This window comes from Equus asinus, chromosome 4, assembly GCF_041296235.1.
Source record: "Equus asinus isolate D_3611 breed Donkey chromosome 4, EquAss-T2T_v2, whole genome shotgun sequence".
NCBI lineage: Eukaryota > Metazoa > Chordata > Mammalia > Perissodactyla > Equidae > Equus > Equus asinus.
Genome location: NC_091793.1, coordinates 90,367,686 through 91,510,889, shown reverse-complemented (window position 1 = coordinate 91,510,889; position 1,143,204 = coordinate 90,367,686). Strand labels below are relative to the sequence as shown.

At 37.9% G+C, this 1,143,204-nt stretch overlaps 5 protein-coding genes and 1 pseudogene across 25 annotated transcripts; 1 reads left to right on the top strand and 5 right to left on the bottom strand.

The window, feature by feature from the left end:
• Window positions 1-8,227: 8,227 nt before the first annotated feature.
• KIF5C (kinesin family member 5C) lies at window positions 8,228-155,146 on the bottom strand. 2 transcript variants are annotated; one of them, XM_014831682.3, is made up of 26 exons: window positions 154,597-155,146; window positions 108,781-108,871; window positions 101,558-101,631; window positions 94,390-94,494; window positions 90,337-90,385; window positions 90,010-90,065; window positions 89,238-89,325; window positions 84,377-84,501; window positions 81,605-81,709; window positions 81,087-81,235; window positions 69,566-69,714; window positions 58,742-58,917; window positions 53,827-53,895; window positions 52,031-52,237; window positions 49,702-49,848; window positions 43,391-43,579; window positions 39,892-40,009; window positions 36,420-36,496; window positions 35,237-35,346; window positions 33,109-33,210; window positions 32,815-32,875; window positions 27,915-27,986; window positions 25,998-26,102; window positions 23,705-23,921; window positions 22,429-22,542; window positions 8,228-12,033 (listed from the first exon to the last, which is right to left on the bottom strand). In XM_014831682.3, the coding sequence occupies exons 1-25, from the start codon at window positions 154,720-154,722 to the stop codon at window positions 22,436-22,438; spliced, it is 2,874 nt and encodes a 957-aa protein (XP_014687168.1). In that variant the 5' UTR covers window positions 154,723-155,146; the 3' UTR covers window positions 8,228-12,033; window positions 22,429-22,435. The 2 variants fall into 2 exon arrangements, with proteins under 2 accessions (XP_014687168.1, XP_014687167.1); XM_014831681.3 differs by having other exon boundaries at window positions 22,436-22,542.
• Window positions 155,147-218,160: 63,014 nt separating this feature from the next.
• On the bottom strand, window positions 218,161-347,827 carry EPC2 (enhancer of polycomb homolog 2). The gene is made up of 14 exons (XM_044768958.2): window positions 347,365-347,827; window positions 298,592-298,751; window positions 256,720-256,865; window positions 250,150-250,356; window positions 241,779-241,927; window positions 240,850-240,982; window positions 238,537-238,728; window positions 234,526-234,615; window positions 233,136-233,281; window positions 232,683-233,026; window positions 223,512-223,648; window positions 221,863-222,022; window positions 220,418-220,751; window positions 218,161-219,426 (listed from the first exon to the last, which is right to left on the bottom strand). The coding sequence occupies exons 1-14, from the start codon at window positions 347,515-347,517 to the stop codon at window positions 219,354-219,356; spliced, it is 2,424 nt and encodes an 807-aa protein (XP_044624893.1). The 5' UTR covers window positions 347,518-347,827; the 3' UTR covers window positions 218,161-219,353.
• A 142,558-nt stretch (window positions 347,828-490,385) lies between these two features.
• On the bottom strand, window positions 490,386-900,324 carry MBD5 (methyl-CpG binding domain protein 5). Of its 11 annotated transcripts, none has more exons than XM_070507661.1 (18): window positions 899,665-900,213; window positions 799,927-799,992; window positions 734,906-734,999; window positions 731,546-731,613; window positions 692,084-692,230; window positions 618,559-618,680; window positions 561,192-561,365; window positions 550,995-551,105; window positions 550,432-550,710; window positions 546,872-546,974; window positions 545,592-545,772; window positions 532,912-535,047; window positions 519,712-520,737; window positions 517,945-518,153; window positions 513,340-514,548; window positions 502,250-502,323; window positions 494,254-494,329; window positions 490,386-491,071 (listed from the first exon to the last, which is right to left on the bottom strand). In XM_070507661.1, the coding sequence occupies exons 9-18, from the start codon at window positions 550,542-550,544 to the stop codon at window positions 491,000-491,002; spliced, it is 5,199 nt and encodes a 1,732-aa protein (XP_070363762.1). In that variant the 5' UTR covers window positions 550,545-550,710; window positions 550,995-551,105; window positions 561,192-561,365; window positions 618,559-618,680; window positions 692,084-692,230; window positions 731,546-731,613; window positions 734,906-734,999; window positions 799,927-799,992; window positions 899,665-900,213; the 3' UTR covers window positions 490,386-490,999. The 11 variants fall into 11 exon arrangements, 10 of the variants coding, with proteins under 10 accessions (XP_070363762.1, XP_070363761.1, XP_070363759.1 ...); XR_011502803.1 differs by lacking the exon at window positions 799,927-799,992 and adding an exon at window positions 513,146-513,238 and having other exon boundaries at window positions 490,466-491,071; window positions 899,665-900,270; XM_070507660.1 differs by lacking the exons at window positions 799,927-799,992; window positions 899,665-900,213 and adding an exon at window positions 900,277-900,324.
• Window positions 899,608-977,216, top strand: ORC4 (origin recognition complex subunit 4). Of its 10 annotated transcripts, none has more exons than XM_070507670.1 (14): window positions 899,608-899,722; window positions 945,538-945,611; window positions 948,432-948,508; window positions 949,096-949,186; window positions 955,337-955,412; window positions 955,879-955,964; window positions 958,397-958,445; window positions 960,267-960,418; window positions 962,963-963,136; window positions 969,341-969,427; window positions 973,426-973,534; window positions 974,280-974,375; window positions 974,459-974,526; window positions 976,756-977,216. In XM_070507670.1, the coding sequence occupies exons 2-14, from the start codon at window positions 945,555-945,557 to the stop codon at window positions 976,942-976,944; spliced, it is 1,311 nt and encodes a 436-aa protein (XP_070363771.1). In that variant the 5' UTR covers window positions 899,608-899,722; window positions 945,538-945,554; the 3' UTR covers window positions 976,945-977,216. The 10 variants fall into 10 exon arrangements, with proteins under 10 accessions (XP_070363771.1, XP_070363774.1, XP_014687176.1 ...); XM_070507673.1 differs by having other exon boundaries at window positions 899,616-899,722; window positions 963,050-963,136; XM_014831690.3 differs by lacking the exon at window positions 899,608-899,722 and adding an exon at window positions 900,536-900,694.
• A 2,963-nt stretch (window positions 977,217-980,179) lies between these two features.
• Window positions 980,180-1,065,211, bottom strand: ACVR2A (activin A receptor type 2A). Its single transcript, XM_014831696.3, has 11 exons — window positions 1,064,356-1,065,211; window positions 1,016,320-1,016,527; window positions 1,012,506-1,012,615; window positions 1,012,158-1,012,312; window positions 996,999-997,142; window positions 994,489-994,632; window positions 993,291-993,436; window positions 991,417-991,531; window positions 988,666-988,804; window positions 984,890-985,020; window positions 980,180-983,942 (listed from the first exon to the last, which is right to left on the bottom strand). The coding sequence occupies exons 1-11, from the start codon at window positions 1,064,408-1,064,410 to the stop codon at window positions 983,748-983,750; spliced, it is 1,542 nt and encodes a 513-aa protein (XP_014687182.1). The 5' UTR covers window positions 1,064,411-1,065,211; the 3' UTR covers window positions 980,180-983,747.
• Window positions 1,065,212-1,088,720: 23,509 nt separating this feature from the next.
• Window positions 1,088,721-1,089,147, bottom strand: LOC123285029 (large ribosomal subunit protein uL24 pseudogene; annotated as a pseudogene).
• Window positions 1,089,148-1,143,204: the final 54,057 nt, after the last annotated feature.

The following is a 1,143,204-nucleotide window of genomic DNA, read 5'->3' as shown; positions in this document are numbered from 1 at the left end:
CCATGGGGCTGGCCCCAGAAAATTATGTTTGAATGAGGAAATCTTCAGTGTCTTCTCTATCTCTAGTTCTCTGACAGCAAAATGAAAGAGAAATTATCCAAAGAGGAAATAATCCAAAAAATTTCTGAGCTTTGGGATATATTTACCTTCCTAATTTTTCCTACCTTTACTTAGGACTCAATGTGTGCATTATTAGTACTGTTTATCATTTTCTTAGCACATTTTTCAAGGAGACAATGCATATAAACTATCTAGGGTAGTTCCAGGCACATAATAGCTACTCAATTAATTATAACAGTTATGGGAGGAGTGTAGGGAAGTGCCAGAAATATTAGGGTCAGAAAGAGCTATGAATTCAAGTAGGCAAGTCTGATAACCACTTGATTAGGTTATCCCAAAGTTTAAGTGGACTGGCTTTGGAATCAGACGGTTTGGGTTCAAATCCAGTCACCACCTACAAGGTATGTTAATCTCTCTATGCCCCAGTTTTCTCATCTATAAAATGAAGATAATATAGTATATCGTAGGAAAGCCGGGAGACATAAACAGAATAACTAACCTTCAGTGAGCTGCTACTTTGTGCCAGGTACGAGTCTAAATGCTTAGATTCTCTCTGGAGAGCTGACTGTAAAGCAGGAACTCTTCATCAAGGTCCACAGACTCCAAAACCAGATTCAGTGTTCTCTGTCTATGTGCATTTTTCCTAAAGAGAGTGTCCACAGCTGTCCTTGGATTTGCAGAGGTTTGGGTCTCAAGAATAGTGAGGAATCACTGCCTGCCAGACTTAGCCAAGGGTTTTGGAGTTGAGAGGCTCATTAGAGATCAAGCAGGCCACCGTTCCCAGACATCCTTGAGGAGGACGATGGCCTGGGATGCTGCCGCGAGATGCGGGTCTCTGCTCCTGAGAATTGTTCAGGGGAGCAGAGTGGCTTTTGAATAAGCTCTCCAGGTGCTACTCACCTAGAGGCTAGCCTGGGAAGCTGATCTCATCTAACTTTCTCATTTCTCAGGTGTGAAAACAGGCCCAGGGATTGGCTCAATTTGAAACAGCTCCCGCCCCTCATCTGCCAAGGAGCCTCCCTTCCCTCTAAGTCAAGCCCTTACCCCACCTGAACAAAGGAAGACGAAGGTTACTTCCTCCACAACCCAGCTTCCCAGGAGGAGCTCTCTAAAAACAAAATCAGGCCTCTTTTAAGAGGAAAATAAAATGGGGAGCCACCTCTGTGTTAGCCTTTTAAATCTTTTTTTTTTATTGAGGTCACATTGGTTTATAACTTTATATTGATTTCAAGTGTACATCATTATATTGCAACTTCTGTACACACTACATCGTGTTCCCCACCGAAAGTCTAGTTGCCATCCATCACCGTACACATGGGCCCCTTTACCCCTTTCACCTTCCCCCCACCCCCCCTTTCCCTCTGGTAACCACCAGTCTGTTCTCTGTATCTATGTGTTTGTTTTTATCTTCCACATATAAGTGAAATCATATGGTATTTGTCCTTCTCTGCTTGACTTATTTCACTTAGCATAATTCCCTCAAGGTCTATCCATGTTGTTGCAAATGGCAAGATTTCATTTTTTTTATGGCTGGGTAGTAGCCCATTGTGTGTGATACCACATCTCCTTATCCATTCATCTGTCGATGGGCACTCAGGTTGTTTCCATGTCTTGGCTATTGTGAATGATGCTGCAATGAACATGTGGGTACATAGATCTTTTTAAATTAGCATTTCATATTCTTTAGATAAATACCTGGATGTGGAATAGCTGGATCGTATGGTAGTTCTGTGCTTTAAATCTTAAAGAAGCCTAGATCTTTCTTGCCAGAACTGCTGATACCTCACTCTAGCACCCCTCCCTTACCCAGCTTCCCCCCCCACACACACATCCCATCGCATCTAGCTTTACTATTTGAACAGCTGAGGCTATTCAGCTAAGACTTTCAAGTGACATCCTACAAAAATGTAGACCTTTTGTTCCACTTCCTAAAGCCACAGGCTAATTAGACATCGAACAGGGGACTCCAGTCTGGCACTATTTAGTCGTGTGAGGCCCACAGTGGGAAACACTTCTTTCCTGGCAGATCTTGGCAAGAAGTGAATTGGAAGCAAGAACAGGACAGGCAGCAGCTGCAGCAGCATCGGTTATCAAAGCTATGTTTTAGGGGTGCCCGAAAATGTCAGCTCAAGAATTCTCACGTAAAATCCAGGCTCTTCTCTTTTCGGCTGGTGAAATTCTCTCCATGCTTCCCAAGGGCAGCCAGGGAGGCATGTGTTTCTTTTGCGTTTTTGATGTTCACCAATCACAGAGTCCTGATGTAGCAAAAAGCTGAAATAACTTTCCCAAAGTGTGTTGGGCATACCTCTCACGTACTAAGCCAGCAAGCAAAATTTCCAAGGTGGCACACTGCAGCAGTTCCATTTTCCTGAGAAGAAGACAATAAAAAGATGCAGGTGGCCCCCTCCGGCCTGTGCTTGACTCTGAGGCTGGGCAGCGAATCAGCTTTCCCATATTTATCGCTCCGTGGTATCCTCTGTACTCCCAGGGACTGACTGTAGGTCAGTGTGAATTTGCTCGGCTGTCTAACACACATCAGCTGGGGATGTGCTGCCACTCTTTTACTTGGGTTTCAGAGCAAGCGCTGAAGCATGAACCACAAATGTATGAGTCTCCTTACAAAGTTGCTGGCTACAAAAATATCCAAATGCTTTTGTTGTGTTTCTAAACCCAGAAAAGAAGTTCTTGAGTATTCCAGATTTACTTCTTATTTTTGAAGGCAACACAAACATATTTATCATCCTTTTAATTGCTAGGTCAATGAGGAACTGAAATAGCAATGTGCAGAAAATTCTTTGCATAAAATCAGAGTTCTTTTACCATTAACACACCAAACAATCTCTTCCTCAGGACCTTTGCATTTGCTCTTCCTTCTGCTTGAAACCGTCTCCAGATCTTTGCAAGTCTGGCTCCTTCATACACAGAGGCCTTCCGTGACCACCCGGTTGAAAGGAGATCCGAGTCACTTGCTATCACAGCTCCTTGTTTTGTTTTCTTCTTAGCACCTGAATGTACTGAATCATTTTAGAAAGTGTTGTTCACTGGATTATAATTTTTTCTAAGAAAATGAAGACATTGTATTCTCTTATTCACCACCTCTCCCAGCTCTGAATACAATGCTGAGTCTAAAGTAGGTGCCCACATATTTGCGGGAAATATGAATGAATGCTAACATTTTTGCAGAAAGCTTTGAGTCCATCACATGGGGATTTCAGCAGCTCCTGTATGAGCCAACTTAGGTCTGGGAATGAGCTCTGGTCTGCGATGAAGCAGGATTGCAGCTCAGTTTCTCCACGCTCCTCGGCAGCCATATTACCTGGGAAAGTTTAGCCTCCTGATTAAGAATGTGTACTCTGGAGCCAGCTCAGAGTTCTACGATGTTGGGCAACTCTCTTGACCTCTCCGTACCTCAGTCTCTTCATCTGTTTATGGGGAGAATAACAGTACCACCCTCATCCATTCCTTGTTCAGAGATTCCAGAAGGTACATGAAGGACTAGCTATGATGGTGAGCCAGGCATGGTACCAAGTGCTTTACAGAGAGGTTAGATAACTATTTTGAGGCCCTCGGTTCATACAGCGATGAGCAGGAACACCTGGAACTCTGGTCTATAAACGGCCAAAGTTCACTCTTGGTCACCAGGATCCTAGCACATAGGACACACGCAACAGATGACTGTGGCAAAATGTTTCCACATGACTCATAGCAAGTATTGCTTGACCTAACAATGTCAGAGAGGCGTCCATTGCCATCATAGTTACTGTGACTTCGATCTCTGCTCTCTAGGGGCTGGTGCAGCAGAATGAACCCTGACAGAGCGAGGTGCTCTGGGCTCGGGCTCTCCGTGTGTGATGTGAGGTAGAACCTCACTGGGTAGAACCAGATGATTCCCAGTGTCCCTCGGGGCCTTCTCTTCCACTCCAAGTACTGGTGACATACACTTTATTTCTTCCAAGAACTCTCCAATTTATTGGCTCAATATAGTAAAGCGAAAACCACTTTAAAAGGCACTGTTATTCATTGACGACAACTCATAGGGGTAATAGGGAATGGCAAAAATTAAGATGGGCAAGCAGAGACATGCAATAGCAGGAATCAGAGTTTTAGAGCAAAAACTAACCATGGGACCTGGGACAAGTTACTTCACCTCTTTGGATTTCGGTATTCTCCTAGGTTTAATTAAGGTCTGAAAGGAGACAAGTATAAGGCAGAGGCCATGACCGTAGTGCTCTCCTGCTTAACGAGCGGCAAGCCCACATATGGAGGGCAAACTCAGCCTGCACCGTACACTGAGGACCTGCCGCCAGTGTGCGGCTCCAGGAGGGGAACTTCAGACACGGGCTCTTTTTAGCAGAGGGAGAAGACAGCTTGTTTCCAGATGCTGGCAGAGGCTGAGTGTGCTTTTGCGTGCCGGCTTAGCTAAGGGACTCCTTGTGTGGCTCTAAACTCACTTTAGGGAACCTGTTAAGCTCCAACGAAGATGCTGCTGGGACGCGGGCCGTCAGCACTAGCTGTGATGACTGGGAAGCCGAATGAACCTGATTCATGATCCAGTGTCAGGACGGTGAATGCAAAGCATATGCATGAGCCCTCAGGATGAAGAGCCACCAGGCACAGAGAATGATCGCTTGCCCAAAACCCTACTCAATGCAGTTCTTGGGAGGGTAGGACATGTTCTCTCCCCATGAAATAGCCTGAGCTATTTTCCCCAAAAGGAAAGAGGGTGGAGAAATGAGAAAAGGAAGAACCCTAAAGAGAGCTTACAATGAGATTTGATGTCGCTGGGCAGAATCAGAGAATGCCTGGCGTCTGCCCATGCTCGTCTCTCCTCCTCTAAGTGTCAGTGCTGATAGGTGAAGGTATAGCTGGGATCCAAGGAGAAAATACCTTCTAGGGGGTTTTTGATAATTACACTCCCTTATACTTGAGTAGCACTTTTATAAAATGCTCACAGACCATTGCTCATCTGATCCTTCACAAACTGTGAAGAGTGGAGGGCAGTGGCCTAAAAACCTCCATAATTCAGGTATGGACAGGTCCTGGAGATGCTGTGCAGTCAAACAACTTGACCACGATCCCGCAGCTGCTCAATGGGAATTAGAGTGTTGGATCCAGGTCCCAATTCCATCAGTGTTTCCATTTTGGAATTACTCAATAGTGTCATTGCCTGATGGCCAGTGTTCCAGGGGTCGTGTCCCAGAAGGGTGCTTTGCAGGGCAACAAGGACGCCTGGGCCGGGGCCGGGGGCTGTTGGCACTGGCTGAAGGAGTTAGCACCCTGTGGCCTAGAAAAATCTGCCATCAGCCTGTCCTTTCCAAGCCTGCAGGAGCCCCTAAAGAGCATCCTCAGACAGGAGAGGCACAGGTAGGAGTCTGTGGTAAAGCAGGGGGCTCACTTCCTTGTGGTGTGTTCATATAGTTGGACTTGCATATGCTTGTGTGGTATGATTGGCATGTTTACTTTTTATAAAACCTAAAGTACTAAAATGAGATCCTATTAATCATCGTGACAGGGTGGGAGGTGAAGCAGGGGCCAGCTATTATCAGCAGGGCTCCCTGAGCAGCCCCCTCCAAGGCCTCACACAGACCTGGGGATGAGGGAAACCCACCTGGAGCCCCCTCAGACCTTCCGTTAGAGCCGGAGGAGATGGGGCAAGAGGACCCTGCTTTATTTTTAGTTTAAGGAGCCGAGAAATATAGGTTACATATTTAAAAATACAACCAGAGATCATTAATGTCCTAAAGAGAAAAAAAGTCAAGATGGATAATGATAAGTTAAATTCTTACTACACACAGCTTGAAAACTGTGACAGAAGTGATTGCCGCACTTCTAAGTGTCTGTTATGGTTGAAAAAGTTCCTGACAACTGCCCGCCACACGCAGCCTTCCTTAAGAAGCCCCCTAGTTCTGTATTATCGGGACCCCTGCTATGAGGTATCCTCTTTCACTATTACTTTCATGATTCTTTCCTAGATGCATTTGATTGCTTCAAGTAATTCAAATGACAATGCGGGTCTCAGATTCCCATGAAAGGAGAAAACACAGAGAAATTGCAAAGGTATAGAAGTTCATGTAAATTCTTTACAGAAGGATTTTTGAGGCTGGTTGCTGCCTATTACTACACACACACACACAGCATCGTTCTGAGAGGCAGTGTTGCTGGCTGTTGAGAGTACTAACATTAGGATCAGACTGCCAGGGTTTCAATCCTGGCTCCTCCTCTTCCCAGCTGTGAGACTTTGGGCAAGTTACTTAACCTCTCTGTGCCTGTTTCCTCCCTGGTAAAGTGGAGATAATGATGCCTACCTCATAGGGTCATTAGGAGGATTAGACGGATTAATACATGTAAAGCACCTAAAACAGTGTCTGGCACACAGCCAGAACAGTCTCTTGCATTAATTGACTGCTTGTTGCAGCTTTCTGAGCGTTATAAGGTTCCAGTGTTAATACATGTCATCCAGAGCAAGTTTGCCGATTTCTCTAAGTTCACGTATACTATGTTCTGAAGGAGTGAAATATCGCAGGTAAATCTTTTGAAAAGCTATACTCTGAGAATCACTTGTAGCCTGGTCATGGGGAAGAGTGCAGATTTGGAGGGTGCTACGCAGGGAGGGGCTCCCGAACAGAAACTCCTTCTGCACTGGGGAAGCAAAGCAGATGGACCCTTTGCCACCCACGGTGTGGCCAGCGGAAAGATCCACAGGGGTCACCTGGGAGTCTTATTGTTTGGAACCCAACTGACCATACAGGGATTGGTGTTTTCTTCGCAGACTGGATGAAGAACCACCAATGCCAAGAGGGTTAAAATCCCATGGCTCAGGATGCCTTCTGTCAAGTGAGCCCACATTTTCAACTGATGTGTCACCTAAGAGATGCTTCCTGCTTCTGTTCAGTGTATTATGTACATAACACAGATCACAAGATGTAACCTGTCACAAATGCTAGAATTAAACCTGCCAATACCCACGTCACTGATGATTGCCTTTGCAGATAACGGCTTCAGTTCCACGTTCTCCCACAGATGCTCCAGCTCTGTACTTCAAGGCACAGCCCAAGCACCATCCAGAGCTCGACAGAACACGAAGCCTCGAGAAAGACTTGCAGGAACCCAGGGGACACTGGGTGTCAACGCAGTCCTACTGCATTGCAGAGCCGCTGTGGGACCTGGAGGGTCATTTCCCATTGATATTGAAATTTGCTTTGTAATCAGGTTCTTTCAGAGGACTGCTTTCCCATCTCAAATAAACAGGCTTCAGCCTAAATATTCATCCACCACGTTTGAAGTTTTACTACGTAAGTCACCTTTAACAATTGGGTATCTGGAAATTGCCTCTTCCAAGTTCCTTGGAGAACAACAACTTCAAGAAAGACAGATAAGACATCATAAAAGTACATCATTTGCAGTGCCCTCAATTCCACTTATAAAACATTTATTTGGCATCCCTCCTTCCCGTTTTAATTGACTAAAGCAGTTTACTGTCTGGCTCTCATCCAGCATTAACCAAACCAAGACCGAGAAGGAGGGTGTTTCACAAACACAGTGCCATGAATGGCCACTGGATTCCAGGGACCCCAGGTAGGGAAGTCTCCTGCTGAGAGAGCAGATAATAATCCCATATGATGCCATTTGTTATTCTCCAAAGGCTTCACACTCAGGCATCCTCTCACAAGATCTCAGACCTGTACATTAATACTAATAATCAGTAGGTTAAACACGAATACAAATACCCCAACCCTTCTCAAAAGATGCCAATAATCTTTCAACATATATTCAACTCCAATACATTAGCTGAAGAATGCCAATGCTCTAAAATGTATGAGTAGAATAAGTAACTCTCTTGGGGCAAGAAGAAATTCAGCTAAAATTCTGGAGCTTTAACTCAATCCTACTTTTAAAAAAGTTGACACAATTATACCAGTCACTATCTTTTCAGTGCCAAAGGAACAAATGTCAGGTTTTCTTGGTTCTTCAATGAAAAAAAAATTAAAAACAGATATTCTAGCAAAGTAAGACAAAAAGGTTGACTTTACTCATGCTTCCAACTCAGACAGTTGCTCACTGAAATGAACTCCTTTGAGGCCAGACAATGGCTCATCCTAACACTGGCACTGAGGTCTTAAGTGAGAGTGGCCTTTAGGATGACTCAAATAAGAAAAAACAGACCAGCCAAAGTTTAATTCAATTTTATTTTCCACTTTTAGTATTTTTCAAATTATACAACATGCAGTCTGCCGGAGTATCCATACATCTTCATTTTAGAATCTAGAAGATAGCCAAAATTTCCCACGAGCCAGGGGAGGGTCACTTCCAGATCTTTTGTTACATGGACTATATTACAGCATCATTAATTGATATAAACTGGCATTCTCCCCCTCAAACCACCAAGACAAGTTTGTCCACAATTTGTTTAATGAAAGCTACTGTACAGATACATAAATCCCAGAGAATACACATCTGCAGTACACACTACATACTTTACAAACTAGACATGTATAATTCTAAGAATGCCCTATTCCCCTTATAGCTGCACACAAGGAAAGTATTTAAAATGGAGACACGGTTTGTAAGTGTGTAAGCAAACTTCACGGAGCCGTGCTTCCTTCGGCAGTAACTGGCCCTTACTCAATATTTTTAAAACGTCTACATTGTTAGTGTTCAACGAAGCCATTTTAGACTATGATGGTTTCTTTAGCTTGCTTAAGATATTGACGGTGAGACAATGGAGTGAAATCCTCCCCTTCCTCGACCTCCTGCCAATGGAAAGCTTCCCCAACATGTCATATAGCCAGAGTCTAAAAATCTTCTGCCTTGCTAAAAAAAATACACTGCAAAGAGGGACTGTTAAGAGCCGTCATTTGCTTTCAGTTATTCCTCTAGGAAAGGACAGCTGATAATTCCCCCATGAGTCTTGGTGATGGTGTGGTCTGGCCTTGCGCAGGAGTATCGCTTCCTCACGTGAACGTAGGGCTCCAAAGTCCCTGGATGCTACATTCTAGACAAACATTTTTATTTCTTCATTTATCTCAGTATTTCTATGAATTCTAATTTTCTTAATCATATGATACTACTTCCTTTAAAAGCCTTAATCCACACTTACTGTTCTCTCACTACCTGCCATTCAACAAACCAAACTGTATAGCATTTGAAGAAAATGATGCATTTGTACAGAATTCTCTAGTAATTGACCAAAAACACATTTGGCATTACTCTATTTTAGTCTCCAACCATAAATCTTGATATCCCAAAGAGCACTCCTCTAAGTTAACAACCCACCCTCCTGCAGGTAGAGATTATTTTTATCAATGATCTGGCTGTTCCCTTACAGCATCGAAGAGTAAACGTTCAAGAAGTAGCATGAAATATAAAATTATTCACAGAGGAGAAACACACACTCATGCACACACATACTAGCAAAAAGCAGCAGCATACAAGCAAAAATATAATCAGAGGCTCAGCCTCTCAGAAGTGTGGTTTTTACGTTGAGAGTACAAATGCAAAGGAGCAACGGTCTAAGAAAATGAAAACTGCATAAGTCTGACTTTTTAAAAAAGCGGCCTACAGAGTGTATGGTCTCAAATTTAGCTTTTATGCAAAGTCATATTTAGGGATCCAGCTGAATATACTGTATAATTCATTCCAATAATCTGCCTACCTTTTAGTCACAGGGTAGGAAAATTAGTTTAGAGGTCCTATAAAGATTGACGCTAGGTGAACTGACTGGCTGATCAGCAACTAGCAGAATTATCTTTAAGAGACATCAAAGCCAACTTTCTCTGTGAATAAAAGCAGAGTGAATTTTCTGAGTCCCGTGTAGAGATCAAGAAATATGGAACTACAAGTGAATGTTCCCTTTTGAGACATGAAAGGGGCAAGCAATTCTTTAGAAGTAGAAAAGGAGTGCCAAGGGAAAAATTACCTTGGAAAGAATCTAAAATAATCTAATAACGAGAGCCCCTCAAAAAAGCATTACTGACCTTTGTTCTACTTCTGAACATCAACTTACACAGCTGCATGACAGACAGTAGCGGTGTGACAATTAGGAATTGGCAATCCACTCGACCAATGTTTTAGCTTCTAACATCAGAGGCAAACATATTAACAGCAAGGTAATAATCTATGCCCTATGATAGTACCTGATGAGGTTTGCAAGACCAGCCCTAAAAGGACCCTTCTATCAGACTGCAAATAGCGATCGGGCAGTTTTACTGGGTGAGGACTGGCAACAAGGTAAGAGAATCAAAAGAATTTTTTAAATGTAAATGAATGCAAAATTGTCATCTTTAGAAATAAATACTTCAGTAGAATTGGTCCTCTTTTCTCCTTACTCTCCTCCAAAAACAAAACACGGATAAACAAAGTGCAACATTTAACAAATAAATTAAGTCCAAGCAGCTTTGCTTTGTTAGGGAAATTTTATACAAGAAGAGTTTGCAAGTCAATTCACAGTCCCTAGTTCTTCATCTCTCTCACACTCACACACACACACACACACACACACACATGCTGTCTTGAACCATCTTGGACCCATACAATGATGAGAAAGCTCAGTGTCTCCCCCGGCATCCATTTCATTCCAGTGGTGACAGCAGCAGGGACAGTGCCCACTCATTCATCTTGGGCAGGCACAGTGACAGGACAGGTGCTTTCAGGGAGACTGGTTTGGTTATCACTGACTTACCCTCAAATTTGTCAAAACAAGTAGCAGCACACAAGACCAACTCAATTGAATCCTTGTCAATTCCCCTGAAAACATCACTATTGGAAATCAATCATTTCAATATGCACAACTGAAAGTAAGAGTTGATTCTGCTTTAGATGCATGGATTTGAATACAGCAGTTAACTAAATGGAAAAAAATCCATCCATACCAAATTCTTCTAATTCTGCCTAGGAAGATGAAACTTACCTATTTGATGCCAAAGAGAGAACTCAAATAGCGATGATGGGTTAAAATACCAACCTACTCATGGCAACTTATTTATAGGCACAAAAATTTGTCAATCACTTCCTCCCAGGTCTTCCTTTTTCGACGGTTGGAATGATCCTGGATTTTGTCAGCAATCCCCCCTAAGGCTTAAGACAGTTCCCTAGAGAAAGAGGCCATCCCCAATGCAAGCTCCAGTAGGATCAAGGAGGAGGAAGCGAGGCGGGGGCACGCCCCTTTCTATTCATCCAACTCTGCAGCATTTTCAACACTTGAAGGAATGACGTTCAAACGGGGCTGGCTGAGACTAGTTGCTGCAGGTTCAACAGCAAGCAGCTCAGAGGCAAATTTTATGACTTTTTGCGTTTACACAGATATGTCTGAATGAACAAATTCTACATTGCTACTGTCAGATTGTTTTTCTGCCTGGAAGAAATTTGCTTTGCATTTTAACAGGTGCCATACTAAAAGGTGTATTTTACAGATCCAAAGATGTGAACAGGGTATTCAAAATGCTTCTTTGGGGTAATTTGTTTCGGAAAAGTGTTCAGAATGAAAATTTTGAACCCTACAGCAGCACTTTTTATGTTCCCTAAAAATAGAAAGTAATGTATTTATTTTACAGGAAACCAGACAGGTGTGGTGGAGCGTGATCCCCCACCTCCACGGCACTTGGTTGTTCCCCCCAGGGAATGGCACCTTAGGGTGTCTGCTGGGACAGTGCACTGCCAAGAAAGGAGGCTCCAGGGACCGCCCAGAGACCACCCAACGCCCAGAGACCACCCAACGCCCCGAGGCCGAGGCCGCGGCATCGGTTCCCAGGAGTAAGTGGATCTTCTGTAATCGTCCACTTCAGCTTCCTCAGGAAGAGAAAAGTCCAAGCACACATCTGTACACAGAAATTCTACACATCTCACACGTCTGAAAGCGGTGTACTGCAGATGCCTGGGGAGGCAAGTGTACAAGAAAATGGAAATCGTGTAGAAGGGAAAAAAATAAAGGAGTTGGTGATTAATGTAGTCCTTGACATGCTGCGTGGAGAGTCACATCTGTTGAAAGAGAACCAAAGAGAGAACACAGGGGTTAGAGAACACAGTGGAAATTCACTCCTCAGAAAAAAATGGTTTTAATTTGACATATGTAGACCAGAGTTGACCAATAGAAATAATATGTGAGCCACATATTTAATTTCAAATTTTCCAGTGGCCACATTGAAAAGTGAAAAGAAACAGGTAAAATTAATTTTAATAATATATTTTATTTATATTCAACATATTATCATTTCAACATGTAACCAGCATTACATGTGGAGATATTTTATATTATGATATCATTATTGAGATATTTTACAGGCTTTTTTCCAGTGTTTGCAATCTGGTGTATATTTCACCCTTTCAGCACATCTCGATTTGGGCTTGGCCACATTTCAAGTGCTCAGCAGTCATATGTGGCTAGTGGCTCACATATCGGATGGCACTGCCTCCCACTTATTACTTTTATTGCTAAGTATTTAGCCCTGACAACAGTCTCTTCCAAAAGTCAGTGGTATCTATTGAAACTACTGAAATTCAGAGAAACAATGCATTTCCTCATTCCTAAGGGGAACTCAAACACCATTTCTCGTTTGTCAGCACTTGGGATGTCCAGGCAGGTCAGACACGGCCAGGACCTAACACAGGCTCTCTCAAGAAAGAGGTCCCCAGTCCTGGCAGGGATGTTTCACCACCACGGGGTGATGAAACTAGTAGACTACCCTGTTGGTTTCACCCCATTTGCCACCAGATGCTCATCGGATCATGGTCAGGTCTCCAGGATGAAAGTCTGGACTAGTCCTGACTCAGAGGTCAGCCCTGAGTGGCCTTCGTCAGCCTTTGGACCAACTCCAATAAACTCAACTGTCAGGAAGGAACTGAAAGCTCAGCTTCCTCACCCAAGCTGGAAGCCCTGGGTCTGGCTGTGGTCTTGCCTATAGGTTTTGTGCAGAGCTCACGGTGCTCATGGGGTAGGGAGGGGGAGACAGGAGAGGTAGGTAGCACTCCATCCTTGAGAAACATGGGAATTGCCTGGCACAGGAAATAGGACAGATACTAAGAAAAACTCAACTGCTCTTCCGATTTTAAAAAGAACTCCATAACCTGACACGCTGTGCTTTCTGTGCATCTAGAAGGCTTCTATCCAAATTTAGTGCTCAGCTGCAGTAAAGATCTCAGATTTCTGCTACAAAGCTCTCTCTAACTCTCTTCTCTTCGCTCTCCTGATTTATGTGTTATAATAATATTGTATAATATTGTTTATAATATATTTATAATATTATTGTGTATAATAATATTGTTATAATATTGTAAGCAACATCAAATATTTTGTATTTTGTATAAATAAGCAGGATGCAAATTATAAATAAAGAGAAAAATTCAGAGTGTGGAAATGGACTATGAAAGTGGGTAAGAGCAAAGTGGGTGGGGGAAAAAAAGAGGAAGATAGAAATTGAGTAGGAAAGAGAGAGAGCACGTTCTTTTTTAGAACACACCTCCTCCCTGAAACGGAAAATAAATCTTCAGGGAGCTCATTTGGTAACAACTGCCTCTTGCACCAACACTGTAATTGCTCACAATCACAAAGATGCTCAATTAAAAGTGGTTTAAACAACCTTATATGGTAATATTCATATCGTTTTTAGAAGTCATAGAAAGAGAGATTTGTCTTTGGGAAGAGCATCTCTAATGTTTAGGCTTTCTGGTGAGATTTTGTGCTTATTATCAGGACCAGAAATGAGAAACCTAAAAGCATGGTCATAGTTGTCATTTAAATCCATTTTGAGCTGCAAACCAATGGGCCCAGGAACGCTTTCTGAATAGCACCATTGAAATCCCCCTTACACTTTCCTTACAGGTTTGTTTTTCCAAGCACACTCTCTCAGAATCACTTATGGGTCACCCTGGTCAGACGAGATGGTCTTCGTGTGTGCCTGGAGGCAGGGAGGTACCAAGCACATACCTTAAATTGTAGGATTATGGCTTAACGCGATGATTGCAGCCAAGCCATGTTGACAAAGCCAAACATTAGATGCACAGACTCACCGGGGTAGCCTCAATAACTCCAGCAGACCATGAAGTGACACGATTTCCACTAGAAGGCCTTTCATTCAAATCTCCGTCTCCTCCCATCAGCAAGATTCAGCATGTCTGACTAACAGTTTGGAAGAAAGAGGGGGCCACAAAGGAGGCTCAATCTACCTAGTTTGGTCACCTCAAAGAGGGCAAGAGAGAGCTGAGATTGTGACAGCTGCCAGAAGGAAAAACACAGGAACCCCATCAATAAAGGCTCCTTTATTCTGAAGAGGCTGTTCTTCCTCATCCTGAGTTAAAGATCTTTATGGGCCTGTCTGCTGAAGAGTCTTCCAGCAGGCCCAAGAAAAATGGATTCAACTAGGATATCCTATCCAACCCCTAACTATCTGGATGTTCATCTCCTCTGATAAATTCGGGAGAGAAAAGGGATATAACTTTCAAAGGTAAATGGGTTAGTCCCAAAAGAAACCATTTCTGACTGTTCTGATCACATAGATTGGCCCCCAGGAGAGGTTGGCGAGTCCTGAGAACATTTAAAACCCAGTTCTGTTGACCCTCTTAGATAGTTCAGAGTAGTCACTCACTCCTCTAAAAGCACGGTACCGGACCAAGTGACCTGCTACTGGACCATCCCTGGGCCTCTGCCACGCTGGGGATGGTAATTCAAAGTGGCAAAGTGTGACCAGATTTAGAAGGAAATAAAATCGCCTTTCTTTTAGAAGGGGTGGGAAAGGCTAAAGAAGGAAGCTAATTATATAACAGTTTTGCAAGAAGTATTTAGAGATTTTTCCCCCCCAACTTTGGCTTTTGCAATTGCTTGCAGTGGATTTACGCTTAATCCAAACAGTACATACTCTTATCTTTTCTTTTGCCTTTCTACAATTCAACCCCCATGCTATAAGAACCACCAGTTGTACTCCACGTGTCACTGCTGAGAAGAGGTGCATCTGTGTCACAAGAACATTAGTGCAGTCTGCTGTGGAGGGACAATCTCAGTTGTTCCGAACTTGTAACTGTGAGAGACACGACGTTGAGAAGGACTAAAGTGTAGCAGCCCACTGCACTGCAGACGAAATAAAGAGTTCTTTCTTCCAGGTCCTCCAGGATTCCTCCCTCTGGATTCACAGTGCTACTTTCAAAGTCCTAGGTCACAACAGTGCCCACCTGCAGATATTTCTGTTCTCGCTCCCTGAAGTCCTGCTTTGTCTAGACTGGTCTAGATCATGACAACATGGGCTAACACTGCATGCTTGTCTTGTGCTAGACGTTCATCTAAGCTCTCTGTAGATATTAATACATTTAATCCTCCAGCCACCCTGTAAGAGGTACCGTCACTGGCCACCTTTTACAGAGGAAGACACTGAGGCACAGAGAGATGAGGTAGCTTACCCAGCACATGGACAAGCTGGGATTCAAACCCAGGCAGTCCAGCTCCAGATCTTGAGCCCACAATCACCCAGCTACCCTGCCTGTAACAAAGAGTTCCCCTGCACGCACATTCTTGTGACTCAGTCATCTAATTGCTAGGATTTTCCAACAGCAGTAGCAAGTAGAACGGCCTAGTGGTTTGGCGGCAGACCACATGCATGGCTTAAGGATCCCACATGACTTGCTGTAAATGAGGCTTCTTGACTTCACTACTTTGCAGGGCTAAACCCTAAAGCAATTCTTCCATGTGAGGAGTGAACTCATTTCTGCTGTGGGCATAAGTCAACTTGTGAATTTCACGCATGTAAAATATTTTTTATTTGTGATAAGGTATCAAAACCAGGAGAAAACTCAAGGCAAATCCCAACAATGGTGAAGACAGGTTGGATCCAGTTATTTAGACAGAGAGAAGAGTAACAAGAAGGAAAGACAGAGCGAGTCAGAAAAGCAAATAGAGCATAAATGAGTAAGAGCCAGCTTGGGAAGCTCAGCCTGAACCTAAGGACCTTCACAGTTCAAAGAAAGAAGAGCCAGTGGACCTAAAGTTTAGGGGTTTAGCTGATGGTAATGAACACCGGGAAATGGCCAGGGCAGAGTCAAGGAAATCTGAGGTTGAAGTGCTAGGCTAGCACATATTGGATTTCCTGTCTTTAATGTCTACTTGGATTTTCCCTGTTTGGGTGTAGCCTACTGTGACAAGACATCTTGGAGTAGAAAGTCATTTGTGCACTACAAATGGTAAGGCCAAGTGTAACAGGCTGAAGATCCTGAATGTGATGGGCACACAGACAACTCAGGGTCCAGTCGTGTCACGACACATGGAAGTACAGGCATGCCAAACCCTACAGGAAGCAATGCATACCAGAGTCAGGTCGCACCTAGCTCTTTATTTTCAGCAAAAGACCATCTTTCATTAAATTATGTTAAGCTTGGTCATGTGGATTTTTGATTTGTGGTTTCACTTTAATCTAACTTCTAAATTTGTTTGATTTGACGGTTGTGTAAGATCTGTAAATATAGGGAGTGTATACTGTTTTAAACTTGCAAATACTTAAATATTATAATAAAATAACTTAAATAAACTTTGGAAATCTGTAAGAATTTTGTTTCTTTAAAAGTACTCTATTTACTATTCAAATTTGAGAAATAATGGTCTAAATCTAGGAAAACCAAAAGACCATACTGCCTCAAAGCCTTTCAGAATACAGCTGTTTCAGCAATGCCCCACTGGCGCCACCTGGTGGACACATTTGAACAAGCGCCCAAAGGCTTGCCAAAGCATCGCCAGGAAAGGAAGTCCAACTCCAGTACCCTCAGAATCAGGGAGCTGGACAAGCATTTAACTGGCGTCTACATTAAATGTGGGGCCTCCAATAAGCACAAAGCACTGCCCGAGAGACCTATTTCACATCCTTTCTCTTCTCCAGGCTTCAACCCAGTGCCCCACCCCCAACCCCAGCTGATAACCTGCCTTCTTACTTGCAGAAGAAAACAAGCACTAAGAAGAGACCCGTTTCACCTCCCTGCACACCTCATCTACCACCTACCAGTATCTGTACTTCCTACTCTGCCTTCCCGTCACCTCGGGTTCAGTGTCGCCTCTGCTTTTGCTCTCGATCGCAGCCCCCCTCTTGTAGCCAATACTCTATACCTGTAATTCTCGGTCTCCTACACTAGCAATTTCCCCTCTCAGCTGGATCATTACCATCAGCATACAAACAAGCTGTAATAGTTCCCATCTTAAAAGAGAAATGCAAACCGCATTGACCCCACATCCCTCTGTTCCTCTGCCCCTTCAAAGGCAACCCCAAGCTGCTGGCTGTTGCTGTCTCTACTTCCCCAGCCCCACTCTCGCTAGTCTTGCTAATTGGGCTGCTTCCCCCTCACCTGAAGGTGCTCCAGCTGAGGTCACCGCCCTCTGGCCTTCGCCAACCATCCAGTCTCCGTCGTCATCTTCCTGGAGCTCTGAGCAGCCTTTGACACAGCTGACACCTTCTAGGAACCAGGTCTCCCCTCTGGTTCCCCAAACCTCACGATCTCCTTCTCAGTGCCCTTTGCCAGTACCACCCCCTTTTTCTGACCTTTCCATTTGCCAGTCCCCAGGGCCTGGTCTAACTCTCCCCATTGCTTTCTGCTCTGTTCACCCTTTCTCCAGGTTGCTCTTCCCGACCAACGACCTTAAACACAATCTACAGGTCATAACTCTACCGTCTCAGCCCTGACCTTTCTCCTGAGCTGCAGACTCATCGATCCAACAGCCTACTCAACTGACACATTGGATGGTGGGCTAGGTTGAATATCTAGGAGGCATCTCATAATCAGCATGACAAAAACCAAACTCTCAGTTTTTCCATAAAAACTGCTCATCACCCAATCTTCCCAGTCATGGCTAAAAGGCACCAATATTTACCTGGTTGCTGAGGTTCAAGCCTAGGAACTCCCTTTGACTCCCACCCATCCCTCCTCCTCTGCCCTCCATACTCAGCTCTCACATACGGGCTGGCTGACCACTTGTTGCCACCTCTGCTGCCACCACCTTGGCTCAGTGCTATTCCCTCCCAAGTGGACACTTGCACTAGCCCCCTAGGGGGGCCCCCTGCTCTTACTCTCACCTCACCCGCATCCTTCTCCAGCATCCAGCCCAGGGTGGCCTTTTTTAATCATGAACCAGGTCCCACCACTCCCGGGTCCAAAGCGCTGCAGTGGCCTCGCACACTTAGACCACACTCGCTCACCCCCGCCTCAAAGGCCTCATTTCTCTGGACCCCACCTCCTCCCTAACCACCTGAATCATGATGGTCTCCCCCTGTTCTCTGTGCTACAGCTCGATCGGCCTTCTCCTAGCTTCTCATCTTGCCACAGTCATTCCCACCTTCCAGCGAGTGTCCGTGCTACTCTGCCCCAGGGCACTGTGTGGCTGGCATTTTTCATCATTCAGTTCTCAGCTTCTTCTAAAGAAGAATCTCCCATCTCTATTCTATTAACTTGGTTTTTCTTTGTTTTTTTTTAACAAAGTACTTTTTGCCTTTTCTTTTTGTTTAAAGATTGGCTCCTGAGCTAATAACTGTTGTCAATCTTTTTTTTTTTCTTCCTGCTTCTCTCCCCAATCCCCCCAGTAAATAGCTGTATATTTTAGTTCTGAGTCTTTCTGATTGTGGCATGTGGGACACCGCCTCAGCATGGTCTGACGAGCGGTGCCATGTCCATGCCCAGGATCCAAACTGGTGAAACTCTGAGCCACCGAAGTGGAGTGTGCGAACTTAACCACTCAGCCATGGAGCCAGCCCGCTACTAACTTGTTTTTATTTTCTTCAGAACACTTATAACTCTTTGAAGTTGCCTTGTTTATTTGCTGTCTGTCTCCCTGCAGCAGGCATATCACGGCACAAGAACAGAGTCTTCTTTGCCTCATTCACTGGTGAACCAAGTACAGAACAGGCTCTCAGTGCCTGATACCAGATGAGGAAAGGGAGGCTGAAAGAAATCAAGCAGCTTGCCCAACATCGCAGAGGAGTAAAGCCAAGGCCAAGGGCTGGAACTCATGTCTGGTCAATGCCATATCCCATGTCCTTAGCTTGCTGCACTATACTGCCCCACGTCCAGCTTTGCAGTTTAAAAAAGATGGCTGCCCTCCGCCTGGAGCAGCCGCCCTTTATGTGAACTGGATGAGATAGAAGCCAGCAGTATCCTGGGCTCTTTTCATTTCTACATGATGGCATCTTTAGTTGCTCTGAGACTCTGAGCACAAAGCAAAATACTTATTCTGACTATACTCCTTGAACCCTGAAATGAAGCAGAAATAAACCTCAGAGATATCCAGATGCCAGCCAGCTAGGAATACGCCACTCTGGCTGCAACAGGAGGGCTGGGAAGAGTCAGCAGCTGACACCATTTCTACCCAGGACAGAATGAGAAACCCAAAGAGCAGGCAAGATTCTCTCAAAAGAGCTTTGATCTCATCTTAGCAACAAATTCCATATTTCCAATTATTTTTTAAAGAATGACTTAGCATTTCCTCCCTTCCAATTATAATTCCCCACTCCATTGATTACTGTACTTCTTTTAACCTCCAGTGACAAATGCTCATGTTCTTAAAAATAGTCAATATTCCTGTTCATAACTTTTAGATAAATAAATGATAGAATCTTTAAAACCCCTTATATCTGTTCATAGCACCGAATAGGATACTCAGACACAGGCCTTCCCCGCGCAGGGGTTATAATCTTCTGCTACAGAAAGACTAAAAACCATTTCGTAACAACTAAATGAACCAAAGGAGAATACGCACCAACATTCATCAACCGTGTGCTATGTGCCAAGCTCTGCACTGCCCGTCTACACCACAGCTGACATCTTTATTTAGCACTGTTATGTGCCAACAGCTTAGAAGTATGACCTCACTGAGTTCTCATATTAAGGCCAATGACCCAGGGAAAGGATTCTCCCCATTTCACAGACGAGGAAACCAACTCTGAGGTTAAGTTGAAGAAAGTGGAAGACCTGATACCTGATCCAGGTCTGCTGCCCAAAGCCAGGCCCCTCAACCACACGGCCATCCTGACAACTGGAAAGGGGCCTGTTTGTTCTGAGACACTGTGAGAAAAGCACCCAGCTACAGGAGTCATATGCACAGATAAGGTAGGTCCAGGAGGTTCCAGTTTCAGATAAAATCATCAAAACCACTCCTAACACTTTGAGTCAAGAAAGAAACAAATCGCCATGATCGGTGAGGATGGTTCTGTTACTTTGAAGGTCTCAAAAGTCCCACCAGACCCATTGATTTTCAATCTTCAGGGTGACAAGAGGATATACAAGTGATGAATGGCCAACATTTGGTTATACATACCTTACAGAAAACATGGGTCTGGCAGACCTTGATGGGATTGCATGAGGAAGTGACTGTCCACTGCACAGTCTCTGGACCCCAGAATCCCTGGGCCAGAATATTTATTAAGAGCTTGCTGGGAACCAAGCACAGAAACCTCTCTGCATGCTTACATCAGATGGGGTAATGTAGATATTACATCTACAGCAGCTGCATATTAGGTGTTCGATAAATGCAGAGTGCTGGTTGCTCACCCCAACATCCATCTCCACGTTCTCAACAAAAGAACACTAGTCTTACTTGGGGCAGCGATGCGCCCAGCTAAAAGACTACCTTTCCAAGCATCCCTTGCAGCTAGATGCAGTCACATGCCTCAGTTCCTGCCACAGGGATGGGGGCATCAGTATTGTATGGGACTTCTGGAAAGGCTGCTTAAAGGAAGTTGATTCAGCTGGGAGAGCTGAACGTAGGCATGATAGCTATGGAACATGGTAGGAACTTGGAATGTAGGCATGACAGTTAGAATTGCGGAAGTCATTTTGGTAACCTTGAGGTGAACTTGAGGATGGAAAGTACTTATTGAGGACAGTGGGTCTAAATTTAAGAGGCTAGCTTTCTGTTGTCACTGTAGCGTTCTTTTACCAGCCATTGACAGACCACCTCAAATTTCCTTTACATGACAGAGAAGTAAACTTTCAACCTGTATAAGCCACAGTTACTTTAGGATCATAGTTCCCAAACTTTGGTGGCTAACAGAACCACCTAGGGTACTTGGTAAAAATACAAAGGCCCAGGCCCTGTGCTGCTTCAACGAGCCTGGGCCCCTGGGAGCTAGATGAGGCTGACACCCATGAAAGTTCAAGAACCACTGCTTTAGGCTTTTCTGTTCTAAGCAGCCCAATTTGATCTTACAGCTCCCTTCAAGCATGTTTTGATAACTTGCAGTCAAAAGCAATTTGATTTTATTTCTGATTGAAAGCAGAGATCGGATCTGAATGGGGTGGCCCACTGCAAGATCATTCTCCACCCACCCTTTTAGGATATGGCAGGTGGTGGTGGGCACGTTGTCCACTCACGGGCTGCCTCAGCCTTTCCCCCTCTTCCCATTAATCTGGGGCAGCTCAGGTGAAAGTTGTCTGAGAGCAGCCTCCAAGCTTCCTCCTTGGAAGCTGTAGTCTGAGTCTTAGCAGTGCTCTCACCTCCCGAGTGCGGGCTCCAGCCCCCTTACATGTACCTTCCTCACCCTGATGCAAAAAGGGCTGGGTAAGGAACCGCTGCTCTCCTGAGCTGCCTCGACCATTATGGCTTCGCCATGCAAGCTCGTCCATCTTGCAAGCTAGCTTCCTGAATGAGGGCTTATAGTGCAAGGACAACACTCAGAGCCACATCCTCCCACCCACAGGTGACCAGTTCAGAGTTAGATTTTTTTCTAAACAGAGTTTTCTGGCTACCTAGTCGTCTGTCTGCCCAGCCCAACCAGGAACCTCTTTTCTCCATCTTAGGTACAAGACGATGGGCTTGTGCTCACCGCTTCTTCTCTCTTGCAAAGCATATCACTGTTTTTTTCTTTTTGCTGGTAGAGCAATGTCGGCATGCGGATTGTAGGAAGAGAAGTTTACAGACCATCATCTCAAAGACAAAAGGGGTCTGGACCCACCTAGGTATAAATAGCACAATTTTTGAATACCCCATTTGTCGAGTTCAGATAATAATTATAAAACTATGACTTTCCATTATCTGGCTCCTTCTTTATATTCAGTGCCTGAGACTTAAAGCAACCTCCACGTCCGTCTGTTCTGGGTGAAAGCAGTTGACAAACAGGTAATGCCCTTTCGGATGCCAGCTACAGAGGGGAGTCCCACAGACAAAAGAAAGCTCCGGTGAATCATTCACCACACCTCACCATTCCTGGAGGGTCCCCTGGTGCCAGGTGGCCCTGCTGGAAGACCTGAGGCTCCAGACCGAGCTGAGGGGTGGCCCAGCTCCCTGACAAGCTGAACCCTGAGGCCTGTCCTGGAGCAGAGCCGAACTCCTCTCTACTGCAGGTCCACACGCATGTGGCTGAGAGCCAGGCAGGGCCCAGGGCCGCCCTGAGAGAAACCACCCCGACACCAGGGTCTCACTTCATACTTATTTCTGGTAGTGAGTGGAGTTTGAAGAGCCACCTCCTCCCCCTCGGATGGCGTGGACGGCCGTGGGAGACGACGCCGGGTAGTGTCCAGGGCGGATGGGCTTCGCTGTATCCAACCAACAGAAAGGAGAGAACAGACATTCAGAAAGGGTTTCAAAAGCCCCACCCAGACACCTACAGGTCCCACGCAAAAACCAGGAGGCACCATCCTTATCAACATGGCCATGCTCAACCCCCAGACCTTTCTGAACACAGAAGGCTTGCCCTCCTGCTCGTACAGTTAGCTAATCCAGGGCACCTGATGTGTAGCGAACAGAGAGAACTTACAGATTATTTTAATTCAAACTGAGGAAAATTAGAAACAAAGGGCTTTCAGTTTTATCTGAGGAACCCCATGGGTTCCCAGGGCATCTCTGCAGCCCTGAAATTGGATGCAGAACTCTGCCTGTGATGCATTTTTCTGGGGAGAGGGTCCAGAGCTTTCAGCAGATTTTCAAAGGGTATAAAATGTAAGTAAATGCAGCGAACTAAAGTATGATCTTAAAACTAGAACTGTGGAGTTGCTGGTTTACAAAACATCTGCACAGCAACACCTGATGGTAAATAATATTACTTGTTATTGGAGACATGTCAATCTTTTTAAAAAAGGCTCTCTAGAGAACATCCGGAAACCCTTCTTCCCATGGCTCTATCCTAGGAACCAGGACTTAGCAGCTAACCCTCATTCTCTGAATGGAATCCAGGTCTTGAAGGGGCCAGACTTCCCGCCCCCTCCCTAGCTTGGACCTACACCTGGCTCACAGATCCCAGGCCTGCCTCTTTCTGGAGTATTTCCAAACCTGCCCTTGCAGGCCGCTTTCCCTGAGGCTTCTGGCTACATACAGCTCTTTTGTGGTTCTGCCTGGTGCAGAAGAGAAGCGGCCTTCAGGCCTTGCTGAGAAAGATAATGTACCTCTGTTTACAGCCAAGCATCTTTGCCTACAGCCTAGGCTGACTGGCTTCTCTGCTCAGCTCAGCAACTCTGAAGACCACAATGTACACTGTAACATCTCGGTCTAAGGAAGTGGGCTCCTGACATTCCCATTTTCCCAGGATGAACACAGGGTGCTGGGAGGTGCCGGCTGGCCCAGGTCCCGCAGGCCTGACCGCAGCGTTTCAGATGTTCTGGAGCAGCCGCCCAGAGCCTCAGAGCAGCCTCAGAGCACCAGCGCTTCTGGCCAGCAGAGTCCTCGCCTTTTATGATGGGCCCAGGTGGGAGGCGCACTTACCAATCTGGGCCGAGTGGGCCCTCCTGGCCATGTTCTTGGCTCGCACGGCCTCCTTGATGCGATCCACTTCCTGCTGGTAGCGCTTGCGGTCCCGCATGGCGTTCTCCTTGGCCTCCTTCAGTGCGCTCTCCAGGGCCTTGACGCGCTCCGCCGTGGCGCGCAGCCGCTTCTCCAGCTTGGGCAGCTCACAGCGCAGGTCTGCGTTGTCGCGCACCAGCTGGGGCGGGAGGGGAAGGAAACGTGAGAGTGACCAAGGAGGCCGTGGGCTGGCAGGTGAAGCAGACCCAGTGTGTGGGGCTGAGAAACTGACAGGAGAGCAGCTAGAAGCGGACTGTGCATCAGACCAACTGACCCCTGCCAGGTCATCTTGGAAAGCCCCTATGACCATACACTCTGGGAGCAGCAAAGGAAAATGAAATTCCCATCCCCTGGGACCCCAGTTTGCTAAACAGATGATTCACGGGGGCGAGGAAGGGGGGAGGGCTGTAGGATAAAATTAAAAGCCATTTCCAGCCAGGTAAAATTTGGGGCTTGGGCAGGATTTACTTCCTCTTTTGTTTGAGTGGGTGGGGAAATAGCGTGAGAAAATTGACTACTGGGACGTCAGCCTATGAAAGCTAAGAAATGCAAAGCAAGTTCAAAAGCACTCAGTGAAAGACACACATGTTCTAGAGCTCTCTGAAGGCTTCCTTCCACAGAGGACCCTTTGTCTACACCAGCATGTGGTTTGGACTCCACTTTGCAACATACCCAGAGGTTCACAGGTGATTCGGAGGGAGGAAGGGGGGACTGCTCACTCTTTCATTACCTAAGACCCTGAATTAGGAAGCAACAGGCTCGCCTTTGCTTAAGAGTGTGCACAAGAGCCAGCTCTATTATTTCCTGGCCATCTGACTTAGTGTAAGTCATTCAACCACCATAAGTCTTGAGTTTCTCATCTATAATAAAGGATATTACATAATAGGGCTATTGTGGGAATCCAAGTGGATCAAGAAAAGTTTTGAAAATCAGAAAGTGCTACACAAAGGTGAACTCTCTTCAGGTCCACACCTGTACTCAGTAGCCCTGTATCCCCAGCACCAGCTCCAGTGCCTGGCAGAGAATAGGGTTTTGTTTTGTTTTTTCTTTTTGGTGAGGAAGATTGGCTGTGAGCTAACATCCATTGCAAATCTTCCTCTTTTTGCTTGAGGAAGACTGGCCCTGAGCTAACGTTTGTGCCAATCTTCCTCTATTTTGTATGTGGGACACCATCACAGCATTGCTTGATGAGTGGTGTAGGTCCACACCCCAGATCTGAACCCACAAACCTGGGCCACCAAAGCAGAGAATGCCAAACTTAACCACTATGCCACTGGGTCAGCCCAAGAGAGTAGGTTTTTAAGAAATATTCATTGAATTCATGAATAAAATAATTAATGAATTTCAGAGCCCTATTTCAAGTTCCCTGGCAGTTTCTGCTTTTATATTTCTCATCAAAAATTTGCTTGAATGACTTCAACCATTTGAATCTGTCATCCTCCCTCTGGAGAAAAATGCCATCATCAGTAATATTGAATAGAACTTAACAAGTCAAAGAGAAACGACATCCCATGTGGTCCAGAAAGCTGGACCATTTGTATCATATCCCAGGTCTTTAGGATTTAGGGAAAACAGTCATGAACATTCCTGCATTTAAACAGAAAGGAGGCAACCTGCTGAAATCACCAGTTGGTTTGGACATGGTTATTGCTCTCTGTCACTCTAGACAAACTCCAGGGCATCACAAAGACCTGAGAGGACGCCCAAGATCGCCAGAAATAGGGCGACAGAACAGAGAGGGTGCCAGTTCTGGTCTCAGTTCTCCCACTCGTGGGATGAAGCAAATCCCTTCTTCTCCCCATCTGCTTCCTCAGCTGTAAAATAAGAGGCCTGAACCAGCTCAGTGGTACCTTCTTTGCATTCTGTGTGCCTTGGGGTCCAGAGACGTCATGGGGGACACCAAGGCCAGTTGGGGGCCAACATTGGGACTGGAGGCAGGATGAAAAAACGGGACTGAACCCCCACTCTCCAAACCCCAGAGAGCTCAAACTCAATTCCTTATATTTGGCTTTGATTTAAAAAAAGTATTTTATATATAAAGGAAGTCACTGAGAACTAAAAGATTTCAAGGACCCTGCTGGCACTAATGTTCTCTGGCGACATATAGTGCTTTTACGTTCAATACCAGAGCCCTCTCTTGGCATTGTAGCCACATCTGGCAGAGTTTCTTTCCAGGAGAGAAAGCAGCAGAAGGAAGCTGAAACAACTCTCCTACCTGTTTGTGAACCTTAGTGAGCTGTTCCAGGTTATTCTCCAGGAAGGAAATTTTCTGCTTCTGGGCAGCACTGCCCCCTCCGTCATCGCTGTCCAGCTCTACACTCTGTAGCAACACCAAGGGGTCAGCGGGACATGCCTTCACACCGCCTACCCTCAGCCCCAACATAACGTGGAGATCCATTCTAAACCTTCTTTAAAAAAAAAAATCCTCAATCCCTAAAAGGTTCTTCTGAAAGCAAAACTAAACATAGGTTCTCTCTAGTCTCTTTAGTTTCCCTCTTCATCACCTCTGCGACGGCTTCTCTCTCCTCCCTGGTCCAGGTCCTATGCTCCTTTCTATTTTGCTGACTGTGGCCCCTACCCACCTGACTGACCGATGTCATTCTGGCCTTGAAATCTCCCATCATTCTCTGCCCTCTTTCTTTATTTTCATTTCCAGGCCTCCAAACTTGGAGAACCATGCCATCAGTCAGAGGCCGCAGTAAATCGATGCTCAGACCCTCAGCTAGACATTCACACCACAGCTCAGCAGGCCTTTTGCTCATCCCTAGCAAACTGCCTGAATCTTCTCTAGTCTCTGTGGGCTCCCATTCTCTTCTTTCCCTCTCCACTGAGGACAGATCCTCCACATTAACTGAGAAGATCAAAGTCATCTGATGCATCTCTTTCCACTGTTAAGTATTTCCCTGCAAATGTCTCCATCTTGATTTCTCCACTTCTCTTCTCTTGGAAAATGTGTCCCTTCCCCTTACCAAGCCTAATACATCCAACTATGCTATTAATTCTGTCCCTCTCAGATCTGATTCTATCCATCACCTCCTAATTTTTACATATTTCACCTCATTCCCTTGGCTCCTTCACAAAGACACCCATGCACACACATGTGCACGCACAGACAGATGCATACACTTAAGTATGCCTTTCTTCCATCCTATTATTCCTCTGGATATGACCCATTGCTCCACATCGATCACTTTTAAACATTTTTAAGGATTAGTCCCCTTGCTGCTTCCACCTCTCCCACCCTCCTGAAACCTCTCTGAGCTGTTTTGGGGATTCCCCGAGATCACTGTGTATGGTGCAAGGACCAAACAAGCTCAGATTCAGAAGTCACACGATCTGGATTCCAATCCTATGTCTGGCTCTTGCCAGCTGTGTGATCTTGGGCAAGTTATTTAACCTCTGAGCCTATCTCTACACTTGCAAAACTGAACACTAAGAACCACTGACATGGCTGCTGGGAAGAGCAAATAAGACACCAGATGTCAAAGTGCTTCATACACTCCGACCCAGCCCCTAACAGCCTCCTAACAGGCAAATATGAGGCTCCTGCCTCTTAACTTCTCTAGGTTTCTGGCATTGCTCACCAGGCTTTGGGGCAATGCTGTCTGACAAGACCCCTCTGGATTTCCCTGCATTACGCACAGTGGCCTTCACACTGCGGCCGGCTAAATGCAGTCATGCATTATTTAACAATGGAGATACATTCTGAGAAATGCATCATTAGGTACTTTTGTTGTGCGAACATCATGGAGTGCACTTACACAAACCTAGATGGTATAGTCTGTTACACACCTACGCCATACGGTACTAATCTCATGGGACCACCATCATATGTGGTCCATCACTGAACGAAACATTGTTATGTAGCGCATGACTGTATGTGTTCATTTGAAAGGAGGCCAGGAAAAGGATTATAACTTCCTTTTATTAGAAGGAAAAATCAGATAGAAAAATGCTCCCAAGTATTTTTTTGCCTCTAGCACATTCTTTTAATAACATTCTCTGGCATGAAGTAATTAATTTTTAAGCATAACCAGCCCCAATTTAAGCAAGTGATATTTCAACTGAAAATGATTCTCTCTGGCCATCTTTTCTTTTCTTCTCAGTCCCAGTCACACAAAATAGAACTCACTTTTTTAACCCGGGCAGTCAGATCCTGGACAAAGAGTTTACGGAGATTATGCAGAGTCTGCAGTTCTCGAGACTGGAAGAGAAGATTGTTAAATTGCCACTTACATGCGGGAACACATTGAATTTATGGTCCATCTAGCACCAGCCCAGCAACCCCAGATGTCTCCACACACACCGTGTGAGCCCACAGTTGAGGCTGTGGTGGCCCCCCACTTCCTCTGACCTGCCCTCCACACGTGTCCATCCCCTCCACTCAGGGTCATCTCGGGAGCACCCCAGCATGCAGAGACTGAGAATTCCCACTATGAATTGTAAAGTAGAACAAAGCCTGCTCATTCGCTGTGTTCTAAATGGAACACATTTTCCCCCCTCAACCACAAAAATTCAAAAATGTCCTCATAAAAATTCCCAGTAGGCTGTGTTGTACCAGAATGGATCCTTTTCTTCCTCTCATTTATTACATACACATTATATATAATGTCAACAAGTTTAAATGAAAAGTTAGCCACAGCATCTCCCACCCCAACTGACTGGACTTCATGTTTCTACCCACTCCTGGCCTCCTGGCCCTGGTCCATATGTTCATTTACTTTACGTCACTGAGCTTATGGACGAGGCCACCGGTGGACTTTCCACCGGGTGACCCTAGGCAACTGATCTAACCTTTCTGTGCCTCAGTTTTCGTATCTGTAACATGAGGATAAAAATAGTAGCTGCCTCATAGCTGTTGTCAAGATCAAATGAGATGATCCTTCTAGAACTCTTACAACAGTTTCTGGAACATAGTCAGAGGTCAATAAATATTAGCTGGTATCAGTTTATTGATGCATCATATTTGACAGCCATTTCTTCATTTGGCTTTTATTGTTTCCTTTTGTTGTCGTTGTTATAACTTTCAGAGTAATTAACTTCTTGGGGGCATTTTTTAGTCTTCATTTTGGATTATTTTTGTGCAAATGAATCCTTAAGAATCAGACTGCTGAGACAAGGGTCTGAGTCAAACCTGGTGACCTTTGTTAACAAGATCAGAAAACCAAAATAGTTCCTTTCATTTAAGTCTCCATGGATTTACTCCACGAGATAGGATTAGTTCCTTGCAAAATATTTTCCCATGAGGGAGGAGAGAGAGAATCTCACATTTATACTTTCCACTTAGTCCAAGTTGGTCTACTCTAACACAAAATGTCAAGGGATGCAGCTCACACATGCTCACGGAAAAACGGAAGGACAGGCTATAAAGCCATGGGAACACTAAGTTTCTTAGAATAGAGGTTCAATGTTAATTTATGGTCTTATTACTGGATCCAGTTCTGCAATTCTGTGTTGAAATAAGAAGCACCTGAAGTCAATTGCTTCCTCGAATGAAGGAAATTACTTTCTGCAGGAAAGCAAACAGGTCTGTTATTACCAATACTCTGCTCATCGTACCTGTGCAAGGCTTAGCCACCTTCCAGGGCGGGTGCAGGGGTGCAGCTCAGAGCTCACATTTATGCAGACATGCTGTTCCACACCCCTGCCCAGGGGAGCTCAGCTCCCAAACCCCACTCTGCATGCTCTCCTTCCCACTTCAGAGGTTTTATTACTGATTGAATTATAATCACAGTAAATATTTTCCATGAAAAATGCCACTACACCAAAGGGAAACGGGAAGAGGAGACAGAGGTGCCTTGTCAAAGGGCCAGGCACTTCCTTGGGGCCTCAGTCCCAAATAATATACAGCCCTGAGATTGGCGACTTTCTCTCATTTTTGTTTGCTTTTAGGTGAATTCAAGAGTTTAGGAAGGGCAGTTGAAGGTCTTGGAAATAGTTTATAAGTAGCACATTTATGCTTAGGCAACTAACATTTGGCTTCCTACAGCAATGAATTTTCCTCCAACACATTCATTATCATTTCCTCCCGCCACCCCAATTCCCTTCTCTCAAATCCTTCCCCATCACGGCCGCTGCCCTCTGTGTAACAGCACAGAGCTCAGCTTCCAGTCACGGTGGACAGGGATGGTGGGACAGAGAGACAAAAACACAAGGCCCGTCAACAAAGCAGGAGGAGAGGTCCAGCCCCAGAGCCCAGACCAAGTGTCCTCTTAAAGCGTGATGTCTGCCTGGGGCCCAGAGATGCCCTTGACAGCCAGTTGGCCTTTTCCGACATCATCCCCTGAAGGGGGCTTCACAGACTCCAAGCCCTGGATGGTGGGTTCCATCCCCTGCCCCACCCAGACACGCAAGGAGGTAGAACAGGCCTTGGGCTATGGAGGGCTCAAGAACGGTCAGTCAAGGACAACGTGCCTGTTTCTGCAGAACATATACAGCTTGGGGAGGATTCTGATGGAAAGTTAAGTGAAAATATCCAAGTCTAAAATGACACATACTGTTGGGTTCCAATTTTGGGTTTAAATAGCATATATGTGTGATGTGTGTGGGTGGTGAGAGAGAGAAAGTGAGAGCCACTGTGTCAGTGGGTCTGCCCACGTATGAGTGACTGGGTGTGTGTGGGGGGGTGTGCGAGTGAGAGGCAGTAGGCATGTGAGTGTGCGTGGGGAGGGTGTAAACGTGAGTGTGGGAATGGAAGTGAGCAAGTGGGAGGGAGGGAGAATGAGTGGATAGAAATGAGGAGGATAGTGAGGAAAATCTGTGGTTAAAAACATATTCAAAACATCAAAAAGGCAAAAGGATATGCCCATGAGTGAGTGTGAAAGAAAGCATGTGAGTCTGAGAGAGTGAGCATGTGGGGATAAGTGTGGGAGTGCGTGAGTGAGAGTGGGAATGAATGAATAAATGAGAGTGGCTGTGTAAGTGAGCAGGAATGTGAGAGCACATGAGTATGAGAATGAGACTACATGGGAATGTGGTGGGGAATGTCCTGAGTGAGGGGGTAAATGAGTGTGGGTGTGAGTAACGGTGTGAGGTGAGGGTGAGTAAGAATGTGAGAGTGAATGAGTTCATGAGAATGACTCGCAAGTGAGCAAAAGTGAAGGTGTCAGGGAGAAGGTGTGACTGCTCATTAGCGAGCGTGAATGTAGACGTGAATACGTCATGGGGTGTGTTGAATGAGTGTGTGCAAGTTGTAGGTACCTGTGCGTGGATGAGAGTGGAGGCGCGTGAGTGTGCAGATGAGCACAGGCACGAGAACACGAAACTGAGGGCCTGTGGGTGTGACAGTGAGTGAGTATCAGCACTTGTGTGGTGTTGTATGAGTGAGTGTGTGTGATGATGTGTGTGCATGCGTTTGTATGAGGGAACAAGTAATTGTGCGTGAGTGTGGATGAGTAAGTTGTGAGTGTGAATGAGACTGAGAGAGTGGGAGGGAAAAGAGTGAACACTGGTGGAGGGTGTGGAAGGGTGGGGATGGCAGGGTTAGAGAGTGTGGAGAGCTGACGGGCGTAAAGGAAGAAAAGATACTGAAATAGCGTTTATCTCTGGCTGGTGGGAATACAGGAACATTTTAATGCTCAATATTTTTCTGAATTTTTATAATTATCTCTAATTACAGGTATCACTTCTAGGGTAAAACAGACATAGACGAAGCAATTTCATGGCTTCATTTCAGTGTCCTACAGCCGCCCTGTCCACCGTCTTCTCTACCATGCTTGAAAGGCCCAACTTCCTTTGAACACAGTCATCTTACTTCTGTCCTGAACGGTTTGTGCCCTCCGTTCCTCCATCTGGCTTTGAGCAGCAACTCACAGCAGCCCAGGACCCAGAGCGCAGCCTCAGGTCCAGCCCTGAGCAACCACTGCCTACAGCCTGGGGTCACCAGGTTCTTGGAGACAGGCTCAGACCTACATATATTCACAGGACACACGAATGGAATCAAAATACGTAACTATCTAAACAACAGTTTCTGCCGTATTGTTGTATCTTTGAAATGACTGGACGCGTTTACACCAAATTGAGAGGCTATTTTGGGATGGTCTGTCTCCAGACACTGGCTGTGTAGAACTTTGAAAGGCTCTCGAGGGCCCTGGGAGCCAGGCAGCCATCCTCCAGAGCAGCTGAAACGGAAGTTGACCAGAGAAGACAAATACAATGAATTCAGACGCAGGACGGAGAAAACCAGCCAGGATTTCAAATGATGAGCCTTTCCAAAGGTAAGTCGATCTGTCACTCCTCTGCCCCAAACCCAGCAGGTCTCAAGGCCCTGCCTGGACTGCACTCCCTCTCACCTTGACCTCTCTGTGACCACCTCCTACCCCGTCTCCTTCTCTTGGCCACAGCCACACTGACCTCCCTGCTGTCCCTCAACATGCCAGGCATGAGCTCACCTCAGGGCCTTGGCACTGGCTATTTCCTTTGCTTCGAAGGCTCTTCCCCTAAACATCCCTATGGCTCCCTCTTTCACCTGCTTCAAGTCCTTGCTCAAATGTCACCTCCTCCTGGGACCTCCTCGTGTCCCAACCACCACCCTCTGCACTTTCTAGGACCATCTCATGGAGGTCATGATGTACTTCCTTGTTGTTCATTGTCTGTCTCCCCGAGTTGAAGGTAAGCTTCACACAGGCCAGGATCTTATTCTGTTGTTTGTTGATGTAACTCACGCACCTAGAAGAACGCCAGCCCTGAGCAGCTGCCCTAGAAATATCCACTGAATGTTGAATGGAAGTAAGTCACAACTTGCAGAGGCTGTAAAATCGCAGGCACTGATTTGCAGTTCAGTTTAATTCTCACTCAGGGGCTCCAGGGTTACAGCACTAAGGATGCACGAATGATTGACTGATTGGTTGACTGATGGTGAATCATTCTGTCAAGAGCTGGGGAATAAATTCTACAACTCTCACTTATGATACATCTAAAATGATATGCGAGAAAGGTGCGCACAGATAAAATTTTAGAATAGACAAATTCAACAAATCATCAACTAATCTGGTCTTCGAGACTAAAATGAGTTGGGAAACATGTTGACATACCACTGTCTCCTCCAGCCCTTTCAGGTCCTCTCTGGCTTGTTCCCTTTTATCATTGAGCAATCTAAAAAACAAAAAGGAACCATGAACCACCAACGGGTCACCAGAGATTTCCACAGATACCGTTTGCATCTGCAGATAAATCAACAAAACAAACCAACTCGCGTAAATATCCACTGTCTGTTTTAAATTGGCCCGACCTAACCAGAATATCTGGGTATCTGAATCACAAAAGTAGACTTCCTAAGACTTCACAGGGATGAGAGAAAGCAGAAGAGGGATGCAAAGGGCACTCACAAGAGCTTTTCCAGCTTCATCTCTCTCTCCTGGTCCTCTATTTTCAGCTTGTTATAATCAGAGCTGAGCTTCTCTTGTTCCAGTTGCAGTTTCTGATTCAAACTGAAATTGAGAAGAAAAAGGAAAACATTCCACATCAGTCTGAAGCTCCGAGTCATCCGGCTACACACGTGGTTCTGTTCCAGCCCTATCAGTTCTGTGCAATAAAGGCGGCAATTCGGGAGGTTTGTGAGGGGTCAGAGAAGAGCCTCACAGCTTCCTCCTGCCCAAGAGAAAGCTAATTTCTGAGGAGCATCAAAGAGGCATGAAACATAAGCCTTTGAGGATGTATTTATAGTTGGCTTGTGCAAGAGCTTTGGGAGAGAAATAACGAGATGGGAAAAGGGCTGATAGTTTAAAACAGAAAGAATAAAAGAGAGCCCAGAGAAAGAGTCAGAAGAATTTGCTTTATCTGCCCGACAGATGGCACGCGCCCACTCAGGGAACCTGATTTGGCCATTTTGACCTTCCCTTTTTCTCTGGTCCAATATTCTGAAAACATCTCGCAAATCCAAATTTCTGGCTGACACAGGGACGGGTCCAATCTATGCAGTCCTCAAGGAAGGGGGCCAGAGAGAGGAAACCAAAGCAGCCCAGGGTCTGCTGCAAAAAAGAAACTTGCCACCGGGTTGGGGGCATTAGGTCAACATTTACATCAGCCTAGTACTCATAAAACCTTTCGTAAGGCCATGCCTCTGACTGTAAAGGAACAGACTAGGCACTACCTGAAGGAGAAATCCAGAGTCCCTTTGAAAAGCACAGGACAAGGAAATCCCCACCTGCTAACTGGCTCACCGACCCTCCCTCTTTCTCATCTTCCTTCCCTCTCTCCTCTCCCCTTCCAGCTGAACATTTTGAGGGTGATTAATCAGGGTACGGCACTGGAGACAGGCTTGCAGGGGAAAGCACAGCAGGAACGACAGCATGGGGCAGCACAGAAGAACGGGGGCAGGACGATGTGAGGTGCTTTCCTTAGGTGGGCTGTGCTGAGTCCCCATCACACCACTGACACTTTTGCTCTGGGTGCCAGTTTCTTCTTTTAAAATGTAAATGGGCTGTGCGAGCAGCTCACAACATCGGAAAGAGATCTGGATCAGTAGTCTGGAGAAGTAAACTCTAACTCCAGTTTGATTTCTGTTTAGTAGTGTGACCCTAAGTAAATCATTTAACCTTGCTTCCCACGTTGACAGCTCTTTCTTCATCTACAGAAAACGGGAGGGGAAGGAGCCTCTTCTTTAGTCTAGACCTGGGGGGCGGGCAGGGGGGTGTCAGTGGATGGAATTATATTTTTACATAATTGTTTTCCCATGTCTTTTATTTGGGACATTTAAAAACATTATTATACAAAGAGGTTCAAAGATTGCCAAGGGATTCACTGTGCAAAAATACTAAGAACCCTCAGGAGAGGGTCCTGAAGACACCTCCCAGCTGGGAGGCAATGAGGCGATGACGTGAGAAAGTAAGAGAGAAAGAGGGAGAGGTTGCCATGGAGCCGGAGACTCTTCAGTGGCTGTGACAGGACAGGAGAATGGCCTTGAGGGGGGCATCACCAGAGACAAGCTGCAATGATGCTGTCCTGGCAGACGCCACAGGTCCACCAGCATAGACACATGACAATGTGGGTCCCTAAGCAGTGTGCACATGCGACCAAGTGGCTCAGAGTTGTGCAGTGTGCATGCACATGTTGGGCTGAGGAGGCAACGGGAGCTATCTACCTGGAGCATTTATCAACCTATCAGAATACCTGAGTCAGGACCAATTTAGGGTCTTTTTTGTACTTTCATATAGACAGCGCATCCCCATCACATATGTCTGCCCGGCTGAGTCACCAACGTGACCCTACTCCTCGAGGACTAGGAAGGGGAGCTGGGCCCGCCTGCCACCTGCCGCACCAGAGCCCCCAGAGGCTCAGCTCCAGATGGGAGAACAGACTGCGGAAGCAGCACGTCCAGCCCGCTGGGGCACAAGGGCGGAGCCCAGAGCCCACAGGGTGAGAAGAGCACAGACCTTGGCTAAAAGTCACATCCTTCCAGGCTGGCCCAAGAGTCACGCCCACCCCCATGTCCCAGGAGCCCCCGTGCCAACTCACTCCCGAATCTCATCAATGATTTTCTGCTTCTCCTCAATTTCATCTCGAAGTCTGGACAGCTGCTTCTGGTGGGCTTCCCGGTGACTCTCCATCTGCTGCTCCAGCGCCTTCTGCAAGCCAGGCCGAGAGAGATGTGTCAGCCACTTGTTGGCTCTCAGCCCAGTCTGTGACAAGTCCTGGACCACTTCTGCCTCCAACCCCACACCCCTTGGCTGTAAGATCCCAAAACTGGGGGCCCCAGAACCCACTGTACTTTACTGGGACAACAAAACCCAAGGATCTGTAATGAAACGGAGAGGGTCCTAGGAGCAAATTAGCCCATTGCTCAAGTGAAAAGTTTTCCCTTGACCTTCTACAGCTCCCTCGAGCTACATGGCTTCCCCAGCCAGGTCAATCAGAGGGCACGGACCTCTTGCTACACGGTGACCTCCAGTAAGGCGTGTCACCTGTGTGAGGTGCATTTCCTCACCTGTAAAATTTACATAATTGCCCCACCCTGCCCACTGCACAGACTCATGGTGATGTTCAAAGGAGCCCTTTGCACCAAAGCGCAGTGAAACCAGGCAAGGGTGCCTGTGCTGCTGGCTGGAGCAGGGTCATGCTGTGGGCACCGCTTTAACTATGAGCTTACACCCAACAGGGCTCGCAGTTTGCCTAAAACTAATAGAATTCCACATTTCTCATCTGTCATTTTATTCACCTGAAAATCTTATTTCCCAATCATTTTTCCTACATTTTCCTTTACTGTTTAAAATGTGACCAAAGTTAAAGATCTTTATGTTTAAGATGGAAATTCAAATTTGGGGTGTTTCTTTAAAAAGGTAGGGGGGAGAGGTGATTTCTTCCATTTAAAGGAGGGGCCAGCATTTCTTCAGATGTGAACCCTGTCAGTATGGCCCACACAGTGACTGGGAGGTGCTGCCCTTTCCCTCTTTGTCAGGAACGGGGGGAAAAATGTACTAATGCAACATAACTATTAGCTACAGACATCTAGAATTTCTAGACACCTCCAAGATTTGTAAGCCAGGCCACACTCTGAGAACAGCTCTGAATGCCCAGCATCGGCCTCTCCCCTCCCGCCCACCACACTGCCACACACATCTTTGAAGGAGACATTTTCTTCAAACAAGAAAATCCAGTCCAAATGCATGCTAGGCCCGGTGGAAGGGGCGGCCATACACACCTTCATTTCCTCAGCATCCTGCAGGCGCGTCAGATGTTCCTTTTCCTTATCCTGGAAGCTGACCTCGTGCATTTTTTCTGTTTTGAATTTTAAATGATGATTTAAGACTTAACTGGCAGGACTCGCCCCCAAAAGTAAAAATTAAAAAACAAAAAAAGAAGAATGGCAATAGAGTGAAACATCAGTTTATATCACCAATTACAACCACGGTATAACCATACGAATGTGCCTCTGAAGAGGACTTCTGGCTAAAGCAAGGCTGACCCCTTCTGGGATACTACCTAAGTCCTCCGGGCGGAGTGATGATTGCAGGGGACAAGTGTCACCTTGGGGCAGGCCACTCTAGAACTGACCTCACGCCTCGCAGGACTGGTTCCCCACATGGCCTCTGGGAGCCGCTCCGAGGCAATGTACATAAATGTGCTTTGTGATTATAAAGCATGCTGCCACTGTTAATGGCGTTCAGATTCGTGACACTATTAGAGTTCCAGAAAGAGCTAATTTACCTCCCATAGGTAAGCTGTTTTTCTCTAAGAATCTGGAGCAAGAAAACATAATCTAAGGATAAGAACAAAGAAAACAGAAATATAAAATAACACTCTCCAGATTAAACAGGAAGGCCTCATTTTTGGGGCAGGGCTGCGGTGTGGCACACCTCCAGGGGGCCAGTCCCAGCCCATTCCCAGGCAGTGGCACTCCCTGACACACCGTCAACAGGCAGCCTAAACCAGGAGGTGGGGCTGGAGGGAGCAAAATGGTTTAAGACAGTGACATTCAACTCACTAAGTTTTCTCTCTAGTCCGTTCCTCTTTATTTCAGGTCCTCTCACTTCTATTTTATTTCTACTCATTGGCACTCCTACTCAGTGCAGGAGCCATTTACAAGACAGAAAAGTCCTTTGCGATGTCAAGTTTTGGGTGGAGCACTCTATTCCTCACATTCATCCATCATCACAGAGAGAAAACATTACAAGGTCATGGCAACTGTGTATATGTTCTCTTTCTTTTTTAATTTGCTTTGGCATTTGAAACAAAATGTATTTACTGAACAAATAACTATTTAACAATAAAGGAAATAAAAAAAGGATAACAGCATCACCAATCCTATTACCCTATCAAAACCATTTTCATTTCAAATATTAATCTGTAGGCCTTGGAACACACACTTCCACTGATTTTTAAATGTTATAACCACAGTAAGGATAAAATTACATATTATGATTTTTAATCTAAGGTTGTACTGTAAGCATAGTGGCACTGCCTCCATGTACTTCATCTCCAATATGAAAAAATCTTCTATTAAACAATACACCATAGTTCATTTAACTGTTGGGCATTTAGGCGGCTTTTTATTTTTCACTAATATAAGTAATTCTGCAATGAATATTTGAGATATGAGAATCAAAAGGTATGAAAAGTGTTAGGATTATTAATGTGTATTTTCAAAATGCTTTCAAAAGGGACTCTAGCAATTTTCATTGCAACCCATAACATTACGCATGTTCCCATTTCACCACAATGCTTACATTCTTATTCCTGTTCTGGTTTCTGCATTTCTAGTCACCTCTCTTGAATTTCTGCTTCTACTTATTGATATTGACTGAGTGCTTCCTAAGTGTCAGACACTTCCCTAAGCAAAAGGGGTTGGGAGGCTGCCTGACAAAGGGAAGAGCTTATCCAAAGGATGGAGGGTACAGGGAAGCCATTGGTAGAAGTTCAGGCTTTATGTTAAGAGTAACGGACGGCATGGAAGAGTCAGAGGCACAGCGTTGGGCATAAGATAGAATTTGATTTTAGAATATAGTCAGTCACATATCACTTAACAACAGGGATACATTCTGAGGAATGCACTGTTAGGTGATTTCATGGTTGTGTGAATATCATAGAGTAGTGAAGGGGAACAAAATTTGCCACCCCAAAATGTGTCTCTTTAACATGAGGATTACTTTAGGCTAATTTTTTTGTTGTTTTTTTGCTGAGAAAGATTTGCCCTCAGCTAACATCTGTGTCAATCCTCTTTTACTCTGTATGAGTCACTGCCATAGCATGGCTGCTGACAAGTGGTATAGGTCCTCGCCTGGGAACTGAACCTGGGCTGCTGAAGCAGAACATGCCAATTTAACCACTAGGCCACGGGGCCAGCCCCCTAGGCTGATTTTTTTTTTTTTGAGGAAGATTAGCCCTGAGCTCTGAGCCATCTGCCACCAATCCTCCTCCTTTTGCTGAGGAAGACTGGCCTTGAGCTAACATCCGTGCCCATCTTCCTCCACCTTATATGTGGAATGCCTACCACAGCATGGCTTGCCAAGTGGTGCCATGTCTGCATCCAGGATCCTAACTGGCGAACCCCAGGCTGCTGAAGCAGAACGTGAGCACTTAACCGCTGCACCACCAGGCCAGCCCCTAGGCTGATTATTTTTAAGAAACAAAAGACTCAGAAGGCTTTCCTTGCTTACCAACCCCTTAACTGCCTATAAGAATTCAGATTAAAAAAACGTTTCTCAGAACGTGAGCTATCACCTTAGCATAACATGAACTAGGTTGTAGACAGGGAGGAACCTAGAAAAGCCTGTTTGTTGGGCTCCCCTCTTTGTTCTTCTGTTTCTGTGTGATCAAACAAACACTTGTTTTTGAAATGTTTGCTCCTTTTCACCTACCTGTGAATTGCTTTCCTTCCCTTTGAAGTCACTGACTCTCTCCACCCCCAACATCATATTTCGTTTTTAGCTGAGGATGGTATTTAAGGTGAGGTCTTCAGCCATTTTGGTAAGTTACTTGATTTTCCTGGGTTCCTCTCATGCATACATGCTATTAAACACTTGTTTGTTTTTCTTCTGTTATTCTGACTCATGTCAATTTAATCTTTAGACCAGTCAGAAGGTACTAAAATGGTAGATAAAAAGTTTTTCCTCCCCTACAGTAGTTACATAAATCTAGATGGTATAGCCTACTACACACCTAGGTTGTAGGGTACTAATCTTATGGGACCCCTATCATATATGTGGTCCCCCCATTGACCAAAATGTCGTTATGTGGCGCATGACTTTAGTCCCTTGGGATGCAGCACAGTGGCCAGCCTAGAGCAGACTAGGAGTGGGACCATTGGTGATAGATGTAGCCACAATTCTTAATTAGGATTAAGGACAGTGACAATGAAGACAGAGATGAGCAGAACCAGAGGAACATCTGGCAGCTCGAATTGACAGGCCCTGCAGATAGACTGGAGGCAAGAGATGGAGAAAGGAGAGGAGTCTGACTCAGGCAGCAGGGCAGATGTCGAGAAAATGTAAAGAGGATCAGATATAGGGGGGCAGTCTTCTAGATGTTTCTCCGTTTTTTTCCAATATGCCATTGTTTTCAGTAGACCTGGAAATGCTTTAATTGAGCAAAACAAAACATCATGAGTCCAGCCAACTAGAGAGTGTCTGATTTAGGCCAAGACTTTGACACCTGCAAAGTAGTCAATTATTTACCTTGGGCTCGGAGCTTAGCCAGCTCTTCACTGAGCGAGTCTTGGGACTCCTCCAGCTGCCTCCTCTTCTGTTCCATGTTCTGCATGTAGTCTGTCAGGGATTTGATCTTGGCTTCATGCTTTAAACAAGTAATAGATCAAAAAGAGGAGTGAATGACTAGCAAGTGCTCCTCCTCGCTGGCCTGGGACTGTCCGATGGGAAAATGCAAGGGAGGAGGAGTTCTTGAGTCCTTTTTTGAGTACAAGACCCAAATGGTGCATATTCTGCCCTTTCTTTGGGATCTGGGATCATGGACCAAGACAGTCCTCTGATTCTTCCAAGTGCTCGTCTGCTTCAGTCCCCACAGACAATGCCCACGGCCATGCCCCGCCTGACCATCCACTTAAGTGAGATACCAAAACCCAAGCTGGTTTTCCTCCTTATAGAAAACAGAGGGTACTGGAGAAAAAGGGGCTTGGAAAATGTCTAGGCTGAGGCCTCCTTCTCTGAACCTGCACCACCTCTGGATTCTGTCTTGGAACTCATCAGGTCTTTTCTTTTTCTGTCTCTCAGACACACCAATTCCTGTCTCAGGGACTTTGCATTTTATATTTTCCTCTTCCTAGGAAGGTCTCCCCCCACCCTCCCAGACATGGTCCTGGCTAGATCCTTATCACTTGGGCCCCAACATTTTCTTATTGCACCTAACTTCTACATGATTTTTATATATATACATATATATATATAAAATATATATATATATATATATATATTTTTTTTTTTACTCATTAGCTCCATGAGAGTATAGAGTATATGCTTCATAAATATTAGTGGAATGAATGAATGAATGAATGGGCCCTCATTGACTGAACAGAGGCAGTAGTCACTTCTAGGCAGAAGGAAATAAACAGACACTCCCCCTTCCAGATCTACAGGCTTCACATCTAGGCAGGAAGACCCTGGAGACTGAACTCTAATCTAATGAAATAACCTCTGGGAAATGGGACTCAGTTGGAGCAGTCATTTTATAAGCACAGCTTTTGGTGAAGAAGACGAGTGTAAACAAAGAAGATAATAGCATTTTAGTTGGAAATATTTTGTCAGATTCCTTAGATCATCTCAGAAAATAAAGAGCCATGGTTTCTCTTACTTTTGAACCCCAGGAAATAGTGACTGACTCTTTGGCTTTGTGCAAATTGCAGCAGAGTACAAAATAGCCCCTAATGGAAACTGTATTTGTTGCTAACATAGAATGCCCTGTCTAACTAACACAGGTATTCTTTAACCCCAAAACATCCTGATATTCTTCACTCTGATCTCATATGCCCAAAGTCAGTGACACTCTAAGACTTGAGCAACTGGGGCTCCAGTCTTGGCCCCACACTTTAAAGCATCCTGCTTGGGCTGTCCTCTGGCTGTACCCCACTCCACTGAGAAAGGAGCTCATGTGCCAAGAGAGTGTGCCCACCTGGAACCCACATCCCCTTCAAGACTTCACTCTGAATACTGGGAACCTAGAAACTCCCTACTCCAATGGCCCGAGGGCCACTCCCAGGGCTGGCCCTTCTGCCTCCATCATCCATCTACATAGATTACAGTTGACATAGTTACATACTTCCATCAATTCAGAGAAAGCGCAGAAGGGACTTAGATATGGAGGCTGGTCAGTCCTGATGGAAAGAGGTCATAGTGGCCTGCAGGCTGTGGGGCTTCTATTTGTACTCTTGCCTTGGCCCCTACATGTTAGGGGTAGGACTATCCAAAAGCACATGCCGTCAGCATAACGGGTGATCTGGAAATCAGGCTTGAGGTATACGGTGCCCTAATGTTTATCAGCTTTCTTCACAATTTTTATAAATTATAAAAATGTCAAATAGTAAAGCAAATCCAGAAAAAGTAGTGAAAATTTCACCCATAAACCACACTATTTATCAACTATTTCTCCCTTATGTTCCTAGTCTTATCTATATGAATGCATATTTTACAAAGTTGCAAAGCATAGAATAGAGAGAACTCAGTATTTGCATTTTCACTTAACTTTATATAATTATGCTTTCCAAATGGCTAGGTGTTATTAATTTTTTTGTAAGAGACACATAATATTCTTCCATGTAACTTCTGTTATTAATCTATCAATCGATATTTGGGTATTTTATTACAATGTAAATTATACTGCACTCAACATCTTCCATATAAGTTTTTAATATTTTAAATCAGGAAATGACAATACCATATAAAATAAAAATTTTTATTTTCATTACTGATGAAAAATACCATAAGTGAAATTATTGGACCAATGTACTTACATTTTTAGGCATTTTGATTCCCAGGGTACTTTCCAAAAGGACTGACCAAACTATGCTTTTCTCAACAATGTATATAAATCTCATATCACACACTAGCACTGAATCATCTTTTCAATACACTTTTGCTTATTACGTTAGTTATAAAATGGAACCTTGATGTTTTAATTTGCGTCTCTTAGATTATTATGGTTGGAGTCAAGGAGGCTGGAGATGGTTCTATGAATCCTTATTACTACGTTTACAGGCATCCAGAATGCAGCATGATTCTGTCTCTCTCAGAATACTGAATGCAACACTCCACGGTGGTATCTGTTTCCCCCAAATGACTTCAGCCATTTGAATGCCTGGTACAAGGCAGTGAGCTGCACTCACAGAAACCTCAAACTCGAAACACCAAGCTCAGATATCAGTGGCAGACCAGAAACTAGGCTGCTATTTTCTGAAACTGCCTTACTAAAATGGAAATGACATTCCAGTGGGAAGAGGAGCAGTCTTACTCACTGAGCGAGTGAAATGTGCCCTAGGGCTGGAACATCCCTTCAAGGCTTTTGGTTCACACACACATTGGTTTGAGTCCCAGCTCTGCCTTTCACTGGCTGTATGAGTTTGGACAGTATATTTAATATGTCTAAGTCTCAGTTTCCTTATCTAAAAAATAGGAACAATAATAAAACCTGTCCACCAGGATTTTTTTTAAGATCAAGTGAGATAATGCATGTAAACTGCTTGGCATAGTGGATGGTTATATGGTGCATAGTAAACACTCAATAAAATGTTACCTGCTACTACTATTAATAGTAGCAGCAGTAACAGTAGTTTCTGCTTTCCCACATTAAATTGGACCTGTGGTAGAGATTAACAGATGAAGGAATGTTATCTTCGCTGATGAGTTTTTGATTCCACCAGATCGTGTCCATTCATTATATGTCTCTATCTACCTACCTACCTACCTACCTACCTATCCATAGACAGCTGGATAGAGATATACATACACATCCCTTAAAAAAGGACTGAAGGTAATTCATGTAATTCATACAAAATCTAGCCTTAGGAATAAGCCTGGGCCCTCCTTGGCCAGGGAGGCCATGGACAAGTGTCATATAAAGCAAAGTCCATCAACTATCCTATTATACACCATCAGCCCCAGTAAGAGCATGCAGGAAGCAGATTTCAAGAGAACAAGGGTGTGAAATGAGGAGGAAAGGGCAACCGACCTGGGAGATGAGCAGCTGGCACGCTGCCAGCTCCCGCTCGCTGGCATTCATCTTCCTGTTGGAGTCCATCTGGGCGCTCTCGAGCTGTTTGCTGCGGTTCACCAGCGACTTGACCTCCGACTTCATCTTGCTGATGTACAGACGGGCCATGGTGAATTCCTCTTCAATGACTCCATTCACATCTGCCAACTGAGCACAGGAAGGAACACACTCAACTACTGCCTACAACTTCCAGAGGTTTGTGGGGCCTCTGAAACCTGTCCATGGATCCTCAAGATGTCCGTGGATTTCTGGTCAAGAATCCCTACTAAAAGGACCACAAGCTGAAAATGATCTCTGAAAAGTACTATATGTTCAATCCCAAGTTCTCTGGAACCTCAGGTAAAAATTTCTGATAAATACAATCCTCACTTAACCAGGTTTCTCATTACAATTGATTTTTAGGATATAAGGGATGATATGAGAGGACATTAATGATTAAAAAAAGAGAGAACTTTGAAGAGGTCTTCCATTCAATGTCTTATACCTTGTATTTCTAGAACAGCAGCGAGACCCAGTGTTCCTAAAAGTGACTCTGAGTCCCTATAATACATCAAATCAAAACCTCAATTATGTTCTCTAGAGTTTGCTATTCAGAGAGAGTAGTCTAGTGGCTTGAATATGGGTTCTACAAGCAAGGGCTGAAATAAAAAGGATCTTCTATATAGTCCTCAACTAAACAACAACAAAACTAGTGAATAAGAACATGCCATTACCAAAAGCCCCTCTGGATGAAGGTTTTCCTCCATGACTTCTCATTACTACCAGTCTGTGTTTCCCTGCCTCTATGTGTTTGACCCTTCTAAGCAGAAAGGAATCCAGCCTATTATTTAAGATCATCTGAGAATAACAGTCTGAATCCACCTTTAGAAGAGAAGATTCTGACATCCAGCATTCCCTCATGATCTCATATTTGGTGTCTAAGTTTCAGAGCTCTATTGGAAACAAAAACTGAAGCAAGATACTTGGGATAGAAACCCATTTGCTGAGATGCAAACTGTCCTGAACGGCAATTGACCAAAGGAGCAAAATAACCGTGTATATTTTATTTAACCACCAGAGGGCATCCTAGCACCTCAGGAGAAAAGAAGCCGTCCAGTACTCAGCCCATGAATAGAGGCTTCAACTGGTTCTAAGGCAATGATTCAACTAAGGTTTTCGATGTTCCACAGTACACTCTAACTGCCCATTTTGTCATTAGTGCTGTTATTAACTCATCATATGACTATTTTTTCAGCAAACATTTAAGAGCTAGGAATATGGAATCTGAAGCCTACTTTTGTCCTTCAGGATCTAAAAGGAGATTTTGAGTCCATGCCAGATGGAAAAAAAAAAAAATACTCCAAACATATAGTTTTTAACTGTGAGGTTTCTTACTTGAAAGCTCACATATTTAGTCACGTAAGCTCAGAGTTTTCTGTAATTCCAGTATACTATTATTTCAAAAAGAAGAATCAGAGTTTGTTGCTAAAATGGTATTCATAACCCTCCCCTGGGTCTGACAATGACTCCAGTAGCATATACTAGACTGTGTGATCCAGTAGGAATGATTAATCCAGAAGAAAAGGCTGCCTTAACGTGGGAAGGCAGATGCTGCCTACTACTTCTACCCTGTCCATAGAGGAGGAGTCACCGCCACGCCCACCCCATGTCTCCAGAGAATGGAGTGGCCATGCGAGGTGCCATTTCTAGGTCAAGCAAAAGGTAAGTAAAGTGACTGTTCACATTCTAAGACCTAAAAGGCAGAATGGGACTAAAGGAAGTCAGTGTGGGTCAAAATAAAATTAGCAGCTAATCCAATCCATTTAATTTTCTCTACCTCAACTTCCTATTCTGTTTGTGGCTATATTCCTAGAAATCTTCGTTTTAAGGAAAGCCCAGCGATATAGGAACATGAAAAGAAGAGGAAGCTCACTAATAAACCTGGATAAAGTCAACGCTAGGCTCATCTTGTCATTTCTGGTCTCATTTTGTTTTGTTCACTAAACGAAATATTGCCTGGACTCTGCAAATGTTTCAAGACACAACTGAGTTGGAGAAATATGGGTTCTTCTGTTTCCTTGTTCAGACTTGTCATATTCTGGCACTGAGGACTTGGGGAGACTAACAGCCGTCTTTTCCCCTCACCCCACAGTACTACAAGGGGGGACCCCATGGGAACAGAATAGAATTTTAGAAACAAAAATACAAGATCATTGAAAAAAGATTTCCTGATCTGCTCATTTTCTTAGATCTAAAGAATTCTTTCAATCGAGCAGTCATAAACAGTAAGAAAAGTATCCACAATAAGTGAGACTACATCAAACCAAAAAGCTTCTGCAAAGCAAAAGAAACAATAAAATGGAAAGGCAATCTATGGAATGGGAGATAATATTTGCAAATCATATATCTGATTAGGGGTTAATATCCAAAATATATAAAGAACTCATAAAACTCAGCAAAAAGAATAACCTGATTAAAACATGGGTTGAGGAACTAACTGAATAGACATTTTTTTCAAGGAAGACACACAAATGGCCAACAGGTACATGAAAAGGGGCTTGGTATCACTAATCATCAGGAAACGCAAATCAAAACCATAAAAAGATATCACTTCACACCTGTTAGAATGGATGATAGCCATTCTAACATCTAAGTGTGGAGAAAGGGAACCCTAGTGCACTGCTGGTAGGATTGCAAATTGATACAGCCAATATGAAAAACAGTACGGTGGTCTCTCAAAAAGTGAAAAATAGAGCCAGCCCTGATGGCCTAGCAGTTAAAGTTTGGTGCCCTCCGCTTCAGCAGCCTGGGTTCAGTTCCCAGGCGCAGAACCACACCACTCATCTGTCAGTTGCCATGTTGTGGTGGCAGCTCACATAGAAGAACTACAAGGACTTATGACTAGAATATACAACTATGTACAGGAGCTTTAGGAAGGAAAAAAAAAAAAAAGTGAGGCAGATTGGCAACAGATATTAGCTCAGGGCAAATCTTTCCCAGCAAAAAAGGAAAACAAAACTACCATATGATCCAGCAATCCCACCTCTGGGTATATATCCAAGGGAACTGAAATCAGGATCTTGTAGAGATGCCTGCACTCCTGTGTTCACTGCAGCATTACTCACAACAGCCAAGAAATGGAAACAATCTAAGTGTCGGTCAACAGATGAGGTTAAAGAAGATGTAGTGTGTGTGTGTATATGTATATACATGTATATATGTGTATGTACACACACACACACACACACAATGGAATATTATTTAGCCATGAGAAAGGACATCCTGCCATCTGTAACATGGATGAACCTTGAGGGCTCATCCCTCAAGTGAAGTAAGTGACATAAGTCAGACAGAGAAAGACAGATGCTGTATGATCTCACTTATATGTAGAATCTAAAAAAGTCAAACTCAGAGAAACGGAGAGTAGAGTGGTAGTTACCAGGGGTTGGAGGGTGAGGGAAACACAGAGATATTGGACAAAGGGTACAAACTTCCAGTTTTGACAAGATTGACAAGTTTGGGGATCTAATGAACAGCACGGTGATAATAGCTAATAATATTGTATCATATACTTGAATGTTGCTAAGAGAGTAGATGTTAAATGTTCTCACCACAAAAAGAAATGGTAACTATGTGATGGGATGCAGGTGGTAGCTAATGCTACAGTGATAATCATTTTACAACATATAAATGTATCATATCAACACATTAAACTTATACACCTCAAACTTATACAAATTGTATGTCGATTATATCTCAATAAAGCTGGGAGAAAAAAGGAAAAAGTATCTGTACCCATAATGACAGATCTGAGAAGCATCTGTATATATCTTGTAATTTCTGAGCTGACAATCTTTGTGATAATCTGGACTAATCTTGTCATTTTACAAAGTAGGAAAATAAAGCCCAGAGAAGTGAGTGACTCACCCAAAGTCACATAACTCCTCCTGTTAGCTCTCATTGCTCTAATAATTAAATCATAACTATTAAAAAAATCCAAAAACTAAATGATTAAGAACATGATGCTCTATAAGTGAAACTTATCAATGAAATCAACTAGTTATCAATGAAATTAACTAGGGCATCCAATGTCTGGAATCCAAAAATATCTTTAAAACATTCAGTTGAGAATTTAAAAATAATTTCAATCATATTTCAGATTCCCAAAGGTAAGGACTCTTTTTTTTTAATGCTGAAGCACCCAGACACTCCTTGATTTCATTAGCATTTTTCATCAGCTCTATTTTAGAACTCAGCATAAAAATATCTTCCTTTATCATTATCAGCAGCAGGCCCCAACTTCCCATAAATCAACTCCACCTTCATGTTTCAAGGGCCATTTAATCACCCCAACGTCTGAAGTTTATTCCTCAACACCAACGTATGCTTCTAAAAGTTAAATCTTCAAACATACAATCACCAAACTGGAGCCAAATAAGGTTAATTTTATAGTATCTGAGAATTCAATGCTAAAATTAGATTCATTCGTGAAGATTCATGAAACATTCAGTTACAATAGAGGTTCCATGAAAGAATGATTAGGTTTACAAGAGGTCATATATTCTAAGCCTAGCTATGTTATACCATCCAAGAAGGACTTTCTGTGTTTCCCAGAAATGCCTGTAAATGGAAGTAACTTGGGGAGACTTTTCTAGAATTTAATAATCCCAACTCCAAACCTGAGTGTTCCCACAAGGCAGGCTGATGTCGAATTTAGCCTTTTAAAGGTCAAATGACTAAACTCAAAGAATTTGGTTTTAGGGACTTGTGAAGTGGAAGTTGAGCAATGTAACACCTTTCCTTTGGCTTGATAAAATCAACCCACACTTATCAATGGCTACTCTGTACAAGGTGCTGTGTTAATATAAAGCTATGGTAATCAAAACAGTATGGTAATGGCATAAAGATTAGACCAATGAAACACAATAAAGAGACCAGAACAGCCTCAAACTCTTTTCGGGGTGATGGATATGTTCCTAATCTTACTGTGGTGATGGTTTCATGAGTGTATACGTATGTCAAAACTTCCAAAACTGTACACTTTAAATAAGTGTAGCTTACTTTATGTCAATTATACTTCAAGATAGCCATCTTTTTAAATATCTATTTTATTTTTCAACAGCCTCTTTACATTGTGGCAAATGGTTACTTGTTTCTGGCTGATAACATTGTTTATTCTCTCTTTTCGCTCTATTCCTAGCTCAGGGACAACTTTACACCACCTGCATTCTTCTACCTCACTTACTTGCTATCAGTGGCACCAGTGTGCACAACTTCAGGGGATTATAACCATGGTTGGTTTAAGCCAATTACAGTCATTCCATTTCTCTTTGCTTTCCCAGCTTCCCTATCAATTTGGGGTGACTATGTGACTCAATTCTGGCCAATAAGGCATAACAGATGTCTATTAAGGACTTGTGGGATATAGTTCCGTCCTAGATGAAATTTGGCTCTCTCTTCAGCCCATCTACCTTGGATGTGTTTGTGTGAGGATGTGATGATTGGTGCTATAGCAGCTCTTTTGCTACCATGAGACAAAACCCTACAGATATGAAAAGGTAACAGGTTGAAAAAGCAGAAAGGAAATAAAGAAAGATCTTGGATCCTTGATACTGTTGAAACACTGCACCAAAGCAAAATTTGCTTCTAAAACTTTAAAAAACACAAGAATGACCTGGGGAATCTTGTTAAAATGCAGATTCTGATTCAGTAGGTCTGAGGTGAGCCTGAGAGTCTATAATTCCAACAAGCTCCCAGGTGATGCAGATCACAACCTGAATAGCAAGATTCCAGACTTCTCATAATACTGTGAATGATTAAATGTGGCTTTACTTTTTTAAGCCACTGCTAGAATCTTATTACTATCAACTGAAAGCTTTCCTAATTCATACTGATTGGCTGGAGAATTTTCACTCTGTTGGGTTCTCATAGAAAAGGAAAAACACAATTATGAGACCAGAACTGTTGCTTAACCTATCTAACTCCAAACTTCTGTGACACTGGCCCATAAGTTTGAGGAATAAACCAGTTTACATAAGGCCAACCAAGATCGGAAGAGACTTCCTAGATTTGAAAGGTAAACTTTTTTCTCCTCCTTCTCATCCAAACAATCATTTACTTAGTCATTCAATCAGCCTTTGTTCATTCATTCGAATATTATGAAGCACATGGCAGATGCAAAGCACTATGATAAGCACTGGTTACTTAAGAGAATAAAACCCAGACCCCGCTGGTCTAGAACCGCTCTGTCGTAAGAGCAGGCAGAGAGGACAAAGGAAGGGCCGGCTTACAGTCTTCACATCGTTGGTGCCAATAATCCCACCGATCTCCCCTAGATCCTTCAGCAGCAAATTCAGGATCTCGGTGGCTCTCTTTTTCTGGTGGTTGCTTAGCTCTTGTAGCTGGCTCAGCTCTCTCTGTGTGGTTGTCAACGTAGTCTGAAAAACAAATTGTAATAACAAATTAAAAGAGTTGTCCGTTGATGTAACACATGCAGCGTTGCAAAGAACAACAACATAATCTAGGATGGAACTCTTGTACCATTTCATGTTACTGCAACATAGGAGTTCTCTTAAGGCAAACTATAGCATAGCACTGCATTCTCTGATAAGAAGAGGACTTGTCTTGACCTGATATGTTATATATCTATATATCAGATGACGATTTCCAGACCTGTGAAATAAGTTTCCTTATTAAAAATAAAGCCCAAAAGGAGCCCTTAGGTTTATAACATGTAATCACACCTTCCTGCTTACCAGATGTTCTGTTTCACTCCACATTCTCAAACATCTAAACATACCTGCAAGCGTACACACCTCCACTCCCAAACCAAGTGGCTCCCTGGACCACTTCCAAATTCCCACCTGACTTCATAATAATAGATGGGTCTGGAAGGCCCCGAGGGACAGAAATGAGTTTAGAAAACAACTTAGCAAAAGTCTTCTAATCTTCACAGTGAAGCTGAATTGAACACTCGTCATCTCTTTCCAAAATTATGCAAGTTCAACAAGAGATGGCTTCTAATATATAGCAAAAATTCCATTTTATTGGAATATTTATTCAAAATATTTATTCCAAATATTATCAAAACTATTTTTTTCCCATCCCTCATGTATGTTACCAAAAGGCATACATATTTTCGACTAACTTAATGAACCCTCAACATCAAGAGAATAGCCATCTTTTGGTGTGTTGGTATTAACTCAGCCAACAAAGAAAATAATTCCCCTAAATTATGGAGCTGTGGAGGTTAATGTAAAGACTTTATGCAATTCTTCCACATGCAGCTATTTTACTACAGCACTTTTTAATGATCTGACCAAAAATAGTACTCTAAACAAGTCTAGTAATACTTTGGTTTGACAGAAAGGAAGAATTGTATTATGGAAAATGTTTCCTTGTTTTGAGAAGAAAATAATACAAGGACTAGCTAAAGAATCCTATAGAAACAGTACACAGAGAACATCTAAGTCTCCTCCTTTCCTAAGTGATTTCTGGTTTGTTTTTTCACTTGTTTTTTTTTTGGCATTGCCACTGCTTATTTCATTTTCTTTTTAAAATCCACGGAAGCAGCAGTTCCATCTGGGGAAGCCATTAAAAAGGTCTTCCTCCATGCAGTTGAATGTATGGAGTGAGGAGCATTTTCCATCAGCTCCACGGTGAGCAGATTAGCCTTCCTGCACCATCTGCTCCTTCTCCCTGCCCAGGAGGACTGGATGTTTTCCACAATGGAGGCTGGGCACAGTCCCATGATACCAGGCCATCAGGCCGAGGTGCCAAGGGCAGCTGGTAACGGCCACTCAGCTTCCCATCACCCATTTTCCAAGTAAAAAAAGACAAAATGGACACATCCCACCACCAGCCACCTCACCAAATGCTCACTGATCCTGCGGTTGCTAGCTCACTGTGCAGAACCTGCGGCATCTTTGACTAGGAGAATCTGACAACTAGGAAATGTGTAGACTGAAGCACTCGCTTAAAACAGGATAAGAAACAAACCAGGAGAGCTCAGTCCTGGGCCAGGACAAGGAGCCACGGGGAGGGAATGGATTTCATTCAGGAAGGTGTAATCCAGAGGAGAGAAATCAGTACGTTCCATGGGTCACCCACTCCCACCTGTTAACAAGACACTTAAGATTTATTTATTGATATTGTAGCATATACACAGGTCCGTGCTAAGTACTTTATGTAAACTGTCACTAATTCTCATGCTCTGAAAGGGAGATGTTATTATCACCATTTTTTACAAATAAGGGAATGAATACTCAAGAAATGTAAATGTCTGGACTAAGGCTTAACAGTTGTAAAGTCAAAATGTTAACCAGGATTTTTCTGACTCCAAAGTCTGCACTCTCCTGACTATTCCACAAGGCATCTCTGCTAATGTTATAAATCCCCTGGATATAAAACAGTTGTGATATGCAGTGCCGGGATGAGAGGACAAAAGTTATTTACACAAAGTTTTTCAATTATTGGAGGATTTCAGAGAATGCATCTACGTCAAACACTGAAAAACCATTAGCCAACTGCCTTTCTATATACTGTCTGTCAACAAACATCAATGTAAGTACAGGAATGGCAGCTGAGGAAGTCCCGCCCCCTAGAAACAAATGCTTCAACCGTTTTCTGGGCCAGTTCATCTGTCAGCTGCTCATTGGCTCTGGTCTTGTCCTCCACTTCCTGTGACTTCTGGTCGTAATTGACAGCCAGCTCCTCCAGGGCCTGGAGAACTTCCTTCACTTCATCTTTGGCTGCCTCGTTTTCAATCTGGAGACGTGTCAGCTCCTCCTGGATCTTCTCATAGTCTCTTCTTGTGGAAGCTAAAAGCTGGGGAAATGAGATGGTGTGGAATTGGTGAATCTAAATGTTCAAATGTTTCTGTTCTGTGCTCTGTCCAAAATAAAGTAGTTAAAAAAAAACAGATACAAGAAAACAAGTTGGAAAAGCTCAGGATAACTAGAAATCCTATTATGTATTCAGATACTAGACTGAAAAATAGCATGTTAGCTACATAGGCTTAACTCATGGGGGACTCATTTCTGAGGACTATCATAACACTTACATCGTTGTTTACCATTATTACCATTTCACATTGTAAACAGGTCAATTTCAGACACAATCAAAACAATATAAAAGGGCAGTCGTCAATTTTTCTTAATATTCATCAAAGATATATAGAGGGATATACCCCACACATTAACACTAGTTAAAAGTGAATGACTGGGTTTGCGGATGCTTTCATTATCTTTGTGCCTACTGTATCTTCTGATCTTCCTATAATGAACAGATATTGCCATGAGAGTATATAAAAAGAAAAATATTAAGAGTTGTAATTGTAACAGAAAGGAAAGTTTAGCACAGGCAGTTGTACCAAGTTGGAGATGCAAAGGAATAGAATGGGAGGAAGAGGGCAGGAAATACTAAGCAAATGGAAGACTCAACTAGAGTTAAGAGGGAAATCAATTAAATACGGTTGATCTGATTGCAAAGGCACAGATGATCTCCCTGCCAAGGGAAGTGTTTGGGCAGGGGGCTTAATCATTGCCCTGCAGAGACGAAGGGGAACAAAGAGGCAGAGGAAGGAAATGGTTACAGAGAGAGTCACGTCTATGGGAGGGCTGGGACTCGGGACATGAACCCAAGCCACCTGCTATAATTGCATCATGTGATCCAATCCGCAGCATTTTAGCAACAAAGCAGAAAGCACCCTAAAGCACAAAAGAGAAAAAAATACTTAGATGGCCTTCAGCAAGAGAATTACTCCATTATCCACGTTTGATAGATTGGCTGTCTGTCCTCTGCTTAGGTTCCTGTTTGTAAAATACTTGGCAAACACGATGCAATACAGAAATTTCCCGGAGAACTGAATGCCACTGGGGAAAGACTGAAAACACTTTGCCTCCTTTTCACTGTATCACATACACACTGTCACAGCACCTGGACCCGTCCTCTTTCCTCTCCCCTCCTCTACTTGCTACTTTCGTTCTTCGTGGGTTTTTCCCCCTACAAGATAGCATGAGAACATGGTGTACATCAAAGACCTGGGCTGGCTGATTTGCAAAGCTGAAAAAGACTAAACCAGCAAGAAGCAGGAATGCTGGGCTGTGGGTATGAGGAAGTAAAAATCATTCCTGCTCAACTACCAAGCTCTTCCTTCGTCTCTGTTCTTCAAAGACTAAGTGTAGCAATCAGCTCCTCACTCTCAAAGCCCCAGGGCTCTATGAAGTCAGACATTTATTTTCTAAATTCAGCTAAAATCAGCTTTTAGCAGGCATTGAAAGGAAATCTACCAACAAATTTCCACAGGATTCAGTGATTTTAAAAAAAATTCTTTGCAAATTAAATTTCTGAAACAAACATCAACAACAAAGAGTAATAAAAGAACCTTGTAAAAAAATTTTTATTGTATTCTTTACCTCATCCTGATCCAACATCTGTTGCTTTAGCTTTTCCGCCAGCTGGCTCTGCTGGTTAATTTCATCATCCTGAAACGAAACATCATGTTTAATTTTTTGGGTTAGTTATGTCATTTTTGATATCCTGGTTTTGCAACGACAGTCAATGCAACGATAGCCAGCTGTCAGCTCGCTAATAAGATGAACAGACTGGTGTGGTGTATCCCACAGCACAGAGATTGGTTCTGGGATCCTGATTTGGTTAAAACACTACTTTGCCCACCTTTCTCAGCAGATGAAATATCTGAATATTCTGGGAAATATAACATCCTGCACATTCAACTCAATTCCTGCTCATCCAGAAATCAGAGATCTAGGATTTGGGAACTGAAAGGGCCTTGAGAGCTATCCCTCCCAAATCAAAGAGGTTAACAGTGAATTCCTAGTTCAAAAAATAAGGGAGTGAATTTCTAACAATCTGCACGGTAATAGATTCATGTCCCAAATCTGGTCAAACACATCAGTGACCAGGAATGCTGCCACGTGTACAGTAGGAGAGACAAGGATTTCCACTTCAAACCTCTTACTTAGACTGGAAAAATATTTGCTAGAGAATTAATCTTTGGCAAGAACAGACCGCCCTCTTGATTAGAAGTTAATTTTCTTACCAGTTTGAAAAAACAAAGAAACTCAAGGAAGTTGGGGGTGAGAAGCATTAAGGTTTACTTTCTGGCCGGTCACTGGAGTGGGAAAGCATCCTCCCACAGGCAAACGCGCTCTCCTCACTCTCATTTTCTGCCACTAGGTGCTGCTGCCACAAAAGCCAGAGCTGCCCGCCTCTCACCTCCCCGTGCAACCGTCTCTGCTTCTCCCAAAACCCAGTCCACTCAGGGCAGGCAAAGCAGCATGCGGACGACGCCCAACCTCAGGAGACTCAGTCTTTGCTACAAAGATTCTCATGAGCTCAAATGCAGTTTTGAGGCACAGCCTGTGAAGGACGACAACTTGACTTCACATGTGCCTCTCCCTTAGAAACAGGAGAAAATCCTATTGAATGACACTTCAAGGGTCTCAACCCTAAGCAGAGTCATGTTCAGTTCAGTATTCTCGGGTCCCTCTTTGTGCCAGGTGCTGCCCAGGTGTTTTCATCAGCAGCCCATAAAAAACCCTGCACTGTGCTTTTCACCTTTTCCAGAGGTGAGGTGAGGGGTGAACTCAAGGACCTGGGTGGCAGAATTGCAGTTTTCCACGGGTAGTCTGCAGCCTGTTTGGTCGTGTCTATGCATACATTTAAATCAGATTAACTCAGTGTCGCAACCTAATGCAACCTAATGCTTTTCGCAGAGCAGGAAAACTCTAAAATCAGCATGACAGGAGCCATATCTCCTTTTCCTTTATGTTGAACATCTTTTGATCTTATTTCTCTACTCAAGGACATCCTGTTTCTACTGAACTTTTTACACCAATGTTCCTTTAATGGTTCTACAAAAATACTCTTGACTTTCCTCTCCAAATCAGATTGCTGGCAGGAGAATTAGGGAAATTACACCAGAGTGAAACTGCTGAAAAATGGTACTTCCACAGCTAGGAGACTATTTTGTAGAGCATTATTTTCTCTTCTACATTATAAACTTAGAATGTCAGTTACCAGGAACAATTTCGTGTTTATGGTCCTCAGCACATAAATATTAAACAACTTAAAATAAAAGACTCAAGGAGTTTAACATCAGGGAGCTGCCATCTCTTCCCCTGGGACATATAAGCCATGGCTACAAGTGCTATAAATCACAAGAGAAGCAAAACGGTGGAGCAAGCACTTGTTCTTATACTGTGTTCATCTCAAGGCCTGAAGATGCAGGCTTCCTCCCATACAGGTGGCAAGCCGGGGCGCAGTGATTTTTTGAGGTACAGTGAGAAACCAAGGGCCCTGAGCCCCTCTAGGAAGGACGAAGAACAGGGATTACGTTATAAGGACATGAATCACTCATACCAGAGACATTTCCAAAACTACACTTAAGGGAACTTCTCCTAGGAATTAGCATAGTCTACTGTGATGTTTAAAAAATTTTTCAAAACTTTCAGAATAAGATACACTGGGCAATCTGTATCTATACATTCAATTGCATCTCTTAGAACATGCTCAGTCTGATGCTGACTATGAAGATCGAGTCTGTGGATAACAGATTTCAAAGCACTTTTCAGAAAATATTCTTGTACTTGAATTGTCTTATACATGAAATAGGTGAGTGTCAACAGGTCACTGGTCACCTTTAATTATAAAGATGTTTTCATTGCAATGGTAATCAGTGAAATATGGTCCAACTTATATTTCTACTTACACTTAATTCCTCTCATCCTTTTCCAGTAGTACAGTAGTACTGGAGAGATGATGAGGAAGAAGAGAGACAGTGCCAACACCAATTTGCTCATCTTATAATTCAGCCCACCTCTGCACCACCACCCCTCTAATACCACATATGACATGGCTTCTCCCTTAAGCAAATCCAGAAGGGAGAAGGTAGAAAAGAAAGAAAAACACTAATATTTATTGAGTGCTATATACTAGAAACTTTTAATCCCCATTGTAACCTTTAAAGTAACATAACTGAGCCCCAGGTTGCAGATGAAAAAAAATATTTTCAGCACAGTAGGGCATCAGCCAGGTCTCAGCATTATCAAGTCACATCGCAGGTCTGACTCTAACGTGCATGCTTTTCCATCACACAGCACTGATTCGAGAGAAGATCTGTCCTTACTCCTCTGGAGGGGCAGCACAGAAGGACAGAGGCAGCAGCTGGGAGGAGACCGAGATGTCCTTCTCTCACTACATTCTAAATAGATTGATTAGGGTTGACAAGTTCCTCATATAAAGGGTTAAAGCCAAAATGGGAATGAGCACTGGACTGGGGAGTCAGAAGATGTGGAACCTCATTGCAGCTCTGCCACCTACGAGTGACGTAAACTTGGGCAAGTCATGTAACCATCCTGGGCTAGTTGCTCATCCAGACCTAGATACTTTCAGCTCTACTGTTCAATAATCTATGAAGATGCTATATCCCAACTCACGTATTCTCAAAAGTAGCAAACTACCTACATCATCAGAAGCATGAAATACCTTCTAGAACCTTTAAGTGGAGGACAAATAAGAATGACAGCTGATCAGACATAATCAGGCAGTCCATAGGTAGAGTTACTAAGGTCAAACCACTAGCTCTGGTGCCTTCGAAGGCTGAGCTTTTGGGTGCAGCTCTCTCCCAGATCTCTCAGCATCAACCTGTGATGGACCACAAATGCTAACCTTGAAATGAGTGCTTTACAGGCTTTTCAAGGCATATGTCAAAGGAAAATGATATGACAGAAGATTTCCTAGGCTGGTCATCAGGAGGCAGAGACTCGGGGTCAGCTCTGCCGGCTACCAACTGAATACCCACAAGGCATGACATTTTCATCACTCTGAGCTCAGTCCTCATCACTACCTTTTGGAAGCTGGATTCAAGACTCTAAAATCTTTCTCAGATCAATGAAAGCTCCTCATGCCACCAAAGTAAATGATCCCAATTCCAACCATGGTAGGAGTCTATTCATAGAGAACAGAGTATAGAATCAGGTTATCACCTCTCTTCCGGCATTCTTTGGGGATTACTAAAAATGAACCCACCAATTCTAAAATGAGGGAAAAGATTGCAGTATGTTTAAACAATAGCATTTGTTTGGAGAAATCAAGAAATTGCATATACCGTTAACTTACTATTGATTTCCTTTTTCTCTCACTTGGTTTTGAGGTTTTACATAAAATACCTGGGTAGAAACGGAAGGGTAACAGTATGTCAAGTGCCTAAAGGGCAATTAACCCTGCTATCATGCATGTGAACATCTTATTAAACATGTTAGCAGAAGGGTAGGGTGACCCCAGTTTAGTGCTGTGGTTATAATACCAACTCCCAGAGTCACAAACACAAAGCAGAACTAGCTCTCACAAGGTGACCAGCCACATTTCTCTTGTAAAGGTGACACCAGACTGTGCTGTACTCAGAAGAGAGAGGCCTGTGAGATTAATGGCAACGTTAACATAACAAAGCTGTTTCATCCAAGCCAGAGGTGTCCCCATGCACTCTGAGGTGAACCACAGCAAAAAAGATTAAATCAGACTAAAAATATCAGCAACCTTGATGAAATGAACTGAGAGGATTTAGAATATTCCAAGGGCAAGATGCCAAGATCACGTGAAACACCAATTTAATTTCCTACACTTCTGGGATTTCTAACCTGACCTTCATTGGGGATGAATGATACACAGTGTTCTCCAAGGTCTCTTTTCCTCTATTCCAACCTGTGCATTGACATGACTATTTGAGTCCCAAAAGTTTGCCATAAAATTGGACATCCCTAATCAGCACGTCCAAACTTTTCATTCAAGAGTATGCTCCCGGAAACAGCTTTACCGATAAGGTAGCAGCTATCAGACCACACACCACTTCTACTGGTTCCTCATCCCAGGGCCTTAGAGTTACATGATTAAAGTACACACTTGAGTTTTAGGAGCCACCACCCTTGCCTCCACAGCTGGGACTACTGTTGGAGTTTCCAAGAGGTAAGGGAGAGGCCCAGAGAAGAAAAGAAGAGAGAATTAAACAAAGATCACACACACATACATACAAACCCAACCCTCATGCAGTGATCAGCCCCAGTCCAATGTCTAGAAGTGAAGACTGTCTATCCAGGCCAACACTCCCTTCTTCCAAGCAAATTTTCCAGTCAAGTTCCCTGAGTCTGCCGAATCAAGAGCTAGGGTAGAAATTAGGAAGACAGATATAAACATCAGTCTGCATCCTACTTCAGCTCCATGGGGCTTGAAGCTGCTTCTGGCCAATAGGTCTGGGACCTGCCACCTTTAGTCTCTGTACTAGAGTCAGGACTATAATCTCTGGCTACAGACCTTATCATCCAGTTGTCTGTAGAGACTGGAGATCTCCTCGTCGTACTTCTCCTTCTCCTCTGCAGAGATGCCGGCAACAACAGGAGCAATGTTGTCTAAGATGGGGGTGTTATCACAGGGCTCCAGGGTCTTCTGGTCCTTAGCACTGATCTGTTCTTCCTCAGGCACAGCTTCTCCTGCAAAGCACAGCCGAGAGGAGTTGGAGATTGAAAAAATTCAGTATGCGACCCTCCAGCAAGAGTTCCGAAACAAGTCACCCCCATGAAAAAGACACAGAGGACACAACCAAGAGCCGTTGTAGAGTTATAGCTTGCGTTCTTTCTGTTTGACAAGAAAGGTCATAGTTAATTGACCAATACTATTTTAAGGAAGAAGAGGACTATATAATACTTCCTCCCTCACAATGCATTACTTAAGTAAATTGTTTCCTTCAACCACACAAGCTCTGAACTAATCCAACTTGTAGTGATACCCAGAATTTTTTGCATACACTTCCTTTTTCTTGAGAAATATGCTAGGGCTTTTCTAGAAGCATACTGTCTCTAGTGACTGATTCACAGGGAAACAGATCTCTGAGGCATCCTATTTACCAGTTAATTAGGCTACTGTTTCCTTAACAGAAACAGCCGAATCAAGGAACAAATTCGCCATTGTTGAACAGAGCACTGTCAATCCTCTGAATCTGAGCGTCTCTGAATCTGAAGCAGGAAGCCAGGCAGCCCCAGACCCAGGAACTCTAACTGACATTGCACAAACACATTCCACTACCACTCTCTCCCCTAGGAAGTCAGAATTAATTGGCTCAGCTGGAGAGTTCAAATAGAATAATTTCCTGTGATGTCAGGTAGTCCCGGGAAAGAAAAAGCAGCCAATCTAGAATATCATGCAGAGACCCTGCACACACTTCTCAATTTGCAGAGCAGCATCTGTTGAGGTCTCTGAAAGAAGCATTACCAAATTGGACCATGCAAATTGAGGAAAAAGGCAAAGTTCTCAAGCAAGCCAGTGGCTATGCCCAACAAGAAAATCCCCTTGCAAAGACAAACTTTGTCAAAAGGAGTCTATGAAAACCATGTGGCTCAACCGATTCTCTCAAATATCTTCTTGGAAACCAAACCAAAACCAAACATACTTTTCCATCACAATGTTTACCATCAACTTCACACTCAGTTTGCTACATCAAGTGAGTGTCTGCCGTGTTCAAGCCTCACTCCAGTTCTCAGCCCATATATGCATTCTGTGGAAATTCCCCAGGAAAACTGCCCTGAGCCAGAGGGAATACCTCAAAAAAAACCAAAAAATGACAGAACAACTGCAATCCTAATTTGTGGCTTCTTTAACAGTATACATCATTCCTCAAGGAACTCACTTGAACTCTGTATATATTTATCTCAACATAAACAAAAGCATTTTGTGATGGGTTAGCTTTGCTGCTGAAGATTCCATTATCTCAACTGATAACCACAAAATGGTAGGAAGGCCTCCATGTTTAATAAAATGAACACCCAATGATTTCACTTTTGTATCACAGTTCCGTTTAAAGCAGCAACTTAAAGCAAAACCTAGAATAAACTATTACTTTGCTGAATACAAAACTGAGCCAACCCTTTTTTCTTCTAAAGCTCAACTAGACTGTACTGTACCTAAGCCTTTTTCTAAAATTATTGACCTGAAACAAAACCAGAATGTCAGAGTAGCCTTTGAACTGAACCTGAACCAAATCAATATTTCATTCAGTTCCAATTCCTGGTTTAAAACATCCATCAACAACCTTAGTGTGCAGACTGGATTTCATCCAATTACAGGATCTATATTCTCTACAGCTTGCTAAATCCCCAGGCCATAAAAGCAGTACTGTGTTCTAGTTCCTAAGAATTTTTTTTGCTTTAAAAATATATATATATATATATATATTCTAACTATAGAGTATACACTAAAACTAGAAAGTCCTCCTTCACCCCACCTCCCAATTCTGTTCCTTCTCTAGAGAAATTCACCACTAACACTTTGGTAAATTCCTTTGCCTACTTGGATCATGCCTAAATCTCCAATTTTTCAGGTCTACCTTCTGAAATTTGTGAACAGGGCAATCCAGTGCAGGACAAATTTGATCTTCCAGCTTACACATGATGAAGGTGAAATTCCTAATTGCACCAGACCAGAAATTAGCCAGAATTTGGTCATATTATCCATAGGTCAACTCACCCCAAGTCCAGAGGTAAGATATAAAAACATCTGGAAGAGACATATTCTCTGTGTTCTTTTGTTCCAAATGGCCAAAGAGGAAGTGATATCATGAGGCTTGGGTGAGGTCAGGAGCTACTCGGTGCATGCTTTGATTCATCTGGGCAGGCAGGAGCCAGCAATGGACCCCCATAACCCAATGGTGAGTGACCTGCTCTGAGCAGAAGTCACAGGCTTGACTGCTCCTAAAGCATCACCAAGTACTAGGGTTGTCGCAGATTAGAGAAGTTCAACAAGCCAGCCAACACTGCCACGAGGCACCTTGAAAGCGACCAACAGACACTGTGTAAACATCTCCAGTACTATGGTGGGACACTATGCTACACTGCACCTTTTAACAGATATAATTAATCACAATCCCTCCTCCTGCTTAACCTCTTGGTTTCCCTTTTGTAAGAGAGGAAATAACCATACCCCTTTAATATAGCTTTGCTCTAAAGATTAATTAAAATAGTACAGTAGTCCCCTCATTTCCGAGGGGTATATGTTCCAAGACCCCCACAGGGGTGTCTGAAACCATGGATAGCACCAAACCCTATATATACTATGTTTTTTCCCCATACATACACATCTATGATAAAGTTTAATTTATAAATTAGGCACAGTAAGAGATTAACAATAATACCTAATAACAAAATAGAACAATTATAACAATATGCTGTAATAAAAATTACCATAGATTTTAGCAACATCGGCATGTGACGTTTTTTCTTAAGTCAAGACCTTTCACATTTTCACTTAAAGGAAGCACTTCTTGGCTTCTCTTTGGCATATTTGAATTGCCAGAATCACTGCTCTGGCGCTTTAGGGCCATTATTAAGTAAAATTAGGGTCACTTGAACACAAGCACTGTGATACTGCGACAGTCGATCTGATAACCAAGAGGGCTACTAACCAACTAACAGGCGGGTAGTGCACACAGCATGGATACGCTGGACAAAGAGATGATTCATCTTCTGAGCAAGATGGAACGAGCTGGAGAGGATGGAGTGAGATTTCATCATGCTACTCAGAATGGCATGCAATTTAAAACTTATGAATTGTTTATTTCTGAAATTTTCCATTTAACATTTTCAGGCTGCAGTTAACTGAGGGTAACTAAAACCACGGAAAGCAAAACTGTGGATAAGTGGTGACTGCTGTATATGTAAAAGCACAAAAGGTGTTACTGTTCAAAGTCCATCTCTTATCCCCTCCTCTCCCTGACAAACTGCCAACTTTTTAGTCTCTGCAAATAAATTATTCTGAGATTAGTGTTTCTGGGGCCTTCACAACACCTTTGTGGCTGGAGCTCAGTTCTAAAAATAAAACACAATGTAGCTACGCAAGTCCCTTTCAGGTTTATTTTTATTATTATTAAAACAATATTTGAAACTTAGAGCAGACTTTCTGGTTTCGCTTGAACAATTCTCTCAATCAAAGCATCAACACATCCCCCACAAAGCTATATCTAAACAACGAGCTCTTCCCAGTTATATTCTAAAGGTCAGACAGTCAGGATTATTTTTTGCAGCAGCCGTTCAGGCCGAGAAGAACAAAGCGGCAACACGCAGGAACAAAAGCAGCAGGCGTCTGCAGGAGAGCACAGCTCCTGCCCAGAGAGGAATCAGGAGCCAGTTTTCCCAAACACCTCTGCCTTTCAAAGGACCGAGAAAATGACTTCCAGAAGCGTCCCTGGTAACTACACTGTCCAGCTCACAAACACGTCTGGGGATTGTAAATTCCCAACACCATGCAAGACCTGACACTAGGCAATCTGTCTCCATGGCAATCTCACCACGTTAATCGAGAATATTCCCTGCACTGCAGTGGACCGAGCCTCTGGAGGAGCCCCCACCAGATGATTACGAAATAACTGATTGTAACAAGGCAGACAGCTGCAAACAAGCCCTAGATAAATAATGTCCTAAAATCCGGTGGTGGGAGAAAAAGGACCACCAAACAAAGATTAGCATCTATTTTTGTTTTTATTCTCCTTCTTTGCATTAAAAGCAAATTTCTCTTAGTTTATCCCGTGAGGCTTATATCTACTGTCTATAGTGAAAGAGCTTGCAAAATTGTAAAGCATCTGATTTTCTATAATGAAAGCTTCTCCTCTCACCCACTAGAAACCTTTCCCTTCTTTAAATAAGCATCCTGGCATTTCCTATTGTCAGATGTAATTACCTTTAAGGACTGAAAAGACTTGTGTGTACACAGGAGCATTCACTTGAAGCATACCTATAAGATTTACAGAGCATTTTAATTATAAAATGAAAACTCCCAGAGGGCATAAATAATGTTTCCATGAAAAGCAGAAATCTATCAATTGCAATAAACAAGAATGACAGACTAATCAAAAATTCTCATTAGGGCTATTAGTTAAAAATTCTATAACCGGCTTTTTTGGTTTTTTGGTTTTTTTCAAAAAGAAAATAGAAAACCATTAGACTGCCAGTAATTCATTAAAATTTCACACATGAAATAGCAACAAGCTAGTTATCCTTTTCATAAGTCGAGTCCCCAAAGCTTCTGGAGAACATAGAGAGGTAATTGCATTCTCTCTGCAACTCCAGGGCAGAGACTGGCTGGTCACTGACGGCTTCCGCCAGAAACCACAGCAGATCTGGCAAAGGAGGTGCTTTCTTTTAAATACCAATTAAACAGGTCCAGTGGCAGACCTAATGGTAGGTAATCTCTATCAAAGAAACTAAAAGGAAATCTTTAAGTTGCCAGATGGGTAAGAGCAGCTGGCTACAAGATGTGATTATATAAATGTGAAGTTTAGAAAAAAATCATTCCTTTATGGGATTATTTTGCACGCAAATAGCATCTTTCACCCTAGTTCCTAAAAATATGGTAAGCAGCTTAAGACATTCTCTAATCCCTTCTAGAGTCATTTTCTGATAAACTGGTCGCCCAGGACTCTGCATCCCCTTTACAGCTCTGACCTCTTGGACAGGCCACACCATTCTCCCAGCTGTCAGTCTTTCTGTTAGTGTTTGGTTGTGCTCTCAAAAGAAGGAAGAGGGCCTAAAAAATTAGACTGCTCAAATGAAATGCTAACTTCTGAGCTTCCACTGTAATGAATCCAAGAGGGGGGGCCAGCATCTTCCACATATTTAACACTAAAAGAGCAAACTGTGTTCCAACTACGGAGGCCACACAGTTCCACAAAGCCCCTGATCGGATCGGGAGGCTACAGATTTAGCTAGTTAGGGAACCAAGCCTGCTGGCCTGGCAGGTTTTAATTTGGAGAACAAATCTGCTCTAGAGGATTGCCGATTTTCCCATGCCTTCTCAGCCTGTGATGAAATAATTTCTTTGCATGATTTCAGCAGATGGAGTAAATGTACGTCCACTCTGTTATTTAATATTATATTTAATTAATCAAGAGATGCTACAGATATGCCATATTGTCGGGTCCTTTCCCTGTAGTCCTGACATCTGGATTTTCAGGGCCTCCTCTTTCTGACTTAGACCCCTGTAAAAGGTTATCATTTTTTAAAAGGCAAAATTCAACAAAGTATCAGAGAAGAGGGCATGTGTAAAGACTGACCTGGCAGCAACAGGGAACTATGGACCCGACCCCGCTCTGAGCATCATGTCCCAGAGTCTTCAGCCCTCTCTCCTCATCCTCCTGTTCAGAGTCTTCTTGATGGACTGGAGGGGAGGGGAGCAGGGCTGAACTGGGAGCTGTAACTCACTCTGAATCCAACTATCTAAATCCATCCCCATTTACAGGATTGTTTGAGTCCTTTCCATACATATGATCAACAAGCAACAGAGCTAGAAAGAAAAAACCCTATTTCTGACAACTGCCTACTCCAGCTCTCTGTCCTTAAGCAAGCAGGCTGAACACATTTCCATGAGGCTAAAGCTGCCAACAGAGCCTCCGGATGGAAGACAGACTGGCGATCGATGTCAGCCCACAAGATGTCACTGTAGATTGTAGTGGACATGTGTTGTCTTTCAGCCACTCAACATCCATTCTCATAATAGCACCTCAACTTCCTTGCGAGGAATTACCCCTCTCCAGTGCATGCAGTCTTGGTTAGACAACACATCAGAGTGCCCTGTCCTTCCCCAGCGAAGGCACATCTTCTCTCCTGGGCATCTGGATCTTAAACATATAATGCAAGGATGGGAAAAACAGTTGGAGGGAATTCACCCTAGGAGTGGCCCCTTATGAGCCCTGTCGATTTGTTTCTGTTGCCTGCATCTCTACAGCAGCCCCAGCTTCGCTGGTTGAGCCTGGTTCCTCGGCTGTTGTTTTGGTCTGTGAGTCACTCATAGCCTTCTAGTGCTTTCTCTTTTTGTTTAAGCCGGGCAGGTCGCCTGCAACCCAAGGACCCCTAACTGGCACAGTGGGGAATGCAACCAGGCAGATGGGTGGCTCTCCTCATTCTTTCTTTATAAAAACAAGGTGTGGCCTCCCCATAAGCCACCAGGCACATGCCCTGAGCCATCCTGCCTTAACGGCAATTCAGAAATTAATTAAGGCTTAAGGCTTGGCGTAGTATGTACATTACAAGTCACAGGCCAAATTCTGAGAATCAGTGTTCTATACCCAGAAGAGAAAACCACCAGGCTTGCATTCTAAAGTAGCCCACTAAGCTACAAGGGGTTGAAAATTGGTACAGGCGGAGGGGGTGGGGACCAGCCTTAGGCATGTAATAGACAGGATAGTATTTTACAACTTTGGAATGACTTTGGGCAGGGCACGCTCTCTCCTGTGGCTCAGTCCCGTCACTGCCAACTGTATCAGACATACCTCCCTTCACTATTTCCATTATCTGCCTGGACCTGATTGGCCGTTGAGACATCATATTATCTTATCTCTCCTACTCCTTTGTATTCCTACCTCATTCTGTATCACAGCAGTAGGAAAAAGCACAAGCATGCGCACAACACACACACACACACACACACACTTCTTCTCTGCTACGCTCCTCCTTCGCTCTCTCTCAGCTGGAGTACATCAGCCAAAGTTTTAAATTAGAAACAAACCATGCAAGAAAAAAAATCTCTTTCCCAGTGGAGAGTGCATACGATTCACAACACTCCTATAACTCATTCAGACCACAATGTGGAAATATCAGTACCCAGGAATTGTTAGGGTGAACTAAGTGGCTGCCTCCTACAAGCTTACAACCAATCTGTGTGTCAAATTTCAAAAGAAAGTTGTAAATATCCTGCCACTCAGATTTTAGTGGAAGGCACTGCCTTTTCTCCACTCCATCCTTCAAAATCCCAGCTCTCTAGTTGACACAAGCCAGCCACATCTTCACGACTACGAGGAATTAGGACTGATGCACAGGGACATCACTGAAGGGATTCCAGTCCCTCCTTTTTTGGGTGTGGTACTTTTCACATTCATCAAACTGACCTGAACACAAATCACTAGGGCTATGCGCAGGCTGCACAAAGGATGAAAAGAGAATGAACTTAGGAGTCAATCCCGCTACATTCAGATCCCAACTCTACCAGAGTCCAAATCACCTTGGGTGAGTCTTCTAACCTAGCGAAACTTCAAGGGCTGCTTGACAATTAACTGCTCAGCCTAGGAACATAACAAAAAGCCTGGGGTTTCTTGTTGCATGGGTTATGTACACTTAATCCTTGAGACAGACCTTCACTCACAGCTGGTCAAAGGACTCCACCATGTCTCCACTGCCTGACGTCCTGCCTGAAAGTTCTATCACTAGAGTTGCTTCCCTACACTTAAGAACCTTTGCTTCCAGGAAAATCACCTTTCAAATGCAAATGTTAGCTTTAGAGGAAAAGAGAGCTCTGCCCATCGCCCTTCTCCCATCACAGTCACTCAGTGATTACATGGTAATCGAAGGTGCGGGTCTCTCAAGACTGTCTCCCTCTTCTCTTCTTCCCTACCCTCTCTCCATAGTCCATAGGGGACCTCACCCCTACCTATGCCTTCAATTACTTCCTAAAGATTGACGACTCTCAAATTTCTCTCTCTAGCTCAGGCAGTTCCTTTGAGCTCCAGACCCTCAGACCTAACTTATTTAACATTTTCACCTGGATGTTTCATGAGCACCTCAAACTCCCCTCCTCATCTCTCTTGTCTCCAATCTGGTTCTTCTCCAGTGTTTCCTGTCTCAGTGAATGGTTCTGCCCTCCATCCAACTCAGCAAGCCAGAAAACTTGATACTGTCTCTCCCCACAGCCAACTTCTGAGTCAACCCTGCTGATTTCACCTCCTAAATAACTCTCTGGTCTATCCATATCTCTCCCTTTCCACTGACTTGTCTCAATTCAACTACCGTAATCTCATCCCTGGAAGACCACCCTAGTTCCTGGCCCACCTCTCCAGTCCATTCTCCAACACAACAAATGGATCTTCAAAAATGCAAATCCTATCATATGATCTGCAGCTTAATATCCTTGAATGGCTTCTCACTGCTTCCCAGATAATGACTAAAATCTTGTACAAGGGTTGCATAGCCCTGCGCAGGATAGAGCTGCCTACCCCTCCCGCCCATCTCAGATCAGCGCCCCCGGCCTCAGCTCTCCACGTTAGCCTTCCTGTTCCCACCCCTCAGGGCCATTGTAAATGTGGTTCCCTCAAGGCCCCCACTTCCACCTTGTACCTACTTCTCCTGGCTAACTGTTCTGTGTCTCTCAGATCTTATTCCCTATGTCACATGTGGGAGGAAAGCTTCACTGACTTCTCAGTTAAGGTCAGGCCCTCTGTTGTAATAACTCTTTGCACCTTATATATCCCATTTTGGTATGCAGCATAGACTATCACATGTTTATTGACTGTGGCTGGAGTCTACCTCCCCCATCAGACCATAAGCTTGGTAAGAGCAGAGACCATGTCTGCTCACTCTTTATTCTCCAGCATTGCATTAAACACGTGTTTACTTAACATACATTTATAAAAGTCTATCATGTGCCAGAAACCATCCATTAGTTTGCCCAAATTATGTAACTAAAGGACTTATGTAGGATCTTACCCTTTAGGGCATGGAAAACAGTAAATTTCTGAGTAGATTTGCAAGGTGGATGAAGTGGGACAAACAGTTAAAACGATGCCAAGTGAAAAGGCCAAGATAAGGGAGAAGAGAGTGCCCAACATAGATTCTAGGCATGAGGGTAAGTTAGGCAAACAGGGCAGTGGGCAGACCCCAGAGGACACAGTTGACTGATGGAAAGAGAATCAGAGTGTTACTGCTTGGCAAGGGATAGGAAAGGATAGGGAAAAAAAGATCGGTTGCCCACTCCACAGTGTTTCTAAGACCAGTCCCCTATCTCTTCATCAAAAGGCTTTACTGAATATTCCAGTTGCCCAGCAGAGAACTGACCCAAGAGAATCCCAGAAATAGAACAAAATTTCACATGGCCGCTTCCCGCCTTGCCAAGCACCCCTCCAACTCTCCCACTTCTGCCAAATTGTAAGGAATCATCCTCCAGCCCCAGGTGCTGAATTATTCAATTATTCTAGCAGCTTTCAAAACACATGTGCAGCTAGAAAATCTCCCAAAAAGAAATGAATTGTGTTATTTAGGCTACTAGGTCATTTCTTGACCCTCTCTTGAATCTTGGTTTCCCACGTCACTGTTTTTCAATTGAACAGTAGCTCACGGACACCCCACCCTTCCCAGCAAAAAGCAGTGGGAAACATATAATCACACGACAATGTGCTGCTCACTCTGCAGTTACAAACAGGCAGGTTTCACCCTGATCCTGCACCGCAGCCCCCAGGCTCCTACGCTTCGACAAGACTGAAGCCCCCGCGGCACCTGAAATACATCGTGAACACGGCAGCAAAGAATCTGAAGAACAACCTCCAACAGTCCACGATGACCCTACACTCACACCAACCTGCCTTATTTCAGAGAAGAAAAAAGGCTTCTACCTTCTAACCTCCATCACAATGCAAAAATCACTGAAATAATCTGTCTGCACTTGGACCTGGAAAGCCCTCCTTCAGCGCCTCACCCACCACCCACCCACCCACTGCATGTCAGCTCTCTGAGATATTTTTTTTCAAGTAGAACAAACGAAAGAGAAATTTTGAGGAAAAAGAAAAACTAGTCACGAAACGAGCCTCTAAGACTCCATTTTAGCAGAGAGCTTCTTCAGGAGCCTTCTATTTCTGGCTCTGAAGAAACAGAGCATGGAGATGAGTTGGGCAAAAAATTACAAACATTCGCCAGAGGTGATCTTTAACCCCAAATCAATTGTAAAACTCACATAAGAGTGAATGACATTTTTCATTTAATCAAAAGCAGTCTGAGCCACAAAGTCTCAGGCACTGCCCCTCTAAACCTCAAATAAGACTACCAGAGAGAGAATTACAATAATGGGAAGAGGAGCAATCTCACTGGAAATAGATTAAGGCAAACTTGCAAATAGTTACTTGCCCACACTAAGAATGTATGTCAGCCAAGTGACTGGGTAGGGGTGGGGATCCGTGTTAGAGAATGAGAAAATATCTTGTTCACACACGTTGTTGCAAGGCAGGACCAAGCTCTGCCATCAGCCCCTCTTTCCCAAGTGTCCCAGGATGCTGACAGTCATAGGAAAAAGAAAGTACACACTCATGCCTCATGCTTCTTCTCCGTTCTTCCTTACCATTTCTCCATCTATTTAGCTCCATCTCCAGATGCTGGATAACATTCTTCAAAGTCTTGTTTTTCTCTTTCTCTTTTTCATATTTCTTCTTCCATTCTTCCGCTGTCAGTTCCAGGTTCACAGAGACTGTATTCTTGATGGTCTTAGCCCTGGGGTTAAAAATATAAGGGAAAAATTCTGAGCACAGCTATTAGCATTAGCTAAATCATGAATATAATTAAGCCTCAAATTCTTTCACGTCAAAAGATTGGGAGCAGGAAGGATCCTAGGACCTTTACCTCCCACTCTCCTAGCTGTAATGATGGTACCACTACTCCTAAGGCTCCAAACTCGCTTTTCCTTTTCTCCTTTACCTCCTCCAGTCTCTAAATCCAACAGATTTTCATGTGAATTGTCTCTCAGGGTCACTTCTTTCTCTATTCCCTGTCACCACCTTAGTCTGTGTTCTCAGGTCTGAATTATTACCCTTTTTCAAACATTCAGCATCCTCCCTTAAGTATCTTGCATACCACTGCCAGATTCATCTTCCTAAGTAGAGTTTCCTTCCAATTCAATTAACATTTATGAAACACTAGGGATATACAAAGATAAATGAGACAAGGTCTCTCGCCTCTTAGAGCCTGCAGTTTCTTATATCAACGATATACAAACTAAAACAATATAATCAATTGTTTCTCTTACTCACATTTGGTACCTAGAATTATTCCTGATGTGTTGAACACATATCAACACAGGCCCCTCGAGATAGGTAGGTCACTTAACCAAGTAAGACAGGTCAGGTGAAACCAATGCTCCCTCCTGAGCACATGCCCCCATCACAGCCAACTGTCACCACGGAGGAGTGGAGGGCCACTGTTCTCAGGTGATCCCATTTACCAAGAAAAGTTAGAAATTGAGGAATTGAATCAGAAATTTTTATTTGTATCTCCCAATTTAAAACAATTTTTCAAAATAATTTGCAGGACAAACATGTCTAATGGCCACTGTTTTGCCACTTCTAGTATAAGAGATAAGGTGACCTCCTAGGACATATGGCCTGGGGGGTGTGATGCCACAGTGGACAGTGATTGGTTACTGATGAGACAGAGACTCAAAGGAGCAACCAGTGAGAGCAAAGGCAGAGACAGCTCTAGCTGATCCTAAAATCAAAAGACATGATTCATCTGGTTACGCATAGAAACAAACGCATAAGCAGACATGCCCAATTAAAAAGTAAACTGACCATGGCAGAATTCCACTTATTACTTACTTCTTAAGAAGATAAAAATTTCATTTAAAAGTATGTGATATTCTGTGTTATTTGCTATTGACGTTTTCCCTTTAAACTCCCACCAGTTCTTGTACTGTCATATTTGCCAGCACTATCTGGTGTGTGATTCAGGTTAATTACCGTTGTCATCAAATGACAGTTTGGACATGATTTCTATTTCAGTGAAAGAAATTCAGGAGTCCTCACCAGTGATAAAGATGTCATTCCAAAAATTAATTCCTAAAGCAGACAAGTAAGTAACCCAACTGTCAAAAGAGAGTTAAATGATTTCAATGTAAGACTCTACTTAAGAATTAGTTTTAATCTCCCTCATTCAGTGTAGCTTGAGGCTGCTGTCCCCAGAAGTGCTTCGACTCTAATTTTTCAAATAGCAGCAATTTTATTACTACTTGAAAGTCTATGCCGGTTTGACACTCTCACCTCACCTTCTAACACCCTCAGGCGGTGTCGTGGATGTTCCTCAGATACGAGCAGACACTGCAGCATCCATTATCAACTTAGTAAGGCAGAAAGCAAAAAATAACATATGGCTAAAATGCTTGTGGACATTTAAAGGTACACTTTGAGGCTACCAATCTTACTTCTTAAGTCATAAAGAGTCTCTTGATGATTTCCAATGATAGTAGAAAGAGAAAGATAGAGCCCCCGTGCTATACTCAGGCAGGTTTAGCCAGAAGTACAATTTTGTGAGCAGACCCAGCAAGGTTATCACTGGTGGGACCGTCCTCAATCTCTAAGTTCTTTTAAGCTGTCCAGAAAATTCTTTTTGTTCTACTTCTGAAGTAATCAGGGTCCTGGCAGGAAACATATGGCCCACTCAAATTGCATAATTTGGGGAGACTTTTACAAAGGTATAGGAAGGGTGTTGGGAAATAACACGGGATAATGTACACCCCACATCAGTGATGAGGGGAGCCATTACCACCCTTAGGCTGAAGGGGGCCCAGGAGGAGAGAGCTATAGGAAGAAGGCTGCCCAATGGGAGCTATAATGGCCTTTAATCTAGGCACACAGTCAACCCAAAGTGACCCTTCAGGGAAGGAGCCAAAAAATTAATATTTTGACCTCATCCTTTTCTCTTCTTCTGATTGCCTGCCTGTATTCCAGTTGGTTGAACCTAATTGGCAACCAGAGGCAAGGGAGCCCAATGCAGTTGTTCAAACTGGTCACTGTCCCAGGGCACAGAGCAGACAGAGATGGTACAGAAATGATCCAGAGGAGCAGATGGAAGAGATGCAACCTAACTCCCATTTGGAACTCAGAACAATGGTGGAAAACCACGGCTCATGTCATTGCCCTAGACTTCATTCATTCCCAAATGAGACAGAGCATCATGCCTTTCCATCCACCACATGTACAATATGAAGAAATTAGCCAACACTGATAGGGAAAGATGTTAATTCTCCCAAACTTATTCCATAGATTTAAAATAATCTCAAATAAAATCCCAAGAGGTTTGCATATTCGTATAGAAATTGACAAGCTGATTCTAAAATTTATAAGAGAAATGAAAAAGGCCAAGAATAGCAAAGACAATTTTGAAGAACAAAGTTAGAGGATGAAATATCAACATTAATTATAAAGCCACAGGAATTCAAACTGTATTAAATAGTCCAGAAACTGAGGAATAGAAGCAGAATAAATTATGCAGAATCAGACACTCCCACAGTGATTTATGACAAAGATGTGCCTACAGGACAGTGGGAAAGGATGGTCCTTTCAATACATGGTACTTGGGGTGGGGGGGATCTTAATCTATTTCCCCAATACCACAGAAAAAATCTATTCCAGATGGATCATACACATAAATGTGAAAGGTAAAACAATAAAGCCTCTAGAAGAAAACAGAGGAGAATATCTTCAAGACCTTGGGGTAGGCAATGATTTCTTAAATAGGACACAAAGAAAAGATAAATTTGACTTCGTTAAAATTCAAAACCTCTCTTCATCAAAAGTCACCATCAAAAGAGTTAAAATGTAAGCCACAAAGTGGGAGAAGATATACGCAATATGTATACCTGACAAAGGACTTACCTAGAATAATTTCTAAAAATCAGTAAGAAAAAGCATATAACCAGTGAAAAAACTGGGCAAAGATTTAAATAGGCACTTCACAAAAGGAGTGCCAATAAATACTCCCCAAAAGGGTTCCTAACATCATTAGCCATCAGGGAAACGCAAAATAAAATAACAACAAGATATATTTACACACCCAATTGAACAGCTAAAGAATTTTTAACTGATAATACCAACTGTTGGTGAGGATGTGCAGAGACTATAACACTCAATTGCTACTACAGGGAGTACAAATTATTCCAATCATTTTGGAAAACTCTTTGGTACTATCTATTAAGGCTGACCACCTCATATCCTATGAGCTAACAATTCCACTCCTAGGTATATAACCTACAGAAAGGAGGATATATGTTCACCTAAAGATGTGACAATCAGTGTCATAGTAACTTCATTTATAATAGTCCCAAAATGAAAACAATCCTATAGTAGAATGGATACATACAGCTATATTCACACAATAAATACTATATAACTATGAAAGATAAACTACTACTATACCTAACAATGTAGTGAATTTCAAAGATACAATGTTGCATAAAAGAAGCCAGATACAAAACATTACTGTCTGTTTTTATTTAAATAAAGTTCAAAGACAGGCAATAGTAATCTATGTTGATAGAAATCAGGATAACACTCTTATGAGTTGGGTACTCACTGGAGGGTACAACAGAGAGGTTTCTAAGATGCTGAGCGGTGGTTACATGTATATATACATTTGTAAGAACTTACTGAGTTGCACACAAGGTTATGCATTTTACTTTATGTTTGTTATATTCAACAAAAATAAGTTAGAAAAATAAACTGATATAGAAATAAATCAAGTCGGACACAAGAATTTCTAGATCATGGAATAAACTAGAGTTACTAAGAAAGATACTGAATTCCTGTCCCTGGAGTTATTTTTTTTTTAATAGAACAAATATTCTTCCTATCCAGGATGTTGAAATCAACCTTGCAAAGTAGAATAAAGAGTGTCTCAGTCCTTCACTCCCATAAGAGATCTATAGTAAAAGGATGTTGAACATGTACAATCTACCTTGCTTTTTACCATGAACTTTAGGAAAATTTACAGAATAAAGGAGCCTAATGGTTAGATTCTATCTAATTTTGCCACTCACAATTCCCCTTCCTCCTGTGTGAACAGTTAGGTAGTTGCCATCAGTGTGGGTTAGGTAGTGCTCTGCTGCTTTTCTGCCTGGTCCACTTTAGAGGACGTCCAAGTCTCTTCTGGCTTTCATATTCTTTGCTCTTTTATTTTGGCATTTTCCACACGCTTGATAGCTGTAATTATACTAAACAGTATTATATCTGGACTCTCTGTTCAAACACAGGGAACCAACACGGATCCTGGGCACTCAGGACTGCACACAGACACATCTCAGGGACTTGTAAGCACAGACATGCATGCACATGTGCATTTACTACTCGGCCTCATTTCCAAAAGAATTTCCGGTAGCTTAAAAGGAAACATTAAAATCGGCAGGATAGCAGAAATTGAGAAATGCTCTTAAGGCAGGCTTTACAATTTTGTCTAGCTGGAGCTATATAGCAATAGTGAGACCACCCAGCCCTACATTTCAGGGACATCATTCCTTGATATAGGAAAACAAGCCAACAATCCAGAGAAGCCTTACTCTGGACATGAACTTACTGTTCACTCGTCATCTTTACGGGTCAGTCTCACTGTGATAACATTTGGTTAATCCCAATGTGACCTGATCACTCAGAAAGGAGCACAAAAGTGTCTTGGGTCTTCATTTCCAAAGACCCTCAGGTTTTTCAACCAGAGGCCCCAAGTTATACACAAAAATAAATGCCCGACGCTTCGAAGACTGTTCCCAGAGTTATAACCATAGCAGACACTGAGCAAAATCCTAAGCAAATGCTATTTAGGGAAAGAACCTTAATTAACCTTTGGTTTATACCCTAACAGCAAGACCCACTTAGTACAATTGAGCCAAATCTTGAGGGTGCAATTATCAAGATATCTGCCTTGCAGTTTTTCTTTGTTTTGGCTTGCTTCAGAAAGTCAACCACGACTTAAATAATACACAATCTAGGCTTGCCCCAGATATAATATCTCTTCTCCCCAGAGGGAGAGAACTAGGACCCAGTTTTTAAAAGATCTCAAAGCTAATGAATGTTAGCCAGCTTTGGAGAAGGCAGATGACGCACAGCAAAGAGCAGGAGCCATAGGACATCTTCCACCTAGATCCTCACAGAGAGACAGGTAAGTCAGAAAAGACTTCTATTAGACACACTCCACTGAAGAATGGAAGGAGGAAGACTCTGCCTCCCTGTCCTTGAGTGTTCTGTTATTTCCTCTCAGCACTTCTCTATCCTTCTGTCACTGAATTTGCAGTTTACATGCTCAGAAGCCTAGGTCCACGCTTCTAAGACTGCTGATCGTGTCCCCTTCCATCATCTAGCTTAAGCACCCATATATGACAACAAGGCATTGTCATAATTTGGAACTTGAATCAAGCCCTTGCTAAGATGGGAAGTTCTAGAAACACTGGTTCACATCACTCTGCATCCTCATAGATCCCTTCCCCACCTATTTCCTCAGTCACTGCCTACACTCATGCTGTCTGGCCAGAGTCAGTTCTGAATGATATATAGACTACATATTGTTGGAGTTTCTTCAAATTACCTTGGCCTCCCTGGAAGAACCAGGAAGACGTCCATTCTTAGTATCTTCCTACCCTCTTGTTTTCAGCATTTTCCTTCCCTCTCCAAGTGTTTAGGATAGTACTGACATTTGAACAAGGAGTTCTAGACAGCCCCACGCCTTCAATGCATAGAATAAGTCTGTAATGTGTCATTCTGTACTGCAAATGGTGTGTGTGTGAGAGAGAGACAGAGAGACTGAGATCATCCCACGGTGGGATAGGAAAGGATAGTTGAGCATCCTTCTCTCTCAGTCAGGGTTCTCCAGAGAAACAGAACCAGTAGGATAGATATAGACAGATAGATGATAGATAGAGAGACAGATATCCTATTTGATGTATATAAGATATACCTTACAGTTATTTATTTATTTATTTATCTGAAGATATTGGCTCATGTGACTGTGGGGACTACTAACTCTGAAAGCCATAGGACAGGCCAGCAGGCTGGAAGCTCAGGCAGGTTGATAGGCAGTCTTGAGGCAGAATTTCTCCAGGAAACCTCAGTTTTTGCTCTTAAGACTTTCAACTGATTGGATGAGGCCTACCCATTATAGAGGGCCACGTGCTTTACTTAAAGTTAAGTGATGGTGGATGTTAATCACATCTACAAAATACCTTCAGAGCAACACTATATTAGTGTTTGATTAAATGGCTGGGTACTACAGCCTAACCAAATTGACACTTAAAACCATCACGCCTTCTGATGTGACCTGAGTCCCAGTTCCTATAGAAAACACCTAACCTTCTTCTGGAAACATGACTGCTGGAAAGCACTTGCCCGTCACCTACTGAGGCCATTTCCCTGCTCATCAGTAGCGGATGTACGGAAGGAGAAATTAAAAGCTTTAAATTTTGTGTCTTTTGAAAAGTTCCAGTTTCCGGAGAAACATTAAGAAATGACCAACTTGGATGAGGATTTGCCAAATGGTTAATCTTCTGTCATCCTCAGTATCTCTCCCTCCAAGAGCAAAAATTAACCCCACTGGTGTTTCAGTAACATGCCCTCCAATGGGGGGGGGGGGGGGATGATTTGACACTTTCTCCATTTTACGTCAAAAGTGTAGCCAAGCATCAACGGCGGCCACTGTGCTCCCTCTAGCCCCACAGGTAACCTGTGATCATGCTCCGGTGACATGAATTTTTTTTCTTTAAGATTTTATCTTTTTCCTTTTTCTCCCCAAAGCCCCCCGGTACATAGTTGTATATTCTTCGTTGTGGGTCCTTCTAGTTTTGGCATGTGGGATGCTGCCTCAGCATGGCTTGATGAGCAGTGCCACGTCCGCGCCCAGGATTCAAACCGATGAAACACTGGGCCGCCTGCAGCACAGCACATGAACTTAACCACTCGGCCACGGGGCCAGCCCCCCCCCCCCACCCCCCGGTGACATGAATTTTGCATGAACACCATTCAGCCCTTGGGCTCTGCCTAATCCAGCTGCCACTAAACTGAGCACTAGATGGCACGATTTAAAAAAAAAAGTGCACATCAGAAAAAAAGAAAGAATATTACTTTCCCTAAATTATCAATTCTCCTTCCAGATTCACATACGAACAAAGCTTTTGAATTATTCATGCTGGATCAATCAAAACTCTTGGTGCCAAAGATGTGCTGATTCAGGCCTTCTTGAGGCTGATTGGCCTGCCCCCTCAGGGCTCCCTTTCCCCTCATTACCACCCTAAATCAAGGTACGTTATATACGCTTCCAAGATAATTGGGTGATTTGAGTTCTTACTTCTAAAACTTATAAATATCCTTTTAGAATAGTGCTATAAAAGTACTCTGGAAGAGTAATTAAAGACTAAGAAATAAAATGCTGGAAGCCAGAAGAAAAAAAAATCAATGAAAGTGCTCTAATTTGAGCACCCTATCCCTTAAAGCAGGAAGTGTTCAGCTTTCCCACAGAGTCCAGCTTGTTGACTCTCTGCTGCCTGGAAATTCAAGTGTGGCCTCCCCTCCTTGGCTCAATTAAAAGTTCTTTGAGAACATAGAAAATGGCTTCTACTTCTTTCCTAGCACAATGCTGGGCATTCAGGGGACTAAAGGGGACAGGCCTGACCAAACAGAAGAGCCAGAATTCAGCGCTGAAACCAAGAAATACACACAGTGAATTTTTCCCTTTAAATTCCAGGACGTAACCGAGAATCCTAAAGAGTGCTGACTTGGTGGGCTGCTCTCAGTCATCTATAGACTCTAGCACGTTTCCACTGCTTCAAAGGACACACTGTTGCTTTCTTTCTTTCAAGGCATCAATACAGTACAGCCTAGCAACACGCACGGACTTTCTTCACGTCCTTGAAAGAACCGTGTAGGACTAACTGAGGAACCTCAGGCAGCCCCAAGGTTTGGCCACCCTTGCAACAAGAATATAATGAACACTCGTTACACTGAATTTGGGATGTGCCCAGCACTCTTTTCTGAGTTCAAAGTGCTTAATCTCATTAGCTATCAGATACCATGTCTAATCCAGTGTTCTGACTCGGGTCTGCTGTGTAATTGGCTTCAACGCATATGTTTCACAATAAAGCAGGTATTGGCCCCCAAGAGAAGTTAGATGTCCTAGAGGAATCTATGAACTAACTCAGGGATGGAGAGAAGGGAACAAAACTTCACACATTTCTAATTATAGGCTGGAAAACAAACCAGATCTAAACCCAACCAAACGTGTGGACATAACGGTGTCACAGTTTAGCAACTACTTGAATGTTCTAAGGAATTCTACATAACAAGCATTAGATTTGTCTGTTCATTCATTTGATGAGCATTTATTTACTGACCACGTACTATGTAATACTTGTGTTGGGTGCTTGTTGAGACAACTGATGCCAATGATAAACCTAGTCCCTGCCCTCATGGAGCCCAGTATTCAGATGATTCTGACAGAAGGTTGTAGACCAATCTATTTCATTCGAAAATATAATTGACATACTTTTGATTTCCTGGAGTCCCAAATCATCAGCAGTATTTCTTTAATCATTCACTCCAGAAACTTAATTCTAATTTTACTTCATTCAGTCCTGTTCCTTACATTACAGTTCTATTCCGTATATTACCTTACATTACCTTCAGTTCAGTCCCATCCATTACTGTGACTTTCCCGAGCCTCAATACATCAGATTGTTGAAGACTACTGAAGATGGAGGAAAAAGGGAATTTGCAATCACTGAAATATCTATGACATGCCAGCCCTTGTGCTAAGTAAAAAATGAAGCAACTCATTTAATCCTCCCAACAATTCCCAGAAGTAGGCGTTATTATATGCCTTTCTACAAGTGGGGAGACTGAAGCTCAGAAAGAAGCAAACGAGAGACAGCACGGGTCAGTAGAAGAACTTAGCTTCAAAACTTGGAGTTACTGAGCCCAGAGGCCTGTGCTCACCAAGGTTTCTGGTCAAGCAGCCTGCATGTTAGAAGCTGTGGGTCAAATAATAGTCTCCATCCTATGCATCCTACACGTTCAGTCACTTACTGGCTGGCTGGTCTCAGGTATGGTACCTAATGGCTTTGAGCCTAAGCCTCAATTTCATCCTCTGTACAAAGGTGGGATAATGCCTACCTGATAGAATTGCTCTGAGGATTCTGACGCACCCGGCTAGGCCCTGAAAAAAAGTGCTGGTGACAATGATGATGCTGATGATTGCCTCACTGAGACCAGAAGAAAGAAAATAATCCAAATAACTTGGACTCATACCTAAAACTCTACCTATAGAGAGAGGCAAATGCCCATTAACAGCAGCAACCTTGAGACAGACAGCCCATGCCCCAGGATGACTCTGGCTTGCAAAGATTCAGATCATTTTTGCTTTGCAGGTGAGAATTGTTTTTAAAGAGATGTTTCCTTTATAAATGCATTTGATGCTGGTTTGCTCAAACACGTCTTTAGAGGAAACTGTTAAACCTTAAGTTTAAGAAACCAGGAGAGCCAGGGCAGGCAGGATGATCACCACGGTATTCCATGTTCCCCATAAGAAGTTTCTGGTTTATAGGTATCCCGTGGCCCTTGAGAAAAGTAGGTATTATCTCGCTGCAGTCCACTGACCTCAGCATTCAGCTAATCAAGGAAGTGATCTGAGACGAAGTGAAGACCCAAATCCAGTTTAAAAGATATACTAGGGGGCCAGCCCAGTGGCATAGTGGTTAAGTTTGTACACTTCACTTTGACAGCCCAGGGTTCACAGGTTCGGATCCATGGTACAGACCTACATACAACTCATCAAACCATGCTGTGGCGGCATCCCACATAAAACAGAGGAAGACTGGCATGGATGTTAACTCAAAGCCAACCTTCCTTACACACAAAAAAATATATACTAGTTCTACAATATTTCAATGTAATTATTATTTATTTAGACATCCCACAGGTGTTGTTGAGGGCTCAGGAAATGACTGGAGTTTAATGCAGTTTAATAAGCCGTAACAATTTCCCATACAGAATGCCCACCCCCATCTGTCCTTTCTCTAGGCATCTTAAACTATTTCTCAGGCATAAACACACAACATATTCCTACGAGGAAGGCAGAGGGAGCGTTCTGTTCATCTATTACAAATGAGGGAGCTAAGGCCCACAGAGAACTGGTAACTTGTCTAAAGATCACAGAATTTTTCAGAATTGAAGGAAATGACAGCACTAGAATCCACATCTCCCCACCTCAGGTCCGGGCTCAGTCCATTGAGCACTGAAGATGCTCAGATCACCCAAATCCACAGCACCCTAAGTACTCTAGGAACTGGTACCTGAGGCAGCCATGCTGAGAGGATGAAGCTAAACATCTGAAACTGAGGGACCATGACTGAAGGAGGTGAGGCCTTGGGCAATGGGGAGGGATGGGCAAGACAGGAAAGGAAGGTATGAACTAACCCACACACATGAAATGTGGTTTTCAGGATTACTGAGTTGTCCCTGCTTCCCACCTCTTAACACTTCCCAGACATCCAGGAAATTTAATTTGGACATTTTTCAAAGTGAGAAGATGGCTGACATTTTCTTCTTTCCTCAACATACATTCAATACCTCCTACCCCCAGGGTTAATATTAGGATTTTTCCCCTCTTCGATATTTATGCCACTACTATACATTACTAAATTTCTGGTTGTTCTAGGAGCCACTCTGCAATGGATCCCAAATATTGGAGTTAAAGATAGTTAGCAGTCTTAAGTTGTATATACTTGAAACCTATGAACCTGAGAGTTAGACTTAATTCCACGAAGAACAAAGGTAACACTCGACTGAATTACCAACAATCACATCTATAATAAGTTTGAGTATTTTTTTTAACATCAGACCTTTGATTGGTATATTCTTGCCCATTATTTTAAAACATAATTATTCCTTTGGCCTCAATAAACGATGCCTCAAGTTTACAGATCACCTGCTAGATGTTACTTTAGTAACTGGCTGCTTGCCTCCTCACCCTATTTCCTCTCTGACACTAGCCACTCACCACTCACTCACTCCTTAACACCTAAGACCTAGCTCAGGTCATGGGTAACGAGAGATCACATGCACCTTTGTCCAAACATCAGCGTTGACTTGGTCTCAGCTTCATTGAAGACAGAGGGAGAACAGCAAATAACGATGGTGGTTCTACAGTTCCCACCCAGAGAGTCCTGAAGAATCCGAGTCATCTTGCTGTCCCGGTACGGCACGTGTGTTTTCTATTTAGGAAAAGAAAAAGTATTGGCTGTTATAGCCCATTCAAAGAAAAAGCACAGAAGAAAGCAAGTTAGTGATGGGAACACTGGGCTTAGAAACACGTGTGAAATAAGAATTTGTTGCCCAGTCTTTGGATTTTGCCAAAGTTTAGAGTGCCCCTCCAGGGACCTTGGTCATAGAAAATTAGCATCAACATTCACACATTTAATGCACTAAATCTCCCAGCAAGCAGGATCTCCACAGCCAGGATTCCTTCTGTCCCATTGCGAACAAAAACAAATGAATCTCTGGGGTGTGTGACAGAGAATACAGGGGACCCAAAAGGCAACTTCTCATAATATCATTTAATAGATGGGAACAGGATCACTTACTGTTCCTTCTGCCAAGGCAGAGATCACGTTTCCAAGAGCAGACAAAGATTTATTGATATTTTTAGCTTCATCGAGAACAGCTCCCTCGGCACCAGTTTTACTGACCTACCAGAGAGAAGAGAAAGCAATGAGCTGCACAGGACAGCAAAAGCAGAGCAGAAAATTCCAACTCACAGGAGAGCAAAGGAGGAGGCACTGGTGATGGGAATCCTCCTGGAATGCAAGGAAAAATAAAAGTAAGTAAGAATCATATTGATAAAACCTTCCCTCGCGCCTGAGGCTGGGGATTTGTTCGCTCTTGTTGTCATTTTCCTCTCAATTAGGTTTTAGGGGACTGGCTGAAAAAATGCCTCAAGTGGTGGAGCTGCAGATGCTTCCCCGGGGGACAGCCATTGGGAAACCAAGCTCCAAAGCACTGTCAACATGGAAAGGCTGGGCTCTCTGAGGCTGAACCACAGTCTCCATACCGGAGGGAGCCCAGGGGGAAGCTTTAAGAGAAAACGCTGTCCCGGCCACAACGAATGGACATATTGGCAAGTGTAAATTATGAGGTCCACCTTCAGGCAAAGGACAAAAGGTGGTGGGGATGGTTGTCCAGACTCTCTGTTCCTTTTCTACTTACTCCCATAGGAAGGAAAAAAAGGAACAATTATCCAAAGGGAAAAATACTGGGAGAGGCATGAAAAGTCAAGAAAATGTATATAACATTGTAAATTTGTCTTTTTCCTCTGCAGCCAGAGGGACCACGCACAGTTCCTCCTCTGCTGTGTTATTACTGGTAATTTTGTGTTTACAGCATTTGCTCTAGGTAGAGAGCAGTTTGCTAGGAAAAAAAAGGGAAATCAACATGATTCATAGCTCTGCTGACTGGACAAACGACACAGAGGAGCAGCTGCTCTCTGAAGAAAGAAAGGCGGGGAAACGATTTGAAACCGGGCAAAGACGAATTTCAATTATGTATAAAGGAGAAACTCCTAATGATAGAGACGAATGCATGTCCAGGGCGAGGTTCTTTCAAATAGGATAGATTCTCATCTCTCTGGCAATTGTGTGTGTGGGTACCCCTGCTTACAGACAGAGAAATAATATAGCCGATGGGTCACAAATAATAATAGTCTAGTCCCATGGTATTGTTTAAGGTGCTTTCAAATTTGAGCATCTTAGCTCCATGAAGTATGCAAGACAGGTACAATCACCTTCCTTTTACAGACAAGGAAAATTTGAGCTCCAGAGACGTCAAATTGCCAGCCCAAGGGAAGAACACCATTTAGGGGAGTCAGGGACTAAAGCCCAGAGTTCTGTTCTACTAGATCACACTGACACATTCACGTGGACACATCTAGGGCAAAGGAAAACAGACGTGAGCAAAAGAAATGATGTGTGGGACCACAAATTTAAAATGCCTCATAAATATCATAAGCAATAACCACCAACACTGCACAGAGGACAGGCCTCCCCTCTGAACTGCCAGCATTAAGCATTTTTCAGCTGCTTTTAGGCCCTAAATACTTATCTCTGTGCTCTAAAAGGAAAGAGGGCAGCTCGGGAAGAGCAATGTGGCCCCTGGGCTTTTTGTCAGGATCCACACAGTTGGTGTGGCCACAAAGCAGATCCTGGCTGCTAATGGTCAGTCTAGAACAAAGCAATGCTTCTCATATTACTGTTCTGGTGGGTGTCTGTTTAATCAAAGTTATAAGCCTTTATCAGTAAAATTTCAGATTCCCAACCAGGAATATCCAAATGATTTTCTGCTCACAGCTTTACAAGCACATAAAGGAGGACAATCCAGGTAGCCATTACTTACACAGATGTCAGTGGCCATAACTTGATGTACGGCGATTCAGTGGTGGGGTGCATGCAGTAAGTGGGGATCAATGACACAGTTCGGGAGACTGACCGAACTTCTAAGCTAGCCCTGATGGGGACAGTCAGCACAATGTCAGTGATGATGGCAGACCCATGGTGTTATGCACATGGACTTGCTCTGTGATGTCACCCCAGGCGAGCAGTGCCCTCAGCCAGCGTGTGGCAGCAGGAGCCTCTAGTCGTGCCACAGAAGTGAGGCTGGCAGGGGGCAGGTGAGAGGTTCTGGGAAGTCTATTTGATCTGGAGTATGGCCTCAGCCAGCTCCTGGGAGGGCATGGCACAGAGTACACATGCTAAAAGAGAGCCCTGAAAAAACCAGGGACAGATCAGGGCTTTTGGCTAAAAACCTGGCTACAGGCCTCATAGCCTGAAGGACATGAGGCCACCCACGTGAGACCCTGTCAGTTCATGCCTATTGCAGAGGGAAGCAGGGAATGCAGAGAGAGCCCTAGGTTCCAGATCTTCTATCAGCAAAACAAACCTGCAGAGGCAGAACAGCCACATTCCAACGGCAAAGCCCTCTCCTGGCCTATTTGAGTCTGGGGATCTTTCAACAACACGGGGATCTTTCCTTTCCTCAGAAGTTCATGCCCTCCTGCATTTGTGCAGCTGCCTTTGCCAGGCTAAGTTCACACCAACACTTGCCTAATGTCATCATAAGAGCCTATCAGGCATTAATCAGAGTTAGCATTCAAAGCACCTCCTGTGACGCGAATAGGGGACTTCAGGACCGGAAAAGAAAGAGCCAGGAAGAGAAGGTTAAATTTAATAACATCTTGGCACAACATCAGAAATTTTAAAAGCTCTTTAAAACCAGGGAATAGGAAGGCATAAAAATTATACCATTGCACACTGAAGCAAATAACAGGGGAAAATTATAGATAATACAAATAAAGAACCAATTACCTTTTCACTCCCAGCCAAATCAACTAGATAAAGCTTCCCACTGAGTTTTTTTTCAGTCTCTACATTCTCTTGTTTAATATTAATCAGGAAGATACTGTGACTTCTAGAGCTGTGTTCATTCATGTCTGAAAAGGAAAATAGTTTACTGCTCTGCAAAGACACATAAATTTAGGTAGCAAGTCTCTCACCCGAAAAGCACAACAAATCACACCTAATAGCTCCATTTCTTTTTTTAAGTCCAGCCAATTTAAAAAATTATCTGAGACCACTGTTTCTTCTTAAAAACAATGCTCATTCTAGAAATGAAAGATTTAAGGGGCTGGCCCCATGGCCGAGTGGTTAAGTTCGCACACTCTGCTGCAGGCGGCCCAGTGTTTCGTTGGTTCGAATCCTGGGCGCGGACATGGCACTGCTCATCAAACCATGCTGAGGCAGCGTCCCACATGCCACAACTAGAAGGACCCACAAAGAAGAATATACAACTATGTACCGGGGGGCTTTGGGGAGAAAAAGGAAAAAAATAAAATCTTTAAAAAAGAGAAAAAAGAAATGAAAGATTTAAAATGTCTTCAAGTGGAGAAGAAATTAATCTACAAATCTTAGTCAACAGTATAAGATAACAGATTCTTAGCTCTGCCTGAAGCCCCCATCCTCCAACATCCTACTTCAGCCCCACTCTCTCCTTGAAGAGCTCACAGCTTCCTCCCCTGCCTCACTTTAAGTCCCTCAGCCTTTATTATTGTGATTAGGATGTATTCCATCTTCTTCATGTGGGTAAGCCTTGCCTTATCAGTAATATCATAAGCTTTCTTAAGGAAGGATTACGACTTTCTTAAGGAAGGATTAAAACACACACTTCTTCTAGAACCCATGCTAGGTGCATAGAAGGTCTCAAAGATTAAATATGTTCATTAGGCCCGAGTACTGGAAATAAAAATCTTTCTGGACGCTGGTCTTTGTTCCCTAGGCAGACAGAGACTCCAGTGACTGTCTTATTCAACCCCCACTGGCAATCATTTCTTAAAACCATTTTACCAGATTATATGGAAAAGACCCTAAAGATTCCATAAAAAATATATGAGAACTAATAAACTCAGTAAAGTTGCAGGATACAAAAGCAATACACATACGTCAGTTGCATTTCTATATACTAATAATGAATAATCGAAAAGGAAATTAAGAAAACAATTCCATTTAAAGTAGTAACAAAAAGAATAAGATACTTAGGAATAAACTTAACCGAGGAAGCAAAAGACTTGAACATTGAAAACTACAAAATGTTGCTAAAAGCAATTAAAAGAGACACAGATAAACAGAAAGACATTCTTTGCTCATGGATTGGAAGACAATGTTGTTAAGATGGTAATACTACCAAAAGCAATCTACAGACTCAATGCAATCTTTTTTAAAATCCTAATGACATTTTTTGCAGAAATAGAAAAGCTCATCCTAAAATTCAAATGGAATCTCAAGAGACCTCAAACAGCCAAAACAATCTTGAAAAAGAACAAAGTTGGAGGTGTCACACTTACTGATTTCAAAACTTACTACAAATCGATGGTAATCAAAACAATGTGGTATTGGCATAAAGGCAGACACACAGACGAATGGAATACAACAGAGAGCCCAGAATTAAACCTTCACATAATATCGTCAAATAATTTCAACAAGAATGTCAAGAATGTTCAATGGAGAAAGGACAGTATCTTCACCAAATAGAAAACTGGATATTCACATGCAAAAAAATGTAGTTGGACTCTTACTTTAAGCCATATACAAAAACGAACTCAAAAAGGATCACAATCTAAATGTAAAGGCTAAAACTATAAAACCTTAGAAGAAAACACAGACGAAAAACTTTATGACACTGCACTTGGCAATGATTTCTTGAATATGGTATCAAAAACACAAGCAACAAAAGAAAAAATAGATAACCTGGACTTCATCAAAATTAAAAACTCTTGTGCATGAAACAACACTATCAACAGAGTGAAAAGGCAGTCCACAGAACAAGAGAAAATATCTGCAAAGCAATCCCCTGATAAGGGATTGAGATCCAGAACATATAAAGAACTCCAACAAATCAACAACAACAGAAAAATAAACAACTCAATTGAAAAATGGGCTAAGGGGGCCGGACCCGTGGCCTAGTGGTTAAGTTCACTGTGCTCCACTTTGGCGGCCTGGGTTTGGTTCCTGGGTGCAGACCTACACCACTTGTCAGCAGCCATGCTGAGGCAACAACTCATACAAAATACAGGAAGATTGGCACAGATGTTAGCTCAGGGCGAATCTTCCTCAAGCAAAAAGGGTAAGATTGGCAACAGATGTTAGCTCAGGACGAATCTTCCTCAGCAAAAAAATAAAGGGCAAAGGACTTGAAGACATTTCTCCAAAGAAGATGGATAAATGGCCAACAAGCACATGAAAAGAGCCACAACATCACTAATCCTAGGGAAATGCAAATCAAAACCACAGTGAGATGCCACTTCATACCCAGTATGATGGCTATTTAAAAAAAAAAAAAAAAAAACGGAAGTAAGAAGTGTTGGCAAGGATGTGGGGAAATTGAAACCCTTGGACACTGTTGGTGAGAATGTAAAATGGTGCAGCTGCTATGGAGAATAGTATGGTAGTTCCCTAAAAAATTAAAAGTAGAATTACCATATGATCCAACAATTCCACTTCTGGGTATATACCCAAAAGAACTGACAGCAAGAACTTGAACAGATATTTATACCTTCATGTTCATAGAAGCATTATTCACGATAGCCAGAAGGCGGAAGCAGCATAAGTACCTATATGTCTATGTATGGATGAATGGATAAACAAAATATGGTATATACATACAATGGAATATTATTTAGTCATAAAAAAGGAGGAAATTCCAACACATGCTGCAACATAGATGAACATTGAAGATATTATGCTAAGTGACATAAGTCAGTCACAAAAAGACTTGTATTGTTCCACTTATATGAGGTACGCAGAGTTGTCAAATTCATTGAGACAGAAAGTAGGATGGTGGTTGCCAGTGGCTGGGAGGAGGGAGTCTGGGGAGTTATTGTTCAACGGGCAGGGAGTTTCACTTTGGGATGATTAAAAAATTCTGGAAAGAGATAGTGGTGATGGTTGCACAACACTGTGAATGTACTTAATGCCACTGAATTGCAGCTTTAAAAGTGGTTAAAATGGTAAATTTTGTTATGCATATTTTACCACAATAATTTTAAAAACCTCTTTACCAGAATGATAAGAAAAACAGTAATGTTCTGGACCAACAGTTCTGAAGCAAAGGGCCAAGATGGATTGTCAGGTATGCCATGAATAATTCATGACTAACAAGAGCTTAAGAAACTCAGTAAAGAACTTCTTTATAAATGAGAGATAATAGTATCTATTACTCTAAGCATATCAGTCTTACATTCTTTCAAGTAAGTGCGTAAGCAGAAGAGAAAGAAGTGGAGTTTAACCTACATCGTACACAAGTCTAGGCTCACCTATGAAATTTGCCACAGATACAAATATCATCTGATATATTTGTTGGGGTAAAGAGTTGAGAATTACAGTTCTGGATCACAGACTCATAGAACCTTGGGTGGAAGAGACTTCAAGAGACTAGACTCGTCAACCAACCAATGCTTAACTCTTCTACATCATACAGGGACCTCACTACCTCTCTGGGTAGCAGGCTTCAGTTGGGGCAGCTGTCAGGAATAAAGAGTTCTCGTATGAGGTCAAAATCTGCCTCCCTGAGGCGTCAACAATCCTGAATGGTCTACCCATCCAGATCAAACAAAGCAAGAAGACTTTCTTTTGTAATGTCAGCACCTTGAACATGTTAAGAAATATTGTATTGACCTCATGTCCTCCCCAGATTTTTTCCTCTCTTCCAAGCTAGGAATCCCTAGTTCTTTCAGCTGCTCTTCATATGAACTCACTCTCATTTGTCCATATCCTTCTGAATAAGACAGCAGCCCCCATCTTTTCATGGAACCTCTGCGGCTCTAATACCATACGACCTGCTTCCCGGTGACAGGTGCACATGCCGAGGAAGGAACTGCAAGGTAAGCAAGCTGATCTGGATGCATTTGTTATTAATACAGCATCAGAAAGTTTTCAATAACTCTCTCAGCTCTACTTTCTGAGTTCCTCCCTGCTTTTCTTTCCCTTTTTCACAGAAGGCAGAAATCCACCGCGGATTCTTTCCATGTGTATGACTGGCATACAGAATTTGGTTGGTTAGGATTTCTTTTTTTTTGAGGGAGACTAGCCCTGAGCTAACATCTGCTGCCAATCCTCCTCTTTTTGCTGAGGAAGACTGGCCCTGAGCTAACATCCGTGCCCATCTTCCTCTACTTTATATATGGGATGCCTGCCACAGCATGGCTTGCCAAGTGGTGCCATGTCCGCACCCAGCACCCGAACCAGCGAATCCCAGGCCACCAAAGCAGAACATGCACACTTAACTGCTGTGCCACCAGGCCGGCCCTGGATTTCTTTTTTTTAAACCTGAACAATAACATGGTTAAAATAAACAAACTTAGAAGCTTACTTTTTTCCCCTTTAGTTGGTTGGTTGGTTGTACTCCTAGTGTTCAGGCTTAGGCTGTTACTGTTGAGTCTCCAGTGAGTCTCACCCAATATTTCCAAGAGTTTCCTAGACAGCAGTAGGCGCTGTTTCCCACGACCTGCCTAGACATACTCGTACTGCACACACTCTTGTGTTTGTGTCCGAACCACTGCTTTCCAACTGCCTTCCCAAGCATTATTTCATTTGGAGCTCATACCCACCCCTCCTGGTGGGTAGGCAGACACTCGCATCCTAAGTTAGAGGGGAGGAAACACCACACCACGCTTACTTGTTACAGCCACATGTCGGTTTGCTTTGCCTTCATCTATCACATCCATGACTTCCTCTGGGCTTGACACAAACCGCTCGGTGCACCCCTGGAAGAGAGTCAGTTCAGGTTCACCACTAAAAAATCGAAAGGCAGCAATATTTCAAAACAGCTAAACTTTTTCCCGTTTCTCTTCTAGAGGTGCCGATCAAGAGAAAGGCTGCAATGTTGATCCAATAACTTTTCCTCCTTGCCTAGGGCTTGAATTATACATTAAAAAGAAGTTGGAGCAAACCCTAGGAAACCCACAAGTAAACCATAAGAGAAATGCTGGATTTTCCTAGATTTTGAAGTACATATTCATGCTCAACAGCAGCGGAGACAGAAAACCAATGACAGAAAAATGGAGGAAATTTTGCTTTGCCTTCCATTCTACCCACCAACTGAAATCAGACATTTTGAGTTTCTAGACATAATGCCATGATAGGCTTCCCCTAACTACAAAGTATAAATGATTGTACTCAACACCAAAGCCTCTTTAAATGTGAATAATAAATATTTGTTCATAACTCCAATTCTACCTCATGTGACTAGACATCTGTGATACATTTACATAGAGAGATGTGATTGAAGAAATTAAATGTCTATTTTTTAACCAGCTGAATATTAAATATAAGGAACATGATTAAATATATGCACTTTAAAGGTAATATTTTGGGTATCTTATGTAATACTTATGATGACAGTGACTGGAGAGAAATCAGTTGCATCATCGGTCAAGTTTTCCTCATACCTTTACGTATGGGACTCTGTTTTTATCTTCATGAACAGCCAAGTTTGTCTTGGATACTATAGAGATAATAATGACAACATGCAAAGAAGAAAAGTTAAAGATCTTGTATTGGAAGAAAAATAGAAATTGTTACAGAAGATAGGCAAATCTAATCTCCTTGCAATGTGCAAGTTTAAACCTTGGCTGAGAATAAGCAGATACCATGAAGACAAAAGAACACCTCTATAAATTTTCATTAATTCCTTAAGCAGAAGTGCTGTAAATCACTTCAACCTCCCTGGGCTTTAGTTACAGAACACATAAAGGACAAGCATTCGGGTTACTTACCATCGAGTAAGTCCCTGATTTTGTCCAAGTAGATCTCAAAATAGGAAACCTGGTTAGAAACAAATTGAGTTTGAAACAGAAATGCCACACTGTATTTCAAAAATGTCATCATTAGAACTTATAAAAGCTTTTGTCATGCACGGCTGAGAGGAGTAAGAAGACGGGCTGCAAAGGGAAGATTCGGAGTCTGAAAGTGCAGAGCTCAGCCAACTCTCCTGTATTCTCCTGCTTCGTCAGCTTGCTCTATGAGTCCCTGTTCAGTGTGGGCCATTCTCCGTCCCCACACATCGCAGGTCCCCATGGTCTTGATTCAGGTGTTACTTCTATTGTGTGCTAGACAGCCACTTACAAGAAGACTCTAGCATTTATCTTAGATGAGCACCAAGCAAACTTTTAGGAATGACAACAGCTGGAATAGAAAATGTTCCTTGCAAGTAAGTGTCAAAAATCAGTAGGCCTCACCTTCTGCATGATGTTGACAGCCTCATCAGAGCAGGCCCGGACATTCGCAGGAAGGAAGTAGGGAGGGGGATAAGGGCAGTCTGCACGGAACTACAAGAGCTCAAGGGTAACAGGGAGAGAACTGCTAATGGTGGCCAGCTTTGGGGAGCCCATGAAAGATTTGAACAAAATGTGACTTAATGAAAGACAGATTAGACTGTGAGAGGGAAAGGAATGCTTCCAATTAATTATTCAAACCTCAGCACCCGCACCACCTGCATCAGCACCACCGACAGTGTTCGTGTAAATTGCAGAGCCACGAACCCTACTGCTGTCCTGAATCAGAATCTCCGAGAACAGGACCTAGCAACCTGCTTCTAAACTCCCTGAGCGATTCTTACACCAGCTGATATCTGAGAACAAACAAACCAGATACGTGATCTTGGGGACTTAACTGGCATGTAACCGAGACCCTAGGCCTCCATTTTCCCATCTGTCAAAAGAAGCCACTGAACTTCAGGATGTCAAAAATTCCCCTTAGAATTTTGCACTCTATCTATACCTGCCTTCTGCCTCCCAGATAACTTTTCTTTCCCTCAAGTTCATGGGTTTTTCTGAAATCTAAACAAAGGAATGGACAAAAAATTTGTAAAAATAAAATTTAAAAAAGTTATAAAGTTGGGATGTGACTCCACAGATGAAACCTCGCCCCCACATCCCAGCTCTGCACCAGTCCTGCCTCCAGTTGGGGGAAGTGAAGACTCCCTAATGTGGCACTAGTCCTAACCCAACGCAGCCCTGGCTTATCATCTTTTGTCTGTGTCTCAGCCTGGAACCTCGTGACTTCCCAGTTTCTTTGAGATCTGGGGTCCTGGCTTCAAACCCTGGAATCTATAGCTGAGCATCCTCTCCAAGTTGCCTGTCTTCCTAACAATCTGGGCCTGCTTGAATGTCTGTCAAACTCCCCCTGTCACTGAGCCTCGTCTGTTGTAGTCACACCTACCTGACCTTTGAAAGACCCACTGCTCCTGAAACCTCTGTGGCTGGAATCCTAGACATCTCCAACCCTAGACATCTCTAACCCAGCCCTCCCTGCAGCCAACTCAACCCTGGTTCCAACCCACTCTACGCATTTCAAAATTGTCTGGTTTTCATGAAGACTTTTCTGTTATCTTTGAGATCATAAACATGTGTCCTATTTCCATTTGTTACAAATAAAATTAATTACATCTAAAAAGCAGTCATGAATTACATATTAGCAAACCTGGCAATCAGAATTCTGTTCCAATTTAAGATGAATAGAAAGAGAATTCTGATTTATTAATTTCCTTTTACTATGGCAGATACTGACTGCTTTTTGAGGGGGTTTGGTTTCGTTATTTCTGTCACTTCAAATATTTTGTAAGACCAGGTATAAGAAAAATAAATACGCATTATTTGGAATTAAGAAATAGCGTATTCAGAAATAGTGTTTAAAACCTCTGTGGGACTCACTTTAAGGAACAGATTTTCAGTACTGCCTTAATCAGGCCTTTTTTTCATCTTTAAGCCCGTCACTATTCAATCCAAAATATGAAGTAGTCAACAGCTAACTAGCTCACTTACGATTACTATTTATGAAATAAGTGAGCATAACTACAAATGCAGAACAGGAACCTAGACTGCCAAATTCAGCCCTAGAGACTCCAGTGTTCTTCCTCCCCATCTCTCCCTTCATGCTGGGGCTGTTTTTATTTTAAGAAGATTCTAATACAAGACCCTATTTTGAGGGCAGTAATTGGTTTAACATTTTACTCCAGGATTATCCCATAAGAACTCTACAGTAGTTTAAGGTATTTAAATGCAAACAGCCTTAAAGTTGCACTAAGCTCCTAAATCTTGATCCCATCAAAGCAATAAGCTTCTGTATCCTTGATAGAAAGAACCCTGCAAGGTAGAGGAGCTGGCTTTAGCCAACAAAGGGAGTTGTAAGGGCAAAGATTTGCCAGATCTAATTTATAACTGAGCAAACAATTATTGCCTTGTTTTTATATAATTTAGGAAAGGTACAGAGCAGAAGTAAGTAAGAGTGGAAGTTTAATGTAATGGAAAATGTACTGCAGGGGGGGTTGGTCAGATCAAGAGTCTAATCTCAACTCTGTCAATAACCTGAGACATAACTTCATCGACATCTAGTTCTATGCCTTTAACCTCAGTTTCTTCATCTCTAAAATGATGATCCCAGTGCACTAAGATCCCGGCCTTCAAGGATGATCAGCCTCCTCTTGGCTGGTCTGCTCAGCTGCAAGTCTTCTTAGATCTGCCCCTTTTTCCTCCTCACACCGTCAAGCCCACTGTGATGGGGACCCAGCCAGCCACGTGCATCCTGGACACAGCTAATCAGAGCTGGGGGATCACCTACTGCAGGTCGGGCCAATGAGCCCCTTCCCTTGGGAATTAGGAACTGAAAATAAGGGAATGTGGAGCAGGAGCTGCCATGTTGCCCTCTTCCCCATTAAAAAATAACAAAGATAGTCTGGAACAAGAGAAAGAAATACAGCAAGAGAGCAGAAATGCAGGGTCTATAATGAGAATGGAGTTCTTTTAGTGGTGAGGAAAATGTTCCGGAATTAGATAGTGATCATGGTTGTACAATTTTGGAAATATACTAAAAAACATCAGATTGTACACTTTAAAAGGGTGAATTTTATGGTATGTGAATTATATCTCAAATGTTTTTTAAGTTAAAAAAAAAAAGGAAAAGCAGGGCATGGATTTCTTGCTTCTCCAAACCCCCACCCCCACCTCATGCCCGCTATCAGATTCTGTATCTTAAAACAACTTCCTGTATTTGTTTAAACAAGCAGCTTTCAGTCACTTGTAAACAAAGGAGTTCCAGTGAACATACCCCTAATACCAAATGTTATAAATTAACAGCTATAATTAGGAGAGCAGAAAGCTCTCTTTCAATTCAAATTTAAGCCAGAATATAGGTTCTAGTTTAAAAAGGAAACAAGGAGGAGGAAGAGAATTGTTTCCCCAACAATTCTTAGAGTGTGCTGCTCAAATCACTAGTCTGTCCTACTCCAAGGAGGGAAAAATATGTCCACAGTCAAATAAGCCAGGAAATGTAATATACTACATGTCCCCTTTGCAGAACTGCATTACACAATAGCAATTTTAAGCTTGTGATAAATTTAACATTATTCAACAAAATGTTTTCCCAGCTTATTTGGCCACAGAAGCCATTTCCCTGGTGGCCCACCTATTAATAATATTAAAGGACTGTGTTCCATGGAACACACTTTGGGAAATGCTGTCCTAACCCAATTATGAACACAGTCCAGTCATATCCACAGAAATCCAAGGGTAATGGGTAGAATTCAGGCAACTCTCAAGATGATTCCATCCTAAAGAGGGCTTTTACTTTATCTCAATATTTCAAGCATTTGCTTGACAGCTAAGATAGCTAAGTATTGGCCACAGTAATTAAATAATAAATATGGCTCTGCTTACCACAGAAATGTCATCAAAAATAGACAAAATCATCTTTTACATGTACATAACAGGAAAGCTCAGAAACATGATTTTGGGCTGAGTTTCTTCTCTTGGGACTCAATCAATAGGACTTACCTTGATGTGAAACTCCAGGTTTTCATCCATGGAATAGATATGGTCAAAGATATCGTGTGCGATCCTCGGGATGATCCCCATGAGCTGAGGGTCATGGAGCTTCCCCTGGGGAGTGAAGTAACAAACAAAGTGGTCAAAGAGTATCAGGAAACATGTCAGAGAGAGAAGGGACCATACCTGTTTTTCTTAAACAGAACTCCGTGGAGCAGGGAGCACCCATGCATGCACTGTCTGCTCCCTTGGAGATCTATCTGGCATGCCAACAGACCAAAAGTTGGCAAAATAATCAATGTGTTGGGCTATTTACCCAGCATGGGAGAGCTTGTTCTGTCAGGCTCTGAAGCCCCAAAATATTCTCTCTTCCTGCCACTCAGGGCAGCAAATCAGTGTGTATGTGGATGAGTGTGTACGTAGGAAGGACGGAGAGAAGGAGAGCAGAAGACCTGAAAATATATGAGTGACTACGACACTAAATGTGGGTTTTGTTTTTGAATTTCTACCAACTGACCAGAATCTACAAGTCCAAGTTAATCTGCTTTAATGAAATCACCTTGAGAGCTGATAGACATGGTAACATTAATGTCATCATTGCTCAAAAATTTCTAAAAACCATATTCTGAAAATACCTTCAGTATCACTTTACAAACCAATAAAGAAAATCCGTTTTATCAATTTCTTTTTTAAGATCTGTAACGCTCAGCCTGAACTGTTCCAAATAATTTTTGGCTGTTTCTAACACTTAAATCCACTTGTAAGATAGTCTCTTATTCCTTTTTTCTCCTTTTTTCCACTTCTATTCATTTTACCTAAGGGGTGGAGAGATAGATGAATTCATCTATTATTTGGACTATTGCTAAATTCATTTTTAAGATCCAGAAGTTTCCACCTCTGTAGACTTTCAGAAAGGTATGCCATAGGATCTGAAACCAATTCCTAAAGAATAGTTCTAGAAATATTTAAGGCAACAGCCTTAGCATGGACCTAGATGCGCAACCCCCAGAGAGCTTTCCTTACACCCACACTCAAATGAACAGTTAAATGCTGGTATATGTTAAACAATCCATCAGCGCACAGAGTTTGCAGATCTAAAGTGATCATTGGCTACTGTCTTCCCAGGGAATTTTTCAGACTTTTAGGAAGTTATAAAACTCCAGGAACAAATGGAACTGGAAGAAAAGCATAAAAAAACCCAGTTTGCTCTTTAATCTTCCAGGGATGTCCAACAACCTTTACAATTTTGACCTCATATCCTTGTTCTAAATCTGCCCAACACCCAGAAGATCTGTTTTGTTTTCCTCAATCAAATCCTCATTTTCCTTCAGGGGTTCGCCACAGAGTGCCTTTCTGACAGGTTGACTTTCAAGCCAGCATTTGAATTACCAAAAGCAAGAAGTCATGTTGTGAACCCAGGCACTAACTACAGGCCACAAGGCACTTTTATGTTATGAATCCTCCTTCACACACCTGATTCCTGACCTTCCACGCTATTAAAAGCAAGAAAACAGCTGAGTTCAGATACATCTGGCCTCTGGCAAAGCTCTCTTAACTGGGAAATTGGGTACCCCCCTGGAATGCCCTCGTCTGTTAAGAATCCTAAATCATTTGATGCATTTATATTGTTTTTTAGTTTGACTGTACTCTCCCTAAAAGCAGGTATGGCCAGTGCATTTATATTTCCCCCCACTGCTTATGATACTTAGAACAGTATCTACTGCAAGGAATTATTATAGAATTTAAATTAAACAGTATACATGTGCTTAGTGACAATAAAGGTTAGCCTTATATTATTCAGTTCATAGCAGGTTCTCACTAAGTTTATTTGACCCCAAGAGTCTGAAAACACATTTGTATCCCAGAACCTTAATATATATCTTATGAAACAGCAAATGACTGAGACTGAGAGTCTCAAATGTTGGTAATTTTACTTCTCACAGGCCATCATTAACATGGAACAAATCAAATACGGGACTCCAGGTGCTCCGGACTGTGGCAACTGCTGGCAGAAATGACACCTACAGTGAAAACACAGATCTCCGTCCTGTCAAATGTCATGACACCACTGGGCCAACTGGACTCAGAGTCTGAATGAAGAGGGTCCCCCACCCCCTTCTTCCAGCGCTCTTTAGTAATTCATCATAGTCCTTTAGCTTCTCCTCAGTAGTCCACAGCCAAAGAAGAGTGATTGGTAATCCAAAAATCATTTATAATTGACTCAAATCCGTTTCCCTAGATGCTTTCCCTTTCAACGGATTTATCTTCCAATTGATTCCTGGCTTATACAAGTATTGACATCCTTTGTTTGCCTTCGTCAGAGTAAGAACTAAGGCAGAACCAGAGGTGAGTCCGGGACACTCCCTATTTTGTTTCCCTGAAGCACCCCCCCCCAAAATCACATGAAAAGGAAACATATATTCATTTAGAGAAGGCGTAATAATACCCCCCATCCCACCGTGACAGAAGTGATACCCAAATCTACCACAGGTTCAGGGGCAGGGATCTTGCTCTAGCTCATAAGCCCCGGAGCGGTGGGCCGGCCCGGTGGCGCAGCAGTTAAGTGTGCACGTTTCGCTTCTCAGCAGCCCAGGGTTCGCCGGTTTGGATCCCAGGTGAGGACATGGCACCACCTGGCCAACGTATAACTTGGCAAACGTATAAAGTAGAGGAAGATGGGCATGGATGTTAGCTCATGGCCAGTCTGCCTCAGCAAAAAGAGGAGGATTGGCAGTAGTTAGCTCAGTGCTAATCTTCCTCCAAAAAGAAAAAGAGTGGTGAGGGCCTTTATACTCAGTAAACTGGGCACACAATCTGCCTGTGTGAATGTGTGTGTCTGTGTGTGGTGTGGATATGTGTGGTGCTGACTTGTGTGGTGGTCATGTGTGTGGTGTGTGTGTGTGGTATGGATGTGTGTTGTGTGTGTATGCAGTGTGTGGGGGTTTGTGTATATAGTGTGTATGTGTGGTACACGCATGTATGTGGTGTATATTATAGCGTGTGGGTATGAGTGATGTGTGTATGTGGCGGCGGGGGGGTGTTGATGTGTGTGGCGTTGGGGGTATGATGAGGCTGTATGTGGTGTGTGTATATGAGACAGAGAGGTGTTCCATAAAGGTCTTTACTGCTTCTATGTTGATTGGCTTGCAAATGAAATACACATGTACACACACACAATAAATAGTGACCCCAGGCAATAAAAGGTAACAAAGAAGCAGAGAGCTACAAATATTCAGAGAGCAGAAAAGTCGCTTCCAGCTGGGCTGATACAGGATGGCTTCCTTGAGAGACAACAAATCTTCAGGGATGAGTGAGACTAATAATGGGCAAAGAGGACGTAGGCAGAGATGAGATGGGAGTAACATCACAAAGGTACAGGAACTGGGGAAGAATAATGCCCATCTAGGGCACAGCGACATTTCGTTGGCTGGAGGATCAGGGACGGACTTTGAGTAGCAAAGGAATGTACTGCTTCATCATCTTGTTTCTCCCAGAAAGCAAAAAGAAGAAACAGTTTTATACTTCCATCCTGTATAACCTCTTCAAAAATGTTTCCCACTCTGAATGTGGCCTTCTCAGTATGTATGAGAGAAGAAACCAGACCCAGGCCACTGGCCACGGAACAAGTCTCTCTTTGTTCCAGCCCTAGTGGCCTTCTCAACCTCCCAAGCAGGACAGTTTCCTGAAACACTTAAGATAGGAAAGCAGGCAGCCCATCAGCTCACACAAGCCCCAGTGCACTCAGACAGGCTCATTAAAAATCACTTGGCAGGCTCAGCGGTGCAGTGGGGCAGCCTGCACCATCCGACGGCCTCCAGGTGTCCCTTTGGGCAGAGGGAAAAAAACAAGGTGTCTCCATCCATCTAAATCAGTGTGCTGAGGAGGGCCACGAAGCAAGACACGGGGCCGAGAGAAGCCCTTCCCTGTAGCACACACTGAGCAAAGGGCCAGCCCTCTCCTCCCCACACAGCCAGAATCCCCAGCAGCCCTCCTCCAGCCCAGCCCTTTGAGTACCGGCCACACAAGCCTGTGGCCTAGTGCACGACGGCGTCCTGCAAGCCTAGCATACACACTGTCAAGTGTTTCATATTTTTATTGAAAAATCCACCTTAAATGCTCCATCTTGAGAAGCTAATCTTTCCAGTTTTATGTAGGTTTATCTGTTTGTTCCCCTCAACAGAAGGTAATGGAATCACCACTGGATGTCAGACCAAAAATGGGGAGATTAAAATGAAAAACAGCTTTAAAATGTGACAGCTCTGTCCATTCAGGGAGCTAACAACCCCTTCCAAAAGCCTTTGAAAGATCACAATGCATAATTCCAGACATGTAAGAGCCTCCTTTCAGATGGCGCAAGCCCTGCAGGATTTGCTAATTTAATTGCATCCATGGATTTCTTGGTCTCCAACAGTCTCTACGACTTTAGCTTGGGGATCCTCCTTTCCTCTGTTTTCTTCTAAAATATCCCCTACCTTTTCTCCAATCTATAAATACTCTACAGAAAGAACCAGATTAAGGGGGGTGGGGGGCTAGGAAAGGACTCACATCCACCCTGACTCCCTCCTGCTGCAGGCATACGTACATGATCTTCAAAACACAATACAGAAAAGCAACTCACGGGAATCAACCTTTAAAAACTGACAAGGATGAAGATGCGACAGAATTTAGGCAAGTGTGGAGTGACCTGCACAGAATCCAGTTCCCTTCAGGTCCCCACGAGTGCTCTCTGGGACCGCCGCACTGCGATGGGCATTGCAGGGTTCACCCATGAGACAAGGAGGACTGCAGATGCTCTCATTTAATGAAATGTCTCCAATTTTGGTTTTAAAGAGCTGGTGTACCTCTTTGCCATCATCTTACACCTACCTACCCCCCGACCCCAACACAAACACTAACGGAGATTGTACTCTGGAAACAGGTCTCTCCTTTACCAATTTACAATTTAAATTTCTGACATTTAGCAAATACCTTATATTTCCCAAAGATGAATTAATCCCAAAGCTAAAAAGGTCACGCTTGGAAGCATTTCCTAAGATTTTGGAGGATTTTAAATACTGCATTTTTTTTTTGTATTGTATATTGTTGGTAATTTTCTAAAAAAGTAGAGAACGATTCCCTCATGAGAAGCCGTCTCTCTGTCTCTCTGTCTCTCTCCTATGCCTTATGACCTAGGAAGAAGTTTTTGTCCACAGCTACTGGAGTGGAGGGGATTAGGAAATGTATAACCATAGTTTTTCCAGCTCCTAGAAATTTAAGGGTCTGGGACCCAGTAGGAGAGGCAGGCGAGGAGCTGGAACAGGAGCGTGGTGACACCCATGCCTGCATTTCCAAGGTGTTGTGCCGCAGGACGTGAAATGCGGAGAAGACAGTCTGATGAGGCTCAGGCATCAGGGAACAGTACCGCTCGGTCTGGAAGAGGTGGCAAATAACCCCCTCACTTTCTTTAATCTGTGCAGTCTCTGAACCACTTTGTCTCCAGCAAAATGGGTGAGGGCGAGTCAACACAAGAGAAACGAGAGCCCCCCCACCTGAGTCATACCCCACACCTGAAATCAGGCGAGCAGAACATCAGAGCTCTGAGGATTTTAGCCTTGTGCCTTTGAAATCTCCTCTTCAATAGGAATGATTCATAAGCTAAACCGATCCTGCAGCAGCCGTCTCCGTGACATTCCCAGGAGGATACCGTAAATGAAAAACCCAAGCTTGAAGGATTAAGGGTTCATCTTACTGCTGCTTGTAAGCTGAATTCCCCAAACTTCCTCTGTGCAGTTTCTTGTAATAACCCCTCCTCCACCTCTCCTTACCTGTCAGGCGGGCCCAGCCTTTAGAAGAATTATCTGGCCCCAAAGGCCTTATAGGAGTCCATGGTAAAAAGGAGGAAAAGAAGAGGTCAAGGGGCCAATTTTGTCTGCAGACGTGGCTTGTCTGGAAGACAGCCTGGAGCCACAGAGCTCCACAGCCAAGACTCTGAGCCGGGGTCACACCCTGAAGTGCCCGCAGGGGCCAGGTATGTAAGTGAATGAGGAAGGATGCAGAATATAAATTCATATTGGCTCCCGGTGAGCACAGAGTGGACCAAGGTAGACTGGAGAGCCAACCCCCTACACGTGGGGCAGCCAGGGCCACCACACCAGTATCATTTTAACAAATATTTTATTGAGCCCCTCCTAGACGACAGCTGCTCTTCCACACACCAGAAATGTGAACAAGACAATGAAGATCCCTGCTCTAGCAAAGCGCACACCTTATATCATGGCGAAATTTCACCCAGTGTTTCTAGATCTTCAGAATTTTCAACCAAAGTTGGAAACTTAGAATTGTGTGAAATCATTCCCTTTTTAAACACTGCCTGCAATTTTTTACAAAACCACTGTGCAGGCCAAATAGAAAGATGCCTGTGGGCTGAATTTGGTCCACAAGCCAACTTCTTTCAATCTCTGACCTATAGTTATTTATTTATTCTGAAGAGACTCGCTCCCCTGAGGCCCTCCTTAGGATAAATGATTTTCTCAACAGACTTTCTCAGTTAGACTGGGGCTGCAGTCCACAAAAACATTCACACCGTCTCCTTTTCTTGTTTTTTTTAACGCAAAACAGATTTATTTGTATGCACAACAATGATTAAGATAATAGATGATCCTAGTGTTTAGCTTATTAATGATTATTTTTTAATAAAATTTATTATTACTATTTTTTTTTTTTGAGGAAGATTAGCCCTGAGCTAGCATCTGCTGCCAATCCTCCTCTTTTTGCTGAGGAAGACTGGCCCTGAGCTAACATCCGTGCCCATCTTCCTCTACTTTATATGTGGGACGCCTACCACTGCATGGCTTGCCAAGCGGTGCCATGTCCACACCCAGGATCCGAACCAGTGAACCCCGGGCGCTGAAGTGGAACATGTGCGCCTAACTGCTGTACCACCGGGCCGGTCCCATATTATTACTATTTTGACAGAGCCATCAACAAAGGGTTTTTTAAAATACTGAACTCCTGAGATTTTATTACTCACTGCTATTTTAAAACTCCTCAAAGACACAATAAATTGGCCAAACATAACCATCCCCTTAACCATCTCTATTGCCTAGGAAAAAAGCCACGTGTCCCTTGAGTCTAGCTGGAAGCACCAGTTCTGTTCAGCCATTACAGAGACTGACATCCTAGCACACCGCAATCTTACCTCCATGGTGTGTGTTTTTCCTGATGAAGTCTGTCCATACGCAAAAATCGTCCCATTATAACCTTCAAGGACATCTGCAAGCCAGAAAAACAAAATTAAATTAACTCATTACTTTGATCATATGCTAGTGTTGGTTGCATATTTTAAAATTACATTTTCCAAATGGCCCATCTCATTTTTCACACAAATGAGATATTTCGACTCCATTTGCATTTTAAGTAGAATTGTGAGATAAAAGCAGAAATGAGGGCCTCCACTGCTCCACAAATAGAAAGAAATGGATTCACATTCCCACAGAATATTAATGAAGAAACAAGGCACACACACTTTTTCCCAGTAACATCAAAATTAAGACAGACATTGAGGAGTACACTTTCTTTTTAGTAGAAAGCACTTGAGTTTTCTTCTCTAAGTTGATCTCTTGAGATCAGTTGTGGGGGGAATAAACAGTATCATGCCCTGGGTCTCAGGAGTAAGGTGTAGAATAGAATTTCTTTCCTGAAGATCTGATTTGGGTCGGTTTAAACCCTGGCCCAGGTGAGCTCCTTGGGGAAGTTTCTCACGAAGGCTACAGCAGAGCCCCTTCAGAACAGAGGCAGCCCAGAGCCAGGGGCGGACAGGGCCCCACTGTGTAAACTGAGCCACACAGTGACAAGCCAATTAGCCCGGAAACCTCCAGAGCCTGGACTTAAAGTTAATGCCTCTGTTTTTTCAGTGACTGTGCTAGCAAGCCGGCCTGGGCCCATCAGCATCAGGAATTTCTTTTAATTACACAATGGGCACACTGTGCAAACCCCCACACACTGCAGGCCGGCTTCCATTTCACACAGCAACAAGGGGAGGCTCGTGAACGGAGGCTGCTCTGCACAGAAGATTAGCTGTGGGAATTCTTTCAAAGCAGCAGAGGTGATTAAAACATATTTAGTGCTCATTTCCCTCAATCCTCCTTCATCCACATAAACATCACTGAAAGGAGAATGATGCATAATTAATATCCTTGACCCACCATTTCTGCAAAAGGGGAGGGAGTCTTCATTTCTGAAAGGACCATGGGGGCAAGGAGAGGAGGCCCATACTGAGGTGTCCTCTTCAGGGCTATGTACGAAAAAACCAAGCCAGGCAGTTAGCTCCACCTATTTCAGGCCCTGATTAGGTTTATTTGTCTGATTTTTTTGGTCTCTAAATTTTCCGATGCTGGTTAGTTTCAGTTATTTTTGTTAGGTTTTCTAAAAAATACTTAATATACATTTTACTGATCTGAGGTTATTGGACTGTGAACTGGGATCAGAAAAGAAATCAGGATTTTCCTTTAGGAAGCTAAAAGAAGAAAAATTAAGTGGCAGGATTTTTTTTTTAATCCTAGCAGCCCTCAGGCATTTGCGTCAAGCTATATTGAGAGAATGTTCACACGTATCAGACTTCTGGTAATGGTTTCCCTGGTAACACGGGAAGCAAATTTGAAGACCACGATGTAAGGGCTGGAGGTTCAAGCTTCAATTTTCACGAAAATGCCAACTTGCTCCGAGAAAAGATTCCTCGGGCCTGAAAACGGTGGCCAGAGTAGAGAGCCTCTACATGCCCACGAATGTGACGTGCTTTAGAGGGACTCAAGAAAAAGGTTCCCACCCTTCAATTGTACTTTTAAATTTCTATATTCACGGCACAAACAACTCCAGACGAGTGGAATGCCGGCCACACTCACAGCATTAAAGCTTCTATGTATTAGAAATTAAACATCTCCCCCCAAACTGAAAGGGCTTCTGGATCTTACGGCCCTGCATGGAAAGCACAATGGGACCCATCAGCCCAGGCATTAGAACAGGGGTAAGGAGGCCAAGGCCAAGGGTCCAGCCCCCTCTGCCCCTTGTAATGGGCCGCTGGCCACCCTACAAGTGCACACGCAAGGATGGTGGCTCTGAGCAACCTGCCACACCCTAATAGACACTCAGCTCAGAGCCAGAGCCCTGCTGACAGGAGAAAAACCCATGCGAGCTTCTTCCCCTGCCAGGAAGCAACGGGGCTGGGGCATCTGAATTAGCCCCCACCTAGATGCCCCAGACCCTTGACTCCCTTGAGTCCACCCCTCTGAATCCACCCTTACTTTTCCTAAGAAAAAGAGAACATATAACACTCCATTAGAAGAAGCTCTACTTGGCCTTTCAAGTATTTAAAATGATGCCACAATTGGGGCTGGCCCGGTGGCCGGGTGGTTAAGTTCACGCGCTCCACTGCAGGCGGCCCAGTGTTTCATTGGCTCGCGTCCTGGGCACGGACATGGCTCTGCTCTTCAAACCACGCTGAGGCGGCGTCCCACATGCCACAACTAGAAGGACCCACAACTAAGAAGATACAACTATGTACCGGGGGCCTTTGGGGAGAGAAAGGAAAAAATAAAATGTTTAAAAAAATAAATAAATAATAAATAAAGAAATAAAATGATGCCACAATTAAATCATTGTTGGAGAACCTATCTCTAGTGTTCAAGGTTGAAAAGAGCTGATGTCGCCCTGTTATCAACTCAATTCTCAATTAGAAGGTAATTTAAAAAAAAAAGAAAAAGCTCTTTGAACCCTGCATTCTCTATTTTCTTCCAAACTCTGGGTTTTGGGGGTTTTGTTTGTTTCTTTGTTTAGGTTACATTTGATTATCAGTGGAGAGGAGAGGCAGGGAGGGGAAGTGCAGCACAAACAGTGCATTTTGGGGTTGGACGGCTGAGATGACAGGAGATGGAGGAGGCCTGAGAACCCGCCAAGGAAGGACAGACGAGAGAACAGGCCTGTGCTCAGCACCACGCTGAGCCAGACAACCACCCCCACCCCGACTCTAACAGAAACAGCTCACAAAAAGGCACTTTCATCACACTGAATGACAGTTCCTGGGCCTGGAGAAAGCATTTGTTTCAGACTCTCTGCTGTAACACAATGATTATTTCTGTACACCAGCCACAGAGCCAGGAACCAGCTTAGCCAGACAGAACCTTTCTTTGTGACGGGGTCTGGCGTGATGTGATCTCAGCTCACACCACACGGCCAGCAGCACCCTACTGACACAGCACACGTCCATCCAGCCGCCACGTAAACCCCAAAGAGAGATTCCAGCGCAGGTGGGAGGAGCCTTCTCAACTCCCAGGAGGAGAGGAGTGGGAGACTTGAAAATACTTTCCGCCTCTTGTTGCAGACTTTAGAAGCCAAGCTTTCCGTTCTAGCTTTTCCTAGTCTAGGTCTTGCTGGAGCAGAAGAGTTAGTTCCATTGCCAGGTAAGAATTTGGAGAGGATGTAATCATACCTACACATCAATGTTCCTGAGGAGGCTTGTTGTGGCCTCCTACCAACTCTCCAGGTGAAATGCTGGCCTGGCAGTGGCACTAGAGTTTCCAGCTACAGAGGCTGACAAGTCATCCTTCCCTGGGAATCCTAAGGCTCTCACCAGTCAACCAAACTACTCCAGTAGGCCATGCCCAGAGAAAATAGAGGTGGTCCTGCTGAACACCTGTGGCCAACCAGAAACCTATGGCCAACCAGAAACCTATGGCCAACCAGCCAGCTTGAAGGGCAGCTGCTCTACCCAAGGGAGGGCTGCCGCATCTTCAGAGTGGAATCACATCTCATTATTGGCAACAGCCAGGGCCACTTGAGGCCCTGGAACCTCAATCTCTATTCTCCCCGCTCTCCTCTTCTCCCACCCCCACTCCTATCCCAGTCTTTTTGCAATGCTTGGTTAATAGTCCATACGGCCTGGTAGAAAAGGAACAACCCATAAAATAATTGTTATTAAATGCTCATTATGGGGCCACCAGAAAATTGGGGGCAGGATGGTGTAGAAGAATTCAAGTAAGTCAGAAAACTCAGGCTCAAGTCCCAGCCTCACTAGCCCCTAACTGACCTGGCCGAGTTACTTCACCTCAAATTCCTCTTTAGTAAAATAGGAATAATAATCTATACACCTCATAGAGTTGTTAAGATTTAAAATACAGTGACACATGTAAAGTGCATAGTAGATGCCTGACAGATAACAGTAGCCAAATAACTATATTTCTTCTTAAGAGTCATATATAGTATAATGATAAAATAGATCTGAGGACATCCTAAGCTTAAAACTCTTCAATGGGGCCACATTGCCTGTAGAATAAAGTCCATCAATTTCCATCAAACTCTGATCCAGCCTAAATTTTCAAGACTCATCCAGCAGGCATCCCGTACCACTTTCAGTTGCCCAAACATGCCTTACAACCTGTGTCTTTATGCTTTCGCTATTCCTTCTGCTTGAACAGCCCTGCTATATATATTTTACAGTCCTCAGGACCTAAGCTTTTCAAGAAGCCTTCCTTAATTCTCCACTCCCTCTCTCCATCCACCAAAATCAGTACCAAGCGACTGTCTTCTGTCTTCCCTTAGCATTCTGCACACACCCATCTTAAAGCACATAATGCCCACGTGTATGATAATTATGGATGTGTCTATCTTTTTCCCTATATTCCAAGCCTCTTGCAGACAGTCTTACGTATCTTAGTGACTCTGGTCCCTAGCAGTGCTTACCACATGGTAAACACTTAACATACTTGCAAAAACGAATAAATGAAAGAAACAACCAAATGAATGAAGTTTAAAGAAATTAAATCTGGAAAATAAGAAACCACTTTCTCTAGCACCGGATAGTCTACATCTAGTTAGTTTGGAAGGCAAAAGCCCAGAGTGACTTCTGTAGGCTGGGACACAGTTAGTTGTACTTCAACAATAGCACCTGGTAACCATGGTTTTTAATTCCTAGGCATCCACAGGAACTTTCCTATTTACCGTGCTGGCAGTTACAAACCTTATAATCTCTTCCAGAAGAAATGGAGGAGATTCTACATACTCTTTCAGTCAACATTTTGAAAACACACACCAGACAAAGATGAGAGTGTGGGAGATATCAGGACTCTACAATCAAATGTTTGAAATATTTTTTTTAAAAACCCAATGAAACTGAAAGGAATGAAAAAACTGAGAGAGAATAAAGCCATGCAGTTAAAAGGAGTCTTTCTGATCTCAAAAACATTAAGGGTTTAGATAGACTTGAAAGGAAAGCTCCCCAGTCCACCACATTACCATGAATCACGAGAAGTGGAAGACCTTCAGAGTCATCTGATTCAATTCTTGGCCTCTAGAAAAAAAGGCCCCCGCAGCACGACCTCCCATTCTTGATTTAAATACGGCCTGTCATGGCAAGAGAGACCTCAGCTGTACCCGGAAATCTATTCCAAGGAGTTCTTTCTTACACATCTACATTTTCCCTTGCTGATGCAGAAATACCCAGCCACATCCCCTCATGCTGGCTTCAGTGCATATTAAAAAAAGTTAAGTCTTCATCATCCTCCTAACAATTTCCTTTCAAGGGAGAATAAGATACTCTTTATTGCTATAAAATGGGTACATTTATATTTATGGTCCCCCCAAAAATGTCTGTTTATCATATCACATCAGAGCCTAATTTTATCCTAAGTGGTTTTCTTTGTGGTTCATTGTATATTGGGTCTCAAGTTATCCACAGTTAGGTCACATCTTCACAAGAACTCCCTAAGGACTGCTTATTTCTGATGTATCACACTGCAGAACAATCCAAACACTGAAAGGAGCCCAAACTTCTCTAGTAAAGAAAGATTCAAAGATTATCATTATTGTTTGTTAATCATAGGATTTTTTTAAATGGAATGCACCCATCTCTAATTACAACACAGAATTAGAGAGGGTAGGGATGTATTTAAATGGCCCTCATGCTTAGCACAGCATGTGGTAAATACTATTTGGTTCTGATAATGAAGGGGGAGAGAGAAAGAAGGAAATTCTGGCTTATATGTGATTAGTCTTGCTTTAATAAAAATATGAAAGAGTCTAATAATAGAGGGGAAGGAGACCTGACCAGGAGGAAACTAGAACTATATATTCCAGAAAGAGGGAGAAACAGTGTTTAACTAGAAAGAGAAGCATAGTAGAAAAAGAGAGAAAACAAAAATTACCACCAGATACAGGCCCATACTATTAATTCAAAAAGAGCTCAAATTCAGGCTTATTTTTTCTCTTCAGTTTTCTACAATCATCTTACTGTGAAGACCTTCAAAATTAATTGATGTCTGCAACAATAATGTGAATAACCATACACCTCAGCAGGAACATTGCATACTAATGGGAGTCTCCCACGCAGGTGTCCAGGGTCAGAATTAATCTAACAGATGCACCCAGGGCTGATTTTCATGAATTTCAAGTAGTTAGGTTAGTCAGCTCAGCTTCTAAAAACAAGCAGCGCTAACATGACAAGGTGTCTTTTGGGCTTTGTTTTTACTTTTTGTCCTTTAAATCCAGAGCTACCTATAAAAGTACCAGCATCAAGACATTTGAAAGCACAATTGCCATAGCATTCAAATTTGAAGGCAAGGATCTGAGGATGAAAAGCAAATAGCAGGAGCTGCCCCTCAGCTCTGTCCAGATGGCGAGCTCCCCCAAGGCAAGCTCCAACCTGCCCTGATTTGAAAGGGCAAGGGACAGCAATGTGTAAACTGCTCCATCTCCCTGCTGTTATTTTGACACAAATCCTTCAGGGCCACGGCCAGTCCCAGAGAAAAGGACTGATTTTTAAGACACAAATTTAGGCTTCAGGCTAGCTATCTGGAGGAACAAATGTTGGGATCTGGGTGGGATGGCTGAAAGTGGGTTAGATGAGGGTATAATTATGGAATGCTGAGCAGCAAGAACAGCTCAATAACCAACAAGGTAATAGGATTTTATGATGCTATAGAAAATTCCTTGATGCCCAAGAATTTTCCACATTTAAAGCTTCCTTCTGAAGAGAGAGACGCACAAAACAAATAAACCGAAAATGTACAACTGGAGCATCAGGAACATCTATTTTTCTCCTTCAAAGGAAAAAGGGGATCCTATACCTAGAGCAGTATTTTAAAATCATTACAGAAATAGTGTGACCACAGCCTACCTTGCTTTTAAGCTTCTACGTGACAGAATAACTGTCCCAAAAAGGTGGCGAAAGAAATAAAGAAATCTCCTTGGAAAGGAGGTATAGAGAGGTTAAATAACTTGCAAATCAGGGCCAGAGCTCGGGCTATAATTCAGTGTTTCCAATTAGCAGGCCTCTGCTTACAGCCAAGGCACATTGATTCCTAGGCTGCAAATAGCACTTAATGTTTTCAATTACTCTGAAAGCCCAGGAGGAAATAAAGAAATAGCACTCACCTTTGACAATTTGCTTTGCACACGCATTGTAAACCTGCTCTTGGGTCGTGCTGGGAGGCAGCACTCTGTCGAAGACATATGGCTTCCCTTGCTAAAAAAAAAAAAAGACAAAAGAAAGAAAAGGGCGGAGAAAACACATTAGAAGTTTAAGAATAAAAAATACTAATATTAGTAGACCACTGGCACCGATCCTATTCTTTAAGGCAGTTCTTTACCAAGACCAGGAAATTTTTACAGCGTGAACCATACATACAATGTGTGTATGTGTATTATATGCTGAGAATCTGTGAGGAGAAAGACAAAAGGATGTTTTTACTTGAAACACTTTTTCTACTTCATTCATCCATTTGAACAAATATTTACTTATTGAGAGCTTACACTGAGCCTAGTCTAGATACTGACCAAATCAGAACACAGTCCTGTCCCTGTAAAGCGTTCAGTCTAGTGTGGCAGACAGATAGTAAGTAAGAAAGCAAACACATAGGAAAATGCAAAATGCTTAGGTATAAAATAACAGGAAAGGGGAATGATAGAGAGCACAGAGAAGACCTCCCTGAAGAAGTACCAGTTAAGTGGATCTTTTCTGATGGTGAAGAGCCACAGAAGAACATTCCAGGCAGACGGTGGAGAAGACAGGAGATGTTTCAAGGAACTGGAGGGTGGTACAAGAGGAGGTGGGAGGAAATCAGGCAGCAGTTCATGGAGGGCACTGTTAGCCAAGGTAATGTCCTTGGATTTTATTCAATGGGAAGATGACATGATCAGATTTGAAAAAGTGCTCTTATTAGCAAGACATTATTTGCTTTGTGTCCCCCAAAATTCTAGCGATTTCTTTACACACATAAGTCGTACCTTAACTGGGTCAAGCCTTCAGAGACAAAGGAGACTCTTCTGTACAGTAAATCAAGTGATTGCCTCACATGTGGGGTCTTGGGATTTGGTTTGACCCTGAGGCGTATGTAATGCAAAGAGCAGAGGGAAAGGGAAGAAACTCTGCCTCAGGGCTATATGAGCCCTGAGCCCAACCACCCAACCACTGAATGTTCTACAAGGAGTAATTGGACAGTTAGATGTCAGGCACAGGGCTGAGCACTGGGGAAGGCAGTCGGTAAGACAGACACAGCCTCTTCCCACAACGGCGCCTTTTCCTCACCAACACTGCCCAGACAAAGGGCGGCCCTCCTGCTGCCCTTCCCACAGCCCCATCCACCCAGGCAGCCCTTCATCTTCATTTTCCCTGAGTGGCAGAGGGGAGGCAGGAGAAAGAGGAGAACCCAGAGCCTCCTTCACTCCCACCCCGCACCTCCTATACATGGCTCTGGCCACCAGAAACCACCTAAGGACAGCCTGACACCTCGAAAAGATAACTGCTCCTGAGGGATCCAAGGACAAAGCTTGTTACATCCCTATAACCTTCACACAAAAGTAAGCACACAGCTGTCAGACTGGCTTAACGTTCACTCGTTTATGACTAGGGGTACAGCATAGGTAAGGGCCTCAGCTTCAGGCATTCATGTGTGAGCTTTAGTCTTTGAAGGTGGATTCAGCCAACCAGCTAAATAAGCTACTTGCAGTATGATGTTAGAAAAAATGGAGAATTCTGAGGTACTATAAAATTTTGTTTTTATACAAAGCAGCAGAACCAATCATTCTGTTACAATTATGGAAAGGGATCATTTTCTGATGTTCTGTTCCCGGAAAATGTCGTTCAATTAGTGAACCACATATTTGGTTGAATAACCAAGAGAATATTCCTCATCACAATCTATTGCCAACTATCAGCCCTCTACATTCTTATTAACTTCATCTATTTGTAAAATTCAACTAAATGTCAGTAGGGTAACAGGTTAGAATAAACATTTACAGAGTTTGCCTACGTATCCATTGAACCTTCTGGAAAGAAAATGCAGCTTTGCTTAATTTAAAATAAATCCACTATTTCTCCAAACTTGGTGAGAATCACCAAAATAAACCATCTTGTTTACAGCATGATCCAGCTTTGGATTTTAGAGAAAATGTACTTAATACAGTAGGAAAAATGACCTATCAAATTATAGTATATGGTACCAAAAAAAAGACTCCTCAATTTTGCTCTTCAATTTAGAATGTTTGTTGGAATGCATTATACTTTCACTTTAAGAGAGGTAGAAAGTAAAAAATCTCAACTTCTCATTTAAATGTCATTTATGAAGTGACTAACAAATAATTGAACAATTTTCCATAACCTGAAGTTAACTTCCAAACAGAAGCCACCTTCGAGAAAGGATAAAATTCAGGAAATGATTATTATGAGACCTATCTTGTCAGGTTTAGCACATTAAGAAGTTAAAAACATAAGCATTTTTATGTGTCCTTTCATGCACTGAGTTGGCTATAGACTTTTATTTTAGGTAAACCTTAAAGCCTTGGAATTAGAATACAGAATTAGAATTTAGTTACTGATGATTTTCAGAGAACTGACTTGTGGCACAGCCATACCAGCTGTATATACATCTGCCATTAAAAAACAACAACGAAAAACTAATTACTCTTTGTTGCTTTGGTAATGGTATGAAAATCTCACAAATTCTGATGGAGACTTCAGCAAAAGCCCATCTCCCACGGCCCCCAAGGAGACAAGAGCCCCCCTTGTTTCTGACTCCATTGTGGCTGAGGGTTTCTACGGGCAGGCACTGAGCCCAGTGTGCTCCAGTCATCACTAAGTCTGCAGCTATGGAATAAACCTTTGGAATTACATTTTGATATGGTGCTGGGTGCTAACACTTGAAACTGAATGATGAGGTCATCATTTACTCCTTCTGGAAACACTTTCCTTTCCAGGCATCTAATGAGCTCATGGTTCTCTGACCTCTCTGGCTACTCTCAATCAGTGTCCTTTGCTGGTGTCTCTTCCAGACTTCTAAACGATGTGTCTCCTGGACCCAGACCTCAACCTCCTCTCTGTGTATACTCTTAACCTTCACGTAATTTAAATGAACTTTTCAGCCTTCCTCTCTCACCAAGCTCCAGATTCATATACTCAATCATCTGCTGGACATTTCTACTTTGGTGTCCATTAGCCATCTCAACCTTAACTGGCCAAAGAAGAATCATCAAGCCCTCTCTATCTGAGTAAGAATTGTATCACAAATCACCCAGTTTCTCAGACCAAAAGCATTCAGTATGTCCCACAGATTCCATACTCAAAATATATCCCAAATTCTATCACTTCTCATCATCTATACCACACAACCTTAGTCCAAGCCACCATCATGTCTCATCTGGACAACAGCTATGGCCTCCTGACTGGTTTCCCTCGTCCATTCTTGCTCCTAACAATCCAATCTTCACTTAGCAGCCAGAGTGAGCATTCTAGAATTATAAATCAGACGATATCATCTCCTCCCTTAAAAACCTCCACTGGTTCCTATTATACTCAGGCTAGACCCTCTTCACCCTCAGCTCCCTGCATTCTCCCTCTCACTACAGTGAAGCCCACTGGACTTCCTCCTGTACTGTGCCTATTCCTTGGCTCAGAGGCTTGGCTCTTAACTCTTCCTTTCCCCTAGAATTTTCTTACTGCAGATTTTCATTTGGTTGTCTTTATCACCCTTCAGAAGTCAACTCCTATTTTTCTTCTTGAGGGCTTCCATGATCCTAACTAAAGCAGCCCGACCCTCACCCTGGCATCACTCTCTATTACATTACCCTATTTGGTTTGTTCCATAGAAATTAGTATGTGACCTATTCTCAACCAATCAAATGGACCACTACAATTGAAGCATTTGACCAGCTAAGCCAGAAGCCATATAAATCCCAAGACCTAATTACATGTAGGTAAACCCGCTGCAATTTATGAAGGGAACCTAGATGGGACATACATATCCCATACACATTACAACTGAAAATGAAGTATACCCAGCTCTGCCATGGACGCCTCCACATAGAACAGTGCTAGTGGCATAGGAGCAGTGTAACTAGATAACTTACCAGGATCACATACAAAAAATAACAACAGATGGTTCTTAAATTTTTATAGTTAAAATTAAAAAGAAAAAAATCAAACCACCAGAATTCCTATCAAGTTGTTGAGAGCAAAGTGTCTGTGAACCATATGGCCTGACTATTAATACATTTGACCTGGTACCCAACAACTGTTTCCCAGCCTGGAAGGAATATTACTCTGGGAGACAGAGAAAAGCAAAAGACTCACTTAAAGGTTTAGAAGATGGGCACCAGGAGAGATTTAAGGAAACTGAAATTAATTATCCCCAAGAAGAGATAATCAAGAAGAGATAATCAAGAAGTAATCTAATAAGAATCTCTAAGACCAATTAAGAGTTGTGACCAAAGGTTGCCAAAGATCTGAATGATTTTTCTTCTATCTTTACTAAGAAAGAAAGAAATAGAAAAAAAAAAAAGACTTAAATTTCCACAGCAAGATTTCTCACTCTGTGGAATGATCTTCAGACACTGAGGAGTATTAGGAAGAGGAACTGACGATGGAGAAGAATCATTAACTCCCTGTCTCAGGTGTTTATGTGACTTCATTCCTGACAGTACAGGAGATGACGAGTTCTTTCAGCCCATGCTGACCACCTTCTCTCTACTGTCCACCAACACCATCACCAACCGCTATGATCAACCCTTTTATAGTTTATCTCATTTAATTCTCACAGTAACTCTGAGGTAGGTTTTACTATCCCCATCTCACAAACTAGAAAACTAGGGCCCAGCCACATTATCAACTCTATTACTTTGGGGAAAGAACTTTAAGATGCTGATTTCAAGTGTACTTCCTTTACACCATGCTGTTTTCCCAAGTGGCTTACGATTTATTAGAAAAGCAGGAGACATACAAAACAGCAGATTCTGAGACTAATACAAAAGATTGAAGCAAAGTGATTAACGAGGTAACAAAAGACAGAGAGCCCTACTATAGCCTACAGCAGTCAAGAAGTGTTAACCATCATGGTGGGACTGACATGAAACCAGTGAGGAATTAAGGACTTAAGATCAGGGATGAAGGGCAAGAGTGACAAGAAAAATGGTGGGCATGCACATGGCAAGCCTTCCTCACAACAGAAGGAATTAAAAACAGGCAAAGGCTGACCAAAGGCTAGGAAAAGAGAGATGTAAGACTTGCTATGAAAAGTTAAAATTATTAAGAAAAATTCAAGAATATTTCAGAGCCAAAAGATCCTTCAAGGTCATTCCAAAGCAACATTGTGTTTTACAAATAAACAAACTTGAGATCATCAGAGCGTAGATGACTTGCAGAAAGTCACCCAGCTAATTAGGTGGATAGCAGATCTGTGCCTAGGATCCAGACCTCCTGGCTCCCTATCTAGCGTTCTACAAGTTCTGGCTTTAGAATCAATTACTCTCTACGAACATCAAGGAAACAACAAGCATGAGCCTCTGGTGCTTTCTTTTCCTACTTTCCTCCCAATCAATTCTAAATTATTTACAAACATACAACTGATGAGTTCAACGAAGAAAGAGTCATTGCTACGACAGCTGAAGGAGTACAGCAGGAGCATGAGAATCACGACCTTTCGAAACCGAAGTTCACTGACATATGAACTTCAGTCAGCCAGTCCAACCTCCTCTCAATGCACAATTCCCATCTTCATGGGCTGTAACAAGTGACAGTGAACTCAACTAGCTCTAACTGTTAGAAAGTTGTGTCCTTATATTGATTTAAAATTTGCCTCCAAGAAGAATTAAACCTGATGCAGTCCTCCAGAACAAGACAGACCAAGTCAGAGAACCCTGCCTACATCTACCTCACAGCTTTGTCTCACTTTGAGAGCTAAGTGTTCAATGTCCAAATCTCTTTTCTCCTCTCTGAGAGAGAAAGAGAAAGACAGATATGCTTCCTTCCTAAAAGTTGTATGGACTTGTCTTGACTTGAAGTACTCCAAAGGTGTCCAAGGTTAAGACATCAGTAAAGGATTATATTGGTTTGCACAAGAAGAAAAGATAAACTGATAGACTGTTAAGGGCTTTAGTAACAACCTGAAAGAATGTTTCCAAAACATTACGTAAAGAGCAAGAAGTCCTTGAGTTAATGTTGACACTCATTGTTTATCAACACAAATATCCTGCCAAAATAAGTTTTGTTTTGTGTTGTATTGTTTATTGAAATATAAGTCACATACCATAAAATCCACCCCTTAATAAAAGAATAGGATTCAGTGGTTGTCTGAGTATTCACAAGGTTGGGCAACCACTGTCAAATGCCAGAACATTTTCATCACCCCAAAAAGAATCTGTACCCATTAGCAGTCACTCCAACCCCCCAGCCCTAGACAACCCCTAATCTACTTGCTGTCTTTATAGCTTTGCCTAATCTAGACACTTCACATAAATTGAATCATACAATATATAGCTTTTTGTGACTAATGGCTTCTTTTACTTATAATGTTTCAAGGTTCAGCCATGTTGTAACATGAATCAGTACTTCACTCACTTTTGTGACTGAATAATATTCCACTGTATGGACTTACCACATTTTATTTATCCATTCATCAGCTTATGGACATTTGGGTTGTTTCTACTTTCTGGCTATTATGAATGCTGCTATGAACATTCATGTTCAAGTTTTTATGTGGACATGTATTTTCATTTCTCTTGGGTATATATCCAGGAGGGGAATTTCTGAGTCATATAGTAACTCTATGTTCAAGACTCATATGTCAGTTGAGGAACTGACAAATTATTTTCCAAAGTAGCTGTACCATTTTACGTTCCTACCAGCAGTATATGAGGGTTCCAATTTCTCCACACCCTTGCCAACACTTGTTACTGTCTATCTTCTTTATTATAGCCATCCTAGTGATTATGCGGTGGTATTTCTTCATGACGTAGATTTCTATCTCAGTAGAAGTTTTTTCAGTTGACACTTAACATAAAATTTATTTCAATAAATGTTATGGATACAGAGATGTCTCCAGTGGTGCAACACACTGTTGTTCTGTTTTCTTAACATTTATAAAGTAGCCCAGAGTGAGAAAATCATCTTATGGAAACTATAAATCATACACATCCATATGCTTTAAGAAAGAGAACGGCTGACCAGAGAAGGGAACTTACAAAGGGATTTATGATAGGGTTTCTGTGCTCCTCACTCTAGTAGCCAACAGGCTGCATGTTGCCCAAAGAAGGCAGCCTACCAATATATGGTGGAAATGAATTCAAATAAACTTAGATATAACTCCCATCTCACTGAGGCTCAGTTTCCTCATCTGTAAAACAGAGCCAATAATATCCACAATTCAGGCTCCTTGTGAGGATTACATATGCTCATGTGAATAAAGGATCTACTGCAGTGCCTAGTGTTAGAGAAGACGCTCAAGACGTGGCCATCTCCACACACACAATGGCTCTGTGCCCGGAGGAAGGCAGCCGGTGCCAGTTCTGGCCAACGCCAAGGCTGCTCCCAGGAGAGGCTGCAATGAAACTCATATCCATGAAGCAGCCATTGGCTTCTACTGGAGTTGCCAAGGCAATGCCAACCACTTCATGTCTCGAGAACGAACAAAGGCAACACACAGAATGAGTCTTGTAAGCTTTCTTCCTGCAGGAAACCAGGCTGGAATTCTTTCCTTTCTGCCAAAAGTCCTGCTGTGTGGACACACAAGCACTGTCAAGATCTCAGACAGCTATGAAAAAACACTGGGAAGGCAAATCACCCAAGTGATAATGAAGAAATTCAGAATTATTGCCTAATGGGCAAAATGAAGACAGAAGTGTTACCTGTGTTAAAGAAATTAATGGAATCTGTGTTGCAAAACTAAGGTTCTCATTTGTAGGTGATTTTCATTTCATATCAAAATACAACCACTTCCCCCCAGTTCTTTGCTCTTTAACTGCTCTGTATCCTAATCTGCCAAGAGGCAGGGATGAGCAGAGAGTTAGGAGAACTGGTTCTGGTCCAGGACCTCACTCCTCACATACTTTGTGACCTTAAACAATTTACTTATATCTTCCAGACCTCCTTCCCTCTGTAAAGTGAAAGACTGGATCTTTCTGGCTCTAACATGCTTTAATAATAATGAGCAGAACTGGGATTCCGGGGTTTTTCCCCTAAGAGAGGCTTCTGTCTTGACCACATGAAGCCTGAGAGAAGTAAACTGTAAACTGGAGAAAGCTCCATGTTCTATATACTTAGAGAAACGAATAAAAATTGCTGCTATGGTTATTTCAACCATAGTTGAAATAGATCTAGTTTTCTCCGAGTCAAGTCTGAAAAAAAAAAAATCAAACCTTCCTCACTGGACAGGAGGTGAAAAGCTGTTTCCCTGAAGGCAGAATGTAGGGTTTATTTTGCCAAGTGGAAGATAGCAAAGACAACGCTGAGCTTTCTTTCTGGGGCATGTCGCCCTGGCAGCAGCTGCCTGGCGCAGCCCTGTGCAATCCAGTCAAATTGTCACCCTGCAAACCTCTCCCAGTTACGCTGAGACTCACAGTGGCACCTCCAACACGGAAGCGACATGGTGACACATGTAAAGTTCTCTTCCCTTTACAAATGAAATATATGAAATGAAAAATGAAATTCACAAAAAAGATAAAACATAAAATCTTTTGCCCAGACCTTCACTTGGCGAGGTATGATGCATACAGAGGGTTCTGATAACAGGCACCGCAAATAGAATTAATATTCTACTAATTTTTTTCACCCTTCAGAAACAGCTTCTATATTTTATTTTTTCCATGTATTGGGCAGCAATTTTGCTTTTATGCTATGTTCGAGTCTCTCATCTCCATTTGTTCCTCATGATTTTAGAGGCTGAGCAGGAACACTTGCTTCCCTTTCTGGGAATGGAGAATAACTTCCCACAACCACGTGGAAGGCAACAATTTGAGCTGAGACTAGCATCCAGAATTTCTGGTTCCCAGCCAAGCCTTCTACCCAAAACACCATATTGCATCTTGTCATTGATCCTCCAAGAACATATTTAACCCCTAACTATAGATTTTCTAAGAATTCCACGCATTTGGGTTTAGAACATGACGCAATGTAACCTAGAGTGCAATGGCTTGCTTTTACACATTACAGATAAAATAACTCCTATAAAATACAGGAAAAAAAATTTCCCATAAAATAGAATAATCACTTTAATGAAAACCAGCAACTGTCATTAGTTAAGTTCAGGGTACCTATGTCATAGTTAGTGTCTAAGGTTGCCAAAAAGGGAGCTACTCATACAAATGCTAAATAGCAATTCCACAGCCAGCTAAGTCCAGGATAGATGGGCTGGAACTCAGGCAACATAAGGCTCGTGCATCCCAGTCCAATGAGACTCTGTCCTCACCCAGGAGAAGGGACGTTTGACCTGTAGGGGGAGAGATGGATAACCCAACTGGCAGATGAAGTACTTGGGGTGCACCGAAAAAAATTATTTTTAAGTTTTGGTATTACTGAATTCAGCCACAATTTTGTAATCAGAAAATATAGGGGCTGGCCCAGTGGCATAGTGGTTAAGTTTGCATGCTCTGCTTTGGTGACCCAGGTTTGCAGGTTTGGATCTCAGGTGCAAACCCACATCACTCATCAAGCCAAGCTGTGGAGACTTTCCACATACAAAATAGAGGAAGATGGGCACAGATGTTAGTTCAGGGCCACTCTTCCTCAAGGGAAAAGAAGAAGATTAGCAACAGGTGTTAGCTCAGGGCCAAACTTCCTCATCAAAAAAAAAAAGAAAAGAAAAAAGAAAATCTAAAAGAAGCTGTTTTAAGTATAGCTGACACAGAAGCTTTGTATCTTTTAAAAGATTTTTAGTTTTACTTGGAGGATAAGGCACCATATTTTTAGTGCTTAAGGTACTGGAAGGGCTGGGTGGCCACAAACAAGCTAGGATTTGAAGAGTAAAATCTCCCAACGCTTCTTGTGTCAGCCCCGCCCCTCATTCCTGAGTTGAAGTTCCACCATGTGAACCATTAATGCATTAGACAACAAGACAGACCACAGTTCCAGAAGGTAACTGTTAGCAGAAATAGCTCTCTAGTCTTCTGCCAGGGGCAGCAATTAGCTTACCAGATTCATTAGTTAATAGAACTGAGATAAAGTAGTTGTTCATTTCTCAGTAGACAATGAACTGTGCATGTGTTGGGGAGAGACAGGGAAGGGAGAGGAGTTCCCCAGATCAAGGAGCGAAAATCAGGGTGACAGGGAGAGCACCAAAGGCAAATGCCATCTCCTTCCCAACCAGCCTAGGATGGGCCAGCAGACACTTGTTTAAACCTATTATTCTAAGCAGCTTTTGCTCAGCTATCTAGGGTTAATAATTGTTTAACATACACCCACACTCAGTTATCTGAAGGGCTGCTTGCTGGTGCCTTCTCCCTTGAGAAAGGAACACTGTGTTCGTCAATTCTCATCCCATGTTTCGTCTCAATATCTCCCTCTTCACAGGCTCCTTCCTTTTGACCTAAAACATGCTTAGGCTTTCTTGCTTTCTTCCTCTATTAATTTTCTTCTTTGTTCTCCCTCAAACTACTGCCCCATCTCTGCCTTCATTCTCTTCTCTTGCCTCTGCTTCCTCAATCCTCCATCTCCAACCTGCCTCCTCATTTTTACCCTCATTTGGCTGCTTTCTTAAAGGGTCCCATGGCCTGCTACTCACCAAATCTAAGACCATCTGACAGCCTGCTTAGGTCCTCAAAGTTAACAAACCATTAAGAACTGTGCCACCAGCCCTACCTTGTTGAAACTCTGATCTGCTGTCTCCCGAGACACTGCACCCTCCCGCTCAGTATTCTTTCCTCTTTTGACTCCTCCTTCTCTTCTGTCACTAGTTCTCCTTCCTGCCAACTCCAAACAAAGAATGTCCCTAGCTGTCTTGTTGGACCTCTTCTCTTTTGCACCCTCCTCTTCTGTACTTTGTCCCATGAAAGAGCTCAAATACTCCCGTAGTTTCCGTCATAACTCTGTGCAGAAGACTCACAAAACTCCATTATAACCCTAAGCCCCAAACCCATGTTACCAACTGTCTGATTAAAACCTCCAACTGAATGTTCCCAAACACCCTAAACAACTTATGTTGAAAAGGAAGATCATTGTCTTCTTCCTCCTCCCCCTCCACCTCTCTCTACCACTGTCTCTAGTCATCTAGGCCGAAAAGCTCAGCACCATCTTGCCCACAGCTCTCCCTCACCACTGTCACCCAGTCAGTTGCCACAGTGGTGGTTGATTTCTTTGGTCTATCTCTTGCTTTGCATCTCAACTATATTACTTTTTTCCTAGACTTGTGCAAGAGCATTCTAGGTGGTTGGCTTGTCTCTCTTCCCCTCAAATACATTCCACATCCTTTCCCAAATCCATCCACCTTTGGCTCAGCTCCTAAAAGATGGCCCCCAACCACTTGATGGGTTGCTCTATCGTACATAAGCCCCCTAGGTACACACCTTCTATAATAGGGGACCTACCAACCCTCACAGGTGGGTCCTTCTCTCCCTGACACTCCAGTGATACACTCACAATGACTTTCCTGCAGCCACTTCACTGCTCTAACTATTCTCTCTAATCGGAATGTCACCTTGACACCTTTACCTTGTTATCTGTCAAAATACTACCTGTTCTTTGAGACTCATACCAAATGCTATCTCTTCCAAGACAAATCGTTTTCTTGAGCCTCTCAAACAGATGCCATCTCTCTCTCTTTCCTTCTTTGAACTTCCATGGCACTTTGATACTCTTCCAGGGAGACTCTGATCACAAACTACTTCATATTGCAGTCATCTGGAAGCAGATCATGGAAAGAAAACAGGCTCTAGGGCCAGAGATTGGGGCAAAAGAAGGATAACGTATCTGAGTGACTCTTGCCTGCCAGGCTCTATGCTTTGCCTGAGCCATCACACAGATTTCTCAAAAATACTCTCTAACATAACTATCACTCTTTACACTTTTCAAATGACAAGGTCAGGTTCAGAAAGACCCCTGACTTGCACAGGGTCACAAAGCCCTTATTATATTTTCTTCACATGGTAATAGTGAGAAGCAAGTAGTGAAAGGCATACAAAAATCACTTTACAAATTGCAAAGCATTGTACACATATCTGTCATTAGCTTTATAACTTATCTTACTTACCCTTTTATAGATTTTTAGTTAAAGACATGTTGTATATCTTACCAATCTTTGGATTCTCTGCAGCACTCATGACAATTATTAAAAGTGCTTAAATAGTTGTTTAATTAAATTGGATTTCTGATGACAAGTCTCAAATTAATAGGATTTTGAAAATTTTCACTAAAAAAAAAGTTGTCATTTATTTAGCAGGTGCAAGATCCAGGCATAGACTATCTCTAATTTCCACAGCATCACTGGAAGGCTTGTATCATTGTCCTCAGTTTATGGGTGGGGAAATCAGAGGTCAGAGGCAATCATAACAGTCACACAGCTAGCAAGGAGCAGAGGCAGAGGGCCTGATTTTGAAGCTCATGATGTCCCACCATTGCAGACTCCTGACCACAAAGAGCCTATTCACCTAGATGCCATCACAATCCAAAAATGTTTCTGCAGCAGAGGTGATTTCTGTTGCTTATGAGCACAGAAACGTTACTTTCTTTCTGATACCCAGGAGCACTGAGAGCTCCCTCTCAGATGCCACTCAATATATCACACCGTGGTGAACACTGGCATAATTGGCACTCTCCTCCACACAGCTGAACAGATATCATGTATTCGTGTAGATTTAGAGTTTCTCTTCTCACTGCCTTTTTCAACAAATATTGACTGAGAATCCTTACGTGCCAGGATTCATTGAAGACACTGGGAATGCAGCAATAATGAGACAGGGGTTTCCTGTCTTTACGGAGCTTTCATTCTAACAGAGTGGGAGGAGACAGGCAATAAGCAAGCAAATCATAACAAAGATAATTTCTGTTAGTGTTTTCACATGAAGGGAACAAAGAGGGTCGGGAGGATGGCTCTGAGCACGTCAATACCAGAGTGGAGGCCTGGAGGCTTGCCAGCCACGGGAAGAGCAGGGGGCAGAGTGCTCCAGATAGAGGTGACCGAAAAACAGCAGCGTTGAGTTAGGAAGCATTCGGCGTGTTGGAAAGTAGCTGGTGTATTTACAGAGAGTAAGGAGCAGGATGAGGTAGAGGCCCAGTGCTGGAAAGCCCAGGAGTATATTCTTGTAATATACTTTTAAGCAAAGACATGGCCTGATCTGGTTTCTGTTTTTAAAATATCACTCTGGCTACTCTGTGGGGACTTGGTGTTTGGGGAGAGGATGTGAAGTAAGACAAACATAAAGACCACTTAGGAGGCCATATAGAAGTCCAGAGACACGGGATAACTTGGATTAAGGAGTGAACAATGGAGATGGAAAGAAGAAGGCGGATTTGAGATAGGTTGGGAGGACGGCCCCGGCTGTAAACATGGATGACAAAGAACCACACAATGAACTCTTGCAAAGGTCCATGAGTTGCTTTACTGACCTCCATGCCAGAGTCACAGGCTGCAGATCACTTAAATTCAGCCCAACGTGCAGGGTGATCAGGCCAGGAAGGCCTCAAAACAGTCTTTAGAGATTGCCTCTCCTGCTTTGACCTCCAAGTTCAAGCATGTCAACTGTAGTCATCCGAAAAGTCCAGAAATCAAGGTAAAGAGAGAGCGTGAGGTACCAAGTACCTCATGTCAACATCCTCCATGCCCACAACAATCCATGGAATTGATACTATCACCCCCCCATATGAGAGGGACAACAGATTCCCCAACATCACTCAACTGGTACATGGCAGGTCCACAATCAAGCGAAGGTCTGTCTGACCCCAATGCCCACACTCCTTCAACCTCACCACGTGTGAAATCCAAAGAGACTTTACTGCAGGGAGAGTAAGCGTCACAGCAGCTGGTGACCATGAGTTAATCCCACCCACTCCTGAAACTACTGCGAAATCTACTCTTTAACTTCAGTCTCCCCAACTTTCTTTCAGAATTTTCTAGGTAAAAATGCTTTCCTTTATTGAACATATAATTACTGATGCTCCCTTGTGTCAGGCCAACCTGCTAGACCCCAGGAAGCCAATAGTGAGAAGGACACAGTCCTCAAGCACCAAGAGTCTAGGGTCTGACGGGGGAGGCAAAAGAAGCAGGAAAGAAAGGTGGTTTTTCTCTCCTTGGTCCTTTCAAGCCCTAAATGCTACGGTTAAAGTGATCCCGGAAATTTGGCTGATATTTTCAGAGTCTTCACTGCTTTTGTGCCTCACTGGCCTCATTATGTAGATAACTTCACAGATTCATTCCATCTTATTATCTGGTAAGAAGACTATCTAATGAAAAAAAGGTGTCGGTTTAAAAAATGCAAAGTCTCAGGCAGAATAACTCATCTATTTTAAGCAGCCTTCAGATGTTAGCATTGCTAATCAGCACCTCCCTGGACAGTTATGACCGACTCTAAGCGCAACATGGGGAATATAGCAATATAGTGATAGAGAACAGCTATAGGATGCTGGAACCAGGCAAAACAGGGAGTGTGCTGCCTCAATCATCTCACTGAATCCTCAGACGACCCCATGGAGGAGATGATCCTGAGAATGCCTGTTTTACAGTTAGAGAAACCAAGGCTTAGGTTGGTTAAATGACTTGCACAAGGTTACCCAGTGAACAAGTGTGGGATGGAACATGGGCCCATGTTCTTAACCCATCTTCTGTTCTGCTAAGGCCAGGGTGGGCCTTTAAAATGATGGAGAGTTACACATAAGAAGTTGGATTGATGGACCTAGCTTTATTGTGTCTGGAGGAGAGGAATCTTGGAGGGTGATGCATTAAACCATATTCAGGATATTTTCTAAATAAATTGAGACAGCTGCTCTCCAGCTTCCACGATGGTAGAAGAAAAGGTTTTCACCCTCAGCCTGGCAGGTAAAGATAAAGAATAAGAAAAAGAATGTCCAGACAGGGGGGTCTTTCTGGACCCTGGGGAGTTCTGGTGACCCCTATAATTGTTTGCCAAACCACAAATGCCTCCTCATAACCCTACTCTTTCTTCAAGGATCAATTCAAATCCTACCTGCTGAAAAGCCTTTCTTTTCTGGTTATTTTCCCTTTTTTGAGAATATATGTCTTCTCCCCAGTTGAATGGCAACTGTCTGGAGGGAAGGTGCCAGGACTTAACCTTCCCCTTTTGTCTCCAATGCATTTCTTTGGAAAATACATGTGGCTAGTGATTCCAGAAGTAATCATCTGAGTTGCCTGGAAAAGTCTACTTTCCACCCTGGTAAACACTAGAATGCCTTTCGCAGATCAACTCCATATCTGTGACTGTGGGCAATGCTGAAATAAAAGGAAAGCCAGGCCAGCCAAAACTTTCAATGTAAATGGTGGCTACAGCAACTGAGTAGGTTGGAAAGATTTGAGACAGGGGCAGGCCAAAATATTCCCACAGGGACTGCTGGCCTGCAGACTATGGGATAGGTCTGCATGAACCAATGACAGGAAATTGCTTTTACTCTAGGAAAGCCTGCTGAGAGGTCCCGGTCAGACGCATGCCCCGGGTATCTACTCACTTAGGCTGCCTCTGAGCCATGAGTAAGACAGGAGGGCTGGGGCATCTCAGTGCTCTCTTCTCCCCACCTCCTCACCTTCCTCCTTCAGGGCAACCTAAGCCACAAAGCCAGCTCTTCATTAGTCAACTCCCCACCTTCCTCTCCCGCTCTTCCACTGGTGCCCTCATGCTTGGATCTGAGGTGAGGAGCTCTGGGTTTGGAGCCCTACACAGACAATGACCTTCCTCTTCTCCCTAGATTAGATTTGTTCCAGACAACTTTCAGCCCGGTAGACACTCTATTCCCACATGCTCCATGATTCAACTTACCCAGGAAGAAGATGCAAAGGATGCAAACACGTGAGTACAGCAATCTCAACAAGAAGAGACCTCAGCCTCCCAGGTTAATGGGCAAAGCTTGGGACTCAGTTGTACAGTGAGCTGGGCCCTTTCCATGCCCACAATTCCACACCTGGGTGCGTGAGTGCCACTGTGTCTGAAGCCCAAGACCTTCACAACACACAGCTGACTCCTTGGGTGAAGCAATAGCAAGCTGTCCTGCACAGGCCCTATCTTTGAGGAGAAGGTGGTCTCTGCGACACAGGAGGAGGGGACTTCCCTCTCCCCTCAGATGGCAATAAGTCCCTGTTAAGGGAGTGGCTCTCTCTACCGTGCTTCCTCAGTGAAAGAAGCCTCAACCAACAGCACCAGAGGGCTCAAAACACATGACTTCAGCTAATCCCCTTTCGATGGGTCTAAGAAGCAGCTGCTACCATCACTGTCATTCACTGTCACTCTCAGTTTTCTAGCTATATTGCACCCTGAGCTCCAAGCCCTTCCTGTGGTACAGCATGTCAGTTCCAAGCACCTCCCTCCTGGGGACTTCCAAAAGATCAATGAGTCAGTTTTTGTCTAGATCCCCTCTGTCTCCGCTTTCACAGCCATTTGCTTTCTCTAGGCCCTCATACTTGTTCTCCTCTCTCTTTTTCTGAATTACTTAAACATCAAGAATTGGCTAAAATTTACTTGCAGAATCTACCGATAAGAGAAGAGGCGACTTCCCCTCCTCCTCTGTCTCCCCTCTGTCCTCTGGCCCCGGGGGAAGTCTTACTCTTTCTCCTCTCTGTCCTGGGTGAACCCATCCTCCCGCATGCCTGACCCTGGCTCCATCTATCCCTTCTCAATACACATCATCACCATTTCCTCTTCCATTAGCTAAAAACATGCCCACGTATTTGGAATTCTAAAAAACAAAAAACCTCCCATCCACCTTGTTTCTCCCTCAACTTACTGTGCCACCATCACACGAAGCTTCTTGGAAAAAAGTAGAACATACTCCCCGCTTCCTTCCTCTAACGCACTCCTCAGTCTATGCCAGTCCTTTGGCTAAACTGGCGCCAGCAAAGGCCCCGTGGTTGTCCCCTCAGCAATCCCACCGTCTCTCCTCTGTCATTGCTTTACTGTCCTCTCTGCAGCATCAGCCCGTGTGCCTGCCTCCCCCTCCTGCAAGGATGTCTCCTGCAGCTCTGCATTCTCCCAGTGCTCCTTGACTTCTCTCATTTCTCTTCTTTCTGAACACTGGCCTTCTCTAGGGTAAAGTTTTGTCCCCCTTCCCTCTCTAAACCATTGTTTCCCAACTCAGATTTGCATGCCACCATCACAGTTTTTGCCATAGCCACATACCATCCGCAAACTTTTAACAATTTTCTTTAAATCAATTCATTTTTCCTTAAATATACTTTCAATGGAACTTTTATATTACTATTGTAAGTGAAGAATTAGTATTACATGCTACAAATAGAAGACAGTAAAAATAAATACAATGAAAACAAAGCAATATTAATGAATTCTAGCTAGATACCATTGCCCACCAAGGGCTCCAAGCCTGAAACCTGCTCTTTCTTAGTTAAAAGGGAAATTCCAAAGTGCTAGAGATTAAAGTTTGCACCAGACTGAGGCTTTCTCTTTGATAGAACCAGAGGGCCTGAAAGAGGAATGAAAAGAAAATAACGTCTCACTACATGATTCAATGTTGTCTAAGGCCATGTCTATGTGCTGCCTAAAATGATCAACTACCAAAAAATTTTCTTACTAAATACTAGGATTAGTTCCTATTCCCCCATGGTTCTCTTCAGGGGACTTACAATTGTAACTTCTCCGATGGCTGCCCATATTTCTTAGCTCCATTCCACCTGTCCTTAGGAAATGAGATTATAGACAGAAAATTGAATCAAGACAGACAACAAACACCCAAAATACCAGAAACAGTACAGAACAGCAGCAATTCATCTAACAGCAGCAATTCATCCAGACTAGAGCCCAGATCCACCCCAGATGGGCCATCCCTCAGGGCTAGAGCCTGGAATGTGTCCAGAGACTGCCCATCATCAAGATCTAATCAATCAGTAATAACAATATGACAGCCAACATCTGAAAGGTCTATTGTCAAATGCCGCACCACGCACCTCATATTATATGTTCTCCAATCTTCACAACACCCTCCTGAGCTTGATGCCATTATCACATTCCCAGCAGGAGGAAACCAGCATCTAGAGAAATCAAGGAACTGACCCAGGATTTCCAGTAAGTGGCAGATCCAGGATTTGCACCAAGTTTGTCTGACTCCAGAGCCCGTGTTCTTAACTCTTCTGCTCCCCGGATGATGAGACACAAAGCAATTTTAAACCTCACAAACCTCAAAATAATAGCCTGCTGCTCTTAAGCACAATTAAGACAATGGTTGACACAACAGGAAAATGGCTCAATATGTAATTAAACATAATTACTGGCATCCTCTAATTGTTTGGGAAAATAAGTTTCTCTCACTTGACAAGCTATAATTCTGGTGTGTGCTGAGAGAACGTTCCAGTCTTCACTTCAATCCGTGTACCTCCAGCATATGCATAGATTATTGGTCAGATTTCATGGTGAGTACTAGGGTGGCTCAAAGAGCTCTTCAATATGTAACTGAGAATCAAATAAGCGAGGGCTTGGGGGGATCTTAGCCATCCTGCCCAACCCTTCATTCTATACATGGGGAAATCAAGGCCCAGAGAAGTAACTTCTCAGGAACATGCAGGTCTGTCTCCTGCTCAAGTGCTCAGCGCACCTCACTGACTAGACAGATTAACGCCTAAAGCTGACCTAAATGCCTAAAGGTCACCAGTTAGAAGCGGTGACCTTGGGCAAGTTACTTAACCTCTCTGAGCTCAAGTTGGGAAGATAAGAATAGTAACTATTTCATAGGGTTTTGTGAGGATTAAATGAAACACCTGGAACACTACCTGGGCACATGGCATCTGATCTACACATTTACTGCTTTAAATATTAAGCTACACGTGGATGACAGGCCTTGGAAATACTTTAAGGTTCTCATCAGAGCTGCTAAGCACAGTGATAAGGATGTATTCTTATGTGCTGAGGGGCTGTTAGAGGAGATCTCCAACATCTCCTGCACAGAGCTCAAACTATAAACAAAAGAGTTTAGCCAAGGTTCTTTTAAAGAGAGAGAAGGGCATGGGAATCAGACCTTAGGGCCTTGTATTGTGCTACTTAAACTCTGCAGGAACGAGCTTCAGTGTCAGTAGCCATGCTCTTGTGGGTAGACTTGCTTATTCAGATTATTGTGTCCCTGGGAGTACAAACTCAAAAAAAAGCAACATGAGCAAATACTGATTGAGCATATATATACTTAGTAAAAAGCACCATGCACTGTATGAGATACAAAGAAATTTAGGGCTATCTAAGGCAAGTTTGGCAAATACCTAGAACCATGTCCCACTTCTTTCTCACACCCTGTGGCAGACATCACTAATCAATCACAGCACACTTACCCACAGAGTCCAAGTACAGCTCAAGTACGGCCTTACAATTCTTCTCAACCCAGCGCTCCAAGAAGCCACTGCCAGTCCACAAGCATTGAGTTTTAGAAAATGATGTATAAATAGACAACCCAAGAAAGAGGCATGGGACTAAAAATTCAGTGGGGGCCAAGAATTATTTTTACTTAGGCTCTTTCGATAAGACGTTCACATTTAAAACAGCTAAGAATATAACACAAAATACATCTTGCATGCATTGCAGGGAAAAGGTTCAAAGCATCCAAGTGATAACACACGTAAGCAACGTGAGATGCTCTTTTTATAAGGCTCTTGGCCAGAATACTCAAGCACTCCAAAAACATTCTTCTGAAAGGGAAGAAATGAGAAGGAACAGAGACTGCAAGGTGCTTATTAAAGATGCCCTGGCAGTTTGGGGCCAGCTCAGCCTTGCCCCTTCTAGGACCAGTCAGAGGAGAACCCAGGACTCACAGAAATGAAACAAATCAAAGGAGAGGGAATTGAGGAATGTGAGTGGTGCTTCTGAGGGCCTACCAATCAGAGAAGGTGTTGCCCAGTTTCTGCATCTAGAAAGGAGGCAGAAAAGGAGGGGAAAGAAGGCCCGGATTTCTGTTATGTCAGTGCCCAATCCTGACTGCTAGAAAGAGCCAGTGAGCTCAATGGAGAGATCCTCTCCATGCAGACAGAGCCCATCCACGGGAGAGGCAAGAAGGAACAGACTATCTATTACATGTCAAAAACCTTGTTTAAAAAGTATACCTTGCTTACATTTGTTCCAAGTATTCTAGAGGATGCCAACCCTTTAAGAAAAGCCTGTAACTGAGGCCATGTCTCACGGAGGCCATTATCCAGATGGCAAATAATGTTTCCTCTAAAGTGCCAAAGAGATTGATGGGGAGAGGTTCCCAGGAGCTCGGAGTCGGGAAGGCTCCGAAGGCAGGACTGCTCTGTTGATAGGAGCCTGCGTGGGCGCGCCCCCCGTGGAGGTGGCACATATGCCCCAGCTAGTTGTCAGAGCACTGCGGAGTGGAAGCTGCTTAAAAACATTTAATTGGTAAATATCCTGCTATAAAGAATAATGAAACCATTTATATCTCTGTTTAAAATCTCAGTTCTGTTACAATGTGTTTTATTTAATTTTTTGAATAAGACTATGTTTACATGTTTCAAACACCAAAATGCATAAAAGGGTATGCAGTGAGAAATCTCCCTCACACCCCTGTACTCCACTCCCCCAGCCTCCAGCGGCTCCTCACACCGCCCCCCCAGGCCAGTCACCGCTGCTGGTCCCTCACCTATCCTCCCAGAGTTCTCTGCACAGACAGAAGCAGACAAACATACGTGCTTAGCTTTCTCCTTTATGCCATAAAGGTGGCATACAATATACACCTGTCTCCACCTTGCTTTTTTCACTTGATGTATCTTGAAGATCTTTCTATATATTAATACATGATGAGCTTTCTCACAATAAATTTTATTTTTAATTGACATATAATAAATGCATAGATCTGAAGCATTCTACTAGATGATTCTGACCATCATATACCCTTATGTAACCATCACCTAAAACAAGATATAGGACACCTGCATTGTATCCCCTTTCAGTCAATCCTACTTCATCAACCAACACTTTTGATTTCTGTCACCATTACACAATGGTTTTTATACATGCTATAACAATAAGACATCGTGTTCCTGTTAAAGACCAGTCATGAATTTCACAAGATATTTCACCCTCTGTGAAGCCTCCTCCGACACAGCTCCATGCCCTGCCCCACTTGCCCCATTCCAGACCAGGTGCCCTCCTGGTGGCCCCACACCTGCACTTTCCCTCCAACATAATAGCCTCTGAAGTGATCTCTTTCACTCCCTGGTCTGTAAGCCCAAGCTCCATTCTTGTCACCAATACCTCTCTAGTATCTATTGAGAAAGTATCAACTAAATATTTATTAAGCCCTTTCCCAAAGGCAGTTTGTAATTAGAAAATAAAAATATCTATTTCCCAACCAATGCTGCTATGGAAGTGACTAATGGCAAACTCCATTTCACAATTAAAGTAACTGTCAGAAAGAAGCCAGGAAGCTCATAAAGAAGCAAAGGCAGGGGGCCAGCCCCATGGCCTAGTGGTTAAAGTTCTGCATGCTCTGCTTTGCAGCCCAGGTTCATGGGTTCAGATCCCATGCAGAGACCTACTCCACTCATCAGCCATGCTGTGGAGGCATCCTACATACAAAAAATAAAGGAAGATCAGCACAGACATTAGCTCAGGCCTAATCTTCCTCAAGCAAAAAAAGAGGAAGATTGGCAACGGATATTAGTTCAAGGTGAATCTTCCTCACCAAAAGAAAAAAAAAGAAGCAAAGGCAGGTCAGCCCTGTGATGGAGAACAGCCACTCACAGGATTCCATTGGCAGACAGGGAGGGGCCTGTGTGTCAGTTGCCTGCCTTTGCTGATGAAGGAAGGAATGGGGGACATCTTAAGAGTTGATTTCCAAGGTTTTGAAAACAAATCAGAGGCCTTGCTTGGGCTTAGCATGCAACATTCACAGATAAGGCCTTCCTTTTACTACCAGATCACTGGCTTGTCAGCTTTAAATAGAAAATGGTAAGGTGAGGTGAGTTATCAGACAAAGTGTGTCCACAGTGATGTGCGTTTAAGAATGAGGGGGGATACGACGTAGTCTATACAGAAGTTGAAATATAATGACGTAAACCTGAAATTTATATAATGTTATAACCCAGTGTTACTTCAATTAAAAAAATGGAAAATAAAGGTACATCTGTGTTTTGAAAGGAAAAAAAGAGGTTTAAGGAATACACAGACACACACACAAAAAAGAATGAGAGGAGATAAATTATCAGGAAAACAATCTGTTTTGAGCTCTGAGAAGTAGAAGGTATTGTCAAAATAGAGACATCTTCGGGGAATACTGAAAATTGAGCTGCAGAGAAAGCAAAGAGGAAAAAAATCACAAAATCAGCAGAACAGCTTTCCAAGGAACGATCAAGCAAGGTACCTGAAGAGCAGAGAAATGGTTCAATAAAGCTGACCGAGCAGCCAGATTCTAGGGCAGCTACCAACCTTAATTGTATCTGTATTGGTTTGCACCAGGCTTGAAGTAGGGCGGGACGAAGGGGCTGTCATCCCACTTGTTTCCATGGGATCTGAAATCATCCTGTTGGGTCAATGCCCCAGGGCCATCCTACAACTACCATGAAGGCAGGAGCTGTACAGAAGGGTATGAGGAGCAGGGGAGACCCAACCTCACGGAATTCAAGAGGAAGAAATTCTCTTTACTTGACTAAGGAAATCCGTTGAATTCATTTTTAAGCAGCCTATAGTGAGGAGTATTAATTATCCAACTTTTTTATGCAAAGCACAAGCATGTCTAAGATATTCTCATTCAAAAGAATAAAATAAATCCCTTTAATTTGCTTTACTTCACCTGGTTCTCATTTTTGACTATGCAAAAGCTGAAACTGCCACGTGTTTTTAACAACAAAAGCAGCAACTGGTCTTGAAACATAAATAAAAGGAAACAGTAGGATATAGCTGTAAATGCTTTGTCACTCAATCTTTTTTAAAAAGATTAAAGTCTTCTCTGCCAACAGAACTGTATAGGTCAAGCAATTCTGAATTCCAAAAAATAAACTATTTAATTAATCTTCTATATAGCAAGGAATTAATACAACTCTTATTTGAGAAGCAAGGACTGTCTACACAATGTCTCCATTTCATATAAAATTTCCTTCTGAACATTGGACATTTGGTTGTTAATGTGAAAATGGGCCCTTCAAACATTACTGTTTTTCTCATCTCATATTCATTTTTGGCAAATACATGTGTTTTCTTTGTAAAAACTTAAATAATAGTGGGATGGTGTATTAGTTTCCTATTGCTGCAGTAACAAATTACCACACAGTCAGTGGCTTGAAACAGCACGACCTTAGTGTCTTAGAGTTCTGTGCGTCAGAAGTCGACAGTGGGGCTCCCTGGGCTCACACGGCAGTGTTGGCAGTGCTCAGGTCTTTCCTGGAAGCTCTACGGGAGAACCCGTTTCCTTGCCTTTGCCAGCTTTTAGAGGCCGCCCGCACTCCTTGGCTCACATCCTCCTTCCATCGTCAAAGCAGCAAGGAACAGCTGAGTCCAGTCGAGTTTTTCTCAAGATGTCATCTGTCTGGTTCTGACGCTTCTGCTTCCTTCTACCCCATTTAAAGACCCTTGTGATTACACTGGGCCCATGGGGATAATCCAGAATGATCTCCTTAAGGTCAACTGATTAGCAACTTCAATTCCATCTGCAACCTTAATTCCCCCTTGTCATATCACATGACATATTCAGGTTCCAGGGACCAGGAAGTGGACACGTTAGGGGGCCATTATTCTGCCTACCACAGATGGGATGGCAATTGTCTCATGAAATACTCATTTCAGGGTTCTGTGACCTTGTGTATCTAATAGTTTGGTGGTGATCTTAACAACACTAACAAGTCACCACAGAAACAGGGACTTTCAAGGTGAGCCTGCCTATTCGACTGCAGGGGATTCGACAAACTGACTTTTTCAGACTGGAAAGAGCTGCTCAGTCTAGGACTTCCCATTCCCTGGGTGCGAGGTCTCCATTCCTACTTGGACTGGATGGAACATCTGGCAGGAAGAGAGGCCTAGGAGAGAAGCAGGACTTCACACAACGGTCTACAAGCAGAAGGTGCTGGGGGATGGGTACCTTCACATACAGGATCTCATTCCATCATCACTCCACTCTACCAGGCAGTTCTCAGAATCTCCATTTCACTGCAAATGTCAAATTGGTCGATTTGCCCAAGATCATGTCCTCAGGGAGAGGTATAGTCAGGGCCCAACTCATCTTTACTGACCCAAACCCCAGGCTATCCCCACTAGCCCGCGCCTCTCCCTGGAGCACACAGGACAGAGGGTCCAGGACCAGATGACTTATGAGGTGCCAAAGTTAGACATTCATACCATCAGAGTCAGCCGGTGGGGCTGGCGTGCAACTTACAAACTCTTTTGAACTAAGTAAAGGCCAATTTTAAATTGCGTTCTATACACTCTTAACCAACACGCCACCAGTCTGGAAAATTTATTTTGCTAGCACCCCATATAGTGTCTGGCCCAGAGCTGGGGCTCAAAAGATGTCTGTTGCACAAATAAATATCACATACTTTTATAATATTTGTCAGGTGGAGTGTTGAGCTGATCAGGACACGAAAATGGTGAAGAGTGAGATTTTGATGTCCTCCAGCACTTCAAATGTCACAGGGAATTCGGTTTTTGAAAGGGGGTTCTAAACTCCCAAAAAAACTCCCTGGTAGAGAAATATTAGTGTACTAAGTGCTGGTAAACAAATTATATTTATTAGATCATAACTAGCACCTAAAAAAATGAAATGTGATAGAACAGAAAATACCAGCGTATATTACATCTATGAATAGTATTGTTTCATAAAACTATTATTTCAGATGTGTGTGTCTGTGTCTGTGTCTGTGTGCGAAGTTGTGATGTCAAATGTATTTCTTGGTAAAATGGATCATAGTCTATTGATCAAAAAAAATTGAAAACTGCTGCTCTAGCGAAAATGTTCTCATCACAAAATTCTAGAATAGGCCAGCCTTTCATAGGATGGCAATTAACAATAACTCAGTCCCAAATGGCTGTTAATTTTCAGCTTCTTAGGTTCCTATTGTCTTTTCTCATGGCCATGTGCAAGCCCGTGGAGTCCCAGACAGTTCCAGCGAGACAAGACAACCAACGATGAGAAGAGAATCACCTCCCAACTCCCTCTTCCAGGACAGTCTCAATCCCTTACCAAAACATTTGTCTGGAATTCTCTCTCCTCACTGAATAAAACAGGAGAGATGATGCTCTAAAAGGGAGGAAGTTTATAAAAAATGGTCCAGCTGCTGTAGAACTCTTCTTTGCATGCAGTTCGTCCACCCCATTGTGACAGGAGCATCTGGTTTTCATGGAGGCAACTTCCAACACTCAGAATTCAAAGGCCAATGATGTCCACCCCACTGGGGAGAGCTGGCACGCCCCTTACTCAGCCTCCCTACTTTCTTGTTTGAGGCTCAGCTCAGCATGGTTTTCACGCTCACAGAAGTCACTCTCTGGGAGGGCTCCCCAAGAGCTCTCTTCAGGGGAATCAGCCTGGTTACTAAGAAAAAGCCAAGAAACCAGCCATGGCCTATAACCTCCAGAGGAAAGATCTGAGTTTTGTCATCTCTGAACCACCTGGAATGTGTAACAGGGCCTTAGTGCAGACCACCTGTTATGGACTAAAGTGTGTCCCCACAAAATTCATATGTTGAAGCCCTAACCTCCAGTGTGACTGTATTTGGAGATAAAGCCTTTAAGGAGATAGTTAAGGTTACATAAAGTCAAGAGGGTGGGGCCCTAACCCAATAGGACTGGCGTCCTCATCAGAGGAGGAGAGACACCAGAGATCTCTCTTTCCATGCATGTACGGAGAAGAGGCCACGTGAGGACATAGTGAGAAGGTGTCATCTACAAGCCAGGAAGAGAGGTCTCACCAGAAACAAAGTCTGCTGGCAATTTGATCTTGGACTGCCAGCCTTCACGTCTGTGAGAAAATAAATTTCTGTTGTTTAAGCCACCCAGTCTGTAGCATTTGTTATGGCAGCCTGAGCAGACTGATACACCACCTACACTGAAATTAGATTTCAACAGGGTATGGTTTTTACCATCAGAATTCACAGTGATTTTAAGTAGCTATTTTGAAACATAAATGTTAAAAGAAAAGAGCAAGTCATAGAAGAATATACACAGTATTTTAATAAATATTTTACAGATTTAAAGCCAAGCAAAATTAAGCAATATTATCATTTAGGGCTAAAAAGAATGGTTGGAATAAAGCCATAAAGAATATTAGGGGTATGATTAAAGCAAATTTCAGGAGAGTGGTCCCTCCTGGGAGAGAGGACAACAGCTGGGACCAAAGGAGAGTCACAGGGGGGTTAATTTTATTAGAATGTCTCATAACTTATTTTTGTTATATATATATTATTTTATATGTATTAAGTATTTTATAATTGAATTCATAAAAGTAAGATATTGGAATAACGTAACACCCATCCGTCATCAGTAGTTATTTTTGAGGGAGAGGATATGGAGCATTTCTACTTTCCAAATTTCACCTCTCTGAATCTTTTCAATTGTCCTAAAATGTATATAAATATTTATATTTGGAATAAAAAGTCAAGAAAATTAAAGGAAGTAAAAAGAAGCTACTGAACACTTGTGATTACATTCGTGATTTCTTTTTTGAAGAAGAAGACGATTCATCATGAGCTAACATCTGTGCCAATCTTCCTCTATTTTTTAGTATGTGGGCCACGAGCATGGCACAGCCACTAACAAAGCAGTGTAGGTCTGGCCCCAGGAACCGACCCGGGCCACCAAAGTGAAGGGCACTAAACTTAACCACTAGGACACCAGGGCTGGCCCACTTTCACAGTTTCTTTAATCTTCTCTCCTCCCTCCAATTTCCTGAGTAATAAGCTCAGATGAACAACTGACCATCTTTAAGAAAAATGCATCGGTTGGTTTAAAATAATTTTGATCCTCAGGCCCTATGGCCCAGTATAGAATTATTATATATATTACATATAAAGTTATTTGAAATATAAGCTTCTGCTGGAATTAACCACACTCTTTTGAAATGAAAATAACAGCTATAGGGTTATAATAACAATTCAATCACTCAATAGCCTGGTTATTAGGAAAACGCCAGGAAACAGGCATCCAAAGAAGGAAGTCTCTTATTTCTTTTCCTTTCAAGGCAATTTAGCTAAATCACAGACATTCCCCTTTCAGAGCTGAGGACTATCAATAGGATTTTAAGTGTAGTTCATTTATATTAATGTCTTCAATTTAGACTTTCTTGGACCCCTCTTTCTGTATGATGCCAGTTTTCAGTTCAAATTAAAATAATTTTCTAAGACTAGTAAGTTACAGATCAAGAGAAGAGTGTTTTGTGTCTGGCTTCTACATTTTAGCAGATGAGGAAATCATTTGAAAGCAATCATTTTCTGTACTTAATGAAACTCTAATTTCTTTCCTTTTTGGCTCTGTCAATTGAATAACTGAATAAAATGTAACTGAGTTTGGATATTCAATACAAAACAACTTTTAGTCTTTGAAAAAAATGGAACCACTTTGCAAAATTTGCCAACTTTAAAGGTGTTTCATGCTCAGTAAACCTTGAGTACTAGTCACTTAAATCAGTTGTATTATCATTATTTGTGTCTGTCTGTCTGTCTATGTCTCTTAACAGACAGTGAGTTGGTTGATGGTGGGATAAATGGATTGTGCTCCCTAAGGAATGCCTGTATGCAATTTTGTCCAATTATGGTGAGTTTCACAAAAGAAACATGCAGGCAGCTCCTTTATGCAGGCAGCTCTTTAGTCCTCAGGTGGGATTGATGGAGGGAAGAAGAGAGGGACAATGAGACCAAGAACAATCATAAAAATGAACAATAAATACACAAGAGACACTCTTTCAGTTATTTACTCATTCATTTTATCATATATTGTGCACCTATTATGAATAATATGCCAAGAATATGAAAATAAATCAAACGTATATCAATTACACCTCAATAAAACTGTTTAGAAAAAAAAGAAAATTAATCAAATAAATCTCAATCCGGAGAGGAGTTTACACTCTAACTGGGGTAATTCCAAGAAGGGAAGGACTAAAGACAAAAGAAAACTCCGCCCAGAGTTTCTAGGATAAGAAAGAATTTCAGAGGCACAGATAGATGGGAATGACACTCCAGGAGATGTGAACCTCATCAACAAAGGCCTGAAAGAGTGAAACCATAGATTGAGTTTGAGATATAGCGCGTCATTAGGTTTGAGAAAGGCAGAGTCTTGAAATGAAGTAGAACGATCATGGCGAGAGGCAGAAGGGAACATATCATGGAGGGTTTTGCTGAATCACAGGAACCAAGTTGATGAGTTCAGATTTATTTTGTAAGCAAAGGGGAGTCCTTAAATGTTTTTGAGCAGAGAACTGACACATTCTGGGTGGAACTTCAGAAAGATTTTAGCTGCAGTGTTCAAGAGACTAGGGAGAGTATAGAGCAGGAAGGAAACTGTTTTCCAAAACTACTACAATCCAAACAAGAAGCAATCAAGGTCTTCAAGGCCTGTTCATGATTAAAAACAAAACAAAACAAAGAACAGATGGCACCTCCTTACCTTGATAATGAACATCTAGTACAAACCTATTTCAAACAATGCTTTAAGATCAAGAACAAGAGAAGGATTCCTGCTATCATTGTTTTATTTTAGATTGTCCTGGAGGTCCTACCCAACACAGTAAGACAAGAAAAAAGAAATAAAAAGTATATGTTTTCAAAAGAAGGAAACAAAACTGTCATTACTTGAAAATGATAAAAATTATCTTCAAGATGTATCTTTTTAAATTTACTGACAGCCTTTTAGAAGACAGTTTAATAATATGGTTGAATGTACAGGTGGACTTAGCCAAAGAGCAGTTATAAATCTCTCCATTTTTAAGACACGGAAGATCAGGGTGAACACATGTTTTTCCAAGAAAAGCATCATAATCCTTTTTTTTGTGGGCAGATCCAGGTAGATTAATAGTATATTGAAACATTCAGAAGTCTAGCCTACAAGATTTCCTAGCAAATGCACCACACCCTGAGAGGACTGGCACAGTGTTGTAAGGAATACCCTAAACAGCCTTTCAGATGGAAATCACTAACAGAGAAGCTGATTCTGTCCTTCATACATAATTTGATATCAACGCAAGGGCAAGCAACAGAAAGAAAAAAAATCCTCCACTTTCAATTGTAGTCCACGTCACAGCTACCCTCTCCTACAGCAATTCCCAAATTTATGTCTCAGCACAGTGGGGTGCTAACAGGAAATATCAAGTTAAACAAAGCTAAGTGTGCTTATTTATGCAGGATTGCTGATGGGAGGGATGGCCGTTTCTCCAAGAGGCAGAGAACATGAGCAACACTTCCTATATTTAACAGACATCAAACCCTTTTATTACGGAATTACTCAAAGAACAAGCACCCCAGAAAAACTCTAACTTAGAAAATACTGTGCACCTGAACATTCTCAACTTCTGGTATGAACCAAAATGCAGATGCAACATAGCAAATGGTTAACAGTAAGGACTGGAGCCACAGCGCCTAGCTTTGAATCCCAGATACACAACTTAACCCTTGTGTGACCTTGGGCAAATTACTTAACCTCTCTGTGCCCATTGTGGAATGGGTAGATGGATTATGACAATGAGTAGACACTACTTATAGGGTAATATCAAGGATTAAAATAAATGAAAATATGTAAAGCACTTACGTAAGTGTTTAAGTCAAGCCCACTTCATTTTACGCTGTCACTACTCTGTCAGACTTACAAGATTTTGCAAGCAAACGGGGAAGAATATAACTCCACTGGTCTAAGAAGAAAACTACTCTTCATCAAATAGGTCCATAAAGGTCTGGAGAAGAGCAGTAACACATACGTGGTCCGTAGTTCTGCTAATCGAGACATTCTATTAACTGATATTTATACTGAACACATTGACGCCGAGAGTGGTGTATGGGGTGGGGTGGGGCAAATAGAAAATAAAAAAGAGGCTATCTTTAATTTTAAAAGGCTGAGGAATTTTCTCTAAATACAGTCTTCCTATGCATCCAAGTTGAAAAGTACCTTTTCTCCAACCTCCCATACTCACTTTCCAAAGTAAGTTACATCTTCTGGAAGGAAATTTAGTGCTAAAGAAATTCTGCCAGAATTAAGCCACTTTAGAGGGCTATTTTCTATCATCTCTTCCCTTAAAATAAGCAAGACCAACAGATATGAAACTCTTATTATACACGGAGGAGCCTCTGACATGTGAATTTCCCAAATTGGACACATATTACGTACAATGTAAAATTGTTCCAGGAAACGTCTACAGCATCAGAAAAACATTATGTTAAATATGGCTTAGTTATGTATACTTTCCTGTGTGTCAATTCCTTGAAATCTGGTGATCCATGTATGATAACCAGTAGCAAGAAGAACTTTATCCCCTGAATACAAGATAGATTAATCCTTTGGGATGATAAATCAAGGGCCCATATCGGTTGAAACTTAGTTGAGATAGATGAGAACTGAATGTTTTGCATTGTACTACCAGGCATAAATTGTGAAAAGCAAACTTCAATATTACCTGCTTTCATGGAAGCCTGAAAAGGGTTATTTGAGGTCAAGGGGCACAAACATTTAAGGAGAAATGTTTCATGGGAGTATTTCTGAACCAGCTACAGGCTAGAGTAGAGTAACAAGTTAACCAATTCATATCTCAATTCCTCTAGCCCACTTTCAAGACCCTCCACACCCTTCCTGTCCATTCTAATCTGATCACCTCACTGCTCCTCTATACTCAGGCCTCCTAAACAAGGCTTGCACACTTCCCTCCCTTGAACACAAGTGATCACCTTGAATATTTTTTCTCCCATGTGAAAATTCTTATCCCATCCTCCTTTTCTCTTTATCTCCTTCTGTATTCTCTGAGTTTCATACCATGAGTATGTCCTAATTTATCATTTTTTAAAAGCTTGTGATTTAATGAGAGTTACAGGTAACTTTTTCACAAACCAATTAGTTTCTTAAATAAATGGTATTCAACATGATAATTAAGGCACCACAAAGAGTGACTAAACCTATGCAACAGAGGGTAGTACTTTGTATTCAAAGCAGATTTTGTAAGAAAGGAAATGTGTCATGTCTTCTGTAGAACAAAGACACCCAGGAAGGGGCCCACAGTGCTCCTTTCCTCTTTCCACCTGGCCCAGAGATCTTCCTATTGCCTTTCTGTTTGTTTACCTTACTCTAGTTCCCATCTCACAGCCCTGGGTTCGCTAGTGATGCCTGCAGGATGATGAGCCTGGCGGGGGGTGGGGATGGGGGGGCAACCTCAGAACTAAAGAGCCTGCTGATCCCTGGAGGACACATAACCATCAAAACAGGAAGTCACCTCTTTCAAGTGGTGCTACCACATCTCCCAGGTGGATGGATTCCTACCAGATGTCCCAGCTCATCTTGCAAAATGCATCCTATGTTTGATGCTGTTAGGACAGAGACGGTCTGAAGCTCATCGAATGCAAGAGCAGAAAAAATTATATCTGAGCATATGAGGAGAGCCCTGAATTAAACCCAAGTGTAAATCACCACCGCCAATCAATTTCTCTGATGGATGCTGGGGGTGGAGTGCAGCAACCCTTCCGAGGCCTTCCTTCCTCTATATAGCCCAGGACACTCCCCACCCCCCAGCCAAACCCTGGAAGCACCCACTGACAGCAATATTCCAAAATAAAGCAGACCACTAAATAGTTATACTTTTAGTTTAAAATTCATATAAATCAGAGGCAACACCTGGAACAAAACCCAAGACACATGAATCCCAGACCACAGCTCTATAAATCACCTTCTCAAATGATTAATCTCCTTTACTTCAAAATGAATTCACTGCCAAATGGGACACTCACATATCCCCAGAGGCCATGGGAATTGGTAGACTCCTATAGAAAGCAACAATATTTAATAGGATCCATTAAAATGTTCACAGCATTGAGTCTAGGAAATCCACTTCTGGAGAACATTCTCTAGAAATAACCCAACAAAAGAAAACAGGTCTGTGCACGCAGATGGTCACTAAACCATCACCCAGAATAAGGGGAACCTGGAGATCTGAACACCAACACCAGTGAGATGGGTTAGCAAATTGTGACCTATCAGCCCAACGGACACAGAAGTCACCGTTGAAAATTATATCCATGAAGATAACACACAACATGGAAAACCATTTATGGAGTAAGCTTAGGTAAAAAGAGGTAAAAAAAAGGCAGAACTGTACATCTATGGTTGAAAATACATTTCTTGAAATGTTAAGTGTCAACCAAGAGAGGAAAAAGGAGGATATAAAAATTAAAATGGATGATGTAGGATGGTGAGATTACGGCTGGTTTTGTTGCTGCCGTGCTTTCCTCTTACCATCACAGCATTTTCGCCGTTTACAAAGGAGGGAAAATCAATTCTGCACCAATCCAGACCACCAGGGACATGAGTGGGGGTGGGAAAGAGAGGTTTTCCAGCGCAGAACCAACTCCTTCTCCAAAGAGCTGTGTGGCCTTCACCTGCAAGGTGACCTCCCCCACACAGATACCAGGACAAAGAAAAGGCACCTGTGAGCGACAAAGGCAGCGTTTCCTTGGTTTCCTACAGCAGTGCTGTCTCGCACTGGCGGTCCTCCTCAAAGGTGCTTTTGTTCCACAGGGTGTGCTAAAGAGAATGCATTTCCAGGACAAGAGGTTTCCTGATTCCTAGCAATCACCGCGGCATCCCCGGAAATTAAAACCGGGGCTGGGGGAGGCCGACTGAGCAGCACGGCCCCACAGCTGGCAGGGGTGAAGCCTGCAGGCCTGTCCTGTCCCCAGGCCAGCTGCTGTGGGAGCCAGGGAGCAGGGTGGCATCATGACATTTTTCAAAGACATCGCGCCGTGTCACCTCTTGGTGTTCTCAATGTTACCCACTACAAATGCATCACAAACCTGCTGCCACCAATGGCTGGTACTTAATTATAGCAGGACGTGTGGGCCGTTCCTCCCGGGAGCTCCTGGCTGCAATCCTCAATGTCACAATACTTGTGAGAGAGTGGGAAGTGATGGGAGAGAGATGGACCAGGCTACAGTACACATCCCTTCTCAAATCTTTTCTCAACAATATTCAACAGGAAACCTGTAAAGCAGCTAGGTAGAATTGCAAAGTAACTGAAGATAAAGCAGCAAATTTTACATTTGAAAAGCAGATTCCTACCCCAGCTTCAAGGTAAGTATCAGATGGTCCCTCTGCCTGGGGTTTCCCTGAACACAACCGGATGTGCTTTCTCTCTGTTTAACTCCAACAGGGCTCTGTTTCCTCTTCTCTTTGGACACTCGTATCACCGTAATTTTTTTCTTTTACTTCCTTTCTCCTCTCAAATTAGATTTATGGTTTTTGATGGCAAGGATCTTGTCTTGTCTTATCATAGTAAGTCCACAATGCTTAGCACTGAGCTTGGCACACAGCAGACCCTCAATATACCAAAGTGGAACTGAAATTAATAAGTGAATGCAAAAACAATCAGAATGTCGGCATCTAAATGTTAGAGCAGGGCCGTCCCACAGAAATATATGCCAGCCAAAAATGCAAGCCACACGTGTAACTTTAAATTTTCTAGTAGTCACATTAGAAAGAGTAAAAAGAGAAAGGAGAAATTCATTTTACTAATGTTATTTAACCCAATTATCCAAAATATTATTTCAACATGTAACGAATACAAAAAATTTAGACAGTTTACATTCCCTTTTTTGTACTAAGTCTTCAAACACCAGTGTGTGTTTCACATCTGCTGCACATCCTGATTTGGCCAGGCCACATCGAAAGTGTGTAACAGTCACATGAGGCTAGTGGCTATCACACCGGACAGCTCAGTGCCGCAGTGAAGCCCCCAAAACTCCACAGAGCATAAAACACCTCTTATAAAACGAAACATTTTTCATAGTAATAAAGAACTCATTTGATTTCAAGTTTTCCATTAATCAGTATGTTTCCTCTTTAAATTTGTTTTTAATAGAACCAAGGAGGTAATACTTGCATATTTTACCCCTTTGGGCTCTTCTGGATAAATGTCTGGACCAGAAAATATTGTTTAAAATAGATCCTCAAGCCAATATTTATCAAGAGCCATATTAATTAAGGAACATTTAACAAACGCATGAGCAAGCAAGTGTTGTTACTCCAGGATATAGTACTTTGGGTGTTTTTTTCCCACTTGTTTAAGCAGATAATTAGTAGGCTGTCTTGTTTAGTAATTATTACTGAAGAGCTAAACACTTCCCTTCTAAAGTCTACTTTTCACAAATATTATATAAACAAACTATTATAGTTAGGGGGAGGTTTTGATGCTATCATGATGACACTAGTACCAGCGACCCAAGAATCCCAGAAGCTTCTCCTAACAGACAGCACCCTCCTCCTCGCTGGATGGGCGAGTTTGCTCTACACAGGAATAGTGACATAGCAGGTATGCAAGCACCAGCTGGGTAGGGCGCCAGCACCCATCATCCTAAGACCGAACCCGGCCAAAGGCTCAAGTGAGGACACTTCTGTGGTCTTTCCACTCTCCTCCCCTCACCACACCACCATCCCGCAGCCCACTCTCCTCTGAACCTGACACCAGCCCACATGGGCCTGAATCTGTGGACACAGAATGACTTACCCATTGAGCAGCAAGCAGAGAGGAGATGGAAAAACAGCCCCTGGAAGCTGCCCAGGAAGCCAGACCCTGCTGAGGCCAGACGCAGGAAGGAACTGACAGTCTCACGTGGGATCCTGCCCACCCATAACCAGGACCAACAGAGGTTTGGACACTGACCAATCAGATTGGCATTTGTTCCTCTCTGTGGGGCAGAAGGCGGCCATGAAAGAGAAACAGAAGTCCCTTCCCCCAAGACTATCCACAGTTTCTGATGTCAGATGGAGTTGTTATTTACCCAGGTTCCCAGATGACAATCAATAATCTCTGAGGACTGAAGTGCCAGACAGTTCGTTCAAAAAAACCTATGATATAACCTCCTCAGAGAATGGAAGCAGACTGCTTCTCATTTCCTCATGAGGCAAAATGAGACCTGGAAATGGGAGAGATCGCTCTATGAGAGAGCCTGGGAAAGGAAGAGTCCCTGGAATTTGTCAATCCCGAATTGTGTAACCAAGGTCTGTAAATCAAATGCTTCTAAAATAATATTATTGATCTGCAGCTCTTCCAACCATAACCTGCAATCAAGGAAATTAAAGCATAAGTTACTGAGATTTGTTTTTTGTTTGCACTTTTTCTCCAATCACATCTCCCTTCAAAAGTTTTTGTTTTGTTTTGTTTTTAATGAGAAAAGGAGTAAGAAACATAAAAAGAGAACCACAAACCTTCCTCCTTAAAGTACTGTGTTGCACTGAATTCTGTTCTCACCTATGTTTTCCCTTTGGCTCTGTGGATTTATTTTCCAGTGTTCAATTCACATCAAGAATGGGTATTCATTGACTGGAAAGGAAATAAATACTAATAGCCCTAGACACACCTAAAAGAAATGCTATAAATGTAGTGGCACCGATCTAATAAGGGTGGTATGAGCTTGGAATGCAAACAAGTGATACCCCTGCCTGCTTTCCTGATATTTACACAAGACCTAAAACAAGGGGAAGCGGCAGCGGAAAAAAGCTATAAAGCATGAAGCTCTTTAAATAGCTTTTCTGGGTGACACTACAATGCCGGCATTGGTTTATTATAAAGGAGAACTAGGATGTGACCAGTGTTAAGGGAGATGGGCTGGAAATCTTGATCAGCCCTGATTGCTCTGTGTGTTTCTATTGCCACACATGACTCTAGAGAGAAAGCCTCCCTCTTGTTTCAAGGTCAGTATGTATGAGCGTTTCTTTTTCTCCTCACTTGTAATCAACAGTACCTAGTGTTCTGATTTGAGCAAGCCAAATGGAAGAGAAATTTATGAAGCAATGCAGGGAACTGGGCTATTGGACATTAAGGAATTGTTCATATTTTAGTTGTGAGAATGTTACTGTCATTTTAAGAGTCCTGATCTTTTAGAGATACATGTTGAAGTTTAGGGATAAAATGATATGAGATATGAGATTTCATTTTAAAACAATCGAGTGATTTTGGGGGGAAAGGTTAGGGGAGTATAGAAAAGATAAGACAGGCCCATTCATTGATGATGGTTAAAACTGGTTGATGGGTTCATGCAGGTACATTTTGTTATTCTTTCTACTTTGGTGTATGTTTGAAATTTTATATAATAAGTTTCTAAAAAGAGTAGCTAGTAATCAAGGGGGAAGGGGGAAAACAGCTCTTTCTAGGGCTTCTTTGAGAGGGCTATTTTATCCCTTCTCAACTCACCATTGCCCAGGAGATATCACCAGCCATTCAATGTTAGCACCAAGAAAAAAGGCGCATCCATCCCATTTTTCTTTAAGACTATAATCGTGGCCTCTATCTCTCTCTGCCTCAAGAGAGAGATTTAGCTTTTGATCACCTCCAAGAAACAACATCCTTAAGGATATTAAAACTGACAAGAGACAGCCTACAAAATCCTATGGTTTACATTAAAAGTCTGAAGGCATTGCTGTGTCCTGGATCTGTGGGTTAACAGTGCATGAAGAAGCACACACTCTTGGTGAGAATTAAATTTAGCTCAGGTATACAGGGGTGCCTTATGAGAGAGACAAACTGGCAGTGATTCCGTGAGGTGGGCAGAGAAGTGAGCATACAAAACAGAAGATAATGCGCCGTCTTCTAAATTGCTCCCCCTCAAAAACTAGGGATACCTTAGAATCATCTGTATCCTTTCACCCAGCAATCCTGATGCTAGGAATGTATTCTAACAAAATAATTGGGCAAGGGCACAAAGACGTGTGCACCAATATTTATCACACCTTTGTTTATAACAGGAAAAAAAAACCAACAGAAAAACCCAAACGTCTATCAATAGCAAATGGTTAAAATATTGATTAGACATACGATGGAATTATATGCAAACTTTAAAAATGCTGATGTCTGAGGTATGCCATTAAGTAAAATAGTGGGTTTCAAAATAGATTGTATAAAATCATATCTTTGTTTTAAAACAAGGTATGTTTTTTTATAGGTTAGAAAAGAGCTGGAATATACAATAAAGTTATCAATGGTGTTTTCTGGTTCATAAAATTAAAAGTGATTTTTACCTTCTTCTTCATGCGTTTCTGCATGGTCTGAATTTTTTTTCAATGGACCTGGACTATATTAGGACCCCTGAAAAAGCTATTTCTTTTAAGAAAACAACAACAATAAAACCCTGAAGATGTCCAAAATAGGAGAGATGAGTGATCAGAGCTGGACAGAGGTCAAGATAATAATCCAAGCAAATAACCCCAGGCTCCAACATCTGACAGCCCAGGTGGGTCAGCCTTCTTCCATTTCTTTCAAAAGACATCTTGTACTGAGCAAGTGTCCCGATCTGGGCACTGTTCCAGGACTTGAAGATGGAAATAAATAGCACACATTTCCTGACCTCAAAGGGTTATCAGTCTAATTGGAGGAAAGGACATATATACCCAAATAAATGAAATGCAGTACTAGGGGAGGCCAGGCGGGAGTTGTGACTGGCACATGGTGTGCACAGGAGGAAGTGTCCAACCTGGCCAAGGGGGAGGGGGAGAGGGGCTGGCCAGAAAAAGTTTCAGAGAAGGCACCATGGGATGAGATCCTCAAGTCAAGTGGATGTTTACCATGCAGGTACGCTTGGAGGACAGTCACCCAGGCATGTGGAATGAGAGCAGCTGGGGGGAGACGGACGAGCACTGAGCAGCCTAACCTTTTGGGAGAATGGGTGCGCCGTAGGAACACAGGGTAAGGGGGTAAGGTTAGGAAGGTAGGCAGGCCCACCTTTATGTATGCATGTCCTTAAGCATGGAGGGCCTCAAACGCCCCATTGAAGCATCTGGGTTCCAACTGACAAAGACCCTCTCTCTGACCACACTTTAGTCAGGCTCCTCTGAAGCCCTCTTCTTGACTGGGCCTCAACCTTGGACTTCCATGTCTGTCCCTGCAGAGTCCAGTGTTAGCAAGAATCCTGCTAAGGCAGTTTAGAGAGAATCCCTCCCACCCTCAAAATCTCATCACCCTCGATACCTCAACACTGCTATCTTCTTACCTTGATATCTGGTTAGGCCAGTTTATCAAGAATTCCCCCTACCCTTGATGTCACCCCCTAGTGATTGTCTACCCACCGACCCCCCCAATCTGCTCCACTTGTATTTAGAGTTGAACCTGATTTCTCTCCCCCATTGCAATTGTTTTGATACCTACCACAAGTCTTCCCAACTCTTCACAAGTGTCAGAGTAATTTTTTCTTTAACACAACCTGAGGGCACCAGGGAACCTCTGAAGGTTCTGGGCTTTCCCCAGATTAGTCAGTCTGACAACAGCGCAGAGAAATAACCACCAGTGGGTCTTACAATAGCATACATTTTCAGAATACCTGCTAAATGCTAGGCACTGTGCTCAGCACTCTCCATGCATTAGCTGGTATAAACATCAGAGCGACCCTACAGGTGAAGAGTGTTATTATCCCTATTTCACAGGCCAGGATACTGAAACTTAGTGGGTTTAGCAACTGGTCCAATTTCATACAGCCAAGGAGTAGCAGAGCTGGGAATGCATCCTGGGCTGACTCACATCCAGGTTTGGTGCTGGGGAGATACTATGATGAATCCAAACTCCATTTTCTCCCAAGCTCTCTGGAATATTTGCAAATAACCACAAACTCAACAATTCAATTCCTACTATAAGGAACTTGGTTGATGTGCAGCAAATAGGTTAAAGGAGGAGCTTTCTCAGTCACAAAAATAGAGACTTTAGTGAAAATGAAAGAGAAGAGCTGAGAATGGAGAATATTGTCATTAAATAGAGGAGCTCGGCCAAAGAAGCCCAGGTGGAGGCAGAGGGAAATCCCCAGCAACACCCAAGTTATTTAAGGAAACGCAGAAATTGGCATTTATGGAGTCTTGATTCCAGGCATGGAACAGGGGAGAAAGAAACCTTCCAATCAAGATACTTACTAAGCAACTGCACAACTACAGTAAAGGAGACAATTTAAAAAACAGCTCTTGCCCCTTAAGAAGCTTATAATTTGCACAAACACACACACACACACACACACATGCAATCTTATACACGATCACTGCAGATTAAAAGGAACAACTGATATAGTCTATAAGTAAATGGAACATGAGCTCTGCCTTCATGGATGGATAGGAATTCCACAAATAAGCCAGAAAGAGTGGCTATTCCAAGTAGGAAAATGGGGTGAACAAATGCCTAAGAAATGGGGATGCAACAAAGGTTTTCAGGAAACAGACAGAGCTAAGGGCAGTAATTTTGGGGAGCAAAGCAAATTCTGAAAATGGGGAAAATTACAAGGGGAATAAGAAATATGGGAGCTAATTAACATTTATTATTTTCTCTGTGCCAGATGCAGTTTCAACCATTCCATTTTTATTTCATCCTAACGACCCTGTGAGATAAGCAATTATCTCCACTTTAAATATGAGCAAACTGAGGCCCAAAAAAGCTAAGCAACTTGAAAAAAGCCCCACAGCTAGCTAGTGAATCTACACTCAGTTCTGTCTGACTCTCCCTGCTGCCTCTAACAACCCCATTCATTTATGTACTACCAGTTGTGTCCTCACCATGAACAAGGAGTGGCCTCCAGTGGCACATGCTGTTTTCTTGTGTTCACTCCTTCCAGGGTTTCAGAGGGTATGTTTACAGGAAACTACTAATTAATTTCCAGGTAATACAAACATCTCTGAACTTAGGACACAGAGGAATAAAGGACCCATATATCTTGACACTACTAGACACTACTATTAGTATTCACTTAGACAAAGGGACTGAATAAGCTCTTTAAAACTCTGGCTTAAAATGTTCCTGCTTTTAGGTGGGAATGCAAAATTGTACAACCACTTTGGAAAACTGTTTGGCAGTTTCTTAGAGTTAAACATTTGGTTATTATGTGACCTAGCAATCCCACTCCTGGGTATTTATCCAAGAGAAATAAAAATCTATACTCACACAAAAGTTTATAGCAGGCTTATTCATAATCACCCCAAACTGGAAACGACCCAAATGTCCTTCAACAGGTGAGTGGGTAAACAAACTGTGGGATACCTATATAATAGAATATCACTAAGCAATAAAAAGGAATGAACTATTGATACATGTGACAACAACATAAATCTCAAGAGTTATTAAGTGAAAGACTCAAAAAGATACTTAATGTATTACTCCACTTTTGTGACAATCTGGAAAAGGCAAAATTATAGAGAGGAAGAACAAATAAGTGGTTGCCAGGGATTAAGAGAGGGAAAAGGTTTGACCACAGAGAGGTGAGAGGTGTTATGACAGCTTTTTTTTTTTTTTGAGCAATGAACTGTTTTGCATCTTGATTATGGTGGTATGTGTGGGAGGCAGAATAATGGCCCCAAAATATGTTCACACTCTAATCCCTGGTATCTGTGACTATGCTAATGTTACAGAGTAAAAGAGACTTTGCAGATAGAATTAAAGTTGCTAATTAGCTGACTTTAAAATAGGGCGATTATCCCAGATTATCTAGGCACCCTCAATGTAATCACATATGCCCTTAAAAGTGGGAGAGGGAGGGGCTGGCCCAGTGGTGTAGTAGTTAAGTTCACATGTTCCAATTCAGCGAGTTCGTGCAATTGGATCCCAGGTGCAGACCTACACACTGCTCATCAAGCCATGCTGTGGCAGCATCCCACACACAAAATAGAGGAAGACTGGCACAGATGTTAGCTCAGGGCCAATCTTCCTCACTTAAAAAAAACAAACAAAAAAGGAAGAGGGAGGCAGAAGAGTGAGTAAGTGAGATATGCCATGTTAGAAGGGGCAGGAGAGATTTGAAGCATGAGAGGACTCAACCTGTTGCTGGCTTTAAAGATGGAGGAAGGGGTCCATATGCCTAGAACCTAGAGTAGCCTCTGGAAGCTAACAACAGCCTGGGCTCGCAGCCAGCGGGGAAATGGGGACCTCAGTCCTACAACCACAAAGCACTGAATTCTGCCGCCAACCTGAAGAAGCAAAGAAATGGATATTCCTCTAGACCCTCCAGAAAAGAGCATGGCCCTGTGAACACCTTGGTTTTGGCTTTATGAGACTCTGAACAGAGAAATCAGTCGAGCTGATGGACTTCTGACCTATGGAAACTGTACATAATAAACTTGTAGAGTTTGAAGCCTCTAAATTTGTGGCAATTTGTTACAGCAGCAATAGAAAACTAATACAGCATAGTTACACAACTCTATGTATTTGCCAAACTTCCTATGATGGAATTCTGTATCAAAAAAAGTGATTTTACTGTATACAAATTTCAAAAGAAAAATTTTAAATGTTCTTGCTTTTAAAGACCATTACTGTGGACAAAAAGAAAAGTTCTAGCCATATTCTTTCACTTCCTTAGCACTTAACCTCCACAATGATGACCCAGGCTTGGAATTTGGTCTCTGTCCCAGCCCCCACCTTCCTGGTCCATCCACTGCCCAGAACTAATCTAAGTGCCTGCAGACTGAGGCCGCTTTCCATGCCACTGCCCAGCTCAGGGTTTGCGGCTAATGTCTTGCCTTAGCTCCCAAATAGGTTGGAACTTACGTTACCTCAGGAAGAAGCACCCATCTTTAGCAAGACCCGCTTTCCCAGGACTACGAACAAGAGGAAAGCCCAAAATGAGTGTGAAAGTCCATTTCAAAGAACCTTACTGGGAACTCTCCAAGACAGAGAGTTTCCATCGATACAGATGCATCACCACCAATAGGCAGAGCCCAAAGTAATGGATGACTCACCAGGATTTTTAGCAGCTATGGAGGAGTACTCCAAGAAATGCTATAAATCCATTATTTTTCTCTGAAGAATTAATGTAGAGTCCCTTTTCTAGTCAGTAAGCCATCCCCACCCTCCACTTTTAAGTCACCAACAATGTCATTAGCTCTCCTAATTTTTAACTAAGCTGAATGCAGTTCTTTCCCAATCTTCTTATAGCATTTAAATACAGTATATACTATCTTACCAGGTCTGCTCAAAGGAATAGCATTTCTCTTTAAAATTGTTTTTTAACTACTCCCCACAGCCAACAGCCAATTAAAAGTTCATAAAATAAGTTAAATATACCAAAGTAAAGATTTCTAGACTCAACAAAGAGATCAATAAATATTAAGTGCCTTCTATGGCCAAGGTCCCAGGAAGGACGAAGAAGCAAAACATGGATGGTCTTTGTCTCTACACATGGCTTACAATGTCACAGACATATGGTCAAAGCTAACAATAATTGAAAGCCAAATAATTATGAGATCATACATAAAACAAATGCTACAGGAGTCCCTAGTGGGAGAGACCGTGGCGAGGGTGATCAGGGAAAGAAAGCTTGGCACAGGAGATGAAAAATTACAAGAATGATAGAGAGGATTTCTCCAAGACAGGACATTTTCTTAAAAAGAGAAATCTACAAACTCTACCTACAAAATCCCCTTCTTAGCATAGATCTCCATAAGAACTGAACAGGACTTTAAAGAAAAAAAAAATCAGCCCAGTTTCAAAACCAAAAAGAATTTCTGGGATTCTGAATTTGGGCTAACTCCACCGAAATTAATTTCTTACTTGTCTCTGTTGCGAGTGAAGGTGACTGACATTTCTGGATGGTTCTAGGTTTCTTTGATCATCCCTAGAATTCTGCGCCCCAGCAAGGAGAGAAGGGAGAGCCCACCTTAGATAGTCTCCACCTGCCTCTACAGTTCTGCCACTGAGCCATGTGGGCTGGTTCCAACTGAACTGACTTGGGAGCCATTCTACTCAGCTTATAAAGCATGATACAGGCTGCCAGAACTGTCATTTCCTTTAGTTACACATTATTAATTAGGAATGGGAAGGGTCCTTGCACATGCCAACCCAAGTCCGAACACTCTTCAGCATCTGGCAGTCTTCCATCCTGTACGCACACTCACCAAAAGACATGTAAAAGAATGTTCATAACAGCTCCGTCCGTATTAGCCTAGAAATGGTAATGACCCAAATATCTACCAACAGTTGAGGGATAAATAAATTGTGGTATATTCACACAATGGGATACTACAGAACAATGATGGTAAACTGCGGCTACACACCACAACGTGGATGTACTTGACAAGCATAATGTGGAGTACAAGAAGCCACACACAAAGGCAAACATACCGTATGGTTTTACGCATATAAAGTTTTTTTAAAAATCAAGCAAAACTAATCTATGACATTAGAAGTCAGAATAGTGGTTACCCTGAAGCAGGCGGAACAAGAGACTGGGAGGCACACCAGGGGGACTTCTCGGGTCCTGAAATGTCTGTTTCTTGGTCTGAGAGGTGATTACAAGGAAGTGTTTACTTTATAAAAACTGACCAAGCTGTACACTTATGATAATACTTTTCTATATGAATGCTTTATTTCAATAAAAATTTATCAAAGAAAACTGAAAATTGTTGTATTAAAGGATTATAGTAAGATGAGCAAAGATTTCACTTTACAGCTGAAGAGCGACATGTGTATTCACATCCACAATTTTTTGTTTAAATTATTTTTTATGATGACTTTGTTTCCACTTATTTAGTCAACAACATATGCACATTTAGATGGGAAATAAATTACTCAGTAACGTAATAATATTAAAGAAGGATAACCCTAAGTTAAGGATCTCTGCCTTGCACACAGATCAAAAAGGACGACTTACTACTCCACATCATTAGTCCTGGTACATCACTGTTAGAAGACGGAGAAAGAGGAGGAGGAAGAGGAATAGGGAGAAGAAGAGGAAGAGGAGAAAGAAGAAGAAGAGGAAGAAGAAGAAGAAACTTCTCTAGCCTTTTCTTTAAAACCCCTAGAAAAAAAAAAAGGATCACAGAACAAATTCTAGTCCTGCACAATTATTTGTTTAAAAATTGTTACAAGGCAAGGGGCAGGGACTAGATGTCCCCAGTAACTCCCACTGTATCTAAACCACAGGCTGGTTTAGGAAATAGCAAATCAGACTGTCTGCTGATCCCAGCTGAGAGGTGTAGCCCAAACAAGCTATTATCTGCCCCATGTACTGGCCATAGATATGTCACTATCTCCTATCTGCCATTAAGCATAGAATTTTCCTCCTCATCAATAATTGTAGCATACATCTCTTCAATTTCACACTAAGCAGAGAAACCCCTCTTTCCTGCCCTCATAGGTCAGCTCTCAAAATGAACGCCCATGTACACAGCATTCAGAGGTGATGGTTTCCTGATGGCTGTGAAAATGGGGAGGGGAAATGGGGTCATCAAAGGGGAGCTGCCTTCCTAAGGGAGGTACAAGATAAAGCCCTCGAGGCCAGAGCCTTGCCTGGGTTCCCCGTGCACGGGGAGCGACAGCCTTCCAGTACAGCTAGCACCTGCTAGTCCCCAGAGCCCTTCGCAGGGACTGCGGCACAACCTTAGCTAGGGACTGCTGGGGCCAGGAAACCTCAGCCCTTGGGGCTTGAGAAAGGCTGCTGGACTCCGGCAGAGACCCTTGGTAAATTGTCACCTGTCAATCACTTGACCTAAATACACCAGCCACTGGGGGAATGGGAGGGAGGGGGACAGTCGGAGCATGCTCAGTGATCGGGATGACATCACTTAATCAATGCTGAGGACGGGAAGGCTGCATCAGCAGCCTCGAGCGGGCTGCCAGGAACGTGTCAGCGGGGATCTGGAGGCTCCCATTAACTCGGTCCCTCCCCACGCGGCTCGCATACAAAGAGGGCACCGTCAGCTACACACGCTGGGGACAGTGGAGGGGGGAGGGGCGGGGGAAGGCTGGTTTATTTCTTTTGACATCTTCCTTTAAGAACTAAAAACCAATGGTATTCCCTTCCCCCACCAGCAACCCGGGCTGAGGCCAGGGAGCCAAGTCGGGGGTGGGGAAAGGTGGGAAGGGAGATCAAGAGGGAGGGGGGCCCTAGCCACACAAACTAACTTCTGCTCTTGGCACTGAACGGCTATTTGGCTGCGCTCTGGGCCCCCTAGCCCCACTGTGGATGTGAGCACATCGGCTCCTCTCCACCAAGCGCGAAGCACATCCGAGGATCTAGGGACACCCGGTGGGGGATCGCCCCATGGGGGAGGGGTCAGACCCAGGCTCCACTTCCAGAGCAGCCTGGGTTGAGAGGAAGCAGGAGACACAGCAGGCCTCCCAGGGACACCAAGGCCACCAGTGTTCCCCCCACCCCCACTCCTTCCAAGGTGAAACGCCGCGGGGAGCCCTGTCTACACGGCCCAGGGAGCTCCAAGCCGAGACCAGAATTTTTCCTGTACCTTTCTTTTTCTTCTTTTGCCAAGATCTTGGGAAGAAGAGGCAAAGTGCTAGATATATCGAACTGATGCCTGGAATCATTTGTGAGCCGCAGAGCTCATACTTTAAGGGGAGCTTGGGCACCCCGGCTTGAGGGTACCCGGAACACACCACCCACGCGGCGTGGCCAGGGCTGGGAACAATAGACCCACTCGGGCCCCCACCCCGCGAACAATGGCGGCGCCGAACCCTTCCTCGCCCCCCACCCCCACCCCCACCCTCACCACTTGGGGCCCACCTCGCGGTCCCCAGTTGCCCCTCCACCCGTCCGGGAGGGAACTATAGGGCAGGGGGGAGGGGGGGGTCTCTCGTCAAGTCCACTAGAGCAAGTAGCCCGGCAGGGACGTCCGAAGGGGCGGCCCGAGCATCTCTGCTCGGTCTGGGGCGTCGGGGCGCAGGGCTGGGGCGCGAAGCTGGAGGGGAGGCCAGACGCCCCGGTCACTTACCCCGATCACCACAGTCTCATCGCCTTTAAATTTGGGGATGAATTTGTCCCCGCGGAGGATCTCCGCTTCGTTGAGGGGCCGGAACCGGCACATCACTTTGATGCTGCATTCGGCTGGATCCGCCATCTCGGCCGGAGGCAGGGAGAGGGCGCGGGGATGGGTGGGGGGCCGGGGCTCGGCACGACGAGGGAGGAGGCCGCGAACCGCACCGCCCTCGGCGAGGCCGCCTCCTGCAGCCTCCAACGAAGCTTCTCAGCAGGTCATCGCGAACTCGGCAGGCTGGGCAGCTCCGGCCGCTCCGAGACCGGGTAGGTGGGCAGTCTGTCAGCCTCCGGCCCCGCCGGCTGCAGACCTGCCTCCCCTGCCCTGCCCTGGCCCCGCGCTGCGCCCCGGGCCCACCTGCCCGCGACCACGCGGCGGGCGAATGAGGCGATGCGCACGGAGCGAGCCTCGCCCGGCTCAGACCTCCCGGGCTCCTGCGCGCTCAGCCATCCTGCATCAGCACCAGCGCGCCCAGCCGCCTCCCCGGCCCGCCCCTCCCCTCCGCCTCGCCCTCCCCCGGCCCGCCCCGGGACGGTGACGTCACTGCGGCGATCCGCCCCGCCTCGCCCTGGCTCCGAGCGCGGCGCCTCCCGGGACTTGTAGTCACTCCACCTACAGGTGGACGGACAAGGATGCTTGGAACTGGTTTTCGGGGACAGTGGTGGTACCTCGGCTGCCACCTCCGAAAGCCTGCAGGTCTGGTCTGGCTGCCCAAACCAAGAACAAGGGTGGAGGTCATATCCAGTATTCCCGGTTAAAATCCGTGTAAATAAGCAGGTCTATATCATCTCTTTATATTTTTTCATGAACCTAAAAAGAGAATCCGTATTTAAGACAGTTCCAAACGAACAGTTATGGAGCATTTTCTCTTTGCTGAACAGTTTTGTTAGAGTTGTGAGGAAACTAGGGGGGAAATGAGATTTGCGTGCATATTTGAAGTCAGTTATTCCCGAAAGTGCCTGAACATAGTTCATAACATATTTTGGGTCAGGGACTCCTTTCGTATCTGATGAAAGTTAGGGATCGTTTTCATAGCAAAACAACAAAGACACAGACTTTGCACATCCACAGACTTTTCATGCTGTTTCAGAGTGTTTGGGGACAACTGAAGCTACCTGTGACTCTCAAGTTAAGAACCTCTTAATTACTAGTACTTATAGTACAGTTCGCAGAACCTCTGCCTAATGCCTGCTTAGAATCCTGACGAAGGAACAAGATAGATACAGGATCAAGTCCAAAGTCCTGTATGAAAGACACCCAGGCCATGTGATCAGGTTTCTGCCAACCTATTAGCCTCATCATTTGCCACTTCTTGTCTTGAATACACTGACAAATGCCAAACTACTGTGGGCTCCGCCCTTCTCCTCTTGCTCTGATTCTGATACATTTCCTGGTTTGCTCTCTGGAGTCACCCATCCTTGCCTATTACTGAGTAAGCATATTAGGGCTCTTATGGTGGAAAGTGATAGAAACCTCAATGGAGCCACTGAGGCAAAAGGAGAATATGTCAGAGGAATACAGATTTGTCTTGCTTATTCAAGAAATGATTAAACCACCAAGCCAGAGAAAGAGCAAGCTACCAAGACTCTCTCCCTACCTCTGGTCCCTGTTCTCTCTTTGTCTCAGCCTCACACAAGATCATCCCTCCAAATGATCAGCCCCTGGGTTTCCTTCTTCAATTTCTACCATTAGATAAAGATAGACGTTTGTTCTGAGTTTTGGTTTGAAAAATCCTAGGGAAACTCTATGATTGGCCTGGCCTTAGGTTGGTGTCAACCCCTAGACCACTCAACCAGAGTGAGGAACTTTGTAAGATCATAGAGGAATCCCACGGTGGGAAGGTTCTCGAAAGAAGAGGGATATCATTCCTAGTAGGGCATGGTGCTGGGCTGGCAGAACAATGAGATGTCTACTCTTCCTTTCCAGCACTACCTTTTCCTCTAAGACTAGCTCAACCTCCTTAGGAAGCCTTCCCTGACTCGCTAAACACCCAGAGAGGCAGGTAGTCCTCCCTGTTGTCCTCCTAATCTCCTGTGCACACCTCTATCACTACACTTCCATGGGCAATGATAGCCGCCTCGTCTTTATGTCTCTAGCATCTAGCGCATAGTAGGCAGCGTACTAAATAGGGAATCCAACTAAGAGGATGCTCTTCTTGAGTGAGAATCCCAGCTCTTCCACTACTACATGTGGGACCCATGGCAAGGTATTTCATTTCCTTAAGACTCAGTTTCCCTATCTCTATCATTGGAATAAAAACATATAGAGTTTTGGAGCGAATTAGAAGAAATACTGCTTTTAAAACACCTAGCATGGTGCCCAACACATACATGGTATATGATATTATTATTAGGTGCTGAATAAATGAGTAATTGAGTTAATTTTAGGAATACATCTGTTACTTAAATTCAGGTGTACCTGGGAACACAGGTTGTCTGCCTCGCTGAGAAGATAGATCTACTAAAATCAGTTTTATAAACCATTGTGAGCAGGACTAATTTGATTTCCTGTTCTCAGATGCAGTGAAAGTAGGTTAAAGAAGGCCCAAGTGCCACATTCTCCTCCGTTTTCACGTTAGTAGTTCTCAGGCTCTGGCTCAGACAGCCACCGTCTTCAGGAGTCAACTTCACAAGCTGCTGAAGAGGGCAGTCCAATCCCCTTGTTCCCTGAGCCCACCAGAGGATGCCCAGTACCCTGCACACAGTGGTTTGTCTGAGAATATCAGAATGTGAATAACCTGGGGTGAAGAGAGACCTGACTGTATGTCCCTGGATTCACTCTTCATTTATTCATTCATCTATCCACCCATCAACTATTAACTGAACAAATAACATTTGCTGCCACTAAATATATTTAGGTTTATTAAGTCAACACTTTTCAAGGGAGCTAATATACCCCCCAAACACTTAAGAGGAAGTTGCACAATACGTCATTACCTTCAGAAACTTAGAAATAAGTTGGAATACAGAGGTTAGAGTCCTCAATGATGGCTGAGAATGCTTAATCAAAGAGATGGGCTAGGTAGGATTTAAAAAAGGAAAAAGAGACATAGATAAAAAGATAAAAAGATAAAAAAAAGAGAAAATAGATAAATTGAAAAACATCAAAATGATAACCTTTTATGCACAAAAGGAAACTATCAACAGAGTGAAAAGGCAACTCACAGAATGGGAGAAAAATATTTGTAAATCATATATCTGATGAAGGATTGATATCCAGAATGTATGAAGAACTCCTACAAATCAACAATGAAAAAACAATCTGATTTTAAAATGGGCAAAGGACTTGAAAAGACTTTTCTCCAAAGAAGATATACAAATGGCCAATAAGCGCATGAAAACATGCTCAACATTACTAATTATTAGGGAAATGCAAATCAAAACCACAATGGGATACCACTTCACACCCATTAGGAAGGCTGTTATAGAAAAAAAACGCAAAAAACAAAAATAACAACAGAAAATAATAAGCGTTGAATAGGATGTGGAGAAATTGAAACTGTTGTGCGCTGCTGGTAAGAATATAAAATAGTGCAGAGCTATGGAAAATAGTATAGCCATTCCTCAAAAAATTGACAATACATTACAATATGATCCAGCAATTCCACTTCTGGTTATGCACTCCAAAGAATTGAAATCAGGGACTCAAACATATTTGTACACCCATGTTTACGACAGCATTATCCTCAATAACTAAAACATGGAAACAATCCAAGTGTCCATCTATGGATAAATGGATAAGCAAAATGTGGTATATACCTACAGTGGAATATTACTCGGCCTTAAAAAGAAAGGAAATTCTGACCCATGCTACAACATGTATGAACCTTGAGGACATTATGCTAAGTGAAATAAGCCAGTCACAAGAGGAAAAATATTCTATCATCTGACTTACATGAGCTACTTAGAGTAGTCAAATTCACAGAGACAGAAAGTAGAACAGTGGTTGCCAGGGGCTTGGGAGAGGGGAGAATGGGGAGTTGTTATTTAATGGGTATGGAGTTTTAGTTGGAGGAAATGAAAAATGTCCTGGAGATAAATGCTAGTGATGATTGCATAACAATGTGAATGTACTTCATACCACTGAACTGTACACTTAAAAATGGTAAAAATGGCAAATTTTATGCTATAAGGTATAATGTAAATTTTATGTTATTGTGGTGTATTTTACCATAACTTAAAAAAAAACAGGAACCCTTGTGCACTGTTGGTGGGAACATAACTTGGTGCAGCCACTATGAATAAAGGGAGGTTCCTCAAAAAGTTAAAAATAGGACTACCATATGATCCAGCAATCCTACTTTTGGGTATTTACCCAAAGGAAATAAAATCACTATCTCGAAAAGATATCTACACTCCCATGTTCATTGCAGCATTATTTACAGTAGCCAAGACATGGAAACAACCTAAGAGTCCAGTGTCGGATGACTGGATAAAGAAGGTGTGATATACAATGAGATATTATTCAGCCACAAAAAAGAAGGAAACTTTGTCATTTACAGCAACATGGATGGACCTTGAGGGCATTGTGCTAAGCAAGATAAGTCAGACAGAGAAAGACAAATACCATATGATCTCACTTATACGTTGAATCTTTAAAAAAGCCCAAACTCATAGATACAGTCATCAGATTTGTGGTTACCAGAGGCAAGAGGTGGGGGGTGGGCAAAATGGGTGAAGGTAGTCAAAAGGTACAAACTTCCAGTTATGAGATAAGTCCTGGGGATGACATGTACTGCATGGTGACTATAGTTAATAATACTGTATTGTATATTCACAATTGCTAAGAGAGTAAATCTTAAAAGTTCTTATCACAAGAAAAAAACTTGTAACTACGTGTGGTGATACATGTTAACTAAACTTATCCTGATAATCATTTCACAATATACATATATCAAATCATTAGGTTGTACGCCTAAAACAAATACAATATTATACATCAGTTATAGCTCAATCAAAAAAAGATAAAGAAAAAAGGAGACTAGAATGGTAATTACCAGGAGCTAGGGGGTGGGTGGGGGAAATGGGGAGATTTTGTCAAAGAGTACAAACTTCCAGTTCTAAGATGAATAAGGTCTGGGGATCTAATGCACAGCATGGTGACTAGAGTTAATAATACTGTATTACGTACTTGAAAGTTGCTAAGAGAGTAGATCTTAAACGTTCTCACCACAAAGAAGAAATGGTAATTATGGGACACAGTGCAGGTGTTAGCTAAGGCTGTAGTAGTGATCATTTTGCAATACGTAAGTGTATCAAATCAATATACTGTATACCTTAAACTTACACAGCGTTATACGCCAAATATATTGCAATAAAGCTGGAAAAATAAATAAATAAATAATAGAGTTCCTTAGTAGGAGGGAAGAGGAAAGTAGAAAGGAGAAGAGAGGTGTTTGGGAAGTTGGTCTTGATTCCCTGACATCCATTCCACCCCTCCCTGTAGTGTAGCAATCACATGGTTTGGAGAAGTGTCCCCAGCTCCAGGGATGGGCCTTGGTTAGTCTCAGCCAAACATGATCATCGCATCCTCAGAGATGGGCAGGATGAAGCCAAGGAAATAAAGGGAAAAGTTTGCCAAATTTTTGGAAAGAGATTCTATTACCCCACTTTTCCCTCTCCAGCTAGAGGATGACATTCAACAGCAATTGCTTCTGAAACATTCTGTGACTGCAGACAAACAAGGCTTAGGATGAAGCCAAGCTGTGGACAATAGAGCCAAGAGACCAAAAATCCTGAGTCTTTGATTACATAATTGAGCCAATGAGATCCACCAACCCAGAGCCCACCTTACTCTAGACTTCTTGTTCTTGAGCCAGTAAACTTGTCTGATCTTTAAGTCAACTTTCTGGAACATGCAGCTGAAAGGGTATTGATACCGGAGTATATCTAGGGAGGAGGGGAGCAAGAGCCACAGTCTGGAGATCATATTAAGCTTACGTGCCCAAGAGCAGTGAGCAAACCTCTGTGAACCTAATGGAATTAATGAGAAATTATGGCAAAAGGCAATTTGGGATCCAATCATGAAAAAATTTTGATGGTCAAACTGAAGACTTCTCTCACTGGGTTAACCTGGAACCATCTTTGTGCACATGGCAAACCAAAAACTTGTAGCAATTACTGCATTTGGTTCTGCTGGCCTTAGGCTCTCCAGATCTGTGCCATCCAATGAGGCAGCCACTAGCCACAGGCTACTGAGCACTTGAAATGAGACTAGTGTGACTGAGGATCTGAATTTTAATTTTACTTAATTTTAATAAATTTAAATTTAGAAACTGATACTTGATTTGGTTATTAAAAATTTTAAGTCTGTTTGGAACAACTTGGTCTGTGAATCTTTCTCAACTGTAAATTTTATGAAATCTAAATACAGATCAAGTATTTTTGATGAAAATTAAGCATCTAAAACCAGATGTTCTTTGAATGTAGAATACAAATATGTTTTTGAAGACTTAGTATGAGAAAGAATGTAAAATATCTTATTAATAATTCTTTTTTTATTGGTTGCATGTTGAAATAAAAAATACTTTGGATATATTAGGATAAATAAAATATATTAGATAATTGAATAAAACATTATCTTTTTTAATACTATTTTTAATCAGTTACTAGAAAATTTAAAGTTATATATATGGCTCACATTATATTTTTATTGTAGAGAACTTGTCTAAATGCTACTGCCAATTCAACTTGGTCAGTCAGTGAGACTCAGAAATTGTACAGGTGAGGATTGATGTGTCCTATGGATGATCCTGGTCCCTTAGACTCTGGGAAAAGTCAAAATTGGAATCTAGCTTTGAGAGTTTCCCCCCATGGTGAAACTTCCTCCACTAATCTCCATTGGTGAAGTCTCTGCACCCTGCAGTCTTCTGTCAATGATGCTTGGAGGAATTACAGCCCAGGGTGGGGACAAAAAGGGCTGCCCACCACCGGCTCCTGGCTGAGGCCCGCATGGATAGAGCAGCAGCAGCACGTAGCAGGGGTCCAGACTCCTGGAGATGCAGGTGGCGACCCAAGCAGAGAGTGGAGACTCCACGGCAGAGCTGAGAGGGGTTTAGGAACACCCACAGAGGAAAGGGGATCTTAGAGGAAGGTGATCCTGAAAGGGAAAGGGGAGGATAAATCCTTCTGTTATACAGGGAAGATCCACATGGGTCACCCAACCTTACTGCTCACAAACCTTCACTCCTCACCATTCTTTAAATAGCAGACCCATCTTGTCAGCTCCAACTCTTTACACATGCCCAGTGGATTCCTCTCACCTGTCTGCCTCTCTAAATCCTAGCTATGCCTCAAGAGTCTATAAGACTTTCTATAAAACCTCTGTGGTACCGGGCTTCCTTTTGAGGTGATGAGAAAGTTCTGGAACTAGGCAGTGATGATGGTTGCACAACATTGAGAATATACTTAAGGCTACTGAAATGTACACTTCGAGATGGTTAAAATGGTAAATTTTATGTTATGTGTATTTTACCACAGTATAAAAACCAGAATTATCTGCATCCCCATGTTCATTGCAGCATCATCTACAATAGCCAAGACAGAAAAACAACCTAAGTGCCCATCATCAGACAAATGGATAAAGATGTGGTATATTTATATACAATGAAATGTTATTCAGCCATAAAAAAGAAGGAAATTCTGCCATTTGGGACATCATGGATGAATTATACTAAGTGAGATAAATTAGACAGAGAAAGACAAATATGTATTATCTCACTTATATGTGGAAATCTAGAAAAAACAAACCAAATCCATAGATTCTGCAGAGAACAGATTGGTGGTTGCTAGAGGCAGGGGATGGGGGACAAAATGGGTGAAAGGGGTCAAAAGGTACAAACTTCCAGTTAGGAGATAAGTAAGTCCTGGGGATGTAATGTACAGCGTGGTGACTATAGTTAACAATACTGTATTGTATGTTTGAAAGCTGCTAAGAGAGTAAATCTTAAAAGTTCCCATCACAAGCAAAAGAAATTGTAACTATGTATGATGATGAGTGTTAACTAAACTTATTGTGATGATCATTTCACAATATATACAAATATCAAATCATTATGTTGTACATCTGAAATTAATACAATGTTATACGTCACTTATATCTCAATTTAAAAATATATGTAGGGGCTGGCCCAGTGGCGTAGTGGTTAAGTTCATGCACTCTGCTTCGGCGGTCTGGGGTTCACAGGTTGGGGTCCCAGGCATGGACCTATGCATTGCTCACCAAGCCATGCTGTGGCAGGCATCTCATATACAAAATAAAGTGAGATGGACACCAATGTAGCTCAGGGCTAATCTTCCTCACCAAAAGAAAAAAAAAAAAAATATATATATATATGTATATATAATTTTGAAAGAAGAAGACATTGAATTTAAAAAACACCTTCCTGAACAGCTCTAGCCTTCAGGGCTGTCTGCCTTCTCAGGCCATCAGTCCCTCTGATTTGGCACCTGAGCACTGGGGTTGCCTTGCGATGACATTCCTATTGTCTGGTACTGTTCCCTGGTTCTTTCTACTTCACAGTATTTTTCTTCATGTTAAATGTCTTATGTGTATGTCTTGCTCCTTTTCTATGTTGTGGGGATCATGTATTACTAACATGCTTGATAAATATTTTCTGAGCGATCAGTCCACATCCATTGTGATCATGACAATGAAAGGACAAATGAATGAATCCACGAACCTGAAAATGATGACGTTGCATGGTAGATGGAGCCGTGGGCTCAGGATCCTGCATCTTTCATCTTAGGTCTGCTGCCAACAAGTTTGGTGACTTTGGAAAATGTATTCAACTTCTCTAATTATTTTTTTTTTACCCCATCCATTGAAATGGTGCTAAAAAATATTATCTCATCTGGATAAGTGAGAATTGAAAGAGAAATATGTGAGAAAAGGCTTTGGTGATGAAGTCTGGGAGAGGTTGCGAAGGGATTAGGGGAATCACCTCTCCCAAAAAAACATGAGGAAAAAAAAAAGGAAAGGCGTAAATTAATATAAAGTTAATTTATTCCAAGGCCTGACATTATTCCAGGCACAAAGTGGCAACTCAATAAATGTCTTTCATGCATTCATTCACCATTCATTCATTCAACAAATGTGAATTTCCCATTGCAGCGATGAATCCCCAAGGGTCCTAGTAAAGTGAATCCTTTGCTTCAGGGAATGATCAGGTCCTGCCACCCTGAGTTTTGCTCATGGTTAAATTATCAGGTGCAGTATGCTTTGCCAGGACAGCGCCTAGTCCACGCCTCTTCTTCCTGTCCCAGCAAAACCTGCTTGTAGCAAGGACTTACAGGCCCTTTGAGGACAGTTAATGAACTGAGGAATTCACTAGCTAGCCCAGGATAGGGGCCTCCAACAGACTCAAAGTTCCCCAGCCGCAATTTCTTCCGACGCCTCCACCAGCAACACTTGCATGGCCCTAAATGTTCATTGTTGACATGAAACAGAAAATGGAGAATTATCTGGATCATTCAGGCAACAATGAACAGCCTCACTTTGACTTGCTCAAGCCTGATAGAAATCCAGTCCAAAGCACATGAATTCCCCTCACCCCACCCCCCTTTCCTCTCCTGAGTTATCAGAATGATTTTCTGAGCACTCTGCTTCTCTCTATTCGGCCTGCTCCTAGGGAGCAGTTTCTGTCCCAGTCTCTACTGCCAGTAAGAAGTGTAAATTGAAGCAATTATCTGGATTGTTCAAGGAAAAAAAGCCTCAGAAATTCTTCTGCCTGAATGATCTAGGTAATTGCTTCCATTTTCACATCAGCTCCCCGTCTTCGGCAGTCACCGGGATAGCCATTTAACTCAGACCCTGGAGTCTGCAGGCTCCCATGCAGGTTTAATCATTTCTGATTGCCCGGGCCCAGCTCCATTTCAATACGTACAAAAAATACCCGGCCTTAGCAAAGATTAAAAACCAAATGAATAGATGAAATGTTTTTAAAGATGTTGAAAAATCCCTTTTGAACTTGCAAAAATAATCTATTGCCATGGAATAGAAAATCTGGATGTCTTTTAAATTTCACACCTCAGTTCAAGATGTCCAGATAACCCAGCTCCGTGGAGAAGCAGCAAAGACTGTCCCCTGCCGTTATCATGACATTAGCTGATCTGAAGGAGAAGCCCGTTCTCTTCTAGGAGAGCTGACACATTGACTGAGATTCGTTTCAGTAGATTAGACCTTTAACGTTTTTTTTTTAAAGGCTATGCCTCTAATTTTTTTTTTTTAAAGGTATGCTTTTTGGTGAGGAAGACTGGCCCTGAGCTAACATCTGTTGCCATCTTCCTCTTTGTTTTTTTTTTTCCCCTTTTTTCTCCCCAAAGCCCCAGTACATAGTAGTGTATCTTAGTTGTAAGTCATTCTAGTTCCTCTGTGTGGGATGCCACCACAGCATGGCTTGATGAGTGGTGTGCAGGTCCGCACCCAGGATCTGACCAGTGAACCCGGGCCAGTGAAGCAGAGCACACAAACATGACCACTCAGCTGTGGGTGGGCCCCCTAGACATTTACTATTAATTCTTGCAGAAAAAATAGTCAGGGCTCTGGACAAATAAAATGGAAAACCTCTGAGTCTACAGAGGGAGAGGAGAGGAGAGAGCAAAGCCAAAGTCTCATGTCCTGGGAAAGCAGGTGAGGGCACCTGTGAATGAGACCAGCAATCACAAGGCAGAATGCAGGCACTGGGCACCAGGCCTAGGTTGGAGCCGAGCTCTAGGAGGTGAGGGGCATGAAAGCCGCCTGTCCTTCTCAGGGCAGACTCACCACAATCCCAGTGTGACCTGGATGTCAGCAATTCCCTCATCTTCTGGAAACTGTGGCTAAGTTCATTCAGGCCCCATTTGGAGACAGAATTCAACATGGTAGTTTGTCTAAAAATCTCCTCTCAGGAAAGGATTAAAAAGTAATGTAAACGTTACTAAAAATGTACCAAGAATCAGAGATGAGGGATTCCTATTGCACACCCCACAGTGAACTGCTTACAAATCATTCAATAGACTTCATGTCTCCAAAGCCCCATCTCCATCATGCACCACAGAGGGTCCCTTTCCCTTTCGACACCCAACATGACTCTTCTCTCCAGGTCCTGACGTCCTTGGCACTGTTCTTCCCTGGTGCAGACAGAACCAATCCATAGTGCCACAGCTCTGTCTCAGACTTTCAGCCCCAAACACACTGCTGTGCTCAGCAAAACACAGGGGGCTTCTCTAGTCAGCAGCTCCATCCTCCTCAGACACTACGGGAAAGAAGAATAATGTAAACATGTTTTCTAATGCCCATAATAGAGAAATACAGCAGGATTCTCAGCAAATCAATTCCTTGTAAATACATTAAGTAAAGATGCTGAGACTTCCAAGGTTGATTTGATTCCCTACCAAATGGTCCCCATCAAGTGGTTCTCCTTTACTTTTCGAAGCAGTAAATGAGATGAGGTTTTCTTCAACAGAGGTCAAAGAAAAGTATCCAAAGACTAGAAACCTTTTTTTCAACAATTTATTAGTTATCTATTGCCACATAAGAAATTATCCCAACTCCTCATGGCTTAAAACATCATTTGTTATTTCACAGTGGGTCAGGAGTCTGGGCATCACTCAGCTGAGGCCTGTGGCCCAGGTTCTCTCTCTCATGCAACCAGGGCTGCAAGCATCTCAAGGCTCAGCTGGGGAAGGATCAACTTCTAAGCTCACTCTTGCGGTTATTGGCAGGACCCCATCCCTCTCTGGTTGTTGGCCAGAGGCTACCCTCAGTTCTTTGCCACGTGAGCCTCCCGAGAGCAGTAGCAGCATCAGAGCAAGGGAGAGAGAGGAAACAAGACAGAAATCAGTCTTTTATAGCTTAACCTCATCCAATCATTTTTGCCATACTCCATTGATAGGAAGCAAAGCACTAGGTCCAGCACACATTCAAAAGGAGGAGATTACACCTAGGTATGAGTATCATGAGGCCTGGATCATTGGGGGCCATCTTAGATGGCTGCCTGTCACAACAACCAATAAATGATTTAATTGTTACTTACTGATCCCTTACACTGAAAACAGGGCAGAGGGTAGAGTCGAGGAGTACAACTTTGGAAACAGACCCTTCTCTCAAAGGGCTTCAGTCTAGTTGGGAGACAAGATATACAGCCAAAAAGAGAAATAACAGCCATTCTAAGCCAAAAAAATTAAGACCGCTACCATGAAAGGAAAACAGCAATATGTTAAATTTCATAAAAATATAAGTTCCCATACATCAAAAATCATACACAATAATAAAATAAAACAATCAGCCAAGGAAGGTTTTTGCAACATATGTGACAAAGAGTCGATATCTTTAATAAGGAATTCTTACAAATCAATACGACAGTTGTAAATGCAAAATAGAAAAACTAGCCAAGAGCATAAAAACTCAGTATAGTCATGTGCAGCATAACAACATTTCAGTCAAGGACGGATGGCATATACAATCGTGGTCCCATAAGATTAGTACCATATAGCCTAGGTGTGCAGTAGGCGACACCGTCCAGGTTTGTGTTAGTACACTCTATGGTGTTGGCATAATGACAAAATCGCCTAACGACGATCTCTCAGGAAGTGTCCCTGTCATTACACAACGTGTGGTTGTACACAAAAGAATTACAAATTATCCTTAAATGCATGAAAAACTATTCAGGCTCATTAGTAACTAAAGGAATGCCTATTAAACTGACGAAGATTACAAAGAATAATAACGCCCAATGTTGTAATGTATATAAGGAAGGCAAGATTCTCTTATCCTTTCTGGTAGGAGGGTAGATGTGTATAATTCTTCAGAGAGGGCAACATAAATCAAAGCCCGAAAAGTGTCCAGGTATAGACTTCCTGCTGAAAGTGACGGGGGTACCAGGCATGCGACATTGTACCTTCAGGGAACAAGAAGTGCAAAGTTGGCTACCAAGGGAAAGGTGGGGTGGGGGGTGGGCACAAAGGGTGAAGGGGTGTACCTACAACACGACTGACAGACAATAAGGTACAACTGAAATTTCACAAGATTGTAGCCTATCACTAACTCAATTAAAAAAAAAAGAAGTGCAAAGTTGAATGGAGACCTCTGGGGACTAAAACTGGAAAAGTAGCTTTATGTCAAATGATTAGGAGCCTTAGACAACAGGTCGTGATGTCTGGGTGGCGTCAACTGGCAGTAGGAAGTCACTGGAAGTTTTTAAGTAGGGGAGTAATCAGATGAAAGAAGAGTTCTAAGCCCAGTTAGAAATACCAATGAGATACAAATCCAGGGATAGAATTGGAAAGACTCATCACTCTCTCCATAGGATCTCTGATCCTCCCCCTTTGGCTTCACTGTCCAGCAGAGCCAGACAGCTCTTCTTACTAAGTGGAGACTTGGATGAATAGCTCCAGCATCTTGGGCTCCTTTGATCTTTGGCATTTCAGGTCTATCAGCATGAGAGTCAGATATCATCTCCACCAGGCATGGAACCAGACACACCATGAATTGCAGCAATGGAGGTGCATAATCCAGGGTGTGATACTTAGGATTCTTTGGGTTGCAAGCAACAGAAGTTTACTTGAGCTAGTTCTAGAAAGCAGAGGGGGAGTTAATTGCAATCCTTGAAGAAATAAGGCTGGACTGCAACAGGGCTCAGAAGTAAACTAGAATCTGGGACTTGAACATTGTCTTGTTCTCTGTCTTGTCTTTGCTCCAGTCTGGGCACATGCTTGCTTCTTTTTCTCTCTGCAAATTGGGTTCCTTGTCTTCTCCAGGCTTTATCACAGGATATTCAGCTCCGCCAGCTCAAAAGTTTGTATATCCAATAAGTTGAAGGATTATGAAAGTTCTGTCTCTCTCAGCCCTGATTTCAGTTTCTGGAGAAAGACTCTGACGGGCTCGGCTCAAGCAAGGTGACTCTGTTGGACAAATAACTCTGCCCAAGGGCAACATCAAAAATCGCAGTTGTCAGAAGTGATCCCTTAACTTAGTGGACTAAGGTGGGGCTGGTGGGGGAGGAGGCAGGTCCCAGGGAGCGGGTAGCACTGGAAGAACATCATGTCATTGATAGCAATGAAGCCTGGGGAGTAAGAGAGGTCATGAGAGAGACTCATCATTTTCCCTGAATTCTTCCCCAAATGGATACTGATGCAGCAATATTCAATACTGTGTGCCTTCCAGAATATCACTCATTTCAGATTAAATCCTATGAGTCAAATGCCCCCGCTTTCTGCTCTTCCCTGCCAACTTCACACACACACACACACACACACTCATAAATTACCGAACGACAGTCAGTAAAATCCAGATCTAATAGAGCCCTGATATGGCCATTGGTCAGCCTGCTGCCAATAGCTTCTGCTTTGGGAAGCCAACTGACTCTTGGTCCACTTGCCATGTGGATGACTTAGGGCTCTAAAGGTGGCTTTATTTTTTTCTTAAATGACCCATTTCCATTTGAGGTGAGAGAGAGTGATTGAATAATTAGAATTCAAGGAATTAACTAGATAAAACACTCTAAACTGACTCACAAAAGATATGAATTTGGTATAGTACTTTAAAAACCCAGCCCAGACAACACTTAGTGAAGCTTCTAGGCTCTGCTAGTATAAGCTTGCAGTTGTGAGCAAGGCAACAGCTTGAACCCATTTGGCAAACGATTCCCCAGTCCTGTTTGAAGGACTTCTTACTCCTACAATCCACATATTGGCAACGTTCAGCCTTTTAATTCTGATTCATGAAGACTGACAGTTTATATTGTTTCTTTGTCCACTTTTACTGGCATTCATCTGGCCACCTCAGTAAAATATTAGCATCAGCCTCAAAACTTAAAATCCTAGGGTCTATTGTACTCTATTTAATCCATACTATAAACACTCAGTTTTATACATACACACACACATACTGTACATATATATATGTATATATATGATAGAGATCATATCATATATGATAGAGATTATATATATATATATACATATATTTGTATAGGAGATCTTTGTTCTAGTGTTTTGAAAAAGCTATTCATTTACTTATTCATTCATTCCATAGATATCTGCAGATATTCATTAATTCCACAGATATCTATAAAATATTTACTAAATGCCAAACATTGTTCTAGGTGCTGGGGATGCAACAGTGACAAGATAGACATGGTCCAAGCCCTCACTGGCTTACATTCTACTGGAGAAGGTAGACAATAAATAAATAGGTACACGACATGATATGTCACACAGTAATAAGTGCAGAATGAAGAAAAGTAAAGGCCTGAGAGGGGTGGTGGGTACGATTCCAGTTCAGATTATCAGGAATTAAAAGAAATTTGGAGATGTGCTTCAATCCTTAAACTCTGACAGAAGAAATGTGGGGGGAAAACTCACAAAGATACACATAAAATAATTAAAGAGAAAAGAAGAAGGGAAGGAGGAAGGAAGGGAGGGAGGCTATTAGTTAGCTATTGCTGGGTAACAAAGCACTCCAAAACACAGCAGGCTAAAACAACAATCATGTACTGTTTCTCACCAGTCTATGGGTCACCAGACTGCTCTGCTGGACTAGGCCAGGCTCTCCTGGCCTTGGCTGGGTTCTCTCACATTTCAGGGGATCAGCCAGTTGTCAGTTGGTTCTAAAAGGGTCTTGGCTCTTCTCCGTGTGTCTCTGGCATCACTCCAGGAGGGGAACCCAGGCATGTTGTCATGGCAAGGTAGAGGTGTGAGAGTGAGCAAGCTCAATTGTGTACGAGATGAAATGCAAATGTGCGTGTACTTTTCAAGCCTCTGCTTGCCTCACTTTTGCTAACATTGGTCAAATCAGGCCACATGGCTGAGACCAGAGACAGAGTGAGAGGGGACTGCAGTTATAGGGCAAAGGGTATAAATAAGGACTGAATTGTGTCCCCCTCAAATGCATATGCTGAAGTCCTCACCTCCAATGTGACGGTATCTGGAGATGAGTCTCTGGCAGGTAATTTAGGTTAAATGAGGTCATAGGAGTGGGTTCTGAATCTGATTGGACTGTGGCCTTATAAGAAGAGGAAGAGAGAGTGATTCTTCTCTCTCTCCACCACGTGAGGACACAGTGAGGAGGTGCCCATCTGCAGCCAGGAGGAGAGCTCTCACCAGAACCCGACCCTGCCAGCACCTTGATCTTGGACTTCCCAGTCTCCAGACCTGTGAGAAAATTAATTTCTGCTATTTAAGCTACCCAGTCTGTGATATTTTGTTATGGCAGCCTGAGCTGACTGAAACAGGTGTGGATACATGGAGACCACTTACTAGCACAAGAAGTGAAGGAATGAGGCAGGGAGGCAGGGAGGCAGGGAGGAAGGAAGGGAGTGAGGGAGGGAAGATTACTTATTTTTAAAAACGTGTAGGAGCCAGCCTGGTGGCATAGCAGTTAAGTCCACATGTTCTGCTTTGGCGGCCCTGGGTTCACGGTTCGGATCCCGGGTGTGGACCTATGCACTGCTTAGCATTACCATGCTGTGGCAGGCATCCCACATATAAAGCAGAGGAAGATGGGCATGGACGTTAGCTCAGGGCCAGTCTTCCTCAGCAAAAAGAGGAGGATTGTCAGCAGATGTTAGCTCAGGGCTAATTTTCCTCAAAAAATAAAATAAAATAAAATAAAAACATGTACAGTTAAGGGGTTGCCCCCATGGCCTAGTGGTTAAGGTTACACATATTCTGCTTTGGTGGCCCGGGTTCATGAGTTTGAATCCCGGGTGCAGACCTACACCAATTGCCAGCCGTGCTGTGGCAGACGACTCACTTACAAAATAGAGGAAGATGGGCACAGATGTTAGCTCAGGGTAAATCTTCTTCAGCAAAAAAGGTATATAAGTATAGTTGAAAAAAATTAATAAATTTCACTCCCCTTCATCTGAAAGTGGGTCGTGTGCTCTGTGACTATCTGCAGTCTCCTTCTGTGAGCAGAAGGCGTCAGAAGGTGAAGAGGATTGGGACCAGGAGAGAGAAAGGGACTGGGAATGGCTCTCTTTATTCCAAAACCAAACGGAAATGGTTTGGGGATTTTCCATGCTTGAGACAAAACAAGTTTTTGTGTGAAAGGCTCTTGTTCTGCCTGGAGGGGTCTCACCATAGCCTACTCTCTTCCTATCTTCAAAATGTCAGGGAAGCCTTAGGATAGATTTACACACAAAAGATGTCTATGGAGTTTATAGGCCTCCCTGCCCTAAAATATAAACAAACTTGACTCTAACTAGCAAACCCACCTTAATATGCTTTGGGTTGAGTTATTGCCAGATCTTCTTTGAAAGAAAATATTCATTTACTCATTTAATGAAATTGATCACAAGATTCTGTCCTAAGAAATTGTATTATATATCTCTGAGGACTCTTCCAACTCAAAAACAAAATTCATATTCTTTCTGCCACAGGAGCTACTAAGATAATCAAGACATGTGTCTGCCTTCCTGGGGTTTACAGTCTAGTGAAGAAACAAAGATGGGGAAAATAATTGTGTGAATTTGGGGCTTGCTTTCCTACCTTTGGAGGAGAGGACCTGTGGCATTTGCAGAGTATAGCCATGTCCTTGTGGGAGACAGGTAGGCTCTCCCTGGGGAAGAGGAGTGGGCAGACATGCCCACTGTCAGCACCCTGGAAGAGGGAGGCAAGCCTCAGGCAGGTGGGAGGAGGTTCCAGGTCCTTGCTGGCCCTCTCTGTTGGAAGCCTGGACATCAAGGGGTCCAGTGATGATGGGACTTGAGATAGTGGGGCTGCATGATTGCAAGCTCCTATGTATAACGCAAGGACACCCCTTCCTCTGTTTTCAGCGGAAGTGGGAGAAGGGAGGCTAAGGAGTGAGTATTGCTTCTCTTCCACCAGGAAGGCCAGTTCACCAAGGAATGAAGGCGTGTGCCTCAGTAACTCAAGGAAGGTCCTTTCTTGGCTTCCTTATCCCTGGACCTTGGCAGAGTGGCTTCGATAAATGCTGATTCTGTAGAGATTCCACCACACCTGCTAGCCTGCTGGGAACACCTGGCCCCTGGGTGCCTCCTCTTTGAGGACCAAGCTGCCTGCACTCACCGGTCTTACCACCTCCAGGCATGGGAAGGTTTTCTGTCATGGAAAAGCTTTGCAGGTGAAGAGAGGTGTGTAAGGTGGACAAGGCAGTTGTGTCTTATGCTGAGGTCCCTAGAAGCAGAGCCTGAGACAGGGCTTCCCCTGGAAGTGGTTTCTTGAAGAGTGAGGGAAGCAGGGAATGAAGCATAAGGTGGGGGCTCTGCAGGAGACTGGCTTCAGCCTGGTCCCACAGGAAACTCCAGCATTTGAATTTCACTACCTCAAGGCAAGGGAGTAGCCTTTGGCACCCCTGTGTGAGTCAGTCACTGGCTGTGTGCTGTCCTTTCCCAGGTTAGGAGGACAGCAATTCTCTAAAGAAGAGAGCAGCTTGGAGCTGTTAACAGCCAACACTCCCAGTGCCCAGGGGAGGGGAGCACGAGCTGGTAGAGAGGGTCTTGGGAGGGGCCCAACGGCATCCACAGTGGGGGGACGTGCTCAGCAGAGAGAAGGACCCACATGTGTAAAGAGTATGTCATGTTCAGAGCCCGGTTCTGCTGGAGTTATGAGGGTATATGTGAGCACCGAGTGAGGTGATGCAGGTGAAAATACAGTACACCCGCACGGTGCCAGCTAGATGTCCTGTATCTGTATCTCTGACAGAGTTGATGTGAAGACCAGATGGGGCACAACAGACAAAATGTTACTCTGTAAACTAGGAAAGCTCTATTCAAGTGCTACTTAAGTAAGATATGCTTTTGATAGTCATGAATACATTCAACAAGCATTATGGGCTATGTATTATATGCCAGGCACTGTGTAGGCATGAGGGATCAGTAGGAACAAGCACAGCCTTGGTTCATGCTCTCATGGAGCTTGTGGTCTAGTGAGGGAAACAGACATCACAGTCATACAAATACCTATTGAATCACAACTACAGCAAGTACTTTGGAAAGAAAAGTGCAGCATGTATGGTAGTATTGGCTGGAGGGCTGGGACGATCAGGGAAGGGCTTGCTGAGCAAGCATCATTTAAACTAAGACGGGTGGAAAAATAGGGAGTAGAATACAGGAAAAACATGATGGGGAAGAATATGGTGGTTTTGAGGGAAAAAGAGAAGCTTCTGAGTCTGGAGAGGGCAGACATGCAATGGGGCTGGATAGTTCAAGGATTGAAGACTGAGCCGTGGGGATTTGATTTTTAAAAATTAGATAGCTCCATACATGAATCTATTCATAGATAGATAGATCCATGGATGTATAAGTAGATAGATTATAGATAGATAAAGATAGAATTGATAGAATATATCTATATCTATCTATGCATACCTGCTAATGCTGTCATAAACTGAACTTGTTAATAATTTTCTTCCTGTTACCTCCTTTTAGATGACCAGACATATGTTTTTAATAGATACTAATATCTGTTCTGAATTTTCACCATCAGATAGAGCACAAGATTTCAGGTAGAATATATTTATTTTATTGCTCACCGACGTCACTAAGTCCAGTAAATTCTTTGTCTAAAATATCTTTCCTGTATATCCCTTCCTTTTATTCCCTAACCATCATCCTAGAATCAGCCATTATGATATCACACCTAAATCATCGCCGTAGCTTCTTAACTGCTCTCTCTGCCCTTTTGTGCTCTGATCTCATATCTATCCTTCCAATAGCCACTCTAAAACAATTCCATTGTTATTGTTCCATAAACTATAGCCAATGTGGTAAGACAACAACAGAAGTGGGAGGCATCGCTGTAGAGAAAGTGGAAGCAAAATTATACATAATTGCAGGAAAGATGATTACCACCCACCAAATCATGAGTCAGCTACAAAGCTAATAGACCTAATATGAGAATTCAATAAAGTGGCCAGATGAAGAGTAAATAGATGAAATCACCTATTTTTCTGTTCATCAAGAATATTCAACTTCATAAGGGAGAGGAAATGCCATTGACAAGAGCTCAGGGTTTCATGTAAGGGTGGAAAGAAAGGGACACTTTCCTTAAGAGGACAGTAAGGAGAGGAAGCTCCCCAGCTCTGGAGCAGGACAGCATGGGTTTCAATCCCAACTTCACTTCTTCTTAGCTGAGTGACTTTGGACAAGCTACCTAACCTCTCTGTGCCTCAATTTCCTCATCTGTAAAATGGGGATGATAATCATACTACCTCAAAGGTTACTATGAGGATTAATGAGACAATACATATAAATTGTTAGCATAGTGCCTGGCATAGAATAAGCACTACAGAAGGGTTTGCTACTATTATATTTATTTTTTATTATTATTAACTCTCAGCCCCACTTTGTGACCTGCCCTAAGAATTTGCCTTAAGCCCTGAGTCTCACAAATTCTTCCATGAAAACATTTCCAATATCTCCTAACTTGCATCCCTGTGGCTAATATAGGGGTTCTGTGCAAGTCCAAGACCCAGGCTGTGTGCTAGCTCTGCCATCATTATTGTCCCCTCCCTCGTTAAGGGCATTTTCTCCAAAAGCAATCAAAGTCTGCAGAGATACAACTCGGCATCCAGGAGGACAACATTTTACTATCTTAAATTCTAAGAAAGTTTAGTTCCTTGGAACTAGTCTCAAACACCTTCATTTAGAAGAGGATCTTTGCTTTACACTTGCATTATTAAAATTTTCACTTGAATGTAATTCTAGGTGAAAAGAATTACCCCTAGAAGGCAGCTTTTAAATGACTGAGGCTGTTTGTTTTTATCCTCTTAATTATCAAACTTTCAAAAACATTAGGATCCAGGTCTCAGCTTGGGCATGCCAGATACAGATGCCCACTACCTTCATATTCCAAAGGCTTTAAGATCATGTAATGGCTGCATCTGGATAGTTTTGCCACTGGGATCTAAAGATGGCAAGAGACCAAAAGATCTGCTACCTGGAAGCAGCAAAGCTTGTAGCAGGGACCCCACACTAAAGATGAGTAAGATAGATTACCTAATGTTGTTGTGCTGACTTTGTTTATTTCCCTTTGTTGCCCTGAGCTTTCAATAACCTTTAAAAAAAATCTTCTCAGCTGTGCCAAATGGAATAGTAGAATTAAGGGAAGGATTGTATGTTGTATGTCCTCTTACTTGGGCTGAACCCTGAAAAGTAAAACAGAGGTCCCTGAGGCCAGCCTATAGGTGGAAGGAGCAATTAGTGAGAAATACCCCAGAAATAAGAGAATCTCAGAACAGGAATGAGGGCTTTGAGGTCCAGCCAGCACTCCTCACTTGGTAATTCCTCCCCCATAGCCAGCCTTGGAGAATCTGGGCTAGATTTTATTAGGCTGGTCATCTGGTTTCTTTCAGCATAAACCTAATAGCATTAATACAAGGGGGAATGTTACATTATGGATCAGTGCCAAAGGGAGTTAGACGTAAGTGTTATGAGAATTCAAAGGAAAGAGAAAACATTTCTAGCTGTGAAAGGGTCAGGCAAGCTTCATAGAGGAGGTGACGTGAGAAAAATAGTGGCTTACATACACAAGGATTTATACTCTTTTAAGAAGGCAATCCAGTGCTGATATGGCATCTCCAGAAAATGACAAAGGACACAGTAATCAAAGCAAAAAAGTTTTCTCTGCTTCTACTCTGCCATTCTTTGTCAATGTAAAAAGACCCACCGCAAGGCACATAATAGTAAAGTTGGCAAATAGGAATGATAAGGAGAGAATACACAGGGAAGTAAGGAAAAAAAAGAGAATAACCTATAAAGGAGCCCCTATCAGACTGTCAGCGGATTTTTCTACAGAAACCCTACAAGCTAGGAGAGAATGGAGTGATATATTCAAAGCTTTAAAGGATAAAAACCTTCAGCCAAGAATACTCTATCCAGCAAGAATTTCCTTCAGATATGAGGGAGAAATTAAATCTTTTCCAGACAAACAAAAGTTAAGGGAATTTGTAACTAAAAGCCCTCCATTACAAGAAATCCTCAAGAAGGCTCTCATACTTGAAAAAAGAAAAAAGGGAGAAAGGGGACACAATCCACAGACTAGGGAGACCGATGGATAGAACCAGAACAGGATAGCAAATATTCAACTATAGCATTAGGGTAAAAATAAGGAAACTACCAAAACAAGGACGATCTTAGCACTCTAACTACAAATTAATAAGACGAGTTGGAATAAAAAATGAAAATAATTATTTAGGAGGGGAAGAGCAAAGGGTCTAAATCAGTATTGGTCGAGTAAGTAAGAGACCACCAGAGAATAGACTATATTATACACAAGATTCTAAATACAAACTTCAAGGTAGACACTAAAATAAAGTACAGAACAGAGTCACAAATCATAAATAAGGAAAAATCTAAGAAACCCAGCATAAGAAATTGCAGTATTAAATGGGTAGTCTAAAGCACACAGGAAAAGAAACCAGGAAAACAAGATAATGAGCAACAGATTGACAGCATTAAGTCCACATGCATCAATAATCACTCTCAATGTGAACGGATTGAACTCTCCAATAAAAAGACACAGAGTGGCAAAATGGATTCAAGAACAAGATCCAACAATTTGTTGCCTCCAGGAAACACACCTCAGCCCCAAGGACAAACACAGACTCAAGGTGAAGGGGTGGAGTGTGTGACTTCCATCCTCAAGATTACCTCATTGTCCAAGATGACTACTAGTGTACCAGCCATCAAGACTATATTCTAATCAACAGGAAAAGCAGCGTCATAATTCTGACTGAACAGCTCCCTTTAAGTGGCTTTCTTCAAGACAAAGGCAGCACTTTCACTTACAACTCATTGACCAGAACATCTACGTGACCACACCTAGCTGCTATAGTCTTTTAGCTGGGTGCATTGCTCCCCTAAACAACACTGGGATTCTGCGATTGAGTAGGAAGGGGGAAATGGATATTAAATTTCAACCAGTAGTCCCTGGCACAGGAATTTTGAAATTTTCTAAGCAAAGTAATGACATCAATCAAAATGCGCCAAAGAAAACTACCTCGTCAGCAGGGTATAAAATGGATAGGGAGGAAATTCCACTTCCAGGATGGAACATGAGCAGCTGAGTAGACCCATTCTCCAGGAAAATAAGCAAAGGTGGTGAAAACTATTTTTAAAACAACCATTTGAAGCCTCTGGAAATTGTCCTGAGGTCATACAAGAAATGAAGAAACATTTATTCAAGAAAATATATTAAGATTGATAAGAACAACCAGTGCCTGTGGCATTTGAGCCTTGACCCTTTCTGTATCCCATCTCAGCTTGATGGGAGCTCCACTCCAAGGTCAAGAAGACAAGGCTCCTTCTCCCCTCACATCCCAATCGATGGTTACCATATCTTACTGAGAGAGGCAGGCCACCAGCATTTCTCATCCACTCCAACTCCAAGTTAAAGAGGCTAAATTGCTGGTGAGCTCTTTTCTTTCATCCAGCCTTAACCCATAGGATGGAAATTCTATCCAAGGCCTAACAAACCAAGAACACTGGGGCCTTAATCACCCTCATTCCAGCTTGCTCACTTGTAAAGTAGAGGTACGCCAAGAATACCAGAGGAAACCACACCAGCCAGTGCTCAGAGTAGTGGCTCAGAGATTTTGTCCAGGGGAAGATGCAGCCCACAGAAAAAGAGAGTGCCAAAGCTCTAATAAAAGGAACTGGTTTTATTTGAAACAGAGTGTGCAGTAGTTCAAGCCTAAGAGTGCTCTAGAAAACAACAGTTCCTTTTAATTAAGAGCAATAAGCTAAACCATAGCCTAGCTAGTTCACCAGAGAGAACTAGAGAAAGAGACTGCTAAAAACAGCCTGCCTGGGATTAGAACAAACCTCAAAGACTGGCTTAAAAAAACTAACCCTTAGAGGATTCTGGGAAGGTGGCAGTATAGGAAGCACCAGAAATCTCTCTCCTCACCTAGACATTAATTGCACTAGCAGAAACTCTCTTATGAAACCATTTTGAAGTTCTGGAGTCTACTGAAGGTCTGCAACTTCCAGAGGAAGGCTTGGATGGTAAATTGCAGTTAGTTTCAATTTCAGTACTTAGCACAATAATGGCTGTCCATCCCCCGTCCCTCAGCCCCATGGCAGGCAGCTGTACACATGTACCTGGAGCAGCTTGCACACAACTTGCAGGAACCAGGGTGGGCAAAAAGCATTCTGCCCTCCAAATATCAGGGATCTGTGCCCTGATCACTGATTGATGCTTCTGATCACAGCAGTGCAGACAAAGAGGTGGTGGCCATTGTTGATGCATCTCCCCTCATTTGTTGTAAGCCCCTCCTCCTCTGGCTAAACTGACTTCCAGGTCATTTAAAGGACTGGCACTTTTCCTCCCCCTTCATTTTCCTCTTTTTCCTGTTTTGGGAAGAAGACATTGAAGACTAGAACATTCAAAAGCAAACTCATATATAGGGGAAATTAGCATCTTAAAGATGCTCAAAAAACTAAAGGAAGATGTGGAGAAAGTCAAGAAAATGATGTATGAACAAAATGGAAATATTAATAAAGAGATATAAGACCGAAAAAGAAACCAAAAAGAGATTCTGAAGCTGAAAAGTACAATAACTGAAGTAAAAAATTCACTAGAGGGATTCGAAGGCAGATTTGAGCAGGCAGAAGAAAGAATCTGCAAACTTGAAGATAGGACAATGGAAATTATCAAGTCTGAGGAACACAAAGAAAAAGTATTGAAGAAAAGTGAACAGAGCCTAAGGGACCTGTGGGACACCATCAAGCAGACCAACACACACATTGTGAAAGTCCGAGAAGTAAGAGAGAGAGACGGGGAAGAGAGAATATTTGAAGAAATAATGGCTGAAAATTTCCCAAATTTGATGAAATACATGAATATAAACATCCAAGAAGCTCAATAAACCACAAGTAGGATGAACTCAAAGAGACCCACACTGAGACACATTATAATCAAGCTATCAAAAGACAGACAAAGAGAGAATTATGAAAGCAGCAAGAGAGAAGTGACTTGTCACATAGACTCAATAAGACTATTGACAGATTTTTCATTAGAAACTGGAGGCCAGAAGGCAGTGGGTTGATATATTCAAAGTGCTATAAGGAAAAAAACTGTCAACCAAGAATCCTATATCCAGTAAAACCGTCCTTCAAAAGGGAGGGAGAAATTAAGACATTCCAAGATAAGGAAAAGCTGAGGGAGTTTGTTGCCAGTAGCTCTTACCTGCAAGAAATTCTAAAGGCAGTCCTGCAGATTGAAATGAAACAACACTAGACAGTAATTTGAAGCCATATGAAGAAACAAAGATCATAGTAAAGGGAACTACTTTTAAGGCAATCATAAAAGTTAGTGTTATTGTAACAATGGCACAGAGCTTCAATTTTTGTTTTCTACATGATTTAAGAGACTAATACATTTTTAAAAACAATTATTAGTCTAAAAATAGTATTATTGTAACTTTGTTTTGTAACTCCACATTTTGTCTTCTACGTAATTTAAGAGACTAATGCCTTTTTTCCAATTATTTTATTGAGATCATATTAGTTTACAATACTGTGTGATTTCAGGTGTGCATTATTATATATTGGTTTCCATAGAGACTGCATCATACTCACCACCAATAGTCTAATTTTTACCCATCACCATACATATGTGCCCTTTTAGAGATGAAAGCACTTTTAAAAATTATTTGTTTCTGTTTTTGAACATACAATGCATGAAGATCTAACTTTGCAACATTGACAACTGAAAGGGGTGGGGACTGAGCTGTTAAAGGAGCAGAGATTTTTGTATGTTATTTAAATTAAGCTGGTATAAACTCAAATTAGAATGTTGTAACTTTAGGACATTAAATGTAATCCCCATGGTAACCACTGAGAAAATATCTAAAGAATATACACAAAAGGCAATGAGAAAGGAATTTAAATGTTTCACTATGAAAAATAACTAAATACAAAAGAAGACAGGAATGCAGGAAATGAAGGCCAAAAATTTATAGGCATACAGAAAAGAAATAGCAAAACAACAGAAATAAGTCCCTCTGTATCAGTAATAACTTGAAATGTTAGTGGATTAAACTCTTCAATCAAAATAGAGATTGGAAGAATGGATTTTTTAAAAACCACATGATCCAGCTATATGCTGTCTACACGAGACTCACTTTAGATCCAAAGACACAAATAGATTGAAAGTGAAATGATGGAGAAGGAAATTCCATGCAAATAGTAACCAAAAGAGAGTAGGAGTGGCTATACTAATATCAGACAAAATAGACTTCAAATCAGAAGAGTTTACAAGACACAAAGAAGTACATTATATATAGTAAAAGGTTCAATACAGCAAGAAGATATAAAAATTACAGGCATTTATGCACTTACTACCAGACAAGCAAAATATATGAAGCAAAACTAACAGAATTAAAGGGAGAAATAGACAGCCCTATAACAATAATTTGAGAAGAACCAGACAGAAGATAAGTAAGAAAATAGAGTTAAAAACACAATCACAACTAGATCTAAGGGACATATACAAAACACTCTAGCCAACAATGACAGCATATACCTCCTTCTCAAGTGCACATGAGATATTTTCCAGGATAGATGACATGTTAGGCCACAAGTTAAGTCTCAATAGATTTAAAAAGATAGATATCATACAAAGTATCTTCTCTGATCACAAAGTGATAGAAATCAATAACAAAAGGAAAACTGGGAAATCCACAAATTTGTGGAAATTAAACAATGTACTTTAAACAACCAATGAATCAGGAAAGAAATCATAAAGGAAATTAGAAAATACTTTTGCATGAATGAAATTGAAGACACAATATACCAAAACTTATAGAATGCAGCTCAAGCAGTGCTTAGTGGGAAATTTATACCTGTAAATGCCTATAATAAAAAAGAACAAAGATCTTAACAACTAACCTTCCACCTTAAGATATTGGAAAAAAGAAGAGAAATTAAAGAAAGCTAGCAGAAGGAAGGAAATAAGAAGGATGAGAGAAAGAGAATAGAAGAAATACAGAGAAGCAATGAAACCAAACGTCAATTCTTCAAAAAGATCAGTGAAATTGACAAACCTTTAGCTAGACTGATCAAGAAAAACAAAGAGAAGACTTAAATTACTAAAATCAGAAATGAAAGGGGTGACATTACTACTGAACTTACAGAAATAAAAAGAATACAAGGGAATACTATGAACAAATGTATACCAACAAATTAGATAAATTAAATGAAATGGACAAATTCCTATAAGAATACAAACTACTTAAACTTATCCAAGAAGAAGTTTTTAAAAATCTGTGGTTTTATACACAATGGATTATTGTTCAGTGATAAAAAGAAGTGAAGTAGTGATAAATGCTGCAACGTGGACAAACCTTGAATATCTTAAGCTAAGCAAAAGAAGCCACGTCACAAAGGACCACATATTGAATGACTTCATTTATATCAAATGCCCAGAAGAGGCAAATCTATAGAGATGGAAAGTAGATTAGTGGTTGCCTAGGGCTGGGGAGGGAATGGGAGATTTGGGGGGTAAAGGCTAAGGGTAAGAAACCCCATAACCATGGGGTTTCTTTTTAGGATGATGAAAATATTCTAAAATTGTCATGATGGTTGCACAACTTTGTAAATATACTAAAAGTCATTAAATTCTATATTAAATTCTATATTTTCAGCAGGTGAAATGTCTAGTATGTGAATTATATCACAATAGGGCTGTTTTTTAAAAAATGGATGGGATGGGGGAGCATCTGAAGGTGCAGAGGCTATTCCAATGGTCCAGGTAAGAGACTGAAGACCTGAACTAGAGAGAAGAATGAGGATGGAAATCTAGAGGAGGGAACAGATGCTGGTCCTGGGGTAATGGAAGATGAACCACTAAATACTAGTGAATGCAGAATAAAAAATCCAACGCTGGCAGAATTTTAAAGGTCAAAAAACTACAAGAATCCTGGAGACTGCTACAAAAAAGGTCTTGTTAGAAATGCAAGAAAATGACTATCAAGGACCCCCAGTCCCCAAAATCCATGCAAATGAAATAATTCACTACTACTTGGTTAACTAATAACATTGGAAGTGTACTGAGGTAAAGTGGAGAAGGTGGTGCATTATGAAGAAAAGGCAAAGATGGCCTTGTTGAAGAAGAGAGAAAAGTTCACCAGTTGAGGCAGTGTATTTGTTAATCCATTCACCAAATGTTGATTGAGTATCTGCCATGATCCATGTTCTGTAGCTATAGCAGTGCTGAAGAACCTGCCTTCATGGAACTTCTAGTCTGGTAGAGGCAGAGACAGTGAGCAGTGCACAAAGCTGCAATATGTAACATCATATAGTGAAGAGTGCTATGGAGAAAATAAAGCCAGCCAAGAAAATTAATCCGCGTGATGGTGTAAATGAAGCAGACTGCTCTGAGGAGGCGGCACTTGAGCAGTTGAGACTTGAATGATGCAAAGATGTGAGCCCCATATCTATGTAGGGGGAGAGCATGTCAGGCAGAGGGGTTGTTTGAGGCAGGAATAAACTTGAGAGTTTGAGGAACAGCAAGACCAGCATGGCCGGAGTGCAGTAAATTAGAGAGTGGTAGGAGATGGAGTTGAAGAGGTCAGCAGGGTCCAGGTCACTCATTAGGGTCTTTGGCCAGGGTAAAAAGTATTCAGTAGGAGTGCTGAGTTTTTTTAAATGTAATGGGAAGCCGTGGAAGGTTTTAAACAAGGGAGTGACATGATCTAATCGGCAATATAATAAGATGTGTGGGAAATGAGGTGGTGTTAGGTAAGTGGGGAAGCAGGATATTATGGGTTCAATTGTGAATTCCTCCTCCAAAAGATATGTAGAAGTCCTAACCACCAGTACCTGTGTCTGTGACCTTGTTTGGAAACAGGGTCTTTGCAGATATAATGAAGTTAAGATGAAGTCATTAGGGTGGGCCTTAATCCCATGTGATTGGTGTCCTTACAAAAAGAGGGAAATTTGTACACAGACAGACACTCGGGGAGAATGCCAAGTGAAGGCACAGGACAGGCAGAGGGAAGAAGACCATGTGAAGATGGAGGCAGAGACAGGAATTATTCTGCCCACTCCACAGTCCACACCCGGGGCCATCAGAAGCTGGACTTGGCAAGGAAGCCTCCTCCCCTAGAGCTTTCAGAAGGAGCCCAGCTGATACCTTGATTTCAGACTTCCGGCCTCCACACCGTGAGAATAAATTTCTGTTGTTTAAGGCGCCCAGTTTGTGGTACTTTGTTAGGGCAGCCCTAGGAATCTAATACACAGGGACACCAATTACGTGGTTATTGCTGAGGTTTGAACAAGGGCAGCAGGTCCTCGGTCCTCACCCAGGGAGAGGATCTGATTCCTGATGTGTTTGGGAAGCAAAGCTGACAGCAATTTGCTGATACTTTGGGTTTGCGGAGCAGATGCAAAAGAGGAATTGGTTGGCCAGGAACGCACTTGAGGAGCACTTTGCACGGAACTCCAAGACCAGTAAGTCTTTAAATTCTGGAGCTCAAAGGCAAAGATCAATCAGTGCAATCCTTGATGGTAGTACACCCAGGAATAAACAAGATAGGGGTAGCTGAGGTCACAAGTGCTTTGCCTCTGTTTCTGTGAGGCAGCTTTAAGAAACTGGTCAGGCTAGAATACATTTAAACCAAATTGAAGAATTAGCCTCAGATGCATCACTGCATGAGGTGTACCTACAAGACTTGAAGACACTCAGGAGTTAGAGTAGAAAACAGTTGATCAGAGTGTAAGTGAGGGCATGTGAGAGGCGTCCTGAGGGTGCAGGGGTTACAGGCAGCGAGGGCCACCTGCAAGAGCGCACCTGCCGCATCTTACTCACAAGAAGGCAGACCCTGACCACAATGGCAATGTTTAATCCAAAGGAGCTCCAGGCAGATCCTGCTTCTCTGCGATGCAACACCAACATCCATGCATCCAGACTCAGCAAATTTCCCCTGGGAGAGCTGAGAAATTAATTGGATTCTTTTTTAATGGTGGTGGCTATGTATGTGTACAGAGGTTTCTGCAAGGGAGGACCAGGCAGAGCCTGTCAATGATCGAGTGCTTTCCGCATGCCAACACTGTGCTACTCATTGTACAGACATTACCTAATTTATCCCATGCTACACCACATGATCTAACTTATCCCACCACATGATAGTGGGTGGGAGAGATTTGCACAAGAAATGAGGCCCCAACAAGAGGGGTGCACTACCCCCTGCAAGGAGGGTGGTATTGCCACTTTACAGATGAGGAAAATGAGGCTTTGAAAAGTTGAAGAACTTGTCCAAGACTGCATAGTAGCAGCACTGGACTTCAAATCCAGGGCTATTTAACTGAAAGCCTTGGATCTCCCCGTTATATCATGAGATGTGATCATCTTTCTTTCCGCTCAAAGTGTAGTCCTTGCCCCAGCAGCATCACATCACCTGGGAACTTGTTCAAAACGCAGACTCTCGGGCCCCACCTAGACCTACTGAACCAGAATCTGCACTTTAACAAGATCCACAGGTGAGTCAAATGCACATTAAAGTAGGAGAAGCACCACTCTCCTTTGCCTTTAAGAGGCCTTGGATAAGTGTCCCGCTCAAAAGTCTAACTGCCTCACTTTACAGATGAGGAAACTGAAGGTCAGAGAGGACTAGTAAATTGCCCAATGTTCCTGACTCAATGCTACTAACAACCTTGTGGACGATTCCTGAGGACCCTGGCCAACGTGCTGCTGTGGCCAGAAAAGGCAGTCACATGATAGTAGCTGTCAATCAAGGATGACACTGAAATTAAAGGAAAAACACTGTCCCATCTGTCATACAAGGGTGACAGCGGGGTAGCCACAGCCTCCCAGTCCCTCATCCAGCCCTGGTCTAGGCTCCCTTCTGAGAGTTATATGATGCCTCCCCATACCAACTGTGAGCCCCTTGAGGGTAGGGGTGTCCACACTTCCTTCTTCGCATCTCCAGGGCCTACATATATGCCATGCACACAGTAGGTGCTCAGTCCAGTAGGTACTCAATCCAATAGGTGCTTAATCCAGTAGATGCTGACGTCACTGATGATACTGGGTGGGAGAGATTTACACAGGGAATGAGGCCCCAACAAGAAGGGGTGAACTGAAGACAGAGCCTGCACATTTGCCTGGGGCGGCCCCGTCAGTCTTCATTCTTCCATTCACCTTCCTTTAATATTTATTACAAAATATTAAGCTGCTTCAGCAACTCTTGAGCTTTTCCAAATTCTTTAACAGGAGTGCTAGTAAGTGTGCCAGCACTTTACTTTCTTGCATTGACCCCATTTCCTCTTCAATACCATTATTACTGCTGAAACTGCCAAGCGCTTTGGCCCTGAGCTCTAATGGACATCGGGCAGCTGAGCCCTGGAGGATCAGCAAAAACTCTTTCTGGAGAGAGCTGGGCACCAGCCCTCTCCATCTGCTGACCCCCAGGCTCTGCTTCCACCTGCTGCTTGCACCTACCAGCTGCCTCCTTGTAAACTCTGCCCACTTCCAGACAACAGTGTGACCAGCAGACAGTGAGCTACCCAGGTGGAGCGTCCCCCCAGTGAGGTCTCTGTGGAGCAGAGGCCAGACCAAGATGAACAAGGAGATGAAGAAGCCAAGAAGACCAAAAGCCCTGCAGAGCCTCAGGCCCAGCCATCCTCCTCTCTGCTTGAGTCAAGAATGTTCCCCGAGTTCTACCTCTGGCTGCAGGCACATGCCGGCCAGTCTGTCCTTGCGCCTGTGGAGGAGGAAGTGTGATGAGGGGGCCTTTGCTCTGGGCCTGTGTGCCAGCCCTCTTCCTCCTTGCTGCTGTGTTGGCTGTCTCGAGAATGCTCCTGGATTCTGAGTCCAGCTGCTGGCTGGAACCTTCAGTATTTTTCTGTTGCTTCCTTCCTGATATCAGATTCTGGACTCGGCTCCTTGGACTCACAGAGCTTCCATATCATTGTCTAAGTTTCTGAGCTTTCCTACAGCAACCGCTTATCATTCAGGCTATCAGTCATCTCTCTTACCAACTAGTTGCCTGAGTCCCAGCCCAGTGGATGGTCTAATCCATCGCTGTTAAACTTCTTGGCCAGTGACTGTGACACAGGAGCTTGCCACCCATCACCCATGCATACTCATGTCTCATTGGCAGTCATACTTTGGGGTAGAGAAAGGAAAGAACAAATACATGGTCATTCAGCTCAAGGAGCTAATAAAGCAGGCACACCTTGAAAAGCTTAATAAGGCACAGCCAGGTGTACAAACATACCACAGTCCCTTGGCGCTGCACCTCTGTCCACTCACTTTTGACCGAACACAGGAAACGTGCCTCAGCTCTGGGGCAGCCAGCAAGCCTCTTTTCCCTCGACTCTTATGACAGATGCACAGAGATGGCCCACGACCTCCAGGAATTTGGGACCTAAAATAGAAAAATGAATAAAGGCCACTTGGATAAGCACCATTAGACAAAGGCCAAGTGGCAACGAGGTTTGCACCACAGACAGGTCAGCAGGTGTGTGTGTGTGGACAATGTGAACCAGGCTCTGGGACACTGACAAGTGAGGCCGTGGGAGCGCCACATGCAACCTGACTTGGGTGAAGAAAAGCTGCGGGTTCCTCTTTACCAGACTCAGGCAAACTTCACAGAAGGGTGGGAATTTTGGAAATTCTCACTTGATAGGAGACAGAACTAGCTGAGGTAGAGCGGGTGGAAAAAGAGTGCTTCGGGCACATGGTCCTGCCTTGAGGAGGCTCAGAGGAAGCGGGAAAGGGAGACAAAGAAACCAGGAGGATCTAGCCAAGTAAGAAACGATAGGTTAGGGCTCAGGGTCAGGAGAAAGTGCATCAAGATGAGGGTATTAACTGGAATTTATGAGGCTTGAGCAAGACATCACTCCATCTCCCTCTCTCATTCTCATTTTCTCTCTCTTCTGAAATTGTGGACTGCTGCTTCTTTACCAGCTGCAGCTTTAGCTTCCCTCTGGTCTGCCCTTCCTATAGGTAAGATTTATTGAGAAGCCCAATCATGGAATTGCCCTACTTCCTGATTGCACCCAATCTAGAACAAAGCCCCACGTATTTGACCCTCCCCCAAATAACCCAACCAAAACCCGCATCCTATCCCAGGTTCCTTCTCACCCTCTTCCTGAGAGGCCTCTTTGCAACTTTTTTTTTTTTTTTAAGAACTGCTGTAAAGAGCCCTTTCTTTCTTTCTTTCTTTCTTTTTTAAAGATTGGCGCCTGAGCTAACATCTGTCACTAATCTTTTTTTTTTTCTTTCTTCTCCTTCTTCCCAAAGCCCCCAAGCACATAGTTGCATATTCTAGTTGCAGGTCCTTCTGGTTGTGCTGTGTGGGATGCTGCCACAGCATGGCTTGACGAGCCGTGCCATGTCCATGCCCAGGATCCGACCTGTGAAACCCTGGGCCACCAAAGTGGAGAGCTCGAACTTAACCACTCGGCCACAGGGCCAGCCCCTGCAACTTTTCTGTAAATCTAAAACTGATATAAAATTAAAAATTTATTACAATGAAACAAATAAACCAATAAACTTTGAGTGTTGCATGTCCTAAGTACTATTTACCTAAAGGTAAATTCTGATCACTTTAGTCCTTCTTACCACACAAAAACACTGGAGTGTGTGTGCGTTGTGTGTGTGTTTAAAGGACAATGGCTGCACTTTAATTTTTTTTAAAAAGTCAGCCTAGCCATGATGGTTTCACTGATGTATACATATGTCACAATGTACCAAATTGTACACTTCAAACATGTTTAGTTTATTGCTTTTCTATTACACTTCAGTAAAGCTAAAAAAAAAATTAGTCTCGTCTAAATTTTGATGCCAGAACAAGTAAACAGAGGACCCAAACTCAATTACTTATGACCTCAGAATTTTTCTTTTTTATTTAAGCCTTTCAGTGATTTTTTTTATTTTATTGAGGTCATAATGGTTTATAACTGTGAAATTTCAGGTGTACAATATTATTGATCAGTTTCTGTATACACTGGGTCATGCTCACCACCAATAGTCTAATTTTTATCCATCACCATATATATGTGCCCTTTTCCCCATCCCCGACCCCATTCCCCTCTGGTAACCACTCATCTGCTCTCTCTCTGCATGTGTTTGTTTATCTTCCACATATGAGTGAAATCACATGGTGCTTGTCTTTCTCTGTCTGGCTTATTTCACTTAACGTAATACCCTCAAAGCCCAACCAGATTGTTGCAAATGGCACGATTTTGTCTTTTTAAAAAATTTTATTGAGGTCACAATAGTTTATAACATTGTGAAATTTCAGTTGTACATTATTATTTGTCGGTCAGCATACATATGTGTCCCTTTACCCCTTATGTCCACTCCCCAGCCCCTTTCCCCTTTGGTAACCACTAATCTGTTCTTTTTGTCCATGTGTTTGTTTATCGTCCACATATGAATGAAATCACGCAGTGTTCACCTTTCTCTGTCAGGCTTATTTCAGCTAACATAATACCCTTAAGGTCCATCCACGTTGTTGCAAATGGGACAATTTTGTCTTTTTTTGTGGTTGAGTAGTATTCCATTATATATATATATCACACCTTCTTTATCCACTCATCAGTCGATGGGCACTTGGGGTGCTTCCATGTCTTGGCTATTGTGAGTAATGCTGCAGTGAACATAGGGGTGCATAAATCTCTTGGGATTGTTGATTTCAAGTTCTTTGGATAAAAACCCAGTAGTGGGAGAACTGAATTGTATGGCGTTTCTATTTTTAATTTTTTGAGAAATCCCCATACTGTTTTTCATAGTGGCTGCACCAGTTTGCAGTCCCACCAGCAGTATATGAGGGTTCCCTTTTTTTCCATATCCTCTCCAACATTTGTCACTTTTTGTCATGGTATTTATAGCTATTCTGACCAGTGAAAGGTGATATCTCATTGTAGTTTTGTTTTGCCTTTCCCTAATAATTAGTGGTGTTGAATACCTTTTCATGTGCCTGTTGGCCATCTGTATATCTTCTTTGGAAAAGTGTCTGTTCATATCTTCTACCCATTTTTTGATGGGGTTGTTTGTTTTTTTGTTGTTGAGTTGTATGAGTTCTTTATATATTTTGGAGATTAATCCCTTGTATGATCTCAGAATTTTTCTTTAAAGGAAAAAATGAGTAAACAAACATCAGCATCTGATAGATTTTTCTCAAGAAAATGTTGAGTTGGCCATCTAAGGAGTAAGAGCTTCATACTCCAAATTACAAGTTTTGGCAAATCTCCATAATCCTAATAAATTCAACCATTGGAAGAATGATCCAGAGTCAGAAGAAATGTAATTCTCTGTGTCGCTAAGAATCAGAGATTGGTGATAAAGGACAGGATGAAGGGAATCACACCTCTGTTTTACCAAGGCATTGACTCCACCTTGACACCCTAACCAGCCTCTGACTTTGCCCGGATGCTCTGAAAGGGCCTTCTTCATGGCAAGCTTCTGAGGCTGGCAGGGGGTGGCCTCCTCCTGACCTTGCCCTAAGGCTTCCAGACCCTCACCGACTACAGGCTTTATTTAAAATCCCTCATCATTGAGCTGCTGTCATCCAGCTATGTCACCTCTTCTTGCCTCAATTGCCACCACCTATAGACCCCCTGCACATTTACTGAGGGCCTGGACATTCAGTTCAGTGTCTTAATAATACAAATAATAATGCTAGTGATAATATGAATGATACAGTTGATGGTCACTAACCATATTGCTGAGCAGTACATATATGATCTTTCATGAACCGTATGTTATCCTCACAAAAACCCATGATGTGGATACCATGGTTGTCTTTTTTTACAGAGGGTGCAATGGAAGCTTCGCACCTTCATGCTGGCACCTTTTGTGCTGTCTCAGTGATTTCTATCTCATGTCCATCTGTGCTGCTCTAACACCTCCACTTCAGCAGCCTTCTCCTCATCCACATCCTGGAACTTGTTTTCCCTTACAATTGCTCCAATTCCCACCCATTTGTTCACTTACTCACTAGCCCATTTATTTGTGTATGCCATAAATACCTGTTGAACACCTACAAAGTTCTTGGCTGGGGCAGCAGGTGGCAGGGGACACAAAGAACAGAGGGTCTAGAGATTCCTCTCTCCACCTATGGCCTGCCATCCAGCCACCTGTGCTACTCCCTCATTCCCACTAAGGCTTCTTTTAGACTTAGACCCGGTTTCTCCAAGTGTGATCCCTGATCTACCTCCGTGGAATCACCTGGGGTGGAGGTAAAATCCACATGGAGTGGTTTTATTTTCAAAAGATTGTATTTTCACAAACCTTGGAGAATGGACAGCTTCTCAGCCTGGCAAGAAGACTACCTGAGTAGAGAGCAGATCATATTCCTCTGCAGAGGGCTCACATTCTTGATTAATATTACAAGTAAATATGTTTTACACCTCCTTTTAGGCATAGACATTTCTTCAGAGTCAAGCAAAAGCAGCTGGTACTGAACTTGGCAGCCATGCATCATTCATCCATCTTCCAGTATCCATTTCTTGCACCCAACCACATACAGTCTCTGGTGTAAGATTTTATTATTTATTTTCCCCAAACTCTTTTTTATTGATGTATAATTGACATATAATTAAAGGCAGAGGTTTAATTGTACAAGTTGATGGGTTTTGACAAATGCATATCCCGTGTATCTATCATCCTCAATAAGAAATAGAACATTTCTACCCCCACAAAAGTTTCTCATGCCTCTTTCTAGTCAATCCCACCCACCCACTCAGATATAACTACTTATTTGTTTTCTCTCATTGTGGATTAGATTTGTTTGTTTTGGACTTCACATGAATGGAATCATACAGAATAAACTCTTCAGTGTCTGGCTTCTTTCTTACAACTTAACGTTTTTGAGATTTATCTATGTGGTTGTATCAGTAGTTCATTCATTCTTAATGCTGAGTAGCACATTATAATTTGTTAATCCTTTCACCAGTTGATGGACATTTGGGTTGTTTCCAGGGTTTGCCTATAGTAAACAGAGCAACTGTAAACATTCATGTACAAGTTTTTTGTAGACATATGTTTTCATTTCCTCTGGGTTGGGATTGGAGTTGTATTGTAAATATACACTTAACTTTATGAGAAACTGCAAAACAGATTTACAAAGTGGTTGTACCATTTTACACTCCTATCCATGGTGTATGAACATTCCAACTGCTCCACATCCTCAGCAACACTTGGTATTATCAATCTTTTGAATTCCAGCTGTTGCAATGAGTGTGAAGTGATCTCTCATCGTGATTTTAGTCTGCATTTCCCTAATGATTACTGACGTTGAACACATTTTTCATGTGCTCATTGGCTAATTTTGTATCTTCTTTCATGAGGAGTCTAAGTCTTTTGATCCTTTGTTATTGGGTTGTTTATCTTTTTATCTCTGATTTGTGGGGATTCTTTCTATATTCTGGGTACAAGTCCTTCAACAGATTTAGCTGTTATGAATATTTTTTCCTACTCCACAACTTGCCATTTCATTTTCTTAGATTTTGTTTTTAATTTTATTTCTCACTTCATTTCTACACTCAAAGATCTTCCCTCAATTACTAACCCAAGCTCAAAACAGAATATACCATTTACTGAACACCTACTGTTCAGGCCTCTACTGTGCTAAGCTATCCATACCCACTGACCTCCCCTGCCACTCACCACAGTTCTAGGAGGCCAATAACATCCACCACATTGAATCACTGGGGAACCGAAGCTGAACAGCCTTCCAATATCACCCAGCCAGCGAGTGGCAGACAGGTTTTAAAGCAATGGTGTTCAACACTGGCTGCACATTTGAGTTACCCGGGTGGTGGTTAAAATTACTGATGCTCAGACCCCAACCACAGAGATTCTGACTTAATTGGTTTGGGGAGGAGAAGCTCTCCAAGTGATTCTAATGCTCAGAACCTCTGATTCCAAACACACTCTGTGCTCCCTGCTTCATTGCTCAGAGTTCAGCTCCTGTAGATTGCCCTGCCTGTCAGTGTAGAAAGAGTTAAGTGACAGGCCATCCCAGGGGCCATCTCTGTGCGTCATTTATAGGCTATGTAAAGAGAAAGCACACCTGGCTGAGGCAGCTCTCACTGTGCAGACTGGAGATGATTTGGGTTTTAATTTAAGTTGCTCTTTAAAATCTGCTCTGTCCCCTTCCCCCTCCTCCCCAGGAGGCAGCATATCCAGACGTCAGCACACACAACCAGGTCCAATTTTGGAGGCTGCAGCATTCTGGGGAAGCATCCAAGATGTCCTTGCAGACAGGCAGTCACCACTCAGAAATGACGATCACATAGGGGTTTCAATGCATGCAAATCGCGTCTCTCGATGACAATTTTCAACGTGCTGTCATTTAATGAGGCTTCTGGCTTTTCAAGGAAAGCTGGTACCAAGTGGGGGAGGGGGCTGCTCTTCTTTGCAGTATTCCACTGACACTGCTGTGGCTTTCAGAAGCTGAGCTGGGGTTCCTGAAAAGCCACTATCTTTGTGAAGTGGGAAAGGAGAGAGCCAGGAAGAAAGATTTCTCTAAGATAAGATCCTTCTTGATTTTTCTCCCTGTGATGTTTACAATCCATAGCAATGAGCTCAGAAAAATCCTTATTTGTTCTGGAATCAGAACCTTGGTGTCACTCAGTTGAGGGTAGGAGAGAGGAGGAATTTAATGGAACACTCTGTGAAGCTTTGAAAATTACTATCATCACTTGGGTGTCAAAACATACAGAGTGTGCAAAATAATACTGGATATTCGTTCCTGTCCAAGAAGCTTTCACAGAGAGAATATGTGAGACTTGCTGAGAGAAAACAAAATGACCCTCATCAAGACAAAATCTCTTTCCAGAAAGCTCAGATGTCATGCTTTGCAGATCAGGGACACCCAAGTTTTGGGAGTAAAGCCTAGGGTCACAGCTTCCTCAGGTGGTGGCTGATGCTTGAAGCACTACACATCTAGAACACTGGCTTTCAAAGTGTGGTCCCAGAGCAAACAGCGTCAGTGTCACCTGGGATGTGGTAGAAATGGATTCGTGGGTCCCATCTCAGACCTACTGAGTCCGAAACTCTGGGGCCAGGCCCATTGATGCGTTTTCATGAGCCCTCCAGTGATTCTGATATACCTTAAAGTTTGAGAACCATTGATCTAGTCTAGCATCATGAGAATCATTCTTGGAAAACTTGAGCCCTTCTGAATTACAGGCAGGAGGCAAGTGAGGAAGGGCTCTGCCTCTAGCTGTTTTCGGTCATTTCCTCCCTGGTATAAAAAGGGTGGGAGTGGGGTTGGATGGGTGAAGCTGAGAACTGCCCCCAGAAGCAGAAGCAGAGCGGCTAAGGAGACAGAGAAGCACCCTTTCTGCCTTCACACTGTGGCTTCAGGCAACTCAGGCCTCTTTCCTGCAGACTTTCCCTGTGGAAGAAGGATACATTCCAGTGCAAGAACAAAGCAGCTAGACGAGCAGGATCTCGCCTTCTAGGCACAAGGTCTGCACACATACTCGGAAGGGCTCCGTGATAAGTTGGAATTAGGGAGGTAGGATGGTGGGGAAGAGCCTCTCAGGACGCTCTCAGCGGCCCATAGACAAAGGGGCCTCCTCTGCCCTCGCAAATGCAGACTAGATATCACCCCTAACTAGTTGCTGCATACAACTTGCACGACCGTACATGGTGGGCCTGCTTAGGAAACAGGAGATTAACCCAACAGGAGCTTCATGCTCAGAACAAAGAAGAGATAAGAAGGATGCCAGGGCTGAGGAGGGCGAGGAGGTAGATGAAAGAGAAGATGAACCCCAGAACAGGGCAGTTTAAGGGTCCCAGGTTTGTTTTAATCAGGTATGGTAAGACACGGAAATGACTGTCACGAAGGAAGAAGTTTATTATACTCACCTTCCCTGGAAACAGGAGACACACTACGCCATGCAGGGGGGCCACAGCTGGAAGCACTGGAGATGACCAGGAGGCAGAGGAGGAGAAAACATGGACAAGAGCCTTAATTGAGGTTTCCACAGAAGGAAGGGGTGAGGCCAGGTGAGCAGGCTTAGGGTTGGCTAGTCTGAATCATTTCAGCAGGCTTTGGGGCACAGGGCAGTCCTTAGTTGTGTGATACCTGGCCCTGGGGTGCTTAGGGCAGAGGGACAGTGGCCCGAAGTGTGATGGCCCCGTAGAGAACGTCGTTGGGGAGTGGGTTCTGGATGGGTGGGTTTGTCTACGAAAGGCATGCTTGCTTACAGCCAGTTAGTTGTTGCTGTCTCCAGGAATTAGGAGGGACAGGTCCTCCAGATCAAAGTACGAGAATACAGAAAATAAAAGACATGGTTAAGACAGGCATAACGAAGATCCTGAAAGCTTGCCTCCTTAATTGAGCCTACCACCTTGTTCTCAGTGGACTATACCTGCGCTGTCCAGCACAGTAGCCCCTAGCTACACATGGCTATTGAGCGTTTGAAATGGGGCCAGTGTGACTGAGAAACTGAATTTTACATTTTTATCAAATTTTAATGAATATAAATATTAGAAACCAAAGAAGTGTAAAATAGTCTTCCATTAAACAGACTTAGTAAGAGTGTAAAATATCTCAGTAATTATTTTTATGTTGATTACATATGCAAATTAAAATGTTTTGGATGTATTAGGCTAAATAAAGTATACTATTAAAATTAATTCCACCTGCGTCTTTTTATATTTTTAAAGGTGGCTACTGGTAAATTTTAAATTACAGATGTGGCTTGAATTATATTTTTATTGGACAGTGCCTATATATTTAACAGTGATTGGAGGTAAAATCCTAAGGTAACAATAAAACAGTGAGTTGCTCCGAGAGTCCCAGCACAGCAAACACGGTGGCTTCCTCTTGCTGGAGGATGACACTTTTCTTATTAGGGGTGGCATATGCTCTTGAGAGAGAGAGAAATCTACCTTAGTTCCTTAGTACCTTAGTTCCTGCAGCCCAGCAATGGCCATGAGGCCCAGAAGCAATTTGCAACATTTCCCGGCTGTTGCATTCCATGAGGGCTGCCAAAGCCCACCTCTTCTTCTCTGCACCAAACTGACCGCTCCCTGGATGGACAGTCTGGCAGAGACAAGGAACAGAAAAGAAGGGCAAGTGAAGGAACCAGAGTGAAGATTTCAAATGGCCTAATGCCCACCGTGCCGACTGCCACTTCCGAGCCGCCATCTACCCTTGGTGTTCTTGTGTGGCTGCCAGCCCTGGGAAATGTGTGTGACTTACAGACATCCTCAAGGTTAGACTTTTTGGGCATTGTGGTTATAAATTAGTACAAGAGGTTTTTTGGCATTGGATCTGGAGCCCTGGCCCTGTGTCAGCTGCAGGAAAGCTTCTCAGCTAATTGGGACGGTGGTGGTGGGGCTGGAGTGTAAGAGGCCAAGGCATTCCATGCCAAGGACAGAGGCAAAGCTAGCACCAGGCTCACTAATGGGAACCCTGACAGTCTAGGCAGGGCAGGGGTGGGGGCTACTTATGGAAGGGTGACCTGGCCGAGCTCCAGAGGACAAGGTACCACAGCCAGCAGCCATCTGCATTCACACACTCTTGTCAAAGGGGTGAGGAGCACCGGCCTCCATTCAAACGTCATCTGAAATTCTTGGTCACACCCTCCAGTGAGCTGGGAGTAGGACCCTTTAGTGGAGGGTTCTCTTAAGATGGGTAAGAGAACTTTCTACATAGTCCAGAAGAGGGACTATCTTGAAAAAGGGAACAACTTTCTCTTTCCCATTGGTAGAAGCCATGCAACTCATTCAGTTCAACAGGTTATTTTTTTTGCACCTTATATGGGCCAGGCACTGGTGTACAAGGCACCTGAGGTCCCTTGATGCCCTCAAGTAGCTTAGAGGCAGATGAGGTCACTGTGTAATGAATTAAAGTACAGGTGTGTGAAAAGGGAGTAAAGAGAAGGTAGCCTCACCTGAAGTCAGAGGCAGCCTTCTCGAGGACTGTAAATGTTAAAAACCCAAGAGGTAGCTGAGGGCAGAGGACAGTGCTTCTAGCTGAGGGATTTGCACACACAAAGGCCCAGAGGCAAGAGAGGACCTGACCCACCACAGATTCAACACTCTTAGCTCTAATGTGTGGATTTATTTGCCACGCTAGTGCCAAATATGTTTTGGGGATGATTCTACCATCTGAGCTTCCCAAGAGGTTACAAAGACAATAACACATACCAATAGCTCTCACTCATTTATTCACATAGCATTCACGGGGCCTCTACAGTGTATCAGGCGTAGGACGTCATTGTCAGAAGGCAGCAAATAGCCAGAGAATCCAAGGGATGTCAGGACTGCAGGTTCAGAATTGGGGAAGAGTACAGAGAGCTGTGGGAAGGACAGGGAATTGAAGGAGAGAGTGTTCACTTCCGAGGTTGTGGCCTTCGTTCCTTGAGAACATGCAGTGGAAAGCAAAAGGCTCATGGCACCAAACCTGAGAGGCTGAAGGAGGAGGAAGATCCTGGTACCTCTGTCTTCCTTGCTTCTCACATTTCGCCACTTGCCACATCCTGGAAGTTGTACTTCCGTATTGTCTCATGTCTTGACCTCGTCTCCTCTCCCACTGCCAGCTCAGAGTCCCATTAATACCTGCCTAGACAAAACCACAGCCTCCTCATTAAAAACAGCGGTGCTTATTGAAACATAATGGTCAGAAAAGGCTGAAAAGCATAACCTCAGCCCTGAGGACAGATTGGCTAATGTGATCACTGACTGCTATTGACAGGATGGGTGGTCGATGTGATGAGACAAATGATGTCTCTGGCCTTTTAGTTGTGCTGAGGTGCACTGGAGGAATAGAGGATAGGCAACCATTTGGAGGTAAGAACAGAGAGGAGCAAGGAGAGGAAGTAAAGGTCAGGGCATCCATTGGTGTTCTGGAAAAAACAAGCAATAGATTAATGAAGAAACCGTAGTTTTCCAAGTAATTTACAATAGCAACAAAAACCATGCCTAGCAGTAAGACTAACAAAAATCTTGCAAAGATATATATGGGTAAATTCTATCCAATTTATCCCAGATTCAATACAATCCCAAGCAAGGTGCCTACAGAGTTTTTCTTAGAACCTAAGAAAACAAATCTAAAATTCATCTGGAAAGAAAAGTTGCAAGAATAACCAACATCACTTAGAAAATGTTACCTTTAATCTACTGGATACTAAGAATTATTAAAAACGATAGTAATTAAAACAAATGTGGAAATAAGGGGTTGATGTTAGGTGTTCTAACAATGTTGAAATAATAAAATTAACCAAAATGGGAGAGAAAGAGGGAAGTAAAATAAGTGCAGTGATAGTCTCAAGTGAAATAGCTGGGAATCAAAGGATATCATTTATAGTAACATAAGCTTAAGAATTTTTAGCATACAAAGGTAAAAACAAAGAAAGTTATTATTGACTAAAATTGAGTGATGGAGATGAGAGGGGCAGCAGAGCAAGGAAGATATGCACTAATTAAATTGTTATTCATAGTAGGGAACCAAAAGGTATTGTTTAACAAAAGAAGGAACTCAGGGTATTATATAAAGACATACATGCAAAGGGAACAACTGAAACAAACAAACAAACAAAAAGAAGACTTCCTGAACACAAAGAGGACTATAACAACAACAAAAATGAACAAAAAGGCAGACCACAAGATGACATAAATACATGCACAAATATGCATACAAACATTTAACAGAAAATAATATGAAAGATCTGAGACAAAACATCTCTCTCATATTAAACATGTAAATGGACTTAAATGACCTATTAAAAGCAATACACAACTCTATGCTCTGTTGAGAGACACACCCAAAATAACGTGAATGATAAAGATTACAAATAAAGAGATGGGCAAAATTATATCTGCCTGATGGACATATACAGGCAGCTCCAGGACCCATCCCTCCATAGAAATATCAAAAAGTCAAGCAAAAAGTTTTACAATTGACTATGTCAATTCCGAAAACAAAGGTTAATAGGAACCAAGTGAATCCTGTATCAAGAAATAGGCAACCTAAAAATGGTAGAAAATGTTTGTAGTGTTTTTCTTTACCCTTGTCTCACCCACTTCTGTGACATGTCAACGGTGTTGAGGACGGTGGACTGTGTCCCCAGGGCAGGACTCTGTCCCTGGTTCCAGAAGGAGTAGAATAAATCTGACTTGCAAAGAATTGTGTTTGTCTATTCTAACCTGTCTAGGGGTTACCTGAAGGACAGACACAAGGTGCTTTGTTTTTATTTTGCCTAACCTGGAACTTGCTCAGGGTGGAAAAGTGGTGGACATTCCTTGAAAATATTTTAAGGCAAATCAACTACCTGCAGCTACGTGGGGCAAAAGATGATGATTGAATAACACAATAAAGTGTCAAAAGCCTGGGTGGAAAAGCTGGGAGAGAGTTCCTTTGGGAAATTACAGCATTCAAAAGGGCCCTTGCATACTGGGGAATTTAGAAAGCCACATGCATGCCCAGGGCAAAACACATGCCCAGAAAAGACCTGAGAAGACCCTAGGCTTTCAGTTCTGGCTGATTTCTAGGCTACCTGTAAGGAGGAAGTGAAGGCTAAGGCAGAGTTGTAAATAGCCTGGCTAAACTTTGAAGGAGTGCTCCAACATGGAGTGAACTGCAAAGACTGGGAGATATTTGGAGGTTTTCTTTCTCTTCTCTCTCTGTTTTTTTTTTTTTTTTCTGGGGGGTGGGTCCTGGCATTCAAGGAAATCCTTGTCAAAACACTAGCTGAACACAAGGTAAAGAAACAAAGACTTCAGAGACCACAAATGATAAAGAATACAGACTTTAAAAAAATAGTTAGAAAAGTCACTAAACACACAGACAGCTACAGCCTACAGCAAGCAAGAAAAACAAACTCCAAGGAGAGGGAAAAATCTGATTTTCAGAGTTACCACAGTACAATATTCAAAATTTCCAGTTTTTAACAAAAAATGATGAAGAATGTAAAGGAACAAGAAAGTATGACCCACTCATAGAAGAAATTAATATAAATGATCCCTGAGGAGGCACAGACATTGGACTTACTAGACAAAGACTTTATTTTTTTATTTTCAGTGAGGAAGATCAGCCCTGAGCTAACAGTTGTACCAATCTTCCTCTATTTTTTATATGTGGGATGTCACCACAGCAAGGCTTGATGAGTGGTATGTAGGTCACGTCTGGGATGTGAACCCACGAACCCCTGGCTGCCGAAGCAGAGCATGTGAACTTAACCACTACACCACTGGGCCAGCCCCTAGACAAAGATTTTAAATCAAGTGTCTTAAATATACTCAAATGTCTAAAGGAAGTCATGGACAAAGAGTTAAAGGAAACCAGGAGAACAATGTATGAACAAATAGAGAATATCAATAAAAAGATAGAAATTATAGAAAGGAACCAAACAGAAGTTCTGGAGCTGAAAAGTACAATAACTGAAAGGAAAAGCTCACCAGAAGGCTTTAATAGCAGATTTGAGCAGGCAAAAGAAAGAATAAAGCAACTTGAAGGTAAGTCAATTGAAAGTACACAGTCTGAGGAGTAGAAAGGAAAAAGAATGAGGAAAAATAAACAGAGCCCCAAAGACATAGGAGATACCATAAAGTGCACCAATATGTGCATAACTGGAATTCCAGAAGGAGAGGAGAGAGAAAGGAGCAGAAGGGATATTTGAAGAAACAATGGCTGAAAATCTCCCAAATTTGATAACAGATACAAATCTATACACTTGAGAAGCTTAATGAACTCCAGGAAGGATAAATGCAAAAAGATCCATTCTGAGAAACATTATAGTCAAATTGTTGAAAGGCAAGCACAAAGAGAGAATCTGGAGAATGGCAAGAGAAAAGTGACTTGTCATACATATACAAGGAATCCTCAATAAGATTAACAGCAGATGTATCACTAGAAGCTGTGGAACCCAGAAGGGATGGGATGATATTTTTAAAGTGCTGATATCTGACAAAACTATCCAAAAATGAAGGAAAAATTAAGACATTCCCAGATAAACCAAAGTTATGGGAGGTTGTTGCTAGTAGACCTTTCCTACAAGAAATACTAAAAGGAGACCCTCAGGCTGAAATGAAAAGACACTTGATAGTAACTCAAAGTCATACAAAGAAATAAAAGTCCTCAGGTAACTACTTGGGAAAATATAAAAGCTAGTACTATATATTTTTGTTTGTAGTCCCTCTTTTTGTTTCCTACATAATTTAAAAGACAAGGGGCCGGCCCAGTGGCACAGTGAAGCTTGCACGTTCTGCTTCAGCGGCCCGGGGTTTGTGGGTTCGGATTCTGGGTGTGGATATGGCACTGCTTGGCAAGCCATGCTGTGGTAGGCATCCCACATACAAAGTGGAGGAAGATGGGCATGGATGTTAGCTCAGGGCCAGTCTTCCTCAGCAAAAAGAAGAGGATTGGCAGCAGACGTTGACTCAGGGCTAATCTTCCTCAAAAGAAAAAAAAATGTATAAAACAATAATTATAAACCTCTTAATGGGCACACAATGTATAAAGATGTTATTATGACAAAAACAACATAAAGGGGGAAAGATGGAGAAGTACAGGAACAGAGTTTTTCTATACTATTGAACCTAAGTTGGTACCAATTCAAACTAGATTGTTATAAATTTAGGGTGTTAATTGTAAACCCCATGGTAACCACTAAGAAAATATCTAAGAATACACAAAAATAAATTAAAAGGGAGTCAAAATGGTATACTACAAGAAATCAATTGAATGCAAAAGAAGACAGCGTGAAAATAATGGAGGGGAAAAAAGTATAAGACATACAGAAAACAGACAAATGACAGAAGTTAGGCCTTCTTTGTCATAATTACTTTAAATGTAAGTGGATTAAGCTGTCCAATCAAAAGGCAGAGATTTTCAGAATGGATGAAAAACAAATAATCCAACTATATGCTATCTACAAGAGACTCACTTAAGAGCCAAAGATAACAATTGGTTGAAAGTGAAAGGAAAAAAATATTTCAGCAAATAGTAATCAAAAGAGAACTGGCTTGGCTATATGAGAAAGATCAGAAAAAATACACTTTAAGTCAAAACTGTTACAAGAAACAAAGCAGGACATCATTTACTGATAAGACGATCGACTCATTAAGAAAATATAACATTAAAAACATATACACACCAAACAAGAGAGTCCAAAATTATGTGAAGCAAACATTGACAGAATTGATGAGAGAAAGATAGTTTTGCAATAATAGTTGGAGACTTCAATAGCTCACTTTCAATAATGGATAGAACACTAGACAGAAGATCAATAAGGAAATAGTGGACTTTAACACACAATAAACCAACTAGAGTAACAGACAGCTATAGAACACTCTGCCCGACAACAGCAGAATACACATTTTTCTCAAGTGCACATGGAACTCTCATCAGGATAGACCATATGTTAAGCAACAAGCAAGTTTCAATAAATTTAAAAATATTGAAATCATACAAAGTGTCTTTTCTGACCACAGTTGAATGAAACTAGAATCAATAACAGAAGGAATGCTGAAAAACTAACAAATATGTGGAAATTGAACAATACCCTTTTGAACAATCAGTCAAAAAAGATATCACAGGAGAATTTAGAAAATATTTTGAGATTAATGAAAACAAAAATACAACACATCAAAACTTAAGGATGTAGCAAAAACAGTGCTCAGAGGGAAATTTATATCAATAAATGCCTACATTAAAAAAGAATAAAGATTTCAAATCAATAACCTGACTTTACACCTTAAGGAACAAGAAAAAGAAGAGCAAACTAAACTCAAAGCTGGCAGGAAAAGGAAATAAAGACTAGAGCGGAGATAAGTGACATACAGACTAGAAAAATGATAGAGAAAGTCAACAAAACTAAAAGTTGACTCTTTGAAAAAATTGACAAAATTGACAAACTTTTAGCTAGGCTTACAAAAAAAGAGAGAAGACACAAATAACTAAGTTAGAAATGAAAATGGGACATTACTACTGACCTTACAGAAATAAAAAGGAATATAAGAAAATATTTGAACAATTGTATGCCAACAAATTAGATAACTTAGATGAAACGGACAAATTTTTATGAAAACACAAACTACCAACATTGACCCAAGAAGAAATTAAAAATATGAACAGACCATAACAAGTAAAGTGATTGAATCAGTAATAGAAAACCCTCCCAACAAAGAAAAGTCCAGGACTATATAGTACCATTGATGAACTCTACCAAACATTTGAAAAAGAGTTAACATCAATCTTTCTCAAATTCTTCCAAAAAGTAGAAGACAGACTACTTCCTAACTCATTCTATAAAACCTGCTCAATACGATAGACCAATATCCCTTATGAATATTGATGCAAAAATTCTCAACAAAATAGTAGTAAATCAAATCTAACAGCATATTAAAGGGATTACATACCATGACCAAGTGGATTTGTTCCAGGAATGCACGGGTCGTTCAACATAAGAAAATCAATCTTATCTTTTCTTTGATAAGAAAATCAAAATAATACACAACATTAACAGAACTACAGAAAAAAAAAAAACAGCAACACATGGTCATCTCAACTGACACAGAAAAAGCATTTGACAAAATCCAACACCTTTTCATGATAAAAACACTCAGAAAACTAGGAGTAGAAGGGCACTTCCTCAATATGATAAAAGGCACTTATGAAAAACCCATAGCTAATACCACACTCAGTGGTGAAAGACTGAAAGCTTTCCCTTTAAGATCAGGAAGAAGACAAGGATGCCCATTTTCAAGACTGTTATACAACACTGTACTGAAGGAAATGGAATAAAGGACATCTCAATTAAAAGGGAAGAAGTAAAGCTATATTCACAGATGACATGATCCTATATGTAGAAAATCTCAAATAATCCACAAAAATAACGACTGGAGGTAACAAATAAATTCAGCAAAGTTACAGGATTCAAAATCAACATGCAAAATAAGCTGTATTTCTATACAGCAGCAATGAACAACCTGTAAAGGAAATCAAGAAAATTCCAATTACAACAGCATCCAAAAGAATAAAATACCTACGAATAAATTTAACCAAGAAAGTGAAAGACTCGTATAATGAAAACTACAAAACCTTGTTGAAAGAAATTAAAGAAGACCTAAATAAAAGAAAAGGCAACCCGTGTTCATGGATTGGAATACTTAATATTGTTAACACTGCAAGACTACCCAAAGAAATCCACAGGTTCAATGCAGTCCCCTGTGAAAATTCCATCAGTGTTTTTGCAGATTTGGAAAAGCCAATCTTCAAATTCACATGGAATTATAAAGGCCCAAAATAGCCAAAACAATCTTGAAAAAGAAGAACAAAATTGGAGAACTCACACTTCCTGATTTCAAAACTTACTGCAAAATGATGGCAATCAAGACAAGGGTAGACCAATGGAATAGAATGGAGAATCCAGAAATTAACCCATACATCTCCACCAGTTTATTTTCTACAAGAGTGTTAAGGACACTCAACAGCGAAAGAAGAATCTCTTCAACAAACGGGGTTGGAGCAACTGGATATCACATGCAAAGGAATGAAGTTGGTTCCCTAACTCACACCTTATACAAAAATTAATTCAAAATGGATCAATGATCTAAATACAAGAGCTCAAAACCATAAAAATCTTATCGAAAACACAGGAGTAAATCTTCATGAGCCTAGATTTGGCAACAAATTCTTAGATAATGCACCAAAGCTCAAGTAACAAAAGAAAAATTAGATAAATTAGACTTTGTCAAAATTAAAAACTTTAGTGCATCAAAGGGCATTATCATGAAAGTGAAAAGATAAGTCTACAGAATGGGAGAAAAATCTTTGCAAATCATATAACTTAGAAGGGTCTAGTATCCAGAATATGTAAAGAACTCTTACAATTCAACATAAAAAGGCAGACAACCCAGTTGAAAAATGAGTGAAGGACTTGCATAGACGTTTCTCCAGAGAAAATATACAAATGGCCAACAAGCACATGAAAAGATACTTAATTTCATTAGTCATCAGGGAAATGCAAATCAAAACAATGAGATACCATTGCACAAACACTGGGATGGCTATAATTAAAAAAAAAAAAAAGGAAAATAACAATTGTTAGCAAGGATGTGAAGAAATTGGGACTCTTGCACATTGCTGGTGGGAATGTAAAATGGTTCAGCCACTGTGGAAAAGAGTTTGGTGCTTCCTCAAAAAGTTAAACAGAATTATCATATGACCTAGCAATTCCACTCCTAATTATATACTCAAAAGCATTGAAAATAGGTACTTAGACAAATATGTGTACACACATATTCATAGCAGCATTGTTATAATAGCCTAACGGTGGGAAAAACCCAAAACAAATACAACAACGAATGAATGGATAAATAAATTGTGGTATATACATACAATGTAATATTATGCAGACATAAAAAGGAATGAAGTACCGGTATACACCACAACTAGATAAACCTTAAAAACATTATGCTAAGTGAAAGAAGCCAGACACAAAAGGTCACATATGGTTCCATTTATATAAAATACTCAGAAGAGGTAAACCCACAGAGATAGAAAACAGACCGATGGGTGCCAGGGGCTGGAGGGAGAAGGAAATGGTGAGTGACTGCTTAATGGCTACGGCATTTCCTTTTGGGGTATTGAAATATTTTGGAACTAGATAGAGCTGATAGTTGCACAACACTGTAAATTGTGTACTAAATATCGCTGAACTGTTCGCTTTAAAATGGTTAATTTTATGTTATGTGTATGTCATGTCAATTAAAAAATATATATCTGTAAAATTCAAACATAAAGAAAGGAGTCCCTGCCTTCATATCAGGTTAGGGTAGAATTTACACCAAAAATCACTAAACGAGACGTAGAAGGTTACTCTAACTAAGATGATTTAAAGTTGACCTTGAAAAATAAAATCGACAAAATAGGCAGAATGACTCTAAAAAAAGAAGAGCAGTGACAGGAGACTATCTCCATCAGATATTTAAAATACTATAAAGCCCAAGTATTAAAACAAGATATTGGCACATGAATAGATAACACCAATAGAACAGAAAAAAACCCAACAGAAACAGACTCAAATATATATAAGAATTTAGAATATGATAAAGACAGTATATCATCAACGAAGAAGAAATGGACTTATTCACAAAAGTTCGATACTACTTTGGATAAAGTTGAACTCATATTCCGGTAAATGATAAACTGCAAATAGGTCAATATTTAAATATAAAAATATGAGATGATAGTCTTGGAAGATAAGGGAGAAGATCCTTTATAACTTTTGAGTGGGAAAAGCCTTTCTAACAATGACTCAATAATCAAAGGCATTAAAATTTGATATATTTGGCTACATAAATTTTAAAAACCTTGCATGATAAAAAAAATACAAAAGTCATAAAACATAGATTTGTGATTTCTATCATAAAGTGCTAATTTTTCTGTTTCATAAAGCGTTCCTAGAAATTGAGAAAAAAACCAAAAATCCAATAGAAAAATTGCTGAAGGGACAAGAAAATGGCCCTTAAATATATGAAAAGCTACTCAATCTCTTTCATTGTAATTCTAAATGAAACCTACACAGAGATACCACTTTTTACCTTTCTGATTGACAAAAATCCTGGAGTTTAAAAACACAGTTTTGTGAGGCTGGGTGGGAATGGACGCTCAAATATTACTGGTGAGAGTGCAAAATTCCACAACCTCCATTCTATTAATACTTACCAAAATTGCAAATGTGTTTATCCTCTAACTCATTAACGCCACTCTGGGAATCTATTTCACAGCAATACCCGCACATACAAGAAGTGACATCCCATCCCGCTTGTTCGTTAAGCTCTACTGACAAACAGTGGACTGCTGGCCTGATCTGGCCTACTGTTTTTATACAGCCTGTAAGTTCAGAATGATTTTTACATTTTAAAGAGATGGAAAAAATTCCAAATAAAAATAATCATGAAAACATATTTTCATATGGGGCTGACCCCGTAGCCGAGTGGTTAAGTTCACGTGCTCCGCTGCAGCGGCCCAGGGTTTCGCTGGTTGGGATCCTGGGCACGGACATGGCACCACTCATCAGGCCACGTTGAGGTGGTTTCCCATGTGCCACAACTAGAAGGACCCACAACTAAAATATACAACTAGGTACTGGGGGGATTTGGAGAAAAAAAGAAGAAGAAGAAGAAAAAAGCAAGATTGGCAACGGTTGTTAGCTCAGGTGCCAATCTTTTAAAAAAAAAATCTTAAAAAAATCACAAACATATTTTCATAAAAATATATATCATAAAAACAATATTTGGAGCCGGCCCAGTGGCGCAGTGGTAAAGTTCGCACCTTCTGCTTCTTGGCGGCCCGGAGTTCGCCGGTTCGGATCCCAGGTGCGGGCATGGCACCACTTGGCATGCCAGGCTGTGGTAGGCGTCCCACATATAAAGTAGAGGAAGATGGGCACGGATGTTAGCTCAGGGCCAGTCTTCCTCAGCAAAAAGAGGAGGAGTGGCAGTAGGTAGCTCAGGGCTAATCTTCCTCAAAATAAATAAATAAATAAATAATAAAAACAAATGTTATGACATGAAAATTATATAAAAGTTACATTTCAGCATCCATTACATTTTGAATGTTTTTCAATAAAAAGTTTGTGGAAGTTTGTTTTCTCCTGTGTTACATAAGTATTGATATAATATCCTTAATTTTTCCTATTGACTCAAAATGCCTAAAATTTTTGCTATTTGCTCCTTTACAGAAAAAGTTTGCCATCACCCACATTATAGCACTGTTTACAGGAGCAAAAGATTGGAAACAACTCAAATGTCTGGCAATGTGGACATAATCGATGATACATTCCCACAGTAGAATTCTAGGCAGTTATAAACAAAAAGAAGAAATTCTCATTGCATTGATGAAGAAAGATTTCTTGAATATACTTTTAAATGAAAAAAGGCACAAAATTATGTAGTTTGCTCCATGTTGTGTAAGAAGGAAGGAAAAAAATAATATGCGTGCTTGTTTTTGGTTTTGCTTGTATTTGCATTGAGAAACACAGGAAGAACAAACCAGAAAACTTCTGAGATGGATGGGGACGGCAGTGGGAGACTTCTTAGGGCAATGGTTTAATTGCTGAATCTCTGCACCTAAACAGCACTGTCTGGTATACGGTAAGTCTTCATTGAATATATATTAAATGAATGAATGAATGAATGAGGACAAATTCTGTATGGCCTTAAAGAGTAGAGCTTGGACCAATGGGTGGGAATTAGATGGAGATTCTAGCTCAGCATCAGGAAGATCTTTCTAATAAAGCAGTCAGAGCAGGAACAGGCTGCACTGGGAGGTGGACGATCCCAAGGGATCACTTGGTGTTTGTACATTGGTTCTTCAATGTAGGTATTACGTAAGAATGTTTTTTTGAGGAGTGGGGGCAAGACTTAAAACTAGATTCCTAGGACTCACTGTAGAATGAATCAGAATGTCTGGAGGTATAGCCTGGAAGTCTAGGGGTCTTTTTCTTTTAAAGCTTATCAGGAAAGCCTGATGTAACATAATCAACTCATCTGTTTATTCGGGAACTATTTACTGAGCCCTACTACATTTCAGGCTGCTGTGCGAGGTGAGGAGGCTTGTCAGGAATAAGACAGGCATTTTTCCAGCTCCAATGAGACTGGCAGTCTAGGAGGAGAAACAGGCAACAAGTCAATGGACAAATACTCAAGGTAATTTCAGGTGGCAATGTACGCGATGATGAAAGTAAAATAGGGTGAAGTGATAGAAGGTTTAACTGCAGAATTTCGAGAAGGTGGCTGGGAAGGCCCCCTGAAAAGGCATTTCAGCTGGGAACTGTGTAAGAAGGCGCTATAGTCATGGGAAGGTGTGACGAAAGAGTGCTCCAGACAGAGGGGGCAGAGGGCCAAGGTTCTGTGGTAGGAACAAGCTTGACGGGCACCAGCTAGACAAGGGCGGCCACTGCGGCCACAGGAGAGGACAAAGATAAATCAGATCTAAGAGGTGGGCAGGCAGCAGGTCAAGAAGGGGCTGTGTAGGCCAGGAGAAGGAGCTGGAGTTTTATTTTAAGAGTAATGTGAAGCCCTGGAGCTTGGGAACCATGTTAGGGGGATTGAAATATCCCACCTGGCAGAAGCAGGAGTTGGAACCAAGACCCAGGTCAGTTGATGTCTGTTCTCATCCTCCTCATTGGTACGCGTGTATGTCTTTTTTCTCAGACGGCCAAGACTTTTAAATTTTTATATCCCCAACAGTGCCCAAGGGTGTCTTAAATACAATAAAGTCAAAAGAAGACATCTTGTCCAGATTTCCATACAATCTCTATAGATTTCTTGAGTGTCATTAGCAGGAGCTCACTACTCCACTAATTTACCACTTTCCAGTGAAATTGCTAGTTTGAAAGATGTATCTAATTTAAATGCATGCAAATGAGTATCTGTAATCCAATGAAATTAGGCTGGATTAGTGAATATACGCAAAATTTCTGAAAAGCTGACTAGTAATTTAAAAAAATTTTGGTAATTTAATGAACTTCTACATATGTGATCATCTTAAATATTACCCTAAATGCAAATGGACTTTTTCTTTTGCAGAAGTTTATTTGCTTGTACACAATCGTTATAAATATTACTTCTAAATCTCTTCAGTATTGTTATTATATCTCATACTCTTTCACCTGAAAGCTTTTTTTTTTTTTTTGAGGTCATACTGGCTTACAACATTGTGTAAATTTCAGGTATACACTATTATAATTCAGTTTCTGTATAGACTGCATCATGTTCACCACCAATAGTCTAGTTTTTATCTGTAACCATACATATGTGCCCCTTTATCCCTTTGGCCCTCCTCAACCCGCTCCCTTCTCCTCTGGTAACCACCACTAACCAGATTTGTTTATCTTACACACATGAGTGAAATCATGCGGTGTTTCTCTTTCTCCATCTGACTTATTTTGTTTAGCATAATACCCTCAAGGTCCATTCATGTTGTTGCAAATGGGATGATTTTGTCTTTTTTTTTTTTTTGTGGCTGAGTAGCATTCCATTGTATATATATATATATATATATATACCACATCTTCTTTATCCATTCATCAGTCGATGGGCACTTGGGTTGCTTCCACATCTTGGCTATTGTGAATAATGCTGCGATGAACATAGGGGTGCATAAGTCTCACTGATTTAGTGATTTCATGTTCTTTGGATAAATACCCAGTAGCAGGATAGCTGGGTCATATGGTATTTCTTTTTGAGAAATCTCCATACTGTTTTCCGTAGAGGCTGTACCAGTTTGCAGTCCCATCAGCAGTGTATAAGGGTTCCCTTTTCTCCACATCCTCTCCAACACTTGTTATTTCTTGTCTTGTTAATTATAGCCATTCGGACAGGTGTGAGATGATATCTCACTGCAGCTTTGATTTGTATTTCCCTAATAATTAGTGATGTTGAACATCTTTTTGTGTGCCTCTTGGCCATCTGTATATCTTCTTTGGTAAAGTGTCTGTTCATATCCTCTGCCCATTTTTTGATTGGATTTTTCACTTTTTTGTTGTTGGGTTGCAAATGGACGTTTAAAATACTAATTTCAGGGCATGCAATTTTTAAGAGTCTCCAACCTATACAATGTGTGTAATAAACTATCTAAATGTTTATTAGTAACAAGGCCATCTGACACTTCCAAACTTAGAACTTAGAACTAAGAGCTGAAAACCACTTTAACAAGCATTTGTTGGACCAAGGTCATGAGCATTCGTAAAGCACACAGGAATTGGCAGCCTTTTCGGGTCAGTCCCAGATCAGGCACCATCTAGCTGACTCTGGACAAGCTTCTTCACCTCTCTGGGTTCTAGTTTCTTCCTATGTAAAATGAAAGAGTTGGAGGTAGAGATCGTAGGGCTCCTTTTTAGTTATTTTCTATGTAATCTATTCCCCAAAACAGAATGAAAAAAGGCAAAACCTTGAGAAAAGGATGGTTCATCACTCAAACACCAAAACAAATTTCACCTGCAGTGATGGAGGCTGAGAGCAGCATTGCTAAAGCAGCCAGGACCGAACGGTGTACAGATGAACAATTAACCCCATGTCAAGCCACATGTGGAAGAGAACTGATGTCAAACATCAACAGCTGCAGACAAATATTATTTACATTTTTTTTAGCAAACACCTGATATGGCTTTCGTGTGAGCAAGCATCCTCCTCCAAAATAGCTTAACTGAAAAGCTTTGACAATTCACTACAGTCCCGAGAAGTGTGCTGAAATCTGATTTTTTGACAAAAATACACCAGGAAAGCATAAAGCATAAGGAAACATTGATTAATCACAAACCCCAGATTTGTCTCACAGCAATCATTGATAAAGAAATGTTTCTAGCTCACAAACACAATGACAAAAGCAGCAGCTACCCAATCTGCTCCCAGATTTTCTTACACTTGAGCACAACTGTTAATTCTGTATAAATATAAGCAGAAAAATAGCTTTTGGGAATCTTAAAGCCTATTTTATGCCACTATCCACCCACAACCATCTGCTAGACTGTGGACTAAAGAAGATGATAGCAACCTCCTAAGGAAGCTTCACAAGGAAAACCAGTTTCTGAAGCTCTAGGTCAACCATTTCAAGCATAACTAAACTATTTTAGATTTCAAGTGTTTGATTAATAAGTCCAAGAGAAATGAAACTATGTTTAGTGATTGCCATGTCTTGGTTTAAAATAACAATAAAAAGAATAAAAAATAAAAAGGAAATCTCTTGACTCTGCTAGCACTAATTGCTATTCATTCATTATTTATTCAACAAATATTTCAACGACTACCATGTGCCAGGCTCTGTGTTGAGCGCAGAAGATACAACAGAGAACAAGTCCTTGTGATCATGAGGCTCATGAGGCAGACGAAGGGACTAGAAAACAGACAAATAATATAATTAAGAATATGTCCTTCATATCATTCACAGAAAAGGGGCTGGGACAGAGAACAACAGAGGAGGACGGCGAGAGAGCACTTCTCTGAAGAGGGGATCCTCAGGGCCTAAAAGAGGAGAAGGAGCTAATAGGCAAAGGGAGGGATGTTGTAGGCAGAAGGAATGTCCATGTACAAAGGCACCAGGGCAGGAAATCATTTGTTAAAGTCAGGACCAGATCCCCTAGTGGGGCTGAGTGTAGTGAGGCGAGGAAGTAATACGAGATGAGTTTGGAGAGGAAGCACGGCAAGGTACGGAAGATCTTACAATCGAAGGAGGAATTTGCCTTGTAAGTGTCATGGGAAGCAATGGAAGGATTTTTAGGAGATAACTGAGACAATCTAATTTTAAAGTACCATATTTGCTACCATGTGAAATGGTTGGAATGGGCCAGAATGGAAGTGGGGAGAAGTGTCATGAGGCTGCTGCAGTGCAAGAAATGGCAGTGGTCTGGACAAGGTGGTGGCTGTCTGAACAAGAAGAAAAATAGATGGACTCCATATATGTTTTGGAGCTTATGTCAAAAGACTTGTTGACGGATTGTAACGGGGATGGGCGTGGGGGTGAGGACAGTGAGGAATCACGATGACTCAGGTGCATGGAGGTGCTATATCTGAGATGGCAGAGACTGGGGCCAGTGGTGGTGGGATGGGGAGGGGGTGGCAACAGATTTGGGAGCATGCAGGCAAAAGATTGTTTGCACATGGTAAGTTTGGGCATGTCTGTGAGACTTTTCTAGTGTTGATGTCAACAAAGCATTGGATATAGAAGAATGGAACTCAGAGCAGAGTTCTGGGCTAAAGATAAAAATTTTGAAGTCACGAGGATAAAGATAGTATTCAAATCTATGGCAGGGAAGAGTACGGAGAGGCAAAGAGGTCCTTGGAAAGAGAAGCCCCGACATGCTGTGTAAATGTTAGGCAAGCAAAATTCTCCTGAAACATCTTTCTATGGATAGTAACTTTGTCCTTGCAGTCAAACACCACATTAAGAAACATACAATTGGAAAGGGTGTACTGAGAACCGTGGTCTAGAGAGCTAGAATGCCTCTAACATTGGTGATGAATGAACATTTGAAAAGTGGTGACTAGACCATCACAGGGAGCAAATCTCTGAGCACGCTGATGTTCTGGGGTGATCTGAGAACTTAGATTGCTTGAAATGGGAAGGTGTGAGGTATATTTACAAATTGCTGCAGAGAATTTAAGTAACCACAATTTTATTCCGTGATGAACTGCAAGACGAGAATTTTTTTAAAGCATACAATCTCAAAACCTTAAAGCAGCAGGGAAAAGCATTTGTTATAAGGAATTCTTCATAATCAGCACTATTTCTTATGGCCATGGAGCTTGCTCAGGGAGAGATATCCTCTGTATTCCCTTGGAGCCAATACGACTTGGGAAATAATTTAATCCTCCTTATTTTACAGCTAAGGAAACATTCTGAGCTTTTCAGTAAAGTTACTCATCCATGGTCACAATCAGTAACCAGAAAGATTAGACTAGTCATTCCCAACCTTAGCTGCAATCAACAAACACCATCTGGTGAATGTACAAACAAAAAACCAATCAATACACAAGCAAACAAAAAGAGCTAAAATGAACAAAAATACTGGTATCCTGACCCACTTTTGGAGATCCTGATTCAACCAGCCTGGGATGAGACCCACACATCCGTACTTCTAAAAGCTCTCCTGGGTGCTTCTGATGGCTAGAAGTACTGGGTAGGACTCGAACTCAGGCTTTCTGGTCTGTGTCCTTCATTACTCCTCTCAGTGGTAAACCCTCATCACCTGTCTTTCCTTATCAACCCAAACCATCCATCTCTACCCTGCCTGCACTCTACCTCTGCATAATTTTTCCAAAGGAAATTACAACCCCCCGGATTACTGGATCCTCCTCCCCCTGATGCTACCCAGTCTCTTCCCCTCCCCCAGCCATTCCCCTGGCCACACAGATGCTGAGGTTCTGCTATTCCCACTTTTCTTCTTTCAGGCTACTCTTTCTCGAGCTGATCTCAGCCACTCCACTTCCCACAAGGCTTTTGTGCTGATGATGGCCAGGCATATCTCCAGACTGGACCTGACCTCCTGTCTAACATCCAGGACTCTGGATTTATGATTTACAAAATAGCAAAATGTTTGCACTAGAGGGTACCTTAAATTGCTGATCTATAAAAATGTGTAGTTCTGTTGAGGTTAATCCAAGGTACCGAGATGGGGGAAGACTGGGGTGAGTGGTAGTGGGATGGAGTTAATCCAATTACATAGATGTGGCAGACACACCCTAGGGTGGCCCTATATTTTGTCTCCTATATTTGTGCCTTTGTGTAACTCCCTCCCCTAGAGTGTGGGCAAGGTCTGTGACTAGCCTCTAACAGAATATGGCAAAAGTGAAAGAATTTTACAGACGTGATCAGTTGACTGACTGAATCAAAGCTGCTCAGGCTGCATGGGCCTGACCTAATCAGATGAGCCCTTCAAGAAGGCCTAGGCGTTCTCTGAAGCAAGAGACTTCACACAGCAGAAACTCTTTTATTTCTAGCTTTGAAGAAGCAAATTGCTATGAATTCCACAGCCACAAGGAAGTGAATTCTGTCTACAACCTGAGGGAGCTGAGAAGTGGGTCCTTCCCTACTGGAGCCTCCAGGTAAGAACACAGAGCAGCAGCCACCTTGACTTCAGCCTTGTGCTAGACTCCTCACCCACATTATATGTGTTTTTTGTAATAGTTTATTACTCAGTAGTAGATAACTAATATAGATGTCTTATGCTAAAAGCTGAAATCCTGCACCTTGGCTACCCCTATATCGGTCTCATTTGGCTACTGACCAAAAGCTACAAGAGCACATAAAAGACAGGCATTACCAAGACGGAGCTGTGTGTGCCCATGACGCCCAGTGGAGGGAGAACACGGTTTCTATACATTAATTGTAAAAGCTTTTCAACACTGGCAAATGGAAAATGTCACTGCTCTGGAAGGTGCTGTTGATCAAATCAATAGTTTGTACACTGAAGAGGAAATAATTTCCTTTTTGTGATTGGCGTCAGTCTCTTCTGTTCTAGCAGTTAGAGATAACTGCAGAATCCTAGGCTTTCCTGAGGATAACAGGTGTTCACTCTGAGAGAGGGTCAATGTCTAGAGAGATTTTATCATCTTCTTGACCTGCAATGTTACTCTCATCAGTCAGCCAGCAAAGTAGGGGTTTTGTTCAAACATTCCATATTATAAAGGAGATTTCATAAGATAATAAGACATCTTTAGAACTCTTAATCTTTTTTTTTTTTTGAGGAAGATTAGCCCTGAGCTAACTACTGCCAATCCTCCTCTTTTTGCTGAGGAAGATTGGCCCTGAGCTAACATCCATGCCCATCTTCCTCCACTTTTTATATGTGGGATGCCTACCACAGCATGGCTTCTGCTGAGAGGTGCCATGTCCGCACCCAGGATCTGAACCGGCGAACTCCAGGCTGCCGAGAAGCGGAACGTGCGAACTTAACCACTGAGCCACTGAGCTGGCCCCTAGAACTCTTAATCTAGATATGACATAAAAACCCCATTTTGAGACAGCCCAAACCTAAAATTCTGCACCAAATAAATCACTGCTGGAGAAACATATGGCTTAGTGTTACCTTCCTCTTCCCTATGTTAAAATTTCAAGCTTTATGGATGCCATAGCCAAATGCTTGAGCCCATATGTGTGAAATAACAAACAGTCCCCCTTCAGACAATACGAAAAAGAAAAGGCGTGGTACGAAGGTACATAAGGTCTGATTTGTTACTGATCCTTTTAAATGGCGCTCCTAAGTCAATGGATAGACAATAGCAGGGAAGGTGATTTTCCTGGAAAGCAAAGGAGCCACCTGGGGAGGAGAGGTTTGATTCCTACAGCATCAGAGCAGGCAGAGATGTTAGATGTTATCTAATTACACCCATTCGCCGTCCTGTGATACAAGTTCAGAGATACAAAGACGATAAAACCACCAATTAAATGGCAGAGCAGGGATTAAAACTCAGCTCAACAAACTCTCTGATATCCTACTGCACTGTGTTGTCTGTTTTGTTTTCCCCATTGATTCCTCCTCCAAAAAGTATGTATTCTTGTGCCCTCTCGAGATTTATAGCCACTTAAGTTGGATTAAAATTATTAGTTCCACTCTAGGCAGCCTTGATGACATTAATGACAAAAAAACAACTCTAGACTAACTGAATGCTCACTCTTAGATCCCACATCATTTACTTCCTTGATGAGAAACCAGTGACACCGGGACGACATGTACACCTCCACTAAGCTTGTCAGCGTGGTCTCCTTTCTGGAGTTTCACTACCATGCTCAACTTACAGATGGGAAAACTAAGGTCCAGAAAGGCTAAACTCAGCCAAGTCCTGGCCTTTGGGCCTGCCCAGCTCCCATGTCTTGTGCTGACGGAGAGCTTTAGCACTTACCAGCTAGGTGTGGCAGACAGAGGAGGAGGCACTGATTGATTAGGGTTTGCTTGGAGGATGGCTAGAAGCCACAGTGGATCTAATGCACTCAGTCTGGGAAGCAAAACACAAACATAAGTGCCTGGTGATGTAAGAGTGGGGGAGGCTGTTTTCTAAATGAAATTTAAAAGTCTGCTGCAGACGCTGCCAATAAGTGGCCGGAGAAGTACCATAAGTACTTTTTTGAAGAGAACTTTTCATGTTAAAGATGGGATTCTAGCCAGTGGTTAGAAGTGTGGTGCCTACCCAAGTTTAATTCCTGGCTCACTTACTTACCAGCTATATGACACAGGGCAAGTTATCTAACTTCTCTAAACTTCATTTTCCTGATCTGTAAAATGGGAAAATTAATAGTACTTAACACAATCGTTGTTAGAACTAAATGCAAAGTCACTAAGAGAACGCTACATACTCCACGATGTTAGCTGTTTTTATGTTGCAGTTAATGAAAAATGGCTCTTGTCTTACAGGATATAATATTCAGAATTACTTGAGTTACCTTTAACCTTTTGAAATGTAATAGTTTGCCAAGTTAGTTAAGGGACAACAAAGCATTTCAATCAACAGTATATTACTGACCAATAAAATCTGTACAAAATACAACACTACACTCAAATACAGCAGTAAATACCAGAGAGGAGTTTCTGAAATGTTAGTTCTCCTTACTACTCTCTCGCCCACCCTAAAAAACAACCTTGGTAATTAAAAAAACACAGCATAGTTGCAAATACTGTATTCCCCATTTTTAAAGACAGAACATGTATGTGCTTGCGTGTGGTGTATATTTTTTAATGTGCCCTCCAGATATTTTTATTTTTCCATTGGTCTTTTGCAAAAGAAAGATATGGCAATACATCCTCAAATATACTTAGGGCTACATCATCATAACTGCTCATAATGATGATCTTGAATTACTAAGAAAGGAAAGGTACTCTCTTTAGGAAAGCAGAAAAATACAGTTTATAAATATTTTTATCTACACTGAATTACAAGATATCCCAGCACATGAGAGTTACCTCTTTGTTTAAAAAAAAAACCCTACTACCCATCCCATCAAAAAACACATTTTCCAAGGACTCTAGAAGCTTACTGAACTACAAATACCAAGAGCAGTTTCCTCAGTAAACGAAGAGATGGTGGTGCTGCCCAGTGGAGGGCCCTTGCAAAAATAAACTATTCTTCAATTAATAAGGTGGAAATAAGTATCTATCACTTAAGTCTCTGAAAAGCACTGGAAAGACGTGTGTGCAAATAACTGAAATGCCATCCATGAAACAGCTACAACTGCCAAAATAAGGAAGGCATATTTTTCTATTTTACTTCAAAAGGAACAAATAAAGTGGCCATCTTTCTTTGATAAGTTCTGGATTTGCCACATCTCTAGAAAGTGTACAAATAGTTCTTTTGTTTTAGTTAAATTATTTAGATCATGTGTATTACATAAGTCAAATTCACTTCATGCTTTACTTCAGTAAAATGGAAAGAAAGCTTTCTCTGCAATTGGCACTAAAATTGTTTTAAGTTCTTAATAGCAAGGAGAAACATCCAACTCTAAGCAGAATGAACACAGTCATAATACAGATCAAATCAAAATGATTTCCTTTATATCATCAGCAATGAGTAACTCCAGAGGTAGAATGGCAGAAACGAACATGGATCCTATCAGGTCACAACCAATGAAGAAATTAAATTTATTTTTTTCTATGGTTTTGACCATAAATTGCTTTACACATTTAAGACCTGAATAAACACCACTCTTAGCAGAAATCTTGGCCCATTAATTCAACTGACATATCAATTTACAACTTTCAGGACTGCAGATATAAAAAATGTAAAGTATAAAATTAAGTTTGAAATGGTTTTAATAATATTCATTAAAAATATTTACATTTCCCAGTACTTACTTGACAAAACCCCCTTGCAATATAATTCTACTCTAAACTTTTATTTATAAAATGAAGCTCATTTAAGAGATTTCAATGAATGTTATACTGCAAATTACTTACATTCCGTAAAATATTTTAAGAACTTTTCATATCAAAGGTAGTTTATATTGGATTATCTGAAACCCAATAGTGCCCACAGATGAGCTTCTTATAATTCTTTTCATTAATGCTTGGAAAGCACTGTGAAAATGAAAAGTGCTGTTAAGTGCTATTATCTCCCTTAAATTCTCACTTATACTGTGTGCACATTGTGAAATAAACACATATGCAGCATGTCCATGTTTTGATATGTATTTTTATTTCCCTGCAGTTTTCACTTATCAAGAACAAGTAACAGGGAAAGTTGTCTGAACTAGTGCATAAACAAACATTCTGAAACACCACTACACGTATCTAATTTACAAGAACCGTATAAAAAAAGTCACTAAAACACTACACTATGAAGGTGTCCAACGCTTACAGTCAGACTTTTTCCAACCCGTTACTTGCCTTGTAGCCACAGGAAAACTCTCCAAAATTGAAAAGACAATCTTGCCACAACCCTCCCCCCTCCCAACACCTGGGATGGCTCGATATCTAGACTTCCAATAATTATTGCAATGATATAATGCAATACATACCTGGTAAAATATCCTTTATGTGGTGTGTTACAGTTTTAAAGCCAGTTAAAATATGCAGTCTTCAGATAAAATGTAATCCTTGAAAAATTTTCATATCTGCACAGCTTAAATGTGCCAGATGCATAATTTTTCCTAGTCCGTTTTTTCTGCGTAATTATTTTTTATAAACTGGTATTATAAATAGAAATATACATTCAAAATATATGGAAAAGTGAGTTACTACATTAAATTTGCATGTATCGATCCATCCCTTCCCCCTGCACAGTAATAGAAAATACTATTTTGCCTTGAACTTCATATTTGACAGTGAAATGCCACTAAAGTATTTACCAAAAAGTCCATCTAGTCAAATTGTGAAACAAAATGAACCAAGTGAAAACTTTACAGTTCCTTTAGAAAAAAATTACAAGAATTTCATTTCCTAGCTATGAATCTTTAACTTTTTAGACACAAAGTTGGATTTATTTTTACAAGATACAAAATGTAAACATGGCAAAATAAATAGTTAAAACAAGTGATGCAGGATCCCATTTCATGCTCATGATCCCATTAAAGAATTATTTTTTAAAATCCATTCAGTTGCAAATTCAAGTGCAAAAGCATGATGATGAATATCTACTATTCAAGTAACAGAAATAATATTGATGATACAAATAAACTATTTTACAAGGTAGTGATTTTCCCAATTTTACAAAATATACATCATATATCGATTTTACATCCGATATACTGTAGTCCATTTAGGTCCATTGTTACGCTCTGTGATCCACAGAGTGTCGCCTTTTGCATTCAGCTGGAATATGAATGACTGCACACCATCAGCACAGGTCAAAGCCACATGTTTTAGGTTATGTCACTTCCATAGCTACTGTTGTCTCTGCTATTCCATTTAAACCCAATCTTTCTGGTTCATGGTTCTCTCTATAATAAGGCAAAGAGTAAAATAAACATTAATACCCTCTAGAATACAATGTTATCACTTAGAATTTACAGATACGTTTTTACATGATTACACCTAAACATGCACCTCACAAGACCATGTCCCATTTTCACAATTTCTATACAGGAATGAGGAAAAGTTTTCATCACCTAAGAAGTCCTATTAACTCCTAATTACTTGATTATAACTATTTACTTAGGAAAGATAGTAATTTAACAAAGTATTTCAATAGAAGCATTGATAAATTACTTAATGAAATATATAACATACGACATCCAAGTTTTTTTTTACAACAGATGGAGCATATGATGCAAAAAAGAATAGTCATTAAGAGCACAACATAAATTACTTTCTACTGAAGTTTAATTTTACAGGTTTAAGGTCATGTAGTTATTAATCTGAGCAAATCAACTTTTCTCTGATTCACTGTTCTCATGTATTAGTCACAGAAATTTAAAAACATATCTGAAATACATTATCACAGATTTAGTTAATCTGAGAATAGTCTCAATTTTAATATATACATGGAATAATTTACCTTCCCTTTGTGTACAATATGGAAGAAACAAATTTTTGATCTGAAAATTAAAGCTCTGACAAGGAAGTTAATAATAACTCCTCTAACCTCCCAGACTGTCTAAACTACAGAAAGGTAATATAGGAATAACTGAAGCTTCTAAAATAGACTTTTTGATGTATTTTTTTGGTTTGATGGTTTCTAATTTGATATGCTTTTTTTTTTTTTTTACAATTCTGGTTGGCATTTAAACATCCTACTATATCTCAAACAAATAATCTAAGTTACATAGCTTTACACTAAGAAGATACTCAACAATCTGTTGAAAAGCAAGCCAGTCAATAGACATCTATTGCTTGAGCAGTAAAAAAAAAAAAAAAAAAAAAGTCTTTTTCCTCCCACAGGGTAGCCAGCAGAAAGGGAAAGAATGATACCTGAAACACACACACACACACCTTGCTATGCTGCTGATGGCACTGCTAGGAGTAACCTTTGGCACTCTGTCCATACTGGCAGCAACTGTGGCAAGTTTTAAGGCTGTTGGCGATGGTGCTGAAGTCCGTGTATTGATATGCACATTGACTGGAGAAACCACACTGACGTTATTGAGGTGTACTGCATTCGTCAGGCAGGAATTGTTCATGGGAAGTGTCTGAGGACTGCTTGTGCACAACGCTGGGATTAAGTGGTTTGTAGTGGTGTGGCCAACTGTCCTGACGAGTTGTACAGCTGAAATCCCTGGGCTGGATGATAAAGCCATATTGGTGGAGTATAATGTTTTAGAGGTTCCTGAGGGAGGAGAAAAAAAATCATTCAATTCATGTCATGAGACACTAAACTCTTAAAAAAAAATGGGGAGTTTAATAAAAATAAATGCAAACATTTGTATTCTAGTTAAATACCAAATTAACTTTCCACACAATGGACTCTCTGATCAGTAACAGGTTCTGTCAGATCAGTAAGTGCAACATACTCACCTGTTCCAACCCCAAAGACATCCTCGTTCTATTGGCCTGCATGAAGGGTTTTTCAAAGCATTCTACTGCTTCCATATTTGGAAACTATACAATAGGACAGACAATCCTCTCTGGTGGTTGAAGGCAGGTGGAAAGAATAGTTGGATTTCCATTAGAACTTACACACGCAAGAACATCAGTAAGGAGGGGCCATCAGGATCATGGGTATATGTAAAAGCAAGGGGAAAATCCTAGGGTCTGAGTAGTAGTTGAAGGATGACAGGAATAGCACATCTTTGAGGACTCAGGGTAGTATTTCAAGAGGAGGAGTCAGAAAAGCCCAGCCTATGCATATGTAAGAGTGAGGAGGCAGGGCCAGCCCTGATGGCCTAGTGGTTCAAGTTCGGAGCGCTCTACTTCAGCAGCATGGGTTCAGTTTCTGGGTGTGGAACCACACCACTGGTCTGTTAGTGGCCATCCTGTGCTGGCAGTTTACATTGAAAAAAAAAAAAGAGAGGAAGATCGGCAACAGATGTTAGCTCACGGTGAATCTTCCAAGAATGGGAAGGTAAACCTGATTTCAAACTTATTGACAGACCATCCTGGTTTATATTTCGCATTTTTATCAATGCATGGATGATTCAATGGTGATGGCTGGCAATTAGCTCGATGGATTTCCTAAAACGTGAGGCAACTGACAGTAGGTGGATAAAACTAGGCAGGGTGAAGAGTTATACAGGCATCCAGTGGGCACAGGAGGAAACGGAGAGCAGGCTCTATGTGAATTCTAGAAAACATCCAGTTATCCCACCACACCTACCCATAGAAATTCTGAAAAGTCCTGACTAACTTGTATGTTTTCTCTGGATTTAAAAAACAAAAATCATCCCTCAAATCAGTTACAACTTCAAGCTAGTAAGTACCACGTGAAAGCACAGGCTTACCTGAAGGCTGGACAACACCGTTTATGTTGTTGTGGCCAGTGTTCTGCTCCTTGGCTACCTCACTGCGACTTGGAACAGGTGCACTGACCACTGCAGATGCAGCAAAGTGGGCGCTGGCTGAGTCAAGTGTTTTCGACATACAGTCAGAGGTGCTTGAGCCCTATAAAATGAACAAATTAAACTCCCAGTTTTTTAGATGTGACTTCATGAACATATTAAGGAATGAGTAAACCTAAGAGGCTGTTGCCTTTTTCATCTGGAACAGTTATAAGTGTTTAGATTAAGAGATTAGTATTCCATAGACTATTTTTGGCACACGAAGCAGGGAAGTAAGTAAAAACTGGGAAGCAGCTATTTCTGAGAAAGAACTAGTGGATTAAAAAACCCAAACCTTTAATGCTCTATTAATTTTTCCAATAAGCATTAATGAGTACCTTTAAAAATACTTGACAATCTAGATACTATGGGCAAAATGAAATTACAGAGATGACTAATAGCCATTTTTGTCACAATATAAAAATGTGTCTTGGCCTAACCTTGCAGCAGGCTGAAAATACCAAGAGACTCAGAAAAAGCAAACACAGGCAAGTTTAAGGGCCGTTCCTCTTGATTCTGTATAAAACTCTTTAGCTGTTACTAACAGTCAATAGTCCTAGAATGTAGGCCAGTCTCAAATACACTTGGATGTTAGGGGAGTGTTGACAGGTCCTAGGGTCACTGAGATTTTCATGTTGCCAGACTCAGGATCTCTAAGGTCAGTGTACTGACCCTTTGAGAATGAGCTGCACTGTTATGGGCAGATGCTGGCCTGAGAGCTCACAGAATGCAACTGAGATTAAGTTAATCTCAACTATTACTTTCAGATTACTTTTAGAATTATGGAGCAACAAAATATAAGACCTAAAACACTAGATTTATTTTTTTCAGATGGCCCAAATTTGAAATATACTTCTCAATTACACTTTGTTCTTAGTGACTTAAACAACAGAAATTTATTCTCATACAGTTCTGAAGGCCAGAAGTCCAAAATGAGTCTTACAAAGCTCACAAAGTGTTGGCAAAGCTGCTTTCTTCTGGCAATTAGAGTTTTATAAGGTATTTTTATTCTTATCCCTAGTGTCTTCACTTAATGGTGCTTATGGAAAACTTCACCTAGTGGCAATCTTTTTCTTCAGATAAATGTGATTCAAAGAGGCAAGGGGCTATACTGTTTACATTTATTGCACAATTCCAGAGCACTACTTCTCAGCTCAATGGGGTACATCCACACAGCACTTAAACACACAGTTTAAGAAGGGGTTAGATAAGTTATACCCTTAAAAACATATTTTTGGGGGGAGTAGTGCAGGGGGGATGATGGTTCTAAGATTTTAATTACCTCTAGAAATTCTCAATGACCCTTCAGAAAAAGATGTAGTTACTTCCTTCCTAAATTAAAAATACCATATTTGGCTCTATTGCTCTTCTCATAAAATATAAACTAGTCACTTAAAATTATGTAAATTAACTGAAAAGACACTTAGGTTTGATCTCCAAAACCAAGAGTGGCAATATCAAGGTTATCTTCTGTGACTTGACTAAAACTGAACACAACTAGCTAATCATGAAAGAAAAGAAGAGACATAACCATGATTAAAAGACAGGCTTACCTGTGCTTTTGGATGTGTCTGTTGCGAGGAATGCTGAGATTGCTGTTTCTGCTGAAGCTGAGCAAGTTGCTGCCTTTGCATTTGAACTAACTGCTGTTGATGTGTCTGAAATTGTTCTTCTGTGATACCCCCTGTTACTGGTAAAGGATATTAATTTCAGAAATAAGTATGTTTTGAAGTACTTTTAATAACACAAGTAGAATAAAATATAAAATTATTCCATAATTTAGATGAAAAGCAATCATAAATCACAGTATATATCATCAGCAAAGAAGCCAATAAAAATGACAAATCTTTCAGGAAAAGTGGCTTAAGCTAACATCCATGACTTTTTAATATCACATGCTAAGAAAAGTTCCTATAAGTAGTTTTTACTGTATAACATAGTTCTAATATGAGGATTCTACCATTTATTCAGACTTAGTACCTTTGAGATCACTCTTAATTCTCTACGCTATGGTAACTATATAATGAGAAACTTGGATTTATTAATGAAAATAATAACAATGACTAAGTCACAGCCTTAATAAGAAAACAGGAGCATCTTACTGCTGGTTTTCATCTGTGACATGAAAAATACTTTCTTCTCTGATTACAAATCAGAGTAGAGGACAAAGATGTTCAGCTAACATAACCATAGACCATAGTTTAAGCCAACAGATTTGATTCCTAAAATAAGTCCTATCTATAAAAATATGGGCCAGAAATCAGAGAAGTGTTCAGAAAATTAAAGATATAATGTTATCTTCAGGTGTAATCAATTATGTTGTGACCAATTATGTTACAGCAAAATTTTAAATAAAAACAAGACATCTAAAACTTTTGTTTAAAATATTAGCTAAGAAGAAGTTCTAATAGGAAATATTTTTCTTAAATATTAATAAACTTTCATTCATTGATATTTAAGTAGATTACTGATAAACCAACTTAGAGAACACAAAGCTGTTTTCATGGAAGTTAGTATGTTATTAAAGTCAAGAAATATTAAATCATGTCAGAATACATATCCTGCTAGAATAATTTTAGTCTGTTTTGTTTATTGCTTGCTTTTCTTTCTCCCAATTAGTTCACTCAATCAACAAGTATTTATTATGATGCAGAGAGCTGCAGTAAGAGTTAAGAGTGAATACAGGGAAAAATAAATTAAGAAGAGGGGCCTGCTACGAAGTCCTACAGTGTAGTTGGGAAGAAAAGATACATATGTAGAAACACCAATTGATATGAGTCAACCTTTAAATGCAATTGAGCAATCTAATCACCATGATCTAAAGGAGTTTGGAAAGGAGACTTCACCCTCAGCCTAGGTTACTTAACTACCTTGCAAAGTTTTCCATCTAGTAGGATGACAAGTGAGAAATGAAGACAAATTTTTTGATGGTAAATTAGACATATATCAAGTTATGCACAGTACAGCCAGTCAATTTTCTATGACAAGGGAATTTGGCCCCAGAAGTGGAGGATGCTTTAGATATGCCTTCATTTCTTTTTCACATTATCATTAAAATTTGTATTAGACTATGAGGGGAAAACAGTCTTACATAGATAGCAATTTTATTTTTAAAAGATTAAAAAACCTGGGGCTATGATAGTGCTCACTCTAAAATTTTAATATTACCTGTATTTTTGAAGTACACATTAGTTATCTTACTGAATTACCAACAAAATCAAATGTCTTTGTTTGCACATGTTACATTCACTGCAAGTATTCTATTTTTAAATGAAAAAAAATAATTTTAACTCTAAATTTACAATCTTCAAAATCAAATGAAAATGTGAAGTATTCACGAATTTCCAGCTGTTTGAAAACCTTGGAAAAGAGATGAAAAATAGTTTATTAGATACAAAGGCAGGAAAGGAAAATCTTCAAGTAAACCCAAATAAATCTCTTTAGGTCCTGAGTGTATAAGGAGTGTACTAATGAAAAAGAAAGGAACTTGGAATCTGGAGTTGGCATGCTCCACCCTCCAATCCAGCGCTGTCCAGAGCTCAGGTTATGTTGTGGCGAAAATGTGAGAGGCACAGTCGTTAACTTTAAGTAAGGAACAAACCAAATAAAGAGAATATACTTTTAGTGGTTACTTCAAAATTGAGAGAGAAATTAGAATAATGAGAATCTTTTCATTTTCCAAAATCTAGTAGGTCAGACAATCAGAAAATCTTACTAATTCAGAAATAAAGTATGTATCTAAATTAGTAGAAAGAACAAACCGCATTTTTTTCATTAAAAATTTACTTATGGTTGGTAGTCCATGGCTAACAAAGCGTTGCTAACTAGAGGTGTTCTATTTGTTTTTATGATCAGATGATCATTTACGTATATATTAAAAAGTGATGCTGATCAAACTGCCTGTTTTGGAGGGATATCTTATTATATATTTGCATACATAAATATTGTCTACTTATTGCCCTGTCCTGTTGAGACCATTTTTTTACTCAGGAACCCCATCTTTTTCCCCGTAGAAAACTCATAAAATCCCAACCAAGACTCAATCTAAATTATTCTAATTAGGGGTCAGTGTTTCCCAACCTTTATAAACTTAGGCTGACTTTGATACCAAAAATCTCATCCCTGATCCCATTACTGGTTGAGAATCACTGATAGAAACTTATATAATCACTCATCTATGATATAAACACTGATATAAATTCTAGAATATGGAAATGCTTTAAAAACATTATATTCATTTTTTTCTCTTCCCCCTCACCTCAAGCTCAGTATGTTATATACATTCTTGATATCTAGCTCTCTCTTTACTATAAAGCATTTTGTGCTTGACACAAGCTGATGTTGCTCATTCAGAATTTTCTAGAGCATTGTTTGGTATTATTTCAATTCTTTAGACAAAAATAGCAATTAGTAATGGTGACATAAAATTGGAACACATACAAAACACCTTTTCTAACTGATCTTTCATTTTGTTAGGGTGAATGGTAAGTGAATGGTAAGAAATGACAATTTTAATGGCACAGAGACAGTATTGAATCGCCATTCACAGGGTTAACTTACTGGTAGACAGGTAATTTGATTGAAAGCACCTTCTCCACTAATTATTTTTACTTTAATAAATTATTGAAATACGTCCATAAGAGATTTATTTCTTATATTGACTTTGAATCATCAAGAGGCAAGCATTAAAATACATGAGGACTTTGAGTCATCAAGAGGTAAGCAATAAAATATACAGTTATAGCATGAAGACATCTGTTTAGGAATTAGATACAAGATAGGGTCCCAGCGTTGTGTGGGTGGTAATGGGGTGGTAGTGGCACACACGGGAAGTGGAAATGAACAAAAGAGAAAACGTGTTTCTCTTGCTTAGGGCCAAGTCAAGTTCTTTCCACTAGTTGCTCTTACGTTGCTAGCTTAAAAGTGAAATTCATGCTAGTCATAAATCTACCCTACCCCACCCTCCAAGTCCTGTCAATTTAAAAATAACCACAAATCTGATTGTTCCATGAAGGCGGCAATATTTTATTCTTCCAGAGAGATGGGAAGTACTCCTTCCCCTAAGTGAGAAGTTTGCCAATCTCCCCGGGTAACACATTCTAATAGACAGGAATATATATTATGGAATTTTCCCTTTAATACATCTAAATATGTTGTTCTGTATGTTAGCAACATACTTGCACTTCTAAATATTAAATATTTTGTGTACATAACCAACAGTCTGTTTTTCACTAAAGCCCCTAACCTTTCTGGCTATTTTTTATATATCTAGCTCATTACCTGTCTTGGATTTATCAGAATGCTTTATTCTTCAGATGAATCCATGTACCTTTTCTTAGAAGACTTATCACCATCCTTGGAACGGCGATTCTCTTTTCAAAGGTCCTAGACATTCCTCATTTCATCCTTCATCTTTCAGGAATGTGGTTCCTATACAGTGGTCTGTCTATGCTGACCCTTATCACCTTTCCCTCCCATGTTCTGAGAGTGATCCATCAAAAACACACACTCGGTATCTCCACCAGACTTTACACTAGTATAATAATTCTAAAGCCTAGATCACTCTTTCTTAAACTTGGGCCCACAGAAGTATTCTTGAGCATACGTGAAATGGTTACAAGTATTTGTTAACTTTGTATTATTGTTAAAACAAAAATCTAATAGAAACACATTCTGGATCTTCTGGATGACCATCTCACAACAGAGTATGAACATATGATTTCTGCGCTTGAGTCTGCCTTTTAAAAATAGTCTTTTAACTTTTAATGTAGTGCTTCTCAAAGTGGGCTAACATGATGTATTCTTGGGAAGACATCAATTTTTCAAACCCTGGCCTAGACCAAGTTTTCATAGTTTAATGAAAAACATCTGATGTGGTAGTAGAGATGATCTAAAAGTCAAAACAAATATATTATCCAGCATTTCTTCATCTGTTAGGTAGGTCTTTGTTACATATTTTAATACATACTTTATTGAAGAAATGCTAACTATATGCACATTTTTTATTTGTTTTAAAAAAACAGATCTAGGGCTTTATGGGGGAGAAAGGGATCCTATTTTAAACCTTCCAGGTCATAGTGCAGAGTCAGGTAAAAGTTCATGTCAACCACTGGAGCTACTCTTGAGGACAAATCTTCCAATCCTTGAAAGTTGACATTACCTGTTCATGTCTATACACATCCTAAAACGTAACTCTCATGGCTCAAGGCAAACTAACGAAAAAACTGTAAAACTATAAGTTTCTTGGGTGGAAATGGGAGGTGACAGGGTGAGGGGATGGAGAAGGAGGAACAAATAAGATGTGAGGATAGAGAAAATAGACGAAAGGTCCATTTAAACATTTGATACCCAAGCTAAATAGTTACAATTAAAATTTCAGCATATCCTTTAGCAGTTAAACTAAAATCTTTAATTCCTGAAATCTGACTCCATTTCTCACCTTTGGAAGTGACCCTAATCCCCAAAATAAATCCTTGGGAAAACCTCAGTCAGTTGTTAAGGCATAGTTTTACCTATCCTAAAACTTTTACGCTTGCAAACATTTTATGATAATTTAATAAAGAATGGGAAGAGAAACTGGAGAAATTAAAAATCAGGAATTTCTCTTGGAAAACTGTCCAGAACGGTGATGATTTTACAAACTGGTAAAAATAAGATATTTGGAGCTGGTCAAAAAGGCTGTTGGTATCTATTCAGTATACTAAGACAAATGAGAAAAGAAAAACTAAGTCAATTTGCAAGCATGCATTAGTCAAAACCAAGATTAAATGTAAATTAATCTGGCCCTTCAAGTGTGAACAAGCAAAGCTACTTTCAGATGTGAAATATATTTTCTTCAGGTCTGGATTTAAGAACACCATCCTCAAAAGAACGGTTAAAATAATAGTACAGTTTCAAATAACTAAAACCTTTGTCATCTATTCATATAAAGAATGTAATATTTTCCATGTATTGTAAACTCCTTGAAGGTAAGGATTATTGTCTTGGAAAACTCTGCAACTTTCAAACACTTAATATAGTACTTTACATATAATAGGTCCTAAATAATTATGAGATTAATTTTCCTTGGTTATTCACTTGCCATGTTCAGCCCACTCTATCTTCTTCCTCTCGCTGTCCTGCTTCTATACTTTGAGTAGAATTTTTCAATTAAGAAGATGTACTTTTTTTTTTTTTTTTTTGGTGAGGAAGATTGAACCCTGAACTAACATTTGTTGCCAATCTTCCTCTTTTTTTGCTTGAGGAAGACTGGCCCTGAGCTAATAGCTGTGCCAGTCTTCCTCCATTTTGTATGTGGGATGCCGCCACAGCACAGCTTGATGAGTGCTGTAGGTCTGTGCCCAGGATCCAAACCCACAAACACCGGGCTGCTGAAGTGGAGCACATGAATTTAACCACCCTGCCACTGGGCCAGCCCCAAGAAGATATGTCTTTATTTCACTTAATAGTTAATAAAGACAATGTCTCCCTGCATTAAAATGAAGTCTTAGTTTTATTTCTTCTAATACCTAGGACACACATTTCAGTTTAAGTCTTTTAAGTATGATATTGAAAATAATAATTAGAATATATTTAGGACACACGGATTTTGACTTCAAAAACATTAACTGGGTTATTAATAACACAAAAATACGAAAATTCTTTCCCAATAGCCCTCAAGTTCAAGTTTTTTTAAGAACTAAGGAACTTGTGATACAAATAAATATCACTGTCAAGTGTTTTAGATTCCTATTTCTAATTAAACCCTTTATTTGCTGGGCTTTCCCAGCTGTGAAACAAAAAATTCACTGCTTTAATTTGTTGAGCTCAGTGACACTTTCTGCCAGATGAAAACATGGACCTGCGTCAGTCTTGTTACTCTTCAAGACACAAATACTCATGATCAAGTCCACCAAGAATAACCAGGAGCAAAAGTGTTAAAGACCCACAGGTTAAAAGAAACCAAATATATGAGGATTCAATAGTTTTGTATATGCCCATCAAATATAAAAATGGAACTTTCCAAAAACTCCTACATCCTTCTGTTTAAGTAGAAGAAGGAATTTCTACCAATATTTACTAAATTGTAACTGAATCTACTTAAAATTATCTAAGCAGAACTGAGAAAACTATGTAGTGAATATTATTGGTACAAATATGGGTACTTAAAATTGTCAGTGTTCTGATTGTTTACAAAAATGCTGTTAAAAGGTTTGTTTCATTATGTTTTTACACACCCATGTGTAATATTTCGAAACAAAAGATATTTGTTAAAAACAAAAAACCTTGTGGCCACAAGGACTAGAGGGTCATAGTCAGCAGAGAAGAAAAATTCCAAACAAAATCCTTTACTCTAGTAGCAAATAGTTAAATATACATTTGAAAGATGATTTAAAAACACTGATTCTAATATAGCTTAGTTGTTGCTTAAGCCTTGAAATGTTTCAAAGGAAGAAAGAAATGGCACTATTTGAGAGTGCTAAAAAATATAAGGCAGGAAAAATTACACAGACCAGAAAGACTGCTTTTTTGTGATGGTCGGGGAAAAAGCAAAAACAAAACAATCTTTTTGTCTATGATGTTACCATCACACATTTGTGATTTAAGTTCCCTGAGAAGTGCATGCATCCCTAAGATAATATTCCTTGTGTGTGTGAGGAAGAGTGTCGCTGAGATAACATCTGCACCAATCTTCCTCTATTTTATGTGGGACGCTGCCACAGTGTGGCTTGATGAGTGGTACCAGATCCGTGCCTGGGATCTGAACCTGCAAACCCTGGGCCACCGAAGCAGAAGACACAACTTAACTACTATGCCACCGGCCTGGCCTCCCTAAGATAATATTTTAAATGATTATTTTATGCTGATGTACGGTAGTGCTATAAAATTCTAGAGCTGATTTTTATGGAATTATTTAAGTTACATTCTGGATCAATATATGTAGAGTATTGATGATACAATAACATCTGCAACATATATACATTTTCTGGAAGGAGCCAAGTCAAATAGATCTGGAGTTTCTTGAGAATGTTCACTAGAAAGCTGTAAATATTGGCTATGTTCAAGTTGAGAAGGAACATATTAAAACCCTTTTTTTGGTATGGTGTTCACTGATAGAGAAGAAACTCAACGTATGATCAAATCCAATTATAAATGCCTATATATGATGTTTTTAAACTCTCTTTTTGGCAAAAATTATTTTGAGTAATTTTTGGTTCAGGAATTCCAATTCAGTTAAATAATTTGAATAATATCTCAGAGTTGGCTGAAAAAAGGATCTGACCTAATATTCATCAACTTTCTACTTTTTTTTTTTTGAAGATTAGCCCTGAGCTAACGTTTGCTGCCAATCCTCCTCTTTTTGCTGAGGAAGACTGGCTCTGAGCTAACATCTGTGCCTATCTTCCTCTATTTTATATGTGGGACACCCGCCACAGCGTGGCTTGCCAAGGGGTGCCATGTTCACATCCAGGATCTGAACGGGCGAACCCCAGGCCACCGAAGCAGAATGTGGGAACTTAACCGCTGCACCACCCGGCTGGCCCCAATTTCCTACTATCTTTAGATTTCAAAGGATCCTGCCACCTCAAGTCATATTAAGTATTTATCCATTTCAGCTTCAAAAGCTCACTAAACTTCACAGACCCATGAACTTTATATAATGGGATGCCATTTTCCTTACTTAAGTTCGTTTAGGAGAAAATTAACCAAGTAATTTGGAGAAATGATATGCCAACTTCCAATCATTCAAACAAATCCAATTTTCCATTACAACCTTTAAACAGATAAATGTGTAAGTCAAGTTTGAAAATAAGCAGTTCAGTAACTAAAAAAGACTGAACACTACTGAGACCAAATTTCAAGCTAAAATGATTTAAAATCACTTTAAAGAAGTTTAGCATAATAACTTTGCGTAGTAAAAATGGACCATCCAGGCAAATAATTTAGAAATACACACGCTTTACAGAAAGAAAAGACGTGTAAGTCACATCTAGTTTTGTCTCTGAATACCATGTATTATTTGCAACGTATACATTATAAAGGTATTTATAAATTAAACATACTTGTATACATGTAAAAAAAGATAGAGAAGACAATCCGCAGAAGGAAACAAATCAAAGTTACACTTTAGATTCTCTAGATATTACACATTATTTACAACGTACACGTCATAGAAATATTAAATTAATTTGAGCACAATATCTCTTAAAATGAAAAAAACTTTCCAATCTCAATTAGAGGTAAGTTATCAGACAAAAATTAAAACTATTCATAGGGAGCCTCTTAAAAAACCATTTTTCAGAAAGAAAGCTTTCAGTGGTACTCTCGAGGAGCAATGCTTACACTTAAGCAAAGTTAGTACACAAAAATAAAAATTTTCTTTAACAAAAGCAGACAATAACGTGCTCTAATGATCTGGCAGCTTATAACCAACCACCTTGCCCATAGGGAACTCCCTACACATTCTGCCAACATAGTCACCATACCAGGCATATGCATTCAAAATATAAGTCAGTGGTTTCAGAGATATCAGTTAGGACATTTTGGTTAAAATGCGAACCACAATAATAGGGTTTAGTTTCTTAGGTTGGAAAAAAAAATGTAGCATGTTAAGATAAAATTCCTTTCCTCAGTGGGACTAGGAAAAGAAACTTTCAAAATTTACCCTGAAGGTGTATTTAGTAGATAATGAAAATTAAGGAAAAAAGAATACAGGATATACTTTTAACAAAGTGACAGCTTACCTGATATGCCATTCTTGCTGGTGTTCAATAAAGCTACAGATGCTGCAGAAACTCTTTTATTGTTCACAGTCTGCCCTGGTTTTCTTGAGGTACATTCTTCATTATCACTGTCCTGTAAATTTAGTAGCCTTGGCTGGAAACACTGTAGTCGACATGATCTGATATTGCTTAATATTTCAGAAAGTGACAGTCTATTTTCACAAGGTTTACTGGAAGCATTGGTCCGAGAGAAATTAGAAGAAAAGTCTATAGTGTGGGAAGAGCTTGAAAAACCATTCAGCATTTCAGGGTCTATTTGTTTCAGGACTGGGTCATGTTCTGTGGATATTCGGTCCATTATGACCCTGAAAAGCAATATGAAACCAAGTATTATCTGGAAGAACTTAGTAACACTTTCTCTGTGTCTTCCTTTCCAGTTTGTAAACAAAAACAAGGTCAAAACAAATAGTTTACCTTCCACCTCTGCCAATTCGCCTCCTTGCAAATCCTATACATCTTCTTGGGACTGTGAGTGTTGTAAGGCAATGCCTGTATCTCAACTTATCCAAATCCGCCAATTCTGAATTTTCAAATGAATGGTTAGCTTGGTCCAAACGAGGCTGCAAAGAAATAAAAATAATTAAAACTCATGGAGTAAATCTAGAATGAAGAAAAGTTAAATCCTGATAAAAATAAGTAATTACAGAATTAGCAGAATTAAAATTTAGATATAAAACTATAAAATTGATGTTTAAATGATATTTAACCAGTAAAATTTCATAAAATTGAAATCAAAAATTCACTCACAAAGTAACTCAAACTAAATTTAGTTTATGAATATAAACACATTTAGGGTATATTATATACTAAAAGAAACAAATCTTTAATAATATGGCTTTTAACATTTATGTAGGAAAGTAGAGATAATGAAGTTAGTAACATGTAGACTTTCTATTGAGATAAACTACAAGGGAACTTTTTTACACTAAAAAGTGTGCTTCAAGAAGGCATGATCAAGTTCATGCTTCCTCTTTACTTTTAAGAACACACAGTCCAGTTCTTTGCCTCCCCATTTCCTTTACTGTTCTATTTTTCTGTGTCTTACCACTTCTGCCCCTTTTCATAATAATTTCCCCTTTCTCTCATCAGCATAACTTGTAAACAACTCTGTATCTCTCATACATTAAATACAAACACACACTCTGAAAAAGTTGTAGGTGTTCACATTTACCATAATGCAACAAGACAAGGGGTCTCTGAAAGCCATATATGAAAACCATCCTCATTCCTCTACAGTTCTATCTCATCTGACCATTTGGGAATGAGGGTCATTCCTTGATATAATGCTACCCCAAACCTGACTGAACTGCACAAAGCAGTTTCTAAGTGTGTCAAAAAGTTATGAATATAATTATTAGACAAAATATTGCCATGAGGGAAGCTCAAAAATGATTCCTTTATGTTTGATACTTATTTGTCTGCATATACAATATGAGCTTGCCTAATAGCAAATTTCAATAAACACTCAGTAGCTATGAAAGGTTCAATTAGAGATTCTGGGTTTACTTAACTCTAGCAATGATATAGTGAGTAATTTTCGTAACTGCTGAAGCTATAGTTAAAGCCCAAAGGGAAACTAGATTTCTAAAATATGAGGAATTATCAATTTCCATGTGAAGGATTCTGATATCCTTTGAAAGGTCTCAATACCTTTGAACATCTTTTACTGGTATCTGCATAAGGGATATTAAATAAAAAATGCTGACGGACTTTCCAGTTTTAGATCAAGATTGAGTCACCTTGACATCAGTTACCTGTTAATTCCAGTTCACAAAAACACCACACACAAAAAAAAAGTTCTTACAGCATAATACTGGCATCCTGCCCGCCTCCTGAAAGCACAGGGACCATCAGGATCGTTTTCTTCTTCAGGTTCTGATGCTGGAGACGGTACCTAGAAAAAAGACGTGTGAGGCATTCCATTTAGGAGTTACCCAAAATCAAGGGATCAGTCTTTGTAATGGTTTAAAATTAGAATCTGATCAAAACAGTAAATCAATCCTACATTACACACAGTGGCAGTGAATTCCCCAAAACATTTAAAGACTAGCAAAAATTTTCTATGGTGAAAAATCATTATTTTTAATAGATAAGTTTTTGCAGGTAAGTTCACATGGTATTGCTTAATTGCTTCTGAACATGTAAGTGCTATAGACATCAAAAAAGAATTAGTACAGTTTTTATATATCCCACTTGCATTTTAGAAATAATGCAGATGGCCATAAATACTTTATAATGACAGTTATGTATCATCTATAGGTAGGTATGTATTTATATAATAACTTTCCCTCTCTGTAATAAAGCCCCAAACTAGGAAGTAATACCCCCCGCAGCCATAAATATCATACATTTCACTCAAAGGGGAGTCCCTTATTTCCACAACCATTTTTTAAAAATCACTTTTTAAACTTAGCAGATCAGAAGCAGAAAATTAGAAGAGGCAAGAAGATTTGCTAAATGTAAGCAGACTGGCTGCAGGGAGAAGTGATAAGCCCAAAATCTGACAGCAAAAGAATAAACAAGGACTTTTAAAGAGCTGTCACATATTAAAAAGCATTCTGGGGCCAGCCCAGGGGCATAGTGGTGAAGTTTGTGTGCTCTGCACTTCAGCGACCTGGGGTTCACAGGTTTGGATCCTGGGTGCAGACCTATGCACCACTAATCAAGCCATGCTGTGGTGGCATCCCACATATAAAATAGAGGAAGATGGGCACCAATGTTAGCTCAGGGCTAATCTTCCTCGGTAAAAAAGAAAGAAAAAGCATCCTGCCTGGGACCATGTGATATTAGGTCAAATATCCTGATATAATCTGAATGGATCCCTAGTGCAGCACTGATACATTATAGCATACTCTATAAATGTCATCAAAAACAGATTAAATGAAATACAAATAGACTCTGATATAGCAGGGAAATAATATAGTTTAGATAATTCTCTACCCATAATGGTTAAAATTAAAAAAAAAAAGTTTGGTACTTAAGTTTCAGTTGTCTCTCAATTTCACTTTGGTGTGCATCTCTCTTTCTGACAACACTGGCTTAACCATATTTACTTGCAAATTTTTGAACCTCACAAATCCCTCTCTTCCTAGTTTGAGAGGAAAAATGTTTTTTCTCCACATTATTTCCAAACTGTGCTAACTACCACCAAGCAGGGTCATCCAGGGGAGAAAAGCATTTGTTTGAGGTTCCAATGTACCTCCACCAACCCTATGGGGGAGACACAGAAACAGAAGGTGGGGCTGATTCTTCTCCCTGGGGAATTAAGTCCCAAACCTGAAATCTGAAAGGAAATCCCAAATGTGAATTTTATACTTTGGTTCCATTGCAAATCATCTACCTCTTCTGAAATACACACAGGAAGTGTCACAAAGTCTGAGAAATTCTTTGCATAAAGTAAACCACTCCTTCCTCCTGACCACCATTCCCCAGTAGTGCATTCCAGGATTTAGTCTGAGACACAGGAAGCAAGCTGATGTTAGGAGAATCAGAAGCATGATCAAGAGACAGGGTTTCTAGTTCTGCTCCGCTGCAAAACCAGTTGGATATGTCTGGTTAAAATGTTTATTCTCTTAAGGCTCCCTATTCCCTTGTTCCTTGTTTATTGGACAAAGTAGAAGCATATGATTATTTTATATTTTTAGCAATAAAATTCTGATTTTGTAAGAGCTACATTCTAAATAGCTGCCTGACTGAATGATGTCCAACTATAGGTAAATGTTTACTTACTCTTTATCAACGTGGGGATACCATTATAAAAATTAATGAGGGTTGTGAAAGACCTAGTACAAGGACTCTGAGGAACCTAAAAGTTTCACAATGCAATTTTCACATGGGGATGGGAGGTGGGGACTACATGAATAAACATAAGAATTTAGAACAAAAATAAAGACCCCTTAATGGATGAGAAATAATATATGACTAGTATGCTCAGTGTTCCCTACTATCAGGCAAAGTGGACTGATTCTAGCAATAAGAAAAGTTTCTACAGGACATAGCATTCCATGGCATCATTCTTTTGTTTTGTTTTCTTCTTTTTTTTGGAGGAAGATTAGCCCTGAGCTAACGTCCACCACCAATCCCCACTTTTGCTGAGAAAGACTGGCACCGAACTAACATCTGTGCCCACCCTCCTCCATTTTATATGTGACATCTGCCACAGCACGGCTTGATAAACAGCGTGTAGGTCCATGCCCAGATCTGAACTGGTGAACCCTGGGCCTCTGAAGCAGAGCGTGCAAACTTAAGCGCTACGCCACCAGGCTGGCCCCCCATGCTGTCATTTCTTTTTCTTTTCTTTTTTTTTTATTAATGTTATGATAGATTACAACCTTGTGAGATTTCAGTTGTACATTTTTGTTAGTCATGTTGTGGGTACACCACTTCCCCCTCTGTGCCCCCCCCCATGGTGTCATTTTTAAACAGCTGGGAATGTATACCAAAACTTCATAAACTCTCATTAGTACCACCAATACAAGGATATTATACATAAATTTCTCTAACCATATCATACTCTTACTTAAAATTCCGTAGTAACTTCCCAGTATGTATAATACTGGCTACTACTCTAGGCATCATTCTGTTCACCCTCTCTTCCCCTTTGTGTTTTACGGTCCAGCAATGCCAAACTGCTAGCAGTTCCCTCTAATATGCTGTTTTCTCCGCCTAGAGCCCTTCCCTACACGTGCTATCTGGAAAACTATTATTTGCTAGGATACTACTTCTCTTATTCCTTCAAAATGTCATCTAACTAACATCCTATGGCTATTCAGAGCCTTGCCTGAGTCTAACCAGATGATACTCTGACAAACGTAACGAATGATTTCATCTAAGTCCTTTTCAAGAGCACACTAAATTAAACACATCTTTGTGCATTTGTTACAATGCATGTGAATGCTAAAATAGTATCTGGGGTATAAAAACTAAATCAATGACAAAAAAGTAAAAATAATACAATCTAGCCACAGGGGATACATTTTATGGAAACTCCAGGTTTTAAACGGTTATAACAATAAAGTGTTTTATAAACGGTCTTGCTTCCAAACATATCTGTGATATTAGTTTAAAAAAAATTTTTTTAAGTAAATCAAATACGATAAAGCTTGTTTGTTACAGTATTCGCTTTAGATTAACTATACCATATAGAAAAGAAAAAACAGGCTATTGCTAGATCAGATGCTAAGCAATATTTTTAAAATTTGATCCTTTAATATACTAAAACAGATCTTATTTTAAAAATAGCACTTATGAAAGTAAGATCAGGATTATAAAACTGTAAACACTTTGCTATAAAACTGTTTAATATAAATCAAAGGATTATCTTCACAAGTTAAAGCTGGAATCAATTCTAAATCTTCTTTAGAAACAAATAGTTATTTCCAAATAAATTAGTAAAATTTACACTATAAAATACAATGCTGGTGGAATATGGTAAAAATGGAATTACTGCTGGTGAATATTTACAATTATGTATTAAATGTCTTAAAATATTGCTAATCTTTAGTTCAGTAATTCCATTTCTAATAAACTATTTTAAATACAGAGGGAAAAGACAGAGATGCTCATTTTTATAAAGGGAAATCTGAAATCCACCTAAATGCTCCACAATAGAATAAATTCTATCGAACTGATGGACAGGAAATAAAAGAAAGTAAATACCATTTTAATGGCTACTAAATAATATGGAAAATGTTTATGCTATAACATTAGGTGAAGAAAACAAGAATCAAAACTTTAAGATGTCAATTACGTTTTAAAATATAGCAATGTAAAAGACTGGAAGGAAATGTTTTGAAAATAGTTTTAAAACAAGCACCTGTGGAAATTCATCTTCATCTGAGCTGTGAAAGTCATATTGCTTAATGTCACTCTTATTGATCACAGGCAACGTCTCAGGAGTGGGTTGCTGAGATGTTATCAGAGCCTCTGCTTTAGGCTTCTTTGGGTACTTCTTCTTTTGACGAACCACATCAGAAGCGTCTTCTTTCAAAGACAAATGATGCGGATGCTGTTTTACATGACGATTTTTCCCCCAAAAGGAAAAAATGAAAATAATTTTAGATTATGAAAAACTATACTGCTTTTTGAAAAACATACATTTTTACCCAGGAGGTGATTTATTTACTGTTTTTAATACGCAAAAGTTATTACGTGATCATAAATTGAAAAATGTTTTACTTTCTGCAAGTTATGAAAAATAATTATGGTACTTAAATTTGCTTTATATATTGTTATTAATACTTAAACTAAGATGTTAGTGATTTTAAAATACTACTCTATTACTATGCAATCCAGCATTTAAAAAATATTTAAAGTCAATCTGAATTTTACTTAAAGCCACTGTATTAATTAATGATGAAAATTTAAAATCACCTTTATTTTTAAAATAACAAACTATATTATAAATCCATTTCTAACCTTATTTCCAACTTTTAAAAATGTCTATATGTAGTAGTGTTTTTGAGAAAAAAAGATAACTAGAAAAAACCTTTAATTTTTAGACTGTATAATTACTGCCTCAGTTGAACAATACTCAAACTGTTCTTAAGTACCCCAGAGTTCAGTGGTCGTACTTGAGGGGCCACCTGGCAAAAAGACTAACTGACAAGGGTAGGTTTCCAGCCCCCTGCCTCCCCTCAACAGAGTAGCTCCGTGTGTATCTGTTTTAACATACTGGTACTTCTTTTTAATAAATAGAGATCTACCACTTTAAAAAGTTTAAAAATGACTTTCTAAGCACCAAAGTACAAGTAATATGAAAGTGTAAAAATATTTAGGAAGTTATACATTTCCCCATGTAGCCCAGATTTTTGTTAAAACTACTTTAGGGTCAAAAATGGTACACACGATGAAAATGTTGCTTAAATTTTAAGCCCAATTATTTAGTGAGATATAAACAGTTTCATACAATGGGTACAGCTACGACATTGAAAAGAAAACCTCAACTTCTTAAAAACTACCTATATTTTATGGTGGCATGTGTGACAAAGTAAACATAGTTAACTACGTGTAATGGGGTAGAGCAACAATGAATGCAACCATATCTCTAAGACTGATTCCGTCAACAATTTTGGGTTGAGATTTTCAGGTTCTATGCCTACCAATCACATGCCTAGAAAAAGCACTGATTTATATAATGCGGATTTTAAAAAATACCTTACAAACAACATTTCTTGCACTGATAATGTTTTTGACTACAGAGGCAAGTGTGATTTAAAGGGAATCAGGTAGGTGGGCTAGATGCCTGTGATAAATAAGAAAGAACTTTGAATCGACATGAGTTGAACAAAAGAGGAGTCTTCCCACTCCATATTCTTCCTTGACCTTTAAGAATAAACCCATGAAAAATGAGGATTATGTACATTTTTAAAAGATGAATTTTCCACAAACACCCTAAGTGACTTTTTAAATCTTGCTACATAGTAAAGCTCCATCTAAATGCTTCAGTCATTACTGTGTCTTACTTAAATCTAAATTCCTGAAATTAAGAGTTTTAGTAATTTTTGTATATTTCAGTTGAATACTTTTATGTACCAAGTGAATACTGAATAAATATAATTCTTTAGCTTAAGAGACTAAAGTAATCACTGAGTCTGGCTCTTTATTAGGAAGAAATTATGATCTAGGTATTAGAAAACTTTTTCAAATCACTCAAGTTAGCAATTGGTAAATGCTGGTTCTGGCAATGGTGATGACAATAAGAATAACTTTCAATAGTCTCAATGAACAAAGGTTTAATTTTAGATTTTGATGCCTACCACTACAATGCAGAATTTGCTAAGGCTAGTAATAATAACTGAACTTTACCTCTATTCACTAGGGAAGCAGAAGCATAGTGGAAAGCATATGGTCTTTGGTGCTAGACCTGGATTCAAATCTTGAAGCTGCCACTTAACAGCTATAGGATCTAGAAGTCACATAGAGGTAAAAATCTATCTCAAAGCACTGTTATAAGGATTAATGAGTCTCTATGTACGTAAAAATTTCTAAAAAAGTGCTTGGCAAATAGTAAGAACTTCATACATCTTAATTACTTTCTTCTTTAACCAAACTATTATAAGACAACAGCAGAAACCAATAATTTTCTGATCAATATTACCATACATGCTTCTCCCCAGAGGATATTCACCTTAGTTTTACATTCTTGGACTTTGTGATGATTTCCATTATGAAGAGTCACTGGAGTGGCATATAACTCTTTTTCTGATCTATTGATTTTCACTTCATTAAGGATTTCACCACCATAGTCTCCCAAGTGATATCTTGAAGAGGTAACAACATATAAGAAAATGTTACATAGTTTAAAAATAAAGAAGAGAAAGAAAAGTCAACGGTACCCCAATTAATTGGAACACCAGTAATCAAATGGAGCAACAATTAATCAGATTATTCTTAAAAGAGAAAATTTACAGGAACAAAGAAGCTCATGTTTGGCATTTAGCGAAAAACAAAACAAACAAACAAAAAACAAACTCAAATCTCTAAGTTAAACAGAAGACAAATTTCTTATATATTTTATATTTTCCAACACTGGGAAATGATGTTTACAATATTTACTTCAGTAATCACACAAAATTCTGTTAGGTTTAGTATAGTCCATTTAATTATGCAGGAAAAGGACTATTACATTATAGAATGTAATTGTTTTGTAAAAATTTTCAAAATGCACTGAAACAATGTTTTCTAACTACTCAGAAAATAGAATCTATTAAACATTCATTTCCCTCAAATTTTATTCAATAGAAACCATAGAAAATTGGATAAAATGATCTCTAAATTCTTTTCTAAATAAAATTCAATGATTCTGAAAAAAAAAAAATCAGTGAATTAGAGGATCCAGACTACATACAAAAATATCCCCCAAATTTGCAATCCAAATGGGTAACAATCTGACTAAAAAGACCCTAGTAACCACAATTCTTCAAAAAATGTAGGTTCTGTTAGAGAATCAATTTCAACTGTTTTAAAGCCTAGGGTGGATATATATATCTCATCTGGTTATATTTTGTCCATCATTTGGCTAAAGCTGCTACCAGTATGCCATAGCAGTAATGTTACCTTTTTTCCACAACTTCTAAGGTTAAGTGCAATAATTCACGTTTTGTTTTCTCTCTTCTCTTAATCATTTCCAAAATTGTTATGGCTCTACTAAACTCTCGTCTCAGTTTCAACATCTTTTCATAGGAGGCTTCATCATTCTTACGATTCTATTGAAAATAATTTTAGAAGAATAAACAATTAATGCAATTATCCATATTTTAAGCTTCATTCCATAAAATCTTATCAGACCCAAATTCATTCTATAAAAGCAAAATGCTAAAAAATGTTAAATCACCTAACAGCAACTACATAAGACAACCTACTTATTTAACTCTTAAATTAAAAGTACAAACAAATAGGGGGCTGGCCACATGGCTGAGTGGTTAAGTTTGCGTGCTCTGCTTCAGTGGCCCAGGGTTTCGCAGGTTCGGAGCCTGGGCATGGACATGGTACTGCTCTTCAGGCCATGCTCAGGTGGCACCCCACATAGCACAATCAGAAGGACCTACAACTAGAATATACAACTATCTACTGGGGCCTTTGGGGAGACGAAGAAGAAGGAAAAAACCCCAAAAAGAAGATTAGCAACAGATGTTAGCTCAGAAGCCAGCCTTTGAAAAAAAAAAGTACAAGCAAATATCTCTCAATAAATATTCAGAAAAAACCATAGCCAGCTGTTAAAAAGATTGAATGACATAGAAGGGATAATTCCAATGTAAACAAATTTTTTAAAGTCTGCCTGAAATAACACCTAGTGTATCAGAAAATGTAGTCCATTCATATTGTAGCAAGGTATTTTCCAATGACAGAGAAACAGATCTGTCAAATCAAGGTTGCCTAAAAATAGCCAAAATGAGTCTCTATGCATCCATTCAGCTCTGTAACTGGGAGCTGGAACACTGTCAATATACGACAATGTAAACATTCACAATGACAAGCAAACCTTCACTTCAGAAACTCAGATATAAAACTGAAAGTAGGAATACGAAAGATCTCAAGGAATGGGATTATGATGATTCAGTGCAATAAGACCTCATTGCAGAGCATAAAAGAGATTTAGTGAAAATTCTGAATTTCAGAGACTTGTTAAGAAGCTTTTACTTTGAAGTATAAGAAGTAACTTGAACTCACTCACAGAGTGAAAGTCCTTTTAATAACTAGAGAAGGCTGGGTTGTAATCAGCAGCATCTATCTGCATATAAAAGTTACTGTTAATATAAAATATTTTGTTCAATCAAATAGTCACAGAATGCTTACTTTATATTAGGCATGGAACTATTTATTTAAAAATAGACCACTACCACCCCTCATTAAGCAATCTTTCCATCTTTGAGTTAATAATGCAATATGACATGAGAAAGAACCTGAAGACAGCCAGGTTTCATATTAAATGATTATAAAACAGAAAATAAAACTTCAGAAAAAAATGAAAGTTTTGCTCTTTTTTTTGTATATTGTTTCCTGTATTTGAAAATTAATCATCACCTAAAAAACATGACCTAAACTAAGTCTCAATAAGCTACTGCATACTGAATATTTAAAAATGCTATGTTAATAGGTCATCCTTTTATCTTACCAAAAGGAAATTAATCTTTTTTTCCCCTTCAGTAAGTACTATGTGACAAAAGACAAAAATCTAAAACATGGTTTTAAGCAAATTTCTTTTTTGGTAAACAGGCAGCAATAAAACCTCCCAACTGAAAAAAATTAACATTATCAACAGCAAATACTAAAGTGCTCACTCTGTGCAGGGTATTGTACATGTCCCCTATCCTCAAAAGGTTTGAAGTCTAATAAGAATGAGAAACATACAGATTCAAAATATAAGGCTACATGCCAGCTGAACAACACTCAAAAGTTATTCAAAAGTCCACCAGAACCTTTTAAGATTGCCCCCCTCTTCACTAAGTGTTCCTCTTGGACTATGCGCTTCTGTCCTGTCTTACTCGTTCATTTCCTGCTTGCTTTACGCCCAAATTAACTACCCTTCCTAATTTTTCCTTTCCTCAGCCCTGTCATTTCTACTCTTGAAATAATTTCAGATTTACAAAAAAGTTACAAAAATAGTATAAAGAATTCCCCCATATGTCTTCATCCCAATTCCACAAAGGTTAATATTTTACATTTACATGCACATGTATGTATACACACATTGTTATGGACTGAATGTCTGTGTGCCCTGAAAATTCATATGCTGAAATCCTAACTCCCTAAGGTGATGGTATTTGGAGGTGGGGCCTTTGGAAGGTGATTAGGTCATGAGGGTGGAGTCTTTGCGAATGGATTAGTGTCCTTATAAAAAAGACCCCACAGAACTCTCTTGTCCACTTCACCATGTAAGGACACAGCAAGATGACCAGCTATGAACCAGGAAGTGGGCCTTCACCATATATCTAATCTGCTGGTACTTGGATTTTGGACTGCCAAGCCTCCAGAACCGTGAGAAATAAATGTTTGTTGTTTAGACTACCCAGTCTATGGTATTTTTGTTACAATAGCCCAAATGGACTACGACACATATACATGTACATATATAAAGACATACACACATATATAAATTACTAGGAGTAGTATTTTAAAAAATTTTCAACAAAAATTGAAGATATAATGCCCCTTTATTGCTAAACACTTTAATGTGTATGTTCTAAAAACAATGATAAACTCTTATATAAACACAGTACAATTATCGAAATCAGGAAATGAACATTGATAGAAAACTATTATCTAATTTACAGATTTTATTCATATTTCACCAATTGTCCCACTAATGTTCTTTATAGCAACAAATATAATTGCTATATATATTTATATAATTGCTGTTATAAAGAACATTAATGCAACAATTTTTATTATTAAAATGTGTTAATAACGAGCAAGTTTTCAGAGCAATTTTTTTCCAAGCAATTCAGCAGGAAAAAGAAATAAAAGGAATCCAAATAGGCAATGAAGAAGTGAAACTTTCGCTGTTTGCAGACGACATGAACTTATATATAGAAAACCCCAAAGAATCCATTGGAACACTATTAGAAATAACCAACAACTACAGCAAAGTTGCAGGGTATAAAATCAACATACATAAATCAGTAGCATTTCTATACTCTAACAAGGAACTAACAGAAAAAGATCTCAAGAACACAATCCCATTCACAATTGCAACAAAAAGAATAAAATACGTTGGGGTAAATTTAACCAAGGAAGTGAAAGACTTATACAATGAAAACTACAAGACTTTCCTGAAAGAAATTGATGATGACGTAAAGAGATGGAAAAACATTCCATGCACATGGATTGGAAGAATAAACATAGTTAAAATGTCCATACTACCTAAAGCAATCTACAGATTCAACACAATCCCAATCAGAATCCAAATAACATTCTTTATAGAAACAGAACAAAGAATCCTAAAATTCATATGGGGCAACAAAAGACCCTGAATTGCTAAAGCAATCCTGAGAAAAAAAGAACAAAGCTGGAGGCATCACAATCCCTGACTTCAAAACATACTACAAAGCTACAGTAATCAACACAGCATGGTACTGGTACAAAAAACAGGTGCACAGATCAATGGAACAGAATTGAAAGCCCAGAAATAAAACCACACATCTGTGGGCAGCAAATCTTCAACAAAGGAGCTGAGGGCCTACCATGGAGAAAAGAAAGTCTCTTCAACAAATGGTGCTGGGAAAACTGGACAGCCAGATGTAAAAGAACGAAAATTGACCATTCTTTCTCACCATTCACAAAAATAAACTCAAACTGGATCAAAGACCTAAAGATTATACCTGAAACCATAAGCCTTCTAGAAGAGAATATAGGCAGTACACTCTTTGATATCAGTATCAAAAGGACCTTTTTGGACACCATGTCTTCTCAGACAAGGGAAACAACAGAAAGACTAAACAAATGGGACTTCATCAAACTAAAGAGCTTCTTCAAGGCAAGGGAAAACATGATTGAAACAAGAAAACAACCCACTAACTGGGAAAAAATATTTACAAGTTATATATCTGACAAAGGGTTAATCTCCATAATATATAAAGAACTCACACAACTCAACAACAAAAAAATCAAACAGCCCAATCAAAAAATGGGCAGGGGACATGAATAGACATTTCTCCAAAGAAGATATACGGATGGTCAATAGACACATAAAAAGATGCTCATCATCACTAATCATCAGGGAAATGCAAATCAAAACTACACTAAGATATCGCCTTACACCTGTTAGAACGGCAAAAATATCCAAAACAAAAAGTGACAAATGTTGGAGAGGTTGTGGAGAAAAAGGAACCCTCATACACTGTTGGTGGGAATGCAAACTCGTGCAGCCACTATGGAAAACAGTATGGAGATTTCTCAAAAAATTAAAAACAGAAATACCATATGACCCAGCCATCCCACTACTGGGTATCTATTCAAAGAACTTGAAATCAGAATTCCAAAAGTCCCATGCACCCCTATGTTCATCGCAGCATTATTTACAATAGCCAAGACATGGAAGCAACCTAAGTGCCCATCAACAGATGACTGGATAAAGAAGATATGGTATATATATACAATGGAATACTACTCAGCCATAAAAAAGGATAAAATAGTCCCATTCACAACAACATGGATGGACCTTGAAGGTATTATGTTAAGTGAAATAAGCCAGACAGAGAAAGACAAATTCTGTATGACTCCACTCATAGGTGGAAGTTAAACATGCAAAGAGAACTGACTGATGGTTACCAGGGGAAAGGGGGGTGTGGGGGTGGGCAGAAAGGGTGAAGTGGTGCACCTACAACAAGACTGACAACAATCTACAACTGAATTTTCACAAGGTTGTAAACTGTCATAATCTTAATAAAAAGTAAAAAAAAAGAAATTATTTTTCCTGGTCAAGGATCTGACTCAGGATTAAAATTGCATTTAATTGTCATGTCTCTTTAATCTTCTATAATTTGGAATAGTTCCCCTGTCTTTCTATGGTGATCATGACCTTGTCATTTTTAAAGAGTAGAGGCATTTATTTTTGTATAACGTTCCTCAATTTGAGTTTCTTTGATGTTTTTCCATGATTAAATTCAGGTTATGTATTTTTGGGAGGACTATCACAGAAGTGATATTACGTCCCTGTCTCATTATATCGGGGGTTAAATGATGGGCATTTAACTATTTGTCCCATTAGTGCTGATGCTAACTTTGATCACTTAAGATGGTATCTACCAGGTTTCTCTAGTCAAATTACTATTTTTCCTTTTTTAAAAAAATTATCTTATTGAGGTCACATTGGTTTATAACATTGTGTAAATTTCAGGTGTACATTATTATATTTCAGCTTCTGTATAGACTGCATTGTGTTCACCACTAAAAGTCTAGTTTCCATCCGGCTGTGGGACTACTTAAGTATCTTGTTCCTCATCAAATTTCTCCCCATTAGTTTAATATCCATCGATCCTAACTTTTGCCTGGAACAATTACTACTATGGTGGTTGCAAAATGATGATTTTCAAACTGCATCATTCCACTGACATTTATAAGTTGGAAATCTACTGTAAAGAAAAGTGTTCCCTTCTCTTTTATCTATCTATCAATCATCCATTTATCCATCCATCCATCCATTTATATAGGTATCGACTCATAGATTACTTTACTTCAAGGGTTATAAGCCACTACTCTCTTTATTTATTTTGACACTCAAACTTTCCTACATCTGATCAGTGGAGTCCCCCTTCAAGATAGCTCCTGAGGTTTTCTAACACGGCTCCAACATTCGTCAATCACATTCTTATTTTCTGGCAAAGCAGAATGTTCCAAGCTTATCTTTATACTTTTCCAGCCCCAGAACTGGAATCAACCATTTTTCTAAGGAGGCCTGGTTCCTTTTAACAGAAAATGGTATTTAAAATCATCTACATGCTAGCATGCCCACTGCTACTGAGTGTCATTGCTTCTAGACCCTGTCAGTGAAGAGAGCTAGAAAATATGTCTATAATATATGTGTGGACATACACATGCACAGCTCCATACCTAGAAATAGGCATACCTAGAATAGGTATTTCTAGCCACACCTATATTAAAAACCATGAGTTCATACTGACATCTTTTCTATGCTTTTAAGACGGCTCTACTCTCTGTATTCACTTCCATTCACTCCCTTTACTCTTCCTCACAACTGTGTCTGCTGCAGGCCAACTCCCCTTTTCCTATTCCAGTTACACACTATAGTTCTAACCTACTGCCAAATCTCTAGGAAAGTGGTTCTCAAACTGCTGCACTTTAGAATTAACTATAAATCTTTTTATAACCAAGGATAATTCACAGGTGATTGTTACATGCAGCCAGACTGACAACCACCACCTTGAGAGTTTCCTCTCCTGTCTATCTTGCTGCTTCTGGGACACACAGAGAGAAACGAGAAGGCACAAACGCTAACAGTTGTACCTATGCGGTAAACATATTAAACATGTACACTGATTCAAGATTTCCCAATCAGTGCAGTCAGACATGCTGGTGCCTTAAGACGATCTCACTTAAGAATGTCCTCAAGTACTTAAGCACTCCCAAATTAAACATTAGTTTAGTGACTTAAAATTAAATTGTAGACTGCTAAGGAAATATTTCAGAAGTCCTTTACCCTTTGCATCAGCTATACAAGTGTTTTTAATTTTGTGGAAATAGAAAAGGAAGCAGAGAAGCTTTGCTAGCTGTATTCATTTTTGCATATCAAAACGCTTGCCCACCTCCTGAACACCTAGGGGGTATTCATTGTTGACTGCTTTCCCAACTTTCTCATTTTGAAACTCATAAACATTTCTAAGCAGCAACAGAGTGCATGAAAGGGAATAGTCTTTGGTCCTAGAACTGGAAACAGAGGAATAAAAAGACCACTGGAAAAGAAAATGTACCACTCCGCAGAGGAAGATGAAAATGACAGATAAGAGAAAGGGTAGGAATCAGAGTATCAGGAAAAGCCTGTACTAGTTAGTTATTACACGATGGTGAAGCACCTAACACAGGAACCTGTTACTAGCAATTCTCAATATGTGCTAGTTAGAAAATAGTGATTTAATCTATTTAAGAATAAAACGTATTTAAACATTTAGAATATTGTTTATATGTCAATAAATACTGCTAATTTTAAATACTTTATATCTATTCACTAAAAAAAGTCCAATAGTATTTATTGTTCCTTCAAAAGACGTTGTCAAAAATCTGTTTTGCAATATATCTGAATCAATTACATTTCTTTAAAAAAGCAATTGGTAGTTCAGATTTTTCAATGGTTCAGATAAACCTCTCTTCCTCATGTCCCATAGTGCATTTTAATAAATTTTTACTACACTTACAAACTTATCTTATTCTATTCTTTTCTATGCAAGATGCTAAATCTTCATAAAATATCTTAGATTTCCTTAGTTAAGAACTAAAACCTCAAATTGAAAACTCTGCCTGGGTTAGAAAATGTCCTCTACACTTGGGAAATCCAAGAAATAGTTACAGAAACTCTGGTTGTTAACCAGCAGGAGAGTTTCTCCTAAAACATACTACCCCTGGCAGCTGCTACGCTTCACAGCTGTTATATTAACAGCTGACAAGGACAAGCTTTCAATGTTAGGAAAAACAGAAACCCACAGAAAATGCTTGCCTCCAATTATAATTCCTCATGGTTTTTACATTTATGTTTCTAATACCTTGCAATGTTAGAGAATTTGTTACCATGTATGATGTTTACTGTTAATTATGAGAAATGGAAGGGAGTGAATATCCCTCTGAAATAATGCTTTCCTCTATACTATGTCATTCCACAGCATGAGACCCTGTTTCTCTTAAAATTCTGGCTCACACTGCTTCTGAAAGCCAGATGGGGACAAGTTCATCAATTTCAAATCTGACACAAGTGACAATTCAGAAAACGAGAAAAAGATTCCACTGTGTTACTTCTGACTGTTGGCAGAGCAGGCTTGAAAATGAACCTTCCCTACTTCCCACGACCCCAGAATAGCTAGATGCAGTAAAGTCCATTTTCACTTGCAAGAATTAGAATATGGTTTCAAAGGAACTGTGAGCTCTTAAGCTTCCCAAAGGATATGTATAGAACATATAGATTACTGAAGAACTCAAAACTTTCGAGGTACATAAAGACACGTAATTCCTCACATCACTTCAACTGCAAGCCTAAAATGGTACTATCAGTAGATTTACAAAGGGCATCGGTATTAGATAAACACTGTAAAAACTGGCCAATAGAAGCTAATGAAGAGCAGGATTTTTAACAAAGTTCAACAGTGTCATCAATTCTCCTTTATGTTCAAATTATTTTAAATTATTCAAGTTATTAGCAGAAAAAACTAATTGTCTTAAATACAATTAAGGTACATTCAATGAAATATAATTTGCACATTACCTTTCGAGTTTGCATTTTCTCAGTTCTCCTCCGAAAGGCAACATAAGGGTCATTGTTGGTGGAGCCATCTCTTTTCTCTTGTTTTATCTGAGGAATGAGGGATGGCCCCCTGCAGTTTTTCCGTTTTCTCACCCAGTAGTCATATACAGCTTTAATAAGGTAATCATCTTCGTTTAGCAGCAGTTTTGCTTCTTGAAGTGTTACAAGCTAAATGAAAAAATACAAAATGTCATCTACTATAATGTTTGAAAAAGAGAAATCAAAGTTAAACTATACCTATAGAAAAAAATGTGATCAGTTTAACAATTATGATCAGATATCATGATGGCAGAAAATACAATTCAATTCAATCTAATAAAGGATCTACTAAGAAGGAGAATTATCAAAATTGAAATTTTGCCCTCAGAGGAAGTGAGTTTCACCACTTAAAATATTTAAGAAGCCCAGATGAATGATAATTGGGAAGACTACAACAGATTTATGCCTCAGATAAGTCTTAGACTAGCAGACATCCAGGGTCCTTCAAAATTCTTATATTCTGTGACTCTACACATTTGAGGATCCACTAGTTTTCACCAGTCTACTAGCTTCTTTCTGTTTTTGTTTTTCAACAGAAACCAGAAGATAAAGGTTTCTTTTTACCTCCCTTCAAAATAAAAGATGAATATTCTTCAACGTATTGCAACTAAATATAATATGCCTCTTTTGAAACTATAAAAGGAGAAAGTTAGCATGTTTCCAGAAGTTTCAACACTGTAATTTTGAATTTCTTGTACCAATTACATATAAAAGCAATTTCTCTATCGAAGCTGGCTAAGTATTAAAAAATCCTTTTTCTCAACACTCATTCTGCTAATGACATTGTTATGTCCGGGACAGTGACCCTAAAATGGTTCCCCTAGGAGCTCTGACATCGGTATCTCAGCCATCTACTTCTTCTTCATCAATGCAGCCAGTATAATGCTGACATACCCCAAACTAAAGTTTGTAAAAATGTGCTTGGTGACATCCGTTTTCTTGCTCCTCATGAAGATCAGACAGGCCAATCAGGTTTAGCAGGATGGATTAGGGGTTACACCTATCCACTTAACAGTGAACTTCAGAAAAAGATCATGGAGTTTCAGGACTGGAAACCCTGTTGAAGTGATGTTGTTCCAATTTTTCGTTTTTATCATTTTAGAGATGAAGATTCATTTTCAAAACAAGTTGACATATCTCCTCTAAGAAATGTTTCCCTAGAACTTGGAAATGAAGGAAAAAATTTTCTCACTGAAATTATAAGATCAACATACTAATTGATCTGTAGTTTGCATGAAGTCATCTGAAGAAAGCATGACCCACCAAATAAATTTCTGATATGATCTGACTTACATTGATATAATTTCATGAAATAAATGTAATGATCATTTGGACTTCCAGTCCTATGATAGTGATTACCACGGCTTATTAGTTGGTTTCTTATTATAATTTGGCTGCCAAGATGGTCTGATCAAAGGAAGAGAATACACTGACAACATCAACTCAAGTATTCTAGTCCATGTGACAATTACGTTTAGTACAGTAAAATTACAAATGGCCATTTTACGCTTCACTCAAGTGTCTCAATGGAGTCAGCTTAACTGCATCTAAGAGGCTGAGTAACTTGGTCTTTAAAGTGTAGGGCCAGAACCTGAAACATGAGATCAAGCCAAAAGAACCAGTATTTCCAAATATCAACTTTAAATGGACACCTTCCTACTGTTAGTGAAGTTCTCTGGAATGGTGATATATACCCCCTAAAGTCTACAGGAACAGTGGCAGAATAAGAATCGAGCTTTCCGGATCTAATAAAATTCTACCACCTGCTGACAGCATCACTGGCAGCTCTCATGTGATCTGGGGACCAAAGGAAACAATGCTGCGATACGCTACATGTGCTTCAGCTGTTTGGTCATTCTGCTTCTGATAAAATTTTGTAACCTTCACTAATCAAATTAAGAACTTAACCTAATCTTAGAGTAGGGAGGAGGAAAGGTCACTTTCCATCAGCCAGCAGAGCAGTAGTGAGTTTCTTATATAACAATACTATCAAAACAACACTGCTTCCTATCCTCCCACAGGTGGTGTCAGGGGTTTAAAACACTGCCTCAGATTTCCTTCCCTTGTAGAAATGTCCTGCTGACTGGTCACTAAGTACCTTCTTTACATCTCAGGAAATAAGAAAATACACAGTTTACAGTTAAATATCCTGCTATTTCTTCCCAACCTTAACTGTATTTTCTTAGTCAACTGCTGTTTTTATATTATACGACAAATTTTTATTTTATTGTATAACTTTGGCTTTAATCATTCTTTAAAAATTATTTTTGTAGCTATTCTAAGGCAACTAATATCACTGCCTATCTATTATCATGGTGACCGGATCAATTCAGGTGGGCAAGAACTATCTGCTGATAAAGTAATCAAATTGCCACATGATTAAAAATCCACAAAATCAGAATCCTACTACTTTTATACCCTAAGAAAAAAGTTCTGCCATTTATCACTTCCACCCATCAACTACAAAGTGTGGAAACTAGCATTTAACTGGCAAAAAGATCTGCGGTAAATTTATTATTTTCAAGACACCTCTGAGTTGTGTGACTTACTTGATTTACTTATTTGGGGCATTTGGGGACGGGGAGATAAAAATTATCCTGCCACATGGGCTTTTCTTCTAGACTGCTACTAGCTCCATGAGGATAAGGATCATTTCGTTTGTTTATATACAAAACTCATGGTCTAGCAATTTTAGTAAGTACATTTTTAATATACAAATGAGTAAATTACATGTAAAAATTAATGTTTTTTTATATATAAAACAGTCAATTAAGCAATAAGTGGTTAATAATCAACTACTATCAGCCCATAATTGTGTTATAGGTTGTGGGGGAGATAAGGAAAAAAACTCTTAAGACAAATCCACTACTTAAAGAAATTTACAATATGGCAACTATTGTAAGACAAATACAAATGAAACAATAAGAGAACAAAGGAAGAACTCCAGAACTGAGTATCAGTGCAGTAAGACAGATGAGTCTCACAAAACACGCCACCTAGGAGTGCCTGCGTTGGTAGCTTAAGACACAAAAATAAATTCTGAGGACAGATACCAAAGGAAATAGGAACAAATAAGAGGTAGAGGAGCAATGGAAGAGGAGAAGAAGAAAGAAGACGACAAGAATCAGGAAACGTAGAGGTCAACAGCATCCAATACTACAGGGATATTAAGTAGGATACAGGTTGAAAAGAGCCTCCTGGATAACAATTAGGAGGCCATTGGTGATCTTAAATAACCTAAAATGGATGGTGGTGTGAGTAAAAGGTAAACAGTACAGCTAATCTTTTGAAAATTTACCTGTGACAAAAAAAGGGAAGAGACATTGAGTGGTAGTTTATTGACCCAGATGGGTCAAATGAAAGGGTTCTCTTGGAAACAAGAACTCTTGGCACATTTTTGAGCAAAGAGAGAAAGACTGAAGAAATGAGAAAAGAGATGATTGAAGATGAAATATTCCAGAAATATCAGGGCTTCTTGAAATTCTGTCCTTGGTATACTTATCCTGTGTATTTTGGGATAATATCACCTCAGTGAGCATTTTTGTGGGTGTAACAATACACACACTTTTAGCCTTGACCTCTTTCTCAAGTTCCAGGATTTCTTGTTTCTCTTTTTGTGCTGCCTGTTGGCATCTCCACCTAGATGGTCCACAGACCTCTCAAGTTTAACCTTTACAAAACTTAACTTGCTCCCTTACCTCCAGATGATCCTGTACTGTATTTCCTGATCTTTCCAGGGACTCACAAAACTCACAGAGTTATGTGTTTTTTATCCCTTTCCTTTAGTCCCTAAGTTTCTAATTCTAACTCTTCCTTGTACGCCTGTATGTTTGCAGGAGTTAAATGAAAAGGAGTGAGCAAAAGAAAATTAGAAGGAATGGTCATGGAAAATAATACGAAAACCAGAAGGGAATGAATTGTATTCAAAAGACCAAAGGTGCTGACAGCTTCAAGAAATAAGGAGTGCTCAAATAAGATAAACAGAGGGAGGCTGAAAGTAATCACAGTATTTGGCCACAGAAGTTTTCAATAACGACTTCATTGCCATAGCCTCCACAGAATAATGGGGGCAGAAGCTTTGCCTCAGTCCATCTTTTATGTCTTTCTCTACCTACCTAATAAATACCAGTTTAACCACAAATGTGATTCGTCGCCCTGAGGTCTGGTACTATCCTAGCCCCCAAAAAGGGAAAATAAAGAGATCTATGAACTCACAGATCAAGGACTTAGAATGACGACAGCCTTTTGGTATCTTTAATCCTCAGTTCTAATAACAGGATCATTATCTTGTTCCTATGTCAAAGCCTCCACCTTTATCTCCACTGCTGAAAGCAGATGCTACCATGCTCTGAGCCTAGCCAGTTGTTTTAGGCCTGGGAGCTTGTCACCGAGCAAAGAGAACTAAAATAGGATGGTGCTGAATATATGTGGATTGTTAAGTGTATTGTTTACATGCTTTTTGTTTATCCTGTCCCTACTTAGATAATAAAGGCCACAAGGGCAGAACTTCTGCCACGTGTCTTGTTCACTTGAGCACTAAATAAAGATTACTGACTGAATGACAGAAAGCAAATTACAGAACAGAGAGCTGAAGGCTTGTGATGATATAATTTCAGCCACCATGAGTAATTTCAGAGTAACCATGGAAAATAGGAGAAATACCAAAAGACCGATCAAGCCTTGGATTGCTAGGAAAATTTGCATATAAAGAAGAAAAACTGAGAGTATATCTGATGCCAATGATCAAAATCCTAGGAAAACTGTGAGTGTTAATTATAATGAATATTAATTTGGTAATTAAAATAAATTTCCAATTAAAAAACCCAAGTAAAATAATCTCTCAAAAAATCAATTAAATTGAATTTTACAAAATTCAGCTTTCAATGTATTTCTTTGGATAGCACACTAGATAATAGTTGCCATCAAAGTGCAGGGGAAAGACCAGTAGAAAGGCTATAAATATGCAGCAAAATCATTTCACAATGGAAAAATTTGGGAAATGTTCTGAAAAGCTGGTAATGCTTCAAGGATTTAAAGAACTAGGGAGTTGAGGGGAAAAAAAATTTGTATGGATAAACTAGTGAAACCTTTTTAACAGTCTACTGTAAAAAGCTTATTTATCTATATCTGTAACTTCTTTCTATATTAATAACAATTAGTATATTATATACCACACAGTCATGCCAACAATTATTTTTAAAAAATTTTAAAATCTAATTGCAATATCAACACATGCTTATTATAGTAAATTTTGAAAACAGAAAAACAGAATAAAGAACACAAAAATCACCAATAATTCCAGCACCTAATACAACCATTGTTGGCATCCTGTTGTACTTTCTTGTTCTTCTTTTCTATGCACACATATAAATGTAAATACTTAACGTTTATTCAGTTTTTCACTTAAACAATTCTGTATCCTGTTTTTGAAATCTAACATGATATAATGAGCAATTTCCTGTGGCATTAGATATCCAGCAAAATAATGATTTTTAATGGCTGTATGATATTCCACCCTACAATTTATAAGTTATTCTGAACACCCCTGTTCAAAAATCTTTGACATTTTCACTAATTTTTTCTTTTTTAAAGATTGGCACCTAAGCTAACATCTGTTGCCAATCTTCTTTTCTTCTTCTTCTTCTCCTCCTCCCCAAAGCCCTCCAGCACACAGTCGTATACTCTAGTTGTGGGTCCTTCTGGATGTGCTATGTGGGATGCCGCCTCAGCATGGCTTGATGAGTGGTGCCATGTCTGCGCCCAGGATGGGAACCGGTGAAACCCTGGGCCACCAAAGCAAAGCGTGCGAACTTAAACACTCGACCATGGGGCTGGCCCTACTAATTATTTTTCTTAAGAATGATTCCTAGAGATAGGGTTACTAAATCAAAAAGTATAAACATTTTAAGATTACTGACATACAGTGCCTAACTGCTTTCCAGAAAGACCATACCATTTTGAATTCTCTATACTATATATAGAATGTCCCACTAAAGAGAAGTCTTTATTACTTTGAATAATTTTTCCTTCACTTAAAACTTTAAATATATAAATAAGTAAAACTAAATAATATATAAATAAGTAAAACTAAAATACATTTAAAATGGTACTAAGAGGACCTTAATATAAATCTGAGCACATAAGAAAGATTTGATATGAGATGCCTGCCTCAGAGACCCAACCAAGCAAATTTAGTTATTGAAGCACCAAAAAAGACCTATGAAATGGATCAATAAGGTATTATAATATTGTAACTAGTGTTATTTTTATATCCAAACAAGAAAAAGTCAGAACAGTACTCTTCACACTCCTATTCAAAGAAATTATGCTTAAGTATTCAGTTCATGGAATACTGTAAACAGAAATTCTAGGACGTCAGGAAAAGAAATTCAAGAGATAGTAAAATGCAATATACTTAGGTCTAAAGAAAATGCAAAATAAAGCTAACTGGATTAATTGTAAGACAAGAGATATTTTTACAAGGTACAGTACCTGATTAGAACTGGCTTTTTCAAGTCTGTCAATCATAATTTCAAATTGCAAAGGCTTAATTTCCATCTTTCTGTTAAGTCTATTTAATAAGGTCTCATCTTCTGAATCCATATCATAATCTGGTTGCTCGTTGTCTAGATTAAAGGCTAGAAAAGAAAAGAAAAATTCTTCAAACTGAGAAATTATATAGTGTTTATATTTGACCACAGAACACTCTTAAAGTATAATGCATTGACCAAAGAGAAGCTCAAGAACAGACATCTAAAAATTGGTTCCAGAGACTAAGTGCACAGTGGAAGAAAAAATAAATTTTAATTTATATATGATTTAAAGTTTAAAGAACAGTAAAAACAGTAAGACTAATTTCTTATTTTAAAAATAAAAGATCATAAATACGTGCTAAAATATAAAATGAAAAGCAGCAATTATAAAAAAGATACGTATTTATCAAGAAGGTAGTTTGGTTGCATCATGAGAAGATATGGAACAAAATTAAGAATCCAGAAATAAACTCAAGTACAAAGTATATGATGGGAATGGTATTTCAAGTCACTGAGGATAAAACAGATTGTTAAAAAAAAGAGAGCCAGGGGGCTGGCCCCGTGGCCGAGTGGTTAAGTTCGCGCGCTCCGCTGCAGGCAGCCCAGTGTTTTGTCAGTTCAAATCCTGGGCGCGGACATGGCACTGCTCATCAAACCACGCTGAGGCAGCGTCCCACATGCCACAACTAGAAGGACCCACAACTAAGAATATACAACTATGTACCAGGGGGCTTTGGGGAGAAAACGGAAAAAAATAAAATCTTTATTAAAAAAAAAAAAAAAAAAAGAGAGCCGGCCCCATGGCCAAGTGGTTAAAGTTCTATGCACGGTCACAAGTTCAGATCTCAGGTGTGGGCCTACTCCACTCATCAGCCATGCTGTGGAGATGTCCCACAAACAAAGTAGAGGAAGAGTGGCACAGATCTTAGCTCAGGGCTAATCTCCCTCAAGCCAAAAATAAGAGAAGGATTGGCAATGGATGTTAGCTCAGGGCGAATCTTCCTCACAAAAATAAAAAAAGGGGGGACTGATGGCATGATAGACTAATTATCTTCAAAAAAGTTAAGCTGGATTCTTACCTCACTCCTAATATCAATAAATGATATATTGAACAGAATTTTATAGTAAAAAATAAAACACATAGAAATACTAGAAGAAAATGCAGGGGGAAATTGCTGTATGGGAAGGTAGAAGCTCAGAAGCCATAAAACTGATTAGGTAAATGCAAATACAATTATGAGATAATATGTTCCACTCATCAGATAGACTAAGATCTAAAACTTGATAATACACTATTTTGGAATGAATGAGGGAAGGAGACCTTCTCAAACACTGAGGAGAAATTTATAAACTAGTATTTAGTTAAATTAAAAATACATATTCTTGGACTCGGCAATTTTATTTCTAGGAATTTATCCTATAGATAAACTTACACAGAAACAAAGATATACATACAAGAATATTAGTTATGATATTGTAAGAAGAAACATTAAACAAGCAATGCATGTGGGATTAGATAAATAAATAACAGTTTCTACATACATGGAATAGACTGAAGCCCTGAGAATGAATGACCATGACATATGTATACTGATACGGAGTGAAACTAATCTTCATCAACATTAAGCGAAAAAAGCTAATAAGGTACAGAATAGTGTATACAGTGCACTAAGATATGGTTTAAAATGTAAGGAGAAAAAATATATATACATGCTTATAAGTGCACAGAATATTTTTGGAAAGATACACAAGAAATTGGTAATAGTTCTCTACTTCTGGGAGGGATGTGGAGTAAGGGTTCAAGGATGGGGGAGAGAACTAAAAATTTTTCTTTATTGTTCAAGATTTTAAGCATGCACATGTACTAATTCTTAAAATATAAAGGGAGAAAAAAACTAAAGTGCCACAAAGTATATGTTGAAGTCACATGTGAAGATTTAGGGCCAGGCAATCAAAGAAATACCAATCACTAACAGGTTGGTTATTTAAAGGCTGCCTACACACCAATGAATATCCTACATTCACACTGTGTGAAATGTCCTGGCATTATCAGATTCAGCATGACATTCTTAAAGGTAGTCTGTAACACAGTAACAGGAACAGACGTGTATAATTTTAGTAAAATCAGGCTCCCACTACAGATAGTACTGATGGGCATAAAATATTTAAAGGCAAAAATAACTGATTACAAAGCATATGACTAAACTGCAAAAATTCGAATTCTGATTGATTGTTTAAAAAAATTATACCACTATGTAACAACAACAAAAACAAAAAGTTAGCTAACACTTATAACCTTATACACAAGTTCATTATTGGCCAGGAAGCGTTCAAAGTGCTTTATGCATACTAAATTAACTGTCACAACCAGTCTGATTAGCATTTTATCTCCCAATGAGTCTTACATTCTAAAATCTGTAAAAATTTTATTGCATTTAAACTTGTATCACACAGTATACAATACAATTAACAAATCAGACAAGTTATAGCTATTGATGAACTAATGACACAGAACATTTTATAAGTAAGACTCATTTAAAATATTCCTGAAAATAAAATTTATTTTTCCCTATCTTGATGTATTGTTTTTATTATACAATTATCAATAATTCAAGAGTATGCTTTTAAAAAGTCAATCCAATCTGCATGAAACTCAGTGACAGATGATGTGGACCACATAAACTATACAGATCACTAAAAATTACTCTTCTTCTACATAGCAATGTTGTATTTGTAAATGGACATCCTGAGAGTTAATGATCTGCCTTTAGTCCACAGACCAAAAACAAATAGTTAATAAAATCAGGTATCTGATAGAACTAGAGGACATTTTAAATTTTAGAAGAAGAGAGGTTTTAAAACACGTCAAGTAGAGTTAAGCTGACATACTAAATTTCTAAGTTAACACAAGTTGTCGAAGTTCAAGAGCTAGGCTATATATGCAAATGTTACATGTCCATCTTCTACACACATACCTAATCCTGCTCACCTCTCATTTCTCCACCTCCTATCTGCTCTATCTTCTTATGCTGCTCTTACAAAAGCCAGAGCCCTGGCTTGTGAGGCAGGGGAAGGAGCAAGAAGAAATAGTTCAGAAAAATTAATAGTGAGAATTGATAGGAGGTCTGACAATGTGTTAAATCAGAACCAGGGCAAAGACTTGCACTAGCACTAAGTTTTCTAACACTACCATTTTTTTCCATTCAAAAACTATACAAGAATATCATTATAGATTCAGGTATTCTGTTGCTTTCAAACACCTATAGTGTGTTTCATCCATACCTCTCTTTATCTCATATTATATGGATTATCTCCTCTACCAGACAAAAAAACAAATTGTTCAAAAGCAGTGATTACTTTAGCCATACTTGTATACTCCCTGCACAGCACTTAAAAGAAAAAAAGAGCAGGTAAAAGCTGTTGAACAAAAACAGCATTTCTTAACCATACAAGAAGAGATTCTTTTAAACTACAAAGTATTTTCTGTAAGTTTTTTGAAAGCCAGAAAGCTTTTTCCAGTTAAAAAATAAATCTTAAAAATAGTGAGTTAGTTTCACAAGCCAGTCAACCAAACAAAACAAGCAAAACAATCCTTCCCCCCCTAAAAAAGAGGGAGAGGAAGCAGGCAGGAGGTTGAAAATTTCTTTATGCAGTTGATCAACAGAATTAACATAAGAACAAGGTTAATAAGGGCATGTGTCTGTGTGTGTGTAGAAGGCTTCCTATGGTGAAGTTAACTGAGCAGTAAATAATAAAAAGAGAAAAACGAGGGAACTGGAGAGTGTGCACATTCACCAGGAAAAGGAATGAGGAAGTGGGAAGGAAAGCAGATCAGAAAGTTCCCTGCAGTAAGCATTGGCTGGATACCACTGTTCAGGGAAATGTAGTTGCTTTCTGGCAGGGGGAGCGACAGCTTCTGTGTAGGTAGGGAAGTAAGTATGTCCTGCTGTTTGAATATATAAAGAAAGCATTTACAAGTTGACTGGTTACAGCTTAGAGAATATACAGAAGAGAATTGGTCTACAATTAGCTGGTAAAGCAAATATTACTTCCAGTTAAAATTATCTTTCAAAGTCCCTTGGATTGCCTTTTGTTTGGATATACAGTCACGCGTCACATAACGATGGGGGTACATTCTGAGAAATGCATCATTAGGTGATTTCATCATTGTGTGAACATCCTAGAGTGCACTTACACAAACCTAGACAGTATAGCCTACTACACGTATAAGCTGTAGGGTATTAATCCTGTAAGACCACCGCTGTATATGCAGACCGTAAACGTCATTATGTGGTGCATGACTGTATTCATATGCAAGTATTAAAGAGGCATAGCTATCTAATGGAATGAAAATACAGAGAATCCAGGAAAAGAAAGAATACAAGAAAATTTCTCTGAGCCAAAAAACAGCAAGAAGTTTTCAGATTAAATGGGGTTTTACCAACCATGGCACAAAGTGAGCAGCATGTAATTCAATGCAGCACATGATGGGTCAATTACCAACCATTACTTCATGATATTATTATGACTATGAATTATTATTATTATTACTACATAATATGCCCATTATACGTTATATGTTAAGGGGAAACACTTGTTCCCCACATTTCTACTCAAATCTCCAGGAGGAAAAAGTACAGGAGGAATACTTTCAGTTTCTTTCCACCACTTAACTCTCTCCTCAGCCAAGGAAGAAATGACTTAAACTGATTAGTGACCTTGGGAGAAGGACCTATCAGCTCAACACCTGGGGGTACATGTTCTTTCGTGGTTCTTCCTTCTTTTGGAGAGGCTGCATTCTAGCATTACATTACTGCGTGGTAAGCACAGAGGCCAATTTTTCCCCTGTATGGGGAGACCTGCTCCATCAGTTACCAACCAATGGTGGAGTAAGTTTGTCCATTCAGGCTATATATGTCTTGCCTTCTAACACCACTTTTATTAGTAATAAAGCTGAAATTTTGTATGTCTATGTCTGTTTCTTAATTAGTTCCAAAGTAGAAAGGGAAAAGAATGTTATTTTTTGCCCTTCTAAAGCCCCACAAATCTATTTTATAAGTGGTTATGCTTTTTTCACTCCAGAACATTCTAACTTCTATACTTCAGTCTCCATCATATGGCCCCTAAGATTATACATACTCAACGACCAGAGTTTATTTCACTCACCTTCTTCCCTCTTGTTATTTACACAACTAGGATGCAAGAGCACATGTGGCATATGTACTCTCTTACACAGTGAATGAAGTCCAAACAAAAGTGCTTTAAATTCAAGGATTTGTACAAACTCTGATTAATTTCCCTACCTTAATTCTGTGAATTTAGAACTCTTCACAAAAACCCATTTCTGTATTTACAGATGTTAATTCCCTGTGTCTATGTGTCTGTGGACCCTCCTATGCCATACTTGATATCATGTGACATTCCATAACAAAGGAAATGGACCACAGATGAGTAATTTACTTTCATAGAGCCAAACCATAGGTGATCAGTGACCCATAAAGTGGTTCAGGGTTTAAAGCATATCTGGGCAAGATTTCCTCTAATAGAAACATAAACATAAAGATGTCTTCTGGTTAAATAAGGCAGAAAGTCTTGAAATATCATTAACATAAAGGCAAAGCAATTTTTTTTCTTTCAAATGGCATATATCCTCAGAGATGACAAGAATGAGCGGGTAAGAATTATCAATCCAATTTTCAGACTTATAAAAGACACATTAGCAAACAAAAGAACACTGAAATATAAAATGGCTGGGGGTAAGGGGGATGACACAAGAAAGAGGAAAACTCCCCATCCCCACCTAAAGACTTAGAGAGTTGAAATCAACAGTTACTCTCTGAAAGAGGGGGTAGGACACTTCTGAAAACAGGAAGATTGGTTATATGGATAATTAGACCTTTCCCTTACCCAATTAGGCAACTACTTTTCCTCCCAAATTGTAGAAGACTCAAAGGCTTAATCTGCAAGGGTTGATTCAGAGAGCCTGTGGACTCTGGAGCACCAGACACATTTATGCAAAGTACAAGGCTCCACACCAAAGGAGAAAGATTAAGAGAAACTCTACATGTTGAACCATGAACTCTCCTACCACTGCCATGTTACTCCCTAATCCCCATCCCCCAACTCAGCTAAAAAACAAAAACACTTGTCAGCTACCTAGGAATAAGATTAAAGAATTACTTTATGGGAAAGCTGATCTAAAAAACACCACCAGATAAATGAGCTCACTCAAATATAAATGGATAGTCAAGTAATAAAGACATTTGAGAAGAGGCAGCAAAACAAACTTAAAAAAAGGAACTCAGAGGAAACAAAGACAATGGAAGGGGAAGGAAATAAATATCTTCACAGAGATAGTACTGCATCTATGAAACAAGAAGAGAAACAGGATACTATATAAAAGGAATATTTAGAGAACAAAAAAATTAAAATTTAAAATTATAATAGCAAAAAAATAAAGAACATCAGATTTCTCAATAGCAACAATGGAAGTTAGAAGACAATGGCACAGATGCTCAAAAGTCAGAAGGATTAAAGTTTCCAACCTAAAACTCTTTACCCAGCCAAACTGTCTATCAAATATGAGGGTAGAATAAAAATACTTTCAGACACGCAATGCCTCAAAAAAAAGATACTGGAAGATGTCCTCCATTAGAATGGAGTAAATCTAAAGGGAGGAAAGCATGGAATCCAGGAAATGGGGAAATTAACCCATGAAAGAAGCAAAGAAATTCCCAAGATGATCAATGATAAGCATACAGCAACTCTGAGAGCAACCAGTCCAGAGTACAGTAGCAAAAAGAATGGTTCCAGGAAAAAATGTCCACAAAAGAAAAAAACCTGAGAGATTATTTGACTGAACACATTAAGAGAGTTATACATCTGCTAGAGAATTTGTGGTGAATTAAAAGAAATGTAATCACTGTTAAGCACTTGTCTCAGCTGTTAATATTTGCAGAATGATTATATTGCATACACTAACTACACTAATACATTTAGTAACGTAACTATAGTCAAAAAAATGGGACAGCGAAAGTGGGTTAAGTAGAGAAAAGAAGAGAAGTAAATTCTCATTTTAAATGGTCAGAAGTCAAGAGATAATATTAAAAAAATTAAAAAAGATAGTTATATAGGCCCATTATTTAGAAATATGAAGATAAATACCTAAACAAACAAGTAAAAAGGATTTGAAGGTAGTTGCCTTTCACAATGGGGAGGAGACTGTCCTTTTGGAAAGGAAAAAAAAACTAACAAAGCCTATTGATAAAAGTATTACTTTGATAAAAGAATAAAATGTAAATTTAAAAACTAAAAAAAAAACAAAACCCACAGAGACAATAAGAATGTTAATGATGGGAGCAAAGAGGTAAAAAGATGCAATTTATGCTAATATGGCCCATGGAAGACCAAAGCTGTGAAGTAACAGAAACTAGGAGGAAAAAAGTAAAAGAATTCCAATTCCAGTATACTAGTATTACGAATCTTTACACTAATTCCATCTTTATTGCTTTAGATATTTGACTGATCACCAACTTTACAATTAAAAGTGGCTCTTTAAAACACTTTATTCTTTGCAAAAAAAATGTTTCCACAATGGTGAATACAGTTTATTTCAAGGTTTTAAGTGCTAAAGCAAAGCTTTGTTTCCTTCAATTTGTTTGTAGCCCTAAACATTTCCAGTTCTTGTAGCTTAATAAAACCCTAATTCAGTTGCTGCTTGTAAGTACCGTAAATTACAATTACTCATAACAATGGTTGCCATGGATGCAATTCCTATTATCTCTAAATGTATGCTTTATTTACATTTTCTCTAATCTTCACAAACCCCTGAAAGGTATGGTATTTGTATCTACAGTTCGCATACACTGAAATTGAGATTTTAGAGGTTTTTTAATTAGTTTACACCTGGTCACAGAATTTGAACCCATGTCTGTTGGGACTCAGAAGCCCACGTTGTTTTTCCTCTACTCCAACTTGCCTGAAAGGAATGCATTTATATCTTCTCCTAGTCGGTGGTTTGTTTTCATTTATGATTCCTTTGTTGTATAAAAACTTTAAATTTTAATATAGTGTAATTTATCAATCTTCCCTTTATAGTCTCTGCTCTTTGTCTTAAGAATTATCCTTAGGTCATAAAATTTCCGTCACATATTTTTTTCTAAATCTGTTAATATTTTGCTTTTCATATCTATTCCTTTTTTTTTTTTTTTTTTTGGTGAGGAAGACTGGCTCTGAGTGAACATCTGTTGCCAAGCTTCCTCTTTTTGCTTGAGGAAGACTGTCACTGAACTAACATCTGTGTCAATCTTCCTCTATTTTTGTATGTGAGACTCCACCACAGCAAGGCTTGATGAGCAGTGAGTAGGTCTGCGCCTGGGATCCAAACCCAAGAACCCCAGGCCGCCAAAGTGGACTGCACAAACTTAACCACTACGCCACTGGGCCAGCCCAATATTCCTTATTTTTATTTTAATTTTTTCCCATATGGATAACCAAGTGTCCCAGCACTACTTACCAAATATTTCCATCCTTTTCCCCTCTGATTTATATGTCTTTAAATATTATATATATTACACATTATATGAGTTTGTATCTCTTTGGTCATATATCAGATTTCTACATATTGTGTGGGGGTGTGTTTCCAGCTTCTTTTTTCCTTCCATTGGTCTACTCATCAATCTTTGAATAAAAGATTAATATCCCAAACCATAAAATTTTAAGAAAGGGTTATTATAAGGGGAAGGAAGGACTAGAAATGGGAGGGGGGGGGCCACAGGATAGTAACTAGACTTCTTTGAATATACACTGTGGTATAAGATCACTTTTACAACCATATCAATAGTTTACATAACTATGAAACAATAAAATCTTGGGGGAATTCCCTAAGAATAAAAATTAAATGGAAAAAATAAATCCAATTGTCATTTGAGTTCTATTGCAAGTACCTTTAAAATACAGTAAAGTGACATTTCTAGCGGGAAATACTCTAAAGACTAAAAGCAAAAACCAAGCAACCACCAAAAACCTGTAAAGTGGTTTTGGTGATTTAGTGGAGGTGTTGGCATTATTTTCCTGAGGCTATTGTGGTATAAGGTGGGATAAAACATGAGAACTATGTAACCGTCCTCGAGAACTGATAAGACGTGGAAGAAAGTTGTGTGTAGGGTAAAACCCTGTAGTCTTGAATTAGAGTAAGAAATATTAGTATAAATTCATGATGTATTTTACCTTTTAAAATTTAAAAGTACGTTATTTCCCAGGGAGGTCCATTAAAAGGTCCTAAAGACAATGGCTAACTAGCAACGAACACCCTTTAGCGCCTAGACTGTAGTCACCAAATACAACTTCTCAATAAAAAGAATGAGAGATCCTTGGAGAAATAGATGCTGTCAGATCTGGGCCAGAAAATATACAAGATGAGCCTAAGACACCTTAGCTTTCTTACTTTCTGGTATGGTAGAGTCATGTCAAAAGGACTCAGAAGCTAACCTGAATAACGTTTTTTTCCCTACTGGCTATACAGCAGTAAATATTCATATCAATAGGGATAATAATGCAATAGATTGAAAACATAATAAAAATATGTGTAAATGCAAGATCCATGATTCTAAAACAAAAGAAATAAACATCCTCACATTCAGCTTTAGAGGGTAATAAGAAACCAACCTCCATCAGAAAGTATGTAATTTTTTGTTGTCTCTCCTTTTGTGATGTTGGCAACTATTAATGATCATTGCCTTTATCTATTAATTCATTAGGATTTGGAAAATAGTGATATTCTATCATTCCTTCTTGTTTTATTTTAGCTGGAATACCTGTATAAAGAGAAATTTCCCTCTCTTCAACTATTCAGAGATCCTGAGATACAGTTCATAGAAAAGCAAGATAAATGCTTGATTCCCAGTTAAGAGTCTTAAGAAACCAACTGTATCAACCAACTGTAACAACCGATGTAAGTTTTCTGGATCCCAATTCAAAAAAACTTTTTTTTTTCAAGGAGATAAAAGGGAGAAAGAGATAGATATTTATAGGACAGTCAAGAAACGTGCATACTGACTAAATATTTGATAATATTAAAAACATGCTGTTTTTCTTTTAAGGGATGGTGTGAAAACGATATTATGATTATGGTGAAAAATTCCCAGAAAATGATTTGGATTAGCTATAAAATCATGGGGTAGGGGAAAAGGTGTAGGTATAGAGGAACAATATTGGCAATGCTGACTGATGAGTACAAGGCAGTTCATTATACTATTCCTTTTACATTTGAATATACTGGAACATTTTCCATAATAAAAGTTTTTAAAACGATAATACCTAAAATATATAAAGAATCTCTAAAAAAAATCAATAAGAAAATGATGCAGAGAAAAATGGTCCCAAAGATATGAAGAGGTAACTCACATAAAAAGACGCTTAACCTCATTTGTAATTGGTGAAAAACAAATTTAAATCAACAAATGTCATTTTATATCCATCAAATTTGCAAAAATTGTAAAGTCTGACAATAACAAGTATTGGTAAAAATATGAGAAACAAGAACTCACACACATTACTGGTGAAAACAAAGTGGTATAATTAGTTTGGAGAGCAATTCTGCAAAATCTAGTCAAGTGAAACATGCACATTCTATAAGACCTGGCAATTTCACTTTTAGGTCTATCCCATGGCTCTCATAAATGTGGACAAGGAGACATATATGGACAAGGCCATCTACTGCTACGTTATTCACAAGAGCAAAACATTAGAAAAAAAAAAGTCTATCAACAGAACAGATAAACTGATACATATTTACACAAAACTACATTTATGAAATAAAAACTTATATTGACACAAAATCATGCACACGAATGTTCATACCAACTTTATTGATAATAGCCAAAAATTGGAAACAGCTCAAATGTCCTTCAACAGGTGGAGGGTTAAACAAACTGCAGTACATCCATACCATGGAATTATACTCAGCAATAAATAGAATCAAACTAATGACACATGTGCCAACTGAGTAAATCTCAAGGGAATTATACTGAGTGAAAAAAAGCCAATCCTGGGTCTGGCCTGTGGCTAAGTGGTTAGGTTTGCGGGCTTTGCTTTGGCAGCCTGGGGTTTGCCAGTTCAGATCCTGGGCACAGACCTACATGCCACTCATCAAGCCATGCTATGGCAGCATCCCACACAGAAGAATTTGAATGACCTACAACTAGGATATACAACCATGTACTGGAGCTTTGGGGAGGAAAAAAAAAAAACGGAAGATTGGCAACAGATGTTGGAGCAGGGCCAATCTTGAAAAAAAAAAAAACCCAATCCCAAAAGGTTAAATACTGTAGATCCATTTATATAACATTCTTGGGATGACGAAATTATAAACATGGAGAAGAGATTAGTGGCTGTAAAACAAGGCTAACAAAAGCACCTATCTCATAAGATTGTCAAGATTAAATGAAATAATTTGTGCATATCATAATGTCCAGTACAGAGTAAAAGTACTCCTTAAAGGTAGGCTGCTATTACTACTCAACTCTACTCCATTAGTAGATCAAGACTATCCTGTAATTTAGCAGAAGTGAAAGTAAAGTACAATACAATTTTATAGGTCTTTTTAGTATTAATGCCCTTAATAATCAGCATACACAGAAATCATGGTTTTTAGTTTAAAGAGGTCCCAACTATGAATAACTGGAAACTACAGTAGTATACTGCACAAAAAAAAGAGTACTTCTTTCTGTTGCTCTGAAGGTTAAGACCTTCCATGTTAGAGGTGCTACATTTACTTCTCTAGCTTATTTTCTTAAAACTGATTTGTAACCAATGTGCTTTTGATTTGTAAAACTTAAAGTTGCAAATGCTTCAACAGAATCTGCAAAAACTTTTCAAATTAACTCATAGTTTTAAAAAAAAAAGTAAATAGCCATTTATCCAGCCATGGTCACACTTAGGAATAACTATTTCTACTATTCTGTGAGTCCATACATACAAAATTCTAACTTAAAGCAAAAAAGAAGTAATAAACGGCAGGGGTAGGCGCTTGTTAAATAACTGACGATGATGTCATGAATAATTTCTTTTCCTATATGTCTTAACCACCTGAGGGAAAAAAAAAGCGACTCTAAGCAAGTCACCAGTGGATTTTAATTATCGTTTTAGTTAAAATAGTCTAGATCAAGGAAGGGCAAACTACGGCCTGGGGGACAAATCTGGCCTGCAGCTGGTTTTTCGTAAGGCTGTGAAAATGTAAAAAAAAGGTTTTCACATTTCTAAAGAGGAGGAGGAGGAAGAGGAGGACAATGATGACAAGAAATGAAGAGAAAGAAAAATATGCAGTAGAAACCATATGTGGCCCCCCAAAGCCCAAAACATTTACCACCTGGCCCCTAGTCTAGATTAGTTTAAAAAAAAAAAAAGGAACGGTTTCCAAAACTTTGAGAGTATGAAAGATAAGCAAAGACTGCTAGAAAAGTACAACTTTCAAAACTTCACTCTTTAGGGTACTGTCTCCTCTCTTGGCTATCTCTTAGGCTTTATTACCCATTAACAAAGAAAACAATCAATATGGCAGGTTATGAAGAGATAATGCTTGAAATACTCTTAGGATGTGAGCTAACAGCAAGAAAACTGTTGTGTAAAAATGAAATCATCCTGAAGGATTGTCTAGCTCTGAAAAGTTGAGGTCTGAATTTGGCCAGAAATTTATTTCTGGGCCTCTGAAATCACTGCATCTTTTCAAGAACTGACAAAAACCAACAAGAGCTACTCATCAATATTCAGAATAGAACACCATAATTTGATTTACATTAATACTATGAAAGAGTACAGGCATTTCCGCTATGATACGAGTTCCCTGAAAAAAGAATCCTTTATAGTATATAAAATTGTGCATTAAAAATAACAGGCTTATGGAAAATCTGTGTAACATTGTTATCAGAGTCCAAACAAACAGTAAATATTACATTAGATGGCCAGGTAAGCCACTCAGAAAGTGGCTGGCTACTACCACAAGGGACGCTAAAAATGCACAAAATAACAGAACAGAGTCGCTGGCTTGTAGGTGCAGAGACAACACAGGTTGTAATGGAACTCTGCTTTGGTGCTCCAGGAGGAAATGCAACCTGCCACCAGCTAAGAGCTCTGCAAGGCTAGGAGTGTACCTCTCTGAGAAAGGAACCCTAGGTGCAGGCATTGTTTTTAGTTTTCTTAATATAGAGTTGAAAGGGCTCTTACAGGTGCAGCAGCCAAGATAAGGCCTTTGTCCCTCCCTACTGAAGATTTTAATTCTTTTCTCACTATTCCAGCCCCCTTTGGCAAGGAAAAATCATAAAAGAATGAGGACAACTTGCATGGAGTACTGACACCATTCCCCATTTTACTGATTGTTGCTGAGCTAATGTGTATTACAAACACATGTTCATCCTGAGAGACTGTACAACAAATCTGTATCACTTAGGACAAAAGGAATAATTTTATCTAGATCACCCGTCCTGATTTTTCTTATAAGATCCTAAATCATACAGATTCTCTGTCACAGCTCTTTTTGTAAATGAATGATATTATTTCTAAATTTTACCAATCAATCAATAATAAAATGAGAGAGATGTATATAAAAGTATTTCACAGGCAACCATCTACATAATTATATAAACATTTATGTTACTATTCATGTCCAATTTGCATTCAAACAGGTTTTTTTGGCGGGGGGCAAGTCAAGAGAAATTTTCTTTTTTAATGTGGTAAAATACCCATAACATAAAATTTATCATCTTAACCATTTTTAAGTGTACAGTTTCATGGTATTAAGTACATTCACATTGCCATGCAACCAACCATCACCACCTTCCATCTCTAAAAGCATTCAAAGGGTTTCATTCCATAATTTCCTACTACCATTTCTTACCATGCTGTCAAAAATATGAAGATACTTAGTACTATCTAGAAATAATACCTATCTCCTACAGGTATGACAAACAATTTACAGAGTAAATCAAAAGATGTTTGAAAAACATACAAAATGCCTGATGGAGCAGTAATTCAATTTATTAAGTGCTTACTTAACGGATCAGGTAGAGAGCTAAGTACAGTAGATGAAGAGATGAATCCCTGTCCAGGGGGCCTTGTAGTCTCTCATTTTGAGTACGACAGCACTGACTTTTACTTGTAAACACTTCTGGATAGGAAAAGAACTTTGTGTTCATTACGGTTTTCCTCACAAACACACATACCTTGTGGTCATTGGGCTTAGAATATTGTTCATCTTCCAAGAAAGTATTAAACTGTTTCCTTTGAATTACTTGACCTTGTCCAGTTTAGGTTTTTTCTGTCCTCTGATTTAGAGAAGCAGTCTGGCTATACATCACCCTTCTTTTGGTTACTTGCAGTAACGAGGTTAACTTGAGTACGTATTTCTGAATTTCAGTTCTTTGGAAGGGACTTACACCACTCATGGATATTGTGTGCTATTGATGACAATGATTTGATTTCCGTTCCAAAGAAGCAACTTTGGAAGGGAATTTTTTTAAAACAAGTCTGCCAATATCCCTCATGTTCTTCCTTTCCCTACCAGGCCCCAGGCAATATGGTTCCAGCAAAGAAAGACAAAAGAGGGCTGATGTGCCATTGAAAATGGAGTGACCAGAGAATACAATATCAATATTCACAAACACATCCATGCAACATGCACCTCACATACCAAGAGATCTGAAGAATTCACTATGAATGAAGGAGATAGAAACACCACATGTGTATAGTGCTAACAGGCTAAACAAAGCTGTCCGGACTAAAGGAAAAGAAATGCACTCAAACATATTTGGTTATGTTTGTTCAGAAAATATCATTAATATGAAGATTTGCCAAAGAAGCTCTACATATTGGTCAACTATGTACATATCCTTATTTTCAAAAACTTGCAGAAAGACAGTAGAGCATTTTAAAAATCCAAAGACCATGGGGCTTTGCACTTCTTCTTTCCACCCAGCATAGAGTCATGGGCATCTTTCAAAACAACGGGCAAAAACTAGGGTCATCTCTGTGGTCTACAATGCATCTAGTAATAAACCGGTCTGCACCAAGACCCTAATGAGAAACTGTACTGTGCTTATCAACAGCACACAATACTGAGCAGAGGTACAAGTCCCACTATGCGCTGTCTGAGTCACAAGGGGCAAAACTGACTCCTGAGAAAGAAGAAATTTTAAATAAAAGGAATCAAAAAATTCAAAAAAGTTATGATTAAGAATAAAAATTCTGGGGCTGGCTCCGTGGCCGAGTGGTTAAATTCGTGCGCTCCGCTGCCGCGGCCCAGGGTTCAGATCCTGGGCACGGACATGGCACCACTCGTCAGGCCACGTTGAGGTGGTGTCCCACATCCCACAACTAGAAGGACCTGCAACTAAGATATACAACTGTGTACAGGGGCGGGGGGGGGGGGGGTTGGGGAGATAAAGCAGAAAAAAAAAGATTGGCAACAGTTGTTAGCCCAGGTGCCAATTCTTAAAAAAAAAAAAAAAAAAAAAAAGGAAGATCGGCAACAGTTGTTAGCCCAGGTGCCAATCTTTAAAAAAAAAAAAGAATAAAAATTCCTCCTCGAGAGCAGAGAAACCTTCTTGAAAACATCACTTCAAGATCTGGTCAAGTGGCTAAGCAAATAGCTATGTGCTGGAGAGCAAGAAGTTGGAGTTCCAGCTAAGGAAGATCAAGGTCCAAGGAGGCAGACTCTCCTCCTCCCATCTTAGTTCACACAACAAAGTAGTCTATTAAAATTTTTTTAAAAAATCAAACAAAACCCAACAGACAGTTAATACAATAAAAACTAAAGCTTTAAAATCACAATAAAGTTACAACACAAGAGAAGAAAGGGCTGTCAAATCCAGCTTGCATACTTCTAGTGAAGGGGAAGACAGATGTACCGTTCAACAGCTGTTTCTTAAAAAACTTAGGTTTAAAACAGTTTCACAAGAGAATGGCAATTCCTGGCTCTAAATGTTTTCATCATCAAAATTACTCCATTTTTATTATGGATCTTTTTTTAACCTAAACTTGCTTGTCTCCTGGGCAGGAACCAAAGAAAATCAATTAAAGAGGCTATAGACACTAAAGGCTGTGAGAATGGAGTCAATGTTTACTACTATAGGTTCAGAGTCCTTTCCTTACAAACTCATTTTTCTCTGAAGTTTAATACGTATTACTGAGGATCTATCACGTACTAGGTACTAACAAAGAAAGGAAGAACAGGGATGCCCAGATTAAACGCTTCCTGAGTCTTAAAATTTTTTTTTAAATCTATGTGAAACTTGTCAAGAGGAAAACTAGAATAAACAAAGATAAGATGAGAGATCCAGATTCCAATTAGCTTTACCTAAATTATACAGTACTCTTCTCTAGTAAACAGAGGGTAAAAATCTTAAAAATCAATAGCTCCTAAGGGTAGTCAAAGACCAGAACTCAAATGTTCAATTAATCACATAATTCCCTTTCCTCGTGTTGGTGGAAAAACACCAGGTGGGGGAGAAAATTATATAACTAAACATGGTTACTCAAGCAATATTTACTAAAGTAAAAATCTCACTGTAATAAAATAAAATTTGGGTAACTTTCATTTTTAGAAAGTTTTTCCTTATTCCTGGAATCCATTTTGAATTTTCTCCCTCTTTCAAATCTCCCTCTCTCCTCTCCCTGTCACCTTTTTCTCCTTCTAGTATACTACTACTGGGGTCATATTAAAAGAACAAAACAAAAAAGTAAGTTAAGGTGAAGATCAGACATACTAGTTTACATGTTAATATAAATAATAGAAAGTTACATAATTTAGAGCTGGAAACACCTTATCTTACAGATAAGAAAACTGTGAGAAATTAAGAACCTTGGTAAGTTGAGCACAGGTTTCAGGGTCTCGACTCATAGAGCTCAGTACTTTTCCACTCCACCACACAGACACTAAGTTAAACCCTTCTAATCATAACAGCAGTAATAAACAATTCTTTGACTGTCAAAGGGAGCAAAAATATCAATAAATCAAAAGACTGTTTTTCTTTAATTTAGGACTTAAATGTTTAAGCTTATAAATTACATTTAATAACCAAAGATAAAAAATAAATAGTTGACTAAAATATGTGTAAAACAAGTTATGTGAACTTAGTGCATCAGGCACTCAAGAATTTGTTAAAAACAAACATTAAAAATTAAAAAGAGAACAAACTTGGAGCTGGCCCAGTGATGTAGTGGTTAAGTTTGTGTCCGCTGCTTCAGCAGCCCAGCATTCGTAGCTTCACATTCCGGGTGCAGACCTACACATCACTCATCAAGCCAAGTTGTGGCAGTGTCCCACATACAAAATAGAGGAAGACTGGCATGGATATTAGCTCAGGGACAATCTTCCTCAAGCAAAAATAGGAAGATTGGCAACAGATGTTAGCTCTGGGCCAATCTTCCTCACCAAAAAAAGAAAAAAAAAAAAAAAAGGGAGAACAAATTCTAACGTAGTTTCCTCTTAAAGTTATATCACACTAAGAAAATTTCCAGTATTTACCAACGAATTATCAATAGTAATTTTTTTAATGTATAAAGAAGCAACATCCATCTTTATACAAAGCCCCCACTTTCACGCATCTTTAACTTTTCTAAATGTTTACTCTATTTGCCAATATCCAGTCCCTTTGATGTAAGCAATAAAATAAGACAGAAGCACAGATGCATTTTGTTTGCAAAGGTTCTTCTTTAAAAGTATTAATAATAGCACTTTCTAAGATTGTCATTCACTTAAGAACTTGCTGGTCTATCTCCTCTTCCAACTTCTCATTTCCTTTCTTACACAACTTTCCAAAATTATGTTTACTAACCCAATTAACCCAAGGACAATGAACACTAACTGTACTTCAAGTACAACATGTATAACAAGATCCCTTCTAAATTAGCACAGATATCAATACCATCAGGTATAGAGAAAGTGGATGCAAGGGCTTTCCAGACAGAGTGAGTAGGAGAAGGAAAGACAGGGAATACACTTAACGATAAATTACCAATTATGAGTATGGATAGGAGGCTATACGGTCCAAATCCACCTTCAAACAGTAGAACAAAAATTCAATACCATATGGCCATGGAAATTGTATTCACATGTATAAAATGTGTATTATTTTTTAAAAAAGCAGAGTTGAACAGTTTTACAAGTCTAGCATCAGCAATGGTATTATATATCTAAATCTCAGTTAAATGGAACCTAGTGCACACTAAAGTGGGCTCTGACTAGGTAGACTTATAAACTAGGAAGCAGCTCAAATAAAACATCTTCCTGAGCTCCCATACACTTCATAACCCTAAGGCAGTCCTGGAATCTGACAAAGGCTCAGAAGACTCTCCTTGCCATGAATATCATCAAAACCTTTAAAACAGTGTTTCTCAAACTTTAGCATTCACCACAATCATCTGGATAGCTTGTTAAAACACAGATTACTGAGTTTGATCACCAGTTTCTGATCCAGTAAATCTGGAGAGGGATTGTGAATTTGCATTTCTAGGAAATTCCCAAGTAATGTTGGACATTTTGAAAACCCTGATCTAAACTCAAACCTTCACTCTTAAAAATACTATAAACTTCATTTATGCCTAACGTGAAATACACTGAACTTCTAAAATTTGTAAATCTTTAAGATCCTCAGGCTTCAAATAACTTTCCAAGATAGTTAATGACAAGCTAGTGTATCCCAAAGTTCAGAGAGCAACTCAAGCACTATCTCCTCTGCTTGGAGCTCTCCAAGGTTCTGATAGCCTACAAGTGTAGCAGTTTTCCACGTTGCACCAAGAGATCAGGAATGTTGATACAGCCTGGACTCTTGACTTTGATTCTCTGAGATTTCCTACAATTATAAGACTTGGCCAGAGACCTTACTTACACTCCCTCCCCAATGTACAAATAAAGGAAGTGAAGTGCAGAAGAATCCAAAGCCACCTTCTACAAGATTACATAGTAATCCAAGTCCCTCTACTGACTAATTTATTCTAAGTGAAGTTCAAGGTTAACACAGTAATGTGCCACATAACGACATTTCAGGCAACAATGGACCACATATACAATGGTGGTCCCATAACATTAATACCATATAGCTTAGGTGTGTAGTAGGCTATAGTATTTAGGTTTGTTAAGTACACTCTGTGAAGCCCGCACAATGACAAAACCGCCTAGTGACACATTTCTCAGAACATGTCCCCATGGTTAAATGATGCATGACTTCACTATAAACAGGATTATTCTTAGTCTTTTTGCTCACTAGCTAACTAACTACATTCCTCTCTCATTTTGAAGAATTCACATTTATATAAATAAGCATTACCAGCCAAAAGTAACAGCAATGACAACAACTGTGGGAACCAAAGACCATAAGAATAAGTGGATACGAGAATGAGTGGTAAGTGGACTCTCTGAACCTTTCAGGGAGAGATTTCATCATTAGAAAGGGGATAGAGCCTAATGATATTAGACAGAACCTAAGGGATGTGATAGTGATTAAAAGAAAAAAAAAACCCAGGTGTATAAAGATAATGATCCTTTTAGTCTCCAACTTTGCTTTTTCTTTGCCACCTTCAAATTTTTCCTTTTTTTTTTAAAGATTGGCACCTGAGCTAATATCTGTTGCCAATCTTATTTTTTTTTCTTCCTCTTATTCTCTCCAAAGCCCCCCAGTACATAGTTGTATATTCTAGTTGTAGGTCCTTCTAGTTGTGCTGCCTTAGCATGGCCTGATGAGTGGTGCTATGTCCACACCCAGGATCCAAACCGGTGAAACCCTGAGCCACTGAAGCAGAGTGTGTGAACTTAACCACTCAGCCACGGGCTGGCACCCCTCCTTTTTGTTTTTTAACAACCCAATAGACAACAGTAACAGTTCAGGAGAGAAAAATGCTAATGGCTCTCAAACTTATGAAAAGACATTCAATCTCATTCACAATAAGAAACCCAAATTAAAACCACATTAAGAGAAATCAGAGTAAAGGCTAGATTTTAGTTAATAATAACGTACCAATATCAGTTTCTTAGTTTTGACACAGTTGCCACAGTAATGCATGATGATAACAGAGGGAACTGAAACTGGATGAGACGTATACAGGAACACTCTATATTACCTTTGTGACTTTTCTGTAAATCTAAAACTTTTCCAAAATAAAAGGTTTATTTAAAAAAATACTACACTCAGGTATATCATCTCACCTAACAGACTGGAAAAATTCAAAAGCAGATTTTGACCAGGCTATGGGGAAACAGGCACTCTCATAGACTGCTAGTGGAAGTACAAAATGGACAACTCCTGTAGAGGGCAATTTGGCAATTTCGGTAAGAAATAGATACAATTGCACCTTTATGAAATTCCGTATGTTCATAGTTATTCACTGTAGCACTACTTGTAATATAGAAGACTGGAAACAATCCAAGTTTCCTGCTATGGGAAACTAGATAATAAACTGGCACATCCAAACGCAATGGACTATTATCCAACAGTAAAAAAAGAATGAGGACATACTCTACATGCTGATATGGGATAATTTCCAGACTATACGCTTATCAGAAAAAAAAAAAAAAAGCAACGTGCCAAAAAGTACATATAGTATGCTAACTTTTGTGTAGGAGGTGGTATAAACTATAAATTCCTATGTGCCTGAATTTGCCTAACAAAACCCAAAAAGAATACAAGGACTAATAAAAGTGGTTACTTATAGGAAGAGGGTGACTGGAGTGGAGGGTGGACAGTGATGAGCTTGTTTTTACCTTCTTTTTATTTTGGAATCATCTGAATGCATTATCTATTTAAAAATAAAATCATGTTACTTTGTGAATCTAAAACCAATTTTACGTTTTAAAAAAATATTCCGGGTCAGCAATCCCTATGTACTATCTGAGATTCTCTACCACTTTCTGTCCAAATCTTGTATCTTACCTATTTATTCTCAACCAATCATTCAACAAATAGAGAATGAGAGTAAAAAGCTTCATTTAAATATCTGGGTGCAGGTAGTATTTTAACTTAAGCAGTACAAACTAATTCTACATTACATATTATATACACAAGAATATACATTCTAGTAATACCTAATAGTGGAAAATAATAAGTCATATCTCTATAGCCTACTACAAGGTCAGGAACTTGAGAAATTAAATAACAGTATTCTTATAAACAGATTTGTTTTAATGTTAGCAAAGTATTAAATGGACAAGGAAATAAACTCGTGTCACTTAACGACAGAGATATGTTCTGAGAAATGCATCATCAGGTGATTCTGTCATTGTGTGAATATCATAGAGTGCACTTACACAAACCTAGATGGTATAGCCTACTGCACACCTAGGCTATATGGTCCTAATCATACGGGACCACTGTCATACATGTGGTCTGTCGTTGACCAAAATATCATCATGCAACACATGACTATTTACAGAAAATCTAAGAAAGATCTGAAATAGGAATCCTAATAGATCTAAAAAAATCCAAACATATAAAACATAAATTGGAGGGTAATGAATAATTTCCTTTACTAAAGAGTCTCTTGGCTAAAGAAAACTTCACCAAATGTTCTTTTCAAAAACAAGCCCTACTGAGGACATAAAACACTTCATTTAAAAACATACATTTTAGATTTCAAAACATATTACATTTCCACAATAATCAAATCCATGTGGACAGAAGACATATAGACCAATGGAACAAAGAGCTAAGAAATACACCCTCATATTTATGACCAAATGATCAAAAAGGGTGCCAAGACTACACAATGGAGAAAGGATAGTCTGCTCAACAAATGGATTTGGGAAAATTAGAAATCCACATGCAAAAGAATAAAGATGGACCCTGATCTTACATCATGCACAAATATTAACTCAAAATAAATTAAAGACCTAAACATAAGACCCGTAACTATAAAACTCCTAGAAGAAGAAAAAGCGGAAAAGCTTCATGACATTGGGTTTGGCTATGATTTCTTGGATACGACATCAACAGCACAGGCAACAAAAACAAAAATAAATGGGACTGTGTCAAACTTAAAAACTTCTGTATAGGAAAGGAAACAAGAGAGCAAAACGGTAACCTACAGAATGGGAGAAAATATTTGCAAATCATATATCTGATAAGGGATTAAACATCCAGAGCATATGCAGAACTCCTACATCTTAAGAACAAAAAAATCCAAATAATCCGAATAAAAAATGGGCTAAGGACTTGAATAGACATTTCTCCAAAGAAGACAAACAAATAACCAAGAAGCATATGAAAAGATGCTCAACATAACTAATCATTAGGAAATTACAAATCAAAAGTACAATGAGATATCACCTCACCCTCATTAGGATGGCCATTACAAAAAAAAAAAAAACCTCAAAAAACAAAACAATTACACTTGTAGGTATGAATGTGGAGAAATTGGAACCTCTGTGCACTGTTGTCAGGATGGTAAAATAGTGCAGCCACTGTGGCAAACAGTATGGAGGTTCCTCAAAAATTAAAAATAGAACTACCATGTGATCCAGCAATCACACTTCTGGGTATATATTCTAAAGAACTGAAAAGAAGATCTCAAAGAGATAAGTGAACATTCATGTTCACTGCAATATTATTTACAACAGGCAAGATGTGGAAGCAACCTAAATGTCCATCAAAAGATGAATGGATAAACAAAATTATTATTTATAATACACTGAAATATTATTCAGCCTTAAAAAAGTAGGAAATGTTGTCATATTCTACAACATGGATAAATCCTGGAGGATATCACGCTAAGTGAAATAAGTCAATCACAAAAAGACATATATCACATGATTCCACTTATATGAGGTAGCTAAAGTAGTCACAGAAACAAAAAGTACAACAGTGGTTGCCAGGGGTTTGGGGGAGGGTGTAACAGGGAGTTGTTCAATGGGTATAGAGTTTCGGTCATGCAAAATGAAAAAGTTCTAGAGATCTGTAGTACAACAATGTGCATACTGTTAACAATACTGTTATGTACACTTAAAAATAGTTAAGAGAGAACATTTGTTATGTGGTTTTTATCACAATAAAATAACAACAACAAAACCCCATTGTAACCTGAATCAAGTCATCAGGAAACAGGCAAAACCAAATTGAGGAACAGTCTACAAAATAATTGGCCTGTACTCAAAAATGTTGGTCCACAAAGCACAAAAAGACTTAGAAATAGCCCAAGAGATGTGACAAGTGAATGCAACACATCATCTGGAGTTTTCCTTCACTATAAAGAATATTATTGGGACAATTATTAAAATATAAATGAGGTGAACAAATTGGATAATTGTATTATATCACTGGAAATTTACTGATTTTGATAACTATGCTGTGGTTACGAAAGAGAATGTATTTTTAAGAAACAAACATTAAAGTACTCAGAGATAAATGAGCATGACATCTGTAACTTACTCTAAAAAGGTTCAGAACAAAAATAATATGGAGGAGGAAAGTGAGAGAGAGGACTGAGAGAGAGTGTGGGAGTAAGGAGAAAGAGAGAGAAAGCAAGTATTATGAAATGTTAACAGCTAGGGAATCATAGAAAAGGGCATACAGTCATGCATCGCTTAACAACAGGGATACATTCTGAGAAATGAGTTGTTAGGTGATTTCGTTGTTGTGCAAACATCATGGAGTGTACTTAAATAAACCCAAATAGTATAGCCTACTACATACCTAGGCTATATGGTACTAATTTTATGGGACCACTGTCATATATGCAGTCCATCATTGACAGAAACGTTGTTATATGGCACATGACTGTATATATATGTATATGTGTATATGTGTGTGTGTGCATTTAAGTGCAACTTTCTCAGAACCCATCTCCTGTATTCTAACATAAATCCAAGCCAGTTCTAAGATATAGATGCCTAAAATAGCTGTTCCCAAAAATTAAATTCTATATTCCTTATGGATCAGAAAATTCATAAATATTTCAATTTGCTTATTTCAATGCCATATATCAGGTATGACCAGAACAGGGCCAGACAAAGAAATCAAAGAGATAGTAATCAAAGAGATGAAAAAATAACTGTCTAATAAAGTAATACAATTAATTATAATATAAAGTGATTAGATGCCTCATGAAGAGGGGGTAAATTTGCAGCTAGCAACTCACTACCTATATATAATCTTATTCCTCTGGTGCCATCCATGTTCTCTTCAAAACAACCTATCTGACATAATTCCAGATCCTTCAGCAATAAGATTTCTGAATTCCCAATATAACATCTTGGCCAACAGTTCCTGATTCAATAACCTTAACGCCTAAAAATTCACTAGAGTTGTGTCCAGAACGAGCAGCCAAGTAACTATCAGCTACTACAGAGAACGTGAAATTCTTGACTGAGGCTGAGATAAAAAAAAAATTATATCATCAAAACTAGGCCCTAAACATAGTAGGCCAACTAACACTGACGAATGAACAAATAAGCTGCAATCAAATATTTTCCAATTCTTAAAAAACTGTGTTAAAAATGTTACATTTCAGAACACAATATAAAACCTACTCAGACCATTTTGCCTTCACTGAGGTGAAGAAAAAAAGTGAGAGTTTAAGGGGCTCTGATGACTCATAATGAGTAAGCAATGATCTTAAATCCTCAAGGAGTATATCTAAAGAGAAAGCACTTAGGAAACTCTTCTCTGAAACTGCCTTCAAAACAAGATTATAAATGATATAAAACAGTCTAATATTTTGTAGCCAAAATTTTCTCTTAAACCAAAATATCTAAGTAACTGACCACACCTGGCTCTGAAGGGTTTTCCAAAATTAACTAAAGCACAGTTTATTAAAAAGCAATATTTACTACTATTGCAGACATTTAAAAACATAGACAATAAAAAATTCCAAAAGACTAGGTTTAACATTTTTTCATATACTGCTGAGAATTAAGAAGACAAAGCCACAGATACAAGCAGTGTTACCAAAAATAGCCCCTCCAAAAAAATTAACAATCTGTTTCAATCAGAAGAAATTTGTTAAGCTATTATATATCAATTTCAATAAAATGAGCAACCAATACAAAACAATGAAGACAATGACACGGTTAAAAATCTAAACACTAAGTGAAAAAAGGTTGAAAACGAAATTATATATGGACTTCCGGTTTCCAGGCAGACAGGAGGCGCTTAGCAGTGGCCACTCCATCCTAACAAGTAGAAGTCAAACAAACTGAAAAATAACAACTCTTTTACATCCATTAGAGAAGTGAGGTCACAGGGCAAATAGTTGCCCCCAAAACTGAAGAGACAGGCAGGTAAAGACGGAGAATCAGAATCTGCCAGAACAGAAACTCACTAGAAGAAACCTCCCCAGGAACCAGTGCCAAGGTAGGAAAGCTGAATTGTAAGCAACGAATTGCTAGATGCTCAGCATAGCCAAGTACGAGTGATGAAAGCTTCAGGGGGATCCAGTCACAAGGAGGCCCCACAACTTGGTGAGTTTTACCTCAAGGAACTCTACCAGGTCCTCAAAGTGAATATCAGAGAAAAATGCCCTGTTGCTTCAGGCAGGAAGAGGGAAAACAGAGCCATTTTGAAATATTCCAAAGCACTGTTTTTCTCAACAAGGCCTGCACTGAGGAGAAACTGTTCTACCAGAGCTTAAGCTTCCGGGATTTCATCAGAGTCTAAGTGACCTGGGGGAAAGGAAATACCCAACTCCAGCCCCTTCTAGCCATCCTGTCCCACATAAGGTGGGGAGAAAACTGAAAAGCATTGGTGAAGTTCATAGTCCAGGAAGACGGGCTCACCACAAGACTGAGACCTAATCGTAAGACTACAGAATGTTTCCCTTCCCCTGACACCTTACCACTACCTCACTAAAATCCTATTTCCCTCAGTTACTTTTACCCAGTACACCATGTCCGCTTTTCAACAAAAAATTACAAGGCGTAATAAGATGAAAAAACACAGTGTGAGGAGACTGAACAAAACATCAGCACCAGAAACAGATATGGCAGGAATGTTGGAATTATCAGATTATAAATTTTTTAAAAACTATGATTAACATGGTAAAGTCTTTAAAGGAAAAACTAAAAAAAACATTGTTAACAGAAATGAAAAATGCCTTTGATGGGCTCATTAGTAGACTGGACATGACTGAGGAAAGAATCTCTGGGCTTGACAATATGACAGCAGAAACTTCCAAAACTGAAAAGTAAAGAAAAAAAGAATGAAAAAAATAGAACAGAATATCCAAGAACTGTGGGACAACTACAAAAGATTTAATATACACATAATACAATTAACATAGGGAAAAGACAGAAGGGAATAGCAGCAATATCTGAAGTAATAATAACTGAGAATTTCCCCCAAATTAATGTCAGACAACAAACCACAGATTCAGGAAGCTCAGACAACACCAAGGAGTGAAAACGTCAAAGGTAAAAGGGAAAATCTTACCTAAAGAGAGGAACAAAGATAATTTTATTCAATTCTCCTGAGAAACGACAGAAGCAAGAAGAGAGTGGGGTAAAATAAGTGTTGAAAGAAAAATACCCACCAAACTAAAATTCTGTACCCTATGATGTTATCCTTCAAAGGTGAAGGAAAAATAGATTTTTTCAGACAAAAATTGAGGAAGTCTGTTGCCAGGAGACCTCCCTTACAAGAAATGTTAAAAAATTCTTCAGAGAGAAGGAAAATGATATACATTAGAAACTTTTATCTACATAAAGAAAGGAAGAGCACTGGAGAATGAATAAGTGAAGGTAAGATGAAAACGTTTATTTTTCTTAATTGATCCAACAGATAATAGTTTTACTCAAAATAATAACAGCAACAATGTATTCAATTATGTAGGCTTATGTGTAACTGAAATGAATGACAGCAATGATACAAGGAATAGGAGGGAGAAATTAGAAATATTTTGTTGTTGTAAGATACTTGCACTACCCATAAGTGATATAGTGTTATTTGGAATTGGACTTGGATTATTGGTAAATGTATTGTGCAAACTCTAGGGCAATCACTAAAAAAAGTAAAAAAAAGAGAAGTATAATTGATATACTGAGAAAGGACAGAAAATGAGCAAATAAAATAATCAAAACCACAAAAGGCAGAAAAAGTATGGAAGACAAAAAGAGGAACAAAGAACAAGGGCAACAAATAGAAAACAGTAACAAACATGGTAGATATTAATTCAACCATATCAATAATCACTTTATATGTCAATGGTCTAAATACATCAATGAAAAGACAGATTGTCAGAGTGGATCAAAAAACAAGACCCCAGGGCTGGCCAGTGGCATAGAGGTTAAGTTCAGATACTCCACTTTGGTGGCCCAGGGTCTGCGGTTTGGATCCCATGTGCGGACCTATACACCACTCATGAAGCCATGTTGTGGCAGGCATCCCCATATAAAGTAGAGGAAGATGGGCACAGATGTTAGCTCAGGGCCAGTCTTCCTCAGCAAAAAAGAGGACTGGTGGCAGATGTCAGCTCAGGGCTAATCTTTCTCAACAACAACAACAAAAAAACAAGACCCCAACTTCTTATCTACCAAAAAACCTCTACTTCAAATATAAAGACACATATAGATTAAAAGCAAAAGAATGGAGAAAGATACACCTAGCTCACACTAATCAAAAGGAAGCAGAAGTAGAGCTATATTAATTTCACACAGAGCTGACTTTTGAGCAAGGAAAGTTATCAGAGATAAAGAAGGGCACTATATAATGATAAAGGGGTCGATACTACAAGAAGACATAACAACCTTTAATGTGTATGTGCCTAAAAACTCAGCATCAAAGTATGTGAGACAAAAAAACGATAGAGATGCAAGAAGAAACAAATGAATCCTCTATCACAGCTGGAGACTTTAACACCACTCGAACAGAAATGGACAGATCCAGCAGGCAGAAAATCAGTTAAGGACATACACAGGTGAATTCAACAGCACCACCAATCAACTGGATATAACAGACATCTATAGTCTACTTTATCCAACAACAGCAGATTACACATTCTTTTCAATCTCACATGGAACACTGACCAAGATACCACATTCTGGGCCATAGAAAAACACCTTAACAAATTTAAAAGAATAAAAATCGTACAATATCTGCTCTCAGATCACCATGGAATTAAATTACAAATCAATAACAGAAAGATAGCTGGAAAATCCAAAAATACTTAGAGATTAAACAATACACATAAAAATTTAAAAATATAACTAAATGAAAATGAAATTGCAACTCATTAAAATCTGTGGGAGGCAATGAAGAGAAATTTATAGCATTGAATGCATGTGTTAGAAAAGAAGATCTAAAATCAAAAATATAAACTTTCACTTTAAGAAACTAGAAAAAGAACAGCAAATTAAATCCAAGGTAAGCAGAAGAAACAAAACAGAAGTCAATGAAACTGAAAACAGGAAATCAATAGAGAAAAATCAACAAAACCAAAAGCCAGTTGTTGAAAAGATCAATAAAATTAGTAAGTTTCTAGCCAACCTAACTAAGAAAAAAGGAGAGAAAACACAATTACTATATCAGAAAGGAAAGAAATACAGGACATCACTACTGAATCCATGGACATTAGAAGGATAGTCAAAGAGTATTATGAACAACTCTATGCCCACAAATTTGATAACCTTGATGAAATGGACTAATCCCTTGAAAGACATAATCTGCCAAAACCCACAGAAGAAAGAAATATACAATCTGAATAGGCCTATATCTATTAAAAAAATCGAATCAATAATTACTAATAATCTTCCAAACTATAAACACCAGGCCCAGATGGGTTCACTGGATCCCAGGTGTGGACCTACACACTACTTACCAAGCCATGCTGTGGTGGCATCCTACATATAAAATAGAGGAAGACTAGAACAGACGTTAGCTCAGCAATAATCTTTCTCAAGCAAAAAGGGGAAGATTGGCAACAGATGTTTGCTCAGGGCCAATCTTCCTCATTAAAAAGAAAAGAAAAGAAAAGAAAAGAAAAGAAAAGAAAAGGCATAAAGATTGGTAAGGGAGAAATTAAACCGCCTTTGTTCACAGATGACATGATCTTCTATGCAGAAAATCCAGAAGAAGTGACAAAAAACTCCTGGAACTAAGTGATTATAGCAAGGTTGCAGAACCAAGATTAATATACAGAAATCAATCACTTTCCTATATACTGAACTGAAAAAGAAGAATTTGAAATTAAAAACAATACCATTTACATTAGCACCCCCAAAAATGAAATACTTAGGTATAAATCTAACAAAATATGTAAAATATACATATGAGAAAAACTACAAAACTCTGGTGAAACATATCAAAGAACTACTGAATAAATAGATATTCGTGTTCACTGATAAGGCTCAATATTGTTAACATGTCAGTTTTTCCCAACTTGATCTATAAATTCAATACAATCTCAATCAAAACCCCAGCAAGTTATTTTGTGGATATGGACAAATGAATCCTAAAGTTTGAATGGAGAAGCAAAAGGTCCAAAATAGTCAACAGGATATTGAAGCAGAAGAAAAAAGTCAGAAGACTAACTTCAAGACTTACTATGAAGCTCTACTAATTAAGACAGAGTGCTATTGAGAAAAGAATAGACAAAAAGATCAATGGAACAGAATAGAGAGCCCAGAAATAGACCCATACAAATACAGCACTGATCTTTAACAAAGGAGCAAAGGCAGTTCAATGGAAAAAGAACAGAGTTGAAAAGCAACTTTTCAACAAATGATGCTGTAACAACTGGACATCTATGAAAAAAAAATGGGGGCCGGCCCCGTGGCCAAGTTCACCCGCTCCACTTCAGCGGCCCAGGGTTTCGCCAGTTCGGATCCTGGGCACGGACATGGCACTGCTCATTAGGCCACAGTGAGGTGGCGTCTCACATGCCACAACTAGAAGGACCCACAACTAAAACATACAACTATATACTGGGGGGATCTGGGGAGTAAAAAAGCAGGAAAAAGAAAAAAGATTGGCAACAGTTGTTAGCTCAGGTGCCAATCTTTAAAAAAAAAAAAAAATGAATCTAGGCACAGACCTTATATCGTTCACAAAAATTAACTCAAAATGGATCACAGAACTAAATGTAAAATACAATCTATAAAGCTACTAGAAGACAACACAGGAGAAAATCCAGATGATCTTATGTTTGGTGATGAGATTTTAGAAACACCAACAAAAGTGCAATTCACGAGAGAAAAAAATTAAGTTGGACATCATTAAAATTTCAAACTCTTGCTCTTTGAAAGATAGTATGACAAGCCACAGACAGAGAAAATATTTTCAAAACACATATCTAATAAAGGATTTGTATCCAAAATATACGAAGAACACTTAAAACTCAACTATAAGAAAAACAATCCAATTAAAAAATCTGGACACCTCACCAAGGAAGGTATAAAAATTGCAATTAATCATATAAAAAGGTACTCAGCATCCTAAGTTATTAGGGAACTGCAAGTTAAAATAATGAGACACCATTATACACCTATTAGAATGACTAAAATCCAAAAACTGACAACACCAAACGCTGATGAGGATACAGAGCAACAGGAACACTCATTCACTGCTGGAAGGAATGCAAACTGGTACAGCTACTTTGGAAGTCAGTTTGGCAGTTTCTTACAAAGCTAAACATTGTCTTACCATGAGATGCAGCAATTACACTCCTAGGTATTTATTCAAAGGAGGTGAAAATTCATGTCCAAACAAAAACCTGCAAATATTTAGAACAGTTTTTTTCATAATTGCCCCAAACTGGGGCAACCAAGATGTCCTTCAATAGGTGAAGGAATAAACAAACTGTGGTACATCCATACTATGGAATATTATTCAATGACAAAAAGAAATGAGCTATCAAGGCACAAAAAGACATAGAAGAATCTTAAGTGCACATTGCTAAGTCAAAGAAGCCAGCCTGAAAAACGCATGTACCATATAATTCCACCTATATGACATTTTGGGAAAGGCAAAACTATAAAGAAAGAAATTATAGCAAAAAGACCAGTGGTTGCTAGAGATTTGGGGGGGATGAATAGGTGAAACACAGGCAGTTTTGAGGGTGGTGAAACTATTTTGAGGATAATGTAATGGTGGACCCATGACATGGATATCTTAAAATCTATAAAACTGTACAACACAAACAATGAACAGTAAATTAAACTGTGGACTTCAATTAATGATAAGGTATGACCTGCATTAATTGTAACAAATGTACCACCCTAATGCAAGATATTAATAATAGCGAAAAGCGCGTGCGTGTGTGTGTGTGTGCGTGCGTGTAGGGGATAGCATATGGAAACTCTCTATACTATCTGCTCAATTTTTTGTAAATCTAAAACTGTTTAAAAAAAACCTATTAATCCAATTAAAAAATGGGCAAGGACCTGAACAGACATTTGCCTAAGGAAGATAAATGAATGGCCAACAGGTACAGGAAAAGGTGTTCAGCATCACTAATCATTAGAGAAATGCAAATCAAAACCTCAATGAGTTCTCACCTCAGGCCTGTTAGAATGGCTAGCATCAAAAAGACAAGAGATAACAAATGTTGGTGAGAATGTGGAGAAAAGGGAACTCTTGTGCAGTTGTGGGAATGTAAGTTAGTATAGTCATTATGGAAAACAGTAAAGAAACTCCTCAAAAAATTAAAAATAGAACAACATGATCCAGCAATCCCACTTCTGGGAATATATCCAAAGAAAGGAAAAACTCTATATTAAAGAGATTATCTGCACCCCATGTGCATAGCTGCAGTATTTACAACAGTCAAGACATGGAAACAACCTAAGTGTCCAACTAATGAATAGAAGTAGTTGCGGGCTGTATGTGTGTGTGTGTACACAACGGAACATTATTCAGCCATAAAAAATGAGGAAATCCGAGGGACTGGGCCCGTGGCCGAGTGGTTAAGTTCGTGCGCTCCGCTGCAGGCAGCCCAGTGTTTTGTTGGTTCGAATCCTGGGTGCGGACATGGCAATGCTCATCAAACCACGCTGAGGCAGCGTCCCACATGCCAGAACTAGAAGGACCCACAACGAAGAATATACAACTATGTACCAGGGGGCTTTGGGGAGAAAAAGGAAAAAAATAAAATCTTAAAAAAAAAAAAAGAGGAAATCCTAATTTGCGCCATTTGTGACAACACAGATGGAACTTGGGGACATTATGTTAAGTGAATTAAGTTAGATAAAGACAGACAAATACTCTATGATCTCACTTATATGTGGAATCTAAAAACAAAAAAACAAAACCAAACTCAGAGAAAAAAAGATCAGATTTGTGGTTACCAGCGGTGAGAGGTGGGGGGAGAGGAAATTAGATGAACGTGGTCAAAAGGTACAAACTTCCAGTTATAAGATAAATATGTACTACAGATGTAATGTACAACAAGATGACCATAGTTAATACTGCTATATGACATATATGAAAGTTGTTGAGAGTAAAGTCTAAGTGTTCTCATCACAGGTAAAAAAAAAAAATTTTCTAACTATACGAGGTGATGGATGTTAACTAAACTTACAGTGGCAATCATTTCACAATATACGTAAGTCAAATCATTATGCTAGACATCTTAAACTTACACAGTGTCATAAGTCAATTGTATCTCAATAAAACTGGGGGCAGGGGGAGAAGTATGGATTCTGGAACTTGATTGCCTGATTCAAATTCTGGTTCCTCTATTCACAAGGTCTTGAGAATATGCTCCTAAATGTCTCCGTATTTATAACAGACCATTACAGCCTCTGTAAAATGAGGAAAATAATTTTACCTACCTCATACGGTTTTCATGGGTATGAAACAAGGTAAAACATAGACTCCTTATAATATTTGGCTCACCACTCAATATGTATTAATTATGAGGTATTAAGGAAAAACACCTAAACATACTTCATTTCCACATTCCACAGCTGGACAACGTCATGTTCAATTCTGTTCTCTGTCTCATCTTCTCATCCAGTCAGTTACAAAATACTGCCTAAATGTGCTCAAAATGCTGCTTTCTAAATCTAGACCTCATTGGCTCTTGCCTAGAGTTTTCCAGATGTGGTTATGGATTTTTGGCACTGAGTTAGATGCTGGTAAAGGGTAGAAACTAATGTGTCAAATAAGAGTGGCTATTCTAAAATTATTTCATTTTATTTTTCAAGCAATCATATGAAGTATGTATTATTTTTTCCCATTCAATAGAAGCATCTGAAGCTCAGACGAGCCAGCTAACTTGACCCAAGTAACACAGTTAATAACTAAAATAAGTACGAGCTGTAATGTCCCATTAATATCAGACTATACACACGTCGTTTCTTAAAACACGCCAGCAGTTAAAACTCCTTAAAGGAAAAAACTCTTAAAGGGTATTTCCTCAGGAAAACTGAAGTTATAAATAAGCCCTGAAAGGACACAGGTATTGGCATCTTACAAACCATATATGATATCTCAAAAAGATTATGTAGCTGGATTAAAGAGATTGTAAATGTCTCTAAATTACATTAGACCTTATCTAAGAACAGTTCATTGCACACTAGCTCTTGAAAAAAATAACTATTAATTTTTTTAAAAGCCTACAATCCTATTTTTCCTTGAAATGCAAATTATATTTTACTAATGCAAATTACTAATTTACTAATATATAAATTCATACTTTAGTAATATAACAAAACCACAAATAATCTGAGTCTAAAACTCCTTGTTAAGTAAAGTATAAACAAATAACATCCAGTACTGGCTTGCTTGCTTACAGATTCCTGCTGACTACTGAAGGATATAAAACTAATTCCTTGTAATATTTTACAGCTTTCTAAAATTATTAAAGTTACTTAATCACACGGAAAAATGTTTATGATAATTAAGTAAAAAAAGCAAAAGCTAGAAATACACACAGATATATACACACAGTATAACGCAAATTTGGAAATAAAGAGAAGAAAATACAATTTTTATCTCGGTCAGCTATGTTTGCAAGATGGGATTATTAATGTTTTCTGCAATTAACATTTTCTTTTTCATTATAGACAATAAACCTCGTCTCAAAAAAAAACCCAAGACAGCCTATTTCCCTAGTTTCTGTCAGAGAAACAGAGGAGACTCTTAAGCCAGTGATGAGAAACAACTATTTTTGAACAAAGTCCAATTTAGGGAGGAAAAAAAGTAGCTTTCTTTAACCTGCATAGAGAAGAGGGTCTCATATTCCTATAATTTTGATGACTTTATTGAAGAATGCCAGTGAGAAAACTATCAGCCACTAAATAATATCTTATTCAAAAAGCAACATCGTCACGGAGGCTTTTTATTCTTTCACCTTTTATATCACATCTACTCTCCATTTTTGCCTCCTCTGAACCACCATGTACTGTAACTATGACTTTTTTCTAAACAGATGGAGAAAATAAAGCCCACTTGACCAAGGCCCTATTCACTCCATCCAAAGCCGACTTCACTGTTTGCCAAGCACAGTGCTTATCTGGAGGTTTAGAAATCACTAACTGCCACACACCCTTTCCCAGCTTAGGCCTCCCTCTATCACGTTGCAGAATTGACTTTAGAGTTGGACGTGGAGAAAGCCAGGACACCCAGAGGCACCAGAAGAGGTTCTCTAGCTCAGTTACTTCCTAGATCCCAAAGGTCCTGGCTGATCCTTTATTTCGTGTGTGTACACCTGCACACACATGTGGGTTGGAGGAGGATTATTTTTTAAAGGCTCAGCCCATATTGTTGTCCTAGGGGCTTTCCCCTCAATGTCATTGAATTGCTCTTCCTCAAAGGCTTTTAAAAATTGTCTTAAAAGGCCCTTTTAAAAGTTGGATCTTAGGCTGCCCAAATGCTAAAATTCACCTCCTTTCACTGGAGCTCTTCACTACTCTAAGGAAAACTGTAAAATGTGTTTTAATTACTTGTTTTTATTACTCTCACAGTTCCCTTTCCTTCAAGCTTTTCCCTCTTCCCGGTACCTCCCCTCATGCACAGTTCTCCCCCATTCATTAACCTCCTGCTAGGCCAAACCAGAAAAGTGTCATAACAGGTGCTTGCATTTGTCTTTCACGCCCAGGACTCCCTTTTCTATCAGCAACCTATCCTCTATCCTGCAAATTATCTACCAAAAAAAAAAAAGAGAAGGGAATTCTTTACTCCCATTGTTAATTCTATTATCAAGCACATTTGAATGGTAATGGATGTCTGTTTACTGTGTATCAGTATTTGCATCTTATAATCCATCGCCAAGAAGCAGTATATCACACTTAAACTTGCATGCTCTAGAGCAAGACGGCCTATAGAGCAAGACGGCCTGAGTTCGAATTCTGACTCTTGCACTTGCAAGCTGCATTACCTTTGGCTATTTATGTAATCTTTCTTTAAAACGGGGGTAAAAATATTAGCTGCCTCCTCAGGTTCCTTTGGGAGTAACTGACTTAACATATATAAAACACTAACAGGAGCCGGGCACAGCAATCAGTAAATGTTAGCTACTTTATTATACCTTTACCCATAACTGTGGAAAGAAAAGTTCAGTCTTCTATTAAAATTTTGGGGAAATAAGCATATAAGAAAATATTTTTATAGGTAGGCAGCTCATGAAATTATATTACTGGGGTAAGATGAGAAGGAAATTTAGTCTTCTATGGTAGACTGGGAGACAGGCAAGATGCTGAAAGGTGCCAAATCTCAAGGCAGTGTGGCGTCACTGAAGAATCTTCCACAGAGATGCTAGGTGCCAGGTGGCTATGTGGAAGGCCTATTTCTGGTAACGCCTATTAACAAACTCAGGTGTGCCGGGTTACATCACAGTATCTTCTCTGTAAGTCCCCACAGGAGAATTCTAAATGCTTCAGTGCCAGGAAATATGCACTGGAATACACACCTTAAAACCAATCTTACTTTTTTGCTTTGTCTATTAATTACAACATGCCTAAAATATGTACCACTATGCATCAAATTTACCTCTATCTGTCTTTATTTTCTCCATAATTTCTTTATCTATGGTCTTTAATCTATAATGCTGTATTTTAGTCAATCACCTCAAATCTCTTTTTTTTTAACAGTGGATATAAATAAATGCACATAGGCCAAAAGGGCACTCTCCTTGTACTTAAACTTCTCTTTCATCTCTCCACTCTGGACTGCAAAATGATTATTTTGCTTTTTCCCCCAAGCACCTGGCATTACTTTAATATTTTCTGAGTTTTGGGGTTCCTCCACCATCCTGAATTAGTAGCTACCCAGATACTGCTCTGCCATTTCAGCCCTAGAGCCCACACTTATGGCCTTATCCAAGGATAGGAGGCTCAGTAAAATCTTGAGAAGAAAGGAAGATCCTTAAAACCAGCTGATCTAAATGCGGGTTGCCCTCAGAGCCTGGCCTTGCTCACTCTCTGTTATCACCCCTCTAACCACCCCAACCTGGGATCTAGCTTTACCCAAAATGTGTTCTCCACAAATCTGATACAATCCACTTATGTACTCATGGCACTGTTTTTCTAGTATTTATTTATTTAAATGTTTGATGTCACTTCATAGGATTTGTGCTCAATTTGATTTCTTTTGTTGTCATTGAGGAAGATTTGCTCTGAGCTAACTTCTGTGCCAATCTTCCTCTATTTTGTATGTGGGTTGCCACCACAGCATGGCCACTGACAAGTGCTGTAGGTCTGCTCCTGGGAAATGAACCCAGGCCGCCTAAGCAGAGTGCGCCAAACTTAACCACTAGGCGATCAGGCCAGCCTCTCAATTTGATTTCTTAATATATACCCAGTGACATTTTTACAAGAAAATGATGTTCCTAGAACGCATCCTTTTCACCAGGAAGTTTTACTGTATAAACAAAACAATGCTCTTCATTTGGGATCTTTTCCAACACTTTCTAATCAAAACATGTTGGCCCCCCCGGGGCAAGAGTCAATTACCATCATTTTTGTTTAATGGGGAGAACAGTAAAGGATATTCCAAGGATAATGAGATTGAAGTTGGATGTTAGGCCAGCATCTGTCTCACTCTTGCCGAACATCTAGTGGAACATACAGATCCACTTTACACTGGTAAGTGGAATTTTTCTTCTTTTCCAAATGTAGACTTCACAATGGTCAGCTTTATGGGATTGAGAAGGAGCCAGTTTCAAGTGTACAGAGGTATACAGCAGTATAGACACAGAGGCACTTTCCCAGGGCTTAAGATCTCGGCCGCAGACACAAACAGCAGAATTCAATTTCCTTTGAGTGAGTTCCTCTCCTTGCTTGACAGATAACAAGAAGGTGCTACCCCACCTATCCTTTCTCCTGAACTCTCCTTTCTTTCAGCCAAGTAGGTGAGACGTTCTACTGATCTGTGTTTGTAGGTATAATCCACGAAGAAGGGGAAGTGAACCTTCATTTCAAAAAAAAAAAAAGAGACCTGTTTCCAAGAACCATTTAATTGAATTCAAAACTGGACACAAATTAACTTCAGAATACTTATGAAACAATATCTCAAGTTCCTTCATGCGCTAAAATCCTGAGACACTTAACGTCAACTGTAAAATATTAACATTAAATAAAAGAAGTAATGGAAAGTCAAAATAGGGTCAAAATAATGTAAACAAAGTGGTTTCCTTAAGAAGAAAGTTTGGGTCCTGAATTTAAATAAAGTTCTTAAACTCCAAAAGAAATGAAGGAATTTTAACATTTTAACAAAGTAAATGTGTTATAACAGTAAGTAAAACAGAGGGAGCATTTTCTGCATTTGTCACACAACTGACCAGTGTATAGAATTAGTCTAAAGATTTTATTTTTCTCCTTCTTCTCCCCAAAGCCCCCAGGTACATAGTTGTGTATTCTTAGTAGTGGGTCCTTCTAGTTGTGGCATGTGGGACGCCGCCTCAGCGTGGCTCCATGAGCAGTACCATGTCTGCGCCCAGGATTCGAACCGACGAAACCCTAGGCCGCCTGCAGTGGAGCGAGTGAACTTAACAACTCAGCCACAGGGCCGGTCCCTAGAATTAGTCTAAATGAGGAACAGTGTGAGTATCTTGGGGGTCATCAAGGACTATGTGCCTCCAAGATGCTTCCAATCTGATAAGAATACCCCAATGTGTGGTGATTAAATAAGTTCCCCAGAATATCAATATGGGTGACTACGGAGAACTGGTACTGAAAGGGACAGGAAGGAACAAGAAGATTTACCTCACATCCATACACTCCCAACTCCTTTTTGGCAGACACTTTTTGCCCTAAAATGACATTATTGGTGAATAATAATTAGAGCTCACTTTTAATTTCTAACTTTCATCCACAGAGCAGGTCTCAATTTCACTGTAGACCAATAATTTTATTGTTATATTTGATTCTGTGTACAACTTTGAGTCTTACAGGACTGATGTCTCAAAAATGCCATGGTGTATATGCTTTTATCTTCAATCATCCATTCATCTGCTCATTTATTCATTCAGCAAATATTTAATTGCATACCTAACCACATGCTAGGTACTATACTAGGCAGTGAAATTACAAGAAAAAAAAGGTCCTTGTTCTCAATGAGCTTTATAGCCTAGTGAGGCAACAGGGGGCAAAACGATGTGAAGATGGTCAATGCCACAAGCAGGGTGTGCACATGACACAGGAGGGCTCAAGGTAAACAATGCCAAGGACTCTTGCTTAGAGGGGTCAGGAAAAGGCTCCTAAAGGTAATCCTGGAGATGAGACTTGGTGAACAAGCTGTATTTTAACAAGTGGAGAAGTAAAGGGCTACATGAAGACATGGAGGCATGAGAAAATAAGGTATTAAGTAGCAGAGAGCTGCAAGGGGCTCGTTATTCTTCTAGCTGAAAGTGTGAAGGGTTAGAGGAGCTGGGGAAAAAGTGTATAGAGACTGTAGTCTGGGACTGTATGTTGAATAAGATGGAGCTTCTGTTCCTGAGGAGTGTACAGTCTAGGGAAGAAACAGACCTGCCAACAGTTCATTTCAATAAGGTTGGTGTCACAGTGGAAGAACATACAGGAACTGTGGCTGGACAGGCACAAAAGAAGGCCTTAAATATCATACAAATATGTTAAAATTTTATCTGATCGGCAAAAGAGAGTCTGAACAATTCTAAATGGGTAATAATCACAACAGTGGCAGTGTGATGATGGACTGGAAGGCATAAAGACTAGAACAGAGAGACCAATAAAAAGTTTCCTGCCAAGCCCAAGCAAGCAACGTGATGGGCCTGAACTAGGTCACCCTACTGTGGCAACTGTACAATGTTTATTTCTAGCCAGGTAAATGGAGATTCGTTCAAATCTATCATCAAAAAAAGAAAAGGAAAAATCCATAGCAATATTTTCTGAAATTCCTTATATTTAAGGGCTTGGAAAGAAGTTACGTCAAAAAAATTTTTTAAAGCCTTCCTTGAAAAAAATCTCAATGATAAATGAGTTTAAATTTTAGTAGAGATAACCTTAAGGCCAATAACAGGCATACAGATAAGCAAATTGTGGAATATCAATTTGATAGGAAATTATATATACACTGAAAATGACAAAAAATATATAAAAACCTGAGAAACTTAAAATGTAAGTAGAAAAGGCAGATAAAGAATTGTATGTATAGTGTGATATTGTATAGTATATAGAATATATATGCTGACAGACTAAAAGAAAAAAATGAAATAGTTAAAATACTTTTCTATTATTTTTATTCCATTTATTACAGTAATAGGATGAAATGAAATGAAAAAACCAACACAAGATTAACGTTTATTGTATCCAATGGGCCTGACTCAGATGGGTTATACCCAATTTCTGGTTCTTGGTTTCCCAGAATGGTTTTTACAAATGGTCCTGTTGTCCAGCTATAACGTTATTAAAATACAAAAAAACCCAGATACTTTAGCTTGAGAAATCCTTAAAATTCCTATTATGAATTGCTATCTCTTTCCCAATGCAAAGATAAGGCAAATTCAACAAGCTAAAAGGACTCAGTCAAAGAACATAGAGGAAACAATCACATAATTAACTTTTTTGCATGTGTTTCTCTTGAAAGCTTAAGAAAAAAGAGTCTGTGAAAAATGGTTCTGACATCTAAGGGCTTTTGAAAAGCCATTTAAAAACAATTCAGTCAGTCAACAAACATGCCTTTTATTGAGCATCTATAAGCCATGCACTTTACTCTAAAGATACAAAGAGAAAATAAAACATAGTCCCTGCCCTCAAGGAGCTCACAGTCTAAAAGGAGAGAAAGAATGGTTACAAATAATTACAATAAAGTATGGTGAGTCCTCTAATAAAAGTATGTACAAGGTATTAAGAAAAGCCAAAGAGAAGCAGAATGAGAACGGTGAGGGTAAGCTTTGTATGGGGGTTAGGTCTTAAATGAGCTTCAGGAAGGGAAAAAAGACTTGAATAGTACAGGCAAGGAAGTGTGAAATGTGAAACATGGCAAATGGGGATAATTTTAAGTTGGTCTCTATGGTATTGAGAGTGAGGGGAAGAGCAACAGGAAATGAGGTTAAAGGAGTAGGCACAGAACAGATCACAAAGGGCCTTGTATTCAAACGAGAATTTGGCTATTATCGAATTCTGTCAAATCTGAACTGCCATCAAAAACAAGATGCACCATTACTTAATGTACTTATGCTGAGGACTATTAAGAAGTTTAATAGATTACTTCTGCATAAAGCTACACTAGCAAAGGGCAACAACCTCAGTGTAAGATAAATAAACCAGCCATGCAGAAAGGAACAGCAAGAATTTTGTATTTCTCAACATGCCCCTAGGTGGAAGGAGGGGGACCAGAGGGGGAGAGACGGTTCTAAGAACTGAACTCCAAATATGTCTGCAGCCTAAACTAAAGCTACCAGTGTGGTCCAAAAACAAACAAATAAAACAAAACAAATAAGCAAAGGCTTTAAAGTGGTCTCAGGTTGACAGCGTCCCCAGATGCCTGGCAGAAACAAATGCAAATTCTCTTTAGATAAACTAGACTTCAACTCAGGACAACAGCAACTTAAGATGCAATCTCATTTCAAAGATGATAAATGAAAAATATGCATCTTAGAATCAAAGAAAAACAGATCTTACAGTCAGTCTTAAATCTGTAGATGTTTCAGTATTACCTGGGGAACTTTTTAAAAATACTTATTACCAGGATGCATACCAGAGATTCTCAGACAGGTAGGCCTGAAGCAGAACCCTGAAATCTCTATTTTAACAAGCTACTCAAGGTTTTTTTAATACAACCAGACAAGATACCAAGACACTAGCATCTGTCTACAGAATCAGCTAAAACCTCCTACTGTACACAACAAGGAACCACAGCAGGATGTTAATCCAGAACATAATTTGATCAGGCTGACACTTTACAAAGACCACTGGTGCTGGTGGACTTTGTGGAGAAGAGAGATTAAGAAGAGGGTAAGGACAGGCGATGAGGGGTAGTAAATAGAATAGTTAGGAGATTATTGAACTAGTTTTAAAGCAAGAGATGGGATCATTTAAATAGTAACAATGGGGAGAAAAATAAGAGTATCAAGGAAGCAGAATTAGAATTTTATAAAAACTAGATGAAGATAGAGGTGTAGGATCTAATTCTAAAAGAATTCGGAAGACTCACCCCTAACTAGCCTTTAAAAGTAAATCTTACTTGGATATGGTAATTTACCACCTTTTAGCTGTATAATAAAGTTATAAGCGCTATACAAAATCCTATACTATACAAAAATCAAATGTTCCAAATGCAACTAACACTCAAATTGATCTCGAAGTTCAGACGAAAGCATAGACGGATTTTTTCTTTCATGTTTTACATCTCTACAAATCAGTGTTTGAACTGAAAAATTAAAATCTCTTCGGGCAGAAAGAGGATTTTTACTGGTTGATAAATTTAAATTACAAACAGAAAACAATGAATTAACAAACTTACGCTGAATATGAATGAACTGTTTTGGCTGTTTAAACTCTCCTTTGTACAAGCGATTGTAATAGTTGACGTTGCTCTCTGCCTCAGGAACTGGAATGACCATGCTCTCTTTTTTTTCTCTAAACACTTGCTGTGCTGAAATAGCTCGCTGTAAATGATGTTCCTGGAAAATGTAAAGTAGGCAACATAAGTTGTTTTAATATTGTTAATTCAATGCACAATTCTATTTAAAATTTACTTTAATAATTGAAAGGTGCTTTAAGAATCAAGTACAAACTGTTCTTTTGCCACAGGCCTACAGAAAACATTGCCATCGTTCTCCCTCAATACTTGTGCTCATAAAAATATCACCTTAAATGATTATAATTTTAATAAGTAGAATTTTTAAGAAGGATTAAATATATACATATTCACAAACTAGAATTTAACATCTCAATTACAAGAAAATTAACCCCTTGTTTTACTAAATTAATTGAGGAAATTTGTCACCAATACCAGATTTAGAAAAATATGCAAATGACAGGAAAAAAATTTCTATCACAAATTTTAAGTATCTTCTGCATTTATTTACCCGAAACCTCAACAGTACAAAATTCTGAATAATTCAAAGACAGATAAAATTATGTTTAACAGACTAAATTACTATCAGTGCAGGAATTAGTCAATTGGTCAAATCACTCATCTTGGGAGGATAAAGACATCCAAAGAAAGTAAAATCTAAACTAAAAGTTTTAGGATCAATAGGGATTTAGCAAGGCAAAAGAAGAAAAGAGTCCAGGCAGAGAAAACAGGATATCCAAAATGGACAAAAGCCCACAGACATTTAACAAAAGGCAAGAAGTTGAGGAAAGGGACAGGGGGGTGGGTGCTGGCTTAGATTGGAAAGTTATCCACTTTCAGTGCCAGGTAGAAATATGTTTTTCTCCAGAGGGTAAGATCCCAAGTTGAAGCACTAAATACATTTCCCCATACAACTATTATTATCAATTTAGTTAGAATCTATTAGTAGCAAAAACTTCTAAGTAGGAAATCATGAGGAAATCTAATACACACACACAACAGACAGCATCGAGAAACTAGGAAACCCGGCCTTGAATGAGCAATTTCTAGCATTATTTAAGCCTATATTTTCCTATTATCTCCTGGTCAAAGAAAGTTTTGCAGTATGCAATGCCACCTTGTATTTACGTGTTTTACAGCTCTCAAAGTACATCACAATCACGCATATTAGCTCCTCATGATCTTGGGACGCAAAGGTAGATATTATCCCATATTGTACATGAGATTCAAGAAACAAGTGATTTGCTCTTAGTTACGGTGAAATATCTGAGACAGTCATATTTCAGGGCTCTGACTCCAGTATTCTTTGACTATGCCATGCTTACCTCAGAAGGATTTACGTTAAAGATGAAAAATCATGTTCCTGTAATGCTGACAATCTATAGACATGAGTGACAAGAGGGAACTGAGTTAAACTGGCAGCACATTTTTGATTTGAAGAGATTCTTTTGATATATATTGCACTTTCCCCTCAGTACAAAACATTTGTAGATATAATCCAATTCTTAAAATACATCTTTAATAGATGAAGATTTAATATTATTTTAATTTTACAAATGAGAAAATTTAAAAACAAGTCATAGATGACTCTCTTGTTAACACAGTTGGCAGATGACAGAGCAGCAGCCTGAAATAAAGGAGCTAGACCATGTCCTATTCCCCTAATTTACAGACCAAGTGTAGGTCTAAAAATATATTCTCAGCTATCACTTCCCTCCCCAGATTATTAGACAGTCCTTCAACCCCCAAAATCAGAAAACAACCAACAATGATATGGCTTCCAGAAGTCTGTGCTTCATACAATAACTATAACCAGTGGCAAACACAAAATGCTTGGAGTAGGTACCAGAGTTTTGATTTGTCTTTACTGGGGGAAGGGGTTGGCAGGAGTTAATACCAATTCCTTGTTACATGCTGCATTAGACGTTGGTGAGGTTGTATAATTTTTTTTAAAATAACTAATAACAATGAAACATTATTTGATTTCCTTTCCTTTAAAAAAGCATCCCCTTGACCCATCAACTCCACTTACGGAATTCATCAAAAGACAACAAACGGCCAAGAATGACTAAATAAAACTGCTCACCATGGCATTGTCTATAATACCAAAAAAAGTCTAAATGTCAATAAATAAGGAATTTGTTATAGAAATTATGTTATATATATAAAATGGAATTTTTAGGTAATGGTAAAACACAACACAATGTAGATTTCTACTGACTTGAAAAGATAATAGGCTATTCAGTAAAAAAGCAGGTTACAGAATAACATGTATAAATACAGATGAATGTTTATCTAAAGAAAAGAGCCTGGAAGAATACAGAATAGAATATACCACAAAATCCTAACAATTTAAGTGGCTCTGATTTTCTTCTGTGTGCCCTTTTGTATTTTATCAATTTTCTGTGGTAAAACTGTAGTACTTCAGTAAATTGTAAAAATACTATAAAAGTTTTGCATCTTAAATGAAGGAACTCTCAATGAAAACACAGCTGTGTCACCTAACAATGGGGACACATTCGTTCTGAGAGATGTGTTGTTAGGCAATTTCATTGCTGTGTGAACATCATAGAGTGGACTTACACAAACGTAGATGGTATAGCCTACTACACACCTAGGCTATATGGTACTAATGTCATGAGACCACTGTCACATATGCAGTCTGTTGTTGACTGAAAAGTCATTACACAGCGCATAACTGTACACAAAATCACCTCTTATGGTTACTTTAAAATTCTGAAATATCTTTTGAAACGTACTATATTATACCTACACATTTTTTGCATTTTCCTAGAGATCTTATACATTCATTGTACCTTATATTTTTCCTAGTAACAGGTGAATTACCTATTAAACCATTAAAAGCAAACTAAAAGCAGCTAAGTAATTCACGATTTTTAGTATATAAAGTATCAACCACAATCCTTCAAGATGCAGGATAGAAATATTTTTTTCTTTTGGACATGAGTAAACTAAGGCTCTATGGCAACATTGGTAGAAATTAGCAGGGCTGAAATCTTTTAAAAATTATTTATTTATTGTGAGGAAGACTGGCCCTGACCTAACAGCTGTTGCCAACCTTCCTCTTTTTGCTTGAGGAAGATTGTTGCCGAGCTAACATCTGTGCCAATCTTCCTCTATTTTATGTGGGATGCTGCCACAGCGTGGCTTGACAAGCAGTGCTAGATCCATACCCAGGATGCACACCTGCGAACCCTGGGCCACTGAAGCAGAGCAGTGAACTTAACCACTACACCACTGGGGTGGCCCCAGCAGGGCTGAAATTTGAATCCTTATTTGTATGTCTCTTTTTCGTCTTGCCAAGCTCATGCTTCAACTGGTTGGGTTTCAGAATCTATCAACTGAGTTAGACTGCATACAAAGTCAAAACATTATTCATTGGTATTTAAAAAATTCACACATGAAACTCCCTGTTAAGACAGCAGACTGAAAGCCCATGTTTATCTACTCTACTTCCCTATACTAGTAAACTTATTAGTAGAGGGCAAAGCAGCTTATAAAGCTGCAATTACAAAGAGAATGATAGATGAGGCACCAGCACAAAACAGAGTGTAGCAAAATTCTGAGATCAAAATCAAAAGAGGAAGTTGTGAATCCTTGCAGAGGGAAAACATAAAAATGGCCCATCTGTCCTGCAGAAACCCAGATGATGGGGAATTTGAAACACTAGTTAGAATAGCTAGAATGAGACAAGCCCTTCTTTGCCTGCTCCTCAAAAGCAGATCATTCTACACAGACAGGAGAGGGCGCCAATGAACCAGGAATATTTTGAACCACCCAAATCTACAAAAGTGAACAGAAAAAACTTAATAAGCCTACTGTTATTATTAAAAGTCAAAACACAAGATTCAACTATACCTCTAATAAATCCTCTCCACTCCAGGAGGGAGGAACAGAAGAAAACTAAGAAAAATGCTCCAAATTTAATTAAACATGCCCCAAAGGAGCATTTAGGGATATGAAAAATCACCTAGAAGCAGAAACTCAAAAACTAAGATCAGAGAAGAGGGCAAAAGACTCAGAAAAAAATGGAAAGAGTTGATAGAATGCAGGAAAGAAAGGAAAAGACAATTATTTCAAAGATGAAGACTAAAATACTAGAAGCCTAGTGCAAAAGATACGCAAACAAAAACATAAGTGTGTTGGCATAAACTAAGAGAATGAAAATGGGGTCAAGAAAGGAGTAAAATGAGTAAGAAAGAAGATGGCAGAATGTAAAAGGCAAAGAAGGAATGGCGTTCATATAATTGGAGTCCCTGAAGAAAAAAACAACGCAACAGAACTAATACAAAACAACATCCTCCAATATGTCAGGAAACAAAACCTATGAATATACATATCCAAAGAAAGCCCACCAGGAGCAACACGGCATACAATAACCTGCACTACCGCAGATAGAATCTGACCTTGCTTGGTGCAATCAGGAGAAAATGCTCTGCTCATGGTTTCTCCCTTGGGAGTGTAGGAGAAGAATGGAATGTGCATCCAACATTCTAGCTCATTGGAGATCTGCCCAAGAGACTAATTTCTGTCTTACCTAACTCAGAGGGCTGACTGAACCAGTATTCTTTGGATGTCTGGGCGCTGTGGAGAACAAAAGAAAGCTCAGGGGCTTGTTGCAGCACCAAAGAACTTGCAGTACTGCAGAATGACCCCAGAGGGAGCAAGAGATTACAAGCACCTGAAAAAAACCCAGCAAACCTCTCTAACTGGGAAATTATGCACACATAATTCATGCATGAATTATGGAGATGGAGAAAATGCATCTCCAGAAAAGGTTTAAAGGGCTTCCAGACTCCCGAGATGAGCTGATTGGTAAAGGCTTCCCCCTGTACGAAGCCAACTTGTAAAGACTGGGAGAGATGGCTGTTTTTTTCAAATGCATAAACTATAGCAAAAAATAACAAGGCACACGAAAAAACAGGGAAATATAGCTCAATCAAAGGAACAAAATAAATCTCCAGAAACTGACCCTAAAGAAATGGAAATCTGTGAATCATCTGACAATAAAGTTTAAAATAATCACCTTAATAAAGCTCAGTGAGCTACAAGAGAATACAAATAGATAACTAAATGAAATCAGGGAAACAATGCACAAACAAAATGAGAATATCAACAAAGAGATAAAAAAGAACTAAACAGGGGCTGGCCCCATGGATGAGTGATTAAGTTTGTGCACCCTGCTTTGGTGGCCAGAGGTTTCAAAGGTTCGGATTCTGGGCACGACATGGCACCGCTCAGCAAGCCATGCTGAGGTGGTGTTCCACATGGCACAGCCAGAAGGGCCTACAACTAGCATACACAACTATGTACTGGGGAGCTTCGGAGGGGCGGGGGAAAAAAAAGACTGACAACAGATGTAGCTCAGGTGCCAATCTTTAAAAAGAAACAAAATAGAACCAAACAGAAATTCTGAAGCTGAATAGTACAATAACTGAATTGAAAAATCCACCAAAGGGATTAAACAACAGACTTGATGAAGCACAAGAAAGAATTAGTGAATTCAAAGACAGGTCATGTAAAATTATTAAGTCAGAAGACCAAAAGAAAAGAAGAATGAAGAAAGTCTAAGGGACTTATATGACCCTATCAACAGACCACTATATGCATTATGGAAGCCCCAAAGGGAGGAGAGGGAAAGGAGCAGAGAGCTTGTTTGATGAAACAATGGCTGAAAACTTTCCAATCTGAGGAAATGGACATCCAAATTCAAAAAGCTTAAAGAACTCCAACTAAGCTAAACTCAAAGAGGCCCACAACTAAGACACATTACAATCAAACTGTCAAAAGTCAAAGACAAATGGACTCTTGAAAGCAGCAACAGAAAAGCAAATCATCACACACAAGGGAGTGCCCACAGATTATCAGCAATTTCTCATCAGAAACATTTACAGGTCTGAAAGGACTGGGATGATATAGTCAAAGCACTGAAAGAAAAAAAACGCCAACCAAGATACTATAATCTGAAAAAACTGTCCTTCAAAAATGAAGGAGAAATAAAGACCTACCTAGATAAGCAACAGCTGAGGGATTTCATTACTATTAGATCTACCTTATAAGAATTGCTAAAGGGAGGCCTTCAAGTTGAAACAAAAAGACACTAGATAGCAAACAAAAGCATCTGAAAACAAACTCTCTGGTAAAAGTAAACATATAGACAAATACAGAATCTTGTAATACTGTAACGGTGGTGCAAAAGTCACCTTTAGTTCTAGTATAAAACTGCAAAGATAAAAGCATATAAGTTAAATGTAAAACTATGGTAACAGATACAAAATATAAAAAGATGTACTTTGTGACAATAATACAAAGTGGAGAAGGAGATGTAAAGGATTTGAGCTTTTGCATGTAACTGAATTTAGCTTATCAGTTTAATACAGACTGTTATGACTGTACAATGTTTTATGTAACCCCCATGGTAATCGTAAAGAAAGTACCTACCATAGAAGAACAGAAGAAAATGAGATAGGAATCAAAGCATGTTCACTACAAAAGAATCAATGAAACACAAAGACAGGCAGCAAGAGAAGAAAAGAAAGACACAATAACTACAAGACATACAGTAAACACCAAAATGACAATAGTAAGTCCTTCACTACCAGTAATTACATTAAATGTAAATGGTCTAAACTCCCCAACCAAAAGACAGAGAATGACTGAATGGATTAAAAAACAAGATCCAAATATATGCTGTCTACAAGAGATTCATTTTAGATGTAAGAACATACACAACCTGAAAAGGAAGAGATGGAAAAAAATATTCCATTCATAGTAACCAAAAGAGAGCAGGGGTGGCCATACTTATACCAAATAGATTTTAAGTCAAATACTGTCACAACTGACAAAGAAAGACATTACACAATGATAAAAGGGTCAGTGTACCAGGAAGCTAAAACAATTATAAATACATACGCATCTAACAGCAGAGCACCCAAATATATGAAGCAAACACTGGCAGAACTGAGGGAGAAATACACAGTACTACAATAACAGCAGATTTCAACACCTCATCTGAAATAATGAAAAGATCAACCAGACAGAATATTGATAAGGAAAGAGAGGACTTGAACAACACTATAGACCAATTGAACCTAACAAACATATACAGAACACTTCACCCAACAACACAATACCCACTCTTCTCAAATGCACACAGAACATTCTCCAGAATAGATCACAAAATAAGCCACAAAACAAGTTTTATCAAATTTAAGACTGAAATCACACCAAGTATCTTTTCCAACCACAAAGGAATAAAACTAAAAACCAAAAGCAAAGGGAAAACTGGAAAATTCACAAATATGTGGAAATTGAACAATATACTTTTGAGCAATCAATGGGTCAAAAAATAACTCACAAGAGAATTAAAAAATGTTAAAACAAGTGAAAATGAAAGCAACATGAAACTTAAGAAACGCAGCAAAAGCAATACCGAGAAGGAAGCTTACGGGAGTAAATGCCTACCTACATTAAAAAAGAAAACAGACCTCAAATCAACAACCTAACTTTACACCTCAAGACAGAGAAAAAGAACAAAAAAACTCAAAGTTAGCAGAAGGAAAGAAATAATATTTAATAAAGAGCAGAAATGAATGAAATAAAGAATACAAAAATAGGAAAAAAACTAGAATTAAAACTTCTTTTGAAAAGAGAAAAAGAGAAAACTCAAATACCAAAAATCAGAAACAAAAGAGGAGACATTAAAATAGATGCCACAGAAATACAAAGAATCATAAAAGACTACTACAAACAATTATACATCAATGAACTGAATAAGCTAGAAGAAATAAATTTCTAGAAACATACAACCTACCAAGATTAAATCATTAAGAAATTAAAAAATCTGAAAAAAACCCCTAACTAGTAAGGAGATTTAATCAGTAATCAAATACCTCCCAACAAAGTAAAGCTCACCACTAGATGGCTTCATTAGAGAATTCTACCAACATTTAAAGAATTAACACTAATCCTCAAACTCTTTCAAAAAATTGAAGAGGAAGAAAAACTCATTTTACAAGGCCAGTATTACCCTGATACCAAAATCAGACAAAGATACTACAAGAAGGTGTGTGGGGTGGGGGAAATGGATGAAGATGGTCAAAAGGCATAAACTTCACTTATGACATTAATAAGTTCTAGGGATGTAATGTACAGCATGGTGACTATAGGTACCAAAACCGTATTGTATATTTGACAGCTGCTAAGAGTAAATCTTACAAGTTCTCCTCACAAGAAAAAAAACTTTGTAAATATGTGAGGTGACGGATGGTAACTAAACTTATTGTGGTAATCATTTAACAAAATATACATACATCAAATCATTATGTTGGATGCTTTAAACATAATGTTATGTGTCAATTATATCTGAATAAAATGGACGGGGGGGGTAAATACTACAAGGAAAGAAAAAACTACAGACCAATATCCCTGATGAATATGGATGCAAAGGTCCTCAACAAAACACTAACAATCCACATTCCACAACAAATTAAGAGTATTATATATTGTGACCAAGTGGGATTTATTCCTGGAATACAAAAATGTTCAATTTACAAAAATTGATCAATGTAATTACACTGTTATAAAAAAACTGGAGGATAAAAACCACATGATCATTTCAACTGATGCACTGAGAGAATTCAAGACTCTTTCACAATAAAAACACTCAACAAACTAGAAATAGAGGGATATCTCAATACAAAAAGAGACAGATATGAAAAGCCCACAGCTCACATCATACCCAATGGTGAAAAACTGAAAGCTTTTCCTTTAACATCAAGAACAAGGCAAGGATGCCTGCTTTTGCCACTTCTATTCAACACAGTACTGGAACTCTAGTGAGAGAAATTGCCAAGAAAAGGAAATAAAAGGCATCCAAATTGGAAAGAAAGAAGAAAAATTATCTCTGTCCACAGGTGAAATAGTCTTTTATGTCTAAAGATTTCATACCCAAAAAACCCGTTAGAACTAGTAAATGAATTCAACAAAGTTGCAGAATAGAAGATCAGTACACAAAAATCAGTTACATTCCTATACACTAACAATACACAATCTGTAAAGAAAATTAAGAAAACAATTCCATTTACAATAGCATCAAAAAGAATAAAATACTTAGGAATAAACTTAGCCAGAGGTGAAAGGCAAGTACACTGAAAACCACAAAACACTGCTGAAAGAAATTAAATAAGACATAAGCAAATGGAAAGATCCTCTGTGTTAATGGACTGGAAGAGTTAACTAATAAAAACACAACTACCATGTGATCCAGCAATCCCACTTCTGGGTATATATCCAAAAGAACTGACAACAGGATCGCAAAGAGGTATTTGCACACCCATACTCATTGAAGTGTTATTTATAACAGCCAAGAAATGGAAGCAACTATAGTGTTTACTGACAGATAAATAAACAAAATAATGGCATACAGATAAAATGGAATACTCGTCAGCCTTAAAAAGGAAGGAAATTCTGAAACATGCTATAACATGGATGAACCTCGAAGACATTATGCTAAGTGAAATAAGCCAGTCATAAAAAGACAAATACTCCAAGATTTCACTTATAAAAGGTCTAAAGCAGTCACACTTTAAGAAATAGGAAGTAGAACGGTGATTGCCAGGGACTCCAGGGAGGAGGAAAAGGGAAGTTACTGTTCGATGGGTACAGAATTTCAGTTTTCCAAGATGAAAAAAGTGCTATATATCATTGCAAAACACTGTGCATATACTGTTAACAACTACGGTACTGTACACTTAAAGATAGTTTAAAAGGTAAATTTTAGGTTATGCGTTTTTTACCACAATAGAAAAAAAGCTCACCAAGTACTTGGCAATAATAATGCAAAACAATCGACTCTGACATATATTTGAATAAAACTATTTCAAAAATAATGAAAAAATCCTCAAGGCTTCCAAACAAGAGTAATATTAAGGATTATACATTGTTATATATTATCATTATAATAACTTAAAAGGCCAAAAGAATCAAACTAACATGAGACTTCAAAAACAACATATAAAGCAAAGCATCAATGAAGCAGCATTTTCAGAAACCTCAATGAACGGGAAGTATGAAGCAAGGATTTTACGTCCAGCTAAGCTGTCCTTCAAGTATCAAGGCTATAGAAAGAACTTAGGGAATTCTGTAGGGGACTTCTGAGGAATCTACTGGAAAACAACACTACTCAACAGAAATATAATGCAAGCCACAAATGTGAGCCAAGTATTTAAATTTTCTAGTACTCACACTTAAAAAAGTAAGAAAACAGATGAAAGTAACTTTAATATGTTTTACTTAAGCCAATATATATCTCTAAAACATTATCATTCCAACATGTAATCAATATAAAAATGTTCTGATATATTTTTTCTCCTGTACCAAGGCTAGAAAATCTAGTGTGTTTTATACATGTAAATAGCATCTCAATTCAGACCATATTTCAAGTGCTTGAAAGCCACAAGTGACTAGAGCTTACATACTGGATAGTATAGTCCATCTTCAACAGTATTACATATACATACATATCTCAAAGATGAGGAAACGGGTAGAATACTAATGTACAAACATCCACACACTAAAGTGGAAGTAATGCAACTAAAACTGGGAGAAAGAAAAAAATACAAACCTTCTCAAACACCAAAAATAATCTTTTTAGATAAGACAGCAAAAATTAAAGAGAAAGAAACATAGCCAATATAACATAATATAAAAAACTATTACGTATTATGCAAGAGTTGAGACCAAACATAATCAGTCATAACAAAAAATGTGAATGCGCTTAGCTCATCCAAGAAAATGAAAAGATTTTTAATTTGCCTCATAATCCAAGACTCAACTATATGCTGACTACAAGAAACACATCAGAAAAAAGAAATGTGGTTCAAAAAGAATAAAATTAAAGGGATGGATGAAAGTTTATCAGGTAACAGAAAACAATAAGAAAGACAAGCAGATCCTACTATCAGACAAGTAGAATTCCGGCCAGAACACTAAGCACAATTCAAAACAAAGATTCTGAATATCTATATATCCTTTATGAATATCTAGATCTATACAGATCTTGAATATCTATACATCAAATAATGTAACAACTATTTTACAAAGCAAGAGATACAGGATATGCAAGGACTGATAAATAAAGACACAATAACAACAACTAACTTTTAATATACCACTCTTGGCATAAAGCAAATCAAGTAGATAAAGAACAAGCAAGGACTTAGGCAACTTAATAAGGTAGATCTTACAGGTATAGACCAAACTTAACACTCAATGCCCCTTCATCTCAAGGACCCAAAGAACTTTCATAAAACTGATCATAGGTTAGTTAAGAATTACAAAGAATAAGGTATTATGAATGGAATAGAAGGGATAAGGAGGGAGTGACAATTCACTAGCATACCCTTTGTATAGTTCTGAATTTTAGAACCACGTTAATGTTTCACATGCTCTAAAAATAATTGAAATCAACAAAGATGTAGGGAGAACCCAAAACAGAATACAAAGACAATAAATAAACCTCAATTATTAGAAATGAATATTCACGTGTCTGCACTGAAGGGGATGGGAAATGAATTTAAGTTCCTCTGGAAAATAAGGATTTGATGCTCATCTGTAAAACCTAAATAATATACACGTCAAAGGATGGTTGTGATAATTATTTAAATTAATACAGTGTTAAGAATAGCTCATAACATATTGTATGTGACAAAAGTTTCTTTCTTTATTAAAACATATCACAAAGGTGCAATATTCATAATATTGCATTTTAAGAACAAAGCAAAAAAGGAAAAATTCAGAAACCTTGACAATTAAAAAGCTTTTTTCAACATCCATTCATAACAAATTCCCTGAAAGCAAGAAACATTGTCAACATGACAAATGGCAGGCAATTAGGGGAACCTACAGATAACATCATACTTAATGGTCAATGACTGAATGGATTCCTCCCAAGACCAAAAACAAGCCAAGAAGTCTATTCTTACCACTTATAATTCACATTTTACTCAAGGTTCTAGCCAGTGTAGTGAGGGAGGAAAAATAATTAAGCACGTGCAGATTGGAAAAGAAAAAGTAAAACTATTTGCACATGATATGATCATGTAGGGAGAAAATTCCAGGCAATCTCAACAGACCTGCCACAACCAAAAAGTGAATTTAACAAAGTTGCACATTGATATTCAAAACTCAACTGTATTTCTATACACTAGCAACTAAAAAATGAAAATAAAAAGCAACACCATTTATAAAAGCATCAAAACTAAATACTTAGGGACAGGTTTAACAAAATAATGTGTAAAATTTGCACAACATAAACGGAGAGATATAACATGTTCACAAACTGGAAGCTTCAATACTGTTAATTTGAACTTTCCCTCAAATTGATCTATAGACTCAACACAATGCCAATCAAAACCTCAACAGTTTTTTTTTTTTTACAGAAATGGACAAGCTAAGTCTAAAATTCATATGAGAAAGAAAAAGAAACAGACTACCCAAAATAATCCTGAAAGAAAAGAATAAATTTGAAGAACATAATCTGATTACAAGACTTACTTATAAAGCTAAATTAATCAACCGCAGTATGTTACTGGCATAAGGATGAACATTTAAAGCAATGGAAAAGAGAGAAATCTAGAAATAGACTCACATACATAGGTAATGAATTTAGACAAAGCTGCCAAAATGCAGGTAAGGAGAGTCTTTGCAACAAATGGTCTGGACATGAGTTTGGGGGGAAAATGAGCCTGTACTCCTACCACACGCTATACACGAAAGTTAACTCAAAATAAATCACAGACCTAACATAAAGCCTAAACTCATAAAACATCTACGAGAAAAATCTTAGTGACCATGGGTTTGGCAAAGATTTCTGAGGAAATAAAAACCACAAATAATAAATGAAAGAACTGTTAAACTGGACTTCCTCAAAATTCAAAAACTGTGTTACTCAAAATATATTCTTAAGAAAACAAAAAGACAAGACAAAAACTAGGAAAAACTACTCACAATACCTATGAGAGAGGCCTTGAATGCAGAATATATAAAGAACTCGTAAGTCAATAACAAGAAAACCCAATTTTTTAAGAAAATCGGCCAATGATTTAAACAGACACTTGACCAAAAAAGATACAGGAATGGCCAATAAGTACTTGAAAAGATGGTCCACATCTTTCTATCAGGAAAATGCAAAATAAAACCATAGAAACTTTTGACTACACACCCACAAAAATGACTAAAGTTAAAAATTAACACCACCAAGTGCTGGTGGGACTGCCACCACTTTGGGAAACTGCTGAGAATTGCTTATGAAGTAAACATACACTTATCACATGATCCAGCAATCCTACTAATTATATATCTGAAAACTGAAATGCAAGTCCACAACTTGCACATGAATGTTAACTGCAATTTTATTCACCATAGTCAAAAACTGGAAACAATACAAATGTCCATCAACAGGTAAATAAACAAAGTGAATACATCCATTCAATGGAATACTACTTGTTAAAAGAAAAGGAGTGATAAACTAATGATACAGACAACAATGATGAATCTCAAAAGTATACTGAGCAACAATCAGACACAAAGAGCTACATACTGTGTGATTCCCTCTAATGAAGTTTGAGAACAGACAGAACTAATCTAGAGTAATCAAAATCAGATCAGTAGTTGCCTAAAACGGGAATGGAGAATATAACTGCAAAAGCTTGGTTAAAGGGAACTTTTGTGGGGAATGAAAATGTTCTACTCCTTGTTTGAGGTGGTGGTTACACAGGTATCTTTGTTTATTAAAACAGAGAACCATAAACAAAATAAATGCTTCATACTGTATGTAAATTATACTTCAATACACTTGATTTTAAAGTCCAGAAAAGGGGGCTGGCCAGCTGGCACAGTGGTTGGGTTCACACTCTCCACTTCAGTGGCCTTGGGTTCAAGGGTTCGGATCCTGGGCACGGACCTACACACCACTTGTGAAGCTATACTGTGGTGGCATCCCAAAGACAAAATAGAGGAGGTTTTGCACAGATGTTAGCTCAGGGACAATCTTCCTCAAGCAGGAAGACTGGCAACACATGTGAGCCAAGAGCCAATAAAAAAACATAATAATGTCTAGAACAATTAATTCAAACAAAAACTTAACATAAAAAAATGCTGACAAAGCGATATTTACAAGCTGGTGAAACTGTGATGAGTAAGACAAGCACTTTCAAGAATGAATGCTAGTGAATGTCTTAAGGTGTAAATTGGTATGTTTTGGAGAACAGTTTGATAATATGTTCCTAAGCCTTAAAGTTTCTAACAGTTAACCTATCATTTATACAATAACTATAATAGTAAAACTGGAAACAATCTAATTATCTCCCAAACTGGAGTAATTATAATTTAGTACATCCATATGATGGACTTACACACTGCCATTTAAAACTTCTTGAAAAATAGTGACATTTGAAATTGCTTATACATTAAGTAGAAAGAGTAGGAAACAAAATCACATACTGAGGATAATCTCAAATTCAGTGAGGTAAATAAAATGATAGGTGACAGCATGCATAAATACACAATTAAAAAGAAAAAAAATGACCCCACAGGAGGGAGTGATGTCAGCATCATGGCTATGTGAGCTCTTCCCCAGACTCTCCCACTGAAGACAATGAAAAGCACACTCATAAACCAACAGAGGACATTCACACAACAGACATCTGAAAGATCCACAGCCATACAACTGAAGGTAGAGGTGCTGAACCCCACAAGAGGCAATGGAAGGAGGAGAGGGGATCTCCTCTCCCTTCCCAAACAGCAGTGACCGAGGGCATGGGACCACATGAGGGACTGAGAAAAGAAGGGGAAGGGGGAAGCCCTCCATGGGAATGCCTTTGCTCTTGGAGTTGCATCACAGCCCTGGGAAAGCTCCACACTGACAAGGCTAAGCAATCGGAGGGCATCTTCACCTACCCGAGCAGCCCAGGAGGGCAAACAAGTGCAGAGCAGGAGCACCCTGGGGATAGCCCACGTGAAAGAAAGCGCCCCTCCACCAGCCTGGTGCACCAGATCAGCCAGGTGGCCAAAGCAAGCGACCCCCACCAGAGCACCTACACATGTGTGTGTAAAGCAGCAGCAGCCAGTGAGCAAACACAGACAGCCCCTGTCAGCACAGCTTCCAAAGGACAGGCACAGCTGCCAAGGACTGCGGCAGGCTCAAAGTACACAGTTCCTGCCCTCTCCCCTGCCAGTGGCAGCAGGTGAAATCTGCAACCAGATACTATCACTATGCAAAGGCACAAATCCACCCCATCAAACAGTATGAAAAGGTATATTAACACTCCAGAGCAGAGGAAAATGATAAGCACCCAGAAATGAATCCTGAAGGCACAGAATTTACAATCTAAATGACAGCGGTTTCAGAACAGCTATCATAAAAAACTCAAATGAGTTACAAGAAAACTCAGAAAGAGTTCACAGTTCAGTGAAATCAGGAATAAAATTAACACACACACAGAATTCTTCACAAAAGAGATTGAAACTATAAAGAGAAACCAATCAGAAATGTTGGACGTGAAAAACACACTGATTAAAATAAAGAAAAATCTGGAGTCCTTAAATAACACAGCTGATACTACAGAGAAGAGAATTACCAATTTAGAGGACAGAAATACATAAATGCTTTAGACGGAGGAGGAGAGAAAACTAAGACTAAAAAGAAACGAAGAAATTCTCCAAGAAATATCTGACTCAACTAGGAAATGCAACATAAGGATTATAGGTCTTCCAGAGGTAGAAAGGTAGGAAAAAGGAGCAGAGAGCTTGTTCAAAGAACTAACAGCTGAGAACTTCCCAAATCTGGGGAAGGAGCTGAATTCCAAGTGAAAGAAGCTAACAGAACTCCCAACTATGTCCATGTAAAAAGACTTCTTCCAAGGCATATATTAGTAAAACCAGCAAAAGTCAATGATAAAGATAAAATATTAAGGGTAGCAAGGCAGAAGAAAATAACATACAAAGTAACATCTATCAGGCTTTCAGTGCCTTTCTCAGCAGAAACCATACTACAGGCTAAGAGAGATTAGAATGATAGCTTCAAAATTCTGGAAAAAACAAAAACTTTCAGCCAAGAATACTCGACCCAGAGAAATTAACCTTCAGATATCATGGGGAAACAAAAACGTTCACAGATAAACAAAAGCTGAGGGAGTTCATCACCACAAGACCCCCACCGAACACACACAATAAATGATCAAGAAGACCCTCACACTTGGAAAAAAAAAAAAAGAAAGAAAGGGTTTACAAAGCCTTCAGCAAGGAGATAAGTAGGCAGGGAAAATCAAAAACTTGCAGCTATCAGGAGACATTAGCAAACATTTAAATATAACGTTAAAGGTAAAGGGAAGGAAAACACTGAAAATAACTCTCTCATCATTTTAACCACAAACTCACAACACAGCACGGAATAAACTGTGATGACAATAACTTAGATGGGGAAGAGGGAACGGACAGAACCTGCTCAGACTAAGGAAATAAGAGGCTATCAGAAAATAGACTATCGCACCTATGAGATTTTTTATACAAACCTCAGAGTAACCACTAAAAAAAAATCTTAACAAAGACACAAATGATAAATAAAGAGAAAATTGAGAAAAACATCACAGAAAACCATCAAACTCAACTGGGAGTCCAAACTACAAAGGATAAGAAAGAAGAGAAATTCAAAACTGGAAAACAAGTGATAAAATGGCAGCATTAAGCCCTCATCTATCAATAACCACTCTAAATGTAAATAGATTGAATTCTCCAATCCAAAGACACAGAGTGGAAGGATGGTTTGAAAAACAAGACCTAACAATATGCTGCCTCCAGGAAACACATCTCAGCTGTAAGGACAAACACAGGCTCAGAGTGAAGGGACAGAAAACGATACTCCAAGCTAATGGCAAACAAAAGAAAGCAGGTGTTGCAATACTTACATTAGACAAAGTAGACTTCAAGATAAAAAAGCCAATTAGAGACAAAGGAGGGTACTATATAACGATGAAAGGGACACTCCACCAAGAGGACATAACACTTTTAAATATATATGAACCTAACACAGCAGCACCAAAGTACATAAGGCAACTATTAACAGACCTAAAAGGAGATTTTAACAGCAACACAATAATAGTAGGGAACGTTAACACCCACTTACATCAATGGATAGATCATCCAGACAGACGGTCAATAAGGAAATTGTGGAATTAAATGAAAAACGAGACCAGATGGACTTAACAGATATATATGGAACACTCCATCCAAAAACAGCAGAATATACATTCTTCTCAAGTGCACATGGAACATTGCTAAAGACAGATGAAATGCTGGGAAACAAGGCAAGCCTTAATAAATTTAAGAAGACTGAAATCTGATCAAGCATCTTTTCTGACCATAATGCTATTAAACTAGAAAACAACTACAAGAAAGAAGCTGGGAAAATGAATAATATGTGGAGACTAACCAACGTGTTACTGAAAAACCAACGGATCATTGAAGAAATTAAAGGAGAATTAAAAAAATATCTGGAGACAAATGAAAAGGGAAATACACCATACCAATTCACATGGGATGCAGCAAAAGTGGCCCTAAGACAGAAATTCATAGCAATACAGGCTCACCTTAATAAACAAAAACATCAAATAAGCAATCTTAAATTACACCTAACAGACCTAGAAAAAGAACAAAAAACAAAGCCCAAAGTCAGCAGAAGGAGGGAAACAATAAAAATTAGAGGATAAACAAATGAAACCAAGAGCTGGTTCTTTGAGAAGATAAACAAAATTGATAAACCCTTAGCCATACTAAGAAAAAAAAAAAGAGAAGGCTCAAATAAAGAAAATCAGAAATGAAAGAGGAAAAATTACAACAGACACCAGAGAAATAAAAAGAATTTTAAGAGAATACTATGAAAAGCTGTATGCCAACAAATTAGACAATCTAGATGGAATGGATAAGCTCTTAGACTCATACACCCCACCAAAATTGAATCAAGATGAAATAGAGAATCTGAATAGACCAATCACAAGTAAAGAGATTGAAAAAGTAATCAAACACCTTCCAAAAAATTACAGTCCAGGACCAGATGGCTTCTTTGGAGAATTCCACCAAACATTCAAGGAAGATTTAATACCTATCCTTATCAAACTATTCCAAAAAATTAAAGATGACAGAATACTTCCTAAACAAATTCTGTGAGGCCAACATCATCCTGATCCCAAAGCCAGACAAGAACAACAAAAAGAAGGAAAATCACAGGCTAATATCACTGATGAACGTAGACGCAATAATTCTCAACAAAATATTGGCAAAGCAAATAAAGCAATAGATTAAAAAGATCATACACCATGATCAACTGGGATTTATACCAGCAACACAGGGATGGTTCAACATCTGAAAATCAATGTGATACACCACATTAACAAAATGAGGATTAAAAACCACATGATCACCTCAATAAATGCAGAGAAAGAATGTGACAAGATCCAGCACTCATTTATGATAAAACCTCTCAACAAAATGGGTATAGAAGCAAAGTACCTCAATGTAATAAAGGCCATATATGACAGACCCACAGCCAACGTCATTCTGATTCGGGAAAAACTGAAAGCCCAACCCTCTGACAAAAGGAACAAGACAAGGGTGCCTACTCTCACCACTCCTATTCAACATAGTAATGAAGGTTTTTGTCAGAGCAATTAGGCAAGAAAAAGAAATAAAAGGTATCCAAATTGGCAAGGAAGAAGTGAAACTCTCACTATTGCAGATGACATGATCACACACAGAGAAAACCCTAAAGAATCCACTGGAAAACTATTAGAAATAATCAACAACTATAGCAAAGTGGCAGGATACAAAACCAATTTACAAAAATCAGTACATTTCTAGTCTAATAATGAACTACTAACGGAAAGAGAAGTCAAGAATACAATCTCATTTACAATAGCAACAAAAAGAATAAAATATCTAGGAATAAATTCAACCAAGGAGGTAAAAGACCTATACAATGAAAATTATAAGACAGATTGAAAGAAATCGATATTTACATAAAGAAATGGAAACATATTCCATGTACACAGATTGAAATAATAAATATAGTTAAAATGTCCATAGTACTAATGCAATCTTCAGATTCAATGCAATCCCAATCAGAATCTCAATGACATTCTTCACGGAAATAGAACAAAGAATCCTAAAACTCATATGGGGTAACAAAAGACCCTGAACAGCTAAAGCAATCTTGAGAAAAAAGAACAAAGCTAGAGGCATCACAACCCCTGACTTCAAAATATACTACAAAGCTAGAGCGATCAAAACAGCATGGTACCGGTACAAAAACAGAGGCACAGATCAATGGAACAGAACTGAAGGCCCTGAAACAAAACCACACATCTAAGGACAGCTAATCTTTGACAAAGGAGTTAAGAACAACGGAGAAGGAATGTCTCTTTAACAATGTTGGGAAAACTGGACAGCCACATGCAAAAGAAAGAAAGTAGACCATTATCCTTCACCATACACAAAAATTAACTCAAAATGGATTAACGACTTGAAGGTAAGACGTGAAACCATAAAACTCCTAGAAGAAACTACAGGCAGTACACCCTTTGACATCAGTCTTAAAAGGATGTTTTTAAATACCATGTGTTCGGCCAAGGGAAACAAAAGAAAAAGTAAACAAATGGGACTCCATCAAACTAAAGAGCTTCTTCGAGGCAAAGGAAACTGAACAAAACAAAAAGACAACCCACCAGCTGAGAGAAAATATTTGTAAATCATATAGCTGACAAGGCATTAATCTCCAAAATGTATAAAGAACTCATACAACTCAACGAAAAAAACACAAACAACCTGATCAAAAAATGGGCAGAGGATATGAACAGACATTTTTCCAAAGAAAATATACTGATGGCCAACAGGCACATGAAAGATGTTCAATATCATTAATCGCCAGGGAAATGTAAATCAAAACTACACTGAGATATCACCTTACAACTGTTAGAATGGCTATAATCACCAAGACAAAATCAACAAATGTTGGGGATGTGGAGAAAAGGGAACTCTCCTACACTGCTGGTGGGAATGCAAACTGGTGCAGCCACTAGAGAAAACAGCATGGAAATTTCTCAAAAAATTAAAAATAGAAATACCATATGACCCAGCTATCCCACTACTGGGTATTTATCCAAAAAACTGGAAATCAACAATTCAAAGAGCCTTATGCACCCCTATGTTCACTGCAGCATTATCCACAATAGCCAAGACGTGGAAGCAGCCCAAGTGCCCATCACCTGATGAATGGATAAAGATGTGGTATATATATATACAACAGAATACTACTCAGCCATAAAAAGACAAAATCATCCCATTTGCATCACATGGACGGACGTTAAGGGTATTACGTTAAGCAAAATAAGCCAGACAGAAAAAAGCAAACACCATATGATTTCACTCATACGTGATATCTAAACAAACACATAGACAAAGAGAACAGATTAGTGGTTACAAGAGTGGAATGTGGAGGGTGGGGTAGGTATAAGGACTAAAAGGGCACATTTATATGGTGACTGATAAATAACAATGTACAAGTGAAATTTTACAAATAAAAAGAAAAAAACTGGAAACATTCTGCCAAAGTATTATGTGGTGAAATTATAGATGATCTCTATTTTATTCTGTATATTTTCTATAATTTACTCAAAGAACATGTACTATAAAAAGCAACCAGTGCCAATCTTTAAAACCACTTAAATTGATCTGGTATCTCTTTCAGAATCAAAGAAACAGATGAAGGAAGACCAAAAAAGACTCTAAATAAGTCCTTATCCTATTCTAAGCAAACTTGCTTCTCGACTAGTACTAACTTTCTAAATCTGATTCTCAGCCCTGGCAGCCTATTAAAATCACTTGGAGAGGTCAAATATGGACTATGTGGGAGACAAAAGTGGCAGCAGAAACTAGTTAAAAGGCTTTAGTAAGGGCCAGCCCGGTGACGCAGTGGTTAAGTTCACAGGTTCCGCTTCAGCAGCCCAGGGTTCAATGGTTTGGATCCTGGGTGCGGAACTATGCACTGCTTGTCAAGCCATGCTGTGGCAGGTGTCCCGCATATAAAGTAGAGGAAGATGGGCATGGATGTTAGCTCAGAGCCAGTCTTCCTCAGCAAAAAGAGGAGGGTTGGCAGCAGATGTTAGTTCAGGGCTAATCTTCCCCAAAAAGAAAAAAAAGGCTTTAGTAGTTGACTCCCACTCCAACAAAGACGAATTCATACAATGGAATATTGTTCAGCCATATAAAGAAGTGAAGTACTGATGTATGCTACAACATGGATGAATCTTTCAAACATTATACTACATGAAATACAGAGGAGGCCACATATCGTATGATTCCATTTATAGTAAACACCCAGAAATAGGCAAATCCATAGAGAAAAAAAGTGTATTAGTGGTTGCTGAGGACTGGGGTGATGGAGCTGAGGAGTAGCATGGAGAGTGACTAATGGGTATGGGGTTTCTTTTTAGGGTAACGGAAGCGTTCTATAACAAGAAAGTTATGACAACTGCACAACATTGTGAATACACTAAAACTCACTAAACTGTATACTTTAATATGGTGAATTATATGTTATATAAATTTTACCACAATAAAAAATGACAACAACAACAACAAAAAGATGAAGTGTCAGGGACTGAAATCACCTTTCTAACAGACGCCAAAACAAACAAACAAAATCTGACAAGAGTTTAAACAATGGTTTTCCAGACATTGGACATTAGGCAATGAAAGACAATAATCCTTGAGAGAAGGCAAACAAATCAAGGTGAGCCCTATGACGGCCTCAGTTTACTGCCTTTAAAAAGTTTTCACATGGTGCAGCAGGAGAGTGAACTGAGGTAGAGTCCAGACGACTGCAAAAGTTGAGGAAAGAGAAATAAGAGTCCAGGAAGACTAAGGCACCTAGAGTTCATAGAACAAAGTATCAGAGAGGAAAGAACTGCACAGAGATAGAATCCAGGAGATCTGCAGAGTTCCCTGAAGTATTCAGCAGAGTACTTGATCAGTACATGTCTGTGAAGAAAGTAACTAACACTCAAGAATGCCCCAAAGGATTAGAGGGAACAGTGCCTGCCACTTGGGCCAGGAAGAGCACTTGTTCTCACCAACCAGACTGGAAAAAATGACATGCTACATACAGAGGAACAAAGGTAAGGATGACATCGGATTTCTCATCAGAAACAACACAAGTGAGAAGACAGGAGCCCCACTTTTAAAGTACTAGAAGAAAAAAATGTCAACCTAGAATTCTATATCCAGCAAAAATATTTATCAAAAACAAAGGTGAAATTAGAGATCTGTTGTACAAAAATGCACACATATTGTAACGTATGTTTATAAATTAAGAGCGTAAATTTATGTTACATGCTTTACCACACAGAAAGGCAAAAGAAAGACATTTTTAGACCTACAAAAGCTGAATGTATTCATCACCAGCAGACTTGCACTACAAGAAATGTTAACAGAAATCCTTCGGGAAGAAGGGAAACAATACCAGATGAAGTCTGGATCTAAGACAAATTGATGAAAAGCATGAGTAATGATAACTACAAAGGTAAATATACACACCTTTTTCTTATTATCTAAAAGTGTTTGGAAAATAACTGGCTGTTTAAATAAAAATAATAACAATGTATTCCAGGGTTTATTACATGTGTAAAATGTATGAAAACAACAGCATAAGGGCTGGGCAGGGAGAAATGGAAGTACACTATTGTAAAGTTCTTACACCATACATAAGTGGTATATCATTGAAGGTAGACTGTGAGAAATTAAAGAAGTATATTATAAACCCTAAATTAGAGTTTCTCAACTTTGGCACTACTGACATTCTGGTTAAGATATTCTTTGCTGTGGGAGGCTGCCTTGTGCATTGTAGAAAGTTGAGCAGCATCTCCCACCTCTACCCACTAGATGTCGGCAGCATCCCCCTAGTTGTGAAAATCAAAACTTTTCCAGACATTACCAAGTGTCCTCTGGGAAATACATGAGATCCCAATCAGAACCACATCACTAAAGGTTTAAATCGCTAAAGTAACAAAATAAAGAATTACAGCTAAGAAGCCAACAACAGAGATAAAATGGAATCATAAAAAATAATCCAAAAGAAGTCAGGATAAAAGGGAAAGGCAACAAAGAACAAAAAACACAAAGTGAAAACAGTAAGATGACAGTATGAAACCTATCCATATCAAAAATCATATTCAATCTCAGTAAACAAGGAATAGAAGGGAAATTCCTCAACTTGATAAAGACTATCTACAAAAAACCTAGAGCCAACATCCTACTTAATGGTGACAAATTTGAAGCATTCCAACTAAGATCAGTTGCAAGACAAGGATGTGGCCTCTCACCACTTTGTTTCAATATCGTACTGGAAGTTTTAGCTAATGCAAAAAGACAAGAAAATAAACGAAAGGTATACACATTGGGAAAGAAGACACCATGTTCACAGATGACATGATCGTCTACGTAGAAAATCTGAAAGAAGTGACAAAACACTCCTGGAACTAATAAGCAGTATTATAACAAGGGTGCAAGATTCAAGGTTAACATACAAAAGTAAATCACTTTCTTATATACCAGCAATGAACAAGTGGAATTTAAAATTTAAAACACAACACCATTTATACTAGCATCCAAAAAGATGAAATACTTAGGTGTAAATCTAACAAACTATGTACAATATCTATGAGGAAAACCCACAAACTTCTGATCAACGAAATCAAAGAAGAACTAGATATTCCATGTTAATGGAAAGGAAGACTCAAAACTGTCAAGATGTCAGTTCTTCCCAACTTGATCTATAGATTCATTGCAATCTCAATCAAAATCCTAGCAAGTTATTTTGTCAATACTGACAAACTGGGGGCTGGCCCAGTGACGCAGTGGTTAAGTTCACACATTCCGCTTCTCCACGGCCCAGGGTTTGCCGGTTCAGATCCCGGGTGCAGACATGGCAATGCTTGGCAAAAGCCATGCTGTGGTAGGCGTCCCACATACAAAGTAGAGGAAGATGGGCACAGATGTTTGCTCAGGGCCAGCCTTCCTCAGCAAAAGGAGTAAGATTGGCAGCAGTTAGCTCAGGGCTAATCTTCCACAAAAAAAAAAAAAAAAAAACTGACAAACTGATTCTAATAAAGTTTACATGGAGAGGTAAAAGGCCTAGATTAGTCAACACAATATTGAAGGAGAGAAACAAATTTGGAGGACTGACACTATCTAACTTCAAGACTTACTATAAAGCTACAGTAATCAATACAGTGCGGTATTAAAGAAAGAATAAACAATAGATCAAGGGAACAGAATAAAGGGCCCAGAAATACATCCATATAAATACACTCTACTGTTCTTTGACAAAGGAGCAAAGGCAATATAATGGAGAAAGACAGTCTTTTCAACAAATGGTGCTTGAAAAACTGGACATCCACATGCAAAAAAAAAAAAATGGAATTTAGACATAGACCTTACACCTTTCACAAAAATTAATGCCAAATGGATCACAGATCTAAATGTAAAATGCAAAACTACAAAACTCCTGTAAGATAATAGAGAAGAAAACCTAGATGACTTTTTAGATATAACATCAAGGCCATACAGGAAAGAAGTAATTGATAAACTGGACTTCATCAAAATTAAAAACAACTTCTTTGTGAAAAGACAACATCAAGAAATTGAGAAGACAAGTAACAGACTGAGAGAGAATATCTAATAAAGGGCTATTACTTAAAATATACAAAGGACTCTTAAAACTCAACAAGAAAACAAGCAACCCAACTGAAAAATGGGCTAAAGATTTTAACAGACATTTCACCAAAGAAGATATACAAAACGCAAATAAGCATATGAAAACATGCTCCACATCGTACAGCATCACAGAAAAGCAAATTAAAACCATGAGGAGATACACTACACATCTATTATAATAGCCAAAATCCAGAACATGGACAACATCAAATGCTGTCGAGAATGTGGAGCAACAAGAACTCTCACTGATTACTGGTGGTAATGCAAATGGCACAGCCACTTAGAAGACAGTTTGGCAGTTTCTTACCAAACTAAACATGCTCTTACCATATGATCCAACAACTGTGCCCCTTGGTATTTACCCAAAGGGGTGTAAAACTTATGTCCACACAAAAACCTTCACATGGATGTTTACAGCAGCTTTATTCATAACTGTCAAAACTTGGAAGCAACCAAGTAGGTCCTTCAGTACGTGAATGGATAAATAAACTGGTACATCCAGACAATGGAATATTATTCAATGATAAAAAGAAATGAGCTATCAAGTCATGAAAAGAAATGGAGGAATCTTAAATGCATACTACTAAGTAAAAGAAGCCAATCTGAAAAGGCTACATACTGTATGATTCCAACTATACGACATTCTGGAAAATGCACAACAATGGAGACAGTAAAAGAATCAGCCATTGGGGGGGCAATAAATAAGTGGAGCACAGAGGATTTTTAGGGCAGTAAAAATACTGTTTGACACCAAAATGTTGGTTACATGTCATTATACATTTATTCAAACCCACAGAATGTGTAACACCAAAAGTGAACCATAAATGTAAACTATGGACTTTGGGTGATTATGATTTTTCAATGTAAGTTCATTAATCATAACAAATGTACCACTCTAAAGGGGGATGTTGATAATGGAGGAGGCTATGCATGTGTGGGGGCAGGGTGTATATGGGAAATCTCTGTACCTTCCTCTCAATTTTGCTGTGAACCTGAAACCTCTAAAAACTAAAGTCTTAATAAGAAAAAATTGTATTAAACATAAATAGTCTCAACACCACAATTAAGAGACAGAGATTGCCAGACTGGATAAAAAAAAGAAAGACAATTACAAATTGCCTGTAAGAAATGCACTTTAAATATAAAGACACATATAGGTTAAAGCGAAAAAAACAGAAAAAGACATAACATGCTAACACTAATCTAAGAGACTTACTGTGACCAGATTAACATCCAACATATATTTCAGACCAAAGAATATCACCAGGGATTAAGAAATTTATTTCATGATGCTTAAAGGGGTCAATTAGTCAAGAGGAGACAACAACCCTACCTATTTATGCACCTAATAACAGAGCTTCAAAATACATTAAAAAACTAATATAACTTCAAGGAAAAATCCACAATTACAGAGATTTTAATACCACACTCTCAGCAGTAGATAAAACAAATAGACCAAAAAAATCAGCAAAAATATAGTAGACTTTAACAACACTACAAGTTACTTAACCTGACTTTTACAGAATGCTTCACCTATCAAAGGCAGTATATGCCTTCTTTTCACAAGCACAAGTAACAAAGAAGAAACCAAAAGGGAAATTAGAAAGTATTTTAAACAGAATGAAAACTAAAAACAAAAACACGTTGTGAGATGCTTCTAAAGCAGCACTGAGGAAGAAATTTATAGCACTAAACACCTTGAGATATATATATATATTTTTTTTAATTGAGGTAACACTGGTTTATAACATTATATAAATTTCAGGTGTACATCATCATATTTCGATTTCTGTGTAGATTACACCATGTTTACCAACCAAAGACTAATTACTATCCATCATCATACTACATGTGCCTAATCACCCCTTTCGGCTTCCTCCCTCCTCCCTTCCCCTCTGGTAACCACCAATCCAATCTCTGTCTCTACATGTTTGTTTGTTGTTATTTTTATATTCTATTTAAGAGTGAGATCATACTGTATTTTACTTTCTCCCTAACTTATTTTGCTTAGCATAATACCCTCAAGGTCCATCCACATTGTTGCAAATGGCAAGATTCTATCTTTTTTGTGGCTGAGTAGTATTCCATTGTGTATATATACCACATCTTCCTTATCCATTAGTCCCTTGATGGGCACCCTAGGTTGCTTCCAAGTCTTGGCTATTGTGAATAATGCTGCAATGAACAGAGGGGTGCATATATCTTTATGCATTTGTGTTTTCATGTTCTTTAGATAAATAACACAGCAGTGAATAGCTGGATTATAGGGTAGTTCCATTCTTAATTTTTTGAGGATTCTCCATACTGTTTTCAATAGTTACTGCACCAGTTTGCAATCCCACCATGAACACCTATATTAAAATAGAAGAAAGCTCTCAAATCAATGACCTTAGCTTCCACCTTAAGAAACTAGATAAAGAGCAAATTAAACCCAAAGTAAGCAGAAGAAAGGAAATAATCAAGGTCAAAGTAGAAATCAATGAAACAGAAAACAGAAAATCAATAGAGAAAAATCAACCAAATAAAACTAAAGCTAATTCTTCAACAAAATCAATGAAGCTGACAAACTTCTAGCCAGATCAATGAGGAAAAAAGTGAGAAGACACAAATTACCAATGTCAAGAACAAGAGAGGAGACATCACCCTAGACAATATTATAAAAGACTTCACGCAAATAAACTCATCAATTAGATGAAGAGGACAAATCCTTGAAAGAAACAAACTACCAAAGCTCACTCAGGAAGAAACAGATAACCTAAATAATCTTTTCTCTATTAAATTAGTTGAACTGTAGTTAAAAACCTTCATAAAAAGAAAACTCCAGGGACAGACGGCTTCACTGGTGAGTTCTACCAAATACTGCAGGAGGAAATAATACCAACTCCAAACAAATTTTTCCAAAATACTGAAGTGGAAGAAAGACTTCTCAATTCATTCTATGAGGCCAGTATTACTCTTATATGAAAACCAGAAAGAGACATTACAAGAAGAGAAAACCACAAATATCCCTCGTGAACAGAGGTAATCATTCCAAACAAAAATTCAGCAAGCAGAATCCAACAATATATTAAAAGGATAATACATGACCAAATGAGGCTTACCCCAGGAATACAGCATTGGTTTATACTCAAAATCAAAGTAACTCACCATATTAATAAATCAAAAAACTAAAAACTGTATGATCATCTCTACAGACAGAAAAGGCATTTACAGTAACATCCATTCCAAAAATCCTCAGAAAATTAAAAATAGAAGGAAATTTCTTCTACCTGATAAGGGCATCTACGACACACACACACACACACACACACACACACACACAAATAACACCATACTTAAGTGAAATGATAAATACTTCTCCCCTAAAATTAGGAACAGGACAGGGATGTCTGTTCTCAACATTTCTATTCAATACTGTACTGGAGGCTCTAGTCAGTGTAATCACCAGACAGGAGGGAGGGAAGGAGGCAGGGAGGCAGGCAGGCAGAAAGAGTGAGCATCCAGACTGGGAAAGGAAGAATTAACTGCCTTTATTCACAGACCACCTGATCCTCTGTAGGAAATCTGATAGAACCTACAAAAAAACTCCTAGAACTAATAAGTGAGTTTAGAAATATTGCAGGATACAAGATCAATATACAAAGTCAACTGTATTTCTATGTACTAGTTACAAACAACAGGACACTGAAGTTCAAATACCGATTAATTAAGACAAAGATCCCATTTCAATCTCAAGTTATTTGAAATATAACAGTGTGCTAGTTCCTTTGAATGTGTACTGAAACAATCTGCCACACGTGCAACTCAGACCTGCTGTCATCCAACCTGAAGTCTTACCACCATGAAGAGTTTTGACCAGCAAAGTCTTTATCTAGGGGAGACCAAAGTCAATCTTCTCAACTCTACCAAAAGAACTTTAATTTTGTGATCTTTACTTGTGGTATCTAAAACACAGAATCTTCTTTTTTCATTTAGCCCATATATTTTTGAACATCTCAATCTTTCATTACCCATGTTATTTCCTACCTAAGAATACACGATAGATTTAACTTTTTAACCAAACATTTCTTTCACTTACATAGTTGGCACTCAGAGTGTTTAGACTCTATCTGATTTCTACTAAAAAGCCCAGATAATCACAGTGGCTCTTACAGTTTAGTGTGCTTCAGAATCACCTGTAGGTCTTGTTTCAACACAGATGCTGAGCTAAACCACTAGAATTTCTGATTCAGTAGGTCTGGGATGGAACCAGACAATTCCTGTAACTAAAGTTCCCATGCGATAATAATGCCGTGGATTTGGGGACTACACTTTGAGAACCACCAGTCTAAGGCAGTGCTACTCAGACTATGGTCCTCTAGAAGTACAGAAATTTAGAGTTAAGCATTTATAAAGTTTTAAAGCAATCTAACAGACTAATTTTATGCCTGTTGAAACTAACGATAAAAAATTGTGTCTTGTATTTTCTGTCTTTTACTTAATTTTTCTAATAATTCATTTTATTGTATTTGACAAAAGTATTAGCAAGCAATGAATTAAAATTTTAAAAAACCAAACAGGTCTTTCACCACAGAAAACTTGAGAAACACTGGTCTAAAGAACATACTATCCATCCGTTCTAGTATTCTAAATACCGCCTTTGTAAGTAAAGTTACACCTATTTCATTAACTTGGCCTCCCAAAGAAATAAAGTGACCTCAGCTAAAAATTAATAAAACAGTCACATTTTTAAGGTTTCTGGTTTTCTCTGTTAAACTGTATTCAAGGACATTCATCAACTAAATAACAGATAAGCACCCACTTGCAATAAATTCCTTTTAGAATTTAATAACAGGGTAAAGATTTTTCTCTCCTGAAAAACAGCTGTGTCAAATTTTAAATGAATAAGAATTGAATCATCCATAGCTTCTCTTTCTATCTTAACTCCTGTGGGGATGTGAAGAAGAGATGGGAGTGAAGGGGCTTTAATGGCCTAGGTAACTGAGATCTTAAACAGAAATGTAAAAGTGAAAGCAATTTTATTGTGTAGAAATATTTTATTGTGAGCATTAGAATTCCAGAATATCTGACTTACAAATCAACTTTTGGGAAACAACTCAATTATAAATTATATAACACTAACTTGTTCCACTTCATAAAGTAACCAATGTCTACTCTTTTGTTATCTAATTGTTGGGTTTTTGAAACCATGTTTTAAATTGAGAATTTCCTAATGTTGTTTAAGACCTTGATTTTCAACATCAACACTAACGTAGGAAGGTGACACTAACATCAATGTAGCTTGCCCTTAACTATTCACACAACAATGGAAATGACTAGTAGAGAAAATTCAAAACAGTAGGCAAAACAAATTATTGATCTTTACCTTTAAAAAGCAAAATCTGATATTCAGTTAATTTATCTGATTAAAAAAGTCACTCCTGAAATTATTTTGCATTCCTTTAATACTAAGAGCAGATAGATAACCCATATGGCAAATTTCAAGGTACCCATATAAGAAAATAACCAAGAAATTGGTTTCACTGGTTATGAAACAGAGAAATAAGATCAAAAAAAAAAGGCTAGCAAACTAACTCATTCACCAGAGAAATTACACAAAAAGAAAAAGAATATGAGTATTTCTCACCCACAAGAAATTTTGCCATGCTGGAGAGCTCTCCATTCGAAAAATGCTTGGGAAACAATTCCTCCTGAAACTTCCAAGTCTGAAACGGTCAATAGCCCAAAACTTTATTGCCATAAGTAAAGCAGAATAAAGCAGTCGTCTGAAGGGGAGCAGAACACTTGCATTTATCAATATTACCTGTCAGACTTTTAAAAACCATTCTGTATCTTCCAATCCCTTTTGAGAACCATGTCAAAGCCCTCAGGTGTGTTAGAGAAAAACAGAAGAAGAACTGCTCTCTAAACCAGAGCTTCTCAAATTCTAGTGCGTGTTTGAACGACCTAGGGATCTTTTAAAAATGCACGTTTTGATTCAACAGGTCTAGGATGGGACCTGAAATTCACCAAGTTTAACAAGCTCCCAGTAATGCCGAATCCACAGACTAAACTTTGAACAGCTAGGTTCTAAGCTATGTAAACATCTCATAAAAAGTTATCTTTATGGTATAACCACCATGGGAAAGTTAGACAGCCTTTTTTAAAGTTAAATCTTTTTAACACACCTGCCATACAATCAAGCCATTTCACCCCCAAGTACTTACCCAAAACAAATGAAAGCAGATGTACATACAAAAATGTTCATAGCAGCTTTATTTGTAACAACCAAAAATCAATCAACAGGTGAACAGATAAACTGTGGTATACCCATAAAATGGAATACTATTCAGCAATAAAAAGGAATGAACTATTGATACATGCTATAACGTGTACAAATCTCAAAACAATTACGCTGAGTGAAAGAGGCCAGACCAAAAAACAATATATACCATATGATTTCATTTCTGTAAAATTCTAGAAAATGCAGGGCCGGCCCTGTGGCTGAGTGGTTAAGTTCATGCACTCTGCTTTGGCGGCCCAGGGTTTCACCAGTTCAGATCCTGGGCACAGGCATGGCACTGCTCATCAAGCCATACCGAGGCAGCATCCCACATAGCACAACCAGAGGGACCTATCAACTAGAATGTACAACTATGTACTTGGGGCTTTGGGGAGAAGAAGAAAAAGAAGAGAGAAAAAAAAGACTGGCAACAGATGTTAGCTCAAGTGCCTATCTTTAAGAAAAAAAAAAAAATCTAGAAAATGCAAACCACCAATCTACAGTGATAGAAAGCAGATCAGCATTTGCCTGAAGAAGGGAGGGGTGCTTCTAAAGGGACATGAGGAAACAACTTTTAGAGGTGATGGATATGTTCATTATCTTGACTGTGGTAATGGCTTCACAGGTGTATACAGATGTCAACACTCACCAAATTGTACACTTTAAGTATGTATAGTGTATGTGTCAATTATTCCTCAATAAATCTATTTTAGAAAGATATCTTTCAAATATAAAATTCTGGATAAAATAATCTCATTATTTGAAAATTCCACATAATACTACGATATTGTGAAATTTATAATAAGAAACATATATTTGGTCTTCATCCTCATTCCTGGTAAAGAGTTCCTAAAACCCTTGGAATTTCCTAAGTGATAAAGGTATCTTGATAATCATAACAAATTCCTTTCAATCACACCTGAGTTTATGTTAATGAGGTGACTTTTGGAAAGCACCTATAAATGGGGGCTGGCTGCCAGGAAGACAAATGATGTGATTAGAGAGTTGGAACTTTCAGTTCCACCTCCTATCCTCCACCACACCCATTCCCCTGCCCCCCAACCGACCTCTGGGGAGGGGAAAGAGGCTGCAGATTGTGGATCAATCATGCCTGTGTAATGAAGCCTCCATAAAAAGACCAAAAGGACTGGGTTCAGAGAACTTTCATGTTGGTGAACACATGGAAGTGCTGGAAGAGTGGCGTACTCAGAGAGGTCATGGACGCTCCACACCCTTTCCCCGCACCCTGCTCCACGCATCTTTTCTATCTGGCTGTTCCTGAATTATACCCTTTTATGATAAACCAGTAATCTGTAAAGTGTTTCTCGGAGTTCTGTGAGGTGCTTTAGCAAATTAATTGAATCCAAGGAGGGGGTCCTTGTAACCTCCAATATATAACCAGTCGGTCAAAACCACAGGTGAAAACCTGAACTTCCAATTGGTATCTGAGGGGAGGGAGGTGAGGCAAGTCTTGTAGGACTGAGCCCTCAACCTGTGGGATCTGATGCTATCTCAGGCAGATAGTGTCAGAATTGAGGTGAATTGTAGGACACACAGCTGGTGTCGGAGAACTGCTTGGTATGGGGGGAAAATCCACACATCAGAATACATGTCAGAATTGGATATACACAATAGTTTGCCCATAATAAGAATAAGAGCCTCCTTTTTGGCAGGGGCTCATGGTGGAAGGTGAGATCAGAGGGCCCTTTAGGATTTTTCTCATTTCCAAGTAACCACTAAAAGCACGTACTATAGGGTGGATAAGAAAGGCAGTAGTAATCCAGTGATAGATTACAACTTAAAAAAAAATCTTGGGGCGAGCCCGGTGGCACAGCAGTTAAGTTTGCATGCTCTCCTTTGGTGGCCCAGGGTTCACCAGTTGGGACCCTGGGCATGGACTTACACACCACTTAGCAAACCATGCTATGGCAGGCATGTACTGTCACATATACAAAGCAGAGGAAGATGGGCACAGACGTTAGCTCAGAGCTAATCTTCCTCAAAAAAGAAAAGATCTTAGTTTGTGCTGTAAAACTGGAACTTTGCTAACTAGAGCTCTAAAGTTGGTATTGCCAAATACAAATTTACGGTAGATACTTTTTGAGGTGTCTGTCTCACTCCCACCAATGTCCACTCTCTCAACTACCATTCCCTCCCCCAGGAGTGTGCTGCCATCCGCCAAGTTGGTAAATCACCTCATCTTACCCCCAATCACAGTCAACTGGTTCAGGCTAGATACCTGACCTAAACTAAGCCAATCATATTACATTTCCTGGAAAGTTAGAAATGAAAGTAACTCACTACTCTCAGCCAGAGCTGGTTGCTTAAATAGAAATATAAAATTAGAAGCTAGTGTGGCTACCGTTGGCCAAGAAGAGGCCAAATCTCCGTAAGCCCTTTTACAGAGAAGAAAACAATAAAACTAAAAACATTTTGAAAAGAATAAAACCTCATTACCAACTGGGGCTCCTTCCAGGAATGCTAGGATGGTTCAATATTACAATACATCAATAATGAATAGATCTAAAAGGGAAAATTATATGCAATCCCCATAAATGCCAAAAAGGCATTTGAAAATATTCAATACTCATTCATGATAGACATACTGGAGGTTTTATGTACATTTTTATGCATTACATATATAATGCAATTTATGATAATATTCTAAGTATGTTTTTTACTGTTTTCTACATCTATAAATCAGTCCAAAATAATCTACAACCTATTTAATGAAGAAACACTAAAGGTATCCACACTAAAGTCAGAAACAAAACAAAGATGTACATTATCTCCACTAGTTTTTAACATTGAATTGGAGGTAATTTCCAACAGAATTAAATAAGGGAAGGCAATTAGAGGCGTACTATTTGGAAAACAAAGTTAAACTATCTCTATAAGCAAGTGATATGGTATCTATATCTCAATAACTCAAGAGAATGAACGTAAAAACAAGTACAATTAGATAACTTACTAAAGTCATAGGATATAAAATTAATACATAGAAATCAACAGCTTTCTTAAATACAAGCAATGGCAAGTTATAAGGTATAATGGGAGAGGAGATGACATTTACAATAGCAACCAAATAGGTAAAATTCTTAGGAATAAGCTTAACAAAGAATGCACAAAATCAATATAGGAAAAATGCTCCTACAAGATAAACAGACATCAAAAAATGAAAAGACCATGTTTTCGGAAAGGAAGTCAACATCACGAAGACGTCCATTCTCTATACGCTAATTTATAAATGCATGGTGAATCCTAACAAGAAAACCAACTTTTTTTCTGGAGCTAGAGAAAATAATTATAAAGTCCATATGGAAAAATAAACAAGCAACAACAGCAAAGACGCTCTGAAAAAGGAGAGCAATAAGAATGGGAGAAGTGACTGGCCCTGTAAGATATCTTTTTAAATGATAAAAATATGAAGATAAAATAACGAAATGACTAATGATTAAAACAGTAAATGTTCTGGGCAAAGAAACAGAATAGAAAGTTAAGAAATAGGCCGAAACATCTAAGAAAATTCAGATATGATGAAAGTGGCATCTCAAATCAGAGAATACCATGTCTACTCAGGCAAGGGAAACGAGAAAAAATAAACAAATGGGACTACATCAGACTAAAAAGTTTCTGCAAGGCAAAGGAAACCAGTAACAAAATAAAAAGGACAACCCACCAACCAGGAGAAAATCATATATCCGAAAGGGGTTAATTTCCAAAATATATAAAGAACTCATACAACTCAACAGCAAAAAAATGAACCATTCAAAACATGGGCAGAGGATACGAACAGACATTTTTCCAAAGAAGACATACAGATGGCCAACAGGCACATGAAAACATGTTCAACATCACTAATTATTAGGGAAATGCAAATCAAATCTGCAGTGAGATATCACCTCACCCCATCAGAATGGCTATAATTAACAAGAAATAACAAGTGTTGGAGAGGATGTGGAGAAAAGGGAACCCTCAAACACTGTTGGTGGGAATGCAAACTGGTGCAGCCACTATGGAAAACAGTATGGAGATTTCTGAAAAAGTTAAGAATAGAAATACCATATGATCCACCTACCCCACTACTGGGTATTTATCCAAAGAACATGAAATCAACAATTCAAAGAGATTTATACACCCCTATGTTCATCACAGCACTATTCACAATAGCCAAGATGTGGAAGCAACCCAAGTGCCCATCAACAGATGAAAGGGTAAAGAACATGTGGTATACACACACACACATACACACACACACACACACACACACACACACACACACAATGGAATACTACTCAGCCATAAAAAAAGACAAAATTGTGCTGTTTGCAACAACATAGATGGACTTTGAGGGTAGTATGCTAAGCAAAATAAGCCAGACAGAGAAAGACAAAAATACCGTATGATTTCACTCATATGTGGAAGACAAACACATGGATAAGAGAACAGATTAGTGGTTACCAGAGGGGAAAGGAGTAGGGTAGGGGGGTGGACAAAAGGGGTAAAGGACACATATGTATGATGATGGATAAAAACTAGACTATTGGTGGTGAATATGATACAGTCTATACAGAAACTGATATATAATAATGTACACCTGAAATTTACAAAATGTTATAAGCCAATGAGACCTCAATAATTTTTAAAAAAGAAATGCTGATTTAAAATTAAGATAGCTGAAACCCCTTAATCCCACAAGGCATCCAAATTTTTTTATTCTGTCATAAACTTGCTGAAATACATAGCTAGAAATCACATTCCAGTGCACTGGCCTTGTAACTAGCTTTGTCTCCAGTCTTCTGCCACCACCACCACGCAACTGCTTTCCACAAGCCATCTGACAACAATGATCTTTTACAAATACAAACCTGATAATGTACCTTACAAAACCCTAGTTTCCCACAAGATTAAACCTTATATTCTCTCAATGAAGGAAAACAATATATATAGTTTAATATCACTTACCAATTATCAATGCATAAGTAGTAAATAATATATAATTCACAATGCTGAATTAGAGCAGCATTTTTCAGACTGGGTTGAACCACTAGTGAATAATGAAATAAACATGGATGCTCATTTAACAAACTAGAAACAAAAAGGGAAAAAACATATATGTATAGTCCATCCTCATTACTCACAAGTTCTGTATCTACCAATTCACCTATTTGCTAAAATTTATTTGTGACCCCAAAATCAATACTTGGAGTACCTTTGCAGTCATTCACAGAATGTACAGAGCATTAAAGACTTTGAGTCATCCCACTCATACGTTGTTCCTAGCTGAGGTCAAACAAGGCAATGCTCTGACTTCTTGTTTCAGCTCTCACACTGTAAACAAGTGTCCTTTAATGTTCTATTTAATGCCATGTTTTTTCATTTTTGTGCTTTTTGTTGATGATTTCATAGTTTATCGGCCCCCCTCAGGTGTAGTGCTGAAATACTGTCTAGTATTCCTAAGCAGAGGAAGGCTGTGATGTGCCTTACAGAGAAAATACGTGTTAGACAAGCTTCATTCACGCATGAGTTACAGTGCTGATGGCTGTGAGTTCAAGGCCAATGAACCAACAAGATATATTAAAGTATTTTTAAACAGAAACATACATAAAACAAAGTTACCTATTGATTAGTTGATGAAAATGTGACCAGAAGCTCATAGGAACCTAACCCTGTTTTTCCTCTAGGAGCAATGGTTCAGTATTCGCTAATTCAATATTCAAGGCAATTTTATAGAATGTAACCACGGCAAAAAATGAAAACTGTTCATTAATGAGTGTGTGTGTATGTGTGTCAAGGTGCACTTTATTTCAGTTACACAGACACACACAATATGTCACAGTCAAGTGTGAAACCTAACCAATGAGAGCGCTAAAAAAGAAATCCTGAAAGGAGTGGTAAAATGGCAAGGCAGATAGGCAGGGATCATGGGCACACATGCTCACGTCATTTTTTATATGTAGAATCACAATCACTCAAATTATGACTTGATTGGTAAATCTAGGGTAAAGCCTATACATGTACTTTATAAAAGCATCCCAGATACTCTGATGTGTAGTCAAGATGAGAACTACTACTCTTTCTCCTAAACTGGTGGTTCTCAAAGTGGGGTCACTGGACAAGCAGCATCAGGATCACCTGGGAACTTCTTACAAATGTAAATTCCCAGGTCCCTTCTCAGACTTACTGAATCTTACACTCTGGGAATGGAGTCTAGTGATCAGTGTTTTAACAAGCCTTCCAGTTGATTCTGATGCTTGCCAAAGTTTGAGAATCACTGACCTAAATCTTGTATTTCTTTTGGAGGCATTTTGAAAGCTCTGATAAATTCTGCTAAAATGGCTGAGCTATTTCAAATAAAGCTGATGGGTAACTACTACTGACCTAAGCACCTATAATGTACACATAATCTTCTTCCAAGTGCTTTTTTTATGGAAAGTTGTTCCTTGCGCTTTAAAACAAAATAAGTAAAATCTGCATATTACTTGTATAATAATCAAATAGCACTGTTTCTTTAGGCCATTCTCCATAATACAAAGTTTCTTTTCCTCAGACCTCTTTAAACAGGCATTGTTCCTAACACAAGTTTGTTTGTCCTAAAAGGTGAATCTACACTAGAGCACAAAAATTCTTTCAACCTTCTAACAATTCTCCTGGTCATCACTTCCCAATACGAAAGTAACCATATACATCTAAAAACCTCATGGCATTCTGGAATATGGAAATAATTTCAAAACTAATTTGTAAAAATGAATTCAATAGTGTATTATATTCAATTAGCTATTACATGAAGTCATGTATACTCTTGTTCGAATCATGTCCCCCTCATGACACAAATTCCCACAATATTATCTTCCACATGACGCATTAAACATCATACAGAGTTATCTGTCTACAACTCTTTTCAATGGGACTAAAAGCTGCTTGAAGACAGGTACCACATCTTCTCCCTTTTCTGTGTCTAAAGTACACAGCAGTTATTGTTCATTCAGTTAGCAGATATTTAGTGAGCAGCCATGTTATTCACTGTACCAGATGATGGAGGACACAAAGGTAACAGAGAGACAGTCTGTGTGTTCATGGAGCTATTTACTATACATCACAACAGTAAAAGTTTGAGAGAGCATACTCTGTATAAAAGATCCAGTTTACCAACATACCTGAAATAAGACAGCTTTCTTCAGAAGTGTACCCTATTATTGCTCGTCCGACCCAAGTTGCTATTCAAGGCCATAAATAATTGTTAGAGAAAATACACTGATAAGCCACTTAATCAACAGTTAATCTGACTTTAATATATTTTATATATAGGAGTAGAAACAAAAATCCTAGGCACAATGCAAGGTTTGATGACAACGAAATTCCCACATGGGAATAACAGGTTAAGATTTGAAAGCCAAACTCCAAACAATCCAACAGAAAGCTAGCATTTGCCAATTCTTCAGAGATTTTAAAGGAAGAAATTTAAAATCAAAATTACCTAACTTTATGACTCTAGATTCAGAGACTACTTCTAGGGTCACATATTACTCACTTATAAAAAGAATACAAGAGAAGTATTTGCCCACTTTACCAAGTAAAAAGCATTTCTTTAGAAATTTTCTAGGATACATACACACACACACTCGCACACACACATGACTAACAATAGCTGCCTCTGTAGAGTGTCTGGAGATGTGAGGAAGGAAGGACACGTTCTTATGTGTATCATTTTATGCTACTAAATTTTTATCTTTAATTCATGTGGGTCTACTATTTTTCAACTAAAAAAAACAGAAAATGTCTTAAACGTGGAAATAATACAATTCTGTTTATAATACCATCTCCTTTATGATGGGAATAAAATCTGCAGCCTGACATATATTTGGGACACAGGAATGGGATTGCCATTTGGGCCATGGAAATTCTTCTGAGGGGTTTTGAACCTCAGTTTATGGATCCCCAAAACATTCACAGAAAGAACTGAGGTTCCATGAACCTGGGTGAGAAAATAATCATTCCTTTAATTTCACTAACTTCTAACAAACTTGACATTTCCTTCAATTACTAACATAGGCAAAAGGCCACAGTAGTACTTTTTATTTTATGCATTTAAAACATCATTCTGAGAAGTTTCACCAAACTGCCAAAGGAATCCAAGTCACAAAAAAGGTTAAGAAGTCTTGAATAATGGTTGTCAAATCAGGTGCAACAGCCCCCATTTGGAAATTGAGGGAGAAAACATTTTGGGGTTATCCCAATTGGAATGCTACAAGAAATTAGTGGACAGGAGATGGATGTAATAAACTTCTTGGTATGCCTGTGACAGTCCCACACAACCAACTATGAACTGAATACCAAAAACATCCCACTTGAGGGGCCGGCCCAGTGGTGCAGTGGTTAAGTGCGCAGGTTCTGCTTCAGCGGCGCCGGTCCGGATCCGGGGTACGGACATGGCACCACTTGACAAGACATGCTGTGGCAGGCGTCCCACATATAAAGCAGAGGAAGATGGGCACAGACGTTAGCTCAGGGCCAGCCTTCCTTGGCAAAAAGAGGAGGATTGGCGGCAGTTAGCTCAGGGTTAATTGGCCCCAAAAAACAAACAACAAAAAAACAAAAACACCCCACTTGAGAAACATTTCAAGGATCAAATAAGTGGCAAGAATACCCTCTCTAGCATGCTTTCCCATGGTTCCAAACTTAAGTGTTCATCCCAGAGTTCCCTGGTATATTAGAATGTCTCTTTTCATTCCTCTCTCTAGTGTACACCACCCACTGAACAGATTTTCATCACTATATTTTCCCCTGTGACCAATTAATGTGTCCAGTCTTAAAAAAAAATCATTTCCAAAAAATAAATACAATATTTAACTATCAATTATTGAGGACTCAATTATTATTCTGAGCATTAGCTGAAGATTTAGTTCTCTTGGCTGCTAATTTTCAAACTCTTTAATTTTTTTAATAAATTTTATTGTCAACTGTTCTGCCAGGAAACAGAGATGGAAAGAGGAAACTACACATACCAATTTGCTAATGTTTGACAGCTGTAAAAATATATTTAATTGGTAGGAGAAACAATGTGAAACTATAACAGAGAACAATGTATGGAGATACCCTGTATATTTCAGTCTTCCTTACTCCTTCACATTTATTATCCTGTATAACTGAAAGTTGTTATTAATAAAAAAAATAGCAGTTGCCTTGACAAAAAAGTTCATCTTTAAAATTACCTTTTGAAATATTTCTCATTAAAGAGATGAAGAAATGTGGCTTAATGAGATGAAGTAATTTATATTGCACAGAGGGACAGTGACAGAGACCAAGACTGTAACTTAAGTCACAATTTCAAAGTTCCAACAATTTCATCAAATTAGCAGTACAAATGAGGGCTTCTTATCGACTCCCCAACCAACAACCTCATGTCCCTTGCCCACAAAATAAAAAGAGTAGTAAGAAAGCTGGAAGTAAAGATATGAGTTACAGAGCTAGCAGACAGGGTAACTCTTCTATTCTGCGTTCCTCCGACTGCACAGTAACACTAGCTGACAAGAAGAAGAAACCTAAAAGCAGATTTAAGGAAACGGTGCTAAGGAGAATTTGGAAGTCACTGCCATCTTCCTCCAGTATTAATCCCACAAGGAATAGTCCTGCTTGATGGAGTATGCAAATCTGAAGTTCTTTTCCATTTAAGGGTAGACAAGGCAAAAATCAAGAACCAGTTTTAAGATAAAATCAAATAATCATGATGGACCTCCCACTATCTACACTGGTCTCCTTCATGGTTTATTCCTACCTATCATCCTTTCCTTCTCATGCTGTCCCCTATGCATGCATTACTGATTTTCTACCTCAACCCTACTTAAAACGAAATGATGCAGAGCTGTATGTTTAGTAATACAATCAAACTCAGTCCCAGTGGCCAGCATCACAGTCAACGCCTGTATCACACACTTTCTATCACTTAAGTGCCTGGATAGGTATCTAGCCTGTGCTGAAAAAAACAGACGTAATACCTTCCTTAAGGCCTCTGGTCTGATTGGGAAAATGAGTCAATTCTCTCATGTGCACTCTCACTCTCTCATACATACATCCATATGCATACACATACATACATACCCACACATACACCCCTCAAGTGAGAAACACGAAATATTAGAAAATTAAAATAAACTCAAGTGCTATGAACTAAAAATATACAAAAGTTCAGAACATTTAGAGCAATGAGCAATAGTAGTAAAGATAGTGAAAGAAAATTTCATGAAAGCAAGGGAACCGATCATACCCAAAACATACACAGTGGATTGCTCTATTGATCTCCAGGAAAAATTAGTACCAGATAGTGGATAAAATTAACTGATCTTCATAAAAAAAGAACTCTAAACCAAACTGACAGCAATGCAATAGTGTTAAAGAGCTAAACCTTACATATTAATATCTTCCTAATATTTAGTCTCTCATTTCTTAGTTCTTGTCATCTGATTAACATACTGGACAATATGCCCAGTAGGCAGACATGTGGATTCACAAATGCAAGAAATTTTTAGAGCCAAAACTACTTTAAAGGTCACTCAGTCCAATTCTACTTCACAGATGAGAAAACTAACGGCCAGGAATGTTAAATAATTTCTTTTTTTTTTTAAAGATTGGCACCTGGGCTAACAACTGTTGCCAATCTTTTTTTTTTTTTTTTCCTGCTTTATCTCCCCAAACCCCCCTGTACCCAGTTGTATATCTTAGTTGCAGGTCCTTCTAGTTGTGGGATGTGGGACACCACCTCAACGTGGCCTGACAAGCGGTGCCATGTCTGTGCCCAGGATCCGAACCCTGGGCCGCTGGAGCGGAGCGCGTGAACTTAACCACTCGGCCACGGAGCTGGCCCCTAAATAATTTCTTTGAGGTCACACAAAATTCATCCCTTACTACCTTGAAAATTAATAAGTGTGAAGGGTTTGATTTCTTTAAAAAGATTTTAGAGACTTCTTTTATAGTCAATTCAAATTTCATTTAAAAACATAATACAAAACATTCTAATGTCATTAAAACACCTTATGAAGTTAAGGTTTGTAAAAACACACCAGGTATACAAATTCACCTTGGGTCAAACCATGGATTAAAACTATTTAACTTCATAACTTTGATAGTGATGTTATACGTCCATCGGTAGTAGATCTCTCAGGGCAGCTCCCAGGCTAAAGCTCCATCCTCAGCAGGGTAGCCCTTACTAGCACATGTTTACTAACGTCTCCTGTTCTTTGACTGGCAGACATAGAGGGAGATAGGTACCCGATGCAAAACAAACCAATAACACTCAGCAATCTGGAATTGTGAACTGAAAGAAATACAAGAATGATGATAATAATAGTTAATATTTATTATTAGATTACCACATGCCATGAACTGTTCCAAGCACACTACAATTCATCCTCCCAACAATCCCACAAGATTTTACAGATGAAATTAACCTGCCCGAGGACTCAAATCCATATAGCCTGGCTCCCAAACACATGCACTGACCACTGTACTATACAACTTCTCAAAAGACGGGGAATTGTTGGAGTTGAGTGATAGCAATGTCACTTGTTGCTGAAGGGCCCACAGTCTAGTTCCTGATCTTCCCAAGTATTGACTGTTCAACTCTGCCTTGGTGTCTGTGAGACAGCTCCCAGGAACCTTAAAGAAACTAGATTTGGTTTCTGTTACTTGAAACCAACCTAATGATCCCACTTGTCAAATATTTTTAGGCCTCCTTTTTAGAGAACTGATACAGATGAAATCTAAACATACACCCCAGATAAATCATTCCTTCAACTTTTTTAAAAAGGCATGTGTTTACATAAGGGATTCACCACAAACTTTCTTTCACAACATCATTCCCTAAGGAAGAAACTTTTAATGACTCCTCCATGCCTATGGAATAATAAATGATAGAACAGTAGAGGTGTAATGAACTTCAGGTATCAGCTAGTTCTGAACCCACTCATTTTACAGATGAAGCAGGACAATGGTGAAGATCAGAGCCTTGGAGCCAATCACCTATAGGGCCTGAGTTCAAATACTGACTCTAGCATGTCGTAGTCTAGGTAGGAGTGACCTTGAGCAAGTTACTTAATTTCTAAAGCCTGTTTCTTCTTCTGGAAAAGAGTTAACACCTACACTTCCTACTGTTATAGTGAGCTCTAAACCATCTACTGAGTTTAACAAAGTACCTGGCACATGCTAACACACTCACTAACATACAATAAATGGTAGCTGGGATGGTAGTGATGAAGTACCTGAGGGTCAGAGAAGGTAGGCAACTTTTACTCATTCACTCACCAAATATTTACTGAGTGCCTTCTATGTTCTAAATAGCTGCTAGAGCTGAAGATATAGGAGGGAACAATGGAAGGGGAAGAAAAGAAATAAAAGCCATCAAATGTCTAAAAAAAAGGAGAGAGAGCCAAGAGAATGATATGCTCAGAAATGACAGTGTTACCCTCCTGAAGTTTCTATCAGCAGGAGAAGAATAGATAAAAAATATATAACGTGAAAGAACCTTCCTTTAGTCTACTTAACATCCATAGAATTTGCTTTAAATATTCCTGCTGCACTCAAGTATTTGCTTTAACATATACCATACAACCAAACCTGAAAGCCCATATTGTTACATCTCTCTCCAAGAAGGCTTCTCTATACATGCCCGTAACAGTTTTCTCTTACTCGTCTTAACTACAGTGACATTTAACTGTTTCTAATGCTCTTTTAATGTCTCTCAGGTTGACTTAACCTGGTAGTTTTTCATAACTTTCCAGATATGTTTTTGACCTTAATGACTCATTTAAGTTCCCTGAAGTCAAGATCTGTATCACCCTCTTCTTTTAATCCTAACACCACTTCAGCATACAGACTTACACATACTTTTGATATACAGACCCCTTTAAATAGTTTCCCAATATCTTACATAGGTAACACTTGGCACTTGGATACTATCTGGCTGGTAACTGCTTTTGTTAAAACAATAAATGCTTAATGTTTTTACAATATCAATTTACAAAATTGCATTTGAACACCTCTATTATGAAATATGAAATATATCAGTGCCAAAATTAACTTTGAAAAGGTAGAAAGACTGAATAATATATTCTGACCCTGTCATTCAAAATAGCACTTAAAATATTAAGATAATGACAAAAATCACACAGCTAACATATGAGGGGAGAAATGGCAATTCAGATCAGTCATGGTCTTTTCCTTTAAAAATAAGCAGAATCACATGTTTCACGTAGACTTTGGTTCATTCTGATATGAAGAGACATCTTATACAAATCTACATACATCTATGAGAGAAGTAATTAACACAAGATAGACTAATATTGCAGCAATACCTATGTGTAAACAAATTCTATATTTATAGAGACCTCTGATTCAAGAGGAAAAAAAAGGATTTAGTATTTAGGTATACAGAGTACCACAGTAAAAAACCAAGAATAATTCCTGGAAGAATAATTTACCAAATTCTGCAAATGAACACACACACACACACACACACACAAACAGCTAGTGTTTCACATAAACATAGCTCTTGCTATAGTAAGAGAAAAAGAAGCTCATTCAACACCCAACAAACATTTACCAAGCATATATTATGAGCCAGGAACAGTTCCGGGCACTTGGAATATATTAATGAGTAAAACATGCAAAGATTTTTGCCCTTACAGAGATTACATTCTAGCAGCAGAAAAGGTAAATAATAAAATAGGATAGTTTCCCCCAAATTTCTCATATGTTTAAGATAACGTAAACACTTAGATAAACCTAATAGTGCCAATACAGGGAGAAGCAAAGTTAACACACTGCTAAGGAAAAAAAAAGAAAATCTGAAAAGACAAGAGTAAGGTCAGACACAGTTAAGCGATGAAAAATTAAACTTCTTAACAACATTCCAATCAAATTAATATCTTTTAAAGTTTCCAAACCTATGAAAAGTAAAAAATAGCACTTACAAAAAGTATAATGAACGTAATAATGGTTCAGAAGATAATTCAAGGTTCCGTAAAGTCAACATGAAGCAAAGTGGTTATGAGAATGGGCTTTTGTAACATTAAAGGCAGCAATTTGATTTCTAGGCCTGTCAGTTACTAGCAGTGAGATCCTTCACTTTATTCATCTATAAAACAGAAACAATACCTCATAGGGCTGTTATGAGAATATTAAATGAAAACCAAAAACTAGAAAGAACTCAAATATCCAACAACAGATGGATAGATAAATACATTCTAGTATATATTCACTGGAATACTATTCAGTAATAAAAAGGAATAGACGGATATATGCAACCAGGATGAATCTTTAATACATTATGCTGAGCAAAAAAACCAAAAACAAGAAGTATGTATGATTCCATTTATACGAAATCCTAGAAAAGATAAAACTAATCTACAGGGAGAGAAAGCAAATCAGTGGTTGCTTAGAATTATCAGTGGAGACAGACTGACTTGCAAAGGAGCACAAAAGAACTTTTTGGGCATTTGAATTGTAGTTGTGGTGTACGCGTTTCTCAAAACTCACAACTCTATGCTTTAAATGGGTATGTTTTATTGCATGTAAATTACACCTCAAAAAGATGGATTTTAAGAAGGATGAAATGAATAATATAAGTAAAGTTCTTAGCATCTGGGGCATAAGAAGCATTCAAAAAATGGTAAATATTATTAAAAACGTCAACTACCACTATACAGCACTCGAAGGAAGGTGGCAAAATCACCAATCACTTGACCTTTCTGGTTTAGATTCTAAACAAACATTAATTTTACGGTATCTGACCTAGACTAAGTGCCCTCAGGAGCACTACACAGACCAAGTTACGGGAAGATGCCAACTGGCAGACCTTAGGCCAAAGACAATGACAATAGGAAAGGGAAAAAAAGAAGTAAAAGATGCCTCCGTGTTCAAAAGAAAAGAAAGAGCTAAAAGAATGATATAGTCAACAATGATAGAGTGCTACCAATGCCAAAGAACACCTAGATTACCTCATCTAGGCATTATCAGAATGTAACTGAAAACTGAGTCAATGACTATATAAACAAAGTCTAATGATAGTCCAATAACTACACAGAGAGTCCTTAGCTTTATTGGGGTGGGGGAGTGGACTCATGAAGGTGTTAAAGTGATGTCAAAGGATTCTGCCAACCAAGCAGGAAAGGGGTCAGATTGTGGACAGTTTAGAAATGCCAAGCAACAACTATACATACATCCATAAGCCAAAGTTTTTGTTTTTACAAGTCTACGGATTAAAAAAAAGTACTTATAAAGGGAACTAATTAGAACATGTTGATAATGGAAATTGAAATACAACTCAAGCGAAACACAAAACATTTGTGAAATTTATGATATTTTACTGCTGCTTAGAACTGTTTATCAAGGCACAACATTTTTCTTTAAATGAACAAATAGCTCTGTTAACAACAGAAGTTCTGTAAATAAGATTGGAAGAACTGAATTGGCTGTCACGCATGAAAGCACAAGACTTCTGACTTACATGTTAATTTAAAAAAGAAAAAGAAAAAACTAACACCCCAACTGGACATTCCAGGAAGCAAAAGACCTTAGACTATAAGTCTTAACTGTCTAGGTTTGTTTAGTTTTGTTTTAAGAACCTCCACTTTAACGTTAAAGAGGCAGAAAGACCTGAGAAAGAGTCAGAAGTCCTGGGTTTCAATTCTAGTTCTATCAGAATTTGGATTTCTTCTTCCCTAAAGCCGCTGAAGCAGGCTATTGAAAACAATCCAACTTTAGCACTCATGCTTTAGATTGAAAATCACAAGTTTTACTGAAAAAGTCAATAGTACAAAATTGTGACAGGTTTAAGCATTTATTTTTACTACATCATTAAAGAAACTGCAAGTTTTCTTCCTAAATTCAGATAAAATACCAAGACATATGTGACAAACTAAGGACCTACAGCAATAATTAAGTATAGCTAATCATGTTTGCAAAAAGTAACATATCTTCCAGCGGCTAATTGTTCATTCTAGAACAACTTTCTTGACTCAAGGTCTTCCCAAAACAATAGGATCCAAGTAATTACATATAATATTGATACTTGAAGACTCATAAGCCACTTTTCTTTTGGGTTCAAGACCCATAAAATAACATTAACAGAAATTTAACTTCGTGGAATCCAAAGTTTTAAAAGTTCTATTCAATTAACTCTTGTGCATACTATAACTTTCTTAATTATCTTTCCCATGGAAAAATGAGCTAAGTTAGAAATAATTTTTATTTAAAAAACAAAAAGAATTATCACATATGCCTTAGCTCTAAACCTTAAGCACAAATGTTGGGTTTTCATCTTATTTACTTTAAAAAAGGTGAATGCTGAATACTCATCCTGATACTATCGCCATATTCATTTTCTACTGAAAGTTCAAGACTTTCAAGTAATCAAACACTAAAGAGAAATGTGATTAAATCACAGCAGAAAGTAGTAATAACAGGGTAATATACTGAGGTCAGAAATCGAGCAGCCAATCAGAGGCATAAAAGCATTTCCTGCAATATTAATAGTCAAAAGAGAAAACCAATCACAGAAACCTTGAGCCTTCTTTTGACAGTCACAGAAGCAAGAGAACCAATCCACGCACACCCGGGGTTGACAATAAGGCGGGACCGCAGGTTCATTGAAGAAATTCTTGAGGGTGCAGTTACTATGAACTTCGCACACAAGTAACACCACTCCAGAGTCATAAACACTGTCACACCAGATGAAATCCAACAGTACGCAAAATTTAACCCATCGGGGAGGAAAAAGCAACACTGCTGCCAAAAAGCGCTGCATTATCAAAAACGCAACTGTCAATTTAGATGCACTAGACTGTCAACTTCTAAGTTGATCCCCCCTCCGATGACAATCATGGGCGCGGGGACAGCCCAGCGCCGGCGGCTAGTGGCTGAGCATCCCAGGTTCCTTCCCACCGCTGCGCACTGAGCGAGCGCCGTCCCGGCGAGGCAGGCAGAGCCGTCCCGCTCCGGGCCGCGGAGCTAGCCAGTCAGCCGCTCTCTAACGCTACATCCCGCTGGACAGTCGCGGCCCCCGCCTCCCCCGCCACATTGCTGCACCGCCTCATCCCGCAGCATCACGTTGGGCCAGGGAGCAAAAATTACCTTGCTAGGAAGAAGATGTGTGTTTTGAAAGCGCTTTACTTTCCATAAGTCATTTCAAAGAGAACTCAGTGCAAAACTAAACTGAAAGCGAGAAAATAAAATCTTCCCTAGTCAAAAGACCCCTTGTTCATTAATTAACCCCGCGCAGGCAGCAGGGAAAAAAAAGGTAAACAGAGGCCATACGCCAAGTGCGGCCAGAACCTCCCCTGCGCCATTCCCGGCCGCCGCTTACGGCAAGGCCCCCTTACGGCAGCGTAAGCAGCGCTGCGAGCTAATCACAACACTGGGACGCAACAACATGGCGGCCGCGGGCGGGCGCTGCGCCGGCCGAGAGGGTTTACGCTACTCCGCCGGCGTAGGGTCCCATGCGTTGGAGCGGCAGCGGCGCCCTCCAGCGAGCGTAAAGCGCTCTGTGAATGGCGAGGCCCGACTGACAAAGGGGAGGGGGGAGGAGGGAAGGGGGGGTAATAAACACTCGAGTCCCTACCGATTCCTCCTCCTTCTCCATCCCGGTGGGCATCTGGGGCACGGCCCGGTTGATGGAGACGCAGTCGTTGAGATCAGGCATGTCCTTGCCGCGGTAGATAGGCAGCGGTTTGGCGGCGTCCAGCGCCCGCGCTCGGAAGGAGAGTTTACTCATTGTCTCCCCGCCTTACAGGAACAGCCCGGGCGGCGGCGGCGGGGCGGGCGGGGAGGGGGGGAGGACTCCCGCCGCCTCCTCCACCTCCTTCCTCAGTGCAGCGCGGCCGGCCCGCTCCTCCTCCTCCTCCTCACTGCCCCCGGCCACAGCATGGGCGCCCACCCCGCCCGAAAACAGCCCCCCGCCGCCTGCGGCCGCTTCCACACACTAGATCCGCCGCTCGCCCGCCCGATCCGCTCCCTGCGCCATGGCCAACATGGCGGACATTACCACAGCGGCGGCGAGCGATCCCGGCAGCCCGCGCGAGAGCGCGCCCCCGCCGCGGGGACGCGCCTCGCCCTCTCCCTCCCTCCCTCCTTCCTCTCCCTTCCCCTCCCTCGCCTGCCCACCCACTCTCTCCGCGGCGCGGCCGGCCCGCGGGAGCGTGCTCAGCCTCCGGCCGCTCCGGGGAGAAGGGGGCGGCGGCAGCAGCGGCCGTCCGCTCGCTGGCCCGCGCTCTCGCCGGGCGGCAGGTGCCAGGTGCGCAAGTTAACCCGCGGCCCTGAGCGTGCGCCTCTGCCTCCGCGGCCGCGACGCCCCGCTCGCTGGGCGCCCAGGAGGAAGGTGCCGGGCAAAACGCGGCGGCGCCCAGCAGCGCGTGTGTGCAGAAGCCTTTGAGCGGGAAAGGATGTCAACCAGGGCCACGGCAGCCGCCAAGCGAGCCTGTACTTATAAAGCGCTTATCTCCAAGGCGCCGCGCGCGCCGGCCAATTCGCATCCTGCAGTTTGCACATGCCCGGGAGGTGCGGAAGGTCCGTGCCGGTCTGCCCACTCAGAGGGGCGCAGACCCGCCGGGTCTCGCTCGCCCCGAAAACGCGCGCTCAGACCCAGCTCTTTTTCCCTCACCCCGTTTTCGCTACCTGCCCGAAAGAGCTCTCCAAGGTAAAGGCATCCTCGGCTTCGCGGAAGGATGCTAATGGCAGCCCTGATGGTTCATGTTTGCGGCTGCCTGACGCAACAAGTGCACTTGAACCTGTCCCCCAAACTTCATAGTTATTTAGTGGATGGTGGAGACTGACTTCAAAACTATTAGCGTTCTTAAAAGTTAAACTTACAAAGTGTAACCAAGGCAACACGCATTTCCGAAGTGGCAGATGTGTGTAAAATACTGAGTGCTGTGGAAGACTCAAAGAAGTTTGAAATAAAAGTTCCTGCCCTCATGGGGCTTTCCAGTTAATGGGATGACAGGACGATTGGAAAGATGAATAATAGTAAGAGATATAAATAGTTGAAGGACAAGGCAAATGGAAAGATAAATGATAGCAAAAGTAAGTGTAAACACTTGAAGAAAACTATACAGGAGAGATGACACAAGCACAAGAACGTGATTAATTACCAAATGAGTTGTACAGGCAATAATTGCCCGTAGAGTTCAGAGAAAGCAGACATTACTTTGGCCTGAACTGGTTAGAGAAAGTTCTAAAGAGGAGGGGAAATCAAGTTGACTCAAATAAACACCAGCTATTGTTGACATCAACCTCTTTTTAACCAAGAGTTTTTCTTGGTTAGTCTTTAAGCTTTACAGTTTTCCCACAAAATCCCTAGGAAGTGTGTAACACATTTTACCATTTTCTAATAATTAATAAATATTCTACCTAGCTCTGACAAAAGGAGACGGTTTACTGAGGTCCAGAAGTGAAAAAATTGATTCCTATAGTCATTTCTATATGACATCAAAACTCTGTCTTCCTCCATTACCTCCTCCTTCTCATCCACATCTTCCCTTCGTTTTTCCTCCTCTTTCTCCTCCGTTTTCTCTCCGTCTCCCTCTTTGAAAGCAAAATGGTGAATATGGACTTCATGGCAGTTGTCTAAATTAGTCTAACTCGTTTGGCCCAGCAAGACTTCAAACATTGTTTAGCATAGCTTGAGTGTTTTCTATCCACTGTGTTGTTGGAAACAATGGAAATGCTGTGACTCACTTCTTGTAAGCACTACCTTCCTCAAGCTTATAGGCATGTCCTGCTCTGAGTGCTACCCTCTGGAGCAGTTCCAGTTCTCTCCAACGAAGAACAAGACGTTGTTGGGAGGGGGTCAACACTGCATTCAAGCCTGAAAGCGAGGGGATGGGGGGAAGCGATGTTTGAGCAAATGAGTCATCCAGGGCTTTTATCTGAGTGCCCAGGACTTCTCAGGTTCAGAAGGGATAGTTTTCTTCTATTCCCTGTATTTATTGTTACTCTCAAGAAAGGAAATACTGAGTATCAAAAATATACCAGTCACTATAGTGGTACTTTATTATCTCAGTTAATTGAAATCCACTTAATTCTCATGATAATCCTTTGAGGAAATATTGTAATTTTACTAATAAGGAAACTAAGGTTCGGATAGATAATTTGCCAAGTTTCAGCAGTAATAACTCACTGAACTGCGTTCAAATCCAGGTCCAGCCTGACTCCAAGACTCTTGTTTTCTCAGCAATGCCACCCTGCTATGCAAGCTCTTCAGTTTAGAGGCCATTCAACATTCTAAAGTTGCTGACCCAAATTACTGAGACTTTTTAACCAATAGCTAATAGAATGCATAACCCAGAGCCTAGAGATGCAGTAGCCTCAAGCAGGAACAACATCTGCTCTGTTATTCACTGTCTCTCCAGTTCTGTGCCTCACACATAGCAGACACTTAATGTATATTTGTTGACTGATATTCCCTAAAGAAGTTCAGTCATACTGAACCCATTCCACTCCAGCTTGGAGTTCACATACCTTGTTGGCCTGTCACCTGCCCTAGCCATTGCTGCCAATATTTGCACTTATTATGGCCTACCTTGCTCTACAGCTTCCTACCTTTGGCATAGGAATTTTAGAACCAATTAAAGCAATTCAAAGAAAATCTTTTGAAACCTGAAATTCTATTACAGGAGCAAGTTTTTGCTGTAGTAGTTATTTTCTTGTTCTTTTTCTTTAACCATGTAACAGATTTCTTCCCCAAATCTCCATTTTCCTCTGGCCCTATAGGTAATGATTGTAGAGCTGGGAATAAAACAGTTTGGGACAAATAACACAATACGCTTTTTAAGTGAGACACAGCCTGTGTTTTCTTGGCTTCCAATTCAGTGCCCAAACCAGAATGCCTCTGTTTCATATTTGGAAAGTAGCTTTTATTTGTATACAAATATTATTTTTCATGAAGTTTATTTCTATTTGTTGAATACCCATACACTTGTTAGTGCTAAAAACAGAAAATACCTTTTCAACTTTGAAGTAGATCCTATTATAGAATGTCTTTATCAAAACCTGTTTCAAATGATTGTGCAGCCCAGTAGCCTATTTTAATTTCCATATACAATGCGCTGAGTACAGTCATTCTCAAATCAGTCCACTTCAAATATGCTCTGGACCAATTCCAAATGACATGCATTTAACCAAGCAAGTGTAGTATATCAACATCCAAGAATTAAAAATAGTTTTAAAGCCATATCAAAAATAAAACCACTGTCTAAATGTAGTCTAAATTGGAATAAAGGTCAAGTAACTGTAAGAATTGGGATTATAGTCCAGTTTCCATTTCCCCATACTATAGTCAGGGCAGGCAGCTTCCAAATAATAAATTACCTTTTGAAAGGAACTTTAAAACTAGTAAACACAGTTGTTATTCAACTATTTCAGAGTTTTATAAATGTCACGTTCATTCTAATTGGCTCCCTGTTTCAGCAAAACCAATTGAAAGTTAATTGGGTTGGTGTGTGAACTGCATCCCACCCCCTCCCCCCTTATGTTCTCAGGAATGAGCCCAGTACCAATAAAGCTTCGTTGTTTTCCATATGTAATCTGAATCTGGGGTCTGCGTTCATTACAATCAACTGGAATCAGCCCCCTGGTTCCAGTGCCCTATACTGAGGCAACTCTGAATCTCTGAGACATAGGGATGGAGACTGCACTCAGAGGTGACATGCTAAACATCTGCTTCCACCTTTATATTCGCTGCCGTGGGAAAATCAGACGCTAAATAAAAATTGTGGCTATGGCCCAGTCTCTCAGCAGCATCGCTCCTTTCAGACCTGGTTGGAATCACAGGGTGCCACCTTGTGTATAAGCTGATGATTTACTTCCCAGTTTCACAAAGGATCCAGTTAGGCTCAAAAATAATCAGCCCAAAACTCTGTATTTTATTAACCAAGGAAAAAAACGAGACAGATGTAATTGAAGGAGACAGATTTGAAAACACACAGCTCCAGAGGGTCCTCAACACTCAATTTTGAATCACACTGACAGCCTGTCTCATTTGTTGCCCCACCCAGGCCGGAAAACACACCCAATGCCCCACACATGGAATAGATTGACGCCGCTCACTCAAGCTTTTGCATGGGGATACCAGAAATAAGTAAAGCTCTTGTGACAGAGCTAATGAGTCTGACTAGGACAATTATCTGTGTCCAGACAGCAAGCGAGCTACATAGATTTAATTTCAAGACTTTGGATTTCTGAGTGGTACGAGGTTCCGTCGAGTATGATCCTACTTACTTTAATAAAGTGCTGAATTTGAGACGAGGGAAACACAATTGTTGGAGCAAGGCCACAGGAGGTAGAATAGGATCCTTTCCAGTCCAGCTACCTTGCCCTCGAGAAATTCCACGCTTCTCTAAATTCAGCACAGCTGCCATTCAGCTGAAGCCATTGTTATGTTCATGGAACTCGCTGGACCTTTCCTATTATTTTCAGTAGGGAGTTGGAGTGGAGAGCCTTGGGATTTGGGGCTACAGGTGCACCTCCCCTCTTGGTTTAGGTCTACTGTAATATGTAGTCCTCCCAATTGCCTTCCGTGGCCTCCTCCACCAGCACATCCTTTTCTCCATAAACTTCTCTAAAAGGTAACTTGAAAGGTGGCTTCTCTCTCCTTGAAAAGGCAGTTTAGTCCCACTGATGTGCTGGCACATCTCAGACGGCTGAAGCAGGCTCAGAGCACCGAACTCACTGGGGTTCAAAGTGTTAGCTGAGGAGAGTCCATTGTTAAGAACCTTGGGTTGCTATTCCAAATGTGGGTCCCCTCATCTATTTTTTTAATCTCTACCACCACCAAAGGACTAATGTTTATAAGCACAGATTTGTGAATGGAATGCACAGTTGGAATACTGAATTTTAAAAGATGGGCGAATTGATTTAGTAACAGGCAAGCTTTATTGATCTTATCTTTATTGTTCCCCAGAACAAAATAGTCTGTTTCCTAAGAAAAGTTTCTAGTATTAGCATATTGAGACCTCCTAAAGAAAATCCTCTGGAATTTGCTTATTGAAAGCCCCGTAGGGGCTGGCCCCGTGACCGAGTGGTCAAGTTTGCTCGCTCTGCAGACCAAGGTTTCACTGGTTCCAATCCTGGGCACGGACATGGCACCGCTCATCAGGCCATGTTGAGGCAGTGTCCCACATGCCACAACTAGAAGGACACACAACTAAAATATACAACTATATACTGGGGGGATTGGGGGAGAAAAAGCAGGGGGGAAAAAGATTGCAACAGTTGTTAGCTCAGGTGCCAATCTTTAAAAAAAAAAAAGAGAGAGCCCCCCCCCCCCCCAAACTCCAAAATGACTTGTTAGGAGGCAAAAAGGAAAGCAATTACATGTCTCCAAATTGGAAAAGAGGTCTACTTGTCCTTCATCAGCTATTAAAGGTGACTTTGGCAGAGGAAGAAACAGAAACCATTGAAGTAAAACACACTAATTACCTAGATATTTACTGGCTCATCCACACCCTTCACCTTGTTTCAAAAAGGACTTCAGGTAGATTTTAAGAGTAGCTAAAATGTGCAAGGATAGCATTTGGGTTCTAAATTTCCTAGTAACATGAAATTTCCTAGTCGTGTGAAAATAGGAAACCTTGCCAGCTTCACAATTCACAGTGTCCATTAGATAAAAGGATTGTTCAGGAGATTTGAAGTTGTTCCTGGTCCTGACTATAAAATCCAAGAGTTCATAAACAGAGCAAGTAGGAGGTATGACAGACACCTCAAAAGTATCCTTATAAAAGGGGCGTCCTAGGGCTATTTCTTATAGTGACTCCATGTAAAATGATGGCATCATATGCAATCCAGCACGACAATTCTGCAAGGGTTAGAATGGACCTGGATGTGTGAGGCCGTGAGCATCACCCATGCAGATCCAGGAGTATGAATGGACTCCATGGCCCCCAAGCAGTCCTCCTTGAATAGTTGGCTGGTGTTTTTCTCCCCACCGTCTCCTGATAAACTGTGTAGCTGAGAGCTCAAAATTGTGCTCTGTTACAATTGCCTGACGTGTGGCTCTTCTAAGTGCCCAATTAAGGGCAGACCCATGAGCCTTAAATAACTGTGATGTAGAGGATAGAGTTAATGTCCTTCTCTGGAAAGAAAGGAGCTTAACAAGGACCAGTGCCTGAATAGAATGCTTCCCTCTTGCTCTTGCAGTGAGCTAAGTGTGTATCTACCGGCTGGGCCAAGAGATAATTTTGCCTTTGCATAAACAAGGTATGCATTGCCATCTCAGTTTAGACAGCATGGGGGCGAGGGGGGGGGGGGAGTGGCAGGGATGGAGAAATGGTGTTCTTTTTTTTTTTTTTTTAAAGATTTTATTTTTTCCTTTTTCTCCCCAAAGCCCCCCAGTACATAGTTGTATATTCTTCGTTGTGGGTCCTTCTAGTTGTAGCATGTGGGACGCTGCCTCAGCGTGGTTTGATGAGCAGTGCCATGTCCGTGCCCAGGATTCGAACCAACGAAACACTGGGCCGCCTGCAGCGGAGTGCACAGACTTAACCACTCGGCCACGGGGCCAGCCCCCGAGAAATGGTGTTCTTGCACACTGCATCCACTTGAAGGGTGTCCTCTAGTTGGTGGCAATAGCTGTTTGCCAGCTTTGTTTCATAGCTGTGACTCTGCTTCCAGTACTTACGTTGTGGCTTTACTTAGAGAGCAGCCCCATCTCTAACTGCTACTTGTCATAGGCAGCTTTTGTAGCCCAGCAGCCTGTGCCAAAGCTGATTTTGAAGGAAACTGAGCTTCAGAATATTCTCCTTTAAAGGAAGATGTCGGCAACTCCTACTCAAAGCCATGGGGGAAGTCCCGCATCTTCCACACTTTCCTACTTCAGCAGTCCTTCGCAGCACCGGGCATTCCCCTCTAGAGCTGGCACACAGGCCTGTGCCTACAGATGACCCAGACTTACCATTTTAGGTTAACTTAATGAGACTCCATGGACAAAAAGATTGCAGAAGTGGAAGTCGGTTTGAAGGCCAATTTTCCCCACCACATGGATGCCCTCCCCTAAGTTTGGGGGCAGCTATAACCTCGTCTGGAGCCTGCTGCTTGATGGCCCTATTGACTGTCTTGGTCCTGCTACTTTTCTATTTCATGGGGATGAAATGGCCTAAATAGTATGCTTTAACCCATGTAAGCAATAGCTTCAGCCGTTTAAAACATACCTGAGTGGTTAACCAAAGAAAACAACATTTGAAACTTATTTTAGGCATAGAGACAAGTCTGGAATATTCTACCAAAATATTCCCTCTAGTGAGGGAAATGAGACTGCAGGGAAATGGGTGGTAGGAAAGAGAAATCCTTACTTCTCATTTCATAAACCCCTCCATATTGGTTAAAAAATAATAATAATAGTAATTCTAGATAAATGATTTTAAAAACTCATTTAAAAAGACAAAAGTCATCCAATGGATCACACTTGGGCTTTGGAGAGAGACAAAGCTTGTCTCCATGTATTCTGTGACTCTTGTTACATTGTTATATTAACCTCTGTGACTTTATTTGTGAAATGGATATAATGTCCCTATCTTATAGGTTCCTTAACATGATACAAATTGGCTAACACAGTATCTAGCAAATAGTAGAGGCTCATGCAACATTAAGACTACTGTTTCTTTTCCCTTCTCTCTGCCTTTTTATTTACATGGCTTGAGGTGATTACAATTAGGTAAAATTAGAACTGTAGCACAAGTAAGATGAAACCTTGAATTTCTGCTCTGGTTTATGTTTTATTTTAAACTTTTTAATTTGAAACTAAACTAAACGGAACGTTCCTCCTACCCCTACCCCCTATAACATCTCATCCCCTCACCCTGTTTGGGTCTCAGGCATGGAGTGGAACTATTATTCAAGTCATCATAGCCATAGGGACCTGCCGAAGAGATAACATTGGGTCCTTCAAAATGAGAAGATCTTATCTTTATTAAGATATATACTTATATCTAAATACTTAATCAGACTCTCTGAAAAGTCTGATGTATTTTTCATTTTCCAAAAGTTCTCTTCAATAATTATAAGATGAATCACATGACCTTAAGATCCAGATTCGAGGGAAAAGATCTACCTTTTCTTCCTTCTTTCCTCTCACCCTCCCTCACTCCCTCCTTCTCTTCCTTACTTCCATTCTCTTCTTATTTTAGGAAATTTTTAAAAGTTCACGTTTCTGTCTAAACAGCAACATAGTTAGCTCCTGTTCAAAATCAGAAAGAGATAGGCTACTTAGCTGTGAAAAATCCCATCACAATCCATGAGCTAGCTTGTGTCTGAGTTTATGTTCATCTGAGGAATAATGCTACCATGTTGACAAGTGGGATCAGAAAGGACATTAGCAGGGGTCATAATATAACATACTGGGAGGCCTTACAAAAGAATTTATGAATGATATTGGAAAATAATCTTTGTCTAATCTCTCAGAGCATATCCGCCCTAATGTGTGCCCTTCTACACGTCCACTTTGGCTTTGTAAAAAGCCAGATCTCCCTCAGAGTCCAACCTGGTGACTAGAATGAGCCATTTGAGTAGGGTTTTTTTTTCCACAGAGGAAGGAGGTAATGATACTGGTTTGCTTGCATGATTTGTAAACTATCTCTGAAGACCTTTCCAAAAGAAGAATTTCATAAATACAGTCAGCTTGTCCAAGTCTCCACTTTGAAGGATCACACTGATTTAGATGTATGTATGTTGGTGTACTTACTAAGCTAAGCCCTTACTGACCTTCTCTCCTCTTTATTATCCACTGATAAAAATTAATTAAGGGGAAAATATTGGAACACGAGACAGGTAGCCTTGGTTTTATCAACCTTTTCTGACTCCTGAGAGATGAGAAAATTCTCCAGACAAGAGTTTAGCCAAAAAAGAACAATAAACATCCTTTTTGGCACTGTGTTTTTCTGACAAGATATATATTCTTTATTATTTTTACAAATTTATGAACAGCTCTTAAGGCATTCCATTTAAACAAGATAGAGAAAATTCAAGCTTGATTTCATTTGTTAATTTTAATATAGCCTTTAGTCTGTACAGATTTCATCACTTTTAGAGATATCTTATCCTAATTAGAAATAATTTGCCATTCTATGAAATAGTAAGAAGATGGGGAATAGCCCCGAAATACTTAGAATTGAGAATATCAACTTCATTTTCATGCTCAAACCAAAGATTTGTTTCCTACCCTAGAAGTTCTTCCTTGTTCTCACCAGATCAGCTAACAGCCCAGAGCAGGCACAATTATTGACTTCTCCTCTGCCCTGTTGCCTGATCTATAGCAATAAATTCCCAGAGTGGCTGTGCAATTACACACAATGTGATCACTATCACAGCAGGCCCAGCTAGATATGGATACACACCATGATCACTTACCCAGGAGGCACCGTTCAATATGGTTAGACAACATGATCACTACACAGCAGGCCCTTTTCAATATGGATTCCTAACATGGCCATGACTAATATACCAGGCAACTTACATGCATCTGAACTGCAACCACCATCCCTGCAGGAACTGCTTGATGGGGACGTGTCATATAATACCTAATTCTACATGTGCACTCAAATGTAGACACTCTAGAGAAGGTCGTTTAGCACAGCAGGTTCTGCCATACAGATATTTGACCATGGGTACAGTGGAAACAGTTAGATTTGGCCCTGCAGACAACATGTGATAGGACCTTCCAATGAGACTGCTAACATGGCAGGCAATATTCTGACTTCAGCCAAATACTAATAAGCAAAAGTCTAATGATGAATAAAAGATTTGTAACTTAGAAAATGTCATAACAAATGGACCCAAAGAAAAGGACAAGGAGCTCACTGCCTTATGAGGAGTGCAGATGTTCCTGCACCCCCATCACCAGTGCCTCTGGCAGAAAAGGATGCGTTTGACATTATCCTACTACTCTCACTAGAGCACATGCTTGTGATGGAAGGTGCTGTGTCTCTGAGCTGCTTTAATGTGTGAAAATACACCAACATCTTTGTGTAAAGTCATGTTATCAACAGTTGTGTAGAATAAAAGTTTTTTAGGCAAATAAATGGAATACTTCTTTTTTGGCCAGCTTTAAAGAAGCAAATGGATTTGCAAATTTGAAATCAACATGACAAAATTTGAAATCAAATTAACAAAAAGGAGAGTAATTACTTTATCAAAAAGCTTTTCATTTACTTTTAAATGATGCTCCTCCCATAGATTTCAATTTGGTTGATCTGGAATGTGGCCCAGAAATGTACATTTAACAAACATGCCAGGTGATTCTGCATCAGAGCATTTTATACAGCTTCATCCCTTTGGTTCTCTTTTCTTCCCCATCTTTTCCTTTCTCCAATTTTCGTCTTCCTCTTGCTCTCATTATGTCTCCTCTTCCATTGTCTTGTCTGCTTCCTTTCCTTGTCTCTACATTCCTCCCTCATTTTTTTCTTTTTTTCTCTAAGTATGGGCAAGCATAGGGAGGTTGTTTGGAGGGTCAGGAGGAAAAGAGAAGAATGAAAGGCCTGCCAATTTTATCAGCCTCAAGCCATGTTCCAAAACAATGTGAGGTCTCACTGTATTCCCTGTGCCTCTTTGATTGTAGCACACAGATCGTACCACCTAATTTTCTACAGTCATGGTTAATAGAGAGAAGACAGGCAGAGATCTTGGATTAAGCCTGCAATTGTCCAAGTTTGGTTCCATCAACAAAAAGATGCTGCGTTTAAAATACTTATAGCACATCTGGATTGGAGCAACTATTGTTTTAATTTCCCGCCAATGGTATTTTTAAATAATGAAGCTCCAGTGTTCATGGTCATCCCTTTCCTCTGCCCTCTACCCAGATTCTCCGTCTATTTACTGGTCTTCTGGTTTTGTTTACTTCTGCCATGGGCTGTTTTATTGAACACAAGTGAAGCAATATAGTTTGCAGAACCCTAATTTAGGAGTCAAGAAGCCTGTATCAACATCTGGCCCTGGAATTAGCTAACCCTGTGATCTTAGACAAGTTGTGAAACCTCTCCAGTCTCATTGTCCTTGCTGTAAAGTGAACGTGTTATCTGCAATGCTCATTCTAGTTCTAAAATTATACAGAATAAAAAGAGTCATATTACTCTTCCATAATGCTTCAAGATAAATAAGTCTAGGTGTAAATTAGAACAAAGTTTAGTGTCCAGAATAAGCGATTTTTTTATCCTAAAAAAATTAAAACTAGTAGTATGATATCTAGAGTCAGTATTAAATGGCCACCAAATTTCCTACTGTTTTTGTTAGACCATAATCAAAGGTAGTCTGAATGGTAAAACATAAACTTAAAAAGACATTAATGTTTTAAATTAAACTACTGGTTTCTTAAATTTCCTTGTTAATAAGGATATATTTATTTTTATCATGGTTATCTTCTTAAAAACTACTGGAAATCTTTTTTTTATTTTATTGAGGTCGTAATAGTTTATAACATTGTAAAATTTCAGGTGTACGTTATTATTTGTCAGTCGCCATAAATAAGTGACCCTTTCCCCTTATGCCCACCCCGAAAACCGCTTCCCCTCAGGTAACCACTAATCTGTTCTCTTTGTCCATATGATTGTTCACCTTCCACCTATGAGTGAAATCATGCAGTGTTTGTCTTCCTCTGTCTGGCTTATGTCACTTAACATAATGCACTCAAGATCCATCCATGTTGTTACAAATGGGACGATTTTGTCTTTTTTTATGGCTGAGTAGTATTCCATTGTAGACATATACCACATCTTCTTTATCCATTCATCAGTCGATGGACACTTGGATTGCTTCCATGTCCTAGCTATTGTGAATAATGCTGCAATGAACATAGGGGGGCATAAGTCTCTTTGAATTGTTGATTTCAAGTTCTTTGGATAAATACTCAGTAGTGGGATAGCTGGGTAGTATGGTATTTCTATTTTTAATTTTTTGAGAAATCTCCATACTGTTTTCTGTAGTGGCTGCACCAGTTTGCGTTCCCACCAGCAGTGTCTGAGGGTTCCCTTTTCTCCATATCTTCTCCAACATTTGTTGTTTTTTGTCTTGGTGATTATACCCTTCTAACAGGTGTAAGATGATATCTCAGTGTACTTTTGATTTGCATTTCCCTGATGATTAGTGATGTTGAACAACTTTTCATGTGCCGGTTGGCCATCTGTACATCTTCTTTGGAAAAATGTCTGTTCATATCCTCTGCCAATTTTCTGATGTGGTTGTTTGTTTTTTTGTTGTTAAGTTGTGTGTGTTCTTTATATATTTTGGAGATTAATCCCCTTGTCAAACACATGATTTGCAAATATTTTCTCCCAGTTGGTGGGTTATCTTTTTGTTTTGTTCCTGGTTTCCTTTGCCTCACAGAAGCTCTTTAGTCTGATGGAGTCACATTCGTTTATTTTTTCTTTTGTTTCCCTTTCCAGGGACACATGGTATTTAAAAAGATCCTTCTAAGACTGATGTCAAAGAGTGTACTGCCTGTATTTTCTTCTAGGAGTTTCAGTGTTTCACGTCTTACTTTCAAGTCTTTAATCCATTTTGAGTTAATTTTTTTGTATGGCGAAAGATAATGGTCTACTTTCATTCTTTTGCATGTGGCTGTCCAGTTTTCCCAACAGCATTTATTGAAGAGATTTTACTTTCTCTGTTGTATGTTCTTAGTTCCTTTGTTTAAGATTAGCTGTCCATAGATGTGAGGTTTTATTTCTGGGCTTTCAACTCTGTTCCATTGATCTGTGTGTCTGTTTTTGTACCAATGCCATGCTGTTTTAATTACTAAAGCTTTGTAGCATATTTTGAAGTCAGAGATTGCAATGCCTCCAGCTTTGTTTGTTTTTCTCAGGATTGCTTTAGCTATTCAGAGTCTTATGAATCCATATGAATTTTAGGATTCTTTGTTCTATTTCTGTGAAGAATGTCATTGGGACTCTGATTGGGATTACACTGAATCTGTAGATTGCCTTAGGTGGTATGGACATTTTAGCTATGTTTATTCTTCCAGTGCATGTGCATGGAATATGTTTCCATTTCTTTATGTAAATATTGATTTCTTTCAATATGTCTTACAGTTTTCATTGTGTAGGTCTTTCAACTCCTTGGTTAAATTTGTTGCTAGATATTTTATTCTTTTTGTTGCTATTGTAAATGGGATTGTATTCTTGAGTTCTCTTTCTGTTAGTTCATTATTAAAGTATAGAAATGCCACTGATTTTTGTAAGTTGAGTTCATACTCTGCAACTTTGCTGTAGTTGTTGATTATTTCTAATAGTTTCTGGATGGATTCTTTAGGGTTTTCTGTATATAAAAATCATATCATCTGCAAACAGTGAGAGTTTTACTTCTTCATTGCCAATGTGGATACTCTTTATTTCTTTTCTTTTTCTTTTTTTTTTTTTTGGCTTAATTGCTCTGGCCAAAACCTCCAGTACTATGTTTAATAAGAGTGGTGAGAGTGGGCATCCGTGTCTTGTTCCCATTCTCAGAGAGATGGCTTTCAGTTTTTTCCCATTGAGTATGACGTTGGCTGTGGGTTTGTCATATATGGCCTTTATTATGTTGAGGTACTTTCCTTCTATATCCATTTTACTGAGAGATTTTTTAATCATAAATCAATGTTGGATCTTGTCAAATGCTTTCTCTGCATCTGTTGAGATGATCATGTAGTTTTTACTAATGTGGTGTATCATGTTGGTTGACTTGAGGATGTTGAACCATCCCTGTGTTTCTGGTATAAATCCCACTTGATCATAGTGTATGATCCTTTTAATGTATTGCTGCATTTGGTTTGCCAAAATTTTGTTGAGGATTTTTGCATCTATGTTCATCAGTGCTATTGGATTGTAATTTTCCGTTTTTGTGTTGTCCTTGTCTGGCTTTGGGATCAGAGTGATGTTGGCCGCATAGAATGTGTAAGGAAGTATTCCATCTTCTTCAATATTTTTGGAATAGTTTGATAAGGATAGGTATTAAGTCTTCTTTGAATGTTTGGTAGAATTCTCCAGAGAAGCTGTCTGGTCTTGGACTGTAATTTTTTGGAAGGTTTTTGATTACTGTTTCAATCTCTTTACTTGTGATTGGTCTATTCAGGTTCTCTATTTCTTCTTGATTCAGTTTTAGGAGGTTGTGTGAGTCTAAGAACTTATCCATTTCTTCTAGATTGTCCAATTTGTTGGCATATAGTTTTTCATAGTATTCTCTTATAATCCTTTGTATTTCTGTGGTATCCATGTTAATTTCTCCACTTTCATTTCTAATTTTGTGTATTTGAGGCTTCTTTCTTTTTTCTTAGTGAGTCTAGCTAAGGTTTCTCAACTCTGCTTATCTTCTCAAAGAACCAGAACTTAGTTTCATTGATCCTTTCTACTGTTTTTTTGGTTTCTGCTTCATTTATTTCTGCTCCAATTTTGTTACTTCCCTCCTTCTGCTGACTTTGGGCTTTGTTTGTTCTTATTTTTCTAGTTCTGTTAGGTGTAGTTTAAGATTGCTTATTTGAGATTTTTCTTGTTTATTAAGGTGGTCCTGTATTACTATGAATTTCCCTCTTAGGACCACTTTTGCTGCATCCCATATGTGTTGGTATGGTGTATTTTCATTTTCATTTGTCTCCAGATTTTTTTTATTTCTCCTTGAATTTTTTCAATGATCCATTGGTTGTTTAGTAGCATGCTGTTTAGTCTCCACATATTTGTGCCTTTCCCAGCCTGTTTCTTGTAGTTGATTTCTAGTTTCATAACATTGTGGTCAGAAAAGATGCTTGGTATGATTTCAATGTTAAGTTTATTAAGGCTTGCCTTGTTTCCCAACATATGGTCTATCTTTGAGAATGTTCCACGTGCACTTCAGAAAAATGTGTATTCTGCTGTTTTTGGATGGAGTGTTCTATATCTATATCTAAGTCCATCTGGTCTAGTTTTCTGCTTAAAACTGCAATTTCCATGTTGACTTTCTGCATAGATGACATACCCATTGATGTAAGTGTAGTGTTAAGGTCCCCTACTATTATTGTGTTGCTGTTAATATCTCCTTTTAAGTTTGTTACTAGTTGCTTTATGTACTTTGATACTTCTGTGTTGGGTGCGTATAAATTTATAAACGTTATGTCCTCTTGGTGAAGTGTCCCTTTCAACAATATGTATTGCCCCTCTTTGTCTCTTATTGCCTTTTTATCCGGAAGTCTACTTCGTCTGATACAAGTATGGTAACGCCTGCTTTCTTTTGTTTGCCATTAGCTTGGCATATTGTCGTCCATCCTTTCACTCTGAGCCTGTTTTTGTCCTTAGAGCTTAGATGTATTTCCTGGAGGCAGCATGATGTTGGGCCTTGTTTTTTAATCCAAGCATCTACTCTGTGTCTTTTGATTGGAGAATTCAATCCATTTACATTTAGAGTGATTATTATAGATGAGGGCTTAATGCTGCCATTTTATCACTTGTTTTCCAATTGTTCTGCATTTTCCTTGTTTCTCATCCTGTGTATTTCAGACTGCCAATTTAATTTGGTAGTTCTCTATGATGGTATTCTCACTTTTCTCATTATTTATCATTTGTATCTCTGATTGTTTGTTTAGTGGTTACCATGAAGTTGGTATAAAAAATCTCATAGATGAAATAGTCCATTTTCTGATATTCTTTTATTTCCTTAGTCTAAGTAGATTCCATCCCTTTCCTCTTCCCCTTCTAAGTTATTGTTGTCACAACTTATTCTGTTTTGTGTTGTGAGTTTGTGGTTAAAATGACAAGATCATAGTTATTTTTGATGTTTTCCTTCCCTTTATCTTTAATTTTATATTTAAGTATTTGGTAACCTGTTCTGATAGAGAGCTGCAATTTTTTTTAAAATTTTCCCTGCCTGCTTATCTCCTTGCTCAAGGCTTTGTAAACCATTTCTTTTTTTATTTCAGGTATGAGGACCTTCTTGATAATTTCTTGGGGGTGGGGGATCTTGTGGCGATGAACTCCCTCAGCTTTTGTTTATCTGGGAAAGTTTTTACTTCTCCATCATACCTGAAGGATAATTTCTCTAGATAGAGTATTCTTGGATGAAGTTTTTGTCTTTCAGAATTTTGAATATATCATTCCACTCTCTCCTAGCCAGTAAGGTTTCTGCTGAGAAATCCACTGAAAGCCTGACAGTGGTTCCTTTACAAGTTATTTTCTTCTGCCTTGCTGCTCTTAATATTTTTTCTTTGTCATTTACTTTTGCCAGTTTTATTAATATATGCCTTGGAGAAGGTCTTTTTACATTGATACCATTAGGAGTCCCATTATCTTCTTTTGCTTGCAATTCCAGCTTCTTCCCCGGGTTTGGGAAGTTCTCAGATATTATTTCTTTGAATAAGGTCTCTGCTCCTTTCTCCCTCACTTCTCCCTCTGGAATATCTATAATCCTTATGTTGCATTTCCTAATTGAGTGGGATATTTCTCTGAGAATTTCTTCATTTCTTTTTAGTCTTAGTTCTCTCTCCTCCTCCGTCTGAAGCACCTCTATATTTCTGTCCTCCAATCTGCTAATTCTGTTCCCCATAATATCAGCTCTGTTATTCAAGGACTGCAGATTTTTCTTTATCTCATTCATTGTGTTTTGCATGTCCAACATTTCTGATTGATTTTTCTTTATAGTTTCAATCTCTTTTGTGAAGCATTCTCTCTGTTCATTAATTTTGTTCCTGATTTCATTGAACTGCCTTTCTGTATTTTCTTTTAAGTCATAGAGTTGTTTTATGATAGCTATTTTGAATTCTCTATGATTTAGATTGTAAATTTTTGTGCCTTCAGGATTGATTTTGGGTGCTTGCCATTTTCTTCTGGTCTGGAGTGTTAATATAGCTTTTCATAGTGTTTGATGGGGTGAATTCGTGCCTTTGTATAGTGGTAGCATTTGATTGCAGATTTAATCTGCTGCCACAGGAGGGTGGGGGAGGTGGGTAGGAAGTGTGTATTTTGAGCCTGCCACAATCCCTGGCCTCTATGCCTGTCCTTTGGAATCAATGCTTATATGGCTCATCTGTGATTGCCTGCTCACTGCTGCTGCTTTATAAAATGTATGTGCATGTGCCCTGGCAGGGGTCCCTTGCTCTGGCCGACTGGCTGAACTGGTTTACTGGGCAGAGGGTGGGGTGCTTTCTTTTGCATGCATGATCCTGGGGCATTCTCACTCTGCCCTTGCTATCTGCCCTCCTGGTGTGCTGGCTTGATGAGGACACCCCTGCAATTGATTGGCCTCCTCTGTGTGGGGCTTTTTCATGGCTGGGAGTCAACTTGGAGAGTGAAGGCATTCCCACGGAGAGGTGACCGTCCTCCCCTTCCTCACAGAGCCATGCACAATCCTGTGCCCTAGATGGCTGCTGGGGAGGGAGAGATGATCCCTTTACCTCCTACTCCTTCCTGGGGGTCCAGCACTTTAACCTTCAGACGTATGGCTGTGTGGGTGTCTCAGACATTTATTGTGTTGTGTGAATATCCTCTCTTGGTTTATGAATGTCCTTCTTATTGTATCTTAGGGAGGAGAGTCTAAGGGATTAGCTCATTCCACCATGATGCTGACGTCACCCCTCCAGAAATCTTTTTTAAAATTAAACAATTCGAATGGATTAAAATGTTAGCACCAGAATCCACATTTAGAGGTTCCCTGAGTAATATGAGTAGAAAACATTTTTAATATTTTTCTTATCACTTATAATAAAGATGAGAATATGATGTAGAATTAAGGTATATGGCATTCTTAGGACAGAAAATCTTTCTTCTTGGACATAAAGTATCAACCTTTATGGAGATATTCCACAGAAAAAGGGGGAGAGCTGTGGGGAGGGTAGGGGGAGGGACAGAACTAACACTTATGGAATGACATCATTTACTAGGCACTATACTGAGGTGCTTTTAATTAATTTAATACAGAGGCATTGAATACCTTCTGTGCCTAACCTGGGAGCTGAGCATGATATGGTGAGCAAGAAAGACATGGCCTTGCCCACATTTAATTCTACAACAATCTTTAGAAATCCATATTGTTGACCTGTGTTCTTTGCACCAGTCCTTTGCACTGCATCCTATTGCAATTCACGAAGTTTAAAATGTTTCCTCTCATACCTTACAAGACATAAATATACCTTTTCTTTTCTACTCTATACCTAATATTGGTGATGAATTAAGTGCTATTGAGTAAGGAGCTATTCAGGATCTATAAAGCAGGTATTACCTCCTTTTACTCACTTAACTAAATTAATAAGAATATTAGCATTCAACTTTTACCATCTACCTAGACAGAGAAGTCAATCAGAAAAATTAACAACAGCCTGAACTTTTCTTGGATTTCATAGAGTTCTATATTTTTTTGTTTTGATTTTAAATTTTTAATTGTGGTAAAATACACATAATATAAAATTTATAACCTTAACTATTTTTAATGGTACGGTTTAGTATACAATATTCATATTGTTGAGCAACCAGTCTCCAGGACTTTTTTATCCTACAAAACTGAAACTCTATACCCATTAAACAACAACTCCCCATTCCCCTCTGCCACATCAGCCTCTGGCAACCACCATTCCAGCTTCTGTTTCTAAGAATTTGACTACTCTAGGTACCTTATATAAGTGGAATCATACAGTCTTTGTCTTTTTGTGAGTTAGAATAAGTCCTCTTGATTCTTCCATGTTGTAGCATGTGTCAGAATTTCCTTCCTTTTTAAGGCTAATAGTCCATTAAACGTATACATCATGTTTTGTTTATCCATTCATCCATCAATAAACACTTGGATTGCTTCCACTTCTTGGCTATTGTGAATAATACTACTCTAAACATGGGTGTACAAATATCTCTTTGAGACTCTGTTTCAATTCTTTTGGTTACATCCTCAGAAGTAGAATTGCTAGACCATATGGAATTCTGTTTTTAATTATTATTTTTTTAAAGATTGGCCGTGAGCTATCATCTATTGCCAATCTTTTTTTTCTTCTTCTTCTTCTCCCCAACCCCCCTACCCCAGGTACATAGTTGCATATTCTAGTTATAGGTCCTTCTAGTTGTACTATGTGGGATGCTGCCTCAGCTTGATGAATGGCGCTAGGTCCATGCCCAGGGATCTGAACCAGTGAAACTCTAGGCTGCCAAAGCAGAGTGCGTGAACTTAACAATTTGGCCACAGGGCCAGCCCCTATTTTTAATTTTTTGAGGAGCCTTTATACTGTTTTCCATAGCAGCTGCAACATTTTACATTCTTACCAACTGTATACAAGGGTTCCAATATCTCAATATCCTCACTAACACTTTTTATTTTCTGGGTTTTTTTTTAATAGTAGCTGTCCTCGTGGTATCTCGTTGTGGTTTTCATTTGCATTTCCTTCATGATTAGTGATTTTGAGTATCTTTCATATGCTTCTTGGCCATTTGTATATCGTCTTTGGAGAAATGGCTGTTCACGTTTTTTGCCCATTTTTTAGTTGGGTTATCTGATTAAAAATAAGTAACCTGGTTGTGTAGCTTCTTGTAGTTTATATAGCATTTTCACACACATTGCTACATTTTATATTCACAATAACTATGTGGGGTTGGCAGGTAGATATTTTGCCATCTGCAACAACAAAAACTGAGAATGAGAGAAACTAAGTACTTTGGTCAACTAGCAATTAATAGGCAGGAACAAGAGTTCTTGAGTTGAGTTGTATATTGTTTTTATTTGAACATTTAAAACTATGCATTGTATGTAACCAATAGAAAGAGCATGGAATGAATTTAGGGACCACCCATTAAAAATCATAGAGAGGAAAACCAAGCTGTGAGTTGGAGATAAGTTTTGTGGTGTCTTGCAGAGCTACTCTCAATTTCCATGCCCCCCTGCACTATGCATATTTTCTTTTTCCAGGTGTCAGAGTCAGAAAGCCGTCATCCACAGGAATCTTTCTTTTCCAAACTATGAGCTAGACCTCCCTCAGTGGCCTTCCATCTGTGTGCTGAAGAAGGTAAAACTAAGAGGGAGTGGGAAGGAACCCTGAGAAACTCAGTCACAGAGTTTGCCCATCATGGTCCTAAGATCATTGTTCTTAATCAGAGATGATGTAAGTTAAAGGTCCAAGACTCCCAAACTTGATACTGGTTTACCATATATCTTGACCCAATTTTAATACTCTATGCCTTGTTGACTTTCTACAAGAAATTAGCTGACCCCTTCACAAGAATTAAACAGAAGGTACATTGACTGGTAATATGAACTTTTCTAGAGTGTGTTTCTGCTCTCAGCTCTGGAATAAAGAGAGGATATTGGAGGAAGAGTAAAGTATTAGAAACAGTTTATTTTCCAAAGACCATGTCCTTGGGACTTTCACTTTTTTCACTTCATTCATTCATTCAAACATTCAGTAATGCCTACTGTGCTTTCTACTTTTTACTAAGTAGAAAGGCTATGATGATTCAAGATAAGAAAGTATCTGCCATCAGTGCCTATTGCCTAGTAGAGGAGACAAGACATGTACGCAGTTAGCTATGGTACAACATAGAAAGTGATAGGTATCTTAAGAGAAACCTACACAAAAAATGCTATAGGAACAGAAACTATGGAGAGATTACTTCTGGCTGATGGGCCTGGCAATATGTCAGAGAAAGCTTTAGAGAGAGTTATTATCTAAGCCCTGAAAAATACGTGAACAAGTGGAAATGCGGCAAGAAGTGCATTCTTGGTGGAAAGAAATGTGTGAGCAAAGGTACAAAGGAGGAAAGAATACGGTGCATTCCAGGATCAGGAACCTGAAGAATAAAGTATGGTGAGTTGAAAGATCTAGGAAATAGTTGGCAAATCTTCCAGTCCTTGTCCTACCAATTACTGACTCTTTAGTCAAAGTACTCAGTTTCTCTCACTCTTAGTTTTTGTTGTTGCAGATGCAAAATATCTACCTGCCAACCCCACAAGGTTATTGTGAATATAAAATATAGCAAAGTGTGTGAAAATGCTATATAAACCATAAAAAGCTATACAAGTGAGAGGTGTTTTTATTGGTACGTTGGGGCCCAATGATGGAAGGCCTTGAACTCAAGCTAAGGGGTTTGCATGAGCCACATGCATCGGATCCAGAGGTGCTTCAGCAAGAGTTCCCATCGCTTCCCAGGGAAAATCCAGTTACTTCTTACACAGTGGAATATAGTGTGGTGTGTCAGCTATATACGCATGTGTGGTACCTGGTATAGATTACACACCTGTAACTCATGTTATTAAATTAACCTGCTGCACGTTCAAAATTTTAAGCACAGCCTTCCAGGTTCTGCTGTCTTCCTGTTCTATGGGCTGACAGGTTTCTCCTCTGGCCTGGACACTGGGGCAACCATTTTGAATTTCTTGTTCTCACAACTTCCCCCTCTCAGGCCACACTAGATCATTCGTCCCAGCTCACTTATTCCTGAAGAACAAGATTCAGTCCTGATCTGGGGCCCAGAATCCACTACTTACCTCACATTGAAAGGGATTCCCGCTTCACACAGGTGAAAACAACTTAAATTAATTGAGGGTGAGTACATTTATACCCAACAATGTCTCAAAGGATCTGCAGTCAAAGTTTGTCATTGGCTCTACATTTTTGTTGGTTTTCATTTTATGCTTAACTTTTTGGTTGTCATTAACAATGGATTATTTGCAAAATTAAAACCTTGCAAAATAAAGAGAAAGTGAATTCTTTGTGAATGTGGTGGCCTCTTCATTCCTGTGGTGCACTCGCTAACTGCTCTCAATTGTGGCACCGTTTCTCCATGATCAGATGTTTTGCATGGACTCTTACTGGTCTTCTAATTCCAGTGGTCTCCTAACTAGACACTCTTCCCTGGTCTTGCCTTCTTCCCATCCAGTCTCCACAAAGGTGCTAGAGTGGTCACTCTGAACATGAAAATCTGTCTGTGCCTTTCCTTTGCTTCCTTAGCGTGCCATACAGCCTCTATGACCTCACCCTCTGCCACTTCTCCCCAGTCCTCACTCCCCCAGCCTCAGTGTCCACATCCTCTATGTCATACCACACACCCCCTGTGCTCCAAGCTGGCCATGCTCTTTTACAATTGGCTTTTTCACATGTGATTCCCTGGAGTTTCTGCTCAGTATCCTCTTATTTCACCTTCAAGTCTTGTATCTATCAATCCCTTCTCTGTGAAGGCACCCTGATGAGGATGTCCTTCCATCCTCCCCCCACCTTGGGCATCACTGATTCAGGCCTTCTCTCAGAACTTCATGCAAAATTAACTCTATTGGGGCATTATTCATATTGTATTATCACTGTTTGTTTGCTCATCTGTCACCTCACTACATCCTGAGCTTTTTATTTTTCCAAGCCCTGGTGTCTGGGAATGGTTGAGCCCAATAAATAGTTGTTAAATGAATGCATAATGTACCCACAGGCCTTGACTCTAGAAAGTACTCTACAGATCTTAGTTCCCTTTCAGCCTTTTTCATATCCCCAATTCTATTTAGTTCCTGAAAAACATAATTTCCATTTCAGCCCAACCCAGGTCACCATATGGGGACCCCAACCACAAATGTTCACCTTTAGGGAGTTATCTTACCAGTCATGATGAAAAGGACATTTTCTATTTTCAAGCAGTCTAGAGTGAAAGAAAAATCCTCACATCCATCAACTATATTTCACTCTCTGGCCTGAATCAAGCTTTCAGGTACACATTCACTTTGGAGAGAAATGATTTTGCCATATTCATTCCTACCCCTGCTTTGTAAAACAGAATTTTACCCAACAGAAGTAATAATAGAAAATAAAAATAGAGGTGATATCCAAACCAATTTAAACTAGAAATTCAGTCCAATATTGGATGCCTTCTCTGCGCCGGTCTAGGTGTGAGCTAGGTCTTTGCACATGTCCTTCTCTCAGGCTGGAGTAATTTACCTAGTCCAGATTTCTCAACATTGGTACAATTGACATTATGGAGGAGATAATTTTTTGTTGTGGGAGATTTTCAGTGCATCTTAGGATGTTTAGCAGCATCCCTTGCCTCTACCCACTAGATGCCAGCAGCACCCCAACCCAATTGTGACAATCAAAAATGTCTCCAGATATCACCAGCTCAGGGGGGTACAATCACCCCAACTTGAGAATCACTAACATAGCTGATTCCTGATCATCTTTCATATTTTAGCAAATGTGGTACGACCTCTTGGAAGCCTTCCTTGACCCCTCAGAGTGGATCAAATGCTCTGTTACTTGTTCTTTTAACATTGTATACCATTCCTTCACAGTATGTATCAAAGTTTGCAATTATTTATTTATTATGATGCTTCTTTGCTTATTATTTTTCTCCTAGTCTATAAGATCCATGAAAGTGGAAACTGACTGGGTCTGTTTTGCTCACTGTTGTATGCTTTATCACAGCACCTGGCTCATATTAGGTACCCCATAAACAAACAGTGTGTAAAAGGGAGAATGAGGATGCAGAAATTAAAGATGTTATCTCTGCCCTCAATAGCAAAATTCAAAAAAATCCGGAGGAAACATAGGTGAACCATTGACCAGAAGTATCTAGGAAGTAATGCAGTTCAAGGGAGATGGGAGCTTGTAAATAATATTCTTTCTGCACAATTTAAAGACAGTGGAGAGCAGCTATGAAATGAACATGGCAGGAAAGCCTCTGATGAGACACCACACGGGGATGAAGCACATACAGACGTGGAGTCCTCTGTAAGAATTGTGTCATGGAGGCTAATGCCCAGGAGCTGAGGCTCACATAATGGACAATAGGAAGGCCTTCACAATACCATGTTTAGATGGCAGGCCCCCGCCTGCATGAAAAGCAGCAGCAGCAGCTGTGGCCCTTAAGAGACCCGGAACAGGGAGACGCTAGGGGAGCACGTGTGGAGGATTATCGCTCTGGCTTCTGATACATTCTGTATCCATGGCTAAATTTGTAACAAAGTAAAACATTTTTTTTCTTTCCTTTAATGAATAAATAACAGATCATTCTCCTTCATGAAGGTGTAAGCAAAATAAGAACTGAACTATTTCATCTTCTCTATCTGCTGTCAACACCTTTTCCAAATAAGAGGTCTTAAATTGTTCACATCTTTTCTTGCTCTAAACTTTTTGCTTTGACTTGTTTGTCATTTGTTTATGACAGAGATATTAGAGTCAGGGTCTTGGCATGAAAAAGATGGACTTGATAAAGGGATTGTTCATAGGATGTGTTGGGAAATCACAAGGATAGTGCTGTATCTGGGGCCTAGGACCAGTGAGGCACTCTTCTCACCTTTAGGCCTGAGGGGGTAGAGGAGAGGATAGTGGTTACAGGAACAGAGACAAAGGGGGCTATATAGGTAGAAAGCACCACCTGCAATGAGCTGTGGCCTCAGAAGAGGATGTAGCCAGCCTGCAGTGACCAGGCAGGGAGAGAGCACAGAAAATGAATCAATACCCAACTTTGCTCTCCTTTTTCTGTCTCTTTCTCTCTGTCATCTGTGGTTGCTCCTCTCTGATAGCAATCAAGACAGCAAGGTCACCTGCTGATTCAGTCCACAAAGGTGAGCCTCCTGGGGCCCAGGACAGGGAAGAGAAGGGTACAGAGAGGACATGGAGGGCAGCAGAAACTATCCAGCACAGTGTTTTATTACACATCATTTCTAGAGAGTACACGATAACATTATTTCAGACTTAACACCAACGGTTTGTAAAATCGCATTGATTTTTGTGACATCGTTTTTTACCAGGAGATGGAGTATACTTTCATGTGTGTATATATTTTGAAAGTAGACACAGTATAGAGAAATCCTGCATGACTGTCTCAGAGACTTGATAATTTTTATAGTCATTGTAGCGGCTCAGACTAAAAACTAGGCTAGCACTAGCTTCCAAGCCCTCCGTTTCACTCTTGAGCATGGCTGCTTGAAAGAGACTGAATAAAACTTAGCCTCCCTCTGCCTCTCTCCTTTAGGGGCATGATAGGATCACATGATAGAGGCTTCTTAACTTTCCCTACGAAGGAAGTAGAAGTGGCAGAATTGAGAGGAACCATCATGGCCCTTTGAGGAAGTCTAGAGGGAGGGGGAGAAAGAGAGAGAGAAGCACTTGTTGGGATGAGAGGCACCTTGGGGCAATAGGTGGCTAAAAAGAAGGGTTAGGGTATTTGCCTGTGTGTCGTGCAATATTACATCTCTCCCCGTGGAATTTTCTGAGACCTAAGTAAAGATTTAAATTACTTCCCATTTTTTTATTTGAACATGAAGCTGCTCAGCTAGAGGCCCCTAGTCATCCTAGCCTTCTGTAGGCTACAGAAGCAAAGAACAGATGGCCATCTGGGCAGAGGTCCTAGAGCCGGAGGGAAAATATGAACAGCCTGGGAACCCAGAGACGCCAGCTTCAACACGACGCCTAGGTGAACTCTTACCTACTCTCACCCACATTTTCTAGGAAGAGAGAGCACTTTCATCAAGGGCAATATGGAGGGTTCATGGATGAAGAGAGTACTAGCTCAACACACTAATAGGTGCAAACATTTAAGAAAGGGGTTGGCAGCCACACTTACAAGAGAGACCCCATTTCAGGATAATGAAGCCTTCTAGAGATGGTTCTAGTTGCCATCTGAGAGGAAGCCTTGGTTCTGCCTGTCCCATCTCTTGAATCCTTGTCTGGGCTTGTCACCCATGTTCTCATCTGTCCTGCTCACTGCTTGACACTCCTTCCTGTTCATAACCTTAGCCGCCACTGTGTGTACCTTTGATGAGCCCCTCTTGCAAACTCCAGCCCTAGCATGCATGTGAATTACAAGTTTTGGTAGCTGCTTTTCTCAACAATATATTTCTTCCAATCTTGTTTGGGATTCTTAATACTGTCTTGGCTTAAGATATGTACTATTCCTACATCATAACCAGGACCAGTTGGGACCTGACGCTAAACCAAGTTCATAACACTGTCCTCAGGATACTCCAGCCTCTAGGATACTCCAGGCAAGGCTAATCACCTTAATTCCTACAACTTGGTATTATATAACTAGTATTTGTTTTTTTCTATAAGCCTAGAACTTTGCATGAATTATCTCATGGAATCCACAGGAAATACTTGCATGTAAAAGAATCCTACTTTTCCTGTTTTATAGATGAAAATACCAAAACATAGAAAGATTAAGAATCTTCTCTAAAGTCAGGCAGCCAGCTGGTGGTAGAGCTGGGACTAGAACCCAGAACAGTCAGACTTCTGAGCCTATGCACTCAACCACTGTGCTACATGTCCCCAGAATGTATCTAACTCTCCAGAAAGAGGATGACTCAAGATCTTCACATAGCTGTGCTCTGCAATCTGAAACACCTGCCCTCATTCTGTACGTGGTGAGCTCCTCCTCACCCTTCAAATGTCAGTTTACCTGTTTCCTCCTTAGAGAGACCTCCCTGTTCACCAGTCTAAAGACAGTCTCCTCTGCTTATATTCTCCCGTGCCTCCTGTTCTTCTCCTTTGTTGCATTTATTCCCGTATATAGCCCTTTACATGTTTGCTTGTCTACTGTGTTGTCTTGCTCTGCAAGGGCTGTGCCTGGGTTGTTTTGCTCAGTACCGTGTCCCCAACCCTCAGCTCAGAAACTAGCCCATAGTAGTCAGTATCTTTTGAATAAGGAAATAAATGAATAGACTTCCTTCTGGCATTCTTCTCACACTAGAATCTTCCGAAATTCTGCCCATTACCTCAATTGTTGAGTCTGTGGCAAATGCTTTTTGCTGTTTGCTTACTGCTAAGAAAGCAAACATTCATCCTTTGAAGGTGGATTTTATTTTCAGAGATAAATAAGTCTTTTGAGGTCAAATTTGCAATGAGCAAGTTTGTCACAACTGGGTAACCTAACTTTGGTTCAAAAATGCCTCATGATTATAAAGTAGTTAGACTGTTTGTGTATGTCCTGTAGACACTGCAGAAGACAGGTTCTCATGGTTGCCCAGTGGCAGTGGTCTTAACCAGGGTACAGGGAACAACTCAATTGGTTGCATACATTCTAGCACATCTGTTCAAGATTAGCTTTATTGCCCTCTAATTTGATTTCCTATGTGCCTATTTAGTCTAGAGTCCTCAGACTTTTTGGATTGTGGATTCTTTTGTATTCTTAAAAAGTATTGAGGATCCCCAAAAAGCGTTTGTAATAAGGATTGTGTCTATCGCTATTTACCATACTAAAAGTTAAAACTGAGAAATTTTAAAAACATCTATTTATTAAATCACTTAAAAATAACATTTCTTTTGATATTTTGTTTTGGTTAAAGTATATGGAAAAAATCCAGTGTCACCTAGGTATGAGGTTGGAAAATGGAGAAGTCTTTTAATAGCCTTCTCAGATAATTATGGGTATTGTTTGATACTATTCCAAAACTCAACAATTGGTAGTTTCTTAAAGATTAGTCCAATGTGAAATATGAAACAATATCAATGAAATTTTTGTACTTTGTTACATTAAAGTTCATTCCCCTATCTTCCATGATTTGAATGGACTCATGCATGATTTTATAATATCATGTATTTGGTCACTTGGCAAATATTGGTTCACTGAGTTACACACATCTCCCAAAGCTTCATGCATTTTATTATACAATATCAAAACATTACATTCATTAATATCACTCCTCATATTGTCAGAAAAGTCTTTACATTTTGGCAAGTTGTCAAGCTTATGGTGGAGGATACAAGTTTTCCAAAATTAGTAATTTTTGTTTGAAAGCTTGAATTTTGTCATTGGCAACAAATACTGTCAATTATTTTCCTTAGTAGTGACAGGCCTAATTTATTCATTTTCAAGAAAATGTCTACAAAGTAACCATGAAAAAGGCGGTAGTTTAGTCCGCAATCGAAACAATCACACAAGTGTTTTTCTCTGAGCTACATTGCACATCAGCACACGGAAGTACTCCATGCCTACTTGCCAGTGTGTCAGACAGAATATCAAAAAGATACATACTCAAGGTCAAGATTAAGTGAAATTAATAATTTTTACTGCCCAACCAAGGAAATTTTTAATGAAACTGGCTTTTCTTTTTCTCTTTCTGTTTTTTGTTTACTGTGAGTTTGTGCACTGGAGAATACAATGCCTGTTGCCTGGTGCTGCTATCCTGATTTGTGCAAAGGCACCAGCAGGTCTGACCGCCATTTGCTTTCACACCATCAGTGCAAATGTCAGCACAGCAGCAAAGGCAAACAACATCTCAGTATTGTAATGAAAATAGTTTTGACCTTTCTAATCCCCTGAAAGGATCCCGTGGACTTCCAGGAGTCTGCAGACCACTTTTTGAGAACTCCTGTGTCAGTCTATCTGCTATGAAACTTGACAAGAGCCTTCTGCAAAGTCGTGGCATCAGCTTCCAGAATAATGTGACCAGACAATACAGCTGTAAAACAGCGTAAGCCTAAAACTGGAAAAGGGCTCAAAAACCATGAGGAAAGAGAAGATGGAAGAAAATAGACTCTGTTATAGACAAGATAAGCAATTTTTGTTACAATGTCTTTGGATAGAAAGACATTATATTGGCACTGATTCTAAAATCTCCTTCTCTTTGCCTACAATATGCTTCAAGAAAAGACTCAATGGTCCTGTGTCTCACTGACTTCTCTAATTCCTATTTCCCAGAGTACACAGAACTATAAGTTTGCCTTTTTTTTTTTTAAAGATTTTATTTTTCCTTTTTCTCCCAAAGCCCCTCGGGTACATAGTTGTCTATTTTTAGTTGTGGGTCCTTCTAGTTGTGGCATGTGGGATGCTGCCTCAGCATGGCTTGATAAGCGGTGCCGTGTCTGTGCCCAGGATTCGAACCGGCAAAACCCTGGATCCCCAAAGCAGAGCTTGTGAACTTAACAACTCGGCCACGGGGCCAGCCCCCACGTTTGCTTTTGAGAACAAAGGCAACAGGAATTCAGGGAGGCTCTGTCTTACTTAACCAGAATTTGTCTGTTAGCACAAATGCAATTGCTTCCTACCCATCTGATTTGAGTTCTCACTGCTGGCCAATTTCACTGCATCTTCTATCTCTTTCCAGGGTGTTTAGTGGCTAATTAATAAATGTCTGATGACATCTGGGAGAGGACAACTTTGTGAGTAAGACAATTATTTATTTTGGAGAGTGGGCTTTATTTTTAAATTGAAGAGCATGATCATTCCTTTAAAGAACGTTGCAGCCATGGAGCTGTTCTCTGGGTGGAGCAAATGGGTTGTGTTCACAGTCAAGGAGCAGTGAGTAGGGGAGCCCATCTCTTAAGTCCCTTTGTGTAATGTTGGACAACCTGGGATGCTGTGTTTGTATGCCTGGCCTTGGACGGGGATAATCCAGGTAGAGTCACGAAGTGGGAGAGAGAGGAGAACAGCTCATATTTGTCACATCAATGCAGTTTGACTGTTGTCGGGGAAAACAAAACTCTCTCTCCTTTTGGCATCTTCCCTGGCTCTGAACTGTGCAGGCAGAGTTCTCCTGGACAGAACTCATTCCACTTCTAGGGATTAGACTTGCACCAAAAACCTCACGCTAGCACCAGGCCAGTGAGCCTGAAACACTGAAGGAGGCTGCTGACTAGCAGGCCTCACCTTGAGACTGTGAACAGACAGCACTGGGGTAGACATGGTGGTGAAATCCCAGAAATGAGTCAGCAGCTACTTCGTGTCCCTGCCCGTATAGTGGATGACATGGACCCTGCTAGAGATCCTGATTGATGAACTGGAATCAAGAGAATTTTTCCAACCCTCTGTATCAATAGGCAAGAGAGAAAGTATTATGAAATATGAACCATCCAGGAGAAGGGAAAGGGAACCAGCATGTTTTTCTTGTTAAGAGGAAAGCCTCATTGACTGGAGAAAACTCAGCCTGAGCCAAAGCTGTTCACTGTAATAAAAACAAAAGTGCCTTACATTTTCTAAAGCACTTTACTGTTATGGAGCATTTTCACATTCACATGACCATAGTTGCACTTCACTAAGACCAAATGAGGTAGGCAAAGGGAAGAGTGAGCGTCACAGCTCACAGAAATGCTGGAGACTATTTCTATAGTAAAGAAATAGACACCTTGTAAGAGCTGCCTGTGTATTCAAGCCACAAGCCTGTTTCTCAGTGTAAAGCTAGAGGGAGAAATGAACGCTTTTAGAAAAATTTCTTTTTGATGTCACAAAAAACAAGAAGGACCTAACCTTTCTCTCACATGTAGAACATTCACAATGAGAACAGAAGGTGTTCTGTTTTGGACATTTCTGATGAGGTCGTTTCATTTTTCTTTTCTCTTTTCTTCAAAACAAGAATAAAGGCATCCAGTGACTTCCAGTTTGCCTTAGTCTTTGTTACTCCAAGGGCAATATGAGTTGATAGTGCACACAACTCCAGTAATTTGGATTTGTTTGGTACCCAGGTAAAATTGCCAGCATCCAGAGCTTTCTCAGCTTTAATCTCCCAAGGGCCTCCTGTGGTACTTAAAGTCAGAAGAATTGGGAAGAGACTCAACTTATTTGAACTTAGGCTTCCAATCTGTGAACTGTGATGATAATATCTACATCACAAGTTATTACAAGTGCTATATTAAAGGAGATATCACACAGATAAAGTGTACAGCACAATTTCCTGGCACATTAGTATAGAGTAGACTCATTCAGTGCTATCCTAGAATTGACCTGTGTGAGCTCCCAAGAACTGACTATTATGTTTCAAGAACTTTGCTAGCCAGTTGCTAAAACATTTGTAGCTCGAAACCAACCATGGTAAGAGGATTCACACCATAGGAATTACCAAACTATAAATCAGGGTACCTCCCCAGCCAGTGGCTAAAGATTTACAAGCACACCACTAATGCTCATAATAAATGTGTTTTTCTCTTGGTTTTCAATTTCTTATTTGATATTGTTCTAAAAAATGGGACAGGTGCTGCCCCAGTGGCATAGTGGTTAAGTTCACGTGCTCCACATTGGCAGTTCAGGGTTCAGATCCTGGGTGCGGATCTTTATACTGCTCAGCACAGTCAAGCTGTGGCAGTGTCCCATATACAAAGTAGAGGAAGATTGGCACAGATGTTAGCTCAGGAACCATCTTCCTCAAACAAAAAGAGGAAGATTGGCAACAGATGTTAGCTCAGGGCCAATCTTCCTCACCAAAAAAAAGACCAAAACAAAAAAGGATGAACTAAATATGCATTGGGTATAAATATTTTGAAAACATAATGAATTTTATTTCACTGGGGCAAAGCCTCTGTTGAGTTAAAGCACCAATGAAAAAATTGCAGGATTCCAGGCATCAGCAAGCTTAGTGGTTATGGCAGACACTGTTGGCTGCCTCCCCAACAGCCATTCTCCCTGCTCTTGCTTCTCTTCCCTCATTACAGACCTAGAGTCCTTGATTTCATAGAAGATAGGCCCCAATCCTAATTTATAGCCTAATTTATAGATGGATCACCATTGCTCTAGTCCATCATGGTAATATGATTCTCCTTTACCAGTAACTGGTCTAGTGGTGGGCATATAACTGAGTACTGGCTTCCCTTCTCAGATTAAAAAAACAAACCCATACTAAAAGAAAGCCCTTGAATCTTTTTCTTTTCATTCACTTTGGTATGGGGATGTGATGCCATGTGACCATAAGGCAACAGTCAGGCAGAAAAAAGGCCGGCTCCCTGAGGATGTCTGAATGGAAGAGTAGAGAGTGTCTATTTCTGTGACAACATCATTGAGCTGCTGACCAAACCGTGGACCTACCTCTCACCAATAAAACTGGTTTAAAGCACAATTATATTTCTCTATTACTTGCAGCCAAAGGCAGTCCTATTTAATACAGGAAGGGCAATATATTGCAAGAGCAGCTGTCTTTTCAAAGTTCCCTAGATTATATTTTGTAGTTGATATCTGCTTATAAAGTCCATTCAGGCTCTAATCTCAAAGAACAGGACTTAAGTGAGGGGGACCATATGATGGTGAGAAGAAGACAGGTATGGAATGGGGAGAGGAGGCTTTAATGGGTCTGGGGGCTTCACCTTGGACCTGTGTGGATTTGTTTAGCTATTATAATTGAATCAAGCATGGACAGACATCACTTTGAAGTTCTTAAAGGGATTCATTGCATCTTGAGATCCCACTCACAGGATATTCCTGTAGGAACAATATTATTAGAATCTTCTTAGGATTATTCTTAGAATTATTTTATCCTGAGTTATTTTGAACGCTTACCAGAAAGGATTTCTTGGAAATTAGTTCGCAGTTGGCAAATAAATGAAAGAGATTTTCAGAGAGAGGTGTAGATGGTAGTGGGGCTCTGTAAAATCTATACCTATTACTCTTTCAAACAAAATTCGAAAAGAACTTATCATCATATGTGCGAGAAAATAAGAACCCAAAGAGGATGAGGCTTTTCCAACAGAGGGAATAGTGAACTCGTGCATGGTGTATTGGCCAGGTGTCAGAATCTGCTTATGACTCCCCAAAGGACTGGGGATTCTTGTAGCCAAGTCAGTGGAACGCCAGCAGCAACAGAGTGGGAGGAGGACATTTCAAAGAAGTAGGCAATAGGTCTTGTGCTGGAGGCAGAATCAGAAACATCTCTGCCTGTCTGGATGGTTTCTCTGCGTGCCCCCACAGGAGGGGTTTTTCCACACTCGCTGTAGGAGCACTGGGCTCAGGAGACAGGAAGTGTGATTCAGGAGGGTATGAAAATAGCCCTATGTGCTTCGTCTCCCCACTGCCACAGTTCCCAGCTTATCTCTTTCTCTGCACAGTCTGTGATCATATCTAATGGCAATTTCTTCCCATACCCCAAAGGCTATAAGCTTCAGAGAACTCAGCTGCCAGATGAGTGCCCAAGAGGGACAATGACGATAGTGAGAAGCCACATTCAGATCCTTCAGCACTAGGAAATGGCAGAGAATGCTAGGAAGTCTATGAATGGCCTCCGAGGTTGTTTGGAGCTTATAAAGTCCTCCTTTCTCCTTTTGCTGAAAACTCCCATGGAAGTGAAAGGAACCTCTGTCTGGTTTATTTCAAAGAGGGGTTTGTAGAAAAAAATATTCAACATTATCCAAGTAGCTCCTTAACTGGCTAATTTTCAGAGCTAAATATCTCAACCACTCCAAAACATTTCTTTTTCATATTAGTCAAAGAGAATGGTGACGGGGTTCGACATCAGATGTATTTTCCATTTACACATTCTGTTTGTCTCTCATTAGGGAGATAGCCAATGCTTAAGCCTTTTCAGAAACTATTTTTAGGGAAAAGCTGCTCACTGATAAGAGTTCATCAGAATAAAATCAACTTCAGGAAGCAGGTGAGTTACTGCAAAGTGTTCTTGTTATTTGGGATCAATGAACTCCAACTCTCTTAATGCTGTTGCATACCCATGAAAGAAGCCTGATTCTATGCAGAAAAGTAAGGGAGAAGGTGCCACGGACTCTCGAGAGTTGTGGGCTTTATTTGGGGGTGTGAAGTCTAAATGAATAAGGATACAGCCACGCACTTCCCTCACATCCAGGAAGCAGGCACAAAAACCTCTGTGTGTGTGTGTGTGTGTGTTTAAGCTACAATCATGCTACAATTACATCATCAAAATAAGACCATAGATAATTTCAGTGACAGAGATGCACCCAAGTTACCTCAGAAAATGTGTGTTGGGAGCAATGCTTCTGCTGCTACTGCTGGCGATTTTTAGAAATTGGGAATGCAGGAAATCCAAATACCCGGCTATAGGGAGAGAAGGAATTGGAGTAGAGTTAGGTGAAAGGGAGAGGGGGATTTGTCCAACTTCACACAGGTGGCCTGCCATTCGTGCCTCTTCAGCTACTCCCTTGGTCCGTGCCTCTAGTTCATTATTTCTGCTTTCTCAGAGTTTCTGTCTCTTCATCTCACTCATAGTTTCTGTTTCCAGCCATGTGTGGATCCGACTGTACCTCCCAATTTCTCTCAATATGCCCCTTCGCCCCAGAGCTCACTTCTCCCTGCCTCAGTCACTAAGTGTTTCCTCATTCCAGGTCCTGGGAGAGAATTTGGTGGCCCAGTTCATCCTTTCCTATACAGCTGGCTATCCCGAGGATTGATTCCCCTTGGATATAGCCAGTTGTAACCTACAAATAGAATCATGTGGTTCAACACATAGCAGTCCTGACAGTCTCCTGCTTGGGGGCAGTAGATGGGGCTGTTCCTATTGACAATGGTGGGTACCATACTGACACGTCTCATATAAATGTGTGAGTATGCAGTTAAATATCCTCTTAATTTAAAATTATATTAAGGATTTTTAAAATTAGATTTGTCTAACAAGACTAAAGTTTATATGTGTGTATATGTGTGTGTTTTATCCTGAATAAGAATTTTGAGGGAAAAAATATCATAGAACCTGCATCTCTGTTGAAATGTTGCCTCCTCATGGAGATGAAATCTGTTGTCAATCTTCCTCTTTTTTCTTTTGTTGGCTTGAGGAAACTTAGCCCTGAGCTAACATCTGTGCCAATCTTCTTCTATTTTGTACATGGGTCACCACCACAGCATAGCTTGACAAGTGGTGTAGGTCCACACCCAGGATCCAAACCCACGAACCCAGGCCACCAAAGTGGAGTGCACTGGACTTAACCACTATGCTATGGGGTTGGCTCCCTTATTTTTGCTGGGAAAGATTCGCCCTGAGCTAACATCTGTTGCCAATCTTCCTCTGTCTCTTTTTTTCCCCTCCTCCCCAAAGTCCCAGTACGTAGTTGTATATTCTAGTTGTAGGTCCTTCTAGTTCTTCTATGTGAGCCACCACCACAGCATGGCTACTGACAGACAAGTGGTGTGGTTCCGTGCTTGGGAATGGGGCTCAGGCCACCAAAGCAGAGTGTGCTGAACTTTAGCCACTAGCCCATCAGGGCTAGCTCTCATGGAGGCTTTCTTGACCATCCAATCTAAAGGAACCACTGAGTCACTTGCCTCTTGACTCCTTATCACTCTCTTTATTTCCTTCATAGTTCTTGTTATTTGAAATTACATTGGTTTTTTTCTCTTCCCCTCTTCCCCAGACTGTAAGTTGCCTTAGGGCAAGGACTTGGCTTATCTTGTTTACCACTGTATTCTCCAGCACCTGAGACAGTGACTGACACAAATAAATATTTGTTAAATAAGTGAATAATAAATACATGGAGTCAATGATGAATGCATAAGAGAAAAAATACTATGTAGTCTTTAGATCTACAGGTTTAGAGTACATGAATCACCTGGTTCTTGTTAAAAATGCAGGTTCTTTGTAGTGATCCTGATTGAGCATTTCTGGGGGAGAGTGCAGCATTCATCATTGTAAACAACCACTCTGAGTGATTCTGATGTGGGTAGTGCAAACACCACATTTTGATAATTTCACATTTCCATTTGGAATTCCCTAACCAGTCAATACAAGAACAAATGTGAGATTACAGGGGCCAGCAAGTGGAAGATTGAAGCGTGTTCCCTTTGGTATCAAGGGCTGTCATGACCTATGTCCCACCAACTAGTCTGTGACCCCCAATTAGATCATAAGTTGCTTTTACCAGAAGAAAGAGAAATGGGTGTTGGGTAGGTGTAAACAACAGATGTCCACTATAAATATCTTGGCAAGATAGCATCACTCTCAAACTCCTTTGTGTGGCATTGAGGCATTTCATGACCTGACTCTTGATGACCCACCAAGCCACACCTGTCACAACGAACCAATCTCACTATTAACAGTGGACCTGCTGACCTTCAGCAGTTTCCCCTAGACTACATTCTCTTTATCACCTCTGGGCAGTGGTGTGTTGGTAAATGTTTATCAACTGGCTCTTCAGGGGCAAAACCCTCTGATAAGTACTGTTTGCCAATTTCTGTGGTGTAAATACTCATGACAGATTTCAGACTATCAGCCTGAAGTCACTGAATGTGGGGCTGGGAGGAGAGGCAAACAATCAGCTCTTCCAACAGGTACAAGCAGGCTCTAGCACATCACTGCCTCTAGGTCTTCATGCTGTTCTTTCTGCCTAAAACAACTTCCCCAAGTTCCTCCACATCTTCTCACACACTTCCAGGCTGATTCCTACAGAGCTTCAACCCGTGGCCCAGCCGTAACCTTCAACTCTGCATGGAGACAGTGCTCCTCCTGCCTCCTTCCAAGCCCCTGTGTTCCTCTCTGATACAGATGCTCATGCCTGTCTTAGACCATGAGCTCACAGCATCCACTACATTTTGCAGAGTGGTTAGCATATAGTAAGTACTACTCCAAAATGTTTATTGCATGAATGAGTGAATGTACTCCTAAAATCTCCTCATGTGGGCAGCTGTAAACTTGAACTAGTAGGAGGCCACACAGAGCATATTTATTAAAGATGTAAACAATGCAGCTTGGAAATGACTTTCCAAGAGTTGGGCTAGTCACTGGCTCATTCTCACTTCATTGAGATGCTTGTGCCCAAGAGATCAGTAATTCACTTCTTGCTCCCTAGTCCTGTGTTTGCCTTCACTGTCCATGAAGCCCGAGGGAGGCATTCATTAGTGAATGAGCACCTCACACAAGGACAGAAGATATCTGTGCCAGCTGAGAGCCCTGCTTGTTTTGTTTGAAAGAAATGCTCACCAGAGGGATAATAAAGCCCTCAGGATGGGGTGTGTGCGGCGGGGCAGGGAATGCTGGAGCAATGGTGCAGGGAGATGGGGACAAGGAACACTGGAGAGGGAGATTTGAGGGATGCTGACTTATTCTCAATGTATTTTCTGAGCTTGGAGGGAGTGAACATTCTCTATTCAAAGGGCTTTGAAGGTTGGTTTAACATCATACTCTTTTTCTGGGAAATTAGAGATAACAGATCCTTCTGACTCAGCAATAAAAAGGTAGACTAGCATCTCAAAGAAGGGTTGGGATCTACTTGTATAGGAGGTAGGAAATACAGTTTTTATGCCTCCTGGTACCCCATGGAAGAGACTCGTATGCCCATGTCCTTGTCCTCCCCTGCACCTCCACCCTATATGACAGGATTGGATGACGCATGGGCGCACATTCATGGGCACCCTGGCTGTGGCAGCAAAACAGAAGGGAAGAGGATGACCGACAGCTGCTGCCTCATGAGAGTGCCTCTATAATTACATGGACCTTGTTGGAATGGAAGAGAACTCTCATTTCTTGAACCTTGTTATACTCCATAACGTCATTGTTATTGGAAGAGTTTTCTCCTCCTTCTTCTCTGCTTCACTGACTCCTTACACTCTCCCCAACAATTTCTAACACACTTTCACGTAAGAGCAAATATTTCCAGACCTCCACCATGTGCCAGCCCTGTAGTTAGATGGATGTAGGAAAACAGAGGCTTGATCTTTGTCTTTAAGAATTTTACAGACAAAAGAAGTGGTTCTTTACCTGAGTCCATGATCCCCAAGAGAGGCCAAGGATGGCCTTCAGATGTCTTGTGCATGCCTTGACATTGAATGCAAAATTTCAGTTGTCTGGGAAGAGGGTCCATCACTTTCATTGGTGTCTCAAAAAGGTTCCTGAAGTCCACAATGTTGAGAGATGGGCCCATGACTCAATAGAATTAGGCTGCCATCACGGTGTCAGGAAAGCACGGTGGTCTCCCAACAACACTGTGTGGGGGTCAGAGCTCAGAGGTGATGCCCAGAAGGAGAAAGCAGGTGAGCTTTGGCATCAGACAGGTGAACTTTAAGCCCTGGCTCTGCCACTGAGCCATTGGGAGACCTGGGGCAGTTGTGTAACCTCCCTGACCTCAGGTCCTCACTTGCTGCGAGAGCTAAATGGGACAACGCACATGGTGTTTGAAAAGTTGGGCAACGTAGCACAAACTTCTTTTTAAATAACTTGGCAGTTATATTTTCCAACGCCATGCTCAGTATGTTTTTCATCAATCTCCAGACACCTTTTCAGGTGAAGAACTTCTAAATTGAAGCAATGAGTCCAGTTGTTCATCTGGAAAAGTTCAGTAAGGACTTACCTGTTCTGTGTTTCCAGGCTTTTCTGACAGCTCTGTGGTACAGAGAAATTTAGAAGAATTTTACCTGAAAAGGTGTCTGGAGGTTGAAGAAAAATAATATGGAACATATTATTTGAAAATGCAGTAGCACACTATTTAAAAATAGATTTATGGTCCTAGACTTTACAGACACCCTCTATGTACAGATTGTTGAGACACCATTTTATTTTATTTTTTCCTGTGGAAGAAGCAGAGGAATGCTGCTAGACATCAGCTAACAGCACAGCTAGTGGTCTCCTAATTCCTGGTCTATATTCTGTCAATCATTCACCACCAGCATTGGAGTGTGCAGGTGGCCACATGCCCCTATCCTTCTGTCCCTCCATCCTTCTGTTGCTCTCAACTCCAGTGGCATGGCGGTGTCTAGCATTCCTCCTGAATGCTCTCATCCCTGACAGATGACTACCCTGGGTCTGGCCTGAAGGAAAAAGGCTGCTCATCAGAGAACAATTCAGTCATGTCTATTCATATGAATATGGTTTTTAAAAAGCGATTAGAGACTAAGAAGCCTGGAGGAGTCTCTGTCACTCTCTCCTTGGGATAGGTGCTTGGGTGCCCCAGCTGTGTGCTCCCAGAGACCTGTGCTTTCCCTCTCTTGGCTCTTAGCACCCCAGATTGTAACTGCTTGTTCAGTGGTCTGTCTTCCTCCCTGGCTCACAGTCAGTACTCACCAACACATCGTGCTGCTACACAGCACGTGCTCAACATGGATTTTTCAAAGAATTACTTCTTAAAGAAACTTAATGTCTTCCTGAAAATAGAAGAAGATTGTTACTTGAGATTATTAAGTTATAGTTGGAGATAGAAGTTCCTTGAATAAGAAATAAGTCCTGTTAGGACAGCTAGACATCTGAGGTACAATTTCCCAACTTCTTTTCTCCTGGGAAGCTGTGTCATCAACATGAGAAGACACACAGGAAGTGAAAAAGCACGCTAAGGTGCTAATGGATTTTATTAATGAAGCAGGGAATGCTATGGTGCCATCTCTGAGTCCTACAACAGCTTCATAGATGGTGTGATTAGGGGACACCAAACACACTTCCGGGTCTAGAAGCAGTGGGAGAAGTGGTTCCCAATCCCAGCAGGTCAAAGGATCACCCAGAAGCTTTTTGGAAAATACTAATTCCCAAATTATACCCGTGAAGGTGCGGATTCAGGAGGTCTGGAGTAGAGCTCAGAATTTGTTTTTAACAAATGCTCCCCATGATTCAGTTAATCAGTTAGGTTTGGGGACTGACTTCTGAGGGACCTGTGAGAGGAACTTCTGAGGGATCTATAAGTGAGTAGTCTTGGACAGGGTCTCTATGACTCCCTTCTGGAAAGCAAAGGTTGAGTATGCGTAAGAATCACCGACAGAGCTCGTTAAAAATGCATATTCCGCATGCAGTAGAAAGAGGCTAAGATGACAGACAGACTACAGCAAATATTGGTAAAGATGTGTGGCAGCTGGAATTCTAATTACTTTGCTGATGGGAGTGTTAAACTGTGCAACATTTTTGAAAAACTGGCATTTTCTTAGGAAGTTAAACACACACCTACCTTACGATTGAGCAATTTCACTTCTAGGTATTTACCCAAGAGAAGTGAAAGCATATGTTCACATAAAGACTCATGCACTAATATTCATAATAGCTGAAAACTGGGAACAGCTTCTGATGGACACACTCTGAGGCGGCCCCCAATAATCACAGCCTTGTATAATCCCTTCGCCTTGAGTCTGGGTGAAATTTGTGACTTCCTTCTATCCAATATGGCAAAGGTGATAGAATGTCACTCCCATAATGATGTTATATTTGATAAGATCCTGTTTTAGTAGACCAAAGAGGAAGGTGCTCCTGCTGGCCTTGAAGGAGCAGACAGCCACATTGTGAACTGCCTGCGGAGAGGGCCACTTGGCAGGGAACTGCAGAGGGCGGCCTCCGTCTCATGGCCCATAGGAAGCCAATATATTCAGTCCTACAAGGACTGCAAGGATCTGAATTCTGCCAACACCCATGTGAGCGAGGAAGAAGACCCTCAGCTCCAGACAGTAATGCAACTGGGCTGTCACTATCTCACTGTGGTAAGACTCTGAGCCTGTGGCCCAGCTAAACCGTGCCAGGACTCCTAATCCTTGGAAATTGTGAGATAAGAAACGTGTATGGTTTTAAATCACTATGTTTGTGGTAATTGGTTACATTGCATAGAAAACTAATACACAATTCAAATGTCAATCAACAGGTGAATACATAAACAGGTGAATTTATAAATTGTAGTACATTTCTACAATGGACTATTATTTAGCAACAAAAAGAAACTAGTGATTGATATGTGTAACAACATGGTGAATCTCAAAAACATTGAGTGATAGAAGCCTGACTCAAAACAGTATATGTGGTATGATAGAAATGAGAACACCACTTGCTTCTGGGGGGCTGGGTGATTGACTGGAAAGAGGCCTAAGGAAACTTTCTGGAGTGATAGAAGTCTTGATCGGGGTGGTGGTTACATGGGGTGTATACATTTGTCGAATCCCATTGAATGTATAAATATATGCATTTAATTGTATGTAAATTATACTTCAATTTTAGAAAAACACAAGTACCTCTCCCTCCAGGTTCTGATTCAGTGGGTCTAGGGCAGTAGGATGTAGGATTCTTCATTTTTAATAACAAATCTAAGACAGACAAATCTAAGGTAGAAGTTGTTGGACCACACTTGGAAAAACATCCCAGAACAGTGGGTCATTTAAGGAGGGAGGATGGAGGAATCAGGAACATATGGTTTCTTCTGACTCAATCTAGCTTTCTCCCAAGGGACCTGTATTCTAACTAGAACAACAATGTCTTCATTTTTATTCAGCCAGTCAACAGGCACTTTCACTCGCTCCAATTAATTGAATATTTTCCAAGTACTTGCTATTTATCGTATTCAAAGCAATCATAAAACATAGCCATTCTTCCAAAAGAGCTAAAAATTTAATTGGGGAAAAATGCCCGTACATGCATGAAACTCTTCAATCGCAATATAAAGCAAACGGTAACCACCCACTCCTCTAGTTGTCGAATCTAGTTTTTCTTGGTCTCTTTCCCAATAGCCCTACTTTCCTCCTGTCCGTGTATCTTTTTATGGAATAGTTAATCATTTTAGCGATCATTCAGTTGTTGTTCCCCCACTAGGTTTCCTCTATTTTTCGAATCTTGAGGTTTCTTTCTCTCCTTGTAACCATTTTTGTTTTGGTTGGCTATAAATCATGCTGCTGGGAGATTCCAGGAGCTCTCGGTTGAGGATCATGGCAGTTTTAGCCCCACCTGCCTTCCCTGATGTCTTGCAAAGCTCTTGCTACTGCCCCATGTTCCAAGAACCAAGGAAGGAAGCTTACTCCAATCACATGCCCGGCTGGACAGATGAAATACAACATCTTAATCCCCCAGATATGACTGCTTTTCATTGAGCTGACTTCATTTGGGGAAATTTCTGTTAACTACCTAAGCACAAATTTTAATCCTCATTAACTATCGCAATCTATAATATCCATGCAGATTCATATTTTTGAAGGCTTCCCGACTGTTTTCTACATCATTTTCCTCAATTACAGATCATTCTAAGTGATGCTTTTCTATTATGGACAATAGAGCGGTCGATGGTCCAGAGAATAATGTTTATCTTTGGTGATAAAGGTGGAAAATTTCTCCTTTATAAAGGAAGAGTAAATTATTTCAATCTGCAAATGCTTTTCAAACGTATTGTTGTTACAGTAAATTCCCATTTAGAGTGTCAATCTAGAGACCCAAACAGAACACAACATATTTAGAGAAAAGTAGCCGGGATGGAGAATGCACAGGGAATCTTTGGTCCAAAGAGGGTAAGGCTCAGATGGGCTGTCTTCAAATATAGGATAGGCTGTCTACATGGCTCCAAGAAGTAAAATTAGGTCTAACAGTGAAGGGTGCCATTCAAAGATAGAATAAGCTTCTTGGGAAGGTTTATTCATTTTCTATGGCTGCCATAAGAAATCACCACAAATTTGGCAGCTTAAAACAATACCCATTTATTACTTCACAGTTCGGTAAGTTTTGGGGTAATTTGTTACAGAGCAATAGAGAACTAATACACATAGCTTTATCCTTAATGCCTCTTTTTGTTTTCACATTCCACATCTAATCCACCAGAAAATATTAACGGCTCTACTTATAATATATCCAGAATCTGACCATCTCTCACCACCTCCACTGCCAGCACCCTGGCCCATCATATCTCTGCTTCCATGTCTGCACTACCTCAGTCTATTCTTAAAGGAGCATTCACGATCCTTGTAAGACATTAGTTAGATCATGTCACTCCTCTGCTCAAAGCCTTGCATGTTTTTCTCATTTCACTCATATAAAAGCCAAGTCTTACAATGACTCTGCATGATGTTCCCTCCCCTCCCCCCATCCTCTCTAATCTCATCAGTTACTCTTCTACCCCCATCCCTATCCCTCAGTCTCCCCGCAACACTCCACCACACTCACTCTTTGCCTCTGTTTAAATATGCAACCCTCTCTACCCTCCATGCCCCTCCCTACATCCTTAGCACTTATCTCCATCTGACATATTGTTTAGGCCAGCCTGTTTCTGCCTAGCCCAGGACTGCTCTGATGGGCAGTCTTACCCTAGATTTCCCCAATGGGTCGGCAGAGATGCTGTCAGATCTGCAGCATGGTCTGAAGGCTTTCCCTGCCCAATCTTGCTTCCTTTCATCTTTTATGGGCATTATACTCAATAATTTCTTACACTCCTAATTCCATCTCAGTATCTGCTCCCCAGAGACCCAAACTAACACAAGTACCGTTAGAAGAACTTTACCTATACTAACTCATTTAAATGTGTGGCTTTTTTTCTCTTCTAGCTTCCACTCATAGAGCTTTCTAAATTTCTTAGGATCTAAAATCCTAGCAGGATGGAAATTAACTAAGCTTCCTAAATCCTTACTCTTATCAGAAAAACTCTCCCAGTTCTTAACCTTAAATCATGGAAAATTCCTCCATTTTTCTCCTTTTTGGAAAGAAAATCAATCTTTGTTAGATCCTTTTGCCTAATTTTAAAATTTTTTCTGTCTTTTCACTGCCACACTTCCTAAACAGCTGTCTCCTTCTTCTCCCTGCACACCTGTGCCAGGTGCCTGGCAGTCTGGCTTCCCACAGTCCAGGAAACTGCTCTGTTGGAACTCCTGCTGTGGCTGGCACTCTCAACAACTCCCTGCTTGGAACTGTTGACTCTGTTGGATAGTGGCCCACATCATCTCCTTTCCCCTCCTCCTCACTCATCTATTTCTTCTGGATTTTCTTTGCTTTCTCATCTACTCCCTCATCCTTTGGTTTGTATATTCCCAAAGACACAGTGCTTGGCCCTCTTCCCTTCTGTCTCTGCACACTTTCTTCCAGAGAACTCATTCATTCTCATGGCTTCAGCTATCACCTGCAGATAGCTCATGATGTTGATCTCTGTCACTTCAGTGCTTTGTTACCACTTCAGAAGAGAGGCCATAAAGGAAAGCTTGACAGGGAAGCCAGAAGCCATAAGGTAGACACTGATAAATTTGATGACCAAAAACTTAAAACAGCCACGTGGCTAAAAATCAAACCAAGTAATGTGAAAAGAAAACCAACAAACCAACCTACCATAAGCAAAGTTAACAGATTAATCATAAATTGAGAAAGAATATAATTCATATGGCAAAGGACTAATTTTCTTACTATATAGAGGACACTTACAAATCCATAAAAACACCCCAAAACAACTCAATAAGAAAAAATAGGGAAAAGATATGAATAGAAAATTGATAGGGTTAAAAAAAAGGCAAGTGGTTGCTAGGACAACTGGATATTGGCAAACAAAAGAACAAATATGGTCCCCTACCTCACAGCATACACAAAGGTTAACTCAAAATGGATCAAAGTTTTCAGTGTAAGAGACAAAACTATAAAACTCTTAGAATAAAACATAAGTGTAAATTTTTGTGACCTTGGATTCAGCAAAGATTTCTTAGATATGATGCCAAAAGCACAGCAACCAAAGAAAAAAATAAATAGGACTTTTTCAAAATTAGAAACTTTTGTGCAACAAAGGACACCATCAAGAAAGTGAAGAGACAAGTCATAGATTGGGAGGAAATATTTGCAAATCATATATCTGATAAGGGACTAGTATCCAGAGTATATAAAGAACACTTACAAATCAACAATTAAAAGTTAAACAGTTTTAAAATGGGCAAATAAACAAATTTTAAAATGGGCAAAGCATTTAAGTAGATATTTCTTCAAAGAAAATATATAAATGTTCGATAATCACATGAAAATCTGCTCAACTTCAGTAGTCATTAGAGAGATGCAAATCAAAACCACGATGAGGGGCCGGCCCAGTGGTGCAGTGGTTAAGTTCGCACGTTCTGCTTCAGTGGCCTGGGGCTTGCTGGTTCAGATTCCGGGTGTGCACCTACGTGCCACTTGTCAGGCTACGCTGTGGCAGGTGTCCCACATATAAAATAGAGGAATATGGGCACAGATGTTAGCTCAGGGCCAGTCTTCCTGAAAAAACAAAAAAAAGCCATGATGAGATACCACTTCACATGTACTAGGAAGGTTATAACTTCAAAAAAGGAAAATAAGAAGTAATGATAAAGATGTGTAGAATGGGAACCCTTATACTTTGCCAATGGGAATGCAAATGGTACAGCCACTGTGGAAAACTGCCGCAGTTTGGCAGTTCCTCAAAAAGTTAAACATAGAGTTACCACATGACCCAGCAATTCTATTCCTAGCTATATACTTGAGAGACTTGAAAACATATGTTCATACAAAAACTTGTACATTAATGTTTACAGCAACATTATTCACATTAGGGAAAAAGTGGAAACAAGCCAAATGTCCATCAACTGATGAGTGAATAAACTAAATTTGGTATATCCATACAACGGAATATTATTCAGTCATAAAAAGAAGTAAACTACTGATCCATGTTACGACGTGGATGAACCTTGAAAACGTTATCCTAACTGAAAGAAGCCAGTCACAAACAGCCACATAGTACTTGATTCTCTTTACAGGAAATGTCCAGAATAGGCACAGCCACAGAGACAGAAAGTAGATTAGTGGTTGCCAGGGAGTGGGGGAGGGGGGATGAGAATAACTGCTAATGGGTGTGGGGTTTCCTTTTGGGGTGATGAAAATTGGAACAAGATAGAGGAGGTGGTTGTACAATCTTTTGAATAAACTGAAAACCACTGAATTGTATACTTTAAAATGGTGAATTTTATGACATATGAATTATATCTCAATTTAAAAAGTGAAAAAAGCAAATGGCTAATAAACATGGAAATAGATGATCAAACTCACTAGCAATCTTGCCTATTCAAATTAAAACAACAGTCAGGATTCGTTTTCCCATCATTAGACTGGCAAAGATTTGAAAATCTATAACACAGACAGCATTTCATGGTTGTGGAGAAACATATCCTGTTAGGGGAAGAGTAATCTGGCATATGTTTTCATACTCTTCGAATAAATAACCTCACTTCCAATAATTTATCCTATTCTTATATTTGCACATAAATGTAAGAATAAATGTTTAAAGCTGTTAGCTGTAGCATTGTTATTAAGAGTAAAAAACTGGAAACTATTTAATTGTATGTAGGTTTATATGTAAGGATGCCAGCAATATATTGTAATGTTAAAAAAGTTATCACAAATTTATATACATAATAGCTATAACCTTTTAAAAATGTTACATTATATACACTTATATCCCTTACATATAAATATATATACATTATATATAAAATAGATCCCATTTTTGTCCAAAATGTATGTATGCATGTCAATTTGTAAAACAAGCAATAAAGAAACATACAATGAAATGTTAGGGTTGTTGGGGGTGGGAGAAGGTGACATTTGATGGAAATTTTACTTCCTATCCAACATTATTATTTAAAAATTTAAAAAGGAACATGTTTGAATCTTCTATAATCGGAAAAATTAATCACTATTTATAAAAATTAGCAAATATCTTGAAAGCTCAAAACATAATATGAGTATGTTATGGCATATTTTAAGATAAAGTGACTGTTTTAGATAAGAAAATAAAATTTCTTAGAATCTGCCATCTAGGGTATCTAGAATGTTTTTTATTTTTTCTCTCTCACTCACACGATTACTAAGAGTTTTTATCTTTTTCTACCTAAAGAGAAAAAGCTGGGACTTTGATTGTAAGAGGCTTCTGCTAGTGGACCATAGTCCTGCTACACAGAGGGTGGCTGTGGTTGTGAAGAATGATTAATTGCTAACATTACTATTATTGTCAATAACTTCAGGGGCTGGCCCCGTGGCCGCGTGGTTAAGTTCACGCGCTCCGCTGCAGGCAGCCCAGTGTTTCGTCGGTTCGAATCTTGGGCGCGGATATGGCACTGCTCATCAAACCACGCTGAGGCGGCATCCCACATGCCACAACTAGAAGGACCCACAACTAAGAATATACAACTATGTACCGGGGGGCTTTGGGGAGAAAAAGGAAAAAAAATAAAATCTTAAAAAATAATAATAATAAAATAAAAAAAAATAACTTCACGCTAACAAAGGACTTCTGCAAATCTCACCTCATTGAACTGAGGGGCCTAATGCTATTATTCTATGCTCCTGAAGAGCCGGTTCCTATTTCATTAACCACCTTGTGTCCCCAGGATCTAGCTCAGGTAGTGTGCATAATACGTGTTTTCTAAACTGAACCAAACTGAAATTGGGGAGAGAAAGAGGCAGAAGGGTCCCAATTATTCACACGTATTAGGGGAAATACAGGGGTGAAGAGGAGAATGTTGACAATAGAGAGAACCCTAAAGCCATTAAATAAGATTTCAAATTTCTCCCTCCCAGTGCTCTCATCCCACCTTTAAAGTCTAGACAGGAAGGCAGAGGAGAGTGACAAGAGGGAAATGGACGATGGGAAATGACCAAGGCAAGCTTCACCTAGTGTCTATTTTCCAGAAGCCAGTCACGACCCCTGAACTTCATAGGAAAGATTTTGCCTCGATTAGGTAAAAGTATAGGCATTTGATCTTTTTTCCTCCAATCACAGTGAACTGTTTTGTTTCTGTTTTTGTTTTCAGCTGACCACAGTCTGATCTATCTTCAGTATTTAGCTGAGTTCTACCAGGAGGGTGCTATTGGAAATTGTCACACTTTTCAAACACCTCAGCTGGTGATGAGCATGGCTATAAAGCAAAGGATCCTAAGTCTCCTTCGAAACTGCCAAGCTCAAGGTTTCAGGCTGGGACTTGCAATTGCTTTAAATTCTCTCTCTGCTCTGAATTCTGCTCAGTTCAAATGAAAATCATACTTCCTACATCAAGAAAGACAGGGAGCCATCTGAAATTTCCTGAAACACCTGGAGCCAGGCAGGTTGAGGCAGGCGATCCTGTCGTGCTTCCCTTGACAGGTTGATGATAGCATCTTTTTTTGGTCTTTATGTTATTTACTGGCAAATTCCAAGTAATGTCAGTGCTGATGAATGCAGAGCAGCCACTATGACTGTGCTATCACCACCGCCCAGAGCCAAATGTCGACTGATCGAGAGCAGTTTTTTTCAAACAGGAGGTGGTGTGATCCATTGGTGGGTTGGAAAAAACACCACAGTCGATCAGGACAGCATTTAAAAGTAAAACAAAGTGGGACAAAAGTGAAAAAAAATCAGAGTTTGTAGTTCATAGAAAACATAAGACTGTTTTATGAAACAAGTTTTAATTCCATATGTGTATGTGTATTTACATATGCTGTAGTTTATAATAGAATGTTAAATGCCTTTCTTACAGTTGTGGTCAAAAGAGATTGAAAGCCATTGATCTGGAACAGAGGTTGGCAAACTATGGTTCAAAGGCCAAATCCAATTCGTCTGCTCTCTGAATGGACCACAAGCTAAGAATGGCTTTTACATTTTTAAATGTTTGGTAAAATATCAAAAGAAGAATATTTCATGACATAAGAAAATCATACAAAATTCAAATTTTAGTGTCCAGAAAGTATTACTGAAATGAAGCCATACCCATTTGTTTACGTATTGTCTGCGGCTGCTTTTGCAAGAGTTGAATAGTTAGAACAGACACTTTATGATCCATCAAGCCCAAAATACTTGCTATCTTTGTGGAAAAGGTTACCAACTCCTGAGCTAGAGGACTCATTTTTATGATGCCTTTTTCTCCAGTCTGTGTATCTGTTCAATTTGGATTGTAGAAGCGATAAGGGAACAATCTGACAAGATTGGAGTGTGATATTTTGGGAGTATTGTGGACACTGTGCTGCTCCCCATATCCCCTGGGCACCCCTGTCCTGTTTGGTGTGCCCCTCCTCTGGCATCTGTGCCTTCCAATGGTGCACACCTGCGACTTTCTGCAGAGGCCTGCCCTCGGGCTTCTGGAGTGGCTCTGCCCTCCTGTGTGGGAGCTAGAAGTGCCCAGGAGTCTCAGCTACTGCAGGCAGGCCCTTGGCCAAGATGCGAGGGTATGAAATGCTAATTCTCTTGCCTCGAGTCATGAGGACACAACTCTGAAGGTTAACTTCCGTTCCAGAGGTGCCCGGTGGGATCAGGCAGAAGTTCTACTCCTCTGGACGGGGCCTGAATCACACTCTGGCTTGATCTTTCTTCCTTCTCTGTCCTGCTTGCCCCATTCCCTTCCAGGTTTCCCAGAGCACTTTCTTAACACTTGGGACACTTGAATCCTAGTCTCAGAGTCGTCTTCTGGGGAACCCAGCCTCAGAGAGAGGGAGCAGGGGGAGAGTTCATAAAAGGCTACCCTTTTTGACAAACTCTGGTTTAGCGAGTCCCACCAAGCTGTCTTGCTGGATGTGGACTCTGTGTGCTGTTGCTGATGTTTTTCAGAAAAGGCAAGGGTGATTTTCTCATTGAAGATGAATTTGCAATGCATTGTAATTTCGAAGACCTCTGGGATGAGTCAAGAGAATTGGATTCCAATTCTGATTGATTCCCTGGGCAAGCAGTAATCTCTATGAAACTCATTTCTCCCACTTGAGAGGGAGTTAGACTAGCCAATTTTTAAGGTTTTCTTCAACTTGCTGAGTCTCCTTGTGAAGTGGGTGGTTAAAAGCATCTTCCAGATGCCGACTAATCCTGATTGGGCCAGCTAGCTCACAAACTTGGCTGGACTCCAAAATCCAGACTCCAGTGCACTGCCCACGCAGCAGAGGTGCCAGACCTGTCACCCCCAGGTGGGCACTCAGAGTGCAGCAGAGCCCCTGCAGGGGGCCCAGTGCTTCTCCAGACATTGGCAGCCAGTCAGCAGCACTCAGGGACTTTACTTTCTTAATGTGGAGCCGCTACATGTAGTTTTAAGCCTTAATACTATCAACTCTCTCCTACCCCCAATCCCAGCCTGGACTCTGCTGTCCTGGGCTTCCTGCTTGGCATCTTATCTTTGGTCTGTTATTCTTTTCTGTCATGGTCACTCTCCATAGCTGGTCATTTTTGCAGAGCCACACAGCAGTGGGGGGGGGGGGGGAGCCTAAAAAGGAAATGGGGAACGTAGGATGGGGTTGTGAGAAGGTAGGTGACTGTCAGGTGGCACCACTTTATTTTTATCTTACTCATTATAAAACTTTTAAACAACACAGAAGGATATACTATTTCTTCAACCACGTCTAAGGACCCCTAGGGACTCCAGACATATTGTCTGACGTCTGTGAGTTCTTTACACAAAATTATTTGTAATTGTATCTGTTCATTTGGGTACCATCTCAATGATTAAATATGAAAAACTTCATCATCTGGATTCTAGAAGATGACCACATGCAACTTAAAGAAAGACTTCAATTTTATCACCTTTGTTTTCATTTGTGTTTATAACCTTCCTGAGTCAAGTGATAAAGTGACAGCATTTTATCTTTTTACTTTTTTCCACAATGAAATCAGCTTTATTGTTCACCTTCTAGTTTATGTAAACAGTCACGATTATTTAAAAATATTCTAATATCACATGAAAGGACAAGGAAAAAGTAAAAATCACTCAAAATCCTACCACTCATCCCACAAACATTTTGACCATCCATTTCTGGGTTTTAACCTTTTGTAAGTTGGAAAGCAGGTCTAACTGCCACAAGGTTGGCAGGTCCCAGCATCAAAATGATAACTGTCACCCTTATGTTGAATTCTTTTCTAGTTAAGAAAAAACTTGCCTTTGGCTAGCTGTGATAATTTGTACTTGAGTGGCATTTTCATATACAAAGACTTAAGTTTTTAAAATTATTTAATAAGTTGAGAATTCAAGTTGACATCCTGAAAATTAACATGATTAAAATGAGTAATGTACTACTTTAATTAATGAGCAGTAATGAGAAAAGACCAGAAGCAGATCTGATGTGAAGATGGTGCATTTGGGTCATCTGAAAGCCACAGGACTCCGTGCTTGTATTAGTTTGAACATTTCAATTGCAGACGAAATAGAAAAAATGATAAGAAAACTTGAATTATGGTCGTTTTGCAAATGATATGAATGAATCATTTCCCGTTTTTACCATTTTCTTTCCAAATTTTGACTATGAACTCTGTATTGAAACTGCATTTTTTCAACATCTGCCAAAAATAGCGCAAATTCATATATTGTTTTCCTGTTCCCCCAAATATTTAATGTTTTTAAAAAGTTATGATAGTAGCCTTACTTTTAAGGAATAAAACCAATTTACAGTTATCAAGTGTCACATTAAAATTGGTCCATGATTTTGGTTAAATGTGTCCTGATTATCTGGAATTTCAAACATAGACTTGAAGTTTTCCTATTTTTATAGTGTAATAGCAATGTAAAGAGTATTATCAAAAGTCAAATGCAAAAAGATTTAATATAGACTTGTACCTGAGCTCACTCACATCTTTCTACAATTATACCTTCAACAGAGATCTCATTTCAGCACAACATCATTTATCAGTTGGAGTTGGGTTTTTTTGGTGAGCAAGATTGGCCCTGACCTAACATCTGTTGCCAATCTTCCTCTTTTTGCTTGAAGAAGATCGTCACTGAGCTAACATCTATACCAGTCTTCCTCTATTTTGTATGTGGGATGACACCACAGCATAGCTTGATGAGTGGTGTGCAGGTCTGCACCCAGGATCCAAATCTGCAATCTCCAAGCCGCTGAAGCAGAGCGCATGAACTTAACCACTACGCCACCGGGCCAGGCTCCCAATTTGAGTTTTTATTACATAGATTTCTTTGGCATTCAATTTATAAATTGCCTTTGGATTTATATTTCTATTAATGTTCTAACTTTCTGGGATCCCCTAGTTAACGCAAAAACACACAAAGAGTACACTGATTTCTAACAGTTATACCTATTTAAGTAAAATTTAGGATTAAAAATTTTAATCCAATAGCAAATATTCAAAAAACTATTTCCCTTTAAGGGATCCATAAATTACTTGAATTTGAGAAACCCCGGTGTGAGGTTAAAAAAAAGTTCCTTGTTGCTATTGCATGCTTTTAGGCTACGTGTGTGTGTGTGTGTGTGTGTGTGTATGTGTATTTGCCTTTTATATCAATGGGACCATCCCATACATGTTGTTTTGTAACTTGAATTTTTAATTAATAATATGTCACAGATCTCATTCTTTCTAATGCCTATAAAGTATTCCTTTACATGATTGCTTAGCCAGCCCCTCATTAGGATATTTTTGTTCTTTCCATATTTCGTGTTCTCATAAAGAACATTGAGATGAATATCATTGTTCTTTTTGGAAAGTTGTAGGGTAATTTCATAGAAGTGAAATTTCTGAGTCAAAGAGAATGCACACTTAAAGTTTTGATAGATATTGCTCAATTGCTTTCCAAAAAGGCTACATCAATTTCTTACCCATAGAGTATGGAAGTTTTGCCACGCTATCACCAGTACAGACTATCATAGAACTTTTAAATATTTGGAAATCTGATGGTTGAGAAGTAAGAATTGCCTGAAAGCTGAGTTGGTGGTATTCCATGTTTCAAATGTACATAGATGCTGCTGTTATTGTTGAAATACCAAATCATTTCAAAGTGTAATTGCATTCATTTCTCTACTTATCCCTAAGCATTTTTTCAATCAATAGATACTTAAGCCACTATCCTGCAGACGTTTATGATTTTGTTTCTTTCAAGAAAGGGTACTCATGGTAAAAAATGTTTGGAAGCCTACGATATTTGGGGTTCTTGTCTGCATGAGAATATTCCCCAATATAATGCAGAGAAAATGACAGAGCGGGGCCTGGTATGGGGCAGTCCTGGCAACTGCCCTTTCTCTTGTATTGATACAAATACCATCCCAGCTGCCTCTGGATTAAAAGAGGTCCCAGGAAAGATGGGATCTCTCTCTGAGAGGAGGTTTTTCTTAAATAAGGAATAAAAGTATCTTTTGTCTTTTTTGTTTCCAATTTCCAGAGTCTTAATTGCCACTATTGTGGAATTAGCATAAGTAGACAATATCTTAAAAAAAAAAATATGCCAGCGCAGTTCATGTATCCAGGTGACCTAGAAGCCATGCTCAGTTCGTGCCACTCCACTTGAAGTCCTTTGATGGCAGTTGATGTGCCCACTTCATCCTTGCATCCCCCAGTGCCTGGCACACAATTGAGTGAATGAGTGCTATCATGAGTACACACGTACGCTTGTAAACCTGTGCAGGGTGGCGTGCTTTCTAATGCCTTTCTCACCCTCACTCTTAATTGGGTTTTAGTCTTTAGAGAAATCCTCTTAGAAATGACTGGTATAGGTGCTTCCAATTTAGACTTTCACTGGAATAGGTGACAAAATATTTGAAAAAATGAGTACAAATTCTCTCTGAAAATACAACTAACTGACTTAAAAATGAAGTTTCCTGGGGCCGGCCCCATGGCCCAGTGATTAAGTTCACCTGCTCTGCTTTGGGGGGTGCAGGGTTTCACCAGTTCAGATTGGGTGCGGACATGGCACCACTCATCAAGCCACGCTGGGGGGGCATCCCACATGCCACAACCAGAAGGACCCACAACTAAAAATATACAACTATGTACCGGGGGGCTTTGGGGAGAAAAAAGGAAAAATTAAAAAAAAGAAAGTGAAGCTTTCTATTGCAAGGGCAGAATATAACCTCCTACTCTGGTTCAGTTGACACAATTCCAAAGAGAAAGTTTATACCTCTGTTAGTGTTGTGGAGACTGGCTTAACCAGTTACCAACTCTACTAGTTACCTTCATCCAGAGTGGAAAGCTTTGATTACATATAGAAACTCTGTCACTAAGAGAAATGTCAAACACCACATTTCTGAAGAATTTGAAAACTCCACAATTTAGGAGACAAAAATAAAAAGCAAATCTAACAACGGCCAATAAGAGAAGTCTCTCTGCGGTATTACCTGACCTCTCTTGCTTTTCACTTCCTTTAAAATTTTTTTTAAAACTGAGATATAATTCACATGCCGTAAAATTCACCCTTTCGAGTATACAATTCAGAATTTCTTAGTATATTCACAAGGTTGTGCAACAATCACCACCATCTAATTCCAGAATATTTTCATCACCCCAAAAAGAAATCCCCTACCCCGAGTCCTGACAACCACTGATCTACCTTCATTTCCTTTTACTTATGTCTAGTTAATAGTGCCTCTAGCATTGGGGAGGCAGTGGTCATCAGCATCACAGGCCTTGAGAGAATTCTGTTTCCCAAGATGCTTTTCTCTTTCTGCCCCATCAGTACATACTATTGATCAAGTACGGAAATCTCAGGATTCTCTGTAGGGCGATTACTTTTTGTCATATGAAAAAAAAGAGAGTGAGTGTGTGTGTGTGTGTGTGTGTGTGTGTATCTGTGTGTGCGTGCGCGTGGTGACTGGGGAAGGATTAACTGATGAGCATATGGATTATTGCCTTTGCTGAAGTGGAGTATTGATTGTCATGGATGGCTGAAGATCACATTCTGTTGAAGAGATAAAATAGCTAGGCAATTTCTTTCAGAGTTAAACAAAGACATTTGCCATCACAGAGTCCAAGATTGGGTCTTAAATTCATTAACATATTACAAAACCCTTAACTTGCTGACAATTTGTGTCTGGCATTTTGTCTGGAAATGGAACAAGATGGTTCAGGAAAGAGCTACATAGGAAGGTGTGAAAAAAAATCAGCCCTGACATCCAGGAGTTGGTCTGGCACTCACAGCTGATCTTGTTCTCTGGTTGAATATATAACATTTCACAGAACACTAACATCAGGTAAGTGAGCAAAAGTGAGGCCATCTTGTTTTGCCAAATGACCCCAGCCCCTCCTCTGTGTGACTATTTGCTACTCTGCACGTACTTTAAAAAATTCACATGCTCTCCTGATTTATGGCCTCCACTCACGTACGTACTCCCTGATACCTTGATAAATTAAAACTTTCTTCTGTGAGTTTCTCTCCAGGAACAGGCTGACCACAAGTGGGAAACACACCTACATCGTATCCATCACAGCTGACAGAATAGAACAATGTGATGCCTGGAGCCCATGATGCATGGAGACCAACATCCCTGGACCCCCTCCTCATTGCCCATTTTCCCTATATAACTGCTTCAAGATTTTGTAAACCTTGAAGATGGGTTTTTGAGACATTAGTCACCCATCTTCCGATTAGCCGGTTCATCTAATTAAACCTCCTTTCTTGATCTCTAATTCGTGGTGATTAATTGGCTCAGATTGCAGTGAGCAGAGCAAGCACATTGCTCGGTATCAATCAGACAACGCCATTCTATGACCATGATGGATCAAGACGAAGACCAGGCCACTCTGTTATTATGCCTGCACAGCGACTAAACATGAATGTTGCCCAAACCATGAAAATGACCAAATGTCCTCCTATCCTGGCTGATAGGAGTGAGTGCTGCTTCCTTACCAATCCTAGCTTTAGCTTACCCTCATTTCTCTCAGATTTATTAAGATGTCGAATCACAGAACTACCTTTGTTTCCTGATGGCATCCAGTCCAGAGCAAGGCCCTGTTTCCTTGAATTCTCCTCAAAATCACCTAATGCAAGCCCAAATCCTACCATAAGTGCTTTCTAACGTATTTTGCAGAGATGCCCCACAGTTCTCCCTCAATGAAACGAGCAACAGACTGAACTTATTCACCTACATGTGTGTTCCTCACAGTCTTTGGCTGGAGGACATTGACAGGGGAATAGGTCATCTTCAATAAGAGTGATTTCAGGGGACCATACAAGGGTTCCTGCCCTGACACTATTTCACCTGCCTACCTTCCACAAGCAGTATCAGAAATTCCACCAGGAGAATGTTACTCCTTTGGGTCAACACTTTAATAATCACCTATTAAAGCAGAAATGCTCTTACAGAGGAGAACGACCTCTAAAACACTCTCAGTCATAGATGTTTGACTTTGAGCAATCCACTTTCATATTTCATTTGTTCTTTAGATTCACTCACATTTTGGCCCTCTGAAATTAGGACACATCCTATGACCCATAGCATCTTACATTTTTTGAAACATAGTGATGCTTCTGAGCTTCAGTTTCCTCAATTGAGAGATCTAGTGGAGGGTTAAATACTATTTTCCAATCCTCAGTTATTTGCAAACAACTCTCACAATTTTTGCTATATGCATCTGCTACAGTAAGATATTCATATCCTATTTGCCTTTTTAGCAACTCACTTTTGAAATTTAAGTAAATGCAGCTTTCTCCTCATAATAATATCCTGGGCAAGATATGCTAATTATAGCTTTCCCTAAAACTTGTTAAAATATAAACACAACTATATAAAAATTTTAAAATGGTTGTTCATGTTCCACCTAAAAATCATCTTACTTATACCCCAGAGGGAGCTGTGCCACGCTTAGAAAACACTGGACTAGCTGATCCCTGGGTGTCTTCCTAGCTCCTATGTTTGGTGTTTCTATGGTACAGTCTGTCCCCCAATGTTTACAGTCTAAGGGTCAAGACTGACATAAACAACTCGAAGAAAAGCATACAATCATGCATATTTTGAAACACAAAAATAGATCCTATTAACTCTGTGGCTTTTAAGTAAGGATAATTGTGTTGGAGTCACCGGAGCTTAAAGATTAGTTAGCTTTATGTTGGCAGAAAGCATCAGATCTCTTGATACTTGGAAACACACATGAAGGATTTCAGATGTGATGTTTGCTTTGAGATTTGGTTTGGGAAATAAGGGAAGCAGATTTGGTTTGAGTAGTCTGGCAAAGCCTCTTAGAGGACAAAAGAGTTTAGAAATTACACAATCTCTTCCCTTTATTCCCACCAGCCAGAGGTCCTCTAAGCCCTTGCCACTCAAAGTATGTTTGGTGGATATTGGCAAGGCCTGGGTGCTTGTTAGAAATGCAGGTTCTCAGGTCCCACCTGCAGCCCGGCTGAATCCGAATCTACATTTTTCCTGATTCCAGGTGATTCGTGTGCATGTTAAAGTTTGAGAAGCGCTGCTCTAAACCACCAGAGCCCACCTTAGCCACTGCTCATCTACAAATGGTCCTTCAAGGACATACCCCAGGTCAGATAGCAAGGGCACTAGAGGTCCCTGATAGATTAAATACATCAGATTCATGTGTTTCCTTGCCACCATCTTTGAGGGACACCACATCACACAGACCACTTAGGAAGTGAACATTTATTTTATTTAGGGGAAAAAATAAACATCAGTTTAAACTAAAATCAAAACCCCAAGCCATAACTTGTGGTCCTTCAGCTGACTGAGGCTGAGACTAAGATTAAAATAACTCTCATTTTCTTCCTTCTTCCGCCCATCGCCACCGTCCCACACACCTGCACTTGCTGGCGCAGAAACACGTGTCCTCCATTGTAAACTGGCCAGCTTCAGTGTGAACACCTAAAGTGGTAAAGATCCATGTAAAGGAGAGTATTTAGGAGTGAATTTGTTCACATGCAAAAGAAAATGTCGTTTTTTACATGGAGAAGGCATGGGCATTTCTATGAGAAAACATTTTCCCTGGAAAGCATTAGTCCAGAGGACTCCTTTATTGCTCTCAGGACCCCTGTTCCTTCCTATCTTCACTCATTTAGGCAATACTCAATGGGTATTTGTTGAATGAATGAATGAAATCACTTCCTCTCATGAGCAACAGCCTAGAAGGCCTTGCTTTCCCCTCAGCCCCTGTGGAAACTCTGGATTCTTGCCAAAGCTGTTTGATAGCACGTTTGCTGCCATCATATCAACAGAATAACATCAAAAGCGTTTTTAAAATTTCCAGTAACTAAGCAGAAATTGATTAAGAAGGCCAAAGGAAATAAGCCAATCAGAAGACAGAGAAACAGCCAATGGCTGCACATAACCATGGAGACTCTGCCTTTTTAAGTGAGCCACACTCTAATATTTAGATATGAGAGAAAATTGTTTTATTTTTAGTGTACTGAAATTCTTTATTCCTAGGCTTCCATTCTGAACTCAGAATATTGAGTTCAGAATACCAGCCTCCAATATTGCCACTATTTTATTTCTGTGTCATTTTTCAGCAGCATATTCAAAATTTTTCCCAACTAGCCTCTCAACATTTGCTGTTGGGGATGATGAAATGTTATTGTTAAAATAATGTCTCATGTAATTATATATAATAAGGGACTTTGATACATCCATATGAGTAAGAGTAAAGTCATTTATTTGAGTTTAAGGGTCCCTCAATATGGACATTCTGACAAGCACATTTCAAACCCTAAATATTAATGCGTTTTTATTTTATCCAGATACTTCCAGGCAAAGAGGAAGAGTGGAAAGGAGTGGCCAATTCTGTGCCAAACACTCTGCTGGGAGCTTGGTAAAAAATAAAGGTGGACAAAATATTATAATGAAAGATGTTACATATGACCTACTGTGTGCCAGGTATTGTTTCAGACTCTAAGTGTCAAAGGCAGAAATTCTACATAATGGTTTTCAATCATCACTGTACAGTAGCATCACCTGAAGTCTTTTAAAATAAAAATTAATACCAAGACCCCATTCCCAGAAATTCTGATTCAATTACTTGAGGTGGGGCTGGGACATCAGGGTTTTTTAAAAACTCCCTAGGTGATCTGCCTGTGGGCCAAAGTTGAAAACCACTGCTTTGAAACATGTGTATTAAGTATTATATTAATATCACCCATATGTAAGTCAGAGTGGTGAATTTATTGAGATTTCAGTGTAAATAATAGATAGAACACATCTTTCTTTATGATTCTGGAGAACACAGGCCAGGTCTTTTATTTCCAGTACGTATCATAGTCTATAATCAATAAATGTGTGTGGAGGATCTTAATGATGATGACTGCGCGACTTCTTGAAGTCATGCTCATACTGCCTGGCCCACCTCAAGCACTTAATACACGTTTATTAAATGAAAAAGAGGGCTTCAATTAATGAAGCAATGATGATGAGGTGACACAGGACCATATCGCTTCCTTGAAACAAGGAAGACATAGAAACTGTGCCAGCTCCACTCTTCCTGGCTCTATGGAACTTTACTACCCATCTCCTCAGCTGCAAAGGACTAGCAGGAGCCGTTTGCCACAAATGGACCAGAGAGCCCTGAGCCCATCTCTGGGGCAGCTGTGGAGGTCTTTGGACCGCCTGCCCACCCCCCACCCTGCTGCATCTGAGGCTCCTCATTGCCAGGGTCAAGTTGTGATCAGGCTAGAAAATTAGATAGGGAGTGCCTTCAGTGGGGGCATCAGGCACGACATAGCACCATGGGAGAAGAAAGAGTCCGTGAACCTTGGTAGCCAGTGATTGAATTCTGCTGTGAGATTATCTCCTTTATTTCCTCACTTTTAGTTAAACATTTCCCTTTCATAAATTCTTCCCTCTTTGATGTGACTGACTACAGCAGGACTGAGCTCTCAGGCACTGAATGAGATTCATAAGATCGAGGGATATTATGAATGTGTACATGTGTCTATAAGTTGTGTTTAATGTCACTTTCTATGAAAGAATTCCTTTAACAATTCGTGATGCCAGAATTTATGTAGCATATCTTGCTGTCTTGGTACATACTGTACAAGATGTATTACATTGTGTTCTTACCATGGGAGCATCCCGCTATGTTAAAACATGTTGTTACAGAGATTTAGACATATTGGGAATCAAACTGTTTCATGAAGACCTATAATACTAGAAAAGACATGTTCCAACATTGTCAGCCATTTTGGTGGATGTTAGTCTCTTCCCCAAATACCAGTATGATAAAGAACTCTCCACTATTTGACAATAACATATGCATCTGGCATGTGAGGTTCTATGTAGGATATTCTACAAGGAAGTCACATGTTGCAGCACCAGCCATTGCAAATGTAGAGTTCCCAAGTGTCTCCCCTGGAAAGATACTAGTTCAAATGGAAGCATCTACTGTTTCTTAAACAGATATGCAAAGCGCAACCACTGGGGATATGCAGAAAGGCAGCAGGAAATTCCTCAGAATTCTGGGAGCCCCAATAGACACAGGTCTGTTCCATGATACCACCTGGAAAGGAGGACGTTGGCAGGAAGAGGGTTCACTTTTGTACGATGGCATAATTGTAGGAGAGGGATTCTATGAACAAATTAGACAACCTCTTCTTCAGCTCTTGCCTCCTCACTTGGTCCATCTGTCACTAATGCTCTTACCCAAACCTTCACTTTGTCTTCTTGATTACACTTAAAAATGCACACACACAAAAAAAGGAACCTGATTTCCAGAATGAAGAGGTAGGAATATTACTTCGTTTTCCTAACTCAAAACTTTCCTGGGATTTTGTTTATAAGAGAATGACTACATTGTCCATAGTTTGATCTTATTTCCTTTCACATTTCTTCAATTTCTTAGTTTCTTTACTGAAAGGAAATTATTGCAGCCACCTAGGGAAATATGTTTGAGAATTAGAGCTGGACACAAGAGGGGAGGTAATAGTTTGCTGGAGCTGCTATAACAAAGTACCACAGACTAGGTGGCTTAAACAACAGACATTTATTGTTTCACGGTTCTGGAGGCTGGAAGTCCAAGATCAAGGTGTTGGCAGGGTTGCTTCCTTCTAAGGGCTGTGAAGAGGAATCTGTTCCATGCCTCTCTCCTGGTTTCTGGTGATTTGCTGACAATCTTTGGCGTTCTTTGGCTTGTAGAAGCATCACCCCAATCTCTGCCCTCATTCTCACATGGGCTTCTCCCTGTGTGTGTGTGTGCCTCCAAATCTCCCCTTTTTATTAGGATATCAGTCATATTAGATTAGAGCACACGTTAATGACCTCATTTTAACTTGATTACCTCTGTAAAAACCCTATCACCAAAGAAGGTTTCATTCTGAAGTACCGGGGGTTAGGACTTCAAATCTAGGGGAACATAATTCAACCCTTAATAGAGGATCACTTTTTCTGTGTTGTGCATGGCTGTACTGGGCTACGTCTCGCTTCCTCAATGGCAGAATTGACTAGACAATGGGTGGTTCTTCCCAGTTTCATCCTGCTGTTTGACCACATGACATTTGTCTCTCTTGGTATCATCCTTCAAAAGAAATAGTCATTACTGGAGAGAGTGAAAATAGTGACTGGGTTTCAAAGAACCTGTCCGTCATCCTTATGTGAAAACAAAAACTCGCTCATACTCTGCACATCCTTGTTCCTGTCCCTCCTCATCCCTCCCTACTCCCTACCCCTTCTCCCAGGCTGTAACCCCATCTGATATTTTCTTTGACCCTCCTCAGTAGTCACTCTGGCTTCAGTGACTACCTGCTGCTTTGCAGAAAGCCAAAGCAACAGCTTATCTAGGTCTCTTTCTCAAATAGCAGAAATGCTGAGCCTTCCTGCTGGGACCCTTTGTCTCTCTCAGCCATTACCACAGAGGAAGACAATCACTGACCCACTGACCGGAGATCAGCAATAGGCTTATCTGTGAGTAAAGGGGTCAGTGGGATGAGCTGAAAATGCCACACCTGGGGGGAAAATGAGTTTAGATGAGACAGAAAATAAATGGAAGAGTCCACGTAGCCATCCAGAAAATTCTGCTTGAAATTTTTGCCCATCGGGTTTCTTGTCAGTCTCCTTGCTACAGAGAGAGCATACCCCTTAGCCAGCCCTCAGGCTTAGGGAACAAAGCTGCAAAGCTGAGGGGTGGTCTAGGTGGTTCTATTTTTGTTTTTGTTTTCCCAATGGAAAAGCCAGCACTTTGCTCACAATAAAACCATTTACAGAATTTGTGTTCTCCTGATGCTCTGACAGCAACCAAAACCAAAGGTACTTTTGCCTCAGGGAAACTTGGAAACTAACTGAGTTAATACAGAGACTGGGAAAAGTTTATTGAAAATCATCTCCCAATACATCTGGGTGTTACAGCTTCCAGAAGGATGATTACTAGGGGAGTCAGAGAGACTAAGAAGAGACAGAAGAGGGAAGACACATTTTGTCTGAGAAGATATCGGAAAAGGCATGACCTGGGTGTGTTGGAAAGAGCATCCATTTTGGAGTAAAAACACCTCTTAGCAGATGACTCAACCTCTCTGAACCTCAACATTTGCCTTTTAAACTTGCCAAATGGGGAAAATAATCCCTGCCTCAGGGGTAAATATGAAGTGAGATAATACAGAATTACAATATTTTTGCCTCTTCAGGTCACTTGGAGGCAAATTCTCCTGCCCATTTCCATAAAAGTATCTCAATATAGTCCTGACTCTAAGGCAGGAAAGGACTGGGCAGGAAAATGAGGGACAATCAACGCAAGAAAAGGAAGTAGCCGCTTAATGCTGAAGCGGCTCTCCGTGTGCAGACTTCCCTGCAGGGCACCTCTTACTCCGCTACATCAGATTGGCCAAAGTGAGGCTGAGATGACATGCACGTCTCCAACAGAGGCTGCCCTGGCTTCACGTCCCCTAATCCAGACTCAGTCTCTCCTTCTAAACGCATGTGTGTTTCTGTGCACAGAAACACGTCCACCTGCACACTCATGTTCATGGATTGACAAGAGACTTTATTATTGTTCTGGTGTAGGAGGTGAGGAAGAAAGGAGACTTTCTTTGATGACTACAGCTCACTCTAGCGTCTCCCTTCTCTCCTAATTATGTGCCGTCTTTGTAGTATGCTGAAAGTGTTCCATGTATTGTATTGTCTTCCCACATGAATGAAGGGCAGGGAACGAGTCTTTTATTTCTCTTTTATGCACTGAAGCTGTGGAATGCTGAGCAGATAGATGTTCAATAAACGCTTTATTAACTGGATTTCCACTCTGGCTATAAGTCAACTTGTGTTAGACCAACTCTTCATTCAACATGTTAAAAAAACCAAAATCCTACTGAGTGAATTTGAGGATCTAATTGGCTTTATTCAATGATTCCTGAATCAGGCAGCATCCTGTCTAACAAATAGAAGGGTGATCCGAGGAGTTGTACAAAACAGAAGGGTTTTATAGGCAGAAATGGGGGCAGGACAAGAAACTTACTAGCAAAGCAAAAGAAAGGATTGCTTCAGGCAAGGTCATCTTCCCTTAGGCAAAGGGCAGGGGTCTTATCATGTAGATTACCTCACTAGTACAGACTGAACATTCCAGACTGATTGGTTTAGAATTCCACTCCTGGGAAAGGCTAAAACTGCAATTAGGTTAGCTATTAAGTCTTGGTGAGGCTTAACACAAGTGACTCCATTTTGGGCTTCTTGTTTCTTTTTAACAAAACAACTAGAATAGCTGGATTTTTTTAAAGATCCATCTGTTTTTAGTGATCAGAGTTACCAAAGCAGGCAGAAATTAGGGACAGGATCCTGGGGAGAGAGGAAATGCATTGAGGTGAGACCAAGGTTGGGGCCACTTCTCCACCCCCGATATTTGCTGCTTCATAGGAGGGATGGGGCTGAGAGACAGGGGATACGATTAGCAAGTGATAGCTAACCAGTTATATCTCTAAAAACCCCTCAAAAAACCGAATGCTCCTAGAATTCTGAGAAAAAAGAAAGGGATGGCTAAGAGGTAGACAAGCTGAGCACAGTCTCACAGGGTTGAGGAAATAAAAACTGGAGCCGTGGGCTCACCAAGGAGAAGGGGCCTGGGTAAACACCGTAGGCTCACAGCCATGATCCTTGAAGGGCTGCACCCAGGAGTAAGGAAGAACCAGAAATGACTCTGTCATCAGCAAGACCGAAACCCAACTCCAGATCAGAGCAATCCAAGTCTGGATTAAGGTGAACAGCCCTATTCTAATCGACTTGCAGAAGCAAAAGGAAATGCACTCTGGAGGACAATAGCATCATCCAGAACTTCTATACTTTCCATAGAGTTATGCAATGATATTTACCTTTATATATCTCCCGTACCCTTGATTTCAAATCCTTCTGGTGAGATATGGAAAAGCATGGAGAGTCAGAAACCCTGGCCTCTAGGTCTGTTTTCTTATTTACACAGTGAGACAGGTATATCCAGCTTTGAAATTCTGGCTCTATGACTAGAACTGGACTCTGCCTCAGGCTAACTGTGCTGCCTCCTGTTCTAATCACCTCTTATTTACCCCATTTGTGAGGGAAGGATTCCTGCCCTAGGGTTATGGGGATGGCCAAACAGAGGACACTGAACACTGGGCAGGTACACACATATGTACTCACATATACTCACAGCACAGGGAAGGAAGACACTGCATGCCATGCAGAACCACACAGGGGTTGCACTTGAGAACAGAGCAAACAACCAGGGGTGGTGGGAGGCAGGCTTTGTAGTATCAAGAGGTTGCGGTGACCCCTAGTTCTCATGGGAAGATGTGATTGGCTTGTTTGAAATGTTCCATGGGCTGGCAGGGACCTGGAACCCACTTCTCAGGGATAGGCAGGAACTGTGCCTAGTGCCTTTGGTAAGTAAGGTCGTTTGGCAAGAGAATCTCATCTGTGGGAGAAGAATAGGGAGGGGAACTTGCCATTTGCCAAGTTAGGCCATTTGAGGCTCTCCCAGTTTCACCAGTTGTCAAGGCGTTACATAATATTGAGCCTTCATTTTAGGCCTTACACCACACTTCCCAGAAAGAAGGCCATATATCTACACTCAGTACCCAACTCCTGCTACTTGCCTTGATTGTCTTGACTTTTCACGGATCCTTACATCTCATACATCTTTCTTCTTCTTCTTCTGTTTTTTTTTTTTTACAGCTATAATACTTTTCTTTTTTATTAGTTCATCCATTCATTTTTTTTATTGTGGTATCATTGGTTTATAACATTATATAAATTTCAGGTGTACATTGTTAGATATTTTGATTTCTGTGTAGATTACGTCATGTTCACCAGCCAGAGACTAATTACCATCCACCACCACACACATGCGCCTAATCACCCCTTCACCCTCCTCCTTCCCCACATCCTCTGGTAACCAGTAAACCAATCACTGTTTCTATGTATTTGTTTATCATTTTTTCCTTCTTCTACTCATGAGTGAGATCATGTGGTATTTGACTTTCTCCTTCCGACTTATTTCACTCAGCATAATACCCTCAAGATCCATCCATGTTGTCACAAATGGCCAGATTTCATCATTTCTTATGGCTGAGTAGTATCCCATTGTGTATATATACCATATCTTCTTTATCCATTCGTCCCTTGATGGACACCTAGGTTGCTTCCAAGTCTCAGCTAATGTGAATAATGCTGCAATGGACATAGAGGTGCATATATATTTACACATTCATGTTTTCGGGTTCTTTGGATAAATACCCAGCAGTGGGATAGCTGGATCATATGGTAGATCTCTATTCTTAATTTTTTGAGGCATCTCCATACTGTTTTCCATAGTGGCTGCACCAGTTTGCACTCCCACCAGCAGTGTATGAGGGTTCCCTTCTCTCTACGTCTTCTCCAACACTTATTGTTTCCTGTCTTGTTAATTTTAGCCATTCTGATAGGAGTAAAGTTAATATCTCATTGGAGTTTTGATTTGCGTTTCCCTGATAGTTAATGATGTTGAACATCTTGTCATGTGCCTGTTGGCCATCTGTATATCTTCTTTGGAGACATAACTGTTCAGATCTTTTGCCCATTTTTTAATTGTGTTTTCAGATTTTTTGTTGTTGAGATGTACGAGTTCTTTGTATATTTTGGATATTAACCCCTTATCAGATATATGGTTTGCAAACATCTTGTCCCAATTGTTAGGTTGTCTTTTCGTCTTATTGATGGTTTCCTTTGTTGTGCAGAACTGCTTGTGTTTTCTTCTAGAAGTTCCAAGGTTCCAGGTCTTACATTCAAGTCTTTAATCCATTTTGAGTTAATTTTTGTGGATGTGTAAGATAGTGGTCTACTTTCATTCTTTTGCATGTGGGTGTCCAGTTTTCCCAACATCACTTAATTGATGAGACTTTCCTTTCTCCATTGTATGTTCTTGGCTGCTTTGTTTAAAATTAGCTGTCCATGGATGAATGGGTTTATTTCTGGGCTCTCAATTCTGTTCCATGGATCTCTGTGTCTGTTTTTGTGCCAGCACCATGCCCTTTTGGTTATTATAGCTTTGTAGTATATTTTGAAATCAGGGAGTGTGATATATCCAGCTTTGTTCTTTTTTCTCAGGATTCCTTTGGCTATTCGGGGTCTTTTGTTGTTCTATATAAATTTTAGGGTTCTTTGCTCTATTTCTGTGAAAAACATTGTTGGAACTTTGATAGGAATTGCATTGAATCTGTAGATTGCTTTAGAAAGTATAGACTTTTTTTTATTAAAATTATGATAGATTACAACCTTGTGAGATTTCAGTTGTACATTATTGTTAGTAATGTTGTGGGTACACCACTTCACCCTTTGTGCCCTCCCCCCACCCACCTTTTCCCTGGTAACCACCGATCGGTTCTCCTTGTCTATATGTTAACTTCCACCTATAAGTGGAGTCATATAGAGTTCGTCTTTCTCTGTCTGGCTTATTTCGCTTAACATAATACCCTCAAGGTCCATCCATGTTGATGCGAATGGAACAATTTGGTTCTTTTTTATGGCTGAGTAGTATTCCATTGTGTATATATACCATATCTTCTTTATCCAGTCATCAGTTTCTGGGCATTTAGGTTGGTTCCACATCTTGGCTATTGTAAATAATGCTGCGATGAACATAGGGGTGCCTGGGACTCTTGGGATTGCTGATTTCAGGTTCTTAGGATAGATACCCAGTAGTGGGATGGCTGGGTCATAGGGTATTTCTATTTTTAACTTTTTGAGAAATCTCCATACTGTTTTCCATAGTGGCTGCACTAGTTTGCATTCCCACCAACAGTGTATGAGGGTTCCTTTTTCTCCACAACGTCTCCAACATTTGTCACTCTGGGTTTTGGATATTTTTGCCAATCTAATGGGTGTAAGGTGGTATCTTAGTGTAGTTTTGATTTGCATTTCCCTGATGATTAGTGATGATGAACATCTTTTCATGTGTCTATTGGCCATACTTATATCTTCTTTGGAGAAATGTCTGTTCATGTCCTCTGCCCATTTTTTGATCGGGTCGTTTGTTTTTTTGTTGTTAAGCTGTGTGAGTTCTTTGTATATTATGGAGATTAATCCTTTGTCAGATAAGCAGCTTGTAAATATTTTTTCCCAATTAGTGGGCTGTTTTTTTGTTTCAATCCTGTTTTCCCTTGCCTTGAAGAAGCTCTTCAGTCTGATGAAGTCCCATTTGTTTATTCTTTCTATTGTTTCCCTCATCTGAGGAGTTATAGTGTCTGAAAAGATTCTTTTGAAACTGATGTCAAAGAGTGTACTGCCTATATTCTCTTCTAGAAGACTTATTGTTTCACACCTAATCTTTAGGTCTTTGATCCATTTTGAGTTTATTTTTGTGAATGGTGAAAAAGAATGGTCAATTTTCATTCTTTTACATGTGGCTGTCCAGTTTTCCCAGCACCATTTGTTGAAGAGACTTTCTTTTCTCCATTGTAGGTCCTCAGCTCCTTTGTCAAAGATTAGCTGTCCATAGATGTGTGGTTTTATCTCTGGGCTTTCAATTTTGTTCCATTGATCTGTGCACCTGTTTTTGTACCAGTACCATGCTGTTTTGATCACTGTAGCTTTGTAGTATGTTTTGAAATCGGGGATTGTGATGCCTCCGGCTTTGTTTTTCTTACTCAGGATTGCTTTAGCAATACGCAGTCTTTTGCTGCCCCATATGAATTTTAGGATTCTTTGTTCAATTTCTGTAAAGAATGTCCTTGGGATTCTGATTGGGATAGCATTGAAGCTGTAGATTGCTTTAGGTAGTATGGACATTTTAACTGTGTTTATTCTTCCAATCCATGTGCATGGAATGTATTTCCATCTCTTTATGTCGTCGTCAATTTCTTTCAAAAAAGTCTTGTAGTTTTCATTGTATAAATCTTTCACTTCCTTGGTTAAATTTATCCCAAGGTATTTTATTCTTTTTGTTGCGATTGTGAATGGGATTGAGTTCTTGAGTTCTTTTTCTGTTGGTTCATTGTTAGTGTATAGAAATGCTACTGATTTATGTATGTTGATTTTATACCCTGCAACTTTGCTGTCACTGTGATTGTTTCTAATACCTTTCCTATGGATTTTTTGGGGTTTTCTATATATAAGATCGTGTCGTCTGCAAACAGCCAGAGTTTTACTTCTTCATTGCCTATTTGGATTCCTTTTATTTCTTTTTCCTGCCAAATTGCTCTGGCCAAAACCTCCAGTACTATGTTGAATAAGAGTGGTGAAAGTGGGCACCCTTGTCTTGTTCCTGTCCTCAGAGGGATGGCTTTCAGTTTTTGTCCGTTGAATATGATGTTGGCTGTGGGTTTGTCATATATGGCCTTTATTATGTTGCGGTACTTTCCTTCTATACCCATTTTATTGAGGGTTTTTATCATAAATGGGTGTTGGATCTTGTCGAATGATTTCTCTGCATCTATTGAGATGATCATGTGGTTTTTGTTTCTCATTTTGTTAATGTAGTGTATCACGTTGATTGACTTGTGGATGTTGAACCATCCCTGTGTCCCTGGTATAAATCCCACTTGATCATGGTGTATAATCTTTTTGATGTATTGCTGTATTTGGTTTGCCAGAATTTTGTTGAGGATTTTTGCATCTATGTTCATCAGTGATATCAGCCTGTAGTTCTCCTTCTTTGTGTTGTCCTTGTCAGGTTTGGGGATCAGAGTGATGATGGCTTCATAGAATGTGTTAGGGAGTACTCCATCTTCCTCAATTTTCTGGAATAGTTTGAGAAGGATAGGTATTAAGTCTTCTTTGAATGTTTGGTAGAATTCTCCAGAGAAGCCGTCTGGTCCTGGACTCTTATTTTTGGGGAGGTTTTTGATTACTCTTTCTATTTCTTTACTTGTGATTGGCCTATTCAGATTCTCCATTTCTTCCTGGTTCAGTTTGGGGAGGTTGTAAGAGTCCAGGAATTTGTCCATTTCTTCTAGGTTGTTCAATTTGTTGGCATATAGTTTTTCATAGTATTCTCTTATGACCCCTTGTATTTCTTTGGTATCTGTTGTGATTTCTCCTCTCTCATTCCTAATTTTATTTACTTGAGATTTCTCTCTTCTTTTCTTGGTGAGTCTGGCTAAGGGTTTGTCGATTTTGTTAATTTTTTTGAAGAACCAACTCTTTGTTTCATTGATCCTTTCTACTGTCTTTTTTGTTTCAATATCATTTATTTCTGCTCTTATTTTTATTATTTCCCTCCTTCTACTGACTCTGGGCTTTGTTTGTTCTTCTTTTTCTAATTCTGTTGGGTGTCGTTTGAGGTTGCTTATGTGAGCTTTTTCTTGTTTAGTGAGGTGAGCCTGTATTGCAATGAATTTCCCTCTTAGGACTGCTTTTGCTGCATCCCAAATGATTTGGTATGACGTGTTCTCATTTTCATTTGTCTCCAGATAATATTTGATTTCTTCTTTAATTTCTTCGATAATCCATTGTTTGTTCACTAGCGTGTTGTTTAGTCCCCACATTTTTGCACCTTTCTCTGCTTTATTCTTGTAGTTGATTTCTCGTTTCATAGCATTATGATCAGAAAAGATGCTTGATATTATTTCAACCCTGTTGTATTTATTGATGCTTGCTTTGTTTCCCAAAATATGGTCTATTCTTGAGAATTTTCCATGCACACTTGAGAAGAATGTGTAACCTGCTGTTTTTGGATGAAGTGTTCTATATATATCTATTAAGTCCATCTGGTCTAATTTTTCATTTAATTCTATAATTTCCTTGTTGATTTTCTGTCTGGATGTTCTATCCATTGGTGTTAATGGGGTGTTGAGGTCCCCTACTATTATTGTGTTGTTGTTGATGTCTTCTTTTAGTTCTGTTAAGAGTTGCTTTACAAATTTCAGTGCTCCTGTGTTGGGTGCGTATATATTTATAAGTGTTATGTCTTCTTGGTGGAGAGTCCCTTTTATCATTATATACTGTCCCTCTTTGTCTTTCTTTATCTGTTTTGCTTTGAAATCTACCTAGTCTGATATTAGTATAGTGACACCTGCTTTCTTTTGTTCATTATTAGCTTGGAGTATTGTCTTCCATCCCTTCACTCTGAGCCTGTGTTTGTCTTTGGGGCTGAGGTGTGTTTCCTGGAGGCAGCATATTGTTGGGTCTTGTTCTTTGATCCATCCTGCCACTCTGTGTCTTTTGATTGGATAGTTCAATCCATTTACATTTAGAGTGATTATTGAATGTGGGGGCCTACCGCTGCCATTTTATGTCTTGTTTTCAGGTTCTCTTCAATTTCCTTTGTTTCTCGTCCCATGGTTTAGTCTGTTCTGATGGAGAGCTGCTACTCTCTGTTGTTGTCCTTCTACTTATCTCCTTTGCTCTTGATTTTGTAGCCCCTTTCCTTTTTTTGATTTTTCAGGAATGAGGGTTTTCCTGAGCATTTCTTGAAGAAGAGGTTTTTGTGGCAATGAACTCCCTTAATTTTTGTTTATCTGGGAAAGTTTTTATTTCTCCATCATAGTTGAAGGATATTTTCGCTGGGTAGAGAATTCTCGGCTGCAGGTTTTTGTCCTTCAGATTTTTGAATATATCATTCCACTCTCTTCTAGCCTGTAAAGTTTCTGCTGAGAAATCTGCTGATAGCCTGATGGGGGTTCTTTTGTAGGTTAATTTCTTCTGCCTGGCTGCCCTTAGTATTCTCTCCTTGTCGTTGACTTTTGCTAGCTTCACTACTATATGCCTTGGGGTTGGTCTTCTTGCATTGATAAAGTTTGGAGATCTATTGGCTTCTGTCACATGAAGTTCCATCTCTCTCTCCCCAGGTTTGGGAAGTTCTCAGCCATTATTTCTTTGAATAGGCTTTCTGCTCCTTTCTCCCTCTCTTCTCCCTCTGGTATACCTATAATCCTTACGTTGCATCTCCTAATTGAGTCAGATAATTCTCAGAGAGTTTCTTCATTTCTTTTTAGTCTTAGTTCTCTCTCCTCCTCTGCCTGCAGCATTTCTATATTCCTAGCTTCCAAATTGCTAATTCTTTCCTCCATATTATCGGCCCTACTGTTCAGTGCATCTAGATTTTTCTTAATCTCCTCTATTGTGTTCTTCATTTCCAGTATTTCTGTTTGGTTCTTCTTTATAGTATCGAACTCTTTTGTGACATAGCTCCTGAACTCGTTGAGTTGTCTATCTGAATTCTCTTTTAACTCATTGAGTTTTTTAATGATGGCTGTTTTGAAGTCATCATCATTTAGGTTATATATTTCATTGTCTTTGGGGTTGTTTTCTGTGTGTTTGTCATTTTCCTTCTGTTCTGGAGATTTAATATATTTTTTCATATTGCTTGATGGTGTAGATTTGTGCCTCTGCATAGAGATAGAGTTTAGTTACTGCTTCCACTTGTTTCTACTGGTGTGGTGGGGGGACAGCTGTTTATAGTGCACTGACCAGGAACCCTATCAGCTATTGCTAACTGGGCCTGGGCCACTCCTTTCAGTCACAGTGGTCCTGTGGGTTCCCTCTTCAGCTGTGGGGGCCGTCACAAGGGGGCTTCAGGCTGCTGGTGCCTACTGTTGCAGACCACCTAGACGTGCTCCCTCCTTAGGGTCTGTAGCGGTGTTATGGGCTTTCCCAGTGGCCAGGGGCAGGATCACTTATATTTGCAGCTCTGTCACTGTCGGCGCCCACAAAATCTCACTTGTCCACTATGGGTCACAGCAGAGCTATGGGTATCTTCTGCAGTCTGTGGTTAGCTCACCCAGCTATGCTACTTTTGTCCCAGGGTTTTCCAGCCTTGTGGTTGCCGTGTGGGTGCTCTCTACTAGTGCTGTGCAGAGGCTATCACTGAGTCTGCTGTGAGACTGTAGAGTTTCCCCCTGGGCCACGGAGCCGGGTCGCTGGAACTCCACCCAGCCCCAGTCCTCTCCCCTAGGATCTCGGGGAGCCCCTTGCCCTGTCTGGGGGATAGCTGGAGACCTTGAGTTCAGTGGCAGCTGGCCGGCTGCTGCCCTGCCTGGGATTCTCCTCTTCGGGACCCTCCCGGCATTGTGGATGCTGGGTGGAGCCCTCCGCTAATGGCAGGTAGAGACTTTGCCTGCTGCCCAGATGGAACTCTGGAGTTTCCCTGCCAGGCTGTGGAGCCGGCCGCTGGAGCTCCACCCAGCCCCAGTCCTCTCGCAGGAGATCTCCGGTAGTCCCAAGCCCCTCCCGGGCGAAAGCCCGGTCAGTGGAGCCGGCAGCAGCAGCTGGCGGGCCGCCATGCCATTTGGGATTCTCTCCGGGAGCCTCCTGGCGTTGTGGATGCTGGGTGGAGCCTCTCCGCTAATGGCAGGTAGAGACTTTGCCTGCTGCCCGGACAGAGCTCTGGAGTTTCCTCCCCAGGCCGCGGAGCCGGCCGCTGGAGCTCCACCCAGCCCCAGTCCTCTCCCAGGAGATCTCCGGTAGTCCCGAGCCCCTCCCGGGCAAAAGCCCAGTCAGTGGAGCTGGCGGTGGCAGCTGGTAGGCCGCCGTGCCATTTGGGATTCTCTCCGGGAGCCTCCCGGCATTGTGGATGCTAGGCGGGGCCTCTCCACTAATGGCGGGTAGGGGTTTTCCCCGCCGCCTCTGGTGTGTAACTCTGGAGCTTCCCTCTGGGCTTAGGTGTAATTGTGGGGGGCTTAGGTATGGCTCTGGTCACCTGTTTCCACCGTCGCTCCTCTGGTGTGCGCTCCCTCCTGCCCTTGGTGTGTGGCGATGTTCTGGGGGCATCTGCTGGAAGAAAGCCGCTTGCAGGTACTAGGCTGTTCGGGGGTCAGGGTAGGAGAGTTTTCACCTATCTCCACCTCCTCCTGGAGGGAAGTCCATCCACCTTCCGATGTATAGCAGCGTGGGTCTTTCAGGTGTCCTGAGATGGCTGCCATCTTGGATCTTCTTCCTGAAAGTATAGACATTTTAACTATGCTAATTCTTCCAATTCAGGAGCACAGAATATCTTTCCATTTCTTTGTGTCTTCTTCAATTTCTTTCAACAATGTTTTATAGTTTTCAGTGTACAGAGCTTTCACCTCTTTGGTTAAGTTTATTCCTAGATATTTTATTCTTTTTGTTGCACTTGTAGATGGAATTGTATTCTTAATGTCTCTTTCTGCTACTTTGTTGTTAGTATATAGAAACACAACTGATTTTTGTATGTTGATTTTGTATCCTGCTACTTGACCATATTCATTTATTCTTTCTAAGTTTTTTAGTGGGTTCATTAGGGTTTCCTATATAAAAAATTATGTCATCTGCAAATACTGACAGTTTCACTTCTTCCTTTCCAATTTGGATCCCTTTTATTTCTTTTTCTCACCTGATTGCTCTGGTTAAGACTTGCAATACTATGTTAAATAAGAGTGGTGAAAGTGGGCATCCTTGCCTGGTTGCTGTTCTTGGAGGGACAGCTTTCAGTTTTCCTCCACTGAGAATGATATTAGGGACTGGCCCAGGTGCATAATGGTTAAGTTTGTGTACTCTGCTTTGGCGACCTGGGGTTTGCAGGTTCAGCTCCTGGGAATGGACATACGCACCACTCATCAAGCCATGCTGTGGCAGTGTCCCACATAGATGAAGTAGAAGGACTTATAGCTATGATAGATGACTATGTACTGGGGCTTTGGGAAGAAATGAAAAGAGGAAGATTGGTAACAGATGTTAGCTCAGGGCCAATCTTCCTCACCAAAAAAAAAAAAGCATGTCTTTGAAAAAAAAAGAATGCTATTAGCTGTGGGTTTGTCATATATGGGCTTTATTACTTTGAGGTGCTTTCCTTCTATATCCATTTTATTAAGAGTTTTTATCATAAATGGATGCTGTATCTTGTCAAATGCTTTCTCCGCATCTATGAGATGATCATGTGATTTTTATTCTTCATTTTGTTAATGTGGTGTATCACGTTGATTGATTTGCAGATGTTGAACCATCCCTGCATCCCTGGAATAAATCCCACTTGATCATGGTGTGTGATCTTTTTAATGTGTTGTTGTATTTGATTTGCTAGTATTCTCTTGAGGATTTCGGCATCAATGTTCATCAGTGATATTGGCTTGTAATTTTCTTTTTTGTGATGTCCTTGTCTGTTTCAATATCGGAATAATGTTGGCTTCATAGAATGAGAGAGGAAGCTTCCCTTCTTCTTCAATTTTTTGGAAAAGTTTGAGAAGGATAGGCATTGTCTTCTTTGAATGTTTGGTAGAATTAACCAGAGAAGCCATTGGTCTTAGACTTCTACTTTTTGGGAGGTTTTTGATTACTGTTTTGATTTGCTTACTGGAGTTTGGTCTATTCCAATTCCCTATTTCTTCTTGATTCGATTTTGGAAGGTTATATAATTATAAGAATTTATCCATTTCTTTTAGATTATCCAATTTTTTGGTGTTAAGCTTTTCATAGTGTCTCTTATAATCTTTTGTATTTTGTAGGTGTCCATTGTAATTTCTCTTCTTTCATTTCTGATTTTATTTATTTTAGCCTTCTCTCTTTTTTCCTTGGTGAATCTAGTGAAAGGTTTGTCAATTTTGTTTATCCTTTCAAAGAACTAGCTCTTTGTTTCACTGATTTTTTTCTGTTTTGTTTTAGTCTCTGTTTCATTCATTTCTGCTCTGATTTTTATTATTTCTTTCCTTCTACTGATTTGGGGCTTTGTTTGTTCTTCTTTTTCCAATTCCTTTAGATGCACTGTTAGATTGTTTATTTGGGATTTTTCTTGTTTGTTGAGGTAGGCCTGAACTGCTGTAAAATTCCCTCTTAGAACAGCTTTTTCTGTGTCTCATGGATTTTAGCATGTTGTATTTTCATTTTCATTTGCCTTCAGGTATTTTTTGATTTCTCCTTTGATTACTTCATTGATCTAATCATTCAGTAGCATTTTGTTTGATCTCCACATATTTGTGGCTGTTCTGATTTTCTTCCTGTAGCTGATTTCTATTTCATACGTTTGTGGTCAGAAAAGATGGTTGGTATTATTTCAATCTTCTTAAATTTATTGAGACTTGTTTTGTGGCCTAATATGGGATCAATCCTAGAGAATGTTCCATGTACATTTGAAAAGAATGTGCATTCTGTGGTTTGGGGATGGAATGTTCTATATATATCTACTAAGTCCATGTGGTCTAGTGTGTCGTTTAAGGCCAATGTTTCCTTATTGATCTTCTGTTTGGATGATTTATCCATTGGTGTAAGTGGAGTGTTAAAGTCTCCTACTATTATGGTGTTACTATTTCTCCTTTTATGTCTGCTAGTAATTGCTTTATATATTTAGGTGCTCCTATGTTCAGCACATAGATATTTACAAGCGTTATCTCCTCTTGTTGGATTGTTCCCTTTATCATTATGTAGTGTCCTTCTTTGTCCTTTGTTACAGTTTTTATTTTAAAGTCTATTTTGTCTGATATAAGTATTGCTACCCTAGCTTTCTTTTCATTGCCATTTGCATGGAGTATCTTTTTCCATCCCTTCACTTTCAGTTTGTGAGTGCCTTTAGGTCTGAAGTGCATCTCTTGTATGCAGCATATATATGGATCTTGTTTTTTTACCCAATTGGCCACCGTATGCCTTTTGATTGGAGCATTTAGTCTATTGACATTCAAAGTAGCTATTGATAAATATGTACTTATTGCCATTTTGTTATTTTTTCTGGATGTTTTAGTAGTCCTTCTCTATTCCTTTCTTCTTCTCTTGCTCTCTTCCCATGTTGTTTGATGGCTTTCTTTAGTATTATGTTTGGGTTCCTTTCTCTTAATTATTTGTGTATTTATTATAGGTTTCTGGTTTGTGATTATCATAAGGTTCATATATGGTAATCTATGTATGTAGCAATCGATATTGAGTTGATGGTCTCTTTAGTTTGACCTCTTCTGAAAGCTCTACTCTTTTGCTCTCCTCCTCCCACTTTCTGTTTTTGATATCATATCTAACCTCTTATTTTATGTGTGTGTATCCATTACTCTGTTATCATGGAAATAGGTAATTTTAGTACTTATGTTTTTGACCTCCATATAATCTTCATAGGTGGTTGATTTGCTATCTTTACTGTATTTTTCCTTTACCAATGATGTTATTGCTTTTTTTTTTTTTTTGATAATTTTCTTATTCCTGTTTGTGGTCTTCTCTTCCCAGTTATGTCTCCTGATCTAGGAGAAGCAGCCTTAAGTAATAGATGCCTTTTGAGGCCCATCAGTGTGCTTCCCTCTCATCACCAGTTCCAAATGTTCCAGGAGTGATCCATGTGTGGGTTAAGTGTGTCCTTCTGTTGTGGCAGGATTGCTCTTGCTGACAGTGCCCGGAGAGGCTCAGCTGCTCCTCTGACTGGTTGGTTGTAATGCTCAGATGTGTGTGGCTGCTATAGACCCTTCCTTCACTTTATTGTGTTGGGGAGCCCCAGACTAGTTGGCTACAAGTTCTAATAGCACATTCCTGTTGCAGTTTTTCTGTTAAGTGAGTAGGGCCCCAGCATGGATGGTTGCTAGGCTGCCATGCAAGGGAGCACCCAATTTTTTCAGGCTTTGGGAGGCAGGGCTAATCCCCTAGGTGGCTGTTTGTAAAGCACAGGTGTTCTGTTACTGATAAATTCCATGGCCAACAGGTCCACACACACCGTCAACACAGTCCTGGCCTATGCACATGTCCTGATCCCTTGGAGTGTACCCAGCTGCTCCACTGCAGAGGCCTACACACACTCCACCAATGCCCCACCCACTCCAACTGCTCCTCACACATGCTCTGCCCCCCAGAGGCAGACCCACTCGCCTGCCTGCAGAGGATCCAGGCACCTAGTCTATGCAGGCTGAAACATTACCTGAGGGTTTGCTCTTGTGTGGGGCAAGTTCCTAGGGCAGGCTGCCTGCCCTAGCTGAGCTGAATTAAATCATGCATTAGTAGGTGGGGCAGACCCTGGGCTAACAGGCCAAGGGAAGAACTCCAATGGCGTCTGCCAGTGTCTGTGTCAGCACACCTGTACTAGGTCACAATAATGGCTGCTGCCAATGTCTCAGTCCCTGGAGAGGTCTCATCTCTCATCAAGATGCACCCAGAACCTATCAAGTGAGTCTCTCTTCATCAAAGGAATGCACACCTTTCTTTCTGGTGATTTTAGGTTGCTTTCCAAAATGGGGGAATTTGTGCATGGGCCCTTTAAGAGCTGGCTTTTTTCTGCTTATGTCCAATAGGTTTTCCAGGGATATTCCCCATTGCAGTTAGTAGACAGCAAAGCCAGATATTATGAGACTCATCTCAGTTGTGCTGAGTCCAAAGGGTGCTTAGAGCTCTAATGTTCCCCTGCTGAGGTGCCCTGCTCCTTGAGGGAAGGCTGCATACCTTAGGGTTGCTCCTGGATGGCTGTGAAGTGCTGTGGCTTGTGAAGGTGACTTTTTTCTCTCCAGAAAGGAATTTCTGCCTCAGTCAGGACTGTCCCTTGGTGTGCAGGTTCTTTTTATCCAGTTTTCAGTTCTCTCTCAGGGGTAATTGTTCCAAGAATAGTTGTAACTTGGTTGTGTTCATGAGAGGAGGTGAGTTCAGAGTCCCCTACACTGCCATCTTGTCACCAACCCTTCATACATCTTTCTTATAGTCCTATGGCTCTCACCAGAGTTTGAGTTCTTATCACCTCACATCTGTTGCAATAACATTATGCAATAGGTTTCTCTGCCTCCAAATATCCCCTGGTTGAATCTGTTCTTGTCACAGCTGACATAATAATCTTCACAAAATACCGCTTTAACCACATGGCTTCCCAGTAGCTCCTCACAACCTTTCTATAGCTCCCTACTGAACTTGTGATTTGGCTTCTTCGAGTTGTGCAAAAATGCAGCAGTGGTTAGCACAATGACAGACCAACTGATCTAACCACGATCCTCTGAGCTTCAAGAGCCAATTCTCTGATTTCAGGATAAGAAATGAGATACCTGCCTCTATATTGCTACTTTCTAAACATGATCAAATAATAAAATAAATAAAAAGTAAAGTTAGTGCCAATTTTCTTACTGACATTTTTCTTTTCAATAAAATAGGTAATCTTGGTTGTGAGAATATGTTTCTTATTTATCAGAGCCAGAAGGAGCTATTTTTATCTTGAATGATTAAAAAAAGATGTGGCTGTAACCATTTTTATTTTTCCTGAGTTGATCCTTTGCAAGAAAAGATTGAGGAAGACAGACCCATCATAAAGGCTTTCATTTCCCCTGTTAACAACCTGCCTATCACAGGGACCACACAGGATTCCCCTCACATAAATCTGTCACTCTTTCATCCGGCTGACTTTTTTTTCAATAGACTTTATTTTTTACAGCAATTTTAATTTCATAGAAAAAGAAAGTACAACAAGTCCCAATATATGCCCTGCCTCTACACATGCGTAAGCTCCCTCACTATCAACATACCACACCACATTTGTTACAATAGATGAATCTGCATTAAGACATCATTATAACCCAAAGTCCATAGTTTACATTAGGGTTCGCTCTAGGTGGTGTACGTTCTATGGACTGAACAGATGTATAATGACATATATCCACCATTGCAGTATCGTACAGAATAGTCTTACTTCCCTAAAAATCCTCTGAGCTCTGCCTATTCATTCCTCCCTCCCCCCAGTCCTTGGCAACCACTGATCTTTTTAGTGTCTCCCTAGTTTTGTTTTCTGCAGAATGTCATATAGTTGGAATCATACAGCATGTAGGCTTTTCAGCTTGGCTTCTTTTAGTAAATAATATGCATTAAAGTTTCCTCCATGTCTTTTTGTGGTTTGGTAGCTCATTTCTTTTTAACACTGAATAATATTTCATTGTCCAGATGTATCACAGTTTATTTATCCATTCACCTACTGAAGGACATCTTGGTTGCTTCAAAGTTTTGGCAATTAAGAATAAAACTGCATCTGGCACACTTTTTCTCTTGCAAATAAACTTACCTGGGCTGGCCAGGCCAAATGAGGCTATGGTAGGAATCCCAATTAACAGCAGCATCATTAAGTGTTACTGTCTGAGGGTTGTGTTTGAGTAAGATACCTGCTAACGACAGCCAAGCACAGGGCTGCGTCATAAAATTCAGGTCTGACCACTTTCCAGGGATACCCAATTTCCCCAGTAGAAATTATTCAGTTGGCCTCCACAAGAATTACTTGAATATATTCCATGTTCAGGTAGACCAAGAGGTGACTAAGATGACTACCTGCCCTCAGGAAGGCTTGAGAGCAGTGTAGAGAGCCCATTACTACTATAATGTCCATAACAATGAACACTTATGGAGCAAGTACTAAGTGCCAAGTGCTGTGCTAGGTACTTCATTTAATCTACACAGTGACCCTGCAAGGACATTTTACAGAACAGGAAACTGAGGCTTAGGCAGGTTAAAGGAAAGCCCTCCCCAGTTGAACTGAAGAAACTCAAAGTCCATTTAGGACTAGCTGAACCTGTCCCTGTCCATTTGTTGGTGACCTTAGGACATTACTCCTTGGACCCTAAGGTCCAAGATTATGTTCTCTTTTACTTTCCTTCCAAGCCAAGGGCAGGATCAATGACTCATAGGAAAAACTCCTCCTTGAGTTTTACACACACACAAATCACAAAAACTACAACAGGCCTCTTATCCTAGCAAAGAACCTCCATGCCTTCCTAACAAACTGTTTGGTCCCCCTAAATAAAGATGAAGACCTCCAGCCAGGAATGACTACCCACCTTAAGAGGGAAAGGGAAGAAGGGAAGTGATTCTGAGCCTGTGGGGCAGTGGACTTTGCAGTTCTTGCCTGATACCTGACCCAAGAGCTTTCTGTGACAAACCATTCAAGAGATAGGCTGATTAAAAATGAAGGGTTGGCAGGGGAGGTCAGAAAAAGAATAACCACCACAAAGTAATAAAACACTAAAGCAAAACAAGAAAGAATTAATGAAAATATAAGGAGAAATTAGTGAACTGAAAACAGTAAAACTAATATAAATACACCCAAAAACTGATTAGTTAGCAAGAATAAAAAATACAATAGGTAATTTATACTCCCATCACCAGGGGGATGAGAATGGTCTAGCTACTGCCACTGTCGAATGTCAACCTATCAGCAACAGGAACAATGCTGAGTTCCCCATAAAGTACCGTCCCTCATGGGGACCAACCAACCCATTGGTGGTAAGCTGGTTATGTTGGACTCCTCCCATTCTGCAAGGTCAGTGATTTCTCTTGGCCAGGATGGGCACATATTATAGGTTTTGATTTGCCTTTCCAGCACCACTATCCAAAGGCTTCCAGGATGTTTCATTCAGTGACATAGAATCCTGCATAGTATCACAAAGGACCAAAGGACTCACTTTACAGTCCGGGAGGTATGCTGTGGACACATGCCCATGGATCCACTGATCATATTACATACTACTCCACCCAAAAGTTGCCAGCCTGATTGAATAATGGGATGACTCAATGCCAAGGTGCCAGCTTATAGAGGATAGCATCTTCTAGTATGCAGTATGCACCCTGAAATAATGACTATTATGTTGGGCTGTGTCCCCAGTAGGTAGAATTCATGGCTCCAGGAGTCAAGGGGCAGGGGTAGCAGTGGGTGAGGAAGGCTGTGCTTACTATCATTCTGAGTGATCCACTTGGGAAATTTATGCTTATAGCTCCTGCAAATCTCTGTCTGTAAGTTTAGTGGTCCTGGTTCCCAGAGCAAGAAACTCTTCCATCAGGAGTCACAGAAAAAGTCACATTCAACTTTAAGCTATGACTGCTGCCTTCTCACTTTGGGCTCCTTGAGCAAAGAGACTGGCAGGCAAGCACAAGCATTACTGTCTGGCAGGGGTAATTGGTCCTGATCAGTAGGAGAGGTGGACTGCTTTTACACAATGGGACAGGGTAGATTATGTTTGACACCCCAGTAATCCACTGGGTGTCTCTTGATACTCCTCTGCCTGATTGTGATGGTTAATCCACAAGTGCAGCAACTCTAGCGTGAGGAGGGTATGGCAACCAGGGACTCAGAACCTCAGGCATGAAGATCCTAGACTAGCAGAGGTGACTGCTGAGATTGAGGAAAATCCAGAATGGATAGTAGACAGTGAGCATCAGTTGTATCAAGATCAGCTGTAGCAGTGGGGGCTGTAATTTGTGTCATTAACCTTATTTAAGTTTTCCCAGAGAATTGAGGAGTCCTGGAGGTTGTGTTTCCAATGAGATAAATTTATTATACTAAAAAGTAAATCTGAATGCACAAGGGGTGGACTGTATTGGACACTGTGGTACACTGCCCAGAATCCCTCTTCAGGGCTGAGGCACCCATTCCTCCATCTGCTGGAGGACTATTGTTTGCTGGTGGCTTGGCTCTCAGTTGAGTCTCTCCCCAAGAATTGCCCTTTGCTGAAGGGAGCTATCTCACCCAAGGTTATGCCCCTTGCTTGTCAGCCAGGGTCTAGTTGACATGAGGGTCCAAAATTCTGGCCCCTTTACCTCAGTTTGAGACACCTCTGGAGGGCCAGCCCAGCTTCAGAGCTGAGGCCCCTGATGTAGTTGACTGCATCACAGTTCAACTTCTCCCTCTGCCATGCTGTTTCCCTCGCTGTCTTACAGTATTTTTCCTGAGACCATACCCCAATGATCCACATGCACACAACACTCCATCTCACAGTCTCTTTCCTAGGAAATCCAACATACAATACAGGTGATGGGACATTTTAGAAACTGACTCCTCCTGCTTTTTTTGTGGACACCAACCATTGCATCCTTGAGAGCTGGAAGCTGAGGGAAGCTGAGGGTAGGGAGTGCAGAAAGATGGCAGAGGAATCTCAGAAACACCCCCCCCTTCCATCCTTGGCTAACGGTTGGCTCTTCAGGGCAACAACAGCAGCAAGGGTGAAGCCAGGAGTTCTACAGGCTTGGATATTTTCCTTTTCTCTCAATGGTTCTCACAGAGCCTGAGGCCAGAGGACCCTTCTTATCGCTCTTTGGCACTGGTTTTGATTCTGCCTTCTGTGGGATCTTTGAGAAGCCTCCTGTTAAGCAATCAGCGAAAGAGCTAACTACTGCCAGGAAGGAAAATAAAAGCACTCCTTCCACTCTGCTCTTAAATGTCTCCTCAAAGAGAAACTAAGGGATATTCCTAAGCAGGATGTGGCTTAAAATCTTTCTTTTAAAAAATATTTGTAGCGGCCTACACCTACAGGTAGCTTTATCTAAAAGGAAGCCTTATCAACCTCAAAATCATTTCTTCACATTTCACTTCTCTTCAACTTTTTAAATGCGTCCTTATAGTCTATTAGTCACCAAAAAGACATTTAAAGCAGACCAGAAACAAAGTCAGAGAGACGATGAATGAATCGGAAGATACCTCCTTGCGGTTTTGGGCCCAGCACAAAGTGAGACTTTGGCGGTGTACATTTTAGCCAGACTTTCCTCAGTCTCAGATGTTACTATCTCCCTGTCTTAAGGTCAGCACTAGAGTAGGAGAAATGGCAAGTAGAAGAATGAAAAAATGGCACATGTAGGGTTGCTGCTGCTTCTTCTCTGTCATGATACAATCATACAAAGGGAACTGGAGAGAACAGGCCCATCTAACAGGTAGGTTCAAAGACACTGGCTGCCAGCATGCTCTTCCTCCTTTCCCCCTCCTGTGCCTTCTCTGATGCTCACTCTCCAGGCCCCAGAAAGCAATGACAGGAAATTGCCACTTGGTTTGTATTATAATTCTCTTCTCTTGGGCAGAAAGTAGGGTATTGTGAGCACCAACCAGTGTGGGGAAGATGACTCGAGGTATTTACTTCAGCCTGTCCCTGGCTGCCTGTCACACAGGGAAGGGCTGATTTTTAGGATGGATGCTGTCTGTGCCACCTGAGAATCTTCAGGTCACTAAAGGGCCAATGTGCCACAAGATGCATCCATGCAGCAACCCATTTACAACAGAATTTCCTGATAAACTGACTTGCCTCTCTTACAAAGGCTGAGCTATTAGACGTGCTTTGCCTCCAGCAGGCGACTTTACATCTCGAGGATGGAACACGCAGTTACAGGAACAAGGACAAGCAGAACAGAGCCCTGCTCTGCCCCCCTGTCCCTTGCTCTTCTGCTGTGAGGTCCCCAGCCCGACCCTCCTTTCTTCTCCTTGGCATCATTCGCTGACTCCTTTCCTGAGCGCTGAGGTGGGGATGTTTTCAGAAGACCCAGGAGCCTTCTTTTATCAAGCTGTCCTACGAAGAGCCATTTTGCATCTATTAGCACTAACAGAGCCAGGATGTGGTGATGCTGAGAAACCCCATCACACGCTCTCGTGTGTATGCCGGGTGGCACAGCACAAGCGACGCGTTCACACATACTCATGAGGCTTTCACTGGCTCACTCCCAGGTCTGGGCAAGGTTGGCCCCACAGGGGACATTTTCTACTGCAGTCCAGAAAGCTCTTATTTTGTTTTCATTTAGAAACCTTTTTAATCCATGAGAACGGCCACAGTCCAACAACATGTCCAAGCTCAGGCTCAGGAAGCCTTCTGGTTCAACACAAGGACAAAGAGGACTATGGCCCATCATGGACACAGATATTTTCTGTACCTTCACCTCATCTGCCATGTCCTTTCCACCATAAACAGGTGCAACCATCTCTTTCTATCCTGTGGCTTCAGTTGTCTGGTCCATGGAAGAGATGAAACAAGGTCACTGTTGTGGTGGAATGAGCTGGTGATGATCAGTTTATTAGGCTGCTTCTAGAAAAATCTGTCCACCTTGACAACCTTCTGTGTGCTAGGCTGTTAGGATAGAAAGAAGACTGAGAAGGCATAGTTGTAGAGTCCTGCCATTGAGGTGTGGCATATGCACTAATAAAAGCATATGTAAAAACAGCATACAGAAAGAAGCAGATTATCCTGTTTCTTTTTTTCTAGTCTTTTTGGTTTTTTTTACTTTGAAAGAGAGGTGGTTGGGAAGCCCCATAGAGTAGACAGCTGAGTGGGATGTTGAAATACAGCCCACAAAACTGTTGTAGGACTCACTGGAAGGAATATGGCAGTATGGGCCCTGGAGTCAGACATTGAGGTCAAATTCTGCCTCTGCTCCTTGCTAGCTGTGGGGCCTTGGGTAAGTGACTTAACCTCTCTGTGTCAGGGTTTCCTTATCTGTAAATTTGGGGGAAGCAAAAGTTCCTCTCTTACAGACTTGTTGTGAGGATTGGATGAGTTAACACACATGAAGCTCTTAGCATGTCCCTGGCATACATTAAGTGCTCAATAAACATTAGCTAGTAGACGACTTCAGAACATCTGCCTTTGTCCTTCCCAAGATGGGGATCTTTTCATCTTGCCAGGCAGATATAAAAGTAGAAGAAAAAGAAAACCCAAGAGATGGGGAGGGAAGAGGAGAGGGAAAAAGATGGGACTGGAAGAGTGAAGGGAAGGGGAGAAGCAGGAGGCGCATCCCGGGGGTGGAGGGGGGAGTTTCCCATAAGACTCTGGGGGCCGAGTGAGAGGCCTCTCCCACGGAGAAGGAGCGAGTTATATATTCCAAAGAGGACGCATGACCCAGGGTCTCAGAGGATCCAAAACAAGAACATTTACAGGAATTCTGAGAAAAGTGAGAAGGTGTGAGACCACAACTGTGAAGGATGCACACCCCACAGTTTCACTTGTCAGCCCAGGAAATAATGCAGCATCGACAGCAGGTGAGACGTGATTGCGCACCAGTGGAAGTCAGTGTACACACTTAACATTTGTTGTTACATGTGTTGTTATAGGATATACAGAATTTCCTATTGATTAAATTTCTTCTTGTAAATATGAAGGAAGAGTGTTTATCCAGTACTTCACACATTAGGGAATGCTGGAGTAAAGGGCAGAGAGCACCATATCATTTGACTATATTCCATGCTGTTGATTACCTGGCAAATGTATGTTAAAAAACACCCCGATGTGGGTGCCTCCAAGGGATGAAGAGAAGCTTCCAGGTACACAAGCAGGGAGGGGATGGACACACCAAGCAGGGGGAGGAATGTGTCTAAAAGTCCAAATATGAAGAAGAGCATGGTTTGCAGAATGCACCAGTGGCAGGGTATTACCTGAGGGTAAACTGTAAGGAGAGGGAGATGAGGCTGAGCGCTGAGGCCAGGGCCAGGACATTGAACTTGATCTTTCTAAGGTGTGAGAAATCACTAAATGGTGTTAAGCAGTGAATGTCAGCTTAGAAACACAGTGGAGAATGGTTTCCAAGGGGCTGCAATGGGTCAGTGAGGAAAATGCTAGGGACCTGGTGCAATAGTTCAAGTAGACTGATGAAGGCCTGAGCAAGAGCAGAAGATCCAGGGGATGCACACTTCACCTTCTGGAAGTGAACTCAGCAGCATGTGGAGCATTTATCAGTAAGAGAGGGCTGACTCCCTGGTTTCTGGTTTGAGTGATTAAGGAGAAGATGGCGATTCAAGAGATAGAGTGCGTGCAAGATGTAGGATGGAGAGGAGGCGTGGAAAGGGGAATGTGTGTAATATGAGTAGGAGTGGAGTTAGTGAGAATTTCCAAAGCAAAGTGGAAAAGACGCTTCGCTTATCTGCCATTCTATCTTTGTGACCTCTCCTTTTCTTTAGAGAGGGAATATTTGAAGACACTCCGAAGGCAGAACAAACAACTGACGTTTACTAAGTGCTTCCTTTGTGACTTCTCTGGGTGGTTAAGTATTTTACCTACGTTACCTCATTTGAGCCTCAAAATAGTCTTATGAAATGAATATTATCATTTCTGGTTTACAGATGAACAAATTGAGACTCAAAGGGATTAAGCAATGTGCTAAAAGCCTCATAGTTAATAAATGGTAGAGCTCATACCACTCTACGAGAATAAAGAAAATTTCAAGAAAGAAGTAAGAAGTTTTCATTGTTCCTATTTCTGGGTGGAGGAAGATATACTGATAAATTTGGATGAACAAATGCACTTTGGCAGTTTTATGAACACCTTACATTTATATGTTCATACTTTTCAAAACATGTTTGCATTCCTTATCTCAGATTTTCCTAAAAATATCTACAGGAGGAGCCAGGGCAGGTGTTGGTGTCTTCATCAGTCAAGGAACAAACATTTGGTGGGCATGACCACTGAGCAAGTCACCGTTCACAGGGTGTGGGCTGACATTTCATTCATGGTCCTGCCTGAAAGGGGTTTACAGCCTAGTAAAGAGCAGCTACAAGAGGCTATAACACTACAAGCCCTGCATGCTAAGTGATAAATGGAGGCGGTAAACCATTAGTTTTCAAACTGTATTCCCCAGATCCTAGTGCCCCTAGGGCAATGGTTCTCAAAGGTTGGAATGATTTTGCCCTCTGCGGGACATTTGGCAATGTCTGGAGACATTTTTGATTCTTACAACTTTGCTGGGCAGGGGGCGGGGAAGTGGGGGTGGCAGGGGTGTTAACGTCTAGTGGGCAGGGGGCAGCTATGCTGTTTAGCATCCTACAAGGCACAGGACAGCCCCCCACTAAAGAATTATCCAGCCCAGAATGGCCACAGTGCCGAGGCTGAGAAAGCTGCTCCAGGGTAACACAATTACTTGATTTGAATTTCATTTTTTAAATTACATTTTACTTTAAAATAGTAATAAAACAGCAGATATGCTGAAAATTACTACATACTAAATTTTAACACATTGTACTCACCAAAGGGTTAACTTGTGCTGCCAAATTAAATGCTTGTGTGGAGAATTTGGACTAAGTCTTTCTGGCATAGTGATTGTAAAGGAGGACAATTTCTTAAGATTACCTCCTATGAAGAATATCCTAAAATTTCCAGACAAGTCATTATTAAAACAAAAAAACCCCATTGCTAACTATTTGTATGTATCGGGGTTTTCTCAATAAAATACAGAAATAAATTTGGAAGCTGAGGCTGACACAAGACTGCAAACGGTCATCCACAATACTCAGTTTCATATTTTTGCATTTATCAAACAGCCTAAATGATTGACTTTAAAAGTAAATGCTGTTAAGCTTGAACTTATAAATTTGAGTTAATGAAATACTGATCTCATTTGGAAAAAAAAAAAAAGGCCTGTGCTACTAAAAACAAATTTGAAAACCACTGATACAGGGCAGAAGCTCCATGGCCTGGGCCTCAAAGTGTGTCACTCAGATCAGCAGCATCAGCATCATCCAAGTGCGTGGTACAAATGCCCCACCTCAGACCTTCTGAATCAGGGTCTGCATTTCAACACGATCCCCTGAGCTTTAGAGTTTGAGAAGCGCAAGTCTATAGGATTTCACAGAAAAGGAAGCCAGTAGGCGGCTTCCTGTATAAACAGTAAGGGCTGCAGGCAAGGTGGGATTTCAGCAGGGCATGATTCGAATTAACCAGACAGGGACATATGGGGAGGACATTCCAGATGGGGGAAGGGGGAAGACAAGAGGGCCGGGAACAGATGACCCTAGCCGGACAGACGGTTCTGCAAGCAGAACACTTAGGAACAGTTCGACGAATTTGGGGGCAGAGGGGCACTTGGGGCTGACAGAGGCAGCAGCCAGCCCGCTCCCCCACCCTGGGGCTGCTTCATCAGGGGCTGCTTCAGGCCCCCTTACCTCCTTGACAGAGCAGCCTCTGCTGAATTCCGGCCAAGGATTGCCAACCTCTTCGCCACCATGAATCAATTAAACCTTCAATAGCCCCAAGAAGTTGGGACTCATTATCTTCATTTTGTAGATGGGGAGCCAACCACTTCCGGAAGCCGTAATTACTGAAGGTCAGGGGGCACCTGAGGCAGGAAGTCTGGTCTATAACTGCACATTCCTGGCCCTCCCAGGTTCTTGCTCGCAAGGGGCACAGAGAAGGAGCTGCTCTCCGCTGCTGCTGGGAGCTCTTCCAGAGCTTAAGGGGCTTCAAGGAGCCCTGGCAAGGAGAAAAGGGGCTATTAGCATCTGCACTCAGGCCAGGGTCTGTGGAAGAAACCAGACTCTAACCTCGTGCTGGGTGGGGGCAGGCTGCTGAGAGGGTTTACTGGAAAGACACTGAGACAGGGCAGCCTGGGGGAGGGAGGGGGAGGAGAGGGGGAGGAGAGGGGGAGGGTGGGGGGGAGGTGAGGGGGAGGGTGGAGAGGAGGCAGCTAGGAAGGAGACCTCTAGTGAGGCTATCCCTGAGAGTTGAAACTGTAAAATCCCTCTAATCAAGCGGTGAGGAAACTTCAGTTGAGTCAAGAATCACCTCATTTTCTTAAGAATACAAATAGGCCTGACTGAAGCCTTATGTGTCAGCTGAATTCTTTACAGGCCCACATATAAGCCCTGGGAAACAATATGCAGCTTGGCTGGTGGCCTGTAGTGTTGATTCTTACTGGGACCTCTTTGACCAGCCCTGATTGTGCTAGGATTCCGTCACAGGCTCAGCTTTCGCTTGACCTCTTGACCCAGTGAGGTTTCTAAGCTGAGGCAATGGAGTCCACTCTAGAAGAAAAACAAGGGCCCAGGGGATAAGGGGAAGTGTCAGGGCCAGCTACTCCATCCCTTGAGGGTCCCCTCAGCCACCCTGTCCTGAAGGTGGAGAGGGTGGGATGCCATTGGGCCCTGCCCCGCAGTGCTCAGGGCACACGTTGACTTCAGCTGGTGCCCCTTAGCTCTGCCTTGAGGCTGATTCATCAACTCCTGGAGGCTGAGTATGTTGAGGCCCTGCCTCCCCTTGAAGCTGCCCTTTGATTCCTGGTTAATGACTCCCAGCTGTGCTGGTCCTGAGTTCCTTCAGACTTTCTGGGAAGAAAAGGCTCTGAAACCTGAGCTGTTTACTAGGTTGTGGACACTTGGGGACAGAGCAAGTGCTGTTGGTCCCCAGGTGGAGGCTGCACTGTGGCTGGGGGCAACTCCACGAAGGCTGGGAGACAGAGGCTGAGGTTGCTGGGGGGAGAGCAGAGAAGTCACCCCCAGCTTTTGGCCTCTGAGGCCTCCTGGGCAGGCCTCAGGCATGAGGTCTCTCCCCAAATTCAAGGATTGATCTCTGAGACAGGTCTCAGCCTAAAGAGCCTAGGACTTCACCAGGGCAGAGGGACAGGGGTTTCTTGCCTCGGCCCCAGACTCCTGGAACTCACTCTTCTGGGATATTAAGAAACTGTTCCTGACAGCTGCAAAAGTCCAGGGAGGGGTAATATTAAGCTGAGAACACCTTACTGTAGGGAGCCTGTTTGGGACCTTCTGCAAGGTCCAGCTAATGGAGAAGTTGACAGGAGAGGGGAGAGGTGCAGAGCTAAACAGGGAGGCCCCAAGTTCAATGTTATGTACTCAGTTAAGGGGTGCCACAGGAGGGCGTGCTCCCCTATCATCAGGAGGTAGTGTGGTGCATGAGAATCTCTGGGGGAGCATGTCAGGGGGAGGCAGGGCAGAAGCAAGAAAGGAAGACAGTGAAGCTCAAAGCTGAGCGCTCAGCCCAGCCCCAGCCCAGGTTCCTGTTGCTGGTGTCTTGGTGAGGGAGCCAGCCATGGGGGGCCAGACTGGATTTGAGCTGCTGAGGCAGGTGTCCGGCAGGGCTGGTAGGGAGACAGGACACTGTCACTGCTGACAGCTTGATCTCTCCAGGGGCCAGGGCGACAGTGGGGCCCAGGTGATTTCAAAACCTGAAGCCCTAGACAAGTATAAGATAACCATATATACATACTACATAACTATTAAAAATCGTGCTATTCTTTAAGTATATTTTAGTATATGGAGAGATTCTCATGATACATTTCTAAATGAAAAGAAGCTAGTATTACAAACAGTACATACAGATTTCACTTATTTTGTTGAATACACACACAGACACACACACATAAACGCTGCAAGTGTGCTGTACTGAAAGTAAGCCAACACATCAACACTGGTTGTCTCTGTATACTTGCATCATGGGTTACATTGATTTTCTTCATGTTTTTCTGTACTTTCCAAGTTTTCTATAATCAGCATGCCTTGCTTTTGTAAACAGAGAGGACAATAACTATTTACTTAAAGGGTAGCACTAGTTCTATTTAAACTGATAGTTCTGTTGAAAGTGTCGAAGAGTCAGTGAGCTGTGGGCCAATGAGCTGGGAGCTTGGTGGACACTGCTAGTTGCCTAAGGGAATCCATTTCCCTTCTTCCTTCCTACAAGAGCTTGAGTTTTGTCCATGCTGTGCTCCGTATCTTCCATTTGCCCTTCCAGACCCACTCTTCGCTTCTCTCTTCCTCACTTTGAGCCCTGGGAGGCTGACCTTTATGGACCACATCAAAAGCTCTGGTTGAGTTTGGCTAATAGGGGATACCAGCAGGAGATCAAAGAGAGACAGAAGCAGGAGACCTGGTATTGATTCCTCTGGCTTTCTCCCAGTGGGCTAGCTATGTCTCTCTTTTGAGAGTTGTGGCCTTTTCAAAAGACCCACTCCCCACAGCTCTCTCTGTCTCTCGGTTCCCTCCTAGACCCCTGCAGGCCTTGGGGTGGTGTAGTGTGCTGAGTGGTGGCCTGCCAAAGGACGCATCCTAATCCCTGGATCTGTAAATGTAACATTATTTGGAAAAAGGTCTCTGTAGATATAATTAAGTTAAGAAACTTGAGATGAGGAGATAATTTTGGATTATCTGAGTGGGTCCTCCCTCCAATGACAAGTGCCTTTATAAGAGAAAGGCAGAGGGAGAGTTGACAGACAGAAGAGAAGGACGCAATGTGACCATGGAAGCAGAATTGGAGTGATATGGCCACAAGTTAAGGAATGCTGGGAGCCACCAGAGGCTGGAAGAAGCAAAGAACAGATTCTCCTCTAGAGCCTCCAGAGGGAGATCCTGAAGTCTAGAACCAAGGGAGAATAAATTCTGGTTGTTTTAAGCCTCCCCGTTTGTAGTAATTTGTTATAGAAACCACAGGAAACTAATACAGATGGTAACAGGATGCCCATTATTACTAGCTCTGTGGGGGATGGGTGCCATGGTATTTTTTGTGATTTCCCTATGTCTTTCCTATACCTTTGTAATTAATCCCACTATCAAACCATCCTCACATTACCCAGCTTTCATCAGCCACTTGTTTCCTGCCTGGAGCCTGTCTGATATGAGTGTCCACTTGCCCATGTGTCCCAGGGTAAGCTGACCCCCTCCCACATCCAGGGGGATTCTGATTTGTCCATGGAGTCATGGTAATCCTTTTCCCCCTACAAGTGATTTGTCCAAGAGCAGATGTATCCTTACTCTGGCCAAATCAGAGGGAAACCTGAGGGGCTTCTGGAATAGTTCCTTGCTCCTGTGGGACAGCCAAAGGAGGAGATTGTCATTCTATCTCTCTCCTTCCTGTGGACATCGGCATGTCTGAGCATGATGCCTGCAACTGCTGTAGCCATCTTATCACCCATTTGAGCCAAATGGTGGGCCAATGAATCCACCAGCCCTGAAGGTAGTCCTGCTCTGGGCTTCCTGTCATGGAAAATAATACATTTCTGTATCACTCATTTTGATTTGAGTTAGGTTGTGTTATTAGCGGCTGGAAGCCTACTAAATGATGGAGAGTAGAATAGTTGTATGTTGCCCTAAGGCAGAGATGGTCAAATGGTTGTAAATATCCCAGCACCTTTAAAAAAACTTTCAAAACTTGAAAAAAATCTTGATAAAAAAATTTCATGATATATATGTGCTCACATTTGGTTGGTAAATAGTAGCAAAGCAAAATGTGTAGAGATTTATAGTCAACCACCATGTTAAATGGGAAGGGGGCCTGAAATAATAGCAATAAAGTAAAACAAAAACAATTCTGTGCAACACAACTGGGATATTCAATTCAGCAAACCATGATTAAACCTGCTGTATGCTAGGCACTCAGCACCAGGGTGTCAAATGGCAATGAAACATTGGTCATTTTCCTTGAGGTGCTCATAGATTGTTTAAAAAAAATCTTTTTTTTTCCAGATTATGTTTTATCCAAATCATAGAAAAATAAATGTAAAACTCTTCATCCAGCAATACTTGTACTGTTCACTTTCTGCACTGCTGTTGGTTATATGCTTGGTGAGAAATGTACTGTTAAGGTCAAAATGAGTGCAATTCAAAGGTAGAAAAATAGAAAAGAATTTGATTTAAAAATATCACATAAACAAAGTATGGGAACAAAATTAATCTTTACCCCAAAATGCTAAAAATGCTTGTAAAGTATTACTTGGAACTGTAGCAGGTATTTCTCAGGGTCCCGGTTTGAAGAGATCCGGTTGAAGGTTTGAGGGAGCAACGATAGAAAGCTGGACCTACCTGCCAAACTTCGCGTAATAAAGCAGATGGAGATAGAGCCATTTCTCCACCAGCCAAGACCCCTGCTCCTTAATTCCAGGATGAGGAAGTAGATATGCCTCAGTAAGCAGGCAAGTTTTTCAATCAAAAACTGCTCTTGGGGCCAGCTCTGTGGCCGAGTGGTTAAGTTCGTGCACTCCGCTCCAGCAGCCCAGGGTTTCACCGGTTCAGATCCTGGGCACAGACATGGCACCACTCATCAGGCCATGCTGAGGCGGTGTCACACTTAGCACAACCAGAGGGACCTACAACTAGAATATACAAGTATGTACTGGGGAGCTTTGGGGGGGGGGGAGAAAAAAAAGAAGATTGGCAACAGATGAACAGATGTTAGCTCAGGTGCCAATCTAAACAAAAACCACTCCTGCCAGCCTGATAGTTCTCTATTGAGAGACCCATTCCTTAGGATCAAGTAGGACCACTCCATAAATCCTCTTTCAAGTACTAGTACCCTTGGGAGGGGTATTCAAATTAATTTACAACAGTGGGTGATTCTTTTAGTTTTTTGACAGAGAGAGAAATGGGACACAGGAGGTGAAGAAGAGAGGGATTAAGGGACTTGTTTGGCAAGGCTGATACAGGTGGGACATTCAAGTTGGAATTCCCTGTCAGGCAGAAGGCTGAGTGAGGGCCCTGGAGACAAAGCACTCACCATCCTTTTGCCTCTCTCCTTGGTCCTGTTCCTCATCTCTGCTTAGCCTTCCCCTTTTGAGAAATGCTTAAATAGAAGCCAATCTCACCCAGTGAACTTTTCCAAGGTCTGCTCCATGGAACACTGGTTCTACAAGACGTTCTTATAAAATGCTATGGACTGAAAGCCCTCGGAGAGTCACAAGTAGGTTAGCACATTGATGCCTCTGAGAAGTCCTGCAGTTAGGAATACTAATTGTGGATTGTGTTTATGTAATCCAGCATTTCCCAAACTTTTTTTAATCAAAGAACTGTCTAGTACATGTGAATTATCATGTCTTAGCAAGATATTTTTTTTTTTTTTTTAAGATTGGCACCTGAGCTCACATCTATTACCAATCTTTTTTTTTCCCTCTTCTTCTGCTTCTCCCCAAGGTCCCCCAGTACGTAGTTGTAGATTCTAGTTGTGAGTGCCTCTGGTTGTGCTATGTGGGACACTGCCTCAGCATGGGTTGATGAGTGGTGCCTTGTCCGCACCCAGGATCAGAACCGGCAAAACCCTGGGCCACCAAAGCAGAGTGTGCAAACTTAACCACTTGGCCATGGGGCCGGCCCCTGCAACATATTCTGATAAATGCCTATCTGATGTTCACGGTTCTCAGTTGGAGTGTTTGTTATCCAAGTTTTCAGATACTACAGTCCTATATTTCCTTCTTGTGCCATTTCCCTAGTTAATTCCACCCCATAGCATGTGAACAGGGAAGAGAAGAGGCCAAACCATACTGGACACTTAGCTGTTTCTTGCCAGTTTTCCTAGCAAGTGATTTGGTTGGGAACAGATTTAAATAATTCCTTACTTTGTAGTTAGCAGGTTAGCCACAGATTGCAATGATCTAGGTTTTCGTTTCCTTATTAATATAGAAAAATTGTAAGTTGGCTTCTACTGGGTTGTTCTCAGCAAAACTTGTCTCCTTTAAAAGCAGTATCCTCCTTAGTAAGCTTCTTTTTATTATTCTGTAATTTTTGGAAAGAGCTCAAACATCTCTCCTCCCTAAGGAGAGCTGGTTCAGGAAAACTACTATTGTTCCTGGCCAGAAAATAGTTCAAATAGAATCATCACACATGTAACTGGATATTCAGGATGTTGCCTGGAAGCCACCAAACTACCAAGTGTTTGAGACCACAAGAGACTCACCCAAGGCTCATTCTAAGACTGCTCCTCCAAGTGAGTTCTCTGAACCAGAAGCTGAGAACTTGTTAGAAATGCAGAATCTGAGGTCCCACCCCAGACCTACCGAAGCAGAATCTGTGCCTGAACAGATCCCCAAGTGATGTGTATCGCTTGTACACCAAAGTCTAAGAAATGTCAGGATTCATCCCACCATTTCTCATTCGTTCATTCGCTTGTTCAACAGGTAATTATTGAGACCTCACTATGTAAAAGGCTTTGTTGTAGGAGGCCACGTGGAACATTTCAGGCAGATGGCACATCTAGAGCAAATGCCTCAAGGGGCAAATGAGCTTGGACACAGAAAGAAAGAAAGCCAACGTGGCTAAAGCTTAGTAAATTCGGAAACTCTGAGGTCAGAGAGATCGAGAAGGGCTGGATTATGTGCACCAATGGTTCTCAAATTTAGGGTGCATCAAAACCACCTGGAGGAGGCTTGTTAAAACACAGATTGCTGGGTCCCACCCCTAGAGTTTCTGATTTCGCAGCACTTGGGTGGGGCCATGAATTTGCATAGCTAACAAGTACCAGGTGATGCTGACGCTGCTGGTCCAGGGACCACACTTTGAGAACCACTAATGTAGAGCCTGTGGAGCCTTGTAATGAGTTGAGTTATAGTCTAAGTGTGATGGAAAGCATCGAAGGATTCTAAACAGGGGAATGACAGGAACTGATTTTCATTTTCCTCTGTCACCAACAGAAGAGCAGACCTTTCCAGTCATCCATTATCACCTGGACTTATCCCTTTCCTGCTTTGCTCATCATCTGGTTTGACCCAATTTCCCACCCTTCCCCTCTATTTCCTCCCAAACATTTCCATTGTGTCTTTTGGAAGTCCATCCCCCTCCCTCCCCCCACTCCCCAATTTTTGATTCTCACACATCCTTAGCCTGTAACAGCCTTCTCTACCTCTCCTTGCCTTAGTTAGAGCCTGGCTGGTCCCAAGGACACCGTATTCCTGCAGCTTTTTCTGGCACAGCCTATTTGATCTCTTAGAGTCTGAAGACTTCAAGGCCAGGAGGTAGGGTTGGTGCCTGCGTGTTCTCCATTACTGTTCTATGACCATAATTCCTATCACCTCTTACAAAGTCCCTGCCTGTTAGAGGGTCCTGCCATGAAACTCTACCGCTACTTCACATGTCCTCATTCATTAAGGGCCACACCCCTGGTTCTCCATACTCCTGTCTACATAGCATTTTTGTGAATCTCAGTGAAGTTAACCACACCAATGACCCATCCAGCACCCTGGTTTCTCAGTTTCCTTGATCTTTTCATCTCTAATGACCTTTTCTTCCTCCATTCCACTTCAAGGTCATAGTCTGAACCTTGACATCACCAGAAACTGTCAGGCCTCTGCAAGCCCAAATGCCCACTGTCTTCCACTGCTTCCTCTCCTCTAAAGCACTTGCTGAAGTTTCCATTGCAACAATTCTTCAGCTTTGTTGAGGTCTGCTTTCCATTGGCTTCATCACTTCTTACTATGTGCATCAGCCACCTCCTTTGTTCACTCTTCTTGTCCAGCTTAGGGTTGGTCCATCACCATAAACACTCCCTTCAAAAACTCTCATCCTCTGATCCCTTTATCTTCCAGTATAGTCTCTCCTATAAAACACTAAATGGATCCAACCGTCCATTTCCCCATACTTGCACTCAAGTAATTCAATGTTACTATGGAAAAGCCATGTAAACCATACTGTTTTCACTTTAAATTCATGATCACAGACCTCAAAGTCGTACTCAAAACTGCTAGACAATATTGCTGTGTTTTCTGGTAAACTAGCATTCCTATTTTTTGAGGCTGCATTTTCATACATTTTTAATCTTTAAAACTCACACAACCCTTCTTGCTTCTTACTCAGCTGATGATCTCTCTGCATATTTCATTGAGAAAAGAGAAGTTATCAGCTGTGAACTCCCTCGTTTTCCCACCTTAAATCTACAAGCACATCTACACTTTCCAGCCTCTTCTCCTTCCCTCTGGTCAGATGTCTGTTGCCCATCAAGGATCCATCAAGCCACTGGTGCTCTGAGTGGCCTCCCCTCATTGGTTCAGTCATCCCCCATCAGCATCTCTCTCTCTCTGTTGGATCATTCCCATTGGCAAACACACATGATTTAGCATCTCCCATCAGTTTCTTCTGTATTTTATATCTGCACTTCCAAATAATACAGCTATTTTTAGCTTCTTCAATTTTAGACACTTTCAATTGCTTTCCTGTACCCTCCTCATGTACATTCCCCCTCCTTACAACATCCTAATGTAGTTATATCATCTTTTTTTGCTAAATTAATGTCTAGTATTTGCATTACTATGACTTACATACTCACAACTAAACCATATAGGATGTTAATCTTTTATGAGTCAACTTTATTTTTCTTGGGGTTACTAATTACCTCACAGCTGGACTTCTCACACCACAGCTCAGGACTCCAAGAGTGAGTGTTCCAGCAAATAAGGTAGAAACTATATGGCTTTTTAGGACCTTGGTTGGGAAGTCACATAGTGTCACCATGTTGTAATGGTTGAAGTAGTCAAAAGTCCACCCAGACTCAAGGCAAGGGGCATAAACCTCACCTCTCAATGGGAGGAACATCAAAGAATCTACGTGGCTGTTTTAAAATGGCTACAGAGACACATACACTTATACTTGCATTTGAGTAGAACGTCTTTGGAGGGAATCACAAAAAATGGTAAGGGGAGAAACTGAGTGGCAGGACAAAAGTAGGAAAGAGACTAATTTTGCCCTGTAAGCCATTTCCATCTTTCGAATTTTGCATTATTGAATTGTTCTTGCACTACCTTTTCAAAAAATTAAATGACTAACTATTTTTGACCATGTCACAGGTTTGCCTGGAGCTACACCTGCCCTAGAGGCCATGTCAGTTCCCAGGATACTCTAGACCACTGCTGTTCAATGGAACATTCTGTGGTGATGGAAAGATTCTATATCTGCATGGTCCAATATAGTAGCCACTAGCTACATGTGGCTACTAAAAGTAAAATTAAACTAAATTATAATTTAATTCCTTAATCATACTACCCACATTTCAAGTTCTAGTGGCTAGTGGCTAGTGACTAGTGGCTACATATGGGACAGCCCATCTCTAGAATGTGGGAGAAGCATACACAAAGGGGATCAGAGTGGGGAGCATGAGATTCCTTGGGTCAATGGTCTCAAAACACTTCTGCACATGCACTTCCTGGAACAATTTTAAAGAAATCTATACTCTCTTGCAAAAATGAAAGTTGACATCTATACGCTTCATCCTTAGTTTAAAAGTTTATTTTTGTTAGGAGTTATAAAAGATTAAACATTTCATAAGATGAAATAAGATGAGAACTAACTATAATTAGAATAAATATTTCATGAGATGGTTTGATAAGATAGGTTTAATTACTGAATAAAGCAGACTGAATCGGAAAGAAATCGTGTAAAAAATTCAGCACCACTACCCTGTCCTGCTTTTGTTGTTCTAAATTTAGAGCATCTCAGGGTGGGCCACTGTTCCCCCTTAAAGGAAACACGTAGGAGACAGGGAAAGACAGGAAGCCCTAAGGGGTGAAGGTACCTTGATGAATCATTAAAGAAGCTCCCCAGAACCTACCATATCAATCTCCCCTTTTTTGGCTTGAAGGTTTTTACGTCCCAGAGCAAAGCTCCATGGTGAGATTTCGATGGGTTAGGGGGACATGGGAACACTTGTGAGATGATTTTAGAAATCTGTACTTGGATGTTAAGACTCTGGAAGCAGATTTTCTGAAAGCGATTCTCTTTAGCTCGTTCATGGACACTTAGCCCCTTAAAAAGCCTGTAGACCCCCACGTGTACTCGAACCCTGGTTTGAAGACAGCTGCCATAGGAAGAGGGAAGTTGGGCTTGGCGCCCAGTTGCCTGCTCTGCTGCGGAAGTTTCCATTGAAACCTGCCAAGGAGTGAAGATAAGGACAATTCCCAGGTGCCCTTGGAGCTGAGGCAGGGTAGCCCCACCAGTGTCAGGCCACAGGCCTCTGGTCTTCTCTCCAAGGCTTGTTGGTCACTAAGGTGGAACTATTGCCTGGATTTCTTCCACAGAAGCTCACTTGTCTTGTCTGGAATGTTTAAACCTGTTTCAAGAGGAAAAGGCCAAACATGGAGCTGTTTCTTCCAGGGCTTGGGAAAAATTGGCAAGGCAAGACTTAGTTCCTTCCTACCAGTTGATTTTGTTCCAACACTTTCCTCCTCTGCATCGCCTGGTTGTCCCCTCTCCATCTAATTTCTTTAGATGGAATATAGAATAGGACAGGTTTGGAGAATCGCAGTTCACTAGAAGAGGGGGAATGGGACTGACTCGGTGCATCAAAGTGGACAGTAGTCTAAGCAAGAGATGATTGGAGAGTCCTCCTCATGGAGCCATTATGTCTGACTTCAGTGCTGCTTATAAGATGAAAATTATATGTAGTCAAAATTACTCTTAAAAGTCTCTGAAATTGGCCACCCTCACAGGATGGTGTTTATGTGACATATTGGAGACCAATACACCATCTCTCAAAATGTCCAATACAGGCTCCCCTTTTTTTCTGGCCAAGTAAGGATAAATCAGTGTTTCTTTGATCATATACTAGATGTGGAGTTGGGTTGCATCTAAGAACTATATTGTATGAAAAGTATGTTTGTTTAAAGCCAGGAATCATACTCGGTTTGTGGGGTGCGCATATTGTAAGAGAAGAGAGAGAGCTGAGACCGGAAGGCAGAGTAGAGCTTCTCTCTCATGTCTCCCTTACATCGGGGCAAATGATCATTGATGGGCTGATGGGCAGAAGCCCTGAGAGCATTTAAACAGTCATTTAAAAATCTTCCCCGTCCCTTTTTCTTAGCCCAGCAATTTGTAGCTGAATTTTCTAAGTCCGCATCTGTGTGTGATACTTCTCTACTGTATTCCCTTGCTCCTTCTCTATTTTTGGTCATCTCAGGAAGGTAGCAGGTGTTTTTGGATTGCTGCTCCACACCAAGGACTGCTCTAAGTCTATGCACATCTTCAGACGGGGGTTAGCACAGAAGCCCCTTGCCCTCACCCCCAGTCCCCATTTAAAGACTCCACCCCTGCCTACTTGCAGAGTCCTAAAAGATATGAATGACAAAGAAGATGTACACATTTGGCCCACTTCCTCACACCTGTGGGTCCTGAGACTGCCAGGAAGTGGCAAAAGTGGCAGCAATTAAACACCAAACGATCAAATGAGTGTCTAAATGGAGCCTGCCCTGGGGGAAGACAAAAGGGACCCAGGGACATCCAGCAGCTGAAAAACCTGATTGGAAATGAAGATGGATGAGTTAAGTCTGGGAAAATGAAGGCACTTCATTTGCCAAGAGGAATACCATCTTGATGATCTTCAGTGGAAGATGCTTAAGCCAGAAATGCATTTTCTCCAATTTTCTGCCTTTGGTGACATCTAAAACATCAATTAACAACTTCTATAGCATGTTATCAATTTGCCTATAATTGTCATTATAAAGAAAATCAATTGCCTCCTATCAACGTGGTTGATTTAATAGCTTTTAAGACTTGTATCCATTTATTCCATCATGTTAACCTTGGTGGTACGAGCTCATCTCTTCTTGGAAATTGACCCCATATTAACACTGTCACAAGATAATTCACACGCTGCTGACTTTCTTGGCCCATCACACCCCCTTTCCTTAAACTTACACTGTCTGTTTCCCAAAAGGCCCGTTGGGAAGGTGCACTGAGGCAAGCTCTCAGAGGGGTCCCTCTGGGTCAACTACCTAAATAGCCCTCTTGCCCTGCAGATGCCAGAGAAGAAACAAGGACAAACCAGCCAGAGAACAAGAGGCCCCTCTGCCAGCAGTGGGTGATGCCAGCTCCTCAGGGGAATCATATTTCTCGTCCAACGCTGCCAATGACCGCCTTCTAGAATATTTAATAATAACTTGACTGATGCTATATCACCTCTATCTCTGTGTTTTATTTGAAGTACCCATTACCAAACTATCAGGATGTTATTTATCCAAGTAGAGAAAAGGCTGGCGTTTCCCTCTTTGACTCTGGATCCAGCCCTTGTGCACTCTCTTGGCCTCAGGACACCCTTGTTTCCATCCACCCTGGCACTGTCTGCCCGGTATTATTAGTTGCCTCGTACACTCTCTGTTTGTGCACAGTCAGGGGCTGACGGTCTTTTAAACATATCCCCATGCCCAAGCTGATGATTGTGCTCACACTGCACCTCCCTGGAGATGCCCTTCCACTCCTCCTCTTCCTCCAAGACCTAGTGCTAGCTCCCTTGACATCCACCAGCCATTCTTTCCCTTCTCCATTACCGACATCTTCTTTCTCTGAGCTCCAATAGCTGCTCCTTTCCATGGCACCTATTTCTGCCTTGGAGTTGTTAATGTGTTTCTATGGGCAAGTTTCAGCTTCCCAACCAGACAGGACTTCCCCTTCTTCAGAGCACAGACTCTGGCTTATTTATCTTGAGATTCTGCCTCACTTCCCTTACCACCATGTCTGGCGCCTGCCTCACAAGAGTAGGGGATCCAACTAGGGTAGAGCAGTATTGGTGTGCAGCCCTCAGGCCCAGAGTGTGCGGGAGAACACTTCAGCCTCCAAACATGCGACTGTGGGCTCCACAGCTCCTCTAGGTTCTTGCTCAGCCTCCCTTTTCCATTCTGGAACCATCAGATTTTTTGGTTGTGCAGGCCAAGGTGGTCCCTGGTGCCCCTACGCTGGAGTGCTGGATGGCAACCAGCTGGGTGGGCTCTGTCACTCCAGGTGGGATCACACTGAGGGTTGAGGAGTGTGAGTCCCTCAGGCAGCAGAGAACTTGAGATCACAAGATGGAAAAGAACCAAGGCAGGCCCTGCCTTTGCTGTGTCTCTCCCTTGAGCTCCTCAGACAAATGAAAATAATCTTCTTTCCGTTCTCTGACACTTGACCATTGTATTCACTGTTCCTAGTCCTGCCACCCTTCCGCCTGTCCCCTGCAGAGGAGTTTTAGCCCCTCCATGTGGGTAGGGGTGGAAAGGTCCTTGTTCAGTTATTTGTTTATACAACAAAGTTTTATTGAGTCACTACTATGTGCCAGTGAACAAAACAGACCCCTGCTGTCACAGAGCTTACAACCTGATGTGGGGAAGGCAGGTAACAAACAGTACTCATAATCAATCATAGTGTTATCTGGTATGCTAGGAGACAACTGAGTGTGAGGGAAAAAGCACCCACGTAGGGTGAGTGAAACACATTTGGGCAGTGAGGGTCAACAAAGCACCTCAAATTTCATGGATCACGGAGTTCAGCCTTCTAGAGACGTCTTCCACGTATGGAAACATCACCCTTCTCAGCACTAAGGAGATTTTCAGGTAGAAACTGGGCGTCTGGTAAAGCTCAGGGCTGGTGGTGGAAGAGGATCTTAGAAGGAAGACTTGGGACCTTCCTGATGGCATTCTCATTAGTTTCCTAGGGCTATCATAACAAAGTGCCACAAACTGGATGACTTAGAACAACAGAAATTTGTTGTCTCACAGTTCCAGAGGCTGGAAGTCCAAAGTCAAGGTGTCACCAGGACCATGCTCCCTCTGAAACCTGTAGCAGAATCCTCCCTCCCCTCTTCCTAGCTTCTGGTGGTTGGGGCAATTTTTGGCATTCCTTGGCCCATAGATGCGTCACTTGATCTCTGCCTTCACTGCTACATGGTGTTCTTCCTGTGTCTCTGTGTTTTCACGTGGCCGTCATCTTATGAGGACACTAGTCATATTGGGTTGGGCCCTTATAAGTAGGGCCCCACCTTGCTTCAGTACAACTTCGTCTTAACTAATTACATTTGCAATGACCCTATTTCCAAATGACCTCCATTTTGAAGTACTGTGGATTAGACTTCAACATATCTTTTTTCAGAGGACACAATTCAACCATAACAGTATAGAACTGGGGAGAAACGGGGTGAGGGCCAAAGATAGATGTGCCCTCAAAGCTGGCAATCTACAGGAGGGAGAGCGAGGGATGGCCACAAAACTCTCTTGAAAGTGGGAATATTTTCAGAAAGCAATCATGAACACAAGGGCATGGGTTAGGAAGAAAATAAGTCTTGCAGAGTAGAGTGAAGGGGAGAGAAAGTAGGGCACGAATAAGGGGAGAGGAGGTGAAGGGAAGGAGAGGGCATCTGAGCCCAGGAGGACCCACGGGCTATGAGAGACATGGGAAGGGAGGGCAAGAAGCACGTTCTGAAGGACAGGAAACCACAGACCCAATGTAGGAAATCTCGTCTTTGCGAGTAGTTATTTTGGAGTTCATTAAGCAATTTCCTGTGCGAGACTAGAAGTGTAGTGGGTGTTCTGTCCAGGAAGCTGATGGTCTTGCCTCATCTTGGTTTAAAAGGTGGAAGAGCACATGGGAGGAGCCCAAGGCCATGGCGTTTTGAGCCAGATCCCCTGAGCTCTGGACCCCAAACCAGGCTGACAGAAACCCCAGGTAGGGGGCTGGCAGAACTGACTGGAGAAGCAGAGTTGCTTCCTGTGGGAGCTGAGCCCAGGGCCTGGATAGACACTGCCTGCCCCTACCCCACACCAGGGAGTGGGCACAGCCAGGGCCCTCCCAGCTCTCTCAGATGCAGAAAGGAATATCATTCCTAGCAGCCAGCTAGACCCCCCAAACGGCATCCTGCCCACCTCTCTCCAAGGGCATTCAGCTTTAGTTCCAGGCAAGAATGAATGAGTTGGGGAGGAAGGAGCAGATTTCTCTGTATGGGGGTCTAGAGAACCACATATGCCTCCTGCCAGACACAATGCTGTACATTAGCACAGATCTCTGTGCTATTCTGACCTATTCTTCAGGGTCATCTCTCAGCAGATTTGGAAAGGAGGTGATGGCTGCCCCGCAACCTCTGATCACCTAGAATCCTAGGTTAATGTGCAGGACTTCTAAGTCCTCTCAGTGGGTTCCTAACCTTTCATGTCCCCTGACAGTGTCCATCAAAACATCCCTATCTTATGTCCCATTTTGTCTCCTAATACTAATAGGTGGCAAATATTTAATTTGATAAGGCAATCAGAATAATGTTGTAAAAGACCTAACTTGTAAACGGATTATTATTCTCAACTGACTCTCTTAGTCAGAGGTTTTGGTGGCCCAGAGCAGGAAGTAACTCTAGGCACTTAAGCAGAAAAGTCACTTATGGAAAGGATAGGCAGTTGTTCACAGCGTGGGCAGAGGGAACGAATCAGGCTTCTGTGAGAAACACAGCTGAGCAGAGGTGACTCCTGGGAACATCTTCTAGGTTGCCACCCCTGGTGAGTGGACACTTGGCACCCTTAGACTTGACTTGGTCATAGCACCTGTGGATAATCTCCAACTGGCCTTGGCCTTTGGGACTCTTCTTCAAGATTGACAGTCCTGGGCTGCAGCATTTGATTGGAACACCAGGTCCCATGTCTCTCTCCAGCTTTCTGGAGGTGGGGAAAAGATGATCCATAAATTTTGTTTCTGTAGTAGAAAGTGGAGCTCTTTTCCCTATTTTAGGATTCCTCTAAAATAGGAAGAATGTTCAATGTGGGCAGCCCAAAAGAACAACTGTCCACTAGAATAATATGTGTGAATATTCATAAGAGTCTCCCAAGGTGACTCCCTAATCAGCCACCATGACAGATGGACAGGGAGACTCGCCTAATGTCATGGGTGGAAGCCTAGCAGTCAAGGCTCAGGTCCTCTGATGACAGATCTGAGCACTGTTGATTGCAACTGGCCTCATTAAGTGCCTTGCACATAGCTGATGCTCAACCAATATTTGCTGAATGAATGAATGAATTGTTGGGTCTTCCACTATGTAATCACCTGCCTGAAATACATCATGAAAAGAGGCAGGATTGAATTATCAATAAATAAAATGAAATCTGAAGGCCCTGGGGTAAGTTACTTAATCTCTCCATATCTCAGTCTCCTTGTCTTGTAAGATAAGAAGGTTGGATAATCTTGGAGAACTTACCTTTGAACAAATTGCAAAAAGAATTTTTTCACATATAAGACAATGGGAAATTTGAACACTGATAAGATAATTTGATGATGTTAAGGAACACTGTTAATTAATTATTTTTTTTAGGTGAGATAAGGATGATATGGTTTGGTTTTTAAAAGTGCCCTTGTCTTTTAAAGATACGTGCTGAAAGAATTTTGGATGAAATGATATGATGTCCAGGACTTGCTTTGTAATGAATCGGAGCATAAGGCAGTAGGAAAACAGAAGAAAATGGCCCTGAGTTGATCATTGTTAAGTCTTGGCAATGTGTACATGGGGGTTTGTTACACTATCTTGTCTACTTTCTATGTATTTGAAAATTTCCACAATAAAATGTTTTTTAAAAACTCACAACTCTCTTTTCCTGCAGCTCCTGTAGTGCCCATCGCAGTCAGAGCTCACGGTGGACCCTGGTAGTTGCCAACCCATCTCTTGCTCCTTGGCTCTTTCCTAAAAGAACCCAGTTTCCCTCCAGGTGCCCTCTCTTCACACACAGCCCCTGTGACTCAAGGCGAGGTGATCCCACCCCCAACTCCAGCTCTGATTAGTCTCAGCCAATGAGTGAGCCCAACATTTTCACCAATGATTGGTTCTGAAAGGACACAGGGTATGAGGAGAGGTTTGCTGGGGCTTTTCAGAAGTTTCCTCCCTACTCCCTGGAGGGCTGCTGGAAGCACTTCTCTCCTGCTGGAAGGAAGGAGGTGGCCCCAAATGCCACCAGCTGCTGTGCTACATCCTAGAGGAAAACGAGCCTCAGAATGAAGCCAACATGCTGAACAGCAGAGCTGAGAGATGTAAAAAACCCGAGTCCTTGATACAAGTGCTGAGCTGCTGGATCAAACAGCTCTGAAGCCCACTCTCTCTCTGGATTCCCCATTACATGATATAATAAATGTTCTTGATGTTCAATTTGATTTTTGCAACCAAGAATATTTATAACCAAGAGTATCCCACAGATACAGTGCTCAGTGTACACTTGCTCTGACTGTGGTGGAATGAGGACTAAGCTAAAGGGAGGGACCCCCTGTTCCCCAGTTACTGCCACGGTTCAGGATGCAGGAAGCAGACTGTGTAGGAGAAAAGAGAAGGGCAGTGGTAGGAGGGGTCTTTCAGAAGGTGGAGACATTGGCATACCCTGCCATCATTTTCAGTCCTGATAGATAGTTCTTCCTAATGTCAGCTCATCTTGTTTTGAATGACAGTAACCTGAAGCTCCAGACGCAAGATCAAGTGTCACCACTAGAAAAGTTGTGCCCAGCCCTCGCTGCTGTGGATCAACTTTGGAATATGATGGTGCTCATTCCTTAGCAGAATATTCATCACAGAAATTATGCAAATCCATTTTTATTATTGAGGACTGCTGAGAAAGGCCATTAACAGGAGCAGGCGGCAGGGCAGGGTATGTAGCCTGTGGAGGGCTCTGGCTTTGCCTACATGTTAGAGATGGAATTGCTGGTCTTCTCCCTCATTCAAGGGTCTCACTTCTCTCATCCTTCTTACACGGACTTGAAATCCAGTGGATGGCACACTTCAATGGAGCCTAAGGGCCTTCATAAATCAGAGAGCATCTCCTTAGGTTGCCAGTGAAAGCTGGTGTTGAACATTTCAGGAAGCAATTAACATCTAACTGTGGGAAACCTCAGAGCAGGGGTCATCCTGGACTGTCCTCTCTCCCACATCCCTTGCATGCATTCAAGCCCCAACTTTTTTTTTTTTAAAGATTTTATTTTTTTACTTTTTCTCCCCAAAGGCCCCCAGTACATAGTTGTATATTCTTCACTGTGGGTCCTTCTAGTTGTGGCATGCGGGACGCCGCCTCAGCGCGGCTCGATGAGCAGTGCCATGTCCGCGCCCAGGATTCGAACCAATGAAACACTGGGCCGCCTGCAGTGGAGCGCGCGAACTCAACCACTCGGCCACAGGGCCAGCCCCTCAAGCCCCAACTTTTCACCCATCGCTCCTCAGTTGATTCATTCTCCCCTTTCCACTTTCTCTGTCTCCACCCCCGTGCAAATCGTAACCATCTCTCACCCGATGATTGCGAAAGTCCAACGGTCTCCCTGAACCCATTCCTGCCCCTTTCCAGCTCCACCCACCCCACAACAGCCAGAGTGATCCCTTAGAAATGCAAATCTGATGATGTCTTTTCCTTTTCTAGAACCTGTCAATTGCTGCCCACTGCCAACCCTGTTCTCCATGCCTCTGCCTACCTCCCCTCCACTCTCTCCCTGTCCTCTCCACTCTAGAACCCTGGACGTCTTGAATTCTTTAAGGACACCCATTCTAGCCACTCTAGGGCTTTCCACATGAGCTGATCCCTCGGTTTGGAGCTGTCTGCTCGCCATCTCTCCTCCTCGTTTTCGCATAGCCCACTCCTGTAGGTCTTATATTAAATGTCACTTCCTTAGATGGAAGTTTTCTTACTCTCTCTCCTGCCCCCAGCCAAGTTACACCCTCTTCACGTGTGCCAACAGTATTTTGCCCTTCCCCTTCTTAATATTCAGTGTAACTGGAAATTTTGCTTAATATCTTTCTTCCCCATTAGATTTTAAGCTTCACAGGGGTAGAGATTTTGTCCACATTGCTCCACATTCCATCCCAAACACCAATCACAGTGCCTGGCACATAATCAACAATTAGTAAATAAATATTGGTTGGCTGCCTGTCAGGTGTAGCTACTGTTGAGGCCTCCCGGAAGTGCGGCCCCTAGTACCCCTTGAGACTCTATTCGACCTCGTAAGCATCCACGAAGCTTCACACCTGCCAAGTTCCCACTCGAGAGGACAGAGCATGGAAAGAAACAGACAGAGACAAATCAGAGTCCAGTTTGGAACCTGGAAGCAATGCTGTTGCCTTACAGAGAAAAAACGGCTTATTAGAATTCAGGACATTCCCCTTGCAAGCAGACTTATTTCTTACTGTTTGTTCTAAAATGTTTTGTGTGACTCAAAGATACAGGCTACAGACTTGAAAGAGAAAGCAAAGGCTGAGAGGAAGAAAGGCTGGAGCCATTTCCTGTTCGCCCACAGTCGGCACCAGGGGAGAGAGTGTCCTGGTCCTCCTCCTACTTCCTTGGTGATAAGTAGAAGTCTTTAAAGTCCCCAAGTCAGAGCTCTCTCCTGGGCTGCAGGGAGAGGTCTGGTGGGAGAAGCCGCAGCTATGATGCCCAGTGAGTGGGGATCATGTGGTGAAATGTGGTTCCTCTCCCTGAGACGCAGGCATCTGGAGCAGCTCAACTTCCTGAAAGGAGATGTGACCTCGGGGGCAGGCGTGCACCCCTCCCCCCTCCACACAAGGCTGTCAGGCCTTCTTTCAGGGTTACGTGAGCCTCCTCTCTACTCTGGGCATAGAACATCCCCCTCTCTTCAGCCTGTTACAACCGCTAGAAACACACTGCCATGTGTCCCTCTGAAAAATCATGGAGTCACTTTCTCCTGGAGTCAGATGTGGAATGGTTGAGACTGTTCTGTCAGGAAATGGGTCACTGATGGGAATGGAGTGGGTGTGAGGGCCAGGGTGGGGCAGCCGAAGGCTAAGGAGCTTAGTAGCAGGTTCCTGGACCCAGCCAGGTGGCTAAGGCATCATGGCCTACAGGGGAGCCTGGCCACAGGGACTCTGAGAGCCTGTCATATTGGAGCTGGGGAAGGCCAGAGGTGGCAAGCATGGGGCAGTTTGTCAGAAGGCTCCAGGCAGTGGGGTGGCGAGATTCAGTAGGCATAATTTGGCTTTGGGCCATGTGACTGAGTGCTCCTCACCTCTGTGAGGCTCGCTGTCCTCTGATAACATAGTGCTTGTTGTGTTCCTGAAGAGAAATGCGTGTACATTCCCCTAGCACACAGAAAGCTCTGGATTCAAGAGGCAACCTGAGGTACAATTATTACACAGGGGGCTGAGTTCAAGAACCTCACCTCTGTTCCTTCCACCTCACCACACTGCCTTCTGAGTGGTCTCTCTAACACATAAGCCGATCCTGTCAGTCCTCAGCGAGGGAGCTTTCGAGGCCTCCCTGGGGCCCACATCAGAACTTCTCCAACTTTTCTGCTGAAGTATCCCTAACAAGAGTGAATGCATGCCCCGGAGCAGCAGAGATGAAATTTCTTTTAAGTCTCTTGTTCTATCTTAAAAATTCATGTGAATTTTTATATCTTACTCCATAATATATTTACGCTTGTTTTAATGTAAATATATTATTTTCTTCAAATATTCAAATAAAATGGACAGTTCTAGGAAGTTTTTGGGAGAAGGGGGTTGGGCGTTGAGGAAGAGGGGCTTGGCCCCTCACATTTGAAGCCTTGTTTAATTCTCCCATGACACTACAAGGGAAAGACTTTTTTTTGGAAAAGAATTAAAACACTACAGCCTTTATAAAGCAGCATGTGAGCATCCCCCACGATGTAACTCCCTAAAAGAAACCCTTGTAAACAGTGCGTGTGGTACCTTTGTTCCACCCGCCTCGCTGAGTTGTTGAACATCCCTGCCCCCTGGAGTCTGTGAGGTGTGTCTCAGTTGTACAGTTATTTGCAGACAAGTCACTTCCCCTTTAATGGAGAGCAGCAGCCTCCTCCCGTATCCCATTCTATTAATTAAATGTAAGCTTTGGCCCAAAGTCAGCTGTTTTAGAAACCAAGAGAAGTGACAAGAAGAATCTAAGTTCTCAAGACCCTTGCCTGATCTTTGTTTTAGAAGTAGCTGAACCTGATGGGGGACTCACCGTTGGGTGGAGTCGTGAGCTGCGAGGGAGCTACTCAGCGATCTGTTTGCATAAAGAGAGGAGGTGACATGGACTTCAATCCAGAGCCTGGTGGGGAGGAGAGACAGAGCAGGAAGTCGTGCTGTCTGTGCCCCTGCCCTGTGGATGAGGGGGTGGGGTTAGAAAGAAGCTGCAGGCAGGTCAATGAGCTGCTTGTAATGCGGACTTTGGAGGCCCAGATCCGGAGGATGAAATGCAACACAGAGTTGGAGGAAGGTCCATCACCCCATGTCTGTAGGGCATATAGAGGCTCAAGGAGGAAGGCCGTGTTCTCAGAGGTCTAAAGCGCTCATGAGAGGCTTCATGGGCAGCAGTCAGCAGTGAGGGAGCCAGGCAGAAGGTCCTGAGAGAGGAGATTGTTCTTTCGCACAGAGGAGACTCCAGCAATACCCAGGGGAGCCTTCAGGGGATGCCCAGGCAGAGACAATGGGCCAGTATAACTTATTGCTAATGTTTATGTGGCCTAACAGTCACATCCAGGGAAGACTTGGGGAAATTCAGTTTAGAGAAAAATTCCATCAGCTCAGCATTTAATCACGTGGTGGTTTTTTTTTTTTTTTTTTTGGCCTATATATGTTCCTAAAAACAGAAACAAAAACAAAACAAACTAGCACTTATACATGGAATGATTTGCCCCTTCAAAGTGGTACCTCAGGAGGTTACGCACACATTCCAAGATGCTCACAACATTTGCAGAAATCATCTTCGGGAACTGGCTTCACAGCCATCCTATGAGTCATCCTTTAGAGTCAGCTGATCTGATCACCCGATTTATTCTTCAGATTTGCCTTTGAATAATTCTTGTTTGATTCCAAAGATAAAATCCTCTATCAAACGATTATGCTCTTTCACCAAGTCTGTTTCTCCGTAGACTGTAAATTTCTTGACCCAGTGAAGCATGTCTGGTTCACCTTCAGCCACTCACACCCTGGCCAGGCCCTTCAGAAATGCTAGATCAATATTTTGTTCACTCCATTCTACAGCCTGTTTCTACCACTGTTAGGTCTTTTATACACTGCAGACATCAAAACGTTTGCTTTCTCTTCTCAGGTAGCTGCATAGCTAATGTTTATTATTTATATTTATACTTATTATAATATTTATTCCAGAAAAGGAAGGGTTATTCCAAGTCAGCACCCACCAAAACCCACAGGAGAAATGCCTTCTGGAATGAGCATCGACCATTTAGCTTTTTCTGTTAGTTGACGTCACAGAGAACAATCTGTCAACATTTTTCCCTACGTTGCTTTTCTTTTTGGGGGCATGGAATAAAGATGAAAAAACACAGCTCTGGGAGCACACAGAACAGAGAGCTGGCACTTGAGGGATGATTATGTATTCACTTATTTATTACAATTTTTAAAAAATGGCCCAGCTGCTTCGGCTTACACAATCTGGGCTGAAATATTTCTCTCAATAGTATTCTCATCTGGTGGTTACAATACTGAGTGATTTAATGCAAAGGTCTTTTAACTCTAAAAGAAGAAAATCAAAATTAAGTGAAAAATAATGTTAGTGCCTGAAACTGGGATTTAAGCATTCAAGTGTGTTCAAGGAGTGTCCACCAATTTGCTTCCCCTTCCCCATGAGTGGATCCATAGCAGCCACGTTCTCCAGAGGTGCACGTGAGAACCACCTTACCTGACAGAATTTTCCAATTGCTCACGCGTGTCCTTCCTGGGATCTGGACGGCCCAGGCCCAGACCTGTTCACTTCTCTCTTGTGAAACTCCCCCAGGCGATTCTGACGCAGACAGCTGGTTGAGAATATGTGATCTATGGCCATCCTACCACTGCTGACCTGTGGTTACTCTCCTGTGATCATCATTATGCCTGATAAATTATGTTTTCGTCAAATGATGGACTAGCCCAACTCCAACTGTCTTAGACAGAAGGAGGAATTTGCTGGCTCATGAAACTGGAAAGTCCAGGGGTAGGTTTGGCACAAGATGTTGCTTGATTTAACTACTCCAATGCTGTCAAGATCGGGCCTCTCTCATCTCTTTCTTGGCCCCCTCATGTGGTATTTTTCTCAGACAAGCTCTCTTATAAAGGCAAGATGGCTGCCAGCTGCTCTGTTCTCGGAACCTCCAAGTCCATCAGAAAGTTAGCCTCTATTTCTCAACTCTCTGAATGAAACTCTGTGATCTGACTCTCTCCTTGATCCAAGTGGGGTCCCAAGGAACCATCTCATCTGTACCAGTTGGGGTTCACTGGTAGCATACAGAAGCCACTCTAGACATTCAAAGCAGAGAAGCATTTAATTACAGTATCAGGTGCTTGCAAAATTGTTGGATAGTCTGAGGAATGAGTTCTAGGTTGAATCTTCAGAAATGACTCCAAGAATACAGCAGAACTGACCTGCTAGGGAGAACTATGACTCCTGAAACACTCAGGACCTTGGGGGAATCAGGAGGCCACCACCAGAACAATTGAGTTCAGGACCACAGGTCATATTTGTGATTCAGGGATCAGGAGGCCAGGAAGCTGATGGCTTCACTGTCATTGCCACCAACCTGCTTCTCAAACCCAAGACATGATTGACCAGATGTTGGACCACTGCTGAGGAGACCACTCTCCATGAGCGTGTGAGCCTACAGAAAATGTGGAAGTCACTGGGAAACTGTCTCTTCTGCACTTCTGCTTCCAAATTGAGTTTGAGTGGAAAATTTTGGATAATAATTTGCATTCAGATCATTGCCTGTAGAAGAGTCTAGAAAAGGTAGCTTTTTAGCTGTGCAGCCCTGCAATACCGTGCAGGGCAGTTGGAGAGGATTCTCAGGGCCAATCCACCACAAGAGGAGGCTGCAAGGCTTTCCTTGGTCAGGCCTTAGCCACCCCCCTCACCCCCTACACCCCCCTGCCCCCGTGCTTCTGGGACTGGGGGAAGGGTCAAGTCCCCCTATAGCCCGAGGACTAATAGTGGGATGAGGTTGGTTATCCACAGGAAATTACGTTATAGCGTAAACATTAGGCTGTTACTAGAAAGAGACATAAAAGATGCTGAGTGACAAAACCAAAAAATGTCTCCTGCAAGGCACATGATACTTTACCGTTTTAAGAACCTTTGCCTACACTACTACTTTTTTTTTTTTTGCTTGAGGAATATTCGCCCTGAGCTAACATCTGTGCCAGTCTTCCTCTGTTGTGTATGTGGGTCACTGCCACAGCATGGTTGCCAACGAATGATGTAGGTCCCCACCCCGGAACCAAAACCAGGCCGCTGAATTGGAGTGTGCTGAACTTAACCACTAGGCCACGGTGCCAGCCCCTACACTCCTCCTTTTGATTCTTACAAAAGTCCCGTGAGGTGGGGAAGGTCAAATACTATTATTCCCATATTACAGATGAGGAAGTCCAGACTCAGCCAATCTCTTACAGCTAGTGAGAGGCAGCGCTTAGCTTCAGACCTGGTCTCCTGACTCCATCTCATTCCCTTGGGCTGGAGCAGAATGTGGAAGAAACTTCTTTGTGAAAGGAAGATTCTGAGCCCCAGGCCTCATGTGCAGAGCCTTGTGCCAGGGGCCTTGAGGGAGAAAGCATTCTCCTGCTTTCTGGCAGCCATGGCCGGATCAGAGCACAGGGCCATGGAGGATCCTTGCACAAGGAAAGAGGCAGGAAACTTACACAAGCACTTGGATACTTTGCTTTCCCTTCATTTGGTCTTTATTTGAAGAATGAAACAGGGAGTTTCACGTTTGTTTGTTTAATGCTGAGTATTCCAAGATGCCACAATATCATCTTAAATATCTGAATTTAGGGCATAGTTTGGTTCATGTTTCTCCCAAAAAGCAATATTTTTTGCATTAGCCATTGCCATGTAAATGCAAAATCTTCTTTGATAATAGATCAAAGCAAATCCCTCCTCCCAGCCCTCCTAGTGGGCGGCCGGAAATGACTGGGTTTGCATAAACCAGATTAGAGCCTCACAGAGCTGCTACCAGCATTACCAACGCCTCTCAGCGTCAGCACCCAGGAAAACTTCTACTGCCAGATTAGCAAGAGCTTCCTCTCCACCGGCTCTTGGAGACTTGGGCCACCATAATGACAAAGATCTCAAAACTGGATTGTACAGTGTCCTAGCCACACCACATCTTGAAGCAGGGGACTTGCCCCAGGGCCAGTGGGGCAACAAGAGTTCAGGGGCATGTTCCTGGGGAAGAAAAGGAAGCATCAGGGCCTGCACCCTGCAAGCTCTGCCTCAAGGTCACATGCTGCAGGGCCCTGCACAGCTGCTGCATGCAGATGGCTCCGCCCTGCTGGGCAATGGGGCCAAAACTGTGTTTGAGATCAAGGAGGTTCTTCCTTTTCATGTGTGTGGTTGGGTCCTCCCACTCCTAGAATCCCCACCATCTGCCTTAGTCAGCTCGGGCTGCTATAACAAATTACTATAGACCGGGTGGCTCAAATAACAAATATTTAAGTGATGGATGCAGTGAGAGAATGCTTTCTCACAGCTCTGGAACTTGGGAAGTCCAAGATCAAGGTGCTGGCAGTTTATGTTCTGGTGAGAATCCTCTTCCTGGTTTGCAGAGGCCTTCTTCTCAAGTCCTCACATGCTGGAGAGCAGAGAGAGAGAGCAAACTCTCATGTCTCTTTTATAAGAATGCTAGTCCTATTTATGTGGGCTTTACCTTTATGACCAGATTACCTCCCAAAGGCCCTACCTCCTGATACCATCACTTTGGGAACCAGAATTTCAACATATGAATTCTGGGGGCACACCATCATTCAGTCCATAACAGCATTCTGCTGTAAAGACGGCTTTTGGTAGGAGCCAGTCACTCCTGGGGTCCTGGCCAAAAGTGGCCAAGTTGGGTCAGTCTTCTTGTTATTCACACCAGGTCCCGGTGAAGCCTTTATAACATTGCACATAGTGAGCTAGTTGGTTCTCTTTTCTCCCATTGCTTCATTTAATTAAATTAAGAAAATACTTCTGTTATGGGTTGAATTGTGTCCTCTCCCAAACTTCATATGCTCATATCCTAACTCCCAGTACCATAGAATGTGACTGTATTTCAAGATAGGGTCTCTAAGGAGATAATTAAGTTAAAATGAAGTCATTAGAGTGGGGCCTAATCCAATATGACTGGTGTCCATGGAAGACGAGGAGATTAGACATGTACAGAGGGAGGACTCAAGGAGAAGACAGCCATCTACAAGCCAAGGAGAGAGGTCTCAAGAAACCAACCCTGCCAACACCTTGATCTTGGACTTCCAGCCGCCAAGACTGTGAGACAATAAATGTCAGCTATTTAAGCCCTCTATCTATGGTACTTTGTTACAGCAGCCCTAGTTGACTAATATATCCTCTCTCCAGACCAACTAGAGAATGATTTCCTGCATCCGTTCTGCAGCCCTTTCTCTTAATAGCACTGCTGATAATTTGCCTTCTGGATTCAGAGATGGTAATGAGAGCATCACCCGTGGGTGTGTGCTTGGAGTTCTTTCCAAAGTATGACCATGGAATCATTCACATATGCACTCTTGCTCTGGGGTTCCTCTAGGGCCAAGGAAATGCAAAGGCATACCAGGTGCTTCTGGCTGGGAAACATTCCGTGGAGGGTAACTGAGAGGAGGAGGAACCCACATGTATACGATGAAGCTCCTTGGTCACCACCTTTACCATTCTAGCCAGTTGACTCACCAAATACTTACACGGCCGTTTCTTCTCAGCATTGGTGGCTTAATCCAGGTGGATCTTGCTTTCCCAAGTCTATTCCCAATGATGTCGGCACAATACACAGATAACGTAACATCTGGATTGGCTTGTGTTTCCTAGATAGGGTTAGTGTCTTGTCTCATGCAGCCATGATGGGCTCATTACAGTCATACATCTGAGTTGATCCGACATCGTCAATGACAGTAATTGACAAACCATCTTTCCCTCAGCCCTTCATGGTACAGTTTGTGTTCTTGTTATAGCATTTATAGTAAGGGTTGTGAAATCTTAAGAGGATAAGGATTAACAGCATCACAAATGGTTGTACAGTGCAGATCACCTCTCCCCCTCAGAAGTCCCATAGCACCTACTGTTTGAGCCATCCCAATCTTTCTGTCTGCACCCCAACAATCATATTTCAATATATCTCCCATTTCCTTACCAATCTCCCCTTTGTGGATAGGCTCTTGCTGGGACCATCTCTGTCCTCCCCACTCTACCCCGCACAAGTCCTGGCATGCACAGGGGCTCAGCTGATATTTCCTGCAGGAATATCTTATGGTCATAATTTAGATTAATTTGCACTTATTAGCAATTTTAATTTCAGAGTATTTCTTTTTCATCTCACTATAACCATCATAACAGTTAAGGAAACAGAGACACCTGAAAGTCGAGGGGATTGGGAGGAAGCTCTGCTCCAGTTTTCCAAGCATCATTGTCTTTTTGTTCTCTCTGACAAGTCTCTCCTGAAATATTGGCACAGTATTTTCCGTGGTGCCTGGACTGGAATAGACATTCAATAAATACCTGTTGAATGGATGAATGAATGAATGAATGAGTAAGCAATGAACATCAAGACCCAGAGTAAAACACAGATGTTCTTATTTAACATTCAGCCAACCAAAACCTCAAAGTTTCCTAAAACTCATGCTCATCTTTGGACCTGATTGCCTCCACCTAGACCATTGCTTTGGAAGCATAGTCACCAAGTGCCCCCAACCTCAGAAAAAGTCGTAACCTTGGTGATCTGGACCAATCGCAGAGCGTCCCACAGCAATATAACTTTCTCCAAAGCCTCCTGTTCGACCTGAAAAGTCCACGTGGATTTTTCATCCTCTTCTATAACATAGCTGTCTTCATGTCTCTATTTTGAATTACCTGAGTGAAACCGATGCTCTCTGAAGATGTGTCGTGTCTATGAGGTTTCCAATGCCTCTGGCACATCACTGTGTATGTTCAGAGGTCTATGTTCCCCTAGTGATTAGCAAAGACTTAGGCCAGGGTGCATGGAAAATATTAGAACTCCTCCTCGTGTGTATTTTTCATTTTATCATTTTTGTGTATGTTTTGCCCATGTTATTAATGGTACATGTTACGTATAGTTTAGAACGCAGTACATGTATTTACACGTCAATAAATAAACACATATTGCAGGTGCCTGCTGAAGAAGTTTTCACTAAGGAGTTGGTAGTTTCAGAAATGTTTGGAGACTATTAGCTGAGATTAAGAACGAGCTGTTCCTGCCCAGCCCAAGGTCGACAGCCAGCCCTGGGTTTGAGCTGCCCATGCTCACAGTGGGAGAGCACCCGGGGAGGGTCTCCCTCCCTTCCTCTCTCTTCCTTCCTTCCCTCTTTCCTTCCTTCCTCTCTCCCTCTCGCCCTCCCTCCCTCTTTTTCTATCTTCCTTCTTTCCCTTCCTCCCTTCCTCCCTCCCTCCTCCCTGCTCTCCCTTTGTCTCTCTTTCTTTCTTTTTATTTTATTGGCTGTAATGAGAGCTGGTAAGACAAGATGTGGAAGGACAGACCACCCCTTGGGCAGCCTTCTGGCCAACTTTCCCCACCTCTGCAGAAATCCAGAGGGGCTGCTTCTTCCCTGCAGAGAAAGTCCTCAGACTCAGGCCTACCCTTCATGCTCTCACAGCTCCCAGAGTAAGTCTGGGCTGAGGCCTCGTCATCTCCATTCCTGATGCTGCCTCTGGACAGGGACCACCAGGAGGTTTCCAGAGGCGCCTGCTCTGACAGCTGGGGTAGCCGAGCATCTCAGAGCTGCCCCCTCAGCCCAGCCTGGGTGAGAGAGCTGGGCCCAGGCTCTCCCACCCACCCTAGTCCCAGCCACCACCTCCTCCAGCCCCGGGCAGAGGCCTGTGCCCCTTCTGAGCCAACATCCCCCACTACTGACTTTGTCCAAGGCTCCAAATGGGGGCACCCACCTCTAGGCAGGGCAATCTTTGGGGTACAAGAAGTGCCTGGGCTTTGGTGTACGACAGGTCTGGATTCAAATCCTGCCTCCTGCAGCTAACGGCTCTTTAATCTTTGGCAAGCTGCCGGTACCCCGTGAGCCTCATTTCCCTACTTCTGGAACAGGATGGGAGGCAGGTGCCTGGACCTGTGACCCGGGCTCCCTCCCAGCTCTGCCATTCACTCTGCACCGAACTTCAAAGTAGTAACAGCAGGTCCTGCCTCCTTAGGCAGTCGTGGACTCCCATGTGATGACGCATGAGATGCGTTAGCCTGGCTCCTGGCCCATAGAAACCCATGCGTGATCAGTGCCCTTGGTATTACCACTGAGAACGACTACGAGCCTGACATACAGTTGGTATTAAATAAACATTTGTTAGATAAATGTGTGAGATGCTCTGGAGGCCAAGTCCCTGCCCCGGCACTCTAAGGATGCATGTCCGCTTGGAGCTAAGACCAATGGAGAACAAGGCTGTAAAGTTCGTAAGTTGTGCACATCTTCATCTCTCTGTAGGGTCTGGAAAGGGGATGGGGAGTGAGGGTCTTTGACATCATAAAAAGATGGGGAAGAGAATTCTTCATTCTTCTGTCACCTGCTAAGTTGCTGACTTAGGGCATCCCCATGGTATTTCCGAGGGTGGCACAGCCCAGCCTTAAACCTGGCTGGCAGCAGGACCCCAGGGCCCCTCCTGTCCCAGCCCCCAGTCCAGGTGGGCAGAACTGGGGGATGAGAGTGTTCCTGGATTCTGGGGTTTGGGGGAGAGCAGCCTGACCCTCAGAGGCCCCTGGGAGCACTGCTTGTTACCCCTCATTCCTGCTGGAGGGTGCTGGGAGGATGCAGTGAGAGCACCGGCAGCTAGAAACTTGGCTTGTTTGTGACATCCAGAGGTCAGAGAAGGAGGCAGCTGGTTGGCAAGGGTACTCATGAGGCTGGGAATAGTTTAATCTCAGACTGCGTGCATCTACAGTTGCATTTTTAGCTTGATATCAACAAGAGCCTGGAAGCACGACATTCCTGGTGGGCATGTTCCCAGAGTGCAGACAGATCCAGCTGGGGCTGCTGCAGAGAAGGTACCAACAGGAAAGAGACCTGATAGAGAGTGACACAGACACACACACACACATGCTCACTCACAAAGAGCGGGATCACGGAGTCCAGAGAGCTTCCTACAGCTCTCAGCCCTCAATAGGCATCAGAATCACCTGGCAGTTTGTTACAGACACACGTTTTGAAGCCCCACCCCAGGGATTGTGACCTGTAGCGCTGGGGCGATTTCAGGAAATTTGCGTTTTAAATAAGCCCCTCAGGTGGTGCTGACCAGGTGATCTGTGGGCCACACTTGGAGAGACACTTTTTTAATGCCCAGAATTATGGTGATGAGGTAATGAAAGTCCAGATTGCAAAGCATAAGAACTAAATAATTTTGGAGCCTGTGTCACTTCTGGGAAAGGCAGGTCTGTTCTCACCCAATTGTAGAACACTGGGCCGGGGGAGTGTGGCTAAGGAGACAGGGTGCCGGGAATGAATGAAAGAGAGGATCCCAGCTTAGCAAGGGAGGCAGAGGATGCAAGGACTGGCCTTCCTGATCACTCCTCCACCATCTGTGGGCCCAGTGTGGGAGCAGCAGGCAAGGACAAATCCGCCAGTGAACTGACTCCTCATAGAGGCCAGGCCTGGCCAGCATCAGTGAGGATCCCCCTGTGGTCTCCCTCCGTTCCTCCCCTAGGCCCCTGCAGCACCCCCACACCCATAGATTTCTGGTCCTTTCCCCAACCCGTCTACACGAGCCTGCCCCACCAGCATCTTCCTTCCCAGGAGAGGCCCCAGTGAACACATCCCGGACTTGCTCTCCTCTTGGGGACAGAGGCAGGTCGGAAGAGAGTAGACAGCCTTCACTGCCTCCATCTTTACTAACTGGAGGCCTTGGGGTAACCCCTGAGACACCTCGTCTAACAATTAGCCCACCCTCCCATAGCACTGTCATGGGGAGTCACATAGAGGAGGCTCGTGGGGGCGCATTGAGAGGTCTAAGAGCGTTTCAAACATCTTTTCAAGGCATCGTTTGACAATATCTTCTCAGTGTAGATGCATGCAGCATGTTGATTTTTTGAGGAAAATGTTTTGTTTTTCTTCCTGTTCTGGGTAGTTTCTCTTTCCATTTTCTTTCTTCTTTTTTTTCAGGCAGGGGGCCAAGCTCTATGCTTTTGTTTTTGAAAAGTGGGAGCCCTTTGGGGGGATGAGGAAGAGGAAGAGAGAAGGAGACAGCAGTGCCTCTAGGAAACAGGCCCTCAGGGGACAGCTGTGTGCTCCTGCGGCCCAGGGGAAGGAGAGGAGGCCTGTGGGCCCTGTGAGTCCCGCACCTCTGCCTCCTTCTGGCAGCACCTGGCGGGCACGACCTCACAGAGGAATGGCTGTGTGGCTCCTAGCCCCAAGGTCGCTGCATGTCCTTAGGGTGCCTGAACTTCAGAGGACAAGGAAGTTCTTTCAGAGGGAACTCATGAATGTTGTGGAAAACAAACCCCAGGCTGGAAGGGACTTACACCTTCTGGAGTCCAACTCTCTCACGTTAAAAATGGAGAAACTGAGGCACCGAGAGGTAAAATAACTTGCTGAAGATCATACTGCTAGTTAAAGGCAGAGTTTCTTATGTTTCTTTGAAAATAGTTTGGTTTAATAATTAAAGAAAAGATAGAGAGTGGGAGGTATAAAAAGTGGAGATTTTTACCTTGTCAAAATTAAGCAGAACACATTTAATATTTTACAAGCATTCTAGTATTTAAAATTGTTGCCCTATTTCACCCCTTTGATTAAAGTCTATTTCAGAACAAGAACTGGCTGCGTTTCTTTAAAGTGCAATGAAGTCACACCCTGATTCTCGGGGACACAGAATTCTCGCTGACCCCCAGGATCCAGAAGGCCAGGGATCCGACAAAAACACCTCCGACCTCAGGCAAGTCCTGAAGAAATTTGCTTTTGAAAGTCACATCCACTTGTCTGCGTGGATATATGGGACAGCTGGAAAACTCTCCAGGAAAGTTCCAGAACACCAGCAGGACTCCAGGTGGGTTGGATGTGGAGTGAGGGGGTGAGAGGCAACCAGGATGACTCTGGCTCCCTGGTTGGTGATGGTGAGAAAGGAAAGGCTGGTGGTTGGGCAGGAGGCGGGGTGAGGGTCTGGTGCGCAAGCTCGGTTTGGAGTGCATTGAGGCCAGGGGTCTGTGAGGCCTCTGAGTGGATGCATCAAGCAGGCGAGGGTGAGTTAGAGCTCGACAGGCTGTGGCCCTGGGAGCACGGGACCTGTCTTGTTCCCCATTGCATCCTCAGAGCTTCCCACAGTACCTGGCACATGGCAGGCCCTGGGTAGAGATTTGTGCAACGAGGTAGTAAACCAGCCAAGACAAGTGGGTCACAGAGGGAAGACAGAGCTAAGCGAGCCCAGGTCCTCTGGCTCCTCCTCCAAAACCCTGGGCAAGGAAGTCACCTCTGTTCTGTTTCCTCACCTGTAAAAGGGGACGCTGATCCCTGGCCCCTCGCTCATGGGATGTGAGGAGCCTAGGGTATCAGGTGAGTGTCACAGCAGTGTCACCCATGTGGCTTATTTTTCCTTTCAGTTTTTCTTTTTTCACTAAAGAGGGATTTTGATCCTGAACCAAACAGCGAACTCAGGTCAACTGGCCAGATGGGTCGTGCACTTCTGGGCAGTCACATCCTCAGCCCTGGCTACATTTTTGATGCTCTGAGCCTATTCCGTGCGGGGAGGGGCTGAAAAGGATTGACTGTGGGTCTGCATGTGGCAGGAGCACTTAGGGGTAGAGGAAAGTGTGATGCTGTCTGGAAATAAGGCCAGAGCAAGACAAGGACGAATATTGTGTCACTTTCTAATGGCCTTTGTGACCTCTGTTGGTTTCTGAAATGCACATCAGACATGGGATCCATTTTAGGATTTTCAAGAACGAGGTACCAGAGACAAACTTTCTGAAAAACAAATTGTTAGTCAGCATCAGGGGCCTCAGAAATGTGCAGCCTTTGTCCAGTGACTGCACTTGGAGACATCTATGCGGAAGGCACCACCCCAGCGGCCACCAGCCGCATCTCATGCTGGGCTGACTTCACGGCCACGCTGGGAGAGGGCTGTCCCAGGGCACTCTCCACTCCCTGGTCTCCAATCTCACTGAAGATGCTCTTTTCTGTGAACTAATTCTTTTCCTGTTTCTTAATTTTTATGAGGGGCCTTTCTCTGCCTTGCCTTTCTTGGCACCTCCGGCAGCTCCAGGTTGAACTGCACAGTCACTTTCGATCTGACTCCATCTGTCTAGGGACACACCCGATGTAACTCTGAGGTCACATTTTCTCACACACACGTTGGGAGTGTCTACGTCTAGGAGAGAGTCGTCCTCTCTTGAGGTGTTGGCTGCTCGTTCCAACAGCACAGCCACTGCGCAGACACCCCCTGGAGCTTGCCTCAGAATTGCCTTAACCACTGTCTTTGGAGTAACCGATGACGGCCAATTTTTAACCATTCAGGAGGTAAATTTAGTTTTAAGAGCTACAGAAAGTCATTTGGGGGCCAGTCTGGCAAAGCGTGGGTAATTTAGCTAGGTTATAGCACTTGGGGTCAAACACAAGAGATGACTCTAAAGCCACAAGATCTCCCCACTGCACTCCTCGGCCCTGCAGGCTGACTCCTGAGATGTTCAGACTCAGGGCAGCATCGTTGGGACACGTAGGAATGTCCCAGGGGACCAATTCAGGGGACGCTGGGGCATAACCCATGCTGTAGACGCTGCTTGTCCCCTCCCCTCCTCCCCAGGGCCAGACCTACTCATGGGCATTTTGATGACTGCCTGTGTGAGCTATCTTAGGGACGCCAGAAACGACTCCCCTTCTCACTCAGGCACTTGTTCATTTACTCATAATATGTTATTTAGCAAATATTCTATTATTCTGAGCCAGCACCATCCCATGTGCTATGGATACAGTGAGGAACAAGACAAATCTGATCCCTGTTCTGCTGAAGATTATTGATAATCTGTCAGGAAGAGATGGTCACTGAACAGACGATAACACGAAAAATTAAAGTTAAATTTTTAAAAAATTCTAAAAGAAGTCAAAGTATTAAAAAATTTCTTAACGAGTTTAAAATTTAAAAAGAATTTGTTTTAGTGAAGGCACGTTCTTCTAATAACTGCAAATAAGACTTGAGAGGAAGGCATATCAGGATGTGATTAGTACCAACACTTTAGTATGAATCAGTTACCAAACTTTTCCCTAAATTAGAGCAGAACCAGGCCTCTGCTGTGGGGTCATGTGGTAGGCAAGATTTGTTAAAACAGCTTTATTGAAATATAATTCACATACCATACAATTCACCAGTTTAAAATGTACAATTCAATGGCTTTTGGTGTACTCACAGAGTTGTACATTCATCACCACAATCCACTTTAGAACATTTTCGTCATCCTAAAAGAAACTCTGCACCCCTTAGCCTTCACTCCCCAACCTCTCTTTCCCCAGCCCTAAGCCACCACTTTGTGTCTATAGATTTGTCTAATTTGTACATTGCATATAAATGGAATCACACAATGAGTAGTCTTTTGTGGCTTCTTTCACTTACCATAATATTTTCAAGGTTCACTCATATTGTTTTGTTTATTAGTACTTCATTTCTCTTTATTGTCAAACACTATTCCATTGTCTGGATATACCACACTTTGTTTATCCATTCATCAGTTGGCGGACATTTGGGCTGTTTCCACTTTTTGGCTCTTTTGAATAATGCTGCTGTGAACATTCCTGTACAAGTCCTTGTGTGGACATAGGTTTTCATTTCTTTTGAGTATATACCTAAGAGTGGAATTGCTGAATCATATGGTAACTCTATGTTTAACCGTTTGAATAACTGCCAGTCTATTTTCCAAAGCAGCTGCACCATTTTACTTTCCTACCAGTAACGTATGAGGGTTCTGATTTCTCCATATCCTCACCAACACTTATTATCTGACTTTCTGATTATAGCCATCCTGAGTGTGAAGTGGTATCTCACACACATTGTGGTTGTTATTTCCTTTTCCTTGATGGCTAATGATGTTGAACATCTTTTTGTGTGCTCACTGGCCATTTGAATATCTTCTGTATCTATTCAGAAGCTTTGCCCATTTTTTACTGGGTTGTCTGTTTATTATGAGTTGTAATACTTTATATATTCTAGATACAAGTCTATTATCAGATATATGATTTGCAAAAGTTTCCTTTCATTCTGTGGGTTGTATTTTCACTTTTTTTGATAATATCTTTTAAAACACAAAAGTGTTTAGTTTGACAATGTCCAGCCTATCTCTACTTTTCTTTTGTTGCTTGTGCTTTTGGTATCATATTTAAAAACAATTGTCTAATCCAAGGTCAGGAAGATTTACACCTATATTTTCTTCTAAGAGTTTTACAGTTTTAATGCTTACATTTAAGTCTTTGATCCATTTTGAGCTCATTTTTGCAAATGGGGCGAGGTGGGTAGGCAAGTTTTAATATGAGTTTGAAGGGGAGGGATACAAAGTACAGAGGACACTGAAGAATAAATGATAAAAATATAAAGAAACATCAATAAAAAATTAAGAAAAGAAATATGGAATCATTAGTTCACATAAAAGAAAATTTTTGTGAGCAACTCTCTGAACCCCACATCCAATCCACGGGAAATCCCACTGAACCTGTCACTAATCTGTATGTGGAATTCATCCAGGTGGCCGAGATGGAGAGGTGGGAGGACATTCCATGCAGAGGAAATGGTGACAACACGAGATGAGAGAGACTGTGGTGCGTTCAAGGATGCATACGCAGTTCTGGCTTCAGCATCGGTGTGAAAGGGGGCAGGCCGAAGAGGAGGGTAGAGATGAAAGGCTGGCGCAGAGGCTCTGCGTTAGGCAGCTGGGCCTACCATAACAAACCACCACAGACGGGGTGGCTTAAGGAAAAGAAATGAATTTTCTCACAGTTCTGGAAGCTGGAAGTCCTAGCAGTCGTGGCAGGGTTATTCTCTCCTGGGGTCTTTCTCCTTGGCTTGTAGACAGTTGCCTTCTCACTGCGTCCTCACATGGCCTCTTCTCTGTGCACGCACTCCTGGTGTCTCTTCCTCTTCTTATATGGACACCAATCCTGTTAGATTAGGGCCCCACCTGATGACTTCATTTAACCTTAATTACTTCCTTAAAGACCCTATCTCCAAATACAGTCATGGTGGGAGTTAGGGCTTCAACATATAAATCACAGGGGGACTGTTAGATGGGTTCGGGGGTTGGACGGGACACAATTCAGTCCGTAACAGTCTCCAAAACTACATTCAGGAGTTAAAGTTTTATCTCGTGAGTTTTACGAGCAGTCACATATTAGATCCGTGCCTTTAAAAGTCTACTCTGGCAGCAATGTGGATTCTCAATGAGAGAGTTTGAGCTGGAGCAGACAGCCCGGTGAGGATGCAGTAGCAGTCATGCAGGACAGGGACGGTGGTGGTCTGACCTAAAGCAGTGGCAGTGGGAGTGGAGAGAATGGAGAGATGTTAGGGAGGTGGAGATTGGCTGTGGGGGCATGGGGAGACCTTCTGGTGGAGGGAGCTGCTCTTCACTAAAAGAGCAAAGGGAGGCCAGGAGCCTGTTTACAGGGCAGCTGATGGGACAGAGGGAAAGCGAGATAAGCCCTAACAGATCCAACAACGAGAAGGCTGTGGCGAGCTTGGTGGGCTCGGTTTGGGAGCAAGCCTCACAGCAGGGGGCAGGCCTGAAGCTGCTCTGCTACCCGCTCCTCAACCCCTCCCTGCAAAGGAACCTAAGACCTCTGCGCTGAGCCGGTGACCTGCCCACAAGGATAAATCCTGCAACAGAACTGGCCATGCAAATCGAGAAAAGACCAAGGAATTAAGAAATGTCAATACAGAAATGAAAGTTTAAAAAGTGAACACAAGGTAAGGAATGGAGATGACAGTTGTGGGTGCTCTTTCAAAACATTGTGGACAGCGAGGAGATAGGAGCTGGGGACTTTCTGCTCAGTTTTGTCTGCATCTTAGCTGAGGAGGGAGAGAGACCCGGACACATTTGTCTGCTGGCTGGAAGGAGAGACCAAAGGTGCCCAGGAGAGGCAGCCAGGGAGGCTCCAAGGTGGCAGGATGGGGTCCAGGGCACAGGTGGGGGACTGGCCTTAGACGAAGGGAGCGTGTATTTTTCTGCTGCAAGAGGAGGTCAGGAGGAGAGGATAGCAGCATAAATGGCACAGGGCAGTTTTGTCTCATGAGGTGAGTGGCGTTCTCATCTGTGGGCTTCCCCCTTCTCTGTTACAGGTTGTGTCATTTGGGGCCCACTCCTGCTTTTCTGTGGAGGAACTCCAGCTGGACTGCCCCACCTGCCCTCTCTCCCCCCAGGCCTCCCGCCCCCTGTGGAGTGTTAGAAGATGGATGATGACTTTGGGAGAGGAGTTGAGAAAGCTCCCTCGGGCCCTAGCTCTCTCCTCCCTTCCTGCTTACCTACTTACCTGCTCCCTGCTGTGTGGGGAGGAGGTGACTGGCTGGGACCACCGGGTGTATGGGAGTACTAACTCCCCATAGATCTGTAGCGAGGAGGCCAGGGGAGGATTTGGGAGGTGATAGTAAAATGGTATGCAGACTGGCTTTGCAGAGCCCCACCCTGGTGGGCAGGATTCTGGAACTCCGCCCTCCCCCTTGATCCGAGGAGCTCAGCTCTATGTACCTCCTTTGTTTCTGCTTCCCAGTAAGATTTCTTTTGAAGAAAGACTTCTTGTGGTTTAAAGAATCTTTTTTTTTTAAACCACAAATCTAGTGTGACTCTCTCATTTTTCAGATAAGGGGGCCCAGAGAGTAAACTCTCTCGTCTTCCAGTTTTCAGTTTTGATTTGGGCATTGGATGTTTTCTTAAATTGGATCATACTTTTTATCCAAGTTCCAAACTGCAACCGAAAGAATGACAATGAAACAAATTTCCTTTGAAGGCTGAATTCAGGTGGCATTGGCAACAGCCAACAAGCAAGCAGGCGGCCGGAAACGAAGGAGGCACGTGTGTGAAGCTGCAGCTCTTCCCTCTGCTTCCTCAAGTGCAAGCAGCCAGCGAACACAGGGCTGGAAGGCGATTTGCAAAGCAACCCAGGAGGGCCTGATTTCTAGTGTGATCCATTCGGGTGTCCAGAACTCCCATAGAGCCTTGGAAACACATCTCTGCCAGGTGTCCCCAGCCACTGACCAGCCCCTCCAGAGCGAGGCAGGAAAAAGGAGAGAAACTCCAGGACACTTCCGGTCCCAGTCATCAGCCTGTTGCTTGCCTGGTTGCCTGTCTCCCCATGTTCATCAGCTCGCGCTGCCGTAACAACACCACCGGCTGCGTGGCTTAAACAATAGACGCCAACTTTCTCACAATTCTGGAGGCTGGAAATTCAAGATCAAGGTGCTGGCAGGGTTGGTTTCTCCTGAGGCCTCTCTCCCTGGCTTATAGACAGCTGCCTTCTCAATGTGTTACAGCCTTTTCTCTGTGCACGCAGTTCCTCTTCTTATATGCACACCAGTCCTATGGAATCAGGGCCCCACCCTTATGACCATGAAAGCCTGTCTGAGAATACAGTCACACTGGGGATTAGGGCTTCAACTTATGAAGGTGGGGGAGGGGGCATGATTCACTGCATAACAGTCCCTTAACCCCTGAAGTGAGGATGCTTTGGGCGGAGGTTGATCCTTTCACACACCTCTTCGTCATGTGTTACCTGAATCAGGTCTGACACAATTCTTAGTAAATCTTTCAACAGCCCAGGCGTGGTCTGGGAACACAGGCAGTGCAGAGGGCAAGTTCCTTCTGTTTTGCTCTTTGAGGTCTGAAATCCTCAAAACCCAAATGCTGGGAAAAGTGGCCTTGTCTAATATGACCCTCATGGGGCCCTCCCTGCCCTTTGGAGATTTAGATTGATTCCCTGGCCTCCCTACTGTTTCCGTGTCCCACTGTCACCAGCTTCTCTCTGACTCCTCGCTAAGTTTCTTGGGCTTCTTGGCCTCAGACTAGACACAGGCGTCCATCCCTTCACAGTTTCCACACACTCACATCAGACACATGCAGCATGTTCACGGGTCACTTACTTTCCTGACGATTTCAGGTGGCAACAGAGCAAGACCATATCAGTATGGAACAACCTTGTGCAATCTCCTCCTGGCTCCTCTCAGCCCCCACCCTTTCCCAAAGCCCAGGCTTCCCTGCCTTATTTGGGGTTCAGTTCTCATGTGTAGTGGATGCTGTGGAGTGCCGCCCAGGTCCTCCCATTCACGACCGAGGCATGATCCCCCATCTGCATGGTGTGCTGCCTCCTAAAGCTCTCACAGCTGAGTTTCTCCCCAGGAACCGCCCTCGTCTCAAGGGAACTGCCTCAACTAACAAGGCATCCTAGGCCCAAAGACTTCTCAATGGGGGTGAGGTACAGAGGCACAGCCCCCATGCCTCGGTTTGGGACAACTCTGAGGGTCCACCGCAGCTGGAGTTCCCCATGGAATTGGCTGTAGCCTTGGCTACAACTTCTCCCTCTCCTCAGCTGGGCTGCCCTCACTCCTCACAGGTGTTCATCCTGAGAGCATTCCCTGACAAATTCCTGCCCTCAAACCTCCATCTCAGAGACTGTCTCAGGAAAACCTGACCCAAGACCCCAGTTGGCTGCCGCAGGGGGCAATTGCATCATGCTGATCTGTATTTTCCCAGTCTCCCCAGTATCCTGGTAAGTCAAATTCTCTCAATTTTTTTAATCATCATCCACATTTTATGGACAGAGAAACTAAGGCTCAGGAAGTTGGAGGCGTGCAGGCCCAACCACACCCATTCCATTCATGGTTGAGCCAGTGGGAAATGCACAGCCACTGGATAATGTGTAACTCCTAATAGTTTGGTTAGTTGACTTGCCATGTAGCACTGTGGATGCCTGATGGTAAAATGAATCCAGATGGTCCTGGCTATAGGAAAAGAAAAATCTCTCCCTCTCCCTTAACCCCATCCCCTCGTGCTTCTTTGCAGGTCTGCTCCATCAACAATCTCTCATATCTCCAGTCTCCCCCACTGGAAAGCTCAAATCTCCCCATCTGATTTGGTTCAGGTTCTTTCAGTTGTCAGGAACTGAAACCCATTCTGGATGGTTCCAATAAGCTCAGATGATCTCAGGAAATCCAATAAAACTAAAGAGCCTCAGCTTAGGAAGGGTTGGACTGCAGGGACCTCAGAGAGGGTCTCTCAGATCCCTTTTGAGAGGCAGTAGTGCATGTGGCTGGAGCGAGGACTCAGGAGCCAGGCTATCTAGTTTGTATCATGGGTTTACTGTGAGTCATCTTGGGCACAACTTCTTTGTGTCTTGGTTTCCTCATGTGTAAAATGAGGATAATCACAGTACCCATCTCATAGGATTGTTATGAGAAATAAATGAGGTAAATTAATGTAAAGGACTTAGTATAGTGTTTGGCATATATGAAGCACTATAGGTTGGTTATTATCGCTTACTGGTGGCTTCTCCACTTTTCTCCTTGTATCTGCTATTCTCTTTCCCAGCCCCTTCCTGTGGGTCCTCATAACGTAGGTACGCACACGACCCAAAAATAGCCACATTATTCTCCTCTCCTTGATTTTCAGCTCAAGGATCCATTCCCAAAGAGCATCTTTCATTTGTGCCTCTTGGTTGGGGCTCCTATAAGAAGGAAGCTGATTATCCCATCATCTTTTTGAGCCTGATCGTTCAAGTGATATGTCATGGGCCACTCAGGTTGGCCCTCTTCAATGAGGTGCTCACCTTGGTCTAGTCATCTGAGGCTGGGAGCATGGAGATCACCGATTGCCTCTCCACTCAGCAGGCACATTGGGCAATGGTAAACTCTATGAGAAGAGAATGTAGGGGGCAGAAACCCCAAATATGCTGCATCATCCTGTGAAAGAGCCGCAACCCTTTGACTTCCCCCTTCACTATGGTTTCTTTCACTTCCCCACATGTTGAAAGAGCAATCTTTTCGGATGGCTTTTCTTCCTCTCCACCTCCTTAATCCCTTGCATCTGACTTCCCCCTCTACCCACTTACCTGGAAGTGTTTCCTTGAAGACCCTATTTGTCTTCTAGAAACAAAATCCACAGACATCTGCTCAGTCCTTTTCCTCCTTGAACTCCTTGCATCATTCAGCCTCTCAATCCTCCCTCCTCTGTGAAATCGCCCTCTTATTTTCCAGGCTGCTAACCATCCTTATGGTCCTCCTGCCTCACTCATCAGCTTAGCCAATTCTGCTACTTTAACAGAGACTTGAGTGTCTAATCTTCTGTCTTAGATTGTAAGCTTCTAGAAGTCAGAGACTGTGTCTTGTACAACTCCATATTCCACATGGACCTACACACAATAAGTGTGTAATTTACATTAGGAGAGTTTTAATCAACTTTTTCTAGGCTATGCTTTAGTAACAACCTCAAAATTCTAGTGGCCTAAAACAATAAGTTTTGTTTCTTGCTCATGTGTCTTGACTCCTGCAGGTCAGCTACAGCTCTGCTAAGCTCTGTCCAGTTCTGCTCTACACGTCTTGTTCACTGTGGGATCAGATTGAAGGACTAGCTCTCATGTAAAATTAAAACTTATGGATAAAGAAAATAGCAAGAGACCTGACAGAAATACACAATGACTCTTAAATCTCCTTCTTGGAACAGGCTCTGTCACATCTACTCACAAACCATTGGCCGAAACTAGTCGATGGCCAAGCCTGACATCAGCAGGGTGGGGAACTAGGAAGACAACATAAGTCATATGGCAATGAGGTCCTTTTATAGGAAGGGGATGTGAACAATTGGGGAAAATGATAGAGAATTTCTCAGTGATTAAAGAGTACTCTTTAGGGACCATCGACAGGGAGAGTCTTAAAGATATTGAACAGGAGGTGTAATGGCATCGGTATTTCCACACAATGAGGGATCCATTTTAGGTTATGACTCCAACCAGAATATAACTAACTCTTCCCTTTAAATGGGGCATAAAGCTCTTGTTCCTTTTGGTGCTGTGAATATTTATCCATCTCCACAGGGAAATCAGAAAACAGCTATCAGAATGCGCAGGTGGTAGAGACACGAAGCTATAAAACCCACAATACCAGCGCCAGATTTTTCAGAGCTTGAGGGAGGAAATGGAAGCATTTTGTGGGAAACAATGGACACTTTATTGTTTAATGGCTATGTTTTGTGCAAGAGCAAGTGCAAAGGCTGGGACTTATCATCAAGAATCTATGGCAAGAGTCAGTAGATGACACTGGTCAAGAACAACATAGGGACCCCAAAGTTGACCTCAATCAAACCAGAGCTGTGCCTTCTGCTAGACAGGTGAAGAGTTCTTGCCACTTCCCTAATGAAGAGGAACCAGAGACAATCCTTAATGTTCTTTGTTGTTAAGCACAAAGAATAAAAGTTATCTTTCACCACAGTGTTGGGTTAGTCCCGACGAGTACTTGGAGTTGGTTTCATTGACTCATTGAGGGATTGTTATGTATCTGGACTGAGTGGGACCTACTTTCCTAGGAGATTCCTGATATCCAGAGTGGGCAAAACAAGGTGAACAGCGCCTCAATACAGAATTTAGTTTTACTGAGGTTTGTTTGTATCTGGGTATGATAAGCGTTGCAGGCACACAGTAAGCATATGCTGATGGAAGAGATTCATTCTTCCTGGAACAGATTGAGCCTGAGGCCAGTTCCCAGGAAGGATGAAGAGGCCCCTAGTGAGACTGAAACTAGTTAATGAATTCAATCACTCTGTCAGTCTATGAACTACTTGTTATAGGGCATGATTTAAGAACCCAGAGGTTAGTGTCACCTTTATCAGCATGGGACAATTCTGAACTATCCTTGATGTAAAACTCAGCCTCTAAACTAGCTATAACAATAAACCCAATTATACCAAATCCATTGTGATGTTTTGCAATTTCATGAAGATTTTCAGAGACACAGGTGGAGTTCACATGGCACAGCACATAGTATCTTTTTTGTAAATCTCTTTACAAGAAAGAAATCTCTTTTAGATAAGTCTCTTCTCCCAAAATCTCCTGATGTTCCCATGGGAAATGAGGTGGGTTGGAGGGTCGAAGAACTGCCTTTTTCTTCATCCTTCTACTATAATACTCAGTACCACCTTCTCCCTCCGAGAGGCTCCTTCCTGCTCTGCAACCTGGCTAGGGAGGCTCCCTTCTATCTCCCACAAAAGGGTTATTATGGCATCTTTCCCTCAGATCTGACCTCCTCCCTCCAGAAACTTTCACATAATAGCTACCAAGAAGAGGAACTTTTCTCCATATCATTATGAACTGTACAAATATGTTTTTGTGTTTGAGGGTGGATAGAGTTATACATCCACTTACTAACTTTGAGAAATCTATTTCGTGTACCTGAACTTCACCTTATGCACACTTATACACATGAGACAGGACATGAGGAAACGTGACAGCTTTGCTTATGGGATAAGCACCTGGAGCCGGAGCCCATCTGGGCTCCTCTCCTGGGGCTACCACTTTCTACCTGAGTAACATGGACAAATTACCTAAAATCTTTAAGTTTTAGATTCCAGGTCTATAAAACGGGGAAGTAATAGCACCTGTCCTATAGAATAGGGAGTTGTATGTAATTTAACTCTCACAACGTGTGGAGTGCTTAGCATTGTTCCTGGCACATGATAGGTTCTCCAAAAAAATTAGCAATTGTTTTTATCTTAGCAATACTTAGACCAGCAAAGAGAATATGTTACAATCACATATTTTGTTAAAAAGTGGTGTAGTGGTTTTAAATGTCTGCAAATTTTTGTCACTTCATCAAGAGAGGGAGTTGGACTCCCTTCTTCTACAATGTGGGCTGGCTTTAGGGCCTTTCTTCTAACCAATCAAATTAGGCAGAAGCAATGACATGTGACTTTGGAGGCTAGGTTAGAAAAGGAAGTACAGCTTCCACCTGGCTCTTTCTCTTGTGTCTTGGGACACTTGCTCTTGGAAGCCAGATGCAATGCTGTGAGGAAGCCCAGACCACACAGAGAAGTCATGTGTAAGTGTTCTGGCCAACAGTGCCAGTTGAAGTCCCAGACAGCCAGCATCAATCAGCCCCTGGACATGGAGGGGAAAGCCTTCATCATGACTCCTCAGGCACCAGCTGACTGCAACCAAGACCTCAGATGATAGCCACCTCCCTGAGCCTGGGGTAGGCACACACAGGGGATGTGACATAGCAGTGGTGAATCTTGACAGGAATTGCCACTTATGTTCTTTGCTTATTTCCTAGCTTGAAAATGAGTGAATGACATAGTTGCAGAAGAAAATATGAGTTACTTGTCATCATCTAAGTGGCCTCATTTTTAGGCATGTTGACAGATATACCACCTTTTTGCCCCCTGGAATGACAGGCTGTCACACTGGGATACCTTACCCCATCTTCCCTATCGTCCTTGCCACAATTATCAGGCTTTCAGATAATTTCTTTGATTTCACAGGGACTTGTAAATCTTGGCCATAGAAAGTATAGACATGGGGATGGATTGGTGAGGGTGTTTGCTGCCCATCAAAGTAGTAAAAAAGAGAAAGTCAAAATCCATTCCAAGGGAGAAAATTGCTTGCTGTGGGGTATAAGGACATGCACACATTAATTGGATTGTTCCTTGTTACCCCATCTGTTTGATTTACTTCATTCCAACAAAAAGGAGAGCATGAAGTACAGGAGACCCATATTACATGGAGAAAGTGCTTCCAGAGATTGTCTCTTCATTGTCAGCCCATGAGTAAGTAGATCTGACAGAGATTAACACAGAAAACCCCAGCAGAAGTCTCCTTCATAAACACGAATTAACTAGAACATGCTGAGTATTACCCCTCTTCCAGATAATCTTAGAATATTAATCTGAAAGGAACTTTATTGTCCACTTAAAATCATTAGGCCCAGTGAGTGGTGTGACTTGCCCAAAGTCACATGGATAATCAGCAACAGAGTGGATTCTACAGCACAAGCCTTCTGACTCCAACCCTATGGCTCTGGGTTCTAAACATAACCCTAGTAGATTGCTGGCCTTAACCTGGCCATTCTCCATGCCTTAACTGCAGGGGCCAATGACATCTTGCCTGAGCCTCTCAGAGGGCAACTAGGTTTTTACCTTCAGGTTAGTGAAGCAAACTTGAGCTACAGGCATTTTTCCAGAAGGACAGGAAAAATTATCCATCCCTATATTATGGTCAGGGTGACCTTTCTAAAAGAAAATTATATGATGCCATAGAATCCTATGGTTATCATAACATTCATTACACTTTAATCATTTTTTGGTATGTGTCTTTGACACTAGACTATATATTCTATTTGGGTGGGGACATGGCAGTCATATTTACCTTGTATCCCAGAATAGTACTGGCATATGCTAAGCACAATAAATATTTATTGTTATGTGTATAGATGAATGAATGGCTGTTACTGATCTGGTTTAAAAGTGTTTCAAATGGCCTTCCATATTCTGCTGGCCTAGAAGACCTGCTGGCACCCCACTTCCACCATGAGCTTAGGCACTCTACTTCTACCATTCTGCTAGGCTTATTGTCTAACTTTCTCTTTCCTGGACATTACATTCAAGACTTACTAATCTCTCACCGTTCCCAGAAAACCAGGCTGTTCTCTACCCCTTGCCATGCCCCACCCTCGCCCCTGGCCTTTACGTTTCACTCTCTCTCTCTGGAATGTCCTTGACTCCTGCTGGTAATGCCTGAACTCCTACTCTTCCATAAGTCACTTATCTGATTCCCCAATATTTAAGCCTCCCCCTATTCCCAAGCTATTTGTCATTCATACCTGGCTCATGGCTCTTGTCAGTGTATTGCAACAATTCTTAACATGTCTTTTTCATCCACTGGAACACGAGCCCTTGAGGAGCCTTTTTTTATTTTTTTACTTTATCTCAGAGATAAGATGCTCTATAAATACTTTTGAGTGAAAGAATGAACAAATCACATCCTTTGGAAATCTTAGCATTACTTGGAAGTGTGGAAATTTACCTAAATTGCTTTATGGAAGTCTTGGTTTATTGTTCATTTGGTTTATTCTTTAGGCTTATAAAGCTTCCAGAGCTCTGAGTTCAGATCAGAAATCTACCATGAGCCACTTTCCCTCTAAGCTGGGCTCCTCAGGAGGAAAATCCTCAGGAGAGTTAACTCTAGGATCTCTAAGTAAAGTTTGTCTTTATGCCTTGAAAAGACTTTAACACATGAGTCTATATACCTTGGCCTCATTTGTAAGATGTTTTGCGGTTTTGTAAAGCACTTTCATATGCATACTCACGTGAACTTCATGACAACCCTGCGGAGCAGGTAGGGTAATATCAGTGCCCCTAGGGACAGATGAGAAAACTCAGGTTCGGAGAAAGTTGGGCACTTGTCCAAGATCACAGAGCTAACAGCAGAGCTGGGACTAGAACCCAGTTCAGCTCCTTTTCCACAATACCACGACCTTATTAATGAGCTGCCTAGAATCACACACCTTGGGGACCTGTCGAGAAAGCTCCAGAGCTCTCCTGAGGCTGGGAGTGCATGCAGTGCATGTGCATGTGCATGGTCAGGGTGCTGACCCACGTCTGTGAGCTGGCAGGCCTCCCACGGCATTGGCATGCCCTCTTACTCCTACCAAGTGTGGCACAGGCAGTATAGGACCTATGGTCAGTCCCTTGCACACTGGGTCAGCAACTCTCCTGAGCAGGTGACAGAACCTGGCAGTGACCCTGTCTCACACCCAGAGAAATATACTTATTTAGGAGACAGTTTGAGCTTATAGAAGATCAAAGTAATTTACATAAGCTAATATAAAACATACATTCCATGTCAGTTTTCAGATTTGCAGGAATGCTTTCCTCCCTTTCTTCTTTCCTTTACAATTTAACTAGAATTGAACATAAAAAGTTGAAGAAGAAGAAATGAGTCCCTCCTCAAGGAGCTCCCGTTCGTGGTTCAGTTCCATCACTGCCTTTGCTCAGTGGAGATACTCAGCCCCCCAGTATTTCATCCCTTACAGTGATTTCCAAAGTTGAATGCCTTGCACGATTGAATTATCTTGCACAATGCAAGACAATCCATTGGGGTGAGAGACAGAAATACAAAAACTTCTATTTCTGTTTGGTTTTTTTGTCTGTCTTTCCTAATTTTTATTTTGCATGTTTTATAACGCACATGATTTATTAATTCAGTAGTACACACACATATACAAATGCATTTAACTTGTATGTAGTATATCCTCAATTTAGTTTTATTTTACTGATAGGAATTTCTGATGATAAAGTTTGGAAATCATTGCTTTAGAACAAGGAAAGCTATTCTTTGAGGCAGGAACTACACCTCTTTTTTATTTTGTTCTCTACTCAGAAAGCTGTGGGCTCCTCAGGATGGCAATCGCTGTGGCCTGATCTCCTTTGGCTGACCTGAGTGCCTTATGAGGCAAATGCACACACCACACCTTCCCCTCCTCCCAGCAGCCTCACTTGCTCCAAGGCTGTCTTGGAAACTTGGGCAGAGCCAGAAAGCCAAGAGTAAGGAGAGGAAACAGTCTCTCCTCTCCTTTGTTGACTCTTGCTCAGACAGATGGCATGTCCAGAGAAAGCCAGTGCATTTCTCCATTCCAATTCTTGCAAGCTTTCTTTTCCAGCTCCTGTGAATTTTTGCTGCCCATTCCTTGCCAAACAAACCAGAACAGGGAGACTTCGCCTGAAATCACAGGCTCCTGAACCTCCATGCTAGTTTGGAAATTTAAAGGAACATACCGCTTCAAGATAATCCCTATTTGATTGGAAAAGGGGCACAGAGCCTGTAAAAGGTCACAGATGATTTCCTAAGGATATCTTGCCTGACCATGAAAGCTATTTAAGATTAACTTGGCGGGGAAAGCTATGTTCTGGGGGGACTCAGTTACAGTCCAGGGACCAAAGCCTAGGGCGACCAGTCCTCCTGGCCACGTTCCCCACACACTGTGCTCTGCAGCAGCCCAGGGAGCTGAGGAGACAGGAAACCCTAAGAGGCCCTGCCCCCCGCGAGCTAGGTGTTCAGCTGAACCCACTCCCTCCATCAGTGTTTAACAAATTCTGTCCCCTTTTTTAGCAAGATGTGCCTAAGGCTTAACAGTCTGAAAAGTCTAGCTACAGTATTTAGACATAAACTTCCAATTAAGAAATAAATAATAATCCTTATTAGCACTTAAAAATACTCCCACTTCAGATTATTAGTTCTTTCCTCTCCCCTTTGAAAAGCATGCGTTAGTGTATTATCTCTTTCATTTTCATGCTAGTCTTCTACGCACAGCTAATCTTAGGATAGCTATGAACACCTTCCTCTCCCCTTTCATATTCTCAAATCTTTTGGGAACTGTCTGATTCTTGCTTGATACAAAGTCTTACTCCTCTCAAGAGCACCTGTGTTTCAATCAGGTAAGAGAAATAAATGGTTAAATGTGAACAGCAAGATCTCCTTAAGTGACCAGCCCACAGAATACTGGTTCTCTCTTTAAGAAAGTGAGGGCTGTGCCATTCCCACCCGTGGATGAAGGGACTGAGTGAGGCTAGGCCTCTCTTATTAACAGTAGCTAGACTTGCAGAGCACACTATGCCTGAGACTTCTCCAAGTACTTCACATACTTCATTTAATCCTCAAGTAATTTTAGGACCTTATTATCCCCATTTTTCAGATGATGAAACTAAGGCACCAAGAGGGTAATTTGCCTGAGGTTACACAGCCACTGAATGACTGGACTCACAATAGGACTCTGGCCCCAGGATCTTTTCAGTGATTTGTCCTAAAGCATGGAGCCAGTCAGTGGCAAGAACTAGGACTCCAAATTCAGTCTCTTAAGTCAAATAACACTTTTGCCTGTGCCAAACTCTGCATTCCTCAATTTGACTGATTTTAAGTTGTTTAAACTTGTCACATCTTGAGCTACTTATTTGAAGAACCGGTTCCAACTTCACTCTGAGGCTGAAGGTTAGAAGTTCGGCTTCTGCTCTGGTTATCACAGCCAATGCGCTGAAATTCTTGGAGAAATCATTTTCCAGACTAGCTTATCGAGAAATCATTTTGCTGGTCCAGTGCTGCATGTGGCATTACGGACAGTAGAATTCATCTAAGAAACACCCTGGGTAGTAGATCCAGAAACTCTGGGCTGGAAGGAGAGAACCAGAAAAGGCCTCCGCGACGCAGTCTGCTTTGGGAAGGTAAACCACTCGCCTACCTTTAAAGACTTCCTGGGGAGACATAGCAACCCCAGACACCAACTCTTCCTTTTCTTTGACAACACCTTTTGCTGGCAGGAAGCTCTCTTTTCTAATCTAAATCTTTCAAACTGTAGCTTCACAGTAAACATTCCCTGAGTGTCTGCTACGTGCTAGGCACTAAGCTTCAGCTGCATTATCTCATTCAATTCTTACTCAGCCCTATGAGGGAAGTGCTATTATTACACACACACACACACACACACACTTTTTTTAGCTGAGGAAGCTAAGCACAGAAAGGTTAAGTAACTTGCCCAACTAATTAGTGGCACAGCCAAAATTTGAATGTAGATAACCCCCATCCAGGGTCCAGTTTGTAAACATCATAATGGGCTGCTTCCCTGTTGAGGGCCCATTTGCTGTGTACAGGACCCTGTGCTAGAGGGAAGGGCTATTTGCTGGCCTCTGGACACCAGGATTGGATGACTGTTATTGTATTGCCTCTGCATTTTTTTTTAGATAATTAGCTTTCAAAAGCCCTCAAGTTCAACGTTTGCTGAATGTAGGAGGTGACTAATTGTGGTTGGCGATACCCTGAAGGGCATGTACATAATCACGGGCTGCAGTGAATGATGAAAGGCCATTGTGGTGTGCCCCCTCCTGTGGGGCAGAGGTCCCCGAGGCCAGATGGCCTTTTTCTGGGCCCTGACTCTCTATGGTCCTGCTTTCCTTTCCGTTCATAATCCTTGTTGCTCACCTGGTACCTGCGACATCTTGCACGCTCCTCTGTAGTTTCCTGTTTTCCTGTGGAGATGTGTAGCTTGAAGAGTTCATGCCAAAGGCCCACAGCTGATCTACACTTACCTGTGTATTCTGGTTAGCAGGCCTTGCTTTCTAACAATTTAACAAAATTTGGGATTTTAAACTTTCCCAACTTCTGATCCTCAAAGTAGAAACATTATTGTTTTACCAATAGAGCACTAATTTGTGTGAAAGAAATATGGAATAATGTTGTTGCAGTAACTGTAAGTGTACTGGATAGCATTTTTCATGACTATTAAAGTGAATTTACACATATATATTATATACATACCTCAGGACTGGGATGGAACTTGCTCAACAAATGTAATATGAAGAATTATGGTGGGCCCAGGTTTTTAAAAATTTTCAAGGAAGCACATACGTCTAAAAAATGTTGCATTTGAAAGGAGACATTTGCTCTTCAGTGTTGTCCCCCTCCCAGTGCCTGTTCTTCACACTGCAGTCAGAATAATCTTTTTAAAACACAAACCTGATATCACCCCTCCTTAAAGCCCTCCAATAGTTCCCTGTTACTGTTACACTAAAGTGCAAAGTCTCGACAAGACTGGCCCAGACTCCCACTTTGCTCTTCGCCCCATTTCTCTTCATAACTCCCCTTGCATTCTACTCTTCAGTCATTCTTCTCTCACGCTTCATCCAACCTCCAGGCCTCATGCATGCCATTCTCTCTGCCCCTAACACGTTCTCTTTTACCCTCCGCCAGGCCACATACTTCTCTTTGGCCTGATTCCTATTCATCTTTCCCTGATCCTCACTCAAGCCCCATCCCCAGTGAACCAGACCGGGACCTGCCAAGGGCTCCCCTTAACACCCTTTATCATACTTACCTGTTTAATTGGCATCTTCTTGGACAGCTCCGTGAGGGCAGAGAATAAGCTTGTCTCATTTGCTATTGAATCCCCAGTGCTGTGCACAGGATGTGGCATAGAGTAGGACTCAAAAAATATTTATTGAATCAATAAATATATTGATGATATCTCCAAGATCTACTGAACTGATTCTATCAGAACTTATAAGAGGATTACACAAACACTCCTGATACCTGAGCCAGGCTGCTGTAGGGAGCTGTTAAAATATATGCATACCATGGTCCCCTTAGCCAAATTCCTCATCTTGACCCAAAGGAGGCAGCTACACCATCATCAGGAAGCCTTCCACCATCTGAAGCTCCTTCCGTTACCCAAAGTGGGCTGTAAGTCTTCTCGCAAACTCTGAACCACAGTTATTTGGATAACTTTCCTAAGCCCTACTTGGGAGTTCTCAAAACATGGTTGTCCTGGGTCTTATGATCAACAGTGTCAACTGTGTTGAAAATGAAACTGCGACTAATGTATTCACTTCCTTAACCACGGACTGAGAAGCACTCATTTGGTATGGATTTTGTCTTGGATTTTGATCTAGGAATCAGTTTCCTGTTGATTTTAGCATGGAAAACATGCCCATATTTTACACAGACATATGTTCCCTAATTGATTCCATTAAGCCAGTGGTTTTCAAATCTCAATTTATCTCCCACCCCTGCCCCCTACACCCACCTCAAGAGACATTTGGCAATGTTGGGTGTCACTGATGATTGGTACAACTGGTAAGGGAATGCTACTGCATCTGGTGGGTAGACACAAGGGAGGCTGCCAAACATCCTATAAGGCACAGGACGACCCCCACAACAAAGCATGATCTCGCCCCAAATGTCAATAGTGCCAAGGCTGAGAAGCCCTGAGTTGAGGTAACACTCTAGACAAGTTGGCGCACAAGAACTAGGCCCTGTTTACCTGTGTGGTGCTTTCCAAGGTGTATGGAAACAAAGCTGAAAAGAGTAAGTTGAAAAGCAGTAAGAAGACTGTGGTTCTTCCCCTGCCTATGATTTAGAAATTAAGATGCAAGGTCTGTCTCTAAAGTAGAATAATCCAGTTTGGGGAGGTTACCTAGGTAGATGCCAATTCTGGATCAATGAATCTCCTGTGGACATCTCATCATACAAGGCATTTAGCATGGAATTGAACAGATTCTTGAGTGTGAAAAGGAGTTTTCAGTTGTACTGAATTCAAAACCATATTTGTTTTTCACTCTGAAAATGTTCAGTTCAGGTCATTTTCTTTTCCTAAGAGTACAGCCATTTGGACAAAAATATCCATTTGAAATGCAGGTGAATGTAAATTGCTACTATTCTACATAGACAATCCAGTGTATTTATACTTAATCCATAAAGGCATGATGTTACAAAACACATTTGTATATTGTGAAGCCATCTGGCATCAAATTTTCCAATTTATAGACAACTTTGTATTTACATAACAAATTATTAAGTCAACCACTTTTCCGGTTTATAAAAGGTCACTGAGGTACACACACAGTGTGTATAAAAGCAAATAAGGCTCATAATACATATTTACAGTAGATACAAATTAATCTTTCATATTTGAAGATAATACTTTTTATATATTTTTTTCTATATCAGACTCCCCACTGTTAGCAGGATTTCCCATGCTTGAGTTGTTTATTGCTTCTTGGCTCATTGATTTAATATTCACGTCTGGGTTGTTTACACATATGAATTACTAATGTTCTTATCTCTTTGGCTAATGCAAATGTGATAGAGTGAATGAAAGAAAAAGATAAACTAATTCAATACTACAGTTCTGGCTAGTTGATAGTATTTGTTCACAGTCCCTAAATGAATCAAGTAATGGACAACTCATCTTATATACTACATTGAAAAGTCTTGTGTTACACTATTTGGGCATATATAAATGGGCAAAGTAAACAAGATATCAGATTTTCAGTAAGGTCTAGAACCGTGGCTTTCCTTTCAGAAAGAGGAATGTCACTAGCATCTTAAGCATCTTAGATTTTAAAATCTCAATGCAAAACCGCTTGTGACTTACAAGAGAACATTGCAAACTTCATGGAAGATTACCAAAGTTAACTACAGTGTGTTATCATGGTCTGACACGATAAAGCAATCACCTTATGGGATAAGTCAGTTGAGATCTTCATAAAACTTACAGAAAGCAAAGTAGCCGCCCTCTGCTCCTTCCACAAGTCTGCAGTGTTACATTCAAAAAGGAAGGTTGTGCTTACTTAAAAAACAGACATAGCAAATAACTCGAAGTCAGGGTCCAAATGAAAGACTAAAAATGGCCCATGATATCACAAGGGATGAATATTCCTCTTAAAGCATTTACATTCATAATGGACTGAAATGTACAAACCAAAAATGTCCCTTTAAATAAATAAAAGCCCTGATTTCCTTTAACGCTACAAACAAGACAAATCAAACAAGAGCTAGTCAATTTTCACTCATTTGAAATTATCTTTAAAAACTACGTAAAAGCGTAGCTTATTCTCTTTGTGCTTCCTAAGACTCTTAAGGGACACAAAATAAAATTAGATATCCTTTTCCAAGAGATTGGACTATTATGATCTTTAAAAGAGCAAAAATTTTTCATTCTGTTTGCATTCTCAGATTTGTTGGAAAAAAATTTTGTTTTAGGGAATAAAAAATGTACTAATGCAGAAGGGCTAGCCTTCATTTTTAAAAAAATGACTTGGTTTCAGTACAAAGAAAGAAATGGCTCTATGGGCAAAATTCAAGCATGAGTGACCAATTTTTTAATTGTAAAGTAGGTGCAACATTTAAAAAAATGTTACAGCACTGCATGACCTGTAATGCTAACAATATTTACATTAACTGCTTACACGAATCAACTGTCAAAGAGAGGGAAAAAAACCCCATGTGGACTGAGACAACAACACCTAGCACCCACATCAAAGCCGTAAGCAACCCGTGAAACCATGGGCAGACATACTTTACACGGTCTGCTGATGTAAAGTATACATTGGTGGCGGAAGCACAAACCTAATTAGCTGAAAATAGCAAAAAGAAGGCTTGGTCAACACAAACTCAGTCTGAAGACAAAAAAGCAAAGGCTAAAAAAACTTCTGCATGTCAACACACACACACCCCTACATACACACAGATACACCCAACATACAAACACACATATGTGCCTATCTGCGAATAAAAACCACTGTACACAAAACAGGAGAAAAGTGGTTGGTGCAAAGAAAAAAAAAAGGACAATACTAATGGTTTAAATATACCAAACACATCAACTTAAAACAAAAATGTGTCAACTAAACTACACAAAAGATTACTTCAGGTGACTGCATGACAGACCCAGCAGGGAATCCCACCATTACACAAAAGACAACATGAACCCACCCCCCAGAAGGAAGGGTTCCCGCCTCCAGGCCATGAAGCCCAGTGTGGTCAGTTGCATTCCATCAGGCTTGGGGGTAGGTGAGAGTGGTAGTGGAAAGGACAGAAGACACAGGAGACCTGGGGGAAGAACTGAGAGCTGTTGCTATCAAAAGTGAGCCCAGGTGGAGCGCTCTGCTGTGGCCCCAAGAAACCAACTGGAGGAATAACCTTGGTCTCCTTTTTCCTGAGTTACTGGAACTCTGCTACATCGTGGAACTGCGGAGTTTGGCGGGGGTGGGGGGTGGGGGGGGAGGCAGTGAGGGGGAGGAGTAAGGGAGGTGGTGGGCATTTAGGGATCCAGAGCGTGGACCTCCCAGTAGCCCCGGCATTAAGCTGTTGAGTGAGCTCCAGGTTAGGGGACAAGGCAGCACTCTCTAGGGATTTTAAGGGTTTAGGGGTGGGAGCTGGTGGTTCTAAGAATAAACGTATAACAGAACACTTTTTTTGATAATCCATCAACAGAAGTCAGGCTAGAGGCCTGAAAATCTGCTCAGTTGCCTGGGAGATAGGGTTATCACCACCACCACAAAAATTGTGAAAAAAAGACGAAAAATTATGTTGTGCTATATTTCTTATTAATAACCTTGTACTTTACAATGGCTCACAGTTTTAGGTTTGTATGCTTGTAATGTAGTATTTTCTCTCTACATTTGTTTCATATCTTTTTCTTACTTAATATAATATAAATAATTTGGTTAATAGATTTAACCTGCACATTTCAGCCACATTAGTATATATATAAGAATCTGTTAATGGTATAAATAATTCTTTAAATAAAATAAATCTGATATGTTACATAATACTGATAAAAAATTTCCATTGCTAACAATTTTGTAAGCCACCTTAACTTCTGGTTTAAGTAATACTGATGAATGGATATGAAACTTGCTTTGATGATTCATATTTACTTTTGTCACTACAAAAAAACTGAATTTTAACCAACCTTACCTCTGATAATGGTTTCAAGGTGGGGCTCTAGCCTCCATGTATGGAAACAGAAAGTTTTACCTTGCCAGGTATCATTTGCAAAAAAACTCAACTCTGAGCATCAATGGTGGTGCAGCATAAACTATCTAATTCAGCAGGTGGCTCTCACACATTAACTACAGAAATGACTGAGTAAAATAGTCCATCTAAGATTTTTTTTTTATAAAACCTATTCTACTTTAAAACTTAGGTAAAAAAAATATGCAACAAATGGTTGCAGTTTTTGAATTCTTAATTTAGACGTGTGAGCCCTCATCCCTTTAGAAATCTGCAAGGTTTCAATTTCCTAGACACCCGAACTCAAGTCCAGTGCTTTCAGGCAAAGTTCATTCCAAACAAACAATATAAATGGACACTCAGTGGTGTGCAGTGTATGTCATAATTCAGGTAATACATCATCATGCCTTTTCTCTGCTGTTAGATACAAAAACAGCATCTTTTACATTATCATAGAAAAGCATTTAGGTTGTATTTTTATTTATCACTTTACACTGGTAGTCTCTGGTAGGTGTACTCCATAGAAACCAAAGAATTTTGTACACTATTTCTTTGTACAATAAAAGATAAAGTGTGCATTAGGTACGCTTGTACATGACAATATTGTACAATATTTACATTTCTGATATCACCATGAAATTCTGTATTTTCTATATACAACATTGAAAATTCTTCAGAAACATTTGGACTATTTCTTATAATCACAATTTTAGTATTATAGAAAAAAGAGTTTCTCAGTAATCTCTTGACCATTTATCACTCTCATCCTTCAGGGATTTTGATTGGTTTTTCCAGCATTCATTATCCTTCCTGATCAAAAAAAATACTGTATCACTGCTTCTTTTAGCACCCTGTGGTGGTGTAGCTATCTGCCATAGTATAAATATTGATATAACATCGGCTATATCAATACCTATATACAGATGTATCTGTGCACGTTCCTTTAATAAACACTGTGCATTGGTGGAATAGTCCCTGTTATCTGGAGATCTTCCTCCTCTTGGGTTTGGGGGGTCTCATTTGTCTGTCTCCCTGTGGGATTTGGTGAACCTGGAAATAAAGAGGTGGAAAAAAAACCAACAGAAGTTGAAATCACAAACACCATTATGATTTCTGGCAAAGAAACAATTGGAAATAGGCCTCAGCTTTAATTTTCGATTATTTCTATCCTAAGGCATTTAAAATTTTTACCAAGACCCCAGATCTCAGTGCACCCACAGTCACTACAGAGAACAAGGAATCCTGGAAACTGACAAGCAGAGCAACACTCTGTGGACCCCCAAAACAGTGGAAGGCAAAGGAGCAACTGGAGAAAAATCAAACATAAGGCAAGGTGATGAGCAGTTCTTACCCCTGCTGTACATTTAAGACAAAAATAAGGCTTTTTCTGTCAGGGATCCCTAGATCACCAATTACACTAGAGTCTGGAAAAGGGGATAAATACATACCAAACAGGTTTTATTCTTTACTTCATCACCCGACTTATTTTACAAGTACCAGGAAGGGTCAAAGATTATAAGAACATGCACACAGCTCAGCCCCAGGAGGTTTAGTTATGAGAAGAAACAGGATGGAAAATAGAATACCCCTACCATCTGTTGGCAGATCTAAGCTTATGGAGTCTGGGAAGAGCATTTAATACAACTCACCTTTACATACTAATGCAGAAACTAGCAGCATTTAAGGGCTGTGTATCAGACTGAGCAGTGGTGGGGTGGTAGCAGAGCATGATTGCCAAGTATCAGACAGCAGGTGTGGTTTTGAGGGGCAGAGGGCAGGTGCTAGGGAAGTGATCAGGTGCCCCATGTTGTACTGGCTACTGATAGGAGAGGGCAAGGTCAAGACCCAGGAAAGGCAGCATGGGCCCAAGGCAGTGGTAGCAAATGCTTAACAACCAGCCCCTGTGGAGGGACACAGATTAGCATATGCCAATTTCTGTGGTGTAAATACTTGCACCATGGCCAATTTCAAGCTACCAAGGTGGTGTCACAGAACTCAGAGTTGGGAAGGGATGTGCATAATCAGCTCTTGAGGTCCACTGTAAGTTGGCTCAATTGTATGTTTTAAAAATAACATTTAGATAACAGCAAAGGCCAATGTTATTCAGAGTCAAATGCAGAGAGCTTTTTTTTTTTTTTTAAAGATTTTATTTTTTCCTTTTTCTCCCCAAAGCCCCCCGGTACATAGTTGTGTATTCTTCGTTGTGGGTTCTTCTAGTTGTGACATGTGGGACGCTGCCTCAGCGTGGTCTGATGAGCAGTGCCATGTCCGTGCCCAGGATTTGAACCAACGAAACACTGGGCCGCCTGCAGCGGAGCGCGCAAACTTAACCACTCGGCCACGGGGCCAGCCCCGCAGAGAGCTTTTTAAAAAATAATATTAAAAAAAAATCTATGAGTTTCTCAAACTGCCTTTCATCTTAACCCCTCCATATACACTTTTTAAAACCACTAGTCTCTGATAAAGAGCAATAGCTGAAAGCTACTTAAAATTGAAGAAAGGAGCCTTTATCCAAGATTACAAACTAGTAACCTGTGGACCAAATGTGCCCTGAAAAGGTCTTTCATTTAGCCATATGGTGTTCTAATAGTTTTAAAATAGCTGTCAACACTAAAAAATGAGAAGTTTTACTTCTACACTTCTGCTGTCTCATGAAAAATGGGAAGATCATGCAACACTGGTGCAATTCTCCATATGGCTCAGATCTGCTGGAGCATGGAAGAAGGAGCTCCTTCTGGAGCGAGCACACTCCCCAGGTTGCCACAGTCCCCATCACTCCCAACTGCCCTCTGGCCACAAAGGCCAAATATCCTGAGGCAGAGACTAGCAAGATGCTTGCCAAACCCATTTTCTCTTCTTCCTGAGCAGGCACATTGTATAATGCATTTCCTAGTCCACTTGAGTTAAGAAGGCCATATGATTGGGTCAGGCCAGTGGGAAGTCAGCATGAGTGACTTTCCAGGCCTGGTCCATAGAACCTATCCTGGCAGTCCTCTGTGTACATTCTCTTCTCTCACCTGCGGAACTGGATGCAAAGGATACAATGGAGTTCTCTGGGGCTCTAAGGAATGGTAGACACTTAATATAGAAAAAACCTAAGCCCCAGAATGACTGTGTGGAAAAGCCCTTCCCCAAGCAGAACCAGACCCAAGTCAGCAACAGCTCACTTGGTTGAGCCTCTAAGACTGAGTGTTGGTAGGCAGCTTACCCTGATCAGTGCATCTTGGTTGGCGTTTCTCAATCTACTCAAATTGCTGTTTTTCTCATAACTGATCTACTTTACTTATTGATAGCACTTGGCCCCAGAAGATATTTCAATTTTTAATCCCCACTCAGGAATTTTCCTACAATTCGATCAGGAAATTTAAAATATCAAGGCCTCAATTTGGCCATCTGTGAAATGATGGGTTGGATCACAAAATCTCTAAAGCCCATACAACCCCAGCATTCTATGAATCTATAACTTACATCTGTCATTCAGTAGCCACTGGATGGGTTTCATATAACCTTGTTAACACAACGTGTCAAGTAAAAGTAGAAGAAACTACCTTTCTTTGTTGAATAGCTTAAGATAATTCACATTCTTTTAGCGATTACCAAAATTATATTTTGAGTGTTTACATTAGCCAATATGTGAATTAGAGGATAATGATTAAACTTCTCACATTCAATGCTGTTATATGCACAGTCCAATAAAAATGTAAACAAAAAGTAGACACTACTTCTTTAAAATCAGAGTTTATAGTGTTAAAAAATGTAACAACAGTATTTTGTGCCAAATATTTTATTTTTTAGGTAACAAGAGAAAGGAAATGAGAGGCCTATGCGCTCTGTATCTTGGCGCTATTGTTTCCAATTTCACTTTTCTGTTCTATGGACAGAGTGAAATTTGCATTACTGAATATTTAGGTAACAGTAATGGCTACTGCTATTCACAGAGTCAAATGCAGAAAGTTCACATTGTGAACTTCAATCTGCTGCTTGCATTTTAAAAGAATGTTATGTGGAAAAAAACAAAAGTTATTTATCTCAGAAAAAAGGCAGAGTTAATATGGCTGGGTTATTTTTTCTTAAATTACTTTGAATCTTTTCTGATAACAGTATTTTTTCCAGCCCAGTAATTTAGTATTGCTACCTGAGCTGCTTGACAATATTTTAGAGACTTTACCAAAAAGTATAATACAATTTATTTTTAAAGAAACATAGTATAATGAAAAAATAAATTAACTTACAGTCCCAGACATTTTGTCCAGTTCACTCATGGCCTCATGAATAGCAGCTTCTAAATGGTTATTTAGCTTTCCACTTCTGGAATTAATGAAAACAACACACTAGATTAATATATTAAAGAAACAAAATCTCAATTTAATTCCCTAATCAGAAGTACTAATTCCACCAGAGAAAGTCAATTTATATTTGCATTTGGGAAATTCAGATGACAAAACACCCTGGGATGCTTACCACTGAATATTAAGAATAAAGGGGCAGAACGACAGCAAAAAATTAAACGTGATTGGGGAAAACTGATTCTTTCCCCTTCTACATGCTTCTTCCACAGTCTGATGATTTTGCAAGAAGGTTGGGCCATGGGTCTCTTTTCCCACAGAGGCCGCTCACCCTCCTGGACTCCAGTCTGCCCTGCGCAGTCTCTTGTTCTGGCTTGTCTCAGGCAGCCAGGCTGTGTGGCCAGGGGAAGGGCTGAGGGGCTGAACTGCAGGCTCTGGCCACTAGGGAGCTCCCTCTGCCCTCTCTGGAGCGTCCTGGCTTCTGGAGTTGAGCAAAGTGAAGGCTGAAATCCTGGTGCTGTTTGTTCCAGGTGGGAAACGGCCTAACTCGCTGCACTTGAGGCTCCCTCCATACTTGGGCCCACCACGTTTTCTCCAAAACCAAAATAACATAACTATGTGAAAAGATAAGAATGACAGTCTCAAGTCTCTATCCCTCATCTGACCTTTTCTCTTCACTCAGCATTCCATTACATACGTTTAGCCTGAATAACACACACATGGCACGTCTGCCATTACTGAAACTTACCTCTAGGAAGCTGTTGAACTAATTACTAAAATCAGGCAAATCCATACTATCCACCTCTGTAGTTATGTACCTTTTGTCCATCCTGACTGTTAACTTTTCCTTCTTTACATATATAAATAACCACCCAATTATTCTGAGTACTAAGGTGATTCATTTCATTTTTCTTGTCATGACAATTACCAGAAAAGCTGCAGAGGTAAACCTTTTTGAAACAGTACTAGCATGGCTTTTCAAGAGTTAAGTCCTGTCTCAGCATCTATATGGAGACTGGAAATGTACAGTTGTGGAAGAATTTGGCTCACACTCCCATTTAGTTTGGCTCACATTGTGTTTAAAAACATATTTGAACTTTTGCAGAATGCCTTTAGATGAGGCCTTTGGGATTACCACAGCCCTCACCAGGTTCTATACTCATGTACCAGGACTGGATAACCTTGGAGAACCCTGAGTTTTCCACTCCTGAGTAGTAAACTGCTAGGCACATTGTAGATACTCCATATATTTACTACATAAATATATTTGTCCAAAGATAGCACGATGGCCCTAAATTTTGGAAACTTACATGTACCAGTCAGTTTGAGAGATTAATGTACTGGTTTTAACTAAAATATAAAGGGTAATGCAGCACCAACCCCCTTTTGCTGACCTGTAAGTGGCCTCTAGCTTTTATATTTTTCCCATTTATTTTTATAAATGTAAACAATGCAGACAAGTGCATAGAATAAGTTAACAATTCCTAACAAATCCACTTATAAGAAAAAAGTGTTAATAATTTACACATTTCCTTTAAGTCTTTTTTATTTAAAAAATAAAGCTGAAGTTCCCATTTGCCGTCAATTCTGAGTTCCATTGTCTCCCACTCTCCTCCCCAAAGGCAACTGTGTTGTGTATCCTTCTAGTATGTTTTTATATTTTATATGACATATCTATGAACAATACGTAGTATTGTTTTATGGGGTTTTTTTATACATATACACAAAAGGTGTCCTGATACACACAGCATTCTGCAACTTGTCTTTTTTTCCCTTTATCACTGTTTTTGAGCACTGTCCAAGTTGATATAACCTATCCTTATACTGTCTTGTATTTACCTACACATTCCAGTTTTAAGAGACCCTCGGTATCTCGCGGAGTCAGTCTGAGTCGTTTTCCCAATGAGGAGTTTGCTAAGCATAATTCTGGGTGACTGGGTGGGAATCCAATCCCAGGGCCATCTAGGCTTGGCTGAGGTTTTTGTAGGCTGTTTGGCAAAGGTTGTGACAGTATTACACCTGGCCTCATTGCCTGACAATATTACGCCTTGTGTGACATAAACAGATTTAGCCTTACTATTTCTTTTGCATTTAAAAGTATGAACATGTTTTAAAAGATATTTATTTGTTATGCATTTTTATTATAATATCTTATGCGTTTAAAATTCACTACATAAATGTAGTCTAAATGTCTAATGTATAAAAAGAAGGTAAAATGTTTCAGTGAAAAACCATCAGAGGGCCGGCCCTATGGTGGAGTGGTTGTTTGCGCTCTCTGCTTCGGTGGCCCAGGATTTCGCTGGTTCGGATCCTGGGCGTGGACCTAGTGCCGCTCATCAAGCCATGCTGAGGCGGCATCCCACATGCCACAACTAGATGGATCCACAACTAAAATTACAACTATGTCCTGGGGGGCTTTGAGAAGAAGAAGGAAAAATTTAAAAAAAAAAAAGTGTCATTCTGCCGAAGGGAATTAAAAAAATTCACTCTATTTAAAAAAAAAAACCATCAGAGAATCTTGGTTCTCTTACTTTATCTTAATCATAAAAATAGCTACTATTTATTGAAAATTTTCTATGTGCCAAGAATTGTATTAAATCTTTATATAATTACTCATTTAATCCTTACAATAATTCTATGAAGTAGGTATTACGACAACTGTTTCTATGCAATACTTCATGACTTCTTAGGGAGAATTGGCGAAATCAATTCCAATTTTGTAATGAATAAGATGGATATTTAACTACAAATAGTTTTCAAAAGTAATAGAGTCATGAAAAAATTTTCCCTAACTATGAAAAATTGCAATAACATTACCATTAAAGTATAAAAATAATTTGACATTGTTGGATGAAAAGATAAAATTTTAGCAGTTTATCATCTTATCCTTCAACAAGATACTTAAAATGTTTGTAAACAACTTGTATTAATTTAAGTTAAAATAGTATAATGTCTTTCCCTTAACAAACTTAAGTAATCAATAGAGGGAGAAACGACTACTTTTGGGAGAGAATAAATATAGAGACATAGGCCATTAAATTCCTTGAATACATCATGAGACTCAAGAGGTAAAGAGAGACTCTCCCAGATGTCAAATCTTCAGTCCAATTTTTACACTAACGGGTCAGGTCAGGGAAGAATGAACTTAAAAGAGGAAGAAAAAGTGCCATGAGTTCACGAAATGAACAATTAGTCAAAATTCAGTCTTCCAGCCCAGAGGCCTCCCTGTGGAGTCTCTTCTACTATTTTCTATTCCCTGCTGACACTTAATAATAAACATTTTCACTAATGGACACTCTAAAACCTACTTGATTAAGAAATAGATGTTCATATAATCACATTTCTTGTTATTAATGGAGATAATTGCCACTTCTCCTCTTTCTTGCCTATACTGTCACACGTTATCCTTATCTTCACTAATCAAAAAGCCAGTACACATCTGTGAATGGTACAAGAAATAAGAAGGAAATGAGAAACTCCATGTTGCTCTACAGTCAGTTTAGAATTTAAGCAACTCACTTCATGTAGAACGGAACAAATTTGGGTTAGACCTAAATGTCAAGAATCTTAGATTCTGAAACCTAACCTGGACAAAGTATGCAGATTTAAGAAAACTTAAGACACTAAGTATCATTTCTTGGTTTTAAAGTGAAAGTGTGATTTATTTTTATCACTTTGTCACTTTCCAACTTCATAAAAATCAGGTTACTAAACAAATTTATATGCACATATAGACAGATTCTCACTTAAATGAGAATCATAATATATCTAAAAGTTACAGAATTTTTTCTTTTTTGAGAAAGATTAGCTCTGAGCTAACATCTGCTGCCAATCCTCCTCTTTTTTTTTTTTTTGCTGAAGAAGACTGGCCCTGAGCCAACATCCATGCCCATCTTCCTCTACTTTATCTGTGGGACACCTATCACAGCATAGCTTGATAATCAGTACGCAGATCCAGACCCGGGATCCAAACCAGCTATCCCCGGGCCGTTGAAGCAGAATGTGCAAACTTAACCACTGCACCACTGGGCCTGCCCCTGGAATTTTTTCTTTAAAGAAAGTATTTCCTCTTTTAAGTACAAAAGGACCCTGAGTAATATCTTCAATAAATATGTTAATATTTCTTTTGTGACTGGGCTGTAATAAGCACATCAATTTAAAGATATTTATTGTACAGTTTGATTGTAGGATATTGAGGATTAAAATGACTACATAGAGTTCTAAACATCTAGTGTGGTGGTAGAATGTTTCAATTGGCAAAAATATCTGATAATTTTCTTTGCTTCACCTGTATCTTTATAATAAAAATAAGTGTTTACTAAATACTTCCCATAGGCCAAGTACTGTGCTAAGGCTCTCTTTATATTATCTATAAATGATAACAATCCTAAGAGGTAGGTATTAACATGCCCATTTTAGAAATGAAGGATTTAGGCTCAGAGAGGTTAAGCAACATACTCAAGGGGGGACAGCCAATGAAGTGGTAGGGAATAGAATTTGAACTCAGGTCAAAAACCAACCTCTTAACCATCTTGTTCCAAATGACACCCTCCTTTTTCAGTCTCTTCTCTCTCCTTTTCCCCACAGTTCTACAAAAGCAGTCAAATCTTTGTCATCCTAAAACTTCTTCAGTTATTTTTCTGGAACTTTTCACATTAAGGGTAGAAAGAAGAGTAAATAATCTGTATCAGCTCTCTCTACTCCTTTCTTATTCACTCTTCAACCCATGGCCACTTGGATTGTATACCCACCACTCTACTGGAAACTGTTTTCAGTAAGGTTACCAATGGCCTCCAAATTGCCCAGTCTAATGGAGGTTTTTCAGTTCTTCTCTTACTGGACCTCTGTTGACCATTCTATCATCCTGGAAGGTTTTAGTCTTTGGCGTCTAACACCCTACTCCCCCACCCCTGATTCTCCTCCTCCTTTCTGATCATTCTTCTCATCTTCTTCATTATCTCCAGTAAGTGTTCAATGCCCTAGTGTTCAATCCTTAGCCCACTGTTCAAATCGGTCAAAGTATCTCTGTGTGATTGCAGCCATTTTTACATAGTGAAATACCACTTCTTCCCAGTTTCAGACCTGCGTGTCCGACCTATCCAGGGGCACCACACGTTGCACTCAACAGTTCTCTCTTGTATTTTCCATTTCAGTCAGTGTGTCTACCACCCACCAAGTCACCCAAGCTAAAAACTGGAGAGTTGTCCTTGATTACTTGCTCTCCTTCACATGCCAGTCAATCTCCACGATGCTCTGTCACTTTTACCTCCTGTTTCTTGACCACATTCCTTCTCCTTCATCCTCATTGCTTCCCTCCTGGTTTGAGTCCTCATCCTCCCTTCTCTTCTGCCATGACCTCTGAAATGATCTCCCTGTCTCCAGTATTGTTCCTCTAAAATTTACCCTCCACACAGCCATGTCAGAAGTGAAAATCCAACCACAAGTCCCCTCAGACACTCCCAATAGGATCAAGGAGCCGATGGGCCCTTATAAGGCCCTTCACGATCTGGTTCCTGCTCACACCTTTGTCTGCATCCCTTACAATTTCCTACCCGACGCCTTACAGTCCCCAGATCCAACTCCTGGTCTCATCTCAGCACTATCCCACCCACCCCATCTTGGTCCTTGTTTCCTCTGCCTGGCTAATATCTATGTAATGTGTAAGGCTTGGCTCAGATATCATCTTATTTAGCAAGCATTCTTCTACCTGAATTTAATGTCATTTCTCAATGATCCAAAAACACACTATACACATTGCTGTCATTGTAATTTTAACTTTTTTTTTCTTCTTAAAGATTGGCACCTGAGCTAACGATTGTTGCCAATTTTTTTTTCTGCTTTTTCTCCTCAAACCCCCCAAGTACATAGTTGTATATTTTAGCTGTGGGTCCTTCTAGTTGTGGCATGTGGGATGCCGCCCCAACGTGACCTAATGAGCAGTGCTATGTCCGTGCCCAGGATCCGAACCGGCAAAACCCTGGGCCACTGAATCGGAGCGCGCGAACTTAACCACTCGGCCACAGGGCCGGCCCTGTAATTTTAACATTTTAATTATTTTTGTTTTTGTATCTGTCTCCTTCACTGAACAGTGAGCTCCAGGGACTATAGCACTGTGCCGGGCACAGATTTTTTTTGCTAAGTTAGTCTCCTTAAATTGGGGAATAAATAAATGATTAAATAAATGATTCAGTCCAACACATCATTTATCTTGTACATTACATTCAACTAATTATTTAAGCCATTGGGCCTGAGTGTCCTCATCTATAAATGGGCTCAGTAATTCTGGCCCATCTTGTGATTGGGAGAATAAAATAATGGATTTTAAATCACATGAGCAAAATGTAAAGTACTCTACTGGGCATTTACAAGGCAAGTCAGTCTACTTAGACAATGGTATGATAAATAAAGCTGTTTTTACTAACATGTGCTTCACATTTTCTTCTTTTACCTTGCCAATCTGTAGTCCAAGTTTATGGTTTCATGAGCATTCCTTTAGATAATGCCACTTAGGACTCATATAAATTCACCACAAATAGTAAACTGGCTTTGAAGAAAAAGTTTTCAAATTGCTGTTTCTTACTCATTACCTTTCAGAAATTGCTTAATAGCAAATTTATGGGAAAATAAAGCTCATTTCAAGGCAGTAAATCTAAATATTTGGAGGAGTTATTTCATTTCTTTGTTATCACCTCTGTTTTGGATACTTTTGAACATAATCCAGCTGTCATGCCTCACTGGAGGAAAGATTTTAGGGATTTTTACATGAAATAAACAAGTACCATTGAATATTCTATAGCAAACGCCCCATTGCAAATTTGTGATGTAGGTAATTTGCAATTTTCTTCCTTTCATCCCGGCCTTGTATTAACTTTTGTAGGCATTATCCCAATACTAAACTCTGCATGGGAAGTGTGGCCCTTGCCACGACCAGTACCCACTTGCTATCTTCCAAAGGAGTCCTGAACACAGGCGCACAGGAGTTGCCCCTTGCAGTTGGCATCTTTTATCAGACATTCTAGTGAGGTGAAGAGAGTCTCCCCAAGATTTGTTGAGTTCTAAAGTTTTACCTCTGGCAAGAATTTTTGAAGACACCACTAAGAGAAAGAGAGTGTCCTTTAACAGACATTATTTATATCATTACATAAACCTTTTATACAGATACACTAATAATCATTCCGATCTTGTAATTCTTGGATGTTTGATAATACGAAAACTATAGTAACTGAACAGATATGTTGATTACATATATTTTAAAATAATTTTCCAAGTACATAATACAGAAGCACATTTGTAGTTCTCTACCATAAAATGAAATAATAGTTATGATACAGAAAACTACATTGCATTACAGTGGAAATTGTGTTTCAAACATTACCTACTTGTCCATACTATCTTTACTCAGAATATAAAGATCCAGAAAAACTTGAATAATAATGTCCCAAAGTTCAACTTCTTGTTATAACTCCAAAGGAAACCTATTGCCCCTGCCCCAAGAAAAAATTTTTTACCGTCACTTTGATTAACAGCTAATCTGCCTAAATTATTTACATGTGTACAACTGGGGTATCTCGCCCCAAAGTATTTGAATTGCAAGTGGATAAACTTTTGCTGCACTTTCAGAGACCATTTAATTGCTACATGTTGAGAATATTAATCATATTTTCTTTCCCACTAAATGAGAGGGATGGAGATGGAGGGAGTGAGGAAGGGGCCGATAAAGAGGGAAATCTTACTGCAGTGTAAATTACTAAGAAAAGAAAACATTTTCTGTAATAGCTAATTCGGCTTGTCTATAATGGTTCTCTTTGGTGATAACTATTAAATAATTTTTAGGCAGGCCCCAAGATGGACAAAATCAGTCAGATTTCATTGTCCCTTTGGAGGAGAACCAGTAAATTATATCCTTGAAAAACAAAATGGAATAAAAAAAAATAGTGCTTACTTTCTGTTCCTTTTCCGGGCTCGACTGTAGGCTTCTAAACCTTCTGTTAGTGTCTTCAACTTCTCCGGCTCCACCTGAGTGAAGGTATGAAGACCAAACCACATTACCCAGACCTGCAATTGTTAACACTGTTTGTACTTTCCTGCTGTACAAGTAGGCTCTGCGCTGGGGGAGAGGAGGCTAAAACTTTCACTATCCTGTCAAATGTCCTGTCCTCGCTCAGGCAGAGGTTGGTTCCGTGGCTCCAGGCTGCAAGATCGATGGAAAAGACTGTTTGGCTTTCAAATTGTCAACATTTTGAAAATAGTGTTTTAAGAACAAAACTTGGAATTTAAATAACCTTCAATACACAACACATATCAGTCAGAGATCTTGGTTTGCTTTCTCCGCTGCCTGATGCTCAGCAACTGCAAATCTGTATTCCATCAGGGGAGGACAAGAGCAGTGGTTGGTGAAGGGGTCGGGGCTTTGGAGCCAACAGAGAGAAGTCTGAATCTGACCTCCTTGCTTCCTAGCATGAGGAAAACAATTAAATTTTCTGAGCCTCAGTTTCCTCCTCTTTAAAATGAGGACAATAATACCTACCTTCCTGCTAGAATTGCTGTGAGAATTAAAATGCAGCCAGTCATGTTGAACACTTAGCCAAGTACAGAGCAGCTATTATTACCTAGAATGTATTAGGCTCTGCAGAGGCCACAAAACTGTGGGGCAGTGGTCCATGCATAGTCCTTACTGACGTGGGAAGAGGGTGTTGCTACATCTATGGGCACGTCCTCTCCCCTGGCCTGCTCTGTCGCTGCAAGCCTGTGTGAAGTCCACTACCTCATCACAGGGCGGCTGCCAAATGGTGGCTGGGGGATTTCAGGGGTGGGGAGGTGCCTCCAGTAATCTCTATCATGGTTCTCCAAGCCACATCCCCTAAGAAAAACAATTAATAAATAGGAAAACACGTGTGCAACTTGTGAATAAAAACACCTTTAGAAAAACATTGCTATTTTTATTGATCTTAAAAAAAAAAAATCTAAGTAAAGACAGTGTTGCTTGCTGTGTAAAAAGCTTCAAGGCAAATCCCCCAGCTATCCCTTAACCCAGTTTTCTCCCCACCCTATGCTACTTTTATATAAAAATTGAGAGGTTGCCAAAAGTGCCTCATGGGTAAGAAAATAAACACTAATAAGCAAGAAAATTATTAACTTTTGTCTTTAAATCTTCCTTACTCATGAATATCATTTATAAATAATTTTTCTTTGGCAGCTCAAATCTAGTACACAGTAGTGATTAACAAAGGGTTTCCATTATCAAGTCTGAAAACAAGCATTGCTAATTATTCAATGAGAAAAACAGTCAAATAATAGAAACATTTTCCTTTTCATGATTTTTGTATTTTGTCCTAAAGGATCAAAATATCTTATATGCACAAGTTCACTGGGGATAGGTGATCTATTCTGTGCCAGAACAAGAGATAACTTCGTTCCAGTAACACCTTACAGGAGCTATGAAGAAAAGTATCTTATTGGGATGACTGGAAAAGCTTAAGTAAGCTGAACATATCCATGAGCCGTTTTAAAAAAAAAAAAGGTGCCTGGATACGCTTTCATATTTCATGTTAGAAATGAGATTCCATCTTGTATTTACTCACACGAAAAGAATACGGAAAATGTTTCACATGTTACATTTATGCAATTTATAGCTAATTCCACTTATATTTAAATGACTTTCTTGGCAGCAGGAAGGAAGCTCTCCTGTTGCATAAACTTCTATTAGACACAAACTGGGGTAGTGAGAGATCTCAGAAGAGATGGATGCAGGCAACAGAAAGCAGATTCACAGTGAAACAAAGCAAGACACCACAGTGAAAACTTACTCTTTGGTCTTAATTTCAAAAATTGTTAGGTCAAATTATTTTTATAAATCTTCAATTTTTATTTTTAATTAAATAAGGAATAAGGGGCAATAAAAACATTTCTTGTGCACTTATTATGTAAAAGGCACTGTTTTATTATTTAATATGGTAATACTGCAAACCAGTATTATTTTTGTTATTTTACAGATGGGACTCAGTAAGTTTAAGTAGCACGGACAGCACTGAAACTCTTGTCTGGTTCCATAGCACTGAACCTCTCTCCACCATACCAACTCTAATATACATAGAAATGTAGTCATTTTATATATATTATATCATATATATACACACACATATGTATATACACATGTCTATATGTATGCACATGCACAGACATACTGAAAAAATTAGGTCAAATTATTTTAAATCAAATTATATTTTCATAGAAATTCAGATAATTCTTGTCCAAATTTATCTTAAAAAATTTTTTATGCTTGAATAATTTCCTGGTGATTTTTCTGATCTAATTCTCTACCATGATTTCTTCACTTACATTTGCCTCTAAGGCTGTAAGTTACTCTAGTAATGAACTATGTTATTTATAAAGGATTCAATGACCTTGACAGAGAAAGCAACGATGGTGCTTTCCAAAACTAAATATAAATAAGATACACATTTCTGTGTATTTTTCATAAGACAAGATCATACATATCCAGAGGTAAATGTTTAGTTTATTTTGTTTCAGAATTTTAGTACTCTAGTGTATTGTGAAATACAATACATGAAGAGTATGTGTTGTTTCTGGGGAAATATTCATAGACTTAGACAATATTTAAGAAACTCTTTAAAGATACCCCCCACCCCAAACAGTATCAGAGAAGAACAAAATAAATTCAATTACTAGTCAAATAGAAATCATATTTAATTATTTAATGAACACTACCTCATAAATTATTTAGCTAACTTGTAAATGAAGGAAGTACTGGGAAACCAAATACATAAATGTAACATTAAAAAGGTTAAATGCACACAAATACTTTTTATAAAACTTACACTGAAGGAGCAAGTAATAAGACATTTAATACTTTAATCTGCAATTATAATCTTATATTCCTGTACCTTCACAAGCCAGGAGTTCCATAAATTATTTAATTCCTATCTTGGTGAGAAACTGGGGTAGGACTTTCCAATGTATTTTTACTCATAATCTGCCCACATATTCTCATTCTAATAATGATGGTGCTAATAGTAACGGCCATGATAGTATAACTCTTTTCACATGTCATTTAAAAATTAGAAAAAGATACCCAGAATTTATATGTATTTATAAATCACATCTTACCTCATGTGTAAATATATACATATGTTGAATATTTTTTACTCCTAAATCCCTTCTTTCAGTTACTCAAATTCTTTAGATACAACAATTCTTCAACATAAATAGTCCTATAGCCTGTTCAGTCAGGTTAGAAAGATACTCACAGAGCCAGACATTATTATATGGTGGAGGTTTAAGAGTCTTCTGAACAAGTCTGAATCTCTGGTTGCTTATTTTGTTCACAAGGCACATATTAGACCTTTGGTAATTTCATTAAGATTGATTTGGGGCCAGCACAGCAGCATGCAGTGTATCTCAAGAGTAACTTAAAGTCTATGACAAAAGGAGACCCAAACCTCTCAGAGAGCCAAACTGCGCCTCTGAAAGTGAGGGATAGCATATATCAGAAGAAAGTGAATCGAAGAACTGAGATCACTTTTGAATAGAGCCAGTTAACTAGAGATGATGTAAAATTCCCTCAGGCTTTAATCCTGACAACAGGATTAAGTCTCCTGGTGATTACTTTGCTGCTACTTAGTGCTGAGGCAAAGCTGTCAGTCACACAAAGGTCAAAGAATAGAGCACACGCCACATCACAGATTTCATAGCAGAGATAAGACAGCTGACCTCAAGCTCCCCTTTTCATCCTTCACTTCTCCATCCCATTTCTACATCATCAGCCCCTGTTTTGGGGGAATGGTATAATACAAGGAGTCCTAAGCTTAGAGTTAGAAGACCAGGGTTGGAACCTGGCTTAACTGCCTGTGACTTGTGTCCTTAGGAATGCCACTTCTCTGAGCTTCAGTTCTCTCATCTGTAAAATGGGGATAATTGTGCACATCTTTTTGGGTCACTGAGAGAATCTAAAAAGACAACAAACATGAAGGTGCTTTGTAAACACCAAAGCAGTCTTTCCCAAAGTGCCACTGGTAGCATGTGAAATTATTTTAGGTGGAACATGGACAGACTTTAAAACACTTTTTTTTTTTTTGAGGAAGATCAGCCCTAAGCTAACATCTGCCGCCAATCCTCCTCTTTTTGCTGAGGAAGACTGGCCCTGAGCTAACATCTGTGCCCATCTTCCTCTCCTTTATATGTGGGGAGCCTGCCACAGCATGGGTTGACATGTGGTGCGTAGGTCTGTACCTGGGATCTGAACCGGTGAACCCCGGGTCACCAAAGTGGAATGTGTGAACTTAACCGCTGTGCGACCAGGCTGGCCCCTAAACATTTTTAATAGTTATACTTTCCTGTAAATTTGTATTAGAAAAATACAAAAAACACTATACTTAGATTTCACATGTATTACACCTTAGAATAAGACTGAAGAAGTTATTTAAAAAGTGGCTTGAAGAGTGCCTAGTACATAACAAGTGTCCAAAAAATATTTGTGGAATGAATAAATAAACAAGTAAATGAATATAAAGAAAAATTTTAACTAACTGATAGTATAGGTAACATGCAACTTCATCCGAAGTCTGGGAAACACAGCTATGAAGCAATAAGCAAATATGAGGCATTTATTAGGTTCATTATTATCAAATATTTATTAAAAAGTAAATATTTTAGGGGCTGGCCCCGTGGCCGAGTGGTTAAGTTCGCGCGCTCCGCTGCAGGCGGCCCAGTGTTTCATTGGTTCGAATCCTGGGCGCGGACATGGCACTGCTCATCAAACCACGCTGAGGCAGCATCCCACATGCCAGAACTAGAAGGACCCACAGCGAAGAATATACAACTATGTACCGGGGGGCTTTGGGGAGAAAAAGGAAAAATAAAATCTTAAAAAAAAAAAAAAAGTAAATATTTAAAAAAAATCTTCAAGCTGAAAAAGTCCTTCAAACTTAAAGTGCAATATTTCAATATTTTTTAAAGAATGGGAACTAATGATAAACAAGTAACTCGGGGTAAAAAGTTGACTCACCTGTGACACTATGACAGAAAAAGATGAATCTAATTTTCCAACAATAGTATTTGTGAAAAAATCGATAAATAATCTCATTTTTTCAAATGAACTAACCAAATCCACATTATTACAATTTTAGTCAGTGGCACTTTCTGAGGCCTTTTGTGTGTGTGTGTGTGTGTGCTTTCTTTCTTCTTCACTTTAGATAGCAGTGTTTTTAAGTACTAGAGAACTATACTACAGGACTAGAGCAAATCTATTCTAAATATTATAACACATTTCATATCAACTCACAACATATAAATAGAATTAAATGTTTTGGATAAACTCGTATTTCTAAAGAAACACTGTTTAAAAGTTCACATAACAGAAGGAGGTATTTACCTCAGACCTGAGATTCCATTTGCTACTATTCACATGAAAATTGTATTGACAAGCTCAAGAACTCTGTGCTGGGTCTCAGTTAACTGCGAATGGAGATAGTCTTCCTTTTCCTCTGTAATCTTGCTCAAGAAAAAAAAATCAAATATTCCACAAGTCACTAAAGTTTATAGTCTTACCTAAGCTTTGTACTCAGTTTAGTCTTTTTCCTAACATTCACATTTTTGGTCTTATCTAGCTTTTCATTTTTTTTTTTATTATCTTTCAAATTTTGATCAGGCACCGACTTTGTTTGCCTGGATTTTATCTAGCTTATTTCTTTTCAAAAACTATTTTCCTTCCTTTTCAAGAGGATCCTGTTGCTATAGAGCATTGATTGCCCTCGCTGCCCTAGCAGCCAAAATGCAGCCCAAATACTGTGGATATTGATTGGGTACAGAGAAAAGGATTCATTTCGAGTAGAGGTTAAGAAAATATATTAAGCAAAGGGAATATACAAAGAACACCTTCAGCAGAGAATTATAATACCAAAGAGTATAAACAGCTAACACTGAAAATCAAGCACAAAAAGAATGTTCTTCAAAGTAAAATGTTTAAACATCACAGGAAGACACACCTCTCAAATTTAGTCTCCAGGCTCAATTTCTTAAGTTACACATCCCCAGAATGCAACGGTAAGCTCTCTCTGGTTTTGCTCCACACTGAAAATATGTGTGCGTGTGATGCTGAACTGACATACAGAAAGTGTATTGTCCCCAAATAAACTTGGTTGATGAGTTTTGTCTGTTTTGAACAACTATTCAGAGATCTATTTTATCTCCACCTGACAAATGTAACTGTATGGAAAAAAGCCAAAGTGTGGATCTAGAGAAGAGTCTCTACACCCTCCTTTTAAACACATCCTCATTTAATCAGGTGCCGTTATACTGAAATGGAGAACTTTTCTGTGTCATCAGGAGATGTCTCTACCTATCCAACAACAACAAACATTTCATTGCAAAGAAACATTTTGGTGCCAATCTAGCAATAAATTCTTTCCTAAATTTGGCTTGAGTCAGAATACACATTGAATGTAAGAGAAACGAAATATGAAGACTAACAGGACAATGCTCAAAAAGAGTGAAAATGATATACTCAGAAAAAAATAAGAACTTTATTTCTTGATTATTACTTGAGAGTCAACCCTTTCAGGTTGGTTTATGTAAGATCAAAGATGGCAAATGATAATTACAAAATGTATTTTAGAAAACGAGTATTTTTCCTATTTTTAAATAATTATTGAAACATAGTACATAAAGATAACCATTTTCCCCCACAATTGCATAGGCTTTAAATATTTGCATATTATAGGGTATAGGTGTAATGCCAACAGAAGCCATTTTCCTTCCCAAGAATTCCTTAATACTAGGCCAAGATCTGGGAGTGCATTTCTCCGACCATAACGATGCACTGGAGCACAGCACTGATCTTATTCCTGGCCACTGAACCTCCAACTACAAAGGGTTCATGGTTCAGAGAGAAACTAGCACCATTTATTTAGAAAAAGTATAAATATCTTCAAAATATACTTCACTACAAACTGATGACTAATGAAAAATGTATTAGTGAGGAGATGCCACTTTCTGAATGGTATAATACAAAGTACATAATATTCTTCAGCGCTGTCACATGGCCTCAACATTGGGACAGTATTATATAGCTGTGATTCAAGACAACTTTTTAGACTGTTAAAAATCTCCACTAATTAATATTGTTGCATGTAGCGGGTAGGGTAGGAAGGCAGAGGAAGAAAGTCTGACTTTAATTCTTTTAGAAGCTTTGTGAGAAGGGGGACTTTCAAGTCCTCTCAACAAAGTGCTTTAAAATGCTTCCAAGTAAAACTCCTTCTTGACATGAACAGCTAATATTAACTTATAATCAGATACGCCAATTTGTATGCGATGTGCTGAACTTCATAAAAAATAGTTACAAACTATTTCATTCATTAAATAGATTCTTTATAATCCTTTCATTCTCAACCTGGTTAGTAAATCCTTTATTCAAGGATAGTGCACAGGTGAACAATAACTAAGGTCAAATTACCACAATTTCATAATGGTGGAATCCAAACAGAGAACAGGGATGAGGATGCTAATTTTTACTGAGCCTCTTTCATGTGCTGGGTAACCTATTTATGGTATCTTATTTAATTCCTAAAACCTCACTCTGAGTAGGAATTAATATTCCCACTTAAGAGATGAGGAAAATATAGCTCTGGGAGATTAAATTCCTACCCAGGACCATGTAGGTGACTGACAGAACTGAGATCAAGCTCATGTCAGAAAGCCCAAAGCCCATGTGTCTTTCTGCCACATCCTGCTTTCTCTCTAGTTCTCTGTAGACTGTGTATTTGACGTTTAGAAATCAAACCTCTTAAGTAATATCAGAAACTGCAGAACATTCCTAATGCATTATTAGTAATTCTGTTCCATTTAACACCCCGCCAAAGATTAAAAATGCCTTTCTAAGATCATAAACTGACCAAGTCATTTACACTATAACGACAAACAGTCTGCTAAAGTAGCAACTTATGGACACATGGAGACCTCAGCCTCGGGCAGGTCTCAGTGCTCCAATCACAGCATGGACCCCTCACGTCAAAGACCACTCATGCAACCTGAAAACACAGAGGTGCCTGGCTTGCTTTGAATTAGTAATCTGCAATACTGTTACTTACTTATTTTTCTACTTTGCCTGCTTCTGAAAAAAATTTGAGGTGGCTTGTTGAGAACAAAGACTGTAACAGAAAATAAATGACAGGTTTATGGGATGTGGAGGGTGTATAAGAAATCTATTCTAACACTTGAGTTAACGTAGATTTTATCTGGAGAGATCTGACAGGATCTTGGATTGATTTAAAATTGGTGGATATACAAATAGTATAAAAAACTGAAAGGCTAAGAAAGTTTAACATGATAATGTGTAAGAAAATTGTTTAGCAAACCTTTTCTTCTGAGATACTACAAAGATAAACACTAGGGGAAATGGTCCCACATTCCACATTAGTAAGACAGAATTAATAAGATTTTACTATAATAAACAAATTCTTTATGGAGTAGGTCTCTGTCTTTCTCTCTCGACTTTATTAAAACGTCAGGCATTATTACCACAGTGTATAGAGGGGAACCTAATACACTGTCTACCTTTTTAAAAGCTGAAGTCTGATTATTAATGCACAGGATTTTATTTCTCAAACACTGCTGAGGACTAAGGGGTTCTATGTAAATAAAAATTACATCATAATTGGCTCACTTGACTAAGAGTACAAATTTTTAAAAAGTTTTACTGGAAATCTTTTCAAATAGATCATGCTTTGTCTTACACAGATATTGAACATAGTTTAATTTTTTTCGTGATGAAACAGGATTATTACCAAGATATCAGGCAAAAGCCATTTGGCTAGAAGTCAGACAGACTTGTGTCTGAAATTTCACCTTTTCTGGTGTTACAAACTGAGAACACTGTTTGGCTCGCTGGGTATCATTAAATAAGATATGAGGAAGCCCTTCCTTTGTTGTGTGAGCTATAGGAGAAAAAACAGTGCTTGTGAAGTAGTACTTTGATTTTTTTATGTGCAAAAGTGAGGTAGGTCCTAAAAAGACCAGAGGTTTCTAAAAATGTTAAGTGCCCTGCAGCTTTTAAGGCTGTTATACCTTGCTTTTTAATGATAGATAAATATTTCATGTGTTGTTACTATTACATGTTTTCAATTTTGCACCTCTGAATGTGTGCTTTAAATGATTTTTTCTGAATTACTAAAAATATTTTTAGTCTATCTTGATATCAAGATTTTGATATCAAGGCTTTGAGAATGCCAAATTACAATGTTAGCCAATGGTAGGGGGAGTATCTGAATTTAGAGAAACAATTTCATGCTTCCTATTAGGAATTCATCTCTTGCCTACAATAACAAAGAAGAATCCAGAGTTTTGAAACGTGTATTATTATTTTATAGTGAATGAATACTATTTGTTTACTTAAATGAAGCAACATAAATGTTTCATGTTTCTTGGACTTCTAGATAACAACTTTTTTTTAAGGGTATCTGCCCGAACATTAGTGAGTAATTCAATCTCAGTAGTTTGTGAACACAGACTAATCAGAAGATTAGGACCATAGTTTAACGTGAAATGTGTTAAAAGTACATGCCTTTATTCTCCTGAGGACATAAAAAGATATTTAGACAAGGCATTTAGGACAGGAAGAATGTTTCCAGGAAAGGAAGGTCATAATCTTTTCTTTAGTTAAGTTTTTTGTAAAATGCCACATAAAAAAGACAGTTTCATCTGCACACAGATTGTAAAACAGTTCAATGTCTACATCTTGTAGTTGTAGCAGTTCCCTTTATATCATAAAAGCCCAATTTTGCTGTTTCTAATTATTTTTTGAATAAAATGTCAAAAATATTTAGGTTTGTCAACATAAAGAATGTTTTGTCTGGTCTCAGAGAGATTAGACAATAAAAAGTTTTCTGACTAGGGAGTATGGAATTCATTTTCTTATCAAACGTAGAAACATAATGCCCAGAGTGTACCTGACAAGTATATATTAGGCATCATAAGCAACGAGTTTTAAGGACCTCCCGGTCATTTGGAGAAAGACAATCTTTTTATTGTGCTGACAAAAATGCTATTGGTTTCCTGCCATTAAACCTAAGTGCCAGTGGAGGTTTGAGCAGAGTTGAAATAGTTTTATACAATATGCTCTTTAAGAGAATAATATGTACCTGTAAGAGTAATTTTTATTTCCTAAGGAGGTGAAAAATTATATGTTTCTTCATCATATGTGGGGAATGTGCATAATTATTTCTTCCCGGTCAAATATAAACTTTTCTGTCTACTTTAAACATTCTGCATATTTCTTGCCTAGTGAGCCAATTCTACCAATTGTGAGGGGGAATAAAGCCCAGAAGACCCCTACTAATTTCTTCTAAATTGAATGGTAGTTTCATGGAGAAGTTTTCATTTAATTTATATGATCAGATTGTGTTAAGTAGAACCAGACTTTGGGGTTAAACATTTCCATATGTTATAAAGGCCTAGAACTTTTCCTGAAAGGAGACAGCATTCTGAACTCAGACATGACCTGCTGCTTCCAGAAATGGCTGCAACTCCACGCCGCTTTTACCCTCTCCCCAGCTCTAAATGTCACACGTAAGCACATGGAGGAGAGGCTCTCCCCTGGCACTTTCTGTTGCCTGGGAGGGCCCCTTCCTCTGCTGCATTCCTGGACTCCAAAAGCCACCAGATTTTTTCCCAGTCATTGCCACTTGCCTTCATCCTCTGTGTGCGGAATGAAGAATTAGGTAAATGCAGGGAAGGAAGGCAGAGTTAACAAGAATCTGGAAATTCTGGTTCCTGGGTTAGAGCCACCCTGAGCCCTAGTGGGATCTACAAATGCTTCACAACTCACCCCTTGTTGATACGACATTTTGGTGACTATAACCATCCCCTCTTCATTATACGCTCCAGAAGCTTGTGAGACCTCAATGAGTCATGAAGAATCCTAATTTCAAATCCAAAGAATCCAAAGTGATGATAACAAAAAATAGTAATTGATATCTGAACAAAGGTTAGTTATTTGACAATGGATAAAGATTGGTATACCTTCCCTTCCTCGGGGCTTTGTTGACATGAATTGTGAACGTCGTCTTCTCTTACTAATTTTCCAGGCCAGGAAGTAAGTCCTTTGATTTGGCCCCAGACCAAGTCGCCAACGTTGAACGTCCTTGGCCTATAATGTATCAACTCATTTGAAGAGGGGGAGTCTGGATTCCTTAGGTCATCTTCACTACTAATGCTTTTAGCGTCTGAAGGGCTAGGCACACACCCATTAATGCTTTTGGCATTAAAGTCTCCATTATAATGGATGTAGTCTTTGACCAGAGAACTTTCCAAACTATTTGAGGAGCTTGGAGACTGCTCCTCTAGGACGAGGTCTTGCCTTGTGGTACTCAGCAGCTCTCCAAAGCCCCGACTCTGTCGAGGTCTGTTCCCATTAATGTGTGCACATCTTTCCACAGTGTTCTCTAGTCTCTCCTTAAAAGTCATCATAGTTCTTTTGTAGTTATTATACCTGAAATTTTCCTCCAGAATTTTATCCCCTTGACAGTTTCTTGGTGGTAACAGTATTGGGTGCTGTTCCCCAGGCAGAAATGGCAGTGTAGAGACATTATTGGACCTTTCATGACAAGGACTACTGTGGATATGGCCTGGATGATCTAAAAATTCCTCGCATTTCCACCTGTTTCGTTCCCCTCCAGGGCTTTGCTCCCCATCCCACTGTTTTTTGGATGTGTGGCAACTTGCTGCCTTGAAATATTCAAACCCATCTCCTTCATTTGAGTTTTTCCCATGGTCCAGATTCCTGGGCAGCCGGGCCCCTCTTGCATTCCTCAGCCTACCATCATGATCGACACTGCCCATGTTTCGTCCATGAATGACCGCACTGACAGCACTGGGGAGACTTAACGGGTCACCAATCGAAGCAGTGAAGGCACTCATGGCACTCAGAGCTGGAATGGGGCTGATCTGAGTTGTACTGTTGACTGCAGTGGTGATGACAACCTGCATTCCTTTGCTGGCTGCATCAACAACTGCCTTGTAAATGGCATCTACAGAAGCATCACCTTGGCCACCCATAACAAGGCCATCCTTCACCTGCTGACCAAGAGATGAGTCAATCCTCGGTTGCAACTCACAAGATGTATCTTGGAAAGGCGGAAGTGTAGTGTTCGGATTCTCAGGAAGTGCTGTGAGCCCAGGCTGAGTGCTTATTCTTTTGTTTAGGAGAGTTGCATCTTCCTGCATCCTCACCTTAAAGAAATAGAGAGGAAGCAGTGAAAGGGAGAAAAAAAATTTAAAGATTTCGAAGAGAAAGACCATAATTTTAAGATTTACCAAAAGACAAACACATATAACAAGGAAGGAAATATAAAGAAAGAACAAAGCTCAAAAATGAAATAAAAAGTCACCCTGTGTAGAAAAACTTGTGTCTTGATTATACTTGGGTACCATTTCTTTGGTTGAAATCATTCAACAGACTTTTTTTTAATCATCCCTACTTTACATTCTCTAGAAAAAGTGAAGTTGAGATGGTTGGGCACAAAATGTTTTCAGGTGATGACTCCATGTATTTAGTGTCATTATACCTTTTGCAACTTGGGATTCAAAGAGAGAAACAAGTCAGTCACCAGCACAGCTCAAATCACAGAGGCAACCATATTTTGAAAATGATTTCTAACTCACTGATATTTCTACTGAACTAAGTGACATACAATACAAGATAAAACAAAACAAAATACATACACTCCTTTCTTAACAATAAAATATTTCTGATATGACACTATATTTTTGAAGTTTTCAGATAGGGTAGTAACACCTACTCTTCAACCTTACCAGGCTACCAGCTGAGGGACATTCCCATGCTATCAACAGGGACAGTGGCTCTCTATAGAAGTGGTTCCCAATTGGGCAGAGGTGAAGGGAGGGAATACCCACCAGGGAAGAATATCAATGGTCAGGACAGGAAGGATGAGTGCAGTTTGCAACTGTCCTGAGGTTATTCTAATTTCACCAAACCTGTCTAAGAATTGCTGCTCCAGATCCTTGATACTTCAGATTTTCCCCACAGTGATCACTCCCTTACTGTCTTCACATCCTTCCCTTCTATACCAGAGCCTGGGACCCATCAGCACATCAACCACTCTCTTGCCATTCTCCCCTCGTCTACACCTACCAGATAAAATCTTGGATAAGTTTAACTGCCTGCCTTATCTGTATCTACTGTGAGGATGCTGAGTATCTGTCTATAGGAACTTATGGCTTCCAACTGGGGCTTATTGTTTCCCTCAATCCTATGATCCTCTAGTTAGCTATCACTCTCCTCCATAACTATTCAAATCTTCATCCACATCTTCGAGCTGGATGCTATACCATCTCCGGCACTATTCTTAGTAGATAACCTCACTTAACAGAGAAAATGGAGTTCATGGGTCAAGAATTCTTGTAATTCTTATACTCTGCTATTTCCTGGCCCCAGCAGCACACAGTTCCCTGCAACTATATGTGTCCCAAATCCTGTCCTGCTTCCCAGTGTATGAGGGGCCCCTTCTGCTCTCTGAGGGCAAGTTCTCTATTTACGTCTGGATCCCAAGGTACTCCTCAAGGATCTTGCCTGATCTGTTATCCCTTCTCTTAAGTTCAATCTCTTCCACTTTTTTGGGCTCTTTCCTTTAGTATATAACTATGTGCATAGTTAGTTTTTGAAGGAGTAATCCACACTCTTTAATTCCTAAGCTTTTTCATCCTTCTATTATTGCAATCTGGCTTGTGCTCCCACCTCTCCACCAAAACTGCATTCTACCAAGTCACTGGTGATGTCCTAATTGCTACATCTAATAGATTCTCTTCAGGCTTTATCTACTTGTTTTCTTCAGTGATATGGTTGAACACTTCCTCTTCCCTTCTAAATTATTTTATTATATAAGATGTATACGAATATTTTCTTATTGCCAAAAAAGATAAAAATTTTCCTCATTACTACCCCCTCCAAATCTGTACTTTCCCATCCCACTCCAATCCCATTTCCCTTCTCAGAATTAATCACTGCTGGAGTGCATCCTTGCAGATACTTACTTTTAATACATTAAAGTATGTTGGTGTATATCTAGTTTCCCTTCTTTCCTTCATTCCTTCCTTCTTTCCTTCACATAAATGGTGAGTATTTTAATATTTTTCTGCAATACCACAGTATTGAAGTCTTGCAATCTTGCGGATCTTTCCATATTAGATTATACAAGTCTACCTGATCTTTTAACCTACCAGATAGACGGACATAGCATAACTTATTTAACTATTCCCCTACTGATGGACGCTTAACTGGTTTCTAATTTTTTCCACCACATACCATGTTGTAATGAACAGTCTGGTATGTGTCCCTTTGTTCACATTTGAAGATTTCTCTAAAATAGATACATGGAAGTTGAACTTCTGAGTCAAAGGACATGTCTATTTAAAACCTCATAACCTATCAAATTACCTTCCAAAAGGAATGTATCAGCATACAATCAGACCAACAATACATCTAAAAGAATCCATTTCCCCACACCGCAGTCAGCAAGGGAATCATCAATTTGATGGACATAGTAAAGTTGTAATTTGTATAACTCTGATTATTCTTTGCATATGTTTATTAACTTATCTTTCTTATTCTATGAATTGTCTGTTCATATCTATTGCTCTAATCAATTATCTTTTTTATTCCTGATTTGTAAGAACTCTTTTTATATTACAGATGTCAATTATTTGCTATTATTATACAAGTGTTTTTTGCCGGGTTGCCACTTGTCTTTAATTTTGTTTAGAATACCCTTGATCATATAGAAATTTTAAGGTTTTATGTATTCAACTCTGTTATTTCTTTCCTTTTTGACTTCTTGGTTTTGTGTCTTACCACAAGAACCTCCTCTACCCAAGATTATTTTTAAAAACTTCCATATTTTCTTTTTTTGTTTTTTTTTTTAAAGATTGGCACCTGAGCTAACATCTGTTGCCAATCTTCATTTTTTTTTTTGCTTCCTCTTCTCCCCAAAGCCCCTCCAGTACATAGCTGTGTATTCTAGTTGTGGTCCTCCTGGTTGTGCTATATGGGTCACTGCCTCAACATGGCCTGATGAGCAGTGCCATGTCCGCACCCATGATCCGAACCGGTGAAACCCTGGGCCGCCGAAGTGGAGCATGCAAACTTAACCACTTGGCCACAGGGCTGGCTCCCTATATTTTCTTCTTATATTTATTGAGTGTTACTCTTTCTATATAACTCCTTAATCTTTCATGAATATATTCAGCTTGTATAACTAAGGGAAGACCAGGGAGAGAGAGGAGAGAGCTGGGGCTGGAGATAGAGGCCAAGCAGGCATGTTAAGGATGAGGATTTTAATCGTGAGAGTAATGGGAAATTACAGAAGAGTTTAAGAGGGTAACATGATCAGCTTTTACTCTCAGCTCCAAAGTCACTGAGATGCTTCAGGCAAAATAAAATAACCTTTACACAAAAGACTGGAATGTTTAACAATATTCATTATTGAGAAATAACAGTATGTAGAGGTGAAAGGGCACATAACTTCCTTCTTTCCTCTCTTCCCCCAAATTAAGTGTTTAAACAAACCTAGACATTGTTTTCTGCTTAAGTAACCCAGGGAAGGAGAGTACCTGAAAGTTCTGAAACAGACAAGCCATGGGGTTATTGTTAGCTGGGCAAGGAATTGCGGACTGTCCTTGAAATGCCTGGAGGTTCTGGTACCCCTGAAGAAGTTGCTGCTGTTGCTGATTTGGAGGAAACATCTGATTGTTGTTTAACAGCGACTGTAGATGAGTCAGTTGATGGTTATTCAAAGTATTGTTTATTGAGGACATGTCACCTATAGTTTGAAAAACATAAAATGTAAGTCAATGTGATTCTTTGGAGATCCTATGCCTATCTTTGTACCTGAGGATTTCTGAAACAAAATCTAAAAACTAGACTTACATGGTAATTCTTTTCTCTTTTTCTCCTCAAAGTCTTACTAAGTGGTAAGGAAAGAATAGTTTTATTATTTAATTTTATCTTCAGTAGTTAGTTTTTAAATTTTATATCATGGAGAGACTACTTAGTCTTTGCTCTATCGATTAGGCAATCTTTATATATTGAGCTTCAGTGTTATACAATTCCTTGAAATTATTTTTATTGGAGCATCAACAATTAAAGGTTGAAATTAGTCCTAAAATGTTTTAGTAATCATAAGTATTGGACCAGATGATTAAAACAAGTTAGTTTGATCAGGCTTTTTTTTAACAAAATTTTTTTCTCAAGCCACAATCATCAATAAATACCACCAAATAAAATTGGATTTGGTTTAGAAATATGTATTTTGTTTTTAAGTAAAAGGTGGGTCACCTGAAATTAAAATTGTAAAGAAAGCTAACAATGCAAAAGAATTCACTGCCATAATCATTAAATATAAATATTATATAATTAGCTAGGATTAAACTAAATTTATATTCAAATTAACTTATTTTGAAATTATCTTGAGGATAATGTCATAGAAATTGTCTTGTAACTTGAAATATGTAAATCTGTAATGCTTTTTAGGTTATTTGATTTCAACACTAAATAGAACTAATTAAACTGTATTATAAAGACGTCCATAAAATCTGGAAACATATTTTTTTATGTACTGAAGATGTCTTTGATAATATCATGTATATTTGCCCATGTTTCCAGACTTTGTGGACACTATCTCTGTACTTTATATTATAGTTACCTTCACCAATCAGTTGAATACACTTGACATTTTCTAACTTTTTGTGATAGGGTAATCTACATGAAGGATTTTTGTTTTTAAGCCTCAAAGTTCTAAAGAATAATACTGTCTGAGGAAATCTAGCAGCAGCTATTGGGGTTGTCTGTTTCTTTGAACTTGGGCAAATTTTAACTTTGAATGTTTTTATGCCTTGTTTCTTATTTTGCTGGATAAACATTTAGATTTGTTTATTTAGGGATCACCTGGAAAAACACTTCCTCAAACTGTTTTCATCCACAGTGCAGCTGCTCATACTAACCCTGTGATGCCACACCAACTAAAATTCAAATAAAAGTTATTTTTAAGATGTACCTGTGCTTTATTATTTGAAAAATAAGACTCTACTTGGCTTAAGAGAATGATGGGTAGGTTAGGTTTAGGTGGCATCAGAATTAGAAGAGAAAGCAGATTAAAATGGTATTTAGTATTGCTAGAGTAGGGGAAAAGGAAAAAGTCATTTTCATGTTCGTATAACTATGGTTGTGGGTGGGTGTTATTATATTTAGTTCCTTAAGCAAGCTGTGACATAACAAAAACATTTTTAAAAATAGTGTGACAAAATGGAGTTTTTAAAAAGGAGAAAATAGAATTAGAAAAACGTTTCTTTTGTAAAAATTTGTGAAAAAATTTAACTTACCAAGCAGACCTGTCCCCAGTAGAGGGTTAAGTAGCTGTGGCACCACAGAGTTACTGTTGAGTTTAGCTGGACCAGGTGTATTCCCAGCATTATTAGATATATTCAGCAATGTTTCTGCCATTGACACCACTGCTGTCCCACCAAGTGTTGAGACAGTCAGTGCTGCCACTGCTGATGATGTAGTGGTTGTGGTAGTGGTTGCCTGGGAGGAAGTTGCTATGGAAACCTCTGGATGATTAGCGGTGTTGGCCGATGCCGAGTTCAGGACACCTCCCAACAGCTGGGGATTCAAGGCCATTAATCCTGAGGCCCCAGTGACAGCTGGGAGGAACAGGGGGTTAAAAGTAGTGTCACTGCCTGCAAAGCTTGGTAAAGGGTTCCCCAGGGGGCTGGTTAAAAGGGTCTCAGCTCGGCTGTTCTCTGACTGATTGCTTGGCAAATGGTCTGGTGGGGCTGTCATCTGTGTTAATGAGGGTAAAGGGGTATTTTGCTGTTGCAAAAGATCTGAGATGGTCAGATTGAAAGATGGCAGGGGAAGCATGGCAGCTGCTTGGGCTTGGTTCTGAAGCAGGGCTGCTAAGAGCTGAAAGTGAACAGGTTGCAATACCTGCCCATCCATGTCACCGGAGAGAAAAGCTAAAGCAGCGTTTACATTCGGGTTGAGAAAACCTAAAGGGTGGAGGTTGATCTCAGACTTGCCTTCTCCTGCTGAAGGCTGGAGGATATTTAATAGATTCTGGTTTAGGAGATGCTGTTGATTCACTGGCAAAGAGATAGGTAGAGAACTGAGGAGGCTGGGGTTCAAGGGGTGTGGAAGATGGTTGTTTGAAGTGCTGTTGGATGGAAAATGAAGTGCGTGCTCCTGGCCAACAAAGGGAAAATCACTCCCAATGGGTAGCTGACTCTGCAGTGGGTTTCCAGCTGCGGTGGTGACTATAACGCCATCTTGAAGAACAGATGTTGTCTTTGTGATGGCAGGGTGGTTGGTGCCAGCTATGGCTATGGAGGATGATGGTCCTGAAATGCCTAAAATGAAAAAAACACAAGCCATTTATTAATTACAGATGTTAAGGAAGACAACCCCATTAAAATACATTGAGATACATTTCAGTTAATTCATTACAAGTCATCTTTGCTGATTTTAATCAGATTAATTGTAATCAGAGATAATTTGACACCTGTTAATGAAACTTAAGTTTAACTTCACACTTCCTAATCTACTTGGAAAATAAATATATTGAAGAAACTTAGCATATTAAGAAAAAGCTGTTTCTAACTACCACATAGCTTGTTTTTCATAGCTGGATAAGGTGAAGATGGGGGAATCTGTGTGGTAGTTCATTCAATTTGGTAGATAAATGTAACAAGGCTTCATTTTTCAAAATACATTTTTTTCATTTTTAAAAAAGCTTTTGGTCTTTATTTATAATTATAGTACTTGCTTTTGGTGAAAAGAAAAAACCAACTAGAATATGCACGAGAGTATAAAACAGATAGTAAAAAGTATCTTGAAAATAACGATTACTATTTTAGTGTATAGTTTTCTGGGCTTTCCCCACCTGTACATATATACACACGCAGATGTATATATACATATTACATATTTTAAACAAAAATGGATTCATGCTGTTTTGTAACTTTTCTTCATTTATCAATACATTGTGAATATCTTTCCATGTTAACTCACGTTAATTACACAAACATTTTACTAACATCATGTGTGGATATACCATAATTTAATCAACCTACAGTCACTGATATTTTGATTGTTTACAGTCTTTTATTATTGTAAGCAACACTATGATAAACATTTTTATTAACTCATTTTTGCCAATATGCCCAATTATTTTCTAAGGATAAATTCTTACAAGTGGAATTCCAGGGACAAAAGGGTTATATATCTTTAAGGTTTTGGATACATATTATCAAACTGCCCTCCAGCAAAGTTGATCAATACACATTCAATTTACATTTCCATAAACAGTGTATGGCAGTGCTCATTTCTCACCAACATTATCTTATCATTTTAAAATGTTTGCCACTATGATAGCATAAAGATACTTTGTACTCATGATTTCTTAAATCAGACCAGTCTTCAGCCAGACAGCATTCTTAATCCTGAAAGTCTTATGCTAGAGATGAAAATTCAGGGAATTTAATATTTAAAAATATAAAATTTCAGTTGCTTATTATAATTGTTTTAGTTGTTCTCAATCCAAGCTGCACAATAGAATTACCTGGAGTACTTACATACACACACATACACAAAAACAAAACAACGCCTGGGCCCTATCCCAGACCAGCAGAAAACTCATCTCTTGGGGTACAGCCTGGGCAGTAGTATTCATTGAAATCACCCCTGGTGATCCAGATGCACTGGGGTGAGGTGGGAGGGTGAGAATCACATTCTGTTAAAAAGGAACCTACAATCATCTTTTCATAAAAAGGTCTTCTAAAGGGGTGCATTGTTTTATGTAATACATGTATTTGGCAAATATTTATTATTACAAGCATATGCATTTAATTTTATATTAAACATGTATATGGTATAATGAACAATACCAGTGTTACTGACAATCTAAAATAATTCAAACACTTTACTGCTGTGCTATGCCATAACAAGAAACTTTATATTTGACTATGTTACCTTTGAGATCTTGTCCAAACACAATGAAATGTTTCCATAGTTGTGATAGTAGTACAAATGTAATTTTATATTGTTTTCTCCTGATGTAGTAACACATGAATTTTTCCTTTTTGATATATACTTTGTATTAATATTTTTAACCACATAGCATACAGATCGACTATACTTATTGAACCATTCTGATAAAGTTGGCATTTATATTTTGATTTTTTCATCATTTTCTCTAACACAGGGATGAACATCTTTCTGCATATGATACTTTCCTACCTTTGAATTTTTCCTAAGGAAAAATCCTTAGGATCTCATAACATCATTGGTATGATTGTTATGAGAATCAAAAAAGGTAAGTGAAAGGCTTGTAATGTGCAAAAGTCTATACAAATAAAAGGAGTAATCATTGTCATCATTATTATTGACATAAGTAGTTGTAGTTAGTAGTGGTGATGTGGTGATAGTAGTAAGTATAAATCAGCATATCCAACACACCTTATAGAATATTCCTATAGCATGACTTTGCAATTTATCCCAGCTGTCATGTCTTGCTTTTTTTTAAAAGCTGTTTCATTTCAAGAATGAGATTTAAAAAAACCCTGTTTGAAAATATATAAATATTTATGAACTATTATCATGAAATAATGACTATGTTCACAGAGTAGGGTAAGAACATATTGAATGCTGAAGTAGGCATATGATATACAATTTTTTAAATATTAATTCAGATTTGTAATAAAATACTCAACACCTTAAACATTTCATTGCTTCTTAAATCTTGCTGCTATTTCCATAAATAGGTACTGTGCTTTATTTGCACTTGAAGATCATCTTTTTAAACAAGCTAATAAGAACTCTTACTTACTAGTAATCACTATCTCTGTCTTTATTCCTGTCTGCTAAATAATGACGACATATTTAAATATACAGATCACCATTCCTCTAACCACAGTCAGAGCACATTTTCAAAATACTCTAGTGTATATATGGCAAGGCTTTGTAGATGAAGGATTTCCTTTGAGGTTATTATTTTTCTATCTTTGTTTTGTAAGAGAGAAGCACTCATACTTAAGATTCAAGAAAGTAGCCATTTGGGGATATTATTCTAAAAGTTCTCTATTTAAATATTCTTGAGGAATGACAATAAAGAAAATATAGTTACTCTGGGTTTATTTTTGTGTTACAAACAAGAAAGTGATGAATACCACAAGCTTTTTAAGGGTAATACATGGATCAAGGCCTATTTTTTATTTTCTCTAATGTTCAATAGATCAATTCAACAAACAGGTAAACTCTGCTGAACAAAAGGATAGAAATGGTGATACAAAACAAAACCAAACCACAACACCCTGTCCTTTCCTGCAGGAACTCTGAGTTTAGGCAAAGTGATAAACACACAAATTTCCCTGTCTCTCTTTTTGCTCCCTCAAATATACATTTATTGAGAGCTTATTATGAACAAGGAAATTTTAAAGCTTTTTTCATATAGCTAGTGTAACTATAGTGCAATATACTAACAGCTATAACAGGTATGTAACAATTGTAAAAGTGAAGGTGTCAGGGAAAACTAAGCAAGTGGTAACATTTCATCTGGATTTAAGAGTGGGAAAAGAGACAGAAAGGACTTCTAAGTAGAAGCAAAATAATTTTAAAAAGAAAGACAAGGAGATAATAAAGTGCATGGAGGGTAATAGAGTCCTATGCATACTCAGAACAAAGAAACAGGACTGAAAATATTGCACGCTGCTTTCCCACACACCCAGCCCTCCTACCCATGGTTAAACCTGCTACCTTAGACAAGCAGTGATGAAATTTGAAATCATCTTTCTAAACTATTAAAGGCAAGGATCACTTATTCCCTCCATATCTGCATATGCTTGGCATTAAAGAAATGCTGGTTGGTTGAATGAGTCTATTAAGATCACAAAACTTGCGCTCAACTTCTAGAAATCAGGTCATTTGATAGTGTGTGTGTGGCACATATGTATGTGGAGAAAGGGAGAGAACACCACCCATTTGTGCAGAAAGTGAAAACCAACTCTCCAGTGTATTGGTCCAATGCCAGGAAATAAGAGATGCTAGAAAGGAGATGGCCGGAAGATGATGAGTTATTTCAGAAGACTCCCAGGTGCTCCAGGGAGTCAAAATCACATTACAGAGGAACAGGTCCATCTCAAAGAACTCTGAGCTGTTAAAGTCACTCATTAATGCTTGGGGTCATTCAAGGAGGACTTGAATTTTTATAGCTGGAGGGAAATTGGGGATTGCTTATTTCTGAACCACTTAACCTTGAATAGGCACTCTTTGGTGAATGTACTTCATAGTTCTGCACAAAAAACTTAGGGTCTGTTGTGGGGAAAAATGTTCTCTTAAAGTTGAGTTTTTTTTTTTTTGCAGCCAAGATGTTTTGTCCTTAGTCTAATGAAAGGGAAAGTTGCTAAGAGTTTTTTAAAAGGCAAACTATTCACTAAACATTTAGCAGTTAAATAACCAAAAGGCAGGTGGGAGCCTGGAACAAGTTAGTAAGTTGCAGAAGTTCTTTAGTTGGAAAAAATGATTATTTCACATGAGCCAGCAGCACCATGAACTTGCATAATTTCTTTTTCTCATTGTCTCTGTTGTTTTTAAAGAAGTAGGAGAGAAGATTGGAAAGACACCCAAATAAACTTTCCTGTTGCCATATCATGTGCCTAGACACCCAATCAGGGATTGAGACAGTCTAGTACAATGAGGAAACAATGGTGGGAACTTGCTCGGTGGGGTAGATTTCCAGATATCAACAGTGTTCTTTGCACACACATATAATTTACAATGTGTGAGTTATATATGTATGTATACGGAAATAGCATCAGAAAATTTTTTAAAGGATATTTTCCTACTAATTTCATTCTTGACATGTTTTATCTGCCTTATTATTTAAAACTGCTTTTCAAAACAAAAGTGATGTCTACCTCTTTAAGAGTTCTCTTCTTCACCACCAATATTCTTTGAGAAAAGTGGTTGCTAATATCATGCTACACTCATCTAAGGCTGGCTAAGTATTAACAATATTGTTGCACATGTCTTTGTACATGTACAAAAGAGGGCATAAAGCTCATATCAAGTGGACCAATGAGGTGTTTAAAAACGTTATACCACACTTTGATCTATAGCTCCAATTTTGAATAAATACTACTTTATGCTAGAAAACTTTTTCTAAATTGATATGCCAAAATACTGATTTTTAACCATAAAATTCAAGAGCCTAAGAAATGAGTCATATAGAAGGTACTCCTTCACCAGTTGACCTTTATCATTTGCTCTGGCAAGTGTACTTTAACTGCAAACGGGGTCAATGGTAATCCTTCAAATGAACGCTCCTAGAGACAAGAGAAAATATCACGCCTTAATGTGTCTAATAAATTGATTCACTTTTCAATCCCATAGAATTTTCTCTATATTTACAGGATTGATTTTAAAAAAATAAATTGAAAGATAACTTTTAGAGGAAGTCTAGATCGTTCAATAACTTTTTTCCTCCCAAGCCTTAGTAATGGCATGGTAATATGTATTTATATATTGATTATACATATCAATCTCTATCTTTGTGCTTTGGATCCTGATGTAAATTCCTGGCATTCCTTTACCAGAAATAGGCAGGAAGCCCTAGGGACTAGTGGCTATCTGTTCTCTACAAGGAAGGGAGGGAGGGACCCCAAACCAAAGCACTTAGGAGCTGAGAGGGAAGGGATCAACTGCATTGTCTGAGACCCTCATCAGGGCCAACCTGCTGGGGAGGAGGAAAGAACACGGATGCAGCTTGAATCTTGGAATGTGATGTCTCAGTAGTTAATGACTATATCAAGGTCAGACTTGTGGTGGTAATGGAGTCAGACAAGAAAAAGAAATGTGATTTTTTTTTTGGCTACTCATCATTTGTTTCCTCTCTTGACACATAGAATTACTCTGAAAACTTGGAATAAATGAAAAATGCTTGAGATTTTTCCCTTGTTTACTCAAGTAACAAAAGGCTTTTTTAAACAAATGTTTTTTATTGCATTTTTGTTAATATTTATTGTAAAGAAACAAATGTTGAGAAAAGAGGTTAAGTCTCTTGCTTGGTAGGATTTCTGTTCTTGGAATATGCTAAAGTTAAAATGCTTCATCAATATCCCAATTGTAACTTTTATCTCATTTTGCTTAATGAGCAGAGCAAGAGTTTTTAGATTATTAATACAGTTAACTTTGTATCTTTCCACTGTATGTTATTTTATCTGCAGCTGAAACAGTGCTTAGCCCATACTAGGTGCTCAATAAATATTTGCTGAGTTAATTGCCTCATGAATATTCTAAGACAGCGTTTAAACCTATCTGAGGCTGCAAAATCACTTTAGTATGCCCTAACCAGTACATTTTGATAAATGAAATAGAAAAGAAAAAAAGAGTCCATTGGGTAGCTGGGTATTATTTTGTGGAAACTGTTTCTGTTAACTTATATATAAGAGTGCTGGGTCATGTCCTGTTAATGGGTGATAAAATCTTTTCAGTGGGTCATGACTGTCATAAAAAAAAGAAATAGAACAAGATAGGATAAGACAGAATGGGTCAAAAATATCAGAGTACATCACATGTAATGTGTTTTTTCCAGAAAACTTTTATTTGTTATACATTAAAAACATATCTCTAGTGGATTGTAATGCAAGTTAATTTCTTACTGTGGGAAGAAGTAAAAAAAGTTTACTTTAGGATCAGGCCTCAGAGCTGCTCAGCTCTGTGGGGGATGGTCTATGGAGTTGTGCTCCAGGAAGCATATTTATCAGACTATAGGGTGAAAGGTGTCCCTGTGCACTTGTGCAGCCCAGGAGCCCTGCTCCACAGTGTTTGTGATAAATACTCTCTCCCATGAGTCTTGGATAGATATTCCAAACTTCCCTGGACTAGCTCCTATCCTAGGAGTATCTCAGTAACTACTTCAGGCTTCTGTTGTCTAGTTCCATTTTTAATCTGTAAAAAGGTGAGTTGTTACTTTAAATTTGCAGGAGGTATAATTCTTAGAAAATAATTTTTACTCTACTGTTTGCTTGGTTGGCATTAATGTTGTTTGATATAAGTTCCTAGAAAGTAAGAACATTATGATTTGATTTATTTAGTACTACATGCATGTGGAAATGAAATCTGTTCTGATGACACTATAGGAATATTTTTAAGCATTATTTTTAATGAGTCAAATTTTTTTAGATTAACATTACTGCCTAGAATTTGGGTACTTTCAGAAGCTACTTCGCTTCAGGGTTTTCAGACCACTTGATTTTAGTAAGTAACAGCTTATGCATCCACTAGAGAACTGAAAGATTTTTAGTGGCTTTATAAGTGAGCTTAGTGTATTGCAGTGGAATAAAATTTTCCCAATTTGCACACTGGGGCAATTTATTTCTTGAAAGGTACAAAATAAATCATTGAATCAGCAAACATATCACACCACTCTGAGTTATCACCTTTGATTACATAGACTCGATGTCTAAAGTCAAACATATTTTAACTCCTTCTTTTGTACACAAGGAAATATTAAACCTGGAATATGTAAACAAAACAAGTGGTGTAACCCTGATATTAGGAAACCTTCTTAAACAGCAAGACATTGTCTATTGTAAAAATATCTTACAGCAAAGAAGATATGGCTCATTTTGCAAAAATTTAACCCAAAAGAATAGACATAGATTTTTATCATACAACCAAGAATTTAATGTAGTTTTGGTATTTGGTTAAAAAACAAGAGCAGAAGGCAACTTTTAACCTAGAAGCCTTGTGCATCAGATGAGGGATAAAATCTAGGCATTCAAATTTTTGGGTGGAAATACTTTCAATAGCAACTATTATTAATTCTGTCACAACCTTAAAGGAGCTTCTGCCTTTCTTCACTCTATGTTAGTCTATATAAGACTAGAATATTATTTCTACACAAACTTCCCATATCCTGAGAGGGCTAACCTATATAGCACAATCCACGCTCGAGCATTTTTATCTCATAACCTTTTTGCACCTATAACCTCAAATGTAGGGAATGAAAATTTCCCTTTATTTTCTTTACTGGCATGTTCTGAGAATAAATTAATACACAGAACAAAAAACCAAGCTCATTACTTTACAGTCTTTTACCCAAAGTGTTCTTTTGTGGTCTCTACTTCATTTCCTTATACCTACCATATCAATGGCTGTACTGAGTTTCAATCAAATGTATTTTGTGCTGAAAGAAAAACGCCTTCTTTCCCAGAGCTTTAAAAAATATATAGAAATATCCATGAACATGTATCTATTCATAGGTTTATTTATATTCTTGTTAGTCATTGTATATCTTTAAGAGTTAAGGCAAATAAATGTTTGAATTATTTTCTCTTCTGGTACAAACTCATACTCTGCCCCATCAGAGGATTATATTTTCATGTGTTTAGAAGAGGTGATTAAATGTGTTTTATCAGAAAAAAAATAGAATATAAAAAGTATTTTAAAGTGAAAAGTTGTATTTAATGATTTTATCACATTGGAGGAAGAACAGGTTCAGTTATTAAGATGGTTAGCAGAGTAGTTTAAATCTTTTTGTCTTTCTGAAAATTGTGAAAAGCCAGAGGGCCATGGAAGGGATGGATTGTCATGTGGCCACTGACAGGGCTAGGTCCTCTGCAGAGGCCTGGATTATTGGCAGGTGTGTCTTTGTTCTATAGTCAGCGGGCTGGCAGCAGTGAGACGCCCGAAGGAGGCATGAGCCTGATGAAATTTGCCAGTCAAGGGCACTTGATTTTTGATTCCTCCCTAAACCAAAACACCACAGGACATATGCTGGAAACCACTTAAATGCTGAAACTTGTCTCTCTTCATAACCGGAGAAGTTGCTTTAAATGTCTACTACTAATGGATTTCAGAACATACCTGCATTTAGCAGTTTGAATGTTTGGACTAAGAATCAGGAACTTTGGGGTTTGGCTGCCAGATCCATCAGAGCTTTGCTTTATAACTTGAAGAATGTCACCAAGTATCTTACTGGTCAGTTTCTAAATCTGTTACATGGAAATATTCAACTTTACTTGTTATTTGATGTCCAAAAGGCTAACAGAATTGTAAACTTTACAATGCAAAGTGTTTAGACAGCCTTAGTGGAAAGGCAATTTCAAAACATCAACTAGAATTAATAAAGCCTTGTATGGTGAGTTTTAGAAATGTTTTCTAAGCATTTCAGATCTTTTATCCATATATCATATCTTTTATCTTTTACTGTCTTTGCCTCCAATTCCCATACCTGAGTTGCAATACATTTTGTAAATGTGTCCCATAGAACTCACATATAGGCTAAAAAATCACTATTGGGGTTATTTATGATAGGAAAATTCTCTTTAAAAGAAGTTTTTGAAAATAATTACCAAAAAAATTAAGCATTTTCAGAGCAAGTGATTTCTTGTCTTAATTGATGTCTTAATGTAACATTTTTGAGCTGCTGCTTAGGAGAGTGGAAAAAAGGCACTAGATTGCGTTCCGTCCAGGCTCTGTGACCACAGAGTAGAGTTGGACCACATTACCTGTGGGTCTCTTTCACCCTCACTGTGCTATCATGCTTGGAATGGCAAGACCCGCATCTGCATAGTCGTCTCCTTCAAAGGTTTATTGACACATCACCCACTAGGAAACTCATTCCTATCTGAGTAAGTGAGGTGATACCAATTCATTAAAATAAAGGTCACCAAATGTGATTCACAAAGTGGGGAGCAGTTCTCTTGATATTTTTGGCATTTCATCTGTATTGACACAAACATTCTAATCATTGTAAACTATGATATCGGAGTCCAAAGAGAGAAAGCAACAATAACTTGACTTTTGTCTAAAAGTGCATCAAAAATTTACAAATGTGGCTTCTAACATCATCATTGTGCTTTAATTCATTATGTGTTGGACATTTTTAAAGATTTTGAAAGTGAAAACAGTATTTTGGACCACTGAATGTTTCAGATGAAGAACTTAGAAGAAGAACAGCTGGGAAGAAAATGGATTTTAGAATCTGAGGAACCTGATTTTGAACCTTAATTCAGTTATGTATGATCTTGGACAGTTATCTGTAAAATGGGGACAATAATCCCTTATACTTTGGAAAACTGCACAAATTAGAAATCCTATAGGTAAGTCACCTGGCACATAATAGGTACTCAATGATAGCTATAAGCAATGTGTTAAGAATAAAATGTGTTTTTCTTCTCATTTCTTACTGGTATGCTAGGAATACCCAGCAAAACCTACAGGGATAGCTGTGACTGACATCTGCTGTCTAACTCTGAATGCTCAGCTTTGGCATTTATTTGATGGATGAATAAATGTCAGTGTAAATAAATATCTGGGCTAAGCAATTACAGTGACAGTATACTTAGTTGACACAGTTCACTACGTATCAAAAAGAAACATGGCATTAGAGACCTTGTCAATATTTAGCTCATCAAAAGTTACATTAATTAGTAAATCTACCCATTTTCAAAACCAGCTGCACATCATATCTATGTACATTAATTAGTATTTAATTTTATTAGGTTTAATATTTAAAAAATTCTTACTGACCTAGGTATTTATCAAGCATACGCTTTCTGTTAGCTTACACATCATTGGTCACATCCATATCATTACCAGATATTTATTCTTGTCCCTTTTAGCTATTTATATGCTAACACTTTTCTTATATTAATAAATTTTCAACCTGTGTGTTTTGACAATCCCAGCACTAGCAATCCAGATTCAATGTTTTACAGAGATGCGTGGAACAAGAAAATACACATCCAAGACTATATAAAATAAGTCTAAACTTAACAACCAGAAGAAATAAGAATATAAATAAATGTTGGTCTTTTCCATTGTAGATGAATTGAAATACATCATTAATAAAATACATACACTTTGCAATATGAACTTAGACCTGAAACAAAGTCAGTTGAGGTAAGGGGTATCAAAACTTAAAGATTTAATACAATGAGACTAACAATGTCTCATCTATATGATTGAAGGTATGCTCAATAAATATGGTGTATTTATGAATAGTGACTGATTTTATGTAACTTTAATCTGCTAAATGAGTAAGATTAAATTTTCATTTGTGTGGAATTATCTAAAAAGGATTATGAGTCATTGAAAAGTTGGAAGCCCCTTTGGAATAAGTATCCTGTTAAACACATAAAAAAATAGTTTCATGAGATTCCTTAGACTAAGAATATCAAGAAGGCACTAATCATTTCAATTATCTTCTCCACCTTATATTCTTTTTAACACAAGAGGCCGATGAACAATTCTTCATTAAATACTGACATCAAAACATAACACATAACACAGGCTGTGGAGGATGGCAGGTATAAGTAATGACACCAGGAAGGAAAACATTTGATTTTACTATCAGCAATGAAGACATGTAGCTTATAATGCTTTTCCAGCATGGTGGTATAATGCAGTCTATACGTATCTACACAATAGCTTATTATTAAAAGCCTCAGCAGTTTTCTCATTTCCAGTGGCAATCTGGTTTTTAAAGCCCACTGTTCTCAGATCTGAATAATATCTTTTCTACTATCATCTTTTATTTCCTCTCTGTCATTTCCCACAAATCATTCAAACCATTAGTGTTGGCTTTTAGGTATTCTTTCTAATGTTTTCATGGTCAAATTTTCTGATGTCTCAATGAATTCACCTCTTTAGTGCTTGTTTTGTTTTTTCTAACAATTTCTGAGGATTCTATTACACAAAATACAGTTCTTTCTAATGTGTCTACTTTTAAGTAAATTTATCTCCTTCATTAATAGTGGACGAAGAGATATAATCAATTCAGGTTCAAAACCTTAATGTCAATGGTAAAAATACAGGTTTAGTTCTATAAGAAAATTGTAGAACAATTTCAAGATCAAAAATTCTGGAAATCAGGTTTTCAAGCCTTTTTTTATTAGAAAACTTAAATTATTACCTTTTTTTTAAAAGGGAGGAGCCAATAACCATTTTTGAATTTTCTCAAACAATAATAAAGGATAGCAAACTAGAATAAGAAAACACATTAGAAGACAGCTTTCTACATCATACAACTTCTAGTTACCTTTTCCTATCCATTCACCTATTTCTGGTCAGCAGCAAGAACAAAAAATCCATTTATTTTTGCCTTTTTGGGTTTTCCAAGATGAGTTCCATTTACCTGAATACAAACAAAAGCTACGGGAAACGGCTTTTATATTGGCATAGACCAAGTACATGTCTCACAAACCAGGAAACCCTGCCTTCTATGGCTTCTTCTGTAGTTTAGAGTCCAATGGTTATAAAACCAACTGAAAGTTGAACAATATTCAAAATGACACAGATTGACAACAAATAACGGAAACACATGGAATCCTCTTGGCTATTTTTTTCTAATAGACAAATCCCTAGCATTCTGTAAATAAAATTATAAATACTAAAGAAATGATGAGAATTTCACAATGGGGAAAGGATCATTTCTTATCATAATAAATATTTTGGTACAAATTTTAAAAAACGTAGAAAAGTTTAGTACCTTTGGGTACTTTTTTCTAATAAAACCATACCTGCTTCAGAACTTGTTTGATTATAGCTGCTAACAATGCTGTTTGGTATCACTGGAGTGGAGGACGTTGAAATTCTTGACTGAGGTGGATTGGGATGTAATGAATTTCCTAAAGCCATGCCCGACTGACTGAGCATCCCACAGTTCCCGCTAGCCTGAATCTGATTTATTAAACCTGCAAGATGGTGGTTCGGGACTGGACTGTTACTGTGAACAAAGTTAGTGTTTGCATTGTGGCAGTGCACGGCTTCCCCTCTTAAAGGTATGTTCTGTGTCAGTGAATTCTGAAGAACACTGGAGTTCATATTGGGATCTGTAAAATGCAGCTGGTTAGCAGAGCAAGGCAAAGCAGTATTTGAGCCCCCACAACCCGGGGCACTATTGCTACTCAAGTGAGAGCTTTGACAACTCATAGACTGTAGTAACTGAGACATTGAACTGATGGGAAATGAACCCTGACCCTGCTTCCTTAGCAAGTCGGGTCCAGGTTTAGGAACTGCAGAACTATCCATTTGCGACTGTCTGAGCAAACTCAACACTGTGGTAGGTGGCTGTTTTCTTTTCCGCAATGAGTCTTTTTGCTGAGACATCAGCTTATCTCTTAGTGCTGCGCGACCACTTTGCCCTTCACCTGTTGGGAGAAGCATGTTGGCAGTAGGAGGGAACATGGTGTTTAAAGTGCTATGTCCTTCAGTGTTGCCACTGCCAGCAACAGCTCCAGAATTGCTACTGCTGCTATTGTTGTTACCAGCAAGTTTGTTTTGATTTGCTAGCTGTGCTTTGGCTGCTGCTGAGAGTAAACTACTTGCTGGAAAGGAGGCAGCATTGTGCTGGTTCAAGATCTGATTTAAAGGCATTCCCAGCAAACCAGGCTGACTCTTTACAGAACCACTTCCGGCAGATGCAGTAGGAAAAGCTGCACTGCTTGGGGTATTTAGTACATTACTCATTCCAGCAATTAATGGGTTAGGGATATCCTTGTACTGATGATGTCCATCGGACTTGGTAGAAGGGCTTGATGGCATTGATGGCCTTGGGGACCCTATTGTTGACCTTGGTGACCTGGGTGGAACCTTAATACCACTACAAGTGGCCTGGGGTCCTAGAGGTGGCATCATGAAATTTCCGTGATCTGATGATGTGGAAGATGAGCGTGATCTTTGGGGCGATGCCTCAATCCTTCCAATTCCAGTCCCCATCATGTGCACTGGGGATGTCACTGGAGAAGGGGACAAGGAGGTTGAAGCTGAATGCTGAACTCTTTGTACATGACTCCCATGATTCATGTGACCAGGTTTTACGGTTGGCAAAGGGAGATTACTTGGCAAAGGAACAACAGCAGGAGGCATGCTTACATTCATCACAGGTACCTGAGAGTGGACATTTGAATGGAAACTAGTTGGATTAATGATAACAGGGTTCTGATTCACTGGTTTACTAGGAATAGGGTCAAGAATGCCAAGTGGATCTTTCTCAGATGTTAATGGCTTTTTCTGAAGAGCACAAGAAGGTGGAGGAGGGGGAGGTGGGCCTTGGGGTGGTTTGTGGTGGAACATTGCTCGTGGTATTTCCATATTACTTGAAAAATTACACATTGGTTTTTTCATTACTGGACTCTTGGTAGTCAAGGTTGGGGAAAGAGGTATATTAGTCCTTCCAGCCATTGCACAGGATGACTGTACAGGAGAACCATGTAGCATTACTGAAGGTGGAGAAAGAGGAGTCCTACTCAGGTGAATAGGACTAGAATTGGGAGCTCCATGAAAACCAGGATTATTTCTTGTGAAAACATCAGGGCTTCCAAGTGGGTCAGTCCTTGGAGAGACTGAGCCATCTCCATATATCTGGGAACCTGACGACGCTGGGCTGGGCATGCCTCCATGGCTGCCACGGAATGGAGATTTCTGTCCATGTTCACTGCTGCCCAATCTCTGCCGGGGGTAGACAGGGTGGAGTTCTTGTTGCTGGCTTCCAGGCAGTTCTTGTACATATAGCCTTCCCATGGCATTTGATGATCCAATCATTAACTTGAAAGGATTCTTACATTCAGGCATTACAGAATTTGTAATTCCTTCATGAGACTTATTTCTTACAGATCTTGGAGTTGCTGCCCGTGAAGGTACTACTGGAGTTGCATCTGATGTGAAAGAGAAAAAAAGTTCTGTTAGTAGTCTCAATCCTTTTGTGTTAGGAGGGGGGAAAGGAAAGAAAGGAAAAAATGAGAAAGGGAGAGCATCTGGAAATAGAAATTTGCAAATAGAAGCTGTGACTCTATGCAATTAAAAAAAGTTCTGCATTCTACATTAAACTTTGATTTAAAAAATGTACATTATTCTCCCTTGGTTGACCAAAAGTTCTCATTAACTGCTCATTATACTTGTTTGCCTCTTATCTATTAAGATAGGATGGGGATCTGAATCAGTACATACTGACGTTAGCCATTCTAATTGACAGCCCAGATGGAAATGATGATGTTACTATTTGGTTGGATTTGAATTTTTTAAGAACACAGTAATAACAGAAAATCATAATCTGTGTGGCATAATATCTTCTTGGGTGATTTAAACGAATTGCCTTTTTCACCAGAAAATCTGTTAGGCTATAAATGTTTCTGTTACCTTACTGAAACCTTCTCAGGACGGCTACAGAAACTCTTCCTTATTCCAACATTTTCACTGTGAGAGCAAAAGGGTCTTAATTTTTGTGAATTGAGTAAATGGGATTCTGAATAATGGGAGTGATAACAACAGTAAATGCAGTGATATTACAATTATGCTTAGCTTCACATCAAGCCTGTAAAACTGTAATACTGCAGTTTCTCTGCCCTTAATCAGTCATTATTGTAAAAACAGCTTTAGTCAACCAAATTAGGTAAAAGATGGCAATTCTTTTTTTAGGATAGAATTCCTATGCAAAATTTAGTCAGAGTGCTAAAATCTTCAGTACGGGGTTCCAATTGAGTATTCTCTTTTTACACAGCACATTGCTCCCTCGCTGGCTTTTTGGAATCCCTTCAGTTCTTTTGGAGATCAGACAGAATACAGGCAACGAAAGGAAGCTGGGTCATCATACAGAATTCTCACTCTATCATGTCAGAATTCTAGATTTAAGTTTTTTAGCCCCTAAAGATGTTTAACTATTTTATAAAGTTGTGCCTTCTAAAACAGGGATAGCAAATAAAATTAGTTTCCCATCAACTGGTGATGACTGCTTAGAGAGCTATGTTGAAAAAAATGCTGAGCTTCAGCTGGGCTCCATGAGAAAATGCCAAGGAGTCTCTCCCAGGTACAGGGGATGAGAATGGTACCATTCATACTATATGTTGGCCATCCCTATTCTGGGACTTACAACAAATTAGCAAGCATACTTAGATTCATTTGCAATTAGAGGTATATTTACTTGAATGGATAGTTGCATGTTTGAGACAAACATACTTCTCTTACCTGCTAGGTAGTTTACAGGTTAAATCATACCATAATGATTTTTAAGATAGTGGTTCTCAACCTGGGGTGCACAGAAGTCTAGGCAAGTGCACTCAAGATGTAAGAGAATGCAGTGAACATAGATTTTTCTTGGGAAACATGGGCTTTCTGTTTCTAGCATGGTGGAGATTCTTTGATAGAGTGATTTCTGGATATATGAAAAGTTGAGCACCAATGATATAAGAGAATTACAGCAGATAAGCTCAACTGAACTTATTTTCTCATTAAGGAGAGATTTTTGAAGTTTGTAACAAAAGAAATAATCATGAAAAATATTTGGGCTACTGTGCTTGGCATATGGTGAGGACACACTTGTCTGTATTAACATCACTAGCATTACTAAAGGATTGTGTCCTTTTTAGTAACAAAACTACTGAGTTGTGTCTTTTCTTGGCTATTTATATAATTTATCTACAGTTCAATGATTAAAAATATAGACTTTGGGGAGGTGATGTCAGCATCATGATGGAGTGAATTGTTCCATTTGTTTCTCCTCTCTAAGTTACAACTAAATGGACATTCACTGACTACCAGAGGATGCCTGCACAGCACAACAGGATGTCTGAGAGATCTATGCAGCCCTGCACCTGAAGGTAGGTGGGCTGGATCCCTGGGAGGTAGTGGAACTGGGTGAGTGGATCTCTCTTTCCCTCCCTGGTAGCAGCCAGCCAGGTTGTGGATCCTCACACAGTGGCCAATGTGACTGTAAGAGGAGATGGGGGCAGCTCGGCTCCCAAGAATGCTTTTTGGGTTGTAGCCCAGCCTGCAGGAGTGCCCACCATGCCATGGTAGCCCCGCTGGTGGGAATGATCTACACCAAGTGGTGGCGGCTCAGCCTGTGCAAAGATGCCTGCCTGCTGACCACAGTGCTGGGAAGAAGGCACCTGCCCCACTCAGAAGGTGCTCCATCTGCAGAGCACAGCAGCCTCCAGGACCCATCAAATAGTGGCTCAGCCCCCATGTAGGCACCCCTTCAACCTAGCACAGCAGCTCAGTGCGTCCCCTGCCAAGCGCAGTAGCCCTGCCCATGGGAAAACGACCCATCTACCTGTGCAACCTGCAGAACAGCTGCAGCCAGCCCGTGCAAATGTGGAACAGCCCTATCTGCACAACTTCCAGCAGAGGGGTGGGATCAGAAAACACATCTCCTGCTCCCCACCAGTGGTGGCAAGTGGAATCTGTGACCTGATACTACCACAAATGGGCTGGCAAAGGATCCATTCATCAAACACCATGAAACTACAGAAACACTTCAGAGCAGAAGGAAAATGACAAGTCTCCAGAAACCAATCCTGAAGTCACAGAAATTTACAATCTAAATGACAGAGAATTCAAAATAGTTGTCTTAAAGAAGTTCAATGAGTTATAGGAAACCTCAGAAAGACAGTTTAATGAGCTCAGGAATAAAATTAATGAGCAGAAAGAGATTGAAATTCGAAAAAAGAAACCCAACAAATTCTGGATATGAAGAACACAATTAATGAGATAAAAAATAATCCATAAACCAAAAAAAATAGAGTTGACGTTATGGAGGTCAGAATTAGTGAATTAGACGACAGAAATATAGAAATGCTTCATATAGAAAAGGAGAGAGACCTAAGATGTTTTTTAAAAAAATGAAGAAATTCTTCAAGAAATATACAACTCAATTAGGAAAAGCAACATAAGAATTATTGGTATTCCTGAGGGAGAGAACGGGGAGAAAGGAACAGACAGCTTGTCCAAAGAAATAATAGCTGAGAACTTCTCAAACCTGGGGAACATTCTGGACTTACAAGTACATAAAGTCAATAGAACTCCTAATAACATGACTGCAAAAAGACCTTCTCCAAAGCATATAATGTTAAAACTGGCAAAAGTGAATGACAAAGAAAAAATATTCAGGGCAGCAAGGCAGAGGAAAATAACCTACAAAGGAACCCTTATCAGGCTTTCAGCAGATTTCTCAGCAGAAATATTACAGGCTAGGAGAAAATGGAATGATATATTCAAAATTCTGAAAGACAAAAACTTTCAGCCAAGAATACTCTATCCAGTGAAACTATCCTTCAGATATGATGGAGAAATAAAAGCTTTCCCAGATAAACAAAAGCTGAGGGAGTTCATTGCCACTAGACTTGCCTTTCAAGAAATGATGAAGGAAACCCACCTATCTGTAACAAAAGGCAAAGTTTACAAAGCTTTGAGCAGGGAGATAAATAGAAAAAATGAGAAAATTGCAGCTCTCTATCAGACAGGTTAGCAAATGCTTACTTATAACATAAAAGATAAAGGGAAGGAAAGCATCAAAAATAATTATAAACACTTTAATTTAGTCATAAACATACAACACAAAAAAGAATAATTTGTGACAACAATAATTCAGTAGGGGAAGAGTAAAGGGCTGGAACCTGCTTAGGCTAACGGAGATAAGAGGCTATCAGAAAATGCACTATCTCATCTATGAGATCTTTTATACAAACCTCATGGGAACCATTAAACAAAAATTCAGAACAGAGCAACAAATCATAAATAAAGAGAAAGTTGAGAAAACCACAGAAAACCACCAAACTGAAATGGCAGTCAGAAATACAAGGGAAGATAAACTATGGAAAAACAGAACACCTAGAAAACAAGAGATAAAATGGGAATATTAAGCTCTCATATATCAACAATCATTCTAAATGTAAATGGATGGAATTCTCCAATCAAAAGACTCAGAGTGGCTGGATGGGTTAAAAAACAAGACCCAACAATATGCTGTCTCCAGAAAACACATCTCAGCTCTAAAGACAAACATAGGCTCCAAGTGAAGGTATGGTAGATGGTATGCCAAACAAACAGTAAGCAAAAGAAAGGAGGTGTGGCCATATTTATATGAGACAAAGCAGACTTCAGGACAAAAAGACAATGAGAGACAAAGAAGGGCAGTATATAAGGCTAAAAGGGACATTCCAACCAAGAGGAAATAACACTTATGAATATATATGCACCAAACACAGGAGCACCCAAGTATGTAAAACCACTATTAACAGACCTAAAGGGAGAAATTGACAGCAACACAATAATAGTAGGGGACCTCACCACCCCACTTACATCAATGGATAGATCATCCAGATGGAAAGTCAACAAAGAGACAGTGACCTTAAATGAAACACTAGACAGATGGACTTAATAGATATAGAGAGAGTATTCCATCCAAAAAAAGCAGAGTAGACATTCTTCTTAAGTGCACAAGGAACATTCTCAAAGATAGACCATATGTTGGGAAACAAGGCAAGGCTTAATAAATTTAAGAAGATTGAAATCATATCAAGCATCTTTTCTGTCCAAAATGCTATGAAACTAGAAATCAACCGCAAGAAAAAGGCTGGGAAATGTGGAGATTAAACAACATGCTACTGAACAACCACTGGAGCAATGAAGAAATAAAAAAATACCTGGATACTAATGACAATGAAAACACACCATACCAACTCTTACGGGATGCAGCAAAAGTGGTGCTAAGAGGGAAATTTATAGCAATACAGGCCTACCTCAACAAACAAGAAAAATCTCAAATAAATAATCTTAAACTACACCTAACAGAACTAGAAAACTAAGAACAAACAAAGTGCAAAGTCAGCAGAAGGAGGGAAATAATAAAAATTAGAGCAGAAAGAAATGAAACAGAGACTAAAAAGAACAACGGAAAAGATCAATGAAACAAAGGTCTGGTTCCTTGAGAAGATAACCAAAATTGACAAACCTTTAGCTAGACTCACTAAGAAAAGAAGAGAGAAGTAAAAAATAAATAAAATTTAAAAATAAAAGAGAAATTACAACAGATACCACAGAAATAGAAAGAATTATAAGAGAATACTATGAAAAACTATATGCCAACAAATTAGATAACCTAGGAGAAATGGATAAATTCTTAGACTTATACAACCTCCTAAAACTGAACCAAGAAGAAACAGAGAATCTGAATAGACCAATCACACATAAAGAGATATAAAGAACAAACAAAACCCTCCCCCAAAAGCAAAAGTCCAGAAGCCTTCTCTGGGGAATCCTACCAAACATTCAAAGAAGAATTAATACCTATCCTTCTCAAGCTATTCTGAAAAACTGAAGAAGATGGGATGCTTCTGAATTCATTCTATGAGGCCAACATTACCCTCATACCAAAACCAGACAAGGACAACACAAAAAATGAAAATTACAGGCCAAGATTGCTGATGAATATAGATGCGAAAATTCTCAAAAAAGTATTGCCAAATCAAATAATAGCAATATGTTAAAAGGATCATACATCATCACCAAGTGGAATTTATACCAGGAATGCAGGGATGATTCAATATCCACAAATCAATCAATGTGATATACCACATTAACAAAATGAGGAATAAAAATCACATGATTGTCTCAATAGACACAGAGAAAGGATCTGACAAGATCCAACATCCATTTATGATAAAAACCCTCAATAAAATGGGCATAGAAGGAAAGTACCTCAACATAATAAAGACCATATATGACAAACCCACAGCCAACATCATACTTAATCGTGAAAAACTGAAAGCCATCCCTCTGAGAACAGGAACAAGACAAGGGTGCCTACTCTCGCCACTCCTATTCAACATAGTACTGGAGGTTTGGGGCAGAACAATTAGGAAAGAAAAAAAAAATAAAAGGTATCCAAATTGGAAAGGAAGAAGTAAAAGTCTCTGTTTGTGGACCACATGATTCTATACATAGAAAACCCTAAAGAATCCACCAGAAAACCATTAGAAATAATCAACAACTATGGCAAAGTTTCAGGGTACAAAATCAACCTACAAAAATCAGTTGCATTTCCATACACTAATAACGAAGTAGCAGAAAGAGAACTCAAGAATACAATCCCATTTACAATAGCAACAAAAAGAATAAAATATCTAGGAATAAATTTAACCAAGGAGGTGAAAGACCTGTACACTGTAAACTACAAGACAGTATTGAAAGAAATCAAAGAAGACATAAAGAAATGGAAAGATAATCCATGCTCATGGATTGGAAGAATAAACATAGTTAAAAAGTCCAAGGCTAGCCCCGTGGCCGAGTGGTTGGGTTCGCGTGCTCTGCTTCGGCGGCCCAGGGTTTCTACCAGTTCAGATCCTGGGCACAGACATGGCACTGATCATCAGGCCATTCTGAGGTGGCATCCCGCATGCCACAACTAGAAGGACCCACAACTAAAAATACACAACTATGTACTGGGGGGCTTTGGGGAGAAAAAGGAAAAATAAAATCTTTAAAAAAAAAAGTCCACATTACCTAAAGCAATCTACAGATTCAATGCAATCCCAAGCAGAATGCCAAAGACATTCTTCATGGAACTAGAAAAAGGAATCCTAAAATTTATATGGAAAACAAAAGACCCTGAATAGATAAAGCAATTCTGAGGAAAAAAGACAAAACTGGAGGCATCACAATCCCTGACTTCAAAATATACTACAAAGCTATAGTAATCAAAATGGCATGGTACTGGCACAAAAACAGACACACAGATCAATGGAATAAAACTGAAAGCCCAGACATAAAACCACACATCTATGGACACCTAATCTTTGACAAAGGAGTCAAGAACATACGATGGGGAAAGGAAATTCTCTCCCATAAATGGTGTTGGGAAAACTGGACAGCTAAATGCACAAGAAAGAAAGTAGACCATTATCTTACACCATACACAAAAACTAACTCAAAAATGATCTTCTGAATACCACATCTAATCAGGTAAGGGAAACAAAAGAAAAAGCAAACAAATGGGACTACATCAGACTAAAAAGCTTCTGCAAGGCAAAGGAAATCAACAACAAAATGAAAAGACAACCCACCAACTGGGAGAAAATATTTGAAAATCATATATCAGACAAGGTGTTAATTTCCAAAATATATAAAGAACTCATACAACTCAACAACAAAAACCCAAAAAACCCAACCAAAAAATGGGCAGAGGATATGAACAGACATTTTTCCAAAGAAGATATACAGATGACCAATAGGAACATGAAAAGAGGTTCAACACCACTAATTAGGGAATTGCAAATCAAAAGTACAATGAGATGTCAGCTTACACCTGTCAGAATGGCTATAATTAACAAGACAAATAATAACGAGTATTGGAGAGGATGTGGAGAAAAGAGAACCCTTATACACCGCTGGTGAGAATGCAAACTGGTGCAGTCACTATGGAAGACAGTATGGAGATTTCTCAAAAAGTTAAAAACAGAAATACTATATGATCCAGCTATTTCATTATTGGATATTTATCCAAAGAACACGAAATCAACAATACAAAGAGATTTATGCACTCTTATGTTCACTGCAGCATTATTCACAATAGCCAAGATGCGGAAGCAACCAAAGTACCCTTCAACTGATGAATGGATAAAGAAGATGTGGTATACATACACAATGGAATACTACTCAGCCATGAAAAAGACAAAATTGTCCCATTTGCAACAACATGGATGGACCTTGAGGGTATTAGTTACGTGAAATAAACCAAACAGAGAAAGACAAATACCATATGATTTCACTTATATGTGGAAGATAAAAACACGGGATAAACAGAGCAGATTAGTGGTTACCAGAGGGGAAGGGGGTCGGGGGATGGGCAAAAGGGGTAAAGGGGCACGTATGTATGGTGATAGATAAAAACTAGACTATTGGTGGTGAGCACAATGTAGTCTATACAGAAACTGATATATAATAATGTATACCTGAAATTACATAATGTTATAAACCATTATGACCTCAATAAAATAATATAGAGACAGGCGTATGAAAAAAATACAGACAATGGCATTTTCTAAATTCAATAGAATTTCGAAAAGCGCTATGATATAGAAAGGATTTCTTGTAGAAAAATAGTTACCATTTTAAAAATAATATGAATACTAAATAAACAAACAGAAGCCATGCTTAGGAATAGTTAGGAATTAAAGCATTACAAGAGTTGGCAAATGCAAATGTTAGGCACTCATCAAGTGCTTTCATGTATATTCAACTGGACCTTTCAAAAGAATAAACAGAAACTAAATATATGTTTATGTTTGTAAAATAAAGAGAGGTAAAAACTACTATGTGAGTCTTCTTAACTTTTAATTATTTAAAGATCAACCTTTTAACATAGTTTAAAACTAGAAAATTGAAATAAATGCTATGTCCGAAGCTAGTAAAAGAGTAGTTATTAATCCAATAAAGTATACCATTTTAAAAGGGGATAGAGATATACCTCTTACACCTGTACTAGTTGAATATTTACCTTTAATTTCAATAATGAAATTTGTATAGATAGAGTATAAGAAAGGAGCTGGATGAAGATTCTATTAAGGTCGTTAAAAAGGCAACATGGTAGACTTTGTAGAAAGATATAAAATTGTTTGATAAACATAACTCATTAAAAGAAAAAGAAAAATCCCCTAAAAGATTTTTTTTCTTACATACCTTAGTGGAGCAATTTTTTCTGATCATTCCTGTTAAAGTTTAAAGGTTAGAAGGTTATTGGAAAGGAGCTCTCTGCTAATTTTTCTCTCCCTGTCTTCTCGACATGAGTTCTAAGTGTGGATCTTTAAATACCTGTATGATGTCACAACCGTTCCTCTTTGTATCTAAGGCTGTCAATAATTTGGCCTCAATTTACCTATACAGGTCTAATCTTCCACTCAAGTCAGATTATACAGGTTTGAACTTCCACTCAAGCCAGATTAGTTTCCACAGCATCCCTTAATTATGCTACTCATTTTGGATAAGAATTTTCTTATTTCTCTCATATGTCTAAATCCTTCCATTTTCCAGGGATGGTTCAAATCTGAGTTATTCCATAAATCCTTCTCTGATCATTACGGGTTACGCTCATCATCCCTATGCTTCAGAACTCTGCAAAACAATATCACTTATCCTTCATAAAATAAAATACTTTGGCACTTAGCAATATTTATCCTGAATCATTATTCAAGTATTAAGTAGACTGTAATTTGGAGGGAGTTCATATTCTAGTTCATTACAAAAAGAAGTTCCTCAGTCTTGAACTATAATGCCACAGATTACACATTAATCATAAAGGGAAAGGGTACCTTAACAATGGAGAATTCAGATGGACATAACTTTAAGCAACCAAACTTAATGATATCAATATAAGATAAATTGATAATATATGCCTCCTAATGAGGATATAACATCACCTATGCAGCATTCTTAACAAAATTTGTTTAACCTAAAAATAAATATGAGGAAACAATCAGGCAAATTCAAATTGAGGAACATCTGGCCCAGACTCTTCAAAAATGTCATTGTCATGAAAGATTTAAAAAGTCTAGTGAATTGATGTAGATTAAAGAAATGTAACAACTAATTGCAGTGTACAATCTTTGCATCCTGGATTTAAAAAAGACTAGATTAAAAAAATATCTAAGAAATTATTAGGACAATAGGAGAAATTCAAATATAGGCTGCATATTAGATAATAATATTATGTAAATTTCCTGAATGTGATAATTAGATTGCGGTTTATGTAGAGGAATATTCTTGAGGGTTGAAATACTTAGGGGTGAACTGTCACCATATCTGCAACTTCTGCAACAAAATTCAAATTGGTGAATCTAGGTGAAGGGTACATGGGTACTCAATGAACTGGTCATGTAATTTTCCTTCAGCTTTGAAATTTTTAAAAAACAAAAGCATGTGTGCATGTGTATGTGTTGGGGGACTTATAGAAAGTTCCTGGCAAGGTGATTCCTGTTAGTAGGTGTTTAATAAATGGCTATTAAATGACTGAAAGAATAACACTGCTAGTTCTCGAAAACATTGGTAGTTGCATTTGAGGACTTGATACCACCTGTTTCAATCCAGCCCTAGGAAAAAGGCTATATTTATTTCCTAAAAATCAGTAGCACTTTCTCTTTTGTTAACTCAGCTCTACATACCTGCATAGCATTTGCATGTGCTAAGTAGTTTTTATTCTGCTTGTTTAACTGGGTAGTTTGGATAGGAAATTTTGGGAACTGGTTTCATAGGAATTTTTCAGAACTAATTTGCTATTTGTAATAAAATGAGAAAACATACATAACTTTAAGCATTGTGTATGCTTGAAAAGTGGACTTGGAAAATGCTTGGCAAAGTGATTTCTTATGATTCCTTCCCCAGGAGAGGAGTGGGGAAGGAAAATTCCTAAAGCCTTCACCATATTACATACTTGTTCCTCCTCCAGGACTGGTGAGCACCAGTGAAGGATGTGGAGCTTCCATGCTTTTATGAAGTGTTGCCACTGCAATGATTTTTCTTTTATGTATGCATAGCTTTGTGACGTCTTCATCTGCTTTAACATCTTCTGCAGTTCTCTGTTTCACAGCAGCTCCAGGATCAAAATTAAACACCTGGAAAAAGCACAGCCTTTGTTTAGAATACGTCTGTAAAAACATTAAATAAAAAGATCTCTTTGTTTAAAAAAAAAAGTTTTACACAGATTAAGCCATAAATCTAAATAAAACTTTTTCAAGTTTTTAAATTTAAGAAAAGGAACTTTATATAACTTAATAAATACTTCTGCTAACTCATAGTTTTTAGTGGCAAATAACTAAAATCATCTTAATTCTAAGACAGCGAAGATAAATACATGGAATGGTATAACATCTGATAATGTCCCCAATTTTAGATACTTCCTAACGTTAGTATAAAAACAGATGAAGTACAGTTTAAAAACCCTAAAAGCTGACATTTCTACATGCTAACTTTTTCTTTTGCTTTATTTTGTTACTATATTAAGACTACCCTTTCACCTATTTAAAAAGATCTATTACTCTATTAAAAATATCTTATTTATATTATTTATTATCTATTAAAAATATCTATATACTTGTAAGCTATTTCAAATACTTTTTTGGAATGAGTGACACACAAGTAAAAAGGAAAGAGTTATCTATTAATCTTTAGTTTTTAGAACTATTTTAAATTATCTCTATAATAGATATTCAGAGAACATGACGTGTTTCCATAGCAAATAATATTTTATCATTTAAAATGATTTTACTTTTTACCTTGCAAAGGAGTAAGGGTTTCATGTTTTGGCTAGCAGGGTTCAGCTTTGTGATTTTAGAAACATTTGTGGCAGATTTATCAACACTAGTGCTAAAAATAACATTGCAGATTGAGCAGTTATAGTAGGGAAAGAAAATACTGCACTATTAAATAGTGAGCATAGCTATAGCTCTAATGAAAAGGTGCAAAAGAGGTTTTAATGAAATATTTAATATGAACATAGGTTTGTTACCTTTGAAAATGAGTCTTGGATTTGAACTATTTTCCACAATCCTTAAGCATTCCAAAATGCATGCAAAAGATATCTAATCAGATAAAGACTTTAAATTGCACATATTATTGAAGTAATATAAAAATGAACTGCCAAATGAGAAAAGCAAATATATGAAACACCTAAAAAATAGAAAACTGCTGATAGATCTATTGTGAAATGGTTACCTTGGGAAGAATAAGAGGACATTCCAAGCCACACTTGCATGTTCCGTCAGTAAGCAGGTATGTTTTAACCTGCTCCAAGCAAGATAACAAAGACCCACTGGGACTGTAAAAATAGTTTAAAAAAACATCAGGAAATAATTCTGACTGCACATATTATATGAAAAAAAGCCATAATTTATAGTCTTACGGTCCTTCACAGGATAATATTTTCGACTAAGGAAAAGCATTTTCTTTGTCAATATTATGTTAGCTACTAAATTATAGCCTTTAACGCCATTGCTCTTTCTTTTGAACCAAAATATTTCTCAGAAAAATACAGATCTTCATAGAAAATTAAATAAAAGTATTTTGAAAACCAAGAGTGGACTAAGGATGGCAAAAATGCTATTCTTAAGGACAGAACAGGCAAGAAAGGAACAAGAAAACTACATGAAAGTAATCATTATCATTTTAAACTACAAGATCTACTTTTAAAGCTATTTGAGGAAAAACTGAAATTTAGAAACACATTGGAGGTCAAACCAGAAAGTTGCTATGTCTACAAAGTTGACGCTAACAAGTTCTTCCCTTTAATCTTGAAGTCTAGAACCAAGTTGTCCCTATGTAAAAACAGGCTTTTCTTTTTTCTGCTTCATCCATGTGTTTCTTTGAAGCTAGATCAGTGTGGCCCAACTCAAATTATACTGAAGAGCCAAACCATACTGACAAGAAGAGAGGAGCCAAGCGGAGCTGACAAAGGATGGGCAAGTCTTGAGGAAATACGGTTTTAAGCAGCAGAAATGTGCCTTGCAGATCTTCTGGCTGCTAATTGGCTAGTGGACCCAATGTTACTACTCTTCAGGTCACAAAAGTCAGTACAATACGTGAATACAAAAAAAGTTCAAGTCTACAGATTAGGTACTAATTCAGATGACAGGATAAGTCTTTGATTTTCATTTACAATGAGGGTTAGTTCAAAATGAGCAATTTCCATTTTAGGACTTCTATTATTTATATATTGATATTACAACTTAAATGCACATTATGCTTTGAACATTATTCTATACTTTTCATTCAAGAATATCTTTTACTATATATTTTACCAAGAATATCTATTTACCAAAACCTTCACTTAAGCTTTTGGATCAAATTTAATCATAAACAATACTCTCTATTTCGTATACAAAACATTACACTATTGGAGGTAGACTATTTTGCTGCTACAAAACACAGGTAGTAGGTTTGTATCTATACATGACTCAGTTTTAAAATGCAATTCTTATTTATGGACAATCATATAAGTGACTTATGCATGTAGAAAATCTCAATTAAAATCCTCAACTTTGTCAACACACTCTCTGACTTATTTAGGCTAACAAATTTTTTCAGATGACATGTAAAGAATAATAATTCCCTTATTACAGAATTGAGTTCCACCCCAGCAGCAGGGGCAAGAAGATGTTTTTGGAGGTCTGCTAATCTTGATAAAACAAAATCACAGTTATCAAGGGAAGAATTCACGAATTTTATGAAAAGAAACTGCCTAACGTTTTACAGTTAAAGAAAGTGTACAGACTGAATCCTAGAGGAATTTAATTGTAAAATTAAACCTGAAGACAAGAATTTCTTAATTCTATTAGAGTATCTACTCTAGACACTTTAAAAACACTTCCTCTCCATCAGTCAGTGGGTCCTTTCCTTCAGTTGTAGCTCTTTAATTAACTTTTGGGAGTAATAATTAACTAAAAAAATAGTTACAAGTCGTATGGCATAGATGAAGCTTAGAAGATTGGAAGCAGGTGGGAAATTTAATGTGTAGCCTCAACGCTACCCTGAGGCAGGAGCAGCTGGAGACTAACCTAAACATTACAAGCAAACTGCGCGTCGAGAAGGGAGCAATAGAAGGAGGGCTAGCCTCCTATATACGTTCAAGCAGTAATATGTTAACTAGTCATAGAGAAACAAACCGAGCTCATGCTGGCTTAATTTAATTTGAAGGTTTTAGCTTATCTGGCAAACTTAGTTTCTAAAATAATTCTTAGTGTACAGATTTGGATTTGGAGAACTCACACTAACAGATAGTGAAGTCCAGTCAGACTTGGAAAATCATGAACAAGATAAGTGACAGATTCCCAGACTTAACTGGCTTCAGCTTCACTCTCAGCAATTTGAAAAGGTGATTTATCTTTCAGAAGCAAAAAAATAAATAAATAAAGATTTTAGAGTCGTTTGCTCTAAACTAAATATATTTGCTCTTTACAAACCAGAAAAATCATAAATATGAATAACAACACTGATATCTTGCTGTATAGTTATAACAAAGTATTTCTGGGAGTTTGTTAACAGTAGTGGCAATAGGAACACTCTGAGGAATTTATTCTACGTGTCCTTGTCCATCTTATCTACCATGGAACAGGCTCCACATTCTCTGCTTTCTTATCCCTTTACTCCAGTTAATACCAAGCACATCTTTAATATTATAGAAACAAAAAATTTATGTGCAAAAGAATTTCAATTGGTAATTAAATTTAACCTCAACAAACACTTTACATAAAACAAATGAACCCAGGATAAAACCTGAACTGCCTTTCTGAGTTGTTATGGCATAAAGTTGTTTGTGTTTCTATAACGGAAAAGACCTCAGTCATGTAAATACATCTTTACACAAATGGAGAATTCCGTTGGAGCTTGGATATAACTACCCGCACTGAAAGTAACAGCATTAACATAGTGATGCAGTGTGATATCTTCTAAAAAGTTCTATGTCTATTTCTAATAGTTTTTTTTATTACACCACAAAGAAAAATTTACGGTATCCTAATCTTTCATATACTTACTGGAAAACTACAAAGTAAGGAACTTAGGTGCCAATTATTTAATAATAAGACTAAAACTTCTTGCCAGCAGTTCAGTGATTCCATTCAACTTGTTTTACAGGAGACATATGCCATCAAAAGTTAAGAGCAGGCATCTGCATTTTTTTTGTATAATTTTTACTTGTGAGATGAAGAGCCATCTTCATCATGACTTTTTGTTTTTTTTTTACCATTATATGCAAAAGAATAGATTAAAAAACTGTGCAGAAAAAATACAGAAATTACTTTTAGTTAAATATCAGGCATTAAGAAGTTTAATAATTGAAACTACTTATAGATAAAAATACTCAACTTTACATTAGAAAAGCCAGCTGAAGCACTATGAAGGCTAGAACAATATTTTTAAGAGACATTGGGTCTATTTCCAGTATTTTTATTCTCCTGTGAATGTGGTAATGATGTTTATATGGTTCTTTTAGAAATCTTCATATTTTTCTTTATCCTTGTTAAAGAGATAAGCAGAATGACACCTTATATACACAGAAATAATGCACAAAAATTCTCTCTGGTAACCTAAGGCAATTTACACTGCAAAATAGTACGGAATAAAAAAACTCAAATATTTCTAGCTTGAAGATCATTTATTCAAATTTATTTGAGATGCTGTCAGTCATGGTATTTTGTTCCCTCAAAGAAGAACAGACTCTACCTCTTAATTTGGGGACTGTACCCTTGGAGGTAACACAGGTAATCATAAGGGCTCACCTGACATAAAGCACTCCATTTTGATCCACACGACGCTGCCAACCCACAGGAACTTGTACAGCTGGAAGACCTCCATCCTTGTCCCCTCCGTCACACTCCTTGCCTCCATTCATTTTCTGTGTCTGCTTGGGACTCTCCAAAGATATCAGCAATAAGATGATATCCTTATATTACAGGGCATGGTGGCCTTCAAAAATGGCCAATGCAGCACAGTTTTTCCCAGACTGTACAAAATGCATTGGGAAGCTTCGGCTCAGTTTGGAACCAAGTCCTTGAAATCTGCCATTGTGGAAAAAATCAGTTTCCCATTATAATCTACATTAAATAACCAGTATTTAATTCCTAAGGATGGGCTACATGGGTAAAAATGAGTGTTTCTGACTAAGGAAAATCATATTCAACAATACTGGTACCTGTCTGAAGTGGGGGAGGGGAGGAGTGTAAAGTTTTTAGTTCAACATTTTGTCTTGAACATTGACGTTGGACTAAAATAACCTCTAGTATTTAGAAACTGGTTTCATTTTTACAGTGTGAGTTGGCTAATATTTCCAGGTACTACCCGCCTTTATAGGCCACATTCTTTAAGCTTTCTCTTCATCTTCCAATCTGAATTCAAGATGTTGCAGGCTGGTTCATCTGATGTTTTCATGTCTTCAAAATTCCAATAATGTAGCCTGAAACATATGTAAATATGTAATCTCTATATTAGTGTTGAAAAACTGAGAAGCTGCACACTTGTAAAACAGAATAACTGCTAAGTGTATCAAACCACTTTGATATCCTCTGCTGTCAAAATCACGTGTTAAAGTCCACCTGTTTTCTCCTTCCAACTTGATTCACTTATTCCAGTTAAACCAATTTGCTTGCTCTTTACCACATGCAGCTTTCTAATTACTAGAGATAGACTCATAATTATGGCACTACACACACACACACAACCTCCTTCTAACACACAATAAAAATATATCTATCACTTCTCATGACCTGACAACTGAAAATTTGTGTTAATCCAATCACATTTGATCACTTAATTCTACATACTCCTATAATTTACTTTTCTTTTCTAATCATCATATTGGCCTAAAGAAAACGTTTCTTTTTTTTTTGAAGAAAAAATTAAAAGGAAATAAACTTACAGTAAATTTCCTAGTATAAGTGAAGGTTTTTCCCCACTGTTCTTGAACATAAGAGGGAGAGTTGCTTTATGGTCAAGATTTACAAATTCCCTTCTGTTACGGAATTCTGTTATTAGGAATTCTCCTAATTCCTTTATTGTGCTGTATGGGGAACACATCCTGGCTTGAAACAGCAGCAATCAATGCTAGTGTGGAAAGCTTAGAAGAGGTCATCTTAGTGGAACTATTAAATAAAAAAAGATGGCAAATAAATTTTAAAAAAGATTTAGTACTTAATCCTGGTGGAGAAAGTGATGTCTCTGTTGCTAGCATTATTGGTTGCAGTAAACAAGACTTTTTATAATTAATTTAATACATAGCGTTACATTGTGTTACATAGTGTTACATAGTGTCGCATTGTGGGACTTGTAAAACTACACTAAAGGATGAATTAAAAAAACTGTTGTAGTGCTATATGAGTGGGACTTGTTGTTTGTAATAAAAATTTCCAGTGACAGCATCATCCACAGATTAAAAGATGCCATATCTCAAACAACTTAATTGGAAGTGAAGATGACATGCTCTGGAAAACTGTGTTAAATGACTTAAGATTCATATGGAAGTATTAAAACTCTTTAAAAATTTTAAATAAAAGTTAATTTAGATAATGTTTTAAATACACATGTATAAAATCAACAAATTAAACAATATAGTTAGACACATAACTACTTAAGCTACATTCCCAAAAGTCTACATATTTAAGTTGCCCTCAAACTTTGTTTTGGATCTCTTCATTGGGAAAGCAGGAGAATGCCTCACAGTAAAAGGCATCATGCATTCAGACGTATGTCTTATTTCAGCTTCAGTTCTGAGACAGAGAATGTTGTAATGAAGTATACTCATTTAGAAAAAGTCAGGAACCATGCTTATGGGTATGGGAAACACTGGCAGGCAATGGGAAAAGAAGCAAAAATGTATTGGGAAGTATTAGTGGTGTAAGGAAAAATGCCAAGCAGTAATATTCCCAATGGTGTCTCAAGCTGGTAATTTGCAATGCTGGGCCCACTCCACTGTGTCTGTGCTTCTCACAGAAATGACCCAGTTGCAGGCAGAGTGTCCTATTTCTGTCTTCCATTCACTGTACCTTTAACCTGATCATGTATGTGTTTATTCATGTTTCATTCAGCAGTTAGTGAGCAGCTACCACATACTAGGTACTGTGCTATGTGCTGAAGTACAAAGATGGTAAGACACCACTTTATCCAAAGCCCAGTGTAATATTTGGCACTAAAGAGCTTGTCAGTGTGGAAGTACAGAAAAGGAGAGAGGGAAGACGAGAAAGGATGGAGAGAGCAAGGCAGGGTCAGCCCCTGTTTCTCAAGAAGTTCTTGCCTAGTGCACTACCCAGTACTAGGGAAAGATGTGAAAGAGATACGAATTTTGTGCCATCCTGGATTCTGGGTTTTGTCAAATAGCAACAGAATCTGATGACTGAACCTGTTTTTTTATAGTCCCTTTTCATGCTCATTCTATTACCTTGTTTTTCCTAAAGAAATCTCTTCAGTGGTCTCTGATCATTAGATTGGACCAGCTCTCATTTTCCCTACTTTTGAGCTTTCTGACCATTTGATGCCTTTTTTTGGGGGTCTGTCTGCTCCTGCATGTGACTCCAACTTCCACAAGACTGGCTGGCTTGCTCCATTAAGTAATTTGTAGATCTGCCAGATAATAACATTAAAGTGATTCCTGCCAAATGTCTCCCTTACATTTCAGTAATCAAAAGTACAAATATCTGATGGCTGGGTTTTGCTTAGACCAGCAGTTCTCAAAGCGTGTGGTCCTGGGACAAGCATCATTATCAATAACAACTGGAACTTGTCAGAAATGCAAATTTACAAGCCTGACCCCAGACTTACTGAATTAGAACCTTTGGGGGGCAACTTGTTTTTTAACAAGCCCTCTAGGTGATTCTGATGCATGATCAAGTTTGAGACCCGCTGGCCTACACTAACGTCCCTGTTTCTCTTCCTAGGACATGGCAGGTTTCACATCTCTACACCGTGTGGGCAGCCAGCCCCCACTCACTTCCTTTTGTCTTTGGGAGGGTCATCCTTTCGTAGCTCATACTTCATCCTTCTAGAGGCAGCTCAATTGTGAGGGTCTTAAGGAACACCTCACAGAGCAGAGGCCCAGTAATTATATAGCTATCATTTATTTATGTGTAAGTGGCACTGATTTTCTCAACATTCATTTTGTGAAATTAGAAAATTCAGAGAAGTTTAAAAAGATGAAAATAAAAACTGAACCGTAATCTCACTGGTGAATAATAACCACTGCAAACATGGATGTACTTTTTTAAAATCATTGTTTTTAGAAAGTCTTAAAAGCACACATAAAAAAAAGAGTTTAATAAACAATGAACTACCATTCCAAATTCACAATATAAGCATTTTGTCAGTTTTGCTTATATTTTAAAATAAAAGACAGAAAATATTACAGATGAAGTTAAACACTATCCCCTACCCTCATCCCCATCCCATTTCCCTTTTTAGTAATATTCTCCTTCCTTCCACCCCAAGGGCAACCATCATCATGATTCTGGTCTGTATCCTTCCAGGCTATGTTTTTATATGTTTATTACCCATACGTGTATATGTAAACAACATTTGGTATTGTTAAATGTGTTTTAAAATTTTACATAAATACTGCTATACATATATATCATTCTGCAACTTGCTTTGTAAAATTCAATATTGTTTTGAGAGCTATCTCTGTTGAGATATATAGATCTATTTCTGGTGCAGATATATAGATCCAATTCATTAATTTTTAACATCTGAATAATATTCTATCACATGATTATGCAACTATTTATCTATGGGTATATCAACCATATTAATGTTGGGTTGTAGGGTCTGCACATTTTCAACTTTACTGCCAAACTGCTCTCCAAAGTAGTTGTACTGATTGCAAAGTTTTCCTATGAATAAACGTGCCTTTTTCCTTAAATACTGAATTATTACCTCTTTGTATTTTATTTTCATCCTGAGCATTTTACTATGGCATTAAATATTTTTCCAAAATATGACTTTTAATCACTGGACAGAAATTTCCTGGATCGATGTATATAATTTATTTACTAATTTCCCTTTTGTAGACATAGATTTTCTCCTAAATTTTCACAATTACAGTCATGCATCGCATAAGGACGTTTCAGTCAACATCAGACGGCATATATAACGGTGGTCCCTTAAGATTAGTACCACATAGCCTGTGTGTAGTAGGCTATACCATTTAGGTTTGTGTAGGTACACTCCATGATGTTTGCATAATGACGATATCACCTAATGACTTATTTCTCAAGGAATGCATGACTGTATAAGTAAATCTGAGATAAATATTCCCATACATAAATCTATGATCATTTTGATAATTCACTCAGAGTTATTTGATAAAATAGAACTGCATACTTTTAGGGCTGTGGTAAATTTCTTGAAGTGCCAGGAGGGTAGTTTTATTTTTTATTCTTTTTTAAATTTTTTCCTTTTTCTCCCCAAAGCCCCCCTGGTACATAGTTGTATATCTTAGTTGTGGGTCCTTCTAGTTGTGGCATGTGGGACGCTGCCTCAGCATGGCTGGATGAGCAGTGCCATGTCCGTGCCCAGGATTTGAACTGACGAAACACTGGGCCACCTGCAGCGGAGCGCGAGAACTTAACCACTTGGCCACGGGGCCGGCCCGGGAGGGTAGTTTTAAGAAAGCACATCAGATAATGTTTCTCAAACTTCTGAAACCCATGCATGCCCTCTTTGCTAAATATGAAAATCTGTTCTACTTGCCTTCGAGATTTTGATAACACTATTTTCTATATAGAATCATCATTCAAGATTTAGTCAAGCTTTAATTTTATAGTTTGGATGATAAAAATAACAGTTTCTCCTCTATTCCAGATTTAACATAAAAAATACATATCTACAACATTTTCTCTTCACCTCTCCTAAAGATTCCATTATGACCCACTTTGTTTATATGGCTTGGCTTAAGCCCAACAGACACAGGTTAAAACAGAAAAGAATTTGCGTTATAAAAGTCACCTCCATCTCACTAATACTCAGAATCAAGGACAGATCTTATATTTATGATAAAATTTAAATTTATTTCACAAACAGTTCTGATAGCAATAATGAAATTCAAAAAGTGGGGTATATGGGTGTTCTGAGGAGGATATATGCCATAATTCTACCAATGTTTTCATTTTCTTTCTTCCTTTCAATGTGCAAATTGGTCTATGAGAATTGGCTTTTGGTGAATTGAATTTTATGACCTGACTTACTTCTTTACATTGGTTTCTTCCAACCATATAGAATTCACATTAGATGTCATCTCCTCAAGAGACTATACTGTAAACCCTAGGTACTCTCTCACACTTTGTTAAATTTACTGATACCTCTTATTATCCAATTTTTTTTCTTATTTGTTTGTTTATTGACACTCTCTCCCCATAGGAATGTAAGCTCCCTCAGAGGAGGGACCTTGTCTCTCTAGGCCCTCCTATATTCTCAGTTCCCAGTATAGTACCTGGCCTACAGTGGGTGCTTAAATACTTCCTGAAGACTATGCATATTCTAATTAGTCAGTATAATTTTATATTCTGATTTTTACCATGTAGGCTTATAAAGTTTCAGCAACACATGTCTAAAATGAAAGAGAAGTTTTTAAAAGAGGCCAAGAGAAGCCAAGGAGTGTGCATGTTGGCAAAATACACAAAGGAAGGATTTTTTTACTCTAGATTTGTCCCTAATGATCTCACAATCTCTGGGTGATAATTTCTGTGTAGAAAAAGTATGATAGAGATTCTAAGAAAATTAATATGCTAAATTTATGCTTTATTTGTAAGTTCATCAGTTTTATTTATTAAGTGGTTTATATACACACTTTAATTGGATTAATAAAGGAACCATTATAATAAATGAATGCAATAATATAAAAATTAAACATATTTCAACAGGATGTTAATTAGTGCAATAGACCTTTTTCTTTAATCTGCTTTACTGACATTCTTGTCAACCTAAGAATAAACTCACTACTTTATGCAGTGTTAAATGTATATTTTAAAAGTTATACCCTAAACATCATCAAAATTAAATATCAGAGAATACGACATCATGAAAATAAGTAAGTAGCTCTTCTTTATAAATCTTTCTGAATAATATCAAACATCATGAATTCCTCTGAATAATGACACACAAATTTGACTAATGGTAAAAATAATGAATTGATTTTTGAGCCATGTGATCTGATAAGTAAATTCTATTCAAATGTTTATAATGACATCACACACTGATCTTGTGCTGTTACTTGGCCATACAGCAGGACAGAATAAATACCCAGTGAACTATAGATTTATCAAAGTGAGACTATGTAAATTAGGTAAAACACCAATATTTAATGTGTTATATAAGTCTTAATCATCATTTATACTTTTTATACTATGCTTATAAAGTTCATGAAATATTTAAAGTTAAATAAGAAGTCCACTCCATTCCTACACTTGCAAGAGTGAACGCCTCATGTTCTCCAGTTGAGAACAAGTCTCACATAAAACCTACCTCTATACTTAAGTTCCCACAACAGATATGATTGGATTTAAAAAATAGCATTAGCATTTTGGAGAGTAATGTCTGAATGACTACAGCATAATTATCATTTGATTGGATAATAAAAGGATGTACTCATAATCTTTCCATAATTATTAGTTAAATTATGCTTGTTAGAGTAACCCTAAATGACATTTGCCCTTTTCAATTATCTTTCACCCTCACGTCAATTATTCAAACAGCTCCTTCACAGCACTTAGCCAGTCTCCTCATCCAAACTTCCCATCTGTTTCACCTTTCACCTATTTATTCAAGCTACACTTTTATTTAGGAGCACACTTATCTTGCAGTTATATCTTTTTTCATTTTTTAAACACCTTCCAATAGATGAACCCTATTTTCACTCTGGTTATTATTTCCATTTGGTTCTTATCTTCATTGTGCAGCCATCTCTTCTAAAACACACCTCTCAGATACATCTTTTCTAAGAGATCTAGTGCCTCTGTTAGGCTCTACTTACTCAGCCCAAGTATCCCCAGTACATTTGCAGTTGTTTTACACAGTTGTATCAGGATATCTTAAGCACAACTTTCCTGCCCTAATCAATGAAACTCTCTAGTTCCTGAAGTCCTTGCCCTTTCAGTGCAGAAGAATGTAAAAGTTCACAACCCGTGCATGAGGGATCACATTCACATAGGAAGACCACATTTTTCACAAACTCTGAAGGTAAAAGGATGGGCTCCTGAGAGTGAGGCCAGTCTTCAGAGTCTAGGTAACAAGCATCCTGGCCTACGCCCATCTATGGTCAGGAGTATTATTTATATCAGGTCATTCCTTGCTACAAACGTTCAGCAAGTTACCCATTGTAGTCACACAGAGAAGCCTTCAGAGAACTAAATGCTGAGTATACTAGGCTGACATTGGCCACAAATATTTTGTAGCTCCTTCCATCAGGAGGTGGAATTTATTATTCCACACTGAATCTGGGCTGGCCTTCTGATTTTCTTTGAGCAACAGAATGTGATGGATATGCTACCGTTCAAGTTCTGAGCCTAAATCTCAAGAGGCCTTGCATCTCCCACTCTTGCTTCTCGGAATGCCGCTGTCGTATGAACAACCTGAGCTATCCCCCTTGAGGATGCAAGACCATGTAGAGAGAGAGAAGTCCAGCTGGTCCAGCCAGTCGAGCTGAGGCCCCAGTCATGTAAGTGAGCCCAGCCAACACCATGTGGAACAGGGATGAGCTGGCCCAGCTGAGTCGAGCCTAGACTGCTAATCCATAGAATCATGAACATTACTTCAAACAGCTAAAAACTATACTATACTCTAAAATATGGTTTTATTTAAATCAATTATAGTATTGAGAAGCTATGTAGCTCTACCCTTTATTAGCTTGTGACCTTGGGCAAATTTTAAATTTTCTTTCCTTATAAAATGGAGATTATAGCCTTATAGAATTGTTCTGGGGATCTAATAAGTTAAAAGTCTTAAACCAGTACTTAGCACACAATAAATATCCAAGTTGTTATTATATATACATAGCTATTAAAATGTTATAGAAAATTTAATAGCCCTGGGAAAGGTCCATGATATGGTCAGGTAAAAAACCATACTACAAAGTTGCATGTGTAATTATAAATCTTCATTTGCAAAGATGCTTATACATATGCAGAGACAGGAACAGAATAGCACTATTCTCCCAGTGGTTTTCTCTAGGTAGTGGGAACACAAGTGATTTTTATTTTCTTCATTGATTTCTGTTTTTTTGAAATTTTCTGTAATAAAAATGTATTGGTTCTGTAATCAGGAAAAAAACATTATTTCCAAAAAATTATATGTTATATTTATACAACAGCTAACTAATGTTTCCCTGATCCTTAAAAGCATTAGGGAAGCTTTTTTATTGGAAACAGTCACAGGCTTTGTGCCTAGTATTATCCTATTATTTCTCTTTCAGTTTTAGCTAAGTAGAGAAAAAGATACAGAGGGAGAAAGAATACCACATTAACCTTGATGATCTAAATACTAGAAGGAAAAATTAAGGCTATCCCTTTGATTGGTTCTAAAATGCCTCAGGGTGTTACTCTTATTTTTCTGCCTGGAATACCATCTCTCATCTTGACCCTCTTGTTCTTCACTAAACCAACTCCTATTTATCTCAGTTTAAACGTCACTTCCTCAAAGAAGCCTTCCCTGGTTTCCCCAACCATATTTAGCTTTCCAAGTATAACTTTGGTTCCTCTTGTAGTTCTCCCTTATAATATCCAGTAATTCACATATATTACTAAATCTAACTGACTTTGTCTTTGCCCTTGCCATTTATGTGACTGCAAAGAAAAAGCAATTGAGACAATTAACCTCAAGTTAAAGCTTCCCTTCGTGCCTTTAAAAATATATATGGAAGTGAAAAGTGAGGGTCTGTATGCATATGTAAGAGGAGCTTACTATGCATTTTATCTTAAAAGAGAAAAAGTGAATAATCACCAGCTACCAAATACATATCCTTAAAAAAAATTTAGAGAACTCTTTTAAAATGTAGTAATAGGTCATACCAGAACATACGTGAACTAATTGATAAAGTCACTAGAATTCTGAGGGAAAAATTATTTATGACTTATTTCTGTATATTAGCCACCAGCATAATTTGCTATTTTTGCTTTGACATAGTATAGTAAAGTTTCTAACAGGAAATATTTATAAAAATACTTGTCTGGGGCTGGCCTGGTGGCGCAGTGGTTAAATTTGCATGCTCCACTTCGGCAGCCTAGGGTTCCCTGGTTTGGATCCCAGGTGTGGACCTATGCACGGCTTGTTAAGCCATGCTGTGGCAGGTGTCCCACATAAAAAGCAGAGGAAGATGGGCACGGATGTTAGCTCAGGCCAGTCTTCCTCAGCAAAAAGAGGAGCATTGGCAGCAGTTAGCTCAGGGCTAATCTTTCTCAAAGAAAAAAAAAAATACTTGTCTACACTGATATAATCTATTTAAGAGTGCACTACGCAAGTTTAAGAATAATTTTTGCATCTTATCTACGCATTACTGGTGTTCTGGCTATTCAAGGTGTATCTCAATACACATAGATCAAATCATTGTTGAAAAATGATGTACACCAATATTGTTTTCTCCTTAAACTGTACTAAAACTGACACAGTTGTGAATTAATGCCCTTTTTAGGTTGTACAGTATACTGAAACAACTATTATTTACCTACTTTTACTATAAAAATGTTTCGCACTCTTCAATTCACCTGGCAGTGGAAGCCAAGTTTCTACGTGGAGTAATTAGTTCTGCATAGAGGTAATGTACCCCCCAATAACCTTGAAAATCAGGTTACTCTTAAAGTGAAAACAGGAAGACTCCTCAGCCAGTGAAGAAACCCACCCAAAAACATTGTCTCTCAATATGTATAAATATCTAGAAACATTCAAGTCCAATCAATATCTCCAGCAAACATAATTAAATACAAAAGACAACTATTGTCTAATAAATTGTCTGATAAAGTTTGTCAAGAAGCAAGTGGAGGAAGATGGTCTCTGTGTGGATTCTAGAAAGGGGAGCCCAAAGCATACAATGTCTAAGCCCCATGAAATAAATGATCTTTTACTGTTTTTGTGCAGCTCATATATCAGGAACAAAATAATACCTGTAGATGTTTAGTGATGTCATATGAAAAGTGTCTCAAGGAGACTCCGTTTACATTTGACTGTTCACTGAAATGCTGAGGGTGGCAGGGAAAATGCAGCAGCCAAAGAAAACTTATGCACAACGTACTCAGGCCTGAGAGTAAGAGAGTTTCAATAACACAAAACCAGGCCTGGAGTATTTTAGAGAACATGCTGAAGAAAAGCAAAACCTGTAGAAAATAAAGTCTCTAATTTAACAAAAAGGTAAGCAACATATGAGACCACGTTACAAACAGGAGGATTCGGCCAAATCCCACTTGTGGAAGTGTTTGGCTTGTACACAGCTTAAGAATAAAAACAACAGTGAATTAGTTGACAATATTTAAACCAAAAGATTTCACATGAAAATTTGCATTTCCTGCTTTACCTGAGAAACTGGACAATGTGGTAACACTAGGTCAACATTCCTGCCTTGCAACAATTATCTGGAACGGAGCAATGGCTGCTCCTTCAGATAGGACTTGGCTCTCCAGTTCACTGCAGTGGCTTCCTGCTTCATTCCCACCAGCCTGGCCTCTGTAGGCACTTGGGTTTCCAACCTCTGGAATAGAAAGGACCTTGAGATAAGGCTTGAAGGACTCACTGTAGCCCTTGACAAGAGGTACAACTTACTTTTTTTTAATGACCATTTAACCTACACTTAATAGTTTTTTCACAAGGGTGGAGGATGAACTCTCAGTGGATCATCATGTATTATTAGTATGTGTAGGATCACCAGAAAGCCAGCTAAAACCACAAGAACACAGTTAACTTTCTTTATGAACTTGAATTGACCAAGACTGTGGTGATTCTTGAGTTAGCGGAAGTAGAAGGTACAGAGACCTCTCATTCAACTTCAATCCTCTCTTTCCTTCTTTCTTAGCACCATCACCAGCAATACCAGATTACCATTATCTCAGGAACTCATCTTGGGATCAAAGAATTATGGAACCAAATTGTACATTACCATTATTTGATTTATAAAATGCCACTGATTTTTTCCCTTAATTTAAAAAATTTTCTTTTAGTAAATAAGGAAAAAAATTTTATAAGAGCTTTCAAATGTGTACTTGAGATCTTACTGTATTTTCTCCTACTCATCTGGGAGACACTAACAAGGCTCTTCCTCAGACTGGGTAAAATAATCCTAGGGACAGTCTAACTCATTTTGTTCTGTTTCCATGGTCATTGGATGACCTTCTGATTGTTTGGTGGATTTCATAGATGCTCTGATATCATTAAGTAAGTGACCTGGATCCCAGGTACAAGTATTTCAGTCAAAGAAAACATACAACAAATAAGTCACTTGGCTTATAAATGAATTTCTTGTAAATATGGATGGTCTGTGTCAGACCCTAGAGGCCCATCACCCTTGAAAGCAATGGCAGAATTCACTTTTTAATTGGAAGAGCTAAGAACTACATCTTGGACCACAGTTACTCCACAGGGTGCTCCTCCTCCTCTGAGGTCTTTCCTGAAGCCAGCCTAATTTTTTTTCTTCTTGTTTTTGGGCAAAAGCAGAACAGAGGAATGTGCAGGATGGGATGTAGCAGCATTCTTGAATATTGCTGTTTCTCAGAAAGCAGCCAGGAGAGACATAGGAGAAACTAAGGGATGTGGGACCAAGGTTAAATAACTATATTTTATAATCTTGATATACTAAAGGTACTCCAGGCATTAGATTTAATGTTTTAAGTATTTATTTGGCATCAACTACATGTGAGGTACTGTGATGGATACTAGGGACCCAAACATAAAGAGAACGTAGTCCCTATTTCAAGGAGCTTATTGCCTGGGAGGTGGAGGGTAGGGAGTTGGGCAGTCAGGTAAACACGTAATTATAACATTGAATGATACCAGCTATGATAGGGCTAAGTATGGAGTGCTAAATGAGCACAAAGAAAGAGCTGGTTCAGTTTTCAGGAATCAGAGAAATGAAGAGGAAGGATACATCTGAAGATGCACAGAGGTTAAACAGGCGAAGAAAGGTTAGCAGGAGACCTGAAACTTCACCCAGTCCGTGCAAATTATCTTAGCTCCAAAAGATTAATCTCGAAGATTTTACACTTCTGTCTGATAATAGCAATTCCAATATTGTACTCATTTTTAGCTGGTAAGCAAGCATAAAGGTCTCATTTTGTCAGACCTTTTAACCTTGAGATGTGATAAGTGATGATGCATTACTGAATATTTTCCACAGGAAGATCTGGAAGCCTGCCTGATGCCTGAAAGAGAAAATGATGACCTGACAGCCAGATAAGCAAATATTGTTTTCTAGAAGAAATACTATCAAAGAACGATGATTCACTTCAATAAGAAAGTAATATTAGATGAGAGTGCACTGGAAGCTGAAGCTAAAAGGAGCAAGATGTGGATGAGGGGGTCTTAGCCTTTAGATAAAGTAGTTCAAAACTGTTTGGAAGAATATCCTTTAATAAAAGAAGTCCATAAGTGATGGAAATAAGATGACTATTGTGCTAAAGTTATTTTACCCAATTGTATAAATAATATTAGCTGACATTTATCTTACCATCTTCTGGGAGCTGTGCTGAGCACTTTATGCATACATATATTAACTCATTTAATCCTTGTCACAACTGTCTAAGTACGTACTATTATTTTTCCTTTTCTAGAACTGAGGAAACCAAGGCAAGAGAAATTAAGTAACTTTACCTTCTCTTTTCCTCTCTGATAATTTATATCCCCCTTTCCTACTTTATTTTTTTCTCTTTAGTATTTATCACTAGTTAACATACTATGTATTTTACTATTTACTCTATTATTATCTTTCTCCTCTAACAAGAATATGAGCACCATGAGCACATGGATACATTAGTCATCATAACAGACAAAAATCTCTGCTATTTTTTGCTTTGGGTTCCATAGCTCCTTGAAGGCTGCTTTGTATCACAACTTCTTTATTTCTCACATCACAAAGTACAGAACCCTATACATGCTGGAGCCAAAAATATTTGTTGAGTGAATGATGAGCACAATTAATCAGTACACATATACTGAGCTCTTGCCATGCTCAACACTTTGCTAGTCACCTAAGATAGGGAAGTGCAAAATACCATCTAGGTTCTCAAAGAACTTAACACTGAGGAACAGAAATAAGTAGAAGCATAAGGAATACCTAAGGTACAAAATAAGAAGTCCTCATATTTCATTACTTTCATTCTTCAATCATCTAATGATGGCTAAAAACACTTACTCTTCACTCCTCCCAAGATACCCTAGCATCCTGCTGCATTAAACTTTCTTTAGCTAAACTCCAGGGTCAACTCCTCCATGAAGACCCCTCCAGCCTCTGGCTTACAGTTACTTGTTCATTCCCCTCTCATTCTACAGTGCTGCTTACACATATGTAACAGCACACAGCACACTCTGTTTCATGTATACTCATTCCTTGTTTCATATATTTTTGTGTGTGTAGTCACCAAACACATTACCAGGTAGATGGTATGCAAATAGTGTGCTTTGAATTATTTATTTTTCTCATCTTTCAAAATTCTAAAGAACTTGTTTTACTCGCCTAAAATATAATCATAAATAGAAAAGTTCTTGTTATAATATGTTAATATCACCCAGAGATACACAAAGTGGCTAACTGCAGGTATGTATTCAACCAAAATTGAATGGAGGCTGAATAGAAACTACTTTTCTTATTTTATTTTCAGCACAATTTCTAGATACGAGGAATGTCTCCAGCGTCTAGAAGAGATCCTGGTACACAAAAAATTAATTGTTGAATAAATGAATGCCTGTATATAAACCACGGAATTAAATGCTAAAGGGCATGGCACAAACTAAATGTACTATAGGAGATGATGTAACAAATAATAGAAAAAACAGTGAACTAAGGGTTATGAAGTCTGGCATCTGCAATTTTCTAGCTGTATAACTTTGAGCAAGACACTTAACCTTAGCTTTAGTTTTTTAATTTGTAAAGTTAATGGATTGGACCAGATCAGTGGTTTTTAAATTATTTCAGATGTAGATCTCCTCTGTCTAGTAAACTCTAAATGGAACCTCCATTATATAAAACAGAAAAAGAGATTTGTTAGTAATAATTCATTTTCTAAGACCAAGTTATAATATTACTTATAAAATCCATCAATAGAATAATGGGCTATTTTGATTAATAAAAAGTATGAAATCAAGGGATATGGGTGACAGTTCCAATTCTAAATCATTTTCATCAACAAATTCACTTCTGTATTTTGTTTTGGCTTTATAATATCGGGACAATTCTGACTGCCACAGAAAACCAACTGCAAATGGAAACGTTTTTTTTCTTCTGCTTTTTTTCTCCAATTTCCCCAGTATGTAGTTGTATATTTTAGTTGTGGGTCCTTCTAGTTGTGCCATGTGGGACACTGCCTCAACGTGGCCTGATGAGTGGTGCCATGTATGCGCCCAGGATCCGAACCAGTGAAACCCTGGGCCGCTGCAGCTGAGTGCGTGAACTTAACCACTTGGCCATGGGGTTGGCCCCGAAACTTTTTTTTAATACCTAATTTGTCTTTGGCAATATTAAAATCTCTGCAATTAAAATGGTGTAGAAGCTTAAAGAAGCAGTAAAGAAAATTTTGTTTCCAAAATTAAATGATGGTATCTAATCACTACTCATGTTTCTGATCATGAATACAAAATATGGGCAAAACTTAAGTTAAGCCAGGAAACTTTCTTTAATACAACATTATCACATTAATTTGTCATTGCAAAACTGTTAAGGAGTGATAAGGATACGTGGCAGGAAGATGCCCCTATGTCCTGTTCGTATTTATTCAATGGAGCATACACATGCTGTAGCAGTGCTCTTGCTTGCATAATTTGATTTGGGTATATAATAATGGACTCAAGTTTTTTAAAAGCCCAGCTAAAAACTTAAAAATAAATATGCCTACCCATAGGAAGTTCAAATATCTACATGAAAATTGGTAGCAAAGCTTTAGTCAGCAGTCCATAAAAATACAGACTAGCAGCACAGTTTATTTTTGTTTCATGATGTGTTCGTGTGTTACAATTTGGTATGACACATTTGAGTGTCCATGTTATTTTTAGCACAGTGTTAAAATACTTAATATATTTTTAAACATTAGATTTGTGTCCAACATTTGGAAAACTCTGAAGAAATTCATCTAAGCTGGATGTTCTTCTGGTCCTTTCAATTCTATCATTTCTATATAAGCTAGAAAAGCAAGATAGACTTTATAAAGGTGATTTCAACTTTTTCAACTCATTTTACATATATTTACTGAGAAGAGACACCTATGGGACAGGGAAGACCCTGATCAGATTAAAGTGGAGAACTTTTGTTAGGGAGTGTTATGAACACAGCTTTAAAAAACATGTCAATCTCCCTAGTATAGGGTAAATCTCTATGCACATGGGCTAAAAACAGCTTTAGTATCACAGATCCACGACATTTCTAACATAAGCATTGCTGGTCTACAGGTATCTTAATTTATAAATGCAATTTCGCTCCTATGTAGTTATTTTCTGATAATGAGATCTGTCAGATGGAGAATAATTTTTCAGTGACTTTGCCTTTATTTATTTGAAGAACATATTCTGATTTGAACTACAGAGGAAACTCTTAACTGACCTCCACTTAAACAAATCACTGAATTAATCAAAACAGCATTTCTCTCTGAAAACAGATGAATGTTTACTTCTGCTCTTACCAGTTGAGTTGTGTGCTTTCCAATGTCAGCTGAATCTTTTCCAAAGCTATCTGAGCCAATACTTGCTGGTTTAATTTAGGTATTTAATAAAATATTTCATAAATTGATAAAATGTAAGTTTAAAACAGAATGACTGTTTCCATGAAAATTAAGTTGAAAGCATAGCTTTTAACACCAGCCTCTTAAAAAGTGAAGTTGAATGAGATGGGAAAGAGGAGAATTTGGGAAGGAAAACCTAAAAATCTTGAATAATTCTGAATTCAGATCATCTTGCAAGTGTTTCTGAGTTCTTGTTCTTCTCGAAAGTTCAAAAAAAATTTTTTTGATGTTACACTATTGGTGTAAAGACAATGCTGTAATAAGTAAACTCATAATTACAGAGACTTTGCTCTGAAAAGATTGTTGACTGAATATACATTTATACATTATAAATGAAAATAAAATGCTTAATTTTAAGTATTTTTTATGATTGTCTGCTGTAATAAATCTTCAATTAATGAACCAACTACAGGTTCAGATTGTGTTGGATAAGAGACCTTCTCTATTGCTGTTACAAAAGTAATACTTATTTGTGACCAAGAGTCTGAATTTCACATTGAGATGATGAAGACGGTTTTAGGATCTAAGGTCTAATTTCATTTGATTCTCTTATTCTTTCAAAAAACATATTGATAAAGAAGTTACTATATAATTATTAAATTAAAAAATCTTAGTGAGAAATGAGATCTCTGAAAATAGATATAGCCAGCAATACCTTAAAATAACTGACATAAAAAATGACAGAATTACAATGAGAAATTGATCAATCCACAGTCAACAAACATTTCTCAGAAACTGATAAACAGGCAAGAAATTAATAAAGATATACAAGATCAGAACTACACAATTAACATGCTCAGTCTAAGGGAAATACATAGAGAACTACATAAATCTATAGGAATTATAAAAACGTATTTTTTAAAAGCACACCTGAGATTGGAAAAATTAGAATAGTACAGTGGTTAAGAGCATGAATACTGGATCCAGCTGCTGGGATGAAAATCTCACTTCTACTACCTGCTGTGTGACTGAGGGCAAGCTATGTCTCAGTCCCTCAGTTTCCTCATCTGCAAAATGAAGATAATAATAGTATCTACCACACAGTGTTTAGAAAGTTGAATAGATGAGCATTTGTAAAGTACTTAGTGCCTGGCCCATATTAAGCATTATATAAACATTTGGTAAATAAATAATAATAACCGGCCATAAAAGAAATCTCAATGATTCCAAACAAGTGAAATCACGTACAATGTATCATTTGATAAATTCTCATAAATATAGAATATCATAAGAAAATTATATCCCCAAACAACCCTGTATTTGCAAATTTAAAAAAGTCACTCATGGGGCTGGCCCCGTGGCCGGGTGATTAAGTTCTCGCGCTCCGCTGCAGGCGGCCCAGTGTTTCGTTGGTTCGAATCCTGGGCGCAGACATGGCACTGCTCATCAGACCACGCTGAGGCAGCGTCCCACATGCCACAACTAGAAGGACCCACAACAAAGAATATACAACTATGCACTGGGGGGCTTTGGGGAGAAAAAGGAAAAAATAAAATCTTTAAAAAAAAAAAGTCACTCACATTTAGGCAGTGTTGAAAGCCAAGTCAAGGTCAGTAATCATGATTTTATGGCAGAACCCAAAATGCGACCTTATCTATGAGAACATGACTTAGATGAGAGCAGTATGGATAGAGCTGGACCTCTGGCTTATCGAGTACAGGCATGGTAAAGCAAAAACAAAATATATCACATAACATTTGAAATTTAATATCAACTGGTCTAAAAAGACACACATGGAGGGAGGCAGAGAGAGAATGATAAAGCAAATACAGCAAAATGTTAACAATTGGTGATTTTGTGTGAAGAAAGTTCTTTGTATTATTGTAACATCTAAGTTTGAAGTTATTTCAAAATAAAAAGTTTTAAAAATGCAAGAAAAACGCAAACAAAACCAAAACAGGACCAGAGTTTGGAGATAGATGGGCAAAAGACAGAAGGGTGATGAAGTTTGAGATATGGCAACTGTGTTATTGAAGACATGGAAGAAAGCTGGCAAAAAGCTCTATATGAAGTTAAAGAACATGCAGTACCGGTATAAAGGAAGGAGCAGAGGAACTGTGGGCATACAAGAAGCAAGAGAAATAGTCTCACCTGAAGGAGTTAAAATATTGGGGAGACAAAACTTAGACACATGAAAATTATAAGGAAAAAGTGATTGAATGCTCAAATAAATAGAGGAGAAAGAAAAATTCTGTATCACATCAGAAAAACTTAATATAATGGCTATTCTACTTTTGAATCTCTTCTCCATCTTTTCTAACTCCCCCAGCCTCACATACCGGTTGAAATAATTCAAGCTTAATAAAAAAAAAAGGTGGAGGCTATAGAAATTGGGAAGAATAATGCAACTCCATCTTGCATGAATGGAGAAGGACTGAATTTGGGAAGGGGATAGACAGGTAGAGGAGGAATAAATCTTCTGCAGAAGTTGATCGAAATGGGCCCCTTCACAGGTGTTTATGTGGAAATGAACAGGTCTTGAATATTTAGGAAGACAAATAACTATTATATGAGGTATAATGAATAGAAATAAAGAGATAAAACTGTCAGTACTTGAAGTCAGTATGATCTTGTACCCAAAAAACCCAAACTGAAAAAAATTTAAAACCAATGACAAAAATAGTTAGAGGACAGCTAGCTCATATATACCAACATACAAAAACAAGGTGAAATTGCCACATCTAATAATAAACTACGTTTAAAAAGTTGTATTATTGGTGCAAGAATAGGCAAGTAGTCTAAAAGAAGAGAGTGGCCACAAATAAACTCATAGAAATGCAAATTTAAATTCATGATAGAGGTGGCATTTTAAATCAGTACGAAAACAATGACCAATTCAATAAATGGTGTTGGGACAATTGGATACCCATTTGGAAAAAAACTAGTTACTTCCATAACTCATGTAATTTACAAACATGCATTTCAGATCATTCAAGATTTAAATGAAAACCAAAAACTAAAACAAACTAAAATATAAATGCATTAAGAAAATATAAAAGAATATATTTATTTGTGCCATTTATGAAGGCCTTCTAAAGGAGATACACAAAACAAATGCCATAATGAAAAAGACTGGTAAACTTGACTATATCAATTTAAAACTTCTGTTCAGCAAAAGGGCCACCAAAAACTTAAAAGACAATTGATAGCCTGGGGAAAATATCTGCCACATATATAGCACTCAAAATATTAATATCTGGAGTGTATAAAGAACTTCTAAACATCAATAAGAAAAAGATAAAGAGCCCAAAAGAAAAATGGACAGAAAAATATGGATAAGCTGAGAAGAGGAAATGCAAAAGGCCAGTAAGCATAAGAAAAGATGCTCAACCTAAGCAGTAACCAGAAAATGCAAAATAAAGCAATAAACAAGCATTTCAGGGGCTGGCCCAGTGGCACAGAGGTTAAGTTCGCATGTTCCGCTTCTCGGCGACCCAGGGTTCGTTGGTTCGGATCCTGGGTGTGGACAAGGCACCCCTTGGCAAAAGTCATGCTGTAGTAGGCATCCCACATATAAAGTAGAGGAAGATGGGCACGGATGTTAGCTCAGGGCCAGTCTTCCTCAGCAAAAAGAGGAGGATTGGCAGTAGTTAGATAAGGGCTAATCTTCCTCAACAACAACAACAACAACAACAACAACAAAAAACAACAAAAAAAGCAGCATTGCTTTTCACTTATAAGATGTGTAAACATTTAAAAAAGATTGCTGATATCAAGTTTTTTCAGGAATATGGGAAAATAGTGTCATAAATTAGTAGAAGGAGAAACTATTAGTACTTTTAGAAGGGTAATGTCTCGGTATCTATATGAATTTAAGATGTGCACATCCTTTGAAACAGCAATTCCTCTTCTTCATCATGCCTGGAGAAACAATCAAATGTGTGCACAGAGAATTATGTAAAATGATATTCACAGCAGCTTTGATCATTAGAATGAAAAATAGGAAACAATCTAAATGTCTATAAATTAGGGAATGGATAAATAAATTATAAAACATTCATACTATGGAACATGATACAACAACTAAAAGAGGCATTTCTATGGTGATATGGAAAAATTTCCTAGACATACTGTGAAGTGAAGAAAAGTGAGTTTAACATATTCTAAATATGAAAACATTTAAGTAACATTTAAATAGCATTCATAGGTTGTAGTAATTTTAGTATCTATAGATTCATGAAAATGGGTTCCTCTTTTCATAAAATACCCAGAATTTCTAACCTCTTCATCTTTGGGTAGGCTTAGTAAAAGTAATCTTTGTATCTTAATTTTCAGAGACTAAAATTACGTGTTAGTTCAAACAAACATGTACTGAGCACCTATATATATCTAGGTGCTCAAAAACAAATAATACATGGTATGTTCCTGCAAAAGCTGTGCAATAACTTTTGGAAACTACTTGGGAGCTTCACCTAAGTGGCATCAAGCTATTAGGAAGAACAAAATTATGTTTATTTTTGGAAATCTACACAAGCTGAATATTTACTTTCAGGTACTGACTCAGGCATGAATTTTAACATATAACATAGAGCTGTCCAATTACTCAAATACTGTTTTCCTCTGTTCATTAACAGACTTCAATATTTTATAAGAAAAAGCCTAGAACACTAAGTATAAACCTTTATATAAGCATTTGACTTTGTTTCATTTTTATTATGCAAATGTCCTTGAAATTCTTTAGTTTATAATCCAAATCCATTTCCTTGATGACTTAAAATGCTCAAAAAAATTGTTTTTGGACCAAGAATGAAAAAATGACAGTGACCTTGATACCATCATTGAACACACCAATGCGTTACATTTGCGTTTCAAGAATACTCAGCGTGGCAGGAACTCTTGGGAATCTGGAATGACTTGGAGGTTAAAACACTGAAGTTGGCTTAGGAGGCTTTAGGAACATTAAGAGATGAGATGATGCAAGCAATTTTATCTCTGGGCAAATCCATCTAATGTTAATGAAAAAATTTCCATGGCAACCTGACACAGAACCAAAGGTGTAGAATAAAAAGATAAAGCTTTTTTAGTTCTAACTATAGGTACCACGTGAAGACTTCACTCTTTATTGCAGCTTTTTGTTCTTAAACATCAATTGGGATACATTTTAATATTTTATTTTTACAGTTTTCAAGATGGATACTGATGATTCAGATTAACCAATCAGCTAATAAATTAGTCTCTACTGACCTGCAGAGTCAAAGTCTCTGAAATAGGTTATGTAACTTTTAGGGGCATATATTAATTTTAGCTCATGGCTAAGCAGTATTACTAGGTATTGATTCATTACTTTTGTCAGAAACATATCCACATTACAATCAGAAAACAGATGTTAACATATAAATCATCTGTTAAACACAGCAGGCAACTACAAAACATAACTAATAAGTTTTTACACTAAAATCAAGAGGGACAAATAAAAGGAACTTACCAAATTTATAAGAAAATAATCCTGAAAACCTCAAGTAAATTTCAAATTTAGACTATCCTGCCATTTCTTACTAGTAATAAATAATTAATAAATAAATCCAAATATGTGACTGCAATGATAATTGTAATGTCTCAAGCACAAACAGTTCATAGACAGCTGCAGTGATAATTTTTATATTTTAGGCATGAACACTTCAACAGACAATATCATTTTTGAAAAAAAAATGCCAGGTTATTGTAATACAAGTGCTGTGATTTAACAGTATTATGTGACTAATGCTGAATGATAAAGGGATAAAATCCTATACTATTTCATATTTTCAACCTTAGTTTTATATTAGGCATTACCAAATGGCTCAATACTATATACTTTCTATTTTTCTAAGAAAATTCCTGGCAGTTTCAAGCTACTTCATATATATATAAATATATATACACACATACACATATTTATGTATATTTATATAACATTAATGTTTATATTCATGTAAATATATTGAAATATATTATGCACACATAAAATATCAGCGAGCCACTAGGAAATTTCATACTACAAAGTCTTCATTAATCTTACAAAATACAAAAAGATGACTTGTCATAAACAATTAAAAATGAAACTGTATTTAGCAAATATACATGTTTTGAGATGATAACGATGATAATCTTTTTCATTTGTTCAGCACTAGATAAACAAGAGTAACTGGGTCATACTGAATCATGAATTCAGATAATGAGGATTTTACAGTACCTGTATGTCCTTTTTCCCTTACTGGACCTTTTTTTTTTTTTTTAAAGATTGGCACCTGAGCTAACATCTGTTGACAATCATCTTCTTCTTTTTTTTTTTCTTCTTTTCCCCATACTCCCCCAGTACATAGTACTATATTCTATTTGTAGGTCCTTCTGGTTGTGCTAGATAGGATGCCACCTCAGCATGGCCTGACGAGTGGTGCCATGTCTGCGCCCAGGATTTGAACCGGTGAAACCCTCGGCCAATGGAAGGTATCTCTTTTTTGCTGTGTTAAGAATGGATTGGGAGAAGCAATCTGCTTGAAGTCTTTGCAATAAAAGCTGACAATCTGAAAAAATTTTGGATGCCAGTGCACAACTGTCTCTTAAGCTACTTCTTTGTATTTAACTCTCACTAACAATAGTAGGCATAATTGCAATAATTGGAGAAATGGTTCATGTTATCTTGGAGATTGTAATAGCCCAGGAAGTACATATTGGGAGTGGTTACACAGGTATTATAGATTTTGGAAAACCATATTTCAAAGTATTCAAAGATACATAAAAGTGCATTGTCAGTATCTGTTATAAGGAAGGCAAAAAGAGTTTTGAAGTTATGTTTTTTTTAAAAAAAGGACACTCAGATCATGACCATACAACAAGCCTAAGTCCAAAGCTGAAGAAACCAGAGAGACATTTGTAGAGGCTCAAGGGGTTACACAGGGAGCTTAGCACATGGCTTAGGTATTAAGAGGCCATGTTTGAAAAGTAAAAGGAAACACACATAAACCTATGATTCAGCCTTCAAGACTTTATGTGACTTGATTTTTGAATACTTCCCCGACCACATTTTGTACTACTGTCTTCTTTGTAAATGACTCTCTAGTCACATGCTTTATTCTGTTTCTTGAACATATCAAATTTATTTTGGACTTTGGGTTTTTGCAGTTGCTGTTCCCTTTTGTAAAACTCTTCTAATATTTGAGCTCAAATGTCTCTTCAAAATGCCATCTTGTTTATTTTCTTCATAGCACATATTCCTAACTAAAATAATTTGTTTCTGTGTTTACTGCCTTTCTCCCATCACTAGAATTTAAGCAAAAGAGAAAGGATTTTGTCTATCGTTTTTATGGCAATGTCCTCAGTGCTTAGCATAGCATCTGGCACATTACAGCACAAAAAAACATTTATTGAATGGAAAGAAGGAAGAAACATAAGAAGGGAGGGAAAAATGAAATGGCATGTGAGAAAAATGTCAAAAATTTATCAAGTATAGAATTAATTGAGGCTTTAGAGAAACCCTAAAGATATAAAAGGAACTTTTACAGTTATGATTGGAACTACAGGAAGATTAAGGGAAAGACTTTAATTGGATGAACAATGAAATTAAAAGAAAATTAAATTTCAATTTTGTTTCTATGTTTTTGATGAAAGAGAATAAACCTTATGTCAAAATGAAAAAATAAAATTGATTAAGAATAAATCATAGAGGACTTTGGCTTCTGGTCAAGATGGAATAATAGGGGTCAGATTTGCCCTCTTGCTTGAAACAACCAAAAAAACACAAACAAAATATATGAAACAATGGTTTTTAAGACACTAGACAATACGCAATCAAGGACAGTAATCTTTCAGAAACAGGAAACAAAGGAGATGACCCCTAGAATTGTCCTAGCTTATTGCCTTAAGTGAGTTTCCAGTCTGTGTGCAGAGAAGGTGAACCCAGTTGGAGCTTAGCAGACTCTCCAAGTTGAGGAGACATAGCCCAAGAGTCAGGGATACCATGGCTGTGAGAGTTTGCAGGACAGAGTGCAGAAGAAGAGAGAGCTGCAGAGAAAGAAATGCAGAGATCTGCAGATGGTTACCTTTGAGTGTCCAGCAGAGTACTGGTCAGTGCATGCATATGAGGGAACTAACTGAGGCTGAGGAGAGAATCACCTGAAAGGATAGAGCGAACGGCATTTGGCATTCACACTGGGCTAGGAGCTAGAACACTTCATAACTCATAAGGTATAGGGTAGAATCTCAGAAGTGTCTTGTTCAGTAGTGGGGAATAAGTAGACTTAGACTAAACACTGTTCTGATACTGCCTAATGAGTCTTAAAAGTAAGATCCAGAAGGATCAAATTGTTATTTCCAAGTAACTTAGCTGCATTCCAGAGCAAAGCTGAAGAATACTTAAAGGCGTACAAAAATACTTAGTACTTAACAAGGAAAAATTCACAACGTCTAGCACCAAATAAAAATTATCAGACATGGAAACAAACAGGAAAATAAAACATAGTGAGGAGAAAAATGAATCAATCTTGGATGAACCTCCAGGGAATTATGCTCAATGAAAAAGCCAATCCCAAAAGGTTACATACTAAATGATTCCATTTATTTAACATCTTTGAAATGACACAATTTTACAAATGGAGACCAGATTAGTTGTTGCAGAGGTTAGGGATGGGGATAGGGTGGGGCAAGATAGAAGTGGGTATGGTTATAAAAGAGCAACACGAGGGATTCCTGTGGTGATGGAACTGTACCTTGACTGTGGTGCTGGATACATGAACATACCTATGAGATAGAATTGTAAAGAACTAAACACACACAAAAGCACATAAATAACTACAAGTAAAACTGGGGAAATCTGAACAAGACCACTGTTTTGTATTAATATATTCTGGTTGTGATATTTTACTAATTTTACAAGATGCTACTATTAGGCGAAACTGGATAAAGTTGACATGGAATTTCTCTGTATTATTTCTTACAATTGCATGTGAAACTACAATTAAATCAATAAAAATTCCAACTAAAAAAATCGATTGAAACTGATCCAGACTGAACAGGTTTTAGAATTAGCAGATAACAATATAATACACTTATTATAACTGTATTCTATACATCCAAAAAGATTAAAAAAAACCCCAAACTGAACTTCTAGAGATGAAAACTATAATGTATGAGATGAAAAATACACTGAATGGGATTAGCAGCAGAATTAGACATTGCAGAAGAAAAGATTAGTGAGCTTGAAGACGTAACAATAGAAACTATCCAAAATAAAACACAGAAAGAAAAGGGACTGAAAAAATATGAAGAAAGAATCAATGATCTGTGGGATGATTCAAGTACTATACGTGTAATTGGAATCCGTGAAGGAGAGAAAAAAGCAGGAGACAAAAAAAAAATTTAAAGAAATAATGGTTGAAATTTTCCCAGATTTGATGGAAACTGTAAACCCAGAGATCCAAGAAGCAAAATAAATCCCAAGTACAAAAAGCATGAAGAAAACTACCCTAAGGTACGTCATAATCAAATTGCTCAAAACCAGAGATAAAGAAAAGGTCTTAAAAGCAGCTAGAAGGAAAAAAACCATGTTATGTACAGAAGAAGAAAGTTAAGGATGATAGCAGAATCCTCAATGAAAATAATGCCTGTGAGAGGATCGTGGGCTCTCATCTTTAAAGTCCTAAAAAATCCTCCAAAACCTGTCAACCTAGAATTCTATATACAGCAAAATTATCTCTCAAAAATGAAGGTGATATAAAGACTTTTTCAGATACACAAAAGATGAAAGGATTCATAACCAGCAGACCTGCATTACAAGTAATGGTAAAGAAACTCTTTCAGGAAGAAGCAAAATGATACCAGATTGAAATCTGGATCTAGGAGAAAGGAATGAAGAAAACAAGAAATAGTAATTGTATTGATAAACATATAAGATCTTTTTCTTATATTTAAATTTCTTAAAGATATTAACAATTTGAATTTAAAAAAGTGTGCATGGGGTTTATAACACACGAAAAACTAAAATATATGACAACTATACCATAAAAGTCAAAAGGGGAAAAATGGAAGAACACTAATTATAGGGTTCTAATACTACAAGTGAAGTGATATAGTATCATTTGAAGGTAGATGGCGAGAAGTTAAAGTTGTATACTATAAACTCTAAAACAATCACTAAAATAAAACAAATAATTATAGCTAAAGAGCCATTAAAAGAGATAAAAATGGAATCATAAAAAGTACTCAATCCAAAAGAAGACAGAAAGAGAGGGGAAAAGAACAAAGAACAGATGGGACAAATATAAAGCGGAAAATATGGGACAATGATAGACTTATACCTAACCATATCAATTACCACAGTAACGTAAATGGTCTAAACACCCCAGTTAAAAGGCAGAGGTTGTCAGATTGTATAAAAAAGCAAAGCCCAAATATATGCTGCTTACAAAAATCACACTTTAAATATAATGACACAATAGGTCATTTTATATATATATATATATATATATATATACATCTCATAGGTCACAATAGGTCAAAAATGAAATTATGGACAAAGATAAATCCTGTTAATACTAACTGAAAGAAAGCTAGAATGGCTTTTGTGATAGCCAAAACTGAAAACAAGCCAAATATCTATCAACAGGTGAATGGATAAATTAACTGTGGCACATCTAGATAATAGAATATAACTCAGAGGAAAAAAAGGAACTATTGACTCATGCAGCAGCAAGAATAAATCTCAAAATAATTATCCTGAGTGTAAAAAGCCAAATGAAAGAAGAGAATATACTGTATTCTTCCATTTACATAAATTCTAGAAGATGAAAACTAATCTATAGTGACAGAAAGCAGATCAGTGGCTGCTTATGGATATGAATGGGGGTGAGGAGAAAAGGGAGGTAGGGATTAGAAAAGAATATAAGGAAACTTTTGGTGGTTATGGTTATTTATGTTCATTATTTTGATTGTGGTGATAGTTTCACATATGTTGAAACATCAAAGTACTCTTTAAATATGTGTTATTGTATGTCAACTATACCTCAATAAACTCATTAAAAATAAATAAAAGGAGGAATCATTTTTTCTTACAGAAGAATTCCAATCAATAAATGCAGAAGGAATGAGGGAGATAGGAAATCACTGTTAGAACACCACAGTTATAATTGTGGCAGGCATGATCCATCAATGAATGCTAAAAATAGTAAAATAGTAGGTGAAGCTTTAAAAAGAAAGACAACATTTGCATAGTATCAAAGTTTCTCCTTCCAAATATCTATTAGTTATAAAGCAACTAATTTATAAGGTATAGCTATATTTATAATTTATATCTATTTATATATTCATGTAAATTTCTAAAGTTATATTTATTAGCAACTTTACAGTGGAGAAACCTGACAGACACCTGCTAAACCAAGTGATCAAGGTTAACATCATCAGTAATAACACATACTAACATCATGTGCCAACTGTTATAATACACTGAGAAGGGTACATCACTTCCTAATATTTGTCTGCCAAATGCATACTCTCCATCTAATCAGGACAAAACATCAGGGGGACATTCAACAAAATGCCTGACTAGTACTCAAAAGTGTCAAGGTCATGAAAGATGAGTAGGGACTAAGGAACTCCAATAGATTGGAGGAGACTAAAGAGACATGAAAACTAAATGTAATGTGGGATCTTGGATTGTATCTTGAAAAGAAAAGGTACATTAATGGAAAAAATGGTGAAACTGGAATAAAGTCTACGGTTTTTAATAATATTGTACCAATATTAATATTTTGGTTTTGATAATTGATAAAGATCATGGCTAAGCAAGATGTTAACGTTAGGGGAGGGTAGGCAAAGCCTATACGGATATGCTCTGTACTATTTTCGCAATTCTTCTGTAAGTCTAAAATTATTTCAAAATACAAAAATTTTTAAAAAGAATAAATCACAATCTCAGACAGGTGAAAAAAAGTAACTGATCGTTCATCTGCTTTAACAGATCTGCTACCTGATTCTTGACCTATATGATTTCCTGAAGGAAACAAATGAGAGAACCTGGAGATGAGACGACTGGATTGATGAGAGGACTTGAAGAAGAATGGAGACTAGAAGAGATACTGGAAGACTACATAACAAAACTGTTCCTATCTTTTTAAAAAAGGAAAAGAAAGTGGAGATCTCAAACTACAAACCAGTCAGGCTTTAAATCATGCTTTTAAGCCCTCCAAGATTTCTAGAAGGAATCAATGAATGGATAGCTTTACATGTGTTTAGAAAGGAAGGTAGTGATAACTATGACCTAGTTTGGCTTCCCCAAGAACAAGTCACGTCAGACTAACCTCAATCATTTTCTGAAAAGTATTACTTGCCTGACAGATCTGAAAAATGCTCTAGACCTAGTACATTTGATTTCAAGAAGTTATTTGGCAAAGTCGTTAGAAATCTCCTGTGGACCAGATGGTAAAATAGAGCTACGTGATATTTCAAAAGTCACACATATTCATTATTGACTAAATTACTATTCATAGATTTATGACTCAATGTTCAAGTTCAATCTCCTATTAGAAAGAGTTCTCCACTGGCAGATCAAAAGGCTTTCTATGCAATCCCATCCAAACAAACATTTTCCATTAGCTAGGATGAAGACACATTGAGCTGGAAGAATGGCTAATGGTTGCAGAATTAGGATCCAAATATCCTTAGAGAGGTAAAAAAAAAAAAAAAAAAAAAAAAAATCACCTTTAAAAAATAAGATTAAATGAAAGATGGAGAAGATATAATTTACAGTATACGATTTAAAAAAGACTTTTTTGCTAACTGCAAGTTCAGTGAGTCTTGCTGTATAATATGGCTGGTAAAAGGGCTAACAGGATCATATTTATCAGAGAGTGATATTCAACCTAAATTAGAATGGGAAAGTCTTTTGATAAACTGGAAGCTTTTTCATATTTCATTCATCAATTTTCTTTAATTCACAGACAAAAAATGAGAATAAATAAATCTTCATGATAGATGGAAAATTCAAATGCCTTTGAAACAAGAATCTTTCTTGAAAAATCACCCTGCCCAGATGGAACAAGAGCATTATATCTCATTATACCCCGTTTTTGATAATGTTGGTGAATATGGGTAGAACAAACTCTGTTAGAAAAATGGAGCAGCCTATTTATTAGAGTATCATGGCTAACGTCGAGTGAGAATATTTTATATAAGCTAACTCAGCACAGGGCCAGGATGGCAGTGGAGTGAGAGCTGGAGAAAATAAACAGAAGACAAATGTTTATTAAGCACTGGTAACAGATGCTGAGCAGTAATTTTCCTATTGTGTCTTAGGTGCTAACCTTATTTTAACTAGAACCAGTTCCCATTTTATTCTATATGTTAGGATTCCAACTGAGATTTCATTACATAAAAGCTTCCTATAGTTATCAATAAAACAAATAAAAAAATCAGTCATCTTTTAAGATATAAGGATTAGAAGGCAGAAGTATAGGGACCACAGTACACACACTCATGAATTAACCAGAGAATAATAAGGCCAAATATAATCAAGTAGACCACGTAATCAGTTTGCCAGGGATTGGTAACCTCTACTAAATAGTTGGCCTCAATATCAATCCTTTTCCATTTCACACATTTTTATTTCATAGAGAGATACTGAGGGCCTGAACTAGAATTTTGAGAGTGAGAGTAGAAAGAAGGTGTACAATTGAGTAATATTTGGGAGCTGAAATAAGCAAGTCTTAGCAATTACACGGATGTGTGGGGCCTGAGGATGATGTAGGGAGTCCAGGAAAGGGATAGCAAATCAGTTTTAACTCACATGCTACATCAGTCAGGGTCCTGGCAGAAAACAAGACAGTACACTCAAATTGGGTAGTTTGTGGAAAACTTTATCCATAAGGATGTGGGTAAGATTTAGGGGAACTGACAAGGGATAATGTAAGACCCCAGGGCTGGGAATACTGGACACCCATCATCACCCCTAAGTTAGAAAAGAACAGTTTCTGGAATAGAAGAGGGTATTGACAGGAGTTGTGTCCTTCAATAAAGAGAGGCAGACAACCTACGGCAACCTCTGTAAGAATAAATATCCCAATATCACTCTCCCTCCACTTTCTGTTCTTCCATGAATGCCTCCCAGCAAACCCAACTAGAATACAGAGGGCAAGAAAGCTCCTGATGTAGTAGTCCTAAAGGTGACTGCACAAAGAGCAGAGTGGAGAATAACCAAGGTACTAATCCTAACTGACTGACAGTGGTTGCCTGAAACACCATGTAGAAAAGGCTTTTGTGATGTCATCTAACTGCATTAGGACAGATAACCACGAGAGGTATATGCCTAGTATGAGAATAGGATGAGGCAGTGTCAGCATGTGTGTTCATTGAGTCACATGTCTGTTATAAACCTGGGATGGAGGAATGGCAGCACATGTGTCTTATGTTTTCCAACCCTGGACTATGAAGACTTTCATAATTCTAGTTTGTCTGAATGGTGAATGGCTATACCACAAACGAAACAAGCAAAGAAAAAAACACAAGAGGAACAAATTTGGGAGCAGGCATGACAAATTCACTTTAGGATATGTTGACGTTGAGATGCCGAAAGATCATCCATGGATATATGAATCTGAAGTTCTATGGGGATGTCTAGGATGGAAATGGGAGTTTTGGAATAAACAGTTTATAAATGACAGTTGAAACTAAAACTGGAGAGAATTAGGGTAAAAAGAGTAGTGTGTAAATGTGAAATCTTGAGAAAATCAACATTTTCAGTGCGGGGCGGGGGGGGGGGGGGGTTGCGGCACAGGGAAAGCCCACAAAAAGAAAAAGAGCAAGAGTAGTCAAAAGGTTATAAGCAATACCATGGAAGTGTAGATTCACAGAAACCAAGGGAGTAGAATATCTGTAGAAGAAAGTTGCCATGAATGTCAAATACTGACAAAAGAGCAGTGAAATTAGAACTGAAAAATTTCCACTAGCTATGGCAGTTAGAAGATTAATGGTGCCCTTGATGAGAACAGTTCCAGGAATACAATAAAAGAGGAAGCCTGGGGGCTAGCCCTGTGGCGGAGCGGTTAAGTTCCTGAGCTCAGCTTGTGCGGTAGCCCAGGGTTTCCCCAGTTTGGATCCTGGGCACGGACATGGCACTGCTCATCAGGCCATGCTTAGGCAGCATCCCACATAACACAACCAGAGGCACTCACAACTAGAGTATACAACTATGTACTGGGGGGCTTTGGGGAGAAGAAGAAGGAGAAGAAAAAAAAAAAGAAGATTGGCAACAGATGTTAGCTCAGGTGCCAATCTTTAAAAAAGAAAAAGAAAAAAGAAAGCCCGCTTTCAATGGGATGAGAAGTTAATGAGAGACGAGGATGTGAACATAGCACTACCACTTTTTAGAGTACAAGGGATGCGGTGAAAAAGAGAATGAGTTCATGGTAGCTAAATGAGAAAAGGACCGAAAGAGGATTTCTTTTTTAGAGTGACAAAACTAAATAAATTAAAGTATGAGGAGAAGGCACTAATGGAGTGAAACTGAATATATACGAATGAGAGGACTATCAGAAATGACTGGAGTTTGTTCTACCAATATGTCCCAAAGGGAATATCTCTTGCCCACCGCCCCTGTCCATCACAGCACAGGTTATATGGTGTGGTTCTTCACTCCTCAATACAGGTGATTGACTAATGATAGGCACATAGGTTGGTTAATGACCTGTTACCTATTATGAAAAGATGAGTTGACAAATTGGATTCTCTTTGTTAGGAGGATGAACTAAGACATATGGAAATAATTGGCTGATTAGTGGTGGAAACTCAGGTGAAAGGGTAGTGATATAAAAAGATAACGCAGGGTCAGCCCTGGTGGCCTGGGCTCACTTCCCAGGCATGGACCTATACCACTTGTCTATCAGTGACCATGCTGTGGTGGTGGCTTGCATACAAAATAGAGGAAGACTGGCAACAGATGTTAGGGCAAATCTTCCTCAGCAAAAAATAAAAAATAAAAATTAATGTAGTAGTAATGAGCCATGTTAAAGCTGAAGTTATAGAAAACAAAAACCATGAGTGGCTAAAGGAAGCATCTATAAGGTAGAGCATGAGGAAGCTAGCTTTTACAGAAAGAGAAGAGAACAGAAACTGTGGAGAGAAGCACAGGTTCCATGAGAGACGATATCTAAAGAAGAAAGAGAGAGAGAGAGAACAAGCTGCCTTGGTGTCTGATAGCTTTCCAGTTATGGTCCACTGGCATCCTTACATGAACTCCTCTTTTCTCTTAACATGAATGGGTTTCTGTTCCTTGCACCCCAATCTCTAACACTAAGACAAGGACTAAAAGCAAAGCCATGGAAGAGATAGGAAAGGAAAAGTCAAAGTGGAAAGGGTTGACCTTAACTAGGAAGGGAAAATCCTATCCTCAGTAGTCTTAGGAAAGAAAGTAAGAACGAGTGGTGATGCAGCAGTCAAAAGGAAGTTTACAGCTCAAACACATCTATCAAGAAACAAAAAACGTTACAATCAAATGAGTTAAGCATCCAACTAAAGAAGGTGGAAAAGAGCACAGAGCAAGCTCAAAGAAACAAGAAGGTAGGAAATAATAAATAAAAGGGCAGATGATGGAGAACAACATCAACAACCACAATAATAACAAACAACAAAGAATAGCGCACCAAAAGCTGATTACTTGAAAAGATTAATAAGATAAGCAGACTTCTGGCAAGACCTGAAAAAGACAGAAGAGAGAATGGACAAACAAAAAATACAGAATGAAAAGGGGAAATAACTATAGATACTACAGAGATTAAAAAAGTAAGAATGAGTATTATGAACGATATATAAAATATTTGAAAATAGAGATGAAATGGATAAATTCCTAGGAAAATACAAAATATCTCAATTTTTATAAGAAGAAATAAAGAACTTGAATAAGTAATAAAGAAACTGAAGCAATAGTCAAAGATTACCCTTTTAAGAAACCTCAGGACCAGATGGTTTTGCAAGTAGGTTCTTCCAAATTCTCAAGATAATATTAATTCCTATTTCATTAAGTTGTTCCAGAAAATATAAAAAGAGCAAAAGCAAATTCAAGTTATTTATGAAACTAATACAATCTTGATCTCAATACAAGATAAAAATAATACTGCAAAAAACAATCTAGCTGCAAGGTAAATTTAGTATGGCAGAAAACAAGAATAAGACCTTATATTTTTATTGGTGCAAAAATGCATTTGCTATTTGTAAAATCTTAAATCAGGAGATTTGTAACATAAAGCAGTAAAAGGTGTAAATAATAACTAGACTGTAATAGTAAGTCAACACTGCTTAAATATCTACCTTGTAGTTATAAGCATGACCTTTTCCTTCCAATTCAAAACTACAACGTATCCACAGTGTTTCTCAACAACTCCTCTTTTTACTCCAGTCTGCCAACCTCCCACCCCCTGCCAGTGTATTGTGTCACTGCTACTAATCCCTCAGGTGTGTTAAGGTTCAACATGAAGACCAAGAGTATCTGCTCTGTCTCCAATCCATGTGGGAGGAGGCTGGACTTTCTCTTTCAAAGTTGGTGAACTTCAGGCTGAGAAGGTCAGACTTCCCAAGCCAGGAAAAAAGTGAGAAGACAGAGTTCCGAACAACAAAATGTCTGCTATTGGCTCCCCAAATCTGGTACGTCTGATTAACTTGAGTTAGGACGATTTAGAAGCACTGGTTTATAGCACATAGGAATCAATGAAATTAGCAGTCTGTTGTTTTCATTTTTGAGTGCACACTCTCCTTCTTCTTACGGTTTCAACATCTACTCCCTGCTAACCTGTGAAGATGACTGAACACTAGAGACGTCTTTGGAAAAGCAAGGTGTCAATCACAGACCACGTCGATTTTCTGTTTTGTTATTTATTTGCAGGGGAACACAAAAGTCTGGGCAATGTATTGTTTATTTTCCTTAATCTCAGACTTTTGACTCTGGAGGTGATTTATTTCTTTACATTGTATTATAGAGGTTGAAGAGGAGATTCTGAAACCTAAGGAAACAGATTACGTGGACCTAAATTTAAAAGATTAGATAGGAATATTTCCCCACAGGATCGCCAAACTTCTTAATTCTCTAACCTAGGAGGGTAGTTTCCTTTTTCCTTTATCCAGAAACTCTTGCAGAAGTGAGAGCTGAATAATTTGTTAGAAAGCCTTTATTTTTAGCTCTCTTGGTCACCATATAAGAAAAAGAATATCAAAAGGCCTGTGGCCTATAATGTTTCTGGAACTAACTAAATCCCAGTGATGCAGAGCTAAAAGAAATACACTGTAACTCCTAGTAAGAATTACAAGCTATATTTAAGAGGCTGAAAGGCAGTGAACTTTTTTAAACTTAGTTTTAAACTGTTCAAATTTGCAATTACTTTGAATGAAGGAATGGAAGTGAATCTTTGCTTGTTACCACTATCCCCTAAATTAATATTGGACTAAAATATTTCTTTAAAGAAATCAAGAGATAATATTTCCTAAACTTGTAGCAAGAATGAATGGGACAGATTTTAAAAGTGCTGTCTGTCCTCCAGGGCTGACAGATAAACATAGGGCAGCCATAGGCTGTGCAGGATGAAGAGAAGTTCCCCAGGTAAACTAGTTTAGGGAAACCGTTTAGCACAGAGCCAGAGCTAAGGCTGGTTCTCCTTGGTTTAAGTTGCTGTTTGATTTAAACAAAGATTTAAAAGAGCTGTAACACAGATATAATACTTTAGGTCAAACACACCTAAAAAGGCACGGAACAAAGCTCTTTCAGTACTCAGGCTATGGTGTATGTCAGTGCTTCTCAAACTGCAGAGTGCTTAAGTTTAAGTTTTTAACCAGTGTTGCTTGTTAAAATGCAGATGTCCACGCCAGACTGAAGATATTCTGATTGAGAAGCTATAGTGTAGCATTTAGGCGTCTGTATTTTTAACAAGCATCTCCAGGTAATTTTGGTAGAAGTAGAATTCTAGATACAACATATTAAAAAACACTGGTCTATAATATAAAAAAGAAATAGAGTATTTGGCAGTTTCCCAATTGATTTTGTTAATAAAAGCGAGTCAAATCCCATAACAAAGATTTGGACTTTGGATTCATGCTATGTCACTGTGTATTGTCTACACTGCTCTTATTATAGAAACAGCCATGGCAATAAGGAAATGTAATATCATTTCTTCCAGAGAACCCATTCTAGTATGAACTGTGTCTACGTTATTAGAAAAAGACATTTGCAATAAGCAGCACCGCTATTATATTCAGGAAAAAACCAATGAAGTAATTTCTACTTTGTGAGAAAAAAGTAAAACAAAAATTTACATAATGTAGTATACCAGACTGAGGAAAGCTACAGCAAAGAATCATTAAATGTTTCATTTGTTTTTCAATAACTCAACACAAGTCAGAGAGAACAGAAAAAAACTGGATACATACAAACGTCAACAGAAACACTCTTTTATAGCACACATGTTCTATATCTGCATCTCTTAAGGAACAAATGGAAAACCTAAGACAAATGTTTATTAATTTATCTATTTTCAGAACAATGATTTGTAAATACTTGTTTTTATCTGACAACTTTATCAATATATTTCTTAGCTTTTAGGCTATTAAGCTTTGACAAGATACAGAATTGAAGAAATATGCCTGTTGTAAAAATATCTGGAAGCTTCCATTAATTCTTTCTTATGTGCTTTCTAAAATCAGGCAGATGAACACATTAGACGGAATTACTGTCTGCTGATAAGAAACCTGTTCCTTGTTTTAGGTGACCCCCAAAGTACATTACTTGTGAAATATATGATGACAAAAGAAAAGCATTCTTTTTTTTTTTTGAGGAAGATTAGCCCTGAGCTAACTACTGCCAGTCCTCCTCTTTTTGCCGAGGAAGCGTGGCCCTGAGCTAACATCCTCCCCATCTTCCTCTACTTTATACGTGGGCTGCCAAACGGTGCCATGTCCCCACCTGGGATCCGAACCGGCAAACCCAGGCCGCTGAGAAGTGGAACGTGCGAACTTAACCGCTGCGCTGCTGGGCTGGCCCCAGAAAAGCATTCTAGAGTCAAAATTACTTTCAGGCAGGAAAAGAGATTTTAATAGTATAAGATACATTAAATCATCTGAGTATTTGCTAAAATTCCTCATATTCAATGCAGAGAAATATTAAGTCATTATCATTCAGTCTGAGCAAAGCAAGAATATGTCAAAAAAATAGCTGCCCTGCAAATTAAACCTGTAAATTTTTTTTGTTTTTTGTGTTAAAGTATAAACTCATGTGATAAAACTATTTTTAGATACGGATTTTTTTTTCCTAGTAAGTACTGTTCTTTAACATTGTTTTCTGAAACACGCAAAAAATAATCAACATTTCTCTAACCCCTTTATGAAAGAAAAACATACTTTGAAATATAACTTGAGACTATCTAAGATTAAGTAAAATTTTCAGAAACCTTAGAACATTTTCTTCTCCGGTCTTTTCCACTGTTAGGTTTATTAAAGAGTTCTAGGAGTTTCAATTTACTGGCTTGAATTGTAGAGTTTACAGACCTATGCAGAGTGATTTGTGAATACGCCTGTTAAAGGATGTAACCCTTCCTATCCTAATCAGGCCCTTTTACTTGCTTTTCTTAGAGAAATATGAAAAGGAATTCCAAAAGAGGTTAATATCAAGAACTTCTGAACACAAAAAGGATGAGTGCAGGGTGCACATTCTATTTAAATTTCTTTTCTTTTTTTTTAAATATTTGATTGCATGATCTTTATTTATTTATTTACTTACTTTTGAGGAAGATTAGCCCTGAGCTAACATCTGCTGCCAATCCTCCTCCTTTTGCTGAGGAAGTCTGGCCCTGAGCTAACATCCATGCCCATCTTCCTCTACTTTATATGTGGGACGCCTACCACAGCATGGCTTGTCAAGCAGTGCCATGTCCACACCCAGGATCTGAACCGGTGAACCCTGGGCCGCCGAAGCAGAAAGTTCGAACTTAACCGCTGCGCCACCAGGCCAGCCCCTATTTAAATTTTTTAATTAAAAATTGCTGTTATGGACTGAATTGAGTTCCCCTAAAACTCATATGTTGAAGCCCAACTCCCACCCTCAACATAATTGTATTTGGAAATAGGGTCTTTTAGGAGGTAATTAAGGTTAAATGAGGTCAATAGGGTGGGGTCCTAATTCAAAAGACTACTGTCCTTACAAGAGGAAGAGACAACCTGGGTGGGAGGGCACAGAAAAAGCCATGTGAGCACACACTGAGAAGGCAGCCATCTGAAAACCAAGGAGAGAGGGTCAGGCAGGATAAAGTAAATATGCCAACACCTTATCTTGGACTTTTAGCCTCCAGAACTGTGAGAAGATACATCTCTGTTGTGTAAACCATCCAGTCTGTGGTAGTTTGTTATGGCAGACTTAGAAAACTAATATAATCATATTATCTATATAATATGTATGTAACATACATGTTATAAAGCATAATAATAAAATAAATGCCCATGAACACATACTAACTCTCTAATCTCAAACTCCCTGTCATATTGAGTCTAATGTACCAGTGCAACTCTCCATTTAGATCTCTAATGTTGCTCAATAAAGTTTATAGTTTTTCCATAGAGACCCTGCACACTTTATTTCTGCGTACTTTAAGTCCCTGTGATTCTAGTAAATAGTATCTTTTCTAACTTTTTGTACATTAGAAATGCAACTTATTATTATTTTTTTTGTGAGGAAGATAGGCCCTGAGCTAACATCTGTTGCCAATCTTCCTTTTTTTTGCTGGAGGAAGAGTTTCGCTGAGCTAACACCTGTGCCGATCTTCCTCTATTTTATGTGGGAGGCTGCCACAGTGTGGCTTGACGAGTGGTGCTAGGTCTCCACCAGAGATCTGAGCCTGCGAACACGGGGCTACCAAAGCAGAGCGTATAAACTTAACCACTGGAGCGCGTGAACTTAACCACTACACCACCAGGCCGGCCACATAAATACAACTTATATTTTAACATTGATTTTATAGTCAGTTACCTTGCTAAACTCTAGTTTACCTGTAAATTATTTTCAGTATTACATGTAGACAATCATGTCATCTACAAATGAAGGCAGTTTTATTTCTTCCTTTCAAATGCTTATACTTGATATTTCTTTTCTCTTCTTCCTGTGGGGACTCTGACTTCCACTACAATATTAAATTGTCTTGTTCCAATTTTAAAGAAAATGCTTCTAGTATTTCATTTGTAAGAAGATATTTGCTGCATATTCTTGATAGATAACATTTATCAAGTTAGGGAATCTTCCCTTCTTTTCTAATTTTGCTAAGAGGTCCTCTCCACCCCATGAATGAGTCAGAGAAGTTTTTAAAAAATCTATTGAGATGACCATGCTTCTCCTTTAATCTGTTAACATGCTAAATGACATACAAAGATTTTTTTTCTCCTTAATGTTAAACCACACTTACATTCTTTTGATGCCCTTCTTGATCATGATGTATTTTCTTTTTTTATACATTGCTGTATTCAGTTTGCTAACGTTTTAAGATTTAATATTAACATTCATGAGTGAGAGTGAATTGTACTTTTACTTTTTCTTGCTGTCTTTGGTTTGGATATTAAGGTTTTGATATAGATGTATATTGCAGAGTTTGGGGCTATTTCTTCTTTTTCTATTCTCTGGAAGAGTAAGTTTAAAATGACCTGTATTTAAAAGGTCAGAGGTCAGTTGTAACTGTGGGGCTAGTTTTTGGGATTTTTTATGAGATGGTTTTAACAAAAGATTTAATTCTTTAATGGTTACAGGATTATCTTGGATTTCAGCTTTTGCTTGAGTCACTTCTGGTATGGCATAATTCTTAGGAGTTTGTACATTTCACTTAAGTTTTTATTAATTTTCAGCATAAAGTTGTTCATAGTATCCTCTTATCTTAAATCTCTAGTTGATTTGTAGTTGTGTATCCTTTTTTAACTCAGAATATCATTTATTTCTGCTTTTTCTCTTTAATTTTTAACTGATTAAACTTCCAGAAGGTTATCTATTTTATATATCTTTTAAAAGATCTGTAAAATTTCAGGCTTCATTGATCCCACCTGCTAAATGTATGTTTTCCTTTTCATCAATTTCTGTTGTTTGTTATCTCACTTCCTACTTTTTCTTTTTTTACAAAAAGCTGTTGTTCCTTTTCTAACTCATTAAATTGGAAGCTAGGCCATTAATTTTCAGTGTCCCGCCTTTTCTAATGTAAGCATTTAAGGCTATGTAGCCTATAAATTTGAAATGTTTAGTTTTTGTCCAGTTAAAAGTATTTCTTTTTTGGTTCATAAGTTATTCAAAGGTCCTTTTTAAAATAAATGTCCAAATGTATAATCATTTAAAAATTTGTTTTGGTATCAACTTTTATTTATATGTCAGAAGATGTGGTTTGTAAGACAATTCTTTGAAATTTGCTGACATTCTAAGGTAAAAATATTGTCAATTTTTTGTAAATGATTAATCACTCGACAAGAATACATATTCTGTAATTTTTGGGTGTACAACTCTATACAGACAAGTGTATGTTAAAATTGTTATGATATTAAATCGATCAATTTCTTCCCTTAATTTTACTGAATTTTAATATTTTAAAATGTTTTGAGGCTATGTTATTATGGGTATAGAAGCTTAATATTTTATATCTTTCTAGTGAACTGAACCATTCATTATTATGTAGTGGCTCTCCTTATCTCTAGTCATGCTTGGCACATCAAAATTGATGCCCTAGCTTTTGTTTGTTTGGTGTTTGCCCAGCATAAGTTTTTACTATCCTTTTATTTTCAACCTTTTCATGTCTTTATATTTTCAGAATGTCACTGGTTATGATTGCCAATGTATTTAGACTTATTTCAAGTATCTTACCTTTTGCTTTCCATTTGCCCTACTTCTTCTACGCCTAAAAAAAATCTGTCTTCTAGCCTTAAAATATTAACTGGTGTAGTTTTCATTTGTTTGAAACTTATTCCATTTTCTCCTTTCTATTGGATTGGACAACATATACTTCTTTTATATTCTTTTAGTGGGTTACCTTGGAAATTTTATGATGTATACTGATAATCCTTGCTGTATCCCTCCCGTTTTCATGGTATTGTTGCCCAACATTATATTTTTGTCATTTTATCCAACTCCTGAAACTTTAAATAATAATATCTGTTATTATTAGTAGTGGTAATAGTATTTCATAAAGATTTTAGTGAGTTTAGTCCTGCTTGCCAATTTTTTCATTCATTTCCTTCTATTTTCCTTTGGAATTATTTCCCTTTTTTCTGTCATTTTACTGATTTCTCAATTAATCATTTCCTTTTAGAAGTTCCTTTAGTTTATGTCTGTTGGTGGTAAACCGTTTTTGGTTATCTATCATTTTTACAAACTTGGCTTACAAGAAAGTTTTACCAGGCACCCAATTTTAGGTTGACAAATATTTTCTCTCTTTAAAAATATTCCATTGATTTCTAGTTTCCATTGTTGCTGTTGAGAAGTCTGTTGTTCATTTTGTTATTTCTTTTCAGGTGATTTGTGTTATTTCCCCTCAGGCTGCTTTTAGAGTCTTTTCCTGTTTTTGATGTCCTGCAGTTTTACCACACAATCTCAAGGTCTGGATTTCTTTTCATTTCCTCTTGCTTATTATACACTGTGATTGTGCTCTCTGTAATTCCTGCTTATCATTCCTGGAAAATTACCAGTTATTAGCTCTTTAAATATTGTCTGTCCTTCATTTCCTCTATTTTCTCAGTGGGAGTCTTTGATTAGTCTCAGAATTTCACATTTTAGCCTATAAATCTCTACCTTTATTTCATATATTTGTCTTTCTCTGCTGTATTCTGTCATTTTTAAACATCTCTTCCAATCCACTAATTCTCTCTTCAGCTGTATGCAAACTGATATATAATCCACTCTGCCAAGTACTTGTCTGTTTCTGCTTAAAGCCCTCATTCCCACTCTTCTATGCTCTGCTTTTTATTGTATGAGGTGAGGAGTTTGCAAATGGCTGGATTCTCTGACAAGTTTCCTACTAAATCCTTTCCAAAAGAGGCACCAGTGGGAGATTATAAGGTGCTATTGGGGCAGTAGGGATAAGGTGATTCTGGAACACATCAGTTTGAGAAGCAGCAATAACTTTTGATAATTCCAGCTCTGGTTGAGACACTTTGGTGGAGCGAAAAGTGACTGTAACAGCATCTCAGTGGGTTTAGGCCTATAGACTCCAACCAAGGAATGTTAGCAGCTTCTGAGCTCTGGACATTACTCCTTTTTCCTTTTTATTTGCTCTGCTAGTTATCCTCTCTTTGGTCTTTCTGGTCCTTTTTAATAACCTGTGTAACCAATTCCCTGTATTAAATGGTTTCTGTTTAAAGTAATTAGGATAGTTTCTGTTTTCCTGACTAGATACTGACTAATATATCTACCCACTAATGATTTCTTTGTCATTTTGACAGTTATATTTTCAATTCTTCTAAGTTTACTTCTGCTGTATTATTTGTTTAAACATTTCAGATTTGCTTCTATATATTCCATATTAGCTAACTTCAATATCTGCAGTTCTTGGAGTGTCTATATAATTTGCCATTTCTGCTAACTCGCACTTATGGTGGCTTATTTCCTTATGTGTTTGCTTGACTTTGACTATGAACTCATATTTGGTTGACATAATCTGTAAACAAAACAAAACAAGAGGGAAAAAGCCCACCTGGAGGATTTAAATGAGAATTATTTCTTCCAGCTTCCCCATCTTGCTATTGGCCTACAGCTTTCTTTTCGGTTAAGTATTATTATTTTAACTTGTCATTAAGACAGCCCCACCTGTCTTGTATGTTTATTGCTCACGCTTTAGTTTCAGTCCAAGTTTTTTTTCTTCCCTTGCTTGTTAAGATTTTGTTTCTACCCATGGAACCTAGCAATGAAATAACATTACGTTTTATTCAGGATTTGGGTGTTTTGTATTAAAACAGCCTTTGAGAGTAATCTGTTATACTGCTGGAAATGGATATCTTCATACTGCTTTTCTACTTATTCTACTTCTGTGCTATTTGAATATTTTCAAATAGTATTATTTTTACAATAAAATTCTAGTTTCTAAAAAGATTTAATGTAGTAATGCAGTTTAGCAAGAACGTATTATATCATTTTTCTTTACAATTAAATATTTCGTTTAAATCTAACAATAAATAATAAACTATGAAAATCAATTATTATGTTTAATATAATATTTTTATATGATGTATCTTAATCTCTCCAAATTCTTTTCATTTGGTGTGATAAAATGTAAAAATTCAATCTCACTAATATTAAAAATAGGAAGATGAAAGCCACAAAAATTTGTTACTTTTTAAACAGGTCAACAGATAGCCAATAACTACATGTTTGTAATTACCTAATCACACATTTGTAAATAAATATTTTTCCTACATAGATTATTAAAATATATCTAAGCTATACTAAATTCGAAGTGAATTTTAATTAGAATATGGACCCTATGGAGATACATTAAGATAAAATTAGCCAAAATTAACAAATAAAAAATGCATTGATTAGAATTAGTGTGTTATTTCAGACAGAATAAGATAAACATTTCTCTCTCTCTCTTTTTTAATAATAGAAAAACCCTAAGTATTTCTGGTAAGGAATAAAAAGTTCTCTCTAACACAGCTGATGAGCTATATATGATATAGTATAAAAACTGAAACTACCCTGATAAAAAGCTGAATTATTTATTCACCTTAAAAGCAACACGAAAAGAAATTTAATCATGCCTTCATACTTACAAAGCTATAACTTATTAAGCAGTAAAAGAAATACTTAAAATAAAGAAATTACTGTTACTCTTCACTTTTGGAAAGCCATGCTCCTAAACTCTTAAAACAGGTTAGCAATTTTGGAGGTTAATTTGAAAAAGTAGCAATATGATTCAGGTCAACTTTGAAATTAAGCAGGAAACCAAATGCCATTAAACTGATTTTTTACTATTTTATCTTTGCTTAGAATAGTTAAGGATTAATATATAAAACCATTTTACTCACAAAAATTATCATTTTTTAAGGAGTGAAAATATATATAAATTAATGAATATTGTAGAATGCATTAAAAGAAAAAGGCGATTTATACGGCTTATCTATAGTTCCTCGCTTATGTTCTGAATTACAAAAGGGAATACAGGAAGGTCTTTTTCAAGAGGCTTTCCAGGCTCAACCCCAAATCTTGACTATATAATAGCTAATTTCTATATTGTGGGAACATCTTTCCAAGTAAATTTAATGTGATGACAAAATTGATACTTAATTTCATTTATTCCCATGATAACTTCAAGAAATATATACTCACTCAATTCACCAAATTTCTGAAGCCCAAAGTTTAACTTCAAAATATGAACTAACTTTCCTTCTCCTCCCTTGCTTCCTATAGGTACCCGGTGATCCTATAGAAGCACAGAGAGGATGCAGAATATTTACAATGTACAGAAGGGGCAGAAGACAAAGCAAAAGGGAAGAGTTGGAGGAAGCAAGTGAATTACTGGAGGACTACAAAGAAAAGATAATTTTTCAACTTCTTTCTAGATTTATATAATTTCTTACATGTTGATGAAAAGGATTTAGGGGAAGCAGTGAGAGACATATAACTACAACATCAATGGTCAGACTGTAAGGTAGCATCTATTAGTTCATAAGTTGTTCATTAAGCAAAGACATAGTTGCATCTTAGTGGCTTTCAACTGGCAGTGATTTTGTACTCCAGGGGACATCTGTCAAATTTTTTTTTTTTTTTTTGAGGAAGATTAGCCCTGAGCTAACTACTGCCAATCCTCCTCTTTTTGCTGAGGAAGACTGGCCCTGAGCTAACATCCATGCCCATCTTCCTCTACTTTTTTTTATATGTGGGACGGCTACCACAGCATGGCGTGCCAAGTGGTGCCATGTCTGCACCTGGGATCTGAACCAGTGAACCCGGGGCTGCCGAAGCAGAACATGCGAACTTAACCACTGTGCCACCGGGCCGGCCCCTGTCAATGTTTGAAGACAATTTCGATTATCATTATGTGTGAATCTGTGTGTGTGTGCACTACTGGCATCTGGTGGGTAGAGGCTAGAGATACTGCTAAACATCCTACAATGCACAGAAAAGCCCCCAACAACAAAGAATTATCCGTTCCAAAATGCCAGTAGTGCTGAGGGTGAGAAACCCCGCCTTACGGCTGCAGGTGTGCTCCTCTCTTTCAGTTCAAGCATGGATGATGGTTGGAGGAGCCAACACTTGGTAGAAGTGATTCACTAAGAGAAGAATTTGGATGCTTACTGAGGACAAAAATTGGGATGAATTTTCCAGAGAAAGACAATGATCTGTATCTGACCTCTAGAAATTTTAAATGATGCAATGAAGATTTAAGATGAAAAATAATCCAGTTCACTGTCATCTGTGGACATCGGTCATCTGTGGTTGCCAACAAAGTTTTGAACACTTTCTTTACATGTGTTAGTTTTCTACAGTATGATTCCAGTCTTCTTAAGGCGGAAATCAGTACATTAGCATTCTCCCAACTGTCTTACAGATAGGCAGTACCTTAGGTCCCAGCAATCAAATTCATACAGTGTGCTTTGAAAGTTGAATCAAGCAACCTGATGATGCAACTCTTCTTGGAGAACTTGATATGCTGTTGGAGATATCAGGTTTTGGGGGATGACAGTGGTGTTCAGACTGATGCATCATATATGCTGGGTGCCAATGGAAATAGTGTCTTTGCTAGAGAAGCTCCTGGAATGCTTGTGCAATGTTATTGACTGGGTAATTTCAGAGCTGGCTCTCTGGTTCTGCTGAGGTCTGTTAGCTACCTAATTAAAACCTTTTAACATGTCTCTTCTATTGTTAAACTGGCCAGAGAAGATATTTGTAACAGAATGTTGACTGATACAAAAATATATGATTTAAAAATATATCTTCCCTATATTGTTTTGTTACTAATAAAGTTACTAAAGATTCAGCAGTAGGCCTAACACATGCTATTAAACCATGGTGTTTTGGAGCTGGTGCTTATAGAATTTTCATTAACAACATGTATTATACTTTGGAAAGGATGTGAAAATAAAAGTGCAAGGCTGTGGCATTCAGGATCAATATGTAATATAATATTCGTACACAGCAGGCATTAAATAATGTTAGCTAAGAGGTTAACTTGAACTCAATAAAATCAGTATAATGGAATAGTGATTAAGTATTTAAAATAGTATTGTTTTCTAATGTTAAAAAAAAAAGTACAAGCAGGAGTAAAAGAAAGGCACCAAAATGGAAGTATAGTCATACGAATGTATGACAGAAAGGAAGCCAAACACGACAATTAAAGAGGACAGTATAATCTGTGTTATTATTAGTATTTTGTTTCTGCTGTACCAACTTGCACATCTGCCTGAGAGCTCATCCTCCTCAGTATCCCAGAGTCCTGAGAGGATCTACTCTGTCCCCCACACCTCAACTTCAGGGCAAGGGAACAGACTGGTCACCTTCAGGCTCTCCTATAAGGAGAAAACACTTAAATGGAAGGTCAACAGGGGCTACACCTTCACTTTCTTCTCTTTAATGTCACTTTAAATTTTAGGTTACACTTAGAAAGTGTTCAATAAACACTTGTTAAGTAATTGTAATTTACGGAGGTTAAAAAAATTTAAAAACCAGGACCTTAGTAAGACTCATAAGAAGAAATACAGAACCTAATCTCATATTGCTTAGTATTGCTCAAGGGTCTTTTACACTGTAAAAAGACAATAGGATGATTGAGGATTGTTAAACATCTACACCTATGTTCAGAATTGGTCCATCCTCTATCTGATTTGTAATAAAAAAAATCCATGGACATACGCATGTTCACATGTGTGTCTACACACACACATAGAAAGATGCTTATTTAGTCTGGAAGAAGTAAATAGGCCTGTGTACTAAGCTTTGCAACATTCTGGGTGTGGCAAATTGGCATCTAGTAAGTCACTCCAATCCAATTAAATATTTCAGTATATTATATCAGTAATATAATCAGGTAAGCCTAAATTCAACATTTAAAGGGCATGCACTGAAAAAAGAGAGTGTGGAGGAAAGCCAGAAAGTCAATTATAGTTTTATCAATAATTCTAATTAGTAAATATTAAAAAAAAAAGGATTGTATTCACCTGATGACTATTGAGAGTATTTTATTTGGTTTGTGTTTTCATTGAGGGTCTTCCAATAAATGTAACTGGTTTCAGTCTCTAAAAGAGGTGACTTGTATGTAGGTAGAAACTTGTCCATTTTTAAATTTAAGCTATTATCAATATTTATGTCATATCAATATCATTAGTTCGAAATTTCAAAATCTTAAAGGTTCTAACATACTTTGGTCCAGAAGTCTTATGGTTTACAAGTATTGGAAAGAGAATGGACGTAATGTATGAGAAATGAAAGCAAAAATGCTATTTGCAAAATCTCTCCTTTCAATAACAAATACAGAAGAATATGCTTGTATTTTTCCCCCTATCAGATACAAATCAATAAGAATTATTACTGTTAGGTCATCATCTGGTTTCTCACTGTAATAAAATGCTATCACTGAACAAGAACTATTATATCCTGAATTGACTGAAATCTACCAAAATCATGAGCGGAAATAAAAAATAAGTAAACAAAATCTTATCAAAGATATTCTCTCCTCTACTCTCTGAAAACTTTGAAGAGTTAAGCCTATTCAAAAAGTAGGCCTGCTTACTTTCCTGTGCTGTTATAGAATTAATATTTCATTTTTCACTAAAGTCTGTTCTTACCAAAGTTAAAATTTAATTTTGTAGTCATATCAACACATAATCTTTTAAAAATTAGATAAGGACTATAAACAGCTAAACTATGTGTTTATTCTAGTATATAACTAAAAGATAAGACGTAAGTCTTCATTACACTGTAGAGAGCTAATTAAAACAACTGCTCAAGGCTTAATTACTTTTCCTCCATCATTCTGCTGGCAGAGCTGGTGAAAATCAGAGACAGAATTGTAGAAAATAACGATTGTCCAACATCCCAACTTCAAATGTATGTGACTTTCCATTAAGTCTTTTTGCATGGTATTTAACGATTAAACTCCTCAAACTTCTTGAGCCCACTATATTTTCTTCCACTTAGCTTACTTCATTTAAACTCGTGTTCTCTTTGCCAACATTTCCCATCTTCTCACCTGTCATCTTAATTTCTATATTCCCACTTTTTCTTGTATTTGGAAATCTCCCTCTCTGTTCAAGGCTGTTTCTCCAAATTCATAACTACTACTTTTCAGAAACACTGCATCATAATGCTTTTCCTACTGGTGAGCGCTCATAGTATAACCATGATGTACTGACCTTCACATACAAGGATGAAGGTCATGATCCAACAATCATTAGTAGGTGGTGAGTCTGAGTTGGGTTTCTAGTAGTGAAGAATGGACTTTCATTAATGAACCTGTATTGCTTTTCCTGGGTGCCTCTCAAAGCCAATGGGATGTGTGAGTTGTATGGCCTGAATGAGTCTACGCCAGTTAACCATAGAGAGCCCAACAATCAGAAGAAAGACAAATATTTTCTTAGGAAAAAAAATCCTCATTATTATTATTTTAGATGTCTAATGTAAATGACAAGATTGTATTTGTTGTAACATATAGCATATCACAGATATTCAATAAATTGGTACTATTAATGAGACTATTTATCTTTTTATTCCCCCTGCTTCTTCTCCCCAAATCCCTCAGCACATAGTCGTGTATTTTAGTTGTGGGTCTTTCTAGTTGTGGCATGTGGGATACCGCCTCAACGTGGCCTGATGAGTGGTGCCATGTCCGCGCCCAGGATCCGAACAAGCGAAACCATGGGCCGCTGGAGCAGAGCGCGTGAACTTAACCACTGGGCCATGGGGCCGGCCCCTCAAGACTATTTATCTTAAAATAAGCTGAATTGGAGCACAAAATTCACTTCATATTTTTCTAATCCCATCTTTGGTAATCAAAATTAATGACTTCCACAACTACCCAGTAAGGGTTAGGAGCTCTTACTACATACCTCCATGGCACATCATGCTTACTTTTACCACATTTATTATATTTCATTGTCATGGTTCACTTGGCTTGTCTTAAGCAACTTGAGAATGGGAACTATATCTTCTATGACTGCAACTTTAATCCAACTATAGTACCTGGCACATATGTACATGATTTATGATATACTCAATGAAGAAATCAACGAATGAAAGCCAAATGAGCTGTTTCAACAAGGCATTCAATCACTAACACTAAGGGTGAATTTAACATATTGATGTCTTTTACAGGAAGGTCACTAAATGTATAAGAGAGTCATAATACTGGTATTACGGAAAAAAATCACTTTTATATTTCCAATGGAGCTACTTCTTTGAACCCATACCTGTTAGGAGATTACAGAACCAAAAATGGCTTTCATAAGAAGTGTAAGATGATGATGAAACCATCTAAAGTAACACAGATCTCAATTTGCGATTCTTCGCCTTTCTTCCCCACTCTTAATTATGAATTTCTTACTAAAGATCAGACAGTTTAGAGAAGCTGTAGCAAAATTTTGAAAATCCTGAAGTTCTGGATTTAACCTAGTATTTATAGTCTAGCTTCCTAGAGTATTTTTTTTCTCCATCTGCTGGTTGTTGATATGGTGTAACCTTATACTCAGATTACAAAAACACAGCAAGAATGAGTTTCTCTCTTTTAATATGTTACAATAAAATTCTGGCTTCAAATCATGGTGTGAGACAGTTATTCTCTTGCTAAAAAAATCTGAATGAGAAAGAAAAAGTAGGTCAATATTGGTGCTGAATCCTTTCTTACATAAATAAGAGCTCCAAGATTTAATTCTATAAAATATTTTACATGATCACACATGACCATTTTCTCAGAAAAATTATATGGTCATCAAAAGGTCAAGAATATTATTCACATTTTATTCAGTACGTTTTGAATATAGACTATCAAATTCTTGGTGGAACTAAAAAAATATCTAAGATTCAACAGGAAAAAAAAAACTTCATTTGCCGAAATGCTTATAGATTTACCTTTTCTTAGAAAGCTATTAAATTTTCTGTGAGGAAACAATCTTTCATCTCTCTTAGTGTTTATAATGTTAAGAATAATAACATTCCTTCTTACACAGAAGAATCAAAACAATTTTAAAATCCTGCTTCAAACATACTTAAACATACTTGGTCCCTCTCAGTTTACCCCTTTTACTTAAACTTTTGCTTCTGGTTTAGACTTTTGGATTAATTATATGAGGTGATATCTGAATCTATGACAGTCTTTGTCTCCTGACTGTCTATTAAGTGGTAAATGTTTTTTAAAAGTTAAACTATACTACACTTTGACTAGCACCTCTCAATGTCAAGCAACCAAAAAGTAATATTTGACTTCTAAACATAAAACAAACACTAATTTGTTTATAAAGACTATAGCTTATGAGTACAAAGAAGGCAGAATTTATACTAGGCAGTTTCTTAGTACAAAGTCTTCTTAAAAAACCTATTTCTCAATTTAACATATAATCTATTACCTTTATAGAGTAGTGACAATGCTTTACTATAAAATATAGAAGGTGAAAAAGGTTCCTGGACAAAGCTTTTGTTACATTTGAATTAGGCAGGTAAAGTGGGAGATGAAGAATAAATAAATGTGTGGCAGGTGAGGTGGAGATTGGGGAGAGAACGGATGTAGTAGTTTTGTGTGTCACTTGAAATAGCTGTCTATTGTACATCCTCTAAGTGCATTCACTTAAAATATTAATACCCCGAAATCATATGGTACATTTAACATGAAGAATTTAACATGGCTCACAAATATACTACAAATTCCTTTTCTTGAGGGAGGGGGGTTAATAACACCATATTAATTTTGTGTCATAATTTTATCAATTTGGACAAAGAGCAAGGTCTGGCCTTTTATCTTACATACCTGGGAACAATTTGACCCATTAGAGTGAAATAGGCTTTAACTCTCAGTGGGCCTACTCAAGTTAAAGAAAGTATTACAACTTTTTACTGTGGTATAAATTCAAACTTAGAGAAATGCTGCAAGCATAGGATAAGGAACTCTCTAGAAACTTCATCTAGATTCCTCAATTGTTTACATTTTTCTCCAATAACTCTGTCATCTAAGTATCTATCTAATTTGTTTTTTTGAGAGTAAATTGGAGCAATGTGTGAATTCATTTCCAAAAACTTCAGTAAGGATTTCCTTAGAACATGGACATTCTCTTACACAACCACGATACAATTTTCAAAATCAAGAAATTTAATATATCTCATCCACAGTCTATATCCAATTTTTGATAATTGTCCCAATAATGCCCTTTCTAGCATTTTTTAGCCAGCCCTGGTGGTCTAGTGGGTAAGATTTGGTGCTTTCACCGCCACAGCCTGGGTTTGTCTCCTGGTCAGACAACCACACCACTCACCTGCTAGTTCTAATACTCTCGTGGCTGTGTGTTGCTGTGATGCTGAAAGCTTTGCCACTGGTATTTCAAATACCAGCAGGGTCGCTCACAGTGGACAGGTTTCAGGGGAGCTTCCAGACTAAGACAGAGTAAGAAGAAGGACCTGGCTGCCCACTTCCAAAGAAACTGGCCATGAAAACCCTATGAACAGCAGAGGAGGATTGTCTGATATAGCGCTGGAAGGTGAGAGGATGGGGTAAAAAAGACCGGGAAGGGTTCTGCTCTGTTGTACACAGGGTGGCTAGGAGTCGGCATCAACTCCACGGCACTAACAACAAAGCATTTTATACTTTTTAAAAAAAAACCTTGGGCCAGGATCCAATCTTTTATTACATATTACATTTAGTTGTTAAAGTCTCTTTAGTTTCTTTTAAAATAAAACCTTTACTCGGCCTTTCTTTGTCTTTCTTGATTTGACATTTTTGAAGAATGCAGGCCAGTTACTCTGTTAAATGTCCCTCATTTTGAGTTTGACTGATGTTTCCTCATGATTAGTTTTAGGTTATGCATGTTGGTTGGAATACTATAGAGGCAATGCTGTGTCCTTTTTAAGTGCATCATATCATGAGGCATAGGAAATGTCAGTTTAATCCAATATTGGTGGTGTTAACTTTGATCAGTTTGTTAATGTGATGTCCACCAGTTTCTCCACTGTCAAATTACTAGTTTTCCTTTACAATTAAAAAGTAATATGTGAGGAAATATTTTGAAACTGTTTTATATAAAGTTTTATCCACTAATTTGAGCATCCATTGATAATTTTCTAATTCATTATCCCTTGTATTGGTTGGCATTCTAAGGTAAGGAAGAAGGGTTTTCCCTTTTCTCTCATTTACTTACTTATATATATTGGTATGGACTGATGGATTATTTTACTTAGTGTGCTATAATTCATTATTATCATTATTTATTTTGATGCTCAAATTGTCCCAGATTTGGCCAGTGAGAGTCTCTTCCAGCCGACTCCCACCCCAAATATTTTTTGCAAGTGAGTTTTCCTTTAAAAAACTCCAATTATTCCACTTTCCACTCTACCTACAAAGAAATAAAATATTCTTACATTATTTTTTTATACAGAAAGTTACTATAATGTCAAATTCAAAAATGTTCTAGAAGAATATGTTATGACATATGACACTGATGACTACTAGATTGTGACAAAAACACTGTTCCTATTTCTGAAAAACGATTTCTTCTTTAGCTATTATTTCCTTAGAGTTGCAAGATATGCAATTTTTCTTTTTTTTGGAGGAACATTATCCCTGAGCTAACATCCGCCACCAATCCTCTTCTTTTTGCTGAGGAAGACTGGCCCTGAGCTAACATCTGTGTCCATCTTCCTGTATTTTATATGTGGGACGCCTGCCACAGCATGGCTTGATAAGGGGTGCATAGATCTGCGCCTAGGATCCGAAAGGCGGAAACCTGGTCCACTGAAGTGGAGCACATGAACTTAACCACCTTGCCATTCGGCTGGCCTCTAAGATATGCAATTTTTTAAAGTAAAAAATATGTGCATGATTTTAGAGTATTTTGTCTAGAAACCATAAAGACTAACACTATATAACAACTTTAAAAATCTTTAACACCCTACCTAAATAACCTAAAACCATGCACATATTATTTTTAATTAATTAAAACGATCTAATTTAATGTAGAGTTGTTATAGATAATACTGTGACAAGACATTTTTCAGATAACACTGGTCACTCACAAGCACACAGTTGGAGTTCTTTGCTTATAAATGTACAGTCCTTTTTTTTTTTTTAAAGGAGAAAAATGTAGATAGATAATTTAAAATCATTGAACATAACATTTTAGAATTATAAGGAGGTATGGAATATATTTAGTCCTGTATTTCCCAAGTTGTCTTCTGAGGATCACTTAATATACATGGTACAGATATAGGGTAACACAGAAACCTTTAATATTATATCTATCTTTGGGAATTTCACAATGCACACTAATACTAGGTATGGAAACTTGCTTAACTTTGTTTAATCCAGAATTCCCCAAATTTGAGCTCAGAACTGAGATTTTTTTTTTTAGACATTCATTCTTAATATCTTACTGGGCAATGGTAGTCTCATTTTTCAGAAGAGAAATATCTTTTATATCTCATAGATAGCTGATCGCAGATCCAGAACAGAAAATGGAAATCTCCTGGCTACTGGTAATTCTCTGTCTTGTTGCAACACACTGCTTCCTGTGTTAATACAAAACCACCTCAGAACCTTTTCGGTTAAAGTCCTCTTTCCTAAGAATTACTAAGAGCAGCATATAATTATTGTGAAACATGCTTTGATGCTCTTATTAATGTCTAGTGATTACTGTCCAAAATACGGGATCAGTGATTCTCTGTTACGGAGTCTAGCTTCTATAACTTAACACACTATGCAACTTTTAAAAATAAGTAGCTATGTATGATAATTTCCTATTTGTCTGACTATATCAATAATGTGAGCCCTGCTTCTATCAAAGACTGGATCCTATGCAAAGCTGAAACAGCTGTATTAGTAAACACTGGACAAATTCATTCATTCATTCGTATACCCTACCTTTTAAAAATGGCTTTGCAATAGCTCTCTATATTGACACAGTAATGAAACAGAACAGTTAATTTCCCAAACTAGTGTCCTAGAGAAAAGGATGAGATTTGATGTGATGCAACATGTGAGGTCAAACAAGTTTGGGAAATAGTAGGTATACAGATTTCTTTTCTCCAGGACAACTCAGAAGATTTTGTACAATAAGGGCACTGTGAATTTCTAAGAGAGAAAAATATGAAGAATGTGTGTGTGTCTATGTGTTTGTGTGTGTATTTTAATTCCCCAAATTTACTTGACAACTGATACTTTCTTCTCACTTTCATGATACAGTTTTTAGAAGATTGTTCTATGAAACATCACTTTGGGAAACACTGATCTGGAAAAAAAGGAAGAGCAAATTCATCCAGGAGCTAGAGACGAATCAGAACTAGGTTTACTATTTAATTATAGTAAATTTCCAGTCTTGGTAAGTTCCTCATGCCCAATTCCCAAAAAGGTATTAATATACTCTGCCCCACACTTTCTGTTTAGAGTCCTGGTTCCAGGCCACTCTTTTGTATTTGTTTATTCCTTATTTGTTGATTGCGTCTCATTCTGCTCAGCTTCTGTCTCACTGAATTGCAGTCCTTACTTCTGTCTCTTCTTGCACTTCAGATTTGATTATAGCCACTGGGTTTCCGGCTCATGGCCTTAGACTTTTTAGTACAGATTCTGGTCATCTGCCCTGGTACTTTATAATTCTTCCTAGCTATATAAAGAAACCTGTGAATTAGTTTGGCAAGCTAATCTTTCTATCAGCAAGAGGACAAACAATACTACAGAGCTGATCCTTAGCAGAGCTGTGCTTTAATTTTCTTAACTGAGAATTGTGACATAATCTGTTATTTCTTCTATGTTATAATATTTTTGCAATAAGTAAAGAGAAAACAAATCAGATTCTTTCAATACATATATGATTTTCTATTTGAAAGTCAGTTACCTGTGCAGAGGCTTTAACTCATTCAATGCTTTCTTTTCAGGGTTTTATTTTTTACACAGAAGTATAAAAGGGTGAAATGGCTTTCTACACTGGGAGAACATGGCTTCCTGAATGTAAAAGCTGACTTTTTGGAAGAGATGCTCTATACCAGTCTGACAGATGATAAAATTAAATTCTCTTGATGAACATAATTTTATAATGCAGACTCTAGATACAATTTTATTTTTTAATAATTTAACAGAGTTCACCTCAAATTAGGAAATGGCAACGGACTAATTGCACCTTATTGTGGCTAGATTTCAAAATTAGTAGATTACTATAATACTAAACACAATGCAAATAATCGGGGAAAATTCATAATGAGTCTTATCTGGCATAATCTAAAATTTAAAAATGAAAATGATTATGTGTGCATTTTTAACTGTCATATAAAAGCATTATGTTTTATTATTTGAATATTTTTTGAATATTTTTAAACAATATTTTAATGCAAGCTTAAAAAATGATGGTGCAGACTTTTATAGAGACCTTTTAAAATACCAGCAACATTAAACAGTGTGCACCCTGTAATGTGGAACCAGAATGTTTCTGAGGTTTCACAGTAAATATCAGCAATGCAGCACACTCTACCTCAATTTTCAATATCTAGGTCACATGGACCACTTTGAACACCGTGAACAGGAAAAAAACCAAGCAGGCAGATTTCTGTAGAGCCACCAAGAAATCATAACATTCAAATTAAGAAAAAATAGCATAACATGGTTTTTAAAATATTTCCTACATGAAATAGAAGACAGTGCCCTAAAAATGAATTCACCTATTATGTCAACTGAACAATACGTTTGAGAAGTGTTATTTACTTAACGTCCTTTATTTTTACTACTCCCGTAGATTGTGTGTGTGTGTGTGTGTGTGTATGTGCGTGCACACTGAACAGTCAGGAACACATAAGAAGAACGTACTGAAAATAAATGTATTATTAATCAAAAAGCACATGCAATTAAGGAAAAAATCTTGTAGTAGTTAGCAGTAACCAGAAACTATAGCTTCCAATTACAATAAAGGCAAATAGGTATGATAACGCAAACTGAAATTGCAACCTTTTTACTCACATGAAAGACACAGAAGGTTGACAATATATTTTAACTATGAAAAATGCACAGTGGTTTTGTAATTTCTTTTACCCATAATCATATAGTTGCAGATATTTGGACCTTGAAATCGTCTCTACTGTAATTTTTTATTATTTTCCTTAAAATTTACTAGATTTATTAGGTTATGGATTTGAAACTTCTCCTTGCCTCATCACCAAGTTATTACGTGAAGGACAGGAAGTAAATATGTTTCTCAGCAAAAATGAGAGACGCTAATAATCTATAATAAAAGTCTGCTACCATTTATAATTTTTACACATGTACAGTTCTTTTTAAGGGAGACAGAAATGAAAGCAACTTGTCTAAGTGCATCTTTCTTAATCTACTGAATATCACTAAAGGGAAATCGCACATATGTCAGTGTAAAAATTAAGATGGGAAACAATGAAAAACTACATTTAAATGACTAGGATTTATAGAGAGAGAACTTTGATAAAGAGATTATTCATATTATAAAGACTTGGCTATAATCAACGTATATTTCTTTAACAGCATGAAAGCTTATAAGTATCTTTTAATCAAGTACACAAAGGAACTGCTTACCACTGCAAGAAAGCGGGAAAAACACTTTTACATGTAACATTCCATTGGTTGGCAGGAGTTCCCTTTAAAGTACCAAAATTTTCATATAGATACAGGTTACGGGATTTGGATAAGAGAAGTTACTCTAGTTATGGAGATATTCTAGAGGTGGTTTAAAAATGGGTCTATAGTATGAAGAAAAAGGGGGAAAATGGGCATTATATATTTTATCTCAATTTAGTCATCATCACCACCTTATGAGAAAGTATTTTGATCCTCATTGCTGTCAACTAACCACAAATAAAAGATATAAACTTCTAGAACACAAAGTCTGGTTTAAAGTTAATTTATTGCTATTCTATGCCAAATAACATTTATATTCAATAATAAGAGCTGTGTTGGTATCAAGTGATAGATGGAAAGTACTGCTAGAGTAGGTAGAGATTATATTATTTCTGAAAAAAGTAACTTCTGTTTTGGCTTGGGGATTAATGTATTATATAAACATAATTTATTAATATAATATAATGATAATAAAAATATATTTTGCTTTTACTAGGAGAAAGTATTTAACTTGTTTTTAGATGATTCTATTTCATGCTATTGATCCATTTATTTAGTTCTTTGTCTAAAAATATACTACCTATGTCATTATTTTAATAAACAATTTTATTGCCTATATTTTGTGCTAAGTGTTATAAATATCACATAATTTCATCCAGGAAAACCTAGTCTGTTAGTTTATGTTGCTATATTTCAAACTCTAGCTAGAACGACCTTTGTTAAATGCCATTTGATCTGGCCATTTTTCTGCTTACAAACTTTCATTGACTTCTAACTAGAGATGGTAGGTAGACCATACTCGTTTTTACTTCTTTAAAGATTGGCTAAAATGACAGTACAGGAATAAAAAGTAAATAACACCACAATGGATGGGGATAGACCATGAAAAGCTCAGAGATTTCAAAACATTAATGTGAGCTGGAAAATAGAGAGGAAAAAAACTGCTCCAGTGGGGCACAGGAAGCTGTGGCCTACAGCAGACAGGGAGTGGTGAAAGCTAAGGTGGGACCCATTGATCTATAGAACCACAAGAGGTCCAGAGGCTCATGATGCCTGCTAAGAGGGCAGCAGTGAGAGCACGAGTGAGAGGCACGGCTGAAAATGGGGAGACTAATTGAATGTTTGTACAGACGTACCTCACATTATTGTGCTTCATAGATATTGTGCATTTTTTATAAATCGAAAGTTTGTGGCAAGCCCCTGTCGAGCAAGTCTATCGGCACCACGTTTCCAACAGCATTTGTTCACTTTCTGTCTCTGTCATATTTTGGTAATTCGCACAATATTTCAAATTTTTTTCATTATTATTATACCTGTGATCAGTGATCTTTGATGTTACTGTTGTAATTGTTTTGGGGCACCGTGTACTGTGCCCACATATGACAGTGAACTTAATCTATAAACGTTGTGTGTGTTCTGACTGTTCCACTGACTGTCCCTTCTCTCCTCCCACACAATCCCAGTTTCTCTACCTCTCTCCTTGGGCTTCCCTATTCCGTGAGACAAAATATTGAAATTAGGCCAGTTAATAATTTGGATGGCCTGTAAGTGCTCAACTGAAATGAAGAGTTGCACATCTCTCACTCTAAATCAAAAGCTTGAAATGATTGAGCTTAGTGAGGAAGGCATGTTGAAAGCTGAGATAGGCCAAAAGCTAGGCCTCTTATACCAGTTAGCCAAGGTGTGAATGCAAAGGAAAAGTTCTTGAAGGAAATAAAAAGTGCTACTCCAGTGAACACACGAATGATAAGAAAGCGAAAAGGCTTATTACTGATATGGATAAAGTTTTAGTGATCTGGATAGATCAAACTAGCCACAATACTCCCTTAAGCCAAAACCTAATCCAGAGCAAGGCCATAACTCTCTTCAATTCTGTGAAGACTGAGAGAGGTGAAGAAGCTGCAGAGGAAAAGGTGGAAGCTGGCAGAGGTTATTTCATGAGGTTTAAGGAAAGAAGTCGTCTCCATAACATAAAAGTACAAGATGAAGCAGCCAGTACTGATGTAAAAGCTGCAGCAAGTTATCCAGTAGATCTAGCTAAGATAATTAATGAAGGTGGCAACAATACACAACAGATTTTCAATGTAAAGAAAACAGCCTTATATTGGAAGAAGATTCCATCCAGGACTTTCATAGCTAGAGAAGAGAAATCAATGCCTGCCTTCAAAGCTTCAAAGGACAGGCTGACTCTCTCGTTAGGGGCTAATGCAGCTGGTGACTTTATGTTGAAGCCAATGCTCATTTGCCATTCTGAAAATCTTAGGGTCCTTAAGAATTATGCTAAATCTACTCTGCCGGTGCTCTATACATGGAACAACAAAGCCTAGATGGCAGCATATCCGTTTACAATATGTTTTACGAATATTTTCAGCTTATTGTTGAGACGAACTGCACAGAAAAAAAGACTCCTTTCAAAATATTACTGCTCCTTGACAATGCAGTAATAGTCATCCAACAGCTCTGATGGAGATGTTCATCTCTGATGAACAAGATTAATGTTGTTTTCATGTCTGCTAACACAGCATCCATTCTGCAACCCTCGGATCAAGGAGTCATTTTGACTTACAAGTCTTTTCATTTAAGAAATACATTTTGTAAGGCTATAGCTGCCAAAATAGTGATTCCTCTGATGGATCTAAACAAAGTAAATTGAAAATCTTTTGGAAAATGTTCACCATTCTAGATGCCATTAAGAATATGTGTGATTCATGGAAGGAGGTAAAAGCATCAGTATTAACAGAAGTTTGGAAGAAGCTGATTTCAACCCTCCTGGATGACTTTGAGGGGTTCAAGACTTCAGTGGAGGAAGTAACTGCTGATGTGGTAGAAATAGCAAGAGAACTAGAATTAGAAGTGGAGCCTGAAGATATGACTGAATTGCTGCCATCTCATGATAAAACTTTAACAGATTAAGGTTGCTTCTTACAAATGAGGAAAGAAAGTGGTTTCTTGAGATGTAATCTATACTTGGTAAAGATGTTATGAAGATTGTTGAAATGACAACAAAGGATTTAGAATAGTACATAAACTTAGTTGATAAAGCAGTGGCAGGATTTGAGAAAGAATGACTCCAATTTTGAAAGAAGTTCTACTGTGGGTAAAATGCTATCAAACAGCATCACATGCTACGGAAAACTCATTCATCAAAGAAAGAGTCAATCAATGTGGGAAACTTCATTGTTGTCTTATTTTAAGAAACTGCCACAACCACTCCAACCTTTAGCAACCACCACCCTGATCAGCCAGCAGCCATCAACATCGAGGCAACACCCTTCACCAGCAAAAAGATTGTGACTCACTGAAGGCTCAGATGATAGCTGGTATTTTTTAGCAATAAAGTATTTTTTTATTAAGGTATGTACATTGTTCTTTTAGACATAATGCTATTGCACATTCAACAGGCCTCAGTATAGTATAAACATAACTTTTACATGCACTGGGAAACCAAAAAATTCATGTGACTTCTTTAATGGGATATTGGCTTTACTGTGGTGGTCTGGATCCGAACCTACAATACCTCCGAGGTATGCCTGTATAAGGAACAGCTGGCATCCACACCCACTGAAGCAAGGCATTCCTAAAGCAACAATCAAAGGGTTCCCCTTGAAGGAAATCGATCCTAGAGCAAAGAAGATCTTTGGTATCTGGCATGTAGGGGATGGACTCTCTACTGTAAAGGCCAGTTCTCTGGTCTCATCACCCTAAACACTTGAAGTCAGGAAAAGCTGCCTTTGTATACAAAGCACCTAATCAGCTGTTTATGGTATCACTATTAAATATGAACCTGTAACCAAGGATTGCTGGATATTTAAAGAAAGCTTCCTGCATAAAGAAGAGAAATAAAAATAAGCAAATAGAAAAAAGAAGCTGAACTGGACAAAATGGGTAATTTGGGGGAAAAAAGTGAACTTTAAAAAGAACTCTAGCTAGTATCCTCAGGGACAGTGAGCAGATATCAGATCCACAAAATAATAATGATGATGATTCTAAGAGTAATGATAATAGCAAATACATATAAGGCTTTCTATATGTCAGATATTCTTCTTAGTGTTTTACATTTATCGGCTCATTTAATCCTCAGAATTCTGAGATAGGTATACTGTTATTATCTCCATTTCAGATAAGGACAGACACACAGAATTTAAAATTGCTCAATGTCACAGAGTCACTAAGAGTGGGACATGGGGATTCAAACTCTGTTGCTCCAGAATCTGTGCTCTTAATCACTACCTTCTTCATCTTAAAACAAACAAAATAAATGACAAACAAAAACTTCAGAGAATATCAAAGACTCTTGGAAAATAAAAATATAATTTTAAATTTCAACCATCTTATGAATATCTTTTTTTCTTTTTGGTTTGGTTTTATGAATTGAAAGTATATCCCGGAAATAGATATAAAAAGAAACAGAAAGTATCATTGAAAAGGTGAGACATTAGATGTTCAGCTCATGTGGTCCCTCACAGAATAATAATAGAAGCTACAGAAGGAAAGGAAAAGAAAAGAAAAGGAGGGATGGCCCAGTGGTGTAGTGGTTAGGTTTGTGTGCTCTGCTTTGGTGGCCCAGGGTTCACAGGTTCTGATCCTGGGCACGGACCTAGCACCGCTCATCAAGCCATGCTGTGGTAGTATCCCACACAAAACAAAGGAAGATTGGCACAGATGTTAGCTCAGCGACAATCTTCTTCAAGCAAAAAGAGGAAGATTGGCAACAGATGTTACCTCAGGGCCAATCTTCCTCACACACAAAAGAAAAAGAAAAGAAAAAGGAGGAAATTACTAAAGAAATAATTTCCTAGGGATGAAACTCTTGAGAGTACTCACTGAATACAACATGAATAGATAAAAGCCTACACCTAGACACATCATTAGGAATTGAAAAACACCAAGAAAAACAAGAGTGGACCCCAAAAGTTGCCAGAGGTGAAAAGCAGATGAGCTACACAGGACTAACTTAGGCTAGTGTTAAAGAATTTTAGAAGACTGTGGAGCATCGCCTTCCAAGTTCAGAGAGAAAACGATTTTTATACTAGAATCTCAGACAAACTAGAATTCAGATGGCAAGCAGTAAGATAGGCAGCAATTACTCCTTCTCAGCACCTTTTTAAAGGCGGTCCCTTTCCTACAGTTTTTAACATGATGATTGTTAAGACTGTTATAAAAAGAAGTTAGTAGAAGCGGTACCAAATGTCAGTTTTTAGACAGTGTTTCATGGACAGCACGTAGTTAAATGCAGCACCTTTTAATGTGTTTTCTCCCTCTCCAAGACTGATGCACACCTCTTCCCACCTTCCTGCAGTCAGGCCCTGCCCCCAGGCTTGTACCTTTTGATGTCAGATGATGGATACACCTCTAGTGAAAATAAAATAAAGAACATATCAAACATGTGAAAGTTCAAAATGTTTAGCATCCATATATTCTTTCTTAGGAAATTGCTAAGGGTATGCTTCATTAAAGAAGGATGTACAATAAAAAAGAGAAAAATGTGCATTGCCATGGCACCAACAGGAAGCTCAGGGAAGGGCCCCAGGATGACAGTTGTGCAGCCAGAGGGTGTGAGGCTCTGGAAGAGCAGTTCCCAGGGAAAAGAACAGAAAAAGAGACAGATGCACCAGAATGTTTCACATAATGGAGAGTTGGAAAGAATCTGGATGATGATAAAGACAAATAATGCAAGAAAAACAAAAGGAATTCAAAATTTTAAGGAAACTAAAAAATTGCATGAATAAGGACATATAACCAAAGAAGACTACTTGGAACTATAATTAATCATTAATTCAAATGTTTCTGTGTCCGGCACTGTTTTAGCTACTGAGAATATAGTAATGAGGGGAAAAATAATAAACTAAAAAACATCAAACAAATTAGTTAAAATAGATAATAATCCTTGTTTTCTTGAAGCTATAGTCAAGAATGGGGAGAGCGACAAAAATTTCAAAAATTAAGTGAAATAAAATATATACGTTGTACTAATAATAAGTGTAATGGAGAAAAACATAACAAGGCAAGTAGAGCAACAATCCCAGGCAGGCAAGTTGCTATTTGGGATAAGATGTCCAGGGACAGCCCTATCTAACAGCAGCCACTTGGGTCAAGAACTTAAGGAAGGGAAGGATCAAGCAATGTGGTCATTGGTGAATGGACGTTCCTGGTGAAAAGAACAGCAAATACTAAGATCCTTTTCACACAATAATATGAATACTTAATTTGGTTATAAAATAGATGTAATTGGCACCAATTTTAGAAATACAAAAACGAAACAACTGAGGACAGAACCACAGAGAAGGTGAGTGCACTAAAAACGTCATCTGACAGAGGGGACAATCCTTAAGCAGCATCTATAGTTAATGGGACAAGAAGTAAAGGTATTAGTTTATTACCTACAGTTACAACAGAGAAGCCAAAAATAGAGATAAAACTAAATGAAGAATGACAGAGAAAAGGTGGAGGTGTGTAGGGTGAGTGAGTGAATATGTAATGCCTCCTCCTTTTATATGTGTGTGTGTGTTAACATATGACACCGAAAAGTGATAAATAAAAAATGTAAGGTGGAAGCAAATTACTTTTACCTGGATAAAGGAAGATAAATATTAGCAGGAAAAGTAGAAACAAAAGTGAGGCTTAAGTGGGAAAAGCTGGACCAAAGAACTATTGATTTTAAACATGTACGCATATTAATTTGATTTAAGCACACTTACCCACCCACACCCACACCCTTTGGAGGTTTTCCATTGCTCTTACGATAAATATCCAAAACATGGTCTACCAGGCCCTGCGTGCCTCACCAGCCTCACCTCATGCCTCCCTTCCTTGCATTTTCTGCTCTAGCCACCCTGGCCTCCTTTCAGTTTCCTGAGCAAGAAAGACCCTAGAAGCTTCTGTCTATGCTCTTCCTTCCATCTGAAATGTTTCTGGCCCAACATTCCCCACCCCCGGGCTGACTTATCCATTAGGCACAGTAGGCACAAAAGGGTAGGGCCCACAATACTTTTAGAGGTCCACGAAAATGTTTTAATATATACTATTAACATATTTATCTTCATATCAGTATAACTGCAAAATATAATTTTAAATATTTTTTATGGAGGAAGGGGCACATGAAGGCAAAAGTGTCTAGGACCCACAAGTCATAATGTGGCCCCTGCCTATCCAACTCCCTAATTCCATTTGATCTTGTGAATCCTACTCCCTCAGACCTCAGCTAAAGTGCCCCTTCTTCAGGGATCCTTTGCCTGATTCTCCCAGATTATATGAGGTCCCTATATATGTTCTCCCATCACCTTGTAATATGGAAATGAAATAAATAATTGCGTAATTTTCTTTTTAATGAAATCAGGAACCACGTCTATCTTGTTTACTACAGTCATGTGTTTCTTAATGATGGGAATATGTTCTGAGAAATGTGTCATTAGGTGATTTTGTCATTGTGTGAACATCATAGAGTATAATGACACAAACCTAGATGGTATAGCCTACGATACACTTAGGCTATATAGTAGTAATCTTATGGGACCACTGTGGTACCTGTGATCCGTCGACTGAAATGTTGTTATACGGTACATAATTGTACATCCCCAGCACAAAGCCTTGTATGTAGTGATGTGAGACCCTGAAGGACTGAGAATTTTCTACTGTGGCTCTCTCCCATATTTAGTTTTCTGATCCTGGACTTACTACTTACTATTTAATCTCTTATTGACTCAGTTTCCTTATTTTAAAAATAGAGATAATAATGGAGCTTTGTGTTAGAAGAGTGCCTGGCACATAGTAAACCCTATTTAAAGCCTAGTTCTTCTTCTTCATGCTTTAGATGATTGTTACTACACCTCTCTTTTTATTGCTATTATCGTCATCATTATTATTCTATACATTGGGTGAGTTAGGAAAATGTTTTGGTTTGTTAATTCTCTTTTACTATCTATTATGTAAATATGTTAAAAAAAGGGAGGCCATTTTAACAACTTAAGTCACAAAGATTTTAGTGAAGAGTTAGAGAAAGCAAATAACTATAAAGACAGAAGGAAACCAAGGTTTGGGTAACTGAAAATACATAATTATCCATGAATTCAAGACTTCAGGGTTTTCAAAATATCCACAGTAGCCTTTTACCTGATAAGATCAGGCCAGAAGAATATTTTTATCAAAGAATAGTAAAATTGGAATTCTCTCAAATACAAATTTCCATGAAAATCTAATAAAAATGAAAGGTAGAATTTACTATTTTTTTTTTTTTAAAAAAAAACTTACCTATTTACTCTGAATAGATGCTCTACAAAGCTGAACACAATTTTCAAGAGTGATACTATTTTCTTGGGGTTACAATTTTTTATACATAATTCCTTTGTAGGTAAATAAAAACACCTACCCCAAAGCAGTAAAAGTAAAATAAAGCAACAGTAATGAAAAGCCTACCAACGGTTTTCATTTTGGTAAATATTTGTCTTACCATTTAAGCTTCAGACTCCTGAGATGACCCTTGGGATAAAGTGACAGACTCAGGTTTGATTCCCTCTGGTATTTTGAACAGTACTCCACAAACTAAGGATCATTTTTGAGGATAAATGACTGGCTAGGAGCACTAATGTCCCAAGGCTTTGCCTGGGGCCTATAATCTCACCTAATCATTATTCACAACCCCCTAGAAAAGCCTAACGCTAAAATTGTGATTGCCAGTTAGAACTAAACTTGCAAATTCATTTTTGAAAATCCTTTCTTCTTTCATGATTTCATTTTTTTGCTTAATTCATGTGAATCTTTAGATATCAAGTGCAAAAAGCATTAAAAACTAGAGCAATCGCCAACCTGTTTTGAGCGTTGCTTTCTTTACTAATTTATAAAAAGACATTTTAATAACAAAAATGCTTAGGGACTACACTACATAATACATGCAACTGGATATAGAAAGTCCTTAAAAGGGATACGAAAAGCAGTGATAATGAGGAAGAGTTTAGTAAATTTAGAATTTTGCAACTCAGTTCTCATAAGCCATCTTTTATTTGAAAGACCAGAAGAATTTTTATAAATGCAAAAATGAATTGAGGAATGCAATAGTCCCTGAAAATCAGGGAGTAAACTAGAGTCAAATCATGCCACAAATTTCTTTAATGAGGGCTTTCATTTTTTTTGCTTAGGATGTAAAAAAATATTATTTCTTGCCATCTATGCCAAATCTTTCCACTCTTGCTTTATTTTTAGGATTCACCATTGCAATCCTCTCTCTGTTCTTCCAGTAACTCTGTCTGCTTGAGTTGATAGTGAAATACAATTTCTTACTGATTATAACACTTAAGAGTCTCCTCTTTTAAAACCAGCAATGAAGAGTGAGGGCTATGTGTCTCAGACTGACTGGGGTAGAGTCAGATGCTTTACCTCTGTAAAGTGGAAATAATTGTTCTTACCTCAAGGTACACTGTGAGGATTAAATGAGACAAATGATCGAAAGTTATTTAGTGAATTGTCTAATATATAGTAAGAACTCAATAATTGGTGTTAATAATGATAACTTCTTAGAATCTTTTATTTTCTTCTTAAATGTCTTGTGAGAAAACCGTAAAAAGATCATTGTGACTCTGGACAAACTCGAGTTAAACTCTCTGGTCTTTTGTTTTCTCATTCATAAAGTGAAATGATATAACAATATTAATCCAAAGGTCTCTCTTAACTATAAAAACTTACATGATTTTACTTAGCTATGGCTAAAGTTCAGACTTATTTTCCTTCTCTGCTATTCATATGTATGACAATTCTATTTCTGGTTGAGATTAACTTTGTTTTTGTATCCTTCTTCTTTGAATAAGAACCACATCTGATGATATTCTGTACTCTTGTTGTCATTGGCAATCATGGGATATTTTCCTAATTTCCTATGATGAACTACTACCTTCACTATCAAACCCCAGAGAAAACCCTAAGAAGGTAGTTCTTCAGAACTGATATATTAAAAATAATCAGATATTCATCACACACAACATGTAAAAGTTTGTATTCTATCTAATCCAAGGATTTAAAATACATAGTATACATATATATAGTAGACCCTAACAATATAGTAACATAATTCACAATTAAGGATAGTACCTTCTGAGGACACAAAAACGAAATTTATATCATGGTGTAAAAAGAGTTACAGCTTCTAATAATGTACTTCAGTAAAAAAGGAAACAGAGCCTTTTTATTAAGACATAACTTTAGTAAGAAAAAAAAGTAACAAAAAAACTCAGATATGTATATTTAATACATGAGATACAAGCCACACATTTTTTTTGGTCACAAGTATTTAGTATAATTAAATTCTTAGAGAGACTATTCTCAAATCCTAAATTATGTAACACTAAGCTAATGCTGATCTTTGGTGTAACATTATAAGTATGTTGCAGTGGAAGTCTGATTTTACCAAGACAAACTAAAGCAGATGTAAAATACAGGTTAGGTAAAATTACCTTTAAAGTCATTGTACATACTGAAATATTAAAATATAAAATGATTTAATGTCTGGATTTGCTTCCAAATAATATAGGAAGTATAAATGAAACAAGATTAACCATGAGTTCTTAATTATCGAAGTAAGATTGAGGTACACGGGGCTTCATTATACTATTCTGCCAAATCTTCTATGTTTGAAATTGTCCGTAATAAACAGTTAAAAAAAGAAAAAAGCCAATGTATAGACAGATACCAAACCAGAAGCCAAGACGAAAAAGACAGAGAGATTTAACCTCATAAAATGCTAATCTTATATGGTAAAAAAAAAAGCACATAAAACAAAAACAAAACATAAAAAAATGAAAAAATGGGTAAACAATTATAAAAAGTGATTTACAGTGTTAATATTCTGAGTATGATTCTTGATTCTTATCAATCAAGAAAAAACAAAGACCCCAAGAAAAATTTGGAATGGGGCATAAATGAGATAGTCATAAAAGAAATATAAAGGACAAATGAAAATATAAAAAATATTCATCTCGCTAGTAATCAAATAAATGAAAATTAACATGCCATACATTTTTCTCATTTCTGGTTTATTTAAAAACAAAAACAGTAATACCAAATGACAAAACTATAGAGAAAGTGGCACTCTCATACACTGCTGGTAGAAATGCAAATTGATAGAGCCTTTCAATAAATTTACCCTTTGATCCACCAATTCCATTTTTAAGAATATACCATAAGCTAGCATTTTCCCAACTGTTTAGTGGGATGTTGACAGATGTTATCTGTGTGTGTGTGTATGTAAGCCTAAATTTAATTTTAAATGCAAGTTTATACAATGGCATTAAAAAATTTTTCCCTTTCTAAATTTTTTCTTTTGCTTTTTAAAAAAAAAATAGACTTTACCTTTTAGAGCAGTTTTAGGCTCACAGCAAAAGTGAGCAGAAAGTACAGAGATTTCCCAAATCCTCCCTGCCCCTAAATATGCACAACTTCTCCAATCATCAACATCCTGCAGACAGATCTTATTTTAAGAAAGGATTCTATAGTCAAATAAGTTTGATTTCTAATATCTTAGTATATTACTATACATTGCTATTCTCTAAGATGATGAATAACAGACACTAGTTCCTTATGTTATAAGGCATGAAACCCTTTCATCAGAGAGCATGTTTAGGAACTAAGGTTCTGCAACACTTACTTTTGGAAATTGTCCTAAAAAAATCATTAGACATGAGTACAAAGATGTTTGTACAAGGATGTTCACTGAAATCATATTAACCACAGGGAAAAATTGGAAACATCCCTAAATACTCAACTGGAAAGTGGTTACATAATTTATGTTATATTCTTAAACTGGACTATTGTACAACCATTACACAATGGTAATGTGTATGATATTTACTGACATGAAAAATGCCACAACAAATTGCCCAGTAAGAAATGCAGTCTAGCTAAGAGCATTTATATTCTATTGTTTCTAGTCCTAATCATAACAATTATATAAATACATATATTATACATCATATACTATATGTCAATAAATTCAGAAAGAACAAAATATAAAGAGTAGTTATCTCAAGGTGGTAGGATTATTATAATTTCCTGTATTGTTATCTTTTTTTTTTTTACAGTGAACACGTATTAATTTTATAATAGAAATATTTTTTGGAGGCAACATGTTTATGTATCTTAACTGCTTGGAGACATCTGGCATTTTAATCTATAGATGTCAGTCAGATGTTTTTCATATTTAGTAAAATTAAGTTCACAGACAAGAAAATTATAGTCATATAAAGAATTCATGGAGAGAACACACAATTCCTACCTTCTGGAGAGAAACTGATAAAAACATAACAAGTGCTGTGAGACCCAGCAGAGTAATGGAGGCAGTAAATCTCTAGATGCTCTATGCCTTTATGAGTCCCTATAAGGGAGTACCTCTTCTCTCTGTAACAGAAATAACATAGACATACACATTTATTTAAAGGAGCAGCTGAATGAAAATCATCCTTAAGTACAGACTGGAGCTATTCAGGCCACCTGTGTTCAAGCAGGGTCTCACAGTTAAACAGTTGGAAATATTACCACTTACTTGCTGTATGTCCTTGGGAAAGTTATTTACCTTCTCTGTTCCTCAGTTTTCTCATCTGTTAATGGAGATTATAATAGTACTCAACTAGAAGGGTTGTTGTAAAGGTTAACATTCACAAAGTACTTACAACAGTGGCACACACCATAGTATATGCTTTATAGGTGTTTTTTTAAAATCAATACCTGGGTGGGGTTGATTATATTAACAGAAATCTTTCAGAGCATATTAAGGTCATTGACATTTTACTCTTGTTAACATCTCAAGTAAGTCTCACCTCAATTCTGTGAAGTACATATTATTATCATCTGGCCCTCAGTTTTGCAAATCAGAAACTCGATTTTATCAGCTCCCCAAACTGTTACAAACACACAAGAAACTGATCAGTTTAAAAGGGGAACTTTTTTGTTGTTCCAAAATGACAGCCAATGGATTGGATAAAATACTATTTACTGATATCTGGTCTATCTAAGTACCAAACCACTTAGAAATTACCTGATTAGTATAAAATTAAAGCAAGGAGAACTGAAAACTCAAACTGGACCTTCTTTCAAGCCATAGTAGTGTGCTTGTCCACTGTGTTACCAATTTCCTCTTCCTCTTGATATGATCCCTTGAGAAAGCACAGCACCACCAATAGAGTATTCTTGCCAAGAATGTTTAATCTGAATCTCACAATAATAAAAAAATTCAGGAAAAATCTAAATTATGGATATCTTGTAAACAATTAGCTCACACTTTTAAAAAATGTCAATGACATGACACAAAACGGCTGGGAACTTTTTTTTAGATTATAGGAGATTAAATGGATATGACAACTGAATAACTGCATGATTCTTGATTGGATTTTGGATTGGGGAAAAAAATACAGCTATAATTACTAGACAATTGGCAAATTTAAAATACAGACTTTTAAAATCTCTACCAGTTAATACATTTAAAATTAACCTAGGTGGTTTATTCCTGTAGATAAAGTTATTCATTCATGTATTTATATATGTCATAATTTATTAAATACCTATTCAGTGTTATAAGCCTGCAGATACCAAAAATTCTTACCACATAACAGGTAACAGATCCTAAAATATAGACTTGGCTTGGCCAAAGGAGAGAGGTGAGGGATAGTGAGGACCCCTCTATCTGGCAAGTTAGCAAAATAGCTAAACTATCATCTGTTATATTTGAGACTCAGGCCATCTTCCTGTGGAAGTATTTTCCTTTCTAATGGAAGGGAAAAATTCAGAATGTTGGAGCAGGCTGCTGTTTCACGCAGCCTTCAGTAAAGTTCTGTAAGAAAGAGTGGCACAGAGGGACCGGCCCTGTGGCTGAGTGGTTAAGTTCGTGCACTCCAGCTTCGGTGGCCCAGGGTTTTGCCGGTTCGAATCCTGGGCGCGGACATGGCACCGCTCATCAGGCCATGCTGAAGCGGCATCCCACACGCCACCACTAGAAAGGATCCACAACTAAAAATGTACAGCTATGTAGTGGGGGGCTTTGGAGAGAAAAAGGAAAAATAAAATCTTAAAAAAAAAAAAAGAAAGTGTGGCACATCAAGTAACATAGAAGGGAAAAGAAAGATAGCTTTGCCAAAAGAGCTACTTTCTGTCTGTGGCTGAGAATCAGATAATCTGGAGCCTGGCAGGATTGAAGAAGCCAAATTATAAATGTTTTATAATTATCTTTTATTTATCTTTTGAATAGGTTATTTGCATGACATAGAATTTGAAAGATACCAAAAGGCAGTGAAAAATTTCTCTTCCAATCTTGTCCCCCAGACATCTATTTTCCCTTCCCAGAAGCAACCCGTTACCAGATTCACGTATTCTTCCAAAATGTTTAACGCATTGCCATATCTACACATGTATTCACAGAAATGGAGCAGGCCGTATACACTATTCTATACCTTTCTTTCTTCAGGTAATATGTTTTGTCATTTGATCATTTCAGTACTTACCAAGCTGCCTTATTATATATTACTATTATAAATCTTATACCAGAAAAATTATAGAGTAGGCAAGAATGCAAGAGGATATAAAAGATGTTTTCCCATGCAAAGGAAATGAGATATTGCCACTAGGCAGGGAAAAGCATTGAAGTGTCTGAGTGCAGAGTACTGAAGATGATGACTGAGGAAGGTACCTGGGAGGATTTATCTGAACACATCTTTGGATTCTTAGCATGCCAGTGTATTGTGGCAGACCCTCTAAAAAAGTTACTGAAGCCTCTGCCATGAGAGGGGTGCAAAAATGGCTAAGACTGAAGCTGGCAGACATAAGAGAGACTGGGGTTTGAAGAAACAGGGTGAAGAGTGCACGGTCCTTACAATTGGAGATCATGGTGAGGACCATGGTAGTAGATCCAGTGTATGAGGTCCAGAGGCCAACCAAGAGGAACTATGTCTCAGTGGATGCTGGCACACGGTGCCAAAATGCCAACGGCCAAGCAGTAACTCAGCAGAGACCGGAAAACAGAGAAGAATGTGGAAACCCATACTCATCCATTGATGCCAGGATGATACGAATTACCCCAGGAACTTGGGGAAGAGTAGAAGGAAGGGAGAGAGAAGGGGTAGGGGAAGAATCTTAGTTTAAAGCCTAAATTGACTCAATTTTAATTCAGAAGTAACCAAGCAACTATCAACTGGTAAGATTAAGCTTTCCTTTATCTGTGGAAATGGTGGTGGTGGTGGTGGGGTGCAAGGAAAAGGGGTTTGTGAGATAAGTCAATTTTACATGTAGGCAAACAATATTTTACACAGTTGAGGTAAACAACTATAAAATTTAAATCTACATAGCCAACTCACAGGTCTGTTATAAGGATTCAATGAAATAGTTGTGTGAAAGTGTACAAACAATAAATGGTGTGATTTTTTGGTTACAATTTCTGATAGTAACCTTTCTTTGACTTCTCCCCAAGTTCTGGATACCTTTAATGCAGTCCTGTGATTTCAGATTTTATTATACACACTCACTTCCGAAGAGTACTAGCTTTGAAGTAAGTCATTCTTGGGTTCAAATTCTACATTAGTCACCCACTAGCTGTATGAATTTGGGGAAGTAATTTAACTTCTCTGAGTCTCTGGATCTTTATTCAAAAAACATAGTGTGATAATAAAAAATTATTTCATACATGTATTAAGTATGATAATGAAACATACTACATCGCACACTGTCTGGCCCACAAGTGGACCTACTTACTTTCTCTAAAGTTTAAACTATGTTGCCCAGTTTTTGATTTAGAAAATTTGATCATCTTGTCTTAACTACAAGAGATTGAACTCTGTAATATATGGCTCCTAGTTACTGTTCCCAGGCTGATGAAGTAATAAACATCTCCACATGCTGTGAAGGAAGCAGGTCTGTGTCATAACAAAAGTATTTAAACATAAAATATATGTTACATAAACAGGAATCTCCTCAAATCTTACTCTGAGACTGAGTATCAGGATTGGAGATGGTAATGTCTCATTTTCTCCAAATAGAAATTGTCTTTTTTAAAAAGGTATTTAATTCAAATCTAACAAATGTTAAAAAGAACACACTACTCAGTGGATAATAAAATCAATAATATTGATTCTGGTTAAAGATGGTAGATTGGACATATACATTTAACTCCATCCCCTTTCAAAACCACACTAAAATACAATATAATATTAAATATCTTATTAAAAAGCATAAAGAAAGAAAAGAAGAACAAGAGATGAATGATGATACTCAAAATTTGGAAGCTAGAAGGCAGAAGGACTATAGCTTACTGACTTAGCAGACTCAAGCAAGTTGAATCCTAAACCAGCAGTAGGTAAAGCCAGGAAGCAATTTTATTTGCACTACAGTTTTCAAAAAGCTTAGGACTTGGTGGCACACAGACTTACGCAAGTGGGTTAAAGATGGAAATAAGAGCAAGCCTGGTTGGAAGTCTATTTAAGAATTAGTCTCTTACATTCTCTCTCTGCCATTCACAACTGAACAAGTATCCCTCCCTGTTTCATCCCAGCAGAAGACTAAATGTTTATTATTTGGAGTCGGTAAAAAAGAAGGTTCCTGAACTGGGAAATTTTGAAGAATTCTGGAGGGCAGAGTAGTCTACAGAAAACAAAATTGAATGAAATTTTATATGCTGACTATTGAGACTTCCAGGTATTCTTCTACTTGGTTTGCAGAATGCTAGTAGCTCATCTTATAACATTTAAGCAGGAGAGTGGAAGATTCTTCTTTGGTAAATCTACCTGGACTTAAAAGGTGTTCACTGAAATGGTATTGAAGGTTCCTGAACAAAACCTCATAGTCAAATCTAGGAAATTCATGGTCATTAAGTTCTAATTATCTGTTATCTAGGCATCCCCCTTTCTTTCTACCTTAAATATGAACTTGACAGCCAACAATCACTAGACATCTGAGGAAAGCCCCTAACATGAAGGTAGAGCCTAAAACAAATAAACAAACAGGAAATAGAACTACTCAGGGAAAGAAAATTTTTAAAAAATTACCTTCAAAGAGATAAGAGAAAGACTGTATCCATGAAACAAGAACAGATTGCTTAAAAAAAAGGAACATTCAGGGAACAAGAAAGTGCTGCTGAGAAAAAAATTGTGATAGAAATGGAAACCTCAATAGAAAGGTTGAAAGATCTCCCAGCAAGTAAAGAGACTAAGAGAAAGAACATGAATAGAAAGGATAATAAAATTAGAAGATCATTCTAGGGGGTTCAACACTCAAATAACAGAAAGAAAAAATAGACAGAAAGAAATCATCAAAGACATAATTCATGAAAATTTTCCTGAATTAAAGAACAAGAATGTCTAGATTAAAAGGGTTCACTGAGAGCCTAGCCAAATGAATGAAAATAGATCCCCAACAAGACACATCACCATAAAATTTCAAAACTCTGGGACAAATAGAAAATTGCAAAAGCTTCCAGTGGGGAAAAATATCTAAAAGAGAAATTAGAATGTCTTTCAACACTGGAAGCTAAAAGACAATGGAGAGAGACCATAAGAATTCTGAGAGAAAATAAATTCCTAAGCAGAATTTTGTACTCAGCCATAACATTACTCAAATGTCAGTTAAGCAAAAAGACATTTCAGATAGGCAAGATCAAAGCTATTGGTAGAAGTGCTCCATCAAAATGAGAGAGTAAATGAAGGAAAGACATTAAAAACAGGAGATCCAGCTCAAAACGGGGATAAAAAAAAGAAGCTTCAAGGTGATAGTAAAAAGAGACCTGTACCAGGTGGGACAGAGGTTGCAGCTTAATTAGAAACAAGTACAGGGGCTGGGCTGGTGGCTGAGTGGTTAAGTTCACGCGCTCTGCTTCAGCGGCCCAGGGTTTCGTCGGTTCAGATCCTGGGCGCGGACATGGCACTGCTCATTAGGCCATGCTGACGCGGGGTCCCACATGCCACAACTAGAAGGACCCACCACTAAAATATACAACTATGTACTAGGGGGATTTGGGAAGAAAAAGCAGGAAAAAAAAAAAAAGAAACAAGTACATGGGAAACCAAGTAAATGAAAAAAAAGAAAAAATGAAAAATAATTACTAATTTTAGGGAGAGCAGAGAATGAGATACATGATAAGGTTCAGCTATGAATTGAGTTTATATAGTTATAAAATGTGTGTAATTGAATATTAAACATCAAAATTATGATACAACTATACTGAGAAGACAGCGTATTTGTGATGATAGGGTAGGGGACATAAAAGAGATCTAAATCTACAGCTTCCATAGTGGGAAATTAATAGATTATATGTGAAGCTGAAAAAAAAATTAAGTAGAAATATATAATCATGTTATTTAAAGATATTCTTCTTCATAAATACCAAAAGAAACAGCTGAAAAAGAACTGAAAGTAATTGCTTTTGGGAATTGGAAAAAGGGTGAAAGAAGGTGCAGAGCAGGGGACTGCTGCTTTTTCTAAAATAAGTCTTGTAGCACTACTTGATTTTTTAAACCAGGTACATGTGTAACTGATAAATATAAAACAAAACAAAAAAACAGCATAAAATTAACATTAACAGTGATTTGCAGAAACAGTAGGTGCTTATCAATTCTTAAATGTGGTTACATATGAATTATTTTGTTATAAAATCTTGTAGGGTAAGTTTCTAGAAAACAGGTGTTGCACCAGACAAACATCTGCTATGACAGCCAGTACACGGTGGGTATCTAAACATTGCCACTTTAATTGATAACAGTGAAAAACAAAAACAGGCACTGTAGTGGGTTCTAGACTTTCTGGGTTCAGACCTTGGCTCTACCTCTTTCTAGTTACATAATATTGGAGAAGATATTAAACCTCTTAAGCTTCCTTAGCTGTAAAATTCTTATTTCATAGGAATGTTGTGAGTGTTAATTGATATATTATAGGAACAGTGCTTAGCACGGTGCCTGAGACAAAACGAATGGTTAATAAATGTTAGTTATTTTAATTTTAACTCCAAATTCCTAACTCTGAATTGTAAGTATCATGTCTACTGTACTTCCTCCCATCCCCTTGCTCAGACCTTGGGACATTTTATTTCTCACAAATGTCCTATTCAACCACCCCACAGAGATCAGACTCAACTATCACCCTAAAATCAATCATGCCTGGTTCACTTTGAAACAGACTAGAAATAAATGTCATAATTGGAACCACCTCTTCTTTTCATATCCATTGCTGCTTCCTTTTTCCTCTGAGGCAGCCTGGAGCAGGATTTCTAACCAGAAGACCTAAGTTTGGGCAGGTCATTTTGCCTCTCTGAGTATCCATCTTCTCATCTGTAAAGTGGACATGATAATACCTACTAGAGTGGACATTTGAAGTTTGCCTCCCCACCAAGCTTTCCTGTTACTTCTGTTAGCTATATACTGATTTTCCTTTAGACAACTTACTCATTCCCCAGCTCTAGAGGTGGGCCTAACTGCCAAAGCAAGTCAGCATATCTGTTCACATTGATGTATCCAAAGATGGGCACTTGACCAAATCGAGACCAGTGACACTCAAAACTGTCAGGGCCACCAAGTGTGGAGCTGACAGTGGAGCCAAACCAGAGAGAAAGAGCTGGGAGCCCCAAATTAGCCTATCTTAAGGTCATTTCATCCTATGAACCAAAATATCCTTTTTTTTTTAGCCTAAGCCTTTGTGCATACGTGTGTGTGTGTGTGTGTGTGTGTGTTTGTAGTGGAAGGGGGAGAGGGGAGGGTTCTTCACTGCACCAAATGAGTCTTAATTCCTACCTACCTTGTAAGTATTATCTCCACTGTTTCTAGGATCAACTGAGATAATAAATAAAAAAAATATTTGGTAAACATAGAGCAGTATGTAAATATTATCATAATTTTTAATAAGCCCAACTTCTTCACAAAGCAAACTCTGTCTTATAACAGTTATAACTTATTTTCACAAAAATCAAAGTACCCTATTAAAAGTCTGGACATTCTAGGGGCTGGCCCTGTGGCCGAGTGGTTGAATTTGCGCGCTCTGCTTCGGCAGCCCAGGGTTTTGCCGGTTTGAATCCTGGGCGCCGACATGGCACCACTCATCAGGCCATGCTGAGGTGGCATCCCCCACGCTGCTACTAGAAGGACCCACAACTAAAAATACACAACTATGTACCAGGGGACTTTGGAGAAAAAGGAAAAATAAAATCTTTAGAAAAAAAAAAGTCTGGCTATTCTAGATATTATTGGTGAAAACATATTTCGAATAAAAATATAAGAATGTGCAATTGTTGTTCAAATCATTCCAGGTCATGCATGGGATAGCAGATTATCCATCAAACTTAAAAGGTTAGGCCAGTGCCCCCCAAATCTCTGTTTCACTCTTTGATATTTATGGTTGTATGTTCCACAAACCTGTTTGAATCCTTTTGAAAATATGTATTCTGTGCTATTTCCAAGTGAATTTTATCAAATGTAATTAGCACAGTCTAGAGTAGTACATTTGTTTTATTATTTACAAACAAAACACTAATTAAAGGGAAACTGAAAAGTGGTACCAAGTCCCTATAAAGCTGATCTTACAAACCTTATAAATACTTTATAAAGTATTTATAAAACAAAATACTTTGAAGTCAGAATAAACCTGGAAGTAAATGGATACTCTGAATGAGCTCAAAGCCTTTAAAAAGGTACTTGTTATCTTAACTAGATCTATCTCTTCAGTCTATAGGATTAACTTGACTGGCAATTCTTTTCTTTCTGGCTAAAGCAAAAGTAAACTTTAGCTCTAAATAACTGCTGCTTTACAGTACTCGCTCCATCTGATATGTCCTTGATCTTATCTCCAGATTAGAGTACTTTAGGTAAAGGATCAGATAATCAGGTAATGACGATGATTTTTAGTCTCACTCTCCATTATCATTACCTGATGATGACAACGAATATAATACCCATAAAATCATGAGCATGAATGTACACATTTTCTCATGATGAAAAATATCCAATAAAGAATTTGAAAATGAACTATACTGGCCCCTTTTTTAAGAAAAGAAAATGAAATAAGAATGATATTCTCTAGTTAAAAACAAGTTATAATATGAAGGTCACTGGTAAAAGTTTAATACCAAATCAAAATAGTGTTAGACTGATTATTAGGTAGGAAACATAATAAAATGCTTAAATGCCAGTCCAATAAAACCAACAATTCTTAATAAACCAGAGTTACAAACTGGGATTATGAAAAGTCTGTTTTCTTAATAAATACACTTTAAATCTATTTTGTCCTTCAAAATGGTTATCTTGGGAGGCCATAAACCAAGCCCAGAAATGCTGGAATTGTTAAAAATATTTTTGGAATTTCTCTTTTGTAATTGCCTTTACAATTAGCTTTTCACCACACAAGATCCCTTGTTGTTTTTGACCCAAAAAGACATACATAACTTTTGACACACTAAACTCAGTTTGAGATGACATTTAGTTGCTTTCAGAATTCAGATGAAACTAGCGTGTGTACTCAGAATAGTCTGTCAAGGAACAAAAGCAAATCCATAAATATTTCATGCAAAGGCAGTAGGCATGGAATAAGTCTACATTTTCCAAAGTGCTGCTGAGAAAGAGTCAAATAATAATCCAGATTAAAAAATTTTGTATTTGCCACCTTCCCTACAATTATATCTTAAATTAGGAACAAAATAGCAGTCTGAAAATGCAGACACAATATATTAAATTACACACTGTAAGATTAAATTTTTTAAAAATGAGAAACTCCTAGAAATTAATTCAGTTTAACAAACATTTATTGAGTGTATTCTATATCTCTACAGTAGTGCTAGGTACAATAGAAAAATAAATAATACACAGGCCAGATCCTCAAGGCACTTACAAGCTAGTAGAAGAGGAAGTTATGTACAACAACCACTACAACATTCTATGTTAATTATAGACTTGAACCCTGTAAATGAAGGTAAAATCTTCGTTGTATAAGTTAATTCACATTCAAACACTTTAGTCCATATTTTCTCATGTCAGTCCTTTTACCGCTAGCATTGCGTACCTTTATAAATACATATCACATTAAATTGTATAGACTTGTATATATGTCTGCCTCCTCAGTTGGTCTATGAGCTTCTCTACATCAAGGACTAGAGGTCACAGCACAAGGTCTAGTGCAACATACACGCACAACAACTGTATAAATGTTAAGGCAGGAAGTTAAATGTACTATCATCAAAAGAAATGCAAAGTGGTATGAGAAAACCAAACAAAGATTAGTTTAATTCCCATTGGAGAGCTTGGGGAAAGCTTCAAAAAGAAAGTAGCATTTAAAGAAAATTGAGGGCTGGCCTGGTGGCGCAGTGGTTAAGTACGCACGTTCTGCTTCAGAGGCTTGGGGTTCGCTGGTTCGGATACCAGGTGTGGACATGGCACCATGTGGCAAGCCACGCTGTGGTAGGTGTCCCACATATATAAAGTAGAAGAAGATGGGCATGGATGTTAGCTCAGGGCCAGTCTTCCTCAGGGGGGAACAAAAAAGAGGAGGATTGGCAGATGTTAGCTCAGGGCTAATCATCCTTCAAAAAAATAATAATAAAGAATATTGAGATCTCAATATGGAGAAATATAAGAAGAAAGGATTACAGATAGATGGGACAGGAAAGGTTTGCAAAAGGTAAAAAAAGTACTGAATATGCTTTAAAAATAGTTACAACCCAGTATCACTGGAATTCCAAGCTTTTGTGATTGATTGATAGATGCATTAGAGGTTTGGGGAAGAGTAGTGGGAGAAACACCCAGAAAAGTTAGTAGTGATCTGAGTGGGTCTGCTTTCCCAGCCTGGAGAACTGGAGGACCAATACAGGAGCCATGAAAATGGCCCTTGGGAATCTAGCAGCATGACTTGATACAATTCAAGTATCTAAACTAGTTTAGAATAACGCAGAGCACTATTTACCAAATGGAGTTTCATGGAATATTCTCTTAGAGAAATGTAACACATGTTAGCAGAGTTGAGTTCAATCCAGTATATTTTCCCAAATAATTTGACCATGGAACACTTTGCCACAAAATTCCTATAAATATCTCAGTTTGCAATATACTATTTTAATTTCCCTATGTTTAATATGTAAAGTATCACTATACCTTAACTGAAAATTTGAGTCATTGAATGGGTCTATTTCAAGCATTATAATGTTTTATTACTATTGGGAACAACTCCTAAATATCCACTAATTTGGTAGCAAAGGATGTGAGATAAGATCATAATAAATAAGAAATTACAAACATAAATGAACTTTTGTCTTATATACACAAACCTACATGAAACATTTAATAGTTCATGGTGGATTGATCTAGACTACAGTGGAATTTAGTGAAACAAACATAAGGTTTGACTTAGATATAATATCTTAAAAATATCAAGAAATTGGAAACAAGGGGAATGTCCATAAGTAGGGGAATAGTTGAATAAATTTTGGTATATCCCTACTACGTGATATATTGCAATCATTAAAAAAATAAGTGAGAGCTATTTCTACAGTGTATAGTAGTGTGAGAATGCAAGGTGTAGGGGGGTGTGTGTGTGATCTCACTTTTTAAAGCAATGAACAAAATTCCTCTCTCTCTCTCTGCGTATACACATTGAGTATAAGAGGGATATATACTAAGTTAAGAAAAAAAGACTGCATAAAAATATGACCATGATTTCATGCATATGTAAAATAAAAATATGATCTAAGAAAATGAAGAGTACGAAAACTAGAGAGTTTACATCAAAGTTGATTATGACTAATATAATAAATTATTCCCTGTTTGAATTCTTTGATGGTTTCCCATTAATTACAACGGGGGCTAGGGTGAGTGGGACATACATTACTTAGCATGAGTTAGATATTCCTTCACGATCTGATTCTACTTTTCTCACATTCCCAGTATATCTTCTATTCTAACTACAGTCATGCATCACTTAACAATGGGGATATGTTCTAAGAAATGCATCGTTAGGCAATGTGGTTGCTGTGTGGACATCACAGAGTGCACTTCTTACACAAACCTAGATGGTATATCCTACTTCACACCTAGGCTATATGGTACCATCCTTATGGGACCACTGTCGTATATACAGTCCGTCATTGACTGAAATGTCATTATGTGGTGCATGACTGTATTCTAAACAACCTAGCATTTACCGGAATGCTCCGTGCTACTTCACAGTCCTGTGCCTTTGTAGACACCATGTCCACTGCCCGAAATGTCCTTTTTTCTCTTCTTTGCATGTTCAAATCTTACTTAAACAATTTATGAGTAAGATCTAGCCATATAAATATAAAAAAATGTAACATATTATATAATAAGCATCAAATAAGTGTTACAGGAGTTCAGAGTCCTGACTGGGGTAGTCTGGAAAAGCAAGTATTTGAATTACATCTTGAAAGTTTAGCACTTTAAGAGAAGTGAGGAGAGAAGGTATTCCAACCAAGTTTGAAAGGACGAGAGCCAAGATATGGGTGGTATACAGTGCAAGACATCTATTGGAGGCAGTGTCTGGTATGCAGCGGGTATGTGGTAAATAATTGTGGATGGGTAAATGGATGGATTTAAAAGAGGGTTAATGCAGGGAAATAGCAAGTCATAAGGTGGGAAAATTGGAATGGGGCCAGATAACTGAGAGTATTAAATATGCAGCAAAGGCTCCTAAAATCTATTCTGTACACCTGGACTCTTCAAGCAGGAGTATGTATCCCTAATGTGACACTAGGAAGCCCAGGATAAACATGAAGTATCCTTCTGACTCATCAATTTTATCTTAAAATTTAAAGAATTAAGTAATTTAAGTGGTATCCTTTTTTGTTTTTTAGTGAGGAAGACTGGCCCTGAGCTAACATCTGTTGCCAATCTTCCTCTTTTCGCTTGAGGAAGATTGTCGCTGAGTTAACATTTGTGCCAACCTTGCTCTATTTTATGTGGGATACCTCCACAGCATGCCTTGATCAGCGGTGCCAGGTCCATGCCCGGGATCCAAACCTGTGAATCCTGGGCCACCAAAGCATAGCACACAAACTTAACCACTATGCCACCAGGCCGGCCCCAAGTGATATCTAATTTTAAACATTTTTATATTAAAACAGATGAATTATGGAGTGGGAATTAAAATTTGTGTGAATTTTTAAGATAAAGCAAGAGATTTCAAAGAAATGTTGAGCTTGTGGTGAGGTGCTTTCAGCTATACTACCAGATGCTAGTGGTTGTTCTTTTACATCCCTTGCTGGCAGCGGAAATGTAGAGTCATGAAGGGGATGTGAACAAGGTAGTAACAGGATTAAAGTGATGATTTACTTATATTAATCTACCAGCAGGATGCTGGCTGGCCTACATTGGGGAGAAGATTAGAAATCTGTATCCTAGCTAGAGAACTATTGCAACAGTCCAGAACGGTAGCTACTAGAATGGAAAGAAGCTTAACAAGCTCCATTAAGGAATTTAGTTATTTTAACTAACATTACAACCACTGCTATATATAATAATTGATTCAGTGACACTAGACTTTCCTTATATGAGAGGAGTTTACTGTTGGTTAAGGACCAACTCTGGTGCCAGAATGCTTGGTTTAAATATTGGTTCAGATACTTAACTAGTTGTGTGACTTTGTACAAATTACTTAACTGTTCTGTATTTCTACTTCCTCCTCTGTATAATGGGGATAATGATAATACTAGCTGCTTCACTGGAGTGCTGTGACAATTAAATGAGTTAATACAGGCATGCTTCACTTCACTGTGCTTCGCTTTATTGTTCTTTGCAATATTGTGGTGTTTTTTTTTTCGTGAGGACGATTTGTCCCTAAGCTGACATCTGTTGCCAATCTTCCTCTTTTTGCTTGAGGAGTGGTCCTGAGCTAACATCTGTGCCCGTCTTCTTCTATTTTGTGCGTGGGTCGCATCCACAGCATGACTTGATGAGTGGCACAGGTGTGTGCCTGGGATCTGAACTTGTGAACCCGGGCTGCTGAAGTGTCGAGTGCTGAACTGACTTGCTACACCATGGGGCTGGCAGCAGCAGACATTGTGTTTTTTATAAATTGAAGGTTTGTGGTAACTCTGCATTGAGCAAGTCTACCAGTACAATTTTTCCAAGAGCATTTGTTTACTTCATGTCTGCGTGTCACATTTTGGTAATTCTCACAATATTTCAAACTTTTTCATTATTATTTCACTTGTTACGGGGATCTGTGATCAGTGACCTTTCATTTTTCTATTGTAATTACTTTGGGGTGACATGAAACATGCCCATATAAGATAGCAAACTTAATTCATAAATATTGTGTGTTCCAACTGCTCCACCAACTGGCTGTTCCCCCATCTCTCTCCCTCTCCTGGAGCCTCCCAATTCCTTGAGACACAATAATATTGAAATTAGGCCAATAAGTAACCCGATGATGGCCTCTAAGTGTTCAAGTGAAGGGAAGAGTCACATGTCTCTCACTTTAAATCAAAAGCTAGAAATGATTAAGTTTAGTAAGGAAGACATGCCAAAAGTTGAAATAGGCTGAAAGCTAGGCCTCTTGCACCAAATAGTTAGCCAAATTGTGAATGCAAAGGAAACGTTCTTGAAGGAAATTAAAAATGCTACTCCAGTGAACACATTAATGATAAGAAAGAGAAACAGCCTTATTGCTGATATGGATAAAATTTTAGCAGTCTAGATAGATCAGACCACTCACAACATTCCTGTAAGCCAAAGCCTAATCCAGAGCAAGGCCTTAACTCTCTTCAATTCTATGAAGGCTGGGAAAGGTGAGGAAGCTGCAGAAGAAAAGCTGGAAGCTGGCAGAGGTTGATTCACGAGGTTTAAAGACAGAAGCCATCTCCATAACATAAAAGTGAAAGGTGAAGCAGCCAGTATTGATGTAGAAGCTGTAGCAAGTTACCCAGTAGATCTCGCTAAGATAATTACTGAAAGCGGCTACACTAAACAACAGATGTTCAACGTAGATAAAACACCCTTATACTGAAAGAAGATGCCATCCAGGACTTTCATAGCTAGAGAGGAGAAGTCTATGCCTGGCTTCAAAGATTTAAAGAACAGGCTGACTATCTTGCTGGAGGCAAACGCAGCTGGTGACTTTAAGTTGAAGCTAATGCTCATTTACCATTCTGAAAATCCTGGGGTCCTTAAGAATTATGCTAAATCTACTCTGCCTGTGCTCTATAAATGGAACAACATAGCCTGGATGACAGCACATCTGTTCACAACAGGGTTTACTGAATATTTTCAGCCCACTGTTGAGACCTACTGCTCAGAAAAAAAGACTCCTTTCAAAATATTACTGCTCCTTGACAATACACCTGGTCACCCAAGAGCTTTGATGATGTACAATGAGATTAATGTTGTTTTCATGCTGCTAACACAACATCCATTCTGCAGCCCATGGATCAAGGAGTCATTTTGACTTTCAAGTCTTCTTATTTAAGAAGTACATTTCATAAGGCTATAGTTGCCAGAGATAGTGATTCTTGTGATGGACCTGGGCAAAGTTGATTGAAAACCTTCTGGAAAGTATTCACTATTCTAGATGCCATTAAGAATATGTGTGATTCATGGGAAGAGCTCAAAACATCAACATTAACAGGAGTTTGGAAGAAGTTGATTCCAAACTCATGAATGACCTTGAGGGGTTCAAGACTTCATTGGAGGAAGTAACTGCTGGTGTGGTAGAAATAGCAAGAGATCTAGAATTAGAAGTGCAGCATGAAGATACGACTGAACTGCTGCAGTCTCACAATAAAACTAACAGATGAGTGGGGCCAGCCTGATGGTCCAACAGTTAAGTTTGCACGTTCCACTTCAGTGGCCCAGGGTTTGCCGGTTCAGATCCCGGGTGCGGACCTATGCAGCGCTTGTCAAGCCATGCTGTGGCAGGTGTCCCACATATAAACTAGAGGAAGATGGGCACCGATGTTGGCACAGGGCCAGTCTTCCTCAGGAAAAAAGAGGAGGATTGGCAGCAGATGTTAGCTCAGGGCTAATCTTCCTCAAAAAAAAAAAACAAACCAGTAATGGATGATGAGTTGCTTTTCTCTTTCTTTTCTCCCTGAGGAAGATTAGCCCTGAGCTAACATCTGCTGCCAATCTTCCTCTTTTTGTTCTTTATGTATGTGAGCTGCTGCCACAGAATAGCCACTGACAGGCAAGTGGTGTAGGTCCATGGCCAGGAACCGAACCCGGGCTGCTCAAGTGGAGCATGCCAAACCTAACCACTAGGCCACCATGGCTGGCCCAGGAGTTGCTTCTTATGGATGAGCAAAGAAAGTGGTTCCTTGAGACAGAATATACTCCTGTTTAAGATGTTGCAAAGATTGGTGAAAGGACAACAAAGGGTTTAGAATAGTACATAAACTTAGTTGATGAAGCAATGGCAGGGTTTGAGAGGACTGACTCCATTTTTTAAAGAAGTTCTACTGTGGGTAAAATACTATTGAACAGCGTTGCACGCTATGAAGAAATAGTCCGTGAAAGGAATAGCTAACTGATACACTGTTGTCTTATTTTAAGAAATCACCAGTCACCCCACCCTTCAGCAACCACCACCCTGATCAATCAGCAGCCATCAACATCCAGGCAAGACAGTCTGTGAGCAAAAAGATTAGGATTCACTGAAGACTCAGATGATGGTTAGCATTTTTAAGCAATAAAGTGTGTTTTAATTAAGGCATGTATATTGCTTTTTAGACATAATGCTACTGCACACTTAATAGACTACGATATATTGTAAACATCACGTTTATATGTAGTGGGAAATCAAAAATTCATATGACTTGCTTTATTGTGGTGGTCTTAGAACTGAACCTGCTATATCTCCGAGGTATGCCTTGGTAAACAAATGGCAAGCAATAGGATATACTGGAGTATATGAGGAAGCCATTTGGTGTAAAGCAAATTCGGCCTGACCTTGCTTTTCCAAAAGGGCCTGATGTGACCCTTGAGCATGCATTGTATATCTGCTTTAAGATTTGCTCTGTCCCAAAGACTGGGGGATCTTAGCAAGGCCTGCTTGTTCAAAGCCCTCTCTGTGTCCCTTTTTCTCTGCATGGAATGGCAAGCATTTGTTTACCAAACATTTGCTATCCTCAACTTCTTGTAAATTGTTTTCCTCCCCTTTGAAGTACCAGACCACTACCCCCCTTCTCCTTTGCTCAGGATAGCATTCAAGCCTCAACTGCCTGACTACCTGTGCGTCTCATATTCTTATGGGGCCCCTGTATATAAGTAATTAAATTTGTTTTTCTCCTGTTAACTTCTCTTGTGTCACTTTGATTATTAGACCAGCCAAAGAACCTTGAAGGGCAGAAGGAATATTTTTGCTCCTCTATATTACCCTGTTGCCCCTTCCTTACTATTAAAAAGTCTGTTTTGAGTTTGATAATCTCTTTTAAAAATGTCCACAGCAAGTGTTTCTCGCACCTAATAAGATTATATCTATTTGATATAAGTAAATATTTTCGGTTACAATCAATTATTGATAACAAAAAATGGAGAAAAATGTATGCAAACATACTCAGTATAAGCAAAGTCAATGATATGCTGTATATTATGGTATGTTACACTGCATGGATAGTTTTTATTAAATTAAATCATATGAAATTGCCCGTATTCAATCATTTTTGACTTAAAAATGACGATTTCATATGGTTCAACATATTTCCTTAAATACAGTTTGCACAAATATATCCTTTCATTTGTCTGAATCAAATTCTACACTTTTCTTTGTTAGTTAAAATAACCAAGAAATGATGTGGACCAATAAGGTCAACAATAGCAAATAAAATCATTTACATAAAGTAATAGTCTGAAACTTGGAAAACTTTGTCTCTGCCTTCAACCTCTAATTCCTCCCCTTGCCCCTGCTGTGCTGTTGTGGTAAGCAGGCTGGCCTAATGGTGGCCTTACAGACTTCTTCCCGCCAACTTTGCATATATTAGCCACCAAATGCCTTGCCTTTGTTTGGGGTATTGCTTTTATAACTATGCTTTAAAGACTTTCTGGAAGGGTAAATTTGTTCTTCAGAAACTTAAAGACCTTTGACTCTACTAATGAATGAAAAAGCAAATTGTTTGTTTGATTTACCACTGAATGCCTTTTGTAATGATTTGGGGGATTTGGTAAAATTCAGAAGGTCGCACTTATTAAAATCAGTAGCAGCTCTAATTATTTGGCTGGCCATCTGCAATCTGGTTATCTGCAATCATTATTTCATGCTCTGAAAACAACTAAAAAGACAAATAGTATCTTCAAATGTAATTTTAGTTTTGAATAACTTGAAATAAAGACATAACTATATATATAATACATAATATAATATGAAGATACATTATTAGCATGTGTATATTTTTTTAGTTGTCATTTTCAGTTTTAAAAAAATAAAACAAAAGCTACTCCAACTCTTCAAAAAAAACAAAACAAAAAACCAGAACTGCTTTAATACCTGGATATCAAAAGAATCTAATCTACGTTATACATCCTTTTGAAAGTAAATGGATTTGATAAAAATGTAAGTGTATTTATTAGCAGTAGCTATTAATAATAGCAAGAAACGTGGAAAACATATTGCCCTGGCCTGTTCTGCACCTTAGTTAGCTTCAAAGGTTAAAGGGCTGTCTGGTGGGAGAGAGGAGGTCTTCACTCTAGATTGCTACAAAAGGAAAAATTAAGATTATCAGGAGGACATGGCCAGGAGGCAGGGTTCGGTTTGGAACTATATAGAACATCTTAATTTTATGAGTAAAGCTCAAATCCAAGTAAAATCACCAGTGTTTCCTCACTTCCAATTTAGTCTTCATGCCACAGTCAAAGTAATGTTTTTCAAAATACAAATCTGAGCATAACATCTGCCAATTAAAAACTTTCAATAGCTTTACATTGTTCCTAATATAAAAATAAAAATGTCTTCACATGGTCTTGTAGAGCTGGTATGATCCAGTTACTTAATTTCTCTAGCAACTTTCTAACCATTTACACCCTTCACCAATTAGCTCACTTCATCTTCTGGACACTGTCCCTTCAGGCTCTGGTATTCTCTATGTTCCTTCCATCTACATGGCTTCCTGCTTAGAATGTTCTTTCCTTCCCTTTTGGCAGAGTTAACCCCTATTCTACTGGCAATTAACTATACAACAGTATTATTTATTGCCGTATTGGCCTGTGAATGAAGTGCTATGGAAGGTACAGAGAGGTGATTATTCTATTTGGTACCCTCGCATCTTAGCTACCAATAATAGAAACCAACTCAGTATAATTTCAGCAGAAAATAAATTTATTAAAAGAAAGTAAGCTTTAGATTCAGCTTTGGAGGCTACTCAGCCAGGAAAAGAAGCTGCAGTGTGCAATGCTCCTGCATGGAAGCTGCAAGCTGGATGCTGCCACCAGAATAACTTTTCTGTTATATTTGGAAACTGGAAGTAGCTGTTGCTGCTACTACTACTGCCTTTTCCAGAAATGATGTCTGTGGTCTCTGTTTTTTTCATGTCTCTAGATTTTGCTTCAAAGACTGTGGTGTGCATGCCTGATTGGCAGAGTCTTGTTTATGGACTCATGCTCAATGTGTGAGGGAGACTGAGAAAGTAAGTAGTTGGCATTTTGAGCTTCTAAGGTAGGAACTCTCTCTCATTCAGAAGGTAGGGGACCCCCTACACACCGAAAGAAGGTTCTGGTACTAGTTAGCCAACAACAACACACATCCACTAGATTAAGAATGGAGACAGAAGTGAGGAAAACTTTTTAGAGAAGGTAATATTTTAGTTGAGTCTCTTTCTCTCTCTCTTGTTTTTTGGCTTTTGCTGAGCAAGATTTTATGAGGCAAAGTGAAAGCAAGTGATAGGGAGGATGCTGCAGGGAGAGAAAAGAGAATAGCAATGGTTCTTAAGTAGTTGCAGAATCAACTGGGGAGCTGTCAAAAAAATCATCACAGATGAAGATTCTGATTCAATACGAGTGGATTGGGGCCCTGGCATCTCACATTACTATTAAGATATTGTTGCAATCACTTTAAGCATCTCTGATAGCAAAAGCACGGATATGTGAAATAATTGATATGCTTGGAGGAAGTAACAAGTTGACCCAGTATAAGTGGAGCATAGGAAGAAGATCAGAGATAAGGCAAGACAGGTAAACTGTGGGCAAACAGGAAAGATTATTCTATCGGCCACCAGACATTTTTGAAAATGGGAATGGTACAACATAGAAACTTATTAACCCTGCACATGGATGAAATATAATACTTCAGTGGACAATAGGAAATGACTGGATATTGGTTATTAAACAAAATAGAACAAACATCCCTCCCAAAATGGAATAAAACTGAGCCTTATTTATATGTCTTGCATGAATTTGCCTGAAGGCTTAATCAAGCAATAGATCCAGAAGATCTTTTCCTCCTGTTTTTTGGGGGGAAAATTAGAATAAAGGATTAGTAGTCAATAGAAACTAAGTGGGGAAAAGCAAGAACTCTTAAAACTCTTTAACTCTTTAAACTCTTAAAGTTTAACTTTAGAACTTTTAAAATTCTAAAGAACTTTAGAAAAAGTTCTTTAAGCAGAGGACAGAGGAAAGCTCACTTTTTGCCAGAGAAGCTCTGGAAAGGGAATGGTTGCTGGAGAAGGAAGGAGGGCCTGTCCTGGTCTGTCTTGGGTTAAGTGGGGGATAGAGTAAGGGGAAACTTTCCACTTTCCCGCTTTGTCACACTGAGTATGGATGGAGGCAGTAACGTGACAAAAAATGAGATTGGCTATGATCCAGAATTGCTTATTCCCTTTCCTTGCATATAACCTACAAAGTATCATTTATATAAACAGGGGTCTTAAGTTAGGTTGCACCTATCCATACATGTTGGCTCTAAGTCTACACACATATTATTATTTGGGGATACTGTCATTCATTGACATGTAGTATACAAAGCGGTGTGTGGTATCATGATGCTCATTTCTAAAACTATAACCAATATATTGATAAATTACAAATCACACAGTAATAAAGATCCTTTTGAAAAGAACAGATAGGTTGATGGGATACCATCCAAAAGTTAATGGCCCAGATCCACTTCTGGAATGGATGAAGAGTGAGGAGCTCACCAGTGAAACAACTGTGACTGCAAAAACTATAAAAACAAAATCATTTAAAATTTCTGGAAATTGTTCTAAGGGTACAAAGCAAATAAAGAAACATTTATGCAAGATAATCTACTATATCTTGGTAAGAACAGTGATGTTCTGTGGCACTTGAGTCATGACCCACTCTTTCCCTTACTCCTGTCCACCAGCTCAGCAAGACAGAGGTTCCACTCCAGGTGGGTGTGGTCAAGGGCTCCCAGCTCCCAGTCAAGGGCTATGGTACCTCCCAAAACATTGCTCATCACCCCAGCTATGGGCTGCAGAGACTAAATTCCAGCAAGTACAGCTGAGAGGTCAGAGGCTCCCTTCCTGTACCCAGCCCTTTCCTAAAGAGCATAAGTTTTACTCCAGGTAAGGTAGGCTGAGAACACTGGGGCCCCAATCATCCTTGACTTAGCTCAGCCTTAGGGCAAAAGTTCCACACCAGCAAAGGCAAGCCAAGAAGATGAAGGACTCCTGCCCTGCCAATTGCCCTGCTCATAAAACAGGAGTGTCACTCCAAAAAAAGTGGGCCACTGACCCTGCCCTCAGCTTCAGAGCAGTGGCTCAGAGATTCTGCTCACTGGGAGAGGCAGGCCATAAAACATAAAAACGTAAAAACAGAGAGCTCCAAAGATCTCCCCAAAAGAACTGACTTTATGTAGAACAGAGTGTGGGAAAGTTCAAGCTTAAGGGTGCTCTTGAAACAATGGAGATTCTGCTGTTAAGTGAGAAGAGGAGGCTAATAACTCCACAAGGGAGAAGCTAAATGGCAGGCCACATTAGTGAACAATAGGAAATGACTAGATTTATCAGTTATTAAACAAAACAGAAAAATACTCCAAGAAAATGGAGGGTATTTACCAGAGAAAACCAAGGAAAGAGAGCTAAGAAGAGTCTTTAAGGCGTTAGAAGAAACTTCACAGAATGACTTCAAAACCTATTCTAGCAAAGGGGCCACAAATTAATTGGATGAGACTGTGGAGCAATTTGTGTCTTTGGGCCTTATCAAAAACAATAGAGCATTCCGTTGGCAATCAGTGGAGCTTAACAGACATGTGAGATACTACCAGAAGCAGAGAGCATATCAGAGATCAGGGAAAGAGACAGTCAAAGAGAGTTCTGATATAACTTCTGTCATTCCAGGATGACCATGTGCAGAGGGGTCTGAACTCTCTGAGAAGTATTATCAGACACTTAACACAGTGGGGGAAACAGACTTCACTAAATAGTCCAGCTAAGTATTAAACAAACAAACAAACAATAACAAAAGTCCTGTGAGAGAGGATTAGTATCAAGAGTTGATATTAATCACTACATAATATACTACATAAAATGTCCAGTTTTCAATAAAAAAATTACAAGACATGCAAAAAACAAGAAAGAATGACACATGCACAGGAAAAAAAGTGAACAGAAATTGCCTGTGAGGGAGCTCAGATGTCAGAAAACAAGGACTTCAAAGGAGTCATTCTAAATATGCTCAAAGAACTAAAGCAAAGTATGATGACAATGTTTTAACAAATACAGAATATTAATAAAGAGAAATTATATATAAAAAAAGAACCAAATGGATATTCTGGAGTTGAAAAGTATAATGACTGAATTAAAAACTCACTAGAGAGCCCCATTGTAGACTTCAACTGGCAGAAGAAAGAATCAATGAACGTGAAGATAGACCAACAAAGATCATGCAATTCTGAAGAATAGAGAAAAATAATGAAAAATGAATAGAGCCTCAGAGAAATGTGTGACACCATTAAACACAGTAACATATGCATAATTGGGAGTACCAGAAGGAGAAGAGAAAGAATTAGAAACAATATTCAAAGAAATAATGGCTGGAAACTTCCTAAATTTGATGGAATTAATGACACAAAGAATCTTATACTAAAAATGTTTAAGACAGAGACAAAGACAAACTTTGAAAGCAGTAAGAAAAAAAGGACTCATCACATAGAAGGGAAACCCAATCCAGTCATACATCACTTAACGAGAGGGATACATTCTGCGAAATGCATTGTTAGGCAATTTTTTCATTGTGCGAACATCATAGAGTGTATTTACAAAAACCTAGATGGTATAGACTACTACACATCTAGGCTTTATGGTACCAATCTTATGCGATCACTGTCATATATGCAGTCCATTGTTGACCAAAATGTTATGTGGCGCATGACTAAATTCAGAAGATCACTCTCAAGAAACAATGAAGGCCAGAAGGCAGTGGGATGACATAATCAAAGTGCTAACAGAAAAAATCCCCAAACATTTGTCGATCAAAAACTAGAGAACCAGAAATGGTAAACAAGGGGCTAGCTCTGTGGCCAAGTGGTTAAGTTTGCACACTCTACTTTGGTGGCACAGGGTTTCACCAGTTTAGATCCTGGGCACAGACCTACCACCGCTCATCAGGCCATGCTGTGGTGGTGTCCTACATACCATAACTACAAGGACCTGCAACTAGAATATACAGCTAATATACAGCTATGTACTGGGGGGCTTTGGGAGAAGAACAAGAAAAAAAAGATTGGAAACAGATGTTAGCTCAGGTGCCAAACTTAAGGAAAAAAAAAAGGTAAACAAGAAGGCTAATATAGCCAACTCTATAAATATGTACTTGCTCTCTTTTCACAAACTAATAATTAGAACTAATAATTAGAACACAAACTAATAATTAGAACAATGTATTCTTAGGTTCACAATCCATATAGATATAAGTACATAACAATAATAGCACAAAAAGGGAGAAGAGGAAATAGAGCTATACAGAAATAATATTTTTCTCTCACTGGAATTAAGTTAGTATGAATCTGAAGTAGAATCTGATAAGTTAAGATGTATATGGTACAGCCTAGAGCAATCAGTAAGAAAATAACCAAAAAAACATGGTGAAAAAAATCATTACAAGAACTAACATAGCACATGAAAAAATATTCAACTTAATTCAAAAGAAAGCAGTAAAAGGAGAATAGAGGAACAAAAAAGATACGAGAAATATTGAAAACAAAGAATGAAATGCCAGACATAAATCTAAATATATCAATAAGAATAAAAGTGAATGGATTAAACAATACATCAAAAAGCAGAGACTGACTGTCAAATCCATCAAAAGGCAGAGACTGACTAGATTCAAAAAAGAATATCCTATATATGCTACAGGTGACAGTTTAGATCCAAAGATACAAATAGGTTGAAATTTATGAAACGGAAAGGCAGAGATCATGCAAACAGCCACCTTAAGAAAGCTGGATAAAACAGATTTGAAAACAAAACTAGACATGAGAGATAAAAAGGGACATTTTATGATGATTAAAGTCAATCCATTGGAAAGACGTAATAATTATAAATATATATATACTTAACAACAGAGCCTCAAAATACATGAGATATAGTTGACTGAATTGAAGGGAGAAATGACAATTCAACAATAATAGTTGGAGTCTTCAATATCCCACTTTCATTAATGGGTAGAACAACTAGGCAGGAGATCAGCAAGGAAATAAAAGACACCATAAGCCAACTAACTATACTTAGACATCCATAAAACACTCTACTCAACAATATTAGAATACATATTTCAAGTGCACATGGAACATTATCCAGAACAGACCATATCTAGGGAATAAAAAAGTTGCAATAAATTTAAAAGGACTGAAATCATACAAACTGTTCTCCAGTCATAATGCCATCAAACTAGAAATCAACAGAAAGAAATTTAGGAAATTAAAAAATATGTAGATATTAACAACACATTCTTCAATAACCAATGGATCAAAAAAGAAATCAAAAGGAATTTTAGAAACTCTAAGATGAATGAAACTAAACAACATAATAAAACATACGGGATGAAGCTAAAGCAGTGCTTAGAGGGAATTATGACTCTAAGCACCTATATTTAACACAGAAGAAGATGTGAAATTAATAACCTAACCTTCCACCTTAAGACACTGGGACAATAAGAGAAAGTAAACTGAAAGAAAGCAGAAGGAAGGAGACAATAAAAACTAAAGTGAAAATAAATGAAATGGAGATTAGAACACCAATAAAACTAAAATCTGGTTCTTTGAAAAGATCAATAAAATTCACAAACCTTTAAGCAGGACTACCAAGAAAAAAGAAAGAAGACTCAAATTACCAATATCAGAAATGAAGGAGAGGACGTTATTACTGACCTGTAGGAAAAAAAAAGAGAATAAGGGAATAAAAAGTCAAAAAATTAAGTAACTTAGATGATATGGACAAATTCCTAAGAGACATAAACTACCAAACCTGACTCAAGAAGAAACAGAAAATCTGAAAAGACCTACAACAAGTAAAAAGATTGAATTAGTAATTTAAAAACTTCCTACACATGTGTCAATATACATTCATCAACTGCAACAAATGTAACACTCTGATGGGACATCTCAATACTGGGGGAGGCTAGGCATCTACAGGGACAGGGAATATATGGGAAATCTCTGTACCTTCCCCTCAATTTTGCTGTGAACCTAAAACTGCTATAAAAAAATTAAGTCCTAAAAAACAACAAAACAAAGTAAAACAAACCACTTCCCACAAATAAAAGCCTACACCCAGATGCCTTCACTGGTGAATTCTATCAAACATTTAAAGAACAATTAAACATTTAAAGAACAATTAACACCAATTTTTCAAAAGTGCTTTCAAAAAACAGAAGAGGAGAGAACACTTCTCAACTGATTCTGAAGCCATTATTACTCTGATACAAAAATGAAACAAAAACATCACAAGAAAAAGAAAACTATAGATCAATATCTCTGATGAATATAGACACAAACATCATCAACTAAATAGTAGCAAACCAAATCCAGCAAAACGAAAAGGATCATATACCATGACTATGTGGAATTTATCCCAGGAATGTAGGGTTGGTTTAACATCCAAAAATCAATAATTGTAATACGCATTATCAATAGAATAAAGATAAAAACCATGTCATCATGAAAGACAAATGATGTTCACTCTCACCACTTCTATTCAACATTGTTGTAGAGGTTGTAGCCAGGGAAACCAGGCAAGAAGAGGAAATAAAAGGCATATAGTATGGGAAAAAGTAAAACTATCTCTATTTCAGATGATATGATCTTGTATACAGAAAATCTAAAGGAATTCTCTAAGGAACTCTAAAAATTAATAAATGAGTTCATCAAGGTTACAGCATAAAAGACCAATATACAAAAATCAGTTGTATTTCTCTATAATAGCAATGAACATTCTGAAACAAAATTAAGAAGCAACTCCATTTAAAATTGGATCAAATGAATAAAATATTCAGTAATAAATTTATCAAAAGAAGTACAAACTTACATTCTAAACATCGTTGAAAAAATTAAGACAAGTAAATGGAAAGACATCTCATTTTCATGGATGAACACGAGCCTTAATATTGTTAGATAGAAGAATACCCCAAATTGATCTTTAGATTAAATGGAATTCCTCTCAAAATCACAGCTGGCTCCTCTGTAGAAATTGACAACCTGAACTTAAAATTTATCTGGACAGTCAAGGGACTCAGAATAGCCAGAACAAACAATCTTGAAAATCAATAACAAAGTTGGAGGACTCATACTTCCTTATTTCAAACATCTCAAAGCTACAGTAGTTAAGACAATATGGTACTGGCATAAAGATAAACATATAGGTCAATGGAATAGAACTGAAAATCCAAAAAAACCCCCTGACATTTATAGTCAATTGATTTTCAACAAGGGTGCTAAGACAATTCACTGGGGGAAAGAATTTTCTTTTAAATAAATGGTGCTATGACAAATGGATATTCGTATTTTTTAAAAAAATTAAGTTAGGCACATTCCTCATATTCCATTCCCCATTCCTCAGAAAAAGTAACTCGAAATAGATCATAGACCTAACTGTAAAAGCTAAATGTACAAAACTCCTAGAAGAAAACAAAGAAATAAATCTTCATGATCTTAGGTTAGCCAAAGTCTTCATAGATATGACACCAAAATCACAAGTAACAAAAGAAAAAATAGATAAGCTGTACATCATCAAAATTAAAAACTTTTGTGCTTCAGAGAAATAGGCTTGTGTTTAGAATATATAACGAATCCTTAAAACAATAATAAAAAGACAACCCAATTAAAAATAGGCAAAGCATCTGAATAGACATTTCCTCAAGAAGATATAAAACTGGTCAATAAGCACATGAAAAGATTCTCAACATCATTTGACATTAGAGATACATATTTCAACACTACAATCAGGTATCACTTTACATCCATTAGGATGATTGTAATAAAATAAAACAGAATAGCAAAGATGTGAAGAAATTGAAACACTTAAATACTTCTGGTAGACTATAAAATGGTGCAGCCACTTTGGAAAACAGTGTGACAGTAATCTAATGTTAAATATAGAGATACCATATGAGTCAATAATTCCACACTTAGTTATATATCAAAGAGCAATGAAAACATATATTCACACAAAAACTTGTATACAAATGTTCATAGCAGCATTATTCATAACAGCTAAAAAGAAGAAAAATCTAAATGTTCATCAACTGATGAATGGAACATAAAATTCATATGTCCATAAATGGAACATTATTAAGCAATAAAAAGGAATGAAGTAAGGATAGATGTTACAAAATGAATGAACATTAAAAACATTTACTAAGTTGCCCACTCTAGGGACTGGCTCTATCCAACAGTAAATCCTCAGGCAACTTTTCCGCCTATAAGGACTGGGTGCCTGGATCCTCTGCAGGTAGGCGAGTGGGTTCACCTCTGTCAGGCAGGGAGGGCATGAGGAAAGGGCTGAGCATGTGGGCCCTTGGTGGACTGTGTGGGGACTGTGTGTAGTGGGGCGACTGGGTCCGCTCCAGGGGGTTGGGACATGTGCACAGGCCAGGACTGTGTTGATGGTGGGTGTGGACCTGTGGGGTGTGGGGCTTATCAGAGGGAGAAAACCTGTGCTTCTCAAAGAACCACACAGGGGACTGGCAACACCTTCCAAAGCCTGAAACAACTGGGTTACTCCCAAGCCTGAGGCCCACCCATGGTCAAGTGCAATCCTGAAAAAGCTGAAAACAGGTTGGAGGCCTATGGAAATTGTAAGCCCTTGAGCCTAGCAACCAGCCATGCTGGAGGCCTACGCACTTAGCAGAAAAACTGCAACAGGAATGTGCTATCAGACCTTGCAGCCAACTGTGCTGGGGCTCCCCAAACCCGAGAAACTAACTGAAGGGTCCACAGCAGCCACACGCAGCTGAGCATTACAACCAGCTAGCCAGAGAGACAGCATAGTGAGAACATCAACAAAGAATTGGAAAATATCAAAAAGAACCAATCGGAGATGAAGAATACAATACTGGAAATGAAAAATTCACCAGAGGGACTCAATAGCAGAGTAGATGATACAGAAGAACGGATTGGCAAGCTGGGCAAAAGACTAGAGGAAATCACCCAAGCTGAACAGATAAAAGAAAAAAGAATTAAAAAGAACATGAACAGACTAAGGGAACTCTGGGACATGGAAACAATCCAAGTGCCCGTTGACTGATGATTGGATAAAGAAGATGTGGTGGTATATATTTACAATGGAATACTACTCAGCCATAAAAAAGACAAAATCATTCCATTTGCAACAACATGGATAGACTTGGAGGGAATTATGCTAAGCAAAATAAGCCAGACTGAGAGAGACAAACACCAGATGATTTCACTCATATGTGGAATATAAACAAACACATGGACAAAGAAAACAGTTCACTGGTTACCAGGGGAAGGAGAGTGGGGGGTGGGTACAGGGGGTGAAGGGGAGTACTTGTGTGGTGACAGACAAGAAATAATGTACAACTGAAATTTTGCAATGATGTAAACTATTATGAACTCAATACAAAAAAAGAGAAACCAATGCCAAAAGACCACATAGTGCATGATTTCATTTATAAGAAATATCTAGAATAGGAAAATCTATATAGAGAAAAAGCAAATTAGTGGTTGCCTCAGGTGGGGCGAAGCGACAACAGAACTTGAGAGGAAATGAGGAGTTATTGCTACTGGGTACAGATTTCTTTTGGGGGTGAGGAAAATGTTTTAAAGTTGATTGTGGTGAAGGTTGCACAACCGTGTGAATATGTTAAAAAGCACTGATACACTATAAATGGGTAGATTGTATGATTTATGAATTATATGTCAATAAAGCTGTTATACATAGTTTAAAAAGTCAATAGCCCAACTATACTATTGTGTGCAGACTATAAACAATGCCTGAGCTAGAACTTTGCCATGAAGTGGGTTTCAGAAAATGAAGTTTTGTGTCAGAGAGGTTTAGACAATCCAAGCCAGTGACATTAAAAAAATACATGAGAGAGATCAAGGAGTAATCTGTTTCAAATTGAAGTAAAGCTTTATTTTGGTGGTTCACTAATCTTTCCTTAAAATATGAGATAGAACTCAGCACACGTAATTAGGTCAAAGTTACGAGGAGCCGTTCTATTGGGTCTCAGAAGGAAATGAAGAGCAAATAACGGGTAGCAAGGGCAGGAGTTTGGGGTTGCCACATGAAATGAATAGGCATTCAGCTTGGTTTCTGATGAGTCAAGAGAGGCCCGTTAGGGTATGGAAAGGAGACTCACGATTTGTATTGAGGCCTCTTTCATCTAGAAGGAGAGTGAGTCACGGCAGTGTGAGTGTGAATGTGATGAGGTCCTCAGTACTTTAAAGTAGTTCTAGTTCTCCTTTTCTATTTTGAAGTTCCTAAAAACTGTTAAAAGGCAGAGTTCTCATTTTTAAAAAGTATGTCTTTCCCAAGAGAAATATGATTTAAGCATTGTTTCTTAGATTAAAAAAAAAGCAGCTTGTTTTTCCCATTCTAAAAATAATACATGATTTTTACAGGATTATTAGAGAATACAAATGAGAAAGAAAACAGTTTTACCACTCAAAAACAAATCACTGTTAATCTGTTGATTTTTTTGCGTATCTTCTTCCAGACTTTCTTCCCTATGCTTTTTTTGGTTAAGCAGTGATAATACTGTACTTAAATTTTATACATTTTTAACAAAAAAGTCCATGTTTCAACAAATTCTTTGCAAACACTATGCATAATAACATTGTATTACTGCACTGCAATTGGCTTGTTACCATTCACTATTGTTTATCATTTAGGTTTTTTCCAAATTTAGTTACTTTAAAAAATGTTTCAAAGTTTCCTTGGGATAATGCTTTTTCTAAACTTCTTTAGAATAGATTTTTAGAAATTGGGTCAAACAATAATAATATCTTTAGGCTTCTGGTATACATATATATCTTAATTGCTTTCCAAGAGTTGTACTAATTTACATCCATCAGCAATTTAAGGATCTGTTTCTGAATACCTTCATGAATATGTCATCTCACCCTCATGAGCTATCATCTTAGAAAAGTCTTTATAGTATGAATCTGAAATTCCACTTACAACCTATATTGGAAGAAGAACTCATTATAAGTTTAGTAAGAGGGGTAATGGTTAATATTTGCTATAATGGCTTTGAATAGTTTTGCGAGAGTAGTGTATCACATATTAAATAGGAGTCAAATTAATTTTTCTTATTGTGAAAAATAATGGGGTTATCAGTCAAATCAAATAAATATTTTGGCCATGTCTACTATTAACAAGGCACTATAGTAGCAGTTGGAGAGTATGATGGATTATAAGAAGCTTATAGCTTGACTGGAAAGGTATAAGCACAAAAACAGTTCAACAGCAATGTGAGATTAAATAAGTTTCAGAAAATAGCAGAAGAGTTTTTCAAGATTGGTACAAAATTATTTGTCATAAAAAGCAATATGGAGAATGAAGCTTCTAGAAGTTCAGAGGAGAGAGAAATCACCTCAGGTCATAAGATTTATTTTCTAATTATAGAACTTACCACATATATAGGAAACCTAGAAAAATCTGTCTTAATGTTATTCAAAAGTCTTTGAACAATAAATGTCAGAATTTTAAATATTCTGATATTTAATTAGTGTTTATAACATTTAACCATTAATATCTCCCATTTCTAGACTGCTGTTTATTCTTTTTATTATTTTTACTTCAAGACTCACTAGCTTGTGATAGATTGCACTAAAGTCATCCCTGTAGGAGTTGTTAATTGCACTTGTGGTTCATCTAGTCCTGTCATCAAGGTTTTCTTTTCCCTGGGATGGATTTGTGCTTGGGGCATACTGTAATGAAATAATGAGTCAAGTGGTACCACATTCTTTTGTCTAATATCTGTTACATAGAAAAATATCTTTCTTGACTAGTAGAATATTATTCATGCTAAATAAATACCACTATCAACACTGGGAATCCAGTTTAGACAATGCTAAGAATGAATTTCCATATTATTACTTTGAAGAAATTAATTCACTTTTTTCCAAAGTCTGAAGTTTATACACACACACATTTTTGTGAGTACTTTTAAAAAATGTCAAGTTGATTAGTTTATGTAAATGGGGAAACTCTTACATTAAACTCGAAAAGCCTCAGAATCTGCCCACCCAGAAAGCCACAGTTCCACATCCAGAAGACTAAAAAGACAGAACAGGGAGTTCCCATTATCTGAATATTCATCACCCAAGGAAAAGTTCTCACAGCATAAAATACTGACTAATGCATGCAGCACTCATTTAAATGTTCCCTACTCAAATATTCTTCCCTGATCAACACTAAAGAGCCTGTCCTTACATTATGACAAAAATTTTGTTGGTTGGTCTTTCTTTAATCATTTGATGTTGTAAATGTATCTGTCCTTTGGGATGCTATTTATGGCTATAAATAATATAGTGAAATTGACTCAAAGTCAATATTGGGAAAAATCTAAGATTTTATGAGATTACTGAAAGTGATATTTAAATACTACCCAAATCACACATAAAGCTAGTTAGACCAGTTAAAACGTGAAATAGAGAAAATCAACAAGGATTATGAGATTCAATGGGTGCTCCAAAGGAGAATAATTTGAATATCACAGGATTGGAGAGACCATTGGGAAAACTGGAAACAACCCTGTGAATATTTTTGCAAAAAAGGAACCTCTTTAAAAGCACTCTAGAAAGTTACACATTAAGGGCAGGATGTCATATTGTGTTATCAATTATGTTAGAAATTCCAAAAAAGAAAATAAAAATGTCATTCATTCTTTGTTGATTTTCATTATTCCCACAGTTACAATTATAACCTTATTTAAATAGCCTTTGGTTTAATACTTTTCATAATACAGTCCTACTAAAACTTCCCTTTCTACTCCCATGCCCTCACTACTTACCATGAATTTTTAGTTCCTATTTCATTTAGATTCCTTGTCCTGGTACCAACTATTCTTAGATAACAGCAATAACAACACAGGACTAGTAATAAAAAGCATTTTGACTCTTAAAAATAATTGCAACCAGATTAATTTCTTTTTAATATAGATATGGATCTTAATTAAACATGCTCATAAACAAAGCATTCCATAGTTCTGGTACACTGTTCACAAAGAAAGCAATGTCCATCCGCTTCAATCTTTGTTTAGACCATGAGAGATTTCAATGGAGCGAGTATAGGGTGTTGGGTGAACAAGTGATTAAAGCTCACCTAAATAAACAGAGGTCTGCAAAGTCTGGAAGATTAAAGTCAATGAGAAGTTATATGGTAAGTCAGCTCATCAGCTCAGGGATCGAAATGCAGAAGAAATATGATCATAACTCTGATTAACTTTGCTGTAACATCTCTCAGCAACTAAGGTTTTTAAAAGATATATATTAAAAGTCAAATGACGGGTATGGAATAATCAATTTATCACATAAAAAAAAGCAAGACTCATTTGGAAAATGATAAAAGTCAATGATAGTTTTCGAAGATGGGAAGAAAATATGTTTATTTATCAAAAGGAGAAAAAAAACTCTATGTTAAGTAGTCCAACCATTAAACCAAATGTCAGATTCCATGTTTGTAAGAATACTTTAATCATAATAACTGTATATTTTTTTACTGAAATATTATTGCTAAATACTATGTGGAAACCTGAAACACTGGTAATAAAAACAAGTATTTGCTGATGTTAAAATTTATGATAACTTTAACTAAGTAATATAGTATTCCGAAGAATAAGTAGGAAAAAATGAGTGAAGAGGCCAGGTACCAGAATGTAGTGAATTAGAGTGTACGCCCCAATCAACAGTTGCTATGGGCAATTGTGGCCAGATAGTCTGATTATTCAAGTGAAGCCAGAAATTTGAATTTTAATGTAAAATTTCCCGATTTTGAAAGATTATATGATACAAATGATGTAAGTCCACTGGCTGAATCTGGCCTGTAGGCCAGTGGTTGACAAACCAAGCACAAAGCAATGCTATTTTGGTTATGTATGGCTGATTTACATTTATGGTAAAGAAAGAAAATGTTTCAAACACTTTAGTCCAGTTTTCTCATGTCAGTCCTATTAACCAACACCATTCTTACTTTGAGTAAGTATACAATTGGAAATACAAAATTATAAGACCTTTTTACTCATGCTTTCATTTCCAAACGTTTTGACATGGGGTAGGAGGTAAACGAAAAAAAAGAAGTTATACGTGTATCCAAACTTGTGAACATTTAGTGAAGAACAATTACCATCTCAAAGATACACAGCTACAATCCAGACTACTTTTTCTGCTTTCCTTCAGTTATCCCTTAGTTATTTGGAATGACAGAGTGCTGTAAACTGAGCTATCTGTTTCAGGAGCAGATGGGAAAAGTAGCTGCTTTAAAATGTGATTAAAATATGAGGCCTCTGTTTAGTATTTATTTTTCTGTTTAAGCTTCAGATTGTACGCTTAAGCAACTTTAATCAAGAGAAGAAGAACCAGACAGCTGCTGCAGACCTGGTCCACTGTGTACGCCTCTGCACGGGGAATGCTATAACAACAAACAATCACAGCAAACAGTCAACTCTATCTTCTGCCAAGACTGTGAGAAAAAGTCACTCATATATTGGTGGGGGGAGTCCAGTGATGGTGTACAACCTTTATGAAGAGCAACTGGCCAATACTGATTAAAATTAAAAATGCATTTATTATTTTATATCCTGATTCTGGCAGTAGTTACACAAATCTATGCATGTGTTAAAATTTATAGAACAGTACATAAAAAGACAGAAAAAGTCAATTTTATTGTATTATGATTAAAAAACAAAAAGCAAGTGACCCTAGCATGCGGGCATCAGGGTTGTGGCCATTTTCAGGTTAATAATCACAACACATTAAAGGTGAGTGGTGCTGACAATTTCCATCCATTATCTCATCTAATTTTATGATCACCCAATTGAGATACAGACTAGTCTCCAGTCTTTGCAGAGGAGTACACCAAGGCTCCATGACAGGGGAAGAGACTTGCCCAAAGCCACATGGAAAGGGAGTGAAGCCCAGAGCAAATGCAGGCCTGTCTGCACAGTTTCACCCAGACTCTACTCCCGATGCCTGTACTCATTGTTGTTTTGAACTGGTAGAAAACAAGAAATGTTTTAAAAAATGCATTTACTCTTTGACCCAGTAATCCTACTCTGAAAATAAATATATCCTATAGATATCATACACATGTACAAAATGACAATATTCAAAGTTTTTCACTGTAGCAGTGTTTATATGAGCACAAGACTGAAATTGACTGAAGTGTTCCTCCACAAGAGGCTGATTAAACTATGGTACATACTTCCAAAGGAATACCATATGGCTCCAAACAGGAATGGAAAAGCCCTCTAAGTACTGACATTAAAATAAACACAAAAACAAAACAAAACATCAAGATAAACTGTTCAGTAAAAAAAGCTAAGTGTAAAACAATATATATAGCATGCCTCCACTTGTGTAAGAAAGGTGAGAATATATCTGTATCTATATCTATCTATGTGTTACGTTTGTGTGTAAAGACAAACACCAGAAGGATGCACAAGAAACTAGTAATAGATTTGACCAGGAGTGTGACCAGGAAGCAGGATATTCAATGAATACTTTTAATATTGTTTTCATTTTTGAGCCATGGTGAGAAGTTAAGAAGACAGTTAAGAAAGAAAGGGGTTAAAAGACAGCTGAATGGAGCTATAAGTTTATGTGCTAACCTTTTATTTGGCTCCTAGGAGCAGCAATTTTATTTTAACCTTTGTTCTGTTCCAGCAAGAACAAAGCATGTTCCACTTAGAGTAGTTTCTGCTACATTTGAGTCTAGAGAAGGAAGGGAAAAACTGTACTGGGGACTTAGGAGGGGGAACACATTTCTGGTGACTTAAAATAGAGCTATCAACTAAGGATAAACAGCTCAGTTAGATTTGTTCAGCACATTTAATATATATATTAAAGGTATATAATAATTTTATCTGAATAGGGAAGGAAATGCCTGCTCAACTGACTTCAGAACTAAAATTAGGATTCCTTGATTTCTGCTTCAAATTGCTAAGAACTAAATATTGTATGCTGTGTTTGAAAGGGCAAAGGATTCTAAAGTTTTGGCCTTGCAGTCCAACCATCAAATACAAATACTGGATAGTGTATATCTACTTCACTGCCATCCCTGAAGAGTCATTCTTCACAGAATCCTCACTGAGAGTTTTTCCATATTACAAAAAGTGCAGGACGGATTGCAAGTGAAACAAACTTTGTAGACTCGGGGTTTCCTGCTCTCCATATGAGCTCTATAAAAGCTGCTGTAATCAAGACAAGCAATCACAGCTTATATTTCTAGGGTGATTTACAGTTTATAGATTGTATTCTCATACCTTATTTCATTCAATCTTTACAAACACTCTGGTATGTGGGTATTATCATCTCTGTTTTACAAATTAAGAAACTGAGGTTCAGAGAGGTGAGGTGATTGGATAAGATCCCACCTCCAGAGATTGGCAGAGGCCAGTGTTGAATCCAGATCTCCTGATTCTGAGACCAAATGATTTTCTATTATAGCCCAGCTATACATAATTATTAATGTCTGTCATAAATACACACATGACTAGTGTATAGATAACTAATGATAGTTATATCTGATGAGAAGGTTAAGTCTTAAAGTTGGTCTGCAAGGAAAAAATATCCAGTGGTCAAAATTACCTTTGAAGATCATTTAAATCACCCATCAAATGTAAAACATATAGTGTGAGGAGTTTAACAACCCCAGTAATATTTAATTTCAAAGTACAAATTAATATGTCACATATACTAGGTAATACCTAAAATACAATTTTATGCTACGTGTATTTCACAAAAGAATGAATACAGGTGAATTTTTACAATTAAATGTGCATATCATGCAACTCCACTATACAAATAATAGCTAACATTCATTGAGGGCTTACTACCAGTCACATATTACGTACGCTAACATTTTATATATTATCATCTTTAATCTTTTACATTTATCTATGAGGTAGATAGAAATTCATAAATACAGATAAGGAAACAAAAGGCTTCGAAAGGTTGAGTCACACAGCAAGTAAACATCAATGCCACAATGTGAATATATCTAATTTTAGTCTAGAAGTCACAGCCCTGAAATATGAATTGGTGATACATATATCTCAAAGATGATGGCTTTGAAAAAAGATTCATATCCCAATTTCCAAATTCTTATGTGAAAACTACATTGACAGGACTTCTGGTCAAGGTGGCACCAGGAGTACATATTTTAGAGATTTCTCTGTTTCAAAGAACAAGAAACTATGAAACAAAATCAAAAGAAAAGACAAGAATAGATGTATATGAAAAAATACAACAAAGTTGTTGGAAATGAAAATAATATTTATTGAAAAAGAAAACCCTAGTAGACAGTAGAAATTCTAGACTGGATACAGTAGAAAAGACAGTAAACTGGAAAATAGGATTCAGGAATTCATCAAGAATGAAATACAAAGGCACAAAGAGATGAAAACTGTGAAACAGCAGTGAACAGTCATGGAGGATAGAGGCTTTAACAGACATCAAAACAGGAATTTCAGAAATAGAATACAGAAGGCACGGCAGATAAGCAACGTTTGGATATATAATGTCTGAGATATTTCCAGTACTAATCAATATGATATCTAAGATCAAAAACATCATCATCACTAAATTTACAGAAAGACAAATAAAAACAAATCCACACCTCAATCGTCCATAGAGTAAGTGCAAAAATCAAAGTTAATAAGAAAATCTTAATACTATCAGAGAGAAAAAAAGATTATCTGCAAAGTAACAATAATTAAACGGCAGACTTCCTATTTGTATCAAAATACGCTGGAAGATATTAGAATAATATCTTCAAAGAACTGAGGGAAAAATAACTGCAACCTAAACATTTAAAACTAGCTAAACTACCATTAAGAAGGGATAAAGATATTTTTAGGCCTATAACAACTAGTTTATCTGCTAGACATGTTTGTTGAAATTACTTATAGCAAGAAGAAAACTGAACATTGAGGGAAGGTATGGGACATAAGAGATAATTGTGAATATAGAAATCAAATTAATACTTCTTTTAAAATACAACCAACAAAACACAAAGGTGGAATTACAATTCTAGACAAAATTATTAAGAAAGATGGCAGATAAAATGTGCAAAGAATATTTAGGGAGAGGATAACTATAAATGATTTTAAACTCTGTAAGAAAATACTATAGTATATTAAAAATTAATGGGTAATGATTAATAGGCTAGAAACATAAATTTATAGCTTCCAAACCAGCAGAGAAGAAAAAAAAAGCAGAAGAAATATCAGTTCAATAGATGGCATGAAAGGAGGAAAAAGGAAAGAAAAATTAAACAAAATCAAAATAAAATGGTAAAAATGAGTCCAAATGTGTCTGTGACTACAATGAATACAAATACATTAAATTAGCTTTTAAGAAGAAAAATACTATCACAATGGAATTAGAAAAATGAATCCAGTTTTAGAACGCTGAGTTAAGCCACCCCTAGAACCAAATGATTCAGTGGTATGAAAATAAGAAAGAATGGAAACGATATTTGATGCAAGTACTAGCCAAAAGAAAGAAAGAATATAGAAGATTTGAAGAATACAATTAAAAAGCTTTTCTAACAACAGCTATATATAGAACCCTGCACCAAAAAATAGGGAATCCTTTCAAGCACATGAGAACATTCATGAAAAATGATGACATACTAAACCTCAAAAAGTATAAAAGATTCAGAATCATATAGACCAGACCTCTAATCATAATGAACTACTGATTCACTTAATGAATACAGACGAATCTCAAATGCATTATGTTACATGAAAGAAGACAATCAAAAGGCTATACATGGTATGATTATATTTATATGACATTCTGGAAAAGGCAAAACTATATGGAGTGAAAACAAGCCACTGGTTGCCAGGGGACTGGAGTTGAGGAGAGGGGTTGACTACAAAGAGGTACAAGGAAATTTTTGTGGGTGATGGAAATTCTATATTTTGACTACAGTGCTGGTTAAATGAATGTGTGCATTCACCTAAACTCAGAACTGTAGACTAAAAAGGTGATTTTACTTTATGCAAATTATACCTTAATTAACCTGGTTTCAAAAATCCTGCTTAATTAACAGTAATAAAGGCATTGCCTCAAATGCATTTATAGAATTAAAGTATAGATTAAAAATCAATCCGATGTTTCAAAGAAGTGAGAAAAAACAGAGTAAATATAAGAAAGAAGAAAGAGAAATGATAGAGATAATAATGTAAACCAATCTCTAGCCAGACTGATGAAGAAAACAAACAAAAGACATTATAAATGAAAAGGGGACATAATTACAGATACAGTAGACATAAAAAATAACAGAATACTAAAACAACTTTAGGATATATTTGATAGCTTTCATGAATTGAACAATTTACAGATTTTATGCCTAGGCTTTCTCTGGTAGAAATCGAGTAAAGGGATGGATTTTACAAAATGCTTCATGGTGTCATACTATAATCAAATTTTAATGATTTGAATTCGTCCTGAACTCTCATTAGGAATGTTTTTCCTATTACTCAGATTTATCAATCTTTTCAGTCCTAAGGCACTGAGCTTTCCATAAGTTCTTATCATTTCTCATAACTAACTGCCTTACCTACATGGTAACTGTCCATTCAACCAGACCTTACAGTTAACTTGTATTCTCAACTGGGCTTAACATAATGCTCTATACATACTGTGAATGACAACTGAAAATTGTTATTTAAGAGTGATGTTGAAGAAAAGGAGACACAACTGTTTTCTCAAGTTATAGAGCCAAGAGTACCTCAAATAAGTATACTAAAACTAGAGAAAAGGTAAACTTTCCCTTTCTTCTTCCTTGGGTTTAACCAAAGAAAAGAAGGGGTTCATTCTGAGGAGTCATATCAAATATTTCCCTATAAAACAGATTTACATCAAAAAAGAGCACATCACTTGAAAAAATATCTTACATGGTAACTAAAGGCAATGTGTAACTCTTGACTGGAACTTAGACTAGAAAAAAAAATTGCTATAAAAGGACAGTATTGAAATAATTTGTAAAATTTAAACAGACTATATATTAGATGATAATATTGTATCAATGTTAAATTTTCTGAATTCAATAACTGTTTTAAGTCATGTAGAGGAATGTCTTGTTCTGAGGAGATATTTGCTGAGGTATTTAGGTAAAAATCATAAAGTCTGCAACTTGCTCTCAAACGGTTTAGTCAAATAACGATAAGTGATCCATGTATGTGTTGAGACATAAATCAAATTTGGCAAATGTTAAAAATTGATCCATCTAGGTTGAAAGGTATAACAAAATTAATTAAATTATTCTTGCAAATTTTCTGTAGTTTTGAAATTTTTCCAAATAAAATTTAAAAAATAGTTAAATATATAAATAACTAAGAAACATTTCAAATTAAAACACATGTTCAATAAAATATGAAAAAATTTTGCAACTATAAAAATATGAAATCAGGAAATATTGCTTTTAAATGAAAAACATGATTACTAAATTTATAAAAAGTTTTAATAAATGCTGCTAGCAGCAAATAGGTGAATTTAGAAGGCTCTGTTGAAAAATTCTCCTAGAACTCAAATGAAAAGGAAGAAGAAATACAGGACAAAGAAAATGATTTAGAGGATGTGATGGTTAATTTTATGTGTCAACTTGGCTAGACTATGGTGCACAGTTGTTTGGTCAAACACCAGTCTAGATATTCCTGTGAAGGTAATTTTTAGATGTAATTAACATTTAAATCAATACACTTTGAGTAAAGCTGATAAATCTGGCAAAGTGAGTGGGCCTCGTCCAATCACTTGAAGGTCTTTAAAGGAAAGACTAAGGTCCCCCAGGGAGGAAGGATTTCTATCTCTAGATTGCTCTCGAATGCAAGACTGCTGGCCTGCCTTACGTTTCTCAGACTGCCAGCTGCCACAATCACATGAGCCAATTCCTTAAAATAAATCTCTTTATATACATAAAGATAAATCTCTTTATATATTCATATCCAAATATAAATACACATATCCCACTGGTTCTCTGAAGAAACCTGACTAACACAGGACAAATCCAGGAGGTCCAACATAATAAGAATTTGAGTAGGTGAGAAGTAAATGGAAGCGAAGTGATAATCAAAGAATTAATACTGGGAATTTTCCCGAGATGAAAGAAACTATGAATTTTCAGACTGAAAGGGCTTCCTCAAACTTAGGCAAAAAAGACTTAAACCTAGAATACCCTAGTGATACTTATGAATTTAAAGAAGTTAAAGAATAAAGGAAAAACAAAACCCTACATGGGTCTTAGCAGAAAAAAACATGTCATCTAAAAATTAAAAAAATAAGGTTGACTTCAGACTTCTCCCATACAACCAAATGTAATAGAAGATAATGTAACATATACAATTAATTTTTAGAAGTAAACAGTATCTACCCAAGAATTCTAAAACTAGCCTACTTCTATCATTCATTTCCAAAGACATGAAAGTATTTCATAGTCATGCAAGGACACAATAACTTTACCCATCCATCATGGAAAAAAAATGACTTTAAGAAATAAAAAACATTTTAACTATAAGGAAGCATCAGCAATAAAACCATTAAAACTTAGGGTTATTTGTTAACTTAACGTGGTTCTAAGGCAATGCACATGTTAAAATGACCATTTAACAAAATTTAAGTAATGTGAAAAAAATAACTAATCCTAAGCTAAAAGTCAAGATGATTTCAACAACAAAGTGGTGTGTGGGTGTGTGTATTTGTGGCAAGAGTAAGAATGGGAGGAAGTAAAATCACGTTAAATCTCTCATTGTACATATAAGGAACCACTACATAATTTTGTTCATGACACTAAAAGAAGAAGGAAGCACTTGTAAAGTAAAAATATAATGTAAAACTTCCAAATGGGAACTAGAATAAAGAATGATAAAGAAAAACTTGGCAAGTATAGCAAAATATAGGAGGAGAAAGAGAAAACGAAAGAGCAAAGAAAGCATTTTTAAAAAAGAGTCCAGCACTGATAAATACATATAATGAAAGTGAACTTCCCATATACATAAGGAACACAGGCAAATTCAAGCATTCTCACCTTCCAGGGCATGTATGAGATGAAATAAGAGAAAAAGAGAAAAGTTTTCTAAAAAGAAGTATAAAAAAAGAGAGAGCATAAAAGAAGAACAAACATATTTCTTCTCATAATAACAGTAAGATCATTCAGTTCTTTGTGTAGTAAAACAAGACCCTCAGATCTGTCTAAAAAACAAAACCCAATTCTTTGCTGCTTTCTATGCTATAAGATTTCTACCTAATTCTACCTATATAAGCAATTCTATGCTATATAAGCAATTCTATGCTATAAGATCCACATCTTAAAAATTTCTAAGCAAAGGTTAAAATTAAAGGAATAGGTAAAGATATATCAGGCAAATATAAACAAAAATAAACAAAAATAGCAAGAGTAGCAACATTAAGACCATACTTGTAGAAATCAAAGCAAAATGTATTATACAGGCAAAGTGAATTATTTTAACTGATTAAAAAGTATAGAGCTACAATAAGGATATATATTTTATGAACTTTTATACTACAAATAACACAGCACTGAGATATGAAACTAAGCTATTTGAAATTCAAGGAGAACATGAAAAGATGGATGTAATTGTTTTGGGAAAATAACTTCTCTCACAGTCATTTAAAAATCAAGCATCCAGAAGTACATTAAAGAATTAACCAATATAATGGATATACATAACATTGTATATAACAGAGAACATAATTTTCTTTAAATGTGCATGTAATGTTTATCAAAATTGGTTATTTTCCATACTACAAAGAAAACTTCACTGCACTCCAAAAATTAAAAAATTTATAAGCCGGCCACTAATCGCAGGGCAATAAAACTAGAAACGACTGACTAACGATAAAGAGAATAAATAATATTATCTAGAGACTAAAAATCATTCTCCAAAGAGGAAATAACAAATTACAGACGCCATATTTTAAAAATAACAATAAAGGCAGTGAAAGCTCTTAAGATGGGTTTCTGTTATGAGACGATACGTTGAATTCATATTCCTATCTCTTCTCTCTTGAGAACTCATTAAAATACTAGTAAAGAAATAATTTTTTAAAGGGAAAAACAATAAGGAAAATGGATGAGGGGCTATCTGTTAATGGAAAAGGGAGTTTAACTTCAGAAAGGAGGAAAAGTAGGAGTGGTAAGTGATACAGCAGAGCAACAGAGTTGGTGCCAACCTCCCTTCCAGGAGGAAGCCTGGAAAGGCAGGAAACACAAAACATGACAAATTTTAGTACAGAGATGTAGGAATGAAAACAAGAAATAATTGAAAGCCAGAAGACAAAGCTATGGGTTTCCCAACTACTTGTTACCCTAGAATGCTCAACAGACAGTCAACTTCCACCCCTACCCCAAGCAAAAAAACTGAGCTTTCTTATCTAAAGAAATTCAACACATCATCTGGTACGAATTAGGGTGGTTAGAATGAAAAGCAATGCTCTCTATCAGAGACAGCAGCATTTTACATTTATGGGTGTAAAACATAACGGCTATTTTCATGCCTACCTCATCCAAAGGTAAGCCAGCTGATACACTAGTCTGTTCATGTATACAGAACTCAGAACTTTTCTATTACTCTATTTAAAAAGTAAACAGGAGCCAAAGATCAACAGATACTTGAGGTATATCCACCATTATGAAGAGAAAAAGAAAGACAACAAATACGGAGGAAATTGACTTTGGAGAAAATGGAGAATATTTACAGGATATAAAATTAACTTTGAAAAACTTCCAAAGCATTACATCCTTAAAACAAGAACACAATATCTTTAAGAAGAAATCAGCATGGAATAAGAATGAACTCTTGGAAATATATGATTGCCAAATTCAATAGGGAGTTTGGACAATAAAGTTAAGAAAAATCTTCAAAAAGAATAAAAAGCACAAGATAGAATATGAGAAAAAAGTTAAGAGTTAGAGAGGATTAATTCTAAAAAGTTAACATTCAACTAACAGAAGTCTCAGAACGGAAAAAGAAGGGACTGACAGAGGGAAAAATAATCATAGAAATAATAGAAGGTAGACTGTTAGAGATAAAAAAAGATATAAGACTTCAGATTAAAGGATCCCTGTATGCCAAGTACAACAGATTAAAAAAAAAAAAAACCCACAACTGGATGTATCTTTATGAAATTCTGCCTCACTAGATAAGGAGATCTTAAAGGCTTCCAGAAAGAAGAAACAAGTCACATATCAATCGTCTGATCAGCAATACTGGAAGAAATGGAGCAATGTCTCAAAAGTTGTGAGGAAAATGATTTTGAGCTTAGGCATCTAGCAAAAGCAGTTTTCAAACAGGAAAGTAGAATAAAGACTTTTTCAGGCATACAAGGACTTAAGCTCACTTCCTATGTATCCTTTCTTCAATAATTACTTGAGTTTGAATGTCTGCTCCAGCAACAGAAGAGAGGAAATCAAGAAAAGGGAAGACAAGGGGATAAGGCTAAGGGACAAACAGCTGTCACTCAGGAGAGTTGATTAGACACATGTTTAAGCTAGCAAAGGGGAAAAAAAAAGAGAAGTCACTGAAGGAAAGACAAGAGATTCAAGGAAGAATATTGAGCAAAACCAAATCCAAACTTATAGTTAAGTGTAATTGTTGATATACACCAGCAAAAGGAAATTTAGCAACGTTCTATAATGGTTGTGGGTGTAGAGAAATGTGAGAGAAAATTCAAGCACCTTCAAGTTTTAATTTTGTTAAGGTACACTGATTACCTCTATATTTTATTAGAAAATAAAGGTTTATATATATATGGGTGTGGACAAAAATTAAAACTGCATTCAAAATTTCCAAACTACCAAAAGAAAAACCAAGATGAAGAAATTAGATTCAACCCAAAGTAGGAAAATAAATAAAATGAACAAATATGCAAGACAGATAACTACACAATTACAGGGCAGGAAACAGTGCAAATATACCAATAGTCATAACATACACTAATACATTTTACTCCTCCATTAAAGACAAAGACTCTGGCTTAAAAAAAAGGAAAATCCAATGACACATTAGTTTTAAAAGGGCACACTTAGGGGGCCGGCCCCATGGCTGAGTGGTTAAGTTTGCACACTCTGCTGCAGGCGGCCCAGTGTTTCGTCACTTCGAATCCTGGGTGCGCATATGGTACCACTCATCAAGCCACGCTGAGGTGGCGTCCCACATGCCACAACTAGAAGGACCCACAACTAAGAATATACAACTATGTACTGGAGGGCTTTGGGGAGAAAAAGGAAAAAAATAAAATCTTAAAAAGGCATACTTAAATCAATATGATGGAGAAACACTGACAATCAAAGGATAAAAAAAAGATAAATCATGAAAATGCTAACAAAGAAAGCAGATATCAGAAAAACAATTTTTAATTGAAGACAAACTTCATTAATTAAGACAAGAAGGATATTTAAATTGATAAAAGTCAAATTCCAGAGGCTGTCCCAGTGTGTAGTAGTTAAGTTCATGTGCTCTGCTTTGGCAGCCTGGGGTTCGCAGGTTTGCATCCCAGGCGTGGGCCTACCTACCACTCATCAAGCTGTGTTGCAGCAGCATCCCATATACAAAATCGAGGAAGACTGGCATGGATGATGGATGTTAGCTCAGGAACAATCTTCCTTAAGCAAAAAAGAGGAAGAAGATTGGCAACAGATGTTAGCTCAGGGCCAATCTTCCTCCCCCGCCCCTCCCAAAAAAGAAGAAGAAGTCAAATTCCAACAAAAATATATAATAATTTTGACATTTTAGTCATATTTAGAAAAATATGTTCTTTAGAAAAATATGTTCTATGTATATATACACACAACATATAGTATTAATATTACATATATGTGCACATCTACACACACACATAAATACTGTTTAATACTACAAAAAGAAACAGTCATATCTATAACCATAGTGGAAAAGTAGAGTACTCTCATAAATCAAGAATCAAAGTAGTCAAAAATACATGATAGAAATACCAAGCTTCACCAGCAGAAAATATATATTATTTCTAGATGCCCATAGAAAGCAATTATAGGCCATAAAGATAATTTCAATAAATTCCCCAAGTAGAAATTATGAAGATAACATTATCTAAACTAAGAAATAAAACTATAAATCCACAACAAAAAAATAGCTATAACTATATCCTTGTAGAACTAAAAAAACCCGCATTTTCCTAAATTATGCCTGTATTAATAATGCCTATATTAAAGAGGAAATAAAAAATAAATAATAGGCTATCTAGAAATAATTGACCTCAGAAGAAAATCCAGAGCTTGAAATCCATTTATTAAAAAAGAAATAAAGTTTGAAATACATGAACCAAGTATTTAATTCAAGGAGCCAGAAAAGAACAATATAACTCTAAAGAAAAGAGAACAAAAGAAATGAATAGTGATAAACACAGAAATAAATGAAATAAAAACAAAAGGTATACTTGAACAACCACAGCTAAAGCTTGCTCTTTTTAAAGACCAGTAAAACAGATGGTTCCAGTGCTATTTCAATACTTTGAATCTTAGAAAAGAAGGAAAGCCTTTAAACTCATTTTATGAAACATAAGACATGACAGTGACAAGGGAAAAATAACAACTTAAACTAATCTCACTATTCTTTCATTCAGTAAATATTTACTGAGTGTCACCCTGTGCCAGGCACTGTACCAGGCACCAAAGATAAAGCAATAAATAAAAAGACAAATCCCTACTGCACCTCCAGGGAGATTAGATTTTAAAAATAAGCAAATCAAATGCTTGACCAAGTAGAATTTATATGGTGAATATGAGATATTTATTTTGGGAAATTTAATAATATATATTATATTAGTAGGTCAAAAAAGAAAAACCATATGATGATCACCATAAATGTCTAAAGTTATTTGATAAAGTTCAGTATCTACTTCTATTTAAAATGCTCTCCTAAGTGTACCAACTAAACTAGCAAGATAGTTCACGAAGGTGGCCTGTTAAAAAATAAATGTACAATAAAAATAAGAACAAGAAGAGTTTCATATAAATAGAAGCATACCAGGAAAAGAGAGAGAGTTCACAATGGCAACAAAAAGCATATATACTCGGTAATGGTAATAAATCTCACAGAAGCCGTACTATTAAAATCAGTAGGAGCAGGATGGGCTTTTTTAGACAATAGTTTATTTGCATAGAAAAATAAAATTAGATCCCTACCTCAAACCATATCTAAGGCAAATTCCAGGTGGGTTAAAGATCTATACATAAACAGCAGGCTTAAACATAAGACAAAAAAATTAAAGAACATTATAATTTGTTTATCAATAATACATATATTTAGCAAAAATATAAAAACATCCATGCATATGAACAAATTAATTTCAGAATAGTAGTTACCCCTGGAAAGGGAGGGCAGGAGAAGGGATGAAAGTAGGCTTTAGCTTTGTCAATAATATATTTTGTGGGAGAGAAATCAGAATTAAATGTAATTTGACTTCATTACAAGTTAATTATTTTCTGTACTTTTCAGTATGCTTGAAATACTTCATAGCAAAAAATTGCAACATCTTTAATCCATTAGGTCTTTATTTCAGTGTAAATTGTGAGATTAGTGCACTAATTTTATTCCAATCATCACAACACTATTGAATAATGCATCCTTTCCCTAATTTAATTTGAAATGCCACCTGCATCATACTGTAAATTTTTCCATACTTGGGGCTATTTCTGTCTTTTTTATCCTGTTCTTTTTTATCTGTCTATTCTGGTCTTAGTAACTCTGTATTCTAATTACTAAAACCTTGATAACAAATTTAAAAATGGATAGTCAGGCTTGCATTACTCCTCCCTCTCTCACCACCCTTCCCAAGTCAGCATTGCCTGGTACCTCCTTTGCGTTTATTATTCCTTACAGCATTCAAAATAAAAGTCAGAAGATCTGGAATGTTTCCTGATGAAGCTAGGAATCATTTTTGTCAGCTCCGCAAAGACAAGGATTTCCCTGTTTTGTTCTTTGCTGTATCTCAACAGCTTCCACAGGGTTTGACATACAATAGTCCCTGAATAGATATATGTTGGCTGACTAAATACAATAAAGATGCAAATTCTCCTCCACATTAGTCTACAAATATAATGCAATCCTAGCTTTTCAGGATTTTTTATGTTTGGCTTTTTTTTCTTTTTTGTAAAATGAGTGAATTTACTGTCACTATGTTTTTAAATGTCTCAGCAAAGTTTTATAATTTTCTTCAGCTAAATTGTGTATGAAACTCCCTATTTATTCTTGGTATGATTTTTATTATTGATATCCTTTTTCTTTCTTTTTAAAACTGATTATTGTTAAACACAGGACTTAGTGATTTTGTGAGTTTATGTTTTATCCAGCAAGCTTGCTGGTATCTTCTTTTAAATCTACATAGATAATAGTAACACCTGCAAATAATAACATTCTGTGTCTTGTTAGCCAATTTGTATATTTCTCTTATTTTTCCTCTTCTTATTGCATTAGGTAGAATTTCTAGTATGTTGAAAAGTTGGAATGATAACAGGCAACCTTTTCTTTTTTTCAGACTTTCAAATGGCATGCTTGCTGTATTTTTTTTAATCACTTACTTATTAAATCTGCGGCCAAATTGAGACACCAAACTCCAGTGAGCATCCAAGGGTGGCAGAGGCCAGAGGCATGATAAGTAATGTCCAGTGGAAACTATATCAGCAGCAGCTTCTGAAGCAGAATTTTCTTATGGTAAGACATTGACTAGGCTTTGCCTTTTTTTGGTTTCCACTACTTTCTTAGGCCTGGTACTCCAGTATTCCTATAGATACTGTGAGTTCTATGATGTTTCCATACAAGTCCTTTCCTGGTTTAGATAGTTGACTTCTATTATTTAAAACCAAAAATACTGATTGGTACAACTATCAATTGGTACAAGTGCCTAGCAATTATCACTAATGATGCTCTTGCATTTTAGAAATTGCCACTATTTTTCCAGGTAGATCAAAAGCTTACTAGAAAGTCCAAGGGTTTTGAAGCCAGAGAGACCAGGTTTGAATACCACCAATGATACTTACTGGTTGTATGATCTTGGACAATAGACCTAATCTAATCTCTCTCAGCCTCAATCTCTTCATTCCTAAATTACCTTGAGAATTCAACAAGATCACGTTAAAATTTCACATATTCTGTATTTATCTCAAATTCCTAACTCTGCTCCCTTATTGCATGGCTCACATTATATCTATACTTTCAACTCATGCATACTTCCATTACTGTAAACACCACTTGCCAATATGATCAACTCTCTATCTGATCAGGCTATGAAACTCCTATGCATAAATCCAACTGTTGGCTTTCTTCAGTACTATTCTAGGGTTGCTGGTGTACTACTAGAGAAACTGTAAGTAAGCCATATAAAGCCAAGCTGCCTTTTCGCCAGATGCACAATACTCTGTTCAGATAAAAACAAACAAAACAGCAACCTATATCCAAAAAGCACTGAAAAGTGAAGAGATTTTAAATCTTTACTGATCTCTCATGGAGAAGCCCTAATGTAGGATTTCATTGCTAATGAATAGTGAAAGATGTCAAAATTCTCTTTTGTCATCTCCTTAAATCACAGAGTGGGGCAACTGCCCCAGAATCTCATTTTGTACCCTCAAATCTTCAAACTGTCTCTAAGCTCCACCCAGTATGACATTTTCCTTTAATACATCCCCTCCTCCAGTCTTTCTGGATTGATTATTTTCTCCCTCTAACTTCCTAATGTAAATCAATCAACTTTTTCGGCTTCTTTCAATTCTCCTCCCTTCCCAATATATAAAACAGCACAAAAAACTGGCCCTGGAGCTGAGCAGGCAAACAGGGAAAGATTTATTAACTTTTAAGTATTCATATCGTTTATCCTCCTCCATGCCTTCCAAGATTTCTCCTTTCCCTCTTCTTCTCCCTTCCACTTCCCCCATCATCGCTCTCCCTCTCCCTCTCTTTCACACACACACTACAACTGTATAGATTTGGGCCATTATATATTTTGATCTAAAACCTCAACTGTCTTTAAAAATGCTTGGCAATCTTACATTTCCCTTCTTGGTCCTTTTCTCTATTTCCCAGCCCAGATCTTTCTCCTGAGCTCCAGATTCACAAATGCCTGCCTTCTGGACATCTCATTTGAGTGCCTTACGGGCGTTTCAAAAACAAAATTTACAGAGAATGAAAAACTAATTCTTTTTTTATTGTAAAATTGAAGTAACAAAAGCATCTAAGTTATAGAGCGGTTGTGAGGATTGCATCAATTAATATAAAGCTCTTGTAGATTAAGGGCCATATAAATGTTTGCATTATTATTTTATGGCTTTATATAGCCTTTTTGTATTTCAGTCTCATCTATAAATAGAAATAACACGTACAGGGGCCAGCCCCATGGATGAGTGGTTAAGTTCATACACTCTGCCTTGGTGGCCCAGGGTTTCGCTGGTTTTGACCCGGGTGTGGACATGGCACCACCTCAGCATGGCCTGCCTAGTGGTGCCACATCCGCTACTGGGATTGGAACCGGCAAAACCCTCGGCTACTAAAGCAGAGTAGGGGAACTTAACCACAACTAGAACACACAACTATTTACTGGGGGGCTTTGGGGAGGAGAAGAAGAAGAAGAAGAAGAAGAAAAAAAAAAACCAAGATTGGCAACAGATGTTAGCTCAGGTGCCAGTCTTTTAAAAAAACAACAAAAAAAGAAATAATATGTACAACATAGGTTTTTTGATATTAGATCATATAAAGAGACTCACATTAGATATCACATTCTCTGTTGAAGCATTCCTGGACCTCCCAATTCCCCAACACAAGAATAAATGTATATGCCCCCACTACAGCCAGTATATACTCTGTATCATAGCATTTATCATATGTAGTTATAACTGACTGCTTCTATATATCTCTCACTAAACTGGATGTTCTCAGACTGCAAGAGCTACATATCCACCAGTAGTTTTCCTACTGTACATCATAGCAAAATTTTATTGTAAAATGAATGAATGAATATATATAAAACACTCTTACCAATGTCTAGCAAATAGTAGGTGGCTAATATATGTTAATTCCTTTTATTAATTTTCCGTCTATGGTAGGGATGGTAATATGACAATCCCCTACTATAGTTCTCTCTGCTTTTAATCTTGACCTTTACCAAAGTACCAGGCTATTTGGTGAGACCTTTTACTTGTACCTAAGCCAACTGTCACTGCTGAATTTCAGTATCCCAACCTCAATAATCTCCTCAATAAAAAGAGATTAAGTCCCTATTTCTATTTCTGGCCCTTTTTCTGAAGGGCCAACACTGGAGAAAAATGTCTCTAGCATCAGTTCAGGATACATTCTTCAAACATGACAATGCCATGTGACATAGGAAAACTTGATTTTTCTCTTAAACATCTTCATGGACCGAAGGTTTGTTCAGTTTGAAGATTGTGCCTTGGAGATCCCTTAATTCTCAGATATTTCTCATAAAGATACCTGGTATTTTACAGATATTCATAATTAGAATATGAATCAATATCTCTCAGTGTTTCTTAATGCAGACACCTCTAATATTCTGGATAGGAAAAATCTTTGTTAGATGGGACTGTTCCATGCTCTGCAAGAAATTTAACACTCTTCCAGTAGCACTCTACAATGGCTAGCTCTCTCCATCACTGTGAAAGCCAACAGTGCCTCTAGACACTTTACTTTTTACATACAGAAGTAAAATGTTAGAGGAAATCAACACTTTCATTAACTGTTGAATATGTATGCATTTAAAAAATATTACCTTTGAAATGTTTTTACATGAACTCAGTTTTAAGGTAAACACACAAAACTTGGCACTGTCTCTTAAAATATGAAAGAATGCCTCTGAAAAATGACCACAACTCTTCGAATACCATGAACAGCCAATATTTTAAGTTGAATAGAATGTAAAATGCATGCTTTAAATAAATTTGTATGGACAATTCTACCTTTCGCTCATTAGGTATAGTAAGCTACGGAGAACTTTTTAAAAAATACTTTGAATAGGTATTGATATTTTCAAATTCTTTCTGTCATTTTCATCAAGATGGTCATACAAACCAAAAATATTATGAAAATGCAGATCAATCATTTTTTATTTGGATGATAATAAGAATGGTAAGTCACAAGGAAGTCCATAATGCATAAATAAAGGAAGTTCTCGCCTTTCTTTACTTACCATGACACTTCACTGCAACAACAGTGAAATAATTCAAATACATCAAGCAATAAGGGCTTCTGAAGTACAGTATTTATTGAGTCAAAAGGAAATATAAAGAAAGTCTTAACTTACAATGCAACTTAACCTTTTCTGGTTTTTTTTTTTTTGGAAGATTAGCCCTGAGCTAACTACTGCCAATCCTCCTCTTTTTGCTGAGGAAGACTGGTCCTGAGCTAACATCCATGTCCATCTTCCTCTACTTTATACATGAGACGCCTATCACAGCATGGCTTTTGCCAAGCCGTGTCATGTCCGTAACCGGGATCCGAAGCGGTGAACCCTGGGCTGCCAAGAAGCGGAATGTGCGAGCTTAACGCTGTGCCACCGGGCCGGCCCCAAACCTTTTCTGTTTTGAAATAACTGCCCTGGCAGGCTCTTACATTATTTTGAAGAAGTTGGAAGTCAGGCATTCTCACCTTTCCTCTACACCCATCTGCCCACCACCTTTTCTTTTCTGTTTAAAGAATATTTATTAAGCACTTTTTGTACCCATAGCACTATACCAGGCACTCAGTTATGTCAGGGTGAAAAATGAAGGAAAGGGGAAATGGAAATTAAAGCGAGATATTGCTACACATCTATTAAAATGGCCAACATGTGAACACTGATATCAAATGCTGGTGAGGAGGATGCAGAGCAAATGAAACTCTCATGCATTGCTGGTGGGAATGCAAAATGGTAGAACCACTTTGGAAGAAAGTTGGGTGTTTTCTTAGAACACTAAACATACTCTTACCATACAGTCCAGCAATCACACTCGTTGCTATTTATCTAAAGGAGTTGAAAACTTATGTCCACATAAATACCTAGACAGAGATGTTTATAGCAACTTTATTGATAACTGCTAAAACTCAAAAACAACCACATGTTCTTTAGTAGGTGAACGGATAAATAAACTATGGTATATCCAGACAATGGCATATTATTCAGTGCTAAAAAGAAATGAGCTATCAAGTCATAAAAAGACACAGAGGAATCTTAAATGCATACTACTAAGTAAAAGAGGCCAATCTGAAAATGCTACATACTACCTGATCCCAACTACATGACATGCTGGAAAAGCAAAACTATGGAGACAATTATAGATCTTTGGTTGCCAGGAGTTTGGAGGGGGGTGTGGAAAGGCAGAGAATAGCAGATTTTTAGGGCGGTGAACATACTCTGTATGGTATAATGGTGGATACATGTCCTTATACATCTGTCCAAAACCATAGAATGTACAACACCAAGAGGGAACCCTAAGGTAAACTATGAACTTTGGGTGATTATAATGAGTCAATGTAGGTTCATCCTTGGTAAAAAATGTACCATTCTGGTGAGTGATGCTGATAATGGGGAGGCTATGTATATGTGGGGTCAGGTGGCATATGGGAAATCTCTGTACCTTCCTCTCAATTTTGTTGTGAAAGTAAAACTGCTCTAAAAAACAAAGTATTTAAAAAAAACAAAGGAAAGCAAGAAAAAAGACATATTTAAAAAACACTATTTTTCAAATAGTTTATTTTCTAGACAACAAAATAAAACATTAACAAAGAACTAGATTAAACAGGCACACTGCAAGCAATGAAATATAAAGTGGCTGAGTGGAACAGGAGAAAGAACACTAAATTTGAGTTAGAAAACTTGGGATCGAATCCTAAATTTCTGTGTGAAATTGGGCAAGTCACTTAATTTATTTTTCCTAAGATTCAGTTTTCTGTAACTTAAAAATAATAACATTTCTCTTAGAGTTGTTTTGAGAATGAATGAGCTAAATCTCTGAAAGCACGAGCATAGCAGCACACATAAGTAGCCACCCATTAAATGTTTCTTTTCCATAAAGTAGGTAAGTGAAAAACAAGGCAGGATCACCATCTGCTGGGATTTTTTATCCTGTTTCATTAATTTGCCTAAATTTCCTAACCTATAGGAGGAAATACACTGACACAGAGGAGCAGAAAAGCCCTAGCTGTCTTCATTCAAATCTATTTTGCCAATCCATTCCCCACTTTCTATACTATTTTGTGGGACCCAGTGAAGAAAATGGTGTATCTTAAGGCTAGATGTTAGTTGTAGTAGCAGAATTCAGAACATACTGTTTATTACATTAGACAAATGACCTACAAAGGCAGATATGTCCAGAAGAGCCAAAAATAGAGAACAAATGGGATAAGAAAGTAGCTAGAAAGGCAGATATAGAGTAAGGCTTCTTGACTGTGCCACTATTTACATTTTGGGCTGGATAATTTTTTGTTGTGGAGAGGGGCTGTGCATTGTTGGATGTATAGCAGAAACCCTGGTCTCGTATCATACCCCATCCATAATGAACACCCAAAATGTCACCAGATATTGCCAACTATTCCTTTAGGGGGAAAAATTGCCCCTGGTTGAGAACCACTGGTTTAGATGGTAACAGTGGCAGGGAGAATAAGAGTGAGGTAACTAATAATACTGTCCAAAGGATTCACAGTTAAAAACAGGCACAATTTAAAAAGATTTATCAACACAAAAATGATATATGTTTATATGAATCATGTCTGGGGTAAACTATCAGCAGTAACTCTCAAGTAGACAATGTAATATCTACCTGATATTACAAAAGAAGAATGAATGTAATGTAATGACTATGTCAAAGGTCAGAAGCTGAGAGAAGGGAATAATGAACTGGATGGGGGTAGACAGAAAGACATGGGAGTGAGTCAGCTCAGTAGTATCTTTTTCAGTGTGCCAATTTAAATTATTTCTTAATTTTTTTTCCAAAACAGCAGCTGAGGAACACACAATAGTGGATTTTGTCCCTTTAGATAAGTGGGCAGATGGATAGACGGGTAAGAGAATAGGAAATAAAGGGTCATTTGAATGCAAAAATCAGATTAAAATATAAGAAATCTTTTGCCCGTTTTTCTATATACTTTTTGTACTGATTTGTAATAATTCTTTTTCAATTATATGTGTTGAAATGTCTTCTCCAGTTGTAACTTGTGTTTTCATTCTCTTTAAGGTGACTTTTGAGAGAAGGAAGATCAGAATTCTAATGAAATAAATTTAACAATCTTTTCCTTAATGACTTTCATTTTGTATCTTAAATTTTCCCCCACTCTGAAGCTATTCTCCTAAAATTTTAGTTTTGCCTTTCACATTTAAATCTTTACTTCACCTAGAGCTGATCTTTACATATGGGATGAAGCAGGGGTCAAATTTCATTTTTCCCTCAATGAATAACCAATGATCCCAATACCATTCACTGAAAAGTCAACACTTTGTCGCAATGGTACCTCTGTTATATATTAAGTTTCCACCCACATAGATGTTTCTAGGCTGTCTATTTTGTTCCACTGGCCAATCTATCTATCTTTGTACCAGTACAATGCTGTATTAATTACTAAAGCCTTATACTAAATCTTCATATTTGGTAGGTCAAGTCTCCCCACCTTACTATTCTTCAAGTGTATCATATTATACCTTAATGCCTCCCTTTATTAATTGGATTTGTTTTATATTCAAATTCATATTCAAATATAAAATTTTAAAAATATAAAATTATATTTATATTCAAATATAAAATTTGTTTTATATTTATATATATTGTTGATAATTTTAATATCTGAAATATTTGTGAATATTATTCTTATGAGTATTGTTTCTGATACTCATTCATGATACCTTGTTTTGTAATTTTTTTTTTTTTTTTTTTTTAAAGCTTTTATTTTTTCCTTTTTCTCCCCAAAGCTCCCCCAGTACATAGTTGTATATTCTTCGTTGTGGGTCCTTCTAGTTGTGGCATGTGGGACACTGCCTCAGCGTGGTCTGATGAGCAGTGCCATGTCCGCGCCCAGGATTTGAACTAACGAAACACTGGGCCGCCTGCAGCGGAGCGCGCGAACTTAACCACTCGGCCACGGGGCCAGCCCCCCTTGTTTTGTAATTTTTGATTGTAAACATATTTGATATTTTACCTGTGGGAATTTTTTGAGTACTGTATTGAAGGTAGATTCCTTCAAAGAGGATTTATGAGTGCTAGATGCAGACCCACCCAAACGTGGGTTTGAATCTGGCTCTGCAACTAATTCAAATGTCTGTGAAAAAGTCAGTTAATGTTTTTGAGACCATATTTCTTGATATATAATTAGGTAATAATGGTTTCTATCATGCAGTTATTGTGAGGACTACCAATAATCTATGCGAAGCATATGGCATGTAGAAAATGCTTAATTAATAGCAGTTGCTATAATTAATCATTTGCTCTTGCCAGTAAAACAACAGGTAACTATATCAAAGTTCATACTTTCTAAAGCTTCATTCTTATTTTGAAATCTGAATCACATAACAATCAGGTGAGTTTTATCATCTGCACTTTATAGTTGAGCAAAAACTTGCCCAAATTCTCCTATTGGTAAGAATTTAAACTTGAAACAAAACTGCAAATGCTTAATTTGCTCAGTCTCTCTCAAAAACAGTTCTGTCTCATTCAAACAAAAACAAGAGAGCAGAGACGGCAAGGACCTAGAAACTTTCCTGCTGGTTAGTAGAATATTTTCATCAATAAAATTCTTTCATTAGAGTTAGTAAAAGGATGATTAATGATGGGGAAAATAGAAGCAGAGTTCCAAACAGAAAACTGCTGTGAACCTAGGTACTAGTCCAAGGCCTAAGGGTTTCTAATACTCAAAAGATGAGAGAAGTTTTAATATTCTTACTTAAAGTAGTCTAGATAATAGAACTAACAAACCTCTAATAGTGGAGTTAGATTCAATTGTGATCATGTACTTCCTGATCTAACTTTATTATTCATTTGTACCCAAGCCCTCATAATTTTGTAAAGCATGCTCAAAAATTTATCTTTGCTTCAAATGCTTCAAAATGACATAGGAGAACAATTACATGTAACGTTCAAGAATGTGGGCAATTATGTAACTTTTCAAGCCTGATGCTGTCTGGTCTTGTTATGATTCATGGAGTCAAAAAAAGAAACTCTCATTCATGTGACATCTGCTTCCTAAATCACAAGCACAGTGTCTAGGACACCATTCACCATCTATGAACTACCTCTGAAGGGCTGGACTTGCAAATCCAGGTCTGTGAACAAAGAACTAGAATTTCAAGTAAATATAAACTTCTTGAAGGCAGGGAGTTAGTCAGTCTTGTTCACAGCTATATTACTAGTTTCTAGTACAATGCCTGGCAAACAGTAGATGCTCAATCAATATTTGTGGAATGGATAAATAAATAATGAAAGAGTAAATAATAATTCATTATTTGAGTTTTCACTCTGCAAAGACAAAATGACCAAGTACAAAATTAAATAATAAATGTATTTTATTTATAACTCATGACATATTTTTTCCTTAATTTAAAAAAACCCAAATAATGTAGATTAAATGAAGTACTACGCATTTAGAGTAAAAATTCTGCTACTAATACACATGCAAAGTTAATGTTATGGTTTAACTACTTCTGTTTCATAATGAGTTACTTTTACCCATCCCTTTAGTAAAAATAATGAGAACATTATTTTTAATGTTATATGTAATATGTTTATAATGTAATATTAACTGTAACAATGTTTCTACCCTAACCTATTATAGCCACTAAAATACAGGCTTGACATACATTATCTCATTTACTCTTCACAAAAAACTTATGATACAGATATTACCATTACATTTGACAGATGAAGAAAATGCAGTTTAAATAAGTAATTTGCCCAAAGTCACCAAGATGGCAAAATCCCAATTAAAATCAGTCTAATTCTAAAATAGCTGGTTTAACCATAGAGAAAGTCAATGTACCTATACAGACTCACAGTACATCCAGCTTGCTATCCAACCTCAAACATGAGAGAATAATTCTCTATCCTTTCAACATTTATTGAACATCTATTACGCTTCAGGCATTATGCTAGGCTCTCTTAAAGATCATTTGTAATTCTGAAAGACAGTTAAAAATGGCACATATCAACACTGCTCTCTGGGAACTTACTGTTGAGAGCTATACTCTGAAAGTTTCCATACTGTGTTCACATCCATGTGTGACATGTGTGTTTTGTTTGTCCCACTAAGCTACAAACTTCTTTGAAGCAGAGTGTTATCAGATTCATTTTTTTTGTATACTCTAAAAATGCCAAGCATAGTGCTTTGCTCATACAAAGTTCTTAATAAATACTGTTCAAAAATAACACTATGCATAAACTGAACTAAATTTCCTTGGATGAGAGAAAATGCAAATGAAGATTTTATCTTCAAATCTTCTGTGCAATTATCTTATAGTTAAAGAAAATCATAAATGCCCAAAACAAGACAGTTTTATTATTTTAAATATTTTATTTCACTGGTAATTTTAATAAAATTGTTAAATTTTCATGGAAAAAATATAAAATCTATTCTGATAAATCTCATGTTCTATGTAAATAGGCTTTGTTTGCCTGTCATATGCTATAACCTTGGGTAATGTTCTTTTTCTAATATGGCCATCTCCTACAATCCAAGTTAGTGCATATGATTTCACAAGGATAAAAGGATTCAATTTTAAAAAAGATAAATAATAACTTTTCTATTTTCTCTCAGAGCCATTATTATGATTACAGAAATATATGAACACTTGTTCTGTAAGAATTATATATAAAAAAAGAAACTGCATCCTGACAGGAATTATTTTATTTCCTCTTCTGACACTGCATTTTGCTTCTTAGACTAGATAAAAACAAAATCAATTTGAAAGGACAGATTTTAATCTGAGATGTTACTGAGTATTTTTTGTGTGTGTGGAAAAAAGACATGTGGCAATTCAGGCTATGCATTAGAGATCAGAATCTGGCCCTAAGTTTGCATGATTGATGGGTTTCTATTTCAACAGTCATAAAGGTGAATAGTAACTGTAATAATGCTTACCACAGAGAGAATTGATACAACCTCAACCAGTTTCCCCTTTTATCTTTAGCATTAAATTGCTTCCACTATAGCAAAAAGTTTTTTAAAACCACATGCAAAATCTTATGCATTGCTTAAATATAACACAAAACTACACATATACACATCTATAACATGATTCCAGTAGACAGAACAAACACTGATGTTAACTATTCATAGAAAAGCTCATTCAATAACCAATTTCTGAAATTATATGTTTGCCCAGGGTACAAATCATTCATTTGTGAGTCACAAGTAAACCCAGAGGAGAGAAAAGTTCATTACATAATGATATATTTTTTATTACACTCTTTACTGACCATATATACAAATGCTACTTATTTTACTGGGCCTGAGTATTCTCACTGAATATTCTGTCTGGCTCTAAAATTGGAAACTTACTTTGACTCATTCTTTTCTGATGGGAAAAAACGCTATAGTAGTATCTTCTGGTCACCAGTCAGTTGGCTGGCTCTTAAATGCTCATAGGAGAGAAAAGGACATCACCCAGAACACTGACTATGCAGTCTCAGCATTAGTAATCTTCATTTTGCCCTTCATCCTCTGTATCACAATTAAGCAGTTTCTCCTTCTTATATGGGATAATACTAAAACTGGAATCTCTGGGAGACATAAACTTATCTTGCAGAATTGATTTAATTAATCTGTGCTACTGTTACCTAACAGTAAGATCTCGGGTAAATCATCCTATATAGAATATTTGACCTTTCAACCTTATAGAATAATTGTGGTAATAAAGGGTAGCAGCATTTATGAGTGGCAAAGAAGTTCTAGGCCATGTGCCACACGTTTTACATATATCTGCACATTTAATATTCAGAAGCAACCAATGCTTTAAGATACATACAATCATTTTCATTTTACATATAAAGACACTAAAAATCAGAAATTTAAAGTAACACTACAATAAATGGCAAAGCCAGGAATCAAACCTAGGTCTAAGTGACTAAACTGAAATATACATGAATGTGAAATAATGAGGTGAACAGGTAAACATGAAAGTAAAAAGTTCCATTTTTTTACTTCTGGTAATGCTGGAGTAACTTGAATCAGACTTGTTACCTCACTGATAAGAACTGTGAACTGTGGAAAAAATACTAAAACAAACAAATAAAAAACAACTTTTGAAGACACAACAGAGAGTGACCAAAAGGAGGCAGAAACAGAAGAGAAAGGACTTAACCCATGAAAGAAGAGAATATTGCTGAGCAAGATCGACATTTATATGGCTTTTCTCCTGAGGTAAAAATTTATGGAAGCAGCTAGAACTGAAGCAGAAAGCCACACTCTCATTGGCTTGAGATATCAGAGGTGAGAGTTTGGGATTGAGAGAATGGCTGACAACTGAAGGCTGCGGGAGGTGGATTTCAGAAACTAGGGAAACACAGAAGAGTTAAAAAATTTGTAGATATACTCCCACATGGGCTGACCCCTGAACTGCGCATGCATGGGAAAGACTCCAAAGAACTCAGTGTAAAGTAATAGCTGGAAGGCTGAGACAGGGATTTCTGCTGCTGCCCATTGCATGAGACAGAAAGTTTGAAGTTTGAATCTCACCAAATTAAAGCAGCTTGGTGAACAACTCAGGCTTTCCACAGAAATCCCTGAAGGGCCACATTTTAGGAGCAAAAGTTATATCCCTGTACTAAGAGGGTCACCCTAGAATTAAGGGCAAAAACAAGAGACCTACTCAAACAAAAAATAAACCCAAGCCTTCACCAGATAAAGATGCACGGCCAGTGATTTAACTGTGAGAAAAAAGTCAATACTCTTCAGAGGAATATAACAGAATCCAGAGTCTCTAAAGTATATCATCTATCCATTATACAATAAAAAATTTCGAGACATGAACACATAGGAAAATGTGACCCAAAGTTCACAGAAAAAGCAGCCAATAGAACAGACTCTGAGATAACTCAGACAAACACTTTTAAGGCCACTATTATAAATATTATCAAGAACATAAAGAAAAACACCATCATAATGAATGCACAAATAGACAACCTTAGCAGAGTAATGGAAACAAATAAAAAACGAATCAACTACACTTAAAAATGGTCAAAATGATAAATGTTGTTATATACATTATACCACAATAAAAAATTTTTAAAAATAACTATATTGAGTAATCTATGATACATGTATATGAAGTCCCAGAAGAAGAGAGCAAAAATGAGTCAGGAAAAAAATTTGAAGAAGTAATGGGAAAAATTCTCCTTTTTTGGTGAGAAAACAACCACCTACAGATCAAAGAAGCTCACCAAAACTCAAGAAGGAAATATACAAAGAAACACAATCTGGGCACATCATGTCAAATGGCTAAAGTCCAAGAATAAAGAATAAATCTTAAAGTAGCTACAGAAAAAGACAGTTTAATTCTTTCATCAAAGAATTAGTTCATTATAATTCATATAACTCTAGGAATTCAACTACTTACTCAGTTTTGTTTCACTTTTTTAAGATTTTTTTCACTTGCAAATACCTATTTTTTCCTCTACTCACAGCTATGAGAGCTGTAATGTTATGCATCATATCTATGGTGAGAAAAGTATTTACGGCCGAAAATTTGTTAAAGACCATAATAATAATAATATTGTTCTGCATGACATAATCTACACATAAATCAAAATATATAACGACGTACACCTGAAATTTATATAATGTTATAAACCAAGGTTATAACAATAGAAACAATAGTTTCTGGATATACTAGCTAATTGGAAGGAGAAAGAAATAGAAGATATAAATATTAGAAAGGAAGATGCAGGGGCTGGCCTGGTGGCGCAGTGGTTAAGTTTGCATGTTCTGCTTCAGCAGCCCAGGGTTCGCCAGTTCGGATCCCGGGTGCAGACATGGCACCACTTGGCAAGCCATGCTGCGGCAGGCATCCCACATATAAAGTAAAGGAAGATGGGCACAGATGTTAGCTCAGGGCCAATCTTCCTCAGCAAAAAGAGGAGAATTGGCAGCAGATGTTAGCTCAGGGATAATCTTCCACACAAAAAAATAAACAAATAAAAAAAAAACAAAGAAAAGAAAAGAAGATGTACCACTCTCAACAATGGAGAGATCAATCCAGACAGAGACTCAATAAGGAAAGAGGGGATTTGAACAATACTGTAAACCAAAAGCACCTAATAGACTTGTACAGAATGGTCCCCAACAGTAGCAGAATATACATTCTTCTTGAATGCATATGGAACATTTTTTAGGATAGACCATTTATGAGCCCACAAAACAAATCTCAACAAATTCAAGAAGACAGAAATTCTATCAAGCATGTTTTCTGACCACAATGTTATAAAATTAGAAATCATAATAGAGAGACACCTAGAAAATACACAAATACCTGGAAATTGAAGTGTAGATTCCGGAACAACCAATGGATCAAAGAAGCAATCAAAAGGGAAAGTAAAAAAACATCTTGAAACAAACAAAAATTGAAATACAACGCACCAAAACTTGTGGGATACAGCAAAACCAGTTCTAACAGTAAAGTTTATAGCTCTAAATGCACACATAAAGAAAATAGAAAGATCTCACATAAACAACTCATGGAACTAGAAAAAGAAGAACAAACTAAGCCCAAAGTAATCATAAGGAAGGAAATAATAAAGATTAGAGCAGAAATAAATGAAATAGAGAATAGGAAAACAACAAAAGATAAAAAAATGTAAGAGCTGGTTCTTTGAAAAGATAAACAAAATTGGCAAACCTTTTAGCCAGACTAACAAAAAAGAGAGAGGAGTCAAATATGTACAATTATAAATATAAAGGGAGACATTTCAACAAGAACCACAGAAATACAAAGGAAAGTAAGAGACTACTATGAACAATAATATGCCAAGAAATTGGACAACCTAGAAAAATAGATACATTCCTAGAAACATACAACCTACCAAGACTGTATCATGAAGAAATAGAAAACCTGAACAGACCAATAATGACTAAGGAGATTGAATCAGTAATCAAAAATGTCCCAACAAACCAAAGCCCAGGACTACAACGTTTCACAGGTGAGTTCTACCAAACATTTAAAGAAGAATTAATACCAAATCTTCTCGAACTCTTCCAAAAAACTGAAGAGAACACTTCTAAACTCATTTTACAAGGCCAGCATTATCCTAATACCAAAGTCAGATAAGGATAATACAAGAAGAGAAAACTACAGGCCAATATCCCTGTGAACATACATGGAAAAATTCTCAACAAAATGTTAACAAATTGAATTCAACAGTATATTAAAAGGATCATACACCATGATCAAGTGGGATTCATCCCTAGGATCCAAGAATGATTCAATATACGCAAATCAATTAATGTGACACATGACATTAACAAAATCAAGATCAAAATTATATGATCATCTCAATAGATGCAAAAAAAAGCATCTGACAGTAATATCCTTTCATCATAAAAACTCTCAACATAATAAAGCCCATATATGACAAGCCCAGAGCTAACATAGTTAATGGTGAAAGGTTGAAATCTTTTCCTCTAAGATCAGGAGCAAGACAAGGGTGCCCACTCTCACCGCTCCTACTCAACATAGTATGGGAAGTCTTAGCCAGAGCAATGTGGCAAAAAAGATAAATGAAAGGCATCCAGTGCAGAAAGAAGTAAAATTGTCCCTGTTGGCAGATGACATGATCTTGTACTGTCATGTATCATTTAACAACATGGATACGTTCTGAGAAATGCATTGTTAGGTGATTTCATAGTTGTGTGAACATCATAGAGTATACTTACACAAACCTAGATGGTACAGCCTACTACACACCTAGGCTATATGGTACTAATCCTATGGGACCACTGTTGTATATGTGGTCCATCGTTGACTGAAACATCATTATGTGGCACATGACTGTATACAGAAAAAGCTAAAGACTCCACCAAAAAACTATTAGAACTAATGAGTGAATTCAGTAAAGTTGCAGGAACAAAATCAATATACAAAAATCAGCTGCATTTCCATACACTAACAATGAACAATCTGAACAAAAATAAAGAAAACAACCCCATTCACAACAGCATCAAAAAGAATAAAATATTTAGGAATAAATTTAACCAAGGAGGAAAGATCTATACAATGAAAACTATAAGACATTGATGAATGAAAACGAAGAAGACACAAATAAGTGGAAAGATAATTCATGTTCATAGATTGGAAGAATTAATATTGTTAAAAAGTCCATACCACTGAAAGCCATCTATAGATTCAACATAATCTCTATCAAAATTCCAATGGAATTTTTTACAGATAGAAAAAACAAACCTAAAATTCATATGGATCCACAGAAGACACCAAACAGCTAAAGCAATCCTGAGGAAGAACAAAGATAGAGGAATCATGCTTCCTAATTTCAAAGTATACTACAAAGCTACAGTAATCAAAACAGTATGGTATTGGCATAAAAACAGACAGACAAATGAAAACATAAATTGGGAGCCCAGAAATAAATCCACACATATGGTCAACAAGGGACTAAGTTGACAAGGGAGCAAGAAAATTTAGTGGAGAAAAGATAGTCTCTTCAATAAACGATGCTGGGAAAACTAGATATCCATATGCAAAAAAATGAAACTGGATCCCTATCTTACAACACTCACAAAAATTAACTTGAATTAGATTAAACACTTAAATGTAAGACTTGACACCATAAAACTCCTAGAAGAAAACAGAGGGAAAAGCTCCTTGACATTGGTCTTGGTAATGAGTTTTTTTTGGATATGACATCAAATGCAAAAGAAAGAAAAGCTAAAATAAATTGGTAGCACTACATTAAACAAGCTTCTTCTACACAGCAAAAAAATGATCAACAAAATGAAAAGCCAATCTATGGTATGGGAGAAAATATTTGCAAATCATTTATCTGATAAGGGATGAATATCCAAAACATATAAGGAACTCATACAACTCAACAGCAAAAAAACCCCTGATTTTAAAAATAGGCCAAGGAATTGAATAGACATTTTTCCAAAGATACACAAATGGCCAACAGGAATATGAAAAGGTGCTCAACATCACTAATCATCAGGGAAATGCAAATCAAAACCACAAGGAGATCACCCTACACCTGTTAGAATGGCTATTATCAAAATGACAAGAGATGACAAGTGCTGGTGAGGATGTGGAGAAAAGGGAACCCTCAAGCACTGTTGGTAGAAAGTAAATTGGTGTAGACACTACGGAGAACAATAAGTAGGCTCTTCAAAAAATTAAAAAGAGAACCACCATGTGATCTAGCAACCCGACTTCAGGGTATACATCTGAAGAAAGTGCAATCACTCTCTCAAAGAGATATCTGCATACCCACGTTCACTGCAGCATTATTTACAATTGCCAACTCATGGAAAGAACCTAAGTGTCCGTGAATGGATGAGTGGATAAAAAAAATATGATATATATATATATATATTGGAATATTACTCATCCATAAAAAAGAAGGAAATCCTGGCATTTGTGACAACCTGGATGAAACTTGAGGGTATTACGCTGAGTAAAGTAAATCAGACAAAGATAAATACTGTCTGATCTCACTTATATGTGGAATCTAAAAAAAAAACTGAACTCACAGAAACAGAGAGGACTGGTGGTTGTCGGGGTTGGGGGAGGCAATGGTGGGGTCAAAGGCGGTCAAAGGGTACAGACTTCCAGTTGTAAGATAAGATGAGTAAGTTCTGGGATGTAACGTACAGCATGGTGACTGTAGTTAACACTGTACTGTATACTTGAAAGTTGCTGAAAGAGTAGATCTTAAAAGCTCTCATGGCACACACACACACACACACAAAAGGTAACTATTTCAGATGATGGATGTGTTAACCTTATTGTTGTAATCATTCACAATATATACATAGATCAAATCACCACACTGTACTCCTTAAACTTATACAATGTTATATGTCAATTATATCTTAATAAACCCAGGGGAAAAGAAAAAGAGGCAATTATATCCTTATTTCCATGATGACATGCATGTATACTTGAGAAACACAAGAAAATTAATGGAAAAACTAAGAAAGAAAAAGAATTCAGAAAGATAGTTAATTATATAATTAATTTATGGAAATCTATGATTCTCCTATATATAAGCCATGCCTGGTGAGAAAATAAAAACTAGAAACAAACCCATTTAATATGAAAAACACAACAAAAATAAATATAAACAAATCCAGATATCTGCAAGACGTAATTTGTTTTCAGAATAATCGATATTCTAAGACTGCTTATTCTGCCTAAATTAATCTATTATTTTAATAAGGAATTATCTAGGAATATTTTAAAAACAAGAGAAGTAAAGAGGGGACCAGTCCTTTCAGATATTAAAAAGATTGGAAAGATACAGTAATGAAAGAGTCTAGTCCTAGAGAAGGAACAGACAAATGGAAAATGTATAATGAAGAATCTTCAAATATACCCCAATATACATAAGATTTTAATATATGATAAAAGTGACATTTTAAGAAAATTTTATTCAATAAAACTTCTGAGACACTCACAAAACTCCAGAGGACTTAAAGATTTAAACACAGAAAGTTTTTATAAAAAAATTTAGGGGAGGTAGGGCTGGCCCCGTGGCCGAGTAGTTAAGTTCGCGCACTCTGCAGCAGGCAGCCCAGTGTTTCGTTGGTTCGAATCCTGGGCGCGGACGTGGCACTGCTCATCAGACCACGCTGAGGCAGCGTCCCACATGCCACAACTAGAAGAATCCACAACGAAGAATACACAACTATGTACCGGGGGGGTTTGGGGAGAAAAAGGAAAAAATAAAATCTTAAAAAAAAAAAAAAAATTCAACTGCTAAAAAAAAAAAATTTAGGGGAGGTAGATGAACAGACAGAGCACAGAGGATTTTTAAGGCAGTGAAACTGCTGTGTATCATGCTATTATGGTAAATATATACCATTACACATTTGTCCAAACCCATAAAAATGTACTACACCAACAGTGAAGCCTAATGTAAACTGTAGACTCTAGGCAATAATGATGTGTCAATGTGGGTTCATCAATTGTAACAAATGAACCACTGCAGTGAGGATACAGATAATGGGGGAGGCTATGCATGTTTAGTGGCAGGTGGTCTATGGGAAATCCATATCTTTCTCTCAATTTTGTTGTGAAGCTAAAACTGCTGTAACAAAATAAAGTCCCTTAACAAAAATTAAGCCCTAATGATGGGAAAGAAAAAATGCTACCATATATTTTATAATCTTGGAGATAAACTCCAGAAGCCATAATAGAAAAGACTGATAATTTGACTAACCCCAAATTTAAAATTTCAGTATGGAAAAATAGAAACGATCATAAATTGAGTTGAAGGGCAAATTAAACCACAAAAAATTTTAAAACACATGAAAAAGGGCATATTTTATTAATATACAAAGAGCTCTTAGAAATCAATAATAGAGAGAAATAGTGGAAAGGCCACTAGCAAAGAACAACAAATCTATTGCATTTATGTAAAAAAATATATATATATATATAAAACTATATGCATGTGTGTAAGTGTGTATGTATATGTGTGTCACAAGTTTTTGCACACGTTTACTTGTATATGGATAGAAGATTTCTGAAATGATACATAAAAAAGATTATAGAAGTTACTTTTGGGAAGTAGAAACAGGAGGTTTCTATTTTTACTTTTTATTCTATAATTTTCTATAATATTTGTTTATTTTAAAAACCACGAGTATGGATTGCTTTCATAATTCAAAAGCAAAACCTAAAACAAATACGTTACTTCTGATACCGACAGTAATGCACTGATTGAATCAATATATATTCATTTCTGTGGTCCTTCTCTTCACTCACTAACAGTACTACATGTTGAATATTATGGAGTTAAAACATTTCAAAACAGGGAGTGATTTACTAAAATCTTGTAAAACAAAAAGCATTAAAATTCTAGAGAAGGGAAGTTAACTAAATAAAGGTAGTTCAATTTTGTTTTTTTAGGTAGTTCAATTTTATTTCTGAACTTCTTTCCTTATCCTTAAATTGCTTTTGAAATATACAGCAGAGGAAAGGAAATAATTATTGCCGTTTTCATTTTGCTTCTTTAAAGTCAGAACTAGAGAGTTTTCCCCAGGAATTCCTTTCTCTTCACTCCTTCTGGGGCTCCGGAATTAATTGAGTCCTTCCTCCAAGGCCCACCACACTCAGACCTTTCTCTTACAGATGTTGCTTCTCTATCCTCAGCAGTTTTTCTCTGAGGAAACTAGCCTCTCTCCCCAAGAGTCTGGCTACTAACAAGCAATAGCTGGATTAAAAGCAACTTGATCAGTTGCTTGCTCGGCAAAGGAGCATGCAGGCAAGGAACAATGATAGTAATTAACGTTAGGCTCTGAGTCTTACCCTTTAGTAGAGTAATTTGAGATACAATATATTGACTACTGTATAGAGTTTTCAAGAAGTTTCTCCCCAAAGATCCTGGATCAAGATGACACTTTTTCTAATAATCATATTGCAATTTCTTTCTGAACATTTAAGTACATTGGAATTCCCATTTCATACATTTCAGTTAGCTCCTAAATGATAAAAGAAATAATCAACATGTATATAAATGAAATACAATTATGTCATTTAATTGCCTCCATGACACTATATTGTAGTGATTACCAAACCTAGTGCATTCTATTTTTCTTCATATCCATAAATTTTGTCTTCTAATATGGTGTTTGGCACAAAAAATTTTTCAAAATATATAAATGAATAAATGCAAAGAAAAGACTGTCAATTATTTACAAAAATGGTCTATTAGAATAGGAAAGGGCCTTAGAGTTTTTCTAATCTGTAAGAGTTCCATAAGCCACCCCATCCTATCCCTAATCACCATTACTACCACTGTCACACTCCTAGCAAACGGTTTTTCAATCTCACTGGGAACACTCTATTGATGTTAAATCCTCTACCTAAGAAATTAGTCCATTCCAGTTTCAGACATACCCTGGGCTTTGGAACATTGACTTCTGAGGGCAAAAGTACAACTCCTAATATTTTCCCCAGGTTTTATTATTTTTTTTTTTACCACTAATACAGGGTATTTACTTCATTACTTCACTGTTACTGATGCTCTTCATACTATAAAGTCCTTATCATTTTATTTGCTTATTTATGTCCTTAAATCCCTTATTTTTCAGTTCAAAGTTTTCCTAATTAGATCAGCATATCTCTAAGTAAATATTGTATTTCCAGTTTTTGTGACGCATATTCTTTTCCAAAAGTCCACTACTCTTGTATCATCTCCGCTTCTAGAGAATCTGATTCTGTGGACTAAAAAATACTCAAAGTCACACAGCTGGTAACCAGCAGAACTGAGATTAAGCAGTAGAGATGGGGCCAAAAGATCTGTTTTTATAAAGCTCCCCAGGTTATGCTGAAACATAGCCAGGCTGGAGAACCACTAGTCTAGTAATATGATCCAGAGTTTAGAAAATCAAATTCCACTCATTAAATACACAGTCAACTATTCATTTAACCATGTACTCCGCTTTTTCCCCAAAGTTTCAACCTTCATTTGGAAAATGAGATAAAATATAAACCAAACCCTTAAGTCCTTCAGTTTACTGAAAAGTTCTGGGGAATAAAGAACATATCTCCACTGCCCAGCACTGCAAACTCTCTAGTTCCTTACCTTTGCTCATCTTTTAGCTTCAGAATTGCCTCCAATAACAGTGCCTCTGGATGCTGTCTACAAGCAGAGGGGCTAATTACAATTTCCTTCATAAACATTTATTTAGGGCCTATTATATGCAAAGAATAATTTGAAGCAAGTTTTACATACCTTCCAAGTATGTTTTGGAAATTTTATGTGTTTCATGCAAGAATGGAAAAACATAAGGACCACACAATAGGGTTTTATAACCCCTCCCTTCTCTTTCAGAACGTCAAAGAGAAGAAAACACACACAAAATCCTTTTATTGAAGTGCTGAAATAAGAGTGTACACCCTGTGTAAGTTTTATTACATAAAAAGTCTGTGACAATTGTCAAAAATATATGGGAGATGACCACAAAGAAGATATGATAAAAATGTAGTGATGACCTATATACCATATACCAAGTTATATATTAAAAAGACTTCACTGGAATGAGCTTTACTAGAATAAGCAGTAAAATTAAGGTTAAAAATATATGGTGGCTGTGTTCATTTTGAAAGGTCAACAATTTTCTTAATTTTATTTTAAAGCAAATTTCTTACTCATGAAAATAAAAAGTAGTCCTGGTCTGAATCAAGCATAGCAAAGGAAAAACTGACTCAGTTCATTTACAAATTAGTATAACTATCAGAGCAATTATAAATACAATTGCTATACCATCTCTAAAGTCTTTAGGGCATCTCATTTGTTGATACATGTAATATGAACACAATCCTTTGATCATAAACCTGTAACCTTATTCTTTGAACTCTGATCTCAAGTAAACAAAGAAACAAAATGAGAGCTATCATTTTATAATTAAAAAAAGAGCTACAGGGGCTGGCCTGGTGGCATAGTAGTTAAGTTCATGTGCTCTGCTTCAGTGGCCCAGGGTTCGCAGGTTCGGATCCCAGGCACGGACCTACACACTTCTCATCAAGCCATGTTGTGGTAGCGTCCCATATACAAAGTGGAGGAAGACTGGCACAGATGTTAGCTCAGGGACCATCTTCCTCAAGCAAGAAAAAAAAAAGAGGAAGATTGGCAACAGATGTTAGCTCAGGGCCAATTTTCCTAACACACACACTCACACACAAAAGAGCTATAGAGTAGATGGAAAAAAGTATTATCAAGAAACTATCTATGTTCAGGAAACAGTACTGCCAAATCATTAGAAGCAAAACATGAACATCTACTCGTGGCTCATGTCTTGTCACAAGTGAAACAAGCTCTTTCCTAGGAGAAGAAAACTCTGTTTTTAAAATCAATTTTTCTTCCCTAATTTTATTTTCAGTTAAAAACAAAACAAAACAAAACAAAACATTGTTACGGGTTGAACTTTGTTCCTCTCAAAAGATATATTCAAATTCTAACCTTGGACATGGGTGAACGTGACCTTATTTGGAAATAGGGTCTTTGCAGATGTAATCAAGTTAAGATGAGGTCATGTTGAATTAGGGTAGGCCCTAATACACTATGACTGTGTCCTTATAAGAGGATTGGAGACACAAACATACAGGGAGAAAACCATGTGATGAAGGATGTAGCAATTGAAGTGATGAGTCGATAAGCCAAGGATTGCCAGAAACACCAGAAGCCAAGAGAAAGGCATAGAACAGATTCTCCCCTAGAGCCTTCAAAAGAGCATGGCCCTATGGACAACTTGATTTCAGACTCCTAGCCCAAGAACTGTGAGAGGATACATTTTTGCTAATTTAAACCACCCAGTTTGTGGTAATTTGTTACAGCAGACCTAGGAAACTAATACAGAGAACCAAATTGTCTGTTTACTTTTATTGTTCAAGTGGAAATATCAAATCAGTTTCTCAGACTAAATAAATTTTTGATCAATGCATACATAAAAGATATTTAATCTCAAGAAGAAGATTCTTCAAATCAGTTTGCCTTGCATATGAAATATTTCTCCAAATAATAGTGGTTGATATAAAGTGAAAATTTTAGAACAGGTAGTGAGTTCATGAATACCCAAGTAAAATTTCTTGCAAAACTTGGAATGTACACAGGTTTCATGTGACTAAAAGGTTAACAATCTCTTTTTTTTTTGAACAACTACGTTTTTTAACAGTGATTTCTGGATAAATTGCATTTTCACATGTTTAAACATAAATCTTAAATTTCTTGTTGGGAAACTTCAATGCAAACAAAATTTAGTAGCAGTACAACAGACATAATGATGTAAAAAGAATGTGGCATGAGTATATCCAACAAATTCATTATTTCTTTTCCAAGAGTTGAGCTTACTATGAGGAAACCTGTTTTTAATCATTTCACAAAAAGTAGAATAATTACATCACCTATTTATTGAATTATGTCATAGGCAAGTGCTAGGTACCCAAGATTGTTACTTATGTTATCTATCCTATTTAATCCTTACAGTCATATTATTATTAGCATCCAAATTTTAAAGATGTACAAATTGGGGGTCAAAAAGAATCACTAATTTGCCCAAGGTCACACAGCTGGTTGGTGTGGCACAGTTGTGGTTTATCAGTCACTCTGTTCTGTGAACTTGTTTTCTTGTACAGCAAACTTCTAAGTCATGCCTGCTATGTTCTAGTTGCCATTCTAACTACTGAAAGTTTTTACCACTTTAATTTGAAAATAAACCTTAAAATATAGGAAATAAATGAAACAGTCAGCACTTTATCAATTAGAATATAAATATCTGTGGCTTATTAATGACATGGTCATAAATAGAATGCAATTCAAAGAGAACAAAAGGCTTCTTAATAGAACGTAGAAGAAATATAAATTAGAGCTGACACAAGATATGTTGTTGTGGTTAAAGAATAACTTAAAATCAAAATAAGATACTATATGTGGATGAATGAAAAAAGAAACAGAGAAATCTGATAATAGGTTGCTTATGGAGAAGGACTGTTTATGGGAACTCTCTTCAGTAATTTAGCAATAATCAATTTTAAATATTTTTTAAAATAGTTAAGTGGATTATATCAAACTAAGAAAAGATTTAAATCACGATTAAAGTATAATTCTGAGAAAAGAAGTTTTATAAACAGTCACTTAATAAAAGTGTGCAAAGGGTTATAAGAAAGAACTTCCCACTCCGGACGCTGTTAAATTAGATTAGTTTCTTGAAGGAAGCAGTGGAATCTATTTCTTTGAAGATCCTTACAAACAGAAGGCATACATTATCAGCAGTTCAGAAAGGTTTAGGTGTGTCTCTGCCAGAAGGCAGCCAGTGGATAACCACTAACATTCCACAAAGCCAGGTGACTGCATAATAATACTATTCTGATAACTATTAGGCCAGTGCAACTCAGCTGCTTTTTCTTTTCTTTGGTGATCAGGATCTGCTGTCCAAAAAGTTGCAGAATAATTTTAACATAATTAGATGAAATTTTCCCCAACAGAAGAATAAGAATTAATTTTGACTCCAGTTACTGAAAGAAAACTCAGCTCCACACTGGGCTCTTTAAACATTTATAGGCTCCTTTACTTAGAAAGTATTCCTCTATGTACAACTTAAAAAGTAGACTCGTTTGCTGGATGACCTAAGGCCTATGAGTTACTAAGATTAAATAAAAAATTCTGAGCATATCTATAGTTTCTTTTATAAAATCCTTTGAAAAGTTCAATTTTAGTGCATTCCACTTAAATTTATGTTTACTTTTATTTCATTTTATATTCCTCTACTTAAGTCTTTTTCATAAAGACAGAGAAGGCAGATACTTTACATTTAAATTTTTTTTCTTTAAAATACAGTCAATTTCTTTCCAAGCAAACTTTCCCTTCAAAGGGTAATGTAATTAATTTCGGTTTTGAAAATAGAACTGTGCTCCACAATTCTTGGCCAACTGTTCTTCCAAGAGGACTAAGAGCTGCTAAGAAAGTAACTAAAAGTTCAATGAGATCGTTTGATGCGGGATTCTCACAAAAAGAAAGCTGTGAGGAATATAAAGGGATGACTTCCCAAGATTTTGGAGCACTTTAGAATAGTTGTCAAAAATAAGTGAAAAAAAATGCTGGAGTTAAATAAAAAAATTCATACATGGTATGGAAAATTGTAAAATAAATAGAAAATAACTCTAACTTCCCAAACTGTTTAGTATTTGTAGTTGTATGATATGTGTGCCCATGATAGAAAAGAGCTGTGTTTTCAAATATGGGTACTTAATTTCTGTTATTTAAATTTTTATTGGGTATTTAGGGATATAATGTAGCTCTGTACTATGTAACAATACACAAAAGCAGCTTAATGCATTTTCCGACTTGCCACAGTGCCCAAAAAAAAGAAAAAAAAAAATGGAAGAGAGAAATAGCTTAGCTATCCTTACATAAATTGCTATATTAAAGAACACTTTTTATTTTTTCATTAAAATGCAAAACAATTTTACTTGTTTCTACATACTTAATAACAGAAAACTCATAGCACAAATATTTCATTGCTTGCCTCCAAAAAATTGCTGACATCCTCTGTGGCCATCTGCAAAGGTGATCATTCCTTTGTGTTTGATGGAATTAGAGAAGTATCAGGGTTTGTGGATTGATGAAGGAAAATATTCTGTGCTCTTGGCTTCTGGTATTTATTTCCTTGGTCCTGTTAAAAAGGAAACAAGGGTGAATTTACCAATTTTGAACAGGTAGCCAGTTATTCTATATTCCTTTAGATTCATATTTAAGGACATTTTGAGATTTTTACAAGGTCTCATTAAGAATTACATAATTTTAGTCTTACACACAGGCCTTGTTAAATATATAACTGCAGGTAAGAAAGAGCTTTATCAACCGGATGATTCAATTCCCATATTTTACAGTACGGGAAACTGAAATCCAGAGAGGTCAAACAACTCAACCAATGTTACAGCCAATTAGTGGCAGAGCCAGCATGAGAAAACAGTTTTTATTACTCCAAGTTCAGGGCTCTTTCCTCCAGTTGTCTCTCAGCAGGTAGAAGAGAAGAATCTTTGGAAGAGGGAGGGAGACTGGGAAGAACATTATCATGACCAAGCTAATTTCTTAGCCCTAATGCTTAAAGAAAATTCTAGAACAAGAAACAAAAAACATGACAGTTTAATAATATTTAGGGTTTTAATTCATAGCACTGGACTTGCTCAAAGAGATATTTTATTAAAGTATGATTAAGATATTATTTTATTAAAATAACAAGTCACCGTCAAATTCCTGAATTTCATTCGGAACCATGATCATTTTTTTCCCAGTCCTTACTACCGCAACAATCCACTAACCACATAGCAAAAGAGTGATATTTTTATTATCCACAGAGCAACAGAGTGATATTTTTAAAAACGAAACTGGATTTTAGATATTCTCTTGCTCAAACCCTCCAAAGATTTCCCATAACATTTATGATAAAGTCCAAAAGCCTTATCTTGTCTGAGATGACTGGTTACTTCTCTGTCAGCCTATCCCATCACTCTTCCCCCTGCTTGGTATTCTAGAGCCTTAGTGGCCTTCTTGTTCTTCTTCAAATATGCTAAGTACACTTGGTCTTCCTTCAGACTGGAACACTTTTCTTCAGATAGCCACATGTCTGTTCCCAATGACTGAAACACTCTTTTCTTTTCCCTTAAGAGTTCCATTGCATGTTTCAAGAATCTGCTCAAGTCACCTCCCAGAGAGGCCTTCTTTCACGACTCTAGCTAAACAACCTTCTCACCCTCCAACCCTCAGCACCCTCCCCACTGGCCTTCATTCCCTATACCCATATCTGGTTCATTTCCATTCATGCTATTTATAATTTATAGATATTATACAGCCTAACACAATCCCTATGGGGGCCAGATGTGTTTTGGAATTAAGTATGATTTGAGCTTTTGAAGGTAATACAGTACATGTACTGCAATTATGTAACACATTCCCCCTCCCCGCCCCCATCTGCGAGGTCTGGGGCAGCACTCTGAAATCAAGTATGTTAATATTTTACAGCAAAACATATATTCATTCTAAGTGGGATTTTTAAAAAGACAATATATAGCCTCATATCGGTTTTACTACCACATAACTTAAGATTAGGTCAGGTTTTACCATTATATGAGTTGCAAAAACTTTCAGTTTCAGAGCTTTTTGGTCTTGGAATGAATTGTGAAATATACTACATATTTTTTTTATTGCTTGTCTCCCCTATATGTTTGTGTTCCATCAAACACAAAGCAATGATCACTTGGCATGCTCACCAGACCAGAGATCTTTTTTTTTGTTGCTGTATGTCCAGTGCCTAACAGATAATAAACACTCAGTAAATATTAGTTAAGTGGATAAATGAAGGCTTCTGTAAGGATTAGTTGTTTTTGTTGTTTACATTATAAGTAAATCCTATCCTATAGTAATATAATTTCTGTTAATTGAAAGGATACTTGAAAAAATTATTTAAAAAGCTTCTTAAAATTTTTTCTTCTTTTAAGGTTCACTAAAAGAAAAAAAAATGATAAATGACACTTAGATAAAACTACAGAAAACAACACCTGGGCTGTGTAATACAGTGGGAAGAGCTGTTAAGTAGAATTCTAGAGATCTTGGTTTGCTTCCTGAATTCCCATTCTCTAGTTAATTATCTATTTATCATTCATCCATCCATCCTCCATCCATCTAGCTCTTTCTCTTTGATTCACACATCTTATCATTCTTGCCCAATTCACTATTTGTAAAACGAGAAGGTAAAACTCAATGATCTTTAGTAGTTCTATGATTCTACTAACAGTCAAATAATTGAGGCAGCAATCACTATCCCAAAAGCTGGCTGACCAGTCTGAAAGATATATAATCCTGCTCATCTACTCTACAATTAAAAAAATAGACACTAGTTTTTAATTAAATTTAAACATATCTAACCCCAATGAAATGAAACATGTGCCAAATCTGTATTTTATATCACAGATACACAATCCTGAATTTTTGTATGAGTCTCTGCATAAGAGTATCCCTAACAATAACAAATATTTATTGAGCATTTACTATGTGCCAAGCACTATTCTAAGATCTTTACATATTTAAATACACAACAACTCCATTAGATAGGTACTAATACCACCCTATGCTGGATTGGATCACTCCTCCATTGTCCCACCACACCACCACGGAAGGTGTATGTGTATCTCTCTCTTTGACTTTGGGCGTGGCCATGTGGCTTGCTTTCACCAATGGAGTAACAGCAGGCATCATACAAGCAGAGCCTTGAAATATGCTTGTGCAGTTGGGCTTCTTTCCTTGTTATCCTATCTTTCACTCTGAGAAAAAAATGCTTCCAATAGTTGTCGATCCAAGCAAGATGAGAAACATGTGGCACAGACCTAGACTCATCCTCTACTTGGAACCACGTCCAGCTGAGCTAAGCCTGGATCAGACCCACTCCTCCATACTTGCAGACTTCTGAGTAAGAACTAAATGCTTACTGTGGTATGCCAGTGAGATTTCGTGGTGGTTTGTACTACAGCAAAAGCTCACTGATAAACTTCCTTTTATAGCCATGAAAATGAAGGGGAGAGATTGAGTAACTTGTCCAAACTTTGACAGCTAGTTAAATGATAGAGCTAGCACGTGAAGCCATACAAGTCTGTCTCAAGGGCTTACACACTTAACCCTTATGCTATATTGCCACTACATTATACTGGCTGTATTATATGATAAGCCATTTACCAATATGGCAGTGGGTGATCTGGCAGACATTAGAATTCATAACTGTAAATGTAGTCTATCTAATTCTCAATAGACAACGTTGTTGTGCAGCTTCAAGTGAAATGTTTTATCTTGAGAAATTAATAAGTATAAAATAAATGTACTGTTTTCTAGAATCAGATGAATAAGACTATATATCTCTTGAGGTAGCTTCTCAGCTTATCCTGCTATCAAATAGTGGTCCTCAGTGCTGACAGCTCTACATGATTCGACCATCTGACTTTGGCTGACCAATGCAGGCATGCATCTCTGATGTAAGCTGGACCAGTTAGGTTTCTCTTCCAGTATTTTGAAATCTAGACACACGACTGGGAGCCACCACCAATGGCTCTACTCTAGAGAAAGCTGAAATTCCCAGAGATATTCTTGCTTTTTCCTTCCCATCTGCCAATTCTCTGAGATACTCTAGCATTTTCCCAGACAAATGCCCTTTCTGAATAAGTTTACCAAAATCTGCTTTTCTTGTTGCAACCAAAAGAAATTTAACCAAAATAGGCTTTAAAGAAATCCATTGTTCTTCGTGTTATAACTTAAAAGTGCAGAGTAAGGATTTCTTAGAGAAGAGACCAAATAAAGCTTGCATTTGTTTTATATTCTATCAAGTAATTTTGTAATTTATAGTTATGGATTGTGCGTTCCCTGATACCTGTTAAAAGAATTCTTTCATATTTCAAAATGCAATGTCCATGGACCCTCAAAGGGTGTGTGGATAGAACTGTACTTCAGTAAAGTTAAATAAATTAGATTTCCTTTGTAATCCTACGTATTTTATTTTATGCATTTAAAAACACTGTTTATAACGAGCTTTTTGTATTCCTTTTGATAATGAAAGGCAAGTGACATATGAAATTATTTGTGTCACTGATTCACTCAGATAATATTTATGAGACTGAAATATATTCCAGACATTGTTTTGGGTACTGAGGATACAGCAGGGACAGAATAGACAAAATCTCTGCCTTCACAGAGTAGTGATAAGAAAGAACATGTGGAATAAAATTTGAAATTTCATAGTACTATTAGTAGTGAACCTGGTAGATCTATACAGTAAAAAATGAGAGTAGCTTATAAGCATGAGAGTATGGAGGCAAAACACCTGGAGAAAATTTATGTGCAATCCTTAATCTATACCTAATCTTCAAGAGGGCTATTATCAGAATGTATAGAGAGCCCTGCCAGAAATGATACCTAAGGGTAAATAATAAAGGGCAACCACTGCCACAATGGCAATATTTATGTTACATTTTTACTTTATCAGTGATTTCATATCTACTATTACATTATAATCACTTAATACTTCTTCCGGATGAGCAGGTAGAAAATGGAACCTCAGAGGTTTGAGAAACTTGACCATTTTGAGCTGTGATAGAACCAGGGTACAGCTTGATTTCCAAGTCTCCCCATTTTATTTTCATTATATCACACTACATCATCCTTACAAAAGACAATTAGTTTCACAGCAGGCAGTGCTGAAATTCCTTTTTACCTACTTCTGTGAGCTACTTGTGAAGTGGGATAGAGAAGCAACATTATTAGAGTTACACAGAAGCTACTGGTTAGAAATTGAACATCTTTCGTTTTCAGGCATATGCTCAAAACAGTAAGAACTTTGGGATGGTGTGATAGATTTGGTAGTTGAGGAGTTTAGGAATGTACCACTAGAGCAAATTTTCCCAACCAGTGGATTTAACCACCTAGAGCAGGGGTTAGCAAACTTCAGCCTGCAGAGCAAATCTGGTCTGCCACCTGTTTTTATATGGCTTGAAAGCCAAGAACAATATTTATATTTTTAAATGGTTCAAAAAGCATCAAAAGAAAAAAATTTCAAGATATCTGAAAATTATCTGAAATCGAAATTTCAGATGACATAACCAAGATGGCGGAGTGAGTAGTCTTCTTTGTCTCTCCCTCTTCGAATCTACAACTAATTGGACATTCATTGGTTAACAAAGGATATCCATATAGCATCTCAGGATGCCTGAGAGACCTGTGCTGCTATACATGAGAAGGCAGATGGACTTCCCTCTGGGAGGACGTGGAGATAGGTGAAAACTCTCTGACCCCTGACCCCCAAAGAGCCTAGTACCTGAAAGTGGCTTTCTTCCAGCAGACTCCCCCATAGCATCTCCATGCACCAAGGGCAGGAGTGTACGCACTCCTGGAGGAGCAACGGTGGAAACAGGTGACTACAGCCCTACCTAAAACCCCCGCGATTACACCTAAGCCCAGGGGGAAACTCCAGGGTCCCACACCGGTGGGAGGGAAAGCCTCTGCTCGCCATTAGTGGAGAGGCCCTTCCCAGCATTCAGAACACCGGGAGGCTCCCAAAGAGGAGAATCCCAGAGTGGGCAGCAGCTAGCCAGCCGCCACCGGACTCACACACTCTGGCTGTCCCCCAGACAGGGCAAGGGCTCCCGGAGATCCCATGGGAGAGGACTGGGGCTGGGTGGAGTTCCAGCGACCTGGCTTCGCAGCCCAGGGGGAAACTCCAGGGTCCTGTACCGGCAGCAGGGAAAGCCTCTACTCGCCATTAGCAGAGAGGTCCCGCCCAGCACTCAGAACACTGGGAGGGTCCCAAAGAGGAGAATCCGGGCAGGGCAGCAGCCAGCCAGCTGCCCCTGGATGCCCGGACCCTGGCTGTCCCCCAGACAGGGCAAGGGGCTCCTGGAAATCCCGTGGGAGAGGACTGGGGCTGGTTGGAGATCCAGTGGCCCAGTTCCGTGGCCCAGGGGGAAACTCCAGGGTCCCACACCGGTGGGAGGGAAAGCCTCTACTCGCCATTAGCAGGGAGGCCCCGCCCAGCGTTCAGAACACAGGGAGGCTCCCGAAGAGGAGAATCCTGGGCAGGGCGGCAGCCAGCCAGCTGCCACTGGACTCATGGACTCCTGCTGTCCCCCAGACAGGGCAAGGGGCTCCCAGAGATCCCGGGGGAGAGAACTGGGGCTGGGTGGAGTTCCAGCAGCCCAGCTCCACAGCCCTGGGGGAAACTCAAGGGTCCTGTACTGGAGGCAGGGAAAGCCTCTACTCGCCATTAGTGGAGAGGCCCCACCCAGCATTCAGAACGCCGGGAGGGTCCCGAAGAGGAGGACCCTGGGCAGGGCAGCAGCCCGCCAAACACTGCCAGACTCACGGACTCCGGCTGGCCCCCAGATCGGGCAAGGGGCTCCAGGAGATCCCGTGGGAGTGGTCTGGGGCTGGGTGGAGTTCCAGCGGCCTGGCTCCATGGCCCAGGGGGAAACTCTATACTCTCACAGCAGCCTCAGCGAAAGCCTCTGTACAGCACTAGTGGAGAGACCCCGCCCAGCAATCACAAGGCTGGAAGGCGCTGGGGCAAAAGTAGCATAGCTACGTGAGCTAACCACAGACTGCAGAAGATACCCATAGCTCTGCTGTGACCTATAGTGGACAAGTGAGATTTTATGGGCTCTGACAGTGACAGAGCTGCAAATATAGGTGATCCTGCTCCCAGACACTGGGAAAGCCCATAACACTGCTGCAGACCCTAAGGAGGGAGCATGTCTAGGTGGTCTGCAACAGTAGGCACCAGCAGCCTGAAGCCCCCTTGTGATGGCCCCCACAGCTGACGAGGGACCCCACAGGACCACTGTGACTATGAGGAGGGGCCCAGGTCCAGTTAGCAATAGCTGACAGGGTTCCTGGTCAGTGCAGTCTAAACAGCTGCTCCCCACCCCTGACACACACACCAGTAGAAACAAGTAGAAGCTGTAACTAAACTCTATCTCTATGCAGAGGCACAAATATATGCCATCAAGCACTACGAAAAAATATATTAAATCTCCAGAACAGAAGGAAAATGACAAATACCCAGAAAACAATCCCAAAGACAATGAAATCTATAACCTAAATGGCGATGACTTCAAAACAGCCACTATTAAAAAACTCAATGAGTTAAAAGAGAATACAGATAGACAAACCAACGAGTTCAGGAGCTATGTCACAAAAGAGCTTCATAGTATAAAGAAGAACGAATCAGAAATACTGGAAATGAAGAGTACAATGGAGGCAATTAAGAAAAATCTGGACTCTCTGAACAGTAGGGTCGATAATATGGAGGACAGAATTACCAACTTGGAGGATAGGAATATAGAAATGCTGCAGGCAGAGGAGGAGAGAGAAATAAGACTAAAAAGAAATGAAGAAACTCTCCGAGAATTATCCGATTCAATTAGGAGATGCAACATAAGGATTATAGGTATACCAGAGGGAGAAGAGAAGAAGAAGAGGACAGAAAGCCTGTTCAAAGAAATAATGGCTGAGAACTTTCCCAACCTGGGAAGAGAGATGGAACTTCATGTGACAGAAGCCAATAGATCTCCAAACTTTATCAATGCAAGAAGACCAACCCCAAGGCATATAGTAGTGAAGCTAGCAAAAGTCAACGACAAAGAGAAAATACTAAGGGCAGCCAGGCAGAAGAAAATAACCTACAAAGGAGCCCCCATAAGGCTATCAGCAGATTTCTCAGCAGACACCTTACAGGCTAGAAGAGAGTGGAATGATATATTCAAAACTCTGAAGGACAAAAACCTGCAGCCAAGAATACTCTACCCAGCAAAAATATCCTTCAAATACGATGGAGAAATAAAAACTTTCCCAGATAAACAAGTTAAGGGAGTTCATTGCCACAAGACCTCCTCTTCAAGAAATGCTCAGGAAAACCCTCATACCTGAAAAATCAAAAAGAAGGAAAGGGGTTACAAAACCAAGAGCAAAGGAGATAAGTAGAAGGACAATAACAGAAAGTAGCAGCTCTCCATCAGAACAGGTTAGCAAAAGTTAAATAAAATATTAAAGATAAAAGGAAGGGAAACACCAAGAATAAATATAATCCTGTCATTTTAACCACAAACTCACAACATAAGAAGAGAAAAAAAAATATCTGAGAATAACAACCTAGAAGGGGAAGAGAAAAGGGATGGAACGTTTTAATTCAAGGAAATAAGAAGCTATCAGAAAATGGACTATCTCATCTATGAGATGTTTTATACAAACCACCTGGTAACCACTAAACAAATAACAAGAATAAAGACACAAACTACAAATAAGAAGAAAGCCAATACAGAAATTTACGTATCTGAATTAGTAATCCAAAAATCATGGGACGAGAAACAAAGGAAATGCAAGAGAATTGGAAAACAAGTGATAAAATGGCAGCGGTAGGCCCCCACATTTCAATAATCACTCTAAATGTAAATGGATTGAACTCTCCAATCAAAAGACACAGAGTGGCAGGATGTATCAAAGAACAAGACCCAACAATACGCTGCCTCCAGGAAACACACCTCAGCCCCAAAGACAAACACAGGTTCAGAGTGAAGGGATGGAAGACAATACTCCAAACTAATAATGAACAAAAGAAAGCAGGTGTCGCTATACTAATATCAGACAAAGTAGACTTCAAAGCAAAACAGATAAAGACAGACAAAGAGGGACAGTATATAATGATAAAAGGGACACTCCACCAAGATGACATACACTTATAAATATATACGCACTCAACACAGGAGCACCAAAATTTGTAAAGCAACTCTTAGCAAAACTAAAAGGAGACATCAACTACAATACAATAATAGTAGGGGACCTCAACACCCCATTAACACCAATGGATAGATCATCCAGATAGAAAATCAACAAGGAAATTATAGAATTAAATGAAAAATTACACCAGATGGACTTAATAGACATATATAGAACACTTCATCCAAAAACAGCAGGTTACACATTCTTCTCAAGTGCTCATGGAACATTCTCAAGGATAGACCATATCTTGGGAAACAAAGCCAGCATCAATAAATTCAAGAGGGTTGAAATAATATCGAGCATCTTTTCAGATCATAATGCTATGAAACTAGAAATCAACTACAAGAATAAAGCTGGGAAAGGGGCAAAAACGTGGAGACTAAACAACATGCTACTGAACAAACAATGGATTATTGAAGAAATTAAAGAAGAAATCAAATATTATCTGGAGACAAATGAAAATGAAGATGAAAACATGCCATACGAACTCATTTGGGATGCAGCAAAAGCAGTCCTAAGAGGGAAATTCATTGCAATACAGGCTCACCTCAATAAACAAGAAAAATCTCACATAAGCAACCTCAAACGACACCTAACAGAATTAGAAAAAGAACAAACAAAGCCCACAGTCAGTAGAAGGAGGGAAATAATAAAAATTAGAGCAGAAATAAACAATATTGAAACAAAAAAGACAGTAGAAAGGATCAATGAAACAAAGAGTTGGTTCTTCGAAAAAATTAACAAAATCAACAAACCCTTAGCCAGACTCACTAAGAAACAAAGAGAGAAGTCTCAAATAAATAAAACTAGAAATGAGAGAGGAGAAATCACAACTGATACCAAAGAAATACAAGGGATCGTACGAGACTACTATGAAAAACTACATGCCAACAAATTGAACAACCTAGAAGAAATGGATAAATTCCTAGACTCTTCCAACCTCCCCAAACTGAATCAGGAAGAAATAGAGAATCTGAATAGACCAATCACAAGTAAAGAAATAGAAACAGTAATCAAAAACCTCCCCAAAAATAAGAGTTCAGGACCAGACGGCTTCTCCGGAGAATTCTACCAAACATTCAAAGAAGATTCAATACCCATCCTTCTCAAAGTATTCCAGAAAATTGAGGAAGATGGAGCACTCCCTAACACATTCTATGAAGCCAACATCACTCTGATCCCCAAACCTGACAAGGGCAACACAAAGAAGGAAAACTATAGGCCAATATCACTGATGAACATCGATGAAATTGAAACGTCAGTGTCCACAAACAAAGCTGGAAAACAGTCATGCTCATTTGTTTATGTATTTCCTATGGCTGCTTTCACATCTCAACAGCAGAGCTGAGTAGTTTCAGGGACATTCCAGCCTAGAAAGCCTAAAATATTTACCATCTGGCCTTTTACAAAAAAAGTTTGTTGAGCCCGATCTAGAAGGTCACAGAGTTTTCCAAGGAGTTCATAATGTTAAAGGCATTAATGACATCTGTTTAAACTTGTAATTAAAAAAATCTAATAACTGCATAGTTATTTAAATATTTCTTCCCCTCAAGATCACCCAAGGCATTTGAGTGAATGACTACCCCAGGGGCTTTAGAAGTGTGCTTGTACCTCAGCCACTCAGTCAGCTGATCACTTGGATGACCTCCTTGACACCATGGTGTTTGTGATTACTACATAAGTTTAAATTGTTTAACTCTCAGTCCTACATTTTGAAATTTACTCTCACATAGATTGCTGGTTAAAAATAGCAAGCACAAAGAAACTTTTAGTGACATATAATTAATGAGAAGCATAAAAATACTATCAAGACAGTAAATTTGCCTTAAGATAACCATCATCAAACCTATAAGCTGCATTTACCTAATCAAAAGGAACTTTTAAAAGTTTCACTTTATTAAAAGAATGGTGATGATCATATCCAAATTTTTCTTAAGCAAAATCTTCTCTAATTTAGAAACTAGAACCAGCTGATTTCAAAAGCATACGATATAAGGAAGAGATCATCAAAGCAGTTTTCTACCTACTTTTGATGATGTAACTTAGAATTACTCTTCAATACACATTTAAATACTCATTTGGTCTCAAAGTCAAATATTGTTTAAAATATCATCTTAATTTTATATTTACTGGGGTCAAATCATTTTCCCCCTACATAATTTAAAATAAATTAAGTAGCAAGACATTTACTAGAAGGGGAAAAAGCTTAAATGTCTTTATTATGCATAATAAATACTAGTTTATATTTAAAATGAATTTTATGATACAATTTTTAAAAATATAGCTTCCCGGGCTGGCCCCGTGGCCGAGTAGTTAAGTTCGCGCGCTCCGCTGCAGGCAGCCCAGTGTTTCGTCAGTTCGAATCCTGGGCGCGGACATGGCACTGCTCGTCAGACCACGCTGAGGCAGCGTCCCACATGCCACAACTAGAGGAACCCACAACGAAGAATACACAACTATGTACCGGGGGGCTTTGGGGAGAAAAAGGAAAAAATAAAATCTTTAAAAAAAAAAATATAGCTTCCCAACATTTTTGTAACTTAAAAACAATGACATCCTTTTTGAAATTTTAAGATTTATCTATTAAAAAAGTGTTAAGAAACATTTTCCCAACAATAGAAAAAAAATAAGTGAAAATATTTGTTTCTCTACTCATTCACTCATTATTCCTTCAGCAAACAGATGAGTACAAACTCTCTGCCATCCACTGTAGAAAAAAGCCAAGAGATAAATGACAGTTCTCGCTTGCAAAGAGCTTACTTACCGGCCAGTGGCTGGAAAAGAGACAAGTATACAGATTGTTAAAATACAGTTTGATAAATTCTCTAATAGATATAAAGCAAGCTGCTGATAGATATAAAGAAGCTGCTACATTATAATCTAGGACAAAAACAAATTCAGTTTCTAGAGGTGAGAACAGAAAAGGGAGAATAAATTAGAGATAGTAATAAGGTAGAATCCATTGGGCATACTGACCAATTAGATCAGGGGAGTAAGACAAAGATTTTAAATTATTGTCAATAAAGATGCCCTTTATTTATACATATAAGGAAAAAGAAAGAAGGATTTAGTGAATGTTTACTCAGAATAAATTGAATATTCTCCTCTACAGATGACCAAATATCCCTCCCCTCTTAATTTTCAGATATTACACACAATCTTTCATCCAAAACTTTTGAAAGCCAGATGCATTCCAGAATTAGAAGATTTTAGAATTTTTGAAAGGCAAGCTTAAATTCATTACAGCTACTAAACAAGTATACAATTATTATTTTTAAAAACACAGGTTTTTAATGTCTAAAACATACATCAAAGACTGCTCTGTACCAAACTATAATTTCAGGCTTCTTGTCACTAAAGACTAATAACTGATTCAAAAAGAATGGACTCTCACAAACAAATGACTAAATACACAAAATGTAGTATACCCATACAATGAAACACTACTTGGTCATAAAAAGGAAATTCTCAATATGCCACAACATGGATGAATCTTGAAATATTACGCCAAGTGAAAGAAGCCAGACACAAAAATCCACATATTGTCTGGTTCTATGTGTATGAAATGTCCTAAACAGGCAATGCTATAGTGGCAAATAGATTACTGGTCGCCAGGGGCTTGCAGTAGAGGGGAATGAAGAGTGACTCCTACGGTGCATAGGGTTTCTTACTGGCGTGATAAAAATGTTTTGAAATCAGATAGTGGTGATTGATGTACAACATCATGAATATACTAAAAAGCACTGAATTGTATAATGTAAAATTGTGAACTTTTATATCAAATGAATGATAATAAAGCTGTCATTAAAATTTTTTCTTTAAAAAAACTGGACTCATTTTATCAGATAATCTTCAATTTCTAAAGTATTTAGAATAAGCTGTCATGATGAATTATACTAGGAAAATATTTCTGTTTGTGACTGTGAATAACCACAGTGATCTTGTAAGATCTACTTAAAAGAAAACAGTAATAGAGTTCTTCACATATTTCACATTTAAAAATCTAAACACACACAAATAAATCTAAACATGGAAGACATATAATAGTACGGATAAGTTAAGAAAAGAATCAAATAATAGAATAAGCCTGGGTCAGACTGTAGTATGTCCTTACTTCAAAGATACAACAGGGGGACAGCCTGGTGGCACAGTGGTTAAGTTCACATGTTCTGCTTCTCTGCAGCCCAGGGTTCGCCAGTTTGGATCCCGGGTGTGGACATGGTACCACTTGGCAAAAGCCATGTTGTGGTAGGCATCCCATGTATAAAGTAGAGGAAGATGGGCATGGATGTTAGCTCAGGGCCAGTCTTCCTCAGCAAAAAGAGGAGGATTGGCAGTAGTTAGCTCAGGGCTAATCTTCCTCAAAAAAAAAAAAAAAAGATACAACAAAAATTAAAAGTTTCAATCAAATGCTGAAAATAGTCATAGAGAGTTAATCTGGCAATTTTCTTTCTGAATCCAAAGTCCAAATTCTTTTTATTCCAAATTAAGTTAGAGAATGTTTATAAACCAATCTAAAGCCACCATAATAGGATCACTTTGATCAATGGCTTTTGGAAACTAGAGAAAATTTAAAATTGAAGATTCAATCAGAAGATTGAAAGAATGAAGAAACTAGAATCTGAATTTGAACCACCTTAAGTTTTAACATGTAAAAGATGAATTATAGAGGAAAAAACAAACAAGAAAGAGACAGCAAAGTCCACCAAAATCCATACTCATTTGTTTGGGTCCCAGACTCATGTTCTAGCAAGCTTGAGCTGAAGATATTACTCATGAGGACACATAATTGGCTCAATTATTCAGGTATTAAAATCTGCTGAACAGCACCTTCCACTGGCAGATCACAGCTAGTCAGAATGGATAAAGAGAGAAATTTACTTTAGTAGATTGGGAAAGCCTACACCGAATTTACAACTGCATAATCTTCTATTGTATGTGTGTGTGTATGCCTGTGTCTGTGTGTGTATATGTGTACATATATATAGGAACTATGTAAAGACAAAACTTTTTCAGAGCGTAAATAATAAAACAAAGGAATAAGTGAAAATTTACAAGAATCAAAACACTCTATATATGTAGCAAGAAATCAACACACTTTCTTTAATAGTCACAGAAAATAAATTGTAACAGGATAAAATTATTACCAATGTTTATTTCACCTTCTAAATTATCTTTTTATAATTTGTGTTTTATTCACATTGAACAATGGAAGTAAAATGGGTAACCTTTGATTTATAATATAATAATATGATTACTAGATTACTAGTAATTAGTACTAGATTCTAGTATATGACCATGAGCTAAATTCAAGCTGCTCCCAATATTTATCCTAATATGTGGTAAATCACAACAACAATATTAAAATATTCCTTTTTGTTGTTCTTTGGCCTTCAAAGATCATAAATTTAACATTATTAAAATGTTTAATAACATACAGTATAAAATACAATTGGATCTAGGTAATTTAGCAAAATGTGAGCTTCCCAATCACTTTATAAACCTGCTATCTCTTGAATTGTCTGTGTAAAATAATGTTGTATGTTTGAAGTATTAGAAAAAAAAGAATTCAGCAGTATTTCATAAATGGTACACTCTTAACATTGGAGGTAGAAAGGGATGATGGGTAGGGTACATACACGAGAAGAAAACATGGCAGTAGCAATTGATTTGCATGAAAATCAGTGTATAGGTCTTATTTAGGATGAAGAAATTTGACTAATGCTTGCAGCTGGAAATAAGTAGTTTTACGGCTTTACTTTTCTTTTTGAAATGAAAATGATACTGAGATCTATTACATAGCATAAAGATACTGTGATCAAATGTATTTATTAAGCTTTTTAAATAAAGTCCACATTAGAATTTTAGTTGGAACTCAAAAAGAAATGAAAAACTAATGCCAACCTTCAATAGGTAGCAGTGTTTATTCTATATTTTTATTATGAAGTAATAAATGAAACGAAAAATCTCAAACAACACAAGAATATATATAAATAGTCATGTGTAGCAAATTCAATGGAGTATTATGTTGACATAATCAGTTTTAGAAGGTGATAAAAATCTATGTATTCATGGTAAAATCAAATGAAGATGTTACAAAATATTAATATCACTGAAAAGACAGAAGTAATAATAAGGGTTAAAAATCACATTTGGATTTGGAAAAATTTTGTATTAAATATAAAGATGTTTAATAAATCCCATGCAGAAACCTAGCTGGAGACACTTAATTAAAATTTAATTTGCTCCAAATAAATTCTTTTACTATAATTTATAGAACAGAGGCGCTTGGTGACACTATTTCTATTAACTTTATAATTCATGGAAATATGTGCTTTGTTATTAAAAGTTTAGTTTTAAAGTTTCTAAGAAAAATAAATAATTAAAGAGAAAGTTGGGGAACAAAGAGTCCATAACTGACAAACAAGCAAAAAGAATCTATAAAAATCATTGTAATAGTCAAGTGATGTTTACAGGCAACCTTCTTAAGAACAAGAATAACCGATAACTAAAAATGTTAAACAAGATATGTAGTAAGATCACAAAATAGTTCCCAGTCACACATTTCACCTAAAAGAAATGAAGAGTTTATTTATTTATTTATTTATTTATTTATTTATTTATTTATTTATTTATTTTTTTGAGGAAGATTAGCCCTGAGCTAACACCTGCCACCAATCCTCCTCTTTTTGCTGAGGAAGAGTGGCCCTGAGCTAACATCCACGCATCTTCCTCTACTTTTTATATGTGGGACACATGCCACAGCATGGCTTGCCAAGCAGGGCCACGTCTGCATCCAGGATCCAAACTGGCTAACCCCAGGCCGCCAAAGCGGAACATGTGAACTCAACCACTGTGCCTCTGGGCCAGACCCTGAAATGAAGAGTTTTATAATTCAAACCTACTAAAGTAGCTATGTGGGTGAGGGAAGAACAGTAGTGTCCTTATTTCATGTCTTCACAATTCTATGACATGCAAGCTACATAAAATCAATTGATTAATTAATGTGGAATAACGGAAGGAAAATTCTATTAAGCTTAATTCTCCACTGCAACATATTTTCAAGTCTTATACATAGGAACTAAAGTATAATTGGATAATATAAAGTAAACAAACAGATTTGTACAATTAGTAAGAAGCCCAGTCCACCCAAAGTATACATCACATGTATTTTCATCTAACATCATCCTTCCTTCTGGCATGCTCTTCCATAGCCTTTCTCATTCTCCAAACCCTCCTCATATTTAAAGACTTAGCCTAAGCCTCAAATTTTCCATAAAGTCCTGTCCACTCCCGCTCACAGTAATCGCCCCTTTCTCTGGATTCTTGGTTAAGAGTACATCCACTTAAAAATCATGACAGAGCAAAAAGGAAACTGATTTTTTCCCTATCACAGAGATATAACATAATTTTTTTATTTTTAAAGTCATTTTTTATTTATTAAAATAATTCATGATCATGGTAAAATCAAAGCATATAGAAGGGTATAAGTGAAAAATAAAAGCACCATCTCTTCTCTCCACAGATAAACACCACCAGTAATTTCTTGCATGTTTCACTCTGTAAATTTTATATACCTGTCTTAGAAACTTTTGGGGACAAATGTATTTAGGAAGCTGGAGTTTTTCAGATTTAGAAACGTAATCTGATGCACTTACTGCCTATTAAGTAACACCAGCCAATGATGTATAGGTAGCATCTCGTAATCAAATACATTAATATTTCTGGAGTGAATATTCACCCTTTGATACAAACATGGAACATAAATAATTTCACATATTCATAAATAGCTTTTATTTTTTTCTCAGAAGATGTCTTTTATTTTCCCAGCTTTATTGAGCTACAACTGACATATAACATTGGTAAATTTAAGGTGTACAATGATGATTTGATACATGTTTATGTTGCAAAATGATTACCATAATAATGTTAGTTAAGACATTCATCATCTTATCCAATTACAACTTTTTTTTTGGCGAGAACATTTAAGATCTACTCTCTTGCAACTTTCAAGTATATAATACAGTATTGTTAACCATAGGTATCATGCTGAATATTAGATCCCAAGAACTTATTCATCTTATAACTGGAAGTTTGTACCCTTTGACCAAAATCTACCCATTTCTCCCACTTCCCAGCCCATGGCAATCACCATTCTATTCTGTGTTTCTATAAGCGTGGGCTTTTTTTTTTTTAGATTCCACATATAAGTGAGTTCATACAGTGTGTCATTCTCTGTCTGATGTTTCACTTAGTATAATGCCCTCAAGGTCTAATCATGTTGTCACAAATAAAATTTACTTCTTTTTATGAAATATATATAAATATATATATTTCAGTCATAAAAAGATATATATATATCACATTTTCACAAATATATCACATAAATCTTATATATACCAGTAACATTGTCTATATCCATTCATTCATTCATCCATCGATGGACACTTAAGTTGTTTCCATGTTAATGTTGCAGTGAGTATGTGGGTACAGATGTCTCTTCATGATTTCATTTCCTTCAGATATATACCCAGAAGTGGGACCATATGATAGGTCTACTTTTAGTTTTTTGAAGAATTGCCATACTGTTCTCCATAATGGCTGTGCCAACTTACATTTCCACCAACAGTGCACAAAGCTTCCCTTTTCTCCATGTCCTTACCAGCACTTGTCATTTATTATCTTTTTGATAATAGCCATTTTTAAAGGTGTGAAGTGATGTCTCATTGTGGTTTTGATTTGCATTTCCCTGATGATTAGCGATGTTAAACACCTTTTCATGTACCTGTTGGCCATCTGTATGTCTTTTTTGGAAAAACGTGTATTCAGATCCTCTGCCCATTTTTTAATTGGATATTTGTTTTTTGGCTGTTGTATGAGTTCCTTATATTTGGGATATTAACCTCTTATCTGATATATAGTCATAAATAGCTTTTAAATTCATGATGAACTTAAGCGCACCCTTGGTTCCCAGGTCAGTTAGGTTTTGCAGCCAAAATGAGTTGGAAAAAGAAACTTGAATTTCACAGCTTCTTGCCTTTCAGAACTGCAATTTATAAACCTGTACTAACTCTACCCATGGAAACACAATATACTACCCAATACCTATAATTATAAATTATAATTGTATCACGATTCACTATAAATGAAACAATCTTGTTCTCTGTCAGGGTTCAATGACTGAAATCTAGAGAGAACACTACATATTTGAGTCTTCCTAAATACAGGTAGAAATTTAATACCACTGGTAAAAAGCCTCTTGGCTGAGTTGTCTCTGGGTTTGTGTCTAATTCCTAGAAGCAGTTCTTACAGAGAATTCAGATAAGAAAATTCAGAGAGTAGGTCAACTGAAGATGCTCTATCAGATGTCATGTGTATTCATTCAATGTCTTTAACTGCTGTCTCCAATATCATGCCTTGCATTGCTTCCAGATGTATCCCACGTTCTCTCTTTGCTATTGAGTATCGCTTATTAATTATTTACATCCTTTATACACGTTTGATTCATCTTTCTCTCTTTTCATTTCCAACTTTTTTTTTTCTTTTTATGTTCTCTTACTAGCTGTGTTCAGTAGATGTTCAATCTGGCTGATAATCCATCTAAATCCTTCCGATATTTCATAAGCATTTGCTTCATGGTTTTATAAAGTTCTTACACACTAAAACTTTCAAGCATTTATAAAAAAGTGCTCAGAAACACATACAATTCACATAAACAATTTTATATGCTGCATTAAGTTCAAAATAGGTACGCTGTTTACTTTTTAAAACTGAATAATTGAAGCTTAATTTTTAAAAGATCAAATTAAAAAGCATTCAGAAATGCATTCCTTTCTTTAAAATAATCACTACCTGCCTGTTACCTCAATTTTATAATTCAGACCTATCTTATATTTGTCACCTACTAATATAGTAAAAATAACAGGCATGGTTTGCTCAGGATCATGTGATGATTGCACATTTATTGTTTAGAATGATCATATGAAAACCATGCTCAGCTAAACCTTGCAGAAACAAATCAAAGTTTTGTATAAATGTAAATAAGCATGTATGTATCTCCTTTTAAAAAATTATTCAAATGAGAACATTCTATTTATAATGTCCTATAATTCACTTTTTTTAATTTAACAAGGGCATCTTTCCATAATACCAAAGGGATCTATTTCTTTAGACCAGATGAGGCCTACATCATGCAGCTGAATATACCTGGAGAAAAACCTGTAACAATACTGACTGGTCTCACTTTTAAATTCTCAACAACATGTATTAAATAGTCTATCTTTTCCCACTGACATGAGATGCCATCCTCATCATTTTCAATATTCCTGCATTTATTAGGTCTGTTGCTATAGTTCATAATCCTGTTCATTCTGTCAATTCTTACACCAATATAGCTTTTTTCAGCTAGGGTTCTGTGAGAGAATTACACTCTAAAGAAACATGTGACTATTTTCTTAATTATCTCAAGGCTGGTACTTTCCTGATTCTCCCAAAGATGGTAGACAACTAGTACCATTCTAGATGCATAGGAAGGAACTTAATTCATTACATACATAGGCTGAATAATGGCCACCCAAAGATATCATGTCCTAATCCCTGGGACCTGTAAATGTTACCTGATAAGGAAAAAGGATCTTTCCAGACGTGATTAAGTTAAGGATTTTGAACTGTGCCAATTATCTTGGATTATCCAGGTGGGCTCTAAATGCAATCACAAGGATCCTTATAAGAGAAGAGCAGATACACACAGGAGGGGAGGAGGCAGTGTGTCCAGACACACCAAGATTGAAATGATGTGGCCCTAAGCCAAGGAATGCTGACAGCCACCAGAAGCTGGAAGAGGCAAGGAAATGATTCTACTCCCTAGAACCTTTAGAGGGGGGAAGGACCCTGCCAATACCTTAATTTTGGCCCAGTGACATTGATTTCAGATTTCTGGCATCTGGAACTATGAGAGAATAAATATTTGTTGCCTTAAGCCACCAAGTTTGTGGTAATTTGTTACAGTAGCCATAGGAAATTAATACAAAACAATATGTCTAGGTATAAGACGGCAGTAAGAACTTAATTGAAAGTTATTTTGGTAAACACACAAGTTACCTATATGGATATATTAATCTTCTGCCACAAGATCTTAGTAAATTCTCTTATTATTTCTAATAGTTACTCAGTTGATTTTATTTTGGGTGATGATTCCAGTTATACAATCACATCATCTGTGCACAGGTGTTTTAACTTTACCTATTTGATTTTTTTTAAAACTTCTAATATCTTCCTCTTGGTCGGTTCCCTTCACCACAATGTTAAATGACAGAACAGTGGGCATCTTTGTAACATTCTTGATTTTTGTGCAAATGCTTTCTGTGTTTCCTCATTCTTCCATCATGCCGATCCCTGCTTGATCTGTTATGGACTGAGAAGAGAATGAATAAACTTTCCAAGTCTAGTGTGTCTTTGAGTAACTTCCCTTGTACCTGCATTATTTTTGCTTTATAAGTGTTGATGCCATGTTATTTGATTTGTACATATTCATAACTGAAACATCTTCATTGTGAATTGCACTCTTTGCATTAAAAAATGACTTTGTTCATCCCATTTGATGTTTATGTGGACTGATTCCTCCAGTCTGACTGAAGTATTTGTTTTCCTTTATCGGGCTTAATTTTTGTACTTCTTTAGTTTCCAAAATTTCTAAAACACTTTAGTTGTGTTTCTTGCATACATCAACGAATAGAATTTTGTTCTGTGATTTGGTTGGAATCCACTGTTTAAAAAACGAACACAAGTTAAGCCCATTTACATTAATTTTTCTCTTGGCTGATGCTCTTCAGTACAATGCTAAATAACAATTGTGACAGTGGGCATCTGATAAATAGAATTGGTCTTTGTTCTGTTATTTGTTTAACTTGTTTTCTGCATTTTTTAAGAAAATATTTTATCATTACCCATCTCTTTTCTCTCCATGTATAGTTCCTCTGTATTTTTGTTCCAGTAGTTGTATTTATAACTCTATGCAACTTTGCATTTACAAATTAAATTATCCAATTTATACAGCTTTGTCTTTTATTTCTGTATTCAAGAACTGTTAGTCCACTTCTATAAGGAATTTGCTATTAGCATATTTTCTGATACTTTGTTCCTGCTCTTTCTGCTTCATACTTCAGTTAATATTTTTCAATGTTTGTCTTCGTACTATTAAATTCTGCTTATGCTTTTTTTATTTGCAGCTTTAATTGACATTCTTTGACTTGCAAGTATTAAAGAGGTAGAAATCAACAAACTTACAACTACAAAAACTGAGAGGAAAGGGGAGAAAATAGATCAAGGTAGTATATCATTTCTAATTTTAGTGAATATAGTGTTTACATTTTATTCTTTAACTCTGAGTCCTACCTTTGCTTTAGTCTTTATTTTACAGTTAAATCCTTTCAGTGCTCACTATTCATCCTTCTGTGGCAATTTTTCTAGTTATTTCCATCTGGTTGGCATTAGTTCATTTTCTAGGAATTTTTTCAAGAAGGGCACATTTGACACAATATTCTCCAAGTTCAAAACTGTCTGTAGTCTTTATACCTGAAGATGGTTTGACTGAATTACTTTCTTTTCTTCAAGATCCTGTAGATGTTACTCCACTATCCACTGGCACTAAATGGTGATGTAGATAAATCAGAGATAAGCCAGAATATTTTTCCCTTTTATCAGTGATTTGATCACTCCTTCTTCATATTTAAAGTCCAGTAACTTCATGAGGACATGCCTCAGTATTGACAGTTCTAGGTTAATTTTCCCTGGCTCATGGTGTGCCTTTTCAATATGTGGATTCAAATTGTCTTCTATTTTCTAAAAGTGTTATTAAATTTTTTCCTTAAATATTTATTCTTTTCTATTACTTTGGTTTTTTCCTTTAATGTCTCTATCTCTACTTACCTATCTATATACATACAATAAAATTTTCTCTCTAAACATTTTATTCTTTCTTTGGTTTGTTTTATTCATTCTTCTCATTTTAATCTTTTATATTCTTTAAGGTACTTTCCATATTGTCTAATGGTTTTTCCAATTTCATCTTTGAAATAAATACCTCTTTCCTAAGTTTAGCCAGCTCATAATTCATCTTCTCCTCTCTTTCCAATGTCTTTCCCAGAGTTCTTGCTTTCTGGATCATGAGTTTTGCTCCTAGAGTTCATTGCTTTATTCATTTTCTCTCTTCTCTCTCTGCCTCTCTGTCCGTCTATCTGTCCCTCCCTCCCTTCCTATTTTCTTTCCTTCTTTCACGGAGAAACTCATACAGTATATTTTCATCAATATTAGGATTCAGATATAATCCCCAAACTCTAAAACAGACAAAAGTAGCTGAGATCTAGCAGGAACCACATGAGAGTAAGTGAAGAGAAGCAGTCTTAGTGAAATATAATGGAAAAGGACCCCCACAGTGCAGATCCCAAAAAATGACAACAAAAAATATGCCCTTAAGGTATATAACACCCTAAGTTGCCACAAGCCTTGTCTGGATCACAGGTATGGGGACAGAGGTGAGCTGAGTTGCCAGTAGAATCCACCAGACAGTTAAGTTTAGAGAAGCAGAGAAGGTGGGGGCTACACAAAGAATACAGAGACAAGTCACTTTTACAGAAAGTATTTTTGTCCGTAGCAGCATAGAAGATTATTCCCTTGTGAAGACTAGTAAACCTAGAATAATACTCTGGACCCTCCTTTACTTTCACACTTTCTATAAACATGCAAGCACATGCACACACACACCCCCTCTTGAAAATGGCTAGCCAGCAAAAACCATTACAATCAGTCATGAGTAATAAAAAAGGAACTAGCACAGCTCTGATAACAAAGATACTCTAAGAAAAGAGAATGAAAAGAATAGTAAAACATAGTAACAGGCAGCAATTAATCACTAGAAAAATGTTACCACAGTGCAAGGGGGAGGTTGGAAAATCGAACATTTTCATATGCTTATTAGCCATTTGCATTTCTTCTTTGATAATGTGCATGTTCATGTCTTTTGTACAAATGATTTGTCTTTTCCATATTGGATTGTTAGCACTCTTTGTACGATAAGAAAATCTTCCTTGTTGTAGCTACCAAATACTAATTCTTAGGTTTTCAAGTGCCTTTTAATTTAATTTTTGGACTTTTTCTAATCATTTAAAAATTTTTACAGTAAAAAATAATCAATCTATTATTCTATGGCTTTTAAAGAGTTGCTTTTTAAATAAAGCACCAAAGTTATCATTCAATGTTTTCCAAAGATATTTTAAATTTCACAAATCACATCAATCTCATGCTCAAAACCCATCAATCACTTCTTTTTATGGTTAAAATAAAACTTAAATTTAAAATTGCTTAACATGACATGACCTCTAATGCCTTTACATGTCTGGCCCCTCCTATCTCTTCAGTCATATTTCAAACCACTCTTGCCTCCACTTTCTCCATGCCAGCACACAAGGTTTCCTGCTATGTCTCAAACACATCAGTTCTTGCTGACCCAACAGCCTTTTCATCTGCCATTCCATTTTGCTGCCTGGGCCACTCTTTCCCCAGACATGGCTCCCACTTCCATCATTCAGGAGGTTTCTGCGTAAACATCATTTCCTCAAAGAAGTCTTCCCTGATCACCTTATCTAAAACAGCACTCCCAACTCCCCATGACCCTCTATCTGCTTACCATATTTTATTTCCTTTTTAGAACATGTCACTTTTTAAAATCACATTATTTAATTATTGACTTGCTTAGTGTCTGTCTCCCACAACCAGTAGTAAGCTCCATGAGGGCAGTGACTTTGTCTCCTTTACTGTTTGCGCCAGCTCCTAAAATAATCCTCAGCAAATAGTTGGTGCATAGATGTATTTCTTAAATGAATAACTAACTAGATGATGTTTCCAATGCTTAATTTAAAAAAGTTTTAAAGCAGCTTAAAAAAATTGCTTCTAAGAGCTGGCCTGGTGCCATAGTGGTTAAGTTTGTACGCTCCGCTTCAGTGACCTGGGGTTGGCAGGTTCACATCCTAGGTGCATATCTTCACACCGCTCATCAAGCCATGCCGTGGTGGCATCCCACATATAAAATAGAGGAAGACTGGCACAGATGTTAGCTCGTGGCCAATCTTCCTCACACACAAAAAAAAAGCCTCTATTAGTTAAAAAAAAAAGCATATGAAGGCAAACTTTAAGTCAAAAGTGTTTCTTTAGACGTTTTTGCTTTTAAAGTTTGCCTTTATGATGTTCTAAGTATTTTTAGAACTCATCGGTACATATATAACATGTTATTTCTTGTGTGGTGAGACAAGATCATATTTCTGTTTGAACACAATTTAAGTTTGATTTATACTTGCTTTACACATTACATTTTTATCAAAACTGAGATTTTATATCTGCAAGCTCCTTAAGAAAGTATCTATATTAGATTGCAAAATCCTTGCCTTAGTGTTGATTAGCTTCTAGTGTGGGTAGATAATAAATATGTACATTACATAATGCATTAGAAAATTCAAGTGCTTTGGGAAAAAAGAAAGCAAGGTAAAGTGAAAGAGGGTTTCAATTTAAAATAGAATAGTCTTACAAGAAAACTGGAAAATTTACAAATACATGGAGATTAAACAAAATGCTACCAAATAACCAATGGGTCAAAAAATAAACCAAAAGATGGGGCTGGCCCCGTGGCCAAGTGGTTAAGTTCGCGCACTCCGCTGCAGGCGGCCCAGTGTTTCGTTGGTTCGAATCCTGGGCACGGACATGGCACTGCTCATCAAACCACGCTGAGGCAGCGTCCCACATGCCACAACTAGAAGGACCCACAACGAAGAGTATACAACTATGTACCAGGGGGCTTTGGGGAGAAAAAGGAAAAAAATAAAATCTTAAAAAAAATAAATAAATAAACCAAAAGAGAAATCAAAAATACCCTGAGATAAATGAAGATGGAAATGCAACATACCAAAACTTATGGGATACAGTAAAATCAGTTTTAAGAGGGAAGTTCACAGCGATAAACAACTACATCAAAAAACAAGAAAAATCTCAAATGAACAACCTAACTTTACACCACAAGGAATTAGAAAAAGAATAACAAGTGAAGCCCAAAGGAAGGAAATAACAAAGATTAGAGTGGAAATAAATGAAATAAAGACTAAAAATACAACAGGAAAGATCAATGTAAATAACAGCTTGTTCTTTGAATAGATAAACAAAATTGAAAAATATTTAGCTAGACTCACTAAGAAAAAAAAAGACTCAAATAAGATCAGAAATGAAAGAGGAGATATTACAAGTGATACTACAGAAATACAAAGTCATAACTATCAACAATTATATGGCAACAAATTTGACAACCTAGAAGAAATAGGAAAATTCCTAGAAACATATAACCTATCAAGACTGAACTATGAAGAAACAGAAAACCTGAACAGATCAATTACTAGTAAGGAGATTGAATCAGTTATCAAAAACCTCCCAATAAATAAAGGTCCAGGACCAGAGAACTTCACTGGTTGAGTTCTACCAAACATTCAAAGAAGAATTAACACCACAGTTCTCAAATTCTTCCAAAAAATAGAAGAGGAAGGAACACTTCCAAAATCATTTTACAAGCCCAGCATTACCCTGATACTAAAACCAGACAAGGATGCCACAAGAAAAGAAAATTACTGGCTAATATCCCTGATGAACATAGATTAAAAAATCTTCAACAAAATATTAGCAAACAAAATTCCACAATACATTAAAAGGATCACACACCATGATGAAGCAAGATTTATTCCAAGGGTGTAAGGATGGTTTATCATCTGCAAATCAATCAATGTGATATATCACATTAACAAAATGAGAGATAAAAATCATATGATCATCTCAAAAGATGCAGAAAAAGCATCTGACAAAATCCAGCATCCATTCATGATAAAAATTCTTAAGAAACTGAGTATAGAAGGAACGTGCCTCAACATAATAAAGCCACATGAGACAAGCCCGCTGCTAACATCATAGTCAATTGTGAAAGCCGAAAGCTTTTCCTCTAAGATCAGGAACAAGGCAAAGATGCCAACTCTTGCCACTTTCATTCAACATGAAAATTCTAGCCAGAGTCTTTCTATGCAGTAATATGAGCCATCAGAAAGAGAAATTAAGAAAGCATTCCCATTTACACTTCCATCAGAAAGAATAAAATATCTAGGAATAAGTTTAACCAAGGAGATGAAAGACCTGTAAACTGAAAACTATAAGACACTAATGAAAGAAGACAGAAATAAATGGAAAGATATTCAGTGCTCATGAATTGAAAGAATATTGTTAAAATGTCCATACTACTGAAAGCCATCTATATATTCAATGCAATCCCTATCAAAGTTTCAATGGCATTTCTCACAGAAATAGAACAATCCTAAAATGTGTATGGAATGACAAAAGACCCCAAATAGCCAAAGCAAACTACTGAATGGTAGACAATATCTGCAAATCATACATCTGATAAAGGGCTAATATCCAAAATATATAAAGAAATCATAGAACTCAGCAAAACAACAAGCAATCTGATTAAAAAAATGGGCAAAGGAATTGAATAGACATTTTTCCAAAGAAGACATACAGATGGCCAACAGGCACATGAAAAGATGCTCGATATTACCAATCAACAGGAAAATGATAATCCAAACAGCAATGAGATATCACCTCACACCTGTTAGAATGGCTATTCTCAAAAAGACAAGAAATAACAAATGTTGGCAAGGATGTGGAGCAAAGGGAATACTTGTGCACTGTTGGTGGGAATGTAAATTGGTGCAGCCATTATGAAACACAGTATGGAGGTTCTTCAAAAAATTAAAAATACAACTGCCATATGATCCAGCAATTCCACTTCTGGGTATTTATCTGAAGAAAACAAAAACACTAACTTGAAAAGATATATACACCTCCATGTTCATTGTAGGATTATTTACAATAGCCAAGACATGGAAACAACCTAAGTGTCCACCAATGGATGAATGGATAAAGAAAATGTGGTATATATATATATATATATGTACACTGGAATATTATTCATTCATAAAAAAGAATGAAATCTTGCCATTTGAGACAACACAGATGGGCCTTGAGGGCATTATACTAAGTGAAATAAGACACAGAAAGACAAATACTATATGATCTCACTTAGATATGGCATCTAAAAAAAAGAAAAAAACGAGCTCATACATACCAGAGAAGAGACTGGTGGTGGCCAGCAGTGTGCGTGTGTGTGTGTGTGGGGGGTGTGAAATGGATGAAGGGAGTCAAAAGGTACAAATTTCTAGTTACAAATAAGTCATGTGGTTGTAATGTACACCACGGTGACTATAGTTAATAATACTGTATTGCATATTTGAAAGTTGCTAAGAGAGTAGGTCTTAAAAAAAAGAAAGAAAATAGAACGGTCAGACAGGCCTTATTGAGGAGGTAAAACTTAAGAAAATGTTTGAAGAAGGCAAAGGAACTATCAATATAGTCAAAAGAATGCATTTCAGGCTCAGAAGGCAATTCTGGAACATATTAAGAAATGTTAACATCATCAGATAAACTATAATCTCCCAAGATAACTATTTTGGAGGATTTAACACTCATTTGGATGGCATGATAAATTTGTTTTAAAGTCAAAACATTTTACTTAGCCATACTTTGTATACTGTACATCTGGTTTTTTGTAGAGTAGACACTCATAGGAAATATGTAATACAGAAGTGTATCAATAAAGAAATCCGTAGAATCTATATTGATAACAAAGCTTTTCCCCTTTAACATATTAGTGCATTTATTATTTGTTTTTCTTTTAAATGCCACAATTTAATGCACAATTAAATGCCACAATTAAAGAATCCTGAAATGCTGAAATATATTCATATTAAAATTACCATCAAAAGTCTGCCACATTATTTGCCTTTGTAATGGTTAGTTTTCTGCATCAACATGGATAGGCTATAGTATAGTTACTCAGTTAAACACTAATCTAGGAGTTGCTGTGATGGTATTTTATAGACGTTTTTTATAGATGTTAACATCCAGAATCTGTTGACTTTAAGTAAAAGAGGTTATCTTCTACAATTTGGATGAGCCTCACCCAATCAGTTCAAAGGATGTAAGAACAAAGCCGAGATTGCCCGGAAGAAATTCTGCCTCTAGACTGAAGCATCAGTTCATGTCTGAGAGTTTCTGCCTGTTGGTTGGCCCTGAAAATTTCATACTTGCCAGCCCATGATTGTGTAAGCCAATTCCTTGAAATGAATCTCTTTACACACACACATACTCATAACATATATATCCCTTAGTAATTCTGCTTCTCTGGAGAACTCTGATTGACATAGTCCTTCTCTCAGACTACATTAGAAGCTACTTAATGAAAGGCACCATGTCTTATTGTGATTCCTGCATCCAACATAGTTCATAGCATGGTGCTTTATTGAAAGAATAAATAAAATCACAGAAAAGCATTTTAATTCCATCGGTAGGTGGCAGCTAATTTTGCTACTGAAGCAGAAGAAAATACCACATAAACATTTATAAATTTTATACAATGAAATCAACAGAGAAGAAGGAAAACGACAATGAGAAAAATATAGCCAAGTTCTTATATCTAATATATACAAAGAAATTGTAAAAACATAAAACCATTATAATTTCTCTGTACAAGAAAATCTAAACTTACTGAGAATTCTGAGTGTTTAAAATAATATCATAATACAGAAAAGCAAGTCAAGTGCTTTATGTGATTACTTTATTTACTACTTACAACAACCTGAGATAGGTAATACTCATATCCCCATTTTACAGATGAGGAAACCAAAGGAGAGACACTGAGGAACAAAACTAGGTATTCAGTGATGGAGCTCTTACGAGACCATAAGGACCCAGGCAACTGGAGTGCTAAACATGGAGGATACAATACCAAAAACAAAAAGGCAACTAAAAAGGGTTCAATCTTGTTCAATCCTGATAAAGAAATTCAAACCAAAACAACTTTGCAGTTCAACTTTACATTTTAGCAATGAAAAAAAAAAAAGAAAAATGTTAAAAGCTATTAAGGCTTTGGAGAAAAAGATACGATCTGTATTGGTCATGGTAATATAAAATACTTTAATTTTTTAGAAGTTAGTGTAGCTAGTCATTAAAAATTTCAGATGCTATGGGTCTAGCTGTGGCCGAGTGGTTAAGTTCGCACACTACGCTTTGGCAGTGCAGGGTTTTGCCGGTTCAGTTCCTGGGCGTGCACCTAGCACCACTTATCAAGCCATGCTGAGGTGGTGTCCCACATGCCACAACTAGAAGCACTCACAACTAAAATATATAACTACGCACTGGGGGACTTTGAGGAGAAGAATGAAAAATAAAAGATAAATAAAATAAAAAATAAAATAAAATCTTTAAAAACAAATTCAGATGCTATGGCATAGTAATTCTACTCCAAAAAACAGAGTCTATGGAAATAATAACAATAAAAAATAAGTTTTTACTAAAATACACGCAATAGTAAAATGCTGTAAGTAAGTAAATGTTCAAGAACAGAAGAATGAAGAGCATGATGGTTTATTAATAGAATACATAGCCATTAAAATGATGACTATGGAAAAGCATTCTCAAATGATGACATGGAATGCTCTATGCAAGATGCATACTCTATGATCTTCTTGGAGAGCATCACACATATTAGCATATTGAAGGCTTTCCTGTAGGAAAGAAACTTCCTTTGCTGTTCAATATTTTCCAGACTTATTTGAAAACAGAACCCTTTCTGTATCAGCTACTTATCGCTGCACAATAACAACACTTACATTGTTTACAAGTTTAGGCAGAGTTTAGCAGGGATAACTTGTCTCTGCTCCATTTGGTGCCATCTGGGGCAGCTCAAAGACCTGGCACTGAATCATCTGAGACTTGCTCAATCATGCCTGGTGTGGTGGTGGCCTCTCATGTGGCCTGGGCTTCCTGGGTTTGGGGTTCTAAGGGTGAGCATCCCAAGACAGACAGAGCCAAGCAGAACAGTAGTATTTTTCAAGATTAAGCTTCTGAAGCTACCTAGTATCACTTCCACTGCATTGCACTTATCAAGGCAGCCAAATTTCAGGGAGAAGGAAACAGATTCTACCTCTTGATCAGAGAGTGGGAAGGTTCTGGAAGAGCATGTTGGATCAGAAATATTTCTGTGTCCAGTTTTGGCAAATATAATTTGCCATATATTTTTTCAAGTAATAACTATTAATTTCCCAAGTTTGGTAAATGTTAATGGAGGAACATTAAAAGCTATAATATGTATATATTATCTATGTAAAATATATACATATATATTTTTCCATACACACACCACTTGGCCTAAAGAAAAATACCTGTTGTTTGACACAGTAAAATAGTCCAATCACTGTGAATGAATCAGGCAATTTCCATTCAAATTTATACAAAATAACAATGGGAATCAGGGCTGTCTCCAGCTCACAGATTTCCCATTGACCACTTGGGCTACAAGATTGTCCATATCCTTGTTTCTCAAGAGACACCAAATTTCTTAGGTACTGTCTTATTGATATTAGTGATGAAAAAAAATCTTAATTCAACTTAGAAGAAATCTATACAAATGGAGACATATCTATTTTGGTGAACATAATTCTCCGTAACAAGATTTATCCAAGGGGATTGATTCTTTTAATAGTAATGCCTTCTGGAATTTTATTTCTTATGAAAGACTTTTTCAGAATATTTCCCTCATGTAGGTATAGGTACTAAATAAAGGAAAGAGAGAATATTTTTTAATGGTGGCACAAAAACATATTTAAATAGGTCTAATTACCTTTACAAGACATGACAGATTAAGACAATATAAATGAAACCAAAGTGGAAAGATCTAATGTCTATGAAAGTTTAAAACTTAGTGAGAACGAAAAATTACACATCCTTTCTCAAGAAGCTCCTGGAGGACTTGCTCCACAAAAATGAGTGCAAGATTTAAAAAAAAAAAGAAGGTTTAAGAGTCAGGAGTTTCAACATAGGAGAGAAAAAGGGTATCCTATGAAAGAAGAGGGATTCCAGAATGACACCTGTGCTACCAGACTGCAGCCAGGCCAGACTGCAATAATGTGACTCAGTTAAGTTGAGGGCTGGAGTGATGACAGCATCATGGTGGAATGAGTTTTCCCAGTAATCTTTCCCCTTCAATATACAAGGAAAAGGACATTCATACTCCAACAGAGGACATCCAAACACAACACAAAAAATGTCAGTGAGACCCACGCAGCCATACAACTGAAGGCGGAGAGGCTGGAGCCCCCCTTGGAGGAGGTGGAACGAGGTAAGAGAAAACTTCTCTCCCACCCCTAAAGACTGCGATCAGGGACCACGGGCGGCCTCTGAGAGGGAAGGAATGGGGAAGGGGATGTTCATTTGCAGGAACATCAAGGACTCCTGAGAGCCCTTGCAACCTAGAGAAAAGCCCTCTACTAGGGTGAAAGCTTTTGCGGGGGGCGGGGGTGACCTTATCAAGCCAACACCCCAGGAGAGCAGATAGCAAGAGCAGAGGGAAAAAACCCTAAGAGCACATGGGAGAAAGTGCTCCTCCCCCCACCTGCTCAGTGCCTCTCCAGGCCCTGGGATTTCAGCCGAAGGCAGAGGGCTCAGAATATGTGGCTCTTGACCCCTACCCAGTGGCAACAGGTGGTAACTATGACCAAATAACACCAGGATGTGAAAAAACAGAGCCACTCTCTCTAGCAATATCAAACACATTAGATCTCCAGACCAGAGAGAAAATGACAAGTACCCAGAAATCAGTCCTAAGGACGCAGAAATATGTAATCTAAATGACAAAGAATTAAAAACAGTTATCATCAAAAAACTCAATGAGGTAAAATAGAATGTAGAGAAACAATTTAATGAGTTCAGGAGCTACTTCACAAAAGAGATTGAAACTATAAAGAAGAATCAATCAGAAATGTTAGACAGAAAGACATAATGGAAGAAATAAAACAAAATATGGATTCCCTGAATGCTTGAGTGGACACCATACAGGAGCGTATCAGCATAATTGAAGACAGATAGGTTGAAATGCTCCAGATAGAGGAGGAGAGAGAACTAAGACTAAATAAAGAAAGTCTCTGAGAAATACCTGACTCAATGAGGAAATGCAACATAAGAATTATAGGTATTCCAGAAGGAGAAGAGAAGAATGGAGTAGAAAGCTTGCTCAAAGAAATAATAGCAGAGAACTCCCCAAACCTAGGGAAGGAAATCCATGTGGAAGAGGCTGCCAGATCTCCTGAATATGTCAATGTAAAAAGATTTACTGCAAAGCATATAGTAGTGAAACTGGTAAAACTGAATGACAAAGAAAAACACTAAGGGCAGCGAGGCAGAAGAAAATAACCTACAAAGGAACCCCCATCAGGCTTTCAGCGGATTTCTCTGCAGAAACCTTACAAGCCAGCAGAGAGTGGAATGATACATTCAAATATTTGCAAGACAAAAACTTTCAGCCAAGAATACTCTATCCAGCAAAAATATCCTTCAGATATGATGGAGAAATAAAAACTTTCCCAGACAAACATAAGCTAAGGGAGCTCATAGCCATGAGACCCCCACCCCCCCGGCAAGAAATCCTCAAGAAGGCCCTGAAAAAAAAAAAAACAGACAGAGAAAGGGGTTACAAAGTGTGGAGTAAGGAGATCAATAGGTAGCCAAAATCAGAGCAGGATGGCAAATACTCAAGTACAGCATTAAAGACCAAGGGAAGGAAAACACTGAAAACAAAGATAATCTTGTCATTTTAACCACAAACTCATAACACAAGATGAAATAAGATGTGAGAAAAACAACTTAGGAGGGGAAGAGGAAAGAGACTGAATTGGTTTAGTCTAAGGAAATTAGAGGCTATCAGAAAAGGGACTATCTTACCCACGAGATTTTGAATACAAACCTCAGGGTAATTACTAAACAAAAAAGCAGAACAGAGACACAAATAACAAATAAGGAGAAAACAAAGAAACACAAGATAAAAAACTACATAACTCAACAAGCTGAGGGTTGTCATAATTCTCCACTGGCTATTTGGATGGTTTTTTCTCTCTTTCTCTCTCTTTTTCATTTCTTGATCAGTCTAGCAAGAGGTTTATCAATCTTATTGATATTTTCAAGGAACCATCTTTCGCTTTCATTGATTTTGTCTACCATTTGATGTTTCCTAATTTACTGATTTCTGGTTTTACATTATTTCATTATTTCTAGTTACTTTGGGTTTAATTTGCTTTTCTTTTTCTTAAAATTATCAATTTCACTCTAAGCACTGCTTTAACTACATTCTACAAATTTTAATATATTGTGTTTTCATTATCATTTAGTTAAGGATATTTTCTAATTTTCCTTATGATTTTTTCTTGACTCATAGGTTATTTAGAAGTGTGGTGCTTAATTTCCAAATAATTGGGAATTTTTCATGCTTTTTTTGGTTACTCATTTGTAACTCAGTTCTTTCTGTTTTTTTTTTTTTTTTTCCAGAGAACAAAGTCTGGATGATTTCAATCCTCAAAAATTTACTGAGACTTGTTTTATGGCCCAGCACATGGTGTATCATGGTAAATGTTCTATGCATAGTGGAAAGAATGTATATTCTGCTGTTACTGAGTATACGTTCTATAAAAGTCAATTAAGTCAGGTGGGTTTTTACTGTTCAAGGTTTCTATATTACTTACTGATTTCTGTCTACTTGTTATGACAATTGTTGAGACAGGAAGGTTGAGACGGGAAGGTTGAAACATCTAACTAATAACTGTGAATTTGTCTATTTCTCCTTTCAACTCTATCAGTTTTTGCTTCATTTATTTTTAAGATCTATTGCTTATTATCATTTAGGACAGTATGCCCTCTTGATGAACTACATTTATCATTTTAAAATTTCCTCTTTATCTCTGGCAAAGATGTCCAGATGTCTACTCTGTCTAATATTAACTTAGCCACTTTAACTTTCTGATAACATGCATTTGCATGGTACATGTAACTTTTTTTTTTTTTTTAAAGATTGGCACCTGAGCTTTCATTTGTTGCCTATTTGCTTCTTTTTTTACTTCTTCTTCTCCTTCTCCCCAAAGCACCCCAGTAGATAGTTGTATATTCTAGTTGTAGATCCTTCTGATTGTGCTATGTGGGATGCTGCCTCAGCATAGCTTGATGAGTGGTGCCACAACCGATCCCTGGATCCAAACCAGGAAAACCATGGGCCACCGAAGCGGAGCACATGAACTTAACCACTCGGCCACAGGACCGCCCTGGTACATTTTACTTTTAACCTACCTGTGTCTTGATATTTAAAAGGCACTTCCTCTATCAAGTACACCAGGGGTTGGCAAACTATGGTCCAAGGACCAGGTGGTTTCTTTGTAAAGTTTTATTGGAACACAGACATACTTACTTGTTTACATTTTGTCTATCGCTGTTTTTCTAGCTACACCAGCAGAATTGAGTAGTATAACAGAAACTGCATGGCCCTCAAGCCTAAAATATTTACTATCTGGCCCTTTGATAAAAAGTTTGCCAATCCTTGTAGTATAGAATTGTTTACTGGGTTTTTATTGGTCTAACAAAACGTACCAATTCATTGGAGTGTTTAGAAAATTTACATTTAACATAATTATCATGTAATTGGATATAAATCTGTCATCTTGCTATTTATTTTCTATTTGAACCATCTCTTCTTTCATCCTCTGTTCCTGCCTTCTTCTGAACTAATTCAGTTTTTTAGCATTCCACTTTATCTCCTCTATGAACTTATTAGCTATATCTCTATTTTATATCTTTAGTGGTTATTCTGGGGTTTAGACATGCATTTTTAACTTATTACAGACTTCCTTTACAAACCAGCACACCACATCTTGAATAATGTAAGAATATTATGAAATTATACTTCCATTTCTCTCTCCCATTTTTTGCAATCTTGTCATACATTTTACTACTACAAACACTATAACCTTCACAATATTTGCTCTTATTTTTTATTACTGTTTTTGATTTAAACAATCAATTGTCTTTTAAAAAATTTAAATGAGAAAAAATCAGTCTTTTATATTTACCCATATATTTCCCACTTCTGGGGCTCTTTGTTCCTTTGTGTGGACTATATTTCATCTAATGTTTTTCTTTTGCCCCAAGACTTCACTTAGCACTTCTTGTAACACAAGTCTGCTGGCAATGAACTCTTTCACCTGCTTTGTGGTGGTTTTGTCTGAAAACATCATTATTTTCTATGCTTTTTGCTGTATATAGAATTTTAAGTTTATAGCTTTCTTCTTTCAGTGCTGATCTCATTCCAATGTTTTCTGATTCTCATTGTTTCTGATGAGAAGTCAGCAAATAATTATCTTTGGGGTTCTTTTGTATGTAATGTGGCTTTTGTTCTGGGCTTCTATGATTTTTTCTTTATCATTAGTTTTCTGACATGATGTGTCAGTGTGGTTTTCTTTCTTGTTTGGAGTTAGTTGAGCTTCTTGGAATCAGGAGTTTATAGTTTTCATCAAATATGGAAAAATTTTCACCATTATTTCTTCAAATATTTCTTCCTCCTGGAACTCCAATTACACATTTTTTAGACCACACGGTAGTAGGACAATGAGGTGTTATTCATTTTTTTTCAGTTGTCTTACTCTCTGCTTTGGTTTGGATAATTTCTTAAGTCCACTTATCATCTTATCTGCAGTATTTAATGCATTGCTAAACATATCCAGTGGATATTTCATTTCACATATGGCAAATTCTATATTTTCTACACACATTATTTTAATGTTTTTCTTTAAATCCTTGAATATGTGCACAATCAGCTGTTTTAAAGTCTTTGCTAATTATATCATCACTATCATTTCCGGGTCTGTTTCTATTAACTATCTTTTCTTGGCTTGGGGTCACATGTTCTGAAGACTCTTATGGTTTTGTTAAGTATCCAGAATTAGTTGTCTTCCCATCTGGTTCTGTATATCTATGCTCAATTTGGATAAGAACTCATAGGGAAAAAAAAAGGTGACTGACTTTTCCCAAACCTCAATAGCAAAATAATCTGCTATTTAATAATCATAAGTCTCTATTTTAATTTGAGCCTCTTTTCTTCATCACCGCATTAGGTTTTCTTTATTCCTTTGAGGGCAATTTGATTTTGGTAATGTTCAGGGCCCTCTAAAGTATTTCCTCCATGATACTGCAATCTACCCTCTTGTTGACAAACCTCATGGGAGAATTGTGACTGTTTCCATTTTCTTTCCTTCTACTCATTTTTCATCCTCCCTGACTTTCTCTATAGTACTATACTGAAACTAAACCAATGATCTAACTACCACCTCCAATCATCCTTTCCCATTCCTAATATTCTATGTGCCATATGTATGGGGATACATGATCAAGTAGGCACTAGATGTTCTTCAAGAGGATGTTAGAGCTGAAGACAAAGAAGATAATTAGTTTGAAAATTACTTTAATAGAGGTATGGAAATAATGCGAAATATCAACATGTAAGGGCTATGTATGAAAGCCCAGAGAGGTCAAGGAAGCCTTCTAAATAAGTATAATCACTGTGATGTCCAGTATACCTTACACCTCCAAGAAAAACATATCTGACCATTCAGATGAATTAGTTTACTTATTCTGATAAAGCAACAAAAATTATATAAGCCAATAATTTTTCCTTGATTTCAAACTTTCAGACAAAAATTACGTGAACAAATAGAGAAGAAAAATGCAAACTAAATGCTTGGCATATCCAATCTCCCACATTCTAGCTGACTGCTTTTGCCTTATTAAAATAGGTATTTGTTTGTTCATTAATTTGGAGTACAAAAACAATACACGCTTACTGTAGAAATTTAGTAAAGTACAAAAAAGAATAGCAAAAATATTCACCCATCATTTTATACTAAAAGATAATCTATTACATTTTGGTGCACGTGTGTGTGGACATTCATTTTTTTTTAAACAAAAATGAACAGTGCACTATCTCAGAATAATTTATTCTATGAATATACATCATTTAATTAACTCGTATTGTTGGACATTTAAATTGTTTTCACACATCATGATAAAATAATTCTTTTTTTTTTTTGAGCAAGATTAGCCCTGAGCTAACATCTGCTGCCAATCCTCCTTTTTTTGCTGAGGAAGATTGGCCCTGAGCTAACATCTGTGCCCATCTTCCTCTACTTTATATGTGGAACGCCTGCCACAGCATGGCTTGATAAACGGTGTGAAGGTCTGCACCTGGGCTCTAAACTGGCAAACCTTGGGCTGCTGAAGTAGAGCACACAAACTTAACTGATATATCACTGGGTCAGCCACAAAATAATGCTCGATAATACACTTAAGAGAAATCACAAGAAATGTGATCTCTGGGTCAAAGAGTACACACAATGTAATGCTTTTGTTAGAGTTTCCTCCAGAAAAATAATACCAAGATGTTGGACTAGACAAACTACTGGGTCCCTCTCCAAAGATCAACTCTAGCAGGAACTGCAGAGAAAAAAAGCCAGAAAATAAGAAAACTTGAAGCTGAGTAGTGGAGAGGACTGGTCTGAACTGGTGAATGTGCTTGGGTCTTGGAACCTGAGGTTCTAGGGCAGAGACAGCCTGTAAGCTGTAGAAGACAAAACAGAAAATGAACTATTGAAGTTCTGCTTTTGATTGTTCCCTGGTATTGTGGTGAAACAAAAAATGACTGCGCCCATATCTGTCGGGACTCAGACTACTGTACAAATGCCCTCGGAAGTAAAGAGAGTACTTATAGAGAGCTGAGAAAAACAGGTGGGAACTAACTAATCTTGGGCAGTCATTTCCCTGCCCTTTTCTATCAGATCAAGAGTTGGTGAATTACAATCACCAGCTTTGGATGCTGCTTCTCCCTGGTGGGATGGGGAGTTGGGGGGGGGGGGGGGTGGATGGTAAAGCACAGAGTTGAGGTATCATTTTGGTCACTTGATAAATCAGTAACTGTGATTTCTTAGGTGGCCTGGGGGTTTTCTACCTGCCTCCCATCCTCTGAATTCACTGCAAATGACAGGGACTGGGTGCTGGCCTGTCCCATATGTAATGCCAGATAGAGTAGCCAATATCCCCAGGGGAAAATGATCTTACAGGTCAAAATATCAAGACATTTTGAGTAGCTCAACTACTTCCAAAGAAAAACAACATACTGGCATACAGATTCTATGAAAAGCAGAAATGCTAGATCTGATGGTCCAAGAATTTAAAATTAGCCTAATAACCATACTAAAAGAGATAAGAGAACATATTAGCAATATGTAATAAAAACAAGAAAACAAAGAAACAAGTAGAAATGTTATAAAAAATATAACATTTGAAACATAGAGATTGGATAAAGAATAGAATTAAAATGAGGAATAAATTAATGAATTTGAAGACCAGTTTGAGGAAATCTTCAAAACTAAGAAAAGGACAAAGAAAAAGAAAATATAAAAGAAAGGCTAAGAGATTGTCAGTGCTACATCTGAATAACAAGGACATAGAGAGAAAAATAAAAATATAAAGAAAGAAGTATTTGAAGAAATCATGGAGATAACAGGAAAAAAAAATCACGGATTTCCAAAGTATTGAAGGAAACCTAAAACCTAGAGTTGTTTTATATTCAGATACGCAGTCATTCAAACATTTCAAGCATACAAGGCCTCAGAAAACAGTTGTCAATGAAATAGTCGAAAGAGGAACAAATTCAAAAAATGTTTAAAAGATGTATAAAGCAATGCTTATCAAATATCTTGGTAAAGTTTGTTGTATTTATTAAAAACAGTTAAGAGTGAAGAAGAAGAGAAAATCTGACTACAATAGTTTAGAATTTAAAGTAGATGATAGCAACATAGGGAGTTGGGAAAGGAAGGGATACAAAGGGATGCCAGAGTGTACAAGAATCTTTTTAGGGGAGATGTATAAATAGAGGTTTTTTTTTTTTTTAAGAAAGAAAGGATTAAAAAGAAATAAAAATACACAAAGTGTGTGAGAAAAACTGAAATAAGATGCCAGAAACATATTCAAATATATCAAAAATTATAATAACATTATGTGCTTATTGACAATTTTGTTGTTGTTGTTGGGTCTTTCAAGTTCTTAATTATAATCTCTACTCCTTTTTTGTGCTGTAAGTGAAAATACTTTTAATCTTTCTTCTGATAATACATGTACTAAAGTTCCAAACTCTGGAGATAACGTGAAAATCTTCCAGAGCTAACTACTATTTGGTATCTACTGCAGAGGACATTAGACTAGATGATTGCCTATTTTTTTCCCAACACTTATCTTCCCCGAACATAATACCTTACTTATTCTATTGTCAAAATACTTAGCTTTTACATGACCTTGACGTATGTAACCAGAAATATGGTAATAGTTTTAAAGGATTTAAGGAAGTCAACTCAGGGCATTATTAACCAAAGTTTCTGGTTATAGTAAAGTAGAAAACTATTGGAGTACAGGATTAATTTAGGTTGTGGCAGTGGGAGTTTAAGTGAAGCAAGACTGGGCAGATCAAAGCCCACTGGTCAGGGTTAGGACATTGAGGGTTAGGACATTGAGTCCCTGGTCAGTTCGAAAGGAGAGTGAACACTATATGGCTGAGTTAGATGAAAACACCAAGATTGTCTAGACATTTCCTAACTCAAAGGAAACTGGGTCTGGGCGATACCTGTAGGTGGTGAGAGCATCAGGTGTCATCAGTACACATGGTCGGGGGGAAGGAGGGGCTGGAAGAACCTGAGGAAAACACCCGAATAGATTAAAAAGCATTAAAGACATAAATAGCCTAAAAAAAACTCTCACAAAAATCCTCAGAACCAGATAATTTTACATAAGTTTCAATGCATGCTAAAGAAACAGTAAATTCTTATAAAGTTGTTCTAGAAAATAGAAAAAGAGCAAAAGCTGCCCATCTCATTTCATAAGGCTAATGTAATCTTAATTGCAAAATCAGAAAGGGAAAATGAAAAGAAAATCATAGCACATTTCACTTAAGAATATAGATTCTAAAATCCTAAATAAAATATTTGCTAAACAAATACAATAATACACCAGGATCAAGTAGGGTGTAAACTAAGAATGCAGAGATGGCTTAACATTAGAAATTCTATCCATATAATTCACAACATTAATATACCACAGGATAAATATCACATGATTATTTTAACAGATACACAAAAACCATTTTATAGGATTCGATGGCTATTTATTATAAGAATACGTAGCAAGCTAGAAATAGAAGAACCTTTCTTAATCTGGTAAACATTATACATTAAAAACTTTCAGCAAACATTATACTTAAGTGAAAAACTAGATGCACCTTCTTTAGGATTCAGTATAAGATGAGGATGCCCACTGTTACCACTACTGTTAAACATAATTCCAGAGGAACTGATCACAGGTATTGGAAAGACGAAAGAAGTAAAAGTAGAAGGATGAGAAGGGCAGCAATAAAACTGTCATTATTTGTAGTTGATATATGACCATCTATCTTGAAAAAAGAACAACCCATTAAGAATAAGAGAGTTAAGCACTGTTGTTAGAACCAAGATCAAGTTTCAAAAAATCAGTAGCATTTCTGTTCACCTGCATCAAGACATCAAGAAAATATTTTTAACTGAATACTTAAAATATAGATGTGTACTTAAAGAACATCATGCACAAAATTAAAAAGTTGAAAGAATGGGAGTAGATTTTTCTTTAATATCTAAAACTGACAGGAAATGAACATCTAAAGCATACAATAAACTTTTAAAAAAACATTAATCAGGAGACAGATTTTATTATGAAAAATAAAGAGCATGAAGAAGCAATTTCAGAAGAGGGAAGCCAAAAAGCCAACAAGAATATGAAGAAATACTCAAACCCATTAATAATAAGAGGAATTCAAATTAAAACAATGAGCTATAAAATTACACACGTTAGACTGAAAATATCAGAAAGCTAGATAGATAATGTCAAGGGTTGGCAGGGATAAGGGAGTTACTGCTGGTGAAAGTACAGACCAAAGTATTTATTTGATAGACTATCTGGCAGGACTTGGTCAAATATATATATTTAAACGTCTATCCTATTACTCAGCAATTCTACTCCTGGATATATATCCCAAAGAAGTCCTTGCAACGTTCCATGATAGGACAAGTATGAGAATGTTCACCATGGCATTGTTTATTGTGACAGAAAGTTGGAAGCAATCTGGGTGGCAATCACTGGGAAACATGGATAGTTAAAACAGGGAGCTACAAACCATGGAATACTATGCAGCAGTTAGAAGCAATGTAAACACAACAGCATAAATAAATGATAAAAACACAAAGTTAATAAAATAAAATAGTAAGAAACACAATGAGATACATAGTACAATACCATTTATGCATATTAAAATTTCATGTACATGAATATAAATGGAGGAAGAGGCAGGGTAGAAAAATAGTTAAGACAAGCTCAACCATGAGATAACTGTTGAAGCTGAGAGATGGGCACATACTATTACTCTCCTTTTCTTTTTTATCTATTTGAAAATTTTCATTTAAAATCTTTAAAAAATACATATATATAAAACAATACTCATATTATGAAAATACAAACAAAAGAGGAGAGTACAGTAGATATTATTTTAGACTATCATATTAGAATGGTTTCCTATGGGTCTCACTCAGGAGCATGGGAGTGGAAATGAGAATAAAAGAAAATACATAAATAAATAAAATAAGTGCTTTGCATGGACCAGTGATGACAGTGTGCCATGAGCTGAGGAGTGCGATTAACTCTATTCTCTATGCAAAAGGTCCAAAGAAAAAAAGGAATGCCTTATTTTTTTTTAATCAGAAGGATCTGTTTTACACTGTGGAAAGGAAGAAACTGTAAAAATAATTTTCTAATTATTATAATTCAGAAAATGATTAAATAGCTGTTCCAGGTAACTAACTCATCATGTAGAAATGGATTAGAAATAAGTAATATCATTTATATTTTCAAGAGAAGTTATTTCTGACAATAATATTCATCACAGAAAACTAGCAAAATCACTAAGCTGCTAACCACAAATTAAGGAGAAAAAATAGACTCTAAGTACTTTCACTCTAAAAGAATAAAGAAAAATAGAACAAAGGAAAAACATTCCCTTTACAGAGGCGGTAAACTGTATTATTTAGTTCACACAGTGGAAAAAGTGGATTTTTTTCACAGCAAAATTTTATGCTGATAACAAAAATAAAGACTTTTCAAAATTTGTATGTCTGGTTTCTTTTGAAAAAAATTCATAAGATCTGATTTTATTGGTCTTGTATTCCAACTTAGAAAGGACTCTAGAGCCTTTCACAAGTCACATACTCTCCAAGGTTCCATTGTACCCACCTGACATGCAACATTATTTAAAGTACTTTTTTTCCATTTTGTACCCCTTGTATGTCACTCAAAATTTTACCAAAATGTATTTATAAATTTCCTTAGTAATGTAAGTATGTAAGCAATCATGGCAGGCATGAACAAAATATGCTAAATGAAAGGATATGGTAGGTCAAGACAAATCTTTGGAGACTCCAGAAATAGTGAAAAGAGATTTGGTATTCAGAGATAATACTACGAGTACAATACACTATAACTGGGTTTTCTGGAGTGGTTAAAGAACAAGTTCTTAACATATTTAAGGATTGATTAATGAATACCTTAAAAAGAAAGTACAGTGGATAGTGGTTTTTGCTGAACCAGTTTTTTAAGTTTACTGACTGCATTGCGCTCACAGTTTTGATGTAAGATACTGCATTTCTTCTACATTCTTAATTGGTTTGCACTCTTCCACAATAATATATCAATATTATCAACTGCCCATTATAAATGAAATTTGATACATCCTGTCAAGATAGTGTTAGGGCATAAAAATTTGTGTCTGAATACGAATGAATGTGGTTGCAAGGTTGCTTAGCTAGGGCTGGGGATAAAAAGTAAGCAAGTTTAGCAACTCAAATTGCAATCTGGCAACTTCAACCATTTAAATGAGATTATTTACGAGGCTATAGTTATTACTTACCTGGAGTGCCTATCTTTTAAAGATCTTGTCTGTAAACCATATAACCTTCAATATCTACTTCCCACATGCAGAAACTGATATCCTCAATAAGCATCTAAAAGAGAAACATAAGAAAATAACATGAATTTGAGGTTATAAACATTGTTTCATTTATTTTAAATATAAAAGCAGATACTGAAATTCTCTATGACTTTCTTTGATAAGTTTGGGCAAAGAGGTATGTATCAACGGGTATATTTTACGTAAATAAACCGTAATGAGATTTTCCAAACAACACACCAACTGGAAGAAAGTACTTGCAAATCATATATCCAAAAAGGGTTAGTCTCCATAACATATAAGAACTCACAGAACTGAACTTCAGAAAAACAAACAACCCAATCAAAGAGGGCAGAGGATATAAACATTTTTCCAAAGAAGATATACAGATAGCCAACAGGCACATAAAAGGATGCTCCACATAATCATCAGGGAAATGCAAATCAAAACTACACTTAGATATCATCTTACACCTGTTAGAATGGCTATAATCACTAAGACAAAAAACAACAAATGTTGGAGAGGTTGTGGAGAAGAGGGAACCCTCATCCACTGCTGGTGGGGATGCAAACTGGTGCAGCCACTATGGAAAACAGTATGGGGATTTCTCAAAAAATTTAAAAAAGAAATACCATATGACCCAGCTATCACACTACTGGGTGTTTATCCAAAGAACTTGAAATCAAGAATATAAAGAAACTTATGCACCCCTATGTTCATTGCAGCAGCATTATTCACAATAGCCAAGATGTGGAAGCAACCCAAGTGCCCATCGACTGATGATTGGATAAAGATGATATGGTATATATATACAATGGGATACTATTCAGCCATAAAAAAAGACAAAATCATCCCATTCACAACCACATGGATGGAGCTAGAGGACATTATGTTAAGTGAAATAAGCCAGGCAGAGAAAGATGAACACCATGTGATTTCACTCATATGTGGAATATAAACAAACTTATGGACAGAGAGAACAATTTAGTGGTTACCAGGAGGAAGGGAAATGGAGGGTGGGAACAAGAAGTGAAGGGGCACATTTACATGGTGTCTGAACTTTCTATAGCACTAATTTTATCTGGCTACCTAGTTTCTATAACATTTTTAAGAAATACAATTCTAAACACATTGATTCTGATGTTCTACATGAACATAACCCCATTGGAGAAAATATTTTCCTTGTTCAAAATGGATAATTACAAAAATATAGTCTTCATTACATTTGAGTTGCCTATAAAAAGCCAAAATCATAGAAAACAACTAGTTAAATATCCTGTCCTCATGAAAAGGTCAAAATTTTATTTCCCTTATCACTTAAATTGCTCAATCAGTACTTTACACCAACCTAGTGAAGCTTAGCAGAAGTCTTTAAGAGAAATTGCCTCTAATAGAGAATTGGGACTATCTAGAGAAAATGTTCTTTGCTGAAAGAATTTGATCCTGATTTTGCTTGATTTTTTTAAATCAGCCAGAGACAAGCAGTTAGGGTAACAGGATTTAGATGCTATAGCGGTTTTGAGTACTATGGATTCCCAAGCGAAACATCAATATTTTGGATTAGCAATGTCATTGTTTCTTTTGGTCATTAATGTAGATCCCTGTTTATTAGTTGCAGCTGCACATTAAAAACACTTGGGACACTTTTAAATATATTCAGACAGTTTATTCATTATATATTCTGATTTAACTGGTATGACTTGGGGCAAGGGCCTAGGCATTTTTTAAAAGCGTTAAGGAAGAATATCTGTTCTTCAAGTTAAGAAGCAATCTCAATGCAACTATTTAGCTTAGTTTCTACAGATTAACGAATAAGACAATAACTTCAAAAAAATACTGTCTACAGATGTCCATGAAAACTACTGTGATACTTGCTAATCTGACTGTTAAATATTTAAAATGACTTCAAAGCTTCTATGACACAAACACACACAAACCTACCTCAACAACTATGTAATATTTTAAGTTACGTGGATCCAAGCATGACATAAATGGTGGCTGCAGTGAATCTCATACTATAATGCACTTAAGGACCAAAGGTACTACTGTAAAATGTGGACTCCCGGGTGCCATGCCCAGAGATTCTGATTCAGAAGAACTAGGCTAAGGCCACTGATTCTCTACTTTTACAGACATCTCTGGTGATTACAATGCAAAAGCTCTACAGTTCCTGTGAAGCAGTGCTCTAAGTATTTCTCAACCCTGACTACTACTAGACCTTCATTATTAGCACTTATAAAAATACTTAAGTTTTATTCTAAGATTCCATTTCTAATCTTAAGAAACAATCCCGAGAACCACTAGGCAAGAAATAGCTTTAAACAGAAATAGGATTTCAGCAATAAATCAATGTAGATAAGCTAATATGATGTTTATAGATTATATATTTTGTAAGCTTTGCTATCCTCCTAAGTAAACTGTGTAGGTAATCAATAAAATACTTGTGGCAAAAAAGAGAAAACTAGGTTATATTCTATAATGAAAATTTAACCTGAAACCTGATATGTAACTAGAAACATGACCTCAATGTCTTACAATTAAAAATTTTTTGTCCCCAACTTAGCGGGGGGTGGGGGCGGGTGGGGGAAAGCTCTTTTAGCATCATTTGCTGTTTAAACACAAAGCCAAAATTTTTTAAAGAAAAAGTCTTGAATCATTTCCCTCAAGAACACACACACACTAACATAACTTACTAAAAATAACAGTAAGAAAGAGGCTGTTAACATTTTAGATTTGAAAATTCTTATAAACAGGTCTGGAAATACTTCTCAATAAAAATAATATATTACACACACATACTCTTTAGATTCTTCCTGAAAAAGAAAAGTTTAATAAACAGAGGTAAATATCTGAGTCTCTGTTATACATAATAAAGATGGCGATCTCAATAACTACTAAACTTTTAAAGAAAACTATACTTATTTTCTCTCATCTACCTAGTTTGGAAGTGCTCCCAATAAAGTATTCTTTCTACATGCATGTGCTGCTAAAGACTTCAGGTTTTTCTATTAAGTCAAGATCAATCTTCAGTTTATGACTATAGTTGATTTTCTTTTACCAGGCCTAGTGCTGCTTCACAGCTGGTAAATAGTTATGGACTTCCTAAACGTCTTCACAAACGGAGCTATTCCACCCGCAAGATAGACTGCCCATCTGCCTCTGTGGTTTACACCTATGAAATGAAGTCCCAAGGTCTTTTTGCAAACCTCTTGTTCTTCTACTACCTGACCCCAGCTGCCTTTCTCTCTTATCTCTTGGTCAACTAAAACTTAGCTCAAATACTGCTTCTTCATTGAAGGAAATTTCCATCAACTTGACACTAAAAGCTCTTTCTCTTCTGATTTCCTATAGTAATTATCGCAAATTACTTAGCTAATCAGGCTAATCAGACACTCATTTATGGTCCCTTTCTTCTATCTTTTGCTACTATTTAAGATTTGGCATGTTTGTTTTATTTCCTCAACTAGATTATAATTTCTCAGCAAGCCCTAGCCTGAAAGCACTTAATAAATATATATTTGTTGGTTTTTCTAGTCATTAAATATAGTACTTTACAGTGATTGGATAAGGCACCTAGCTTTCTCTTTGGTATACTTTACTACTATGAATGATTTAAAAATTGTAATCTCCCTATGCTGCATGAACTGTCCCATCTGTTCTGAGGACTACTGCACCTAACTCTCTTTTCTTTTTTTTTTTAAAGATTTTATTTTTTTCCTTTTTCTCCCCAAAGCCCCCCAGTACATAGTTGTATATTCTTCATTGTGGGTCCTTCTAGTTGTGGCATGTGGGATGCTGCCTCAGCGTGGTTTGATGAGCAGTGCCGTGTCCGCGCCCAGGATTCGAACCAACGAAACACTGGGCCGCCTGCAGCGGAGTGCGCGAACTTAACCACTCAGCCATGGGGCCAGCCCCAGCACCTAACTCTCTTAATGCCTCATAATCCAGGTAATTTTGGTTAACTGAGAGTAACAGCGTAATAATTACCATTATTAGTAACTGAATTAACAAGAATGAAAATATTTTTCAATAAATTAGACTATATTTAAATATACTTAACATAGAAGTCATACGGAACATGGTTCAATGTTTCCTTAGGAAAACGACATATTTTAATAAGAACCAATAACTCTGTAAATCACATAATACTCTATATCATAAAAGAATTCAATCTATACATACGTATTACTCCTTAATGATTAAAAATACAAACTTCTAAATAATAGACATTGTTAAGCATCTCCAATATTTGTCATATAAGTTTCTAAAACTTCTGCCTTCCTGGGGCCAGCCCTGTGACCAAGTGGTTAAGTTTGCCTGGGGTTTCGGTGGTTCGGATCCCAGGCGCGGACATGGCACCGTTCATCAGGCCATGCTGAGGCAGTGTCCCACATAGCACAACCCGAGACACTCAGAAAGAGAATATACAACTATGAAACTATGTACTGGGGGGGCTTTGGGGAGAAGAAAAGAAAAGACTGGCAACAGTTGTTAGCTCAGGCGCCAATCTTTAAACAAAACTTCTTCCTTCCTTTTAAATATACTGGTAAGAGCTAACGTTGATTGATTTCTAAATTCTAAGTAGCATAATTTAATCCTCACAACAATCCTAAGAAGTGCTATTATCATCTACATCTTACAGCTAAGGAAATTGAACAGAGAGATTAATTTGTCCAAAGTTTCACGGCTAATAACTGGCAGAGCTGGGTTTCAAACTCATGCAGTTGATAATCACAGTATTTCTTGAAGGCCCCATCCAGTAGCTGGGAAGCCTTACCTCCAGTAAGCTCTGGAAGCCTTATCTGATATATTTTCACGTCAATTTCCGCCTTACACTCTCCACCCTTTTCCAAGGTTTATCAGGTTTCCCACTGAAAGGAGAATGCCATGGTGGTTCACTTTCAACTCTTCTTCCTCATAAAAGAGGATTTCTATGTCCTCATTTAGCTGCATATACTTTCTATTATTTCTGTGTAATTTACATAATAAAGCTTCTGTGATGCTAAGGGTTTATCCTAAAAATCTCACTCTTGCTTCTGAATGTAATGTTCTATAACCCTAATCTAATTAAGATCCATTAAGTATGGTTCAATACAGGGATATTAAATTTACGGTTTTAACTCATTATTTTTTTACAAAAAACCATGCCTTCTTAAAATATTACTGCACTTCCAATTTTAAAATATAGCAGTTTTTATAGAAAAAAAACAGGCTTTCTACGTCTCTGAGCTATGGGACTAGATCCAAACCTACACTTTTACAGGTGATTGCTTTCATAGCATTAGAGTATGCAATTTCATAGCCCTCAAGATCCCACTCATTCTGATCTGAGAAGTGACTTTTAAAAACTCTAATTCACAAATTTCACATATGGCTGAATGAACAGATCATAGCAAGAGGTTATAGAATAAGATAAAACCTCACAAGTGTTTTATTTCAACACAAACATTCAAAGAATTAAAAATATTATTATCCTATGTTTTCTTTTTTAAAGTTTCCAAATTTCTTCAGTATAACAGAGCTCTGATCATGCAATCCATGGAAGATTTGTTTTCTCAACTGCTTTTATCACAGAGAATAATCTTGGCCTGAGCATATTCAAGCCATTGCTTAGTAACAGAATCATCATTAGGTTTATTCAGATCACTCATTTGGTGGCCCTTGCCTAACTTTTATTTATGGTTTCAATGCAACTACTCTAGTTTTGCAGTAAAAGTGTAAGAATTCTTTATTGGGCATGCCCATGTCACTTTCAAGAAGAAAGACTACAGGTAATTCTAAATTCTGTCCACCAAATTAAGCCTAGTCTTTAGCTCCCTTGCAACCTGTCCAGATGAAGCCAGATGATCTGTACGAAACTATATTTAAAGTCCAAAGCAATTGAAGTTCTCTCTTTTGATAACAGCCAGGCTATTCAACAGATTAATAGAAGAGTACATATTTTCATTAGAAAAGGAAAAGAAGCAATCACCTAATCTTCAACAAAGGAACTAAGAACATAGAACGGAGAAAGGAAAGTCTCTTCAATAAATGGGCTTGGGAAAACTGGACAGCTATATGCAAAAGAATGAAAGCAGACCATTATCTTGCACCATACACAAAAATTAACTCAAAATGGATTAAAGACTTGAGTGTAGAAACTGAAACCATAAAGATCCTAGAAGAAAATATAGGCACTACACTCTTTGACATTGGTCTTAGCCACATCTTTTCAAATACCATGTCTTCTCAGGTAAGGGAAACAAAAGAAAAAGTTAACAAATGGCATTACATTAGACTAAAAAGCTTCTACAAAGCAAAGGAAACCATCAACAAAGTGGAAAGACAACCCACCAAATGGGAGAAAACATTTGCAAATCATTTATCAGACAAGAGGTTGATATCCAAAGTATGTAAAGAACTCACACAACTCAACAAAAATACCAAACAACCCCATCAAAAAATGGGCAGAGGATATGAACAGACATTTTTCAAAGGAAGATATACAGATGGCCAACAGGCACCTGAAAAGATCCTCAATATCACTAATCATTAGGGAAATGCAAATCAAAACTACAATGAGATATCACCTCACATCAGTCATAATGGCTATAATTACCAAGACCAAAAACAACAAACGTTGGAGAGGATGTGGAGAAAAGGGAATGCTCATACACTGCTGGTGGGAATGCAAACTGGTGTAGCCACTATGGGAAACAGTATGAAGATTTCTCAGAAAATTAAAAATAGAATTATCATACGACCTAGCTATCCTACTACTTGGTATTTATCCAAAGAACTTGAAATCAACAATTCAAAGAGACTTATGCACCCCTATGTTCATTGCAGCATTATTCACAATAGCCAAGATGTGGAAGCAACCCAAGTGCCCATTGACCGATGAGTGGATAAAGAAGATATGGTATATATATATATATATACATATATACAAGATATGGTATATATGTATATATATATATATATATATACACACAATGGAATACTACTCAGGCATAAAAAAAGACAAAATCATCCCATTTGCAACAAAATGGATAGACCTTGAAGATATGGTATATATATATACACAATGGAATACTACTCAGGCATAAAAAAAGACAAAATCATCCCATTTGCAACAAAATGGATGGACCTTGAGGGTATTATGCTAAGCGAAATAAACCAGACTGAGAAAGACAAACACCATATGATTTCACTTATATGTGGAATATAAACAAACACATAAACAAAGAAAATAGTTCAGTGGTTACCAGGGGAAGTGGGGTGGAGGGTGGGCACAGGGGGTGAATAGGAGTACTTACGTGGTGACGGCCAAGAAATGATGTACAAGAGAAGTATTACAATGATGTAAACTATCATGAATCTCAATTAAAAAAAAAGAAAAGAAAAAGCAAAAGAAGCAATCCTTTTGTTCTCATTTCACCCCCCTCCCACCCTCCCCAGCATTCTCCAAAAATGTCCATCTTATCTGGACAGGATATCTCTTCAGCTGTAATAAATAATCAATTTGGTTCTCATAGACCACCTTAATTACATCTGTCACTTGGGGAATATCAGTGAGTGATTTTTGGGTACACTAACATTCAAATACCTTGAGAGCTGATCTTTTTGGAGAGAAAGATGAAGAATAAGATTTTGCCAAATACAGTACCAAGAACATGCATATTAGAGTTCTGACAATAATAAATTTGACCTTAGTTTTGTTGTCCTATTGGTGGTGTTGATAGATAATTAGCTATAGACAAATAGCTAATAGGGTTGGGACCTAGTAAATGGGCTGGCAGCTCATTTATTATTCTAATTTTATATAGTCTCTCCCACTCTTAAAATAAGGTTCTTGAAAACCACTATGGATTGGGAATTGAAGGTTGAGTATGTTGTAGAGAAAAAAACAGGATTGGGAGTCAGAAATAATGTGAATATGAAAGTCTACGTTAATAGGTTTACGCTCAATAAAACAAAAATTTTAAAAAGGAATCATATCCTTCCATGTGCGAGAACTCTTCAAGGACTTCCTCTGTGGCAGTGTATAAAACACACTATAAAGTTATTTTATATAGCTTTATTATATTTTATAAAGCTATTTTATTTTTGGAAATAATAAATATACTAGCGATCTTGCTTTCTTCCTCCCTCCAAATGTCGGTACTGTTACAAGTTTATGACTAGGATGATGTTGTTGCTATCTTCTTCAAATCTTCTCAGATTCTGCTTTTTGCCTCGCTGAGTCCTGACTCAGTAGTCTCTCTTACACATTTCTAGCAGTGTATCCCTCCTTTATCTTTTTCATGGCTTCCTTAAAAAACCACTACCACTAACACCACCTCCATTTTCTTTTCTAAAACATCATATGTCTCTTTTTTTCATTATCGTCATCAACAGGAGTTGTCTACATTTCCAAAAATGCTAGAAATGAGATCTTTTTCAATGCTAGAAAGTTCTGCAGGAGGAAAAAGAAAGGAAGAGAAGAAAAGTAACAGTGATAACCACCGCTGTTCTCACTATTCAGGATTATGCCAAAAACTGTAGATAGAATTACTTGACAAGAGGTAGGGATATCAAAGAAGAGATTTCAACATCAGAAGGTACATTTAAATTCCCTCTGAAACATGCTAACCTTGAAGGTCCCTTCCAACTCTATGATTCTATGAATCTATGATTAGGAATTACAAGAAATTTTATGAGCAAACAAGAGAAGAATGCTTTGAAAAAAAGCATTCACAAGTCAAACACCAAAGTTGCACTGCCCCCTTTTGGAGGCAAACATTCATAAACATTTAAGAGGATAGCATTAATTTTTAAAAATCTATAGCAATGTGGCAAAATATAGGCATTAGTTGTACCAGCCAACAACTTATTACCTAACATATTTAATTAACCCCAAGGTTAAAACAAACAAGACACTATAAATTGATGGTGGGCCAACACAAAGAATAAAACAAAACTCTTGGAGTGATGTTGAAATTGATACCACCAAATGAAAAAATACAAAAGAACTGGAATTTAGTCTAACAAAAATGATGTTTCTGCCACTGCTGAAACAGAAATTGGGTCTATGACCCGGTGTGTGCGTGCGTGCGTGTGTGTGTGTGTGTGTGTGTGTGTGTGTGTGTGTATGAGAGAGAGACAGAGAGAGAGAAAGAGAAGAAGAAAGAGAACAAGAAAGAGAGAGAAAGAGAAGAGAGAAAGAAAGAATATTATTTTTGTGCACAAAAATTAAGAGGCTTTGGGGCTGGCCCGGTGGCACAGCGGTTAAGTGCACACGTTCCCCTTTGGTGGCCCGGGGTTTGCCGGTTTGGATCTCGGGTGCGGACATGGCACTGCTTGGCATGCCACGCTGTGGTAGGCGTCCCACATATAAAAAAGTAGAGGAAGACGGGCAAGATGTTAGCTCAGGGCCAGTCTTTCTCAGCAAAAAGAGGAGGATTGGCAGCAGATGTTAGCTCAGGGATAATCTTCCTCAAAAAAAAAAATTAAGAGGCCTTGAGCCAGCCCTGATAGCCTAGTGGTCAAAGCTCAGCACACTCCACTTTTGTGGCCCAGGTTCTATTCCTGGGTGCAGAACCACACCACTTGTCTGTCAGTAGCCATGCTGTGGTGGCGGCTCACACAGAAGAACCAGAAGGACCTACAACTAGAATATACAACTATGTAGTGGGGCTTTGGGGAGGAAGAAAAAAAACAGAGAGAAGATTGGCAACAGATGTTAGCTCAGGGCAAATCTTTCCCAGCAAAAAAAGAGAGAGGCCTTAAAGAAGTTGCACGTAATTGGAAGCATTTTTATGGTTTCATGATAACATTTTTGGGCATTTGACACATCAAGACACTAACATCCCAAAGAAAAATACTATTATAAAAACAGATTTCATGAAGCTATCATAAATCTAGTTCAATGTCTAAAAATGTCCAGATCCAGAATATAAACCATAATGCTTATTTACATGGTGATAAAAAAGATAATAATAGTTCTAAAAGCAATTCTACTGTATTGAACTAAACAAATTACTAGAGTGTGATAGCAGCGTAAGCAGAAAATACTGAATCACAACTCAGAAAAAGTCTTTTTAAAAGATGTTCTCTTTATAAAAACAAAAGAAAATCATGTAAGTTGAAAAGTTAATAAGATATGGTAGACATTAATTAGTACTTGTTAATTAAGACTAATTTGAAAGAAAACTAATTAGAGGGAAGATATATTAAAATTAACTTACAGAAAAATTTTAAATAAATATAATTGTAAAGTATGTGCATACAGACTAAAAAGTGCTCTCTTGTAGGTATATTTCAAACAACCAGCTGCAAAATGCAGCTATAGATTATTAACATTAGTATACAAACTGCTTATAGGTGAACATCAAATTCATGCTGTAAGAATTTTTAAATGTTCTATAATATACAGACAGTCTCCTTCCAATATTTATGGTATTGATAATTTAAAGCATAATGTTTTTATATAATGCATACTTCAGCCAAAGTGACTTCAAATTATCAAACAAAACAAAAGAAAAAAACCTCTCCAAAATGATGTGTCCTCATTACTGGCAATAAATCATCAAGGTATTATTCTAAGCTAATAGAAGAGACTTTAGCCAACATAACTGACAAAAAAGCAACAAGTAGTTGCATCTTGGGAAAAGAGTAAAAAGCTATAAAAGAAAGAAATGGAGAAAAAAATACAAAAATGAAAATTTCCTACATAACCAAATCAAATTGTACCATAATTTCCAATAGAAACAAAAAGATAGCAGGGAGAGGTGTTAGAACTCTATGAAGGAGGTAGAGAAGTCCCCACATATTAGCAGACTGAAAGAAGAAAATGACAAGCAGAGAAAATGCAAATAAATGCCTAGAACAATAGGAATATCGTCCTTAGTGATGTCTGAAAAGGAGGTTAATGTGACTAAAGTACCAAAGCTGCCAGTGCTTGAGGGAAACACTAGGCTCTGACTTTCTGCAGATTTTTGGTGCAGGAACTCACAACAGCAAAAGACACCATATTATGTGAGGAATTCTGTGAGCCAGCAGTAGTGCCTGATTTTATGATGTCTGGAAATAGCTATCTTTTACCAAAAGGGAACAATATTTCAAATCCTACCAAGAACAGCTCAGTATTACACCAACCTGCCAAACAATGAAGAGGTTTGTCAGAGAAAATAACACATTGACACAAGAATAAAATCCTTATAAAACAGAAAAGGATGTCTGGATTATACAAATTATCTCTAAGAGTAAACAAAGATGAGGTCATTATTGACTTGGTGAAAGATAACTGAGAAATCAAAAAATGAAATCCAAATATGAGCAAGTGCAACTGAAAAGAGCTTCTGAGTCACTCTGATTTATTAGAGATATTTTAGGTTTAGAGGATTGTCCTCTCAAGTTTCTTTTTTGAGGGTTACAAAAAATAAATGGTATCATTTTAGATCTTTCAAAGGTGACAAATCAAAAGCTAGACATATAAAATGTTAAATATTTCCAGAAATTTGTTCCATCTTCTCTATGTTTGTAATGAACTGAAATGACTATGCAGAAAAATAACCACTTGAATGTTTAAACCAAAACGTTATAGGCCCTTTTGCTCTACATGAATGATTTAAGTCTTAATACCACCTCTCACACATGGCTTCAAAACTACTTAAAATTAATCAAATATTAAATGTTCCTTATATTGCTGGCATTCATAATGCTGTGGTTTTCTGATGGTTCCTTAGCCCTGAGAATATAGCTGTAGATAGCATTGTAGATATAGTAAGATGCATCCTATATAATATATATAATAGAGAATTTTAACATGGTACAGTAAACTGCAAGTCAGTATGTGGAAGGAAAAAGTATGGTGGGTTCATGTTCAGTAAAAACTAAATATAAAATATTTAAAAATACCTATTGATTGGCTGGTTGCAACAGAGCAACTGAAGTAAAAAATAAAATGAAATATTCAGTTATTCATATAAAGATGATAAAAACAAATAATTTCAAGGCAGTCAATATGTTGGCAATAGATGCCTCTCTACTGGATTGAATCAGATAAAATTGTCCTTTTTATTATTCAAAAAAGGCTGAATAATGGTAATTTCATATGGTTCAAACCAAATGCATTAGTTAACATAGTTCATTTAATTCCATGAAATTGCAATACAAACCAAAAAACAATGTATTCATTGCCTAAAATTTGCATTTCAAATAACTTTTCTACCACATAAAAACAGTGAAAGAGGAATAAATACTATCAGTGACGTGTCTTGCTCCCAGATTATGAAATTAAGAGATAAGGTTTTTACCAAACTTGAACATACACTATGTAGACAATGAGGTAAAAATCATCATTGTTTTATTCTTCTTGGATGTGGATGGAGAAGATGTAATAAGAGGAGAGTTATAAATGAGAACAAATTCACATTTGGAAAAAAGCAAAGCAACAAAGTCCTTTATGTTACTTACAATAGCTTAATAAATTTTTTGGCCAAACGATCATAAGCTGTGAGCTTCCACCACCAAATTACTGCAAGTTCACAATTTTTAAAAAATGGTTGACTGTAAAGGCAATCTATGTTGACTGGCAATTGATCGATCAATCAATCAATGTAACTGAAAAAGGACCATATATTTATGTAATAGTTTAGCTGAAATCTCAAGGAAGGGATTCTCAATTATGCCTGATCCTAAAAATGTGTCTGAAAAAAACACAATATAAAAAAAAATTAATAGCGCATTTAAAATTTTATATACCCTAATTATAACATTAGGTATACCATAATTACCTATTCAGATATATCTAATATTTGGTCAGAATGAATAGTGTGGCTATATCAGTTGTTAAAATACTAAATAGTAGAAGACTTTCCTGGTTGTTGGAAAATAGCCACTGCTTCAACCTCTCCACATGTCCCCTTCTCTAGGGACCCCTCCCCACCAAGACTTCTCCAAATTCTAATCCCTAAGGAGATAACATCTGGCAGAGCAGGGGCCCTCCAAGACCCTGGCATCCACTCTGATTTGTTGGTGCCTGCACCATACCAATTGTTATATATTTTGAATCTCTCCTCTGTTAATAAGACAGGAATAGTAGCAGAAGCTTTGAGTTTGGAGTCAGACTGACTATAATACAGCAGCTCTGCTACCTAGATAATCACTGGATCTTTCTGAAATTTTAACCTCCTCTTTTGAAATGGAGTTATTACTAGCTACCTAGTAGGGCTGACAGTGGATTATATGAAATGACATAAAGTACTTATTAGCACAAGGTAGACATACCATTTACTTTCCCCTCCTCTTCCTAGAAACATAGTAACTACTACATGGAAAAAAAAAAGCAAAAACTGCAGTCTTTTACTCACAAAAGGGTCATGTTTCAAACATTTTTAAAGTCAGTAGTTTGGTACTTAGAATGCATTTTCCCCATAATAATTATTATATAAAAGTATTTACATATTTCAACAATTTTATAATTTCCAATTTTATCAATAATGTACTGTTCTCATACATGAAAAAAAATTTATTGAGCATTCGTATATGGTAGGCACTATTCCAAGAATTTTACATTTAAATTATTTAATCCTCAAAACGACCTTATGGAACAGTATGCTTTTATCATGCCCACTTAACAAAAAAGGAAATCAAGGAAAAGAGGTGATAACATGCTCCAGGTTACATTAGGTAGTAAGTGACGGAGCCAGGATTGGACCTAGGCAATTAGGCTCAAGGGCCTATGTTCCGAACCACTATACTACACTGTCTTTGGAGTTATTTGAACCATAAAACATATAGAGATTTACAAAAATTAAATATTGAGAAAAATACACAAATGTGATATAAACAAAACTGGTCAAATTGAATAAAAGAAGAAAAAAGTATACTGAACTTATCTTGCATGTTGGTGGCTTGAGGAAAGGCAAGCTGAGGTAGACTTGTGATGAGACTTGTGGAGATATAAAGTGGACTATACGGTCAAAGGCTTTAAATGCTGCTAATGTTGGTTCTTTTTTTATTGAGGTAAAATTGGTATGTAACACTATGTAAGTTTCAGGTGTACAACATTATAATTTGACATCTGTATACGCTACAAAGTGATCACCACCAAAAGTCTACCATCCATAACAACACAATTGACCCCCTTCACCCATTTTGCCCACCCCTAAGCCTGATAACCACCAATCTGTTCTCCGTATAGATGAAGCTATATGTAAAAAACCCTAAAGACTCCACCAAAGAACAGCTAGAATTAGGAAATGAATGCAGTAAAGTTGCAGAGTACAAAATCAAGTTACAGAAATTTGTGGCATTTCTATACACTAATAACAAACTTTCAGAAAGAGAAATTAAGAAAACAAGCCCATTTACAATTGTATCAAAAAGAATAAAATACCCAGGAATAAATTTAACTAAGGAGGTGAAAGACCTGCACACTAAAAACTGTAAGACACTGATGAAAGAAATTGAAGAAACACAATAAATGGAAGGATATTCTGTGCTCATGGATTGGAATAATTAATATTGTTAAAATGTAAAAAATTAAAATTGTTAAATGTTATACCCTTGAGACTCCTGTGAATGCTCTGTGACCATTTCTGGCTTTGAAAGATTGCTTTTTAAATTCAGTTTTTGGTGTGCTAAAATGATTTCCATCTAACGCTCTTAGTATTTTTAGATTGCTTTTTCTTTTTTTTTTTTTTTGAGGAAGATTAGCCCTGAGCTAACTACTGCCACTCCTCCTCTTTTTGCTGAGGAAGACTGGCCCTGAGCTAACATCCGTGCCCATCTTCCTCTACTTTATACGTGGGACGCCTACCACAGCATGGTGTGCCAAGCAGTGCCATGTCCACACCCAGGATCTGAACCCCGGGCCGCCGAGAAGCGGAATGTGCGAACTTAACTGCTGCGCCACCAGGCCAGCCCCACTTTTAATATTTTCATTTGGGTATTTTATTACATCTTACTTCTACTAACGTATCAAAGTTGCTGTTAAGTATTTTATTCGTTTATTTGACATATTAAGTGTTCTAAATACTAGTTTTCAGTGTCTTAGGAGCTTAATACTTTCCTACTTTATTTTCAATTCTTTAGCATTTTTAGGTACCCCTAAACATTTATATTTGAGCATTTTTACTGTATTAATGTTTTAGTTTAGACTATAGGTCTTGGTAAATTTTTTGTTAGAATTATATTCAATTTTTGGTTAAAAAGAATTTTTTCCTAACTCTGGAAGTAAGGTGATAAAAGGTGACCACGTTAAGATTCTTTTAACTACATAAGTTTGCTAATTTTTACCGGTATTTGATGGCTAATAATTTTAATAGTTTTCGGTCCCAGAAAAATGGAAAGGAATCTATAATACTAAATATTCCCAGTCCCAAAAAAATTCAAATAGATCACCTTTTTAAACTATTCTAAACAACTATCATAACAGTATAAAATAAATAATACCAACCGAAATGGCAAGGATTCTCATCGTTGCGTTTGTTAGATAGCTGTCTTAGTCGGGTTTCCAAGGAAATAGACTCTGAGACTAAGACTGAGTATACATAATTTATTTGGGAGGTTCAGAGTAACCGGCAGGGGAGTGGGGAAGGTGATAAGAAAAGGGCAGGCAGCTAATACACGTTACATCATTAAGATAGTAATCATAGAAGCCAACTGAAACTTAATCTCATGGGGGACACTCTGGCAAATGGTCTAAGACAGATGTCTCAGAATTGTCTAAGCCAAGGCCAAGGAAGCTGAAACCTGTCAGTCATTGCTTAAGGTCTTTCCCCGGTGCTTCCAGCAACTCAAAGGCAGTCCTATGGTTTAGATGCAGGTGCTGGCCTTTCAAAGGTGGATGTGCACAAAATGGTGAGGGGCAACAAGAGCATATGGACAGAGAAGCACATTATCTATTACATTAGCAAGACCAGTAAGCACCCCCTAATTACCACAGTGATCATTCCAACAAAGTAAATTTAGCCTTGAATATTGGTGAAATTTTGGCAGAACAGTTTTACCCGGAAGCTGAGAGTATGCCGACAAAATCTAGGTATTACTAACAATAAGCCGGTTTGTAACTTCTCAATTCAAAATGCTAACAAAATAAAAGCCTGGTACTAAGACACTAGGAAATATATATAAGCTCAAGGAATAATGTCAGCCTATGATTTAATTCTTTCAAGGAATAATCCTTACGATCCTTACAGATTCCTATGATGTCCCAAACTATAGCAAGGACAAAGACCTACCAGAATAAGGGACGTGAAGGATCATCCTAAATAATCAGTCTGGCTGTTTCCCTAGTAAATGGCTACATTCCCACAGCAACGTGAAGACACATGCTATGAAAAAACAAACTATGGATTAAAATCATTTGGAGGATCTACAAATTCTTTTTCCAAGAAGACCACACTTCCCTGACCCAAGTAAAATTTCTCTGATTCGGTTTTGAATTATTCCTCACTTTTAAAGTCTTTCCTGGTCCCTCTCACTATTTGTCTGACTTGAATCCTTGGGTCTCTTTCTTTTGGAGTATTCCATAGCCTTTATGTTTCCTGGGGTCAGGTGATAGTGCTGACAGGAGGTCTCAGGTCCAGGTCCCAGCCTCACCATAATGCCAGAGCTCCTTTGCTGAATGAGATGCCAAGTCTAATGGATTATTATTTCTGGATCTTTGCTCTGCTCAATGACTCACTCTGGATTAGAGTTTACAGACAACTGGAAAGCTAAAACTGACTGAGCCCTGTGGACCAGACAGGGACTTGCTATGGTTACATACTGCCCATTGATGCTGGTTTATTACAGAGTAATGATCTTTCGAAAGTTAACATCAGTGAAAAAGCTAAGTGTATGTAAACTATATATCTGTACCAGGACCAATATTTGTAGCTGTGAAACTGATTTGTAGCTGTGATTATTTTTTGCAAAGAATAGAGAAAAAAAGGTGGAAAGCAAGTGTGTATGAAAGTGAAGAAATGACATTTCCCCTTAAAATGTACTATGCTACGAATCATACTATTTCCAGTAATTATGCATGCATTTACTTCCTTTGAATTATACTTTCACAACATAGTTGCCAAGCATTGGTCTATTTCTACTGCAGAGAGTAGTGCCCCAGAATTTGTCAGGGCCCCTCTGCTATTACTCTGTGGGTTCCGTGGTGGTCAGACTTACTTTTAAAGTGTCTATGCATTGGGAGGGTATTTTAGGGGTGGAGAAGTAGCAGGAAAGGAGAATAGTAAGAGATTCACCCAAGAAAAATATTTTTCTTTCTCAAAATGAAGAAGTCTGATAAAGAAGTATAACGCGTAAAGCAGTAAACACTTAGGAAAAAAGAATTAAATTGAATTTTGTATATTTTAAAAGACTAGTAATATAAAATTAAATACTATCAATAACTCGAGTAAAACAACCATTTTATGATTTCTTACCATCTCAAATTTTAATAATCAGAATAATAGAAATTTACAGCTGGAAGGAACCTTAGCAATCCCCTAGACCTTGCCCTCATTTTCAAGAAGAGAAAACAGAACTAAAAGGTTGACTTGCTGAAGGTCATAGACAGTGATAAAAAGGCTAGGATTCAGGTTTCTTCATTTCCTCTTAGATGTTCTTTTTACAAATAATTTAAAAATATTATTAACATAGGTTTTTTTTTTTTCAATTTGCAGATCTTTTCATTTGAGTTCCACAACATTGTACCTTCACATAAATAATACCTGTAGCGAGTATTATTAGCACTGCACCACCTCCCCACATGAATATATTTCAAATTTGTATATCTCTATGTACTTATAATTCATTTTCTTAGTAAGAGAATAGTTGAGAAAAGATGTTTGTATACGGCTGCATATTAAGACTATGGCTTCACAATTCTTAACATTTCCATTAAGATTATGGCTTCACAATTCTTAACATTTCCATTAACATGAAATATATATGAATACTGTAAATTTTTTTAAATTTACAGCAAGTCACAGTCTCAAAGATGGAGCTATTTACTAAAAGTCCTACCTTCTAAAATTTAGCAACTTGTGGAAAGGGAGGAAGGAGACATGACATATCTTTTAAAAAATTACCCCAGCACACTAACCCAAAGTTTTTCTTCTTTTTTTCTCTGTTTTTATTATTTTTCACTCCTCACCAAAACTTCACATAAATAATACGAGAAAAGTGCTTCCATGGCTCTTCATCAATCTATAAAACGTTTTTAAGAAACAATGTAATACGACTTCATTAACGAGCCCTCTGGGTACAGAGTTTTTTTGGCTTGGACATGAAACAGGCTGAAGGAAGTTCCAGTCTTGAAAAACCTGGCTCAGAATGAAGGCCAACATGGACATGACAGGTCTCCATAAACTAGTCTAGATCCACCTGAGGGAAAGGTCCATTTGCAACAAGAAATATAGTAGTATAATTATATTCTCACAAGTGCACAATTGTTTAATTATGTTAAGAGTGAAATCGCTTTTGGAAAAAAACTGTAACAAATGAATCCTATTTATAGCATAGCTTCTATAAGAAAATGTGTTTTAGGTTCCCATTTTGCAGGCTGACAGAACAACTTCCTCTTGCCATAGATGCCATCTACTGACATAGAGGCAACAAGGTTAAGCCTTCCTCTCTAGAAGGAGCTCCACGGGCATAGCACAAATGCGGCATTTGTTAGGTCTTCACAAATCAGATGTTCAGAATGCAGAATGCCTAGACTCATATTCCTAGGGAACGGGACAATCTATAACGATTTAGTCACAGAAATTACAGGTTTTCAAGGGACAAAAATCAAAATATTTTTTCTCAACCTGTGGAAATCCGATCTGGATTCAACTAACACTAAGTTTCTAGCTTATGCTATACGCTTTCCCAAACAAAATGTGCTTTAATCATCATCGAAATGTTAGGGTATAGGTGATATCCTCATTTAGCAGATGAGAAAACTAAGAGACTAAGAGAGGCCAGAGCTCTGGTCCTGGATTGGAAAACTGCAGAGCTGAACCCAACTCCAGTGCTCTATTCCATTTTTCCACATTGCTTTGTGATACCTCTGATAATGACTTACAGTTGTGTCAACATTAAGATTCTAAAATTATTTCTGTTTTATTACTAAGTGATCAAGGTAGCTTATAAAATATTAGTACCATATATTAAAATGGAAATAAGTGAGGAAGTTGAAACAAAGAAACATTTTAAGTGAGAAACGTTTAAGATTAAGACAGAGTTGTGGGAAATGAACATTTTTACATATCATTCTGATGATGGTACAGTAACATGTTAATACATAAGACCTGCTTTAGCAACATAGCGTTTTTTTCAAAATATCATTACCAAAATAGAAACTGCATGGGAGGCTCAGCAAGGTTATAAGGTGTAAATTGCCTCTGGAATTCTCTTTTCTATGGGTTCCTCTCATTTCTAGTGAGGTACCTGTCAACAACCTAAAATCAGACAAGGTCTCCCTTTTCCCAGGTGACTAGGATGATGTGATCTCTGGTAACACTGCCCTAGGAACCTAGTTCCATTTCCTACGTGGTTTTTGGAGGTAGAAATGTATTCCCAATTCCAAAACAGTAAATTAGAAAAAAACAAAAAGAAAAAAAGAAAGTGTAACTGGAGGTTTGAGAGTTTCAGTTATTTCCTGTTAATGGAGCAATGCAGAAAGTATATGAGACAACTAGTGCAATGACCAAGAACATCTACACAGATGTTTCTAGCTCCTAAACATATTCATTTCTAAACACAGTATAATTCAAATCAGATCAAACTCACTTTAATAAATTATATTAAGGTAATACTAAATTTTGATCATGTTATATATTATGGAAATTGGAAGGTATATTACACCTTATATATGGAAAATCAAAGGGAGAAATCATAAAAAAGTCAAACAGCTAAGTATTAACACTTTCCAAAATAATACCTGTAAAATCCATTTTGAACACATCCTTTCAATTAAATATTTATTAATTAGAATCGAATCACAATTCCCTCCTGGGAAAAAGAGGAGTGTATACATTTAACAGTACAAAAAACTGCACAGTATAACAAAGTTTACAAACCTGGCGTTTATTTTATAAATGCTTTTGGATCTTGTGACATAACAAATTCCTCACTACTCTGAAGAAAGCTAACGCACTCTTCAACTGGGCTAAAGGGTAAAGTGCCAAGTGTGTCCGTCAATATTTAAAGTCACGTGTCTCTGAAATGACTGACACAATGGAAAAAGTGCAAAGGGAAAGAAGTTTAATCGCATCCCAGGTCAGTCTCATCTGCATGCTGTTCTCTTCATCAGCACATACTTTGGTTTCCTAAGAACCTGACATTCCAGGTCCTCTACTTCCAATCCTGCCACTGTAAGATCTGTACAGGGATAAAATTACACACGATGTGCATTTTAAATTCTCCTCTCTGATTACCTATTTACCTATTTTCCTTCCTACTTTCCCTCTCTTTCTTGCTTCAAAGATAAAGATTAGATATGGTATTGCTTACTTCTTCCCCAAACAGACTTTGGGAATAAATAGGTACCACTAGTTTAACACTGGAATTTAAGCATTATACTAAAATATCTCTCTGAAGAAACAATAAATGCTTACCTACCAAACGTATTTCCGGTGTTGTTAATAAAACCTGGCTCTTGAAGCTACAAACAATTAACTCCTATGTAGCTATCTCTGCATATATATAATTGGATTTATGCTTGTTATTTAGACTTCCATTTTGTTAGAAGATAACTGAGTCTTCTCCCTTAATTCAATACAGTAACATTTTGAAACCCTACCATGTGCAAGGCAGGTTTTAGGTGCTTCTGGGCATTTTAAGGAAAACAAAGAGTTGGAGATACCAAATACACACAAATCACCATAAAAGCAGAAGTACAGATAAAATGCCATGCAAGCTAAGAGGAAGGAGAGAGTAATAACTCCTTTATAATTCTTAAAGAAGTGACATAAAGCAAATTAAATTATGGTGGACTGAGATTCAAAATCCAATACTAAGGAGCTTAGACACAAGTCTATCCCTAACTATAACTTGCAACAAAAAAACGCATAAATTCTTTGTGCTTATCCTTCTCAAAGAAATCTCCTACAATAGATGCTATGTCTTGGAATGATCCCATTCAATAGCTTCTTGTCATATTTCACATGACCTCTGAAAATGATATCACCTCTAGGAAGCTCTCTCACCTGATCCCAACAACTATGGTTGTTCTCTATAGCATGTAATGACTACACTACCCACATTATTTACTGTAATATCAGTGTACATTTACAGAACTACCTTAAACTTTGGCGACTTACTTTGTATCAGTCACTATGCTGAATTGCTTTACTCATATTTATTCTCTTGTTCCTCACAACAACCCTACATGATACTTAACAAAATTTCATGTGTCAAGAAACTAAGGTTTAGACAAATTAAGTCACATGCTCAAAGTAACAAAATTAATAAGTTGCAGTTAGGAATTCTAGTTCCAGAGCCCATACTACCAATTAATAAGAAATACTACCTTGTTTAACATTTTTATAAATGTTATATTAAAAACTCTTGGATATGAAAGTCTGAGATATGACAACTCTATTTGCTTTATGTATAACATGGGACAATTGTACACCAAAATTATCTTAACACTTCTAATTTAGAAACACATTTAGAACACAATTTATTTGCAGACAGAAGACTGATATATTTGAGGCTTTGTGGTGCTGATGTCCAGTTTGGCACAGAAAAATAAAAGCTATGATGTATAGTAGAAAAACCATGGATTTGGAAGCAGGATACTAGTATTTGAGATTTAGTTTACTACCTGTGTAACCAGAGCATGTCAGTGGACTTTGTTTTCGCATCTGTAAAGTGGGTATATGAACAGTTTTTACTTTGCAATGTTTCCATGAAGATTACATGACATGATGGATGTGAATGTATCTAGCATATCGTTGGGAAAATGGTAAATATTCAATAAATTTGATGTTCTAAGCTAGCCCACCAAATCTTATTTAACCTATTCACAGCTACAAGACAGCATAAAGTGCCAAGTACAAACTCTGAGTTCAGAATGTTAATACTATTTTCTCTTATCATGGCTTTATACCATGATTAAGGCATGGTGAAGGCTCTGAGTATAATGAACAGACCACTGATAAAATCAGAGTCCCCTTGGCCAAAGGTCTTAACATAGATACAACTGCAAGAGACTATAGTGGAAAATCTGCATTTAAACCCTTGGGACTAGGGCTTCATGTGTTTAAAGAAGCTCAAGGAACACTTATAATTTTCTTCCAATCTTTTTCTTAGTATGCTTGTTTAACAAAACTGTCAAAACTGCATAATTGTGTATTCAATGCTCTTCATTTGACAATTCTCTTGAGCATTTCCCCAATTCATTAAAAATCCTTTACAAATATTATTTGCAATGGCTACCCAGTAGTCTAGCATATGAATGTACCATGTATAATTACTCCCTTTCAATTAAACAGTGATGTTGTTTATAAATTTTTGTTATTATAAATAATGCTGAACTGAACACCACTATTCATTAACATTTGTATATTATGTCCTTAGGATAAATATTTAAAAAAATAATTTATTGAGACAGTGACATCAGCAACATGGTGGAGTGAGCAGTTCCCTTTGTCTCTCTCTCTTAGAACTACAACTAAATGGACATTCATTGATCACCAGATGATACCCACACAGCACCTCAGGATGTCTGAGACTTGTGCTGCTATACATTGAAAGGTGGATGAACTGCACCTGGGGAGGTAGTGGAGATAGGTGAGAACTCTCCAGCCCCCAAGCAGCGCAGTATCTGTGAGTGACTATTCTCCTGGCTGAAGTGTGAATAGCACCACTGCAGCCCTGAGGGTAGGTGTACACCTTGGCATGACTGTGGCAACAGGTGACAGCAGCCCGGAAGCCTCCATGATTGCTCTTTGGTCCAGTGGGAAAGCCCACAGTCCCACAGCAGTCCTAGGGAGTGACTTGCACTCAGTGGGGAGGCCTCGTCCACCAAGTACATAGGCTGGTGTGACCTAGGAGCAGATGGTGGCAGAGCTGCGAGTCCAGGCAAACAAGCCCCTGGCTGCCTAGAAAGTCATTACACTACTGCAGTCCTGAGGGAGGAGCTCACCTGAGCGGGTCTATAGGAGCAGGTGGCAGCAGCTTGGAGTCCCCCTGTGACTTTTCCCACAGTTGGTGGGAGTCCACACAGGGCCACTGCAATCCCAAGGAGTGGCCCAAGCTTGGACAGGCACAGCTGACAGGGACCCTGGTGGGCACAGATTACACAACTTCTGCACCCTCCCCCCAGTGACAGCAAGTGGAAGCTCCAAACAAATTCTGTCTCTATGCGGAGGCACAAATCCATGCTGTCAAACAGAATGAAAAGATATATGAAATCTCCATAACAGAAGGAAAATGACGAGCACCCAAAAATCAGTCCTGAAGACACAGAAACGTATAACCTAAATAACAAAGAAATCCAAATAGCTATCATTAAAAAACTCAACGAGTTAAAAGAGAATACAGATAGACAATTCAACAAGTTCAGGAGTTACTTCACAAAAGAGCTTGAAACTATAAAGAAGAACCAATCAGAAATGTTGGAGACAAAAAACCCCACAATGGATGACATTAAGAAAAATCTGGACTCACTGAACAGTAGAGCTGATATTATGGAGGAAAGAATTAGCAGTCTGGAGGACAGAAATATAGAAATGATTCAGAGAGAGGTAGAAAGAGAACTAAGACTAAAAAGAAATGAAGAAACTCTGAGAAATATCCGATTTAATTAGGAAATGCAACATAAGGATTACAAGTATCCAAGAGGAAGAAGAGAGGAAGAATGGAGCAGAAAGCTTGTTCAAAGAAATAATAGCTTTCTCAAACCTAGGGAAGAAGCTGAAAATCTACGTGACAGAGGTCAATAGATCTCTAAACTGTATCAATGTAAAAAAGACCAACTCCAAGGCATATAGCAGTGAAACTGGCAAAAGTCAATGATAAAGAAAAAATATTAAAGGCAGCAAGGCAGAAGAAAATAACCTAGAAAGGAAACTCTATCAGGCTGTCAGTGGATTTCTCAGCAGAAATCTTATAGGCTAGAAGAGAGTGGAATGATGTTTTCAAAATTCTGAACGATAAAACTTTCAGCCAAGAATACTCTATCCAGTGAAAGATCCTTCAAATATGATGGAGAAATAAAATCTTTCCCAGACAAACAAAAGTTAAGGCAGTTCATTGCCACAAGAACTACTCCTACAAGAAATCCTGAAGAGGGCCCTAATACCTGAAAAATAAACCAAAAAACAAAAAACTCAAAAACAAAGGGGTTACAAAACCCTGAATAAGGAGATAAGTAGATAGACAAAATCAGAAAGATCAGTTCTCCATCAGAACAGGTTAGCAAATGCTTAATTATAACATTAAAGATAAAGAGAAGGAAAACGGGGCCAGCTTGGTGGTGCAGTGGTTAAGTTCGCACATTCTGGTTCCATGGCCTGGGGTTCGCCGGTTTGGATCCCCGGTGTGGACATGGCACTGCTTGGCAAGCCATGCTGTGGTAGGCATCCCACATATAAAGTGGAGGAAGATGGGCATGGATGTTAGCTCAGGGCCAGTCTTCCTTAGCAAAAAGAGGAGGATTGGCAGCAGATGTTAGCTCAGGGCTAATCTTCCTCAAAAAAAAAGAAGAAGAAGAAGAAGAAGAAAAACAACAACAAAAAATATAATCTTGTTATTTTAACCATCAACTCACAACACAAGATGAAATAAGATGTGACAATAACAACTTAGAATGGGGAATAGGAAAGGGATGGATCTGGCTTAGTCTAAGGAAATAAGAGGGTACCAGAAAATGGACTATCTGTGAGATTTTTTTATACAAACTAGATGGTAACCAATAAACAAATAATTAGAACAGAGACACAGATGACAAATAAGGAGAAAAGTAGCATAGAAAACTACCTAACTGAATTGGTAGTCCAAAATACATGGGACAAGAAACAAGGGAAATGCAGGAGAACTGGCAAACAAGTGATAAAATGGTAGCATCAGGCCCTCACACATCAGTAATTACTCTAAATGTAAATGGATGGAATTCTCCAAACAAAAGACACAGAGTGGCAGGGTGGACTAAAAAACAAAACCCAACAATATACTGCCTCCAGGAAACACATCTCAGCCCTAAAGACAAACACAAAGCTTGGAAAACGATACTCCAACTTAATGGAGAACGAAAGAAGGCAGGTGTCGCCATACTTATATCAGACAAAGCAGACTTCAAGAGAAAATAGGTAAAGAGAGACAAAGAGGGCCAGTATACAATGAGAAAAGGGACACTCCATGAAGAAGACGGTACACTAATACTTATGCACCCAACACTGGAGCACCAAAGTACATAAAGCAATTATTAACAAACCTAAAAGGAGATAACAACAACACAATAATAGTAGGAGACCTCAACACCCCATTTACACCAATGGATAGATCATCTAGATAGAAAGTCAAAAAGGAAATTGTAGAATTAAATGAAAAACTAGACCAGATGCACTTAATAGATATATATAGAGAACAGTCCCTCCAAAAACAGCAGGTTACACATTCTTCTCAAGTGTACATGGAACTTTCCCAAAGATAGACCCTATGTTGGGAAACAAGGCAAGCCTCAATAAATTTAAGAAGATTGAAATAATATGAGGCATTTCTTCTGACCATAAGGCTGTGAAACTAGAATTCAACTACAAGAAAAAAGCTGGGAAAGGGGCAAAGATGTGGAGATTAAACAACATGCTATGAACAACCACTGGATCACTGAAGAAATTAAAAGAGAAATCAAAAATTATCTGGAGACAAATGAAAATGAAAACACACCATACAAACTCACTTGGGATACAGCAAAAGAGGTTGTAAGAGAGAAATTCATTGCAATATAGGGGTGAAGTGGTGTACCTACAACATGACTAATAATGATGTACAACTGTAATTTCACAAGGATGTTAACTTTCATAACCTTAATAAAAAAATAAAAAAAAATTTACTTGCCATGTATTTTTCTTCTTTTCAGAACTGTCTACAGTGATAATTCTGAGATGTTATTCCATGAGGCATCTGCAGTAGTTTTTATGGTGGATGCTTTAAAGCTTTCTATGTAAGGGACACCAGGGCTTGTGCTGGCTGAGGATGAACTTGAGACTGTTTGAGGTCTCTGGAAGTGCCAGGAAGGCTAGTTTTGTGTTTTGGGATACTTAAATACCCATACTGGTGAAATCATTCCAGCGCCTATGATAAAACACTAGGCCTTTTAAAAATAGTAACCAGAAATGGAAATTTTAAAGTATTATAAAAGAAAAGAACAAATATTTAATTCAAATAATATGTAAAAAATGATTTAAATATTTAATGGTAATCATATCAGTCTATATGACTAAGAGCAAAGGTATTCTAAAAATCATAAAAACAATAATAATGCATAAAGTATGATAGGGAAATTTCTGCAAAGTTTTAAAAGTCAGAACTAAAGATACTGCTAAATAAAGAATGCAATGCCTTCCGATTCTTTAAAAAGATACAGCTCAGATTCATACATCAAATTGATTTGGGCAGGACAGTCTCTGAGAAAAGTCTGTGATTCCTCTGCTAAGATGTGCTGAGCACCATCACAATGCTGTGATTTAAATGAGCTATAAATTAATACTCTTGCCTGTAAATAATTCTCATTGCTTTTTGGTCAAAATTAACTGAGCCTTTGTTTATATTAATTAAATTCACTAAACATTTATTAACTGCAGCTAAGTGCCAGGCACTATGTTAGGGACCAAGGATACATAGACAAAAACAAAAAACCAATAGACCCTCAAGGAGCTCACACTAGTGGAGAAGTTTAACATATAAACAAACTGTTACAGATTGAGACAACTGCAATGAAAAGTTCACACAGAATTGGGCAGAGGCACAGAAGAAATGATTAGCTTAATTTGAGTTTTCAGGGAAAGATTCTTATAGAAGATGACATCTGAGATTAACTTTGAAGATAAAAATGAATTCATGAGACTGGCAAGGGCCAATGAGCACACCAAGCATTTGGTCAGGTACGGAAACTTGAAATTTCTCCCTTCTGTGGGCTAATTATAAGCTGTTCTGCATTACTAAGTGTCTAAAGGTAAGAGTGGAACCTGTGGGAGCTGATCCTGAAGAGGCAAAAGCCAGATTAAAAAACATCGTGTGCTTTGTTGACAGAGCTTGAATTCAACCAAAAGCCAACAGGGCATCATTGGTGGGTTTTAATTCTGGGAGATACATTATTATATTCAAGTTTTAAAACTGGAAACTGAATAGATCCTGAAAATACCATGCACGATCTGGCTCCTTTGTACCTGTCCAGCTTGATTTTGAGCCACTCTCCGCAGTCCTCTCTATGGCGACAATAAACTGCATTCCATTCCATTTTCTGGGCATTTGCACAAGCGTTCGTCGCTTGGAAACTTCTCTTATCTTTGAGGGCTAGATCCCACTTATCTTTCAGATCTAAACAGGAAGATAATTTATCCTGGAAAGCTTGTGCTCACCTTCATAAACCCACCCGCCATGTGCTACTACCAGTGCTTGCACGTCCCTTCTCAAAGTGCTTATTACATTGTCATGTTCCCTATATGCCTGTATGATTTTCTCTCTAGTAACTGTGAATTTTGTAAGCACAATGATCATATCTAGCTTGATGACCATTATATCCACAATACCTAGGGCAGGACCCAGAACACAGAAGTTGTTCAAAAAATATCTCTTGAATGAGTGCTGAATATGAAGTTTGAGGCAAGCAGCAGATCAGTTGGGTGACCAATGATAAGGGCCTAAGGCAAAGGCAGTGAGAATAAAAAAGACAGACAGGAGAGTAATATAGGAGTTGGAATCAATAAAACTCGGTGACTTACTAGATGTAAGAGAAGGAAAGGAGAATGATAGAGGCATAGTTCCCAATTTTTAAGGAAATCGGTAGATAGGACCAACACAATCATGTTCCCTATAATTCTCTGACTTCTTTCCTACTGCTCTCCCTCTCACACAAGCCAGACACAACGGCCACCTCATTGTTTTCCCAAAATGTCAGGCACACTGTTATCTCAGCGCGCAGTGTCCATTTCCTCATCCTGGAATAATCTTCCACCAGATAGCCACATAGCTTGCTCCCTCACCTCCTCAGATCTTTGTGCAAATAGCACCTTTTCAGTGATGACTTTTCCAAGCATCCTCCTTAGAACTGCAACACTGTGGGGTAAAGATTTGTCAACTTGATTACTTCACTACCATATCTTCAGCGCCTAGAACATAGCAGGCACTCAATAAATGTTTAATTAATTAATAATTGAATGAACAGTGTTGCCCATATAGGCATAGAGATGGGGAAAAAAAGTATGTAGAAGATGGATTACAAGTTCATTTTTAGATACGCTCAGTTAGAAGATGTCCCTGGGATATCCAACTGGTGCTCAGGGAAAAGGTTTCAGCTAGTACATGAAGCATATGATACCCAGAGACAATGTGTAGAGGAAAATGCAAATTTTAAAAACCTGTTGAAATTGGGAAACACCAACATTTAAGGAGTGGGCAAAGGAAGAAGAGCAAGCATATTAGTCAGAAAAGGAATAACCAAAGGGGTGGGAATGATGCTGGAAAAGGAGAAAAGAGAATTTCAATATGTTCAGCAGTATCACATATAACAGAAACTAAAATAAAGGAAGAGAAGGACTCATAGGATTTCACAATTAGGTCACTGTTAACTTTAGGCAATGAAGTTTTAGAGGAGCACAAAATAACCTCAAGAATAACCACCACTTATTGAGCATCTACTTATATGCTATGAAAGGTGCTTGGTGCTTAAAATATATTGTCTCTAATCCTTCCAATCATACTGCCAGGTAGCTATGCTATTATCTATATTTTAGGGAAGAAACTTAGGCTCAGAGAGGTTAAATGGCTCTTGGCTATAAATAACAAGTGAAAGAGCTAAGGTTTGAGTTGTAATAAAAATATACTTAAAAATATTTTGTTCATTTGACATTCTTGATATAAATTCCACAAAATTAATTTTCCAGGTAATTAGTTTTCCAAGTACAAAAAGTTTGTCACTTTAAGCATCAATACTCACAATTTTAAAGATCTTTAAAGAAATTTTTAAAAGTCTTTTACTTGGCAAGTCAAGAATGCCATTATGAATATCAATTGCTACATTTATGCCTTTGGGAACTCCTGAGTTGTCCAGAGTTTTTACTTTTATGATGAAAGGCACTACAATGATTTATTTTTTGAATATCCGTGTCTTCATTTTATAATTTTTCTGCCTATGAGCCAGAACCATGCTAAGTGCTATACAAATATTATCTCAGGTAATCCTCACCACGACCTTACGATTTAAGTTCTATTATCAGAAATAAGGGGCATAGTGAGGTTAAATAACTTGTCCAATGTCACACAGGCTGGCAGAGGTTCTAGGTCTCTGAGCCTCCAACTCCAAAGCTCACATTCTTAATTCTGACTCAGCTGTTTCACAGGCTGATTTTCCAATGAAGTCTGAGTCACTTTGCAGATAGTCCTGATTTCCAGATAAACAATTGCAGACAGAAAAGGTATTGCCTTAAATGAACTCTGAGATATTAAATTTCCAGAAAATTTAATGTTAACTGACAAAAAAAAAAGTTAACCCCTTAGAATTTTGGACAAATTCTAACAATTTGAGAAAAAAATGGAAGGATGTAGTACATTAAGCATAACTTAACCGCCTGTTGTTAAATGTTCACTAACTCAGCAAACCTTCAGTACTTGTTAGTGCTCTGTCCTAATAGTTTAATAACTACATTAAATTTCCTACTTGCTGCCAAACAAATTACCACAAATTTATAGCTTAAAACAACAGAATTCATTATCTTGTTCTTCCGTAGGTTAGTAATCTTGCATGGGTCTCAATGGGCTAAAATCAAGGTGTTGGCAGAGCTGCATTCCTTTCTGGAGGCTCTGAGGCACAATCAGTTTCCTGGCCTTTTCCAGCTTCTAGAGGCTGCTCATGTTCCTTGGCTTGTGGCTCCCTTCCTCCATTTTCAAAGCCCCCACGCACAGGTTGAGTCCTTCTCTCGTGAAATTGCTCTCACCTTTCCTGCCTTCCTCTTCCATATCTAAGGACCCTTGTGATTACACTGGGCCCACCTGGATAATCTAGGATCTCTCATTTTAAGGTTAGTTGATTAGCAACTTTAACTCTATCTGCAACCTTAATTCCCCTTTGGCATGTAAAGCAACACATTCACAGGTTCTGTTCTGGAGATTAGAACATGGACATCTTTGTGGAGTTATTTTTCTGCCTACCACAGTAAACAAGAAAATCCTTAACTACAGCTTATTATAATGCTACTATTGAAGAACGGAAATGGAGACATGTTTTCCATGTCTTTTTCTTTACTTCTTTTACTGATAGAAGAAGGAAAGAGATACTTGGATGACTGGGAAATACTAAATTGTATTACACTATCTTGTAGGAAAATTTAGACTGAATTTTAAGTTTATCTTGCTGATCTTAAAAATAATCTGCAGATATCCTCAGTCTGGGCAACAATATTTAGCAGCATACTGCTATGGTCCTGAAAGGCACTTACTTTCTATAAAAGTAAGAGTATATTTTTGTTAGTCTTCTTCCGTTCCTTCATCCTTTGTCCTTGGAATTTACAAAAACTTTCACCCTGCCTGCACATGCGCTTTAGACTCTAAATTTACATACACAATCCAGTCTCAAGCTATTTGAATGAAAAGCATCAAAATATTAGTAATTCACCTTAAGTGTTGAGTGAGGCCTGCACTTTTCAGAGGTTTTACTGTATTTTAGAAGAGCCAGTTATCCCAACTAAGTTTTCCAGTAGTAGAAATACGCAAGGGAAATATTTTTAAGCCATGAGCGGGGAAAGCTTTAGTATCTCCTGCTTATTGCAGCTCACCTTCCTCTCTTTCTCACATTTCTTTCAGTTTCCCAGAGGGTGACTTAATCTACCCCTACTTTCATTGCATGAAGTTCCACAAGGAGGAACTGCTAAATCAAAGATGCTTAAAATAATAATTCACAAATTGTCAAATAAAGGCGAAGTGTCTCTGATATTAAGCAATAATTACAAACTAACCTTTATTACAATAGCAAGAAAAAAGATAAACTGCATAGAAATAAATTTAAGACATAAGTACGATCAATATTAAAAAAAACTCTGAAACTCTACTGAGAAAACAGGACATAAATGGAATCACATACCTTGTGGTTAGAATGATGTTAATACTGGAAAGGTGACAATTATCCCCCAAATAATACACAAATATATTTACTGCAGTGGTTCTCAAAGTATAGTGCCCTAGACCAGCAGCATCAACATCATCCTTGGAATTTAGAAATGCAAATTCCCAAGCCGTAAACAACCCAGACTTTGTGAGTCAGAAACCCTGAAGGTGAGGCCCAGCAAAGTATGTTTTAACAAGCTTTCCACATCATCCTGAATGATATAAGCAAAAATCTGAGATCATTGTTTTAATGTAATCTCAACAAAAGTAAAAACAGGATTTTTTTCCTCAAGAGGGAAACAGAACCAGACAAGCTGGTTCTAAAGGTCAGATGGAAAAATAAACATTAAAATTTTGGCAGTAGAGAAGGGACAAATTGGCAAAGACATCAATGGAAAAGAATGAAGAGTCCAGAAATATTCTCTATACATAAAGGCATTTAGTACTTAACAAGAGTGGCATTTTAAATCAGAGGGGAATGGAGCCAAGACAATTGGTTAGCACTCACAAATAAACAACAAACCAGCCAAATAAATAAACAAATGGAACAACAAGTTTCTGGAAGAAATTATGGATAAGCTTTTAAAAACTGAGAAGAAGGAAAGGCCTTTCTAGGCAAGACATAAAACCATAGGAAGAAGACTGGAAAATTTGACTATTTAAAAAAAAATAAACAGAGAAAAAATACTGTATACTATGCCAAATGACAAATAATCAACTAGAGAAAGGAATATTTGTAATATATATAAAACAGACAAAAAGTCTACTTACTCTAACTCACAAAGAGCTATTACAAATCAAAAACTCAATAAAAAAAAGAGTGAAGGATACGCAAAGAGGCACTGTTAGGGGTGGTGTGTGTGGTGGGTGGAAGAAGAAGATTTACAAATATATGAAAAGATATTACAAGAGGAGAAAATTAAAACAATGAAGAGATATTTTTCCATCTTTGAAACTGGCAAAATATATTTGATAATACAATGTGGCAAATGTAAGGAGAAACAGCATTCTCTTTTACCACAGACAGAAGTATAAACTGATGAAACATCACTGAAGAGGCAATTTAGCTACATCCATCAAAATTTAAAAACAAATACACTTTACATTTCATAGGTTGGAATACATCCTATAGTAATACCAGCACAGATCATCAAATAGATGGAAATGCAATAATGTTCACTCCAGCATTGTTTGAAATAACAGAATAGTAGACCAACCCAAATATCTGTTACTAGAAAATGTATAAATAATGGACTTTCCATCTTTGGAATACCAAACAACTACTACAATAAACTGTGATAGTTCCATGTATCAATCTGGATCAATATCTAAGGTAATTACCAAATGAAAAAAAAATGGTGAAGAATAGAGTATACAGCATCTTTCTATGTACATATAAAAGGAAACATAGATCTTATCTCTATACACACACATGCTTCTGAACAGGCATGTTTATGCTACATAAACAGGCATATGTTTATGAAGGATGCACAGTAACTGCTAACACTAGCTAATATTCTGGTTGGGATTAGGGGACTAGGTGTTTAGGGTAGAAACCTTAATTATGATACACTTTTGTTCTACTTGTACTATTTCAATTACATTTTAAAAATATAGCTCAATATTCAGAATGGTTCAGTAGAGACCCCCAAAAATAGCTTCTGGGGCTGGCCTGGTGGCATAGTGGTTAAGTTCACATGCTTCGGCAGCCCAGGATTTGCAGGTTTGGATGCAGGGTGTGGATCTATACACCACTTATCAAGCCATGCTGTGGCAGCAACGCACATACAAAGTAGAGGAAGATTGGCAGAGAGATTAGCTCAGGGACTTTCTTCCTCAAACAAAAAGAGGAAGATTGGCAAGAGATGTCAGCCCAGGGCCAATCTTCCTCACCAAAAAAAAGAAAGGGAACAAAGTGCTTCTGCATAAAAGCAATGATAACTGTCAAAAAAAAAAAGTTTTCAAAACTCTGGAAACTAATGATAGGCTTACAATAATCCAAGAATTGTTTATTAAAGAAAATTAGCTGAATCTTGGTAAGAAGAGCAAATCTTGTGGCATTTTAATTTGCCCTAGTTCCATTCCCCTCTCAGGTTCTAGAGCAGCCTTAAAAACCAAGAGTCTTACAACTCTGGCAGCTGTAAAAACTAGTGGCCTATCAGCCACTGAAAGGATTAGGATAGGTTTAGAGCTCCCAGAAATGTCCATCCCCAGAGAACTGTTGCTATTTAATTTATCTGTAAAGCTCACTAAATGGCTTCATTTTCAGGGTACTTCATTACACCTCAAAGCTGCCTCTGTGTAAATAGTCCTATCCCCAGGGCGTTTGTTGAAGACAAATCAGTGGCAACTGTTTAACATGAAAGCTATTGGAGGTAGCTTTAACAGTCAGGGCTAACAAGAGGCTGATAAAAATAATTAAAGGGAAAATGTTTCAAAACACGCGGCTATGAAAAGCTCCACTAAATTCTTGGGGCTCCAGAGGGTCATGCACATGCACAAGGCTTTGTGTATAACCATGAAACACCTGAGAAGGCTCTAAACTCTCACCTCAGGCCAACTTTGAGGCTCTGTGTAAGCAAAAAGTGCAGGCTAAGGCTAAGGCAGAGTTCTAAACTGCCTGGTGTAGCACTGATGTCACACCCCAACACATACATACAGCCTCTTGGCAAAGGCTGAGAAACTTATTAGTTCAATCTCCCATCAATCATTAGCTGACTACTAAGGTAACAGAGCACAGATTTTAGTGGCCACACACAATAAAGAATTCAGACTCTAAGGAAAAGTCACTTTAAAAACAAATAGAAACAACAACAAAAACAAAGAGCAACAATAAGAAACCCTGGGGAGGAGGGCATCTGACTTTCTAGAGTTGACAATATTTAAAACGTCCAGTGTCAACAGAAAAATATGACATACGCAAACAGGAAAATATGGCCCATAAATAGGAAAAATAAATAGAAACTGTCCCTGAGGAAGCCCAAAAGTGGACTTAATAACCAAGGATTTTAAGTCCTCTATAATAAATAAGTTCAAAGAATGAAAAGAAACCATGTCTAAGAATTAAGGAAAAGTATGCAAATGGTGTCTCATCAAATAGAGAATAACAATAGAGACAGAAATCATTAAAAAAAGAATCAAACAGAAATTCTGGCATTGAAAAATATAACTGAAATGAAAAACTTCACTAATCTGAACAACATATTTGAACTTGCAGAAGAAAGAATCAGTTAATTTGAAGACAATGAACTGAAGACAAGTCAGTTGAGATTATTCAGTATAAGAAGCAAGGAGAACTAAAAAAGTTAACAGAGCCTCAGACACCTGTAGGACACCCACCAACCCAACGTAAGCAACTCAGGAGTCCCAAAAGGAGAAGAGAGAGAGAGAAAAACAAAAAGAATATCTGAAGAAATGACGACTGAAAGCTCCCCAAATATGAGTGAAAAAAGAATATTATTCTTAATTTCCAAGAAGCTCAACAAACTCAAGTATGATAAACTCAAAGAGATCCACAATCAAATACATCATAGTCAAAATGTCAAAAGAAAAAGACAAGAAATAATCTTGAAAATAGCAATACAAAATAGACCCATCATGTACAGGGGATCTTCAATAAGATTAACGGCTGACTTCTCATCAGAAACCATGGAGGTGAAATGGCATTAAGATGACATATTCAAAGTGCTGAAAGAAAAAGACTGTCAATAAAGAATCTTACGTCCGGCAAAACTATTCTTTAAAAATGAAGAAGAGGGGCCAGCCCGGTGACGCAGGGGTTAAGTGCACACGTTCTGCTTCCGCAGCCTGGGGTTCATTGGTTCAGATCCTGGGGGCAGACGTGGCACCGCTTGGCAAGACATGCTGTGGTAGGCGTCCTACACATAAAGTAGAGGAAGATGGGGATGGATGTTAGCTCAGGGCCAGTCTTCCTTAGCAAAAAAGAGAAGGATTGGCAGCAGATGTTAGCTCAGGGCTACTCTTCCTCAAAAGAAAAAAAAAAAGAAGAAGAAATCACAATATTTCCAGAAAAACAAAAACTGAGAGAATATTTTGCTAGGAGTTTTGCCCAAGAAATAAAGAGAATCCTTCAGGGTACACTAGACAATAATTGACCTCTACATAAAGAAACAAAGAGCATCAGTAAAGGTAATTACATAGGTAAACATAAAAGACAGTATAAATATATTTTTCATTGTAAATCTTTTCTTCTCCTATATGATTTAAATAGAGACAACTGCATAATTTTAAAACTGTGTTGATGGATTTATACTGTATAAAAATATAATTTATATGGCAATAATACTAGGAAGTAAAAAGAAGGGAATAGAACTATACTGAAGCAAAGGTTTCGTAATTAAGTTGGTATTAATCTAAACTAGATTTTCTGTTAAGATGATAATTACAATCACCAGGGCAACCAATAAGAAAATAACTGTAAAACAAAGTGAAAGAAATAACAAGGGCAGGAATGCAACACTGGTTGGCCAGGTGGTAGGGGTGCTGAATTTGCATGACAAATGTGGGGAGAAAGTGACAAGTAACCGTAGTGCATTTGTGGAGAGATAAGAGCACAGAGACACAGGAACACCAAAAGTGGAAGGAAATGATGCAACACTCCAGGTGTGTTCAGCAGAGGAGGAGACCTAGCTGGAGGACCAGATGGAATGGATTAGCTGCTGGGGGGCAGAGCTTGCCAACCAGAGAAGAGTTTCAACTCACACATCCTTTTCTGAGGGGTGAAAGTACCAGAGGAGCAGGGCCTTTCATTTATTAAATTGCATCATACAAATGAGATCGATAGACAGGCCAATCCAAGGGTCCAGGGAAGTATGTATCATAGGCACCATGCAGCTGAGGTGTACTTTGGGTAGTTCCACTTATTTGCATAATAAATATAAGCAAATAATTTGAACAAAGATAGCCTGGAATGACCTATTTATCAAACGATTGGCAACCAATGACTAAGATGGACATTTAATTTTATAACCTATAATTTTCGTGAATATATTTGCATATCTGAAAAAAGAGACAACAAAGGAATTAAAATTGTACACTAAAAAAAAATCTAGCAAACACAAAAGAAGGAAATAATGAAGGAATAGAGCAGGGAAAAAGACTTAACAAACACAGACAGCAAACAGCAAAATGGCAGATGTAATTCTTACCCAATCAGAAATTACATTAAATGTAAATAGAATTAACACTCCAATCAAAAGTCAGATTCACAAAATGGATTAAAAAAATGATCCAAATATATATTGTCCATAAGAGATACACTTTAGAGTCAAAGACAGAAACAGGTTGAAAATAAAAAGGATGAAAAAAATATGCCACATAAATAGTAACCAAAAGAGAGCTGGAGTAGATACACTAATATCAGACAAAATAGACTTGAAGATAAAATTTTTGCTAAAGACAAAGGAGGACATTTTATAATGATAAAAGAGTCAATCCATCAGAAAGACATAACTATTGTAAACACATATGTACCTAATGAAAATGCCCCAAAATACTTGAAGCAAAAACTCACAGAATTGAAGGGAAAACATAGACAAGTGAACAATAATAACCAGAAATCTCAGTATTCCATTTTCAATAATGGACAGAATAACCAGGTGGAAGATCAACAGGGAAACAGAAGACTCAAACAGTACTAAAAATGAACTGGACCCAACAGAGATCTATAGAACACTCCATCCAACAACAGCAGAATATCATTTTTCTCTAGTGCACATGGAAATTCACAAATATGTGGAAATTAAGTGACATTCCTAAAAAGTCAATGAGTCAGATAAGATATCACAAGAGAATTAGAAAATATTTTAAATGAATAAAAATGTAAACACAATATACCAAAACTAATGGGATTCAGCTAAAGTAGTGCTTAGAGGGAAATTTATAGCTGTAAATGCCTATATTAAAAACACAAAAAAGATCTCAACTCAAATCAGGAATAAAAGAGGGATATCACTACCAACCTTTCAGAAATAAAAAGAATTATAAGGGAATACTATAAACAACTGTATGTCAAGAAATTAGATAATTTAGGTAAAATGGACATTCATTAAAAGGTTGTTTGTTGTTGCTTTTAAATATTTGTGTATTACAAGTTCTGCAAAGTGTCAAGTCAACATACAATTGACTCTTGCTTTCACAAAAAGTATGATTTGTACTTTTAAATTGAGTTTATTTTACCAAAGTAATACATGCATGTAGTTCATGAAGTAAAATAATACTAAAAGGCTTATAGCGAAAAATGGCATCCTTTTGCCTCATCCTTCTCTACTCTCTCTATGTCCCCAGAGGAAATGGTCCTCAACTGTTCTGACTTTTTCCTCTGGGATTAACATATATATTTCTAACTGATATTCTTATACTTCTATTTCTTCATTTAACAATTTTAAATACTATTGGTTGATTCTCAATCATATATGAAGACTTAACTCTTCCATATCCTTATCCTGCATTTCTACCCATCTCTGATGACAAAATAATGTTATAATTTTAGGTTAAATAGCCAACGTCTACATCATCATGACTCGTACATACTGTAGGCAAAGAATGAATTAGGATCATGCCTATTATTTCTCATAGAGTTAATATAATTGCTTCATTTTTTCCACTCACCTAGTTCTTTATGTACTTAATACAATTATTATGTACTCTTCCAGTCACTGCTACAAGCGTATAAATATTTTTTTGATATGCTCAAACATATCAATTTCATTTGTTTCCTGGAGTGCTCCTTCCCAAAGTCTCTCTTTTATAATCTGGAACTGGTTGCCCTCTTGGTGTGATGAACAGCAGCCATGCCGATACTTTTCTTTATCCTCTCCTGAGTGAGATTCCCTATTTTCAGTTGTCTAGGTCTTTCTCTTTCTTAATTTACTTAATCATCTAGATAAATCACATTCTCCATTAATTTCCTAGGAATCAGTCTAGGGAAAGTATTTTTGCAGGTGGCAGAGGGAATATTCTTTCTATTCTGCCACCATACTTGATTTTGGCTGGGTAAAAATTCTATGTAATGAAATTGCGTCCCTTATGATTTTGATGGAATTGTTCCATAGTGTGGCTGTGTAGAAGTGCAAGGCCTTTCTACTCCTTTGGATGTGAACTATCCCCACTCCTTGCCCTTGGGAAGCTCTTACAATCTTTTGTTTATTGTTGGTATGCTGAAATTTTGTGACGATTTTCTGTGGTGTGGGTATTTTTCATTCATTGTGCTGGATAATCAGAGGGCTTTTTCAATGTAGAGATTCATCCTTCAGGTCTGAGAAATTTAAAAGTATTATTTAATCATTTCTCATCCACTCTACTTTTCTGTTGTTTCTTTATGGGAGTCCTATTTGCAACACAATGGGCCTCCTCGGTTAACCCTTGAATTTCATGATTTTTCTGCCTTATGGTTTTTTTAAATCTCTTTGCATCTTGTTCTACTTTCTAGGAGCTCTCCATAACTTTTTCTTTTCTTTTTGAGTAAGATTAGCCCTGAGCTAACATCTGCTGACAATACTCCTGTTTTTGCTGAGGAAGGCTGGCCCGTTCATGAGGAAGGCTTCCCGTTAGGAAGGCTAACATTCATGCCCATCTTCCTCTACTTTATATGTGGGATGCCTACCACAGCATGGCTTGTCAGGCAGTGCCATGTCAGCACCTGGGATCTGAACCGACAAACTCCGGGCTGCCAAAGGGGAACCTGCGCACTTAACCGCTGCACCACGGGGTCAGCCCCATCTTTTCAAGCCTATTTAAGTATATAATTAAATTTTATTTATGTTATCATATTTTTAATTTCAAACTCTGCCTCTTCTAATTTGTAAAATTTAAATAGCACCTTATTCTTGTTTAATGGACTCATTTTCTCAACTCTTGAGGATACAGTTTGTTTATAATTTGTTTCTCTAATGTGTATGTTTCCTTTCTTTTTCTTTTTGCTTTTGAATTTTAATATTCTGGCTACCTTCATTCTCAGTTTCCTCTGGATCTCATTACACTGTTGTTTAGGTTTGACGTGTTAGAGGTTTCCCTTAAATTGTTAGACAACTGTTGGAGAGAACTGTTGGACATTCTCTCACATTAAGAACGAAGCACCAAAAGGAAGTATGGGTAGAAGTTGTTAACTGATGGGCTTCATTGTTAATCAGATAAGATTAATCAGATTAATCTTAATTAAAAGATTAATCAGATAATCAAGTCTTATTTGTAGGAGGATCTCCAAATGTCAGGATCTGAAGATCTCTTGCTCTAAAGATATGCAAGAGGCCTCAACAGTAAAGTGCTATTTCCTTACTCTGATTTACCATACTGTTTGAAACTCTGCTTTCAGGAGGCTTTCCAAAACCTACAGCACACTCAAGAATATTTCATAAATCCATCACCTAATCTGACATTATAAAAATTATTTTATAATTAATTCTGATTATAATTTTAAATGATTTGTCAGTTTAAAATGGTTTGGCCAAAATAAAGTTCCAACTATTTAAGACATTTCCACAGACTTTCACAATATGTTAGATATGTTTTATACATCTTTCTTACCTCTAAATGCACTAGGAAAAAAAGTACTTTGGATGACACAGCATTTTAAAGTTCAAATTTCAGATAACTCTGATTCAAATAAACTAGATTCAAATAAAATAGAACTAGAGAGGATTTCGAGCTATCATTCCAAATTAACTATCTTATTTTGTAGAATAAGAAATAGCATTTGAATCATTTCTTCAGGAGATTAAATTGGAGAATTGTAACTAGTCAACTATCTTTATATGGGATGGCAAAACGCAAATTAACTTTAAAAAATGGGCAAATATTTAAAGCTATGCACAATGCTTTTACTTGCCTTTGTCTAAAACAGCCTACATACTTACAGTATTTGATCAATACTAAAATTATTAGTTGTGTTTTGTGCTTCTGATTTAGTTATGTAAAAATATACATTCTTTTTCTAAAAGTCAAAGTAAAAATCCATTGATAATATACACGAACAAACAAAATGTCTTTGGGATGATATTTAAATCACAAGTTCAGTATGCTGTGGTAAAAAGAGCACTGAAATAAGAATAAAGAGATCTGGATTCTAGTTTGTTACTAGTAATTTGAACCTCGGCAAATCATTTAACTTCTCTGGGCCTCAGCTTCCTCTGCTATTAAATAAAAGCACTAGACTAGACAATCTCTATGGGCCTCGCTAGTGATGAAAATTTAATTACTTCAACATAATACTTCTCACAGCAACAATATTATTAACTAACTCATAATTTGAATGATAGTTTTACAATTCTCATGCTTAGGTTCTGTCACAATTATTCATTCTGCCATTACCATGATGCAGAAGCTTGACCTTAAAGGTTAGAAAGAGTTTAGGGTACATTGGAGCCCATCAAGCCAGGGAAGGGCAGGAACCAAAGCTCAGAGTGATTAAGTCCACACACGTCCAGTGAACATATCAAAGGACAATGAGAACAGGGGGATCACGAGAGTTTAATATTGGAGAAACCTTCCTGAGGGCAAGGGCGCAAGCATGACTGGGACTGTGCTTTAGGTTGTCTGGGGAGAGTGGACATAAAGAAGATATTATCTATAACTATTTTCTCTGCATGTACCAAGGTCTAGCTTTCACACTATTTTTTCTAACATTCTTACATCAGAGACTTAACAACTATCACATCTTACTTGTTGCCTTAAGAAAAAAGTTTAAAGACAACATTCTGGGACAATATGCTCAAGAAATCAACCATTTCCCTTGTACCAACAGAGGCCCAAGCTCAGTCTTTAATTTGATAAATTATAGATAATCTATAGGAAGTAAAGCTAGTCTCAAACTTTGCTAAAAATTACAATTCTAAAATGCAAAAATTCCTCTAAAACAATATATAAAAGTATTTTTCAAATAACATATTAATGAAGTTACAAAGTATGAATTTAGCTTTTAAAAAGAAACAAAACACTAGAAACTGCATTCTCTCAGATTTGCATCCCAAGAGAAGCAAAGATTTATTTGAACTGTTCCAAAACCCAAATCAGATGTTTAATAATTCTTCCAAGGTAAATATTTTTTGAAATTTCAAAATCCAATGTTTTAGTAGTTCTTTTTAAAAGGCTTTATCTTGTGGAGGTCAACAGACAGAAAACTTGGAGATTTGAATTAAGCACTCTCTCTCCCTTGCCCTCCATATCCATTCAAACATCAGGTCATATATGTTCAACTTCTATATCTCAAGCATTCAAATTCTCCTTTGCATTCTTACTGCCTCAACTAGTTTAAAGTCACACTTCTTCTTGATTAGGTTAGTGTAACAGCTTCCTAACCTCCCACTTCATACTGTGCTCCATACAATCCCTTGAAATACAAATTTCCTCATTATGTTTCCTTCCATAACATTTTTCTATACAGGTATTATGTCATGTCATGTAGCTACATGCTACTTTCCAAAAAGTTATGTGGATATACCATTTTAAGACTAAGATTTATTCCTAATGAAGTAAATAAAATACCTTGATAAATATAATTTTCTTCTACATTCTGATTGAAATTTAAGCCTGAATTCTCTGGCTAGACTGCCTGAATTTGACTCTGAATGCGAACAAGTGTCTTCACCTTTCAAGTGTCTCATCTTTTACATATGTAACATTAGGATAATAGCAGGAATATCTCACACGATTGTCCTAAGGATAAAAGGTGTAAAAATACACATAAGTCTTAGAACTCACATGACACTGTATATGAGGTCTTAGTACAGGACATTTCACACAGTAGGAAATTAGTAAACATTAGTACTGTTTACTGGCACTACATTTTATTATCGTTATTTTTGTCCTCATTTTTGTTACCTGAGATTTAAGTTTCTCTTTTAGTCAGTTTTCTGATAAATAATTCACAATCTGACATTGATATATAGATTCATCCTACACACTGTACAAGGCAGTTTTAAAATGGACCTTGAAGGACATGTAAGATTTTAACAGGCAAAAATGGAAAAGGAGGATGCCCAAGGAGGAGAGGAGATAAGCACCAAAGGAAGAAAGGAGGGGCAATGGAGGGACTATATGGAAAGCAGTAGAATAGCCCTATAATGGAAAGAGCCCAAGGTAAAACAGAGAAATAATGGTCAATACAGATGGGTTCAAAATTAGTCAAAGAATGTCAGCTTAGCAATCAGAAAAGTTAGTAGCGAATAACATGAAAAAGTTTCACCAAGACTAGACTTAGTAAGTATTATATGTATGTATACGAAGAGTGAATGCAAATGCTATATGTTAACTGAGAAAATCAGAAGGGACAGACCTTCTGACTACAAACAGGAGGACTTAGGGACCTTGGGCAAAGGATTCAAAGGAAATTAAGAAGTGAAGCAAGTCTCTGATAATTGAGTCTCAGACTCAATTAAGAAAGGGATGGTGCTAGCCCTAGTGGCCTAGTGGTTAAGTTTGGCATGCTCCACTTCAGCAGCCCAGGTTCGGTTTCCGGGCACAGACCTACACCACTTGTCTGTTAGTGGCTGTGCTGTGGTGGCGGCTCACATAAAAAAGGAAAAAGAAAAGAGGAAGCTTGGCAGCGGATGTTAGCTTAGGGCAAATCCTCCTTGGCAAAAAAAAAAGAAGAAGAAGAAGAAGTTGGGTTGAATTAACTGGACAGAGGATTCGTGCATTAAGGATTTTCTAAGTAAGATTTCTGCTTAAAGATAGCTACCGTCTGATTTAGTTACTGCTTTGACTGGCAACTGGATAAAACCTCACATTTTAGAAAAGTAACTCTGTTGACTTAATGACTACTTTAATGCCTTCTTTTTAGTAAGGGAGAAATTAAAAGAGTGAACTACATGACCAAAGATATTCTGGAAGGAGACTCCAAATCCATGGTGATGGTCACAAAAAATCTATCCAGAAAGAGACCACTGTCTTATCAGACTTAGCCTAATTTTCTCATTTGTAAACTTTCAGAATCGAATTTCCTAAAATTTCTCTTCTTTTAGCCAAAATTTCTGCTTCTCTTTTTCTTCTTTATAATTTGTCTAGGACCAATCTCCCCCCACCCCCAAATTATAACTTCAATCTAAATGTATTGAAACACAGGATATACTTTCTTGTCTCAGGTTTCTTATTTGTAAAACAACATATTACAACTAGAGGACATCTAAGACTATGAAATTCTATAGTCCTCTGAAAAAGCTGAACTTTGAAATTAAACAAATTCTTTCTACTTGCTGAGAAAATGGCTGCCTGAGAGTGTGTCCCTGATGCCTTTAGCTCTCAATTCTAGTACTTCTCCCTCTGATGAGCACCAGGTTGGTGATCAGACAGCTCAAAAAATGTGCAAAGCCATGGGATATGCTGAGACTCTAGAAGGAAGGATCAGGTACCCAATTTTTTTTTCCTTCTGGGGTTGACAGAGGCTGGAGGAGTTGTGGCTGACAGGACAGAGGGTATCACCAAAACTCCCAGGGTCCTGAGAGATCTTGGCTTTTGTTAAAAATAAGCACATCCCATTTGTGTAGTTCTAGGAGTTCCAGCTGATATCTGTGGAAGATCTTCCAAGCAAACATAAAGATGGCTGCAGTTGCTCTCTACTCCTAAGGAGAACTTTACCCCAAATAAACCTTCTCTTGCCTCAAGAAACGGTGAATAAGCTTGTCAGTTGGTATATTTAAAGCTCACAGAACAGAAAATTTGGGCCTCTCAACACTCAAAGGCTGCACACAGCTATTATTAGGCAAAGAGAAATAATAATGCACCCAAGCAGCACCAATAATCAGAGAGAGAAAAAACAAACAGAACCCTGAGACCTTGGAAGCACCTAATAGAATGCAATTGCTGGAGGAGGAAAAAAAAAAAAATTAGTAACAGTAATACAGAGGAATTATCAGCTTTAAAACATATTCTGGAATTTATACATCTGATTTTTAAATTTAAAAGTAGAAGAATTGAAATAAAGTATGTCCCCCACTTGAGCCCAGAATTACTGGCTTGTAAGACCAAATGAAAGAAATATCTCAAAATATGGGGGAAATATACACAGAGAGGGAAATCTTTGGGGAAAATAGACTTGGAAAATAACTCCAAGAAAAAGTGCAGTAAGGAAGATAATAATCACTAGGAAAAGAAAAAAAACCAAAAACATAGAAAACAGATGGAGGTTCTGAATTAAAAAAGAACACAAGTTAACGTTCCCTGGTTTAAAGAATTGTTTGTGAATGAAAGGGCTCACTAAGCTCTAGGTAGATTAATCAAAGAAAGGTATATAATTAAACATATTTTGGTAAAATTCTTATATTATAATGATTAAGAGAAAATGCTACAAATTTCCAGAAAGAAAGAACAAGTTACTTAGCAAAGAAAAAGAATCAGATTGACATCTTACTTCTGTCTGCAACACTTGAAGCTGGAAGACATTGGAATTATGAGGACAGAGAGAAAAGGATAGGCAACAAACACTTCTAAGCCCAACAAAGTCATCATTTATCTTGCAAATTAGCAGAAAGAATTGTGGATATGCAAAGATGAGAGATAATACCACTCCTCTAAACCATCTGATGAAAATATTCAAGAAGGTACCTGAACCAAACAACATATGAATCAGAATAGAAATCTCAAGATAGAAGATGATGAAGAGAAAACAGCCCAATAAGCCCTGCAATATGTATTTTAAAACTAAATGGGTAACGATTATCTGACAGAGAATTTGTAATATAACTGTGAAGTAAGGATTCTTAAAATAGAAGAGACATATGGCAAGGGAAAAATCTAGTAAATCTGAAACCAAAAGCACTGAACTCTGTCAGTAAAACTGAGGCATTGGAAGGGCGTATGGAAAAGTAAAAGCACCCTAAAGGTCTCACTTGGGAAGGGGAATGGGATGGAGAATTAAAACATCCCAAAACTTTCATCAAGGAGAGGGGTATAGAATGGATTGGTGGAGAGTTTATTTGGTTTCTGGTTTTCATATAATTGTGGAGAAATACGTGTTAGCTAATGAGTAGCAGAATAAAAAAGAAAATTATTTCCAGATTAACAAGGCACAAAGGGAAATAATAATGCAGTGAAAAACAAAATTAATAGTAACTTCAATAAATCAGTAAAAATAAAGGGAAGAGAGCAAACAATGAAATAAATAATAAACAAGGTAATATGGAAGAAATACAATAAGGTACTATATATCAGTTGTCACTCTACATAATGATAAGAGGATTCTTCTTAACTAGAGGGAGTTTTAGATTGGGTTAAAAAGTAAAAGCCAGTTATATATTTTACAAAAAACATACTTGAAAGAAATTACTAAATATCTTCCTTGTTTTACTAAGAATTTCAAAATATAACTGTAAATATATATGTATGAATATCTATCTAAAATTAAGATAAATTAAGAGCTGGGCATGAGAAGTAGTAAGTAAAATCAAATTTAGTTTAAAGATTGGATGATACCTGGCCATTCAGCAAAAACAAATTTTTTCATATTCCAGAATACTCTAAAGGAATATTTTCTTTACAACATTCATGGTAATTTGGATACCTACCCTCATCACCCTTGCTTTGCAAATAAATTTTCCTAATGCAATGCGAATTTGGGGACAATTATTTTTCTTTTCAAAATAAGTTAAAAATAGTATGTTTAACTTGCCTTTTTTCTGAAAATAGTGTGACTTTATTTAAATATAATATTTTCTGTATTTGACAACCAAAATGACAAGAAGAATGAAGAAAACAAAGTGAAGGCAGAAATGTCAGACGAAGAAAGTTTATCCAAACGGAAATAAAACCTTGGTGATAAACAAGGGCAAATTCATACCTCAATATCATACTGAGAATAACTCACTTGGAATAACATAATTTTTAAATCTAACGTTTATAAGGTAAACTTCAATACCAAATCTCTTGAAATATGAAAACAGAAAATACACTCTACCCTAACTGACATTTAATTATATCCCAAGAAAAACTTATACAACAATTGTTCTAAAAATATAATATGTATGTTCCTTTAAGAGATGAAAAAACAGAAATTAAACTACTCTTGGACCTCAGGAATAGCAGATGTAAACTTTTCGGTTTCCTTTATAAATGATTACATAATCCCTTCTAAATTATGTATTCCAAAACAATGACTGTCAATTTTTCTTTTAAAGTAACATTCTGGTATAGTACTATCAATATCCCCATTTATAATAAAAACTGTTAAGTATGGACTATCCAATTATTTTTAGGTAGCAAGGATAGCATATGAATACATAAGATAGAAGTCACGTTACTAAGTCATCCTTCAGATAAGGTTTCACTGTTTCACGCATTTTGTATAAATTAACAAATATTCTTATGCAAATATGTGCATGTGCCTGTAAAAGAAAGAAATGCATAGTTGCTATAGCCTACGAAACCAGGTTCTGATTAGAAAGAAATCACACTATATTCTAACATTCCAGCAAAATCCAAACCATCTTGAAAAATAATGTATAATGAATTGATGATTTAAAAACATTTACCAGTCTACCCCACTGAACTAACCTAGATGAAGAGACATTACAGCTGAAATCTCACTTTCACTCCTGCATAACTTTCTCAAAGATTTGTTTGGGAACTGTCTCATGCTTAGTCACCCTCCAAATATGATTTTTATGAGCAAAACCAGTTAGCTATTTTTGTGTTATGCAAGATGGGAAAAGATGTATGAGTATTCCTTTTTAAGCGACATAATTTGATTTTTATGCTTATTCAATATTAAAAAAGCAGTTCATTTTTACATTTCAGAATTGCCATATGGATGTACTTCACTGAAGATCTCATTCCTATTGAAAGCCTGGAGAACTTCTGTTTACAATAAGAGGTAAAAGCAACAGAAGATAATTTATGCATTGTCTATGGATATTTTATTTTCATTGCAGTTTTTGAACAGTAGACTAAGTAGACTTAGTCTCTAGAAAAATAAAAACATGAAGGAGTAGATCCTAAAAAACTACCAAAACGCATATAAAATTCTCTTTTTATAATACTCTAATAATAGTTTTGACTACTGAGCACCTTCAATGTGCCAGGCATTGTGCTCAGTGGATTATCCCATTTAGTCCTCAAAATCGATCTATGCAGCGAGCATAATTATTCCCGTTTTACTAGTAAGGAAATAAAGTTGGAGAGGTCACATGGGCAGTCTTAGCTCAAATCTGACTTCAAAGCTCTTTCCTCTAAAATATTCTAAAAGTCATTTATCAAAAACATTTACCTCTAAACTGACAATGTGCAAAGCAGTCATTAGTTAATAGCAACCAAAAAGACACATACACACATACATACACACACACATTCCTTAGGTAAAAGGTCATCACGCTAAAAAGATACAGTAACATCTCACTCATTGGGAACCATCAAGGAATTAGAAACTTTAAATAAACTTTAAATAAATTTTTCCAGATAATTATAACATAGGACTCTATTCACCATTTAAAATATTTAAGGGAATTTTTCTAAATACACACAATATATTTTCCTATATTCTTAACAGAATGAACTTTAAATAATAATATAACTTTTCGTGATAATGCAAGTTTATTTTTATGAAAATTGGGATTTCTTCTGTTTAACAAGTTCAGTGAATGTGCTTTAATTATAGCGGTGAACTTAACTGTCAATGAGTGCAGTACTATTTGCCCTTATTATAATAGGACCCATATGACCATGCTTTTTAATTTCTTAATCTTTTATAATATCTTCCTATTTCCTCTTATTAGTTGGCTATTGTAAACATGCCTATCTCTGCCTGGTATGCCCCTTACTCCCTTAAGAAAAAACCCTAAACAATTGCAGGTTGGGAAATAGAAAAACAAGTCAATCATTCAACCCTCCTAACTTCCTTCTTCTCTTTTCTCTATTCCTTCAACAAATACTGCCTGGCTTCTTTAGGTCCAGGCACTGTTCAAGATGTTGGTTAGAATTAGATTTTATGGGGGCTGGCCCCGTGGCCGAGTGGTTAAGTCTGTGCGCTCTGCTGCAGGAGGCCCAGTGTTTCGTTGGTTTGAATCCTGGGCACGGACATGGCACTGCTCATCAAACCACGCTGAGGCAGCGTCCCACATGCTACAACTAGAAGGACCCACAATGAAGAATATACAACTATGTACTGGGGGCTTTGGGGAGAAAAAGGAAAAAATAAAATCTTTAAAAAAAAAAAAAGAATTAGATTTTATGTTACAACAAATATGAAAATGACCGATAAACAGTTTCTCTAAAATATTAACTCTTTGGTCTTTGGGACAACTCAATAATATGGAGAGTACCCTAAAAAGTGAGAGAATAGCTACCAGATAGGATGAGTTAACAATGTCTCCACTTAGGCCCTACATTTCTTGAGTATAAAGAAGATGGCATTCTCCTACTAGATAGAAAGAACGACACTGTGATAATGTAAATGGTACACATGGACGCTTACAGGCAGAGGAGCCTCAAATAGAGTGTGAGGATAGATGAAGGCATCTATATAAACAAGAGCAGAGAGAGGAAAAAAAGAAAGCCTTTCACCCTGTGATTATGATAATATTCTAATATAATCACATAATCCTAATATAATCTAGAGGTAAATCAGAAGCCACTTGCATGGGCCCATCACATCACTGGACTACTGTGACTACTAGACCCCATCCCCACAGCCTTCCGTAGGTCTTAGCGTCTACCTGGGAATGCTTCATTTATTAAATCACCCAGGTGATGCTGCTGATGGTGGTCCAGGATCCACATTTTGTTAGATACAAAACTATAGGAGACTGGGTAAAAATAATACAGTATTATGCTTGAAAAAGAAAGCTAAGGTTTCATACAAACTGGAAAAAGAAAAGAGAATGGCTGTGGCAGTTCAGGTATTATCTGGATACAGCTTTGGGTGCAGTGTTTCTCAGTATGGTTCACTTAATACCTGTAAAATAATCACCCTTAGTGCTTATTAATAAAAGGTAGATTCCTCAGCCTTATCCCAGATCTACTGAATTAGAAAATCTGGGGTCTAAGCCCTCTAGAATCTCCATTTTTAACAAACTCACTTCTAAGAATCTAAAAGTAGTCCTTTATAATAAACAGCTATAACTAGAAGCTATATTAGAAATAAAATACCCTTAAAGCTAAGTTAAAATAGATTTTCTATCTTACCTACATAGAAAGGCCATTCTTTCCTTTACTCATTAAAAATTTATGGAACACTTATTACATGTCACACAATGTATCCAGATGTTGGTTATATAAAGATGACCAACAGAGAGTCCCTGAATTCAAAATTCTCGGAGTCTAATATTTGTAAAGACAATAAAATCAACAGTCTTTTCACCCAATAAGCTCTAATTGATTTCTATTTTAGGACATGGACAATTGATCATTGCAATTAGTTGATAATATAACTTGACCCACAAATCTTTAAAAAACAGCAACAAAATAAGTCCTTTTGATTGACCTCTATACTGCATCTTATGACAAAGAACTTCTCATTCATCTCTTATTATGAGGAAGGGAGATGTTACGGATGAATGCAGTTTTCAGGTAAGTGAAGCTTTACTTATTAAAGTGCCCAAACTATTTTGACTCTAATCACTATTGGTGAGCTTTCTAAAATACATGACATATTAGCCAGTCTCGCCTAACCTTGCCCAGGAGAATCATTAACCATCATTGAGTAAATCCCTGCTGCTACTCACCCTGGAGCATGCTACAATGAGGAAGAGCTGGACTGCAAATCAAGGTCTGCAATTTGGCATGTCCATCCTTTGGACTTCGGATTGGAGACTTACATTTAACACCACTGTTTTCTCCTTCTACAATGTCTTAATACACACACCTGTCTTTCTTGATACAAGAGTCTTAAAGTGTCTCTTTGGTATGATAATTTAACTGGTCTGTGAGATAGGAGCCTCGAATTCCCAGAGTGAATTTTGTTTATATCACAAAGCTTATATTTTTAGTCAGACAATCTCAAACAAATGTTTCAAATTTATTGAACACTTTCCACATGCTTGTTTCTAGATGTTTGTATGCTAACAAATAGAAATTTCCCTGTCATAGTAAGTAATATATTAAAATAATTTTGCATGGTTTCATTTACCTAGACCATCACTTACTGTACCAATCTATAAAAGAATGATACACTAAAGGCATTTGAGGTGTACAGAGTCATTGTTATAGCGTGTCAGTTTCTAGAAGTACAGTGTTTCTAATGTACTACGTAGGAAGAATTGAGAGCTGTCAGGAGAAACAAGAAGACGAAGTTTATTTAATCAATTTAACTACAACTTAACATTTTCTTAAAATAATGTATTAACATTTTTTTCAAAATAGTAATAATGGCTATAATCCTCTTTTACGACAAAATGCATGGGCTTTGAAACTATTATTTCCCTAAATGTCCAGATTTTGCTTATAGATCCATGGTTCCATAATGGAGTTATTGCAAAGCCTACAGAAGCCACCAAAATGTCTGTAATGTCACAAAATTACGTAAATTTGAAAACTGAATTTGAATCATAAACATTTCAGCAATGGAAAAATCGTATTAATTCAAAAATTTTAAAGGTGTCAGTTAGGGAGGCAGTCCAAATTTCAGAATGCTATTGAATAATGTTTAAGTATTCTATAGATAAAAGTTAGTACAGAAAGAAAAAAAAACTGAATTACCATATTATTTAATAAATATGAATACCAAATTCTGTATTTGCCTATTCACCTATTCAATAAACTATGTGTGTATATATATATATATATATATATATATATATTTTTTTTTTTTTTTTGAGGAAGATTAGCCCTGAGCTAACTACTGCCAATCCTCCTCTTTTTGCTGAGGAAGACTGGCCCTGAGCTAACATCCATGACCATCTTCCTCTACTTTATATGTGGGACGCCTACGACAGTATGGCTTTTTGCCAAGTGGTGCCATGTCCACACCTAGGATCTGAACTGGTGAACCCTGGGCCACCGAGAAGCGGAACGTGTGAACTTAACCACTGTGCCACCGGGCCAGCCCAGTAAACTATATTTATAATATCTGAATTATCAACTATGGTAGTGTAAAGCCAAAAAAAGCTACGCAGACGTAGAACTAATGAGTTCTACCCCAAGATTTCAACATTTTCATCAATTGCCATATTCTTAAAACTTATTACCAACAAAATGTTCCTTTTTCTTAATGCTCAGTGATACTTTCAATTCACTGACAACCTTCTCAGTACAATGTATCAGCTGTTCTTCCACGGAGCCTATAAGTTTTCAGACTTAAGACTATGATCTGGTCACTATTTCGCTTAAGAAGTTCCTTAAGTTTCCTTCCGCCACAGCTTGTGTTCCGTCTTCTTGTTCAGGACTGCTAACACCTCTTTGCTGCTTTTAATTCTATTGGAGTGCTGGATCTTTAAAATTGGGGTTGGATGGGTAAAGGCATTTTGGAGATCATTATAAAATGACAAAAAGCAATTTGAAATTGCTGTTTTAAAATAAATAGAATTAAAGTTTCAACAGTTACAAGACCAAAACTTTGTGCTAAATATTACAGTTGCACTGATAGGAACATTTCATCAGATGCCAGGTTTTTTTCCTTAAAGAAACAGAAACTGTGCTGGTATACTGACTAAGGGTAAGTGCAAACATTTTACACAAACGAAACTCCTTAATTTTAACTAAGGTTTTTCTAAGACAGAGATGGAGGTTAAGCTTTAGATATTTGCTGCTGGTAGAAGTTTTCAGATATTTAAAGAGCGACTCATTGGCAATACATGCATATATATACATAAATTTTCATATACATACACGCTGATATATATATATACACACATATACATACATGCATACATATGTATATGAAAATTTATGCACTACTTTTTTGTACTGATTGTCACTGCCAATCCATTACATGGCAATGTATAGGTATGAAGGAAAGAGAATAGGTCCATGAAGCAAGAAACTTGGGACTTAGTTTGTTTCAACTCTAATTAATGTGTGACCTTGGACAACTGTTTGTCATTGGCCTTCAGGATACCAAGCCTTCTTCTTCCAAAAATACAGGGCTATTATATGGATCAATAATATAAATATTGCATATATTATGTGCATGTAAAGTAATATATGTAGACACGTTTTTTAGAGCATAGTTTTTCAACTGTCACAGTAATTTATTACTAATAATGAAGTACTAAAGTTTGCAAAAAAATTTTTATATATTCTTTTCAAATTTATCTTTAATTTAACTTATCTTACTAAAACATTTTTAATTTTAATTTAAGGAGTGCTCAACGTTACCCTTATACTGTAAATTATATTCTCTCTCTTTTTCAATTAAGTGCGTTCTGACATGCTTTCTTTGAGTAAGGAATGTGTTGTACATGTGACTACTATCCATCATGGAGTCACGTTGGATAAGAAACTATCAATAGCTGTTTAAATATAAACTGCTGGGGAAAAAGATGGTATTATCATTGTTCCTATATTAAAATCGCCCAAGTACGAGGAGGAGGTCTCCTCGTACACACTGTAACTCATACATTGTAATGCTGTAATTCATACAATACCTCACTCTGAGAAATGTTAAGTACAAAGGATTGCTTTGTTTTTTCCTTTTGGTGTGTATGGAGTATGGCAAGGAAGCACCTGGGAGAAAGCACTCACTATATATAGTGAGAGAGAGCATGAACACTCTGGTTATCACATATGGAGGGAGGTATTTAGCCATCTAATAATTAAAATTATATTCCTTCATCCAAATCCTTTAGTAATTTTTCCTTTGTAAAGGTAGCTACTTCTTGACCTACACTTCTCAATGCCCTGGGGTAGATAACAGATTTCTTGAACTTTTTTTTTTTTTTTTTTGAGGAAGATTAGCCCTGAGCTAACATCTGCTGACAATCCTCCACTTTTTGCTGAGGAAGGCTGGCTCTGAGCTAACATCTGTGCCCATCTTCCTCTACTTTATATGTGGGACGCCTACCACAGCATGGCTTGCCAAGCGGTGCCATGTCTGCACTCGGGATCCGAACTGGGGAACTCCAGGCCACTGAAGCAGAATGTGCGTGCTTAACCACTGCACCACTGGGCCGGCCCCTCTATTTTTATTTTTGTTACTGCTTCCCTGTAAAGATGGCTAATAACAGAAGAAAGCATGTACTTGTAATAGCAACGTATTTTTCATTTTCCTTCTAAGCTAGTCATATAGCTCTGTAAATTTCTCTTTTTACTTTCCTTTTCAGCATAACAGAAACTTTTCATAGTTAATCTTTAAAAAATATTTAGAAACATTTTTAGAACACTTCACAGAATTATTCGTCCTTTCAATATTTACTGACCGAGTAAGTGGCAGCCATTCCTCGTGGTAGCTACATAGGCCTAGACCTTAAGGAAGTATAATACAAGAGATAGAAAAATAAATAAGGCATCTGCCGTACAATATGATAAATGTTGAAAGGAGTTAAGCAGAGGATGCTGTTGGGCTCTGCTGGAGACACCTTTGAGGTTGAAGATAGTCTTCCAAGAGGACATCAAAGACAAATCCTGAAGTCTGAGCAGAAAAGTAAAAATTTGGGAAGGGTATTTCAAGCAGAGAGAATATCATAAGAATTTATATAATACATTGTATGTCTGTCATGATCAACATTGAGCTTTTAGAAAGATGACTATGATTTCAATACGGAGAATGGATCAGAAAAAGGCAAAAACAAGATGCTCACCACTATTCTAATAATTTATGCAAATTAGCAATGTAGCTTATAAGCACTTATATAAAATGAAATAAACAACATTTAAGGTAGAAAAAGAATGCTCATTAAGCCATTTTTGGTAATGATAAAAAGTTAAAAACAAAACAAAAACCAAAACCATAATGAACAACAACAAAAGTCCCTAATCTGTAAACAAGGAACTGGTCAAAAAATTACGAAAGTCTCATATCATGGAATAATGTGCAGTCAAGAGAAAGAATTAATTACTGTATTTTTATTGAGTCTAAGATGCTAAAAATGGTAAAATATAATGTGGATACAGAGACATTAAAATAAGAAAAAGTGCTTCTTTCTTACTGATGAATAAGAATTGATGAAATACGGTAATTTTATACATACAAATTCCTATATTTCAAAAACATCTTTAATGTTCTAACAATATGTATATAGTCTTAATCCCACTTGTGTATAAAGAGGGACTATATGTGTTTGTATGTCCTTTATTTACACATATATATTTCTTATATTTAGATAACTACAATTTCTTGATTTGATATATTATATATATACTTATCTTTTTAACTGATTTACATATATTTTCTATTCCTTGATTTTCAGATGGTATTCATTTAATACCAATATTTCTGGAAAAAATCCATTAAATTTAACATACACACCAATTGTAAGAAATATACTAATTTCAAAAATATTAGAAGGTGAAAAATTCTGTATTTGAAATAGTAGAAGTACAGTAATCCTTCTATATGCAAGAAAAATGATTAGAAAGATACAGAAGAAACATAATATTTAATACCTCAGGAAAAAACACAGTGGGGAAAGAGCACTTATTTTTCACTCTCTATCTTTTAAAACTCTTACAGTAATTTTTTTTAACGTTTTATTAAGATTATGATAGTTTACAACCTTGTGAAATTTCAGTTGTACATTATTGTTAGTCATGTTGTAGGTGCACCACTTCACCCTTTGTGGCCTCCCCCCACCCCCCCTTTTCCCCTGGTAACCACCAATCAGTTCTCTTTGCCTATATGTTTAACTTCCACCTATAAGTGGAGTCATATAGAGTTCGTCTTTCTCTATCTGGCTTTTTTCACTTAACATAATACCTTCAAGGTCCATCCATGTTGTTGTGAATGGGACGATTTTATCCTTTTTTATGGCTGAGTAGTATTCTTTACCCAGTCATCAGTTGACGGGCACTTAGGTTGCTTCCATGTCTTGGCTATTATAAATAACACTGCAATGAACATAGGAGTGCATGGAACTTCTGGAATTGCTGATTTCAAGTTCTTTGGGTAGATACCCAGTAGTGGGATGGCTGGGTCATATGGTATTTCTATTTTTAATTTTTTGAGGAATCTCCATACTGTTTTCCATAGTGGCTGCACCAGTTTACATTCCCACCAACAGTGTATGAGGGTTCCTTTTTCTCCACAGCCTCTCCAACATTTGTCACTTTTTGTTTTGGATATTTTTGCCATTCTAACAGGTGTAAGGTGATAACTTAGTGTAGTTTTGATTTTGCAGTAATTTTTTTAAGTAATAAAACACACTACTCTTGAAATTAAAGTTTCTTAAAAAAAAAATCACTAAGGACATTTGCATTAATTGCCATTACTGAAGTGATCTGTTCTTTGTCTTGCTGGATCCTTCCCTCTTTTGAGTCTCTACTTTCCTACATGTTCTATCCAATCTCCTTCACTGGATCCCCTTCTACTGCCTAATTCAACATGTTTCCCTATTTTCAGTTCTCAGCAGTCTTCTTCCTACACAGATACCTCCCTTGGGGGCTTCATTTATTTAATGGTGTCAGCTCATCTATATGTTCCTTAGGCCTCATTTCTCACATGTGAATAGTAGATAAATAAAACTGGAAATAGTCTATTACCAGTTGTCGGGTAGACATTTCTTTGTAGATCTCACATAGTCAGTACACAATGGACATATTCAAATACAACAGATCTTATTTATTCTCAATCCTACTTTGACAATTGTTCTACATCTTGGTTATTGAATCATAAACTTTCATGCTAGAAACCTCAGAATCACCTCTGACTCCTATTCTTTTTCCAAGGTCCCCAATCAAGGGAGTTGCCAGTCAGCAAACAGTGTTGAAGTTATACCTATGTTGTTTCTAACATTCTCCCCCTTTCAAAGCCCCTTATCTTGCATACATCTCTCATTTGGATTATAATAGTTTTTGGAGTTCTCTGTTTCTAATCTCCCCATGTCAATTCATATTAAACTCATTTTTCTAAAACATAGACTTACTAACTTAAAAATTTGAAAAACGTCCCACACTATAAAGCTCAAACTCTTCAGTTTTTAATATTTCCACAAATATTTAGTAAGTACTTATTATACATCTGCATATGTGATCAACAAAAGAAAGACTTCAAAGAAACATTAGAATTGGAGGTAAAAGCTAAGGAGAAGAGCAGCACTTGATGAGACCACAAAATTTCATATCCTTAGTACTCACTACATCCTGCCTAACTCTCCACTGCCCACCTCCATCTGTCTACCCTTAGTCTTCTCTGCTTTGGTCAAGTCATTTAGCTCATATATGCTCTCTCATATTCTTATTACTAAACTTCTTCTTTAACAGACATAGAGTAGTAAAACATAGCCTTAAAGGTGATGAAAATGGCCAAGAATGAACTCTATATAACACTTCACAGTTTATAAAGGCTGCTTTCACATCCACTGCATTTAACATAGTTATTGACCATTTACTTGACATTTTCAGTCTAACATAGCATAGTTTACTAATTACAGGAAAAAGATAGTCAACCTAATGAATAGGTAAGGTAAATATTTTCATGAAACTATCCTGAGAAAAAGTTAAGAAAATAAAATACCTCACTTATGCAGTTTTTAGGAAGCAGGTGTTTGACATAACTAATTTTCTAAGTAACTGACATTTACCTCTTCAAACATCTACCTTTAAAAAAATTAACCGCTTCTGAAGAAAAGCATTTTAAAATATACTATTCACACTCCTGCCATCCTAAGTACAAAGGTAAAGAATAATTTTAACTTTACTTGATAATCCCAGTCCATCTATTACAATACAGTGTCATAGTATCATTTTGTATCTCACCATTTTGTAAGAGGAATTTTTTAGATTCCTCTTTAAACAGAGGTCATCTGTTTTCTATTCAAATAGTCCTACAAATCTTTATATTCTGGTATTGCTAAGCTTTTCTGTACTGGACAACTAGAAAACCATGTTAAGAGTCAATAGAGTTAGTGAGGGTCTAAAGAGAAAGGGAATTGCTTTAACACAAGAGCTTCATGGTATCTACTTTTAGTGCTCTGGGTCTTTACATCATTTTACCTCTGTATTTGGAGTTGTACTCAAATGGCTGCTGGTGCTAAAATTTATCTCCTATCAAAAGTGGTGAGGTCTGTTAATTGTAGAGTTTTTCTAGGTAGCTGAAAGAACAATTTAAAAATGGTATTCACATTTTATAAGATGAGAGTAAATCATATGCAATGGTTGTTCATAACCTAAGGAAATTACCATGCTAAAACTGATGCTCTCGTGGTTGACTCCAAAGAATCCAAAGAATTTCATTTCGAAACTTCTTCTCAGATCTATGTGTAACTCATAACAACAGGAAATAAGAAAACATTGTATTTGTCTCCTTTCTTTCAATTTGTCCAAATGAATTCTCAGAATACAAAATGATTTTTTTTTACTCTGATATAAAAAGCCTAGAAACTTAATTTTTTAAATTTTAGGATGTCCTTAATGAACGTAGTCCCTCATGGCAAGATGTGTTGCTTTTCACAGCTATTCATTCATGTTCTCTATGAAAGTAGCTTAACTAACTAAGTATCAAACCCAGGATGATGCCTCTCAAGCTTTCGTAAAGACATGGTACATGGCATTTTAAAAGACACATGATCTGAAGAACTGAAGTCTTCTGTAGAAACAGGCAAGGCATAAATAAATACAAACCAAACTAACTTAAAAACTTCCCAAAAATTGGACAAGGGTTTCTGAGTCTTGTATTACCTGATTTTGCAGGTTCTAGATATGTAGCCTTAGACAAGTTTGCCTGAACATTCTTCTACTAAGAGAAATATGTGATTACTGTTGTTTAAAAAAAAAACCCAAAAAACCCAAGAGATTGAAATAAAGCTTTGAATAAAATGTTATTTTCTTAAAGAAATGTGTTCTAAATAAGCTGTATGTGTTAAAAAAAAAATAGTGAGATTAATTCATGCATAAATGATGCACATTCTTAATAACAACTAAGATATATTAGTTCTTACAATGGGGCCAACTGCTATTCTAAATGCTTTACTTGTAAATAGTCCAGTCTTTAAAAGGCCCTATAAGGTAGGTACTAAAATCAATCAAACTCATCTTTGCAGATGAGCAAATTCAAGTGCACAGAAGTTAAAGTCGCCCAAGTTCACACAACTAGAAAGTAGAAGCAGTGTTTAATAGCAAGTAGAAGAGCTGTTAATATAACTGAAGGATATTTTAGTTACTGCAATGTCCATATGATGTGGATTCTAAAATACAAAACGTTGAATACAGTGTAAAAATGGAGGAATAAGTATTTTTAATTCAATAATTTAAACATCACACTAAACAAAACAGAAATAGCAGGGAACCTCCTCAACCTTTAAAGGGCATTTATGAAATCTACAGCTATCATCATACTTAATGGTGAGAGACTGCATGCACTCCCCCAAGATCAGGAACAAGACTTTCAGCACTTGTATTCAATATTGTCCTGGAGTTCCGTGTCAGGACAATTAGACAAGAAAAAGAAAGAAAAGACAGCCAGATTTGAAAGGAAAAAGTAAATCAATACTTCTTTACAGAAGACGTGATATTATATATAGAAAATCCTAAGAATCCACTAAAAAACTATTAGAATAAACGAGTTCAGTAAGATAGCAGGATAAAAGACCAGGACAAAAGTCAACTGTATGTCAATTTACTAGCAATGAACAATCAGAAAATGAAACAAAAAAATTCCATTTATAATAGCATGAAAAGAAAATACTTAGAAATAAACTTTTTAAAAAGTATAAAACTTCAGCTTTGAAAACCATAAAGCATTTCTGTTGTAAGATATTAAAGAAAACCTAAATAAATTGAAGGACATGCTACATTTCTGAATCGAAAGACTTAATATTGTTAAGCTAGTAATATTCCTGAAATTGATCTACAGATTCAGTAAAATCCCTATCAAAATCCCAGCTGGCAATTTTGTAGAACTGACAGACTGATTAGGGTTTTACATGGAAATGTGGGAATAACCAAAACAACCTTGAAAAAGAAGAACAAAGTTAGAGAACCACACTTCAAGTAATCAAAAGTGGTACTGGCATAAGGATAAACGTACATTAAATAGAACAGAACTAAGAGTAAAGAAATAAACTCTTACATGTATGGTCAACTGGTTTTTGACAAGGATACTACGACCATTCAGTGGAGGAAAGAAGAGTCTTTTTCAATAAATGATGCTGGGTTCAACTCAAGATCCATGTTAACAAGAGTGAAAGTAGCCCCTTCCTTACACCAAACATAAACTTTAACTTAAAATGGATAATAGATTTTAACATAAGAGCTAAAACTATAAAACTTTTAAAAGAAAACATAGGAATAAATCTTTGTGACCTTGGGTTAGGCAAAGCCTTCTTTAAATATGACACCAAAAGCACAAGCAATAAAAGAAAAAAACCTGAACTTCACCAAAATTAGGAACTTTTGTGTTGTAAAAGAAATCATCAAGAAAGTAAAATGACAACCCACAGAATGGGAGAAAATATTTGTAAATCATGTATCTGATAAGGGACAACCCAAATGTCCATCAATTGATGGATGGATAAAGAAAATGTGGTATATCTATATAATGAAGTACTATTCATCAATTAAAAAAATGAAGTTAGGATACATACTACACCATACTACACCATGGGTGAACCTTGAAAACATTATGGTTAATGAAAGAAGCCAGTCACAGAAAGACCACATACTGTACAATTCTATTTGCATGAAATGTCCAGGATAGGCAAATCTATAGAGAAAAGACAGTAAATTAGTGATTTCTTAGAACTGGGGTAGGGGTGGGGGAGAAAAGAGTGTGATCACTAATGGGTACATGGATTTTTTTGGGGGGAAGGGTAATTAAGACACTCTAAAATTGACTGTGTTGATTCCTGTACAACCCTGTGAATATATTAAAAATCATTGAATTGTATATTTTAAATGGGTGAATTATACGGTATAGGTTATATCTCAGTAAAGCTGTTAAAATAACTTAACTATCATCTTTTTTACCTTATATAAATTACTTGTGAATGAAATCTACCTTAGGTGACCTGGGGAAATGCCCCCTTTGTGAAAGAGAATAAAAAGGTTAAAATCCTTTCGGTCATGTGTTCCCTAGTTTGACCAACACCAAGCAAGAATAGTTCTAGTACTGACCTATTATCAGATATAATGGTTTAATATTAATCATTGTAAAGCTAAAATGATTAACTTTTAAGTTTTTCTTGAAAACATAATTGATTTATAGCAATAATTTAAGATGGCAAATTTATTCACTTTTGTAACTTGGGGGCACATTTTTAAGGTAACTTATTTAGTAGACTCAGACCATGTCACTCATCTTTTTAGTCAGTCCATGGGAACATTATTACAGAGGATCACTCATTCTCTCTGAATATTTACTGAGTACTGATTATGAGCTTGGCACAGTGATAAGTGCTGGGCATTTGGTGGCGGCCATTCTTCGAGTGCTATAGTGGAATACCCGCAATGCCTACTCTAGTAATGAGCAGGACAAAAAGCTTTATGGTGTTTTATGCTTTATGGTGAAGATTTCCCAGGACTCAGTTAATTTTTTTTCCCATGTAGTGGAGCAGATCCAAAACTCTTTTTTACCGAAGATGAAGCATGCCACAAGCATGAATTTTTAATTCAGTCTGTATTGGCTTTTCTTTTCTAGCTATGAGGCCTTGAACAAGTTAATTAGATTCTCTGTGCCTTAATTTCCACACCCACGAAATGAGAATAATGGTATCTACCTTATTGAGTTCTTATGAAAATTAAATGAGATAATCCATTTAAATGCACATAGACTATTGCCTATGTGATTGAGTAAAAACTCAATAAATGTGATGACAGCAGCAGTGGCAGTGGTGGTGGTTTACATACAGGTGTTCTTTTATGTAGAGTTGAATTCTTTCCCATCTAGGTCTGTTTTCTGGTTAGGCTCTCTAATTATTTATAAAAGCATATAACTTTACCTTTTGTTCACCTGGCTTTCAAAAATATATGGATATATCCTGAATTGGCAAGCTTGAACAACTGATTTCTATCTAAGTTCCATGCAAGGTCTGGCTGCAAGAAATGATATGTAGAAAATTACTTGAAGGTGATGTAATTTGTCCATTCTTCTACCTATTGTAAGTTCTATGGCTATGTAAAACTTGACTCTCAAAAGACTACAAACTTGGATTAAATATATCTTAGCCCTTTGTAGAAACTCCATTTTTTTAATTGAAAAAGTAAATGAACAGCCATAAGAAATCCATTTGTGTACTTGTTATTGAAATTCTCTAGAAGCTACAGCTATGTATCTTTTCATCATCTCCAAAGATGCTTTCACATTCTAGAAATGCCTTTTTTCAGCTTCTCTTGTGGGTAATTACTTAAAAATTAAAAAAAGGAAAAACTGAGAGAAACGATATTAATGAAACATTATTTGTAAGCTATGTCTTTTTCAACTCTTTTAGGTACTATTCTTAAATAAACTTTCACCAACAGAAGGCTATAAACTCAAACTATATTTTCTTATCTACACTATATAAAAAGGCATAAAATAACAAGCAATGACTTTTCTGACCATTGTAATGTATGGAAAAGGACTGAACTTCTATTCTACAAGTTTATCATATTCAGTAATAAAAATTCACCGTTTCCCAGCCTGCTTCTGCCAGGGAACCCCTGTAGCTAGACCTATCCATGTGCTAAAGAAGCCCAACAGAGGCAACAATATTATTAATGGAGATCTACACAGATAAGGATTACTGGATAAAAGGAGGATCAGCAGCTCAAAAGAGAAAGACCAAGGTGAACAAGCTGTGCAAATGGCACCCAATGAAGAGAAATAATGCAAGGAATAGGAGAAGTGATTAAGATTTTCTAATTTTTTTTTCAGTTATATTTGAGAGGTGTTATGTCAATAAAACAAGAATATACTACCATGGAAAAGGAGTAAACAACAACAAAACAACAAAAATGTTGCACTAATCTACACACTCCCCCGGCACATGAAACTTAGAATCTCTCCACATCCCCAGGTATTATTATTTTTAAACTGAGTTAATGTGAGAAGCAATGGACTAAATCCATTGCTATTTTTATTTATAATTCTTGCATGTTTAGTTTTCAGATGCTTGTTGTTGGCAGAAAGCAATGGTAAGATTCAGAGGTCTGGCAGGGCATTTCAAAGTCAAGGAGGACTCAGGAATTCTTTGTCAAGGGAAGTCCTGTGCACTAAAGGAACCTGGCAGACATCCCTGGCTCCTGAACAGTGAATACAAGCAGTGCTTTCTCAAAAAGGACCCTAGCATTTCCAATATGTTCCCTGGGGGAGTAGAGAAGGAGCAGTACTAACCACATTTTAAAAAATGGAGATAAGTATTTAAATGTAGAAAATAAAAATGATAAAATCTTTAGAACAGAATATAGGAAGATAACTTTATAATGTTGCAGTAGAGATTTCCTTTCTTAGCACAACACAAAGACCAGAAATCACAAAAGACTGACACACTTGACTAAACAATGTATAAAACTTAAATGTGGCAAAAGGTATAAACGAAAGCAAAAGACATGAAAAATTGGGAAAAAACATTTATAACTTACAAAGAGACTAGTAAATATTAACATAAAAAAATTCTCCTAGAAATTAAAAAAAAAAGCCATCCAAAAGAAAAATGAACAGAAGAAACCAATAGGAAATTCACTAAAGAAGACAATTTATAACAATGGAGATATTTTAATGCCTACTATGTGCCAGGTATAACAGGTATAGAGTGACTGCTTACATGAATTTCCTCATTAGGAGAGGATACAGAATTCTCAATAATTCTATAAAGCGGCTTCAAGATTCACATGAATTTTATAGTGAGGTCAATTAGCTTGCTAAAGTTACAGAGTACGTCAATGGTGGAGGCTGGGATTCAAGCTCTAATACCATAACTGAGAGTTTTATCACTGCACTCTACCAATAATAAACAATTCCACTGCTGTAGGTGTATTTATTTTATGGAAATAATAATAAAACACACAGATGTTTGTACAAGACAATAAGTGTACTCACTATTTGTAATTAAGTAGAAAATAATCTAAGTAATTATCAATAGGAAATTTATTTACTAAAATATAGTATATCCATACCATGTAATATCATGCAGGAATTAAAGAGTAAGCTAAATCTATATGTAGTAATATGGGAAAATGTTAGCAATATACTGGTAGATTTTTTAAAAAGCAACTTGCACAACAGAATTAGAGTATGATCTCACTTGTATAAATTTTAAAAATTAAATATATATAACTATATATGCTTATATATGTACTTATATAAACAGACATATCTCTAAAGAATATTATTATAGATAGGAATTTTTACTTCCTGCTGTTTTACATTTGTGTACTATTAGATTTTTTAAAATAACATACATAATTTTTATTGTTTAGAATAGGCAATAAAAACACCCTGATTTGGGGAAAAAAAGAAGGGACATCTACATTACTCAAATGATCTCCTATAAAAGCTCACAGTTTTTATATATCAGTAAATTGTCCTATGCTGTACACAGGACAATTATGTAACTTTTTAATTACTTTTTAATTTATATTGGAAATTCCTAACATGTTATTCCTAAGGACAGCAGGTAGTAACTAACTTATTCTCAGCTCCAGACCATTAAACAACAATTTTATAGCCTGCTAAGAGACTATCTAGAGTTCTCAGACAGTGTTTAAACTAGCACTTTCCTTATCAGTCTTCTTTAAAAATTACATTAAGCTATTTCAGTACAGAATACTTCAAAAAAAATTAGTTGAGGGCCAGCGCCAGTGGTCTAGTGGTTAGTGTCGGCGTGCTCCACTTTGGTGGCCTGGGTTCAGTGCCTGGGCGTGGACCTACACCATTTGTCTGTCAGTGGCCATGCTGTGCCAGTGGCTCACACACACACAAAAAAGAGGAAGAGTGGCAATGGATATCAGCTCAGGGCAAATCTTCCCCAGCAAAAAGAGGAAGATTGGCAGCAGATGTTAGCTCAGGGTAAATCTTCCTCAGCAAAAAACAAAACAAAACAAAAAAAAGGAATTGAGCAACATGTATCAAAAATTTAAAAATTTCAATCTTCTTTGATCTAGCTATTATGTTTTTTATTCAAAAGAAATTGTGCCCAAATGTTTATTTTATCAATGTCAGCAGAGTACTAGTATAATACAAAATTTAGATCAACACTAGGAAGGTGTTTAAATAAGCCATGGAACAACTATGCAATATTACACAGCTATATATAATAATAGTACAGAAGAAAGTTAAATAACCTGAAAAGATGTCTATAATATATTAATGAAAAATTTAAGTAATAAAATGGCATATACAATATAAACTCACTTAAAAAATAAAAATCCCTAAAAAGGAAGATCTGGGAGGGTAAGCACCAAAATGTTTATCTCCGAATGGTGTAATTACATTGATATTTATTTTCCTTTTCTATATTTTCTAAAGGAAAATAATATAACTTCGTAATAACAAGATTAGTTTAAAAAATAGAAAAGAATGTTTGTTGCGTTATGTCTACCATATGGTATACATAGTCATCTTCAGATTATTCATAGAAGAAAAACGGGGTAACAAAACCAAAGTGATGGGAACATCATTTGTTAATCCTGTTTCACCAGCCTGTCCTGCTCTTCCTAAGCCCTTCATGCTAAAATTGGCTGTTCGTAACAAAATAAGATGTATTGAGGCTACTCACATTCTTCCGCAACAGGGGAGGTAGTGAAAAGGTTCCTCAATGCATGTCATTTTAAGCTCCTCTATCCTGTAACAAAACTGGGGTTGTCAATAACATTTTAAATAGAGATTAGAAGCTGTTAACAGTAAATGCCAAAAATATCAATAGTACAACTTTGAAAGTAGGTACTATATAAAATAAGAAAGTTTTACACAAGGCAATATTCCCAGCAGATGAAATACAATGCACCTGTCATTATCTAAGAGTTAAACTTTATGTGCAAAAGTGAAGCATTAATCATTAGATCATTGAATGAATTATTAGAAGAACCTAGAAGAAGCTGCAAGTCATACCACCTATTTCTCAACTCCAATCTCACCTCAAGTGTTAGAGTTGGAGAGAATTTGTGTGACAAAATGAGCAAGTTTTTTATCTACAGTTTGAGAGTAAGCAGCTGCAGATACAATACAGCTGTAAAGAGGGCCACACAATAAAGAGGGCTGACTCACTGTATGCTGGAGTGGAAGTAACATCAGGGCTTGTTACCTACCTATCTGGTCTAATGAAATTCTCAGATTATCAAACAGATCCAGATGTTTAGATGTTAGAGGTTAGACCAAACAGATGCCTGAGTTTGAGTTAGTCAGTGGCAGAACTGGGCCTCCTGGGATTTCTGAGTCTATTTGAAAGATTTTTTTTCAAGTTCAGCATTATAATAATAGACCCAATGACACTGACAAGTCATAAACAGAATGCAATGGGAATTAGATCTAAATAAAAATTTTATAATTGGGTGGCAAAATAGACAAAGGGAAAGAAGATAATGACTCAATGATAAGCATTTAAAAATTGTAAATTTGTAAAGAGAAGAAATAGCACTTTAGACTGTTATTTTTATTAAGTACTGGAAACCATAAACTGCAAAGAGGCTCATGTGATAATTCCTCATGCTTATTTTATTTTTCGATGTGTGAAAAATTCACAAAGACATTAATTTTGCACCAAGTAGAAAGTATTTGGTACAAAGGTTTGTTAGGCCATTTTAGAAAACCATTTCAAGAAAAGCTAATGAACAGTATGGTTTTTTAAAGAAGGAAAGAACATTTTAGTTCATGATATTTATGACAGGGCAGAACCTCCAATAAAAAATACACACGCCGAGGAGATTGTTGGGGAACAGGATTTCAGTAGAGACTCTAAAGGTTCTTACAAATGCATTGTGTACATACACACACAAACAACTTCTTATACAGGCTGAAAAAACCATGAACTAAAACAAACTGTTAGAGAAATTACTACTAAGGAGATCTAGTGGTAAGTACAGGATAGCTAAATTTAAATTTTATGATGTTATATATCAAAGTACAAAATACATTTCACTTTTCCAACTTCTTTGAAAAATGTCAAACTTAAGGAAAGTTCCAGAAACAGTATGCCCATGGAACACCCAACTACCTTTCACCTAGTTTAATGAATTTTTAACCTCTTACCACATTTGCCCTGCCCCCTTCATGGGTGTGTGTGTGTGTGTGTGTGCACATATATCTACTTTTTTTGCTGAATCATTTGAGAGTTTGATGCATGCATTATGGTACTTGACCCATATCAACTTCAGTTTGTATCTTCTAAGAACACTGATATTTTTTCACACAATATGATACTATAATTATCACCTTCAGGACATTTAACACTGATGCTTAATATGATATAATTTATAACCCATATTTGCATTTTGCCATTTGTCTCCAAAGCATCCTAACCTTTCGTTGTTTTTGCTGTTTTTTTTTTTTGTTTTTTCAAATTAGGATCCAGTTGATCTTCATTCTCCTTACATCTGGAGCAATTCTCCAGTCTTGGTTAGTTTTTCATATTACTGACATTTTGGAAGTGCCTAGGTCAGTTTTTTTTCAGACTGTTCCTCAATTTGAGTGTGTCTGATTAATTCCTCATGATTAGATTTAGGTTAAACATTATTGGTAGGAATATAACAAAATTGGCATCTTTTCCTTTTAAAGCACATCATATTAGAAGGCAAATGATGCGAGACTGTCCTGTATTGATGTTGTGAAGTTTAATCATTTGGTTAAGATGATATCTGCCAGATTTCTCCATTTTAAAGGTATCTTTTCCTTTCTAATTAGTAAGTAATCTGTAAGGCGATACTTTGAGAACAAGTGAATACCCTGTTTCCAGTTTTTTACCCAATAATTTTAGCATCAATTGGTGACTGTTGCCTAAATCACTTATTATTACTGATGTAAATAAAGGTGATTTTCTGGGCCACCTCTGGTGGCCTAGTGATTAAGTTTGGCATGCTCCACTTTGGCGGCCCAGGTTTGGTTCTCGAGTGTGGACCTACACTACTTGCCTGTTAGTAGCCATGCTGTGGTGGCAGCTCATGTCCAAAAATAAGAGGAAGATCAGCAGCGGATGTTAGCTCAGGGAGAATCTTCCTCAGCAAAAACAAAAACAAAACAAAAAAGGTGATTTTCTATTTTTATTATTCTTTGTATGTTTATTAGCTGGCATTCTTCTGTAAAGAAGCACTTTCCCTTCACTTCTTCTTCTCTCTAATTTCTTTCACATGTCAGTGTGGACTCATGGATTACTGTTTTTAATTCATTGTTTTAGAATCCATTTCTATCATTACTTATCAATTGTCGCAAACTTGTCCAGAGAGAGTCCCCTTAAAGCTGGCTTCTGTGTCCTTTGGACATGTCTCCTCAGTGTTTGAGCCCATCCTAAAATACATTTTAAAAATAATGACCTATTCCAAAACAGAAGTAAATATTACATCCAATAGCAGAACCCTACTAGAAGCATTCCCTCCAAACTAAGGGATAATATAAGGATATTAATAATACCAATATTATTTTAAATGGCTTTGAAATACTTTTTACAAATGCAGAACAACAGAAAAAGAAACATAATGAATTGATACAACATAGAAAAAGGGAAAATATTACTTTGAAGAAATGATTGTATGCTATGAAATCTAAAACAGTCAGCACAGAAATTACACAACTAATGAGTTTAATAAATTTTCCAGATATAAATTATACTAAAGTAATATCACCAAGTAATAACTAGCTAGAAAATACAAAGGAAGAGATTTAATTCCAAATAATAAGGAAAAACTGCATTATTTAGAATGCAATTTAATGAGAAGTGCATTTAATCTTTATGAAAACAACAATGAAACTTAATTAGGAGATTTAAGAAACGGAGAAAATGTCATATTCTTGAATGGGTGGCCATAATACCATAAAATGAGCTTTTTAGTTAAAAGTAGTGACTTAAATATGTATTCATCTCTACTCCTTCCTGAAACAGCATTTAAATGATAGTAAATATATATATTTTTTAAATTATAACACTACAGGAAAAAACAAGAAAGGAGACAAAAACAGATAAAAGATGTTACTACAATTTTGGAAAGTGGAAATTGGATTAATTACAGATAACCCAAGGAGTGAGAAAGGTAAAGGAGGGAGAAAGGGAGAGAGGGAGGAAAGGAGGGGGAGAGAGAGAAAGCAATTCTATTGCAGAATCTCAGAAAAGCTTAGGAATGGTACTTCTGGATATAAGAGTGCAATAGGGAGGGCTTTAAATGTAAGGATTTGTTCCCATCCACAGATGAATGGATAAAGAAGATGTCGTATACATATACAATGGAATACTACTCAGCTGCAAAACAGAACAAAATCATTCCATTTGCAATAACATGGATGGACCTTGAGGGAACTATGTTAAGTGAAATAAGCCAGTTAGAGAAGAATAATCTCTGTATGACTCCACTCATATGAGGAATTTAAAAATGTGGACAAAGAGAACAGATTAGCGGCTGCCAGGGGAAAGGTGGGGTGGGGGGTGGGCACAAAGGGTGAAGTGGTGCACCTAAAACACGAATGACAAACATTAATGTACAACTGAAATTTCACAAGATTGTAACCTATCATTAACTCAATAAAAAAAAAAAATGTAAGGATTTGTTCACAATTTTTTTAAAGAGGATGCCAAATAAACCAATCTCCTTCCCTCTCTGGAACCAGGTGACTACTCAAGTAGATGACTGAAGTTTTATTCTCTAGAAGGTTGAACCAGAGAGGCCTTAGATTATGAGACACCAAGAAGAGCTGAGCGTGGAATAAATTGCCTTGTTTAACAAGTGGGATTGAGTACAAATTTATTATACCACCAATCCCTTTCCATTGATTGACTCCCAGAATGCTAGTACCCAGGCTTTTATTCCAGATGCAGGATCTTGGGAAATACCTGTGTAATCTGAACTGACCAAGAGTAAAATACCTTGAGATACTGACATTTGGTGATTTCCCAACAAAGAGATCAGTTCATTGCTCATTCAACTCTCAGCGAAGCTTTGCAGTCAACAAGCTCTGCTCATAGCCCTCAGAGACAGGATTCAAACCATATAAACAGAAAAATAGTGAACTTGGAGAAACTGATACAATTCAACAAACTTTAAAAATTTACAAACTTTAGGGGCCGGCCCTGTGGCTGAGTGGTTAAGTTTGCACACTCTGCTTCTGCGGCCTAGGGTTTTGCCGGTTCGGATCCTGGACGCAGACATGGCACCGCTTATCAAGCCATGCTGAGGCAGTGTCCCACATGCCACAACGAGAAGGACCCACAACTAAAAATATACAACTGTGTACCGGGGGGCTTTGGGGAGAAAAAGGAAAAATAAAATCTTTAAAAAAAAATTTACAAACTTTACAAAAGTAAGAAACTATACTGTATCCAGGAAACACGAAGCAGAAACTATAGAAGACAAACTCTCAGAGATACAAAACAGATCAGAAATGAAAAAATAGCATAAATTTATAAAAAGAGGTCAAAGATAAAGTTGAAGAACTCTTCTACAAGGTAGAACAAAACAACAGAGAAATGAACAATAGGAAACTAGAATAAGACAATTAGAGTCTAAGAGGTCCAATATCCAAATAACAGGAGTTCCAAAAGGATGCAACAACATTATCAACAACAGCAAAATTAGAAGAGAGGAAACTATCAAAGAAATAAAACATGAAAAATTTCCTAATGGAATACCAAAGTCAAAGGATGAAAACAGAAAAAAACAACAAGGTGAATAATTAAGAGAGTATAAAACACTGAGGAAAAAGAGAAGATTTTAAAAGCTTCCAGAGATTGGACAGGGGCAGCTCCTAGGCACAAGGTGAGAATCTGAAAGTAACTGGTCTTTTTAACAATAATACTGCAAACCAAAAGATAATGGTCTTAAAAATCCTGAAATAGATATAAGATTCAGGAAACAGAATTAATGCAAACTAATTTTCATTCCTGTTAATATTTCCTGTTAATTATGGAACACAGTTTTACAAACACTTACAGAAAAAGCTCAGACAAATCAGTAAAACAATCAGACAAATCTGAATTGAATTCTAGCTTAACCTCTCGCTAGCTTTGTAATCCATGAGTTGGTTAGCTTATTTAAATCTGTTTCATCTTTAATAAGAGGATAATAACGCCTAACTCAGAGCTGTTCTAAGAATTAAATATTACTTTTAGGAAACAACAAAAAGGTACTTGATAAATTATCGCTGTTATCATAAACTTCAGAACTATCATTTTTATTTAACTGCTGTGCTAGCTACAATAGATAAGTGCTAAAAAAGTAAATATTTAAACAATTGGAGAAAATACATTAAATTTTAATAATTAAACAAATAAACTATAATGTGGTTATCAAATTGATAATTGAAAAACCATGTAGAAATATGGAAAAATAATTTAAAAATACTAAAGGAAAAAGCAATTACAAAATATATGTACAGAATAATCTTAACTACAGAAAATACATGTACCTAAGCATTAGAATTGAAAAACCAATATGAAAATATGTAAACATTTGTATCAGAATACTGGCATTGTGAATTATGACTCTTATTTAAGAATTTATTTAATGGAATGTTATATATTTTTAATGATGCTCAGATCATTGTAGAAAATACAAATAAGTAAAATAAAAATGGGCTAAAAATCACCTAAAACTTTATTCCCAAGAGCTATTACTTTTAACCTTTGAGATTAATTATGGTTATATATATATATATATATATATATATACACCATTGTTTTTAAAAACTCAGTTTGTATATTTTAGCTTGCAATCATTTGTTTCTCCTCAACAAATTATCACGAACTTCTTTTAATGGCATAAATATACTTTAAAATTGCCATTTAGCATTTTATTATATGGATATTTTACACTCAATCCGTTCTCTTATTATGAGATAATTACTTGCTTCCAGTATTTTAATTTTCTATAAAGTGATGTATTGACCACTCTTGTGGCTAAATCTCTGCGCGTATCTTTAATTCTTTTTATAAATTCTTAGAAATGAATTTATGTGTCATAAATATAAATGTTTTAAGAATTTGGATATACATTGCCAAACTGCTCTACACAGCAGTTGTAGCAATTAACATTCTTGCCAGTAAGAGATACGAAGGTATCTGGATTCTTGAATGCTGGTTAATTTTGAGTTTCAAATCCTGTTTCCTTCCTTTATTCTTTCTTTCCTTCTTTCATTTTTTTCCTTTCTTTCTTTTCTTCTTTACTTTTCTAATTTGATAAGAAAAATGTAACCATACAGTTACTTCAATCAGTACTTCTTGGATTACTAATGATTTTGAATATTTTAAACATTTGTGTCTGTTTATGTCTTTGCCCAGTTATTTCTTGAAGTGCATCCTCAGAGTTAATTTGGGATTTTAGTTTTGGCTTTGCCATTTACAAGCTGTATTAGAGACTTCTATTTCCTGTAACATGAGTAGCACTTGAAAACAACTAAAACAACTAAAATAAAATGAGACATATAAAAAATATTTCTTAAATGTTCCCATGAGCTAACAAAAAAAAGTAAGGAAGCCTGAGGACAAGACCAAATAAAGACTGGTATTCATAGTGGTAAGGCAAGCACTTAAATTGTCTTTTACCTTGAGAATGTTTGCTGAATCAGCTGAACTTGAGCATTAATTTTTGTGGCCTCAAAACATGGGGGGTCCAACAGTAGACCCTCCATAGTACTGGGACCACAAAGCACTATTCACTTTGTATAAGAGTAAACTACACATAATAATGGTGATCGTGATAATAAAAGGAAAGACTTATAAAACTTACTCTGTTCTAAGTGCTTCAAAGATATTAACTCATTTAATCCTCACAAAAACATAAAAAAGTACCATTATAATCCTTATCTTAAAGATCAAGACAGTGAAGAATAGAGATGTAATTTGTTCAAAATGCAAATTCAGACAGCCTGGGTCTAGGGACAAAGCTCTTAAGCAGTATGCCATACTCTGCTTTCCTTATAGGAAATGCAAGGAAAATTGCCTATACAGAACTTTGGCACTGGGTAGATGGAAAAAATAAGTTCTCTCAGAGGATTTGTAACAACAAGCTAACTCTCGCTGAATTCTGCAGTCTCTCATTTGCTACACAAAACCTCAAGCCAAGAATATAAAGTGGTCCTATATTAATAGTATCGTACTAATAGTATTCTTAGGTATCTGATAGGAACAAATGTAAATCTTGAAAAACCCACTTTCATCACAGGTATCAAAATATTTTCATATGTAAAATTTAAAGAAACATGAGCAGCTCAAGATTCTTAAAAATCATTTACAACATAAAAAAAACAAAGCACTACATGTAAAACAAACAAAAATATATGGCAGAATCACTCATAAGAAGTTGCCAGGTATTAGAATTACTGCAGAGACAATATAAATATGTTTAGTATGTTTCAAGAAATAAAAAGTTTAACAATATAAGAAAAGAACACGAATACTGAAAAGGAAGAAAACAATTTTTAAAAATGCAAAGTATAATAATCAAAGCAAAATAAATCAATCAACAGGTTAAACAGTAACTTCAATATAGCTGAAATAAGAATTACTTAATAATTCTTGTGTCTGTTTATGTCCTGGAACAGAGAACTGTAATAAAGAAGTGAACAAATTACATCAAATGTTGTCCTGAGAGGTAAAGAGGCATGGAAAATATTGTGAAAAGATCTAACACATATCTGAATTAGAGTTCTAGCAAAGAGAGAAGGAAGTAGAGGCCATAGTGCAAGAGCAAAACTGTAGAAAATACAAGAAAAAGAAAAGATCTCAAAAGCAAACATAGAAAAGATAAATTATATTCAAAGGACTGACAGACCAATAATTAAATTTTTGAAATAAATAGTAGAAACCAGAAGACACCAAAATAACATCTTCAACAGGCTAAAAGAAATTCACTAGTAGCCTAGAATTCTAGACCCAACAAAATTCTTCCAACAATGAGAGTGAAATAAGGTCACTTACAGATAAAGACTAAGAGGGTTTATCACTTTCATATCCTCACCGAATATACTTTCCAGCAAAAGAAAAATAATACTGGATGGGATATCAGAAATGCCAGAGGAATGACAAGAGGGAAAAAAGTGGTAAATATAAGCAATATTAACATTATAAAACAGTGATAGTTATTTCTTACAGAACTAAAAATGACAGAATACATATAATAAAAATATATAAATTGGGAAAAGGTGAGCAGAGTTAAAAGGCTCTAAGGCTTTTTTGTTTGGGTAGAGAGTAAAGGTTCATACATAATTTAAAAATTACACATGTTAACGTTTCTAGGGTAACCAAGAAAAAACAGAGTATGATTTCCAAATTAATAGAACAACAAAGAATGAGAAAAAAGTAATGAAAAATACAAAAAGAAGGCAATAAAGGGAAGAAAAAGAAACAAAGATACGGTGGGAAAATAAAAACACAAAAAATGATAGAAATAAATCCAAATATATCAGTAATTAGAATAAATGTAAATGGATTGTATGCTCCAGTTAAAAGATAAAAATTGTCAGGTTGGATTAAAAAATTTTTAGTTATATTGTTTTCTTTTCAAAATATACATACATAACAAATAAAAGTACAAAGTGGAAAAAGATAATGGCAAATATTACCAAAAATTATATTGATGTCAGTGAAAATATACTCTCAGGCAAAAAGCATTACTAGAAATAAAGAGTAACTCTTTCAAATGATAAAAAGTTTAATTCTCCAGGAGGATATAACAACATCCAACTTGTATGAAACTAATAACATAACCTCAAAATACACAAAGCCAAATTTGACAACGAGAACTAAACAAACATTGCAAAATGGGAGGTTTTAATATAGCTTAGTAATAGAACAGTCAAGTAGGCAATGTCATAAGAACTTCGAAGATTTGAACAATTACCTTTATCTACTGGATATATAAAATGGCAACAACAGCTGTAGAATATACATTATTTCAAGTACATTTCCAAAACAGAACATTTCAAAAACCTGATCACACACTAGGTCACAAAAGCAAGGCTCAGTAACTTTTAAATAATTGATATTAATCAAACCACATTGTCTTACAACAAGATTAAGACAATTTAATAACAAAAAGATAACTAGAAATAATTTAACTTTTGAAAGTAAAAAGCATATTTCCAAATAACTCAAAATGGAAACTGAAATTAAATATTCAGAACTAAATGACAACCAAAATGTAACATGAAAAATTGTGTATATACCAAAAGCAATAACTGAAGAGAATTTTATAACCTTAAACGCCTAATATGGAAAACAAAGTTGAAAATCACTGATCTGAAAATCCAATAAAACAGGTTTATTAACAGAAACAAAATAAACTTAAAGAAAGCAGAGCAGTCAATTACACCTCAATAAAAAATAAATACGAAAGCAGAAGACAAGAAATAATTAAGATAAAAACAGAAATTAATGAAATTAGAAAATAAAAATAAAATAGAGGTAACAGCAAAGCCAAAAGGTGACTCTCTGAAAAGCCTAATAAAACTGCAAACCTTCAGAGAGACTTAGCAAAAAGTAGTAAGGAAGGAAGGAAAAAAGGGAGAGAGGGAGGAAGGGAAGAGGAGAAGGAGGAAGGCAGACATGCAGAAATAGCTATTATCAGAAAATACATAAATATAGATGCTGCAATATTTAAATAATAAGAAGATAATAAAACAGTGTCATGCTAATACATTTGAAAACACAGTGGAAATGGACAAATTTCTTGAAAAATATAGCTGACCAACACTGATTCAAGATTAAACAGAAAACTCTGAGCAGTACTATTAAAGAAGTTGAATCTACAGTAGAAATCTTCCCACAAATTAAATTCCAGGCCTATCTATACAATCTAATGTACTATTTAACCTCTATGATTCTCAGTTTATATATCAAATGGGATATTATAATATCCCATTATATTATCTCCTAAGTCTTATACAACCTCACAAGCATTTAATTTGAGGATTTATAAAAAGGTACATGAAGGCAATCTGTGAACTCTAAAGTGTCATAAATACCCAAAATTTTTCCACCCAATTTTAGATTTAAATCAGAAAGCCTACAACTTTAAAAATAGACACATTCCAAAGAATCCACCAAAAGGACAAGTTTTCACCGTAAGGTAAATCTTATTTTGCTACTGCATCCACTAAATAATATTCTTGGGGAAAACTGACCATGAAATAATAACAACTGAAAATTAAGAATAATGAACAAATTTTAAACTCATTTCTTTTTTTTTGAGGAAGATTAGCCCTGAGCTAACTACTGCCAGTCCTCCTCTTTTTTGCTGAGGAAGCCTGGCCCTGAGCTAACATCCATGACCATCTTCCTCTACTTTACATGTGGGACGCCTACCACAGCATGGCGTGCCAAGCAGTGCCATGTCCACACCCGGGATCCAAACCGGTGAACCCCAGGCCATCGAGAAGTGGAATGTGCGAACTTAACCACGGCGCCAACGGGCCGGCCCCAAAACTCATATTTTTAAAAAAGTCAATATTGTGTGTTAAAAATCTTACTGATAAAGTTATACAATATAATTTAAATAATTTAAAATCTTAATTATTTAAATAAGTTAATATAATTTAAATATAATTAAAATAAAATATTTAAAGATACTTTACATTTAATTTCAAACTCTTATTTTTAAAAAGTCAATATTGTGTGTTAAAGCCTTACTGATGAAGTTATAAAATATAATTTAAATGACAACTATTTTTTGTTTAGTACTACAGGTTTAAAGATCCAAAGGAAGAAAAATATTGTAGGACAGGACAAAGAAGCATAATAAAAACACTGGTTCAATGTTTCATGGGTAACAAGCTAATGCTTTTTTCCTCCTACTTCCTCCTATTCCTCTTTCCACTCATTCTACGAATGTGTGCTTCATAAAATACCTGTAAATCTATTCATATTCTTTTTTTCATGTATGCCTTCACTCAACAAAGACTGTTAACATCTACCAGTGTCAGACACAAGATTAGCTGCTGAGGATACAAAGATGGAAAACTGTGAATCTACAAATTTTACAGACCCATGAGGAAGAGATAGATAAATAAAAAGAAGTACGTAATATGCAAAAGGTGCCACAAATGTTCACAGAGGAGGCAGACTTAACACAAAATGAAAAGATTAGAGAATGTCTCCTGATGGAACGACTTCTAAGCTATATATTAAAGAAGAAATGATTTAGCCAGGGGAAAGGGAGTTAGATGGCCATTCCAGGAGGAGGAAATTTAGGCCACTGCTGCCATAGCTCCTCATATTCCTTATAACCTCATTATGCACACATTATACCACATTGGTCAAGTACAGTGCCTGCCATAAAAATTACTTCATAAGGAACAAGACTTTAAATTTACTATTGAATAATACTAAAAGTGAGTTTTACTGATATGCTATATATTATATTTAAATCATTCTCCTAACTCTGGCAAGACACCTTAAATTTATTTTTAAACTAAACTTCAGAGATCTGTTTGAAATACAACGTAATTTTAAAAGTCATGCCGATCTTGTTTCAGTTTTTCATGCATTGGCATAGCTAGAAATTATCAGAAAGAAGTCAGGGGCTCTATGATGGGGATGAGAAAGTTGGGCATATCTCTGGTCCAGAACAAAGAAAGCCCTTTCTTTCTTCACTTCACTGAATTCTGAGGCTGACTTTCCAAACTATTCCATGTATTAACTTGCCACTTTAGCATGTGGCATGTATCAGAACATCAAGAGGTTGTGTGGCTTCCTGAAAAGGTTCCCTGAACTAAGGTCCCTGGCTCTTCCTCCATCAGTGAGCGGCTTTTGGGAATGCTACTTACATGACTACTTCTATTTTAACTTTTCTATGACTTCAGTATTGTTTACTCATGAGCCACTACATTAAATACTAAAATATTTTCAAGGCTGCAATGTTTTCAATTATGTTAATTTTGATCTCTGTAAGAAATGTAAGCCAACCATTAGGGATATATGTTTCTCTGAAGAGGAAAAAAGTCACTGATGGAGAGCAAAATAATAGAAAGATCAAGCAGTAACACAGCTGGGGTTGTGTTTGGCTTTGGCACCATAAAGAAAAACATAATACAAAATATGTGAGGAATTTATTCTAAGGTAATAGTTTGATTTCCCACAGAATGTCTTTTTTTTTTTTTTTTTTTGGTGAGGAAGAGTGTCCCTGAGCTAACATCTTTTGCCAATCTTTTTCTTTTTGCTTGAGCAAGATTGTCCTTGAGCTAACATCTGTGCCAACCTTCCTCTATTTTATATGTGGGACGCCACCACAGCATGGCTTGGTGAGTGGTATATAGGTCTGCACCCAGGATCCAAACCTGTGAATCCAGGCCACCTGAAATAGAGCACACGAACTTAACCACTATGTCACCAGGTGAGCCCACTCACGGAATGTTTTATTTTCTTACAGGCAGCTTATTATATTCTGATTAAATTTTTCCATCTATCTTTTCTTGGTGAGTTGGGATGTTCTGGTCTTGTATGACATGTTAAATTTTGCTTTTCATAGTTTCTTTTTTTATACTTTTTTGGTCATAACAAAGATCTTAAAACAAATTTTGATCTGCCAATGAACAAACAGTGAGCTCCTAGCAGGGCCAATATTATGCTCTTCTAAGTCTTCACTCCAGAAAATGCTCTATACGAACAATCCAGATTTATGTATATGTCTGTAGCTGAATAAAATAAGCAGTTTAAATTCTCATCACTCCTATAAGTGTTAAATGAAAATCAAAATAATATTCACCTGAGAAATATTACAGACAAACTACAGGTACTGATACTAAACTAAAAGAACACAGTATTTGGAGTTAGGTGGATCTGACCTAGTATCCTATTCCTACCACTATGTCACAGCTGTGTAACAGACAAGCTACTTCATTTCTTCCAGGCTTTTGCTTTCTTCTCTGCGAAATAGAATAAAACATACTCTTCTGAGTTGTTGTGAGGATTAAATGAGGTAACAAACGTATAGCACCTGGCAAAAATAGTGGACACTACCATTTTTCGATTCTACTTTTTACCAAAGTGGACTGGGAGGTCTTTTTTAGGTCAGTGACTCTGAGATTTGCCTGAAGTAGGTGAAAACAATATCCTGCTTGACTTCACGCCCAGTTCAACCTTGTTCCTACAATATTTTTGAGGCAGGAGAAGGGAGGATGGGATGGGTTTGAACAGCAAACGACATTAAGAATAGATACATGACTTTTAAAACTTTTCCTTCTAATTTAATACAGGCTTTCCTGGATCATTTTAAATCAGAGGACTCAGTGGACGGTTACAATAAGCAAGGGAAAGAAGAAAGGACTTAATTTTGGGTTCATGGCCATGTATGATGTATGTATATAGAGATTGTCCAGTATGTTTATGTATGTATATACATGCACACACACACACATCTTGCACAAACACATATATAAAAGAATATATAAAACAATTCTAGGCATTAGAAAATCAGAGCCAACCAAAGAAAAACAGATATATAATACAGTCTAGTTTTAACTTTAACATCTATTTTTACTGAAAGAACAAAGTTTTTTCAAAGTTTAGTATTCTGTTCATGTTATACCTGAGGCTATTAGGCAGTATCATGCAATGAAATGAGGTTAAAAAAAAACCAAAAAACAAAGCTGCCCTACCTAGCTAGCAGGCTTGTAAAGATGATAAAGGAGTACTGAAGTTTCTTGACTTAAAATCATTTAGGTTCTGCAAGGATGTTCATTTAATTCCGTTTATTTATATGTCTAAAGTGACAACATAAAAGTGGTATGTAGTGTAATTTTATTACTGTTTTAATTAAAAACTTTGTTGTTTTCCAATCGAGTATGATTTTTCTCAGTACCATTTCTAGCCTTCTTTCTGCTTTTGCATATATCGAACAGGATGGGGCTACTAACATTTATAAAATACCTCAAAAGTAATGTCAAAGACATCATGGATGAATAACCAACAGGTAAGCTATAAAGGACAATTAATGACTGTTAATAATGCAGGGGAATACAGATTTGTTCTTATTTGTGAACATTCTTAAATGAGGAGTGTGCAAGATTGTACTTTCCAAAGATGCTAACAATCAATCAATCAATCCTTTCCCACATTCTCTTCTTACAATGTGACTGACATTCCTCTCACTGAGAGGTAGGTTCTATGTTCCCTTCCCCTGACCGTGGGCAAGAGCTTATGACTGCTCCAACAAATCGAGTATGGCAAAGATGATGCTATGTGATTTCTGAGGCTAGGTCATAAGAACAATAAAGCTTCCACCTAGTTTTCTTCTTCTTGAGATACTTGCTCTTGGGTCCTGGTCACAATGTTGTGAGGAAGCTCAAACTAGCCCATGAGGAGAGATCATAAGAAGAGAGTGGGAAACGTAAGTTTGAGACCATGGCATTTGAGCGCTCTCCTTAATGAATGCTCTTTTCTACCTTTACCCTGCTGTAAGCACATGGACTGAAAGGGAAGACCTTAGAAAACTGGAGGAAGTGGATATTCAGAAACTGCAGTACATTTGACAGGAATGAACAAAGACACACTGAAGTTAGCAGCTTTCTAAATGAGTCCTTCCTAATTCAGAGCACCCAAAATATACCAAAGGCATCAGGTCTGATGAATTTCAGACGTAAAACAATCTTCATTCTGGATCCAGAAAATTTTGCACATCAGACAGTTTTCCCTGGGTTTGTTTTACCTTTCTCTCCTGACACTCTCTCTCACTCCCTCACGTTATCCTAGTCTGAAGACACTTAGATACCTCAGGGTAACCTCCAGAAATCCAAAATCTCCTAATTTATCCAGATTTGCCATTACAAGTGTCCCATACTTAGGACCATACACCTGGTAGGTTTCAAGGTATTACTGATTTCATACATTTTTTTCTTTTCATTAAACTTTAATCTACGTGAAACAATATCATTATACAAACTATCATATAAACACATTCATGAATTGACAAAAGTATTAAGTGGACCCCAATTTTTTGAAAAGAAAATAAAGACATCTGACTAACGATTCCAAAATTATTCTCTCCAATTCTCGCAAGTTTTTGCTTCCATTCTTTAATACTGATTTAAATTAAGTATTGATTTCATTATAACAATTAAATCTAGAGTGCAAATCACTTTATCCCTCCCCAGGGTTATCAACAGGAGAAGAGGGACTTGTTTACTTAAATGAATCACCCACAACAGAATGTGAAGAATTACTTTTGAGTTAGGAAGGTCTTTCAGTATTCATTGTCTACTCCAGGTATTCTATACAAAAAGTCTCTCAGGTAGTAAAAGCCCATGCTTTTTGCAGGCTCCTATATTTGCCCCTCTTCCTTGCTGTCACCTACTAGGTGACCTCCTCTTCAAAAACCCCTTGCATTTTTTTATCCTCTAGCACCTGACTCACAGGCTTTCTCTCCTATCCAAATATTACAATCAACCAGAGTAACTTCCATGTGCTACATGAATGACCCTATACTTATCTTCCATTTCTTGATTTTTCTTGGTGATTCAATCAAACATTTCCATGGACATGTCCAGATGTCATTACTACTATACCCTCAAAATAATAAATTTAGACATTCTACTCTCTGACTATGACCTTCCAACTTTCTAGAATTCTCCTCTAATTATAATCCAATATATACATTCTCAAAGTAAGTCATCTCCAAAGTAGGATGTGCAAGACAGATCAGTACAGGCAGAAAATCTTACAACTTTTTTATCTCTTATAATCTCTGTTTTATATTTTTTCTAACTTCTGTTTTTGCAGAATACATAAAATAGGTTGCAGGTTATATAAAGTAGACTTTATTCAAATATACTTATGTAATTTATTTAATATGCTTTTATAAGTTTTATATAAAGTATATTAGCATAGAAGTAAATACATATAATTTATAAATATGTATATATATATTAGCGATATGTGTTTAAAAAAAACTGGAGACCATTTCATAGGGTACTTTCTACCTTTTGTCCTTTCTCTTGACTGCCTTCCCTACTCTGCTTTTATCACATTGTATATCACTTCAACCACTCACCTGTCAATATTTTCAATTCCCCTGTTCCAATGTCCTTCCATTGTACCTAGGCTCCTGAGTGCTTTGAGAGAAAAATAAAATATAAAACTCTCTATATAGTGGTCACCGTAAATCCTTGGTGAGCATCCTCAATTTGGGTCTCAATGATCACCAGCAATCCTATTAGCTTTCCCTCTTTAGCTCTTTCATCCTCTACAGTGATTGTTTCAAATGTTCATCACTTCCCTAAAAACTCTGTCCTTACCATCTCTTCCTTCACTCCCAGAAGATGATATAAAATGCTGGTTTACAGAAAAAAAATCATTGTCCTTTGACAAGAACTCAGCTCCATCAATTTTCTACCACCAATGCGATAAACTGGCACTCACAGATTTCCAACATTTCCTTCTTCTTCCTTCCTTAGAATGGAAAGATGTTTCTCTTCCTGTGCTCGTTTGCTAGTCACACTTCTCTTACCTCTTTATCCTTTTTGTTGCTAATCTGTTCAGTCTCTCTACTGCGCCCCCCCAGCCATAAAACAAGCTCAAGCTTCTCCCATTATAAAAAGAGCCCTCCTCCAACTTCAAGTTCTCTCCAGCTACTACCCTTTTATCCTCCTCCCTTTAACAATCAAACACCATGAAAGTGGAGACATCAACTGTCTGCTTTTCTCTACCTCTCACTTACTACTCAAATTACAGCAACTAGGCTTCTATGACCATTAATTTAGGTCATCAATTCATATTCATGTTGGCAAGTACAATGACATATTTTGATCATTATTTTTGGTTACTTCTCAGCAGGTTTTGACTTGGCTCATTCCTCGAAATTTTTCTTTTTTTGGCTTGGAGATATGGAAATTAATGAAAGAAACCTTAACTAAATTGGAGTTGGGAAGGCCTGTAGGGGAAGCTCTTGTGCCCTATCACACTTTGTCAATTACTCCAACCAGGAAGAGACATATGCTTGCATCTTGGACAGGAAGTACAACTACTTTACTACTGAAGGAAGATTACTCTCCCTACCCAGCAACAATCCAGCCAGTGAGAAATATGCAGCACAGCCAATGAGAAGTTGTTGTCACCCTGAACGGTTACTTTCCCCCAATGGACTTTCCTTTAGAACAGCCCCTCCCTTCTCCCCCTTTTGGTCTATAATCACAAGTTCCCCTCCTTTGTTTTCTAGATTCTCCTGTGGTTTGCCACGATATGCACAGCCTGAATTATAATTCTTTTGGCTATTCCTGAATAAACTCATCATGAGGGTAAAATAACTGGCAAATGTGCCTTTTAAGTTGATAGATACAACAGATAGTTTTCCTATTTCACTGATCACTAGTCTTCTTTGTGTTCTCTTCGTTCTCTGGCTAACCCTACATCAATGGTTCTCAACCTTGGCTGTACATTAGAATCACCAGGGGAGCTTTTGAAACATAGGATATCTTAGGACACACTGAGAACAACTGAATCACAATCCCTGGAGTTTGGAGCACAGGTACCATATTTATTAAAAGCTCATTTGATGATTTAGATGGACTGTGAAAGTTAGGAACCTCTGCCTTAAACATTGTCCACAGGCTTCTGCATAGGTCCTCTTCCCTTCTCACTGTATGCATTTCCCTGTACAAACTCACCTAGTCTTATAGCTTTAGTTATGATTTATATGCTGATAAATCCAAAATATGTATCTTCAGCTCAGATCTCTCTTCTGATATCTAGACCAATGTACACAACTCTTTTGTATGGACATAAATAACTCTGATGTCTTATATGTCTCAAACTCATCATGTCCTAAGTTGAACTAATCACTCCCCATCCTCCATAAAACCCACTCTCCTCTTTATTATTGCCCACCCAACAGACTACTAAATTCCAACAATTATACCTCTTAAATATCTCCCCAACCTACTTCTTTCTATTCCCATTCCTTACACAGGTCACTATTGTTGCTTACCTGGATGCTAGAGCTTCTTAACTGGCCTGCTACCTACAATTCATGTTCTCCAACCAGAATGATCTTTCTAAAATGCAAACTTTATTACATTACTCACATCACTCAAACTTTATCACGCTTTAAACCTTCCAGCGGCTTCTCATTGCCTTCAGAAAAAATTTTAAATACCTCAACACAGCTTATAAAGTCCTTCATGACTGTGCCTATGCTTGCCTTCCCCACATATTCAGTGTTCAAGGACTAAACCTCCAGTTCTTAAAAGGGCCATCTTTCTTTCTCCTCTAGGCATTGGCACAATATTATTTCTACCTAAAATAATCTTTCCATCTCTTTCCTGGTCTGGCTAACCTCTTCTTAATTTTCAGGTCTTCATTTAAATGCCACAACTTCTGGGGAAGCCTTTCCTGAATTGTCCAATCTGTGGTGAAGACCAGTGGCATTGTTAGTGCTCAACAGATAGTCAAATGTAGCTCCTCTGCATTTTCTAGCATGCTTTCCAGTTAGGTTGGGGGAATGAGGCTGATATCTGGCCAGTAAGATGTGGAGGAAAAAGACGTAACCACTTAGAGGACTGGTCCTTAAATGTCCAATGGGATTATCCAGTACTCCCTTCCCCTGTCACGGCAACCGAAGAAGCCACATGTTTCTGTAAGATAGAGGAGGGCTGCCTCATATAAATTGGACATTAGTCGAGTGAAAAACAAATTCCTTATGTGATAAATTACAGGGATTTCTGGGTTAATCTGTCATCAAGTTTAGCCTAATCTACCCTTACTCACAATAATACACGGCTTCAGCTATACACTCCCACAGGATTCCTTTACTACTTAACACAATTTGTTATTGCTTATCTGTCTGTCTTCTCTGATAAGACTATTAGCATTCTAAGAAAAAGTTTAGTGCTTCTCTCACTCTCTGTCTTTTCTCTAGAATCAAGCATAGTGCTTGAAACATAGAAGGCATTGAGAAAATATATGTTACATGAATGAATGGATCAATATAATTTACTTTGTTTAGTAGGATACTACAGTACCACCACTTTGAATTTATAAGTAATACTATACACCAGATACTTTATTTTTTCTATGTCTTTTATTTTTAGTTAAAAGCAGCTATATAAATTCTGTAGGCTGTTTTATTTTTTCACTTAACATACAAATGTACCTTCGTTATTACAAATTCATCATAAACATCACTTATAACGAGTGCGTAATATTCCTTTATAGATAAATACTGTCACACACCCAAACATTTCTTATTCTTGGATATATAAGTAGTTTCCTGCAAACAATTTTAGATGCACGATAGCTTCTATACTTGTTCAACTTAGATTTTGAATAATTACTCTCACATTTTAAAAGATTTCATTTTCTTTTATACTGTAGTTTCCCTGAAAGCTAGAATTTTGTCTTAAAATTCTTATACCTCTATGGTATGCCTTGAACTGAACAAACATTGACAATATGTATTGATTAAATTCTTAACAAATAAAAAATTGAAGCTATCAATTCCAAAACAAGGGTACTTCTACATATTATATAAACAAGACATCTGAACAAACAAAATGTAACCTAATTACCCTACAATTAAGAAGAACACAACAGAAATGGAGACATAGCATTGACTTTGATGATTTTTTGGCTCCTCTTCCCTGCCATAATTCTCCAAAGATAAGTGAAGTTTTAATTCTAAGAACAATGAGAACCGTGGAAAGCACAATGGCTTGGGGTCAGGAGATCCAAGTTCAAGTTTTGGCCACTTCATTTAGTAGTTGTATAGCCTTAAGCATATCTCTCTGTATTTCTATTATTTTTGAAATGAGAGCAGTGTGTTTCTTTCTAAGATAGGGTTTCTCAACCTAACATTATTGACATTTTGGACTAGATAATTTTTTGTTGTGGGGGCTGTCCTGTGCACTGTAGGATGTTTAGCAGCATCCTTGACTTCTACCCGCTAGACACTAGTAGCAACATCCTGATGCCCTCAGGTGAGGACAATCAAAAATAACTCAAACACTGCCAAATGTGCCCTGAGGAGCAAAAATCAATCCCAGTTGAGAACCACTACTCTAAGATAAGGAAGAATAATACTTTATAATTCTATAGCTTTGTCATTTCAGCAACTTATCCCCCCAATTTTTCCAGGACACCTAAAAATTACCAGGTTAAAGTTTATAGTCTGTCTGCAGCATTTCCCTTTTCTTCTCTGCTCTCTTGTAATTTGCTTTGAAATAGTCAAAAGCATATCAAAGAAAGAAAATGAAAAAGTGTAAATGTTAAACTGATTAAACGATTTGTCCCAGGGTATTAAAAATTGATAATATGGTTCTTTTAACTCTTAACAGTGTTTCAATTACTTTTTCTATATTCTCTTTTAAGAAGAAAAGGGTACCTCAATTTCCCTTCTCCCACACATAAGAGCCTTTAAGGTGGCTTTATAGCTTAGGGATCCCAATTAACATTTAACATTGCAAACACTGAACAACATCTGAAACTACTTTCTCACTCAGAACATTTTCTATCCAGGTCTGTTGAAGGTCCTAAGAAGATTCCAAAAGGAATCTAAATCATAGTAATGGCACTGATTTAAAAATGAATATTATGCATAGAGACACGTATTGCTCACAGGTAATTTGTATTTATACTATACCATATACTCTCAAAACACTTTATAAAAGTTAACTTTAATAAATAAATGTTCCTACCTTTTATGAGGAATGAATTTTAAGCATCTGAAAATGAAGTCTTCAAATAAAACTATCTCCTTAAAATACACTCTATATTATCACGTCACTTTAATACTAAACAAATCAAGAGCACTTTTTACTTAAATACAGATTGTATATGTATTAAAGGAATTAAATAATGAAACCAGTAAAATAAAATATGACAGTAGTCAACTATAAATCATTTCCCAGCAATTAGATTTACTTTTGTATTTCTTTCAAGATGTAATGTAGAAATAACATAAGGAAGTCGTTTTACTTCTAAAGCAATAGCATAAGGAAAAACTTGTTCACTTTCAAATACTTCTTTAAAAATGTTATCTTATTATTCACTGTTCTTTTAGGAATTTGAAAATGAACATTTCTATGACAAACAACATTTTTCCACCTGTGAAAAAGAGTTGCTGAATCTGGATTTCTTAATTGTGATCCAACATTTTCAAGTGATTAAGCATATGTTGTAAGCAATGTCAACCTTTTAACTACATTTAGTGAGCAAAGGCAATCACTTGACATAACTTTATTTATCCATTTATTATTTATACCCTGCTAGCTTCCAATAATGATTTAAGTTGATCCACCTCATCTTTCATACCTTGGAGTTATGAGATAGCACTGAGAGACAGAAAAAGCACTGGTTTTGGAATCGGACACACATGAGTGTGAACCCTGTCTCTGTGGCATAGTACCCATGGAACTTCGGTCAGTCACTTATCTCACTCTCTGAACAGCAGATTCTATACCTATTAGCTCTAATATCTGTATGTACCTGGCTTGGCATTGGCATTCTCTAAGTTGTATTTCCTCCTCTTCAAAAACGTTTAATTAGATTTTTAGAAAATTAAACATGCTGTTTATCACAGTATTCTGTTCTAGATCAAAAAAGATAAGACTTTGAGCTTGTGCCTGACAGAGAAAACAACAGTCTCAAAATATCAATGCAGATGCCATTCTGGACTCATTCTTTTTTTGAACTACTTTATATGTATTTATACCATTGAATATACTTAAATGCTACTTAAGGGGTACATATGAAAATGACAGTAAAAATCATGGCGTCAAGACAGATGAAATGTAAGTGGGATTTTGAAAAAATTTTAAAGGCCTAAGTAAGGCACTTTAATTTTAAAGTACCTTTAGTTTGGAGCACTGGGATTCAAATACAGAGCTCTGTATTGAATTTTCCTTCTAAAGATCTGTAGGAAATACTAGACTACACTAATCCTTAGAATGCCAATGCACTTCTTTGATCAAGCTCTGTCTGCAAATTACTAAAAATTTAATCATTCTTTGGAGCAGTTGATCTCAAAGTAGATTCAAGAGAATTCCAAACAAAGAAATTTCTTTAGAAATTAGAAAAACTTAATTTTAAAAATATTTTTGGAAGCTGAGTCTTATTATTTAAGCAGACAAAAATTATGTCCTCAATTCACTGAATTAGCTATACTGATTGTCAATAGAGTTGTATTTTTGAAATTTCTGCATGTGTGAAAATTTAAAAAATACATTGTTAACAAAATCATGCACAGAAAAAAACGCATTTTAAATATGGTAATCTGGCTTAAAAACAAACAAAACTGATAATTCTGACAACTTATTGGTGCAAAAAAATGTCTAAATCAGTGGTTCTGCATGAGAATCATGACCTGGAGGGCTTATTAAAACAGATTCCACGGCCCCACCACCAGAGTTTCTGATTCAATAGGTCTTGGGTAGGTCCGTGGAATCTGCGTTTCTAACAAATTCCCAGGCAATGCTGCTGCTGCTGGCCAGGTTAATTTAACAAGCTACGACAACCACTGGTCCAAATATTCCTAAATCTTTAATATTTCTAGTCTTCTTTAATGTGAATAATCTATCACGTTTTCTAGACCCAATGCATCCATTTATTCCTACAGCTATTTCTTGGCCAGGCTATTTAAGGTTCTGGTGATAAAGTGGTGAACAAGAGAAACAAGGTTCCTCCTCTCATGGAGCTTAAATTCTGCTGGCAAGAGACAATAAACACATAAATAAACAGGAAAACACCAGATTAGGTGCCATAAGGAGAATTAAAACAAGGTGATTTGACTTGAGTGATTACTTTAGATTCATTGGTGGTTGGAGAAAATTTCTCTGGGGAGTTAACATTTAAGCTGAGACCTGATTAACAAGAGCCAGGCATGGAAAGATTGAAGGGAAGAACATTCTAGGTAGAGGGAACAGCTTGTGTAAATGTTCTAAAGGAGGAACAAGCTTAGTTTGTCAAGAAATACATAGGTTAATTTGTATTACAAATGAGGGTGAAGAGACAGGGGCCAAATCAATCACGTAGGGTCATTTGGGCCAGGGTAAATAGTTTGGAGAGTTTTATACAAGTGAAGAGCTCCCACATACTATACTGAAAAATTCTGTCATTAGAGTACAAATAATAAATACTGCAATTGATCTGTTGGCATTGTATCTGTAAGAAAAAGTCTCACTATATAAATAATAGAACACACTTCTGTTCTTTTGTTTTTTTTTTTGAAGAGTCATGCACATCCTAGTTGCTTGTGAATCCACCCTGTGTGGTTACTGAATTTAGTTTTGTTTTATTTAAATTCTTCTTTTCTTTTTTTTTTAAAGATTTTTTTCCTTTTTCTCCCCAAAGCCCCCCAGTACATAGTTGTATATTCTTTGTTGTGGGTCCTTCTAGTTGTGGCATGTGGGACGCTGCCTCAGCATGGTTTGATGAGCAGTGCCATGTCCGCGCCCAGGATTTGAACCAACGAAACACTGGGCCGTCTGCAGTGGAGCATGCAAACTTAACCACTCGGCCACGGGGCCAGCCCCTAGAATACACTTCTAATTGGTCAAGGGATGGTGCTAGTAGCAATAGGCATGGTCTAAAAAACTTACGGCACTTAAAAAAGTCAGATGTTCAGAGGGCTCTGTTACTTATTAGCCATGTAGTCAAGGGCATGGTAAACTGTCTTGTTCTCTGGACCTCAGTTTCCTTATCTATGAAAGAAAATAGAGTAAGCATCTCCAAGACCTGCTATGAAGTTTAAATAAGATGATGAATATACAATACCTAGTAATTACCTTTTATTTTGTGGGTACTTAATAAATAATACTTATAAAAATACTCCAGATCACTCTCTTCTGCTCTTTCAGATATATTCATCAGTTCAAAACAATGAAAGGATTGAAACATGCTAAGTTTTCAAGAAAACTCTTTCATATCTGAATTGCCATAGCTTCAACTTCCCAATAATCCCATATCCTATATGTGACTTTATTTGAACATTTATACACACTTGTACAATAATAAACCCAAGAATGATGAGCATGTATTTTAAACCAAGATTCAAAAACCTATACACCAAATAAATGTTGATGTGTTCACCAATATCAAATTCAAAGTATAGGATTACAGAGCTACAACTGTTCCAAATAGCTTTGCACCTCTTCTTCTAGAACTACTCTAAGAATCAATTTAAAAGCCTCACAAAAGTCTACTGCTTTTTAACTTTTACCTGTTTTTGACCAAGAAACAAATAAACAAAACACAGAAACTAAAACCTTGCTCATTAGACATTACTCAGAAAGACAGTTGTCTGTAAATTTAAACTTAACCCTCAAAAAATGACTGATAATAGATAACATTCAAAATAATGGGACAGACTGTGAAGACAACCCAAGGAGTTCCAAAAGTATTCAAGCAAAGCAGCAGCACTGAAATGAGTGCATAGCCTCCCATGTGATTACTTTCTAAGAAAAGATACTTTTTTGTACAGATAATTTCTAGGATATTTGTTTAAAAGCAGTCTACCAGTGAGTACATTATGTGTAGGTATACAGGACAGGGTGAAGTTGACAGATCATTCATAGGAAAGGGTCCTATGGGAATACTCCTTAGGAAACTGATTGTCATATAATCTTCAAGAAAATAAAGATCATGATTAACAAGACGCCAGGCTTTTGGCTGTTCTAACTACTTGGTAGTAAGTACTCCAATATTCTTTCTTTCTGGTCTCAGTTACTTAATAGCTCTAATCATCTAACATATATTTTTGAGTAAAAGCTATTAGTCTTCCTTATGAAAGGAAAATTGAGAGACAGAGAGAAGAGTTAAGTGGATCATTCAAAATTAATGATAAAGGTGAAGTGGTAGGGGCCGGCCCAGAGGCGCAGCAGTTAAGTGCGCACGTTCTGCTTTGGCGGCCCAGGGTTCGCCGGTTTGGATCCCGAGTGCAGACGTGGCACCACTTGGCATGCCATGCTGTGGCAGGTGTCCCACATATAAAGTAGAGGAAGATGGGCATGGATGTGAGCTCAGGGCCAGTCTTCCTCAGCGGAAAGATGAGGACTGGCAGTGGTTAGCTCAGGGCTAATCTTCCTCAAAAACAAACAAACAAAAAAGGTGAAGTGGTAGATAAGAAAGAAGGGAACCTAGTCCCATTACTTCCAAATAAATAGAGAACCACAGATGGTATAAATGGAAAAAGATTTAGGCAGGGCAGTTCCTGGAGTCTAAAGAAGAAAAGAGTGAAAGCAATAGTGAAGCTAGGAGAGCAAAAACCCCATCCCCATCCAGCATCTTGTTAAAGGAGCCTTTAGTAACAGTCTGGGCCTATTGGAATTCCCACTCACATTGCATGATGGGATAAGTGAGCCTCGGAAGCCAGGTGAAGGCAGAAGTAAGGGTGTGTTTACGTTTGAGGATGGGCCAGGGTGGGGTAAAGATTAGATACACTCTAAAAACATTTCCATAGAAACACTGTCAGAAGATCCATAGAACTGTTAATAGAACTATATATTAGTTAATATTTAGTTAATAGAACTAAATACACTAGAACTCTTAATATCATGCCTTACATACATTATGGATTGATTAAAGAGACATAGCACCACCAAGCATAACTGCCATGCAAAACAGTATTTCTATGATAAACAGATTCTGAATGACAAAACTGATATAGAAATGAGACTGCCTATATTAGTCTTCTCAGGGTGATAAAGCCTGTTATGGTTAACAGTTACTAAATATGTTGACTCCAAGGTCACATGACTAAAACTACTAATGGTCACAATATCTCTCATTCAAAAACCTTGGGGCTAGTAGAATTTCGGAACTGATATAACATATATGTATGTATATTTATTTATTTTAGAAAGGTAATACAGTGCTGTAACATCCCCAGAGGTGACTAGGGCAGCACTTGAGAATCAAACACACTAATATTTCTGCAGTGAAAGAGAAGAACATTCACATATGGGAGATATAAAGCCTATAAATAGTCTCACACAAATTCAGCTCTGGATTTGCCACCAAATGAGTTAAGTTCAAGTCAGATTTTGCTTCCTGAACTAAATATACTTTCACTTAACTTTTTCTTATTAGAAAAAGTGTGGGTTTTTCCCCCTCAAATTTTTGGAGTTAAGAATTATAGATAAGGAACTCTGGACACTTATTATCAGCATTTATAAACATTATTCTTTCAACACACTTGAATGCATGATTCTTTTTTCTTTTAAAAAAGAAAATCTGGGAGCTTCCTAATTAGCTAAAGACTAAGTGACAGCAGCCAAAAAGCTTTAAAATACCTGGATATCAGTAACTGTTCTAGTGCCCAAGGATTCTTGCAAAGGTTTCAAAAGGTTTGAGGCAACGGGACAAGAACAAAGTTTCTCTTGGACCAGATGCTAGAAAATGCCACTACTCAAAATAGGAGACTTAGATTAGTCTCTCTGCCACAATCAACAACAATTACTGTAATAATAATAATAGTGACGTGGGAAACCTTACTTTACACTGGCTGCCAACAAAACCTGCCATCCCTTGTTTCCTCACACTCAAGTGGAATGCCCTGAATCTGGGTAGTGTTGCTCAATGTTGCCCTGTTTCTGTGGTCATGACCTGCTGTGTTGCTTACACAGATCAAATACATTTATGTGACACAAAGGATGCGATCCCCAGGTCAATCTTCCTAGTGTTTCTTTCTCCCTTCCTCCTACTGACCCCTTTCGTGCCAGCTTCTATATCAGTACTAGTTGGAATCTTCTCACTTCTGATTTCAGGGGCTTCTCTGATTTCAATTTAGACTCCATCTTCTATTGTTTGAGAATTTATATTTTCCTCCCTAGAATAGCTAATTTTCTGGCTGAAGTCGTGTTTGCTGAGACCTTCATCACTTGTCACCTCTTATCAGTCTAAATCAACTTTGGTCCCTGGCTTCTCTTGGCCTGCCTTGTCCTGCACCATTGGTAATGAGAGCGGAACTGTCACTCTTCTGAAAGTACTGGTTTATAGTCATAAAATGTGTCTTCCTTTTATATTTTCTCTTCTTCAGAAATGCTCTCATCAACCTCCTTAATCAAATGAAATGGAAGCCATTAGCCAAATATTTTGCAAAAAGACAAAAACGTTATATTTGAAAGAAAAGGGGACAAATTTAAAGATAATCAAAACTATTTAATACAACTCTTTAAAAATCCATTGTCAGGCCCAGCCCTGTGGCTGAGTAGTTGAAGCTCCTCGTGCTCCGCTTTGGCAGTCGGGGTTCGTGGGTTTGGATCCTGAACATGGACCTACTCCACTCACCAGCCATGCTCTGGTGGTGTCCCACATATAAAAAGTAGAGGAATGGGCGGACCCAGTGGTGTAATGGTTAAGTTTGCACACTGTGCTTCGGTGGCCCGAGGTTTGCAGGTTTGGATCCCAGGTGCGGACCTGCACACCGCTCATCAAGCCACGCTGTGGAGGCATCCCACATACAAAACAGAGGAAGATTGGCACAGACATTAGCTCAGTGACGATTTTCCTCATCAAAAAGAAAGTAGATGAAGACTGGCACAGATGTTAGCTCAGGGCCAATCTTCCTCACCGGAAAAAAAAAAAAGTAGAGGAAGAGTGGCACAGGCATTAGCGCAGGGCTAATCTTCCTCAAGTGAACAAAAAAGGATGATTGGCAATGGATGTTAGCTCAGGGTGAATCTTCCTGAGGAAAGAAAACCCCACTGTCATTAATAGTTTGAATTTTCAACCAAACAGATAAGGAAAAATGATGGCAATAAGAAAATATTAGTTGAGCATGGGGGCTTAGGGGAGTGGATTGCTTAAGAATGGGAGAGAAAGTCTTCAAGAAAAAATTCAGCCATCAATAAAAGAAATGGCAAAAATATTCTATAAATAGTAACAAGATATCTTGTATTTACATAATGGCTTTCTTCCAAAGAATTCATGGTGATGTATTTCTTAAAGTGAAGACAAATTTTCTTTTTAAAAGAAGCTGAGCCAATATAGGGTAAGCTTGAATCACTTTTTTAATTATATGATATTCAAATATTGAAGATTATTAATTTCTTGGGCCTAAAAAAATAAGTAGAATACTAAAGACATTGTTTTTTTAATCTGAGACAAAGATCTTAATAGGTCCAAGTTTCCAATGAAAGATCAATGTAAAAATGATGAAAAATTTATATTTAAATAATGACTTGGAAGTCAACAAATACTGTATTGAAATATTTAAATATTTTTAAAAGCTATATTTTAAGAGGTAGAAAATCAGAGTAGAGATATTACCTTAGATCAGTCAAAACTATTTTGTTTCTTCAATGACTATTATAATATAATACCCTTGTTTTATATATCCTTTCTTGGGAATATCTTAAATTCTAGTTGGGTAGAATTTTGCAATCCCAAGGTAAAGATGAAGCTTCTAGTTAGGCATGTCACAGAGAGTTGGTGTCATCCTATATGAGAATAGAAGCATGGAAAAGGTCAAGTGATTTGCCCAAATTAATGGTGAAGCAAGGTAAAGATTTTGTTATTTGACTTCAAGTCCAATGCTTTTAAGTACTACATAAATGTGTGTTCTACAACATAAAACTAAGCATTGTAAACAGGCAAAACAAGAGACTTTATATAGTATTGCCATGCCAGGTTTTCAGCTTTTGTGTGTGCAATGTTTACCTCGGGGAAAAAGTCTCCTGCTAGTGAAAATGTAAAGGATACAGAAGTATTTTTTATAAACGATATAAACAATGGATAAAAAAGGAACTATTTCAGTGAGGGCAACTATTTCAATAATATAGGGCCTTGATTGGGATGCTCTATTTCTTATTTTTGGATGAAAAATGTTAAGCGAACATTATAAAGAAAAAAATATAAATATACTTGGGGGGAACCATATATGTGTCTTTTCAGCATCTTTTTTAAAAATTTCATTTTTAACAAAGAAAGTATGTTTTCTGACTCCCAATCAAGTAGAGGTTATAATTTAAAATATGAAATACTAACATGCAATCAATCCTTTCACAAAAATATTCTCCACTTGAGAGTAAACATTTCCCAGTGTTTCAAAAGTCATGTCTTTCATAATCAAAGTCAACCAACCAAAAAGTAGCTTTGTGAATATGGCTATATCTTGAGTTTTGAAACTAAGAGTCCCTAACATTTTATAGAAGAGAAATATTGTATGGTTAATAAGAGCAAAGGGGGTACACACATTTTATACATTTGACTTTTGATTAATTTCACTAGTGAGGGAAACTAGTAAAAATGAGAGACAACAGAGCCCAGGTTCTGGGATGGAACACACTTGGATTTGAATCTCCACTCTCTTACTTAGTATCTGAATGACTTTGGGTAAGTGATTTAACTTCTTTGTGCCCATTTCCTTAGAAGTTTTTTGTGAGGATGAGAAGAAATCATGCCTATAATGGGCAAGAAGTATAATGTCTAATAAATATCGGATATAATTACCAACAAGCCCTTTATAGAGGATAACCTACTCATTTTGTTGGAAACATGCCAAATGGTCTGGAAATTGTGCCAAGGCTACCAGCAAAAAGGTATGATTGTTTTATTCCTTTTTGGGTTTCAAATGCATAAGAGAGTTCTGTGATAAAAACCTCCTTACCCTGAAATCTCACACAGGTTAAGTAATGGAAGTATAACAGTTGCAGATGCGTGAGGTTAATGTTTTATGTTTCAATTGTACAGAAAACTCCACAAGGGTTTGGACCATGTTTGTTTCTTTTACCACTTATCCTCACATCCAGTACAGCTCTGGTACATGGTAGCGACTCAATAAATATCTGTTGAATGACTGAGTGAATAAGTGAATGAATTAACTAATGTCAATCCAAGAAGATACAGAAGGGCCAAAAGATGAAGAATGGGAAATACGACTTTCTGAGATAAAGAACAATCAGAATGAGATGCTGGTGGTCCTGGGCAAATGGCAAAGACCTGAAGAGTTCAGAGAACCTGTCAGAGCCAAGGAATAAAGAGATTTGAAGAAAACCTGACAGAGAGATGGACATATATGCTCTAGAAAAGGCAGGATATCACAAGAGACACTGAATGAATGACAAGAATTGGAAAACTCAGGGCTCAGAGTGAAAGATTCTATCACATAAACATTCAAGAAGTTCTGGAGAGAGCAGTTTCAGCCTAAAACTATAAAGGTCTAGGGACAGAGAAAAGAAATTATCCTTTCTCAGAGTCTAAAGGATCCATAAGAAGAAATGCCTCTGATTTTACATATGAAATGCAAAATACTTCCTCAAAGAGAAAAGAAGCATGGACAGACAGAGCAGCCAAAAAGGATCAGCTACAGAATAAATGAAAGCAGAAAGATTCAGAAGAATCTAAAAGTGATTTACATAGAATCACGCTGAAGTGAATAAAGGAAATAACAAGTATACTGGCCATGAGTAAGATTAAATTATTTACCTACTAAATTAATGCCATCACTTTTAAAATGAGTAGTTACTGATATTTTGTATGGTTTGTATTCTAAGATACCTGGAATTTCCCCACAAAAGCGTGAGTTAGAGTGCAGCAGGCATGATGTGCAAGAAATGGAAGGGTTAAAGCTATGATTCTGGGGTAGACCCAGAGTAGGGTGCATCAGGTCATCCAAGCGTGCACAGAACTATCGGGGAGCCTTCTGAGTGGGTTGTGCTGCAAATTCAGGGTCCATTTATGTAAAACAGACCAGGACTATGCAATGTGCCTATCACCTCTCTCCGCTACTTACTATACTCTCATTTCTCCTTAGAGCCTGGAGTTTTGCTATGAGTAAAGGGTGTGTAACTCTTTATCAAGGTTGAGCTTGCCTGCCTCCAAGTTGCTACATTCTCTATAGTTCAAAACATCTTTAATCCTTATGAAAAGTTTCATATTCCTCTAGTTTTACAGCTTAAACCAGGTAAGATGGCGAGGGAACAGGGAACATAGCAATTTACACTGGAACTATCTGTACATAATTAATTAGGAGTTAATCGCATCTCTCTCTCATATGTTATCTGCTCATTCAATACGTACTTATTAAGCTCCTACTATGTCCCAGAAACTATTCTATACACTACAGATTCAAAAATTTAAAAAGACAGAGAAGAAGCCCACCCTTATAGGATTTTTATTCAAGGTGTTTGGGAGAATGAGGAGGTTTGGAGGAGACAACAAAGAAGTTAAGATTTATTTAACCCTTTTTACATTAAAACTTATTTGATGTTAATTTTCAAAATTGCCTGTCACACTGACACTGTAAGCTGTGAGCTGCTTCTTATAGTGAAATATACTCTAAAGACAGTACAGTGTTCTGGGTACATGAATTATCCTTATATTTAATATAAGTGCCTTTGAAACATTTGCCATAATTAGAAGCAGTAAATGCTTTCTATATTTAATCTTAGCTTCCTTTATTGCATTTTGTAAACACATGCTTATTCTTTTCATCATAAAAGTAACAACCATATTACAAAAATACTAGAATCTAGAAGAAAGAAAAAAAGGTCCTAATCTTAGCACCTTAATACAATCATTCAGCATTTTGATACATTTCCAGCTAATATTTTTAATGTTTAAATAGTTGTATATTTACATAGTTGCAATCATAATATGTATTAATTTTGAATATATTTTAGTTTTAAGTATTTTTCACTACTTCATAATTTTTACCTTTTTTTTTTTTTTTGGTGAGGAAAATTGGCCCTGAGCTAACATCCATGCCAATCTTCCTCTATTTTGTATGCAGGATGCCACCACAGCATAGCTTGATGAGCAGTGTCCAGGTCCATGCCCAGCATCCGAACCTGCGAATGCTGGGCGCCAAAGCAGAAAGCATGAACTTGACCACTATGCCAACAGGCGAGCCCCAATTTTTGTTTACTTTTAAATTTAGTAGATATAAAAATTAGCAAAACAACTGCATATGTATTTATCTCTCTCCCTAACCATCTAAAAACTTTGACAACGGGAGGAAAAAGTCTATTTTAAGCCTAACTACTCTTTAAATTGAGGCCCAATACAAAAGATTTTAAGCCTAAATAATGCTAGATTAGATTTTGTTTTAAAAAAGCATTATTATATATGACAAAATCTTATATTTACATTATCATACATTTATACTTTAGATTTGCTCTTGAATAAAATTAATGGGAAACTTTTAATGAGATTATTTTTTTCAATAATAAACATTTACTTCGCAACTAGTAAAATATCAAGTTCCAAACATATAACTCAAAAGTTCAGAAAACTAAAGAATCACACTTTTTAGAAGAAAAGAATACGTATCCAAATTAAATTTCTGCTTCTCTCATGACTCAACATTCCTGGATCATTTTTTGAAGTTAGCTGAAATTTGCTATCTGTAGAAGACACGTCTAAAACTAAATGCAGAATACACTGAATTTCCATATATACTGATTTTATTGCAGGAGTATGATTATAATACATCCCTTGCATTACAAGATATAAATGCCTCAGCTGGACCACAACATACTTACAAATTTAGCATACAGATAACTGTCTGCTGTAATTGAGGGAAAGTTTAATCCCCTGCCCCTAATTCCATGCCTCCAGACTCCATCTTCGCCTTGATTCTAAACTTCCTTTACACAATAAGATTACGTGTTCTTTTCTGTTTTTATTTTCTTTTAATAATTCCAAAATATCCACAAGAGAGAAAGCGGTATTTATTAACACGACAACATGGTTTATTAAATTAACTAGCTTCAGGGATCTGGACACTAAGGGAAATGGGCAAAGGCAAGTTTTAAGAGGGAGGAGAGTGGTCACAAGGATAACTGAGATAGGCTTGCAGTGGATGGGTGGGGACTGCCTCTCTGACTTGAGAATTTCAGGTACCTAGAAAATGGTGTCTTCTCTATATTCATCCACTAGCCAAGGAGATTCTGTGAAGCTTCACTTTCTCTAGTTCATATTATTAAAACTGACTATGCTTCTCTAACTACAACAACATCCTCGGAGGCTGTAATACTACAAACATTACTGTCACCCTCTAAAACATTTGAAAATCACTGATATCAGACAGGCTGAAAGAGGTTAGGCCAAACCCAGTACTCAGGATATTGGCAACACAATGGCAGTGGTTTTGAGATTGGAAGATACAGCCAAACTATTCACAATTCTGCTGAGATTCCTGGTCAGCATTTTATGAATTAGAACTGGCCTAGGTGGCAATGAGTAACTTCAGATACTTGATCATTTCAATTTTGTTTTAAAAACTTTAATGATGGTAACCTGGAAATACATTTCACTGGATTAATCAAAATGACGACAGAAAAACTATACATCAAAAACAGGTGAGAGAGATGAGTCACCAATATCAAATATTATTTTCTATAAATACATCTGATAGGTATGGGGTCATTTGTTCCAGTCTGTGTAGCATTCATCTCCATGAATAAAATATTTAGATTATAAAATATTTTGATAGTTAAAATATTTTGATGATAAAATAATTAACACACGTATTCTTTTATGACATTAAATTTTCCAACATAATGACAGGACTATTAGCTGTAATACCCAGTGATGTGAAATTACATTTTCAATTAGCATTAACCAAAAGAAGTTCACAATTACCAAGAAAGACGCTAAATTTATAAAGTGGAAATTAGAGATGTGAAAGGGTCAAGAATATGTGTTAAAAGAAGTATCAATGGATAATATACTTACACTGGACTATTTTAGCTACTGCTGAAAGGCAGTCATGTGACCTTGGTGTATAATGGCACATTTGCAGTGGCTAAACTGTACGGCAGTTCACTTTATGGAAATTAACAATAAAATGACTATATAACGAAAAGGCAATTTTAAATGATAATCTCAGAATTATATACAGTAGCAGTCAATTGCCACGACAAGTGGATCATACATAATCCACAGTAAACACTGGCACATTTGGTGTATTTAGAGCAATCTGCTACTTCTCAAACAAATAGAGGGCTGGTAAAATACTATTCCAACTTGACATACAAATAAACAAGTACCCACTGGATACATAGGCCATTCAGCATCCAAGCTCAGAATCTGATTAGAGTTACTGGAATCACAGACCTGAGCCACATCATTGTCATCGTAATCAGTCATAAAACTAGAAAGAACCTTAGGAATCACTTGGAAAAATATGCTTGCTTACTGTTAAGAAAAGAAACTCTAGCATCCATAAAATAGTTGAGAGTAACGTTTTAGGGTTCAAGCTCTGAAGCACCAGATCTGAAAGAGGACTTTCCCCAAATCTATAAAAATGTGATGACTATGAACAATTCAACAGGATAGAAGCTGACCTTGACCAAAACTAGAATTCTACAGACTATTGTTAAACAGGTTTTTTTGGCATTGACAATCTACATTCCACATATCAGAACAACTTAAGTAGATCCTAAAACTGGTGTGGAATCTGGAAGAGTTCCATAATGGAACATGGGAAAACATAGTGGGGATACAACTGAATTGAGCTCTGATGGTCAATACGAGACTGTATTAAGCACAAGCTCAATGTACCTTTTCTTTTCTCATGCTATAAAAGTTACATATTTTGGAGGCTATTCCTCCAAAACTGCTTTAGAATAAACCAGAATTATTTTATACAATCCTATTCCTCTCAACCTGAATACCCTCTTCCTTTATTTTGAACTTGAGTACCAGGAGTGATTCTCAACTGTCCTTGTACCTCAAGTGCCTCATTCATAGCAGAGACTCTACATATAGTCTTTAAACCACAGCCTCATATTCAGTTTATGAAATATCTAAAAGTATAATCCTTAATAGAGTAGCCCAGTCCATAGTGCAGAAAATAAAAAGTCTACTTTGATGTGTACTTCCACTCCCTGACTTGGATTTCTAAAGTCCACAAAGTTTAGGTCTTATTTCTCCGAGGAAGCAGATATCCTTAGGGTTGCTTTACTTTCTGTTCCCAGCACAAATCATTACTTAATATGTGCATATACACATTTTAGGGGTCTGACCATCTCGTGGCTACCTACCTATGCATTAAATTGAGTAGGGACCCCATGACTCCAATGCCCAGTAATAAGACGACTCAATCACCATTCCAACAACACAGGAAAAGATTTATATTTCCATAGAAATGTAGTATCAGATCAAACAAAAGGCACACTGTTAAAAGATATCCAGAGCTTACAAGATAATTGTGTATCTTTTATCTGACAACGGGCTACATGGCAGTTAGTTTGAGGAGCTTCAAATTTAAGTACAGATGTTACAGTACGGAAGTCAGCAAACTTTTTTACTGTAAAGGGTCAGATAGTAAAAGTTTTAGGCTGTGCGGGCCACCTATAGCCTCTGTTGCATATCTGTTTTGTTTGTTGCTTTTTCAATCCTTTAAAAATGTAAGACATTTTTAGCTTAAGGGCAATATAAAAACAGGCTGCAGGCCAGATTTGGTCTGTGGGCAATACTTTGCTGAACCCTAATAGAGAATTACTTGCCTCTTGCCACTCTGAGAACCTAGAGAGGAGGGATGAAATGTTTTATTCTCTTTAATATCACCATTGTCTAGTATAGTGACTTGCACATAGCAGCCATTCAATGAATATTTGATTAACGAACGAAAAAATGAGTGAATGAATGAACAGATCTTTAGCAGTCCAGTAACAGAATTATTACTTACAGTGTTAGCTATCTGTACTGCTCATCAATAGCTGGTTCTTCTCTCTGAGGCACACAGAAGGCTAACTTCCTAGCCTCCTTGTAATTGGATGTGTGGCCTCTGGGTTGGAACGTTTAACTGCAGATATAAAACCTTCCAGGGCTCTTTTTTTTTTTCCTTTCTTTCTTTCCATCATGATGATCAGCAATCATTGAAATGGTGGTTGCTCCATAAGGTCCCTAAGCAACTATTATGAGCAGAGGTACCTCTGACCATGATGGACATGCAAGGAGAACAAGAAATAAACCATTGTTGTTTTAAACCACCAAGGTTTTGTGGTTGTTTCTCACTACTTAATAATACAGCCTATCCTGACTGATACACTACCAATCATACTCTCATCTTCAGCCTACATGCAATCTATTTTAAAACTCACATCTGGCTCTAATACAAAGCAGAAAGACAAAAGCATCTTTATCACTATTCTAAAAAATTAAGTGCTCTGAGTTTTCAAACTGGTTTCTAAGGGTGATCTAGGATAAATTACCATCATTTCACTTTTGTGACCTGTTTTCCTAACCAGGATAAGATAATCAGAATAATATTTACTTCCTAAGACCACATTTATAGAGCAAAATTAAGAAAACAACTATATAGATGTTACTTACAATTGAATAAGTTAGCTGATTACTAGTGGCTCCTGATTTCTTGCAGAACAGTTGTTTTGATCACTAATACATTTATGTGGGAACTGAATAAAAAACTGGGCAAGTACTTTCTCATATAAAAGTAAGTCTAATCAATTATTAATCCTAAGAGAGAAAACCTATAGATTCACAAACACTTAAGAGATATACCAACCAATTCCAATGTGTGGATCTTATTTAGATCCTGATTTAAACAAACAACTGTAGAAAAACAAAAACCAAAAAAAACACAAAAAACCAAAGTTAAATACAGTTGGAAAAATCTGCAAACTGATTGATGTATTATGAGAATTAAGGATTATTTCAATTTTTAAAAGTGTGATAATGGTATTGTACTTATTTTTAAATTGAGTTCTTGTCTTTTAGATATACATATAGAAATATTCATACATGAAAAAAGTTCTAACAACTGATGTTATAATCCTTTCAAGACAATTATTTCCATTTCTCTTAGTCTAGTCTAGTGCCTTAGGAAAAAAAGGCAACGAGATAGAAGTGAGACAAAGAACAAAAGTATAGTGACTTCTATTCTGATTTCAAACAGAGTGAATCAGTTTTTACCTTTGCCTGTGATAACCTAAAATATAAAGCAACAAACCTGACTACATCAGTCAGGGCATCCAGTATGCCCTACAGGCCTGTCATCTTTGGCCACTCTTTGACATGTAAATCCCTCTTTTGGAGTCATCTATAGTCTTCCTTCCTTGCTTCATTCTACTCTGGGCTTCTTCCCTGTGCCATCTTTCCAATAATCCTTTCCCACAACGCTTTTCTACAGCACCTCTATTACTGCTACTATAATTACTAATTAACAAGTGATGATCCCCTATACCTCATTGTCTTCACAAAATGATCCCTCAAGAGACCTATTTGCCTTAATAGAAACCCAGAGGACACCTTTCTTTGGTGGCCCTCTCTAGAGGAGGAAACCGTTATTCTCCCAACACCTTTGTATAAAACTATAATAGAGTCTGAGGGAAATAGGTCAGCATTCCTCTAGCCACTCATGGTCATTTCCAAATCATTACTGTCATGTATAAAATTCTATTCCTTTGAGGTTTATTGTTTTCCAGTTACACCCACTACTCTTTTTAAAAGGAAATATCTACAAAATTGTTTAACCAGAAAGCTCACATTAGAGTTTGTTTTTTTCCTCCTCATCAATATTTACTGGAAGTCCAATAAACACAAAGGTAAATACTACAGAGGTTTACAAAGGAAAAAGGAAGCGACCAAAGGGAAAAAAAAAGAAGATATACACAAACTACAAATATAAAAGGTCCTTCTAACACTGAGAGACTTGATGAAGCTAAGTAGACTAGGCAGTGTTATCGCTGCTTTGTAGAAGTTAAAGAACCAAGATTGATGGGGAGAAGAAACACCAGCTGAGAGAAGTGGAGAATACTTTGGGCAGTGGTTTATTTATTGTTTGCAAAGCATGAAAGCTTTATTTACTTTTTCTGATTAGGTAAATCATAGATACTCACTGTAAAACATCCATAGAAGGAAAAGAAAAATCCTGAAAGGCCAAAATAACCAGGGTCAACCATTTTATGCAAATAGAATCATACTATACACTGTATGCTATTTTATCTGTTGTTTTATAAATAATGCACACTTCTATATCAGCAAGATAGAACTATATGACATAATAGTTAATAGCATTGGCTTTGGAATCAGACTTCCTGGGTCCATAATCCAGCTTTTCTACTTAACAGTTGTGTGACCTTGGGCAAATTATTTTTGTCTAAGGTAAATCACCTTTAAAATGGTGATAAAAATAGTATCTATCTCATGAGGATACAATGAGATATATTACACCATATTTCTTAGAATAGCACCTAGAACATTAAGTGTAAGTGCTCAATAACTATTAATAAAATAATTTTTACTTCTAAATCTGTCATTTTTATAATTTTATAATGATTTGATAAATGTATACACTGCAAAATGATCATCACAATAAGTTTAGTTAATATCTATCACCTCACATAGTCATGCATTTTTTTCTTATGAGAACTTTTAAGACCTTCTCTCTTAGCAAGATTCAAATATGCAATATAGTATTATTAATTATATATAAATATAATGCTGTACATTATATCCCCAGAACTTATTTATCTTATAACTTACAGTTATACCTTTTGACCACCTTTTACCCATTACCCTTTACCCATTTCACTATCTCCCACTCCCAATCCCCCTGCATCCGGCGACCACCAATCTCTGTATCTCTGAGTTTGGTCTTTTTATTTACTATTTTTTTTAATTTATTTTTTTAAAGATTGGCACCTGAGCTAACAACTGTTGTCAATCTTCCTTTTTTTTCTTCTGCTTTTTCTCCTCTAATCCCCCCAATGCATAGTTGTATATCTTAGTTGTGGCATGTGGGATGCCACCTCAAGGTGGCCTGATGAGCAGTGCCATGTCTGTGCCCAGGATCCGAACTGGTGAAACCCTGGGCCGCCGAAGCGGAGCGCATGAACTTAACCACTCGGCCACAGGGCTGGCCCCATAGTTTGGTCTTTTTAGACGTCACATGAGATCATACTGGATGTCTTTATCTGTCTGACTCATTTCACTTAGCGTAATGCCCTCAAGGTACACCCACGTTGTCGCAAATGGCAGGATTCCCTTCTTTTTAATGGATGAATAATACTTAATTGTGTGTGTATATGTGTGTGTATATATATATACACACACATATACACATTTTCTTTATCCATTCATCCATCAATGGACACTTACGTTGTTTCCATGTCTTGATCATTGTAATATTGTCTACATCTGTCACTTTTAATGACTATGTCATTATAAGAAGGCACCATATGTATTTAAATTATCCTCTATTAATGGACATTTGTTTCCACTGAGGCAATGTTTTTAAATCTAAGAGCAAGGAAGAAAAAGGGATGAGAAAACCATTTATACAGTTTTAATTTGATCCATGAAAAACAATTATGACACTGAATTTTGACATTAACTTCAAAATCACCAGTTTTAGCAATGTGCCCTCCCATTAACTCTGAGAGTTTTATTTGTAAATCAAGAGAAAAGGAGTCTGACTTACCTATAACCCCTTCCCTCAAAAAAACAAGAAATCTAAAATTAAGAGAATGGTGACCTTTTTCTCTTCCAAACTGACTTTCTCACCAGAAGGGGTCTTGATCTGATCTGTCTTCTTGTCACATAGTAACAAAAAATCATCACAGTAAGAATCTCACACTTCTAAGGAGGGTACACTATTTAGATTACATCAGGTACTAAGAGACTAAAATACTTCTTTGGGAGGATTCTTGGCCAGTTCTATGGGAGGATTCTAAGGCCTTGGGTATGCAAAGAAACCTAGATGGAGTATTCACTCCATCTGGCTATCATTTCATTTCATCTCCTATGCTATTTCTGTTAAAAGGGTAAACTTTAGAGTTGCATATGTGTACTCCAGAACATTAATAAAACAAAAATTTGTATTTCTCAAGCAAATCATTCTGGTTGATGAGTTAGAAAGCTTACAAAAAATATACATAAACATTTACCACTGGTGAAAGGAAATACTATCCCCAGTCAGATCCAACTGATCTAGTTTTCATAGCATATAAAAATGTGGAATGATAAAACTTCTGAGCTGGTAAATAAATCTGATACATTCATAATATTAAGAGCCTATCATGGAAAATAATGATCTATTGTCAAGGGTAATCAAGTGCCATGTTATTCAGTTTTCAAACAACTACTGATATACATGCCCCCTAAAGAACTAAAATGATATGTTATGTGATATGTTAAATCTAAAAGCATTCAACTTACCACTCAATCAAACCCTTGGTTGGTATATAGGTTATGTTGCCAGGAAAAAAATGCTAAGTCTAAATAAATCACAATAACAGCAGCTTATATTTTTATTTATACTGTATAACATATATACTTTGAGAAGTATTTTTTAGATACAGAGCAAATCATGTTGATAATTTGTAAAACAGAAGTTTTATCTATAAAGACTAAAGTCTGCATTTTGGCCCAGACATTTTTTAAATGTTTGATTCCTGGTAAAACAGGAATCTGTTTTGCATCTAAAAATACATTCTCTTGAGGGATGACATTGTGTGAGATGACATAATCTAGCAAACTTATTTTTAACTAAATGATGACTCATTTTTACTACATAGACTTCAGGTAACTATATACGTTTATGTAGTCCCATTATGTAAAGGTGTTTGTTACTTGAATTTCAGTAGGTCTCAAGATATTATATCTATTACAATAAATGCTATTATCATATTGGATAGCATGAGCAGGGTAGACTTTATCTTTGAATTAGCATACTGAATTCTCTAGGTGAATGAACACTGGTAAACAATGATTAAAACAAGCAGTATAGATATGTACATTTAGGTATGATTTCCTCCAGATGAGAACATCTGATCATGTAAGACATTTTGTAAAAATGTACTGTCCAATGAACTTTTAAAATTGTCTTGGGCTGGCCCAGTGCTGCGGTGGTTAAGTTTGCACATTCCACTTCAGTGGCCCAGGGTTCGCTGGTTCAGATCCTGGGTGTAGACCTACACACTGCTTGTCAATTCCATGCTGTGGCAGGTGTCCCACATATAAAGCAGAGGAAGATGGGCATGGATGTTAGCTCAGGGTCAATCTTCCTCAGCAAAAAAAAAAAAAAGAAAGAAAGAAAGAAAAAAGAAAAGAAAAAAGAAAAAGAGGAAGATTGGCAGCAAATATTAGCTCAGGGCTAATCTCCCTTAAAAAAAATTTTTTTTTCCCCTCATATAATTTTTCAAATTTAGTATTAGAACTCACCAGAAGCATTATTTAAAAATAAAACTTAATGATTACAAAACTCAGAGTATGTTAGATTTTTATTCCATTTTCAACTAAAAAGTCATCCAACATAACATCTTCTATGAAAAGTTTGTAGGGCAAAAATAATGGGCTTTGTTCTTTAAAAGTATTTAAAACAGAATACATTTTAAAGGCAGAAGGCAGCCTGAGAGAACTCAAGGAGAGAACAGGTAATGTTGAATTATCAGAGAGAACACTTCCTAGATCATCTTTAATGAACCGATTCTCCAACAGGTGGAAACAAATTGGGCATACGTATTAGTTACAACACCATAAAGCACTGAGAGATCTCAGTTTAGGTCCCAAAGTCTATTACTTAATGACTGTGCGACCTTGGATAAATTACTTCTCCTCTCTACATGTCAGTTTCCTCATCTTAAAAAAAGGGGATAAGAATAATAACTATTTCATTGGATTATCAGGAGGATTAAGTAAGAATAAAAATCAAAGTGACTTAGTACAATGTCTTTCTCAATAATTGTGGCCCTCTGCTAACTAATCACATATTTACATGCACATATACATAAACCCACATCTATATATATACACACACAGAGAGAAAAATACATTATATATAAATATCTCTATATATTTACATATGCAAAACAGTTGGAGTTTGTCAGAAAGAGGGAGAGAATATTACAATCTATTAGACTAATATTAGCGATTTTAACTTTAAATGGAAATGGTTCTCAATATTTTAACATATGTCTGTTATTTTGTTAAACTATTACTTTACTTGGAATTATTATCATTTTATGGTAATATTAGAGGTGTTTTACACTTAATTTTAAAAGACTTCTCAATAAACAAAATAGTACTAAGATCTTGTTTGATGTTACTTCAGTATTTTGAATTTTCACACTAGTGAAGTTACCAGACTTTTCCATAATTCTAACAATCTAGAACATGCTGGGTAGTATGAGACGAATGGCATGAAGCTTAACAATGTGATGAACAAAAAATTTCCAAAATATACTTGTGGACAAAATTTTGAAATGTGAGTGGGAGATATGGCCCTCAAACTTACATATCTTGTATCCTACCAATTGCTACATCAGAGAACCTTGGTCTCAACATGATAAAAATAGAATGGTCATTTTGCCTGAGGATTTTTTTGTTGGTTTTCTTTTCCAGGGGCTCTTTTAATGGTTTAAGTTTTGAAAATCGTGGTGGTAGTTTTGGATAAAACAGTTGGGATGACTTCTCTGTCCTACTTGTAGCAAACATACGACCAATATCAAATTACTGAAATGGCTATCACATATATCATCGCACAGAAGCACCACTGGTTTAACAATCTTACCCCTAAAGTAGAGTGCTATGTTAATGCAGAGAGAGGTCTTCAGGGAAGTGTCACATGCTTTTGTCCTTTGATCTTATTCAGTTTTTAAAAATTATTTAATTAATGAAGACATTGAAAAGATAAGGAAAAATTGATTTAGCAACACTTTGTACAAATAGGAGCTGCCTGTAGTTCCCCACAAGCTCTTTATTATCCAGCATTGTGACATAGCTGCTAAACACAGTAACATACTATAAGGTGACATTTATATAAATGTTAAATCCAGAAAAAAGCACTAGCTGGCTGATTATTTACTGTGAGCTATTAAGAGAGATTCCTGTCACTAAGGAAAAAACATAAATGCCAACAATAGTGGATTGGTCAAATAAATTATGGTTCTCCCATTTAGTGGAACTCTATTCTGTACTTTAAAATTATGATGATTATGTATTGACATGGAAATATATTCATGACGTATCAAATGAAAAAAGGTTGTATAACAGTATGCATATTTTGATCCCATTTAAAAAATTAAAATAGAAATAGATACATCTTTCTCTGTCTCTCACTTCCTCCCTCCCTCTGCCTTCTATATTTATATGCACACACAGTAACAAAAGGTAGGGAATGAAAAACATGTATGCTAAGAGTGGGTATCTCTGAACAATGTAATTAGACATTTTGAAACTTTTCTCTCATTTATCCATACATTACAATTTTTCAAAAAAGAACATACATTGTTTCTGTAACCTTAAAAAAATTAAATAATCGAATCCTGCATTAGCTGAAAAAATTGGGTTTTAGTCTAAAATGTTTTTCAATTCTTAAGAATCTCTGCGGTATTTTCTCCTGCCTACTGGTAACAACACATCACTTAACATTATAACCAGGGACTGAAAAGCTTCCATATAAATAATCTCAAAGGTCAAATTTTAAATAAAAGAATTAAACAACTTTATTAGTAAAATTAGATGAAGAATTAGATGAAGAACCTATCAATGTGGTACAGAGAGCAATGATATAGTGAAAAGTCAAAGATACCCACAAAGTGCTAATTAGTTACAACTATCACCCATCATCTCCTCACTTCTTAAGATGGTCCCTAAAGCATAAAAACAAGAAAAGGAACCTATCAATGCACTATCAGTATGAATACTTGATGAATGAACAAATATTGCAATGTACAACCACATCACTTTTTCCAGTAGAAGTTACTTGTTGGAAATATTCTACAACCAAGTGTGGAAAGAACTCTTGAACTCAGATGTGGGTACTATGATCACAATGTGATGGCATCACTGTGCAATAACTAATCCAAGATCTTTGCTTCTGTTCTTTCAACTCATTCTCTCCTAAGTACAGTTTTCTCCAGAAACAAAGTATAGCCAGATCCTCAAGAGCCACCAAGGAATCTTCTTAGGTTCAACTGAATATGCAGATTCACAGGACAACCATAGGTTATCCTGGGCACCAGTCTACCCGGAATGTTACAGGACAAGTACCAACACTTGCCAGCAAGGCAGTGTCAACTGTTCCTCTTCTGCAGAAGTCCTTGCAGCAAGCAGTCCACAGTGGTTCATACAGCCATCTGGTAGCTTTCTTTTCTAGCCTCCTAGATCATGGCTTCAGAACAAGATGAGACCCACATCAAGAAAATGAGGGAGTTGCACTGACTTAGAGGCCTCATGCCCCATCTGGAGTCAACGTCTCTTGTAACAATTCCATAGGCATAGCTTCCAGGACCTCTTCAAAGGACAAGTCCATTTATAGAAGTCACCACATCCAGGGAAACTCAAAGATATGGCTTCCTGCCAGGTATTTATAGTGCTATCAGTACAGATGAATTTTATCAATTAGGGGTCATTTTTACCATAAGCAATGTTGCCTAGTGACACAGCTGATACACTACCCTTATCAGTTACCAAGGAAACAGCTAGAGAGTTAACAGAAGGTCAAACTCACATGCTGAAGGGGAAAAGGTTTTGTTAAACTTTTTCCCATACAGGGCAAGATGCTTTCTTGTAGCGCTGGTGAGAGATGAGAGTAAGAATGACCATTCAGGGGCTGGCCCCGTGGCCGAGTGGTTAGGTTCGCGCGCTCTGCTGCAGGCGGCCCAGTGTTTCGTCGGTTCGAATCCTGGGCGCGGACATGGCACTGCTCGTCAGACCACGCTGAGGCAGCGTCCCACATGCCACAACTAGAGGAACCCACAACGAAGAATACACAACTATGTACCGGGGGGCTTTGGGGAGAAAAAGGAAAAAAATAAAATCTTTAAAAAAAAAAAAAAAAAAAAAAAAAAAGAATGACCATTCAGCTGCCATGAGATTTTGAAAGTTAGCTTTGGAGTATAGTGGGGAGTTAGAAATAGGGGTAGTAAAAGATAAGGGAAAGGAATTGAATGAAATTATTTTGTGACTCTGAACAGCATACTATTTTTATTTGTTTTAATTCCAGTTAACAGTTGAATAAAAATAGAATCTAAATTGAATGTTTTTATTTTGTAGGCAAGTAGATAGAGTGAGATCCTAAACCATATTTAATTAAGTAACAAATCATCTGGAATGAATCCCTTGAGTCTTGGAGGCAACAGAATTTAAGAAAAATTTATTTATATCTTGCCAATGAAATGAGGTGTTTACTGAATTCTTGAAGATTCTATCTTCTCTATATCTAATGATAATCAAATATAACAAAAATGTCTAACAATTACTGAGTGGCTCTTAATTGGATTTTAAAATACTTCTTTGATGTAGATACATTTAAGCTCATATACCTTCCAACGCCTAGCATAGTATCTGCTTCAGAGTGAGTGCTCAATAAATGTACTGAATTAATGGATATTCAGATAGTGTGCCTTTTGCATTCTATTTTGCACAGTTATTGTGAATAGTGAATTATGTGAAAACTTCTATCAACATTAACATTAACTAGTGTTTCTTAGCATTAACCAGAATAGGTACAGCTATTCTTAAATCTACATCAGTTTCACAAATACTTATTGAGCACTCCTATGTGCCACGATCTGTGTTAGGTGCTGCGAACACAATCTTCGCTCTCTATGTGTTCTCAGAAAATTCTAGTATGACAAGGAGTACAAAACTGGATGGTGCCATAAGTGCAATAAAGAGGAACAAAAGAAGTCTGACAGGATGTCTAAGCCAAATCTTAAATGATAAGTAAGAATGAAACAAGCACAGATAAGTGAAGTGCATTCTTCATGGAAGGAATAGCTCGAGGAGGAGAGAAAAAACAGGATATGTGGTAGAGCTAAAAACAGTTTAGTATTGCTGAAGGAAATACTAAAGTGAGGAGGTTGTGAGAGATGAAGCATCATCATGGGATGAACGTAAAATACTTACCTATTAACACCTGGCATTTAAAATTAATCAGTCTATAAATCTACTCAGTGAAAATAATACTATAAATGTCTCTTGGCCCCTCCCTACCCCCAAAGCTTTAACAACAGCATCTGCTTAATTTTTGAACATAGGAATGACAGATATGTTCTTATTAATCACACATCAATTAAATGTTAAGTTCATCTTTTTAGCTTTGCTTTGTATATATTCCAGGCAATGAGCAGAAATAGACAATCCTCCTATCTTTAAGAAAACTCACACGAGGCTCAGAGTTTACAGTGTTTTCTACTGAAAAGTCTATAGTCCACAGAAAATTCAACTTTAGCATTTTATTTTGTGACATTCCTATTCCCCACTTTCCATGTCATCTCTGGTTTACCTAACAGGCAGTCATTAACTTTAACACATTAAAATTTGAAAAACTTCATATTTTCTTACATTATACTGGGATAGCCCTATATTAATTTCCTTTCCTGAGATTGATTTTTCCTACATCTTTTGTTGAATGAAGATTTCCAATGCCCAGGACACTGCTTCTTAAGTAGTTCCTGTTTAAGGAAATAGTCTGGTTTCAACACGGGACTGAGATTGCTCACAGTCTAGGAAAACACAGAAGCACCTCACAAACTCATAGGTTTGCTCTTCTCCACTGATAGCCAGAACCTCTGGTTCACAGAGCCTAGTGGTCCAGCCTCCTCCCATCTTAAAGCTATTCTTTACCTTCCTCCACCTCCTGCCTGAACAATGCTGGGAAATACTAGGCTATCTTCAGATAGGAAAACTTCACCATGGGGCCTATGTGGCTGGAAAGAGGCCTGCTAGGTCCTTCTTGGTGCATGCTTTAGAAAAAAGCAAAGATATTTTACCTTCCCCTATTCCTGCTCCAAGCAGGGGGAGCTTTACATGTCAAAACCGGGGATGAAGTTGGGAGCTATCTAACCCCAAATCTTCCTTTTGGAAAGCGGTGATACCTAAATTTATTTTCTCAGATGCTGGCTGTGCAACTCCATCTCTGTCAGACTTCAAAGCAGAGAAGAATCTCACCTGCCTACTGGGTTGTGGGGCCTGAAGGAGGTAAGACAAGCAGGAACCATAATTTTAGGTGTGAGGAAGTGACCATAATATGTAATTTCAGCTCTCAAGTATGTTATCAGAAATATATTAATATAAAAGTAGAGGGCTACGTATAAGAATGAATTGCTGTCAATATTCTAAGTATTCTGTTTTTCATACATCAATTACTAAAGAAACAAATGAAGGAAAGAAGGAAGGGAAGAAAGGAAGGAAGAAGCAAGGAAAAGAGGGAAAATTGGCCAATACAAAGCCTTCAATTATTTGTCAGTTATCTCAAAGTTACTGCTGCTTTAATTTTTTTGCCACTATGTAAGAGAAGGAAGGTGAGTTCAGCTGTGAGACTTGACGGGTCCTTTGCAAAATGCCTGGGAATGGACAGATTGGAGCTGGGGGCATTAGCTAGCCTCAGAGAAATGTGAGCAGCAGCCAAATTAGAGTGTTCAAGGGGTTATAAAGAATGCAGATTTGTTCCAGGGTAGCATCAACTTCTAAATGACCGTATCTGGTAGGAGGAGCAATGTGGAAGGAATCTTTGTGTAGTGGTGACATTTGAAGATAAGTAGTAGGAGCAGGAGGTTTCCTGGAGATCTACCCTATATAACGTAGAGCCAGATGGATGAGGATTCTCTGCCTGGGCAAGGGGACTGCAGTCCCATCTCATCCCAGGAAAGGAAGTTTACTAGTACTAGACAAGTTATCAAGTCTTCAGTCTGTACCCATTACAGGGTAGTAATGGAGGGAGAAGGCTATACGTTGATGGCATTAGAGTACTCAGGGACTCAATGTAGGCACCTGGATACTGGACTAAAACCAGAAAGATTAATGCCCATGCAAGAATGAGATCACTAATACCTGGATCAGGGACTGGGTTGGGTAAGGCCTGCAGGTCAAAGGTCTTAGATACTGGCAAATAAGAAAGTAGCAATATTATAATTGGTATACTCATAGGTTTTTCAGGATGTGTAAATTGTATGGTGGTAGCAAAAACTGCTGTTAGAGATGCCTCTATCAAGATCAACAACTTTTTCTTTTTAATAAGTGAGCCCTTGTTCACACACAGGCAGGGTCATCCAAACTATGCATTAGAACAGGAGTCATCAAACTAAGCCCATTGTCTGTTTTTTGTTAAAAAAAAAAGTTGTATTGGAACACAGGCATGACCATTCATTTATGTATTGTCAATGGCTGATTTCGGCTACAAAAGCAAAGCTGAGTCTGGCTCATAGAGCATAAAGGGCCTTACTATTTGGTCCTTTATGGAGAAAGTGCATTGACCCCTGCATGAACGTAATACAATCTAGAAAGAATCCTAAGGATCCCCAACTTCCATCCCTGCCATTTATTTTACTTGTATTTCTCAGATAAATTAAAGTCTGGATGTTTCTCAAAGGCAAGATTTATACTAAAACAGAGACAAGAAATGTATAAAGGTCCGAAAATTTCAGGAAAAACACAAATTTAAAACACTTGAAGAGTAATTTAAATTCTGAAGAAATGAAAGCAACACTGGTACTCGATCCATCCACAATCCCTAAAACAAGTTCTAAAAGTAATGTGTACCTCAAAACTTTTTTACAAATATTTGTGGTTTTCCTCCCTATTAGTGATCAAGATGACTATTCTCAAAACTTTTATTAGAATATGGAAACATAGCAAGGCTAAGTGAACTGCTTCTCAAACTGGGTCCCAGATCGCAAGGAATCTGCAACTATGTTCTCAGAAATCTTGTGTTCTCAAAGATAATTTGTAAATTTTTTTTACTTGCACTTTATTTTGTTAATGTGAGGTGGCAGTTATATCTATGTAAAATATATAAGAAACTGAGTTCATACCTGGTTTATATTGATATAAATATTTAACAAATTTTATAGAAAACAGTCTGCAATATTTTTTTCCTCTTACAGTTGTATACACAATTGTAAAATTTAAGAAACCCTTATCAGAGTATGTCAGTGGAGGAAAGCAAATGATGTCCAAAAACTCATGACAACATAGTTAAAACTCAGGAGTGATTTTATGATTTAAATGCCATTAATTATTAAAAACTCTTAAACCAAAGTTCAAACTAGATATTTGTTTGCCTGTAACAGTAATCACACATCTGCAAAACACAATACTGTTTACATGAATTTAAAATAAAAAGACTTCAGCAAAAGTTTATATATTACTCTGAGCTTAGAGGATACGGACACTAAGTGTTAATTGTTTAAATTACTAAATACAACATATAAAATTATACACAATTTGAAAGAATGTTAAGCACACTTTCTATGATTAGTGTAAGCTCTAAAGAGTGTAGTTTAGAAAGTATGCAAATTTTGAATAAAGACTATAAATGTTTTAATAGCAGAAACTATGTAGTTTTTTACTTTTTACAAATTACGATTCTAGGAAATAATGTCAAATTTTAACATCTTGCAAATTTCCTCTCACCAAAAAAACCCCCCTAAAATGATAACTATCTATGTGTGTATATACATATTATTACATCTTTTCATCTCAAGGATAAGACCACCAAGAGAAAGAGAATTGTAGAACAATTTTATGATAATTCTGATTTCAATCTAATACACAAACTGGGAAAATATTTTCAGCCAACATGACAAATGTTAATATGTATCCTATATAATATACTCTTACATGTTTATAAATTAAAAAATTAAGCACTCAATGGATGAAAAGAACAAAGTACATGAAAGGATATCTTATTAAAACAAAAGGAAGTACTAATGATAAAAAATACATGGGAAACATTTAATATCCCGAGGACACAAAGAAATAAAAATTAAAGACTTTAAAGAGTAGAGAATCCAAAGCTGTCAATGGTACAGTAAGGCATTCTGATATACTGCCAGATGGGATGTGTATATCAATTTCATCTTTCTTAAAAAGTAAATTGACAATATGAAGCAATAGCTTTAGGGGCTGGCCCTGTGGCTGGGTTGTTAGGTTCACGCACTCCACTTCAACAGCCCCGGGTTCGCAGGTTCAGATCCTGGGCCTGGACCTACACACAGCTCGTCAAGCCATACTGTGGCAGCATCCCACATGGAAGAATTAGAATGACTTACAACTAGGATATACAACTAGGTAGTGGGGCTTTGGGGAGGAAAAAAAAAAGAGGAAGATGGGCAACAGATGTTAGTTTGAGGCCAATCTCCCTCACCAAAAAAGCATTAAAAAAAAAAAAGCTTTAAAAATCTTCATAGACTTTGAAAATCTTCATAGACTTTGATTCAGGAATTTCATTTTCAAGAATTCTAGTCTTTGGAAATTGAGATGTTGACAAAGTCTCACGCAAAATAATATTCACTGCTGTGGAATAATAAAATACTAGAAACAATCTAAGGTCTAAAATTACGCAAATGGCTAAGTAAATAAGAGTGAATACAAACAAATAAATATTACATTTAAAGGTTTTGAAAAACATGGAAAAATATTTATATTTGGGTAGATTTCCCCTTTTCTTTGAGTAAGAAAAACTAGATGCACAATATGATCTCAATTATGAAGAGGGGAAAGGATAGAGAAAAGACAAAGAAATATGACAAGTCATAACAGTGGGCCTTTCTAATTTTATGTACTTCCTAGATTTACCAGAGTAAGCATGGAGTAGAGTTAAAAACAGAAAAGAGAAACATAAAAAGAAAAAAAAAATTGCAACAGATCCATTGATCATTTAAATACTATTACCAGCTACTAATAATTACAATAATCATATAATTACAGATTGGTCAGACTTAGATTTCTAATAGGCATGCAGAGTTATTTATGACAAAGGGAAGAGCATTTTGTAAAGGAGTAACATTCCAAATAAAAATTCTAAGGCATTGTAAATATGTTTAAAAAATGAAAAATTAGTAGAAATTATTTATATTTGATTTTTAAACACCTTGACAAACTAACCCTCAAAAACTATTTCAAAAATTGAAAGGCTGGCCCCATGGCATAGTGGTTAAGTTCAGAGTGCTCTGCTTCAGCAGTCTGCATTTGCAGGTTTGGGACCTGGGTTTGCAGGTTCGGCTCCTGGGTGTGGACATACACCACTTGTCAAGCCATGCTGTTTTGGCAACCCATGTACAAAATGGAGGAGGACTGGCACAGACGTTAGCTCAGGGCTAATTTTCCTCACGCAAAAAAAGGACAAGGATTAGCAACGGATGTTAGCTCAGGATGAATCTTCCTCGCAAAAATAAATGAATAAATAAATAATTGAGTCACCCAGAGATTGGGAAACGTTTTTGCAATGGTGAAGAAACATAAAGAACAAAAGGAGGGATAAAGAGTATTAGCATTAGAAATTAGTCTTATCTAACCTTTTTATAATCTTCGTGGATAAATGTATAAAACCTCTTTGGTTAGCTAATGAAAAGATAGTAAAATAGCCAGGTGACAGTTTAAACAGCAGAACCATATGTAAGTCTATGATGAGTAGGCAAAAATGGTACATATGATTTGACTGAGATAAGGTCATTTAGGGAAAAATGACAAACGTATTTATAGAAAAAATAATCATGCACTATTAGTCATTATAAGAAAAATAAACTTAGAAGTAATTTTTTTTCTATTTCCTCTGTGAAGTCTTTTGTTTGACACTCTTTATAAAATTCTGGGTATTATTAAGAAGGACATTAACAACAAAATATCTTTTACCTTGAACAATTTCACTGAGTTTTGGAGTACTTGAAAGCAGTCCACACCTCACTTAGGCTCTAAAATAATCAGTTTACAAGTGTATGCAATGTACAAGCAGACTAATGCAATTAATCCTCACTACTGTGGAACGAAAACATAGGTGGAAATTTATCAAGTACCACAAGGATGAATGACAAAAATTGGTTTTGTACAAATCATATAATTAAAAGATTTATAAAGTGTGCCTCTCAGTGGAACATTTTTAGGGCATGGCTCCAGGTGTTTGTGGCCTCCAAATGCAGGAAAGCATCTTACCAATCAGCAAGAACCAAGATTCCTCCTGGTCCCGTGCTAGAGAAATCCTTTAAAGAACTGGAAGAATTTCCTTTGATTATTTCTTAATTGAAAACTAATTTTAAGGGTATGTAAATTCAGCCTATTAAACACTTTAATTATACTAGCATATTTGCATAGGTCACTTCATATTAAATGTCTATTAACCTAATGTATTAAGGTAAAACTGCTTTACTGCATCTAAACTTTAGAGTATGGTGATGGCTCTAATATAGAACATGGTGACTACAGTTGATAAACACTGCACTGTATAACAGAAATTTGCTAGGAGGGCAGACCTCAAATGTTCTCGCCAGAGGAAAAAAAAAGAAAAAAAGAAAAGGTAAATATGTGAGGTGATGGATATGTTAACTAACTCAATGGAGGGAATCCTTTCACACTGTATGTGTATACCAAATCATCGCATTGTACACTTCAAATATCTTACAATTTTGTCAGTAGTATCTTAATAAAGCTGAAAAAAGAAAGTACAGTGATGCCAATAGGGCAGAAAAGTTGTTTATTGGGCACTTCATTGCTGCAGCTTATAATAAACTATACTTTTCTTCAATGATCAGAACCTGTGTCCAAGCATGTCCAAATATTTTCATATTAAAAAAGCCACTGACAACACTTCAGTTCAGTATGTATTTATGTTATGCTACAATGAACATATGCAAACTACAGAAACAGACACATACTTTTTAAACAAGCAAATAATACCACAATGAAGGATTTCTAAGAAGTTTTTGCCAGGGTTCTTCATCCAGAAATCTTCCTTCTGCTGTGTCTATAATATGAGCAACGTCACAAAGGTACACATACAGGAGACTACATACTGTAAAAACTCATATGTGAAGTTTTCATTTATTTACTCGCTCATTCAGTCATCCATCCATCAACCCAATACACTTCATGAAATGCTTTCATCGTGTTCCAACGACTTAATTTACAGATTTAAATAGCCAAGAGAAGTTCTAACCAAGCTCACATAAGGCCACTATGTTCTTCTGTAATGCCATGCTTAATATACAAAAAAATGCATTCTGGTGGGAAGTTTTTAAACCAATAACTCAAGCATACTTTTTGCTTAATAGACATTCTCTGAGAAAATCTTTTAAAGTCAGACAGAAATACAGGCATAAGTCATTTTGTTGCACCTAGCTTTATTGTACTTCACAGATAATGTTTTTTTTACAAATTGAAGGTTTATGGCAAAACTTTCGTTGTCTAGCAAGGCCAGCGGCACCATTTTTCCAACAGCATTTGCTCTCTTCATGTCTTGGTGTCATATTTTGATAATTCTTGTGATATTTCAAACTTTTTCATTATTATATTTGTTATGGTGACCTGTGATCAATGATCTTTGATGTTACTATTGTAATTGTTTTGGGGCACCACAAACCACATCCATATGAGATGGTGAACTTTATCAATAAATGTATGTGTTCTAACTGCTCCAGTAACTGGCCATTCCCCTGTCTCTCTCCCTTTCCTTGGGCCTCCTTATTCCTCAAGACACGACAATACTGAAATTAGGCCAATTAATAACCTTATGATGGCCTGTAAGTGTTAAGTGAAAGGAACAGTTGCATGTTTCTCACTTAAATCAAAAGCTAAAAATGATTAAGCTTAGTGAGGAAGGCATATCAAAAGTCAAGCCAAGCCTCTTGTGCCAAACACTTAGCCAAGTTGTGAATGCACAGGAAAGTTCGTGAAGAAATTAAAAGTGTTACTCCAGTGAACACATGAATCATAACTAAGCCAAACAGCCTTAACACTGACATGGACAAAGTTTAGTGGTCTGGATAGAAGATCAAACCAGCCACAATATTCCCTTATGGCAAAGCCTAATCCAGAGCAAGGCCATAACTCTCTTCAATTCTGTAAAGGCTGAGAGAGGTGAGGAAGCTGCAGAAGAAAAGTTGGAAGCTAGCAGAGGCTGGTTCGTGAGGTTTGAGGAAAAAAACCGTCTCCATAAAATAAAATGCAAGGTGAAGAGGTAGTGCTGCAGCAGTGTAGAAGCTGCAGCAAGTTATCCAGAAGATCTAGCTAAGACAATTAATGAAGGTGGCCAAACAACAGATTTTTAATGTAGACAAAATAGCATTACATAGGAAGAAGATGCCATCTAGGACTTTCATAGCTAGAGAAGCGAAGTCAATGCCTTGCTTCAAAGCTTCAAAGGACAGGCTCTTGTTAGGAGCTGACGCAACTGGCCACTTTAAGTTGACACAAATTCTCATTTACCATTCCAAAAATCCTGGGGTCCTTAAGAATTATGCTAAATTTACTCTGCCTGTGCTCTACAAATGGACCAACAAAGCCTGGATGATAGGACATCTGTTTACAACATGGTTTACTGAATATTTTCAGCCCACTGTTGAGACCTATGGCTCACAAAAAAAAATTCCTTTCAAAATATGACTGCGCCTTAACAATGCACATGGTCAACCAAGAGGTCTGAAGGAAATGTACAATGAAATTAATGTTGTTTTCATGCCTGCTAACACAACATCCATTCTGCAGCCCAAGAAGGAATCATTTTGACTTTCAAGTCTTACTACTTAACAAATACATTTGTGAGGCTATAGCTGCCAAGATAGTGATTCCTCTGATGGATCTGGGTAAAGTAAACTAAAACTTTCTGGAAAGAATTTACCATTCTAGATGCCATTAAGAACCTTCGTGATTCACGGGAAAAGGTCAAAATGTAAACAGGAGTTTAGAAGAAGTTGATTCCAACCCTCATGGACAACTTTGAAGGGTTCAAGATTTTAGTGGATAAAGTAACTGCGGATGTGGTGGAAACAGCAAGAGATCTAGAATCATAAGTGGAGCCTGAAGGTCTGACTGAATTGTTACAATCCCATGATAAAACTTTAATGGCCGAGGAGTTACTTCTTGTGGATGAACAAAGAAAGCGGTTTCTTGAGATGGAATTTATCCCCAGTGAAGATGCTGTGAAATTTGTTGAAACAACAACAGAAAGTTTAGAAGAGGACATAAACTTAGTTGATAAAGCAGTGGCAGAGTTTGAGAGGATTGACTCCAATTCTGAAAGCTGTTCTACTATGGGTAAAATGCGATCAAGCAGCATCACATGCTACAAAAAAATCATTCATCAAAGAAAGAGTCAATCGATGTGGTAAACTTCATTTCTGTCTGATGTTAAGACATTGCTACAGCCACCCTAACCGTCAGGAACCACCACCCTGATCAGTCAGCAGTCATCAACATCAAGGCAAGACCCTCCACTAGCAAAAAGATTACAACTCACTAAAGGTTCAGATGATGGTTAGCATTTTTTAGCAATGAATTATTTCTTTTTTTGAGGAAGATAAGCCCTGAGCTAACATCTGCCACCAATCCTCCTCTTTTTTTTGCTGAGGAAGACTGGTCCTGAGTTAACACCTGTGCCCATCTTCCTCTACTTTATATGTGGGACGCCTGTCACAGCATGGCTTGATAAGCAGTGTGTAGGTCTGCACCCGGGATCCGAACCGGCAAACCCCAGGCCACCAAAGCAGAATGTGTGAACTTAGCTGCTGCACCACTGGGCTGGTCCCAGCAATGAAGTATTTTTTAATTAAAGTATGTACATTGTTTTTTAAGACATAATGATATAGCAAACTTAAGAGACTACAGTATAGTGTAAACGTAACTTTTATATGCACTGGGAAACCAAAACATTCATGTGTCTTGCTTTACTGTGATATCTGCTTTATTGTGGTGGTCTGGAACCAAACATGCACTATCTCTGAGGGATGACAGCAATGAAATTATACTTGAAGAAAACTTCAAGCACTGTGTCTGTCTTATAGAGAAGTTAGAGATAAATGGAAAAGTATGTGGGGAGGTGGAATCAAACTTAATGATTACACTTTGCTCATTTTTTTTAATGAAGTGATGAAACTAAAGATAAATGACAGTGGAGACTATTTAGCAGTTAACAAGTAAGAGCCTCTGAAAACCTTTTATTTAAAAAAAGTTTGCAATGCAAGCGAAGTAAACGCAACCCGGAAGATCAATATCCATATTTGGGACGAGTTAAGCCATCCATGGTCCAAAGTTGCTTCTTAATGAGATCATACATACTGTAAAAGATCTACATAAGAAAATTTATTAAACATAAAAGTTGGCAACATTGGGGTGAGATGGCTTTGAACTATGGTTCTACCCACTTACTAGCTTAGTAACAACAATTAAACTAAGCATTTCAGTCTTGGTTTCATTATCTGGAAAATATGGACAGTATCTAATTTGCAGGGTATCTGTGAGTATCCAAGAACTTGAGTTAAGGAAAACAGTTCATGACGCTGTTAAATGATACAGAAGAGTTCAAGGCTACATAAATGTAATACATATTGTAAGATGCAAGTAGGAAAAAATGCTGACCCAAACTCTAAGGTAAAAGATAGGGAGGTGAAAGTTACTTCTTCTCCCTCTAAAATGGCACTCTAAGAACAATATTCATTGTGGAGTTCAAAGTATTTAAAAGTACTGGTGAAGAATGTCATTGCTGATAATGTCTTTGGGAATGAAATATGAATCACACTGAAGATTTTAATGTCTCTTCTTTAAAACAAATAAATCTGAACCAGATTTACACTAGTCCTTATTTCAGTGCCCAGAAAACAAAACAAACAAATTAGGAAATAAAACAACAACAATTCAAGAGGAGTTTTGAGAATCTATTTTTTTTAAGTACGGAAATAATTTTGTGGACATTCTTTTCATACTGCTGCTAGTATCTAGCATCTAAGATTCAAGGGGAGAAACCTAAGTAATGATAGTAACGTAAATGCATTTGACTAAACTGCAAACCCTACAGCAACTGAACATATACTTTTTAATCATATTGGATATAAAATTGGAAAAGTTGATCCCAGTAGTACAGTATGGGATTGTAAGGATTATAATCCTTCTACTAAGTAAGCACTGAGGCCTTCATACTCCTCGCATCCCATGACCACAATGCCTTTAAATGTAGAAAATAGTAACAAAAAAAAGATATTCTTGTAGGCTTGAAGCAAAGGAAAAAAAACAAAACACTTTTAAAGAACTCAGAAGAAATCAGAACATAAACCATAAAATATTTACAAGAAAACAGTAACAAAAACTCTACATATATCAAAACTTGTGGGATATAGCTAAAGCAATACTTAGTGAATATTTAATAGCCTTAAATGCTTACATTAAAAAAGATAAAAAGCTGAAAATTAATGAGAAAGCACCTAAATTAAAGTTTAAAAAGTCAGCAGAATATACAATGAATAAAACAAAATAAAAAAAGTAGAAGGAAAAAAATACTGATAGGTATACAAATAATTTAAAATAGGAAATAAGCATATAATAGTGTCAGTAGTACCAAAAGCTAGTTCTTCAAAAAGATAAATAAAATTGATAATGCCATCACAGGGTTAATCACAAACAACAGAAGAAAGATTGTTGTAAATTAAAAATGTTAGCTATGAAAAATGGAATATAAGAAATAATGCATATATTAAATAGCTAAGAGAATATTAGGAACAACTTTATGCCAATAAACACGAAAACATAGATTATGTAGAAGAATTCCCAGAAGAATACAACGTATTATCTAAAGAATAAACTAAGACCCTAAATATTCTTTAACCACTGAAGTAATTATATCAAAAGTTAAAAACCTTCTCAAAAACAAACGAGTTCTGATGATAGGAATAAAAGGGTAGACTCATCAACTAATTTTACAAAAAAGGACAATTACACAATAGTCTCATTTCATGAACAGAGATGCAAAATGCCAAACTAAACATTTAAAAATTTAATCCAGTGATGTATAAAAAAGATATTGCAACATGACTAAATTGGTTTTATAACAGAAATGCCAAGTTGGTTTAATTTTAAAAAAATCACTTAAAATGTAATTTAACATTTGCATTAACAGATTAAAAGAGAAAAATCATATAGTCATCTCAATAAACACATTTAATGTACCAATGTTGGTGCATGATAAAAACTTTTAATGCTAGCAACAGAAGAGGACTTTAAAAACCTAATAAAAGGCATCCACAAGAAAGAAGTCATACTTAAAGGTGATGTGGAAGGCATTCTTTTTAAGATCAGCAACATTACAAGGATGTCCATTATGACCAGCACTAGAGATTCTAGCCCCCATAATAAAGGCAAAGAGAAGAAATAATAGGTATAAGGTTTGGAAAGGAACAAACAAAAGTTTTACTATTTGCTGAGAATCATTATCTATTTTAAAAATATACTGAGAGTACACAAACAAATTATTAGAATGAAAAAGAGTGTTTAGTAAGCTTTCTGAAAAAATAAATATATAAAAGAGAACTGCATTTCACACAAAAATAACATACTGCATTTCTGTACAAAAATAAAACACAGTGTTTCAAAGTACCAAAACTATACGGAAAAAAGTATACAGGGAAAATTGCAAAACTTTGTGAGACATTAAAGAGGAGGAAAATAGAAGGAGAAGTATCCTCTGGTCTTAGACTTAAAGACTCATTATAATAATGAGGTCAATTCTAATCAAAATCCCCACGAGGTTTCTTATAGACTAAGACAAATCCGTTATGAAATTTATATGGAAAAACTACATAACAATACTTACACTATAAGCTATCAAGACTTATTTTAAAGGTGTAGCAATTAAAGAAAGGGTTAGACAAACTGATCAACGGAACACAACACTGAGTCCAGAGGCTGACCCATACATATATTAAAACACAATTTAAGACCCACTGGGCATTTAATATCAATAGTAAAGGAGAACCTATTCAATAAACAACGCTGGGACTCTTAACCACAGAAGAAAAAAGATAAAATTAGATCATCATCTCAAATTCTACACAGAAATCAAATTCAGGTACAGGTGGGTATAAAGACCTAAGTGTGAAAGACAAAATCTTAAAACTTAAATAAAACTTATTAAACATGACACACAAAAAGAATTAAGAATTTCTGTTCATCAAAGTACCATAAAAATAAATTACAAACTGGGAGAAGATATTTGCAACACACATAATCAACAGAGGATTGGTATCCAGACAGGTAAAGAACTCCTAAGACACGAAAATGGAATCACAGATGTACCATATAGATATGAAAATATATTTAACCTCATTGGTAATTTGGGAAACGCAAATTAAAACTATACCATTTCACACCTACCAAACAGCAAAACTTAAAGGCAGGGGGAGGCAATCAGGGAAACAGCAAAGCAATGGAAACTCTCACACCCTGGTGGTGGGAGCATGAATTGACACAATGATTTTAGAAAACAGATTGAATTTATCTTGTAAAGTTGAACATATGTGTAGACTGTGATCCTGCAATTCTATGCAAACCTATCATAGAGCAGTGCTTCTCAAACTATCCATTGTGAACAATGTTGCATTTTTTAAAATTTCCAATCTGTCCCAGAACAATACTTAAGTAAAACACAATAAAAAAGAATTACTAGATAACTGGTCATATGCTTGGATGTTGCAGCTATGAAAGCTTATAAACATTCTCAACTTCTGTACTCATTTTGTCACAAACCAGTGACAGTCTGCAGATCAGTACTGGTCCATGGGAGACCTTTTTAAAAGTCCTGTGTTAAAGAAAGCAGTGCTATCCAAGAGAATTTTCTATGATAACAGAAATGTTGTATATCTGAGCTGGAAAGATTGAAATCAAAGTGTGTTTTCTGACCACAATGTTATGAAATTAGGAATCAACAGCAGAAGGAAATTTGGAAAATTCACAAATTTGTGGAAATTAAATAACACACTTCTAAATAACCGATACATTAAAAAACAAGCAAAATTAGAAAATATTTTAAGACAAAAATGAAAACAACATATAAAAACTTACAGCATTGCAGCAAAAGCAGTGACAAGAGGAAAGTTTATAGCTGCAAATGCCCACATTAAGAAAGAAAAAAAAAGTCTAATCAATAATATAATCTTCCAACTTAAGAGACCAGAAAAAGAGCAAACTAAACCGTAAGCCAAAAGAAAAAATAATGAAGATTAGAGCAAATACTTAAAAAATAGACAATCGAAAAAGAAAAGAGAAAATCAACAAAACCAAAAGTTGGCTCTCAGAAAAGATCAACAAAATTGACAAACCTTCAGCTAGATTAACCAAGTGTAAAAGAGATAAGAGTAAAATTACTAAAATGAAGAAGAAAAGCAAGGACATTACTACTCATTTTATACAAATAAAAAGGATTATAAGAGAATAGTATGAACAATTGTATGCCAACAAATTAGATAACCTAGATGAAATGGACAAATTCCTAGAAACACACAAACTGTCAAAACTGACTGAAGAAGAAAGAGAAAATCTGAATACACCTAGAACAAGTAAAAAGATTAAATCAATAATCAAAAAATTTCTAACATAAAAGTCCAGGACCAGATAGCTTTACTAATGAATTCTACTAAACTTTGTTTGTTTGTTTTTGGTGAGGAAGATTTCCTCTGAGCTAATATCCATTGCCAATCTTCTTTTTTCTTTTTTTTTTGCTTGAGGAAGATTAGCCCTGAGCTAACATCTGTGTCAATCTTCGTCTATTTTGTACGTTGGTCACCACGATGCATTGGCTTCACAAGTGGCGTAGGTTCAAGTCTGGGGTCTGAACCCGCAAACCAGAGCCACTGAAGCAGAGCAAGTGAACTTAACCACTATGTCATGGGGCCAGCCTCTCTACTAAATGTTTAAAGAAAAAGCAATAACAGTACTCCTCAAGCTCTTTCAAAAGACAGAAGAGGAAAGAACAGTTCCTAACTCATTCTATGAGACCCTTATACCTTAATCACAAAGCCAAATAAACAAAACACAAGAAAACTACAGACCAATATCTCTTGTGACTATAAATGCAACAATCATCAACAAATACTAGAATATCAAGTCCAGCAGCATTTAAACGGATTATACAGGTTAGCCAAGCGTGGTTTATCCTAGGAAGGCATGGTTGGTTCAACATTTGACAATCAACGTAATAAACCACATTAATAGAACAATGAAAAAAACCATATGATCATCTCAAGAGACACAAAAAAGTACAGCCATGCCTCACATAATAATATTTCAGTGCATGACAGGTCACATATAAGATGGTGGTCCCATAAGATTAGTACCATATAGCCTAGGTGTGTAGTAGTCTATCTACCATCTAGGCAAGTACACTCTATGATATTCACACAATGACAAAATTGCTTAACAACGCATTTCTCAGAATGTATCCCCACCATTAAGTGATGTATTGTATATGAAAAAATCAAACACCCTTTTATGACAAAAAAAAAAAAACACTTAAAGTAGGAATAGAAGAGAAATTTCCTCAACCTGAAGGAGCATCTATGAAAAACCCACACAAATGATCATACTTAACGGTAAAAACAGTCAAATCTTTCCTCTGAAGATCAAGAAAAGGATCTCTGCTCATGCCTCTTCTATTCAACATGATACTGGAAGTTCTAACAATGCCAATTGGGTAGGAAAAAGAAATAAAAAGCATCTGCACAAGGAAAGAAGTAAAAGCATCTCTATTTGCAAATGACATAGTCTTATCTATATAAAACCACGAAGAACCCATAAAAAACAATTATTAGAGCTAATGAGCCCAGCAAAGTTGCAGAATACAAGATCAATATACAAAAAGCAGTTGTATTTCTAAACACTAGCAATGAACAAACCAAAGAGGAAATTAAGGAAGCAGTTCCATTTACAATACCTTCAAAAGGAACAAAATATTTAGGAATAAACTTAAGCAGAAAGTGTAAGACTTCTAGACTGAAAACTATAAGACGTTGTTTCAAGAAATTAAAGATTTACACAGATAAAAAGGCATCCCATGTTCACAGATTGGTAAATACTATTAAAACAGCAATAATCCCCAAAGTGATCTACAGATTCAACGCAATCTCTACAAAAATTCCAACAGTTTTTTTTTTTTTTTTTTTTGCAGAAATGGGCAAACTGATTCTAAAATTCATTTGGAAATATAAAGGATCCTGAATAGCTAAAACAATTTTAGAAATAAAAAAAAGTTGGAGGACTCACACTGTCTGATTTCAGAAGTTACTACAAAGCTACAGTACTTAAAGCAGTGTGGTACTAATGAGGAGAGGCATTATGAATCAATGGAATAGAAGTGAGAGTCTGAAATACACCTATAAAATTATGGTCAATTGATTTTTGACAAGGGTACCAAGATCATCCAATGGGGGAAAGAATAATCTCTTTAATAAATGGTGTTAGAAAAATTGGATACACAAAAGAATAAATTTGGACCCCTATCTCAGGCCATATAGAAAAGGTAACTCAAAACGGATCAAAGATTTATATGCAAGAGCTAAAAATATATAACTCCTAAAAGCAAAAAGAGGGATAAATCTTTGTGGCCTTGGATTAGGCACTGGTTTCTTAAACGAGACACTAAAAACTCAAGAAGAGAAAAAATAGATAAACTGTATAGTTAAAAACTTTTGTGGATTAAAGAATATTATTAAGAAAGTGAAAAGACAACACAGAATGAGAGAAAATATTTGCAAATATATTATTTGATAAGGGTTTAGTATCCAAAACATATTAAAAAAACTGTTACAACTAAACAATAAAAAGACAAATGACTCATTTTAAAAATGGGCAGGGGCTGGCCTGGTGGCGCAGCTGTTAAGTGTGCACGTTCTGCTTTGGTGGCCTGGGGTTTGTTGGTTCAGATCCTGAGGTGAAGACATGGCACGGCGTGGCAAGCCATGTTGTGGTAGGCGTCCCACATATAACGTAGAGGAAGATGGGGAGGCATGTTAGCTCAGGGCCACTCTTCCTCAGCAAAAAGAGGAGGATTGGTGGCAGATGTTAGCTCAGGGCTAATCTTCCTCAAAAAAAAAAAAAGGGCAAAAGATTTGAACACACATTTCTCCAAAGAAGATATGGAATGGCCATTAAGAACATGAAATATGTTGAACATCATTAACCACCAGGAAAATAAAATCAAAACCAAATTAGATACCACTTCACACCAACTAGGGTGGCTATAATAAAAAAGACACATAACAAATGTTGGCAAGGATGTGTAGAAACTGTAAGCCTCAAATACTACTGGTAGAAATCTAAAATGGTGCAATCACTTCAACAAGCAGTCTGGCAGTTCCTCAAATGTTTAACACAGTTACCATATGACCCAGCAATTTGACTTAAAGGTATATTCCTACTGAAAATATATTTACACAAAAACCTGTACACAAATGATTAGAGCAGTACTATACATAATAACAAAAAGTGAAAGCAACCCAAATGTCCATCAACTGATGAAAGGATAAACAAAATATAGCATATCCATAAATGAAAAATTATCCAATCAGGGGCTGGCCCTGTGGCCAAGTGGTTAAGTTCGCGCGCTCTGCCTCAGCAGCCCAGGGTTTCACTGGTTGGGATTCTGGGTGTGGACATGGCACCGCTCATCAGGCCATGCTGAGGTGGTGCCCCACATGCCACAACTAGAAGGACCACAACTAAAAATATACAACTATGTACCAGGTGACTTTGGGGAGAAAAAGGTAAAATAAAATCTTCTGAAAAAACAAATTATCCAATCATAAAAAGGACTGAAGCACTGATGCACAGTACCACATAAATGAAACATCATGCTAAGTGAAAGAAGCCAGACACAAAAGGCCACATATTGTAGGACTCCATTTATATGAAATGTCCAGAATAAGCATATCTATAGAGACAAAAAAGTAGACTGGAGTTTGCCAGCGGATAGTAAAGGGGGAAACTGTAAGTGAATGCTAACAGGTTTCTTTTTAGAGTGATGGAAATATTCTGGAATTATAATGGTGATGCTTCCAAAACATTTTTATATACCCTAAACCAGTGAATTGTATACACTTTAAAATGGTTAAAATGGTGAAGTTCATGTTTATGTGAATTTTACCTCAATAAAAAAAAGAAAAATAAATCCTCTTCCACCCTCTAAAAAACAACCAACCGATACAAGGTAAATGTTCAATAAATTTCAGTTATTTTTTCTCTTTGCTTTCTTGTTCAAAAGATATTGCCATAGAGTTCTCGTCAAGATGGCGCTGTGAGCAGACGCTGAACTTGCCTCCTCCCACAAACACAACCAGGTTACAATTTTAGGAAGAATCACCCTGGATTGAAAACTGAAAACTTGATAAAAAGAACCCCACAACAAGGGACAGTCCTGATGAAAGCAGAAGAGGCAGTAACTCCGGCCAGAGAGGAAAAAAGTCACCTTTGGGAGCAGCAGAGCTTCTCAGCTGGCCAGGCGGGAGCCAACCTAGGGTATGCAGCCCTCCCTGGAGGAGTGAGGTCCAGAGCGGGGGCAATACTGCTATAACCATAACCATCCTTCGAACTCAGCCCAACTGAGAGGGGGGTCTTACTGTCTGGCTTTGCTGGCTACTAACTGCAGCGAGGACACCCCAGAAAAGCTATCGGCCAAAAGCCGAAAAGATCCGGGTCTTAAAGGGCCCACGCACAAACTCACTCATTGCAGCAACCTAAAATCACCAGAGAGAAGGCTGACTGTCCTTTGGTGAACTGAGACTCACCTGGTGGGCTCTGGGGGCATCTTGGTGAGAGGAGGATCCTCTCCGGAAACTGAGACATTGGTGGGGGCCATTGTTCTGAGCTGGTCCAGGCTTGCTGATACGGACACAGGTGGGGGCCATTGAGGTGCGCCCCTTGGGCTGTTAACCCAGGGGTCTGCCACACCCACTAGCGTGCAGATTTAATCCAGTTCAGCCAGGGCAAGCAACCCACCCTAGGGACTGGCCCCACCTAACAGCAAGCCCTCAGGCTACTTTTCAGCATTCATTGACTGAGTGCCTTGATCCTCTATGGGCAGGTAAAGGTGTCTGCCTCTGTGGGGCAGGGCTTGTGTGAGGACCAGGTGAACTGTGGGGGGCATTGGGGCAGAGGTGGGGGCCTCTGCAGTGTGGCGGTGGGGTACGCTCCAGGGGGTTGAGAAGTGTGCACGGACCAGGACTATGCTGACAGTCTATGTGGTCCAGAGGGGGTGAGGCTTATCAGTGGCAGAAGACTTGTGTTTCACAAATAGCCATAAAAAGGATCAGCCCCACCTTCCAAAGCCTGAAACAACTGAGTGCCTCCATGCCAAGGGCTGGCCCTTATCAGCTGCACTCCTAAGAGAACTGACATCAGCCTTGGCCTCAGGCCTATCACAACTGTAAGGCCCTGAGCCTAGCAACCAGCTACACTGGGCACCAACCCAATTAAGAGGACAATTGCAATAAGAGTGTGCTAATAGGTGGGACCAAGATAGCAGAGTGAGTGGTCTTCTTTGTTTCCGCCCCCCCACCCCTGGCGAATCTACAACTAATTGGACATTCACCGATTAACAAAGGATATCCAGATAACATCTCAAGACAACTAAGAGTCTCTTGCTACTATACATTGGAAGGCGGATGTACTTCCCTCTGGGAGGAGGTATAAATAGATGAAAACTCTCGACTCCCAAGCCCCAGACAGCGTAGTTCCTGCAGGAGGCTCTCTTCCAGTGGACGCCCCCATAGCATCGCCACACACCAAGGGCGGGCGTGTGCACTCACCAGCGGAGCAATGGTGGAAGCAGGTGACAACAGCCCTACTCAAGCCCCCTGCGATTACACCTAAGCCCAGGGGGAATCCCCAAGGTCCCGCACCCACTGGCAGGGAAGGCCTCCGCCCAGAATCCAGAACAAAGGGAAGCTCCTGGTGGGAGGATTCCCTGGCACTGCACCAGACTGCCAGCTGCTGCTGGGCCCACAGTCTCCGGCACACAGGTCGGTGCAGGGGGTGCCCGGACTTCCCGTGGAAGTGCTTGGGGACTTGGTGGAGGTCCAACACCCGACTCTGCGGCCTGGGGGGACACTCCAGGGTTCCCCACCCCCCAGCAGGGAGGGCCTCTGCTCGCCATTGGCAGGGAGGCCCCGCCCAGCATTCGGAACACTAGGAAGCTCCCTAGAGCAGAATTCCCCACAAGGCAGCAGCTTACAAGCCACCGCCAGGCCCATGGACTCTGGCCGTGTCCCAGACGAGGCAAGGGGCTGCCAGAGATCCCGTGAGAGTAGAGTGGGGCAGAGCGGAGCTCCGGTGAATGGCTACATAGCCCAGGGGAGAACTCCAGGTTCCCACCGAAGCCTCAACAAAAGCCTCTGCACAGCACTAGTGGAGAGGTCACAACTGGCAATCGTAAGGCGGGAAGGCCCTGGGGCAAAAGTAGCACAGCTAGGTGAGCTAACAACAGACTGCAGAACATACTCATAGCTCTGCTGGGACCCATAGTGGACAAGTGTGATCTTGTGGGCTGTCTTAGGGAGAAAGCGGCGATTATAGGTGATCCTGCTCCTGGCTGCTGGGAAAGCCCACAACACCGCTGCACACCACAAGGAGGGAGCGCGCCTAAGTGGGCTGCAACAGCAGGCACCAGCAGCCTGAGGCCCCCTTGCAAGTGCCCCCACAATCGACGAGGGACCCCACAGGACCACTGTGACTACGAGGAGGGGTCCAGGTCCAGTCAGTAACAGCTGACAGGGTTCCTGGTTGGTGCAGTCTAAACAGCTGCCCCCCCCCCAAACCAGTAGCAACAAGTGGAAGCAGTGACTAAACTCTATCTCTATGCGGAGGCAGAAATCCATGCCGTCAAGCAGTATGAAAAAATATATTAAATCTCCAGAACAGAAGGAAAATGATAAGTACCCAGAAAACAATCCCAAAGACAATGAAATCTCTTAACCTAAATGATGATGATTTCAAAACTGCCACTATTAAAAAACTCAATGAGATAAAAGAGAATTCAGATAGACAACTCAATGAGATCAGGAGCTATGTCACAAAAGAGCTTGACACTATAAAGAAGAACCAATTAGAAATACTGGAGATGAAGAACACAATGGAGGAGATTAAGAAAAATCTGGACTCTCTGAACAGTAGGGTCGATAATACGGAGGACAGAATTAGCAATTTGGAGGATAGGAATATAGAAATGCTGCAGACAGAGGAGGAGAGAGAAATAAGACTAAAAAGAAATGAAGAAACTCTCCGAGAATCATCCGACTCAATTAGGAGATGCAACATAAGGATTATACGTATACCAGAGGGAGAAGAGGAGAAGGGGGCAGAAGGCCTGTTCAAAGAAATAATAGCTGAGAACTTTCCAAACTTGGGAAGAGAGATGGAACTTCATGTGACAGAAGCCAATAGATCTCCAAACTTTATTAATGCAAGAAGACCAACCCCAAGGCATATAGTAGTGAAACTAGCAAAAGTCAACGACAAAGAGAAAATACTAAGGGCAGCCAGGCAGAAGAAAATAACTTACAAAGGAAACCCCATAAGGCTATCAGCAGATTTCTCAGGAGAGACCTTACAGGCTAGAAGAGATTGGAATGAAATATTCAAAACTCTGAAGGACAAAAACCTGCAGCCAAGAATACTGTACCCAGTGAAAATATCCTTCAAGTACGATGGAGAAATAAAACCTTTCCCAGATAAACAAAAGTTAAGGGAGTTCAGGGGGCTGGCCCCGTGGCCGAGTGGTTAAGTTCGCACGCTCCGCTGCAGGCGGCCCAGTGTTTCGTTGGTTCGAATCCTGGGCGCAGACATGGCAATGCTCATCAAGCCACGCTGAGGCAGCGTCCCACATGCCACAACTAGGAGGACCCACAACGAAGAATATACAACTATGTACTGGGGGGCTTTGGGGAGAAAAAGGAAAAAATAAAAAAAATAAAATCTTTAAAAAAAAAAAAAAGTTAAGGGAGTTCATCGCCACAAAACCTCCTCTTCAAGAAATGCTCAGGAAGAACATCATTCCTGAAAAATCAAAAAAAGGAAAGGGGTTACAAAATCCAGAACAAAGGAGATAAGCAGAAGGACAATAACACAAAGTAACAGCTCTCCATCAGGACAAAATGCAAAAGAACCGGAAAACAAGTGATAAAATGGCAACAGTAGGCCCCCACGTTTCAATAGTCACTCTAAACGTGAATGGATTGAACTCTCCAATCAAAAGACACAGAGTGGCAGGATGGATCAAAGAACAAGATCCAACAATATGCTGCCTCCAGGAAACACACCTCAGCCCAAAAGACAAACACAGACTCAAAGTGAAGGGATGGAAGACAATACTCCAAGCTAATAATGAACAAAAGAAAGCAGGTGTTGCCATACTTATATCAGAAAAAGTAGACTTCAAAGAAAAACAGATAAAGACAAAGGGGGCAGTATACAATGATAAAAGGGACACTCCACCAAGATGACATAACATTTATAAATATATACGCACCTAACACAGGAGCACCAAAATTTGTAAAGAAACTATTAACAAAACTAAAAGGAGACATCAACAGCAATACAATAATAGTAGGGGACCTCAACACCCCATTAACACCAATGGACAGATCATCCAGACAGAAAATCAACAAGGAAATTACAGAATTAATTGAAAAATTAGATCAGATGATCCTAATAGATATATATAGGACACTTCATCCAAAAACAGCAGGTTACACATTCTTCTCAAGCGCGCATGGAACACTCTCAAGGATATGGTCTCATATCTTGGGAAACAAAGCAAGCATCAGTAAGTTCAAGAGGGTTGAAATAATATCAAGCATCTTTTCTGATCATAATGCTATGAAAATAGAAATCAACTACAAGAATAAAGCTGGGAAAGTGCCAAAAATGTGGAGACTAAACAACATGCTACTGAACAAACAATGGATTATTGAAGAAATTAAAGAAGAAATCAAATATTATCTGGAGAGAAATGAAAATGAAAACACACGGTACCAAATTATTTGGGACACAGCAAAGGCAGTCCTAAGAGGGAAATTCATTGCAATACAGGCTCACCTCAATAAGCAAGAAAACTCTTACATAAACAACCTCAAACGATAACTAACGGTATTAGAAAAAGAACAAACAAAGCCCAATGTCAGTAGAAGGAGGGAAATAATAAAAACTCAAGCAGAAATAAATGATATTGAAACAAAAAAGACAATAGAAAGGATCAATGAAACAAAGAGTTGGTTCTTCGAAAAAATTAACAAAATCGACAAACCCTTAGACAGACTCACTAAAAAAAAAAGAGAAGTCTCAAATAAATAAAATTAGAAACAAGAGAGGAGAAATGACAACAGATACCGAAGAAATACAAAGTATCATAAGAGAATACTATGAAAAACTATATGACAACAAATTGAACAACCTAGAAGAAATGGATAAATTCCTAGACTCATACAACCTACCCAAACTGAATCAGGAAGAAATAGAGAATCTGAATAGACCAATCACAAGTAAAGGAATAGAAACAGTAATCAAAAACCTCCCCAAAAATAAGAGTCCAGGACCAGACGGCTTCTGTGGAGAATTCTACCAAACATTCAAAGAAGATTTAATACCTATCCTTCTCAAACTATTCCAGAAAATAGAGGAAGATGGAGCACTCCCTAATACATTCTATGAAGCCAACATCACCCTGATCCCCGAACCTGACAAGGACAACACAAAGAAGGAAAACTACAGGTCAATATCACTGATGAACATAGATGCAAAAATCCTCAATAAAATTTTGGCAAACGGAATACAGCAATATATCAAAAAGATTATACACCATGATCAAGTGGGATTTATACCAGGGACACAGGGATGGTTCAACATCCGCAAGTCAATCTTCGTGATTCACTACATTAATAAAATGAGAAACAAAAACCACATGATCATCTCAATAGACGCAGAGAAAGCATTCGACGAGATCCAACATCCATTTATGATAAAAAACCTCAATAAAATAGGTATAGAAGGAAAGTACCTCAACATAATAAAGGCCATATATGACAAACCCACGGCCAACATCATACTCAATGGACAAAAACTGAAACCCATCCATTTCAGAACAGGAACAAGACAAAGGTGCCCACTTTCACCACTCTTATTCAACATAGTACTGGAGGCGTTGGCCAGAGCAATTCGACAGGAAAAAGAAATAAAAGGAATCCAAATAGGCAATGAAGAAGTAAAACTCTTGCTGTTTGCAGACGACATGATCTTATATATAGAAAACCCCAAAGAATCCATAGAAAAACTATTAGAAACAATCAAGAACTACAGCAAAGTTGCAGGGTATAAAATCAACACACATAAATCAGTAGCATTTCTATATGCTAACAATGAACTAACAGAAAAAGATCTCAAGAACTCAATCCCATTCACGATTGCAACAAAAAGAATTAAATACCTTGGGATAAATTTAACCAAGGAAGTGAAAGATCTATACAACGAAAACTACAAGACCTTCTTGAAAGAAATCAACGACGACATAAAGAGATGGAAAGACATTCCACGCACATGGATGGGAAGAATAAACATAGTTAATATGTCCATACTACCTAAAGCAATCTACAGATTCAACGCTATCCCAATCAGAATTCCAATGTCATTCTTTACAGAAATTGAACAAAGAATCCTAAAGTTCATATGGGGCAACAAAAGACCCCAAATTTCTAAAGCAATCCTGAGAAAGAAGAACAAAGCTGGAGGCATCACAATCCCTGACTTCAAAACATACTACAAAGCTACAGTAATCAAAACAGCATGGTACTGGTACAAAAACAGGTGCACAAATCAATGGAACAGAATTGAAAGCCCAGAAATAAAACCACACATCTATGGACAGCTAATCTCTGACAAAGGAGCTGAGGGCCTACAATGGAGGAAAGAAAGTCTCTTCAACAAATGGTGCTGGGAAAACTGGACAGCCACATGTAAAAGAATGAAAATCAACCACTCTTTTTCACCATTTACTAAAATAAACTCAAAATGGATCAAAGACCTAAAAATTAGGCCTGAAACAATAAGTCTTCTAGAAGAGAATATCGGCAGTACAATCTTTGACATCAGCTTCAAAAGAATCTTTTCGGACACCATAACCCCTCACATGAGGGCAACAATAGAAAGAATAAACAAATGGGACTTCATCAGACTAAAGAGCTTCTTCAAGGCAAGGGAAAACAGGATTGAAACAAAAAAACAGCCCATTAATTGGGAAAAAATATTCACAAGTTATTTATCCCACAAAGGGTTAATCTCCATAATATACAAAGAACTCACACAACTCAACAATAAAAAATCAAACAATCCAATTACAAAATGGGCAGGGGACATGAACAGACATTTCTCCAAATAAGATATACGGATGGCCAATAGACACATGAAAAGATGCTCATCATCACTAATCATCAGGGAAATGCAAATCAAAAGCACACTAAGATATCACCTTACACCTGTTAGAATGGCAAAAATATCCAAAACCAAGAGTGACAAATGTTGGAGAGGCTGTGGAGAAAAAGGAACCCTCATACACTGTTGGTGGGAATGCAAACTGGTGCAGCCACTATGGAAAAGAGTATGGAGATTCTCCAAAAAATTAAGAATAGAAATATCTTATGACCCAGCCATCCCACTACTAGGTATCTATCCTAAGAACCTGAAATCAGCAATTCCAAAAGTTCCATGCACCCCTATGTTCATCACAGTATTATTGACAATAGCCAAGTCATGGAACCAACCTAAGTGCCCAGCAACTGATGATTGGATAAAGAATATGTGGTGTATATATACACAATGGAATACTACTCAGCCATAAAAAAGGACAAAGTCATCCCATTCACAACAACATGGATAGACCTTGAGGGTATTATGTTGAGTGAAATAAGCCAGACAGAGAAAGACAAACTCTGTATGACTCCACTCACGGGTGGTAGTTAACATATGGACACAGAGAACTGATCGGTGGTTGCCAGGGGAAAGGGGGGTGGGGGGAGGGCACTAGGGGTGAAGTGGTGTACCTACAACATGACTAATAATGATGTACAACTGTAATTTCACAAGGATGTTAACTTTCATAACCTTAATAAAAAAAAATATACATTAAAATGTAAAACTAAACTTAGAAATATGTTTAAAATATCAGTATTCCAGACTTAATTCTAAGTATTTGCATTATTGTCAATAGTGAGTAGGTTAAAATGAGTTAACTGATTAAAATTAAGGGGTTGTATTGCTGGCTTGTAAAAAAAAAAAAAAAAAAGGAAAGAAAAGACATTGCCATAGGCCTCACCAGCGTAGAAATATAGCTGGAGTGTAAAACCACAGCACCACCATTATTCTATAGCTAGTGCCTACCCAAAGATTTCCAGGAATTTCTAGAGCTATCCAAAATCCTCTGCTGGTTCAAAGAAAAGGTGAAGAATGGCTGACTCCCTGGGATATCCCACAAAGTCCACATGCCACATGATTTCTAGCTTCCAGAGAGCTAACGTGCTGTCCAATTTCTGGGTACAAACCACTGGGCTCTGAGAACCAGTGAATACACCACTGTCTAGTCAAGCCACAATGTAGTCAGTCAATCTATCATGTACGTTGTTAGCAGAAACCTCCAGCAACCACAGGAAAATGCTATTGCTTACCATCTTCTCACAACATGGTCGATTTTACTTTTGCTGCTGGCACCACCTCTCAGACACTAATATCACTAATGAAATCCTGTTCCTCTTCTCCTCCCTCACCCTTTGACCTAGTGTTCAATGCTCACTGTTCAGAGCACTGGCAGTTTTTTCTTAGACTAGGCAAGACTTTATGCCTGATGAGTGGACCACCCTAGCATACTAGGGTAAAACAGGGCAATCTTTCAGAGAAGTTTCTCTCATACCCACCCTGGGAGATTTATCATTTCTCTTTTCTCAGAGAACAAAGGTGTAACTTCAGGCCCTCTGGGGGACTTCTGAACTACAGAGAGTTCCACCTGGAAAGATCCAGTGCCCTGCATGTTTTCTACTCCCATCCTTTTCTCCTTTAGAGGTTTTCATATCACTTGTCTTTCTCTGAACAAGCTATGTTTACTTAACCTTCCTTTTGAATATGCTCTTCCTTTTCCTTGGAAAGCCTCACTCCTCTCCATCTCCAATTCCAAAGCAGCAAACTGTTCTTCATTCTTCAAGTCACATTCTTCCTTGATGAAGATTTTCCTAACGCCCCCAAGGAGACTTGGGTGCTCCTTCTCTTAGTTCTTCTTTTCTCATAAAATCCCCCACCAAAGCATTTGCCAGGTTATAATTGTTGATTCTCAATATATAATAGGATATAGTGCATATCCTCACTAAACTATAAATTCTTCAAGAGCAGAGGTTATGCCATACTCATCTTTGTAATTCGAGCACCTAATAAATAGTAAGCATTCAATAAATCACTTCTTAAATAAATGAGCTGAAAAAGATTAAACGTCTATCAGAAGCAACAATATAATTAACATTTATTGAATCCTACTGAGAACTTCTGATGGACCAGGCACTCTGCAAATAGCTTTGTACACATTTTCTCTCTGAAGCTTCCTAAAAACCCTAAGACATAAGTAGAGTTGATATCCCCTGTTTTTGAATGGGTAAAATGATGCTTAGTGAAACTGAATATTTCAGGATTTGAACTCAAATTCCGATCTCCAAAGTTCATGCTCCTACCCACTTTATACTTCAAATGGAAAGAATAACAAATAAAATGACATAAGAGGATTGCTTCCATATTTAAGTATTTAAGTTGGGAGTTACCCATGGTTTCACAGAGGAGGCCGCTTTGTGAGGCTTTCTAAAAGAAACAACCGTTATGTATGAGATCTTGTAAACAATGGTTTCTCTAGTCTGCTTTTGCACCTCATGCCTTGGTAAATGCTGTTCTCTTAGTCTACTAAGCCTTTACCATCTTATCTACGTGTAGAATTCCAATTCACACTTTAAAACTTGCTAGGGCATCATTTTGGATTTGAGCTTTTTCTGCCAAAAGAGATACTCTCATTATATATAACTGGCCCAGTGGCGCAAGGGTTAAGTGCGCATTTTCCGCTTTGGCGGCCAGAGGTTTGCTGGTTTGGATCCTGGGTGCGGACATGGCACCGCTTGGCAAGCCATGCTGTGGTAGGTCTCCCACATATAAAATAGAGGAAGATGGGCACAAATATTAGCTCAGGGCCAGTCTTCCTCAGCAAGAAGAGAAGGATTGGCAGAAGTTAGCTCAGGGCTAATCTTCCTCAAAAAAAAAGGGAGGGGGGCTTCTGTTCCTCACAACTACTTTATTAACCAACATTTCTAGATGACATTAAATTTATTTATTTATACGTCTATCTTCCCTATTCACTTTTTTTTAAAGGCAGAGTCCTTTTCTTACTCGTCTTTGCACCTCTACTGCTTGTGTAGCACAAAGCCACACATATATTGAGGCATTTAGTAAAAATATTGGCTAACTGAATTTCAGTCTCTCAGTTTGGCCTTCTGGTAGGTTTGAGGTATTACCTGCCCCAAACTCTGGTCAACCATGATGTGAAAAATACCTAAACTTGCCATTGCCCATGCTCCTTCCTTTTTAAAACTTTTTCTTTCTCCAGACAAAATGCATTCCATTCCTTTTGGTCACAGAGCCCTTACTTCAATCCAGGTCTGTCTGACTCTTTGCAGAGTCCAAGGTCTTGATGACTACAATACACCCAGGACATGTATTATGGCTTAGGCTAGATTTGAAAGTACAAACAAAAACAAAGCAAGCACTTCACAATGGCGGGGGTAGACAGACACTGAAAGTAAAGAGATAATTACCTTATATGATGATAGAAGATAAATGAGTGTGCCATTAACTATGAAGAGGCAAATTAATTCTGCTTGAGAAGGGTTAGGATGATTCAATAGGAAGTGACATCTGAGTTGGGACTTGCAGTAAAACTATGTTCATTCAGGTGTGGGGCAGGAAGAGTGGTTAAGGCAAGAGGCATTGTAACTGAAGACAGCGCATATGTAAAGGCAAGGAGACCTGAAGAAGCACAAAATAAGAAGAGCAAGCAATTTGATGAGCTGCAACAAAAGATATGGGGGAAAAGTAATGGGAGATGAGGTTTTGGAGGTCTAAAATGAAGCAAAATAATAAAGATAAAGGGCTTATGTGCCAAAGTGAAAATAAGATATTATACAAGCTGAGATGAAGGAGCACCCCTGCAGGTCAGTGACACAACTAGATTATGTTTGGGAACAACTAACTTCAGCAAAAGAGAGACTATAGATGAGAGGAGAGAAAGTCAGGGGCAGATTAATTAGCTAAGGAGACTACTCACCATCATTTTCTAGCCAAGTAATGCGCTAAGGAAGCAGCAAGAGGCATAACATGAAGATAGAACCGGAGAGACTTAATGGGTTAGGGAGGAAACAAATTCTATAGAATTTGGGGACTGGCTGGCTATGGAGGTAAAGGAAAGGATACCATCCAAGAGAGTAAATATAAGCAGAAGAGAGATTTGTGGGCAATGTTAATGAGTTTAATTATATAAATGCTGATTTTTGAGGGACCTCTGGGACGTACTGTTAACTACTTAGCCTAGGACTTAATCATATGTTGTTCAATTAACTTAATATATTTATGTAGACGTCTCAACCAATGATAAAATCTTTAAATATCTTCCATTTAATTTCCTTCACATCAACAGCATATAGAAAGCCTTCATTAAAACAACAACAACAACAAACCCTTGATGAACTGATTTGGTTTGTATGGACTATGATTGTGTATATAAATCAAAACATACTTCTATTATTCATTCTAGGATTAAGGAGCAAGTCTTCAAAATTTCTAGATTGTTATGTACAAAGTCTTAATATACTTAACAGCATGAAGGCACAGGAGAAAGAAGAGACATGACATCTCTTCTTTACACTTACTAGTAGCTGGAGGATATTTTCCCATCTAACTCATAGTCTATCTGCCTTTTACCCTGGAATAATTAGTCTCCAGGCTACTTGAGAAAGTGACCCAATCCAAGTTTAGTTTTTTATTCACCAGTCCGGAGCACTATGGTGTCAGGTATTGGCTCTTCTACATAATGTACGACCTTGAACAAGTTACAAAAGTGGACCCCGATTTAAATCTGTAGAAGAGGATAACAAGACTTATCTCACAAACAAGGATTAAATGCTAGATACAAATATCTACAACTATGCCTGGCATATAATAAGCATGCAAGTTAATATCTGTCCTTCATGTGTTTTTCATGAGTGAAGAATCTACACTGTTTTTTCGAAACAGTTTTTAATATAAAGACTTTGGATATTATACTTTAAAATAAGCTTCAAAGTTAGTAAAGCATAGTGGTTAAGAAGTAAAGTACTGATATTAAACTTAGTTTAAAATTTACTAGACGTGTGACCTTGGTTTAGTTAATTCACCTAAACATGTTTTCTCATCTATAAAACAGGAATAAAAATTGTACTTAACTTTGAAGGTAACAGTGTGGATTAAATGACATAATGCACAGAAGTATGTATTTATTATGTACCATTTAGTATGCTAATCAAAAAGTTAGGTGTTGTTAAAACCATTATAATCCATTTTATCAAATATGAAAATATAATGTAATTCTTACTGCAGAGGTAAAATAGCATATTTGTGTGTGAGTACATACTTGTGTTGCCCTTCAGGGGCACATGAGTAGGAAGTCAAAGGGAACCAAAAATTAAATTCAATACACTGAAAAATATACTATAAAAAGTAGTATATTCTCTTATGAAAATACAAATAAATTTTTAGGTAGGAATAAGATGCTGTGGGAAAATCACCAACTAAATTTTAATCTTTGTAGAATAACTATCTAAACTGTTATTTTTACGTAAATTTCGATGATTACAGGAAACATGAAAAAATTTTAGAGGGTATTTTCATGTATTTTTCAGAAATAAAGAGCTTAGGAAAACAGATTTTACATGATAATATGTACTGAACTAACTTTAATCTGCTGCTTAGAAAGCAATACACAGATTAACATTAAATTTTTTTATTTTACCAATGAATCATATAACAATAGCACAAGTATTTTTCCCAATCAGAAATGGTATTTCTAACTTACCCACTGGTCACCTTATAATTATATTTTTCCTCTCAGCAATAAAGATCCTTTCCTGGGCAATTTACATCATTTTACCTGGTCTCCCTTGACTCCCAACATGTTTGATGAGAAAATTGACTAAAATATATGGTATAATCTTTGACTAGGGAATTTTTTCTTCTGTGTTTAAACAAAAAGTCCTAAGAGTACTGAACTCATAACCTGTCTCTCAATACCATAGAGCAGAAGTGTTTACTCATAATACTAAATAGTTCAGCTACATGGGCATACTAGCTCATTAATCCAGACCTAGTAATTTGAAATGAGATAATGGCATGTTCCTATTAGTCTAAAGTTCAACCCTGAATTTATCTATGAAGGAAACCAGCAAAAATAAATTAAGACCATAACAAGATTTGGAAGGAAATGTTTGGTCAAACTTTACATACTATTTTCAAGCAGTCTTTAAACTGTTTTAGCAGCATTTATGTACCACCACTTAAGATGTGCTTTACAAATAAGCTGATTCATTCAGATATATAGATGACTTTTCTTGGAGACGGTTCATACCACTATATACATCTGAAGTAAAGCTGCATATATTTTAAAACAATTTCATAAGTCATGCTTTTCCAAAATTCACAGAGGATCTAACCTTAATTATTCTGACTTCACAGTACTTTCAAGTAGCTATCATTGGAAATCCCAGTCTGAGGTCTATTAAAGTCTTGAGTAACTGTAGATACATCTTCAGAGTAAGTAAGTATATTTTACTAGTTAAATTTATCTTAATTTGTATATCATATGTATCCACAGACCCAGGATCTAAAATGTTTACTTCTCATAACTTATTTCTTTTAATTAAAATGATCAATCCAGCACACACACACACAAACTCTAAAGCTCTAATTTAGTAGTGAACAGAAGAATCATGTGACAATGCTTGTTAAAATGAAGATTCCAGAAGCCAGGGATTGCAGATTCTAATACAGTAGGTTTGGAGTACAGCCCTGTAGTCAGCATTTTAACAAGCAATCCAGCCAATTCTGAAGCAGGTGGTCTAGAAGGTTAATTATTAGTCTTCAGAAGATTCACAAATCCCCTGATACATAAACAAGGTGATACAGAATTTTTCATAGACACCCTCCCTCAAGAGTCCAATGATTTTATCAGATTCTCAAAGGGAGCTAAGACCCAAAAGAAGGTTAAGAGCCGCATTTGCCTTCGGAATCCCTAGAGCTCCAGTTGAAGAAAAATCCCTGAGTAGCAACAGGATTCCCATGACTTGTAAGATTCCTTTTAGCACAACTCGTCTGGTCTCCTTTTCCTCTAGTATCTTTAGAGGCAGTCACCTTGCAATTTTTACAAAATTACCTAATACTAGTATGGAAACTTTATCAACAGCCCTGTTTTTGTTCCCCCCAAGAGATTCTGAGATCAGCAACTTTTCTTATTTATTCCACTTGTAACTTGCTGGTTTTTTTTTTTTTTTTTTGGCTCCTCTTCATCTTCCCAAATCTGTTAAAAATTTATTTTCCTCTTTATTTAATGTAGATTTCAGAGTGACTGTATAGTTGTTAGTTCCCTATAGCTTACTCATAGCTGTGAGAAATGTTTTATCTATAAGTCATAAACCCTATTTATTTCTCATAGAAGCATATGCTTCTTATAAGTCATTTAAAGGAAGATGCAACTTAAAAATGTTTATGCGCACTAAAAGTAAATGGCAGGAAAAATTGCCAAGAAAGTGTAGAGATGTGCAATCACTGAATTCGTCATGTAGCAGTGCCTTGTTCACCAGGATGTTTAGTTATTCTAATGATTATTACGTAGAAAAGAAAAGGAAGAAAAAGCATGTTTTCCTGAACCATGGTAACATTCGCCTAACAGCTCTTATTATAATAGTGTTTACTATTTATATCCACATAGATTCTTATAAAAGAGAAATTCTGTATCTTTTTTAAAGCAAGAATACTATATGCTAATCACTTACCTGCAACTAAACGGCTCACCTGAGGTTTAGTAGGCTAACAGTACTTTGGTGCATACCTTTTATGTGTTTGTTCACAATGAAAGGTAGTAAGCAGAAAACAAGGAAGTGAGCAACTCCTCTTAGGTGGCCAGTTTTTCTATCCTTGTCACTCTCTCTCAGAGTAAAATAGAGGATAGGATAAAGAGATATTTAACTAGTTAAAAGACTTACCCTATGCTGTGAGAAGATTTTAATGTGTATGTTTCCATGTTAAGTCCTTCATCTCTAACTGTTTAAGGAGAAAGTCCCTTCCCCTTAAGGAATTTGAAGTACAAGCCAAAAGGTACTAAGTTTTTTGTTCATGCCTTTGGAGAGAGGGACGGTAGAGGGAAAGTGGAAGAAAGGCAGTAGAGACAAGGCAGAATCTTCTTTTGCCTCAGTAATCAGCTTCTACATCAAAACATGTGTAACTTTACTTGCTTTAGAATAACTGGTTGGCAGTGTGTATGATAGGCGCAAGTGTGCACGAGCATTCTGGGACAAGCGGGAGCACTGTTAAACAGGACAGTCCGCTAATACTTGGTTGTCATCTTCCTCCCTAAGAAAGCCTATCCATGATGGCAGAGTGGTGGTTCTTGTAGAGGTCCATTTCAAGGCACTAAAGGAAATGAAGGGCTATATAATCCCCTGTTTTTAAGTATTACTTTCCTGAACCTTCTAAAACCACTTCAATATCACCTAAGCTGTCTGAAGGCCCCTCTCCTAAATTCTTCCCTGGGCTGAGCCAGGATGAGTGTTCTCAGCTATCTCGCTCTAGTCTCAGCAACTAGAGCTGAGGATCCAGAAGCCATCCTCACAGGAATTCCTCATCACAGGAATTCCATCACTCCCAAAACAAGTTATAGAGTACACATTCTGCAGTGTCATCAGCTCTCCAGCACCCTGTGAACCCGGGGCTTAAGGATTTCTCAAGCTTAAGGGAATGAGAACTTTAACACAGTGGATCTAAGCCCTAGAACAATAATTCTCGATATTAGCTGCACTTCAGCATCATCTGAGGAACTTTTAAAAATGACAGTACCAGGGTCCCCAACTTCAGAGATTCTGTTTTAAATGTTAGGGGTCAGTCCTGGATGATTTTAATGTGCATCCACTAGAATCACTATGTCAGACCTAGGAGAAAGAAGTATGTGTAAAACAAAAAGTATTGCTTTAACATGTCAAATTGTTAAGGAAGGGGTAACAATTAATAAATTAATGGATGCACGTATATGATAAAAATTAAACTGTATGTGTTATCAAAACTAGTACCATAGCTTGGACAAATAAAAAAGAAAAAATGTTGGTTGTATTAAAACACTATTATCATTTACAGCAATTATTTATTATATTTGCCTAAATATCATGAATTTCCACAATCAATTATGAATACCATTAAATATACATCAAATTAACTGTGTTAGTTTTATTTCATTAGATAACAGAAATATAGAAATAGAGAATCATAGGCTGGATACTCAACTCTGTTCATATATTATATGCTCAGATTTAATAGATATGAATTTATTTATAATTTGAAAAATTAAAAGGGCCAGCCTGGTGGTGGAGTGCTTAAGTGTGCACACTTTGCTTTGGCAGCCCAGGATTTGTGGGTTTGGATGCTGGGCATGGACCTATACACTGCTCATCAAGCCATGCTCTAGTAGCATCCCACACCCAAAATACAGGAAGACTGGCATGGATGTCAGCTCAGCGACAACCTTCCTCAAGCAAAAAGAGGAAGACTGGCAACAGGTGTTAGCTCAGCGCCAATCTTCCTCACTGAAAAAAAAAAAAAATTAAAGAAGATATTACCTATCAGTAGGGTGCTCTGATTAAATATCAAACTACACAATAGCCTAGTATTATAGATCACTGGATTCCCTGTTACTAAATGAGGAGCAATAGCACATGCTCAAACTAAGTACCAAATATTTTGAAACACAACCGACAGGCCATTACTCTTGTGCTTAACTGATACTCACATAATAATGTCATTTTTACATATAAACTCCTTTCTCTCTATATTATTTTCATATGGACTCTGCAAACTAATTTGAAAGATAATAAAATTAAACATACAGTAGTAACTCAATAAAATGAATATATTCTTAAGTTAGATACAAATGGAGTTTCTATATGCAGAATACTTTTTCATTAGTTTATGATTAAAATTTCAGAAAAGGTTTACCCTCATTTTTGATTACTATTCAAGCAGCAGTGGCTTCTGACATTTCAGCCCTGAGTTTTCTTGTGTCTCTTTTAGCCCAGAGTAGGAAGTGATTTTAAAAACACTTAAGTACATCAGAAGAGCTTTCTATTTAAAGCAATTCTTCAGTGAAACCTTTTCACCATTTATTTTCCAGTCTTTGTACGTTCAATTCTTCATGTAACAAATCTCTTAAAATTTGGCACGACAATAAAGTAAAAACAGTATGTATCCCTAAGAGACAAAACCACAAACATATACCAGAAAAATAATAAAGTTTAAACCATACAGGAAACACTATACTCTAACTATAAATAATGTATAAATAATGTATAAATATGAGATATTTAAAGAAAAAAATTTTCTTATAAATTAAAGTATGTTCATATCATCATATCTGGAAGAAAGACACAGTATCATTATTTCTGAGATGACAGATCTAAGGTTGTAAAGCAAAATATGCATTTTTTAACTCTCAGCTATTATTTTTGTCTGTAGTCTGTTGCACCATCTTTCTCCTTTGCCATATGCATGGTAGGTGGGATGTTTCCTGTTGTTACTATGTCTAGCTTTGCAGATTCAACTTTCAAACAGTTTATTTACTTCTCAAAGAGTGATCCTATAATTGTGCTTTGCTGTCCTCAAGTCAAAGTTACTAAGATGTGTACCCAGTTTTCCTATTTAATATCCTTTAAAAAAAAAATTCAAACTCTCTGTTAACCTAAGAGAATTTAAACAGTAACACCAAAAATCAAATACAAAAATTATAAAGGAAACAAAGATGAAATCATATAACTTTCTTACAAATCCTTCTATCTATTAGTGTAGTCAAAATCTTTTCTGTGATTGGAATACCCTTTATAATGTATTATAAAGTCTTTTCTTATCAGACATATACAAGATTAGTCTATAGTAACAGGATTTCAAACTAGTGTTAGATCAAAACCATCACAGGAAAAATTGTCTTTAATCTTCCACCATCTCGTTTTTCTTTTTTTCCAGCAACAAGTATACTGTAGCTTAGTAAATTCAAGATAATTAAAGGAAACAACTTTCTTTACAGAGAAAAGAAAAACATATAGTTATATGTTATATATATTATAAAAGTTATAGCAGATGAGAGTCAGGAACCATGGCACCAACATATGAGGCTTCCCGGGGCACAGAGCTCCCTTTTTAAAATTTTGTACAGTGTCTGGCCCAGTGGCGCAGTGGTTAAGTTTGTGTGCTCTGCTTCGGCAGCCAGGGGTTCGCAGGTTTGGATCCCAGGTGTAGACCTAGCACTGCTCATCAAGCCACGCTGTGGTGGCATTCCCCAAAAAATAGAGCAGGATTGGCACAGATGTTAGCTCAGTGACAATCTTCCTCAAGCGAAAAGAGGAAGACGGGCAACAGATGTTAGCTCAGGGCCAGTCTTCCTCACAGACAAAAAAGTCTTGTACAAATATGGACTTTAGCAAAACCCTGAAAGGCTATGTAGTAAATGCTAAAGGAGAACGAAAAGAAATTTAAAGAAACTCAAGTAAAATAAAAACAAGCACGAAGAAGTAAGATTAAAAACTACAATTCCAGCCAGTCCCAGCGGCCTAGTGGTTAAGTTCGGGGCACTCCACCTGGGCCACCCAGGTTTGGCTCCTGGGTACAGACCTACACCACTAGTCTATCAGTGGCCATGTTGTCACTGTGGCTCACATACAAAAAGAGAAAGATGGGCAACAGATATTAGCTCAGGATGAATGCTCTTCTGCAAAAAAAAAAAAAAAAACAAAAAACAATTCCTCATATTATATTAACCACATTCAAATCCAAAGTGGCTGGTTCAACTTTCTAGGCACCTTGCCTTACTTTCTTCTCTTTCAGCTTCCTGCTTCAATCCAAGTGGGAAATATAAGTAGACTAGGAGGCAGGGGACCTTGGTCCCAGATATACCACCTTGGATAAACCAATTAGCTTTTCTGGGCCTCTATTTCCTCATCAATATAAATGAGAGGTTGAAAGTTACATGCCTTTATTATTACCCCATAGAAAAGTCTGTTTTATAACTCAACTTCTATCTCCATTCTCTAAGTACCTGAAAAAACTGTTTGTTCTGTGTAATGTAGATCACTCTTAAGTTCCATGGTCTCTGCCTATCTTATTAATTGCTGAATATCTGGCTCATAGCAAGTAGTTAATATTTGTAGAACAAGTAAGTGAATGAATGAATGTTTATTCTTCTCTATAACACTATGAAAAACCTGAGATCAGCGGGCCAGCCCTGGGCTGAGTGGTTAAGTTCACATGCTCAGCTTAGGCAGCCTGGTGTTTGCCAGTTTGGATCCTGGGTGCAGACCTACACACTGCCCATCAAGCCATTCTGTGGTGGCATCACACATAGAAGAACTAGAGTGACTTACAACTAGGACATACAACTATGTACTGGGGTGTGGGGAGAAAAAAAAAGGAAGATTGGCAACAGATGTTAGCTCAGGGCCAATCTTTCTTACCAAAAAATAAAAAGAGAAACCTGAGACTGCTTCTCATGTCCTAGGACTCTCTTTACCTAACTGCATATATAATATGAATACATACACAACAATGTACGTTTTTTCTCTCTTTGAGAAAAATTCCTGTTTCTGAAAATGTTACTATTCCCTTGAGTCAGGATTTGATGTCCCTTAGCTACTGATTTTAGCCTTAACAATAGTCTAAAAATGTCCACATCAGTCTCATCTAAAGAGAATAATACTTTTCACAAGTCATAACTTTATAAAAGACTATTTAAACATAACTTGATATTTTTTAGCAGAAACTTAAAGTGGTTTAATCACATCAGGATTTACAAAATAATTTGAGTTTTCAAACTGGGTTATTAGGTGATTAGGTTCTGTGAGTCTACATACCCCCAATCAGCAGAACGAAAATACCAAAGGAAAAAAAGACAGAAAACATTTTGTAAAACTTGGTTTACAAAATTTAAACATTATTTCATGTGGAAAACAGCAAGGATATTGTATCTTTGAGTCAATACCTTGCTATTTTAAACACATATAGAATTATTTTGGTTAGTTTTCTATAACAAAAGTGGCATTTTCGCGAACAACCCCATAAATGTGGAAATTTGCAAATGATTAAACTGGAATACTAAATTTTAAGTTTTCTTATTTTTAAAAAGAAAATTCGTAAATTATCTCACATAATAATCCTACCCCCTAAGCAACTATGAACAGTAATTACAAATTTGAAATTAGATACTCTTCTATTACTTATTTGACTAAGCAAGCATTTACAATTCTCTCTGAAAGAGATGATTCTCAGTCTTTGGATCATCACCATTTATTATTTCCGGATCCCAACCAAACTGTTTATCACTTTGTTTTGTTTTGGTTTTTGGGTGTTTTTTTTTTGAGGAAGATTAGTCCTGAGCTAACTGCTACCAATCCTCCTCTTTTTTGCTGAGAAAGAGTGACCCTGAGCTAACATCCATGCCCATCTTCCTCTACTTTATATATGGGACGCCTACCACAGCATGGCTTTTGCCAATCATTGCCATGCCCGCACCCGGGATCCAAACCGGGGAACCCCAGGCCGCCGAGAAGCGGAAGGTGTGAACTTAACCACTGTGCCACCAGGCAAGCCCCTGTTCATCACTTTCTTAAACTGATGAATTCTAAACCCTATGCAATATTTTAAACAAGAAAAAACAAACATCTATTTAAAATGTTTCTGTAATATGTCTGTATAAAAATATAGATGCTGTTCTTATAATCCTAGTGCTTTTCGAAAGTTCATTGTACAATAAACTATTCTTTTAAACTAGGAATTGTTTTTTGCAGAAACTAAATATTAAGAATGATGGTTAAGTTTCTAGAATGGCTCAGAAAAGCACATTGAACCCATAATTTATAGTACTAGAGTACTGATAATATGAGAAATAGGGAAGAAATATTTGATCTAGCTCATCAAAGATGGGGGGAAAAGCCAGTTGATAACTAAAAAAATATACTCAACTCTTAAATGTCCTAAGGGATAGCTAGGCCAACACTTAACTTTAATTAGTCTAATCCCATTTAAAACAGTTTTATTTCTCCTTTTGTAAGAAGACACATCCAAAGGAGACAAAAGCCAAACACATTTTTGAAGAACAGAATAATATACCTTTAACATTTATTTTGCCAACTAGTAGGTTTCTTGTTTGAACACTTAATAAGGAGCAGAGATAGCTTGGCTCAACACACTGGCATGTGGAATATTCTGAATTCTAATTTTAGTCTTTCTACTGACTTTTCTACTGTCATGCTTTAAAAGGTCCTGAACTTTCTGTATGTCTGTTCCTTTACAGGAAACAACAGGGATGTTTTTCCCACTCTCTCTCAACAATAAGATTAAGTAGTAAAAAATAATGTGAAGAATTTTGGCAAATATAAAATGCTACATAAAAGTCTGACATACTTTTCAAAGAACTGTAAATTAAATTGCATTTGCTTATTGTGTCACATGAAAAATTACCGTTAGACACTCAAGAAAACATATTAGGCAGTATTTTTTTCTATATTACAACTAAAATACAGACAATACATAAAATCACTATAACAATTAACACTTTTATGGTACTTACTATGTTCCAGGCATTTTTATAAATTTTTATTTTTTATTATTTATTTATGTATTTATTTATTCTGAGGAAGATTCTCCCTAAGCTAACATCTGTGCTAATCTTTCTCTATTTTGTATGTGGGTTGCTGCCACAGCATGGCTGCTGACGAGTGGTGTAGGTCTGCACCTGGGAACCAAACCCGGGCCGCCGAAGTGGAGTATGCTCAACTTAACCACTAGACCATGGGGCCAGCCCATGCCAGGCATTTTTAAAGGTGATAGATGTATGAATATGTGTTAGTAAATAATCCTGAGGTGGGCACAATTATTAGACCCATTTTACAAATGAGGAAATTCAGGCACAGAATGTCATATAGCTAGTTAAGTGGTAGAGGAGGGATTTGAATCCAGACAATCTGTCTTTTGAGTCCAGGCTCTTAACTTTTGTGCAATATTGCCTACTTAATGTGGGGAAACCAAGACAAAGAAAGGAAACCTACTTACAAATTATTTCACTTAATAATTACCAAAAGCACTGCTATAAGCTATGAGTTGAATATTTACATTAATGAAGTATGACCATTTATTCAAATTTCCCTAATATCTAGGTTTTACAAAATTTACAGGTGCCCATTTTTATTAGCATAGTACAGGAAAGCAAAAAGATGAAGTAGATTGGGTCCTACCTCATCTGCAGAATTTCAGGAACATTTTAAAATAGTTTTAGGAGTAACAGATAATTTTATTTTTTAAAAGAGAGGAAAATAATGCATGTATAATTTCACAAAGATTTTGAAACATGGTTATTACTAACAATAGAAGCACAGAAGGAAAAGGAAACTAATTTTTAGTGAATGTCCACAACATGCTAAGACTTCATATGCACTCTATCATTTAATAGTCACAACTCTGTGAAAAATGCATCACTTTACTAATTTTACAGATAAACTAAAGTTCAGAACTTAACAGGTCACCTAAGGTTGCATACTATACTATGCAGTATATGGAGCCAGTGTTCAAACCCAGGAATGTCTCTGAAGACCTACAGGTTGTTCCCTATTAACATAAGGGTTATCACTGATTATCTGTGAATAGCGACGAATTAGAAGAATATAGAAACATACTACTAAGTTCAATATTTAATTTTAAGGATAAATATTATAATCTTTCTTTCCCAAAGCTGTAGGCTTGTAGCAACAGAAAATGGTATTTGTCTCACTTTCACATTCTTAACAGAAGTTTTTGCATAGGTGCTTATAAGCAGTGAAGAAATATGAGGAACTACTTATTGAAGAGTATCCCTCAGATTGCTTTTTCAGGTCGTTAAGAGGATTAAATAAGATAATGTATGTAAAATGCTTAGCACAATGAGTGGCACAAAGTAAGCAGTCAATAAATGTGAGTGATTACTATTGCAGTAAAAAAATCCTGTCCAACATTCTTTCATAATCATGTTTTCTAAAGTTTATTTGTTAAATGAACCTTATGGAGGGGGTGTCATACCTATGAACTTATCACAGAACTAGGGATCTTTGGAATACACTTTGATAGAAACACAAGTAGGAAGCTGTAAAACAGAGGCAACACATCAATCCCCGAATAATTCCCAAGTGATTCTTCATTTCTGTCTAGAAGGTACACTGACCTCTTAGAGTTATTAGATAAATTTAGTAAACTGTCTATTCAGACACTAATAAGCTTCCCAAACACTTATGGTTTATGAATCATCAGTGGTCTGCTAGACACTGCATGAAAAATAAATCAATGCTAGTGATATTGTCTCATTTAGAATGTTTTATAAATAAATAAAAAAGCAAATAAGTAAATAAATAAGCACTAACTCAGTTCTGTAGTTCTTCATTTTAGATATTAATCTGCCTTAAAAGCATGGTCCTGCCATACCTGAGAATACAGGAAGTTAAGTTCGAGATCACCTGATGAAGGATGATGCATTAGCAGAATTCATCAACCAACAGTAATGTGAAACAGAGTAGTCAATGAATCCTTGCATATATTTTACCTCTTCTTTACAATGTAACATATCTTTGCGATATTTTGGTCTTAATAAAATTCAGGTAACTTAATCCATTTTTTATAATGTTGTTAATATTTGGGGCATTTCTTGAACATTTAGTTATTAATTAGATTATTACTTAACACAGACAGAAACTGGTGTTCAAAGAAACTTAAGGATCAACATGAAACGAAGATATTTATTGACAATGTTATAAGTTAAATGGAAAATAAAAATTGAAAATTAAATTTCTTCAACTTTGTTTTTAAAAGCACTACTCCAAGTGAGATACACCAATATTTTCAAGGCTAACATCAAGGCCTGAAATAATTTATGTAACTCAGTAGCTTATAATTACTTCTGACACTGAATTATTCTAAAAATAACCAAAATAAAGTTGGAATTGTATTGCTATCATGTTGCAATTCTACTTTTCTTAAAAGAATTTTTAAAATTTTTGTATTCTAGCAACATTGACACAAACATGCCCTAGATTCAGAACACTCAGTTTGTGAATATGATGTCTTCTACCCTCCCTGTCTTGGTTTGCTTCAGATAACACCCTGTTTCATATCCAGGTGCCAGCTGAGGGTTTTCCCAAGTTGTCCATGTGAATGTGTCCCTTACAATCATTTGCTAAGATCTCACACCAGCCTAGTACACTTGTACGCTTTTTCTTTTTTTCATTGTTCACAACTTAGTCAATCACACCTAGGACGTTTTCTTGAACACATACAGACATCAATTTTAATCCCCTTTCTTGCTTTTCTTTTCTAACCTCTACCTGGTTATGTTTATGGCACGATGTTCTGTTCACTACTTGCTGTTGTTACCCGTGTGAAAGAGGTTTTGAGACCTGGCCACTATAACAATGATTGCACAGGAAAAAGCATTATGAGTTTTAAAGTGAAATAAAAACGAACTCTTGTAACACAACCTTTTTATAAGCAGTAGTAAGTTTTTGTGTTGAGCATAAACAATATTAGTCTAAGTTTAAATATTAACCCTAAGGATAAAGAAAACCTTGGCCTACAACATCCTGCAGCTTGGCTCCTACCTAACTCCCTAGCATCACCTTTTACCACCCACCCTCTACTTCTTAACTTCTGTCACTCTGACCTTCATTTAATGTTAGGCATTATGCTCTCTTCCCTGCTCAGGATCTTTGTACATATTGTTCCTTCCTTCCAGAAAAGTTAATTCTCCCTCTTGATAAAGTCAACTATAATTCGTTAAGATTTCAGCTAACTAAATACTTCCTCAAAAAAAATAAAAAAGCTCCCCTTGATCTCACTGATTGGTTAAATTATCCTTCTAAAAGCCTTCACATTAAATACCATGTACATCTCTACAGCAATTGGAACAATTACAACTTTGCATCTATTTATATGATTATTTGATTAACATCCTTCTCTAGCTCTAGGATCTAAGTTCAGAAAAGCAAGACCCATGTCTATTTCTGCTCACTATTCCAGTAAGCACATAATAGGTGTCAACATATACTAGTTGAAGAAAGACATTGGCAAACCACTGGTAAAAACAGAGAGAGAACAAAAACCGACTCAATGAGTTTTGAAAGAAAAATCACCAATGACTTTTCGCGTGAAAACAAGATACAGAGCCATATTTGATAGAACTCTTTAAACTTTCCATTTCACAGGAAAAAAAGAAGTTCAATTCATAGTGGTGGAGGTAGATGGGATGGTTACTTACATGATGGGGCCAACTGAAAATAAATTAGATACAAATAAAATTTATAAAGTAGGGGCCGGCCCCGTGGCCAAGTGGTTAAGTTCATGCACTCCGCTTCGGTGGCCCAGGGTTTCACCAGTTTGGATCCCAGGCACGGACATGGCACCACTCGTCGGCCATGCTGAGGTGGCGTCCCACATGCCACAACTAGAGGGACACACAACTAAAATATACAACTATGTACTGGGGGGATCTGGGGTGAAAAAGCAGAAAAAAACCCATAAAGTAAATAGTAAAAACATATGCTACATCTTTTGGTTATTTTTAGAATCTATTTATATAAAATACAGTTTTAATTGAGTACTATTTACTACTGATCCTAGGGACCAACCTGGATATGAATTTTAATTATGAAAGAAAAAAGAACCTCATTATGCTTGGATAAAATTTTCTTGTTTTAACTATACTGTTTCATTTCCAACATATATTCAGAATACACTTGCTTCAGCCTCAAACAGATTTTCCAGTCATAACTGCAAAGAGCTATTCACTTCCTTATTTTTTTATGCAAGCTATTTTTTCCCTATTTCTTTTCTGATCTGCATTCTGGGAAATAAAGTTTTAAAAACATAAACGCAAGGTATATTATTTCTAATCACTTTCCTAATTTACCAGGTTATTCTGAATTTTAATCCCAGCTTTCAAACTAGGAAAAAGAGACTTCCCCATCCCCTCATCCCATTGGAAGCTTTGTTTACTTGAATTACTCTTCTGTGCCAACCTAGGATTTCTCCTCTACCTAAACTCTGATTAACTCATGTCCTCCCAGGAAGCCCACTGTGATTAACTCTACAGAATTCTAATTGCTTCTTTACTCTGCATATTTACATACTCAGTTTGCTGTTATTTTACAAAGGATCCTAAAGTGTTTTTCAAGTACATGTTTCAGTCACTTAAAAAAAAAGGACTTAATCTTAAAACCTTCTGTTTTATTTTTGCCTTCTATTCAAACCAGTACCTGAATACAAAAAACACCATAAAAATGTTAAGTGACTATGCCATTTGTATTTTGAATGAGCATACAATAATTTGGATCACTGATTAAAATAATAAAAGTCCACCTTAGGCCCAAATGTTATACCTTATCTCACAGTGAAACTGACTTACTGTCTACCAATTTATGACTGACATTCTTCACCACCAGTTCCCTAGTTTTCCCAGGATAGTGAAAAACGCATTTTGCAGTAAGAAGCAAAATATTTAAAAATTAGGATAGATTATATCCATTGTTCCTCCCTCAACTGACTAGCCTTTTCACCCTGTTATATAAGAAGATTAGATCAGTCTAATAGACTTTATTCTTTATCAAGCTATGATGATTGTTAGCCAATACTCAATTGTCTTCAAGGTATTCGAGAGATATGTTCATGTGATGGTTAGCAGCTAGGACTACAATTTTCCTGGGTCATTCTTTTTCTGGTTCCTTTAATACATAAATAAATTCTTCCATTATAAAATTACTACATGAATATAAGCTTATAGTTAAAAATAAATTCAAGTAATGCTAAAGTATACAAAACAATAAGAGTTCTTCAACCTTCCAGCATCCCACATACATACTTTCTATAAACCAAGAATATAATTTAGTATATACTTTCCAGACTTTGTCTTAATCTATTTACATAAATATAAGGCATATATTTGATACAATTTTTTAATTTTATAAATATATGTGCATATAGCATAAAATATATATGTATGCAAACATAATTCTTATACATTACATGCATATTATTCTGTATTGCATTTCTTTTACATAAATGAGATCATACTGTGCATATTATTTCATGATTTGTTTTCAACTTATCTTAGAGAACTTTCAATGTTTTTAGCTTACAAATTCAAACTTTGCATGGTTGTTGTTAGTTCTTATCTTTAGATACCATAGGTAGTTTTTCCTAACTATAATATTCCAAAATAAATGGATCATGTCTTTCATTGCCAAGGAAAATGAGTAATGTAGATTTCTCCATTGTAAGATTTCTTAATTAAAAGCATTTTAGCAAGTAGTCATTCAATTTAATATAATTTTTCATCTTTCTTAAAATGTTTAAACCTATAAATTTATATATCATTTAAAATATGTATATACATAAAGAATGTATACAGTTAGTAAATCAAGGTCTAAATTAATAAAAACTAAAATTTAGTTTTATACAAAAAGAAATCAATATAATATAGTAAATTTGATTACTAATTACAAAAATTAAAAACGTACATTACACAATTTATTTTCTCACTCACTGAGGTAAATTGTGCAAAAACAGAGAAGCTGCTGAAGAAATGCTTTTAAAGAATTCTTAACAGCCTTAAAAAGAAAAAAAAAAAACTTTTAAAACAGTTTGCCAACCTACTTAGAACACAGAAACCACAAACAGCAGGAACAGCAGACCAGAAAAGCAACATAAGATTAAGTTAGAATCTGTATTATGTGAGTCTAGTCTCCTCTTATACATGTAAGAACACTGGAATAACCTGACTGTTACTTTTGTTTTCTAAGAGGCAACATATTGCTATGGTCTTCAAGCTGGAAACAGGAATCAAATCAATTGGATAGCAAACTAACATCTACTATAGATTTTACTAATCTTAAAAAACTAAACTGGACCATTTAAATAGAATATGCAATAACATAAGCTGTTAGGTTTTATTATCAAAATAAATTGTTAAAGGAAATAGTATACTACTTCCAGTAGAAAATAAGCTTCATTTTTAGACTTTTATGAAAGAATTAAGTGTTAATATCTCCTAAATGAAAAAAAGTATTCATAAGGAGTGGAATGATTTAGGAAAGCCTATGGCTGCAAAAAATCATTACCATCATTACTGGCGATATCTGTAGCTGGTATGAGCTTTCTGATATATACTGAACACTGTAGCTTTAATTGAAGTTTGAATGTTATAAACAGTTAGATGTCTGGCTCTGGCCTGCATTCTAATACCATCAGCAGAACAGAGATGGGAAGCATAAACAAACCTTTTAACTAGATTACAGTCTCTAAAATGGCCAAGAAATCCTTCAGCACAAACTCCTGTGTGACAAATGTAGAAGGAGGAAAATGATCTTGGAATAATGCAAAAAAATAGCTTCTAAATTTCTGCCATTACTGGAACATGTATTTGACTTTTGAATATGTTGATGTCACTTAATATTCGTTAATAATAAACTTTACGTTTAACTTTCCAAATAAATAAAAATTCTTTTTATCTTACTTAGCAGCTGTTTTTTAGATCAGTATATCCCTAAAGTAAGGAAGCTATTTAAAAATCAATACTTTTTTTTTGTTGAATGTGGAATATTTCTCTCCCCCAATATCAGTGAGTGTATATATAGAGCCCAGATTATTATTTTGAGATACTAGTAATATTAAGAACGTACGGATTAAGTTACTTAATGGTCAACAGATGAGTAGACACTTCAGGATTCAAGGTATATAGAAAACAATAGCTTTGAATACAAGGATAAATCTAAATATAATTTAGCACTGAGTCAATCTTAAGAAACATTTTAGGTTTACTTCTAACTTTTGAGTTACAGACATTAAACTGAAAAAATAAAGGCAGCACAGGAATGTAAGTTTTAACACTAGCACCACACAAAAATTTTTCCTCTCATCACTGGAATCTTGGTTGACTGGTAAAGAACTCAGTGAAGCATGGATGTGCAGATTTTTTGCCATTGCAACGTTGGTGACTAATTTATAACTCGTTTTAGTCTTTTAAAACAATACATTCTAATAAATTACTCAATGACACAGAATTTAATTACAAATTCTCTAAGAAAAGGTTATACAGGTCAACTGAAATAAAGAATCGAATCACAATTTGTCACATCTAACTTTGAATAAGGTGTATGCTTTTTACCAGGTATGATATTATTAGTGATTTTCTTTCTCATTATGTCCAGCTACTTAAGAAGACAGATCTTAATATACGTCAAGCCTGGTTCTCACCTTGTCTCTCTGAAGAGTTATACTGAGTTATTCCAACTTGTGAAATCTTACATGATATAGAAATACCTCAAACAGAAATGCTGAAGAGTTAGAATCTTTAATTTTAACTGAATTACCTTTAGGTTATCTAAGGAAATTATTTGGGACCACAGACTCATTCTATCACATGGATTATTCAGATTGTTCTTAAAAGCAAGAAACCACATTTGTTACAAACTTTCCTTTCTGAAATATAAAAGACGACACAGAATACTTCTTTAGCATTTAAAAATATTTCCAAACTCTACAAATCATAATGCACTGGCATAACACTTACAAGCTAATAGAGTCAATGTAAGAATATGGAATGAATGTGTATTTACTTAGGAAGGATATGAAAGTTACTTGATTAATAAAATAGAATTTTTTAAAATTATTCTTTTCTCCTAAAAGCAAAGGATGTAAAAATCAACTCTGGTTAGCTGGATCAAAAAGTAGTTCAATTCAGTAGCTGCTTTAAAAAACAACTATATAATAATTTAGGCATCTAGAGAATCCAAGTTGTCCATTCTTACACTAAAAATATTTCTGACTTTAAGTAGTATCAAAAACAGTACAGTAAACTTAATCTTCTATGTGTAATGTAGTAATTGTGAAAATACTGCAAGATAGAGTGTCCATAAGTTATGTGTATATAGGTACCAAAGCACTAGGCATTATAAACTAGCCTTTCTTTAAAGGTTTTCCACTATCAACAGAGTTACATAAAAACTTTTATAGTAAATAACTATTCATTGGGTCACAAATTATTGGAACCCCCAAACTTCACATAAAAAATGCTAAATGTCAACTCCATGCAAGATAAAGGAAGTTCAATATGTACATGGCGTAAGTGTTCTTATTTTTGCCATACAGAGAAGAATGACTTTATGTATATTTTATTTCAAGTTGCACACTGGTCTGTATCTATGTTCCTTATAAAGGATTGGGTCTTTTGTTTGTTTTCCTGTCCTTGCAAACTTTTAGAAATTTTCCATCACTACCAATAAGCTACTGGGACCATGATTTTACTAACGTTTGTCAGAGTACTTTCTGACTGATAAAAACTCTTTACTGTGACTGTTTTGAATTTAAAAAGTGTCATGAATTTACTCTGATGTAGTATTTTGCTGCTTTAGGATTAAATGCTGTTTTTTCAGTAATAAGTTTTCTCATTTGTTACATGGGACCACTATAAGGACTGATTTAGATTGATATATACTTACCATAGTGCTAAGCACTTATAATAAATGATAACTGATTATTACCAAAATAGAAAGTTAAAAATGAATGTAAAAAAGATCAGAATTGACCATCCAGGAATCTATTTACCTTCACAAGATACTGTACTAGTAACAGATTCCCTCCTTCTTTTAAACTGTGAATCACTATCATTCTAAAAAGTATACTTTAAGGAGGGCAAAGGAAATCTCTTTCTCTCTAATATACTTTTAAATTACATATGAAAACTATGACAGGAACCAAGATAGTATTCTTTGTTTTTGAAACATCCATTGACTAAGAAACTTCCAACTCATTTTACTACAGCTATAAAAATAATATCACATAATAAAATTAAGAATTGTAACTGATTTAGAAGTAGAACTGGGAAGTTTCTCATGAGGATCTTGGAGGAATATATCTAGTACACATTAAAAATTCCAAAATACCTAAATAGTGTATACTACAATTATTGCATGATAATTAAATCACACTGTCAGCTTAAACCATGGTAGAAAATAACTAAATGCTCAAAATTATAATGTACAATGTCTTCCACTGAACCATGAAAGATAACCTGTTATGAGATATAAAAAGAAAAAGTTAGGGGCCAGCCCGGTGGCATAGTGGTTAAGTTTGTGCACTCCCCTTTGCCAGCCCAGGGTTCCTGGGTTTGGATCTGTGGCGCAGACCTACATACCACTCATCAAGCCATGCTGTGGTGGTGTCCCACACAGAAAAGAGAGGGAGACTGGCACAGATGTTAGCTCAGTGACAATGTTCCTCAAGCAAAAAGAGGAAGATTGGCAACAGATGTTAACATACGGCCAATCTTCCTCACTGAAGAAAAAAAAAAGAAAGGAAGAAAGAAAGAAAAAAGTTACTTTAAAAAAAAAGTTTAAGTTTGTAGAGTTTTGTGTTTTGTGGGGTTTTGGCGGAATAATTTAATAAGATACTTTAATGAACAGTGCTGGTCATCTTCAAATAAAAGTGTATAGCAATAAAATACCAGCAATGATAGACACATGGACTGTTCTCATGGTCTAAAATGAGTGAATCATATACAGAAGAGAAATCCCCAGAATACAGTATTAAGTGGAAAATTTTCCTCCATATTTTTCTATTTTAATAAAACACAGTAATATCCTTCTTAAACATGCATTTTTCCACCTAACGGTATCCACTTAGTTCACATAAAATTTATTTAGGTAGAACCATCAAAATAAAGGTATGACCAATACACTTCAAGATATGACCAACACACTTGTGGAATACAATTAAGATATCTCTTCATGTTAAACTGTAGGGACCATCTTTGTTTCTCAGATGCCTAGCACAGTGCCTGACAGACAGTAGATGCTCAATAGATGTTTAACGAATAGCTAAGTACAATCTGTTTTGCATATACATTCAAAATTCAGACAAGTTTGCAAAGGTACATAAGTTGGACATAGTCTTTCTGGCTGACTTCATGGGGTCCCACTGATGACTAGGAGTAAATCTTCATATCCATAGAAAACTGGAAAGTTGATAATTGTCTGGGTAAGGACCAAAAAAACAAAGTCAGGGAAACAGGTCACCTAAGTAACAGTTGCTTTATAGAGCTGGTAAAAGCGGCCTAATCATTACAACAACTTATTGCTCCAGTCACTCAATGAGATAAAACTTAAGTGTATCCTGAATATTTGGTAGTATATTTTTAATAGGAATTTTTTTGATCATCTCTTATTTAAAATAAATCACTTTTGTCAAACTGCATCCTGTACAAGGATTAGAGGGAATATGTTTTTACTTAGTATGAGTACCATACTGTTAACAGGATTTAATTTGGCTATCAGAAAATGTGAGAGCCTCAGTAAAGACAAAGAAAAAAAATTTCATGGTAGTGAGGAAATTATAGCAGGGAGGAAAGGAAAAAAGAGGAAAGGGAAGGAATCACACATACGGGAGTAAAGAAATTCAAATATGCCTAACTCTGATATCAACTATGACAAAAACCTAGTAGGGCCTACTGTGCACCAGACACTGTGCTGTGAGGGATGTAAACGTTAACAAGACAAAAACCTTAGCCTTTAAGAAGTTCGTAGAGCAAGACTCACAAGTAAACATTTATAAAACAATATGCATTCTTCTTACATATATAGGTTCTTAATACAAGAGTAAGAAGTATATTTACTGATTAATCAGAAGTGGGGAAAAATAAGTATTAGGGAAAGCTGAAATAATTCTCAAAATAGTAATAACCTACAATAAGAGACATCTTATTAAAAAAATCAACCTCTTAAAAAAATCAACAGCAAATTATTGAATTAAAAATGGACAAAATTATGGCTTTAAAGTTATTTATCTAAATATTCTTAGAAGAATATGCCTCCACACAAAACCTTTAAGTGCTATACACAGAATTTTGGACAATAGTTTCATTTCTGAAAAAGGAAAGTCAAGTAGTAGTATAGTGAATATGGACAGACCTGAGTTCTCTGATCCATGTTCTGCCCACTTATAAGCCTTGGAACCCTGGGCAAGTTCCTCAAGCTCTCTGAACTTTGGCAATTTGGCAAATGAAGAGTTGGATAAAGTGACCTCCAAGATATCACCCAATTAAAAATTACAATCCTAAACTATATCTTAATATTAAAAAATAAAACATAATAAAAATAAAAGGTTTGCCAAATGTAAATCATTATTCAACTGAGAGGAAGTCTGGAATCTTCAAACCATATGGGGGTGGTGGGATAAAGAACGTGTTCAAGGGAAAACAGAAACAAAGTTAGCAAAGGTATTATTCTCAACACTGTAAATTTTCACTCAGCTGCCTACTGGGCAACTATCACCCCAATTACCTACGATTCGCTTTACTTAAAATGTATTTCTTCACCAAATTTTATTTTCTATCTTTTACACTAGGTTGCTGAGGTATTCAGGTGAGGACAAGAAATCCTAGGTGGACCTGGAGTAGTAGTACTGATGTTGAGAGAAAAACTTGAACTAGCACAGATTTCTGCCTAAGTGCACCAATTACACCTCAGAGAAAGGTAAGAAACTGCTCAAATTTATAACAGAAAGAAGAGAAATAAGACCATATTGTTTACTGCTACACAGTTTTTTTCCCCTATGTAAATGTCTACTTTTGCACACAGTTGGTAATTAAATTTTACAGAACAAGTTTCTACATATGCAATGCTTTTCTGCAACTAAAATGTGAGTATATTATGTTTTGGCTTTATCATCAAGAAAATAAAAAATTAAAAGTATTATCATGTCTTTATAATATTTATGTCAAAGATCCTTTTAGATTTATTTTTCTGCACATCTTTCTAGTTGATCAAATTGCTGTTTTCATATTGCCAGTCTGATCACAAAATTGCTGCTTTACAGAAGAGTATTTTTTGCTGACATAAATTATGGGATCAGAGATACCAATGCAGTTACAAAAATGGGTGTGAGAGAGAGCAAGAGAGTGTATGAGTCTTACGAATGTGTGCATCCATTTTTAAGGAAAGGATAAAGAAACACATGTATTAAACAAAATACCACTTTCCAATGTAAGCCCTAGTAAAAGGCCTATATCAGAAACATACTTTCTAGCATTTGTGAAATAAAATACAGCACTGAATTTGAAAGCCATTCACTGAGAACATACCATGTAAAAACAGAAACTAGTAATTTTTATCAAGATTGTTGTTCTATAAACCGAAATACGGATTTATCTTTCAGTTTATATCTAACTACAATGAATATACTAACTACAACTCCATGATTTCTTTGACTCATGAAAATATATTTTAGAAATTTGTCTCCTCTCATATATAGCGAGCAATTTGGTTCAGTACCCTAAGAGATGAAAAACTCATCTCAATTTACAACAGTAAATAAATAATTCAGTTAAAACTGAAAGTGGTACCAATCCAGCAAACTATTGATGGAGAGGTTTGGCTTTCCATGAAGCCAGAACAACATAAAGTTTTCAATGGGGATTACTTGTTCAGACAAGTTACAAAGATGAGAAAAATAAGCAGATTAATTACGAAATAGCTAATATTCTCATCTTAGTGAGAATAAATTTCAAGAACGTATGTCAGGAGAAACGATACCAGTGGTATTTAAACTTCAATCATTTTAAGCTTTGAACTTTATATGCTGATAGATCAAACAAATATGTAACAAAAAAAGCAATAATACAAGTCAGAACCTAACCAAAGGCCTCTATCAATTAAAAAATTGAAATTTTATATGCTGGTCAGACAAATCGAAAAAAGAAAAATTAAACCCAGAAAGCAAAAACCAATCAAGTCTGTTCCAACACTGAGGTCAATATCCAAATCACATACAGAACCAAAAAGGGGAAAACACTCAGGTCTACAAATGGATAAGCACTTCCAATACAATCCAGTTCCCGACATTTTCCCACTCAGAAACAAATGCAGTGGAGCTTTTCCTGAGGAAAAAGGAAAAAAGCTCTCCAAATGAAATTTTTTTAAGTGACATCTAGAAAGTGTGCCTCTTTCTGTCTCTTTCCCTGGCGCCTCATTGGAGGAAGGAGGGGGTTGTTTTTGTATGCTCCCCCACTGGAGCAACACACAATCAGATGTTAGCTGGAGGAGAGAAACCACTTTTGACAACAGCAAATAAAAATAAAAGTGCCCTTCCTCCTCTGACAGGATGGGCACCCACCTCACACACCCCTCCCCACTCCAACCCCTCCTTCACTCCCCCCCCCCCAGCACCACCCCCTCCTCACCCCGGAGCTCCACTGCGTATGTGGTTTGGTGCTACTGTTGCCCCGGAGTGAAAGTCAGAGCTAGAGGAAGGCAAGGAAGCCCCCACAGACACACTTACCTTTCCTGCCCCCCACTTTTGAGTGCCTTCCCTGGAGCTGTGGAGGATGACACAAAGGGTAATAAAGGGGGGAGTGGAGGAGGAGGAGGCGAAGGAGGAGGAGAGCTGGGGAAGTGGCTGCTCCTGGGTGTAGTGAGATGTCTCCAGCCAGGGCCAAGCAGCAGCAGTAGCAGCAGCAGCAGCAGCAGCAGCAGCAGCAGCAGAGAAGGGTCTGTGTTGCTAAGAGGCTTTTGGTCTCTTTCTCTCCTCCTCTCACGGCCAAAGAGGAGGAGGGTGGAGGGGGCTCGGGAGGGAGGCTAGTGGAGGGGTGAGGGGGTAGTAGTCGTGGATGGGGGTTTTCGAAGAAGAAGAAACTCCTCTCTCAGGCTCAATCCCCCTCTCAGGGCTTAGGGCTGGAGGGTGGGGGAAGGAACTCAGCCGCCTTCCCCCCAGCCCCCTCAATTCAAGGTTGAAGTGGGGTAAAATTAGTGTCCTGTCCCTTTAAAAATAGAAATAAAAGGTGCCCCCCCTCTGCCACTGCCTCTCTCTTCATCATCAGCTGCTGCTGCTGCTGGGGTCTCTCTGCTTGGGGGGGGAGGGGGGGTTCGGGTAGAAGAGACGGGAGGCACTCACTGCGCATGTCCCTCTCTGACGGGAGGCTGGTTGGTTGAAGGCAGGAGGAGGGGGAGGGGAGGAAATGAGATGGTTTCCCAGAAGCCTCCGAGGCGCTCGCGACCCGGAAGACATTGTAGCAGGGGGTAGAGGGGCGGGGGCGGGGAGGAGGAGGAAGTCGCTACTCTTTAACAGCCCCAGCTCCCTCCTCCCTCCTAAGGGAAAGTGGAGGAACGGAAGTGGGCGTGGACGGAGGCGAAAGGAGGTCACGTGTTGGGGCGGGGGGGGCGGGGCGGGGGGGGGCAGAGGCGGTGCAGGCGCGGGGCCTGCCGGGAGTAGTGGTGCACTGTTGGCAGCGTCAGGTGAAGTCGACCAAGCTGCGCGGCGACGGGAGCTTGTGGAGCGATTCCGTGGTCGCTAGATCTCCCGTTCTGCCCTGGTAAGGGCAGGCTTTTGTGTGAGAGGTAACGGGATAGGTTGGCCTCAGAACGAAGGCCAGGGCGCCCGTGGCAAAAGGCGAATCGAAAGAGAGAGGACGGAAGGCTGTGGAGACTGGAAATACGGGAAGCGGAGCAGGCTTGTCTAGGCCAGGCAGGCCAGAAATCAGGCGGGCTCCTTCTGGCTCCGTGGCCTCCCTGTGAGCCCGCCGACAAATCCCTGACGAGCGTGAGGAGTCCTGGTGAGACAGACTAGATGTGTAGCGGGGTAGTGACAGCCAATGATGCCTAAGGAATGTGATGGTCCTGGTGTAAGAATGGGAATTCTGGAGCCTCGGCAAATGACTGGCGACTCCTTCTTCAGTTCAGGGCAAGGCATCTGTTCAGGTAGAGAGACAAGCTCTATGTGTGACTTTTGACAACTTCTGGCTTCAGATGCATTGCTTATATGGGGTATTAGGACCGTCAATCCTTACGTCGCTACCCTCTCTGGAATTCTGGAGTGGCTTTGGGGAGGGAGCAGGCTGGGAAGTCTTGAGTGGAATTTCCCTCCATGTCTTGCGTTGTTGCTGCAACACAGCGCCTATGCCTGTTCTCAGAGGGATATGGGATTTTGTAGTCCTTGGTGTTGAGTGGTACGGTTGATAGAGACGGGACATATCAAAGTTTTCCCTTTCTATAATATAGATGAGAGATTTTTAAATTGGTATTTTGGTGACTAGCCTCGGATTTAGAGCCTTTGGTTTCTCAATTAAATGCTGCCTATATTTGCTGGAAATGTTTCCCTTAGATCAGGATTAATTCAAAATATTCAGGAAAGGAGTCATGAATTTACATTAGTAAAACTTTCTTAGTAAAATAGCACTTTCTTTTTCACATTCAGTTCATAAAGTCTTAAACCATTCCAATCTTTCAGTTACCTTCTTTTGTAAAGGTATTTTGAAGGATTATCACCCATGTGTGGTTTCTTTTAATACCAAGAATCTAAAATTCCCCATGTTTAGGTGGTATTCTTTATTTCTCTAATGGATCCTTTAGGGTACACTATCAGTTAATGTTACTACTTATTTTCTACGTTTTACTTACACGTTTTGGCAGTGGACCTTATTTATGTATCAGTGCCTACTGCTTACTACTTTATGTGTGTGCAGTAATCTTGTCCAGTGGCAGAAAAGCTAGACATCTGTGCCTTAAAATTTACTTTATATTGAAACCAAGTGTTTACCACTCTATGACAACGAAAAAATTATAGCAGAGCATTTAAAGTGCCTTAGATACTTTAAAAATCTTTTTTATGAAAAAAATTAAATATGCAAAAAAGTGCATGGATCATAGATATGCAGCATAACGAATAATTATAAAGTGAACACTATAATTACTACCAAAGTCAAGAACTAGAACATTGCTGGTACCAGGGACATGCTCCTCCTGACATCCATCCTGATTGTTCCTCTCTCCTCACCACTCCCAGAGGTTAACTATCTGGATTTTTCTGGTAGTTATTTCCTACTTTTAGTTCAAGTATTTTTTTGACCACCTCTGTCAGCATTCCTAAACAATATAGGTTAGTTTTGCCTGTATTTTAACTATATGTAGATGAATTATACATTATGTATAATTTTTCTCTCATGTTGCTAATATTTAACCCTGTTAGTACATTTAGCTTTAGTTCATATATTTTCATTGCTTTATAATAATATCTATAGTAGAGTAAATATAGTGTACTAAGTCTTTTTCTGAATAAACTGCAGTTCAATCTGATATTAATCGACGTTTGGATTGTGTCCGGTTTTTAGCAGTTATGAATAGTGCTCTATGAATGTTATTATACATGTGTTTTTATGCACATAGCATGTATTTTTGCGGAGTGTAGATAATGCCAAACTTTTCAAAAGTGGATATATCATTTGTATTCCCACCAACAGTATATGATAGATCCCTTTTGTCTACAGTCTCACCAAGAGTTGTTTTTCATTTTTGCCAACCTAACGAATGTAGCTTTATATTGTTTTAATTTGAAGTTCCCTAGTTATTAATAAGGTTGAGTGATTTTTCAAAGTTTATTGGCTCTTTGGATTTCTTCTTTGAATTGTCTTTTTAAGTCTCTTGCCAAGTTTTTCTGTGGGGTTGTCTAGATTTTTCTTAAAGATGTGAGCACTGTGCCAAATATCTTCTCTGTGCTTGGAGCATTTCTCATTTCTTGGATAATAACTTTATCTCCATTTTGTTTCTTACTAGTTTATTTGTTATTATTATTGTTTGAACTTGATTTGTAATTTTAACTCCAGGGAAAAGATTCTATACTTATGCTTTCCAATACAGTAGCCATTAGCTGCATGTGGCTATTGAACACTTGAAATGTGACTAGTGTTACTGAGGAACTGAAGTTTTAGTGTTACGTAGTGTTAATTTAAATTTGAAATTGGTACTTGATTCAATTGTTAGAAAACGCTTCAGTGTATTTGGAATAACTTGGGTATGTAAATTTACTTTCTCAACTGTAAACTTTATAAAGATTAAGTATTTTTTATGACAGTTTAGCATATGGATTGTCTTTTTCTGAAATGTCAAATAAACATCAGATTTCTAAGACTTTTATGAAAACACTGTAAAATACCTCAGGTTTTCGTTGTGGTTAAATGTTGAAGTTATAGTAAAGTAATTTCACCTTGTTTTACCTTTTTTAATGTGAGTACTAGAAAATATTAAATTACACATATGGGTGGTATTGTATTTCTGTTGGATAGCACTATTCTTTACCATCGATGTTTAGTTATATATTCCTATATATTTACCACTTTTGGTGTTCTTCAGTTTTTCTTGTCTCTCTGAATTTTCTTTAGTGATCTTTTTCTTTTGCCAAAGTACACTCTTAAAAGTTCCTTAATGCAGGCATGCTGATGGCCAATTCTCATAATTTTTTGCTTATCTTACAGTGTCTTTATTTCATCTTCAGCCTTGAAGAATGTTTCGGAGGTATTAAATTTCAGGATTGTGGTTGTTTTTCAGTATCTCGAAGATAATGTTCCAGTCGTTTTCTACTTCCATTCTTGAGTTTGAGAAGTCAGCTGTCAGTCTAATTTTTGCTGCTTTGAAAGAAATTCCATCTTTTAAGATGTTTTCTTTGTGTTACGTTTTCTGCTATTTCTTCATGGTGTTTTTGTGTGGATTTTTTCCTTCCTATTTTGGGTTCATTGGAATTCTTGAATCTGTGGATCAGTGTCTCTTTAAGAAATGTATCACCTGTGTTCACTCTTACTGTTTCTATCTATTTGCTAGAAAATTGCAATTGTGGCTTTTATTGGCATAGTATATGTAGTTAATTTTTTATCTGTCACTGATAATTTCAGTTTCTGAATTTTTGTGGGTCTGTTTCTGCTGGTTCATAATTTTTTTTCCTTGTGTGCTTGTGTGCTGGTTGTTATATTTCAAAAATTATAGGAATATGTGAGTCCCAGGGTAATGATATGTTTCTTGAAAGGCATGTTTTCCTAGGAAAGATGCTTAGGGATTCTACCAGTCCCAAATCACTTACCTCATGTTCAACACTCGGGATTATTCTGTTATACATATGACATTAAGCAGGGCTTCAAGTCATATGAGTTCTGTTTTACTTCCGATTATTGCATATCATGATGATATTACCCTGAAGATCTCAACTTAAATTGGGTGATGATTTATTTATTTGAGTTCCCAGGTTTGATGGGTCCTGTGCTTTGATTTTTTTCCCTATAGCCCAGCAAAGCTACCAGTAGCTCAGCCTTTCTTCTTGTTTCTCAGCCTTTCCTTCTGGATAGGTAAAAGTCCTCAGGACAAAAGTGATGGGGACTATGGTTTATTTCTCTGGCTTACTTTCTGCTGGATTTTGGCATGTAATTTCATGTTACCTTATTTCATTGTTTTTATTATGAAGGTTTTTTTTGTTGGCTTCAGCAGGAAGATTGGTCAGATCTGCCATTTCCATAAATAGAACCCTTATCCTCTCTCTTCTTTTTAATTTTTGAGATTTTATTTCAACATCTTTCTCATTCTAGCCAAAATTGTGTGTTTTAACTTCAGTTGTACGTTAGTTTAAACTTTTTTAGATCACATTGGCCTCTATGGTAAAGAAGGCAAGTTAATTAAAATTTAGAAAATATTTTTAAGTAGTTTGTTTCTTCTGTCTCTCTTTTTTTAAGTAACAGTTTTGAGTGTAAAAGAACACATGCTTGAAGAATCAACTACATTTACTTGACTTATTATTAAAAACAGCTCCTTCCTATTTGTCGTAGAGTTGATTCTCCAGAATATTGTCCATCAGAGTGGCATCATGATAAACTGAAATGTTTGGGTCTTTGGCCCTTCACCTTGCTCAGGCCCCAGGAAGGGTGTGATGTTGGACAATGTAGCTGTTACAGCCTCCATTTCCTCTTCTCTAGGGGCAAACTTTTTAAACTTTCTTTAGCTGATTCTTTTGGTATCTACCTTCATAATTCTGAATAATGTCTACATTGCTGCCTCTTGAGTTTTTCATTTTAGGCATTATCTGTTGACTTCCCATTATGGAAGGTGTAAATTTATATTTTTTCCACAAACACCCCAACCACTCCCCCACTGTTCCACTGACACCTTAGTTTTTGGTAGATAACCATTCAGTGTCTGTATATTTTCTCAATTTTTATGATTAATTCAGTCCAAAACCATTTGCTAGTTGTCAGCGTATTTTCTACGTAGGTTCAGAAGTATCACTTATTTTTATCAGTTTAACCATCATCAGGAAATTTCTCCTAGAACATTCTGATCCATGTTTTAGGCTGACTGTTTGGTACGGTTACCCCTATGTGGCCCTATCCTATGATGGATCATCTGTTTCCTATATCCCACATAATTCTTTGTCTTCTGTACTCCCTGATTTTGTTTGGTCACAGTCTCCAGTAGCTGTCGGAGAGGCAATTATTTTGAGGCATTATGTTCCTGTATTTGTCTTTATCATGACTGTTAATTTGACTGGGTGTAGAATTCTAAGTTGGAAATGTTTTTCTTCAGATTTGTGAAGGAATTCTTAGTGTCTCATATAAAATCTGAAACTGTTCTTACTTTCAACAGTTTACACTTCAGTTTTTTCTCTCCTATGTAAGTTTTTACAGCCTTTTTGTTTGAAGTGTATAGAATCTTCTATTTGTTGTACACAGTGTTCTGAAATGTCACAATGATGCAAAGTAACTTATGAGTCTTATAGGCATCCACTTTGCTGTGCATTTCATAGGTTCTTTCAGTCTGGCCCTCAGCTTTGAGAAAGTTTCTGATGCTTTCTCGGTAATTTCCTTGCCTCTCTGTTTTTGGTTCAGGAACTGCAATTAGACATTGTGCTCCTGGATCTATTTCTTTTTTCTCATTTTCATCTTTTTTCAGTCTGGTTCACACTTTCTGGGAAATTTACTTAACTTTTCAAACCTTTGAGACTTTCATTTCTGCTATCATATTTTAATTTCCAGGAGCCCTTTTTCAATATCTGCATTTTTTTTCATGGCATCGTGGTATTTTTTTTCTTTATAGATTTAAAGTTTTGTCTTGTAGTTGATTTCTCCCTGCTTTATTCTGTTTTCTCTAAGTTTATTCCTTCTGTTAGTATATTTTGGTCTCTTATTTCGGAGGCTTTCCTCAGCTATCTTCTGATCCTTGATTGTGTGTTCAAATTTACGTAAGGGGCATCAGAAAGCTATTTCAGGTCTCTGTGAACTTGACTGGGGCTTGCTAGCCATCCATGGTTCTCACTTTGAAAAGATTTGGTTTGGGCATATTTTTTGGGGAAAAAACTCTGATGTCAATTTCTTTAGGTTTTTGGAAGCCTTTTTTCTTGGGCTAATGAGAGTCCAAGGGAAGGATTTTCCAGTCTCCTGCTTCTAAGTCAGAGGTACTCAACTGTAACAGTATGACCCCCAGGAAACATTTGGCAGTGTCTAGAGACATATGTAATTATCAAGAGTTGTTTGGTACTGAAAACTGGTGGACAGAAGCTGTGTGTACTATTGTGCACAGGACAGCCACCCACAACAAAGAATTAACCAGCTCAAAATGTCAGTAGTGTTTATGAGAAACCCTGCTCCAAGATATAGATGTGATTGCCAGTGCTCTGAGAACCAAGTGAAAGCAGAGAGCTGAGGAATCTCAACATTCAATTCTGTTTTTAATCTGTGGTACCCTCACCTTTTAACTGTCAATGGTATCCCCCAGTGTGTTGTCCTTCTCTATTACCCTTTCTAGAATCTCTCATCTTCTGATGGAATAGGATAGAGGCTTCCATTTAATTTTAACCATTTTAGCACTGCAGGCCTTTTGAAGGTGGCTTTGTTGATTAATTCTAGCCCAAATTAAAGTATTGGTCATTAACTGACCTTGATGTTAGTGTTTATCCTATTTGGACAAGATTGGCTGATGAGACTGAATAGCTTTGTGTATTTTTGCTAAATGCTTAAATGGGAAAATAAGATAAGGGTTGAAGATTATCAGCTAGGAGGTAGATGAAATCTGGAATTGACAATTGTTCCCTATTCATTTATTTCAGTTTTATTCCCCCGTTCACTCCAAATCCTATGCGTTTATCTTCAAATAGACATGTATTTGGTTTGCTAGTTTTTCATAATTTCTTTTTCACTTAATCTCACATTCTTCTCCCAGTCTTCCTCCTCACCTCCAATAAAAACACAACAAAATCTTAGTCTTTTACTGCTCCCTTGATTAGTGTAGGAATTGAGATTAGTATGAAGGTTTGACCAAGAAGTTAAGGTCAGACTTGGCAAGATTAAAGTTCTTAGTATGTTAGCTTTTCTTTTGGCACACACGTGCACATGGTCACCTTCTCCAGTGTGCTTTCATCTTTCTATTTATGAAAATATACACATTTTATATAGATGACCCAGAAATATCAACTTATATTACTGTCTTAAAATAATCACTTCTAGGTTTGTGTATATATTTCAGTCAAGTTACTTTATAGTGAGTAAATACTAAAAATATTTCATCTAAAAGCTGGGTTACAACTAACAGACGTTACATTTCAGTTGTTTATATCATGTCTGATGTGTTATAGCACTACTCTGATGCAATGTGTAGTGAGCATCATGTATTTAAAAATTTACATTGCAACAGATTTTATATCTGTGACATGTTTAAAAGTTAAAACTTTTAGTGTCACTGCACTGATAACTTTATAGAGTCAAATTATGTAATACAGTACTTGGTTTAAATGTGCAATAATTATTTTTTAAAGTTAGAAAAAAGGTCATATATATTCAGTGTAAAAGTGATAAAGGAAAAATGAAAATCACTTATGTTCCCTGCACCTGGAAATAATTCTGTTGAAATGTTGACATATATAATTTTAGTCTTTTTAAACTATGTTTCTACACATGATTAGGGTCATAGAGTTTTGTTGTGTACTCTTTTTTTTTTTCGCTGAGGAAGATTCACTTTGAGCTAACATCTGTTGCCAATCTTCCTCTTTTTTTTTTTTTTTTTTTTTTCTCCCTTTGAGTCACCACCACAGCTTGGCAACTAATAGACAAGAGTGGTGTGGATTCCTGCCTGGGAACTGAATCTGGGTCGCCAAAGGAGCATGCTGAACTTGAACCACTAGGCCATCAGGCTGACCTTCATGTACTTTTAAAAGAAATCATATTTAACTAACATCTTTCTGTTATATTAAGTACCTCATAAAATAATGTCATGTTTATTTGCTTTATATTGCAGAAATCTCCTGTCAACTTCTGGGGGTTATTACATTCTTGAATAGCGCTGTGGTCAGTGTTGAGAAGAGAAAATAAATATGAAAAGTTTTCATTCTTCCCTATATCAGTGTTCTTGAAGCATTTGATTTCTTTAAAAACAACAAGAAACAGATGAATTAAAGTATTTTTAAAGTAGCGAACATTTCCCTTGAATTATGGTCTCTTGTTTTGCAAACATTCCTCTAGAGTCACAATCTCTTAAAGCAGATTTTGCCTATTTTGCCTATTCTTTTTGTTTCGCAGAGACTTTTACTTTATTTTATACATTCTCTGTCTTAACTGACTTTAAAACCAACTACCTTTTGTGCTTATGTTTCATTTTCACAAATCTTCCATAAGCTTGTGTTGCAATCTGGCTTTTCACAAATTATCGTGAAAAATAGTAGAGAGTTTTTGGGGTCTAGATTTGCACACATATTTTGGGATCACTATAGTTGACTGCAGGGAAAAGTAAATGTGACTTTGATTCTTCCTTCCTTTCATTTTTGATGGTTGATTTTTTTTAATTAATAGATTTTTATTTCTTAGAGCAGTTTTAGGTTACAGAAAAATTGAGTGGAGAGTACAACAAATTGCCATATGTCCCCGCTTATCTAGCTCTCCTTACCATTAACCCAGTTTCCCTTATTAACATCTTGTCTTAGTGTGGTACATTTGTTACAACTGATGAACCAGTACTGATACGTTATTATTAATGAAAGTTCATAGTCTACATTAAGGTTCACTCTTTGAGTTTTATATTAAGAATTTATGACAAATACATAATGACATGTATTTACCCGTATCATAGAGAAAGTGTAACTGCCCTAGAAGTCCCTTATGCTCTACTCTTTCTCCCTTCCCTTGAACTTTTGGCAACTACTAATCTTTTTATTATCTCCATAGGTTTGCTTTTTCCAAATTGTCATATAGTTGGAATAATATAGTATGTACCTTTTTCAGATTGTCAGGCTTTTTCCTTTAGCAATATGCATCTCAGTTGCCTCCCTGTCTTTTTGTGGCTTGATAGTTCATTTCATTTTAGCACTGAATAATATTTCGTCTTATCGATGTACCACAGTTTGTTTTTCAATTCACCTATTGAGGGACATCTTGGTTACTTCCAAGTTTTGGCAATTGTGAATAAAGCTGTTATAAACATTTGGGTGCAGGTCTTTGTGTGGACATTAAGTCTTCAGCTCATTTGGGTGAATACCAAGGTGCATAATTGCTGGATTGTAGTTTTGTAAGAAACTGTCAAACTGTCTTCCAAAGTGGATGTCCCATTTTACATTCCAGTCAGCAGTGAATCAGAGTTCTTATTACTCCACATCCTCACCAGCATTTGGTGTTATCATTGTTTTGGAATTACCTATTCTAATAGATGTGGAGTGCTATATCGTTGTTTCAATATGCAATTCACTAATGACATATGATACTGAGCATCTTTTCATATGCTTATTTGCCACTGATATCTTATTTGGCGAAGTGTCTGTTCAGATCTTTTGTCCATATTTTGACGGGGTTATTTATTATTCTTGAGCTTTAAGAGTTTTTTGCATATTTCAGATACCAGTCTTTTATCAGGTATATGTTTTGCAAATATTTTTTTCCAGTCTGTGGCTTATCTTCATTCTCTTAATGATGTCTTTTATAGAGCAGAAGTTTTTAAGTAAAGCCTAATATGTCAATTTTCTTCTTTCTTGGATCGTGCTTTTGATGTTGTATCTAAAAATTCATTGCCAAACCCAAAGTCACCTCAATTTTCCATGTCTTCCTTTTTACAAGTCTTGTAGTTTTGCATTTTACATATGAGTGTATGATCTATTTAGAGTTAATTGTTACGGAAGGTATAGGTCTGTGTCAGCTCATTTTTTGCCTTTGGATGTCCAGTTGTTCCAGCTCCATTTGTCGAGATATGGAGAAAGAAAGACTTTTCTTTCTCTTTTGAATTGCCTTTGCTTCTAGTCAAAGATCAGTTGACTGTATTTATGTGGGTCTGTATTTGGCGCTCTATTCTGTTCTATTGGTTTATTTTTCTATTCTTTCACCATTACCACACTGTAATTTTTAGTCTAGTTTTATAGTAAGTCTTGAAGTGGGGTAGTTTCAAACCTCCAACTTTGTTCTCATTCAATATTGTGTTGACTGTTCTGTGTCTTTTGCCTTTCCATTTAAACTTTAAAATCAGTTTATCATATCCACAAAATAACTTGGTAGAATTTTTATTAGGATTGCACTGAATCTATAGATCAAGATGGGAACAACTGACATCTGAGCAATTTTGAGTCTTCCTATCCATGTTCATGGAATATCTCTCCATTTATTTAGATCGTCTTCAATTTCTTTCGTCAGAGTTTTGTAGTTTTCCTCATACAGATCTTGTACATATTTTGTTAGATTTATATGTAAGTTTTTTGTGGTATTTTTTTTAAATTCCAGATTCTAGTTGTTCATTACTGGTGTATAGAAAAGCTGTTGGCATTGGTATATTGACCTTGTATCCTGGAACCCTGCTTCAATAGCTTATTAATTCCAATAGTTTTTTGTGCGTGTAGATTCTTTGGGATTTTCTACATACACACACAATCGTGCCATCTGTGAACAAGCACAGTTTTCTTTCTTTCTACCTGTCTGTATACCTTTTATTTCCTTTCCTTGCCTTATTACAATGAGCTGAGGGTTCCAGAACATTGTTGAGTAGGAGTGGTAATCCTTGCATTGTTCTTTTTGTTTTGTTTTGTTTTGTTTGGGGTTTTTTGAGGAAGGTTAGCCCTGAGCTAACATCCACTGCCAATCCTCCTCTCTTTGCTGAGGCAAATTGGCCCTGAGCTAATATCAGTGCCCCTCTTCCCTCTAGTTTATATGTGGGATGCTTGCCACAACATGGTTTGATAGGCAGTGTGTAGGTCCCTCCCCCCCCTCCCCCCCCCGCCCCAGGATCCGAAGCAGCAAACTCTGGGCCGCCAAAGCAGAGCATGCAAACTTAACTGCCTTTTTTCTCACAATAAAAAATATTACCTGTAGATTTTTTTTTTTTTTTTTAGCTTCTTTTACCAAGTTGAAGACGTTTGTTCCTATTTCTAGTTTGGTGAAATTTTTCATTATGAATGGGTATTGGATTTTGTCAAATGCTTTTAAGGCATCTGCTGATAACATGATTTTTCTTCTTTATTCTCTTGATGTTATAGATTTCATCAGTTGCTTTAGGAATGTTGAATGAGCTTTGCATACCTGGAATAAATACTGTTCTTACTGTATAATTTTTATATATAGTGTGATTCAATTTGCTAATATTTTGTTGAGAATTTTTCTATCTGTATTCATGAAAGACTAGTCTGTAGTTTTCCTTTCTTGTAATGTCTTTGTCTGGTTTTGGTATTAAGATAATGCTGACCTTATAGAATGAGTTAGAGTATGTTCCTTCAGCTTCTCTTTTCTGGGAGAGAGTGTAGAGAATCAGTATCATTTCTTCCTCAAATATTTGGTAGAGTTTACGAGAGAACCCCTCTGGGCCTCATGCTTTCTGTTTTGGAAGGTTATTAATTATTGACTCAACTTCTTTAACAGATATAAACCTATTTATATTATCTATTTCTTCTTGTATAAGTTTTGTTAGATTGTGTCTTTCAAAGAATTGGCCCATTTTATCTAGATATCAAATTTGTGGGCATAGAGCTATGTGTAATATTCCTTTTTTTATCATCTTAATGCACATCTTAACGCTACTTAATGAGATAAGTAGTGATGCCCCGGCTTTCATTTCTGATATTAGTCATTTGTGTCTTCTCTTTTTTAAATCTTTTGTTCTTAGTTAGCCTGTCTAGAAGTTTATCAATTTTAAATTCAACCTGAACCAGTTTTTCATTTTGTTGATTTTCCTAATTGATTTCCTGCTTTCAGTTTCATTGGTTTCTGCTCTAATTTTTCGTATTTCTTTTTTTCTGCTTGCTTTGATTTAATTTGCTTTCTTTTTCTAGTTTCTTAAGGTGGAAACTTAGATTATTGATTTTAGGTGTTTTTTCTGTTCTAGTATATGAGTTTAATGCTATAAATTTCCCTCTAAGGACTGCTTTTGCTGCATCTCATACCTTTGGTAAGTTCTGTATTCATTTTCATTTCATTCTTGATTTTTCTTCTTTGATCTATCTGTTATTTAAAAATGTATTTAATTTCTGTATTGTGGGATTTTCCAGCTATCTTTCTGTTATTCATTTCTAGTTTAAATGCCGTTGTGGTCTTAGAGCATACTCAATATGGTTTCTCTTCTCTTAAATTTAGAGGGGCCGGCCCTGTGGCCAAGTGCTTACGTGCGTGCGCTCTGCTTTGGCAACTCAGGGCTTCGCTAGTTCGGATCCTGGGCATGGAGCTAGCACTGCTCACCAAGCCATGCAGCCTCCCACATGCCACAACTAGAAGGACCCACAACTAAAATATACAACTATGTACTGGGGGGTATTGGGGACAAGAAGGAAAAATAAAATCTTTAAGGTATGTTTTATGGCACAAAATGTGATCTATCTTGGTTAATAGGCCATGTGAGAAGAATGTATATTCTGCTCTCATTGGATTCAGTATTCTGTAAATGTTGATTAGATACATTTGGCTGGTTGTCTTCTTCAATTCAAGTAGGTTCTTACTGATTTTTTGTCAGTTACTGATAGAAGGATGTTGATGTCTCAAGTCTAACAGTAGATTCATCAATTTCTTCTTGCAGTTCTGTCAGTTTTTGCCTCATGTATTTGACCTTCTGTTACGTGCACACACATTAAGGATTGTTAGAGCTCATTGGAGAATTAACTCTTTTATTGCCATGTAATGCCTTCTTTATTCCTGATACTTCTTCCTCTGAAATTTGCTCTATCTGAAATTGATATAACTACTTCACCTTTCTGTTAATTAGTGTATGTCTTCATCCATTTCTGTACTAATCTGTGTCATTATATTTAAAGTGGGTTTCTTGGAGACAACATATAGTTAGATTTTGTTTTTTTGGTTTTTTTTTTAAAGATTTTATTTTTTTCCTTTTTCTCCCCAAAGCCCTCCCCCGGTACATAGTTGTATATTCTTCGTTGTGGGTCCTTCTATGGGATGCCGCCTCAGTGTGGTTTGATGAGCAGTGCCATGTCCACGCCAAGGATTCGAACCAACAAAACACTGGGCCGCCTGGAGCAGAGCACGCGAACTTAACCACTCGGCCACGGGGCCAGCCCCTAGATTTTGTTTTTTACCCACTCTGACAAGCTGTGGGTTTTTTCCTCTTTCAGGCTGTAAAGTTATACTTCTTCCTCTTTTTTTTACTTTTTTTAGTGATTGCTGTAGAGTTTGCAATATACATTTATGAGCAATCAAAGTCCACTTTCAAGTAACACCATATCATTTAACAAGTAGTACAAGTATCATGTAACAGAGTATTCCCAATTCCTCACTCCCATTCCTCATAATGTTCTTACCTTATTTCCACATTATTAAGCCTACTAAAGGCATTCATTATTTCTGTTTTAATATTTTCAATTTATGACATTTCCCTTTGATTCATTCTTAGAGTTTCCATCTCTCTGCTTACCTTCCCCATCCATAATTGCAGATTTTCTGCTTTTTCCATTAAAGCCGTTAACATGTTAGCCTAGTTGTTTTAAATTCCCACTCTGTTCTAGAATCTCTGCCATATCTGAGTCTCACTCGATCTGTTCAATCTCTTTAAGCTATTTTCTTTTTTTTCCTCTCTGTATGCCTTGTAATTTTTTTATTGAAAGCCAGACATGATGTTTTGGGTATAAGTAACTGAGGTAAGTAGGTCTTTAGTGTAGGATTTTTATGTTCATTTAGCTCAAAGTTAGGCTGTGTTTATTGTTTATTTTGCCTGTAGGTGTCAGAAGCTAAAGTTTCCTCTGTGTCTTTGCTTTTGTCTCCACTGTTTTCTTGGGGTTTCCCTAGAGATTTCTTAAATATGGTCTGAGAGTTCTTCTTTTAGTTGTAATTTCCTACTATAAGACAGCAGCCCTATTGATATAGTGGTAAGGTGTGAGAGGAGGGAATAATAAGTTTTCCTAAGTTATTTTTTATGAACATCAGAATATCACAATAATTTTGCTGCTTATCAGTGATAGTTAATAAGGCAGTGGAATGTTAAACAATGGAACTTTTCAGTTTTCTACATTAACGTATTTATTCTATACCACATTCATTAATCATTGAAATAAGAGCTATTTACAGATTCTCAATAAAACAATAAGCTCTGATTAGTAAATTTGTATATTTTCACCAATAAGTACTCGTAGTTTAACAAAGTGAAGACAAACATGTTTCAGTGGTTAAATTGACAGTTTGGGAACTACAGCTGAGCATTTTGCAGTTCGAAGGAATCTTGCAGTCTACCTTTTATTGGGAAGAGTGGTGGTATTGAAACTCATTTATGTATAGGAACCACATAGTATTGAGTTAGTAGATTTTTGTTGTTGCTTGGTTTCTCTAGAATATTATTAAATATCAGTAGTAATAATAGACATATTGTTTGTGATTTTATTTGCCACACTGTTTACAGTGGGTTTTTCATACCTACTCTGTTTAAATTAACTAGATTTCTAGTACTTTAAACATGCTTTTTAAAATTCATATATGCTATTTCCTAATAAGTATTTGATAAGAATCTTTGATTGTATTTATGAATTCTGTGTGAGCTTCATCTATAAAGATTTTTTCTCTTTGTGTAGTTTTATTAACAAAGATTATATCAATGCATAGAATAAAGTGAAAAGGCCTGAATCTTTTGTCTAGATATTGGAACTCTTTAAATTCCTTTGAACTTCTTTTTTGAATGTTTAGTTAAAAATTAAATTCCAAAACTACCTGGGGCTGTGTTAATTTTTCTGCATAGTTTTGAGCACTCTTTTCATTTCTTTTGTGATGACTGATTTGTTCAGTTTTTTTGCCTCTGCTTTTCTTACTATTATTTATTTTATTAATAATTATTCAATCTTGTGTTTCAATCTTTATTTTTTGTTATGCACTCTTTTGGTTTACTTAATTCCTTTTCTGGCTTTACAAGTCACATGTTACATATTTATTTTGTTCTTTAATGATAAGTTTATAAGTTTAATTCTAAATGGTTCTGCAGCCACTTCCAATGTAAGAGAAGAAGGCGGATTTCCCCACACCACCAAGCAATTCTCAAACGTCAGCTGGGTGTCCTTGAATCCAACTTAATTCTCACACTATCTACCCAGAGATCACCTCTGATTCTGCAGGTTTAGGGCTCACTGCTACAAGATTGCTCTCCCCTCCCCCCATTTCAGATGCCAGTCTCAAGTCAAGGTTGTCACCTGTGTTTCTGACCAACCCACTGTAGATACAAAGTTCCAACAACCCCTTCCTTGTATTTGATCAATTTACTAGACCAGTTCATAGAACTCAGAGAACAGTTCACTTACTAGATTACCAGTTTATTATAGAAGGATATAACTCAGGAACAGGTGGATGGAAGACCTGTGTAGCACCCAGGGTATATGGGGAAGGGGCATAGAGCTTCTGTGGTCTCTCAGAGTACACCACTTTCCCCAGATCTCCACGTATTCACCAACCTGGAAGTTCTTTGAACTCCGTACTTTTGAGATTTTTATGGAGGATTCAGTACATAGGCATGATCCATTATTAACTTCATTTTTAGCCCTTCTGTCTTCTCAAGAGAATGAGGGACGGGGCTGAAAATTCCAAGCTTCTAATTGTGGCTTGGTCTTTCTGGTGACCAGTCCTCATCCAAAAGCCATCCAGGAGTTCACTGAAAGTCTCCTCATTAGAACAAAAGGCACTCCTGTCACCCAGGAAATTACAAGGGCTTCAGGATCTGGGGTCAAAGACCAAATATTAGAACAAAAATGTTCCTAGTGTTCTTATCCCTTAGGAAATTACAAGGGTTTCAGGAGCTCTATGCCAGGAACCGGGGGCAGAGATGAATATGTATTTTCTGTTGTCTCACAAGTAACAGTTTTTCTCTAAGTTTTACATTGGTTACATCTTCTAGATTTTGTAATTTTTTTTTTTTTTTTGTAAAAGAAATGTCTGTTCATAATGGATCATCAGTTAGTTGTCTCACTGACAGCCCTATAACCTTGGGGAGAAAAAATGGTTTGCAGAAAGGGATGGCTATATTGCACCCGAGTTCTTATCCAGGATCTGCCTGCAACCAGAGCTGTGATTAAATTTGTGTCTCAATTTTTTCATATATGAAAATGAGGGACTTATGTTTGGTCATCTTGCTAAAAATAAGTGAATCTATAACTTTTCTGAAGACATTTTGGGTGTTTTATTGCCTTAAAATCATCATGATGAATGTGTATTTTGCAATACAAGAGATAACTTAAGTTTTTTGAGCATTCTCTTGGTTTGGAGTCTGAAAAGGATAAAGTTTTCCTCTGTACTGTATGATGTTATATAAGAGAAAATTCTAACTTGTTCTTTTAAAGCAAAGAATACTTTTTAGCCCTCTCTCCCCTAAAAAAATCCAACTATTTTAAAGTCTTACTACAGTATAAATGTTTAAAGTCAAACTTTCATCTGTTGTGGCAAAGTTACCTAAGCATGTTAGTGGAGTAAAGGGGTTGTATATTCATTAGTATTTATTAGTAAACACAGTTGCAGAACATAATTTTTTTTGGCCCTAGTACTCAAATTGTAGGGATTTGGTCTCCTTCTGTTGCCTTTATAAGCTGAAGAATCTTATTAGAAACAGAATACATGTCTTAAAGTTTTATAGGGAAAATTCTTTTTCTTTTTCTTTTTTTTTTTAAAGATTGGCACCTGGGCTAACAACTGTTGCCAATCTTTTTTCTTTTTTTTCCTGCTTTATCCCCCCAAACTCCCCTTGTACACAGTTGTATATCTTAGTTGCAGGTCCTTCTAGTTGTGGGATGTGGGACGCCGCCTCAACGTGGCCTGACGAGTGGTACCACGTCCGCACCCAGGATCTGAACCCTGGGCCGCCTCAGCAGAGCACACGAACTTAACCACTCATCCACGGAGCCGGCCCCTTTATAGGGAAAATTCTAAGGTGTTGAGTTCACATGGATAGTTTCTAGAAATTGTCAAATAGTTTCTCTCTAAGGCAATGTTATTTTTAATTTTTTCCATCCAAAAGTAGTTTAATTAACATTTGCTAGTTAGTTCACTGGAGTTATAGCATGTCATGTTTACATTTGCATAAATTCAACTGTGTGAGCATGTCGAAAAAAAGTTATTTAAGCAGTGGGGAGGATTCTATTCATTATTCTTCTGAAATGAGCATATGTCCTGGAGTCATGGCTTTTGCAAGGAAGTTCAATATTGTACTTTATGGGCAGTTCAGGGCTTTTCAAAGAAAATTTTTCTACATGTACGGTCTCCTTAATCAATGACTTAAGTGCCCAAGTCTTAAATCTTGGATCCCATATATGATACCCCTCCCTTCCAAAACAATGTTTCCATTGATTCAAGTCTTTATTGCTTTTATACTGTTTATCCATCCAACTAAACACATTAGCTTTGATTCACAAGCTTAATTCCTCCTCCTATTGAGCGTACTTCTAGTCAGATTCCATGTGCTCAGAGAACGTAGACTGCTGTTGGCCAGTATAATATTTAAGATGTAGTTATAAGATAAATTGGTGCCAATAAAATGATATAATGCATTTCAAAAGTTGAGAGGATTTCTAGATTGTTTGCAAATTGGTGTTGTTCCTTTCATTAGCCCATGTAATTCAGAAATGAATATATTTTATTTTTAGATATATGTCTTAAGTCCTCGCAATGTTATTTCTTTTTTATTTATTCTTTTACACTAGTGCAAAGTTGATACTTCTCATCATTTAGAAGAGATATCCCATGGTTAATAATCATAAAATAATGTGATAACTTATAAATGCCTTTTTTTCTGAAGATTTCATATTGTTAAACCTATGATTATCCTACTGATGGTGTTTACTTATTTCTTCATTGTTGGATCCACTATGTTCTCTTTTTTTTTTTTTTGAGCAAGATTACCCCTGAGCTAGCTACTGCCATTCCTCCTCTTTTTTGCTGAGGAAGACTGGCCCTGAGCTAACATCCATACCCATCTTCCTCTGCTGTATACATGGGACGCCTACAACAGCATGGCTTTTGCTAAGCGGTGCCTTGTTCGCATCTGGGATCCGAACCGGTGAACCCCAGGCCACTGAGAAGCAGAACGTGAGAACTTAACCACTGTGCCACTGGGCCAGCCCCTCCACTATGTTCTTAAAAAATAACTCCATGGGCGTATTCATTAATATCAAGATTCTAATAGGTACTTTACAAAGTAAATACCTTTACTAAAAGATATATATGTATATATATATTGATGCATATATACACATGTGTATATACGTATACATGTGTGTGGGTATGTCTCCATGTGTATATGTGGTTCTAGGCACACTGCCGATCAGTACTGAAAACTCAGGTGAGAGAGACCATGGTTTTTCTGTAAAGCTGCGAAGCTTTCATTATGAATTATTTGGTCAGTTGTGAGTATTAGACATTATAAAATGTTTTGCTTCATTTTAATATCAGTGAAGAAAATAGCATGTTATCATATGATTAGACTAAAGATTATTAACCCTCGGATTCGTTTGATCTGAGTATGTTCCTAACTAAATAGTTTTTCTCCATATTCACTGAAAACAAATGAGGAGATAAAAAGATTTTATAAAATTGTTAGCAAGTACCACAGTTATTCCCCTGTGGACAAGTTTATCTAGAAATCACAAAAAGCAATTACATATTTTATTTGGAAATACTGAAGGAAACATTTCACCAGAGACTGTGCCGAAACTTCACTTACCAAATCTGCATAGTTTCATAAACATTTTCAATCTGATCCCTTTAGCAAGTAGTAACAATATGTTTACTTGCCTGTTAACTTGGAGTTTATACCTATTTTGTCCCTTATTCCCCCACTTTCAACCTTTCTTTTAACTCTGTGTTTATCTCACCTTGCCATAAATGCTCCAATTGGAAACAGTAGTGTGAAAACTAATTCTAGCTGGCTGAAAAACAGCTTAAATATATTGTTACTTCAGTTTCATTGCAAAGAACAATAGTGACGTGGAAGCCACTCATAGGTTTCTCCTAAAATAGCTTTTGTTTTACAATGTTTGACTGCTTATCTAATCAAGAACATTTTTCTAACTGAAGAGAGGCAAAGTTCTAACCTTTTGTCCATTCATACTCTTCTCTGAAAAATGTCAACCGTACAGAGTTAGACAACAGGCAAACAGTAGTTGAATTTGTATTTTCACTTCTACCTAAATTAAACAGAAGTCGATAGAGGTGTTATTTTTAGTGCTTTCTCAGTCACCATCAGAGAGTACTGTTACCTCTTTTTTTTTAATTTACCGAGAATTCTCTTCCCAAAATAATACTCCCTTCTGCTGAACTTTAGGTTTTTGCCCAAAGAAAGACTATTGAAGAAAGTAGTGATCATATGTGTGTATTTCTTATTTTCAGTTCCGTCCATCAATTTTATAGAGGTTCTTGTAGGAATTCTGTTAGTAAATTTTATCTTCTCTCAAGTAAATTAGTTGTTTTTGCAAACTGGAAAGTGGTATGTTTTTATGTTCTTAACAAATGGATATAAAACTCACTCTTTCTCTTTATAGGAATATTTGTTAATAGATTAGAAGGTCCTTTTTAAGTACATATCTATGGGAATTTTTATAGGTAATTCATTATTTTCAGCCACAAAATCAGAGGTGAAAACGTCTTCAGAATGCTCCCTCCATAGCACAAGTTTCTTCCAGAAAGCATTTTGTTTTCTACTTTTATGTTAAAGTTCTATATAAACTGCTTTTTATTTTTCTTTTTATTTTCTAAAGAATATGCTTTTGACAGGCAGTCGCTTTTCATTCTGGGGAAGATTCACAGTTTATTGGAACACCTAAATTATATCACTTTCATTTAAACATCCTGACAGTACCTTAGAATTCAGCAAGTCAACTGGATTCATTAACACCACCCATCTGCGTCCATGTACCTACATTGTATAGTAATAAGCTGAAAGTGAATAAACGTGTGATGATGCCGCTTGTAGCCCATATCTGTTACTGATCTCCCATTCTTTCCTTAAGGATCCTGAGTTGCTGTTAGTGATGTGACATGACCTGCTGACACAGGGATCAAATGAAGATATTAATGTCAATTTATATATTTTACTTAAGCTTAATTTAGCTGTTATTTTTTAGATAAATTTTTATAATTAAAAGTTTTTAAATAGCTTCTTTACCTGAGAGGGTTATTTTGTACCCACTATCTAGGGGTCCATTGATCTGTAGGGGAGAAAAGACTGTTGACTCTGTCCTACTTGGACAACTTTGAAACTAAGTAAATAGGACATGTTCACACCTGTTTCTCTTATAAATGCATTCTTTGGTGTACTGTTTCACAGCTCCTGCTCACATTAGTACTATAGGCTTCATCTAATTTTCCTTTCTCCTTACATTGTCCCATCACTGATTCCATTCATGTGAAATGGAAGATTCCTATAGGGCTTGCTTAAGATGCTTCACTAAACCCAGTTTGCATTAGCCAAAAACAAACAAATAAAGCTTGTAGCTCTGTAATGCTTCATTCAAAAGGCAGATTATTTCACAGTACTTTAAGAGATTTTAGGAACTGGCCCCGTGGCTGAGTGGTTAAGTTTGTGTGCTCCACTTCAGTGGCCCAGGTTTTGCCAGTTCAGATCCTGGGCACAGACCTACACACCGCTCATCAAACCAAGCTGTGGTGGCACCCTACATAGAAGAACTAGAATGACTTACAACTAGGATATACAACTATGTCCTGGGGCTTTGAGGAGAGAGAGAGAGAAAAGAAAAGGGAAGATTGGCAACAGATGTTAGCTCAGGGCCAATCTTCTTCACCAAAAAACAGAAAAAGGCATACCTTAAAAAAAAGATTTTAATAAAAATTTAAAAAATTTTTATTCTACCTAATCTAGACTATTTATTATTATTGACCTGAGATACTTGATTCTTTTTCTCGACCAGTTTAATTCACTAATTCTATTTGTGGTATTTTCCTTTAAGGGAATAATAGAACAAATAATAAAATAGATGTGTAAATATACTGTATGTGTACAAATATATGCATGTGTATGTATAAGTGTGGCAAGTTCTTCATGCTCTTGTAGAGGAGGAAGACAATTCTTCTACCCTCTAGGTCCTTCTGGCTGGACTAAGAATTAAGTTGAAATGAGACAGAATAACAGAAGAAAATCACATAAAGCTTTATAACATCTATGCATGGGAGAAACCCAGGAAAGCTCAGTAATTTGCCAGAATGGCCAAAGCCACCACCTTAAATACCATTTTCAGCTAAAGACAAGGGAGGATTTGGGAGTTAGTGGTTTAGGCCTTCAAGGAGGAGGAAGACAATTTACACAGTACATGGAAAGCATTTGGGCCAACTATAGACAATGTGACCTGAGACACACGTTTTATGTTATACTACAGTTAACTTGTAGTGTTAGCTCCTTCCTTGAACAGGCCCTCTACCTTAAATTCTTTTAGACAGTTCGGGAGGGAAGTTCAGAGTTTCTTTCAGAGTCTTTTCTTCTTAAAAGTAACCAAGCCAAAGAGACACATTTTGGGGTGGTCAATTTTGATCCCCCATACTCCCACCTTTGGAACTTTTAAGGAGTTTTATAGTCTAGAAACTGAGTTGGTAGATTGTTACATCTCGCTAAACATGTCTATTATTCCTATTCAAAGATCAATACAGTTAAATTCATTTTAGGAGGCAGTGATGCAGGTCAGCTCCCTAAGCTACGTCTATATTGTGGAAGCAAGCAACCAGGTATTTAATAAGAAGTGTTTCTATAGATAGGAAAAGAAAAACAAGGTTAATGGTTGGAGTGAATTATAAACCAGTTTTTGAGCCCAAAGGATTATCAAGAAGTTTTCTAGATGATAGGATCAGAGTATATTTTGCACCTTGAAATGTCTCTGATGATGTCATCCGGTCTTCAGATATCCTTTTGAGTGGCTAGCATAGCAATAAGCATGCTATCGTGGTGATCTTCCTTAAGTTTATATCAAGTTGTCCACCTTCAGTTTGCAGGGCTTTAGGAACAAGAGTGGTTTCAGCTCCAAGTGATTTCAAATGAAAATGATGGAAAAAATTGAAAATGTTAGTTTGGAAATTTGTAGCCAGATGTTTCAGGAGACTGTAAGAATTCAGCATTCAGTCTAGTTTACAGGTAGAAAACAAAAACTACAAAAATAATTAGCCGGACTAGAATCTCATATCTACAAATATGTATTATAGTTGCTACTGAAATATAATTTTTCTCTCTAAAATCTCCATCACTTTTACTAAAGATAGCCAAATTAAGACTAATTGGTTTGTAAAATAAGTCTACTTTCAATATATTTGGTCCAATTATTTACATAAGTTCAGCAAGAATAGTAATTGATCATATTGGCTCCTTTAAACCTGCTTTGCTGGAACTTTTTATAAGGAATCTCAAATTGAACTTGTCTTTTTGTTTTTGGTGAGGAAGATTGGGCCTGAGCTAACGTCTGTTGCCAAACTTCCTACTTTTGCCTTAGGAAGATTGTCACTGAGCTAACATCTGTACCAGTCCTCCTGTATTTTATGTGGGATACCACTGCAGCATGACATGACGAGTGGTGCTAGGTCCATGCCCAGGATCTGAAAATGTGAACCCTAAGCCACCGAAGCAGAGCACAGGAAATTAATCACTATTCCACATGCCTGGCCCCTCAGATTGTACTTTAAAGGCCACTTGAGGTCAGGAAAGCAAAGCCAAGGACTTGTCAGATTCAACCTGCAATACCCATAGATTTGGATGATTCCTCTCTTTTCGAGGTCCCCAAAATATTTCAAAGTTCCTTGCACCTGTCAGAGCAGCAACCTTCTTTACTCACCAGTAAGGTTGCTGGGAACCCTGTAAACAAGGTACCAGGCCATTATTTCCAAGTGGCTTTATTCCATTAAGTCTAATCTTTGTTCCTCAAAAGCTGTCTGGTCATACGAGTCATTTCTTTCAAATATAACATTCCAGTCAAACTTTTGGTAATATAACCAATCTTTGCAGTTGTGTTCTTTTATAAGGAGCACAGATTCTTATTGAACTTATGCAGATAACTATGTTGCCATGAAAATAGAATTTTCACTCACTAAGAGTATCCAAATTCTGGAGTGATCAGGTTGGGAGAAAAAAAATAAATGTTTCAATTCTGCTTACAAAATTATTTGCCAAATTGCTACAAGTCACAGCTTAAAAGAAAAAATTTTCCTTAAATCTGAAAAAACAAGACATTTTCGAAAATCAGCAATATTTTAAATTAAAAATCGTAAAAGTTAAAATCTTTCTCATCAGTTCAATTAGCCCTATGTAGTCAACTTTTGATCCTGATCTTCTCTTAGCAGTTTTATGAAGTCCTCAGTTTCTCTCTTAGAGTTCTGTAATTTTTTACCCAGTTCAGATTTATAATCCAAAAGTTATCAGAAGTCATATTCTAGAGTGTGAGAGTCCTTTCCGTGAATTTCTCTGAAGATGAAACATTTGTAAAAACAGCGTCAAACAAAACTCTCTGTAAATGACAAAAGACCTTAAAAATGGCAGTTGATTTTGTGACATATAACACTTTAAAATAATAACTAGAATTATGAGTGATTACCAGGACGCATCAGAATTTTAGGAATGTCATATAATTTTTGAAACATATCAGTAACATTTGTGTACATAATATCATGGGTCCCTATGAACCAATGCTGAGTTATCCATTTAACCATGGTGACAATTAAAGGACTTTAGGTGAATGCAGAAAATTAAACAGCTGTAAGAAAAACCTTGGCACCTATGATTAAAGACCTGATAAAAACAATACAGGAGATTTATTTTGATAAAACATGAAAACCTTTTATCTCTTATCAAGAGCAGACTAAAAATTCAAGAAAATCATCCTTTTAAGGGAGGGAAGAAAACAAATTCTAATTTTCCACTGGTTTACTTTGGATAGTAAAACTCATTTATTTAAAGTCATTTCAGTCTTAGCCAGTTTGACCATGCACAGCTGTTTCCTCAAGGTTCTTCTTCCAAAAACCTTCTATAACTTTGTCTTTTTACATTTAGCATTTGTTGCATGCCTTTTTTTTTTCCTCCTAATACTTTTGGACAAATTTACCTTTCTTAACCAAACAAAAGTATTTACATTCTTTATGCCTGCTTTACTGAAAAATGTTATTTTCCTTGAATACAGAGATGTTTTCCTCATAAATTTTTAGTAGCATTAATCACATATTCATTAGCACTCTTAACCTTTACAGACCTTAATTTTTAGTGAAAACTAAAAAGTAAGCAATTATGCAGTGTTTTACGTTAGCATATTGTGGCTTGGAAAACTTAGAAACACTTTTCATAATTTCTAGAAACATGTTACTTTGTAGTGCAGTTGTGTAATGAAATATAAGACATGTTTACTATAGGGGAGGCAGAAATTTCCTCTACCCACTTTAGGTTCTTCTGGCCAGACTGTGAATTAAATTGACATGAGACAGAATAACAGGAGAAAATTGAACAAAGGTTTATAACATGTATACGTGGGAGAGACTCAGGAAAACCGAGCAACTCACCAAAGTGGCTGAGGTTCTCATCTTAAATACCATCTTCAGCTACAAATTAGGATGTTGAAGGTGGGGGAAGTCACTTAGAGGAGATTACCAGAAAAGTACAGTAAACAGGAGTAAGGTTATTATGCAGATTTATTTCCTTGCTTTCTACATTGGTAAGAGTTTTTAGAGATAGGGCCATCCTCTCTTCTTCCTGGTACAGAGACAGAGACACCTTTACAGATGGAGAATTCCCTTACAAATGTAGATGTCTCTTACAAAGGGTAACTTCTGCTTTTCAGAGTTTCTCCCATGTCTGCAGTTTTTAAAAGTAAGCAGCCCAAAATAATCCTTATGCCAAACACACATATCTTGGGGTGGCCAATTCCAATCTCCCACCTCACTAATAGACCCAAACACTCCTTAGTTTCTCTGTAATAAGACAAAAGTAGGTAAACTTAGACATGTTTAACAATGTTTTAGTATTTTATCTTATTTGAAAATGATCTAGATACTTAGTGAATTTTTTCATTTAACTTAGCAAAACTTCAAAGTTTCCAGTTCCCAAAGAGTATTTGGAAGCTATTTTAAGTGTACCTGTCATAAACTACAATTATTGCTAAAAGTTTATCTATAAACTCTTATTTTTTTATGTCTGAATCATTTTCTCTCAACAATTATGTTTAGATTAACCACGAAAACTTCATGAGACATTAGACAAAATCAGCTATTATTTAAGGCTATTCTTTTATTGACAAATTTGTAATGAGGATAGCATGAGTTTATTTGACTGGTAAACCCAGGGTGTATGTCTGCATCATATCCAATGCTGATAATTCTGAAGACATGCATATTTTAATGAGAAGAACAAACTTAGACAAGCTTTTGTTTACCAAAGATTATCTCATATTGGGTTAATTTGAGTAAGTTTCTTTTACTTTTAGAAATAATTTATGTAAGTTGTTACTTTAAACCAATTAAATAGTGTTCTTAATTTTGGCCATACCATCTGGAGGTAGAAAAATGTCTCTCATTTACAACATGTATTTATAGACACACATGAACACAGAAGTAGATGCAAAGACCTTATAGCTTCTGTTAACTTTTTCTTATGAATCAGGTGCAATAAGAAGCTCACTAATTTAGGAGAAACATTTGCATTTCAAACAATGGCTCCTGGGTCCTAGAGAAGATGAGAGTAGAAAATTTGTGTTACAGAGGCACAGAGAAAGCAGTCATGTTTTCTTCAAAGTGGAGTTTCTGGGGCATATTTGTTTTATCATTTCTTAATGTCTTAATCATTTGTCTCAGTCAATATCTAGGAGCATTTTGAGTTTGGGATTGGCAAAAGGACATGTGAACTTTGGACTGCTTTCTAGAGTCATACCTCCTGCCTTGCAGAGACTTACAAGACAAAAATGGCTGCTTCCAGTTTGCCAAAGAACAGTATTACTCTCTGAATGACAAAAGAACTTAAAACACCCTTCTAGCTACCTTTTTCCAGTATCTTCTTTATATCAGAATTTTTAGCTTAAGAGGTGAATTAAAAATTTTTTATGTTCTAAAACTTCAGGACAATGTATTACACATTTGAAACTCTTCGCAAAGCGTTTGACAAAGCTCATCTTTCTAAGTGTGCATTTTGACCCCAGACCAATTTACCTTGGCAGGGGTGTCTTTTATTGTCCTTTTTATTAGCACCTGATATTAGCTTCTAGTTTTTAATCTCATACTGTGTGGGCTCAGGCAACCCTGTTGACTTCTCTTTAGTATGCTTAATTAACATTGTTTGAAGGGCAGATTTATATGCTGTTGTATAATCAGGTGGGGGAAAGGTTCCACAGTGAGACACAATGTCTATCTCCACAGTATAATCTATAATACAACCAGGCACAAAAAGATCCAGTCACTTCACATAAAGCCTGTAAATATGTCATTTCCTACAAAATTTCATCTTAATTTCATTAACCCTTACCCTTCTAATCATAGCCTTCATTATCGTTAGGTTGGGTCGTGGTGTTATAATGTTGGGTGGGGAAGCAATCCCAGTCACATATTTTAAAACATACTCAGGCAAAGTTGATACAACCTTTTTATACAAAGTTAGCTGAAACATTCCAACCTAATTAATTTTATCAGCATTTATGCTTTCATATTTCCTCAATTCAATTGTAACCTGAGCCCAAGTCTTAAGACTAGTCATTATTTTTTTGTGTTTCCTTTTTCAACTTGGACTTTCCATAGGTACCAATAAAACCACTGTGATGAGAGCCTTCAAAACTTTTTTCTCCAAGTTAGAAGTTTTCCCAGTTTCTACCACTGTTTGGCCATATCGACAAGTAGGATCTTAATAGTGACTCAAACCAATAAGCCTTTTATAGCTTAACCATGGACCCAAGGCACGTCTGCAAAAGAAGCAGTCCTCACAAGAACCAGAAAGTTCATCCTCAAGAATAGTCTAAGAAAGTAATGGCCATCACTTCATTGCACAACAAGCCATGAAAGTTGAGATGACAGAGTCCCCTTATGGAAGCAACTGGGACCCCTTATGACAAATCCCCTTGAGAGCTGACACAGCTGGATAAAAAGGACATTTTGGAACCCTATGCTGTTCAACTGACGGCCAAGATGTACGTCAGTATGTGCATCCTCCAGATGGCAGAGACCAGAAAGGTCCCATAACCAAGCTCTCAAGACAGAACAAGGCAAAAGAAAAAAACCTCACTTCATATGCACATTAACAGCTTTAGCTAAGCTTTGGGTCTCTTGCAGACAGATTAATACCTAGGAGGAAGGTACTGTAGGGTTGGGATTGTGTGTGCTTTATAGAGTACTTTGTCATTGGGTGGACATTGTCTTGAAGTTAGTGGAGGACCTGTGTCATTTATCCCATTTCATGACCCAATTTATCCTGTCATGGAGGTCTTCTTGAGGTGATGAGAGCCCTAATGGCTCTTAACTGCTTGACCCATGCCCAAAAGTTTGTGGCCTTTCTGGCTTCCAAGATGCCCTTAACAACAGCTTTCACCTCATGTGCATGTTCCCAGACAACAGGCTTAAAGGTGTCTGAATCTTGCCCTATGGTTTTTCCTTTTTATGTCAAATGACCAAAAACCAGAGACAAGGAAAAAGTGACCATCTCTGGGAGAAGGAACTTAACCAATGAGTACTCAAACCAAATTTCCTAGAGTCGCTGAATCTTAGAAGTTAGCTTCACCAGTGTTTTCTCCTGTTAATCTAAATTTAGAAAAGAAAAAATACTCACCTTCTCACTTCCATTGGACCTTGCAGGCAGACATCCAGGAGACTGACATGGTAAGAACTCTTACCTCCTGCTGGCTCTTATCAGGGGTCTCTCAGCTGCAGTAGTCTAGGAGCGAGTAGCATCCAACCAGTGAAGTTTTATGCCATCCTTGTCGCCAAATTCTAGGGGAGGAAAACAATTCCTCTGCTCTTTAGGTCCTTCTGGCTGGCCTAAGAATTAAATTGACATGAGACAGAATAACAGGAGAAAATCAGACAAAGGTTTATAACGTGTATGCATGGGAGAAACCCAGGAATGCTGAGTCACTTACCAGAATAGCCAAAGCTGCCATCTTAAATAGCATTTTCAGCTAAAGACAAAGGATATTAGGAGTAGTGCTTTGGGACTTCAAGGGAAAGGAAAGCAATTTACATTGAGATGGCAATGCGAATGGGCCAACTATAAACAGTGTGCCCAGAGAGATTTTACATCACACTACAGTTAACTTAGTATATTAGCTCCTTCCTGGAACGGGCGTTAAGTTCTTTCAGGCACTTGGGGAGGAAGGTCAGAGTTTCTTTCAGGTTCTTTTGTTCTTAAAAATAATCAAGCCAAGAGACACATTTTGGGGTGGCCAGTTTTGACCCTTCACACTCTTTTAAGTGACAAATATGAAGCACTATATAGAAGAACCATTTTCGTGAATTGTGTGGGTGTGTGTGCACACATGCACGTGCATATGTGCACCCTTACATATAGTGATATTTCTTACATTCAGTTTTCCTGAATTTAGCCAAATGAAAATTGTAGGAACTGCAGCACTTTGAATATTTGTTAAACACAAGAGATAATTTTATAAAAGATCCCAGTCTAAGATTTTAAAAAAAGAAGTCCTGGGGGATGGCCTGGTCATGCAGCAGTTAAGTTTGCACATTCTGCTTCGGAAGTCTGGGTTTTCCTGGTTTGACCCCAGGTGCAGGCCTACACACCACTTGTCAAGCTATGCTGTGGCAGGTCCCACGTAGAAAGTAGAGGAAGACGGACACAGATGTCAGCTCGGGGCCAGTTTTCCTCAGCAAAAAGAGGATTGGCAGCAGGTGTTAGCTCAGGGCTATCTTCCTCAAAAAAAAGAAAGAAAGAAATATCATAAGTAGACCAACTAGACTATAGAGAATAATGACATGAATTGGGAAAATAAAATAAAAAATAATTCCTTTTTTATAGTGCATGTTTCGTTTTTAGACAGTCTTGCCTTCCCACTATGAAAAATGAGATTAGCCCTCTTACGCATTCACTCCAGTTTCTTGTATATTTTCACATCATCAAGATTTATATGTTTACAACCTGTACAGTGACTATAATTTTTATACTTGTTTAGTTTTAACTCTTTATTTCAGTGGATTGAAAGCTCACCACTATGTGTGTGTATGTGTGGTTCTGAGAGTATGTGTGTTGAATCATGCTTTAATTGGCTGGATTTCATGGTTGAATTCCTCACATCACCCCCAACCCCAAACTTTTATTTGCTCTCTTTACTGAGTCCATTCTGAGTTGTCAAGGCTATACTTGTTACTATTATATATAAATTAAATCTTTACTGAGTTTGAATCTGTAAACTCTCTTTTTCTCAGAACTTTGTCAACGTTATCCCATTGTCTTTCAGCATTTTTCTTTGTAGGTGTTTTTCTGTCTGGAGCCCTAATGAATTTTTTCTTTAGGTTTAATAACTGAATTATGACTTTTACAGCTTGCTTCTCTCTTTATTTGACACATTTGTGAGAATTTTTGGGCTTTTGAGAGTGGGATTGAAGTTGGGAGTTGTGCAGAACCATTGTAGAATTTTCTAGGCCTTCGTTTCTTTGTAATATTAACTTCTGCCTTTTTCTTTAGTTACTGCTAGGACATTTCTTTTTTTTCAGGTTTTTTTGTTTTTATTGAGCTAACATTGGTTTCTAAGATATAAATTTCAGGTGTACATCCTTATATTTCAATTTCTGTGTAGACCACATCTTGTTCTCCACCCAAAGAATAATTACCATCCATCACTGTACACATGTATCCTATCATGCCTTTTGCCCTCCTCCCTCCCTGCTTCCCCTCTGGTAACCAGCAATCTCATCTGTGTTTCTGTGTGTGTGTTTGTTCTTGTTTTTATCTTCTACTTATGAGTGAGATCATACAGTATTTGACTTTCTCTCTCTGACTTGTTTCACTTAGCATAATACCCCCAAGGTCCATCCATGTTGTTTCAAATGGCAAGATTTATTTCTTTTTTTTTTAATGGCTGAGTAGTATTCCATTGTGTATATATACCACATTTTCTTTTCCTGTTCCTCCCTTGATGGGCACTTAGGTTGTTTCCAAATCTTGGCTATTGTGAATAATGTGCAGTGAACAGAGGGGGGCCTATGTCTTTACACATTGGTTTTTCACGTTCTTTGGACAAATACCCAGGAGTGAAATAGCTGGGTTGTAAGGTGGTTATATTTTTAATTTTTTGAGGAATCTCCATACTGTTCCATATTGGCTGCACTAGTTTACATTATCACCAGCAGTGTATGAGAGTTCCACTTTCTCCACATCCTCTCCAACACTTGCTGTTTCCTGTTAGTCATAGCAATTCTGATGGGCATGAGATGATGTCTCATTGTAGTTTTTATTTGCATTTCCCTAATAACTAGGGATATTGAACATCTTTTCATGTGCCTGTTGGCCATCTGTGTATCTTCTTTGAAGAAATGTCTGTTCAGATCTTTTGCCCATTTTCAATTGAGTTGTTAGTTTTGTTGTTGAGATGTATGAGTTCTTTGTATATTTTGGCTGTTAACTCCTTGTCCGGTATGTGGTGTACAAATATCTTCTTCCAATTGTTAGGTTGTCTTTTCATTTTGTTGATAGTTCCCTTTGCTATAAAGAAGCTTTTTAGTTCAACGTAGTCCCATTTGTCTATTTTTTCTTTCATTTCCCTTGCCTGGTTAGACATGGTATTCAAAATGATGCTGCTGAGACCAATGTTGGAGGTGGTACTGTCTGTGTTTTGTTCTAGAAATTTCATGGGATCAGGTCTTAGATTCAAGTCTTTAATCCATTTTGAGTTAATTTGTGTGTATGGTGTAAGATAATGGTCTATTTTCATCCCTTTGCTTGTGGCTGTCCAGTTTTCCCAACACCCTTTATTGAAGAGACTTTCTTTTCTCCATTGGATGTTCTTGGCTCCCTTGTCAACAATTAGCTGTCCATAGGTGAGTGGATTTATTTCTGGGCTCTCGATTCTGATCCATGGATCTCTGTGTCTGTTTTTCTGACAGTAACATGCTGTTGTGATTGCTATAGCTTTGTAGTATATTTTGAAATCAGGGAGTGGGATATCTCCAGAGTTGTTGTTTGTTTTTTTCAGGATTCCCATGGTTCTTCGGGGTCTTTTGTTGTTCCATGTAAATTTTAGGATTCTTTGTTCTATTTCTGTGAAAAATGTCATTTGAGCTTTGACATGGGTTGCATTGAATCTGTAGATTGCTCTAGGAAGTATGGACATTTTAACTATGTTAATTCTTCCAACCCGAGAGCATGCAATATTTTTCCATTTGTTTTATTCTTTCAACAGTATTTTATAGTGTTCAGTTTACAGGTCTTTCACCTCTTCGATTAAATTTATTCCTAGGTATTTTATTCTTTTTGTTCTGATTGGAAATGGGATTGTATTCCTAATTTCTTTCTGCTACTTTGTTAGTGTATAGAAACGCAGCTGATTTTTGTATGTTGATTTTGTATCCTGCAACTTTACTGTGTTCATTTTTTATTTCTAATAGTTTTTTGGCAGATTCTTTAATTCATATTACTAACCCACTCTTAGTTTTGCTGATTTTTTTCTATTGCTATTTAGTCTCTATTTCATTTATTTCTGCACTGATTGTTTCTTTCCTTCCACTGATTTTGGTTTTTGTTTGTTTTTCTTTTTCTAGTTCTTTTAGGTGCCCTGTTATATTGTTTATTTGAGATTTTTCTTGGTTTCTTGAGGTGGCCTGTATTGCTATAAACTTCCCCCTTAGTACCACTTTTGTTGGATCCCATAAATTTTGGCATGTCATATTTTCATTTTCGTTTGTCTTCAGGTGTTTTTTGATTTCTTATTTGCTTCAGTAGTTGTTCAGTAGCATTCTGTTTGATCTCCACGTATTTGTGGCTTTTCTCAGTTTCTTCTTGTAGTTGATTTCTACTTTTATACTGTTGTAAGTCAGAAAAGATGCTTAGTATTCTTTCACTCTTTTTCAATTTGTTGAGACTTGTTTTGTGGCATAAAATATGATCTGTCCTGGAGGATGTTTCACATACATTCAAAAAATGTATGTTCTGTGGGGTTTGGATGATATGTTCTGTGTATATCTACTAAGTCCATCTGGTCTAATGTGTCATTTAAGTCCATGTTTCCTGTGTGAATAATCTATCCATTGATGTAAGTGGAATGTTAAAGTCCCTTACTGTTATTGTTTTATTGTCTATGTCTCCTTTTATATCAGTTAAATATTGTATTATATTATTTGGATGCTCCTATGTTGGGTGCTCAGATATTTATGAGTATTATATCCTCTTGTTGGATTGTTCCCTTTATCATTATGTAATGCCCTTCTTTTTCTCTTGTTACAGTTTTTGCTTTAAAATTTATTTTGTGTGACATAAATATTGCTACCCCCAGCTTTTTGGTCATTGCCATTGCATGGTGTGGTGTCTTTCCATTCTTTGACTTTGTTTTGACAGTGTCTTTAGGTCTGAAGTGTCTTTTGTATGCAACATATATATGGGTCTTGTATTTTTATACATTCAGCCACCCTATGTTTTTTGATTGGAGCATTTAGACATTGACATTTTTTTTTTTTAAGATTGACCCTTAGCTAACATCTGTTGTCAATCACATTTTTTTCCTTCTCCCCATGGCCCCCTAGTATATAGTTGTATATTCTAGTTGTAGTTCTTCCTAGTTGTGCTATGTGGGATGCTGCCTCCGCGTTGTTTGATGAGCTGTGCTAGGTCCATGCCCAGGATCTGAACCAGCAACCCCTTGGGCCACTGAAGCAGAGTGCGCAAACTTGACCATTCGGCCATGGGGCTGGCCCCAAACCATTAACATTTAAAGTGGCTCTTGAAGTGTATGTGCTTACTGCCATTTTGTTACTTTTTTTCTGTATGTTTTAGTAGTTCTCTGTTTATTTTTTTCTTCTCTTGCTCTCATCCCTTATGATTTGATGGTTTTCTTTAGTATTAGTGTTAAATTCCATTCTCTTAATTTTTTGTGTATTCATTATAGGTTTCTGGTTTGTGATTACCGTGAGGTTATATACAATAACATATAAATAGCAATCTATGTTAGGTTGATGATCTTTTACATTTGATATTTACTAAAAGCCCTACTCTTTTACTCTTCTTCTCTCATGTTTTATGTTTTTGATCTCATATTTAACCTGTTTTCTGTGTGTGTGTATCCCTTAGCCTCTTATCATGGAAATAGATAATTTTAGTACTTTTGTCTTTTGATCTTCATATTAGCTTCGTAGGTGGTTGATCTGCTACCTTTGGCTGTATTTTGCCTTTACTTGTGGTTTCATTGCTTTTTTTTTTTAAGTACTTTTCTTTTTCATTTTCATACTATTTCCTTTTCCACTTAAATAAGTCCCTTTAACATTTCTTGTAAGGCTGCTTTACTGGTGATAAACTCCTTTAGTTTTTGGGTTTTTTTGTAAACTTTCTCTCTCCTTCTGTTCTGAATGATAACGTTTCCATGTAGAGTATTCTGGGCTGTAGGTTTTTTCCTCTCAGCAGTGTGAGCATATCATGCCACTGTCTTCTAGCCTGTAAAATTTCTGCTGAGAAGTCAGCTGATAGCTTTGTGGGATTTCCTTTGTATGTGATTTGTTGTCTTTCTCTTGTAGCTTTTAGGATGCTCTCTTTATCTTTAGTTCTTGACATTTTAATTATAATGTGTCTTTGTGTAGGCCTGTTTGGGTTCATCCTGTTTACTGCTCTCTGTGCTTCTTATACCTGGATGTCTGTGTTCTTACTTAGGTTAGTAAAGTTTTCAGCTAGTATCTTTTCTGTTAGTTTTTCTGCTCCTTTGTCTTTCTCTTCTCCTCTGGGACACCTGTAATACAGATGTTAGTACACTTGATATTGTCCTAGAGGTCCCTTAGACTGTCTTCATTCTTTTTAATTCTTTTTTGTTTTCTGTCCAACTTGGTTGATTTTCTCCACCCTTTCATCCAGCTCTCTGATCCATTTTTCTGTAACACCTATTCTGCTCTTCATTCCCTGTAGTGAATTTTTCATTTCTATTATTGTATTCTTCCATTCTGATTGGTTCTTTTCTATATTTCCCAATTCTTTGTTGAAGTTCTTGCTGTGTTTATTATTCTCCAAAGATTAGTGACCATCCTTATGACCATTAGTTTTTACTCTTTATTGAGCAGATTATCTTTGTTTCATGTAGTTATTTTTCTAAGGATTTGTCCTGTTCCCTTATTTGGAACATACTCATTTTTGTGTCCTCATTTTGCCTGTTTCTCTGTGCTTAAGTAAGAGATGGCTTATGAGGCCCAACAGTGTGTTTCCCTCTTGTCACCAGTTCCAAATGTTTCAGGTATGTCCCACATATGCCATTCTGTTGTGGCTAGGTTGCTTTTGCTGCAGGTACACAAATAGGCTAGGCTGGCCCCTGGCCAGCTGGTTGTAAGACTCAACTGGCTGAAAGGTCTAATAGCACACACCTGGCTGCTGTTTTGCTGTTAAGTGTGTCTGGCCCCCAGTGTGGCTGGTTGTTAGGCTGAGGGGCCCACTATTGCTGTAGGCCTCCAGCCTGTGAGGCTGTTGTCAGCTCTCTCAGGAGCACAGCTGGTTGGGGCCAGCCCCAGGCATGACAGTACACAATCGTTTCAGGCATTGGAAGGTGAAGCAGATTTCCTATGTGGCTGTTTGAGAAGGCCAGCAGCCCAGTCTGCTGCAGCTGACACCCCCTACTGCCTGTGGGCCCACCTACCTCATCAGTCCTGCCCCACTCACACACCCTGCCCTGCCTGATTGGACTGTAGGGCCTCTACGCAGCTTGCCTGTTTGGGCCCACAAGTTCCCACTGGGCTAACTGGTGGGCAGGGCCAGTCCCTAGGGTGGGCTGCCTGTGCTGGCTCAGCTGGATTAAATCAGTATTCTAATGGATAGGGCAAACACCTGCACTAACAGCTCAGGGTCAAAAATCCAATGGCATCTGCCAACATCTGTCTCAGCACAGCTGTACTAGGTCACAATAATGGCTGCTGCCAGTGTCTCAGTCCCTAGAGAGGTAATCGCAGCCACCTTCTGCCTCTCTGAGATGAGCTCAGAGCTTATGACATGAGTCGCTTTTACCGAAGGACTATGCACCTTTCTTGTAATTTTGTGTTGGTTTTCAGAATGGGTGAATTTGTGCATGGGCCCTTTAAGAGCAGATTTTTTTTTCTCCTATCTTAAGTAGGTTTTGCGGGTATATTCCATGTCGGTTTTAATAGCCTGTAAAGCGAAGTATGATGACACTCGTCTTGGTTGTGCTGATTTCAAAAGCTGCTTATTGTGGCATAGGTCTCCTTCTCAGATCTCCCACTCCTCCAGGAAAAGCTTCATACCTTAAGATTGCTCCTGGCCATGAATCACTGCAGGTAGAGTGGGGTTTTTCCTTAGCAGAAAGATATTTCTGTTTCTTTCACTTCCATCAGTGTTGTCCATTGTTGTGGGGGTTCTTTTTATCCAGTTTCCAGTTCTTTCTCAGAGGTAATTATTCCACAGGTGGTTGTCAATTTGTTGCGTCTATGGGAAATCCTTCTGTGCTACCATCTTCCCAGCAATTTCTCAAAGTTTTTTTCTAATTGTGGCAAAGTACACATGATGTTTAATTTACCATCTTAAATATTTTTAAGTGTATTGTTCAGTGGCATTAAATACATTAATACTTTTGTGTTTCCATCATCACTATGCATCTCCAGAACTCTTTTCATCTTGTGAAACTGAAACTCTGTACCCATTAAAAAATAACTACTCATTCTTCTCTTCCTCTCAGCCCCTGACTACCACCATTGTACATTTTTTCTCTATGATTTTGACTATTCTGAGTCCTTCATATAAGTAAATCATACAGTCTTTGTCTTTTAGTTACTGGCATAATTCACTTAATGTTCTCAAGCTTCGTCTATTTTGTGGCATATGTCAGAATTTCCTTCCTTTTTAGGGTTTTATATTCTATTGTATTTACTGTATTTTTATTATCCATTCATCTGTTGATGGACAGTTGGGCTGCTTCCATGTTTTGTCAGTTGTGAATAATGCTACTTTGAAATCAGTGTACAAATATTTCTTTGACACTCTGATTTCTATTCTTTTCAGTATATACCCAGAATGGAAATGACTGGTAATTGTATTTTAATTTCTAGAGGAACTACTATACTGTTTTCCGCAGCTACTATACCATTTTACATTCCCACCAACAGTGCACAAGGGTTCTACTATCTCTACATCATCTCCATCACTTGTCATTTTCTGTTTTTCTGATAGTAGGCATCCAAATGGTGTGAGGTGGTATCTCATTGTAGTCTTCATTTGCATTTCTCTAATGATTAGTGATGTTGAGCATCTTTTCATGTGCTTATTTGTATGTCTTCTTTAGAGAAATGTCTATTCAAATCCTTTGCCCATTTTGTAATTGAGTTATTTGCTTATATGTTGTTGAATTTTAGGAGTTCTGTATATATTCTGGATTTTAATCCCTTATCAGATACGTGATTTGCAAATATTGTCTCACCTTCTGTACATTGCCTTTTTACTTTGTAGTGTCTTTTAGTGCACCAATTTTAGAATTTTTCATGAAGTCCAATTTATTTATTTTTTTTTCTTTTTTTTTTTTTTTAAAGATTGGCACCTGGGCTAACAACTGTTGCCAGTCTTTTTTTTTTGTTCCCCTGCTTTATTTCCCAAACTCCACCTCCACCCCCCACCCCCCTCCCCCCACCGCCCGGTACGTAGTTGTATGTCTTAGTTGCAGATCCTTCCAGTTGTGGGATGTGGGACGCCACCTCAACGTGGCCTGACGAGCGGTGCCATGTCCAGGCCCAGGATCCGAACCCTGGGCCGCTGCAGCGGAGCGCACGAACTTAACCGCTTGGCCACGGAGCTGGCTGCTATTTTTTCTTTTGCCTGTTTCTTTGATGTCTTATCCAGGAAATTATTGCAAAGTCAAATGTCATGAAGCATTTGTCCTATGTTTTCTTCTATGAGATTTATAGTGTCAGCTTACATAGTTAGCGATTTGACCCATTTTGAGTTGATTTTTTTTAAATATGGTGTTAGGTAAGGGTTCAGCTTTATTCTCTTGCATGTGGATATCCAGTCTTCCCACTGTCATTTGTTGGAAAGACTGTTTTTGCTCCATTGAACGGTCTTGGCACCCTTGTCAAAAACCATTGGACTATCTATGTGGAGAGATATATGTGTTTATTTCTGGGCTCTCTCTTCAGTTTCATTGGTCTGTATTCTATCTTATGGCAATACCACTTTGTTTTGATTACTGTAGCTTTGTGGTTAGTTTTGAAATAAGAAAGTATTAGTCCTTCAGCTCTGTTGTTCTTTTTCAAAGATTCTTTTGGATATTTGGGGTCCTTGAGATTCCATACGAATTTTAGGTTGGATTTTTTTCTTTCTGCAAAAACATCATTGGAATTTTGATAGAGATTGCATTGAATCTATAGATCATTCTGTGTAATATCGACATCTTAACAATATTTTGTCTTTGAATCTGTGAACATGGGACATATTTCCATTTATGTCATCTTTAGTTTCTTTCAGCGAGCTTCGTAGTTTCCATTGTAGAAGTCTTTCACCTCTTTAGCTAAGTTAATTCCTAAGTATTTTATTCTATTTGATGCTATTGTAAATGGAGTTGTCTTCTTGATTTCCTTTTCCAATTGTGTTTGAAATGCAACTGAATTTTTTGTCTTGACTTGCTGTCTTTCTGCTTTGCTGAATTTATTAGTTATAACAGTTTTTGTCTGGAATTTTTAGGGTCTTCTGTATGTAAGAGTATATCATCTGCAGTCAGAGACAGTTTGAGTGTTTTGTTCTAACTTTGGTAACTTTAATTCTTTTTCTTGCCTAATTGCTCAGGCTAGAAGTTGCAGTACTTTGTTGAATAGAAGTGGTGAAAGCAGGCGTCCTTGCCTTGTTCCTGATCATAGAGAAAAAGCTTTACGTCTTGCACCAAGATATTCACTGTGGATTTTTCAGATATAGCTTTTATTATGTTGAAGTAATTTCCTTCTATTCCTAGTTTGTTTAGTGTTCTTATCCTGAGGATGTTAAATTATTTTAGTGCTTTTTGTGCATCGAGATAATTGTTTTTTTCTTTGTTCTATTAATGTGATATAGTACTCTGATCAATTTTCGTATGTTGAACCATCATTGCATTCCAGGAATAAATCCCACTTAGTCATGGTATATTATCTTTAATATGCTACTAAATTCAGTTTGATACTATTTTACCAATTATTTTAACATGACTGTTAATAAGCCATCTTGATGTGTAGTTTTCTTGTAGTGTATCTGGCTTTGGTGTCAGGGTAATGCTATCCTTGAAGAATGAATTATGTGATGTTCCCTCCTCTTCGGTTTTTTGGAGAAGTTTGAGAAGGATTCCTGTTAGTTCTTCTTTAAATGTTTGGTAGAATTCCCCATTGAAGCCATCAGGTCCTAACTTTTTTTTGTTGAAAGATTATTTTGTTTTTGATTTAGTCTCCTTGCTAGTTGTAAGTCTGTTCAGATTTTCTACTTCTTTGTGCTTTAGTCTTGGTAGATTTTGTCTTTTCTGTGAATTTGTTCATTTTACCTACATTATCCGTTATTTTGGCGTATAGTTCGTAGTGCTCTTAGAATCCTATTTTATTTCTGTAGAATTGATAGTAATGTCCCCACTTTTGCTTCTGATTTTATTCATTTGAATCTCATCTCTTTTTTTCTTAGTCCATCTAACTAAAAGTTTGTCAATTTTGTTGATCTTTTCAAAGATCTTTTTGTTTCATTGATCCTGTCTATTGTTTTCCTATTCTCTGTTTGTTTATCTCTGCTCTAATCAAGTGGCCTTTTTCTGGACTTCTTCTTGCTTACAGTTCTTATTTGAGTAGTTGTCCTCAAATATTTCTTTTATTTCATCACTTGTGACTTACTTTCTAAGAAAAATTTAAATTTCTAGAAAAATTATGGTGCCTTCATCTTCGTTTCCTTTGCTCTTGCTTTTTCTGGTTTAATTTCAAAAATGAAAACCTTTCAACCCTACTTTTTCATATGTTCAGTAATAGATTTAAAGTCTGTTTTTCCCAGTTTTTCAGACACGCTAAAATTGGCATCCAGTGACTGCAGGTTTGAAATGAGTAGAGAGAGTGTTCCTCCAGGGCAAAATTATAAGTCACGAAATGGAAGATAATTGGAGTACTGGTGTCTATTAATAAAATAAATAAAAGTGTAGATTTTGACTACTAGTTTTAATCTTCATTTTAAGCATTTCTCTTAATCTTCCAAATTCTTAATTGAAGACAGTATAAATAAAATGTTAGTCTAATGCCAGGAAAGAGAATATATTACTGATATTTTTTAAAAAACTGTATTCATATCAAGCTATCAATCCAGGATTATAAGAAGACAAAAATTTTTCTAAAGACAATTAACTTTACCTTCTTTTGAATCGCGAGACTTTCAGCTTTATAAGGTTTGCAACTTGGTTTAAAAATAATCTGTAGGGGCTGGCCCCATGGCCAAGTGGTTAAGTTCGTGTGCTCCGCTGCAGGCGGCCCAGTGTTTCATTGGTTCAAATCCTGGGCGCAGACATGGCACTGCTCATCAAACCACGCTGAGGCAGCATCCCACATGCCGCAACTAGAAGGACCCACAACAAAGAATATACAACTATGTACTGGGGGGCTTTGGGGAGAAAAAGGAAAAAAATAATAAAATCTTTAAAAAAAAATAGTAATCTGTAAAAAAATTTTCATGTATTTTATCTTTTGTTAAGCTCTTGACTTCTCTGTTACAAGAAATAAATTTCTTAAACAAATTACCTGTATTTTAAACATTTTGAAATTCTGTTGCTGTGATGCTACCATGATAATATTAAGCTGCATATATTTTACTTAAATTATAAAATAAATCACTACATTTAACTTATTCTTTTTTCCTATGTTAACTTGTTATTCTATATATAACATTATTTTATATTGGGCAGTTTTTTTGAGAATTATGGCATGTAGTTATTCAAAATGTTAAAATTAGGCTAAGTAGTTAAGTTAACCTAACCTGGTTCCTTTTTGGCAGCTAGTTTATCTATGGACATCCTCCACTGTCTAGCACTTATTCATTTACCGAATATTTTTTGGAAAATCACTGTATGCCAGTATTGCACTAGTTTATTTGGATACAATTATAGCATAATTTCTGAGCCCTTCTTTCTAGGAGCCTCTGGTCGAGTGGACCAAACAGATAAGTAAACACAGAGTTAGCTACCTCACTGTGCGCTGATTAAGTTCTGTGAAAGGAGAAAAATAGCTTATATCCTGAAAGCACTTGAGTAACACATAACCCTCAGACTTTTCTCAGAGTAGGAATATATAAAGGTGTCACAAAAAGTATTCTGGAGTAAATAATATCTCAACTACGACCTTAGTTTCGAGTGAGGCAGGTTACAGAGAATTGTTGATTGTTCCAGGCAGAATTTTAAGAGAAGGAGCTAATGAGTTAAACTGGGAACTAGTCTTTCAGAAACTTCCTTTTAAATTGTGGTAGGGAATTTGAAATTTAGAATTTGGAGGGTTGGAGATGAAATTGAGTGGTTTTTATGTCAAAATGGTATCACTAATGGAGACAAGACTTGGAGACCCATAAAGAAGCTGTCATAGATTTCCAGTCAAGAAATATTGGTGAACTAAAGTGAGATAGAGGTAGCTAGTGACAAAAGTGGATTGGGTTGAAATTTTCTAGGTGATGAAATAGAGCAATTGTTACTTGGAACTTTGAGGTTGAAAAATTAGGTTTATACACTCTAGCAAAACATAATTTCAGATAAGAATCTACAGGAAACCAATAATACAGCAAGTATGGAAGCTAAAGGAGTAATACGAGGATAAGCTGTTCCTTGGGATTACCTGTTTCACTGCTCTTTGCAATAGTATGAGTAAATAATAGTAGAGTCTACCAAATCTGCAACTAAATAATTGCAGTCACCTATGTTTGCATTTGATACCAACATGAGTAGTCACTTACTCATGCATAGACATGCAGCCCTTCTTACATTTTATGTCTAGTCCTACTATTTCAGAATAGTAAGTAAAATCATAGTATAGAAAGCAGAAGGAGTCCCAGGATCCACTGGTATAATTTGAGGAGAGATTCAAGCCAACTTATTCCAACAATCTACTTGCAAATAATAGAGATTTAGTTGTACCACCAATAATCACCTTTTTTGATCATTAAGCACTTGAAAAAAACTATAAAATTAGAATTTTTTCCTTCAACTTTTTATTTTGAAATTATTATAGACTCTTAGAAGTTGTAGAAATAGTACACAGAATCCTGTAAACCCTTCACCCAGCTTCTCTTAAGGGTGACATTTTATCTAACTGTAGTGCAATATCAAAACCAGGAAAATGACATTGCTATAAAGCTGATAACTAGACTTAACAGTTAACTTATTCAGTTTTCAGCAGGGTTTTTGTTTTTTGTTTGTTTTTTGGTGAGGAAGATTGACGCTGAGCTAACATCCATTGCGAGTCTTCCTCTTTTTGCTCAGGAAGATTAGCCCTGAGCTAACATCGGTGCCCATCTTCCTCTATTTCCTATATTGGATGCTGCCACAGCATTGCTTGATGAGCAGTGTGTAGGTCCACACCCAGAATCTGAACCTTCAAACCCTGGGTCACTGAAGCAGAGTGTGTAAACTTAACTAGTATGCCACCTTGCCGGCCCCTTCAGCAGTTCTTATTTGCACTCATTTGTGTGTATCTGTATAATTCTCTGTGACTTGATCCCCTGTATAGATTTGTGTGACCATCACCACAATAAAGATATAGAACTGTTCTATCATTATAAAGAAAATCCCTCTTGCATCCCCTTTGTAGTCATACTCACCCCTCAACCGTGTCCCTGTCTCCTAGCCACCATGAATATGTTCTTCATTGCTATAGTTTTATCATTTCAAGAATGTTATTTAAATAGAATCATACAATATGTAATTTTTTGAGATTGGCCTTTTTTTTACTAAGCACAGTGCCCTTGAGATCCATCCAAGTTGTTGCATGTATTAACAGTCATTGCTTTTTTTTGTTCACTTATATTCCCCTGTATGTATGGATGTTTCATAGTTTCTTTAACTCCACTGGTTTGTTGAAGGACATCTGTATTGTTTCCAGTTTTTTTGACTATTACAAGTAAACTCGTTATGAACATTTGTGTTACAGGTTTTTGTTTGAACATAAGTTCTTATTTCTTTTCTTTTTTTTTTTTTAAGATTTTAGTTTTCCTTTTTCTCTCCAAAGCTCCCTGGTACATAGTTGTGTCTTTTTAGCTATGGGTCCTTCTAGTTGTGGCATGTAGGATGCCACCTCAGCATGGCTTGATGAGTGGTGCCGTGTCCATGCTCAGGATCTGAACCTGCGAAACCCTGGGCTGCTGAAGCGGAGCACGCAAACTTAACCACTCGGCCCCGGGGCCGGCCCCTCTTATTTCTTAATAATACCCAAGAGTACAGTTGCTGTGTTGCATGCTAAGTGTAGTTTAGTTCTTTAAGAAACTGCAGGGTGGCTGTACAATTTCACATTCTCAGCAGTATTTGTATGAGGAATCCAGTTTTCTGCATCCTCACCAGCATTTGCTGTCATCTCTTTTTTTGTTTTAGCTATTTTAATAGATATGTATTGCTGTCTCACTGTTTCTTTAATTTGCATTATCTACTGGCTAATGATGTTAAACATCTTTTCATGTGTGTATTTGCCATCCATCTGCCCTCTTTGGTGAAATGTTTATGTCTTTTTCCCATTTTTCTAATTGGTTTGTTTCTTTATTGTTGAGTTTCGAAGATTCTTTATGTATAAGTCCTTTGTCAGATATGTAGTTTGCAAATATTTTCTCCCAGTCTGAAGCTTGTCTTTTGTCTATAATATTGGAATAACCATTTAAAATATTCTTTGGTATATAGAGTGGAGATTTGCCTAGTACGTGGAGGGGCAAGATGTGTTAAAATTAACCTTTTAACTAAGACAATTTACAGTCAGAATTTATATAGGTTAGTCTCTGAAGTAGTGTGTTTGTTTCTTTCATGAATGATCCCCAAATGAAGAAAAATGCATGCTTTTCATAGCTTACCTGAATTATATTTGATGCAAGGAGGCAGATTAGACACCTACCCTGGAACTTCAGACATTTTACTTAGCTTTTCTGAGCAATATTTTCTTAATGCATGAAATGGGGGAAAATTTATTTTAATTCCAGTAATACTGTGACACAGTTAATATAGTTCTAAACAATAGGGCATATTGCAAAAGCTTTCTTCCACTTTTTAAAAGTTCAGTCCTTCTTATTGTCTAGGGGTCAGTTCCATGGTTTCCTGTGATTTCAGATCTTGGCTTGTAGACTTTTTTCACAATCAAGTGTATCTTAAACCTGAGTGAGGGTATCATTTCATGTTGCTAAAAGTGTTTTTCACACACACACACACACCCCTCTCATTTGAGGGAAAAAAATTAAAATGACTAAGAATAATGTAAAGATTCTCAAGCAAGATACCTTAATGTAGACATAAAAGGCTGTTAGAAAGGTGCCCTAGTGCAGTGAGAAAACCACTTTTCTCCTAAGAAAGAAGATGGTTAAGTGACTAGACATTAGTTGAGTACTCTGTTCTTGAGTTTCCAATTTGGGAGCCTGGAGCTAGAAGCCCTTTGGGGTTTGAGTCTTGGCTACCTGGCTTATACAGCAAGGGGGAGACAGATTTGCTCACTTGGTATCTATCTGTCAAGGCCTTGCTCACCTGCTGTCCTGTTAGCATTTCCAGAGAAGAAGACTGCATTCGAAGAGTTGGTGTCTATTTGTCAGTATGTGAGGTTAATAAATGTGAATGTAAAATATAATATTGCTACAGTGACCGATCTTCCTTCAAGTTATTGAAATTTGTACTTTTTAAAAATAGTTGACTTAAGTAACAATTTGTTATATATAACCAAGTATATACACTTATAAGTATATGTATAATAGTTATATGGAACCAAGTATAACTTGGTTGGGTTCAAATCCTGGCTCTGCCACTTACATGCTGTTTGATTTTGATCAAGTTACTTAACCTTTCTGTATCTTCTAATCTTAAAGGGGGATTATAATAGTACATATTCCATAGGATCTTTTTGCGGATTAAATGAGTTAATAAATGCAAAGCATTTGTAAGAATTCCTGGTGCATAAGTAAACACTACTGAAGCTATTACTACGTGACTAATAAAGTATTCCTGTAGGAAATCAGTAGTAAGAAAATTAGATCTTTTAGCAAAAGATGTTTATCTATGAGTGTGTTGCCCTCAAGGAGAATTTTGCAAAAGTTTCCAATTTTTTTTCATTAGTATATTTTTCATTCCAGTTACCATTGCCAATTTTACTTTGGACATTATGCTAAAATGCTTGGTATTTTAAAATACCTCAATTTGGGGATACTGTCAGTTAAACAGACAATTTTGTTTAGTATAATTCGAGTATGGATCGAGAGAAATACAAGCACTTATGGATGTTCACAGAAGAGGCTCTAATGACAGTGTATGATTGATGAGTGGCACAACAAAGTGAAGTCTTTCTAGAAGAGATGATCCTGTGGGATGGATTCGGAGAGAAACATTCTATATAAAAGAAGCTCGTAGGTTTTTTTGTTTTTTTCTTTTAAAGGCAAAGAAGAGAAGTTCAATGGTAGATTGAAGGAAAAGGTAGGAGTAGTTGTCTGTAAGAACCATACAAAGTGTGGTATGAGAGTGTCAAATGAGCTCGTACTTATGCAAAAAGGAGACAGTGAGAATTTTTAAAGTTTGAGAAATTTGGACATTTTTCACATTTTGAAACTTGTGTTTATTTTGATTCTATAAAAGCAAATTCTTAATCTCTTTAAACCAATAGTCTTTATTATATTCATGCTAAACTTTTTTTTTTTTAAGGATTTCAATTTGTTGAAATGAGCAGTCGTAAATCAAAGAGCAACAACTTAAAACATTCAGAGTGCCTTTCACAGGTTAGTATATATTTTCATTAATTTCAAGGTCTGTTAACATGCAAAAGTGATCAGAGAAATAGTCATCTCAACTTGAATTCTCCCCTTAGCACTTGTGAAGAATCGCTCTCCATTCTCAAGGCGAGACTGTCTCATGCTACTTCTTAATTTCATCCTTTGTAAGTCGTTGGATAGTTGGAATCCTAACTTTACTCATGTCTTCCTAAATGTGGTCTGATTTCAGTTTAGTTTAATATTATCTTCAGAGTTTTATACTTCTTTATTTAAATTTATTCCTAAGTATTTTATTCCTTTTGATGCTAAGTGGAATTATTTTCTTAATTTTATTTTTGATTTGTTAATTGCTGGTGTATCTAAATTCAGTTGACTTTTGTGTATTAATCTTGTATCCTCCAACCTTGCTGAACTCATTTATTAGTCCTAATAGTTTTTTAGGTTAGTCCTTAGGATTTTCTATATATGATTGCATCATCTGCAAATAGAGATAGTTATACTTCTTCCTTTCCAATCTAGATGCCTTTCATTTCTTTTTCTTGTGTAATTGCCCTGGCTAGAACCTTCAGTGCAATATTGAATAAAAGTGGCAAGAGCAGACATTCTTGTTTTGTTTTTGATATTGAGGGAATGCATTCAGTCTTTCACCATTGAGTATGTTGTTAGCTATAGGTTTTTGTAGGTGCCGTTTATCAGGTTGAGGAAGTTCTATTATATTCCTAGTATGTTGAATGTTTTTATCATGAATGTTTAATATTTTCTCTTTTTTTTTTTGGAGGAAGATCAGCCCTGAGCTAACATCTGCCAATCCTCCCCTTTTTGCTGAGGAAGATTGGCACTGAGCTAACATCCGTTCCCATCTTCCTCCACTTTATATGTAGGACACCTGCCACAGCATGGCTTGCCAAGCAGTGTCATGTCCTCACCCGGGATCCATACCAGCGGACCCCAGGCCACCGAAGCGGAACATGCAAACTTAACTGCTGTGCCACCAGGCCGGCCCCTAATATTTTCTTAAGTGCATGCTGTTTTCCAAATGCTGAGGATATATCTGTATGTCTCTCTCTCAATGAGTCTAACAGGGAAAGGGCATGATACTTATGTGGCTTGACCAGGCTACATTTTTTTTAAATCAAAACTGAATGTTATTGCCATCCTTTTATAAGACCTTACTTTCTTTCTTTTTGAAGGAAACTTTAACTCTGTTCCAAAGAAATTTTCTTAATTGAAGTATAATTTACATGTCTTTGTAAAGTGCACAGATCTTCCATGTACAGCATAATTAATTTCTGTATATGTATACACCTGTTTAATCTGCGTCTCTGATCACTTTGGAATTTTTGAATCTCTGACTGGTCATTATAGCTTTACTTCGCTTTATCCCTCTGTTATATTTTATACATAGTTGTTTCCTCTGTAATAGACTTTAATGAAGTGTAAAAACAAAAAGGACTGAGGTTTGTCTTTTGATTTCTAGTCATCTTATCTAGGTAGTGGAATACACATTGTGATTAATTGAGTGTATACTCTCATTTGAAGTGTTTCACAGGTATCAGCTGTTACCTGTACAATACCAATATTATGTTAGTGCTAGCTGCCTTATTTAATCTTCAAAACAGGCCTGCAAGAATTATTGTCTCCATTTTGTAGATAAAAGAATTAAAATTTAGAAAAGGCTAACTTCAAAATTCATATAATTGGCTCTTCTGGCACCAATCCTCTTACTCTTTCCACTTCCTCTATAACAATAAATATGGATTCTCAGTGAATCGTTTGCTTTGCTTAGCCTCTGCTACGTGTAAAGAGAACTGAGATTTATCTCTTTGGTATGTGAAGGATCAGTCCCATGCTGTCAGTCTGAGAGAAGCAACTAATCTTGGAGGCTTCTTGTTTCTGCTGATAGGGCCAAATCTGAAACAGCCTCTAAAGGGTTTTATCCCTGGAGGACCTCTGTATTAGCAGCACATGCAGAAAAGGAGTGACTTTAATGGTCCATCTTTTTAAAGAATGTGCTACATTGTCTGTCTGGCATAATTTTTTACAACTGAGTCTAAGCCCTTCATTCTAAGCCAAACTCAAAATGTAGCTCTTTGCAAGAATTTTTTTCTTAATTCATCCTAACGATTCCTGATTTTATAGCCTAGATGAAGTGATTTCTTCCATATAATTGAGCATTTCCTTATATGCTGAGTTACTGCTTTTTTGCAGGTTGCTTCTAATGTGTCATGCCTTTCCAGTGTATCTGCACTGGTTTTTTTAGACATGGATCAAGGTCTTTTAGTAGTATTGTTCTCTGCAACTAATAGGTCCTCAATAACTATATGTACTTTTAAACTTCTTTTATTTCCTCAGAATCCTGGCTTTTATGACAGGTACAGATTAACTGGGCTTTCGTTAAGTCGGTTTAGATGTCTTGGTCTCTAGAGATTGAGGTGTGGTGCATGAGCATTATTAGATTAAATAACATTATTAGATTCTCTTCTGTCTTTGTTCCTTGGCTGACACGTTATACAAAATGAGGTATTTATTCATTTACGTCCATTAAAACATCCCTCAATTTACTGATGTAGCTAAAAATAAGTTATTTTCCCTCTTGTTGAAACCTTCATAACTAAATTCTCATCCTTTCTTTGGGACTTGAGATAGGTAAAAAGAACTTAATTTTACAACTCATGAAAATGGTGCCAGAGCTCTTGAAGACAAGTTATTTAGGAAGGGTTGAATTGATTCTGTAATACCTTATTCTGCTATAAATGTATATTCTTATCCATTTTTGATTGCGTATATAATATTTTCATTTATATTTATTCACTTTATTTTCATCAGGTACAAAGAATTTTACGTGAAAGATTTTGTCATCAGAGTCTACATAGTAACCTGTTTGGAGTACAAGTACAATATAAGTAAGTTTATCTGTCCCCTTCATATTTCCTTCTGAGTCTACACCCTTTAGGTTTTGCAAAAATTATCATATACAAATTAGATCTTAAACAAGGCTAACAAACATTTTTTTTTTTGCGGTAAAAAATTTTACTTTGTGTATAGAAATTCTGAATACAATGAAACAAGAGCAGATATAAATATTTCCATAATGAGAAAGCCCTTTAACTTTCAAAGTGTCTTGTGTTTCTGTTATCTCCTATTATGGAGAGAATTCTTAGCTTCTTGCACTAATACTCAGCAGCCAGCTGTGGAATGAAAGATCCTAAGAGTTGCCACCCTTGTCCCTTGTCCCATATCATCATAAAGACCAAGATATTTCAAACTTACTTTGTTTCCTCTTGAGGTTTCCAGAGAATCAGTATTGGCCTACACTCTCTTCTGTGTTGTTCTGTGTAGGACTGTTTAGAGCATAAGTCAAGTGCGCAGAGGGAGAGAGAAGAGGAATGCCTGTTTTTTGTGCATATTCAAATTCAGCTTTTAAAAAGTATTACCTAACAAATTATTCTAGCTTTTCTTTTTAAATTTTGGCCTATTTATGTCATTTCAGACACTTAATTGAGCTGCTAAAAAGAACTGCTATCTATGGAGAAAGTAACTCTGTTCTCATTATTGGACCCCGAGGATCAGGAAAGACCATGGTAAAAGCTGTTGATTTGTGGTGTGTGTTTGTTTTGGTAGTCATGTGATGATTCTTATAAACAACATCAAAAATGTTTTTCATTATTTTGTTACTAACATTTTGCTTTTTTTTTTCATCGTAGAAGACATGTAAAGCCTTTAAGGTGTATATTTGAGTTTAGCATATCTTTTTCACCTTATTTTTCCCCACAGTAACAAATTTTTAGCTGATGTTCATTCCATCATGATCTTTTGTCCTTGAAGAATTAGTGATTGCCAGTGGAAAAAGAAAAGTAACATTTATTGAGCATGTACCTTGTGCCTTTTATTTATGTTCTATCACTTATTCTTTACACGTAGATTAGGTAACTATCATACCATGCATTCTTTTTTTCCCTATTATTTTATTGTTTATTGTTTAACCCTAACGCAAGCAATTTTTTTCATATGTACACTCACATCTTCTAGAAGTCTGTTCTTCTTTCCCTCTTTATCATATTTGCGTAGTTACCTCAAAAAAATACTCTTGTTTGGGGCCGGCCCCAGACAATATGCAGCAGTTAAGTTCGCACGTTCCGCTTCAGCGGCCCAGGATTCACCAGTTCAGATCCCGGGTGCAGACATAGCAGCGCTTGGCAAGCCATGCTGTGGCAGGTGTTCCACATATAAAGTAGGGGAAGATGGGCACAGATGTTAGCTCAGGGCCGATCTTCCTCAGCAAAAAGAGAAGGATTGGCAGCAGATGTTAGCTCAGGGCTAGTCTTCCTCAAAAAGAAAAAAGAGAGGACAAAAAACAATACTCTTGTTTTTTTCCCTTATTCTCTTTTCACCTTCTTCAATATAGGAGATCAATTATAGCTGTTACTTTGAACAAATTACTATTTAATTTTAAATAGTTGGACTGTGTAAAATCTGTTTTCTGCTATATTCAATGTAATAAATTTAGAGTTCTCACTAACATACTTTTTTTATTTGTAGAAGTAAAATTATGCATTAACTAAAATTATGTAAGATAGAAGTAAAATTATGTTGTTTTTTTAAGTGGTATCTGTTGACTGTATATTATGTAAAGATGAGTAAATTAGGACTTTAAGATTTTACTATTATCACCCATTTCCAGTATTGTTTGAAGTCTAAATTGGGACTGGAGATCTAGATAATTTCTTTTTTAATATTTTAAGAATTTTTCACATTTATTATATTATAATTATATTTACAGTAATTTTTTAGTTTTGACTTTATGTTTAATTTGGTTTAGTCTATAATGCTCGTTCCTTTTATACAACCACTATTTATTTTTGAGTTCTTTCTTATGATTTTCCTTTGTGTTTGACTTCAGTGCTGTTTTGGAGAGTTTTTACAAGAGAACTATGTGACTAATATGCTTTGGAGCTATTAGGATATTTTAAATTATTAATAATTCTATTAACAATAGAAAAAATGAGCAAAGGATGTGCATAGAAAAGTCACAGAAAATTAACTACAAATAGATCTTAAACTTATAAACATGTTCAATTTCATTTATAATTAAGTAAATTAAAAACTATAGTAATTTTCTCTATTAGATTGACAAAAAACCTGTAAGATTGATAACACACTAAATTTATGAATTTATGGGGAAATAAGCACACGTGTTCCTGCTGGTAGTGTAAATTGACACCACTAGAGTTAGACAAAATCTGACCACATTACAAATGCCTGTACTCTTTGACTCAGCAACATTTCTAGGAATTTACACTTGAGAAATGATGTATGTGCAAAGTTACTCATTGCAGCACTGTTTGCTAATAGTGAAAGATGCAACATAAATGCCCACCAACAGGATACTGGTTAATAAATCGTGGTGCATCCATACATGTAGTAGACTATTATACAGCAGTAAAAAAGAATAAGGGAAAATTTGTGTATTTCGAAAAGGGAAGAGAAAAAAGGTTCATATTTCTCTTGGTTTGTATGTGGACCAAAAGTTCCTTGAAATATTAAACCATAATAATATTGGGTTATTTGTTGAGGGGAGTAGGACCTAGGCAAACAGGAACAGGGATAGGAAACTTTTCACTGCATAGGTTTTTATACTTTTTGATGCATGAACTATATTACTATACAGTCTATTTAAGAAACTAAAGAATGAAAAGTTGGTTGAAGGCAAAGGGAAAAAAATCCCAACAATCTGGTTAACACAACAAATCACTAAAGCCATCCAGACCACAGAAATATAAAAGAGAAAGGAAGGTTATGGGATTTTGTGTTGAATTTGTAGATCACATGAGAAGAATTGATTTTTTAACTATTGAATCCTCACATTCATGAATGTGGAATATCTCTCCATTTATCTCTCATTTATTTAGGTCTTTCTTCAGAGTTTTGTGGTTTTCCTCATATAGATCTTATACATATTTTGTTAGATTTATACCTAAGTACTTAATTTTTTTTGGTGCTGTTTTGAATAGTATTATGTTTTTAATTTTATATTTCAAGGAAATAGGAAAGCAAATGACTTTTGTGTATTACCTTATATCCTGCAACCTTGCTATAATTGAGTATCAGTCTTGGTATTTTCTACATAGACAGTCATGTCATCTGCAAACAAAGACAGCTTTATTTCTTCCTTTCCTATCTCTATCTATACCTTCCATTTCCTTTTCTTGTCTTACTGCATTGGTATTCATAGGCTATATCTAAGCATTGATCATAAAATTAACTGATATTATACAAACCCTCTTAATATGAACTTCACTAAGGAATAATTTTATTTTTCAGTATATCTTCAGTTTCATTTCTTCTTGTCTTTTCTTAGGATTAGAGTATCCCATTATTAAGCCTTTGTTCTTATTTCTCTGTGTCATTTCTCCTTGGTTCTCTCTTTTCATGTTTTTCTTTTTCTCCCTCAGCATTCTACCATATAACCAATGTGATTTTATTCTTTGTCACTTCTGTTGTCGTCTTCTTCTGATATGATATTGCATTTTCATTTTCTAATAATCCTTCCTTCTTGTCCAGCTACTTGTCATGTACCTTCTTAGTCTGGTGTTTTGTGTTTGTCTTAAGTCTGGCTTAAATAGCTCAAAACATTTATTTTCTAAAATACACATTTTCAGTAGTAATTAATCTCTTTTCATCAGCTTGTTGTTACCTTTCTTTCATGTTATATCATCTTTTTATAAACTCATGTCATTTTTTTCTTTTTACTCCGGTTTAAAGAAGGAGACAGCCATTAAGGCATACTATTTATCAGTTAATAAAATGGGTATATTATTCTTGGCATACCGACACTTTATCCATTTGTTGTTACTTCTTAAACGAGACCCCTGTTCTGGTGCTGTGGAGTCATTTATCTAGCATGACTTCACTGGAATGTGGAACAATCCCCTACTTGGTGTTCCATTTTGGTACAATTTAATTTATTCCTTCTGCAATATTGAGAAGTCAAAGAGCTAAAGAGCATTGTTTAACTTGTGCCACTTTAGTAATTCTTAGACAAGAACTATCATTAGTATAATTATGTAAATTCAAATTAAAAAAATAAGATGATAGTATATTTAAAATACCGTCTTTGGCCAAACTACCTGAAATGTGAAAATTGAAAATCTACAGTTAATTGGTAAAGATAATGGATAGTGTGGTTTGTTATATTTCAAACATTTTGTTTCCAAAATATAGATATGATTCCAAATGACAGATTGGATCTTGGAAAATATTCTTTTATATAGAAATTACTGTAGACAGAAAAATTTGCTGGATGGCTCAATAGAATGTTTCTTCTAATTGGTGTTTCTTCTAGTTGCATATCGCTGAATCTTGTGTTTATTAAAGAGTTTGGGAATAGTAATAGTAGGTTAGCATAAAAATCCCTGGATAGGGCCATCCTGGTGGTGCAGCAATTAAGTGTGCACGTTCCGCTTCAGCAGCCTGGGGTTCACCAGTTTGAATCCCAGGTGCGGACACGGCACCGCTTGTCAAGCCATGCTGTGGCATGCATCCCACATATAAAATAGAGGAAGATGGGCATAGCTGTTAGCTCTGGGCCAGTCTTCCTCAGAAAAAGGAGGATTTGTGGCAGATGTTAGCTCAGGGCTAATCTTCCTCAAAAAAAATAAAATAAAAATCTCTGGATATTGGCAGGTCTAAGTGAACTATGCCAGTATGTTTGTAGAATTAATTTTTCGCTGCAAAGAACGTGCAAATGGAGTGGCCAAATTGGTTATGTTGCTTGTTGTAACATTAATAACCAACTAAATTTTTTTAGTCTACAACGTAGTGTAAAATATTGGAAAAAATTACAGTGTATTCATGAAAAAATCTGGCTTAAATTACATTATTGGTTACCTAGCTAATTATACAGTAAATTTTACCAATATCCAGATTAGAACTGAAATTATTTGAAGACATACTTGCTAATACATTTAAATTATCATTTCAGACCACACACACTGCCCATAAAAAAGTTGTGAGCTGATTCAAGCGAATTAAAACTTACTGTGTAAAGTAAATTCAATGGAAAGAGTGCTCTAAAGCTGTTATGACTCTTTGTGCATATGTAATATGAAAGTATTATTATTAACCTCATTTCATTCTGCAAAGTATTTAAAATGGTTTTCAACAATTCATCAAACATAAAATGATTTAAAACATAAAATCAGAGCCAGGGAAATATAAATATTATGTAAGTAAAATAACAAGAGATGGGGGCAAGAACATAGCAGATTCCTAAGAAAATATGGCAAAGGCAATATTTTGAGAGCTTGTATCACCTGGGGACAAACTCTTGTGATAGAGTCTCACTTGATCCAAAGGCAGAGAATTACCACCTCATCTTCTGACAGTTCTCTATCAAGAAAGTCACTTCTCACCTAGGCTTTTACTCATAGTATGACAGTTGATATTTTGAGATTGCCCCTTTTTAAGAGGACCTGGACTACCTATGCTCTAAAGTAGAATTGCATATGCTTTAAAAACCATACAAATATACCAGGAATGGCTAGTATGTTTGATATCCCATTGTGAAACTAAATAATTTAAAATGAGGATATTTGCTTCTTCCTATTACACAAAGATGTTGCAGTGACAGATAGAAGTAGAATATTGCAAATACAAATAGTATTTTGTTTTTCAGAGTAGTTTACCAGACATCCCAGTGTCTTTGTTGAATAATCCTATTTGTCCTCACTAAATTTTGATGCCATCTTTACTAATTTTTTTTGTGTGTGTATATACAGCCTGTTTTGCTGGACCACTTATTTTGTGGTGTTACCTTTTATTTTAACATTAGAAAGAATAGTCCTTCATCATTGCTCTTACTTTTAAAAAGACTTTTGGCTTTTCCTAACTCTGTTCATTTTCAAATTTTAGAAAATGTATGCAGTTTTAATATGAAGAGATATGATATTGTAATATGAGTGATAAGATGTCACAAATCAAAAAATATAAAGGATGTAAATGTGGCATAGAAACCTGTAATTATAAAAACATGAACCTTTATAATTGAACAGTTGAAGGTGATATAATACTTTCTGAGTATATTTTTAGTAGTAATGAATATTAAAAGTATATTATTAATAATAATAATTATTTTTCTTGCAAGCTTTAAGTTTCTTTAATAAGGACTTTCTCTCTATATCTGGCAACTAACAGACGGAACATCTCTTTTTCACCTTAACCTCTTGGTATTTCTTTTTTGATTTTCATTTCATGATAACATACAAAATAGTTCATGGTATTTCATAGAAATTGATTTTTGAGGGATAGACTTTTTGTAAGCATTTAGCATTTTTCAATAGCTTTTAACTGATTTCAGTGATATTTAGTAGGATAAATGTTTGAGATGTATAATGAACTGAGACATGAAGTTCTTGAGTGGCTATAGTTTTATGTGACTTGTAGAGAAATATTTCTTTGAAAACTCAAGGTTGTTTATAAACATTTACTAGAAGTTTGGGTAGATGACTGAGATAATGTAACATCAGTCTTGGCTCTGGCATCTTAAGAGTCAGTCAGACATTAGATGTTCTAGTTAAACCTTTTATCTGTAAAGAATCTATAAATTTATTTGTTAATTTAAAATAGCAGTATGTTTATATTCTCCTCATGTTACTCATAGTTTGAAAAAGAATATGAGCTTATCATCTTTTGCGTATCATTAACTACTTTATTAACTTTTTAATATTATTTAGTTAATAAACCATGCTTTGAAAGAATTAATGGAAGTAGAAGAAGTGAGTGAAAATGTATTACAAGTTCACCTAAATGGTAAGTATGTCATCATTTGCTATTGGAAATTATATAAGCCATGTGAACTTTTTATAGTATGAAACTAAATTCACTTGTATGCGTTTTAAATCTGGATTAATTACTATATTTTAAAAACTTAGATCTATGTTTAACAACTTTTGCTTTAGCACTCCATATACAATATTTTTAGAAAGTAAAACAAAATAATAATACAGGAGGCACATAAGGACTCTTATTTTTTGTCTTTTTCTTTTCTTTCTTTTTAAATAACACTAACCTCAAGGAAGCTGGTTCTTTGAGTCTACCAAACATCTTCATTGCTGAGTTTTAAAAAGGAAATAATGTAAACTAACAGGCTTTGATTTTTTTCTTTCTAGTTAAATTTAAAAAGCATTAGAAAATTTACTTAACTGGAAAATAATCTGCACTGTAGCAAATACATATTTCATTTTAATTAAATACTTTTAAATGGCCTTTATTTCAGGACTGCTGCAGATCAATGATAATATTGCCCTAAAGGAAATCACAAGGCAGTTAAATCTGGAAAATGTAGTTGGAGATAAAGTTTTTGTAAGTATCATTTCCATTCTTTTATTAAATAGGCTTTAAAGTCAAGTCTGTATAACATAGATATTTTTTTATTTTTGTAAAGCTAGGGAGGATTCGGAGATTCTCAATTGAAATATGCAAGATTCTTTTCATATTGTATAATGTACTAGGATGCATTTTTGCATCAAATCTTTGTTTCGATTTTTTGGGGGATAGATTATACTAGCTATAAAATATAGCTGAGAAATTCAGGTTTTGTAGATATCTGTATTTGTCTCTTTATCTGTAAGATAAATATTTGGATTCTCTATCCTTTGAGATAGGTTAACATATTTTTAAAAATATTACACTCTAGCAGTCTATTTCCAATCTTCTGAGACTTGGGTTGCATGGAAGTAGTGGTAAATGTGCTGAATTTGAAGCTACAAAAGTTAGATTTGAATCATGCCTTAAGAACCCATTGACTGCTTGGTGATCATGGTCTAATGAATATTTCTGATTTCAGATTCCTCATCTGTTAAATGGGCATTATCTTATTATACTTACTCCACAGATTTATTCTAAAGACAAAAGGAAGCATTAAACATCATTTATGTTTAAAAAAAATACTGGATGGTAATGTACTATACAAATGTTAGTTATATCTTATTATTAAAATGTTTTCAGGAACTTACCCATACCTCATTGTTGTAACAGCTTGGAATTTCAGGACAGTGAACATCAGTAACTTAAAGAAACTGATTAGAAGTGTTTTGGAACTTTTATTAAACTTTTTACCTATCACTTGATTTATAGGGCTCAACAGAAGAAACATGATTAACTTAATTTGCAGGTTCCTTAATGTTCATGATGAAATGACTCATCCTTATACTGCTTATGCAATTGAAGTAGGTTATATACATTCCAAGTTCATTTTCTAGTCGCTGGTGATCATGAAACTTGGTCACTCTAATCTCTAAACTGTGTATACTCTACTGCAGTGACACAGCCATAGTTGTGTAAGCCTCCTAATATTTAGTAATTTTATTCTTTGATAATTATCTGTAACAAGTTGAGCCAGTCATGTGTTACCCTTTCATTGTCCCCAGGTCTTTGAATTGCAAGTTCAAAATGCCCCTTCTATAAATCTAATGTTCTACTTCTGTTCAGAATGTAATGTTAAACATAGTAGCCTACTTGGTAAAAGAGAGTTACTATCACGTAGGCTCAGTTTGGCTTTTGGTTTCCAATTGATATAAATTGGTGTTTCCAACTTTCCTAAATGAACCTATTCATATTGGATTCATAGGAAATAATAAAAGGTGCAGTTGTTTATCATCCTAGTCAACACTATTGTTATCATAATCATCACATATAAAGATTATTTGTCTAACTTCTACATTATATTGATTAGGCACTTCAGGCTCAGAGAACATAATTAGCTTGCCTGAAGTCATAAAATGGCAAAGGGCACAAAATATGTGGAAGTTCTTAAGAACCTATTATGCTATTTATGTCAGTTCTCTCGATTGGGAAACAAATAAGTGGGGTTTTTTTCTCCTGTACATCTCCTCAAATTTAAAGTTGGCTGTTTCTTTAAATTAAAAAGTGTGAATGGGGGCCAGCCTGATGGCATAGTGGTTAAGTTCGAAAACTCTGCTTTGGTGGCCTGGGGTTCGCCGGTTCAGATCCCAGGTGCAGACCAAGCACTGCTTATCAAGCCATGCTGTGGCACGTGTCCCACGTAAAAAGAGAGGAAGATGGACACAGATGTTAGCTCAGGGCCAATCTTCCTCAAAAAAAAGACTGAAGGCAATAAAAATTAAGGACCCCTATCCACAAGCTGGAACATCTGGATAATGCATCTACTGCTCCATTAATTTCCATCTAGAATATTTAAGTTGTATCCAAAAAAGTTTGGCTGTGAACCAAGTAAACATAGCCAAATTTGATATGATATATACAAATGCTATGATATACCCTTTAATAGAAAAACACCTTTGTAGTGTCTAATATTTGAGGCAAATTTCATCTCCCTTTTCCTTTTGGATCTCATTTAAATTCATGGGCATTTTTTTAGCAGTACAAACTAATATGAGACTTGCAAGAGCCTGATGTGTTTGAAGATACAAAATGCAACAGATTTCTAATTCTCTGACTGTATTTAGAATGTAGCAACTCTTAAAAACTACCTTTAAATAAAGTTAACATTTTTATGGATTTTATCCAGAAAATATAAAATTTTGAACATGACTTAGTAATGCCATTTTCAGTGCTGTGCCGTGTCTGCTTTTATATTTAATATAAGTTTTAGATTGTAAGCATGGAGATATTCAACTAAGAATCTGGCCAATGCCTATAATTTACTAGAAAAAAATACGTAGTATCTATATAATGTCTATGAGTCAGATAGCCCTCTTTTATTTTTTATTTTACTAAATTTCTAGTCATGGTATTTTTTTTTTCTTATTTAGGGAAGCTTTGCTGAAAACCTTTCATTTCTTCTGGAAGCTTTAAAAAAGGGTAAATATTAGCATACTTAACAATATAAAAAGATATTTGTTTAGCTTTATTTTTCCCCTGACTATAAAGGTAATACATACTTTTACAAAAAAACTAATAAAATAAAGAAATATAAAAGAATGATCACTGTAATCCCACCACTGTAATAGTGATCTTTCCAGTTAACATTGACTGTCATATCTTTATTCACCTGCAGTATGTCATTGATATAGATAGACATAAGAATAAAATCATTTTCCATATTATTGTGTAATCTGCATTTTTCCACTTACTAACAGTATCTCGTGAGGATCTTGTCATGTCATTAAATATTGAGCTGCATCATCATTTTTATCATTCTCATATTCTGTTTTATAAATATAAATTAACTATAGTTAAAAATTATCAGGATAATGAATTAAAACATTAATCACCAATTATGGACTTCTATTTCTAATTTTGTATAATTATGAAGAAATGCTTAGATGATCATCCAGATATTTCCTGGGGTAAATTTCAATGAGTTAAATTCTAGGTTAAAAGATACTACATTTAAAAGAATAAATATTACCAAACTGCCCCAGAAGGTCCATTTTCTAAACATATTTAGGAGTACCTTTTTCTTCACAACTTCAAAAACAATTATTAATTTTTATGTTTGCCTAATAGAAAAAATTATATCTCAGTTTAATTTGCATAGTTTTCATAGTGATTATGCTCATCATTTCATATTTTTATTGGCCACTGATATTTCCTGGTTTGTATTTCCTGTTGGTTCTTTGCCTTATTTTGGTGATGTTTATCTTGTACTTATTTATGGGAAATCTTGCACTGATTTCTTTTTTCTCTTCTCTTAAATTTGGTTTGGAGTCTTCTGCTGAATAGAAGTTTTAAATTTTTTACATAGACAGAATTTTCTCTCCTTCAGATTTTGAAGACGTTCACTTATGTTTTCATCTAATACACATGCTTACAATTCATAATTTGCCTGGAATTTATTTTGGTAAAGTGTAAATTGGAGCTTTAACCTTGACTATACTAATTTTCCCCATTGATATGTAACCCTAAATTTTATCAAATACTAGATTTCTTTATTATGTAAGTCTGTTTCTAGACTTTTGAGTAGTTCCTGTGGTGTTTATGCCATTTTAGGTTAGCGTATTTTTTTATCTGTTGGAGTGTGTCCCCTTACCAGATTTTCTTTTCATTTTGTTATAGAAATATAAAATCTTAAACCTTAACGTAATAGTGATTCTTTGAATGCTAAAGTAGTTTCCATTGTTGTGATGAAAAAAATGATTCACAGGCATGTTGAAATTTCCTCTGTTGTTGAAGTATTAAAATTGTGGTTAGAAAGAGTTAAAGTGGCTTTGGTTGAACTTCATGGTCTAGCTTATAAAAATTATTCCTGTAGGAAGATATACTTTGCATTTCCGCTAACTAAACAGTTCTCTTTTGAAGCAATAATTTTTTTCATAAATTAATGACTTCCTTTATATTTTAATCCCGAAGTGTTTTGGGCTATGTAGATGTTAAAAGATCCCTGTCAATTTTAAACAATAGTTTCCACTCATTTAAATGACTGTCTCAATTTTTTCATCAGTAAACTACTAGAGTCTAGTAATTAGGCTGTGAACCACTTGAAGGCAAGGGAGAATATCTTGTCCTGTGAATAATGTTTTTTGTTTAATAAATGTACATGCATTGGTAAGTGCTCTACCCAGAGAATGTTATCAGTATATGTTTGTTGAATTTTAAAAATGGAAATATAGTAATTAGTTTGGAAATTTAAGAAAGGTTGATATAATTGCCTGTTAATATAAAACACTTATTTTGTCTTAGGTGACCGGACTAGTAGTTGCCCAGTGATCTTCATATTAGATGAATTTGATCTTTTTGCTCATCATAAAAACCAGACACTTCTCTATAATCTATTTGACATTTCTCAGTCTGCACAGACTCCAGTAGCAGTTGTTGGTCTTACATGTAGATTGGTAAGTCTTTCTTTCTATTAAAAGAATTGATTGTGATATTTAGAAAAATTAAAGCTCACTGACATAGTCACTTATGTATGTCATTATATTAAGCATTTTTTCAAATGTGTTCTACCAATGCCTGGTACATTTATCCTACTTTTCAACTCAGATTGAGGAAAACAAGAAAACAGTTATCACATATGCTCATAAACTAATACCTCCCTCCTTCCAGTGGAATCAGTGCATAAAAAATGTAAAGTCAGATTATGCTAATAAATATAATTTCTATATTAGCAAGTAAAGAGAAAATTAAATAATCTCTCCACCATTTTGTAAAATCGCTAATAGTTTCTACTTTTACATTTAAGATTCTTTCCATATTTTGAAAATACTTGGACTCAATTCAAAATGATAGTATCCCAACTTTGTAAGTACACATCTCCATAAATGGAAGGGATTCTTTCTATCAAGCTGTCACAGTAGATAGGAGCTTTGCTCGTTGGGGGATTTTAGAATGATTTTCACCATTCTGTCAATGTCACTATCACATTACTTTGTGAAGACTTTACGTGTTGAACTTTGTGTACCTTTGGACAGCTACACAGGCCTTTTTGTGTTTACCTTCTTTTTCTCTCATGTGAACTTCCATATTGAATTCACACAAAACTGATATTTAAAAGTCACCTCTCTTTTTCATACTCTGGCTGCCATTCATCCATAGCTTTCATCCTTCTTTTCCCTTCTCCAGTCCTGGCAGGCTTATGTCAGACCCATTTACTTATTCTCCTTTCCTGCAGCTCTTTCTCTTTTTTAGAAAAGTGAAACTCTTTACTAAGTCATCTTTCAACAGTCCTCCTTCCAGTTGCTGTTTTTCTGTGAAGTGGCTTTCTCTGTCCTCCTTCCCCAGTGCTCTAGAGCTTATGATGTATGCCTTCATAATAAGCCTCCCTCATAGAACATCTGGCTGGTTCTTCACATATCTTTATTCCTTCTTGCCAAAAGCAGCAGTTTATCATAGAAGTTAAGGAAGTACCTTCCTTCTTGCTAAAAAATCTTCCTTTGGGTGGAAGTGGCACTGGCAAATGTTATTGACCCTGTGAAGGACCAAATAAAGTCTCAATAGCTCCTTAGCAGTGTTACCAGATTCTCTTTTTTATTCTGTGTGTATACTTCTCTAACTGTGCTGTTCTTCAATTCTATCTGTGTGTCCATGTTTATAGAGAAAGAGCAAAGGGATAGATGGAGTCATGACTTTGCTGGCAAACAACCTCTTCCCTATTGAAGTAACTATTTTTTTCACTATTCCCTCTATCTCCACCTTGCCAACATCTGTCATTAATGTCCACCACTAAAATATCTTTTACTTGTATCTCTTTCTTTTCATTCCCAAGTTTAGGCTCTTAATTATTGCTTGCATAGAGTGTTGCTCCCACTAGCTTTTCAGCCACCTACCTGTATGGTTGCTTCTAGAACTGCTCCTTAATAGCAAATAAATGTATAACACTACTGTCTCTGAATATAACTTCCGTTTAGTTCTCTTATGCCTACACCATATTTTTCTTTAACCTGTAAAAAACATTCTAGGTTTTTCATTCACCCTCTCCCTTCCAACCCCAAGCTATTAATCTTTCCTGTCTTCCTTCCCAAACTAACCACGATCCCATTTTGATCACTTGAATCTTTTCCTCTAAATCATTGGTTTCTTAACCTAGCTGTAGTGAAAATCATCTGGGTAGATTTAAAAATCCTTGTTTCTGGGCCTCACCCCAGCTTTTTTTGTTGTTAACTTTTTTAACTATAGAAAATTGACACTAAACTTGGTTTCTAACGTTTTCTTAAGGAAAAATAGCACAAGTACAAGTAGTTTCTAAAATATCACTATAAAAAAGCCAAAAGAATAATTTGTCAATAACGTGCCAGTTTCCTCTTTGACAGCCTGTTCTTCAGTCCAGCAAGGCTTCAGGTTAAATTTGTAGGTAGTTTAGTGAACTGAACTTGTCTCCATTACACATGCTGCTTCTTGAGTCTTTTTACATAAAACAATGAAGATGTTTAAATTTTCATGAATGTAATAAGCCTTACTACATTTTATTATCTTAATTTTTCATCTGAATTCTTCGTGGAATGTATGAAATTCCTTATTGAAACTCTTGATGTTACTGTGTCGTATAACTATTCAATAATAGTTATAATTTTTTTAGCTTTTATTGTAGGTCTTGCAATGTTAAAGATTAGCTGAGAATAACATGGTAGGGAAAAGGCATGGCATCACCAGGCCTACAAATGCTTAGAGGGGCGTTATTTAAAGTAGCTTGCGTAAAAATTGTTTTTAGAGGTTTGGTTTATTTCTGAGCCACACTCTCACCTCTACTGCCTTGTAACCCTAAGGAGATCAGGGGAATAATTTGAGTTTTTAGAGGCTTGCATAAATTTTTTTAAATGCTTAATTGTGTATTATGGAATAAGCATTGCTAATTATAGGTGATAGTTCAGATACTTCTAACATTGGTATTTTTTTTGTTTTTAACATGCATCTTATGGAGATTTTTGTTTGTTTTTAAGGATATTTTGGAACTCTTAGAAAAAAGAGTGAAGTCACGATTTTCTCACCGGCAGATACACTTAATGAATTCATTTGGTTTTCCACAGTATCTTAAAATATTTAAAGAACAATTATCTCTACCTGCTGAATTTCCAGACAAGCTTTTCGCTGAGAAGTGGAATGAGAATGTTCAGGTAACTTGGAACAAAGGCAGTAATGTTGAAGTAATTTAGTGTCTTGCCATATCATTTGAAAGTAATTAAGACTTATGGATTTTTAGAATTTGTAAATTCACGCAAAGCTTCTAATGTTGCTGTGGCATACAACTGCATTAATACAAATTATACACTTTTGTGTGTATGTAGTTTCTTCTTTTAAAAGACAATTGAAATGTCATATCTATTAAATATTTTCTGTGAAGAGAACTTTCAGGAGATTTTTGTTTTATTTATATCTAGTTTACATTTTAGGTTATTTTGTTAATGAATTTCCATCATAAAACATTTATTTTCTTCATTTTACAAGTTTAGCAATGTTAGCTTAGTGGTTCATACCTTCCTATCTAGTGTGGATTTCTTTTGTTTTTTTGAGGAAGATTAGCCCTGAGCTAATATCTGCCACCAATCCTCCTCTTTTTTGCTGAGGAAGATTGGCTCTGAGCTAACACATGTGCCTGTCTTCCTCTACTTTATATGTGGGGTGCCTGCCACAGTATGGCTTGATAAACAGTGCATAGGTCCACACCTGGGATCTGAACCAGTGAACCCTGGGCTGCTGAAGCAGAGTACACAACCTAACTGCTATGCCACTGGGCCCACCCCCCAGTGTGGATTTTTTTTTCCCGTTCTAAACAGCTTCAGTTTTTATGTTACTGGGTCTGTTAGGGTAAACTAGTCTGTGGCACATCTAGTTACATTATCTACATTGGCCAATCCCATCTCGGAGTCGCTGGGGCCCTGAGAGTCTTAGCTATGCTACAAAGGCACATTCACATGTTGTTTTAAAGATTCCCTAGAGCTTGTGGACTCTGTAAATTTACCTACACTTAAGTTGAACAGCCTAACTTGTACAGGCCATTGTTATAGCAACTCAACATACTAGCATTGGTTTATCTTACGCTGACAAGAAGCTTCAGTTGGCAGTGGGAGAGTGTTATGTGTGTGTGTGTGTGTGTGTGTTTAATAACATAACTGAACAACAGTGTTGCTGAATAAATTCCACATGGTAGAATCTTGCAAAACTATGGGTACTGTGAAAGTGGAAAACAGTATAAGAGTCCTTGGTTTTGAAAGAATTGGGAAAAGCTAGTCTATAATATTAAATAGTAATGAGTGAGGATGATTGGATATCTGGATAACTAGAGTTACACAGTCTGTATTCACTGGCTCTAAAAGAAGATTGTTTTGTGTTAAAGCAACAATGATAATTATGTTTTTTTACTATAATCTTAAATATCAATACTGAATTAAAAGTGAGAACTTTGCATTTATTTTGCTTTTAAATGATTCTTATTTTTTCCCATCTTTGTTGAGGTATAATTGACAAATTAAAAATTGTATATATTTAAGGTATTCAACTTGATGTTCTGATACACTTATACACTGTGAAACAGTACCATCAACCTATGTAATGTATTCATCACCTCACATAGTTACCATTTTCTTTCTTTTTTTGTTGTTGTGAGAACACTTAAGTTCTATTCTCTAAGCAAATTTCAAGTATACAATACTGTATTGTTAACAGTGGTCACATTGATGAACATTACATCTCCAGAACTTACTCATCTTGCATAAGTGAAACTTGATTCTTTTTTTGATTATAAAGTATAGTCTGTTCATGTAAGCACTCTTAATTTTGACGCATTTCATTGTTTTAAATTAAAAGTTCAGTGAACAAAATTTAATCAGTGCAGGGCCGGCCCGGTGGCGCAGCGGTTAAGTTCGCACGTTCCGCTTCTCGGCGGCCCGGGGTTCGCTGGTTCGGATCCCGGGTGCGGACATGGCGCTGCTTGGCAGCCATGCTGTGGTAGGCATCCCACGTATAAACTAGAGGAAGATGGGCACGGATGTTAGCTCAGAGCCAGGCTTCCTCAGCAAAAAGAGGAGGACTGGCAGTAGTTAGCTCAGGGCTAATCTTCCTCAAAAAAAATTTAATCAGTGCATAAGAATACATGGTAAAAGGTAGAAATTTCCTTTTATCCATGCCCGTCCCCCTTCCTTTTACTACAGAGTAATTTTTTTGGTTTATAGCATTTCAGACCTTATATACATACTAAACTTATTGTTTTACATAAAGGATTCAAACTTTACATATTATTCTTTATCTTTTTTTACTTAGTTCTGATTGATAATTCCATATTATTTTTTCCTAATATAACTATACAGAATTGTATTGAAAAATGACTGACTTTATCCTTAAAATTCAGATATTGTTCTGTGATATAATTTGGTGTGGGTCCTCCCTTTTACCCTTCTCTCCAAATTAATCTTGCCTGGGACTCAAATATTTGTTAGTTCAAGCAAGTTTTCTTTAATATTGTGTCTGTTTATAAGATTCCATTCTTTAGGAGCACTTTATAATTGGTGCTCCCACATTGTCCCTTCTCTTCCTACATCTGGAGTGGATCAGAGCTCTGGATCTTTGGCCTCTGAATCCTCTTTTCAGTGCCACACAGACTTTCACCTTCTACAACTCCTGAACTGATTGTCTTGTTACGACAGTGTGTTTTTCTGACTGCTTTAGAAAGTCAAATGCTATTTTTCATAGTATTTAAATGTCTGCACTTCCTAGGTTTTTATTATTTCTATCCCTGCTCACTTTCTTTTCCTAAGATGAGTACACAGCCCAGGTAATTCTGTGCTGTCATCCATCTTTCTGTCCTTTCCAGCTCTATTGCATTCTGAGCATCTCAGAGTGGGTGTATAAAGGAAGTAGATGATGGGAGTTACTGGTGAAGCATAACCCTGGATGACTCAGAGAATGGTAACCATATGGTAGTTGAGTGACTAACTCTTAGGTTTTTGGTCCTTTTTTGCTGATTCTATGTCACTGACTTTAGGGGCAGATGGTAGGAGTGAATGTGAGGACTATCCTGTCATCTTTCTGACAATCTTTCAGTTCTTCCATAAGGTAGAATGAGTACCACTTGAGTTTGTGTCTCTTAGTTGTAATATTTTCTTCCCCTTTCCTAAGCATCATTTACCACCTCCCTTTGGCATGCAAATAAATGGGCATCACTTGAAAAATATGTCAGCACCATGGCCAGAGGCCCTGTCCAGGAGGGTTTGGGGAGGCTGCGTTGAGGGAGCTATCCTTTCACTCAGTGCTGACTATCTAGGAAGTTTTTCTAATTCCAAGGTTATACCACAAGCAATGGTATAGATAACGGGTCACCTATGGAATCTCATCCAAGAAATATCTTCAGGGTAGGCTTGAACCTGGACATCCTGCTTAACTTGAATGTTTGTTTTAGCCCTCCTCCAAATGAGTCAGATAAGTAAGGAGAGTAAACACCATCTCTGCATGACAGAATAAGAGAAATCTCTGTGTAAAAGAACATTTAAAAGGACTGTAGCTAATTCTTCTCAAAAGACATTCCCCCAAAGTACAATTGCTCAGTTCAAGGAAGATTTACCTGCTGTCTTAACCTTCCCTGTTTAGTTAACAGATGTTGAGACAGTTTAGCAGTACTAAGAGACTTAGTACATAATGCTGATGCCACTGAGTTATCCCTGAAGCAGCAGGAGTCCTGAGGTACCAGTGTAATCCTGTAACATTCTGCTTAGAATCTGCCTGTAAAGAGGGCACTAGCCAAGCAAATTGTGCAGTCAGCACAATAAGAACTTGCTCCTGTGACTGCTACTCATGTAAGTTCATCACTAAAAAGGAAACATATCAGCTTCCCTGAATAACAGGGAAGGTCTGCTTTATTTCCAGGAGTTTCCCCCATGTTCCTGTAAGGGGTGATGTCAGTCAGTCAGTCTCTGTCTTATTTCCCTTACGTCATTTCCTGAGCCAACCATGAGGGAGTTTTCAATCCAGAGCAATAAGAAATTCAGTCATGTTTTGAAACCCAAGGTCTAATATCTTCAATGACTATCATATTTAATTAAATGTAGTAGGCATCCAATACATGGTTATTGATAATAGCCTTAGCCTTAACTTTATATATGTATAAATATATGTATGCTACAGATATGTATAGTTTATAGTGTTTGAGTGAAAATGAAATTAAAAATGTAATGAGAGGTGTTTTTTAACGGCTTGCATATAGATCTTGTAGACGTTTTTTAAAAAAGCAGATTAGGGGGCCAACCCCATGGCTGAATGGTTAAGTTCATGCACTCCACTTTGGTGGCCCAGAGTTTCACTGGTTTGGACCATGGGTGTGGACCTAGCACTGCTCATCAAGCCATGCTGAGGCTGCATCCGACATAGGTGAGCCAGAAGGACCTACAACTGGAATATACAACTATGTACTGGGGGGCTTTGGGGAGAACAAGAAGAAAAAGATTGGCAACAGATGTTAGCTCAGGTGCCAATCTTAAAAAAAAAAGCAGATTAAGTAATTATGAAAGCAAGAGGGTGACAGCTTTCAGAAACAACGGGAGTTGGATTCACACCTCTGAAAATATAGAGATAAGCAGAAAAGCAGAGTATAGAAGATTCACCCTTTAATGTTTATCTTGTGTACTTCCAAAGGGTATTCAACCCTGTATATAGTAAAAAGGTACCAGCAAGTCTTTTAAAATAGAAAGAACTAAAAACAATGGGGAATGGGGTCTGTAACTAGGATAATTTATTTACTGAGAACATAAAACTTCATTCCATTAGACTAGAATTTATTCCTAAATCTGGATCTTCTTAACAGTGAAAGAAGTAGAGACATAAAGTTTTAGCTCTAGAAAATATAGAAGTACTTAGTTTTCTGAGCTTTTTTTTTTAAGGAAAAAGAATTCTTATCCCTTGCATATGATATTTGAAACATTATGTCAAGCTACTCCAAGCCTTTCTTGGCTCTGCCAACTCTGAATTTACTCTAATTTTTTCTTCAGTGCCAAGTGTACCTCACCTGTCATTAATCCTAATTCACTGCAGTCACTTGGCTCTTTTAGATTACTGCTTTTTCAAAGGCCCTATTGATCTCGGAATTTCCAAAGCTGTTAGCTTCTTCTCTTATCTTTTATATCTTAATTTAATATATCTTATAATTTAATATATCTTAATTATACAAAGTAGTTTACATTGTTGATTACCACTTCCCTCTTGAAGTTTTCTTCCCTTAGTTTCATTGCTCTCTCGGATTCTCTTCCAGTCTTCAGTATCTTTCTCAATCTCTTACTTTGTTCCTCTGTTCCATCTACTGCTTAAATCTTGATAATCTAAGTTTCACTTCTTGACCACATCTTACTCTTTGCTGCTTCTGCGACATTCTGTCCCCCATAGTATCATCTCTGATGTTTTTCTCCCCTTCTCAAACCCTTCCTCCCCTACTCCTTACTAGTTGATCCTCCATCAGACATATCTTCTATAAATGTCTTAATTCTCTCTTGTCTTCATACTGCTGTATTAATTCAGACCCTCTTTGTCTCTTGTATGGACAATTGCCATTGCCTCCAATTAGGTTTTCCTGCCTTTATCTTTCTGCATAATCACTTTGCCAATAACTGCAATTCAGGATTACATGACTACTCATCTTCTGTCAGTATGCCACACTCTTCCTACATTGCTCATGCTGCATGTTCCCTGTAATTGGAATCCTCTTTTTTTTAGCCTATTGCCTCATACAGTTTAAGCATTCTTTGTAATACTTTACCTTGTTTTCCCAAGTACAGTAACTTTTTTTTTTAAAGATTTTATTTTCCTTTTTCTCCCCAAAGCCCCCCAGTACATAGTTGTGTATTTTTAGCTGTGAGTCCTTCTAATTGTGGCATGTGGGACTCTGTCTCAGCATGGCCTGATGAGCGGTGCCATGTCTGCGCCCAGGATCCGAACTGGCGAAACCCTGGGCCACAGAAGTGGAGCAGGTGAACTTAACCACTCGGCCACAGGGCCGGCCCCCCAAGTATAGTAACTCTTATTCTCTGTTGTGTTTTGTGCAGCATTTTGATCATCCCACTAGGATAACTATATAGTTTCCTTTTTTAGACCAGAAATTTTGGGATAGTGAAGATTGCGTTTTATTTTTTTATCTATTAACATAAAGGGATAAGAAGAAAATCAATAGATTGAAAGTTTGATTTTGATTTCTGTGTTCTGAAAATAAGATCAGCACCTATTTAATGATGAATAAATATCAGATAGAGTTAATGAAGTACACCAACCAGTGAGGCACGTGATTATATTTAGGTTTTAAACTGCGTTATTCTTTAATTCTGTTTTGATTTTTTTTCCTCCAGTGTCTCTCAGAAGATAGAAGTGTGCGAGAAGTACTCCAGAAGCATTTCAATGTCAGCAAAAACCTGCGGTCTTTACACATGCTGTTGGTTTGTATTCGTTTTATTTTCATCACTCATTTTCTTTCACTTGGTAAAATTGATTAAAGCTATAGATAAATTTTGGGAGAATTAACATGTTTACTACATTGAGTCTTTCCAATCCCTGTATGTGGTGCATCTCTCTTTCCATTTAGTCCTTTGATTTCTTTCATCATCACTTTATAATTTTCACCACATAGATCCTGTATGTGTTTAAAGTGTATACCTAAGTATTTAATTTCCTTTGGAGTAATTGTAAATGATATTTTGTTTTTAATTTTGGTTTCATCGTGCTCATTGTTAGTATATAGAAATGTGCTTGATTTTTGTGTGTTGATGATGTTTTCTGTGACCTTGCTGAACTCATTTATTCTAGAAATTTTCTTGTAGATATTTTGAGATTTTCTATGTAGACAATCATATCTGCAAATAGAAAGTTTTATTTTTTTCCTTTCCAATCTGTATATCTTTTTGTTTTTATATTTCCTTATTTATTTATATTTATTTCTTTGTCTTATTGCAATGGCTAGAACTTTTAGCACCATATTGAATAAGAGTGGTAAGAGTGGACATCCTTGCCTTGTTCCCAGTCTTAGGAGGAAAATATTCAATTTTTTACCATTAAGTATGATGTAAGCTGTAGGGTTTTTTATGCATGTTTGTTACAAATTAAGGTAATTCCTATTATTCCTAACTTAGTGAGATTTTATTATGAAGGACTGTTGGATTTTGTCAAATGTTTATTCGGTGTCAATGGATATGATCTATGATTTTTCTTCATTAGCATATTGATATGTTGGATTACATTGCATGATTTTTGAATGTTAAACTGACTTTGCATACCTTGAATAAATCCCACCTGGTTATGGCTTTCACCAAGTAATTATATCCTAGGCTTAAACAGTATCAATAAAGGGATATTTAATTGTTCTGAAAATTAAAGTTCATCCTTCACTAACAGTATTGAATATTTCTAGAAAATTATCTTTGGAAAATACCTTTCAAGGAGAAAACACTTTTGGTTTTCTGAGTTTCTTCTTGGTCACTTTCATTCATAATAATAATAGATATCATTTACTGAATAGTGCATGAGCCAAGTAATATAGTTATTATGTCTAACCTTTGCAATAATCCTATTTTTTATCCTTGGGCATTTTTATCCTTACCTTTGAAGAAACTGAGGCTACTTGAGGTTAAATAACTTGCCGCAGGTCACACAGCTAGTAGAGGGCAAAACAATACTCAAATACAAAGTTCTCTGGCTTCAAGCTTATATTCTACTTTACCATGTGGTTCTGTTGTGTTTATTTACAGATTCTCCTTCCTGATTTCTATTTTTGCTCAGAAAATTTAAGACTTTTTTCCCTATATTCTTTCCTTCTTGTTAGCACATCCCTTTCCCATCCATCCATCGAAAGCGTACTATTTTCAGCAATAGTTGTCCTTATCATAAGGAATTTGGGGACTAAGAGTTTTTAAGAGTAAGGTTTTTAGTTATTTATATACCAAAATTAGACTTCATTTACTAACTTTTGGTATATAGAGGATGTACACACACACCACGTATGTACACATAAATATACATATACACACCTCTCGTTATTCCGAAAAATATCCCTGCCTCAGAATTGTCAACATGAACAGTCATTGTTTTGCCAGTTTCCTATTACACTTTTAATTCAAAGTAATAGCTTGATTTTTGTTTTGGTTTTTCTTGTTTAAGAAAAGTTTTGGAATTGGTAGAAATTATAAAGAAGAGGGAAAGACTTGACTGAGATTAGATATAGTTTGGGTACATTTTCAACAAAAAGTCTGGAGTTATACACATAGAAAAATCACTCTCATTGCATACCCAAAAGTAAATTCCACGTTAAGAAACATAAATGTACGTACAAAAATAAAACTTTAGGCGCCAGCCCAGTGGTGTAGTGGTTAAGTTCACGCACTCTGCTTTGGCGGCCCAGGGTTCATGGGTTTGGATTCCAGGAGCAAACTGACACTCCTCATTAAGTCATGCTGTGGCAGCGTTCCACCTTCAAAATAGAGGAAGATTGGCACAGATGATAGCTCAGGGACAACCATCCTCAAACAAAAAGAGGAAGATTGGTAACAGATCTTAGTTCAGGGCCAACCTTCCTCACCAAAAATAAATAAATAAATAAACTTTAAAAAATTTAGAAGAAAAACATAAGAGAATATATTTGTAATCTTGAGGTAGGGAAAGATTTCTTAGAGAAGATATACAAATCACAAACCATAAAAGAAAAGATGGATAAGGTTAATCACATTGAATTTCTAAATGTCAAGACACCAAAAATACCATAGAAGAAGTGAAGACTGGTTGACAGGATATATGCAATGCATGTAATCATCAGTACTATCCATAATATATAAACAGCTTCTACAATAATCAGTAAAGGAATGAGCTAAGAATATCAGCAAGCAATCTACCAAGGTAGAATCTCACATGACTTATAATATGCAAAGATGTTAACCTCTCCAGTAACCGGGAAACGGTACAATTTAAACTTTACAATTAAACCTTTTTTTTGTGCCAATCTAGTGGGTATCATTTTATGTCTGATGGTATGGTGGCTGTGACTGTTAAAATTTATTGCTGCTGGTAGTGTAAATATGAATAAGTACTTTAGAGAGCAATTTGGCAAATTAGGTGTCTAGTGAAACTCAAATGCATATGTAGACATATACAAGATTGTTTTTTGCAGCCTTGTTTATAATTGCAAAAAAAAGAAAATGAAATGACCGATATACCTAAATAAGGGAAGAATAATTAAATTGTGAATATGTACAAAGGAATACAATACAACAGAAAAAAAGAATAAACTAGAATTGATGCTTTAACATGGGTAAATTCTCGTAACAGATCTTCAGTGAAGAGAGAAGCAAGAGTACAATATGGTATTTATATGAAACTTGAAAATTACTCTGTCGTCTAGGAATAAATATATATGTAGTAGAATTATAAGACATACATGATTTTTTTGTATAGGGAAGAGTAGAGAATCCAACCGGGGGAAGAGACAGTGACTCCAACTCTAGAAAGATTATATTTCATATGCTGAGGAAATGGTCATGGATATTCATTATGTTCTTTTCTTGCCTTTTTTAATGTCAAAAATAGTTTATAATAAAAGGAAAAAGAAAAGGTAAGAGAAAGAGAAGGAGCTACTGAGTACCTGGGTCCCTCCCAGTAGGGGAATGAAGGACAAGGATTGCCAAACTCTTTGCAACTAAGAACCCTGGACCCTGGTTAAAGTGGGGAAGAGAGTTTCACTATAAATATGTCCCAAATAGTACTTGGTACAGACTTACACTAAGAAATGATTCATTGTTTACCTGGAATGCAAATTTAACCAGATATCATGCATTTTTGTCTGCTAACCATGTTTAAATAACTAAATTTAAATTTCTAAAAATTACAAATAAATAAATCTTCAATCCAGGAATTATATTAGTTGTTGGAAAGACAATTAGCTACATGAAAAGTGGACTCTGCTTTCAGTGAGAGTTGTTTCTGGGTGTAATTTTGGCTTTTATTTTTTTCTTTTTTGTACAATTGAACATAAAGTAGCTAACTTCTGTCTGTCACTTACATTAACCTTGGACTTGTTGATTGAGTAGTATGAATGTTTATACAAATTACGGATCTGCCTGTTTGGTTTGGCTTTGAATAGTATTCTTATTTTTGGTCTCTTCTCCTTGCCCTACTTTTTCTTTTGCAGAGTTGTAAATACACAAGATATGCAAGTGGGAAGGGGTAGAGAGAGCAGCAAGAATGTTTTTTATGCTTTACATTTATAGAGTTATATGGTAAATGAATTGAAACATTATTTTAATAGAGCTAAATATGAGAGAATACCTTTCCCAAACATTAATATTTACTTTCCTGTAAGAATAGACTCTCCAAATTAAGAAGTTTTGTTCAGTAATATCTCCAAAATGCCCAAGTAAATATGTAATTGTTTTGCTGATCCACATTTCCCTAGATGCTTGCTTTAAATCGCGTAACATCATCCCACCCATTTATGACTGCAGCAGATCTGATGGAGGCAAACCAGCTGTGTAGCATGGACTCTAAAGCAAATATCGTACATGGTGAGAAACCTGCTTGATTAGGACTTTTTTATAAGTTTGAGTTTATATAATGGATGAGTTTATATAATAGAATGCTTTTAAAAATTATAATTAACAATGGGTATAGTGTTGTATATCCAGAATGCTTTTATATCCATACAGCTTTTAACTCAGCCCTTTAAAAGGTATTATCATTCCCATATAAAGTGAAAGAAACTCAACGCTCTGCCTCCCTTGCCACAGTGCAAATCCAGCTAAAACTATTGTAGGCATTCTCATTGCACAAAGTGCTACTGAAAAGCATTGGCTTTTAACCATTTTGGTTTTGCTATCCCTTTTGAGAATCTAATGAAACTTCTCTTGAGGAAAAATTTTAGATATAATTTCCAGGGGTTTAGAGATTCTCTGAATCATCAAGGGCCCTATGTGTTTTAAAGTTACAGAATAATTGCAGCTTCAGTTTTTGTTTACTGTGGGCCATACCATAAATGCTTGATAATATTATCTCTCATCCTTATAACATCTCTGTAAGTTTAGAAAGATCTTCGTTTTGCAGATAGGAAAACTAAGCTCAAGGAGGTTGAGTAACTCACTTAAGATTATATAGATCATAGTGACTGAAACACAGTTGAACCAAGGGGAGATCTTAAAGACGACCTCCCCCACTCCTCAAAATCATGATCATTCTATTTGGAGGACAGTTATTTCAATCTTATATATCAGAAGTAAACTATGACTCATAGTTTGTTTCCCTTTGTAACTGTAGGTCTGTCAGTCTTGGAAATCTGTCTTATAATAGCAATGAAGCATTTAAATGACATCTATGAAGAGGAGCCCTTTAATTTTCAAATGGTCTATAATGGTGAGATGAGTCTGGTAGTTTCTTTCTGACTCTAACCCACTGCTTATTTGAAGGTACTAACGTTGTCATTGCTTTCTCTCCAGAGTTTCAGAAGTTTGTTCAAAGGAAGGCCCATTCTGTTTATAATTTTGAAAAACCTGTCGTCATGAAGGTAAGATTTAAGTTCACCGTTATTTTTCTGCAGACAGGTATATTTTTACATCCGATTTGATTGTATATATCACAATTGCACTTTCATTAATTTTGAAACATTAGGTATTTATCATAGGAATTTATTTTCAAAACAAAAATCTAAAAATGAAATATATGAATAATCCTGAAGAAAGCAGCCAGTTCTGTTAGTTTGTGTGGAGGTATACTGCCCTCTACCGTCTGTTCCTAGCACTTGCATCCTGAAAAGGAACTATTCATTACAGTCTATCAAATCTGTCAGTATATAACTATTCCTTTACAACCCAAGGGTTGGCTTTGTAATCTCGGCAGTTTTAAAAAGGGACAAAAATGCAGATATGAACCATTAAGAAACTAAAAGACAAAATATCATTGGCTGGTGAGGATATACAGAGAAAGTTTTATTAGGAGCTGGGTGAGGCATGAGTTTTAAAACTTGAGAAACTTTATTCTAGTGTACCATTGTTCACTAGAACTGTAATGTGAGCTATATAATTTCCTAATAGCAACAAAAAAGTAGAAAATTAGAAAAAGGTAAGATTAACTTTAGTATATTTTATTTAACCTAATATACCAAAAAATCTCAATCTATTATCAATATGGAAAATTATTAATAAAGTGTTTTCCATTATTTTCTTTTGTTGTAAGTCTTTGAAATTCAGTGTGTGTTTACACTTAATGCACATCCTGATTCACTAAATATTCATTGGAAATACTTTCTCTTTAGATTCCATAAAAATTTTAGTTGAAGAAGTAGAGTAACATTCTGAAATTGTTCCAAACATACTTAAAATTTTCTGATTGACTCAAGTATCAGTTTTAAATTAAACTGACTGAAAATTAAATAAACTTTAAAATCGAGTATCACATTTCAAATGCTCAATAGCCCTATGTGGACAGTACTTACCTTATTGGACAGTAGAGCTCTAGAGGACTTTAGGGGAAGAAATATCTCTTTTTGTAAAGCAATGAACCCATAAGTCTGTTAGCATCTCTTATAAGCCCTAGTGGTCAGAATATTATTTCATGTAGCAACCAAAAAAACGTGAGTACAGGGCATTGCCATTTCTTGAAAACAACAGGAAAAGTATTTAGCATACTGGAGGTTTCTTTTTTAACCTCTTCCTAACATCCATATCTGTCTGATAGTCATAGTTTGTGGGTGTTGTATGAGTGAAAAGGGTTACCTGAGTATTTAAATTCTTATGAGTAATTTGCAGCTGCTCATTTCTGCATTTAAAATAAGAAAGTATTTTGTGCCTAGAAATATTTTAAATTTCCTCTATTTTATTCAGCCCCAAGACGTGCAGCCTCCAAGTGTTTTCTCATTTTCAGAAATGAATACTGTCGAGATATTTCTTTTTCATCAGAAGAATTTTTAAGATACATAAAGAATATATTCCAATGATATTTTTCAGAATGAGGATGTAAGAAAAGAAAGCTCAGGAATCTATTTCAGTGTATCAGTATTTAATGGTTGCTATGTCATGATTTAATGGTTTGTTTTCCTTCATATCCTAGTAAAATACCTAAAACAACAATCAAGGTTAGAAAAGAAATAGTACATGCATATTAGAGGTGAGAGGAAGCAGACAGTACAGAACTCTGTTAAGGTGAGGGGATGGAAGAAGGGGACTTTCTGACAGGTTGTGGCAGTCTCTGTCGACTCAGGGAACCAGGAACCTGTCCTCCCCCTTCCATGCCCGTGGCACTCTGCTCAATCATTTATTTATAGGACCAGCTGAACAGGCTGGTGTACTCCTAGGGGGTCTTTCCTGCCTGCCTCTTTTTTTGCAGCTGTTTTAAACTTTTACACAGCTAAGTCTTACAAAGGTAGAAACAAAATGTAAATGTGAATTTGCGTAACCTAGGTAATTAGCCAAAAATTACTGGTCTTATCAGGTCTTGGGTTTTTAGAGAGAACTGGTTGAAACCCTTCATTAAGTACTAGGAGGAGATACGATATAGAATGAGGTTAGGAACAAAAGCCATAAAGTTTGCCCTGTTTACATTCAACAAAGCAGGGACTGGTAACTGTATATTGTGATGTATGAAGTCTTTATGAGGTTGATGAGAATTATTTTTGAACCCTATTTATTTCTATTAAGTTTTGTTTCCTGGCGCCTGACCAAAACCTTAACTGTTCTCTGGGTTAACGTTGTTACTTTATTTCCCCTATTCAACCTAAACTATTTCTTTCGTCTTTCAGGCTTTTGAACACTTACAACAATTAGAATTAATAAGACCCATGGAAAGAACTTCAGTAAATGCACAGAGAGAGTACCAGCTGATGAAACTACTTTTGGATAATACTCAAATTATGAATGCTTTGCAGAAATATCCCAACTGTCCTACAGATGTTAGGCAGTGGGCAACATCCTCACTAAGCTGGTTATGAATACAATCAGTGGCTTCAATTATGGAGTTTCAGGCATGCTTCTCTAACAGAACTAAAAGCTATTGTCCTTTAATAAGATATGTTATTACACTTTTTATATTTATGAACATGTATTTTTGTATTTATGGGGAACTGTTACACATGTACTATCTTGGCTGTATCTTGCCTTTGAATCATGAGCAGTTACATGATTTATAATTCCAGTGATTTAGATTATACTGTAAGTAGCAGTTGAAAAAAATAAATGTGACTATTTTAGGGATTCAACCATATGCTTGTTCAACACTTGTGAAGTATTTATGTGGTACATTTGAAGAATGCATTTCCACCTAGCAGCCAAATGTTTTTATAAACTTTAAACAAAGCAGTAAAGAAACAATGGTAAGGATAGAGGTGTAATTGAGTAATCTTCTGGTCCAGTGGGAGGTGCTGCATTGTTTTTTTTTTTTTTTGAACCTATGGAAATTTTGGATTCTGTCCCAGGCGTAGGTCTTCCAGTTCAGGAGACTGACTAGTTTGGCTAGAAGATAGTTCACATGTATTTTGGGCAAAAGTTTAAACATTTTCTTCCGGACTGCTCAAAATATGGTACTCATGCCATCTACAGAAGAATCTCTTGTAAGATTTTTTTAAAATGCAGATTCTTGGGCCTATTCTAGGCCAAAAGGATCAGAATTTGTCTTTTTAACAGACACTTTAGGAAATTCCTGGAAAACTGCTCCCACGAATAATAGGAAGTGTTTGACAGTGTTAACTAAATCTATTTATATCAAAAAGTGAATTGCTAAGAGGAATGTGGAAATGTTAGTCAAAGCATCACCTTATAAATTCAGGAATCCATGAACCAATACAGGTATATGTTTAAAATGGAATTTAATAAGCATTTGTTAAGTATTAGTGGCTTCATTTATTCAAGAGTATTTGATTGCCTGTTGTTTTCATGGATGGTTTACAAAAGACAGAGTCCCTAGCCTCATGCAGTTTATAATCCCTTTAACTATTAAAGGCCCTATGATATTTAGATACTGTTATTTGCAGATAAGAGAGTTAACACAGTAGTGGCAGTGTCCAGAATCACACAGGTAGAGAATGATTGACCCTGAAGTTCATCTCAGGTTTGATTGACGCCAAAGCCCCTGCTGTTAAGACCTGAAGTTCAGTAATGGGTTCCTTACGACGTATTTTTTAAAGTATGCTCTAAGAAATGATTTATCTAGTTTTTATCAAGTCTCGGATGTAGAACGGGATATAAAAAGATTTCTGTGCATAAAAGTAACTCTTCAGTAGTTACAACCTATTCTTTTGCATACATAGCTGTTCCTTCCCTGCCTTCTAAGTCTTCAGATCACTGTCATTTACTTTTCAGCAGTGTCTTGCATAGTGGTTCTATGTGATAGTCTATAGGTTTTCAGGGGATACTTTGCCAAAATACTTAATATGGTAGCCTCACTATTACTAGAAGCAAGGATTTTATACATGAGCTAAAATTGTCCCTTTAAAAAATTTCTATCTACTCTTTTAGGGAAGTACCATCTGCCTTAAAGACACTAACTGTAAAAGCATCTAAAGAACTGACTTGAGGATTGCCAATTTTTACTAGCTTAAGATGCCACTGAAAAGGCTGAGAGCCCTCATTTGCCTCCTTGGCTACTTGAGAGCTACAAAAGATCCATCAACATTTTCATTTTTTGTGAAACAGTTATAAAGCAAATCAGAAAAAATAGGTTAGCAGAAGTCATACAAATAAATTATACGTCTCCATTCCAAACGCTTTCCTAAATTTTTTTTTTTGAGGAAGCTTATCCCTGAGCTAACATCTGCTGCCAATCCTCCTCTTTTTGCTGAGGAAGATTGGCCCTGAGCTAACATCCACGCCCAACTTTCTCTACTTTATATGTGGGATGCGTGCCACAGCATGGCCTGATGACCGGTACGTAGGTCTGCACCCAGGATCTGAACTGGTGACCCCTGGGCCACTGAAGCAGAGCATGCGAACCCGACCACTGCGCCACTGGGCCAGCCCCACCAAAGGCATTTTTTGATGGGAGGAGGAGGAAGGTTGATGTTTCCCTTTCCATATTCCCTAATACAAAGAAACTAAAATGTACTTAGAAAATATTTAAACTTAACTTCATCTCTTAAATTGCCTAAACATCATCATCATCAATAAAATAAAAATCAAATCTGAAAAGCCCTAGTAAAACACTTTCAAGAATAATGTAAACAAATATGGCTTAGATATTTTCTTCATTTACTAGAGGAGGAATATAGCCATTTAACAGCACAGTCAAAAACCCATGAACTCCATGGGTCATCAGATTGAAAAGCAGGTGAGGCCAAGTGTTAGAGGCTTCACGAAGTGCAGTTTTTACTTGTGTGATCTGTCTAGATGCCCTACCAAAAACATGATCTTAGTAAAAAACACAAAAAAACTCCAGTTCACGTGCACATGCACATGAATGGCTCTGAGGAATTAAAACCTGTTGGTCCAAACTTACTCTGTCATAATGCCATATGTGTTGAGTATATACTATTGACTTCCTGAAGAAGCAGTGTTTTGCAGAACACAGCTGTGAAAAACAATTTCAGTCTTTCTGTAGCGGTCCCATGCAGGTTCCACCATGGTGTGCATTTTCATTTGTTTTGGAAGCAAATGCAGGTTCTTTCAGACCACCATAACCTGTGTTGCCCCTTCCTTCACCTTTACCCTAAAAAACTGAGAATCCGTTGGTGTAAAATTATGACACACAATATGACAATGTGGGGCTTTTCCACCTTCTTTTTCTTTGAAAGCCACAGGATAAAGAAAAGCCTTTACAACATTAAAAATGATAATGAAAGCTAGTTTCTTTGATGATTACTCTTACTGATGACTCTAAATGAAAATACCAGAATTATTCCATTCAATTAGTTACATAGTTGAGAAGTGTAGTTTATATCTTTCATGACCATTTCCTAAGCCACACTTCTCTATTTCCATATGAAAAGGCAATGTAATTAATGCCAGCTAGCCTCTGGCTTCCTAAAACTGGCAGGACCAACATAGATACTTTAGTGGGAATACAATCTGCTTAGAAAACAAAGGAGGGAAATGCCACAGCTGACAGACCTCCCTTCTTTCACCAGTCTCCATTCTTGCAAATTTCAAGGTGTAAACTTCACTATAAATTACAAAGCTACTCTTCCCCTCTTTAAGAAGAACATACAGCTAAAGAAAAACTGCATATGCAAATCATACCATAATTCATTTTTTTATTTAACTTGGGGATGGAATGGGGATAGCATACATTTTATTTGTACAATATTTAACAATCACTTATCCAAGGTGGGGTTTTATGGGGCTATTTTTTTTTTTAGCTTTTTGTTAAATACTTGCAGAAAAAAACAGCAAGTACAATTTGACAGTAGTACAACAACCTGTGCCCAAAACACTGACAAGAAATACAGAATAAAGCTAAAATAATTGCTTACCAATATTTTGAGAGGTAACAAATAGGATATGGGTTGAGACTGCATAAAAAATGTACTGCTGGTTGAGTATCTGAGGTAAATGATGTTCAATCAAGATGCTACTTGTATCATTTTGCCCATAAATCAGTAAATAATTTTATGCACATTATACCAAATATTCCTAAAAAGTAATTTTTTAAAAAGGTAAAAAAGAGAAACTGGAAAATATCTGTGGTGAAGCATTTTTTTTAAAAACAGTAATCAGTTTATTCCAGTAAACTATCCTCTGGCCAGGGTTTTTTTCCCTACCATCTGCATTTTACTTATATGTAGCTGTTACATAGGGGTGAGGAAAGGGGGAAAAAGAGATTCTTTTTCAATTTAATGATATATGATTCTATTTTTAAATTCCAAACTTGTTGGGTTTTTTTCCTGATTCTATTTTCAAAACATCACCATGAAAGATAGTGTGAGTTCACGGGACCAACAATTGTGAGGCACAGTCTCTTGTTCTGGAATTCACAAGGTACCTGTAATAAACATTCAAACAAGAATCACACATCACATGCTAAAAACTTCCTAGCATCTAAAATACATACAAGAGCTGTGCAGGGCATAGACTTTGAATAAAGCCAAACACTGGTTAATCCATCAGTCCTATGGCAGTTGATCATAAAGCATTCCTTACACGGAGATCTGGGCAAGGTAAAGAGTATACGTTAGAGCAGCAGTTCGGATGGGTGTCAGAAAGGCAAAATACAAGATGAATCATAAAGAGCACCATACACATGAGGAAAAAATTACTGGGGTCTTAGCTAACCCCAAAACAAGTCATTTTTCTCATTCTTTCATCTTTCTTTATTTCAGCATCCCTAGCTCAAACTTTTTGTTAACTTGCCCACTCTGCACTGACTGTAAACCAAACATGAAAATGCCCTGCAAAAGAAAGTTTTAACAAGACTAGGTATCAGGACAGGTAGTCACTGGAACATTATTATTTACTGCTTATAAAAAGTGTTTTTATATTAATATAGTTCTCAAAAGGATACAAGTTTTAAAATTGGTTAGCTAGTTAAGTACAATAACCAGGATTTCTAAAAACTTTTTCTAACATGAAGAGAAAACTTCTATCTTGTGAATAATTGGTCTTACAAAATTTATCTCTAGACCTCACATAAGCCAAACATTCATCATAATATTCCTTGTTTTTGTTTCGATTTTTTTTTTAACTTTTAGAAACAGGATTAAATGTAGAACAGGTAGAAATTAGTCTTCAGGAGATCAACAATTTTCATGTATGAACATTCTCATCATTTTCCCTTCTTCATTAGTTTCGAAGTGGAAGCAAAACCAAATCAAGAAATTGAGAGGCCAACTATTTTTTGAAATAAAGAGGTGAACTCAACATTGAAATGGAAATTCTTAGGAATACAATGAAACCTTGGATACATGTGTGACCAAGAGCACAAAGTTTTGTATGGTGTGTGGCACATAGACAACAATGCTATTACTCTTCTTTCCCTCCCTGCTTAGAGTCTGTTGACCTATGTATTATTTATAAATAATTTATTATTCCCAGAGATTGTGCATTTATATGTAAAATGTAGTGTACTGTGTGGTTAAATAGCCATTTGAAGATAACATTCACAGTGAGCTCCTGATAGTGACATGTAAAAACTTCTTTTATAAAATTAATGTATTCATTTTTAAATGACCTGACAAAAGTACACAGCGTAATACTGGCTATTTGTTGGTCAGTAATCTAGAAACTCAGGAAATTAATGTTTTACTTTGGCCTGTATAAATTTGAGGAAGAATCCAATTATATTCTAATGTAATATTGTTTTGAAAAGCACTTTGGCACCTACCTATGATCAATTCCATTTTTTTTTAATCAAGGATAAGGCATGAACTATTCTAAATTAATATCAGAGTTAGTTGGGAAAGCAATTTGCAGGAGGAGACTAGGCTGTGTCACCTACATCAACACTGGTTACCTCTAAATGTCATTGCATATTTTAAGTTAGTTATAAGTTTAACTTGTTATCCCTGATTTGTTTTAAAGCAGTAACATCTGAAATCTGTGCTTAAAATTTAAAATCTCTATCCTAGGATAATTCTTTATGTATCACAGACATCAAATATTACTCTGTCAAGATGGCACCAAGCAGAAATATCGTGATAAAGTTACAAGTCTCAAAGCAGAGAGTGAGGAATTCTGAGTAATGACACTTCCTGAGGCGATCCTGAAACAGTAATAAAGAATGTCCCACACACATACTGTTTGGTGAAAAGAAATACACTACAGTTTTACATATATAAATAGGAAAAAAATCTATTTTAAAAGAATAAAAATGAAGAGCTTTCCAGTGTTACAGCTCATTTAAAAAAATGTAAATCATGCTTTAAATTTTCAAATATTCCCGAAACACAACACACCTAAAAAAAATACTTAGGTAAGTATGCAATATTTTGGGAACCGGATATAAGATGAAGCTTTAAAACATGGGAAGAAGGGGGAAATGACACCATTTTTCCATTTCAAAAAACAGCACTTTTTTTCCTTAAATTACAAGCTAGCACAAGAGAAGCTAAAACACTGCTTTACAAATAGCCACTTACGTTGGCACTAGGCATAGCTTACCTTTTTTTCTTAAATAACACAGTGAATTTGTAATACCTTCTTACAAAACATGGATCAATTTATTATTCAAATTTTGTTAGTGTTTTCAATTTTATAATTTAGCAACCGTGGCACTGAGGTATACCTTGTTGAGGGAGGTTAAAGTAATGCTTGGAAGCCTCTTTACTGTACCCCACTTTGATGACTTTGTTTATGTACACAGAACAGCAGCACACTAAACATTCACAAGCTGTGTCATATTGGCATTACAATAGTCATTTATAGAAACACAACAGCAAATGCAATAAAAACAAGTTACCCTTTTTAAAATCTGAAATGAAAAGTTTTTGATTTAAAAAAAAATAGCAGTAGTTCATTTAAGGAATTAGTGTCTTCTCACAGACATTAACAAATCTGATGTCAGTTTTCAAACACGATTAGCCAGGTCCAAAAGAGCCTTGATTTGGAGAGGGCCACATTCTTCATGTACACTTTTTCAAAAGTTTCTTTGTAGAGTTTGTAACTTTTCTCTTAGTCTCATGTCCTTCACGTCTCTGCTACAGGTAATGTCATAAGTCTCACAGAGCCACATTTTAAACGAGGGTCTTCTTTGCAACATGTCCAAGAGACATCCTACTCGTTTCACACAGAAAATAAACTGTAAGCAGTTTCGTTAGCTTAGCAGCTCCAGTTCAGAGTCCTGTTTCTCAGTGTACACGTGATGCAACCATCATAGACTAGATTCTTTGGGAGGAAAGTCAACGTTTGTCACCATCGTGACCACTGTTACAATGTCCTCTGTGGTAATGATATTTGTTAGTCTTTGCATCTGAGTAATTCTTTCACCTACACAGCCAGCTGATAACCTGGCTTCTGCATCATGATCCCAACATTCTTCTATTGTTTCACAAAGCATTGCCATTCCCTAAAAAGAAAAAATACATTCAAACACCACAGCAATTTTTGTTTTCTATTAGGAAATAGAATAAAATTTCCATAAAGAAATTGCTAGTTTTCTGAGCCAAAGAAAGTTTCAAGATTGGCTAAGTTTGATATTATTTGTCAATAGTCACTTTTGAATATCTACTGAGTGCAGCAACATGAAGAAAAGCACTAGGAGAATTCACGTTTTTTTAAGCACTGGAGACTATCAAAGCAGGTGATTCATTGTTTTAAGTCCAAAAATCCCATCTATTGTTCAGAAACCAATGCTAACCCTTGAATTGAATTCAAAACCAAGGCTAAAGGAGGTCTACCGAATTTTAGTGTTTCTTACTTAATATCCACATTTCTATGCTGCAATTAAATAGAAAGTTTAGAAAGTCATCCTTGAGGATTTCCTACCTGGTTTTATCCGTTTCTGGTTATATCAAGACCAAAATAACCAGGGCAATACTGTTCCATCCTTCATCTACCTAGTCCCTAGTTTTAGAGCATTATTGAGAACTTGAAAGTTTCCAATCCCAAATCAAAAGGCTAAAAAACAAACTCCCATAAAGAGGAGAAAATGGATGCTTCACTTTTTAAAATAGCACTTTTTAAAATGTGGAATGGTGGTGGTCAGAAAGGTTATGCATCTATCTGCAGGCACTCCTTTCCCTGAGAAGCTTTCTAAACAGGAGACATACTTATTTGCACAGGAGCAGAGAGATGAAGAGCCCCCTAAGGCTCGATGACTTCACCATCTCCCTTATGAGTATACAGACTTAGCCCTAACTGCTGATTCTAGAACTGCAGTACAGAGCATCCTGTATGAATATCACCTCCCCAGAAAATCCTCCCAGAAGAAAGAGAAATGTACAGAGAGAGAAATCATTCCTCTGAAAAGCATTTTATTGGAATTTCAAATGAAAAGCTAACTGTATAACTTACAGCGTGTTTCTGCCAATAATCTCTTAAAACAGGCCTCTTTTTTTTATGCACAACAACTTCCTGCATGTCTTCAAGAGATGGATGCTGGCCAATTTCCTCCTCAAATGGCAACATGTACTCATCTACAGGTCCTGAAATGGAAAAAAAGAAAAAAAGAAAAAAAATCATTTTAATTCAAATTTTCCTGACTTCCAAAGTGAAATAAACTTTCTAAAACATATTTTGTATCACCTTTTCCCAACTGTTACATGCTATAATGACAGGAGAGAAATGGACCCTCAGCCATACTTATACCACAGTGTGACCCAAACTCTAATTTAAGGGAAATTAAAAGTCCATGACTTGGTATGTAACCCTACTAAGGATGTGTAAGGAGCTTTCTTATCTACTGGATGAGGAATGCCTGTCTCCATACGTATAGAGGGCACAGGGAACCATGGATGTTTGCAAACCAAGGATATTATATCCCTTTAAGGTACCCACTCCTCTTGCAATTCAGACCTGACTGTAAACAGTAGTGCTTCCATCTCTGAAGATTTCAGGTTTAATCTGTTATAACCATCTTTATTCTATGACACATTCAAACCCGTTACACGCTGCATGTGAGGAATTAGGTACTTCAAAGTCACACCTCTTCTCTGCCCTCACAAGAGCTGCCAAAAAGACACTTCGTTTTTAAAAAATCACATACTCTCCAAACAGGGTTCCCAAGAAGTCAGAATGTGCCTTCAAGAATAAGCAGGATTTATTCAACATAAATGATCCTTTCTTTGTAGGCCCACTCAAATAGGAAAATGCAGTTAGGAGTTAATAATAACTAATATTTGATGAGCACTTATCCTGACCAGGAACTTTACATATACTATTTACTTCCATTTTATCTTCACAAAGTGAAGATAGCATTACTTCTATTTTACAGAGAGGAAAGCTCAAAAAAGTTCCAGAATTTGCACGAGGACATAAAGCTGTTAAGTGGTAGAGCTGGAATTTGAATACAGCTCTATGAACGACTTTAAAGTCTGTGCTTTCAATCAGTGTACTGTCTCCCCTTGAAAGAAACCAGTCACTAATGAGCAATTTCAGTGACCAGATGTGTCCATGGATAGACATAAACCTTGTACAAGCTCTTGAAATGCACCAATAGTCTTGGATAGATATAAGTTATGAATAATAAATCATGAAGGAGGCCATATAACTCAACCCTCTCTGAATTGTAAGAATCCTTGATGCCTTGATAGTCAGTCTCTGCTTAAGCACTTCCAGTGACTGAGAGGACACTTGTCCTTCGGTTTGGGGATGGAGAGAACTAGTTCTAGGACCTACCTGCAGATAACCAAAATCCACAGACAGCAAAATCCAGGGATGCTTAAGTCCCTTATACAAAATGCCAGAGTATTTGCATATAACCTATGCAATCCTCTCATATACTTTAAATCATCTCTAGATTACTTACTACTTATAATACCTAACACAATGTAAATGCTATAAAAATAGTTGTTATTCTGTATTGTTTAGGGAATGACAAGAAAAAAAGTCCGTACACATTCAGTACAAAGGCAACCATAGTGGGCCTTTCGATCTGCAGTTGGTTGAATCCCCGAACACGGAACCAGTGGATCCAGAGGGCTCATTGTACTGACATTCTAAGGTGTCTGTTCAATCCTTGCCTCTCAAAGTGTGGTCCACAGGTCAGCAGCACTGGCACTGACTGGTGGCTTGTAAGAAATGTAAATATCAGGACTCAGTCCAGACCAACTGGGTCAGAATCTAAATTTTAACAAGATTCCCAGGAGTTTGGTATGCACATTAAAGTTTGGGAATCAATGAATTGAACCATCAAGAATTAGCCTTCAACAAATTTTAAAGCACTCACTTTAGCAATGTTCACACTGTCCCTTCTGCCCCAATTTCTGACTTGAGTCAGAAATTACTGACTCTGCAATTAAGCATTACATAGCACATGCAAGGCATTTAAGAAATGTCAGCATCCATCCTTTTCTTTTCCCATAAAATCTCCCCTGATAACCCCTCCCACAAACAAAGCAATTTCTCACTCTTCAAAACTCCCATAACACTCCCTTACATTTCTCAGGGACTACATTCATCCAAAAACATTTTCTGAATACCTATGTACTGAGCACTCGACTAGACAATTCACACTTACCTTACTGTAGAGTTAACCGTCCAGGATATATTTTATCACATTAACTAAACTGTACATTACTTAAAGGCTGCGTCTTGTGTATCCCGCATAACCCCATATGCAATGGTTTGCTTTGGAGAGTTCATATTAATAAAGTTCTTATGAAATATATATTCCTATAACATCTGCCATCTGACCTACTTCTGCTTCCATAAATGCACATAATAAATGTACTTCCTCTTCCACTTTGAGACTAAATACACTGAACGGCTTACTCTTTTTCCTGTAGACTTCTAAGCTAAGCTTGAGCCATCCAAATTGCTTCAACCTTTCTTAGGTTCTGGATCCACTCCCATGCCAAACACCCAATCTTGGAAGAATGAATGGATGTCCATTCCTGAGCACTCTCTACTAAGTTCCATTTAAAAGCACAGTACCCCAAATCAGATTTCATATATGGAGGTAGTCTGTCCTATACTGAGTGACTATTACAGAACTCAGAAAATAAAGTATTCTTATAAATATCGGTTACGTTGGTTATACCTTTTTAAATATTCAACACAATTTCTGCTATAGTCTTTCACAATCCACAGAAAATTTTCAGGCAATTATAAATTAAAACAAAAAATAAACAGATCAAGCAAATTTACATTTGTCTGGGAGTTTATCAGTCAGAAAGTTTGTATATTCTCACACCCAAACAAGTGCTGTTAACTCGAAGAGAGTTCGGATCTTATGAGGAGCACTACAGAGGACCTAGAACACTACTTATAATTTTGTCACACCAGGAATATAGTATGTAGGTTTATAATCAATCAATGAATGCAAATATTTATCAGGCTTCAACAAGGACTTCAATAACAAGAACAAAAAACAGGAATCCTTTAGAACCAAGGTGCTGCGCTAGGACATGTAATGAATATTCACAATAATGTCCACATCAGGTCAGATTTCAAAGCTTTAAGGAGGCAGAATTTAAATTGTGGTATATCCAAACGCACGTTCAGTTCTGTGTCAGGGAGCACAGACTGTAAATTCGATCTGGTTGGTTAGCTATATGTTGGCATTATGGGAGTGCTGAACAGACTCAGCCTGAGTGTCCCAGGAGGCAAAGTCCCCTGACTCTACTTGCATCTCCTCTCTACTCACATCTCCTCTCGCCACAAGAGCTGACTTGAGAACCTGGGGGCAGGACTCATGGGGTCTAACCAAAGTAGCAGCCCTCTCTCTACATCTGGATCACAGTTTCAAATCTAGGTTTCACCATTTATTACCTTGAGGCTAAAATAGGCAAGCTACTTAATTTCTAGCTAAAATTTGAGCCTTAAATTCCTCATCTGTAAAACTGAGATAATAACTACCTCCAAAGTTGTTTTAGGAAATAAACTAAAAGTATGTGAAATGCCCAGCAAAACATGTGGCAATGGTACAGAATCACTACCTATCAGGAGCTTTCCTCTCTTGCCCGCTCTATCCTCTGCCTCCTGAATTCTCTTTAAGCCACCACCTCTTGGAGTCTCTTTAAAAAAAAAAAAAAATTGCCCTTTAAAATATTACCTTTGAATGTAATCATCCCTTTTCATATATGTGTAGTAGGCATATATATCTTTTTTCAAAATATTTTTTCCCTTACCATCTGCGGCAGTACAGCGAGAAGCCAGTTCCCACAGGACTAATCCCATGGCGTACATATCTATCCTCAAAAATGCATCCCTTTGGAAGTTTATAGCACCCTCTAATACCTCTGGAGCCATATACCTCCGGGTACCAACCTGAAAAAGATGTTGAAAGCAAACAGTACTCATTCATTAACTTTATGAACTAACATTTTATGATTTTGTAAAAAGAATCAAAACCAAATGTGGTCTACTATCAGATACGGTAACTAAATTATGACCACCAGACTAGAGGGTCAAGCAGAATTTTATTCCATTTCAAGTAATACAACAGCCAAGGCACTGGAAACAGTGGAAGGATCCATCAGTAGGGGCTGCTTAAACAAACAGAGTACTATACAGCTCTTAAAACACATGAAATAAATCTCTAAGGACGGATATGGAAAGATTTCCGAAAATACTGAAGGATGAAAACATCAAGGAATAAAGCAGTAGATACACTAAGATCCTTTCTGGGTACATTAATAAATATATCAACAGATATTATGCTGGTATAGGCTTAGAATCTTTTCCCCCTTCTGGAAATAATCACAAGAAACAAAACTGGTTGTGAGGAGAAGAATGTAGGAAAAAAGTTGTATACTTTTCAACTGTAACTTTGCATAGTGTTTTAAATGTACCTTTTTAAAAAAAAATTCTTTTTTTTGAGGGTTTCTCTTTCTCTGCATTAAAAAAACTAATAAACTATACAAAACATAAAAAGAATTGGCCAAGTAAAACATGGATAAACTTTTTAAAGATCTATTTGTACAAAGTCTGTGTATTTATTTATTCATGAATTCTGTTTTGGAGTTCTTTATTTATATCTGTCCCTAACAATCTGGTATTTCTTAGTAATGTAACTATGGTTACTAAGCAAGTACAGCTAGCTTTGGTTGGTGCTTGACAACATTCATATAAGAATGCTTAAACATTTTTTGTGAAATAGCTGGGGAATCACAATCTACTTGAGTTTTAGTAGATCTAGGGAGCAGCCCAGATACTGGTATTTCCAAAAAGTTCCATCCTTAGGTGACTGTGACCTTTAGATTGGAAGTTAGGCAATTATCTGCAAATACACCTATAATAGAGATGTTTAAAAAAAAAATAAGGACAGATCACTAAGACCCTAAAGGTCAAGTTTTTAATTCATTTAATAAGGAGAACGCATGAAAGAAAAAAAAGTAGCTCTGCTTCTTTTACTACTTTAAATAACTATTTTAATTGTACCAAAAGCAAGCAGTTCCCAAAAGTCTACTTTTCTCCCAAAGATAAATGCGTGCAATCCAAACTACTACTTTTCTTACAAAATAATGACTTATCTACCTCTTTAGTGTTATATGTCCTCTCTTTTATAAACTGAAGATAACAGATTAAAAAATCTTATTTTTTTCCAGTGTTCTTTGCAATATATAAAATGTGCAATAGCATGCATTTTCAAATTTTCTGATCCTTGAAATCTAAAGTCAAGGAACCAATGATGTAAGTAATTAGTTATTTTCACCTCATCATGTAACACAATTGTGAGCATTAAAAGATATGAATGAGTCCCAAAATTTTTTCTTAGAAAAAACAAGGGGTGAGGGGTTATGAGGTACCAAAGGATTAAACTGTTCCCAAAATTTAGTCTGATGATAATCAATCATACTTTCAGCTCAGAAATTTGTCCCTAGGCTTCCTGCACAATCTCCCATCTCAGTAATATTCTCCACAAAACTGCCTTTATTCCCAAATACATTCAAAGTCAACTTGTTTAGAACTATGACTGCTGACCATTGCTCCAAGCTAAATTCTTAAATCATGAGTCAATATTGCCAAAATTTGTTGTGCTATGAGTCCTTAACAACTGTGTACCTCGAGGTCAATAGGATAGAAAAAAACCTGGAGGTCAACAGGATAGAAGAAAAGAAAGCTGAGAATAAGATGACCAAAAAATCTACATGATTTGAAAGATGAACAAATGATCACATGAAACCTCAATCATCCGACTTTGTAAGGAAATGTTACCTTTCAGGTCAAACCAGTTTTTTGATTAAAAGGTAATCTTGTAGGAGTGAAAACACTTTTGTTAGCTTCACAGTTTCTGACAATAAAATGTACGGATAATGTCCCTTTTCTCTTTGGCCTTCTACAAGATTCCCACTGCTGAGATCTCTTCATGCAGACCTTGACTAGAGTTAGGCTTCTCTCTCAGAGCTTTACAATGCTCTGAACTCAGGAGAGAATTCAGAGAAAAGCTATAAATTTGATTAAAGAGTTAATGAAGCAATAAAGACCAAGAAGCAGGAAACTGTAAGTGTTTACTGGACAACTGGGCAGTAGATCTTAACAGACTGTAGCATGAATAGTAACTGATTATTCTTCCATTCCTCTTAAGACAGTGAAAAAAATTAAGTTAAAACTACTGAGTTAATACTAAGAACTCCGTAAGAATGAGGTCTATTAAAATATGTTGGGTTCTTCTTTGATTAGAATCTCATGCCACTTGTCTAGGTTGTTTTATGAATTGCTTGATCTAAACCATCTGAGGTCCTAACAGTCCTTCACTACCATATCAAAATGTCTTCCTCAGCAAATGTAACATATTACTCTTAAGAGAGACATTTTACATTAGATGCCAATTTAATGACCACCACGGTGATTTCAGATCAATTCAGTCCAAATAGTCCATTCTAAAAAAATACAAGACAAGAGCATTTTTTCTTACACTTTCTAGTCATCATCCTTACCTGTCCATGGGTATCACCTGCAGACTTGCCAGCCTCAAACTTTAACGCCAACCCAAAGTCAGCAATGCAAGCTGTCAGATTGTTTTTCAACAGCACATTTTTACTTTTGATGTCCCTTGCAAATAGAAAGATAAAGTATTCAAATTAAGTTTACATAAGTTATCTTTTAAAAATTTTCATTGAAAGTAGGAAAGAGGAACTCTTATGGCATACCACGTATGCCAGAAAAAAGTTATTTGAGAGATGAAATACAGAAAAAGGGAGAGAGGAAGAAAAAGCTTAAGCAAAGTCTCCATATAGCTTGAAGCACAAGAGTACAGTGACACACTCCTATTCACAACATGGACAGAAAGAAGGAATTCTCTCCATTAACAAGTTTTATAAAGATGTGCCATTCCAAAAGTACTGTCCAGCCTACATGTTATCATTGTCATTCCTATCTACCAATTATAAAATTGATGTTTTTGTTTAAGATTATAAAAATGTTTCAGTTTATAGTTAGAAACTCCCTTTGAAACTGAAATTGAGAAACCAGAATGAAAGAATTTTCAAATAACAGCTGAATTGGGGCCTTTGCCTACTGATAAATGCCTACATTTTAGAATGGTCCCTTATTTTAGTGGTTCTTATATTCATCAACCTGGGTGTAGAAAAGCATCTCTAGAAACGTATAACAGATAGAAATTTTTCACCATAAATGTACACTGCTCCAGCTAGATCCTGGTCTTCTGAAAAAGACTAATAACCATTTTAAGGCAATCAGATATCCTCCTCTCTACACTAGCCTCAACTGGTTCATACTAGAAATTACTATACCCTGACTAAATGCATCTATGCTATGAGCAGTGGTTAAATTTGTGTGTCGACACAGAGACCAAGAGGGGGATAGGGGAGGCACAGGTAGACACCCACAAGTGCTACAAAAACCAGACTGGACTCAAAAGATTTCTAAGGACCCCACTCCTAATAACCTTTGGGCATTTCCTATAGGACTAGATGAGGAAAGCAAAAATCCAGGAAGAGGCAGTTAGACTGTACACAGAAAGGTGGGGAGAAAGGGGAACTATATCTGAAGTGGATGTCATTTAAGGTTTGCAAAATCAAAATCTATATTAGAGTTGGATTAAAAGCAATTCCTCCCAGAAATCTAAAACACCACCTGTGTCACTCAAATAAATATCTATATAAATTAAATATCTATTAAATGAATCAGCTATCTACTCTTAAAGCAACCACCTTCAAAATGAACAAGAAGATGACAAACTGATCCTATGTTCAAGGAAGTTAAATACACGATGGCAAACTGAATCCCGTTTTTAAGGAACTAACATTTTCCCTTTTGAGGGTATGACAACTGTTGTTTCCAAGTTCTATTTCTTCACTGAAAAAGGCATTTAAGTAAAGCCAGTTGTTCAAATGATGTCTCCTTCCACCTCGGCTCACATAATGATCATACGGTCATTCAAAACACAAGCAAAAAAGATAGTCAAGGGCTCTCCTTAATTACATCCCCTTATACCTATTTACAATCATCTTTGAAGTAAATCATGTTTTGATGTAAAACAAATTTCTTTCTCCTTTGAGAAAGAGAAAATACACTTTCATTCTTAACCATACTTTTAGAAATTAAACAAATTAAAACAATAATTAAACTAATGCTGACTAACAATTAAGCTAATGATGTTAACATATACATTATCCAAAATATTTCCTGGCCAATCTCAAAGCTAATGTGAAAAACAAATAAAAATCAACTGCCTCCTATAGCATGATTAGATAACTAGGGGAAAAGTGAATTTAGCCCAGAGGATTAAAAATTTAAATAATAAACAAATACTGAATTATTTGGGAAAATAATATAAATTTAGCTCTACCTGTGAGATATGGCGGGTTTGTGGCCATCTTTTAGGCCAGGTATATCCTCATGTAAATATGCCAATCCTCTAGCCATGGTTTCTGCAATATGACACAATTCATTCCAAGAGACCACATTAGCCTTAAGAAAGTCTGACAGTGAACCCTAAAGAAAGGGGGGGAAAAAAAACAACTTATGCTCTTGACAAAAGCCTTATGTATATGGAGACTTTCCTTTTTACTTTTAAGAGATTATGGAAAGCAATGTATCTTTCCTTTCAGTGAATAATGAAATCCAAAGAATAATCTTTCTGGAATGGTTCAAGTTTCACATTAATAAACATTTGACTAGAAAAGAATACCACTAATCTTTAAAGGTTTGCTACAAGCACAGTTGGTCAATTTTCCCCTATTAGAAGGCAACATTTTTTTAAAAAAAGACTTTTAGTTGAAAGCCTAAAGTTTTAGAAAACATTTAAAAAGTTAAAACATATGGACTACAGAGATGTTATATCATAGGACTAGGAGAACACAAAATTAAAATATATACACAAGAACTACCATAAAGACACTGCCATCCTTTTGGTCAAGAATTAAGAGAAGTCAAAGAGCCACTCATATATGACAATGATGAAACTGACTGCCAAGGAGAACACAATTTCCTGTTTCATTAATGTGGACTTGCATACTAACTCAAAGTAAGAACTGAAGGAAAATAGCAAGTGTGCTTTGGTGATAATTACCCTACAAATTAGTAACAGATCAAAGATCAGATAAATTTCTGCCTCTAGTTTTGTCACAAAGCCACACTGATTAAAGAGTTTTAAGAAACAAAATTCAAGCTGAAAAAACAGTTCATGTAATCAAAATGGATCATAAATGGTAAATGAAAATTACTAACCACTGGCTATACTAAAATAATTATTTGTAAGAGAGGTAATTATAGCATAAGAAATCAGGGACAAAAGACTGGTATTACAGAAGTAGAGGGTTAAGTGAAAAAGTTGCCATTTTTGCTCTTTTATTAAAATAAATTACCTTTTAAAACAGATTTTTTTATTTATACATATTAACCACTATAACAACATACCATTTCCAGAAAATAACATACTGTTCCCAACTATAATAATATACAAATCCCAGAGGGATTTGTAGCCAACATGAAGCAAGTAAGCCCACCTTGACTTGACTATGAGTTAACACGGAAAGCGGTTTTACCTTTTCATGAAACGCTGTGATTAGCCAGAGATCCACATCAACACTGGTGCCTCGTTTTTCTGCACCAATGAACTGTAATATGTTCTCATGCTTCATTCCAGGCAAACTATAGACTTCATATTCATTTTGCCATGACTGTTTGTCCTAAAGTTAAAAAGAAAGAATAGTAAGAATGCAAAGAGTAGCAGGAAATAAGCCATATCTAAGAGATTACTCAAGTAACTTCTAAGACAAAATAAGAAAAGAAAGCTATTAAAAGATTCTTTGGTTTTGTCTTGTCCTGTTTTTTTAATTAAAAAAAACTCTGACAATAGGTAACAGTTCCAGACCAAATGCCTGCCCTGCCCTATTACCTCAAAATATACTTTTCTTTGTTTCTAGTTTGTAAACACAGGAGATGGTCAGAAATCCTGCACCTGTGTACCTAACAATGGCAACACATTCTGCTTACAAATTCCTACTACAGTGTAATTTCATCTTGGTGTGAAGTTACTTGTGTTGCTATTCAGAATAATCTCTCTGAGAGATGAAATTCAGATAGAATGACTTCATCTAAATAGAAAACAGTTTTTTTTCAAAGACTAACATTACATCAAACATTCTTAACATAATATTTAGAATACCCCACAAAGTCAATGAGAGCGCAATGGGATATAAATATGCAACACAATAACTTAAAACACCATAGACTTATTTATGCCTGCAAGTGATCCATGCCTACTACATATCTGCTTACAAAGGGTTTGTTTCTTTTCACAATGAAAGGATAATGAAAGTGGGAGGCACCATAGCATACTAGTTAGGAACCTTCTGGATCCAAACTAAAAATTTGCCAAGTTACATACAGTTTCCTCATTAGCAAAACGGGGCCTATAGTGTCCGCCCTATAGGGTTGTTGTATTACATGTATGGGTAATATCTGGACATGCATTAGTGAGTGCTCATATGTATAAGGCACTCTCCCTGACACAATAGAAGCATTCAATAAAATGTTAGCTACTGTTATTGCTGTTGTTACTCTTACGTTAGTATAATCTGAATGTCTTTCCCTAATTTTTAAGCTTTTTCACACAGTAAGAACGCTGATCTGTGAACCTTGGCACAACAGAATAGACCCTTCCTCTGAGAACTCAACTGCAGTTTACAGTATCTGCACTGCTACCAAAACAAGAAAGTAATAAACTTCTTCACAGACTCTAAGAAACAGGCTTTAGAGGAGGCAAGAAGGCTAAACTCCAGGTATACTAAGACAAAGAAATTGATTATATGATAACTTTGGAATAAGGAAGATCCATTGTCTAGGAGCAGTAGTGGAGCCTGTATCACCAAACCCAGCCAGGATCACACCACAATGCATGGCATTAGCAGTAGGGGTGTATAAGCAAGAGATAGGCAAGAGATAGGTTACATTGTAGATCTGTAACACCAACGGAACAAAACAAAACATGAGAACGGCTCAGAGGTGCATTAGACCAGGATTTTATGAGGTTACCCGCTCTAAAAGAAAAACAAGTTGGGGCTGGCCTGGTGGTGTAGTGGTTAAGTTCGAGCGCTCTTACTCAGCAGCCTGGGGTTGGCAGGTTCAGATTCCAGGTGAGGACCTATACACCACTCGACAAGCCATGCTGTGGTGGCATCCCATATACAAAAAACAGAGGAAGACTGGCCCAGATATTAGCTCAGGGACAAGCTTCGTCACCAAAAAAAGAAAAACGACTCAACATTAAACCAATTATTTTGAGTCCTGATTCACTCCCTCTGAAAATTAACCAAACAAAATCTGAAATGACTACATAAACAAAGTAGAACAAAAATTAATCAGTCTGGTAATATACCTCCAAACAGCAATTCTAGAAAAAGCAGACCATTCTGTCACTCTTCTGTTTGCCTTTTCTTCTGATCACGTCAGTGGGATATTAAAAGTTAATGAGTCAGGGGGGCCGGCCCCCTGGCGTAGTGGTTAGGTTTGGCATGTTCTGCTTTGGCGGCCCAGGTGCACAAGTTTGGATCCCAGGTGCAGACCCATACCACTCATCAGCCACGCTGTGGCAGTGACCCACATACAAAATAGAGGAAGACTGGCACAGATGTTAGCTGAGGGTGAATTTTCCTCAAGAAAAAAAAAGAGGAAGATTGGCAACAGATGTTAGCTCAGGGCAAATCTTTGTCTTCGAAAAAAAACCCACTCAGACAATGCATTATATTTTTTTATTGGAACCCTCATCTTCACTTTGCATTTCTGTAGAATTTTTATGGGCAAAAGATTTTCCATATGTTCATTTACTGTAATTCCACCACTCCAAACAAACATAACAACTGTTGTACCATTAATTCCACTTCTGAGATGAGAAGGCAGACACAAAAGGGCTAACTGCTTTCCCCAGTATCACAAAGAACCACCTTGGAACATATGGCTTGTGTTTTCAGAGGGTTTCTGAGTAACAATGACCTAGAGCCAGTTGCATCTTTTAAAAAAACATATGGAGGTTAGAAAAATGCAATAAACATACCTGTATTGGAAATATTTTCACAGCCACGTATTCATTAAGCAACTGGGCTTTCCAGACACAACCAAATCTTCCTCTTGCTTTCACTTCTAATAACTGCAGCGGCTTCAAACCTAGTAATGGAGAAGGTGGGGGTGGTCCTGGGTCCTACAGACAAACAATAATAATACTATTAAAAAGAAGCACATGATACATATTAATTCTAAATATGAGAAAAAAGTAAGTATACTGAAGAATCAATTAACAGAAATGGTAAACACATACAAATGAGATTAAGTTCAACCTTGCCAAAACTGAGATCTCTGGCATTATTAATTATCTCTAGTGACCACAAGGCAAGCAACCTGAATTAAGAGTTTTCATAATAATATTCAGTATTATTGCTATATATGTATAGTAGGAGAAAAGATCTAAATACAATCTTTTTGATCCAGTCTCACTAATTTTCCCAACTAAGATTTTCTGTGACCTTTAGGATACTACCAACAGCATTCCAATGATTTCATCTAGTTGAGACTTCCTTACAGAATGAGGATTTGAAAAGTGCCAGAAACAGCAAATTATAGTGCTATCTCAAAGAAAACCTCTCCTCAAAATCTACTACTTTCCCCAACGACTGTTTAACTTTAAGTCTCCCCTTCATCAGTCCAGATATACTCACAGTCACACTCAAACACATTGCAGATAGGTACATCAAATACAAAGCACATAAGAGAAATATGTAAGTTAATGTTGCTATAGCCAACCTGTTCTATTCATTCTAATTTTTCAACTTATTAACAATTCATCCCTTCACTTATAATTACTTCCCCAAATTGATCTGAGATGAAACTTATCAGTGTTGTGGGGCTGACTGACAAAGAAAGTACAAATCATAATTCAGAAAAGGAATGGTCATCATAGTAGATGATAAGGTATGGTAAAAGAGAAGTGTACTGCTATAGTTAATTTAAAAACAATGGAGCAAATACACTGTATAAACAGGACAACAACATTAACAAATCACAAGGCAATGCTCCCTACACAAAGTAGAGTGGCAACTCTTCACTGAGGGCATTGTATCAGTTCACTATCTGCAACTAAAGCAAGAAGTAGGAAGCCTTTTGGAAGGCTTCCAGAGAAAAATAATAAAAACGTTTGAAGGGCTGCATAATGAGTATCGTAAAGAGGAACGAAAATTTCTGTGGCAACAGCAACAGACGTTATGACACTAGGAGGCACCTAAGATACTTGGAAATAGTATGTCAATGCATCTTTCTGTCTTTCCTTTCTTTTCTTTTTTAAAAAGTTTCTTCTAACACCTCAAGACTGTCAGTGCTCCCTCTAGGCATCATTCAGCCCAATGGTGCCACTCAAGATTTTAAAAAGCTGACGTCTGTATTAGAAAAACCCTCAACAATGGAAACATTGCAAGATATTAAAGAAGAAAAATATGTAGTTTCTACTTCTAAAGTAGACAATCTTTATAAAGTGGTTTGAGAATTTCGATTTTAAAACAGTAAGATAAACTAGAAGGCTTCCTAAGACTCATTTCATCCTCAGATATTTATTCTTAAAATGTCTATGAAAGTTGCTTTTCCTTCACATATTCAAAACAGGAAAGGTTAGTAGGGCTAAAGAGCCTTTTAGTTTAACAGAGTGACAGGTCAAGGAAGTCAGAAATAAACCTTATGGAAGTATGGCCTCTAACGTTATGACTCTTAGTGGGAGAGGACACAAGACTCTCTGGAGAGGGTTTATTAAAACCAAACCCTCCCTATCTCATTCCTTGAATGATCATTTATACCTATAGTAAGAGACTCTACTGATAGGAGTATGTTGCTTATGTGAATGTGGAAATGGGAGGGAAAAAATTTGAAAACTACTCTCCTAGAGGCAAAGGAAACCACTCAGTGCTCTAAGTCCAAGAATTACTGGATAATCGCATAAAAGAGCAATTACACTAACTAAACAGAAAAAGTTCAATTTGAAAAACTTCAAATAACTATAAAGTTAAAGTCAATGATTCCCCTTTCTTTAAAGATAAGTTAGAAAAGTCAAGTTTTCAAAACAGGGATGCAAAAAACAAAAGTATGCAGATAAGGGCTGAAAGCTGAAGAGGGAAAATAACCAGGTAAAGAGTAATATGGCCCTAAACTTCAACACTAAGCATTTTAACAACTTTTATATAAATTGAATGATAATGCATCTCTAGATAACACACACATTACCCATTCTCTGCTCTAAAGAGTACCAACCACAGAGATATGATTCAGTCTATGAAACAGGATTTAGATGACTTAATCCACATCTCAAACAAAGAACGTGTCAGCAGTCAAAATACGATTTTAATATATTAACCTTAGTATCAGGAAATATAAAATAATTTTCAATGTCTCCGTTTAGAAAAAAAAGATAATTGAATGTTTTCCAGATGTATAGATAAACTCCAAAGTTTCCATAATTTTCCAAGGCTCTGTTCAGCAAGTTTCTAAGCTATCATTATTTCAGTAAGAAATCTTAAATCACTTCCCTAATAACATTACCATTATATTCAGCAATATAACGGCCTGAAAACACACTATTGTTAAAATTGCTTATAAGTAAAAAGCTCAAATTAAGGAGAACACTGCCAATTTTCAAAGGGTGAGAAAAAAGGTCTACAAAGGCACATTCCTGTAACAAGTCAAAACTTTTACAAATGATATGTTTTGAAATAATATTCAATAATACTTAAAAGATTGGGTTCAGAAATGAATAACTCTGTAATGGATTATAACTGCATAAAATCTATAAACCATTCAATATACCTTTTCACACTTTAATGAAAAATTATTAGAATATTCTATTTCATACTTTTCAGCCCTTCATTAAATTTATATGAAGCTTTAACTGCATCTCTAATGTCTAGTTTTTCCTTATCCTATAATCTAAGAATATTAGAAACGACTTTCAGCTTATCAGCTTCATTATACTAATTTACCACAAAAAACTCAACTGCTGATTCTAGGAACAAAGATTTATATCTTTAAAATACATGAACACCTGGAGAGACAAATTCAGACTTAAACTTCATAATGACAGCAACATTCTGATGTTATCCATAAAACATGGCTTTGCCCTGTTACACAGAAAAAACACTTTGGGCGGGGCAACTATAAGGACTGCAGAATTCCTGAAAACTTTCCCTAAATCTCCAGTTCTCTTACCATATAGATGTTACTCTGTATAGTTAAAAAAATATGCATTAGAACATGGCTCTGATTACATCTCTTCTTTACCCATTTCTATGTGAAAATTATGGCATCAGAAGACACCATGTTGAGAAGCAACAAATGACAAGAGCTCAAAAAGTACCCTCCACCCCAACACCACTATCTAATATCATTTTTGTAACTAATATTGGAATAAGTTATTAGAAATAAAGAGCTGTAAAACAGTCTGTGATCATTTTACTTATTCTAAGTTCTCCACATGAAGGGTGAATTCTAATCTAAATAAAGCCTTAAACTTCCAGAAGCAAAAGATCAAGTTATACTTCCCTAGCTAGCCCCTTTGCTAAAGATGCCAAAGATGAAAGAAGCTTTCTGAAAATACAGATATCATATGAAAAGATAATGGGTTCAACCAGAAAGCCAACCCCTGTTAAAAATGAGCACATGTTGACATTTAAGCTAATGATATACTATAAAAATTAACCAATACAGGGGTTTTAAGGCTAAAAACCTAGCCATTAGGGGTTAACTTCTAATCAATTAAAACAGTTGTTTCTACATTCCACCTTAAGTTATACATAAATATTGTTAACTGTATACTATTTAAAACCAAAAACTATTACTATGGAAAATCAATCATGTTTTTAATACTAAAAGTGGTAAAAAAAAAACAAAAACAAAACTTTGTAACATAAATTTATAAACCATAAAGGATGCACAATAAAGCAACAACAACAAAAATCTAACAAAATGTTTAGTATGCATCCACAAAAAGTTCCACAACCATTAAAACAAACATCAATGCATCTTACCTCTATCATTATATGAAAGGCGTGCTTGTGAAGAAAAAAACACAGGCAAAAGAAATTACGATTTTTATCCAGAATGGAATGAAAAATGACACATCAGTTACAAAAACAAAGGAAGGAGAATAATGATTGAGCTTTTTAAAAGTTGGTAATGATCCAATGTATCATATTTTAAAATGAGGACTGGGAAAACCTTCCTTATAAACAGAGGAAAGTAATAGCAAAAAAAATCTTGGACATTACCTATCTGATGAGGGGTATTATTAAATAGATGACTCTAGTATGACTCCAAGTTACCTGATCCAATGGACTTCAAGCCATCAAATGAACTAAACCAAGGCTTAAATAATCGTTCCTTATTTTTCTAAGAAGTTCTAGAATCTAAACTCTGAGAGTAAAATAAGCAATTTGAGAAGATACACATTGGAATTTGCTTATGGACACCAGAGGGCAGTATTGCCTTTAACAAAAACTGTAGGAGCAGCACTGAAGAAATTTTTATATAGCCCTAGAGTAAGTTTCTCAGATCACACATTCTGACAGTTGTCTTAAGAATCTCTAGAATCTCCTACTTCCTGAACTGCTTTAGTCTCCTTTCATGGAAGATAGCAGAAGATAATTCTCTGTTTGTGGTGTCTATGTGAGTGCGTGCAACATAAATAATACACTAGGGCAAGAAAATAAGACGGGAATAATAAGATCATAAGAATTAAGTGGAACATAGTGACACACCAGGTCTATTGTTAATCGACTTCCTTAGCCACATCCAAGATGAAGACGTCAAGCAGTGGTGGCCCCGGGAACAAGTATCCATACGTACTTTCCAGTCTGAGGACACTCAGAAACTATCTGATAGAGAACAAGATTTTCATTTTCCCAGTCATCTCAAAACAGGTAAGGGCCCAAATTTAAAATTAAGAGAAATACTGTCAACGGTGTAAAGGAAGACTAAGAATTCTACCAATCATTGATTATATTTCCCAGTTTCCAATATTTCTACAGAGAATAATAGCACTGACAAAAAAGATTTGACAACTCATTTATCTGTACTAGTTGCTTAACTAGTTTTGCTTCCTCCTTGATTTTTTCCTGTGATAATGATTCAGGATTATTTATAATTCATCTACAAGGCTTAGCTAATCCTACTATCAAAACATCTTATCAGTACTGCAGAGTAAAATTCATCCCTTGAAAGAAATACATGCCAAATGAATAACTACACTATAACTTCCTAAGGCTTAAGCATTCTCAGATTTTGTTTTCACACAGGTGCTTTCAGAGGTAAAGATGCCACTGTAATAACACTGTGCTATATTCATGCATACCAAAAAGTATACCTTTGCTCAATATACTTCTCAGTAAATGAACATTAGAATAAGCTACAGAATGATCAATCCAAACTCAACGAGAGACACCAAGAATAGGCCTCAATGTATAAACTATGTTACCAAAACCAAATCAGCACATTAACGTCACATAATTAGGATGAGAAAGAGACTTGCTGCTTATTCCTTAAGGGGAAAAGAAAACAACTATTGCCAAACATCAGAAAAGAATGAACAGTACTTCTCCATTCACTCAACAAATCTTTACCGAGTGCCTAGTTTGTGCCAGGCACTGACTACCTAGTTCTCATGACACTTACTGTAGCATGGGGAAGAAAGACTAATCAAAGAATCACACTGAATATTATAAAATAAGAGTAATAAAAAAGAATTTAATACCTTGAGTACCTTAAACCAGCAGGTTAAGTAAGAGAAGATCTTCCTGAGGAGAGGACCCCTGAGAAAGGGAGTAAGTACTAGCGGGAGGAAGATTAGGTAGAAAAATAGTATCGGAGCACATCCTAGATTTCTGACTTGGACAACCCAAATGGATTCTGGTTCCATTTACTGAGAAACAGATTTGAGAAGGAAAATTATTACCCTTGAATGTTAAGTGCTTGGAGATATCTAAGTGGAGACACTAAGTAGAGAGTTAAACAGAATGGAAATACAAAGAAATCCTTCTAGAAATACAGATTTGGGGTCATTTATAGACTATAAATAAATACATATGATAGATACTATAAATTTTCTCTTATTTACTATTTAAACCATTCCAAGATATATATACATTTTTTTTTTGATAACTCACTCAACTTCTTAGGACTATCAAGAAGAATTAAGGACTCCCTACTTAAAGTATTTGAAAACTGACAAATTCTGAATTTGCCTCTTCTTAGTCATCTAATTATCTTATATTCTAAGAAATTTTATAATTGGTAATTTAAAAAAAGACTAATCCCAAGCAGGTAGAAATAGAACCTATAAAGAAATAATATAGTGTGTGTATCAGGACATATGTTTGTGAGCTAGGGAAAGCAAGACATTACATATTAACATATTCAATAATATTGATACTGTCAAATGCACAATCATGATTCTATCCAATTAGACCTTCAAAATTCCTTTGTGATATACCAACTCCTACTTCCTACAGTTTCTCTCATCTAATTCCTCCTGAAAGCAAAGACGGACCAAAGTGGATAAAATCAGGATTTCTAATAAAGTTCCCTAAGAAGTGATTAGCACCTCAGGGTAGCCAGCACTGGGGTTAAAAGTCTGAAAGAGATGTAGACCTGCCCATCCTTTTGGTTACTGCTCAGATGCATCAGATTTATGAGCGAGTACAGAAGAAATTTTATTTTTATTTATTTTACCATTTGTATTCTTCAGTAAAGCTAAAAAAAAAAAACTGAAAAGGACCACGCTATACATTATTAAACTGTGCTGTGGTAAAATGGCTATGTTTACCTACAAGGCCACATACACTCACTATAAAAACTATTTTAAATGTAATTTATGTACTCTGATCCCTTTATCATACTTTAGTTTTTTATGGACCCCACCTAATTATTTACTGAAATATGCCATTCAACTAAAATTACTTCAGTGGATAATAATCCTTGGCTATAAATGACCAGACTTTGCCCCTCAGCAGACTGAGTCAAGGCTAAGTCACATCATCTATCTGTGCCTCAATTTTTTTATCTATAAAATGGACTTGACAAAACAGAACCTACAACATAGGGTGTTGAAAAGATTAAATGTGTTAGAATGTGTAATGCGCTCTGTATAGTGCTCAATAGAGTACTCCAAATGAAATCCTTTATTACACTAAATTTCAAAGTATTGATATATATATATATATACAACAGATTCAATAAAATGATTCCTTTGAATACAATTTTGAAGCTGTTACTCTGTTAGCAACAACAGCTAACACTTATCAAGCACTTAACACTAGCCAAACACCCCAGATGTGGCTCTTCTCCCAATCACTACACAACTGGAATCAGGTATTTTTCCTCCTTTCGCTACTCTTTGCCCAAAATTGCTGAAGCAACACCATTATTACCTTAGTTACCCTTCATTTCCAAGCTGCAAAGTCAAACAACCAATCAACCAACTTATTTTTACCTACGTATTAACTGTGGGCTCGAAAAGGGCCAGCAAGGACTGTCCTTGTGCCATGTACCACGATCCATCCAGCATGGTGCCTGGCACACAACAGGCACTCAAGAATTAGGTGAGTGGCGAAGCTAAAACAAAACAAACAAACAAACCTGAACACCTCTCAGCCTATCTGATACACGCTGCTTTTACTAACAAACAATTTTCATTTTTATTATCTCAAATTAATAGAAGTTTTGATAGCAATGAAGTAGCTAGGAATAAAGGAACAGATCTAGGATGGGGTCCAGGAAATTAAGAATAGAGAGAAAAGCAAATTCACTTCTTCCTATCTATCATCTCCTTGTCAGACAGGAACAAGGAGAAATTTACGCGTACTCTGGTCTATGAGTCAGTCCCATTTGTAACCTGGCAGATGGGGCCCTCCAGAGGCCAAAGGAAAACTGAACTCAAGATTTTAAAATTTAAATGTAAGTCATTTTTAGAAATAAGGTACTCTGATTAATTTTAATGGGCAGCTTTAACTTGTTTTAAATTTTTTTTTCTTTCTCCCCTTCCTTTCCTTTTGCTTTTGGACATGGAATTTCAGCCAGTCTCCAAGTGGGTCTGTCTGTGCATTTGTAAGTGAAACAACTTATATAGGCCTAACGAGAGTAGTTTTTTGTCAAGCTGCATGTATGGATAATTTATGACACTTCTCCTCACAATTAGTTTAGAAGTATACATAAAAGGAACTTGTAATTTACGTTACCAATACAAAAAGAACCACACACAAAGGTGGAACACAGAAGGAAGAAACATTTGTAGTAGCCCTGAACTACCAGTTAGGCGCACACACACACACACACACACACACAAAGATGCTTACGTGTAAGATAACAGCATTGAATCACCATATTTTAAATATGCTAAAATAATAGCATGTTAAAAATATTTGTGAAATGTAGGTTCCAGCTCTTAGCAGAAACCTAAGACAAACAATAAGCTCATAAAACATCATATTTTGGTATTTCATGAGCATACATAAAAGCTCCACTAAATTTCACTTAAAAGCACATCATTTAATCAGAATGAGATAGAAGTACTGAGCTCAAACCTGCCCTCAGTATACTGTTAAAAGAAACCAAGCGTAGAATACCATTTTACAGTTTATAAAAGAGAAAAAAAAATATATTGAAAATGAGATTAGAGAAAGGTGCCAAAGCATATACACCAACCTGTTAAACTGGTTATTTTAGGAAAGTAATAAAGGAAAAAGAGAAAGAATAAACAATTTTCTCTCCTTTTTTTGGACACATTTCTTTCTGTATAATTTTTGTTACAACAAGCAAGTGTTTATAATTAACTTTTAAATAGAAGAGAATTCTAAAAGACAGAAAGTGAAAGAGAAAAAGAAGGTAAATGAAAGAGACATGTGTTCATAAACTCCAACCGTTTAGGAGGCAGCCTATTTCAAGATGTGCTTCTATGGGATGTAGTATTTATTTTGTAAGTATAACTTAATATTAGCATATTAAATACTCAGCAAAGTTCAGTGAATTTCCCCTGCATTCTCCCCAAATAAGAAAGCAGCACTCTCTCCTAAACTGACTTGGCTGAATGATTTTATGCTACCCTTTCAGTATCTTATTAATTTGAAATAGGTACATATATAGACTCACATTCAAGAGGAAAATCCTACAAAGCATTTTCACAGACGGGTTGGTTTCTCAGTAGATAGTAATTTGACATAGCATGAAACGACAACCTATTATTACTTTAATATTAAGGTCAACAGGATTATTTTGTACAACCAACTCGGTATTCCAAACATCTGAAAGCCTTTAGTCCTTATCAGACCAAAATCTAGACAAAATGTCATGATGTAAAGGACTGAAGAGACTGCTGTCACTTTAAAACATACTAATGTTGTGATACTGTAGTGCTATTTATATAGCCTTAACAATGAACAAGAAACTAACTTCATATCTCTTTAAAGGCAGATAATTTCTAGCTCCTAAAATCCATTTTCTTATCAAGCAATATTTTTTTATTAAGATTATGATAGATTACAACCTTGTGAGATTTCAGTTGTACATTATTGTTAGTCATGTTGTGGGTACACCACTTCATCCTTTGTGCCCTCCCTTTTCCCTGGTAACCACCGATCGGTTCTCCATGTCTATATGTTCACTTCCACCTATAAGTGGGGTCATATAGAGTTCGTCTTTCTCTGTCTGGCTTATTTCGCTTAACATAATACCCTCAAGGTCCATCCATGTTGATGCGAATTTGGTCCTTTTTTATGGATGAGTGGTATTCCATTGTGTATATATACCATATCTTCTTTATCCAGTTGTCAGTTTCTGGGCATTTAGGTTGGTTCCACGTCTTGGCTATTGTAAATAATGCTGCAATGAACATAGGGGTGCATGGGATTCTTGGGATTGCTGATTTCAGGTTCTTAGGATAGATACCCAGTAGTGGGATAGCTGGGTCATAGGGTATTTCTATTTTTAACTTTTTGAGAAATCTCCATACTGTTTTCCATAGTGGCTGCACTAGTTTGCATTCCCACCAACAGTGTATGAGGGTTTCTTTTTCTCCACAACCTCTCCAACATTTGTCACTCTTGGTTTTGGATATTTTTGCCAATCTAACGGGTGTAAGGTGATATTCAAGCAATATTTTTTTATCAGCACAAATACAGATCTTATAAGCAGGAAACTTAAGCTCACATACAGTTATGAAGGCAATGCAAACGGTTTTAATGAAACCACCTTAACTCTAACCACAACAAGACTTCTTAATAATAGAGTCAATGCATCAATTCCCTCATATTCATGACTCACTGACACTAGAAAAACCAGTTTGCATTCAGTTTACTCACTGCAGATTATAAGAGCATCTTCCTACATGTGCAAAGACACTTTCAGCACAGGAAAAAGAAAAGTGACCTAGGTGATGCAAATTAAAAGGATGCTTCGAGCTTGTGATTACAGAAAGAATTGAATAATGGTGTTCTCTTACAAAAGACTGAAATACTTCAACTTATTTTACTCCCAAGAAATACAGCCTCAAGATTTATCATAAAGCACCTGATGTTCATAAAGAATGTTTATTAAACAAATCCCTGGATATACTGCATTATCATCTCAGCATAACTCTAAATGCAACGAAGTCAATTCAGCAATTCAGCACTTAGAGAATGGTTATTACTTACAAACACTGTGTGAGATACAGTAGTGAGTATTATACCTTGTGTTCAAGGAGCTTATAATCAAGTTGGAGAATGGAACATGTGTACAAATGACTACAGCCTTTCTCAACTGGGGTTATTCATCTGAATCACAGAAGACAGAAACTGACTTGAGCACTATTTTCTCAATTCTTTCAAGGATGGTAAGCCACTAATACCATTCTAGATCCATATGATGGATGTCTTAGAGTATAATGGGAAAAAGAACCCTAAGGCAGACAAAGTATGGAAGACAGGTTATACTCCAAACTTTGTATTCTTTGCTATGGATTATTGAGAGCCCTGAAATATTTTTAAGCACAGAAATAATATAATCCAACATGTAAAATGCTATTCTATAACAATAGTACAGATGAAGACAGAGAACTGGAAGCAAGAAGACCAGCCACAAGATTATAGAAATAATCTCAGCTTCAGGTATAATAATGTCCTGAACTACAAAAGAGTCAGGAAGGATGCAAAGGTGAACGAACTTGGTAAATGACTAGGCCAAGAACAGAAGTAGTTGTCTCCAAAGCTTTCATCCAGGATGACTGGGAAGACAGTGATACCATGAAACAATGTTAGAAACATAGTAGTTAAAGCTTATAAAGAAAGAAGAATGGCTTCAATTAAAAAAACAGGAAAATTACTTTTTTCTATGTCTTTAACTATGCTACATTAATTTTAGAATAAATATTTTACTGGTTACTAAGAACCATAATTCAAGACCAGATGTTAAAGCATGTATATCCCTACATCACTTCTTCAGAATAAAATACTAACAGAACCAGAAGAAATTCTAAACAACTTGAAGTCTTAGAAATAAAGAATCTCACCATTTAACTGCCAGAACCAGCTTATTAAGATGATATATGTGGATCTCTCTTAGTTCTCCAGAACATCCCACAGGACTAATGTTTTATCCCTGAACGAGAACAAAAGACTGAGATCTGATCAATGAATGAGCACTGTATGTGCAGGTTAAGCTTGCTTTGCTGAGAATCACTGTAAATTCTCTTTAAGTATAGCTCTTATTGTAGGAATGACTCATCAATAAGATATCACCATGTTGAGACTGTCTTACAACAGACCAGTTAATTCACCAGTCTTTAGCCACAGCTTTAAGAAAAAGTTTCTCTAAGAAAACGAATGGCAAATTTTATGTCATCGTCTAAAAGTGTTCCAATAATGTGGAGGAAGAATGTTCCAGAAATCCACAAGAGGAATGTGAGATCTTTTCCTAACTGTCCTTAGAATTAAATGAATATGGAGACATGACCATGAGATAAAATACAGAAGTCATCTTAAGACTGCAAATGTGTAGCACGTCTCCCCTACCTACTTCTCATATCCCTCAAGTCTTGAATAACTAGTAGACATTGGCACTATCAACTCAGAAGCACAGGAATCTTTACCTACAACCCAATCAATACTCACAAACCCTATTCTACAATAAGCTAAAACATCTTTTAATAGAAAACACATGACTATGCCCCTCTATATATCTATGACTCTTCTCTTTTGTCCTATATGAGACAATGTGATAATGTTATTGCTCGTTTTAGTAGTCAACCTATTCAACATTCAAAAGTAGAATAAACTTTAGAATGATTTTGGCCTTTAAAACGATTTTGAGATGGCAAGGATGTTTACTAAACTATCTGAAACACCAGAGGCATGTGCTTTCTGGCGAAAGACAGGCAGAACAGCATAAGCAGTGAGAGCAAAGCTTTAGTATCACAGAGTTCTTCACTCCGAATCCAGGTCTAAGACTTTGCTACGTCTCAATTTCTTTATCTATAAAATGGGGATTACAACAACCCCCATTTGATTTGTGAGGTGAAATCAAATCAGTGCTTTCCAGACTTGGCTGGTCATCAGAATCACCCAGGAAACTTATTAGAAATATAATATCCCAGGCTCTATTTCACACATTGAGGTGTGTAGTCTAAGAATTTGTATTTTTTAACAAATTTCAGAGATGATCCTTACATACTGGTCACAATTTAGAAATCATGGAAAAAATTTATATATTTTATATGTTTTTATATATTTATACATATATGTAACTTACCAGTACCCTAGTATACTGTAAATGTTCAATAAATGCTTGATGTAATTATCAATAATTATTTTCAAATAGGAGATAAAACTGAGCATTTTGTAACAAGATAGTCACTACGTATCTTGCAGAACTAGTGTGCACAAATCTCTCACCAAAAATGAGACTTTAAGCATGACACTATACTGTTTGAGACATGGTAAAAAATGACATAAATGAAGTTCCACAATGATGACAACACTCCTTTCCCACAACCTAGTTTATGACAAAAGGAAAGCATGAAGCCAAGCATTTCTTGTATTTTTCATAACAAAGCTTGCCCATTCCAGGTCATTCCACTACAAAATCTTTAAATTCATTCCTTATTTTTCAGTAATTCATACAATCATGCAAATTCACCACAGAGCAATGCAAGTACCAAGTAAATGTGTACAATAACATTAACCATGGCAACAAATATCTAAAACCCACAGAGATGGATACTCACTGAAGATCCCTGGTTCTTAGTTATCTATGAATAATAATTGCATCTTTGCTTTTTAAAAGTCTAAATCCTTGAATTAATTAGCATTTCTTAACAAAGTGGCCTCAAGTACAAGATATCCAGCCCTTTAAAAAAAATGTCCAACCACACTTTTGTATCAATACTATATACAAATCAATGTTATCTATAAGATTACATTATTATTTTTCAAGCTCTATTAACAAATTCGTTTTTAAATATAGTTTCCAGTTTGTTTCTATCATATCACAAATGTAGGATAAATTTGGACACTACTATAGTACTAAATACTCTCTCTTCTAAATGTAGATATTAAACAAAAAATAGTTACCACCAATAAAGGTAAAGTGTATCCTACGGCCATCTGGAGTAAACTACATATTTTTATTAGGAACTAAAATGTTTACTTTAAAATACTTTTTAGAGATGATTTTTAGTAAACCCACAACTTAGCTACTAATGTTTAAAAGTTAAAATATTTCAATCTACTGTGCACACTAGTGTGTTTACCTAGTTTACTGAATAAAGTATTTTACCTTTGGGTTTATTTCTCCAAATGCACATTTTACAAAGATTATGCAGATCAGAGATCTAATGCTAACAGATTGCTGCAAGGACTGAGAAAGAAATACGTTATGTAAATAAAGGTTAAAGGGAAGAAGTTGTTTTGGCCATTAAATTATACAACTTTATCATTTTCTTCTATCAAGTTTTAACCATTAATCCTACTGGTATTAGAGAAACAAAGTTAAACCAAGAGATCCAGAATGCCAAGCTAATCTGATCTTAAGAGTTAAAGGAAATGCAGTAAAAACTAGGGTTCAAAGATGTTTCAAGCAAGTATAACCAAAAGTTACCACCTTTCCTCAGCCTGTAGAATATTAACTACTTATATTAAAAGTTGTTGTAAAGCACTGGACCAGTGCCAACTGCCTACATGACAGAGAATGAAGAAAATTTCATGAATTTAATCTGATTACCTACCACACCTATATTTTCAGATATATTTGGGGTCAGATACATATTTGAGAATCAAGGGCATTAAAAAAGTTTTTGTCTTCGGTACACACTTGATATGCTGCAAACAAAAAAAATGTACTTGGAACTACCAACAACACACGATGAGAAACATTGCTGTTCTGCTCCTCTTCCCCAAAACAACATTTTAATGGCTATATCTTCCTGACGCCTTTGTGAAACCTCTCTTTTCCACACTTTCTTGGTTACCTTACTGGGTCCCTCTCCATGGTTAAAAGGATGCTTTGACAAGTAGTCTTGAAAATCAAAAAATTTAGGAATGAAAAGGAAAGAAAGAGTTATGATACTGCTTCTCCATCATCAATCACTTCTCAAGAAACAAAGCAGGGTCAGCCCCATGGCCGAGCAGTTAAGTTCACATGCTCTGCTTTGGTGGCCCAGGGTTTCGCTGGTTCGGATCCTGGGCGTTGACATGGTACTGCTCGTCAGGCCATGCCGAGGTGGCGTCTCACATGCCACAACTAGAAGGACCCACAACTAAAATATACAACTACGTACTGGGGGGACTTGGGGAGAAAAGCCGAAAAAAAAAAAAAAGATTGGCAACAGTTGTTAGCTCAGGTGCCAATCTTTAAAAAAAAAAAAAAGAAACAAAGCAGGGTGCACCTCACACTTTAAAGTACTACAATGACAGTAAAACTCTCCAAAGAAGAAGAAGACTAGGAATACCCTTCATTCTACTCTACTTCAACCCTTAAGTGAGAAAAGTTTAAGACACAGCAAATTAATAAATTTTCAGAATTAGCTATAGTTCCCATAAGAATAAACATTCAAAAATTAACTCCAAAGGAAAATGGTTCGTAACAACCTAGGGGGTGCCACTACACTCATATTTCTTTAAAACATACAATTTAAAACAGCACAAAATACAAGACAACTTACTTGAGTTGGAACAAGTACGGGAGGGTAGGCCATCTTATGATGCCTGTACACCCAAAATGCACAAATGACAATCCCCGCAATTAACATAAGTGGCACCAAGGAATAGAGCAAGATGTTGTAATAGGGTGGCTTAGGTGTAACTGGATTCGAAGTAGCTGTGGAAAAGGGGAGAAGAAAACAACTCAGATTTGGTCTACAAAATTCCACAATAACTATTTATTAAGTGTCAAATTTTAGGAGAAAAATAAGAGTAGGAGAAGGTAGCAGTAAATTATTCCATCAACACAAATATGCTTTGTTTTCCATCTACCAGTTGAACAGACCTATGTCTTTTCCCTGTGAACTTACGCTGTGTGACTTCCATCTCCGGAAAATAGGAAAACCTTTCATTACACATATTGCCCTCACAGCAACAAAAATATACTTCAGGGCTGTCTTTTTTTTCTATACAATCAGTCCTATAAACAAACAAAGAAGAAATGAGTAAAATCAATATTATTATACTGAATCTACAATAGGTGTTTTTCTAAAGTTCTTCTCAGAGATAAAATAATGAATAATTCATTTACAGTCAACTTCAAGATTTCTATTAATATCCAATAATAATTCTTAAAGGCCAAAAATATTCCTGGAATCCTGTTACTAAATCTCATCAGAAAACAAACCAACAGCTAATTTTATAACACACACATTGGCTCCTTGAGACTATTGCTTTAATTTGGTTTTTAATGATCAATCTAAGGCAACTATCTTTTTTTGTTGTTTTTTTAACCATTAGGAAAGCTTGAAGAGAAATATAAAGCCAACAAAGAAGTTTGGTCTAGGAGTGCTCTTTCTCACAGGAAAATAGCCTTCCCATTTCATGAATACAAAAACTGAACACTATTCATAAACCTGTATATGTGCGTACATATAAATACATACATATACACATGTGTATACATATAAATACACACAAAAAAAATGGTACAAGTTCATATCTCATGGCAGAACATATCTTAATATTTGAGATGCGAACTAAGCTTGGGAATTAAGAGTCTCATCTTTTGTAGCAGATTTAAATTCCCTGAACACAATGAACAGGGTTGAGATAAACAACAAGTAAAGAACAATGTGTAACAACAAACATACAGGACTTAGTATATGAATCAAAACTTAGTATACGAATCAAATACTGATTTGACTTAGGATGACTGGTGGGGGAGGGTTTCGGGGCAGTCTCCTATACAGGACCTTAGATATGGATTTAGCATCTAGTGCAAATCCTAATCAGCCACTAAGAAACAGCTATACCTATTTAAAAAATAATAATAATAAAACATTTAAATACTGCTGATAAACATCAGGTGGACTTAAGGACATATCTTAGAAATAAACTGCCTACTTTTGTGATAGTTGTTAGAATAATAAGATTGAACTTAACTCTAAAGTGAAAAGCTCAAGAAATTTCAGGGAGAACGTAGTTTTAACAAAATCAAACTTTAAAATGAAATCTATACCAATATCTGTTTAGTAGAAAGTAAAAGACAAATGAAAGCTAAGTTTTAACAATTTAAAAAAAAATAAATGCATAAATTTAAAATTTGGACTCATGCTTCACATTATAGAAGGTTAACATGATTAAGTATCTACCCTAATTAACTCAAGAAAATTACTTTTCACCATTCCATTCTTTTTATCATTCTCTTTTCATCTATAGATTTCCTTTTTTTTTTTCCCTGTGGCGAGGAAGATTGGCCCTGAGCTAACATCTATGCCAATCTTCCTCTATCTTGTATGTGGGATGCCACCACAGCACAGTTTGATAAGCGGTGTGTAGGTCCACATCTGGGATCCAAACCCATGAATCCCAGGCTGCCGAAGCAGAGTGCACGAACTTAACCACTACACCACTGGGCCAGGCCCTCCTCTATACACTTATTGAATCTTCTTTTCCTTTCTCTTACTTTTCTTACTATCCTTAATATTTTTTTTAAATAAATTCAGAGCATAAAAACAAAAACTCACATACTTTTAAATTAGCTATTAACCCCTACAAACAAGGCTGGTATAGTAATCGCTGACTGTAAGAGCAAGCATTTGTACTGAACAACGCACTCTCCATTATCCAGCAAAGTTTAACCTCCAGTTGATACTGGTTTTAGGTGAGAAGCACAGTAGCTTTTTACTACAAAAAGAACAGGGATCCCTGACTTCAACTAATTAATAAAAGATAGTTGTAGATAAAGATGATCCCCAAACCTTATTTTCGCCCCGTTTCTTCCTACTTACCTTTCTTTTTTTATTGAAACATAATTGACATACAACATGATATTAGTTTCAGGCATACAAGATAATGATTTGATATTTGTATATATTGTGAAATGATCACGACAACAAATCTAGTTAACATCCATCACCACACAGCTGCAAATTTTCGTCCTTGTGATGAGAACTTTAAAGATGTACTCTCTCAGCAACTTTCAAACGTACAATGCAGTATTGTTAACTATAGTCACCCTGTTGTACCTAACATCCCCAGGACTCACTTGTTTGATAACTAAAAGTTTGTTCCTTCTGAACACCTTCACTAATTTCACCCACCTACTAGCCCACCACCTCTGGTAATCATCAGTGGTTGGTTCTCTTTATCTATGAGTTCGTTTTTCATTTGTTCTTTTTTTTTTTTTATGACTCCACATATACGTGAGATCATAAGGTATTTTGTTTTTCTGTCTGACTAATTTCACCTAGCATAATGCCCTCAAGCTCCATCCATGCTGTCACAAATGACAAGAGTTTCTTCTTTTTTATAGCTATGTAATATTCCAATGTATATACACCACATTTTCTTTATCCATTGAGCCGTCAGTGAACACTCAGGTTGCTTCCATATCTTGGCTATTATAAATCATGCTGCGACGAACATGGGGGTGCATATACCTTTTAGTTAGTTTTCTTTTAATTAGTGTTTCCGTTTTCTTTGGATAAATACCCAGAAGGAGAATTGCTAGAAAACATGATAGTTCTATTTTTATTTTTTGAGGAGCCTCCATACAATTTTCCTAGTGGCCCTACTTACCTTTCAAAATAACAAATATCACTTGATGACCACCTCTGTTAATAGAGAGGCTAATATCAGAAATGCAGTTAACATGAATCATTATAGAGACAAAGTCCCTGGAAAATTCAGATTTAGTAGTATACCCTAAATGACTTTCAATTTCTTAAGAAAAGTGGAGCTAATCAATTTTCATGGGCATATTCAATGCCTTTTGCTATTAATCACATATGACCATGATAATCAGTTCATGGTAATCAACTGAGGCTCCTGAAAGTGGACTGGAAAGTATTTCGCATTCCGTGAGTAGATCAGTATTTTCTGGCTCCAAAAAGTCTAGTTACCTAATACTTTGCAGGCTTTCTAGTCATCAGCACCCACCCACAGTGGAAATCCTGTGGCCCAGGCAGTTTAAGTGATCAGCCCAACATCTACGGGACCCCCTACAGACAGATCACAGGCAGTTAAAAACATGTCCACTGTATTTTATCTCCAGTACAGAATAAAACAATTTAAGCAAGATCTTTTAAATAAAATGTAGCTTTCTATGAGAAGTGTGTTAGTTCTGATGTAATTCTGAACGTCAAGTTAAAATGTCTCTTGGGGTAAAGAACAAAGCTCTATTTTGCAAGAAAAAAAAAAGGGGGAAATGTGGTAAGATCAATTTCTTCCAGATACATATAAAGGGAAACTAAAAGGAAATTAAATACTACGATGAAGCTTTATTCTCCTTGACGATAGATTTTCAGCAGATATACTCTCTTTTAAAGCATTTTTAAAAACCCTTTATCCTTAAAATTGACATTCAAAAAAAGTTTATAATCCTAACAACATAGGGAAAGAAACGGTTCTTACCTATAGTTCTCACCACTTGGAAGATTATTCAAAGTATATGTAAGATATAATATCAAAGATAAAAGGTAAAACATACTATATTCATTTTATTACTTTAAAATACATGTCTAGTCATTAGAACATGTTATAACAGTCTGCATAACCCCATCTTAAAAAAGAAACATCTAAATGAAAATCCATGCACTGATCTTCCCCATTTTAAAAAGGGGAGAAGAGGAAGGATGAAAATTATTCAACACTCTCATAAAAGACAAAATGTTTCCTTACCTGTCATAGCAGTTGATATCATCCAGCCAACAACCTTGCTTCACTATTTCAATGGAGCCAGAAATATTCTTCCAGGTAGCAAAACAATGTCGCCGTTTATCTTTGTCACCATAACAGGGTTCGACACCAGTTCGATTGGTTCTGTCTCTTTCCCAATTAGCATTATAGAAAATACACTCCTGAGTTTCTGATCTACCAAGTATAGCACCTATAAGATAATAAAACAACTTCATGTAACTGTATTAGCTCTGAAAATAAAAGATTGTCTCCCAGTACACCAACTTCAGATGTTCATAAAATGTCAATAATCTACTCTCTTCCCAGTGTTACAAGATTTGGTTTAGGTTTCCAGGTCAATCTCTGTACTTTAAGTTTAACAATTAAATATTAATACTAAAATTAATTCTATTAATAATAATAGAAAGTGGTCAATATATCACAAGATTTCTCTGGAAAAGTTCCAGTTTCACTTCACTTAAGAATGTCCTTGATGAAAAGCAATAAAATTGCTAATTTTATTAAATCTTTACCATTGAGTCAACTTCTTTACAATATTCTGTGAGAAACAATGGGAACTAATAAGCAAGAGCACACCTGCTGTGTACTGATGTACAATGGCTGCTTCAAGAAAAAGCCCTTACATGACTGAGTTATGAGCCAAAACCAACCACAGTTATTCAGAGTTGGGTATCTGGCAGACATTTTCAAAACTGAACCAAGTAAACCCGTTACTTCAACAAAAACAATTAAGAGTATGCATCACCAATAAAAAGATGTGCGTTTTCAAGTAAAAATAGGAATTTTGGAAAATTTGTATCTACCACCACTAACCTGACACCTTCCCAATACTTAAAAGAATTTTCTGATGAGATCATTGGTGATAGTAACAAACGTGACTTTTAAATATTGAATAATGCAATGTGCCAATATTTAGGTCTATATAATTCAGATAACCAACATTTTCCAAATGAGTTATGTGTGACATTACAAAAACATTCATGAGTAAAAAAATCCATTCAATCCTCAAGACATCTCAATAGTTTTTCATGTCACAGAGGACAAAAAGTTTAATAATGGTTTCAGATTCTGCACTGTAACTAACTTTTAATAAACTACCTCTTGCCTTACATGGAAAAGCAAGGGAACTGGAATACCCAAAATAATTCTGAAAAAGATGTACAAAAGAGAATTCATACTACCTGTTTTTAAGACCAACTATAAACCTTCAGCAATCAAGACAGTATGGTCTTGTGAAAAGACAGATACATGCATCACTGGGACAGAACAGAGAATCCAGAAATAGATTCACACAGATATGGGCAATTGATACACAGAAAAGGCGCCAACATATTTCAATAGAGAAAATACAGTCTTTTCAATTACCGATGCTGAAACAATTGGACAGCCACATGCAAAAAAAAAAAAGAACCTTAACTCATATCTCACTCCATAAATAAAAATTAACTCTAAACATACCATACATCTAAAGTACAACGTAAAACTATAAAACCTCTAGAAGAAAACATATGAAGTCTTTGTGACCCTAAACTATGAAAGATTGCTTAGAACATAAAACACATGAGCAACGAAAGAACTAAGTTTAACTTCATAAAAACTTCTCTTCTAAAATTAAGGAAAAAAGTCACAGACTGGGAGAAAATATTTGCAAAGTAAATATCTAACAAATAACTGTATTCAGAATACAGACAGACCTCTCACAACTCAATAAGAAAACACACTACCCAATTTCTAAAAAAAGGGACAAAAGATTCAAAAAAGATGCTTTGCCAAAGGTCTAAATAGAAAATACTACATGAAAACATATTCAATATCATTAATCATGATGGAAATGCATACTAATTCTAGTATTGATTAGAATGACTAAAACAAAAATGAGCAATCTCAAGTGTTAGTAAACATAATGCAAAATAAATGAAGAGCAACCGGGACTTTCACACATTGGTGGTGAGAATGCAAAATGGCCCAGCCACTTCGGAAAGCCAGTTTCACAACTTCTTATAATTAAACATACACCTACCATACTACCCAGCAAACGTATGCTTAGTTATTTACCTAAGAAATGAAAACATATGTCTATGCAAAATCTGTACGTGAATGCTCGGAGTGGCTTTATTTATAATCGCCGAAAACTGGAAACCTAATATCCAGTGCTGGTAAATGGAAAAATATACATCCACGCCATAAAAAGAAAAGAACTAGTGATAGCTGCAACAACACAGATGAAACGAAAATACATTATGCTGAGTGGAGGCAGACTCAAAAGTCTATATCTTGTATGATTCCATTTACATGAAATTCTAAAAAAGGCAAGACTATGGGGACAAAAATCAGATCAGATGTTGTCTGAAGCTGGGAGCGAGAAGAGAGGGCCGATTACAAAGGGACATGAGAAAATTTTGGGGGGTGATGGAAATATTCTACACATTGATTGTGCTAGTGGTAATACGACTGTGTGGGTTAATCAAAACTCATAGAATTGTTATCTAAAAGAAAAATACATTTATTCTATGTAAATTAAATTTCAATAAAATCGACTTAAAAAATGCAAAGAAACTACCACTTGCTGATTTTGGCACAGTATCAGAGAAAAACATCCACAACTATCTAAAAAAGCTATTAAGGGCCAGTCCCAGTGGCCTACTGGTTAAGTTTGGCACACTCTGCTTCAGCAGCCTGGGTTTGGTTCTCAGGCATGGACCTACACCGCTTGTCAGTGGCCATGATGTGGTAGCGGCTCACATACAAAACAGAGGAAGACGGGTCACGGATGTTAGCTCAGGGCACATCTTCCTCAGCGAAAAAAAGCTTTTCAAATAGTCCCCATTTTTCTAACTAATTATATTGTGTGTGGCCAGATTTCCTTCATACCAAAACAATATATCACAAGAGACTGGAGAAATAGATAGGAGAATCCAGTTATCTTCTACTAAAACAATCATTACAGAGATTCGCAAAAGTTTAATTTTTTTGTTTCAGAAAATATTTTTCATAAAAATCTGTTCTTTTCTTAATATATAGTAGATTTAGTACTGTCATTTTTAAATAGTCTTAAATTTTCTGTCTTAATTTCTAACATGATAAATATTAATGGATAGAACCCATATCAAAAAAAAATAGCTCTTTTAGGTTCTAAATTTTTTTAAAAGTCTAAAGAAGTTCTGAGACGAAAAGGTTTGAGAACTGCTGCTTTACAATGTACTAGCACAGAGAAGTAATTATAAGCTGCTAGAATCTGTGGCAGTAATGGGTGCTGCAGAATTCCTCTCAACTATGGAAGAATTCCTCTCAACTATGGAAGAAATAACAGGGTGAGCTGACATATTGTAAACTATGGCTGGTATCTCTATGTTCCTTGTATCCTATAAAAGAAGGGCTGCCATTACAGTCGAGTCACTTAACATAGTGAGGATACATTCTGAGAAATGTGTCATTAGGTGACTGTGTCACTGTGTGAACATCATAGAGTGTACTTACACAAACCCAGATGGTAGAGCCTACTACACACCTAGGCTATATGGTACTAATCTTATGGGACCATCATCATATATGCAGTCTGACATTGACCGAAATGCTGTTATGAGGCACATGACTACACTATTTTCTAAGTTACTCCTTTTCAGAAACTGGTTGAAAATAACAGCAAAATAAGTTTCTTCCTTTACTAAATAATCCAAAAGCAATCATTCACTGCCTACATTATTATCTTAAAATAGGTGATGGCAAATTTTTTCTCTAAAGGGGCACAAAGTAAATATATTAGGCAGGCCATATGGTCTCTGTCACAACAACTCAATTCTGCCATTGTAGTACAAAAGCATCCAATAAAGGAATGAGCATGATTATGTTCTAATAAAACTTTATTTATAGACACTGAAAAACTAAATTTCATGTAATTTTTACATGTCACAAAATATTCTCTTTTCAATTTTTATCAACCTATGAACATGTAAAAATCATTCTTAGTTCACGGGCTGCATTTGGTCCACAGGCTATGTGGTCAGCTATTTCTTAAAACAATGTCCCAATTCCAACAGTCTAGCTAATCTGCCTTTTGTTTGTTTTGTTTTATTGGGGAGGGGTCTTCTGTGAATTATCATTCATGTAATTCACATTAAAAACCACTATTAATTATTTTTAATTTCCAAAAGAAGACTCCAGAGGCATACAAACACCACCTAAACTAAACAAAACTGGCAGAAAAACAGAACGTTGCCTAGAGCAGAAACGCCAAATAGGTTTTATCTTTCGTGTCAATTCCAATCAATTAACAGTGGCTGCCTGGAGCAGTGTATGGAGAAGGATTTTGAGGTAAAGGGTCTTAAAATTATTATGTAAGGAGGAATGAGCAACATCAGTATCTTTTACTTGCTACTTGTAGTCTAGAGAAAAGATAAACAAATGACCATTTTCTTTACTAAAAAAATTACTTCTATCACAATTTTTAAAGGCAAATAAGATTTCAGGATGATTTTCTAGACTATCATTTGATTGATATTTTCCATAGAGAGAAAGAAGATTGCTTATAGGGAAAAACGTGACAACCTTGCCACCCCCTTCTAAGTTGATTCTATAATCAGTCTCTATCCAATCATGTCTCTAACTGAACACTAAATATAATAACATAGTAATTATAAAAATAAATCAAATTGTAGCCAGCCAAGTGGCGTAGTGGTTGGGTTCGCATGCTCCACTTTAGCTGCCCAGGGTTCATAGGTTTGGATCCCAGACGCAGACCTGTGCACTGCTCATCAAGCCATGCTATGGTGGGTATCCCACATACAAAATAGAGGATGACTGCCAGGGATGTTGGCTCAGCAACAATTTTCCTCAAGCATAAAGAGGAGATTAGCAATGGATGTTGGTTCAGGGCTAATCTTCCTCACCAAAAAATCAATCAATCAATCAAATTATATGTATTTTTATATTCTTAAGCTCACATTGTGACTTTAAAGGTGTAGTTCTAAAAGGGATAGCAAAAGTTACTTATACATTAATTTTTAACAGCATCTCCCAATTTAAAATTTTTGAAACTTTAAATTTCTACCCATAGGTTTATTCTATCAAAGTAATTCAAAATAGTTAATACTGTTTTCAAAAGAAATAAAGAGGCATAAAAGGTTTGTGTGCAGGGTTTAGTACAATGATTCTTAACCAATGATGTGTATCAGAAACCCCTATATGTTTTCTCAAATTCATATGTTTGAGTGACATTTTGTAGGCCTGGGAATGGGTAGCTGAAAAGTACATGGGGAGTGGAGAGGGTGGATATATATATGTGTCCCCGTTTCTGCTTTTTTCTTTTTGGCAAAGACCCACCAGTGATCTAATGTTCCTCCCTAGTTAAGGACCGCTGGCTTAGGAGACTGTGACCTGAACTTGGAATTTAGTTCACAAACTGTGACCGTGAACAGTTACCAAACCTTTCACTACCTGTTTCCACATCTGATTCAATTTCCATAATAATTCCATAAGTATTATGGATAATTCCATAGTTTCATAATTCACACTCAGCATAGTTATAGTAAATCAATGTCTTGTCACTGAATCCAGCACGAGTTAATTTAGATAATAGTTCTATTTCCCATATACTACTTATGCATTAATGACTAGTACTGACCATTTCATTTTTCCTAGCACTTAAAAAAAAAAAAAAAAAAAAAAAAAGCCATACACAGGACCTGAAATTTGGCAGAACATTTGGCCATAAAATAGCCCTGCAAAAGTCATATTCACATCTAAATACTCCTCCTATGAGGACAATGTAAATTTCACCTAAAGCAACTGGATCTGAGGACAATCAGGGTTTTTTTTAAAAAGCATGTAGTGTTAAAATAATACACCAACACTACTTTTACAAAATCTCTTCCAGTTACAGAAGAAGAGGGGTTACTTCACAAGTAATTTTATGAGGCCAGTATTACCTTGATACAAAAAACAGACAAAGACAGCACAAAAAAAGAGAAACATAGACCAACCTCCCTCATTAACTTAGATGCAAAAGCCCTCAACAAAATTTTAGCAAACAGAATTTAATAAATTTTTTTTTTAAGTAATACACCATAACCAAGTGGGATTTATTCCAGGTATGCAAGGTTGGTTCAATATTTAAAAATCAATCAATGCAATCTGTCAAATCAATAGGCTAAAAGAGAAAAATCATATAGTCTACCTATCAGTACACCAGGAATAGAGGGGAACTTTCTCAACTCACAAAGAGCAGCTATAAAAAAAACCCACAGCTAACATCATACCTCCCGACAAAAGCCTAAATGCTTTCCCTCTAAGATCAGAAACAAGATAATGATGTCTACTTTCACCACTCTTATTTAATATAGTACTGAAAGTTCTAGCTATTGCAGTAAAGCAAGAAAAAGAAATTAAGGGAATACCAACTGGAAAAGAAGATAATAAAACCATTTCTATTTGCAGATGACATGACCATCTATGTAGAAAATCCCAAGGAACCTTCAAACAAAAAAATGCCAGAACTAATAAGTGAATTCAGGGCCAGGACACAAGATCAACACACAAAAATTGATTGCATTTCTACATAATGACAATGAACAAGTGGAAATGAAATTAAAAATGCAATACCAATTACAATTGCTCCTAAGAAAATAATATACCTAGATACAATCTAACAAAACATATGAGGATGTATATGATGAAAATTATACAATGTTGATGAAAGAAACCAAAGAAGACCTAAAACTTGGAGAGACAGACTGTGTTCATGGATTGGAAGACTCAACATAATAAAGATGTCAATTTTCCCTAAATTGATATATAGGTTTAACTCAACTCATATCAAAAATCTCAGCAAATTTCTGTAGACATAAATGAGCTTATTCTAAAAATTTTTGGAAAAGAAGAATAAAGTGAGAGAAATCACTCTTCCTGATGTTAAGGCTTAGGATATAGCTGCAGTAAGCATGACAATGTGGTACTGGTGGAGGGACAGACACATAGACCAATGGAACAGACAGAGAACCCAGAAACAGATACACAGAAATCTGTCCAATTAACTTTTGACAAATGAGCAAAAAACAACTCAACGGAGGAGAAATAGCCTTTTCAATAAACTGTGCTGGAGCAATGGGACACGGTTTGAGCAAATCTATCCTGAATGCCTTCCCCTTTGCTCTCTATCATCATTCCGGTAGTTCCTGAAAACCCAGCTCTTGCAAAAGACCTCCCAAACTAAATCTAACATATGTGACAATTTTGAAGTTTTCTCAAGGTAGATATAACAAAATCCTAGAAGTCCTTTAATGAGGACTCCTCCTTCCCTCAAAATGTACACTACTTGCAATCCAATATAAAATGTTTTATTTTATATTTATTGTTTTTAATCAGTTGTCTATATATGTCCTTTTACAAGTCAGAATGCCATTGGGTCTAAAACTATCCATCTTACTTGCCCTCTGAACATAATCAGTACTTAATAAATGACAAAATTGAAAAACACAATGTAACAACTGAATAAAAAACCCACCAACTACTGCTTTTCCCTCCCTCTCTCTAACAGATAGACGGAATTAAAGTATTTTTTACAACTATGAATTATATTAATCTTTTTTCCGATTAAGAGGACAATGTTTGCCATGGCCCTGTGACTAGCCTTACCTTATCACAATCTTCCTATGTATGCAACCAACATAAACAGAAAGAAAAGAACTGTTCTGACAACTTAAAAATCTGAGGCTCACATCTGGAAAAGTATTCTAATGCTGTGTGAAACTATTAACAAGTCATTAAGAATATAGTATAAACAGGCATGCAACTAAATGCCTTCTCTAAACTTGTGCCTCCCACAGGCAACTTAGTCCTCTAGGAAGGGTTAATGAAGTCTCAAAAATAATAAATCCCACTTGAAAAGCAATTCTTGTTTACCTTTTACATGTCATTGCCTCCTGCCACTCTAGGGATAGAACACATATCCAAAGAGAATCAGCTATGGAAAGGAGACCAAAGTGAACCAAAATATTTTACAGTACAAATAAAAAAATAAAGAAGGATCAAAAACATTATACAAAAGAATGATTTTTGGTAAATAAGTACTTGAGAAATTCTAGTATAGTACAATCCTCCACGGCACCAAGAAATCCTAAAATAAGTGTGTACAGTATTTTATTAGTTCAACAGGTATTATTTAACAATCTCTCACTATGCTAGGTAGTCACCCAACTACCCAGAAACTTGTAAGTCATGCAACCCTCAATATAAAGGATTCCCCAATTTTCCCCCAGATTTTTTAAAAGTTCTGACCAACTTGAAATACCAAAACTTTTGTATAGCTATAGGAAATAGTCCAATGTATAGTTATTTTATTCATTAATTTAGTTTTATGAATATTTTAGAATCACAAAGCACAAAATTTTTACAAAACAATTTTGTTCAAACTTCACATATACCTTTCAGCAGGTGTTGTCTCATGACTTTTTTTTGGAGTCATCAAAAAATATCAAAACGTGAACAATCTTCACTTCCATGTAAGTTGTTTGAGAAACAATACTTTTTGAAGTTATGCAGAACATGGTCACTGGAAATGTTTTTCCAAGCCACAAGTATCCATTCACACAATACTAAAACAGTGGGTTTTTTCATTTTCTATAGGTACATATTGGGATCTTCATAAGGTAACAACTTAAAATATTGCTTTTAAAACTGAGCTTCCAAAATTTTTTTTACCACCTTTGTAAACAGTTTACAACAAATTATGATAGTAAATCCCCCCCTCTAAGAATAATTTATTTGTTTAAACTCTTTATCCCCTTCTACCTGGCCCCTCAGGAAAGCTCCAGAAACATTCGAAAGTAGCACTGACTGGCATCATTTCAAGTTTGTCTGTCTTCTCGAAACATACTTCTATTCAAAATAAAATTATTGAGAGAGCGAGCCTCAAAATATGAAAAACTTTGTAACACTCAAAAGATGACTCTTTTTCTGAGGAAGAATCTTTTGGAGAAAACTGTGCTTTATACTGAGCACGTACAGATGAAAGAATCGATCATATGCTTGCACCGTAAATTAAAACACCAAGATAAAGACTACAGATTTATAAATGTGCTAGGAATTTGGAGATGATAACCTAGGACCTCCATTAGACTATGAGCTTCTAGAACGAGCCCTGTTATCATCTCTATATCACCAGTGCCTGGCACAGTACAGAAATTCTATACAGTCATGCACCATATAACAACGTTTCGGTCAATGACGGACTGCATATGGGACAGTGGTCCCCTAAGATTAGTACTATACAGCCTAGGTATATAGTAGGCTTACCTTCTAAGTTTGTGTAAGCACACTCTATGATGTTCGCACAATGACAAAATTGCCTAATAACGCATTTCTTGGAACATATCCCCATCATTAAGTGACAACACATGACTGTAAACGTGCACTAAATCAATCAATTCACAAGAAAAGAAAAAAGAAGGCTTTGCAGAGGAAATGGAACTAAAGCAAGGCTATTAAGGAGAGACAGAACTAAGGTAAACAGAGGCAGGGAAGATCACAAACAAACAAACAGGGCTGTGAATAATCAGAATGTTTGACAAGACTGCTCTCAGTAGACACAAATGTTCCGTATTCCTTAGTATTGAATTAAGGCACATTTTGCAAGACATCAAAAGTTTAGAGAAAGAACAGAAGTGATATTTTTAAGATTAATCTCAAAACAATGAGTAAACTGTGTTGGAATGGAAAGAAACTCAGTAAGAAACCAAGGGTCTATAGTATCCGTCTGACCAGATGGTGACAGGTATCCAAAGGATTGGCAGATTAGAGTATGGAGATCAAGTTTTCAGTTTCCATAGTCTCTTATTCGGCCTCTCTGAGTATAAGAAGTAACAGACAAAAGGGATTTGGGTTAGGTGGCTTGCTGTTTCTAAATGTTTATTTTCTATCATCTGACAAAACAAAGCTTGTTTTCATACATATTTTACCCTTTGTTTCTCTTTGTTGCTAAATCTCTTCCTGATATTTAGTCTTACTGGCATGAAAGGTATGTATTGTCCAGGATAAATAAGATATCTTCAAAGATAAGGCACAACAGAAAAGTGCTTTTGCCTACAGCCACAAAATGTGTGACTATCTATAAATGCCCAGGTCTCAAAGAAAATAGTTCTATGCAGTTCTCTGGCACTTATTCAAAACACAAATTACATCAAAAAAGGTACAAGTAGATACAAGTATTACCTTAACTGTGTAAAACAGATTTCTGATATTAGATGCTCATCTTCTGGGGGGGCAGAGGAGATCATGGTGACTGTAGCTAGAGGCCAATACCTCCATCAGAATCAATGGGCTATTTTAAAAGTTGTACAAAAGCCAAAATTGGGCACAAATTTAGAAGAGTAAGAGATAAAAGCTAAATTCTCACAATCAGAACAGACCTCCTAAAATAGATTAAGGAAACACACACACATACACAAAGTAGTTCCTACTATTTTTAAAATAACCTACAAGTCTCAATTACACTGAAAAGACACTATGTACATCAAGGTTTTCCAGTGTTTTATTTACTTGGGAAGATGCAGGCCTTCCTTTCAGTAAATCATCAAACTCTACTGCAAAAGAGAGTAAAAATGGATCACTTCAGCTATCATGAAAGTAATGTGAAATATTACACTTGAGGAACCAGTAGTATCAAGAGTAAGAAAATTAAAAAAAAATCACTAAAGTATTCATCAAAGTAATAGCTTGCAATTTAAAACTAATAATTAAAGAAAACTAGCAATATTTATGAGAGTAGCTTTAAATAGCAAAACAGCTCTATTAAAGGAAAAGAAAGCAAACTGGAAACTCACTATAACATTAAATAACAATGGATATAGAATCACTTAACTAGCCTTACTTTAAAAATCAGCAACAGCCTTTTGCATATTTATAACTAAGACTCCTAGTATTAGAAAAGAAAAATCTAAAATTCTTATTTATTACTTTTGTGTGTTCTGCAATTTCTTTCCCACTTCAAAACTCACTTTAATAATTTATTTCTATGCAACTATAAATATATCATAGGTCTTCTGGTATTCTTTCTTTTCTACATTAACACACATCATAAGACGACAAGTCACCTTCCCTATTTGGCTGCCCTGGACTGTTTTTAAGCATTAGCAAGAAAAGTAAAGTCCACAATGTCCCAAAAGACTTCTGATAAACAAGTCAGAAAAATGAGGAAGGAGAATAAATTTTCAAATAAAATTTCTGCATGGCAATGCACAGTTTAGGCTCTGTCAATCAAATTTGTTTTTTTTAAGTAAGCACCTTCCTACCACCAAACAATCACTTCTAAAGGAAAACACAAACACTTTCTGGCATTCTTCCCAGAAATTTTTTTTTGCCTTGCCTGTTATACTCTGTGCTTAGTACTTACTAACAGTCTGACAAAACATTGCAAGATTCTGTCCATCCGGCTCAAGTAATACAAACTAAAGACACAACTAATATGAAATAAACTAAAAATATAAATGTTGTATGTTGTGAGACCAGACACACTGTGCGCATGCATAATAAGGAAAGTAAAAGTACTTCGAAATAAACATTTAACCACTGCTTATTTAAGGACTCCTAATGTTTATCGACAAATTACTAAGATAACCACCTAACATGTACTTCAACACAGGTTATCTCAAAAGTGACTAATTTTCCTTCTATAAACAGTTCCAAAATAAGTATATATCTACTTTTGTACAGATCAAGATTTGAAGAGAAACAAATTTCTCAATTTCAAACCTCTTTCTTAAAAAGTCTCAACATAAAGTTTTTGAGTCCTAAAGAAAGCACCAAATTTGTAACAATAGAATTTTCCTTTATAAAAGAGGTAAGTAGCCCCCTTTAAATAAATTCTTTACAACTTGCTTATTTAATTCCCTTAACTGCAGATCCAATTTAATACAAAAGGCACATTTCTATATTAGCAAAACTTCTAGAGGACCTTAATTGTCAAAACAAGACACTGAAAGTAGAAAGCAAGAGAGAAACTCACAAATATTTCGATACTTCTAAACTTCAATTAGGGCTTATTCTAACTACTCCCGCAAGGTACGTGGGAAGCCAGTAATGACAGATAAATAATCAGAAGACCACAAAGACTAGGGAATTTCAAATATGCTTCTTTATCAGTGCACTTTATTTAAAGGAAAAAATCACGTTGATGCCTCTAAAAAAGTAGACTTTTGTCTTAGAACTGAATTTGGAAGATAAAAAGAAATATAAAAATCGAATGAGATATCCTGACTTAGCATACAAAAGTGCTTACTAGTTATCACTGTTACATATTACAAAGCAGCCACATTAACTCCTCATTGGTAGATAGTAAGGACACCTCAGAAAGTAAACCCTCTATAAAGGCATTCATACTAGCTATAAAGAAATCATCAAGGGGTTGGGCCTGGTGGTGCAGTGGTTAAGTTTGCATGTTCCGCTTTGGCAGCCCGGAGTTCGCCAGTTCAGATCTCAGATGCGGACCTACGCACTGCTTGTCTAAGCCATGCTGTGGCAGGCATCCCACATATAAAGTAGAGGAAGATGGGCATGGATGTTAGCTCAGGGCCAGTCTTTCTCAGCAAAAAGAGGCGACCGGCAGCCGATGTTAGCTCAGGGTTAATCTTCCTCAAAAAAAAAGGAAAGAAACCATCCATTCATACTTGCACCCTTAACAAATAAAACAATAAAATGTTACCTAGCTTGCCAAACGAAAATTTATAGATAAATGAAACAAATAAAAAAGAGCAAAATCAGATCAGAGATTTAAGTCATAAGCAATAGAATCAGAGAAAATCTAAGCCAGTTTTTGAAGGAGGTGAGTGTCAGTGGGGTAAGAAGATTACTACTGCAAGTCACCTATATCTCTCCCTGGAGTGGAGCAATAGCCTCCCTAACTGACTTCCCAGATTCCACTTTTATCCCATCCAATCAGTTCTTCATCCAGAAGGCAGATCCTTTATTAAAGTCAATAAAATCAAGTCACTCCCCCAATTTAAAGCCATTCAATGGCTTCTCACTGCTCTTGGCCTTAAAATAAAATGAACAAATCTTATAAGGCCTTCCACAATTTGACTCCTCCTCAGCCTCAACCAGATAAGCTGAACTTCTTGCTTTGAACATCAAACTGTTTCAGGCCTTGATACATTCTTCCCATCACCCTGACCCTATCCCTAACCCTTTTTAATGGGTGAGATAATGGAATGGAGTAAAACATGGAGAAAATGCTTGAAAAAGTTGAAGAAAAAATTACCAGATCATGAAATGAAAAAAGGCAAAATATCAACTCTCATTTGGAAATAGTTCTCAAACCACTGAGAACACAGTTTGATTACATTTAATAAGTTTTTTAAATATATACATTTACCATCTTCTCTAATCTCAAGAAACCACTGATCTCTAAGCTCTCACAAAATTAATCCATTAATTTTCTATGATTTTCTATAACCATTACCTCTCCTTCCAAAAAAGAAAGTCTCATTTGCTATTTATTCATAAGAGACAGAGGAAAGTCCTTAAATCTAACAATTTTTCTCTAAAAATCCCTAAGTCACAATACAAAACATGCACCCCCACCTCCACAACCTAGAGAAAGCTAAGCAAAAATTTCAGACAAACATTCTAAATCAAATGAATATCTGAATCAGTTTACAGTTACTGGCTTCTTCCTTACCAGAAAAATGTAAAAGTTACATTTGTAAAATTTATGTTTGTCCACTTTAAAGATAAACTCATTTATCCAACACCTTTCAACAATTACCAAAATTGTTTTAGATATTGACTTGTCTGAATCCTATAAAAAAGGAGTAGCAGGAATAATAAAATCAGATTAACACACACATTTTTATTTAATATTACAAAGTATATTTAATCTAAATCTTTTCACGTTTACAATTTTAAAACATTTCAGCCAAACCTAGCTTTACCATCTAAACTGAAAGAAAAAAACTTTTCTTCAACACTTTAACAGTCATGCTATATTAACACTGCCCAAAATCTGACAATTTTGCTCTATGTTAATTACCACAAAATAGTTATTTTAATAGTATCTCAATAGACTTATCCCTCCACAACTTAACGGAACAAAATATATATACTACAAGCAACAATTTTTACCATAGGTATTTATATATCTGTCTTAACCAGTCAGTAGTGAAGAAATATAGTTTTCAAAGAGTAAAAAAGCAGCACGATAAATGTAATACTAAGTTTTACTCAAGAATCAAAGTTATGGCAGAACATAGACTGTCTAGACTAACCTTCTTCAGAAAGCTTTCATATAAATATCTGTAAAGCATATTACTTACATTTAGTCTACAAATTTTACTACCTTCACTAATATAACTTTCACTTGAAATGTCATGTTTACACTGAAAACAAGCCAGGCTTATTTCAACAATAATCAATAACTGATAAGTTTTACCGTCTATGTGAATGATTAGCCTATTTTCCAATATGCCAGCACCTATACCTCAACAATAAAACCAGAAAAGCTCGTATTTACTTAAGCTAATAGTAAAGCAATCTTTTGTGTTCAAGAGTATGATAGACAGCCTTGGAAAAGTAGAACTGAAGAACAATAAAGTTAAACTATATACTTTTAAATTCATTAGTGGAAGAGAGTTCACACATGGATACATCCTTGCTTATGTTCTAGTAAGTTAAAAATCTGGAAAAGAACTGCTAGCCCACCTTGAACGCCATTCCACCATTTCTTTGATATCCTCCCACCCAGACATGTTTATATCCATCATTCTCTTAAAGAACAAAGATCCACAGAACTGTAACGATTATTAGGGCTGTTCCCAGCTCATTATTTGTGAAACATTTAAACATGGGGCAAAAAATTCTTACTAGTGAGCCACTGAAAGATAGCAAAGTAAGATTCAAATAAGTTCAAATATAGGGTACTTTCTTCCAAGATAAAAGCTACTTTCCCAGTGCCAGAAACTAAGGCCACAGCTAGGCAATGTTTAGGTTCAGGTTCTACCCTAGGAATGGAAGTCTGCAATCAAGACGCGTAGCAGAAAGCAAAGGAATTTAGAGACATAGAAACTTTAGTAATAATGCTACTATTGTTACCCTCTTTCACATTCAGTGATGTATTCACCCACTGAGGAGATGGAGAAGGGACATCAGCAACCAGATGGAAGAAAAGGATGGAGACGAAAAGCAGTTGAAAGGACTGGGGAACAACTGCACCCATCAGAGCTGTTCTCAGTGAAGCAGCTGGCTGGCTGGTGACTCAGGGGTCAACAATTCTAATCCAGGGCCTTCCACTAAGTCTGAAGACCAATTCCTGGTGGAATTCACACACCCTCTTCCTATTTAGCACTTATATCCACCTGCCCCAATTTTCAGTGAAGAACAATTTTGCTTTTTAAAAACAAATTAAGAGCAGGGAACAACTGCAATAAAAGTTCAAGCCCAACAGGAACTTACATATCTATAAGTATGAAAAGCCTCCTAAGGCTGAGGAAGAGAATGACAGCGATAAGCTGATGAGAACTATGTCCTTGGCGCCACAGAACCCAAGATCCATCTTCAATATTAGCATTTTCAAATATAAATAGCACTCATGGCATATACCTAACATTTGAGGAGGTTTTGGGTAAAAACCTAACCGAAAAGGCAGCAGCACTGGTGTAGGTAAAGAAAATGGGTTTTATCAAACCAAATTTTAATTTTGGCTTACTTTGGTACTTAGGAATTGTAAAATTTTTTTTTTTTTAAAGATTTTATTTTTCTCCTTTTTCTCCCCAAAGCCCCCCGGTACATAGTTGTATATTTCGTTGTGGGTCCTTCTAGTTGTGGCATGTGGGACGCTGCCTCAGCGTGGTCTGATGAGCAGTGCCTTGTCCGCGCCCAGGATTCGAACCAACGAAACACTGGGCCGCCTGCAGCGGAGCGCGCAAACTTAACCACTCGGCCACGGGGCCAGCTCCAGGAATTGTAAATTTTTATAAGCTATTTCATTCATTTTATAATTATACCTAAATAGGGAAACCAAGAAGTCAAAGAGAGAGACAAAAAGTGAAACATTACAAGAAATGCAAGTAACAGTGAGTGAGCAAACTATTTAAAGGAGAAACAAGAACAAGCACCAAAAACTGAGGATTGTTCATGGGAATGAAGGCATTCAATCCTTTCAAGAGGTAACGGCTAGTGTGGTAAGATGCCTGCAGGAGCACAGTACTAGGCATACAATAATGCGCAACAGTTTTTCTTAACAGAAGTAGTACCAACACTGCCTGTCTATCCAATCTTAACAATTTTCACTACATAATCTTAACAATTTTCACTAAGGGATAGTAACATTTTTGGATCCCTGAAACTAACCTAAAAAGGAAGGCTGAGAAGTACAGAATCCTTCAAGAGCCAGCCATGTCCTCTGATTTACTTTTTCATAAAAATGTTTTCTGTGATACTAATCAGCTTTAACCTGCAGGTGGTAGGTCTGTCCCTTCATTTGACATCTGTGTTAGTATCATTTTGAGTTTTTAAAGAAAACATACACAAACACACGTGGAGTTCTGATGTGTAATATTTTTACATTCATTTGCAACCTGAAAACAAACTATTCCTTATTTATGCTATACAGCCAGTGCCTACAATTTATGCCTCTGGAGGCAACAAGAAACTCAGAGCAACGTTTCTCAAAGCGTGGGCCCTGCACAACCACACTTCGCTGTTTGTCTGGGATGCTGCATTTTTAATAAGCATTTTTATACATTAAGTTATGTGTAGGGATTAGATACAAAAATATAAGTGTTTTTAAGCACGAAACGCTGTAAGTAACACAAAGTAGATGTTCAATAATAATTTGCCCTCTCTGGAAATGGAGAAAACGGGGGATTAATCTTTTATCCCCAGAAAGTACGCCAGAGGTAGGGGTGGCTTTTTGTTCTGGGTTGGTTTTTTTGTTTGTTGAGAGCAGAAGGGTTAATTGATGGAAAAAGAATATGAAAAGCAGACTACAGCTAATCCCTAAACAGGACAATCTACTTTAAACAATTAAGAGTCACAGAAGACCTGGGGCCAGCCCGGTGGCGTAGTGGTTAAGTTCCTGCACTCTGTTTCGGCAGCCGGGTTTCAGGGGTTCAGATCCTGGGTGCAGACCTACACACTGCTCATCAAGCCATGCTGTGGCAGCATCCCACATACAAAATAGAGGAAGATTGGCACAGATGTTCGCTCAGGGACAATCTTCCTCAACCAAAAAGAGGAAGATTGGCAATGGATGTTAGCTCAGGGCCAATCTTCTGCACTAAAAAAATTATAAAATAAAATAAATAAGTAAAAAGAGTCACAGAAATTATGAAAAAAGTTATTTCTAATATTAACATTATTAGGAATTAATATTATTCTAATATTAATATTTCTAATATTAATATTCCTGATAGTAAACATTTTAAACCTCTAAACTTAATTAGAATAGATATTAGTCTTTCTTTCAAATTATATATTCATCTGGTTTGAATGTCTATAATCCTGCTTAGCCTCTATGCAACCAATAAAGGCAAAAAAAATTAAATGGGAAAGGGGGAATAAAAATTAACTGATTATTTTATGCATAGGAAACCTAGTATCAAATAAGAACTGTGATCTACCAAGATTCAGCTAATACAGAAATCATTATAGATTTATAGCTAAGAGCTATTTTATATATACAGCTATTTTATATATACAGCTATTTTATATATATATATAAAACATATGTATTATATATTACAATGTATGTATATGTAATATGTATCATATATATTATAATCTATAGATGTCTAAAATTTAATTATCTTTTCATTTAAACTTAGTTTTACAAACTTAAAGATATCTTACTTGAGCCTCACAACAATCCTACAGGGTAAACAGGAATAGATATTATTATTCCTATCCAATTCCTATTCTAGACTTATAATACAATAAGTAGATTCATACTTAATGGAAAACAGATCTTAGAATCAACCTTTCCATTGGTTCTCAGACTGGATGCTTTGTGGATCAGCTACACTTGAATGCTACATAAAACTTCCTTGGCTCTACTCTCAGAGACTGATTCAGTGGATCTAAGCTGGGGCTCAAGAATCTACATTTTTATCCAGTACTCAAGGTGATTCTAATGCTGGGAGGTTCAAACACTAATCAATTCAATCCCAACTGAGTCCCAGAGAGAAGTAAGTGATTAAGTCATTACGTGGTGGTGATGGGACTCAATCCCAGACTTCTGTTCTCTTTTTCACTATCTATGTCATTCACAAAACAAGACTTAGAAAGTCTTTCTTCACTTAATACAAATTATGTGTAAGGAAATTTTCACCAACTATTAATCAACAGATTTCATCAACCTGAACTCTGAAAATTGCTTTAAGGGGTAAGAGTTTAGAAGATGTGGTGTGAACATGTATTCTGAGAAAACACTATGCTAACTCTTTTTCCTCCCTCTGGATATTTCAAACTAAGAGGAACAACAGGAAGATGTGTCATACTTGTCAAAGTCACTACACGCATAGTCTCATTTAATCCATGTAATCTTATGAAGCAGATACTATTTCTGCCCATTTTATGGATGAACAAACTGAGGCTTAGGTGGTTGTAATTTACCAAGGAATATAAAGTTAAGTCGTCACACACCAGGACTGGGCCAAAGTTAAAAGCATGAGCTCTTAACCTCACTTTATATACCAAGCCCAGTCTATCACTAGGTCCTCTTATTCATTGCCTAAGCAATAAATTTTAATATAGTATTCTGCATAATCTTTCATTTGCTCTTAAGTCACCAAGAACTTTGTCCGGTTCTTATTTCACAAAAATCCATCATTTACCTCAGACCCTACCTCTCCACTATATTAGTGTAAATCATCCTCCCCTGCCTCCCTGCTACCCACATTATTTCTCTGCCATCAATTTTATCTGCTGATCTCAATGGTTTCTCTTGGGTGTCATTATGAGTAACTACTGCTCTCCTCCAAACTATAATGGCACAGCCTAGGCTAAACAGCCCTTAGTTGGGAAAGATGCTTTCCTTAAAATGATAATCAATTACTTTGTTCTTCTTATAGAATACTGGCCATTGTCAAGTCCTGGCATTTCCTATTTTTATCTTCTTTTGAATCTCTGCTGTTCTCATCTTCCAGATGGTTTCCCCACCATCTACCAAAGCTCGGCTTCACAACGGTTTCTCAATTTTACTCTCTCCTGAAATTACAGACCATTTCATACAAAATTCCCTGCACTAGGTCTATCTTAGAAATTCACGTTTGCTCCTCTCATGCCTTCCCCAATTTCCTGGCATCACCATAATTTCACCAAACATTCTAACCTGAGCTGTCCTGCCATGTGTGGTTACTGAGCACTAGAAACATGGCTAATCTGAATTGAGATGTGCCATTAAGCGTAAAGTATATACCAGATTTCAAAGACTTAGTACAACAAAATTCAATGATTTTCATTGATTACATGTTGAAATATTATTTTTAATATACTGAGTTAAATAAAATATATTATTAAAATTAATTTCACCTTTTTTTTGCTTTTTTCAGAGTGGCTACTGGAAAATCTAAAATAACATTTTGTGGCTCACATTTGTGGCTTGCATTGTATTTCTTTTGCAGCAATGTTCTAGATACTCCACCATCCTGAGTTTGACTGGCCCAATGCCCCCGTTGTAACACATGCCAAATGAGCCCTTCTTAGAACATGCACATTCTATCCACTCAACTATCTCCTGAAAGCTGTATCAATTAGTTCATCCTATTAAAAAAACACAAAACAATGTTTCATCACAAATAATATTTGTGCATTTCAAGGAATACCATCTGGAAATGAAGCTACCATGAATGTCTCCAAAGGGAACCACAAGTTAGGTGTCAAGTAAATGAGCTATTCAAAGGCACACAAACCACCCTATTTTTAAAATAGTCCTCTCCTGTACTTGGAAATTATTCTCTGGAACTTTTCTTACTGCTTTCTCTCCTGTGTACTTAAAAGGTGCCCCTAAGAAGGTAAAGCAATGGCTATTTCTAACAAAGGAAAAAGAAAAATTTTAGAAACCACAGAAAGACAAGTATAATTTCTATCATAAAATAACTCCATGTAAAATCAAAGTATTAATACAAGATTCTGGGAGTCAGAAGATACATTATTAAGAAAGAAAATCATTATAACTTTCAGAAAGGATGCATTTAACAGCATCTGCCACAAATCCTGTTTAACCAGATCACCTGAAGACAGTGAGGTGACTCAAGACTCCTACCATGGTCCTCTAGTAGCATTTGTGTCAAAGAAAGAAATCACGCCAATACTTCTTCAATTGTGTGAGCCAAGAGATGTATCAATGACAACTTTCCTGCATTTGCAGAAGTGGCAGTGATAAACCAAAACATCAGATGAAAAACCATGGCAGTCTGTTGCTGTCAGACTGGAAAAGGAGCAAAAGAGAGAAATTTCTGTTGAGAAATACTCTGAAAATATAAAGTACAACACAATATAAGCTATCAATGCTTTAAATCAACTACTCAACATGTTGAATATCCATGAAATCAAACCTTCCATTAAGACATAATAATAAGCTTTTTACATCAAGGCATATTTTACTTTTAATTAGTCTTTATATAATATGTTCAACACAGAAAAAACAACATACGACTCCTTTTTGATAGATGCAAATCTGGTAGGTGGGACACATTTAAGAAGTTAGCTATCAATCATTAAAATTTTACTGTGGTAGAATACATACATACCAAACCATGGACTCCATGTTTTCAATGCTAATTCAGAGGAGGAAACGGAAAGAATGTAATCAGGTTTGCCACTATGTAGGGTAAAAAAAACTTGCATTAGAGAGCAAGCAAACTTTACCAATAAGAGTCCCTAATACAGAAGGCAGTCAACAAACTGTTTTTCTCCTATTCACGCTAAAGACCAGGAAACAAGCAAAATCAAGTCACAGGAAATGACAATGGGAGAAAGTAACAAGAGATGAGAATGAGCAGAAAAAGTCACAAGATGCCAATTTGAAGAGCAAGAGGATGGCAATGTGAGCAGCAATTTAAGATGATCCCCAATAGCAGGAGGCAAGTTTGTCTTTAAAATGAAATCTTAACAGATGGTTAAACAGGGGACTTAATCCTCAGAATATTTATAAAACGAGTTTTTTAAAATATATCTGCTCAAGTCCACTGACACTAAAAAGACAGTATAAGGCATAAGAACAGCTGTTCCACGCCTTTGTTTGCTAGGACTTACCAGCAGCAGATAGCAGGGCTTTTTACTTTTGTTCTATATAAAATATTGATATACCAGCTATAAAAATTTATTTGTATATTAAATACATCATATGTACATAAATGCATAGGCACTTCGGCTAGATATTCTGCAAATGTTCCTATGAGGCATAAGATACAAAATTTTTTATTTAAATAAAATCCTGATTTAAAAAGCAAATCAAATTATTTATTGATGTCCCTTCAGCTCTTTAGAATTTAGGTATTAAAATTCAAAGAAAGTGACTAGTAGAAGGTAAATGTAGAAGAAAGCTTATTTAACAATTAATTTAATCAGTAATAATGCATTAACTCATTGGCATTTACTCAATATTGATGAAAAGGAAGGAAAAAATGTCTTCCTAGCAAATTTTTAATATAATAAAAATTCAAAAGTATAAGAAATAGAACTTGCGACACAGTAGGGGTAACACCTTTCCATATATGAGCTCTGGGGAGAGGAGTACCAATCATCAGACAATAACCATATCCAAGTGCTCAGAGAATGCAAAATATTACAGAAATATACCAAAAGAAACAGAATACTATTTTTCTGCCCTGGGGAACCTGCAATCCATTCTGAAACTCAAACTAACAAAAATTTAGAAATTATGTAAAATAACTTGTGTGCTTAGTTGCAAACCAAGTGCATGTGGAATGTGAAGACTTAAAGGGATACAAGGATTAATTAAAAAAGGTTTCATAGAAGAAGCAGTTTATGAAAAAGATTCTAGCTGTATTTGGAAAGTAAAGATATCTGACTGTCTAAAGAAGGAAGAGGGTACTCAGGGAAAAGAATGGCACACATGCAGAGAGCAGTCTGTACCAAGAAGTAATGAAAAAGGAAGCTCATTAAAAGAGGAGGAGGAAGAAGTGGGGTCTTCACAATATAGAAGACTTATGATAATTACCTATAGTATTCAGAGTCACCACATAGCGACTTTACAGGTTAGCAGGCCTGAAGGAGTAAAAGGTAACTCCATCCTAGGCTGCCTACAGGGTACTAAATAGACTGAAGAACAGTACAAAGTGTGACATCTGCTCTCAAGAAAAATCAGAAGTGGCCTGTTAAATTCAGCATTCTGGCAAGGTATACTTCACTCAAAGACTAATTCAAAAAAAGCAAGATAGGTAGTTATTTGTGATTAAAAGTACATTTTTGATTAAAGAAGTAACAGAAATAACCAAGTAGAATATTAAAGGGAGGAAGAAACAGGCCAACGCTTAATTTAATGCTATGTTACATCAGAGTACCACAATGACTACAGGAATGTCCGAATATTGAAGGTTTCCTTTTACTCGAGATATTTTTCACTCCACTAAATTCTTTTTTTTTTTGCTTTGAAGAAAACACACTCACATCCTCCACACACCCTCCTCTCAATCACACAAATCACATCCTTCTCTCATACCCCCCAAACACCCTCTTTTTACACTCCTACACACACTTTCTCTCACATACTCCCAGACTCTCACACACACCCTCCTCTCTCACATGCCCAATACCCCCACACTCCTACACACCCCCACATAGCTTCACAACTCCCACACACCCTCACATCCTCTTCTTTCACACATTCCCACAAACTTCACACCCACACACACCTTTCATATCCCCCATATTCACCCTCTCCCACACTAGCTCTAAGAACATTCATACCCCATTCAATGCACATGTGCCATTCTCATTGTCCCTCCCTATCTAAGCTCAAGTCCCTACCCTCACCTTTCCTCCCCAGCCTATCAACCCCCACACACAACTACTTTCCCATCTATCTAAATTTTAATTCATTTTCAAGGTTCATTGAAGTGCTATTTCCTTTATGATGCTTTCCAGTCTACTTTGCCTCTTGATGATTTTTCTTGGTCCTGTATTTCTCAGTTACTCAGCTGGTTTCTCATGCAACTTAGCATTTAAATATATACTACATCGTAACATTTACTCTTGATTTATACATAGAATTCTCTCTTCAACTGGAGCATAAGCATAGACCACAGCTTTCTGTTTTCTCTACAGGAACACAGTAAGGGGCAAACCCCTTTTGAATGGCTGTTACCCTATATGCTATTCCTCTCTTTGACCTAATCTTATCTAAAAATTCCCCAAACACATTCAATTCCTGAATTTCCTTCCACGATTTCACAATATCACATTTAAACACACAACTGAGAGAGTTTTGCAGTCATACATTAGACTTTGGCTTAAGGAAATATGCAAAAGGCAAGAATGAATAGTCAGTCTCCCTTATGAATGATGCAAAATCAATTTTAACATTTTTACAAATAACCTGGAAAAGCATGCATAAAGCAAAACCTCCAGACTTACAGATTTCAACAAGCAATTCTAGGAAGCAAGTTACCAAGCTAAAAGGAAGCAGCTTTAGAAAGTTCTCTTAAGTATATAAAAGTGTAAAATTAGAATAATTTCTAATATTAAAAGAAGAATAATGCAAACTCCCCTTATTAAACGATTATCTTCAGGAGGAAAAAAATCTAGAAGTCATCAACAATTGTTTTTAAAGATATTAAAAAGTCAATGACAGAAAGTAGTGATATATCCACAAAGTACATCTTATAATCTTTAGGAAAGGAACTAAAAAACCAAAAAACAAAAATAGAAATTACTAAAACCTTGCACAAAATAGATAGGTTATCCACATCAGATACTTCAAGAAGATATAGAGCCTTTCTTCAAAATTCAAGAGTTGGTGTTAATTGCCAGTTTAACAATCTGCAAGGGATGTTACACGGGAAAAAAGGAAAAATAAAATCTTAAAGCACAGAACCCAAGACTCCATTTCATCTGTCCCCAATTTATTTTTCTAACCCTCTCCCTCATTACATTTTCTACTGCTTCTCTCCTGTCTAAAAGAAATATTCAGCATATCTGTAAGTATCATATCTACTGCCTCAGTGCTATTGTATACACTGGCCACTCTGCATAGAATCTTCTCCTCCATCAAAGGCCACTTGGTGAGATCCTACCATTCTTCCCAGGTTCAGTCAAATACCACGACCTCCATATGTAACTCTTTTTACATCTAATCAATGAACATGAGCTGAGTACCAACTCCACCAGCACTGAGCCAGGGATCAAGAATTCAGAGATGAATTAGATAAACCCCTTACAGATCTAATGTGAAGAGAGAAAACTAGAGAAAATGTCAATATTGTAGGAAGTATAACAATAAGCGGATGAATAAGATGCTATAGGAACACAGAAAGGAGCACCTAACAACTTGCCAGGGAAGAGGGATCCCACAGGAATTGGAGGAAGTACAAAATGAGTAGAGTTTGGAGGCAAAATAAACAAGCATGTGGGGGAGGGGAGAGATAAGAAGTTTTTTTAGTGTTATAGGATTAAAGTGGGGGGCAGTGAGTGGCAGGAAATGAAGCTGAAAAGGAACAGTCCCAGGGCATACTGTACATCTGGTTAAAAAGTTTGACCTTCATCCTCAGATATTTCAGTTTCTGTAATCTCCACGGTTTCTAGCAAAGAATGTGGAAGAAGGGTTTTCTTTTTCCCTGGTGCTTTTCTGTTTGCTTTGTTTTGGAGTGGGGGAAAAAAAGGTCCATTTAAGAATCCAGGCAAGGGATGGTAAGGTGGAACTAACACACTGGTGATGGGAATGGGCAGGCAAGAACAGATTCAAGAAATATTCAGAAGGTAAAAGTTACAGCATTTAGTAATTTCCCAGATTTGGCAGAGCACTAAGAAGTAAGCGTTGAAGATGGCACTCAAGTTTCTGGCTCCAAAAGGTTTAAATTTTAATTTTCCCCTTTTCTATAAACTCTCTCCTGAACCAACCCCTCAAACACATAAACATCTCAACTTTAGCTTTCTTCCTATATTTCTACATCCCTTCTTAGCCAACATTTCTTAAAAAGTAACTGACCACAGCTGAACCAGCTTCCTCATCTACATTTCACTCCTCATCTTCTACAGCATGGTTTTTGTCTCCACCATTCCACTGAAATGTCTCCTGCTAAAGTTATAAATCATCTCCAAATTGACAAATCTAGTGGTGACTTTTCAGGATCTTTCTTATTTGATCTCTCTGGCGCTGGTGAATATTCCCTCCATCTAGATTTCTTACAATGGCACTATACTTGTTTTCCTTCTACCTTTCTAGCAACATCTTGCTCTCTTCTACAAGCTCTTCCGTGTCCTCGCTCCCTACCCTGAAAATGTTAAGTGTTCCCCAGAATTTAATCTTTGGTTCTCTTTTTGGTTTTCCTTCTGCAAAATAGATTTCATGCCTGTATGTCTATTGGCTGAAGACTCAACTCTCTCTCCAGCTCAGATCTGTATCCACTACTTATTTGACATCACTATCAGGATGAGCCACAAGTACTTTGACCTCAACTTGTTGAAAATTTAAAGCATCTCTTCATGCTAAAGCTCTAATGTGATGAAGCATCCTTGGGCTCAAAATGGCCTTTCCACAGCCTTCAGCATGAAGGTAACACTCCTGTGCAAATGGAGCCCTTCATGATCTGATCCCTGTCCACCTCTGCAGACTCATCTCCCATCACTGCTCCATGCCCCATAATATGCCTTATGATCTAGGTCTCATGAACTAATTCCAGTTCCTCAGACATTTAATAATTATTCATGTCCCTGTATAAGCTGTTTCCTCTGCATTTGTCTGGCCATTCTCGGCTCCTTTAATCCCTTCCTACCCAAAGTACAGGGACTGACAGCATAGCATCGCTTGGAGCTGGGGCTCAGGCCCCACTCCAGACATACTGAATCAAAATCTGCACTTTAACATTACAGTCAAGCACCATATAAAGATGTTTCAGTCGACGATGACTGCATATATAATGGTGGTCCCATAAGATTAGTACCAGATAGCCTAGGTGTGTAGTAGGCTATCCCTGCTAGGTTTGTGTAAGTACACTCCATGATATTAGTACGACAACAAAATAGACTAATGATGCATTTCTCAGAATGTATCCCCACTGACACATGAGCATATCTCCAAGTGATTCATATGCATATTGAAGCCTGAGAAGCACTGCTTTAACTTGTTATGACCACTGCTACAACATACAAGTATCACAGAAAAGGGAAAATCTAGCACACATCACCTTCAGAGCCTTGGTCTAAGTCATTCCCTTACACATACTGCTTTTGACTGAGTAGTAATGGATTTTATTAACTCTCCTGTTCTTACAGTCACCTCCCTCTGGATTTAATGCTTGATACCATTTTGCTGGCCATGACATTGGCTGTACTGGACAATTCTCACCATGTGCCTTGAGACTCTATGTCCTCAGTCCTTGGAGACTTCCATAATGGGCTGTCTCACCATAAGGGAGCACACCCACCAGACTTGACAATGTAACATATCCCTGCCACTTTATTCAACTGGTGGACGCCTAATCATCCTTCACAACCACCTCAAGCATCACTGACAGAAAACATTACCTGACTTCCTCCAAAATGAATTAGGTCACCTTTTTCTGTAGTCCCAAGGCACTCTAATATAATGTGCTACATAACTGCTAGTTTACTAATCATTCTCCTTTAACTAAACTGTGAATCCTCTAGGGTAAAGATGGTGTCTTATTCATCTCCATATTCCCAGTTCTCACATACACTTAATGCTTACTGGATGACTAACAAATAAGTTTGGAGCTCAAGAGGGAGAACAAAGTCAGAGGTATAACTTTGAATGTCTACATTTAGTTAAGAACTAAAGACGAGAGATGGATTACTTCAGCAGGGAAGGGTACGAAGATTAAGAATTCCATAAAGAGGGGCAGGCCCGGTGGCACAGCAGTTAAGTTCTCATGTTCTGCTTTGGCGGCCCAGGGTTCGCTGGTTCGGATCCCGGGTGTGCACATGGCATCGCTTGGCACACCACGCTGTGGTAGGCATCCCACATATAAAGTGGAGGAAGATGTCCATGGATATTAGCTCAGGGCCAGTCTTCCTCAGCAAAAAGAGGAGGATTGGCAGCAGTTAGCTCAGGGCTAATCTTCCTCAAAAAAAAAAAAAGAATTCCATAAAGATTGAATTCTGGGAAACACAAAACTAAAAGTATGGGCGGATTGAATATCGAGGTGGTAAGGGGCTGTATTCAGAAAAACAGAGAGTAAAGGGACAAAAGACTTTCAAGGAGTAACCCAATATAGATAACAAGAATCCTGTAGATTAGGCAATTATAAAATCATTAATCTTTGAGGAAATTATTTCACTTACTTCAGGTAACAATGGGTTGAAGAGAAAACAAAAGGTATAGATGTGAAGCCAGCGTAGGATAGAAAACTTTCAAGAAACCAGACAGTGAGAGGAAAAGGGGAGACTCTTTCATACTAATTTATTCAAAAAGTATTTAATGAGCACTGGTCACTAGGAATGCAGTGATAAACATGAAGCCTCATGGCGCTTTTATTTTAGCAGCCATAAATTCAGGAAGACACAAAATCAAGGACTCAAAAAGACTAGATCAAGGAGAATGTGAACGGCATTCCTCACCTAATGAAGTCTTAAAAGATAACGAAAGCCTCCAAAAAAAAGAAGTATCACTTAGTGCTGACATTATTTTAGTAATTTATGTGTCAAATGTTTTTGTATTTTACATTCTCAGTTTCAGAACATGTATTATGTTTAGAGTATAAGGTTTATCATTCCAAAGTGACTAGTTTCCTAGACAAAGACTTCATATTCCTTTTGTAACCTCCATAGTACATGGCATTCTGAGAAGCACACAGTGGACACCCCTTAAATGTTGGCTGATTTCAATTACAGCTAAGCAGATTAAGGATACGACAATATTCATTTTTCTATAAATTCAGCCACTTAAGTTCAAACCAAATCCCTATGAATTTATTAGTTTCTACTACTCATTTGCCATCTTCTACTCACTAGTCCTAGTCTAAGAAATACAAAAATAAGAGATTTCCTTTTCTTCCTATTCTCTTCAGCATTTTTCACTTTTCTGCAAGCTAATCTATAATTTAAAAGTTATAGTACCAGAAAACTGAAGTCCTTGGATTTGGATAAACAAAGTATGCGTTATATCTTTTTATCAATCTGTCCTAATATGAATGTGGGCAAGGGAACCACAAATCCAAGTATCAGAACCATTCATACTTAATGAACGTGTTCTTCCTCACCCACCCAACATAAGTAACAGGCAACAAATGAGCAATTAATGACCACTATCGTTAAATTATTTTCCAAATATGAGTCAAAAAGAAGCTGGATTTGTTTTCTCCTATGTGAGCAAATTTCAATTAACTCAATCTCTCTGAATCAAGGTATAATCATCTTTAAAAGCTGCATTTACTTTGATCATTTGATTCACTAATTACTCAAGTGGTGATCAGAGCAAATGAATTCTGACCTAGTTCTGATTCTGGCTCATTGTATAACCAAAAGGAACAACTTCTGTTTCTCAGTCTTTAAACAGCTGTGGATAAACAATTACTTTAATTTAAGAGGTAGAGAAAGGTCTGTTATATCTGCTACCGGTAGCCGATCAACTCAATTTGCTAACTTAGCATCTTTTACTACATCACAGTTTTTAAGGAGTACCAGCAATAGCAGCTGCTGTCAGGGTCGGGGCAGGGGGAGGGCACCTTGGCAAAATAGGTTCAAAGAAAGTCATGCTTCCTGGAATTGGTAACTCCTATTTTTACATATATTTCAGAATATTTGATTCAACACAAAAAATAGATTTAAGCCCTGTAGACCTAGGTCACATAAACTGGCTCTGCTACTTACATAGTTATGCAGCCTGAGGCAAGTCACTGAGTCTCAGTTTCCTCATCTATAAAATGGGGATAACACTTATCTTGTAGGGCATGTCAAACACATTATCACTAAGACTTAAAACCACTTAGCCCAGAGCATGAAATAACTGGTGGCTGTTAATAACGGAAGTTTTAACAAATGATTATCATTAATAACATTGTTTTACATAATGATTGGGCCATGACATAACTTGCCAGTTCCAAATGTGACCTAAGAAATGTAATAATGGGGGCCAGCCTGGTGGCATAGTGGTTAAGTTCACACACTCTGCTTCAGCAGCCCAGGGTTTGTGGGTTCAGATCTCAGGCACAGACCTACACACCACTCATCAAGCCATGCTATGGCGGCATCCCACATATAAAACAGAGGAAGAGCACAGATGTTAACTCAGGGAAAATCTTCCTCACCAAAAAAAAAAGACAGATAGAGAGAGAAAAGAAATGTAATAATGTAAAATTCCAACACATATAACAGGACTACCTAATAATGGCCCATTAGGAAAACAACCATTCTTCATAAAAAGCAAAAGTGATTGAGAAAAGTACTTCTATAGCAATTAAAGGCAAGACTTACCTACAATGTCCTTCAGCAACAATTAACATGTGTGGACTTTTGGTTGCTATCAAGCTATCCAAGCAAGAGCATAACCACCTCTGCCCTGGAATTTGGGCTCACTTTGCTGCTTCCTACTGCCATATAGCTTCTTCTGGCTCCCCGTTCCCCACCAAGCATGGATTTCTCAAAGTGCGGCACAGAATTATCTGCAAAGCAACTACCTCTATAAATGACTGCAAACATTTCCCCCCCTAAGGCTGGGAGATGACAGAGGAGGATGAGAGAAAAATTGGTAAGCATTCTTTACTTTTACAAAAGAATACTGATCTTAAAAATCAGGGTTTAAGTTCTAACCCCACTGATTAGTGACTTCAGGCAAATTCTATTATCTCAGGGTCTGAGTTAAATAAACAAAAAAACACACAAAGGGCCAGCCCAGAGGCGTGTGGTTAAGTTGGTGCACTTCCCTTCAGCGGCCCAGGGTTCATAGGTTCGGATCCTTGGCATGTACCCACACATGCTCACCAAGCCATGATGCGGTGGCATCCCACATCCAAAATAGAGGAAGACTGGCAACAGATGTTAGCTCAGGGCCAATCTTCCTCACCAAAAAAAACAACAAGACAAACATGAAACGTATTTCAAATAGGTTCAAATAGGATCAACTAGGCACATATGTGAAATCACTTAGAAAACTACAAAGCATTAATAAATGGAAGTTAGCTTCCCAGAAAATGTTGATATTCAAATAAATGTTGATATTCAAATACTGAGAAAACAAAACAATATATACTTTTGGAAATTTCAGTTATTGCCCTAATATACTCACTCCCTTTCGTCTTTATCTCATTTTGGAAAGAAGGTTTTGAGGTGCTCTCATCTGGGAATATACTACTGAATATCACACTATTCCCTTCTATTTTGTAGTTTTCTGAAAAGATCCTCCCTAAATCTCTCTATAAAATAATACCACCAAATTACATAATTGAAAATGTTAGTATTCTTCCCTGAAAACCAACTGATGCTCTAGAATTAAACCAGAGTCCAATAAATATATAAACATAAATATTATAAATAAACACTACTGTATTCTGAACAAAACAGCATGGCCATCTGCAAAAGGAGACTCCCTCACTAAATATACTGAAATGGCCTCAGTTTTAGATTCATACATTGTACTCATTCATGTTCAATAAACAGTTCAAAGCTAGACACTGTGTTAGGCAAAAACAACAGGCAGCATTAGCAACTTTTTTTTAAGACTTTATTTTTTTTAAGAGCAGTTTTAGGTTCACAATAAAATTGAGAGGAAGGTACAGAGATTTCCCACATACCCCCTGACCACACACACGCATAGCTTCCCCCATTATCAACATCACTCATGAGAGTGGTGCGTTTATTAGCAAGGATGAACCTATACTGACACATCATAATCACCCAAAGTTCATAGTTTACCTTAGGGTTCACTCTTGGTGCTGTACATTCTATGAGTTTGGACAAATGTATAATGACATATATGCATCATTATGATATCATACAGAATGTTTTCACTGCCCTAAAAATCCTATGTGCTCTGCCTATTCATGGCCCCCACCCCGCCACACCCCTGGCAACCACTAACCTTTTTACTGTCTCTAATTTTACCTGTTCGAGATGTCATACAGTTGGAATCATACAGTATGTAACCTTTCCAGATTGGCTTCTTTCACTTAGTAATATGCATTGAAGGTCCCTCCATGTCTTTTCATGACTTGACAACTCACTTCTTTTTATTACTGAATAATATTCCATTGTCTGGATGTACCATAGTTTATTTATCCACTCACCTACTAAAAGACATCTTGATTCCTCCAAGTTTTGGCAATAATGAATAAAGCTGCTATAAGCATCGGTGTATAAGTTTTTGTGTGGACAAAAGTTTTCAATTCCTTTGAGTAAAGACTAAGGAGCATGATTGCTGGATCACATGTTAAGAGGATGTTTAATTATATAAGAAACCACCAAACTGTCTTCCAAAGTAGCAGTACCATTTTGCATTCCCACTAGCAATGAATGAGAGTTCCTGTTGTTTCATATACTTGTCAGCATTTGGGGATGTCAGTATTCCAGATTGCGGCCATTCTAATAGGTGTGTAGTAATATCTCATTGTTTTAATTTGCATTTCCCTGATGACATACGATGTTGAGCATCTTTTCATATGCTTATTTACCGTCTGTATATCTTCTTTGGTGAAGTGTTTGTTAAAGTCTTTGGCCCATTTTTTAATGGGGTTGTTCTCTTCTTGTTGAGTTTTAAGAGTTATTTTGGACAACAGTCCTTTATCAGATATTATCAAATATTGCAAATATTCTCTCCCAGTCTGTGGCTTATCTTTCAACTAATATTTTTTATTGAGTTATTTAGAATGCTTACTACGTGCCAGACATCATTCAAAGCACTTTACATATATTAACTCAAACGTACTTTATAATATATAAAGTATCAACTGTACAAAGTTAAAGTACCATTATCATCTCCATTTTCTAGATGAGACAACCGTAGCACAGACAGGTTACATAACTTGCCCTAGGTCACAAAGCAAGAAAATAATGGAGCCAAAATACAAGACAAGGCACTCCGGCTCCAGTGCTCTTAACCTACATCAAACACTAATTTAGCACTACATTGAATGAACTTGAAAGAACTCAAGGTCAGCCAGTAGATGGACATATTAACAAGCAATTATAATACAGAATACGGTAAGCAGTACCATAGGGGTAAGCAATAGGGCTAAAAGATATAAAATCTATGACTTCAGATATTACTACTTGAAACTAATTCTACAAGAATTAGCAATTCCCATAGCAAAATAAAGAATCCCAACTCAGCCTGAGAAAGACGAACACATTTTATAAGGGTTCGTCATCTCTCCATTCAATTAACCAGGTATCAGATGTTCCCTACAGTTTTGTTACATTCCTAGTTAAGAACAATAGCTTTCCTTTCAATCTTTTTCTTCCCAAGACAATTCCAAATCAACTTAGAGATCACAATCAGCTTAAATTAGTTTTCGCCATACTTGCTAACTCAATACACAAGAGAAACAGAGATGTCTTAGACATGTATTATGATTTTTAAGTACTTAAAAGTAGTAACAATCTGGACCAACCAAGTGTTGCTTAAGAGAGGCATTCCCTTAATAACAAAAAAAGAACTATTTCAATTAGCATATCAAAGCTACGAGTCTCCAAAGCCAAGACTCTGCTTGTAACACAATTAATAGCAGGCCCTGTTTTACCTACACCCACTTACAAATTGCCACCTGGGAAGAGGCAACCCATCTGGGTGGCCAGGTGGCCCTGCTACTTGGGTTTCCCTCCTCATTCTCCTTTGAGCTAAAGACAAGATTGTACTACCCTTCCTCACTAAACCTCATCTTCAAGCCCTTGCTGTTTCCGGTATGAGTTAAGAGCCCATACTAGTGGTAAGGTATGAAGGAGCAGGGATAGTAGTACAAAGCGGGAAGAAGAAAAAATAAAGGCAAAATGACAGAGTCCCCTCCTTTCTTACATACTGTGTCATTCTTCATATAGAGTTCCTAACCATGTTCTTCCAATGGCCCTGTCCTAATACTTAAAAGCCAATGCCTCATCTCAAGAAATCTGGTGAGTTGCCACCAACTGGCCTGTTTTCTATCCCCTAAAACACAATGGAGGTCATACGTGGCTTCTTTCCCTACAGGAAAAACAACTTGGTATAATGCACAAAGCACATATTCTAAAGTCAGGTAAGCATCTGTTTGAACTCAGTTGTGAAGCTTAATAGCTACATGACCTTGTTTTCTCATCTGTAAAACAGATAGCTACCTCATAAGGTAACTCAGTACCAGAAACACACTCTAGCAAGCAGTCAAAGGGCTTCCTTTACATTTTTCATTGGGTTCATTTGGCTCTCATATACATTAAGAGGGGAAAAAAGATCTCAGGATCAGTATCTCAAACCCTTAGAATATGGGCTTTCAAACTTTCTGACCACAAACCAGAGAAAGAAACACATTTTTCACTGTGACCCAGTACATAAATACATATAATCACACAAATAGAGGTTTCACAAAACAATACTATCTATACTATGTGTGATTCATTCTGATATTTTCTGTTTTCTTTCTTTCTGTCTTCTCTCCCCCTAGCCCTTCTCCTCCCATTCCCTCCTCCCTAATCACACACACACAGCTTTTTTTGGTCTCATCACCATACCACCCTACTGGAGCCCCAGGAGGCAGGGTACTTCTCAAGACACAAAGCACAGCAGGTAGAAGAGAGAACAGAGAAGAAGGAAATTCTGATAGTGCTGGGGAGAGTCGGTGTTTCTTGTGGTCCAAGAAAGAATACTAAATCCATTTTCCCGCAGAGACAGTGTTATTCCTTGGGGTAAAAGTTGTATTGCTGGAATACAGAACACCAGAGGTAAAGCAGGCTTGTAGATTGGTCAAGTTAATCAACAGATATGACAATTATCCAATACGAAAATGGTTCCTACATTCCAAACAAAGTTTTTAGAACACAATATATTTCTAAATTGGGGGAGGTGTGCTACTTAATACAATGTACTATGTCAGGGGTTGGTAAACTACTGCCTGTGGGTCAAATCCTCTCTGCAGCCTGTTTCTGTACAGCCCTGAACAATGGTTTTTACATTTTAAATGGTTTAAAAAAATCAAAATAATAGCAATATTTTGTGACATATGAAATTCAAATTCCAGCATCTATAAATAAAGCTTTATTGGAACATACTCACACGGATTCATTTGCATATTATCTATGACTGCTTTTGTGTTACAACTGGCAGAGCTGAGTTGCTGCAAAAGAGACTGCCTGAACTATTTACTATCTGGCCTTTTACAAAAAAGTCTGTGGGCCCCTGTCCTAAGCACTTGAAAGCATTCAACATTCATTCAAAAGTATCTGTTAGGCACCTATTACGTGTTAGACACTTGGGAAACTACAGTGAATAAGTCAGATATAGTCTGCCTTATAAATATTACTGGAAGGCAAGTGAAAAAAAAAGCTGAGAGGAATAAAAAGCACTTGGTTTGTTGTAGGAACCATCAGAGCGCCAATATGGCAAAGGATGAGGCTGGAGGAAGGCCATATCAAGCAGTGCCTTTAAGGTCATGGTAAGAAATAGACATTCTCCAATCTTTTATATTCAGTTGTTTATGGAATTAATCCCTTTATCCATAGACAGCATAAAGATAATGTCTACCAAGGAAGAATCACAAATTCTGGGGCCGGCCCGGCGTCACACTGGTTAAGTCTGCACATTCCGCTTCGGTGGCCCAGGCTTTACCGGTTCACGTCCCAGGTGCGGACATGGCACCACTTGGCAAGCCATGCTGTGGCAGGCATCCACACATAAAATAAAGGAAGATGGGCATGCACGTTAGCTCAGGGCCAGTCTTCCTCAGCAAAAGGAGGAGGATTGGCAGCAGATGTTAGTTAGCTCAGGGCTAATCATCCCCCCAAAGAAAGAACCACAAATTCTGAATTAGAAGTGTTATTACAGTTCATTTGAATCCTTCCTATTGTTCTCTACTCCTTGAAGAAGTCATTGCATTAATTATAAATATCTGGAATAATATTTCAAAGTTTCAAAAGTTTCATATATATATATACATATATATACACACAGACATATATATGCGCAAGTGTCTCATGTTTGTGTATATGGCCTTTGATCCTCACTGTAATCTTGTGAGGTATTATAAACGCCATTTTACAGATGAAGAAACTAAGGTTATGAAATTTTCCCAAGTTCACATGGTATATTACACCATAGTAAAGAAAGGCCCAACATCCAAGTTTTCTCTGTACAGAATGTATGCTCTTTCTACCAAACCAGCCCAGAATTTCATAATCATTTACTTTCACTGAATTTGAGATAGACATTCTTACTGCTGTTTGTTTCTTTGTTTGTTTTTTCCTTTTTGTTTGACTTTTTTTTTTTTTAAAGATTGGCACCTGATCTAACAACTGTTGCCAACCTTCTTCTTCTTCTTTTTTTTTATTCTTCTCCCCAAAGCACCCCCAGTACATGGTTGTAGATTCTAGTTGTGAGTGCCTCTCGCTGTGCTATGTGGGACACCACCTCAGCATGGCCTGAGGAGCAGTGCCATGTCCGTGCCCAGGATCCGAACTGATGAAACCCTAGGCCGCCAAAGTGGAGCACATGAACTTAACCACTGGGCCACGGGACCAGCCCCTTTGTTTTCTAAAAAACCATTCCTTCCAACCAACAGCTACCTTTGTGCAAACAAGATCTGCTTTTAATTCTATTGGCCAGCCCTTACTGGCCAACCACATGTTCCAATGATAGAAAATTCTATAAACTATAACAAACTAAGCTCATGTACTCTTCGCGCTCTGGTTTACAGCTGATTTCTCTCCGTATCTTGGAAAAAACTAGGAATTACAATTCTCAGTAGGGGCTATTCTCAAGCTACAGTAGCAAAAGACAAAATCTGTGGAGAAAGATGAAAACCTTCATCATCAACCTTCATGATTCAAAAGGGAAAAAGTATAACTAACACTCTTCTCTGACCCTAATCTTTTAATTTTACTCCATCCCTCATAAGTGAGGATCAGCTTGGGTAGTTTATTCTTCATGAAATCATTCTGATAGAAGGAGTTACTGGAGAAAATATTACCTGACAGTTTGTTAGGCCCTCTCAGCAGTTAAAGCCTCCTAATTTAATTGCTTCCATTACGTCTAACCTTCTCAGCTAATAGGCAATCTCTGTTTACATTTTAACAAACAATATAATTATCAATTAATTTCCTAATTCATCACCCAAACCTAGTTTTTGTATCTCTAAAGAATTAAGGAAGAGAATAAAAAAGGTTACCTGGTGAGATTTGTTATATAATGTTTATATAGAATAAAAGGATTGTCAGTAGCTATTCATTTTTCCTAGTCATTCAGAAAGGTGTCTTATTCAACTTCTGAATGCCTACTAATCAAATTGCTTTACTATTACCATACCCATCTTGTATAAGTTAATATCTTAGAACTGCTCTTCCTCATTTTATCATTCTCTTTTAACTCAGACGTTTCATTTCTCCCCATGTCATTTTAAAGTGTACTTATGCAAGTAATTTCAAGTCAGCTTAAATAAAAATAATTAGCAAATTCTATTCACTAATCCTGCAGTATGAAACTCTACTACCAGGTAACACAAAACCAAGCAACCAGTTCTTTTCCTAGAACTACTTTACTTAAGGTAATAATAAATAAAATGGTCTTTAATATTTACAGGATGAAACTACACTTCTTCAAAGAAGGTGGCTTACCAAAGATAGACAGCTTTACTTGCTTCCAAAATGAATGAAATCCAATGAAAAGAGGCAGCCACTCTCATATTCTTAAATTCAGTAAAGTTTAACGTCTCTTCTGGTTTTATCTCTGTGTAATAATGCAGGTTTTCCTAGTCAAAGATGCTGCTGCTGAACTTCTGCCAATACAGAGTTGATTTCCCTGCGCCAAGCACCACCTCCCCCTCCCACCAACAGTAGAAGCTTGAAATCTTTCACAGATAAAAATAGTCAAGCTGACTTCTTAGAGTTAGAGGCCACAGCCCTGAGTATAAATAATAGCCCATAGTATTAGCTATTTATCCTTTCAGCCTTTATTGTACAACTTTGATAACCTAGAAACATATCAAATTCCTAAAAATTAAGATACAAGATATGCTGAGTTTCTACCTCTGAATTTTCAACCATACCAACAATACAGTATTTTACATGTTTAAAACAATAAAGAGGTGATCTTGTGAATATTATAGGCATTTGAAAAGGAGTAAAGTCCAAGTTTCAGAGAGAAATAGGAATGTTTAGTAAACAAGAAAATAAATTAGCAGATGCACAAAATCTAAACACAGGAATTTGTCACAAAAATTCACTAACCTCTGGTCTGCGTTTTGTTATCTTTTTTGAGTTTGTGTGTGTGCGTGTGTGTGACATTGCATTCAAAGTTCTCCTGTGCACAACAAAACTATCCATTTCTTTTTAAGCAACGATAAGTAGGGAAAAAATGGAATGACTAAGAAAATAGAGGAAGACTGGTAAACATAGGCAAGCTTCAGAATACAGAGAATGTTCAAAGCTGAAGGGATCTTGGAGAGTCTCTCTTGCTAAGGTGGATGTAACAGCCTTCTAACTGGTCTCACCTCTTCACTTTTACAAACCTCCAGTAAATTTCCAAGATAGCTGCCAAAGTGATCTTAACACCTATCCCAGATCTAGCTCCTCCTTAAAACTCCTTGCTTCCCACTCCCCTTTGGGTTTTATTCTAACTCCTTCCCACATTAGAGCAAAACCCTACAGGCTCTTGTCGCTGTCTCTTGAGTCCTATCCCTGCATTCATTTCTTCAGGCAGCCAGTCAAATATTGGTTGAGCTGCTACTCTGTGCTAGAACCTGTGCTATTCCCAGGGGGTACTCTGATGAAGGTGAGACATCTTGTCTCAGAGCTTACACTCTAGCAGTGGAAAGGGCAGATAATAAATAGGTAGATAAACTAAGTAGTTAGAGATTGTGATATGTAAGGCAAATGAAGAGTTACCCTTTCATGACCTAATTTGTTTCTGTCAGAGCATACGCAATAATCTGTAACTATTTTATTCATGAGACTACTTACTTGATGACCAGAAGCTCCACATGGGCATAACCATGTCTGTACTGTTTACTTAGCACAGTGCCTAGCACATAGTTTGACATTTAGTTGTTAAATGAATGAATACTTATTTCATCCTCTTTAAATTAGAGATGAGAAAAGTGAGATCTTAGTGGTTGCCAAGGTCAAAGAAGAGTCAGTAAGAAAGTGGGAATTTGAATGAGAAACTCTTAAGTTTTAGTCCAAAATATTATATAACACACTCAAAATACTGATCTCAAAACTCAAACGATCATGTTTTCAAAGCTTGAAGCCATTATCCAAAAGCAGACTTGAGAATCCTTCAAGACTTTACTTTTACATGAAAATTTTTTAAACTTAAAGTCTAAGTGAAACTAAGAAAAATACTTTAAATTCCAACAAATAAATAGAAATGAAGACTTACTCCAATGTTTCCTTCTAATGCATGCTAGAACAACGAGACCTTAAAGAACTCTTTGTAAAAGAACTATGATATCTGAATGTACTAGATATACCCTGGCCCCTATTTGGCACTCTTTATTGATATTTTCATTGGCTGAATCATTTAGTCAGAATATTATTTTATATTACTGATAAGTAATTTATCAGTAAATTTTAAAATATCCCCCAAGAACTGAATCTATATTTTTAAGCTTTTTACACACTATATTTTTAAAAAGAAGACTTAAAGACAAGTTAAAAACTAACATACATATGTAATATCTACTATAAACCAGCTACTGTGTTATGTGGCATATTATTTCATTTAATGCATCACGGTTTACAAATCTAAAAAAATTAATCTTAGAGTTTTAGAAACTTGGCAAGATCTCATAACTTGTTCATGCCACTTCCTCTTGAAATAATGCCTTGGAACAAGCTTGATTTATCATTTATAGACATAAACATGTGAAGACCAAGAGTTTTTTCCTAATAAAGGTCTCATTTCTATAAAATGTAAATTGTGAAGTTAGTAATCATAACCAGCAAAAATCTTCCCTTAAAGCTTTACATATAGATACGCTTATTTTTCTTACCATATGTAAAGATGATTCATTTTTAAAATCTTTTAAAAAGCAATCTCTCCCTACATGGGTCCTTCTTATTATGATCTTATTGCTTTACATTTATTTTCTTCAGCAACATGAGAGAATAAAATGATTCCCAATGTAACTATAGCTACAAAAACAGTCAACCAAGAAAAAAAAAAAGTGCTTTTATCTGGTCCAAAAGAACGGTATTGAAAAGGTTTAGGATTCAGGCATGAATTGCATATATCCAGTCAGAAAAGTTTCTAAATCTACTTCTATAGAACAGTATAACTTATTTGAGAAAAATGCCTTGCTTAGATTTCAAAGAATAAAATCTGGATGACCAGCATGAGCAATTCAGGCAATCAGTGGAATCTGACCATTATTTAAACACAAACAACATATTGAGCCACTAGTGCTTAGAATTCTTTAAGTCGACCTCAGTATGAAGACATATCCACCCTGCAGTGTGTCTGCCCCTGTAAAAGAATATTACATGTTCTCATGTTTTTTTATGTACTCTTATTTTCCAAATCCATGTCTGTATTTTCATTCATGCTTATAATCTAAATCCGTATCTGTCTGTAGAATTTCTTTAGTGATGAAAGAGTTTCCTATTTTCTTCTGGCTTGCTATTTCTTTACCAATTTTATCTTGTAGTGCTACCATCCTACTTTAATCTTCAAGTTGCTTTTCTGCCCTATATTACATGTATATGTATTGAGGACATCCATCAAGATCTACATCATCCAATTCTATCTCCTCCAAGTTTTAATTACTTTTCATTTGGATTTAACCCTCTCAACTGAGATTGTTCTACTTCTGCAAACAATTATAAACATCTTTCATCACATAAATCTTCTCCTCAGATTTAGTCAAAATTCCTCCATCTCAACTTCCCTTCCATCCATGGTCAAGTTTACTCTCAAATGCTGTGTTTCTGATCCTGTTTTGTGCCTTTTCCTTCATATTAAGATGAATATCCTTCTCGATCTCCTGCCAATACATTTTTTCCCGCTCATTAGGATCTATCTCCTCCAGCAAGCCTTTCCTAATGAAAAAAATCTTAACTCTTCAAAATTACAATATGATTTTTAGCACCTTTGTGTGTGCTTAATTCATGCAATTCTCCAGAAAAGAGAAGAGCTCAGCCAGGACAGGTCCATGTTTTCCCTTGGGTGCAATTTTCCCTATATTCTATACCTAGGCACATGTTCTCTACTGTAGATTAAATAATGAGCATAGTTTTCAGTGCACATACTTCTCATTGCACATGTTTATTTATGTAGCTTCCTTCTCTACTCAGGGTACTGGATGGAAAGAATAAGGGATTGTTGAACTAGGTCAGAATTTTTTAGGAGTTCAGAACTCATTAGTTGGTCACCAAATTAATTATGGGTCATAATCAAAAATTTTTAATGAAATAAAATATAAAATAAAGTGTCCTGCACAGTAAGAATTAATTCATGAAACTTCTATTTCTGATACATATACACATTTATGTATATGGGAACTAAGTCATGATGTAATGTATATTTCTTATTGTGAGTTATAGGCAAAAAAGTCGAAAGCCACTGAACTTGAAAGATCTCTAAGATGTCTTCTAAATCTATACAATTCAAACTATACTAAAAGATTTAGTCTAAAGATCAGAGCCACATCATTTGAAAAAATGAACAGGGAGCTGGCCCCGTGGCCAAGTGGTTAAGTTCATGTGCTCCACTTCAGCAGCCCAGGGTTTCGCTGGTTCAGATGCTGGGCACAGACATGGCACTGCTCATCAGGCCATGCTGAGGCAGCATCCCACATGCCACAACTAGAAGGACCCACAACCAAAATATACAACTATATACTGGGGGTATTTGGGGAGAAAAAGCAGAAAAAAAAAAGATTGGCAATAGTTGTTAGCTCAGGTGCCAATCACCAAAAAAAAAAAAAAAAATGAACAGAACTTAAGGACACTCAAAAACAACCAGCAAAATCATTTTTTCCTAATAAAATGTCACTATTAAACTCTAACCTTAAAACTATAAAATCATAAAGCTTTCAGAGTAGGAAAAAAGTTCAGAGATCCTCTAATCCTAGTTTATCACTTTAATGCATAAAGGGAAAACTTAGGTCCAGAAATGAAAAAATTTCACTCTACTCATTCAATAAACATTTCATGAGCACCTACTGTGTGCCCAGTTCAAGGATGGGGTCTGTGGATAAAGAGAAGATGTCTTTGAAGAGTTCACAGTCTAAAGTGTATATGGGCAAGTAAACATTTGCAGTAATTACTGGAATCAAGGTTATTTACAAAGTGTTAGAAGAAGAGAAAGCAGCTAACCAATCTGGGTTGGGTGGCAGAGAAAATGTTTCTAAAGAGCTGATACTTCTCAGTCCTAAAAACAAAGAGTTAGCCAGGTAAAGGAGGAAGAAATAACATGTACCAAGGTACCACAGTGATATAAAATAAAGGATGACACATTCAGGAAACTGCAAGTCGAGTTTGTATAGCTGGAATATAGGACTCACGCTGATGAGGAGCAAGAGCAGAATACCTAGCATTTATGTGACATTTAATCTTCAAACCACTCTCTGAGGTAGGCACTATTAATATCGCCATTTTTTAGATGACAAAACTGAAGCACAAAAGGTGAAGTGATTTGCCCAAGGTTAAGCTGTGACACCAGGATGTAAACTGTCGAACTCCAGAGCCTATACTCTTAAGCACTAGGTTAGAGAAAACAGGCAGGAACCAAATGATAAAAGACCTTGTATGCCATTCTAAGACTTTAGATTTTATGCTAAAGGTGACTCACAGTCAGTGAAAAGTTTGAAGCACAAGTGACATATTCAGATTTATTATTTAATGAGGTCAATCTAGGAGCTATGTGGATGGACTGAAAGAGGAAGTAGTAACAGGGAACTAGCTAGTCTTAGTTAGAAAGGTACTGCAATAACTTAGGTAAGAAAACGATAGATGAGCTAGACAGTGGCAGTGCTGGCACCAGAACAGAAGTCTACTGACCACTATGATGACATCCTTGTCTAGTATCCACAAGAACCTCCCAATTTTTTCCCTTAAGCCCACCATGCTAACAGTTTAAGAAATACAACCTCAGGGGCCGGCCCAGTGGCGCAGCAGTTAAGTGCACATGTTCTGCTTCGGCGGCCCAGGGTTTGCTGGTTCGGATCCTGGGTGCGGACATGGCACCGCTTGGCAAGCCATGTTGTGGTAGGCGTCCCACGTATAAAGTAGAGGAAGATGGGCACGGATGTTAGCTCACGGCCAGTCTTCCTCAGAGAAAAGAGAAGGATTGGCAGCAGTTAGCTTAGGGCTAATCTTCCTCAAAAAAAAAAGAAATCCAACCTCAGAGACAAAAACATATTCCCTTTTTAGGTCCCTTTATTAAACAAAATCTGACCACTAGATGTGCTGGGTCAATGAAAGTGACTAACAAATCTAGTTGGGGAATGACAGAAAGTCAATTGTTATCTACATTAGTTTTCTTACCTTCTCAACTTCTCCTTCTTCTTCCTCTATACACTATTCCTGGAACTTTCATGTTCAATAGTCAATTTCAAATCAATGTTCTGTCTAGACATGATTATCATAACCTAACAGAATTAAATCTACCACAGAAGAAGTCTAATGTGGTCCCAGCTGTGGCAATAAATATACTCTCTGATCTGGTCAAGTTTTGGCTTAAACAGGGACGATGAATGAATAATAAAAAGAGACAGACTTTTTGAAAGCAAAGAGTTAAAAAAAAAAAAAGAATATTAAAAACAGAGTAAGAACAATCTAAAGTTCAAGCCATTTGATTCCAAGAGAGTAACACTACTCCCAAGTGTGTATGCAGTATTCCAGAAACCAACGAATGAAATAAAAGTAGAAAAGACTATCTGGTCAATTCTCAAGCATTCTAAATTAAATCTGTTTTCACTTAAACCATGGGTGAGCCCTCTTGAGTGAGCCATCCTTTATGCTAAGAAAAGAGTAGGTTCCACATGCAAGCAGCCTACAGTATGGGAAGTACTGTAGGGACAGAAGAGGAAAGAGAGTAAACTAAGAAGGGAGGAAAGTGGAAAAACTATAATGAAAGAGAAAGGAAGAAAAGATGAGTTACAGAATATGGAATAAAAAGTGAAGAAGTACCAGTGACCTCAATATCAAACGTTGCCAACCTTACCTAACTTACTATCTGAAGGGCACCACGACAAGTGGCAGCATAAGAGAGCATGAAAAGACAAATATAAATCACAGATTTATAAGACACCAAAGATAAGATGTAAGAGTACCTCCAAAGGAAAAAAGCAACAAAATACTTTTAGAACCTAAAGGAACAATTTAGAGATTATGAAAATCTCATTTGGTTTAGTTATGCTTTACTTCTCATGAAACAATGAGGCTGGTGGACCCAAAAGGTGAAAATGTCAGTAGTACCAGATATGCGTGGGGCAGTGTGTTACAAAACAGTATGAGGCTTATTTGCATACTTCTTGTGGGAGTGACTTCAGAATTTTTCCTCTCAATAGTGTAGAGCTACTTATTTTAAGAGTTTCACTGTAATTCCTATCCTGGCTGACTGGTTAACTTCCTTAAAACGAGAGTTGAAATCAAGGTAAGCACTTATTAATTATGGTCAAAATTTAATCTTAAAAATGACAAGGGTCTGTGATAGATCATAGAATATTACTTAATACAGCCTCAATGAGTCTAATGGTAACCAAAACCCAGCTAATGATTCTCAAGAAAATGATGTAATTAAGAAATCACTTTAAAAGTTTCTTGAAATTAAAGTTAGGTAGACAAAAGAATTATCTTTAAAAAAAACCTGAATTTATACCTTGAAACCATTGAAGGAACATGTAATAGTGAACATATTTCTTCCATATGAAACTTAACAAAACTTTCAAGCACTATGTTAATCTCTCTCTCTCACATACATACACACAGACACAGACACACACACCCCCCCGCCCCGCTGCCACCACATCACCCAGTGATTTCAATAAGGACAAAAGGAAATGTCCCTAAAGATAATTATTATGTCAAAGACACTACTGTATCAAAAGCAAATATAATTAAACTTGATACCTTGACCAATCATTCATCATATCCATGAATATGCAGTCTTCATGAGCACTCAGTTATAACAAATAATTGAGAGTATATTCAGAAGTTAGCAAAATATGTTTATTAAAGTATAATAGGATGAAATAATGTGCCTACCTATAGTAACCTATTTCCTTTACCATCCTAATTTTAAAAGATAATGAAAACACGAACACTTTCAATAAAATGTCACCTGGAGATCAATACCATGTACTGGCAAAATTTAATGACTGACTGTGGGAGGGGGAGCAGAACCCTTTTGCTAATATACTAATGCTTTTAAAAATTAAGAATTTAGAGTAAGGCTTCTCAATCTCAACACTATTGACATTTTGAGCCAGATAATTCTTTGTTATGGAAGGTTGTCCTGCATTATATGATGATTAACAGGAACCCTACCCTCTACCCACCAGATGCCAGTAGAACACTCTCCCCTCCTCCTCCACCAAAGATGTCTCCAAATATCCCCCCAGAGGTGCGGGGAGGGAAACAAAAGTCATTCAAGCTTGAGAACTACTAGCTTATCCTAAAAAGAAAAATAATTCCAAATGAATTGGGGGTAGGGGGCAGGGGGTTTGTTTTGTTTTTCTTCTGGTCCTGCTGTTCCAATATATTATATTTGAATTTGATCACAGACAACATTTAAGAGATTCTGCCTTTTAGAAAACAAAGCATTTAATATCTATCACTTGTGAGCCAAAGTTCAGAAGAGTCCCAGAAGATTCACTGTACTGCCAATTCCTCCTCCAACCACACATACACTCACTCACAGAAATACTGTGTGCGCGCGCACTCGTACAGTATTGCCTAGCTGAACTGAAGAAAAGGCACATCATTACTTTATTTCCATTTCTTATTTCATCAAATATACAGACCAGACTGCTCCAGGTCCCAAAAGATCCAAAGGAATTCTCAACTTATTCAATGCAACTCAAATACCACAATAGCTGCATCACACTAGACAGGAAAAACCCAAGTACCAGAGCAAGCATTAAACTCATCCTCACATTTTAACAAATTGTGGAGAAAGATACAAATTAACCACAATGCTTCAAACACAAAAAACTAAGTAGATTTGTGTTTTGAAACACAATCTGAGGAAGGATAAGCGGAATTAAAAAACTCAAAATCAGAGAGAATCTGAAGGCATTTCAGGATGAGGGCAAAACTCAAAAATGTTTCCCCTGGAATGAGAGGAGGAAAGTATACACTTGGCCATATCCTACAGGAATAGTCTGCACAGTCACTCTCCAGTATACATACCATGGGACGGAAACTGAAAAATCAAAGTCCACAAAATCCTACAGAAAACAGTAAACACCGATTCTAAACACCTGAAATAAAACTGTTCACTACTATTCTCCATTTGATTAAAAAAATCAAATATTCAGAAACAAAAAACTGACAACTTGAGAAATATTTAAATCCTTATAAAAATAGCCATCCTCATGCTTCCAGCATGCCAGATCACATACTACATAGAAAAATCAATTAGGAAAAGAAACATAAAAATCCTTTTTCAGAGTACATTTTAGTCATAACAAAAGCTCTTTAAAAAATCAGACATTTTAAGTACTAAAAATCTTCACGTATAAATATGGATTAAAGTCTTTAAGATTATTTCAATTATCTTCAATAGAATTATATTTTAGTTCAACTAGGAATGTTTATTTTAAAAAAACTACGCAATAACGTTTAATATTAATGTAAGTGGAACATCTATATGCTCTATAGCAACAAAATTACTTTATTTCAAAATTTTAGCTATTAACCTCCAGCCCAGTGAAAACAATCCTACAAGAAACTAATTCTCAATTCTTTTTACTCCCAAACCAAGCAGAGAAAGCTATAAGATCTGTAGCGACAGCCTGCTTTTCCAGAATACCTTGAGAATGCTCAAGAATAACCTCCTTCACCAAATAGTGCGACTCAGGTGGGTTTGGGAGGGAGTAATGTCCACAATTCCTTGGTCAGTGGCCATGATGCCCCTCCTCCTCAAGGGCAGGAGATCAGAAAAAGGGATCTGAACAAGAGGAGTTCACCAACCAGAACATACAGAGGCAGAGGAGAAAGAGTACTACTGGGGGGGGAAAACCTACGTGGTTAAGTCATGTCACAAAAGCAAGAGGTTTAATGTTATCAAGGTATTCATTCATTTCAGAGACACCATTGTTTATCTTCCTCTCCAAACCATGCACAAAAAGAACTGTCAGCCTGCCTTAAGCATGTTCCTTCTTCCATTTAAACAGACATGATTCTTTCGGTTAATCTCTGGCAACGATCGCCATTTCACAACACATTCAGCCCACCCGGAACTGATCAATACCACTACAGACATAAGACTAGACTTTATCCATTTATTAACCACAAGGAAATGTACCATTCAGCAGAATTCTATACATTACAAAAGATTCTATTAAAAAGGGGGGGAGGGAGGATGGATGGACACACACACACCACAGAGGTACACAAAGAAAAGACTACCACCCTCTAATTTCCCTGTGGCAAACGAGATAAAGACATGGCCATGAAACCTGTCAGTTCGTTTTCCCCCCTTACAATTCTATCTCACAACCTAGTAACTGAATATTGAATTTTATGATAAATAGATTCATTGTGACTTTTAAACTGTTTCTTCTATCTACCTCTCCTGTTATGTACGTTTGCACACCTTTGAGCTAGATGCTGTATTCATTTACAGAATTTCAAATACAAAAGACTAGATAGTTTTCCAACCACTGGTTGCAACCATAGAATGTTCTCACAAAATCAAAATTTCAAATATAAAAGGGCCAGATTATTCTTCCAACCTTGGACCAAAACCGATTTTATGACTATAGTGTATTTGACAGTATGAACAATTTCAAATGGGCTGTTCTAAACCGAAAACAATGCTTCAACACAACGCGTTTAAAATAAGTATTCCGTAGGTAAGCAAAATCTATGCCAGAAAAGAGCACATAAATGGTGGTTGAAAGCCAGCACATTACCAACACACAGCGGCATACCTCTTCTGCACTGGGTTATAGTTAACACTCCAACAACAACTACAACTATTTTTAACACTGCTGGACACTGGAGTTGAAGAAAACGTGAGGGGAGACCCAGATGAAATTGCCGATATGATGCATTGTTTCTTACGGTCAAAATTAAGTAGCAACTGACTTGATCTCTGTCGTGATAACCACCGGTGAAGCACTAATTAAAAGACGATTTTTTAAAAAACACCCTTATGCGAGAGGATGCCACACTAAATGACATTTGGGAATACGCCTCTCAGGTCTCAAACCTTCGCATAAATTGTCACTTGTGGTATTTGCGGCTTAATTGCAACCCAACCAGCGCTGTCATCCAGTGTTATGGCCACAAACCATGACTTTCTCACTTCCACAACAACAGAGCAGTGGCTCTTATCAGTTCGCCAACCCAACTCGAAACGAGAAAAATTCATGGAGGTTTCCAGATCCCCATCAGACCTGGGGGGGTGGCGGCCGCGGGGCTCGGGGCGGGGGCGAATCCTCCCCGGGCTCCCACGGAGCTCGCCGACCCAACAACAACCGCGGCCGCCAGCAGCGGCAGCAGCGGCAGCAGCGGCCGCCGGAGCCGCGGGAGCCCCGCCGCGCTGCCGGCACCTACCTGAAGAACAGGAGATAAGAAAGACGGCGAACGCCAACTTTGCAGCAGCTCCCATGTTCCCGAGGCGCCGGGGAATCCGGAGGAAGTTCTCGCTGGATAGCCAGTTCCCTGGGTCTTCCTCGGAGACAAACCTCCTGGTGTAAAATCAACCGTCATAAAACATATTCGGAAGCCCCGACCAAAAAAACGTTCACGGGGTTAAAAAAAAAAAAAAAAAAGAGAAAAAAAAGCACAATAATAATATATTTTAAAAAAATGCACCACGGGGGAAAAACCGCCACACACACGCACAACACACAAAACCAAACAACGAAAAGCCAACAACAACAAAAGCGGGTTTAAATCACTGTCAAAATCACTGTCAGCTCCGCTCGCCTCGCGGGTCTCTCGGAACAAAACGCCAGGCTGAGGCGACAAGGAGGCGGTGGCGGCGGCGTCCGCTGCCGCCCGGACAGTCAGGGAACCGAGCTGGGTCCGACGTCCGGACAGACCTTCAACCCGGACACCCAAAGTCCGCGGACCACTGGCGGCCGAGCTCGCGGCGGTGGCGGCCAAGGCGGCGGCGACGGCGCGGGGCAGGAGCGGCGGGCGGCGGCGGCGGCTGCGGCTGTGCAGGCGGCGGCCAAGTTCTGGTCCAGGCTCTGGCTCCGGCTCCGGGCTCAGGGCTCGGCCGCGTTTTCGGTCCCCTGGCCTCCGCCGGCCCCGCCCCCTAAACTTCCGGTTCCGGCCCGAAGCTGGAAGCCCTAAACGGCGGAGGAACGCTCCGCGGCGACGGCGGCAGCGGCAGCGGCAGCGGCAGCGACAGCGGCGGCCGGGCGCAGCGCGCGTGCCGGGCCGGGAGCGCGAGGAGATTGTCGGGGAAGCGAGGCGGGAGCGGGGGAGGGGTGAGAGAGCGAGGGCGGGGCCAGCTGGAGGGCGAGGAGGCGGGGCGCACGGAGACTCGATACCGCGAGGCCTCGGCGTCCGGCCTGGTCGGCCTGCTGGGCTGTGGGTCTCGAGTGGGTGGGCCAGTGGATGCTGCTGGGGGCCCGAGTGCCTGGTGTCTTAATGGTGCTCGGCTGGCCTCTCTGTAGCGCACGCCCGAGTGGTCAGGGGGAGCCCAAGAGGAACGGGACCCCGAGGCGGGGCGGGGGGCTGATGACTCCTCCGGGGGGCGTCTGCGGCTTCCCGTCTTTCCTCTGGGGGGACGCCTCGTCCGCTCGGAGATGCCGGGCGCCGGGGAGCCGGGGGTGGGAACCGGTCCGCCACGCCTGCCGAGCTGCCCGAGAGAGCTCGGTGCGCGCGAGCTGGGTCTGTGCCCCCGGTCCTCCGGCGCATCCCACCCGTGCGGCTTCTGCTTAAGCGTTTTGTCTTTCGGCTAAAAGAGAAAAAAGAAAGGAAAAAAACTCGCGGAGGATGGGCTGTCCACCCGGTCAGGATATCCACGGCAGTTATCACGATGTGCAGTTTGAATCCATTCCCACCATCCCTTGTAAACACAAAGCATTGTGTTGAGAACTGTCCTGCATGCAATAGGTTCGCAAATATGTGTTACGCTCTGAAGAGAAAACCTGCTCATTTCGATCGACATATTTGATGGTCAGACAAGTGTTTACTTCTTCAAATTTTAGGTCTTTTAGGGCTTGTTTTTACCCCTTAATCCAAGTTGATTGCTTACAAGGTGCTGTGCCAGGCACGGAATGGGATGCAAAATGTAAAAATAGGATCCCTACGTTAAGGTGCTCCCAGTACTTGCTCTACCTTCTCGAAGTTGGGTACGGAATACAAACTAAAGACGGTATTAAAGGTGCTAGCTTTGTCATTTACCACACTTTAGCGAGCTCCGTGAAGGTAGGGATCTTATTATTGTCGTCCCCATTTTATGCTAGCGCTCAGGGTGTCTAACATATGATAGGTGCTTAATAAATAATTGTATAAATGACTAGAGGATAACAGCCTTTTTCTTAAATGTGATATTCCCACATGTACTCTACACATTTTTGTTTTTATTAATAAAAATAATAAAGCAACTGTACTATATGGCTAATTCATGTTTTACTTGTGGTTTACTGATTCCCACATTTTTTCCCACAAAGCCAACCCTTCTCCCTTGTATTTACAGTGTTTCATTTTTCTCTTCCTCTAAATTACTGTGTATTTCTGTCTATTAAGTTCATCCTGTAATTATCTGCCCGTTTCTACAACTTGTCAAGGTTATTAATAATCGTTGTGGCTCTTTAAACTCTCTCCAAGATTTCCAGCTCTCAAATCGTGGTGCTCAGAATTTGACTGATATTGTGCAACAGTTAAGAAAAGTCCCAAGCTGGTCTTCTAGGTGTCTAAGTGAGCTCATATTACATAGTTCTCTGGACTTTACAAGCTGGTCAGAGAAATAAATATAAACCTTCTTCCATTCTCTGGTTGATTAAGAGTTGCCACTAATGTTTCTGGAATAGAAAAGTGTATTTTATTCAGTTCTTTCAGGAGTTTGATGTCGGTTATACCCTGAATCAGGCCCCACTGTTGTCTTATCTCTGCATCACTTCAATATTTCTTGAATTGTGAAACCAGAGCAAGTGGAATAACTGGAATAACCACTAATAGGATTAAAACTTGAAAATATAGTTCTTATCTTAACACCCAAAGTACCAGTATAAGATTGTAACAGAAGATGAAAATTATTTTTCTGTCCTATGAAAAAGGAGCAACAAGTCAAAGTCTTCACTAGACTCTTCTCTAATAAAGAGTTAAAATAACCCCATGGGGAAAGTTGTTAACATCCAATAACAGTAGTTACCTATTTTGTCCCTAAATCTGTGTTCACTTCTACCTTCTGTGTTTTTTAAAAATTCAAAAGTAATTTAACCTATAAAAATAACCTAATAATTTAAAGTAACATGAGAGTATGTGACTAATTCCCATTGGAATTCCAAAGCTTGAGAAGGAGATAGAAGTACCTGCAGCTAATTCTACTGCCCCTCTATTCTTTCTATTTTCTCGAATCACTTTTTCTTATCTACAAATCCAACACCTCTCTAACATAGTGTAAGCTGTACAAACTGGGATTAGGAAGGAAAGTGACGAAGGAGAGGAAAGGAAAAGGAAACATAGAAGGAATTGTGGTCTGCCAGGACATTAGAAAATTATGTGTTAAACAGCCTTAGCTAACGTCACTCAATCCCAAAACCTGAGACCTGGGCTTGTATCCACTCCAGTGCTAGAACTTCAAGTCCAGAGACCAACAATAAGTTTAATTGAACTGCAAGTTATTCCTAGCTGCAAGAGTCTTGAGAATCCAGTTCAATCTAGAGATTCAAGTGTGTATTGGCTGGATGAGGAGACAGGTTAAAAAGTGTCGTAGACTGCTTCCAGAAAAAGTGATGATTTCTTTTTATGCTAGAAACTCGTTTGGCTCAAAAAGGTATGGACAAAGTTAAATGTTCAACTCTGAAGTGGGACTGGAATTGAACTTACCTTTGAGATTGGGTAGTATACCATATATTGTGAGGAAATTCACTTTAAGGTGTACACCTGCCTTTGGACATACCAATTGCCACATATAAGCAAGACATGCCAACTCTCTCTTCCTCATCTTCAGGAAGATGACTAAATCTGTTTGGAGTATGAGGGATGTTGAATTCCCCTTAGAGAAAGGTTTTAAAAGTATTTCTGCTATTTTCTAGTTACTCTTTCAGTCTGCTCTTGTGTTCAGAGAACGTGGGCATTCCTGAAGTGGCACAAGTAATGAATTTCTTATATACCAGTGCTGTAAGGCATAATACATGGGGAACAAACTTGGTAACTTGTCAAGTCAAAGGAAGACAGATAGTAATCAGCATGTCTTCCTTGAATATTCTCCTCTCCCTAAATGCTCAAGGTGGGAAGAAAACTCTCTATATCCTAACTCTTGCTCCGATTATTCCTTCCTTTCTACTTAGGTCTAGCCATAGCATTGCACTGTGAAAATGGGGTAAAAAAGACACATACTGAGAAGAATAAGGATCTGGGAATGGATCAGGGACAAAACACAAAAGCAGAATATTTTAGGATAGGAAAGAGAATTAGAAGAGTTCAGAGAAACTAGCTATGATGGAAATAATATATCCAGCACTTTGATAAAAAGGCTACATTAACCCAGCTAGTAATATAAATCTCAACACCAGTTCATTTCTCTGTAACATCCCAAGGGTAACGTTTGACTTTTTCTCTCGTATCACCTCTTTCAAAATCAAGTAAATGTATGGGAAAGAGAAAGAACAGCTTTAATCTAGGGAAAGCTTTTCCCCACCCTCCAATTTATATTCATGACCACAGGGGCTTAGTGTTCCATTTAATTTCTAATAGTTTTATAACTATTTAATTTCTAATAGTTTTTTAATATTTTGTTTCTAATAGTTTTTTAACTATTTTTCTAAATTTTACAAATTTTAGAACTTTTATTTCTTAGTTTTCTATTTTATTTCTAATAGTTTTCAACTATTCTTTCTATAACAAAGAATAGTTGAGACCTTGAGATACGCTATCTAAACCAGTCCCTAGACTCTAAGTTATTCAAGTTGGAGTAAGCCAACATTACTCAAAGAGGAATTCTCAAACCAGTGTTGGTCTCAAACTGTTTGTTACTGATCTTCAATCAGATTAGTATAGACATTGACAACAACTATTTAATAAGTTTTGTAGAATCTTGACAGAATAATTTTATGTCTGTCAAAGCTAATAAAAGTAATTAGGCTTATATTTTGTTTGTTATTCTTTTTATTTTATATTTTTAGTAATTCAATTTTATTGTGTTTTACAAAAGTCTTATAGTTTGGAAATTCACTATAGATAATTTGAGAGGCACTGGAGTAGAGAACAGGCTATATTACCCAAAACTGTTTCTCAAGAATATTGCCCTCCAATTTATATAGTGACTGACAAATAATAATGTACAACTGAAATTTTACAATGTTATAAACTATTATGACCTCAATAAAAAAAACCAGTGCTCTCCATCCGTTTTGACAAATGCTTAAAATCTTGAATAAAGCTTTTGTGCTGTAGTCCTAAAATTTCTCTAATGCAAGACTGCGTAAGAATCAGTTGTTTTCATTACATTGTCCATCTTTATCTGTGGTATTCATTTATTCAACAAGTAATTATTAACTGCACGATTTGTGCTGGGTGTTGATTGTATAGTGATAAATGAAATAGATGCAGTCTCTGCCCTCACTGAGCTTACAGTATCATGAGAAAGATAGAAAAATAGAAAGTAAACAAGTAATTGTCAAATGGACAGGATTATTTATAAAAGCAGACAAGATGCTGAGATAAATCAGAGTAGTGGGATTGGATAGGAAGAGGGGACCTATCTAGAGAGAATGATTCAGGAAGGACTTACTAAGGAAGTGACTTTTAAACTGAAACCTAAAAGATGAAAAGGAGATAGCCATGAAAGGGAGCTAGTTAAGAAGGAACAGTATGTACAAAGCCTACGGCATGTTCAAGAAATTGAGAGGCTCCCATGGCAATGAAGAGAGTGTGAACAGGAAGAAAGAGGAGTACAGGCCCCAGACCATGCAAGATCTTACAGGCCAAAGTAATGGCCTTGGATTTTACTCAAAGTGAAGCATCAAGCCATTGAAGGCTTTTAAGTGAGAGAGTTATGTGGTCTAGTTTATGTTTTAAAAGATTACTTTTGCTCTTATATGGAGAACAGGTTGCAAAAGATTACCAAAGAAAGCAGAGAGACTAATTAGAAGGGTGTTATATAAGTCAGGCAAGAGAATATGGTACTGTGAACCAATATGGAAAGAAGTGGACATTCAAGATAAATTTCAGAAGTAGAATCAACAGGATTTGCTGATAGATTGAATGACTCCTACTTTTATCCTTGGGCAAATGAGCAGAGGATGTGTCACTTGTTGAGATGGGGGCTATTTAGAGGGAGAGATATGTCACAGGGAAGCAAGTGGAGAGATGGATTGTGAAAAAATTCAATTTTGAAAACATTCAATTTGAGATGCCTGGGAGATATACAAGTGGAGATGTAATTTAAGCAATTGGATACAGGTGACTGAAGTTTGAAGCAACATGCAGTGCTACAGATATAAATTTGGGAATTGTTGGCACACAAATGGTATTTAAAGCCATGGAAATGAGTGAGAGCATTGAAATACAGAGTGGACAGAGAGAAGAAATTTAGCAAGTGGAGGATTAAAAGCCAGGAAAGGGGATGAAAAAGTAGCAGCCAGAGAGATAAGATAAAAACCAAGAGAGAAAGATGTCATACATGAGAGTGTTTCACAAAGGGAAGATAGAACAGTATTGTCTCCTATAGAGACATCAGTAAATTGAAGAACAGAAAAATAAGGGGCCATTGGATATGGCAATCATGGAGAGAGTCCATTTCGTTGACAGTGAGTTTCAGCAGAAGCCAGACTGAAATGTTTGGAAGGTCAATGGTAAATAAAAATTTGGAGGCACTATGAATACCAACTCTTTAAAGATATTTGACTATAGAAAATCAAATGGGGCAGTGGCTAGAGGCAAATGCAAAATTGAGAGGATTTTATTTTATTTCTACTTTCAGATGAGAGATCATTAATTATATTTGTAAACTGAGAGGTATGATGCAATAGGGAGGGAAGATTGAAAATGCAGAAGAAAGAGAGGAAAACTGAATGGACAAAATCTTATCAAGGTGAGAAAGGAGGAGCTTCTTTCCTTTCTGTTCCTTTCCTTTCTTCTCTCTCTCTTTGTTTTTTTGAGGCAGGAGGGAAGAAGAAAGGGCAAGTAGAAATAGGTGAGTTTGTAGAACTGGACAATGGAGGGTGGTGGTATTCCCAGCCGAGAGCTCTAATTTCCCTGAAATATAAAGCAAAGTTTTCAGCTTAAAGTGAACGAGTCATGATGAAAAGGTGTGAAATAGGGGCTGGCCCCGTGGCCGAGTGGTTAAGTTCTCGCGCTCCACTGCAGGCGGCCCAGTGTTTCTTGGTTCGAATCCTGGGCGTGGACATGGCACTGCTCATCAAACCACACTGAGGTAGCGTCCCACATGCTGCAACTAGAAGGACCCACAACAAAGAATATACAACTATGTACTGGGGGGCTTTGGGGAGAAAAAGGAAAAAAAAAAAAGAAAGAAAGAAAAGGTGTGAAATAGTCCTGAGATTGGAGAGAGAAGCATTATAGTGGACTGCCAGGGCTGAGCGTCCATTTGAGGTTGGAGATCATATTTATCATGACTCCAGTCTGCCCAGCTGTGTGTGTGCTTATTTCCTGCAACACAAATGTGTTGGCAGGCACAGAGAAGGCAGATGATTGAGTCCTTCCATAGCTGGATTTGTTTAGTAAGTGATTTTGAGGAAGAGAGGCACAAGGAAATTATGGAAATTGCATGGGAGTCATTGGAACAATGAATAAGAGAATATGAGTTGGATAAGAAGAAAATATAATCTAGAAGAGGCTGTTGTGGATACAAAGAAGTGATAGGAGCAATCGGTTAGAAGGCTGACACCATTAGGAGGACTCTTGCTTTTTGGCAAATATTTAAGCAAGTGAACTAGAAAGATAGCAGCTATTATCTATGAATAAAAATTCAGAGTTTTGGAGGGGAGTTGTGTCTGGTGATGACACTTACAATTGGAGTGATAGAACAAATGGTCACTGGCAATGAGGAGATCCAAAAATTGGATGTCATAGTATCCAGGGAGCTGGATGAGTCCTTTGCAAAGATGTTGAAACCACCTAGAACGGTGACAAAGATTAGGCTGGTGAGTAAAAACATTAAGACTTCAAGAATACGGGGATGTATACTCAGGGTCTGATAGATAACAGCATTCCTCAATGTTATCTCTAGCAAGATAAATGGTTTTAAAGTGTTTTCATAGGTAACTTTGATAATTAATTATTATAATTTCATAGATTAAAAAAAATGAGTCACAGGGGGGCTGGCCCCGTGGCCGAGTGGTTAAGTTCACGCGCTCCGCTGCAGGCAGCCCAGTGTTTCGTTGGTTTGAATCCTGGGCACGGACATGGCACTGCTCATCAAACCACACTGAGGCAGCGTCCCACATGCCACAACTAGAAGGACCCACAACAAAGAACATACAACTATGTACTGGGGGGCTTTGGGGAGAAAAAGGAAAAAAATAAAATCTTAAAAAAAAAAAATGAGTTACAGAGAAACTACAAACATACTAGAGGCAGTTATAAGGAGGTATGTGGTAAAGAGAGTCAATTTAGTGTTGTCTTTTAAATTAAACTCAAATTTATGAAATAAATTGAGGATGATTTATTAAATATTTAAAAGCATTCTTTTAAGGCTTCCTTTCAGTGACACCTTTCCTAAATACAAGTATATTTTAAATTTCCCAGTATTCAACAAGTTCAATCTTCGTATTTTTTCAGAAGCATATATCCAGCAAAGTAAGATAAAGTACCAGGCAAAGGAATGATCTGAATATTTGCTCCCTTTTATGATATGGTGAGAGAATTTTAAAAAATCTGTATGAGCTAAAATTTAAGAATAATTGTTATTTAAAACTCCACTTCTAAAAAATTATAAATAATAAGAGAATAGATGTGTTTATTGTTATTATTGTGTGTAAATGTGAATTTTTACACTTTGGCAATAGAGATAATACATATGTATAATATATAATACTTCTCACAATTAAAAAAATCCTGTGGGGGAAAGATAGATTATTTTTCTCTCTATTTAAAAAAAATTTTTTTCTCAGGCTTAACTACACTGAATTTGCCCACTTGTTTAAGCATGCAAATTAAACAAAACACTTAACTGCACTTTATTGTGTTTCATTTTAAGTTAAATCAGAAGAATTTTAATCAAAGTAGTACTAAGGCTTTAGGGGAAACTGAATTGTAGGAATGTTTGTAGTAATTGTAACTGGTCAAAACACATTGTATGCATTTCTTTATATTCAAAATCAGTTATTCCCAGCTACTCTTGCAAATAGGTGATAATTTTATCTCATTTTTCAGGTGAACAAATACAAAGGTTAAATGACTTTCCCGGGGGCACAAATTGAATCAGTAACAGAAGTAGGATTATAACTCTAAACCACTGACCTTAGTCCAATGAGCCATGCTATTTCTCAAGTAGTAGGCATATTAATTGTCCCTCCAAGCAGGAAGCAGAGCTCTAAATGGAGCATGTCCCATCCAGAAGAACTACACAAGACAGTAAAGAGACCTACTTCTTTCACTTCAAAAGAAAAAAAAAAGAAATCAAACTCACCTTTCTGTAAAGAGGAAATACATGTATCTTATGAATTCAAACAGTAACACATTATGAAAAGACACTAAATTTTATCCTTGTGAAACCGAACGATGTTTTTGCTTTTGTTTTTCAATACTGACATTAGACCTGGGATACACAGAATGGTGAATTTGCAATATTAGACAAACACCTACATAATTCAGGAATCCACTTTCACTTTGTTATTTAGGCTAATCATAGAAAAAGAGAAATTGTACAAATTTTGTTTAATATTTGAATAAATGCTTTCCTGACTTATTTTTCTTATTTCAGGCCTTCCCAGATACGTAATTTTTCTGACTCAATTTTAATTCTGCAGTTTTAAAACCACAAATGAGAAGACTATATTGATTACAGAAAATTGCAAATTAAAAGTAAATGGTTCAACTTCCATTTCTGGCTATGATAGAATAGCTTACGTTACTTTAATTCTCCTGTTGAGAACAACTATTTTAGAATAATATATACAACAACTGTTTGAAGTTGCTAGAGAGGAATTAAAAAAGCCAATACTGGAGGGACCAAGATCCCAGTGAGGAGAAAACTGTAATGAATTGAGCTCCACATTCATTTCAGGTTTTCACTTGTGTATTTGCTGATTCCTGGCATAGGTAATAAAGGCTAAGAAGAAAGTGTCAGCCTGGGCTTATGGCAGTGTCACTGGGTTAGGTAGACAGTTGTCGGAGTTTGAGGCTACCACAGTGATTATGACTGGACAGGTTAAGATCCAGGAGTTGACAAAACCACAGAGGAGCGAGCCCAAACTTCTGTGCAATTTCCACTCAAAGCATGTCCTGACTCCTAAATTGTGCAGGGTAAAATGCAGAGAAACTAAGTATAAACGGACAGCTTGGAGGTTAAAGAGCTGAGCAGAGATTTTGGCAGCCTTTGAGAACTTGGGAGACGGAGATGAAAATTTAGAGACCACCAAAGTGCAAGAGCCCAAGTAAACACCTCAGGATTTCAGAGGAGAACCCAAGAAGGCTGCTCCTTAAAATTTAAAGACTATGCTTTAAGAGTTAGAACAAACTGGAAACTGTTGGGGCTAACAAAGTCTGAAATCCAGCATTGATAAGAGTAATGTGATCAGTCCATACATTATATTACTGGAGTATATTAAATCCTTTCTGAAAAAAGATAACTTCATGTAGAGTCTTTGCAATTTTTCAACACATTTAAAAAATTGCCAAGTATGTAAAAAACAGGGCCAAAAGTAAATGCTAGAACCAAAAATTACAAGAATTAAAACAAATTAAAAAATGGGTTTATACCAGATTAGGCACATCAGAGAGAAGAATAGTGAACTAAGAGAGAAGGTTGTAGAAAAAATTCAAATTTAAGTATAGAAAGTAAAAGGATGGAAAAAGAGAGAATAATAGCTATGTGGAACAGAGTTTGAAATTCTCATATACATGTAATTGGAGTCCAGAATAGGAAACATGAATTGAACAAATGCAATGTTTCAAACACTATTGGCAACTAATTTTACTACAAAGTTGCTGAAAGACAGCAAGTTATGAATTCAAGAAGCTCCACAAACCACATGCTCAACACGAGGAAAACTACACCCAGAGCATCATGTTCAAACATCTGAGAAACAATGATAAAAAAAAAGTATTTAGTTAAAGTTAGAGCAAAAAATAATCAGTCATGCATCACTTAACAGAGACATGTTCTAAGAGATGTGTCGTTAGGTGATTTTGTCATCATACATGCCGATTGTCGTTGACCAAAATATTATTATGCAACGCATGATAGTACTTTCAAAGGGACAAAAATAAGACTGAAAGCTGACTTTCCAATAGAAACTATAGAATCCAGAAGACAATGGAATGACATCATTAAAGTTCTGAAAGAATATAATTGCCAACCAAGAAATATATACTCACAAAAATATCCATCAGAAAAGAAAGTAAAATAAATTTTCAGACAAACAAAAGCAGAGAGAATTTGTTGCCAGCAGACTTATACTAAAAGAAAGTCTAAAGGGTTTTTTTTCAGGTTTAAACATGGAACAGCAGGAAAAATTTAAGAACACAGGAAAGAGTAAATCAAAATACAGAGAATAGAAACAATGCATTATGGAGGTTAAAATAGATGTAGGATTAGAATACATGACAACACATATTATCTCAGAAGTGGTAAATATACTAACTTAAAGTAGACTGTAATAAGCAAAGGATGAATATTGTAATCTCTTATTTTACGGTAACCAATAAAATAATAAAAAATATATCGCTAGCAACTAATAGATGGAACAAATGGAATAATAAACATTTCATTAACCCCAAAGAAGAAAAGACATTAAAAAACCCCAGATGGTGCAATAAGAAACATATGGTAAGAAGATAGATTTAAATCCAAATACATCAATAATTACATTGTAATTAAGTTGGATTAATACTTCACTTAAATGACAAAAAATGGTCAAAGTGGACAGAAAAACAACACCCAATCATATGTGCTTGTAAGAGATACACTTAAATATAAGGACTTTTAATGGTTGCGATAATAGTATGAAAGATATAACATGAAACAATAACCAGAAGAAAGAAATGTGACTATACTCATATCAGGTAAAGCAAAGGCTAAGGCAAAAAGTATTACTAGAGGAAAACAGTGTTTCATAATGATAAAGGGATCAACAGGATTATAAACTTAAACTGAAATGTACCTAATAATATAGGCTTAAAATATGCAAAGAAAGCTATAACAGAGATAAAAGTTTCAATAGTTTGTGTCTTTCTAGTAATTTGTCCGTTTTACCTTGGTTACCTAATTTATCAGCATACAGTGTTCATAGTATTTATTTATAACCCTTTTTATTTTTGTAAGGTTGGTAGTGATGGCCCATTTTTCATTTCTGATTTTAGTAATTTGAGTCTTCTTTCTTAGTTCTTTTTGGGGGGAAGAGGCATCAATCTAGTTAAAGAATTGTCGATTTTGTTGAGATTTTCAAAGAACCAACCTTTGGTTTTGTTGTTTTCTCTATTTTCCCACTCTCTGTTTCATGTATTTCCTCTCTAATCTTTGTTGTTTTGTTCCTGCTTTCTTTGGATTTAGTTTGCTCTTCTTTTTCTAGTTCCTTAAGATGGAAGCTTAAGTCATTCTTTTTTTTTAATATAGGCATTTATATGTATAAATTTTTCTCTGAGCACTGCTTTCACTGCGTGCCATAAGTTTTAGTATGTTGTGTTTTCATTTTCATTCATCTCAAAATATTTTATAATTCTCCTTGTGATTTTTTGATCCAGTTGTTATTTAGGAGTGTGCTGATTTCCACATATTTGTGAATTTCTTAAATTTCCTTCTGTTGTCAATTTTTAATTTCATTCCATTGTGGCTGGAGAACATATGTTGTATGATTTCAACCCTTTTAAATTTATTGCAGCTTGTTTTATGGCCTAACATATAGTTTATCCTGGAAAATTATTCCATGTGCACTTGAGAAGAATGTGAATTCTGCTGTCCTTGTGTGGAGTGTTCTATAGAGGTCTGTTGGGTCTGGTGGACCCATACTGTCATTCCAGTTTTCTATTTTCTTGTTGATCTTCTCTCCTTTTCTTCTATTTACTACTGAAAAATGGGGTATTTATATTTCCAATTATTTATTTTTTAATATGTATTTCTTTCTTCAATTTTGTAAGATTTTACTTCATGTATTTTGGAGCTCTGCTGCTAGGTGCCTATATAATTATTATGCCTGATGAATTGACTCATTTATAATTATAAAATACCCTTCTTTGTCTCTAGTAACCATTTTTGTCTTTAAGTCTATTTTGTCTGGTATTATTATAGCCACTTTTGGTCTCTTTTTGTTGCTAGGTCTTTTTGGTTATAGTAACCAAAGAGATTTTTCCTCATTCTTTTCCTTTCAACTTCTTTGTTCTTTGAGTCTAAAGCATAATTTTTATAGACAGCATATACTTGGTTCATTTTTCAAAAATCCACTTTGCCAATCTCTCTCTTTTGATTTGAGTGCTTAAACCATTCACATTTAATATAATTCCCAATAAGACAGAATTTACATCTACTATTTTGCTATTGTATTCTATACATCTTGTGTCTTTTTCCTCCTCTATAACTGCCTTCTTTTGTGTTAGGTATTTTCTAGTGTACTATTTTAATTCCCTTGTTGTTTCTTCTATTATATTATTTTGAGTTATTTTCTTAGTGGTTGCCAAGGAGATTACAATTAATATGGTAACTTAAAACAATCCACTTCAGTTAATACTAATTTAATTTCAATAATGTATAAAGAGTTTGCTCCATTATGGGTCTTTTTCCCTCCCCACCTTTTGTGCTATTATTGTCATAAAAATTATATTTTTATATATAAAAACATATCAACATAGTTTTATAATTTCTGCATATCTTTTAATTCACATAGGAGAAGAAAAGTGTTACAAAAGTACACTTTTACTCTATGTTTTTTGACAGTTTGACTGTAATTTGTTTAGTGGTGAATTTCTTTATGCTCATCATACTTTTGGTTTATTGAGCTTCTTAAACAGATTAGTGTTTTTCATCAAATTTGGGAAATGTGTGGCCATTGTTTCTTCAAATTCTCTTTCTGTCTCTTTCTTTTCTTCTGAGACTCCCATTATGCATATGTTGTACTTTTGATGGTGTTCTGCAGAGCTCTGAGACTCTGTTAATTTTTCTTCATTTGAAAAAGACTTCTGTTTCTCAGACTGGACAATCTCTATTGACTTGTCTTCAAGTTTGCCAATTCTTCTGTGAGCTCACATCTGGTGAATTTTTCATTTCAGTTATTGTACTTTCAATTCCATATTTTTTATTTGGTTCATATGTATGTATATATGATATAGGTATATATAAGTATATATATCTACATATTATATATATAAGTATATGTAATATATATGTGTAATATATTCTCTAAGTATATATAATATATATATTCTCTATTCAATGAGTCATCTTTCTCATACTTTTTTTAATTCCTTAGTTATGATTTCCTTTAGTTCTTTTTTTGTTTTTTTTGGTGAGGAAGATTGGCTCTGAGCTAACATCTGTTGCCAATCTTCCTCTTTTTGCTTGAGGAAGATCGTCCCTGAGCTAACATCTGTGCCAATCTTCCTCTATTTTATATGTGGGATGCTGCCACAGCGTGTCTTGATGAGTGGTGTGTAGGTCCATGCCTGGGATCTGAACCTGCAAACCCTGGGCTCCCAAAGCAGAGTGTATGAACTTCACCACTATGCCACTGGACCGGCCCCTTTAGTTCTTTAAGTATGTTTACAGTTGCTGATTTAAGTTCTTTGCCTAGTAAGCTCAATATCTGAGATTCCTCAGGGGCAGTTTCTAGTAATTACTTTTTCCCCCTCTGTATGGGCCATACTTTCCTGTGTCTCAGCAAGTCTTGTAATTTTTTGTTTTTGTCGTAAACTGGAGTTTTGTATAATATAATGTGGTAACTTCAGAAATCAGAATCTCCCCTCCAGGGTTTTTTGTTGTTATTATTTTTTGTTTAGTGACTTTTGTGAACTAATTCTGTAAAACTTGTGTTTTTTCTTATATGTGGCCACTGAATCTCTGCTTGGTTAGCTAAGTGGTCAGCTAACAATTGCAGGAAGAGTTCCTTAAATGCCTTGAAACAATAAATGTCCAGGATTTTGCCAAGAGGCTCTGTGTGGGTTTGTGTTGGGGCATGCCTTCAATGCTCTGGCATTTATGTCTGCTTTAGCCTCACTTCCTGTTTGCACAAGGCCTCAAGTTGCTAGAAGGGAGAGAATAGGGCCTTCCAGGGTCTGGGGCACACATACAGCCCGGCGTATGCATGTGGCCTTCTAGATCCCCAGGAATATGCTGGAGCTTTTCAAAACCCACTATGGATATCTCATTTTCCAGATTTTCCTTTTAAGTCTTTCAGCAAGCCTATTCTTTGTTTCAAATGGTATTTCCACCTTAGGTAGCTGTGATGTTAAACAATTGCCATGAATGTTTTTGACAATGCCTTAGGGTTAGAGCTCTCCTTACTGAGTCAACTCTGGGTCAGGTGAAATAAAGACAAGTCTTGTGAATAGGACTTTTCCAGGAGTTGCCAGATAGGTCAAATAGTGACTATTGACTGAGGATTTTTGGGGAGCTCCAAACCCATACTGCCCCCTTCAGTGTCTCCTAGGGTGCTTTTCACAGCTACTATGGTGTGAGGCTGCTGATTTTCAAGGCTACCATGGATCTGGAAAGAGGGCAATCAGAATAGGGCAAGTTAGAATGCCACAGAACTCACCGTACTTACCAAAATTCAGTTGTTTTTCTTGAATAAATGATATTAAGATTGCTTCAAGTCTTTGGCTTATTTCCAGAGTTCTGAAAAAGTTGATTTTGATAAGTTTTACTAGGGTTCTCATTGCTTTTATAGAATACAGGATTATATAGACATGTAGGATTTTCAGAGGTCCTTACTCTATCATTCCAGAAATGCTTCTGTTTTGGTATTTTCTTAAACTGAAATAGTATATAGCAATAAAAATAATGAGCAACTGCTTCATGTAACTACATTGATGAATCTCACAGAAATAATGTTGAGCCAAAGAAGCCAGACACAAAGAGAACATGCTATATGATTTCATTTACGTGAACTTCAGACAATTAAAGCAGATCTATAGTGATGAAAGAGTAGGAGTTGGAGTTGTTAACTGGAATAGGGCATGAGGGAATATTCTAGAATGTTGGTAGTGTTCTGTATCTTGACCTGGACGGTGGTTACACAGGTGTATTCATTTACTGCCATTCCTTGAGCAATACACTTTGTGAACTTTATTGTATGAGTGTATACTCTTGTAAAAAACTTAAAAAACAAATAAAAGTAAATGGTTAACCTCAAGGCCCTTCTTTCATTCTTGGATATAGATTCCCTTGCAGAGTTTTATGCACAGAGTGAAAGTTTTCATATTCATAGTTAAGAGATTCATATATATGCCACGTAGACAGAGGAATGATTTGTTTCTAATATTATTGTTACTACTAATAACAGAAGCATGTATGTCTGCAATGCTCTATAGCTCTTAAACTGCTTTCACGTATCTTATCATCTGTACAACTCTTGAAGTTGGAAGTCAGATGTTCTATTTTGCAAATGTGGAGACTCAGATGTAGAGTCAGAACAGAAGAGTCAAGGTCGATATTTTACGTGTCTTCCTCTTAGATTATTTTGCTTCTTCATCACTCTTACACTTTCTTTAGAATATTGCTAATTATCAACTTATCAGAATTAGGTGAGTGCCCAAGGTTTTAGAATTCTCTATAAATCATGCTTAAAAGATGGTATTAATCCCTGATTCTGTAGGTGATCCCAGGGTTCTAGGAATAGACAGAATTTTGAACTTCCTCTTTTAAGTCTCTCTGTGAGATACAAGAGTATTTGTCATCCAAATTAAACATACCTTTTGATGAGATTTCACAATGCTCACTCTGAAATATCACACACCTTTTATGATAAGGAAGTTGTCCCATGATTCTACTGTCTCTGTCTCTGCAGCTTGCTCTTTCCCTGCCTTCTACTCAAATGCAGAGTGATTTATCACAATCTCTGATTCCTTTCTAGATGTTTGAGGAATGTTAAAACCTATTCTCACGTTAGGGATATTTTCCCTACTTCATTCAGACTTTCCTCCTGTCATTTGCTAAACATTCGCATATTGGTTGAACTTTTCCCTCTCAGAAAAGATCCTTGTTTTCTCATTTCATCTATGCCACACAGCTTTATCCTAGAAAACAGCACTCTGATTCAGACCTGGTCAGTTATCAATATAAAGGTTTTGTTATTGTTTTTGTTGTTTCTGATATATCATGATTACTAGATAATAGCCCGCCTTGTTTATGTAAATGTTTTACACCTATTTCTTTTATTTAGGTGATTTAATCTGCATTTGTCCCCATTGAATGTCACTAGATTTGTGAAGATGACTTTGAATTCAATTGTGTTCTCTAAAGTAAGAGGCATGCCAACTAACTCTGCATCTTTGGCTAGTTTAATAAGTATATTCTCAACATAAATTCTGAAATCACAAATGATAATAATAAGTAAAGTGGGACCCACAAGGCTGCTGTGTATTTGTGGATAGCTGCTAGAAAGCCTTAATTTGCTTTTCAGGCAAATGAAGAATAGCGCACAAGTGAGAAAGTACTATTTATAAAGAGAATAAGGGGCTTGAGAAATTTATTTATGCTTTTTGTAATTAAGTTCTAAATGGCTGACGAAACACCACTCTCAGATCCCAAACAAAAAGCAACTTTAGCTGAATTTTCTCTGCCCCTCATCTTGAACAATAAATGTACCTTCTCAACCACGTAAAGATTTGGCGGGGAGAGATTTCTCCTCCAAATATCTCTCTACGTCCTGACACACTTTTTCCTCTCTGGAGCACACTTTTCCCATTATATCCACCAAAACACACTACACACAATCTGTTCACTCCCATGACTAATATTCCTATTCTTTTGGGCAACTTCGGGAAAAAACTGTAGATAAAGAGAAGAGCTACTGGTGTATATTGCTTCATTAGCTCGATACAGGCTGAAAACAGTAAACCATCTCTCCTGAGCTATCTCAGTTCTTTCATTTGCTGCTTTCTCCTTGAGTCCAAACCTTTCAAATCACTGCCCTTTCTTCCTAGCTCACTCTACTTCCATTCTCAATCTGAGAGCAGATAAACCTTTTTTTAGCAGACAATATCCTTGAAGGTGCAGGGTCCTTTTCTGCCTGGATCAGTTTTGGGTTAAAACTGCAGTTCTTGTAGGCATCTGAGTTTTCAGCCTGTCCAGGGTCATTGGGATTGAACCCACAGAAATTCCATGATTAGCCCTCTTTCCTTTATTCTGAATATATGATAATACACAGAGATTGCCTCAGCTGGACCTTTCATTATCACCCTTTCCTGGATATGTTCCTTCCCTTCTTTTCTCGTGTTCTTTACCATCTGGACCCAGAGTTTCTTTAAAATGTTATTTCCTCATAGCACCTTAGTGTAAACCACACTATGTTCTTCCCTCTCCTTTTCTAACTCAACATATATAGGCAACATCAACAACCCACCTGAGTGGCCCCCACCTTCCAGCATTCAGTGATGACCACCACTTTGCTATTATCTCTCTACTTTTCTCCTCATATTATTAAACACAGTTTACCTCAGTTATACTTCAGTCTCTGTTTCTGGATATAGATCCAATTTGGGGGATGAGGCCAAGGGTAATTTCGAGGGTATTTGATAAGATGGACCGCAGTGAAAAACTTGAGAATGTACTTTAATGTTCACTTATTTTAATTTCTTATTATGGAAATATACCAAAGCAGAGAAATATTATATTGAACTCTCTGGTATCCATCATCCAACTTCTACAATTATCATAGTCTGCTTATGTTATTTTTAAAAGAAGTATTTTTGATCACTATGTTGTATTATTGGTTTCTCAAGACTATGATCAATCTGGTCTTTATTCTAAATCCAGTCCTGAAACCAAACTAAAACACAGGGGAAGAAAAAGTAGGAGGAAAAAAAGAAAAACAAACAAACTGAATACAGTTTTTTAATTCCAGGAGTATCTCTTTCATATTAGCTTTACCATATAAGGCAAGTTGCAACACAAAGTGCCTTATAAATTCTCCCTTGATACAATGGCCAAAGGGAATTCTCGATTATTGGAGTTAACTTTTCTTTAATCACACTAGTGTTGTCATGGTTACCCTACGTTGTACTCTTCAGTGAAACCTCTGGACAAAAGAGTGAATTGGTTTCAATCTAGGCAGGTTAGGGTCTGGGGAGATCTATTTATGAGGGTGTATTCACAGCTGCAGCATCTGCCAGAAGAGGGAAGAAGCTTTTACAGAACTAAAGTAGTACTGTCTGGTTTATACCACTCCCAGGTAACTGAGCAATTTGACAAAGTTACAAACGAAGAGTATTTAGCCATCACTGTGTTTCTAGATGAGGTGAATCAAGTGACAATTAGTGGAAACCTGCTATGAGGATGGTTTTCTTCATATCTTTGTGGACTATCTGGATAAAAGAATTCAGAGAGCATACTGTTAGACTCACAGGGAGCTGAAACAGGTGGTATGCTAATGTTCTAGAGCAGAGAGAGAAATGACCTTGAAAGCTAGTAAAGTGTTAGTCTGAAAACAGGGTGTGAAATTATGAGGTGACAAATATAAGGTGAGGTTTAAGTACAAAGATAAAAGATAATCCTTCCACTATGTTTTTCATTTGACAAACTTTTGCTGAAACAATGTGTCTATCCGGATCAGAAAACTTTAAAATTCTGTAGACAAAATAGAGGAGTTTCCAAGATTAATGGCAAAATCAACAAAAGTAGAGGAAAGGTCAGCTTATAAAATAAGATTGAAAAGGTGTAAAGTACACTATGAGGAATGCTATGATCTGAATGTGTATGTCCCCTCAAAATTCATTTGTTGAAATTCTAGTCCCCAAGGATGATGGTATTAGGAGGTAGGGCCTATAAGAGGTGCTTAAGTCATGAGGGTGGAGCCCTCATGAGTGGGATTGTGCCTTATAAAAGGGGTTCCAGAGGTATCCTAGCCACTTCAATCACGTGAGAATACAATGAGAAGTCTGCAACCCGGAAGAGAGACCTCAACCAACCATGCCGACATCCTGATCTTGGATTCCAGTCTCCAGAACTCCGAGAAATAAGTGTCTCTTGTTCATAAGCTACTGCAGTGAAAAGACATACAGTGAAAAGTTTTGTTCTCACTCTGTCCACCGTTTACACAGCTCTCTTAAACACACACACACACACACACACACACACACACACAGACATACGTTATTATTTTCTTATATGTTCTTGCAGAGCTTCTTTATGCATCTAACAGCAAATATGAATTTATAGTCATTCCTTCTCTTTTTATAAAAAGCAGCACACAATATACACTATTTTATACATTTCTTTATCTTTTTTGAATTTAACAATGCATCTTGATGATTAATACTAGAGAGCTGCTTCTTTTTTTGTGTTAAATTGCTGTGTAGTACTTCACTTCATAAATGTTCAATGACTTTTTAATCATCTCCTATGGATGGGTATGTGAGTTGTTTCCAGTTTTTTATTTCAAGTAATACTGGCATGGATGAAGTTACACACCATACCACTTCACATGTGGGCAAGTATATGTGTATACTTGCAGGGTAAGTTCCTAGAATTGCAATTGTGAATCAAAGGGTATATGAAGTTTCAGTAAATCTTGCAAACTTTCCTGTCATCAGAGTTGTACCAATTTCAACTCTCCCTAATGTGTGAGAGGGCCTATTTTCCTACAAACAATAAAATATGTTATCAAACTCTTAGACTGTTACCAATCTGAAAAATGGAATTTCAGTGTAGTGTTAACATATATTTTTCTTATTGCAAGTGGACTCGATCATCTACTTATGTTTACAAGCCATTTGGATTTTCTTTCTGTGACTTGAATATATATATTTCTGCCTATTTTTGTACTGTGTGGTTGGACTTCTATTGGTTTCTGGTAGCTCTTGATATGTTAGGAGATTAGTATTTGTCTATGATATGAGTTTCTCAGTGTGTCATTTATCTTTTGACTTTGTTTATAGTTTTACATGTTAAATTTCTTTTCTTTTCTTTGATGGATTCTAGATTTTGAGGCATAAGTATCTTGTCTACTGCAATGTTAAAAATGAACTTCCTGTACTTTCTTCTAGTATTTATATGCACTCGTTATTTTGTATGTACATCTTTGATTCATTTGAAATTTATCCCAGTTTTAGTAGAGTACAGTGTAAGGTACAAATGCAACATCTTTTCCCCAAGATATTCTGTCATCATTTACTGATGTGTTTATCCTTTCCTCACTGGTTTGAAATGCTGTTTTTCATATACTGAATTGCTGTATTCATTTGGAATTATTTCTGGACTTTCTATAATATTCTGTTGGTCAGTTTGTCAGATGAACCAGTACCACGCTGTTCTCAGTGTTCAGGTTTTTGTGTTTTAATATATGATAGTGCTAATTCCCCCTCATTGCCCTTTCCCCCCTAATTTTCCTGCCTATTTTTGGTTAATTATTTTTCCGTATAAACTTTATGATCAGTTTGCCTAGTTTCAAAAAACCCACTGTCAATATTTTTCTTATTGAGCCCGTGTTGAAATTGTAAATTAATTCAGAAAGAACTGACATCTTTTTGATGTTAACTCTACTAACCAGGTACATCCTCCCTTTGAAAAACATTTCTTGTATGTCTTCCAGTAGTGTTTTAACATTTCTTATTAAGTTTATTCCTGTGCCTTTTCTCTTTTTTTCCTATTTAAATGAGCACTTTCTTTCATTATATATTCATACCATTTGTTGTTTGTCTTTTGTATATTAATTTTGTTCTCCACTACTTTGCTAAGTAGCTTTTCAGTTGAGTCTCTTGACTGAAAATTATAATTTATATATAATTATATAATTATAATACCTGGCAGGAAGAATCCTAATGGATACTGTGGAGGAGAAGAAATTGTGCTTTTCAGTTTAGAGGATAAACAAACCTTAGGAAGGACGAATATGAGTATATTATGGACTCTTTGGTACTCTAATGTTCAGTGTTCAAAAGCTGTAGAATCATTTTAGGAGGGATATACTGGAATGAGGATTGTTCTAAAAAAAATAATTCATTCTTATCTTAATCCCAGTCATCATAATTGCCATCACATCTTACATTTATATACTACTCTCCATTTAAAAAAAATAACTAGGGAGGCCGGCCCGGTGGCGCAGCGGTTAAGTTCGCCCGTTCCGCTTTTCAGCGTCCCGTGGTTCGCCGGTTCAGATCCCGGGCGTGGACATGGCACCGCTTGGCACACCATGCTGTGGTAGGCATCCCACATATAAAGTAAAGGAAGATGGGCACGATGCTAGCTCAGGGCCAGGCTTCCTCAGCAAAAAGAGGAGGACTGGCAGTAGTTAGCTCAGGGCTAATCTTCCTCAAACAACAACAACAACAACAAAAAATAACTAGGGGTTGGCCTGGTGGCGCAGCGGTTAATTTCCCCCCTTCTGCTTTGGTGGCCCAGTGTTCGTCGTTTCAGATCCCGGGTGCCGACATGGCACCGCTTGGCAAGCCATGCTGTGGTAGGCATCCCACATAGAAAGTAGAGGAAGATGAGCACTGATGTTAGCTCAGGGCCAGTCTTCCTCAGCAAAAAGAGGATTGGCAGCAGATGTTAGCTCAGGGCTAATCTTCCTCAAAAAAAAAAAAAGAGTAAAAAAAATAACTAATACAAAGCTCTCTATTTGTTACCACCATTATTATTACCAAAAATTTCAAAGGTATCTCTAGGATATCCATGTAAGGCTCAAAGGTTCAGTGGAGTTTAATTCTAATACAGTACAGTAAAGAAAAAATCTAGTTGTATGCAACCAACCACCCATCAGTCTTGCAGGAGGATTTGTTTAAGTAGCTTAAATGAATTGCTTTGTGTTTGTGATGGGCACAGCAAATCCTCCTTGCTGAAGTTACTAAACCCTCCTCACCTAACAATGATCTTCTTTGTTGATCTTCAGGGCATAGTATCTCATCTGTTTAGTTTAGCCTTTTATTTGACTTTCATTGACTTTGTGGTCAAGCCTGTTTTCTTTGTTTGATATGTTAGCTCAAATGTGTAGGTGAACTCAGCCATTTAGTGATGGGCTTGTAATTTTAAAAACAACTTGTATTGAATTTGATGAGAGAATATAATTTTCCCTAGCAAATGGAGATGCAAATGTCTGGCTTTTGAGTAATATCTTGCTGTCTTTCAGAGGAGTTGCCCAACAGTCTTTTCCTAAGAGACACAGACTTCTGGTTGTTGAATTTCTGCCAGTTTTTTTCCTAATATACAGTGCTCAACCTTAGATTAGACAGACAACTTTAAGTCTTCTTTAAGTGCTTCCTAGGATATTAGCACCTTTTAGTGCTGATTTCTGGAGAGCTGCAGCTGTCACTCAAGTCTTAGTACTGAGCTAGCCATTATAATAGGAAATCAGTGCGTTGAAGAATCTTCTCACTGAGGGACATCACAAGTTGTGTAATATTTTCTAACTGTTAGAAAAAAATATATAAACACATGTATTGGGCAGTGTGTCAATGAATAAAAAAGATGTGCAATAGAGAAACCAAAGATTGTGAATATGTAGATTTGTACCTGTTGGGACTAAAATCCTGATTTGGTCTAGCAAATTCATCTTTATAGCCTTGTTTCTGGTATGGTTGAATCTCAATATTTTCCTTTCTTCTACGAAATTCTATAAAGAAAGCCAAGATATAAAATGCTTTTAAGATCCTAAAGAAATTTTATATGTTTTAGTTTTCTCTGAGACATTACTTCTAAAATAAAACCAATGAAACCTCAGATCAAATAACATGAAAATTGAAATCTTAAGACATTTATTCTGTGTGTGTTGAGAGATGCTGGCAATTGGAATACTCTCATCAATAGGAGGCTCCTGTTGGCTCCAAATGTGAATTACTTATATAAATATCCCTTTAGAAGCTCTGTTTATGTGATAGAGACCTTATGGGATGTTAGAAAGGGTATTGTCTTGTTTGATAGGCCTTCTGATTTGCTAACATACTTGAAGTTTCATTATTCAAAAGTCATTCATGGAACCCCTTTAGTTGACGTAGTTTTGAAAAGTTTCAGATACCTAACTGCAAATGCTTCCCAAGAACATTTCCTTGTGTCTGGAATGTGCAATGACTTTTATCTTCTTTGTTTTTTGGATTATTATAAAAACACAGTGGCTTTCAAACTTAGAGCGTATTTCAAAGAGAGAGGAGTTGGAAAAGAACAAAGGCAGAATCAAGTCCAGGTTTCTTCACATGGCCAACAGAAGGGCCAAGGAATGTCCTCTCTACTAGTTTATAATTGACAAGACAGGAGAAGTCTTTAATAAAGAGACCCCTAATTTTACTCCTGGAAGTCTTTAATGATCTCAATTTTCTGGTGCAAATTGGTATCAAATCAATAAGCAAGAACTTGAAACAATTTCCCACACTTTTGTACAGTGGGAGTATGGGGCAGCTGGTAGACCACAGGGATAGGGTTTAGATTTTTTTCATTTTAGCAGTTTTTAATGAAGAGTGTATATAAAGTTACCCTATTCCCACATCTTCTCAATTGTTTCTTCCTTATATTTGCTCTTTTCCTTCCCTACTTGGCAAGAATTGGTTTTATGTTCAAGGATCTTTTTGCCATCTTTGTGCAGTTTTAGCCTGGTGACAACCACTTTGCTGGGCTGCATGCCGACATGGACAGTTGTGTCATTGGCTTCTCCCACTGCACAAGTTCAGTGTAGATGACACATTTCTTCCTGTAAATTTGGACTACTTTGCCAATTTGCTGACCTTTGTAGTGTCCTCACACAACCTGAACTTATCATACTTTCAGATGGACATGGATTAAACATTGTACTTTTGTCTCAGGTCTTTGGAAAGAGGGAAAGACATAATCTTCCTGCAAAGGTGGGAAGGTGCGTTGAAATGCCTTTTGTGGTTCTTGTTCTGATCAGAAGACGTGAACTTCATTTTGGCTGCTGCTGCTTCAGCAGTGGCCACAAAAGGGAAGAGAAGATAGGATTTTTCAGAGCAGTTTCTCCAACTGTAATCTTGGTGGGTTTGAGTGTGTGGTTCTGCCTTTCTCATCTCTGCTCAGCCATTAGCCTGGCCTACCCAGTGCTTTTTCTTGTAAGAGCTAGGATGTATAATTCCTATACCCTTGGAATGCTAGTTGGGCCTTTAGTTGCCCCCCTTTAAACGAAGGTTTGATTTCGTCTTTTTTATTGCTGTTGTGGTGGGTAGTTTTTTTTTTAAGTTTAAAAAGGCATGTTTTACTCATATTAGAAAAAGAATGGGCCCTGGAGTCAGACATGTCAGAGTTTGAATTCATATTCCTCACATACTGACTTTTTCACTTCTTAAACTAGTTTTATAGCATCTCATCTCTAAATTGGGTATAATAAGACCAATCACATAGGATCTGCTATGAAAATTTACTGAGACCATCCTTGTAAAGTGTTACCCAGAGCCTAACACATAGTTAGCACTCTATACATCTGTACATATGAGTGTTTTGAAAACTTATTTGAGAGCCAAGCCTGATGGCCTAGTGCTTAAAGTTCATTGCACTCTGCTTTGGCGGCCTGGGTTTGGTTCCTGGGTGTGGAACCACATCACTTGTCTGTCAGTAGCCATGCTGTGGCAGTGGCTCACATAGAAGAACTAGAATGACCTACAACTAGAATATACATCTATGTACTGGGACTTTGGGGAGGAAAAAAAGAGAGGAAGATTGGCAACAGATATTAGCTCAGGAAGAATCTTTCCCTGCAAAAAAAAAAAAAATTTTTTTTGAGGTATTCTAATTCCTATTTATTTTTGTGAAAAGATTTATGCTTAAAAAATAAAAAATATGAACTATCATTCATTCATGAAATATTTGTTGCATACCTTCTTTATGCCAGGCACAAGTTTGAGAGCTTAGAATATGTAGTGAATAAAACGAAAAATATTTAACAAATATTAATTTTATGCAAGATTTTGCATTCTTATGAGGAAGACAGACAATAAACAAAATAAACATGTGAAATATATAACATGGCAAATGATGATAATTACTATGGGGAAGTGGGTTGCACCATGAGTAGGTAATGCTTGAGCAGAGACTTTAATGTGAGGGAGTGAGCCATGTGGATACCTAGGGGAAGAGGAGATGGCAGGTACATTATCACCAGGCAAGGAGGCCAATGAGTCTGGAATGGAGTAAAAGACGTGACCAGACAGCGGAGGCCATACGTGTGAGACCTTGTAGGCTATGTGTAAGGACTTTGGTTGTCACTTGGTGAGAATGCGCTGCCAATGGAAGAGTTTGAACAGAAGAATGACATGATCTGACCAAGACTTAGAAAGAAAGCACTCTGGCTGCTCTGTTGAGAAGGACCAGAACAGAGGCAGGAGAGACTAGGGAGGGGGCTCTTACAGTGAACTGCAACGGTCTGGACCAGAGAGGTAGGTAACAGAGGAAGTGGTGAGAAGTGGTTGGAATCTGGAAATATTTTGCATATAGGGCCGATGTAGGATTTCTTGAAGAATTTTTGTAGGGTGTGAAAAAAAAAGAGATGAGTAAAAGATGACTCCAAAATTTTTGGCCAAAGAAACTGGAGTTGCTGGTCACTGAGAGAAGACTGGAACATTAACATATTTGGAGTGGAGGTGAAGAGGAAGATCAGAAGTTTGGATTTGGATATACTAAGTTTGAGATTAAGTGCCTATTAGACTTAGAAGTAGAAATGTTCACTAGGCTTATAAAGTCATGAGCCTGTATGAGAACTACCAGGAGATGAGGGCACACAGAAAGAGACTAAGTCCTGGGCTGCTCTAGCATTAAGAGATGCTGGAGATGAGGAGGAGCTAGCTGATTTGCAGATATGTTCCTCATAGTGAAAGTATAGTTTGGGAACACATTCTGAGAACTGTATGTATGTTCACCTTGCAATTCAAACCCTGAGAGAGTGAGGTATTTGCTTCCTGGAGATAACAAATATTGCATATCTATTGCTTAAGAAGCACAGAACTCTAGAAAGGTTCAGGGAATTTTTACATAAAGTAGGTCAAAAAATTGTCTTCACACTGGAGACAGTAAGATCCCTAAAAAAAAAAAGTCTAGAGCAAGTATCAGTAAATTTAGAAATGACTTATAAAGTCATCAGAAGTAGAAGAGTGGGGTACTGGACAGGGTTGGCAAGAGATGGTCAGTGTTGTTAGGAAGTAGAGCCATGTGGCTGATTTAAAAATGGTTTATGAAAGAGATGAACCTTGACCCAAGTTTAGGAGGAAGAGAATAAGGATTTGTATAAAGGAGAGAATTTCAAAATCGAGAATGGCCTATTAGCCACTGGATTAGTAGGACTGGTATTTTGGTGAGTCATTTCTTCCTTTCTGTATCACTCAGGATCCCCCAAACAGATGGCTCACTCAAATGGGGCAGTTGAGGAGAATTTAATGAAGGAAATATTTATAAAGGTATAGGCAGAGTTAAACCAATAAGAGGAACCTGGCTAGACCCTTTGCAGGTCCAGGGAGCAGGGAAGGCAGCTGTTGCTGTGGCTGTAGAAGAGGACCAGCTGACAGCAGCTGTGACCTTCAGTGGGGAATGCAGACACTGCCAACCTGCAGTCTGACATGGAGGGAAGGAGGGGAATAAATACCCAACCTCACCATCCTTCCAGTGTCCAGTATCCTGTTGGTGCCTCTCATTGGTGGGATCTGGCAAGAAACCAGAAGGCAAGGAATCTAGTGATGTGGTCCATACAAGTCAGACTCTTAGGGCACAGATCAGGCATGGAAGGATGGAGAGTGGTTCCAAGGGATACCCTGAGACTATCCAGTACATTGGTCTCCATAAAAAAAGGTTATAATAAGGTTCTGTTAAAAGTCAGGATGGTGAGAATGTCAGCATCAGTAAGAACTTTGCACAATCATAAATTGAATAGTGTACTTCTGATCCTCCAATGTTTATTCTTTTCTTTTTAAAAGGTCATATTTTCTCTTTTTTTTTATTTGGGATTATTGTTTTTTCGTTTTGTTCTTGTAAAGTTATGCTCAAATTTGTTGTTCAACATTTATAAAGACCTTGGCAAGTCTTTTCTCATTTGAGAAGAATCTGCTTTTAAGCCAGGTACCAGGTTTAAGCTTTACAAAGTCTCGCTTGGCTGTGGCACTGAGCAGACACTTTACATCTTCAATATTGACACCCTGGCTTAATTTTTCTTCCTGTTAGTTGTAATTGGATAACTTGTCACCAGAGATAAGGAGTTAAAAGTCTCATTCTAGCAGAACAGTCACTCCCCAAATTGTAATTTTTCCCTTCCATACGCTGTTTCCTATTGACCTCAATATTTGCAGCCATTCTCCTTATGACTCTAAAACCTCACTGTAGACGTCTAGTGAGCATACTTGGCCAACTACATAAGAGATAGTAGGATGAGGTAGAGTCTAAAGAAAATATAACACAAAATTACAATATTAATGGTGTGTAAAGCTATTTTTAAAATTATCTTAGAACAAACTTCATAATCTATTAGGAATATTCAAATCATTTGCAAATATCTGTTACTTTCTCCCAAGTGCATGTAGCTTTTGTCAAGGACTACTAACTTTCCCCTGATAGTGATTTTCTTCTTCTTTCTTTAGTAATAGAACTCCTGACATTTCGCTGAGCCCATGGCTGCCCAGATAAAGACTACATTTCCCAGCTACTCTTGCTTCTATGTTTGGCCATATATTTTAGGATCCAGCCAAAGGTAGGTGAGCACAATGCAGGCACACTGATGGGAGATGCAAAAGCTATCTCAGGCCAGGGGATGAAAGTTGTGTCTTGAGAATAGTACAACAATAAAGTAGAAAGTGCCTATGTCTCCAAGACAGTGAGTGGAGCTGCTGTATGACCCCTGACTGCTTGTGCTCCAGCTCTTACATGAGAAAGAGATCGATGTTTATTTGTTTGAGCTATTGTTCTTGGCCTTTGTGATAGCAGCCAAACTTGTATCCCAATTTACTTATGGCCCTTCTAATAGAGTCCAGTGTGCTAAAGTATGGTAGTAGCTGTACTTTATTATCTGTTGATAGAGAACATACATGATGACAAAAAGGTATTATAAATGCAGGAAGATTTTAAATGAATCTTGATTTAATTAAACACAGCTACATACATTTGAAAAACAGTAGTACTGACCGAGGTGAGATATATTGCTTATTCACTCGATTGATAATGCTTGGACTGGCATGTGGATTTAAGGACCCTTTGCCAGACTCCCCCTGTCAAACTACTTTTTGAAGTCCATGGTCTTAGGCCTTAGAGTTAAAATTGAAATTAGGCGGTATGGGATCCAGCTAAAAATGCAAATAACATCTGAAATGCCTGGTCAACTATACAGCTATTGGCTATAGCCAGGTAAATGAAGACAGCTGAGGCCCAGAGGGTGCAGCATCTATAGTGGACATTGTGAGAACCTCCTCAACATCACTTTGCCACTTTCACATCATATAGCAGCCATCCCACTTGGTGGGTGATGTACTGGGTTGAATAGCGTCCCCCAAATTCCTGTCCACCTGGAACTTATGAATGTGACCTTATTTGGCAATCTTTGCAAATATAGTCAAGTTAAGATGAGGTCATGCTGGACTAGGGTGGGCCCTAATCCTGCGACTGGCATCCTTATAAGAGGGAAATTTGCACACAGACATGTAGAAGATCTCTATGTGAAGACAGAGGCAGAGACTGGAGTTAAGCTACCACAAACCAAGGAACACCAAGGAATGCCGGCAACCATCAGAAGCTAGAAGAGACAAAGAGGGATTCTTTCCTAGAGCCTTCAGAGGGAGCATGGCTCAGTCAACACCTTGATTTTGGACTTCTAGCCTCCATAATGATGAGAGAATAAATATCTGTTGTTTTAAGCCACCCAATTTGTGGTACTTTAGTATGGCAGCCCTAGGAAACTAATACAGTGGGATTGATCCTGCCCCCAGCTGCAGGCTGGGGTTATATTCAAAACGTTTAACAACCAGGATATGATCTATCCAAACAGAAGAGTTACCTGCTTCACTGCTGGAGCAGGATCCAAATGGATCTTTGCTTTGCAGATGTTAACTTTTTGTTGGATAAAGAGAGGTCAGGGGGATTCCAGGCTGGATCGCTGATGCAGGAAGGAACAGAGAACTGGCTCAGAGCTCTGTGGGGAACTCAGAGCACTGGCTACTTATCATCTGGTTTATAAGCATTTCAGTATTTAAAAAACCTGTGGAGTTGTATCACTGTGTGCCAGGCATATGCCATGGTTGGTCTAAACCAATATATCTTTCCTTCTTACCACTACAGTGATTCAAGAGTAGCCCCAATTGGGTCAATCAGAATGAAGCACAGGACTTTTATTCTTTGGCTAAGGAAGAGCATACCCTCTCCTGGGAGGTATGAATGAGCGAAAACGTGACCCTGGTTGCAGCAAGCTGAAATTTTGCAACATGGAAAAAAGCTAGCCTAGGGACAGAGCCAACAATCAAAGAAGGAAAGAACTGAGACAACTGCAGCCAAATCATCTGGATCTCTGGTCATTTGCCCCTGAGTCTTTTTAATTCTCTGGACTGTTAGTTACATGAGCCAATACATGTTTATTGTTTATGCAAGTTTGAGAGTTTTCTGTTGTTTGTAAGTAGAATCATCCTAACTGATACAGTCCCTATGGCTTTCTTAGCAGATATTTAGTAGGTCCTTCTCTGAAACATTTTGACGTCTACTAGTATAATTATTTTGTAACTACCTTTTACCTTTGTGTTCTGTTAATAAATGAAAACCAGCCAGGCTTCAAGGAAATAGGACTTTATTGAAAGACTACTATCATCAATTTTATACTAAATCTTTGTTTTAGAATACAACTCAAAAGCAAATAGACACAAGCATGTGCACACACACCCACACACACACACACACCTTCAATTTCCCCCACTGCATTCCTTGCCATACGTAACAAGAACTAACTTGTATTACAGATGCAACTGATGAGCAAAATGGTACAAACAAATGGGAGAGGATATGTAATCTATGTGGGATAGTGGAAAAATAAAGGAAAATATTAACTCAAAGAAATATGGCTTTGTGAATGAAATTGTCTTCTAAAAGAATAAGTCAAATGATAGTGCAGGGGCCAATATAAATACTGAGGCTAGCAAAGAATGGAGATGGAAAGAGATGAATAGAAGCAGCCAGGGAAAAATCATGAAGTTTCAACTCCTTTTCCTCTGTCTCAGCCTTCAAAATAATCTTTCTTTTGCAGTTCTGAGGGCCATTTCAAAAACAGGGCTAAGGAGTGGCAGAAACAAAGTACCAGTGTTCTCTGTGGCCCCATTAATATGACAAATTTGAGTTGACTCAATTGATTTAGATTATCTTGAATTACTATTCACCTATTTTCATACCAAATTTGAGGCTTCTACTTTATCCTCCTCATGGCAGTTACTGTCTATACATCATTAACAATAAATATTAGAAAATGCAATTCCAGATTTAGCCAACATTTCAGTTACCTTTGATTGATTTTGAAATTAGTATATTGCTTTCAATAATAAGGGAAAAGAATTTTAGAAAGGAAACTGTAAAAATGATAAAGTAGCTTTCCCAGTATGCAATTTATGTTAAATCGCTGGTGTCTGAAGAACACGGATCTGAGATTTTATCAATACATGCAGTACCACACATTTCCTATTTCAGTTGCTAATTAGTATTCAGGTGTGCAGTGGAATACATGAAATTAAATGCTAATGCTGTTTCATTTGTGATTTAACATGTACACGTTGTTACTAAATGCAGCATTATCCTGTCTATGCACATGTATAATTGTTGTTTATTCTTTTTTCTTTGTAATCATAATATCTTCATGTATTCATTTGATTCAATCTTCTGAGGGCATGATATGAATAAATCTTCTTGCTTTCAAAAAATTTATTACCTTCTGTAATTTGGAAATGAAAAGAGATATCTGAGAGTCATTTTTAAAAGGCTTCCATTGAGGACATAGTTTAATTGACCACTAGTATAGAAACTTTAGTTTTTTCCTATATTTTGTTTCACTTAACTTGTGATTAACAGCTACATAAAATCGTGAACCTCCTAAGCAAAATAGTTTTATAAATACTGCATACCATTTTATGTTCTTCAATCTGTACTTCCCTTATCAAGTATTTTTATGTTAAAAAATTTCAGAGTTAATGTGTGAGGAAGTAACTAGCTACATTAGTTAGTTAGATTTCTCTTCCTTGAAGAAAATTACTATAATGGTTACTTTTGCTAAAATGCAATTACTGTCACTGTAACAATCAATCATATTTTTATATAAGAACCTTTAACAACTTTTGAATGCATTAAGAAAAGCAAATGAAAAAGACTCAATGTGAAATAAGACTAGACACCCAAACTCCCCCACCCTGACATCTGATGTGAAAAAAATTCAGCTACCTTTCTTATAATTCGTTTTAATGCCTTATCTAAGATCACTGTGAAAGTTCTATAAAACAGTAGTAAGCAAGTTTCTTAGAACATCATTGAAAAATGTTACATATATTCAACAACTAGTAGCTATTATTGTTTCTGGTGAATAGTTTACCGCTAATCCATCATAATCTGCAGTCCTCGAGTTTTGCAAATTAAAACAAAAGAGCCATCATTTGAAAAGCTTTAATATTGTTATACGCCTACAGTTGAAAATATCCCCATATGAAAACTGAAGGTTAGGAAATATGAACTGTATCAGTTTTTTTTTTTTTTTTTGAGGAAGATTAGCCCTGAGCTAACTGCTGCTAGTCCTCCTCTTTTTGCTGAGGAAGACTGGCCCTGAGCTAACATCCGTGCCCATCTTCCTCTACTCTCTATGTGGGACGCCCACCACAGCATGGCTTGCCAAGCAGTGCTATGTCCATACCCGGGATCCGAACTGGTAAACCCCGGGCCGCCAAAGCGGAATGTGTGCACTTAACAACTGCGCCACCAGGCTGGCCCCTCAGTTCTTGGTTTTAATAAAGAAATCACTAGCTGAGGTCAGAAAGAAAATTTTTGTCTCAAAATATTGTGCAGTCACATGGAGACAGTGTTTTTTCCCAAAAGCATTGGAAGTATATTCATGAAGTAGAACACCAAACGTAACATGGGGTTACTGCTACTCAAAATATTGTATTTCTCATATAGTATTGGGAATATAGAAACAGATGACTTAGTCTATGTTGCTATTTAATAACGTGTTTTGACATGAAGAATACGTTTAAGTGGGACATTGATCAAAATATATGAAAGAATAATGTATTACGGGTAAAACAGATTATTTTATGTAGCTACTGTATTAAAACACAAAATTAATGTCTTCTTGCATAGGCAATCACAGCTCTGTTCTCTTCTAATCCATTCCTGCCCTGCCCTCTACTCCAACATCTGCTGCTTCTATTTTCCCTAATATCTTTAACGGTATCTCCATCCAACTAGTCTCTTAACTAGTTGCTTCCTCCCTCTTCTTTAGCTCCTTCATTCAATCCATTACTAATGATTTCCATTCGAACTTTGAAAGGTCTCTGTAGACTTTCACTGTCTGAGTTGAGGCCCTGTGTTAGCCTTCTCTATAACCTCTATAAGGTCTCAGTATAGTCAGTCTCTCCCCTTTGTCACTCACCCTTTTCTCTGCTTCCAGAGTTGTCTTTCCAAACTCGTTGGCATCACATACTATTCCCGTTGCATTCTATCTGGTCTCACCCCCTGTTAGCTTCCTGGGCATTCCCTCCCACTGTCCCTTGTCTTGCTAGTGACATAGTTAATCCATGAAGTCCTATAGTGGGTGCTGCTTTTTCTTCCTGGAATACACTTTTCTAGGCCTTTTATTAGAAAATTCCTATTTCTCCATCAAGACCTTCATCTAAAAGGCCACTCTGACAACCCCAGGTAAAGTTAAGTGTTTGCTCCTCTGTGTTGTCATAGCTCTCTGGACATGGTGGTTTGTAGCACTGTCTGTGTTTCTTGAGCTTCCCTCTGCTACACTGTGAGCTTCTCTAGGGCAAGGACAAGTCTTAGGTTTTTTGGTATCTGCAGTGCTTAGTTCAGGGCATGACAATACAGTCGGCGCCCAATACATGGTGAAGGGACGTGGGAACGAATAAATCCTTTAGTGCTTTTAGTTGTGAACTAATTTCAGTGTTATTACTTATGGATTCACACTCTGTCTGGAAACAAGCTATCAAGAAAAATAACAATTTTAAGTCATGCTATAAAAATTAGCTTTTACCAATTTACCTCAAAGTAAAATCCATTACAATTACAGGTCATTCTTCATTATTAGGAAGCCTCTCATTCTTATCGATTCTTTTTTTTTTGGTATTAAAAAATATGAGCTGTGAATGACCAATGGGTAACAGCTGCATGCATGATTATTTGTTAATAAAAAATCCCAAGCAAAGGCAAACCATTACGAGATATCTGTTGGACATTGGATTTCTTTTACTTCCCTCAAAGCTAAAGCTGGCCATAAAGTTCATCTGGGGCAATTTTTAAAATGTATTTTAAGTTGAGACAGCAGCAGGCCAGTGCTATCTATAGAAAACTGCATTTGTTTCTATTGCCAATGTGTGCTGCTTCTTTTTTTTTTATTTCTACACTCTGTTATCAGAGAACTAATAAAGGTGATTCTGTATGTCACTGTCATGCTTTCTAGAAAAGGGAAAAGAATAATAGCATAAACCTTAACATCTCTCTCTCAACTAATGGAAAACTTAAAATTCTTTGATTTAAAGTACAGTTGCATTAAATATCAGTCATTTTAATCTGGCCAGAATCCCTGTGTTATTTGAGGAGTGGCTCTTCCTTTATCCTGGGGTTTTGGTGGAAATGACAGTCCCAGAGTTTTGCCAGCTTCTGCTGCAGGAGTGGGCAGGAGACCCAAGCCTTTACAATCATGGTATCTCATCCTTCTGTCTTATGGTGTTTGATGCAAGTGGTGGGCATATGACCCAGAGAGGGCAATTTAAAATCCTTCAGTCACAGTGCATGTGCGTGTGTGTGTGCGCGTGTGTGTGTGTTGGGAGAGAAAGGGCTTATTTATTTTTCTTCTTTTCCCCAAAGCCCACTCCCTCACCGAGTACATAGTTGTATAATCCAGTTGTGAGTGCCTCTGGTTGTGCTATGTGGGATGCCGCCTCAGCATGGCTTGATGAGCGGTGCTAGGTCCACACCCAGGATCCAAACTGGCAAACCCCTGGGCTGCTGAAGCGGAGCCTGCTAACTTAACCACTCGGCCATGGGGCCAGCCCCAGGGCTTATTTATTTTTTGCTTCTCAAGGCATAAACATGCACACTTGGGAATACTGGTGCTTAATGTTTTCTGACTTGTGGAGAGGGTCCATCTGGAGTAAGAAAACATAAACTTTACACACAAAGATAAGCAGAGAGTAGCAGAGTTGAGAGACGTGGAGTAAACCCTAACGATACTATTTGCACATCTGAACTTAGCCATACCTGAAGTGAGAGACATCCTTGCATTTAGATGTATGAGCCAATAAATTCCCTCTTTTTCTACTTAAGCTGGTGTGAGTTGGATTTCTATCACTTGCAACCAAAATAGTATACATCAGAGTGGCATTATGCTAAGAAAAACTAAGTGTTATGGCTCTTTAAGCATGAAATGTCAGGGTTAAATACATAAAAAGTACTCAAAATCTGTCACTGTCCCCTAAAAGGGGTCACTCCAAAATGTGACAGTGAAAAGAAGCATGGGAAAAAGCTTCTGGATGCCAATCCTTGACATCTCTCAGTATTTTCCACTCTAGAGAACTTGAAAGTTCTAGAAAATCATTTTATTTCATACCTTCCTATTTTAAATACAAGTTCTAGTTAATTCAAAGTAAAAGTACTAGCCTGGTGAGATGGCTTTGTACTGTATCAATTTCCCTCAATTCTCTTTCCAGGTTAGAGAAATTGTGCAGGATTCGGCAGTGAAGGGCAGCCACTTCTACGTTCCGAGGACTGCTGCAGGGCAGTGCTGTTAGACTTCTGTATACTGTCCTGGATCTGCTGTTGGCAAGGGGCAGCTGCTGGGCCCACAGCACCCCCAGCTTCCATTAAGCTCCTTCAGCTTCCGAGAATCCTGGGCCAAGGGCATGTATAACTTTGTGGTAAAGAAGCTGCCTTATCCCAGAAGTCACCCAAATCATAGGGAAGGAGGCAGAGAGTGATTAGATGATTTCTCAGTTTTTCCTTGCGTGTTCTGGTTTGTCCTTGGTTGCTCCTACTTTGTGTCCATCTTCTTTCCTGACTGATGCTCAGGCTCAACACCAGACCTAGAGGGAGCAGACATCCATGATTCTATAAGGGCTAATAACCTATAAGTATAGTGAGTTCCTTGCTCTCTGTTGCTCATATTGGTTCTGCCTGCCTGATCAAACCCCAACTGATGGGTGGTCTAATTTTCTTTCTTTCTTTTTTTTTCCTGATGAAGGTTAGCCTTGAGTTAACATCTGCTGCCAATCCTCCTCTTTTTGCTGAGGAAAACTGGCCCTGAGCTAACATCCGTGCCCATCTTCCTCTACTTTATATGTGGGATGCCTGCCACAGTATGGCTTGACAAGTGGTGCGTAGGTCCGCACCCAGGTTCTGAAACGGTGAAGCCCTGGCTGTCAAAGCAGAATGTGCAAGCTTAACCGCTGTGCCACTGGGCTGGCCCCTGGGTGGTCTATTTTTTGATGTTTGTTTATGAAGCCATATGGCAGTTTATTTATTATTGGGACACATCATTGATGAGGTTGAAAGAATTTAGACTTTCTACTCGGTCTTTACATTTTATCTTTGCCACTTATTAGCTGTGTGACTTTGATCAAGTTATTTGGTTTCTTGATGTCTTAGTTTCTTCAGCTGTCAAATGGGGAAGACTGTGTCTACCAATGAGATTGCTATTAGGATTCACAAGGAAATAATATTTGTTTTGCCACTAGACTATTGTTCATTATTGCAGTGCCAGCGTCTAGTTCAAAAATTGCTACATTGTACCTGCTCCATAATTTTTTCTAAATCGACGAATAAACAAGTATGTGCTTAAAACATGTTAATTTCTTCTCTTCATCCTTTATTTGAGGAGCTTTGGTGGAGTAAATTATTGCTCAGACAATATTAGTCTCTTCCCCAACAAATTCCTCAAGGGAGAAGTATATTTCCCTATTCCATTGATGTTGATCTTGTTTGACTTGCCCTGGCCAATGGGATGTTAGAAATATGAGCAAAAGTTTGACATGTGCTTTCATACTAGGATTTGCCCTCTTGCTTTCTGCCTCCACCAAGATAAGAATATACCCCAGGTAGCCACTAGGCTTTTAGCCTGGGCCTCTGAATGCGACCAGTGAAGCAGAGAAGTTCTGGTCCAGTCTGAGGCAAAGACACTCCAGCCAACCCACAGACATGTGACTAAGAATCAATGCTTACCTTTCCATGACTTAAGTGTTGGAATGATTTGTTATGGAACAATTGCTGACTGATACAGAGGGACTTAACTGCAAAGATAGAATCTATATTTAGAGATTTAGCATGTAAAAGAAACTTTAAAACTCAGTTGGGTCTATGTGCCTGTTATAAATTAGATAGACAGATTTGAACAAAAGTTTAAGACTCTCTTTGGCTAATTGATCCACCCACTAACACAGTCCATGAGTACCAATTAGGCTCACAGTCCTATGATGGCCGGAATTTGGCATTCAAAGAGAATAAGTCTTGGGGCCGGCCCCGTGGCCGAGTGGTTAAGTTCGCACGCCCCGCTGCAGGCAGCCCAGTGTTTCGTCAGTTCGAATCCTGGGCGCGGACATGGCACCACTCATCAAGCCACGCTGAGGCAGCATCCCACATGCCACAACTAGAAGGACCCACAACTAAGAATATACAACTATGTACTGGGGGTTTGGGGGAGAAAAAGGAAAAAAAGTAAAATCTTAAAAAAAAAAGAGACTAAGTCTTGGTAGGTATCCTCAAAGAGTACATGAATATGTCCTGAAGAAAAGTGAAAATACTGCTTTAGAACAATGGCTCATCTCCTAGCCCTGCAGCTGGCTCAGTGTAGCGTCATTGTGTTGCTTATCGTTTGGACATGTAGGAAGAATTCTGCACTCGTTAGAGGCTGTGACCTTGGAGGAGAAGAAACTCAACTCCATTTCCTCATCTTTAAAATGAGGATAAAAATAGTTACCGTCCAATGGAGTTGTGAAACCTAAATGAAAGCATGCATACAAAGCTCTTGGCACACTGTCTGGCACATAAGAAGCGGTCAGTAGAAGTTAGCTCTTGTTATGATTGTTATTCTTGTGAGTGACAGAATGCTTAGGCAAGAGGCCAGGCTAATTCTGCCACTCTAAGCCATGGTGAAGTGACAGAGCATTCCAGCTTGGCTCTATGATTGGACAGGGAGTCGCATAGCAAGAAGAATTCATTAAGGGGACAATCTAGGAGACAAGCACCTTAGTCCTTATGAAAGGGAAAATAATATAGATCATAATGTTTTTCACAGCTATTCTTATGGTGTCTGCTGGATCAGATTTCAGATTTCCTTTCCTTGGGCTAAGAAATCCAAATACTTTGTTATCTTTGTTGTTCACTTATGAATTATCTTCTAATTTTTCACATTCCTCATTTTATTTTGTGAAGACAATTGAACAAGGAAGTTTTTATCTGAGCCAACCACAGTGGAACAAGAATAGGCTGGTGTTTTACTATTTTATTTTGTCATTTTGTTTCATTTTGTCTTGCAATATTCATTCCCATCTTTCTTACTCTATTCTTAGTCAATGGATTGAAAGATGGGGTTGACCCTATTCTCAGCCCTGGACGGAACCTTCTTGGGCGTATCAATATCTCATCCCAGTGGCCTTTGTGATTGGTTCAGAGTTGGGCATGTGATCCAGTCTGGACCAAGGAGATCCTGAACCAAAAATTTGCATTTGTCTATTGAAGACTTTTTCTTCTTGGCTGGCATAATATGAAGGTGTCAGGCTTGGAGCTGCTGTTGATGGGGCCCCTCGGGGCAAATATGTGGAGCTGGAGAATAAAATCAAGAGTGAGTAAGGTAGAGTGTGGGAGAAAGAGACAAGTTGGTTCATTGGTAAAATCAATGAAGCTGCTAAATTCAGCCTTACCTGAGGTCAGAACTGCCTCTGGATTTCAGCTCCTTAAGCTCTGTTTAAGGCAGCTGGAGTTGGGTTTTCTGTTATCTGCAACATAAAGAGTAATGTACCTACATGCCACACCCTCGTTTAAGTGCCCCATGAAAAGCTCAGGTGATCAATAATAATGATATGGTTTTGTTTTTTTTTTAAAGATTGGCACCTGAGCTAACAACTTTTGTCAATCTTCTTTTTTTTTTTTCCTGCTTTATCTCCCCAAATCCCCATGTACATAGTTGTATATCCTAGTTGCAGGTCCTTCTAGCTGTGGCATGTGGGACGACGCCTCAACATAGCCTAACGAGTGGTGCCATGTCCGCGCCCAGGATCCGAACCAGCGAAACCCTGGGCCGTCACAGCGGAGCGTGCGAACTTAACCACTTGGGCACGGGGCTGGCCACATGGTATGGTTTTAAAAAATCTTTTTCTTTTTCTTATAAATGAGAGTTCCACTTTTGTACTGTGGCATTCAGCTGGCTGCCCATTTTTCACTATTCTTTTTCCTTCCTTTTGATTTGAGGTGTGTAGTACGATAGGGATCCCTTAATTGCGTGTTCAAAACACTTTCTTAAGAAAACAAAATGTAAGATGTAACACTAGATGACAAAAGCAGGACAAAAAGTTCTATATACATATGTACATATGCACACATATATAATACATGTATAATTCTCTATATAGTATAATCTCAACTGTGTAGACACACAGGAAAATATTACTTTCATAATCAAAAAATAATAAACATTATTAAAAATACTCCTTCCTACTATGGCACTGTTAATATAGAATGCTGTCCTTTTTTGGCAGGAAATAGCCTCCCACTATCTAGATGGTCCTTGTGACGCTTGTTATGCTCATTTGTCACACAATCATTTCACTTAACAACTAGATTGTGATCAAACATCACAGCACATTAATTCCCTAGTGAGACAAGTTAGAATATAGTGTGCCCTGCTGTTTTGTCACATTTTCCTCTTTTTATTGTAACTTTCTTTTCACATCACCAAATTTGGTGCTTTTATCAAAATGATTGACTCCTAAATTGGAAGATCTTTTTGATGGTTAGGCTCCATATCTTGAGTTAGAGAGCATTGCTTAAGATTTATAAGAGCCTGCCAGTGGTGTTATCTCTACCAGCCTTATATAACACACATATCAGGTACAAGGTTTCTCATTCCTGAAGCTATGGTTCAGAAACAAAGAGAAAGTGAAAGAAAAACTTTCCATTCTTGAAGGTAAGTGTAAAACGTCTTAATGAATTTCTGTGCACTCTCTAATCATTACTAAATTTTATTGTCCTCCTTATCTTGACATATACCTTTAAAATAGTTGTCTTTCTCACAAAGCAAAGGAAATAAGTTATTCAAAGTAGAGGGCTAATAAAGAGGACATTAATATAATAATAGTTTTGAAATATCATCACGTGGTTGATTTGTAAGCTCTATGACTAATTTTGTTGTTTTTAGTGTCATGAGAGTATATTTATACTTCCAGGAGTACAGATGAAGTGACGGAATTGTTAATAGGAGGGAAAAAAAGTAACAAAATGGTATATTGCATCCATCTTCCTAGTGAGTGATATCATAGCTGGGATGTTTTTAGAAATTTGAGTTATTTTCTAGTATCTTTGACCATAGTGGCTTCTTCGGGCTGCTTCTCTCACTCTTTGAGGGGATAGTGGTGGTCGTGGGGGAGAGTGTTGTGGTCAGAAAAGAGACAAGAGAAGTAGAAAGGAGGCTTGGGCATCTGCTCTATGTTAGTTCAACAAGGAGGTGAGAATTCTGTAGCTTTCTCAAAGTTGACTTTTAAAACACCGATGATATAGTGGAGCCGCTGTTTTATAACATTAGTGACAGAGATAAAATTTACATTCATCATTTAGGTTTTCTCTGCATTTTGATGAGAGAGATACTCAAGGTCATTATTTGTACTGAAGTATAAATCTAATCCGCTGTAAATGAGACAAATCATTGCAGGATGATACTATGCTCTGATTCTACCTAGATATTGTTTTATATCTTGATACATTAAATCATAGTAAATGAACATTTACTTTCCTATTGAGATATTTATACTAATATTTTCAACTATAGATATCACGTTAGACAAATTAAGAAAAAATTTTCTTCTTCCTTGCCAAAGATTCATAGCAGAAGCTCAATAGATGCTGTGTGTGTGGAGAATGCTCATCGAACATCCACTGAATTTACTATGATATTTGAAACAATGTGTGTTCACCAAAGTTTGCTAGATTTGGTTCCTTCCTAATCTAAGGATTTTATTACACTTGTTCTTAACTTATACTATATAACACACAGACACACACACACAAATCCTTAGGTACTTTACATATCTAAAGAAAAAATTTTACATATGGCATTTTTTCCCACTCAGCGTTAAGTTTAACAGTTGTTTTAGAAGTTATTAACAGACAAATCGACAAATTAAAAATTCAAAAATTTAACTGTGGTTAGTGTCAGAGCATATTTTTAATATATGTGCATTTAAAATAATTATCAAGCATTAGAATCCATCTTGAAAATATGAGATCTATCATTATTTTCCCCAAATCTGAAATGGTGCCAGAGCTTTAGCTCATTTTCTGTATTCACATTAAGTATGTTTAAGATTTCTAAGGGGCTTAGACAGATTGTACCCTAATAATTGCCCATGGCCTTTAACTCACAATCTTTTAAAAAATTTACTCCCAGTTGTGAATTTAATAGTATAATACAGAGTTTAAGAGCATGGACTCTGGAGCCAGATTGCCTGGCTAAGCTCCCTACTGGCTATCTAAACTTGTTCACCTTATTTAACCTCTCTTCTCTAATTTCCTCATCTGTGAAATGGGGATAGTTGTATACTTCATTATAGTGCCATTGCGAGGATTAAATGAGCAGATAAATGTAAACCACTTAGAATTGTGCCTGGCATAGAGGAGACTTGATAAATGTTAGCAATTCTGAAGATTTTTTTTACCCTCTCTCAACAATCCAATTAATATTACTTTATTATGCTTTCAAATCACAATATGTCACACCAAATATAGATAAGAGCCTCAAGCCCTATATTATTCTATTTAAATGAAAGTTTCAGAGTATCTAATCAATACTTTCAATAATACTTTTTTATTGCATTATGTATACAGAACAATTAATTAGTTAAATGAGATTTTCTTCATCTGTGTGACCAATATTCTGATGAATTCAAAACAAAGTGTTTAATATACATATTATAGGAAGCATATAAGTCTAGTATAATAACTTTCTCATTCCCAGGGTGGTTGTGATCTTTAATTAGTTAACATTTGAAAAATGCTTTGTGGCTTAAAAGTGCTATATAAGTGCTAAATCTTCATTGTTAGTAACAAAAGATGAAGTTTGAAAGAACACATCAAGCATATTTTACAAAGGAATTGTATTTTATTGTAATTTTTGCTTTTCAACTTTGTAGAAAATTGCCGTTAAAGTTTATTCTCCTAAGAGATAAAAGCAAAGCACTCTCTTTGGAAATATCAGCTCAGTTAACCCAGTGATAAATGGTGGAACTTTAACTAGGCCCCCCAAAACCAATGCCTTTCACTTTCATAATTCCTGAAGAGAAGATAATCATACTTAACCTCTACCTAGTTAACTCAGACATGAAAATAAATACTTCTGTAAGGCAACGTTAGCTTCGAGCTCCTTCTAAGACAGTGCAATTCATAACTGTTATGATTATTGCTCAGTGACACCACATTCGCCATGTGTGTGTGCAAGAATGTTGAAGCAGGTAGAGTCTTTGCCCACAGCACTGATTGCAGAGTCAGACTCTCTCCTCTCCATCCCTCTCCATCCTCTCATAAAGAGAGCAAGTGGGAGAGCAAAGCAAGCTGGAGAATTCCTGAGCTGCAAATGCCCTTACAGACAGACCACCTAGTTCAACACATTCTTTCCTTGGACACAAGTAAAATCTACTTCAAAAAGAAATTGTATACTTTTTATTTATTTATTTATTTATTTATTTACTTACTTATTTTATAGTGAAGAAGATAGGTCCTGAGCTAACATCTGTTGCCACATTTTCCTCTTTTTGGTTGAGGAAGATTGTCCCTGAGCTAACATCTGTGCCAATCTTTATTTTGTCTGTGGGACGCTGCCACAGCATGGCTTGATGAATGAGGTGTAGGTCTGCGCCTGGGATCCAAACTAGCGAACCCTGGGCCACTGAAGCGGAGCACGTGAACTTAACCACTATGCCACTGGGCCAGCCTCAGAAACTGTACACTTTAAATAAGTGAACTGTATGGTACATGGATAGTATAGTAATAAAACTATTTTTTAAAAAAAGCTTGCATGAGCAAATGTGTTTATGTAAATGTCTGCTTCTTTGTCCATTCTCTAGGTTGAGTGGCAAACCTACTTTACTGACCCTGTTCTCATTCCATTTGTGGTCTTTGATGGATTGTGGAGTGCAGTGGTGTTGGTCAGACAAGGACCCCACATGATCTCTTCTTTCTTAAGTGCTAATGGAACATGGTGAAGAAGTTATTTAGGCTTTTCTCTTTTTCAGATGGTATTAACTTTTCAGGGGTTCTGAGAAGGTCTTGTTGACCCATCAAACTTTTCTTTCTACTCTATTTCCCAGCTGAATTTCTTAACCAGTAGCTAGCTGTTGGTTTCTGACATTTCACCTGGGAGCTCCACTGCTTTAGGTCAGTGGTTCTCAACTGTGAGTTCTTTATGCATCATTTAGAAATGAAAGAAGACATTTTGTATTACTACAATCAATTGGAGCAGGGGACAGGTGTGATGATAAATGTCCTGCATGAGCAGTCAGTCATGCAGAACAAAGAATTATCCTACCTAAATGCCAACAGTGCATGTGGTGACAGATACTGACAGAGTCTGGCTTAAGACTTTGGTTCCTCTTAATATGTAAATACTGGAGTTGTCATTGTCACTCAGAACTTACCATAAGCTCCATGTTCTTTCCTTAGAACTGGTTTTGATATGTAGACTAATAATAGATGATGCAAGGAGCATACGCATATGAATTTCCTGGAAATGATGACCTCACGAGGGCAAAGAAGATGGGAAGGGAAGAATCTGTGGCAGGTACTGTTGGTTGGCTAACCAACAGTGATTTCCAACCCCCTTCCCTCTTGACTCCTTTCACTAAAGAGGCTGGAAAGGCTAATTTCCTTCCTCAGTTTTCCTTGTAGATGAGTGACCATGTGACAAAATGCTGACCAATGAAATACAAGTAAAAGCCTGCCTGGAGTGAGAGAGGGGGCTTCTGGTAAGGTATTTCTTTACTGGTAAAAGGGATGATATTGCCCCTTCCTCTTTTCCTGCCATGAGTATGGATGTGATGTCCAGAGCCATCCTTGAGCATAAGATGGAAATCATGCCAAGGAAAAGCTAGTACATTGTTTTCATGTATGTACTGCATATGATGAATGGAAAGAATAGAAAGAACCTGAACCTTACTACATGCTTGAGCAGCTGAACTAATCCTGGCAACTACTACTTTTGATATTGTAAAATGAGAAAAAGAAACTCTGTTGGTTGAGCCAGTTAGTAAGGTTTTGTATTACTTTTAGCTGAACACATTCCTAAGAATACAGAATAAAGGGAAAATTGCCATTGTATGTGTAATTTTGCATATATCTACTACTGCTTCCTTCCAGAATATTCTGTCAATCAGTATCAGCCTACTCTTTGCCCCAAAGAATAACCAAGGTCCTTGTTTGACCAATTTAAAGATTTATTGAGAGTCTACTATTTGAAAGGCGATATGGCAGAAATAAAAATGAATAAGATACAGGGGCTGGCCCTGTGGCCGAGTGGTTAAGTTCGCGCGCTCCGCTGCCGGCGGCCCAGTGTTTCGTTGGTTCGAATCCTGGGCGCGGACATGGCACTGCTCATCAAACCACGCTGAGGCAGCGTCCCACATGCCACAACTAGAAGGACCCACAACTAAGAATATACAACTATGTACTGGGGGGCTTTGGGGAGAAAAAGGAAAAAATAAAAACTTTAAAAAAAAATGAATAAGATACAGCTCCTACCTTGGTGAGCTTTAATTTTGAGACAACAAAGGGGGACAAATGACTTTACTAAATTATTCTGATCTGGTCTGTATTAGAACCCTTAATATCATCGATTTGGAAAGTATAGAACATGATTTGGAAGTGGGAGAAATTGGAGACAGAGAGGTCAGGTAGGAAGTTACGCTTATCATTTAGTCCAGGGCAGTGCCCACACTCAAGAGATGCCATTGCTCAATGGCCAAATATATGATATAAGGCAGAGCTTCTGAGTTATCAAGGGTACTCCCCTTTTTACTTGAACAATTGGCCTTTAAACTGCTTTTCCACATTTTCATGACCCTGCTTGCTGAAATCACCTGTTCTCATATCAAAATTTGATTAAGCATCTGTGGTGTACTTAGTGGGAGGAAGTGTTGCTTAGTGGTCAGGAGTGCAGAGTCAGGCTTTGAATTCTGGCCCTGCTACTTACAAATGTGGACTTGTAATTTGGTAAGTTACTGGACGTCTCTGTGCCTTCATTCTATCATCTGTAAAATTAGGATAAAATTAATACTATATCATCGTGCTGTTGACATGACTAAATGCAATAATATATATTAAGTGTATAGGATGGTGCCTGGCATATATTAAGTGCTCAATAAATACTAGCTATTATGTGTATGGCCTTGTATGAGGCCATTTGGAATGCAAAAAGGGATACAAAGAATGTTAGGGCCATAATCCTGCCACTTAGGGGTTTAACAGTATTGGGGAAGTGATATGAAAGGGGCAATTGAGTTTGTCAAAGTTACCTGGAAGAAGGGGCAGAATTGAGATAAGTCTAACTCAGCAACTCTAATGTGCAGTACCTGGCTCTGTATGTAACTCAAGCTAGGTTCTATACCTGGTGATTTTTAATGCTCAGGCACACGTATACACCCCCAAACTCTTCTCTGCTAATGTGAAGCTAACAGTGCAGCTGACACAGGGCTGAGTAGTGTTCCTAAGGTAGCTGGGAGGTAAGCTTTGGACACAGACCCTCTGAACAATGTAGAGTGGAGTCCACCTGCTTCCTGAGCCTGGGGAAGGAAGGTGATTGGGTAAGCTTTCCCCATTGCTCAAAAAGGATTTGCAATGGCTTGTATTAATACAATAGGACAAAAATAGAGGAAATTTTAGGGTAAAATAAAAGAAATAAGAGTAGGAAAACAAGATTCGACCTGGATTAGGAATGCTGGGAGAAAATTTGTTGGACCTTCTTAAATTAAAAGGAGAAAACTGAGTAATTCAACTTTAAGCTAACAGAGAATTGATCAAAGCACTTTATATGAATGGCTAGTCTTTGTTACTTTATTTCGTAAAAATGGCAATATTTTTTCTTTGTAAATTACATGTGTAGTTTTATATAAATGCATTGTTAATCTCAGTGCTCAGAAATACATATATCCCAATATCAGCTTGTAAATGTATGAGTTTTCCGAGACTGGATTATATCATTACACCCACATAAATATGTAACCTTCGTGCTGCATTTATTTAACACAAGACCCAGTTACTAAAACATCCTTTGTTCCTTTCGTTTTCTACTACATGATATTGTTTAGAGTAATGTTTTGATTTCAAGCACGTAAGACATTTTTTAAATAAATGAGAATTTATTTTCTTTGTGAGGATGTGGGTTGTCTATTTGAAGCATTAGAAAAGCCACTCTTTGGGGCTTACTGTTCATTTGCACAGGGATCTTCAGTGACATACAGCAAGTAAGTTGTTGAAGTGTTCAAATAGCCAGGATTGGAGAAGTCCCTTCTTTGTATTTTTTCCTTTCTCTTACCCTCACACCCATGAATGGAGCCACAGACAGATCCTGTTGCAAGCCACCAGCAGGGGTGGGTGGACCTTTGATAGCCCGCTACCTGTTTTCACCACCTTCATCTGTGGGCACACATTCCAGGGCAGAAGGGAGAATACAAGGAAGGCAAAACTAATCCCAATTCAGGTATGTAGGTGCAGAACTTCGTTCTTCCTCTCCCAAAAGGCACAGCGGTGTGCTTCTTTGTGATTTTGCATCTTTTAGCATATTTGAAGCTGGAGAGGTTAGATGCAGAATAGATGAAAGTGCTGATGAGAAATTGTGCAAAAGCATTGTCATTGGTGTATCAGAGAAGTTCTACGGCAATGAACTGAGAAAGGATCATTGAAGCTAGTTTTTTCTTTTAAAAATATTTTTTGTCATTTATAATAAGGTTTGCGATTGCCTTTTTTATAATCTTTTGCAAAGATGATGAAAAGAATTTCTGACAACAAAAAGACTATTGAGTAGACTTTTTTAAAGCAAACTGCAGGATTTTTGTCTGTCTGTCTGTAAGATTCACGAACGTGTTAATGTTAAAGTTGCTAAAATGGAAAACAAAAAGAATAATAAAAACTGAAAGGGTAGTTTTCTCCATTTTTGTGTGATAGAGGGAAACAGAGCTAAGAAACTTTGCAGGTAGTCAGCATGCCACCTTAGTTCTGTAATTAACAATTGATCCTTTGATATGCTTTGAAATACCTATAAATGGGTTCCATAAATAAATAAATAAATAGACAAACTGCTACTTTCATCTTGATGTTTTATAATGTAGATCCTTAAATTATTTTTATTTAAAAATTTGTGAATCTTGATTTACTATATATTTGTAGTAAATTATGATATTATAAGAGAGAGATAATGCTGCTAGTTTTTGTCTTTTTCTTCTTTCTTTGAATTGACCTCATCCGTAATGAAAGTTGATGATTATGATGCTCAACCTAACTCCTGTATTTAAATGCATTTATATCTATATTTGTAGTTAAAAGGGAGGAATGAGTGATTAATTTCCTTTATTTTCAGGAATAAGGAATTATTGAAATTAGAAAGACGTTTATATCATTGTACTAACATCCATGGCCAGTTTTATGATTATTCCTCATGATTCTCCAGGTACTTTGTTCCATCTCACTGTGGATTATTTGAGTGATTAGGTTTCTCATAATTGGCATAATAAAATTTTTTATGATGCAGTGATGGAAGACTTCTCAGCTTCTGGGTTTCCAGTGGCATGGGAACCTTTGAGTGTAGGGAAAGTTTCCTCTTCTGTTCTTGAGGTTCATGACCAAAGATGGAAAAGTTTCTAATATCAGTATTGAAGGACATTTGAGTGTCAAAAATTCACATGGTACTGTGCAGAGTGTGCCAAGAGAATCAACAAGACATGGTTTCCAGATACCTGAGGCTCATAATCTAAAAATATAACCTGCTCATTCCTGGCTCTCTCTCAGAAGTGGTCAGAGCCTGCCTGGACTACTTCTAGGACTTGGACCATGTGTGTGGCCCTGCCAGCCAGCAGACTTGCAGAGAAAGCCAATGCTTTTCGTGCTTAAATCTTTTCATTATTTTTCTACGAGACTCATTTACTTTTAAACAGAAAGTTGTCCTCTAAAGCATTGCTTGTTTTTATCTCTCTTATTAAATGCTACGTCAGGCAACAGTTTTTTTGTTGTTATTGCAAGAATGCACTTTTTATGTTAAGTAGCAGGCCAGCTTCTATATCATCATGCTTTATAACTATAAACTAATAATGTAGAAAGCTACAATAGGGATACAAGACCTCAACACTAAAATTATTTCTACAGATTCCATGTTTTATGATGTTTTACCACTAAAATTGATTTTAAGGAGGACTTTCCCTCCTTACATTGATGTTATTTTACTGACCATAGAGTTATTCTCATGTATATATGATTATGTCATTTGAAAGACATCAAAACTTCTTCACACCCTGCCTTTCTACTTCCAGTGTTACCTCACTGACTAAAATTTGCACAAACAATCCTAGATGTTATGAAATTGCAACCATGAAACTGCTGCTCTGTTCAGCATCTGTGTCTTACTGTAAAGTTGGCTATCTGATTAAGTTTGGATGCCTGGGAGTGGGAGAGAGGACAGGTACATTTTGTTGGGAAAGAGATGAGGAAAATTGAAAATGTCTATGGCTGCAAGGATTCTCCTAGGCATACCTGTGAGGCCAAGTAACACCCTACCCTGTTAGGGGGAGGAAGATGCTGTAGGGTTCATTAAAAAAAAAAAGGGAAAGAGTGCACAGAAAATATTTGAAAGCTACACAAGATTATCTATTTCACATTTTTGACCAGAGAAGGCCATGTCTAGACACCACACTGAAAAAAGATCTGCCAACTTATGACTTTGTAAGAAGTAAATGAGCAGACGATTCATGCAAATTTATTCTAACCACAAAATGAGTTTTGAAAGCCCCAGAAGTTTAGAAATATAAAAATGTGTTTTATTCTAAGTCTATTGAGCACAAAAGAAGTTATAGAAGGTAAGTCTAAGGATGGTTTGCCAAAATAACATTACAAATAGTGAGTTCAGATAGTTGAGGCTTGAGGTAGACTGAAATACGCAGGGAAAGTTATGAAGAGACCATGTAAGAGATTTGGGGAATTGGTAGGATTTAAATAGATAAGCAGAGAGGAAAGGAGCTGATGCTCCAGAAGGCAAGAAAAGCGTGAGCAAACACAAGAGAATGGGGTTTTGCATAGCATGTTTTGTGGAATGAATGAGGAGCACAGCAGAGCCTTTTCAGTTGTGCAGTTCAGGTGGGAGGGGCCAGTGAGTGGCAGTCATGTCTGAACATATGGTTGAGGAGTTTGCACTTTATGGAGGTGGCACAGAACAGGTGATGTATGTATAGTTAAAGTCATTTATAATAATCATGCTTCTTGTAATCCACCTTTCATTTACAGTTTTAATATACTTCACTACCATGTAATCTGTGAAAACTATACTGGATCTAAAAGCAAAAGGTGGAGTGAGATGACTAGTATTTATTATTTACTTGCCAGGCACTGTACATATACATATATATTTTTTAAGGTAATGACTGTTAGTTACCAACTGCGTGACTAATACAAGTCAATCTCTCTGTGACTCTATTTACTTGTACGTAAGATAAGGATAATAACGTCCCTACAACCATGTACCTACCTATCCACCCACACATCTAATGGACTGGGAAATCCTTAAGAGAATCTCCTTTGTGCTTAATATGTATAATGAGTTCAACAAACATTTGTTCAGTAGATACTTGAATGGGCTGTTTTGAGGCCCAAATGAATTGAGTAACAACTGAGAAAGTATTTTATAGATGGCAGAGTAATATATAAATGAAGGAAAAATTTCTTTCCTCTGCTTCCTTTCCAACTTTCTGCTGGAATTACACTAATTCCTGATCTGAGAGTCATTCCCACTTCAAACTCAGGCTACCCAACTTGAGCTAGGCCACTGTAGCAGAGACACTTTCATGGGCTCATTAAACCCATTTCCTTTTTATGCCTGGCAAACAGCTAAACAAAATTTCCTTCCCTCTCTAGAGGTAAGGTGAGGCAACATGGCTGAGTTCTAGCTTAATGTTATGGGGGTGAACATGACATACAGGCATAGCCCCTAAAGTCTCCAGGAATTGACCCTGAAAACTCCTGCAAGTTCCTCCACGTTCTCTCTTTCCCTATCTGCTGGCTGGATGACACTTGGTGACTGGGAAGCTGTATTAGTTTCCTAGGATGGCCGTAATAAAGTACCATAGACTGGGTGGTTTAAACAGCAGATTTTATTTTCTCACAGTTCTGGAGGCTGGAAGTCCGAGATTAAGGTGTCTGCAGGGTTGCTTCCTTCTGAAGGCCGTAAGGGAAGCAGCTGTGCCAGGCCTCTCTCGTTTGGTTGTAGATGAATGTCTTCTCCCCGTGTCTTCACATCGTCTTCTATGTGTATGTATCTGTGTCCGAATTTCCTCCTCTTACAAGGACACCAGTCATATTTGATTAAGGCTCAACTAATGACCTCATTTTAACTTAAGTACCTCTGTAAAGACCCTACCTCCAAATATGGTCACATTCTGAGGTTACTGGGAATTAGTACTTAAATGAATTTTGTGAGGAACACAATTAAGCCCATAACAGAAGCCACCGTGTTAAAGTTAGGGGGAATCTAGACACCTTCACGTCCCTAATATGTATTGGCTATGACATGAGCTAAAAACCTTTATAATTTAACTCACTGACATTGTGGTGTTATTATAGCAGCTAGAATATCTTGACTAATGCAGAAATTGGTACCAAGACTGGGGTGTTATATAATAAAATTCTAAAATATATGGCATTGGCTTAGCAGTGGTGGGGAGGGTGGTAGAAAAGAAGCTAATATTAAAGGCTGAAAAAAATGGCAAACATTATATAGTAGCAAACGGTGTGGTAAAACTGTCACTGCTTATATTTTGGGAGGCAGATGACATCTCTATTGAGCAAATAGCTGTAGAGGAAATAGTTGGAAAGAATCAAACTGTCAATGTGTATTGACTACTGTTGGCTAATTTTTGAAAAGCGTTTCAAAGATAGACAAGGTCAGGAAAGAATTGTCCACTTAGCAGGTAAAAATGAAAGTAATAGAGTCTAGAAATTTAGGGCCTTGAAGAATTGGCAAGCCCCAATCAGTAAAAAGTAAGATTGAAAAAAATTTTAAAATCCATTAATATCCAAGTATTCGGCAAAGATCAAGTTAAGGATGTGGCTTTTTGACCCAGCTCGACGGCACTGAAGTAACTGCCATTAAGTTGAGCCAGCAAGGTGTAGAGTGAGGAAAAAAAGAAATAGTGCATATTTGAGAATTATGTCTAGAAAAGAATTTTGAGATGTTTACTTAGCTAATAGGATGAATATGAGTAAAGTAGATCAGAAACATTCTATGCTTTTGAGGGAACTGTATTACCAAAGAAACTGCAAACTGCAAGCTTGGATTAAAAATGAAAAATCCTGGGGCTGGGCCCGTGGCCGAGTGGTTAAGTTCGCGCGCTCCGCTGCAGGCGGCCCAGTGTTTCGTTGGTTCGAATCCTGGGCGCGGACATGGCACTGCTCATCAGACCACGTCCCACATGCCACAACTAGAAAGACCTACAACAAAGACTATACAACTATGTACCGGGGGGCTTTGGAGAGAAAAAATAAAATCTTTAGAAAAAAAGAGAAAAAAACCATGGAAAATCCTGACTGTTCAAGTAGTAAGACAACTCTTGGACTCCCAAGTTGTACTAACAGTGGCCACGGATAAAATGGTCAAAGGAGTCCTCCCAAAGGAGAGAATCAGGGCCTATACAAAACAATCTGCTCCTATCCCTCCCTCCAGGGTAGGAGGCTCTCACTGTGTCTGCTCAGCAGGATTTTAGAATTGCTTTAACTCATGTCTGCTTCCTCTTCCCAAATGGGAGTGTTTTGGGTGGTGATTCTGTGCCCATTCCACCAATAAATTTTGAGAGTATCTGTGTCAAGAGGCAGATAACTTGTGCCTTTTTTAGTCCATAGTTTACAAGAACTTGAGAAATCCCATCTGGACTTGATGAATCGTCAGATCGTTACTCACAGATCCTGGTCTTTGGGCTGGATGCAGTCACTGAATGGGAACTGAGGCTGCCTCTCATGGGAGGTGATGAGTTTGTTCTTTGTGTGGGAGGAGGGGGCGAAATAGACACGTGGTGACCAGGAGGGCAGACTGTGGCAGACACATTTTCATGTGCTCACCAAATCTGTTTTCTTTTCCAACTGGCCTTCAGCAAAATTATTTTTCCCAGCATCTCCTGCAGTTGGATGAAGGCAGTTAACTGAGCTCTGACCAGTGGAATATGTATAGAAGTGATGCACACCTCTTCTGAACCTGACTTCTAAAATGTCATAAATTCTCCACAATTATTCTTCCCTTATCCTCTTATTTGATGATGCCAGGGTGGTCTTGACACCACAGTTGAAGAGTGAAGAAACTGGGGTCCTTGAATGGGTACATGGAGCAGAATCAAGCCCCTCATCTACCCTAATGCTTTACTCCCTCCAAACCCCACCAACCTTCATTGAACTGTGGCATAAAGTGACAAATACACAGTTATTGTCTTAAGCTACTGAGATTTGGCGGCTGTTTGTTGCAGCAGTTGGCATAATCTGATTAATCTAGCCATTGATGATGCTAGATGATCCTTTTACTCCTTCCCAATTTAATCTTCACATTTCCCACAATGACCTCCTGACTGAGCTCATAAATTCAGTGAAAGGACGGAAGATTCCGTCAGCCTACTCTCAAATTTAAGACTCCAATTGATCCCATGCCCCTCACTATATATCTGAATTCCCCAAAAAGTTGTCTCATGTGCTCTAAGTAGTATCTCTGTGTAGATGACCCTACACCTACCTCTCCAGTTTTGACTTCTGTCTTGAATTCCAGATCTAAATTTCTGACTGGCTACAGAGCATCTTTCCAAAATCAAGTTGAGTCTGATTTTCAAGTAGGAAATACATCACTACAGTTATTATCTTTCTCTCAAAATCTGGGTCTTCTCAGTTAATGAGATTACAAGTCTTCCTGTAATCCAGCTTGAGGCTCATTTTCAACCTCTTCCTCCATCTGACTCTCTACTCTAGTACACAGTTTTTCTTTGCTTTGTAATACATCTATTCCTTCTCTCTCCACTTTCGTTAATCAGGACCTCACTGTATCTCTGACCCATTAATGTTTTTACCTGACTCTAGTCTCTCCCCCATCAACTCCATCTTTCTAATACTCTCAGAGTTATATTTTTTAAATTGTGGCTGGATCATGACATTTGTTTTCTAAGAAGCTCTGTTATCATGTCATTATTTACAATATAAACCCACATTCCTTAACTTAGCATTTGAGAGTCCTTATCCATGTATCCCAACCTAACATTTAGTCCCTACCTGTATGCTCCAGCTATATCAGTCTTCTCTGCATTACTGTCTCCACTTTAACATCCCCTGTTACAGCTATAGGTTGTTAATAAATGTTCTCAATTACTGTCAGTGACTAAATCACTAGAGAACTTAAGAAAATTATATTCCCAGGCACACCCTTATAGATATTGTGGCCCTCTTAATCTATTTCACATTCACTGTGACTGTGCAATGCAAATAATCTCTTTTTTTAGGGGGGTGGAGTAAGAAAAAGAAAAAATTGTAGGAGCTTTAAAAACAGTACGGTTTCTTGGGTGTTTCAGGAACTACTCAATCAGATCTGCAGGGTTAGGATTTCCCCAGACATTTCTGATGTGGAACAGGTTTGGGAACCACTGATAGGCAAGCTGAGAATAAGAGAGTTGAATAAGGTATTAAATATGTACTCCAAATAATACTGCCAAGGGGTGGAAAAGGGAAATATTATGAAATCAAGGAAGATTTCTTTGAGTCAGCATGTTTACAAAAAACTAGATACACTTGGATCTGGAGTTTGAAAAAGAAAAGTCCCCTTATTCATACAGGATCTTCATCATTAGGAAGAATATGAATAAAGGGAAAGTGACTTCCTTGAGTAGGTAAATTGTTAAAATAGGCAGTAAACTTAAACTACACTATGGTCAATGTCATATCTAGCAACAAAGAGAGAATATGTGCTCAGGAAACCTACCCTCTCAACAGACAAGAGACAAAAGCACACTGACAAGCGATTAAAGCAGGAAGACATGAGGAGGCGAGATGACAAAGGCATTTGTGTCCAACTGGCTACATAAGCCAACTGGCTATCCTGTCAAGTGGGGAAGTGAGAGAGAAAAGAGCCATTAAGGACTACACTCTCTCTGGCCTAGACCTTATGTTTCTGCCCTGAATGAAGAAAGAAAAACAGCAATTGAATAGCTCATAACAACAACTGAACAAACCGACGGTAGAAAGGCCTATGACTTGCTGACGACTCTGTGATGAGTCAGCCTCTCTATTCTGACCTCGACATATGAATAGGAGAATTATATCCATTTTGCTTTTGTTCTTGGCTTCAGCAATCAGTAAGCCATTGGATGTCATACAGTAAGCAATATAAGGTAGAATGTGGCCACCGTGGGAATGTCATATTTTGAGATACAAGAAAATATTTGGATACAGATGATCTTCTGTGACATTTTTTTCTCTTTAACTATGAGGATGATTGTTTCAAGGAATTCCGAGTCTTGAAAAGGGTTAATGATATAGTGTTTTGAAACCAGATCTGATCTGTTTTTCAAGTTGTGCTGTATTTAGAGATATATTTAGTTTGGCAGATGTCTTGAATCTATCATAGGAATTAGGCTTTCCCATCAAAACCAGACACTGCTCCTTGAAGAGCCCGAATAGGGTGCTCAAGGCTCTTCAGCAGGACCATTTTCACTTTTCCTTGCCCTGTGAAGCAGCAGCGCAGCGAAAGAGCTGATGCAGTTCTTCTCTTCTTGCCTGGCCTGGAGAAGCTCTCTCCCATTGGTTGTGCAATAAAAGTTATAGAGTTTTACTTGGGGATTGCCTCGATAAGGAAAATCCTCAGGAGTTGCGTAATTTAGTCAGTTTCAAAGTTTTTAAAAAGTGTAGAGATAGGAATTAAGAAACATGATTTGGAGATTAATTTATATTCTTTCCGGAGAAGAGCTGTTGAAAATGGGGGAAAAACTGTGATGAAAAAAGGAAAGGTGTTTAAGATTCTGATGGTTCAAGATTCTATAATGATCCTCCAACTAGTCAAGGGGTGGGGACCCAAGATCTGGGGAACCCAAGATTGTATCTGAAGTTGGAATAAACAAAAACAGGGACCTTATTTTTTAAATTGGGAACTGAATTTTTAAATGCCCTGGGAATCATCGAGTGTGGCAAACAACCTGGCACATACCTCATATGATTGAATATGAAAAAAATCATTCAGGGTAAAATAGTTTTCTATTGCTATTGTGTTATTTTGTCCAATTTTTTCCCCAAAGGTGTGATTTACATAACAAAGTTAGCAAAAAATTTCCAGGCCTAATTATCACTTTCAAAATAGAACCTGGAAATCAGCCATTGGTAACTGAAGATTACAGATTGTTTTTTAAAAAGCAAATCTTGAGTTCAGCTCAAATGTTACCCTTAAAACCTGATTGTATTATTTTGCTACATCAAATCAAATGCCTTTTTGGCATCAAAGAAAGCAGCTCCAAGCTAATTCATAACTCAAGTGCTGTCAATTTAGGTGATGCTAAAGCTTTAGTTTTTTTAAAGCTAAAAAAATAAGACAATTGTCCCTATATTATTTAAAATGACAGTTTGCCCATATGGTATTCTACTTTCTAAAGACAAAGACATTAGTTGGAAACCAAAAATATGTGTGTTTTTTCCCCAATCTATGCTCTATTACGGAGACAATAGAGGAGGTGGTTAAGAACATAGGTTAGTGGTTAGCTAGCTAGGAAAATTATATTCGGGCTCCATCATTGGGCAGGTTTCCAAACCTCTCTGTGTATCAATTATTTCATCTGTAAAAGGGAATAATAATAGAACTTCTCTCATGGGGTTTGTTGAGAGGAATAAATGAGTCAATACATGCAAAGCAATTAGTTCTGTGCCTACGAATAGAAAGCATTCAGTATTTACTACACTCTAATATATTCTCCATGGTGAATTCAGGAAGACACAGACTCCTTGTAAAAAGGAATATTTATCACTCCTGGTCATCCACATTCTAAGCTAGTTGAAATTTTTTTTAATGTGGAAGTGATAGAAATTAGTACAGAAAGATTTTTTCAACGTGAATGTAATTTAAGTAATTTTCTTGCGAAGTTAACTAATTTAGACAACATGAACAAACATAAGCTTTTATATCCAACTTTTCCTTAATAAGAGTTTTGTTTCCTAAAATATTTGGATGACAGCCTAACTTTATTGTGTAGTTCAACTAGTAAATAATAAATATTTTCTGAATTCTTATGGAAGACAAGCACTGTGCTAATAACTATCCACAAAGGGGGAGTGGTAATTAAGGGAGTCACACACAGAAATAAATATACAATACTGATCCTGCTCTACATTAACTTATTAATTTTTGGTAATTTTATCCCCATCACAAAGAATTGAGAATCCAACATGCTTTAGACTGTACCATGAGTAAGAAAAAACTCTTTGTGTTGAACTACCGAGGTCTGAGGTTTTCTTCTATAGCAACTGTAGTTATTTACCTTAACTAATAAAGTTGGGTTCTGAAATCTATAATAGGACTAAGAATATGAGGTTTGGTACTGTCAAGTCCGGTGTTTTTGGTGGGTTCCAAGACATCCTGCCTCAAGAGCAGAGCAGATAAACCGCCTTTGTTCACATTTTGAAATTTTGTTGAGCACCCACTACATAAGCAGGTGCTACGTAAGACACTGGGGATAAAAAAGAATGTGTAAGATAGCGTTGCTGTCCTCAAGGAGTTCATGGACTAATAGCAGCAGCAGTTGCAATAAAACAACTAACATTTATTGTTTACTACACACTTCATTTTAATTAGTTTCTTTATTCCTCATAAAATCTCTACTAGGCACTTAGTTCTATGCCCATTTTGAAGATGAGGAAAATGGAGCCTAAAGAAATTAAGGAACATGGAAGTATTTCCAAGTACTATTATCGAAAAAATACGCAAATAAAATACAATGGAATTAAAGCTAATTTAATGTCTGCAATTCCTATGGCATTATGTTATATTATTTTATGTATATATATGAACATAATATATATATATAAATATTACACTTAATCCAAATAATATCACCCCAAAGATACATATTATTATCCCCAAGTTATAGAGAAGGAATATAAGTGTCAGAGAGATTAAGTAAATTCCCTTAGATCACTCAGTTTATACTAGTGCAGTAAGAAATTTAAATCTACATCTTTCTGGCTTCGAAACCTAAGTTCTCCCCACCACATCTAGTGGTCAGTGCATGGTGGGGGAAGGAGAAAGAACTGCAAGAGACAAGGCCAGGCCATGGTGAACATTATGGGTGGTGAGCAGCCATTGACAGATTTCGGTAGAAGAATATCAGATTTGTGTTCCAGAAAGAGGAGTCTGGTAGCACTTAAGAAGAATGATTATATCTTAAAAAGTTTTATAAATTACAGTTATTACTATACTGCTTTCTTTATTGACTTAAAAGCATCACTATGACAAAGGTCATTAACGAGATACTTCATCATCTCTCTCTCATTTTGGGACTTAGATTCTGCACTTTCCCTTTTTTCCAGAGTTAGATGACTCATGCTCTTGTCCTACCCAGTCTTAAAGATGGGTTCCCAGCCTTCATGAGTGCCCACTAGAGACCTCTGTACTGGGTGCACTTATTCCGTTTTACATTTTCCTTCCATATTTATGCCATGACATTGCCATATAGATAGACTATGGATGATCTTCTTAGATCAGTGTGGTATTAGAGGCAGCCCTGTGTGCCCTAACAGTGTACTAAGGTGGAATATGTGGTGATTTGGTGGAATTATCAAGGCTGTATTGTGTATTGTACTGTTTAAGAGACAGGGCTCTAGACAAGAACTGCTTAGGTAAGAATCCTGCCAAGCTACTTACTAGTTGTTAAGCACTTTGCTCAAGGTCATTTAACTAAACAAATAATTGGAACACAGTGAGCCACTTGCCATAATAGAGGAAAGGACACACATAGACAGTACAATGGGAATGAACTCTGATTGAAAGCTCAGTGCAAAGAGTATGCTAGGCATTATGTTGCATGCTTCACGTATCTCATTGCATTAATAAGAACATGGCAGACCCTGTGTAGCTATATGCTTTGCACATATATTCTTGCACTTAATGAGAATATGGTGGACCTGGAAGATGGGTATTGTTTCTCAGGGTTCACCTCCTTGTGCATTACTTTACTTATCTTTATAAAGATAGTAATAGTAAGTATCTTTTAGGGATATTATGAGGTTTAAATGAATTAATCCATTACTATGTGCTTAGCACAGAGTAAGCTCTCAAGCAATGTTAACTATTACCTGGTGAATCAAAGAGTGATTCAAAATAAAACCTCATGGCTTTTGAGACAGAATGATAAGGTATGAAATGGCCATATTTATATAGAAAAAAAAAGAAAGAAAGAAGTCCAGCAGAGAGAAAACAGAACCATTTTTCCACCTGGTTTATTAGATTAAAGTAGAGCAAACTGACTAGCTGCAAAAATTGTGCTGTGTATCTATGACCACAAGTACAGAAATAGCACTGGTTTTTAGATTTAAACATCCTTGATAATTTATTGAAAAATCTTATAAAATGAATACTTTAAGCAATTATGTGTTCACTGATTAAACCACAGAAACTAAACTTTAATGAAAGAAAATCAGCTTAACTCTTAAGTGTTAAAATCTAATGGAATCCAAGTCAGAAAATGCTAAGCTTAAATTCTATGAAACTGAAAAATAAGCAGATGAAATTGCCTGTAAATATCAATTGGATGTCATTTTGATTTCTTAACCAGTTTTATATATGTAAATAACATTAATTTGCATAAAGAGAATATTAGTTAGATGAAAATGCAACCTTATCAAGAAAAACTTACAGGAAAATAACCTGTAGAAGGAAAAAGGGGCAATGCTCATCAAATCAGACTGAGCTGAAAACATGAGTGCCCTGAGCTCTCGAACATGGTATTTCTTTAATGAAATATTAGAAGAATACTGCAATTTTCCTTTAGTAAACACTAAAATGATCCTTGACAAATCTGAGTGGCCACACTGATCAGTTTTCCCCTGCTTAAGCATGGTCCAGTGAGGGTTCTGATTAAACTGGCTTATTTTCTCTATAATAGCTTATTGGGTCAAAAATACCAAATCACTCAGTCTTCACTCTTCTGAGTATTCAATGGCTATTCAACCCTTGATATACCAGTAACTTTAATTTCTTTATTCATTGGCTGTCCAGTCAAAGAAGAAATTTCAGAGATGAATTTCAAACTATATTTTCTAAGTACTGAGGACAATTTGGCTTAATTTTCTTATTTCAAATCATTTTCTTCATGTGTCTGGATTTCTAAGTTGCTTGTGCGCTTGGAGTTTTTTCTCAAGTATAGGTAGCCAATTTGGGGAAGGATGAACCTCTAGAGTTTTGAAAACAAAATGGCTGATTATAGGTTGGAGATAGTGTAAATAAGAAGATGGTTCTGTCTGCTAATGCTAAAAATACTAAAAAATGATTAAAAAAATATTCAGGAGCCCCATTAATGAGGAATTAATCCTTCTCTCACCAGCCAGATAACGTTTAAGAGTCAGTAAAAACTAGAGATGGTTGTTTCATATGGTTTTGTCTTGTTTTCTAGCATCAAGAGCCATCTCTTTGGAGGTAGTGGTGGAAAGAAGGTTGTATGAGTGTGTGTGTGTGTCCATACCCATGAGAGTGTAGGAGAACCAAGGTAGGAGCTGGGCAAAGGGATCCACAGTGACCTTCCTTTGTGAAAGTGTAATTCTTGAGACGTGTCTGTGAGGTGCGTTTGACATTCAAGGAGAAAGTGCAGGTTGCCAGGATGTTAATATTTGTTCTGCCTCTGTTTTTATTCTCTTCTGAAATTCCACTAATCCTTTAGGAAAGAAATTTGCCAAAGTCTGTGCAGTCAGGTGAGTTATTCTTATGGAAACCAAACGGTTAGTGTGGTGAAGAAAGGAGGCCCGTTCTATCCCTTCTTCTCCCAGGTTCCATAATCCTCTGAGTTCCATGTAGAGGTCTAGTACTGAAGGACATCTCCCAGAGAAGCCATCATGGAGGGAGCAGCTCCTGGAGTGGACATGGCAGTAAGAACAGGTTCCGCTTGCACTCAGAGGACAGAGGCTACCATTCTTCTGAAGACGGGGTATTGACCTCAGAGAACTCCTGGGCTCCTTATAAATGCTTCAATGCTGGATCTGCTGCTTGTTGCTGGGCAGCACATCTCCTCCCCCATTTCCACATATGCTTCTTAGGAAACTACTTACCCTTATGTGACATTTCCTCATCTTCTTTCATCTTTCTAGATTGTCCTTAACATTCATTGAAGGATAACACAAATTTTAATGGTAAAAAAACGTTATTTGAAGATATCACTTGTTAAACATCACATTCTCTGTGGACTTTCTCTGGACACCTTATTTATTAATTATAACCTCTCCCCTATCAACATTCCTTCCCTGATATATTTTCTCCATAGCACTTATCACCATTCTCATATGTTATATATTTTACTTATTGATACATTTCTCCAAATAGAAAGAAAGCTCCATGAGGGCAGGATTTGATCTATTTTTACTTACTACTCTATATCCCCTGTGCCTGGAACAGCATCCATGTCTAGTGATCATTCAATGAATATTTGAGGAATGTTGATGCAGATGACAAATGAAAGTCCCCTGTTCCCTCTGTCTATGCACAAAGCATCCAGGTGAGTCCCAGTCTCACATGGATAGCTCCTTCTTCTTCTTCTTTTTTTTTTTTTTTTGCTTTTTGGTGAGGAAGATTAGCCCTGAGCTAACATCTGTAGCCAATCTTTCTTTCTTCCTCCACAAAGCCCCAGTACATAGTTGTATATCCTAATTGTAAGGGATTCTAGTTCTATGTGGGATGTGGCCACAGCAGGGCTTGATGAGTGGTGTGTATGTCTGCGCCCAGCATCCGAACCTGGACCACTGAAGTGGAGCTTGCAAACTTCACTGCTTGGCCACGGGGCCAGCCCCAGACAGCTCCTTCTTGAAAGCTAGCTTGAACCATCCAATCCAATTTTGACAGTTGTTTTCTTCACAGGCATGGCTTTTGGACTCCACAAGGAAGGTGTAGCACCCCAATTGTTTCCTTCAGCAAACTCTGCCTCATGTGTTGCCCTGGCTCCCTTGATCTCTCAGAATCCTTTCAGCTGCTCAAATACCTGCTATTACTTGTTGAAGGTAATGCATTAATACAGCCATTTGAGTTATTCTGGCTTCCTCTTCATTGGTTTCAGTCATGCCACTCTGGGAACCATAGATAGGTATCCTTTTCTGCTGACTTTCCTGGAGCTTTTTCTGTTGCCTTCACCAAGGTTGCTTTCATCTTCATCTTTGCCACCTCCCACATCAATGCTCTCCCTCCCTCCCAGAGTCAATGGATGCTTCTCTGATTTTGATTCTGGGAAACAAACAAAGGGCTCCAAACTAAAAACTGTTCCTAGAAGATCATGTGCCCAGATTCCATAAGCTCCCACTCTTGTTCTGAGATCTTTGGGAACTGAGAAAACAAGAAGTTCAAACTAGCCAGGGCCAATAACAGTTCCTTGCCTGCTGGTGGATTTATGTTTGGAACAGCATCACAGGCTTCCTCCTCCTCTCTGACCTCTCTGGCCCTTTGCCTTCGATTGCAAATCTTGTGCTCGGAACTATTTCTGGTTCTGTGCTTGATCCTTGCACTTCATGCTTTGTGCTGTCTGGTCCAGAACTGGGACTTTGAGTCCCCTTTGGCCACAGCCTCAAGCTAGCCCTGCTCATTCTTCTCCTGGAGGCTGCTACTCTCGGAGATGGGGAGATTGAACCCAAAGTGTTTCTGTTCTAGCCTTTTCATTCCCTATTGAGGATGCCTGGTTCAACCAGAGTGGAGTGGGAATAGGCAATGAGAAGCCAAACACCCTAACTTATGTGTCCTGGAGCAGTGGATCTGCTGATGGCAGAAACACAATTGACCCCAAGAAGATTTAGACCAACACTCTACAGACTCACGACACTCACCACCACCATTGCCGTAGACCAACTTTCAGCAGCTGGGAAATCTTCTCCGATTAGACCTAGGCTGTGGGACCATCTTCCTGAAGCACACGCACATTGTCTAAGGAACTCTGCTTTTTCCTGTCCAGGGTAGCATTAAACTCCCTCATGTATTAGAAGGCTGAGGAAGTCCAGAGGGGTTTCTTTGGGACTCTACCTGTCCTTGGAATAAGGCACTGCTCACAGGTAAGCTCTCCCCACAGGGGCTTTCAACCTTGGAGTACATAGCACATATTTGGTATCGAGAACAGACTTAGGGATAAGGAGGAATGCCACTTTATTCAATCAAACAGCAACTCCAGGCCAGATCAGGAGAAGGTGGAGGTGAGCAAGAGATTGCTCACATATTGTCTGCTCACTTAGAAGTCTCGATGTTATCAGGGCTGTGATGTCAACAATTCCCTATCTTCACATATAGAAACAAATTCAGTCTCTTGTACATTTATTAATTTGAGCTTTAAAATATTTATGGGCAAATATGTATTGAACACCTACTATGTACACATTGTTGGGCTGGGAGATGGGATTGCTGGAGTTTATAGTGAACAAGACTTATTTCCTGCTTTCCAAAGAGCTTACTGTCTTGTGGGGGAGACAGATGAGCAGAGAAATAATACAAAAGGGTAAAAAAGGGGCACAGAAAGCAATGAGTGTGGGGGCTGAGAGTGGAAGTAGCCAGCAAAAATTTCTAATTTTAAGCATTAGTGTTACAGTGCATCCAGCTTTTATTTCTGTTGCAAAAGGAAGAATTAAAAATTCTGTGATCTTTTTTTACAAGACTATTAAGCCAAACTACTTCCAACAACTTAGAGAAATTTGGTTATTCATGAGAATAACACCTTTTCTAAAAGAAATAAAGTTAATTTTCTACTCTTTTGCAAGGAGGTCATTAATTATACATTTTAGATTTCATCAATTTCAGTTAGATGAGACTAACATTTTAACTAGATGTCAAGAAAGACGTAGATATTAAGTTAAATACACTGGATGACAATAAATGGTTATTAAAAAACGTAATTCTGTTACTCTCATAATTTTCTCAGTTGGATGTCTAATTGAAGGCCTGAGTTTCACATTTAGATAGTCAAGTCAATGTATAGCAATCCTGTGAGCTTTAAACAAAAGCTTATAAAAGATCGAGTCATTTCCAGATTAAGGACAGATGGATTGCATTTTTTTTTTGAGCACTTAAAGAAAACAAAATCAACACTGGCATCCGCAGTAGTAACTATCTGTCTGCAAAAGAGTCAATGTACCTCTTATCCCGCTCCCACTAGGAACTTACTATTTTTGAGATAGGAACTTTATCTCGAAAAAGTTTAATGCTTGTGATCCGGTGTTCTGCTGATTCTCATTGCCAGCAAATGTAGGAAAAGAAGGAAGGAAAAAGCTGAGAGCACTAGCTGTTTGGCACACTTGGTGATTTTCCCAGGTTGCTGTTCTGTGATCGTCTTCTACCATTTTTCAAAAATTGCCCTCTGTTTGGACGGCCCCCTATCAGGATAAACAGGAGAAGTAACACCACGCTCTCCCCAATGCTGCCTGGGGTAACCAGAGCCATCTTTCATTTTTCACACCGTCTTCTGCTCACTTGGCAGAGATTCACAAATGGAGAATTGTTTTTTTTTTTTAAAATGTTTTTTCTTAAGGAATTTGATGAAAAATATTAATCAATTTTAACTGTTTTTATTAAACCAATGGGTGGGGCATTCTCCTTCTAGCAAAGATTTAAGTTAATGGTTTTCTAGAATATAGTTTTGAGATTAAAAATTTCCTTTAAACCCATTGAATTCACACATGTGGAGTGAAATTTAAGTAGTTCAGACAACTGTGTGATGAGAGATTGATACATGTGGGTTGCATCTGTTTGACACTTGCTTTCCTGTTCTATGGTCTATCCCATAAGTACAGCAAAGCAGTGAAGACCCAAAGGAAGAGTGAAGTGAACTGTACGGCAAAAGGTAAGATGGTAAATCACACTGGTCTCTGGTTTGGGTCTTTCACAGAATACTCAAGCTAGTCACACACATTTTCCCCTATATCTTTGCACGTCACCATTTTTGCATTTGTTCAGTCTCTGCTAGATTCATTCTGTCCCTGTTAGATTTTGAGTTCTTCAAGAGATATGGTTACTATCTTCTGCTTCCTGTTTCCTCATGCAGAATCTATGCCAGTACTCTGGACATAGTGGCAGTGTAATAGATAATTGCTAACAGACTTATCTTTTTCCTCCTGGTAACTGATTGAGATTGAATTCGTGCTTTTTTTCTTCATTTTGCTCTATGCAAAATCAGTGGCCTTAATCTTCGGTGTGGAACATAAAGAAAAGATATTACTCGAGTTGACAACGAATTTGAAAGAGCAAAGAATTGGGTCATCCAAACTGAAGCCGACAATGTGGAGTCTTCCTGCGTGAAAGAAACCTCTGCTTTGTAAGTGGCCCCTTACTATTAGTGACTGTCACTTATTTGTTGTTTCCAACTATTATGGACTTGATTTCCTTCAGAGTGGCTTTGAAAGACTAAGAACAAACTCATCTTTTTAAAATGCTTATTTATAGTTTTGCCCTCTCTTTTCAGTGTGATGTATGGGCATTAAACTCTCAGATTTCATGAAATGGAGTTGAAGCTGAGGAGATAAATTTCCAGTGTAAGAAGGGTAAAAAGTGTCCCTTTGCTATTCTTTAAGAGGAAGAAGCAATTACAATTTTGTAGGTTTTGGAGAGCTTCCCCTCTTTTTCTTTTTCATTCTGTCATCATTTTGCTTTATCAGAAAACAAGTACCCGTCTGTTTTTTTTATGAAAAGAAAATGTTTCTTAATTGTGTTTATATGCAAGCCAATAATTCCAAGCAATATGATTAATCTAAAGAAATAAATAAATGACTTCAAGAAAGTACTTATAAAGGCCACTACCTTTCAAGTTTTCAGTTTTTCTCACATTCCCAAATTTTTTGGGTAAAATCCTTCTTGATTTCCCAATTGCTATTAATTTTAATTGCAGTTATTACTGAAAAAGTAAGGTCAGTCGGAGAAAAATGAATCCCTGTACAAAAGAGCAAATTTGTAGTGGCTACCTGAGCTAGGGCTTATCTTTTAGAATAGCAACTGGATAAATCTAAAGCCAAAGAAACTAATATTTAAAAACCTATTTTAGCTATGTCCTCATAGGAATAGGCTATGTCTAGACAGCATGGCCTATTAGTGAGGTCAGAAAAAAAAGTCAGACTTTTCAATTTGATAGAGATTTTCCCACATAATTGTATTGTAATATGGAGTCTAGAAATACCAATTCAAATACATAAAGAAGTTAAGATAATTCCACTGACTCTCACTGGCCAAATGTTTCAGTTCATTTCTTTCTTAGGTGGTCCCTGTTGATTGCTTCACTTGAATAAGGTACTGTTAGTGCGTACAATTTCTTATTCAAGCAGGGCCATAGGTTTCAAAGAAGTATTCAGATAAGGCAATTGTGGAATGAATATGAATTTCCTTCTCAGCTTCTTTGTTCTAAAATAAATTAAAAAAATAAAATTCAGAAGGAAAAAATATGTACCTATTCAGAATACATTTTTGTTTGGACCATAGACCACCCCAAATACTTTGGAAATTTGAAATTTATTTATAATGTATTTTCACATACTGATCAGTCCAAGAAACTGATCAGTGATAATCCAACACCAAAACATCATTTAATAAATGTTACTTATACACCCTTTGTATACCAGGGACTGTGCTAAAATCTAGAGACACGATGTTCTTTCCTTATGCAGGTTCTAGGCTAGAGGTTCCAAAAACTGGAGAAATAAAATGGCACCTGAGATGGGATTCTAGGAATTCATCCTCTGTTAATAGTTGTTCTTTTAAAGACTAATGGATGCCTTGAACAGGGTATGAGGTGTACTTCTGGGAATGAGTCGGGGTTAACTTAGTCTTGGTGAAGGCAAATAGAAAAGAAGCCCTACATATCTTTAAACTCTGACTGAGAAAGAACAGAGTAGATATTTCGCTATCTATTTGAGGAAATGGAAAGGAGACCCAAAGAGAGAAGTGGGACATCCATGTATACAAAGTAGGGGAAAGAAAATGGAATTAAAAAAAGAAGAGAATGAAATATGTATTCAGCTTCATGTGTCCATGTTTCATACCTAGCCATCTAGAAGAGAGCTTTTTTTACTTTCAGTTGGTATTCCAGTCCGAGAAGGCAACCACAAAGACAATAAATCCCAGCCCTGTTCAATTCTGAAATCTTGGTCTCTTTTAGCTTATTAACATGGCCTTGGAAACCCAGTGAAATATGTAGAGTTGTTGGTGGTGAGGGATGTAGCTGAGACCACTGTGTAGTTTAGCAATAATATATGTTTATTGTTTTATTGTGGATTAATGCTAGTTATATGAATGCTTAATTTGTGTGTTCAAGTATACTTACACTTAAATCTGCTCTCAACATGCTGATGGCCAATATTAACAAGGACAAACAACAACAACAACAACAAATTAGCAAATTCACACATTTTCTCCATAAGACATGGTTAGTTATACAACTGAGGGGTCAAAGTCCTAGCTATGAAAGTATGTTTGCTTTTCACACTGGGGAGCCAAGTTTAGCAGCACTTGAGGAATTCAAACAGAAACTGTGTTTACTAGCCAGAGGCCTGGTAAAGGCCACATTAGATACATGCTTAGGGAATAGAATCATAAGCATAAGCACAATCCATCCACTCTTGCTTATAGCTCTTTTTTCTTAGTGTCTATTACATGAGTTTCCAGCTTTCACCTATAAATTGGTCAGAGTTTTTAGTTACAAGCCACAGAATCTACTCTGGCTAGTTTAAATAGGAAGAGATTTATTAAAATATCTCAAGTAGCTCACAGAATTTCTGCAAGGGCCATCAGACTAAGTTTGAAGGCAACATGTTCTCAAACAATACGTCTTGGAGCTCTGTTCCACCATACTGCCCGATTGTTCCTACCAAGAGACCACTGCTGACACCCTCCGCTGATTGTGCTTGGTGCCACATGCCAGACACCTCCTGAAAAATCAAATGCCTCCACTCCCACATTTGCCAGAAGATTGATTTCCCCACATGTGGCCACTGGTTCATGTTGCTACCTTCCACATTTCACTTCTGGAGTCTTATATGGGTGTATTTGCTTGATACAACCTGGGTCTGATGATTGCACTGAAGCTGCAATTGAGACCGGAAGGATTAGTGTTTTTTGTTTTGTTTTTTAATTCTACTTTGGCAAGACTAGATTCATAATATCAGAATCTATCAAAATATTGAGAATGTTTAAAAGATATCAGGCAGCTACAAATGATAAAGTTCCAAAGGCTGTGACTAAAGACCCTGAGTGAGGACACATTTATTTCAGGATGAGCTAGAAATTAAAATTAGGTGGCACATTAGCAGGATGTGCTGACTAAAAGTTGGAGGCTAAGGTCTTTTTTGAATTTTGATGTGTAGGATTTGGACAAATTATAATTTCTAAGTTGCAAACATCCAAAATACCTAGGGATAAACTTAACATGAAATATGCATGACCTATGAAGAAAGTGATAAAATGTGCTGAGGGGCATAAAAGAAGACAAGAAATGGAAAGACATCTTTTCTTGGCTAGAAAAGCTCACTAATGTAAAGATGTCAATGATCTCAAAGTCAATCAATATGTGAATGGTAATCCTAATGAAAACTCCAAATGGGTTTTTTGGAGGGAAGTTGACTATGTGTTTCTCAAGATAATATTTCACCATAAATATAGCCAACGGTATTCTGAAAAATCAAATAGCCAACAAATGTAACAGCCAATAGAATTCTGAAGAAGCAATGAGGGGTAACTTTTCCTAGCATCAAGACATTAGTAAGTAAAGCCATGTGGTTCTGCTAGCCCAGGAATAGACAGAAGGATGAGATAAAACAATAAGTCTAGAAGGAGACTCAAGTTAGTAAGGGAACAAAATATATGATAAAGGAGACAGTGCCAAAGAGATGAATTATTTAATGAATAATGTTAAGAAAACTGGTTGGTCATTCAGGAAAAAAAGAGGTCAATACTGTCTTCAATCACTATGTTAACATAAAATACGAATGGATCAAAGATTTAGTGTGAAAAACTAAACCATAGAATTACAAGGAAAAAAACCGAAGGTGGTTAGTGTTACATTCTTGTGGTGGGGAAAGCCTTTTACCATCACACAGACACACAGACACACACACACACTCCCTCTCTCTCATATATCCTAAAGGAAAATGCTGAAATACTTAATCATGAAAATAAAAAATTTCAGTAGAGCAAAAGAAACCATGAAAAACAGAAAGAACACAAAACAAATTTGGAAAAACACTTGAAATAAATGTTTGAGAATGTATCTAAAAATAAAATCAGGTGACAATATAGTCTTGTGTTTAAGGAAAACAGTTTTCAATCTTTTCACACTTGTAACATAGATGGACCAAGAGTCTGTGTCACTTCCATAATTTAGTGAAATTTTATAGAATGAAAATTTATAGAATTTTCATTGGCTATGTGTTTTATAGTACCTAGTAAAGCTATGCTGAAAAATTTTTAAAAATTTGATTAATTCATCTGGCAATTTTTTCAAGTTCAAGGAAACATATTTCTTCAAAGAAAGAGTTTATTGTCTACTGTATTAAATCAAGTTTTGTATATTGAATATGTTTCCCTTGACAAAAAATCTTTAGATGGTTTTCATTTCCATAAAAAGTAATGAAAAGTCTGCTGGGATTATGCAGACTCTCTAGCTTCTTTTGCCTCCCTGGATCTAGGGAAGAGAGGCAGGATTTTTAAAGGGAGGTTTGTGTTCCCTTCAGATTGTTATTCTAAATCTGACTTGATGGCAGAATCCAAAGTACATCATCTCCCAGATAAAGCTAGCTGCTCGCCAGACTGCTCTGTTACAATAGAACTGAAAATGGCTCACATCAGCACATTCTGTCAACTTTATAGAAACCCCACTTTATGTAACGTGATTATAGATCCCCTGAACACTGAGCTGTACCTGCAGCTTGCAGACTGGTTCTCTTGATATTCTCTATCAGACATGATGACCAGGAAAAGCAACATTGGTTGGTGTTCAGGACACAAGCGGAGGTAACAAGTGGCTAGATCATGGTGGCTTGATTTTTCTAGAAGCCTGTCACCCTATGGGCAAAAGAGATTAGGTAACTGTGTTATTTCTTCCTTTTCCCCCCAAGCTTTGATCCCTGTCTTTATCACATCCAGAGATGTTTTGGTGCTGACCTACTTTGGCCAAAGGCACTGAGTGCTCCATAAGAAGAGCATGTGATTCACATGGTCAGCACACCCTTCTGCACAATACGATTTATCTAGGAAAGCTTCACTTTTCATTTCTCTTTGATGAGGTAAGTCCCTTTGGTCCATGATCAGGCTGTCCTGATGGCATGAAACATTCCTAGAGATTCAGTTCAGATCAACAAGCATTTATTGAGCATCTACTGTGTATAAGTGCACACTGGGGATACCAAGACATATAATGCAAGATCCCTATTTTTGTGGAGGTGACAGCCTAGTGGGAATAGAGACAAAAACCAGAGTTTTAATGTAATATGATTACCACTAAAATAAGACTCTTGGTTGCTGGGTACAGGAAGGGTAGTTAATCTAACCTGGAATCCAGGAAAGGTTTCCTGGGGAAATGATGCTTGATGATGCTTTCTCATCTTGAGGGTTGAGAAAGAATTTCTTAGATGGGAAAAGAAATTCACACAAAAAGTACAGCCTAAAAAATGTTGCAGAGATGTGAAAAAGCATGGGGACATGGGCAGGCAAACTCCCAGAAGTCAGAATTACTGGAAGGAAATGTTTCAGGTGTGGAATGGTGGGAGATGAGGCTGAAAAGGGAAGCAGGTGGAGATCAGGAAGGACTTGGATGCTGTGCTGTAAGCTTTGTCCTTATTCTACGAGTAATGCCAAGTACTTCGTTTCTTACTTTCTCTCATACCCTCATTCAATCCTTTAGGGAATTCTCTTGGTCAGATATCCCAAATCAGACCACCATCACCAACCTAGTATAGGCTACTATGGATCACAGCAATAGCCCTGCAATTATAATGGGAATCAGTCTCCTTCCATTTCTGCCCCTCTAAAGTCTTCACAGAAGCAAGAGTGGTCCCTCTAAAATATAAATCAGGTAATGACATTCCCTAGTGAGCACCCAAACTTCCAAGCTTCTTCACATCTACAATAAAATTCACCTTCTTATCAAGGCCTGAAAGGCAAAGTCTTACTTGAGTTGGTCCCTGCTCTGCTCCCCACTTCACCTTCAATCCCCTTACATACTCCACTTCAATCACACAGGCCTCTTTGATGTGCCTGGGACATGCGGGCATCTCTCTGTCTCAGAGCTTTGCACTTGCTAATCTCCTTGCCTGGAGTACTCTTCCATCTTTCCTTCCATCCCTCTGGTGGCTGACCCTCTCCCCTCATTCCTCTCTGCTGAGAGAAGGCCTTCCTGACTACCCTTTCTAAAAGTTACCCCCACCTCCCTCACTCTCTGTCTCTATTTTCTGCTATATATGTCATTGCATAGTTGTCTGCTTATTACCTGTCTTACCCACAGGAATGTAAGCTTCAAGAAGGCAAATGTGTCTGTTTTGTTTACTGTGTACTATGCTGGAGCACTGGCGATGTTGAATAAACGAATAAATGAATTCAGGACCATTCAAAACGTGGGAGTGAAAGGATCAGATATGTGTTTCAGTTAGGTCACTCTGGCTACAACGAGGAGGATGTATGTAAGGGGGTAGATTTGGCGTGGAGGATGTGGGTTGACAGGAGTTAGAGAGACCGGTTTGGAAGTTCTTGTGTTAGTCCAGGTCAATGGTATGAAGGACTGAACTAAGTCAATGATATTTGGCATGAAGAAAGAGGAGATAGATTTGAAAAGTGTTTTGGAGATAAAATTTGCCAAATATGATCAAATTACTTCTGGGCCTCCCTTTAGTCTCTTGGCTACAGAAGGGGATGATAAAGGATGCTGGAACTGGAAGTGGTCCAGAATCAGAGGGAGCAGGATGATATTCCCTGAGTGCCTCCTGGGACCAGTGATTTTCCATTTCAGCACTTCCCTGGGTTAAAATTGCCAAGGCATTCATGTGTCCCTTGTGAAGCACAGAAACATTGTCTTGCTGCAGATCCGAATGACTACAATGAGTTGGATGTATTTTTGGCACAGGATACATGTTCAATAATAGTTTTAATGATAGTTTCTGCAGCCATTGGGTTTACCCTGGAGGCTTCCCATCTCTCTAATGACTAGGGCCATCCTGCTTAGCATACAAGATCTGGCAAAATTACAGTGTGAACTGGTAATGCCGTGGGCTGTTATACAAATTATAACAGGTCTGTCTCTGAGGAGCTTATCTGATCCCAATGCCTCAAGAAACTTCAAGATTACTGACTTGAAAAGAAGTACTGTGCAATTATGAACACCACAAATCATGTACCTAACAAAACAGCAAGAGAACCCACAGTGCCTAACTTGGAGAAGGATTTGATCTTGAAATTTTTGAAAATGTATTTGAGCTGTTGAAATTGACACTTAGTAGTGTCACAATTTTGTTTTCAACATGGTTTGGGAAAGTTCTTTTTAGCTTGAGAAAATTTATTATCTTTGCCAAGGAAAGAATTATGTGGCCTCAAATCTATAAACTCTCAATCCAAGAGAAATTATGAAATTATTTTGGATGATTGAGACAGAAATCTTTCCAATGAAAAGGTTTATCACATGGGTGATTTAAAACACTACTAAAATTGCCTCTCCAAGCAATGACCTAGAAATCTGACAATGTGATAATGAATTCTCAAACACATAAAACAAACAAACACAAAAATCACATTGGAACATTTCACAATTGGCAGGATGAAAACTGGCAACGGTGACTTCTGGAGAAGTGAGTTGGATCTTATAGCATTAAAATGAGTTTTGGGACTATAACATGAAGTCAACACTTTTGTGAGAATTTTGGAATGCTCAATTTCCCACAATCTTATCATTTCTCTGCCTGACAATTGTAATTATTCTTTATCAACTTGACAGTCAAATTTGCTTCCTGTGGTGCTAATATACCTGCTACCATCCTGACCATATTGGAGAAATAGCTTTTTCTCTGATAGGTTTGTTCATTTTGAAGCTAACTTTCTCTGTTATTCTAACCACTCTCTTACATGATGCATTAACTAATCACCATTCATGCTTCTGACAGTAGTTCGTAACTTTGGAAAAATGAGGGGATACACAATTGTCTTCCTGATTATAAAGAAAAGACTACTTGATTTATGTCACAAATTAAAACTAATTAATTACTCTGGCAAGGTACGACATATTACTTCAGAAAATATTGGATGTTATAGTATGTTTCCAAAACATCCAAGGTCACTAAGTAATCATGTATTTAATGTGTGAGACATTATAAAGGAACCTAATCGTGTACAGGTTGAGAAAATATGCACGGGACACTAAGAACAGATCATATGTTTAAAAAAGAACAATAATAGGGAAAATAGAATAATTATAAAGTAAAAGTAGCTGGTCGTTATAAAACATATTGATTTGAAATCCATTAATTTAATTATTTATTCAGAACATTTTTACTCACCTGTGAGAAGGCGACATTTGAGCAAGACTTAAAGGAGGTGATGGAGTGAAGCTGGCGGATACCTGAGGAAGCAACCTTCCAAACAGAGGGGACTGCAAAGGCTTTGAGGTGGGACCATGCCTGGAGTGTTGGAGGGGGAGCAAGGAGGAGCATAGAGACTGTGGGCTGTAGCAGGGCAGTGCATGGGGAGGATGAGGTCAGCAGGTGGCTGGGGTCTGTACAGGCCAATACAGGGATTTTGGCTTTTATTCTGGTTGAAATTGGGAAGACTTGCAGTGTTTTGACATAATATGACTTCAGTTTTAAAAGATTCAGTCTGTCTGGTATGTTGAGAATAGATTGTAGGGGGCATGGGTGGCATCAAGGAGACTCTTTAGGGGCTAGTCTAGGATGGCAGCTTCAACTACTGAGAGCAGTAGAAGAGGTCAGATTCTGGAGATATATATATATAAATATACATAAAATATATATTTAAATACACACACACACACACACATATATATATATACTTTTTTTTTTCCATAAGGAAGATTGGCCCTGAGCTAACATCCATGCCAATCTTCCTCTATTTTGTATGTGGGATGCCACCACAGCATGGATTGATGAGCACTGTGTAGGTCTGCACCTGGGATCTGAACCTGTGAACCCTGGGCTGCCGAAACAGACCACATGAACTTAATCACTATGCCACTGGGCCGACCTCTGGTTATATTTTAAAGTAACTCTGTTGGATGAACTGTCAGTGTGAGAGAAAGGTGCAAGTTAAGGACTACTCCGAGGGTTTTGGCAAGCAAATGGAAGGAACAATTATCATTGTATTAGACTTTTAGGGATACTGTAAAAAATTACCACAAACTTGGTGACTTAATATGACAGAAATGTATTCTTTCGCAGTTCTAGAGACCACGAGCCCAAAATCAATGTGTTGGCAAGCCTGCACTCTCTCTGAAGGCTCTGAGGGAGAACCCATTCTTGTGCCATCCAGCTTTGGCAGTTGTTGGCGTTCCTTGGTTGCCTCATTTCAATCTCTGCCTCTATGTTCACATCACCTCCTGCTCTTCTGTCTCTTAGGGGCACTTGTCATTGAGTTTAGGGCCCGCATCAGGTAATGATCTCATCACAAGATCCTTAACTTAATTATATCTGCAAAGTCCCCTTTACCAAATAAAGTGACATTCACAGGTTCCAGGGATTTGCACTTGGGGTGTATTTTGGAGGGGGGCCCATCAGGCAATCCACCACAGCATTGATTGGGATGAGGAGACTGTGGGTAACACAGTGTTATTGGGGTGAGAGGGAGGATGCATACAGATATCTACTTAGTGTCTAGACGGTGTGGTTCACTGCACCAGGCAATTCAGAGATACAAAGATTATTGAGAAATAATTTCTATCACGAAAGAACTTACAAATAATAATGTGGCTCAAACTAGTGTTTTTGCCCCCACATTCTGTCCTAATGTGGCTTGTTAAGCATATAGCTTATTTACAGTAGGAATCGTGTGAGTGAGAACATCAGTGACTAATTCTCCTTTACTGGTTAAGATTGATAGTGGTCACAAAATCTTCTTCTTGTTTTTGTTTCCCAACCCTTCTCTCCTTTACATTGAGAAAGTTTAGGCCATCATAGATTGTGAGCTGCGGGTTCCAGAAGTGCTTCAAAATGCAGAAATAAGACACCAGAATGAATACACAGTGGGTGGAATCAGTTTATTTGGAGGAGCTTTTCCTAGAAATAACCCATCCTACACTCTGATTTGGAGAAAAGAGAGTTTACTGAAGAGAAACAAGTGCTGGAAAACAAGCCCCATGAAATGTAACTAATGTAAAAGAAACCGTAATCTTGGAAATGGAAGCATCTTAGTGACAAATGGTCCTTATGGAGTTTAGGAAAGGGAAAGTTGAGGAGTAGGTAGTTTTCAGTGTTTATCCATGACTGCTCCATAGGAGGAAGAGACTATATGTGATGTCACTAGTAATCTGATCAGCTGAAAAGTGATGAATTCTCTCTGATCTCTCAGACAGCTTGATTTAAATAGTTCACAGGACCATCCAGCCTCCCTTGCAGTGAATTCCCTTGCAGCGGATCTGGGCTCAGCAGACACCAGATTGTTATTTTAAAGAGTTTAGTGGGCAATACCTGATCCATAATATGAATTCTACAAAGACTAGCTATTATTATAAATTATTTTTTTATTTTCCTTGCTACTTTATCGTTTCTCCTAGTGTGATCAAACTTTTGGGGGGTGAAATTGAAGAAACTGAGTTTGTAAACTTTCTTGGCCCATTCTAGACTGTGATGATTCTGTGATCAGTTATTTAACTAGCCACTCCTGAAACAGTCTACTGGTTCTCTCCTTGTCTTACAACAAGAATGTTTTCTCACATTGAGGTAAGATTTTCAATAATTGTCACGTATCATCCCCTAATCATCGTCTCCTTGTTTAATCACAGTGAAGCACTGTTTGATGACAGCTTTCTTCCTTAAACACCTTCAAGTAGGTCAGTGGTATCTACTAGATTGCCTAAACTCCTTAAAGTAGCATTTAAGATCTGCTTGTTGCCATTTGATTCCAACCTGATTCCCACTTATTTTCCTACCACTCCACTGTATTATTTCTAGGCTATGGCCAAATAGATTATTAACATTCCTCCTTTACAAAAACGTATATTCTCCTACCTCTATGCCTTTGCCTATCTGCCACCTGTCTCCTGGAATGATCCAACTTCCTATAGCTACTCATCTCCTGCTAGAATCCTCGCCATCCCTCAAGGGCCAGCTCAGAGGCCATTGCCTCCACCAAACATTCTCCATTCTCTCTGGTTGGAAATGCCTGCTGGCTGTTAAAAAACTGCAGTTCCTGGGTCTGCTTTTACGGCGTTTTGCCATATCACAGTAGTTTGTGTGTGGCTATCATAGTGTGATATCACAGAAAGGAGCTAATGCTCCTTGGAGTCAGACAGACAAGTTGTACTTACTAGTTTTGTAACCTTGAACTACTTAAACTCCATGAGCTTAGTTTCCTCATTTGTAAAATAAGAATGATAACACTTACCCCATAATGTTAGTATGAGGATTAGATAAGATGATATATGTGCTATAAAGCTCTTGGTGCCATCCCTGGCACATTGTGTGAGTCCAATATATGTGTGAAATTGTTATTTTATTGCTATTATCATGATCTCCTCTACTTACAAGATTGTAGTCATTTTGAGGTCAAGGACCACGCAGTCTCATTCCTCTTTATATTCATCTTAGCATTGTCCTGCATACAGGCCCTCATTTGCTAAATTGGTGAGTGTATATGTATATCAGTTTTGCCTCTCCAACTGTGTTATAGATTTCTAGAAGTCAGGGACAATACCATGTATACTATAACATACACGTTTAGTGCCCAGTTGAAAGCTGGAGTAATGTGTATATACCCACATAGGAATAAGACTTGTTCAGGCATCCTTTGCTAGGAATAACACTTACCTAACCCCAGTCACTTTGGACAACTGAATCTTGACTGTAGTTGTTGGGATCTTAGGGATCACCTAGTCCAGACAGCATTCTTTAATAAGGTTTGAAGGAATTATGTACAATTGAGAATAACTGAACCTATGATATGAAATTAGTACTATTATACTTAAAATTAAGTTATATTTGAATATATATCTGAAAAATTACAATGGATATTGAATGTTATTCTAACAGTGACTTTCTTCTCTTCATATGAAGGAATTGGTAAAATCTTAGTAAGTGTGGATCAGAGAAATATCTCTGACCTAGTGTTTACTGGGTCCCACGCTTCGCATGTCCCACATCTGCCTGCCTCAGAATGGACTCAGACTCAGGGCTACAATTGGAAGAGGACATTTGGTTGCTACATTTATAGTTGTATAGGGCAGCCTTTAAGTAGAGTTTTCATAAATCATTTCTTTAGGTCATTGCATTGGTTGTAATTTGCATCAAATCTATTATTACATCAAATGTAAGGAGATTTCTGTGCCTCCCTATATTCTACAAAATCCTTGCCTCTATTTTGGTCCTTGGAGTGGGACTGTTCTTTGCAAGCATTGCTGCAACTTGGTTTCTCTGAGAGTTTTTTGATTTGCTCTATATTGAGGGACCAGAAAAAATTATATGTATTTCCATGGGTTTTTGACATAATGGAGCAGCTACTGGTTGGATTCAACCTGAAAAATAAGCCTCTGTTGTGTATAATTCATTTCTGTGGCTTCCTGGGTGTCATAGTCAAATATCATCTATGCCTATCTCTAATTTAAAAAATTTAAGCATTGCTTAAATAACATGGTGCTACTAAACTCTCAACACTTATTGAGTAACTTTGGAGTTTATGTTATTATTCTTACAGTTTATAAGATGTCTGAATCCTAGGAACAAAAAAATTCCTAGATACTTATTGTCTAAATTTCACAGTGTCTGAAAAGTATCTTTGTGATAGTCATGTAACCTATGTATTACTCTTACAAATGAGGCTTAAGCAATTATGTATCACTATGAAAGTGGAAAGATTACCAACTAATTGTATTAAATCTGGTAGTAATAACATTATCCTAGTATGAAGGAGTAAATTCAGAGGTGAAGGTGAGATGATGAAAGGAAATTAATAAGAAATTTGGAATCATTTAAACTTTTCTCCAGTGGATTATTTCTCAATGTCTCTGTTAATTCTTCATCAGTCCTGTGATATCCATTATACATGGTTTTGCAACATTAAACTATCTCTTCTATAGATACTGACATTTATTTCTAGCAACAAAACTAGACTTTTGTTTGGAAAGAGATAATTTTTGAAAGAGAAAGGGAAGTTATAATTCAATCATCTTTTCACAGCTGGATAGAAATTAATTTTAGCTGATTAATAAAATTAAGTGCTATAACATTCCTTTTGCCTTGAATAGATGGAGTTCTAGCTCTCATGCTTAGTCCATAGTCCACCTGTCTCATTTTAACAAATTGAAGAGATGGAGAGATATTCAGAGACACAGAAAGAGTTGTACCACAACTCAAGTCTCTTGACTTCTAATCCAGGGCATTTTTCACTACTTTTCATCCTTTCTGTAAGTCTTTTAATTGTAAAATTATATCAGAAAGGACCAGTGTTATGGACTGAATGTTTATATCTCCCCAAAATTCATATGTTGATCCCCTGTCTGACTGTTTTTGGAGATGGGGCCTTTATGGAAGTAACTAGGGTTATGTGAGGCCATGAGATGGGGCCCTCATGATGAGATTAGTGTCCTTGTAACAACAGATATCAGAAGGCTGCTGGTATTCTCGCTGCCGTGTAGGACACAGTGAGAAGGTAGCCGTCTGCAGTCTGCAAGCCAGGAACAGAACCATCGTTAAAAACCGGTTATGCTAGCACCTGATCTTGGACTTCTTAGCCTCCAGAGCTGTGAAAGAATAAATTTTTGTTGTTTAAGCCACTCGGTCTATGGTAAAGTGTTATGGCAGGCTGAGCAAACTTATACAACCAATAAAAGAAAAAGCTTTTTTTATATGGCCAAATTTGTCTATTTTCCCTTTGATTTGGTGCTGTTGCAAGTATTGGTGTTGCCTTGATGAAGTACAGTTAGAAGCTGAGAAGAAAAACAGAA

Coding starts and splice junctions, on each gene's coding strand:
- KIF5C (XM_014831682.3), bottom strand. CDS start 154,722: ATGGCGGATCCAGCCGAATGCAGCATCAAAGTGATGTGCCGGTTCCGG. Junction 84,502..89,237: donor CCGACATGTGGCTGTAACAA/GTAAGCGTGGTG, acceptor TTTCCTTTTCAG/ACATGAATGAACACAGCTCT. Junction 43,580..49,701: donor GCACCAACGATGTGAAGACT/GTAAGCCGGCCC, acceptor TCCTGTGCTCAG/TTGGCAGATGTGAATGGAGT.
- EPC2 (XM_044768958.2), bottom strand. CDS start 347,517: ATGAGTAAACTCTCCTTCCGAGCGCGGGCGCTGGACGCCGCCAAACCG. Junction 223,649..232,682: donor CAGCAAGAATGGCATATCAG/GTAAGCTGTCAC, acceptor ATCCTTTACCAG/TAACAGGGGGTATCACAGAA. Junction 220,752..221,862: donor CGGTGTTGTCCAGCCTTCAG/GTAAGCCTGTGC, acceptor CTCCTCCCTCAG/GAACCTCTAAAACATTATAC.
- MBD5 (XM_070507660.1), bottom strand. CDS start 550,544: ATGAATGGAGGCAAGGAGTGTGACGGAGGGGACAAGGATGGAGGTCTT. Junction 520,738..532,911: donor TCAAACAAGTTCTGAAGCAG/GTATGGTTTTAT, acceptor TTTTCATTTTAG/GCATTTCAGGACCATCATCC. Junction 518,154..519,711: donor ACTGGGGACAGGTCTGCTTG/GTAAGTTAAATT, acceptor TTCAAACTATAG/GTGACATGTCCTCAATAAAC.
- ORC4 (XM_044768966.2), top strand. CDS start 900,974: ATGATGCCTAAGGAATGTGATGGTCCTGGTGTAAGAATGGGAATTCTG. Junction 948,509..949,095: donor GGAGTACAAGTACAATATAA/GTAAGTTTATCT, acceptor ATGTCATTTCAG/ACACTTAATTGAGCTGCTAA. Junction 973,535..974,279: donor TAAAGCAAATATCGTACATG/GTGAGAAACCTG, acceptor TTGTAACTGTAG/GTCTGTCAGTCTTGGAAATC.
- ACVR2A (XM_014831696.3), bottom strand. CDS start 1,064,410: ATGGGAGCTGCTGCAAAGTTGGCGTTCGCCGTCTTTCTTATCTCCTGT. Junction 1,016,528..1,064,355: donor TCTTATCTCCTGTTCTTCAG/GTAGGTGCCGGC, acceptor ATTATCTTATAG/GTGCTATACTTGGTAGATCA. Junction 985,021..988,665: donor TCGCTGTACTGCCGCAGATG/GTAAGGGAAAAA, acceptor TTTCCATTTCAG/GACCTGTAGATGAGTACATG.